The sequence below is a fragment of the Sciurus vulgaris genome (genome assembly GCF_902686455.1).
Source record: "Sciurus vulgaris genome assembly, chromosome: 15".
NCBI lineage: Eukaryota > Metazoa > Chordata > Mammalia > Rodentia > Sciuridae > Sciurus > Sciurus vulgaris.
In genome coordinates, this window is record NC_136476.1 from 52243869 (window position 1) to 53362132 (window position 1118264).

The following is a 1118264-nucleotide window of genomic DNA, read 5'->3' on the forward strand; positions in this document are numbered from 1 at the left end:
TCTTCTGTGAAGTGTCTATTCATTTCCTTAGCCCATTTGTCGACTGGATTATTTGAATTCTTGGAGTAGAGTTTTTTGAGTTCTTTATAGATTCTGGAGATTAGTGCTCTATCTGAAGTATGAGTGGCAAAGATATTCTCCCACTCTGTAGGCTCTTTCTTCGCATTGCTGATAGTTTCCTTTGCTGAGAGAAAGCTTTTTAGTTTGAATCTATCCCAGTGGTTGATTCTAGCTTTTATTTCTTGTGCTATGGGAGTCCTGTTAAGGAAGTCTGATCCTAGACCAACAAGGTGAAGATTTGGACCTACTTTTTCTTCTATAATCTGCAGGGTCTCTGGTCTGATTCCGAGGTCCTTAATCCATTTTGAGTTTAGTTTCGTGCATGGTGAGAGATATGGGTTTAGTTTCATTCTGTTGCATATGGATTTCCAATTCTCCCAGCACCATTTGTTGAAGAGGCTATCTTTTCTCCATTGCATATTTTTGGCACCTTTGTCTAGTATGAGAAAATTGCATTTATTTGGGTTTGTGTCCGTGTCCTCTATTCTGTACCATTGATCTACCTTTCTATTTTGGTACCAATACCATGCCGTTTTTGTTACTATTGCTTTGTAGTAGAGTTGAAGATCTGGTATTGCAATACCCCCTGTTTCACTCTTCCTGCTAAGGATTGCTTTAGCTATTCTGGGTTTCTTATTCTTCCAGATGAATTTCATAATTGCTTGCTCTATTTCTGTAAGGTACGTCATTGGGATTTTAATTGGAATTGCATTGAATTTGTATAGCACTTTAGGTAGTATGGCCATTTTGACAATATTAATTCTTCCTATCCAAGAACATGGAAGATCTTTCCATCTTCTAAGGTGTTCTTTAATTTCTTTCTTTAGTGTTGTATAGTTCTCATTGTAGAGGTCTTTCACCTCTTTTGTGAGATTGATTCCCAAGTATTTTATTTTTTTCGAGGCTATTGTGAATGGGATAGTTTTCCTAATTTCTCTTTCTGAAGATTCATCACTTATGTATAAAAATGCATTGGATTTATGGGCATTGATCTTGTAACCTGCTACTTTACTGAATTCACTTATGAGTTCTAAGAGTTTTCTGGTGGAATTTCCAGGTTCCTCTAAATATATAATCATGTCATCAGCAAACAGGGATAGTTTGAGTTCTTCTTTTCCAATTCGTATCCCTTTAATTTCTTTGGTTTGTCTAATTGCTCTGGCCAGAGTCTCAAGAACGATGTTGAATAGAAGTGGTGAAAGAGGGCATCCCTGCTTTGTTCCAGTTTTTAGGGGGAATGCTTTCAGTTTTTCACCATTTAGAATGATATTAGCCCTGGGCTTAGCATAAATGGCCTTTACAATGTTAAGGAATGTTCCCAATATCCCTATTTTTTCTAGTGTTTTGAGCATAAAGGGGTGCTGTATTTTATCAAATGCTTTTTCTGCATCTATTGAAATAATCATGTGATTCTTGACTTTAAGTCTATTGATATGGTGAATGACACTTATTGATTTCCAGATGTTGAACCAACCTTGCATCCCTGGGATGAAACCCACTTGATCATGGTGCACTATCTTTTTAATATGTTTTTGTATGCGATTTGCTAAAATTTTGTTGAGAATTTTTGCGTCGATGTTCATTAAGGATATTGGTCTGAAATTTTCTTTCCTTCATGAGTCTCTGTCTGCTTTAGGTATCAGTGTGATATTGGCTTCATAGAATGAGTTTGGGAGGGTTCCCTCCTCTTCTATTTTATGGAATACTTTGAGAAGTATTGGAATGAGCTCTTCTTTAAAGGTTTTGTAGAACTCGGCTGAGAACCCATCTGGTCCCGGACTTTTCTTTGTTGGTAGGCTTGTGATGACTTCTTCTATTTCAGTACTTGAAATTGGTCTATTTAAATTGTTTATGTCCTCCTCGTACAGTTTAGGCAATTCATATGTCTAGAAACCTGTTGATGTCTTTGAAATTTTCTATTTTGTTGGAGTATGACTTTCAAAATAGCTTCTAATTATGTTTTGTATTTCAATCCTGTCTGTTGTGATATTTCCTTGTTCATTCCGAATTTTAGTGATTTGGGTTTTCTCTCGTCTTCTCTTTGTTAGTGTGGCTAAAGGTTTATCAATTTTGTTTATTTTTTCGAAGAACCAACTATTTATTTTGTCAATTTTTTGTATTGTTTCTTTGGTTTCAATTTTATTGATTTCAGCTCTGAGTTTAACTATTTCCTGTCTTCTACTACTTTTGGTGCTGGTCTGTTCTTCTTTTTCTAGGGCTTTGAGCTGTAGTGTTAGGTCGTTTATTTGTTGAGTTTTACTTCTTTTATTAAATGCGCTCCATGAAATAAATTTCCCTCTAAGTACTGCTTTCATAGTGTCCCAGAGATTTTGATATGATGTTTCTTTGTTCTCATTTACCTCTAAGAATTTTTTAATTTCCTTCCTAATATCTTCTGTTATCCATTCATCATATAATAGCATATTGTTTAATCTCCAGATGTTGGAATAGTTTCTGTGTTTTACTCTTTCATTTATTTCTAACTTCAATCCATTATGATCTGATAGAATACATGGTAGTGTCTCTATCTTCTTGTATTTGCTAACATTAGCTTTGTGGCATAATATATGGTCTATTTTAGAGAAGGATCCATGTGCTGCTGAGAAGAAAGTGTATTCGCTCTTGGTTGGATGGTATATTCTATAAATGTCCGTTAAGTCTAAATTATTGATTGTGATATTGAGATCTATGGTTTCTTTGTTCAATTTTTGTCTGGAAGATCTGTCCACTGGTGAGAGAGGTGTGTTAAAATCACCTAGTATTATTGTGTTATGGTCTATTTGGTTTCTGAAATTGAGAAGGATTTGTTTGACATACATGGATGAGCCACTGTTTGGGGCATAGATGTTTATGATTGTTATATCTTGCTGATTTATGCTTCCCTTAAGCAGTATGAAATGACCTTCTTTATCCCTTCTGACTAACTTTGGCTTGAAGTCCACATTATCGGGAATGAGGATGGATACTCCAGCTTTTTTGCTGAGTCCATGTGCATGGTATGTTTTTCCCCATCCTTTCACCTTTAGTCTATGGGTATCTTTTTCTATGAGGTGAGTCTCTTGCAGGCAACATATTGTTGGATCTTTCTTTTTAATACAATCTGCCAGTCTATGTCTTTTGATTGATGAATTCAGGCCATTAACATTCAGGGTTATTATAGAGATATGATTTGGTTTCCGGGTCATTTGGTTCATTTTTTAAATTTTATTTATTTATTTGTTTGACACAACTTGTTTCCTCCTTTATTTGACAATTCCTTTAGGATAATTCCTCCCTTTGCTGATTTGCTTCTTTGTTTTTCATCTCTTCCTCATGGAATATTTTGCTGAGAATGTTTTGTAATGCTGGCTTTCTTTTTGTAAATTCTTTTAGCTTTTGTTTATCATGGAAGGATTTTATTTCATTGTCAAATTTGAAGGTAAGTTTTGCTGGGTATAAGATTCTTGGTTGGCATCCATTTTCTTTCAGGGCTTGAAAAATGTTGTTCCAGGCCCTTCTAGCTTTTAGGGTCTGGATTGAAAAATCTGCTGATATCCGTATTGGTTTCCCCCTGAATGTAATTTTGTTCTTTTCTCTCACAGCCTTTAAAATTCTGTCTTTATTTTGTATGTTCGGTATTTTCATTATAATGTGCCTTGGTGTGGGTCTGTTGTAATTTTGTGTATTTGGAGTCCTATAAGCCTCTTGAACTTGATTTTCCATTTCATTCTTCAGATTTGGGAAATTTTCTGATATTATTTCATTGAATAAATTGTTCATTCCTTTGGCTTGTTTCTCTAGGCCTTCCTCAATCCCAATAATTCTTAAATTTGGCCTTTTCATGATATCCCATAGTTCTTGTAGATTCTGTTCATGATTTCTTACCATCTTCTCTGTTTGTTCAACTTTGTTTTCAAGGTTAAATATTTTGTCTTCAATGTCTGAGGTTCTGTCTTCCAGGTGTTCTATCCTATTGGATATGCTTTCTATGGAGTTCTTAATTTGCTTTATTGTTTCCTTCATGTCAAGGATTTCTATTTGGTTTTTTTTCAATATCTCTAACTCTTTATTGAAATGATCTTTTGCTTCCTGTATTTGCTCTTTTAGCTGTCGATTGGTGCGATCATTCAATGCTTGCATTTGCTCTTTCATCTCCTCGTTTGCTTCTCTGATCATTTTAATTATGTACATTCTGAACTCCTTTTCTGTCATTTCTTCTGCCATGCTGTCATTGGGTTTTATTGATGTAACATCTAGATTTGTTTGCAGCATTTTCTTTCCTTGTTTTCTCATATTGTTCAGGTATCAGTGGACCGCTGAGATATTGCAGATTTCCTCTATTGACTTACAATGTCCCTGAAGATTTCTATATATATCCCCCCATAGCCTTCAGTAGGCTGAAGTCTTGGAGGAAGTTGATAATGCGGTGCTCCACAAGGAAGCTGCCTCTCTAGGAGTGGTGGCCTTCAGGTGGGGTATAATCCCTGCTAGTGGGCAGAGGTGCCTCCACTTGTTGACCAATGGTCATCCAAAGGGGACCTAGGCTGCGGGCTGAGGCAAGGCCTGTTTGGGCCTTGATTTTACCGTCCTTGTGGGGAAACCTCACCCGGCAGGGAAGACTCACCCGGTGGGGAGGTCTCGCTGGTCAGTTCCCTCCTAGACGTTCCCCTCAATTTACAGCTACCGCCTGGGCTGGGCTGCCTTCCTCTGCAAAGTTCCCAGGGGCCCGGCCCTACCTCCTGGGCCTGGGAGCCTCACCCTTCGCAGATGAATCTCCTTAGGCTGCCCCTCCTCAGAGAATCTGCCCGCAGGCCTGGAACCTTCGCTCCACCCTAAGCCTGTCTCTGTGCGGCTCTTCCACCAAGAAGCCTCCTAGATCCTGGGACCCTGCTCTGCACCTAATCTCCTGGCTATGCGGCCCCTCCTCTGAGCAGCCACCTGGGGCCCCGTACAATCGCTCTGAGTCCCAGAGACCCGCCACACGCCTCTTCCTCCAGACAGCCGCCCAGTATTCCGGTGCGGTCACTAGGAGTCCAAGAAACTCACTGTGTGCCTCCACCTCCCACCAACCACCCGTAGCCCTGAGCAATCAATCACTCCGAGTCAAATTGACCCTCCCCGTTCCTCCTCCTTCTCCAGATAACCCCCTGGGTGTTCAGGAGCGGTCGCTCTGAGTGGCTCTGAATCCACGTGACCCGCTGCATGGGTCCTCTGGGCAACCGCCTGGAGCTCTGGTGCGGCCACTCAAGACCAAGCGACCCACCACGCTTCTCCTCCAGGCAGCCCCCCTGTGTTCAGGAGCTGTCACTTTAAGTCCAAACAACTCACCACTCGCCTTCTCCTCTGAGCAGCCGCCTGGAGCGCTAATGCAGTCACTGCGAGTTCAAACGACCCGCCGCGCTCCTCCTCCTCCTCCTCCTACTCCTCCGGGCAGGCCCCGGTGTTCAGAAGTGGTCTGAGTCCAAACAGCTCCCCACGCAGCCCCTCCTCTGGCAACCGCCTGTAGCTCTGGTGTAGTCACTCTGAATCCAAGCGGCCGCGCTCCTCTTCCTCCTCCTCGTCCTCAGGGCAGGCCCCGGTGTTCTGAGTCCACACAGCTCTCCTCGCCACTCCTCCCCTGGGCAGCCGCCGGAGCCCCAGTGGTTGCTCCGAGTCCCAGCGCTGTGCTGAGCGGCCTCCTTTATGGCGCTCCCAGTTGTCCGAGTTCACTGCTCCAGCGGGGGGAGGGGTGTGTCGCCGGCAGCTCTACTTCACAGTTTCCTGTGTTCCGGGACCACCGTCCCTACCGGGATGCCTTCCCAATGGGTGAGAGTCATCCGGCTGCTTTGAGTTGGTCCCAAGGGTCTCAATATCTCCTCTTTTGAATCCTGAATCCTGGAGCAACATGAAATGCAGCCACCCTCTAGGCCGCCATCTTGAAACCCATTATAGAGGTCTTTTACCTCCTTTGTTAGATGTATTCCCAAATATTTTATTCTTTTTGAGGCTATTATTAATGGGATAGTTTTCCTAATTTCTCTTTCAGTTGATCATCACTAATGTATAGGAACAAAATAATTTATGGTTGTCAATTTTATGTCATGCTACTTTGCTGAATTCATTTATGAGTTCTAGAAGTTTTCTAGTGGAGTTTTTTGTATCTTCTAAATATAGAATCATAGGGATAGTAGGAATATACCTCAACATTGTAAAGGCTATTTATGCTAAGCCCATGGCCAACATCATTCTTAATGGAGAAAAACTGAAAGCATTCCCTTTAAAAACTGGAACAAGACAGGGACGCCCTCTTTCACACTTCTACTCAACATCGTCCTTGAAACTCTAGCCAGAGCAACTATACAGACTAAAGAAATTAAAGGAATAAGAATAGGAAAAGAGAAACTCGAGCTATCACTTTTTGCTGATGACGTGATTCTATATTTAGAGGATCCAAAAAACTCCACCAGAAAACTTTTAGACCTCATCAATGAATTCAGCAAAAAAGCAGGATATAAAATCAACATGCATAAATCTAAAGCATTTTTATACAAAAGCGATGAAACATCTGAAAGGGAAATGAGGAAAACAACTCCGTTCACAATTGCCTCAAAAAAATAAAATACTTGAGAATCAATCTAACCAAAGAGGTGAAAGATCTCTACAATGAAAACTACAGAACATTAAAGAAAGAAACTGAAGAACATAGAAGATGGAAAGATCTCCCAGGTTCTTGAATAGGCAGAATTAATATTATCATAATGGCCATACTTCCAAAGGTGCTATACAGATTTAACAAAATTCCAATTAAAATCCCTATGACATTTCTCATAGAAATAGAAAAAGCAATCAAGAAATTCATCTGGAAGAACAAATGACCCAGAATAGCCAAAGCAATCCTGGGCAGGAAGAGTGATGCAGGAGGTATCACAATATCAGGCTTAAACTCTACTATAGAGCAATAGTTACAAAATGACATGGTATTGGCACCAAAATAGACAGGTAGACAAATGGTACAGGACAGGAGACATGGAGACATACCCATATAAGTAGAGTTATATCATACTAGACACAGGTGCCAAAAACTTACAATGGAGAAAAGATAGCCTCTTCAACAAATGGTGCTGGCAAAACTGGAAATCCACATGCAGTAAAATGAAATTAAACCCCTATCTCTCACCCTGTACAAAATTCAACTCAAAATGGATCAAGGATCTAGGAATTAGGCCCAAGACCCTTTACCAAACAGAAAAAAAAGTAGGCCCGAATTTCCATCACGTTGGCTTAGGACCAGACTTCCTTAACAAGAATCCCATAGTGCAAGAAATAAAAGCAAGAATCAGTAAATGGAATAGATTCAAACTAAAAAGTTTTTTCTCAGCACAGGAAAGAATCAATAATGTGAAAAGAGAGCCTACAGAGTGGGAGAAAATCTTTTCTACATACACTTCAGACAGAGCACTCATCTCCAAAGTTTATAAAGAACTTTAAAAACTACACCCAAAATACAAAGAACCCAGTCAATAAATGGGCTAAGGAAATGGGCAGACATTTCACGAAGAAGATATACAGTGATCAACAAGTACATGAAAAAGTGCTCATCATCCCTAGTAATTAGAGAAATGCAAATTAAAACCACTCTAAGATTTCATCTAACTCCAATTAGAATGACTATTATCAAGAACACAAGCAATAATAAGTGTTGGTGTGGATGTGGGGAAAAAGGTACACTTCTACATTGCTGATGGAGTTGCAAATTGGTGCAGCCACTCTGGAAAGCAGTATAGAGATTCCTCAGAAAACTTGGAATGGACCCACCATTTGACCCAGCTATCCCGCTCCTCAGCCTATACCCAAAGGACTTAAAATCAGCATACTATCGTGATGCAGCCACATCAATGTTCATAGCAGCTCAATCCACAATAGCTAGATTGTGGAACCAACCTAGATGTCCTTCAATTGATGAATGGATAAAGAAACTGTGGTATATATACACAATGGACTATTAGTCAGCCATAAAGAAAAATAAAATTATGGCATTTGCTGGTAAATGGATGAAGTTGGAAAATACCATGCTATGTGAAATAGGACAAGCCCAAAAAAGCCAAAGGCTGAAGGGTAAGTGCATGACAATACATAATAAGGGGGAATGGTGAGGGGGTGGAGAGAAGAATGATGGAACTTTGGATGTTGTAGAGGAAAATGGGGTGGGAGGGGTGGAAGACAGCAAGATAGTAGATTGAAACAGTATTACCGTATGTGTATGTATGATTACATGAATGGTGTGAATCTGCATTGTGTACAACTATACAAATGAAAAGTTGTACCCCCATCCAAAAAGAGGCAGTATAAATAAATAAATAAATAAATAAATACTCATGTCCTTGGCATATAGGGATAATTTGAGTTCTTCTTTTCCTATTTGTATCCCTTTCTTCTGAATTTCTTTCTTCTAATTTATCTGGCTAGAGTTTCCAGGACTATGTTGAATAGAGGTGGTGAAAATGCGTATCCCTGTCTTGTTCCAGTTTTTAGAGGGAATGCTTTCAATTTTTCTCCATTAGAATGATGTTGACCTTGGGTTTAGCATATATAGCTTTTACAGTGTTGAGGTACATTCCTACTATCCCTATTTTTCTAGTGTTTTGAACATGAATGGATGACGTGTTTTGTCAAATGTTTTCTCTGCATCTATTGAGATAATCATGTGATTCTTGTCTTTAAGTCTATTGATGTGATGAATTATATATATAATACAGTATATTGATACCTGTATGTTGAACAAATCTTTCATCCCTGGGATGAACCCCACTTGATCATTGTGCTCCATCTTTTCAATATGTTTTTGTATGTGATTTGTCCATATTTTATCAAGAATTTTTGCATCAATATTTATCAGGGATATTGGTCTGAAATTTTCTTTCCTTGATGTCTCTGTCTGGTTTTGGTATCAGGGTGATACTAGCTTCATATGATAAGTTTGGAAGTGTTCCCTCCCTTTCTATTTCATGGAATAATTTGAGAAGTATTGGTGTTAGTTCTTCATAGAAGGTCTGGTAGAACTCAGCTGAGAATCTATCTGTACCTGGACTCTTCTTTTTTGGTAGACTTTTGATGCCATCTTTAATTTCATTGCTTGAAATTTATGTTTAAATTTTCTAAGTCCTCCTGATTCAGTTTGGCTAGGTCATATGTCTCTAAAAATTTGTTGATGTCTTCAGGATTTTCTATTTTATTATAGTATAAATTTTCAATATTTTCTGATTATTGTCTGTAGTTTAGTAGTGTCTATTGTGGTGTTTCCTTTTTAATTGTGAATTTTAGTAATTTTAAGTTTTCTCTCTCTCTTCATTAGCTTGACTAAGGTTTATCAATCTTATTTATTTTTTTAAAAGAACCCACTTTTTGTTTTGTTGATTTTTTTGTTACTTTTGTTTCAATTTCATTGATTTCAGCCTTTGATTTTAATTATTTCCTGTCTTCTGCTTTTGATGTTGATGTGTACTTCACTTTCTAGGGCTTTGAGATGTAATGTTAGGTTATTTATTTGGTGATTTTTCTGTTCTTTTAATGAATGAGTTCATGCAGTGAACTTCCCTCTTAGCACTCTCTTCATAATGTTCCAAAGATTTTGATGTTGTATTACTACTCTCATTTACCTGAAAGTATTTTTAAATTTCATCCCTGATTTCTTTCTGCTATTCATTCATCATTCAATAGCATATTATTTAGTCTCCAGGTGTTAGAATAGCTTCTATTTTTTAACTTTATCATTGATTTCTAATTTCATTCCATTATGGTCTGATAGAATGCAAGGTATTATCTCTATGTTTTTGTATTTGCTAAGAGTTGCTTTGTGGCTAAGATATGGTCTATCTTAGAGAAGGCTCCATGTGCTGCTGAGAGGAAAGTGTATTCAGTCATTAATGGATGAAACATTCTCTATATGTCTCTTAAGTCTAAATTATTCATTGTATATTTTAGTTCTGTAGCTTCTTTTTTAGTTTTTGCTTGAAGGATCTATCTAGTGATGAGAGAGGTGTGTTAAAGTCTCCCAGTATTACTATGTTGTTGTCTATTTGATTCTTGAAGTTGAGAAGGGTTTGATATATGTAGATGTTCCATTGTTTGGGGCACAAATATTTAGGATTGTTATGTCTTGTTGATGTATAATTCCTTAAGCAGTATGAAATGTTCTTCTTGGTCCCTCTGATTAACTTTGGCTTGAAGTCCACTTTAAACAAGCAGAAACCCCTGCTTGGTTATGCAATCCATGTGAATGATATGTTTTTTCCCATCCTTTTATCTTCATTCTGTTGATCTCTTTGCCTATGAGGCGAGTGTCTTGGAGACAGAACATTGTTGGGTCTTGTTTTTTAACCTAATCTGCCGGTATATGTTTTTTTTCAGTGATGCATTTAGGCCATTTACATTTAATGTTATTATTGACATGTGATTTTTATATTCCCTGTCATTTTGATTTATTTCTGATTTTTAATTTGAATTAGTTTCTCCTTTGATTGACTGTTCTAGTGTAATTCCTCCCTTTGCTGGTTTTCACTTTTATTTTTTAGTTCTTCTTTTTTTTTTAGAACATGCTTTGTAGCTGGGAATTCTTTTAACGTTAGTTAGTCATGGAAGGTCTTTATTTCATCATTAATTCTAAAACTTAATTTTTATAGATATAGTATTCGTGGGTGGCATCCATTTTCTTTCAGAGCTTGATATATATTATCCCAAGACCTCCTAGCTTTGAGGGTCTGGGTTGAGAAATCAGCTAAGATCAGATCGGTTTCCCTATAAACACAACTTTTTGTTTTTCTCTGGCAGCCATTAAAATTCTATCCTTATTCTGTATGTTAGGCATTTTCATAATAATACATCTTGGTGTGGGTCTGTTGCAATTTGTATATTTGGGGTCCTGTAAGCCTCCTGTATCTGGTTTTCCATTTCTTCTTTAGGTTTGAGAATTTTCTGATATTATTCCATTGAAAAGATGGTACATTCCTTTGGTTTGTATCTCTGAGCCTTCACCTGTCCTGATAAATCTTAAATTTGGTCTTTTCAGGTTATCCCATATTTCTTGGAAGTTCTGTTCATTGTTTCTTAACAGCTTTTCTCCATAGTCAACTTAATTTTCAAGATTATATATTTTATCTTCATTGCCTGAAACTCTGTCTTCCAAGTACTCTACAGTCTGTTGGTGATGCTCTCCACTGAGTTTTTAATTTGGTTTATTGATTCCTTCATTTTGAGGATTTCTGCTTGATTGTTTTTCATAATCTCTTTTTATTGAAGTGATCTTTCACTTCCTGTATTTTCTCTGATATCAATCCTTAAATCATTCTTTACCTCACAGATTAATTTAAACTCCTCTGACATTTCTTCCACTGTGGTGGCAATGGATTCTGTTATTGAAGTATCTTGGTTTGTTTGGGGTTATTTGTTCCCTTGTTTTTTCATGTTGCTTGCATGTATACCCATCTAACAGTATGGATGTGAGGCAGTCGAGTTTCTACCCTGTAGACTTGTAGTATCCCTGAAGATTTCCAGGACTTCACTTGTTGGGAAGCTGCTGTCTGTCTGCTTTCTTGGTTTCACACCACAGAGCAGTCAGAAAAGCAACCTGCTCTATTCCACCATCTTGAAACCACCTTCAGTAAAGGTCTTATATAGACATTTTTCTAAAGTTGACACTGTTGGTCCTCCTCATCTGTGGGTTCCACATGTACTGATTTAACCAACCGCAAATTGAGAATATTAGTGGGAATAAAAAATTGCATTTGTACTGATACCTCCAGATTTTTCTTGTCATTTTCTCTAAATAATAATAACTATTTCCATAACATTTGTATTGTGTTAGATATTATAAGTAATCTAGAAGTGATTTAAAGTATATGGGAGAATTTGTGTAGGCTATATACAAATACCATGCCATTTTATATAAGAGACTTGAGTATCCACAGATTGTGTTATCTATGAGGGGCCCTGAAACCAATTCCTCAAGGACAACAGAGAATGATTGTATAAAAATTGCAAAAAACACATGAGAAAATGCTCAATGTCATTGATAGTCAACAGGGAACTCTCACCAGGTGCAGGGTTGCATACCTGTAAGACCATCTACTCCAGAGGCTGAGGTGAGAGGACCACAAGTTCAAGGCAAGCCTCAGGAACTTAGTGAGATCCTATCTCAAAATAAAAAATAAAAAGACTGCTGAGGATGTAGCTCAGTTGTAAAGCCTTCTACTTTCAATATTCAGGAGTAAGACCCCAAAAAAATTATATATATATATATATATATGGGAATATATATAATATATATATTATAATAAGAGGGAATATATATATAAATAAGAGGGAATATATATATTATATATAAATATAGTTTTATATATATATTTATATATATATAAATAAGAGGGAAGTTTTGTATATTTCTGAGAGACTGTAAAATGGTGAAGCTGCTATGGAAACTAGTTTTGTGATTCCTCAAAGTTAAACACAGAATTATTATATGACCAGAAATTCCATTCCAAGGACATATACAAGTGAAATCAAAATACATATATCCCAAAACATATACACAAAAATGTTTATAACAGGATTATTCACAACAGCCAAAAGTTGGAAACAACCCAAATGTCTATCAATTGACAGATTTTAAAGTGCATTATATCCATATAATGGAATATTTATTCAGCCACAAAAAAGAATGAAGTACCAATGCATGCTACAATATGAATGGATTTTAAAAACCTTATGCTAAAAAACAAAACAACAACAACAAAACTTATGCTATGAACACCTAGAAACCACTCCAGACACAGGGATTCATGCAAGAGATTTTATTAAGCAGACAGGCAGAGTGGCTGCCCACAGGGTGAGAGAGAGCGAGCGTGAGAGTGAGAGAGAGAGAGAGAAGGAGAGAGAGAACAAGCATGAGAGCAAGTGTGAGTGAGAGTGAGGAGGAGACAGACAGAGAAAAAGTGAGAGAGAGAGCACACACAAGAGTGAGAGTGGGGGGGGAGAAAATGGTGGTGGAGCTATTCTTAAGTAGTGGAGTTTTGCAGGCTAATAACAACGGATCAGTGACTGATGAGAATGTTTGCAGGCTGACAAATCTGAACCAATGATTGCAGAGAATGTTCACAGGCTGACACGTGGACCAATGGCTGGCTAGGATGTTCAAAGACTGATGATCTGGGTTGTAAAATGGTGTGTGTGGGAGGGGAGCAGAATACTGGCAGCAGCTGATGCCAATATGCTATATGAAAGAAGACACATACAAAAGGTCATATATATCATATGATTCAGCTTACATGAGTACTGTGGTTTGGATAAATGTCCTCCAAAGGTTCATGTGTTAAAGGCTTGGTCCCCAGCCCATACCTCGACTGGGAGATGGTAGAACCTTTACAAGGTGGGGCTCAGTGGGAGGTCTTTAGCTGACTGGGAGCATGTGTAGCCTCTTTCACATCCTGGTCATGAAGTAAGCAGTTATGCTCTGCCATGTATTCTTGCTATTATGTGCCACCACAAACCCAAGCAACAGAGCCAACCAATCATGGACAGATACTTCTAAAACTGTGAGCCAAAATAACCTTTTTCTCTTTCTAAGTTGATATATCAGATATTTGTTATAGTGATGGAAAGCTAACACAAAAAGATATCCAACAGTCAAATCAATATAGACAAAAAGAAAACAAGTAGTTCCCAGGGTTTGGGGAAAGAATGGAATGGGGAGTGTTAATAGGTACACTTCTTGGTGAGATGATAAAAATGTTTTCAAATTAGATGGTTGTGATTGCTACAACCTGAAAATATACTAAAAACTACTAAATTATATATTTTAAAGGGGGTGAATTCTACTGTATGAGAATTTTATCTTGATGATTAAAATAAGTATTTAAAAAATAAATAAAAAGGTAAGAGGTTGATATTCTGAGACAGTAGGTCAAGTAAGTGTATCATCCAGAAACAAAGTGAGGTCTAGCTAAAGAACAGGATCTGAGTATTCTGAAGGAAGAAGGAAAAAGCAAAGTGTTAGGAATGGAAAACAGTTGAATAAGAAACTAGGATTCAGTACTAAACAGACTAAAATAAACAGACACTTCTCAAGAGAACTACAAGACCAACAAATATGTGAAAGAAAAGTCAACATAGTTAGCAATTAGGGAAATGCAAATTAAAATTACATTGAGATTTCATCTAACTCCAGTCCGAATGATAGCCCTCAAGAATACAAATAATCTGAGCTGGGGTTGTGGCTCAGTGGTAGAGAGCTTGCCTAGCATGTGTGAGGCACTGAGTTCGATTCTCAGCACCACATTAAAAAAATAAATTAAATAAAGGTGTTGTGTCCATCTACAACTAAAAAATGGATACAAATAATTTGAGTTCAATCCCTAGTACCCCCAAGAAAAAAGAATACAAATAATAGTAAATACTGAGGAGGATGTGGAAAAAAATAAACACTTTTACACTGTTAGTGGGACTGTAAATTAGTACGAATTATGGAAGTCAGTATGGAGGTTCCTCAAAAGATTAGTAATGGGACTACCCAACTATACCACTCCTCAGTATTTATCCTAAAGAATTAAAGTCATTATACTATAGTGATTCATGCATACCCATGTTTATACTTTTTTTATACATGTTTATACTCATGTTTATAGCAGCACAATGCACAATAGATGAAATATGGAACCAGCCTAGGTATCTATCAACAGACGAATGAATAAAGAAAATGTGGAACACATACACAATAGTTTTATGAGCCATAAAAAAAGAATGAAATTATGTCATTTGGAAGAATGAAAGGAATTTGAGACCATTATGTTAAGTGAAATAAGCCAAACTCAGAAGGCCAAAGATTACATGTTTTCTGTCACATGAGGAAAGTAGAGAAGAATATGTAATGGAAGTAGGGTAACTGTGTGGTGAAGGGACAGGCCAAGGAGCAGAATATGTAGTGAAAAATCAAAGGGCGATCAATAGACTGGAGAAAAGGGACTCGAGGGAGGAAAAGGGGAAAAAACGGGAATATTGGCTAAATTATATTGTAAATATTGTGTGCATATACAAATATGTAACAATAAAACCCACCATTATGGACGGAATCAAACTACAAAGGTTCTTCACAGCAAAGGAAACAATCAATAACGTGAAGAGAGAGCATATAGAATGGGAGAAAATCTTTACCACACATACCTCAGATAGAGTACTAATCTCCAGGATATATAAAGAACTCAAAAATCTCAACATCTAAAACACAAATAACCCAATCAATAATGGGCTAAGGAACTGAACAGGCACTTCTCAGAAGAAATATAATCGATCAACATCTCTAGCAATTAGAGAAATGCAAATTAAAATTACACTGAGATTCTGTCTCATTTCAGAACACAAGTAACAAAACACATGCTGGGTTTGCCTCTGCTGCTGCTGCCAACTCCACTGGAGAATGTTCTGGGTGGTAGTGGGTGGCCCAGGCTAGCGACCCCGGGCCACTTCTGGGGCTGCCCAGACGAGCAAAGGTCACCAGCCCTATATAGCCCCACTCTCTGTTCCCCAGGAGGGGCAAGAGGGAACAGCTGCTGATATCAGAAATATACTTTCAGGAAAAGGCCTCTAAATCTTGGTTGAATTTTTAACTTTCCTCTGTGGATCAACAATAGGTTTTGGTTTTTTTTATGCTCTCAGCTATTTAGTATTTTGTTGGGAGAACAGGGTGACACACAGCCCAATATTCTTCATAATGATCCCCATGCTGGGCATTCAGATGATAAAGGACAGAATCATCTAGAAGGACAAATGAACATCAATGCAGATTCTAGCCAACATAAAGAGGAGAACACAGACATCGCTGAAAACCTCTTTCAGAAAGTTAAAATTTTTTGTTGGGTTATGACAGACCCTCAGAATCTAGAGAAAAAGGTCAAACACACCAAAGCTACATGGGCTCAACGTTGTAATGTTGTTTATGAGTTCAGAAGAAAATTAAGACTTTCCTACTGTGGGATTAAAAAATCAAAGAAGGCAGAGATCAACTCTACTGGAAAACAATTAAAGCTTTTCAGTGTGTTAGTGACCGTTATTTAAAAGATGCTGATTGGTTTATGAAAGCAGATGATGATACATATGTCATACTAGACAATTTGAGATGACTGCTTTCAAAGTATGACCCTAAAAAAACCATTTACTTTGGGAGAAGATTTAAGCCCTATGTAAAGCAGGGTTACATGAGTTGGGGAGCAGGATACGTACTAAGCAAATAAGCCTTGAAGAGATTTGTTGATGCATTTAAAACAGACAAATGTACGCATAGTTTCTCCATTGAAGACAGACCTGGGAAAATGCATGGAAATCATGAACACAGAAGCTGGGGATTCCAGAGATACCACTGGAAAAGAAAAACTTTCATCCCTTTGTACCAGAACCTGTACACTTAATCAAAGGTTATCTACCCAGAACCTTTTGGTACTGGAATTATAACTACTATGCTCCTATAGAGGATCCTGGTTGCTGTTCTGATCTGGCAGTTTCTTTTCACTATGTTGATTCTACAAGTATGAATTAGAATACCTTATTTATCATCTTTGTCCACATGGTTATTTATATAGATATCAACCTGCCCTACCTGAGAATAAATCAAAGGAAATAAGTCAAGCAAACAAAAATGAAGATCCAAAAATAAAATTAGGAAACCGGTGAATGAAAAATGTGAATGAACCGAAGTAAAATGTCAAGTATTGCAGTGAAGAACTTCTGCATTTCTGACACAGAACCCTGAAATCCCATTGAGAAATTCATTCTAAGTGAAAGTTCTGTATAGAAATCTTTCAAGGCTGGGGAGATAGCTCAGCTGGTAGAGTGCTTGCCTTGCAAGCACAAGACCCTGGGTTCGATCCCCAGCACTATCTTACATGACCTAAGAAGCAAAATAATTCTGTTTTTGATAAAGCATATAAAACCAAATTTCATGATAAGTCACCATCTTTAGCTTAAGATTTTTATCATGTGGATAAATTATTTTAGTGTGGTCTCAAAGCATAAGGCTTTTGCTGTCTTATAAGCACACTCTAATAACAGTACGCTTGCAAAGGTGGGAAGTTCATAGGTTTAAAGCAGGGTTTTGTTCCTTCGTTTTTAAATACCTTAATTTTCAGAAGAGTTTTTGTCACTGTAAGAAGATTAGAAAATGCTGACCAATTTTAATATTTTTGAATATGGTAATTAGACTTGAGCATTAAACTTGCTGATTATTTTCATAATTGTTTATTTTTCACTTCCTTGAGCCTACTATCAAACTGTATTACCAGATTGAGGCACTGTTGTACTTGAAAGACTCCCTCACTTGAGTGATCAGATCATATCTAGTCTTTAATTCTTCATTTAAATTTTCAGTTCATTAGAACTGGCTGATAATTTCTGCTCCTTTGTATTTATTTCTTTATTTCCTTTATAAGTACCACTTGCAGTTACTCTTAAATCTGCCTTCATTAAGATTAATTTGACTGTTAGAGGTGATTAGAATTAGTATGAGTTGCTGATAATTTTATTCCTACTAACTTTAGGTTTCCCCAGGATTAAATGTCTAAAAATAATGCCTGCTGGCCCTCAGGATACTTGCCCTACTTAAAAATTTACAATTTAAAACTAATCCTCCACTTTATTAAAGGAGGTAGTTACTTGAATCCTACCCACTCACCCTCTTCTTAAAAACGAAAAAACTCATTTGTGCTTTTTCTCTACTTCTTTATAGTAGGTTTGACAGAAACATATTTAAATCTGAGAGGGAAACTGTGGTATATGTTATGCTAAATGTAACCTCTATTGATTAAAACAATGACATTTGTGTATCAGTTGAAATAGAACATTTAACACAGATTTAGAATGTTTACTAATTCTCTTAGAGAAACCAACTCTAGAAAGTAGTTGTAAAGTTGAGTTGTGTTCCATTTCAACTCCTTTACCTCTCTAGTTTTCAGTTTTGAATAACTTTGCAAGGCTCTACAAATTAATAATCTACATTAAGTATATTTGAGGGAAACTATTCTTACTGCTAAGTGGTGTGTTGTACTATATAGTGAATGTTTGTGTTTTGGAATTTAAAAGTTATTTAAAGTAATTGTGTTATGAATGGTTTAAAAATGTCTGGTGACTTGCTTATTTTAAGTGATCAACATGAAATCAGAAAAATGTATTTTAAAATTTTTTTTAAAGTGCCTTTTGAAAAATTTAAAACAATGGATTTGAACAACTGCACAAAATAAATTACCATGTTAAAAAAAAAGAATATAAGCAACAACAAATGTTGGCAAGGATGTGGGGAAAAAGTACACTCATATGTTGCTGGTGGGACTGCAAATTGGTGCAACCACTTTGGAAAGCAGGATAGAGATTCCTCAGAAAACTTGGAATGGAACCACCATTTGATCCAGTCATCCTATACAATGTGTCAAAATGTATTCTACTTTCATGTATAACTAATTAGAACAGATAAAAAATAAATTAAAAAATAAAAACCCCACCATTATGTACAGCTATAATGAGCCAGTAAACAATAAGGAAAAAAGAAAACATTAAAAAGAGAGAGTTTTCTTAAACCAAGCCAGTGCACATGCCTGTAATTCTACTTACTCTCAGGATGCTAAAATGGCAGAATTACAAGTTCAAGGCTAGATTTCAAGGAGAACTCTAAGTCTCAGGGAATTGTTAAAAATAATTTGTCCAAAATAAAGACTGGAAGCCTGTCTCCAGATAGTCATTCCACCCCATCTCACACCTAGCAAGACCCACTGCTCAGCTCCATCATTCTTTGATTCCCAGGGATGGACAGAGCAAGGAATCTGAGATTCTAGTTTGATTCCTTCCTTTGAGTTCCCCAGATTAGAGCTTTGTTTGCTGAGAGAGATGGTCTCTAACAGTACAGATACTATAAAATTTGTCTCTCATGGAAAGAAGAGATTAACACTTGATCCAAGATGCAGTGTTTCATGCCTATAATCTTAGCCACTCAGCAGGCTGAAGCAGAAGGATTGCAAGTTTGAGGCCAGTCTCAGCAACTTAGTAAGACCTGGTCTCAAAATAAAAATAGAAAAGATCTGGGGATATATCTCAGTGACAGAATGCCTCTAGGTCCAATACCACTAACATCCCCCACCAAAAAAGATTAACACTTGAGAGTTCTGAGTTAAATAGGTAGAACCTTATCTACAAATGCTTACTCTTTGTTCCTCTTCCCTCTGCACCGATGCTAAGACAAGGAATGAAAGAAAGGCCAGAATCCAGTTCCAATTCTCCTTTCTTCAGCTAAGTTGTAGACATTACTTATATATAAATAACATGGTTTTATACATTGAATTAAAGAATTTCTATGTTTTCTTTTAAGCCCATATTTTAAATGGATTAAATATTTTCTATTTTTCATTTCTTTGAAAATCTCAGTTGGGCACAGTGGTGTGCACCTGTAGTCCCAGCTACTTGGGAGAATCACTTGAGTCCAGGAATTGAAACCAATCTTGACAACATAGAAAGATCTCATCACAGAAGGAAGGAAGGAAGGAACAAAGGAATGAAAGGAGAAATCACAAACAAATATTTCCTGTACATGATCTTCAACTGATTTTTAGCCAGAAGTTCTTTACTGGAAAGCGCAAAGAACCTTGAATCAACACAAATATATATACTCTGTCCATTAGAATTATAACCCCTAGGTATAAAGCACCCCTAGGTTCAGTCCCTAGGACCACACATACACAAAAGCATATTATTTGAAAATATGGCCAGGTTCAGGGGTGCACACCTGTAATCCCAGCTATCAGGAGGCTGAGGCAGGAGGATCACAAGGTGGAGGCCAGCCTTGGCTACTTGATGAGATCCTGTCTCAAAACAAAGTAAAAAGGGCTGGGAATATAGCTCAGTGGTAGTGTTTGACTGGCATGTGTGACTCCCAGAGTTCAGTCTTCAATACCAAAAAGAAAAAGAAAAACTATCAGCAATTCGAAGAGAGAGCCTACAGAGTGGGAGAATATCTTTGCCACTCATACTTCAGATAGAGCACTAATTTCCAGAATATATAAAAAACTCAAAAAAAAAAAAACTACATGAAGAATACAAATAACCCAATCAACAAATGGGCTAAGGATATGAACAGACACTTCACAGAAGATCTACAAGCAATCAACAAACATATGAAAAAATGTTCAACATCTTTAGTAATAAGAGAAATGCAAATCAAAACTACCCTAAGATTCTATCTCACCCCAATTAGAATGGCGATTATCAAGAATACAAGCAACAATAGGTGTTGGAGAGGATGTGGGGTAAAAGGTACACTTGTACACTGCTGGTGGGGCTGCAAATTAGTGCAGCCACTCTGGAAAGCAGTGTGGAGATTCCTTAGAAAACTTGGAATGGACCCACCATTTGACCCAGCTATCCCACAACTCAGCCTATACCCAAAGGACTTAAAATCAGCATACTACAGAGATACAGCCACATCAATGTTCATAGCTGCTCAATTCACAATAGCCAGACTGTGGAACCAACCTAGATGTCCTTCAATTGATGAATGGATAAAGAAACTGTGGTATACATATACAATGTAATATTACTCAGCTACAAAGAATGATAAAATTATGGCATTTGCAGGCAAATGAATGAAATTGGAGAATATCATGCTAAGTGAGATAAGCCAATCTCAAAAATCCAAAGGACGAATGATCTCACTGATAAGCGGATGATGACACATAATGGGGGGTGGGAGGGGGGCAAGAATGGAGAAAGGAGGGACTGTATAGTGGGAAAAGAGGGGTCGGGGTGGGGGTGAAGGAAACAATAACAGAATGAATCAAACATCATTACCCTATGTAAATGTATGATTACGCAAATGGTATGCTGTTACTCCATGTACAAAGAGAAACAACATGTATCCCATTGTTTACAAGAAAAATAAATTAAAAAAGAAAAAGAAAAAAAATGAATATGAAGGTCAACATTACAAAAAAATAGCCATGTCAAAGCTGTTGCCTCTGATAAGCAGGACTTGAGACAGAAAGCACAAAGAGACTATTCCTTTTATTGAAGACTTAAATATTATCTGACTTTTAAAATGATATGAATATATTACTCTGTTTTATAAAAATTAACTTTAAAATAACCAGAAAAAGCCAGGAGTGGTGGTTCATGCCTATAATTCCTGTGACTTGAGAGGCTGAGACAGGAGAATCACAAGTTTGATCTCAGCCTTAGCAAATAAGCAAGGCCCTCAGCAACTCAGTGAGACCCTGTCTCAAAATGAAAAACAAAAAGCGCTGGGGATATGGTAGGTCAGCAGTAAAGCACCCCTGGGTTAAATCCCTTGTACCAATAAATAAATAAACAAACAAATGAATAAATAAATAACTCCAGGAAGAAAGAGAATAAGTGTTTCTCAGATTTCACTGCAAAATCCTTAAATAAGCCTAAATTTTTTTTTCTTTTTCTTTTTTTTTATTTGGTGCTGGGAATCAAACCCAGGGTCTAGCATGTGCTAAGTACACATTCTATCACTGTGTTATACCCCTAGTTCCAGAACCCAGTTTTTTGAAATGAAGTCTAAGGTGGACTAGGACTATAACTAGGTATAGCACTTGCCTACCATGTACAGGACTCTGGGTTAATGCCTAACAACACACACACACAGTCTATAAGATTTCTGTTTCTGGTAAGTAGGCTAGATATTCTGAAATACTCTTTCACTGTGAAACATCCAGATAAGTTAAAACAAATACACCTAAATGCATTGCTGGGTTCACAAGTAATGAAAGTTCTCAAGAACGAAAAAAGAGGCAGAGAGTAAAGAAAACAGGGAAGAAGGGAGTGAGGGAGGAAGAAATCCTAAGGCTAAAATTAGATGGATACAAACACCAAGGTTGCCCTAAAAATATGGCCAACCCAGAAACCGAAACTTTGCTGCTTATCCATACCACTGAGGAATAGTATTAGACTAGACAAAGTAGAGCAGCTTAATCTAAGTATTACAAATAAAACCAGGTACCTAAAAGGGCTATAATATATTTTCTATTAAAGAGGTAAACAGAAAAAAATACATGCTAACTATATGAACTAACAATAAAACCAAGATGCTTCTGGTGTCAATAAGAAAGGGAAGGAAAAACAATTTTGAGAAATAGACAAAATTGGCAAAACTGGGTAGAAAAGACTAATAATACTAATACCAAAAATTTTTCCTAATAATTTATGTTAGCCCAAGTCTTATGGAGTTCTGGCATTTCCATTTACAGCACACTCACAATATGAGACACCCTAATCCAAGAAATAAATAAGTTCCAGTTTGGTAGTATCCCTTAGCACACAGAGGAAACAAATCATCTCAATCCAGGCTTTTCCAGATTCCCAAAGTTATAATTTTACCAGATATGAGCTCCTAAGAACTGATACATTCCTAAGAAAATATATATGATGGAAACTGACCTCCATTAGTTAGAATGTAGAGAGACCATAGCCAGGCACAGTGGCACATGCCTATAATCCCAGTGGCTTGGGAGACTAAGGCAGGAAGATCACAAGTTCAAAGCCATTCTCAGCAAAAGGAGGCACTAAGCAATTCAGTGAGATCCTGTCTCTGAATAAAATACAAAATAGGGCTGGGGCATGGCTCAGTGGTGGAGTGTCCATGAGTTTAATCCCTGGCACCCCTACTCCCCCAGAAAAGAGGAACTACAAAGTGAAAAGGAAGACATACATAGACTGCAGATGCTGAAATTAGAAGAAACGGTATATGAAGTAAATATGTTTAAACTGTTTCACTTGAAGAGATAAACACTAAGAAAAGAAAGTTCATTTGGGCCAAACTGGACATTCAGGGTAAGTGTTCTAAGGAAGTGATGTCTGAATTGGAATAAGAATTAGCTGGGTATAAAAAAAATGATGAGGGCATTCCGGACTGGACATCAAAATCATGATGAGCAATGACATGGAAGCATTGAACAGTATGGAGCAGTGTCAGGGGAAACTACAAGAATTTCTATTATTGGAACAATAAATGTAGGAAAGGATAAGAGAAGCTAAAGAAGTACAGAGAGATCAGCAGGTAGAGGGCTCTGTACACCATGTAGAAAATATGACTTCACTGAAGGATTTTGAGGAGGAAATATCACAGTCAGTTTTGGCTTAAGTACTAGTAAGGGGAAAGAATTTAAGATGGGCAAAGTTGGAGGAATGATGATTAGCTAGGAGGCTAGTATATGGTAGAAATAATAAGGGTCTGAACTACCAGATATAGGAAATTTGGGGAGTAAAGAGATTTGAGAAAGAGCAGACAAAATTAGCAAAAGCTGGTGAGTGTAGAATGGCTCCAATGTTTCTTGCTTGTAATTAGCTGATACTAATTGATTTGGGGAATACAACAGGAAGAGCAGAATGGGACAGAATAAAATAATGCACTAAATTATAAAGATGTTAAGCCCGGGGTACTTGTTGAAAATTAAGGTGCAGATGTTTACACTCATAGAAGATTAGATTTAAACTCATAGAAGTCATTGCTAAAATAACCATACAAGTGGCTAACTCACCCACGGAGAGAGAAACAGAGTGACCCAAGTGTGGAACTCAGAGTTAGGAAATCATATGAAATTCAGGTCAAGTTTTATGGTTTCTTAAAAGACAGTTTATACTTCTATTCAACATTGTCCTTGAAACTCTAGCCAGAGCCAATTAGGCAGACTAAAGAAATTAAAGGGATACAAATAGGAAAAGAGGAACTTAAGCTGTCACTATTTGCTGATGACATCATTCTATATTTAGAGGATCCAAAAACCTCCTCCAGAAAACTTCTAGACCTCATCAATGAATTCAGCAAAATAGCAGGCTATAAAATCAACTCACATAAATCTAAAGCATTTTTATACGCAAGCGACAAAACAGCTGAAAGGGAAATGACGAAAACAACTCTATTTGCAATAGCCTCAAAAAAAATAAAATAAAATACTTGGGAATCAATCTAACCAAAGAGGTAAAAGAGCTCTATCTACAATGAAAACCTCAAAACATTGAAGAAAGAAATTGAGGAAGACCTTAGAAGATGAAAAGATCTCCCATGTTCTTAGATAGGCAGAATTAATATTGTCAAAATGGCCATACTACCAAAAGTGCTATACAGATTCAGTGCAATTCCAATTAAAATCCCAATCATGTACCTTACAGAAATAGAGCAACCAATCATGAAATTCATCTGGAAGAATAAGAAACCCAGAATAGCTAAAGCAAGCCTTAGCAGGAAGAATGAAACAGCGAGTATCGCAATACCAGAACTTCAACTATACTACAAAGCAATAGTAACAAAACTGGCATGGTATTGGCACCAAAATAGACAGGTAGATCAATGGTACAGAATAGAGGACACGGACACAAACCCAAATAAATACAATTTTCTCATACTAGACAAAGGTGCCAAAAATATGCAATGGAGAAAAGATAGCCTCTTCAACAAATGGTGCTGGGAAAACTGGAAATCCATATGCAACAGAATGAAACTAAACCCATATCTCTCACCCTGCACAAAACTCAACTCACAATGGATCAAGGACCTTGAAATCAGACCAGAGACCCTGCATCTTATAGAAGAAAAAGTAGGTCCAAGTCTTCAACTTGTTGGCTTAGGATCAGACTTCCTTAACAGGACTCCCATAGCACAAGACATAAAAGCAAGAATCAATAACTGGGACAGATTCAAACTAAAAAGCTTTCTCTCAGCAAGGGAAACTATCAGCAATGCGAAGAGAGAGCCTACAGAGTGGGAGAATATCTTTGCTACTCATACTTCAGATAGAGCACTAATTTCCAGAATATATAAAGAACCCAAAAAACTCTACACGAAGAATACAAATAATCCAATCAACAAATGGGCTAAGGATATGAACAGACACTTCACAGATCAAAAAGCAATCAACAAATATATGAAAAAATGTTCACCATCTTTAGTAATAAGAGAAATACAAATCTAAACTACACTAAGATTCCGTCTCACCCCAATTAGAATGGCAATTATCAAGAATACAAGCAACAATAGATGCTGGAGAGGATGTGGGGATAAAGCTCCATTGGTAGAGTGCTTGCCTTGCAAAAACAAGGCCCTGGGTTCAATCCCCAGTATTACAAAAGAAGAAAAAAAAAAAAAAAAAAAAAGCTAAATTCCCCTCCCACACAAAAGCCTGGATAATGTTGTAGAATAGGTGTTTTCCAAGTCCTGTTGACCAGAAACAGAAAACTCATGAACAATTCCATGAAACAAGAAATGTAGAATTCCTAGGAGAACCTTTTTATTCTACTGGCAAGGAGTAGGAGACAGAAATAATAACTTGGTAAATTATCTTGTCATAAATGTAAATTAAAAAGCACAGAATAAATATCTACTATTGCCCTTTCTGTTTTCTGTCAGGACTTAACTTACCTTCTTCACCCAGAGGCTGAAATCAGGGATGTAATGCAAATGAGTAAAAATGGACAAGTTGTAAGAAAACAAAATCATAGTCACAATGATAAACAGCAACTAGACCTCAAACTTGGCATTAACCATGGCAAGAGCATGGTAAGAACTGGGCTGAGAGCTGGACACACCTGTACTCCCAGCTACTTAGGAGGCTGATGCAGGAGGATAACAAGTTTGAGGCCAGCCTCAGCAATGTTGCAAAACCCTAAAAGCAACTTAGCAAATGCTGTCTTGAAATAAAACATTAAAAAAAAAAAAAAAAAAAAAAAGACTGGGGGTGGTTAAGCACCTCTGAGTTCAATTCCCAGTATCAAAAAAAAAAAAAGGGCCAGGCATGGTTGTGCACACCTGTAATCCCAGTGGCTTAGGAGGTTCAGGCAAGAGGATTTCGAGTTCAAATCCAGACTCAGCAACAGCAAGGTGCTAAGCAACTCAGTGAGACCCTGTCTAAATAAAACACACAATAGGGCTAGGAATGTGACTCAGTGGTTGAGTGCCCCTGAGTTCAGTCCCTAGTACTACCCCCTCAAAAAGGGTGGTGGTGGTGGATAGAATATGAGCTGGGCATGATGGTGCCCACCTGTAATTCAAGTGACTTGGGAGGCAGAGGCAGGAGGACCCAAAGCTCAAGGTCAGACTCAGTAACTTAGAGATACTTATTGCATAATAAAAAAGAGCTGGAGGTGTAGGTCACGGTAGAGTGCTCCTGGGTTCAATCCCAAATACAAAAAAAAAAGGGATGAAATGAGGCTTGTTGTCAGGAACCATAAAAGAAATAGAATTTAGGGCTGGGGCTATAGTTCAGTGGCAGAGTGCTTGCCTAGCATACTGGGGCACTGGGTTCAATCCTTAGCACCACAAAATAAATAAAATAAAGACACACAGTCCACCTACAACTACAAAAATGTTTTTAAAAAAGAAATAAAATTTAGCTGGGCACTAAAATGCATCCCTGTAATCTTGGCACCTCAAGATGCTGAGGCAGGAGCATGGCAAGCTCAAGGGCAGATTCAGCAATTTAGTGAGACCCTTAGCAACTTAGTGAGACCCTGTCTCAAAATAAAAAATAAAAGAGGACTGGGGAAGGCTGGGGTTATAGCTCAGTGGCAGAGTACTTGCCTAATATGGGTGAGGAACTGGGCTTGATCCTCAGCACCACATAAAAACAAATAAATAAAGGTGAAATTTTTTTAAAAAGTAAATTTTAAAAAAAGACAAGGACCAGGGATGAAGCTCAGTAGTAAGCACCCCTGGGTTCAATTCCCAGTAAGAAAGGAAGGAAATTTAAATATAGCCTACCCTATGTACCAGGTATTACTCTAAGCACATGTATTTATTCATTTAATCCTCAAAAAAACTCTGTAATATGTAATTTGGTTTGCTGGTGGGGCTGCAAATTAGTGCAGCCACTCTGGAAAGCAGTGTGGAGATTCCTTAGAAAACTTGGAATGGACCCTCCATTTGACCCAGCTATCCCACTCCTTGGCCTATACCCAAAGGACTTAAAATCAGCATACTACAGAGATACAGCCACATCAATGTTCATAGCTGCTCAATTCACAATAGCCAGACTGTGGAACCAACCTAGATGCCCTTCAATTGATGAGTGGATAAAGAAACTGTGGTATATATGTACAATGGAATATTACTCAGCCATCAAGAATGATAAAATTATGGCATTTGCAGACAAATGGATGAAATTGGAGAATATCATGCTAAGTGAGATAAACCAATCTCAAAAAGCCAAAGGACGAATGATATCGCTAATAAGTGGAGGATGACACATAATGGGGGGGAGGGAAGGGTTAGTGTTAGGGTTAGAGTTAGGGTTAGGGAGGGGGGCAAGTATGGAGGAAGGAAGTACTGTATAGAGGGTAAAGAGGGGTGGGAGGGGTGGGGGGAAGGGAAAAAATAACAGAATGAATCAAACAACATTACTCTATGTAAATTTATGATTACACAAATGGTATGCCTTTACGCCATGTACAAACAGAGAAACAACATGTATCCCATTTGTTTACAATAAAAAAAAGACCTTAAAAAAAAAAAAAAAACAAAACTCTGTAATAACATTATTCCCACTCTTTAGATGAGAAAACTGAGGTACTAAAAGATTAAACAGTTTGAGGTTTCTCAGGTAGAAAGTCACAGTTAGGATTTGAAAATGGTAGTTTCATGCTAGAATCCATGTTCTTAATCATAATACCTAAAGTATAATTCTGGCCTTGACAAAAGGGGATCACCAAGATTGCATTGTAAGAAGGATGAATTGTCTTCATAGAGACAATTGTTTGACCCTAAATTCAGGAAGAAGACTGTTAGGCCCCATCCCATATGGGGGATGGGAATTCTTTGTTCTGTGATGCAATGATGACCTCAGATTAAACTGCCACTAGGCTGAGGAAAATGCAATGGCTGCAAGAAGACCTGCCTAGGGTTAAGGGAGAAATGAGAATTCTCTGGGGCCAGTTGACCCAAGCACTGGTTTGCAGACACTGTGGCAGCAGCTGCCTTCAGAGTCCAGGGAATCTGGTAATACTATTCTTGTTCATGGTTTGGCAGTTCCGGAGATGGTGGTACCTTGGGAGTTGGCAACAGCTTCAGCCCTGGTGCTCTGGGGACATCATGCAAGGCAAGGTAGGTGATCTCTGACCATGGAAGTGCAGCTGGGTTAATAACTATTGACACTACATGTGAGGTTAGGTGAGGAATTTCTGGTAGGCGGCCCCAGATTGGTGATGAAAAACCCTAGATTTGAGGCTAAGTGTCCAATGACATGAGAGTTGAAGACTGGTGAACACTAATCCTAGATGTAGGGTTATCCAAGAAAATGCTGACTTTAAAATGAGGACTGGGTTGACTTTTAACACTGGATGAGGAACTGGGTAAGTGACTACTGACCACATATGTGGGACTAGATAACTGTTCACTCTTGGTGTAGAGCAGAAACTGAGGACTTCGTGATAAACCTTCCATCTTCAAGAAGGCTTTGTGTCTGATAGTATCCTTCCCTACTCCCCAGGGCCTACCCCTTCTGTATTATTTGACTTTCCTTGGTTCATGGAGGCAAAAACCAGAGGAGGAGGAGGAAGAGGAAGAAGAGGAGGAAAAGATGGAAGAAGAGGAAAAAAAGAAGGAAATGTCATCATCTATGAATCCATCGAAATCACTTTCTCCTACCAAAGATAATCCCATTGGAGAGCAAGGCATCGAAGTCCCACCCAAGACACTCTGTGGTTCCAAGAGCCTCCCCAAGGCCACAGAAACACCAGAGCAAATACTCACACCACCCTCAAACCCCTTCGAATCCTTCCCCACCTTCCAGATCCTGACCAACCTGCCTGTGAAGAACAAGACAACACTGGGGGGCTGCCTGCAACACAGAAAAAGCCAGCTATTCTGGGGTCTCCCTGCTCTGCACAGTGAGTCCTTGGACACCATCTTCCTGAGCCCAGATGGCCCCTCCTCCCTGAAGTTGTCTGTCTGTCCTTCTATTTTCTTCAACAAGCTTGCCTTCCTGTCTAGGTATAACTTGCTGCTTCCCCATTATCTCTCCCCAACCCAGCTTCTTACTCATGAAGCCCATACTACAGAATATTTGGGAAGAATGGCCTCCAATCCTCAGTTAGTTCTACCTCCATCCTCCCCTCCTGTCCCATCACCATCCCTCCATCTTAAGCCCTTGGCTAGGGACCACAAGCAGGTCCTATCTGGTGCTAAGGCACACACACAGTGGCTTGCACAGCACAAAGAGGTTCCTTGGGTCTCTGAGGATCAAGTGCTGTACCCACAGCCTGAACTCCAAAGAATGAAAACTTCTAAGCTCTCATCTTCATCTGAGGCCTGGTGGGGGGTGCTAAGGGACTTCAACCTCCATCAACCCAGTCCAGAGTCACACTCTACCTCTCTACTATATGTCTCTAGACCTCTGGAAATCCCGACGAGGTTTGAGGCCCCGTGGAGGACCATGGGGCAAACTAAGCACCCAAAAGCCTCTGAACCAGCAATGTCAGCTCCCAGCCCAATCCTAACTTCTCTGACAGAACTCCAGACAGTCAGCCCCATAGTAGGCCTGTCTAGATCTAAGTCCCTCTGGGAAACCACAGAGCAAAAAGGAAACCATCAGCTCTCTGAGCCCCCAATCCTGGCCTTTTGCCAACCCACAATACCCATGATGGAACCTCAAGGAACAAGCTCTCCAGAAGTTGTACCTGGATATGAAGCCCAGAGGGGAACCATAGGCCATAAAGATAGCCCCCAAGTTTCTGAACCCCCAATGCCAGCCTCCTGCCAACCACCAGCTTCTCTGTCAGAACCCCCAAAAGTAAGTCCTAAAGGAGGACTTTCTGAGTCCAAGGACTTCTGGGGAACCATGGGATACAGAGAGAATCCTCAAGTCACTAAGTCTCCAATGCCACCCCCTTGCCCTCCCCTAGACTCCCTGTCACAACTCCAAAAAAACAGTCCCCTAGAAGGTATATCTGGATATGAGCCACAGTGGAGATGCATAGAAAACTCAGGAAATCCCTGGGCCTTTGAACCTCCATGTGTGGACCTCAGGTCAGGACTCTATGAAAGCAGTTCTGAGTATGTCCATTTAGGATATAAGACTCCATGTAGGGGCAAACAGAATAGAGAACATCTTTGGGTCTCTGTAGACCCAGTTTCATCTCTCAGCCTTCCCTCAGCCTCTCTGATGGAGTCTTTAGTAATGGGCTTCCAGGAAGTTCTGTCAGAGTCCAAAGCTTTGTGGGAGACCAAGGGGCAGAGGGAGAATCCCTGGGTGTCTGACGCCCCAGACCCTATCCATAGAACATCTCCAACCCCCTTTACAGAACTAAACAAAATAAATACTATGAATCACCTCCCTAGATCAGAAGCTACATGGAAGAACAGGGAGCATTCCAGAATCTGGGTTTCTGAGCCCCCAACTCTTGCCCCTGGCCCATCCCCAGCTCTTGTATTAGAGCCCCTCAGAGATAGCTCCATGGGAGTCCTGTTTGGTTCTGAAGCTAGATGTGGGGACCCACAAAGAAAAAAGAACTCCTGGGCCTCTGAGCTTCCAGCTCACAGCTTACCCCAAGATCTGCAAGGAGACAATCCCTTAAGAGTTTTGTCTGACTCTGAACCTACTAGGGGAGACATAGAGCAGAAAGAAAACAACTATGTACCTGTATCCCTAGTTTGGGGACACAACCTACCTACAAACTCTGTTTCCAAGTCCCACATAAATGAGCCTTTTGGAGACCAATGCAAATATAAGCCTGTGAGGGGAGAAGTGGAACAGAGAGAGAACTGCTGGGCCACTGAGCTCCCAGCCCTCAGCTCTCTCTCTGATCCTCTACCAGAGCCACACACTGACTTTGAATTTATGTGTAGAAATGTGCAACAGAGGGAGGACTCCCAGGGTACCAGTCTACCAGTAGTGGATCTCCGGCATCCAATACCGTGGTCTCCCACCCTAGCTGAAGCTCAGAAGATTGAGCCCACCCAGCCTAGCCTACAGAAAAGAGAGATGTTCACAGGAGCTAAGGTAGAGGGCCCAACCTCCCAAGATAAGGCTATCCCAGAAATGCTCAATCACCCTGGGATCCATACCTGGCAATGGAGTAGAGAGTTAGAGCTCAGGCTGAAGAAACTACAGCGGGGCCCATCTTTCAGCTCTCCTGTCTTGAGTTCCGTAACTCTAGATTCCCGGGGACTCTCTTCCTGCCCACCACAGCAAACTCATTCCCCTAATCTGCACCCTGACTCTTTAAGCTGTAATCCCCTCAAAGTTCAGAGCACACCATCTCAATCGGTTCAGTCCTCCCGCTGTCATCATACCCACTCTTCTTTCCTGCCTCAGCCACAAGCTTCTGGCAAAGTAGAACAAGAGTCTCAGAAAAAGGGGAGAATAAAGGGAAAGATGGTAGACCAAGTCTCATCCCAGGGGCCATATGGTCACATGCAGGCTGTTGAGAACTGTCTAGGTCTGGAAAAGCCCTCATACCCTGGGGTTCTAGCCTCAGGAAAAAGACAAGTCAAATCTTCAGCACTATCTTTAGCCAAAAAGAGTCTCAGAAAATCCAAATCAGGAGAATGTGGAAGAGGGAATGCAAGACTGGATTCATCCACACTCACAGGGAAGAGCCACCCTGCCCAGGCCTGCAGACTAGCAGATGCCCTTGTAAGCAGATTTTCCCAAAGGTCTCAGCACAGGGGCCAGAGCTCTCAATGCACTGCTATTCCTCACCAGCTTCTGCTGGAGGATGCAGGTCCCCAGAATCAGAGGACAGGGGGAGTAGCCAGTGACATCCAGAACCCTTGCCACTGTAAACACTGTCCTTGGGTGCATATGGAGAAGAATCTTCCATCCTCCTCACCCCAAGCTCCCCTAACCAGAGGTCTCCTAAGAGTCTTAGAAAAATTTATGGGCACCCACGGATCCCTGCCCACCAAATCCAGTCAATAGAGAAAAAGATGGTAGTACTATCACCCAGTACCTCATAAACTGTAGCCAAACCAGTTGGAGGGTGAGGAGAAAATCCTAATAAACTAGCTAACCTAGAAAAATTCTACTCATGTCTTCTTTGGAGTCAAGGGTATTGGGATGTCAGTTTCCTATTAGCTTCTGTTGCAGCCATATCCTCTCAGGATCAGTTCCTAGAGGTAGAGAGGTCAGCATTCTGTGGACTTAACTTTCTTTTCCAGACTTCACAGATGATCACATCTGTAATCCACACATCCCTGCTATACCAAGTGAGGATACAGGGCCAGAATACAGCACAATGCTGCCCTTTAAAGGAAAAAATTCACAACCTAATCCTAACCCTAAGTGAACAGAAAAATACATCCATTTACATGAGCACTAACTAGCCTGGGTCTAGAAGTTGTTCCTAGTCTTGGGTATGGTTCCCTTTATCTACTTGACCCATAATTTATTCAATGATAAATTCTTCTCAGCCCTGATCTTCTTTCCCTGAGTCAGCTCATCCATTCCCAAGGTCACAAAAAAAACTGCCTTTTTACATTTAATAAGCATCAGGATTTTTCTTCTATAGTTACTTTTTCACAGTCCTTTCCTGTTTTTCTATTGCACTGTTGGATACTATACTGTCTTTATCCTGCTGCTATAATTACCAAAAATAACAAATTTTGTCAGAATTGTCTGATGTCTCTCACAGAGCTAAAATCAAGGAGTCAGTCAGGCATGGTGGCCCATGCCTGTAATACCGTGGCTCAGGAGGCTGAGGCAGGAGGATCACAAGATCAAAGCCATCCTAAGCAACTTAAGAGACTCTAAGCAACTTAGTGAGACCCAAAATCTTTTTAAAAGCGGGGTAGGCCTAGGGATGTGGCTCATTGGTTAAGAATCCTTGGGTTCAATCCCTGGTACAAAAAAAAAAAAAAAAAAAAAAAAGAGGTGTGGGGGCAAGGGGTCCCGCAGGATTGCATCTCTTGCTAGGATTCACTCCTTGACTTTCCCAGTCTCTAGAGGCTGACTACGTTTCTTGACTACTGGACCCCTTCCTCTATCTTCAAAATTAACAAAGGTAAGGTAAGTTCTCACATTGCATTACTTTGGCCTCTTTTGTTTCCCACTTCCATTTTAAGGACCCTTATGATTAGAGTCCAGGATACTCTTCCTTAGTCAGTCAATGGGCAACCTTAATTATCCTTTGTCATGTAAGGTAATATAAACAGATTCCAGGAATTAGAATGTAGTCATCTTGGGAGGTCATCATCTTGCCTACCAGAGTTATTAAGTCAACCTATTCATATATTTTGCAAATATTTTTCCCCATCTATAGTTTATCATCTAATTTGGCCTATATTGACTTTTTCTATACCAAAGTTTAAAACATCTATGTAGCCAGGTATAGTGGTTCATCCTAGCAGTTATGGGAGGCTGAGGTAGGAGGACTCCAAGTTCAAAGCCAGCCTCAGCAACTTAGCAAGGCCCTGACACTGTCTCAAAATAAAAAAGGGCTGGGGACGTGGCTTAATGGTTGAATGCCCCTGGGTTTAATCCCTGGTACAAAAAGTAATAATTTCTATGTAGTTAAGTCTACCAACATTGTCCTGTGTAGCCTCTAAAACTTTCAAAGTTTTGTATGTTATTGTTAATCAAAATTTTTAGTATGGTATGAAGTGAAAACGTAACTTCCCCCACAATGATTTTACCAATAACAAACATTTTATATATATTTTTTTCTCCTTTTGGTACCAGGAATTGAACCCAGGGCCCTTAACCACTGAGCCAAATCCAAACTTTCTGATTTTCTAATTTTGAAACAGGGTCTCCCAAAGTTGCTCAGGGCCTAAGTTTCTGAGGATGGATTTGAACTTGTGATCCTCCTGCCTCAGCCTCCCAAGCCTCTGGGATTACAGTATGGTGTGCACTACCATACTCAGCCTCCAATAACTTTTTAAAACACAATGCCTTGAGCCCATTCCACTAAATGTGCCATATTACAAAACATGGGTTAGTTTTAAGTACCTCTGGGCCTCAGATCTCAATGGCCTACTAACATCATCATATTCAACTTGTCCAAAAATTTACTTTCTTCTTTTAACTTTTTCCTCCAATGTACACAGTTCTATTGAAAGGGATCATATTGTCCAAATACCTAAGCCAGAAATCTGTCATCCTTAACTACTGTTGACCACCTCCCTAGTTCAATCCAACATCAAATTCTATCGTAAAATGTATTTGAAATCCATTTTCACCTCCCCAATTCCACCACTGCTCTTATTGTTTCTCACTAAATTGGTTGCCATATTACTTTTAATCCATTCTCCACATGGTTATCATTCAACTGACTCTATTTTTTGAAGTAGATATAAGTTTAAGCAAAGATACATAAATATGCAACTTGTGGTCCTAAACCAGATATTGGTCAAACTAGTTGTGAATCACATTTGGGTTACTTGGGAAAATCTAAATATGGTATGGGTATCTTGATAACTCAGGAAATTTATTGAGGGAAAGGTGGTATTTACTGACTTAAAAAAAAAAAAATCTATCAAGGGCTGGGGATATAGCTCAGTTGGTCGAAGCAGAAGGCCCTGGTTTCAATCCTCAGCACCGCCAAAAAAAAAAAAAAAAAAAAATCAAGTAGTATGATCTTGACTTGGTTTTAAAAATGCATATACATATTTACATACACACAAAAAGATTAAGAAAGATATAAAGTTAAGATGGTGATATCTCTGGCTATAAGAAATAGTAATTTTCTGCCAGGCACAGAGACATATGCCTATAATCCCAGAGGCTCATAGGGCTGAGCCTGGAAGATCCCAAATTCAAAGCCACAGCAAATTAGTAAAGCCCTAAGCAATTTAGTGAGACCCTGTCTCAAAATAAAAAATTAAAAGGGCTGGGGATGTGGATCAGTGGTTAAGTACCTTTGGGTTCAATCCTTGGTATCAAAACAAAAAAGTAATTTTCAAATTTTTGCTTATACTTTTCTAAATTTCTACGATGCACATTACTGCTCCTATATAAATAAAAGGTTATTTTAAAAATTAACAGACACCTGTAATCTCAGTGACTCAGGAGCTGAAAAGCCAGGCTCAGCAATTTAGCAAGGCCCTAAGCAACTTCACAAGAGTCTTGCCCAAAATAAAAAATCAAAAGGGCTGAGGACATGGCTCAGTGGTTAAGCATCCCTGAGTTCAATCCCTGGTAGCCCCCCCACAAAAAAATTATCATCTGGGTACAGTAGTACATACCTGTAATCCCAGCTACTCAGGAGGCTGAGGCAGGAGAATTTCGTTCAAGTCAGCCTTAGCAACACAGTAAGACCCTGTCTCAAAATTTAAAAACAAAACAAAAAGTGCTGGGGATATAGCTCAGCAGTAGACCACCCCTGGGTTCCACCCACTGCCAACACAGTGTGAAAATATCTATGAAAAACAATGTGCATGTGACTGACATTGTACTATTTATCTAGAAACTGATTTTTTTTAACAGTAAAAGGGGGGAATGAGTTTAATATCAAAATCTGATAATCACTTCCCTGCCTAAATGTCCCATAACTTTAGTTCATTCTTGGCATTTGAGGTTTTCACATGGATCCGGATCTCTTTTAAAATTCATTCCAGTACTCCCTTGCTGTTCTAACCTGCTGCTTAAGCATGCCCTGCGCCTTCTGATCTAAGTGCTCTCTCCTATTTCTCCATGTCACTAGTTTACCACAGTCAAAGATTAGCTCATACTATATCCAGAGCCTACTTAGTCTTGATATGGTTTCCCTTGCTTACAGTCCCACTGTATGTGCCTTATTAATGGCACCCTTTTACTGAGGGTATGGCTTTAAAGAAACTGAAGCTATGTAAGATAGAAGTCCAAACTCCCAACCCAGTGATCTTTCCACTCTACAATATTCCCTCTAATCTGTATATTTGATTTGAAACGTTTAACAGAACTCAAAAGCTACATGATATCCCTCTACTTCCTCATTAAATTCACAGTACAATTCCATGTTAGTCCAAACCTGTCTATGGAATCAGTTCAAAATTTACCACTTGCTGGCAAAGGGTGGAGCTGAAAGTCTTTCCCCTCCACTGTTATGGTCTCAAAACAATGTAATTCTGAATTTCCACTTGACATGGCAATAGTTAAATGTCTAAAAGAGCTTTATGAAAAATTCAAATCCCATATTTTTAAGTCTTTTAAAGGTCTCAGAAGATTACAGAGCTGGGAAAGGGTAACAAACCATTTAGCACTTGTCATAATTCAGTTATATTAATGTTTGGCAGGCATGTGTTCTTTATGTGTATCCAGTGGGTCCTTAGGGCAATTTATAAGATAAATATATTGGACCCGGGCTGGGGATGTAGCTGAGTTGGTAGAGTACTTGCCTCGAATGCACAAGGCCCCTGGGTTCAATCCCCAGCACGGCCCAAAAAAAAAAAAAAAAAAAAATATATATATATATATATATGTATATATATATATATATATTAGACCCAAATACATGTTACAATGTTAGTTTTATAGTTCCATCTTTGCCTCTATAGCATACTGTTGGTCCTGTGATCTATTCAATGACATCATCTTGGTCAAAACACATGCTCAGGCTGGGGAGATAGATAGCTCAGTCAGTAGAGTGCTTGCCTTGTAAGCACAAGGCCCTGGGTTCGATCCTCAGCACCAAAAAAATAAACAAAACAAAAAAAAAAGAAAAAACATATGCTCTACTCACAGCACTTATCCTATGGAAAGACGCACTTAGGTATAGTTAAGACCAAATTGCAGTTTGCCAGGCATGGTAACACATGCCTCTAATCTCAGTTATTTGGGAGGCTAAGGCAGGAGGATCACCAAGTTCAAGGCCAGCCGAGGAAATTCATCAACACCCTATCTCAAAATAAAGGGAAGGGGATATAAATCAGTGGTAGACTGCTTACCTACATTTGTAAATGTTAAATCAATCCTCAGTACCAGTAGTAATTTCAATTTTTTTCTGAGAACACAGAGGTAGGAAGTGGGGGTAGGATGGACCGCCTATACAATTTGCTTTTGTGCAAAGTATGCAGGCTTCTGCAGGTGCAAGTTGACAAGTCTTTCACACTAATTTCTATAGATTTGGAAGCATTTTCAATACTTGTATCACCTTGAGACCCCAAAATAAGCACTTCAATCCACAACTACACTGCTTCAAACCCCAAGCACTAGAACTAGCAGCAGGTTTCCTGAGTACAAATCTTCTGTGTTTTCCTAAACAGAGGGCCAAGTACAGAAGAATATGCTTCTAATATCACTGACTCAGGAAGCTAAGGCAGAAGGATTCCAAGTTTGAAGTTAGCCTTCCCAATTCAGCAAGATCCTGTCTCAAAGAATTTTTAATAAAAAAGTGTATGGCTGGAGATATTGTTCAGTAGTAGAGTACCCCTGGGTCCAATCCCCACACACAAACAAAAAACCTTTCCCCAAATAGCCTTGTCTTTGACCCTCACTGAGATCAGGCTGCCAACTCACAAAGATAACAGTGTCAAAATTCAGAGCATAAAAAGACTGAAGGCTAAGCCATGAGGAACACCTAAATGGGAGGAAAACCTAAGGAGGACTAGTAACAATCCAGTGGAGAAATCATCATGGAAAGTAAGGGACAGTAAATTCAAATCCCAACAGTGCAAAACTATCTACTTCATAGCAAGAGTTCCAGAGCTATCCCAATTTAATCAACCAATGTAAGTATCTTATATCCTTGTGGATTATCTACGTATAAAACCAGTATAGAGGCTGGGCATAGTGCATAAGCCTGTAATCCCAGCAGCTAGGAAGGTTGAGGCAGGAGGATTCCCCAGTTCAAAGAGAGCCTCAGCAACGAAGTGAGGCCCTAAACAACTTAGTGAGACCATGTCTCAAAAAAATAAATAAATAAATAAATAAATAAATAACAGGGCTGGGGGTGTAGTAGTAAGTGTGCTCTTGGGTTCAATTCCCAGTACCCTGCAAAAAAGGCAGGGGAAGGCAGAGTTGGCCAGAGAATGTTCAACAGAAGATAAAAGATTCTATACTTTTACAACCTAAAATTTATAGAGAGTACTTCAAATCTAATTCTTGGTCAAGATAAGGGGGCTCTTGGCCGGGGATGTAGCTCAGTGGTAGAGCACTTGCTGAGTGTGTGAGGCACTGGGTTCATTCCTCAGTACCACATAAAAAATAAAGAAAATAAAGGTATTGCGTCCATCTACAACTAAAAAAAAAAAAAAAAAAAAAAAAGATAAGGGGGCTCTGCAGCCCTAGCCTTACCATCCACATCAATCAAACATTCAGGTAGAAAGATGCCACATTCTCCACAGATGCAGCTCCATCAGGCTGCTCCTCTTCCACCACAAACCTATCCAGTGATAACTGCAGATGCCCGGTGAGCCAGCAGGAGTTACCATACCAAGGTCAATCAGTCATAGAAAAGGACGCAATCTTACCTCCAGGATTTCATTTTGGAATTGTGCCTTGTCAATGAGGGGTAGCCCAAGGCCCTTCCCAGAAAAAGAAGCAGGCACAAGGGCCAGGACTCAGGCTCCATTTTGACCCAACGTTTATTGTCCTTTTACAACATGTCAATTTTTGGTTTAGAAACTGCTTGTGATTAGTTTTCCAACAATAACTCAAAAGCATGTAAAATAAATCAACCTACTCTCTATATAAACACCCAGCAACTGTAGCCCCTCACCCACCTACCCAGGTTGGCTACAGGAAGGGAGGGCTTGGGCAGCATTGAGTGATGTGCAGATGCTCTACTGTAGGAGTCAGTGGTAATGACTTGGTTCACACCCCACACAGGTCCCCTGCACTGCCCCAAACTACAATAGAAATGGCGTAGGCCCAAAGGCCCAATTTCCTGTTGGTAATTCACTCTCCACCTCCCAAAAGAAAATCACTTTTATTTTATCACTTTTGTTTTGTATTTTTTGCAACAGAAACCCCCTGTCCAGAGTCTGATTGGTAGCTCAACTGTTCAGACTGAGAAATGGAGCAGGCCGTGGGGGGCACCCCTGGTCCCTCCTGGGCAAGCGCCCCCACCCCCAGGGAACAAGGTCCAACCAGGCCAGCTCGCCGCACGCTGGCCACCATCACTTAGCCGTACAGGTCATCATCATTATCTTCCGTGTACACACTGCCACCTGTGCCACCTCCACTGCCCTGACTAGGGCCAGCTCCACCCTGGTTCCCTGAAGGGAATCTGTAATATTAAGAGCAGAGACAAAAAAAAGAGAGTAAGGATAGGACCTGTGTAGGCTTTTCACTTTAGTCTCTTTAAGACTCCTCACCACCTTGTTTGTATAGGTCCCCAAAGCAATTTAGGAACTGCCCACTGCCCCCAACCATTACCTGAAACTGCCAAAACCTCGACTCTGCTGAAGGGTCTGAGCAAACATTTCATACTTCCGAATGTCATTGTCACTGACAGAACGGCGGGCAAAGCGCATGGCTTCCTCAAAGTGATCTCTGCGGATCTCTGGCACTGGATCATCTTCTTCTACTTCCTATAAAGTTGGTAAACACACACCACCCTGGCTAGTTAAATCCCAGATCTGACCCTGTCCCCTGGCCTCCCCACCCTCCCATTACTGTAGTAGCTTATTGGTCTCCTGGGCTTCCAATCTAACCTGCTTAAGAAACAGGCTAGACTTCCTAAAATTGAGTCATGCTCTGCTCCACAGAAGCCATCAGTCGTATTAATTTAAAAACTTGTCAATGTATTCTGGAAAAGGGAAAACTGCAGTGGCTGAAATCATATCAGTTTCTGCCAAGGTTTAATAAAGGGAGAAGATACTAAGGTGGTCTGAAGTAACTTGATGGGATAACAGAAATTTCCATATCAACTGTGATAGTACAGAACTTATGTACATCTGTCAAAAAGCATGGAAATTATATCTTAAAAGGATACAGTGCACATATTACTGCATGAATATTATACCTCAATAAATAAAGTTTAAAAAGAAAATATCAACTGCTCTCAGGGTTTATCACATAGGATTACTCCCTACCTAATAGCCTCGCTTCCAGTAACATACATGCTCTTAAATCCACCCAGGTTTTCACAATTTCTGCAACCCTACTACTAGAGCAAGTTATTTGGGTTATTTATCCCTTTATCCAAATTCTACTCTTATCTCTCAAACCCTATCTCTTCCACTGAGAGGCCCATTCCTATGGCTTATAAGACTGCTTCCAAGCATTAGTAGTCATTACTTTTTAAGATTTTATTGGAGAAAGGAGAGATGTCACAGATCTCTTCCCAAAAGTTAAAGAAAGCCACTTACTCATTTCTTTCTTAAGTCACAAACATGGAACCAGGATATAAGTGAGACAATAGTTACCTTTACAGAAAATTTTGGGAGGTCCATGTCCCCTTCCTCCACTACCAGGGATAGATCTATAAATCCTAAGTTTGAAACCTTGTTCCATTTATTTGCTGGACGATTATACTTGGATTTCAAGGAGACACTAAGATGTAATCTGCCTATTTCTTCTAAGCCTTATTCCAGACCAAGTGGATTCACCTCAGCATTCTTTCTCTTTGATGCCCTGACTCACATTTTCTCAGAGAGATGACCTTTCCAATATCTCCTACTCTCAACTCCAGGGCCAGGGCATTGTGGAGACCATGCCCTGGCTTCCCACAACTGACCACCGATGCAGACTCACCATGGCAGAAGGGTTTGTCTGCCTCTCCCGCTCTCGCCTAATCTCACTCTCAATGGATTCACGAATGGCCAGCTTACAAGCACGTTGGCAAATCTCTGTCAGGTCAGCTCCAGAGAAGCCATTAGTCATCTTTGCCAGGAACTCCAAATCCACATCCTGAAAGCAGCAGCAGAACCACCTTAGAATTTAGCCTTTCTTCCCCTGGGATATACTGATCCTCAGGCTCACTAAGCACTTCCAACTTCAGTTTGCCCCATCTTCTGTCACCACCCATCTTTTTTTCTAAATAATTTTGGTACTGGGGATTGAACCCATAGGCACTTTACCACTGAGTTACATCACCAGCCCTTTTCTTTAAAAAAAAAAAAATTGGTACCAGGGATTGAACCCAGGAACACTTAACCACTGAGTCACATACCTAGTCCTTACTATGTTTTCTTTTGAGACAGGGTCTCACTATGTTGCTTAGGACCTCACTACGTTGCTGAGGCTGGCTTTGAACTTGGGATCACCCTGCCTCAGCATCCAAAGCCATTATGATTATAGGTGTGTGCCACCTCGTCTGGCTTTGAGACAGGTTCTAAGTTGCCAGAGCTGGCCTCAAACTTGCAACCCTCCTGCCTCAGCCTCCAGAGTTCCTGGGATTAAAGAGTGGTGCGTCACCAAATCTGGCTCCCATTTTATTTTTGATTCTAGATTATCCTAATACCCCCAAACCATCCACCTTCCCTTTAGACCAGCCCTAACCCCAGAAATCCCTAATGGAACCTTGTCCAGAACCCAAAAAGCACTCCACACCAGCCTCCCAAGTCTCTATGGCCCATGACCTTGAACCTGCCTTGGCAACTGGGGACTTGCGCAGATTGGCCTTGAGGATGGCAACACGGGACTTCTCATCAGGCAGTGGGATGTAAATAAGCTGATCAAGGCGGCCAGGTCTTAGGATGGCAGGATCAATAATGTCAGGCCGGTTGGTAGCGCCAATGATGAAAACATTCTTTTTTGTAGACATGCCATCCATTTCTGTCAGGATCTGGTTGATTACTCGGTCAGCAGCCCCACCACCATCTCCAATGTTACCACCACGAGCTTTGGCAATTGAATCCAGCTCATCAAAGAAAAGCACACAGGGGGCAGCTTGGCGTGCCTGTGGAAGTGACAAATAAACTCAAGCACTAACACAACTGAGTCTCTCAGACCTAAGAATGAAAACAGTAATCTTCAATGCCCCAGATGAGCTGACAGCAGTTAAGACAATTTTGACTCTCCTAAAGAAACAGCCTCTATCATACCTTGCCTCTAAGCAAGTAAATAGATAGCCCAGCATAGCTTACCTTGTCAAAGATTTCCCTGACATTGGCCTCAGATTCTCCAAACCACATAGTGAGCAGCTCGGGACCCTTGATGGAGATGAAGTTGGCCTGGCATTCATTAGCAATGGCTTTAGCCAGCAAGGTTTTCCCACAGCCTGGAGGTCCATAGAATAGAACTCCCTTGGAGGGTGTCATACCAAACTTGAGAAATTTGTCTGGGTGTTCTACAGGATACTAGAAGGCAAAGGAAACAATATTCAAGGCTACCTCCATATTTTGAAAGATGCCAAACCAAATAGAATCATTTCCTTCACCACTCTATGGCACATTCCATGGACTAAGAACCAGGCTACCCAGGAGCAGGTTTCCGAGTTGTGCCCTCACAATTCTAGCAGAGAATGTGCCAACACCTTGAGATCACTCAAGTCAATTGCAACATACTGAGGCAGTGACTTATCCAAGACTAAGTTACACTACCTGGACTAGCTCCTGAAGTTCACGTTTGACATCCTCCAGGCCCCCAATGTCTTCCCAGGTTACTTGTGGCACTTCTACCACAGTTTCCCGCAGAGCTGATGGGTTGCTCTGACTCAAGGCCCACTACGAAGGAAACAAAAAATGGGGATGAGACTTCCCATAGGAGGGAAAGGGTGTGTGTACATCAGGTGGGGGTATATAATCCTTACCCGGAAGTCATCCATAGTCACAGCAAGAGAGTTCATGACCTCAGCATCAATGGTCTCATCCTCTAGGTCAATAAGATCCATCTTCTTGCGGATGGCCTGCAGGGCAGCCTCTGAACACAGGGCTGCTAAGTCAGCACCCACATGTCCATGAGTCTCATTGGCTACCTGCAGAGAGAAGATCTATTAATTTTTGTCTCTAAGACCCAGAAGTCTTAGGAAACTCAGGGACAAAAGAATCCTTATCTTTTCCTATGAGTTGAGTTCTCCCATATGCTTAAAAACATACACTAGCAGACTCTTTACGAGCTGAGGTTTCAGTACTCAAGCCTGAATTGTGTCCTAGAAATAAAGTTGCCCCAACATTCTGGTTTACTCTAATGTACTATCAACTAAAACACACCAATTTCCTGGATTCAGTTTCCAGATCACTTCCTTTCCCCTCCCTAGGAATCAAAACCCATCTCCTCCCATCTGAAGCTCATGTCTCTAGCCAATTTCTTGCAACTTCTTATAAACAGAAATATTCTAATTCCTGATCAGCCCTCATCACCACTCCACCTGTTCCAGGTCCACATCATCTGCCAGCTTCATGTTCTTGGTATGGATTTGAAGAATTTCCAAGCGTCCTGTAGCATCAGGGATTCCAATATCTACCTCCCTGTCAAAGCGACCTGTGGGACAGTGCAGGGCTCATTTCTAGGTCCAGAGGGAAGAAGGAACAGGCCTAAGGCAATCATCCATCTCACCCCCGGGCTCCCTAGCATTAGCACTGAAAGTTTCATGACCTAGGAAACCTGGTTTGTCAGTCTCAGACAAACAAGGATGGTTGGTCATTCTAGATAAAAATAGGGAAGGGAAAAGAATCCCTGGGGCTCTATTACTGCAAAGAGCTTTAAGAAATTCTCAGGATTTGGTAACTTAGATAAGGACAGAGGTGGGATCAAAGAGTTTACACCCAGTAGGACTATAATCTCCTTATGAGCAAAGACAGGGTGTAAAGAAATAGGGGGTCCTTACCAAATCGCCGTAGGGCTGGGTCAATGCTGTTGGGTCTGTTGGTTGCTGCCATAACTATTACATGTGCTCTCTGCTTTAGGCCATCCATAAGGGTCAACAACTGTGATACAATACGCCGCTCCACCTCCCCATGAGTCTGTTAGGACATGATATCTGGTAAGAAGTGAAGTAAGGACCTTTCAACCACCCTCCATGCCCTCAGGTTAAGTTCCTACTTTCTCTCTTTTGGGAGCAATGGCATCCAGCTCATCAATAAAGATGATAGCGGGAGCATTCTTTTCAGCCTCCTCAAAGGCTTTACGAAGGTTGCTCTCAGACTCACCAGCCAACTTGCTCATGATCTCAGGACCTGAAGGATACAGAAAGGAAATTATAAACAAAACTATATTCTTTCCCAATCCCCAAAGAAATCAGTTTTCATTTGCTCAGCCTACAGAAACATCATGGGTGAAAATGTGGTAACCTCTACCAACCAATATCCCAAGACAACCAGGGCAGGGATAGAGAGAAGTCAAGAGACTCAGTACGCTTTTCTCACAGTAGAGCTGGAAGTGTGAAGATGACAGCAGATGCTCTGGGAACTCTGGTCAAAAGGAGGCAGCATACCAGTTGGACCTCTACCAGCTAAATACCATTCTGAGAGAGTCAAGTGATCTCAGCCCATCTTCCCTAAACCCCCTTGAATAATCAATCATATACCTTTTAATTTCTCATTTCAGCTAGTTCCTCCTAAGTGTCTTTAGTCTGTCCACAATCTTTCTCAAGGGGGAAAAGGACAGGAAGCTTCAGTGTAAAGTATCTTTCCCTTACTGCTTAACTATTCAGTAATATACCCTACCAGAAGATACCAAAGTATGCACAACTGCATAGATGCAAATGGACCATGTCCATGAGCTCTCCAGCTCAAAGTGGGGTCTAGCCAGAGTCAAGATGAACCACGACTTTTACCATTGATCAAGAAGAAAAAGGCTCCAGTCTCATTTGCCACGGCTCGGGCAATAAGGGTCTTCCCAGTCCCAGGAGGTCCATAGAGGAGGATTCCCCGAGGAGGCTGAGGACCAATACAGAGTGTGATTAGGTTTAGACTTTCATCTTCTCCCAACCCACTCATCTTAAAAAGGCTTGACTAGGGCTCTAGAGAGAGTGAGAATCCAGGGTTTAACCCTGACACCATTAATAAGCCCTCGGGAACGCTGAGTGTGGTGCTGCATGCCTGTAATCACAGTGGCTTAGGAGGCAGAGGTAGGAGGATGGTCAAGTTCAAATTCAGCCTCAGCAACTTAGTGAGGCCCTAAGCAACATACCAAGACTGTCTCAAAACAAAAAACAGAAAGTGTTGGGAATGTGGTTCAGTGGTTAAGTGCCCCTGGGTTCAATCTCTGGTACCCCCAAGAATAAGCCCTTTGTGGGTAGGGATGCAGCTCAGTGGTAGAGAGCTTACCTAGCACATGTAAGACCCTAGGTTCAATCCTTAGTATTGCAAAAAAAACAAAAAAAAAAAAAACAAAAAAAAACCTTAACAGTAAATGCTGGTTAGGCAATTTACTTTAGGCCATACTCAGTTCTGCCATCACCAGGAAAAATATTGCTAGAAAGGGCTGCAGGGCTGCATTTACGAATGCAATTTCCACAGGAGATTAACAGCAGAGAAACCATACTAAGAAACTCTATTATGAGGGAGTTTAAAGATCCTGAGACTAGCATGAATTCAATTCTAGAAAGTCAATTCCAAGGACCAGCTTAGCCATTTAAGAAAACATGGTCCATTCTCTTCACTATCAAAAGCTCATTCACTCTATATTCACTATCAGTCTTCCAGAATTTATTATCATGTTGCAGTGCTTTTCCTTAGTCAAACTACAAGTATTCCTGCTTGAAACTATCTTTTCTGTGCCCTCATCCACAGGCAGGATATTGAAACTGGCGACATAGAAGATGAAATTGCTTATATAATGCTTACAAGGCAAAGTATTAATTTCATCTTCTGTGTGTTCCATGATATAGAAAAGGTCAGAAAGCAACACTCTTAGATGAGTAGTACTCAGATGTATAAAGACTGGGGACGCTTAGCACTCTGTAAATTTCCTTAACATCTACTTCAAATTAAGTGACAAAGTTCTTGAAAGGACAAATTATGGTGAGAATTGTTTTGACAGGATCCATGATATTAAGAATTGCTTTTACATTTTTTAAGGTACATATATAAAGAGGTATAATATATAAAAGACAAGCAAGCCCGACACAGTGGCACATGCCTATAATCCCGGCAGCTGGGGAAGCTGAGGCAGGATTCCAAGTTCAAAGCTAGCTTCAGCAACTTAGTGAGACCCTTTCTCTAAAAAATATATATAAAAAAGGGCTGCAGATGTGGCTCAGTGGTTAAGCACCCCTGGGTTCAACCACCGGTACCAAAAAAAAAAAAAGATACGCAAACATAACTTAATTAGTTTGCCCTTTTTTTTTTTGATACTGGGGAATGAACCAAGGGGCACTGTACAACTGAGCCACATCTCAGTCCTTTTAATTATTTCTTTTGAAACAGAATCTCACTGAGTTGCTTAGGGCCTCGCTATTTTGCTGAGGATAGCCTCAAACTTGTAATCCTCCTGCCCCAGCCTCCCAAATCACTGGGATTACACGTGTGTGCCACCACACCCAGCCAGCCTGCTATTCTTCCTTTTTTTCTTATTAAAAAGTTTATTTAACGAAGTTTAATATGAAAATGTACATGACTCGATTTTTATGTCATAGGTAAAAAGGCCCTCTGGAAAGGGAACACGGATTTCTGTGCTGAATAGCTATTATTTATACTCATTCCAAGGCTTCTAACATGATGATACTATTTCTCCTATTACCACCATGGCACACTAGTTGCCATCTCCACACATTTGTCTATCACAAAATTCATAAAGGGGTCAAATCCCTGCAATATTCCTTGGACATGTCTGCCACCATTTAATTTCAATGATAACTTCTTGTCCATAAATTTTTTCAGCTCAGGATGGTGACCTTTGCTCATGCTAGCCTCCTATTCTGGACCATCAGTAGCTTTAATAAGTTTAGAGTTTTCTACAAAATCAAAGAAGATACCACTGCCCCTCTAATTCAAGCCATAAGTGGAAACAGTACCAGGGTTAGACAATGTATAGCCATTAATCACCACCCTAGACTAGAACCCACAAATCCCAGAATGCTTACCTTCACACCAATTGCCTTAAAGAGTGCAGGATGTCTCAGGGGAAGCTCCACCATCTCCTTTATCTGAGCTAGCTGCTTCCTGCAGCCACCAATGTCATCATAGCCTACTTCATTCAAGGACTCTTCCTCATCCTGAAGATGGAAGAGACAAAGAAAGGAGAAGGCAAGAATTCTTAATCAGCTATCAGCTAAAGTTTCTCCAAATCATCCCACTATCTGGTGTGGAAAAATCTGTTGTATGAATATGACAAGATTCTTCTTTAAAGGAATCCCACCTTAGCTGGGCACAGTGGTGCAACCTATAGGAGGCTGAGGCAGAAGGATCCCAAGTTCAAAGCCAGCCTCAGCAAAAGTGAGGTGCTAAGCAACTCAGTGAGACCCTGTCTCTAAATAAAATATAAAATAGGGCTGAGGAAGTGGTTCAGTGGTTGAGTGCCCCTGAATTCAATCTCTAGTACCCCCCCAACAACAACAACAAAAAAAGGGGGGGGGGGGATCCTGCCTTAAAGAATAACTACAAAAATTTCAAGGCAAAAAATTCTAGCAGAGTGGGGGCGGGGGGCGAGGGAGGTAGGGATATAGCTCGGTTGGGAGAGTGCTTGCCTCACATGCACAAGGCCCTGCGTTCAATTCCCAGCACCACAAAAAACAAAAACAAAAACAAAAAAAAAAACCAACAATAACAACAACAACAAAAATTTAGCATTGTCCTTCCCTCTCACATAGCCCTTATTCTTATTGGAAAGAGCTCTCTAAAACTTAAAGCTGGAAATTCTTGGAACAGGGCACAGGTCTAGATGTTACCCATTAGCTTCATTTAAAAAATTATTACAAGGCTGGTGATACGGCTCAGTGGCACAGCACTTGTCTAGCATACACAAAGCCTTGGGTTTGAGCCCCAGCCGCACATGAAAAAAAGAAACAAAAATATTCCAATCTGTTGTAACTTTTGGGTTCAATCTAAAATAGCTGGTATAGGGTTCTCGAAAAAAACACCTGGGCCCAAAAATGTACAGCTGGGAGGTTTCCCTACTTCCAGAAGCAGCTCAGGTCAAAAAGTACCCAGTTTCAACAGTTGCAATATGACTGCCACACTAAGTGCAATAAAACTGGGTACTATAGGGTCAGGGAGCAAACTCACCTCTCGTTTGATAGGCTCTCCTTCACAGTGGATCACTGTGTCAGGAGCAACAATGCAATAAGGGCTGGGATCTGTCTCCACTACTTTGAACTCCACAGCACGCATCCCACCGCGGACAAGGAAAATGTCTCCTATGAGAGCAAGCAGTAAAAGTGGTTATAAGGTTAACTACCAGACCAAGTGAGAATTCCTCAAGAGACAGGTCTAAAATGCAGAAATCACTACATACTGCCCTATTCTGCCCCATTCCACCTCTCCTGGTCTTAGTAAAGCCCATAAAGTGTAACTTCTTGGTTATAGGTAAGCCAAGTTTTCACTACTACAACCATCAATGATAGAGCTGTGCACTTTTTACTCGAACACAGCCAAAATGAACCATGTTCTCACTTCAGAGATATGAGACAGCTTACTCTCTGGGACCACAGAGGTTAGCAGGGAAGACACATGGTAAGATATATGTGTTGTACACATACATGTGTAAGAGAAAAAGATAATTGAAGGTTTATTCTGAAGTATTCCCATAACCATCCTTAAGCTCAGTTCCTAAAATTCCCTCTCACCTTTCCGGATGGGTCGATAAGCTTCCAGGAAGTACGGCTTAAGGTATACCTCAAAGAGATTGCCAGTGATGCCTTCCACCGTGTCATCGATGGGTAGCACATGGATACGTTTGCCGTACTTCACATCAGGGCATGGCTGGATGCTGAGGATGACAAGCAGACTCCACATTACCAACCACACTGCAGCCCCAAGCACTGGGCGTCCGAAAGGGCCTGGCACAGACAGCTGATGGCAAGCGAAAAAGAAAAGGCAGGGACGGCTTTAGGTGAAGAGAGGAAGGAGAACAGGGTTGGAATGAAGGCAAAGGAACAGCAAAGCAGAACTAAGACAGGTCACACTCAGGGTAGGGTAGCAGAAGTACTATAAGAGGCTACTAGGGTAGCCCACTCCTAGCCCACTTCATATTAGTGAAACAAAATTAAGAACATTTGGAAGTTCCACCAAAAAAGACACACACAGGGTTGGGGTTGTGACTCAGTGATAGCACACTTGCCTAGCACGCATAAAGCCCTAGGTTCAATCCTCAGCACCACATAAACTAAACATATAGTCCACCTACAACAAAAAAAAAAAAAAAAAAAGAAAAAGAAAAAAATATATATATATATGTATATAAAAAGAAAAAAGACACACATAGCTCTACTATTGGAGTCTTCAGTGAATGACATCCAAGGATGATCCCTTCTAATGAATACTAGTGACTCAATATCTTGTACAAGAGGAGGCCTTAGACTAGTGCCAGGCTCAGAAAAACAGAAGTGGAAAAATAATCTCAGCCACATGGTCAGAAAATCTTCAGAAAGTAACTAAGCATCCTCAGAAAGAAAAGTTCATGAAAAACAATCAGAAGTCTTAGATGATCTTGGCCAGGATACTGGTTGGGGAAGCCTCTTATCTACATTTATAATAGAAACAAGCAAAATCACTCACATTGAAGCTATACCGGGTCTGCCTCCAACTCTATCACTCTCCTAGATTAACTTAGATCCTTAAAAGAACCATCAGAAGCCCACCTTCCATACTCATACTCCCCACCTCATACTAGCCCCATCACAAGCCATTCATTAAACACAGCAGTATTTAGTAAAGAGGTTATTTGGTGGATATATACCATCAAACAGTATCGTAAGATATGACGGCTTATACTTCTAATAAGAAAAAACAAAGGCATCAAGAAAGTCACAAAAACGTCAACTTGTCCCATGGGCCATGCAGAGGTAGATTTTAAAGTCCAGGAAGGTAGAACTGAAACCTAAAGAGAACCCCAAAGCATGAGTCTTCCCATGGCTAGGTGGCTTCCTGTACCAGCAGCTACCAAGGAAATCATACTGGTCATAACACAGGGGGATACTGCCTATACTGCAGGCAGTCTCTGACCTCCCATCCCTGAGGGGCCGAGAACCCCACACACACACCTGATAACATCCCCTAGGCGTACACGAAGGTTATTCCGAACAACTCTATTCATTCGAATCTTCTCATCAGAACATGTGTCATCAGAAAGCACAATGCACACAGCTTCCCTCCTCTTCTTTCCTTTCAGCAACACTGTGTCACCTCGGAACAATTGCAGTTCATCCATCTTGGGCTAAGGAAAGAAGGTTAAGGCCTTTGGGTCACTGGGCAAAAGGGGGTAAGCAGCAGCCCTGGAGTTTGGGATTCCCAGTAAACCCCACTCAATCTGCTGTCACTGTAAGAAAAATGAAAAAAGAAACCTGGGGAAATCCCTCAAGTGCAATAAAGAAAGACTGGGCTATCGACCCAACTTACCTGGGACAAGGAGACCACACTGTTGTCCTCATTGATGGCTTCATCAACAATTAACCGATTGGGACGGTTCTTCTGTTTGAGAATGGCTGTGGATAAGTCATCACCCTTTGAACTAGAAGGAAGAAATGGAGTCAGTCCCAATAGATACCCCAACTCTACAGGTCCTAACAATCTCCAAAACATATACTTAGGAAACAAAGTGAATTGGTGAAGGTATTTCTATACCAGAGAGCTCAGATGAAAGAAATTCAGTCAAGGAAACAAGGAGCAATATTCAGTTATATTATAGTTCTCATTCTAGTAGCTCTAATATTTAAGAGAAATGAAAATAGTCTTAAGACAGAAAAAGCAACAATTAAGAGCAGAAGCTCTGCAATCAGACCTATCTGAATCTCAACCCTGCCAATGTTTAATTGCAACACTGGGCAAGTTAGTTAACCTTTCTGGACTTTGGTGTCCTCATCTGTAAAATGGGGACTACAGTAGTACCCATCTCAAGAGATTTACCTTTTTAAAAGAATTTTAAAAACTAAATAAAAAATAAGAGCTTTACTGTTTTAAGTGAGATAATGATGTAAATACTCAACACAATGCCTGAAACAAGGTACTAATGGTCATCATGATTAGCACTCCAAAGCAAAACACAAGCTCTCTTTTATGCTAACCTTCCAAGGGAATAAGCTGAGCTAGACAACTTCCCTTAAGGGCCATGGGACCCCAAGTCCCCCCAAGCAAGCTGGGGAACAATGAAGCAGAATTATTAGCACTGCTGTCCTCACAAGATAGACCTGTTGACTGTCAGAGCATTCCCAAGTAAAACAAGAATGCCAAGCAAAGCCAGGTGCAGTTGCTGCATGCCTATAATCCCAGAGACTGACAAGGCTGAGGCAGGAGGACCACAGACTGTTCAAAGTCAGCCCAAGCTACTTAGCAAGGCCGTGTCTCAAAATAAAAAAATATGTTTTTAAAAGGGGAGAGGAATGTAACTCAGTGGCAAAGTGCCCCTAGGTTCAATCCTAGTACCTACCCTCTACACACACACAAAAGGAAAAAAAAACCATCATATTCAGAAAAAACATTAATAGTCTAGAACCTTCAGAAAGAGGCTCAAAACTGGGTGGGGGTTCTACACAAATGAAGTCCCAGCTACTTGAGAGACTGAGGCACAGGATCTCAAGCTGGAGATCAGCCTGGTCAAAACAAAACCAAAAAAATTTTCACGAAGGTCTAGGGATATACTCAGGTAGAGTGCTTGCCTGGCATATATGAGACCCTGGTTCAATTCCCAGTATGGGAAAGAAGCAGGTAGGCAGGCAGGCAGGCAGGCAGGCAGGCAGAATCAAGCTCTGACGGAACGTCACAGTAATTTCTGCAAAGGCACACAACTTCATGGAGTTCATTCAAAAAGTCAAAACCAAGAAATGCTAAAACATGGGTCAAATTCAAATTCCACTCACCCAAATTAAGCCTGCCTGAGTGTAGACTCAATTTCTTTCATTTCCTAGAAGCTAGGAGCATTCTCATCAGACAGTGAGTGAAAACAATTTCTTAACTCTCTCCAGCCATCACGTACTAAACCCAATGGATTCTCCCTTTGATGAGTTACCTCCTCTTACTAAGGCTGGGACAAATGTAAGTATTAACTAAGAGAGTCAGAACAATGGAGGAAGCAAAGAAAAAAATAGAACTATTTTTTCATTCAACAAATTGAGCTGTCTACACTGATCCAGGTATTATTCTAGGAGCTAGGAATATTGCTAACAAAACAAGACAAAATAGTACTGCCATTAGAAATACGTTCACAATTTGGAAAACAGGAAAGATGCCTGTGCTCTAGAATATCAAATAAACCCCATTCATTTTTATAAAGTAGCAAACTCTGCTAACCCTTACTTTGGTGGTGTGTTTTTTTTTTTTTTTTGAACCAGGGATTGAACCCAGGGGCACTTAACCACTGAGCCACATCCCCTTTATTCAGAAACAATCTCACTGAATTCTTAGGGTCTCATTAAGTTGCTGAGGCTGGCTTTGAACTCATGATCCTCCTGCCTCAGTCTCCCCAGCCACTAGGATTACAGGCATACACCACCACGCCCAGTTGGTTTTATCTTTACCGCTTTTAAACTAATTTTCAAAAGTGGTTTCCTCATCTGTAACTTGCCTCCCCCATCCAAAAAGTGTGCCACTCTGCGTAAAATGCTGCAAAGCAGGTAGACTCTTCCAAAATTTATCAACACTCTAGCATGGTCAATGTGACAGCCCTGGGAAACCTATATAAACTTATCAGTTTTCCTGCCCACCCCAATCCATCAAAATACCCTCCTATAATCCCACAGGGACTGACCATCTTCCTGTTTGATTTACGAGATTGGGGCTGGGAAAAAAAATAAAATTCCAGTTGCTTCAAGTCATCATAGTCTGTATATTAATCTCAAAGTTGTACTCTAGAGAACCCTCCAATATGACTACCATTACTAACCCTAGGTCTAAAAGAGTGATGATGCCCTTCACTTAAGGTAAAGACCTCTAAACCAGGGATGGTGGCACACACCTGTAATCCCAGCAACTGGGGAGGCTGAGGAAGAAGGATCACAAGTTGGAGGACAGCCTCAGCAACTTATGGAAGACCTAAGCAACATAGCAAGACTCTGTCCCAAGAAAAAAAAGGTGGGGGGGCTGGGGATGTGGTTAGTGGTTAAGCATCCCTTGGTCCCAGTCCTAGTACCAAAAACAAACACAAGACCTCTAATTCCCTATCTGAGGAGATCAGAAGTGGTAATCTCTAACAGTGAATTCGGCCTGACCATAGGCTAACAGCAATTGTGGATGTTCTTTGGGAACATTCCCCATTGTCTTATGCATGACTCAGGCCCTTTCCAGAACCCAACAGGCCACATGAGACTTGGAGATTCAGTAAGTCATTAAGATAACCTAGAGGTTAGAAACTGCTTATAATGCCAGGTTCCAAGAATTTTAGATTTTTAGTTCTAGTTCTGAAAACCAAAGACTGGCTGGATATAATCTGACAGCCTATTTTAGGTATCAACAATCATCCTTTTATTTAAGCAACTGAGTAATACTTCATCCCAATTCTGAAACTTGAGAAAAAGGAACACACCTCAAAAAAACTAATCTCTTCAAAGCAGGAAGATGATTTACATACAAGTGTTTCAGTAGGTTGGCTAAGTTTTTTTCTTTTTCTTTTTTTTTTTTTTTTTTCCATCCAAATCTCTAGATTCTAAGCTGAATAGGCCAAGGTGGCCAGGTTTTATCTGATGCTTTCCTGAGAGATGAAGGTAGGGCCAGAAAGCCCCAAGGCCCAGAGAATTTCTTTAGGTGGCTGTTTCGGGAAAGGGGCGTGTGTGTTTTTCCCTGAAGTGTTAGGGCAACTCCAACCTGCAAGTCACGAAAGCTGAAATATAGGGAAAGCCACAGAACACAAACTGAGATTCGAACTTTAGCAAGGACCTAACTAGAGCCTCCTCATATTTACAACGGACCTAAAATAGGAAGATGGCCAGAAGCGAAAGGCAGGGCCTGCCCTTCCTTGAACAGGCCCTCACAACTCAGGTCGCAGAGGATGCCAACCTTGGGCCAAGTCGCCCCGGCTCCAAAAAGGCCAGTGTGAGCTTTCCTGAGCAAGCTGGGCCTTCCCCCTCCCGGGACCGCAGCCTGGGTCTCAAGGCTCCTGAGGCCTTCACGTGGCCCAAAGTCCACGCCCACCGGGCCCAGTTGGGGTTGCGGGCTCGCGGGGCCTGCTCTCTTCGTGGGCCCAGGGTCATCTGCAGGTGGTACACGGGTTCGCAGACCGGCGCCTCAAGGCCCCAGGGCTCCCCGCAGGCAGTGTAAGACCCAACACCGCACTAGGCCGGGGCCGCAGCTCTGAGAGGGCCAATCAGGCCGGCTGGGGCCTGCATGACACAGCACGATCTCGCTCAGGCTCCGACCCAGGCCCAACACAAGCCCAGCCTAGGTGGCGCGCGGGGGCCCGGGCCGCGGCCCCTCATTTGCCAGCTTCCTCCGTTCCTCTCCCACCTTCCCGGTCTCCACCTCCCAGACGCGCCCCCGGCCAGGCCCGGCTGGGCCTACCCAGCGCGGCGGATCCCGCGGTGCGCGCCCCCGCAGCGAGCTGGCGGGCGCGCGCACACACTCACTCGGCTCCAGAGGCCATGGCGCGCGCCTCTCCCGGTCGGCGGCTGTGGCGGCCCGCGGGTAACGGCTACAAGAGTGGCAGGCGACCGACTAGGCCGGGGCTTGGCTCTCCCAGGCTGGGGAACGGATGGCGAGCAGCAGCTACAAACCCACAGGAAGCCTCCCTCTCGCTTCCTCCCAGTGGCACCGGGACGGCGGGCGGGCGGGAGACGCTGGCTGATCCGCGAGGGGGCAGCGGCAGCGAAGACTCCAACGACGGCTGCAAACGCTTAGCTGAGACTGAGTCGAGAAAAGCCGAATCATCGGAAGGAAAGCCGCTCTCACCTCAACCAATCAGCGCCTGCCCTGGGAACTCGCGCCCGCCTCTCCGCGCCTCTCCCCAGCAACCCGCCGACCACAGCCAATCAGAAAATTCGTTTATGGCCTGGGTCCCGCCTCGGGGATACAACACGCCTAGTAACGCCGCGTTAATTGGTCACAACGCTACGCTTCCTCGACGGATTGTGAGTCTAGACCAATCAGCGAAAGAACAAGGCCAGATCGACTGGTGAAAGGAGAGCCTTTAATCCTTTGGAGGCGGACTCTCCCACTTGGCTCCAGTTCATTGGCTTCCGAGTTTATCCTCCTGGAAGAACCTGGCACAATGGATTGAACCCTTGTATTAGTCTAGTTTTGTTGTAGTGATAACCTACACAATTTCTCCCCAAACCTGGGGTTCCTTTTACTCCATGACCACACCAACACATCTTGATTCTTTAAAACACTGGCACCAAGCCAGTTGTGAGTGGTGCATGCCTCAGCATTTTGGGAGGCTGAGGCAGGAGGATCGCCAAGTTCAAGGCAGCCTCAGCAATTTAGTGAGGTCCTAAGCAATTTTGACCCTGTCTCAAAATAAAAATATAAAAATAAATAAAAAGATGCGGATGTGACTCAAACCACTAAATGTTCCTGGGTTCAATCCCCAGTTACCAAAAACAAAACCAAAACAAACAAAAAAAAAGTACTGGCACCAGCCATACCGTCTCTGGGTCTTTTGACTAGCACCACAGCTCTTCATCCAGGCTACTGCATTGTCATTGTACCCTCCCCTAATTTATCCCACGGATTTTACAGTTTCCCAGCACTTGGGGGAGGGGTGCTTCCCTTAATAGTATTAATAGTAATGCCTGGAGGACAGGATATTCAAAGTCTAGAGGGATCAAAAGGCAGCCACAGAACAAAAAGCAGGGCCAATAGCATCCAAGGCAGCAAGAAAATTGTATACTGGAACTAGAAGTCCTTGGGCTCAAATTGACAGCTGACTCTGACTGTCCTCAATAGGGTTCTTCGTAGCATGCTGACTCAAGTCACCCTTCACTCCCATCCACACAGACAAGTTTGACTGAGATGAGTTCAGTTTCTAGAATTCAGAATTAGGAAGTCACTTCAGAGTAGGAAGTCACTGAGAGACTCAGAAATCTACCTGCCCCTCCTAATTGCATACCTGCCGTTATCTTAAAAAACCTGTCCAGATCACCCTCCAGACCTGACTCTACTCACTATCACCTAGCACTCTGGGGTTTGGGGCTCCAGAAAGGACTAAGGCACTGAATAAGGATTAGTGTAGTCTTTCCATCATACCTAGGCCTCCAGCTCATAAGACAGATGATGCTGAGAAGGTGGGGGTTCACATACACGGTCCTGGATTCAATCTCTAGTACCGTCCTCCCCTCCCCCAAAGAAAGAGAGAAGGAATCAAAGGGGGACAATATTCAGAGAGGGTACCTTTGACAACCAGCACTCTACTAGGCAGACAAAAGCTTTCCCACCCAAATATATGTACGAGGCAGACAAGAAATATATATGCAATTTTACTCAACACAAGAAAAGGGGAAACAGGAAAAAGGTGTTATAAGCAAAGTCAATGACTTGTTGGTGTCAGGGAATGCTTCCTCCAGAATGGCAGTAAGTAGGCCAAATCTCATAGGACTGCCACCAACCTCACCAGGACAGGAGTTATATAGGAATGATCAGCTTCAGTCAAGCAAGGGGGAAGGAAAAAAAGTAAAAGGCCCCTATCACAAAGAGATGATTCACTGGGCCCTTAGCTCAGGTTCTTGGAAACAGCAGCTACAGGTCATGAGGCTCCAGCAGAGATGTCTGAAACTCTTCAAGGAGGGTTTCACAGTCAGGGGAATGGATCCAGCTCAAATAGATTTCTAGGTACAGGGGGAGAGACCTGGAAAGCAAGAAGGGTGATGCATAAGTGTGAAAGATCAAAGGTTGGGCAACCTTCCCTCCCTTTCATTCCTTATCACCCCCAATAGTCCCAAGGGGTACTGTCCCTCACCCCAACTCCCAACTGTCCCTCAGCCAGAAGCCAGAAACCCTCACCAGGTAGTTTCCTCCTGTGGCAGTTGAGTTTGGGCCTGCAGCCTCCAACAGACAGCAGTGGCCTCGTCCCTCCGATCTAGTCTCCTCAGAGTCTGAAGCAGGTGAAAGGAGGCATCTCTATTACCTGTAGCCCACCCCAGAGTACAAAGATTTAGAACTTGGTATAGCCTTAGGCATCATTTTATAAAAGAGGAAACTGAGATCTAGAGAAAGTGTCTGGTCTACACTCACATATGAAACCAAGGGTAAATCACTCACAACCATTCCTCTTCCAAGATTCATCATCTGCCCAGTAAAAAGGGCTCAGCTGGCCCCATTCCCACACAGCCCACAGCAATGCAGCCATGGTCTTTGTGTCTTTAGGACAAAGGAAACCAGGGAACTCTTGGGAGCCTCGCATACACACTTATGTTTATATGTGCAAACCTAGGTATATCCTAGTTTTAAACAGCACTATCTCACTCAGCCCTCCTGTCTCAGAATACCACTCCTCCACATAGGCCCAAGTACCTCCTCTGTGGACCTCATGATGTCATGCATAGTACACATACCTGGGCACATCTGCACACTGAGAAGAAAGTCCTGTAAGGCTTTGGTATCCTGGCCACTCGCTGCCCACTCCAGTCCACGACTGATCAGGGCAGCTGCCCGAAGCTGTTGCAGTGCCACATCTGACCTACATCCCTGCTCACACTTGGAAGCTGTTCCTGGGGACCATACCCAAAATCAAGAAGTGTCTTCCCAGCCACAATCTCCAAAATCCCAAGTTCCCCTCTCTCTCTTCTGTGCCTGCAGTCCCTTCTCTTAAATCTCCTAGTCTGATGGGCTGACACAGGGAAAGGGAACCCACTTTCACCTCCACCCCTTTCAGGAGGTAAGGAAAACTGGATGTCCAAATCACCTTGCTCTTTGTCCTCAGGTATGGCCCAGAAGAGCAACTCAAGGCACCTGATATGGAACATGGAGCAGAAGTAAAGAGGAATCAACCTCAGAAATTCAGGTGAGTGGGTGAGAATGGAACTCACCAACCCAGGTCCCAGTCAGAAAATCTTTCTTCCCCACCTCCCTAGGACCCTAAGTGGCTTCCTGCACTCACCGGCTAAATTTACTAATTGCCTCTTTTGGGGTCCTCAGTTGTACCCAGGCCCAGCCCTGAAGCAGGTAGACAGCAGAGACCCAGAGTGGACAGGATGGCAGTTTCTTGGTTCCTTTTCTGGCATCCCCCCACAGCTGGGATATCTTGGGAAGCAGAGATGATGTGCGGGTAAGTAGCTCCTCACATACAGTCAAAGCATCTTGGGCTCGGCCTGCCTGGATCAGTGCTGCTGCTGCCTCCAAGAACACCTCAGGCATACAAGGTCCTGGGGGGCAGGGTGGTGGGCAGAACTAGAATGGGAGAAGGATGCAGTGTCTTGAGAAGATCTCTTCACCAGGCTCTGGTATTACAGAGACCACATAGAAACCTGGTCTTCCAGAATGGACAGACAGAAAAATAGAGAGAAAAACAGAACAGTTGTTCTGATCTACTCCAAAGCACCCTTTAAACTTACCCGTGGATCTGAGCCATCCAGCAACAGGGCCAGCAGGTCCAAGTAATGCTCTGCAGCATCTTCTGCCCTGGAAAGTAATAACACGTGAACCTTACCTTAGCCTCTGGCAGGGTCCTCCAAAGGCTCCAGTGAAAATGTTCTCTCCTTACTAATGAAGAGATGTTTGTAGGTCTTGAGGAATAAGGCAGAAGGTGAGGTCCTGGGCCTACAACTCTGGCTCTTTATGGATCTATCTCAGTTACAGAATGGATTGGAGAGATTTTAGCATTTCAAAGATAGAAGCAGTTATTGTCTGGATGAAAAGCCTTCAGTTCAGGTCCAGCAGTAAGGCAGGAAGTAGAGACCTATGTCCTGCCGTTGTCTTATTCATCACCCAACTCACAGAACAAAAACAGAATCATGGCTGGGGGTGGTGGTGCACACCTATAATCCTAGCGGTAGGCAGAGGCAGAAGGATCACAAGTTCAAAGCCAGTCTCAGCAACTTAGAAAGGCCCTAAGCAACTCAGTGAGACCCTGTCTCTAAATAAAAATACAAAAAAGGGTTGGGGATGTGGCTCAGTGGTTAAGAGCCTCTGGGTTCAATCCTCAGTACCAAAACAAAACAAACAACAACAACAAAACAGTCATTTCCGGGGGAAGGCATCAGAAGTGGGAAGAGGAGCCCAATTGAGCAAGAGGGAACCTCACCTCCCCATCTGTAGGCATCGGCTTGCTAACAGGTGCTTGGCTTGGCTCTGTGTGCCACAGTAAAGGGGAGAGGCTGGGTCAGGTTGTGGGAGTAGCAATTCTACCTCAATGATAAGCTGTGGAACTTCAGAGGTATGGGTGGCACTCAAGGCCTAAATGGGAAAGAAAGAAGAAAGTATATTTATAATCTTTGGGAGTCTTACTTCCTTACACTTGTATCTTCTCTAGTTACCCCAACACCAGCACCTCAGTCATTCTCCACCCCATATATTCACCTGGTAGTTCCTTACCTTAACCAGCAGCTCCAGACTCTCCAGCTCTGCAGCTGTATCCCCCAGTTGCCGATATAATCTGGAAGCCTCCAGAAGCGGAGGACCATAGGACGAGCCCCCTTTCAGGGCTGCAATCAAGTATAACAGAGCTCTCTGAGGATTTCCCTACATGGGTGAAAGGATGCAGGCCTCAGCTACCTTCACAAAGAAAATGCTGCTTATAATAGAGAAGGTTTCCCCCATCTCCCCTACCCCTCAAGGCTATCTTTACCATTTTACGCAGACAGGATCCTAGTGCTGTGTACACCTGAACCAACAGAGGTCGTGGACACAGACCTGAGGCTGCTTCATGCAGGCTGCTCAATGCCCTTGGTAGGCTTCCTGAAATCAGCTCCTGGAGTCCTGAGGGCAATTAGGGTGTGATATTAGAGAGGCCCATAGGATAGGGAACATGATAGAAAACAAAACCAAGAAAAAGTCCATGGAACTGAATGGGATATGACAGGGAAAGCATAAGCCCAGAGAATCCCTTAAGGAAAGAAGGGAGGAGTCAAGTTGCTAGCTGACCTTGGCGGTAGGCAAATGCTGTCAAAAGGACATCCCTCAAACCCCGGGCATCCTGCAGGGTCAATGGGGCATCTGATTCCAAAGCTGGAGGGTTCCAAGTTTTTAGAAGTAGCAACAAATCCTTAGAGGTCCCATTCTGGAGAGAAAAGACAATCAAAGTCTCCAAGTTTATAACCACTTTCACTTCTCCTGTCTTGGGATCAAGACTCTTTCTGATTCCTGCTTCCCCAATTCTAAAAGAAAGATAGCTGAGGAGGAAGGATAAAGCAAAAAAGATAATCTAGGGCAGTGGTGATCTTTTCCAGTATGCCTTCTCACTCAGGATATGGCAATGAGGACATGGGGCCAGGACCAGGTTTGGGTTACTAATGAGAAGACTGAGATTGTGAAGTAGCTTCAGCAAGATCATGCACAAGAGACCTAATCCTACCCAAATTCATTAAGGTCTTTTTAAAAAATGCCCCCAAGACAATTCCCCCAATGAAGGGGCAACCAGAGCAAGGTTACCCAAGAGTCTCTCAGAAAACTCAAGTTTTCTGACTATGAACCCAGAAGGCTTTCCAGTATATAATCATGCCCCTGCAGCTGTGGATAAGGAAGGAGGGATGACACTCTCATCTTCAGATTACTTCCCCCATTACCTGGTTGCCATTCAGGGTCTGCAACAACAAGGTCAGGTCTTCAAGACAGTCAGTGCTCAGCCAAAGAGCAGCTTGTAGGCCAGCCAGGTGGTGCAGGACAGGAAGTAGCTCCAGCAGAAGGGAGGAAGCATGGAGGACAGACTCCCACAGCTTCCTGATCCCTTGTTCCAGCCTGGGTCCCAACTGCTCCTGGGTCTCTAGCACTATAAAGTACACATATGCACAGCAAAGATGGAACCACATCCTCCATCTCCCTACACTCTCTGTCTTTGCTCTTCTGCAAGAGCCCAAGGATTACCATAATAACACCCCAACCTGGTCTGAGAAGTATACAGAGGATTACAGAAGGGCACCTCTCTCCATGTAGGTAATGTCATTTGTCGTTCTTCCCATTTTCTTAGAAAGACTTAAAATCCAGACTGAAGTTGGCAGGGGAATGGAAGGCATCTGTGACCCTCACCTCTTTCTAGGCCCCGTTGTATATCCTGGGCCTGGTCTTCAGTGAAACCCTGGGCTAGGCTCACCTTCAGGATAATGAAGTTACAGGTGACAGTCAGCTCCAAGGGGAGAACAGGAACAGCTGCAGGGAGCCCTGAAGCAACAGATGCTGGTTTCAAGATCTCTGGTGCGCTCTTGTCTCCCTCTCTCTCCCTCACTCTCTCTCTCATGAAAGATGCCCCAAATAAGATCCCAACCCAGAGATCATCCCACTCCAAACAAAATACCCTCAATAAAGAACCCATCCGCTGAGCAGCTGAGCAGGGTGGCATATGCCTGTCATTCCAGCAGCTCCAGGAGCTGAGGCAGGAGGATTGCAAGTTCAAAGTCAGCCTCAACAAAAGCAAGTGCTAAGCAATTCATTGAGACCCTGTCTCTTAATAAAATACAAAATAGGGTTGGGGATGTGGCTCAGTGGTTGAGTGCCCCCGAGTTCATTCCCCAGTCCCCCCCCCCCCAAAAAAAAAAAAACACCTCATCCTCTGGTCAGTCTGGAAAGAGATCACCCTGGAATAGAAACCACTCCTTCCCATGCCTCCATTGTGTGCGCATGCCTCCAAGCCCATATGCAGGCAGGTGCAGAGGAGAAATTCCCATGGACAAAGACAATTCCACTGTGGCCCACTCTGTGTACTCCCTGTCTGCTGAGTAATGATCTCAGTCCGAGAAATACAGAAGATTCATGGCTATGGAGAAGGAAAATTGACCATCCTGGAGAAGACTCTGCTTACCATGCAGAGTGTGGAGGAGCTCCCTGAGCCCTTCCAGTGTGTCTTGAACCAACTGCTGTCGCCTCGGAGACAGACCAGAGTCCTGAGCCACCTGCCAAAAGTGGGAGGGGACTTCACTAAGGATGAGTCTTTTTCGCTCCCCTTTCAGCAGTGAAGAGGGATGCACTCTCCAGGTATTTCTTGCTCTTTGAAGATCAAGCTCTGATCCTTCCCAAAGGATGGGGTAAATCCACTGCAAACCCGCTCTCTGGGATCGTGGTGCTGCAAAGCGACGGTCCCAGTAACCATGTTACCTTGGCCTGTCGAACGAGACGGTCGTTCTTCTCCTTCCATAGGTCCAGGCAGCTGGCGCGAGCCGCTGGGGAGCCCAGAAAAGACGGGTGGGCCATGGTCGACGAGGGTGAACCCCTACACCTGGGGAGGGTTTCTGATGGTTGAGGCTAGCCCCGCCGCAGCCCCCCACCCTAGCCCAGCGGGAGGCCTGCCCACTTCCGCACCCCTCCCGGCTGCCTTGGAGATCCCTACCGAGGTTGCCCACCCAGTCCAGCACAAGTCCGAGGCTCACTGGTCGCGCGGCTTCCACCCTCGCCTCTGGTTGGCGGGGCCGACAAAACTCTGGACTGTGGTTGGTCTTCTTCAAGAGTTGGTTTCCGCGGGAAAGTTGGGTAAGAAAAGAGTCCGGACAGATCAGAGCAATCAGAAGCCGTATGTCTTGTCTGAGCTGGGAAATCCCGTGGCAGGCCCTCCCGCCCGCTCTGTCCTCGGGGGTCCACAGCCTTGACCAATAGTGGCAGCAGGCGATCTCGGCCTTTCCTCGCAGCCACACCCCGAGGCCTGCCCGGATTTCCCCTTTGCGGCGCGCCGGCCCCCGCGGTGCATGCTGGGGTTCGTAGTACGACCCGGAAAGTCCAGCCCGCGTAAATCAAGACAGAGCCCTCATAGTCCCATCCTTCCTCTTTGAACAGAGACCAAGAGAATTGGATAACTGCACAAAAACAAAACAAAACTCGACCCACCATATGTAAAATCAACTCAAAATGGATGACAAATACAAGAAACAAAAATACGAAACTTCTAAAAAACATAAGATAACTCTTCTGTGGCCTTGAATTTGGCAACCCAAATATATTCTTAAATACCATAAAAACATTCTCAAGGGCTGGGGATGTAGCTCAGTTGATAGAGTACTTGCCTCATATCCTTACAGCCCTGGATTCAATCCCCAGCACCACAAACAAACAAAAATTCTTAAATACATTACAAGCATGAACATTCTTAAGTACACTAAAAGCATGAACAACAAAAAATATTGACGTCACTAAAATAAAAACCAAAAATCGGATGATCTGTATTTCTTCAAATTTAAAAATGTCTGTGCCTCAAAGGTTATTATATATTTAAAAAAAAAAAAAAAAAAAAAAAAAACGGAGCTGGGGATATAGCTCAGTTGGTAGAGTGCTTGCCTTGCAAGCACAAGGCCCTGGTTCAATCCCCAGTACCTCAACAAGAAAAAAGAGAGAGAGAGAAAAAAAAGAAACAAGCGGCTTCAGATAGCGCCCCCTTGGCGCCAGACATCCTTCAGCCCCAACTCCTTGTATGTTGTCAGCGGCATAGGGGCAGATGTTCAACTCCCTTGGGACCATAGGTCCCTTCGCTAGTGACTATGTTTCATTACCCTTTCAGGTAGTTTGCCATGCTTCCAGGCAACTATTGTTCTAGGTGTTAGATTTTTGGGGGCGAGAGTAGCACTAAGCTGGCGCACATGGCCTGATGGCTTTTAGCAGGGCTGGGCTCCTGGTGTTAGCCCTAGACTTTTCAAACACCCATCTTGCTTCCACACGTGGCTTCTGCCATTGGTTCTCTCCCCCCAGCACCCTGATATGACAGAAAAAAGCAATTCCATTCCAGAAAATTTGTAGGCAAATGGAGGCACCTGGTGCCCCACCCAGAACCCTGACGTTTGAAGCTATGGAGCAGATATGGTATTTACATAAAGAATTTGCAGATTTCTGGTCAATTCCCAGGTTGGCTGAAGGTTTAACGTCAGCACCGATGTTATTCGAAGGGTTTTAAATAGTAAATTTGTAGCCACTTTGGAACAGAAATTGAAGCAGGATCAAAAAGTCCTTAAGAAAGCTGAGTTTGCCCACTCACTCGGGCAGCTCCAGGGCTGTGGAAATACCTTGAAGCCACTTGCCGCAGGCCGCTCTGTATCAAGCTCTTTGCTGATGCCAGGGGATGAAGCCTCATCTGAGGGTCAGCATCACAGTACAGCTTTGACAGCGATAGAGTCAAAAACTCACAGTACAAATGCAGTGAGACAAAAGGGAAGGAATAAAGGAATACAGGGTTTGAAGAAGGAGAGCTTTATGCCTGTCACTGAAGGCATCAGAGAGAGCTGCAGAAGTACTCCAGTGATTGCGCTGACACCAGAAAGTGACCAGAAACTGGAAATGTTGAAGACGGGAGCTAGGAAACCAGAACTTCAGCAGCAAAGTAGTACAGAGGAGATGGGAGTTCTTTGACAGCAATGGAAACTTCCTGTAGAGAATTTTAGTTGGGGCCTGGCTTGTGGAGATGCCATGTGAAACACAGCTAGACAAATATATTTGGAGCTGCCAAGATTTCTGTATGTGGATAGCCACTTTGGAATAGGAGGAATTGATGAGCCTGGAATATGGACAGAAAGAGCTGCGTGGTTATTTAAGCTTCTTGGATCACTGCTCCCAGTCTTTGTATCTTCAGTAGTCCCCCTTATTGCTTAACTTTTGTATACTGAAAATCAGTATTGTTTCTGTGACACTTGCCAATAATATGTTTGGGAGGAAGTTAAAAGTTTGCCTTCTGACCTCATTTTTTTCCTGATCATTGAACACTGACAGTTTTTGAGTTGCTTAGTAAATTGTTTTGTTTTCCTTAGGTGCAAAAATAAAATGGAGGAATTCGTGTTGCAAAAAAAAAAAAAAAAGAAAGAAAGAAAGAAAGAAATAAAAAGAAAAAAAAAAACAAAAAGAAGGAAGTTAACAAAAGAAAAAAGTAGGCCCAAATCTTCATCATATCAGCTTAGGACCCGACTTCCTTAACAAGGCTCCTAAAGCACAAGAAGTAAAATTAAGAATCAATAAATGGGATGAATTCAAACTAAAAAGCTTCTTCTCAGCAAAGGAAACAATAACGTGAAGACAGCGCCTACAGAATGGGAAAAAATATTTACCCCACGCACCTCGAATAAAGCACTAATTAATCTCCAGGATATATATAAACTCAAAAAACTTAACACCAAAAAAATAACCCAGTCAATAAATGGGCTAAGGAACTGAACCAACACTTCACAGGAGAAGAAATAAAATCAATCAACAAACATGAAAAAAAAAAACTGTTCATCATCTCTTGCCGTTAGAGAAATGCAAATCAAAACTGCTCTAAGATTTCATCTCACTCCAGTCAGAAAGGCAATTATCAAGGATACAAGCAATAATAAGTGTTGGCAAGGATGTGGGGTAAAGACACACTCATACATTGTTGGTGGAACTGCAGATTGGTGCAACCACTTTGGAAAGCAGTATGGAAATTCCTCAGAAAACTTGGAATGGACCCACCATTTGACCCAGCTATCCTACTCCTCAGTTTATACTCAAAGGACCTAAAATCAGCATACTACAAGGATGCAGTCATATCAATGTTTATAGTTGCTCAATTCACAAAAGCTAGATTGTGGAACCAACCTAGATGCCCTTCAGTAGATGAATGGAGAAAGAAACTGGTATATATACACAATGGAATATGACTCAGTCATAAAGAATAATAAAATTATGTTATTTGTAGGTAAATGGATGGAGTTGGAGACTATCATGCTAAGTGAAATAGGGCAATCTCAAAAAATCAAAGGCTGAATGTTTTCTCTGATAAGTGAATGCTGATACATAACAGGATAGGGGGGTAAGGGAAGAATGGAGGACCTATAGATTATTTAGAGGGAAATGAGGTGAGGGGAGGAAAGATAGTAGAATAAGACAAACATCATTACCTTATGTACATTTATGATTATACAGATGGTGTAACTTTACATTGTATACAACCAGACAAATTAGAAGTTGTACTCCATTTGTGTACAAAGAATCAAAATGAATCCTGCTGTCATATATAACTAAATAGAACAAACAATTAAAAATATAGTCAAGTATATACAAAAAAAAAAAAAATGAAGGCAGATGCAGTGGCACACACCTATAGTTCCAGCTGCTCTAGAAGCTGAGGTGGAAGTATTGCTTGAGCCCAGGAATTCAAGAGCAGTCTGGGAATACAGTCAAACCATCTCAAAGGACAACAGAGGGCTGGACATGTCGATCTGTGATAGAGTGCTTGCCTAGTCTAGTGTGAGGCTCTGGGTTCAATACCCAGAACCACACACACACACACACACACACACACACACACAAATGGACAGAAGAAAATGAAAACTGTTGGTCTTCCTCCCAGTTTCCTGGTTTTTTCCCTCCCCAAGGCAACTCATAGAAACTAATCTTTCCCTACCTTTACCTGGCCCTAAAGAAATTCTCTGACCTATTTTGTCTGAAAATAGGTCACAAGACCCATCTTATTCCAGGAGTTTCCCTTCCCATACCCTTGAGGAAGAAATACTGCACAGAAAGGCCAAGAAGAAAGAAAATGAATAGACAGGCCTTGCTGGATTTTCCCACCCAGTCTATTAGCAATCAGGCCTATGCAATAAACACCAAAAACGACAGGTTGGAAAGTTCCTTAGAAAGCTGAACACATGGTGGTTCCTGGAGGTCATATACCTAGATAGGAAGTTGAAGCTTTGCATCCCTTCCCACCTTATGTATATCTTCTTGTACATCCTTAATAATAAACTAGTGTTATGGTTTTCATCCAGAATATCTTTTAAAAGTACGTGTGTTAAAGGTTTGGTTCCCAGTACAGCAATGTTCAGAGGTGGGGGGCCTTTGGGAAGTAATTGAATCATAAGTGCTATAAACTCATCAATGGGTTAATCTACTAATAGATTCCCAAGTGAATGGAGTAATGGGAGGTGGTGGAAACTATAGCAAGTAGGAGCTAATTGAAGGGAGTGAGACTTTGGGGACATGCCCTTGGTAACTGTATTTCGTCCCTGCTCCTCACCCCTCACTCTCCACTCTACTCTCTCCCCCTTTCTGCTTTCAGGCTCCCATGAGGTGAGCAGCTCTGCTCCACCACGCTCTCTTTGCATACTCTGGTCCATGAGACTGAAGCAAGTTAACCATGAATGACACCTGTGAAACCATGACCCAAAATAAATCTTTCCTCCTTTGTTTTTCTTAGGTATTTTGTAATAGCAACAAAAAGCTGACACCACTGATAAACATAAAAGTAAATGTTTCCTTGAGTTTTGTGAGCCTCTGAAGCAAATTAATCAAACCAAAGGAAGGGGTTATGGGAACCCCAAACTATATTGAGAAAAATCTCAATTTTTTCAACCAGAAGCACAGATGAAACAACCTGGGGCTTGCAACTTGCATCTGAAGTGGTGAGAGAAGGGGGAGCAGTCTTGGGGACCAAATCTTCATTCTCAGGGAATTGATCTTATTTCCTCACAGTGTCAAAACTGAACTGAAATAGAGATTACTGAGCTGGTGTCCACTGCAGAAGTACTTCGTTGTTGGAGGGAGGAAATACCCATGCCTTGTGAAGTCACAGAAGTCTTCTGTGTTGATTGTGGTAAGAGAAAAGGAGAAATAGATAATTTGTTTTTTCGTGATTTTTACAACAACCCATAGAATGGAGAAAATATCTGCAAATCACAGATCTGGCAAGGAACTGATATCTAAAATATATAGAGAGTGCTTACAGTTCAACAATAAAAAGACAACCCAATTAAAAATAGGCAAAGGAGGGCTGGGGTTGTGGCTCAGTGGTAGAGTGCTTGCCTAGCATGTGTGAGGCACTGGGTTCAATACTCAGCACCACACATATAAATAAATGAATAAAATAAAGGCCTAACAACATCTAAAAATTATTTTAAAAATAGACAAAGGATCTGAATAGATATTTCTCCAATAAGAACAAGGAAAGATGTTTAGCATCACTGACCTTCAAAGAAATGCAAACCCAAAGCACAATATTACTTCACATACAGTAGAATGACTGGATCACAAATAGATAATAACAAGTGTTGACAACAATGTGGAGAAATCAGAATTCATATACACTGCTGGTTGGAATATAAAAATGGTACAGCAACTTTGGAAAACAGAATAGCAGTTCTTTAAAAGATTAGAGTTGCCAAATGGCCCAGTACTGCTATAATATATATACCATTAGGTATACAGCCAAGAGAAATTAAAACATATGCCCAAGAAAAACATACATGAGAGCCAGGCATGGTGGCATACACCTGTAATCCCAGTAGCCTAGGAGGCTACGGCAAGAGGATCACTAGTTCAAAGCCAGTCTCAACAATTTAGTGAGGCCCTAAGCAACTTAGGGAATTCTATCTCAAAAGACAAAAGGCTGGGGATGTGGTTCAGTGATTAAGTGCCCCTGGGTTCAATGCCTGGTACAAAACAACAACAACAACAACAATAAAAAAAAAAAAAAAAACTTATACATGAATGTTCATGGCAGCATTATTTACGATAACTAAAAGGTGAAAATTTAAATGTTCATCAACATATGGAGAAGTAAAATGTGGTCTATTCATGCAATGGAATGACCTGGCCATGAAAAGGAACCAAGTACCACACACTGCCATATGGATGAACTTTGAAAACATCAGGGTGTGGTAGTACAGGCCTATAATCCTAGCAACTCAGGAGGCCAAGAGAGGAGAGTCACAAGTTTGAGGCCAGCCTCAGTAACTTAGCCAGTCCTAAGCAACTTAAGTGAGAACTTGTCTCAAATTAAAAAAAAAAAAAAAAAGGAAGAGGCAGAAGGAGAAGTCAGATAGAAAAGGGCATATATTGAATGATACTGTTTATAGAAAATATCCAGAATAGGCAAATATGAAACATAAAGCAGATTAGTGATGCCAGGGATTGGGGAGAAAGAGGGAAAGTAATTGTTTAATGGGTACAGGGTTTCTTTTTAGGGTAATAAAAATGCTAGAATTGATAGCACTGATGGTTGCACATTATGAATGTACTTTAAAATGGTTAAAATATGCTGGGCATGGTGACACCCACCTGTAATCCCAGGAACTCTGGAGGCTGAGGCAGGAGGATCGGAAATTCGAAGTCAGCCTCAGTAATTTATCAAGACCTTAACCAACTCAGTGAGACCCTTTCTCAAAAAAAATAAAAATGGCTGGGGATGTAACTCAGTGGTAAGGCACACCTGGGTTCAATTCCCAGTAATATACCACCCCCCGCCCCCCAAAAGATTAAAATGTTGGGTTTTATCTCAACTTAAAAAAAGAAGAATCCAGAGGTTGAGGCCAAGTCCAAAGCCAGCCTTAGCAACTTAGTAAGGCCCTAAGCAATTTAGTGAGACCCTGTCTCAAAATAAAAAAATAAAAAGGACTGGGGATGTGGCTCAGAGCTTAAGTGCCCCAGGTTCAAGCCATTGTACCAAAAAAAAAAAAAAAAAAAGAGAGAGAGAGAGAGAGAGAGAGAAAAAAATAACATACACTGCTATATAAACCTTGGAAACATGATGAAGCAGTCAATCACAGAAGATTGACCACAGATTATATGATCCCATTTCTTTTGTTTGTTTTTCCTTCTCCTTTTTTTTTTTCTTTTTATTTTTGCAGAACCCAAGGGCATTCTACCACTGAGCTACATCCCTAGTCCTTTTTATTTTTTTTATTTTGAGATAGGGTTTTGATAAATCACCCAGACTGTCCTCAAATGTGGGTTCCTCAAGCCTCAGCCTCCCAAGTAGCTGGCATTAAAGGCATGTGCCACCATGTCTGGCAAGGAAGAACTTCTAGTAGTGTATTTAATGGTGTCATCAATATTCTAACATATCTTTCTCTAAAAAAATTCTGATGATTTATCAAAAGAAAGTGATTATATAGTGGATGGGTGATTAGGACATTATCCTTAGACTCTAGGTAAGGAAGTCCCTGCAAAAAATAAATAAATAAATAAATAAAATTGGGGTGGGGTTGGTGGAGGTGCTGGCAGAGGAGATGGTGAGTGACTGGGGTCTGAAATCCTTTCCCTGGGTACTAAAGATGGAAAAGGGCATTTTTCTTTCTCACAAAGGCACTGTTTGTTCTACCACTGTTTTCTTCCCTTATTCATTTTATAGGCTAACTGGGGACCTAACTTCTCTATCTTGCATTATTAAACCTGTTTATAACCAGTATAACTAACGACCTATCAATTGCCTCACAGAGTGCACACTTTTCATCTTTCCATTTGACCTCTGTACCCTAGAGTCTTACCCATTAATACTCTGAACTCTTCCCTTAGCTACCTACCACAGCAGTGAATATTTCTTTACAACCACTGCTCCTTATCTTTTCTTCCTCATGCCAACTAAAGGTAGGTGCTCTTCCACCTTTTTAAGATCTTTTCTTCTTTCAGCAATCCCATCTTCTCATGACTTGAGCATGCTCAAACCTCAAACCTTAGTCTTAACCCTTCTCTTCAAAGCCTCTTCCCAACTTTATTTCTAAAAGGTAAATAATCCACTTTATCTATTTTATATTTATTTTTGTGGTATTGAGGAGTGAACCAAGTGGTGCACAACCGCTGAGCTACATTCACAGCCCTTTTGAAACAGTGTCTCCCTAAATTGCCTTGAACTTCCAATCCTCCTCTTTCCAGCTTCCTAAATCACTGGAATTAAAGGCATATGTCCACTACACCCCTCTGACTTCCAAACTCTTTGATGGACATCTCCAGGAGGATCTCACGCCATCACTTCAAAACTGACACCTGAGTGTGGGGATGGAGTGGACAGAGGACACAGGAGATATACAAGAGAAACATTAAGATGTTATGGTTTTGAGGCTGAGTATAGCTCAGTGTTAGAGCTCTAGCCTAGAATGCATAAGGTGCTGGGTTCAAACCTTAGTGATAGATAGATAGATAGATAGATAGATAGATAGATAGATAGATAGATAGATCCATACAGTGTTGGCTTCAAGTCCAGAAATAATGAGACACAGTGGAATGTTCTATAAGATGGGCAAGCAGGTCTATATTCTAGAGGCTGAGGCAAAAGAATCACAGTTTGAGGCTAGTCTCAGCAACTTAGTGAAACTGTCTCAAAATAAAATAAAAAGGACTAGAGATGTAGCTCAGTGGTCAAGTGCTTGCCTAGCACATGCCAAGCCCTGGGTTCAATTTCCATAACCATCTTCCCTCAGCCAAAAAAAGATGGGCAAATGGATCTGATAAAAGGCAATACAAAGCCAAGCACAGTGGCACACGCAACTAGAGAGGTTTAGGCAGGAAGACTGCAAATTCAAGGCAAGCACAGCCACTTAGAGAGGGTATCTCAAAATAAAAAATAAAAAGGGCTACGGATGTAGCAAAAAGTGGTGAAGCACCCCTACATTCAATCCCCAGTACCATAAATAAACAGGCAGCACAGGCTGAGAAACTAGGGATACTTCCACAGAAGTGAAGAGCAAAGGGTGTCCCAGAGTGAAAGGACACATCAGGAAAGCTGATTTGGGGCCTTCAGTGAAATTGCATACTCCATGATGCCTGGGTTTATATTCTTAGTCTTCTCTGTGATCAGTCAAAGCATAAGAACTCATAAAATGTGTTAATTGAATAGCAAAGGAAAATCATAAGTGGGATAACAGGAGTGATCTAGGAAAAAGTGGGGGCAGTGAATTCAGATAACTCCAACCTCTTGCCAAATGTTCTCAGGTGTAGCCAGGCCTATCAAAGATGACTGATACAATCTGCCTGAGAGGGGAGACTGACCCTCCCTCCAACCCATGTATGACAGTGGGGACTTCCCCACATCTCAGACAAACATATTTACATTATTTTATTCCACTTTAGAGAACCCTGCCCCGCAACCACCACCCTTGTCCATCAGATGCAACCAAATCAGGAGTTAGAGATCAGGCTCCACTGTGATTTTGAATTCTAAAATAATGAAGTCCCAGAGCCAGTAGTGCCTGGCTGCATGATGATAAGAGGTGTGGCTGAGCCTCTCTTGCACTTAGCTAGCACCTGTGCAGGCCAGGCTATGTTATTCTTCAGTTCTCTCTGTAGTCAGATGCAAGCATCCATAGCCTAGGCTACCTCTGCTGGGCCAAAACTAGTTTTCTGAACCAGGAGCTCACAGCACCATCCACTCGCATCACCAATGCTATGCCCAGGAGAAGTCCCACGCTGCTCACAATGAAGCCTATGGCCTCAAAAATGAACCTGCAAAGAAAGGTGAAGTGTCTCAGGAGTCAAAGAATAGGTTTAGGGCTGGGGAGATAGCTCAGCTGGTAGAGTGCTTGCCTCGCAAGTGCAAGGCCCTGAGTTCGATCCCCAGTACCGCAAAAAAAAAAAAAAAAAAAGAATAGGTTTAGTCCCTTTTCCCTACAGAGGCAAAACAAGCTTTGTTCATCTTGGATGTTCCTTTTTTTTTTTTTAATGTTTTAGTTGGCAATGGACCTTTATTTTATTTATTTATATGTGGTGCTGAGAATCAAACCCCGTGCCTTGCATGTGCTAGGCAAGTGCTGGGCCACTGAATGTTCTTAATTTGCTCTAAGTTTCTCCCAACCACCACCTCTCCTTCTCAAGCAAATCCACTCACTTGGGGGCAAACACCTTCCAGACCATTAGATGCCTGCGGAGGATGGAGGCAGCCAAGGTACAAGCCAGAATCTAAAGAAAGAGAGGAGGGTCCTAGTTACATGGGAAGGGGAGGAAGAAGCAGGGCAAAGGGAAAATTGCTATAGGCCCCTGTGAAAAATGAAAGGAGTTGGAAAGAAGCATGTGTTTCTGGAAAAAACCCTGGGCTAGGAGCTAGGAAACCTAATTCTTGCCCTGGCTCAAACACTGACTCAGTGACCTTGGGCAAGTCACCATTCATTTGTGATGCTACCACTTAGGCTTTGACTCCCAGGGTGGAGGAAGATGTCAGTACATCTTCTGCACCTGGAGAGAAGGAGGAGGCTCCATGATCACAGATTATGAAAAAATCCTGATCATTACCTCAGCCTTTCCAGTATGTCCATAATACCCAAATGCAACTAACATGCAACTAACAGGGCCCAGACCTAGGTTGCAGAGGAAATGATCAAGGACCAGATAAAGAAACAAAGGTACAAGTCTCAAAATTGTCACTTGAGGTCACCAGACTCAGGCAATCTTTTCACTTATCTATACCCAGGTCAAGACTTCCCAGGGTTTTTTTGTTTGTTTTTGAGACAGAGTTTCACTATGTTGCCCAAGCTGGATTTGAAGCTGGGATCCTCCTGCCTCAGCCTCCTGAGTAGCTGGGATAACAGGCATAAACCATTGCACCCTGCTCTCCCAGGGTTTTTGAAAGTACGAAAGAATGTGAAACACACCTGAGAAAAGATTACTAGCTCCCTGATTTCTCCTCCATACTTACCTGAACACCAAGGACAAAGAGATACTTAAGGCCCAGCTGCAGTAGTGCTGCATTAAAGTGGTGAGGCGCATCCCGGAGCCTCATCTCCATCAGTGGCTCCTCCAACTCCTCCTCAGGCCTGACTCTGGCCTCGGCTTCACTCCCTGGAGGTTGCCGCCTCTTCCTTGGCCCTTGACTTTCACATAGGAAAGGCCACAACAGGAGTAGTGGGCAACCTACTGTCTCAAGGAAAGGGCAGGGCTGACATCTATGGAAGACACTGGAATCAGTTCACCCTAGTCCCCAACCACCCTAGCTGGCTCAGGCTCCAATTAGCCTAGGTCAAGGGATGCCAAGGATCTAATGAAACCACATCTTCCCTCCTAAACTCAGGGTTTTCTTTTCTTTCCACAAAGCCAGAGAAAACAAATGAAAGCAAGGGAGGGAAAGCAAAGAGGTACCTGAAAAGAGGAGGTGGGAGGCAAAGGTGTTGGCTCCTACTAGCAAAGCAGGCAGCCAAGTAGAGGAGCCATGACCTTCTGGGAATCCCACGAAAGCTGCATGCCAGTGGATGGCTGGAAAGACAGGTTGGTGGCCTGTGGAGTAGAAGGTCTGGGCGGCCATGAGGGCCCATGCAGACACTGCCTGCCACGGCACAGTAAAAGGACCTGCAGAAAAGGTATACCTCTTTACAATTACATCTCATTCCTTAATCCATAGCCTACCACCCTACCATCACATAAGCTACTTCAGAGATAGCTTTCATACACACATGCCCACTACCCCAACCTCTCTATAAGACAACACTCTCATTATTCTTTTCTTTGGCACTGGAGATTGAACCCAGGGGCACTCTACCACTAGCTATATCCACAGTCCTTTTTTTTTTTTTTTTTTTGTGACAGGGTCTCACTAAGTTGCAAGTCTTGCCTCAAACTTGCAATCTTCTTGCCTCAGCATTTTGAGTCACTGAGTGAGTGACTATGCCTGCCCACTCGTAATTTTAATTCCCTCTGTGGCACAAAGTCCAATCATCCTAATTTGAACCCCACTGTGCTCAATCTTTTTCTTTGTCTCACATACACACAGCTCACTATGATAATATATTCATAATTTGCCACTTTTATCACTGGAGAATCAGGAGAAGTGCTCATGAGGATATAGCACTTCCATAAGTCCTGGAGGACTCCTTACCTATCACCCCTCCCACCCCCACCACCATGAACTCATTAAAACCAATGAGAGGGTTTCAGCTTGGCTATAGCAGGTAAGAGAAAGGACATCAGGAAGACCTTCCCAATTGTGTGGGGCATGAGACCATATGTCAAGGTGAGGAACATGAGAAGCAACACCTCCCTGAAAACAAAAGGGGCTGGACTCATATCACTACTATCTTAGATGGAGCAGGGTTGAGATATATATTTACCAGGAGTAGTGATGGTTATCCCAGCAGCAAGCAGATGCAGGAGAAGGAAGCTCTGCAGAAACAGAAGTAGGAACACAAGGCTGATGCGCTCTGCATGCAATAGCAGAAGTGGGAAGGCCAAAAAGGTGAGGGCCGTGACCATAGCAGCTGAGTAGATGCTCCCCAACTGATAGGCAGCCACAGTCAAAGGACCCTGAGATTTGGTCCTCTCTAGCCGGCCCCGGAACTCTTCTTGCATGTGTCGGTAAATTTGAGGGACCACATAATCCAGGTCAGCCTGAGAAGTAGGGGGGCCTGAGAAGGGAGTGAGGACAGTCCTGGTCCTTTGGGCACCTGCCCCAGCCTTCACCAGCACTGTCACAGGCCTCCAGAGAAGCAGCATGAGTCCTGAAGCAGCCAGCACCACCACTGCCCGAGGAAGCACAACTGATGCCCCAGCAACCAGGGCCCGGAGACGTGGGGGTGCTTCATCGGCCCCTGATGCCAATGCCCAATAGGCAGCAGTGCCCAGTACCATCAGAGGCAGCCCCCAACGCACAAAGAGCACAGGGGGCTCAGGGCTTTTGAGATTACCATAGCGGCGAAGCCACAGTCGCACAGCAACTAATAGGGTCACCAGTGCCCCAACACAAGCTCCGTACCACAAATTTTTGGCTCGACCTCCCACCATGGATGCCAGAGGACTCAGCCAGGGAGAGGAGTGGCAAGCAGGTGTCTCTTCAGGGCAGCGATGAAAAAGCCCAGCTAGCCTTGTACATAAAAGCAACCCAATTCCAAGCTTCAGGGCATATGTACCACTGTGCCGTTGGGGGCCTGTTGGGGAAGAAGAGCCAAGGCGGGGTATTGTGAGCAGTTTAGGTGGCAGAAGCTGGCCCTCCCAGTGAAGCTGGGCAACCAGGAGCAAAATGAGTGAGCCCAAAAGGAAAGGGGTAGCCCTGGCCTCAGCTACAACAAAACTATCAGAGAAGAAGGCAGCCAACCGAATGAGCAGGAGTAATAGGACAGGCCCAGGCATGGGAAGCAGAGTTGCCAGGGGCCTCTTAGAGCCCCAGACAGCCCAGGCTTTCCACAGAAAAGGGAGGAGGGAGCTTGTTGCAGCTATGGTCCCTAGAACCACTGGATCCAGCTTCAGCCCAGCAGTTGTCAGAAATCCAGCATACAGTATAGCTCCACCCAGGCCCCAGGCCACAGGTATAAGTAGTAGAGGGCGAAAATGGAAGCTTGGGGATGTTGCCCACTGGGATGCGAGCAGACAGAGAAAGCAGGCAGCAGCTAAGAGAGCAGCACCCCCTGCCATGCGGACCAGAGAGAACCGGGCCCAAGACTCGATGCATATAGCCCGAGCTCCCCGCAGGAACTGCTGCAGCTCAGCAATCACAGTCTTCAGTGCAGCCTCAGCCCCTTGAGGGTTCTGAAGAAGCCACTGGTAGTCAGCAGAGGCTTTGGAGAAGAGATTCTGTAGCTGATGAAGCTCCTTAACTTGGAGGTCCTGAGTAGCAGCTGAGTAGGTATGAAGAAATCGGGATACCTAAAAGAAAAGGTCAGAGACCAAGGGGAACAAATCAGAAATATAATTTGGGATAGAGGCAAGGATAAGTATTACAAAAAGGGGTACTTGGAAATCAGGGACCCAAACTCTGTCTAACACTGAAAGGCGGGATAATGGGAAGGCAACATGGATATGGAAAGAGGGAAGACTGGACAAAGGACAATGTAGTAGCCATTATGCTTCTCTTATACCCACCCTAACTTTATCACTAAGAAGTCCAGCCCTCTTACACACCTGCTGGGCATTGAGATGGAGAGCTGAGGCTTGGACTAGAGCAGAGAAGTGGGGCTGGGAGTCCTTGCCCCCTGAGAAGAGCTCAGCTATCACCTCCCCAATGTTTCCAAATGGGATAGGCAGGCCTAGCAGCAGGGCCAGTGTGGGCACGAGGCTGACTTGAGGAATCACTTCTGGCTCCTAGAGGGAGAGAATGGGGGGTTAATGAGTTCATCAGAAAGCTGAAGCAAGTGTTTTGGATGGAAGGAAATGAGTATGTACCATGGGTTGAGGATCCCAGGATAATGGATTTGGGAGCCTAAAATAAAGGGATCTATAAGAATAGTGTGATCATGCTGGGTGTGGTGGTGCATGCCTGTAATCCCAACAGCTAGGGAGGCTGAGGATCAGGAGTTCAAAGCCAGCCTCCGCAACTTAGCAAGGCCCTAAGAACTCAGTGAGACCCTGTCACTAAATAAAATACAAAATAGGGCTAGGATGTGGCTCAGTGGTTGAGTGCCCTTGGTTCAATCCCAAGTACCAAAAAAAATAAAATAAAATAAACCTGTGATCATTATGTAGAATGAATACTGGAAAACAGAAAAGTCCAGGTCTCACCTCTGGTGGGGCACTGGGAAAGAGTGCTGTGGGACTGTACAGAAAGAGTGCAGCCGAGACCTCCAGCTCACTCTCCCCTCCATGGTCTCCATTCACGGTCATCCCGTGGTCCCCAGCCACCACCAGCAGTGTGTCATTCTCCAGACGCTCCACAAGTTCCCTGTGGACCGAGAACTGTGTCAGGGGTAGAGATGGATAAAGATCCTTTTCAAAGGCCCATTCACCCCGAGCTATGACTTTCATAGGTATGGCCTAGACCTTTGGCAAAGAGACACCTCTTCAACCTACTGTCCAAAGCCACACACTGAGTTATTCAAGATGGATGAGGACCCTAACTTCAGAAAAAGGCCTAAAAAAGATAGAAATCAGCCAGGAAAGAGGCTCCAAATAAGGACTTTCTCTCTTGGAACCATACATTCTGAGATTCTCAGGCATAAACCCACTCCCCCAGTCATTAACCCACACTCACTGGATCACCTGGTCCATCTGGCTAAGTTTCTTGGCCATTTCAGGGTGGTGAGGGCCATGCTTGTGGCCACAATGATCCACACCCAGGAAGTGAGCAATCAGCACGTCCCATTCACCACTGTCCACTGTGAAGGGGAGAACACTGAGCATAGGGTACTAAGGCCCACTCATCAACCCCAGCCAGGCTTTGACACTCTATGTCCAGGACAAACACCAGGCCATTTTACCCATGGGAGGTTCAGAATCTGTAGACTAAAGCAGCTCTCCCAGTTCCCAGTCTTAGTCAGGGACTAAGTATTCTGGCCCATTGCTCACTGGTGGGATACAGGTGTTCCAGGATGCCATTGTCCACTGTGTGTAGGTCTCTGACATTGAAGGAAGAGAAGAAGAAAGCTTTGGAAAAAGCTCCAGGGAAAAGGTCTTTCCAGGTATCATCTCCCATGAAGACTACACGTCTCCCTGCAGGGACATGTTGGGGAGGGGGTTGGTCAGAGGCAGAGCAGGAATCAGGGCAGGGGAAAAACAGAAGAGTAGATTCTTTAAGACCCATCAGAAATCCCAATCATGGCTTTTCTCTTGCTTTTTCTCTCCTACTCACTTGCTTTCTCTCTCCTCACTTTTCCACTCTCTCTAGTGCACACCCTTTATCTTTTCTTCTCATTTTCTCTCTTACCCTGCAGGGAGACACTCTGTGTGCTTAATAAACTCCCTTATGTGAAAAAAAAAAAAAAAGAAATTCCAATCATGTATCCTTAGGCACAGCTATTCTATCTAGCAACCCTTATCTTTTGGGGTCCAAAATTTCCCATCAGGAAGGTTTTCCTGATGACCATACTCCACCTAGACCTCTCACTCCAATTCCTAAAAAATGATTTGCTAGTTTTCAGTACATGGGTTTCTCTGCTGACCTGTTTTTCTTGGGTATATTCTGCTTTTTCCAAGTCAGTGAATGAACAGGCACTGGATATCCCTACACTCTTCTTCACACTTGTAAGTCAAGATTCCTCTTCTCTTCATTTCTCCCTTGCCCCTTTACTGAGAGTTCCCCAAGAGCAAAATCAACATTCCACATAGATTCAAACCTTCACCAAGGACAAAACCCTTTGTCTCCCAAACTGAGCTTACACACGAGGTCCCAATCTCTTTCTCCACCTTCCTAGCCCCCCTATGCCACAGCCCCAAACATAGCTCGGCACCCAGAGTTCTGGCTCCTGAACTTCTAAATAAGTTATCTGCCCAAGTACTGTTGGCTTCCAAAGGGGTCCATACTGACCTGCATTGGTGAGTTGTTTAATGAGATTGTCTTCCATTATGGCATGGCTGGCAAAGTTATTGCCAGCATCAATAAAAGTAGGCAATGAGCCAGTGGTGAGGGCCTTGAGGCGCTGCATGGTGGTGGTGGGAGGATCAACCTGAGATCGGTAGAGTCGGGCATGGTGGGGCTGAATCTCTAGGATCCTTTGCAAGGAGCCTAGTTTGCCCAAGAAGGGCAGGGAGACAGGAGGTTCCCCAGGCACATGTGAGTGCTGGGGCTGGGCAAAGTCAAATCGCAGAGCATCTATTAGCACCAACACAACTCGAGAGAACCTAGAAGCCATCCAGCAGGCCCCAGGCTTTCCTTGGTTTCCCCATGGCAGGAACCCAGGACCTGGGGGCTCTTGGCAGCTGCTATGGTTAGTCAGTTCCAAACGGGTGAGAAGGAAGCCACTGGTGAAGAGGGCAATGCCAGCGTAGAAGAGGAAGCAGACCCAGGCCAGGAAGAGCAACACGGAGACCTTCTGCATCCTGCTAGGGACAGGAAAGGGAATTCATTATTGTGGTGTGAGGTGGGGAGATATGCTGGTCCCTTGATACAATGTCCAGCTAGAACCACTTACTCTTAGAAGCATTCCTGAACATAAATAGCCCCATAAACAACCCATTACAATGTTCCCCTCCATGAATTACGCCAGTATTTCTGAAGGAGAGGTCCCAGGCTATGGACATCAACCAGGAGCCGCTGTTAAAAATGCTATTTCCAGGGCCCACCCTGTATCTACTCAGGATCTTTGCAAGTAGAGCATAAGAATAGACATAGGTATAACCAGGAAATCCTAATGCTGAAATGCCAGAGTTCACGAGAACTAACTCCCAGTGACGGTCTGCTCTCTGACAGGCCTCTCTCCTGGTCTATCTCAACACCCTTAGAGTGGCCAGGGCTTGTACCCCGGGTGGAATGCGGGCCCAGCCGATGGCGCCGCCTGGCGGGGACCGAGGGAACGAAAAGGAGGGGTCACACTCTGCTTCCGGGCAGACAGGATAGCTAGAAGACCCAAGGCAAGACCCTCTCCCGCGCAGTGGGTCAGGGGCACCGGTCTAAATCCTGTTGGGCCTCGCCGGGACCTAGGTGTCCGCGCAGCTCTGCCTCCTCCGATGGCTACCCGTCCTCCTCCTGGGCACTTTGGCCTTGGTATTGGGCGGCCGTGGCAAAGAGCTGGGGCGGGGAGCCTAGGCTCGCTTACTTTGGGTTGACGGCATTGAGGTTTTCGGGAGACCCTGGCTCACCTGCATCGGCGCCCGGAAGTACGGCTGCAGAGCCAGTGGCCGAGCACAGAGGTGCGCACGTCAGACAGAGCGGCAGAAGGGGAGCCTGCCTCATCGCCACCTGCCGGCGCCTGGGTGAAAGTTCCGCAAGGATGGTAGGGCTTTCAAGAATTCATCAGATTGAGCAATTGAGAATTGGGGCAAGGGACTAGGCTAAAAGAGTTCAGGGAACCACTGTCCATTCTTCGTTATGATTAAGAGCTTGGCCACTGGAATAAAACTTATCTAACTCTAGTTCTGCTACTCATTGTGATTATTGTGCATTAGCTATGTCAAGTGCGAATAAGTATTGTCCCCTTTTTTCTTAGTTGACTCCAACTGATAGGTTTCATTATTTCTGCTCTCAAAGTCTCTTACGGAATCTTACAATAAAAAGGCAAGTAATCCTTAATTTAAAAACGATCAAAAGATCTGAATAGACATTCCTCAAAAAGATACCAAATGGCCAATAAACACATGGAAAGATGCTCAACATCATTAGCCTCGGGCTGGGGATGTAATTCAATGGTAGAGAGCACTTGCCTAGAATGTGGGAGACCCTGGGTTCAGTCCTAGTACCAAAAAAAAAAAAAAACCATTAAGGAAATACTGGAGATATTACTTCAAATCCACTAGAATGGCTATAGTCAAAAGACTGAGGGCTGAGGGTGTAGCTTCAGGATAGAGCACTTGCTTAGCGCACAATACGCAGAGTTCAATCCCCAGGTACATGCACACACACAATAGTAAGTATTGGCAAAGGTGTGGAGAAATTGGAACCTTCATACTTGGCTGGTGGGATTGTAAAATGGTGCAGCACCTTTGGAAAACAGATCATCAGTTCCTAAAAAGGCTGAACAGTTATAGATAAATAGATATAGATATCCAAGAGAAATGAAACATGTCTAAACAACAACAAAAAAAAATTATCCATAGTTGCCAAAAGGTAGAAACCCAGATGTCCATTACTGATGAATAAACAAAACATGGTGTACTCACACAATGGAATATTGTATGTATACGTGAAGAAAATGTTCTAAAATTGTGGCAATTGTACAAGTGTGGATATACTAAAATTTATTTTTTTAAAAAATGTACATTTTAAGTGGGTAAATCATGTGTAAATTAAATCTCAATGAAACTAATAAAACAAACACCAGGTATGGTGGTGCAGTTCTGCAATCCCAGCTAGACAGGAAGCTTAGACAGAAGGACAAGTTCAAGGCCCTAAACAACTTAGACCCATGTCTCAAAATAAAAAATAAAAAAAGGGCTGGGGATGTGGCTCAGTGGTTAAGCGCTCCTGGGTTCAATCCCTGGTTCCACAAAACAAAACCTCTCCTTTTTTTTCTTGTATGAATAATAAAGCCCTACATGACCTTACAAGTCTATACACTAACCTTTTTCACTTTTTTTCCTTTGGCAGTGCTGGGAATCAAACCCAACCCTTGCATGTGCTAGACAAGTGCTCTACCACTACATCCCCAGCCTTCCTTTGCTTAACTCCATTCCATCTCAGAAGCTCCTTTGCTCTCATGGTTGTAAGCCAGGCAGGCTCTGTCTTAGGACCTTTGCATCCGCAATTTCCTTTGTCAGCTTCACTCCAGATGCCCAGATGGGTCTTTTCTTCCCTCTTTCATATCTAAGTTCAAATATGACATTAGTGAGGTTTCCTGGAACCCCCTATTTAATATTTCAGCCCCTCCGACATAGCATTTATCACTGTCTGCTTGTCTTCCCTATCTGACCTCACATTCTGTGAAATCGGACAATTATTTGGTAACTCACATCTAATACTGAGCTTGGCAAATGTAGACATCATTAAATGTTTTTGAATAATAGAATCAGAAGTGTCCTCAGTCCTTGAAGACCCTTTAAGCACTTAGCAGTACTACCCTGCCAGAGCAGTTCTTTCCTAGGTAAAATCCCCCAAACACCGGCCTCAAACAAACAGCCCTACATGTAGCAGGAGAGAGATTAACTCCCCACCTGGCAGTTCAGTAGACATGTGGTTTAATCCTTCCACACTGTTTCTTTTTCTATTTTTTGCAGTACTGGGGACTGAATCTAGGGTCACTTTGCCACTGAGCTAAATCCCCAGTCCTTTTTATTCTTTATTTTGAGACAAGATCAAGTTGCCTAGGCTGGCCTTGAACTTGCAATACTTCTATCTCAGCTTTTCAAGTTTCTGGGATCACAGGCATGTGCCACTGCACCTGGCCCAGTTTCTCTTGAAGACAGAAAGGTTAATTTCACTTTACATGAAGTTGATTCACATATGAAGCATAAGTTCTCAAGAACTAACAGGACTAGATGGTGAGAGACAACAGTGGCTTTCCCAGTTTCATTACCTAATCAAAGAGCACAGTTTCTGGTGTACCACTAGTGAGTTTATTACATGATTAATAAGTTCAAATAAAAAAATAAAAACCAAAATCTTGGCAAGGAGGCTAGAGTCAGAATCTAATAGTGCTGCTTCTTTGTCCCCCGACTCCCTGGCCAAGCCCAGTTCCACTAACTCAGTTTGACTCGATCAAGTTCCTCATCAAGATTTGCATCGGTGCCCTGGACATCTCTGCCACTCCTGGAGACTGAATTCTGGGCCCCTGGCCCCGGGGCTTTGGTGAGGGCTCCATATACACCCATAGCCTGAGAAGAGAGAGAGAGAAAAAGCCATGAGGACATATGGCAGAAGGCACAGCCAAACCTACCAATGGCTAAAAGGAAAAAAGTGTGGCTGGGACTAGTGAGCTTGTTTTTCTTTCTCCCCACCCCTCAAGCCTTAAAGGCTTTGAAGTCAGCTCTAGGAATCTCACTAACCATGAGCAGGGTGACCCTCAGAATACTGGCACAGGTTTCTACAGAAAGGTATCTTGAGAGTTTCCTTATCTGTTGGGGTGAGTGAAAGTGTCTCATTCTTAGAGATTCCTTCTCTATAAGAAATGAAGGGAGATCAAGGGCTAAGGCAACCCAAAGACCTCTATGATGCATTAAGTGGTGCTGATGGTCTCAGTTCCAGGGACTGGAGTTCGGTGCTGGGTCTTCAGAGAGCTCTAACCTGAGCCACCATACTGGTGACATCGCCAGGATTGGAAGGCAGTAGGATAGTGTTGGAGTCCTTGGCCAGTTTGGAGAACGCGCTGACATATTGCTCAGCCACAGTCAGTGAAGCTGCTGCATCTCCATTCTGTAGCCACAGGGGGTTAAAATCAGAGATCACAGATTTGGTGAAGGAGATATGGGTGGTAAAAGGAGATCATGTTTCCAGAAAGAAGGTATGCAGGTCATAATACAAGAGCTTATATAATCTGGCTCAATGGAGCCCCAAATGGCAGGAATTCCCCTCAAGGGCAGATGGGAGAACCCGTTCTACTGTCAATTTCTGTTCCCCACTCCCACCAAGGGGTCTCTCACATGTTGTGTCAGAGCTGCAGCCAAGATGCGAATAGCTTCAGCCTTAGCCTTGGCCTTAGCCAGAACTGCACTAGCTTCTCCTGGAAGAAAAGATACAGAGTTCAACATGTAAAATCAGAGTACCCCAAAGCTCCTGTCCCAGTAGCAACCCTCAAAGACCCATGCCCTGCTCCTTCCTCGCCTCTACCCTCTGCTCACCTGCTGCCTGATTTATTTGCTCAGCCTTTTCTGCTTCAGAGGCCAGGATCTGAGCCTGTTTCTTTCCCTCTGCCACATTGATGGCTGACTCTCGGGTTCCTTCAGACTCTAGAACCGTGGCCCGTTTCCGCCGCTCTGCCTCCACCTGGAAGCCCCCAGCAATCCTCATCAATAAGCCAGGCGAAACTCTTACAAAGACCTCCAACTAAACTCATGCCAATAGGGAGGAGAGTCCAGGTCCCCCTGGGACTGAAGTTCCAAAGTCCTCTTCCCCACCTGCATCTGCATGGACTCTTTCACCCGAGGTGGTACATGGATATCCTTGATCTCATAACGGAGGCAACGGATGCCCCAGCAGTCAGCAGCCTGGTTGATGGCATCCACAATGTTGGCATTTAGGGACTCCCGCTCCTAGAGGGGAAAAAAAATGTAAGCTCCACAGCCTTAACCTACCTAATAGGGACCTAACGTAAGAAGGGCCTGGGACTGATTCTGATTCCCAGAAAAGACTGATGGTGCCAAGCATGTGCCTTCAAACCCCAACTCTGCCCCAGATCTACTTACCCGGAAGACTTTGTCCAGAGAGAGTTTGCCAAGCTCTGATCTCATGGTCGTCTGAGCTAGCTGGGTGACAGCATACTCAGGGTCCTCCACACCATAACTTGCCTGAAAGAAGAATGAAGAGTGTAAGAAGCCTGGGTACAGAATTTTAGTGAGGAGGGCAATTCAGAAGGTTGGATAAGGCAAGAGGTAAGTACCTTGTAAGGGTCCATGATGCGTAGGTAAAGGACTCCATCAATTTGCAGGGTTACATTGTCTGCAGGAACAGAAGCAGGAAAGAAAAGGAAGGTCAGGTCCCCAGGTCTCAAAAGGCTCTAAGCTCTGGATCTATGTAGCAACCACATCCTAAAGGTCTCAGTGCACCCGAGTTACCCTGTACCCTCACCAAGAGTCACGGCCGACTGCTCAGGCACGTTGATGACAATTTCCTTGAGGCTCTGCACATATCGGATCCGGTCTAACACAGGGATGAGGATGTTCAAGCCCTGGGAAGAGTAGTCATGGATCCTCAGAAGGATGGGGATAATGGGGTTGGAATCTAAGCAAGGACTGGAGTAGATAGGGAGTAAACATATGGAATGTGCTAGGAAAAGCAGTATCCCCTGCCAAGAGATGTTCTCAGAAGACTGGGCTGTCACTGATAGGGTAACCTAATAGCACACAAATGCAAGATTAGGCCTCTGAATGAAGAGAAAGGTAGGAAATTGGAGGCAGGAGAATAGCCATCTCTAGTTAGGACAAGTGGGACTGAGAGTGTGTGTAGTCACAAGAATGGGGCCTGAAGCATGCTAGGGTAATAGAAAAAGATAGACATGGGATGCACATCAGTAGCCTGGGCCCTGCTAGGATTGGTCCCAAGAGTTCAGAGCCAAAGGGGCAGACAGACCCCAAGGAGGTCCACCCTCCCACATGCGAGGAATCCAGGAATCTGGCTGCCATGAGATGAGCAAAAGAAGTTCTCACAGGCTCCAAGATCCGGTGGAATCGGCCCATTCTCTCCACCACCCAGGCCTCCTGCTGCGGCACAAATAATACTACTGTGTTTCGGGGCAATCCTGAGGAGGCGCGGCGCGGAGGGTGGGCAGATGCCTGCACAGAGCCCTGAAGGAAAGACAAGAGTAAGCTGAGACCACCGCCGGCCCAGCACCCTGACCCCCTATCCTGGAGACCTTAAACCTCCACCCACAAGGGTCCTCGGAGAATGACTCACGTGGGGCCCATGACCTCTGACCCCAGTCCTCTCCCAAAGTTGGAATCCCCCTCCTTCCCAGCTGAGGAGCTGAGGACCCACAAGATCTCCGTCCTAACCCTCTGAAGAAGGTTGTCTTACTCTCACCCTCAGCAAAAGGGCTCCAGTGCCCCGCGCCGCGCGCGCCAGCATTTCCCACAACCACAGCGACCTCCGGGACCAACGAGACGCGGAGCAGAGAGGCCGCTCCAGAACACCTGACTCGAGCCTTTCCTCCTACAGTTCCACTCCCCCGGATGTACTTCCGCCACCCCTTCCCCCACTCCACACTCACCCAATCGGAGTTCATTAGCAAAGCGCGTTTAAGTTGTTCCCAGGGAAACGCGGATCTTCAGGAGAGGGCCGGCCGGAGGCTGGTTTGTTCAGGTTCTGGTAGATCGCGTACAAGACCCCAGGCGTCGTGGCCGAAATGGAGGCTATTTTCCGCTTGCAGGTGACCCCAAAACACCTACTACCGCGTTCTTTACCCTTACCCGATACCCAGTTTACCCTCCAAAGTGTATAATCGCCCCTGTGTGTAATCGTAGCGATTGCTGGATTGGAGCTGACTCGTTGCCATGGTTGCCACAGTGACATTCTCTGGTAGTCCTGCTGTGTTTTGCCCAGCCCTCCCACTGGGGACCGACCCCATTCCCGTTACCATGGCAATAGGATCTAACTTTGCCGGCTGATTGGGCCGAGATTTTCCCCTCCCTTCTTTTCCCGAGGCACCACAGCTCTTTCCACCTCTTCCCAGTAGAACTCTGTCAGACCTGGTCCTCTCCCAGAGTCCAGCGAACAGCTTAAACCTTCAGCCTTGTCTGAAGTGTGTCACCGTGCACAAATCCCTGATGTTATGGCACACCCTTTAAGAGGCCTGTATAATAGTCATCCTCGTTTTACATATAAGGGCACTGAAGTTCTGAGGGGCTCAAATGATTAACAGAACCAGTATAAGAATTCAGATCCATAGAGAGTTCAGCTCTCCCCCAGCACCCTCATTACCTAAAAAAAAAAAAGCAAAAGCATGCTCCAAGAATCAGCAGGACCTAGCCTAAGACTTCATGGGCTCAGGCTTCCTTCACTCCAGAAGTAAGGGCAGGTCCTACCTTCAGTTAGGTCCCCCATCCCCCTTTACATCCTCTCTCCAATAGGAAAAAATAGAGCTTAGTTCAAGTTTCCAAACAAGAATTTATTCTTTTTTAAATTTATTTTTCTAAAAAAAAAAAGTACCAGGTACAATTTTTCCTGTTTTGTTTGTTTCATTGTTTTTTTTCAAGTTTCAGCAAATGCTTGTTCCCCTCAGCCATGTCCCAGGAGTCAAGGGCTGAGGCTGTGTCTGAGTCTGGAGTGGGGAACAGGGTAGTTGGGAGCCACAAAACTGAGTTTGAGGAATGCCCCTCATCCCAGCTGAGGTAGGTGGGTCAGAATCTGGCCAGGTGAGAGGAGACATCCCAGTCCTTGGCCCTGACTCTGCCCCTAAACACCTTCCTCAGTCAGGACCCCAAAGTAAGGAGACACAGGCAAGAGGAAAGAGACAACTGAGTCTGGAGCCCTAGGTCAGGGGTGGTTAACCCCTGTGTGTGTGCATGCATGCACACTCTCTTTTTCACACAAATATCACATAAACACAAGCTTGTGCTTGCTCTCTCTCTCTTGTACACACACACACACAACTCATATATGAAGTTGGCTTTCAAAGATGGATAGGGAGGGTAAGGGAAGGGAAGGGAACAGGGAACAAAAGGGGAAGCCGAGTCTTTGGCTAGTGACTCAGTTCCTCTGGGATAATCCCTCTGCCCTCAGTTGATGAAGAGCAGTTTTCTCCCTGCTCCACATCAGCCTCTTCAACTCCTGAGTTTGGAGCAATATTTGAGAGTGAGAAAGGAGGAAGGGTGATGCCAATTATCAGGTTTGGGAGGTTACCAAGGCAATCCAATTTGAATAAATTATAAATTAAAAATAAATAAAATAAGAAGTGGCCCCTGCCCAGGACAGGGAGGCAACGCTGGCATTACTTGCCTGGGGACTTGGGACAATCTCAGGGTAGCTCTGGTTCCTCCCTACTACCTAAGCTGGCCTGGGAAACCCATGGGAGGGAACAGGCACATGGAGTACCCGGAGTAGGGCAGGGTGTGTGAAAGGATCAGAAGCCTTAAATACCCAAATAATCAATTTGGGCATGAGCGTGGTGAGGACTTTAATTCAATCCTGAAGGGGTCTCGCCATCTCTCCACGTGTTTACTCTGTCCAGTATGAAGCAGGATGGGCAGGCTTTTAGCCCATCTAGGTTCAGAGCACTGGCAATCAGGGAAAAGGAGAATAACGTGGATTGTGGGGGGCCTCAGTTACGGCCTGCAGTTCGTAGGGGAGCCCTGTGTCCAGCTCCAGGCTCCGGCGGGAAAAAAGCAGGCGGATATCTCCATGTAAGCTTAATCGGCCTGAGCGGGAGCTCCGGAACCTGGGGAAAGACAGTGTGATCAAGGTAAGAATCCAGATCTAGAGAAGCCAGGAGAAATTCTATTCAAGGAAGAGATACCTGGACCTTCTCCTTACCTGAGGTGCAGCAAGTAGCAGAGGAGGCGGTGGGTGGGACTAGCATTTCCCTCCTCACCCACAGGCACCAAAAAGAGGCGATGGCGCAGGAAGGTCATGTGGGCAGCAGGCATGTCCGAGAAGTCAAAGGTCACAAGGAACATCTTCACCACAGTCTGGTTGGGGTTAAATAAGGTCTGGGGACAGGATAACCAAAGTTGGTATGGCTTAAGGGCTCTTTTCTTCTTTCCCCATGCCCACTCCCTCAAGGGAAACTCACCACTTGAATGGTGCCCACCTTGGGCACGCTGTAACCCTTCCTCCCCAGGGGATTCAGGTCCACGACACCCTAGGAAGACCAAAGAGCCATCAACCAAGTTGGGGACCAGGAAAGCCCTGAATACCGCTCTCCAAAATTTCTCATCCTGGACTTGCCTCCACACTAGAATTCTCCCCACCTGGCCCTGACTCACTCTTAGGTGAAGAACATATAAAGAATATCTTTTGCCTGCTCCCCCAGCCCCCAATCTCTCCTTCTTCTGAGATGCTAACTTTGGGTTGAGGTCAAGTCATACCAGGAAGGGGGCCGGGGCATTTTGCTCAGAAACATCGAAGAAGGTGACAGTGACAGGCAGCGTGACATGCTGGGGACAGTAGGACCCACTAGCTCCAATCTCTGCTGTGAAGCCCTCAATGTGGCCAGATGGTGCAAAGCGTCCTCGCAACAATGATTCCTAGTGTTAGGGTGGGGAAAACACATTATGAGACAGATGCCAATTATTTTCCTTATCCATCCAAGTCACATTCCACCATCCCACTCCTCCCAGGACCCCCAGTCACAAAGCCCAGTGGGAACTACCTCAAAGTTGCCCAGCAGGGTACGGCTGACAGCAGGGGTAGGAACAGGGGAGGCACTGAGGGGGCTCAGCAGGCCTGGTCCCTTCCGAAGGCTTCGAAGGGAGCTCCTAGTACAGGAGGGGACACAGTGGGTTGGACTGAGGAATTCTGGGATTCCTGCTCATATCCTTCAGCTCCACCCTTTGCCACTACCAAGTGGTTCCTGCCCTGGGGTCCCCTACTCTAGTGTTGGATTACAGACTTGTGCCCCCACTCTCACAGACAGGGTAGAGGGAGAAGCTGGTCACTTACAGCTTCAGGCGACGGGCACCTTTCAGCCTCCGCCCCATGGGACTGCAGTCTCTTGAGTCCTGTTAAGACAAAAAATTGAGAAAAGGTAGGGAGGGACTCATCACAAGCTCTCAAAGGAACATCTCTGCAGGACTCCACCATTAACCACACAAATATCCACTTAGGAGTAGATGAGTTCCTCTACTGGCTTACCAAAACAGGCTCCTTGGGCCCGGGCAGCAGGTGGCTCCAGAAGGGTGTGGCTTTGGCATCAGAACTGTTGGCAGCAGGAGGGTGGCCCAGGGTTCCCCGGCGCCTCCGAGGGGCTGGCCCCTCATCCTCAGAGCTGACATCCAGGGCTTCTCCAGCAGGAAGCAGCCTTCGCTTGGTAGGGCAGGGGCCTGGAGGTCCAGGGCCAGGGGGTGTGTGCTCGGGACTGTGCCCATTGGCAGTGCCAGGGGACTCCCTAGGCCAGGGGCTTCCCCCATTGCCCACCCCTGCCACTGGGCTCTTACCCCCTATTTGTGCAAGACTGTGCAAATCAGTGTCAAGTGTGTGCAGCTGGCCTGAAGGGGCTGGCCCTGGAGACTCCCCCAGGGACCCCTGTCCCCCTTGATCTGGGGAAGCCCAGTCTCTGGTGTGCAAAGTATTGCAGGAAGCATTTGATGGGAGCCAGGGGGGTCTTCGGGCCCCTGAAGTCCAAGGTGAGGTGGCATTACCTCCCTGTTCCACAACACAGAGGCCATGATGGGAGAAATGCTGGCTGGCCACACCCAGTCCCAGACCCAGTCCCTCTGGGGCCAATAGCCCCACAGTAGATGGTTCTTCAGGGGGTAGTCCCTCTCTGGCCCCCAGCCCAGGGCCTCTCTTCAGCTCCCGGGGACCCTCAGTAGGTGGGGCTGGCCGCTTCAAAGCCCTGTGAGGCTCAGAGGCACCAGCTGGAGGGGAAAAGATGGATACCTGGTAGACCCTGGGGGATGCTGCCCCCCCTGCTGGGCTATAGCCCATGAGCAGGCCACCCTGGAGGGTCCCCTGTCTGACTGGAGGCTGCGAAGGGCCAGCCTCTGGCTCTGAGGATGGAGACAGCTCCGCCTGCACGTGGCGCATGAAGCCCCCCCTTGAGTCAGGGGGGCCCCCCCACACGGCCTTTATGCTGGGCCTGGGTTGGGGGGCCTGGGGACATCTGTGCAAGAGAAGAGAAGAAAAGGTCAGGGAGATCAATGAGTCTTTTCCTTGCAGTTGAGTTTCCGATTCTCTCTTAACCTGAAGAGGTGACCTTAAGAGGTTCCTGGGGGTGAAGGTGTCCAAATCCCCAGATGGATTAATGGAATATACAGACCACTCTTAGAACTTCTGAGAGGGTGACATTTAACTCAGGTTTCTTATTGGACCTGCTCCCCACTCCCACTTCCTGGCACTTACCCCGATGAAGGGGCCTCAAGCCTAGCTGTGTGTCCCCTCTTCCAGACTGATGCCTTGTTCCCCTAGCTTGCAGTCTGGTCCATGCCTGCTGCACTGGCAAGGTGACTGCCACCATTCCGGGCAGCTCCTGGGTTCAGCTGGACCCTGATGAAAGAACAGACATAAACCAGGATCCCTGGAGTCAGTAGTAAGGCCCTTCCCTGACTATGGGCTAATATCCTCCTTCCACACCAAGAACTCTTCAAAAGTAGTCTCTGGATCCAGAACCCAGGAAGCAGAGCTGGGCTCTGCTGAGGAGTCACAGAAAGGTAGGTCTTGGTTCAATGTAAAAAGGATGTGAAGAAGTGAGTTGAGGGGCTGGGGTTCTGGCTCAGTGGTAGAGTGCTTGCCTGGCATGAGTGAGGCCCTGGGTTCCATTCTCAGCACATTAATAAGTAAATAAAAGTTCACTGACAACTAAAAAAAAAAGTGAGTTGAGGCAAAATGAACCATTTATCAGGGCCATCATCTTGGGGACTCTTGCCCTGAACTGGAGGGGGGATGAAATACCCACCAGATCCAAAAGATCATGTCACCTAGGAGGTGGTCAGGGAAATAATTCAGCTCTCTTACTGAAGGTCACTGAGTTGCACAGCTTCCATACATCTATATCAAAAGGGACAAGTGCCACCCCACAGTGTTAAGGGCAGAGTTCTTGTAGGCTGTCACACCCCATTACACTCTCCTCAGAGGCACAAACTTCAGGTCAGCTCAAAGCCAGTTCTATAGCCTTGAACTCCCAATCTCCCCCAGCAATCTGTCTTTTTAACATGAGACAACAAATCCAATCAAAAACAAGTGACAGGAGGAAGAGACACCAGAAGACACTTTCCAGGGCCTACCCCTCCCCCAAGCTCTGCAAACTAGAGATAAGGCAGCAGCAGGCAGTCAGCTGGAAGCAACTAGGAGTATCTCTCCATACCCCTCCCCCAGGGTTCACACACCCCAAAACACCCATACCCAAACCACTGCTTTTCTGCCAGGACACAAGATGGTCTTCACTGGCTAATCTACACTCAGGTACCAATACTAGGGAAAGAAACTATAAAGCTAAAGGCCCCCAGGGTAAACTTTCTCCTTTGGTAGACTGTGCTGCCTGCCATTCACAATGCCCTTTCCCCTTCATGGAGTACCCTTTGTATGCCTATCCTAGCCATACTCTTCCTCCTTCAAATGCCATCCCTTCCAGAAAGTCATCTCTCAGACTGAGGATGCAGCTCAGAGATAAGAGTATTTGCCTACCATGCATGAGGCCTTGGGTTTGATTCCCAGCACTGCAAAATAAACAAATAAAATTCAACAGAAAGTCTGCTTTCTACCCCAGACCATAATCTTCCTCATCTGAGACCTCACCTATGACAGTGTCACTACCTCATACAACCGTGAGCATCTTCTAGACTGGCCACAGGATTGTGAAGATGGGTCTGTGTCCCACTATTCTACCCAACTCTGAGAACAGAGGAAAGCACATAACAGAGCTCAAAACAGTGGAATGCTAGCCCCAGAGATTTGGGCAGCAGTCTTGACAGAGCAAGGGAAAAACTCCCTGATGAGAGAAGCAGAGAGATTAATTATACAGGGAGAATCAGTAACAAAAGAAATGGGGGGTGGGAGGTGGGGAGAGAGGGAATATTTGCACTCGGGGACTGAAAAACTTTCCTATTCAAATTATTCTCATCATTGTATCCCATACTTTCCCATTTCATCAACTCCTTATTAGAATTGAGATACCTAAGAAAATTCTGGTCACTTGTGGTGGGTGAGATGGTTGGAAAGGGTAGAACACCAATGGCAGTCTTGTCAGAGGACAGAACCTGCCCTCTCATCTCTACCCTTCCATTTCTTCATCCAAGCCATACAGGTTCAGGAAGGGCCTTTTCCTTAGCACCTCCACATCCCATGTCATCCCAGTCGCCTGCCTGAGCCTTTGCCCTGGGGAAGCCAGGTGATGACATGATGCCCTACTTGACCCTTGCATGCCTGGCATATGTTCATTACCTCAGAGCCCTTGCAGATCCTGCCCCATCAACGAGAAGCTCAAAGACTCACTCCCCTGCCACCCAGCCAGTCTGGCTCTAGACCATGGCTTCAAGCTGACTCATGGGGCAGGACTGCAAGGGGTGGGGGCAGGGCAGGGTAGGCCAAACCTCACCCTTCATCTGTGGGGTGGGCAGCAGCTGGCATCAAACAGCTGTGCCAGTCTGTGGTTGGCAAGAACTACAGCTCCCAACATGCCAAGGGAGCAAAACAGAAAAAAAAACAGCAAGTCCCAGAATACCATGGGATCTGTACCCTCAAACACCTGCTAGGCCCGGCAGGTGACAGAGGAGGGTGTTGATATAGGTAGAGCTCCTAGGTTAATTCTCCGCTTCCTTCCCTTCAGTATTAAAGATACCCCCTTCTGTTCTGACCATGGAAGGTGACAGGAAGGAGAATTCCTACCTATGTGCTTTCCACCCTTATCCTGTGCAAAGAGAACTACTGCTGGCTATTTTACATTCTGTCTCCACAAGCATGGGAGGTTGTTCTCATAGACCACCACTGTGGGTAGGAAGGTCAACCTCTGCTTTCCCACCAACCCCTTGGTCCCTACCCTCGGGCCCCTCCACCCTTAGAGGAGAGAGAGCAGATCTAAGCAACCCCTCCAAACTAAGCCAAGCAGACTCACCTCGGCTTCTGGACTCCTTTTTCTGGACGATCCCCCATCCCTTGCTTAGCCTCCCAGGTCCTTTCCTCCCCATAGCCTGGGACAGGCCCCATAACCTACTGTGGCTTCGGAGATTTGCTCTTTCCTCTTAGCACACACTCACCCCGCTCCCAAATTGGCTCCGCTGCGGTGGCCGCTGCTCCGGGCCCTTCCGTCCTGTCCCGGTCCCACCCCTCGATCCTCGTTCCTCCCTGCTACGGGCCCCCAACCCAGACAAAGGGTAGCTTAGGCTGAGCCCTGCTCTGCGAGGCTCTTCCCTAATCAGCTTCGTGTGCAATACTAGCGGACCCTGGCGCCCGCAGCCCCCCAGCCGCTGCTGCGCCCCTCCCCGCTCCGGTCCCTCCCCGGGGCCACCCCGGCTCCGCGCCGCCGACTCCGCTGCCCCTCTGACTCACAGGCCATTTCCTACCAGCTGATGGGGCCGCCCGCCCCGCCCAGCGCCCCACCACCCCCGCCGCTGCCGCCACGCCCCCCTCAGGCCCCGCCCCCTGGGCAACAGCCATGCTTATTGGCTTATAGGAGGCCAGCCTCCCTGCGATCCTGAGTGTAAGTCACGCCCTCTCCTGGAGGTGCATGCCTATTGGTCCACAAGGGGGCAGGCCTACCCAAGGTCGCCCCGCCCATCGCCTTAACCCCTCAGCTGCCCCAGTCCAAAGCAACTCTGTCCTGTCATTTAACCCTTTCAACGGTGTAGGCCTCATGCTTCTCAGTCCTCCTCTCCCACCCCTTCTGTTCCGAAGCTGATTAATAGAAAATAATAGGGCTTTCACAGATGAAATTCAACAACCCCCAAAGTCAGCCTGCTCTTCGTAAACAAGACCTTACCCCAAATATACCCACTCCCATTCTTCTCTCCCCACATTCCGTACCAGAGCTCCTAAGCCAGAGGGCTGCTGGAGCCCAGCAAGCTTCATGCCAGAGCAGAAGACCTAATTTAATACCCCATCTTCATGGTGCTGAGAAATGGTATTCTTCCTTTTCCTACAGCTAATTTATGTTCTTTCGCCTTTGTTAGTGGGGTCCAAGGACTCCTGATTTAAGGATACATTTTAATTTCAGGAACTGATATTATTCCTTGTTATCTCTGAACTCCTATTTTGAGATCAGGCTGCACCATCCCATTTGCCTGTACTTTTTACTCACAGGTCCCTGTTCAAAGAGCAGAGCACACTAGGAAGTGGGACAGGAGGGCTTCTGCCCAAAATTGGGGAAATGAGCCCAACTCTTGTGATGGAACTTATCCTTATGACTCACAGCTCCCTTGAAACTCCCAACCCTCCCCCTGAGTCACTGGGCCCCAGGCCTATCCCAGATCCAGCCAAGTGGCAGCAGAAACAGCATCTCTAATCCTGTCCTCCTATTCTTTAAATGACTAGGATGGAAACCTCTGCAAGGATTGGGTGTTCAAAGACACTTTTTTGAGGACCTTCTCTAGAAGCAACCTAAGAAAATGGATAGCCCTGTCTACCTCACTCTCTGAACTTATCAGCAATCAGACAGGTCATCAGCAAGTCAGACAGTCAGGCTTCTTCTGTCATCCACAGAAGTAGGAGGCAAACATCAAAGCCAAAAAAAGTACATTATTCTACAGTTCAGAGGCAACGGAAAGCCCAAGGTTTTTATTTCTACTTTATTGTGAGCTCCCCAAGAACATCAGGTTGTCACTGGACTATAAAAAGAAGCTCCCTGTCCTCTACTTCTTCTTTTTGCTTTAGACTTGGGGGGAGCAAGCAAATAACAGTTCTTTTAGACTCCCTTCTCCTTATCTCAGATGAGGGAAGAGCCCTGAAAAAGAACCCAGTCCCCCTAGACTGACTTCCTTGCTGGTTCCCTAATGTTAAGGAATAGGATTAAAGAAATTCTCAACACCCTGACCAAAATTGCAGAGTATCAATATAAGAGCCTATCTGCTTTAGTAAAAGCTTACTAGAGATACAGAACACTGTAGGAAAGAAACAATCCCTTAGCAACACCATCTTGTTCTATTTTACTGTCACTACCACTGGGCCTGGCTTTATATACCTACAAAGGCCAGGGGACAGTAACTCATGGGTAAAAATCAAAGATGTTCTAGGCCTCTGTGTGCTCTGGGAAGAATGGTATGGTACAATCAAGAGGTCTTATGTCCTAAACTTTTACCTTGCTTGTTTTTTTGTTTCGTTTTTTTTTTTTAATTAGCAGTTATCACAAACTGATCTACCCCACTTCTCACAAACATACACACAATTTTGTCTTTGTTTATTAGATGGAAGCTCCATGAGAGCAGCAAACTTATTTTTTTTTTTTTTTCTTCATGGTCACATTCCCAGGGTCAACATCACAGAGCCTGGTACATAATAGGTATTCAATAAACTTTGGGGAAGAAAAACAATGTGCCCTGGGCTGGGGAATAATAATCAGATAAGAATTCTAACTCCTGCTCTTTCACTATGAGACCTGGGAAATCAGTCTCTCTGGCCATAAATTTCCAACTCTGTAAAATGAGGGATTTGTATAAACAATGACCACTGAAGGCCTCTACAACTCAGACCTTATAATTCTAATGACTGCTATTCACTCATATCCACTTCAGAGGATGAACCCAATTATCTGAATGCCCTGCAGCCTGTACCAAAGCAGAAAGGCTATGTACTCCAGCCTCAGCAGCAAACTGATGCCCTTTTTCTTCACGCCCCACCCACTCACACAAAATGCCCCAGTCCTGAGGAAGCTGGAGTGAGTCTATCCTAGGCCCGCCCTCTCTGAGAGACCGTCTGGGAAGCAGTGTTGCCATAGCAATCAGTTCCTCTTCAAAAGGCTTCAGTTTGCCCTCCTATACCCCACCCTACCCACAGCTTTGTTTGGCCTCAGCAGCCCCCCACCTCAGCCAGTCTCTCAGCTACTGGGTGGCTGTATGGGAGACTGGCTTGGGGCCCCTTTCAGCAATACTGTCACACTCATTCAGTCACGGTGTGGAAGGCAGCCCTTTCCCACCCTCTCCCAGCCAGCAGAAGCAAAAAGACCTCTGGCACTATTTCAAGTCCCCACAGGGAACCAGGGGAGCCCCCTCAGAGGATGAGGTCCTACTTCTGACAGTTTCCAATCCAGGAGCCACTCCCCTTTCCTCCCCTAGCTGAGGCTGGAATCTCACATCCCTTCCCAGGTTCAGCTTACAATAGCAGCCTACCTCTCAAAAGACACATCAAAGATCCTCTGTACTTCCTTACTGCTTCCCACCCTCCCAGAGAAGCCCAGAATTTCTGAGGGCCCTAGGATTCCCCACTCAGTGGAAAGACAAGGATGGGGAAAATTAGTTACTGACAAGCAGTAAAATGTGGCTACCAGTCACTTGTGAGTCAGTTGGCAGAGACCTTGGCGGTAGTAGTGGGATGGGATCTGAACCTTGCTGCTGGTTACCAGGGTCTCTGGTCATTGAGTACAAAGTCCCTGGCAGGGCAAAGATCCTAGACGGGCGAGGACCAGGCCAGGCCCCAGGGTGAGGAAGGAAGTGGGAAATGAGCACACCCAGAACTTAAGGGCAGGGCAAAGTGGGGGAGGGGGCTGGAGACCTAGGCAGGCTTCAGTGAGGAACAGGAACTAGGGTTGGGGGTTGACGGAAACCCCATGGGGGAAGGGTCCCCAGGGACACCAGCTGGGGGAAGAAATCCCTGTCTCAGCCCTACAGATCCAGTAGTCTAAGGAGACAGTCACACAAGCCCTGGTGGCAGCAGGACCTGGCTCTTTCTCGGAGTACCCAGGCCATTGGTGCAGTTAGGAGCTGAGCAGCCAGGAGCACTACAAACTAGTTTCTTCAATCCCAATAATTCCATCACCCTCACTCCTAGAACACAAAACAGAGATGTCTTCCTGAAGTCCCTACAATGCCTTAGACTGTTACTTTCTAAAAGTCCTGGGAGTTCTCCCCCCTTGAATGGGGTCTACAACCCTTTCCCCTCACACAGGGCCCACAGACGCATCCCCTCTTCCTCCACGCGGTCCCTCAGGCCTTCCTTCCCACATTCTGGACCACCAGCCCTTCCCCCTCACCAGTCCTCTTCCCCCAAAGGTCTTTCAAATCCCCTCCCCTTCGTGTATCCCCCACCAACCCTCTATATCAGACAGTCCCCTGACGTTGTGCCTCCCACCTCCACAAAGCACTCTCGCCCTTCCCCCACTTGAGTCCCTGGATAATGCGTCCTTCCTTGCCTTAACTGCTCCCCTAACTTCGCGTCCAACCCCCGCATAGGTAGCCAGATTCTTTCATCCCCAACAGTGTCCCCCCACCTCCTGTCTGCCCAAGCGCACCATCGTCCTTGTCCCTTCTTCCTCGCGTACCCCGCCCCACACCTGTAGTTCCGTGGGTCCCGTCGCACTTGAGGAGGTAATGGATTGGGGCAGTTATTGAGCAGCTCTAGCTGCAGCCTCGGTCTGCAAACCACCCCCTTTTGGCCCGAGCCCCGCCCCCACAACAGCCCAGCCCACCCTCTCCCTTGTCCCAGCTCCCACCTTCCCTGGGCTTGTCCCCTTTCCTCGTTTCTTTAATCCCTCAGGCTCCTCCTCTGTAGCCCAGGCCCCGCCCTCTCTTGCCCCGCCCCCTCTCGTCTTCTTTGCATTTCCCCAGGATCCTCCGCTTTCCCTAAGCCCCACCCTGATCCCCGCCTCCTTTTGGTCTCTCCGCCTTTCACCAGGACCCTCCCTCTCGGAGGATTCCAGCCTGGCAGAATCCCCGCCAGACCCCTTCCACCACCAGCCCCCACCGATCTCTGAGGCTTTCTTCGCCCGCCCCTTCTTTCTCTGGCCTCACCCAGGCGCTCACGCTCCAGCCCGGATCCGCTGCCTCTGATTGGCGGCGGAGGCCCCAATGGATGACGGAGGAGACAAAGTGCTGGCTCCAGGTCGCCTGAGGTCCCACCCCAGCCACGTGCGGCTTCTGTGATGACAGGTCTAGAGGGGCGGGGTTTTGGTCAGTCGGCTGCAAGCCCTAGCTGACTCGACCCAGACGGGGGTGGGGACCCGGAACCTGGGACAAAGCGCAAGCCCAAACAGGGCTCTCAAGCTTTCTTGCTGGCGTGAGCTGCCTGCGAAATTTGAAACTTTTTTGTAGGGATGTCTGAGTGCATTTGCCCTAATGTGGGAGGTCCGTGTGCATGGTAGTGCAAGAAATTTCCGGGGTCTGTGAAAATAAGAGAATCTGGGCGGTGGAGTTTCAGGCTTCTGAAGCCTACGGTGTGCGGGCGGAATTGGTTCCGGGAGGGAAGGTAGGGGTCACATCTTTATCTGTTGAGGTGAAGGAGATCTGTGGGTTTTACAAGTATAAATATTGATACGGGGTTAGGAGAGCCTACAATTGCTGGAGAAAGTGGGTCTTTTCCCTTGTACAGGTGTTGCGTGAACTTTGCGACTGTTACAGATGTTCTGAAATTAACTAGCCCTTAGTCCTCTTCTCGCCTACCTCGGCCCCCCACCCCTACCTCCGCCGTCACAGCAAGGGAGAGCGACGCTTCCCAGATATCGGTAGATGGCAGCACCGGACACTTGCAAACAGCCTAGACAGCAGATTTGAGGCCTCGTGGAGGAACCAACCCGGGAAGGAGGTCGGAATCCGACCTATTCAAGTTCTAAAGTTCTGCAAGTCTCCAATTCTTTTGATTCTTGACATTCTATGAGTTGTTAACTTAAACTGCTGGTCTAAGCGTCAATAGTTTGCTAGCCCCAAAAAAGAAAAAGGCATTTCTCTGCCGTTAAGGAATTTGTTCAGACAGTGATACAAAACCTACATAATCCTAAAGTTGGAAGGGTTTTGTGTGTGGAAAAAGCATAGGGTTTGAAATCACCTGTGTTGGTCTCTGAACTTTGGGTATTTGCTAGCTGTGTAGGTTTGGGTAAATTAAAATATTTAAAATATATTCTAAATTTTAGAACAATTTTAGATTTACAGAAAATTTGGGAAGATAGCATAGAATTTTCATATACACCCCAAGTCAATTTCCTGTATTATATGGTTTATTTGACACAATTGAAGAAACCAAACGGGTGCAGTTGTGTGCACTACTGTAATACCAGGGACTCTGGAAGCTGGAGGCAGGAATAGCACAAGTTCTATGCAAGCCTGAGAAACTTTAGTGAGCCCCTCAGCCCTGGTTATTGTTTGGATATGAGAAGACCAGTATTAATGTAGAAATGTTCTTAGGTGAAATGACTGAATTGTGAGAGCTGTAACCTGTTCAGTTCATCCCAGTTTGAATGGATTAAGTAGGCGGTAACTGTGGCCAGGTGAAGGAGGTGGGTCACTGGTAGCATACCCTGGAAGGATTCATCTTCCTTGCAGTGCCTTCTCTGCTTCCTGGCCATCACAAATGGAGCAGTATTCCACCACTAACCCCTTCTTCTGCCTCATCTTGGGCCTAGAGCAATGTAGTCAGCTAACCATGGACTGAATCTCTGAAATCGTGAGCCAAAATACACTTTTACTCTTCTAAATGGCATTACCATTAAGTCTATATTTTATTAGAATTTCCTTTGTTTTTAAGGTATGTCCTTTTTCTATGCCAGGATCCCACCCAGGCTAGCATATTACATGTAGCTATCATATCTCCTTAGTCACAGTCTCTCAGACTTCCTTGTTTTTGATTGTCCTTCAATTGGCACTTGTCTGTTTTTCTCCTGATTATGTTGTAGGGCTGGGCCCATCTGGGAAACTGAGGCAATGCAAAGGCCCCCCACTTCAAACCGCAATTCTTTTGATCAAATCAGAAAGATTTTAGACTTGTAGCTCAGAGTAAATCATGAGTTTATTAGAAGGTATAGGAAAGGGGAAAAGGAGACACTTTTAAGGGAAAGTGTGGGTTCTCTCAGGAGAGAGACAAAGTGCATCTCCTGGTCTCCAGTGTTTTGGGGGTCCCAGAGAAGTTTCCAAACAGTCCCACCCGGGTCCACCTCTTGATTTTTGACTGACAACAGGATGACATCACACTTTCTTTTTCTTTTTAATTTTTTTTTTTTTTTTGTGGTAGATGAACACAATACTTTTTGTTTTATTTTTATGGTGCTGAGGATCAAACTCAATGCCTCACATACAAGTTCTCCACCACTGAGCCACAATCGCAGCCCTACATCACACTTTCAAGTCCCTACTGCCATGACCTTTCTAGGTCACTTTGGTCCATACTGATCGATTCTAATTGGAACGTGTTCTTATACATTTTATGGTTTGGGGGAATTATCCTTATCTCCCTGAATTCAGGTATCTGGTCTGTGAAAGGGTCATAAAACTCCCCCTCCCCCCCTTTACAATAACTTAGGTTCCTACAGACATTATTTGAGGCCTGCATTTTGCCTGTAGATAACAAGTAGTTTGCTGAGGAATGCGCCATATCCTGTTCATTTAAACCAGGCAGGACTGCAGATAAATTACTTCTTGGAAAAGAAAGCATGTGGGGGTCAGCACAGTAGGCTCAATATGTAGAATTATCCCCTAACCTCATGTTCCCACCACTCAGATCTGTCTGTCCTTTATCAGTTAGACTGGGGTTATGAGTTTTGTGGAGACCACAGAGATAAAAAGTACATACATCATCATATCATGTCACATTATAAAGGTAAAGTGCCAGTATCTATAGTATATGTGGTATATTCACAGACACAGACAATATACTTTGTGTTGCAATCTTTTTTTTTTTCATGGAACAAAAATTTAAGGATGTAGTTATTTTTTATCTCATTTAATTAGTGATTTTGTATATAGAATATATTTATAACATAATCCAATTTTTTTTGGCAGCACTGAGAATCAAATCTAGGGGTGCTTTTCCACTATTCTATACTCCCTAACCCTTTTTATTTTGTTATTTTGAGACAGGGTCTTGCTAAATTGCTGAGGCTGATCTTGAACTTTAATCCTCCTGCTTCAGCCTGCTGAGTTGCTAGAATTATAGACATGCACCATCTGGCCCAGCACAATTTCTTTTTCTTAATATATTTAAAATTATAATTGACACGTAATTGTTGCAGCAATTTTTCTTTTTCTTTCTTTCTTCTTTTTTTTTCTTCCCCTTTGGGTGGCACCTAGAATTGAACCACCCAAACAGGCAAATGCCCTACCATTGAGCTACATCCCCAGCCCCAGCCCAAGCCCTTTATATTTTATTTTGAGACAGGGACTTGCTTAGTTGCCCAGGCTGGTGTTGAATTTTCAGTCTTCCTGCCTCAGCCTCTCTAGTTTCTGGGATTATAGGCAAGTTTATACCACATTGAGAGAAGAAGGAGGAAGAGGAGAAGAAGAAAAAATATACTAGGCATACAGAAAGTTATAAAGAATAACCAAGCACCGACTTATAATACTAGCAACATGGGAGGCTGTGGCAGAAGGATCCCAAATTTGAGGCAGCCTCGGCCATTTAGCAAGAACAACAATCACAAAAAAGTTATATAGAATACTAAAACAAACACCCACATTTTTATCAGATCTTAATATCTTATCACATTTGCTTGAAATTCTCTTTTAAAGAAATTAGTGAAGCCAGGTGCCATCACCTTATGCCTGTAGCCCCAGAAACTCCAGAGGTTGAGGCAGGAGGATGATAAGTTCCAGGTCAGCCTTAGCTTTAGAAAGCCCCTTATAAATTTAGTAAGACCCTGTCTCAAACAAAAATAAATAAAAGGACTGGGGACATAGCTCAGTCGGTAGAGTGCTTGTCTTGCAAGCACAAGGCCCTGGGTTCGATCCCCAGTACCACAGAATGAATGAATGAATAAATAAATAAATAAAAAATGTTGGTGATGTAGTTCAGTGGTAAAGTGTCCTGAGGTTCAATCCCTAGAACCACAGAAAAATGAATAAATAAATAAGATTAAAGAAATTAGTATGTCAGATAAAGTTAAAGCCTTTATATATTCCTCCTTAGTCTCTTTCCCTTCTATTCTTTCTTTTTCACCTTCTGTCCCCAGAAATAACTACTATCCCAAATTGATATTTATTTTCTCTATGTATTTAAAACAATTTTATTGCTTAGTATACATGTAAGTCTATTGAAACAGAGTCCCCCTTTGAAATTAAAAGCTCCAAATTGTTTTAACTTCTGAACTTCCTCATACTGAGAATGGAGGCTAAGGGTGGCTGGCCCTAAGGGGCACCTGGGAACCTGAGAGAGTGACGTGTTTCCTTGCTAAATCTATATATGTATGTTTCCTGCCTTTTGTCCCACTGTGCCCCTAAGCCTGATAAGATGGAGAATTGGAAAAGAAAAAAGTCTCTTTTATCTTTCTTGAAGCCAGCTTTGAATAAAACCTGTTTTTTTCCCCTTGCTAAAACTGCCTCCTGAGTTTTTAGTAAAGCAGAACAAGGAGTCAAGTCTCTTGCCCCCTCTTTCACTATGGGGCATACACCTGTTGGCAAAACTGCTGGGTCACAGGACATGTGTAAGCTCAGCTTCGGTAGATGTTGCCCATATGTTTTCTGAAGATATTGTAATAGTTCCAACTCCTATAGCAATATATAAGAGGTCTAGTTACTGCACATCCTTATAAACTGTTAAATTTTTTTTTTTTTTTTTTTTGGTGGGAGATGTACTAGGGATTGAACCCAGGGCCTTGCACATGCTAGGCAAGTGCTCTATCACTGAGCTACATCTCCAGCCTACATCCTTGTAAACTCTGATGTTGATTTTTAAAATTTCAATTATTCTGGCGAATCTCAGTGAGGCATTAATTATATTTCTGTAATTTCTAGTGAAGTCAAGCACTTTTTTCAATGTCAGTTGGTTATCTTGTATTGTATGTCATGTTATCTTCTGTGAGAAATAGAAAGTCCAATGGTCCATTTTCAGAACACAGTATTTAGCCTTAACTGGGATGTAAGATTCAATTAAAACTGGTCTTGAAAATCAGGGTTGGGTCCTCATTTCCCACCGTTGAAGATTAAATACCTGAGAAATGCCAAGGCAAGAGCAAAAAGTTTTATTTAAAGACTAGAACAGGGTTGGGGTTGTGGCTCAGTGGTAGAGTGCCTGCCTAGCATGTGTCAGGCACTGGGTTCGACTTTCAGCACCATATATAAATAAATGAATAAAAATAAAGGGAATCAACATCTAAAAAAATTTTTTTAAACTTCTTTAAAAAAAAGGATAGAACAAAGGTAGAGAGAGAGGGAGGGGGAGACTCCTGCAGAGAAGAGAGGATCCAGAGCTGGTGTCCACCCCCCAGGAAGTGGACATGACTTGCCCCTTTTATAGATTTCAGGTTTCCTTCCTTCTCATGCCTTTCCTATCACCCTACCTTTATGTGACCAAAAAGGTAGTAAGAGAGTCTTCCAGGGATGATTGCTTATATTGGAAAATGTGATCCTTCCCCTCTCCTGGAGGTTGTTAGCAATCAGGTGATGGGGAGTGCTATCTCCCCATGTTCCTTTGCCCTGGTCTCACAATCATAGCCATTTTAACTATATCCCTTCTCTTTGTCCTCCCCAATACAAAAATTAGCCCATCACATAGATTATAACCTCAAGCTCTTCCTATCAGTGTGATGGTTTGACATATTTGTCTCCATATAAATGTTATAGGCCAGGCTATATGGGCAATGACTAAATAGACTCCATTTTACCTTGAGACTCCATGTTATGTAGGAAATACTTCTTCCATGGGAACCCCGCCCCCACCATACCTATCATCAGTTGCTTAGAATGACGTTTGGCAACACAAAAGGGCAATTCTTGTATAATGAAAAGTTGTTCTCTTTTTGATTCCTCTTTCCCTAAACAATGTACCATGTCAACATTGATTGTCTAAATGTTGGTAACCATTCTTTAATTTGTACCTAAGTAAGGTCATTTTGACCCACTTTCCCCTTCTGCTAATGATTTTAGGTCTCACAATGTTAGTTTGTAATTTTTAATCATAGCAACAGACACTTATGATTGATGTACTGACTTATAGTATAAAAACCCCTACAACCCTATGGTCGGGGCTGTTCTCCCAATAGCCATTTTTTGGGGCATTGTGTGAGACAGTCAGCTGGCCAGCTAAAAAAGACTCTCAAATTTGAACTTCTCAGTGGTGACTGGTCTATTCTTAAATTGCACCCCACAACATCAGAGCAAGGGACAGTGCTGCCTTAGGGATAAAAACAGGTGGACTACTGGCCAAAGTGTGCTTGTTTGCCAGATTTTGTTTGGTAGCACACCTTCTGTAGAAGTAAGGTTTGCCTTGCCAAGGTACTTCTGAGCACGTGTTTGATTCCTTGTGGCACCCCGGTATTTCTAACAAGTTTGGTGCCCAACATGGGGCTCCATACATTGCCTAGGGAATTGGTGGTGACTTCCACCTTAAAGGAGACACACCCTGATGGCTTGTTGTTATGGCCTTGGAGTGGGGAAGGAAACTTGCAATTCCTGAGGCTGACAACAGACCCAAAATTGAAAGTAGATTGGCAACCCAGGGAAAGAGTCCAAGCAAGCAACATGGTGACTAGGTAACCCTGTGTACAGACTAAGGTAGGAAAATCTATTCTTGGGAAAAAAGTACTTCCTTGGACATCCTGGAGGTTGAGGGGATGCTACAAGAATCTTCCAGTGAGGGGTCTAGCCCCACCCCCAATAAAAACGTCTAAAACTCTAGTACAGGTAAAGAGAATGCTGGCAGGTGAAAATACACCAGATACACCTTTGGGCTTTATGTTAAAATATCTACATTGTGTACAACCATAGAAATGAAAAGTTGTACCCCATTTGTGTACAATGGATCAAAATGCAGTCTGTAAAAGTAAAAAAGATTTTAATAAAAAAATATTGGAAAGATAGTCCTAGGGCAAAAGGGAAAAAGAAATAAAAGATCTTAAAACACTGTTGTTTTATTTGGACTCATTGAGCATGCAAGGAATTTGGGATGTACAAGAAATCTCCAGGCCTAGGGACAGGGAGGGAAAATGGAAAGCTTAGGCCCTTCCCATGTCTGAATCATACTGTAAAACTCTGTAAAGGGTTAAATCTGATAGTTCTTTTGTCTTCTACCTGTAGGGATTTAATATGTGGTAAAGAGCTGCCAAATCTTTGTTTCCTGGCAGTTTTATGTACACTTGGGCCTACCTGTGTATTATATGTCATGTCTATGTATGTGCTTGTGTCTATATCTTGTTCATGATATCAAAATTGACTTATAGATAAATGAGTACTCATAAATTTTAATGCATGGATCCAAATGCCTTTCAGTTTATGTGACTTAAATAAAACTAACTAAAAAGGGTCCATTTAAATTGGTAAGAGTAAAGATGCTGTTGAAATTACTAACCCAAATATTTTTCTAGGTGGCCAGCCAAAGTGTTGGTTTCTGTAAAATGTTTAAAGTTCAATGTCTATTGCTTCTAAGAATTTTTCTTTGGCAGGAATAAGTCTAGTTAAAGTATTAGCTAGAAGTCTAGTTGAAATGTTGTGGGAATCACACAAGGAGCAGCAAATAGGAGAGACCAAACTTTATTTTATGTCAGCAGGCTCAGAGGAGATTAGCATTTCAAAATTCTGAGCACACCTTACCAATTTTTCACAACATTTATAGGCTCTCTAGTGTCATATATTTTCTAGTCTAAAACAGTACATAATTGGACACAAGTTTTCAAAAAACAATATATGATTGTGTATAAGGGTCTTTAAGTGGGAAGCGTGTTTACAAAAGCAGACTGCAATAAGGAAGACTGGCCCCTCTTAGAAGGTCTTCTGTATCTTTAGCCTTGGCCCCCACCCCCACCCCCGCATCTTCACAGAGGCATTTACATTTCAAAGGAATGTGGCTATGTCCCAGGGAAAGTCCTTTATGTTCCAAAAGGAAGGAGTAAATAGTGCTAATTAGTTTTCCTGAAATCCAGCTGGTGGGAAAAGGGGGAGGGTGGGACTCTTACAGACAGCATCCTTAGTTTACTTTATATCCAGACCTGGGTCAGTTACCCATTTCAAAAGTGTTAACTAGATTTGTTTGATACCTTGGTTTTCATGGGTAACCTAAGTTAGAAATGGGTAAATATGGAATTAATCTTCATAAATGTGTTTGTTAGTAGAGACACATAATTAATTTGCAAAGTTCAAGTACTAAAACATCAACTAAGTATAAATTCAAGTATTCTTGGCTTCTTGAATTCCATAATGTAATATATATTTGGGTCTTTTAAATGTGTTTTTATAAATTGGTAAATACAAAAGAAAGTTTAAGATTGTTTCAGCCGGATGCAGTGGAGCATGCCTGTAATCCCAGTGGCTCTAGAGGCTGAGACAGGAGGATCATGAGTTCTAAGCCATTCTCAGCAAAAGGGAGGTGCTAAGCTACTCAGTGAGACCCTGTCTCTGAATTTAAAAATACAAAATAGGACTGGGGATGAGGCTCAGTGGTTGAGTTCCCCTGAGTTCAATCCCTGGTACCCCAAAATTAATTAATTAATTAATTAATTAATTAATTAATTTTAAAAAGATTGCTTCTTTCAGAGTCTTCACCTGAAAGAAAGATTAGTAAGAGTTAAAATTTTAACAGGTGTAATTCTATATGTAAAAAGTACAAAAAGTTTCAACTATGTTTCAATTAAAGTATTGTAAAAAGCTTATTAAAAAAGTAATTTATCTAAATTCAAATATTTCATAAGGATTATTTCAGAATGTAAATTTAAAAAAACAGCAACTGGAAAAAGAGACATAAAAAGTTATAGGTATGGAAATATGCTTTAGTATGGAAAATTAGAAGGAAGAAGAAATGTTTCAGAATGAGAAAGTATTTTGTATGGTAAACAAGTTGTAGAATGTCAAGTAAGTTGCACAGGGCTTGTGCAGGGTAACTCTCAAAAAGTTCATGTGTGTGACTAAGTTTACTATAATCTGCACAAAGTTATTTGAGGATTTTTTTCCTAAGGTTAACCTTTAATAGGTGAATTCTCTAGAAACAGCAAGGGCCTCTTAAAACATTGATCTGCTCTTACCTATCAAGACAACTTCTTGTGTGTCTATTGGGTTTTATTACTTAGAGAAACTATGTCTTAAAGGGTTTAGGGTTTGTATCTGTTTTAAAGTCTTTTAAATGATTATTTCATAACTGGTAAAACCACTCTTATGTATATATCTGAGAAGTGTTTGAATGTTGTCTGGGTTTTTTTCTTTTCCGACATCTGCTCATCTTTTTTTTGTAAATACATTTATTTATATATGTATGTATGCATGTATGTATGTAGTGCTGAGGATCAAACCCAGTGCCTCACATGCGCTAGGCAAGTGCTATACCACTGAGCCACAAAACCAGTCCTTGTCTGAGTTTTTTTTTTTTTTTTTTGGGTGCTGGGGATCGAACCCAGGGCTTGTGCTTACAAGGCAAGCACTCTACCGACTGAGCTATCTCCCCAGCCCCCCTTGTCTGAGTTTTAATGTAAAAGTTAAATTTAATTAATAAGGACATCTGTGTAATTGTGACCCTAACAATTGCTGGTTTCTCTGTATATTAGATGTATTCATGTTCTTCAGGTATACAAGCATTTTAAAATGTAAAGCTTAGGAGATCATTTTACCAAATTGGTGTTCTTCAAACTAAAATTGTCTGTAGCAATAGTCCCCTCAGACTTATATAGAAATAACCAATTCGGTTGGTAGGTATTTATGTCACTTAATGTTTTGTAACTGGTTAAAGGTAACCTGTTAGGGGTACAGTGGCACACACCTGTAATCCCAACAGCTCCAGAGGCTAAGGCAGAAGGATCGCAAGTTCAAAGCCAGCCTCAGTAAAAGTGAGGTGCTAAGCAACTCAGTGAGACCCTATCTCTAAATAAAATACAAAATAGAGCTGGGGATGTGACTCAGTGGTCAAGTGTCCATGAGTTAAATCCCTAGTACACCGCCCCCTGCAAGAAAAGTTGTAAGTTATATACATATGTAATTTTGTGTTATTCTTTGCACTAGGATGGGAATTTAAATGTATTTTTTGAAGGTAATAAGGAGAGTCTGATTTGTTCAAGTTAAGAGCTCTATTGGTCTTTCGGTTTGATTCATGTTTCAGATGTAATGTCGTATTTTGTTAACTGGTACTCAGACAGATTTAGGAAGTAATACATGAGAACCTTGTAAGATGATATTTAAGACAGAGGCAAAGATCGGCTTTAGAAATAAAACACTTTACCTAAGATTTGTCAGGAACCCAGACTCACCTGAGCTAAGACTCTGCCTCTCACCTTGTTTTGTTAGGATGGCTCCAAAGTAGGCCAGAATTAAGCACATTTATAGTTATGTTTAAAAGATACATTTTTGTTGTAAAGATGACTGTGATCTCAATTGGACATACCTTTCCTATGTTCATATATGAATACACGAGTGGTGTAAGTCCATGAGAATGGGATCTAATTAGAATAAATTATACTCCATGTATGTATAAGATGTCAAAATATAGTTTACTGGGCTGGGGTTGTGGCTCAGTGGTAGAGTGCTTGCCTAGCATGTGTGAGGCACTGGGTTCAATTCTCAGCACCACATAAAAAAATAAAATAAAAAGGCATTGCATCCAATTACAACTAAAAAAAAAAGTACAATTTACTGACACTGGGGTTATAGATCAGTGGTGGAGCACTTGCCTAGCATGTATGAGGAACTGGGTTCCATCCCCAGTACCACAAGAAAAATAAAAACAACTGAAACAAAGGCATTGTGTCTATCTACAACTAAAAATATATTCAAAAATACAGTTTACTATCATGTATATATAAAAAGAACCAAAAAAAGTTAAAAAAAAAACATTTTACACACACTCAAAGATTACTATGATCTGAAAAATAAATAAGAGATATAATACAAAACTAAATAAGGGTTTGGGTGAATTATAAAAGGTATTTAAAGTTGTAAAATAGGCTTAAAAGGAAGTAAGATTTATCAAAGATCTTATATGTGATTGAGTTGATAAATCTATGGGTCTTTGTGGAGGCAAAATAGATGTTAAGGATATATTAGTGTTATTAAAGAAATTATGAATTATGTTTCTTGGTTCATAGCTATTACACAAACTGAATGTTTTTGCTTATAATTTTGTTTTGTATTTTCCTTGTAAAACTTTGTAACTGTTGCCTGTTAGTGTTTTTCAGAAGCACTGCTTCTAATAGAATAACCTGAGTTAATTTGAGACAATAGGCCATCACCTATAGGACAGATAAGATATAATGCTGACTTCCAGTCCTAATATTGACTCCCAATTAATTATACACATTAAGTTAAAACCCAGTACTCCTACTTCAAGACTAATAAAACTGACCTGCTGGATGTTTAAAAAACAAAACTTGGAGACCAAAGTCAAGGAAGTAAAAGGGCCAAGGAAAAAGTAGCCAATGTTTTGGCCCTCACCCACTAAGGTCAGTCAGGATCCAGAGAACAATGGGTCTCCTGTAAGGGCCAGGCAACTCCAGTGAGTCACCTGACCTCCTGCTCCCCTTCTGAGCCCCTCAAGAGGATCCTAGACAACAGGAAGTCAACCAGTGCCCATTTTGCAAAGAGGAGTGTCATTATAGAGGGAAATATCCCTGATACTTCCAAGGGAAGCCACATGTGGTCAGCAAGACCCTGACCCGTCCTGACAGAAGAGGAAAAGCCAAGAGGCTTCTCACGAGTTCCTAAGAGTGATCCCTGACAAATCCCAGCTGACTCTAACAGAATATAGAATAAAAGGTTATTTTTGACCAACTTGGTCTTAGACACCTGGGGGGAGAGTATAACCAAAACACAGCCACATACAGACATTTAAGTTCTTTTTTATTTTTTGCGGTGCTGTGGATTGAACCCAGGGCCTTGTGCTTGTAAGACCAGTACCCTACCAACTGAGCTATACCCCAGCCCCCATATCTGGGCATTTAAAAGATAAGACAATGGATCTTCTATTGTTACTTTAGATCTACATTTGTCTCAGTTCTTCTGAAAGTAAGTAAAACTGGGAGGTTATAAACTTTGAAGGGTTTTTTTTTTTTTTTTTAATACAGGATTGCCTGATAAATATCACAGAAAGCTCTGTCAGAGTCACAAGTTTATTTTGAGTCAATTTGAGACGTACGAATCTTCCTAACCTCCTGCATAGGCAGACTTGATCTGTGTCTTTGTTCTGTTGTTGTTTATTTGTTTTTTCTAGTATGATTGCTATGAGCTGCTGCTTAGACTCCTCCTCTGGAGTTCGAAGTCCATCACTTCCAACCTGGCAGCTTGGTTTTAATCAAGTCTTGGAAAGAAGACAAGCTTCAGCGGAGCTGGAAAGACCTTACCAAGTGCTTCTAATCACCAGAATGGCTTTCTGAACTGCTGAAGGAGAGAATTTGTTACCATGAGTGATTTCCACCTCAAAAGGTAATATCTAGGATGGATGACAGTAACAAAGGGTCTAAGAACAAAAATGAAAATGAGATGAAAAGGAATAGAGTTCTCTTATGCTGAAACTTTATTATTTTACCTTTTATAAACATCTGGAATAGATTTTGTGTATGGTGTGAGATACAGGTCAAGGTTTAGCATTTATGGAGGAAGAACAGAGGCTGTACTGGGAGCTTTGGAGTTCAACTTTATACATATTGAATTGTTTGAGGAATAAAGGGGCCCTAGGTTTTATGTATACATTTAGATGTATTTGGGGTGGGGGAAGGCCTTGGTCTGGGCCAGAGAGCGCCTCACGGTCCCTTGACTACTGGGCAGGGCTATGTCCATCCTGAGTTCCTTCTCCCTATTATTCCACATCAACCCCTGTACCCCCACCCCACCCCCATCTTAGTTGCTGGGTCTTGGAACCAGCAGCTGTTCTCTCATCTCCTCGTCAGTTGAGGGCTGTCTCCAGGTAATTGGGTTTATCCATCTATTCACATTCACAAAGATGGGAATTGAGATTTCTGGGCACCAGCACTTGGTGGTTCAAGCCGTTCCCAGCCAGCTTCAGCTCTGGTAGCGTCTTAGGCTCCGCAGGAATCTTAGTCCTAAGCGATGGCGTCTCAATACAACAGGGCAATCACCATCTTCTCCCCAGATGGACACCTTTCCAAGTGGAATATGCCCAGGAAGCAGTGAAGAAAGGATCCACTGTGGTGGAATTCAAGGCACCAATATAGTTGTGCATGGAGTAGAAAAAAAAATCTGTTGCTAAACTTCAAGATGAAAGAACTGTGAGGAAAATTTGTGCCCTTGATGGTCACGTCTGCATGGGTTTTGCAGGATTGACTGCTGATGCTAGAGTAGTAATAAACAGAGCCGAGGTGGAGTGTCAGAGCCATAAGCTTATAGTTGAAGACACAGTCACTGTGGAATATATAACTCTCTTCATAGCAACTTTAAAGCAGAAATACACCCTGAGCAATGGACGAAGACCTTTTGGTATCTCTGCCTTACTCGTAGGTTTTGATGATGATGATATCCCAAGATTATATCAGACAGACCCTCTGGTACTTACCATGCATGGAAAGCAAATGCAATAGGCTGAAGTGCTAAAACTGTCCCAGAATGTCTAGAAAAGAATTACACAGAAGATGCTATAGCAAATGACAATGAAGCTATCAAATTAGCAATAAGAGCTTTGCTAGAAGTTGTCCAGTCTGGTGGAAAAAAACATTGAACTGGCTATATTAAGAAGAAATCAACCTTTGAAGATGTTTAGTGCTAAAGAAATTGAGTTACAGGTAACTGAAATAGAAAAGGAAAAGGAAGAAACTGAGAAGAAGAAATCAAAGAAGAATGCCTGATTCTTAGGATGAGCACTGGGAGCTCTTAATGTTTTACTGAACTGCTTGGAATAACTTAACAAAGAGTTAAAAGACATAAGTTAGTTTGCAGCATTACCTTTAGTATCCATATGGGCTACTTTGAAAATGCCAAATCCGTGTCTATCTTCAGCCTGTTACATAGATTGATGTGAAGGTTTTCTTTGAAAGCAGATTTTAGTAATTGTTTAAAGCAGTCGTAATTCCACATAAGCCTGAGACTATATACTATAACTTGTCCGATGTGTAGGTTTTCTTTAGATAAACAGATTTAATTAAGAAAAAAATTCTAATTTTAAGAAATGAGTAATTTGGGTGAAGTTTGACTATTCACTCTCAGTTAAAGAGTTGGCTGTTCCACAATAAATTTTTTTTTCTTTTTTTTTTGTGGTGTTGGGGATTGAACCCAGGGCTTTGTGTTTGTGAGCGTTCCACAATAAATTAAATATAATAAAAACAAAAGATGGGATTTGAATTTCCTCTAGTAAGATTTTTTTCTACCATATCCTCTGTCCTTATCTACATTCTGCAATGTTAATTAGTCTTCAGCCTCTCCTGACAAATACTTCTTTTGCTTTATCCATATTGCTAGATGGATATTTTGATTTATATCTCAAAAACAGGTGTTTTGTATAGTTTATTTCAGCTTGTTCCTTTAGAAAATAAATTGTATAAATTTTTGTCTATGTACAAGGCTTATCCAAATAGCCTCTATGCTTCTGTGGATAAAATTTCAGTCATGAAACAAGGTTTCTCTGTTTCCATTGTGTCTGAGATGTCAGTGGGGTCATCCTTTCTTTTAAGATTAAACAAAACTGCAGCTAGTCCTTTACCCTATCTAAAGGAAGAACTCTGATGCCATTCTAGAGCTTTCTGTGAAATTTAGGATGGGCAGGAGCTTGATTTTTTTCATGATTATTTCTCTCTCTCTCTCTTTTATTAAACAAGTCAGTACTGAATTTTGTCTACTGAAGAATTATCCTTATGAATAGTCTGTACAATATAATTACAGGTGAAAATTTTCAAGGAAGTCGAGAAAACACTAATTCAGTAAAACCTGGAATTTGCCAACATGTGTTACAACTGATGATGTCAGCTGGGCATGGTGGCCCATGTTGTATTCCCAGGTACTCAGAAAGCTGAGGCAGTAGAATTGTAAATTTAAGTCCAGCCTGGACAACTTAGCAAGAAGACCCTGTCTCAGAATAAGAAAAGTAAAAATATAAAAGATTGGCAATGTAGTTCAGTGGTAAAACTTCCCTGACTTCAATCCCTGGTACCATAAAAAACACAAACAAAAACCCAAAACAACTGAGTGTCAGAAATATATGTGAAGTAGACTGTGGGTTTGATCCTCACCACAAAAAAAAAAAAAAAAAAAAAAAAGAAAAACAAACAAACAAATACCACAAAACAAAACAAAATTGTGTGAAAGCAGAAAAAAAGGCTTTGCAAGGCTTACGGAAATTTAATTTGGGAATGGGAAAGAGTAGAATGAATTGGACATAACTTTTCTGTGTTCATATATGAATATACCACCAGTGTAATTCCATATCATTTACAACCACAAAAATGGGATGTTATACTCCATGTGTGTATGATATGTCAAAATACATTCTACTGTCATGTATAACTAAAAAGAACACATAAAAATTTTTAAATAAAAAGCAAATACAAAGAAAATGCAATTTGCTTACCCTGTATGGTTATTAATTGTGGAAAGTGCTTTGTAGAAAATATTTGAATCTATCATGTGTTGTTAACTATTAATGCATTATTAATCTAATGTGTCAAATTGGGGTTGTGGCTCAGTGATGCACTTGCCTAGCATGTGTGAGGCACGGGGTTCTATTCTCAGCACTGTATATAAATAAATAAGAAAATAAAGGTCCATCACCAACTAAAAATATATTTAAAAAAAATAATGTGTCAATGGTAGGTTTCATTTGTTCTCATAAACTTAATTATCACTGGGGCTTGGGGGTTTTAGCTCAGTGACAGAGTGCTTACCTTGTATGTAAGGTCTTGGGTTTAACGCTGAGCCATAACCCCAACCCTTTTTAAAATTTTTATGTGGGGAAAGTCTCACTAAGTTCCACAGGCTGGTCTTGAACTCGTGATCCTCCTGCCTCAGCCTACCAAGTCACAGGTGTATGACACCTTGCCCAGCCTGTATATTTTATGTATATTCAAAGATGATATACATTAAATTTTATTATCAGATGAATATTTGCAATTGTTTTAAAAAGTATTTTAAATTGTATACGAACACAATACTCTTATTTAATTTATTTATTTTTATGTGGTGCTGAGGATTGAACCCAGTGCCTCACATGTGCTAGGCAAGTGCTCTACTACAACCCCAGCCCTGCAAATGATTTTGATAATGCTTTGAACTCCAACTAAGCAAAATGTTACCTCCAGAAAAGATTATCATCTTTCTCATTTGTAAACCAAAAAAAAGTATTCAGTTGTTATTTTTTAATGTTATCAATTTTAAAATTGTGGAAATTTAGTGGACTGTGGTGGCCCATGTCTGTAACCCCAGTGATTTAGAAGAATCAAAAGCTCCAGGCCAGGCTCTATAATTTAGTGTGGCCCTGTCTCAAAATAAAGAATACAACTGAGCAGAGCCAAACATTCTGGTGCCATGTTTTCAGACCTCAAAAACTGTGAACTAAATAAACGTCTTTTCTTTATAGGGTACCCTGACTATTGAGGCTGAAGACAACATTGAGGCTCTAAAAAGCATCAGGAAAAGTAAACTGATTGGTGTCAAATTAGTCATGAGTAACATAATTGTAAAAGACTGAAAAAAAAAAAAAAAAAAAAAAACCAGACCACTAAAAATCTGCAAGGATTTTTAAGCTGTAAAGAGCTTACAAATTACAGGATGTTTATTTTTCTTCTAGATTATGTTAAAGTACATGGAGACATCTATATAGAAAAGATCCACATATTGGTAAATGAGCATATATTTAAATATTTTAAGTTAAAATAAAATTTATTTACTTATTTAAAATTTTTGAGTTATGTACATTACTACTATTTGGTTCCTTTTAATAGTTCAGCTAATAAACCAGATCGTGTTGGATAAGAAGCCTTTTACTATTCTTATGAAGAAATGATGTGGTAGTGTCATCATTAAATAAAGTAATCATATATTTGCATGTTAAAAAAAAGAACACAGCTGGTTGTGGTGTCATGTGTCTGTTAATCCCAGTGACTTTGGAGACTGAGGTAAGAGGATTGCAAGTTTGAGGCTAGCCTCGCTACTTAGTGAGACTGTCTCAAAATAAAAGATAAAAAGAGTTGTGGGTGTAGCTCAGAGGTAAAGTATCCCTGGGTTCAATCCCCAATAAAATAAAAAAAAATGTGACTATATATGCATACATGCATAAATACATATAATACATATTTTTATGTTAAAAAATAAAAAATACAAAAGCACTGGGGGTATGGCTCAGTGATAGAGTACCATAGGTTCCATCTCCATTTTCACTACAAAAAAGCGGAAATTTGCTTTCTTTCTTGATATATAAGTAAATAAGTAAATGATAAGAATTAGACAGATAGGCAAAGTTTTTAAGACAATTTGTACCAGCACTGGATTTTTGTGTGTTTGTTTTTGTAGTGGGAATTGAATCCAAGGGGTCTTTACCACTGAGCTACATCCCCAGTCATTTTTATTTTTTATTTTGAGGCAGGAATAGATTTTGTGCTTTTGGGGAAAATAAAAAAGATCAGTGTGACCAGTCCAAGATAAGTGGACTATAAGGAGAGGACTGGTAGCACCCAGACCCCAGGTAACATCTGCTTCCTGCATCTGTCATGAGGTCCTGCCCCAGGGTCCAAGAATAACCATCTTCTTTGCAAAGTGTTTTGACCATTTATGCTTTCATATCTGCTCTCTTTTGAATCATCCTGTGCTCGAGGCTGTGTAGCTGAGGTAACTGACCAAGAGTTTGCTTTGCATTCTATCCTGTTCTGGTCACTTCCACTCTGTATATCTTATTTTTGGAGTCTGAGGTTGTATAAGATCTCTGAAGTCCAGCCCAATTCTGACATCTGGTGGTGGTGGATAATACTGTAAAGATCAAAATTTTTTTTCTTCTCCAGGCTCCTAGCTATAACATTTGGAGTGTCACTCTTATAGCACTTGTTCCAGTTCTTAGCAAGTAATAGTAAAGTTGGAAAGTTGGATTCAGCATTTATTTTGCTACTTCATTCTGTTCTTTTTTTGGTGACATCCTGGGAAAACCTGACTAAAGGGCTGGATTGTAGCTCAGTGATAGAGTGCTAGACCTTGGGTTCAATCCCCAGTATCACCAAAGGGGGAAAATTGGTCTAAAGTCAGTTTTAGGGTTCATCTGTGGATCCCAATTATCAAAGCTATTTTATCCTCAGTGAGCTTAAGTTCGTGAAAGGGCATATACTTCTGTCCTTCCTTCCTTCCTTCCTTCCTTCCTTTTCTTTTGACAGGATCTCAGTATGTTGCCCAGGCTGATCTGGAACTCTTGAGCTCAAGCAGTCTTCCTGCCTCATCCTCTTGAGTGGTTGGGACTACAGGTACATGACACCAGAGCCTGACTTAAGCTCTGATTTTCTGTCATTGTTTGCACTGAGTTGCTCCTGCAAATACACTTACTATGATGAGTGTAACTGGTCCTGATCAAGTGCCTGGAGAATAAAGGATCTAATTGCTTTCTCCCTCTGAACTTTCCTTTTTTTTTTTTTTTTTTTTTTTTTTTTTTTTTTTTTTTTTGCGGTGCTGGGGATTGAACCCAGGACCTTGTGCTTGTGAGGCAAGCACTCTACCAACTGAGCTATCTCCCCAGCCCTGAACTTTCCCTTTTAGCTGTTAAAATGGGATACCTTAGAGCTATATCACAATCTTTGAACAGTCACTCTTGCTCTCCTAAGCCCATCTTTATCACCCATGTGTATTCCCTGCTAGTGTTCACTAAGCTCTTCAGGCTGTCTGGTAACTTGCAATCCTCCCACCCCAGCCTCCTATATATAATATATAAATAAGTAAATAAATAAAATAAAAAGATCCATTGACAACTAAAAATATTTTTAAAAAAGAATACATTAAAAATGAGGGGAAGAAGTCACTTCTGAAATTAGGTTAAACAAGATTATGAATTCTATTTTCCTAGCAGACTCTACAGACTTCTCAGCTTGCATACTTCGGTGAAGCAAGCTGCCATGTTGGAGAGGCCCACATGACAAGGAACTGAGGCCAGTCAATAGCCAATAAGGAATCAGCCCAACAACCCTAGAGGAATTGAGTCCTGCCAACAATCACATGAATGAGATTGGAAGTGGATCCTTCCTCAGTCAACCTGGCACTTTGCAGCTTGTGAAAAACTCTGAATTAGAGAGTACAGTTAAGCCTTTCCCAGATTCCTGACCCACAGAAACTGAGTTTGTTTTGTGTGTGTGTGTGTGTGTGTGTGTGTGTGTGTGTGTGTGTGTTTTACTGGGGATTAAGCCCAGGAGTGTTTTAACACTTACTATATCCCCAGTCTCTTTAATTTTTATTTTGAGACAGGGTTTCACTAAGTTGCCCAGGCTGCTTTGTACTTTTGATCCTCCTGCCCTCAGCCTCTGAGTAGCTGGAATTATAGGTGTGTACCACCAGGCTCCGCAAATTAATGTTGTGTGTGTGTGTGTGTGTGTGTGTGTGTGTGTGTGTGTGTGTTTGCGGTGCTGAGGATTGAACCCAAGGTCTTGTGCTTGCAAGGCAAGCACTCTACCAACTGAGCAATATCCCCAGCCCAAATTAATGTTGTTTTAAGCTACTGAGTTTTGGGGTAATTTGTTGTATGACAATATGTAGTACCCCAAATGAATCTGCCTCCAAAGTTCATGCTTGTCACAATTTTATCAGGTTGTTTCTCTTTATACTGTTTTTAGGTTAATGGTGATTTTCCATCCTTCATTGAATATTCTCTGTATCATCTAGGGAGAACCTCTGATTTCATTAGGCTCTGTTTGCTGCCTCTAAATTCAGTACCAGAATCTGAAATTTCATTTTGCTTTTAGCAACATGCTCTTGTGGCTTAGAACAGCTGTGCTACATAGCTAGGTTTTCCAACCTCCAGTTGCCCAGGAAATACCCAGCAACTTTGGGTTTGGATATCTTCCTTGACTAGGCTGTCTGCGTTGCTCTGCTCACAATCTTCCTTGGGTTATTGCTCCAAATTTGGATTAAAACTGGAAAGATCAAGTCTTTTCTCTTCTTGGGTCCTAGCTATAACATTTGGAGTTTCATTCTCATAGCACTTATTCCAACGAGAGGAATCATGTGGTAGCTAGTCCCCATTCAAGCACTAGAAATTGAAACCCGGGATGCTCTCCACCAATTAGCTATATCCCCAGCCCCTTTTATTTTGAAACAGGATCTTGCTAAATTGCTCAGGCTGACCTTGAACTTGCAGTCCTCCTGCCTCAGCCTCCCAAATCATTGGGATTACAGACATGGGGCAGCCTGGCTGCTACGTTTGCTACTGTGGGCAAAAATCCTGTTAGATCCTCTCTGGGTCTGGCAGGTAGAATCCTCTGGGCCAAGAACTTGCCAAGGGTGAAACATGAGCTGGGCTAATGAAACTAAGAAAGCACATAGTCCATGTAGTGCTCAATCTGGGCAGCACTATGTCTTCCTGTTTTCTAGTCTGGCTTTTTAAAGTTCTTCACGTATGCATGCATCTTCTTGCCAGGACTACTCAGCTTAAAATGTCCCTCTCTTAATATAAACATTAACGTTCTGATTCTGCATATTAGGCGCTATTCCAGATACAGGAGATAAAATGAAGATCATGAAAAAAGGTCTGAGACTTCCTGACACTATACTTCATGCTCACTCAGTTTTGTTTTTTTTTTCTTGTCCTAGTAACTAATTAAAACTTACTTTGTCCAGACACGATGGTGGACACCTGTAATCCCAACAATTCGGGAGGCGGGGCCCAAACTAAGTTTGAAGCCAGTCTCTGGCAACTTACATAGGCTCTGTCTCAAATACAAAATAAGGACTGGGAATGTAGCTCAGTGGTAAAGAGCCCCAGTACCAACGAAACAAAACAAAACAAAAATTTACTTTGCCATGTGGTATGACCTTGTTAAATTATTATGGCAAATACCTAGTCAGGTGTTAATGCTAGCCTCTTTAAGGAAGTCTAATGGAAATTCTTCAATGAAAAGAATGTTTCTGGGTGGAAGCCCCACCCTCGTGGGAGGAACCGAGGGCTTCAATTCCCGCCTCGCACAGGTGAGGAGAAGCCCCACCCCTCCTCGCGTGAAGTCTTGTTAGTGGGCTGAGGGGCATTCAGTTTCGCACTTAAGGAAAGAGGAAGGGGACCCCGCCTCCTACGCGCCTGCGAGGGGCGGGGTTGGAGGACTGGGCGTGAATTGATTGGCTAGGGGGCGGGGCGCCAGGGGTGTATTCCGCCCAGGCGCTCGCACAGATACCGAGTGAAGTGACGGTGGGAGTCTGCGGCTCCTGTTTCCCAGCGATGGCGCCGAGGTGCCGCGCCCAATCCCCAGTTTACCCGCCAGTACTCAGCGCTGTTCAGAGCTCATTCAGACAGTGAGAACTGGGACGGGACCGGGGGAACTGCGGGAAGCTGTCTGCAACGGGGACAATGAAGAGCTGCCGGACCCTTGGGACTAATAGCGGGCGCCGTCGCGGCACCTGCTGAGAGAAAAGAGGGAGCGGCCCGGCAGGGACCGGGCGGAGGCTAACCGGCGCCTCGGCCATGTCGCTACTCTGTGTGCGCGGTGAGTGTGCGTATTGGAGTGAGGAGGCGGCGGGTTCCACACACTTCCAGTTAGCGTCCAGTTATCACCTCTCCCAAAGTTCCCTTCCGCGCCTTGGGGGACAAATATGTTAACAACCATTTATAACCCTTTGAAGAATTTTCCCCACGCTTCTGCAAGGAACTGTTACCTCTCCATTCTGGTAGCCATGTGACAATGTTGTTAGCTGGCCGATCCAAGTCCTATAAACAGTGGCTGGGGTTCTCTTGTGAGAGTGAGTGTGAGAGTGGATGACCTCGGAGACCGCGGATCGTTGGAGTCTGTCAGTAGTGGGCAGTCTCCCATTCTTTTCTTTCTTCCCTCTGCACTGTAAAACTAGTCATAGTAGCAGGTTCTTTTTATCATTCTTTAAATGCGTTAGTGATAGAGCTACCTATTCCCTTCTTCCAGAGCTACCTATTCCTATTTCCTGGTTTTTGAAACTTTTTTGTTCCCTCCTCTTTCCCTGAACCCCAACCTGTCGTCTAGGCTAAAATTATTCTCATATTTCATTTGGAAGGGTAAGGGTGGAAGGGTGTTGCTTCTCTCCTTTGAAACAGAGAATAGAGTTTTTGTTTTTGTTTTTTTTTTTCCCTTCTTTTTTCTATTAAGCTTTCATCCCAGTAACTCACGTGAAGGTCTTTTACTGTTTCTTCCATGAGGACACTGACCCACCTAAGAAGATATCTTAAAGCAAGAGCTTTGGGGTTTAAGATGAGAGACCATGCATACATTAGGCTTCATGTAGATAGAGACTGTTTCTTACTGGTTATAGTATTCTCAGTGCCTGCGTTAGTAGAAGCTCAATGTTGGTTTTGAGTGTATGCAAGGAGTGATTTTAGAGAGATTATCTGCTCAGAAAAAGCAGGGTTTGGATTACTGTTCAATTTATCTTGGGAAATTTAAATTACAACCTGTCATAGCTGTGTTGAACAAGATGGGATAAGGTGGCTTGATTGTGAGCAAGAAAGTATTTATCCACTGAAGGCTTCACCAGAGCTTTTTCCTGGTACCTTTTACTGGACAGTTAAGAGTTTATGTTTTTTTTGGCTGTACAGATTAGAAGCATTGTCCTTGTTTGTGATCTCTCTGATAACAGTGTTTCCCCCAGATGCTGGCAAATGGAACTGCTTTGTCCTGTTCTCTTCCACTGTTTTGTTAAATCTGCATTAACCCCAAATGGGATTTGGTTATTTCCGGGGATTAAGGAGACACAGTTTTTCTTCTTTCATGGTTGATTTTTCATTAATGAGAATTTTGCTTTGGTTTTAGTAAGACGTTTTCTCTTAGCATCTGGGAGTCTATTTATCTCTTTAGAACCCTGCTGCTGAGTATCAGGATTTGGAAGAGGTTGAGTTTTGCAATGTCTTTTTGGCAGTTTGTTAATTCTCTACTGCCACACCATAATAGAGACTAAAGAAAGACTCTTTAAAAAAACAAATTCTAAAGTGGGCAGTGGTGCACATGTGTAATCCCAGGGCTAGGGAGGCCGGGGCAGGAGATCACAAGTTTGAGGCCAGCCTCAGCAATTTAGTGAAGCCATAAGCAACTTAGTGAGACCCTGTCTTAAAACAAAAAGGATTGAGGTTGTAGCTTAGTAGTAAAGTGCCTCTGGGTTCAATCACCAGCACAAAATAAAGTAAATAAAACAAATTCTGTTTAACTGAATTTAAATAACTTAAGGAGTTGCTGCTATTTTCATTTGTTTTAAAATCAGGCAGCTTTCATTGTGGGGCATTTCTACTATTTGGCTAACATCTTTGCTATTTATTTATTTAATTGTGGTGCTGGGGATTGAACATAGGGTCTCAGGCATGCTAAAGGTGTACTTTACCACTGAACTACATTCCAGCTCCTCTTTGCCTCAATGTTACATTAGTCAAATTTCTTCTCTTTTGAGGAGAATAATGATCCTAAGCAGGTATAGCAGATACACACACACACACACACATACACATACATATATTTATTTATTTATTTATTTTTTGTACAGGCAAGGTCTTTATCTTTTGAATAGAGATCTGGCATTTATGTGTTATTTTTTGATAGTGTTTTGGATCAAACCCAGGATCATACACTTGCTAGGCAAATGCTCTGACACTGAGCCCACTCTCCCAGCCTCAGAAAATTTTAATTGCTGAAACAAGTTACTATCTTGTATGCAAATACTCATTAAATGGCAGAGTATTCACCTGTGAATACTTACAGAAATGGGTAAAAATAAATATTTTTAAAATGATATTTCTTGTATTATATTTTGACTGTAGGAATGTTATTCATATTCTGAAAATAGCTTCTTTAGTGGATATTGTGTAACAACTATTTCATTTAATGGTGGAGTAGAATTGAATTAGAAAATGTCTCCATATAGTAAAATTAAAATAGTTACCTTGATGTAGAAGTTGGCAAACTGGTATTGATAATGATCCCCAGACATCTTGATTCAAACTTCATTTCCTTGGTCTAATCCTTCAGTCACGCCATGTTGCCTACAGTCCTTTTGGCCCTATATTCCTGCCTGTGCTTATACAGATACTTTGCTTCTGCACTCTGTTCCTTAGTACCTTTGCTGTGTTCTGCACTAGTACTCCCTGAAATACCTGTGGGAGAGGTTGGATTTTGTAATGTCTTTTGGGCAGTTTAATTCTCAGCTGCTATACTGTAATATTTCCATGTTTTATATCCATAATTTCTAATTAAGAAATTTTCCTTTTTTTGGGTACCAGGAATTGAATCTTGGGTGCTTAACCATTGAGCCACATCCTCAGCCCCTGCTCCCGTTTTTTTTTTTTTTTTTTTTTTTAATATATTTTGAAAGAGGGTCTTGCTAAGTTGCTTAGGGCCTAAGTTGCTGAGGCGAGTTTAGAACTTGTGATCCTCATGCCTCAGCTTCCCTAGCTGCTGGGATTACAGGTATGTAGCACCATACCTGGCTCTTTCCATATTTTCTGCTTATTGTAAATGTATTCTTTTCCAGTTTGAAGTCTTTCATTTTTGTTACTGTAGAAATTTTCAGTTCCTCAGTACACAGTGATCTCTTTCTCCTTTAAACTTTTAGAGCATTTGTGTCTGAACCATGCCACTAATTTGGTAATGAATCATGAACTGACCTCCTCTAGTCTTATATTGTTATGCTTATGGTGACCCAAACAAAGGAGGTAATAGCACTGGTCAGATCAGATCTGGAATTGTGTTCAGCTGGACTGTTTCCTTCTAAGAGGCACATGAGAAATTCAATTATTTTAAGAGGAAATTTATTTTTTTTTTGAAGAGCTTGATTAATGAAGGGTGCAGAAGTCATTTAAAGAACATGGGAAGTTTAGTTGTGAGAAGATTTAAGAGGGAGAGGATCATAATAGTAGATGAAGATAGTTTAAAAAACTAGATCTTTTTGTCAGTCTAGAGGATAGAGCTGAGACAAGTGGACCAATGGTTTAAAATTTTTGGAAATTGGATATTAGCTTAAAATAAAAAGAGCTAAAACAGTTGTTTTTAACAAATGTAATAGACTGAGGATTTTTTTTTTTTTTTTTTTTTTTTGGACACTGTAAGCAGTGATTGAATGAGTGGCAGGGAGGTTTTCTAAAAGGAATGTTTGCCATTGGGTAGATGGTTAGACTTGAATTTTTGAGAAACCACCATTTTATAGTGGTTTTAGTTTTGTAGCCAGGCACAGTGGCACATGCTTGTAATCCCAGCAACTCAGGAGGCTGAGACAGAAGGCTCGAAAATTCAAAGCCAGCTTCAGTTTAGTGAGGCCCTAAGCAATTTAGGGAGACCCTATCTCAAAAAAACAAAAAGGACTGGGGATGTGGCTCAGTGGTTAGGCACCCTGAGAATTCAATCCCTGTACCATAAAAACAAAACAAAACAGAATTCACTTACTCTTTTTAAAAAAATTTCCTGACATAAATATTTCTTTAACATGTTTTGGCATAACTTTACTCTTAATCCTGTTATTATTTTGCTTCCATAGAGTCAGTACTGCATGAACAACTTCAGTAAACTTAATCAGGGATTTTGTTTAACATTTATTGCCATGGTGTTCATAACAAACTTTCTCTAGATAAGCATTTTGAAAATTGGGCCTTTCCATAGTATTTCTTTGTAATTCCCAGCATTTATAACAGTGCTCCGATACATAATTGAACTATAAGTTTCCCCCCCTAATTTTCACCAGAAATGATCACCCTTGACTTGTTGAAAAAGTAGTTTTGGGAATTTAAAAACTATTATATGCTAATGTATTACTAATTATGGAAATTTGCAAAAATGCAGAGAAGTATTAAAAGGAAAATAAAAATCTTCATGTTACTACCACCTGCCAGCATCGTTAACTTTTTTATTCATTGCTTCTTTTGTGTGTGCTGGGAATTGAATTCTTGGCCCAGAGCATTCTAAGCATATGCTCTACAACAGAGTTAGACCCAAGTCCCTTGTTTTTATTATAAGGTAATATATGTGCACAATAAGAAATTCAAATGGTTGAGTGTGAAGTGAAAGGAAAAAAATTCTCCTGTCCCTATTTCTTATTCCTACTTCCTAGTGGTTGTTAGTTCATTGGTTTGTATATATTTTTCTAGAAATGTTCATTACATACAAATATCAAGTTCTACAAGTGAATGTACACAGTATTCTTCAACTTTTTGAACTTAATTATTTTTCTGTTAGCTATATACCATTCTTTCCAATGAGTGTAGATCATTCCATCATATATATGTCTATAATTTTTATTATTTTTTTTTATGAGATTGGGGATTGAACCCAGGGGTAGTCTATCACTGAGCTACATCCCCAGTCCTTTTTCATATTTTTATTTTGAGACAGGGTCTTGCAGAGTTGCCAAGGCTGGCCTTGAATTTGTAATCCTCCTGCCTCAGCCTCCCTAATCACTGGAATTATAGACCTGTGCCGTGTTATCCTGCTGTGTCCATAATTTAATCAGATTCCTATTAATGGGAGTCAGGATTTTAAAAAATTTCCTTTTCACAAACAATCTCCAATGAACATCCTGTTAGGTAGTTTTTGTATGTTTGAAGATCTCCAGTCAGCTTTTCAACTGTACTTTTGTATGGTTGGCTTATTGCTCTTTTCTTTTTTTTTTTGTGGGGAACCTAGGGTCACTTTACCACTGAGCTACATTCCCAGTCCTTTCTATTTTTAATTTTTAGACAGAGTCTTGCTGAGTTGCTTAGGGCTTCCCTAAGTTGCTGAGTCTAGTTCTAAACTTGTGATCCTCTTGCCTCAGCCCCACAAGTGGAAGCAATTACAGGCATGCACTACTGCGCCTGGCCATTCCTATATTCTTTGGTGAAATAATTACATTCATTTGGATCCATTAGCAAAACCAAATGCTTCAGTGCCTCTCAGATGAACATCCCTTAGTAGAGGCAAGTTCTTTACCATCAGGTAATATTGTATGCCCATCAAAAAGACCAAAGACTACTCTGGTAAGTTTTACCTGTGATTACATGTATTTTTCTTTTCCTTTCTTTTGTATTTGGAAATTGGGTTGGGGTTGTAGCTCAGTAGTAGAGTACCTGCTTTAGCATGCTTGAGGCCCTGCATTTGAGCCCCAGTCAACACACAAATTCCGAATTGAATGTGTATTACTTGCATTTTTAAAACAAAACCATGCCACTAGTGATAGTAACTGAACCAAGTTGATTATGTTGTGACTTGCCCTTAAAAAAGCTTATCCCGATTTATCACTAATTAGCCATCCAATTAACTGAAAGGATATTGCTGGGAAACTCTTAGAAGATGAACTTTGATGGCTCAAGTATTTATAGCACACTTAAGACACACATTGATTATGTGTTGATTCTCTTATAGGGAGAACTCTAAGATAGATTTTTGTTTACATCCACTGTGGCAAATAGGAATGGTAATGATTTTAGATTTTCCAGGCACAACGGTAGACTGGTCAAGTACTTCTCACTCCCCCCACATTATTGTAATCTGCTTCTGCTAATTCCTTGTTGACTTTTTCCATCTCATCATGGTTCTAGTAGTCCCTGTCCTTCCAAGCAGAGTTGCTGCTGGTTCGTTTCACTTAACTATGGCTTCAGGAAGTTGATTGTGCCTTGTCTGAGTGAGATAGCAGTGAGAGAGGAAAGGGCCAATTTTCTCTGCCATATGCTTTTGTCGTAAACTCTTTCCTTATAAGCAGTAACCCTTTGCCTAATTTCTTAGTTTCTACAAGTGTGATTTCTTTTTTCTTTTCTGTCTCTCTTTTTGTTCTGTTTTGTGTTTTGGTTGGTACTCAGGGATTTAACTCAGGGCTTGGCACATGCTAGGCAAATGTTCTACTATTGAGCTACATCTCCAGCCCTTTTGCTTATTTGAGGCAGGGTCTCACAAAATTGTTGGGCTGCCTTTGAACTTGGCGATCCTTCTGCCTCCTTAGTCACTGGGGTTACATGTGTTTGATATGCACAACTTCCTTTTCTTATACAACCCTAAGAATACATTTAGAATACCAATAGGTCTGATATGAGTGAGATAAGCAAAATAAGTTAAGTTCCTGCCAGAGTGGGGAAATAACTGTACTATTTTTTCTAAACCCCCCCCACCCACTCTAGTACTGGGGAATCAAACCCAGGGCCTTTTTCTAAATTTTTTTTTTTTTTTTTTTTTTTTTTTAAATTTGAGACAGAGTCTCCCCATGTTGCTTAGGGCCTCACTGAATTGCTGAGGCTCGCTTTGAACTTGGGATCCTCCTGCCTCAGCCTCCTGAGTTGCTGGTATTACAGATGTGTACCACCTTGCTCAGCTTTTTAAACTTTTGTAGATGTTGATGGACCTTTATTCATTTATTTATATATGATACTGAGACTTTAACCCAGTGCCTTACACATGCTAGGCAAGTGTTCTACTGCTGAGCCACAACCCTAGCCCCACTTTTTGTAACTTTCAAAGCAAGATTCTTTAGGTGTGAGAGGTATTGTATACATCCTTTTATTTTTCCGAGACAGGCTCTTACTGTGTTACCCAGGCTGGTTTCTAATTCAAGTGATTAGATTTGCTTCAGCCTCCCAGGAGCTGAGTCTGTGGGCACAGGTCACCATACTTGACTTGTACATACCTTTTTTTTTTTGTTTTGTGGTGTTGGGAATTGAACCCAATGCTAGGCAGTTGCTCTACCACTGAACTTTACCCCTAGCCCGTTATACATGGTCTGTCTTTATTAAAGGTCAGAGAAGATTTGTTATTTATATATTTTGAAAAACTTTTTATTGATGTTGGGCACAGTGACCTGCACCTGTAGTTCCAGCTACTTAGAAAGCCAAGGCAGGAGGATCCCCTGCCTGGGCAACATAGTAAGAATCATCTCTATAAACAAATAAGAAAAACAAAAAAACAAAAAAACAAAAAAAACTAAAAAACAAAAAACCTTTAAAAATTGTTTTTAAGGGCTGGGTTTGTGGCTCAGTGGTAGAGCACTTGCCTAGCATGTATGAGGCCTGGGTTCGATTCTCAGCACCACATATAGATAAATGAATAAAATAAATGTCAACATCTAAAATATTTGAAAAATTGTCTTTATATGTTACACACACACACACACACACACACACACACATAAAACATAAATTTTAAGTGTATAGCTCAATAGCTCACTGAATTATTACAAAATCAATACACTCCTGTGACGACCACCCAGGTCAAGGATAGAACATGCCCCAAACCCTGGAAGCCCTCTTTGTCCTTTAACCCAGTCATTATTCCTTCCTTGTATCCCAAAGGTAACCACTCTTGATTCCAACACCATACATTAGTTTTGTCTTTTTTTTTTTTTTAAATTAATAAACTTTGCATTTTTAAGAGTAGTTTTAGGTTCACAGAAAAATTCAGAAAAATTGAGTGGAAAGTTTGCCTGTTTTTGAACTTTAAATTTTTTTTTTTTTAAATTTTGAGACAGAGTCTCGCTAAATTGCTGAGACTGACCTTGGCCTTGAACTCATGATCCTTTTGCCTCAGCCTTCCTGGTTGCTTGGATTATAGGCATGCACTATCATGCTTGGCTTCAACTTTTTATAAATTGAATTATGTGTGTATTACTGTGGGTCTGGTTTCTTTTGCTTAACATTATGTTAGATACTTCCACTTGATGCTTGTAACATTAGTTCATTGATTTTCATTACTATCTAATATCTCATCATATGACTATATCATGTTTTTTTTAAAATGTATTTATTGGGGCTGGGTTGTAGCTCAGTGGTAGAGCACTTGCCTAGCATGTGTGGGGCACTGGGTGCAATCTTCAGCATAAAAATAAAAAAAAATAAAGGTATTGTGTCTATCTACAACTAAAAAAATTTTAAAAATAATTATTAATCTGATGAAGTGTAGTTTGGATGAAGTGGCAAGATATTGGGATAGCAGGAGTGATTTAGATTGAACATAAAGTTTCTTGATGAGATTTGAACTGTCAGAGAAAAGCTTGTGAAATTCATTTTTCCAGAACTCTTGAGCTTTTTCTAGAATTTCTTTTAATATGTAATATGTAGGTGTAGCTGTTCTGCACAGAAAGATGATTTAACTAGCTTTGCATTTTCTTCTTTGTTGTGATCCTTTCTTTGATTACTGGGAAATGAAAGAGGCATGTGGTAAATTTTATGTTCAACTTAATAAATTTTTGTTGTTGTGGTGGTGGTGCTTGAGATTGTACCCAGGACCTCATACATACTAGACAAGTGCTCTACCACTAAACTGCACCCCCTCGTTAGTAAAGGAAATTATATACATTTTTTTTTTTTTTTTTTGGTGCTGGGGATTGAACCCAGGGCCTTGTGCTTACAAGGCAAGTACTCTACTGACTGAGCTATCTCCCCAACCCCAGGAAATTATATTTCATTTGTCTATGTGTCATCTTTAGTGGCAAAGAATTTTTCTTTAGTGTAATCTCCATAAGCAACTGTCCACTGAACATATGCAAAGGCCCATAGAATCAAAGGAAAAAGAATGATGAGGGCTTATTTTTTTTGTGCCTGTGAACTCCACAATGATATAAAGTATGATACAAAGATGATTGTGCTAAAGTATACGTATATAAACCTTTTTCTCTAAAAAATAATACCGATAGAAGCAATTCTTAGTCTTTAGGAAATATAAAATTCCTAAAAGAAGAATTTGATTATTTTTCTGTTGCTGCTTTTGCTTCTTGTATATCTGCACATTAAATACTTATTTGGGTCTGGCATGGTGGTGCAGCCCTGTCATCCCAGCTATTGTGGAGGCTGAGGCAGAAGGATTACAAGTTTGAGGCCAGTCTTGGCAATTTAATGAGACTTTGTCTTAAAAAAAAATTGGGGGCTGGAAATATAGCTCAATAGTAGAATTCCCCTGGGTTTCATCTCTAGTACCAAAAAAAAAAAAAAAAAAAAAACAACAACAACAAAAAAAACCCTAACAAACAGCTGGGCATGGTGGCACATGCCTATAATCCCACTGATGTGTGAGGCTGAGGCAGTGGGATCGAAAGTTCAAGGCCAGCCTCAGCAATTTAGTGAGGCCCTGAGCAACTTAATGAGATCCTGTCTCAAAATTAAAAAAAAAGGGGGGGGGGTGCTGGGGACATGTCTCAGTGATAAAGCACCCTTGGATTAAATCCCCAGTACCCCCCAAGCAACAAACAAACAAACATACAAAACCAAATTTATTTGTGATTTTGGAGAGCAGAATGTCCCATGGATTGTGTTGGGCTATTAATTTTCTCTTGCACCTGTTTGTTTTATTGATTTTCTGTAGTGTTTCATTGTGGGCGATATTGAGAAGAAAGGGCAATGAGTGAAGAAGGTGTGCTAAGCTACGAAGGAGAGGCTGGCAGTTGGATAGTGGGAAGATAATTGCTTTTATATAATTCAAGGTGGGGCAAAGATGAAACAAAATACTAGCTCATTTACATGATTTCTATTAGTTGTGACCCAGATTTGTAGAGACTTCATCTGTAAAAGGATAAAGGAAATCTGCCAAGAAGAGGTGTGTCCCCCTCACTTTAGCCATCCATACTCCATAAAGCCTGTCATTCCTTCAAATGGTGCTCTCCTTTTTGTAATCTTAAACTTCAGACTTTTGACTATTTGGTCATGTTCTCCACCTTGTCCATCTGTAGATTGATTCCTGTCTCTCTCTGTAGAATGGTAATAGAACTCAGGGATACTATCCCACTGAGCTATATCATCAGCTCTTTTTAATTTGAGATAGGGTCTTACCAAGTTGTGGAGGTTGGTCTCCAATTTGGAATCCTCCTGCCTCGGCCTCCAGAGTCTCTGGGATTATAGGCATGTGCCATCTGTTTCCAGTTACAGCCCATCTTCCTAGCTTTTACCTTTGGTATGCTTTGACACACTATGAAATAGGTTAGATGTTAAAAGCTTTGGTTTTTAGAAGACGTGTCTTGGTGAATATATCAGGTTCACCCTGATGAGTTATGCACCCTTACATATGTTGCTTGATTTCATTGAAACTTAATTTCTACATCTTTAAAATCATACATCCATTCAAAAATGTTTAATGAGCTCCCTATTCTAAAGGAGTTTAAGTCTATTAAAGAATGGTGCAGAAATCAGATAAATAATACAATATCAGATAATGGTAAGTACAGTGAAGAAAATAAAGTATAATTAAAAGAATTGAGAGTGATCTGAGTGAGAGAATTACTGAAATAATATTGACCCCAGTATAGTGATACATGCCTGTAAACCCAGTGATTTGGGATTCTGAGGCAGGAGGATTACAATTTGGAGTCAGCCTTAGCAACACAGACACTGTCTCAAAATAAAAAGTTTAGGAATGTAGCTCAGTGGTTGTGTCCTTGGATACAATTGTTAGTACGAGAAAAACAAAAACAAACAAACAAAAACCAAAGAAGACAAAGAAGAAAATTTGTTTACAGCCTGAAGGGAAAGAATCTGTAAAAAGGGGAGAGTCAAGGTGAGATAGGGAGTAGGAGAGATGATAACTGACTTCTCTGTAAAATAGGTTGTAAGATTATCAGTTGATAATGAGGAGCTGGGGATAATTTAGAGAGCTTGAGAAGAGTGCAAAGAATTTTGTTCATTTTTTCAACAATTATCGTGCTGGCACTTGGGGTAGAAATGTGAGAAAAAAATCCCTTGTCTTCTTTGAAGTTATACTATAGACTAGTGAGGGAGTAGATATTAAGCAAAGAAGAATCATACAAATTAATACAAAATTACAACTAGGGAAAAATATAACCATGATATGTGCTGTAAAAGAGAGCACATATTATGAGAATATGAGATTGAGAGTTATCTATTAAGGTGAAAAAAGCCCTTCATAATGAAGTAAAAACTTGAACTGAAAAAGAGACATCCTTAATCAAGTGAGAGGAGAGGTTGTAGGAAGAGGAACTAGTATATGTAAAGGCCTGGTGATGAGACAGAAGAGCTGAAAGCACTGGATTTGTAATTAGATTTGTTTGAATCTTCTTTTTACCACTGAATACTTTTGGCAAGTCTCTTGACTACTCAGCCACAATTTTTATTTTTTACTTGTTCTTTTTAGATATACTTGACAGTAGACTTATTTTGACATATTATATATACATGGAGTATAATTTCCCATTCTTGTGGTTGTACATCATGTACAGTTAAATTGGTCTTGTATTCATATATGAACATAGGAAAGGTATGTCCAGTTCATTCTACTGTCTTTCTTACTCCCATCCTCCTTCCTTTCCCATTATTCCCCTTTGTCTAATCCAATGAACTTCTATCCTTCCCTCCATTATGTGTTAGCATCTGCATTTCAGAGAGAACATTCAGCCTTTGATTTTGGGGGGATTGGTTTATTTCACTTAGCATGGTAGTCTCCAGTTCTGTTCATTTACTGGCAAATGCCATAATTTCATTCTTCTTTATGGCTGAGTAATATTACATTGTGTATATGTATGTATATGTGTGTATAAGTATATATATATATATATATATATATATATATATATCTTTATTCATTTACCTGTTGAGGGGCACCTAGGTTAGTTCCATAGCTTACCTATTGTAAATTGATCAGCCACAATTTTTAAATGGAAGTTTTAATATCTGTTGAACACATCTCACAGAGTTGATGACAAACTCTGAATGAGATCATGCTATGAAATTCCTTTGGAAATTATAGTCACTTTTATTCTTGGTTAGTCCCTCTTTCCTCTTTGGAGACTTAAGTATTTTTACACTTATAAAGGAAGAGGATGTGATCAGTTCATAAACATTTATTGAGCACTTAACATGGGTGAGGCATTGAGCTAGCCACACTGGGTATATAAAAATGAGTAAGAAGTGGTCCTTGTCCTCAAGAAATTGAGAGACAAGAAGGAGAGAAAGCCATGTATGCAGCTTAGCAGGATGCAAGTTGCAGTTTTAGATCATTTCTGTGATAGAGGTAAAATGGTAATTGTTTTAAGAAATTCCATTTGAGGGACAGGAAAGAACTATGGAATCGAGTTTTTCATTATGGTGTTATAAATCGGGATGGGAAACAGCATAATAACTTTTGGGGAGATGATTTTGGTTTTGGACTTGTTAAATTTGAGGTGCTGGCAATCTGTTCATGTGTTAAGTTTGGAAACATGACTTGGGAAATATGGGTTAGAGGTGTAGATCTGGTCTATTCTTTGTGCATCTGTTGTACAGAGGAATGGTGGCATGAAGGCATGTGTTCCTCCTCATCATCATCACATACTTTAATCAACTATAAAATGCCCTAAATGGTAAGATGCATCATTTTATGTATCATCATGAGAAAAAATAGTATTATTGAGCTCTGACTCAAAATGTCTAATTTAAGATATGTAAGCCAGGCATGGTTACATTCTAATCTCAGCTACTGGGGAGGCTGAGGCAGGAGGAATACAAGTTCAAGGCCAGCCTCAGCAATTTAGCAAGATACTCAGCAATATAGGGAGACCCTATCTCAGAATAAAATAATAAAAAGGGTTGGGAATGTGACTCAGTGGTGAAGCACCCCTGGGTTCAATCCCTGTACCCCCTCCCCTCCAAAAAAGATATAAAATGTACTTGAGAATTAATTAGACTTCCAGTAAAATATGGGCACCCTTCATGTAATTTGAGAAAGAAGTTGGGGATGTTGCTTAGTGGTGGAGTACTTGCTGAACATGCACAATTCCCTAGGTTCAATTTCCAGCACTGGGGGAAAAAATAGGGATGTATATGATGGTGGTGGCAAGTGCCTATAATCCCAGCTATTGGGAAGCCAAGGTAAGAGGATCCCTTGAACCTAAGGTTCAAAGCCAGCCTACACAACATAGTGGAGACCCTATCTAGGGAAATAGAGAGGTGGAGGAAGGGAAAGGTAATCATAATATGCCAAGTCAGTCCAATAAATAAAATCATAGAATTTCCTACTTGCCTAAGTCTGTCAAAGAGCTGGTCTGCTGACCTCAGACTATGTTATTGGAAGTTTTTTTGTTTGTATTTTCTATTACTGGTGATTGAACCCAGGGGCATTCTAGTACTGAGCTGCATCCCAAACCCCTTTTTATTTTTTATTTTGAGATAGGTTTTCTTTCGAAGTTGCTGATGCTGGTGTCCACTTGGAATCCAGTCTCAGGCTCCTGAGACCTGGGATTACAGTCATGTGCCACCCCACCTGATGGGTCCTAGAGATTTTTAACATCCACTCTTGGATATACTTGTTAAAGAGAACTGTCATGTTAGTATATGCATTTAGTGTATTAGTTTTTGTTGTGGATCCAACAGGAGTTTTATTCAATAGGATAAGCTTCAGAGGTTGTCCTGTGGTCTGTGAAGTTAGCCTAATATGCCTTACTGTTTACAGAGGAAGTTCATTAGAGAACACTTAAAAAAAATTTTTTTTTTTTTTTTGGTATTACTGGGGATGGAAAACCCAGGGATGCTCTACCATGGAGCTACATCCAGTTCTTTTCCTTTTTTATTTTAAAATAGTCTAAGTTGCCTAACAGTCTAAGACTGGCCTCAAACTCATTCTTCTTTCCTCACTCTTCCCCTGGTGCTGTGATTACAGGTGTGTACCACTGTGCCTGGCTAGAGAACACTTATTAAGACATTACTGTATAAACCATTGTTTTGTTTACAAAGACTAGCAGACGTGGTCCTTCTAGCTAGATGGAAGATAGAGGTAGATATAACTGCAGTATAGAACAGAATATAAGTAACATAGAGGATTACTAAAATATAACAGAATTCATATGGGGGATGATAAGGGAACACTTTTGGGTGGCAGTTTTTTTTCTCAACATAAGAATACTATATAGTCACTTTAGAAATTAGGAAAAATACATCATCAAGAGAAAAATAAAAGTTAACTGTAATTCCATTGATCTTTTCTTTCCCAGTTTAACTCTTCCTTTTGTTTTACATAAAATTGCATTGTACTTTATTTATAATTTATTCTGATTTCTCTTTCTTAGTGGGATATTACCATATAGAATACAGTTTTATAAAATCTAAGAAACTTTCAATTCAAATTAGAATTTGATGGCCTCTTTGGGTTTTATCTTCAGTTTCTTTGGAAGCTGGAAAATATCTTTTAAAAATTTCTAGTAAACTATAAGGTAGACAAAGAAGGTCAGTGTAATGTTTCATTTGAAATTATAATACTTTGGCCAGGTGTGGTGGTGCACACCTGTAATCTCAGTGGCTCAGGAGGCTGAGGCAGGAGGATCAAGAGTTCAAAGCCAGCCTCAGCAACAGTGAGGTACTAAGCAACTCAGTGAGAACCCTCTCTAAATAAAATACAAAATAGGGCTGGGGATGTGGCTCAGTGGTTGAGTGCCTCTTAGTTTCATTCCTGGTACCCCACTCCCCAAAAAAGATACTTTGTAAACTGTTTGGAATTTGTAAACTATTTGGAAATGTATGTGAAAAAAGGAAATAGACAAAGAAGGGATTATTAATTGCTACATCAATAATTCCAGTCTGCTCACTGTTAAGAGATCAATGTAAAGAAATAAACCATAATAAATTACTGAAATTAAAAAAAAAAATAAGGCACCAGTATTCAGTATTTCAGGATTGGTTGCTTATATGTCTTTGTGGTATTGGTATTGGTTGCTTGATAGAATGACCCAGCCATTTCAATTGGAACTTGATCTAGAATACTTAGAATCACTTTTCTCTTTTCAAGGTGATAACATGTTTCTTCCTGTGTTCTATAACTGCTATTTCTATTATGTTCACAAAACTTGCTTGTTAACTTTCTTGAGATTTAGTTCTGTAGTTTCTGTTCCAAATGGAGACTGTAGATATGCTGTTAACATAACCTCCCACCCCCAGTGCACACACTTTAATGACTTGAATTTTGGCTCGTAGGTATTTTGAGGTACATTAAACAGTACCAGAGCCTTTCATGTAATAAGTAATACTTAGGAGACATTTGATTTGATTTAATGAATGTATGTGTCAGCAATTTAATGACCTCTGGCCTTCCCTATAGGATTTTTAGTGAATTTTAGTAAAGACCAAGAAATAGACTGGGCTCAGTGGCACATTCCTATATTCCCAGCTGTTGGGAAGGCTGAGGCAGGAGGATCTCTTGAGCCTAGAAGATTGGGACTAACCTGGGCAACATAGTGTGATCCCATCTCTCTCTTTTTTTGTTGTTGTTTTGTTTTGGTTGTTGTTGTTTTTTGAGGTACTGGAGATTGAACCCAGGAATGCTCTACCAAAGAGCTACGCCCCAAGTCCTTTTTATTTTTTAATATGAGACGGGATCTTGTTATGTTGCTGAAGCCAGTCTGGAATTTGGGATCCTCCTGCCTCAGCCTCCCAAAATTACAGGTATGCTCTACCATGCCCTGCTGAGACCCCTGTCTCTTAAAAAAAAAAATGTAAAAAAAAAGCAATAGTCATAATTTATATGCAAGATAAGAAATTTTAATTCTGATGGTTTCATGTATTAAAGTTAAATCATGAGGGTGAGTGTTTTGGATAATATCCCACTTTTAAAATAATACTTGGTTATAGCCTGTAAGAATCACTTTCCTAATTTAAGAAGTAGATAGATAGCTAGATTGACTTTGTGCTATGTATAACCAAATTTGAATGATTTCTGATAAATAGTAACCATAGAAATTTGATTATGTATCAGTGTAAACTAGGCCAGCTGAGGTTTATTTATTTAGAAAACATTTTAAAAGATGTATTTGAACACTTGTAACATGCTTAATTATAACCTGGACTTTGTTTACTTTAGAATTAGTCATTGACTTTGTTGGTTGAGGTTTGACGTAAGTACTTATTGTTTGTTTTCTAGTTTAAGAAGGACTTTTTAGATAGTAAACTTTGTTGGTTCTTTGATTTAAAAAGCTATTTTTTTAAAGGAAAAAGTAGCATATTTGTATATACTTTATATTCTCTTTAAGTTATGATAAAAAACTGTGAAAGAAACTTTGTGATATTTAAGACTTTTCAGAATACATATAAGTGAATGAAATTACAGATATATTACTGCTTTGTAAGTTTAGCTTTATTACTCTGAGCTATGTCTGTAGCCTTTTTAAAAAATTGTCTTTTATTTTTTAGGACATTATACTTATACTTAATAGTGAAGTTCATTTTGACATTTTTCTTGATTTCAATCCCCAGTGCTATTCTCCTCTGCCCCACTCCTTTCTTCTACTGTATTAATTGCCTATCTCCTCATTTATTATTTTATTTAAATTTTTTTTTTCTTAGGACTGGGGATTGAATCCAGGGGCACTTTACCACTGAACTACAGCCTTAGCCCTTTTTATTTTTTGAGATAGGGTTTTGTTAAATTTGCCTGCGCCTTGTTAAATTGCTAAAGCTGGGCTTTGAACTTGTGATCTTCCTGTCTCAGACTCCTGAGTCGCCAGGATTATTGGCATGTGCCACAGTGCCTAGTTTATTTTTTAATTATTGCATTATAATTATATATAAAGTTGGAATGCATTATAATATGTGTATACATGAAAATAGCATAATTTAATCAACTTCATTCCCCAGTTCTTGCTCTTTTGCTCCCTTCCTCCCTCCTTCTTGGTCCCCTGCTTCTACTCTACATATCTCCCTTCTGTTTTTCTAAGAACTGCCTCCCCCCTACTTTTTCTTCCCAAAATTAGAAGGTTGGTTTAATGTTTAGGAAAGCTGTTTTTATAATGCAAGGACTAAATTCATTCAACCAAGTTAATAGATAACATAAAAAAATAGTTAACAAAATTCAATATGCGTCTTCAAGTGTACTGTCTAATACACTAAACCAAAACCAAAACAAAACAGAATAAGCTTTAACAAATTATAAATATAGGAGGTAAGAGAAGAATGGAGTTGGATTTTGAAGAGGTGGGGAGTGGGCAGGAAAAGGAAAGATGGTGGAATGAGACAGATATCATGACCCTATGTACATGTATGATTACTTGAATGGTATGAATCTACATCATGTACAACCATAGAAATGAAAAAGTTGTACTCCGTTTGTGTACAATGAATCAAAATGTGGTCTGTAAAAATAAAATTTTAAAATTAAAAAAATATTATAAACACAAGGGTACTTTCTTAACCTGAAAAAGAATTTCTACACACAACTTACACAGAATAGAAAACATATATCTAGTGATGAAAATAAGGATACCAGTTCCTACTACTATTCAGTATTGATTTGAACAATTTCTGTGCACAAAGTTTTATACAAGAATGCACATAGCAGCACTGTTCTCAATATCCACAAATCCAGATGTGATTTCAATGCTGAAATGTGTGAGAAAGTACAACTAAATTGTGATCACTCAATAGAATAGTCAGTACCATATTTAACAATGAGAAAACTGCATTTACTAATAATAAGATGAATGAATCTGGCAAATACAGTTTTGAGTGAATGCAACCTAACACAAAAGAGGACACTTGTAGTATATAGTATAGGTATTACACATTGCCGCAAGTGAGGAGAGTGCCTACATCTGGGCTGGAAACTTGAAGGCAGTAGGCAGAGTTCCTGGTATTTGGATGATACCTGTTTTTTATCTAGGGACTGGTTACATTATGACTTTGTTCATGAAAATTCTTGATGCTGCACACTCATGCTGACTCTGTCTCCTTTGAATTATTATAGTTATACATAGTTGGGTTCATTTTGACAAAAGCTTACATGTATGGAATTTGATTTACTCCATTTCAGTCTCAGTCTCCTCTGGGTTTCCCTCTCTTCCTCCCGTACCCATTTTCCTTCCTCTATTCCACTGATCTTTCTTTTGCTTATTTATTTTTTAAGTACTGGGGAGTTGAACCCAGAAGTGCTTAACCACTAAACCACGGGGTCTCACTAAGTAGCTTAAGGTCTCTCTAAGTTTCTGAGTCTGGTTTTAAACTTGTGATCTTCCTGCCTCAGCCTCCTGAGTCACTGGGATTACAGGCATAATAGCCATACCTGGCTATTCATTTATATTTGATTGGTGTTTTCTTTTTTAAATTTTTAAAAAAATTTTGATGGACCTTTTATTTATTTATTTATTTATTTATTTGCAGTGCTGAGAATCAAACCCAGTGCCTCACACATGCTAGGTAAATTCTCTACCACTGAGCTACAACTCCAGCCCTTGATTGGTGTTTTCTACTTATACATAAAGGAGAAATTCACTGTAGTATGTTTATGTATGCACATAGCATGATTTTATTAAATTCATTCTGCATTTCCTTCCCTTTCCCATTTCTCCTCCCTCCCTCTCAATTTTCTCCTTCTATTTCACTGATTTTTCCTATCATTTTATATCTGGAGAACAACCTTTTAAAATTCCTCTCTTTTCTCTTACTTCTACTTGTGAAATAAAAAAAGCTGTGTCTTCTATTTTGTATCATTGGTCTACCTGTCTATTTTGGTGCCAATACCATGCCGTTTTTGTTACTATTGCTCTATAGTATAGCTTAAGGTCTGATGTTATGATACCTCTTGCTTTACTTTTCCTGCTCAGGATTGTTTTGGCTATTCGAGGTCTCTTATTTTTCCAGCTGAAGTTCATGATTGCTTTCTCTGTTTCTATGAGGAATGTCATTGGGATTTTAATTGTAATTGCATTGAATCTGTGTAGCACCTTTGGTAGAATGGCCATTTTGACAATATTAATTCTGCCTATCCAAGAACATGGGAGATCTTTCCATCTTCTAAGGTTTTCTTCAATTTCTTTCTTTAGTGTTCTATAGTTTTCATTGTAGAGGTCTTTCACCTCTTTTGTTAGATTGATTCCCAAGTATTTTATTTTCTTTGAGGCTACTGTGAATGGAGTGGTTTTCCTAATTTCTTTTTCAGAGGATTCATCGCTTATGAATAGAAAAGCATTAGATTTATGCGTATTGATTTTATATCCTGCTACTTTGCTGAATTCATTTATTAGTTCTAGAAGTTTTCTGGAGGAGTTTTTTGGATCCTCTAAATAGAGAATCATGTCATCGGCAAATAGTGACAGCTCGAGTTCTTCTTTTCCTATTTGTATCCCTTTAATTTCTTTGGTTTGTCTAATTGCTCTGGCTAGTGTTTCAAGGACAATGTTGAATAGAAGTGGCGTAAGAGGGCATCCTGTCTTGTTCCAGTTTTCAGAGGGAATACTTTCAGTTTTTCTCCATTAAGAATGATGTTGGCTGTGGGCTTAGCATAGATAGCCTTTACAATGTGAGGTATGTTCCTACTATTGTTATTTTTTCTAGTGTTTTAATCATGAAGGGGTGCTGTATTTTATTAAACGCTTTCTCAGCATCTTTTGAAATAATCATATGATTCTTAACTTTATTGATGTGATGAATTACATTTATTGATTTCCAGATGTTGAACCAACCTTGCATCCCAGGAATAAACCCCACTTGATCGTTTATACCCAAAAGACTTAAAATTAGCATACTACAGTAATTCAGCCACATCAATTTTTATAGAAGCTCAGTTTACAATAGGTAGATTGTGAAACCAACCTAGATGCCCTTCAACAGATGAATGGATAAAGAAACTGTGGTATATATATACAATGGAATATTATTCAGCCATAAAGAAGAATGTTATGGCATTTGCAAATAAATGAATGGAATTGGAGAATATCATGCTAAGTGAAATAAGCCAATCCCAAAATACCAAAGACCAAATGATTTCCCTGATAAGTGGATGATGATATATAATGGGGGCAGGGGTGGGGAGTGACAGAAGAATGGAGGAACTTTAGATTATGTAGAAGGAAATGAGAGGGAGGTGGGCTGTGAAAAATTGTAGAAAGAGACAGACATCGTTACCCCATGTGCATGTATGATTACACGAATGGTTTGAACCTACATCGTGTACAACCATAGAAATGAAAAGATGTACCCCAGTTGTGTACAGTGAGTCAAAATGCAGTCTGTGAAAAATAAATAAATAAATAATTTGACCCTTGAGTTTCTAAGTCTGGCTTGTTTCATTTGGTGTGATGTTCTCCAGTTCCATTCATTTACCAGCAAATGATACAATTTCATTCTTTTTTATGACTGAGTAGAATTCCATTGTGTCTATCTACCACATTTTCTTTAAAGAACTAGGAAAAACAAACCCAGCCCTTTTTTATCTTGTTTTGAGCTGGGGTCTTGCTAAGTTACCCAGAATGGCAACTTGAAATCTTTCTGCATTGACCTCTGAGTAATTTGGGTTACAGAAATTTTTGCATTTAGAAAATTGACTTTTTTTTTTTTTTTTTTTTTTTTTACTGTTGTAGGAATTCATACAAGTTAGGTAAGAATATAAATTTTTATGGAGGACATGGACACAAACCCAAATAAATACAATTTTCCCATACTAGACAAAGGTGCCAAAAATATGCAATGGAGAAAAGATAGCCTCTTCAACAAATGGTGCTTGGAAAACCATATGCAACAGAATGAAACTAAACCCCTATCTCTCACCCTGCACAAAACTCAACTCAGAATGGATCAAGGACCTCGGAATCAGACCAGAGACCCTGCATCTTACAGAAGAAAAAGTAGGTCCGAATCTTCAACTTGTTGGCGTAGGATCAGACTTCCTTAACAGGACTCCCATAGCACAAGAAATAAAAGCAAGAATCAACCACTGGGATAGATTCAAACTCAAAAGCTTTCTCTCAGCAAAGGAAACTATCAGCAATGCGAAGAGAGAGCCTACAGAGTGGGAGAATATCTTTGCCACTCATACTTCAGATAGAGCACTAATTTCCAGAATATATAAAGAACTCAAAAAACTCTACACCAAGAATACAAATAACCCAATCAACAAATGGGCTAAGGAAATGAACAGACACTTCACAGAAGAAGATATACAAGCAATCAACAGATACATGAAAAAATGTTCAACATCTCTAGTAATAAGAAAAATGCAAATCAAAACTGCCCTAAGATTCCATCTCACCCCAATTAGAATGGTGATTATCAAGAACACAAGCAACAATAGGTGTTGGCGAGGATGTGGGAGAAAAGGTACACTCATACATTGCTGGTGGGGCTGCAAATTAGTGCAGCCACTCTGGAAAGCAGTACGGAGATTCCTCAGAAAGCTTGGAATGGAACCACCATTTGACCCAGCTATCCCACTCCTTGGCCTATACCCAAAGGACTTAAAATCAGCATACTACAGAGATACAGCCACATCAATGTTCATAGCTGCTCAATTCACAATAGCCAGATTGTGGAACCAACCTAGATGCCCTTCAGTTGATGAATGGATAAAGAAACTGTGGCATATATATACAATGGAATATTACTCTGCCATGAAGAACGATAAAATTATGGCATCTGCAGGCAAATGGATGAAATTGGAGAATATCATGCTAAGTGAGATAAGCCAATCTCAAAAAACCGAAGGATGAATGATCTCGCTGATAAGCGGATGAGGACATATAAGGGGGGGTAGGAGGGGTTAGCGTTAGGGTTAGGTTTAGGGTTAGGGATAAGGAGGGAGGTAAGAATGGAGGAAGGAAGGACTGTATAGAGGGAAAAGAGGGGTGGGAGGGGTGGGGGAAGGGAAAAAAAATAACAGAATGAATCAAACAACATTACCCTGGATTGAACCTGGATTGAAGTAATGCATATCACTTTCAGAATGATGGATAGATGGAAGTAATGGGATTAAGTTGTGATTTCAGTTGTGTCTCTAATGTACTATTAAATCCTTAAAAAATGATTTGAAGTAAATAGACGAAATGATGAGATTTGGTCAGTATGGCTCTTAGGTATATGGTGGTGATAATTGTTTCTTTAAAATTATGTTTTAAATATTTAAATAATAATAAACATTTCTTTGAAAAGTCTAGTATACAGTGCATGGCACAAAATAGCCATGTTTTTGGACTTAGAGGAAAATAAATTTTCTAAGAAATAGGGCTTAACCTACTTACATAATATTCCAGACTTCCCAGAAAAATAAAATTTAGTGTAGGCATAGGTTAAAATACATAAAGTCAAATTATTATTGTGTCCATTGCCATAGTATGGAACCAGAGGTTCAGCCTAGCCATTTTTGTTGGTAATTATGACTCTTGTCTCCTTCCCATGCATGTTGTGTGATTACCCTTGAAAGGCCCCTAGGCTGTTTATTTGGCTGTTGGTCCCCCTGCCGTCCCCCACGCCCCAAATTGAACCCAGGGCCTCATGCATGCTAAGCATGTGTTTTACCACTGAGCTATATTCCCAGATCAAGAAAGTGGTGCCAGAAGTGAAACCCAAGACCTCTTGCATTCTAGGAAAGCACTCTACCACTGAGCTACACCCCTAGCCCTTTCTGTTTTTCATTTTGAAACAGGGTTTAGCTAAGTTTCCAAGGCTGACCTCTGATTTGAGATCCTCTTACCTCTGCCACCCAAGTGGCTAGGATTGAAGGTGTATGCCACTGCACCCAGATTAAAAATGCTTTTTTTTTTTTTTTTCTTTTTTTTTTTTATTGTAAACAAATGGGATACATGTTGTTTCTCTCTTTGTACATGGCGTAAAGGCATACCATTTGTGTAATCATAAATTTACATAGAGCAATGTTGTTTGATTCATTCTGTTATTTTTTCCCTTCCCCCCACCCCTCCCACCCCTCTTTACCCTCTATACAGTAGTTCCTTCCTCCATACTTGCCCCCCTCCCTAACCCTAACTCTAACCCTTCCCTCCCCCCCCATTATGTGTCAACCTCCACTTATTAGCGATATCATTCGTCCTTTGGCTTTTTGAGATTGGCTTATCTCACTTAGCATGATATTCTCCAATTTCATCCATTTGCCTGTAAATGTCATAATTTTATCATTCTTTATGGCTGAGTAAATTCCATAGTATATATATACCACAGTTTCTTTATCCACTCATCAATTGAAGGGCATCTAGGTTGGTTCCACAGTCTGGCTATTGTGAATTGAGCAGCTATGAACATTGATGTGGCTGTATTTCTGTAGTATGCAGATTTTAAGTCCTTTGGGTATAGGCCAAGGAGTGGGATAGCTGGGTCAAATGGTGGTTCCATTCCAAGTTTTCTAAGGAATCTCCACACTGCTTTCCATAGCGGCTGCACTAATTTGCAGCCCCACCAGCAGTGTATGAGTGTACCTTTCTCCCCACATCCTCGCCAACACCTGTTGTTGCTCGTATTCTTGATAATCGCCATTCTAATTGGGGTGAGATGGAACCTTAGGGTGGTTTTGATTTGCATTTCTCTTATTACTACAGATGTTGAACATTTTTCCATATGTTTGTTGATTGCTTGTAGATCTTCTTCTGTGAAGTGTCTATTCATTTCCTTAGCCCATTTGTTGACTGGACTGTTTGAATTCTTGGAGTAGAGTTTTTTGAGTTCTTTATAGATTCTGGAGATTAGTGCTCTATCTGAAGTATGATTGGCAAAGATATTCTCCCACTCTGTAGGCTCTTTCTTCGCATTGCTGATAGTTTCCTTTGCTGAGAGAAAGCTTTTTAGTTTGAATCTATCCCAGTGGTTGATTCTAGCTTTTATTTCTTGTGCTATGGGAGTCCTGTTAAGGAAGTCTGATCCTAGACCAACAAGATGAAGATTTGGACCTACTTTTTCTTCTATAATCTGCAGGGTCTCTGGTCTGATTCCGAGGTCCTTAATCCATTTTGAGTTTAGTTTCGTGCATGGTGAGAGATATGGGTTTAGTTTCATTCTGTTGCATATGGATTTCCAATTCTCCCAGCACCATTTGTTGAAGAGGCTATCTTTTCTCCATTGCATATTTTTGGCCCCTTTGTCTAGTATGAGAAAATTGTATTTATTTGGGTTTGTGTCCATGTCCTCTATTCTGTACCATTGATCTACCTTTCTATTTTGGTACCAATACCATGCCGTTTTTGTTACTATTGCTTTGTAGTAGAGTTGAAGATCTGGTATTGCAATACCCCCTGTTTCACTCTTCCTGCTAAGGATTGCTTTAGCTATTCTGGGTTTCTTATTCTTCCAGATGAATTTCATAATTGCCTGCTCTATTTCTGTAAGGTACGTCATTGGGATTTTAATTGGAATTGCATTGAATTTGTATAGCACTTTAGGTAGTATGGCCATTTTGACAATATTAATTCTTCCTATCCAAGAACATGGAAGATCTTTCCATCTTCTAAGGTGTTCTTTAATTTCTTTCTTTAGTGTTGTATAGTTCTCATTGTAGAGGTCTTTCACCTCTTTTGTGAGATTGATTCCCAAGTATTTTATTTTTTTCGAGGCTATTGTGAATGGGGTAGTTTTCCTAATTTCTCTTTCTGAAGATTCATCACTTATGTATAAAAATGCGTTGGATTTATGGGCATTGATCTTGTAACCTGCTACTTTACTGAAATCACTTATGAGTTCTAAGAGTTTTCTGGTGGAATTTCCAGGTTCCTCTAAATATATAATCATGTCATCAGCGAACAGGGATAGTTTGAGTTCTTCTTTTCCAATTCGTATCCCTTTAATTTCTTTGGTTTGTCTAATTGCTCTGGCCAGAGTCTCAAGAACGATGTTGAATAGAAGTGGTGAAAGAGGGCATCCCTGCCTTGTTCCAGTTTTTAGGGGGAATGCTTTCAGTTTTTCACCATTTAGAATGATATTAGCCATGGGCTTAGCATAAATGGCCTTTACAATATTAAGGAATGTTCCCACTATCCCTATTTTTTCTAGTGTTTTGAGCATGAAGGGGTGCTGTATTTTATCAAATGCTTTTTCTGCATCTATTGAAATAATCATGTGATTCTTGACTTTAAGTCTATTAATATGGTGAATTACGTTTATTGATTTCCTGATGTTGAACCAACCTTGCATCCCTGGGATGAAACCCACTTGATCATGGTGCACTATCTTTTTAATATGTTTTTGTATGCGATTTGCTAAAATTTTGTTGAGAATTTTTGCGTCGATGTTCATTAAGGATATTGGTCTGAAATTTTCTTTCCTTGATGAGTCTCTGTCTGGTTTAGGTATCAGTGTGATATTGGCTTCATAGAATGAGTTTGGGAGGGTTCCCTCCTCTTCTATTTTATGGAATACTTTGAGAAGTATTGGAATGAGCTCTTCCTTAAAGGTTTTGTAGAACTCGGCTGAGAACCCATCTGGTCCCGGACTTTTCTTTGTTGGTAGGCTTTTGATGACTTCTTCTATTTCAGTACTTGAAATTGGTCTATTTAAATTGTTTATGTCCTCCTCATTCAGTTTAGGCAATTCATATGTCTCTAGAAACCTGTTGATGTCTTCGAAATTTTCTATTTTGTTGGAGTATAGATTTTCAAAATAGCTTCTAATTATGTTTTGTATTTCCATCCTGTCTGTAGTGATATTTCCTTGTTCATTCCGAATTTTAGTGATTTGGGTTTTCTCTCGTCTTCTCTTTGTTAGTGTGGCTAAAGGTTTATCAATTTTGTTTATTTTTTCGAAGAACCAACTATTTATTTTGTCAATTTTTTGTATTGTTTCTTTTGTTTCAATTTCATTGATTTCAGCTCTGAGTTTAACAATTTCCTGTCTTCTACTACTTTTGGTGCTGTTCTGTTCTTCTTTTTCTAAGGCTTTGAGCTGTAGTGTTAGGTTGTTTATTTGTTGAGTTTTACTTCTTTTATTAAATGCGCTCCATGAAATAAATTTCCCTCTAAGTACTGCTTTCATAGTGTCCCAGAGGTTTTGATATGATGTTTCTTTGTTCTCATTTACCTCTAAGAATTTTTTAATTTCCTTCCTAATATCTTCTGTTATCCATTCATCATATAATAGCATATTGTTTAATCTCCAGATGTTGGAATAGTTTCTGTGTTTTACTCTTTCATTTATTTCTAACTTCAATCCATTATGATCTGATAGAATACATGCTAGTGTCTCTATCTTCTTGTATTTGCTAACATTAGCTTTGTGGCATAATATATGGTCTATTTTAGAGAAGGATCCATGTGCTGCTGAGAAGAAAGTGTATTCACTCTTGGTTGGATGGAATATTCTATAAATGTCCGTTAAGTCTAAATTATTGATTGTGTTGTTGAGATCTATGGTTTCTTTGCTCAATTTTTGTCTGGAAGATCTGTCCAGTGGTGAGAGCGGCGTGTTAAAATCACCTAGTATTATTGTGTTGTGGTCTATTTGGTTTCTGAAATTGAGAAGGATTTGTTTGACATACATAGATGAGCCACTGTTTGGGGCATAGATGTTTATGATTGTTATATCTTGCTGATTTATGCTTCCCTTAAGCAGTATGAAATGACCTTCTTTATCCCTTCTGACTAACTTTGGCTTGAAGTCCACATTATCGGAAATGAGGATGGATACTCCAGCTTTTTTGCTGAGTCCATGTGCATGGTATGTTTTTCCCCATCCTTTCACCTTTAATCTATGGGTATCTTTTTCTATGAGGTGAGTCTCTTGCAGGCAACATATTGTTGGATCTTTCTTTTTAATCCAGTCTGCCAGTCTATGTCTTTTGATTGATGAATTCAGGCCATTAACGTTCAGGGTTATTATAGAGAAATGATTTGGTTTCCCGGTCATTTGGTTCATTTTTAAAATTTTGTTTATTTATTTGTTTGACACAACTTGTTTCCTCCTTTATTTGACAATTCCTTTAGGATAATTCCTCCCTTTGCTGATTTGCTTCTTTGTTTTTCATCTCTTCCTCATGGAATATTTTGTTGAGAATGTTCTGTAATGCTGGCTTTCTTTTTGTAAATTCTTTTAGCTTTTGTTTATCATGGAAGGATTTTATTTCATCGTCAAATTTGAAGGTAAGTTTTGCTGGGTATAAGATTTTTGGTTGGCATCCATTTTCTTTCAGGGCTTGAAAAATGTTGTTCCAGGCCCTTCTAGCTTTTAGGGTCTGGATTGAAAAATCTGCTGATATGCGTATTGGTTTCCCCCTGAATGTAATTTGGTTCTTTTCTCTCACAGCCTTTAAAATTCTGTCTTTATTTTGTATGTTAGGTATTTTCATTATAATGTGCCTTGGTGTGGGTCTGTTGTAATTTTGTGTATTTGGAGTCCTGTAAGCCTCTTGAACTTGATTTTCCATTTCATTCTTCAGATTTGGGAAATTTTCTGATATTATTTCATTGAATAGGTTGTTCATTCCTTTGGCTTGTTTCTCTAGGCCTTCCTCAATCCCAATAATTCTTAAATTTGGCCTTTTCATGATATCCCATAGTTCTTGTAGATTCTGTTCATGATTTCTTACCATCTTCTCTGTTTGTTCAGCTTTGTTTTCAAGGTTAAATATTTTGTCTTCAATGTCTGAGGTTCTGTCTTCCAGGTGTTCTATCCAATAGGATATGCTTTCTATGGAGTTCTTAATTTGGTTTATTGTTTCCTTCATGTCAAGGATTTCTGTTTGGTTTTTTTTCAATATCTCTAACTCTTTATTGAAATGATCTTTTGCTTCCTGTATTTGCTCTTTTAACTGTCGATTGGTGCGATCAATCAATGCTTGCATTTGCTCTTTCATCTCATCATTCAATGCTTGCATTTGCTCTTTCATTTCCTCGTTTGCTTCTCTGATCATTTTAATTATGTACATTCTGAACTCCTTTTCTGTCATTTCTTCTGCCATGCTGTCATTGGGTTTTATTGATGTAACATCTAGATTTGTTTGCAGCATTTTCTTTCCTTGTTTTCTCATGTTGTTCAGATATCAGTGGACCGCTGAGATATTGCAGATTTCCTCTATTGACTTACAATGTCCCTGAAGATTTCTATATATATCCCCTCTTAGCCTTCAGTAGGCTGAAGTCTTGGAGGAGGTTGATAATGCGGTGCTCCACAAGGAAGCTGCCTCTCTAGGAGTGGTGGCCTTCAGGTGGGGTATATTCCCTGCTAGTGGGCAGAGGTGCCTCCACTTGTTGACCAATGGTCATCCAAAGGGGACCTAGGCTGTGGGCTGAGGCAAGGCCTGTTTGGGCCTGAGTCTCTGGTTTTACCGTCCTTGTGGGAAACCTCACCCAGCAGGGAAGACTCACCCGGTGGGGAGGTCTCGCTGGTCAGTTTTCTCCTAGAGGTTCCCCTCAATTTACAGCTACTGCCTGGGCTGGGCTGCCTTCCTCTGCAAAGTTTCCAGGGGCCCGGCCCTACCTCCTGGGCCTGGGAGCCTCACCCTTCGCAGATGAATCTCCTTAGGCTGCCCCTCCTCAGAGAATTTGCCCATAGGCCTGGAACCTTCGCTCCGCCCTTAGCCTGTCTCTGTGCGGCTCTTCCACCCAGAAGCCTCCTAGATCCTGGGACCCTGTTCTGCACCTAATCGCCTGGCTGCGTGGCCCCTCCTCTGAGCAGCCACCTGTGGCCCCGAACAATCGCTCTGAGTCCCAGAGACCCGCCACAGGCCTCTTCCTCCAGACAGCCGCCCAGTATGCCGGTGCGGTCACTAGGAGTCCAAGAAACTCACTTCGTGCCTCCTCCTCCCACCAACCACCCGTAGCCCGGGGCAATCAATCACTCCGAGTCGAAGTGACCCTGCCCGTTCCTCCTCCTTCTCCAGATAACCCCCCGGGTGTTCAGGAGCAGTCCCTCTGAGTGGCTCTGAATCCACGTGACCCGCTGCACGGGTCCTCTGGGCAACCGCCCGGAGCTCTGGTGTGGTCCCTCAAGACCAAGCGTCCCACCACGCTTCTCCTCCAGGCAGCCCCCTGTGTTCAGGAGCTGTCACTTTAAGACCAAACAACTCACCACTCGCCTTCTCCTCTGAGCAGCCGCCTGGAGCGCTAATGCAGTCACTGCGAGTCCAAAGGACCCGCCGCGCTCCTTCTCCTCCTTCTCCTACTCCTCCGGGCAGGCCCCGGGGTTCAGAAGTGGTCCGGGTCCAAACAGCTCGCCACGCAGCCCCTTCTCTGGCAACCGCCTGTAGTTCCCGTATAGTCGCCCGAATCCAAGCGGCTGCTCCTCTTCCTCCTTGTCCTCAGGGCAGGCCCCGGGGTTCAGAAGCGTCGTTCTGATTCCAAACAGCTCGCCGCGCGGCTTCTCCTCTGGCAACCGCCTGCAGCTCTGGCGCAGTCTCTCCGAATCCAAGTGGCCACGCTCCTCTCCTCCTCCTCAGGGCAGGCCCCGGTGTCCTGAGTCCACACAGTTCTCCCCGCCACTCCTCCCCCGGGCAGCCGTCGGAGCCCCAGTGGCTGCTCCGAGTCCCAGCGCTGTGCCGAGCGGCCTCCTCTATGGCGCTCCAGCGGGGGGAGGGGCGTCTCGCCGGCAGTTCTACTTCACAAAGTTTCCTGCGTTCCGGGACCCCCGTCCCATCTGGGATGCCCCCCCAGGGGGTGAGAGTCACCCGGCTACTTTGAGTTGGTCCCAAGCGTCTCAATATCTCCTCTCTTGAATCCTGAGTTCTGGAGCAACACGTAATGCAGCCACCCTCTAGGCCGCCATCTTGAAAACCCCCTAAAAATGCTTTTAATACATCTTTGACTATCTGTAGTCATCAAAGTTTACTTATAATTTTATTAGTTTGTTAAGATAGCCATAATAAAGGAACTACAAATTGAGTGGGTTAAACAACAAAAATTTATTGTCTCACAAGTTTGGAGGCTCAGAGTTCAAATTGAGCTTTCCATAGAGTCAGTTCCTTCTCCAGGCTTTCAGATTTGGTTTCATGCTTCTTGCCTAGCTTCTGCTGTTTTACTGACCTGTCTTGGAATGTCTGGTGTTCTCTGGCTTGTACAACTACCACCCCCATCTCTGCTTCATCTTCCATCTTCCATGGTGGTCTTCTTCCTTGTGTGCTATGTTCAGATTTCATCTTTTTAGAATACCAGTCATCTTGTATTAACCATGGTGTTTTACAACTGAGCTACGTTCCTAGGCCTTTTTTTTTTTTTTTTTTTTTTTTGTACTGGGGATTGAACCTGGGGGCACTCAACCACAGAGCCACATCCACAGCCCTTTTTAAAATATTTTATTTAGAGACAGGGTCTTGCTAAGTTGCTCAGGGCTTTGCTTAATTGCTGAGGCTGACTTTGAGCTTGAAATCCTCCTTCCTTGTCAGCCTCCCAGACTGCTCGGATTTCAGGTATGTGCTACCATGCTCAGCTCCTTTTTATTATTTATTTTGAGACAGAGGCTCACTAAGTTGTTTAGGGTCTTGCTATGCTAATTTGCTGAGGCTGACCTCAAACTTTTGATTCTTTTGCCTCAGCCTCCAGAGTGACTGGAATTACAAGTGTGTACCAGTATGTGAGGCTCCTAATGACCTTTTTAAAACTAATTGTATCAGCAATTACTTATTTCCAAGTAAGGTCGCATTCTGACATACTGGGAGTGAGGACTTCAGCATAGGAATTTTAGGGGGACAGAGTTCAACCCATAACAATTATATTTGGTAATTGAAAACAAGATGATTGTCCTTCAGTAGTGCATAAGAAGTGCTATTTATGAAGTTATTAATCAGGAAAAACAATGGAAAAGCCAGAGATAAAGGGAAAATAATGTGTATTGATTGAAAGAAGACTGAAGATATAAACACTATAGAATTGTGGAAAATATGTATTTTCACTTTTTCATTGTTTCTAACTTTATTTATAAGAGCCTTCTAGGTGGAGGAAATAACTCTTTTGAAAGTCCCTGTGGGAGGAAAGGAATTATTAAATAGTTCTAGGAACTAGAAGAAGCCCTGTGATAGGCTAGAGCAGTAGGCTAGAGTAAGTCAGTGAAGTTGAAAATAAAGTAGGAGCCAGGTCAGATAGAATTTTAGACCATGGTAACAGTTTAGATTTTGTTCTATTTCCAATGGGGAATCCCATGATCTAATTTACATTTTTAAAGAATATATTGCTTGTATTCTTTGCTTGAATGTGGCTTGTAGATTAGTGAGAATATTGTCTAGTGTGCAGGAGACCTTGGGTTTGATCTCCAACACCACAAAAACAAAATAAAACAAAAGCAATAAACAAAACCAGAAGCATTGGAAAGAACAAGAGTGAAAATGGGAGGCTAATTAGTAGGCTGTTGCACTAGACTAGGTGCTTTATGAGGATGGGTTAGAATGCTTGGTTAATGGAAGTTGAGAGTGAGAGTAGTAGATGGAGTTGAGCACTACTTACTAGGTGAATTGATAGGACTTCATTTATTGGAAATAGGGAGTGATGGAGAAAGGGTCCTCAAGAATTCAATCACATGTTTCTAACTTGAGTGGCTGAGTGGCAGTGCTGTTTTTTTGAGGTGTTGAAGATTGAAATAATAGACTCTGGGGAGAGTAAATCAAGAATTCATATTTAGAAATACTAAGTTTGAAAGACTTGGGAGATAGATATTTGTAAATTATAACCATAGAGATTGTATATCAAACTGAGAATGCTCTCATGCCCTCTTTTTTAAATTTTAAATATAGTCTCTAGGGGTTTCCAGTATCTGAGGGGTTGAATAGAAGAGCTGGAGGTGGTGGCAAAGGAAAAGAAGCAACCAAACAGGTAGCACATACATCAGTGGAGTTTGAGGTCATGAAAATGAAGAGTGTATTTCCAAGAATGAGCTGTCAGCTTACAGTAGAAAATATGGGCATTGAAAAGTGTTCATTGGATTTGGCAGTGTGGAGATCATTGGCCTTGTCCAGAGAACTTATTCCATGTTCCATATTCCATATTTGGCTTAATACTTCTTCCTGTTAATAGGGCAAAATTCTTTGAGGGCAGGGATGATATCTGAGTCCCTTTTTTGACCTCCCTTAACCATCTTATAGTGCCTATGTACATAACTGGTTCTCAATAAAATCCTAAATAAATATTTTGTAGTTTCCACAGTATACTGTCTTTTACTTTATAGTATTAATCTCATTCTTTCAAATCCACATGTTTATTATTAACATTTTTGCTTTTGATTTTTAAGTGCCTCTTACAGTGTACTGTTTGTCACTTAGAAAATGTTTCCATATTTTTTAGATCTTTTTTGGGGCATGCTTTTTTCCTCCTCTTCCTTTATTTAAATTTTTAGTTTTTAGTATTTTTTTCAGTGCTGGGGATTGAACCCAGGGCCTTGTGCCTGCTTGGCAAGTGCTCTACCATTGAGCTACATCCACAGTCCAGCTCCCTCCTTACTTTAAATCATAAGTATTTACTTGCTATATTCAATTTATTCCATATTTGCATAGAGTTTCTTATTAGCCTACCTCATTTCTGAAGGTGTTTTTACCTTCATTTATACCTATAAATGTTTTCTACCCTTCTTATGATTTTGTCAGGTTTTTTTTATTATTATTTTTTCTTTATGAAAACATTTATTGAGTACCTTTAGCAACACAACCATTTCTTTTTCACAATTACTAGTGTTTTGTGTGAAACACTAATAGGTTTCCAGGTAGGTTTTTAGGTTTTGAGTTTATGATAGTCCTCCATTATGAGTATTTTCTCCTGAGTTCTTCCAACATTGCCCTTCTCCCTTTAGTTTTCCTCTGCCTTGAACACTTCTGTATTCTTCCCTTGCATTTACCTTTTATTGTGCTTGGGATCCAGAGATCCAGCAGTTTCTCCCCCTTTCCTATCCCTCCTCTCTCCCTCTTGATCTCCACCTTCTGTTCCACTGATCTTCCCTATATCTTTGTGATATCCAATCCATCCTCATTTTTTCCCTTGTTTTTCTGTAGCTTCTACATATCAGAGAAAGCATTTGACCCTTGATTTTTCTGAGTCTTGCTTATTTCACTTTTGATGCTGTCCAGTTCCATCCATTACTGACAAATGACATAATTTTCATTCTTCTTTATGGCTAAATATAACTTCACTGTATATATATTCCACATTTTATTAACCCATTCTTCTATTGATGGGCATCTGGGTTCGTCCTGTAATTTGGCTATTGTGAAGGGTATTCCTATAAACATTGGTGTGGCTGTTATTGCCATATTATGCTGATTTTAGTTCTTTTGGATAAATACCAAGGAGTGGGATAGCTGGGTCATTGTGGTGGTTCCATTCCTAGTTTTTTGAGGATCTCCACACTTTCCATAGTGGTTGTACTGATTTGCAATTCCAGCAACCATATATGAGTGTATCTTTTCCTCCACATCCTTGCCAGCATTTATTATTATTTGTATTCTTGATAATTGTTCTCACCGGAGTGAGGTGAAATCTTAGTGTAGTTTTAAATTATATTTCCCAATTGCTAGAGATGTTGAACATTTTTTCAACATTTTTTCATATATTTGTCAGTTATTTGTTTTTTTTCTTTTGAGACATGACCTTTTGCCCATTTATTGATTTTTTTTTAAACTTTTTGGTGTTAAGCTTTTTGAGTTCTTTATATATTCTGGTTATTAATCCTGTCAGAGGAGTAGCTGGCATTTTCTCTTATTCTATAGACTCTCTCTTCATGCTCTTTTAATCATTTCCTTTGTTGTGCAGAAGCTTTTAATTTGATGGCATCCTATTTATTTGATTCTTGGTTTTATTTCTTTTATTTCTACCCTTTTTCCTCCCCCTGATCTACTTGCTCTACTCAGCTGATCCCCCTTCAATAATAATAATAATAAGACTAATGAGACAATCTTGCTAAGTTGCCAAGACTGTCTTGGTTATCCTTCTGCTTTAACCTCCCAAGTTGCTGGGATTACAGGTATGTGCCACCATGCCCAGCAGCATGGTGGGGAGTGGGGGCAGGTACCCAGGATTGAACTCAGGAGCACTTAACCACTGAGCCACATCCCCAGCCCTTTTTTTTTTATATTTTATTTTCAGACAGGGTCTCACTGCATTGCTTAGCGCCTCACTATTGCTGAGACTGGCTTTGAACTTGCTATCCTCCTACCTCAGCCTCCCGAGCCACTGGGATTACAGGCCACCGTGCCAGGCCAGCAGTACTCACCTTTTATCTTCCACTTTTAGAGTAGATCCAGGTTTAAGAAGCTACCATATTTCTTATATTCCCAGGGTCACAGGAACTTTGTAAATAAAACAACATTATCAATGCCATATTGAAAGAATATAGAGAAGAGAGAATTGCCTCTTCTGGGTTTCATAATATATAATTTCTTCAGTCTGTCCATTTAGACTCAGAGAAGCAGCATGAATTATCTAATTGGAGGAATGAGTTGAATCCATGAAAATAAGAAATGAAAAGGAGCCACTTAGTTACAGTTTGGGAAGTTGGGTTTAAAATAGATTTAAGTAAACAGTTCAGGACTGAGTTGATGTCAGATCCTGTATTGGTTTTGATTGTTTTGGATGTTGATTACTATAACCCTTTATGGTCCTTGATGTTAATTAAGTTGGCGATGTAGACTTGAAAGAGGAGTGTTTCGCTCTGGTGACAGAGTTGACCTTCAGCTCTGATGATTAATGTTCAGTAGAATTCAGGTCCTCAATAATATCTTGTCTGTTGCTACCATTCCTTTACTAGACTGTGAGGCCCATGTGGGTGGAAAAATTATGTTTCTCTGTTATATAACACAAAGTCTGATGGTAGACCCTCAAATATTAAAGGACTGAATCTAAAATGTAAAAACATCTATATGTATTAGAGATTGCTAATACTTATCTGCTCTGCCTTAAACTAATTCTTAATCCTTCATGTATTTTCTCAGATCTTTTTCATCATCTCTGCCCCTACTACATTAGTGTAAGTTACTGTTACCTCCCTGTCTCTGTTTTTTCTTCTTTTTTTTCTGTGGTGCTCAGGGTTGAACCTAGGGCCTTGTGTCATGCTAAGCGTGTGCTCTACCACTGAGTGATATCCCCAGCCCAAGAAAGCAGATTTTCTTTTCTGTGCCAGGGATCAAACCCTAGGCTACTCCTGCTGCTGCTTCTGTTTTTTAAATTATGTAGTGGGGATTAAACCCAGGGGCACTTTACCACTGAGATATAGTCCCATTTCTTAACTTTTTTTTTTTTTTAATTTTTTTTTTATTGTAAACAAATGGGATACATGTTGCCATTTTTTAACTTTTTTAAAAAAATTGTTTTTTAGGTATTGATGGACTTTTATTTTAGTTATTTATTTATCTGTGGTGCTGAGAGTCAAACCTGCTGCCTTACACGTGCTAGGCAAGCACTTTACAACTGATGCACAACCCTAGCTCCAGTCTTTTATTTTTTGATATTGGGTCTCTTTGAAGTTGCTGAGGTTGTCATAAAACTTGCAATCCTCCTGCCTTAGCCTCCTGAGTTGCTGGGAATACAGGTGCCACCATGCCCGGCCAAACCCTAGGCTTTTTGCATGGTAGGCAAGCACCATCATCTCTTGTCTGGACCACTTTAATAGCTTTCCAGTGTATCTTCTTTCTAACATTTGTGCTCCCCTGAAGTATATTCTCCAAGCAGTAGTTAGTCAGAGGTATCTTCTGAAAAGACAAATCAGATCATGTCACCTGCCTACCCTGATCTTTCAAGCTTCCCAGTATTTAGCTTTCATTTTTCAAATCTATTCATTCCTTTGCTGAGATTGGAGAGCTGGCATTTTGTTACTTGAGACATTCAAGAAGTATTTCTACTCCCTTCTTATCCCCACCAACAAAACATATACAGTAAAAGGAAATATTCCTGAAAAAACTCATAATCAGCAAGCAGAAAAATCCGAGGCCAGCCTCAGCAATTTATCAAGGCCTAAGCAACTTAGGAGACCCACCCCCCCCCATCTCAAAATAAAAAAATTAAAAGGGCTAGGGCTGTGGCTCAGTGGTTAAGTGCCCCGGGTTCAATCCCTGGTACCAAAAAATAAAATAAAAAAAAGTTTCATAGTTTGATTTAGCGTCTTTAAGTCCTGGTGAGATGGTAGATAACTCAGGTGTTTTAAAAAAGCTTCTAATTTTTTTCCTTTAGTCATTATATATAGGTAGAGAGATTCAAAATAATTACATTAACTTTTGAGTTTTTTCCCCCACCAAACTTTCAGTCTCTCTTCTTAAATGTTTGATAGTAACTGAGAGAGTATATATTGTGTATAAAATTTTACTCAGGGAAATTTATGACTTACCAAAGTTAATGGTTGAGAAATAATAAGTGACTTTATTAGTTTATAAGTTCTGGCTTACAAAACAGGCAGAACATCTTCAAGAGAGGAACAGATATTTTTAAGAATACATATCCAATTAGAATATTCATGTGAAAATTGATATACCTTTCTAATTTTCTCATCCAGTTTCTTTTCTTTTTCTTTTGGTACCAGGGATTGAACCCCAAAGGGCTTAACCCCTGAGCCACATCCCCAGCCCTTTTTGTATTTTATTTAGAGACAGGGTCTCACTGAGTTGCTTAGGGCCTTGCTAAATTGCTGAGGCTGGCAATTTGAACTTGTGATCCTCCTGTCTCAACCTCCCAAGCTGCTGGGATTGCAGGTGTGTGCCACTGTACTGGGCTCATCCAGTTTCCTGAAGACCTTTTAGCCTGTTGGCAGGACATGTCATGGAGCCATCTACTAAGCCTGTCTATAGGTATGAGGGAAGAAATGAAGAGAAAAATTTTCAAGCTCTCTCCACTCCAGATGGAGGAAGCTAACAAGGATCCCTACTAGAAAGACATCCATACTATCCAGACGGGAGGAATAGCAATCCACCATAGTGGTTAATAGTGTAGATAGGCCTTGTAGTCAAAGGGCCTGAGTTTGAGTCCCAGCTCTTTTACTCACTGGCTCTGTAACCTTGAGCAAATTGTTTAAATCTATGACTGAGTCTTCTTGTCTGTGACATAGAAATACTACTACTACTTATCTCAAAAATTCTGTAAGGATTAAGTGAGTTTTTAAGGGATTAAGTAGTGGTTAGTATGTTTTCAAAAATGTTAGTTATAGTCATTGTTCTCACAATTCTCACAATCACTGTTGTAATCCTGTTACCACTCAAAGGAGTATCTTGTTTTTGTGTTGTAGCAATTATGTTGTAATTTTTGATTTCTACATGTGTTTTCTCACACCCATTTTAAATTTGGATTTCAATTGCCTGTTATACTTGGCACATAATATACATTTGGGTCAATCTGCATAAAGACAGTTTGAGTTCCACTAAACGATAGGGCCTTTGTACAGAATACTTACAAAGTACGAACAAAACATAAGCAAGCTTTAACACTGATTTGCAAGGTCCAGTGGGGAAGAAAAGAATGATTCCTTGCCAAATATGAAACTGAGAGAGAGATGTGTCCACTTTTTGGTTGTTGTGATATGCTGTAATCAAAGAATGTAGAATTGTTCCCCAATGTAGAATGTAGAATTTGTGTCCCCAAGGAGCCTGAGTCCTTTATCTGTCAGTTCTGTTGTCCCAGGTTGTCTGTCCCACACAAATGGCTATTGGTCCTTAATTTTTGGTACTGGGGATTGAACCCAGGGGCACTCCCAGCCCCAGCTCTTATTTTCTATTGAGATGGTGTCTCATTAAGTTGCTTAGGGCTTCACTGAGTTGTTGAGGCTTGTTTTGAACTTGAAATCCTCCTGCCTCAGCCTCCCAAGTCACTGGGATTATTTAACTAAATGTTGACTCCATAAAACAAAAGGACTCTTGACTCTGTCCCAACACTCCAACACTGGACACAGATAATTCACTAATCTTTAAGAAATATGGAACTAAAAAGTTGATCACAAGTGTATATTTTAGATGTAGCATTGGCTACTCAAAACTTATCAACTAGGGCTGGGGAGATAGCTTAGCTGGTAGAGTGCTTGCCTCACAAGCACAAGACCCTGAGTTCGATCCCCAGTACCACACACACACACAAAATTTATCATTAGAGTTCATGATCCACTTTTATACATGAGGTACACAGATTTCTTTCTTTCTTTCTTTTTTTTTTTACATTAGGATTCATTTTGACAGAATTATAAAAGCATGGAATATATAATTTGCTCTCTTTTGGTCACTAGTACTTTCCCTTTCTCTCCCCTCCTCTCTCCTTCTGTTCCCTTCCCTCTAATCTGTTGATCTTTTTGCTATTAGTTTTTTTTTTTTTTTTAATTAGTGTCTTGTAGATGTACAGGATGGTGAGATTCACTGTGATATGTTCATATATGCACATAATAAAGTTAGGTCAGATTCATTCCACTATTCTTCCCTTATTCCATCCCTCTTCCTCCCCCTTTAGCCCCCTTCTTCTACTTCACTATTCTGTGTTCATGGAATTCCCCCTCTCCATCTTTCTTTTTTCCTTATTTTGAATTAGCTTCCACATATCTGAGAAAACATCAAACCTTTGACTTTCTGGATTGGGGTTATTTCATGTAGCGTGATAGTCTCCAGTTCCATTCATTTACTGGCAAATGCCATAATTTCATTCTTCTTTATGGCTGAATAATTCTCCATTGTGTATATATACCACATTTTTTTTAATCCATTCATCTGTTGAGGGACACCTAGGTTGATTCCATAGCTTGGCTATTGTGAATTGAGGCACACAGATTGCTAAGTAATTCCTAAGATTGCTAAGGGAATTTTTGGGTTTGGTTACCCAAAAGAGACTTATTGCAAAGACATATTTATGGTTATTGGTTTGCAGAAGTGTTATAGGTCCCCAAAAAGAAATTATCTCAGGGATCCCTTACCAAAATTATACTCAAGGAGTTTTGGATAAATAATATGAATGAAAAAGATAAGTCCTTTCCTTTATAGAATCTTTTGCTCATTGTAGGAGTTAAGATTTTGATGTAAATAATTGCTAACTGCTGTGGGAATTCAGAATAGGGAGATAGTTTTTGTTTGGGTTTTTTTTGTGAGGGCGGGTACTGGGGATTGAATCCAGGGGTACTTTTCCATTGAGCTACAGCACCAGCTTTTTAAATTTTTAGTTATAGATGGATATAATGCCTTTTTTTTTTTCTTTTTTAATGTGTTGCTGGGTATCGAACCCAGTGCCTCACACATACTAGGCAAGCATTCTACTGCTGAGCCACAACCTTAGCCCTCATCTCCAGCCTTTTTAATTTTTTATTTTGAGACAGGGTTTTGCTAAGTTGTTGAGGCTGGTTTCAAACTTGGGGTCCTTCTGCTTCAATGCCCCAAGTCATTGGGATTACAGGTGTGTGCCACCACTCCCAGCAGTATTTTTGTGTGTGTGTGTTGGGGGTGGGGTTGTCTACGGGGAATTGAACTCAGGGCCACTCAGCCACTGAGCCACATCCCCAGCCCTATTTTTATTTTATTTAGAGACAGGGTCTCACTAAGTTGCTTAGGGCCTTGCTAAATTGCTGAGACTGGCTTTGAACTCTTGATCCTCCTGCCTCAGCCTCCCAAGCTGCTGGAATTACAGGCGTGCGCCTCTGTGCCTGGCCCAACAGTATTTTTGACCAACAGTGTTTGGAAAAAACTCAATAAATTTAGTAGGATTGGTAATATTCATAAAAATGAAGAATAATCTGAGCATGTGGAAATGAAGTGTATTATAAATGTCCTTATTAAGGACAGGAGTTATTTATTTATTTGTGTGTGTGAATGTGCTACGAATTAAACCCAGGGCCTTGTGTAATGCTAAGTGCATGTTCTTCTACTGAGCTGTGCCCCCAGTTCTATTAATGTATTTTCTTTTTCAAATAGTCTTCTTTTTCACCACTTTAGATAATACTGCTACTTATCATCATCATGAAAGCTAACATTTATTGACTGCCTGCTATATACCAGAACCTGTTCTGAGGGTTTATATTCTTGACTCACTTCACTTACCTATTATTATTATTATTTTTAAGATCTAGCAACTTACATTTTATATCCAAGTATGCCTTAGCATTTTCATTCGGGGCACCATTTACTTTTGTTGTTGTAGTGCTGAAGATCAAAGGACCCAGGGCCTCAGGAATGCTAAGTGAGCACTCAAGCATTGAGTTTCACCCCCAGCACTCTTTCTCTGTATTTTAAAGGAAATGAGACCTGAGACCCAGACAGATTGAGTAATCATCTTGCCCAAGGTCACACAACTGTGGAGTAGTTTGGATTCCAACCATTGATGTCAGACACTAGTACCAGTCACAACTGGTCCGCTAAGCTAAATGTTTTCTTTGTATACTCTCTCTCTTTTTTATTTTTCCTGCTTTGTTCCTTCCTGCCAAGCATTGCCTTTTTCCCTTTTACATTTATATCAGAGTTACACATGTATATGAAGAGTTCATCAGCAAGGTCTGGTATGGTAACACATGCTTGTAATTCCAGCAGCTCAGGAGGCTGAGGCAGGAGGATCAAAAATTCAGTCAGCCTTAGCAACTTAGGGAGAGCCTAAGCAACTTAACCGACCCTATCTCAGAATAAAAAAAAAAAAGGACTGGAGTTGTTGCTAAGTGATTAAGCACCTCTGAGTTCAATCCCTGTTACCAAAAAAAAAAAAAAAAAAAAAAAAAAGTCCATCAGTAAGTATTATAAGTTAGGATAAGTTGCAGTCCCTAGGACTAGGGCTATAGATCAGTGATAGAGAGTGTGCCTAGCATGCCCGAGGCCCTGAGTTTGATCTCTTGAGAGGATCTCCTTTTATTAGAATTTTAAGGAAACTTATTTGTTGCTTGCTAGGACAGGGAGGTATTAGAGGAGAAGCTTTGTATTTGAGACTGTCTCCCCTTCATCTCTTTCTAGCTTGCTTGCTTTATGTTGTACCTTATCTGTGAGCATGGGATAGCTAATATTCAGGACATCTCCAGTTGAGGGAGATGTCAGTCTTAAATCCTAGTAGTTCTCCAGTTCACTCAATGTTTGCCAAGAATTTCAATCTTTCCTCAGGTTTTTCTTTCAGTTATCACTTCCTAGGTATAGGTTACCATCCTCCCTCACCTGGAATTCTGCAACAGTCTTCTGACATTGCCACCAGTTTGTTCTATATACAGCAGCTCAAATCATTTTTCTGAAATGTAAATCTGGCTAATACCCCTTTTGATAGGCCAGACATAGTGGAGCATGCCTGTAATCCCAGTGACTAGTAAGGCTGAGGCAGGAGGGTAGGCATTTTGAGGCCAGACTCACCAATTTAGCAAGACCCTGTCTCAAAATAAAATAGAGTGGACTGGAAATGCAGCTCAGAGGTAGAATGCTCCTGTATTCAATCTCTAGTACCCAAAACAAAATAACAACAAAATCCCCAACAAAATCAAGGATAAAGCCTTGATCTCTAAATTCCTTAGACTGTTTTTTCATAGTTATCTTAGGTTTCTCCTTAACACTTGCCATTTTCTTTCCATACTCTTGCAGTTTAAACCAGTCAGACTTCCAGTGATTCCTCATGTACACTCCTTTACCTCATATATACTCCTTTACCTCTGAGGATACATGCAGGAATAAAGATGCAATAATAGCTGTTCTATGTGCAACCTAGCCAGGTGTAGTGGCACACACCTCTAATCCCAGCTACTCAAGAGGCTGAGGCAGGAGGATTGTGAGTTGGAGGCCAGCTTCAATAATTTAACAAGACCCTATCTCAAAATAAAAGATAAAAAGGGCTGGGGATGTAGCTTAGTGTTAAAGCACCCCTGGGTTCAATTCCCAGTGCCAAAAAACAAACAAACAAAAAATGTGCAGCATAGCACTATGAAAACCAGCAAAGCCGTACTACTTAGTGGTCTCCTAGGAGTAGCAGAAATTGGGTTCTCAGAGTAGAGAGAACTTAATTTGCTCAGGATCAAACGCAGTTTAATAAGCAGGTTATCTTTTACTGCTTTAGTTTCAGGAATTTTGACAGTATGGAGCAGAGCCATTTTAAGTGTTCTGTTTTTCTTTTTTCTTATTCTACTTTTGCCCACACTCCTTTCAGTCTTGTTCATGTGATTCACATTTCTCTCCCTTAAATAGTTTCTGATTGATTTGTTTTGTCACCGTATTGTATGTACATCTCATTTTGGCATAACTTTTCTTTCAGAAAAAGGGAGATAGGGTGGTGGGATTATGCTGTAGATATGGGTCCTTAAATACATGAAGGGTTGCATTTTGCTACTTTTCTTAGTTTAGGACTCATAGTGTGGTATTTATTATAGTAGAACACCTAAAGCATAATGGACTTCTTTTACATATGAATGGCAACTGGCTTGGTACAGAGCTTCTGGGTGGCAATATTTTGTTTATTTCAGTACGAATTTTGGTTAGGGCCAAGTGGGAGTCAAACTTGTATTCATACAGTCTCTGGTCCAACTTGTATAAAATGCCTTTGACCAAGAAAATCCTTCTTTTTTAAAAAAAAAAAACAAGGTAAATATTATTTTTCTAAGGACCAAACTTTATTTCCTCCCATGATTAGTTTAAGATAACTTTTTGAATTGGGCCTGGTGGTGTGTGCCTATAATCTGTCACGTAGGAGGCTGAGGCAGGAGAATCACAAATTCCAGGTCAGCCTCCCCAACATAGGGAGACCCTGTGTCAAAGTGAAAAAATAAAAAAGGTGACTGGGGATGTAACTCAGTGGTAGAGCATCACTGGGTTCAATTCCCAGTACACACACACATATATGTGTGTATATATATATGTGTGTGTATATATATAAAGAGGAATGATTTAATGATTTAATATATATCGTAGATTTAAAATATGATGAGGTTTTTTTTGTTGTTTTTTTTTGGCACTAAGGATTGAATCCAGGGGTACTCGGCCATTGAGCCACATCCCTATCCCTGTTTTGTATTTTATTTAGAGACAGGGTCTCACTGAGTTGCTTAGCGCCTCAGTGAAGCTGAGGCTGGCATTGAACTTGTGATCCTCCTGTCTCAGCCTCTCGAGCCATTGGGAGTCAAGCATGGTGGTGTATGCCACCATGGCCAGCTATGATGAGGTTTTTATGGAATGATTAAAAATAGTAGTAGTAGGGGCTGGAGAGATAGCTCAGTTGGTAGAGTGCTTGCCTTGCAAACATAAGGCCCTGGGTTTGATCTCCAGCACCGCCAAAAAAAAAAAAAAAAAAAAAAAAAGGTATAAAAGCTATGAATAAACATGGAAAAATACTTGCTATATCATTGAGAGGAGAATGATTTTCTTCTTAGACTGAGTATTAAGCTTTGATAACTCATGAAGGAGGAGAAAGATAGAGGACATCTTGCTTGCCAATCAGAACAGCCAAGTGAATTCCAGTGGTCAGTTGGCTGACAGATGTCATAGTGCATTTTTTTGTCCAAATATTTGACAAATGTAAAAAAATGTAATAAAAGAGGGTATGCAAATTTATAATTCTAACAGTTTTTGTATGTATTGAACAGGGCAGTGAAATTATATGATTCCTATCTTTAAAAATGTTAACTTTCAAACAAAAAGGAAATGGTGATTTCTTGAGAGACAGTATGTTCTTCTTTAACGCTAAGTTTTAAAGCGGGAAGGTTAAAAACGAGAACTAGTGCCACAAGGTTTGGAAATTTCTGATGAGTAGGACAGCTAGAACAAAGCAGTTATTCCCTCTGCCTGTGGAATGAGGTCACTGGTTGCAGAGTCAGTGTGAATAGGATTATTTCCTATAATCTCAAGGATGCCAGTTGTAGATTTGGTTTTACAGCAAGGTCAGAGAAACTCAGGAGCTGAAGCCAGAGTTTTGTTTTTTTGAGGGGTTGGATACAATGCTAATATAGTCTCTTATTTCTCCCTTTACTTGTAAGGAGCCTTCGGGAAAAATACTCTGCCTGGGCCTTCTCTTTTTAGCCTTGACTGCCAGGGATTTCATATTGGCTGGAATCTTCATAGACATAGAGCCTAAGTATTATGTAATGACTATTTCCTCCTTTTCCTTTACAGATAATAGTGTGGAAGAGGGAAGATTGTGTGTTGGAGCCCCTCCTAGCTTTGAATCTAAAAACACTGCTTTTAAATTAGCTTCATAATAAGATAGACAGCGAGTTTATTAGTGAATCTTATATCTTTAATAATCTTTAGGAAATAATTGATAATGGTTAGTCATATAGTTTTTCTTTAAATATTTAATATTTTTAACTTTGAAATAATATGCACTTATTTTCATAAGTGAACAATATAAAGATGTGTAAGGATTTAAAAACTTAAAAACCTGATAACCTCACATGTCTACCTAATGCACTTATTATGCAATTGATCCATTTAAAGTAATCTAGTAGTTTTTAATGTATTCAGAGTTGTACACCTACCAACACAATTTTAGAACATTACTGTCATTCCCATAAGAAACCCCTTACCTCAGCAGTCATTCACTGTTTTCTCTAGCCCTCCTCAGTCATATGTAACCACTTCCTGTCTGTATAACTACCTATTCTAGATACTTTATTTTATTAAATTTTTTTTTGTTATAGATGGACACAGTACCTTTTATTTTTCTTTATTTTTATGTGGTGCTCAGAATTGAACCCCATGCTTCACACATGCTAGGCAAGTGCTCTACCACTGAGCCACAACCCCAACCCTAGATATTTTATATAATTGAAATTATACAATATATCTTCTTTTCTGGCTGGCCTAAAATTTTTGAGGTTCCTCCAAGTTGTAGCATGTATTAGTACTTTGTTCCTTTTTATATATGAATAATATTCCATTGTGTGGATATACCACATTTTGTTTACTTATCAGTGACAGTCATTTATTTTGTTTTTTCCAGTACTGGGGGTTGAACCCAGGAGTGCTGTACCACTGAGTTAGAGCCTCAGTCCTTTTTATTTTGAGACAGGTTCTCTCTAAGTTGCTGAGGCTCGCCTGGAACTTGAGGCCCTCCTGCCTCAGTCTCTTGAGTAGCTGGGATTGTAGGTGCATACCACCGTGCATGGGTATTCAGTTGTTTTCACTAGACACGGTTGGTTATATATTTATTTCTTGCTGTAATGGGGGTTAAATTCAGGGGCACTTGATCACTGAGCTATATTCCCAGCACTTTTTTGTATTTTTTTATTTTGAGACACTGTTTCACCATGTTGCCCAGGTTGCCCTTGAACTTGCAATTCTCTTTCCTCAGACTTCTAAGTAGCTGGGTTTTACAGGCACCACCATGCCTTGACTGGTTGTTGAAATTTATTAAAATTACATGGAATTAAGAATTCCATTCATCAGTTTCATTAGCCTCATGAAGCTCTAGCTGCCATAGTTGATGTGCATATATAGCATTCTTTTATCATAAAAATTTTTATTAGATGGCACTGGTATACATAGGTTAACCTCATGTGTGACTGACATTTAAATCCATTGTGAAATGCTTTTTAAAAATGAGCTTTTTTTTTGGTACCAGGGATTGTGTGGTGCTTAATCAGTAACCAGTAAGCCACGTCGCCAGCCTGTTGTTTTTCTGTTTTTTATTTTGAGACACTGGGGCTGGCTTTGAATTTGCTATCCTCCTATCTCAGTCTCCCCAGCTACTGGGATTATGTGCCCCCACATCTGGCCTGATGGAAGTTTTATTGTTCTTGACAGTTTTATGTGGCAAATGAAAAGCAAATATGGTTTATGGTCTGCAAATTCTTGATCTGTAGATTCAACCAACTGTGAATCAGAAATATTTGGGAAAAAAATTATGTCTATGATTCTCAGTACCAAAAAAGAAATTTGTGAATTCTGAATATGTAGAGACTTATTCCTTGTCATTATTTCCTAAACAGTACAATATAGCAAGTATTTGCATTGTATTAGGTATCACAAGTTATCTAGAGATGATTTAAAGTATACAGAGGATGTCTGTAGTTTTATGCAGCTATTACTATGCCATTTTATATAAAGCATATGTGAATTTTGGTATTCTCCTGGGTCCTAGAACCAATTTCCTTTGGATACTAAGGGAAAACTATAGTTTTCAGTGAAAAATGTTTTACTTAGTACTATTTATGTTTTAAGTACATGTTGTTTTTACATGATAATTCTAAACCAGAATAAAGGATACACATTGAAAGGTAAATCTTCTCAGGTGTGCCCCTCAATTCTTCACTGAGTAGCATGACCTGGAACAAGATTTTTCTGGTGTATTCTTCTAGATATTTTCCACCTTTGTACCAGCATGTGTGTGGATCTCCTCTTCCATTTACATTTTTACATTAATATATTTTGGAGATTGTTCTCTATGGCTATCTATAAATCTGTCTTGTTGCACGGTGTTTTGTTATAAATTATTAATAATCTACTTTCTTTAATAGTAATAGGTCAAGAGTCTGAACTGCATACTGATCCACATACTTGAAATAATAGGCATAAAAATATCAGAGCTGACATCTACTAGGAAACTAAGGAACCTGAGCCTAGCTAGAAGATTTTACTTTTGCATAGAGTTAGACCCTAGGGTAGCCAGAGTAGTCTATAAGAAATCACTTTCCAAAGTACTGAAAATAAATTATTAGGAAATATAAGAGAAAAAAAACCCCATTCATAGTAGCATAGAAGTATAAAATATCTCAGAAGAAAGCCACAAGAAATATGAAAATCCTGTGTGATGAAAACTAGAATATTGTCAACTAGATAACCTGAAAACCTTAGTAGTACAAAAGGTTGGAAATGCTGATCAAATATGATAAACATCCCATTAGGAGTACAGCTAGGATAATCCCCCAAGGGCTAAAATGGAAAAGAATTAACAAACTAGAGCAGTAAACTAGAGCTGATGCTTTAGAAAATTGGAAGATGTATGGGCAGTTGTTAATGGTCTGTTGTTCCTAGTGGAATAGCCTCCCACCTTTAAATAGCCCAGCTAATTTACACAAGTAGTCATGCCTGAATTTGAATTCTGCATTAAAACCTGTGAACTCTGGTAATTTGGGCAAATCCTCTGTATGTCTCAGCTTCCTCACCTTCTCAAAATGGGACAACACTGGTTCTTACTTTTTCTGGTGGCTGTGAAGTTTAAATTAAATGGATCTAAATTATTAGCTAACTTTTTTTTTTTTTTTTAGTGTTTCCTATGTTTCATGGCAGTGCTGTAAGTGTTGTACATAAACTAATTTCTCTTCACAATGGATATGAGCTGCTCTGAACTGAATCTGACTCCATCCTCACTCCAAATCTGTATGTTGAAACCTTTATTCCTAATGTGATGATATTTGGAGATGGAGCTAAAGGAGGTAGTTAGGTGTTACGATATGTGGTGTCCCCCAAAAGCTTCTGTGTTAATACAGGAGGTGAAATAAAGAAAACTATTTGAATGAACTACTGAATGGTTAACTATAGGTAGATAGGGTGTGGTCACTGGAATGTTCCCTGCGGGATTATGTATTTTGTCCCCAACTCCTGAGGTTCTCTCTCTCTCTCTCTGCTTCCTGATGTCATGAACTGAGCAGCTTTCCTCCAACATATCCGTCTACCATAATGTTCTTCTGCTTCACCTCAGGCCCAGAGCAATGGGGTCTGTGGATCGTGAACTGAACCCCTGAAACTTGGGCCCAAAACAAACTTATCCTTTTCTAAGCTGTTCTTGTAGGTTGTTTTGGTCCTTGGGATACAAAGCTGACTAACATGTTAGGTTTAGATAAGATAATGAGAGTAGGACCTTCATGGGATTAGTGGCCTTATAAGAAGACATATCAGTAAACTTGTGCTCCCTTCTCTCCTTACCATGTGAGTTCACAGCAAGAAGCTGGATATCACTGGGGAATCAAACTGAGTGACATCTTGATCTGGGATTACCAACCTCTAGAACTGTGAGATATAAATTCCTGTTGTTTAAGCTTCTCAGTCTGTGGTTTCTTATTATGGCAGCCCAAGCTTATACATAAAGTAAGGAAGACATTCTTTTTTTTAAAAACCTTTATTTTATATATTTATTTTTATGTGGTGCTGAGAATCAAACCCCACACTTCACTTGTGCTAGGCAAGCACTCTACCATTGAGTCACAACCCCAGACCCAGGAAGACTTAACATAGAGACATGTAGATTCAAATGGCTAATTAGGGATAAGAGACAAGATGGTGAATCAGGGAGTTGGAAGTGCAATCCTTATTTTCATAAAGTAAGAACCCTTAAAGGGTCATATACTCAGTGAAAGCCAGAACTATAAAATATTCACAGGGAGATGACCAGAAAGTTTATCCATCTTAGGACTCTGGATAGATGGGGTGTAGGGATGTGAATTAGGATTCATAACTGTAGGCAGGCATGGTGTCACATGCCTGTAATCCCAGAGACTAGGTGACTGAGACAGGAAGATCACAAGTTTGAGACCAACATTAGCAATTTAGCAAGGCCCTAAGCAACTTAGCAAGACCCTGTCTCAAAATAGAAAAATAGACTGGGGATGCAGCTAAGTGGTAGAGCACCCTGAGTTTAATCCCCAGTACCTCAAACGAAAAAATAAACAAACATAAAAAAGACTTAGGCATTTTTAAAAAAATTAGTTAAAGTTAAAAACTGAGGGGTTAACAGATGAGGAGGGTATTATTGAATTCTGAATGTAGACTAGAGAAAAATTATTCATTGTACAACAAAGAAAAAGATGAAAAATGTAAAAGAGAAGTTAAGCAACACTGTGGATAAAATGAAAAAGTCCAATATTGTTAATAGAAATTTGTCAGTGGAGGCATCATAAGGAGACTAAAGGAAAGGCAATATTTGAAGATGAGTAATCAGACTTCTTAAAATTAACTAGGAGAAAAGACCAATTATTCACAGAGGAATGACAGATTGATTTAATACTTCCTCTGGTAATAACAGAGCTGCTGAGAAAAGTGGCTAGCAATAAGCTTTTTCCTAGCTAAATTATTAAAAAATGAAAGTAAAATAGACATTTTAGACAGAAATACTAGATATAAACTTAGGGTTGTCAGGAATTTTCCTTTTTGCCCTGCTATATCCCTAATGCCTTGAGCTGTCCTGGTACATAATAGGCATTTAGTAAACATTTGCTGAATCAGTGAAAAAATTGAACAGACTCTCACAGTTGCTTCCAGAAGAGAGGAATTGAAATGAAAAGTAAGTGTTGAGATACAAGAAAGGAATTTAAGTAAAGAAATTGTCAAACATGGGTTGCTGAGTTTGAATGTACCACCCCCAAAATTCTTGTCTTGAAAACTTAATCTCCAATGCAATAATGTTGAGAGGTAGGGCCTTTAAGAGGCAGAGCCTTCATGAATAGATTAATGTTATTATCACAGGAGTAGGTTCATTATTATGAGGGTTGGTTTATTATAAAAGTGAGTTTGGGGGATGTAACTCAGTGGTAAAGCACCCCTGGGTTCAATCCCCAATACTACCCCCACCTGCTCAATTGTACTATCTATAATAAAAAGACTATTTCACTAAAAAAAAAAAAAAAAAAAAAAAAAAAAAAAAAAAGGTGAGTGTGGCTTTCTTTCTCTCTTTAGATGTGTTTGTGTTAATCAACTTTTTATCTCTTTGACCGAAATACCTGATTAGAACAGCTTAGAGGAAGAAAATTTTATTTTGACTCACAGTCTCAGAGGTCTTGGCCAACTCCATTGCTTTGGGCCTGAGGTGACACAGGGCATCATGGCAGAAGAATGTGGCAGAGGAAAGTTGTTTAACTTGTGGCAACAAGGAAGCAGGAGAGAGCCAGGCAGGGGCCAAGGACAAATAATTGTCCGTAAAGCTACACCCTCAGCAACCTATTTCCTCTAGTAACACCCCACCTGCTTATAGTTATCTCCTGATAGTTCATTCAAATTATGAATCCATCAAATGACTTAATCCACTGATGAAATTACAGCTCCCATAATTTAATGATTCCACCTCTGAACATTGTCTCCTTGCTTAACACATGAGCGTTTTGGGGAACTTTCTAGGTACAAACCATAACAAGCTATTTGATGCAAAGTTATTATTACTACATGAAACTTATCAGTACTCACTGATTTAGAATTTAACCCCTATGTTAGATGCAGTTCCATCATAGTTTTATTTTTTGGGGGGAGTACAGTGCTAGGGGTTGAACCCAGGGCTGCTGTAGTGTTGTGCTACATTCCCACCTTTACCCCATTTAAAATTTTTTGTTTTATTTTGAGAAAGAATCTTGCTAGGTTTCCCAGGCTGTTCAAGAACTTCTGATCCTCCTGCCTCAGCCTATGGAATGGCTGGGATTACAGGTGTGAGCCTCTGTGCCTGACCCATTCCCTGATGTTTTATTTATTTATTTAGGTACTAGGGATTAAATCCAGTGGTACTTTACCACTGAGCCACATTCCCAGCCCTTTTTATTTTTCATTTTGAGACAAGGTCTTACTAAATTGCTGAGGCTGACCTTGAATTTGTGATTCTCCTGTCTCACTCTTTGAGTTGCTGGGATTACAGGCAGGTGCCATCACATCCAGCCCTTTGATGTTTTAATTTTTGTTTTCTTTTTAGTATTTGGTATTGAACCCACAGGTACTTTACTACTGAGCTACATCCACAGCCCTTTTTTATTTTGTGGTAGGTTCTTACTAAGTTGTTTAGGGCCTTGATAAACTTGCTTGAACTTGCTATCCTTCTGCTTCAGCTTCTAGAGTCACTGGGACTACCATTGTGTATCACCATGCTTGGTCCATTCCCTGATGTTTTAAATTTCAGTTTTCATATTTTTAAATTATCTGGATTTCTTATTGTTTCTCTTTCATTTTCTTTTTTTAATTTATTTTTTTAAATTTATTTTTATTGTAAACAAATGGGATACATGTTGTTTTAGTTTATTCATGGAGTAACAGCATACCATTTGCGTAATCATACATTTACATAGGGTAATGATGTTTGATTCATTCCGTTATTTTTTTCCTTCCCCCCACCCCTCCCACCTCTCTTTTCCCTCTATATAGTCCCTCCTTCCTCCATTCTTGTCCCCCTCCCACCCCCCATTAAGTGTCATCATTCGCTTATCAGTGAGATCATTCCTCTTTTGGATTTCTGAGATTGGTTTATCTCACTTAACATGATATTCTCCAATTTCATCCATTTGCCTGCAAATGCCATAATTTTATTATTCTTTGTAGCTGAGTAATATTCCATTGTATATATATACCACAGTTTCTTTATCCATTCATCAATTGAAGGGCATCTAGGTTGGTTCCATAGTCTGGCTATTGTGAATTGAGCAGCTACCAACATTGATGTGGCTGTATCTCTGTAGTGTGCTGATCTTAAGTCCTTTGGGTATAGGCCGAGTTGTGGGATAGCTGGGTCAAATGGTGGGTCCATTCCAAGTTTTCTAAGGAATCTCCACACTGCTTTCCAGAGTGGCTGCACTAATTTGCAGTCCCACCAGCAATGTATGAGTGTACCTTTTTCCCCACATCCTCGCCAACACCTATTGTTGCTTGTGTTCTTGATAATCGCCATTCTAATTGGGGTGAGATGGAATCAGTGTAGTTTTGATTTGCATTTCTCTTATTACTAAAGATGTTGAACATTTTTTCATATGTCTGTTGATTGCTTGTAGATCTTCTTCTGTGAAGTGTCTGTTCATATCCTTGGCCCATTTATTGATTGGGTCATTTGTATTCTTGGTGTAGAGTTTTTTGAGTTCTTTATATATTCTGAAAATCAGTGCTCTATCTGAAGTATGAGTGGCAAAGATATTCTCCCACTCTGTAGGCTCTCTCTTTGCATTGCTGATAGTTTCCTTTGCTGAGAGAAAGCTATTTAGTTTGAATCTATCCCAGTTATTGATTCTTGCTTTTATTTCTTGTGCTATGGGAGTCCTGTTAAGGAAGTCTGATCCTAAGCCAACAAGGTGAAGATGTGGACCTACTTTTTCTTCTATAAGATGCAGGGTCTCTTTCATTTTCACTTGTTATTTTATTTTTTTGCTTTTGTTTCATAGTTTCTTATTTTTTTTAAGGATTTTTTTCTTTAGTTAACTGAGGATTCCAACTGTACTTATTTTAAATTCAGATTCACATTCTGTTATATTTACATTTTTTCTTATTGTTGCTTTTGTTTTTCTTGGCCTTGGTGTTTTTCATTTGATAGTTATTTTTTGTAAAAGTGCATTATGGCAGGGGGGCTTTCAAGTAAGAATCTAGTCTTAAGTTAGGTCCTCTGGATTTTTGTCTGTAATAATGTGAGGTCCGGAGAATCTTGTCGCTATGTTCTGGTCTTGGCTCTGAGACTTTTTGTTTCATCCTAATTCCCAAGGTTGACGTTCTGCTCCCTATGCAACCTTCTTTAAAGTATAAGAGATGTCCTTTTCATTGACATCTCTCTTTTTTTTTTTTTTTAAGGAAAATTTTTAATAATAATTTTATTTTTTTAAATTTATTTTTATGTGATGCTGAGGATTGAATGCAGTGCCTCACACGTCCTAGGCAAGCACTCTACCACTGAGCCACAACTCCAGCCCTGGTTGACATCTTTTGCCTTAATTTAGCTCTTTTGCTTAGCCTACATTTGAAGACTTTTTACTGTCATTAGTGTTTTGCTTTCTTGGATTCTGTTTTGTAGCATTCTTGAAATTTGGTCCCCAGAATTGAATTCCTTTTTCTGATGTTTAAATTCCTTAAACATCACCATCTGTTCTTATCTTGTACCCTTCAAATTCATTTTCTTTTCCCTCGCACGGGTCTCTTTGAGACACCATGAATACATAGTACCTAAGCTTCCCCCTTGCAGTTTACTCACTTCTCCCTCTGGAGTGATCTCCCTCTACCTTTCTTACTTATCTAGATTCTGACAGTTTTCAAGGCCCATTTCAAGGAATATTTCTCCATGAAGACTTTCCTAATTACCTTCAACCTCATTCTTAGAACTCTTGGTTTCATGGTCTTTACCATTGTTTCTCAGCCTTGGTATTATCAGTATTTTTGGTATAATTGTTCTTTGTTCTGGGAACTGTTCTGGACACTGTAAAGTGTTTATCAGCATCCCTGGTTTCTACCTACTAAATGTCAGTAACATCACTTAGGAACTTAAGTAGAAATACAGATTCTCAGGCCACTGCATGCCATTGAATCCAGAAAAGAAGATAGTTGAGCCCAGCACTGTGTGCTTTAACAGCCCTCCAGATGGTTTTGAGGCTTGCTAAAGTTTGAGATTCACTTCCTTGGAAGATTGCATTTTTCTCTCACATTTTAATTAATTAATTAATTAAAGAACCATTGTTATGTTATTGATTAACATAATGGCAAATTTATGCTTATGGATTAGTTACTAATTGCACAGTCCAATCTTTTTGAGGTAGTGTTAGGTATTCAGAGAGATGTGTGCTTTCTACATTTATGGAAAAGAATAATTGGGAAGAGGATTTGAACACATATTTATATTCAGTAAAAACAAATAGATTTTAGCAGTAAGTACTTCCTGAAAATGGAGTGGGCCTTGTGAAAAGTATTGAATGACCATCTCTTGGAAGTGTAAGTGGACTGGATGTCATTTATAGTGAAGCTTTCATTTATTTATTCACTTATTTATTTGTTTTCATTTGTAATGTAGAACAAGGAGTAGAACCTTTAAGTGTCCTTTCCAGGCTTTGTCTTGTGTTTTCCTGTTATATCAACACTCCTCCGCCCACCCCATGGCACTTAGCTCTAATCTTAATGGATTACTATTTGGTGCTTTCTGAAATTTAGCACTTTTCCTGCATGTATGGTCTTTGACCTTTCTTAGGAGCTGGCATATCCAGTCTTTGTATAGGAATCCTTCTTTGTGAAGTTCTGTACTGACTTTGGAAAGTGCTCTTGGTTTTTTGTCAGGAAACTTCTTGATATCTGCTTATTCTCAGGAAGAAGTTACTTGTCACTCTAGTTTTAAAATCCCTCACAGCTGGGTGTGATGGTGCACACCTATAATTCCAGCAACTCAGGAGGCAAGGCAGCAGAATCACAAGTTCAAGGCCAGCCTTGGCAACTTAGTAAAACCCTGTCTCAAAAATAAAATAAGGATTGGGAATGTAGCTCAGAGGTAGAGTACACCTGATGGAGGGGCGGGGTGAAGGCTCTCATCTACTTCTGGCTTATTTGGGCATGAGTAGAATGGAAGGGTTTTCCATGGTGGGGGTTTTTTTTTTTTTTTTGTACTGAGGATTGCACCCAGAAGTGTTTTACCACTGAACTCCATGCCCAGTCCCTTGTATTTTTTATTTTGAGACAGCATCTTGCTAAGTTTATGAGGGTCTTGCTAAGTTGCTGAGACTGGCATTGAACTTGTGACAGCCTTCTCTGTCACTGGGATTATGGACACATGTCACCATGTCCAGCCTATGATGAGTTTTAAATAAGAAATGTTTGTAACTTAAAGCTTAGAAAGATCTCTAACATGAAAATGGTGTTCTACTGTAGGAATAATGTGACTCTCTCCCTCCTTCTGAGGGGTGTGGAACAGAGATTTTTGCATTGGGTATGAGATTATATTGTGCGACATAGAAGAACTCTCTTCAATGGAGAACTTTTTTCTCAAGAATTAGACTTAGTAACGGAATCCCACCTCTGATATTGGCACATAGTAGATGGTCAAGAAATGTTGCTGAGGTAAAACAAATTTGTAAAATTTCTTCATGGCATCTTCTTTTTTTCTTTTATAGTTAAAAGAGCCAAATTCCAGGGTTCACCAGGTAAGTACAGCCTTCTATTATTTTGTTCCTTCTCCTTCCATATTTGCTGTGATTTAAAGTGATCTTTTAAAAAATTATTAATTTTATGTAGTCCATTGGTTAAATTCAATAATTTAATTCATTAATTCACAAAAGTAATTCATAACATTATTAATTAAAATCAGCGCTATTGTAAAACATTAAAGTTGTTTGTATATCTGTGTTTGTCAGTGAGTCTCCTTATCTCTTAGTCAACCCAATTCTTCTTCTCAAAAATAACTATTTTGGGGCTAGGGCTGTGGCTCAGCGGTAGAGTACTTGCCTAGCATGTATGAGGCACTGTGGTCGATTCTCAGCACCGCATATAGATAAATGAATAAAAAAAAGTCTATCAATATCTAAAAAATATTTTTTAAAGAAAAGTAACTTTTTCTTTTTATACCAGGGATTAAACCCAGAGATCTTAATCACTGAGCTATATAGCCCCTTTTTTAAAATTTTTTATTTGAGATAGGGTCTCACTAAGTTGCTGAGGCTGGTCTTGAATCTGTAGTCCATCTGCTTCAGCCTCCTGAACCACTCGAATTACAGGCATGTGCCACCCCACCCCACCTATTTAGAGATTTTTATATCTTTTCAGACCATTCCTGTGTACACACATGTAAACACAACTGAATCATACTACATGTATCTTTGTGCAACATGCTTTGTCCCCCAACAACAACATATTGTGAGCATCTTTGTTTTATCTGTTTCTTTCTTTTAAGGTACTGCTTAGAATTTTGTTATATTTTGTACTCTAGGATCCTGATGGATGAATATTTAAACTATTTCCAATGTTTGGCTATTATAAATAATAAATTTCCTTATGTGCTTATCATTGCCCAGTTCTGCAAATGTATCTCTATGCTAGAGTCTAGAAATAGAATTATTGGGTCAAAGTTGTTTTTCATTTGTTTTGTTTTGGCAGTGCTGGTGATTGGACCCACTCCTTGTATATGTTCTACCACTGAACTACATTCCTAGCCCCAAAGTTACGTATTTTTAAAAATTTTTGGTAGGTGCTGCCAAATTGCTGTTCTTAATATATATATATATTTTGTTCTTTTGGTGCTGAGCATTGAACCCAGGGCCTTGCACGTGCTAAACATACTCTCTACCACTGAGATATACCAGTCCTGAAAGTTTTTACTAGATTATAATGAGACCAAAAGTATACCAGCACTTAATTTCCCAAATCCTTTTATCAGCATTAGATAATATAAAACTTAAATCTTTGTCCATTTGAAGATGAAAAGTGGCATCTACTTATTTTAGTATAGTGTTTTCTTAATTGTACATGTCAATTTACAAAGACTTACTCTGGTTACTGCTGGGGAGGGGAACTGGGGGTTACCAGAAAAATAATGAACATGTTTGGGAACCTAGGAAAACCAGACAAACCAGACCTTGGTACAACAGGAACTAGAACAGATTCAGAGTCTACTATTCTTTCCACAGGCTCTTATTTAGGACTTCTCTCTTTCTGAGGATCCCCTCTGTTCTTCTTTCTCTGAGCTGTTTTTCTGCTTACCCATTTTGCACAGAGTCCATAATAGCTGCAACAGTGGAATTTACATACCCTTTCTTCCAACTTTTGCACCAACCACCAATTGTCAATAATTTCCCCCCTCCTATTTAAAATCTTTTGCAGGGGAATCAGATTATCTCAACTCTTGGCCAGCCCATGACTTGGCTGTTCTTGAGTTGTGTCTACCCAGTCTCATCAGTTATGTATGATTTGATGTAGGAGGTAGAATATAAGAATATGTGATATAAAACATAGCTCAGGGACTGAGGGTGTATCTCAGTAGTAGAGCTCTTACCTAGCACATGCAAGGTCCTGGATTCAGTCTGCAGGGCTACTGAAAAAACAAAACAAACGAAAACCAAAACCAGAGCTTAGTGATCTACTGTATTATTACTATTGGATCTGGATGGAGATTCCCTTTATATGTGTGGGCTTTTATCTTCATGTGTCTTTAGTATAATTATATTTGCCATGCTGGAAAGTATAAAACTACATCATTTTTAATGATACTTGAAGGATCTTCTGCTAGAAGTGTGTGATAGAACCCATTTCCTACATCTTGTCTACCATTAGGTAATTAAGAATTATTTGCCAATTTGATGAGTTGAAAATTATAGTTGCTGCTTTTTTTAAAAAATGAAACTGTGATTAATTTCTTCATAGAAAAGCAGAACCTCCTTTCAGTGTCCCTAATGATGGCAGATGCAACTGTAGTAGGATGAGTGTAAAATATGCTGTGTTAAGTATTGGGTCAGAAGCCAGGTGTGGTGGTGCATGGCTGTACTCCAGCGACTCAGGAGTCTGCGGCAGGAGGACAAGTTCAATGCCCTAATCAACTTAGGAGACCCTGTCTCAAAATAAAATGGCTAAGGGTGTAGATCAGTGGTAGAGCACTCCTGGGTTCAGTCTCCAGTACTGGTGAGGATGTGGAGGGAAAGAGATGGGTCAGAGTTCTGAGTTTTATTTCCAGGTCTTTGCCTTTGTTTAGAACTCAGTTAATCCTCTCAAGTTAGAGAGTTTTCTTTTCCCAATCTGTGATAATGTTTCTTTTTATGTAACTTGTTCTTCAGGCCAAATTGTGTAGATCAAACTTGAACAAGCCCTCTTCTTTATGAGGATTTCCCCTCAGTTCTTGTCCCTATCAGTGCTCCACAGCTGTTACCTTTCTACATTTTATCAAATTTACATGACTTGTGTTCTTATTAGATCAATTTGATTATTTTTTCAAACATAAGTAGACCATAAAATCATTTTGCTACATTCTGATTAGTTCTGATTAACATTTTAATAGACTAAATCAATTAGAATAGGAACTATATCTACATCTTGTATTTCATGAATCTTTTGTTTCAGTTTGTATGAGTAGGTATGTTCTACTGGGTCATATGATGCAAAATATATTAAATTAAAAAAATTTTTAAATTCCCTTTTTATTTTAATTAATTAATTTATTTTGATTCATTGTACACAAATGGGGTACAACTGTTGTTTCTCTGGTTGTACTTGAGGTAGAGTCGCACCATTGTGTAATCATACATGTACATAGGGTAATGATGTTTGTTTCATTCTGTTATTTTTCCTTCCCCCATCCCCTATGTTAAAATTTGAAAACACCATTTTAGATTGTGCTCTTTTTTTGTTTATTGTTTTTTAGTTGTAGATGGATACCATACCTTCATTTTATTTATGTGGTGGTCAGAATTGAACCCAATGCCTTTTAAGCACTCTACCACTGAGCTGCAACCCCAGCCCCTAGATTGTGCTCTTGAAGATAGTGTATAGTTTTATAATTTTTGTGACTCCGTTGTGCCTGGAATTATACAATGAATGCTTTAGGGGTTTTGGGGGGTACATTTAATAATTTGAACATTAATTCTACGTGAGATTGGGTAATGATCTGAGTTTTGATATTATATTTTTGTTTTGCATTTTTCAGATAAATTTAACACATATGTGACCCTGAAAGTACAGAATGTGAAGAGCACAACTGTAGCAGTTCGAGGCGATCAACCTTCCTGGGAACAAGATTTCATGTTGTAAGTACTTCGCAGCAGCAGCATACCTGCATATTCTATAATTTTTCTAAGGTATGGCACTGTATGAAACAAACATTCTGTGCATGCCTAAGATTGACAAAAAGTGCTAACATTGTTAAATATCTTTTTGAAAACTGTAGTTACAGGAGCAAGTAAGGTGTGTGGTAGGTGAAGTATATCTTCAGTTTTTTCTTTCATAGATTCTTAATCTTTTCTTAGAGATGGATGACAAATGTGGGTAAACTCCTAATTAATTTATGAGCTTGAAAATATCTCATCAGATTTTTTCAGTGGTCAAAATTAGCATATAGTACAATTACTTAGCAGGATATTGAACATAACTTAATATTTCTTTGATTCTCAGAAGCCTTCTTGAGGAAATATGTCTGTTAGCCTATGAGACACTGTTTCTATCTACTCAAGTCATCTGCCCTAGAGTATGAAGATTCTGTGCTTAGAAACATTTTGTTTTATTTTCTGTTTTTTGTAGTGCTGGGAATTGAACCCAAGACCTCATGCATGTTAGGCAAGCACTCTACCCCTGAGCTACACCCTCAACCCCTCCTTTTATGTTACTGAGTAAAATTATCCTATGTTTATTTATTTAATTAAAATGAGTAAACATTAGTAGATTTTCTTATGTATGATAGAAAATTATATATTTTTATTTCAAACTATGGCTTTAAAAATATTTCCTCACACCCTTCCCCTTAATTTTTAGGATTTGTTTTTCTTTTCTAGGGGAGAAAAGTGTAGAAAATATCATATGGAAGGACTGGGCTAATCTCTTAACTTTTCTGAGTGCCAGTTTCCTTATCTCTAAGGGATTACTTTTCTTTCTTACCCCAGATCCTAAAGGTCTACATTACTTAAAAGGTTATACTTGCTTTTTTAAAAATTTGTTGTTGTTGTTGGACATGGACAGAATGCCTTTATTTTATTTGTTTACTTTTATGTAGTGCTAAGGGGCTAAGGATAGAACCCAGTGCCTCACACATGCTAGGAAGCGCTCTGCCACTGAGCTGCAGCCCTGGCCCCTATGCTTGCTTTTTGAGAGTAGGGGGTGAGCATGAAGCAGTCAAAGGAAAATAAGTATTGAAAGTGCTGTGAAATTTGAAATTGCTTTACGAGTTTTACAGTGCAGTTCAGAGAGGCATAGGGATGATTATTATTTGTATGGAGAAACAGTTCAGTCTGGGCTTTTAATAAACATACTGCTACTTAAAGTACCATTTAGGAAGCTTTATTGTGTAAACAGTAGTAATAGTTAAAGAGTAAGATTATAAGGGCATAGGCTAAGACAGTAGCAGAGAGGCTAGAAAGAAAGGAATGGATAGAAGTGCTAAGGAGGTAGAACTAAAAGATGTGTTGGGATGATTAAGTGGGTTGGATGCTGCTTATTAGAATGGGGTTAAGGTAAGTTTAATTATGGACCAGTTTGTCCTTAAGGTTCTTAGAGTTCAGGTAGGAGGTAGATTAAGAAGATAGTTGAAAACCTGAACCTGACACTTAGGGAATGAATGTGGTTTGGGGAAATATTTTGGTCAGTTGAAGCCATAAGCACAGATAAGAAAGCTTAAGAGAGAGAATGTGTACTGTGAAAAAAGGGACTGGGGACAGAGCCTGGAGAGCAGTAACATTAAAGAGGGAATTAAGGAGACTAAGAAGAAATGAGCAGACAGGTAGTGAAGAGCCAGGAAATGGTGGTGTAATGGGAGCAGAGGAAGAACTGGTGCTTCAAAAACAAGAAGGCCAGTGGTATCACATTACTCACTGGTTGCCTCTCTCTTATGATTATAAACCTCATTTATTCTCTTCTCAGTTGAAGTGATATGGGAGCAAGACCACCTGTTCCCTTCTTTACACATGTAATGTGCAGAGTTTATACCATTCTCTGCCTTCTATCCCACAGTGTTGTTCTGGTGTATAAAGGTAGTGATCCTTCTCTCTTCTGACCTCCAGTGCTTTCACAATTACTTCCTGTTATAACTCTTCCCAGCATGTGAAACACAGTGATCTTCTGCAGTCTCTCATCAGCATAGTTAGCTTTATTCTTACTTGTTTATTTTCCATTTGCCCATAGCAGTTCCCCTTGTAACTCTGCTGGGATATGTGTGAATTTTCTTCTGTCTCCCACATTGAGATACTGTGTGAATTGGGCCCATGGGTTTTGTTAGCTATTTTATTTTTTTGTTCCTACCCTATCCTTTCATCACTAGCAACTTTATTGCTGATCTTCTGTCTCCCTTTGTCCTTTTTCCTGCTCCCTGATATATTATGTGACAGTATCTATTATTCATTTTGTAGTTTCTCATATTATTTATATTTAATATTTCTGTGTTTTATTTTTAGACTAGATTATTTCTTATGGAGGATATCTTCACTTATCCTTGCTCTTGTATACACATATGCACATAAACTGTTGATTGAATTGATTGACAGAAAAAAGCAATTTCCCCAGGGCTCTGGGGATGAGGCATAAACAGAACTCTGACTTCTCTTAGCTGTGCCTGCTGAGCACACAGAAATAAGAGAAGAGGCTTCTTATGGAAGATATTTTTATTGTTTGAACCTTATTCCCCGGAGAGTTCTCTGAAGAACATATTTTCTTCATCTATTCAAGTCAAGCTGTTAAAGACCCCTATTTCTTTTATCTGTTGGCTCAAGATGCTTTTTAGGAGTTGCTTTGGGAATATTATATATGTATCCCTAAGCAATGTTTCTTTTCCAGATTCAAATGAAGTATACTTCAGATTTAGGGGTGTTACATGTATTTTCCAAGACTGATTAATTATGCTGAATGACTGTGTGACAAAGCCCAGTTTCCTCTCTGAACACCCTTAGTGACTGGGTAAGTCATGTCATTTGTGATTTTGAAGAGCCACAGAATTGTGGAGATAACTGGGTCTGATGTTAATGTGTCTTCCCGAAAGTACCAAGTCATATATATATTATAAGTGCTTAGCAAATACTAATTAAATGAATAAATGAACAAATGAACTCATATGAGCACATTATGTGTGTTATATGCTTTGTATATATGTGAAGGGGACAGATTTTCTTCCCATTATATATTTTCAGCACACTTGATGTGAGTTCAGTGACTATAAATCCACATCCCAAACTTGTAAAACAGAGAACTCTTACCATACAGTACATCAAGGAAGCCAGGCTTTCTCAATTGAGCACATACTTGAAACTTCTTGTAATGAATAGCTTTTGTTTCTGAAAATGTCTGTCTACTGGAATTGTCCTTTTCTAATTTTTATGGCATTCTTGCCCTTCAAATAACCTTGCATCTTTTTTTTTAAATTTATTTTTATTGTAAACAAATGGGATACATGTTGTTTCTGTTTTTACATGGAGTAACAGCATACCATTTGCATATTCATGCATTTACATAGAGTAATGATGTTTGATTCATTCCGTTATTTCCCCCCCACCTCTCTTTTCCCTCTATACAGTCCCTCCTTCCTCCATTCTTGCCCCCCTCCCACCCCCCATTACATGTCATCATCCGCTTAACCTTGCATCTTAACAAGAGCTTTCTGGAGAACATTTTTAGCATTAATATAAGTATTTTTTGCCAGGCATGGTGGTGCATGCCTGTAGTCCCTGCAGCTCAGGAGACTGAGGCAGGAGGATTGCAAGTTTGAGGCCAATCTTAGCAAACTAATGAATCCTAAGCAACTTTGCAAGGCCTTGTCTGAAAATAAGAAAAAAAGGGCTGGGGATGTGGATCAGTGATTAAGCACCCCTGGGTTCAGTCTCTGTTAAACAAAAATAAAATAAAATAAATAATTTAAGTATTTTTATGTCCCACCCTAAAATTATGATTTGTCCTTACAAGCAGATATTCTACCCATGTATGACACACTGCTTTTACATAGTGATTATCTGGCTCTTTCTGGAATGATTTCTTTTCCAGTAATTCCTCTTTGGTTGTTATTATAAGGAAACCACCATATTTATCATTATCTTGTGATAATCATTTTGTTTATAAGTGATTATGCCTGGATTAACTGATAATGAGAGTCCTCCAGGGACTGAGTGGTTTGAGGTAGCACACTCTAGTGTCCCTCACCTGCCTCTGACCACTTGTTCCCATCAAACTTATGTGTTCTCATGGGCCCTTTTACTTCTACCTAGACTCCCTTTCATAACTCTTGTAAAAAAAAAAAAAAAAAAAAAAAAGATTATCTTTCCTAAAAACTTCCTGGATATATTCCATAGGTATAAATTGGGGCACTGTTAGTATTAGCAATAAAACATATAGGACTGTCCTTAAGGGTGGAAGTTGTAGGTAGGCAGGCAAGCATGGCAGTAATGCGTTCATCACTTAGCCTTATTATTTTTTTTTTTTGGAAATTACATTATTCTAACCATGATTATATCTTCAAAGGCAAGGAGACACAGTGAGAAAGACGTTTTTCTTTCGTTCTCCAACTTTATTAACATAAAATAGGTATATAAAAAAACTGCATGAAATTAATGCATGTAATTTGGCAAGTTTGAACATACGTGTGAACTCGTGTTATTATCACCTTGATGAAAGTAATAAACATACATCACCTCTAGCAGTTCCGTGTCCCTCACCCTTTTTGCTAGGAACACTTGACATGAAATCTACCCTCATAACAAATTTTTAGGTGTGTAATGCCTTATCTTTAATTATATGTATACGTATAACACAGGTAACTATGTCATATAGCAAGTCTCAGGAATGTACTCTCCTTTTTCTTTTCTTTTTCTTTTTTCTTTCTCTCTCTTTTTTTTTTTTTTACCACGTCATGGTGATTGAATCCAGGGGCACTTTACCACTGAGCTATATCCCCAGTCCTTCCTTTTTCTTCCTTCCTAACTTCCATCCTTTCTTTATTGTGGTGCTGGGACTCAAACCCAGTGCCTTACATATACTAGGCAAGTGCTTTACCATTAGGAACTACATCCCCAGCATCCCAACCTTTTTATTTTTTATTTTGAAATAGGGTCTCACTGAGTTGTTAAGGTAGCCCTCAAACTTGTTATCCTCTTGCATCAGCTTTCGGAATCTCTGGGATTACAGGTGTGTGCCACCATGCTCAACTGGGGCTTACTCATCATGAATAATGAACTAAAGCATTTTTTTGTGGATACCTTAACATAGATTTCTGGGAACCTAAAGAATGAATGAAGCATACTGGGACGTTTTGATTTTTCCCTAAGACAGGATTCTGGGAGAGAAAGTATTTAGGATTAGTAAAATAGGAAATGTAGCAATTCGTTTCAATTATCTGGCTTTCCTCTAAGGACTTTCTTCTTTTCTCTAGTGAGATCAGTCGCCTGGACCTGGGTCTAAGTGTGGAGGTATGGAACAAAGGACTGATCTGGGACACCATGGTGGGGACTGTGTGGATTGCATTGAAGACAATTCGCCAGTCAGATGAGGTTAGTCAATATATTAACTGTTTGGAGGTATGATTATAGCTCTTGGTTTTTCTCATCTTGGCTCCACATCAGCTGAAATTCATCCATGCAACTCAGATTACTCTTTTCCCTTTGTAATTAGAGGGTTTAGGACCTGCCTATTCCCATCTTCACCCAGAGGGTCATATGATTGTATTTTAAGTCTGCTCTTCCATATGTCCCAATACTGAATTCAGAGGTACCAAAACACCTCCTTAGCCTCACCTGGGTGGTATCCATATATGGTGCCTACATTCTCCTCTAAGACACTGTCCTAAGCATAATAAAATTCCTTAGGTAACTGCCTGGGGTCCTGTCTTTTGCTTTTTTTATTTGAATCACATAGGGAACTGGTTTCAGTTCTCTTCTTCTGCATGTAACCCTACCAGAATTTAAAGAACTACCAGGCTTAGCAATTGCTATTCACATGGTCTCTATGCATTATTTCCTGAATTGAACTCCCATTCTGCTTTCCCTGTTTAGAATTTAACTCAGATAGCATAATTTCCCCATATATATTCACTTTGTATTAGAAGCTATTATGTTCCTATTTGGTTTTCACATGAACTATGTGTTTTTTCCAGGAGTGGGAAAGTTGAACATATTGCCTTCATTTTCTTTTATTTCTGGTTAAATCTCTACTCCCTCAGGCAGATGGGCAGTTCATTTTCATTGCATCTCTTATTTAGTTTTGTTTAACTAGTAATGTCAGTAGCTCTTTATTGATGACAGAGACATCATTAAGTGACACAGTCATTAAGAATTATGCAGATTAGATATTGATCCATGGGATGCTTAGTTTTAGAGTTTGGTACTTCAGAAGTTCTGTCCTTAGTGGACCTGAAGAGAGCTAAACATAATAAAGGCTGCTGTCCTTACTAAAGTTGGAGAACAGAAGTCTGTATGCAGCACAGGCAGGTGGCAACAGTGGTATGTGTGCCTTATCAGGATGTAAGTGGCCCTCAGAAGCTCTCTAAAAGGGAAAAAAGGATAAAAACAACTGGCTGTTGAACGAAGAGGGGAGCCAAGAAAGATTAAAGTTTAATTTTGAATTTCTGTTTCCTAGGAAGGGCCTGGTGAGTGGTCTACATTGGAGGCAGAGACATTAATGAAAGACGATGAGATCTGTGGAACTAAAAACCCAACTCCTCATAAAATCTTGCTTGATACAAGATTTGAGTTGCCTTTTGGTGAGTCTTTTTGATGAGATTTTTAAAAATCACTTAATACTTTTCACCATATTATGTGAGATTGTGGCTAGTTGTTTCATTAATGTATATCTTGTCTTCTCAGCCATTTCCTTTGAGAACATCTATCTTCATCTCTATGCCCCATGACACCTAGCCTAGGGCAAGGGTGCAGAGCAGAGTCTAGAAGGTGGTCATTAAAAATCCACACTGAAAAAACATACTGTTCAAGTCATTTAGTTTTCTGTGACTATTAGAATCACTTATGAAATATCTGCTTGTTAGATTTTCTTTTGAAATATTTTAACATTTAATATCTTGAAGTAAATGTATGCCCTATGATTTATTAATTTAAAAGAACACTGATAAATGGAATGGTATCTTCATTTTAAACAAATTTTAAAATCCCAAAAAAATACATGCTTCTGATAAAAATTCAAATAATAAGGACATGTAGGTGAATAAAAATTAAAGTTTCTTTCTACTTTCTTTCACCTCCTTTCTAGTCACCTGAGATAAAGCACTAGTAAATTTTTTGTGTCTTGGTTTAGACACAAGATTTTCTAGAAATTTATTTTGGCTAAATTTGGATCACACTTTCTATCCCATATATTTATTGTGGCATATAATGTTGTATAAACTACTTTTTTGGTATATATTTGGGACATTATTCCATGTTATACTTTAAGAACTATCTTGCTAATCTGAAAAGCTACCTTTACTATATTTTATTCTGGTAATCCTTTACTAATTGACATGTAGTTTGTTTCCAGTTTTTTATGTTATATATTGCTATAACTAATAACTTTACATATCTATTCCCATTATGAGTCTAGGATTAGTACATTAAAGTAGAATTATAAGGCCAAAGGGCATGTACTTTATTGTTTTTCATAGGTACTGCAAAGTTACTTGTTAAAAAGGTTGCAGAATTTATACTTTTACCCATTGGTTGATGAGTATTTACTTCTGCACATCCTTGTCAACATTTTGTATATCCCAGTTTCTAACCTTTGTCTATCTAATTGGTTTAAATGGTTTCTTGTTTCAGTTGAATTCTATTGGTGTGATTTTAATTTTTATTGTTCACATTATTGATATTCACATATACTATTTTTATTGCTACTCTTTTATAATTTCAGTTTATTTAGGTCTTAGATTCTGTGGTGATTTAAGCTAAAAATCACGTGATTTTTCTAGCTAGCTCAAAAACAACTGAATTCAGAACAGTTATATACTTCAGAAAAATAGAAAGGAAAACTTTCTTGTGAAACTGTAGGCTAAGAAAAGCAATTGGAGTTCTTGCTTTTAGCTTAGTTGCTTTTATTTTTAGTTATATTCTTGACTGTACCAATCTGGAATGGAATTTCCATCTTGAGCTGGGAGGGAGACAAGGGCAAGTGGGTCTTGGTTTATATCCCACAGACATTGACTGTTTTCAAAAAAGTTTAGTAGATTTTCTTCAATAAATATTTCTTCAGATGCTGTTGTTCTAGGAACATTTCCAGAGACTTTAAATGGTTGTTTTTAAATGTATATAAATAATTTTGCTAGGGAACATGTTTTTGGAGCTGCTTACACTGTTAGGTTAGGAGTACATTCATCTCTGTGCATTTTAAACAAATGTTCCTCTGTTTCACTACTGTATCATTTATATTCGGTTATATATAGCAGATTTTTAATTTCTTGAGGTCCTTCTGTAGTTTTTTTTGGTATGTCTAGTGTTTACTTGGTATGTAATAGTGACTAATGGCTATTTGAATAAATGCTTAGGTAAAAACTTAGATAAGTAAAAAGTCTATTTTTCACTGGTGTTAATGCAAATGTGCCTTTGACCCCAATGATATAAAACTCTGACCTCAATGATTACACTTTGGCCCTAATGATAGCTAGCTTGGGTTACAGTTTTCAAAAACTTAATGTCCTGGAGCTGGGTAAGAGGAGGAACTGGAAGGAAGGAGAAGACAAGGAGAAGATGAGTGGCAGAGGGAGGAAGGAGCTACAGAGGAAGAGGAGGAGCTGGGAGAGCAGGGAGTCCAGGAAGAGGAGCTGGGAAGGAGCCCAGTGCCACTGCTATCCTAGGTCCTGTCATTTTTTCTGAGTATTTTTGTATCCCTGCTTGTATAGTTACTTTTGTCAGAGGTACTGCTATTTCTATTATCCTCTCACCCCTAATCATGATACAGGTATTTTAATTTATTAAATGTGATGCATATCACCTCAAAAAAGGGTCTCAACAGGGCATGGTGGTACATGCCTATAATCTCAGCTGCTTGGAAGACTGAAGCAGAATCACAAGTTTAAAGCCAGCCTCAGCAACTTAGAAAGACCCTGTGTCTAAATAAATAAAAAAGGATAGGGATGTGTCTCAGTGGTTAAGCTCTTCTGGGTTTAATCCACAGTATCAAAAAACAAACAAACAAAAAAAAGGGTGTCAAACTCATCCATCATCCAGCCAGCCAGCCTGCATGCTGCTTGTTGAAAGTGCTGCAGTGGGGGGCTGGGGAGATAGCTCAGTCGGTAGAGTGCTTGCCTTATATGCACAAGGCCCTGGGTTCGATCCCCAGCACCCCTAAAAAAAAAAAGAAAAAGAAAAAGAAAGTGCTGCAGTTTTTACACACGCCTCCAGCTGGACCCCAGTGATGCTCTCCTTTCCTACTGCCCCTTTCCTTCTTGATGTTTTATTTTTATGATTTTATCCAAAACCAATTAAGAAAAAGTTGTGGACTTGAACTCGCGACTGTAAATGTGAGTTGTTCACAAGTATGCAGGACCTTGATCAAAACTGACTATGCACTGCACCACACTTAAGCATGAACAAAAGCTGCAGAGCAGGGCACTGGGAGACTTGGTCAGAGGGCACACACCTTCAGCTCTGAGTAAGCATTGAAGAAACAATGGGCAAAGAAGGGCCATGTTTAGCAAAAGTGTACCCCTATGCTTGAAATCGACTGAGAGGAGGTCTTCGTTGTTCACACACACACACACACACACACACACACACACACACACACACGGTGACTCTGGAACAGGGGGTATGTGGGTTAGTGTGAATGTGGTCATTATTTCACTATTCATACATTTATCAAAACTTTGTGTTATACTTCCTAAATGTATGCAGATTTTGTCAGCAAAACCTCAATAACCTCAGAATTAAAAAAAAAAATCTATTTCTAAATTTCTTATGGGTCAAATAATCAATCAAAAGTATTTAATACTTTCTAAATTTTTATTTACTTTTTTTCATATTTTACTTTTTTTTTTTTTAAATCTGAAAATAGATTCTTTCTTGAGTCTTGAGTCCAGAATACATCTGGGTAATTTTTTCTTTCTTTTTTCTGTGCCTGGGGCAAAGGTTTCAGAGAAACACATTTCCAATATTTTTAAGAGTTTTTTTTTTTTTTTTTTGAGGGAATGGGGAGGTTGCTCAGTGGTAGAGTGATTGCTTAGCATTCATGAGGCCTTGGGTTCAGTTCCTAGTAGGTTCAGAGGTTCAGTCCACAGTCAGTCAACTCCTTGGCTCTGGGCCCAAGGAGAATGTCATGGAGGAAGGGTGTGCCAGGAGATGATGCCCAGGAGAAAGGACTGTTGGTTATTTGTTTTATTTTATTTTTCGTACTGGGAATTGAACCAAGGGGGACTTAACCACTGAGCCACATCCCTAGCCCTTTTTAAAAATATATTTTATTTAGAGACAGGATCTGACTAAGTTGCTAAGGCTGGCATTGAACTCATGATCCTCTTGCCTCAGCCTCCAGGCCTCTGGGTTTGCAGGCATGTGTCACCCACCCAGCTGAGACTGTTGATTTTTGAGATGGGGTCTCAGTATGTTGCCCAGTCCAGCCTCCAACTCCTGAGGTTAAGTTGATCTGCCTCAGTCTCCCCAGTGGCTGGGAGTATAGGTGCACACTACCACAATCAGCTAAATATTTTAATTGAATTATTATAAAAGCACATATCAAAACTTACAGAGTGTGGTTAATATTGAGTCCCTGATAACCATCATTCTGCTTCTTGTTACTATAAGTTTGACATTTTTTAGGTTCCACATATAAATGAAACCATGCAGTAGTACTCGTCTTTCTGTATCTGGTTTGTTTTGCTGAGCATATGTCTTCTTTTTTTCCTGTTTATTTGTTTTGTTTTTTGACTGAGATAATGCTTCAAGGTTCCTCTATGTTGTTGCAAATGGCAGGATTATTTTTTTTCTTTTTAAGGCCAAATAACACTTCATTCTCTGCGTTTGCCACCTTTTCTTTATCCATTCATCTGGTGGTAGATGCTTGCATTGGTGCCACATCTTGTCTGTTGTGAATAATGCTCTTATGATCCTGTCAATGTAGATGTCTCTTCAAGACTGATTTTTGCTGGGCATAGTGGCACATGCCTGTCATCCCAGGTACTGGGGAGGCTGAGGCTGGAGGGTTGCAAGTGCAAGTCCAACTTGGGCAACTTAGCAGGACCCTGTTTCAAAATAGAAAGTGAAATGAGGTTGCACTGTGGCTCAGTGGTAGAGTGCCACTCGGTTCAATCCACAGTAAAAAGAAAAATAAAAACTGTTCTTTAGTTCCTGTGGCTGTTTCCAGTAGTGGGATTACTGGATCATAAGGTTGTTCTATGTTTTAATATTTTGTGGAAACTCCACACTGTTTTCCATGTAGGTACCAATTTACATTCCCAGCAAAAGTGTCCAAGGATTCCCTTCTTCATGTCCCTTTCTAAACTACAGCCATTCTAACAGGCATGAGGCAGTTATCTCATTGTGGTTGATTTGCCATTCTCTGAAGATTAGTGACCTTGAGTACCTCTTCATATACCAGCTGGGTTCTTCCATCTTTGGAGAAATGTCTACCCAGGTCTGTGTTAATCCTCTTTCCATCATTGTGATAAAATGCTTTAAAAAAAATCAACTTAGAGGAAGAAAATTTCATCTTGGCTCACATTTCAGAGGTCGCAGTCCACAGGCACATGGTTCCATTGATGCTAGACCTGTGGAGAGGCAGCCACCATGGAGAGAAGTGCGTGGGGAACAGAGCTGCTCACCTCTGGTGGCCAGGAAACAGCGAGGAAGGGGCCAGGGCAGGAAGCAGGAAGATTGAGAATTCAAGGCTAGCCTGGGCATCACAGTGAGACCCACTTTTTCTTTTTTTCTCAAAAAGAAAGAAAAGTGACTACTGCTAGAGGTCACATACTAGTCAGTACATCAAGGGTCTCCCTCTGGCTTTGCCACAGACAAAACCTGACATGAGGCCATGATGGCAACAGTTGCCTAGGTTACTTGTGGGGACGTGAAGGCTGTTCTTATTGACACCACTGGCTTTACTCATGCCTCCACGTGTCTAATGGGTAACTTCTTTGACCTCAGAGGGCTGAGAACTCCTTCATATTGGCTAACATCGCTGTGTTCTGAACATGTGTCCCTTGAGGGGCTACGAAGGTGGATTACTTATGTGCAGGCTATTGATGCCTTCACTTCTAGCCATGTCCCCACACCTCAGACCACTCTGCTTCTTTACCACATAAATAACTCCAAACTGGGACTGGGAATGTGGCTGAGTGGTAGAGTGCTTGCTTGGCATGTGTGAAGCTTTGGGTTCTATCTCAGCACTGGGAAAACAAAAACCAAACACTATAGCAAACACTCAGGTTACAGGTGTAACTCAGTAGTAGACTATTTACCTAGCATGCACAAAGCCCTGGGTTCAATTCCCTGGGGAGAAAAAGTTCCCAAACCCTCCTGAGTGGGGCAGAGTTGAGCCCTGATCTCCCACTGAAATCAGGAGGTAGAGATAAGGTCAGGCAAATAGGGAAAAGGACCCTGGGCAACTTCCTGAACAGCCCAGGATAAACTACAGCAGCAAGCTTTTGCTGAGAAACTCGTAAAAATGTTTTGTTTTTCTTTTCTTTTTGGGGGGTACTAGGGATTGAACTCAGGGGCATGCGACCACTGAGTCACATCCCCAGCCCTATTTTGTATTTTATGTAGAGACAGGGTCTCGCTGAGTTCCTTTGAGCCTAAGTTGCTGGGATTGATTTTGAACTGGTGATCCTCCTGCCTCAGCCTCCAGAGCCAGTGGGATTACAGGCATGTGCCACCGCACCAGGCTGTTTTATCTTTTTAATTGGGACACACGTGAACCTGGCACCGTGGTGCAGACTTGTAATACAGTGACTTGGGAGGCTGAGGCAGGAGGATTGCAAGTTCAAAGCCAGCCTCAGCAGTTTATTGAGTCCCTACCTCAAAATAAAAAGAAATTAAAAGGGCTGCAGTTCAGTGGTTAAGCACCCTGGTGTTCAATCCCTGGTACCAAATAAAATAAAATAAGTGGGGACACAATAGACCTGGGAGTTCATGGCCTCTCCAAAGATGGAAAAACTTCTGATCAACATTTTGATTGAACTAAGGGCTACATAAATACCTCCTGGACACTGAGTGCCTTACCCAGAATTGGGCCAGGCTGACCTCCTGAACCTATAGACTCATATAAACCTCTAGATGATAGCGATCCTCTGGCAACCCTCTTGGTTCCCCTCCCAGCCACAGGAACTTTAATAAATTTTTACACTGTTCTCCCCACTCCCCCCAAAATTTAATAATCCTTTAAAAATTTTAGAAGAAAAAGTTTAGCTTATTATACCCCATATTTAAAATTTTTTTTTTAGTTATAGATGGGCACAATACTTTTTAAAAAAAATTTATATATTTTTATAGATGGACACAATACCTTTATTTTATTTATTTTTATGTGGTGCTGAGGATTGAACCCAGTGCCTCACATGTGCCAGGCAAGCGCTCTACCACTGAGCCACAACCCTAGCCCCAACACAATACCTTTTTTAAAATTTATTTTTATGTGGTGCTGAGGATCGAACCCAGTGCCGCACACATGCTAGGCAATTGCTTTACCACTGAACTGCAACCCCAGCCCAGCATACCATATTTTGACAAAGTAATTTTCTTTCAGATAATACAGAAACCTGTGGAACCAGTTATATGGAGCATGCCTGTAATCCCAGCTACCTGGGAGGCTGAGGCAGGAGGACCACAAGTTTGAAGCCAGCCTGGCAACTTAGTGAGACCCTATCTCAAAATAAAAAGTAATTTTTTAAAAAATAAAAGAAATCTGCTATTTAAAATCCCATTAATCTGTGAGAATTTATAAAATTTCCTGTGTGAACTATGTAAAGCCAGCGTGGTACACAAGTAGGTCTTATAGCACCAGCATCAGGAAAACTTGTAGGCAGAATTGCACAAAACATTGCTCAGTGTCTCAACCACTACAGTTTGGTGAGTAATGAAAAATAAAAAATAAAATAAAAAGAATATGGTACTTGAAATTATATTGACCACGGTTGAATCATGACTCATCTGTTTATGAACTGAGCAACTGTGGAAAAATTATTTAACCTTTCTGGTCTTTAGGTTCATCTTCAAAATAGAAAAATGGGAATAATAGTACACTATATTGTTTTCGTGAAGACACAAGATAATGTTCATGGCAAGGACCAAGTCACCAGCAAAATTCATCTATCACTACCACCTTTCAAACATAGTTATTTGATAAAGTATTATCTGCTGATGATTGAACTATTACTAGCTGATGTGATTTTTTTTTTTTTTTTAATGATAGATATCCCAGAGGAGGAAGCCAGATATTGGACCTACAAATTGGAGCAAATCAATGCCTTGGGAGCTGATAATGAGGTAGGAACTGCTTTATTTGCAACATACAAAGTGTATCAGAGATTTTCCCCATTTGCAATATGCAAATGAAGCATATTTGTATGTTGTCCAAGAAGGGGCCCAAGAGCATGTCATCCTGAAGAATGAAGTAACAGATTGCAATAAAGTTAGAGAACAGCTAAAAGATAGCCTGAAATTTCACTAGAAAGCTCCATTTCCCACTTATTTCTCACCGTCTAAAGGACAGTGGGACAAGTCTGACTCAGACTGTTGAAGAGGGAGATGGTCCTAGGGAATCTGTCTTCTTTTGTTACACAAATGAGCAGAAGGTATTTTTTCTGTTTCCTTTCAGATTTTCAAATATTATCCTTATTTGTGTACTCTTTTTAGAGATGTTTAGACTATTGCATTTGTTGTTTGATCCTGCTGTCATAACTTATCTTTGGAGATGAATCTTGTGTGAAGAAGAAAACACAATTCAATCTGGAGGCATCAGGAATGGGGAATTTTTTTGTTACTGGTGGTGCAAGAGAAAGATAAATATATTTGTTTACTTTTGGATATATTGGGCTATTAAAAACAAGGCTTATTATAAGAATTTGAATGGCAGAAGATAATTCAGTGGAAATGTCTAGAAATGGCTTCATGAGAAAATCTGGAGCTCAGGTTGAATGGGGTAGGGAGCTGTAGGCATGCAGTTTGGATTCATTAACCTGTGGGTAGCAACTGAAGTCAGCAGTGGAAAAACTTGTTTAGGCAGAGCTTGAGAGAGTATTAAAGAAGAACAAAACTTTGGGAAACATTAAATATATAATCCTGGGAAATAAAAGGAACAGAGAAAGAGCTGCCTAAAATTGAGAGAGTAGGGAAGATTCATGGAACAAAGGGAACAAATGAAAGTTATGGGACAAAGAAAAAAGAAATTCAAGGTAGAGATTCTTGATAGTATCGCATGTTCAAAGAAAATGAATTCTGAAAAAGAGTCATTGGATTTGATGATTAACAACCAGTATCCATTCATAGACATTCATAGAAGCCATAATGCTATGGTTTGATGACTGTGTTAGTTTCCTAAGGCTGCCATGAAGTACTGCAAATTCTGTGACTAAAAGCAACTGAAATTTATTCTTTTACAGCTCTGAAGGCTGGAAGTCTGAAATCCAGGTGTTGGCAGGGTCAGTTCATTTCAGTCTAGAGGTTCAGAGGAGAAACCTTCTATTCCTCTCTCCTGTCTTTAATGGCAGTTATTGCTGTTCTTTGGCTTTAGATGCATCCTTCTAATCTCAGCCTCTGTTGACACATGCATCTGTGTGTTTTCCATATGTCTGCAGGTCTGTGTTCAAGTTTTCATTCTTCTTATAAGGATACCAGTCATAGGATTAGTTTGATTACATCTGCAAAGACTTTAATTCCGAAAAAGGGTCAGAACTTTAACATATCTTGTGTGAGTGTGTGTGTGTTGCTAGGGATCAAATCATGGCCTCATGCTCGTCAGGCAAGAGCTCTACCACTGAGCCACATTTCCAGCCCTCAATTTACCTTTTGTGGGGGAAACAATGTAATCCATAGTGAGTTAAATGAAAGGTATAGAAATGAAATTTGGGACAAGTAACAACTACTCTTGTTTTGGGTACTGGGGATTGAAACCAGGGGTACATCTCCAGCTCAAAACTACCCTGTTTTTCTTTAACAACTTTATTGGAATATAATTCATGCAGATCATATAGTTCACCCATTTGAAGTGTGTGGTTCAATGACTTTTAGAATATTCAGAGTTACACATCCATCCCCATCACGAATTTTGAACTTTTAATTTTTTTTTTTTTTTTTTTTTTTTTGGTACTGGTGATTGAACCCAGTGGGACTTAACCACTGAGCCACATCCCAATCCTTTTATTTTTTATTTTGAGACACCAAGTTGCTTAGGGCCTCAATAAATTGCTGAGGCTGGTCCCAAACTTGCAACCTTCTTGCCTCAGCCTCCCAAGTCACTGGGATTACAGGCATATGCCACCATGCCTGGCTAAATTTTGAACATTTTTATTACTCCATTAAAAAAAACAAAAACAAACAAACAAAACTCTTTGCCCTTAGACATTACTCTCCAATCCCATACTCCTTAGCCCTAGACAACCACTAGTCTACCTTCTGGTTTTCTACATTGACCTATTCTGGACATTTAATGTAAATAGAATCATATAATATGTGTGCCTTTGTTCACTGTCTCCCTTCAATAAGCTTAATGTTTTCAAGCTTTCATCTATGTTGTGATAAGTAACAGGACTTCATTCCTTTGCCAAATAGCATTCCATTGTACAGATATACTATGTTCTGTTTATTCATTTAAGAGTTGAGGGACAGTTGAGTCGTTTATACTTTTTAGTTGTTATAGATAATATTGCTGTGAACATACACATACAAAATTTTGTGTGGACATACATTTTCATTTCTCTTGGATATGGACCTGATGGTGGAATTTCTGGGTCAGATGGTAACTCTATGCTGAACCGTTTGTTGGAGAGACTGCCAGACTGTGACATTTTCCATTCCTATTGTGAGTGTATAAGGATTTTAGGTTTCGCACATTCTTTTCGATACTTATTATTTTTTTTTATTATTACCACCCTAGTGGGTATGAAGTGGTATTTCATTGTGATTGTTACTCCATTTAAAAACTTTTCTAATGGAAATTTTCAAACATGAAAAAAATATAGAATTACTCTCCCTTTTTTTTTGTTGGAATAAAAATAGTATGTGTATCTCTAACAGATAATGCCTTTAAAAAATAACCACAGTGCCATTATCCCATTGAATTAACAATAATTTCTTAACATCATCTAATACATAGTAGGAGTTCAAATTTCCTTTTTATAGTTGATTTGTTCAATATTAAGCAAAAAGTACACACTTGGTTTTTTTGTCTCTTAAATTATTCTTATTGTGTAACTGTTAAGTTTCCCTAGTTTTGTAGAACTCCATACATTCTGGATTTATCTGATTGTGTCCCTAAGGTTTCATTTTTCATGTTCTTTCATTCCTTTTATTTCCTTTAAGCTGATAACTATATCTAGTAGTTTGAGGTTTAGATTGAGATTTAGACTGAAGTTCATCTTTGGGGGTAGGCAGTTGCTGTCTTATCTTACTTTTAGCATTAAAATTTGACAAGACTTCAAATACTGTCAGCCTATTTTATTCATTATAAAATTCTTCCATCAGTCTTTCACCCAATGCTTTTAGCAGTAAATAACGATCATTATTTTATTAGGGCTTTCAAAAGGATGCTTTTTTTCCTATTTGTATATTAGTCTTTCAGAATTTATTAATTATGATTTGTCTACAAATAGAGCTTTTTTTTTTTTTTTAACAGCTATTTGATTTGCTTGAAATATAGTCTGTTAGTCACCTTTAGATAGCTAAATTACCTTGGCTAAATCAACTTAAAGGAGGAAAGATTTATTTTGGCTTCCCATTTCAGAAGTTTTAGTCCATGGTCACTTGGTCATTGCTTTTGGGCCGTGGCAGGGCAGAACATTATGGTGGAGAGCACATGGTATAACAGAGTTACTTACCACATGATAGTTGGGAAAAGGAAAAGGCCAAGGATAAAATACAGCCTTTAAGAATATGCCTCTGAGGGTCTATTTCCTACAACTAGGCCCTATCTACTATGTTTCTACCACTTCTCATTAAATTATGAATTCATTGTTGGAAGCTGAAATGGGGATCACAGGTTTAAGGCCAGCCTCAGCAAGTAGACTGTTTCAAAAAAGAAAAAAAAAAAAGTTGGTGGGGGGCTAGTCATGTAGCTCAGTGTAAAGTGTGGGTTAAATCTCCAGCACCCACCCCCCACTATATCTGTCTATATATTTCCATCAATGGCTAAATCCATTGATGAGATTAGAGCCCTCATGATCTAGTTATCTTCTAAAGGCTCCATCTCTGCACACTGCTGTTTTGGGGACCAGTCCATCAACATGTATGTGAACTTTTGGGGGACATTTCAGATCCAAACTATAACACAGTCTATACAGGAACTTTCTCTTTATCAATTTTCAGAATGTTGAGCTACTGCCTCAGCAACTTCTTAAGGTGACCTGTGAGTTGTTTTCTTTTTTTTAATTAACATGTTATTATGAATTTATGAATTTGTGCCTACAGCTTTGTTGTCTGGTGAGGACCTGTTTCCTGTTTGTGGATGGTACCTTGTTTTGCCTTTACATGAGGGGCCTCTTTAAAAGGATACTAATGCCATTCATGAAGACTCAGTCCTCATGAACCACTCAGCCTGTCACAGGACCCACCTCTTAATAACATCATGTTGGTGAATAGATTTCTACAGATAAATGTGGGGAACATAAATGTTCATACATGCTAATACCACTGAGCTATATCCCCAGTCCTACTGCTCATTTTCTTTTAAAGTATTGGTCTTATTCAGCAATTTTTATTTGTTCTAATAGTTTAGAGATTGTCTTAGATTTCCGTGTAGCTTATTTTGAATCTTTCAGTTTTGACAGTTTTTATTGTTTCCAGTCCTTACATTTTTTGTTTGAGATTTTATGTATGTGCGTATACATATGTTAATTATTATTATTATTATTTTGGTACTGGAATTAAGCCCAGGAATGCTTTACTACTGACCTACATTCCAAGTCCTTTTTATTTTTGTTTTGAGATAGGGTCTTGCAATGTTTCTGAGGCTGACCTTGAACTTTCAATTCTACCTCAGCCTCCCAAGTTACCAGGATTATTGGTGTGCACCACCATGACCTGCTGTACATATATGTTTATATCAACTCACTTTAATTTTCAGAACAGGTGTAGATTTATAGAAGATACAGAACTGATCAGATGGTTCAGAGAGTTTATCCCAAGTCCACCCTAAAGTTTCTCCTGTTATTGACATCTTACATTAACATGATACTTGGGTTATAATTAACAAACCCATATTAATATATTATTATAACTGAAGAGTTGGTACTTTATTATTATATATTTTATTAACTAAAAAAATTAAGCTTTAATGTTTTTACTATAAAGAAACAAATGTTTGGAGAAAATAGATATGTTTACCCCAAATAAATAAATAAAGCTTAAAGTTCTATAGTTATTTCCTCATGTCATTAATCTTATGTCATTTTTTTGTGTCAAGATACCATCTAAGTTACTGTATTCCATTTAGGTGTCATATTTCCTTAGGCTCCACTTGCTTACAACATTTTATTAGACTTTCCTTATTTTTGGTGACCCCTTATTTAAAAAAATTCAATGCCTGAGACATCTAGTATAGTTGGCCTTCTGTTTCTCTGAGTTCTACATCTCCAGATACAACCCAACTAGGGTTGAAAAAATATATATTTAAAAAAAGGAATTTATACTGAACACTTTTTTTTTGATGGTGTTGGCAGATGAACCCAGGGCATAATGTATGCTAAGCTCACATTCTGCCACTGAGCTACTTCCTTAGCTGTGTAATAAGTTTTTATCACCTTGTCATTATTCCCCAAATAATATAGCATAACAACTAATTACACAGTATTTACATGGTATTAGGTATTATAAGTAATCTAGAGATGGTTAAAGGATACAAAAGTATGTGTATAAGTTATATGCAAATACTGTACCATTTTACACAAGGGACTTGAGCATCTGTGGATTTGGGTATTCACTGGAGAAGGAGTCCTGGAACCAAGGGATGACAAATATACAATATTCGATAGAGTGAGCGTAGAGAGCCTGTCTTTTTCCTAACTATAAAGAGAATTCTTCCTGAGTCCTTTTTTATGGTACTGGGATTGAACCCAGGGGTACTTTCCCACTGAGCTACATCCCCAGCCTTTAAAATTTTTTTTTTAAATTTTGAGACAGTTTCACTGAGTTGCTGAAGTTGGGCTCCAACCTTGACTTTTCCTGCCTCGGCCTCCTGAATAGCTGGGATTGCAGGTGTGAACTACCATGCGGAGCTCATTGATAGTCATAAAGTATGTTTGTCATTGATTTTGGTAGATACCCTTCATCAGATTAAGGAAATTTTGTTTTCTAAGCTTTTTTGTCATGAAACAATGAAATTATATCAAATATTTTCTTGTCTTTATTAGATCACATACTTTTTCTCTTTTTATCTGATTAATGTAGCAAATTACATGAATGTATTTATCAAATATTGACCTGTCCTTGTATTTAAAATTTAAAATCTGCCTGGTCAGGACACATACACACACACATACACATCTATATATATTATACACACACATATTTTCATGCCATATGTGCACATATACATACATACTCACATATAAATATTACACACTTATGTAACATGATGGATTTGGCTTGGTAATCTAGTAATTAGAATTTTTGCGTTTATATTCATAAGTGAGATTTTCCTGTAGTTTTCCTTTCTTTTTTACTGTTATTGTCTCTTTTTTGCAGATAGATTTTATAGGTTTTTTTTTTTTTTTTTTTTTCCTTAGTTATCTAAGTGTTAATTTTGTTGTGGTTGGACTTCAACTTTCCATTTTAGGCCTGGGATATATTCTTTAAATGTGGCTCTTGAAAATGTCTACTCTTCATCTCTTAAGTCTGAACTCTTCTAGTTAATATTTAAAGTTCCTTACATTATCCCTATGAACTGCCTACAAAAATCAGCATTATTTGTAATGGTTATTTTTTTTATAATCAAGTCCCTTTGTCACTTTGAAGTGAATGTTTAACCTTCAAGAAGTTTAGAGCATTTATGTGAGGGGCAGTTTTACTAATGTTATTATATTATTTAAATTTTCCATGACTTCTGTTCATTCCCTATTGGAAGTGGCAATAGCAGTGTTATTTTGTGTCATAGTTTATTGTTTGTAAAATATATTACATACAAAAGTATACACAAAAAGCCTTTTGCACTGGGTGCAGTGGCTCATGCCTGTAATCCCAGCTTCTCAGAAGGCTGAGACAAGAGGATCACGTATTCAAAGCCAACCTCAGCAACAGTGAGGCACTAAGCATTTCAGTGAGACCCTGTCTCTAAATAAAATACAGAAAAGGACTGGGGATGTGACTCAGTGGTTGAGTGCCCCTGGGTTCAATCTCTGGTACCAAATTAAAAAAAAAAAGTTTTTTACATTTTTGGATCCAATCACATGAAGTGCCCTTCATCATTAACATCATTATGTATATATCTTCAGCTTTTGTCTAGTGTACTCAAAGATTTAGTCTAGTTCCTTTCTTGTACCCTGCTTTTCATCTAAGTAGCAGCCAGCTATTAAGTGTAATTTTAAAAAAAGACTTTTTAAGTGTAATTAAGTCATATCTCTCCCATGTTTAAAACACTTAATGACTTTCCAATACACTAGAATAAAATTGAAACTCCTCATTATGATCACACTTTATTCCCTCAGTGAACATTATCCTGCACATAATGGGTATTCAGAGAGGTTTTTGGTTCTATCACCTGATTGGGGATATCTATACATTAGCCACAGGAGAACTCAGAGGATTGTCAAATACTAAGGCTTCTCTACAGTTGCCTGGCAAAGCTAGGCGGATGTCAACGTGCCCTTGCCAGAACAACCTCTGCTGTCGTATTCTAGCCCAGCTAATTGGGCCAGCACTGTAACGTAGTCTGGCCTGTGTATCAAGATCACACATGGAAAATAGTAGTGGGATGTTCTGTTTATGTTCAGTAAAAAATTTACTAAATCTTTTTATAGGTAGCTGTGATTTTTTTTTTCCTCCCTTTTTTACTTGGGCCTCTTATTATACATTTTTTTTTCTTTCTCTTTTCTGCTTCTAGTATCCTATTCAAGAAGAAAGCCAGAGGAACTCCTTGCCCGCTGCTGCCGCCCAGTGTTGTAAGTGAGAAACTTGCCTATGAACCTGTCTTTGTTTCAGCTTTCTGTCCCTTCTTGAGATATGGCTTATTTTGAGTCAGGGAGGGTGGAGACGCAGTGTGTAAGCAGAAGTGATTCTAGATGTTATTCTATCCTGGCACAAGCTTGCAGTGACTGCTCACTCATTAACTTCAGGAATGAGTCTTTTGGTTTTGTGGGTTTTAGGTGGGGCAGTGGTGCTCATCTTTTATCTCCTTTTGCTAGCTTTTCCCCCTGGATGTATGATTTTACCCTCTCTATCCCTATTTACCTGTTTTTTAAGACTCAGTTTAAATGTCATCACCTCTGTTTCCTCCTTCCCATAAGTTAGCTTATGTGTCTCCCCTCTGCTTTCATATACCCTGTGCCCATCACATCACCCTGTCATATTGTCATATCTTTTTTTTTTTTTTGTACTGGGGATTGAACTCAGAGGCACTCAACTACTGAGCCACATCCCCCACTCTGTTTTGTATGTTATTTAGAGACAAGGTCTCACTGAGTTGCTTAGCTTTTGTTGAGGCTGGCTTTGAACTCATAATCTTCCTGCCTCAGCTTCCTGAGTGGCTGGGATTACAGGTGTATATCACCGTGCCCGTCACCTGTCATGTCTTATAAGCTATGTGTATTTAATTGACAAGAACACAGAATTTTTGGACTGGGGATATAACTCAGTGACAGGGCACATACCTCACATGTACAAGACCTTGGGTTTAATCCCCAGCACCACAACAAACAAACAAACCAAAACTCCACAAAGTTTTCAAAGATAGACATTCTTTCCTTTTATATTTCTGGTATCTGGCTCAACACCTGACACGTAGTAACCCTCCATAAAGGTTGATGAATGAATTAACTGAATGAGAGAACCTGTCATTTCTCTTGGGATTAATTTGTTTAGATCACAGAGATTCCTTCTGGAAATGAGTTATGTATTGTTGGTATATTTCTCCTTCTTGATTTCTTTCGAATATATTAAGGAGACACTAAAGGGAAAACTGAAGTCTGTCTGTTTTAATTTTTCAGCCAGTGAGGTGTCTAAGTATGCATGTACATATGTGTATGTACTTATTTTTCTTCTCTGTGTTGCTGTAGGTTTTCTGAATCAAATGCCATATTCCATCAACTGTGGATGGCAGTTTTTGTGGTAATAATAATAGCATAATAACTAACATATATTGAGCTCTGACAATATGCCAGATGTTGTTCTTAGAGCTTAAATGTACTGATTTAGTCTTCACAGAAAACCTAAGACATAGATTTTATTCTTGTACCCATTTTCATGTCAGGAAACTGAGGCACAAGGAGATTGTGAGTAATTTGCTATGAATCACTTGGCTAGTAAGTGGTGAAGTAAACATTCAGACACAGACAACCTGACCCATAGTCTGCATGTTGAACCACTGCTTCCTTCATATTCTTTTGAGAAGAAAAACCTTTGTTCAAATTTGTAAATCTGTTGATTATCTTCCATTATGTATATGTCACAGGACACTCTCCTGATAAAAGTATAATGCCAAAGGTCAACATTTTTTTCTTTAAGAAAACCCATTTTTTAATATGATGTATTACAATCACATTGTTTTGTTTTGCTTTGCTTTGCTATTTAGTGTCAAACATTTAGAATCATAGGAGGCCAAAAACAATGTAAATTGAATACTAGGTTGTGAATTGATGTCTAAAGATGCTTTCCAAAACTCCTTGTAATGAGCTAATTTGGACCTTTTTAATCTTTTAAATCTTTTTCAAGACTGCTAGTGAGAAGTGAAATGGAATGATTGAGATGTCGTGTCCTGTTCCTTCCTAGACTCATTTGAAGAAATGCAGTTGAAGTGATTAAAAAGCAAAGGCAGGAAGAAATAAAAGTAATAAATAATCTGCACGTTTATTAATTCTCACACACTTTTTCATATGTTTGTTAGATACTTTATTCTTTGATGATGCTGGGGATTGAATCCAGGGGAACTTTACCACATAACTATATCCCCAGGTCTCTTGTTTTTTATTTTAAGACAAGGTCTTGCTAAGTTACCTAGTCTGGCCTTGAGCTTGTGATCCTCCTGCCTCAGCCTCCTGGGGAAGTGGGATTATAATCATGCGCTGCTGCTCTGGACTTTAGTTTCATTATTTTTTTATGAGTAGCTCATTAATGTCTCTTATCTATTTTCTCATATTTTTATTTTGAAAAAATTTAAACCTGCAGAAAAGTTGAAATAACAGTTCAGTGAGCACCCATTGCTCTTGACTAGGTTAAACAGTTAACATTTTGCTATATTCGCTCTTTCCCTCCTCTCCCTCATAATTTTCTTTCCTATTTCTGTATAGCTGTCTTTATATAAACATGCACAACGATGCACATGTTTTCTCAATCATTTGCATGTAAGCTGTATACTTCAGGACACATTAACATGTATTTCCTAAGAGAAATGACATCATATTTGAGAAATTAACATTGATACTATCTGACATGCTGTCCACATGGAAAATTCCCAGATTGTCACAAAAATGTCTGTTTTTTTCCTCCATGGCATGATCTAATTAGCAACCATACATTTCATTTGTTGTCCTGACTCTAATTTTCCTTAATTAAAGAAAGAAATCCTTGGATTTCTTGTCTTCTGTGACACTATTTCTTCAGTTAGGAACATATTTTATTCTAATTATAATGTCTAGTGCATATGGCCATACATATTAGTACAGGTTTCTGGGAAGCAGTTTGACAATACATACCAAAGCATTTAAAATATTAATAGCTTTTGACTCAGTAGCTGAATTTCTGGAAATTTATACTTAGTAATTACAACAGACAAAAGATTTACGTAAATAATGTCATTGCAGAATTATTTAAATAGCAAAAACTTGAAAATAACTTTGTAGTTATATAGTAAATGATAACTGTCATAAGACTCAATATTAAACATTATTTTAAATTATGCTTTGGGGACTAGGGGAGTAACTCAGTAGTTGAGAGTGTGCTTATGATAAGACCCTAATTCATTTTCCAGCACTAAAAAATAAAAATACAAAATATTTTTTAATAGGGAAATTTTGAAGAAACTTAAAATATGTAGCACGAAATTTCTGTTGTTTAAGCTACCCACTCGTAGTATTTTGGTATGACAGCCTGAGGAGACTACTACACTTCTGTAAATGCATCTCTACAACTGTGGGAAATACTACTAGGGAAAGAAGCACCAAAATATTAATCAAATTTTTCTCTGGGATGTGGGGTTATAGACTTAAATTTTACTAATATTTAATAATATACTGCTTTTAATGCTTGTAGAGTTATAACTAAGAGAAATGAAGTGATTGAGAGCTCATTTGAAGGTTCTTGCAGGGGAGCGCATCTATTTGTATACCCTTAATGGAAGAATGGTCCTCCTCTATTGGGCAAGATTGACCTCTATGACCAAGTACACAACTTCAGGAGGGATGCACATGGAGTGGTAAGGGAGGAAAGGGACATCTGTCTAGCCAGCCAGATCAGCCAGATCAACCCTGTTGATCAGTGGCTAACAGATGCCATAGCTAGTTTTTCCTCAAATCCAAAAAGGAGTCGTTGAATCCTTATTCTTGATCCAGGTTGACTGCTGTCTGCTGTCTTTGTATGATGCTGAAATTCTTTACTTCAGTTTTTTGATGTATAAAATGGGAAGAGTAGATCTACACAATCTCTAGGACTTTTCTAGCTGTAACATGATTTCCTAGTACTGAGATTCCTTTGTGTGGTTGACCTCTCCACTTCCCGATGTATGAGAATCAGTTTTTACTAGTAGTGAAGTGTCTTCAAAGTGTTTTCAGAAATCACAGGACTGAAATTATATTGTCAAATTGTGTGCATGTATGAATAGGTAACAGTACATCCCACCATTATGTATAATTATAATGCACCAATAAAAATATGGAAAAAATCATTTGCTGCTGTGAAGAAACCATTGTTATCATAAGTCTTCAATACAAGAGTTTCTCTAGCCCCTGTTATTGGATTCATTCCTTCCTTTCTTCCTTCCTTCCTTCCTTCCTTCCTTCCCTCCCTCCCTCCCTCCCTCCCTTTCTTTCCGATGGGAATTGAACTCAAGGCCTCACACTTGGTAGGCAAGCACTGTCTCTGAGCTACACCTCCAGCCCTGGATAGTTTACTAAAGGTGATGGGGTTCTTTAAAAGTATTAAGATGTACTGTGTGCTTATGTGTGCTTATTCCCAATGGTTTTGTTTGTTTGTTTGTCTTCTGGGATTACAGATTGAACCCGGGGGTGCTGTACTACCAAATTATATCCCTAGCACTTTTATTTTTCATTTTGAAAACAGTCTAGCAAAGTCACCAAGGCTAGCTTCTCAAATGTTTCTTTCATGTTAAAGCTTTTAGGTCAAAACTTTCTGATTTAATAACATTCTATATTTACTTTTATTTTTAAGATGTTTTTGTTTCCTTTAATGTGGGAGTCTCTGAGCCACGTCCTGCATATTAACTGCTGGAGGATGATGTTGGCTATAAATCAATCACTTACCCATAAACTTATCTAATCAATAAACACAAGAGCCAATACTCTTTTTAAATGAGAGGGGGTGTGACAGGTCTGGCCATACCAGCTCGGGCCTCTAACAACATGGAGTAACCCAACTCTCCTTTATTTTATAGTCACACACAAAGGGACCTGGACCAGAAGGGACTCCATCTGTGATGAATAGGATAGGGGGGCCATTTTGTTAGGGGAACTATCACAGAAGCAGATAGGGAACCATTCTCACACAGTGCCAACATGCGTCCTGGCAATCTGGGATATTCCTCCGTGGTAGCCAGTTCCTAGAAGCCAGACCTCTGTGCCCCATGGTTCAACCTAGTCTGATTCTGCTAAATAAGGATGGCTCCCCATACTTTAATAAATGTGATATATTTATTTTAAAATGCTTTAGGGAAACAAATGTTGTAGGGTACAGGTTAAGTGTCCTTTATATGAAATGCTTAGGTCCTTATGAAAGACTTTGGTGTTTTACATTACTTGTTGAGATTTCTAATTTGAAAATTCAAAATCCAAAGTGCTCCAAAATCTGAAACTTTGAGTGCCAATGTGATGCTCAAAATGTTTTAGATTTTGGAGCACTTCAGATTTTCAGATTAGGGATATTCAATTTATAATTATTGTGATGATGTTTTATCTCTTTTTTTCCTCTATGTTATTGCCAGTTCAAGTAGCTAGGCTATCTTGTGCCTTATGCTTCAGGGAAAGCTATGAAAGAAAACAGTAGAAATGCTCTTGTGGGTTGTAGTTTTTAAAAGCCTAGGACTTGAGGAGAATGTGCAAAAGTTTTGGATAAATTTTATGAGAGGCAGCAGAGCTTCACCTTAATTGTCCTGCTCTTTAAAAAAAGCTTCCTTTACATTAAGACTCAAGAGATACATGTGTTTTAAGAATAGTAACAATAATATTACTCTTCCCAGGAGAGGTCTTGCTCCTCTGTTTGTTGGTTGTTCCCTGTCTTCTGTGGGGCTGGTAAAGACTGACTGTCCCATTGGTGTGCACGTGTAAGTCTCCAGAAGTTATCTGTCTCAAGGGACTCCAGTTCCTGAATGTAAGAGATTGTTTTGGTTCAACCTCTTTTGTCCCCGCTATTGACTACATCCATCTAAAGATGTACTTAGAGCCTTTTTTTTTAAAGAAGGGTTATTGCTCTGTTGCTCAGGCTGGCCTTGAACTCATAGTCCTCATACCTTAGCCTTCTGAGTTGCTGAAATTATGGGCATGCCTAGTCTAAATGGTTCTTTTTTTTCAGCTATGTAAATAAATGTTTATTAGACAAAATTGTTAGCAGCAGAAAAGCAGGTCATAATCATTTGGTAAACTTGGAGAAATCCCACTTTGTTCCTCTTGATGCTTCAACCACACCTCCACAGAATGTTCTCTTTATGCAGAGCAACAACACCCTGAAGGCATGACAAGAATCACCAGGCCTACGGAAATCATCCAAGGGTACTCTAGGCCGGACCCTAACCCTAAGCACCCTTATGAAAGGCAGAGGATGGAGAGTTCCCTGGATCTTGTGCCTTGATCAAGAGGAAGGGGAATGCTTTACATAGTTCACATATGTCAAATGCCACTGATTTCAAGGACCAGCCAATTGCTGGCATCCACAGCATAAAGCTTTAAGGGCTACCTGAAGAGCTTCCAAAGTGCACAGAGCAGCTGCTGTGAATGTGGCCTTTCAGATCAAATGCCCGCTGAGCACCCCTACATCAATAACATAACTGGATTTAAATAACAATTAGATTTGTGCTTGATAATAATTAGATTTTTTTTTTTTTTAAAGAACAGCAATGAAAGAGCAAACCGCAAGGCAAGAATTTTTGTTTGAGCCACTGCTGTGTCTAAAATGCTGCCAGCCAATGATGAGGGCTCTGCAGAATGAGTAAATATCACACTGAGTTTGCAGATGTATTTAAGTAAGTTACAAGCATAAAACCAGATGTTTTGGACACAAGATTACCTAATACAATAATGAAAAGGAAACAGGCTCGAAACACACTTGAGGGCGTGCAGGCAGGCTTTCTACTATCAGATGTTACGCCCTTTGTGACCGTGGACCTGCTGACCAGAATGCAGCTTTTCAAAGGTCATGAAAGACTATTTAAAAACTAAGCATATTTAGAGCCAATACATTATGAACTCTTTTCTGGACAGCTTGTGTTAGTTAGAGCCTCTACACAATCTAAGAACACTAGTCCTTCTCTCAAAGTCCTTCTCGCACTTCTAAATAACTTCAGTTTACAAATACCTCACCTCACCTAGTTATAAACCGCACTATGTGACTGAATTAAACACAGACCGACCCTTACAATAAAGACATTACTGTATTCTGGGTGAATATGCTAAGCTTTGAAGTACAAACACTTCTGTACCAGCCCCTATAAAGCCATTAGGTGTTTGAAAGAGTTTAAAATGTGAAACACTGCATTTAGTTTTAAGAACTTAGCTATGAATAAAATCACTACTTATTTAGTAGTTCCCCAAATGAGTTAAAAGAATATGTAAAATGAAAGGATGGTCCCTCAGAGGTTTGAAATTCTGTAGCTGCACAATATATATATATATATATTTTTTTTTTTTTTTGAAATGAGGATCCCTGTGGACTTATAGGTTCTTTTTTTTTAGTTGTAGATGGACACAATACCTTTGTTTTATTTATTTATTTTTTATGTGGTTTTGAGGATCAAACCCAATACCTCACACATACTAGGCAAGCGCTCTACTGCTAAGCCACAATCCCAGCCCATCTTTTTTTTAACTTAAATGTTTTAAAATTCAGTTTTGTCATTCTCTTTGATGCTCAGATTTTCCCAAACTGGGCCTGTGGATATTCCTTTAAACTGGATCTTGGGTCCTTTTGACATTGCCCTATTATTCTTTCCTATTTCCTTCTCTTCTTAATATATGATATTTCAGAGCCATCTTGTTCTTTCTCTGCCTCAGTTTTAGAAGAAGTAATTTCTTCAATGAGAACTATGTATTTTTCTTCAATGAGAACTATGTATTTTTCTTCAATGAGAACTATGTATTTTTAGAACTATGTATTTAGTATTGGCATTTGTTATGCTTATTGCCACAGGAATACTATTACTTCTTTGGAATGTCCTCAAAAGACTCATGTGTAATGGGTAGAGCTAGTAAATAACAACACAACTCAGGTTCCTATGGTAATTAGCACTTAACATCCTCTCCACAGGGTTTTTTCTGTTGTTCCTCCATTCCATATATCTTACTTTTATTTCAGCAAGAACTTCTGTTCCCAAGAATTTCAAATTATTTATTCTTTTGCTGTGTCCTATAATGTACACAAGAATATTTCAGGGACTGGGATTGTGGCTCAGTGGTAGAACACTCACTCACCTAGCATATGTGAGGCAGGGGTTTGATCTTCAGCACCACATAAAAATAAATTAATAAATAAAGATATTGTGTCCATCTTCAACTAAAAAAAATTTTAAGAAGAATATTTCAGTAGTAATATACCAATGTTACTACCAACAGTAATCCTACTAAGCAAAGTTTAAGGTTCTTAAGTTTTTTTTGTTTTTTTGTTTTTTTTTAACCTTAGGATATAATTCACATAGGATTACAAAGCTGCTGTCATAACTAAAAATATAACAATTTCATAGTGTCATCTTATATCTATCCTATATTCAAATCCCCAATTTTTGTAATTTCTTTTTTTTCACTTTGTGTTCCATTGTAAGATCTAGTTAGGGTTCATGTATTGCATTTGTGTGTGGAGTGATTTAAGGGTCTAAAACCGTATTTTTGTGTGATGCTAGCCAATTGTCTCAGCATCATTTGTTAAAAGGTGATTTTTCTTCATTAAATTGCCTTTGCATCTTTGTTAAAAATTCTTATTACCACCACAACATCCCATTACTTTCCTTCCTTAACAGATTAGATTTTATATATTCACATTAAAGAATGAATACATTTTCTTTTAGGATATATTCCTCAGATATGGCTTCACTTGAGAGTAGCACATACCAAGAGATAGATGCTGCTTTTTGTATCCTTGAACCTCAGCACATCATGTTTACTTTTGCAGGTCTCATCTGCATGTCAGCATTTTCATGTGGAGTACCTTTTCTTTTAAATTGGTGCATTATAATTATACACAATAGTGGGATTCATTGTTACATATTGGTACATGCACCCAATATAACAATGTAATTTGATCCATATATTGAGTATCGCTCCTCCAGTTTATAAGGAGATTTTGAGGCTGTTAAATCTGATCTGCATATTTGATACAGTTCTTCTCTGCAACAAATAGTACCTCAGCTAGAATATGAGAAGTTGATGTAAAAGAATAAACTGATTTGTCCCTTTTTCAAATGTCTAAACTTCCTAAGGTATTAAATCTTTACTGTTTAAAAAGGATATTTCTACCACTGTCTTGTCAAAGAATGCAGTAGCACACCATATCAACATACCAAATAGTTTCACTTCTTAATTAATTCAACAAGTTTCTGCTGTTTTCATTTTTTTCCACTGTACTTATGATGACATCACTGACTGCAATTGAGAAATGAATCAAAAATGATTCAGTATCTTGTAAGAGTAATGAAATGAGTACTCAGATACATTGCTAGGATATATAAATTAGTACAACATTTATAACTCATCAGTACTAGGAAGTGTTCAAAGAAAATAACATGCATATGTGTTTATAGTTTGTTTTTATATAATTGGGATCATTTAATAAGGTTAGGATCCTGTTATTTAAAACTTATACACATAAATATTTCATGTATCTCAAAAATTATTTAAGAGAATATTCCATCACATAGGAATACCACAATTATCCATTCTTCCTTTTTAAATGAAATTTTATTTGCCCAAAGGAAGATTTATGTATAGGCTTTTTAATAATAAAGATGATTCCAATTATCTAAAATATTTATAAACAAATATGGGTTAAAAACAAATATGGAAATAGTTTTTTTTTTTTTTTTTTTTTTCCTTTTGTGGTACTGGGGATCAAACCCAGGACTTGTGCATGCTAGGCAAGTACTCTATCACTGAGCTACATCCCCAGCTGTAGAAATACAGGATTTATTTTCATTTATTTATTAATTAGTGCATTATAGTTAAACATAGTAGTTGGGTTCATTTTGACAAAATTTTACATGTATGGAGTTTGATTTCAGTCTTTGCTCTGTCCCTGCCTTATCCTCCCCCTGTCCTCCCTCTCCCTATTCTCCTTCCTCTACTCGATGATCTTCCTTTTTCTCCTTTATTTTTGTTTGGTACATTCTGCAGATACATAAAGGTGAAATTCCCTGTGGTACTTCTATATATGCGCATAATGTGATTTTTGTCAAATTCATTCCATATTTCCTCCCCTTTCCCATCCTTCCTTTCTCCCTCTGATCTTCTACTCCACTGGTCTTCCCTATTTATTTAGGATATCAGATCCCCCCATGCACCTTCCTTTACCTTTTTTTTTTGCTCTAGCTTCCACATGTGAGGAAACATTCATCCCTTGACTTTCTGAGTCTAACTTATTTCACTTAGCATGATATTCTCCATTTCTGTCCACTTACCACCAAATGCCATTATTTTATTCTTTATGACTAAGTAAAATGTGTGTGTGTGTGTGTGTGTGTGTGTGTGTGTGTGTGTGTGTATGTGTATACATTTTCTAGATCTGTTCATCTATTGACAGGCATCTGGGCTTATTCCATAATTTGGCCTTTGGAAATTGTGTTCCTATAAACATTGAAGTTGCTATATCACTATAGTTTGTTAATTTTAGTTCTTTTGGTTAAATACCAAGGAGTGGAATAGCTTGGTCATATGGTGATTCCATTCCTAGTTGTTTGAAGGATCTCCATGCTGCTTTCCATAGTGGTTGTACTAATTTGCAGTCCCACCCACAATATACATGTGTACTTTTTTCCCCATGTCCTTCCTTGCCAGCATTTACACTTATTTGTATTCTTGATAATTGCCATTCTGACTGGAGTAAGATGAAATCTTAGTGTAGTTTTGATTTGTATTTCTCTGATTGCTAGAGATATTGAACATTTTTTATGTATTTGTTGGCCACTTGTGTTTCTTCTTTTGGGAAATATCTGTTTAGTTCTTTTACCCATTTATTGATTAGGTTATTATTATTTTTTGGTGTTAATTTTTTGAGTTCTTTATATATTCTGGATATTAATCCCCTGGCAGAAATACAGTTTTAATAGTGATTTTCAGTGCTAAAATTGTAGGTAAATTTTTTGTTTTTCAAGTTTTACTTTATTATACTTTACAGATTTTCTCCAAAGAACATGCATTTCTTATATGATAATTAAAAAAAACAGTAAATATAGAAAACAATCTCAGGCCTGACAAAATAGAGGTGAATTATTATAAACTCACTGTATTTTATTTGCATTTGGGATTTAGTTGAAATAGTTTTGTTGACATTGACACAATTTGGTTCAACAGTACCAATGATTTCTTAATTGAAAATTCTAAGTAGCTTTTAAAGTTAGTGTTTAACTTTATTGACTGTATCCCTAAGATCTTCCCTAAACAATTACTGTGACAGAAACAAAGGTTTTGGGGTCTGTGTCATTTCTCTTGGTAATGTGACTTTAAAGATCACTTACATGACAAGAAATTAACACACACTGTTGTGTATGATAGTAAAACTATCATTTATTATTGTAATCAACCTATAATTCCATACTAACTCTTTACACTTAATGACATATAAACTTTGAATGTTTCAAAAAACAACTTCTTTTTAAAATATGTTTTTAGTTTTTGATGGACCTTTATTTTGTTCATTTATTTATATGTGGTGCTGAAAATCAAACTCAGTTCCTTATACATGCGAGGCAAGTGCTCTACCACTGAGCCATAATCTCAACCCCCAAATAACTTCTTTTTTAAAACATTATGTATATAGCTGTAGATGGACACAGTACCTTTATTTTATTTATTTATTTTGTACTGCTGAGGATTGTATCCAGTGCCTCACATGTGCTAGACAAGCGTCCTACCACTGAGCCACAACTGCAGTCTCAACAAATAACTTCTTAAGAACAACAATAAACAAAGATAGCTTGAACTTTTGTTTGAGGTGCAATCCACCATTGCACCTCAAAAAAATTTTCCTGGTTATCTTCTAAGGGTTTGTTTTACTAGATTAGTTACAGCATTACCTAAAAATGTATTATGAGACACACACACACACACACACACACACACACACTCATTCAACCACATGTGTAACCAGAATGTCCTGAGTATGAATCAGTCTTAAGCAAAATAGAGCATAACTCCACATATTATTTAAATTTTTACTTGAGGAATGAATTAGTTCAAACTGTTGGATGTGAGTCACATGAGAAATAACAATGATCAGGGTCATATGTTTTATCTCATGTGGAAGCTGGAGAGGAAAAAGGAAAAGAAAAGTGGGGGGATCTCGTGAAAATTTAAGGGAGATCAGTAGAATAGAAGAAAGGTGATGGGGAGGGAGGAGAGGAGGGAATGGGAGAAATGCTGGGGAATGAAATGGACCATTATATACAACTAAAATGTGCAAATAGGAAAACGTGAAAGAAAAAAGGAAATAATAGTGACCAAACATTCAGAAGCACTGTCAGTAATATACTGTTTGGTTGTTTATTCTAATAAACACCATTAATTTTTAAAGAATTAATTTTCCAGTGTTCTCAAAAAAGATATGTTTATATAAAATGACTTAGTCTCTTTCTTTTCAACTTATCATTGTATTCATCCACCACACTGATACATGTTGATTCTTAGGAAGCAGGGGGGGTGTTCAGTGCTTTCCACTACTCTTCAGCCAATAGGTGTGATATACCATATTCCTAGTCTGTAACACATTTCAGATGCTCCTTAAATCCTCCTGTTATTCTTGGTTTCCACTGAAAACTGTTCATTGTCACTCTGTGACTTGTTTTATTTCTAATATCCTACCTAAGAAAGAGGTAGAGAAATGGCCCATTCTGAATATGACAATACAAAGAATATTCTAGATAAACCAGATAGTTTCCTTGGAAGATTAGGTTCCTGTCTGCTCTGTAGACAATGGTACAATACCACATAAATTAAACAAGCACAGAGCTCTGGGCAGATACTGCCAATGCTGTTGTTAGTCCCATTTCTTTACCTCCCACAAACAAGCCTAGCTTTAAACTTATGGGTGCTTTGATTGCCTCTCAACAGGGGCCAGGTCTTTTTTAATGGTTGAGCTAGTTAGACTTTACTAGCCACACTAAAACTGTATGCAATTTTATTTATGGTTTCGGGGATTGAATCCAGGACCCTGTGCTTGCTAGGCAAGTGTCTAGAGGATCAGGTCTTGCTTTTCTAGTCAGGTGATGGTGGAATCCAGTAGAACAGGAATTTCGTCCATCTGTTTCTGTTCCAGAATCCCCTTCTTCCATTTTGGATCCACCCCATGCCAGAAGGAGTGAGGCCAGTTGATGATTACTGTGTTAACGAGTGTTCATTTTTGAGAATGGGGCTATCAGCTATCATGCCAGCATTTTATGCCAGAGGATGCCAAACTTGAGAAGACCTGGCACTTCCTGAACATCAGACCTAACCACTTTGCAAAACCTCCAGATGCAAAGAAAGCTTGACTGGTACCAGAGCCTATAACCTGTTCTCCATCAGCTTGCATTTTATATTATTTATTTTCTAGATGACCATTGCCACCATGCTGATAACTCTTGCCTAATAGTAGATAACATCTCTTAGAGAACTTGTGACATCACTCAGCTATTACTAGCATGTTTTCAGGAGCATGTAGGAAATGAATCTATGTAATAGTTTCTTGAGGAGATCACTATATCACTGAGCTACCTCCCCTGACCTTTGTATTTTTTGAGACATAGTCTAACTAAGTTCCCAAGGCTGGCCTTGAACTTGTGATCCTCCTGCCTCAGTCTCCCAGATGGCTGGGTTACAGGCCTGTGTCACCATGCTTGGCTAGTTACAAACATATGCCCTCCTTGAAGCCATAATATAGTGCTTAAGCTGTTCACTTAAATTCATAAGAGAGATGTCCAATTCCATAATTTTCCTAGTCATTTTTTTGTCATACTGTGCTTTTCAACAGAAATCATGGGTTCAGAAAATTCTGTTTAGTGTCCTCTAGGTCAAAATTTTGCAGTTTCTTTTCAAGTCACTGGTTTAAAGTTGCAGAATGTATTAGTGTCCTTGTTAATTATGAATTCTTGGTGGCCACTTTTCATGGTATTGTGCAAAATAACCCTTTTTTTCAGATTTTCCAACCAGTTGTTATTTTTGGTGTCACCTTTTTTTTTTCTAGAAAATGGGCACACTGGGGTGAAAGCATATGTCTGGCTCTAAGGTCCATTTTCTTTCCACTGCGGCACATGATGATGGCATAATCTCATGGCATATAATTTGCTATTCAGAAATTTTTCTTATTTGGCAACTATTTTTTGCTTTATTTTAAAACTAATTCATTGAGTATTTTATATGCATACTTGGCATAAACTTTTTAAGTGTTAAAGGGAATATAGTAAAAGGCTTCCCTCTCATTCTTGTTCCCCAGTCACCTGAGTCTTTTCCCCAGAGGCAGTCATCACTAATTTGATAGTTTTTATACTTGTTCAAACATACAGTATATACATCATTATTCTGTTCATCTTCTGAATTTGTTTTTTAATCCATATACTATAATAGAACGTCTATAGCCAATTTACATTTGAAATTTAAATATTTCTTGATTTTGTTTCTTTTGAATTATTACTATGTTTTAAGAATTTATTGAAACTACAAGGAATTGATTGTTTATTTTCTGAATTACGTTCTGTGGTAGAGATCAGTTTCTAGAAATCCTGGACTTGAATACAGTAGGAATGTTTCCTCTGTCCTTATTCACCCTCCTAGAATGACTTTCTCAAGTTTGTTACTGGGTTAAGAATTTCTGGCAGTTTATGGCCACAGAATGTGTTAGTTTCCTAATTAATTTTTAAATTCTTGTTGGTTACTTTGCATGGTGTTAAGAGGTTTTTTTCCTCCAAACATATTAACTCAGTCCCTTCTTTTACTTTAAAATATTTAAAAAAAGAGACACATTTACTATAAAAATCTTAAATGATTCAGAAATGTATGTTATGAAGAGTGAAAGTATTCTGTAATTCCCCCCCTCTCCTCCACTGAGATTACTACTCTTTATAATTCATTATGTTTTCTATTGTTTTAATTTTTCTTTTTAAAAAGTAAGTTAAAAATTTATGCATATGTGAATATGTGAAACTATAGCTATAAATACACAAATTTTGGCATGTAATAATGGAGCTAACACTCATGGGCACACTATCTGTCAGTATCTTCTATGATAGTTTAAGCTTTTCCTTAACTTACTATTGCTTCCTGAGTGACAGTATGAGATTGGTAAATTAATTATAAGGGTAAGGACAGTCTTTGGTTTCTTAGTCTCAGTCTCCAGTGTGTTAGGTACTAAGGAAACAATAACTTGGTTGTGTGCTCCCGAGTTACCTCATTCCATCTGTGTTTTAGGGAAAGACAATTTGGCTTTTTAGGGGTGGTGAGTGTGTAATTTCCAGTGTTTTCTGGATGGTGGCATTCTTTTTCTTTGGATTAGAAATTTCTCCAGAGTTTATAAATTTTTAGGATGCTTCTGTAACTAAAACTGCTAAACTCATATTTAGGCAACTGAGACATGTAAGTTGGCAATAAAAGTTTTCTCAGCTATATTGTATTTCTCAGCTATATTGTAATTTTAAAGTGCTCATGGTTTTCCTTAGTAGAAATGATGGTGTTTTAGGAGAGGCTTGCCAGAAAGACAACTTTTCTTAATTTCTCTTGGGGACTTTTAAGTCTCCAAATCACCACAGAAAAGAAATCCAAAACCTTTGAGTTCAGAGGAGCTTATCCATTTCATCTTTTAGATTCTTTCTCCCCAAAGGCTTCTAATGTATAGATAGACCAAGATTATATTTATGGGAGCCAAAGAGGCATTAATGAGTGGATTCAAAAAGAATCAGAAGACCTGGATTATAACCTAGACTCAGGTCAAAAAGATGCCAAATACACAAAAAGTACAACTTGAATGTTATTTATAATTGTCCTTAGCAGGTTTGTAGTATTCTTCTGGAAACAGGAAAGTCCTAAGGTGGCAAAGGAATAAACAAATGGTTAAGAATGGCATAAAGATTATTCAAGTAGGCTTTCCAGAGCAATGAGTTTAGAAATGACTTTTTATTTTTTTTAACTTTTGTTATTGCTGTTGTTTTTAATCACGAATTTGAAGTTCAGGGTAGGCCACTCACAGACTTAGAAGAGCAAAAGATTGTAAATGATAATATAAGGTAATGAATAGTAATATCCAAGCAGATTTTTAGACAAAGAATAAAATGCAATATCAGTTTCTTCTTTAGATAGGTAAGTTTTATGACCAGTTATTTTGTTTTAATTTAAAAAATCTTGAGAGTTACACATAAGAGTCACTAACAAAGAATGAACATTCTCTAGACACTATAGAGGCATACCATTTGTGTAATCATACATTTACATAGGGTAATAGTTTTTGATTCATTCTGTTATTTTTTCCTTCCCCCCACCCCTCCCACCCCTCTTTTTCCTCTATACAGTCCCTCTTTCCTCCATTCTTGCCCACCTCCCACCCCCCATTATGTGTCATCATCCGCTTATCAGTGAGGTCATTCATCCTTTGGTTTTTTGAGATTGGCTTATCTCACTTAGCATCATATTCTTCAGTTTCATCCACTTGCCTGCAAATGCCATAATTTTATTCTTCTTTATGGCTGAGTAATATTCCATTGTGTGTGTGTGTGTGTGTGTGTGTGTGTGTGTGTGTGTGTGTGTGTGTATCACAGTTTCTTTATCCATTCATCAATTAAAGGGCATCTAGGTTAGTTCCACAGTCTGGCTATTGTGAATTGAGCAGCTATGAACATTGATGTGGCTGTATCTCTGTAGTATGCAGATTTTAAGTTCTTTGGGTATAGGTCAAGAAATGACTTTTTAAAGAACTAAATGAAGTGTGTTGATTGAAAGGAAAAATTTTTCATAGTAAGAAAATCGAAAAATGTCAGAAAAGGATTCAAAATATGCAAGGCATGCTGGTGTGGAGGAAGTAGAGTGATATCACAACTGAGCTTGCCAATTTGGTGAAGGAAATGAGTCCCTCTGCTGTACAGTTTTCTTCAGAGAGAAAACTACATACTATACAGGGCTGGCCTGGTTTGGCAGATTCTTTCCTTTGGGAACCTTTTATTTCATATACTTAGTGACCACCTTGTCACCCATCACCTTCTTTCCTTTTAGATCCATGGTAGGATTGAAAATTATGTGCCACTTAATTTTTGGTGGCTAAAATATGATTGCTATGACTGAATACCTATTCTGTGAGTGCTGGAAGCAGAAGAGTAAGCCTTATATCACTGATGATTTTTATAAATTTGCCTTGTATCACACATCCTGCAGGATAATAGGATTATATGACCGACTGGCCTTTACACTACAGATTCTTACAGCTTACAATTTTCCTCTATTTTATTCTTCTAATTTCTAAAATCCTAGAAGGCAGAGGTCCAGAGCTCATGTTATTCCTTTGCCACTTTTTTTCCCCTACCATTTTGCCACTTTGATTGTTGTTGCTGACTGGCACTAAGGATCAAACCTATAGCCTTGTGCTTGCTAGACCAGTGTCTACCTCTGAGCTATGTCCCCAGCTCCCATTTTGACACTTCTTTCTGAGCCTCCCATTCAGGCTCTTGCATTAAAGCATCCTAATTTATTGTGGTGTTCTGAAGGTGACTGATTCTTGTTAATCTTACACTGGGATGTTTTTCTCCATTTTATTTTATTTGTGTTTTGGAGGAATCACGTGCAGAAGTACGAAATTCAAAAGATATAAAAATGTATGTTATGAAAAACAGTCCTTTTCTCTCTACCCTATCCTTGGCCTTGCATATTATGCCCAGAAGTAACCACCTTTTTAAAAACAATATTTTATATATATATATATATACACACACACACATATATATGTGTGTGTGTTATATGTCACATATATAGAATATATATATTATTCTAATTATATATGACAGAATGCATTTTGACACATCATACATAAATGGAGTATAACTTCTCATTCATTTGGTTGTACATGTTGTAGAGTTACACAGGTCATGTACTTGTATGCACATAGGGTAATTATATCTGATTGTTTCTATTATTCCTCCCCCATGCCTCCTCCCATCCTTTTACTCCCCTCTGTCTAGTCCATATTACCTCTATTCCCCACTCCCCCTTAATGTGAATTGGCATCTGCATATCAGAGAAAACATTTGACCTTTGGTTCTTCTGTTCTTTGGGATTTGCTTATTTTGCTTAGCATGATATTCTGCAGGTCCTTCCATTTAATGGCAAATGCCATAATTTTATTCTTTTTTAAGGCTGAGTAATAGTCCATTGTGTATATATATATATATATATATATATATATATATATATATATCCCATAGTTTCTTTATCCATTCATCTGTTGAAGGGCTCCTAGGTTGGTTCCATAGTTCAGCTGTTGTGAATTGAGCTGCTGTAAACATTGATGTGGCTGTGTAGTATGCTGATTTTAAGTCCTTTGGGTATAAACCCAGGAGTGGGATGACTGGGTCAAATGGTGCTTCCATTCCAAGTTTTCTTAGGAATGTCCATACTGCTTTCCATAGTGGAGCAACCACCATTTATTATAGATTTCTTTAGAAAGAGTTTATGCATTCACTAACATGTAGACAGACAGCTATAGAGTCCCCCAACAAATGGTAGCAGTGACATGCAGTGTTCTTTGCCTTGCTTTTTTTCATACACATGCATGTATATATAGAACCAGTCTCCTATTAAGAATATTTTTATTGAGTTGAAATTCATGTAGTATAAAATCAATTGTTTTGAAGTTTTAATCCAATGACGTTTAGTATATTCACAATGTAATGGAACCATCACCTCTATTCAATTCCAAACATTTTCATCACTTTCAAAGGAGATCCCCTATCCATAAGCATTCATTCTCAATTCTTTCCACCCTAACCTTTGGCAACCCTTAATCTCCTTTCTATCTCTGTGGATTTACCTATTCTGGACATTCATGTGAATGGAATCATGTAATATGTGACCTTTTGTAATTGATACATACATATATTTTTTGGTACTGGGAATTTAATCCAGGGGCACTTTATCACTGAGCTACATCCCCAGCCTCCTTTTTTTTTTTTTTTTTTTTTTTTTTTTTTTTCATTTTGAGACAGGGTCTGACCACATTGCTTAGGACCTGCTAAATTGCTGAGGCTGACCTTAAACTTGTTATCCTCCTGCCTCCTGAACTGCTGGGATTACAGGCATGCACCACTGTACCCAGTTGTAATTGCTTTCTTCACATAGCATGTTTTTGAGATTCATCCGTGTTGTAGCATTTATCAGACCTTTATTCCATTTTATGGCTGAATAATATTCCTTTGTGTGGAATACCACATTTTGTTTATCCATTCATAGTTGATGGAAATTTGTTTTTTTATTTGTCTTTTACTTTCAGCTTTTGTGAACAGTGGCATTAACAGTAGTGTGCAAGTATTTGAATACCCATTTTCAACCTTTTTGGGCATATTCTAGGTTTTGAATTGCCATTAGTGAACATTTAAGTTGCTTTCAGTATTTGCAGTTACAGTGCTGAAATTGATATAATTTTACATACATAATTTCTTGTATGTGGGAGTATCTGTATTGGGTGACTAACTAGAAGTGGAATTACTTGGTCAAAGCATTTGTGTATATAATAAAATAATTCATTTAACATTTTTGAAGACATTGCAAAATTATCTGATAGAGAGAATGTTTTATTTATAACTCCACTAACAAAGTAGGAGTGTGCATTATCTTCCTTTGGCTTTTAGAAATAGTCAGCCTTCCTACAAATCATATTGTAGAGAACATAGTGAAGACAGCTATAGGCAAACAGTTACTGTACTGTGATTCACTCAGTCTCCTTCCTGCTTGCCTGCCTAACTTGTCTTTCTCTCCTCTACCATCCTGGCCCTCTAATTTGCTGACTTCCCATTTTGCATCTGATAACTGGGTCCTCTTTTTTTTTTTTAATAATCTGTTCAAAGTCCTTCCTCTGCTTTGTCAACAACTTTCTGTGTATATTTTAATTTTGGGCCAACATTTAATTTCATTTTCAATAATAATATCATGACCACAGAGTGGAAGGTGGTAAGGTGGTAAGGTGGCAAAAATAGAAGGAATTTGGTAAGAATGGCATGCAATTTGTTCAGAAAGGCTTTCTAGAAGAGGTGAGATTAGAGATTTCTCAAGCTAATTTGAGTATATTGATTTAAAGTAGAGATTATTCATAGTAGGATAAATGAAAACTATGAAGAAAGGATTCAGGAACTCCTCCCCACCACAAATCCTGACCAAGGACTCTTTATTCTTCCCAAATACCTCATTCCATTGGGTAGTGGAGAGTAAATTATCATCCAACCCATAGCTTCTGCTGTCTCCAGTCCAGGACTCTGAGAGGCAAAAACAAAAAACAAACAACAACAACAACAACAACAACAAAAAACCCAGAAACTAATTACAGACTCCTTAACTCCGTAAGAGTGCACAGGTATTATTGTTTTAGTGGCAGGGCAGCACAATAGGTCCAAGAGTTCTGCCAGTAAGAAATTTTACACAGTGCATGTTGTATCGGTGGAAATAGTTGACATTGATGCTGATTATAGGTGCTGGCAAACTAACAAAGGCAGAAACTGTAACAATATGGTTTGGTTGATAAAAATAATGTTAATTGTAGTCTTCTGACTCACTCATTTATTTATTTCTATCCTGCTTTCTTCCAGAAAGAAATTTGAAGTGGCTAATTATAGTCATTCTATCAGCTTATTATCGTTTATGTTCAATTACAGTGATACACAATTATGCATTTTTAAAATGTCAGGTTAATGTATTGAAGTTTTATTTGAGGACAGCACTTAAGTGCCTTATTCCTGGGCACAGTATGTGTTCTGGGTACATAAAGGTTGATTATTCCTATAAAACTATGGTCATCTGATGGCTTATTTTTATAGGTTTCATTGGTACAGAATGATAAGAAATGAATTTGATAAACTTGATTGATATAATTGTTGCAGATAGCAACAGTTGAAAGAATTGTTAATTACACAAATAATTGTTGGATTCCTCTTCCTCATGCCAAGAAGCATGCTAAGCACTGGGCATATAGAGATGAGAAAGTCCCTGACTTTGGGGAACTCAAGTTCAGAAAGGAAGGAACAAGTAAGTAGTACCATGTGGTAAGTGAATGGTAAAGATAAGTACTTGGTATTCAGGGAGCAAAGAAGAAAGAAATTCAAATTGTGGTGATTAGGAAAGGCATCCCAGAGGAAGTGATCTCAATCAAAGTCCATAGTTTATATTTTGGTTTACTCTTTGTTTTGTTTTGCTTTTTTTGCGGTGCTGGGGTTTGAACCCAGGGCATCATGTGTGTGAGGCAAACACTCTGCCAACTGAGCTATATCCCCAGCCCTTTGGTTCACTCTTCATGATGTACATTCTATGGATTTTGACATAGACATGCAGTGACACATAACTACTCTTAGGACTCTTATGGTATCATGCAGAATAGTTTTGCTGCCTTAAAAATTTCCTGTGGTTTACCTGTTCATCCCTACCTCCCACCAAACTCCTGGCATAAATTGAGTCTTGAAGGATGAGTAGGAGAAAAGAATTTGTGGTACAAGAACACAGATAAAAAAGCATGACTTATAAAGCATATTGCGGGGGGGTACTACAAGTTGAAAATTCTGGATGGCTTGAGGGTAGGGGAATCAGAAGAGGGGGAAAGAGTCAGAGATGAGGCCAGAGAGACAGAACTATAGTATTATGAAGGGCTTGAATGCCGTAGCAAGGTGTTAATACTTTATCTTGAAGACAATGGGGGGCCTTTAAATACTTTATATAGAATAAAACAATCAGATGACAGGGGTTGTAGTGATGAGAGTTTACTATATTAAAAAATCTTTCTAATTATAGAATATGACACAGATATATAGATAACCAAATGTTTGATTTAGTGAATCAGTGTTAAAGAGGCAAAAAGTAGACTTTTGCTAGCTATCCCAGAGAATCCTGGACATGCCCCTTCCCAGTTACAACCCTCTCATGTCTAAAAGTTACTACTGTTCTTACTCTTAACATGTCTTCCTTGCTTTTCTTTGATGTTATCATCCAAGTGTTTATCTAAACATTAGGGTTTATTTTTTGCCTGTTTTCCCTTTTTCATATATCTTATAATGCTTTTTTTTTAAATCTATGAGTTTCTCCCTTGTCTTTTAACTTTTTCCTTGCATTTTGTTTATTGAAGAAATCAGGTCATTTGACTACATAATTTTGTTTGATTTGTAGAGTTTCCCACATTTTGTATTTTGCTCAGTACATTCCCATGGTATAGTTTAATACATTCTTTTGTCCTCTGTATTTTCTGTAAATTGATAGTTGGATCTAGAAGATTGGTCATATTCAAGTATGATATAGCATAATTTAAAATACTCTTCCCTTATTGGTGGACATTTGCATTGTTCCCACATTTTTTACTACTAAAACACAGAAACTTAATACACTTATGTTTTTTTGAAAATATGTGTAAATAGACCTTCCTTCCTCTATTACATATTTATGTATTTTATAGCACTTATTCAGTATGTGTGATTATTTGCCTAATATTTATTTCCTTCCTTTGGCTACAAATTTCATGAGGGAATGTGCCTATGTATCCATTGTAACTTTGCTCAGTAAATATTAGTTGAATAAATGAGTTTCTGTAAGTGAAATTATTGGGTTAAGTATGCCCATTTCAGATTTTGTTAAATACTGTCAAATTATACTCTTAAATTATACCTATTTGTGTGTTCCTACTGTTGTTACCTGTTTTCTCACATCCAGCCACACTGGCCCTCCTGATCCTCCCCTCACCCCACCCCATTGGTTCCTTCTATAAACATTTTTGACACATTCTAGATTCTTTGTAGGTACTTAGGGACCAAAACAAAATCCTGCATGGCAAGAGGCAAATAATAAGCACGATGATTAAGGAAATCCTATGGGATATTAGAAAGCAGACCAAAAAAATCTATGGTGAAAAACAATTGGCGATGCTAGAATTGAAGTTGAATTGCAATTTTAAATAAGATGATGAGAATATTGGTCACAATGAGAAGGTGACACTTGAGCAAAGCCTTGAAAGAGGCAAGGGAAATAACAAGTGGCTCTCTGGGAAAAATAGTGTGGCAGTAGGCAGAGAAAATAGCTGGTTCAATAGCTAGTTGTGACTGCAGAGGCTCAGGAAGGGGTCTGCTGGGTGCTGGTAATGCTCTTCCTTGATCTGTGTGTTGATTATGAGTGTTCAGTTTCATTGAGCAGTACAGTTATGATTTGTTCACTTTTCTGTTCAGTAGAACTTTAAAAATTAGGAGTGGATGTTGAACATTTCAAAATGCCTTAGTACTTAACCAGTTGTTCATGAGAAAAATTTTCCTTTGTCTTATTAATATGATAATGCATTAATCAATTGAAATTTTATTTACCTTTTTATAATATACTTCATTATGATAAATTACTCTTACTATAATACTGTTTGATTTGCTTGTATTTCATTTTGAATTTTTGTATATATTCACAAGTAAGGTTGATTAATAGTTTTTTTTTTTTTATTATTCCCCTATGTTAGGTTTGAAGTGCTTTTCTTAATTATAGGTTTTTTACTACTATTTTCTATAGAAAGACAAGTTCTGTGGTACTTATCTAATCTATTGTCTAGAAAAAGGGAAGGGAATAATTTCTAATGTTTGTCTTTATGTCTTTCTCAGCTACCTGGTAATTACTACAATTAAGTAATTGATAGGTGAGTCCTGTCATTGCTTGGACAGATGACTTTTTACTTGGGGTGTAAGGCTCCAATATTCTGTTTTTTTTTTCAGTGTCATGGAAAAATTAACTAACACTGGACTATTAATTGGTGATGTAACAGTTGCCTGGGAGTGTTTCGTTTGATAATTACAGTCCTCATTTTTTAATGTGACTATTTCTGATTTCTTACATTTTCCACTAGAAACAAGACAAAATAGGCAGAAGAAGCTGCCTGTATATTGCTGTGACCTAGTCAGTTAGCTTGAGGGACAGGGATAAATTCAGAAGGTTTACCTTCTAGGAAAGAGAATTAATTTTGAATTGAATACTAGAACTGCTAGGTTTTTTTCACTTGCCATATTGAAGTGTTTTCAAGCTATGTAGGATAGTGGGTCTGGCTGCCTTCTTCCTCCAACAGCACGGGAGCACTATTCTACTGTGAAAGACTGTGATTTTTATCATATAGGAAATTCTGGTGCTATGTGATAAAAATTCAAGAATTATTGGCACGAGAGTCACCTAACTTTTTAAAAAGATAGATATCGCTACCAATAACAAATGTAGATTTTAAGCCATTCCTGACCTTTTGCATAGAATCCCTAGGAGTAGGATCTGGAAATCTGCAGGCATTTTTAAAAAAATTGTCTTTGTTGAGATAATTTACATTTAAAAGATCTGACCTTTGAATACTATATTTTAGTTTAGTTTTGACAGATGTAAACCAGTGAAACTACCACCAAGATACAGAACATTTTTATTATCTCTAAACATTATCTCTGCTGTTTGGCATTCATTCCTCTCCTCAACCTCATCTCCAGGTAACTTCTGATGGACATTTTCTATCATCATAGATTTGAGTTTGGTTGCCTAGAGTTTTATATAAGTGGAATCATACAGTCTATTCTCTCTTTCTCTCTTTCTCTCTCACCAGGGATTAAAGCCAGAAGTGCTTAGCCACTGAACCACATCCCAACTCTTTTTTTTTTTTTTTTTTTTTTTTTGTGGTGCTGGGGATTGAACCCAGGGCCTTGTGCTTAGAAGGCAAGCAACCTACCAACTGAGCTATATCCCCAGCCCCACATCCTAGCTCTTTTTTCTTTTGAGATGGGGTGTCACTAAGTTGCTTAGGACCTTGCTAAATTGCTGAGGCTGGCTTTGAATTTGTGATCCTCCTGACTCAGCCTCCTGAGCTGCTGGGATTACAGGCATGTGCCACCATGCCCACCTAGTCTGTATTCTTTTTTGTATCTAACTTTCACTTAGTGTAAGGATTTTGAGAATCATCCATTTTATCGACTATATCAGTAATTAGTTCTTTTTTATTGCTGAATAGTGTTCCTTTATATGGATATACTGCATTTTCTTTATCCATTCACCTATTGATGGGCATTTAGGTTGTGTTCACTTATGAATAATATGAACATTTGCCTAATCAGGTTTTCATTTCTTTTGGTTAAATACCTGGTAGTAGAATGGCTGGATCATATGGGTAGGTGTATGTACAACATTTTGAGAAAAAGTCAAATGGTTTTTATTCTGTCAAAAGTGACACTTTACTAGAGTCACTGAGTACTGGTTTAGGAGAATTGTTTAAAGATAATAATTATAAAAGGGAGCAAAGGGAACATTTACTGAATAATTACCACTTATCCAACACATATTATTTATATCCTTTACATGATTTTCAATACTAATACAACCCTGAGAGGTAAATAATATTAATCATTAATCATTACTTTTTTTTTTTCTTTCCAGTACTGGGAATTGACCCAGGGTCAGTCTACCACTGAATTATATCCCCAGCACTCTTCTCCCTGTCTTTTTGTAAAATTTTGAGACAGGATCTCACTGAATTTCCCAGGCTGTCCTCAAACTTGTAATCCTCCTGCCTCAGCCTCTCAATCACTACTTTTTTTTCTTCTTTCTTTCTTTCTTTTTTTTTGGGGGGGTGGGGGGTACTGGGGATTGAACCCAGGGGAGCTTAACCTCTGGGCCACATCCCCAGTCCCTTTCTATATTTTATTTAGACAGGGCTTAGTGCTTCACTAAATTGCTGAGACTGGCTTTGAACTCACAATTCTCCTGCCTCAACCTCCCGAGCCACTGGAATTACAGAACCAATCATTACTTTTTATAGATGAGAAAGTAGAAGTGTAGGTCGGGCATGGTGGAGCATACCTGTAATCCCAGCTATTTGGGAAGCTGAGGGAGAAGGATCACAAGTTTGGAACCATCCCTTAACAATTTAGCGAGGCCCTGAGCAACTTAGTGAGACCCTGTCTCAAAAAGGACTGGGGATGTGGTTAAGTGCCCTGGGTTTAATCCCTGGTCCAAAATAAAAGTATAGAGATGCCTAAGGTGGCACAGCTAAGAAATAATGGCATTTTAAACCTAGATTTGTCTGGTTGCAGAACTAAAACCATTCTATTAAACCAAAATAGAGTAGAAGTTAAGGATGCTCCAGCTTCAGAGGTAGGGGGACATGCAGGGGTACTCAGTAACTTAAGTAACATGAGAACTATGACAGTAACTGCTAATAACAAAGACTTTGTTTTTGGGAACTGGTTAGCAGTGAAGCTTATTATTTATTTGGTTTTGAAAGCCAGAAGGAAATACTGAGTGAGCTGTTATAAATTATTAAAAGAGCAATGATGTGATTAGAAGCTGGATTCAGGAAAATTAGTTTAGTTGCCATCTGCTAAGTAGATTGGTTGGAACAGAGTAGGTCACAAATCCAGCCAAAAATCTGTAATAGTTCAGGCACAAAGTGATAAGTTTTTTCATAAGGACAGTGAGGCCTATGAGGAAGGCATAATAGGAAGGAGACTTAAACAATTAACTACTAAGCTTGCTGACAGATTGGATATAGGAAATGAAGTAAATGTGAATTTGAGGACTGATCCTGTGATTTCTGGTTTCGCAGTATTGGGAGCTCAGTGATTTTTGACTTGAGGTACACTTACTGTGCTCACATATCCGTAGAGCACTCATAACATTATAAAATACAATGTCATTACCAGCAGGGGCTTGTGATACTGGATTTACAATAAATATATCTTTTGGTCTTTGTCCCTGATTCCTGACACAGAGCTCCTAATACTTGGAATTTCCTGAGCATTAGAAATGCGTTTTGTTCTAAATAGGTGACTCTTGTTGGACTCCTGGATGGGGGCTAGTCATCAGAAAGACCAAGCTATGAATAGAAACTCAGAACTTTTAGCTCCACAATCCTATAGGAAGGGGAAAAGGACTGGAAAATGAGTTAATAATCAGTCATACTTACCTGATGGAGCCTCCATAAAAATCCCTGGACTGTGGAGTTTGGAGAGCCTTTAGGTTGGCAAACATATCCATGTGCTGAGAGAGTGACAGAAGGTCTTGTACTCGGTACCTTTCCAGACCTTGTCTTAGGTATCTCTTCATTTGTATCCTTTATAATAAGTATAATAGGTAGAGTTTCCCTGAGTTATGTGAATCATGCTAGCAAAGGGGATCATGGAAATCCCACTTTATAACTGATTGGCCATTGAACAGGGAACAACCTGGGACTTGAAATTGGCATCTGAGGTAGGGAGAAGTCTGGTATGACTGAGCCCTTTACCTGTGGGTTAAAGTTTCAGAACTTAATCAAATTTTAGGACACCCAGTTGTTGTCTACTGGAGATTTACTTAGTGTGCATATATGGGAAGCCTGCATTTGACTATAGAAATGTTCTGTGTTGTATTGAGTGTGACAGTGGCAAAAACAGTTTGGTTTTTCCTATCTCTTCAGCTTTTTAGACTGGCTTACTCTTAGTAAGAGGTGCCACTGAGCTAGAGTGTACTTGATGATTCATGTGTTAACTATGTAAGTAGAAGAGGTTTGAGGCTCTAGGGAGGCGGAACACATTAGCATGCTCATTAAAATTGTCATTTCAAGACTCATTTGATGTGTGAATGCCCAATTTGAGACTATTGCTGGTTTTCTAATAAGCTCTTAGGGTATTTAACACATTTGACCATTGTCTTTTCACTTCTTATTTCTTCTTTGGCATCCTGTGGTAAGTAGTACCCTCTCCCCTGCTCACATTTGAGACTTTACTGTATGATTTATGGATCTGTTCTTCCACTCCATGTATTTCTAAAAGCCTATGCAACTTTCACTCACTGAAATTTTTATCAAAGTTACTGGAAATTTCTTTGTTTCTAAATTCAGTAGACCTTTTGAGTTTTATTTTATTTGACTGCTCTGTAGCACATAATACCTGCTGACCATTCTTGAAACCTTATTTTCCCAGATCGGGGATATGCACACTGCCATGGTTTTCTTTCTATCTCTGACTTTTTTATAGGATCCTTCATGCATTCTTCTTTTCTCTGCCTTTTTATTTAAAGACAGATTTATTAAGGTATAATTTACATGCAGTGAAATTCACCCTTTTAGTGTACAGACTTATGAATTTGACAAACAGCTTTGTAACCATAACTGTATTTAATATAGGGGAGCAGTTCCATCATCTCTAAAAGTTCCTTATAGCCCACTTTGTCAGCCTTTTCCACTCTTAATCCTTGGCAACTACTATTCTGATTTCTGTTCCCAGGCATTGTCTTTTCTAGAATATTATATAAATGGAATCATAGAATACATAGCTTTTTGAGTTTGGCTACTTTCACTTATCATAATATATTTGAGATTCATCTACATATGTCAGTAGTTCATCTCTTTTTACTCTTGATTAGTATTCTTCTCTGAATGTACCAGTTTGTTTTTCTACTTATTAGTTGAAGGACATTTAGGTTCCTAGTTTTTAGTGAATATAAAAATTGAATTAAGCAACTGTAAACATTTCATGTACAGGTTTATGTGTAAGCATATTTTGTTTCCCTTTGGATAGATATGTAGGAGGAGAATTTCTGAATTCTATAGTGTGTGTATAACTTTATAAGAAATGCCAAGAGTGTTATCCAGAGTGTTCTATCACTTTGCATTTTTGCCAGCAATGTGTAAGAGTTCCATTTGTTCCAAACTTTGTATTGTTAATTGTCATTGTTCTGCCCCTGCCTCTCCTTTTTAAAATTAATTAATTAATTAATTGTGTGGTATTGGGGATTGAACCCAGGTGTACTTTACCAGTGAGCTACATCCCCAACTCTTTTTATTTTTATTTATTTTAAGACAGGGTCTTACTAAGTTGCTGAGGCTGACCTCAAACTTATGATCCTCCTGCCTCAGCCTCTTGAGTAGCTGGGATTATAGGTGTGCACCACTGCACCTAGCCTCCTTGTTTTAAATGTGGTTGTTCCTTAGGTTCCCCTACTCTCTGCACCCCTGTACTAGGGATTAAACCTACCACTGAGTCACATCCCCAATCCTTACTTTTTATTTTGAGAAAGGGTCTTGCTAAATTGCTGAGGCAGGTCTTCAACTTGCAATCCTCCTGCCTCAGACTCCCAAGAATACAGCAGAGCAACAAAGTAGAAAGATCTCTGCCCTAGTGGGAGCTTATATTCTAAAAATGTCAAATGTCGTGTTCCACATTTCTTTCCTGAGCTCCACACCCCTATATCCAGGTGTCTAGTGAACATATTCTTCATATTCTTTTTTTGTTTTGTTTTTCTTTTTACATATACATGACAGTAGAATGTATTTTGACATATTATACACACGTGGATTCTGACTTCCCATTCTTCTGGTTGTACATGATGTGGAGTTTCACTGATGATGTGTTCGTATATGAACATATATGAACAAGTTATGTCCAATTCATTTCACTCTTTCCTGTTTCCATCCCTCCATTCCCCTTTGTCTACTCCACTGAACTTCTATTCTTCCTTCCTCCCTTATTGTGTGTTAGCATCCACCTGTTAGCATTCACATTTTAGCTCAACATATTCTTTTGAGATATCCCATTGATAGCCCAAAGTCAATATACCTGGCCCTATATTGGTCATCTCCCTCATCCTGCCCCTGCCTTCTCTTCTCAGTGAATGATATCGCATACATTTAGCTCAGGCTAAAAACCCATGCACCTTCAGTTACTCATTAAACTCTTGATTTTACCTCCAAAATATCTCATGAATCTGTCTACTTCTCCTCGGACACAGATAGATCAGGTTATTAAGAAATGTGTGTGGCAGCCTCCTGATAGCCCCTCGCCCTGCTCTATCAACGACATTGGCCACACTGTACTACTGTGCTCCTTCTGAAACAGCAAATCTAAACCTGTCTTCTTTCCTCTTAAGAGCTGTGGTAGCTCTGTATTGCCCTCCAGATTATTTCAAATTCTTAATGTTACATAATTTGTAAACATTACTTAAGACCCCTTGTGATTAAGTTCTTTCATAACTTGGTAGCCTCTTACTCAGATATGCCAAATTATTTTCAGTTCTTTAAAAGTGTAATTTCATTTTTTGGGGACATTTCCTCTTTTGCTTTCTTAGTACTTACACCTGGAAAAACCTAACTATATTAATTGTCCTACTAGTGAGAAATCTTAATGCATTTTTGGGATGGGGAGAAAACTTGAAACTGGTGCTATTTCTCTTAGAAGGATACTGGGCTGAAGTGGTGAGACTAGAGAACTGGTTTGTTAGCAGAATGGTCCACCCCTCCACAAATTAGGGATGGAGGCAGTAGATAGGATCAGATAACTCATTCAATTTATTAATATAATAGATACTTATTAATAGATATCTATTAATGTAATAGATATTTATCATGTAGAAGAAACTGCTATGCAGTATAAAATGCTCAAGGATGAGGCAGGGCCCTGCAGGGAGAGCCTTCTTTGGGCTCAGAGTTATAGTGAGAAAACAGCATTGCCAGTTGCCTGGAGAAATCTAGGTTGAAAGACATATTGTGAACATCTAGTGATTGTTTTTCTTTCCATTTTCTTTTAAAAAGAAACAAGGTAATTATACTCTCACAGTTGCTATGGCAACCATGGTATAGCCTGGGAAAATTTTCTTTTAATGCCCCCTACAGTGGTTAGAAAGTTAAATCAGCTGGGCTTGTTGGCACACACTTCTAATCCCATGTAATCCTAGCAGTTCAGGAGGCTGAGGCAGGAGGATTTCGAGTTCAAAGCCAGCTTTAGCAACTTAGTGAGTCCCTAAGCAACTCAGCAAGATCCTGTCTCTAAATAAAATATAAAAAAGGTATGGGGATGTGGCTCGGTTTAATGCAGGCATTAAAAAAAGAAAGAAAGAAAGAAAGTTGTCAGTTATATCAGTTATTAACATTTTTTAATGACACATTAAAATACCATCTCTTCTTTGAGGAGTGAGAAGAAGAGACACAGATGGTAGGAAGAAGGTAAGTACCTGGGAAGAAAAATCATTTTTCACTGTATCTTAAATTTAACAGCCTGTGACTGATTAGTAGTCCCATATGCCTAGAATAGGGGTTAGCTGAGGTAAATGCAGCCAGCTTGGGTTGGCATCATCGATGCTCCTAAAATTTTGAGTCGTATTGCAAACTTTCAAGTGAGCTTCACCTTCAGAATTCTGAGGGCCGTCTGGAGCAGACATTGCAGATTCCTTAGTGAACCTTACACTGTCAGAGTCTGCATACCTGATGGTTGTTTTCTTTCTGCCACCTATTTATTAGGAAACTGAGGCAAACAAAAACCTGGCAATATAACAAAATAACAAATGCTTGTTGCATGTTCTAGGAATTGTCCTAAGCACTCTCCATGTATTTCTCCTCTAATCCTTACAAGAATGTAAGGAGAGTCATGCTATTGTTATTTTCACTTACAGATGAGGAAACATCTATAATGACTTTTTCAATCAGAGCACTAGTAAGTGGCAGAGCCAGAAGAATTGAACTTTGACTTTAAAACCCCTCTTCATAAATTTAATGACTTCTTCTTTCATGGGATTAATTGCCTATTTTTATTATTTCCTCTTCTCAAGTAGTTGCTTCAAATTCTTTTTGGGTATGGGATAGGGTTTAAATTTGATATTTCATTTTTAACCTTGAAAAATGAGTAGAAGATGTTTCATTCTCTTCTATCCTTCAAAGTTTCTGTGTTTAAGTGGATTTCATTAAAAATTTATAAGTAATTCAGAAAAAGTGGTTCTCTCTGAGGATCCAATAGGCCAGAGTATTTTATTGCATATTGGACTTTTAGAGGGTAAGTTTTTAAGAGAGACATTGCCATTCTTTGGCTTTTTAACCAATTTTCAGTAGAGAGCAGCAAAACTGGACATCATTACTTCCAGACACGGGATCACCCCAGACCCATGGTATCAGAACTGAGCTAAGGAAGGATTTCTTAGAAGCAGTAGGTAGAATTTTTCGTATTTTGACTAGGGGAAGGCAGAGCTTCTAAATCATGATGCTCTGAGAGAGGGATAGACCTGGGCCTAGAAGGAGGTTCAAAACAGTGCAGAAGCAGTAGTTCTTGTTATTTTTTGTTTTGTAGTTCTGTATCTAGTCAATAGCAAAGAGCAAGAATATTTTGTAGATTTTTCTTGTATTTGGTAGAAGGCAGAGACTCTATGTTATGTAAAGTTAATGAAATATTAGTAGGGTAGGCTCAGGTAAGGCATATAAGAATTGGTGGATGGGGAAATGATCTTTGACTTCCTGCTAAAATTGTCTCTATCACACTTCTTTTGCTTCTTCTTTGTGGTTTTCTTAGGTTACTGGACCTATTTGGGCTGGGGAGAGCAGCAAAGTACGTAAGAATTTCAATTCCTTATAATTTTCCTGGTCTTACCTTTTAACATTTTCCCTTTGAGAACCATGAAGCTGGATATTCATGCATACAAGCGTATATGACACCATTCTCCTCTCCTCTCCCACTTGAATCTCAGGAGACAATTATCTGTAGTGGAACATTATATCCTTTCAGTCTGGTTTCTTGAAGATAGTGTGTGGGGGGTGGGGCAGGTTTCAAACTAAAATGCAAGTCAGAATCATGCCAAGAATGCCTGATGTTTGTTTCCGAGATCTTTCTCTGTATGACTAGGAGAAATGAAGAATACACTACTGTCTTAGGTTTATTAGTCTACAAAATGTGAATGTCATTTCAGCCAAAATTCTGGTTTTGTGAAGGAAACAAGAGGCTGAGGATATGGTTCAACTTCCCTTGAAGTAGCCCTGCTAGAATTTTGCTTTAGAGCTTAGAGTGGGCAGCCAGTTCTTTCCAGCTCTAGGCTGACATGACTATGTTACCCAACTAACAGGGGATCAACTTGAGTCTCATTTTTTGGACATTCAGCAGGTGCTTAGAAGGGTCAAATTTTGTCCTGTCATTGCAATTTCTCACAAAGTATATACTTGTTGTGATTTGAATCCCAAGTATTTTACCGTTAGAGAACTGCTCAAAAAATAACCCAAGAGCTCAGATAAGTTAATATTCTCAAGCAGAAAAAAATGTAACTGATTCTTGAAAAAAAAGTGTCAATTCTTTAATTTCCTCCCCCACCCCACGGTTAAAAATTCTAGCTCTACTTAGTATTTAAAGACAGAAACTGAATCCTAGAATACTGCATATGAGAGAGCCTCATTGTGGTTTCATTAATTTTTTTCTTTTTGTACCAGGAATTGAACTCAGGGGCACTCAACCACTGAGCCACGTCCCCAGCCCTATTTTGTACTTTATTTAGAGACAGGGTCTCACTGAGTTGCTTAGTGCCTTTCTTTTACTGAGGCTAGCTTTGAACTCACAATCCTCCTGCCTCAGCCTCCCAAGCCCCTGGGATTACAGACGTGCACCTGGCCTTCATTCAGTTTGTTTGAGTGTCTGCTGTGGAGGCCCAGCTTTGCTCCAGGTTAGATTACTTTCCCCAACCCACTTTTCCAAGTTGTTTTTCTATCATTCCTGTCCATGTCCTTTTATGTTGCTGCCAAGCTAACTAACAGACTATTTCTTAAAAATGTATAGCCTCTCTCCCCTTTGGGCCTTTAATCATGCCACTGCTTTTATCCAGATTCCAGAAGATATTCTTTCCCCTCAATCTTTACCTTTTGAAAACCCACAGTTCTTCAGAGCTATCTCCATAAAACTTTTCCTACTCATCTTCTCAGGAAGTTTTCAACTCATAGTGGTTGGTTTATGCTACTCTTATGTAGTAACTTCCTTATATAACATTTCATTGTTTTTATCCATGTTTTCACTCCTCTGTTAGTTGACTTGTATTCTGAACCTTCTGTGTTATTTGTATATGGGCACTTAATATTTGAATGAATAAATATCCCCAGCTTTTTAAGTTTTCATATTTCAAATAGTCTTTACCAGGGACTTTTCAATTTTTGCCATTAAACTAGCCCACAGGTCCCTCCTTAAGCTGAATAACCAACGTGTCTTGTGAACATGGTACTGTGAGGTAGACTGTAGAACAGCCAAGTAGGAGATGGTGACTGACAGTAAAATAACATTTTTTTTTTTTTTTTTAATTCAAGCTGAAGTGTTACACATTTTCCTTAATTTCCTTTTTAAGTTTGTAGTTAGATTTGGTTGTGCCAGAAAGTTTACTTTCTAGGGAAATTGAGGGTGGTGTAGAGGAGATAAACTGACCTTTACCTCTGTCTACTTCCCCCACCTCTCCGTTTTTCTCCCTTATTTCATTTTGCTTTTTTGTTATTTCCTTTCTCCTGACCCTCCTGTTTTTCATATTTTGCCTTTTCCTAACCTCTTCTTGCTGTGACCTGAAGGCATCCTAGGCCAGAGGCCTGACCCCAAGGAGCCTAATTAACCAGGTCCTGCCACTTGCCCCAAGCACTAAACAGAAAAAGTGATGGTGAAAATCAGGAAAAACCTTTAATCACTATGACCATATTGGGAAGGCAAAGTGAGATCCAGTATCTCAGCCCTGTCTTTGTCTCAGCCCTGTCTTCAGGTTGCCAATAGGAGCTTTGAGTTCAAATAGAGGAAGAACTGGAGCAGGGGGCAATAGGTATGCATAATCAGTCATGGCCAAACTGTAGACTGACTAATCGTTCTCTCAGTTCTACTTCTGTGAAGTAGCTCCAGAGAAGACTTTTATTAATTGAAGGGGCAATTTCTCCTTGCTGCTCAGGATGTTTGTCTGTCAGACCTGTGATAGTGTTTGATGACTAGAGACTTCTAGGTACCACGCTAGGGGCCTGAAACCGGATCTGTAAATTTTACTTCAATCTTCAAGGGGGATGAGATAGATCAGGTAAATTTAGAGTTAATAAACCAAGTATTACTAGTTTTTAGATGAATGCTTCTTAAATGGTTAACATGCCTCTGTGCAAAGCTGAGCAGAGATCTGACTCAAAGTTTAAGGTAATAAAGGAGACAGATATGAAATGATGTCAGATATCAAACTTTATGCTGGTTTTAGTTACTCATAGGGCATCTGCCAGTCTAGGTAAAGAGTCACTGTTTGCAGCAAAGGCATCCTCTTAAGTCCCTGTTTTATTTCTAGGACACTTCATTTCTTAATATTTGCCCTTTATTTCTTTTATGTAGAAACGTTGTTAGCCTTTAGGAAAGTTGGCAGGTGTTTCTCCCCTTAGCCTAGCAAAATAAAAAAAAAGCAAAGCATTATTTAGGAGTATCAGATACAGTGAGAAAGTATCTATCCAAGTAGTTTCTGGCTTTGGATCATGGGTTCCTAATTCTAACTGAGCTAACCTCTTTGGCCTTATGGTCAGTAGGATTGTCTGTCCTACTGTCCTAGGATTTCCAGCCCAAATTTAAGTAGACTTTCAGTTTTGTCTTCTTATTTTTTCTGTCTCCTCATATGTGATGCATGAATAGTCCAACACTAACTTCTTCAGACTAACTTCCTTCTGTGGGTTCAGAAAGAATTAAGTCTGAATGGCATATTGGTTTTTGTCACTTGACCTTTTTCTTTCTGGTTTTGAGAACAACAAATTCATCAAGGGTTAAAACCAGTGCCTCCAAAATCTCTCTTTCCTAATGTGTCATCTGAGTGCTTTGTAACCAGAATGCTTTGCATTCTCGTTGTTTACCTTTGTTTTCAGTATTTACTACTCTTGCTCTTGCCAGAGGACTATTGGTTTAACCAGAAAGTGTTACTAATAATTGTTCCTATTTGAATGTTAGCATCTTTATCCAGATATTTTTTCTCGTTGGAGCTTGATTGATCTCCCTTCCTTTTTATCTGCTCACACGGTACCATAATCTCAAGTGAAATAATCTGATGTGCTCTCCTTCTTACGCCTACCCTTGGCTTCACCTCACTGCTATAAACTCGAATAGGAAAGGCTCATAAGAACATGTTAACCTCTACCCGATCCCCAAGGTGAATCCACAAATGTGATTTGGAATCCAGTGCTTAAACTTTGTTCCTTGCTTGCAACCCCATATTTGTGCTCTCTGTCTCTTTTAGTGAAGTTATTATCTACTAGGTTGTCTAATTTAGAAGCCAAGGGGTAATTTCCCTATCACTGTCCATTTGTCCCAAGTTTTATCAGTTCTGTCTGGATTTTTTTTCTAGTTCATTAGCTCCTTTCCATTTCTACTGCATGGATGTAAGTCCTTATCTCCTGACAGAGTGATTGTAAAAGGCTAATATTATGGTCTTCAGGAGGCTTCTGTTGCCAACACTGCTACCAAGATTATCTTTTAAAATTACTAATATGAGTCAGTGATCTGCCAGAAGTATCTCTCTTTCAGGATGATGAGAACCAAATAGGAACTTGACAAGAAAGAACATGTGAGACCTTGTTAATCATACACATATGGATATAGTGTCAGATATGACTTCTCTGTAGTTTACAGACACTACTTTAAAAATATATTTTTAGTTGTAGATGGACACAGTACCTTTTTTTTAATTTATTTTTATCTAGTGCTGAGGATTGAACCCAGTGCCTCACACTAGCTAGATAAGCACTCTACCACTGAGCTACCCCAGCCCCCAAATACTACTTTTTTGAAAGGGTTGAGCTCCCTTTATAAGTATCATTTTGATTGGTGATAGTGGTTATTTTAGCTGAAAAGCAGATAGAATTCCATAAAATTGTAGTCACTGCTGTTAGGTAAAATTGGCTGCATTATCAGCAAGATCCCATGAGTAGTGTATATGTTTTCTTCTTCTCTCAGCTCATGGGCAGGATGGAAATTCTGAACCCAGTGTGTAGGTACTTAACAGGAATTGTTGAAAAAACTTGACACTGCAGCCGTACAGTAAGACTGCTATTATCTAGAGCTGCATCTAGAGCATTTGGCTTGATTTCTATGCCTTGGCTTTGACTTTCCTGATTTCTGAGACCAGCTTCTTATGTTGGACCTGCTCTTTTGGTTCAGCCCATGCTTTTTAAAGTCTGAAAAATCCGTCTAACTTTAGATTAAAATTATTTTTTTCTAAGATATGGAAATGCTATTTTTCCCCTTTGATAATAGTAGAGGACCAGAATCTATTTGTGACATTTAAAAGCAGATTTTAATTAGGGTTATTAAAACTAAAGTAGCAGAATTACAGAATATTCTGCCCTGGGAAAATGAAACTTAGAGCACCTTTGAGAATCAGAACTAAAATTAAACCAAGTGTTTTATCTCATTTGATAGAGATGATGGATATTAATTGAGATGCTTCTACACAGGGTTTCGAGCTTACTGGGCTCATATGCAGCTCAGCTTGCTCTTGTTTTCAAGGTTCAGAATTTTGGCTATCAAAGTTAGAGCAGAAAAAGTTCTGAAGAACTAAATAAAGCTGGAGTTCTTCGACTACTGTGCTTATTCCACAGCCTTTGAAGACCCTGATAGTGCCGTTGATGACCGAGACAGCGACTATCGAAGTGAGACCAGCAATAGCATCCCACCTCCTTACCATACGACTTCCCAACCCAATGCTTCTGTGCACCAGTTCCCTGTGCCTGTGCGATTGCCACATCAGCTACTGCTTCAGGGTGGTTCCCGGGACTCTTGCAGTGACTCTATACAGAGTTATGACCTTGATTATCCAGAGCGGCGGGCCCTCAGGTAGGTATTAGGAACAAAGCACTTTTTCTTCTAGTAACTAGTTCCCATGATACAATGGACAAGAAGGATATGAGTGCCTTGATATGAAGTGGTACAAGTTTAGCAGTATGTTGGGTCAAACTACTGTTATTTTGTGTAGATTTTAAGTCTCCTTTCTTTCCTATACTTTCATATACATCATTCATGTACATTTTTGCCAGGAATAAAATTATCTTTATGATCAGTGAATTTCATCTAGTGAGGGCATTCTCACTTGATGTGGATGACATCCCCCTGATGCCCAATTCAGTGATTCCCTGCCCTCCCCCATACCAGGTCTTGAATCCAGGGGTGCTCTACTACTGAAGTACACCCCCAAACCCTGTTTATTCTTTATTTTAAGACAAGGTCTCACTAAGTTACTTAAACTGGCCTTGAACTTGAAATCTTCCTGCCTCAGCCTTCCATCTCTTGGATTATAGGCATGTACAACTGCCCCTGGCTCAGCTCAGTGATTTCGATAATCCTTCACCATGATTTTTAAAAAAGAAAATCACAGATACTGAATGTTTGGGTAATTCTTCTGGTAAAATATTTCCTGGGAACTTCGTAATAAAACCAGTATCATCTCATCATAGTAGATTCAGTATTTTTTGCTGGAACTTTGTTTTAATTTAATTTCTTAAATATATAAAGCATTTCATGGTTAAATAAATTAAAAAAAATTTTTTTAGTTGTCAATGGACCTTTATTTTATTTATTTATATGTGGTGCTGAGAATTGAACCCAGTGCCTCACACATGCTAGGCAAGTGCTCTACCACTGAGCTATAACCCCAACCCCTAAATAAATTCTAAAATACAGTATTGCATACAGTAAATAATCACCCACCCATACCTGTCTTCTTCTACCCTATCCCCTTTATTCCTTCTAGTTCCCTCCCCCTTGCTGTTTCTTGATATTCTTCCAAAAACTAGTGTCATATATTTGTGAGTCAAAGAAAATACATACGTTTGCTCCTTCCATCCTCCAATGTTTTTTAAAAATATTCCAAACTTAAAATTTGGAAATAATAAAATGAATACCCATATTTTTGTTGCCTGGATTTATCAGTTGTGTTAACATTTGGCTGCCGTTACTTTATCTCATTCTCCCTAATATATATTCACATGCACATATTTTTTTCCTGAGCATTTTGATAGTCATTTGGAAATACCATAGTACTTTACCTGTAAGTATTTCACACAAAAGTCCTAAGAAAAAGGACCTTTAAAATATACTTAAATGTTTTTATTAGGGTATTAGTTAAATATAATATTGGGATTTATTTTGACATTATCATACGCACATGGAGTATAATTTGCTCCACTTCAGTTCCCAGAAAAAGGACTTTTTTTTTTAACATAACCTTAACACTGTGATCATAATCAAGAAATTTAATAATACAATGATGTTATCTGATATATACATCATATATATTTTCTCCAGTAGTCTCCATAATGTTCTTTATATGTTTTTTTTTTTTTTTCCTTTTTGATCTAGGATCCAGTCAAGAATCATGGAAGTATTATGATTTTCCTTTTTCCTTAGTCTCCTTTAATCTCGCAAAATCCCCCCACCCCCATCTTTTGAGATACATGTTTTGTAGGTCAGGTGTTTTGGGAATGTCTTTTAGTTTGTTTTTATCTGATTGTTTCTTCAAGTTAGAATCAAGTTGAACTTTTTTTTTTGGCAAAAATACTACATAGCATGATGTTTCTTTCACAGTGCCTTCAGGAAGCACATACTTTGTCTTACTCTTGGTGATGTTTGGTTAAGAAATATGATATGTGCTATTTTACTCCCGTGTAAAGATTCTCTTTCTCATTTGTAATTAATAATATCTGGATGATTCCTGAGATTGTATCAATATCCCGATAGCCTTTTAAAGTGATTTTTTAGCATCCATTGATCCTTGCTCGAATCAATTATTTTATTGGTCAGAGATTAGTCTTTTAAAAACCCATTCCAATTTAGCTCATATTTTTAATTTCTAAAATTTACCAGACTATAGGATGGAACTCATGTTTTTGCCCAGCTCACCAGATTGGGACACTGTGAATTTTTATGCTGAACTTAAGGGTCATCTAGATAGCATCCTATCCCAGTTTACTATGTCATCTCTGAAAATATTTTCAGTTAAATTTTCTCTTAAATCAGCCATAGTGTAGAGTTCTGATTCTTCATATATTGATTCTAAAAAGAAACACATTAAGAATCCTACTCCTTGGTAGTTCATTAATTGAATGCTTGTTTTTTTGGTTTTTTTTGTTTGTTTGTTTTGATACTTGGCCCAGGCTGGCTTAGAACTCCTGGGCACAAGCAATCCTCTTATATCTACCTCTTGAGTAGCTGTGATTATAAGCACATGCCACAGTGCTCAGCTGAATACTTGTGTTTTATTCATTTGATTTTAGTTTATAGTGTCCTATTTTAAGAAAAAAAAATAATAGCAAAAATTGTTTTTTTATTAGTGTAAAATAATTATATAAAACATTGGGTTTCACTGTGTCATATTTGTACATGCATATAACATACTTTGATCAATTTAATTTCTTGTTACCTCCCTTTTAGCCTCCTTTCCTCCCTCATCTGGACCTGCTTTCTTTACTGGCCTCCTATTCTTTTTTTTTTTTTTTTTTTTTTTTTTTGCAATAAGTAAATAAAATTTTTCTTTTAGTTTTCCCCTCTGTGTTTGTAAGTGTTTGACATACAAGCCAGCAGTAATGATGACAGATCATCCATAGATAACTGCATACTGTTCAATTTGAGCAAACTTTTATCTTCCTAACCATTACCTTATTATTTGGTTATTTCCTGGGTTACTGCTATAATAAATAACCCCTGGAAGAGCACTCGTGATATACATTAGGTTGCAAATTTTTTCCTAAAATTTTTCAATTGTTCTCATATAAATTGAGCTTTACTGAATCAATATGTAAAATGAGGTTTAAAATTAACTATAATTGCCAACAAAGGAAAAGTTAAAAGAAATTTTAAGTAAACTTTTTTTTTTTGTACCGGGGATTGAACTCAGTGGTGCTTAACCACTGAGTCACATCCCCAGCCCTTTTTATTTTTTGAAACAGGGTCTCTCTAAATTGCTGAGGCTGGCCTCCAACTTGCAATCCTCTTGCCTTAGCCTCCCGAGTCGCTGGGATTATAGGCATGCACCACCATACCTGGCAAAACTTTTTATATAGACATTTAAAAAAATTGTTTTAGTTGTTGATGGACCTTTATTTTTATTTATTTGTATGCAGTGCTGAGAATCGAACCCAGTGCCTCACACATGATAGGCAAGTGCTCTACCACTGAGTCACAACCCAGCCCTATAGACATTTTTAACTCAATATTTTAAAAAATTTTTCCTTTAAGAAGTTGTGGATTTTATCACTAGCATAAATGTAAACAGTAATTTCATGGACATAGTTTAAATTCTTAAGTTATGTAGTGTTTTGAGAAGTTTTAAATTCTTGAGGGAAAAAATCCGTTTTCCAGGAAATATGAAACATAAAAATACTATATTCGTGGCTATCTGTTAATTTAATCTGGAACTATAAAGACTGCTTCTAGGTTGAATTTAAGTTTAGTTTGAGTTTTTAGAGAATAGTGAAGAGTAGTGAAACGACATATAAAAAACATGCTAAGCTGGAATTCCTCATGCAACCAAATGAACTTTTACTTAATGAATTCAGAAGTAACAGGATTTTTGTATAACTTGAGATTTGACAACAAATTAAATGTTGTTAGATATTATTAACCAAAGTATTTCTAATATTGCAAAGAGTTGGACTATCAACCTCACCCTGGAAGATTTTTAGTGACCACTTTGATCTTGTTTTTGGACTTCTTGTTTGGTCTTGTTGTTTCCTACATAGATGCTAGTATGTGTTAGATTTATAAAAGAACGTAGTGAGCTGATAAGCCCCTGGTCTGTAGGGCCTCTGTGTATAGAAATACAGGAACCAGGCAGTCTCCAACCTAAGTGAAAGAAAGATCAGCTGTTTTCTGTATTCATGGTTTTATGTTAGACATGTGGCTTTTACTGCTATAATCAGCACAGGGAAAGATACTCATTTTGCTGTGATCCTTGAAGTGTTAGGCTTTTGTGTTTCTCAAACAAATTACAATGCTTAAAATAAATTGCTGTTTTTGGTAACATAACAAGGATAGACTTCTGATAGTCAAGTTATTTTTGTAATGTATGTTTTTTCTTTTTAAAAGGAATATGTTTCACCATATTGTTGTCTATATAACCTGAAATATAATTTGCAGCAAGTTAACAGCTTGACTTCTTTTTAGACACAAATGCATCAGCAGACTTGGGTTTCTTCAGATCTCTTGATAAGCCAGGTATGGTGAAGCACACCTATAGTCCCAGCTACTGGAAAGGCTGAGACAGGAGATCACAAGGTCAAGGTCAGCCTTGGCAACTTAGTGAGGCCCTCTCCCAAAGTAAAAAATAAAAAAGGTTGGGAGGTAGAGTGCCCTGCCCTGGGATCCTCAATCTCCAATGCTGGAGGAAAAGAAAAAAATAAATAAATAAAAGAAATCTCTTGATACATTTTCCTAGTATACCTAACAGTTCTGTTAGGTCCACCATATTGATATTGATAAAATATGTTTAATTTTTTTTCTTGGAAAATAAATGAAACTTAAAAAGCTAGCAATGCCAGTGGTAGCAAGTGAAACATATAAAAGTTGTTAAAGCTGTTCTTTTTCTGATGTAGATAAACTTTTGACTAGGTATAATATTAAGAATATATGGATTTCCATTTCTTATTTTTTATTCTGAGTTTTTTTTAATCAGACTGGCAACTTTACTATTCTAATCCTCTCATTAAACAGTTACTTTAATATTATAACTTTTTTCTTCCTCTTCCCTGTCTCTCCTTTTTTCTTTGCCTTACCATTCCTCCAATTTTAACCCCTTACATTAGGCAAGGCTCACAGGCTAAAAATGACAAAATTAGGATTATTTCAGCTTTCTCTGATGTTGACTATGAAGAACAAGAAGATATAAATGAGGAGATAGAGGGGAAAATATCACAAGACATTTTAGAAAATGATTACATAAACTTAAAGGAAACAGTGGTAAAAGAAAGTCAAAATCTTTCAAAACCTAATAAATACTATAGCCAAAGAAAACAGCTGAAGTACAATGGTTGGAAAAAGACACCATCTCAGAGCCAACAGACAGAATTCTCTACTGTCCTTAATTTTGACTACAAGTCTGAAACATCTGTATTCTCCAGATATCCTCAGAAATATGGTGCAATAGATAGGAAAAGAAAAAAGAAACCTTTATCCAGTCATTTTGAAGACAGTGTAAGAAGGCAATATGATGATAAATCTAAGATTAACTTCAAAAGTGCATATCCTGATGCTGAAAATTGTAACTGTTGCCACAGTGAAAAGAATTTCCCAGTTTTACATCCCTACAAAAATGGATTTGTGGTTAAGAGTGGCACATGGACCACTACGTTGGGAAGTTATGATTATGATCTGCCATGTTGTTTAAGGGACTGTGAAAAGTCATCTGGCTCAAACCAGCAGGTAATTGATTTAACTCCATTAGATATTATTGAAGATTCTACTAGCACTACTTCTGAAGAACTCCTGGGCTCCCCCATTTCTGATGAGCAGGAAGATTTACTGTCACCAACATGGCATCCATCCAGTGTCCATCACATTGGAGGCTTTTCTGTGGCAAATCCAGTGGTGCAGTTACAAAGCATAAATTGTGATGCAAATACAGTTGGGTGCTCTGTGGAAGAGATGGCCTCTTCTGTGGGAGAGATGGCCCCTTCTACTGAGGAACCCAAGGAGGACTATGTGGATACGATGGATGAGCTTCAGTGTTTAGTAGAAACAGTATCAGAATATTTAGCAGAGAAGGAAGAGGAGATTAATAGATTTGGTTCCCTTTCAAAAACAAAAAAACCAGATAAGCCAAATAGTACTATTGATGATGCAAAACAGAAAATGCCTGAGGATCAAATACCACCTTTAACTGTTACCAAGAATGACCAAGACAAGGCCCTTTCTTTCCCTGAGCTGAATGGAGTAAAATGTGCTGTTGGTTCTTTATTCAGTTCACTCACAGAAAAGGTAGGTTCAGGCACAAAGCATTTAACAAACTCTGTGGAAAAACTGGTTTCTATAGTTCCAGAGAAAACAGAGACCTTTAATCAAACAGAGACAATTAATTTGGAATCTAGACCCAGTGCCACCTCAGTATTGGAGAGGGATCTTTCCATGCAGTCTTCATTATCCTCTCAAACAGTTGATGATAAGGATATCAGCAGACATGGCAGAACCTCTGGAAATGAGCACATGGGCAGGAAGATGGGGAATTTAAGCTTTGAGAATGCAATAGAAACTACTGAAAGGGACTCAGTTCCACAAAGCTCAGTCATAAAGTCTGTTTTCAGCATGTTAAATCCCTTAAAAATCTTTTCAGAAAAAGAGGAAACCAAAAAAGATGACCAGAATAAAGAACTGAGGAGGGAAAGCTTTGTTGGGTGTGGTTCAGAGTCAAATCAAAGTGAGGACACCCTTGACAACCACAGCGGTAGCATTATTGCTTTAAATAAGGAAGAAGAAACCAGAGACTGGTTCCAAATGCCAGCAAGTGAGGATTTGTTGTCCTCCCAAGTGGCCAGTGAACCTTCAAATTCAGCTAGTTGTGCAAGTAAAAAAGATGAGAGCCTGTTGGAAGGAAAACCCTGTGAAGATTTGTCTCTATTACCAGATCACCCAAAAATGTGTGCCAAAGATATGCCAGGACATCTTTGTATATCTGGCAGTAGAACTACAAATAAAGAGGCTTCTTCAAAACCATTAGAGAAGGACAAAGTTATTGGTGATGATGATTTTCTTGAGCCACTCAGAAAATCATTTAGTCAGTTTTTATTCACTTCTCCTGAGACTTGTTCAAAGGAAACTTTGTCAGAATCTATGAAAATTGACCAGGTGGAAGAAGATGCCTGGGAAAGGGGACCTAAGAAAGATGGACATTCCTTTTCCTTTAGTGGAAAATTACATATTCCATTTTTCAGAGTTCTTAGCCATTCTGAAAAGCAGCAGAATTTAAAAGAGAAAGGAAGCATTTTTCCTTTGTTTAAATTTCCTTTCACGGATAGTCATAAAGTTAATGACCACAGTTTTCATGACTCAGCAGTAACCACTGATAAAGAGACCCAAAGAAATTGCCAGGAAGAGGCCAAACTTAGTTCAGTAAAATCTAATTCACTTCCAAATGTTCATAATGATCTGGAGAAATTTTGTAATACAGAGGAATTTAATAAGAATGACCAAGTAAATTGTTCTGAAGATATCAAACTTAGTTCAATAAGATCTAGTTCAGTTCCAAATATTTATAATGATGTAGAGAAATTTCACAGTTCAGAGGAATTTAATAAGAATGAACAGATACCTTGTCCCAACGATGCCAAACTAAATAGCATCAATGCTTATTCAGCTTCAAATATTAGTAACAATTTTGGGAGCATAGAAGAATTAAATCCAAATGACAACATAGCAGTAGAGAATTATGAAAGAGATGCCTTACCTATTCATGGAGTTGTGCCCTCAAAACATAAAACTTCAGATCTTTTAGGAGAAGGTAAGAATTTTACACAAGTGACATTTTCAAAAGTATCAGACTCTTCATTAGAATTTAGTTCTACTATTTCAAAGTCCACTGTGATTAAGGAAGACAAAGTTATGGATAATACTTCCAAAAAACAAACCCAAGGGGGCCTCTTTTCTGGCCTGTTTAACAGGTTTTCTTCTGAAAACTTGTCTAGTCAACAAGAATTAAATTCAAAAAATAGTGACTCCCCTAACAAGAATAAAACTCCAAGTTTATTACTCTCTGGAATATTTAACTTGATATCAAATAGCAGTATGAGTGATTGTAAACCAGATGAAGCAAAGCTTATATCTTTAGGTGACATTAAAAGTTTGGATGGAAATAAGCATTTATCCTTAGATGAGAGCCCTGCTACTTCATGTGTGACTTCTGTAAACCATGTTGAAAAACATGAAACTTCAGGCTTCATAAAAAGCTTTTTATCATTATCAAAAGAAAACATACCAGCATCTGATGCTTGCGTTAATAATCACTGTTACCCTCCTACATGTAAAAATCAGCAAAATGAAAAGCATTGCCCTACTTCTGAGAACATAGTATATCACAGTGCTGCCAGTTCTGAACAGGTCCTTTTAGAGAAATCTTTGACTGAGAGGCCAACATCAAACCATATTCTTGAGGCAAAATCACATGAAAAATTAAACACATTAAATTCACCTGTATTAAACACTAACATTTTTAATAAACCTTATCAGACTTTTGAAGACATGAACAATCCATTTTGTTTTGAACGGGACTCTGATATAAAAGATCTCTCTAAAAGTTCCAGAAAACGTCAGTCAGTTTATTATATGTTGAATCAAAATACATTTCCATCAGTGGATGTTTTCTCGTGGCCTGACTCACAAAATCCAGTAATAAATTTTTGCCAAAAAGATCAAAATTCAAAAAGCTTGGAGTGGAGAACAAATCCGAACAGTGTCATTTGGTGTGACTTACCATATGAATCATCCAACCAGTTAGCATTTAATGAAGATTACTTATTAAGAGGTGATATGTGGGCAGCTAACTCACTATATGGAAATTCTGTTCATCTTCCAATTAATGAGATGAAGAATTTGCTAGAAGACTTGCCTATTGACTTAAGTTATTCTTCAGATTATGAGAAAACTACATGCTCCATCACTGATCAAGAATTATTAAGAATGGATGGAAACTTTATTTTTTCAGGTTTTGGTTATGAGTATCAGGAATGGTTGTCATGTCTTGAAAATGGAGTCTGGTGGCCCTCAGAGAATGGGGATTATGGATATTATATGTTCCATGATGGTCAATATATCTATTCTCTCCTCACTGACTCTACTGGGCAGTATGTATATTTATTTATACCAGATTATTCTTATCAAGAGTATTTGAATTATGATTTACAGACAAATTATCAATCAAGTATTATGTTGGATGACAGCATTATGTCTTCCCATAGTCTTAAAGTGCTTGATAAGGAAGATGAAATATTGTGGTATGTTGAAGAACAAATTGATGACCCTCTTGATTTATCTGTAGCTTTGCCAAGAAGTGAGGGACCATTGTGTCTAAATTTAGAAACCTTTTCACAAGCACTCGAAGAGTCAGGTTTATTCCAGCAGGATCAGCCATTGGATTTTTCAGTCTATAATTCTCAAAAGTTTAAAGGAGATTTTGTATCTTCCAAAGAAAGGTGCTGTGGTTCTGAAGACCTTAAGTATACACTGGATCTCAGAAATCAGCCCCAAACTATTAGTAATCATGTCTTAAATAGAGGTCAAGTTACAGCAAGAGATGAGAACCAACATCTATCTAAAGACTCATCAGTTCACCAATGGCTTCCATCATTTTCTGAAGAAAGTTCCTCTTCAGCTTATCCTGAAAATATGACTAAAGACTCACAGCAAGCAGAAGAAACACCATCAGTGAGCAAAGTGACTCCATTATTTTCTGTTTGGGATGCCCTGGTTGAAAGTACTTTGAATTTTGATAAAAGTGAATCTCTAGAGGCTTTGGGCATGCAGAAAATGAATCAGCAGTCAAAATTAACAGAGTTTACAAATGATGGTCTTCAGTCATTAATCTTGAGTAAGCAATTGAAGAGTAACTCCCAAAAGGAGGAAGAAAATCAACTTAAGTATTCAGAGAAACAGACAGTATCCAGTGTTCAGCAACCAGAGTTTACTAAAAATACAAGGCAAGGATTTCCCTTGAATAAAAGCATTCCTGTGAAAAAACAAAGTTTGTTAAAATCTGGTTATCAAGTAAGCCAAACAACTTCTCAGACTAAATCAAGTAAAGAAGATGGTAAACTCATTACAGCTGATTCTGTTTCAGATTCTTCTGTACCACAGTTTAGTAGGGATGAGCACAAGAGTTGTGATCTTCCTCAGGAACAGTCTTCAAAAGAGTCTGAGAGAACATTATTTAAAAGTGCATTGAAACTCTTTGGTCGAGAAGAATCTTCAGTAAGTACAATGGCAAATGAAAAACAGGCATCTAGATTTTTGAACCTCTTTAAAACCCAGGCAAATAAAGAAGAACCATCAAATTTGGAAAAGAACGATGGTGATAAAAATGGAAAAACATCTCAGGAAAAGAAGGAATCTTCCAGTGTTTCAAATTTTTTTGGTACCCTTGGCGAATTCTTTAAAACCAATGTATCGCCTACACAAACAACTGAAAATATGCCTCTTTCTTCAGCGAATGATAAGGAAGAGGTCAGGTCAAGTCTTAATCCTGTACAGCTAAATAGCCAGAGTTTTGGGAACTTTCCTCCTTCAGTAAATGATAAGGATGAGGTCAGGTCAAGTGTTAATTCTGTACAGATAAATAGTCAAAGTATTGGGAAATTGGAAACTCTTGCAGCAGTTTCTGCTAAAGTGAAGATTAGAGGTAGAAGCCTGAACAAACAGGCCACCATTGATGACACTCAGCTAAGAGAACCATCAATCAAGGAGATCCAGAATAGTAATTTGAATGAAAAAGAGAGACCCTTCAGAGACCACCTAATCCAGCAGTCAGCCGATCCATCTTTCTCAACAAGTTGTCTCAAAGACTCTCCTAGAGATTCTTCAGAAGAAACCAGTGACATATCTATAGTGACAGAAGTTCCAAGAAGTAGTAAAATATCTTTTGATATTCTGAGCAGAAGAAATTCAAATGAACAAGATCATCTTCCCGACAAAGACTGGAGTTTGTCAACTGCTACAACATCTTCATCCCAATCAGAGCCATCAGTCAGAAAGAGTATATTTTCTTTCTTGAGTAGATCTGAAAAATCTGAGAACAGAGCCTCTGTTGCTCTACCAAGAGCCAGATCTGAAGCAGAAGGGCTATTCACACTTCCTTCCTTTTTTCCCACTACTAACTCAAGCATCAAGGATACCTCTCAAAAGAGCTCTGCTTTTAGTTTCTTCAGCTTGTCCTTTTTGAATGAAAAGCAGCAGACTCCTGTTGCTCCAGTGACTACCCAGCCCTGTAAGAAGCCAAGTGTTTTTGTAGACACTATTGTCACAATGACTGGGGAAGGTTCTAGTGATCATAGAGATAGCATAGCCCAAGAAGTAGTTGAGGAACAACAAATGTTCTCATGTATTTCCACTAGCAATACCGCTGAGGTTACCTCCATGGCAGATGAGCTCAGTGTAGAGAAAACACAGGGAGAACTGAGTTCCAGTAATGAACCAGAGACATCTTCAAATTTCCAAATGAATCAGGTACAAATAGACACTGTTCCTCCTTCATCTGAATTTCAGGCACATGCTGACAGAGAAACCCTTGAAATATCTCCCCATAAAGAAGAGACTTTGAACCAGAAAGTCTTCCCCAGTGACTCCCTGGCCAAGTCTTTTTCTCATGATAACCATTTGAACGAAAAACTCAATGATACAGATGCTTATACTGAATGCCAAAATGAAACATTTACTACTGACCCATTGAACTTGCCATTAGAAATGATCTCTGATGAGGTCTCACCCCAAATCTTGGAGCCAGCTGCTGCTTCTCCAGACCCAGGGTTTACAGGGCACCTCCAGAACCAAGATGCAGATAAAAAGGAGGACAAATCACTGTTAGACTCTAAAGTAGAAATGCTTTCAGGGTTTGTGACCAAAGTGAAATCTTTGTCTGGGGGCTTAATCGAACCTCCTAAGACTTTCTCTGGATTTTTCTCTTCTCCTAAATCTTCAAAGAAAAACTCCTTTCTCTCGTTTTCTTCTAAGGCATCATCTCAGCCCCTCAAAGGTGAGTTGTTTGGAATTTTCAGAAGTTCCAAACCAGAAACATATAAACAAGAATCATCTGTTGCTACTTCATGGCTTCAAAATGGTTGTTCCAGAGATGCTGTAGGGTCCATACCTCCAGAAAGTTTGCATAGAGCTGCCTCTACAGGACTCAATTCAGACTCTGCTCTCAGTGACTGTAAAATGACTGTGGTTAGTACACAGTCAGAGTTAGATGGCTTGACAGATGACCCTAAACTGACAACCAAAATGGAAGAAATTAATATTCCTCAAAATGTTTCAGGACCCCAAGGTTTTGAAACAGTTGCTACATCTTCTGTCTCAGAGGATGATACAGGGCAAGGAGTATTGTCTTTAAGTGATGAAGGAGACCTGGGGTTGTTGCAGGGTACAGATGCAGAGGCATCACTGGAAGCGGAGCATATTCTACTACCAACACAGTTGCATCCAGATCCTGCCTGGAGTGCTGAAGAGCTTCCTCCTCCAATTCAACCACCTCTTCTTGAGCCAGAGCCAACTATTCAGACTGCTGCCACAAACCAAGACTTCTTGGAACTGCAAGCAACCAATTCACTAGAAAACAATACTACACTGTTTGATGGGGCAAATGTGAAAGAAAGCACTACTTTAGAAACCCAAGGAGATCTTTATCAGCCTCTGCAGGAGGAACCTGTGCTTTGTGACAAAGAAATTTGTGGGATACTTAATGCCCAGAAAGATCCACCTACAATTTCCCAGGAAACGGAGCAGCCAAGACCTCGATTTGAGATCCCAAACATGACCAATTGGCCAAAGCTCCGCTTCCCATCCTCTACTACTGACTGTGGGAAGACACTGAGCTCTTTCTTTTCTCCACCATCTCCGTCTGGCAACAGAGCAGTGGAGACTGGTTTAATGTCTGGTTTTAAGAAGTTGTCAACTCTGTTTGAGGGAGGTAATGAAGGAAGTGTTCTGGCAATTGATCCAAAACTAGGTTTTAGAAAGAAATTGGATCTTTCATTTTTACAGCCAAAAGAGAACAAAGGGGAATCTGAACACATCCCTGGAGAATCCTCTCCTCCAGTTTTGGTTATCAGCAATGATCAGGAGCTTAACTCCAGTGAGGCCAGCAAAGCTTTGGAGTCTTCTCAAATACCTGGAGGTGGTGCTCAGCCAGCCGAGGTCTTTACTCAGCCAGCCGAGGTCTTTACTCAGCCCTCTGGGACCTCCAAGCAGGTGGATGCCAGACCAGATGTCTGTGTTCATGGATTGTCAGGGCCTGAAGAAGTGAACACCCAGCCAGAAATATCAGAATCTGAAGAACAGGGGGGTGCCAAGGGCAACTTCTCTGGCTCCACCTTTCCTTCAGAGAAACCTGAGGAAGAACACTGCACTGTCTTTGAGCCGCTTCAACAGCCAGCAAAACAAGAAGAGGAGGTGTTGCCTGTTAGTACTGACTGTGTTTCGAGTGTACAGCGACCAGTCTCTCTGGATGATGTTAAGGAACCAATGACCAACAAAAGGCCTGTTCTCAACTCAAGCATCATAAATGGTTTTAAGGAATTGGCCATTTATGATGCAGGTGACTTAGTGGTAGATTATGTTAGTTTGCTTTTTATCCTTTGTCTGTCCTAGCACCTGTGCTTCATGTTAATTAGGGGTTAGTGGCAAGAACTAATATGTGGGTATGCTCATCCTCTCCCTTCTCTCTAGTGCTGAAAGTAATTCATTTATTGAAACAAAGCTTCCTACTCTATTGAAACAAAGCTTTACTCACTCTGATTTGCTCTGCCTTGTATAATGTGGAATGGAGAAGGGAGGTCAGGAAGCGGGAGCAAGTATTTAATTACAACAGTAATTACAACAGTATAATAGGGTAGGATTCTTCCTTGGGCCTTAGACACTTACATCTCATAGTAGATAGAAAGAAACCTAATTGCTTTGATTTTCCACATCTTCTAAGATGCTTCCTCCAGTGGCCATGAAGATATAAAGTAAAATACAAAGTACAAAGAATGACTTAGAACAATCTATACCCTTTTCAACATGGATTTGCAGAGCTTTGTGTCAGGTATCAGTCTCTGATACCAAGGTATCACAATGCTCCATACTGAAAAACTACAGCAAAGGGTAGCCCAAGTTGCTTTGAGACTTTACTCAAAGCACTCATCAGACATTATTCTCTGCTTTGAACCACCTTGAGACTGATGTCTGATAAGTGCTTTGAGTAAAGTCAGTTATTCTAAACTGTAGTTCTTCAATCTGAAGTATTGTGTGGGGTCCATCTGCAGAGGGTGCTCTTATTTCTCCCAAGAAGTACCATGCAGTGTAGTTTATGAATTCTAGCTTGGGGTAGAAAAGGTTTTATGATTAAAAAAGAAAAAGAAGAATGCTACCTTGACCTCTGACCCAAATATGTTCAGAGGGACTGGTCATGGGCTTTAGAGATTATAGGAGGGGGTGCACATGTGTGCATGTATATATGTACATTGGGGACTACTCAGAATAGTGACCTATTACCTTTTCTGCTGACATGTGATAGAAATCAGAAATCAGCCTGAAAATAGCAGGTAATTGAGAGGAACCATAGGGAAACTATCACTGGAAATCACCAACAGTTTTTCTTAATTTGACCAAAGATAAAAAAAAAAAAAAAAAAACTTAAGCCTTTAGTTAAAGGCTTGATTTTGTCACAAGAAAATTCCTGTCCTTTTGCATGGAACCTTTCTAACAGGATACCAGTAATAAAATGAGGACTCCTGACTTGGGATGTAGATAACACCAAATCCCTGTCTTTATTAGGTCTGACTTTATTAGATGATAGGACTATAAGACTCAAGGGACTACCTTATGGATACTGTCCTCATTCCCACTACTATGCCATTCTTACCACTATCACTGTCACTTTCACCACTACAGCTACTTTCTCTCATTGCAGGGGAACATTTTTCTCAGCATGAGAATTCAGGTGATAGAGGGTTGGGCTAACCTTAATTTCAGATATGGAGATGCATTAATATGACTATGACCCAGAAGAGTTAGACTTTGTCCACTCTATCCATACCTGAGTCTTTCCCTGAGAGCAACTCAGCTACAAAGGAACAGGTTTGTCTTTGGGATACTTCCCGTATCCCAAGGATACAGGCATTCACTGTAGCATTCATATGGGTGAGACCAATCCTTTGTGGAATTTCTTGGTCTTGGCCTTTATCTCCCAGTGACTTCCCTTACTTCATCCTACAGAGGTCTAAGAGATAATCGAAGGAACATGTCCATTCTTCTTTGCTTATGCTATGGTATAGGTATATACATTTATAATTGTAGAGGAATAAATAAGGACTTAAGTTTATTAAGTAATAGAAAACAAGAGTAGATTCATTCACTCCATTTTTTTAATGTGAAACTATAATCACAGCCACTGGACAAGTTTCTTTAGAAGACTGAACAAAGAATTTTAGGGATAGGCAGTAGGCATTTTACTATTTCTACTCAGAAGCAGCATGTTAAGATAAACTATTCTTCAAAATTAGTTGTAGGACTGAAGTTAAATGCTGTTGGAGAACTCAGCGCATTGTGTTTTTTCCCTATTGTGTTTCTGCTAAATAGAGACTAATTTTCTAAAGAAGTAAGTTTGGTCCTCTTTTCCTAGGGACCTCCTGTTTGTGGTTATTACCCCTATGTATTGTTTATTTTCTGAATTTATTTATACTTGTACCCTGGTCCCTAGTTTGCATTCATTTACTCATTTGTCTTCCTTTCAATCTCACAGCCCTGCTAGCAGTAGTAGGTATGGCTCCTCCTGTAATGTGAGTCAAGGAAGCTCTCAGCTGAGTGAACTAGACCAATATCATGAACAAGATGATGATCGTCGGGAGCGGGATTCAATTCATTCCTGCCACAGCTCTGGCAGTCTCTCTAGAGATGGCCAGGTTGTCTTTGGAGAACAAGAGAAAGCCTTGGAAGTTACAGGTGAAGCAGAGAAGGGGACAACCATTGAACCCAAAGAGATTAGAGAAGATGCCATACCTCATCCTCCCCCAGATCTGGTGCTACACAAGGACCATGTCCTAGACCCCCAGGAGAGGTAGGTGATGACGGTCTCACATACTTCCTGAGTATCTGCTTTATGGTATTACTGAATGTAAGAGCTATTCATTGTTTCTCAGCAGTTGGGTATGGTGTGGGGCAGTGCATCCATTCTGAACTCTGCGCTACTTCGTTTTTTGTTTTTTTTTTGTTTTTTTTTTAATATATATAATTCCCAAGATATTTGAGAGATCTTGGAAAAACACTTGGGTTCTCTCTAGTTCATGAGCTGCAGTGTAGTAAGGCTTCTTGAGTCTGTAGTTCTTTTTTTTTTTTTTTTTATTTAAGTGGATTTAAAAAAATTTTTTTAGATGTTGATAGACCTTTATTTTTCATTTCTTTATATATGGTGCTAAGAATCAAACCCAGTGCCTCACACATGCTAAGCAGGCGCTCGCTCTACCACTGAGCCACAACCCCAGCACCCTAAAGTGGATTACTTTTACAATAACTTTATTTAGTTTTGAATGTGGTGCCAAGTGTTGAACCCAGTATCTCATGCATGCTAGGCAAGCACTCCACTACTGAGCCACAGTCCCAGCTGGATCCTGCAGTTCTTGATCCCACTGGGATCAAGTCCGAAACCTGACCTGAGCCCTGCATTCAGTGGGACTGCTTTGGGCACCTTGTCTGGTTTTAACTTCTTTTGTGAACATTGTTGTTTTGTTTTGTTTTAGTCTCCCTGAGAAGAACTAGGACAGAGTTAAGAATTGATAAGTAGGACAGATTTAACTCACCCCTCTGTTTCCCCTAGGCCTGGCAATGTGTTTGGCAATTTGAATCCATAAGAAAGTAATTTTGAAACTTGTCCTTTTAACAATCTTATAATGATGCTTAGTACAGACTTTGAATATTATTACTGTTATTGACTTAAATTTTGGTTAGAGTAGCTGAGGAGGGATTGGGTTATAGCATGTCTCTCAGTCTGGGCATTATTGACATTCTGGGCCAGATAATTTTTTTTGTAGGTACTGGGGATTGAACTCAGGGGCACTCAAACACTGAGCCACATCCCCAGCCCTATTTTGTATTTTATTTAGAAACAGGGTCTCACTGAGCTGTGTAGTGCCTCGCTGTTGCTGAGGCTGGTTTTGAACTTGAAATCCTCCTACCTCAGCCTCCCAATCCTCCACTGGGATTATAGGCATGTGCCACTGTGCCCAGCACCCAGAAAATTATTATAGGAAGCTATTGTATGTGTTAATAGCATTAGTTAGATGCTATTAACAACCTCCAGTTTTTTTGGTTTTTTTTTTTGGGTGCTGGGGATCGAACCCAGGGCCTTAGTGCTTACAAGGCAAGCACTCTACCGACTGAGCTCTCTCTCCAGCCCCCAACCTCCAGTTTTGATAACCAAAATATCTAGAATAATGCTAGAATAAAGTCTGTCACTGAAAAACCAAAGGCAGTAAATGCCAATTACATGGTAAAAGTTAAGGAATTGGTGTTTCTTTTCCACCACTGGATTAATGAATTAGTCACATACTTTTCTGAAGATATGAACTTACTATCTCTTCTTCCCTGTTCTTGACTTTCAGTTCTTGTGGTTTATCTAGTAGGAAAGATGCCAGAAGACTGAGCTCTGGATCAGCCTTCCCACTGGGTTGATATTCCATTGAAAGCCTGGCTCTTTGTAGACCTGAGATTTGGCAGTTATTTTTCTCAGGGCTGACCTCGTGGTAGAGAAGCAGAAGTACCCGCAATGAGTACCAATCCTTCTCTCTTCTTTTGTCCTCTCAGGTTCTATCTGTGCATGTGAAGCCCAGTTCTACAAATGTTTTAGAACAATTTAGATGACTTCAGAGTCTAATATGTATTTTGCATGTATGGGTGGTGAATGTTTGTCTTCTACCTTGGCTATAGGCTCCAAAGGGAGGAAGGTGAAGCATTAGCACCAAAAATTAACTGCTATTCCAGTTAAGAATATGGATGATGACTTGTCTAATACAAAGTCGTGTTTCTGTGATATTTATTATTTGCTTTATTGAGGGTGTTTCTGAGGCAGGCAGATCAAGATCATGGCAGGAAAACGGCTATGATTTTTTTTCTTGGCACTTTTTTTTTCTTGGTACTTTTTATGTAGTCTAGGAAATGGTACATCTTCCAAAATAGTGGAGCAGGAAGGTTTTGCAGGAACAAAATTCTGCCCTAAGGAAACTATGCAAGAGCCCATAAGAGAGGTTGGTAGTCTCAAGAAGTAAGTTAAAAGGATTATTCCATACCTCTCTAACTGGTTTCTGTGCTTGACATTGACTCAGGGCCCTTGCCATTGCTTCTAGTGTCACGATTCCTGACTATCCCAATGAGCCACCTCACTGGGTAGCTGACAAAAGGAGGAGGAAAAGTAGGAACAGATGAAAAGCTAAAAAAGAATCGTCAATTTAGAGAGGAATTGTTTTCACATTACGTATTCAGGACAATGCTGCTTTAGTGGCCTGAATCACTAAACAAGTGTAGGCATGAGTACAAATCATTTTATTTTAGATATTTGGCAATCTTGCCTTGAGCACTGTCACCTTGTAACCCCTGTTTTTTTTTTTTTTTTTCTTCAAAAACATTCTTTTCTTTGTTACAAGTGTTCCTGAAGAGAATGCATCTTCACCATTTACCCAAGCCAGAGCACACTGGATCCGAGCAGTGACCAAGGTCCGACTCCAGCTGCAGGAGGTAGGAAATCTGTTCTGATACAGGTTGGGACAATTTTTCTTTTGAAATTGGGAGACATATGGTGCTGGAGAAGCAGTCAGTGATTAGTCATCTTCTTAAAGTGTCCTTCTGGGAATGCATGGCAACTAATCCAAAGACTTAAGAGATAGGAGATGGCCTTAGCTTTTTTCTGTGCTGATTAATGAATATCAAATAGACCTAGTGGGTTCAGAGCCTGAAGGTAAAGTTTTATGCTTATGTTCAGTACCATCATCTCTTTGAAGCCACGGATGAGGGTAGGGGACCATTTCAAGGCCTCTTAAATCAGTTCTCCCTTAGCTAGTTCAAATACTACTGCCTGATATATATGGGGCCAGAAACAGGTTACAGAAAATTTTATGGGGTTCCCTAATTTAAGGCCCAAATCTTCAACACATTAAGGTCTGAAACAATGTAAAAAAGCAGTACAAAAATAAATCATTTTCTGTGTTATGAGTTTGACATGTCCTTAATCTGTTTGTCAATAGATAGACCCTAGTCTTCAGGCAGAAGGGATGGTTTTAAGTGATGACATGTGGCTGTCAGTAGTATAAAACCTGGAGATAGACTTTCAAATCCCCTGACCCAGATGTTTCAGCTATTAGCATTTCACAGTTCATCTGCTTTTGCTCTGTTAAAATCAGTCTCTCTGAACTACTTGAGAGAAAGTTGGAAATATGATGTTTTCTTATTCCTAAATACTCTTGCATTTCCCTGAAAATAAGGCTACTCTCCTAAATAACGACAGTTGAACCATCCAAATCAGGAAAGCAATAATGACATTATAATCAAGATCCTGAGCAAATTTTGCCAACTATCCTGACAGTGTCTCGTTCTTCTTTCTGATTTACAATACAATCCAGGATGACACGTTGTGTTTAGTAGTCATGTTTCTTTAGTCTTCTTCAGTCTGGAATAGTTTTCATCTTTTCCATCTTCAACTGTTTAAAATGGTGCAGGCCTTTCATTTTCTAGCATGTTTTCAGTTTGGATGCATTCTTTGTTTACTCATGTACAGACTCAGGCCATGCTCTCTTGATGGGAATTACACCAAAACCATACTGTGCTCTTATCAGTGCATCGCATCAGGAAGTATATGATGGTTGCCTGTCCTACCATTTATAATGATAGCCTTGATCATTTGGTTGAGTTTGTATTGTACTGGTTTTTCCATTGTCAAGAACACCCCCTTTCCCTTTGTAATGGTACGTGCTTTGTAGTAAGATTCTCTGAGACTCTTGATATTGTGTGCCTTATCAAATCTCTACTACCACCTAAGTATCCATTGATGACTTCTGTCTGAGGCTGTCACCATTAATGGTGATTACTAAATGGTAACTTTGCTTCCATTATCCTTTCTACATTAATTAGTTGATGTTTTACTATAAGGAGATTTCCCTTTTCTCCTGTTAATTTATTTATGTTAGTGTGGAGTCAAGGATTTCTAATTTATTACCTGAGTTGTAATCCATTACTATCATTTATTTTGATGGTCAAATTGTTCTAACCTCAAATTAAAGGAACTTAAGTTTGACCTTTCAGGGAAAAGATACTATTTTAATAATTATTGAAAAAGTGGCTGCTTCGGAGAAAGCATTTTTGTTTTTTGTTTTATTTTGTAATTTTATTTTTTAGTTGTAGATGGACACAATACCTTTATTTTATTTATTTATTTATTTTATGTGGTGCTGAGGATCAAACCCAGTGCCTCACAGATGCGAGGCGAGCTCTCTACTACTGAGCTACAATCTCAGCCCCAGAGAAAGCATTTTGAATACAGATGTTTGAAGATCCTTTTTTTTTTGTATATAATGTATATATCTGTTCCTTTGCTATCCAAAATGAGTGTTACTAATAAAAACTCAAAACTGTGTGGTCTAAAATCTTAGACTATTAATGTATTAAAAATCTTTCTAATGAAAAATTTCAAGAGGTTTGAACTTGTTAAAGTATAAAATATATTTTTGACCCTTTTATAAGAATAATTGACATCAGAGAAGATGAAATTTACTAGCTGAATTTCAGCAAAATCTTTGAAAAATTGACATGTAGAAACCAACTATACTTGATGTATTGGTATCCTTCACTGTGACAGCCGTGAAAACCAACTTATTCAAATAATTAAATGTGGAACCAAATCTTCAAGTCATTCTATAAATATTATATCACATTTCTTTCACTAAAAAAAAATTAATACTGCCAATATATTTTAGTGACAGCAAAATATTTTTATCTTTAATATTTTTAAAAGTTTAAATGATTATTTTTATACTTTTCACATTTTAACTTTCATAATGCAATTAACATTAATAAAATTGTATGTGTACATAATTTTTAAATGAATAAGTCTACATATATTGAAAGGAATATGCTAAGAAATTTCTGTGGGGTAGGATTGCCAAATCACAACACTGGGAACCTGATCTAAACCAACATGAGGGAAACTAACATTTAAAGTGAATATTTATACGTGAATGTCATAATACTTATTTTTTCAAAAATAATGATCTTATAATCTGTATTTAAAAGAAAGTAAAATCATATTCTCCATGTAGAAGGAAAACTCAGAAAAATAAAAATATATTGGAACAGACACAATTTAAATTATGACTTTTTTTTTATTGTAAACAAATGGGATACATGTTGTTTCTCTGTTTCTACATGGCGTAAAGGCATACCATTTGTGTAATCATAAATTTACATAGAGTAATGTTGTTTGATTCATTCTGTTATTTTTTCTCTTCCCCCCACCCCTCCCACCCCTCTTTACCCTCTATACAGTACTTCCTTCCTCCATACTTGCCCCCCTCCCTAACCCTAACTCTAACCCTAACACTAACCCTTCCCTCCCCCCCATTATGTGTCATCCTCCACTTATTAGCGATATCATTCGTCCTTTGGCTTTTTGAGATTGGCTTATCTCACGTAGCATGATATTCTCCAATTTCATCCATTTGCCTGCAAATGCCATAATTTTATCATTCTTTATGGCTGAGTGATATTCCATTGTATATATATACCACAGTTTCTTTATCCACTCATCAATTGAAGGGCATCTAGGTTGGTTCCACAGTCTGGCTATTGTGAATTGAGCAGCTATGAACATTGATGTGGCTGTATCTCTGTAGTATGCTGATTTTAAGTCCTTTGGGTATAGGCCAAGGAGTGGGATAGCTGGGTCAAATGGAGGGTCCATTCCAAGTTTTCTAAGGAATCTCCACACTGCTTTCCAGAGTGGCTGCACTAATTTGCAGCCCCACCAGCAATGTATGAGTGTACCTTTCTCCCCACATCCTCGCCAACACCTGTTGTTGCTCGTATTCTTGATAATCGCCATTCTAATTGGGGTGAGATGGAATCTTAGGGTGGTTTTGATTTGCATTTCTCTTATTACTAGAGATGTTGGACATTTTTCCATATGTTTGTTGATTGCTTGTAGATCTTCTTCTGTGAAGTGTCTATTCATTTCCTTAGCCCATTTGTCGACTGGATTATTTGAATTCTTGGAGTAGAGTTTTTTGAGTTCTTTATAGATTCTGGAGATTAGTGCTCTATCTGAAGTATGATTGGCAAAGATATTCTCCCACTCTGTAGGCTCTTTCTTCGCATTGCTGATAGTTTCCTTTGCTGAGAGAAAGCTTTTTAGTTTGAATCTATCCCAGTGGTTGATTCTAGCTTTTATTTCTTGTGCTATGGGAGTCCTGTTAAGGAAGTCTGATCCTAGACCAACAAGGTGAAGATTTGGACCTACTTTTTCTTCTATAATCTGCAGGGTCTCTGGTCTGATTCCGAGGTCCTTAATCCATTTTGAGTTTAGTTTCGTGCATGGTGAGAGATATGGGTTTAGTTTCATTCTGTTGCATATGGATTTCCAATTCTCCCAGCACCATTTGTTGAAGAGGCTGTCTTTTCTCCATTGCATATTTTTGGCACCTTTGTCTAGTATGAGAAAATTGCATTTATTTGGGTTTGTGTCCATGTCCTCTATTCTGTACCATTGATCTACCTTTCTATTTTGGTACCAATACCATGCCGTTTTTGTTACTATTGCTTTGTAGTAGAGTTGAAGATCTGGTATTGCAATACCCCCTGTTTCACTCTTCCTGCTAAGGATTGCTTTAGCTATTCTGGGTTTCTTATTCTTCCAGATGAATTTCATAATTGCTTGCTCTATTTCTGTAAGGTACGTCATTGGGATTTTAATTGGAATTGCATTGAATTTGTATAGCACTTTAGGTAGTATGGCCATTTTGACAATATTAATTCTTCCTATCCAAGAACATGGAAGATCTTTCCATCTTCTAAGGTGTTCTTTAATTTCTTTCTTTAGTGTTGTATAGTTCTCATTGTAGAGGTCTTTCACCTCTTTTGTGAGATTGATTCCCAAGTATTTTATTTTTTTCGAGGCTGTTGTGAATGAGGTAGTTTTCTTAATTTCTCTTTCTGAAGATTCATCACTTATGTATAAAAATGCGTTGGATTTATGGGCATTGATCTTGTAACCTGCTACTTTACTGAATTCACTTATGAGTTCTAAGAGTTTTCTGGTGGAATTTCCAGGTTCCTCTAAATATATAATCATGTCATCAGCAAACAGGGATAGTTTGAGTTCTTCTTTTCCAATTCGTATCCCTTTAATTTCTTTGGTTTGTCTAACTGCTCTGGCCAGAGTCTCAAGAACAATGTTGAATAGAAGTGGTGAAAGAGGGCATCCCTGCCTTGTTCCAGTTTTTAGGGGGAATGCTTTCAGTTTTTCACCATTTAGAATGATATTAGCCATGGGCTTAGCATAAATGGCCTTTACAATGTTAAGGAATGTTCCCAATATTCCTATTTTTTCTAGTGTTTTGAGCATGAAGGGGTGCTGTATTTTATCAAATGCTTTTTCTGCATCTATTGAAATAATCATGTGATTCTTGACTTTAAGTCTATTAATATGGTGAATTACGTTTATTGATTTCCTGATGTTGAACCAACCTTGCATCCCTGGGATGAAACCCACTTGATCATGGTGCACTATCTTTTTAATATGTTTTTGTATGCAATTTGCTAAAATTTTGTTGAGAATTTTTGCGTCAATGTTCATTAAGGATATTGGTCTGAAATTTTCTTTCCTTCATGAGTCTCTGTCTGGTTTAGGTATCAGTGTGATATTGGCTTCATAGAATGAGTTTGGGAGGGTTCCCTCCTCTTCTATTTTATGGAATACTTTGAGAAGTATTGGAATGAGCTCTTCTTTAAAGGTTTTGTAGAACTGGGCTGAGAACCCATCTGGTCCCGGACTTTTCTTTGTTGGTAGGCTTTTGATGACTTCTTCTATTTCAGTACTTGAAATTGGTCTATTTAAATTGTGTATGTCCTCCTCGTTCAGTTTAGGCAATTCATATGTCTCTAGAAACCTGTTGATGTCTTCGAAATTTTCTATTTTGTTGGAGTATAGATTTTCAAAATAGCTTCTAATTATGTTTTGTATTTCCATCCTGTCTGTTGTGATATTTCCTTGTTCATTCCGAATTTTAGTGATTTGGGTTTTCTCTCGTCTTCTCTTTGTTAGTGTGGCTAAAGGTTTATCAATTTTGTTTATTTTTTCGAAGAACCAACTATTTATTTTGTCAATTTTTTGTATTGTTTCTTTGGTTTCAATTTCATTGATTTCAGCTCTGAGTTTAACTATTTCCTGTCTTCTACTACTTTTGGTGCTGTTCTGTTCTTCTTTTTCTAGGGCTTTGAGCTGTAGTGTTAGGTCGTTTATTTGTTGAGTTTTACTTCTTTTATTAAATGCGCTCCATGAAATAAATTTCCCTCTAAGTACTGCTTTCATAGTGTCCCAGAGATTTTGATATGATGTTTCTTTGTTCTCATTTACCTCTAAGAATTTTTTAATTTCCTTCCTAATATCTTCTGTTATCCATTCATCATATAATAGCATATTGTTTAATCTCCAGATGTTGGAATAGTTTCTGTTTTACTCTTTCATTTATTTCTAACTTCAATCCATTATGATCGGATAGAATACATGGTAGTGTCTCTATCTTCTTGTATTTGCTAACATTAGCTTTGTGGCATAATATATGGTCTATTTTAGAGAAGGATCCATGTGCTGCTGAGAAGAAAGTGTATTCGCTCTTGGTTGGATGGTATATTCTATAAATGTCCGTTAAGTCTAAATTATTGATTGTGTTATTGAGATCTATGGTTTCTTTGTTCAATTTTTGTCTGGAAGGTCTGTCCAGTGGTGAGAGAGGTGTGTTAAAATCACCTAGTATTATTGTGTTATGGTCTATTTGGTTTCTGAAATTGAGAAGGATTTGTTTGACATACATGGATGAGCCACTGTTTGGGGCATAGATGTTTATGATTGTTATATCTTGCTGATTTATGCTTCCCTTAAGCAGTATGAAATGACCTTCTTTATCCCTTCTGACTAACTTTGGCTTGAAGTCCACATTATCTGAAATGAGGATGGATACTCCAGCTTTTTTGCTGAGTCCATGTGCATGGTATGTTTTTCCCCATCCTTTCACCTTTAGTCTATGGGTATCTTTTTCTATGAGGTGAGTCTCTTGCAGGCAACATATTGTTGGATCTTTCTTTTTAATCCAATCTGCCAGTCTATGTCTTTTGATTGATGAATTCAGGCCATTAACATTCAGGGTTATTATAGAGATATGATTTGGTTTCCCGGTCATTTGGTTCATTTTTAAAATTTTGTTTATTTATTTGTTTGACACAACTTGTTTCCTCCTTTATTTGACAATTCCTTTAGGATAATTCCTCCCTTTGCTGATTTGCTTCTTTGTTTTTCATCTCTTCCTCATGGAATATTTTGCTGAGAATGTTTTGTAATGCTGGCTTTCTTTTTGTAAATTCTTTTAGCTTTTGTTTATCATGGAAGGATTTTATTTCATTGTCAAATTTGAAGGTAAGTTTTGCTGGGTATAAGATTCTTGGTTGGCATCCATTTTCTTTCAGGGCTTGAAAAATGTTGTTCCAGGCCCTTCTAGCTTTTAGGGTCTGGATTGAAAAATCTGCTGATATCCGTATTGGTTTCCCCCTGAATGTAATTTGGTTCTTTTCTCTCACAGCCTTTAAAATTCTGTCTTTATTTTGTATGTTAGGTATTTTCATTATAATGTGCCTTGGTGTGGGTCTGTTGTAATTTTGTGTATTTGGAGTCCTATAAGCCTCTTGAACTTGATTTTCCATTTCATTCTTCAAATTTGGGAAATTTTCTGATATTATTTCATTGAATAAATTGTTCATTCCTTTGGCTTGTTTCTCTAGGCCTTCCTCAATCCCAATAATTCTTAAATTTGGCCTTTTCATGATATCCCATAGTTCTTGTAGATTCTGTTCATGATTTCTTACCATCTTCTCTGTTTGTTCAACTTTGTTTTCAAGGTTAAATATTTTGTCTTCAATGTCTGAGGTTCTGTCTTCCAGGTGTTCTATCCTATTGGATATGCTTTCTATGGAGTTCTTAATTTAGTTTATTGTTTCCTTCATGTCAAGGATTTCTGTTTGTTTTTTTTTCAATATCTCTAACTCTTTATTGAAATGATCTTTTGCTTCCTGTATTTGCTCTTTTAGCTGTCGATTGGTGCGATCATTCAATGCTTGCATTTGCTCTTTCATCTCATCGTTTGCTTCTCTGATCATTTTAATTATGTACATTCTGAACTCCTTTTCTGTCATTTCTTCTGCCATGCTGTCATTGGGTTTTATTGATGTAACATCTAGATTTGTTTGCAGCATTTTCTTTCCTTGTTTTCTCATATTGTTCAGGTATCAGTGGACCACTGAGCTATTGCAGATTTCCTCTATTGACTTACAATGTCCCTGAAGATTTCTATATATATCCCTTCGTAGCCTTCAGTAGACTGAAGTCTTGGAGGAAGTTGATAATGCGGTGCTCCACAAGGAAGCTGCCTCTCTAGGAGTGGTGGCCTTCAGGTGGGGTATAATCCCTGCTAGTGGGCAGAGGTGCCTCCACTTGTTGACCAATGGTCATCCAAAGGGGATCTAGGCTGCGGGCTGAGGCAAGGCCTGTTTGGGCCTGAGTCTCTGGTTTTACCGTCCTTGTGGGGAAACCTCACCCGGCAGGGAAGACTCACCTGGTGGGGAGGTCTCGCTGGTCAGTTCCCTCCTAGACGTTCCCCTCAATTTACAGCTACCGCCTGGGCTGGGCTGCCTTCCTCTGCAAAGTTCCCAGGGGCCCGGCCCTACCTTCTGGGCCTGGGAGCCTCACCCTTCGCAGATAAATCTCCTTAGGCTGCCCCTCCTCAGAGAATCTGCCCGCAGGCCTGAAACCTTCGCTCCGCCCTAAGCCTGTCTCTGTGCGGCTCTTCCACCAAGAAGCCTCCTAGATCCTGGGACCCTGCTCTGCACCTAATCGCCTGGCTATGCGACCCCTCCTCTGAGCAGCCACCTGGGGCCCCGTACAATCGCTCTGAGACCCAGAGACCCGCCAGACGCCTTTCCTCCAGACAGCCGCCCAGTATTCCGGTGCGGTCACTAGGAGTCTAAGAAACTCAGTGCGTGCCTCCACCTCCCACCAACCACCGTAGCCCTGGGCAATCAATCACTCCGAGTCGAAGTGACCCTCCCCATTCCTACTCCTTCTCCAGATAACCCCCCGGGGGTTCAGGAGCGGTCGCTCTGACTGGCTCTGAATCCACGTGACCCGCTGCACAGGTCCTCTGGGCAACCACCCGGAGCTCTGGTGCGGCCACTCAAGACCAAGCGACCCACCACGCTTCTCCTCCAGGCAGCCCCCCTGTGTTCAGGAGCTGTCACTTTAAGTCCAAACAACTCACCACTCGCCTTCTCCTCTGAGCAGCCGCCTGGAGCTCTAATGCAGTCACTGCGAGTCCAAAGGACCCGTCGTGCTCCTCCTCCTCCTCCTCCTACTCCTCCGGGCAGGCCCCGGTGTTCAGAAGCGGTCTGAGTCCAAACAGCTCGCTGCGGAGCTTCTCCTCTGACAACCGCCTGCAGCTCTGGTGCGGTCACTCCGAATCCAAGCGGCAGCGGCGGTCCACTTCCTCCTCCTCCTCCTCAGGGCAGGCCCCCGTGTCCTGAGTCCACACAGCTCTCCTCGTCACTCCTCCCCTGGGCAGCCGCCGGAGCCCCAGTGGTTGCTCCGAGTCCCAGCGCTGTGCCGAGCGGCCTCCTTTGCGGGGCTCCCAGTTGTCCGAGTTCACTGCTCCAGCGGGGGGAGGGGCGTCTCGCCGGCAGCTCTACTTCACAAAGTTTCCTGCGTTCCAGGACCACCGTCCCATCCGGACGCTTTCCCAACGGGTGAGAGTCACCCGGCTGCTTTGAGTTGGTCCCAAGTGTCTCAATATCTCCTCTTTTGAATCCTGAGTCCTGGAGCAACATGAAATGCAGCCACCCTCTAGGCTGCCATCTTGAAACCTCCTCATGACTTTTTCTTTAAATACTTTTTTTTAGTTGTCAATGGATCTTTTATTTTAGTTATTTATATGTGGTGCTGAGTATCAAACCCAGGGCCTCACACATGCCAGGCATGTGCTCAACCACTGAGCCACAACTCCAGCCCCATGACTTTTTCTTTTTGAGAGAGAATTCAGAAATCTCTTGAAGGAAAAAAATATAGCTGAAAACAGTTGCTAAAACTTGGAATCAGCTGGAGAAAAGGCATAGTTTATCCAGGAGTAACTACTATTGCTACTTTTGAGTGCTATTGCTACTTGAGCTACTACAGTACTTAAGGTACTATTGCTACTTGAATAAGAGAACAATAGTAAAAGTATTCTTAATACAGTAAGAATAAGTAAAGGGCAGTTGATGAGTCATGACCAGCCATAGTTTAAAGAGGGATCCCAGCAACTCAGGAAGTTGAGGGAGGAGGATTGCAAGTTTGAGGAAAACTTGGCAACTTAGACCCTTTCTCAAAATTTAAAAAAGGGCTTGGGATATAACTCAGTGATAAAGCACTCCTGGGATTGATCTCCAGTACCAAGAAAGAAAAAAAAAAGAGGGATTTGATAGTGGCAGAATTGCACCATTTACACTTAAAATGAGATTTGCCAACAGATTGAGGTTATGAGACCAAATGAAGTAAACATAGCACTAAGGATTTTTCCAACCTAGTAATCGAAGTTCTACCTAGTCATGCCTTCACCACTCTGCCTAAGGTAATAATTTTTGTTAGTTTCTTATCATTATAGAATTTCTTTATATAGGCATAAAGCAAATATGAATGTTTTCCATTTTACACCTTTTATATAAAAGACAGTATATTATACATACTGAGAAAATCTTTTTTACTTAGCAATCCTTCCATATTAATTCTAAGAAAATTTTTCACTTTTTGCAGCTGTATAATATTCCATTGTGTGAATGTACTGTATTTAGCAAATCCTTTGTTGATATTCATTTGGTTGTTTCAAGTCATTTGGTATAACAAACCATGTTAGAAATGAGAAATCTTTTTATGTATGTCATTTTGCATGTGTGCAAGTATATCTGAGGGAAATACATTTGTAATTTCAGTACATATTGCCAAATTGCTACTCATTTTGTCAGTGACTTAAAACAACAAATGGTTGTTTCTTGCCCATGTTACATGTTATGTCAAAGAGTTCTGCTTTAAGTTGTCTTATCTCTGTAATCTAGGCTAATGGAGCAAAAAGCACCTGAAATATGGCCAGTCACAATGGTAAAGGGATAGGAAAGATACTGAGTAAAAGAGAACATAGCAAAATGCACTCTGGCTCTTGAAAATTCTGCCCAAAAACTTCATGTCACTTTTGCTCACATTTCCCTTGCTAAAGCATATTCTTAACCCCACCTAACATCAAATGAGTAGCGTGATATACCTTTAAAGGGAGAGAGAATATTTGTGAATGACTTTAATTACTACCCCAAAGGGTATGTGCCTTCCATAGGAGATACCCCAATTTATATTCCTAAGAGTGATACCATGAAGGTACTTTTTTTTCCCTAACCCACCATTGGAGTGATTCATCAAACTTTTAGATTTTGCTATTCTATTAGGTGATGGTGTCTCAGTAGTTTAAATTCATGTTTTTTATTAGTAAAGTTGAGCATGTTTTCATATATTATAAAGGCTATTAAGTAATTACTTTCTATGAATGGTCTATTCTTTGCCCAATTTCTATCATTGTTAATATTTTTCTTACTAATTCTCAGGAGATTTTTATGTTTTAGGGAATTAACTCTGATATATGAGTTGTCAATATTTTTCTCAGTGTACCATTTTGAGGAAATGTTTTAAGCTTAATGAGGCACATTTTCCACAATCTAGAAAAATGGGGAGAATAATGGTATCTTTCTCTTGGCATTGTAAATTGTCTAGTAAATCTATGATTAAAAAAAAAAAAACAGAGGGAAAAATGTCTCAGTGACTTTACATTGCCTTCATAATAGAGTAAAATCCTTTATGATCCAGCTCAGTACAATTCATAGTGTGATTCATGGACCACCCGTCCCAGAAACTGTTTGTTTCTAATCTTTGATGAAATAAATACCAATATTGAAAGTAAGCACGTAGAGGCAATTTCAGTTGCCTTGACATCAACCCTATTAATAGCTCCTGGAACAGGATATGGACCAAAAATATCAGACTGTGACACACTGGGAATATAAAGCCAGGTCCTTAACAAAAAATAGTTTGAAAAACTGATGTGGATCCTACTTTAACTCTTTTTCCTATCCTGTTTGATGAACACTTCCAACATACAGAACTGTATTTTTCAAAAATTCTCAGAGACTTCGCATTTGCTCTTTGCCACAACTACAAATACTCTCTTAATTCACTTAGCTGACTTTTCATTCACATCTTGTAAAACTCAGGTGTCAGGTTTTTTATTTTTTTCATAAAGTTTCCAGATTCTCTGAATGCTTTTTCCAGATTGACATTTACCATGATGTAATGTAGTTACTTGTTGACTCATGTGCCTGCCTTTCTATAAGTTACTTGAATGTCAAACCTTTGCTTTTTATTGCTGGTATTCTAGATCCCAGTGTAGAATGTGGCAAAGTGCATTTAGCCAACCTTTTATAGATACTTAACTAGCAAGAAAGGCCCATCATTTCCACAGAAGTCTCCATGTTCTTTTTTATCTTCTCATTAATCCTGTTTTCCCAAGGCATAAGACTTAAAGCCAACAACAGCAAATTATTAACTATTATCGTTAGCTGTATTTTCTTATGTAATTTATATTTTATGAATATAAATCTACTGAATTTGGATCCCAGTGAGTAGAATTTTTTACTTTATTTAGTTTATATGAGCTTTATTTTGAACGTTTTAATATTTTTAAAAACATTTAATGATTATTAATAGATTACTAATATTCCATTACATAAATGCCCCATAACAGTTCTTACTATAGATGTTATGATAAACATGAACATACGTAAGTCTATTTTATTTCTGATTATTTCTTTAACTTAGCTTTCCTAAAATAGAATTCAAATAAATTACTAAGTTAAAGAGTATATTCTTTTTAAAGACTTCTGATGAGAAGCCAGGTGTGTTGGCATACACCTGTAATCCCAGCAACTCAGGTGGCTGAGGCAGAAGGATAACAAGTTCAAGACCAGCCTGGACAACTTAGTAAGACCCTGTCTCAAAATAACATAAAAAGGACTGGGAGTAGCTCAGTGTTAAAGTGCCTCAAGTGTCCCAAGAGGAAAAATAAATAAATAAATAAATAAATGGATAGTTTTGATGAACTTCTGAATTTATTTTAGAAAAAAGTTTTCTAGTTTGTGCTTTCAGTATTTGAATGTATTTCACCAACATTATTATTTTAGAAAAATTTTGTCAGTTTGACCAAAGAGTGGTATCCCATTGTTTTAATTGACATTTCTCTATTATTTATGATTTGAGTATTTCCCATATGTTTATAGTCATTTATATTTACTTAGCTGATATTGCATAAAATAGACTTTTGGAAAGTACCATAAAAACCTAGCTACAGTTATGTCATTCCTATGAGACTTTCAGCAACTTGAGGGAAGAAATTATATAGGATCATATCTATCCTCTGGCTGAGTATCTGGCCATATGCACTTAATAAGTGTTTGATGACATTGCTAATGCTGATGAGGCAGTAATGTTGGAAGTGTGGGTGGGAATGGATATGAATCTGTACCTTATTTGGCTTAGCTGCAGAAAAGTCTGGGGGAGGAGGTGAGACTTTTAGCTCTAGAAACAGAGACTGCGGTGGCAGCAGGTGGGTGGGTGTTCCAGGTGGAAGGGACAGTGAAGGAGAAGACATGGAGATAGGCCATAAAGAAGGCTTGACAGGAGTTCTTGGGCTGTTGAAGAAAACTGAGAAGTAGAGCCTTGGTAATCAGGGACAGAACTGAGCAAAGAATACTCTTGTTTAAAGGGAGCAGTCCCAGGAGGTCCAAGATTGCAGCTGGTCAGCCTGAGAGCATTTTCTCAGGGCTGATCATTAAGGTACAGAGCAAATTGGCTCTGTCTTGCAGAGTTCTGTACTTATGATTCTCTCCCAAGCAAAGAGACTTCCTTCTTGTCCTATAATTGAAACCTGAAAAAGGGTTCCCTTGTAGGGAGAAAATGAGCTCAAAGGTAGACCTTTGAGGATCCCACCTCTTAGACTTAGCACCAGTAAAACACTATGATTACAAACTCCAGGGTTTTCTCTGATCATGGCTGCCTATCTTTTTTTTTTTCTGCTACCATTATTATTATTATTATTATTTTTAATAGTATTAGTAGTGTTGGTAGCAGTAGTTGTTGATTCAAGTTTTAGGACTCCTCTTTGAGGACCTGGGTGTTCCCTGTATTAACTTCCACTACCTCAACTCTCTGCCCCCATGGAGACCACCAATTTCTGATCTCTCCTTTATCTTATAATCTTTTAGCCCTCTCCCTACCATTGCTGTTTTAACACTTAAAATATTAAAGAATTATTTTAAATAAGTAATATATGTAAAAACATAAAATTTAAAAATATGTATAATACATTTCCCTCCTTTTGCAGAGCTCCCAGTCCTGCTGTCCCCTTTTCCCCATTGCATTACCTGTGTCTTGTCAGTTCAGAGATAATCCACACAGTTAAAGCATGTGTGTGCACAAATGCATATTTGTGTGTATTAACAATACTCTGCTTTACCTTGCTTTTTTCACTTACTGCTATATCTTGAAGATATTAGTACAAATAGAGCTACTGCTCTATTAATAGCTACATAGTTTTCTATAACTCTAAATAGAGCTACTGCTTTTTAAAACAGCTATATAGTACTTTTTGTGGCTGTATTACAACATATACAGTATTTCCTATTAGTGGGTCTTTAAGTTGTTTCTAATATTGTCATAATGCAAATCCTACCTATAAGCCTGAATACTTCAAAACTCTCTTAACTATAGCTTTTGGCACCCTTTGAGCTCATGACAAACCTTTTCCTAGAACAGGCCATACTACTCCTTTACAACCAAAGAGATCTCCCCTGGACAAGGGCCCTAGCTGCTGCTGCCCTGAATGCTGTGAGACAGCCCTTCCTCCTAACAGGCTCCTTCGGCAAACTGAAGAGTCCTTACCTGATAGCTGAGACCAGAACTAATACATTCTGTGCCTTCTGGCCTTGACTAAAACCTGGCGGTTTTCTGAAGCTCTCTTTGGTGAAGACTATACATTCTTGTTACATTACATGTAATAATGGACAAGATGTAAGGCTTAGTTTTTCTCTAGCTTCCTCCGCTACTTCCAAACCATTACTAGATTCCCACTTAACCCATTTCTGTACCCACCTTCCTTGTTGCAACTAGATTACAACTTTCCCATAACTCTCCATTTGTTCATTGAAAACCCTACTACCTATATTATAGTTTTTCTTTAAAGTTCAACTACTGTCATAATAATTATCATCCTAGTAGCTTTATTTTTTGAATATAGCTATTTTCATGTATTATGTCAGGTGCTTGACATACATTACTCAATGAATTTCTCACAGCAGTTCTGTGAAATAGACTTATATTATTAGGACTATTCTATAAATTAAGGAACTGAATGTTTAAGAAGATAGAAACTTGTCCAGGATCACCCAGCTAGCAGAAGTTAGAGATGAGATTCAAATTTAGATTTATTTAACTCTTTACCACTTGCTTTGAATCTCTGATTTCATTTACCCGGTCAACCTCATATTATGAAGAAAATTCCAGAAACAAAATAAGTCATAGTTTTAAAATTAAATGTTCTTCTGAATAGCCTGATGAATATTGTGCCTTCCTGTTCTTTTTCCCCAGGATGTGAATCATTGTTTTGTCTAGTGTATCCATGTTGTATATGCTACCAGCCCATCAGTTACTCAGTAGCTGTCAACTGTCACAGTGTGCACTGCTTATGTTCAAAAAGCTCTTATTTTACTGAATAATGTCACACAAAGGCAAGGGTAGTAATGATGCTAGCAACTTGGATATGCTAAAAAGAAGTCTAAAGTGCTACGTTTACGTGGAAAGGTGAAAATTATCATAGATATGTATATATGTATGCATAGGAAAAAAACATTATTTATGGGGTTTGGTACTATTCGTTGTTTCAGTCATCCTCTGGGGGTCTTAGAATGTATCCTGTACAGATAATGGGGACTACTTTAGTGATTTCTTTAAGAATTAAGCTTTTAATCTTTTGAACATGAACAAAGCCCTCCCTCCTCTGAGGGATGCCATGATACCGTTAACCTGTGTGGAGTCATAGGAAGGGAGGTTGTCAATATTGGCAACAGGCCTTAGCTCTAGCACTCTACCACAGAGCCACACCCCAACTCTACCTTCTTTTTTCTTCCATTCAAATCTTTGCCATCTTTATCTCTGCCTCAAATGCCCAATTCTTTTCAGTTCCCACATATCCACATTCTTTGAATGATATTGCCTTCTTCACAGAGCCTTCCCTGATTTCAATCTAAACCTGTACCTTTAAAGCTGGAAATATTTCCTCTCTCAAATTCTTATATATTTTATTTGTCTTTTATGATACTTACTAGTCACTCACTCTAACCTTTAGGAGTTGCTTTAGGCTGCCCTCTCATTCTAGGCCCAAAGAGTAGGCACTCTTAAGTGGGGCTGTTGTGTTGGAGACAGGAGCTGTCTAGTGAAATAGATTGGAGCATGAAAAGACAGGTTGAGAAAACCATTTTGGGCTTTTTTTTTTTTTTTTTTTTTATTGTAGATGGACACAATACCTTTATTTTATTTATTCATTTTATGTGGTGCTAAGGATTGAACCCAGTGCCTCACACATGCAAGGCAAGTACTCTGCCACTGATCTACAACCCCAGCCCCAATGTTTTGGGCTTTTGATATTCTTTTGACCTTTTTTTGCACTGGGAGAAAATTCAGATGTCTACTCAAGAATGTGGACGGAGGGAGTCAGTTTGCAGACTGCTTGACTCACCTTTTGCCATTTTTTTTTTTTTTTTTTCCCTTCCTCCGACAGTGCTTGAGATTGAACCCAGGGCTTTGTGCATGCTAGACAGGTACTATCATTGTGCTACATCCCCTAGTCCTTGAATTATCTTTTGAATTGGTCTTCTGTTAAAGAAGTCATTTTTGTTTTTAATTTTATTTTATATATTTGAGGTTTATAACATGACGATGTTAAAGGATACATGTATATATATGTATATATTTATGTTTACATATAAATGTTTTGTATATATGGTAAAATGGTTGCTTTAGTGAATCAGTTCAACATATCTGTTATTATCTGATATTTTTTGCAACAAGAATAGCTAAGATCTACTTATGTCATGAAAATCCCAAATGCCTTAAATTTTATTAACTAAAAATTAAGACTCATGTTGTACATTAGATTGCTAAACTTGTTCACCCTACATATATCCATTTTATATCCTTTGACCTATATCTCTCCATTTTCTCCCCCATATTTTATTTCCATCTCAATATTTTTATAACCGTATATTTCTTTTGTCAATCTCTTTTATTTTCCTTCTTTTTAAAATTTTTATTCCATTATGTGTGCACACGTGTACACACATGCACACACACATTTTTTTTTTTTATTTATCAGTGAATGTTTAGATTATTTCCATATCTTGGCTATTGTAAATAATGCTGCAACCAACATGAGAGTACAGATATCTTCATGAGCTGGTGATTTCATCTTCTTTGATTATATACCCAGAAGAGGGATTGCTGATCATGTAATAATTCTATTTTTAATTTCTTTAGGAACCACTATACTGTTTTCCTTAATAGTCATATCAATCTACATTCTCACCAACAGTGTACTGTGGTTCCCTTTTCACCAAACCCTCTCACATTTGATATCTCGTCTTTTTAAAAAAAAATATGTATTTTTTAGTTGTTCATGGACCTTTATTTATATGTGAAGCTGAGAATTGAACCCAGGGCCTAACACATGTTTGGCAAGTGCTCTACCACTGAGCTACAACCCCAACCCTCTCTTGTCTTTTTGATGGTAATGATCCTAATGGGTCTAAGATGGTATTTCAGGTATAATTTGCATTCCCCTGATGATTAGTGTGGTTGAGCCATTTTTGATACACCTGTTGGCCCTTGTCATACACGTGTTGGCCATCTAAGTGTCATCTTTGGAGAAATGGCTATTCATGTCCTTCACTCATTTTTAAATTGGGTTATTTGTATTTCTGCGATTGAGTTGTAATGTTCTTTATAAATTTTAGATATTAACTCCTTAAATATGTTGCTTGGAAATATTTTTCATAGTCCATAGGGATTCATTTCATTTAATTTATCGTTCCTTTTGCTATGCAGAAACTTACTAGTTTGATGTAGTTTCATTTATTTATTTTTGCTTTTATAGCCTGTAAAGAAATATTTTGACCCATGCTGGTTTATCAAGGTAGGAAGCCAGGCAGGGATTTTGAGTATGAAGTCTTAGGAATTAAGAATAGACATTTACCTGGAATATTTTACCGGCTATTATGACTGGGGCAGGGGTCCTAGTACATATATATAGAAAAACTCGATTCAGAGATTTAGAGATCCAGTTCCTGGCTACATATTTTCTTATTATTTCTGCTTTCTATTTGCATTTTCTTTTCTTTTTTTTTTTTGCAAGCCCAGACTTTTATTGTTAGATTTAACAGTTACATTTCAATTAATAATAAGAATAGACATAACAGGAAAAAATTAGAAAAATTATAATTAGTAAAACTCCATGCATGTTCCTTGAAAACTATATGTATGTATAGACAAAGTAGAGAACTGTCATGCATTCTTAACTTTGTTGTCCTAGAATTGTAACTAAGGAAATAGTTTTAAGTGAAAGAATTATGTTTATATTGCATGCTGTGAACATATACCACCTATGTCTGTGTATAAAGGTTTTTTTTTTTTAAATTTATTTTTATTGTAAGCAAATGGGATACATGTTGTTTCTGTTTGTACATGGAGTAACAGCATACCATTTGCATATTCATACATTTACGTAGAGTAATGATGTTTGATTCATTGTTATTTTTTTCCTTCCCCCCCACCCCTCCCACCTCTCTTTTCCCTCTATACAGTCCCTCCTTCCTCCATTCTTGCCCCCCTCCCACCCCCCATTATGTGTCATCATCTGCTTATCAGTGAGATCATTTGTCTTTTGGATTTTTGAGATTGGCTTATCTCACTTAACATGATATTCTCCAATTTCATCCATTTGCCTGCAAATGCCATAATTTTATCATTCTTTATGGCTGAGTAATATTCCATTGTATATATATATACCACAGTTTCTTTATCCATTCATCAATTGAAGGGCATCTAGGTTGGTTCCACAATGTGGCTATTGTGAATTGAGCAGCTGTGAACATGGATGTGGCTGTATCTCTGTAGTATGCTGATTTTAAGTTCTGTTTGCATTTTCTTTGCATGTAAATAGGCTTTACATTTTCAAGATTAATCTTTTCAAGATTGTACTTGTGATCAGGAACTGATTACAAATTCCTAGGATAGCTTCTGAAGTTTTGTGGAGTAAACACTTTAAAAATATGAAGTGGTCTGAGCCCTGGGACATATGTTTGTAATTGCAGGCACTCACTAGGCTAAGGCAAGAAGATCTCAATCTGGGGCCTAGACAACTTAGCAAGACCCTGTCTCAAAATGAAAATGGTGATGTAACTCAGTAGTACAGTGCCCTGGGTTCAATCCCAAGTACCAAAAAAAAAAAAAAAAAAAAAAAAAAAAAAAAAAAAAAGAAAAGAAAAGAAAAAAAGTCAGGAATAGTCCAAGAAATAAAATAACATGAACTTAGAAAGATGGAAGTTAAGGAATAATATCTATTCTGTGTTTATAATTACATCATCATTAAGGAGAGCCAGGGCTTCTTACAAGTGGCAAGTGGTAAATTAAGACTACTTTTTTTGGTATGTATGGAGGTTGTAGGGGATTGAATCCAGTGGTGCTTAACCACTAAGTAACATCCCCAACCATTTTTATTTTTTGAGACAGAGTCTCTCTAAGTTGCTGAGGCTGGCTTTGAACTCAAACCTCCTGCCTCAACCTTCCAAGTTGGTGGAATTAAACGTGTGCACCATCACCTGGCAAAAAAAAACTTCTTGAATTCGAGGGAAGAAGCACATTGTAGCTCAGTTCCTTACTCTTTTACTTCTCTTTTCTGGTTGTCATTTTCAAGCATGCTAAGGAAATGTGTTTATGCAGTCCACACCTGAGGACATTGAGACATAAATAGCCAAAGATGACAAGTTAGGAAGGGCATTTTAGATGAAAAACAACATCCTGGAGCATTTCTTTGTGGCAGGTGAGATAAAAACTGTTGACTGGTTTCTCCCTAAAACATTCTTCCTTCTTGGCATTTGTGATATCTTTCCCTTCAAATCCTTTTCTTATTTCTGACAGCTTCATTTTACTTTCTTCATAGCATTTCTCTTCCTTTACTTGCCCCTTAAAATTCGATGATTCCTAGGTTTTGATTTCCATCTCATTTTCTTCTCTAGATAATCTCACCCATGTTTTTACATGTAACTGTACCAAATTAAGGTGTTGGTAGAGTTGGTTCCCAGGTTGCAATTTCCATCTCAGCCTTCTTTTCTGAGCTCCTGACTTTTATATCCAATTAGAAAACAGTTCCTTAAATGTTCATAGGTATTTCTTGCAACATATTCAAATGTACTCATCATATTTTCTTTCTTTTTTCTCTACCTCCTCTTCTATGTCTTCTTTCTCAGTAAGTGGCACTACCAGTCACCCAAGCACAAAGTCTAACTTTCCCCTTCCTGAGAATATATGTGGGTATAACAATTGACCCGTGCTGTAACATTTCCCCCACTAGGTTATGAACTCCCTAAAAGCAGGAGTTATCTTTTCATCATTCATTTTCATCAATTAATCATGCTAGAAGTACAAAATTAAGGTGTTGGTAGAGTTGGTTCCTTTTGAGGACTATGAGAGAAGGGTCTGTTGTAGTCCTCTCTCATGACTTGTAGATGGCCATCTCCTCCCTATGTCTTTTCTCTATGCATATCTTTGTACCCAAAGTACCCTTTAAAAAAAATAATGATACCAGTCACGTTGGATGAGGGCCTACACTAGTGACTTCATTCTAACTTGTTTACTTCTATAAAGACCCTGTCTCCAAATAATTCCACAGTATTAGGTAGAGAGGGTTAGGATTTAATTTTGGAGGGATTACAACTTGTTGTAGCCCACCCAGACTGCCAGAATGAAATACCATAAACTGAGTGGGTTATAAAGAAAAGAAATTTATTTCTCACAGTTCTAGAGGCTGGTAAGTTCAAGATTAAAACACCAGCAGATTCAGTGTCTGGTGAGGGTCCACATTATAGCTTACAGATGGTGCCTTCTCATTGTGTCTCATGGTGAAAAGGGTGAAAGACCCTACTGGACCTATTTTACAAGAGCACTAATCCCATACACAGGGGCTCTGCCCTCATCACCTTATCACTTCAAGTGGACCCAACATGTGAATTTTGGGGGCACCCATATATTCCTGCTATATTATAGTTCAACTCATGACATAAAAATTAAGGTGTTGGTAGAGTTGGTTCCCAGATTGCAATTTCCATTTCAGCCTTCTTTTATGAGCTCCAGACTTGTATATCCAATTACCTAGGAACAGTTCCTTGAATGTTCATAGGTACCTTATACAACATATTCAAAAATTTATGCTGCTTTGGTTCCAAGTCTGGTTTTCTGAAAAAGCACTTGACAGTTTCTAGTCTCCCTTCTCACCATTCTAATATTGACTTTAGATGGTGCCATCTGGAAATAGAAAAGGTGGGTTGGCACATACAGTTGAGTACATCAGGTTTGATTTGGCCAAAATTAAGGTATTAGAAATTGGATCCCTCAAGATATGGACAGGTCAAGAAAGAACTTTGATACTATGTTATGGAACTTGGACTTTTTCTTGACTGTACTTTCTACTGAAGGATTTTGAAAAAACAAGTGACAAAAATCTATTTGCATTTTAGAAGTATTTCTCTAGCAAATTGTGTAGTGTTCAGGAAGGATTAGAGGGAAATGTTTCTGGAGGAAGGTGACTAGACAGGATGAATATTTTATAGTAGTTCAAGTGAGAAATAATGAAGCTTGGACTAAGGGTTATAGAGATGGAGACACATTTGATAGAATGGTTAGACAAAATTGGTGACTATGTGGCAGAAAGGCAAAGGATTTTGCAAGGGATTCTGTCACAGGATGGAGAATTAGAATATATGGAGATAAGTCATCTCTGCTTGGAATTGATATGAGTTATCTGGCAGCCTGGGGCTTGAAATATTTACCACTGACCTACACCCCTAGTCCCCTACTTTTATTTGTTTGTTTGTTTATTTATTACATTTTGAGACAGGATCTCACTAAGTTGCTCAGGCTTTACTCAAAACTTGTGATCCTCCTGCCTCAACCTCCAAGTTGCTGGGATTACAGGTGTGCACCCCCATGTCTGACCATACCTGATATTTTAAAAATGTGGAGAATTCTATAGAAGAAAGAAAAAGAAAAGAAAGAAAAAGGAAAACTTCCTCTTTGTGATCTCTTCATTGAATCTCAAGACACTTGAGATTCATATGCTACCACTAATGTATTTCCAAAAGCTTTTAGAAACAGGGACCAAAACCAAGAGACTGCTCCAAATATGGGTTTGCCCTAAGACACATCTCAGATCATGTCACAAAGAACCAAAGGGGAGATTTGATCAATATTAAGCCAGTTAGTCTCCATTTGGTACAAGATATTCTCTTTTTCATGAAATTTCAGTTTGGGTTTTCTCTTGGAGAATCCTCAGCACATGGCCCTTGGGGTCCCTTGGATATTGAGAGGGAGGCAGCACCAATGCAGTCTCTTGATTGGCCTGGGGTGTATATAAACAGAGACTAGTTTAGGGTCTGCATTAGTCCTAAGTCTGAAAGCTGTGTTTTCACCAGGGTTGTGTGAGAGGGCAATACACGTGTAGACTGCTTTGATTAAGAATTTTTAATCATTTGGTCCCGAAATGGGTATAATAGAGTGCCTTTGGAGTTACAGGCTGAAAACCCGTTTAGCTGGACTGTGCTGAGAAGTTTATTGACTCTCTATGCTCAAGTTTTTGCTAATCAGGGATAGTGCTTGACCTGATTGTAGGAGTCAGATTTGTCAGCAATTTATGATTCCTTAGGCCTGCTTACAGCTTGTCAGGTCTGATTTAGGCTATGTGGCAGCTATGTCTTAGCACATCAGTGAAGTTAGCACATCTCTGCCAGGTTCATCATTCCCCTGGGGTGGCATGATCACCTCCCATTGCCCATCATTTTCTGCTTATGTATAGTTTCCGAGAAACAGGGAGGGGATACTTCTTCAAGGGGAAAAATACTTCTTATCCACCACAACAAACCATTTTCTTCACACATGAAACAAATTCCAGCTGTGTGACCACATATCAGCCTCTTTATGTTGCTTCTGGCTTGGTATTAGAGAAGGAAAATAGTCATAAGCCAACTCCTACATAAGATAGACTTGGGCTTCTCCCTTCCTTTGTACCCATTTGAAGATAAGGTAGGTACCCACTGGTCCTTGACCCATCCAGTATCTGGCAGTGACATCTGAAAAGGCAGGGAAGTTTGGAGTAGGCATATTCTTTGCTTCCAGACTAGTTGTGTTTGGTATCAGGGAGATTTAGTCTGGTTGTGTGATGGGGAGAATTGTGATTGGTGAAACCTTCTTCTAGTATCCCTGGTGATACTACTCAGTTGCTTTAGCTGAAGACAAATTTTGTGCACCAGGTGGTCTTCTGACTAACCCACCCATTTGGCTCCCCTTTAAAGCTCCTGCAGCTCTGAACCTTCCCACAACTCTGCGTGAGTGTCAGTGTCTCATGTTGAATTTCCATCTTGACTCATCTGTTTCTAGGCGAAGATCCCTGCAAAGATTTAAATTGGGAACCCAGACCTTGAGAATGTCTGTTGAGAGCATTTCACAGCTTTTGGATAAATGCCTTTCCCTTATTAACCCAATCTGTTTTTCCAGCTCTGCCCAGCTAGCTTCTGAGCTGCCCTGCTTTGAGGAAGCTTCCTAACTAGGTGGGTGCTGTGCTTTCTTACTTGGAAAAAGCACCCTACCTTCTTATCCTGCCCAGGACTCCCAAGGGCCAGATCTACATGACAAAGGGAGCTGCATTGTTGCCCACATAGCTCTGGTAAAAGAAATGGCCTACCTAATCCCCAGAAGTTAGTGCACTGAGGAGGTCTGAATGTCCTTTGGTTATATGATGTCTGGCACTCAATAGTGTAGAGCGGTGGCAGAAGGAGTCCTGTTGTTTACCTCTTTTCCTATTTATTCTCCTTCTTTTGCTAAAATCTGGGGAGGTTTTAAGATACAAAGGTAATTTGTGGCCAAAGCCATAAGCTGTCTTGCGAAGTTTGAAGACTATAACCATAGATAGCAAATTTGTTTGGTCTCATGTCCTGGACACATTTTCTACTATCTGAGTCTTTGTTTTTCTGGAAAGCCCAAACTGCTTAAAAGTAATGAGCTGAAAGTATTTGGTTAGGCAGATGGTCAAGACAAGGTTCTGATAGCCTTCAGAATATCACCTGAGGCCTCAGCCAAGCCCCGGAGCCACTTGTGGATGAGGCAGGAAGAAGGTTCTTTGGGCAATGTTGTAGCACTGGGAATCTTCCCCAGTCTTGAAAATGTGAGCTTCTCTCATCCTAGGATGCTCAGACCCAAACCTGACAAGAGTAGCCACTGCTTGTGGCTCTTCATAGGTGGTTACAGAGTTGGGGGAGGGAATTCTGATTTAATTAGTCTTCCTTATATTTCTTATTTAAAATCCTTTACCTCCTTCCCCTGACCCAAGCCTGGGAAACTCCACAGTAAATTGGCTGTGACTTCCACTGAAATTTGACAGTTTTCAAGTTATTTTTTCCCTCTGTATTTAGATGTGGTTATAGTTGTGCTGTCAGCCCTTATCTTTTCTGTCTTCCAGCCAGCTTCCAACTGGGTTAGGAGGTATTTGCTCTGCTGTCAGTGTTGGCTGCATAATGAGATAGATGGGTAAAAAATGGGTTATTTAGCATCTCTTGGAATCTAAATTTTTTTTCTTGGTTGAGGGGGAAGGAATGTTATTGGAAGAAGGCTATAGGGAGGCCAATGCTAGCTCTGGAGCAGCTCTTCTTCCTCAGGATTTTGGATAAGCCAGAGAAATCATCATTCATTAAAGCTTGTTTTATCTACCATGTAGGACTGCTTGTTCTGTAGTGATAGATCCTAGGATGTCCCACAGACTGACTACCTGATTCTGAGCTAAAGGGGCCAGGTTCTGTTATACATTGTCATAAGGAATATTGCAGGGCAGCAGAACTTAAAGGATTTGAGAGCCTGGTTTGGGCATGCTGGGCAAATCAAACTTACCCACCCATTGTTGGCCTAAAGAGGAAGATGACCTTTTCATTTGATCTGGCTTAGGGAAGGTAGAAGAGAAATGGTTTCTCTGGGTTTTTACTGGCTGCTCAAAGTTCTGTACTGAGGATTCTGTGGTTTTCTAGGTTCACAAAGCAATGTTTTTCCTGACCTGTTGGTTGCAGAGTGGAAAGGGTTGTTTCCTGTACTTGGCACTTTATGGTCCGGAGCTAGAAGGGTCCCTAGACTATACTTGGACATTATGTTGTAATGAACAGCTGGAATGTTCTTTGAAGATAAGGACATTCAACTTCCCAGAGAGTCCTAAGTAGAATTGTTGAATTATTAGGAATTAGAACCACATGAGAACCTCCTAGTTCTCCAGTTGCTATTGGCAAAAAAGAGTTGGGAAACGTGGGATCATGAAAACAGTGTCCTGACCTTTGGGCAACTTTTGGTCAATGTGGTATCATATTAGGTTACTGAGTTCTGACTGCTGGATTCCCAAACAATCTTTGGTCATGACTTTTGCAGTTGAGGGCCCGTCTCAGCTTACCCAGCTTATCTTCTTTCTCCCTAGTCATTGCTTTTTCATGGCCTAAGGGAGTTTTCCATCTGATTCTTTTGTAGTGGCTGTTTGGAAAGAACTGGATCAGATGTGTACTCTGAAAATATGGCTCCATTTGATGTGAACTGCACTTGGGCACTTTACCTGTCTGTCCTTCAGCTTTTCCAAAGGCTGGCAGCAGATTATATATACACAAACAAAACAACCATAGAGCTTGTTTCAGGAGAAGGGAAGATTCCTTTATATTGTGCTCCACCAGTTTCCTGCTGTGGTCTGGTCTCCCTCTGAGACTGGGAGCTCCTCAAAGTATCCTCAATGTATAGGACTCTGTCTTAACAGCTCTATATTCTATATCTTAGATATGACAGGGGTAGTAGATAAGCAGGGGAAAAGGAAGGAGGGGAGAGAAAAAAGGAAGGAAGAAAATGGGGGAGGGGAAAGAGTAGGATCTATATTTAGCTAGAGGGAGAGACACTCACCAAGGGTGTGTGAGTGAGCTTTCTGGCGAGGGTTGTGTATGCGTGAGTGTGCTGGGAAGGGGGTGTGTGCGAGGAGGGCTGGTGCCCTATGGGAGGTTGCAGGCAGGAAGCAGCTGGAGAGGAGGAGGAGCAGCAGCAGGAGCAGGAGCTGCCCTGCTTTCGTCTCAGTCTCAAAGCATGAAATCGATTGAGTTAGAATTCCAGATCCAGTTGAAGTTTAGCTGCTATTACCTTCAGCAGGCTGGTCATCAGAATCCCCCTCGGCAGAGAGGTGTGGACCGGATTGGATTCCTAGATTTGCAGCCAGCCAGACTCCTGCCCCTCCTTCACTGAGGGGATTTCTCTCCTGGGCATTGTTCCTATCATCAACTTGTGCAGTGGAGACAGCCAGCTGGGTGCAACTGAGAATAATAGCTTCTTGGCTCTGTTTGTCGGTTGGGCAAGCGGCACTGTGGCTCAGAAAGTTCATCTTGTGGCTTCTCTGTCAAATCAAGGAATGCTTCTGAATGGATTTCCTCTTAAAGACAGCACTTGCATTCTAAAACTTGAGAATTCGTGGTTTTAATTGTGTTTTGTTTTTTCCTTTCATTTCCTTAACCCTTATTTTGGTTGCAGCAGCAAGGTAAGTAATATTGAGTATATGATTGACTCTGAACGACAAGCAGGGACAAAAGCAAAGCATTTGTGGGTGGAATATGGAGCAGCCACATTAATTACATAACTGCTTGAGCCAACTTGATGATGGGGGTCATTATAATGAGTAAAAAATAGCATACTCAGCACTGGGATAGAATCTTCACAAACACGTTTGTCTGCTGATACTCTGACCATCCGTTTCTCCTTGGTACTCTGCCATACATATACAAATAACCCATCCACCCTTGTAGTTATTTGCATACTTATATACAGTTAATTTTTTTCTCCCTCTCAATGTGTCCATGTGTGTTTATAAATTACCTGTTCATTTCCTCTTGTGCATGTGTTACATTTAGACAACTAATTAATTCATCTTATATGAATACACATAAGCCATCTCTTCCTCTGTGTATATTCATATATGGAGATCATCTGTCCCTTTATGCATTTATGCATATACTCAGGTAACCTTCCTATTCTTTTGTATATTTAGAAAACCTTGCCATATTTCTTCTGTGTGTTAGATGTATTAGATGTGTTAGAGGGGTTGGGAGACTGTGGTGTCCTATCTAATGTTTAATTCATCCTCTCATGTGCATTTGCTATATGAACAGAAAAGTCATCTTGAGTTTACTCAGCCTTGAATGTGTGCACACATGCATATAGATGTCTATTTATGTCATGAATGTGTGATCAAAGAGCACTAATTATAGATTGAAGACCACTTTTAAATCCTAGCCTTCTTTGGTCACCTTGGTCTAGTTTAGCCTCTCTAAGCTTCCTTTTTCTCATCCATGCATGCAGAACAATAATTCTTCCTTCCTGCCTCACAGGGTTGTTGTGATAATAACGTGTCATGAAAACTGAAATTTCTAAATAAATATAATCTTTTACTATTATTACATGTTCCTCTAGTGTACCTTTTTACCCCGCTGCCTTGAGATGACGCTCTTGTCTGTGCAAGGTCCCTAAGCCTTCCATGTGAAGGGGTGGCCTCTGTGGAAGGAGCCAGGTTTATACTGTAGTTTTGCTCAGTGTATTTATTGGAAAGAAGCTACCCAGAACTACAGGATATTGAAAAAAGTTTTGGGTTGAGAAGGAGAGAAAGTCATCTTCTGCAGATTGGGGCCTTGATACTTGGTTCTTTGTGGCTTTGAGGAGGATTGAACCTGTCACAAAACAGAAATGTGCTGTTTCTAGCTAGGATCAAAGTGAACAGGTAAAAAGATGAGTGAAAGAAACAGAGCATTCTGTTGCTCCTGAGATGACAGTGAGTATCTATTGCAGGTTTTGAAGACTCTCCAGAGTGTCCCCTAACCCAAACTACTTGACCTGTGTTGTCCAATGTAGTAGCCACTGGCCACATGTTACTGTTGAGTAGTTGAGGTATACCTAGTACTAGTCTATTTTGAGATGTACTATAAACATGAGATATGTATGAGATTTCAAGGACTTAGTATGAAAAATGCAAATATATGGTAATTTTTTATATTGATTACATGTTGAAATGGTACTTTGGACATTGGGTTAAATAAAATATGAAGATTAATTTCACCTGTTTCTTTTTACTTTTTTTATGTGGCTACTAGAAAATTTTAAATGACGTATGTGGCTCACATTATATTTCTGTTGGACAGTGCTGCTCTAGACCTATCATTAGTATAAGGACCAGGGCAACTTTTCCTTCTAGAAGGGGAAATGGGAACCCCCTCACAGCAGCCCTGGGGATTACAGAACCTTGGCAGGACCTCTCCCTATTAGTCTCATATGCTAGAAAGGTACCAGCTAATTGACAGTCTGGCAGTTTTTGTCCTAAGTGAGTTCCCAGAAAATTGTACATAAGTATAATTGAAAAGAGATTTCCAACTTAGTTTTATGATTAAAAGGGGTTGTAAGCCATCAATCTAGAAGGAAACCTACAATTTGAAGGTAGAATGTTGTCATGGAAATAAAAGTGTATCAAAAATTAGAAGACCTGAATTCTAATTCAGTTCTGTCATCAACTCTTTTGTTCTTTCCATGGCACTGAGTTTTCTGTCTGTCAGGCCCTGTGCTTGGCATGGTAAGTCCCTGTGCTATACACTGGAAATTCAAAAACAAATAAAGGAGTTTCCTCTGTAATGGAATTCATACCTTCTATGGACCCTTAAATGAAAACCTCCCACCCAGGCAGAAACCAGATGTCATTCGAGGTCAAGGGTTATAGTCTTAAATAAGTGAACTTTTGAAAAGCTAAGAGCTCCTGCCCTACCTAAAGACTTTAAAATTCAAAATTTAGAAAAACACTCTGACAGCCAACTAAAACTACTCCATAGCCTAGATAGCAATGTAGAGTGTGAAGGGATACCAAGTCCTAGGAAATGTGGGACTGAGACCTTGCTAAACTGTGGGCCTAAGATGTTTCCTTCTCACCCTTCATACATTATGCCCTGACCACTTTCGTCTGATGAGATACTCTGTAGGCATTTCCAAAAGATTAGCATCATAAGAGCATCCTTACCTGCTGTAGCCCTAGAAATCTCTTCCTCTCACCATTTTTGTCATACAGCATAATTAGTAAGTGGCCCAGGAGTGACCCATCCTCTGTGGGGGACTCAGAGCTCTTAGCTTACAGCCTGCTGGGATTGTTTCACACACATTCAGAGGCTGCTTGATATATGTACATGGAATCCCAGCCTGTTCCCAGAAGTCCCTCGTTGTGTCCTCTAAGCCAAGATTTGGGTCACAGGCAGTTTTTGCAAGGACTAGTCCACATTCCTAATCATATTTATTTAGAGAGAGAGAATAGTAGACAAATCAGCCATTTCAGAAAACAGGGATATTTTCTCTTGACTTGGTTTTAGTAAACTGATGCTGATGAGATGCTCTAATTCTGTTTTCAGTCATTAAAACTTTAATCCTTTTAATTAATTCATTTTTTGATGTTTCCCTTTTCAAATGCAGATATTCCTTGAAAGGACTGCCTTATTTTCCCCTGAATTAGTCATTCCTTAGAAAAAGCACAGAAAGTTGTGGTCATTTCAGAAATATGCATGAAATTTGAAGAGCTGACCAGAGTGGACAGACCAACAAGAATCAGCAAAATAACAACACTGAGTACCTTGATGGAAGCTAGAAGGCTGAGTTTGAGTTGAGGAGACTTAGCTCAAACATTACTTTTCTATGGTCTTACCTGTTCTGGTTTTGCCTCTTACCTCCTTCCCATTTCTCATTCCTGGAATTAAATGTTTAAACTTTTTATTACAATTTTGACAATAACATGTATCATTTCATATTGTTATCTGTATGTCTCTCTCCAAACTTGTCTCTCTGTCTCTAGATTTTAATATTTTAGAGAACTGGCATATAACTCAATAGCACACCTAGGATACTGGTTCATTTGCATTGATTTGGAGATAAAATGGTTTGCCCCCTATCCTTTCATTCCTTTGGAGAATTGTAGCAAAAGGAGCCTGGGGAAGAAGGTGACTTAGGCCTCCTGACCGTAAGTGTTGCCTTATCTGCCCATTTTGGCTTCTGGTATCTATTGAGCTCTGATCAAAGTGACTATTTGATCTTCTGGGCATTGACCTTCCATCCTCTGCTTCAAACCCTAAAGACCTGAAGTTCTGAGTGAGTATGGTTCCTTTGGGGGAACCTGTATCCCCAGGAGATGATTCTTAAGTTTAAAGTTCATGCAGGGGCAGTGGCTACCAACTCAGAAGCTTTAGAGGGTTTTATTTGTTTAATGTGGAAGCAGGCATTTTGTGGCTGGGAGAAGTTGCTATGGCAGCTCTAGATGGAAATTTCCTATTTGTTAGTGATGTAGGGAACCAGGCAGTTCTGTCCTTCAGGAGACCATAGGAAAGTAGCTGTACCATTTAAATGCCCTCCGTGTGGCTGGTCAATCAATGTTGTGGGTGCTACAGTCTGGGATCAGACAGTGGAAGACTGTCCAGAAAGCTAGGCCAAGTCTGTCTGGAGTATTGATCTGAGACAGAAGCAGATAGGCCTCAGATTAACTTGGTCTTAGTTAAAGCAGTAGCAGAAAGGGTCAACTTCATTTTGTTCCTGACAAGCTGCCTTATCTGGACCAAAGTGAGTCTGGCCCTGCAAGGTCTGAAAGTAAGTTCTGTGCTTCCGTAGTATTTAAAAGAAAAAGCTTGCTTTCTATAGTCACTTGCCCCCTTCTTCATGCTTTCAGGCTGCCCAAGAAACCTGAATGAAGTGTTGGGAACCAAATGATTTGTTTAAAGTTTTTTTACTTCTAGGATCTGGGGTTGTGGCTCAGTGATAGAGTGCTTGCCTAGCACGCCTGAGGCCCTGGGGTTAATTCTCAGTTCTGCATATAAATAAAAAAATATTTTAAATAAAGAAAACTTCTATTGGGTATGGTGGTGCACACCTATAATCAGGTGACTCAGGAGGCTGAGTCAGGAAGACTGAAAGTTCAAGGCCAGTCTCAGCAACTTAGTGAGCCCTGTCTCAAAATTTAAAAATTAAAAATAAAAAAGGACTGGGGGTGCTGGAGTTGTGGCTCAGTGGTAGAGCCCTTTCCTGGCATGTGTGAGGCCCTGGGTTCTGTACTCAGTACTACATATAAATAAATAAAATAAAAAGATCCATTGACAACTTAAAAAATATTTAAAAAAAAAAAAAAAAAAAAAAAAAAGGACTTGGGTTTTAGCTTAGTTAAGAGCCCCTAGGTTCAGTCCCCAGTACCAAAAAAAAAAAAAAGGAAAACAAACAAATTTCTACGAGAAAGCAAGATTAACTCAAGAGATAACACTCTGCTGGTGGAATTCCAGGCCCTGCTGCAGATCATTAAAATGGGCATAGAAAGAAGTAGAGTGAGTACAAATCATGGTTCAATCTAATCATACCATTTAGGTGATTGGATGATTAGCTTGCATATTGGTTTTCATTCTTCTTTCACTCAGGGACTTGCCACATCAGTAATAACATTACAGTGCTATACGGTTTATTATTAAGTACCAATTTTTCATGTTAGCTTGCAATATTCCTGTAATTATCTTCCCTTTCGGTTAAGGAAACTAATGCACAGAGAGGTCAAGAGTTTAATACAGGGTTACTGTTGAAACAGAACCCAAACTCAAGTCTCCTGATTCTCAGTCCAGTAGCACTTGCTTATGTCCTCAATGGTTATACACAGAGCTTCCATCTTTATTTAGTAAACTATCATTCTCCTCTGAGAGAAACTTAAAAAACTAGTTGGCAGATCCAGTCCTTGTGGAACCAGGAAGTTCAGGGCTAGCAGCAGTGCCAAGAACAAATCAGGGACTCCCAACCCCTGCATGGGTGAGAAGAAAGGAGTATTTTTGGAAATATAAATTTATGCTTGTGGGAGGAGAATTTGAGTTAATCCTAGAATTGGAGTTTAATCTCCCTAGCCAGCTGGGCACAAGGCCCAAAACCCAGGAATTGAGGTTGTATACCTAGTGCATCCTCAAAAGCTAGGTTGAGTTGGCCAGACTAGAGGTGTAGCTGGTCCTGGCTCCTTGAAACCTGATATAAAACAATAATGGATGCCTCACAGAATAGGTAACATTCTTAAATAAGGAATTCCTTTATTAAGTAGAGTTCTTAAAGGAACTGAAGAGAAGAAAGAAAGACAGGAAATAGGAATTCATTTAGTTTCTGTCTCTTGGCTCTTGACCTAGTTATTTCCAGTACAAGGAGTCAGCTTTATCTTTATTCAAAGTCCTGCAACTTGTCCTTCTTGTTCCTAGTTTGGGGAAGCACAGAGCTTTTAAATTTCAGACCCACAGACTGTAGCTATAAATGGTGTTTTTTCCTGAAAATGAGTTGCCACAAGACTAGTCAGCTTATTTATTTCTTTAAGGCAGCTTTCCCCTTTTATGGTTAACTTGAGTGCTGGAAAAATAAAAGTGTTTAGAAAATTTAGAAATCCAGAAAGATTTAGAAATTCTAGAAAATGGGGAAACCATCTCTCGCCAAAAAAAAAATGGCTGCCATCTTACCCCTCACAGAGTGACCTAAAACCAGAATTTTGCAGTCTCCTGCATCTCTGCTTGCCCCTTTGTACTTACCTCTCTGCTCCTTCCCTGCACTTTGCCCATTCCTAATAAAAAGGGAATGGATGCCATCCCAAATAAGGTAATCATCATCTTTGCCTCTGTTGTACAGTTACCAGTGGCTTAGGATACAGGAGTAAGATTGGTAGAAGGTCTATCTTCATTTTTTTTGGAGTCAGAAAGGCACCCTGGAGCCCTCTGTGATGTAAACAACTCCCCTCTTGGCTGATACATTGCTCTTTCCAGACCAGTCAGAAGGTTAAAACAACCCTCCATTACCCAAGCAGTGATAGTGTGCTCAGCAACACTTACTATGCTGCTCTGAAGGATCCTCTGTGGGCCAGAAAAACTGAATCTGGGTATGTTTCAGTTTCACTAAGCCATTAGGAACTGTTAAGCAGAATTGAAAAATACCAGGTTGAGCCTGAGTCCTCTTCATCCTCAGTGGTGAGCCTATCATATGTATGCCTTTGACTGCCTGCCCTTCTAGATCCAAACATGCTAAATGCCACCTAGGTTCTGGACAGTGACTCTGCCCATACTGTACCACCTTATTCTGGGATTAGGTGTAGAGATGCTTCTCTCTCTCTCTCTCTCTCTCTCTCTCTCTCTCTCTCTCTCTCTCTCTCTCTCTCTCTCTCTCTCTCTCTCTCTCTCCCTCCCTCCCCCCCCCCCTCCAAATTTAAAATACTTGCCATGGTCCTTTTTCCAAGTGAAGATTGCTAGCTCTAAACAAAGGGAAACACTTTGTGCTAGAAGCACAGGCAGAGGTGAGCCAAAGTGGCTGAGTTTTCACCAGAACAACAAAATGCAAGAGAAAAAAACATCCCATGCCCTTGTCTCTCATTGTGTGTGTGATTTGAGCTTTGGGAGTTATGTATCTCTTTGTTCATTCCTGAGCCAGACTCTAGTGCTGAATTTTGTGAAGGTTCACATAAGCAGTCACTCATTGATACTACCTCATCTGCTCCCCAGTAGGTTGTCTCACTGCCAATACCTTTGGTACTTGCCCAGAACACAAAAGACTTGATTTAATTTCTTATCGGTATTTGAAGGGGAAGCCAAGGAGAGAGAACTGATTGCTTACAGCCTTTAAGGCCAAGGTTGGGAGGCAAGTCAGACTGATTTTTACAGTTTTAGAAGATAGTATTCTTATTCCTCTTTAATAGTTTGATTCTGATTAAAATTATCCTGCTGCTTTCTGTTCTGAGTGCCCTGTTTTCCTTTTTCATTAGCTACAGGATAAGAGTCAAGCCAAGATCCAGGGGTATGTGCCAGGTTTGGAGGCCATACATGAGGCCGATCCAGGCATCACTGTGGGCTAAGCCTAAGGCATCAGCCAACAATAATTGCTAGAAACAATCCGAAAAGAGCAGGACAGGCTGTTGCCTTCCAAAGCAATCTGTATTAAGCATCCTGACAAAATAAGGGGAAGAAGAAGAGAATCCCTCCAGACCCTGAAAGAGAAAAATGAAGCGATTATTGCAAGAGTCAGAGGAAGAAATCATGGTCACCTTGGGACCCTCCTCCAGGCTTTCCCCAGATAAAGCTAAGGGAGAGACTGTATGTGGCATGAAGAGCAAGCCCTCAGGCCCTACTGGATCCTTACCAGAGGACAGCTCCCGACTTGCTTGCTGTGGGTCAGCAGCCTCCACCATTGGTGGAGATAGAGATGGGGACTTGGCCCAGCTCTGCAGCTTTGGACAGCAGGCCAACAGCCAACTTCCTCTGGGCTCTACAGGTTGTGTTTCAGGGTCTGGTTCTCAGGACCTCTCATCTGCCAGCTTTACCACGAGTTACCAAGTGTCCTCTGAGAGGAACCAAGCCAAGCCCCTTTCAGCCAGAGGCTCTGTCCAAAGCCATAGCTGCGAACAGCGAGAACCTTTGGGGGATGTAGTAGAATATATCATCAGAGAACTGCAAGGCATCAGCCGTCTCCAGACTGAGATTGCTGAGCTTCGGCAACACTTGAGCCAAGTTCGGGGCTCAGTGGATGAAGTGTCCAGTTGTGTAGACTCAGTACTCAGTGAAATAGAAGGCTTACATGTTGGCAGCAGTTCCCTGGCAAAGGTGTGTGAGGGGAAAAAGACCCAGGAACCCCATATGGAAAAACACTGTGAGGAAGCCATGCTCTACCTGTATGGACTTCCTGAACAAGATGGGGAAAATACTATGGAACTGGTGGGTAATTTCCTAGCCAGGCACCTCTGTGTAAATGGCATGCAGTGCAACAGATACATCAAAGAGGCTTATAGGGCAGGCAAAGCTCCTGCTCCCAGGCCCACTGTAGTGAAGCTTGCCCATCTAGAGCATAGAGACTTCATCCTGCAAAAATCCATCCTTCTGCAAAGTGCAGGGGTTCGGGTTGCCACCAAAGAAGAATCAAGCTGGCCACAGGACTATAAGAGTCCCCAGGAGGAGTCTTTATCATTTTTTCAGCACGTTCAGGATTCTAGTAGGAACTCTTTAAATCAGGATAAACCAGTTCTTCAGATGGAATCAGGGAACAGAGGACCTATAACAGGCTCAAATCAGATGAGGTCTCAGAACCAACATAGAGAACACCAGATTCCCAAGCAGCAAGACCCTTGCTTTCTAATGAAGAACAATTTAGCAGAGCAAAGCAATGTGTCTAAGCTAGGGGATGAAGTAAAGGGAGCATTAGGAACTTTCCAGAGTATCAGTGGCAGCTGTGGTGAACTGTCAAGGAGAGAGGCTTCTCTCTCTCCCCTCCATCAACTTGAGAAACCTTCTGTAGGGTTAATCTCAAAAGAGCAAGATAATGGGAAATCCCAGTCTTTCAAAGAATGCAGCCTAGAACTTGAAACCTGTAAAGTAGCAAAATTAGAAAATGATTGCAGCCATAAAAATGAGGCCAGCACCTGCCTGTCACTGTCTGGATTGCTGAAGACAGAGAGGATAAATACAGAAGACAAGCCTCTGAGTTGTGAAGCTGGACTTGATATTCTGAGCTCCAAGCAGCTAGAGGACCTTTTGACAGACAAGTCCAGAAGGTTTGCAACTCTAAGCTCTGATAGCATGATAGAGAAAATGATCATAGGGCCTGAAACTTTCAGTAATATGGTTCATATTGACCTGAATGAAGAAGAATGTGCTGCTCAGGTCCTTAAGGATGTTTTTGACAAGTCCTCTTGTGTTCTGGGTGGCTCCCAGGAGGATGAGGATGTAGAAATCAAGTTTTACACAACTAAGCTGGGTCGAGCAATTCACCACTTTCGTTCAGCTCTGCAGGGGGTATTTCAGAAGCTGGAAAACAGTGGATCTATCAGTCCTGAGGACCTGGAAAGTAATGAGACTGGTTCTCAGTCAGAGAACAGTGATCGACTTCTTGGGACATTGAATTCAGGGTGTCTCCAAGATTGCTCCATGGAGAGCCCTGGGAGTCAGGGTAGTGAAAGTTTGCTCAGTGTGATCTCTGGAGGATTGTGCATCTCTACACAGGGAGACCAAACCCCTCAAGACCCAAGCAACTTCTCTCTTGCTTCTAATAACTCACCTCTTACTTATTCATTGCCCAGTATTGCTCTGGCCCCATGTCTGGAAAGTGAGACTTGTTCCTGGCCTGAATCTCCCAAGCAAGACCGACTAAGCCTAGAGCAAGTGTGTGCAGAGACCATTTACCTCAACAAGTGCATCAACAATTTTAAACATGTTCTAAGAGAGAAAAAACTGAGGCAGAAAAAACTTTTGCACGAGCTAGTACAGAAGGCAAACCATCTCTCAGTAGAAGACATGCCCCCAGGTATTCTGAGTCTCTATGTAATAATTTCCCAGCTGGCTCCACATGGATCCATCTGGACTGCATGGGGCCTAGCACGGTGGTGGGTTTCACAAAGTGATGGGAGGTCTAAACTATTTGAGTGCAGTCCTTAAGCTAATCCTGTGGGAACAGGAGTGAAAGAGGTTTTTGTAGCAACAGGAATTAATTTCCTGTCCTTAGGGAGTTTCCAGTCTATTGTTGGGGGGAACCATAGAAAGTACCTTTACAAAAAGAGCAGAAGTAGTTTACAGCTATAAGGCTTTTAGGATATTCAGGTATAAAGTAAATGTGGGAGTGAGAAACAAGTGTAGGGGATGAGACATATTTGCTCATAGGCACTAGAAGGGCCAAGAAAGAATCCTGTGTTGCATCTTAAAATTATTTTCCAGGGTTTTCTGGTTGAGATAAGATTGCCATTTCCTCAGCACCTTGTAGAACTTCTCTACGTTATAGTTCACTGTGAAAGTTTCCCAACTCCATCTTGCCATCTTTTCAGTACCAGCCTTACAAAGCAGAACTTTATTTCCTACTTGGAATAGCCAGAAACTGCTTATACATCTAACCATGTGTAAGGACCCTGCTGCCTTCTATGGGTCATATTCCCTTTTCTCCTTCTCCAGGTAAAGGTTGCTTACCTAAGTACTGGAGAATGGAATTTTTTTGACTACAGGAAATAAGAGAACTTTTTCTAGGCAGTATGGAGATATGTAGCTTTAAAATTTCTCCTTCCAATCAAAATTAAATATAACCAAAGAGCATATGCTGTATTCACCAGTTTTAAATGTAAATGGAGTTGTCCTCGTTTGCATATAACCTGATTAATTTTCCTAAGACAAAATTAAAAGTATGAGGCATGTTGGCAAAGGTGTGAGGGAACAGGCACTCATGCAGTGCTGGTGGGATGCGTGTGTAACTTGGTATAATCTCTAAGGAAAGCAATAGGCAAAATTCTTCAGCATTACAAATCTATATACCTTTGTGCCCTCAGCCCCATTTTCAGGAATGTATCCTGCAGATATATTTTCACATGTGGAAGTGACATATGTACAAGAGTATTTTCGAAGCATTGTTTTTAATAGTTTTAAAACTATTAAAAAACTATTAAAACTATTAAAAAACTATTAAAAAACTATTAAAAAGCATTGTTTTAAGGATTGAGAACAACTTAAATATTTATTAAATACTGGTTAAATAAATTATTGGCATATCCAAACAGCGGAATACAGTATCATGTAGCTATAAAAGGAATGAGGTAGCTTTTGACCCACATGAAAAGAAAATATCTAAGGTATCTTGACATGAAAAGCATAGTGCAAAATAGTATGTATAAGCTTTCATTTGTATAAAAAGGGGAAGGAAAGAAACACCCCCCCCATAGCGTCTGCTTGTAGTGTATGTATAGAATATCTAAGGAAAGATACATAAGAAACATAGTCATATATCACTTAACAACAGGAATACATTCTGAGATATGCATTGATTTTTGTCATTGCGCGAACACCATAGTGTCCTTAAATAAACCTGGATCATGTAGTTTACTATCCACCTAGGCTGTATGGTATATGCATCATATTATCAACTGAGATGTCATTACATGATGCATGATCTTGTATGGTTGTCCATGGGGAAAGGTATTAAAGGAAAAAACAAATGAGATGGAATGGAGATTTGTCACTGTACATTCTCTTATACATTTTAGAACTTAAATCATATGAATGTAGTACTAAATTATAAAATTAAATTCAAAAAATGAAAAACTCATGTCACTCTCCTTTTAAATATCTCTAAAGCCGCTCCTTATAGCTTGTCCAAAAAAAAAAAAAAAAAAGTCTAAATTCCTCCACTTGTTATTCAGGGTTACTAAAATTGGTGTATACATTTCCAGGCATATCTCCCATTGTCCCCCCCATATAGTTCCCAAAAGGAAATTTTGCTGGCTTACAAACTTGCTTTGCTCTTTCTGTTCTCAGTATATTCACAGATATATGCCTCCTTCTATCCTAAGGTACTGTGTTTACTGTTTCAGCCTAGCAAAAGTTACTTGTTCTTCAACACAACAGCCAAAACATCACTTCTTCCAGGAAGCTCTCTAAAATTTCTTTGCTGTAAAGGATCTCTCTCTTCTTAACTTTGTAGCCTATTTTTCTTCTCTCTGGGCATTTAGAAATCATTTCATTACAGCAACAATAAAAGCAAGTTTTGTCAAGGCAGTAATTCCTTACAAATTCCTTAAAGTTTGGTGGGAGCTGACATTAGCATGAGCACCAAGGATACTTGTGTCTGACTCTTCAGCTTTTGAAGTCCCTTTCTGGCCTGATATCCTGTTAGGTGATGCAGGAGCTTGTAGTACCTGAGGTATGCAGGTGGTGACAGCAGTAGAGATGATGAAAAGGAGATTTTGTGAAGCACCAGTAAAAAAGCGAGCCAGGCCAGGTATGGTGGTTCATGCCTGTAATCCCAGCAACTCGGGAAGCTGAGGTGGGAGGATCTCAAGTTTGAGGCCAGCCTCAGCAACTTAACAAGACCTTGCCTAAAAATAAAATAAAAAAGGGTTGGGAATATAGCTCAGTGGTAGAGCATGCATGGGTTCAATCCCCAGTACCCATGGTGGCGGAGAAGGAGGAAGACAAGCAAGACTTGTAATAGTCTAAGGTCTACAAAGTGAGGGTTGGAAGGAATGCCAGAGTGACATCATCCCTTCCATATCCCTTCCGTGCTGGGTTCGGTTCTGACTCCAGCACTGTTGCATAGAGCAGTGTAAGCACACAGACCAGGCTCTCACCGACATACTCCTGTTATAGATTTCACTAGAATATTTTCCCTAATCTAGTAAACTGGTACAGTATCACAGTAACTGCTAACTATGGTAAAGTATTTGATAAATCAGTTTTCTCCACTGCGGTATTTGAGACATTTTAGGGCGAGCTTACTAATTGTAACTTACCATTAAATTGAGTTCTTATTTTTCATCTTTTGTGTGTGTGAGTGTGTGCTCAGCACTGTCTTAAGTACTCACATGTACATTGTATAAAATTCAGTTCTTTCCGTTCCTGCCAGTCCACTAGAATAGCTTTGGTCCAAAGCACCAGATGACCACCATATTGCCAAATGTAGGGTTCGTTTTTAGTCCTCCTTGTAAGCAATCAATCAGCCACTGGACACAATTGATCATGTCTTCCTTTTTTTATAGCACCTTTAATGAGTTAAAATTTATATACCACAAAATTTGCCCTTAAAATTCCTTAAAAATGGACAGCCAAGTGTTTTGTTTGTATATTTGCATAGTTATGTAATCCTCACCACTATCTATTACAGTAGCATTATATCACCCCATGAGAAACCCCTTTCCCGTTAGCGTTCACGCCCCAATCCCCTTTGCCCTCAGCCTCTTACAACCACTGGTCTACTGTGTCTCTGTAGATTTGCGTATTCTGTACATTTACTATAAATGGAGTCATACAATATGTGGCATTTTATGTCTGACTTACTTTTTTTAAGATTCTTCAGTGTTATAGCATGTATCAATACTTCATTTCTTTTTTTGTGGCTGAATAGTTCATTGAATGGACATTTTGTTAGTACATAGTTGATAGTCATTTGTGAGTAATGCTGCTGTGAACATAGGAGTATAAATATGTTTGATTCTCTGTGTTTATTTCTTTTGGGTATATACCTAGGGGTGGAATTGTTTGATCATATGGTAATTCTGATTTCTTGAGGAATGACCCTACCATCTCCTACAGTGGCTGCACAATTTTGTATTCTCACTAACAGTGCATAGGGGTTCTCATTCCTCCACATTCCAGCACTTTTTAAAAAATTATTACCTAATTGATTAATTTTTTGATTCTGGGGGGTTGAACCTAGTGTTTTACCACTAAACTACATCCCTAGACCTTTTTGAATTTTTTTTTTTTTTTTTTTTTTTTTTTTTTGAGACAGGGTCTTAGGAAGTTCGAGGCTGGCCTCAAACTTACAATCCTGCTTCTCATCCTTCCAAGTTTCTGGAATTATAGGCATGCACTACCATGTCCCAACTTGTTTTTACTTTTTAAACAATAGTCATCACAATTGGAATGAAGTAGAGCACACAAGTTTTAAATTTTGATGAAATTCAAAATTTTTTTCTTGTGTTGATTACAATTTTGGTATTGTAAAAGATCTTTGTTTAATCCATAGTTATAAAGATTTAATCTTTTTTTTTTCCCCCTAAGAGTTTTAGCTGTTATATTTAGATCTGTGATCTATTTTGAGTTTTTTAATGTGTTGTGAGGTAGGGGTTAAACTTCAGTTTTTGTGACAATGGATATTTAGTTTCCCAGCATGGTTTGTAGACAAGACTGTTTTGGTTGGGGATGTAGCTCAGTGGCAGAATGCTTGCCTAATATACACAAAGCCCTGGATTTCAATCCCCAGTACCATGAGAAAGAGAGAAAAAAAGAAAAAGACTATTATTTTTCCATTGAATGGTCTTAGTATCATTATGATTATGGTGAAAAACCAACTCACTGTAAGTGTAAGGGTTTATTTCTGGACTCTCAGTTCTGTTCCACTGACTTTTATCTTCTTTCCTCAGTTCTTTCTCAGTTCTCAGGAGATTCAACTCAGGAGCATTCTACCTCTGAGCTATGCCCAGCCCTTTTACTTTATTTTGAGATGGTTTCACTAAGTTGCTTGGGGAGGTCTCAAACTTGTGATCGATCCTCCTTCCTTGGCCTCCCAAGTAGCTGGGGATTGCAGGTATGCACCATCATGCCCGGCAAGTTCTTTTTTTAAAAAATGATCTCTTTACTTAGCTTCCGTAATACTTCTCTGCCTTTGTTTTCTCTCACTAGTATTCATTATCCCTTTTTAGTTATGTTTGCTAATCCTTGCTCATCTCTTCAACCTTGTAACATCCCAGGATTCAATCCTGCCTTATTTTATTTATACTCACTTCCTGGATGATCCTTAGAGCTTCATAAGCACTACTGGATTTATGTCTCCAGGCCATAAATCTTCCATAAACACCAGACTCCAAACCCATGTAACATTCCCATTTTTATGTAAGTAGGCATCTCAGATTTCTTTTTTCCCCAGTTCTCTTACTTTTCCTGTAGGCCTTCCTTACCAGTAAATGGCAAAGTCATTCCAGACTTTTCCTCTCTGCCGCCCCACAATCTACCTCCAATTCAGCCTTCTCTACCTTTAAAAAAAATCCTGAATTTTGCCACCACCTCTACTTCTGCCACTATTAACCTTGTTCTAAGCCACCATTTTCTCTCTCAACAGATTATTATAGTAGTCTAACTGGTCTTCCTGTTCCTATGCATGTCCCTCTTCAGTAATCTTTACAAAACATAAGTCAGATCATATTACCTCTCTGCTCAAAACCTTCTAGTGATTTTCTGTCTCACGCAGAATGAAAACCAAAGTTCTTCTAAGGACCCGTTTGAACTGACACTTCATTGCAAACTTGCTGTTCCTCATACCAATTATGCTCTCACCTCAGGCTTTGCACTTGATTTATGTTCTGCCTGAAATACTTTTCTTCTAGGACTCTGTGATTTCCTTACTTATTTCCTTCAGGTCTCTGCTTAGATGTCATCAATGAGGCCTCCCTGATAACCTTTAATAAAATTTTAATAGCAACTCTTAATATAGTCATCAGGAGCCATTATCTTTTTCCCTTACCTGAAATTTTCACCACAGCCTTTATCACATGTGACATAGTATATATTTATTTCTTTTGGTGACAGAAACTAGAACTGGAATTAGAATGCCTATTTTGAATTTTGGCCTTGCCACCTCCTGTGACTTGGAGCGTTTCTTAACCTCTCTGATCTTCAGTTTTTGTTTTTGTTTTTGTTTTTCAGATTTGATTTTGATTTTTTAAATACATTTATTTTATTTTTATGTGGTGCTAAGGATCAAACCAGGGCCTCACGCATGCTGGGGGGGAGCACTACCACTGAGCCACAACCCCAGCCCTGATCTTCACTTTGGTCAAAAACAACAAAAGTGGAAATCGTAATATTATTTACTCAATGGAGTTGTGAGAAATGAGTTTACTAAAATAATAAGTGTCTAGTTAGTGTCAGCTACCATCATCATCTTTATCATTAGCATTTACAGTTTGCTACTTCCACTTTAATAAAATCTTCTTAAGATCTGGGAATTTGTTTTAGCTACTGCTGTATTACTAGCACCAAGAATACTTCCTAATGTGCAGTAGGTTTTTAATAAGTATTTAATCCTTGCTGTAACCCTGGGAGATAGTTGTTCTTACCTTCTTTTTAAAAATATTTTGTTTTAGTTGTAGGTGGACACAATACCTTTATTTTATTTTTATGTGGTGCTGAGGATTGAACCCAGGGCCTCATGCATGCTAGGCGAGCACTCTACGACTTAGCCCATGTTCTTACCTTCTTATATATAAGGAAAAATAGGTTCAAATAAGTTGAACACCTCAGGTCTTTGACTCCCAAGTCCAATGGAGTTAAGATTGTTTTATTGGGCTCTCTCTCCTCTTCTCCTCACATTCATGCTTTCTCTCTCCTACTCACTTTCTTTTTTTCTCCTCCTCGCTTTTCACTCTCTTGCGCATGCGCTCTCTTCCTCTCACTTTCTCTCTTACCCTGCAGGGAAACACTGTTTGCTTAATAAACCCTCTTATGTGATTTCCTGTTTCCAGAGTGGTTTCTGGGTTCTTACATTGGTGCTGTGTCTCAGATGGGCTCTTCCACTGTCTCTTAAGCAAGTGGAACCCCATCTGATGCCCCAGTGCCCCCTGGACACAGCCTCACCTTCCATTCGCCCGGTCGCTCTGCTCTGTTCTGCTCTGCATCCATCACCGAACTTCCGATCGCTTCCATGCCTTTCTGCCATGATGTCCTGCCTCACACTGGACACAGAGCAATGGAGTCAGCCCACCATGGACTAAACCTCTGCACCATGAGCCAAAGTAAACTTTTCTTCTGCCTCCTTCCAGCCCTGAGGATCCCGACACTGTCACAGGCCTTGAGGAAGCTGGCCCTCTCCTTCTCCTGCTCACCTCATTCTCTCCCCCTCAGGTCCTGGGCTTCCCATGCTCTTTGTCCTTCAGATCAGACCTTCTCTCTGCTCGTGGCAGGATCATTCTCATGCTCTTTGGTTTTCAGCAAGCTTTCTTCAACCACCTGCTAATCCACAGTCCCCATGTTACTCCCTGAACACACCCTTCCATGCCTACTCATCCATCGAGGTGAGAGGTACACAAGAAGCTTTGCACCAGAACACAGATGGAACCAATACCAGGTGCTCCGTGTTTTAGAGTCAAACATAAACTGATATTTGTGTCCACTTTAAAAAAAAAAAAAGATTGTTTTATTGGGCATATTGGTAGAAGTGCAGGTGAGGAGCTATGTCAGTTTCTCATAAAATGGATTAATTAGAAGAGTGAGATTATTTGTTTGGATTAGGGATTTTCCTGCAAAGTGGTTGTTCTATAGGTTTTATAACTTAAAATGAAAAATAAATCAGAATGGGAAAAATCCTAAAGCATTTTACGAAATGAAACACAAAAACTTTCATTCTTAACAAGAAAAGCATTTTTTGTTTGTCCAATGGGTGGGACAAACTGAATAGTTAGGAAAGCAGTTCCTTGGGGTCTGGAAAATGGTACAAGACACTGATGAACAGACTTATATTCTCTCTGGTCTTTATTTTAGTTGTTTTCTAAGTTCTAAAATATGCAGGTTTCTTTTACTACATACAAATGCCAAAAGATGTGATCATTCCTCAAGCTATAAAAGTGAAATCAGATATATAATGCTTTCTCTCAAGAAGTTCACAGACTCTGCTCACAAGAAGTTCTCAAGCCTGGCATGGTAGCTCACACCTGTAATCACAGTGAATGGGGAGGCTGGAACAGGAGGATTACAAATTGGAGACCAGCCTAGGAAACTGAGCAAGACCCTATCTCAAAATTAAATTTTTTGAGACAGATCTGGGGATGTAATTGAGTGATAGAGTGCCCCCCTGAGTTCAATCCCCAGTACCAAAAAAAAAAAAAAAAAAAAAAAAAAAAAAAAGAAAGAAAGTTCTGAAGAAGTTCACAGTTATCAAGAAATATAAAGGGTGATGTTCATATAGAAAACCAAAGATAGTATTGACAGCATTGTCACAGAAGTGCACATAGAGCACCATGGGCACACAGTGGAGAGTCACCTAATTCTGCCTTTTTGAGGAAGGCAGATGCATTTCATAGAGGTATTAATATTTGAGCTAACTCTTAAAAGAGTTAAGTCCTGATCTACCTAGTAGACGTGAGGGGTATGGAGGGGAGATGTGCAGGATCTTGAAGATATGGTGGACAATGTTTAATAAGACTTACATATGGGACACATGAAAAAGAGCAGAAGAGAGGTAGGTTAGATTGGTAGGGAAAGTACAAATGTTGAAGTGTGTTATGAGCTATAATAAAGCCATTAATGCAATTAAGCAAAGAAAAAATGTGATCAGAACTTAAAAGAGAAAATGTGATCTGACTAAGTGTAGTATTGCTTGCCTATAATCCCAGTTTGGGAGGGTGAGGCAGGAGGATCACAAGTATAAGGCTAGCCTCAGCAATTTAGCCAGGCTCTAAGCAAGTTAACAGGACCCTGTCTCAAAAATTAAAAGGACTGGGGATGTGACTCAGTGGTAAAGTGCCCCTGGGTTAAATTCCTGATACAAAAAAAGAAAAAGAAAAAAAATGCCCTTTGAGTGTTGTAGCACACACCTGTAATCCTAGGTGCTTGAGAGGCTAGGGCAGGTTCAAAGCCAGCCTGAGCAACTTAAAGAGACCCTGTCTCAAAAAATAAATAGGAAGGGCCAGGGATATAATTCTCTTGTTCTCTGGGGTTCAATCCCCGGGAGAGGGGGAAGGAGAGAGAGAGAGAGAGAGAGAGAGAGAGAGAGAGAGAGAGAGAGAGAGAGAGAGAGAGAGAGAGAGAGAGAGAGAGAGAGAAGGTCAGCCTGGGGTCTCTTGTTATAGATGGGAGAGAGAAAGAGAAAGGAGGTCAGGTCAGCCTGGGGTCTCTTGTTATAGATAAGAGATAGTGCCAGTCTAGACTAGGGTGGTGGCAGTTTGGAATGAAGAGACAGGAGAGAATATCAGAAATATTTAGGGGGTAGACCATAGAGGGATGAGTGGTTGACTACATAGAGGTGGAGTGGAAAGAGAAGAATCTAGTTTCTGGCTGAGAGACTTAGGTCTCAGATACAGAAGGAGGAGGAGGAGTTTAGAGGTGGAAGATGTAAATTTAGTATTGGATTTGAACTAAGCATGGGATATCCAGGTGTTATTCAATAGGCAGTTGTTAAAGTTCTGGGATAAGGTAGGGATTTGAAGGGTAGGTATAACTACTTTGAGAAGTAGAAGAGAGATCTTATTAATACGATGGAAGGAACTTGTCAGGTGATACCAAGAGCTCAGTTGAGATTAAAAATATGTGTCTGTTCGCTGTGATTCTCATCTGTATTGTAGTAGAATTTGTCCAGGCATGATATTTATACCAATGAGAAGGATGAACAGAACTTTGAGTACACTAGGAGGCTTGAACAGGCATTAGGGAAGTCCTCCCAGAGCTGCAGTTTGGAGAATTTTTGTTTTATAAACTTTGTAGAAAGAACATGCACAGTGCTCTTTAAGACTGATGAAACAGAATGAGTAAATATGTATCATTTCAGTATGTGACCTTTGGGAAACAAGGCAACTAGAGTATAGCAAGTTTCTATGAAGTCAGGAAGGGAGTGGGAAAAAAATCAGGTCATGGAGAGCCTTGGTGGCCTTGTCAACTAATTGGATTTTATTCTGTAGGTATTATGGAGAAATATGGGAGAACAGGATTCAACCAAAATAACTTTGACATGTTGTGTCGAATTTATTTAAGACAGTGGAGGAGGAAAGAAATTTCCAGTTTGAGTCATAGGGTCAGTTAAAGTGTTTCATGCCTAATTTTTCTTATTCAAAGGGAACAGAGTATATACAATGGGGAGAGTAGGATGTAGATGTGGAAGAGATATGTCCCTGTTCAAGGAAATGTCATTCTGCCCTCACCCACCTTTCTGGAGCTGCACTGTTTTGAAGGATTCCTACTCTTGTGTTCATTCTTCTGTCAGGACATATGACACATTGGGTCACCATAAATAGCTTGAAAATTTGGGAACTATTAATTAGTTTCTTGGTTTCTCCTTTTTACTTGTGATATGATATCAGTGGGTCTTGAGAAGGAAGGGGGGAAACAAGGAGAGCTGATGAACCCAAGTTGATGGATTTCTGTACAATTATTTTTGTTGTGGTGGTGGTGGTACTGGGAATTTAACCCAGAGCCCTGTGCATCCCGGGCAAGTGCTCTTCAGCCCTTTTTTATTTTATTTTGAGACAGGGCCTTACTAAGTTGCCCATGTTGGCCTCAAACTTGCAAAACTCCTGCCTCAGCCTCCCAAGTAGCTGGGGTTACAGGTTAGTGCCAGTGTACCTGGTTTGAAATTTTTTGTTTGTCTTAAAGTGTTCCACTCAGTTGCAGAGGCTTCCATTCACAAAGAAAACTTTGTGAATGGAATAAATAAATAAAATAAAAGATCCATTGACAACTAAAAAAAATTAAAAAAAAAAGAAGCATGCTCAGATTTTTGTTCTCACTCACCCTTTGCATAGTGTTATAAGACAAAACTTCAACAGAAAAAGCTCTCAAGAAAATGTTCAGATGGTTACAGTCAAAAATTAAAGCACTATGCAACAGGAAGAGGTAGGAACAATAGGGAACATATGGTTCAAGTCCCCTTCCCAAGGTCAGTGTGAATCATGGAGAATACTTTTTACCATGTAACACTATTTTGTTTGCTGCTGCCATCCCTTTCAAGAGTTACCTGTGTTGACTTGGACTGATTGTAGAGACTTTTGTTGGAGGAAATTCCATATTGGGTTGGCTGGGTGAACTGGCCTTGTTCCCTCTCAGGTGATGGACTCTGTTTTGTTCATCTTTTTGTTTCCATTGTCTATCTAGGTCAGTCACTGGCACTGAGAAGCTAATGACAAATGTTCAGATAAAATGGACATCAACATACTTAAACTGGGATTGTCCTAATCTGTTTGCTTATGTTTCCTGTGCTTTTGGAGTCATGTCCCATACTGCTATTGTCCTAATATATCCTGGACCATCAACTTGCTATTCTAAGTTGTTGGCACTGAATGTGATGCATAGGACAGAAGTAACAAGAGAATACTTCAGTAATTACCCAAAACCTCCCCCAAATCTCACCCTGACCCTGACAGGAAGAAGGCCCAGTGCTGGCACCTGGGCAGTGAGGCCAGAAGGGTACCCTCACAATCTCAAGGATTCCCAGCTGGTGAACAGCAGGGGACAGAGCAAAGTAGACACACCTAGAAAAATCTCTGGAATTTATTTACATACATATCTATCCTCTGCGGAATGCTTATAAGGGTCTTATATGCACAATTGTAAGAAAACTCTCATGAGCAGTTTGGAAAAAAAGAGGTAACCAAAGCACCCTAAACAAGGAAAAACCTTTTATTGCACCTTTGCTGGTGCTATAGCCTAATACTCTGACAACTTAGGAGCATTCTGGTTACACTTGTGCCCCAAATTACACTTTTTGCCTAGACTGAGTAGGAATGACTCTGGAATAGAGAACAGTCTTACAAATCTTAATATGTATACTGTCCTTAGAGCAGGAAGCCTATGGACTTGTCCATGTGTGGCCTAGAGGGTGCTGAAGTCCCTGATGACTAGGAAGGGAGTAATCTTTGGACATTGTTTCCTATCATGGTTTGCTTGAGTCCTTCTGAAAGTGTCCTTTTTCTTTGAAAGTACTGTTCTGGGCTGGGGTGCAGTGGGACATGCCTGTAATACTAGCAACTTAGGAGGCTGAGACAAGAGGATCCCAAGTTCGAGGCCAATCTCAGCAACTTAGGGAGACCCTCTCTCAAAATAAAAAATAAAAAGGACTGGGGACGTAGTTCAGTGGAAAAATGCCCCTAGGATCAATTCCTGGTACCAAAAAAAAAAAAAAAAAAAAAGTATTGTTTTGGATTTGATAAATAACCAGGGCTGGGACTGTAGTCATGGTTTTATCTTCCATATTACTGCAGCTTCTGAAGGGACAACAGACAGTTGATGCCCCAGGGTCTCTACCCATTCAGCATCCTGGTTCTGACTTTGACCCCAGGTCCTACCTTGGCCTCTCTTAATTTAAGGTCTAGGAAAACAGGTTAGGGCTTACTGGGCAAATGCATGGCCAGTCCTGCAATGCAAAATGGAAAGGGCTCAACCACTAGGGCCTTTGGGGTTTGAGGACTTATTCCAGATCTAGAGTAAGCTCATGTGGCTTGAGAGGACTCGGTATCTCAGTCTATTGGAGTAGTCGTTGGTAACAAACATGGTATTGTGACCCTGGCAGTCCTGAGCCTGAATGCAGACCCTCAGGATTAACTGGCATTTTGGGGGGGTTTCCTGCTATAGGACTGAATCTACTAACCTTTATGCCCTCTCCCCCTCCCCCACTCTTTCTCTCCTTTGCAGAAGGAAATCAAGAAGCCCTTCAGGTTGTGCCTCTGGCCCTCTGGGTCCTTTTTGTTGTCTCTTCTCTGCCCTGCCCTCTGAGTACTGTGTATGTGTGTGTGTGTGTGTGTGTGTGTGTGTGTGTGTGTGTGTGTGTGCTCGCGCGCACGATCTGTGCCTCTGAGCTGTGGCTCATTGCAGATGGTCTGTTTCTGCAGAAAGAAGTTTGTATGCATGCTTCATGCTGTGTGTGCTCCAGCTGACACCCCTAGACCACAGTGGAAGAATGTGTGTGTGTGCACTGGCACAGATGCACATTCAGTGTAGCATGTGTGTGCTTACACTTGTACTCAGACTGACTTCCCCAGACTGATTACCCTCCTAATCTACACAGTGTGTGTTTCTTTTCAGCCTGTAGCTGCAGACTCTGGCATATGCTATAAACCTTGGCTGAGCTCAGCATGCACAATACTTTGTATTTGAAAGCAAAAGTTGCCACAGGAATTTTGTGCCTCTGCTTGGGGCCCTAATGGTGAAAGTGCTTTGTGCTTCTGAGCAGGCTTTCTGGCCTCTTCATGGGCACAACTTCCAATAGACTGTTGTGTGGTTTCCTGAAGCCTGTGAATGCATATTATACTAATGCTCCTTGCCTGTTAGCACTGGCCCTTGAATTTAGTGAGGATTTGCTTTGCCTGTGACTTGGGCCCTAGTGAACACTGTGAATCTTCCTCAGATGTGTTTGTGCATATGTTCTGAAGCCCATAAGCTCAGGATTCATGCTCACCTTGTGTTTCCTTCAGGTGCAAGTTGTGTCCATAAATACACTTCCTATAAGTACTTTCTCTAGATCTCCTCCCATTCCCTTCCTTCCTTCAGTGTGCTGTGTGTGCATGTTGTGTGCTTCTGCAGACTATTGTACCCTCTGAGCTTAGGAAATGAGCATGATTTGGGCCTGGCTTCCAAAGACTTCTTGTGACTTGGTTTTCTTAAGCCCAGTAGTTCTGGCAAATTAAAAAGGAAATAAGTGTCTGCTCAATATAGCAGCTGTTTTCAAAGAGAAGATAAGTTCTGGTTAGTAGAATCTGGAGATTTACAGGAGGACTCACCTGATGCCCACCCCCTGCCTTTGTTCCCAAGCAGCCTTAGGAGCAACCATTATATCACACCTACTTTTGTTTCTTCTCTTGTACCCATTGTCTTTTGCTTCAACCACTTCTGGTTGCCTTCTGGGCCTGACAGCCCATTACCAGTATCACCCCACCCTCACAATCAGGATACACAGCAGAGGTGAAATAAGAGTGTGGGTAGTAGACAGATAAGCTTGATTTAAAGCACAGATGACCTGAGGTGCATCTTACTAGAAACTATCCTAAATTCAAAGTTCATCTGAACCACTGCTAATCCACCTTTCCTACTTGCTCATCTTTCCATCTCCTCTTACCCTGCCCTGTCTCCCTCTATTCTGTTCTGTCCTGCCTCATTCTATCCATAACTTCTCCCTCCTTTAGCTCTCCCCAAACATGTACCCACCCATCCACCCTCTGCCCCATCCAGAATTAAGCAGCTTACTTTTGCCTTCCTTCTGGAACTTGTTTGCTCTAGGGAAGTTAGGAGAAAGGGAAATTGTTGGGAGTGGAGGGGAACAGCACTAAGTTTTTTATGCCAGAAAATCATGTGCCATTGATTCTCTGGAGTGTCCTGGCAGCTTTGGAACTTTTTTCTCTGCACTGCTTGAAAGGCTTGGCTTATTTTGTTTTCTGCAGAAACCTTGTAAGAAGTGTTTGTTTTAACTGTTCATTCCTTGAATTATTTGGTACTTCAGTTTTCAGCTACATTCTTGGGCCTATAAAATTCACCAGAATGATAACCCAAGTGTCTAATTTGCCCTGGGCTTTTGTTGTACTTGAGTACTCAGCATCAGTGATCTAGGGCTTCAAGGAACCCAAACTGTCAAATTACAAGTTGAGATGGGAATCCAGAAAGACTAGATTGGCTTCTGGGATAGCCAAAGGAGCTAATGTAGCTGGAAGAAGACTCAACTCTATATGAAGTTACCCTTTTGCTTTAGTGAGACCTGGAAGCCTAAGAAGGCCCTTCTGTTGGGCTTGGACTACTGTTGTCAATACCAGTGGCTTGACTGGTAAGTTCTGGCAGCTCTCACCTTTCCTGTGGACCTTAGCCCAGGACCTCAGTGGGCTTGGGTTTGTATCCTTACCATTCACCGGGAAGAAGGAAAACAAGTACTGTTCATTTTGGCAACCTGCTTGCTGCCTGGATGATAGATTATTGGCTTAGAATCAGGCTGACTATATCACCATGTGTTGAATATCCCATCTTTCCTAGGACCTAACATTTTCTCTCTTTTAAAAGATTCCAGATGATGGTGACTCCTCTCTGCCTCAGTGGCTTCCAGAAGGGTAAGTGATTCCCTACAAATTTTCTGTGAATCATGTGCTACCTCTCTCTGCTTTTAGCTTTCCCCCTGGGAAACAGTGGAGACAGCTCCATTAGCTAACCCCTACGGAGAGAAAAGGTTCCACTGTAGATTGGTTCCCTGGGACAGAGGAGAGAACTGCTGATTATCTTAGAGGCAGAAAAGGGAGCTTTGGGATTCTCCCGTCCTTGCCTCTCTGATAGTTGATCCATTGAATCAGAGTGGCAATATACTTTTTATGTAAAATATGAGGACATTAGGGAAAAAAATACCAGCATGTGGAAATACTTTCTTTCCATTTCATTGTTGATGATGTAGCTGATTAGAGTACTCCCCGGGCTTCAGCTGTTGTGAGTCACCTACTTATTCCATTCCACTGTAGTCAAGACTAAGTCACATCCCTTCTGAGCTCTGTGTATGCTGTCTATGCTTCTTGTCTGGGAATTTCAGACTCATGATTGCACCAGAGAGTCATTTTAAGCTGCTAGACTGTCCTGTGACTGAATGACTGTTCTTCGGGGAGAAAGAAGAGTTTAAGTGCCTCCCCAGACCTAACTCTCTCTCACATACACTGCCAGTTCGTTTTCTGACCTTCCTTCTCCTTTTGCCCTACAAAGGCTTCTGACATCAGAATTCTCAGTAATCACCTCCTCTTACTTGTGAACAGGGAAGAACATGAGATCATAAAATTATCTAGTTTCTTTGTTTCTCTCTTTCTCTGTTTCCAGTTCTGGGAATCAAACCCAGGGCCTCACGTATGCTAGGCAAGTTCTCTGCCACTGAGCTATATTCCCAGCCCTCTACTACATTTTTACATACTGCATATTTTGTGATTGGTCTTTTCTGAATCAAAGTCAAATCAGGGGAATGAGCTTCCCCTTTCTTCTTTTTCAAAAGATCATTTATGTTGCAAAACTTCTTGGCTTAAGTGGTATATATTATCATTTTTAGAATTAGCTCTAAATTTGTGGCAGCAGTTGCTTTTTCAGTGAACTTTTTTTTTTTTTTCCTTCTAAAAGTACCCATGCCAATAGAACATATCCAAACTATTTTTAAATGGAACCATGTAAAGGTTTTCTAAGTAATTCCCTTTTGTCTTCTTCTCTTTCCTTCAGCATAATATTTAGGAGCTGTCACAAGAATAGAACTTCCCTTGGCTTGGTAATCTCATTAAAGACAATGTCCACTTCTTATGCCCAGGGAGCTAGTTTACTAGAAATTAATATTGAGTTGACTATTCCAGTTCCTTACCTTGACCCATTTTTGTTGCTTCATTCTTTGCCTATATTGCTTGAAGTATCTACTTATTCTTCTGGGACTTCTTTTTTTAAATCAGCAGTTGTATATAGCCCAGCTTCCCTGCCCTCCTTTATTGCTGTCATTGAAACTAAGTACATGAGTTCTTTTCATTAAAGATCAGAGTTCCAGCATCCAAAAGGCCAGAGAAATTTTGCAACCTTTCTACCTCATTTTATAGAAGTGACACCAAGATCCAAAGGGAGGAAGGAGTATTGGCAGAAGACATAAAGATTTAGGAGAAGGGGAACAAAAATAAGATTGATGTTCTGTTGGCAGCATTCTCTTTTTATTTCATGTTGTTATGAAAGAACAGGCAAATAACAAAATTAATATGTATAGTGAGGTATACAAATTTTAGAAATTTACAGTTCCTCTAGCTATAATGTTTTCTAGTCTCTGTTAATATGTCCATAGGACAGACCAGATTCTCAGAGTCCCTTTGCTATTTTCTTCCTAAATGGAACTTTCCACCACCCACACCAAATGGTATTTTGGTAGTTTCCTATCCCACTTCCTCTGCCTCCATTTGATTAGAAAGGCTTCTTTCTTCATGGAGACCCCCTGCCTTTTTTTTTTTTTTTTTAAAGGAGCTCAGATAGACAGAACTATTGACTCGTTTACTCTTGGATAGAGAGGGTCCCTTTCTATATGTCATTGTTTGGAAGTCTTGTTTACATCGGCAGTAGGCTCCTTCTGTAGAGATAAGACTTATCTTTGGAAAACAGTGTCTCTGGCCTGTGTGTGAGTAGGAGCCCTCTTGACCAACAATTCCTACCTTGCATTCTGAAACACAAGTGCCTTCAAATAAATAGAACTATCTTAAACTATTCCAGTCAGATAAAGGAACTCTCAGTCCTTGATTATAACTACAGGAGACCCGTTAGGACATTCTGAGAGCAGGTTCCATTGCTCATCCCATGACTTTATTTCCCTCAATGTCTTCCTTAACCCTTTCAAAGGCATATGATGAAGGTTAGTTCATCTTCCTCTGGGGAGAGGACATAAAGGAGGATGGAACTCTGAACCTGCCAGTATTCAAGCCAGGGCTGAAGGTCCTAACATATTTTCTTCTCTCCTCAGGCCAGCGGGAGGGCTCTATGGCATCGACAGCATGCCAGACCTACGCAGAAAGAAGCCATTGCCACTTGTCAGTGATTTGGTGAGTAAAGACTCTTTTGCAAGCTTGGACGGTATCCTTGGAAAATGTCCTTCATTGGATCTTGGCAAGCTATCAGATTTGGAAATGGTCCATTTAGTATTCCAGACCAGATCATCGTTGACTTACTGAGACTTAATAATAGCTTCAATAGGACCTTGTTCTGCCTCACTCCACAGAGCTCCAGGCACCTCAGTAGGTCAAACTCCTGCCTGGAACGTTTGTAACTTGGATCCTCAGAGCTTAACTCTGGGGTCTTTCTTTAGGTTTCTGAATCCTCTAGGAATCTCTATAGCTCTCTTTGATGACCTGGGTTGTAAACTGCCTCTAGCCCTTGATCTACATTATTGAGTTTGGTGTGTGATGAGCATGACTGGAGCTTTCTGGAAGTCAACTGAAAGTCATCCTAAGACATAAACTTCCTAGACTACCTCTGTTAACTGAATGTCTGGCCCTGAGAGACAATGATAAACATTTGTGGGATTATATTGCAACAGACTTAAGAGTTAAAGTTACTCTCGGGACCTCTAAGATTCTATGTCATATCTTCTGAGACAGGATCAGCTCAAGGAATTTTCTGTAGTTTGTGGGTCACAGAGGTAGAGCAGGGCCCAGAGTTCTAAAACTCAATGTTTAATGTATAAGGGTTCAGATTCAGTAAGATCAAAACCATTCTCTTATTACCATTTTCTATTCCTATTTCTTCCTTTGCTCTCCTTGTTCTATCCATTCTGTTTTTCCTATCCACTCCTTTTCTTTCTTCTCCATTCTCTGTTCTTTTTCTCCCTTTGGTTTCTCCCTCCTTAGCCAGTTGAATGAAAGTATCATTTGATATTTTCTCTTTTTTTCCTTTATTTTCTACCATTTATTTATCATCTTTCTCTTTTTTCCCTCCTTTTCTTCCATTATTGAGCTGGTTAAAGATAAAATCTGATGTCATATCTTCTTTATTACCACCCTCCCTACTTTATTATCTCCTATCCCATCTTTGTTTTCCTTTCTTTTCTTCTTTTTTCTAATTCTCTATTTCCTCCTTACCTGCCAGCAAGTATCTATCTCATGTCTCATTTTTTCTCCTCTTTTACCCTTGTCTGTTGTTTACCTTGTGGCATAACTCTTAAGAGTAGGAGCTCCAGGCCCAGGCCCTGTCCAACTGTCTGGGTTGAATTGAATAGAGACAAAGGGGGTTGGAGCATGTTTCCTACTTTGTACAATGGGGATGGATCTCGCAGTTGCCTTTGAAAGTGTTCAGGCCCTTGGGGGCTTTAACTTCATGTTGTTCCTTTCTCTGCTCTCCTCTGTGCAGGCTATGGTGAGTGTCTCCAGAGCCCCCCTCCCTGTCCTCTTAAGAGTCCATATACCAAATCACTTGAGCCCCTCCCAGCTGATATTTTTTTCTTAAGCTAATATGATGACTTGTGTCTGCCTAGTGCCCACTGTCTTAAGGAAACCAGGTGTCTCAGGGGCTGTCCCTGAAGCTTAGACTTGACAGATACAAGGGATCGCTCTATTCAAGAGTCTGGCTAGCAGGACAATCCTGGCTTTCAGACCTAACTCCCTGCCTTGCTGGATTTGACTGAGACTGCACTGCCCTTTGTCTTGCCAAGTGCCCTTCTCATTTGTACTGCTGGCTTCTATAGTCCCCCAGGGATTGGGCATAGGGAAGTACCAGGGCATTGGAGTTAATGTAGAACCATTGTTGCTAATGATAGTTATTGAACATAACTCTGACAGAGTTGTGTGCCTCTCTTATTCTTATAATTTGTTTCCCTCTGTCATTCTAAGCTTTTCATTTTCCTTTACCTTCATATAAACAAGGAGTTTCCATGGGGTTGGACACCTAAAAATAGTGAGTAAAGGAGAAGTTCTTTTGATTGTAGATGTCCTGAAGGAAGTGCAGTTTCTAACATTGTTAGAACAGTCTCCTCCTGGCCTTGGGTTTTACATGAACCTGAAACACTTGTTACCTGTTGCCCAGGGCAGTACCTGTGAGTGACAGTGAAAATATAATGGAGTGATAGTCAAGTGACTTTGATCACTGAAGCTCCTTCCCTAGGACTTTGCCAGTCCTTGGTGATAGCCAAGGCTGACAACAAGTCTTCTCTCATAGTCACTGGTCCAGTCCCGGAAGGCAGGGATTACTTCTGCAATGGCTACACGTACCTCTCTTAAGGATGAAGAGCTGGTAAGTGACCTATTGGTTTTCACGAGTCCACTGGCCTCAGGACTAGTGATCTTCTCAGTAGGTGCACTAACTTGGAATTCAATAGTATAGGGCACACATCACTGATGAAACTTACTGATAACAACAGGTCTCAGTTTCCTATACGGGGAGAAGCAAGAGTCTAGACCAGAGGCTCATGTTGAAGGGTTGACCACTGAACTCAGGATTTTATGTAGGCCTGGTACCCTCTGTTTCCCTAGAAAGCATGAATGTTGAGATAAGGCTCAGACTGAGCATCAGGTCTAACTGGTGTTGGATAACCAGGAACACACTATATTGAGGGCTTCTTTCTGCCAGACTGGGCTATGGGCTGGGCAGGCTAGCATATCTTCTCCATTGCCAGAGGAAAAACCAGGGTTCTGATTGTCCCGCAGCGTCTGTTCTGTGTTCTGGCATCTTCCAACAGTCTTAAAATCACTGGTGGTTAATGGGGTGTGTATCTTTCAGAAATCCCATGTGTATAAGAAAACCCTACAGGCCTTAATCTACCCCATCTCGTGCACCACACCCCACAACTTTGAGGTCTGGACAGCTACCACCCCAACCTACTGCTATGAGTGTGAAGGACTGCTCTGGGGCATTGCCCGGCAAGGCATGCGCTGCAGCCAGTGTGGTGTCAAGTGTCATGAGAAGTGCCAGGACCTGCTCAATGCTGACTGCCTGCAGCGTGAGTACCCCTATGGGATGAACGATGGAGAATCGAGGCAAGAGGGCCTCTCCAAAATGGTTTGCAGTGGCGGGTTAGGATGGCTGAACCACCATTCCTCCAGTCCACTCTTTCCTTTTCAGAGAATGGAGGGTGCCAAATCAGGGGTGTTGTCTTTCCAGATAACAAGTCTTACAGTATTCTCTTAAGCACCTTTAGCAAAAATTCTTTGAGCTTTTTATAGTCTTCTGATAGAGCTAGAATCCCTTCCAGGATTCAGTTGATCTTAGAGGCTAACCTTGAGTAGTATATAGTGGCCTTATTTCCTAAATGACTAGAGCATGTTTAATCAGGGACTGAAACTAATAAGAAGAGTGAATTCCATGAGGTTCCAGGCTTCACAGAGGAACCTCCGAGGTCTAAACCCTAGAACCCAGGAAAGGAATCATTTACTCCTTGTGTGTAGATTGAGCTTTTAGACAACAGTGCCAGGAATAGAAAATTCAAATAGATGGAGTCTATTGTACAGGAGAGTGTGCCAGACTCCCAAGGCCAAGCTACATGGTCATGAGGAGTGGTGAGAATGGGAACAGGAAAGCAAGTAGCTCCTGTCAGGGGAGGTGGCGTTGCCCAAACCTTCTGTCTCCTTCTTCCCTCCTAGATTAGTACTCACTGTGGCTGGGCCCCAGGAAAGGCAGGGGACCTCCTCCTTCAGGTCTCCCCAGTGTTACCCAGAGCCAAGCCATAGTAATGAAAACTTTAAGGATTGTGGTAGAAAATGGGGGAAAATATAATAGTGGCATGTAGTACCTGCTAGATGCCTGGCTCTGGGCTAGATTTTTACATACACTGTCTGAAATAATACTTATTACAACCCTGATAAATAAACACCATTATCTCCCCTTAGGGGAAAACTAGTTCACCAATGGGGCGCTGGGGTTGTAGCTCAGTGGTAGAGCACTTGCCTAGCATGTGTGAAGCCCTGGGTTCGATTCTCAGCACCACATAGAATTAAATGAATAAAATAAAGTCTATCAACAAATAAAAAAAAATTAAAAAAAAAAAAGAAACAAACTAGTTCACCAAGCTAGGAATGATGGAGCTAGGACTTGAATCCAAGTCTGTCTGACACCAAAGACCATACTTTGCTTACCATACCACACTGAAGGTATAAGGCAGAACCCAACTGTGTCCTTCAATGAGTTCTGGGATTTTTATCATGCTTGGCCGTTTTGGATGAGACTGGTGGGGTTAACCTTGCCCACCACCCTTCCCTGATAACTGAGACATCAGTTGGTATTATTCTGAGTTGGAGAATTGATGAAAATTTTCCATATATATCCAAATAGAATAGTATAATGACCACCCCCCATCACAATTATCCAGGTTTTGTTACCCTTTGAGTTGCATACTCCAGTGTCCAAGCAGCAGGCCCCATAGTGACTGACTCTTCCCAGAGATATCCAGTCTCCCTAAGCTTCTCCCACGGCTACACATCTTCACCCAGGCACTATTCCTTAGCTCAACCTTGGTCTAGTAGGTGGTCTGTTGGTTAATCCTGCTTTCTGTCTGGCCATCCTTCAGGGGCTGCAGAAAAGAGCTCTAAACATGGAGCTGAGGACCGGACACAGAACATTATCATGGCCATGAAGGACCGCATGAAGATCCGAGAACGAAATAAACCGGAGATCTTTGATGTTATCAGGGATGTCTTCACAGTGAGCAAAGTTGCCCACGTGCAGCAGATGAAAACAGTGAAACAGAGTGTACTGGATGGCACCTCTAAATGGTCAGCCAAGATTACCATCACTGGTGAGCAGGCAAAAGTTGGAGGGGACAGGGATGCCTGGGCTATGGGAAGGAGCCTTGGGAAAAAGCATCTTGAGTGTGAAGAAGCAAGTGATTGGGGGAAAGAAGAGAGAACTGAGGGGAAGCAGGAGAGCCTCATTATTTATCACTCCTCCTCACCTAGACCCTAGAACTTGGAGAGACAAGATTGGCACCTGTAAACAATGTGAGTTATAATACAAAGATTTCAAGATAGGAGGAGGGGAGAGATAGGTGACCAGGGAATAGTTAACTAATGGTTTATTTACCAGGTGGGTGGAATTGAAGCACATGCGTACATCAGAGGGAGTAAGTATCAGTGAGGGGTAAATGGTAATTTAGGGTTTGGGTAGGGAGCTGGGATTGTTGGGGCTAGTTTTTGAGAGACAGGCAGTGGCCCAAGACTAAGTATAGACATGGAGGCACACGGGGAGAGGAAGGCTGCTTTAAGATGAAGAGCCTATGATTGGTACTACGGAGGGCTTCTGACTTCCTCTGAAGTCTAATCTGAAGCCTCCTGTGTGTGCTTGGTTTGCAGTGGTATGTGCCCAGGGCCTACAAGCCAAGGACAAAACAGGATCCAGTGACCCTTATGTGACTGTGCAAGTTGGTAAAACCAAGAAACGTACCAAGACCATTTTTGGAAACTTGAATCCTGTTTGGGAGGAGAAGTTCCATTTGTAAGTCACAGAGTTTTGTCTTATCTGAGACTGTGTATTTTAGAAGCAGCATTACATCCTGCTTTTCTAGTCTTGAGTCCTGGGAAGAGGCAAAGGCAGTGAAGAAATCCCATTTCTCACATTCTTCACTTGGGCAGCAGTCATTCTTTCTCTGAGTTTCTTCTCATAGAAGCACTTTGCCCACACCTTTTCTTAACTTGGGCTATTTATGAGGCCCCCGGGTACCCCATGTTGCTTTTTCTAACTACCCTATTATACTTCCCAGCCCTGTCTAGGAAAGGTTGAACCTTTTTTTTTTTTTTTTTTTTTTTTAAATACTAGGAGTTGAACCAAGGGGCATTTAATGAACTACATCCCTAGCCCTTTTTATTTTTTATTTTGAGGCAATCTCTCACTAAGTTGCTTAGGGCCTCACTAAGTTGCTAAAGCTGACCTTAAACATGTGATTCTCCTTCCTCAGTCTCCTGAGTCACTGATTTACAATTGTGTGCTACCATGCCCAGCTAGGTTTGGATTTTTCTAAGGAGTAAGGAAAGAATGTCCTTGTCCTACAACTGGTGGATAATTCTGACTCGAAGATGGAAATCTGGGTTCTGGAGAAGCTTCCAATTCCCTTAAGGGAAACTTTTCTTTCTGCCTCAGGTTTCACCTCCATTCCTTTTTCCATTAACTCATTTTTATAGACTATTTTATGTAATTGTAAAGGTTGATTTTGAAAAATGGCCAACTCTGGCTAGGAGTTGGACTAACGTCTGGAGAATCCAGATGCTTCATCCTCCCACTTCTAAGGCCTAGGGATTAGGACTTTGGATCTGAATCAGGTGGCTGAGCAGGTACCTATGTAGAAGCCATCTTCTGTTAGCTCCTCAAAGAATTTATGTGGAAAGGAATTGTGGTATAGTAAAATTAATCTTTGATCCAGGGCAACAGTTACTAGGAGAAGCACTTGTTTCTTTGAGAATCTGAATGATTTCTGCCTGACTATATGACTAATTTTAAATGAACTGGCTCTGTGGTCATTTTTGCTCACTTTTAGTAAATCAACTTAAGTTCCTGTTCTGTACAAGACCCCCTACACAATCTTCAATATCTCAAAATGATCAAGATAGTCTCTGGCTTCAGGAAGATCACTGTTGATTTGTCCATTATTTTTTAATACAGCAGTAGTTACACTAAAATATTGTAATGAAATGTGGAAAGATATTATGAGAACCCAGAAAAGGGAACAGCAAATTCTGCTAAGTACAACTTTTGGGTGAGAGAACAGGACCAGAACAACTTTTGGGTGAGAGGGGAACCTGGGCAATTCTCTTATCCAAAGTAAACACCATAGAGGAAATGATAATTCAAGGGAATAATAAAGGATGACAGAAGTTCACCAGGCACATAGTTGAATAGATAGGGAATTTACATAGAGCTAACAAGCAAATAAGACCATATGGACCTACCAGAAACATCTAGCACCTTTACTCACTTTGTGTATTAGACCTTGGGAGGGAGCTAGCAGTTGCTTCCTTTGTGGCATGTCTAGCAGTTGTCCTGTTGGTATTGCTACTACAGTTAGCTACAAAGGAAATCAAAATTGACCCTAATTGCACATTCCCCTATTGTTTCAGGGCAATAAGGACTAGATAATGACACACACAGCCACTCAAATAAGGGGTGGAAGACTATTTACTGGGATAGACTTATTCATTTGAAACTTTAGTATCACTGGACCCTGACTCTTCTTGCTCTTTCAGGCTCTGAAATACAGTTGATGGAGTTTGGGGGAGGGAATTTGAAGCAATAGGAGTAGTGATGCAGGGTCTTTCCCTAACAGAACTTACCTAATTTTCTCACAGTGAGTGCCATAACTCCTCTGACCGCATTAAGGTACGTGTGTGGGATGAGGATGATGACATCAAATCAAGAGTGAAGCAGCGGCTAAAGCGAGAGTCTGATGATTTCCTTGGCCAAACCATCATCGAGGTTCGGACACTGAGTGGCGAGATGGATGTCTGGTATAATCTGGGTGAGGAAACCAGACCAGAAAAAGTTGCTAGGAAAGGAGAGCATGAAAGGGGAACTGGGGATATCACTAATCCCCAAAGCATACCTCCCTACGGAGCCTGTCCAACCTTCAGAGAGCTGACTGTGTGTGGGAATGGAGAACAGGGGAGTTGGAGTGACAGGAACTTGCTCTGGCTGAATATTCTCCAGGTTGCAGGAGGCCCTTTTTCTTCATTCACAACCCTAATGCCTCTAGCTTCCTAACCACTTTTGTTCTCTTACCTAGCTAGTATAGGGTTATTTGTGGACTATATGTAAGTTCACCCTATTAGGCGAATTCCTGGGTTGGTGCCATTTTTTCTCTTGGGTTAAGCCAGGATGGGGCTGTTTACACTGTCTGTAGTTTCATTGGTGTTAATCTCCAGTCTTCTTTCATTCTTAGAGAAGAGGACAGACAAGTCAGCCGTCTCAGGTGCTATCCGACTACAGATCAGTGTGGAGATCAAGGGGGAGGAGAAGGTAGCTCCGTACCATGTGCAGTATACATGCCTCCATGAGGTGAGCCAGCAGCCCTTTGTAGGTGGGGAGCTGGAAAGCAGGGAGGAGCCCTTGAGGATTGCTAGATGGTTAAGGTCTGGGGACTGTTTCATTTTTTTCCTTGGCTTTCTGTGCTATCTTGGACAACCTGAGGGATGGAGCCCAGACTCAATTCTTTTTTTACTAATGTGAGAACAACCTGCTGGCACTCAGGAGGAACCAAGCAGTAATTCAAAGGACAGAATTGCTACAGGATCCTATTAACATTCTCTTGGACTTTACCAGTAGGATTTGGTTTTGCTCTTTATCTCTGTTTAACCCTTTCCTTTTCTCTGTTCTGTGTCCTGCAGAACCTTTTCCATTATCTCACAGACATTCAGGGCAGTGGAGGAATCCAGATCCCTGAGGCTCGAGGAGATGATGCGTGGAAGGTGTACTTCGATGAGACAGCCCAAGAAATTGTGGATGAATTTTCCATGCGCTATGGCATTGAGTCCATATATCAGGCCATGACGTGAGGCTCCCTCGGGGCTCTGGGAAGTGGCTACCTATTCTTGGGGTGGCTATGAGGAAACATGATGTGGTGGACACATGCTTAGTGGGGTAGTGTGCAAGGATTTCTTGCTTTGCTTTATGCCTCATGGCAAAGGATATATGTAGAAAGGAAGTATGTTTGTATCTCAAGGTATTTATCTGTCTACTCCCAAATTCAGGAATTGGAAGGGAAAAAGGCATAAGATGGAATGCATGTACACACATGCCCAGACATTACAGTCCTGAGCAGTCAGGGACATGTATATCCTCATGTATATGCGGGGATGACCAGCAAGCTTACTTAGACTGGCGTGGGAGTTGGAGAGGGCACTAAACTGTAGGGAAAGCACTTGTGTGCAGAGTCAACCAGGACTTGCGTAATAGGAATTCATAATTAATGTGAGACGTGTTGGTGAGGCTACCACGAGAGCTGTACACAGGCAGCAACCCTGCATAAGCAAAGCAATGATCACCCCGGCTATGTGTCATTGATCCTATGACCTTATTGAATTCCTACTTGGCTTTTGCCGCAAGCTCTACAGAATCTTTGAGAGTGAGGATGCTGTGTTTTTCAGGCACTTTGCTTGTTTGTCATCCAAATACATGTGTCCTGGTGTGCCAGCAGTGATGAGCACCTTGCTGGCCAATATCAATGCCTACTATGCCCACACAACTGCCTCTACCAATGTCTCTGCATCTGACCGCTTTGCAGCCTCCAACTTTGGGGTGAGTGTGATACAAACACATAATGTGCCCATTTGTTATCAATTAATAAAAATTTGATTTTTTGCTAGCCAGTTGTATAGAATCAATGTGCCTAAAATTCAGGTATTTGCCACCTTGATAGATGAGCCTTCTTTCCTTATGGATATGTAGACTACATTAATTGACTTGGCTCAGACACAGATAAATGATAGCACCACTGTATTGTTAGCAGGATTGCCACCTAGTCTCAGACAAACTCTCTTGGTTAAAAACTTGGCTGAGTCACCATGTTCTTCAGTCTTACAGGTTCACAAATGGACCTTTCTCAATATTATTCAGTTTCTTTGCATCAGACTTAAACCTTTTAAGATTATGTAAGACTGATGTCTAAGTGAGGATGACAGTGTGTACCCAGACTGTTTCCCTTTCCAGGGTATGCTCTTCTTGGGTTAAGGTACCAGAGAAGTTGAATCATTAATTCATAATGTCACCTGACATAAATTGCTGTAAACCAGAAGAAATATTTCTGACCCATCACAGAGAGTCCCTTTGTAGAGATAAAATGGCTTATATTCAATCCTCATCAATTGAGTCCATGAGACCTGCTTTTTGATACTAATCACTTTTTTTGTTATTGTTGATAGGGTCTTTCTGTAGATGAATTAATGTAATTGATTAAGCATTCAAATATCTGTTCCATTTTGTTTCATTCCATCATGAACTGACATAATCAATATCTAAGAATATAATTAACATGAGTTGTAGGAATGCTGTGCCAACAGCTTTCAGATACATGATCCCACACTTAATTACACTTTTTCTATGAAAATCAACTACTAAAATAGTATGTGTTATATATTTTGACATTTAAAAAGTATACATTAAGGTAAATTAGAAAGTGGTTTAAAAAGAGACCCCTTACCAGGCATGGTGGCGCACACCTGTAATCCCAGCAACTCAGGAGGCTGAGGCGGGAGATCATAAGTTCAAAGCCACTTAGTGAGACCCTGTCTCAAAAAATAAAAAGCTGGGAATGTGGCTCAGTGGGTAAGCACCCTTGGGTTCAATCCCCAGTACTCAAAAATAAAAGAGAGACTCCTCATGTCTGATCCTCTTCTCCCTTCCATCTTCACTGCCAGGCCATGGCTATATGACTGCTATGCATTGTCCAAGATAAGTCAAGAAACCTCAGAACTCAGGAATAAGTTGGAGAATGTACTTGACATTTCTTTTATCTGACTAATATTGAAATGCTTGAGTGATGTCCTGTTGACTTGGGTATAGAAAGGGATGTTTCCCTTCTAGGGACTTGATTTTCCCCTTATCAGTGGGAGAAGATTCCCTAGTTTGAGACAGAGCAGCTAAGAAATGGAAAAGGAACCACTTGTCCTCTTTTTCCTTTACCTTGTTTGTTGTTCTCCCCATGGGCAGAGATGGAATAGGAAGTGTTGCCACTCAGATATCTTCTCCATACCCACAAGTGGTTCTGTTTCTGATGCAATTAGGGGCCTCTGAAATAGATTTTCTCCCTTCTCATTATTTGTTTCTCACCCTCAGAAAGAGAGATTTGTAAAACTGCTGGACCAGCTACACAACTCACTGAGGATAGACCTCTCTACATACAGAGTAAGTGAAGACATGGCTGTGAGATGGGATAATAGATAATATCAAATTCAGTAGGGAGACATAGGCCAATCTTGGTTATATAAAGACTGAAAACAGGAAAATTGGTCTGTCATCACACCGTCCCAGGTGGCTAATGCTACTGACACCTGTGGTTCTCCTAACTCCAAGGACCATGCTGTTTATAAATAGCAGGTCTGGCTGCTTGTTATAGACAGGTTGTTTTTCAATCCCACTCAATATCACTCTACCAGATTCTCTGATAACATTCCCATTAGGAAGTTTCCTGAAGATAATTTCTTCTGGAAGTGCCCTTCAAAAAATTAGATACTTGTGAGGTGATGCACACCTGAAATCCCACCTACTTGGGAGGTTAAGGCAGAAGGATCATGAATTTGAGGCCCATATGAGCAACATAGGGAGACCTGTCTAAAAAAGAAATTGAATACTTAATTATATTTTCATTTAGTATTTTTTCATACTTTCCTCATTTTTCAGGAGAAGCATGAGAATCTAGTTAGGGGGAAAAAGAGTAGCTCGGCATGGGCAAGTAATTTGTATCAGAGGTCATAGCCATGCCTAGTGTGGAGGGAGGAAATAGATGTAGTGGGAGGGTGGATATATTGGATGGGGCAGGAAAAAGAAGATGGGAGTTTTTCAACTCCTCCTAAGTTACATCTTTTTAGAATGGATTTATTACTCACTTAAAATGTGAAATTACAGAGCAGGCAATGTACACACATTTAAAAGTAAATATAAAAATAACCTTAAAAAATCTTTTTTTAAAAAAGTGAGATTTTAATTAGTTAAACTTTCAGTGTCCTTCATTTGCACAAATAATGGGGAGATGACTGTGTATCTTATTTTTGACATATAAGCAACCATTTCAAGGTTTTAAAACTGACCCTTGGGAGTCAGACATGGTGGCTCATCCTGTAATCCCAGCAACTAACAAGGCAGAATCAGGAGGATCACAAGTTCCAGGCCAGCCTCAGCAACTTAGCAAGATCTCACAAAAAATAAAAATAAAAAGGGCTGGGAAAGTAGCTCAGTGTGGCAAAGCACCTCTGGGTTCAATCCCTAGTACCAAAAACCAAAACCAAAACAAACAAAAAAATTGATTCTTAGAAGTGGAGAGTGGCTCAGTGCCTCCCTTTAGCCCTCCATGGAAGTTTCCTCCTAAAACTCATTCCAAAAGGAATGAAGTAAGGCATGCAGGAAAATCCAGAGGATCTCACTCCAAAGAAATTCTGCTCAGAGTTCCACCATCTTCTGGCTCTAGAATAGTAGAAGAAATAGGGTCTACTGTATGGAAGTACAGGTCCTAGGTTTCAGATTGATCTTTATGTAGTGGGACTGCACTTATATTCCAGGATGTACAGTTAGATTATGACTTTTGAAGAACTCACTGGGTATAAGAACCTTCATCCAGGAAAATGGTTTGTTTGTGTATGTGTGTGTGTGTGTGTGTGTGTGTGTGTGTGTGTCAGGGGTGTTCATTTGAACAAAAACATTGCATTGAAAATAGGATTGTGGGGAGGATGTTGCTTTCTGAGCTGTAGAGTATTAATCTCTGCTTTGGGAAGGACCTGTCTTCAGGTTCTTGAAAAGAAAGAGGGAAACCTCTAATATTACAACTTTTTTGCCCAGCTCAACTACAGAAAAATCTCACTCGGTTGCTTTTGATTGCATTACTTTTGGCAGGGAAGGTTTTCATATTTCCCTGTTCCTTTCTTACATTTGCTTGGTTTACAACAGAATAATTTCCCTGCTGGGAGCCCTGAACGGCTTCAGGATTTAAAATCCACAGTGGATTTGCTGACCAGCATTACTTTCTTCAGAATGAAGGTAAGGATGAACTGGGCTGATGGGTTGCTGGACTGAGGCCGTAACCACAGAAGAGTAAGCATTATTGGGCAGAGTTGGTGGCTATAGGATTCTCTAAGCTTACATTTCCTTATACCTATTCCCTGGGTTACTTCTGAGAGAGTACATAGACCATAGGATAACAAGGATGAGTTGGAAGTTCTCCCTATTTGCTTTCCTGGCAATTTCATCCCATGGCAAGGTCTGGGAAACCAGAAAGGGATGGAAGAATCTGCAGTAGGTTTGGGGAATGCTGGGAGGATATCCTACATAGGTGAGCAGGACCCTAAGCCTGTATTTCTTCTATCAATCAACAGGTGCAAGAACTGCAGAGCCCTCCACGAGCCAGCCAGGTGGTAAAGGATTGTGTGAAGGCCTGTTTGAACTCCACCTATGAGTATATCTTCAACAACTGCCATGACTTATACAATCGCCAGTACCAGCTGGTAAGAAGATTGGGATCTAGTGGGGCCAGCTGACTGGCTCTTTGGAGCCTGAGATTTTCTTTGCTAGAGTCCTGAAAGGAGCTCAGGACAAAGTCCTTGTGCTTAAGGGTAAGTGAGTTATAGAATATGAAATATCTAATTGAGATATTTGTGGATTAATATGGACTCTTGGACAAAATGTGACACCTGAGTTGAACAGAAATAGCAGTAAGTTTTACTTTGGTGCTGAAGAAAGTGAACCTCTTTTTGAGCACAGTTGAGGCATTCAGTAGTGAAATTCTCAGTTCATTGCAGTCTTTTTTTCTTACTGAAGGTTAATTTTGTTCTGACTCATGTAGATCCCTATAAGTTCTGTGCCGCCTTCTCCTGAGATCTATTGCTGTTCCTCTGAGCTCCTGGCTCATGAAAGTTTAACTTTTCTCTCTGGTCACTTTTGTTCTGCAATTTGATATCTTCTGAGGTATAATAACCATCTGATTCTCAAGGCCAACCTGCTCCTGTGAGGCTGGCTGTTTTACCTGTTTTAGACTGGCATCCTAAATCAGTGCCTGATGACTTAGTACCTTTCTCTAGATCCTTCAGATTTACATATATATTTCCCCCTTCTCATTTCAAAGCCTGGACTTCCTTCTGGATCCAATTACTCAGTTACAGTTCCTGTCAGGAATATCTTGCTAGCCATATATTTACAGAGTAACTTTTCTTCAGTCTAACAAATGTTTGTCCTAGGCCAGGTCTGAGGAAAGCACAATCTTCTTTAGTAAAACTTCAGTCTCATGAGCATATATGTAACTTTAATAAAAGTAGTCTGTTAGAAGGGCCTCTTTAAAAAGGGATAAGATTGAAAGGATTCCAAGGAGGAAGTCATTCTTGACCAGATATGGGGGAAAGCTACATAAAACAAGGGGCATTTGAGATAGACTTTGAAAGGTAATAGGACCAAATGATAGGACTCTATTGATCTAAATTTATTGAGCATTTATCTTTTAGTGAATATATCCTATTTTTAATGCTTCCTAGGAGAACCTTAGTGAAGACTAAAATCTTTTTCATGTTTCCTCCTCTCATTTCCAAGTGTGTTTTTTGCACCAGTCATACGTTTAAGGCTTCTTTCTTTTAAGGTTTATAAAAATTGGTTCTAATATCCATGGGAGGTTTTTCTGGGATCTTTGTTTTGCTTGCTATATTCTGGCTCCCTCTGTCAACCATCTATAAATTCTCTCATATTGGGGAAAACACTGTCATCACTTTTGATCTTTCAGTTATGCAGGTATTGGTTTGAATATTTGGTTCCCATGCCCCAGCATGAGAATGAACTATTGATTTTGAAGAGTGCCTGCAAACCATTCAAGGACTTGCTTTAGCCTTTTTTATTTTGCTATCTGCTTTTTACTTTCTCTCATTCTCATTTTCTCATTGTTTAATATTTACACTGGGGTAAAACTCCTTGATATTTTTTAACATTTCCATTACTGACCTTCCTTCAGTCATCGGTTCAATCATCCATCCATCCATCCATCCATCCATCCATCCATTTATCCATTTAATATCCAGGGCATTAGAGATGTAAAGTTAAGTAAGACATCCCTCTGCCTTTGGGGAGCTTATTGTTTACTGGAGGTGGAAGCAAACTGCTACATTTATTGTTCTTTTTATTTTTATTATATTTTATTGTAATTCTAGTTCTCTGATAGGTCTATATTAGAGTTTCACAGAGGGTGTTCTGGAACCCCACAGGAATGGCATCTAATCACACTAGGGGTGTCAGAAAAAATTACCCAAGTAAAATTCAACCTGGGTTTTAAGGAAGGAGTAGGATATTTAGCTCAAGAAAGGGGCTAAAGGAATAAGGAGGGGATACCATGTGGAGAAAATAGAATGTTTGGTAGCACAGAACTGTGCATAAGTATGTTAATTTAAGGAAATAAAAACAATTTAATGGGGATAGTTATAGCATCAGGCTTTGGAATTCAGCTATCTGGGAACAAATCTTGGTTCTGCTATTTACAGTTATATGACCTTGAGCAAGTCATATAACCCCCAGTTTCCTCATCTGAAAATGATAATAATTTCTATTCAATGGAGTTATTGTGACAATCAAAGAAGATAATGTGTATAAAGTCCTTAGAGTGCCTGGTACCATAATAAGGAAGTGGTGGTCATGGTATGATGCTGGCTTCAACAGAAGAGAAGTGGTAAGGCATGAGGTTGAGAGATGTCATATTCTGAAGAACCTTTGTCTCAAGATAAGGAGTTTAAACTTAATTGAAGACCATTGAAAGACTTTAAGCAGAGGAATAACACTGAGATTTCTCTTATAGAAAGATCACACTGACAGCTCCCTAGAGGAGGTATTGGATTGAAGTTTAAAGACCAATCAGGAGATCCTTGAATGATAAGAGTCAGCCAGGATCATGTTAGCAAAAGTAAAAGAAAGAGATATATTTAAGTGATGTTAATGAGGTAGAATCAATAAGACATAGATTCTGTCTTGGTTTCTGGTAACTTCTTAGTGATACAGGCTTATTATTAAGGACTGTTAGAGACTTTGTAGTGACAACATCCACTCCAGTATCTCTGTGGAAACCCCTACTTATTCCTTCTGGGGTCTAAATATGGAGGGCTCCTCTCTTCCTGAGATCCACCACTATTCTTTTGCCTTTTCTCAAGCAAGCCTTTTTCTTACCCAGCAAGGCACGTAGCCTCCTAGATGCAGTTCTTCTCCCTAATGACCTTTAGTGGGTTCACAGAAGTCCTACACTTCTGAAAGTTAGGCCAAAAAGCATATGAGGTCTGGCTAGTAGTTCATGCAGAATTAGAAGGAGCTTCTCAGAGCTGAGATATGTATGTGTGGTGGAGTTAGGGGGCTTAGAGAAGGGATACCACTAGAAGGGCTGCCTGTCAGGGTCATATAGAACTATACCTATTAATGAGGCTGGAGAGGAGCTCACTTCAGCCAGGGAGTCATCTACCAAAGCAAATGAGGAGAAGGAAAGGGATGGGTACTTTCATGTCTCCTGGACTGACCAAGCTGGGCCTGGGAAGTGACCTTCTTAAGGGATGCAAGGCCTCCTAGTAGTGACCCCTCTCATGGAACAGGCGCAATCTTGTGGAAGACAGGCTCTAGGAAGGGTCCCTGATTCTAGAGGAAGGGACATGGGATGGGGAATAAAAAGAGAAAGATTTGAGATACTCTCCAATTCTATTGTCTCTCACTATCTCCTCTGGAACAAGAAGCAGGAGCTACCTCTAGAGGAACAAGGTCCCAGCATTCGGAACCTGGATTTTTGGCCCAAACTCATCACACTCATTGTGTCAATCATAGAGGAAGATAAAAATTCCTATACACCTGTTCTGAACCAGTGAGTATTACCCTACATGACCCTGTCTTGTTGGTGATTGGTCTGTCCATCTGTCTAACAGCTTCTTTCTTTCCTATCTCTGTATGTTTACAGTGCCACCTCTTCCTCCTGTCCGTCAGTCTGTCCCTCTGTCCCTTGTATCTGTCTGAGTAACTGTTTCTGGAGACAGGTGTGGAAACATAATGGGGGGTCCTGCCTAGACTGAGCCAGCCTCCCTGGAGTGAGAGGCTGCTGGGAGCCCCAGGGGATCCAGAGACCATGTGTGTATGTTTCTGTCCATTGTGATTAAAGTGGGCCTTCTAGAGCCCACCCCTTGCCTTTTCTCCTCCACCTTATTTAGCTTAGGCCTGCCTTCACCCTCAATCCTCCTCTGGACCTCAATTCCTTGCTTTTTGTGCATTCTCTCCCCTGGACCCTGCTTGCCTCAGGGGATCCCCTTTGACCACACTTGGCCTATCATTAGCCCCTGGGTTCCTTTTCTCCATATGAGACTAGCTTTGTTCCCTTGGCTTCTCCTCTCTTCAGTATGAACTCCAAGAAGTAGGGATCTTGGAATGAATCACATCAGATAGCTCTTCCCTTGTTTTCTGATTGTAGTTTCTTCTGTCATCCAGGTTTCCTCAGGAATTGAATGTGGGAAAAGTCAGTGCAGAAGTGATGTGGCATCTGTTTGCCCAAGACATGAAATATGCCTTAGAGGGTAAGGATCTGACCAAGTCAGTGGGTTTCAGGCTCCTAGCCCAAGCACCTTGTAAGCAATCCCATCCTCTCTTGGACAACTATAAGTTCTGTGTAAATGGTGCACTGAGATTAGAGGGATTCTAGCCATGGTGGGAGGGTGGGCCTTAGGAGTCCTTAGATGGGCAGAACTGCAGCCAAAGGAAATAATGGAAACAGCTGTGTGTGTGTGTCTGTGTGTGTGTGTGTGTGTGCGCGCGCGCACGTGCGCGCGCACGCGTTCATACATAGATGTAGGTTATACCAAGATCAAATCCTCCCATGGTGGGCATTCTGGAAAGGTGGCTTCCTCTTCCCAAGCAAACCTTTTTCTTATCCAGCTAGGCAAGTAGCTTCCAAGAGAATAGTCTCATGAAACCTATCCTACCGTTTTAAACAATCAGAGAACCTTAAGTACATAGGTAGATATTGTTATTTTCTCATGCTGGGCACTAACTGACCTAACTTTCCTTGAAAGCTGCTCTGGGTTAATGTGACAAAGCCAGTTCTTTCCTCATTACCCCTATAGAGTAGGGCCACAGATGTTATTATTCATCTTGTTCATTTAGCTTATTCTTTTTTTCAATTCCTACCTTGGTTCACAAAGATACCATTCCCTACGTGTGTCACCTTCCCATCTGTACTCATTTGTGCTCACCTATTTAGCTGTCTTTCCTGTCTGTTTGTATAGGATTGTCTTGCTCCTCAAAGTAGATCTAGAAGGAGGAGGACCTAGAGCAAGCACAAAGTAGAGTCTGGATCTGTTATTTGGGTAGAGGGCAGTGGAAATGGCCAATACTCAGACTCTTAAAACTTATGAGTTTTAGAAGCAATTAATCTTGAGGTTGAGAGAGACCTCGAAGATATGCAGTAAGTTTGTGAAAACCACAAACTACACACATGCATTCTGTAATTCAACCCCAGCGCAGGAGATACATCTTTCTCACACTGGGTCTACCCTGGAGCTATAGCCCACAGTTCACCTCTCAGGCTAGTGAGAAGGTCACTAGTCCTCCTTCAGGCAGCAGTCACCAAACTGAATTCATTTGATCTCAGTTCTTTAAGAACTCCAGCTCCTATGGGTTCAGGGGAAAACATAAATAATCATGAAAAATAAATCAGTTCCACAAGTAAGGGATAGCGTGTGGTGGAGTAGAGGTTTTCAGACTAAAATATCTGAAGAGCTAAGTTAATTAAAAAGGGAAACCCTTTTTCCTGATGCCAGTGATCAACTTTCTTTCATCAATCATATATAGGGTTCCAGGTGAGGTATCTTTTAAAAAGGAGTTCAGCTAATGTTTAAAACAAACATAAGCTGACTGTGGTAGGACGTGCCTATAATCCCAGCTACTTGGGCACCTGAGCCAGGGGGATCACAAGTTTGAGGCCAGTCTGGGCAATTTCGTGAGACTGTCTCAAAAATTTTAAAAAGGGCTAGGGATGTAACTCAGTAGTAGAATACTTACCTAGCATGTGTGAGGTCTTGGGTTCAATCCCCAGTACTGCAAAAAACAAACAAAATTAGCCACGCACATACACACACACAGTTAAAAACTGTTTAAAGAAAATGAACAACTGTACTGGTTTCAAATCTCAGTTTCACTACTTATTTAGCAGTGTGACCTTGGACTGAGCTGCTTAATCTTTGTGAGCTCCCCTTTTCTTATTTGCAAAATGGGAGTGATGATGGCTTCGATTTCATTGAGCTGATGAAACAACTGAGGTATATAGAACATAGTTAGCATACTGCCTGGCACTAACTCAGCCCTGAATAAATCTTAGCTATTAAGAACAGAAAGTACCTTGGAATCAGACCAGAGACTCTGCAGATTATAGAAGAAAAAGTAGGTCCCGATCTTCAACATGTCGGCCTAGGACCAGACTTCCTCAACAGGACTCCCATAGCACAAGAAATAAAAGCAAGAATCAATAACTGGGATAGATTCAAACTAAAAAGCTTTCTCTCAGCAAAGGAAACTATCAGTAATGTGAAGAAAGAGCCTACAGAGTGGGAGAATATCTTTGCCAATCATACTTCAGATAGAGCACTAATCTCCAGAATCTATAAAGAACTCAAAAAACTCTACACCAAGAATACAAATAATCCAATCGACAAATGGGCTAAGGAAATGAACAGACACTTCACAGAAGAAGATGTACAAGCAATCAATAAACATATGAAAAAATGTTCAACATCTCTAGTAATAAGAGAAATGCAAATCAAAACCACCCTAAGATTCCATCTCACCCCAATTAGAATGGCGATTATCAAAAATACAAGCAACAGGTGTTGGCGAGGATGTGGGGAGAAAGGTACACTCATACATTGCTGGTGGGGCTGCAAATTAGTGCAGCCACTCTGGAAAGCAGTGTGGAGATTCCTTAGAAAACTTGGAATGGACCCTCCATTTGACCCAGCTATCCCACTCCTTGGCCTATACCCAAAGGACTTAAAATCAGCATACTACAGAGATACAGCCACATCAATGTTCATAGCTGCTCAATTCACAATAGCCAGACTATGGAACCAACCTAGTTGCCCTTCAATTGATGAGTGGATAAAGAAACTGTGGTATATATACACAATGGAATATTACTCAGCCATAAAGAATGACAAAATTATGGCATTTGCAGGCAAATGGATGAAATTGGAGAATATCATGCTAAGTGAGATAAGCCAATCTCAAAAAGCCAAAGGACGAATGATATCGCTAATAAGTGGAGGATGACACATAAAGGGGGGGAGGGAAGGGTTAATGTTAGGGTTAGAGTTAGGGTTAGGGAGGGGGGCAAGTATGGAGGAAGAAAGTACTGTATAGAGGGTAAAGAAGGGTGGGAGGGGTGGGGGGAAGGGAAAAAATAACAGAATGAATCAAACAACATTACTGTATGTAAATTTATGATTACACAAATGGTATGCCTTTACTCCATGTACAAACAGAGAAACAACATGTATCCCATTTGTTTACAATAAAAAAAAAAAAGAACAGAAAGTAACCATTATAGGCAGAGATACAATGAACAAATTTTTTATTTTTCTTTTTTGCAGTACTGAGGATTGAAACCAGGTACTCTTTACCACTGGGCCACACCCCCAACCATTTTTATTTTGTATTTTGAGACAGGGTCTTGCTAAATTGCTGAGGCTGACCTCAAACTTGTTATTTTCCTACCCAAGTTGCTGGGATTACAGGCATGAGCCACCTTGTCTGGCACAAAGTAGAATTTTAATAAGATTTTACCTCTGTAAAACAGAGCAGCTGGGACAGGGAGATGGAAACAGAGAACACAGACAATGAATGGCTATTGTAACAATTTAGGGATGAAAGAAATGGGCTTCAATAGACATTAAAAGAAATGATAGCTGAACCTAGTGATTCCTAGAATATGGAGGGCAAATGATGGGGGACGGGATAATAAAAGGGCAGCATTGATGCTTATCGTAAAAGGGAAACTTAAAATGTTGTCCTTCAAGTATTTTCTAAGTAGACTTTATTGGGATATAATTTTTATATAATCAAGTAAATGCACTTTAAGAATGCAATTTGATAATTTTTTTAAAAAATCCATGTAACTTTTCTCAATTAAAACATGAGACAGAAAGTTCCCTCCTGCTCCTTTTCAGTAAATTACTAATTGTTTATTAAATATTTTCTTTGTGCCAGGCAGTGTGCTAATTCTTGGAGCCCCACTGAGATGAATAAGGCATAGTCCCAGCCCTTGAGAAGCTCATAGTCCAATCTGGAAAACATATATAAATTGGTAGTTAAAATACATGGTTATAAGTACCACAAAAGGAATAAGCATGGGGTGCTAAAAGCATATGAGAGACTCAGAGGGCCTAGGAAGGGTTCATAGAGGAGGTGATATACACACTGAAATCTGAAGGTTTCAGATTTCAGGGGCTTAACTGGTGAGGAGGGAGGATAGTAGTGACAAGGAAAGGGAGACATAACATTTCATGTGGAGGGTGCAGCATGTCTAAGATCTGTGATCTAGAGAGAGCTGGCATGCTTGGAAAAATGGAAATAATAGTTCAATGTGACTAGCTTTCAGAGTAGAAGAAATCAGTGAGAGATGAAGATGGAGAAGTAGGACAGAATTAAATCATGAGAGGTTGTAAGCCATGTTTAGGCCTCTGGACTTCATCCTGAGGCAGATGGGGACCACTGACAAGTTAAACAAGGGATTGACATGATCAGATTTATCACGTAGAAAGGCCACTCACTCTGGTTACACTGTGGAGAATGGCTGAAAGGGAATGGCACTTTGGAGGTAATCCAGGTTAAGATGGTGGTAATGAGATCTAGGCAGGTAATGGTGTGACTTGAAGCAAATGGAGGTATTTTGGAGGTAAAATCAGCAGGGATTGGTGATCTAACTGGATGTGAGTATAGAGGAAGAAGAAAGATTTTAGGATAATACTCAGCATTAGACAAGAGGGTAAGATTAGTTGAACACTATGTTCAACTTCACCTGGAGATGTTAAGATGGTGGGAAATGGAGAATAAAGTTAAATTAGACACTTTGAGATGTTCCATCAAAACCTTTCCTAAAAATTACCAGAACCAAAGAGAGATTTGGGGGATATATCATCAGACTAGATAGTTGAAATCATAAGGTTGAAAAAACTCCATGGATGAAAGATGAAAGGAGGAAAGCAGAAGTCAGGGCAAGAAGGTTATGAAAACAAGATTGCCCCTTCTGCAGATTATACCCACCACCAGCAGCATACAGCAACTTCGAGCAACTTTGCCTAGAGCTTAACTCCTTGGACCTTGTTAGAATAGTTGAACATGTTGTAGCACACATGAGTGTTTATATCACAGAAGTTAATGTTTATTATAGAAATTGGGGTCTGAATCCAGGAAATAGATAATGGACTGACAGAGAAAGTAAGAATTATATGTAGATATAGTAACTTTAAGGTGCTGGAAGAGTTAGGGAGCTCTGGAGTCATGGGGCAGCCCTGCCCACTCCAGTGGGTTGCTATACAGGAAGGGGACACTGGTGCTGCCTTTTCATGTTTCTAGGTTTAGGACTGGTTCAAGGATTGCAGGGGCTGGGATGGGGAAGAGGGTCTCTCTTATGTCCCTGATTTTTCTACTCTTTGTTGCTCATTGGTGTCTTTGCTCTGTCACAAGCAACCACTGTCATTCGTATTCGAAAAGTCCTCTTTCCTGGTGGTAAGAACTTTTGGTTGTTGTCCCTTTGCCTCTAGTCTTATACCTTTTTCTTTTCCTGCTCACTGCTTCATAGAAGAGACAGCAAATGCAACTTCAGGTTGGAATGGTGCTGCCTACAGTACCAGGAGATGAAAGAACTGGGACCAGAAACCTTTTGCAGCTGAATCCCAGGCTTCCATTTCCTCCCCAGTTGTCTGCTATACTAATTCACAAGGGCCAGCAACCCCAGATTGGATGTTCTGCCTTGCTGGGAGGAGCATCACCTCTGGCATACCAAAGTTGAGCAACAGAATCCCCAAGGACACTGGCCTCTCCTTTTCTGTTGTTCAGTATTCTCCCCCATTTGCTTGCCTTTGCCATTATGTTATGTCAGCGCACAATTGGCTTTTATTATTGAAATTAATGCTTCAGTTCTCAAAGGGGTAGAAAATGAAGAGAACCTTGTGTGTGGCCAGTGCTCCAGACTCTGAGCCCAGCTGAGTGATCTGAGTCCTAGATTTTCCAGAAGACTCTGGAGAGCCAGCTAGATGACCTTCCAAATCCATAATAATAATTCTATGTACTGTAGCATGATGGCCCTTGCTTCTGACTGTGTTTTCATACTTTCCAAACTAACTGTACTTCCTACTTTGGTTTTCCCTGAATATATGTAGTTGTCATTGACCCATTCATGCCATGTAAAACTTCACATCTCTGCATTTAAGCCTGCCTGGGAGAATGGCTCAACTACTAAGATTTTCTTTTAAAATCTAGAAAGTCATTGTCCCTCTATAGTCCTGATCTGTGTCCTCAGTGATCAGCATTAGCAACTACAGCTCTCTCTTCTTCACCAGAGGCCAGTGACGTCACTCTGCCCTTCTGAAAGTTAGAACAAGAAAACTATAGGCTTCATCTGGGAGTCTCTTATTCTTTCTAGAGAAGATTTGGAACAGGTTCTTAGAGAGTTGCTGAGTAGAGCACTGGTTGGGGAGATGGCTGTGAGAAGGAGGTTGGGAGTCACATATCTCTGAGACATCTGGTGGAGCCACCTGACAGGATCTGTTACCTTGGAAAAGTTTGGGAACTATGGCCTCTGCTGCTCAGACCTGACTCAGCCTCCTTCCCCTCGCTAGAGCATGAGAAAGACCGACTGTGTAAGAGTGCTGACTACATGAACCTGCACTTCAAGGTGAAGTGGCTCCACAATGAATATGTGCAGGATCTGCCTGCCCTCCAGGGGCAGGTGCCTGAGTACCCAGCGTAAGTCATGTGGGCACTACAGAGGGAAGAGGGCCTCCTGAGTGGGTGGTGCTGGTATCCTCAATTCATTTCAGCAGGCCAGTCTTGGAACTGCCTGTTCTGGGCACTAGTATAGAAAGAGAAGAGTGTCAAAACATGCCTTGCCTTTCAGAGGATGCCAGTCTGATGGAGCTCTCAGGCATTTAGCATATGCCAACCACTAGCTTCAACCTCCCATTCTCCTGCTCTGGCTGTAGGTGGTTTGAGCAGTTTGTGTTGCAGTGGCTAGATGAGAATGAGGATGTGTCCCTTGAATTCCTGCGTGGGGCCCTGGAACGAGATAAGAAGGATGGGGTAAGTTGGGGGTTTAGGCTGTACTGGGGACAGGCCAGGTCTCCCAGCATTTAGCTATTGGAAGAAGTTCCTAGGCTTCCCCAAGCCTGGATGTCCCCTGCCCTTTGGAGTCCATAGGAGGGCTGTGGAGGGCCACTGACCCACCCCTACTGGGCCTTCAAGCCCTATAAGCTTGAGAAAAGGTAGCAGCTGTGAATGGTAACCCCCTTGTATGGCCTTCCTTAGTTCCAGCAGACATCAGAGCACGCACTTTTTTCCTGCTCTGTGGTGGACATCTTCACGCAGCTCAATCAGAGCTTTGAGATCATCCGGAAGCTGGAATGCCCAGACCCCAACATCCTTGCCCACTACATGAGGAGATTTGCTAAGGTGACCCTGACCTTCTCCCCCTTCCCCTTGTGGTATTCACAACCTAGTCTCAGTCCTGATTCAACCCCTCTCTGCTAGGACCTCAGGTAAAGCCTAGCATTAACCCATTGCCCTTTGCTTGTGTCTGGGGAAGACAGATGGTCTGTCTCAGTGTTTCTCTGTGGTTGAGAGGACACTTTGCCCCTTTGTGTGAGATTCCCCTTTTTTTTCCCTGATGTTATTGTTCTGGAATGCAAAAATACAATCTTAGGCAAGATCCTTTCAGGGAGAACTAAGGGTTCCGTTTCCTTTCCTCCTTTTTCTCAGACCATCGGGAAAGTGCTGATGCAGTATGCAGACATCTTATCAAAGAACTTCCCAGATTATTGCACAAAAGAAAAACTGGTAAGATCAGGCCTTAGAGAAAGAGAATGGAGGACATTTGAATCCTTTCTGGCTTTTGAGGCTATCCTCGGATGCTCTTGACTTCTGGGTTCCTCCAGAGCTTTGCTTTAGACCCATGCCACAAGATAATGAGAACTTGACTGAGTTCCTCTCAGCCTCCTTTTGGTGCCTTGTTTTCTACCAAGCTAGACCTTTGCTTAATCTTTTTAAATTGAAGATACTCAAAGAGTTATAAAGGGTAATAGCATGAACACCTGTATACCACCTAACTTAAAAAACATTTGCTTTGGGCTGGGGATATAACTCAGTTGGTAGCATGCTTGCCTTGTAAGCACGAGGCCCTGGTTCAATCCCCAGCACTGCAAAAAAAAAAAAAAAAAAGGAAAAAAAATTTGCTTCTAGTCTTCATTCAAGGAGAATTATCTGAATTGGCTCCAAATATCAGTGCTTGGGGAGAGACTTATGTAACATGTGAAGTCCCTGTGGCTTTGGAACAATGCGAGAGAGGGTGGAACCCTAGCCTAATGGGTCCTGTGCTGAAAGGAACCAAGACTCAATGGCTTCATCTGTCCCCAAAGCCCTGCATCCTGATGAACAACATGCAGCAACTGAGGGTCCAACTGGAGAAAATGTTTGAAGCCATGGGAGGCAAGGAGGTAGGTCTTAGGGCTTGGGATCATCATACTTTCTGGTTATTCCTGAACTCTCTGGCCACAGAACTCCACTATTTATTGATTAGAGATAGTTTAGGAGGTTAGCTTGGGGTCTGAGCTGGCTTCTTCTGAGAAGGACCTTGAGATAAAGCCCTAGGCTTTGGGGTAAGTCACTAGGAGGGAGGAACAAGCCCTGGGAGGTGGAGCAGGAATTGAGAGAAGGTCCCAGGAGGGAGGAGCGGGCATAGGAGAGAAGAGGGTAAGAGAAGGAGCCTTACCAGACCTACCTTCTGTGGATACAGCTAGACCCTGAAGCTGCAGACAGTCTGAAGGAACTGCAGGTGAAACTGAATACGGTTCTGGATGAGCTCAGCGTGGTGTTTGGAAACAGGTCAGTGACCCCAAAACATGGCTTTTGAGGCCAGATGTTATCCCTGGCCAGTCCCAGAGCCCCTGCCCATACCCGTTCAGCCAGCTACAGGTATGTTGATCTTTCCTCTGCTCCTGTTGACTGTCCCTGCTGAAGCCATGCTGTAAGCATACAGAAATGAACCTGAATAGCTGGTGCTGCTCCAGGGTTAAGGTATGGGGGCAGGGGAGGGCTGCACTGTAGGTACATGTGTAGCTTCCAGGTGCGGATTGATGAGTGCGTTCGACAAATGGCCGATATCCTGAGCCAGGTTCGAGGCACAGGAAATGCATCCCCCAACGCCAGAGCCTCCGTGGCTCAGGATGCAGATAGTGTCCTGCGGCCTCTCATGGACTTCCTGGATGGCAAGTGAGTATAGCATTTGGGACTTTTCTTTGGGGACAAGCAAAGCAGAGGCCATCAGACAGAGGAGCCTCTTGGGAATGGGGTGAAACTGAATACTCTCAACTTGGCCTCACCTGTTGACTGGACCTGCAGCCTCACACTTTTTGCCACTGTGTGTGAGAAGACAGTTCTGAAGCGTGTCCTGAAGGAGCTCTGGCGTGTGGTGATGAACACAATGGAAAGAATGATTGTTCTGCCCCCACTCACAGACCAGACGGTGAGGACATCTCCCTCCCACTCCCATTTCTTGATGGAGTTTGGAGTCCTCTGCTTTTGACTGATCCCTTCTCTGCCCAGGGCACCCAGTTGATCTTCACTGCTGCCAAGGAGCTGAGCCATCTTTCCAAACTCAAGGTTCTTGGGATGTGGGGTCCTCCTGAAGTTGGGGAGAGGGTACTATGGGAGGAAGGCCATCTGGGGTTTGGAGACTGAGGAGGAAGGGGAGGAGAGGAGTGGAGTATGCAGCCATGGGCTGGCAGGTAAGCCAAGACTTTCATGACCTCCCTGAGCTATCCTTCACTATTGCTTTCTCTGGGGTTCCAGGACCATATGGTACGAGAAGAAACACGGAATCTTACTCCAAAGCAGTGTGCTGTCCTTGACCTGGCCCTGGACACCATCAAGGTGGAGACCTTCCCCTTTTCCAGATAGTCTTACCTCCACACACACACCTGACCTTAGCATTCCACCCTGCCAGATTAGGTGTCCCTCAGGTTCTTATCACTCCATATCCAAATAAGTGACCCTATGCACTGAAGGACACAGAGAGAATTAGATATGTCCCTAAATTCAGGACACTTAAGATTGGCGAGGTGGTATGATCTTTCCTTCAAATACTACCTCCAAGAATGTGGCCCTACTCTACTGCTCCTGCCAAATACCCCAAAGGGGCCCTTCACCTGAGAGACTGTCCTGGCTTCTCTGAGGACAGTGGGGGAGCTGTCACTCTGTGAGAGGGTAAAGTAAGTACTCATTTATCTTTCAGCAATACTTCCATGCAGGAGGCAATGGACTAAAGAAAACCTTCCTGGAAAAGAGCCCAGATCTGCAGTCCCTACGCTATGCTCTGTCTCTGTACACACAGACCACGGACACTCTGATCAAGACCTTTGTGCGCTCCCAGACCACTCAGGGTAAGGGCCTAAGGGCTTTGCATCCCTACCTTATCCTCCCATACCCATCTGCCTCTAGGAAGTCAGAATCTTCTAGCCCTTTCTTCTTCAAAGGACTTTCAGACCTGAATCTTAGGATTTTTTGAGGGGATCTCAATATTTACCCTGATCCATACCTAAACAAGGTGGGGGAATCATAGGGCTCTGAGATTTCTTTCCCCTGGCCAGTGCATGTTTATTGAGCTCATAGAGTGTACCCTGTCTAGTAAGGGGGAAGAAGGAAAAATTTGTGAGGAAGCCTTGAGAAGGAAGTTGGGACACTCATGAAGGGCTGTAACTTTGGGAGCCATGGTTCCATACTCTGTAGTGTGAATGAGGAGAAGACTACAAGAAGCAAACCATGGGTGCCGCTGAAGGAAGGGGGTAAACTGTGGGGCACTGTGCATAATGGAATTGCCAGCCTCCAGGTGGTGCTTATGCACAGAAGACCACACAGCTGGTTTTGTCTCCTCAGAAATCCTCAGAATTTCCTTTCTGCCTTCAGCCAAGCCTGTCTAGACCAAAACACATCTGCATAAACAAGGCTCATACTAAAATTCTGACCTGACCCTGGAGTCACATTTCAGACTCATTTGTATGTTTGGTTGATTTTTGGTTTTGGTTTTGTTTTGTTTTGGGTTTTTGTTGTTTGTTTTGCTTTGCTTTGCTTTGTTTTTGGTAATGGGAGTTAAACCAGGGGTGCTTTTTTAAATTTTTTATTTTGAGACAGGGTCTTGCTAAGTCTCTTAGGGTCTAAGTTGTTAAGGCTGTGATCTCAAACTTGTATTCCTCCTGCCTCAGCCTACCAAGTTGCTGGGATTACAGGTGCCAGCCACCATATCAAGCCAGGCATATTTGTTACTGCTTTTTCCAGGGAAACCTGGGTAGGCTGCATGGGGGTGTGAACCTGATAGTGTCAGTGGGAGGTTTGGGTCTTACTGAGCTGTGAATCTGGGGCACAAAACTGACCTAAAGGGGAGGAATCTAAGCAGTTAGAGTAGGAGTGACAAGAGGTAAGAATATAGGGTGGAGGACCTATAACACTATCCCTTTTCTCACATCTGTTCTTATTTCTAGTCCAGAAGAGGGAAAAAAAGAAGCAGCAATAAGTTTGGCTAAGGGGTTCAGGGAGAAATTTTATAAAACTAACTACCTATATAAGGCCTGTAATATCAAGGAAGATCTGAGTTAATCCAGAAGGGCTTTTCAGAAGCATTGAGCTGTAAGCTAGATTGAAAACAGAGGAAACTAGAAGGGGCCACAGAGGAGGTGACAGGGGTACACCTGCAGGGAGAACTTTGTCATTTAAGACCCTAGGAAATTAGAGGCTGCTGGTCTTACATACTTCTCTCTACATTTACAACTGCTTCTGCCCATGGTTTGGTTGATTTCCATCTAGAGAAGTCTAATATGGAACACTGGAGCACTGTAGTGTGGATGAGGAGAAGACTAGAAGAAGCAAACCATGGGTGCAGCTGAAGGAAGTGGGGTAGACTGTGGGGCACAGCTCTTGGACTTCTTTCTCCACCCCACCCCATCTTTGTGCTCCCCACAGTATGTGTAGTGTTGCTTTGAATGCCATAACTCCTTTGGCCTCTAACAATTCTTCTTTCTCTGTCCTACTGCTGCTACAACTTTTTGACTTGCCTGTCTTCACTCAGTATATGATGGGAAAGGTATTAGGTTTACTGCTAATGAGGACATTCGGCCGGAAAAGGGTATGTTATACATCTTGAAGACATGAATGTAACATGAAATAACACTGACCCCTGTGAGCTGGGGGTGGCTAAACCAGGTGTCAAAGTTGAGAAGCTCTATCTCAAGTCTTAGAGATGGGCAATGTATTGATACAGCCCAGGAAGGGGTTCTCTTATTGACCCCCATCCTGTAATGAGAATTTTCCCACCTCTGCACCTCAGGACAAATAAGGGATTTATCTGGGGTGCAGAATAGTGTTGTTTTCTCAAAATAGGATGGGGCCTCTGCTAAAAGGAATCTTCACATTGACTCGTCAGATTGAGACTAAAGAGTTGTTCTATGGAGGGGTCCAGATTTAAGTAAGACAGTTTTTCGAATGAGGCCACCCTCCAAAGTAGGGGCTTCCAGAAACCCTGAGGATAGGTGGGAGGTTGCTGCTTTTGTCTAGAAGGGACCCACAATGTTCTATTAAGAGATACTATAGGGTGGATATAGTTTACATACACAGATGTAGGGTGATAGCACTGGCCTCCCCAACATTTTTCAATGAAAAATTCTTCAGCCTAGGAGATAGAGCTTTGGGGATCCTGAGAGATTCCTAATACAGTTTTAAAGAAAGTTTGTGTCCTAAGAAGCTGTCATCTTAACTTGTGTTATAATGTACAACCTCATTCTTTATCTTCTTTCTTTCCGTTCCCCCATTGCTTTTTTCCCCCTGGCTACTTTGGTGATTATTTCTTGCTTTAGAATGTAGGGTAGGGACCTCCTAAACCCTCAGTTTTGTCTGGAACAATTGGTCCTACAGTCCTAGAGTTCTCCATTGGGCAATTATTCATCTGTCTGTTCCTCAGGGTCTGGTGTGGATGATCCTGTGGGAGAAGTCTCTATTCAGGTGGACTTATTTACGCACCCTGGTACTGGGGAGCATAAGGTCACGGTGAAAGGTGAGTAGTGTGAACTTATAAGTCTGACTTTTCTTGCCAGTGATCTCACTCGTCAGTTGAAGGCAGGGGCTGCTTATCCCAGCCTTGTAGCTCTGCCTTCCTCCAAGGGGAATGTCACCTGGGGCTTAAGAACTGAGAATACTTGGTGGGATGACTCACAGATTTCCTTTTGTTTGGGTAGTGGTGGCTGCCAGTGATCTCAAGTGGCAGACAGCGGGTATGTTCCGGCCTTTTGTCGAAGTGACTATGGTTGGCCCACACCAAAGTGATAAGAAGAGGAAATTCACAACCAAATCCAAGAGCAACAACTGGGCCCCCAAGTACAATGAGACATTCCACTTGTAAGTTGTGGGGTGGGAGACCTGCAGGAGTCTGGTATGGGGGTTCCCTGGGAAATAAGACTGCAGAGGCGGGGAGAAGAGGATGGGCTGGATGACAGGCTGGGGTGAGTTCAGCTGAAGAGTCTCAGTCTTCTACTCTGTACTCACAGCCTCCTGGGAAATGAAGAGGGTCCAGAGGCCTATGAGTTGCAGATATGTGTGAAGGATTACTGCTTTGCCCGGGAGGATCGCGTCCTAGGTCTGGCTGTGATGCCTCTGAGGGATGTGGCAGCCAAGGGCAGCTGTGCCTGCTGGTGCCCCTTGGGCCGGAAGATCCACATGGATGAGACAGGAATGACCATTCTCCGGATTCTGTCTCAGAGGAGCAATGATGAGGTGGCCCGAGAGTTTGTGAAACTCAAATCAGAGTCCCGTTCCATGGAGGAGGGCAGCTGAACACTTTTGGTGTATGTGTCAACCAGGCAGCATCTTTTGCACAGATCAGCCAGTGGGGGCTAGCTATGTATCCAGCTTAGGGTCCTTGTAGTCAAGAGGCTGATCTCTTTGGTAAAGTATATTTAAGGAAATTTGGGGGGTATTGAGAGTATGACTTTTCACAAAAAGGTTCATGAATCCCTGAATATAGTGGGTGTGTGGTGCTAGGAGCTGGGCTGTGGGACTATTGCCTGGAGAGATTTTCCATAGAGAGGGACAGACATTTCAGAAAGTATCAGCCATTCTTGGTAATACCGTCCACTCTACTTCCCATCTCTATACTCCAAACCACACCTTATCCAGTTTGATACTTACATACCAAGCATTAGAAGAACAAGTTTAGAGGGTCTGGAGCTTGCTCCTGACTGGCTAGATAGTCAGTGATAGATATTGCTGAGCCCCTGGTTTATATTGGAGAATGGGAAGGGAAGGAGCACACAGAATAGAATTCAGTGTCTCTTGAGCAAAATCCACTGGTTTTATATGGTTCCAATGAGAACAAGGCTTTGAAAATGAACAACATACTTTCTAGAAATGAGCTGTGCTAATCTCTTCCCTCAGATTTTATCTGTCATGAATAGAAACAGGTTCACATGGTGCTTCAGAACCCTAATCAGACTATTTCTTTGGAACCAACATACCAGGGGCCATCTGCCTAGAATCCCCTACCTCACTCCTATAGGCAGGGGAGTGATCCTTAAGACACCGGAGGCTGTTCTTATATGTGTAAACCTGACAGCTAGCCAAAGGATCCAGGGGAAGTATTTTCTTCTTGGTAGACCAGAACAAAGCCAAAAATTGTGGAAACTAGAGAGTTCTCATCTATGGCTGCTGCCTTCTGACTGCCTTCCTTCTTGCAGAAAGTTTTAGCCTTTGGCCTTTTTCCCTGTCATCAGGGTCAGCTGCTGTTTCCCTCATAGATGTTCAACCCTACAGAAGGAGCTTGGACTCTGATCCCTCTGTACAGGCTGGATGGAGAGGGCCTCAACATTCCCTGGGAGGTCAGACAAATTCTTACAAAGGGTCAGATGGACTTCCCAGGCCCTAGCTCACAGGTGTGACATGATCCTCTTGGATTTCCTCAATAGCAACCTCCTGAACTTCCTGAGGACTCATCATTGTCCACAGCTGTACTGGCCAATTCGTGAAACAAGAAACCAAGCATCTTTGCTCTTTTTAATTATTGTATGTGCCATTGTTCCATGAAATTATAGGCTTGTCGATAATAAATCATCTTATAGCAGCCTTTGGAGTCTGGTAATTCTGTGAATGGTAGAAAGCTGTAGAAATCATCTCATATAATGGTAGCTTTTGGCCCAGTGACTTTTGACAGCTTCACACTCATTTTCCCTTCCTCTTTCCACCTCTCACCAGCCAAATGATAGAGCCTAAAGTAGTTCTGAATGAGCACCAAGCAGTACAGCAGCAGTTGGGCTAGCATCTTGGCCTGGACCTGAGACCACCAATCAGATTAATAGAATCATGGTATCAACTTCCTGCCAAAGGTCCAGAAAAGTAGATGATGTGTGCCAGTGCTTCCTCTTTCCTTTGTCTCAGATTACTAGGACAGACCATAGCCTAGGCTGTGAGATAAGGCAGGGTTCTACTGGGGAAGATTCTATTCAAGGAAAAGCTAAAGTGAAAAAAACCACTTGCAAGGAGGAGTAAACAAGGTAAAAGTAAGACTTCTTGACATGGAAATCCAAAAAAGCAGAAGCAAGAAAGATGTCTCACCTACTCTCTCAGCCTGCACTGTCACCACCTGGTGCAGAGAAATAGCTCATTTTCCATTTGCTTGGTAAATAGATCCTTACAGTTCAGATGCCAAGTCATGTACAAACTTCCTTCCTGCTCCTCTCCAAAACCAGTACCTTCTGGCATCAAAATTTTGGCGTATAAATTGCCCCTTGAATCCACTGTCTCACCTCAGTTCGTACAAGTGACTTTTAGTTCCCTTGCCTCTGCCCCGGCCCTCTTTCACACCCTCTGCTAAGTCTCTTTCCTGTTAATACTATTCAGTGGCTATCCATATCCTCTAGGCTGAAATCCAAGACCCTACAATCAGCACAGCCACCACCACCCCACACATCATCCTGCAGTTGTCTGAAACACTGCCCTTACACCTCCCTCCACACGTACACATCACCTGAACTCGGTGCCCTTGCACATTCTGATCCTCTTGTTGGAGTGGCCAGCAGCCCTTTCCACTGCCTCCTAGTCTTTGACATCTCAGGGAAGCCGTGGGAACACGACCAGTTTTCCCCACAGCAGTGTTATATTTCACTTGTCTGTCTCGCAACAGCATGCCATGGTCTACCCAAAGCAGTGTATGAGTGTTTCATCTCTCCAGCGTCCTACACCGAAACGGAGCTCAAACCCAAGCCAGACCAACCGCTGTGGGAGGCTTTGAGACCTGCATCTAATTAAAGGGGCACGGCCGGAGGCGGGCTGCGGGGAGGGGCGTGACTGGAGGAAGGCTCGTGGGGGGAGGGGCGTGGTCGGGCGGGGCTCTGCGGCACCTGCGCAGAAGGGTGCGTTAAGATGGAGGTCACTGGAATCGACGGCCTTGCTGGGACGGTAAGCAAGAGGCGCCCAAAGAGGGCGCCTGAGGAGAGTTTACCGCTTATTCCCTCCCAACATTCCTTGGAGATTATACCTGACATTCGTATCCGACATTCATACTTCCCAGGGGCTGTTCCTCTTCCTCCTCTCTTGAGAACTGTTCTCCCAACACTCCCCAAGGTTATTGTTCCCTTCTCTTACTCCTCCTATATACAGACTTCCCAGACATTTCCAAAGATGTATTTGTTCACATACCTAGCAAAGCGGATCTTTATCGCCTAAATAACTCAAAGGGCACACATTTGTCCTGTCATTCCATGAAGCTGATATCCCCAAGTTCCCATCTATGGCACATCCCTGTTAACTCGGGCAGTTAGTCCACTTTTCCAGCACTATACAGATTATCAGAAGGCATAAACCTAGCGCACCTTTGATTTGGAAATGACACATTTGCTCTCATTCCTCTTAAGGAATAAGATACCTACTCAGTTGGGAAAAGTTAAGTTCTGGCTGACTATCCATGGTTTGCAGCGGGATTGCAGATCTGTATTGTAGCTAATTTTTTCAATCAGATTTCACATTTTTAAAATGCGAATTTCCACGTGTTTTTGTTTTGTTTTGTTTTGTTTTGTTGTTTGAAAGATTGAAAGCCCCATTCCAAAAAGCAAATGCTTGGAGCTGAGAAGTAACTGTTAAAGTCATCAAATTCTGCAATTCTTGTTTTGTTTTTCAGTACTGGGGAATGAAATGCTTTACCACAAGTCTATATCCCAGCCCTTTTAATTTTAAGACAGGGTCTCCCTAAATTGCAAAGGCTAGCCTCTAACTGGCAGTTCCCTGCCTCAGCCCTCCAAATCTCCGGGATTACAGGTGTGCCTCACCATGCCCAACTCTCCTTGTTTTCTTATTCTGGGCTTTACATTACTTTTCTGGCATCTAGTAGACATTTGAATTTGCAATTCCTGATGTAGAACTTGGAGTCATTTTCTTACTTTGAGTTCCTAATAGAAACTGAAATCCAAAGGTTAGATAATATGTTTAGACTGACTTTGGCTCCTGTGGTGTTCTGATTAGAATCAAATTATCCTAAAAACTAGAACCCAGGGTGAAATCTGTACCAAAGTGGTTTTGGTAAGAGAATTCAAGCAGAATATCAGAAGGTAGCTCTCTAATTCATTTCATCATAAAGAGATCCAATACAGTGTGCTCGCGCTCTCTCTCTCTCTCTCTCTCTCTCTCTCTCTCTCTCTCTCTCTCTCTCTCTCTCGTAGTGTCAGGTCAAGGACACGTGGTTATAAAAGGGCATAATTCTGTACTGAAAGTGATGCCTCAAAAGTTGTCTCCTTCATTTCATAACACACAATGGTAACCCTTCCCTCAAGAAATAACAATCTCCATAATACCAAAAGTAGTCCGCAGGGGATGTAGCTCAGTTGGTAGAGTGCTTGCTTCACATGCACAAGGACCTGGGTCTCCAGCACCACCAAAAAGAAAAAAAAAAAAAAAAAAAAAAAAAAAAAAAGTAGTCTGCAGACTTTAATCAGAAGCACCTATAATCATGGATTTGTAAGACAAAATCACTTCTTTCACCATATATGTGATGTACATATTCATTATTACTAACTCCCTGAATGATCCTCCTATGCTAGAAGAGAAAGGCAAAGCTGAAGAAGCAACATAGAGTAGCAGAGATGGTATTGAAGCAGGAGACAGAAGACATGAATATGGGTCTCTGCTCTGCTCCATGATAGGAAACTTTGACCTTTAACTTCTAAGTATCCTGCCTCTACTACCGAGAAATGAAATAGACTCACATTTGTAAAAGGATTTTGGAAACTATACATTTTCTCTACATGTTTATGGATTGTTATTATAAATTATCCTTTGGGTTCTGATTAATTTTATGGAATTTGTCTTGTTGGGTCCCAGGTTCAAACAACATATTTGTTGAGCTCTTACTATGCATTAGGTATTCATCTAGGCAGGGTGTCACACTGAACAAGAGGCAAAGACCCTTATAAATTTGGGAGTGGGCATCAGCATACTAAGTGTGCAGTGCAGAATCACAGCATGAAGTAATAGAAAGAATCTTGATTCTAGACTTAACTTGGTCACTGAATAGCTATGTGAAAAAGACGATTTTTTTTTTTTCTGAATCTCCTCATCTATAAAATGAGGAGGATAAGCAAGGTAACCTATGAAGTTCTTTCCAGCTAAATTATGTTTGTCTTTTGAGATCCCAATTGCTGAAGTTCCCTACCCCTGATGAGCTTATTGCCTGCTGAAATGACCAGACTGACAAAACTGAAGAGTCCTAGAACTAGGAAGACAACAGAGTGCTAATTTCACACTAGATTCAGTACAACTGTGGGAACAACATTATTGCTCTGAAGGTAGTGGAGTGTTTAGAGAGACTTTAAAAACCAGCTAGACCTGGAAGAATGGGAAGCTTTACATTAGAGGAAAGGAGGAGACTTTTATGTTAGAAATTGAATGGAAGTTCAAAGGAGAAGATGCCATTTGTCGTTTTCTAATGTATCAGAGTTCTGTCAGAAAAACAGTTGGTATCTTCAAAAGAGTTTAACCAAGGGGTCTGATCAGTGTTAAAAGGGACTAGCAAGGAATGGTGAAATACACAGGGACTTATCAATAGTGGTAATCAGTTATACTCCCAGGCCTGAAGGGGAGAAGGGAGAGAGTTTTGTTATCAGAGCTCAGTTAGAGCTCAAATCTGGAAGAGGGACTGCCTGACAGAAGCTATGGCCATAAGTGCTTAGCAACCACTGGAGAAACTTGGAGAAGGCAGAGAAGAAGCAGAGGAATAAATGCCTAACCTTTCTCCTCGGGTCTTCTACTCTCCCAACTGTACCTTCCTTAAGCAAAACCCATACAAGAAATCTAGGGATAAAGAAGTCTGAGTGATGTAGTCAATAGAAGTCATCTTCCCAGAGCAAGGTCTCAGAGTGTGGCTGAAACTGAGTGAAAGGGAAGATAATAGGGGATCATGTCAGAAACTATAGGGCTCTGCAACCCATTATAATGATTCTGGTTTTTAATGGGAATAAGTTAAGAAATCATGGGGAAGACCTTTAGAATTGTGTGACCTCTAACATCAGGATTCCTATTACTCAGTTGAACGACTGTTTATTTGTTCAAATATATTTATTTGGAACATACCATATGCTGAGCATTGTTTTAGGTGCTGGAGATATGTTAGTATGTATTTCCTACCCTCACAGAAAATGTGAGCTAATGAAGGAGAAAGATAATTTAAATTAAGATATAAATGTTAAGATTTTTAGAAGGTATTATGGAGCTCGTGGTAAAGATACCTGATCTATTCTTGGGGCCTCTGGGATGGCTTCCTAAGGTAAATCAGGAATGTAAACTGAATCTTACCCAATAGAACTTAGCTAGGTGTAAATTGCAAGAAACAGAGTTCTAGATATTTGAAGTCGCATGTGCATTCTGGAATAAAAATGGTGGTGATGTGCTGTGAATTGCAGGTAATTTGTATCACTGGAGAGTTGGTTTGGGGCAGGAGGATGGTGAGAAATAAGACTAGAAAAGTAAACTGTATCAGTTCTTGAAGAGGAATTCAGACCATCCTGAAGTTTTCAAGCAAAAAGAGTGACAAAAGGTAGTGTTTGGGGGCCTGAGAAAATAGCTTCTACAGTGGTAAAGCACTTGCCTAGCACATCAGAGGCTCTGGGTTTGATCTCTACCCAGCACTGCCCTCTCCCACTGAAAGCACATTTTTTGAAAGATCGCTCTGGGTAGATTGAGTCAAATGAAGTGGGCTTGTGGGTAGAGGACAAGATAGTATAAGATTGTTGACTAGGAAGCTAGGAACCATGGTGGGCTGAATTTACGGGAAAACAGTGGGGATAGAGATAAGTAGATGATTTTTCCAACCTAACTCTTTATTAGTAAAGAGAATTTACAGAACTTTATGATTAATTACTAGTTAGGGAGAATGAAAAAGAGCATTGTCAAAGATGACTCATATTTCTAGTTTTGACAAGTAGGCAAATGGTAACACAACTAACTATATCCAAAGACAGGAAATAAAAGAAAGGCTGATTTGAACTACGTGAGAAGTGGTGAATAGAGAATGATTTCAGTTTTGTACATGTCATATTTTTAATGTGGTAACATACAGAAATATTACAGAAAATTTTCAATTTAAACCATTTAAAAGTTTAGTGACAATTTAGTGACATTAAGTACATTCACAGTATTGTAACTGCCAATACCACTGTCTACTTGCAGAGTTTTTCCATCACCTAAAAGGAAACCCCACACCCATTAAGTGATCACATTCCATCCAGGGCATGTACATTTTGAAGCATTTGTGTGACATCTAAATACAGATGTGAAGTAGACATTTGGATACGCAGTACTGAAGCTCAGGACAAAAATTTAGGCTGAAGATAGATTACTAAATCATTAGCATACAGATAGGGACTTCTTAATCTGAGGCCTATGGACTTCAGAGGCAGTCTCTGAATGTTTTGAATAAGGTGTAAAATGTATATGTATGTATATATATGTATATGTTTCTTATTTATTTTTGTGTTGCTGGGAATTGAATTCAGGCCTTGTGCATGCTATGCAAGCACTGTACCAATTGAACTATATCCCCAGGCCTATATGTATATTTTTCTGAAGAAACATCAACATTATAATCAAATTCTGAAAAGAGTTTCTAAACCTGAACAAAGTTAATAACCATTGATATAAATAGTAAATGAAGCCAGGGGTGGTTAAAAAAAAAATCAGGGAAAGTGAGTAGTGAGAAAAAAAGAACAAGGATGGAACCCTGGGTAACATTTAAGGTATAGAGAGGTTCAAAGGGTGTTCTCTTAAATACAAGAAATAAAACTCATATCTGCCTCAATAGGAAATTAGGCTTCAGAAGACACAATGTACTTATTACATGTTCCTCACAGTTGCCCTTGCAAACACACACATATTTATTTCACAAACTCATTCATTTGTGCTCCAGATTGTCTCCTATGTTGCTACCCTTTTAATTTCTTCCTGATGTAGTCTTATTTGTGGACATTTGATTGGTACAGAGTATAATTTATAGAGAGTATAATTTGTAAAGTTAATAATAAAGAGATAAGTAAATTGTCATAATTTGTAATGCGTATGCATGCATGTGCACCTCCTTGTGGTATGTTGTGAACCTTATGCTAAACCAGTGGTTCTCCAAATATAGGCCCTGAACCAACAGTAGCAACATCACCCAAATCTATAAGAAATGCCAATTCTTGGGCCCCGCAACAGTCCTGTTAAATCTGAAATTCAGGGGTGGGACCCAGCCTTCCACATAATTCTGATGAATGCTAAAGTTTGAGAATAACTAGGCTGGACTATTCCTCGCCAACTTTTTTAGTCCACAAATAAAACCCAGGTTTCTGGTTCTTTATGTATATATTTAAGTTGGTAATGGACCTTTATTTTATTTATTTATATGGTGCTGAGAATCGAACCCAGTGCCTCACACATGCTAGGCAAGCACTCTACCACTGAGCTACAACTCCAACCCTCTCATTATCTTTTCAATAATAAAATCTTGATGGCAGTATTTTGCAATGTCTGATATATTCCTCATAAAAAGTTGTCTTTGAACATTATTGACCATCTGCGATCTTCTCCACTGCTTTGAATTATACATACATACAAATATTTCCTATATGTCATTTTTTTTCCTTTGGTGTGCAGGAATCATATTCAGCAACATAAATTGTAAACTGCCCGGTTATTAAAATGGTGTAAAAAGGAAATAATTATTTCTGTGAATTTCCTTTCTTACCCATTTAGTCCTTTATGTCAGAATCTCCCAGAGATCTGCTGAGTGTACTTTGAAGAATATGAAATGAATCTCAGTAAAATTCTACCTTTTTTCTTCCACCTCTACCCCCACCAGGATTTTTTCAGTCAGATGGCCTTCGCTAGAGCTAGGATAGCTATATACAAATCCCTTGGGTTCCATAAAATTGGTAACCATAGTCAGAAAGAATTAGAAGAAATCATAGAATTGAACTTCATTATTGAGGTCAATCAAGGAAAGTTTTCAATTTCTACTAGTCCAAGAGATAAGCCAGCCAACATAATATTTTTGTTGTTTCTATCCTCCCAAGAAAACTATACACTGAGAGAATGAATAACATCTTATTTATCTCGCATCTTTGATCACATCTTAACATCTAATACCCAACACATATTAAACACTCTTTAAGCATTTGCCAAATTAAATTTACTGATCCAGAAACTAGGAGACAAAGATTTTAATTTTGGCCCTGTCTCTAAGTCATAAATTAACTTAATGGACCTCTGATTTCATCATTTCTAAACTGGATCTAGTAAGTTTTGCACTGTCAACTCTTCAGTGTCTTTGTAAGTCTGAAGAGGAATGTGTATGAAATACTCTTTAAAAAAGTTAGAGCTCGGGCTGGGGAGATAGCTCAGCCGATAGAGTGCTTGCCTCGGTAGAGTGCTTGCCTCGCAAGCACAAGGCCCTGAGTTTGATCCCCAGTACCACAAAAAAAAAAAAAAAATTAGAGCTCTGAATGGAGAAAGGAGGGACTGTATAGGAGGATGAGAGGGGTGAGAGGGGTGGGAGGGGTGGGGGGGAAGAAAAAAAATAACAGAATGAATCAAAAACTATTACCCTAGGTAAATGTATGATTACACAAATGGTATGCCTCTTCTTCATGTACAGAGAAACAAGATGTATCCCATTTGTTTACAATAAAAATGAATTTTAAAAAATAAACATTGGTCTGGGGAGATAGCTCAGTTGGTAGAGTGCTTGCCTCACAAGCACAAGGCCCTGGGTTCAATCCCCAACACTGCAGAAAATAAATTAAACAAACAAATAAATAAATAAAACATGTTTGCACAGTTTATATCCAATTAGAAATTAACTCAGATGTAATCTCTAATAACTTTAAGCCATAGTATATTTGCATATGTGATAAATATACATAATGTATGTCCCTCCTTATTACTTCATCTGACAATACATTATTAAAGACATTTTTAAAAAAAAGAGCTCTGTAAAAGTGAAGTAACATAATTTTGATGCAGATGTGTGTCCTCTCTCTCTATTTCTATCTCTATCTCTGTCTAATTGGAATAATTGGTTCATTCTGAATTGTGGAGAGAGAACACAGTGTACTGATATAGAAGTCAAGAGAAGCTAGTTCTAGTTCTAATCTCCTTTAAATTCTTTGAACCTTAGTTTGCTTTTATTTCAGATGAAGAAATACAGATTAGATTGGTGCAGTGGTTCTCAGCCTTGGCTACACTTTGGAATCATGTGGTACGAAAAAATACTGATACCCAGAACCCACTAAATTTGATTTAATTAGTTTGGGATGCATGCTAGACCTTGAGATTTTTTTTTTTTTTTAACTCCCCCATTGTCACCAAGGTTTTGTGTTTTTAAATAAGCAAAACAATTTATTCAGATAAAATTTCACACAAGCCAGGCCTGGTGGCACATACTTGTAATCCCAGCAATTCAGGAGGTTGAGGCACAGGATTGCAAGTTTCAGGCCAGCCTCAGCAACTTAGTGAGGCCTCAAGCAATTTAGGGAGACTCTGTATCAAAATAAAAAAGGACTGGGGATGCAGCTCAATGGTAAAGCACCCCTGGATTCAATCGCCAGTACCAAAATTAATTAATTAATTAGAATAAAAATCTTACACAAAACTCCAGGTTGCAAAATGCATACCAGTGGACCTTCTACAATAGCTTTTCTAGTATTTTTAAGCTCTGACTGCCAAACCCTTTTTCTCCTATCACACTTTACAACTCCTAAGCCTTCATGAAGACTGTTAAAAAACAAAGCAAAAAAAAAAAAAAAAAATTGGCATAGACAATTCCAAGATCTTTTCCAGCTCCAAAATGTTGTAACAACCCTAAGCCTGTTCACAAGATCTCTGTCCTATGTTTTTCTTAACACCAGTGTGACCCAATGTCAAATGATTGTTATGGAGGCTAGCTTTCCATTTACTTCTTTCTGATTACCTTAGCTCTTTCATCGTAAGGCAATTTATGGTCTAAAATTTAGTAGGTAAAACTTCTGGGTCTCCCAGAGATTCTGGTCTGATTTATCTGGAGTTGGGACCAGACATCTATATGTTTCACAAAGACTTAATATCTTTGAAACAAGTGGTCCATAGACCCCACTTGTGGGAAAGACTGCTCAAGAAATTTTCAGGCAAAAAGTAAAGAAATAGGGGATACCAAAATGTGGGGACAGAGTAAAGTAGTGAATTTCCACCTGAGCTCAATGTCATGTCCACCAAAAACTGTAAATTATACACCTTCTGAACCATGGTGTTTCACCAGTTTTGTTACTGCCCTAGAAACCCCTTTCAGAATCATCTTTTCATTTGTAGGCAAGATTTTAAGAGATGATCTAGAAAAGGATCAGAAACTATCAAGCAGGGATTCAAATTCTAACTCTAATGCATTCTGATCATATGACCCTGAGCAAGTGACCTAACCCTTGAACTTCAGGATTTTCATCTGTGAAAAAGAATAATAACCTCCTCTTAGTCTCAGGTTTAATGAAAACTAAACAATGATTTGTGTAAAGCACTTAGTAAACTGTCCAGCACACAATAAATTTTTGATGAATGATAGGCATTATAATATCAGCAGGCCCTTAACTAACTGACAAGCAGTTTTTGTTTTATTCTTAGGTGATGTTTCTCTGGAATGAAATATATAAAACCTTTTATTTCAGGTAAGTGCTTAGCTTATATCTTCTGAGATATCCAAAATTCAACAATCAGTAGTCGTGTTTGCTTAGTACTACACTGTTCACAAACCTTGTACTTTAGGGCATTCATTAAAAGTTTGGATCTCCACATACTCAGTGCAGGATTCAGACTTGATTTGCATCTGACCTGGCCTGAGACTATTTTTCGCTATAAAGTTGGGAGGAATAAAATTCCAAAGTTGAACATAAGGTTTTTATGGAAAGTCTTTGATTGTCACCACTGATGGTATAGATTCCTACTTGGGAATAGTGTTTGAATATTTTTTTAAAGGGCAATAAGAGGATTGCTCTTAAAAGACTTGAATTGGACAGGTAAATGATTTAACTTTGAAGCTGTATAAAATAGAAAGCATTGCTATAATATCTTTGGTGGAAGTATCTTTTGCAAAGCTGAAGTTGAGAGCATTTCTGGTCTGTGAGTGTTCAAAGGGAAACAGGAGTAATCCAGCAGACACTTTCACTGAGTTTACTGATTTAATTGAAATTATTGATGTTAATATTAAGATGAATCATGATGTGAACACTACTCTTGATATTCCTCGCTCCTTTTCTCATGTGATCTTAATGACAAACAAAATGGTCTTGGTGAATTTGTTTTCTTCATAGAAAACTAATTTAATAACCCCTTTCTCAAATTTCATGCTGTACATTTTGCCTCAGTAGTATCACAATTTCTCTCATTAATATCTGTTTGTTATGACTTAGTTTGGAGAAACATGAATTTCCTACCAAGAACTGGAGCTAAGGTTTTCACCTCATTCCAACCAAATGATGATTGTCTGAAAAAGTGAAGTCTGTCCTTGTTCTTTTGTGGACATAATATTAAAGAATTTGAAAAGCAATAAAAAAGCTATGGGATTTTCCAAGTGGGGAAAGAGAAGGAAGAAGGTTGGTTTAGGTTTTAGTGAAACAAAATTAGTTTCACTTGAGCCACATTGTCATTATAATTTTAAAAGCTGAACTTTAAAGAATGGATGGATTTAGTTAAATTGAGGAATGTGAGAGTAAGATAAGAGACTGAGGAAGGAAAGTTGTTAAAAATCTCCTGCTATTTTGTGTAGTTTGAATCTTTTTCTCTAACTCATGTTTACTCTATGAATATGCAAGTTCTTATGCACATTTACCCAGATATTGCCATTAACACCTGCATTTGTGGCTGTCCAGATCCCATACTTGAAGAACCTTTAATGCTGGAGTCTAATCTGACTCCAATTATTTCATGGAGAATGTCATCTTCCTTGGTCTCCTTTGTAATTTGTCCTTGTCTCATGATGGCACCAGTACATTTCTGCCTTTCTAGAACACATTATCTGGTTAAGGTCTTGAGGTATCCAGATGGATCTGTGCCCATCTGTGTCTTGCTCTTTTTGTCTTTGTAGAAGTCATTTTTAGGGTCAAGGCTATTTTTAGGGCCAAGTCCTTCAGTGTAGACTGTTGGCATAATGCCAAAGTGTTGCTCAGTAAAAGACATTCTGAGCTTCAATGCAGTTGAGGTACAACTTTGATGAACTGTCTCAATCCAAGGAAGAACAATCTTTAGAATATACAGTTATAGATTTGTTTTTTTAAAGATTTGATCTTATTTATTTGTTATTCTTAAAAATTCTTATTTTTGACTGGACTCACAAGTAGATGCTCTTAGAGAGGATAGCCTGCATCTCTTGGCAATCTGTTTCTGGCATTTTTCTTTGCTTTCTTTCATGCTCTTGATCAAAAGTTTGGCATATTCTGTAGCCTCTTCCCTTTTCTTCTTAGTAGGCTGTTTCTTCAGAGCAATATGCCCGGCACCTGTGTTGCAGAACATCAGGAGGAACAAAGACGCTGAATCTTTGGTGAATCTTCGGTGCTTTGGTCCTAGTTTTTTTTTTTTTTTTTTTTTTTTTTTTTTTTTTTTTAACCTTCCTTGCTTAAGGGTTTTCTGACAACATATTGGTGGACATTATCTTCCTTAGAGAGATTGAAAAGTTTGCAGATTCTACTAGCTCTTTTGGGTTCCAGTCAACCAGCACAGTACTATCCATAAGTCCAGGAATATCCTTCTCTCCTTTTTTGACAATAACCCAGTTGAGAACACTCAGATTGGCATCCATAGTGCAACCTTGAACAAACTTGCACTTTCTCTCTCCAATTCTTCTTGGTCTGTAACAGGAATGCTGCTTACATAGTAGCCGGCAAACACAGCCATGGATCAAGACACTCTGCTTCATGAGGAAACCTTGTTTTTTCTTCCTGCCACTGATTCAGACCACATAACCCTTCCATTCTTCACTCAGAGCATCAACAGTAACTTCTGTGGCCACACACTTCTCATAAAAAGTACAAAGTTTGCATTCATCATCCACTTTGATGAGTTTCTGGCAGCCAGTGGGTGGGAGGAGGTATTTAGCTTCACCTGGTGCAGCCGATCACCCACAAGGCACCTTGAAAAGGAACAGTTATAGGTGTTCTTAACCTTTTTTGATTACAGCATTGAAAGTTTAGGACCTCTACCCAGAGGGAAAATGCACAGGTGTTTATAAACAATTTCAGTAGGTTCGCAAAGTTTCTGGAGCTCATTTGCTGAGCCTTGGTTTAAAAAGAAAAATAAACATAAAAATTTTAAAACTGGCCAAGAAGAAGATAAACTGTATATTCTTGCAGCTCTTCTCCATAAGTATTGTTTGTCAAGCTTTTGATTTTTATTGAACAGTAGTAAGTTCAAACTTACTCCTTGAGTACGAATAGCCTGTATTCTAGAATTGTGTGCTTTGTATCTCAGAGCTTTCTTCAGAAACTAACATTGGCCCAGACTGGCAAATGACTATTATAGGACACCTTTAACTGTTTCTCTTCAGGTGGTTTGGTGCTAAAATATGTCAGGATTAGATTTAACTTATGACATTTTGTATATTCAGTCTATGAGGACCAATTGCCTCCAAGAAGAACCTTCTCTTTGTAATTTTTTTTGTTTGTTTGTTTGGATCCTGCCCATTTCCCTCTCTATTCCATTGTCTTTTCATCTTTCATCTCAAGTTTGCTGGAAGTAAATGGTGAATCAAAGGTCAATTATTTCTCTACCCCTCACCTCTATGACCTTAGAAATAAGGGAAATTAGATCTACAACCAAGAATTAAATTGTAACATCAACACAGATGAAGGCAAACCTACCCCAAATCACCTTTAAGACAGAGTAGCCAGGCATAGTGATGCATGTCTATAATCCCAGATACTGAGGAGACTGAGTCAGAAGGATCACAAGTTCAAAGCCATCTTGCATAATTTAGCGAGAACCCTGTCTCAAAATAAAATTTAAGTGTTGGTGTGATAAATTGCATTTATTGATTTCCATATGTTGAATCAATCTTTTATCCCTGGAATGAACCCCACTTTGATCATGGTGAACTATCTTTTTGATGTTTTTGCATGCATTTGCCAATATTTGATTGAGTTTTTGTATCAATGTTTATTAGGGATATTGGTCTGAAGTTTTCTTTCCTTGATATGTCTTTATCTGGTTTTGGTGTCAGGGTGATACTAGCTTCATAGAATGAATTTGGAAGGGTTCCCTCCTTTTCTATTTTATGGAATAATTTGAGTATTGGTGTAAATTCTTCTTTAAAGGTCTCGTAGAACTCAGCTGAGAATCCTGGGCTTTTCTTTGTTGGTAGGCTTCTGATGGCATCTTCAGTTTCATTGCTTGAAATTGATCTGTTGAAATTTTCTATGTCCTCTTGGTTCAGTTTGGGATGTTATATGTCTCTAGAAATTTGTTGATGTCTTCAAGATATTCCACTTTATTGGAATATAAATTTTCAAAGTAGCTTCTGATTATCGTCTGTATTTCAGTGGTGTCTAGGGTGCTCTTTGCTTTTTCATCATGAATTTTAGTAATTTGGGTTTTCTCTCTCTTTTGCTTCTTTGACTTGGCTGAATGTTTAGCAATTTTGTTTATTTTTTCGGAGAACCAACTTTTTGTTTGGTCAATTTTTTAAATTGCTTTTGTTTGTTTCAATTCCATTCATTTCAGCTCTGATTTTAATTATTTCCTATCTTCTGCTTTTGCTGTTGGTTTGTTCTTCTTTTTCTAGGACTTTTAGATATAAAGTAAGGTTATTTACTTGATGATTTTCCGTTCTTTTAATGAATGAGTTTATGCAGTGAACATTCCTCTTAGAACTGCCTTCATAGTGTCTCAGAAATTTTTATATGTGGGGCTGGAGTTGTGGCTCAGTGGTGGAGTGCTTGCCTTGCATGTCTGAGGCACTGGGTTTCATCATCAGCACCACATAAAAATTAATTAATTAATTAATTAAAGATATTGTGTCCATCTACAACTAAAAACATTTTTTAAAATAAATTCTGATATGTTGTCTCACTATTCTCATTTACCTCTTAAGTATTTTTTTATTCCACCCCTGATTTCTTTAGCTATCCTTTGGTCATTCAGTAGTGTATTACTTAGTCTCCAGATGTTAGAGTAGCTCCTATTTTTTATTTTATAATTTTTTAAATTTTATTCCATTATGATCTGATAGAATGCAAGGTATTAACTCTATATTTTTGTATTTGCTAAGCATTGCTTTGTGGACTAAGATGTGGTCTACTTTAGAGAACATTCCATGTGCTACTGAAAAGAAAGTATATTCATTCGTTGATGGATGAAATATTCTATATATGTCTGTTAAGTCTAAATTTTTTAAAAATTTTTTAATGTGTCTTTAATTGTTGATGAAACTTTATTTTATTCATTTATTTATATGTGGTATTAAAAATCAAACCCAGTGTCTCATACATGCTAGGCCAAGTGCTCTACCACTGAGCCACAATCCCAGTCCCAAGTCTAAATTATTAATAGATTTAAAGACAGGAATCAGATGATTATCTCAATAGATGCAGAAAAAGTGTATGACAAAATTCATGCTCAAAACACTAGAAAAACTAGGGATAAATAGGAACACACCTCAACATTGTGAAAGCTTTCTGTGCTAAACCCAAGTCCAACATCATTCTAAATGGAGAAAAATTGAAAGCATTCCCTCTAAAAACTGGAACAAACAGATATACCCTCTCTCACCACTTCTATTCAACGTAGTCCTTGAAACTCTAGCCAGAGCAATTAGACAAAAGAAATTAAAGGGATACAAATAGGAAAAGAGAGCTCAAACTATCCCTATTTGCTGATGACATGATTCTATATTTAGAAGACCCAAAAACTCCACTAGAAAGATTCTTGAACTCATAAACAATTCAGTAAAATAGCAAGGTATAAAATCAACACCCATAATCAATTGCATTTCTATACACCAATGATGTGTAAATGAAAGAGAAATCAGGAAAACTATCCCCTTTACAATAGCCTCAAAAACAAAAAACAACAAACAAACAACTTGGAAATCAATCTAACAAAAGAGGTAAAAGACCTTTATAATGAAAACTACAGAAATTGAAGAGGCCTTCAGAAAATGAAAAAATCTTCCATGTTCTTGGATAGGCAGAATATTGTCAAAATGGCCATACTGCCAAAAGCACTATACAGATTTAATGCAATTCCTATTAAAATTCCAATGATATTCTTCAAAGAAACAGAAAAAGCAATCATTAAATCTATTTGGAAAAATAAGAGGCCCAGAATAGCCAAGGCAATCCTTAGTGAGAAAAGTGATGCAGGAGGCATCACAATACCAGACCTTAAATTATACTACAGGGCTATAGTAACAAAAACAACATGGTACTGGCACAAAAACAGACATGGAGACAAATGGAACAGAATAGAAGACCCAGAGACAAACCCACATAAATACATTATCTCATTCTAGATAAAGGTACCATAAACATACTTTGGAGAAAAGATAGCCTCTTCAACAAATAGTGCTGGGAAAACTGGAAATCTGTATGTAGTAGAATGAAATTGAACCCCTGTCTCTCACCCTGCATAAAACTCAACTCAAAATGCAGATCAGAGACCCTGCGCTTACTAGAAAAGAAAAGCAGGCCCAACTCTCCATCCTGTCAACTTAGGAACTGATTTCCTCAATAAGACTCCTAGAGCACAAGAAGTAAAATCAAGAATCAATAAATGGGATGGTATCAAACTGAAAAGCTTTTTCACAGCAAAGGAAACAAGAACGTGAACAGAGATCCTACGGAATGGGAGAAAATCTGTACCATCAGATAGAGCATTTATCTCCAGGTTATACAAAGAACTCAAAAAACTTAACATCAAAAAAACCAAAACCAAACCAAACCAAACCAAACCAAACCAAACAAACAAACAAACAAAAACGCCAACCAATAAACAGAAATAAATGGGCAAATAAACCAATAAATGGGCAAAGAAACTGAATAGGCACTTCACAGAAGAAATATGAATAGTCAAAAAATATATGAAAAAATGTTCAACATCTCTAGCAATTAGAGAAATGCAAATTAAAACCACACTCCAATCAAAATGGCCATTATCAAGACTATACGTAATAATAAACGTTGGTGAGGATGTGCAAAGAAAGGTACACCCTTATATTGTTGGTGGGACTGCAAATTGGTGTAACCACATAGAAAATAGTATGAAGATTCCTTAGAAAACTTGGAATGGAACCACCATTTGACCCAGTTATCCCACTTCTTGGTCTATACCCAAAGGACTTAAAATTAGCATACTGCAGTGATACAGCCACATCAGTGTTTACAGCAGCTCAACTCATAATAGCCAAGCTATCTAACCAACCTAGGTGTCCTTCAACGGATGAATGGATAAAGAAAATGTGGTATGTACACACAATGGAATATTAGCCACATATTACCTGGTATTTGCAGGTAAATGGATGGGACTGGAGAATATCATACTAAGTGAAATAAGCCAGTCCCAAAAAACCAAAGGCCAAATGTTCTCTCTGATATGTGAATGCTAACCCACAACAAAGGAGGGTTGGAAGGGGAAGAATAGAAGTTCATTGGATTAGACAAAGGCACAAAGGGAAGGGAGGAGGAAGGGGAATAGGAAGGATAGTAAGATCAATCACACATAACTTTCCCAGCCTTTTATTTGAATACACGACCAGAGTAACTCTGCATCATGTACAACCCCAAGAATAGGATCCTAATTACAATAAAATATACTCTATGAATGTGTAATGGTTTGGATGTGAGGTGTCCCGCAAGAGCTCACATGTGAGACAATGCAAGAATGTTCAGAGGAGAAATTATTGGGCTGTAAGAGTCTTAACCCAATCAATGAATTAATCCCTGATGGGATTAATTGAAGTGGAAGTGTGTGGCTGGAAGAGGTGGGAATTGGGGCGTGGCTATGGGATATATGTTTTGTATCTAAAGAGTGGAGTCTCTCTCTGCTTCCTGCTTATGTGAGCTGCTTTCCTGTGCCACACTCTTCTACCACAGTATTCTGCCTCACCTTGAGCCCTGAAGAATGAAGCCGGCCTTCTATGGACAAAGACCTCTGAAACCATGAGCCTTCAAATAAAACTTTGCTCCTCTATAATTATGTTGGTCAAGTCATTTAGTCCCAGCAGAGAAAAAGCTAACTAAAACAGTATGTATATTTGCCAAAATACATTCTACTGTCATGAATAACTAAAAAGAACAAATAATAAAATAAAATAAAATTTAAAAGCACTGGGGATGATGCTTGATGGTACAGCACCCTTGGGTTCAATCCCCAGTACTGAAAATTAAAATAAAAAAAAAAAAGACAGATTAGACATGCTATGACTTGTCGAAAATATTTACCTAAAGAAAAGTCACAGAAGTGCTATCAGTTAGCAATGAAAACACAGAAACAAGGGGAAACAAGGGTGTGAGAAGCGTACTTTGATTATGCCTATCCCAATTTTGTCCAAGGGAGAGATCATAGTTCTCAAACCTAAGCATCCCTACCTCTCCCTTGTGGCTTGATGCTATTAAATACCTGAAACACATCACAGTATATTTCCCTTGCAAGGAAGCAGGCTTCTGATTATAATTGGTTTCTCATGTGTATCTTTCTTTCTTTTATTTTCCAGTACTGGGGATCAAACCCAGCGGTACTCTGCCACTAAGTTACATCCCCAGTCCTTTTTATTTTGAGATAGGTTCCAACTATGTTGCTGAGGCTGGTCTCAAATTTTCAGTCCTCCTGCATCAGCTGTCCAGAGTAGCTGAGATTAGAGAGCTGCACCCCTGTGCCTGGTTTCTGTTTATTTTTCTAGAAGGAGAAATATGTGAGTGTGGCAAAACAAATATTACAGTCAATGAGATAGTTCATCTATTTCATTACAAATAATAATCAGTCATTCTCAGCCTCTGAAACCATATTGTTAGTTTGAATTATAGATTCAGGCTCAGTGAACAGCCAAAACCAAATTTGTGAGCCTAAAAATTGAAGTCCAGATCCCAGACTTTGGTACATAAAAACAATGGATAAAAATCCAATCTGATTTTTCCTCTTAACTGTTGACTGCTACCCCATTTTCATCCCCACTTCCAGTACTTTATTCATTTTTTTTGTCTGGATTACAAGATCACCATCTTAATTCATTTCTTGGTTCTCAAACTATACTCACACTAATGCTATATCTTTCTAAATCATAAGTCTGATCATACTTATTTACCTTTTAAATTATTCAATGGTATTCTGTAGTGTTTTCCTCTCTGTGCCCTTTCACATGGGAGGCTGTTGCTCACCTCTGCCTGAAAAACTCTTATCAACCATATTAATTAAGCTGACATGTGCTTTATCCAAGAAAGCCATAGTCTGGTAATACCTTGTCCTTGTACTTCCAAAATACTCTCTCCTTATCTCTGTTCTTATCCACCACACTATTTACCAATTGTTTACTCATGTCTCCCCTTCAAGACTGAATTTTTTACAGCCAACCAGATACTCTGTGTGTGTGTGTGTGTGTGCGCACGTGTGTGTGCGCACACGTGTGTGAGAGAGAAAGGGAAAGAAAGAGAATCAATTGTCAGATATTACTGTTTGTAAATATCATTGTAATTTATGGTGTTTCCCATAAATTGCTGTAACATATAATTGAAAAGGTAAGTAATCACTCCCTCTTAAATGGAGATTTTTCTTTTTTTTCCTTGCAGTACTGGGGATTGAACCTAGGGATTCCTGTATGCTAGACAAGTACTGTACTACTGAGTTACACCCCCAGCCCTTTTTATTTTATTTTGAGATGGGGTCTTGCCAAGTTGCTGAGGCTAAACCTGTAATCCTATTGCTTCAGCCTCCCAAGTAGTGCGTGCCCAGTATTTTAAAAGTTTAAAATTATTAATTCAATTTTTTAAAAACCCATTGGTTAGTATTGCATTAAATTTGTATATTAATCTTGGAGATAATTTGCATCTTTGCAATGTTGAGTTTCCCTATCCAGGAAATTCCATTTACAGCTTGTCTTAGGAGTGACCATATCCCAGGCATCTCTCTCTCTCTCTCTCTCTCTCTCTCTCTCTCTCTCTCTCTCTCTCTCTCTTTCTCTCTCTCTCTCTCTCTCTCCCTCCCTCTCCCTCTCTACCTCTCTACCTCTCTACCTCTCTACCTCTCTACCTCCCCTTTTGGCACTTTACCACTGAGCTTTATCCCCAACCTTTTTTTTTTTTTTTTTTTTTTTTTTTTGGAGACACGGTTTTGCTAAATTCCTCAGGGCCTCACTAAATTGCTACGACTGGCCTCCAACTTGTGATCCTTCTGTTCTCAGCCTCCTGAGCCACTGGAATTACAGGCATGTACCCCACACCCAGCCCTCTCCTCTTTCTTAGAATTGTTTAGTACCAAGACAACCAATTTAGAACTTCACCATGAGAAATATCATGTCTAAGGCATTGACTTTTAGTGGCCAACTCCATCCAAGAGACCAAATTGGAAATCCTATAATTTATATAGCTCTTATGTGGTTTTTGTTTGGTTTAGTATGGTTTGGGTTTAGTTTGGTTTGATATGGTTTGGTTTGTGGCACTGGGAATTGAAACCAGGGATGCTCTACCACTGAGCAACATCCCCAATCCTTTTTTATTTTGCAACAGGGTCCTACTAAATTGCCTAGACTGGCCTCAAATTTATAATCCTCTTCCTAAGTACCTGGGATTACAGGCATTTGGCATCATCCCACCCTACCTTCCTATGTGGTACTGACATTAAGACATGGTATTTGATAGTCAAATACACTGTTCTGAGTTCTAGTGATATTTCTTTCCAAATAACTTTGATAAGCATTATAATCCAAGAAAAATTTTCCCCAGGAAGTGATAAATTTCCAATTTCAGCATTTTCTGTTCTCTAAAAACTGCTTCCTTGACTCTGTAATAACCAAATGCTTAGTTTTAAAAAGTAGAATGTTTCTAAACTGGGAGTAATGGCACATGCCTGTAATCTGGGCCACTTGAGAGGTTGAACTAGGAGGCTCTTTAGTTTGAGACCAGCCTGAGCAAACTGAGCAAGATCATGTCTTAAAGGGTGAGGGGAGATGGGAATGCAGTTCAGTGGTAAAGTGCCCCAGGGATTCAGTCCCCAGTATCACACATACACACAAGTAGTAGAGCTTATCTTTATTAGTTATATTTTAACTTCATGCCTCCCTTTCTAAAGAGAAACTCTGAATTTCATAATGAGATTTACTTAGGCTATACTTTAATCTTAGCATATTTATAAATTCTCTCTTAGGTAGATTATTTCCAGGGAATATTTCCATTGACAGTAATGTCAATTCTCGTTTACTTCCTTTGAAGGGTATGTCTGTGTGTGTGTAAAGTTTCTATTTAAAATTTGTGTCTTTTTTGGATCCTGTAGCCTATCAAGCACCGCATTAAGACCAATGATACAATTGACCACTAAGCATGACTCAGAAGAAGTTCATCAAGAGTTAAATTCAGGAGTGGCAGGATTCTCTGTAAAATTGGAATTTCAGAGGAGCTGCCCATCTGCCTGATTTATTGCAAGAATTGCAATGTGCAAGACTGTTAGTCTTGCTTTAGGCAGCATTTGTCTGGATAGGCTACTGTGATTTTAATTTATTGAACTGGAATGAAAAGATATAGAGAGAATGCCAGAAAGGTTATTGAAAATCCCTGAGAGATACACTGAAGAAGAGAAATTCCTGAAAGAAATTGAGGTTATGTAACATCAGAGTGGCATGTGTTTGAGAATTAGGGCAAGTGGGAAAGCTTTAGAATTTCAGAGATTGGTGCTGAGAAAAAAGAAAAGTGCTCATAATTAATTTTATTGGCTACCACCCTCATAGTAAGTCAATAGATCAGCCAGATTTTAGGGTCCAAGACCTTTGACCCTAGCACCTAATGCAGTGACCACATTATCACATGACGGAAGGTGATAGGTGAATGGAACCATCCAAAGTAGCATACTTGAAGGGCTGAGTGCTTGTTCATCTCAGTGCTCACCAGCTGGAAAGAAATAAAAATATAACTTGAGCAGGCTCTACTTTGATCCTTGCAGACTTCCAGGGTTTATAGGAGTCAGGAGATACTGTATGAAATAGGGAATTTATAAATATAGCTGTCTGAAAATGGAAAACTGGTCTTGAGAGACAGTGATTTCTTCTTCACTGCAATTATTTAAGCAAGGGCACCAAGATTACTGAATGCAAGAAATGACTATTCGGGGTTGAAGGATGGACTAGACATCTCCCAGTACCCTTCCAATTTTGAAATTCTGCAGTTTCCAGGATCAGAGTGACCCTAAAAGGCAATCCAAGATTCAGAATGACTCCCAGCTCAGACATTTTTGGTGGGAATGGAAAGCAATTCTGCTTACTTGGGGCTTAGTTTAATTAAAACATGTTCAGTCTGTCCGTCTGTGACTCCCCTTAGATTCTGTCTCCATATGATATATGAGTAAACTACCTGACAACTCCAGCCAGCCCTGTGATGCAGGGATATCCCCAGTTTAATCTCCAAGCCAAGGTTTCCTGGGGCCATATGGGAACAAGGAGCCTCACACTGGTGTGACTTAAGCTCCCATAGTTTTTTGACCTGATAACATAAGAAATATGCTGCCTGTTTGTGTGAAGTAGATTAGTAGAGCATAGGCCATGGGCAAAGAATTAATATGTGGAGCCCAGAAATTCCCTTACAGTTTAGGATGTTGGATTTTGTTAAGTCACAGGATCACCTCGCTTTATGGTTGCCACACTTGTATCTAATGAAGTAGGGGAGTGAGAGAAATGTGCCTTTGGATTGATTTCAGCTGAGAGATGTACAGATCCCAGAGCAGATTTTAAACATCATCAGCTAATGTATTTGTGTTCTTTTATAGCAATTGTCTTGTTAAAGTTATCAGCAGGAGACAGTTTGTAACAAGTATTTTTTAGAAAGGGTTTTCTTGGGTTGATAGTTTTGATTATTTTGTGATTGTCTTCATTCTTGATTCAACCAACTCCTTTTTTTTTTGTTTTGTTTTTTTGTTTTTTTTTTTTGTTCAGCCTATCACCTATTTAGAAGATAGGCCCTGTGCTGTGACTCTGGTTGACATGGTTCATTCACTAATCTGATAGAGGAGATGAAATTTTAAAAAGTTGTAACATGAGAAAGAAAATATGATTAGCTTTGAGAGAATAAAACCAATAAAGTGTTGTGGGAATTAAGAGTAGGATGAGAATATTTCTGTATGTTGTTGCAGAGGAACTCCATTGAGAAGTTCATGGAATTTGCACTGGCCTTCATTAAGATAGCCCTGGAGAATTTTTTTTTTTTTTATTGTAAACAAATGGGATACATGTTGTTTCTGTTTGTACATGGAGTAACAGATAACCATTTGCATATTCATACATGTACATAGAGTAATGATGTTTGATTCATTCCGTTATTTTTTCCTTCCCCCACACCCCTCTTTTCCCTCTATACAGTCCCTCCTTCCTCCATTCTTGCCCCTCTCCAACCCCCCATTATGTGTCATCATCCGCTTATCAGTGAGATCATTCGTCTTTTGGATTTTTAAGATTGGCTTCTCTCATGTAACATGATATTCTCCAATTTCATCCATTTGCCTGCAAATGCCATAATTTTATCATCCTTCATGGCAGAGTAATATTCCATTGTGTATATATGCCACAGTTTCTTTATCCATTCATCAACTGAAGGGCATCTAGGTTGGTTCCACAATCTGGGTATGGTGAATTGAGCAGCTATAAACACTGATGTGGCTGTATCTCTGTAGTATACTGATATTAAGTCCTTTGGGTATAGGCCAAGGAGTGGGATAGCTGGGTCAAATGGTGGTTCCATTCCAAGCTTTCTGAGGAATCTTCATACTGCTTTCCAGAGTGGCTGCACTAATTTGCAACCCCACCAGCAATGTAGGAGTGTACCTTTTTCCCCACATCCTCGCCAGCACCTATTGTTGCTTGTGTTCTTGATAATCGCCATTCTAATTGGGGTGAGATGAAATCTTAGGGTAGTTTTCATTTGCATTTCTCTTATTACTAGAGATGGTGAACATTTTTTTCATATATCTGTTGATTGCTTGTACATCTTCTTCTGTGAAGTGTCTGTTCATTTCCTTAGCCCATTTGTTGATTGGATTATTTGTCTTCTTGGTGTAGAGATTTTTGAGTTCTTTATAGATTCTGGAAATTAGTGCTCTATCTGAAGTATGAGTGGCAAAGATATTCTCCCACTCTGTAGGCTCTCTCTTCACATTACTGATAGTTTCCTTTGCTGAGAGAAAGCTTTTGAGTTTGAATCTATCCCAGTGGTTGATTCTTGCTTTTATTTCTTGTGAGTCCTGTTAAGGAAGTTTGATCCTAAGCCAACAAGTTGAAGGTTTGGACCTACTTTTTCTTCTATAAGATGCAGGGTCTCTGGTCTGATTCCGAGGTCCTTGATCCATTTTGAGTTGAGTTTTGTGCAGGGTGAAAGATAGGGGTTTAGTTTCATTCTGTTGCATATGGTTTTCCAGTTTTCCCAGCACCATTTGTTGAAGAGGCTATCTTTTCTCCACTGCATATTTTTGGCCCCTTTGTCTAGTATGAAAAAATTGTATTTATTTGGGTTTGTGTCCATGTCCTCTATGCTGTACCACTGATCTACCTGTCTGTTTTGGTACCAATACCATGCTGTTTTTGTTACTATTGCTTTGTAATAGAGTTGAAGATCTGGTATTGTGATACCCCCTGCTTCGCTCTTTCTACTGAGGATTGCTTTAGCTGTTCTGGGTTTCTTATTCTTCCAGATGAATTTCATAATTGCTTGCTCTATTTCTGTAAGGTACACCATTGGGATTTTAATTGGAATTGCATTGAATCTGTATAGCACTTTAGGTAGTATGGCCATTTTGACAATATTAATTCTGCCTATCCAAGAACATGGGAGATCTTTCCATCTTCTAAGGTTTTCTTTAATTCCTTTGTTTAGTGTTCTGTAGTTCTCATTGTAGAGGTCTTTCACCTCTTTTGTGAGATTGATTCCCAAGTATTTTATTTTTTTCGATGCTATTGTGAATGGGGTAGTTTTCCTAATTTCTCTTTCTGAAGATTCATCACTTATGTATAAAAATGCATTGGATTTATGAGCATTGATCTTGTAACCTGCTACTTTACTGAATTCACTTATGAGTTCTAAAAGTTTTCTGGTGGAATTTCCAGGTTCCTCTAAATATATAATCATGTCATCAGCGAACAGGGATAGTTTGAGTTCTTCTTTTCCAATTTGTATCCCTTTAATTTCTTTGGTTTGTCTAATTGCTCTGGCTAGAATCTCAAGGACGATGTTGAATGTAGGGTAAAAGAGGGCATCCCTGCCTTGTTCCAGTTTTTAGGGGGAATGCTTTCAGTTTTTCACCATTTAGAATGATATTGGCCATGGGCTTAGCGTAGATGGCCTTTACAATGTTAAGGAATGTTCCCACTACCCCAATTTTTTCTAGTGTTTTGAGCATGAAGGGATGCTGTATTTTATTGAATGCTTTTTCTGCATCTATTGAAATAATCATGTGATTCTTAACTTTTAGTCTGTTGATATGGTGAATGACATTTATTGATTTCCGGATGTTGAACCAACCTTGCATCCCTGGGATAAAACCCACTTGATCGTGGTGCACTATCTTTTTAATATATTTTTGTATGCGATTTGCTAAAATTTTGTTGAGAATTTTTGCATTGATGTTCATTAAGGATATTGGTCTGAAATTTTCTTTCCTCGATGTGTCTCTGTCTGGTTTAGGTATCAGGGTGATATTGGCTTCATAGAATGAGTTTGGGAGGGTTCCCTCCTCTTCTATTTCATGGAATACTTTGAGAAGTATTGGAATGAGCTCTTCTTTAAAGGTTTTATAGAACTCGGCTGAGAACCCATCTGGTCCCAGACTTTTCTTTGTTGGTAGGCTTTTGATGACCTCTTCTGTTTCATTGCTTGAAATTGATTTAAGTTGTGTATGTCCTCCTGGTTCAGATTAGGTAATTCACATGTCTCTAGAATCTTGTTGATGTGTTCGAGGTTTTCTGTTTTGTTGGAGTATAGATTTTCAAAATAGCTTCTAATTATGTTTTGTATTTCACTCGTGTCTGTTGTGATATTTCCTTGTTCATTCCGAATTTTAGTAATTTGAGTTTTCTCCCTCTTTCTCTTTGTTAGTGTGGCTAAGGGCTTATCAATTTTGTTTATTTTTTCAAAGAACCAACTATTTATTTTGTTAATTTTTCCGATTGTTTCTTTTGTTTCAATTTTGTTGATTTCAGCTCAGATTTTAACTATTTCCTGTCTTCTACTACTTTTGGTGTTGGTCTGCTCTTCTTTTTCTAGGGCTTTGAGCTGTAGTGTTAAGTGGTTTATTTGCTGATTTCTACTTCTTTTCTTGAATGCGCCCCATGAAATAAATCTTCCTCTAAGTACTGCTTTCATAGTGTCCCAGAGATTTTGATATGATGTGTCTTTGTTCTCATTTACTTCTAAGAATTTTTTAATTTCCCTCCTGATGTCTTCTGTTATCCATTCATCATATAATAGTGTATTATTTAATCTCCAGGTATTGGAGAAGTTTCTGTTTTTTATTCTGTCATTTATTTCTAATTTCAATCCATTATGATCTGATAGAGTACAAGGTGGTATCTCTATCTTCTTGTATTTGCTAACAGTAGCTTTGTGGCATAAGACATGGTCTATTTTAGAGAAGGATCCATGCGCTGCTGAGAAGAAAGTGTATTCGTTCTTTGTTGGATGGTATATTCTATATAAGTCGGTTAAGTCTAAATTGTTGATTGTGTTATTGAGATCTATGGTTTCTTTATTCAATTTTTGTTTGGAAGATCTATCCAGCCGTGAGAGAGGTGTGTTGAAATCGCTTAGTATTATTGTGTTGTGGTCTATTTGATTTCTGGAATTGAGAAGGATTTGTTTGACGTACATGGATGAGCCAATGTTCGGGGCATAGATATTTATGATTGTTATGTCTTGCTGATTTATGCTTCCCTTAAGCAGTATGTAATGTCCTTCTTTATCCCTTCTGACTAGTTTTGGCTTGAAGTCCACATTATCTGAAATGAGGATGGATATTCCAGCTTTTTTGCTGTGTCCGTGTGCATGATATGTTTTTTCCCATCCTTTCACCTTTAGTCTATGGGTACCTCTTTCTATGAGATGAGTCTCTTGCAGGCAGCATATTGTTGGATTTTTCTTTTTAATCCAATCTGCCAGTCTACGTCTTTTGATTGATGAGTTCAGGCCATTAACATTCAGGGTTATTATTGTGATATGATTTGTATTCCCAGTCATTTGACTCATTTTTGTTTTTTGACATGATTTATTTTCTCCTTTATTTGGCTGTTCCTTTAGGAATAGCTGATTTTTGCGTCATTGTTTTTCATCTCTTCCTCATGGAATATTTTGCTGAGAATGTTCTGTAATGCCGGCTTTCTTTTTGTAAATTCCTTTAGCTTTTGTTTATCATGGAAGGATCTTATTTCATTGTCAAATCTGAAAGTAAGTTTTGCTGGGTATAAGATTGTTGGTTGGCATCCATTTTCTTTCAGAGCTTGGTAAATGTTGTTCCAGGCCCTTCTAGCTCTTAGGGTCTGGATCAAAAAATCTGCTGATATTCTTATTGGTTTCCCCCTGAATGTAATTTGATTCTTTTCTCTCGTGGCCTTTAAAATTCTGTCTTTATTTTGTATGTTAAGTATTTTCATAATAATGTGCCTTGGTGTGGGTCTGTTGTAATTTTGTATATCTGGAGTCCTATAAGCCTCTTGTACTTGGTTTTCCATTTCATTCTTCAGATTTGGGAAATTTTCTGATATTATTTCATTGAATAGATTGTTCATTCCTTTGGTTTGTTTCTCTAAGCCTTCCTCAATCCCAATAATTCTTAAATTTGGCCTTTTCATGATATTTCATAATTCTTTTTTTTTTATTTATTGTAAACAAATGGTATACATGTTGTTTCTCTGTACATGGCGTAAAGGCATACCATTTGTGTAATATCCCATAATTCTTGTAGATTCTGTTCATGATTTCTTACCATCATCTCTGTTTGGTCAACTTTGTTTTCAAGATTAAATATTTTGTCTTCAATGTCTGAGGTTCTATCTTCCAGGTATTCTATCCTATTGGTTATGCTTTCTATGGAGTTTTTAACTTGGTTTATTGTTTCCTTCATTTCAAGGATTTCTGTTTTGTTTTTTTTTTTTCAGTATCTCTAACTCTTTATTGAAATGATCTCTTGCTTCCCATATTTGCTTTTTTAACTGTTCATTGGTGCGATCATTTAATGCCTGCATTTGCTCTTTCATCTCCTCCTTCAATGCCTGCATTTGCTCTTTCATCTCCTCGTTTGCTTCCCTGATTGTTTTAATTATGTACATTCTGAACTCCCTTTCTGACATTTCTCCTGTTGTGCTGTCATTGGGTTTTATTGATATAGTATCTAGGTTTGTTTGGGACATTTTCTTGCCTTGTTTTCTCATATTGGTCAGATGTCAGTGGGACTCTGAGATAATGCAGATTTCCTCTATTGGCTTATATTGTCCCTGTAGATTTCCAGTGTATCACCTCCCAGCCTTCAGTAGCCTGAAGTCTTGTAGTAACTTGATAATGCAGTACTTCCAAAGAAAGCTGTTCCTAGCCCGCTACTGGTTCCAGGGCTTGGAGCTGGCTCTGTGTGGAAAGGCTCTCACTGGGGGGCCTGCTCTGAGAAGCTGGAGAAGCTGGCTGTGTGGGAGGAGTCCACCGCCAGAGTGCGCAGGGCTGCCTGGGGAAGACTCGAGCTGCCCTGCCCTACTCTGATAAGCTGCCCCTATCCGGGCCTGCCGTCCAGGCCGAGCTTCACCCAGTGGGGGAGTCTCACCCCATGGCTCTATTTTAGTCCGAGTCTCTCAGTGCCTCCCCTTCTTTAATCCTGGGTTCTGGAGCGACAGGAGATGCAGTCACCCCGTGGAAAAAGCCTGCAGCCAGAGGGTGCAGGGCCGCCTGGAGAAGTCTCTGGCTGCCCTGCCCTGGTCCCAGAGGCTGCTTGCGGGTCGGAGCTCTCCGCTGGCTCAGAGACTTGTGGCTCGCTCTGTGTAGAAAGGCTCTCACTGGGCGGTCTGTTCCGAGAAGCTAGCTTTGAAAGGCGCCTGCCACCGGAGGGAGTCGGGCTGCTTGGGGAAGTCCCTGGCTGCCCTGTCCCGGTCCCTGAAGCTACCTGCAGGCCGGAGCTCGCCTCACTGGCTCTGGGACTTGGAGCTGGTTGTGTGCAGAAAGGCTCTCACTGGGGGGCCTGCTCCGAGAAGCTGGAAAAGCTGGCTGTGTGGGAGGAGTCCACTGCCAAAGTGCGCAGGGCTGCCTGGGGAAGACTCGAGCTGCCCTGCCCTACTCTGATAAGCCGCCCCTATCCGGGCCTGTCACCCAGGCTGAGCTTCACCCGGTGGGGGAGACTCACCCCGTGGCTCTATTTTAGTCCGAGTCTCTCAATGCCTCCCCTTCTTGAATCCTGGGTTCTGGAGCGACTAGAGATGCAGTCACCCTCTAGTCCGCCATCTTGGATCCCTAATAATTCTTAAATTTGGTGTTTTCATGATTTCCCATAGTTCTTGGAGATTCTGTTCATGATTTCTTACCATCTTCTCTGTTTGGGCAACTTATTTTCAAGATTAAATATTTTGTCTTCATTGTCTGAGGTTCTGTCTTCCAAGTGGTCTAGTCTTTTGGTGATGCTTTCCATTAAGTTTTTTATTTGGTTTATTGTCTCCTTCATTTCAAGGATTTCTGTTTTTTTGTTTTTTTGGTTTTTTTTTTTTCTGAGAATCTCTGTCTCTTTGTTGAAATGATCTTTTGCTTCCTGCAGGTGCTCTTTCAGCTTATTGGTATTATCATTCATTGCCTGCATTTGCTCTCTTATCTCATCCTTTGCTTCACGAATCATCTTAATCATGTATAATCTGAAGTCCTTTTTTAACATTTCTTCTAACCTACTGTCATTGGATTCTATTACTATAGAATCTAGATTTGTTTGGATCATTTTCTTCCCTTGGTTTTTCATGTTGTTCATGTGTCTTCCCCTCTAGCAGTGCAGATCTGGGGTATTGCAGATTTCCCCCTATAGGCTTATAGTGGCCCTATAGGTTTCCAAAACCCTTTCTTTAAGGGAAGATCAATATTACCAGTGCCCAAATCAGACACTGTGCAATCCTAGACCAAATAGCCCCTATGGGGACAATAACAAAATTGTCATAATAAACAAAATGAGTTCAAATATTATCTTCAGTAAAACAAACAGGTTTGTAATAAGGTCTGCAGTTTCTAATGGAAGACAAAGAGGATGCCGAGGGATGTAGAATGTGGCTTTAATGGGATAAGAAAAGAATATACAGAAGTTCTAGAAAACAGAAAGGGTGAGAGTGTAATCAAAAGAAATCGGATGTTAGCATGCAAAAAAGGGAAAAAGAGACTGTGAGGGAACAGGTAAACAAAAGGAAAAGCAAGCAAGAAAAGTAAAGAAATAAAAACTTAAATTTTTTTAAAAAGGAGAAAAAAGAAAATCTACAGTATAACAGTCATATACTAATGAAACCTCCCAGTGTTCAGTAGCCTGATGCGTGAGAGGTACCTGACAATGAGCTTTAAGCCTCCAGCAGGCGTCACAAGATGGGATTTGCCCCACCCAAAGATCGGAGCTATGGCTTCCAGGATTATCCAAGATGGCTGCTTTGGCTTTGAAATGTGTTGGCAAATGGGGAGCTGCAGCTCAGGGGTGGACGTGGTCAGCTGGAGGTCCTGGAGATGGGATGCAGTTGGTCCGGCAGGGGTCCTGGAGGTCTGGTATATTTGGTGTGGTTGTGGGATCCTGGAGGCCGGGTGCAATCAGTTGGTCTGGGGTCCCGGTGATAGGGCACAGTCAGTTGGTCTGGGGGTCCTGGCGGCAGGGAGCAGTCAGTCGATGTGAGGGCCCCAGAGGAAGGGAGTGATCAGTTGGGCTGAGGGATCCTGGAGACGGGGCTCAGTCAGTCTGGCCAGGGGTCCTACAGGGCCTGGCTATTGTCTCAAAATGGCGGCAGCCACATGTAATCAAACCTGCAGGTACTGTAACAGTGAACTTCCAGGCAGCAGCAGGCAGCTGGTGCTCCACTGGTGGTTGGCGATCAGTTTGCTGACTGTTGTCAGACGATCGGGAGGTGAACCTCGATCGTTGGGTGATGGATAGGAGTAAGGCAGGCGATGGACAGGCAAGAGGCAGGCAAATGGTGGATGATAGACGCCTGACAGTGAGCAATCTGCTCTCAAAAAAGGCGTCGATATGCTGGCAGACTGCAGGTCATCACAGCAGACAAATGGGTAAACACCAGGGGATCGATAAGCAGCAAAACTGCCTCACCGAAAAACAGATATCCTCTGCTTGAAACCGGAATTACGGAGCGACAAGGAACGCAGCCTCCCTCTAGTCCGCTATCTTGGATCTAACCTCATGTGTACTTCTGTGCAACCCTTACATCTTTCACAGTTCCATATGAAAGTGCCTTAGATATCTGATCACCCTTGATCATCTGGAGGATTTTTTTATACCTTTATTTTCCCTTATTTTATTTATTTATTTTTATGTGGTGCTGAGAATCAAACCCAGTGCCTCACACATGCCAGACAAGTGCTCTACCACTAAGCCACAACCCCAGCCCCTGTCCTTGAGGATTTTGACTGAGATAGAGGAGGGACCTTTGGAAGGTATGAACAGTGGCATGGGTGTACGAAAGTGTGGGCCATATATAGGCTAATTTGAATCAAGATAAGTAGTGGGAGAAAAAGATAAAAAAAAGTTGTTTGGATTCAAATCTGAGTATCTTGTATGTGAGGCTCATGATACCTCAACTTTGTTGAGTAACCCATAGGAGACCATTGAAGTTTTTTGAGTTGGTTGGTAAAGAGACACCATCAATGGTCTGATTTAGGGCAGCAGTGAATAGATTATAACAGTGGGAAGCAAATAACATGATACAGGATCCAGCAGTAAAGTATAAAAAGTCTGAGACAACTTTTACTGGAATAGAAAGGAAGTAATAGCTTCAGGAGACCCTCAGATGGGATATATGTCTTGGCAGATGACCAGAGGAGGAACTAAAGGTGATGCCTGGATTTCATGAATAAATTATAACATAGTGAGTCAGAGGAACAAAATGTTTAAGATCAGGGAAGGTGAGGAATGTTGTTTTGGAACATGTTTATTTTAAGGTACTAGGGAACACCTAGGAGGAAATGTCCAAAAGTATGAATTCAAGAATAAAGATAAAAGTTTTAGGAGTCAGGGCTGGAGATGTGAAGAAAAGATATGAGATCTCCACTCAAGGAAAGCATAGACTGATGGATACAAGCAATACTTTGTGGTAAGAGCACCTGTTATGTATAAAGCATGTCAGAGGTAAGGAGACAAATTCAGAGCAATTATCTAGCCCTAGACCATGCATTTGTAAGTATTGATTCTGGGGTTTAAATTAAGGTCATTCTAAATCCACTACATCATACTGCAAAACAGTCAAAGAGGTAGTGGAAGAAAAACAGGAAAATGCACTGTCATGGAAACAGGGTAGGAGAGGACTGTCTTAATGAACTTTGAAGTAACCATGGGAATATAAAAGACTGAGACAAAAAGGTAAAATGTCTTCAAATGTTTCGCTAGTAGTTCTGGCTTTTGTTGGGGATTTGTGCCAAGGCCAGAGTCAGGGACATTGAGAAAGGCTATTTAAAGGCTTTGGACTGCACCTTGCCTAGCTAAAGGTTGACTTCCTATATTTTAATTTACTCAAAAAACATTCAGATATAAAATTATTTCCGAAAAACAGAGTTAACTTATAGAGTCTTATTGGCCTGAAACATGCCCTTGGCATGTCAATAAGAGAGTTAGATAAGTACTTTTAATGCATCGATTTTCTTGATTGTTAAAAGAGGGTGGTTATAATTTAGTCTCACTGTCTCTACTTTCTATTTAGTACACCGCAATTAGCTTTATCAAAGCCACCTTCATCTTACTAAATCCATGGTCTCTGTCTTTATCTTACTCAATATGCCTACAGCCTTTTCCTTCTTCAAGACCTATGCTCTTCTCTTTTCCTGTAGTTTATCTCATTCACTTCCAAAGTTTTAAGCACCATCTGTGCACTTATGACTTCCACTTCCTATCTTCAAGTTGAACCTCTCTCCAGAATACTAAATTGGTATATCCAACTGTCTTCCACCCCAAACCTCTATTTAGATGTTTTAAAGGGAGCTTGAACTTAACACCACCAAACCCTAACTCCTGATTTTCACTTACAGCCTCCTCCTTCCATTTTGGTAAATGGCAACTTTATATTTCCAGTCACTAAAGAAAAAAAACTTGGTGTCCCTCTTGACTACTCCATTTCTCTTACATCCAATTTTCAATTCATTAGCAAATGCTACTGACTCTACTTGCAAACTATATTCAGAATCTGACCACTTCTCATTCCCTCTAGTGCTCCCATCCTGGCCCAGACTACTGTCATGACTTGCTTGGATTATTACAACAACCATCAACTGGTTTCCCTGCTTTTGCACTACACTTTATTCTCAACACAGTGGTCCAAGTGATCATTGTAAGTAGATCAGAGCACTCCTTTGCTTAAAAACCTCCAGTGACTACACATATTTCAGAATAAGGATCACCATTTTCTGCCTCCACTCAACCTCTCTGTTAACAAATTGTATTACTCTCTCACTATAACCTTTAGCTGTACAGCCCTCCTTGCTGTTCTTTCAAAATATTAAACAACCTTTCTGTGTTTCTAAAGTAGGTAAAAATTAATGAGCAGAGCAAGAAGGTGGCAATGTCCCTCCTTCTCCAGGACTGAGGGACTTCCTTGGGCTCTAGACATTTCAGTGCTAAAATCAGGAAGATCCAGACAAACCAGAATGAATTGGTCACCCTAAGAAGAAGACTGATAGTAGGTGAAAAGGACCCATAGCACAAAAGAGGAGGCATTTGAACCAATTGGACAATGATGTACCTAGCTGTATTCAAGGATTGATGGGGGATAAGAAAAGTGGTTCTATCCCTTTTCATAGGAATTTTGTGTTTCCCTGTTGATTTCTTCTAAGGACAAAAATGGGAGGGAAATAAGCTAAAGCAAAAAGTTATACTTGAGAGATTTTGCCAGAAGATGTAAAGAACGATTTTTTTAAAAATTTGGATATGAGGGTCTGTGTGCAGTTTGAACACTTGCCTAGCATATTCCCAGCATCACACACACAATAAGAAACAAAATAAGAACAACAATAAATAAGTAGATGTGAGAAAATAAACAAGCTTTATTTAATGTATTTGGATTAGGATCTGGGAAATAATAAACACAATGAGACGTTTTCTTTTAAACTTTTGTTCTATTTAAAGCTCCCAAAGTATCCAAGTCCCATCCATTCAAGTCCCACCCATCCTTTCCTTGGAAAATTTTACCAACTGCTATGATTCAAACTTAAACATTCTATGTTTGGGACATCATCATTTTCTAAAATGGAAAGTAATTTAAAAACCAGTATGGTTTGTTTGAAGGTCCTCTCTACCATGTCCCACGTGGAGGAGGAAAGGGGTTAACTGCCGTAGGAGGATGTTGGGAGTTTTTCTATTACTCAAAAAACTTATCTACTCAGTGAACACACAAGAGCCAATACTGTTTTTATATGAGAGGGGGCGGGGCATGATGGGTCGGGCCAAACCAACTCTGGCCTCTTAGAACAACAACATGCAGGTCATATGCAGGTAAAGGGGGCAAGGACTGGGTGGAGCTTCTGTGATGGACAGGATAGGGTGTGGAGTTAGGGGAGCCATCATCTTAGGGGGAAAATTCCAGAAGGAGACAGGGAACCACTCCCACACAGCGACACATGCTTCCCAACAGTGGCCTGGAAACCAGGCCTCTGCTGTCCCATGGCTCAACCTAGTCTGATTCTGCTAAATAAGGATGGCTTCCCACAGTTTGTGCTATTCTGCTGCTCTCTACTTTCCTCTTTTCCATCCCTTCTTCCTCCCAATATTTTTCTTTGAAAATTTTGAAGCTCTCTCCCTTCCTTAGTAGTTTTAAGTTTTTGGAGTGTCTGCTATGTGTAGTGTTATGCTAAAGTAAATATGTAAAAAAGACACAAAACCTGTCCTTGAGTGACTCACTTCCTAATAGGTCAATTAATATATTCTCTTCTTCCCTTGTTTCTTCTCTTCTGTCTTATTTTTTCATTATCGTGCATCTGTTTTACCCATCCTCTACCAGGTTCTTAAGCAGCACACAGAGTAGAATACATATGGTACATTGGTGCCCCAGATGTCAGTTGAATTACTCATCCTGTGAGGTAAAATAGAACTGGTTCGAATCCTAACTCTTATGCAGTGGGATAGGGCAGCTTTTTTATTTCTATTAATATTTTAAAAGATTCCTCTGATTCACAGTTTCTGCTTCCTCCACATTGGTTTCAGTTACTGGTTCAATCTCCTCATTTTACCTGGTCTGTTATTACTTCAGTTTAGTCTGGGTGATCATCCTGATTTTTTTATCTACCCCTTCTTTTCCTCCCCCTCCCGTCCTCACTCCCCACCACACACTACACACATATAGGCTTATTCACACCAGCATTTAAAGTATATCACTGTTTTAGTCAGCTTATTCGTCACTGTGCCCAAAAGACCTGATAAGAACAATATAGGGAACTAAAAGTATTTTGGCTCATGGTTTCAGAGGTTTAATTCATCATCAGCCAACTCCATAGCTCTGGGCCTAAAGTGAGGCAAAACATCATGGCAGAAGGGTATAGTGGAAGAAAGCAGCTCAGGACATGGCAACAAGGAAACAGTTCTGCTCACCAGGAACAAAATATAAACCCCAAAGACATGCCCTTAGTGACCTACCTTCTTCAGCCACATCCTGCTTGCCTATAGTTACTACCCAGTTAATCCACAGCAGTGGATTAACCCACTGATTAGGTCAAAGCTCTTATAATCTAATTATTCTGCCACTGAACTTTCTTGCATTGTTTCACACATAAGCTTTTGGGAGATACCTCATGTCTAAACCATAACAATCACAGACTTCACTGAAAGTTTGGGCAGAACAAATGGTATTTATATGACACTAAAGCAAGCAAACGAAAACTGAAAACTGAATATTACATATTTGCTCCTTTCACTCATCTCACAGTGTTGCTCATTCTTTCTCCTATAAGACCCTTCACAATAAGCTTCACAGAATCAATTCCCTTCACTTTCTTATTCAGAGGTACTTAGTTTTCCATCCTCCTCTTAGCTCTGTGACTACCTTTATATATCCAAAGAGTCTTGTGCTTGTTATCTTTGAATGGGTACAAATGCATTCTAGCCCTGAGCTTGGCTTTCTGCAGAGGCATTGAACTATCAAGTTCTTCCTTTATTATTGAGAGGAATTTGGGGATACAGAGAGGGAAAAAAATTACTGAATTTCGAAAGAGAGATGCCCATGAACTATTGGAATGCAGGAAATACCCGTGAACCATTGGAATGCAAAGTGAGCAACTCCTGAACAACCCAGTGCCCATGTCCTTGCACCAAGAAAGCATGATGTGAGGGCAATACGCAAGCCCAAGGAAAACTAGCACAAAACTGTGTAACCCTGCCTGGACTCCACCTCCAACTCCTAGCCACTGTTACTAGAGGAGAGTCAAGTTGATGTCCAGGTTCTTGGCATCTTGAACAAAGAATTGAGCAAGACACACAGGAGAAGTAACCAGAGCATAAATTTATTGAAAGCAAAAGTATACTTCATAAAGCAGAGTTGACCTAGCAGGAGAGAACAGCTCTAGGTCCCAAGACCAGGAATCTGGTGACTTACATCTACCTTCAGTAGGGGATTTCCAGAAGAGGTAGTACTTTGCCTCATTCCACTTCTCTTGGTCTTATTGATGCCTAGAACATGAGTTTTCATAGCAGTGTGGTTGGTCCTATCAAACCAGGTGGGGAGTTCCCGTAGCAGCATGGGTAGCACAAGCAGGTACATTGTCCTGTGACTCAGCTGACATCTTAGCATAATCTGCCATTTTGTTGTCCCTAACCTCCTATTTCATTTTCCTCTAAGAAACATGATTCTGAAATTCCACCAGGACCAATACAAATTTGAATCCTCAGCAGGCAGGGTGAAATCCAATTGCCAGTCCTCTTGTGGGTAGGCTCCCTTGTGCTGCATGAGTTTATATAGAGGGTAAGCTTTGGCCTGGAATTATAACAGAGGGGACAAGCTTTACAAATTTTTCTCACCAAATCTGTTATTTTGAGACCCAAAAAGGGCGAAGTGGATATTCCAAGGGTGACTTTTCTTCCCCCATGAAGGGAATCATGTAGGGCCTTAAGGGTTTTCCATTGTGGGGACATAGGTAGATACAATTGGCCATCCTTTTCCCACCAATCCCCAGGTCTGTGAGCTCTGGCCACTTTAGTCGTCTGTTCATCCTCAGGGGTATACGCTGGGTACAGCCTTTTTTCATGAAAGGGGAATAAGGTCATAACAGGGATTGTTATTTCCTTTTGAACTGCCTCCTTGGCTACTTGGTCAACCATTTTTCTGCATATGAATATATTTTTTTTTAATTTTTTATTCTTTTGAGTTATGCATGACAGTAGAATGTATTTTGACATATTATACATACTTGGAGAATAACTTCCCATTCTCGTGGTCTCACTTTTTTTTTATATATATATTTCTGTGGCGCCCCCAGCAATGGATGACTGCTCTTGTCTTGGGGAAGTATACTGCCTCCAGTAGTTGTAGAATTTATTCTTTGTGTTTGATTGGGGATTTTTGACCTGTTAAAGACTGCTTTCCTTCCATATGACTGCATGGGCATGAAACACCATGAAGGTGTATTTAGAGTTTGTATACACATTAATACCTATTTTGTCTCTTTATAAGGATTCAGTTAGGGTAATGAGTTTGGCCTTTTGAGCTGAAGTCTCTTGGGCAGAGGGTTAGCTCTATGGTTTCATGTAGTCTACTATGTATCCAGCCCTTCTCTGACCATTTTGGGCAAAACTACTACTGTCAGTAAACTATTCTTTCTCAGGGTTATGAAGGCATGAATCAAACAAATTGGGTTGACTGGTGTAGATCTGAAAAATGACCTCTTCATGGGAGCTGTTTGTGGGGAGGTTGGTAGGCATTAAAGAGTCTGGTTAAGAATGTTACAAGTCCTGGGGTGGGTTGTAATTCAGTGGTAGAGCACTTCCCTAGAACATGTGAGGTACTGGGGTTCAATCCTTAGCACCAAATAAAAATAAAATAGGGGCTTGTGTTGTGGCTCAGTGGTAGAGCACTTGCCTAGCATGTGGGTTCAATTCTCAGCACCACATATAAATAAATGACTAAAATAAAGGTCTTTCAACATCTAAAAAATACTTAATAAATAAATAAAGGTATTGTGTCCACCTGCAACTAAAAAATATTTTTTAAAAATGTTATAAATCCTGACAGTGACATCAGGATTATCTAGTATTGACTGGTATTTTGTAAGCCTTTCTCCAGTTATCCACAAGTAATATTTTATTCCTAAGATTTTTTTACCTGATGGGAAGTTTGGACTTCAAGGGAATGTCTTAAGGAAATCTTAATGGTTTCCCCCATTAATTAAGAGGACTGTGAGGCTGGGTTTGTTTGTAGCTCAGTGGTTGAGCACTTGCCTAGCATATGTGAGGCACTGGGTTTGATCCTGAGCACCACATAAAAATAAATAAATAAAATAAGGGTGTTATGTTAATTTACAACTAAAAATATATTTTTAAAAAAAGAGGGCTGTGGCTGCCAGTATTACAAGCTGGTCACCCTTCTGCCTCTCCATCTAGTTTTTTGTTTTCATTGTTGTTACTTTTTTTTTTTTTGAGAATAAGCTAAGGTCTAGGTTGGTTGCCCAGGTTTTGAGTTAGGAGCCCAGTAGTTATTCCTTTTTTCTACCATGTATAGGATAAAAGGTTTTGTTAAATAAGTTATTCCTAGGACTGGAGCCTGGCTTAGAGCCTGTTTAAGGGACTTAAGGCCATATTCATTTCTGGGTCTCATTCTGTAGGCTCTTAATCTGGTCCGTTGGTCTTCTCATAGAGATTTTTCAGTTGGGGATCCAGATTCTGCAAAAGCCCAAAATATCCTAAAAAGAGCACAATTGTGGTTTGGTGGCAGTTGGACATACTTCATAAATAGGCTTTATCCTATCTGGGGAGATTTGTCTGGTTCCCATGGTAAGTATATATCCCAAGTATTGAGCCTTTTGTTTGGAGATTTGGGCCTTTTTCTTATATACCTTGTATCTCCTCTCTGCTATTGAATGCCTTGAAGTATCATGTTTGAAGACCTCTTCAGTCAAACTACATATCAACAGGTCATCCACATCCCAAAGGATACCTCCCTGCTCAGGCAAAGAAAAGAGGGGCTATCCCTAAACCACTGAAGGAGGACTGTCCATGTATATTATTGTCTTTCCTTGTTGAAAGGGTTTTCCCATTCAAAAGCAAAGAAGTATAGGGATGCTAGGTACAGAGGGACTGAAAATACCTCATCTTTGAAATTCAGCACAGTAAACCAGATGATCTTTTCTGGTATTTAGGAGAATAAGGTATATGGGTCAGCAACCAAGGGGTGTACAGGGATCATAGCCTAACTGGCAAGTCCCCCACTGGGTTTTTTTTTCTGGGGAGGAGAACCAGGGATTGAACTCAGGGGCTCTTGGCCACTGAGTCACGTTCTATTTCTTTGTATTTTTTTTAGAGACAGGGTCTCACTGAGCTCCCTACCACCTCACTTTTGCTGAGGCTGGTTTTGAACTCTCAATCCTCCTGCCTCAGCCTCCAGAGCTGCTGGGATTAAAGGCGTTCACCAATGCACCTGGCCCCCACTGGGTTTTAAGACAGGCAAAATTGATTGACAATGTCTAAGAAGTCCATATTGAACTAGTTCATCTATAATAGGTTGTAGTCCCTTTTTGGCTTTTTCTTTTAAAGGGATATTGTTTTCTCTTAAGGTAATAGTGTGGTCCTTTAAGGTTATGTATACCCGGTAGGTGTAAATTGCCCTTTCTGACTCTCCATTATACCAGGCCAGTGGATTTTCTTACAAATCAATGACATTTGGCATAGGAGTACCATCTCTAGTACTAAGAGAATGGGTTGGGGTTTATATCCCAGTTGTAAGATAATTCTCAGTTTTTGCATGAAGTCTCTGCCTAAGAGAGGGATTGGGCAACTAGAAACTATTAGAAACTCATACATGAAGTTTTTATCCAGGGGCTGGGGATATAGCTTAGTTGGGAGAGTGCTTGCCTTGTATGCATAAGGCCCTGGTTCAATCACCAGCACCACAAAAAAAATAAGAAAGTTTTTGTCCAAATTTACACAATCTATGGGGAGTAAAGAAATTTCTTTTTTTTTTTTTCCATCTATGTCTACCAGCATAGTGGTTCGGGAGGAAGGCTTTTCTGCATGAGTGGCTAGAACTGAGTAAGTGGCCTCCATGCCTTAAAGGAATTGAATTGACTTACCCATGACTTCTGAGGTTACCTAGGGCTCCTCGGAGGTGATGATGATATCCTTCAGTAGGGTCCTCAGCAATGGCCCCAGGCATCCTTAGTCACTCATAGACTCCATTTGTGCCACCTGTACAGTTAGAGTCTTGGCTGACAGGGTCCCCTTTTTGGAATGAGGGCAGTCAATCATCTAGTTCCAGGGGTTATCACTTATGCAACAAGGGCCTGGCAGTGATTTGGGACAATTTTTGGTCAATGTCTAGCACCTTTGCACTTAAAGAAAGAGATTTTTCTTGGGGCCTCTCCAGTTTTCCCTTGAGATGCCTTATAGGTTCTGATGGCATTGCTAATTGTGACTGCTGTTCAGCTTGCTGCCTTTCTTCAGTGTGGTTCTTTTTAACTTTCTTCAGATCCCTGTTGTTGTAGAACATAAAGGTGAAATTGAATAATTGGTTCTTATTAGTCTGGGATCCCATCTGGAGTTTTTGAAGTTTTTGCTAATATCTGGAGCTTACTGGCTGATGAAATATTGTCCTAATATAGCAGCCCCTTCTCTAGAGGAAGGGTCTATATTGGTATATTTTCAGAAAGTTTTGTCTAGTCAGTCATAAAAGATTATCAGATTTTTATATGTTTCCTGAATAATATTCCTTAATTTTTCATAATTAAAAGGCTTATTAATGGGCTCCTATCATGTGTCTTTGTTGTAGCTGCTTGGTTGTTATAGTCCCATTTTGGGTCACTGACTGGGACATTTTCAGCCCTGGTGTGATTTTGGATGCTGGCAAAGATTTTATCAGCTTTCCTGCAGGCTGCTTCAGTAATTCACTCTTTCTTAAAAGAGATATAGCACAAAATAAATTGAATATTCTCCCATGTTATGGTTTAGATATGAGATGTCCCCCAAAAGCTCATGTGTAAAACAATGCAAGAAAGTTTAGAGGTGAAATAATTGGATTATGAGAGCCTTAACCTGTCGATGCATTAATCTACTTTAACAGTAACTGTAGGTAGGTAAGGTGTGGCTGGAGAAGGTGGGTCACTGGGGCATACCTTTGGGGTTTATATTGTCTCTGGTGAGTGTAGCAATCTCTCTGTGCTTCCATGGTGCCATGTCCTGAGCTGTTTTTCTCTGCTACATCCTTCCACCATGGTGGGCTCAGAGCTATGGAGTTGGCCATCTGTGGATGAGACCTCTGAAACCATGAGCACCAGATAAAACTTTTCCTCTAGTAGTGAAAAAACTTGACTAAAACACTCCAGGTTAAGTCATAGGCCACAGTTAGATTTTGAAACCATCAACAAACTTATCTGGGTCCTTAGAGTATTTTCCTAGGCTCTCTTCACATTGTTGGATGTGAGCACCTGAGAAAAGGACATGCACTCTTACTGACCGTTTGGCTCTGGCCACTTCCATAAGAGTCCTGTGTAGTACTCAAGTAAGTGGCCTCACTATGAGTATTTGGTGGACTCAAGATATTTGGACAAAGAGGGGGCCGGTGAGCTATTTCCTCCATTGGGTGGTAGGAAGGGAGTTGTTGGTGTTCCCCCTGAGAGACATGAGGGTGACTCAGTAAAGGGTTGTGAATGCTGTCTGGATCAGAGGTGAAAGCAGAGGCTTTTCTGGGGACGGGTGGATTTTTGTCTTTGCGTTGTAAAGCGCTTTTGTATAAGGCCATGACAGCTTGGATACGTGAAATTTCTGACCATTTGCCTTGTTTTTTGCAAAACAGATCCAATGGAAGGATAGTTTTGGCTACCATTAAAGGGCTACTGTTTGAAGTCTCCTAACTTTTATTGGGGTCAAGCATTATTGTAATAGAAGATGAGGCATCTCTTTCTCAGGTTATCAGGATTTAAACTGTCCCAGGGATGGAGAATACAGCCAAGAGGGGATTCCTGTGGTATGGAGGTAGTTTCTCCCATGGTTGTCTATAAAAAAGGAAACCCTAAGGATAGGGACTAGATTCCAAATTCTATCTGTATGGTGTAGATATTAGATGTTCCCCAGAAGCTCATGTGTGAGACAATTGAGGGAAGTTTAGAGGTAATATGTTTGAGCTATGAGAGTTTTGATCTAATCAGTGCATTAATACCCTTATAGGGATTAACTGTAGGTAGGTAGGGTGTGCCTGGAGGAGGTGGGTCATTTGAGGTATGCCTTTGGTTTATATATTTTGTCTGTGGAGTAGGGATCTCTCTCTATCAATCTGCTTCCTGGTACCTTGTCCCCAATTGCTTTTCTCTGCCACACACTTCTACCATGGTATTCTATCCTACCTCAGGCCCCAAGGAATGAAGTTTGCTGTCTATGGACAAAGACCTCTAAAATTATGAGCCCCAAAAGAAATTTTTTCTCCTCTAATTGTTCTTGTCAGGTCTCTCCTCTAATTGTTCTTGTCAGGTCTTTTGGTCACAGCAGCAAAAAAAAAAAAAAAAAAAAAAAAAAAAAAAAAAAAAAACTGACCAAATCACCATCAGATGTGTCCCTAGGAAGAATGAAATATCTCTGACTTAGTTATCCCTGGGGCATCCTCAAGGGATCCTGGCTTAGGTGACCAGATGCCTCTTGCCCTTAGTGGGCACCAGAGCCACTGTTGAATGTTTCCTGGAGCATATGCCTTCTCTAATCTTGTAAGTCCCTCACTGAGAAGATAGATACTTTATAGACTAGCCTGAGAGCAAAGAATTGATTGCAAAAAAAAAAAAAAAAAAAAAAAACAGGAAATCAGATGAAAACGAGGGCTGGGAGAGGGATAAGCAGCTGTTGCAAAGGCCTTGGAAGAGAAAGTCCCAGTTTCTTTTTCTCTTGGGTGCTTCTTAACCTCAGAATGAAGCAGAATTTTCTCCAAGGCCAACATTAATGCATGGGACTCCTGAATATAATACCCGACATCCTTTTAACTTTGGGCATCCTTTTAACTATTTTCACAAGTCCAGTGAAATTTGATCTCCCTACCTAAGAGGCTAAGAAGCACCCAGGCTGCATCATCATCCAGGAACTGATTGGCTGTATTCTAGCAACCCAAATTTGTCTGGTCCATGCTTTGGTCCATGTTCTAGAATGTGGGGAACCACCACAGTCAGTGGGCCTCAACTTCCAACAGAGGTAGAGAGGTACTAATAATGCAAAAGGGGCAGTCTGTTTCCAGGAGGAGGTATTGAGCACATCTCAGGAGAGAAGGAATTGGTAGTTTTGGCATAAAGGTCTGGAGAATTCGAGAGAAGAAAGAAGAGTGTGGACTTGTAGGGCCAGGCTTAATGATCACAATAGAAAGGGAGATCCGTGACATTATTTTCCCTGACCAAACTATGCCCTTGGATGGCCACAGGTTTGGGGAAGATGGATGTTTTTCACCATATGCCTATGAGGATGAGCTTTGTCCTGAGTCTGGTACAGGCTAATTCTAACTATAAATCACAACTGAATTATCCTGATATGAGAGTCTTTAAGCTGTAGGTACCCTTATAAATCTTAACTACCCATCCCATGCCTGCTGATAGTATGACCTTTGGCCTTCTCCTGGTGATCAGCAGGAGAAATGTTGCTCATAGTAAGGTACAAAAATAGTACAGAGTCTTGTGAACCTGTCACAGTCATTGTGAAGATTAAATAAGATAGTGTACATAAAATGTCTGATTATTCATATACTAAAATCATAGTGGTCACCCAATAAATGACCACCCATAGTGGTCACCTAGCTGATAGTATATTTTGTTATAAGCATAAGACCCAGTTGATCAGGATTAAAACATAAAGAAGTTCAATTATTTATGTAGTAGTTTTCATGGAATATGTGGATAGAGACCAGTATTGCAAGTATTTCACATAGATGGAAAAATATAAGAAAAATAAACCAAGGAGGACATATAATGAATGAGCAGACCATTTTTCTTAGAAGCAAGTTATTTGTGTGAGCAAGAGGAAAGACATCAATTTTAAAAGGTATTATTTGGAAGGTTACTTGAAAGAGTGACCTAAATGACATATCAAGGGGTATGGTGAGTTACTTTGGGTTTTGAAGAGTATTGAACAGTATTTTAGCATAATTCATTTAGTGAATTGGGTATGTAGGTTGGTTTAAATGAGCAAATAGGTGCAGGGAAACTTGTAAGGCATCTTGTATAATTCAAATATAAATTGCTTAGAATTTTCACTTATATTGCAAAGGAAAGAGTAAATTACAGGAGAGTGTGGAGCAAAGATTATCAGGCATTAGGAATATGGTGAAATGTTTTAACAACATAATGTCTGGCTCCAGGCTGCCTAGATTCAAATTTAACCTGACTACTTACTAGATCTAATACCTTGAACAAGTTACTTAATCTCTCTATGGCTCAGTTTCCACATTTTATTTATTTACTTTTCAGTTTCCTCATTTTTTAAATGGGAATAACAATATGGAGTTGTGAGGATAAACTTCTCAATATAATTAAAACATAAAAAACTACTATATAAATATTTATATCATTGTTGTCCTTCACCATTTCTCCACACAAAAGGAGTAAGGGAGCTAATCAGGTTTGTTAGGAGACTTTAACACTCATCCTGAGTACAAGGAAAGGGCTCCTTCCGTTACTTCTTGATCTGTGATAGTCTTACATGTCAGCTTGGCTGTTTACTCAAACACTAATCTAGATTTTTTTTTGTGTGTGTGTGTGTGTGAGCATATTTTATAGATGTGGCTAACATCTATAATCAGTTGACTTTCAATAAAGAAGATTACTTTCAATAATATAGATGGGTCTCATCCACTTTATCCATCAAAGAGAGAGAGCATAAAAACTTTATGATATTGATTCTTCCCAAGAACTACTGAGTTTCTAAATTTATTGAAGTCTTATTTAAAAATAAATAAATAAAAAATAAAATACTACTGTAAAAGAAAAAAAGTCTTATTTAAAATTTTTTCTTTTTATAAGCCTTATGCATTACCTTTGTGCCTTTTTTTTTTTTTGGTTGTCCCTCTCTTAAGTAGGATTTTTACTGTATTTTTTAACTTCTGATTTTTACTATTAATTTATTAATTTTACAAATAGGCATCCAACTAAGTCCTCATACTGTTTAAAATAGCTTTCCTAGTTGATTATCTTGTGTTTTCTGGGTACAAAATTACATCACCTGCAAATGATACTGTTGTTTTCACCTTTCCAATTTTTATGTGTCATTTCTCTAATTAATTTGAGTATATTTCCAGAGTAATGTTAAATAATAGCTCCTATAAGAGAGATCCTTACTGCTTTCTTGTCCTTAATGGAAATGCTTCTAATTTTTCAGCATTAAAACATGATGCTGGATCTTGGCTATAGATACATATTGCTAAGGAAATATTCATCTACCTTTTATTAAGAATTTTCACAAGAGTGAATGTAAAATTGGTAACAAATATCTTTTCAATGTCTTTGATGATGATTTTAAGATTTAAAATTTGACCTAGTACTATAGTGTCTTATATTAATACATTTTATAATATGTTTGGTTCTCCCTAATGGTTTGCTTCATAATGGAGGATTTTTGACTTTTAGTCTTTTGCTGCTGCCCACACTATAGTTTTGACACTGACAGAATTGAAAGACTGGTTTGCTCCCTGTCGAAGGAGTTTCAAAAGTCAAACCTTCTTTCTCTTGCCACTCAGTCTGCTAAGCATGGATTTCAGCCTTCTTACTCATAGCTACACAAGAAAGGACTGGTTTTACCCCAAAATAACTAATAATATTGAAAGTTTGAGAGAATTTAACAAATAAGTGCTCTACGAACTATCATATCGCAGGTACTTAAAAAAAAACAAACAGTAAAATTGCTGTGTATTCATAGTCTTTGAATTTTTAAGTCTTTATCTCAGAAATATCCAGATGCTTTTAGCAGCAGAAACCAGTTTTTCAATTGAAACTATATGGAAAATTCCAAATAAAAGCAGTTATCAATTGAGAGTTTTCTCTTTTACCTCCTCATTCTTCTTTACTCTGAACTGTACTTCAGGCTCTGAGAAATTTCCCTGCTCTGCCTAACATGATTTGAAAACCTCTACTTTATGTTATTTTCTTGAGTAAGGAAAGGAAGTGACAGGTATTTGCTTTAGATACAAATGACTTAGGAATCCAAGCTAAGAACAGAAAATGAGGTTTCTAAACTCAATGCTTTCTATTATCTCACCCTTGCTTCCAATTTTAAAACCAATAAAATTCATTTAAGGGAAAACATAACAGTTTCTAAAATTCCATTGAAAAGCATTTGTTAACTCCCTACTATGTGCAGAGCAGTTCAGACTAGCTTAGTAAACATTAACTTGTTTTTATAGACTGAAAGAAGAGGGGAAATAAATTATCCCAAAGCATCGTATCATGCTACCTGATAAGGAGCTTACTTTGTGAAACTGCAAAGTTACAAGTGCCTGGAGGATATTGTGTGGGCTCCAACATCAGTTCAGACCCAAGTAAAAGCTCATGAAAAACAGGGATTTTCTTATCTCCCACCCTAAACAAAAGTCAACTCAGAATGGATCAAAGACCTTGGAATTAGACCAGAAACTATGCAACTCCTAGAAGAAAACAGGGCCAGCACTCCATATCTTAGACATGGGCAACAGTTTTATTAATAGGACCTGTAAAACTCAGGAAAGAGTTAATAAATGTGATGCATCAAATTAAAAGCTTCTGTACAGCAAAAGAAACAATTAGGAATGTGGAGAAAGAACCCACAAAAAGGGAAAAAACCTTTGCTAGCTTACTCTCTGACAGAGGATTAATACCTAGAATATATAAAGAACACAAAAAACTGTACATCAAAAAAATCAAATAACCCAGTTAATAAATGGGTAAATGAACTAAACAGACACTTCTCAAAAGAAGAAATACAAATGGTCAACAAATACATGAAAAAATGTTCAACATTATTAGCATCTAAGGAAATACGAATCAAAAACACTGAGAATTCATCTCATACCAGTCAGAATGGCCATCATCAAGAATACAGATAAGAAAAAACAAAAAAGAAAGAAAAGAAAAAAGAATACAAATGAGAATAAATGCTGGAGAGGATGTACAGAAAAAGGAACATTTTTTACATTGTTGTTGGGGCTGTAAATGAGTATAACTACTATGGAAATCAGTGTAGAGGCTTCTCAAAACATTAGGCTTGGAACCACCATATGACCCAGCTATACCACTTCTTGGTATTTATCCTGCAGAAATAAAGTCATCTTACTACAGTAATACATGCATATCTATACTTATAGCAGTGTAATTCATAATAACCAAGCTATGGAACCAGCCTAGGTGTCCACCAGTGGATGAAGGGATAAAGAAAATGTGGTATAGATACACAATGGAGTTTTATTCAGCCATAAAGAAAAATGATATTATGGCATTTGCAGGAAAATGGATGAAACCCGATCATCATGTTAAGCAATATAAGTCAAACTCAGAAGGTTAAGGGTCCTATGTTTTCTCTCATATATGGAAACTAGAGAGGAAAAGGGAAAACAAAGGTGTGAATGGGTCTCCTAAAAATCAAAGGGAAATCAGTCTAGGAAAGGAACCAAGGGGTGAGAGAAGAGGAGGGAGGGGGGAAGTCCTGGGGAGTGATATGGGCCAAATTACATTGTGTGCATGTACAAATATGTAACAACAAATCCCATAATGCACCAATAAAAATGTGGGAAAAAAAGAAAAAGAGGGGTATTTGTAAAGCATGCTGCTGCTTTACAAAGCCTGCCTTATAGACTAAACAGATAACTCCTGAGGAAGACTATGAGTTGGAAACTAGAAAAAGATGGTAGCTAAGAAATTATAATGTTTTGCAGGTTCCTGTCTATTCCATTTTGTAAAAGAAACTATTTTATATTCATCTCCAACTCTTGGCTTTAATCCATCTGAAACCAAAGCCAAGTTTATTGAAAAGTTATTAGGAATGCATGAATCACCTTTGGGAAAAATTCCCCCCTCCCCGTTTTCCTTATTTAGAGAAAACAGAAAAGGGGAAAAAAATCACAACAGAAGAATTCAACAAATTTCCCAGAATCAGCTAGAAGTAGTAAACTGATGAAGATATAGTCATCTAAATGGTACCATAGACTAGTGGATATTTTGTCACCTACCCCTTTATCCCCAGTTTTAAAATTCCTATGCTTAAGAGGCCTTTGCTTTCATAGAGTAGTTTGCTATCAGAAAGAAATTATGGTTGGGATGTGAGGGCGATCTGGCTGTGACATCTGTCACCCCATTGATCACCAGGGTTGATTTGGCTGATCTGGCTGGCTAGGCAGGTGTCTCCTTCCTCCCTCACCACTCCATGTGTGTCCCTCCCGAAGCTGCGCGCTCAGTCGAAGAGGAGGACCTTCCCCAGTAGAGGAGGACCGTTCTTCGGTCAAGGATATACGAGTAGCTGCGCTCCCCTGCTAGAACCTCCACACAAGCTCTCAAGAAATTATGGTTGGAATAAGGAAAGGGATAAAAAGGGTAAGACAGGGACTGTTATTGAGAAGAGGTACAGTGTGGTGTGCCAGCAGATGTAGGGCTGTGCCTTTTCAACTGTTTTGTTTGGTTTTGGGTTGTTTGTTTGTTTGTTTTGTATGTGTGTCTGTTACATTAGAATAAGAAAAGTTGTCAACTTTGCTGAGATTTTGTAGTGGAAATTGAGATAAGGAATCCTTGGTTTCTGGAATAACTCTGGGGATTAGTACACTGAGTAGAAGAGCTAACTCAAAAATCTGGTGAGCTGGGTACAGTGGCGCATGCCTGTAATCCCAGAAGCACAAGAGGCTGAGGCAGGAGGATCTTGAGTTCAAAGCCAGCCTTAGCAAAATGAGGTGCTAAGCAACTCAGAGAGGCCCTGTCTCTAAATAAAATACAAGAAAAGGGCTGGGGATGTGGCTCAGTGGTTGAATGCCCCTGAGTTCAGCGCACACACACACACACACACACACACACACACACACACACACACACACACAAAATCTGGTGAGAAGAGACTAGAAACCTTTGTGACTTTACCAAAAGGTTACTAATTTAGTCAGTGAATGATATGCATATCTGCCTCAATGAGAGCCTTTCCTTGAATTCTCAATAGTGTTCAAGTCAATCAGGAATTTGTTAATTTATAATTTCTGCTGCTCTTTTAATGGTGAATCCTGGAAAACAGATTTATTCATTGAGAGCCTACTATGACTTGTGTGCTTGGACTCTCTGATATTCTGGTACTAAGAGTCATTGGCAATGCTGGCATCACAAATATCTCATTCTTATTTTTCATTGTGTTTGTTATATTTTATGTAGTTCTCAGACTGAGCTAAATACAAACTTAAAGCCTTGTCCTTAAAGTCTTCCCTCAAAATATTTTACTTAGCAAATTCACCAATCTTTTGTGTATAATTATGTGCGAGGGGCCAGGGGAATAGGATGTTGACAGTGATACTGCTGTTTTACCAGTGACGACTTCTGCTTCCTCTAATGTTGAAGTTTGAACACTAGAGAAGCATACCAAGGCAAGCATATTAAGCAGGTTTTATTTAAAAGTAGTAATAATACAGACTTCTCCCAGAAAGGAGAAGGGGGCCATGACTGATGTTCTAGAATCCCCAGAAGTGAGCACACCCTACATCTTTTATATGTTAGGGTCTTCTTTTTTCTGTTCTCTCCCCCCTTATCTCTCCTTCCTGCCTACATGACTAGGCCCAGGAGTCGCTGGTGACATAGCAAAAAGGGTGAGCAGCAGATGGCAGGAGGAGGGCCAAAGTGATTCAGGCAGGTAAGGGTCTAAGGGGCATTAATTAGCAGCTCCCTGCCTGTAGTCCTTGACAAGGACAGGTAAATCTGGCAATCGATGGGCTCTGGAGATCCTTGACATTCCATTCTCCCAGGAGCACTCTCCAACTTCCAGAAGCAGATGGCTTTCATGGCCTCCATTTCCTTGATTTGACCCGATTCCCTATTTCTATACTAACTGTCCTTAATTCTGGCTTCAGCAGCACTTGAAATCTGTGGCTTGAGGGACTTGAAGTTGGTTTGTAATGTGATGCCAAGTAGAAGATTATAGGCTAATAGATCAAAAACCCAGGACCTCACACATGCCAGGCAAGTGCTCTACCATTGAGCCACAAACCCAGCCCCGTATTTCTACCTATGGATTCTTATGTCTAAGTGAAAGAGCTTTAGAACCTGTGACTGTGGAGGTCCTCTCTGTGGACGCCACATCCTGCATGGCATCCTGCATGGCGTCCTGCGTGGAGGAGGAAAGGGTTAACTGCCAGAGGAGGATGTTGGCGGTTTTTCTATTACCCAAAAAACTTATCTACTCAATAAACACACAAGAGCCAATACTCTTTTTATATGAGAGAGGGCATGGCTGGCCATACCAGCTCTGGTCTCTTACAACAACATAGAGTTGCCCAACTCTCCTTTATTTATAATATGCAGGTAAAGGGGGCAAGGACTGGGAGGAGCTTCTTCTGTGATGGACAGGATAGTGTGAAGTTAGGGAAGCCATTCTCTTGGGGGGAAAATTGCAGGAGACAGGGAACCACTCCCACAAAGCGCCACATGCTTCCCGGCAGTTCCTAGAAGCCAGGCCTCTGCATCCCATGACTCAACCTAGTCTGATTCTGCTAAATAAGGACAACTTCCCACATGTAACTGTATCTTATAGAGGTTAGTGCTATTCCTGGGTTCTCTTTGATATGTCTTTTATAACATTAATGTTTCTCAACATCCCTTTTAAAATGTGATAACTGTCCCCCTCAAACAGTAATTAGAAAGGGGAAAAATTAGAAAATTAAAGACAGTAATTAGGAAAAAATTACAATATAGTCCTGGCAGATGCCACATTAGCCAATTATCCCAGGTTTATATCATCAGGAATATGTACCAGCAGCATGTATTCCCTGCTATCATGCACAGAGAAGGGCACATCGGACAGATCCAAATAGAGTTACATTCTTTTTTTTTTTTTTTTTTTTTTTTTTTGCGGTACTGGGGATCGAACTCAGGGCCTTGTGCTTGCAAGGCAAGCACTTTACCAGCTGAGCTATCTTTCCAGCCCTAGAGTTACATTCTACAGAATAACTGGCTAGTACCTTTCGAAAGCATTGAGGCCATAAAAAACAAGGAAAGAGTGAAGGACAGTCACATATGTTGGAGGAGAACTAAATGCAGTGTGTATTCCCAGATGGGATCCTGGAACAACAACAAAACAAAACAAAAAAAAAAAAAAACAGTGAGGGAAATGCTGAACTATATATATCCACTCCAGTTAATAGTATTGTACTAATTTGTTAATGTTTCTGTGGTTATGTTAAGATGTTAACATAAGGATAATGTGGGTAAAGGATATATGAAAATTCTCTGTACTACTTTTGAAATTCTTTTATAAATTTAAAATTGTCTCAAAATAAAAGTTTAAATGTAGTGACTCAAATTGGACTACTATTTCAATACATATTAAAAATTACTTTCCTGAATAAGATAGGAAGAATATTTCCTCAGTTTAGTTTTTTTTTCAGTTCTTTTTGTTATTATATATTGAATTTGTGTAAAGTTTATAGCAAATGTGTAAGTTGTAAGGAGTAACAATAATACAGGTACAAGGGTAGCTTGAAGCTCTCGGTATTCTCCATTCAATCCTCTTTCCTCTATTTAACCTCTATCCTGAATTTCATATTTTTCCTTTTCCTTACTTTTCTTCATACCTTAATGTATGAAGAATACATTAATAATAATTTATTTTTGTATGATCTTTAAATTTGTATAGAAGGAATAATATTTTATACTTCTATAATGTGTTTTTCCCTAAATATTATACTCCTGAGATCAATTTTATGTATGCTGTAGCTGTTTTATAGCTTTCCTTTGTGTGAACATACCGTCAGTTACTTCTTTATTCTACTGTTAATAGCCATTTGGTTGGTTTCCACTTTTGCTGTTAAGAGCAGCTACTTCACACATCCTTGTATATGACATTAGAGTCTTCCTAGTATACATACTTAAAAGTACATTTACTGGGTTATAGGGTAAGTGCTTCATCAACTTTATTAGAAAAAAACAAATTATTTTCCAAAGTAGATATGTAATTTTTAATACCACCAACAATATGTGTGTTCCAGTCATTCCTCTTTCTCTCTAACATATTATTAGATTTTAATTTTTTTACAAATATGGCGGGTATGTATACTAAAATTTTTAAATATTACTATTGTATATTAAAATTTTTAAATATTACTGATTACTGTGAAAGGCAAGCACATACCTTAATGAATTTAATTTTCTCACATTTATTTTAGTCTCATAATGGAAACTAATGCTGTACTTTTAATAATATATATAATTACCCCTAAACCCACTAAAAAATTTATCCCTTACTGGGCCTTTGTCTATCCTATATCTAATTCATTTCCTGTTTTTTTAAAATATCGTTTTCAGCCAGGTTCAGTGATGCACACCTGTAATTCCAGCTACTGGTGAGGCTGAGACAAGGGACTCACAAGTTCAAGGCTGGCCTCCACAACTGAGAAGACCCTATCTCAAAATAAAAAATAAAAATGGCTGGGAATGTGGATCAGTGGTAGAGGACCTCTGGGTTCAATCCCCAAGGGGGGACTACCAAAAAAAGGGGAACTTCAAATTTTTATTTCTCATTTTAGAAGAAATTTGAGGCAGGAAGTGGTTAATAACTTGCCCCAAGTCACATTGTCATTAATTCATATCAGACTATAAAATAAAACACAGTTCTCTGGCTCCTACTTCTTTTTTTGCTCCATCTCTTCCCTTTTTCCTCCCACATCACATTTCTTCTTCCTTTCCCTCGCATTTGTCCACTCTTCCTCTGAGTTTAACAGTTTAGCTATACTATCCAGTTGACTGCCATGTAATATGATGTCAATGCTAAGAGCATTTTAAGACTGGGTGAGGATCCAAGAGGGCGGACTAGAGGGTGACTGCATCTCCAGTTGCTCCAGAACCCAGGATTCAAGAAGGGGAGGCATTGAGAGACTCAGACTAAATTAGAAACACGGGGTGAGTCTCCCCCACCCGGTGAAGCTCAGCCCGGGCGGCAGGCCCGGATTCGGGCGGCTTATTAGAGTAGGGCAGGGCAGCTAGAGTCTCCCCCAGGCAGCCCTGCGCACTCCGGTGGTGAGCTCCTCCCACAGGGCCAGACTCCAGCTTCTCAGAGCAGGCCCCCCTGTGAGTGCCTTTCTGCACACAACCAGCTCCAAGTCCCTGATCCAGCACGCAGCAAGCTCCCGCCTGCCCACACGCTGCTTCAGAGACCAGGACAGGGCAGCCAGGGACTTCCCCAAGCAGCCCGGCTCCATCCGGCGGGAAGTGCCTTTCCAGGCTAGCTTCTCAGAGCAAACCGCCCAGTGAGAGCCTTTCTACACAGATCCAACCACAAGTCCCCAAGCCAGCGGAGACCTCCAACCCATAAGCAGCCTATGGGACCAGAGCAGGGCAGCCAGAGACCTCTCCAGGCGGCCCTGCCCACCTCCGGCCCACAGGCTTTTTCAACAGGGCGATCCAAGATGGCGGACTAGAGGGTGACGGCATCTCCAGTCACTCCAGAACCCAGGATTCAAGAAGGGGAGGCATTGAGAGACTCGGACTAAAATAGAACCACGGGGTGAGTCTCCCCCACCGGGTGAAGCTCGGCCTGGGTGGCAGGCCCAGATTCGGGTGGCTTATTAGAGTAGGGCAGGGCAGCTAGAATCTTCTCCAGGAAGCCCTAGGCACTCTAGCCGTGGGCTCCTCCCACACGGCCAGCTTCTCGGAGCACACCCCCAGTGAGAGCCTTTCCACACAGAGCCAGCTCCAAGCCCTGGTGCCAGTAGCGGGCTAGGGACAGCTTTCTTTGGAAGCACTGCATTATCAAGTTACTCCAAGACTTCAGGCTACTGAAGGCTGGGAGGTGATACACTGGAAATCTACAGGGACACTATAAGCCAATAGAGGAACTCTGCAATATCACAGAGTCCCACTGACATCTGACCAGTATGAGAAAACAAGCGAAGAAAATGTCCCAAACAAACCTAGATACTATATCAATAAAACCCAATGACAGCACAGCAGAAGAAATGTCAGAAAGGGAGTTCAGAATGTACATAATTAAAACAATCAGGGAAGCAAACGAGGAGATGAAAGAGCAAATGCAGGCATTAAATGATTGCACCAATGAACAGTTAAAAGAGCAAATACGGGAAGCAAGAGATCATTTCAATAAAGAGTTAGAGATACTGAAAAACAACAAAACAGAAATCCTTGAGATGAAGGAAACAATAAACCAAGTTAAAAACGACATAGAAAGCATAACCAATAGGATAGAACACCTGGAAGACAGAACCTCAGATATTGAAGACAAAATATTTAATCTTGAAAACAAAGTTGACCGAACAGAAAAGATGGTAAGAAATCATGAACAGAATCTACAAGAATTATGGGATATCATGAAGAGGCCAAATTTAAGAATTATTGGGATTGAGGAAGGCTTAGAGAAACAAACCAAAGGAATGAACAATCTATTCAATGAAATAATATCAGAAAATTTCCCAAATCTGAAGAATGAAATGGAAAACCAGGTACAAGAGGCTTATAGGACTCCAAATATACAAAATTAAAACAGACCCACACCAAGGCACATTATTATGAAAATACCTAACATACAAAATAAAGACAGAATTTTAAAGGCCGTGAGAGAAAAGAATCAAATTACATTCAGGGGGAAACCAATAAGAATATCAGCAGATTTTTTAATCCAGACCCTAAAAGATAGAAGGGCCTGGATCAACATTTACCAAGCCCTGAAATAAAATGGATGCCAACCAACAATCTTATACCCAGCAAAACTTACTTTCAGATTTGACAATGAAATAAGATCCTTCCATGATAAACAAAAGCTAAAGGAATTTACAAAAAGAAAGCCGGCATTACAGAACATTCTCAGCAAAATATTCCATGAGGAAGAGATGAAAAACAATGACGCAAAAATCAGCTATTCCTAAAGGAACAGCCAAATAAAGGAGAAAATAAATCATGTCAAAAAACAAAAATGAGTCAAATGACTGGGAATACAAATCATATCACAATAATAACCCTGAATGTTAATGGCCTGAACTCATCAATCAAAAGACGTAGACTGGCAGATTGGATTAAAAAGAAAAATCCAACAATATGCTGCCTGCAAGAGACTCATCTCATAGAAAGAGGTACCCATAGACTAAAGGTGAAAGGATGGGAAAAAACATACCATGCACACGGACACAGCAAAAAAGCTGGAATATCCATCCTCATTTCAGATAATGTGGACTTCAAGCCAAAACTAGTCAGAAGGGATAAAGAAGGACATTACATACTGCTTAAGGGAAGCATAAATCAGCAAGACATAACAATCATAAACATCTATGCCCCGAACATTGGCTCATCCATGTACGTCAAACAAATCCTTCTCAATTCCAGAAATCAAATAGACCACAACACAATAATACTAAGCGATTTCAACACACCTCTCTCATGGCTGGATAGATCTTCCAAACAAAAATTGAATAAAGAAACCATAGATCTCAATAACACAATCAACAATTTAGACTTAACCGACTTATATAGAATATACCATCCAACGAAGAATGAATACACTTTCTTCTCAGCAGCGCATGGATCCTTCTCTAAAATAGACCATGTCTTATGCCACAAAGCTACTGTTAGCAAATACAAGAAGATAGAGATACCACCTTGTACTCTATCAGATCATAATGGATTGAAATTAGAAATAAATGACAGAATAAAAAACAGAAACTTCTCCAATATCTGGAGATTAAATAATACACTATTATATGATGAATGGATAACAGAAGACATCAGGAGGGAAATTAAAAAATTCTTAGAAGTAAACAAGAACAAAGACACATCATATCAAAATCTCTGGGACACTATGAAAGCAGTACTTAGAGGAAGATTTATTTCATGGGGCGCATTCAAGAAAAGAAGTAGAAATCAGCAAATAAACCACTTAACACTACAGCTCAAAGCCCTAGAAAAAGAAGAGCAGACCAACACCAAAAGTAGTAGAAGACAGGAAATAGTTAAAATCTGAGCTGAAATCAACAAAATTGAAACAAAAGAAACAATCGGAAAAATTAACAAAATAAATAGTTGGTTCTTTGAAAAAATAAACAAAATTGATAAGCCCTTAGCCACACTAACAAAGAGAAAGAGGGAGAAAACTCAAATTACTAAAATTCGGAATGAACAAGGAAATATCACAACAGACACGAGTGAAATACAAAACATAATTAGAAGCTATTTTGAAAATCTGTACTCCAACAAAACAGAAAACCTCGAACACATCAACACGATTCTAGAGACATGTGAATTACCTAATCTGAACCAGAGGACATACACAACTTAAATAAATCAATTTCAAGCAATGAAACAGAAGAGGTCATCAAAAGCCTACCAACAAAGAAAAGTCCGGGACCAGATGGGTTCTCAGCCGAGTTCTATAAAACCTTTGAAGAAGAGCTCATTCCAATACTTCTCAAAGTATTCCATGAAATAGAAGAGGAGGGAACCCTCCCAAACTCATTCTATGAAGCCAATATCACCCTGATACCTAAACCAGACAGAGACACATCGAGGAAAGAAAATTTCAGACCAATATCCTTAATGAACATCAATGCAAAAATTCTCAATAAAATTTTAGCAAATCGCATACAAAAATATATTAAAAAGATAGTGCACCACGATCAAGTGGGTTTTATCCCAGGGATGTAAGGTTGGTTCAACATCTGGAAATCAATAAATGTCATTCACCATATCAACAGACTAAAAGTTAAGAATCACATGATTATTTCAATAGATGCAGAAAAAGCATTCGATAAAATACAGCATCCCTTCATGCTCAAAACACTAGAAAAAATTGGGGTAGTGGGAACATTCCTTAACATTGTAAAGGCCATCTACGCTAAGCCCATGGCCAATATCATTCTAAATGGTGAAAAACTGAAAGCATTCCCCCTAAAAACTGGAACAAGGCAGGGATGCCCTCTTTTACCCTACATTCAACATCGTCCTTGAGATTCTAGCCAGAGCAATTAGACAAACCAAAGAAATTAAAGGGATACAAATTGGAAAAGAAGAACTCAAACTATCCCTGTTCGCTGATGACATGATTATATATTTAGAGGAACCTGGAAATTCCACCAGAAAACTTTTAGAACTCATAAGTGAATTCAGTAAAGTAGCAGGTTACAAGATCAATGCTCATAAATCCAATGCATTTTTATACATAAGTGATGAATCTTCAGAAAGAGAAATTAGGAAAACTACCCCATTCACAATAGCATCGAAAAAAATAAAATACTTGGGAATCAATCTCACAAAAGAGGTGAAAGACCTCTACAATGAGAACTACAGAACACTAAACAAAGGAATTAAAGAAAACCTTAGAAGATGGAAAGATCTCCCATGTTCTTGGATAGGCAGAATTAATATTGTCAAAATGGCCATACTACCTAAAGTGCTATACAGATTCAATGCAATTCCAATTAAAATCCCAATGGTGTACCTTACAGAAATAGAGCAAGCAATTATGAAATTCATCTGGAAGAATAAGAAACCCAGAACAGCTAAAGCAATCCTCAGTAGAAAGAGCGAAGCAGGGGGTATCACAATACCAGATCTTCAACTCTATTACAAAGCAATAGTAACAAAAACAGCATGGTATTGGTACCAAAACAGACAGGTAGATCAGTGGTACAGAATAGAGGACATGGACACAAACCCAAATAAATACAATTTTCTCATACTAGACAAAGGGGCCAAAAATATGCAGTGGAGAAAAGATAGCCTCTTCAACAAATGGTGCTGGGAAAACTGGAAAACCATATGCAACAGAATGAAACTAAACCCCTATCTCTCACCCTGCACAAAACTCAACTCAAAATGGATCAAGGACCTCGGAATCAGACCAGAGACCCTGCATCTTATAGAAGAAAAAGTAGGTCCAAACCTTCAACTTGTTGGCTTAGGATCAAACTTCCTTAACAGGACTCACAAGAAATAAAAGCAAGAATCAACCACTGGGATAGATTCAAACTCAAAAGCTTTCTCTCAGCAAAGGAAACTATCAGTAATGTGAAGAGAGAGCCTACAGAGTGGGAGAATATCTTTGCCACTCATACTTCAGATAGAGCACTAATTTCCAGAATCTATAAAGAACTCAAAAATCTCTACACCAAGAAGACAAATAATCCAATCAACAAATGGGCTAAGGAAATGAACAGACACTTCACAGAAGAAGATGTACAAGCAATCAACAGATATATGAAAAAAATGTTCACCATCTCTAGTAATAAGAGAAATGCAAATGAAAACTACCCTAAGATTTCATCTCACCCCAATTAGAATGGCGATTATCAAGAACACAAGCAACAATAGGTGTTGGCGAGGATGTGGGGAAAAAGGTACACTCCTACATTGCTGGAGGGGCTGCAAATTAGTGCAGCCACTCTGGAAAGCAGTATGGAGATTCCTCAGAAAGCTTGGAATGGAACCACCATTTGACCCAGCTATCCCACTCCTTGGCCTATACCCAAAGGACTTAAAATCAGTATACTACAGAGATACAGCCACATCAATGTTTATAGCTGCTGAATTCACTATAGCCAGATGATGGAACCAACCTAGATGCCCTTCAGTTGATGAATGGATAAAGAAACTGTGGCATATATATACAATGGAATATTACTCTGCCATGAAGGATGATAAAATTATGGCATTTGAAGGCAAATGGATGAAATTGGAGGATATCATGCTAAGTGAGATAAGCCAATCTCAAAAAACTAAAGGACAAATTATCTTGCTGATAAGCGGATGAGGACATATAATGGGGGGTAGGAGGGGTTAGCATTAGGGTTAGGGTTAGTTTTAGGGTTAGGGATAAGGAGGGTGGTAAGAATGGAGGAAGGAAGGACTGTATAGAGGGAAAAGGGGCGGGGGGGAAGGGAAAAAAATAACAATGAATCAAACAACATTGCCCTATGTAAATTTATGATTTTTTAATAAAAAATAAATAAATACATAAAAGAGGCAACAACCTACAAATTAAATGAGATTTAAGATATATATATAAAAAAAAAAAAAAAAAAGACTGGGTGAACAACCTGCTTCCAGCTGAACCATTATTACTCAGGCTCCTGGCTAGCTAAGTGCTTCACAACTTTTTCAGTTTTCAAGCTGTGCTGCTTGTGAGAATTGGGCCAGCTACTCTCTCACAGTTGCTGATAGCCCTGCAGGGGTTGAAGAATATCCAGAACTTCAGGCCATCTTATGCCTGAAAAGCTCTCCTCTTTCAGCAGCAGTAGAAATCCCAAGCCTACTATGGAAGTGTAGGCAAGGAGGGGCGGGACACGGTGCCCAGAGAATGATGGCCTGGGAACTACTAACATTGGTAATGAGAACCAAGATTCTGTTGGCAGAAGAAATATGCCAAATCTGGAGAAAAGAACTTTCAGTCCACAAGCACAAATAAATTATGTTTGGCTTGCACAGTATATATGTTTCCTTTTCTAAAATCTGAATCCTTTTATAGGAAGCATGCACTTGCTAATTTGTCAAAATACTCAGCACTTCATTTCCTGTAGTTTTGCATCTATCTGCTGTTAACTGCCTGGCACGTGAAGTTATTTGATGCAACTCTGCCTGGATTACTGAAGTACGAATTTCATAGCGAGGTCACTTGAGACTCACTGAGGACAGAACTGGAAGATATATTTCAGAGTGATCATGGTTGTCCAGGGATTTGTTGTTTGTTTTGGTGTTTTTATTTTTGTTTTTGTTTTTTGGTTCATTTGTTGGGCTGGTGATCAAATCTAGGACTTCACACATACTAGGTAACTACCTCTGAGTGGTTGCCAGCCCACCAGAGTTATTTTTCCCCTGGCAGTTGAATAGCTCATGGTAGGAAATACCCTTTTAGTTAGACTTTACTGTCCCTGCCCCTCAATGTAATCTTGTTTAGGTTGATTAAGGTAAAAATGCCTTTAAAGTCTTGGCTCATCCACACTTAGTGATGTATGGGACCTGAAAGAAATTGATAAGAATAAATCTACTTTATTGATATTTTCTGAATTGGTTTAAGGAGGGAGAGAAAGAAGGGAAGGAAAGAAAGATTTCTTTATATAGCAAAATCATGATTGATTAAACATAATTTTCAAAAGGTTAAAAAACATTTTCATATAAGTATAAAAATATCAGGTATCAAAAGTTTTATTTAATTCATTAACTAATGAGGGAATCAGTAAGATGTTAAGACCAGTTTAAATGAAAAATTTGGAGCTATATGTTTATAGGCAATTTAACAAAAAAAGTTAAGATTTCTGAATTACATATAAAACTAAGTAATATCCTAAAGTGCAATATGTCATAACCTTTGGAGTTCTTTTCCATAATACATAAAATACTTGTATATCTACTGGACAAAATTCTACAAGTTAACCTGTGCCCTATGGAATTATAAAATAGTCCAGTCAATTGGAAAACTAATCAAAGGTGTAAACCCAGAACTGCATTAAAAGATCACCAGTAATTTCTTTTTACCTGTATCTAAGTTTTAGATGCTTTTCATGGATGGATCATAGTCATCAATTTAGACTATGTTGCCAGGAAGTGAAATCTGTTTCTCAAACTTGAAATTCTACCTTTTGATGAGGATAAATGAATGGAGTGAATTCTAAAATCTAGCATATGTATGTTAGGGGGTATTATTCTGGATTTCAGGGATTTCCAAATTTATTAAGCACATATTTAAATGAAAGAGTATCAGCTTGAAAAAAAATCTCATTCCAAATATTTTTATTTTCTTTGTAGGGATTCCATGGAGTTGTAGTAGGTACTACTCTGCAATGTCTCTAACAGAAACCCAAAGTGAACACGAACACTATGGAAGAGGTAGGTAGACTCAGGAAAAGAAATAAAATCAAATCTGTATGTTCTTTTTATTGCCTCTGAAAAGTGTTCATTTATGCACATGCATATGTGTTTATGGCAGGTAAATAGACTGACCAAACTACCAAACAAATGACCAGGAAGTGAAATATATTTTGCAGAAGCAATGAGTTCCTCTGTTTTTTGTCATCTAAGAATTCTAATTTGAGTAACTGAAATTTCTCATCTTTTATACTTTTTCAGGGTTTGGAAATTCACAAGGAAAGCATTATATTCCTTTCCCTCTCCTCATTCTTCACAACTGTCTCCTGCTAAAAAGAAGTGGTCAGTGTGAAAAGAAGTTGCTGAGTCATTTAAGATCCTCTTGGATCATTTAAGATCCTCTATTTGTTCTGCCTTTCTGTGGGCAGAACAAATAGATCTGGCTGTGTTGTTAGGGAGGATTTCCATACCACTTCCATGATTTCCTTTGGGGAACCAAGATACTAAAGGGAACTAGATTAATCACACCCAAGCATCTTTCAGAATGGAACTACCTGGCATGTCAAAATGTTTTTAAATTCTAACATGAAATTTTTAAAAAAGCAGACCAAAATGTAGTTCTAGGTGTAGGCTTCCTTTTAAGGAATGGGGATGCATGGTACAGAAAATGAAATTAGTTCACTAAATAAAGGCCACACATACCTTCCTTGCTTTTTGTCATTGAGTAATTGTCTGATTCCTTCCTGGAGGGAACCCATTCCAAAGGTATAGCCATAGTTATAGAAAGAGGAAGTCAGGAAATGCCCATCAGAGGGAAAGCCAAGGGAATCTCTACTCCCCTCAGGATAGCCAAAGGAGAGAGATTTGAAGAAAACAGGGTTAACTGACCAACTTCTCCAACATCTTCTCATGGGCAGAAAATATGGAGAACAGAAATCTTTCAGGAGTAGTAAGTTCTCAGAAAATGAAAAATATCATCATCAATAAAGACTAATTCATTTGTTCAACAAATACTTATTGATTACCAGATGTGCGCCAGCTATTATACCAGGTGCAGCAATACAATTAGTTTGCTTAACTAGTGTAGACAGTTGGCATAACTGTAAGCAAACTAAAAACTACTGAATTATACAGTTTTAAGTAGGTGGATTACATGTATGTAGGTTATATCTCAATATTTGATAAAACCAGTTTCTAGAACTTTATAGAATTGTTTCTTTAGAAAATTTAAAGTAATTGAACTAATATTTAAGAACTTTTCCCGACTTCAGTAATAAAAGCTGTATTCCAGATAAAGTACAGGATTTGTAAGTAAATTTGAATTTCAGACAAATGAATAATACTTAGTATAGATGTGTCCCATGTGATATTTGGGTATCCTTATTTTGGATCTCTACTTTTTATTTACTAAATTTGGCAACCCTAACCAGGGGATTAAGTTTTGACTCTCTTAGAGTTAAATTGCTTCTTTAGCATCACCAAGGCATTTTGTTTCCAACTAATGGGCTTTAACGTAACTTCCACTATAGTTCCAATGCCCAGGAAGGTTTTATAACTGAGCAGCACTGAAAGTGACATCTAGTAGTTCAGTCAAACAGGACTGTGTTTTTCTTTACCACATTGATGGTCCTACATTCCAAATGAAGTCAGAATTAGCAAACAAAGCACTTCAGCTTTGTTGTAAGATGAACGAAAGTTCCTGTGGGCCCAGAACCTCTGCCTCAAAGAGGAAATGTTGCCAAAAGCTCATCCTTGTCCCCAATGCCAGTTCAGTAAGGGGATGTGGTTTTGGAAAAATGCAAAAGAAGTTTTATTGTTTTGCAAGCAAAGGAGAAACACAGGGGACTCCTGTCCCAGAGGCTGTGATTCTGCCCATCAGCAGGAACAGAGAGATTTTAAAGGAGATATTCAAAGGCTACTCCAGGTGTGCTCTAATGGGGGTCTCAGAGTGCCCTGATGGTGTGTTAACATTCACTTGATAACTTGGGAGATACTCACTTCCTAGACCCTCTGGTAGATATCTCCTTTCTGTGGAGCACAGATAGCTCAGGGTATTCCCTGCCCCCAGGTTAGGGAGGAGGAGAGGGAGAAGAGGAAAAGGAAAACTTTTCCCTTTCTAAAATAAGCTTCAGAGCTATATTCAAAAGGTGAGTGGACCACTGTTACAGAAAGGGAGAGACCTGATGTCTCTGAGGGAATTAGAGTGGGTACTTTAGCTTTAATTATGTCCTGAGTTGTGCCAGCCAATTTTCTATGGAACCCTCTTAAGGAAGTATGTGATTTTGTTTGTTTTTGTTTTGTTTGACTTTCATGACTATTTTAATTTTCTACAGGACCTGGACTTGTTTTTACTGTACTTGTACATATGAATCAGTGCAGCTGTAGGGGATAGAGCTGTGACAGCTCAAGGGTTGAACTTTGCATGACAGTCAAGACCTTAGCTTCTCCTGCAGGCTTTTCTTAACACTGTATCTACACATCATCTTCAGCCATGCTGAACAGCTTTCTATTTACTGACTTTAGCTAAGGTCAACCAAGAATTAGCCTTAGCTGAGCATTCTCTCAGCCCAGCTGTTCTGTGATTATGTAGATCCTTCCACAAGGAAGAGAGGATTATCCTCCATTGGAGGGGTTTGGACAGAAATCTGACCTCAATATGGCAGAACACATCTGTAACAATCTTTTCAGTTATGTGCTTGTTCATTCAACAAATCTTTATTAAATCTGGGGATTGCTGAGCTAAGCAGTGGAATAGAGATTTAAATTAAAAAGGGGGGGAAAAGGCATGGTCTCTATATTTTTTAAAAATTTGACAAAAATGTTTATATCTATTATGTACCTAATATTTGGGAATATATATTTCAGAACATATTATAAGTATGACACGGAATTTGACTATGATACATATATCAACAACATATATGTGTATGTTATGTGTATGTGTGTGTGTGTATATATACATACACACACACACACACACACATATATATATATATATATAGGCTTGATTTAGTCATTCCACAATGCATATATATGTGTGTGTGTGTATATATATATATATATATATAATAACATAATTGTCATTTTTGTAACAAGAACACTTAAAATCTACTCAGCATTTTTCAAAGATACTGTGTAGGGGTGCCAGGCTAGCTCAGGTGCAGGTAAGAACCGTGGAGTCAGAACCCAGACCCTGGGAGTTGGGTAAAAGCAGGCTTGTGGCGAGCAACCTGCAAACTCATTTATTGCAGGAAAAACAATACATTTTATGAACTTTTTGCCCAATCACAATATGCCACGGGGGATCAGACCACCAGGCCCCTATACAGGTTCCCTTGGTAACACTAGGTCAATTTGGGGGCAGTTGTTTACATTCCTAGGTGGTCAGAGCAGAATGCTCCTCTCTGCAAGTTTACACACTTGAGACATTAACTGCTGCCAGCCAAGAACTAGGATTTCTCCCAATAGTGCTGTATATGGCTATTAAGTATGACAAAGTATTTGACTATGTATCATAGAACATAGCATTGGCTACATAATGAATTGTAGTGAGAAAGCAAATTAGTTATTGCCTTTTCTACAGGGCCATAGATCCTGGCCTTTCTTGTGATGACCCTCTGCCATGTCATTCAGCTGGGCTTCTTACCTTTTTTTTTGGTGGGGGGGGACGCGGTGGTAACTAGGTATTGAACCCAGGGTAGTCTAACCTCTAAACTACATTCCCAGCCTTTTTAAATTTTAATTTTGAGATAAGGTCTTGCTAAGTGGCCTGGGCTTGTGATCCTTCTGCCTCAGCCTCCTGAGTAGCTAGGATTACAAGCATGCATCACCACGCCTGCTGCTTTTTACCATTCTTTATGTGGAAATATCATCTGCTGCTCTCCAGACATCTGGAAGTTTAGACAGATTACCTAAGGTTATAAAGCCATATGGTAAACTAAATCTGCTAGCTATACTGTTTTAGATTATGTGATTTGACCACCATAGGATAAATTGTGATCATTTGGATCTAAGAAATTCCAGTATTCCTAATGTAAATTGACTCCAACTAAAATGGACCAATTATCCATCCCCCTGCAGCTATCCTCACTTATTTTTAGATGGGGGTAGGAGGAAGGAAGTTTCTATCACAGGCATTGAGTGGCTTAGCAGAAATCACCTAGGTCTACTGACCTAGAAGTACAGCAGTATGGAGAACTATAAAAAGAGGAGACCTTGACTAATCTGTATTCCTGACAATCATCTCATTTTTAGCTGGAAAATCCCTTTTGTGATTCCATTTCCCATTATAATCAAGGGAATATTTACTCAGAATTTCTAAGCATGATTGCCAGCTGATCAACTGAATTTCTTTCCTTTTCTCCCTCCCTCCTCCTTCCTCTTATTTACTTACTTTTCAAGGTGTCATTATGCATAATTTAGAGTATATAAGAGGATGTACATAGATATATTGTGTGCAAATACTACACCATTATATATAAGAGTCTTGAGTATCACAGATTTTGGTATTCACAAGGGCCCTGGAACCTATCCCCCACCAATACTGAGGGACAGATATACATATAAATTTTTTCATAACATAATAATAACCTCACTATTTCTAATAGTTTTTAACACCTCTGTTTTTCAGAATTTTTTTAGTTGTCAGTTGACCTTTTATTATTTATTTATTTTTATGCAGTGTTGAGAATGAAACCCAGGACCTCACACATGCTAGGCAAGCACTCTACCACTGAGTCACAACCCCAGCCCAACATCTCTGTTTTAATAGGATGATTTTGTCTTGTATCACTGTTATTAGAATCAGTCCTGCTACCTTAAAGTTCGGTACTCTGTCTTATTCGTTTTTTTATCCCCCCATAGCACAGATGCTTAGTGATGATTTAATAATTTAAATTTAGTTAAGCTTGTTAGGGAAAACAGTCTGGTTGTCCTCTGCTTTCATCGAAATCCACACAGAAGACTTCTGTGACATCAAAGATATGGGAATGTCTCCCTACCAATAAGCAATTGAATGTACTCTATTCTAATTTAGTCCTGACACCATCTCCTCAGGTTTGACTAATTTGCTAAAGCAGCTCACAGAGCTCAGAGAAACATTATACTTAAAATTTTGGGTTCATTTTAAAGGATATTTCAAAGGATACAAATATGTGTCAGATGACAAGATATGCCAGGTGAGATATGGAAGGGTCTCAAGCAAGGAGCTTCCATTCCCATGGAGGTGGGGCACAACATCCTCCCAGTGCATATATGAGTCCTTGTTCACCTTGCTGTGATTCTCCATGTGTTCATCTGTCCGGAAGCTCTCCAAACCCTATGCTTTTGGAATTCAGTGGAGACTTTGTTGCATAGGTATGGTAGCTAATAGACTTGGTGAGGAAATGCAGCAAGGCCTGTCTGTGAAGCATCCTTTCTTCCAGGGTGTGAAAAAGGACCCCCTGTGGAATGAGGTGGGGTTTATAACTTAACTGTTAGATAAAGTAAGTCAGAGAAATTTTTATGGCCAGCTCCAAAAAGATAAGAATTTCAACAACCTGCCTCTGGGAAGAGAAATTTTAGTTTCCATGGCCTGCCTTGGAGAGGGAGTTAAGAGCCAGGAAGTATAGATGAAAAGCAAAATAAACAAAACCCAAACATATTTATATACAAATATGTATAATATATATATAAAATGTATGTACGTGTTCATGCATGAACAGTATGATAGAAAGTTTAGGAAACCTGGCCTGGAAAAGAACCTCAGTTATCCTAAGACAAGATTTTGGAACTGAATTGTGAGGGCGGACTGGATGTCTATATTTGACAGTAATAGCTGCTGAGACATAATCTAGATAGCACTTACAAAGTATTAATATGTAGACTCCTCAGAATGTTCTTGTCCTGTTTCTTCTAGAAATTTTGAAGACTTGAGGATTTCCCCTTGAATTATATTTCTCAATTCTTTGAATAAAGAGACAGAATTCCATTTTTAAATAGATATCCTCAGCAAGAAACTGTTGGAACCTAGTGAAGTCTTCACTGGCATCCATCATCCCAGGTTGATCTGCAGGTCCATCGTTCTTACCATTTCTCTTCTTCCCCTGTCCCCTCCAGAATACGAGAGATTTCTGCAAGCCAACAACAGAGAACTCAACGCTCTTTTTGGATATCCAGTGAGTATCCCACATCTGGCTACTTCAGAGGGGGCTTAATATTTGTAATATTCCCCTTGGTTGAGGAAGCAGGGAATTTATTGTAGATGTGGATCCTACAATATTAAGTCTACTTTCTTTTAAGCTCCTATACAATGTGTTGTACAGTGAGGATTCAGAAACCAAATTAATCCAAGTACCCTAAACTCAGGGAGACTATGCCTCAGATTTTAGATTTATATATGACAACTAGAAAAGAAATACTGTAACTTTTTTTTTTTTGCACCAATTAAAACATAGTTCCACAATTGTCTTTTTTCATTTAGATATGACAATACATGTAGATCTACTACATGTTTTCCATTATATTGATAAACCTTAAATTATTTAACCAGTTTTCTATTCATGAACACTTAAAATGTCTCCAGTGTTTTTCTATGATAAATGGTCCTTCCAAGCACAGTGGCACACACCTGTAATACCAGCAACTCTGGAGGCTGAGGGAGGAGGATCACAAGTTCAAGACCAGCCTCAACTTAGCAAGACCCTGTCTCAAAATCAAAAATAAAAAGGACTAGGATGTAGCTCAGTGGCAAAGTACCCCTGGGATCAACCCCCAGTACCAAAAAAAGAAAAAAAAAAGGAAAGAAATCCACAATAAATGATCCTGTATGACCAACATACATCTGTATCTGTTTAGATATATAATATATACATTCCATATATAGATATAATATACATAGTTTGTCACATTTGTATTCATATATCTTATAAGAACTTCCTAGAAATAAGTTGGCCGAGCCAAAAGGAAAACACATTAAAAATTATGATACATACTCCCAGATTGCCCTCTAAAAAGACTATATCCTTTTATAGTTCTACCTATAGTGGAGGCTGCCCGTTTCTCAACATTCCTGCAAAACTGATTATTATCAATCTTCTCACCTTTGATGAAAAATACTCTTAGATGAAAAATTACATTTTGTTATCTCTTCTTCCTTAATTTTAAGTGTGATTGATAATCTTCTTGTGTTAATTAGCATTTGTATTTCTTTTTCTGAAAACTACCTGTTAATGATTTTTGCTCAATTTCTGTTGTGTTGTTCATTTTTCACCTATTTATTTATTTATGAATAAGTAGTTCATTGAAAAGATATATATTAAGAGTTTTCAACATGTTGGAATAGAGGAGGTTACTATCCTGGCTGCTCAGTGGAATGAAACCATGAAAGCAGACAGGCAGGTACTCAGCAAGGTGGGTGAACAACAACAAAAAAAAGTGGGGGACTTTACTGGAATTTAAAACCAGACATTCAAAGCAGATCAGGGCTTCAGGAGGTTGTATATGATAAAATGAGGAAGAAATCCTCAGCAGCATAGCCACTGCCACAGCCAGACCAGAAGCACCAGCCAGAGTGGTCCCTCTGTGAGCATAGTGGAGGGATAAGGGAATTAAAGGAAGCTGTGTTTTGGGGAGGTCCAAGGCATATACCTGGATATGGAGCATTTAGAGGTCAAGGACATTGCCTGTTTAACCTGAAGGACTCACTACCCAATATCCATGTATGGGAAAAGAAACCACCATCTCACCAGGCAAGTGTGCAAAGGACAAAGGAAGGAATAATTTTACAGCTGCTGCACGGGGGCTGGCAGCTGAGGGGGCTGATTCTAGCAAACCCGAGTTTGGCCCAAAATACAGGCTCAGTAAACACACTGCACAACATAGAGTAAGCATAAGTGACCAGGAGAAAATCAAATGTGGAGAGAGGTTTACACAGAGGACAACTGGTCGTGGAAACACACCTGGCTCTACCCCTCCCCCTGCAATCAGACTGATTGCAGGACCAGGTGGAAGAGACACATCTGGGTACTTGGAAGGGTGGGGGCAGGAGAGATTGTAGATGGAACCCAAGATCAGGAATCATGGGATCCAAAGGTGACAAAGGGGACTTAGAATTGGCTCCCCCACCACACCAGTGAACCCAGGGGAGGTCCCTGGGGTATAGTCTTCCAGCATGGAAAAGCAAGTACTAGGCACTGGAGGTGTGTTGATCTAAAATCTCCAGATCAGTTGGCATTCAGTGAAGAGCCTGGAACCTGCCTGAACATAAACCCTGCCTCCAGGAATTCCACACACCGGAATTCCAGCAATCCAGAGGGTGGAGCATCATGCTCCAGGTGACCTCACCTAAAACTACTGAAAAGAAAAACAGAAATCTTTTAAACTTCAACAGAAAGAATTCTTTACCGTTCCATTAAGATTTTTTTTTTTTTAAATTCTTTTTCTCTGTGTGATTGTGACCTTAATGTACATGGACATTTATACAAATTAATATTTGTTTTTTTCTCATTTCTAGCATTTTTGAAGCCAGTTATTTTTCATGGATTAGTTTTTTGTCAGTGAGAATGTTTGACTAGTATATTTTCATTTTATATTTTTATTTTTAATTTAAAAAATTTTTTATGTTTTATATGTTTTCCCCTACCTGTTTCCCTTGATTCTCTTTTCTTCTGCTAACAGCCAATCTCTATTGTTCTTTCACTCTTCCTTTAATTTTTTACTTCTTCTCTCCTCTTCCCTCATAATCATCACATCCTTTATCAGTTCTGGTCTCTATCTACCATTTGAAATTATAAGCCCTTTTGCAAACTTGCTGTTTTTACTATAGGCAATAACTGATCATATCATATCTGTTTATTGTGATAATTAACATTGTAGACGTCACAGTCAAAACTATTTGATTTAATGCTGTATATTGTTCACATTGGTTGTTGTTATTATTTGTCTCCTCCTAAACAGTGAAGTACTGGAAACCTTCAGGAACACTATAAGCCCACAGGGTAGAAACTCCACTGCCTCAGAGCCATACTGTTAGATGGGTAGGCACTCAAACAACATGAGAAAGAAAGGGAACAATCCCCTCAAACAAACAATGACATTCCAGTAACAGAATCCATCAACACCACAGTGGAAGAAAAGTCAGAGAAGGCATTCAGAATGTACATAGTTAAACTGAGCTGTGAAGTGAAGGATGGCTTAAGGAATGAAATCAGAGAGAAAATACAGGAAGTGAAAGATCACTTCAATAAAGAGGCAGAGATTCTGAAAAAAAAAAAAAAAAGGCAGAAATCCTTAAATTGAAGTAAACAATAAACCAAATTAAACATTCAATAGAGGGCTGGGGAGATAGCTCAGTAGGTAGAGTGATTGCCTTGCAAGCATAAGGCCCTGGGTTTGATCCCTAGCACCACGAAAAAAAAAAAAAAAAAAATCAATAGAAAGCATCAACAACAGACTAAACCATTTGGAAGAGAGAACCTCAGAAAATTAAGACAAATCATATACTCTCGAAAATAAAGTCGACACTACAGAGAAGATAGTAAGAAACCATGGACAGAACTTCCAAGAAATATGGGATAACATGAAAAGACAAATTTAAGATTTATTGGAATAGACAAAGGCATAGAGATACAAATCAAAGGAATGCAATCTTTTCAATGATATAATATCAGAAATTTTCCCAAATCTAAAGAATGAAATGGAAAATCAACTACAAGAAGCTTACAGGACCCCAAATGTACAAAATTACAGCAGAACCACACCAAGGCACTTTATAATGAAAATGCCTAACAAACAGAAGAAGGGTAGAATTGTAAAGGCTGTGAGAGAAAAATATCAGATTACGTACAGGAGGAAATCAGTTTGGATCTCAAACTGGTTGATTTCTCAACCCAGACCCTCAAAGCTAGGGGTCCTGCAATAACATACATATATCAAGTTCTGAGAGAAAATGGATGCCAACCAAGAATTTTATATCCAACAAAATTAAGTTCCAGATTTGAAGATGAGATAAAAACCTTCCATGATAAACAAAAGTTAAAAGAATTCACAAATCAAAAACCTCACTATAGAACATTCTTAGCAAAATATTCCACAAGGAGGAAATGAAAAAACAAACAAACAATGGAAACCAGCATAGGGAGGAACTACACTAAAGAAAATGTCAATCAAAGGAAAATTAACTCAAGTTAAAAAGCAAAAATAAGTTAAAATGACCAGGAATACAAATCATATCTCAATAATAACCCTGAATGTTAATGGCCTAAACTCATCAATCAAAAGAGAGAGACTGGCAGATTGGACTCAAAAAGAAAACAAACAAACAAACAAACAAAAGACCCAATAATATGCTATCTTCAAGAAACTCACCTCCTAGGAAAAGACATCCACAGACTGAAGATGAAAGGATGGGAAGAACATATCACTCACATGGACTGCATAAACAAGCAGAAATTTCCATCCTCATATCAGATAAAGTGGACTTCAAACCAAAGTTAGTCAGAGGGATAAAGAAGGACATTTCACACTGCTTAAAGGATTCATACATCAACAAGACATATCAATGGTAAATATATATGCCCCAAACATTGGAACATGTACATCAAACAAACCCTTCTCAATATCAAGAATCAGTTAGACCACAACACGATAATATGGGTGACTTTAACACACCTCTTTCACTATTGGATAGATCTTCCAAATAAAAACTAAACAAAGAAACTATACAATTAAATGATACAATGATTTAGACTTAACTGACATATATAGAGTATTTCATCCATCATCAAGTGAATACACTTTCTTCTCAGCAGCACATGGATCCTTCTTTAAAATAGACCATATGTTATGCCACAAAGGAATTCTTAGCAAATATAAAAAATTAGAAATACTACCTTGCATTCTATCAGATCATAATGGAATAAAACTAGAAATCAACAATAAAATAAAAAATAGAAGGTCTCCAACACCTGGAGACGGAATAACATGCCATTAAATGATAAATGGATAGCAGAAGTAATCAGGGAGAAAAATAAAACATACTTAGAGGTAAATGAGAACACCGATACAACATATCAAAATCTCTGGGATGCTATGAAGGCAGTGCTAAGAGGAAAGTTCTTTGCATTGAGCTCCCTCACTAAAAGAATAAAAAGTGAACGAATAAATGATATAACATTACATTTCAAAGCCCTAGAAAAAGAAGAACAAATCAACACCAAAAGCAGTAGGAGACAGGAAATAATTAAAAACAGAGCTGAAATCAATGAAGTTGAAATAAAAGAAACAATTTAAAAATTGACAAAAGTTTGTTCTTTGAAAAAATAAATAAAATTTATAAACCCTTAGCCATACTAACAAAGAGAAAAAGAGAGAAAACTCCAATTACTAAAATTTGTGATGAAAAAGGAACTATCATGAAGGATACTACTGAAATACAGAAGATAAATAGAAACTAATTATAGTTTAAATTAATTATGTTATAAATTTGAAAATTTATACTTCAATAATAGAAAAATCTCAAAGACACTGACAAATTTCTAGAGACATATGATCGACCCACACTGAAGCAGGAGGACATGCATAATTTAAACAGATCAATTTTAAGCAATGAAATAGAAGATGCCATCAAAAGCCTACCAACCAAGAAAAGTCCAGGGCCAGACAGATTTTCAGCTGAGTTCTTCAACACCTTCAAAGAAGAATTTACACCAATACTCCTCAAATGATTCCATGAAATAGAAAAGGAGGGAACCCTTCCAAACTCATTCTATGAAGCTAATTATCACCCTGATACCAAAACTAGACAAAGACACATCAAGGAAAGTAAACTTCAGAACAATATCCCTCATGAACATAGATGAAAAATATGTCAAGAAAATTCTGTCAAATCACATACAAAAACATATTAAAAAGATAGTGCGCCACAATCAAGTGGGGTTCATCCCAAGGATGCAAGGTTGGTTCAACATATGGAAATCAATAAACATAATTCATCACATTAATAGATTTAAAGACAAGAATCATATGATCATCTCAAGAGATGCAGAAAAAGCATGTGACAAAATATAGCACCTCTTCATGTTCAAAACACTAGAAAAACTAGGGATAGTAGAAACATACCTCAACATTGTAAAAGCTATCTATGCTAAGCCCATGGCCAACATCATTCTAAGAGGAGAAACATTGAAAACAATCCCCCTAAAACCTGGGAACAAGACAGGGATATCCTCTTTCCCTTCTATTCAATACAGTCCTTGTAACTCTAGCCAGAGCAATCAGATAGACAAAGGAAATTAAAGGGATATGACTAGGAAAAGAAGAACTCAACTATTACTATTTGCCAATGACATGTTTTTATTTAGAAGGTCCAAAAAAAAAAAAAAAAAACTCCATCAGAAAACTTCTAGAATAATTAATTCAGCAAAGTAGCAGGATAAAAATCAATACCCATAAATCAAATGCATTTTCATACATTAGTGATGAATCCACTGCAAGAGAAATTAGGAAAACTACCCCATTCACAATAGCCTTTAAAAAATAAAATAAAATACTTGAGAATCAAACTAACAAAGGAGGTGAAAGACCACTACAATGAAAACTACAGAACACTAAAAAGAAAGAAATTGAAGAAGACCTTAGAAGATGGAAAGATCTCCCATGCTCTTGGATAGGCAGAATTAATATTGTCAAAATGGCCATACTACCAAAAGTGCTATACAGATTCAATGCAATTCCAATTAAAATCCCAATGACATTCTTCATAGAAATAGAAAAAGCAATTATGAAGTTCATTTGGAAAAATAAGAGACCCAGAATAACCAAAGCAATCCTTAGCAAGAAGAGTGAAGCGAGAGGTATCACAAGACCAGACCTTAAGCTATACTACAGAGCAATAGTAACAAAAATGGCATGATATTGGCACCAAAATAGATGTATACACCAATAGTACAGAATAGAAGATACAGAGACAAACCCACATAAATACAGTTATCTCATATTGGACAAAGGCACCATAAACAGACATTGGAGAAAGGATAGCCTATTCAACAAATGGTGCTGGGAAAACTGGAAATCCGTATATAGCAGAATGAAATTAAACCTCTCTGCACAAAAATCAACTCAAGTGGATCAAAGACTTAGAACAGAGACCCTGTGCCTAATTGTGCCTAATAGAAGGAAAAGTAGGACCAAATCTCCACCAGGTTGGCTTCAGACCTGACTTCCTTAACAAGACTTCTAAAGTGCAAAAAGTAAAATTAAGACTCAATAAATGGGATGGTTCAAATTAAAAAGATTCTTCTCAGCAAAGAAAACAATCAATAACATGAAGAGAGAAAATCTTAACCACATGGACCTCAGATAGAGCACTAATCTCCAGGATATATAAAGAACTCAAAAAACTTAACACCAAAAAAACAAATAGCCCAATCAGTACGTGGGCTAAAGAACTGAACAGACACTTCACAGAAGAAATACAATCAATCAACAAACATAAAAAAAAAATGTTCACTATCTCTAGAAATTAGAGAAATGCAAATCAAAACCACTCTTAAGATCTCATCTCACTCCAGTCAAGAACACAAGCAACAATTTATGTTGGCGAGGTTGTGGGATAAAGGTACACTCATACATTGCTGGTGGGAATGAAAATGGGTGCAACCACTTTGGAAAGCAGTATGGAGATTCCTAAGAAAACTTGGAATGGAACCATCATTTGCCTGAGCTTTCCCACTCCTCGATTTATACCCAAAGGACTTAAAATCAGCATACAACAGTGACACAGCACCATCAATGTTTATAGCAGGTCAATTCACAATAGCTAAACTATGGGACCAACCTAGATGCCCTTCAACAGATGAGTGAATAAAGAAAATGTGGTACATGTACACAATGGAATATTACTCAGCCTTAAAGAAGAATGAAATTATGGCATGAAATTATTGCAGGTAAATGGATATAGCTGGAGAATATCATGCTAAGCAAAATAAGCCAAACCCGGAAAACCAAAGGCCAAATACTTTTTCTGATAAGCAGATGCTAATCCATAATGGGGATGGGGGAGAATAAAGGAACTTTGGATTATGCAGTGGGAAGTAAGGGGAAGGGAGGGTGGGGATGGGAAAGATGGTGGAATGAGATGGACGGTATTACTACATATATGTATGTTTACCCTACCAGTGTGACTCTGCACCATCTACAGCCAGAGGAAGGACAGGTTGTGCTCCATTTGTGTACAGTGTGTCAGAATGCATTCTATTGTCATGTCTGGAGTATCTATCCAGTGGTGACAGAGGCATGTTAAAATTAACCAGTATTATTGTGTTGTGGTCTATTTGATTCTTGAAGTTGAGAAGGGTTGGTTTGATGTACATAGATGCTCCATTGTTTGGGGCATTTATATAGGATTTTTATGTCTTGTTGATGTATAATTCCCTTAAGCAGTATGAAATGTGCTTCTTTGTCCCTTCTGATTAGCTTTGGCTTAAAGTCCTCTTTATCTTATGTAAGGATAGAAACTCCTGATTGTTTATGCAATCCCTGTGAGTGATATGTTTTTTCCCATCCTTTCGCCTTCAGTCTGTGGATATCTTTGGTTATGAGGTTAGTTCTCTTGTAAACAGCATATTGTTGTATCTTGTTTTCCTTTTAATTTTTTTTATTTTTTTAAGTTAGCAATGGACCTTTATTTTTTATTTTATTTATAAGCAGTGCTGAGAATTGAACCCAGTGCCTCACACATGCTAGGCAAGTGTTCTACCACTGAGCCACATCCCCAACCTCGTGTCTTGTTTTTTAATCCAATCTGCTAGTCTATGTCTTTTGATTGATGAATGTGGGCCATTAACATTCAAGGTTATTATTAAGATATGATTTGTATTTCTAGTCATTTTGGTTTATTTATAGTTTTTTAATTTGAATTAGTTTCTCCTTTGATGGACTATTCCTTTAGTGTAGTTCTTCCAGTTTGCTGGTTTTCACTTTTTTTTTTTCTCCTTTTATCTTCATGGAATATTTTGTTGAGGACATTTTGTAGTATAGGCTTTCTAGTTGTGAATTCTTTTAACTTTTGTTTATCATGGAAGGTTTTTATCTCATCTTCAAATCTGGAACTTAATTTTGTTGGATATAAAATTCTTGGTTGGCATCCATTTTCTCTCAGAACTTGATATATGTATGTTATTGCAGGACCCCTAGCTTTGAGGGTCTGGGTTGAGAAATCAACCAGTTTGAGATCCAAACTGATTTCCTCCTGTACGTAATCTGATATTTTTCTCTCACAGCCTTTACAATTCTACCCTTCTGTTTGTCAGGCATTTTCATTATAAAGTGCCTTGGTGTGGTTCTGCTGTAATTTTGTACATTTGGGGTCCTGTAAGCTTCTTGTAGTTGATTTTCCATTTCATTCTTTAGATTTGGGAAAATTTCTGATATTATAGCATTGAAAAGATTGCATTCCTTTGATTTGTATCTCTATGCCTTTGTCTATTCCAATAAATCTTAAATTTGTCTTTTCATGTTATCCCATATTTCTTGGAAGTTCTGTCCATGGTTTCTTACTATCTTCTCTGTAGTGTCGACTTTATTTTCGAGAGTATATGATTTGTCTTAATTTTCTGAGGTTCTCTCTTCCAAGTGGTTTAGTCTGTTGTTGATGCTTTCTATTGAATTTTTAATTTGGTTTATTGTTTACTTCAATCTAAGGATTTCTGCCTTTTTTTTTTTTTTTTCAGAATCTCTGCCTCTTTATTGAAGTTATCTTTTACTTCCTGTATTTTCTCTCCAATACCATCCTTTATATCAAAGTTCAATCTAAATATGTGTTTTCTAAACTCCTTCTCTGACACTTCTTCTACTGTGTTGTCTATGGATTCTATTTTTGGAATATGTTTGTTTGAGGTGCTTTTTTCCCTTGTTCTTCCATGTTGTTTGTGTGTTTTCCCATCTAGTAGTATGGATCTAAGGCAGTACAGTTTCTACCCTGTAGTCTTATAGTGTCCCTCATACCTCACCTTGAAGGGAGAGAATAGTATTAGCAGCACCCAATGCAAACAATATAAAACCTTAAACCAAATAACTCCTATTAAGATGTGTACAGTTTTATAACAATAAACGGAAATGATGCATTCAATTTTTGTCTACAATATAAACAGTAATTTTGCAAAAAGGGTTTACTATGTCAAATGATGGACAAAGAGGGAACAGGAGTAGTGTAGGATATGATGTTTATGAGGTGGAAGGAGAGAAGATAGAGGTAAAAATTTATAGTAAGAGTGAAGGAATTAATAGAGGTTGACTGGCTGTTAGCAAGAGAGGAATGAGAAAAAGAATCCAGGGAGACAGATAAGTGAGAAAAAATATATACAGATTTTTTTTAAGTAAAAATATAAGAATACATGACAGAACTGTAATATACCATTCAGACATCCCATTCCTCAATAAATTGATGCATGAAAAGTATTTGGATTCAAAGATGGTACAGATGTGACAGAGAGGGGGGAAAAAAGAAAAAAATAAAAATAAAAGAAGAAAGTCTCTATGAAAACTTGAACAATTGCTTCTGTTGGCTTTCAAAAATTTTCTCAGCTTCCTTTCTCTGCCAGTAGTTGGGGTTGTTTGAAGTGTGATGTTAGCTCCAGTCCATTGTGTATCGAACTGTTCGCCTGGGAGAGCTGATAGTGTGATGCTCTCCGTCCTCTTCCTGCCTTCCTACCCATTGTAGTCGGCCCCTTCTGTCATGTGCACTTCAGGACTCACTGAGTTGGAGAGAGCCTGGTTTTCTCCAACCTGTGTTCTCCCCAGGGAACTGCCCCCAGGCTCCAGCTTTCCACAGGCTTGCTAGGCCCAGACTGGCCCATGCAGACCCAGCTGCGAGCTGATGGACCTGGGCTTCAGATTCCCCAGGCTTTGCCTTGCTGCAGTCCCAAGATCTCAGTGCCATTCCACCTTGCAGAAAGTCCACCAGGGTTGTGCTCACACAAAGGAGCAGCCCTGCAAAGAGGCAGCTAGAAGGCGGCCACTAGCACACCAAGCAGAAAGACCTCAGGTACAACCAGACCTGCAGGTACCCCACCAATATATCTTCAAGCCCTGGTTGGTGTCCCCAGACTGAGGCAGCCATGCCCCCAGACGGCGATAGTGGTGGCCGCAAACCTGCAGGCCCCTTGGCCCTGGACTCCCAGGCCCTGGCCCATGTCCCAAGATGGTGGCAGCCACATGTAACCAAACCTGCAGGTACCCACAATGAATTTCCGGGCAGCAATGTGGGCAAATGGTGGTCACTCAGTGGTGGACATCATGTGTCAGGTGATAGGCTAAAGGCAGGTGATGGGCGGGCAAAAGGTGGGCAAACGGGCAATTGGCAGTCCACGGTGGTCAGCAAGCGATCTGCATGCAAAAGGCAGACGAACTGGTAAAGGGCTGGTGATCATGGTGGGGAGTCAGTGGGTGGGCAGCAAACAACAGGGGATCAGTGGGCAACGAGAGCTGTATGCAGAGAAACAGTATTTCCTCTGCTTGAATCCCAAGTCACGAGGGACAAGGAATGTAGCCTCCCTCTAGTTCACCATCTTGGATCCTCCCTAGAATATTTCAACTCTCAATGACTGAATGTACTTTCTCAGCAGTACACAGATCCTTCTTTAATATAGACTATATTATGTAAGCTATCACATATGTTGGCATATAATTGTAATATTACCTTAATATATTTTTAGCATCTGTTATTTTGATAACTCCCTTTCCATTGATATTAATTTTTCTCTTCTTTTTTCTTGATTATACTTGTTTGATTTTTATCAAATTTTAGCTGTATTATTTCTTCTCTATTTCATATAGATCTGCTCCTACTCATTTTTTCTTCCTGCTACATAATTTGAAAATAATTTGATTGTTAATCTAGCTTGTTCTGATACAAGTATTTTAAGGTATAAATCTTCATCTGAGCACTGTTTTATCCAGAGATCCTGATATTTTAACCTTTATTATCACTTAGTTCAAAGCATTTTTTATTTACTTTTCTCATGCTTTATTCCTTAACCTCTGTGATGTTTATAAGTGTACCATTTAATTTTGAAATAGTTGACATGTGGGGGTGATGGTTCTGTATGTCCTAAGGGGATTGATTTCTAATGTAATAAATCATGCAGGAAACAGTTTGAGTGATTTCAGATTTTTTTTAAAGTAATGGAAATTCTATTTATATTGATTGTATTGGTTACATACATGTCAAAACTAATCAAGTTGTATACTTCAAATATGTGCATTTTGGGGGGGGCGGTATTGTGGATCGAACCAAGGGTCTTGTGCTTACAAGGCAAGAACTCTACCGACAGAGCTATCTCCCCAGCCTCTAAATATGTGCATTTTATTGTACTTCAATTTTACCTCAAGCTATGGGGGAAACAGTGGAAAAAAAAGAAAAAATAAATATTGAAAAATCATACTTCAGCATCCCAACCCTGCCCACATCTCCTCCCTTATATGGTGCCACTTTTATTAGTTTCTTGTATATTCATCAGTGCTTCTTTGTGCCAGTAGAGCAAATACCAATATATATTCTTATTTTCCCAGGTTTTTGTTACATTATTCTGAGACTTACTAACATATCCTGGAAGTGTTTTCATAATAATAGTTTCATTATAGCTTTTTTAATTTATTTTTTTTTAAATTTATTTGTTTTAATTAAAAATCATAAATTTACATAGGGTAATGTTGTTTGATTCATTGTTATTTTTTTCCCTTTCCCCCCACCCCTCCCACCCCTCTTTTCCCTCTATACAAACTTCCTTCCTCCATTCTTACCTCCCTCCTTATCCCTAACCCTAAACCTAACCCTAACCCTAACGCTAACCCCTCCTACCCCCCCTTATATGTCCTCATCCGCTTATCAGCGAGATGATTCGTCCTTTAGTTTTTTGAGTTTGGCTTATCTTACTTAGCATGATATCCTCCAATTTCATCCATTTGCCTGCAAATGCCATAATTTTATCATCCTTCATGGCAGAGTAATATTCCATTGTGTATATATGCCACAGTTTCCTTATCCATTCATCAACTGAAGGGCATCTAGGTTGGTTCCACCATCTGGCTATAGTGAATTCAGCAGCTATGAACATTGATGTGGCTGTATCTCTGTAGTATGCTGATTTTAAGTCCTTTGGGTATAGGCCAAGGAGTGGGATAGCTGGGTCAAATGGTGGTTCCATTCCAAGCTTTCTGAGGAATCTCCATACTGCTTTCCAGAGTGGCTGCACTAATTTGCAGCCCCACCAGCAATGTATGAGTGTACCTTTTTCCCCACATCCTCGCCAACACCTATTGTTGCTTGTGTTCTTGATAATCGCCATTCTAATTGGGGTGAGATGAAATCTTAGGGTAGTTTTCATTTGCATTTCTCTTATTACTAGAGATGGTGAACATTTTTTCATATATCTGTTGATTGCTTGTACATCTTCTTCTGTGAAGTGTCTGTTCATTTCCTTAGCCCATTTGTTGATTGGATTATTTGTCTTCTTGGTGTAGAGATTTTTGAGTTCTTTATAGATTCTGGAAATTAGTGCTCTATCTGAAGTATGAGTGGCAAAGATATTCTCCCACTCTGTAGGCTCTCTCTTCACATTACTGATAGTTTCCTTTGCTGAGAGAAAGCTTTTGAGTTTGAATCTATCCCAGTGGTTGATCCTTGCTTTTATTTCTTGTGCTATGGGAGTCCTGTTAAGGAAGTTTGATCCTAAGCCAACAAGTTGAAGGTTGCTTTCATAGTGTCCCAGAGATTTTGATATGATGTATCTTTGTTCTCGTTTACTTCTAAGAATTTTTTAATTTCCCTTCTGATGTCTTCTGTTATCCATTCATCATATAATAATGTATTATTTAATCTCCAGGTATTGGAGAAGTTTCTGTTTTTTATTCTGTCATTTATTTCTAATTTCAATCCATTATGATCTGATAGAGTACAAGGTAGTATCTCTATCTTCTTGTATTTGCTAACAGTATCTTTGTGTCATAAAACATGGTCTATTTTAGAGAAGGATCCATGTGCTGCTGAGAAGAAAGTGTATTCATTCTTCGTTGGATGGTATATTCTATATAAGTCAGTTAAGTCTAAATTGTTGATTGTGTTATTGAGATCTATGGTTTCTTTATTCAATTTTTGTTTGAAAGATCTATCCAGCCGTGAGAGAGGTGTGTTAAAATCACCTAGTATTATTGTGTTGTGGTCTATTTGGTTTCTGGAATTGAGAAGGATTTGTTTGACGTACATGGATGAGCCAATGTTCGGGGCATAGATATTTATGATTGTTATGTCTTGCTGATTTATGCTTCCCTTCAGCAGTATGTAATGTCCTTCTTTATCCCTTCTGACTAGTTTGGCTTGAAGTCCACATTATCTGAAATGAGGATGGATACTCCAGCTTTTTTGCTGTGTCCGTGTGCATGGTATGTTTTTTCCCATCCTTTCACCTTTAGTCTATGGGTATCTCTATGAGATGAGTCTCTTACAGGCAGCATATTGTTGAATTTTTCTTTTTAATCCAATCTGCCAGTCTATGTCTTTTGATTGATGAGTTCAGGCCATTAACATTCAGGGTTATTATTGTGATATGATTTGTATTCACAGTCATTTGACTCATTTTTGGTTTTTGACATGATTTGGTTTCTCCTTTATTTGGCTATTCCTTTAGGCTAGTTCCTCCCGTTGCTGATATGCATCATTGTTTTTCATCTCTTCCTCATGGAATATTTTGCTGAGAATGTTCTGTAATGCCGGCTTTCTTTTTGTAAATTCCTTTAGCTTTTGTTTATCATGGAAGGATCTTATTTCATCGTCAAATCTGAAAGTAAGTTTTGCTGGGTATAATATTCTTGGTTGGCATCCGTTTTCTTTCAGGGCTTGGTAAATGTTGTTCCAGGCCCTTCTATCTTTTAGGGTCTGGATTAAAAAATCTGCTGATATTCTTATTGGTTTCCCCCTGAATGTAATTTGATTCTTTTCTCTCATGGCCTTTAAAATTCTGTCTTTATTTTGTATGTTAGGTATTTTCATAATAATGTGCCTTGGTGTGGGTCTGTTGTAATTTTGTATATTTGGAGTCCTATAAGCCTCTTGTACTTGGTTTTCCATTTCATTCTTCAGATTTGGGAAATTTTCTGATATTATTTCATTGAATAGATTGTTCATTCCTTTGGTTTGTTTCTCTAAGCCTTCCTCAATCCCAATAATTCTTAAATTTGGCCTTTTCATGATATCCCATAATTCTTGTAGATTCTGTTCATGATTTCTTACCATCTTTTCTGTTTGGTCAACTTTGTTTTCAAGATTAAATATTTTGTCTCAATATCTGAGGTTCTGTCTTCCAGGTGTTCTATCCTATTGGTTATGCTTTCTATGTCGTTTTTAACTTGGTTTATTGTTTCCTTCAATTCAAGCATTTCTGTTTGGTTTTTTTTCAATATCTCTAACTCTTTATTGAAATGATCTTTTGCTTCCTGTATTTGCTCCTTTAACTGTTCATTGGTGCGATCATTTAATGCCTGCATTTGCTCTTTCATCTCCTCCTTCAATGCCTGCATTTGCTCTTTCATCTCCTTGTTTGCTTCCCTGATTGTTTTAATTATGTACATTCTGAACTCCCTTTCTGACATTTCTTCTGCTGTGCTCTCATTGAGTTTTATTGATATAGTATCTAGGTTTGTCTGGGACATTTTCTTCCCTTGTTTTCTCATATTGGTCAGATTTCAGTGGGACTTTGTGATATTGCAGAATTCTTCTATTGGCTTATATTGTCCCTGTAGATTTCCAGTGTATCACCTCCCAGCCTTCAGTAGCCTGAAGTCTTGGAGTAACTTGATAATGCAGTGCTTCCAAGGAAAGTTGCCCCTAGCCCGCTACTAGTTCCAGGACTTGGAGTGGGCTCTGTGTGGAAAGGCTCTCACTGGGGGGTCTGCTCCAAGAAGCTAGCCTGGAAAGGTGCTTCCCGCCGGAGGCGCCAGGCTGCGGGCTGCTTGGGGAAGTCCCTGGCTGCCCTGTCCTGGTCCCTGAAGCAACCTGCGGGCAGGAACTCACCACCCTGGTTCAGGGAATTGAAGCTTGGTTCTTGCAGAAAGGCTCTCACTGGGGGGCATGCTCTGAGAAGCTGGAGAACCTGGCCCTGTGGGAGAAGCCCACCTCCAGAGTCCACAGGGCTGCCTGGGGAGGACTCTAGCTGCTCTGCCTTACTCTCATAAGCCACCCGAATCCGGGCCTGCCACCCAGGCAGCGCTTCACCAGGTGGGGGAGACTCACCCAGATGCTCTATTTTAGTCCAAGTCTCTCAATGCCTCCCCTTCTTGAATCCTGGGTTCTGGAGCGACGGGAGATGCAGTCACCCTCTAGTCCGCCATCTTGGATCACTTTAATTTGTTTTTTTTTTAAAATACAGATGACAGTAGAGTGTATTTTGACATACTATACATACATGGAGTATAACTTCCCATTCTTATTGTTGTACATAATGTAGAGTTTCACTGGTCATGTGTTCATATATGAACATAGGAAAGTAATGTCTGATTCTTTCTACTGTCTTTCCTATTCCCATCTCCCTGCTTTCCCTTCATCCCCCTTTGTCTAATCCAATGAACTTCTATTTTTCCCTCCCCACCCCTTATTGTGTGTTAGTATCTGCATGTCAGAAAGAACATTTGGCATTGGTTTTTTGGGATTGAGTTATTTCACTTAGCATAATGGTCTCCAGCTCCATCCATTTACCACCAAATGCCATAATTTCATTCTTCATGGCTGAGTAATGTTCCATTGTGTATGAATGCCACATTTTCTTTATCTGTTCATCTGTTGAAGAGTAGAACCAACCTAGGTTGGTTCTATAACTTGGCTATTGTGAATTGAGCTGCCATAAACATTGATGTGGCTGCATCACTGTACTATGCTGATTTTAAGTCCTTTGAATATAGACAAAGGAGTGTGACAACTGGGTCAAATGGTGGTTCCATTCCAGGTTTTCTAAGGAATCTCCATACTGCTTTCCAGAGTAGTTGCACCAATTTGCAGTCCCACCAGGAATGTATGAGTGTACCTTTTCCCCCACATCCTTACCCACGTATTCTTAATAATTGCCATTGTGACTGGAGTGAGATGGAATCTCAGTTTAGTTTTAATTTGCATTTCTCCAATTGAATTTTTTCATATATTGTTGACTATTTATGTTTCTTCTTCTGTGAAGTGCCTATTCAGTTTCTTTGCCCATTTATTGATTGGGTTATTTGCTTTTTTGGTGTTGAGTTCTATGTATATCCTGGAGGTTAATGCTCTGAGATGCAGGTGGCAAAGATTTTCTCCATTCTGTAGGCTCTGTATTCATGTTATTGGTTCTTTCCTTTGCTGTGAAGAAACTTTTTAGTTTGATACCATCCCATTTATTGATTTTTTTTTTTTTTTTTTTTTTGCGGTGCTGGGGATTGAACCCAGGGCCTTGTGCTTCCAAGGCAAACACTGTACCAACTGAGCTATCTCCCCAGCCCAATTCTTGATTTTACTTCTTATTGAGGAAGTTGGTCCCTGAACCGACATAATGGAGAGTTGGGCCTACGTTTCTTCTAGTAGGCACAGAGTCTCTGATCTAATGCCTAGGTCCTTGATCCACTTTGAGATGAGTTTTGTGCAGGATGAGAGATAAGGGTTAAATTCATTCTGCTACATATTGGATTTCCAGTTTTCCCAGCACCATTTATTGAAGAGGCTATCTTTTATCCAATTTTTGTTTATGGCTCCTTTGTATAGGATGAGATAACTATAAATATATTAAAAAGATAGTGCACTGTGATCAAGTAGTTTTCATCCCAGGAATGCAAAGCTGGTTTAACATATGGAAATCACTGAACATAATTCATCACATCAATAGATATAAAGAAGAGAATCATATGATTATCTCAGTAGATGCAGAAAAAGAATTTGACAAAATTCAGATTTATTCATGCTCAAAACACTAGAAAAACTAGGGACAGTAAGAACATACCTCAACATGTAAAAGCTACATATGTTAAACCCAAGGCCAACATCATTCTGAATGAAAAAAAAAAAAAATGAAAGCATTCTCTCTAAAAACTAGAACAAGACAGGGATGCTGTCTTTCAGCACTTCTATTCAACATCCTCCTTGAAACTGTAGCTAGAGCAATTGGACAAAGAAAGAAATTAAAGGGATATGAATGGAAAAAGAAGAACTATCCCTATTGGCCAGTGACATGATTCTACATTTAGAAGACCCAAAAACCCCACCAAAAACTTTCTAGAACTCAAACAAATTCAGCAAAGTAGCAGTATATAAAACTAACACCCATAAATCAATTCTGTTCCTATACACCAAGCTGAAAGAGAAATTAGGAAAACTACCCCATTCACAAAAACCTCAAAAAAATATGTTGGAATCAATCTAACAAAAGAGGTACAATGAAAACTACAGAACACTAAAGAAAGAAGTTGAAGATGTTAGAAGGTAGAAAGATCTCCCATGTTCTTGGATAAGCAGAATTAATATTGTCAAAACGGTCATACTACCAAAAGTGCTATACAGATTTAATGGAATTCCTATTAAAATTCCAATGACATTCTTCATAGAACTATAAAAAGCATTCATGAAATTCATTTGGAAAAATAAAAGGTCCAGAATAGCCAAAGCAATCCTTAGTGAGAAAAGTGAAGCAGGAGGCATCACAGTACCAGACTTTAAACTATAATACAAAGTCATAATAACAAAAATGGCATGGTATTGGCACCAAAATAGAACAGAAGACATAGATACAAACCCACATAAATATAGTTACCTCATAATAACTTTTTTTCTTTTTTCAGCTGCTTAGTGTTTCTTCCACAAATTTATAATAGTTTATGTAAACAGTTTCTTATACATGGACATTGGATTGTTTTCAGTCTTTTGCAATTATAAGCAATGGTTTTATACATGTTATTTAATGCATGTATAACTATATATGCATAGATATATACATATATACATGTGTATAGCTGTTTGTAGTTTATGTGGGATATTAGTTTATGATTTCTTAGAGTGGTTCTTGATAATGTTCAAGGTAGGGCAGTGGAAGCAGGATTTCCCCCCCTATATGTCTAGACCTACAAAGAAGCAGTAGGATACAATAAAAGTTAAGTTTTGGCATCACACAGACCTCAGTTTGAATACAGTTTGCTTCCTTACTAATCTTGAAACCTGAAACAAGTCATTCTGACCTTTAGTTCTTTTATATGTAAAAAGGGCATAATAACATTCACCTTATTTGGTGGTCATGGCAGCTAAATGGGGTTGTGAAAATGTTCATTCTCTTTCTCCAAGAAACTATTGCTCCTTGTAATTGTAAAAGATTGAAAACAATTCAAATGTCCACGTACAAGGAATTGTTTAAATAAACTATGATAAATAGGCAGAAGAAATATTGTGCAGGTGAAAAGGGACTTCTTTCATTAGCCTCTGTATCCATGGTTCCTTCCATAATGTTTAGCACATAGATAATATATGCTAAATATTGAATATTGAATAAATTAGTGCTGCATATTGAATGAACAAACAGATTAACCCAGTTTTAAGCTGTCATTTTGTCTAATTGTGCATGATTTTTGTTGTTATTGTTGTTGTTTTTTACTCATAGAACAATTCCATTAAGACCTCAAAATATACTGCCTTGAACTTCCTGCCTCTGAACCTATTTGAACAGTTCCAGAGACTTGCAAATGCCTATTTTCTGTTGTTGTTGTTCCTACAGGTATTTCCTCATGGGCCCTTTTGCACAGTGTTTTATGAACCTTTCTGGGGTGAGGTTGTATAATCAATCCCAAACTGAGGGATATCTTCTCTCTTTAGACAGAGGCAAGTGAACAGCTGGCATCTCAGGTAGTCCCCTAGAATAGCTGAGGTTAGGACTAGCCAATGTGAAGCAACCCTCTGCGAGAGGGAGACCAAGTCACCAAATTCCAAGGAATGGGGGCTCCTTATGACTGCATGGCTGCAGTTCACCTAGACCATGGGTGGCCACAGTTTCTCCAATCCCAACACCAGCTGCAGTACTATTCCTCTTTCTCACCCTAGACTCCACCACAGGAAGTTGATGTGTAGGAGTCTGAGGAAGGAAAATAATTTAGAATGTAAGAATGCCAGCACAAGGAAAGAAATCAGTATACAGTAGGCCCAAACTAGAGCAGGGGATAGATATCTGAGCTCTCCCTGTGTGGGAGGGTGTGGGAAAGTGTGTGGTTCCCCACACTCACTCTTACTCCGGTACCCTTTACTATCAGAGAAGAACTGCTCTTTTTCCATCAGGTCAGTGGTTGTGAGGTTCAGAACAGATTGGTAGCTATTTACAGCCTTTCCTTCTTTATCCTGCCTTGGGAAATGTTTAGTTATATCCCGAGGGTTATAGGAAAACTACAATAGTAAAAACAACAGGATAGTTGGATTTATTATGAACCTAGGGAGGTAAAAATGTTGGTGGGGTTGGGGAATTGTGGAAAAATACATTGTCCTTTAAGTCTTCTGACCCAAGATTCTCCTTTTCCCTCCACAGTTGATTCCCCAGATCTCCTCCCTGGCATGGTACACCACGGTGATACCCCTGGTGGTGGTGCTATCCATAACAGGAGTGAAGGATGCCATCGACGACTGGGTGAAGTGGCTTCCTGGGCTTGCTTCACTGTGGCTAGACAGGCTGTGGACAGTAAAACTTCCCAGATGGACCTCATGCTAAGAAGCACTGAATGGAAAAAGATGCTTTCCATCTTTGTTTCCTTATATATCTCAGAAGGATATAATTCCCGTAGACCCAAGACTGCTTCTCTTTTCACTGCCTGAAAGGGACAGCAAGGCCTTTCTGTCTTCCTGCGGCCATCACTTTGAGCTCCTCCTCCAGGCCTCCTTCCCTTTCCTCTGCCACTCTCCCATTCTGCCTTCAGCCCAATTTTAGCTATCTCTGGCTTCACTATGCTTCCCCTTCTCCCATTTTATATTCCTTTTTCCTTCCTCCCTGCACTCTGCTCCTCCTTTTTCCTGTTCTTCCTCATTTTTCTCTTCTTTCTCCATTCCTCCTCTCCTCTCCAGTTCTCCCTATTTCCCTTTCCAACTTTCAGTTCTACTCATGCACAACTAGGAGCCCTCTAGTTTTAGAAAGCCTCTGCTTAGAGACCAGCTCCTTTCCTAGCATTGGAGAGAGAAAACGGCTCACAGCTAATGCTTCTAGCGGGCGGACCCAGCCCCATACCTGATAGTGGGATTCAGGAAGTCGGTCCTTGCAGTTTCCCCAAGAGAATCCTGATTTTGCCTATATAGGTTTTCAGACCAAAGCTTGAGAGCATGTTTCTCCAACTCTAAAATCCAAGCTTAGCACATGTGGTGGTTAAAATTTTAATCACAACTCAGATATGCCAAAATTAACTATTTCTCTATAACTGGGCTCATTTTAATTCATAACCACTCACATACCCCACCCTGACTCTTTCAAGGGAAAGCTAAAAACAACTTTCTGATTCAGAGTAATCCAGCTGCTTCTGGTTTAGAACTGTCTCTTTCGGATAAATATTTGGACGATTCTGAACTGTAACAAATTCAGGATTTTCTCTGCCCGCTTCCCAGTCCTGCCCTTTTCCCAGTCCTACACTGGGATATATCCTATATTTGTTCTCCTGCTAGTTGGACTTTGAATATCAGCTTCCTTCTTACTTCCATCTGCTGTAGAAGTGTCTATATGTCAACCATAGTTGGGGAATGGACGAGAGTATGCTTGGCCTTTTTCCTGTGCCTGCCAAGGCATGTGGGACTCTCTAGTCCTGCCTGTCACTGTATACTCTGTCCTTTATGGCTTTCAACATAGTTACTTGTTCACATTTCCCCAGGCTTTGGCCTTTAATATTTACCACGACTTGTCTTTCCCCTCCGTGAGTTATTTTTTTGACCTTCCTTATCAGCTTACAAGAGGCATCAGCTTCTTGGCCTGGTTTTAGTGGTAGGAAGGGTTTTGGAATGGAGCAAAGGGAAATTACAGAGAAGAGGAACTATATTGGGTAATATTTCAAAATGTTAAAATCCTACATGCAGTTTTCTATATGTCTATTTCCTGAACATTTTCTTGTGTGGTTTTAGAAAAGACACCAAAGTGACAATCAAGTTAACAACCATTCTGTTCTTCTGCTGGCAGATGATGGCAGGTACGTTTTTTAAGGAAGTCAGTTTAGGTAGGAGCAGTCCCAGGAGAGGGTCAGTCTTACTAAAGTGTGATGTACTGGGTACTTGGAACAGGTAGTTCAGAACAGTGAAAAGGGGGCTGGGGAGGAGGTAGCTCAGTTGGTAGAGTGCTTGCCTTGTAAGCACAAGGCCCTGAGTTCGATCCCCAGCACCCAAAAAAAAAAAAAAAAAACAGTGAAAAGAACCTCAGATTAGACATGAAAGGAATTTGTTTCTAGATGTCATCGAGTATGCCCTGAACTTGCCACATTACTTCAGATGTCTCTGGGACTCATTTTTCTTCTCTGGAAAGTGGAAATAATATTTTTCACGTTAGAGGATACCTGTGAAGATGAAGTAAAAATAATTTATATTAAAGCAATTAATATGGGACTGGGTTTGCAACTCAGTGGTAGAGCACTTCCCTAGCATGTGTGAGACACTGGGTCTGATTCTCAGCACTGCATATAAATAAAAAATAAAGGTCCACTGACAACTAAAACAAAAATATTTTTAAAAAGTGATTGATATATTATAACATGATATTAAATAAATAAGTGATTATTATCAGTGTTATGGTTAGTAAGAAGACATTTGTGTTTATAACATGAGTGGATTTGGGTCATTCTCTTGTAGGCTTTGGTCAGGTCATTTTTCCTATTAACAATCTAAAGAAAGCAACAACATTGCTATGGTATTTGGTCATAGGTAGCTAAAGTGTTGGTCATAGGTAGGACTGGAAGACAGGCAAGTTCTTATGTAAGGCAAAATATGCAGAAATCATAAGAGGTGTAAAAAATTACTATAGCTAGCAAAAGAAATCAAGGAGAACTTTCTGGAGGAGGGGATATCTGTTTCAGGCCTTAAAGGATGGGAAGAATTCAATAATAGGGATTGAAAAGAAGAATGGCCAGTGTGACAAAAGTATAGCTGCAATGAAGTGCAAACCTGAAGGAAGTCAAGGCTGAAGTTCAGCCTTTCTCGTGGTGGCCTTGCAGCACACTTGTATCTGTAGTTTTTACCGTATAATTCAGTTATCTGGAGTTCTCAGGCATCTCCTCTTGTTGTTTATTGTGTCTGCTGATTCTTACTCACACTAGATTGTTTCCTTGAGTATTTAGAATTGTTGAAACTTCCCATAAGACACCAAAAAGGTCCTGTTGTAATTAAGAAGAAAAGGAAAACAGAAATAAAAAGAAAAGAAAGGGCAAGAATGAAGTGTATTAGAAACTAGCCAAGCTAGGGAGTTGCTCACCAAATGAATTTAGTCAAATGAACACTATAGCTTGAGTACTTGGGTTTTATAAGATTATTGGAGGTGAATTTGTCATGGAGTTATTTTAGGGCCCTGGTTAGACTCCGGGACCGATGAAAATCTGATGAATTTTATACACAGAGGTGAGGCTCATTGTTGAAGCTGCCTATCTTCCTGAAAGCAGCTTTCTTTTCCTAGAACACATGAGTCTGAGCATTGCTGCTACTGCAAAAGCTTATCTGTTTAGCAAGTTGAGATTTTTGTCATTTTTCAGTTAGTAATAATTTTGTTGACAAAAGTAAACTGAGGCAGAATATTTGCCTAGCATATGTGAGACACTGGGTTCAATCCTCAGCAACACATAAAAACATAACTAAAATAAAGTTGTGTCCGTCTATAACTGAATTTAAAAAAAAAACAAGCAAGCACTCTACCACTGAGCAACATCCCCACCCTGGTCGGTTTACTTTTTAGACCACCCTTTCACTAATGCTGCTGCCCTTAAGGGTTCTTTGTTGCAACCAACTACGTCTTATGATCATAAGAGTTCATTTCTTGTCCTTGCTGCCAGATAAAGTAAAATTTAGATTATGAGATTGTTAAAACTGGAAATCCCCTCTCCTACCTCAGACCAAAACAGCCTCAGAGCATGCTCACAGTTCTGGATTTAATTCCCCTCTTTTATTCTGGATCCTTACGTTATGGCAAGAAAAGCCTCGCTTTGGGAGTGAGTAGGAGAAGGAGGGGGCCTGAGAGGCATGAGGCAGGGGACAGGGGACAGGGAAGGTGCCACTGCCTCTCACCCCTAAAGGGAAAAAAACAAAAAACAAAAAGCCTTGCTTTTGAAAGAGTGTTGACTTTATTTATGTATTTGTTGGGAAGTACCAGTGTTCTGGATTGTTACACAACTCCAGAATGTATCACTCATGTAAAACAGAGAGTATAAGTGAATGGTCTCCCCTGAAGTCAGGGCATTGCCTTCTCTAGCTCTTTGGACATTCTTTCTAAACCAGAACTTACAATGTAAAACCTGGAAATAAAAAATGTACTTATGGCATAATAGGATTGAATATTTTAAATCAGTAAGGAATTTCTCCCCTCTCTCAGATCTGAGACATATGGTTGCTATAATTTCCAGGAACAAATTGGTACTAGTTTGACAGCTGCTTGTATAATAAAATATAAGCCTTTATTCGGCTGCAGTGGCACACACCTATAATCACAGTGACATGGGAGGCTGAGGCAGGAAGATCATAAACTCAAGGCCAGCCTGGGCAATTTAGCAAGACCCTGTCTCAAGTAAACAATGTTTTAAAAGGGCTGGGGATGTGGCTCAGTGATAGCATACCCCTGGGTTCAATCCCCAGTCCCACAAAAAGTAAAAATTATTTATTTATACACACACATTTAGTATCTATACACATACTTTTAAATTTCCAGGAGAAGCAAGAAAAATATAGCTCTGCTTTCTCCTCATGTTTCATTGGTGAAAACCATGGCAGACAGAATGCTAGAGAACTCACAAAAGTAAATGTCAGATCAAGACCAGACAAAAATCCCCAGCTGTCTCTCTCCAAGGTTGTAGCTACTACACTTCAGTGCTATCAGAAAATTCTCTAAGTAAAAGTGAAATTTATATTAAAGTATTTTACTGCATAAAAGAAATTTGACCCTTCTCAAAGGGGAGGTTTTCTCAGAAAAGTATTCCTTTGGGAGTACCTATGGTTTTGTGTATGTGGCAAAGTGGTGATGTATATCACAGCCTACAGGTGACAAGACTGCATTCAGAGATAAAATGGGGAATGACATATTACTAAATGAAAAATGCAAAGTGCATAAAGCTATGTATTTAGTGCATAACTTTTAGGTGTATATAGTGTATAGAATTTTGTGAGTTGAGGTTTTCTAGAAAGAAACACATACCAAAAAATTTACAGTGGCTATCTTTAGGGAGTATAACTAAGGACTGTGGATAAGGGAGGTTTTAATTTTTCCTTCTACACAATGCTTTACTATTCTATTTCACATAAAAATAATCATGTGCATGTATGTCTACGTACACTTCTTTAGGGTTCTAAGAAATGTTTATAACCTGAAGTCAAGAGAAATGGGTCCCATTCCTGATAGTAGGGAGGATGCATCACAAATCAGTTTAGTTTGACTTCTTCATTCACCTCAGCCTTATTTAGTGTTTTAATTCTTGATTGTCAAAACAGAGCTTTAGAGAATTCAGAGATTTAAAGATCATTGTCTTGCAGGGTGAAGGAGGAAAAATGGATGAATGTCGAAGTGGGAGATATAATAAAACTAAAAAATGACCAGGCTGTCCCTGTGAGTACCTATTCTGGCTGTGACTTTTTCTTTTTTGGTGTGAGTGGGAACCAGGGACCCTTACAGCACTTTTGCTACCAGTGCTCTTGGTGACCTTCATCTGCCTCACTTTGTATCAGAGATCAACAACTCCTAGGGCAAGAAGCTTGTTCTTGTCCATCCCTCCCCTTAGCTACAAAGTGTGAGTAGCTTTGAGAGAGAGTGTGTGGTAGCAGTGATGGGTCCCAGACAAAGAAAGTAAACCAAGTGTTTGTAAAATTATTAAGGTGGACACCTGTTCCTGAGGAAACTCTTTTGTCTCACCGTAATGTTTAAAAGTCTGCCTTCCTGCTTTCCTCAGCTTCTCTGACTTTTCTCATCACAGGCCGATCTACTACTACTCTCTAGCAGCGAGCCATATAGTCTGACGTACATAGAAACAGCAGACCTGGATGGGTAAGTGTTCCTTCCTTATAGTCCATTAAGTCACTTTAGCCAGCTCTAAGTGGCCTGTCACTGAGAGAGAGCATAATGCAGGTAAATGAACTTATTCTTAGGCGGAAGTGGTAGTATATCAGCTGGAGAGCCTAGAAATAACCAAATGAGAAAATACAGGAAACCAGATCCTTGGGACCCTCAAGACAAAGGCTGAGCTCTTGGCAGCAATAATTGAGCACCCACTGGGTACAGAATCTGGGCAAATAAACTCCATGTATTCCATTTCTAAACTAGAACATTCTCTCTGGCAGTAGTCAGCCTTCCATATCCACAGGTTCTGCATCAGTGACTTTGACTACCCACAGATGGAAAATATTTGGAAAAAATTTGCATCTGTACTAAACATGTCCAGACTTTTTTCTTGTCATTATTCACTAAACAATTAATAAATATTTACATAGCATTTACATTATATTAAGAATTATAAGCAATCTAGCCAGGCATAGTGGCATACTCCTGTAATCCCAGCAACTTGGGAAACTGAGGCAGACGATTGCAAGTTCCAGGCCACCCTTAGCAACTTAGCAAGACCCATCTCAAAACAAAAATAATAAAAAAGGGATGGGAATGTAGCTCAGTGGTGAAGTGCTCCTGGGTTCAATCCCCAGTGCCAAAAAAGAAAAAAAATTAAAGAATTACAAGCAATCTAGAGATTATTTTAAATATATAGGAGAGTGTGTGTAAGTTATATGCAAATGTCATGCCATTTTATATAAGGGACTTGAGGATTTGGGTATCTTTGGGGGATCCTGGAACCAATTCCCTGAAGATATTGAGGGACAGCTGTATTTCATAATGCTGAGTAGCAGGAAAGAGGTTAATAGAACTATACATTTTCAGAAAAGAGTTCCAAAGTTTCCAGGGGAAAAAAAATTGAATATGGAAGTAATTATTTACCAGTAAAATGTTCTATAGAGGATTTGCTAGAAATTCACCAATGTGTAAGGGCTAAAGTCTTAGGAGGATAGGGGCCACCTGCAGAGAGCTTGTCTAGTCAGCTTTCTTAGATCTGTCCCTCCACAAGCTTTTTGAAATGTGGATACTATTTTTGCTTGAAATGTGGCTTCTATTTTTGCTTCTGTCTTTGTGTATTCCTGTGTCAGCAAATGGTTAATTGGGACTTCTTTATGGGGCCCTATGCCTACTTATGAGGTCAGGAATATGTTTCCTCAGAGGTTTGTGCATGTTCCCACTAGAATCTGTTCTTTATTCTTGAAGGGAGCAGAATCCCAAGTTGCTTGGTGATGTCTCTTCAGCTTGTGTAGAGCATCTGGCCATCCAGATCTCCTGGATTGGTTAAAGTAGTGATGACATGTTGCTGGGGGAAGAAGGGAATGAGTGGGCTAGTACTCTGCTTCCTTGCAAAGTTTTCTCACCTCAGTACTGCCCACAAGAGTAGGGAACAGTGCAAGGGACTTCTACAGCTCAGACCCATAGCCCAAATCTTTTGGCATCATCTGTTTTTCAAAACCCTATGAAGAAGTAGGAAAAGTGGTCCTGTGCTGCTTCTATGTTTTTATCCTATAGTCTGGTGATCCTGTGTCCTTTACTCTAGTGAAACCAACTTGAAAGTGAAGCAGGCCATCTCAGTTACCAGTGACATGGGAGATAATCTGGACCTGCTTTCTACCTTTGATGGTAAGTTAGGAAATAGGTTTACGCAATCAAACTTTCATCAGTAGAGGACTAACTAAATGGAATACAACACATCCATATGGGGAATTCTACTTAACTCATTACAGACAATATGCAAGTTGATATTCATTTATTTATTTTGCAGTGCTGGGGATGGAACCCAGGGCCTTATACATGCTCAGCAAGCACTCTACCACTGAACCACATCTCCAGCTCACAAGTTGATATTTATTGACATAGAAAAAATAGTTACACCATATTAATAGGAGAAAAAATGCAGATTATAAAAGACTGCATAGTATATGTAACACAAACCTGTTTCTGGAAACATAAATGTTTGAGTACAGGTATAGGGAAAAAAACTTGGAAAGATATTCTTCAAAAGGTTAGTAGCAATTTTTTCTAAACAATGGCTAGATTTTACCTTATTTTAAGTATAGCATAAATATTTACAAAAGACATTTACTTTACTCATCAGGAAAAAGTTAAACTATTTCCATTTTGAAAAAAAATACTAGGTTTTCTTCAAGTTAAGTAATTTTTTAGTTTCTTCACATTCAAAGATCAAACCAGTCTGGCAGTACTGATGATAGTAAGTTATGTGAGCATTTCTCTCTCTGGATGATCCATGTCACATACAGAATTATTTTTCTTTGATGCCCAGAAACCTTTATTTGCTTTTCTGAAGGGAGCTAGTAAGAAATGGGGAACAGCTGAGACAGGATAGGAAGAAAATGTGTATGTGTTTTGAAAGACAAGTTTTCTTTCTGCTTTTCTGTTGAGTCTCTTTTCATCCTGTTAGGAAAGCCTAAATATTACAGAGCCAGGACTTTTACTCCTTTGTTTTTCTGCAGGAGAAGTGAGGTGTGATCCTCCCAATAACAAGTTGGATAAATTCACAGGAATCCTGACCTATAAGAGGAAAAGCTACTCCCTGGACCATGATAAGCTGCTGCTCCGTGGCTGCATCATCAGGAACACAGATTGGTGTTATGGCTTGGTCATTTATACTGGTATGTTTCCCTGAAGTCATAACCAGATTCTCAACCTATTGGAGTCTGTTGTGGATACTTAGTTTTTAGGATACAGATATGGCACTCAGCTGTATTTCAGAACCCTATGACTTAGAAATAGGTAGAAATAGGGAGAGGTAGATGAATGTATATATGTATGTAAGAATTTTTTATTTCTTAGGGGAAAAAAAAGTGACTTCTGTTTTCCAGGCAATGAACTTCCAACACATCAGCTCAACCTTTGTTAGAAAAAGGCTTTATGTTCAAGATCACAGAGCATTCATGAGTCTTTCCTATCAAATCTGGACTCAGTAAAGGGTATACATATACAGAAAGTGAAGCAAACTAGCTTATGAAAAGAAAGAGATACATTTGGATTACTCCCAAGAGGAGATAATAGAAACAGTACTCATTATGGAAAAAAATAAAAAGTATAATATGAGAAGTTCATATCAGAAGTCACCACATTTAGAATCACAGTGCATAATACTTAGCAAGAGATTTTCTTGGATTATGTTATGGTTCAGGAAAATAAAGGAAGCCTCTGTGCTATGTCTTTAGTGATAACTGACAATGTGTTAGTAAACTTTCTTTTTTAAAAAATATTTTTAGTTGTAGATGGATAACTTTATTTTTTTTAATGTGGTCCTAAGAATCAAACCCAGTGCCTCACATGTGCTAGGCAAGTGCTCTACCCCTGAGCCACAACCCAAGCCCAGTTAACTTTTTCTTACTGTGACAAAATACCTGAGATAAACAACTTTAAAAGAAAGATTTATTTTGGCTCACAGTTTCAGAGGTTTCAGTCCTTGATCACTTGGGTCTATGGTGAAGCCAAACATCTTAGAGGGAAACCAAGCAAAGTCTTTCATATCATGGCAACCAGGAAAAGAGAAAGGAGGGGAAGAACCCCAATAGCCCCTTCAAGGGTATGTCCACAATGACCTAACTTCCTTCAAATCCTAAAGTTTCCATCACCTCCCAATAGTACCATTAGCTGAGTACCAAGCCTTTAACATGAACTTTTGGGGGCATTTAAGATCCAAACCACAAGACAACAACAACCACCATAGTAAGAAGCATTGAAAAAGATTTACCATAGAAAACTCTACTACTTGAGAGTCTGCTCCTAAATGTGGGGCTCCTAGTTTCCTTACTTCAGTGGAAAACAACAGAACTCAAGTCCTAGGGAGAATCTTAAGAGTCCAGGGAGGCTCTGGTGGAATATCTTTCCTTGTTTTTTGTTTTTTGTTTTTTCCACCTGGAGTGGCAACTTCTAAGCTGCCTACTTCCCAAACTTAAAAGATGTAGACTCATTTTCCTTACTACACTTTAGCAGCTATCCATGCATAGTTTTCACTCATAAAATGTTCAATTTCAGTCCAAAGTCTTTATTTTCCCCAAAGCAATAGCAATAAGGTTGCCTGCTATCACAATTTAGTTAGGGTTTCCCTCTGACTTTTGGCTGGTTATATGGTTGTGAGCAGCTTTGGGAAGCTCCATACAAAGAACTGATGCTACCAAGGGCATCCTGACATACTCAGTGCAGAGGTGAGTTTCTATTCTTGCTGCATGATGCCAAATTCTACCATGATCTCCACCTTCTTTTTGAAACCCAGGGTGAGTAGGCTCAGTAGGACTATGGAAGATATGGTCCCTGTAGCTTCCAGGCTCTGAACCAAATTGTGCATTACTTCAAACCCTTCAAGGAGTGCCTCAGAGGAAAGAATGGCACAGCTTATGCTGGGCACTCCCAGTGTTTGCCCACACACCATGGCAGTTACAGGTCTCCCATGGGGAAACGTGGGTGAAATTCCCTCTAGAGCACATGTAAGAATAATGTCAGATGGTAAAAGGCTAGAGACATTTCTACTTAGTTTCTTCTATCCTTTTATGCTTTCTCCGCAGCCATATCTCTAATTAATAACTTACAGCTCTAGTCTCAATGGTTATTAATCACTCCTTACTTCTGCTTACTATCTGCCCTGTCATGAAGAAACACAGGCTCTCATCTTTCAATCCCAGAGAAGCTCAGCCCCTGGCTTCTACTTCAAGAAAAATTACTGCTATTGTGTCTTCCTTTCTTCCATTTCCAGTTAGAAACTTTAAGTATACCATGGCCCAGCAGTAGGGTTCCTAAAAAGAAGGCAGAGATCTTTTTTATCAGGAAATTCTTTCACTGGTCGAAACAAACCAGGTGGCAATGAGAGAGAAGCTTAAGAATTCCTATTCTGAATTAACTCATCTCAGAAAATCTGTCAGAACTGTCTGCGGTGCTACAAAAAGAGGAGTCAACATGAATGCACTTCACGGAAGTAGTCTGGACTATCCTCAGAAACAAATGTTCCCTTTTGAGTTACTGGTACAACTTTGATCCTTTCTCCAGAGCTTTGCCTCCTGGAATTGCATAAGAGGTTAGAATAGGTAATCATTGAGTTATATTTTGATCCAATTTCAAGCCTCTGAGTACACACTGTGATTCTAAGATCTGATATCTGTCTGTTTTACTTAGGGCCAGACACCAAATTAATGCAAAACAGTGGGAAGTCCATCTTTAAACGGACACATATGGACCATCTCATGAATCTCTTTGTGATCTGGGTAAGTTAAAGACTTTTTTCCTCTCTGGTTTTTTTTTTTTTTTTTTTTTGGGGTGGTGTTGGTGGTACTGGGGATTGAATATAGGACCTCACACATGTGTCCCCTGAGCTACATCCCCAACCCTTTTTATTTTTATTTGACAGTATCTCACAAATTTGCCCAAGATGGCCTTGAACTTGCAATCCTCCTGCCTCAGCATCCTGAGTTGTTGGGATTACAGGTGTTCCCAGCTTTCACTCTTTGTTTACAAATAGACTTCCACAGAAATAGTTGGATTTCCAACTTGTAATTTAGTTGTTTGAAAACCTCAAGTTTTAAGACTTCACAGCCTAAGGTCTGAAGCAGAAAAGAACAGAAACAATTTACAAAGGAGTTTAGTTTATACTTCTGTTGTGGAGAAGAATGTCTATTTGTTTAATAAGATATTAACACCGTGATTAGTAGTACCAAAGAACCCTACTTTAGAAATTAAGAAATACTTTTATTTTCTCACAATCAACTTTACTCATGATCACTTTAATAAAGACTCACTTGAACTAATAGGACACCTTATTTTAACTGATGATTTTCAAATTCTATTTCCTTAGAAGAGTTCTGCACGGAGAATAGGGGAGGTCAAGTGGGTTTTGTTCTGACCTTATTTGAAGTTCCTATTTCAAAAAGAGCAGCTTAATGTTTATCTGTTTGATAAGATTTCAGTTGGAAAAATAGGGGATTCTTCTGCTAAAGAAATGAAATTCTAAAAGTACTCCAAAATATAATAATCAGCTTTGGTAACAGAAGTTTAAATTAAAGACTATTAATAATTTATGTCCATGGTGTCTGATTTAGGTTGCCTTTGGTCTTACTGGATAGAGAAAGATTAATTTCTTTGCATCATTTCCTGTGATGTCTACACTTAATTTCATGACTTTCCATTTTCATTTTTAATGTTGTTAAACTGAATATTTTAAAAATGCCTTTTTTTCTACATACTTCTCATCAATATCTGAATTATAAACTGCCTTTTCTATTATCAAGAACACAAACAATAGATGTTGGTATGGATGTGGGGAAAAAGGCACACTTTTACATTGCTGGTGGAGTTTCAAATTGGTGCAGCCACTCTGGAAAGCAGTATGGAGAATCCTCAGAAAACTTGGAATGGGATCCACCTTTTTATCCAGCTATCCCACTCCTTGGTTTATACCCAAAGGACTTAAAATTAGCATACTACAGTAACACAGCCACATCAATGTTTATAGCAGCTCAATTCACAAAAGCTAGGTTGTGGAACCAACCTAGATACCCTTCAACAGATGAATGAATAAAGAAACTGTGGTATATATACACAATGGAATATTATTCCACCATAAAGAAGAATAATATTATGACATCTGCAAATAAATGGATGGAATTGGAGAATATAGTGCTAAGTGAAATAAGCCAATCCCAAAAAACCAAAGGCCGAATGTTTTCCTTGATAAGTGGATGATGGGGAGAGGGATGGGGTTGAATGAAGAATGGAGGAACTTTAGATTACATAGAGGGAAATGAGAGGGAGTGGGGTATGAAAAATGATGGAATGAGGCAGACATTATTACCCTATGTACATGTATGATTCCATGAATGGTGTGAATCTACATCATGTACAACCACAGAAACGAAATGATGTACCCCATTTGTGTACAATGAATCAAAATGCAGTCTGTAAAAAATAAAATAATAAATAATAAAAATAGCAGGTAATGAAAAAGGAAGGAAGGAAGAGAGGGAAGAAAGAAAGAAACTGGATAAATATATATAATGGGTAGGTACAAAAATTCTACAAAAATATTAATAAATGGAATCCAGCAATGTAAAAAAATAATAAACTGTCTTTTCTCCTACATTTATTATGAGAAACATCACAGTTCTTTTCAAAATCCTTTGGAGTTATTATACATGGTTTTGGAAAATTAGTACAGTTCATTCAGCTTTGGAACCAGCAACAATTATACACTATTTTTCTTTTTCTACCACTGAATGTATAGCTTTCAGCAGTTGAACAAAGTTCTATTTCCTGGCTTTTTTTAAGGTACCTGGCATTGAACCCAAGAAACTCTACATCCTTTGCTACATTCCTTGCCCTTTCTTAAAATTTTGAGATAAGTTCTTAGCTAAATTGCTGAGATCATTGTAATCCTGAATCACTGGGATTATAGGTGTACACCACCATGCCCAGCTTCCCAGCTTTTTAATGAGAAAGACAATCATAGTCAAGAATTCAGAAAGGTGACATAGGCAGATACGCTTTTGATAATATTAGGAACATGTACCATTAGCCAATAAGCTAGGTGTTTTGGCCTAAGCTCCAACACAGGATGTCTCTCATCTGCCTACAAAAGTTCCAACTATTTGTGTACCTGTCTGAAAGGCAGTGACAGTATTTCACATCTATAGAAGGATTTTAACTTTTATAATATTTACATACCATTAATTATGGCTACTACATCCATTAGCAATAAGCAAGTTAAGAAGCATTTTCCCCTTTTGACACATGTTAATTGAGAGAATAAAGTATCATGAAGTCCCACAGAAATACAGTGGCAAAGATAGGTCTATGACTCATGAAGTCTTCAAGTCATATTTATTGAGAATCTATTATGTGCTCAGCCATGTGCCAGATGTGGTGAAAATTACAAAGGTATATAAGAAATTACTCTAGGGCTGGGGTTGTAGCTCTGTGGTAGAGCACTTGCCTAGCGTGTGTGAGGCACTGGTTTCAATTCTCAGCACCACGTATAAATAAATAAAATAAAGGTCCACTGACAACTAAAAAAAAAGAGAGTAAGAAATGGCTCTAGCCCTCAAGTTTATAACCCATTGTGGGGAAGGCATCAATATCAATATATGCCAGTTGCTTTACATGCTTCATTTTATTCAATAGTCACATCTATTCAACTAGACATAACTCTTCATCATCAATGCTCTTTCTGCTATACTTGCTATTTCCTTGGAGAGACAAAATTAAGACAAGACAAATCCTGTTTAACATGGCAGATTGACTACATGTAAAACAATTATGAAACTAAAAGGAAGATCCTAAAAGTTTCCAGAATGAAGAAAAGGTCATACAAAGGAACAGGAATCAGAATAACATTTGACCAGCAAAAGCAGAAGATACCTATTGATGCTTCCAGGAAATCATTTGCAACCTCTAAGTCTAAATCAGGTGAAACTATCAGTAAAATTGAAATGTAAAGAAATATCCATATGTGCAAAGACAAAAAAATTTAATCATCACATATCATTTCCCAGGAAGCTTCAAGAACGTGTGATTAAGTCAGGTGTGATGGTATACACCTATAATCCCAACAGTTTGAGGCCAGACTAAGCAATTTAGTGAGGCCCTAAGCAACTTAGCGAGACTGTTTTAAAGTAAAAAGGAATAGGGCTGGGGATGTAGGTCAGTGGTAAAGCACCCCTGGGTTCAATCCCCTGTACCAAAAAAAAAAAAAAAAAAAAATAGGTATACTCAAGCAAAACAGAAGCATAAACCAGAAGTATAAAGCAAGAAGGAAGCAGCTATGGAAGCCAGGAAGCATGGCTATAGTGGAAGGAAGCTCTAGGATGAGAGCTGAACAGCAGGCCTGGAAAACAACCAGGAAGATCAGAATAGGCCTGGAGAGGGGTCTGTGCAGGTGTCTGAGAGAATGAGACTCTGCTCAGGCTCTCAGCAGGAGGCTCTCAGCTTGTAGAGCAGCTGCTACAAGGCCCTGCATTTCGAGGTCCTTCATAACCATCTTTCCTTCAGCATGGGATGGTATCTGGGGTAGTGAATTCACTTCAGGGCTTCAGTTGAAGAAGGACATGAAGACTTCCCATTTAAGTTGAATGAAATGACTGTAAAGAAATACAAATGGAAAATAAATGCCTAATATGTGGGACACAAAATGAAGAACTATCAGCAGAGATGTTAACCGATTTTTGGAATGCAAATAGATTATAAAGCAGAGTAAGGAATGCTTCAATAGGAATGCATTCTTCTTGGTAGCACTTACGAGTGGCTCCAAGCTGGAATCAGCAGGAATGGAGAGCAGATGTGGGATACAGGCCAATAATCAGAGTAATTAATTTTAAAACTATCCATAAAACAACATGGGCAACAGCCAGATGTGGTGGTGCATGCCTTTAGTCCCACTGGCTCAAGAGACTGAGGCAGGAAGGTCACAAGTTCAAGGCCAGCCTCAGCAAATTAGCAAGGCCCTAACCAACTTAGTGAGACCCTATCGCAAAATATAAAACAAAAAGGGTTGGGGATATGGCTCAGTGTAAAGCACTTCTTGGTTAAATCTCCCATACAAAAAAAAAAGAAACAAAAAACTAAAAAACAAGGGCAAGAGGTAGCCATCTATATCACTTATGTAAACAAATAGATTTGCCTTCTAGTCCTAAAAAATAAAACTGCTTTTGAAATAAATTTAACAACCTACCTGAAGAGGGCTAGAGTTTCTGGTTTTTTTGTTGTTGTTGTTGTTTGTTTTTTGTTTTTTTTTAATTTTTTATGTTTGGTGCTACTGGGGATCCACAGGACCTTGCATGTGCCAGGTAATCACTTGTATCCCTGAGCCACATCCCAAGGACCCCTAGGGCTTCTAATGTGTCAATAACTTCAGAGTAAAACCCACTTAATTTTAAATTCAGGAGGTTCAAGTTTGCCTAAAAGTTCCCTGGGTAGCTAGGAACAATATGTTCTATCTTCCTATTCATGGTCTCCATTCAGGGGAATGGCATACTGGGGAGACAGAATTTACCAAAGAAAACAAAACCTATTCCAGAAACCTATAATGATCAAACTATTCTTTTGTTCATATTTTTAAGTGTACTGGAGGGAAACTGGTAGCACAAAGAGGAGGATAAGGGTCTAATAACTGACCCTGAAATAAACATAATTCAAGAAAAATAACTTTCACCAAAAATTTTATGTCTGTTTTCAAAGAGAAGAAGCAGTTGCATGCATGAAATAATAAGTGACTTGGAGAAAAAGGATGATTAAAAAAAGCAATAAAGAGAAATTTTAGAAAGTAAAAACAAGATTACTAATGTTAAAAAGCCAGAAAAAGAGCTGAAATTGAGCCAGGAAACTCCCCTGGACCATAAAACAAAAAGACAGATAGAAAATATGAAAGAATTGCTCGTTTTAAAAGTGGACCAAACAAAAGGGTTGGGCAAGGAGGAGTTCCTCACATATTTTCATAAGGATAAGAATAAGACCATGACAAAAAAAGAGAACCAGATTGGCATCAGACTTCTCAACAGCAGCACTTGCTCCTAGAAACCAGTAGGATACAACCCTTCAGTTCTTAATAAAAATGACTTTGGCTTAGAAATATATATCCAAGCAAACAACAAATCAAGTGAGAGAGCAAACTTGTTCCTGCCTTAGGATGTTTACACTTGCTGGTAATGTCTGCCCTCAAGTCTGCATTGCTTCTGCTTTTTCATCATTTCATTTAAATCAGCTACCAAGACCCTCTTTATTCTGTTAACCTGTTTTATTTTCCTCAAAGCAGTAATCATAGTTGTATTTTCATTTCTTGTCCTCGTCTCCATAGGATGTTGTCTTTTTTTCACCACTATATCCCTAGTTACAAGAGCTATCCTTCCACATGAGAGTTGTTTTTATTTGTTGTGTGAATGAAAAAAATGAATATCTTAGTTACCAAATTATGAGCCTCTACAGTAGAAATTATATCATATTTATCCCTTTATCTTGGGAATGTCTTACACAACATAGTACTCAGGAAATATCTGTTGAAAGGTTATTAATGAAGAAGTGCTCGTGAATTAGCTTTATTTTATCAGCTCAGCAGTTTTATTTGTTTGATATTGTATCAGGACATTGTCAATGTAGTCAGGTATAACACATTTATTTCTTGTTTTTAAATTTTTTGTTTGTAGTTATAAGTGACACAATACCTTTATTTCATTTATTTAGGTGGTACAGAGGATCAAACTCAGTGCCTCACACATGTGAGGCAAGTGCTGTACCACTGAGCTACAACCCCAGCCCAACATTTATTTCTTGAAGTAATATAAAGCAGCAATCCCTCCCTCCAGATTTAAACATGTCATTTTCTCCCCATTTTTGGAAATGTTTCTTAGAGGAAAATCTGAAGACACAAGAAAGCATGTTTATCAAAGCTGCTTCTTACGAGCCTACAACTGTGCTGGGAGTTTGATCTCTGCTCCCCAGTGATGAGAGTTCTCTATGAGCCTTGATCTTCAACCAGGAGTGCATTTGTGGGGCAAAGAAGCAGAATGCCTAAAACTGGAACAGTGCCCAGAATTCTGGGGCAAAGCATGGATGTGAAGGACCAAAGGACCAAGGAGTACTAATTTGGAGGGTGCTGCCTATGAAGCCTGGGAGCTCCATTATGAGACAGATAGTCTTAGTTCTAGGTCAGTTTGGTTATTCTTGACAAAACTCAGTTTTTCAACTATTGAAAGTATTTCAGGCTTTACTGGAACCACTCTTTGCTAAATGGGAGGCTATTTACTCTTCTTATATGTGATTGGCTCTGGTAATAAATAAGTAACCAATGGAGTTTGTAGCAATAACCAATGGAGCATCTACGTACATCAAACAAACCCTTCTCAAGAATCAAATAGACCATAACACAATAATCCTGGGTGACTTTAACACACCTCTCTCACCCCAGGATAGATCTTCCAAATAAAAACTAAGCAAAGAAACTATAGAACTAAATGATGCAATCAACGATTTAGACTTAACAGACATATAGAGAGTATTTCATCCATCAAGCGAATACACTTTCTTCTCAGCAGCACATGGACCCTTCTCTAAAATAGACCATATGTTATGCCACAAAGCAACTCTCAGAAAATACAAAAAAAAAAAAAAAAAGAAAGAAATAGAAATACTACCCTGCATTCTATCAGATGATAATGGAATAAAACTAGAAATCAATGATAAAATAAAAAATAGAGGGACTGGGGTTGTGGCTCAGTGGTAGAGCACTTGCCTACCATGTGAAAGGCATTGGGTTCAATTCTCAGCACCACATATAAATAAATGAATAAAATAAAGGCCCATTAATATCTAAAAAAATTTAAAAAAATAAAAAATAGAAGCTACTCCAACACCTGGAGACTAAACAGCAACTATTAATGGTGAATGGATAAAAGGAGAAATCAAGGAGGAAATTTAAAAATACTTAGAGTCCAATAAGAACACTGATATGACATATCAAAATCTCTGGCATGCTATGAAGGCACTGATAAAAGGAAAGTTCATTGCATTGAGCTCGTACATTAAAAGAATAAAAAGTCAACAAATGATGACCTAACATTACATTTCAAAGCCCTAGAAAAAGAAGAACAAATCAATACCAAAGGCAGCAGAAGATAGGAAATAATTAAAATCAGAGCTGAAATCCATGAAATTAAAACAAAAGAAACATTTCAAAAAATTGACAAAACAAAAAGTTGGCACTTTGAAACAATGAATAAAACTGATAAACCCTTAACTACACTAACAAAGAGAAAGAGAGAAAACTCAAATAACTAAAATTCATGATGAAAAAGGAAATATCATGGCAGATACTACTGAAATACAGACGATAATTAGAAACTATTTTGAAAATTTATACTCAAATAAAATAGAAAAACTTGAAGACATTGAAAAATTTCTGGAGACATATGATCTACTCAAACTGATGCAGGAGGATATACCCAATTTAAACAGATCAATTTCAAACAATAAAATAGAAGATGCAACAAAAGCCTACCAACCAAGAAAAGCCCACGGTCAGACAGATTCTCAGCTGAGTTTTACAAGACCTTCAAAAAGAATTAACACCAATACTCCTCAAATTATTCCATTAAATAGAAAAGGAGGAAACCCTTCCAAACTCATTCTATGAGACTAGTATCACCCTGATACTAAAATCAGACAAAGACATATCAAGGAAAGAAAACTTCAGACCAGTATCCCTCAGGAACATAGACACAAAAATTCTCAATACAATTCTGGCAAATCGCATACAAAAATATATTAAAAAGATAATGCACCATGATCAAGTGGGGTTCACCCCTGGAATGCAAGGTTGGTTCTACATATGAAAATCAATAAACATAATACATCACATCATTAGACATAAGACAAGAATCATATGATCATCTCAATAGATGCAGAAAAAGCATTTGACAAAATAGAAAACACTACAAAACTAGGGATAGTAGGAATATAACTCAACATTGTAAAAGCTATCTACACTAAGCCCAAGGCCAACATCATTCTAAATGGAGAAGAATTGAAAGCATTCCTTCTAAGAACTGGAACAAGACGGAATGTCCTCTTTCACCATTTCTATTCAGCATTGTCCCTGAAACCCTAGCCAGAGCAATCAGAAAGACAAAAGAAATTAAATGGATATGGATAGGAAAAGAAGAACTCAAACTTTCACTATTTGCTGACAACATGATTCTACATTTAGAAGATCAAAAAGATTCCACCAGAAAACTTCTAGGACTCATAAATGAATTCAGCAAAGTAGCAGGATATAAAATCAGTACCCCTAAATCAAATACATTTCTATACATCAGTGATGAATCCACTGCAAGAGAAATTAGAAAAACTGCCCCATTCACAATAGCCTTAAAAAATAAAATACTTGGGATTCAATCTAACAAAAGAGGTGAAAGATCTCTACAATGTAAACTACAGAACACTAAAGAAAGAAATTGAAGAAGACCTTAGAAGATGGAAAGATCTTCCATGCTCTTGGATAGGCAGAATTAATATTGTCAAAATGGTCATACTACCAAAAGCACTATACAGATTCAGTGCAATTCCAATTAAAATTCCAATGACATTCTTCATAGAAATAGAAAAAGCAATCATGAAATTCATTTGGAAAAATAAGAGACCCAGAATAGCCAAGGCAGTCCTTAGCAAGAAGAGTGAAGCAGGAGGCATCACAATACAAGACCTTAAAATATACTACAGAGCAATAGTAACAAAAATGGCATGATATTGTTACCAAAACAGACATGTAGACCAATGGTACAGAATAGAAGACACAGAAACGAACCCACATAAATAGTTATCTTATACTAGACAAAGATGCCAAAAATATACATTGGAGAAAAGATAGCCTATTCAACAAATGGTGCTGGGAAAACTGGAAATCCATATTAGTAGAATCAAATTGAACTCCTATCTCTCACCCTGCACAAAACTCAACTCAAAGTGGACCAAGGACCTAGGCATTAGACCAGAGACCTTGTGCTTACTAGAAAAAAAAGCAGGCTCCATCATTTTGGCTTTAGGAACTGACTTCCTCAATAAGACTCCTAAAGCATAAGAAGTAAAATGAAGAATAAATAAATAAATAAGATGGATTCAAACTAAAAACTTCTCAGCAAAGGAAATAATCAATAACATGAAGAGAGAGAAAATCTTTACCACATGCACCTCAGATAGAGCACTAATTTAGGATGTATAAAGAATTCAAAACCCAAACTCCAAAAAAACAAATAACCCAATCAATAAATGGGCTAAGGAACCGAACAGACACTTCATAAATCAATCAACAAACATGAAAAAAATTCATCATCTCTTGGAATTAGAGAAATGTAAATCAAAACTACTCTGAGATTTCAACTCACTCCAGTCAAAATGGCAATTATCAAGAATACAAGCAATAATATGTGTTGGCGAGGATGTGGGGAAAAAGGTACACTCATACATTGTTAGTGGGAATGCAGATTGGTGCAACCACTTTGGAAAGCAGTATGGAGATTCCTAAGAAAACTTGGAATGGAACTACCATTTGACCCAGCTATCCCACTCCTCGGTTTATACCCAAAGGACTTAAAATCAGCATACTACAGTGACACAGCCCATCAATGTTTATAGCAGCTCAGTTCACAATAGCTAAACTATGGATCCAACCTTGATGCCCTTCAACATATGAACAGATAAAAAAACTGTGGTACATATACACAATGGAATATTATTCAGCCTTAAAGAAGAATGAAATTATGACATTCGCAGGTAAATGGATGGAACTGGAGAATATCATGCTAAGTGAAATAAACCACCCCCCCAAAACCAAAGGCTGAATGTTTTCTCTAGTAAGCAGATACTGATCCATGGTGGGGGTGAGTGGGTAGGGGAGAATGAAGAAACTTTGGATTATGCAAAAGGGAGTGAGGGGAGGGGTATGGTGGTGGGGTTGGGAAGGACAGTGGAATGAGGCAGATGTTATTAAGCTATATACATGTATGGAAATTTTTAAAAAATATATATCACTGTCAAAAAACAGATTATGAAAAAAAATTTAATACCACATATCCTTTATTAAGATTACTCTGAAATGTTCACATTTTTCCTATTCCCAAGTGAAATTGATGTGTACTAAGAATAAATAAATACATACATAAATAAATAAAAATTAAAGAGTTACAAGTAAAAATAAATAAGTAAACAAATAAAATTGGAAGTATAAAAGTCCCAAAATAGCCAATGAAATTCTAAGCCAAAAGAGTAATTCTGGAGGTATCACAATACCTGATTTCAGATTATACTACAGAACCATAGTACCAAAAACTGCATGGTGCTGGCCAAAAAACAACAACAACAACAACAAGACACAATGGTATAGAACAGAAGACACAGAGACAAACTCATACATCTACAGTTGTGTGATCCTTGACAAAGTTTCCCAAAACATACATTGGAGAAGAGACAGCCTTTTAAACAAATGGTGCTGAGAAAACTGGTTATCCATTTGTAGAAGAATGAAACTAGACCCTTATCTCTCACTCTGCACAAAAATGAACTCAGAATGGATCAAAGATCTTGGAATTAGACCAGAAACCATGCAACTTCCACAGGGAACATAAGGTCAACACTCCAGCATATAGGCACAGGCAATAATCTTCTCAATATGATCCCTAAAGCTCAGGAAGTTATGCCAAAATTTAGAAAATGGGATGGCATCAAATTAAAAAAGCTTCTACACAGCAAAGGAAATGATTAAAAGAGCATGAAGAGAGAGCATACAGAATGGGAGAAAATCTGTCACCTATTCTGATAAAGGATTAATATCTAGAATATCTAAAGAATTCAAAAACTTAACACCAAAAAACCAAATAACCCCACTAAATAAATGGGCAAATGAACTTAACAAACACTTCTCAAAAGAAGAAGTACAAATGACCAACAAAAATATGAAAAAATGTTCAACATCTTTAGCAGTTAGGGAAATGCAAATCAAAACCCCACTGAGATTTCATCTCATACCAGTCAGAATGATAGTCATGAAGAATAAAAACAATACTAAACGCTAGATAGGATGAGGAGGAAAAAGAACAATTTTACACTGTCGGAGGGATTGTAAATTAGTACAACCACTATGAAAATTAAGTATGAACATTCCTCAAATGATGGGGCATGGAACCACCATATGATCCAGCTATACTACTCCTTGGTATTTATCTTAAAGAATTAACGTCATGTACTATAGTGATACGTGCATGCCCAGCACAATTCACAATAGCCAAACTATGGAACCAGTCTAGATATACATCAGTGGGTGAATAGATAAAGAAAATATGGTGTATATACACAATGAGGTTTTATTCAGCCACAAAGAAAAATGAAATTATGGCAGGAAAATGGATGGAACTTGAGACCATTATGTGAAGTGAAATAAGCTAAACTCAGAAGGTCATGTGTTCTTTTATATATGGATGCTAAAGAGAAAAAAGGAAAAGAAAGAAGAGGGGATCTCCTGAAAATCACAGGATATCTGTAAAGGAAAGGATGTGGGGTGGCTCAGTGGGATCTATTTTGTTAACACCAACAATTGTTTCACACCCAGTATAAGTTACAAGAGCATGCTAATGGGTATGTCCATTCTTGAAGATAACCAGCTTTAAATTCCCCAACACCAGAAACACAGGACATCACAATTAGTCTGAGATGTGGCTGAGGTCATGTTTCTGATAAAGTCTTTGTGTCCTGGGGCATTAGTGATAGTCACATAATATTTACTTGGTCTCAAATTCCCATAGGGAGATGTCAAGGGTGATACCACTCTCATATTCATCTTTCAGTTTATTCAGGACTCTGGTGTACTTGGACGAGTCTTTCCCATCTCAGCAGTCTCTTTTTCAAGTTTTTAATTTTTTTTTTGTTTGTTTGTTTGTTTGTTTGTCAATCCCACCACACTTGTAGATCAGAAGGCCAGTGGTGGTAGATTTGCCTAAATCTGTGTCCCATGACAGTGATATTGACATGAGTCTTTTCCTTTCCTGTTTTGACTTTAATTTAGTGGTGGTTTTCTCAATAACTGTGTTCTGGTGGCAAACTCTTGTGAAGAGCAGGGCATTGGGTTAATCTAGAACTATAGGTAATATAGAGATATTAGTCAAAGTAAGATTAGTGATATAACAAAAAGCCTCAACATCTCAGTGACAACATTATAAAGATTTATTTCTTGCTCATGTGACAATACAAAAAGGTTTATGTGGGAGAAGGTACCTTGCTTCACCAGTCAGAAACCATCAGATTTAAATATGGCTCCTCTTGTTCTGGAGGCAAGGGAGGAATTTATTGTTCTTAGTGACTCCTGCCTCTGCCCCTGGGAAGTCTTCCCCATTTTTTATCCTTCCTGGGCAACTCTGAAGTGGATGTTGGCATGGCTAGTGGCCAAATAAAATCGGACAGAAAGCGGCCAAAGCAAGCTTTATTGGAATTTGGCTCTTGGGTGAAATTCCCAGCCCCCCTGGGTACAGTCAGGGTAGGGAGCTGGAGAAAATTGCACGTGGCTCCAGCTGCCCAGGGTCTTTATAGGCGGGAATGGGCGGGGGTCCTGCTGAGTGACAGGTGGATGTGTAAGGGTCAGTGGAGTTTTCCTGCCCGTTTGATTGGTCGTTGTGTAGCATGCTGCCCTTTGCCTCAGTTGCTCTGTTCTCCCTCATATAGTCGCCCAAATTCCAACCTAACACTACTCTCCTTGGGAATTTCAGTTTTCACCTGTTTTAAGGCTTCCCAAATAGTCACAGACTTTTTAAGACCAGGTTCATGGTCAATAAAACCACCCTCCAAAGGAGGGACTGTATAGAGGGAAAAGAGGGGTGGGAGGGATGGGGGGAAGGAAAAAATAACAGAATGAATCAAACATCATTACCCTATGTCAATGTATGATCACGCAAATGGTATGCTGTTACTCCATGTACAAACAGAAACAACATGTATCCCATTTGTTTACAATAAAAATAAATTAAAAAAAAAAAAAAAAACACCCTCCAAAACCTATAAGGCTTTTCATGTATTTGCTTCCAGTTAGGTCCACGTGCAGTAACCAACCCAGGCAAATTCTTTACTAGATATAGTTCTTAAATTCGTCCTTTTTCTGTTCTTTCTTGCCCTTTAATGTTCTCTCTCCACTGAATGGTAAGAAAGTTGAGGCTCTCTGGAATAAGAGTTATTAGTAAGAAGGTATCATCTGTAATGCAAATTTTGTCTCAAGCCTGAATCATTCACTTCATTCAGTTGAAAAGAACTATTGGGTCTTGTTTGCTTAAGATTCCAACCTTATCTCTTCCTGTTTGTTGTCTCAAAGTCATAGTCCTTTGGTGTCCTATATTTCTGTACTCTGTATCACATTTCATTTTTAATCATAAATTGGTCAATTCAATTTTTTCTTTCAATACCTTGCCAAAGGCAGCCAACAGTAGCCAACACGTTGATACTCTGATTCTTTCTAACCACTTCCCTTGGAACTGCAGGTTCAGTAGGCACATGGTCTTAACTTCCAGTTTTACCAAATTATTTACTGTTTATACATGCTGTCTGTCTTTCAAGTCTTTTTTATCAGTTTCTCCCCACCTGCTAAGCTAGTGCCACACATTTTAGATTTTTGTTAAAGTAGCACCTCACTTTAGTAAAGGAGGGATTAAGAGTTTGGGTTTTAGAAATGGTTAGAACCTGTTTATCCTACTCATTAGGTAAGTAACTTTAGGCAGAATATTTTTCCTTGATATTTTCTCAGTATCAAGTTCCTCATTTGTTATTAAAAGGGATTATTATAAATATTAAATAGCATGTAATCATCATAGTTACTAGCACTTAATTAGTACTTCATATATTCTAGTTTCAAAACCTCAAGGATGGCTCCTGCTGGGCTTTCTTTTCTGTCCTGAGTATTAATGCCTGGGACCTGTGAACTATAGGGCTTCCCTGTCCCACAAAGAAAGAAACATTCTACTGAAAGATAAGACTCCATAGGTTGAACTGCAGCAGCTTATACCTAGGACGAAATGTTCATTTAATTCATTTTTCATTTTATTTTCTTTTATATAGATTTTCCTGTTTTTAGGTGCCATGTGTTTTATGCTAGCAATTGGGCATGGCATTTGGGAGAACAAAAAAGGCTACCACTTCCAGATTTTTCTGCCACAGGAAAGTTATGTCTCTTCATCAGTTATCTCTGCCATCTTCATTTTCTGGTCCTATTTCATTATTCTCAACACCATGGTGCCCATTTCTCTCTATGTCAGGTAGGTATCTTTGATCATTTGGGGTTATGGGAAAAAAGGGTTGACTTCATACTTCCTGCTTAATCCTCCAAATAGAGCATGAACTTATAGAATGCATTACTATATGCTGTTTTGCTCTTTACTTTCCTCAGGCATGGCATGCAAAACACTCTGAGGAATATATAGAGAGTACATAAATGCCTTCCATGTCCAGAATATTGAGCTAGATACTACTACATGGTCTGTACAAAAAGAAAATCATCCCTGCCTCAAATAAGCTGTGAGTGACTAAAAAAGACATACAAACACATGAAACAATTTTGAAAAAAGACACAAATTTGGTGATGCTGAAGCCAGGCCAGGCAGCATCTACTTACCAATAAGATAGGTTCTAAATGTTCATTCATGTCAGTCACTTAGTCAGAACTCAGAGTGCATGTTCCACAGAAACAAGATGGCAAATGGTAGATGGGTGTGGTTATAACCTAAGTTCAGTCCCTAAAAGTTGAAGAAGAAGAAGAAGAAGAAGGGTGTTTCCTTCCCTTTTTCATAAGCACCCTGGAAAAAAATTTGAAATGGGTGAAATAAATCTTCACTATACTTTGCTATTCCTTTTCTGGGTTAAGCATTCCCTTGCACATCCACAGACCCAAATGTGTTTTAGTGTCCTCCTTTCCAGGTTTCCTAAAGCCATCAGTATGGCATCCCTACCCCCAAAAGTATTGCCTTGTTTAATATTTATTGCACACCTACTATATGCCAAGCAATATATTAAGTGCCAAAGCTAGAAACATGAATAAGGAGGCATCCCTTTCTCCAGAAAAGCTTGCAGTGTAGCTATGGAAACACACATAAATAAATAAATAAATAAATATGGTATAACATGAAAAAGGGTGGAACTGAAATAAATAAGTGCTATAGGAGCCTTGAGAAGAAATAGACTGATTCTACCTGGAGAGGTTAGGAAGATTTTCAGAAAAGGTAATAATCAAACTGATATTTGAAAAAACAGAAAGAATATTGCAAGCAGAAAATTCAGCATGTACAAAGGTGCGGAGGTTTTTAAAAGCTAAGCTAAGGTATTAAGCCGTAATTTCAAGTCAGATCCAGAAGAGCCTTAAATTCAGACCAAAGGGTTTGAATTTTATCCTAAAAGCAGTAAAGAACCAGCCAAGATATTTCTTTCTCCCCCCCCCCCCAAGGAAAGAAAGAATGTGATTAAATGTTTGGATTTAGAGGACGTTTTTTTTCCTCCTCATCTGAGGCGCCAGGGATTCGAACCGCAGCCCTTGCGCATGCCAGGCGAGCGCTCTCTAAAATGAGCTGTTTCTCCAGCTCGTGTTTGGATTTAGAAAGACTGTGATGTGGCTGGTAAAAGCCTGGGCAGGGAGTAACTCCAAGCCTGAGCATCATCAATAAAGAGTCACCCATGAGAACTTGAGCACCCCTTTCTTCAGCTCAAAGGAAAAAACTCAGGCGTCTCAATGCTGCTGTCTCAGACAGGGGTTACTAATAAATCAGTTTAACACACATTAAGTATGAATGATGACAGGAAGATGGCCCCTTAAAAGTCTTCACAGGGGCGGGGAATATAGCTCAGTAGCTGGAGTGCTTGCCTGGCAAGCACAAGGCCCTGGGATCAATCCCCAGCACCAAGTCTTCACAGTTTTAAAATGAAAATGCTATTGCCCATAAAGTATCTAAAATGCATGTTATTTGCCTCAGAAGAGAGCTGACTCTGCCTAGAAATTTATCACGTCAGCCCATGAGCCATTTCTGATTTTCACAGCTTCTTCCCTTCTCCTGAAACAAAGAAACTCTGAGTATGACAGGTTTCTCTCTTTTCCCCACAGCAGCAGAACAAATCCTTTAATTAGGTTGATATAACCTTTTATAAGTTAACTAATATTCTAGAATTGTGACTTTTCCTGGATGCATTTTAGAAAAAAGTGAAAGGGGAGTGTGACTCAGACAAGTTAATCAGGTACATATGAATCCAGGCGATAAAGCCTTTCATGGTAACGGTCAAGGTTGGTTTTGATGGGCTGCCTGGTAGAAAGTTCCCTCAGGAGGGCAGGTTCCTAGAGAAGATGCTAAGATTTTCAGATGCTGGCTCCTGACCTGCCATGGGACCAGTAAGAAGGAACAAAATGATGAATATGTTTGTCATGCTCTGACCAAGACCTTACTTTTCTTGCTTTCTCCTTAGTGTTGAAATAATAAGACTGGGCAACAGTTTTTATATTAACTGGGATCGGAAGATGTTTTATGAACCAAAGAACACCCCAGCACAGGCTCGCACTACCACCCTAAATGAGGAGCTTGGCCAAGTCAAATATGTGTTCTCTGATAAAACAGGGACACTGACTCAGAACATCATGATTTTCAAAAAGTGTTCTATCAATGGAAAGGCCTATGGTATGTATGCCTTCCTGCTTTCCTGAGTTCTAGAAAAATTCTGCTTTGTTAGTTTAAGAGTAAACTAGCTCTACTGACCATAAAGAAATTAAGACCCTCATTCCAGGGGGATCCTATCCTACACTCGGGAGGAAGAAAGGCCACAACTGAGAAGCCAGGAAGAATCTGAGCAGACAGACTTAATCTATTGCCATTAGCTCAGATCCTTTTTGCCGCAGCGTATCTCTGCATGACTGTCCATACTTCCTCAAACCTAAACACAGAGTTTTTGGGTTTTCGATCTGAGAATGCCTTTATCATGTAAAACTATTATCAAATAAATGTGTCATGTTTTTCTCCTCTGGTGGGGGAGTAAACTATGAGTCTCTGAAATTCACATTTACCTATTATTCTCACAAGCCTTTCTATTCACTAAGCAAAGAATACCCAGTCATTGATTTCCAACCAAAAAGTGCTAATTTAGTATCTTGTAGATGGAGCCCATTGTGTTAGACATTGAAAATGCCAAGATGTGCCAGAGTTAGTCTCTGTCCTCAAGGAGTTCACAGTATACTGAGGAAAAACAATATACTCATTTCATTGACTGTTAAACCAGATGGATGTTGGTTAATGGCTACATTATTTTCAATGAGACAGGAAGAATAAGTTTTTGAGATCTATTGCAGAGCACAGTGACCATAATTAGCAAAAGTGTATTGTGTACTTCAAAATTGCTAAAAGAATATAGTTTAAATATTATAACAAAAAAAGAAAATATGTGAAGTGTTAATTGACATAATCATTTCACAGTACATAAATATATGAAAACATCACACTGTATTCATAAATATATGTAAATACTTGTCAATTTAAAAAATTAAGCCTAAATAAAATAAATCAGATGAAACAGTATAGTACTGAAACCTCTAATCCTGATTCCCCTTTAGATCAACAAATAGACAAAGGGGAATGAAGGGAAGGGAGGGGAAATGGGAATAGAAAAGACAAAAGAATGAATTGCACCTATCTTTCCTATCCTTGAATATGAATGCACAACCAATGTAACTCTACATCATATACCACCACAGTAATGAGATTCTAATTGGAACAAGTTATACTTATTCTATGTTGGTTAATATGTCAGAATACACTCTACTGTCATGTATATCTAGAAAGAACAAAAAAAAAAAAACCCCTACAAATAGGATCCAAGATGGCGGTCTAGAGGGAGGCTGCGTTCCTTGTCGCTCCGCAATGCCGGATTCAAGCAGAGGATTATCTGTTTCTCGGTGAGGCAGTTTTTGCTGCTTATCGATCTCCTGCTCTTTACCCCATTTGTCTGCTGTGATGACCTGCAGTCTGCCAGCATATTGACGCCTTTTTTGAGAGCAGATTGCTCACTGTCAGGTGTCTATCATCCGCCATTTGCCTGCCTCTTGCCTGTCCATCGCCTGCCTTACCCCTATCCATCACCCAACGCTCGAGGTTCACCTCCCGATCATCCGACAGCTGCCAGCAGATTGACCGCAGACCGCCAGTGGAGAACCAGCTGCCTGCTGCTGCCTGGAAATTCACTGTCACAGTATCTGCAGGTTTGATTACACTTGGCTGCCGCCAGGCCCTGTAGGACCCCTGGCAGGACGGACCGAGTCCCATCTCCAGGATCCTTCAGCCCGACCGATCACTCCCTGCCTCTGGGGCCCTCACATCAACTGACTGTTCCCTGCCGCCAGGACCCCCAGACCAACTGACTGTGCCCTATCACCGGGACCCCAGACCAACTGATTGCACCCGGCCTCCAGGATCCCACAACCACACCAAACACACTGGACCTCCAGGACCCCTGCCGGACCAACTGCATCCTGTCTCCAGGACCTCCAGCTGACCACGTCCACCCCTGAGCTGCAGCTCCCCATTTGCCAACACATTTGGAAGCCAGAGCAGCCATCTTGGATAATCCTGGAAGCCGTAGCTCCGATCTTCGGGTGGGGCAAATCCCATCCTGCAACGCCTGCTGGAGGCTTGAAGCTCATTCTCAGGTACCTCTCATACATCAGGCTACTGAACACTGGGAGGTTTCATTACAATATGACTATTATACAGTAGATTTTCTTTTTTCTCCTTTTTTAAAAAAAAAATTAAGTTTTTATTTCTTTTTGTTTCTTGCTTTCTTTTCCTTCTGTTTACCTGTTCCCTCAGAGTCACTTTCTCCCATATTTACATGATGTTATTGTCCCCATAGGGGCTATTTGGTCTAGGATTGCATAGTGTCTGGTTTGGGCACTGCTAATATTGATCTCCCCTTAAAGAAAGGGTTTTGGAAACCTATAGGGCCACTATAAGCCTATACGGGGAAATCTGCAATATCCCAGATCTGCAGCGCTAGAGGAGAAGATACATGAACAACATGAAAAAACAAGGGAAGAAAATGATCCAAACAAATCTAGATTCTATAGTAATAGAATCCAATGACAGTATGTTAAAAGAAATGTCAGAAAAGGACTTCAGATTATACATGATTAAGATGATTTGCGAAGCAAAGGATGAGATAAGAGAGCAAATGCAGACAATGAATGATAATACCAATAAGCTGAAAGAGCACCTGCAGGAAGCAAAAGATCATTTCAACAAAGAGATAGAGATTCTCAAAAAAAACCAAATGGAAATCCTTGAAATGAAGGAGACAATAAACCAAATAAAAAAACTCAATGGAAAGCATCACCAACAGACTAGACCACTTGGAAGACAGAAACTCAGACAATGAAGACAAAATATTTAATCTTGAAAATAAAGTCGCCCAAACAGAGAAGATGGTAAGAAATCATGAACAGAATCTCCAAGAGCTATGGGACATCATGAAAAGACCAAATTTAAGAATTATTGGGATTGAGGAAGGCACAGAGATACAAACCAAAGGAATGAACAACCTATTCAATGAAATAATATCAGAAAATTTCCCAAACCTGAAGAATGAAATGGAAAATCAAATACAGGAGGCTTACAGAACACCAAATGCACAGAATCACAACAGATCCACACCAAGGCACATTATAATGAAAATGCCTAACATTCAAAATAAAGACAGGATTTTGAAGGCCGCGAGAGAAAAGCATCAGATTACATATAGGGGGAGACCAATACGGATAGCAGCAGACTTCTCAACCCAGACTCTAAAAGCTAGAAGGGCCTGGACCAACATATTTCAAGCTCTGAAAGAACATGGTTGCCAACCAAGAATCCTATACCCAGCAAAAATAACCTTCAGATTTGAAGATGAAATAAAATCCTTCCATGATAAACAAAAGTTAAAAGAATTTACAAATAGAAAGCCTGTGCTACAGAATGTTCTCAACAAAATATTCCATGAGGAGGAAATGAAAAACAACAATGGCGGTCAGCAAAGGGAGGAACTACCTTAGAGAAAAACCACTCAAAGGAGAAACCAAGCCAACTTAAAAACCAAAAATAAGCCAAATGACTGGGAATACAAATCATTTCTCAATAATAACCCTGAATGTTAATGGCCTAAACTCATCAATCAAAAGACACAGGCTGGCAGAATGGATTAAAAAGAAAGACCCAACAATATGCTGCCTGCAAGAGACTCATCTCATAGAAAAAGACATCCACATACTAAAGGTGAAAGGATGGAAAAAAACCTACCACGCACATGGACCCAGTAAAAAAGCGGGGGTTTCCATCCTTATATCAGATAAAGTGGACTTCAAGCCAAAGTTAGTCAGAAGGGATAAAGAAGGACAATTTCATACTGCTTAAGGGAACCATAAATCAGGAAGACATAACGATAGTAAATATTTATGCCCCAAACAATGGTGCATCCCTGTACATCAAACAAATCCTTCTCAATTTCAGGAATCACATAGACCACAACACAATAATTCTGGGCAACTTTAACGCACCGTTGTCACCACTAGATAGATCTTCCAAACAAAATCCAACCAAAGAAACCATAGAACTCAATAACACAATCAATAACCTAGACTTAATAGACATATATATATAGAAATCAATGACAAAGTAAAAAAAGGAAATTACTCCAACACTTGGAGACTAAATAATATGCTATTGAATGAAACATGGATAACAAAAAACATCAGTGAGGAGATTAAAAAATTCTTAGAGGTCAATGAGAATGATGATACAACATATCAAAATCTCTGGAACACTATGAAAGCGGTACTAAGAGGAAAATTCATTGCATGGAGCGCATTCCAGAAAAGAATGAAAAGTCAACAATTAAATGACCTAACATTACAGCTCAAAGCCCTAGAAAAAGAAGAACAGAATAACAGCAAAAGTACTAGAAGACAGGAAATGATTAAAATCAGAGCTGAAATCAATGAAATTGAAACAAAGGAAACTATTCAAAAAATTGACATAACAAAAAGTTGGTTCTTTGAGAAAGTAAACAAAATAGATAAACCCTTAGCCACACTAACAAAGAGAAGGAGAGAGAAGACTCAAATTACTAAAATACATGATGCAAAAGGAAATATCACAACAAACACCACTGAGATACAGAACATAATGAGAAGCTACTTTGAAAATCTGTATTCCAACAAAATAGAAAGTACCAAAGACATTGACAAATTTCTAGAGACATATGCTCCTCCCAAACTGACCAGGAGGGCATACACGATTTAAACAGATTAATATCAAGCAATGAAATAGAAGAAGCCATTAAAAATCTACCATCCAAGAAAAGCCCAGGACCAGATGGATTCTCAGCCGAGTTCTACAAGACCTTCAAAGAAGAACTCATTCCAATACTTCTCAAAGTATTCCAGGAAATAGAAAAGGAGGGTACCCTACCAAACTCATTCTATGAAGCTAATATCACCCTCATACCCAAACCAGGAAAAGACACATCAAGGAAAGAAAATTTTAGACCAATATCCTTGATGAATATAGATGCATGCTAAGATCCTTAACAAAATATTGGCAAACTGTATCCAAAAACATATTAAGAAAATTGTGCACCACAATCAAGTGGGGTTCATTCCTGGAATGCAAGGATGGTTTAACATCCGTAAATCAATCAACGTAATCCATCATGTCAATAGACTTAAGGATAAGAATCATATGGTTATTTCAATTGACGCAGAAAAAGCATTTGACAATATACAACACCCCTTCATGCTGAAAACACTAGAAAAAATAGGGATAACAGGAACATACCTGAACATTGTAAAGGCTATTTATGCTAAGCCCATGGCCAACATCGTTCTTAATGGAGAAAAACTAAAACCATTCCCTTTAAAAACGGGAACAAGACAGGGATGGCCTCTTTCACCACTTCTATTCAACATTGTCCTTAAACTCAAGCCAGAGCAATTAGGCAGACTAAAGAAATTAAAGGGATACGAATAGGAAAAGAGGAACTTAAGCTGTCACTATTTGTGGATGACATGATTCTATATTTAGAGGATCCAAAAACCTCCTCCAGAAAACTTCTAGACCTCATCAATGAATTCAGCAAAATAGCAGGCTATAAAATCAACACGCATAAATCTACAGCATTTTTATACCCAAGCGATGAAACAGCTGAAAGGGAAATGAGGAAAACACTCCATTTGCAATAGCCTCAAAAAAAAAAAAAAAAAAAAAAAAAAAACTTGGGTATCAATCCAACCAAAGAGGTAAAAGATCTCTATAATGAAAACTACAACACTGAAGAAAGAAATTAAGGAAGACCTTAGAAGATGGAAAGATCTCCCATGTTCTTGGATAGGAAGAATTAATATTGTCAAAATGGCCATACTACCAAAAGTGCTATACAGATTCAATGCAATTCCAATTAAAATCCCAATCATGTACCTCACAGAAATAGAGCAAGCAATCATGAAATTCATATGGAAGAATAAGAAACCCAGAATAGCTAAAGCAATCCTTAGCAGGAAGAATGAAACGGGATATCGCAATACCAGAACTTCAACTATACTACAAAGCAATAGTAACAAAAACGGCATGGCATTGGTATCAAAATAGACAGGTAGATCAGTGGTACAGAATAGAGGACACGGACACAAACTCAAATAAATACAATTTTCTAATACTAGACAAAGGTGCCAAAAATATGCAATGGAGAAAAGATAACCTCTTCAATAAATGGTGCTGGGAAAACTAGAAATCCATATACAACAGAATGAAACTAAACCCCTATCTCTCACCCTGCACAAAACTCAACTCAAAATGGATCAAGGACCTCGGAATCAGACCAGAGACCCTGCATCTTATAGAAGAAAAAGTAGGTCCACATCTTCACCTTGTTGGCTTAGGATCAGACTTCCTTAACAGGACTCCCATAGCACAAGAAATAAAAGCAAGAATCAATAACTGGGATAGATTCAAACTAAATAGCTTTCTCTCAGCAAAGGAAACTATCAGCAATGCGAAGAGAGAGCCTACAGAGTGGGAGAATATCTTTGCCACTCATACTTCAGATAGAGCACTGATTTCCAGAATATATAAAGAACTCAAAAAACTCTACACCAAGAATACAAATGACCCAATCAACAAATGGGCCAAGGATATGAACAGACACTTCACAGAAGAAGATCTACAAGCAATCAACAGATATATGAAAAAATGTTCAACATCTTTAGTAATAAGAGAAATGCAAATCAAAACTACACTAAGATTCCATCTCACCCCAATTAGAATGGTGATTATCAAGAATACAAGCAACAACAGGTGTTGGCGAGGATGTGGGGAAAAAGGTACACTCATACATTGCTGGTGGGGCTGCAAATTAGTGCAGCCACTCTGGAAAGCAGTGTGGAGATTCCTTAGAAAACTTGGAATGGACCTACCATTTGACCCAGCTATCCCACTCCTTGGCCTATACCCAAAGGACTTAAAATCAGCACAATACAGAGATAAAGCCACATCAATGTTCATAGCAGCTCAATTCACAATAGCCAGACTATGGAACCAACCCAGATGCCCTTCAATTGATGAATGGATAAAGAAACTGTGGTATACAATATAATGGAATATTACTCAGCTATAAAGAATAATAAAATTATGACATTTGCAGGCAAATGGATGAAATTGGAGAATATCATGTTAAGTGAGATAAGCCAATCTCAGAAATCAAAAAGAGGAATGATCTCACTGATAAGCGGATGATGACACTTAATGGGGGGTGGGAGTGGGACAAGAATGGAGGAAGGAGGGACTGTATAGAGGGAAAAGAGAGGTGGGAGGGGTGGGGGGGAAGGAAAAAAAATAATGGAATGAATCAAACATCATTACTCTATGTAAATTTATGAATATGCAAATGGTATGCTGTTACTCCATGTACAAACAGAAACAACATGTATCCCATTTGTTTACAATAAAAATAAATTTAAAAAAAAATCCTACAAATAGTATTGAAAGAAGCCATCACAGGGTGTTCAGTTTGATCAGTGTATCCCGTGACTAGTCCTTCATTTATCATATGCCTTAAGCATAACCTTATTTTTGTGATTGAGTTAAATCCTCATGTGTGAACATTCATGCCTGCTACCCTAGCTAGCAGAAGGGTGTAATCACACCTGAAAAGTTAGAGCACATGGAATATTCTTCTGGAGTGAAGGAAAAGTTTTGAAACTATAGAGAGGTGGTAGCTGTACAACATCGTAACATTATTTTCAATGGCCCAAAGGTGAAAATAACTCATGTTAGCCATCAATAGATGAATGGATTTTTTAAGTATATAAATTCAATGGAATATTATTTCATACATAAAAATTAATGACGTTTGATACATGATATAAAATAGATGAACCTTGAAAACATTATGCAAATTGAAAAGCCAGATATAAAAAGACAAATATTGCAGAGTTCTACAGAGAATTGGAAATTCATAGAAATAAAAAGTAGAATAGAGGTTACTAGAGACTGGGATGGGGAGGAACGGGAAGTATTGAAAATATACAGTGGTGATCACTGTGCAACATTATGAATGTAGTTAATGCCATTGAATTTTACAGTTAATATGGCAGCTTTTATGTTATATGTAATCTACCACAATAAAAATTAAACCGTCCTTTAAACCCCTTGCCAAGTCTTTGCTCTGTTTGCTTACCAATAGGTAGTTCCTGTGATAAGGAAGGACTGAGGGAGCCAGATTCTGAGGTGAGTGATTACAGCTTTCTATGGGAGCTGGGTGTGACTGTGCAACATGGAAGCATCTCTAATACAAAGGGGACTCAGTCCCCAAAATAGTAAAACTTTTACTGGCCTCAAAATATCAGAAACCCTTATATAAATGGTCCATGTTTATTTGAGGGAATTTGGGGGTTTTAATGAAAATAGTTATATTGTTTTTTCCTCTTTAAAAAAAAAATCTGTGCTCATTGTAAAATTTCAAATTATACCGAAATATGTGAAGAAGAAGATTAACACTATTCAACCCAATTTTGGTGACCAATGTAAAATTTATGGGGTTTTCCCAACAAATATTTTTCATACACACACACACACACACACACACACACACACACACACACACACACAAGTACATCTAAATCTAAGATAGATAAATAGAATGCTATTTTCAGCTTCCTTTTTTCACTTGACACTATATTGTGGTCATCTATCAATCTCAGCAGATGCAACTTTATTATTTTTAATGGTTGTGTATTTAAGTATCCAGTTGTATTGGTATACTTTAATTTAACCAATCCCTATTTTTTTCCATTTGCTATTACAATAGAGTTTTGGTAAGCATCATGGTACATACATTATTACATAGTTTTCTGCTTTCTTAGAATAAAGTCCCAGAAGTGAAATTGGTTGGTCAAAGGGTAGCCATATTTTTAATACATTTAATTTTGTTATATTGCCCTTCAGACCGATTTGCATCACATGATTTGCCCACCAGAAATATATGATAATTCTTTTTCCCCCATATTCTTGTTAGTACTGCATCATAACGGTTTTTTAATCTGTGAAAATTTAATTGGTAAAAAATAAAATCTCATTTTGGAATTAACTTTTAACTATGAATGAAAACATTAAAAGAATACTTATTTATGGAGTACCATGTGATGTTTTTATATAGTATATACACATATATATATAAACTAATATTCACATCAGGGTAAACATATCTACTCAAACATTTATTGCTTATGGTGAAAATATTAAAAATTCTTTACTTAGTTTTTTTAAAATGTAGAGTACATTGTTATTTATAGTCACCCTCCTGTGTGATAGCACGCCACTTCTTGTTCCTACCTACCTGTAACTTAGTCCCCTTTGATCAACCTGTACCCATTCCACTGTCCCCCAATATTGCATTCTTAATTTACCTTACTTTGGTTACTAACTAGGTTGAATTATTCTTATGTGCTTATTTCCTTTCCCCTTACCAATCTCATTATTGCCTACTTATTCTTGTTATTTGCCCTTTTTTCTTATATAAAGTGCTCTTCATATAGGAAAAATAACAAATCATCCTTTTCTTACATTTGTCTTTTGGTGTTTGGCTTTTTAAATAATTTTTTCTGTGTAGAAGTTCTAAACTTATGTAATCACATCTATCAGTCTTTTTTCCTATATCACTTTAGGATTTATGACACACTCAACAGTGCTTACCCACACAATTATAAAAATAATCTTCTTATGCACTCTTCCTATCTCTAGCTGTTCATTTTTACTGTTTTCTCTAGCATTGCACCTCAACTTTTTGTTCATGGGTTGATTTTAAGCATCCCTTCACAGGGCTTCCTCCCTTGCCTTCAGGTTACTCCTCACTGTTTCCCTGTCTGCTAGAGAACCAATTCCAAACCTTAACCATTTGACTTACATACAGCTGACTCCACTCTCAACGTCCATCTCACTCATCAATCCAAAGAGATTGGAAAGGGGAGGGAAAATCACTTTTTTTGTCATAGTTTTCCAGGAGCTTTCCTGATGACTGTGTAAACAAAGTTATACTTTCTAGGGAGTAAATCCTCCTTGGAAGTTTCTTTCCCTTTCTTCTTCCTTCCACTACTAATTAACCATAGAACACTTTCTACTAGATCACTGGAATCTGTTCTCTTATAAACAAACTTACCTGCTGTTTCAATCTCTTCATAAAAACGCTCTCTTCTCCCTGTCTTTATTAAAACATGACTTTCACTGAGATCATATCCCTTTTCCTCCATTTCTTTCATACTCTGCATGCTGTAATCCCAAAGATATTGAAGTTCTTATTATCCTGTGCCAATTTTAAAGCATTACTTTTTCTTCGTCTGTCATCATCTTGTGATGCTTATGACATTCACCCTTAACTCTTCTTATGGTTAACATCTATTAATCTTCTGGCTTCTTCACTTCATCACTGAAGACTTTGAAACAGCTCATATGCTCTCTTTCCTCCAATCACTACCATCATTTTGGTGGTATTGGCACTTTATGAATGATCTATCATTGTAGACTCTTTCAGATATGTGAGAGTTTGTCTTTCAGAGGAACTCTTGGACTAAAAGAAAAAATCTATACCACCCTTTGCCATGTCATCATCCAGAATTGTACCACTCAGAAACTGTAAACTTCCTTGTTTTGATCTCTGACTATAAACATTATTCCTCCACTTTTCTCAGTACTTGGCTCCTAGGACTGAGAGAAAAGAAAGACTTGTTCTCCTATCTTCTGAAGATTTACAAAACCTCAGCTCTCTAGGCTATCAATTCCCTGTAACTTTACTTATTTTTCTATCTTTCTGGTCTGTAACCTAGGATTGTAAGAATCCTTTATACCTTACAAGTCCTCCTTTTCTCTTCTCTTCTCTCCTTTTCTTTACCTCCCTCCTTTTCTTTTTTCTCTTTCTTCCCTCCCTCCCACCTTCCTCCTCCTCCTCCTCCTCCTCCTCCTCCTCCTTCTTCTTCTTCTCCTCCCCCTGCCTTCATCTAACAAATCTGGACCTTGAATTAATCAAACCATCTACCCTATCTCAGTTTCTAATTTCAGTGTGCCATGCAGTGTTTTGGAGATCACAGAAAAATATTACAAATTCAGAGACTCTCCTGGGTCCCCAGTGCCACTTTCAGACTTTTACTTGTTTGTAAGCAGCTTCATACTTTATTCTCCAGATCAACCTTTCCAAATATTCACTACTTTTGGGCCTTCTACCACATGAACCAGGTGCCCAGTATGCAGCAGATGATATCACCTTCTACTTTTACTAAGAAAAATCCAAACAACCAGCTAAATATCCTTTTCTGAGCCAGGCACTGTGGCACATGCCTGTAATCCCAGCAGCTTGAGAAACTGAGGCAGGAGGATTACAAGTTCAAAGCCGACTTCACTCATATATTCACATGGCCTTAATTTACTATCTCACCTACTGATAACCTCTAAATCCATATCTCAGGAACCCTAGGTAGCTCCTTCACATCCTTGGCCAAGTCCAAAGACATTTTATAAAAACCATCTTGTAGCTATGTCACAACAACCAAAATTTTTCCTCAATTGCCATCTTCTGTCCTTAATTCTGAATTTATTTCCTCTTATCTCATTCATTCTGAATCTGCTTCCTCTCATCTAACAACTGAGTCAGTTTCTATCCTGTTTTGACATCTTTCTGCCTTGTTTAACTGGTTGTTTTGCTTTCAACTTCAGAGTTATCCATGAATGCTAGCTCTTAGATCTTGCTGTATCGTAACTGTGAGCCTTATGTCTTGTACCTAGCCAGGACGTGTGTCCTGACACATTATTTATATGGAACGGGAGATCAGAAACTAGCTCATTATCTCTTTCCTGAGTTTCAAAACTATATATACAACAGCTGCTTTTATTACTACCTGCATGTCTTTCTGGTATCTCCAATTTACTGTCAGAAGCCTTCTGTGGAATTCTTTCTCCATGAAAGGGTCTCACTGTCTATGCAGGGACCCACCTGGGAAATATAAAATTATTTTTAACTCTTCCCTCTTTCATTCCTTATCCATGTCCTGCCAATTCTAGCTTCATTCTTTGAAATCCATCATCTTAATTTAATATTTATTGTCTCTTATGAATCACTGACTCCTGGTCTCTCTGCTTCTCATCTTGCTAGTTCTGATTTATTCTCCATTTCAACACCAGAGAACTTTCTTTGACTCAAAACTGACTGTGTCACCTCCAGTGGAATACTGCTACAACACTATGTTGTGAATAAGATGTCAATACAGTATCCTTCTCTTGCTTTCCTTTCCAGTCTTCTCTCTGATACTAACCAGCCTCTATTTCCAAAGAATGTGCCAACTTAAAAGCCCAATTCTAGAAAAGGCGCAGGAGATGCCATATAATGGTTGTCTTAAATTACTGAACTTCTGTGGTTGACCAGATTGAGGGCTTGGCTGACCTGACCTTACTTGCTACCAAAAAATTCCCTCTAGATGAGATATAGAAAAAAGTCAGTATAGGACACTACAGACTTCCCTTTCCCCAACATAGCACCAAACAGAGTAGTTGTGTCTGTACTTGAATGTTAGGGTCAAACCCTGGTGGTGAAACAACTATCAAGAACTAGACAAAGTTTTTGTTTGTTTGGTTGGTTGGTTTATTTGTTTGTTTGTTTGTTTGGTAGTAGGGATTGAACCCAGAGCCTTGTACATGCTACATTCCCATCCCAAGAACTGGAGAAAGATTCTTGAGAATTCTAATACAGACTCAAGAAATGTGTTCATAACATCAACTCTGGAGTGGGAATAAAAAAGTCTCAGGGCCAATGTTTACTCAAGGTGACTAGAAGCAGCCTAACTGAAATGGAAAATGAAAGTCAATGTCTAAATGAGCCAAGGTCACCACCAGGAAAATGGTTAGTGAATTTTAGGTTCAAACATTGAGGAGAAACATAAGCAACAAGGTCAGTGACCATGAAGTCAGAGACAGGAAGGTATGCTGATAGTCAAAGCAAAATTAAGTCTGTGAAGAAGCATATACTGCAGCTTCTTTGTTATATGACCTTGCCTTTGTCTTGCAATATTCCTTTCTAGCCCTTTTTTTTTTAATTACAAAACAAAGTTTACTCTGCAATACTTTATCATAATGAATTGTATCTCTTTGATAAAAATAAACTTTATAAACATTTTAATAATCAGAGATTAGATATAAAAACTAACCATTTGTAAGTTGTTTTTCATATGAGCAAAGACTGGCAACTGAGAAGTAGTTCCCTTGTGACTGGTCATCTACTGTTTTTAGCCCTCTTTTGTCCTGTGGGGCTAAAATAGTGTAACCACCGTTGATGCCACTGTACCTGGCACTTTGTTCCCTACTCAGCTCCCCAAATCAGGCAGAAGACAACAAGAAACAAGATTCACCCAACATCACTTAAGAATAGGGAATGCTATCTCGCTGATAAGTGGATGATGACACATAATGGGGGGTAGGAGGGGCTAGTGTTAGGGTTAGAGTTAGGGATAGGGTGGGGGGCAAGAATGGAGGAAGGAAGGACTGTATAGAGGGAAAAGAGGGGTGGGAGGGGTGGGGGGGAAGGGAAAAAATAACAGAATGAATCACACAACATTACCCTATGTAAATTTATGATTATACAAATGGTACACCTTTACTCCATGTACAAACAGAGAAACAACATGTATCCCATTTGTTTACAATTAAAAAAAAAAAAAAAGATTCCTGCAGTAAAAAAAAAAAAAAAAAGAATAGGGAATCCTGGGGCTGGGGTTATAGCTCAGTGGTAGAGTGCTTGCCTAGCATGTGTGAAGCACTGGGTCCAATTCTTAGCACTGCATATAAATAAATAAATAAAAGTCCATCAACAACAACAACAAAAAAATTTTAAGGAATAGGGAGTGTTTACCTCCTCATAGTCTTAGGTTTGATTAGCAGATAAGATTTGAGAGTTGAAAGAATAGTTTAAAGATAGCTATAAATCATTCAGAATATCTAAGGTAAAAGTGAAGCAAGAAGGGTCTGCCATGATTGGATCAAAAAAGAAGATCCAACAATATGCTGTCTCCAAGAGATTTACGTACTAAGCAAAGACACCCACAAACTGAAGGTAATAGGATGGGGAAAAAAACATATCATTCATATGAATCTCACAAACAAGCAGGGGTATCTATCCTCATATCAGATAAAGTGAACTTCAACACAATAATACTGGGTGACTTTAACACACCTCTCTCATCACTATGTAGATTCTCCAAATAAAAACTATAAAGAAGCTATAGAAGTAAAAAATAAAATTAATAATTTAGACTTAACAGACACATATAGAATATTTCATCTATCAATGATTGAGTACACTTTCTTCTCAGCACATAGATCCTTTTCTAAAATAGACCATATCTTAGGCCACAAATCAACTCAGCAAGTCCAAAAAATAGAGATATTGCCTTGCATTCTATCAGATCATAATGGAATGAAATTAGAAATCAATAATAAAATAAAAAATAAAAGCTACTGTATTACCTGGAGAATAAATAATGCACTATTGGATGACCAATGGATAGTAGAAGAAATCAGGGATGAAATGAAAATATACTTAGAGGTAAATTAGAATAGCAACACAACTTATCAAAATCTCTGGGACACTATGAAGGCAGTTCTAAGAGGAAAGTTCATTGCACTGAGTGCATTCTTTAAAAGAATAGAAAGTCACCAAATAAATAACCTAACATTTCATCTCAGTGCCCTAGAAAAAGAAAAACAAATCAACAAGAAAAGCAGAAGACAGGAAATAAATAAAATCAGAACCAAAAATCAGTGAAATTCACACACACACACACACACACACACACACACACACACTTGAACAAAAACTTAGTTCTTTGAAAAAATAAATAAAATTGATAAACCGTTAACCAAGCTAATGAAGAAAGAGAAATGCAAATCACTACTATTCATGATGAAAAAGGAAAATATCACCATGGACACTATTGAAATACAGTCAATAATCAGAAACTACTTTGAAAATCTGTACTCCAATAAAATAGAAAATCATGAAGACATCAACAATTTTCAGAGACATGTGACCTTACCCAAATTGAATCAAGAGGACATAGAAAATTTAAACAGATGAATTTCAAGCAATGAAGATGCCATCAAAAGCATATGAACGTTTCAAGATGGCGGCCTAGAGGGTGGCTGCATTACGTGTTGCTCCAGAACTCAGGATTCAAGAGAGGAGATATTGAGACGCTTGGGACCAACTCAAAGCAGCCGGGTGACTCTCACCCCCTGGGGGGGCATCCCGGATGGGACGGGGGTCCCGGAACGCAGGAAACTTTGTGAAGTAGAACTGCCGGCGAGACGCCCCTCCCCCCGCTGGAGCGCCATAGAGGAGGCCGTTCGGCACAGCGCTGGGACTCGGAGCAGCCACTGGGGCTCCGGCGGCTGCCCGGGGGAGGAGTGGCGGGGAGAACTGTGTGGACTCAGGACACCGGGGCCTGCCCTGAGGAGGAGGAGAGGAGCGTGGCCACTTGGATTCGGAGAGACTGCGCCAGAGCTGCAGGCGGTTGCCAGAGGAGAAGCCGCGCGGCGAGCTGTTTGGATTCAGAACGACGCTTCTGAACACCGGGGCCTGCCCTGAGGACGAGGAGGAAGAGGAGCGGCCGCTTGGATTCGGGTGACTATACGGGAACTACAGGCGGTTGCCAGAGAAGGGGCTGCGTGGCGAGCTGTTTGGACCCGGACCACTTCTGAACCCCGGGGCCTGCCCGGAGGAGTAGGAGAAGGAGGAGAAGGAGCGCGGCGGGTCCTTTGGACTCGCAGTGACTGCATTAGCGCTCCAGGCGGCTGCTCAGAGGAGAAGGCGAGTGGTGAGTGGTTTGGTCTTAAAGTGACAGCTCCTGAACACAGGGGGGCTGCCTGGAGGAGAAGCGTGGTGGGACGCTTGGTCTTGAGGGGCCACACCAGAGCTCCGGGTGGTGCCCAGAGGACCCGTGCAGCGGGTCACGTGGATTCAGAGCCACTCAGAGGGACTGCTCCTGAACACCCGGGGGGTTATCTGGAGAAGGAGGAGGAACGGGGAGGGTCACTTCGACTCGGAGTGATTGATTGCCCCGGGCTACGGGTGGTTGGTGGGAGGAGGAGGCACGAAGTGAGTTTCTTGGACTCCTAGTGACCGCACCGGCATACTGGGCGGCTGTCTGGAGGAAGAGGCCTGTGGCGGGTCTCTGGGACTCAGAGCGATTGTTCGGGGCCACAGGTGGCTGCTCAGAGGAGGGGCCACGCAGCCAGGCGATTAGGTGCAGAGCAGGGTCCCAGGATCTAGGAGGCTTCTGGGTGGAAGAGCCGCACAGAGACAGGCTTAGGGCGGAGCGAAGGTTCCAGGCCTGTGGGCAAATTCTCTGAGGAGGGGCAGCCTAAGGAGATTCATCTGCGAAGGGTGAGGCTCCCAGGCCCAGGAGGTAGGGCCGGGCCCCTGGAAACTTTGCAGAGGAAGGCAGCCCAGCCCAGGCAGTAGCTGTAAATTGAGGGGAACCTCTAGGAGGAAACTGACCAGCGAGACCTCCCCACCGGGTGAGTCTTCCCTGCTGGGTGAGGTTTTCCACAAGGACGGTAAAACCAGAGACTCAGGCCCAAACAGGCCTTGCCTCAGCCCACAGCCTAGGTCCCCTTTGGATGACCATTGGTCAACAAGTGGAGGCACCTCTGCCCACTAGCAGGGAATATACCCCACCTGAAGGCCACCACTCCTAGAGAGGCAGCTTCCTTGTGGAGCACCGCATTATCAACCTCCTCCAAGACTTCAGCCTACTGAAGGCTAAGAGGGGATATATATATAGAAATCTTCAGGGTCATTGTAAATCAACAGAGGAAATCTGCAATATCTCAGCGGTCCACTGATATCTGAACAACATGAGAAAACAAGGAAAGAAAATGCTGCAAACAAATCTAGATGTTACATCAATAAAACCCAATGACAGCATGGCAGAAGAAATGACAGAAAAGGAGTTCAGAATGTACATAATTAAAATGATCAGAGAAGCAAACGAGGAGATGAAAGAGCAAATGCAAGCATTGAATGATGAGATGAAAGAGCAAATGCAAGCATTGATTGATCGCACCAATCGACAGTTAAAAGAGCAAATACAGGAAGCAAAAGATCATTTCAATAAAGAGTTAGAGATATTGAAAAAAAACCAAACAGAAATCCTTGACATGAAGGAAACAATAACCAAATTAAGAACTCCATAGAAAGCATATCCAATAGGATAGAACACCTGGAAGACAGAACCTCAGACATTGAAGACAAAATATTTAACCTTGAAAACAAAGCTGAACAAACAGAGAAGATGGTAAGAAATCATGAACAGAATCTACAAGAACTATGGGATATCATGAAAAGGCCAAATATAAGAATTATTGGGATTGAGGAAGGCCTAGAGAAACAAGCCAAAGGAATGAACAACCTATTCAATGAAATAATATCAGAAAATTTCCCAAATCTGAAGAATGAAATGGAAAATCAAGTTCAAGAGGCTTACAGGACTCCAAATACACAAAATTACAACAGACCCACACCAAGGCACATTATAATGAAAATACCTAACATACAAAATAAAGACAGAATTTTAAAGGCTGTGAGAGAAAAGAACCAAATTACATTCAGGGGGAAACCAATACGCATATCAGCAGATTTTTCAATCCAGACCCTAAAAGCTAGAAGGTCCTGGAACAACATTTTTCAAGCCCTGAAAGAAAATGGATGCCAACCAAGAATCTTATACCCAGCAAAACTTACCTTCAAATTTGACGATGAAATAAAATCCTTCCATGATAAACAAAAGCTAAAAGAATTTACAAAAAGAAAGCCAGCATTACAGAACATTCTCAACAAAATATTCCATGAGGAAGAGATGAAAAACAAAGAAGCAAATCAGCAAAGGGAGGAATTATCCTAAAGGAATTGTCAAATAAAGGAGGAAACAAGTTGTGTCAAACAAATAAATAAACAAAATTTTAAAAATGAACCAAATGACCGGGAAACCAAATCATTTCTCTATAATAACCCTGAACGTTAATGGCCTGAATTCATCAATCAAAAGACACAGACTGACAGACTGGATTAAAAAGAAAGATCCAACAATATGTTGCCTGCAAGAGACTCACCTCATAGAAAAAGATACCCATAGATTAAAGGTGAAAGGATGGGGAAAAACATACCATGCACATGGACTCAGCAAAAAAGCTGGAGTATCCATCCTCATTTCCGATAATGTGGACTTCAAGCCAAAGTTAGTCAGAAGGGATAAAGAAGGTCATTTCATACTGCTTAAGGGAAGCATAAATCAGCAAGATATAACAATCATAAACATCTATGCCCCAAACAGTGGCTCATCTATGTATGTCAAACAAATCCTTCTCAATTTCAGAAACCAAATAGACCACAACACAATAATACTGGGTGATTTTAACACGCCGCTCTCACCACTGGACAGATCTTTCAGACAAAAATTGAGCAAAGAAACCATAGATCTCAACAACACAATCAATAATTTAGACTTAACGGACATTTATAGAATATTCCATCCAACCAAGAGTGAATACACTTTCTTCTCAGCAGCACATGGATCCTTCTCTAAAATAGACCATATATTATGCCACAAAGCTAATGTTAGCAAATACAAGAAGATAGAGACACTAGCATGTATTCTATCAGATCATAATGGATTGAAGTTAGAAATAAATGAAAGAGTAAAACACAGAAACTATTCCAACATCTGGAGATTAAACAATATGCTATTATATGATGAATGGATAACAGAAGATATTAGGAAGGAAATTAAAAAATTCTTAGAGGTAAATGAGAACAAAGAAACATCATATCAAAACCTCTGGGACACTATGAAAGCAGTACTTAGAGGGAAATTTATTTCATGGAGCGCATTTAATAAAAGAAGTAAAACTCAACAAATAAACAACCTAACACTACAGCTCAAAGCCTTAGAAAAAGAAGAACAGAACAGCACCAAAAGTAGTAGAAGACAGGAAATTGTTAAACTCAGAGCTGAAATCAATGAAATTGAAACAAAAGAAACAATACAAAAAATTGACAAAATAAATAGTTGGTTCTTCGAAAAAATAAACAAAATTGATAAACCTTTAGCCACACTAACAAAGAGAAGACGAGAGAAAACCCAAATCACTAAAATTCGGAATGAACAAGGAAATATCACTACAGACAGGATGGAAATACAAAACATAATTAGAAGCTATTTTGAAAATCTATACTCCAACAAAATAGAAAATTTCGAAGACATCAACAGGTTTCTAGAGACATATGAATTGCCTAAACTGAATGAGGAGGACATAAACAATTTAAATAGACCAATTTCAAGTACTGAAATAGAAGAAGTCATCAAAAGCCTACCAACAAAGAAAAGTCCGGGACCAGATGGGTTCTCAGCCGAGTTCTACAAAACCTTTAAGGAAGAGCTCATTCCAATACTTCTCAAAGTATTCCATAAAATAGAAGAGGAGGGAACCCTCCCAAACTCATTCTATGAAGCCAATATCACACTGATACCTAAACCAGACAGAGACTCATCAAGGAAGGAAAATTTCAGACCAATATCCTTAATGAACATCGACGCAAAAATTCTCAACAAAATTTTAGCAAATCGCATACAAAAACATATTAAAAAGATAGTGCACCATGATCAAGTGGGTTTCATCCCAGGGATGCAAGGTTGGTTCAACATCAGGAATCAATAAACGTAATTCACCATATTAATAGACTTAAAGTCAAGAATCACATGATTATTTCAATAGATGCAGAAAAAGCATTTGATAAAATACAGCACCCCTTCATGCTCAAAACACTAGAAAAAATAGGGATAGTGGGAACATTCCTTAATATTGTAAAGGCCATTTATGCTAAGCCCATGGCTAATATCATTCTAAATGGTGAAAAACTGAAAGCATTCCCCCTAAAAACTGGAACAAGGCAGGGATGCCCTCTTTCACCACTTCTATTCAACATCGTTCTTGAGACTCTGGCCAGAGCAATTAGACAAACCAAAGAAATTAAAGGGATACGAATTGGAAAAGAAGAACTCAAACTATCCCTGTTCGCTGATGACATGATTATATATTTAGAGGAACCTGGAAATTCCACCAGAAAACTCTTAGAACTCATAAGTGATTTCAGTAAAGTAGCAGGTTACAAGATCAATGCCCATAAATCCAACGCATTTTTATACATAAGTGATGAATCTTCAGAAAGAGAAATTAGGAAAACTACCCCATTCACAATAGCCTCGAAAAAAATAAAATACTTGGGAATCAATCTCACAAAAGAGGTGAAAGACCTCTACAATGAGAACTATACAACACTAAAGAAAGAAATTAAAGAACACCTTAGAAGATGGAAAGATCTTCCATGTTCTTGGATAGGAAGAATTAATATTGTCAAAATGGCCATACTACCTAAAGTGCTATACAAATTCAATGCAATTCCAATTAAAATCCCAATGACGTACCTTACAGAAATAGAGCAGGCAATTATGAAATTCATCTGGAAGAATAAGAAACCCAGAATAGCTAAAGCAATCCTTAGCAGGAAGAGTGAAACAGGGGGTATTGCAATACCAGATCTTCAACTCTACTACAAAGCAATAGTAACAAAAACGGCATGGTATTGGTACCAAAATAGAAAAGTAGATCAATGGTACAGAATAGAGGACACGGACACAAACCCAAATAAATACAATTTTCTCATACTAGACAAAGGGGCCAAAAATATGCAATGGAGAAAAGATAGCCTCTTCAACAAATGGTGCTGGGAGAATTGGAAATCCATATGCAACAGAATGAAACTAAACCCATATCTCTCACCATGCACGAAACTAAACTCAAAATGGATTAAGGACCTCGGAATCAGACCAGAGACCCTGCAGATTATAGAAGAAAAAGTAGGTCCAAATCTTCATCTTGTTGGTCTAGGACCAGACTTCCTTAACAGGACTCCCATAGCACAAGAAATAAAAGCTAGAATCAACCACTGGGATAGATTCAAACTAAAAAGCTTTCTCTCAGCAAAGGAAACTATCAGCAATGCGAAGAAAGAGCCTACAGAGTGGGAGAATATCTTTGCCAATCACACTTCAGATAGAGCACTAATCTCCAGAATCTATAAAGAACTCAAAAAACTCTACTCCAAGAATTCAAACAGTCCAGTCAACAAATGGGCTAAGGAAATGAATAGACACTTCACAGAAGAAGATCTACAAGCAATCAACAAACATATGGAAAAATGTTCAACATCTCTAGTAATAAGAGAAATGCAAATCAAAACCACCCTAAGGTTCCATCTCACCCCAATTAGAATGGCGATTATCAAGAATACGAGCAACAACAGGTGTTGGCGAGGATGTGGGGAGAAAGGTACACTCATACACTGCTGGTGGGGCTGCAAATTAGTGCAGCCACTATGGAAAGCAGTGTGGAGATTCCTTAGAAAACTTGGAATGGAACCACCATTTGACCCAGCTATCCCACTCCTTGGCCTATACCCAAAGGACTTAAAATCTGCATACTACAGAAATACAGCCACATCAATGTTCATAGCTGCTCAATTCACAATAGCCAGACTGTGGAACCAACCTAGATGCCCTTCAATTGATGAGTGGATAAAGAAACTGTGGTATATATATACTATGGAATATTACTCAGCCATAAAGAATGATAAAATTATGGCATTTGCAGGCAAATGGATGAAATTGGAGAATATCATGCTAAGTGAGATAAGCCAATCTCAAAAAGCCAAAGGACGAATGATATCGCTAATAAGTGGAGGTTGACACATAATGGGGGGGAGGGAAGGGTTAGAGTTAGGGTTAGGGAGGGGGGCAAGTATGGAGGAAGGAACTACTGTATAGAGGGTAAAGAGGGGTGGGAGGGGTGGGGGGAAGGGGGAAAAATAACAGAATGAATCAAACAACATTGCTCTATGTAAATTTATGATTACACAAATGGTATGCCTTTACGCCATGTACAAACAGAGAAACAACATGTATCCCATTTGTTTACAATAAAAATAAATAAATAAAAAAAAAAAAAAAAAAAAAAAAAAAAAAGCATATGAACAAAGAAAAGCCCAGGACCAGATGAATTCTCAGCCAGATTCTACCAGACCTTCGAAGAGGAACTTACACCAATACTACTTAAATTATTCCATGAAATAGAAAAGGAGAGAACTCTTCCAAACTCATACTATGATGTTAGTATTACACTATTACCAAAGACAAGGACACATCAAGTAAAGAAACTTTAAACCAATATCCCTCATGAACATAGATGCAAAAAATCTCAATAAAATACTGTAAATCATACAAAAACATTGAAAAGATAGTGCACCATGATTAAGTGGGGTTCATTCCAGGCATGCAGTGATGATTCAATATATAGAAATAAATAAACATAATTCATCACATCAATTGACTTAAAGACAAGATTCATATGATTATCTCAATAGATGTAGAAAAAGTATTTGACAAAATTCAGCATCTGTTCATGCTGAAAACATTAGAAAAACTAGGGATGGTAGGAACATACCTCAACATTGTAAAAGCTATATGTGCTAAACCCACAGCAAACATCATTCTAAATGGAGAAAAATTGAAAGCATTCCCTTTAAAAACTGGAACAAGACAGGGATGCCCTCTTTCACCATTTCTATTCAACATCATCCTTGAAGCTCTAGCAAGAGAAATTAGACAAAAGAGAGAAATTAAAGGGATACAAATATGAAAAGAAAAGTTAAAACTATCCCTATTTGCTAATGACATGATTCTATATTTAGCAGACCCAAAAAACTTTACTAGAAAGATTCTTGAACTCATAAACTCATTTAGCAAAGTAGCAGGATATAAAGTTAACACCCATAAATCAATTATGTTCCTATACACCAATGATGAATCAGCTGAAAGAGAAATTAGGAAAACTACTCCATTCACAATAGCCTCAAAAAAAATAAAATACTTGGGAATCAATCTAACAAAAGAGTTGAAGGCCCTCTACAATGAAAACTACAGAACAATAAAGAAAGAAATTGAAGAAGACCTGAGAAGATGGAAAGATCTCCCATGTTCTTGGATAGGCAGAATTAATATTGTCAAAATGGCCATACTACCAAAAGCAATACACAGATTCAATGCATTCCCCATCAAAATACTAATGACATTCTTCACAAAATTAGAAAAAAATAGACCTAAAATTAATTTGGAAGAACAAAAGACCCAGAATATCCAAAGCAATTTTAAGCCAAAACAGCAATGCTAGAGGCATCACAGTACCTGACTTTAAATTATACTACAGAGCTACAATGACAAAAACTGGCATAAAAACAGACACATAGACCAGTTGTATAGAATAGAAGACACAGAGATAAATCCACATAAATACAGTTACCTCATCTTAGATAAAGGCACCATAAACATACATTGGAGAAAAGATAGCCTATTCAACAAATGGTGCTAGGAAAACTGGAAATCCACATGTAGCAGAAGGAATTTAACCCCTATCTGTCAGCCTGCACAAAACTCAAAGTGGATCAAAGACCTAGGCATTAGATCAGAGACCCTGTGCCTACTATAAGAAATGTAGGCCCAACTCTCCATTATGTCAGCTCAGGGACCAACTTCCTCAACAAGATTCTTAAAGCACAAAAAGTAAAATCAACAATCAATAAACATGATTTTATCAAACTAAAAAGCTTCTTCACAACAAAGGAAGCCATCAAAAATGTGAAGAGAGAGCCTACAGAATGGGAAAAAATCTTTTCTACCTGCACCTCAAATAGAGCATTAATCTCTAGGATATACATTGAACTCAACACCAAAAAAACAAATAATCCAATCAATAAATGGGCAAAGAAACTGAATAGGCACTTCACAGAAGAAGAAATACAAATGATCAACAAATATATGAAAAAAAGCAATTAGAAAAATGCAAATTAAAACTCCATTACTACATTGAGATTCCAGCTCACTCCAGTCAGAATGGCAATTATCAAGAATACATTGGTGAGGATGTGGGGGAAAATGTTCACTCATACATTCCTGGTGGGACTGCAAATTGGTGCAACCACTCTGGAAAGCAGTATGAAGATTCCTTAGAAAACTTGGAATGGAACCACCATTTGACCCAGCTGTCATGCTCCTCGGTCTATACCCAAAGGACTTAAAATAAGCATAGTACAGTGATGCAGCCACATCAATGTTTATAGCAGCTCAATTCACAATAACCAAGCTATGAAACTAACCTTAATGCCCTTCAACAGATGAATGGATAAGAAAATGTGGTGTATATATACACAGTGGAATATTACTCAGCCATGAAGAAGAATGAAATTTTGGCATTTGCTGGCAAATGGGTGGAGCTAGAGACTATCATGCTAAGTGAAATAAGCCAGTCTCAGAGAAAACAAAGTCTGAATGTTCTCTTTGATATGTAGATACTAACCCACAACAAGGGAGGGTCAGGAGGGGAGGAATAGAAGTTCATTGGAGGACTGGGATTGTGGTTTAGTGGTTGAGCAGCTGCCTAGCACATGTGAGGCACTGGGTTCGATCCTCAGCACCACATAAAAATAAATAAAAGTTGTTGTGTCCCTCTACAAGTAAAAAAAAAAATTTTTAAAGAAGTTCATTGGAATAGACAAAGGAGAATGAAGGGAAGGGGGGTGGGAATGGAAATAGGAAAGAATGAATTGGACATAACTTTCCTTTGCTCATGAATATACGACCAGTGTAACTAGATCTACATTATATACAACCACAAGAATGAGATCCTAATTGGAATGGGTTGTACTCCATGCATGTATAATATGTCAAATATACTCTACTGTCATGTATCTAAAAACAACAAATTTTAAAAAAGAAGGGTCTGCCAGGTAGTGCTCAGCTTGTCTTCTGTAGGAAGGACCTCTGTGGCCCACGCAACTGGATGGTCCAGGTGAGAGCTGTAAGTACCTAAGAAACCAGCCCAGTGTTTATCTTGCTTTTCCCTTCTCATCTTCTTAAGAGTTCTCATCACATTCTAGAAATTGCACCCAAGTTGACCTATAAAACATCACGCTGTTGACAACTTTGTTCTGGCTTATATGTTCCAGAAAGAAGAAGGTGACTTCTACAACAAGCTGTCCAGTCCTAAATGTTCATTTTATGACCAGACTTTGATGGAAGCAGTAAAAAAAGGAGATCACTGGGTGCATATGTTTTTCCTCTCCCTCTCATTATGTCATACCGTGATGTCACAAGAGAAGGTAGAAGGTAAGGGAGGCCTGAGGCTTCTTGGACTGAGAATGTGTCATAGCGTAGGTGGTTTGATATGATTTGTAATGGCTTAATCTAAGAAAGAACCTTCAAAGGGGGAGCACTGTCCTGCAGTGGAATCGACAGTCGAGACAAGTAATGAACTGGGAGATGTTCAAGTAGGAAACCACCCCTTGGTTTTTAGGAACTTTTGTTTGTTTCTTTGGTACCAGGGCTTAAACCCAGGGGTGCTTAACCACTCAGTCACATCCCTAGCTCTTTTTTAAATTTTTTTTTTTATTTTTATTTTGAGACAGGGTCTTGCTAAATTGCCAAGCCTGGCCTTGAACTTGTTATCCTCCTACCTCAGCCTCCCAAGCTGCTGGGATTAACAGGCATGTACCACCATGCTTAGCTGGATACCTCTTGGTTTAAAGAAAGATTCAGTCCTTGAATAGGGTTCACATTTCATGCCATTTAGGGAAATTATGATCTTAAGGCCCTGTGATATTGTCACATAGTCCCCAAGAGTAGTCACACTATCTCTGACAAGACTTTCTAAATAATGAGTTGAGTTGTCCTCTTAGGTTTTTTTTTTTTTTTTTTTTTTTTTTTTTTTTTTTTTTTTTTTTTCTGTTTTTTGGCTGTTGTTGTTGAGATAGGGTCTTACTAAATTGTTGCCCAGACTGGCCTTGAACTTGTGGTCATTCTGCCTTAGCCTAACCAGTAGCTGGGATTATAGGTGTGTACTACCACACCTAGTTTATCTTAGTTTCTTCAGTAACCAAATGTAGCAAAGTCATCCATTAATTTATCCAAACCTTTTCAAAAACCATGAATGAGAAATGACTGATTATAATTTAAGAAGATATTTTTTCTTAACAAAAACAAAAAACGTAGCTGGGTGCGGTGGTGCACACCTGTAATCCCAGTAACTTGGGAGGCTGAGGCAGGAGGATCCCAAGTTTGAGGCCAGCCTCGGCAACTAAGTGAAACCTTCAGCAACTTAGCAAGACCCTGTCTCAAAATAGGGGCAGGGAAGTGGCTCGTTGTTAAAGTACCCGTGGGTGAGAGAGAAAGAGAGAGAGAGAGAGAGAGAGAGAGAGAGAGAATGTACACAACAAAATGAAGTGTCCTTTAAAGTAAATACTTTTAATATTACCAACAATAATACCCTATATTTATATGTCACTTTATAGTTCTATAAATAGCTTTCATTTATATTCTATAATCTTCACAATAACTCTCTGAAGTAGGTAGAACAGAAAAAAAATCCCAATTTTACTGAAAAGGAAAACTGAAGTTAAAAGAAATTGTGAGCTGGGGTTTTGGCTCAGTGGCAGGATGCTTGCCAAGCAATGTGAGGCACTGGGTTTGATCCTTCACATAAAAATAAATAAAAGCATGCTGTCCATCTACAACTATAAAATTTTTTTTAAAGAAATTGCTTAAAAAAGAGAGAGAGAGATTAAGTTACTTGCCTAAAATCCTATAGTTCAGAGGGATAGAGATAAGCCAGGTGCAGTGGCAAACACCTGTAATCCCAGTGACTAAGGCAGAAGGATCACAAGTTCAAAACCAGCCTTAGCAAATTGGTGATGCCCTAAGCAACTTAGTGAGACCTTGTCTCAGAATAAAAATTAAAAAGAGCTGGGGATGTAGCTCGGTGGCAAGACATCTCTACGTTCAGTCCCCACTACCAAAAACAAAACAATAATAACAACAACAAAACCCTGGAAGGTAGACATCAGAATCCAAATCTCATATCTCCTGGTCCTGTGAGTTCCCTCCCCACCATGTTTCTTTGTGTCTGCCATTGCAACAAGATGCTGTTATTTGAAGCATATTTGACCTTAGCTGTTCAGTAGATATTTATGTCTTACCTAAAATTATCCCCTTACCTTCCTTGTTCACAAGTATAAGACTCTGATGATGCCTGTTTTAAAAATCAAACTGACCTTCAAAAGAGAAATTGTCCAAAAGATATCTCAAATTGTGATAATAGTCTAACAAAGGAGTTCTAGAAATATCCTGATTAATATCAGATTGAAAGCTAATTCAACAGAGTGAGTCATTTAACTTCTCAGGGTGAGTTAAAGGTGGTAACATATATATAATTTTTTAATTGCTTACTAAATCATCAGTCTTTTACATAGCAGTGTTTATCCACGTGTGGCCAGTCTTAGGCAGCAATTTATGCCACATGCATGAGAATCAACTAAGAGATTTATTAAAATTTCAACTTCTTAGACCCTTCTCCCAAATTTTGTGATTGTGGATTCAGTACGTTTGGGTGGGGCCCAGGAACCTCATTTTTAGTAAGCTCTCTGAACCCATTTTTTACCCATAAAGTTGGAAAGTAATGCCTGTGTTTTGTTTGTAAGCATTGCAAATATCAGTTACCTGTGTAATATTAACTCAGTTGAAAATACTGGAAAGGAAAAGAGACTGACATGTTTTATGCAACCTACCTTTTTAGCACCAAACTTATGAAGAAGTTTTGAGGAAAGATGTACCCTCCTGGGCTCCATCTTTATTTAAGCCACTTGGAAGGCAATGTCACTTCTGGGTGGACTTCAGCAGCTCATCTCTGTGGGCTCTAGTTGCCCTCTTCTCTCCTGTCAGGTGAGCTGGTGTACCAGGCTCAGTCCCCAGATGAAGGTGCCCTGGTCACTGCTGCCAGAAACCTTGGCTTTGTGTTCCGTTCCCGCACGTCTGAGACTATCACAGTGGTCGAAATGGGAAAAACCAGAGTCTATCAATTGCTGGCTATTTTGGACTTCAGCAGTGTACGCAAGAGGATGTCTGTTATTGGTGGGTGTCCCTTCTAGTCAGCTGTCTCCCTTTCTTTGCCCTTTATTCATATTCACAATTGACTTTCTCTTTTATCTACACACAAATGTCTTCTCCCAATCATGTGTCTTCTCACAGGTACTGTGCTTCAAATAGAAACACATAACCATTCCCCTTCTCTCGTATCTCCTTTGAATTTTATCTTATACATATATGGGAGTTTGCTACCATGTACTAATAAGTCTTTCTCTAGTGTTTCTAAGTAGTGGCTTGTCAGCACCCTCAAAGTCAAATAAGAAAGAGAATAAATCATAAAGCCTGAACATGGTGTAACAGATAGAAGCAAATAATACAGTCAGCCCTCTTAGGTTTCACATCAGATTCAACCAACCATAGATTTTAAATAATTGAAAAAAAAATGTTGCATCAGGCCTGGGGTGTATTTCATTGGTACATAGCGTGCTTAGCATGCACAAGGTCTGGGAATCTATCCCTAGCACCAAAAAGGAAAAAAAAAAAAAAGTTTTGTCTGAAAATGTGCAGACTCTTTTCTTGTCACTATTCCCTAAACAATGTACTATTATAACTATTTACATAGTTCTTTCATTGCATTATGTATCATAAGTGATTTAGAGATGATTTAAAGTACATAGGTGCTGGGCACGGTGGCACACACCTGTAATCCCAGTGGCTTGGGAGGCTGAGGCAGGAGGATCTCGAGTTCAAAGCCAGCCTCAGCAAAAGTGAGGTGCTAAGCAACTCAGTGAGACCCTGTGTCTAAATAAAATACAAAATAGGGCTTGGGATGTGGCTCAGTGGTCGAATGCCCCTGTGTTCAATCCCTGGTACACACCCCCCAAAAAAGACAATAAAGTATATAGGAGTATATTTGTAGGTTATATGTAAACATTATGCCATTCTACATAAGGGAATCAAGCATCTGTGAATTTTGGTCTCCACAAGGGTGGGGGTATCCAATCCCTGATACTGAGAGGTGATTGTGTAGGGAAAATTTATACTGTCTTGCTTTCTCAATTAGTTTGGCCTCAGACTGAAAAGAAAGAAGGTCATTTTGCATCCTTTGTCCTTATTAAATTGGGCTTTGATCTGGGACTTGGAATTGAGAGGCCAAATGCCATTCTGCATCAGAGTCTTCCACAGGTGACATTGAACCCATGGAAGAACTCCTTCCATAAGTGCCTTTGTCACTCTCACCAGCCCTTTCCACATCATTTCTCCTATGTGACCACTCACTGAGTTCTTAGCCTCCAAAGGCAGCACAAACAAATGTCATGGGGAATAGCCTCCTATCAATCTTCAATGGCCCAGATAAGTTCTTATAACAATAGGCTTAAATGGTTATTTTGCTTAATTTGTTTATCTTTAGTGAGAACTCCTGAAAATCGGGTAATGTTGTTCTGCAAAGGAGCAGACACCATCATCTCTGAGCTACTTCATCGTTCCTGTGTAGCCCTTAATAACGTGACCATGGAACATTTGGATGTAAGTGTTTAGACTGCAGGAGAGGGATGGTGCCTCTGGATACATGTTCACATGTGTCCATGGGGACAAATGTGTCCCCATGTCAGTGTATTTCTGTTATTACCAGCAGCCAAGGAACCTGCCTAGATTCCAGCTGGTCAGATTCAGCTACCCACCTGCTTAAGTAGACAAACAATGGAAAAATTAATTTTATGCAGTTTGATCAAACTGAGGAGCAGCAGCTAGATTGCCTGTCTGCAGGTCCCACATAAGTGGTTACAATTTATAGGGAAAAGGCCAGGTGATATGTAGATGTAGCTATGCTGTGCTGGACAGAGAACATGACAGTCTCAGCTTCCTTGGCATTGCTAAGCCAAGGATAGTTGTAATTCTCTCAGCATAAGGAAGCTCAGGAACTCTATTTCACTCTGTGGGTGTACACTGGTATCTGTGTCTCTTTAGCTGGTAGAAGACTAAAACTGTCTCATAATGTGGAATTCTCACTGACTATATTGCCAACTTCTATGTCAAAGAGTTGAGTTGGGACAGCACCCCATAGGCATGACAAGAATTTTATCTGTGGGAACATTTAAAATAATCAGAAGAGTTATGTGATCCCTGAGTATTCCTACCTCAGGAGGTCCCACAATCAGACCTGGTGTTTGGTTCAGAAGAGGGCTTGCTGATATGGAAGGCCTTATCCTCCAGCCATGATGAGAGCCGGAGCAGGAAGTTCCAGGCCCAAGTTTCTGAGAGAGCTGTTTGATACCTCCCTCTGTCATCTACAGGGTTAAAATCCCCAAGGGCACTTCCCTTATCCCTATCTTATTCTTCTCCCTTTAGTATTTAGGATATATCAAAAAGAGACTGACTCCAGCCTGCTGGCACATGAAAAGAAAACCATATCTATACCCTCTGGGGTCTCTACCCCTAAGCATGGATATACAAAAGATTAGGGAAATAAGGAGAGAACAAAGGGCAAGATGGAGAGTGGGTCAGGTAAAAAGTAAATATATATATATATATATATATATATATATATATATATATATATATATATATATAAAATAAGATAAATAGATTGAAGAAAATTGTTTGATTTGGCTATTTCAAGGTGACTCTACATCAATATATATAACCAGAAGTCAAAGAACAAATAGGCAATAAGCATATGAAAAGATGTTCAACATCTTTAGTCATTAGGAAAATGCAAATAAAAAACATGAAATATCACTTTACACCCACTACAACGACTCAAATAAAATAGATAACCAGACAATAATAAATGTTGGCAAGGGTTTAGAGAAATTATAAACCTCACACATCACTGATGGAAAAGTAAAATGGCATAGCCATTTTGGAAAACAGTCTGGTATTTCCTCAAAAAGTTAAGCATAGACTTATATAACCCAGAAATTCCATGCCTATGTGTATTTCCAAGAGAAATGAAAATATACCTCCACACAAAAAATTGTATGAGTGTTCATAACAGCATTATTCATAATGACCAAAAAGTTGAAACAACACAAATGTCCATCAACAAATGATAAATGTGGTATATCTATACAATGCAATATTATTTGGCAATAAAAAGAATGAAGTACTGATATATGCTATAACATAAATAAAACTTGAAAACATTGTGATAAATGAAAAAAACCAAAAGACCACATATTCTATGATCCATTAATAAGAAATGTCCACACTAGGAAAAAAAAATTAGTGAGCTAGGCATGGTGGTGCATGTCTGTAATTCCAGCAACTCAGGAGTCTGAGGCAGGATTGCAACTTTGAAATCAGCCTTAGCAACTTAGTGAGACCCTGCCTTGAAATAAAATAAAAAGGGCTGGAGTATAGCCCAGTGGTAGAGGACCTCTGGGTTCAATCCCCTGTATCAAAAAGAAGAAGAAGAAGAAGAATGTAGTAGTTGCCAGCAGTTGTGAGGAAAAGGAGTGGGGAATGACAGCTAACGGACATGTGTTTCTTTTGGGGGTGATAAAAATGTTCTGGAATGAGATAGTGATAATGGCTGCACAAATTTTGTGAATATACTTTTTAAAAGGCTACTGAAATGGACAGGCACAGTGATGAACACCTGTAATCCACATTACTCGGGAAGCTGAGGGAGGAGGATCACAAGTTCAAGGCCAGCCTCAGCAACCAGCAAGGCCCTAAGCAACTTAGTGAGACCGTGTCTCAAAAAAACAAAAAAGGCTGAAGATGTGGCTCCATGGTAAAATGCCCCTGGGTTCAATCCCAGTATCAAATAATAATAATAATAATAGCTACTGATATGTATAGTATGAAAGGGTAAATTTCATAGCATATGGATTATATATTGTTAAAAAAATAGAAGTCAGTGGGGCTGGGGCTGAAGCTCAGTGGCAGAGCGCTTGCCCAGCATGGTGAGGCACTGGGTTCCATCCTTATCACTGCATAAAAATAAACAATAAGGGGTTGGGTTGTGGCACAGTGGTAGTCACTCACCTAGCATGTGCAAGGCCTGGTGTTCGATCCTCAACACCACATAAAAAATATAAATAAAACAAATAAATAAATAAAACCAATTTTTTAAAAAGGCATGCCGTACATTTACAACTACAAAAAGAAAACTTTTTAAAAAATGAAGTTAGTGAAGTGTTCTACACAAGACCCCTCTTGTAGCTTACACTGGTCCCCAGAGGCTACAGTATTTTTAAAATGGTATAATCTCTTATCTTTTAACCTTACAGAACACATGAGTTAGGGTATTTTCTCAGAGAACATTTCCCTGGACTGGCTTCAAAGGGTGTCCTAAAAACTGCTTTAGATATTTTGACATGCTTCCTGCTACCAACCTTAATAGACACTTATAGTGAGGCCTGACTACACTATACTCTACTATCCATTGATACCAAACCTATAAAAATCAAGCTCCAACTACCCACTTATGCAAAAGCACAGCTCCAGAGCCTCTAAGCCAGGGATCAGCAAACAGGTCATACAAAAACAGATGGTAGATAAGATTTGGCCCCAGGCTCTGGTTGGTTCACCCCAGTACTAAGAGAAAAGAAAAAGATATAAATAGGGATAAAAGATAATATTAAAGCATGGTGCTAAATTATTTGTTAAATGGATTAATGAATCTGTGTTTTACTAAGCTTGTTAAGTGCTTTTATCCTATAAAAAACCAGTTTCTGCCATTATCATTTCCTTCTTAAGAAGGTTTCTGAGGTGAACAGTGGAGCATGCCTGTAATTACAGTGACTTAGGAGGCTAAGATAGGAAGATCGCAAGTTCAAGACCAACCTCAGCAACTTAGTGAGACCCTCATAAACTTAGCAAGACCCTGTCTCAAAATAAGAAATGAAAAGGACTGGGGATGTAGCTCAGTGGTACAGTACCCCTGGGTTCAATCCCCAGTACCAAAAAGAAAAAAAAAAAAAAAAAAACAAGTCTCCTGAGATGATCGCAGGCTACCAACAGAAGTTTGAGTTGTCATTTCCTACATATATTACTTTTTGTTGATTTCACTTGACAGTTAATATCACTCAGGAATTACATGGAATAAGAGCAAATGATGTTTCTCTTTGCTTTTATAATGCCAACATGAATTATTTTGTAGTTAATTCTAGTGACAATAATGTAAAATTCTTGCTCATGTGCAGTTCTCCCTACATAAAATCTGTTTCTAACCCATGCTTGGATGGATATTAGTTCTGTCCTGAATCACCCACATTTTCACCCCACCTTCCTTATGACCAAAAATATATTCCTGCAAGAGGGTTAGCTATGGTTAGTCAGTCTATAACACAGGCCAAGGAGTAAAAACATGCTAACTCACCCAAAAACATTTCAACAGTGGTCTCATTAACACAGCTGGCTGTAGCTAATCAACTGAGCTGCAGCTAATCAACTAATCAACTGATGTAGACAAATACATAAGCATTTGGATGTGCAGGATGTCCATTGAGTATTTGGTGGAGGAAGGAAGGGAGAAAGAAAAATTAAAACAAATGTATGCTTGTAAAAGAATAGTAACATCATTTTTTTTAATGAAAACTCCTTTTTACTTTATTATTTCCTTTTTTCCTTTTTTTGATACCAGGGATGGAACCAGTGCTCAACCACTGAGCCACATCCCTAGCCCTTTTTAAACTTTATTTTGAGGCAGGGTCTAAATAAGTTGCTTAGGGCCTCACTGAGTTGCTGAGGCTGGCTTTGAACTCAGGATCCTGAGTTTCGGGTGTGTGCTCCCACACCAGCTTTCCCTTCATTTTCATGCCACAGTCATCACTAGCCTCTATGTAGAAGGTGAATTATTATCCCAATTTTATAAGAAACCTAGAAGACTTGGTTTTCCCCAGAAACACATAGGAAATAATAGCTAACTCTAGGTAAACTATAGCTAAAGGCTATAGTTTAGAAGCATTCTCAATCTTTTAGTTTATGCTGGCCCTATCCTTGGGACATTTTGCTAAGGAAGTTCAAGAGTGGTTTTTTGCTTAGACTAAGCACTAACTCCATAGTACTAACCATTGCATTCTATTTAGCAGGCAGATGGAGCTTCTGGGGTCAGTCTTTCACTTTTTAAACTCAGCCTTAACCCAGCCTAGACTTGGTACACACAAATGTCTTCCAGGATTTTGCCAGCGATGGACTTCGCACCCTCATGGTGGCCTACCGAGAGTTGGATGATAAATTCTTCAACACCTGGAGCAAGAAGCACAATGAGGCATGTCTGTCTACGAAAGATAGGGAAATTAAATTATCAGTTGTTTATGCAGAGATTGAGAAAGACCTGATGGTGAGTGTGAGGAGGCTGGGGACAGACTGGGAACAAGAATGGTGGTGGTGGCAGCCAGTAAACTAAGCAAGGGTTCTGAGAGTGGCATCCAGAGGATCTGCAGGTGTGGACTGTCTCTGAGAAGAAAGACAGGCAGGTTCAACAGGAAAGCCCACCGTTTTGTGTCAAGGAGGCTGGGTATTGGAATCCAAGCTGATTCAGTATGCCCTGGAGTTCTGATCCATAGTGAAAAGTGCACTGGTTGTAATTTTTAAAAAATCTTTCTGGCAGTGTTTCTTATCCCCAAAGCTGCTCATAAAAACTAAGTAGTCTATAAGAAATCAAGATCTGACAGATTAAGAAATTCAGAACAAATTGATGGAGTAATCAGGTCAAGAATATTCATTCATTGGATATATTTATTAGTGCTCCTATATTCCAGATACTGTGCCTATAGCAGTAGAGAAAACAGACAAAAAGCCACATATATAGTATATCAGATGGTAAAAACACTACAGGGGAAAATTAGGCCAGGAAGAGAGTGTCAGCGGATGCTGTGTGTTTTAGAGGGGCCAGAGGCATTGCTGCTGTTTTACACAGGGCAGTTCGTCTTCATTGTGAAGAGGAGATCTGAAGACTTGAAGAAAGTGGCAAGCATTTAGGGGAATGGAATTGTTAAACTTGGTATCTTGGAGAGTATATTCAGGTTCAGTGGATCATGAGTGGAGAAAGTATGCAGAGAGAAGTGATCTGTGCCCCTTACATTATTAGTTCAGTTTGTCTAGCAGTTGTTATAAGTGCATTTTAGTTAAAATTTTGGGCACTAAAGAATAAGTTTAATGCCCAAAGTTTTTTAGAATTAGCATAATAATCCCTATATAAATATCATTTTGTTAGTTTTTAGGAAGAACTATCTTCTGGGAATGACCTTTGTTAATCCACCTCTTGGAGCTGGAGGTAGTGCTGAACTCAGTCACTGGAATGGTGAAGAGGGAGAAGAGGGAGAAGAGGAAGTGTGAGGGGAAGTGTTCTAAAGTTTTAGATTATAACCATAGATCTATATATGCATTTTTGGCAAAGTATTTGTGTTTATTGTGCACAAAGTTCATCCTTTATTTCACAACATCTAAGCTTTCTAAATATCCTGAGGTGACAGTGTATCATAAGAAGTAGAGCTAGTCAATTAACCAACGTATAAATATCTTTTTGTTATAATTGATAGAAAAGATGCATCTTGGCCATGGAATTGTTTTATCTCTGGGCAGTGCATATCAGGACTTGTATGTTAGGCTGCAGCAGGTAGGCAGAAGGAAGCACACAGGGAGAGATGGGAGCGAGTGTTCAAGGGTTTGCATTTTGATGTGAGCATTGATGTGTGTGCATATTCTGGCTGTACTATGGGAATACTTTAATTCACTGGGAACATGCATTCTTGCTAATATTTTAGTAGTAGTAATCTGATAATGAACCCTCTTAGAAATATGCTTGGTGTATTCTGTATTCTTGGTGTATTCATTTTAAATCAAGCATTAAGGGCCTGCATTGTTTTAGTTGTAACTCTGCCAAGATGTCTATCTAGAGGCCTGTTGCCATTTCTGTCTTCAGTGAAATTTTTGTCCCCAAGAAAGGACTACAGTTTTTCCTAGCAGATTGAACTGGTGTAGTGTATTATTATTTATTAAAAATACTCATGTAGCTTTGGTATTTTGAATTGGTGAATATTCATGATGTGTGAAAAAGCATGATACACTCTATGATTTCAGTCATACAAAATAGGATGTTGAGTATGTATATGCATAACCTGGAGGGACATGTCCAACTAAGCTGCTTGTAACTTGATGGCTGTTTTTTGCTTCTGTTTTTCTGCTTCCTGTAATGCACATAATAACTTTTAAAAAACAAAAGCTATTTTAAAAACCTGAAAAAAAAATAAGTGACAAGCCAAGCAGCTCTCTGGCTTTGCAAATGAGCTTTTCAGACAGAATAATAGCATGAGAAAAAAAAAAAAAAAAAAAACCCTGACACAGGATCAGGCCTACTTGTTAGTTGAACAGCAGCAGGTCAGCCAGTGTGGCTGGAGCAGTGTAAGGAGGAGAGAATGAAAGGACAGGCAATGTGACAAGCAGGAGAGAGTCATCATAGGCTGATGCAAGGACTCGCTGTGAAATGTGGGGAACCATGGAAGAGTTCAATCAGAGAAGTGATATCAAGCTTTTATTAAGGTCATTAGTCTGATTGCAGTGTTGATTTATACTGTAGGATAGACCCAAAGGAGGCCAGTAGTACAGATGAGAGAGGATGATGGCTTGAACCAGACAGAAGTAGTAGAAGTGGTCAGGAATGGTCAAATTATGTATGTTTTTATAAAGGTGGAGCCAACAGATTTTGCTGATGGATTGAATATAGAAGATGAGAAAAGAAATGTTAATGATGACCCCGAAGTTTTTGACCAGGCCAGCTCTGCTATAAAGAGAAATAACTGACACCAAAGGGAAAATGTAGAGATCCCTATTCTCCTTCTACATTCAGTCCTTCTAGAGGCCTAGTAGAATCATTCAGTAGTTCATCAGTCATTCAGCCTGAGGGGCTCATCCCTGTCTCAGCACTATTGTGTTATTAGAGAGAGAAAGCATGGTGATGAACCAAGATTCTTTTAATCTAGTGTGAGAAAAAGTCTTGAAAACCTTAGAGATTTCTAGTAGGTACAATAGCAAAGTACACAGAAGCCCTTTGAGGGCTGAAGGGAAACTGGAGTGGGATATACAGATCCTTCCTTAAAACCCATCACATTTGAGGCCAGGAAGTGTGCAGTGCAGCAAAGGAAAAGTGAAGGTGTATTGAGAAACAGATGGTTTAGAGGTAGCACATAACTTCATATATGACTCAGGCAAGTCTCTCCCCTCTCTGGTCCCTAATACTAATTTCCTAAATTTGACTTCAATGTGTGGTTGAAAAGTTGTATACGTGGAGAGGCAAAGTATGCTGAGTATAAGTATGCCACCAGGATCCTCATTCCAGGACAGAGCTAGCTCACTAAAGAGAACACTGAAGTGCCAGTTCAGTTGTTGGGTAGCACTAAATGCTGTCTGTCTGTTTCTGTCTCTCTCTGTCTCTCTCTCTCTCTGTCTCTCTCTCTCTCTCTCTCTCTCTCCCTCTCTCTCTTCCTCCCTCCCTCCCTCTCTTCCTCACTCATTGATCTCTCTGTTCGAAGCTGTTAGGAGCCACAGGCATAGAAGACAAACTGCAAGATGGAGTACCTGAGACAATCATCACCCTGAACAAAGCCAAAATTAAAATATGGGTTTTAACTGGTGATAAGCAAGGTAAAAGAAAGCTCCTAGCCTGCAAATCCTCTTCCTCACCCACTTCAACCATTTCTTTCCTTCTTCATTTTCCCTTTTTTTCTTACCAATTTTCTTGACAAATACCTGTAACTCAGATGAAGTCCTTATAAGATACCTTCATGTCTAATTTTGTATACAATTTGCTGAGCATGTACTTTATGTCAGATGCTATATTTTTTAATGAAGACATAGAGACAATCCAAACATGACCCCTGTTTCAGCCAGGAACTTAAAAGCTAAAATCTTTTTTTTTTTTTATTTTTCTAGTATTGAATCCAGTATTGGAACCCAGGGCCCCATGCATGCTAGGCAAGTGCTCTACCACTGAGCTACATTCCCAGCCCTTTTATTTTGAGACAGGATCTCCCTAAATTGCCCCAGGTTGTCCTCAAACTTGCCATCCTCCTTTTTCAACCTCCAGGGTAGCTAGGCTAAAAACTTTAAAGTTATTTTTGACTATACACTCTCTGTTGTCTCCAAGATCCTTTGTCTTAGCATGACCCACCAATTCTTCTGAAAATCCTCTTGACTGTGTCATCACCCTAGTTCAATCTTCATCCATTGTTGTTGTTCTACAAAAATTTCTGACTGATCTGTCTCTTGCCCTTACTAATTTCAGGATAGCCTATATTCAATTATCAGTTTAATTTTCCTCAAATATACAAATTTTATGATGTTACTCCTCTACTGAGGGACCTACAGGGATTCTACATTATAAAAGTCAAGACTCTATCTGGTTTTCAAGAACTTGAAACTGGACATGGGGGATACATGCCTATATAATCCCAGTGACTTGGGAGGCTGAGACAGAAAGATTACAAATTCAAGGCCAGTCTAGGCAATTTAGGAGATCTTGTATCAAAAATTTAAAAAGGTTGTGCATGTGGCTCAGTGGAGAGCACCCCTGGGTTCAATCCCCATTCCTGAAAAAAAAAAAAAAAAAAAAAAAAAAAAGTTCTTGGTAATCCATTGCTACCTATACATCCTTATCTGCATCCTAATATAACCATTATCTTCAATATATCCCAAACAAACCAATTCCTACTCTAGGGTCTGTTTGGGTTGTTTCCCTACTTGAAATACCTTTTCCTTTCTCTGCACACTTTTTTTTTTTTTGTGTGGGGGGGGGTAGTAGATTTTAGCTCAAAAGATTTCTTTTTATTATTGGTACATTATAATTATATGTAATAGTTAGGTTCATTTTGACATAATCATGCAAGAATGAAAAATTTAATTTGTTCCATTTTGGTCTCTGGTGCCTCCTCTTTCCCTCCTGTCCTCCCACCCCCTATTCCTCTTCCTCTACCCTACAGGTCTTCCTTTTATTTATTTATTTATATATATTTAGTTGGTGCTTACAGATATATATAAAGATTAAATTCACTGTTATATTTATACATGTACATAGCATAATTTTTTTCAAATTCATTCTGCATTTCTCCCCTTTCCTGTCCCTCTTCCCTCCTCCTCAGTCTCCTCCTATTCCACTGATCTTCCCTCTATCCTTGCAATATCCAAACCCCACCACCACCACTTCCTTTTTTTTCCCCCATATTTTCCTCTAGCTTCCACATATGAGAGAAAGCATACATTCGATCCTTGATTTTCTGAGTCTGGCTTATTTCACTTAGCATGATACTCTCCAGATCTATCCATCTACTGGCCAAATGCCATAATTGCATTCTTTATGACTGAGTAAAACCCACTGTGTATATATACCATGTTTTCTTAATTCATTCATCTACTGTCAGGAATCTGGGCTGGTACCATAACTTGGTTATTGTGAATTGTGCTGCTGTAAATATTGATGTGCCTGTCTCACTATAATATGCTGATTTTAGTTCTTTTGGATACTGAGGAGTGGGATAGCTGGGTCCATATATGGTTGTTATATCCCTGTTCTTCTGAAGAATCTCCATATTGCTTTCCCAAAATGGTTGTACTAATTCACAGTCCCACCAAAACAATCTATTTTACCTATTCCCCACATCCTCACCAAGCCACTTATTGTTATTTGTATTCTTGATGATTGTCATTCTAACTAGAATAAGAGGAATCTCAGTGTAGTTTTAATTTCCATTTCCCTGATTGCCAGGAATGTTGAAATTTCTTCACATATTTATTGGCCTTTTGTATTTTCTTTTTCTTTTTTCTTTTTCTTTTTTTTTTTTTTTTTTTTTTTTGAGAATTGTCTAATTTCTTTGCCCATTTATTGATTGAATTATTTGGGAGTTTTGAGTTCTTTATATATTCTGGATATTAATCCCCTATCAGAGGAGTAACTGGCAAAGATTTTCTCTCATTCTGTTAGGCTGTCTCTTTATACTCTTAATCATTTCCTTGCTGTGCAGAAGCTTTTAATTTGATGCTATCCCACTTATTGATCTTGGTTTTATTGCTTGTTAAGGAAGTTGGTATCTGTGCCAATATGTTGGATTGTTGAACCTTTGTTTCTTCTAAAAGTTGCAAAGTTTTGGGCCTAATTCCCAAGTTGTTGATCCCTTTGATTTAACTTTTGTGCAAGGTGAGAGATAGGGATCTAGTTTCATTCTTCTACAGACGGATATGTAGTTTTTCCACCACCATTTGTTAAAACGTTGTCTTTTTCTCAAACATATATTTTTGGCTCCTCTGTCAAGTATCAGATGAGTTAACTATGAGGGGTTGTCTCTGTGTCTTCTATTCTATTCCATTGGTCTTCCTGTCTATTTTGATGCCAATACCACGTTGTTGTTTTTAATATTTTTTTTTAGTTTTTATGGATCTTTGTTGTATTCATTTTATTCATTTATTTATATGTGGTGCTGAGAATCGAACCCAATGCCTCACACGTGAGGCAAGCACTCTTCTACCTCTGAGCCATACCCCAGCTGTTTTTATTACTGTAGCTCTGTAATGTAATTTGAGATCATATATTGTAATGCTTCCATCATTACAAGATTGCTTGACTATTGCATTGGCTGTTTTTTATTCTCCAAATGAATTTTAGACCATTTTTCTAGTCTGTGAAGAATATCATGGTATTTTGATGGGGATTACATTGAATCTGTATAACACTTTTGGTAATGTGGCCATTTTGACTATTTAATTCTATTTACCCAAGAACATGGGAGGTCTTTCCATCTTCTGAGTGGTCTTCATTTTTTTTCTTCAGTGTTGTATACTTTTCCTTTTAGAGGTCTTTCACCTCCTTTGTTAAATTTATTCCCAAGTATTGAAAATATGGAACACTTCACAAATTGTATGTCATCCTCATGCAGGGACCATGCTAATCTCTATATCCATCCAATTTTAGCATATGTGCTGCCAAAGCAAGCACCCCTAAACACTGATTCATTCATTAAGGCCTTCCTGCAGAGTTCTGTGACAATTGCAAACTCTTCTGAATTTTGATACTACTTGTAACCAGGGTTAGGACTTAATTTAAAAATGTTTCTTAGTATGAATTTTTTCCAAATTCCAGGTTTTCCAACGTAAAGGAAGGATACAACTTAAACATGCCTTAGTCCCCATAAAATCTAGCATAGAGCTGGATGTGGTGGCACATCCCTATAATCCCAAACGGAGGCTATAGGATCACAAGTTTGAAGCTAGCCTGAACAAATTACTGAAACCCTGTTTCAAAATTAAATTTAATTTTTTAAAAAAGGTTGGGGATATAGCTCAGTGGTACAGCACTCCTGGGTTCAATTCCTAGTACTGCCAAAAAAAAAAAAAAAGGAAAGGAAAGAAATGGGCACAGTGATGTTCAAAGAAATACATCCTGATTGCCTAGAGAAGTGGATATAGACAGATATTATTTTCAGCAATAGGGGGAGGCTTTTTAGAGAAGGCTAAGCCTGAATGGTTCTAGTTATTAATAAATTATTCAAAAATCTGTGCCAAGTAGACACTTGTCTGTCAATGTTTGGATATGATTTTCACTGACTGATGAAAGATACACTTTGTATCCAAGACAAATGTAGACAACTGGGCTCTAAGCCCACTATTAGTGACTGTGAACTATACTCTGTGACAGCCCTGTCCCAATCTATAAACACCAGCTAAAATGAGACCTGTATTACCTTTCCTACAGAGACTGCTATAAACATTGCCTACTCCTGTAATGTATTTGAGGATGAAATGGATGGGGTGTTTATGATTGAAGGCAAGGACAGTGAGACAATTCTGCAAGAACTCAGGTACAGGTGGGAAAGTGGCCACAGCCAGTCCCTAGACATCCCTATACATCTCTTCCCCCAATGTGGCTCCACACTATCAGAAGGAACAGAGAAGAAATCAAGAATGGGGGAAAAAACTAAATATTGAGAGAATTTTATAAAGAAGTACTCAGACTAAAGGATTTGGAGTGTGGAGGATGGAGAAGTGAGGTACACAATGCTCAGGGACCTACAGCACTGGTAGGTCTCAAGAGACAGTCGAGTCTAAGGTCCTTGCCAGTGCTTTACAGAGCACTTACTGTAACTTTCTTGCCTACTTTCACCATGGGCACGTTTTTCTTCCTAAGCTCAGGGCTTTAGGTCAGACTCTGACCACTACTCTTGGTTTTCAGGATGGCAAGGGGCAAGATGAAACCTGAGTCTTTACTGGAATCAGACCCAGTCAACATTTACCTGAAGAAGAAGCCAAAAAGGACCTTCACAATGCCTGAGGAGTTGCCTCGTGGCGACTATGGCTTAGTCATCAATGGCTACAGTCTGGTGGGCAATAGAGTTACAGCTTTGTTCTCTTCTTCCAAGGAACCTCTCTTAGGTTCAATCCACTTCAGGGAAATTTTAAGACCTCTTCCCTATTCTTAGTTGCCCTTTTGCCCATTCCTTAGATACCCATGCCTGAAAGATGCCTTTCCCAGGATACTCTTGGCAGGAATAAATGAAGAAAGAAAAGCCAAGGGAAAACTCCTTTATTCAAATCCTTCACTACCAATGGACCTGTCACTTAGGGGAAATGGGAATCAAGCAGAACTAGATCCTCCAAGAAGTCACTTAGCATCATATAGCCCAGCTCTATCAACTGATTTGACCTAATGAGAGGTCCTGACTAGTTTCCCATAGTCAGAGAATACCTAGAATTGATTTGGGGGTTTGGCCTCCCTCCTGGTTGGATCACCTTGAGAGCAGCTATGCCTACCCTATGAAAGAATATGGAGGCAAGGGGAGGAAACTAGAAAAGTCCTACCCTGAGAGTTTTTCTGGGCAACCTGAAGAGTGGGTATGTCTTGGTATTGCAGGCTTTTGCTCTAGAAGGGAACCTGGAATTGGAACTGCTGCGAACAGCAAGCTTGTGCAAGGGGGTAATCTGCTGCCGGATGACACCCTTCCAGAAGGCCCAGGTTGTAGAGCTGGTGAAGAGGTACAAGAAGGTGGTGACACTGGCCATCGGGGATGGGGCCAATGACGTCAGCATGATCAAAGGCATGTGAGGGCAAGGGGGGCATTAGTTCCCAGTCATGGCTTGCCTCTTCCTTCCTTCATGGGCAGAACTGATCTGGGTGGCACTGTGTTGCTGGCTTATACCCCTACCTATTAAGCCTTATATATTTATAGTGTTTTGCAACTCCATTCCTGCTCCTCTACACCTGCATTCCCACTTATTTACACCTGCAGATATTAGCCCATATCCATAGGCATGCAAACATTTAGATTCATTTACTTAACTAGGAAAGTAAATATATACAGAAACACATGGCTTCCTCAAGAATATGCATACATCATAGAACAGGCTGTACAATGACCATACCACCTATCTGAGATGGCATCAAGGCCCACAGAAAGGACCCTGGGCAGGAGTCATAGTCTGCTCCTTTTTTGAAGGATGTAGGTTATGAGGCCCAATGCAGCCCAATGCTGTGTTCCCAAGAACTTGCCCTGGTCCCCTGGCTGAAAGAGAATAGGTGATTTAGTGATCACTTTGGACCAATAGAAGCAAATGGCTAAAATTTACTGATTTTAATTTCAGATGAATATTGTTAGCCTCCAGCAACTTGTTGATCAGTGAGGTTCTCTAGTCCCACCTCTCTACCCACACAGGAAACACTAGCAGATATATCACAGCCTCAATTTTAATATTAGCAAGTGTTTTTGCTCTCTTTACCGGTTTCTAGAACCACTCTGGTCTTTAGAGCCTGAGAGGTTTCATTTATCCCATTAAGCAATGTAGTAGGTATATACCAGAAGATCAGTGAATTTTACCAGAATAGTGAATTATCACAGACTGATTAAAACTTTGAGGAACTTCAGTCTTATATTCCATCAAGTACAATCTTTGCTTTATCCAGAAAAATTCACCTTAGACCTACTGAAGAGTTTATTTCTCACTGAAAAAGTATGTACATCACACATTCTTCCCAATAGTTGGATTTTATTCCCTTAGGTAAACTTAGGTAATTAAATATTATGTTAGATTGGCATCCATTCTGCATCCTTAATTGATTTAAGTGACTTCCATAGATAACAAAATATTTAAACCTCAACATCTGGAAGTGGGAAAGAGCTGAAAGGGTAGAGTAGGAGCTAAGAACATCTGGGACAGCTTTCTAGTTTTACTGGCCATACCAGGCATTCTTGAGTGGCAGCATTCAAAAACAAAGTACAGAAAGAGACAGTTTTCCAGTTTGTGGGAGAGGGGCAATCCATTAAGGGGGAGGACTCCTCTAAGGAAGTGCTATTTTGAATTGAGCTTGAGTATTATTCAAATGTAATACAAGGGGTTTATGCAACATCATCTCAGCATTTCCTTTACATTTCCCAGGGTGGGAACCTAGCAGACAAGCTCTGTGGTTTAGAAGCTTCTGGGGTTTCATTGCAGCTGCACACATTGGGGTCGGCATCAGCGGCCAGGAGGGGATGCAAGCCATGCTCAACAGTGACTTTGCCTTCTCCCAGTTCTGCTACCTTCAGCGTCTGCTGTTGGTACATGGCCGCTGGTCTTACAATCGCATGTGCAAATTCTCAGCTACTTCTTTTATAAGAACTTGTCTTCACCCTGGTGCACTTCTGGTATGCCTTCTTCAACGGGTTCTCTGCACAGGTAGGAGTTCACTTGATAATCTCACCCTAGTCATCTGGGTCTTCTCTCGTTACCCATCACTTAAACAAGCTCAGACCTTTTTCTTCCTCTACAGACCAATTATGACACATTGCCATCCATCCACAGCTTTATGCCAACCAGGAAAAGCTCTTTACCCCATATTGATCCCATCTCCCAACCCTATAATAACCAGATTTCCAAATAACCAGATTTCCAAATGATAAAGGTTCTGGCCTAACTAAATGATAAAGGTCATGATGTGATGAGGACAAATTGATGAATCTAGAAATTTTCTTAGCATCCAAAATATCCTTATGGAACAGGCTAAGCCCCAAGGAGCCTCTGGGTCATGCCCAGACAAGCTATTATGACATTCACTTGAGTTCATACTTAGAACTACAGCTTCCCTTTACTTCTCCTTCTCTACCCTGACTGCCTGCACCCCTGTCCCACCCCTCCCACACACAGTTGCTCTGGTGAATTAATTCCTCATTTGAAATACGAAATCTCATAACCATACTGAGGAAAACTGACACCTGGATTTTGATGTTTTAAGAGAAGTCCCCCTTCCCTATAAGTTTTCCAGAAGCCTCTCAAGATTACCAAAAGAAACCATCTCAGAAATGATTATCCTGGGAGATCCCTATACCAGTCAGCAGACTGTGGTAGACTGTAATCCCCAGGGTCTAGACAAGTCAGTCTGATTTGTGGGATGTGGGGTGTGTGTGTGCTGAATGTGTTGCATGTGTTGCTGCTGACCTCTTGTGGATCGTAAGGAAAGGGTTCCTTTCCAGGATGGAGCACCCAGCTGGAGAAGGTTCAGTGAGTCTATTCCTTTGCCAGTGTTAGATGTCCTGTGCTAGAGAAGCCACTGAATGCCATTATCAGGCAGAAAAAGAAAGCATCCTAAAGGCTTATTTGCCTGGGAGTCCATGGGTGTGGCTCCACTGAGTCATTTCTCTGCAGGGAGGAATAGAGCAGGTTATGGTAGGTTTGGTCCACATCAGCCTTGAAAGCTTGATGTGGCCTGGCACCAGCCTGGAACAGAGGGTACACACAGTAGGATCAAATAGAGACTGGGGATCTCAAATTCTGAAACCAAATCTTGCTCTGGGTTAGTATGGTGGTGAGCAGGTAGGTGGCCAGGGAAGATGGGTCAGGTGGTCTTGGGCCTGGGAGGTGGAGGTGGGACTTTGGAGGAGAGAGAATTTTAAAATCTCCTTGGTATTCTTCCAGGCTGTCTATGATACCTGGTTTATCACCTGCTACAATTTGATTTACACCTCCCTCCCTGTCCTGGGCTTGAGTCTGTTTGAACAGGTAAGACTAGCATCAAGCCTCTCAGAGTTAAAGCCCCTGAACCCTTCAGGAATATTCCCAAGAGTGAGAAAAGCAGCAAGAACTGAACTCTACAAAATTGACTGTAAAGCAAAAAATTTCTAGAGAAAGGAAAGGAGCTTATTGCCTGGATATATAGGTATCATGAGAAAAAGTAAAAAATCCTCCTGCACAGAAAATAATCACCAGTTTTAAAAAGTCAGGTTTTCCTGTCTCACCTTTACAGACAGAAACATGGAAATTGTGCTGTATAGTAAATTGAGTGTGTACAAAAGTAGTGAAATGAAAGAGAGTTATTGGATCAGGACTGGGTAAAGCAACAGGCTTCAAGAAAGGAGATTCCCTAGCAGGGTGCAGTGACATATGCCAGTAATCCTAGCAGCTCAGAAGACTGAGACAGGAGGATCTCAAGTTCAAAGCCAGCCTCAGCAACTTAGTGAGGCCCTAAACAACTTAGTGAGACTGTCTCAAGATAAAAATTTTTAAAGGACTGGGGATGTGACTCGGTGGTTGAATGCCTCTGGGTGGTTCAATCCCCCATATCAAAAGCAAATAAACAAAAAAACAAAGGATATTCCCATTCAGAGATGATGAGGATGAGCTAAGCCAAGCAGGAAAGACTAGGTGGGGAGTCCTGAGGAACAAGCATGGGAGTATTTGTATCTTTTGTGTCACAGGAAGCTAGCCCAGGGAACACCCTCTGTCCCTCTCAGAAATTTTCTGAGTGCTGAAGGTCCTGGTACCCCTTCCCCCTCTTCTGTTATGCCAGCTTCAACTCCTGAGCACCAAAGTAGAAAAGGAGCATCCAAAGAGTTGTAAAGCAGCTGAAACAGAACATCATGGAATCATGGTTCCCAGTCTCCATCAGGATAGTAGCGCTGAAAGAATTTCCCATGAAGTATCTGCCAAACCTAAGAGTGAAAGAGGAATAGATTATGTTACTCAACAGTACTATCCTGCTTCAGTGGTCTAATTCCAGAGATCTACCTCTTTGTATCTGAGTTTCATATTTAGAAGATGAAGACAAGCCAGTATTGTTCATACAGAGAATTCTCCCACCCTGAGTTCATCAGTAGCTATGGGAGGGAATAGGAGGAACATCATGAACATGGATATTTCCAGGGGACTAACTGATCCCCATTGGCTTCCCTTTCTTCATCCACTAGCTTTTAATACACATGCACAAAAATTAACTAAATGAATACTTACACTTAGAGACCTGTGTCCTAGTGCTTCCCCCCATTCCAAGCTCTAGTCATCTCTTCCAGCTACCCCCAAACCAAACTCCCTTTCACAATTCCCTAATCCTGAATGCCCCTAAGTGCTTCTCACCATCCTAACCATGTCCTAGCTTCCTTTAACTACCTAGAAAAGAGAACTTCAGGAAGGGCCTGTGATCACTGCCCTGTTCTCTGGTTCACTTCTCAAGTACTCCATGAGGAAGCTACTAGGCAGCCTGGCAGCAGACTCAAGTGAGGGAAGAAGCCCCTACTTTGATGGAGATGGGACCTTCCATGAACTCTAAGCCTTCCTCCTTCCCTCTGGTGCTTCCAGGATGTGAATGAAACATGGAGCCTACATTTCCCAGAGCTGTATATCCCAGGCCAGCACAACCTGTATTTCAACAAGAAGGAATTTGTGAAGTGTTTAATACATGGGATCTACAGTTCCTTGTGCTGTTCTATGTCCCCATGGGAACCATTTACAACTCAGAGCGCAGTGACGGAAAGGACATCTCCGACATCCAGACCTTTTGCCTGATAGTGCAGACCTCCTTGATCTGGATGGTCACAGTACAGGTGTGGGCAGCAGCAGTGGGAATAAGGGGATTGGAACGGGAGCTGTCTAGAAAGACAGGGAGATAAGGAGGGAGGGAGAAGGAAAGGAGCATCCTCCAATACAGGATTGGAGAAGGGAGGTGGCTAATAGAGATATCAGGTTATAGGGTATTGCACATAACCTAGTGCTTTTCAGATTGCCCTGAAGACAACCTACTGGACGATGAAAGCCACTTCTTCATCTGGGGTAGCCTGGGTTTCTACTTTTGCATCTTATTCTTCCTGTACAGTGATGGCTTGTGTCTAATGTTCCCCAGCATCTTTCAATTCCTAGGTAAGGCCCTGGCCAGGATGTGGAGGAGGTATTAAGTATATTTATTTAATAAATGTTTACTGAGAGCTATTACTATGTGCTAAGCTCTGTGGCAGAGGGATAATAAGAAATGATCTCTAGCCTCAAAATCTAGGTAAGACTACCTAGGTAGGACTCAAAAATACTTTGCCTTGGAGCTATGATTGTAGCTCAGTGGTACAGCGATTGCCTAGCATATGTGAGCACTGGGTTTGAATCTCAGCATCACATAAACAAATAAAGGTCCATTGACAACTAAAAAAATATTTTAAAAAATATATTTTACCCTAGAGTTTCCAAGATTTTCATTTCAAATATGTAGTTTGATCTTCACAGGTATCCTGTGATGTAGGCAGGGCAAGAATTATTAGCACCATTTTGGAGACTGGAGATAGAGCTCTTGATTCTAGTCAGTGTCCTTTAAACTGTAGCATTACTACCTTATTGTCTTCTCTATCCATTTCTCTCTCTCTCTCTCATCTCTACGTATATGAGAACAAAATACAAAAAGAGTAGCCACGTAGATTTACTTGGCTTCTATCTCTTGTCAGGACACTAACTCATTTTTCTACTCTGAAGTCTTCTATCCCATTTTTACATATAGGCCAATGCACTAGGATTCCCCCATTGCCTACCCCCACTCTCCTGCCCTGCCCTGCCTTTAGAGGGAGACAAAAGCATGTCAATTCATAGTGACTGGCTGCACAAAGGATCTACTTGCAATTATTTGGCATTTATATCATTTCTCAGGAGACCAGACTGTCTCCAAATCAATAACATCCTTCTTTAGACTAGAGTGGTATCTAAGTTCTGGCTAATAAGTCCCACTCCTAACCTCTTCCTTTTCTCCAGGCTCTGTTGTAGCCTTACCGATCCTTGCTCATTGTTTATAGGTGTGGCCAGGAACACTATGAACCAGTCACAAATATGGCTGAGCCTTATCCTCAGTGTGATTCTCTGTGTAATTCCTGCATTTGGGTACCAGTTTCTCCAACCACTAGTTTGGCCCGTCAATGTGGACAAGGTAAGTGAAACAGGGAACCTATCCAGATAATTTATGACCCCTCTTCCCCTTTGCCTCTGTGGATAAAAAACCCATCCCCCATGCTCTGGATACAGGTTTTTGACAGAATTAATCATTGCAAGACACGTCCACCACAAGTCCGAGTTCGGACCAAATTGAAACACCCAAGCCTGCGACGTTCTGCCTATGCATTCTCCCACAAACAGGGCTTTGGGGCCCTCATCACTTCTGGAAAGACAACAAAGACCAAGCCAAACAAGAAAAACAGCTTTCCTGTTAAAAAGTAGAGGCCCGGGAAATCCAAAACAGTCATTGCTCTTCCTCCCTTGTATACATGCAATTTAGTAAGGAGGGATTAAAGTCCCTGGGAACAGCGTAAACCTGCTCCTCCATGCTCATGGCAGGGCCTCAGCCTCTTCATTTCCCAGAAGGGTGTATCCAGGTAAAGCAAAGAAAGAGGTAAGGAAAGAGTCCTCAGATATATCTACCAGAATTGTAGCATTTCAAGAAAAATCAATCTCAGGTGTCCCTTCCACCATCCCTCTCAAGTTTTAATCCAGAAAAGCAAATGTGGAAGTAGACGTTGTAGAGGGACAGTGTAGGGAAGGGGAAAAGAAGATAGGACCTAAGAATCTTACTTTAAACCCTATCTCCCATACCCAGGGCAACTGTAAACCTTCCCAGGGCCCCATATTTCTACCCCAGCACTCTTCTAAGGTTTATTTGGGAGATTCAGAGTGAATATTTTGCTGGCCCTGGTAGCAAGAGTGGGAGGCAGCTTTGGAGAGTTGGTCTTGAGAAGCTGAAGGAAAGTTTCTGGACCCCAAAAAAGGTGGTTCCTATTTGGATAAGATTGCTCAAGATTTTGCTTTCTTACCCTCTCTTTTGACCCCTTTGACCAAGAACTGATTCCTGGTCAGATCTCAGAACCAGAAAGGAAAAAATGCAGAGGATTTTTTAGAACTCTGTCTTAGGGGGATATAACCATAACTGGTGAGCATCTGTCTTCATTTCATAAAATTATTTTGAGAAGAAATTGCATATATTTGGAATATTATTTCTAAGAAGTTTATGGAAAAATAAATTGCATATTTTTGAGTGAAGAGATTTGTATGGTTTATTGAGGTCCCAGTGACAATAATATATTCTGAGCAATATCTTTTCCAACATACTCCTCACCTTCTTCCCCCTTCAAATTAGACCAATTAGGCCATCTCTCCTTTTTTCAGTTCCATTCCACTATTCTGCCCTCTCTTGTTAAACTCTGTCTTGGTTTCAGATGACCACACCTTTTAACTATATAGCTTTTTCCTCTTTCCATACCTTAAATATTGGTTCCTAAAGCTCAGTCATAGGTTCTCTGCTCATCTTTACCTGTACCTTTTCCTGAGTGACTTCATCCAAATTCTTGACTTCATTTGTCAACAGAAAGATGATTCTGTCTCTAGTCCATCTCTGGGGAGTTACAGATCCACATATTAATCCTACTCTGAGATCTTTCACTTAGCTGAGCCTTTGGAAACATAAACTCAAACCTGCCCAACCTGATCAAAAGTATGCCACCCCCATCATTCTAGTGACCCAAAGCAGAATGCTTGCTTCTTCCTCTAGATTGATGGTCCAGTCACTAATCAAGTCGTGTAAATTCTCCATCTTTTCTTGTGTTCTGTTCCCTCCCACCATTGCTATCATCCCCTTTGCTGACTCTCATCACTCTTACTTGGATTCTGGCATAAAATCCCCAACTTATTTATCTGGTTCTTCCCCTTCAAGAGCATCAACATACGATTTCCAGAGGAATCTTTCTGAAAGGAAAATTAGTTCATGTCAAGTCACAGTTTACCATCTTTTGAGGACTTCCCAAGTTTTTAGATCAAGTTAAAATGTGGACACTTTATTATTGGTCTCTCTCTAGCCCTGTCTTCCATGACTAGTCATGAATTTCTGGTCTTCATGTCATAAAATATACTGTTCTCATTTCCTAAAATGCTTTCCCCCACTCCCTTCTTTATCTAGTGGACTTTTAGTTATCCTTCAAATTCAGGTTATTTGGAATTAAAGAAAGGTGATGTTGAATGCCACTCAATGTATTAAACACCACTGAATTAACTGTACACTTTTAAATGGGTAATTCTATGTGATGCTCACCTCAATTAAAAAAACAAAACAAAAAAAAAAGCTCAGTTTGGGCATAATCTCTTCCAGGAGGCTTCCCCAATTCTTCAACGTGGTTTATAGGCCTGCCCCATTTATTCAATTGCTTCTCTGTACGTACCTCTAACAGATAAACTTGTTAGAAGGCATTATAATCATTGATTTTCTTTCAGACCCAGCATATAATAGATCTTTAATAAATGTCTGTTGACTGAATGAAAGAATATTGAAGTTTTCTGCTTCTCTGCCTGTATGCCTTATTTCCATGAATAGCACACTACCCAAGAACTCAAACCAGAAACCTGGAAGTTTTGTTGGACTCCTCACTGCCATTCCTCCAACCCAAATCTACTCAGTAAGTTCCAGATACTCCCAGTCAGAACATCTTCAGTTTTTTTCCTTTCTGCCATCCAAGAACTAACTAGGCTCAACCCTGCTTAGCTTCCAAGATTGGGCGCATTCAGTGTGGTATGGCTGTAGACAATTTTTCCCTTTCTTATCCTTAATTCCATTACCCTCAGTTATAGCAATATCTGCTCTGGTCTACTTGTCTCCAATTCTGCTGCTTTTTGATCCCCTATCATCTACATTATGGAGAATAGCTTCCAAAAGTACAAATCAGATCATTGCCAGTTTAAAAATCCTTTCCTGGCTATTATGGTTTGGCTACAATGCTGTGAACTTACCTTTCCAGCTTCACTGACCACTTCAATTGCTAATATCTTGTTCTGTTTGTTGTTTTTGTTACGTGTGAGACACTGAGGACTTGAACCAGGGGCATTTTATCACTGAGCTACATCCTGGTTGTTTTTTTGTTTTGTTTGTTGTTTTTAGACAGGATCTCGCTAAGTTGCTAAGGCTGGCCTGGAACTGTGATCCTCCTGCCCTCAGCCTCCCAAGTCACTGGTATAACAGGACTGTGTCATCACATCTGGCACATAATTCAATTTCTTGCCACACCACATCACTTCACTTCCCTAAAAGTTCCATCATCTTCAGAACTGTCTATGGCTTGGTCTTTTCTATCCCTCCCTTCATAGTTCCATCCCTCCTTTATCTAATATCTATCTGCTCTAACTCAGATCTTCTTCCAGGAAGATAACACAATCTCATGTTCTGAGTTGACTGCCTCTTTCTTGGCTTAGAGCACCTGTAGTTTTCTTTTCTTTCCATTTTCCAAGGTTTGAACATTTGATCACTCACAGGCCCTGTTTTTAATTATGGCTTACTTCTCTGTCTTCTCTGCTAGACCATTTTTGAATGATCATCTTTTTGAGGGCAATAATATTCCTCATTCATTTCTCTCTCTCTCTCCCTCTCTCTCTCCTCTCTCTCTCTCCTCTCCTCATCTCTCTCTTCTCTCTCTCTCTCTCTCTCTCCCCGAGCAGAAATGCGAGCACTTGGATTTTTATGTTTTTCAGTGAATATCTACTACCTTTTATTTTTCCTAAACTTGCTTCTTATCCTTTCATTTCAAAATGAATCTCATCCTTCTGGATCTAGTTTGACAGTTTTACCTTAGGGGCCTTTTTTTATGATACATAATTACTCACGATCTCCCAACTAAGACATCTGTAAAATACAGATTGGACCAGTAATATCCCCCAAAGCTCCTGAACAATCACCCACCCACTTCTGGTGGCTTATGTGCATAGAAATTTGAGTCTCTACTGAACAGCCAAGACAGTAAATGCCACATTCCAAAATGAGGTGTGAGATGACCATTCAAAACTTATAAACTTATGATAGCTGACTCCCACTCAATGTATTAACCACCACTGAATTAACTGTACACTTTTAAATGGTTAATTTTATGTGCTGCTCACCTCAATTAAAAAAAAAAACTCAGGTTAGGCATAACCTCTCTTCCAGGAGGCTTCCCCATGTTTGAGCTGGGGCTGTAGCTCAGTGGTAGAGCACTTGCCTAGCATGTGTGAGACACTGGGTTCAATCCTTAGCACCACATAAAAATAAACAAAATAAAGGCATTCTCTGCATCTCAAATACAAAAAGAAAACCGAGTTTGCAATTTTCAATTGCCCCACCCACTTTGAGTAAAGAGCCAAAAAAATCTGATATTGGAGAGGAATTATTAGTGTGTTTTGAGGTTCCACCCCCAGTTCAGCTCAATTTGAAAAGGCTTCAAGGAAATCACTTGAAAAATAAATGTGATTCACATGTTTAGAGGACACAGAATACTGCTAGATTTTTTTTCATTTTGAGACAGGGTCTTACTAAGTTATCCAGAGCCTTACTAAGTTGCTGAGGCTGCCTTTGAACTTACAGCCACTGGAAGGTCCTAACTCTTAATATGTCTTGAGGGGGATTAAATTTCAACATAAATTCTGGAGGGGACAAACATATTCAACTTTAGCAGATAGTAAGTGCTCTGAAAATAAACCACAACGGCTACTTTTAACAATGAAACTGTGGGGTAAGGGTAACTATATTTAGTAGTCAGGGAAGGTTGTTCTGACAAAGGGAAATGTAAAATGAGACCTAAATGACTACAAAAATCTGATGGGAGTCAGGTGCAGTGATGGACACCTGTAATCCCAGCAACTTGGAAGTCTGAAGCAGGAGGATTGCAAATTCTTCAGCCTCAGCAATTTAGTGAGACCTCTGTCTCAAAATAAAAAAATAAAAAGGGCTGGGGATGTGGCTAAGTACCTCTGGGTTCAATCACCATGCGGCGGGGCGGGGGTTGATGGAAAGGCAATCCAGAGTATATAGTTGTGTAAAGCCCCCCAGATCGATGTAAGCTTTGTGTATATAAAAAAGAAAGAAGACTTGGGCTGAGGTTGTGGCTCAGTGGTGGAGCACTTGCCTCCCATGTGTGAGGCACTGGGTTTGATTCTCAGCACATATAATAAATTAATAAAATAAAGGTCCATCAACAACTTTAAAAAATTTTTTTAAAAAGAAAGAATCCTAATGTAAATGAAATGCAGTAAGTGAAAGATGGGGTGGTTAGACATGATGGAAACAGTGAAGAGTTTTTAAGATCATTTAATTGCTCAGGCTACTCTAATGGAGAACAGGGGTACAAAAATGACATTAAGGAGACTAGGAGGCAATTGTAGGTTGTTTAGGCATGGTGGTGGCTTGGATTAGAAAGGCAGTAGTGCAAAAATGAATGAATACAAGATATAAAGAGAATCTGAGGACTTGTAGATTGGCTATGGAAAATGCAGGCACTGGTTTATTAAATAACCCCACTGACACTCAGTGGTTTCCTCTCTGATAGTCAGGGTACCAAATACATTGATCCACTGACTCTTCTGACACAGGTCCTGTTGAAGTAGTGGGTCTAGGTGGTCTTTGTTTGTACCACTTGACTCCACTACCCCTAGCTAAGTGTAACCCATTATAGCTTCTCTCTCTGTGAGAAACTAAGTCAGTGTTGAGGAAAGGAGCTGAAAGTTCATGTAGTTCAGGAAAGGGGGCTTCCATTTAAAAATGGCCGTAAGTAAGAAGTAATCCAAGGTATCTAGTCTTCTGTAGAGAGAAGAATAAAGTAGATGTCCAAAGAGAAAGACAAGACACTGTTCCGTCCCAGCAAAAACTTTCATGAGCACTTTTTGAAGTTGGGTTCTCAGAATGAGGGTGTTTTTTTACTTGCTGCCAATAGTTAAATACAAAGACAGCTCCAATTACATAGGCTGGGTTCACACTGTTCCTTTTTTTTTTTTTTTTTTTTTTTTCCCTCAGTACTGGAGATTGAACCCAGGAGTGCTTTACCATGGAGTCACAACAGTCATTTAGAGACAGGGTCTCACTAAATTGCATAAGCCTGACCTTGAATTTCACATCCTTCTGCCTCAGCCTCCCCAGTAGCTGGGATTATAGATTGTGCCATGGTGCCCAGCCTCATTTTCTAACTATTTCGAAATAATAGTTAACTTGTAGATACTGATGACATGCATGTTTCCTAACCATAACAAAGCAAATGATTCCTGTTTTGGGTGATATAAATGGATTTTGTCCAGTAGAGAACAGACATTTCTAAAAATGAAGTCCTCAATTGAACTGGTTTAATATCTTACAGGTTCCCCTCATTAATTAGTGAATTTAATAAAATCTAAAGTGTATTCATTTATATTTAAGATTTATGATTTTATGTTTTTGAAAAATTATCCTTTAACACAAATAGCAGAGGTAACCCATACTAGCTGAAGCCAGAAAAAATGAGACTATATGGATGGATAGAAGAATATGTCATTTTAAGGACTTAAGACTCTTCACTCTTGCCCTTTGGTCTGCAAATGTTTTGATGGACAGCTAAAAGCAGAATTAAAGACTTGGCATCCTCACCTCCAGCTGGCTGGGTCATTGTTGATTCCATGAATAAGGTCTGATCCAAAAAACATCTTGTGCTGAGTCTAAGCTACCCCCAAGGAAACAGCAACCCTCCCCCCCCCCAATTGGTATTAGGGATTGAAACCAGGGAAGCTTTACCACTGAGCTGTATCCTCAGCCCTTTTTATTTTTTATTTGATACAAGGTCTCATTAAGTTGCTTAGGGTCTTGATAAGTTGCTGAGGCTGGCCTCAAACTTGTGATCCTCCTGCTTCAACCTCCTGGAATCACTGGGATTACAAGTGTGTGCCACTGCACCCAACGCAACAGCAACTTTCTTACTGGAGCAAGTGTTGGAGGCCATCAATGAATTATGTGTTTGTTTGAGCCATTATAAGGCAGAGGAGTTGCTTTTCTGAGAACTACTGGTGTGAATCCACCGGTTGCAGATTGCTCGGATTAAAGCTGACAACCTACCTTAGCTCACAACCCTAGGTTCAAATGCAGCCCCCCAAAGGTGGGCATAACCTCCCTAGCCCCAAACAACTTGTTTTTTCCCATCTTTATCCTGTTTTCCTCGAGAAGCATGCCACACTGAAACCCTGTGATGTATTTATCCTTAAATAAAGATTTTGGGCCTTTTCCTTGTTCGGTTCCAGTTCCTCTCAGGACTACAAGACTCACCAGGCCCCCACTTGAAAGCTATTTTCTGCCTATCGTCTTTTGGTCCTTATTGATTATTTTCAGACTTTTTATTTTTCCCAGTTGGTTCATACCTCCAAGCAGGAATTAGCTTTGGGGTGCTGGTAACCCCAACAGTCAAGGCCTGCCCTGATGAATCCCGAGATAATGATGGATGGACCACATCTTGATCAAGATCACCTACTTTGGCAGTTGTGAAAAGCCTCCAGCTATGCAAAACCCCAAACCCTTGCCCTCATTCCCTTTTCTATAAAACTTCAAAGTCACTGTCAGTTTCTCCAAGACAGGGCTAAGGCTATGGGTCACTTTTTCTTTCCATTGTAGCTATGCTGTTTCAAGTTCCTTTCATGCTTTCACCACTATCAGAGTTTCTTTTGGGGGGGCAAGTGGCCAAATCTGATTTGATGGATCCCCAGAGTCAGGCCTCTAGCCTAGGAACTCCCAGTAACATGTCTCCAGACAGAAACAAAATAAAACAGAGACCTCCCCCTCAAAAAAAATAAATCAGCAAATACAAAAAAAGAGGGACTGCACTATGAGCCCAGAGCAGGAAATCAAGCTGGACAGTAGTACGCAGTGTAGCCAAGCTTCTGGATAGCCCCAAGAACCTAGGAAGTAGTCTCTTTGTGTCTACACTTGGCTGTCCTCTGTACAGCAGATGATGCTCCTTAGCCAAACTGGTTTTCTGGTTTATTAAAGCCTTTTGGCAATTAGAAGATGGATACCCATAGCCCTTGATTTTCCATCAAGTCTAACCATAAGTAGGGGTATAGCTCTCTTTCTTCCAATTCCAAATTTTCAGGGAAGGGATTCTAATTGGCTTAGTTTAATTCCCCAGCTGGGGTCATTTAAAGGGAGGGATCACACTGTGCAAACATGTGGCTCATATCTTCACTGCCCTCCACACTCATCCTCATGTAAGTCCTCAAAACTCAAGTTGATCTTGCCATCTGCATAAAGCCCTTCAGTGTGTCTTCACTGTTTGCAGGATGAGTCCCAAATCCTTAGTATGTCACAGGAGGCACTTCATGAAACCCTGACCATCTCTCCTGGGGCACTTTCCACTCTATCCACACCATAGTCCTACAGTTATCTTGCACCTTTGTCCTTTTGCACCTGCAGATCCCCCACAACCTTTACTTCTGCTTATTCTTAAAATCTCAGTTCCCTACACACACACACACAAACAACAGAAAACTCAGTTACCACTACTTCTGAGAACCTGAGGACACATTAGACACTTGTGACATTTATCTGCTTCCTTGACTGATTGAACAAGGCTGGGAGTCCTAGAGCACGGGGTCTCAGACGCTTCTAATTCTTTCAAGGAGCATGGAACCTAGAATGGCTTTTTTTTTTTTTTTTTTTTTTTAACCGAAATTATCAGATTTTATTTAGCATGTCAATACACTTATCCTAGTAATAAGAATGGCTTCTTTTAGTGGGCTTCCAGTAACTTTTGCCGAAAGACCCGGCCCCCACCCTCCTCTAGCTAAAAGCAGGAGAGACAGGCATTCTGCCCTGAGGAGCGAGAGGCACGTGGGTTTCAGATTTTCCGGGACTTCTTAATCCTGGCTATGCAAGGGGTACTTTTAAAAATATTAAAGCCTGCCTGGCGCCCTGGCACACGTCTGTAATTCCACAAACTCGGGAGGCTGAAGCAGGAGAACCCGAAGTGTCGGTTCGTCTTGGCAACTTAGCAAGACCCTGTCTCAAAAAGTAAAAAGGCCCGGGGATGTGGCTCAGTGGTAAGACGCGCCCGTATTCGATCTCCAGTACCCCGCCCCCACCATCACCAAATTAAAGCCTGGGCAACACCCAGCCCCCACCTTACCCTGCCACAGTGACTAAGTCAAATCGGTCAGAGGTGAGGTCAGGCCTTAGTTTTGTTTTTTTGTCTTTGTTTTGTCTTTACACTTCCTCACAAGGTTACACTGGGAACCAGGATTGAATGGCATTGCTTTAGGCGAGGGTGCGAGCCAACACGCACCTGCCTTCCAGGCGACCAGGCGGCGGCCCCAAGCTTCTCGGGGTTCCAGCGCCCCGCAGCACCACGTCGCCAGACCTCGCCCGCCGGGGCGGAGCGCGGGCCGCAGGAGGCGGGGCCTCGGCTGCAGCCTCGCCGCTCCCCTCGCAGGAAAGCACGGCGCGTGACTCTGGCGAGCCCCAAATAATCCAATCAATAAATGGGCAAAGAAACTGAATAGGCACTTCACAGAAGAAAATACAAATGATCAACAAATATATGAAAAAAGCAATTAGAAAAATGCAAATTAAAACTCCATTACTACATTGAGATTCCAGCTCACTCCAGTCAGAATGGCAATTATCAAGAATACATTGGTGAGGATGTGGGGAAAATGTTCACTCATACATTCCTGGTGGGACTGCAAATTGGTGCAACCACTCTGGAAAGCAGTATGAAGATTCCTTAGAAAACTTGGAATGGAACCACCATTTGACCCAGCTGTCATGCTCCTCGGTCTATACCCAAAGGACTTAAAATAAGCATAGTACAGTGATGCAGCCACATCAATGTTTATAGCAGCTCAATTCACAATAACCAAGCTATGAAACTAACCTTAATGCCCTTCAACAGATGAATGGATAAGAAAATGTGGTGTATATATACACAGTGGAATATTACTCAGCCATGAAGAAGAATGAAATTTTGGCATTTGCTGGCAAATGGGTGGAGCTAGAGACTATCATGCTAAGTGAAATAAGCCAGTCTCAGAGAAAACAAAGTCTGAATGTTCTCTTTGATATGTAGATACTAACCCACAACAAGGGAGGGTCAGGAGGGGAGGAATAGAAGTTCATTGGAGGACTGGGATTGTGGTTTAGTGGTTGAGCAGCTGCCTAGCACATGTGAGGCACTGGGTTCGATCCTCAGCACCACATAAAAAAAATAAAAGTTGTTGTGTCCCTCTACAAGTAAAAAAAAAATTTTTAAAGAAGTTCATTGGAATAGACAAAGGAGAATGAAGGGAAGGGGGGGGGAATGGAAATAGGAAAGAATGAATTGGACATAACTTTCCTTTGCTCATGAATATACGACCAGTGTAACTAGATCTACATTATATACAACCACAAGAATGAGATCCTAATTGGAATGGGTTGTACTCCATGCATGTATAATATGTCAAATATACTCTACTGTCATGTATCTAAAAACAACAAATTTTAAAAAAGAAGGGTCTGCCAGGTAGTGCTCAGCTTGTCTTCTGTAGGAAGGACCTCTGTGGCCCACGCAACTGGATGGTCCAGGTGAGAGCTGTAAGTACCTAAGAAACCAGCCCAGTGTTTATCTTGCTTTTCCCTTCTCATCTTCTTAAGAGTTCTCATCACATTCTAGAAATTGCACCCAAGTTGACCTATAAAACATCACGCTGTTGACAACTTTGTTCTGGCTTATATGTTCCAGAAAGAAGAAGGTGACTTCTACAACAAGCTGTCCAGTCCTAAATGTTCATTTTATGACCAGACTTTGATGGAAGCAGTAAAAAAAGGAGATCACTGGGTGCATATGTTTTTCCTCTCCCTCTCATTATGTCATACCGTGATGTCACAAGAGAAGGTAGAAGGTAAGGGAGGCCTGAGGCTTCTTGGACTGAGAATGTGTCATAGCGTAGGTGGTTTGATATGATTTGTAATGGCTTAATCTAAGAAAGAACCTTCAAAGGGGGAGCACTGTCCTGCAGTGGAATCGACAGTCGAGACAAGTAATGAACTGGGAGATGTTCAAGTAGGAAACCACCCCTTGGTTTTAGGAACTTTTGTTTGTTTCTTTGGTACCAGGGCTTAAACCCAGGGGTGCTTAACCACTCAGTCACATCCCTAGCTCTTTTTTAAATTTTTTTTTTTATTTTTATTTTGAGACAGGGTCTTGCTAAATTGCCAAGCCTGGCCTTGAACTTGTTATCCTCCTACCTCAGCCTCCCAAGCTGCTGGGATTAACAGGCATGTACCACCATGCTTAGCTGGATACCTCTTGGTTTAAAGAAAGATTCAGTCCTTGAATAGGGTTCACATTTCATGCCATTTAGGGAAATTATGATCTTAAGGCCCTGTGATATTGTCACATAGTCCCCAAGAGTAGTCACACTATCTCTGACAAGACTTTCTAAATAATGAGTTGAGTTGTCCTCTTAGGTTTTTTTTTTTTTTTTTTTTTTTTTTTTTTTTTTTTTTTCTGTTTTTTGGCTGTTGTTGTTGAGATAGGGTCTTACTAAATTGTTGCCCAGACTGGCCTTGAACTTGTGGTCATTCTGCCTTAGCCTAACCAGTAGCTGGGATTATAGGTGTGTACTACCACACCTAGTTTATCTTAGTTTCTTCAGTAACCAAATGTAGCAAAGTCATCCATTAATTTATCCAAACCTTTTCAAAAACCATGAATGAGAAATGACTGATTATAATTTAAGAAGATATTTTTTCTTAACAAAAACAAAAAACGTAGCTGGTGCGGTGGTGCACACCTGTAATCCCAGTAACTTGGGAGGCTGAGGCAGGAGGATCCCAAGTTTGAGGCCAGCCTCGGCAACTAAGTGAAACCTTCAGCAACTTAGCAAGACCCTGTCTCAAAATAGGGGCAGGGAAGTGGCTCGTTGTTAAAGTACCCGTGGGTGAGAGAGAAAGAGAGAGAGAGAGAGAGAGAGAGAGAGAGAGAGATGTACACAACAAAATGAAGTGTCCTTTAAAGTAAATACTTTTAATATTACCAACAATAATACCCTATATTTATATGTCACTTTATAGTTCTATAAATAGCTTTCATTTATATTCTATAATCTTCACAATAACTCTCTGAAGTAGGTAGAACAGAAAAAAAATCCCAATTTTACTGAAAAGGAAAACTGAAGTTAAAAGAAATTGTGAGCTGGGGTTTTGGCTCAGTGGCAGGATGCTTGCCAAGCAATGTGAGGCACTGGGTTTGATCCTTCACATAAAATAAATAAAAGCATGCTGTCCATCTACAACTATAAAATTTTTTTTAAAGAAATTGCTTAAAAAAGAGAGAGAGAGATTAAGTTACTTGCCTAAAATCCTATAGTTCAGAGGGATAGAGATAAGCCAGGTGCAGTGGCAACACCTGTAATCCCAGTGACTAAGGCAGAAGGATCACAAGTTCAAAACCAGCCTTAGCAAATTGGTGATGCCCTAAGCAACTTAGTGAGACCTTGTCTCAGAATAAAAATTAAAAAGAGCTGGGGATGTAGCTCGGTGGCAAGACATCTCTACGTTCAGTCCCACTACCAAAAACAAAACAATAATAACAACAACAAAACCCTGGAAGGTAGACATCAGAATCCAAATCTCATATCTCCTGGTCCTGTGAGTTCCCTCCCCACCATGTTTCTTTGTGTCTGCCATTGCAACAAGATGCTGTTATTTGAAGCATATTTGACCTTAGCTGTTCAGTAGATATTTATGTTACCTAAAATTATCCCTTACCTTCCTTGTTCACAAGTATAAGACTCTGATGATGCCTGTTTTAAAAATCAAACTGACCTTCAAAAGAGAAATTGTCCAAAAGATATCTCAAATTGTGATAATAGTCTAACAAAGGAGTTCTAGAAATATCCTGATTAATATCAGATTGAAAGCTAATTCAACAGAGTGAGTCATTTAACTTCTCAGGGTGAGTTAAAGGTGGTAACATATATATAATTTTTTAATTGCTTACTAAATCATCAGTCTTTTACATAGCAGTGTTTATCCACGTGTGGCCAGTCTTAGGCAGCAATTTATGCCACATGCATGAGAATCAACTAAGAGATTTATTAAAATTTCAACTTCTTAGACCCTTCTCCCAAATTTTGTGATTGTGGATTCAGTACGTTTGGGTGGGGCCCAGGAACCTCATTTTTAGTAAGCTCTCTGAACCCATTTTTTACCCATAAAGTTGGAAAGTAATGCCTGTGTTTTGTTTGTAAGCATTGCAAATATCAGTTACCTGTGTAATATTAACTCAGTTGAAAATACTGGAAAGGAAAAGAGACTGACATGTTTTATGCAACCTACCTTTTTAGCACCAAACTTATGAAGAAGTTTTGAGGAAAGATGTACCCTCCTGGGCTCCATCTTTATTTAAGCCACTTGGAAGGCAATGTCACTTCTGGGTGGACTTCAGCAGCTCATCTCTGTGGGCTCTAGTTGCCCTCTTCTCTCCTGTCAGGTGAGCTGGTGTACCAGGCTCAGTCCCCAGATGAAGGTGCCCTGGTCACTGCTGCCAGAAACCTTGGCTTTGTGTTCCGTTCCCGCACGTCTGAGACTATCACAGTGGTCGAAATGGGAAAACCAGAGTCTATCAATTGCTGGCTATTTTGGACTTCAGCAGTGTACGCAAGAGGATGTCTGTTATTGGTGGGTGTCCCTTCTAGTCAGCTGTCTCCCTTTCTTTGCCCTTTATTCATATTCACAATTGACTTTCTCTTTTATCTACAACAAATGTCTTCTCCCAATCATGTGTCTTCTCACAGGTACTGTGCTTCAAATAGAAACACATACCATTCCCCTTCTCTCGTATCTCCTTTGAATTTTATCTTATACATATATGGGAGTTTGCTACCATGTACTAATAAGTCTTTCTCTAGTGTTTCTAAGTAGTGGCTTGTCAGCACCCTCAAAGTCAAATAAGAAAGAGAATAAATCATAAAGCCTGAACATGGTGTAACAATAGAAGCAAATAATACAGTCAGCCCTCTTAGGTTTCACAAGATTCAACCAACCATAGATTTTAAATAATTGAAAAAAAAATGTTGCATCAGGCCTGGGGTGTATTTCATTGGTACATAGCGTGCTTAGCATGCACAAGGTCTGGGAATCTATCCCTAGCACCAAAAAGGAAAAAAAAAAAAAAAAGTTTTGTCTGAAAATGTGCAGACTCTTTTCTTGTCACTATTCCCTAAACAATGTACTATTATAACTATTTACATAGTTCTTTCATTGCATTATGTATCATAAGTGATTTAGAGATGATTTAAAGTACATAGGTGCTGGGCACGGTGGCACACACCTGTAATCCCAGTGGCTTGGGAGGCTGAGGCAGGAGGATCTCGAGTTCAAAGCCAGCCTCAGCAAAAGTGAGTGTGCTAAGCAACTCAGTTGAGACCCTGTGTCTAAATAAAATACAAAATAGGGCTTGGGATGGTGGCTCAGTGGTCGAATGCCCCTGGTTCAATCCCTGGTACAACACCCCCCAAAAAAAGACAATAAAGTATATAGGAGTATATTTGTAGGTTATATGTAACATTATGCCATTCTAACATAAGGGAATCAAGCAATCTGGTGAATTTTGGTCTCTCCACAAGGGTGGGGGTATTCCAATCCCTGATACTGAGAGGTGAATTGTGTAGGGAAAATTTATACTGTCTTGCTTTCTCAATTAGTTTGGCCTCAGACTGAAAAGAAAGAAGGTCATTTTGCATCCTTTGTCCTTATTAAATTGGGCTTTGATCTGGGACTTGGAATTGAGAGGCCAAATGCCATTCTGCATCAGAGTCTTCCACAGCTGGACATTAACCCATGGAAGAACTCCTTCCATAAGTGCCTTTGGTCACTCTCACCAGCCCTTTCCACATCATTTCTCCTATGTGACCACTCACTGAGTTCTTAGCCTCCAAAGGCAGCACAAACAAATGTCATGGGAATAGCCTCCTATCAATCGTCAATGGCCCAGATAAGTTCTTATAACAATAGGCTTAAATGGTTATTTTGCCTTAATTTGTTTATCTTTAGTGAGAACTCCTGAAATCGGGTAATGTTGTTCTGCAAAGGAGCAGACACCATCATCTCTGAGCTACTTCATCGTTCCTGTGTAGCCCTTAATAACGTGACCCTGGAACATTTGGATGTAAGTGTTTTAGACTGCAGGAGAGGGATGTGCCTCTGGATACATGTTTCACATGTGTCCATGGGGACAAATGTGTCCCCATGTCAGTTTATTTCTGTTAGTTACCAGCAGGCCAAGGACCTGCCTAGATTCCAGCTGGTCAGATTCAGCTACCCACCTGCTTAAGTAGACAAACAATGGAAAAATTAATTTTATGCAGTTTGATCAAAACTGAGGAGCAGCAGCTTAGATTGCCTGTCTGCAGGTCCCACATAAGTGGTTACAATTTATAGGGAAAAGGCCAGGTGATATGTAGATGTAGCTATGCTGTGCTGGACAGAGAACATGACAGTCTCAGCTTCCTTGGCATTGCCTAAGCCAAGGATAGTTGTAATTCTCTCAGCATAAGGAAGCTTCAGGAACTCTATTTCACTCTGTGGGTGTACACTGGTATCTGTGTCTCTTTAGCTGGTAGAAGACTAAAACTGTCTCATAATGTGGAATTCTCACTGACTATATTGCCAACTTCTATGTCAAAGAGTTGAGTTGGGACAGCACCCCATAGGCATGACAAGAATTTTATCTGTGGGAACATTTAAAATAATCAGAAGAGTTATGTGATCCCTGAGTATTCCTACCTCAGGAGGTCCCACAATCAGACCTGGTGTTTGGTTCAGAAGAGGGCTTGCTGATATGGAAGGCCTTATCCTCCAGCCATGATGAGAGCCGGAGCAGGAAGTTCCAGGCCCAAGTTTCTGAGAGAGCTGTTTGATACCTCCCTCTGTCATCTACAGGGTAAAATCCCCAAGGGGCACTTCCCTTATCCCTATCTTATTCTTTCTCCCTTTAGTATTTAGGATATATCAAAAAGAGACTGACTCCAGCCTGCTGGCACATGAAAAGAAAACCATATCTATACCCTCTGGGGTCTCTACCCCTAAGCATGGATATACAAAAGATTTAGGGAAATAAGGAGAGAACAAAGGGCAAGATGGAGAGTGGGTCAGGTAAAAAGTAAATATATATATATATATATCTATATATATATATATAGTATATATATAATATATAAAATAAGATCAATAGATTGAAGAAAATTGTTTGATTTGGCTATTTCAAGGTGACTCTACATCAATATATATAACCAGAAGTCAAAGAACAAATAGGCAATAAGCATATGAAAAGATGTTCAACATCTTTAGTCATTAGGAAAATGCAAATAAAAAACATGAAATATCACTTTACACCCCATACAACGACTCAAATAAAATAGATAACCAGACAATAATAAATGTTGGCAAGGGTTTAGAGAAATTATAACCTCACACATCACTGATGGAAAAGTAAAATGGCATAGCCATTTGGAAAACAGTCTGGTATTTCCTCAAAAAGTTAAGCATAGACTTATATAACCCAGAAATTCATGCCTATGTGTATTTCCAAGAGAAATGAAAATATACCTCCACACAAAAAATTGTTATGAGTGTTCATAACAGCATTATTCATAATGACCAAAAAGTTGAAACAACACAAATGTCCATCAACAAATGATAAATGTGGTATATCTATACAATGCAATATTATTTGGCAATAAAAAGAATGAAGTACTGATATATGCTATAACATAAATAAAACTTGAAAACATTGTGATAAATGAAAAAAAACCAAAAGACCACATATTCTATGATCCATTAATAAGAAATGTCCACACTAGGAAAAAAAAATTAGTGAGCTAGGCATGGTGGTGCATGTCTGTAATTCCAGCAACTCAGGAGTCTGAGGCAGGATTGCAACTTTGAAATCAGCCTTAGCAACTTAGTGAGACCCTGCCTTGAAATAAAAATAAAAAGGGCTGGAGTATAGCCCAGTGGTAGAGGACCTCTGGGTTCAATCCCCTGTATCAAAAAGAAGAAGAAGAAGAAGAATGTAGTAGTTGCCAGCAGTTGTGAGGAAAAGGAGTGGGGAATGACAGCTAACGGACATGTGTTTCTTTTGGGGGTGATAAAAATGTTCTGGAATGAGATAGTGATAATGGCTGCACAAATTTTGTGAATATACTTTTTAAAGGCTACTGAAATGGACAGGCACAGTGATGAACACCTGTAATCCACATTACTCGGGAAAGACTTGAGGGAGGATGGATCACAAGTTCAAGGCCAGCCTCAGCAACCAGCAAGGCCCTAAGCAACTTAGTGAGACCGTGTCTCAAAAAACAAAAAAGGCTGAAGATGTGGCTCCATGGTAAAATGCCCCTGGGTTCAATCCCAGTATCAAATAATATAATAATAATAGCTACTGATATGTATAGTATGAAAGGGTAAATTTCATAGCATATGGATTATATATTGTTAAAAAATAGAAGTCAGTGGGGCTGGGGCTGAAGCTCAGTGGCAGAGCGCTTGCCCAGCATGGTGAGGCACTGGGTTCCATCCTTATCACTGCATAAAAATAAACAATAAGGGGTGGGTTGTGGCACAGTGGTAGTCACTCACCTAGCATGTGCAAGGGCCTGGTGTTCGATCCTCAACACCACATAAAAAATATAAATAAAACAAATAAATAAATAAAACCAATTTTTTAAAAAGGCATGCCGTACATTACAACTACAAAAGAAAACTTTTTAAAAAATGAAGTTAGTGAAGTGTTCTACACAAGACCCCTCTTGTAGCTTACACTGGTCCCCAGAGGCTACAGTATTTTAAAATGGTATAATCTCTTATCTTTTAACCTTACAGAACACATGAGTTAGGGTATTTTCTCAGAGAACATTTCCCTGGACTGGCTTCAAAGGGTTGTCCTAAAACTGCTTTAGATATTTGTGACATGCTTCCTGCTACCAACCTTAATAGACACTTATAGTGAGGCCTGACTACACTATACTCTACTATCCATTGATACCAAACCTATAAAATCAAAGCTCCAACTACCCACTTATGCAAAAGCACAGCTCCAGAGCCTCTAAGCAGGGAGCAGCAAACAGGTCATACAAAAACAGATGGTAGATAAGATTTGGCCCCCAGGCTCTGGTTGGTTCACCCCCCAGTACTAAGAGAAAAGAAAAAGATATAATAGGGATAAAAGATAATATTAAAGCATGGTGCTAAATTATTTGTTAAATGGATTAATGAATCTGTGTTTTACTAAGCTTGGTAAGTGCTTTTATCCTATAAAAAAACCAGTTTCTGCCATTATCATTTCCTTCTTAAGAAGGTTTCTGAGGTGAACAGTGGAGCATGCCTGTAATTACAGTGACTTAGGAGGCTAAGATAGGAAGATCGCAAGTTCAAGACCAACCTCAGCAACTTAGTGAGACCCTCATAAACTTAGCAAGACCCTGTCTCAAAAAAAGAAATGAAAAGGACTGGGGATGTAGCTCAGTGGTACAGTACCCCTGGGTTCAATCCCCAGTACCAAAAAAAAAAAAAAAAAAAAAAAAAACAAGTCTCCCTGAGATGATCGCAGGCTACCAACAGAAGTTTGAGTTGTCATTTCCTACATATATACTTTTGTTGATTTCACTTGACAGTTAATATCACTCAGGAATTACATGGAATAAGAGCAAATGATGTTTCTCTTTGCTTTTATAATGCCAACATGAATTATTTTGTAGTTAATTCTAGTGACAATAATGTAAAATTCTTGCTCATGTGCAGTTCTCCCTACATAAAATCTGTTTCTAACCCATGCTTGGATGGATATTAGTTCTGTCCTGAATCACCCACATTTTCACCCCACCTTCCTTATGACCAAAAATATATTCCTGCAAGAGGGTTAGCTATGGTTAGTCAGTCTATAACACAGGCCAAGGAGTAAAAACATGCTAACTCACCCAAAAACATTTCAACAGTGGTCTCATTAACACAGCTGGCTGTAGCTAATCAACTGAGCTGCAGCTAATCAACTAATCAACTGATGTAGACAAATACATAAGCATTTGGGATGTGCAGGATGTCCATTGAGTATTTGGTGGAGGAAGGAAGGAGAAAGAAAAATTAAAACAAATGTATGCTTGTAAAAGAATAGTAACATCATTTTTTTTAATGAAAACTCCTTTTTACTTTATTATTTCCTTTTTTCCTTTTTTGATACCAGGGATGGAACCAGTGCTCAACCACTGAGCCACATCCCTAGCCCTTTTTAAACTTTATTTTGAGGCAGGGTCTAAATAAGTTGCTTAGGGCCTCACTGAGTTGCTGAGGCTGGCTTTGAACTCAGGATCCTGAGTTTCGGGTGTGTGCTCCCACACCCAGCTTTCCCTTCATTTTCATGCCACAGTCATCACTAGCCTCTATGTAGAAGGTGAATTATTATCCCAATTTTATAAGAAACCTAGAAGACTTGGTTTCCCCAGAAACACATAGGAAATAATAGCTAACTCTAGGTAAACTATAGCTAAAGGCTATAGTTTAGAAGCATTCTCAATCTTTTAGTTTATGCTGGCCCTATCCTTGGGACATTTTGCTAAGGAAGTTCAAGAGTGGTTTTTTGCTTAGACTAAGCACTAACTCCATAGTACTAACCATTGCATTCTATTTAGCAGGCAGATGGAGCTTCTGGGGTCAGTCTTTCACTTTTTAAACTCAGCCTTAACCCAGCCTAGACTTGGTACACACAAATGTCTTCCAGGATTTTGCCAGCGATGGACTTCGCACCCTCATGGTGGCCTACCGAGAGTTGGATGATAAATTCTTCAACACCTGGAGCAAGAAGCACAATGAGGCATGTCTGTCTACGAAAGATAGGGAAATTAAATTATCAGTTGTTTATGCAGAGATTGAGAAAGACCTGATGGTGAGTGTGAGGAGGCTGGGGACAGACTGGGAACAAGAATGGTGGTGGTGGCAGCCAGTAAACTAAGCAAGGGTTCTGAGAGTGGCATCCAGAGGATCTGCAGGTGTGGACTGTCTCTGAGAAGAAAGACAGGCAGGTTCAACAGGAAAGCCCACAGTTTTGTGTCAAGGAGGCTGGGTATTGGAATCCAAGCTGATTCAGTATGCCCTGGAGTTCTGATCCATAGTGAAAAGTGCACTGGTTGTAATTTTTAAAAAAATCTTTCTGGCAGTGTTTCTTATCCCCAAAGCTGCTCATAAAAACTAAGTAGTCTATAAGAAATCAAGATCTGACAGATTAAGAAATTCAGAACAAATTGATGGAGTAATCAGGTCAAGAATATTCATTCATTGGATATATTTATTAGTGCTCCTATATTCCAGATACTGTGCCTATAGCAGTAGAGAAAACAGACAAAAAGCCACATATATAGTATATCAGATGGTAAAAACACTACAGGGGAAAATTAGGCCAGGAAGAGAGTGTCAGCGGATGCTGTGTGTTTTAGAGGGGCCAGAGGCATTGCTGCTGTTTTACACAGGGCAGTTCGTCTTCATTGTGAAGAGGAGATCTGAAGACTTGAAGAAAGTGGCAAGCAATTTAGGGGAATGGAATTGTTAAACTTGGTATCTTGGAGAGTATATTCAGGTTCAGTGGATCATGAGTGGAGAAAGTATGCAGAGAGAAGTGATCTGTGCCCCTTACATTATTAGTTCAGTTTGTCTAGCAGTTGTTATAAGTGCATTTTAGTTAAAATTTTGGGCACTAAAGAATAAGTTTAATGCCCAAAGTTTTTTAGAATTAGCATAATAATCCCTATATAAATATCATTTTGTTAGTTTTTAGGAAGAACTATCTTCTGGGAATGACCTTTGTTAATCCACCTCTTGGAGCTGGAGGTAGTGCTGAACTCAGTCACTGGAATGGTGAAGAGGGAGAAGAGGGAGAAAGAGGAAGTGTGAGGGGAAGTGTTCTAAAGTTTTTAGATTATAACCATAGATCTATATATGCATTTTTGGCAAAGTATTTGTGTTTATTGTGCACAAAGTTCATCCTTTATTTCACAACATCTAAGCTTCTAAATAGTCCTGAGGTGACAGTGTATCATAAGAAGTAGAGCTAGTCAATTAACCAACGTATAAATATCTTTTTGTTATAATTGATAGAAAAGATGCATCTTGGCCATGGAATTTTTTATCTCTGGGCAGTGCATATCAGGACTTGTTATGTTAGGCTGCAGCAGGTGGCAGAAGGAAGCACACAGGGAGAGATGGGAGCGAGTGTTCAAGGGTTTGCATTTTGATGTGAGCCTTGATGTGTGTGCATATTCTGGCTGTACTATGGGAATACTTTAATTCACTGGGAACATGCAATTCTTGCTAATATTTTAGTAGTAGTAATCTGATAATGAACCCTCTTAGAAATATGCTTGGTGGTATTCTGTATTCTTGGTGTATTCATTTTAAATCAAGCATTAAGGGCCTGCATTGTTTTTAGTTGTAACTCTGCCAAGATGTCTATCTAGAGGCCTGTTGCCATTTCTGTCTTCAGTGAAATTTTTGTCCCCAAGAAAGGACTACAGTTTTTCCTAGCAGATTGAACTGGTGTAGTGTATTATTATTTATTAAAAATACTCATGTAGCTTTGGTATTTTGAATTGGTGAATATTCATGATGTGTGAAAAAGCATGATACACTCTATGATTTCAGTCATACAAAATAGGATGTTGAGTATGTATATGCATAACCTGGAGGGACATGTCCAACTAAGCTGCTTGTAACTTGATGGCTGTTTTTTGCTTCTGTTTCTTTCTGCTTTCCTGTAATGCACATAATAACTTTTAAAAAACAAAAGCTATTTTTAAAAACCTGAAAAAAAAATAAGTGACAAGCCAAGCAGCTCTCTGGCTTTGCAAATGAGCTTTTCAGACAGAATAATAGCATGAGAAAAAAAAAAAAAAAAAACCCTGACACAGGATCAGGCCTACTTGTTAGTTGAACAGCAGCAGGTCAGCCAGTGTGGCTGGAGCAGTGTAAGGAGGAGAGAATGAAAGGACAGGCAATGTGACAAGCAGGGAGAGAGTCATCATAGGCTGATGCAAGGACTCGCTGTGAAATGTGGGGAACCATGGAAGAGTTCAATCAGAGAAGGTGATATCAAGCTTTTATTAAGGTCATTAGTCTGATTGCAGTGTTGATTTATACTGTAGGATAGACCCAAAGGAGGCCAGTAGTACAGATGAGAGAGGATGATGGCTTGAACCAGACAGAAGTAGTAGAAGTGGTCAGGAATGGTCAAATTATGTATGTTTTTTATAAAGGTGGAGCCAACAGATTTTGCTGATGGATTGAATTATAGAAGATGAGAAAAAGAAATGTTAATGATGACCCCGAAGTTTTTGACCAGGCCAGCTCTGCTATAAAGAGAAATAACTGACACCAAAGGGAAAATGTAGAGATCCCTATTCTCCTTCTACATTCAGTCCTTCTAGAGGCCTAGTAGAATCATTCAGTAGTTCATCAGTCATTCAGCCTGAGGGGCTCATCCCTGTCTCAGCACTATTGTGTTATTAGAGAGAGAAAGCATGGTGATGAACCAAGATTCTTTTAATCTAGTGTGAGAAAAAGTCTTGAAAACCTTAGAGATTTCTAGTAGGTACAATAGCAAAGTACACAGAAGCCCTTTGAGGGCTGAAGGGAAACTGGAGTGGGATATACAGATCCTTCCTTAAAACCCATCACATTTGAGGCCAGGAAGTGTGCAGTGCAGCAAAGGAAAGTGAAGGTGTATTGAGAAACAGATGGTTTAGAGGTAGCACATAACTTCATATATGACTCAGGCAAGTCTCTCCCCTCTCTGGTCCCTAATACTAATTTCCTAAATTTGACTTCAATGTGTGGTTGAAAAGTTGTATACGTGGAGAGGCAAAGTATGCTGAGTATAAGTATGCCACCAGGATCCTCATTCCAGGACAGAGCTAGCTCACTAAAGAGAACACTGAAGTGCCAGTTCAGTTGTTGGGTAGCACTAAATGCTGTCTGTCTGTTTCTGTCTCTCTCTGTCTCTCTCTCTCTCTGTCTCTCTCTCTCTCTCTCTCTCTCTCCCTCTCTCTCTTCCTCCCTCCCTCCCTCTCTTCCTCACTCATTGATCTCTCTGTTCGAAGCTGTTAGGAGCCACAGGCATAGAAGACAAACTGCAAGATGGAGTACCTGAGACAATCATCACCCTGAACAAAGCCAAAATTAAAATATGGGTTTTAACTGGTGATAAGCAAGGTAAAAGAAAGCTCCTAGCCTGCAAAATCCTCTTCCTCACCCACTTCAACCATTTCTTTCCTTCTTCATTTTCCTTTTTTTCTTACCAATTTTCTTGACAAATACCTGTAACTCAGATGAAGTCCTTATAAGATACCTTCATGTCTAATTTTGTATACAATTTGCTGAGCATGTACTTTATGTCAGATGCTATATTTTTTAATGAAGACATAGAGACAATCCAAACATGACCCCTGTTTCAGCCAGGAACTTAAAAGCTAAAATCTTTTTTTTTTTTATTTTTCTAGTATTGAATCCAGTATTGGAACCCAGGGCCCCATGCATGCTAGGCAAGTGCTCTACCACTGAGCTACATTCCCAGCCCTTTTATTTTGAGACAGGATCTCCCTAAATTGCCCAGGTTGTCCTCAAACTTGCCATCCTCCTTTTTCAACCTCCAGGGTAGCTAGGCTAAAAAACTTTAAAGTTATTTTTGACTATACACTCTCTGTTGTCTCCAAGATCCTTTGTCTTAGCATGACCCACCAATTCTTCTGAAAATCCTCTTGACTGTGTCATCACCCTAGTTCAATCTTCATCCATTGTTGTTGTTCTACAAAAATTTCTGAACTGATCTGTCTCTTGCCCTTACTAATTTCAGGATAGCCTATATTCAATTATCAGTTTAATTTTCCTCAAATATACAAATTTTATGATGTTACTCCTCTACTGAGGGACCTACAGGGATTCTACATTATAAAAGTCAAGACTCTATCTGGTTTTCAAGAACTTGAAACTGGACATGGGGGATACATGCCTATATAATCCCAGTGACTTGGGAGGCTGAGACAGAAAGATTACAAATTCAAGGCCAGTCTAGGCAATTTAGGAGATCTTGTATCAAAAATTTAAAAAGGTTGTGCATGTGGCTCAGTGGAGAGCACCCCTGGTTCAATCCCCATTCCTGAAAAAAAAAAAAAAAAAAAAAAAAAAAAAAGTTCTTGGTAATCCATTGCTACCTATACATCCTTATCTGCATCCTAATATAACCATTATCTTCAATATATCCCAAACAAACCAATTCCTACTCTAGGGTCTGTTTGGGTTGTTTCCCTACTTGAAATACCTTTTCCTTTCTCTGCACACTTTTTTTTTTTTGTGTGGGGGGGGGGTAGTAGATTTTAGCTCAAAAGATTTCTTTTTATTATTGGTACATTATAATTATATGTAATAGTTAGGTTCATTTTGACATAATCATGCAAGAATGAAAAATTTAATTTGTTCCATTTTGGTCTCTGGTGCCTCCTCTTTCCCTCCTGTCCTCCCACCCCCTATTCCTCTTCCTCTACCCTACAGGTCTTCCTTTTATTTATTTATTTATATATATTTAGTTGGTGCTTTACAGATATATATAAAGATTAAATTCACTGTTATATTTATACATGTACATAGCATAATTTTTTCAAATTCATTCTGCATTTTCTCCCCTTTCCTGTCCCTCTTCCCTCCTCCTCAGTCTCCTCCTATTCCACTGATCTTCCCTCTATCCTTGCAATATCCAAACCCCACCACCACCACTTCCTTTTTTTCCCCCATATTTTCCTCTAGCTTCCACATATGAGAGAAAGCATACATTCGATCCTTGATTTTCTGAGTCTGGCTTATTTCACTTAGCATGATACTCTCCAGATCTATCCATCTACTGGCAAATGCCATAATTGCATTCTTTATGACTGAGTAAAACTCCACTGTGTATATATACCATGTTTTCTTAATTCATTCATCTACTGTCAGGAATCTGGGCTGGTACCATAACTTGGTTATTGTGAATTGTGCTGCTGTAAATATTGATGTGCCTGTCTCACTATAATATGCTGATTTTAGTTCTTTTGGATACTGAGGAGTGGGATAGCTGGGTCCATATATGGTGGTTATATCCCTGTTCTTCTGAAGAATCTCCATATTGCTTTCCAAAATGGTTGTACTAATTCACAGTCCCACCAAAACAATCTATTTTACCTTATTCCCCACATCCTCACCAGCACTTATTGTTATTTGTATTCTTGATGATTGTCATTCTAACTAGAATAAGATGGAATCTCAGTGTAGTTTTAATTTCCATTTCCCTGATTGCCAGGAATGTTGAAATTTCTTCACATATTTATTGGCCTTTTGTATTTCTTTTTCTTTTTTCTTTTTCTTTTTTTTTTTTTTTTTTTTTTGAGAATTGTCTAATTTCTTTGCCCATTTATTGATTGAATTATTTGGGAGTTTTTGAGTTCTTTATATATTCTGGATATTAATCCCCTATCAGAGGAGTAACTGGCAAAGATTTTCTCTCATTCTGTTAGGCTGTCTCTTTATACTCTTAATCATTTCCTTTGCTGTGCAGAAGCTTTTTAATTTGATGCTATCCCACTTATTGATTCTTGGTTTTATTGCTTGTTAAGGAAGTTGGTATCTGTGCCAATATGTTGGATTGTTGAACCTTTGTTTTCTTCTAAAAGTTGCAAAGTTTTGGGCCTAATTCCCAAGTTGTTGATCCCTTTGATTTAACTTTTGTGCAAGGTGAGAGATAGGGATCTAGTTTCATTCTTCTACAGACGGATATGTAGTTTTTCCACCACCATTTGTTAAAAACGTTGTCTTTTTCTCAAACATATATTTTTGGCTCCTCTGTCAAGTATCAGATGAGTTAACTATGAGGGGTTGTCTCTGTGTCTTCTATTCTATTCCATTGGTCTTCCTGTCTATTTTGATGCCAATACCACGTTGTTGTTTTTAATATTTTTTTTTAGTTTTTATGGATCTTTGTTGTATTCATTTTATTCATTTATTTATATGTGGTGCTGAGAATCGAACCCAATGCCTCACACGTGAGGCAAGCACTCTTCTACCTCTGAGCCATAACCCCAGCTGTTTTTATTACTGTAGCTCTGTAATGTAATTTGAGATCATATATTGTAATGCTTCCATCATTACAAGATTGCTTTGACTATTGCATTGGCTGTTTTTTATTCTTCCAAATGAATTTTAGACCATTTTTTCTAGTTCTGTGAAGAATATCATTGGTATTTTGATGGGGATTACATTGAATCTGTATAACACTTTTGGTAATGTGGCCATTTTGACTATTTTAATTCTATTTACCCAAGAACATGGGAGGTCTTTCCATCTTCTGAGTGGTCTTCATTTTTTTTCTTCAGTGTTGTATACTTTTCCTTTTAGAGGTCTTTCACCTCCTTTGTTAAATTTATTCCCAAGTATTGAAAATATGAAACACTTCACAAATTTGTATGTCATCCTCATGCAGGGACCATGCTAATCTCTATATCCATCCAATTTTAGCATATGTGCTGCCAAAGCAAGCACCCCTAAACACTGATTCATTCATTAAGGCCTTCCTGCAAGAGTTTCTGTGACAATTGCAAACTCTCTTCTGAATTTTGATACTACTTGTAACCAGGGTTTAGGACTTCATTTTTAAAAATGTTTTCCTTAGTATGAATTTTTTCCAAATTCCAGGTTTTCCAACGTAAAGGAAGGATACAACTTAAACATGCCTTAGTCCCCCATAAAATCTAGCATAGAGCTGGATGTGGTGGCACATCCCTATAATCCCAAACGGAGGCTATAGGATCACAAGTTTGAAGCTAGCCTGAACAAATTACTGAAACCCTGTTTCAAAATTAAATTTAATTTTTTTAAAAAAGGTTGGGGATATAGCTCAGTGGTACAGCACTCCTGGGTTCAATTCCTAGTACTGCCAAAAAAAAAAAAAAAAGGAAAGGAAAGAAATGGGCACAGTGATGTTCAAAGAAATACATCCTGATTGCCTAGAGAAGTGGATATAGACAGATATTATTTTCAGCAATAGGGGGAGGCTTTTTAGAGAAGGCTAAGCCTGAATGGTTCTAGTTATTAATAAATTATTCAAAAATCTGTACCAAGTAGACACTTGTCTGTCAATGTTTGGATATGATTTTCACTGACTGATGAAAGATACACTTTGTATCCAAGACAAATGTAGACAACTGGGCTCTAAGCCCACTATTAGTGACTGTGTAACTATACTCTGTGACAGCCCTGTCCCAATCTATAAACACCAGCTAAAATGAGACCTGTATTACCTTTCCTACAGAGACTGCTATAAACATTGCCTACTCCTGTAATGTATTTGAGGATGAAATGGATGGGGTGTTTATGATTGAAGGCAAGGACAGTGAGACAATTCTGCAAGAACTCAGGTACAGGTGGGAAAGTGGCCACAGCCAGTCCCTAGACATCCCTATACATCTCTTCCCCCAATGTGGCCTCCACACTATCAGAAGGAACAGAGAAGAAATCAAGAATGGGGGAAAAAACTAAATATTTGAGAGAATTTTATAAAGAAGTACTCAGACTAAAGGATTTGGAGTGTGGAGGATGGAGAAGTGAGGTACACAATGCTCAGGGACCTACAGCACTGGTAGGTCTCAAGAGACAGTCGAGTCTAAGGTCCTTGCCAGTGCTTTACAGAGCACTTACTTGTAACTTTCTTGCCTACTTTCACCATGGGCACGTTTTTCTTCCTAAGCTCAGGGCTTTAGGTCAGACTCTGACCACTACTCTTGGTTTTCAGGATGGCAAGGGGCAAGATGAAACCTGAGTCTTTACTGGAATCAGACCCAGTCAACATTTACCTGAAGAAGAAGCCAAAAAGGACCTTCACAATGCCTGAGGAGTTGCCTCGTGGCGACTATGGCTTAGTCATCAATGGCTACAGTCTGGTGGGCAATAGAGTTACAGCTTTGTTCTCTTCTTCCAAGGAACTCTCTTCTTAGGTTCAATCCACTTCAGGGAAATTTTAAGACCTCTTCCCTATTCTTAGTTGCCCTTTTGCCCATTCCTTAGATACCCATGCCTGAAAGATGCCTTTCCCCAGGATACTCTTGGCAGGAATAAATGAAGAAAGAAAAGCCAAGGGAAAACTCCTTTATTCAAATCCTTCACTACCAATGTGACCTGTCACTTAGGGGAAATGGGAATCAAGCAGAACTAGATCCTCCAAGAAGTCACTTAGCATCATATAGCCCCAGCTCTATCAACTGATTTGACCTAATGAGAGGTCCTGACTAGTTTCCCATAGTCAGAGAATACCTAGAATTGATTTGGGGGTTTGGCCTCCCTCCTGGTTGGATCACCTTGAGAGCAGCTATGCCTACCCTATGAAAGAATATGGAGGCAAGGGGAGGAAACTAGAAAAGTCCTACCCTGAGAGTTTTTCTGGGCAACCTGAAGAGTGGGTATGTCTTGGTATTGCAGGCTTTTGCTCTAGAAGGGAACCTGGAATTGGAACTGCTGCGAACAGCAAGCTTGTGCAAGGGGGTAATCTGCTGCCGGATGACACCCTTCCAGAAGGCCCAGGTTGTAGAGCTGGTGAAGAGGTACAAGAAGGTGGTGACACTGGCCATCGGGGATGGGGGCCAATGACGTCAGCATGATCAAAGGCATGTGAGGGCAAGGGGGGCATTAGTTCCCAGTCATGGCTTGCCTCTTCCTTCCTTCATGGGCAGAACTGATCTGGGTGGCACTGTGTTGCTGGCTTATACCCCTACCTATTAAGCCTTTATATATTTATAGTGTTTTGCAACTCCATTCCTGCTCCTCTACACCTGCATTCCCACTTATTTACACCTGCAGATATTAGCCCATATCCATAGGCATGCAAACATTTAGATTCATTTACTTAACTAGGAAAGTAAATATATACACAGAAACACATGGCTTCCTCAAGAATATGCATACATTCATAGAACAGGCTGTACAATGACCATACCACCTATCTGAGATGGCATCAAGGCCCACAGAAAGGACCCCTGGGCAGGAGTCATAGTCTGCTCCTTTTTTGAAGGATGTAGGTTATGAGGCCCAATGCAGCCCAATGCTGTGTTCCCAAGAACTTGCCCTGGTCCCCTGGCTGAAAGAGAATAGGTGATTTAGTGATCACTTTGGACCAATAGAAGCAAATGGCTAAAATTTACTGATTTTAATTTCAGATGAATATTGTTAGCCTCCAGCAACTTGTTGATCAGTGAGGTTCTCTAGTCCCACCTCTCTACCCACACAGGAAACACTAGCAGATATATCACAGCCTCAATTTTAATATTAGCAAGTGTTTTTGCTCTCTTTACCGGTTTCTAGAACCACTCTGGTCTTTAGAGCCTGAGAGGTTTCATTTATCCCATTAAGCAATGTAGTAGGTATATACCAGAAGATCAGTGAATTTTACCAGAATAGTGAATTATCACAGACTGATTAAAACTTTGAGGAACTTCAGTCTTATATTCCATCAAGTACAATCTTTGCTTTATCCAGAAAAATTCACCTTAGACCTACTGAAGAGTTTATTTCTCACTGAAAAAGTATGTACATCACACATTCTTCCCAATAGTTTGGATTTTATTCCCTTAGGTAAACTTAGGTAATTAAATATTATGTTAGATTGGCATCCATTCTGCATCCTTAATTGATTTAAGTGACTTCCATAGATAACAAAATATTTAAACCTCAACATCTGGAAGTGGGAAAGAGCTGAAAGGGTAGAGTAGGAGCTAAGAACATCTGGGACAGCTTTCTAGTTTTTACTGGCCATACCAGGCATTCTTGAGTGGCAGCATTCAAAAACAAAGTACAGAAAGAGACAGTTTTCCAGTTTGTGGGAGAGGGGCAATCCATTAAGGGGGAGGACTCCTCTAAGGAAGTGCTATTTTGAATTGAGCTTGAGTATTATTCAAATGTAATACAAGGGGTTTATGCAACATCATCTCAGCATTTCCTTTACATTTCCCAGGGTGGGAACCTAGCAGACAAGCTCTGTGGTTTAGAAGCTTCTGGGGTTTCATTGCAGCTGCACACATTGGGGTCGGCATCAGCGGCCAGGAGGGGATGCAAGCCATGCTCAACAGTGACTTTGCCTTCTCCCAGTTCTGCTACCTTCAGCGTCTGCTGTTGGTACATGGCCGCTGGTCTTACAATCGCATGTGCAAATTTCTCAGCTACTTCTTTTATAAGAACTTTGTCTTCACCCTGGTGCACTTCTGGTATGCCTTCTTCAACGGGTTCTCTGCACAGGTAGGAGTTCACTTGATAATCTCACCCTAGTCATCTGGGTCTTCTCTCGTTACCCATCACTTAAACAAGCTCAGACCTTTTTCTTCCTCTACAGACCAATTATGACACATTGCCATCCATCCACAGCTTTATGCCAACCAGAAAAGCTCTTTACCCCATATTGATCCCATCTCCCAACCCTATAATAACCAGATTTCCAAATAACCAGATTTCCAAATGATAAAGGTTCTGGCCTAACTAAATGATAAAGGTTCTTGATGTGATGAGGACAAATTGATGAATCTAGAAATTTTCTTAGCATCCAAAATATCCTTATGGAACAGGCTAAGCCCCAAGGAGCCTCTGGGTCATGCCCAGACAAGCTATTATGACATTCACTTGAGTTCATACTTAGAACTACAGCTTCCCTTTACTTCTCCTTCTCTACCCTGACTGCCTGCACCCCTGTCCCCACCCCTCCCACACACACAGTTGCTCTGGTGAATTAATTCCTCATTTGAAATACGAAATCTCATAACCATACTGAGGAAAACTGACACCTGGATTTTGATGTTTTAAGAGAAGTCCCCCTTCCCTATAAGTTTTCCAGAAGCCTCTCAAGATTACCAAAAGAAACCATCTCAGAAATGATTATCCTGGGAGATCCCTATACCAGTCAGCAGACTGTGGTAGACTGTATATCCCCAGGGTCTAGACAAGTCAGTCTGATTTGTGGGATGTGTGGGGTGTGTGTGTGCTGAATGTGTTGCATGTGTTGCTGCTGACCTCTTGTGGATCGTAAGGAAAGGGTTCCTTTCCAGGATGGAGCACCCAGCTGGAGAAGGTTCAGTGAGTCTATTCCCTTTGCCAGTGTTAGATGTCCTGTGCTAGAGAAGCCACTGAATGCCATTATCAGGCAGAAAAAGAAAGCATCCTAAAGGCTTATTTGCCTGGGAGTCCATGGGTGTGGCTCCACTGAGTCATTTCTCTGCAGGGAGGAATAGAGCAGGTTATGGTAGGTTTGGTCCACATCAGCCTTGAAAGCTTGATGTGGCCTGGCACCAGCCTGGAACAGAGGGTTCTACACACAGTAGGATCAAATAGAGACTGGGGATCTCAAATTCTGAAACCAAATCTTGCTCTGGGTTAGTATGGTGGTGAGCAGGTAGGTGGCCAGGGAAGATGGGTCAGGTGGTCTTGGGCCTGGGAGGTGGAGGTGGGACTTTGGAGGAGAGAGAATTTTAAAATCTCCTTGGTATTCTTCCAGGCTGTCTATGATACCTGGTTTATCACCTGCTACAATTTGATTTACACCTCCCTCCCTGTCCTGGGCTTGAGTCTGTTTGAACAGGTAAGACTAGCATCAAGCCTCTCAGAGTTAAAGCCCCTGAACCCTTCAGGAATATTCCCAAGAGTGAGAAAAGCAGCAAGAACTGAACTCTACAAAATTGACTGTAAAGCAAAAAATTTCTAGAGAAAGGAAAGGAGCTTATTGCCTGGATATATAGGTATCATGAGAAAAGTAAAAATCCTCCTGCACAGAAAATAATCACCAGTTTTAAAAAGTCAGGTTTTCCTGTCTCACCTTTACAGACAGAAACATGGAAATTGTGCTGTATAGTAAATTGAGTGTGTACAAAAGTAGTGAAATGAAAGAGAGTTATTGGATCAGGACTGGGTAAAGCAACAGGCTTCAAGAAAGGAGATTCCCTAGCAGGGTGCAGTGACATATGCCAGTAATCCTAGCAGCTCAGAAGACTGAGACAGGAGGATCTCAAGTTCAAAGCCAGCCTCAGCAACTTAGTGAGGCCCTAAACAACTTAGTGAGACTGTCTCAAGATAAAAATTTTTTAAAGGACTGGGGATGTGACTCGGTGGTTGAGTGCCTCTGGGTGGTTCAATCCCCCATATCAAAAGCAAATAAACAAAAAAACAAAGGATATTCCCATTCAGAGATGATGAGGATGAGCTAAGCCAAGCAGGAAAGACTAGGTGGGGAGTCCTGAGGAACAAGCATGGGAGTATTTGTATCTTCTGTGTCACAGGGAGCTAGCCCAGGGAACACCCTCTGTCCCGCTCAGAAATTTTCTGAGTGCTGAAGGTCCTGGTACCCCTTCCCCCTCTTCTGCTATGCCAGCTTCAACTCCTGAGCACCAAAGTAGAAAAGGAGCATCCAAAGAGTTGTAAAGCAGCTGAAACAGAACATCATGGAATCATGGTTCCCAGTCTCCATCAGGATAGTAGCGCTGAAAGAAATTTCCCATGAAGTATCTGCCAAACCTAAGAGTGAAAGAGGAATAGATTATGTTACTCAACAGTACTATCCTGCTTCAGTGGTCTAATTCCAGAGATCTACCTCTTTTGTATCTTGAGTTTCATATTTAGAAGATGAAGACAAGCCAGTATTGTTCATACAGAGAATTCTCCCACCCTGAGTTCATCAGTAGCTATGGGAGGGAATAGGAGGAACATCATGAACATGGATATTTCCAGGGGACTAACTGATCCCCATTGGCTTCCCTTTCTTCATCCACTAGCTTTTAATACACATGCACAAAAATTAACTAAATGAATACTTACACTTAGAGACCTGTGTCCTAGTGCTTCCCCCCATTCCAAGCTCTAGTCATCTCTTCCAGCTACCCCCAAACCAAACTCCCTTTCACAATTCCCTAATCCTGAATGCCCCTAAGTGCTTCTCACCATCCTAACCATGTCCTAGCTTCCTTTAACTACCTAGAAAAGAGAACTTCAGGAAGGGCCTGTGATCACTGCCCTGTTCTCTGGTTCCACTTCTCAAGTACTCCATGAGGAAGCTACTAGGCAGCCTGGCAGCAGACTCAAGTGAGGGAAGAAGCCCCTACTTTGATGGAGATGGGACCTTCCATGAACTCTAAGCCTTCCTCCTTCCCTCTGGTGCTTCCAGGATGTGAATGAAACATGGAGCCTACATTTCCCAGAGCTGTATATCCCAGGCCAGCACAACCTGTATTTCAACAAGAAGGAATTTGTGAAGTGTTTAATACATGGGATCTACAGTTCCTTTGTGCTGTTCTTTGTCCCCATGGGAACCATTTACAACTCAGAGCGCAGTGACGGAAAGGACATCTCCGACATCCAGACCTTTTGCCTGATAGTGCAGACCTCCTTGATCTGGATGGTCACAGTACAGGTGTGGGCAGCAGCAGTGGGAATAAGGGGATTGGAACGGGAGCTGTCTAGAAAGACAGGGAGATAAGGAGGGAGGGAGAAGGAAAGGAGCATCCTCCAATACAGGATTGGAGAAGGGAGGTGGCTAATAGAGATATCAGGTTATAGGGTATTGCACATAACCTAGTGCTTTTCAGATTGCCCTGAAGACAACCTACTGGACGATGATAAGCCACTTCTTCATCTGGGGTAGCCTGGGTTTCTACTTTTGCATCTTATTCTTCCTGTACAGTGATGGCTTGTGTCTAATGTTCCCCAGCATCTTTCAATTCCTAGGTAAGGCCCTGGCCAGGATGTGGAGGAGGTATTAAGTATATTTATTTAATAAATGTTTACTGAGGAGCTATTACTATGTGCTAAGCTCTGTGGCAGAGGGATAATAAGAAATGATCTCTAGCCTCAAAATCTAGGTAAGACTACCTAGGTAGGACTCAAAAATACTTTGCCTTGGGGCTATGATTGTAGCTCAGTGGTACAGCGATTGCCTAGCATATGTGAAGCACTGGGTTTGAATCTCAGCATCACATATAAACAAATAAAGGTCCATTGACAACTAAAAAAATATTTTAAAAAATATATTTTACCCTAGAGTTTCCAAGATTTTCATTTCAAATATGTAGTTTGATCTTCACAGGTATCCTGTGATGTAGGCAGGGCAAGAATTATTAGCACCATTTTGGAGACTGGAGATAGAGCTCTTGATTCTAGTCAGTGTCCTTTAAACTGTAGCATTACTACCTTATTGTCTTCTCTATCCATTTCTCTCTCTCTCTCTCATCTCTACGTATATGAGAACAAAATACAAAAAGAGTAGCCACGTAGATTTACTTGGCTTCTATCTCTTGTCAGGACACTAACTCATTTTTCTACTCTGAAGTCTTCTATCCCATTTTTACATATAGGCCAATGCACTAGGATTCCCCCATTGCCTACCCCCCACTCTCCTGCCCTGCCCTGCCTTTAGAGGGAGACAAAAGCATGTCAATTCATAGTGACTGGCTGCACAAAGGATCTACTTGCAATTATTTGGCATTTATATCATTTCTCAGGAGACCAGACTGTCTCCAAATCAATAACATCCTTCTTTAGACTAGAGTGGTATCTAAGTTCTGGCTAATAAGTCCCACTCCTAACCTCTTCCTTTTCTCCAGGCTCTGTTGTAGCCTTACCGATCCTTGCTCATTGTTTATAGGTGTGGCCAGGAACACTATGAACCAGTCACAAATATGGCTGAGCCTTATCCTCAGTGTGATTCTCTGTGTAATTCCTGCATTTGGGTACCAGTTTCTCCAACCACTAGTTTGGCCCGTCAATGTGGACAAGGTAAGTGAAACAGGGAACCTATCCAGATATAATTTATGACCCCTCTTCCCCTTTGCCTCTGTGGATAAAAAACCCATCCCCCATGCTCTGGATACAGGTTTTTGACAGAATTAATCATTGCAAGACACGTCCACCACAAGTCCGAGTTCGGACCAAATTGAAACACCCAAGCCTGCGACGTTCTGCCTATGCATTCTCCCACAAACAGGGCTTTGGGGCCCTCATCACTTCTGGAAAGACAACAAAGACCAAGCCAAACAAGAAAAACAGCTTTCCTGTTAAAAAGTAGAGGCCCTTAGGGAAATCCAAAACAGTCATTGCTCTTCCTCCCTTGTATACATGCAATTTAGTAAGGAGGGATTAAAGTCCCTGGGAACAGCGTAAACCTGCTCCTCCATGCTCATGGCAGGGCCTCAGCCTCTTCATTTCCCAGAAGGGTGTATCCAGGTAAAGCAAAGAAAGAGGTAAGGAAAGAGTCCTCAGATATATCTACCAGAATTGTAGCATTTCAAGAAAAATCAATCTCAGGTGTCCCTTCCACCATCCCTCTCAAGTTTTAATCCAGAAAAGCAAATGTGGAAGTAGACGTTGTAGAGGGACAGTGTAGGGAAGGGGGAAAAGAAGATAGGACCTAAGAATCTTACTTTAAACCCTATCTCCCATACCCAGGGCAACTGTAAACCTTCCCAGGGCCCCATATTTCTACCCCAGCACTCTTCTAAGGTTTATTTGGGAGATTCAGAGTGAATATTTTGCTGGCCCTGGTAGCAAGAGTGGGAGGCAGCTTTGGAGAGTTGGTCTTGAGAAGCTGAAGGAAAGTTTCTGGACCCCAAAAAAGGTGGTTCCTATTTGGATAAGATTGCTCAAGATTTTGCTTTCTTACCCTCTCTTTTGACCCCTTTGACCAAGAACTGATTCCTGGTCAGATCTCAGAACCAGAAAGGAAAAAAATGCAGAGGATTTTTTAGAACTCATGTCTTAGGGGGATATAACCATAACTGGTGAGCATCTGTCTTCATTTCATAAAATTATTTTGAGAAGAAATTGCATATATTTGGAATATTATTTCTAAGAAGTTTATGGAAAAATAAATTGCATATTTTTGAGTGAAGAGATTTGTATGGTTTATTGAGGTCCCAGTGACAATAATATATTCTGAGCAATATCATTTTCCAACATACTCCTCACCTTCTTCCCCCTTCAAATTAGACCAATTAGGCCATCTCTCCTTTTTTCAGTTCCATTCCACTATTCTGCCCTCTCTTGTTAAACTCTGTCTTGGTTTCAGATGACCACACCTTTTAACTATATAGCTTTTTCCTCTTTCCATACCTTAAATATTGGTTCCTAAAGCTCAGTCATAGGTTCTCTGCTCATCTTTACCTGTACCTTTTCCTGAGTGACTTCATCCAAATTCTTGACTTCATTTGTCAACAGAAAGATGATTCTGTCTCTAGTCCATCTCTGGGGAGTTACAGATCCACATATTAATCCTACTCTGAGATCTTTCACTTAGCTGAGCCTTTGGAAACATAAACTCAAACCTGCCCAACCTGATCACTTAAAAGTATGCCACCCCCATCATTCTAGTGACCCAAAGCAGAATGCTTGCTTCTTCCTCTAGATTGATGGTCCAGTCACTAATCAAGTCGTGTAAATTCTCCATCCTCTTTTCTTGTGTTCTGTTCCCTCCCACCATTGCTATCATCCCCTTTGCTGACTCTCATCACCTCTTACTTGGATTCTGGCATAAAATCCCCAACTTATTTATCTGGTTCTTCCCCTTCAAGAGCATCAACAATACGATTTCCAGAGGAATCTTTCTGAAAGGAAAATTAGTTCATGTCAAGTCACAGTTTACCATCTTTTGAGGACTTCCCAAGTTTTTTAGATCAAGTTAAAATGTGGACACTTTATTATTGGTCTCTCTCTAGCCCTGTCTTCCATGACTAGTCATGAATTTCTGGTCTTCATGTCATAAAATATACTGTTCTCATTTCCTAAAATGCTTTCCCCCACTCCCTTCTTTATCTAGTGGACTTTTAGTTATCCTTCAAATTCAGGTTATTTGGAATTAAAGAAAGGTGATGTTGAATGCCACTCAATGTATTAAACACCACTGAATTAACTGTACACTTTTAAATGGGTAATTCTATGTGATGCTCACCTCAATTAAAAAAACAAAACAAAAAAAAAAAGCTCAGTTTGGGCATAATCTCTTCCAGGAGGCTTCCCCAATTCTTCAACGTGGTTTATAGGCCTGCCCCATTTATTCAATTGCTTCTCTGTACGTACCTCTAACAGATAAACTTGTTAGAAGGCATTATAATCATTGATTTTCTTTCCAGACCCAGCATATAATAGATCTTTAATAAATGTCTGTTGACTGAATGAAAGAATATTGAAGTTTTCTGCTTCTCTGCCTGTATGCCTTATTTCCATGAATAGCACACTACCCAAGAACTCAAACCAGAAACCTGGAAGTTTTGTTGGACTCCTCACTGCCATTCCTCCAACCCAAATCTACTCAGTAAGTTCCAGATACTCCCAGTCAGAACATCTTCAGTTTTTTTCCTTTCTGCCATCCAAGAACTAACTAGGCTCAACCCTGCTTAGCTTCCAAGATTGGGCGCATTCAGTGTGGTATGGCTGTAGACAATTTTTCCCTTTCTTATCCTTAATTCCATTACCCTCAGTTATAGCAATATCTGCCTCTCTGGTCTACTTGTCTCCAATTCTGCTGCTTTTTGATCCCTTATCATCTACATTATGGAGAATAAGCTTCCAAAAGTACAAATCAGATCATTTGCCAGTTTAAAATCCTTTCCTGGCTTATTATGGTTTGGCTACAATGCTGTGAACTTACCTTTCCAGCTTCACTGACCACTTTCAATTGCTCATAATCTTGTTCTGTTTGTTTGTTTTTGTTACGTGTGAGACACTGAGGATTGAACCCAGGGGCATTTTATCACTGAGCTACATTCCCTGGTGTTTTTTTGTTTTGTTTGTTGTTTTTTTAGACAGGATCTCGCTAAGTTGCTAAGGCTGGCCTGGAACTTGTGATCCTCCTGCCTCAGCCTCCCAAGTCACTGGTATAACAGGACTGTGTCATCACATCTGGCACATAATCTCATTCTTGCCACACCACATCACTTCACTTCCCTAAAAGTTCCATCATCTTCAGAACTGTCTATGGCTTGGCTCTTTCTATCCTCCCTTCATAGTTCCATCCCTCCTTTATCTAATATCTATCTGCTCTTAACTCAGATCTTCTTCCAGGAAGATAACACAATCTCATGTTCTGAGTTGACTGCCTCTTTCTTGGGCTAGAGCACCTTGTAGTTTTCTTTTCTTTCCATTTTCCAAGGTTTGAACATTTGATCACTCACAGGCCCGTTTTAATTATGGCTTACTTCTCTGTCTTCTCTGCTAGACCATTTTGAATGATCATCTTTTTGAGGGCAATAATATTCTCATTCATTTCTCTCTCTCTCTCTCTCTCTCTCTCTCTCTCTCTCTCTCTCTCTCTCTCTCTCTCTCTCTTTCTCTCTCTCTCTCTCTCTCTCCCCGAGCAGAAATGCGAGCACTTGGATTTTTATGTTTTTCAGTGAATATCTACTACCTTTTATTTTTCCTAAACTTGCTTCTTATCCTTTCATTTCAAAATGAATCTCATCCTTCTGGATCTAGTTTGAAGTTTTACCTTAGGGGCCTTTTTATGATACATAATTACTCACGATCTCCCAACTAAGACATCTGTAAAATACAGATTGGACCAGTAATATCCCCCAAAGCTCCTGAACAATCACCACCCACTTCTGGTGGCTTATGTGCATAGAAATTTGAGTCTCTACTGAACAGCCAAGACAGTAAATGCCACATTCCAAAATGAGGTGTGAGATGACCATTCAAAACTTATAAACTTATGATAGCTGAACTCCACTCAATGTATTAACCACCACTGAATTAACTGTACACTTTTAAATGGTTAATTTTATGTGCTGCTCACCTCAATTAAAAAAAAAAAAACTCAGGTTAGGCATAACCTCTCTTCCAGGAGGCTTCCCCATGTTTGAGCTGGGGCTGTAGCTCAGTGGTAGAGCACTTGCCTAGCATGTGTGAGACACTGGGTTCAATCCTTAGCACCACATAAAAATAAACAAAATAAAGGCATTCTCTGCATCTCAAATACAAAAAGAAAACCGAGTTTGCAATTTTCAATTGCCCCACCCACTTTGAGTAAAGAGCCAAAAAAATCTGATATTGGAGAGGAATTATTAGTGTGTTTTGAGTTCCACCCCCAGTTCAGCTCAATTTGAAAAGGCTTCAAGGAAATCACTTGAAAAATAAATGTGATTCACATGTTTAGAGGACACAGAATACTGCTAGATTTTTTTCATTTTGAGACAGGGTCTTACTAAGTTATCCAGAGCCTTACTAAGTTGCTGAGGCTGCCTTTGAACTTACAGCCACTGGAAGGTCCTAACTCTTAATATGTCTTGAGGGGGATTAAATTTCAACATAAATTCTGGAGGGGACAAACCATATTCAACTTTAGCAGATAGTAAGTGCTCTGAAAATAAACACAACGGCTACTTTTAACAATGAAACTGTGGGGTAAGGGTAACTATATTTAGTAGTCAGGGAAGGTTGTTCTGACAAAGGGACATGTAAAATGAGACCTAAATGACTACAAAAATCTGATGGGAGTCAGGTGCAGTGATGGACACCTGTAATCCCAGCAACTTGGAAGTCTGAAGCAGGAGGATTGCAAATTCTTCAGCCTCAGCAATTTAGTGAGACCTCTGTCTCAAAATAAAAAAATAAAAAGGGCTGGGGATGTGGCTAAGTACCTCTGGGTTCAATCACCATGCGGCGGGGCGGGGGTTGATGGAAAGGCAATCCAGAGTATATAGTTAGTGTAAAGCCCCCCAGATCGATGTAAGCTTTGTGTATATAAAAAAGAAAGAAGACTTGGGCTGAGGTTGTGGCTCAGTGGTGGAGCACTTGCCTCCCATGTGTGAGGCACTGGGTTTGATTCTCAGCACATATAAATAAATTAATAAAATAAAGGTCCATCAACAACTTTAAAAAATTTTTTTAAAAAGAAAGAATCCTAATGTAAATGAAATGCAGTAAGTGAAAGATGGGGTGGTTAGACATGATGGAAACAGTGAAGAGTTTTTAAGATCATTTAATTGCTCAGGCTACTCTAATGGAGAACAGGGGTACAAAAATGACATTAAGGAGACTAGGAGGCAATTGTAGGTTTTTAGGCATGGTGGTGGCTTGGATTAGAAAGGCAGTAGTGCAAAAATGAATGAATACAAGATATAAAGAGAATCTGAGGACTTGTAGATTGGCTATGGAAAATGCAGGCACTGGTTTATTAAATAACCCCACTGACACTCAGTGGTTTCCTCTCTGATAGTCAGGGTACCAAATACATTGATCACTGACTCTTCTGACACAGGTCCTGTTGAAGTAGTGGGTCTAGGTGGTCTTGTTTGTACCACTTGACTCCACTACCCCTAGCTAAGTGTAACCCATTATAGCTTCTCTCTCTGTGAGAAACTAAGTCAGTGTTGAGGAAAGGAGCTGAAAGTTCATGTAGTTTCAGGAAAGGGGGCTTCCATTTAAAAATGGCCGTAAGTAAGAAGTAATCCAAGGTATCTAGTCTTCTGTAGAGAGAAGAATAAAGTAGATGTCCAAAGAGAAAGACAAGACACTGTTCCGTCCCAGCAAAAACTTTCATGAGCACTTTTTGAAGTTGGGTTCTCAGAATGAGGGTGTTTTTTTACTTGCTGCCAATAGTTAAAATACAAAGACAGCTCCAATTTACATAGGCTGGGTTCACACTTGTTCCTTTTTTTTTTTTTTTTTTTTTTTCCCTCAGTACTGGAGATTGAACCCAGGAGTGCTTTACCATGGAGTCACAACAGTCATTTAGAGACAGGGTCTCACTAAATTGCATAAGCCTGACCTTGAATTTCACATCCTTCTGCCTCAGCCTCCCCAGTAGCTGGGATTATAGATTGTGCCATGGTGCCCAGCCTCATTTTCTAACTATTTCGAAATAATAGTTAACTTGTAGATACTGATGACAATGCATGTTTCCTAACCATAACAAAGCAAATGATTCCTGTTTTGGGTGATATAAATGGATTTTGTCCAGTAGAGAACAGACATTTCTAAAAATGAAGTCCTCAATTGAACTGGTTTTAATATCTTACAGGTTCCCTCATTAATTAGTGAATTTAATAAAATCTAAAGTGTATTCATTTTATATTTAAGATTTATGATTTTATGTTTTTGAAAATTATCCTTTAACACAAATAGCAAGAGGTAACCCATACTAGCTGAAGCCAGAAAAAATGAGACTATATGGATGGATAGAAGAATATGTCATTTTAAGGACTTAAGACTCTTCACTCTTGCCCTTTGGTCTGCAAATGTTTGATGGACAGCTAAAAGCAGAATTAAAGACTTGGCATCCTCACCTCCAGCTGGCTGGGTCATTGTTGATTCCATGAATAAGGTCTGATCCAAAAAACATCTTGTGCTGAGTCTAAGCTACCCCCAAGGAAACAGCAACCCTCCCCCCCCCAATTTGGTATTAGGGATTGAAACCAGGGAAGCTTTACCACTGAGCTGTATCCTCAGCCCTTTTTATTTTTTATTTTGATACAAGGTCTCATTAAGTTGCTTAGGGTCTTGATAAGTTGCTGAGGCTGGCCTCAAACTTGTGATCCTCCTGCTTCAACCTCCTGGAATCACTGGGATTACAAGTGTGTGCCACTGCACCCAACGCAACAGCAACTTTCTTACTGGAGTCAAGTGTTGGAGGCCATCAATGAATTATGTGTTTGTTTGAGCCATTATAAGGCAGAGGAGTTGCTTTTCTGAGAACTACTGGTGTGAATCCACCGGTTGCAGATTGCTCGGATTAAAGCTGACAACCTACCTTAGCTCACAACCCTAGGTTCAAATGCAGCCCCCCAAAGGTGGGCATAACCTCCCTAGCCCCAAACAACTTGTTTTTCCCATCTTTATCCTGTTTTCCTCGAGAAGCATGCCACACTGAAACCCTGTGATGTATTTATCCTTAAATAAAGATTTTGGGCCTTTTTCCTTGTTCGGTTCCAGTTCCTCTCAGGACTACAAGACTCACCAGGCCCCCACTTGAAAGCTATTTTCTGCCTATCGTCTTTTGTTCCTTATTGATTATTTTCAGACTTTTTATTTTCCCAGTTGGTTCATACCTCCAAGCAGGAATTAGCTTTGGGGTGCTGGTAACCCCAACAGTCAAGGCCTGCCCTGATGAATCCCGAGATAATGATGGATGGACCACATCTGATCAAGATCACCTACTTTGGCAGTTGTGAAAAGCCTCCAGCTATGCAAAACCCCAACCCTTGCCCTCATTCCCTTTTCTATAAAACTTCAAAGTCACTGTCAGTTTCTCCAAGACAGGGCTAAGGCTATGGGTCACTTTTTCTTTCCATTGTAGCTATGCTGTTTCAAGTTCCTTTCATGCTTTTCACCACTATCAGAGTTTCTTTTGGGGGGGCAAGTGGCCAAATCTGATTTGATGGATCCCCAGAGTCAGGCCTCTAGCCTAGGAACTCCAGTAACATGTCTCCAGACAGAAACAAAATAAAAACAGAGACCTCCCCCTCAAAAAAAATAAATCAGCAAATAACAAAAAAAGAGGGATGCACTATGAGCCCAGAGCAGGAAATCAAGCTGGACAGTAGTACGCAGTGTAGCCAGCTTCTGGATAGCCCCAAGAACCTAGGAAGTAGTCTCTTTGTGTCTACACTTGGCTGTCCTCTGTACAGCAGATGATGCTCCTTAGCAAACTGGTTTTCTGGTTATTAAAGCCTTTTGGCAATTAGAAGATGGATACCCATAGCCCTTGATTTTCCATCAAGTCTAACCATAAGTAGGGGTATAGCTCTCTTTCTTCCAATTCCAAATTTTCAGGGAAGGGATTCTAATTGGCTTAGTTTAATTCCCCAGCTGGGGTCATTTAAAGGGAGGGATCACACTGTGCAAACATGTGGCTCATATCTTCCACTGCCCTCCACACTTCATCCTCATGTAAGTCCTCAAAACTCAAGTTGATCTTGCCATCTGCATAAAGCCCTTCAGTGTGTCTTCACTGTTTGCAGGATGAGTCCCAAATCCTTAGTATGTCACAGGAGGCACTTCATGAAACCCTGACCATCTCTCCTGGGCACTTTCCACTCTATCCCACACCATAGTCCTACAGTTATCTTGCCCCTTTGTCCTTTTTGCACCTGCAGATTCCCCCACAACCTTTACTTCTTGCTTATTCTTAAAATCTCAGTTCCCTACACACACACACACAAACAACAGAAAACTCAGTTACCACTACTTCTGAGAACCTGAGGACACATTAGACACTTGTGACATTTATCTGCTTCCTTGACTGATTGAACAAGGCTGGGAGTCCTAGAGCACGGGGTCTCAGACGCTTCTAATTCTTTCAAGGAGCATGGAACCTAGAATGGCTTTTTTTTTTTTTTTCTTTTCTTTTTTAACCGAAATTATCAGATTTTATTTAGCATGTCAATACACTTTATCCTAGTAATAAGAATGGCTTCTTTTAGTGGGCTTCCAGTAACTATTTGCCGAAAGACCCGGCCCCCACCCTCCTCTAGCTAAAAGCAGGAGAGACAGGCATTCTGCCCTGAGGAGCGAGAGGCACGTGGGTTTCAGATTTTCCGGGACTTCTTAATCCTGGCTATGCAAGGGGTACTTTTAAAAATATTAAAGCCTGCCTGGCGCCCTGGCACACGTCTGTAATTCCACAAACTCGGGAGGCTGAAGCAGGAGAACCCGAAGTGTCGGTTCGTCTTGGCAACTTAGCAAGACCCTGTCTCAAAAAGTAAAAAGGCCCGGGGATGTGGCTCAGTGCTAAGACGCGCCCGTATTCGATCTCCAGTACCCCGCCCCCACCATCACCAAATTAAAGCCTGGGCAACACCCAGCCCCCACCTTACCCTGCCACAGTGACTAAGTCAAATCGGTCAGAGGTGAGGTCAGGCCTTAGTTTTGTTTTTTTGTCTTTGTTTTGTCTTTACACTTCCTCACAAGGTTACACTGGGAACCAGGATTGAATGGCATTGCTTTAGGCGAGGGTGCGAGCCAACACGCACCTGCCTTCCAGGCGACCAGGCGGCGGCCCCAAGCTTCTCGGGGTTCCAGCGCCCCGCAGCACCACGTCGCCAGACCTCGCCCGCCGGGGCGGAGCGCGGGCCGCAGGAGGCGGGGCCTCGGCTGCAGCCTCGCCGCTCCCCTCGCAGGAAAGCACGGCGCGTGACTCTGGCGAGCCCAACAAGGCGCGAGCCGGGGAGGTGGGCGAACACCGCGGGCCCAGCGGACCGAACCAACGCGCGGTCCAGAAGGGCTGCACTCGGGCTACCCAGATCGGACCATCGGCGCAGGGGGGACCGGGCGTTTCCAACCCGTCAGGAGGGGAGGGGGACGCCAGCGTGCACCGCCTGCAACGCGACCCCTGGAGGGCGCGAGACGCTGCCGCTGCAGCCGCCGCCCGCGCGGAAGGACGAGGCTGAGGCGAGAAGCGAGGTAGGAGCGACTCTCCTTGGGCTGGAGAGTCCTGGAGAGCCACTGCACCCACATTCCAAGTGATCCCTTGGACAAGGCCCTCTGCCGGCCCACCTATCCTGTCCTCAGCGCCCGCGTCCGGCCTCTTAGCCCTCCCTCTCAGCCCCACCCTCCCGGCCCTCTCCGACCCTCTGGATGATCGGGTCCCCAGTCCTTCTGCTGACCCTTAGGTTCTACGATCTGCCGAACCCTCAGACAGACGCTCAGCACCTTTCAGCACCACCCCAGATCTGTCCCCAACCGTCTTCTCAAACTGTCCCCGCAGAAAACCCCAGAGATCGACTCGCGCCCAGTAGTCATCCTTGTACCCAAATTTCCTATGAAAGCCCTTGGGGAGGGAGCGCGGCCGCCAGGCACTCAAACCCATGACTGCAGTGGACCCGGGACCGCCAGTTCCAGACCGGGTCTTCGCGCCTTTGGCTTCTGGTTCCCAAACTGGTCTCTACCCGATGTAGACTTCGGTTCTCCCTCTTTACACTTTGACCTGGGGAAATCTTTGGCTTGGCAATTGGCCGGTTACCTGCTACTGCCCTCATCTGCCGCAAAGGGCACGGTGATTCCGTAGCCCAAGGCCAGCCCTTGCAGACACAGAACTGCTCTGGAGGCAAGGACCGTACAGTATTCATCTTTGTTTCCCCAGTCCCCAGCACAATGCCTGGCACATCGTAGCACTTATTAAATATATTCTTTGTAGATGAACGAATCAGAATGAGTCCAAGGCAGAGGCGGTGGGGCATAGTGCTTTGGTGGGAAGGGTGCCCTCCAGTTATATAAAGTGGGGAGAGGAAGAGCATTTGGAGTATTACTAAAGTCTTCAATTCATTCATCTAATCATCTAATCTCATTTACATAAGAACTTATATGTATCAGCTGTTTTCTGTTTCTGTTTACAAAAATAAAAAATGGCAGGTTTGGGGCTGCAGAAATTCTTATTGGTTAGTTCCTTAGTGGCTACTCAGATAATCTTGAAAGATCTTTGTTACGGCTCCTCTTCCCATGAGACTAGCTGCTCCCTTTTGGGAAGAATTCTGGAGGCCAGCCACAGCCCTTTAAATCTGGCTCAGTGTTAGCTGGTCAGCTTGGCTTCAGAACAGTTGGAGAAATGAAGGAACTCAGTTATTTTACCCTGAATACCGGCTTCTTTTCAGAGACTACAGGAATAGACATTTCATGCAGGCTGTAGTGTGATAGAGATATTAGTTTCCAAAATGCTACTATAGTATGATTAAACCAGGTGGACCATTTATGTCTCTTTGAACCACAGTCAGGCAAGGATTACCACTGTGTAGAACAATGTCAATGATAAACAAGAACACAGGCCTTTTAAAGATGGAATTCTCAAAGAACAGAGAGCCTGAAACCTGTTTTTGCTTATGATCTGAACAGATCCATTTCCTGAGGTTAAGACAGGGTTCAAGGATCTCAGTTTTGGCTCAGGTCCGGAGGGAAGTAGGTGGTATTACTGAGTGGTGAAACAATGGCTGGAAAGCTGTAGGAGTTTATAAGGTAGGAAGTAGTTTCCTCACTTTGGGTAGCATTATTGTACCTGGGGCTCACATAAATGCAGTGGTTGAGTGTAGCTCAGCGGCAGAGTGTTTGCCTGGCATGGAGGGCTTTGATTCAATCCCTAGCACTGCCAAATAAACAAACAAATGTATAAAGCAATATGAGTTTCTTAGGAGGCTCAGTAGATCTTACGTAGTAGTATGACTTTGTGGAAGGAAGGCAGTTCCAATCAGTATCCCTGGTATTGTGTTACCTGTATGTCCCCGCTGCTGCATGGCCTTGGGACTACTGTTTTTCCTTCTGCTTTCTTCTTAATTGTGTATTGGCGTTTAAAGTTCCTTTTTGAATCCAAGCCTGCCTTAACTGGTGGCTGGGTGTGTTCTTACCCATTTCTAGCATTGATTTATCCTTCTGCGCTTTCTTTCTTTCACCCTCTGACATGTCTTTTATAAAGTAAGTCTTAGATCATAGAAACCCTATGTGGGGAGGGACTCCAGAGCTGGATTAAGCAATGCAATTTTATTTTGGTATCCAGGACTTTTTTTTGGTACCAGGGATTGAACTCAGGGGTACTCAACCACTGAGCCACATGCCCAGCCCTAGTTTGTATTTTATTTAGAGACAGGGTTTCACTGAGTTGCTTGGCACCTCACTTTCCTGAGGCTGGCTTTGAACTCCGAAAAATCCTTCCGTCTCAGCCTCTCGAGCTGCTGGGATTTACAGGCATGAACCACTGCACCCAGCTAACCAGTACATTTTTAACTGGCTTTCTACTTTTTCCTGTCTTGGTTCCCTGTTAGGGTAAGACATCAGTAATCCCAGAACACTCTAGATTATTTGATTTTATCCTCACTTCCAGTACTTCAGAGCATTGCCATATAAAATACAGGATGCCCAGTTAAATTTGAATTTCATGACTGGAGATACAGTTCAGTTGGTAGAGTGCTTGCCTTGAAAGCACGAGACCCTGGGTTCAATCCCCAGCACCAGGAAAAAATTTTTTTTAAATTTCAGATAAACAACAGAGAATCCCATATTTTTACTTGCTAAATCTGGCAACTCTAGTTCATAAGAAGACTTATGTGTTCTCCTTGGGGCTTGCCTACAAATTTAGGACAATACCTCATCCTTTTTCTCCTGTTATTCATACACAATGATTGTGCATCCTATTAAAACTCACTTAAAGAGCTAGCTCACTGCATGTTGGGGTAAAGGTAGGCTCTATATGAGATGGTCTGACTGATCAACACTGAGGTTACCCAGAAAACACCCACTCAAACACTGGCATGTAAGATTGCAGTTTCTATCAAATGAGGCTGTGTGAGAACATTTTTTGAGTGACCAGATATGTCAACATTACTCTGAGAAAGCTGGCGGGTGTTGGGAGTAGGATTCTAACAAGTATAACTCAGCATAAATTCTGTACCAAATTTACTCTTTTTAAAAAAATTACGGTAAAGTATGTGTAACATAAAACTTACCATTTAACCATTTTTCAAGTAGCATTAGGTATATTCATACTATTGTACAAACATCATCACCATCCATTTCTAGAACTTTGTTCATCTTCCCAAACTGGGACTCTGTACCAATAGGACACTACTCCACACTTTCTGCTACTAAAAATATTTTTTTATAAAAAGGTTCATTCACCTTATAGCTCATATCAAAATTTCCCTCCTTTTTAAGGCTGAAGAAGTTTCCATCATATATAATATTCCAGTGTGTGTGTGTATTTATTCGCTACATTCTGTTTATCTATTTTTTGTTGATGAACACTTAGGTTATTTCTGCCTTTTGGCTTTATGAATAATGGTGTCATGACCATGAGTGTACAAATATGTTTCTGCAAATATGAGTTCTTGCTTTCAGGTTTTAATGTAATTACAGAACTGTATGATGATTTTATGTTTAATTTTTTTTTTGAAGGACCACCGTACTGTTTTCCACAATGACTATACCATTATCTGTTCTCACCAGCAGTGTGCATGGTTTTGATTTTTCTATATCCTTGCCAACACTTTTTATTTTCTGAATTAAAAAGAAAAACATCCTAATGGGTATAAAGTGGTGTATTATTGTGGTTTGATTTGCATTTCTTTAATGATAAGATATATCTCTTTGGAGAAAGATCTTTTGAAGTCCTTGCCCCATTTTGAACTGGGTTGTTTTTCTTTCTTTTTTTTTTTTTAATAAATTACATCAAAAAAAAAAAAAGGTTTAATGCTCCAAAATATATATATCAACAACTAAGCATACACTCAGGGGAGGAAAAAAAAAAAGTCAAAAATAAAATGAAACAAAAAAAATTAATGATATAAAAGACCACATCTAGAATTCCACTCAATCTTCACTCAAGTAGGGACAAATCCCCACTATGTGGGGGGAAAATCTGCAGTGTGAAGGGCAAAGGGAATAGATAAAAAAGAGAAAACTTTATATTTACCCCTCCCCAACAAACTGGGTTGTTTTCTGTTGTTGAGTTCTAAAAGTTCTTTATATATTTTGGACATTAATTCATCATCAGACACATAATTTGTGCTTTTTCTCCCATTCCATGGGTTGCCTTTTTACTTTGTTGATAATGTCTGTTGATGCACAAAAGATTTTAATGTTGATGCAGTCCAGTTCATGTATTTTTTTTTCTTTTGTTGAATGTGCTTTTAAGTCACACTCATTGCCAAATTCAGTGAGATCAACTTCTATCATTGTCTAAGTTTTTTTTAATAGTTTTAGTTCTTATCTTTAGATCTTTGATTTATTTTGAGTTAATTTTTACATGTGGTTCAAGATAAAAGTTCATTCTTTTGCATGTGGATGTACAGTTTTCTCAAGAGCAATTGTGAAAAGACTATCCTTTCTCCATTGAATGGTCTTGGCACCCTTGTCAAAAATCATTGGACCAAGGGGCTGGGGTTGTGGCTCAGTGGTAGAGTGCCTGCCTGGTATGCGTGAGGCCCTGGGTTTAATCCTCAGCACCGCATAAAAATAAAATAAAGGTATTGTGTCCACCTACAACTAAAAAAATATATTTTAAAAAAATCATTTGACCAAATATGTAAGCATTCATTTCTAGGCTCTTTTGTTCCCTTGGTCTCTATATCTGTCTTTGTGCCAGTGCCATTACTGTTTTGATAACTTTAACTTAGTGGTAAGTTTAGAAAATCACAAAGTGTAAGTTCTCCAATTCTGTTTTTCAAGATTGTTGTTCTGGCTATTTAGGATCACCTGAAATTGCATATGATTTTTTTCCCTTGAGATTAAACCCAGGGGTGCTGTACAATTGAGCTACATTTCCAGCACTTACTCACTTTATTTGTTTTTATTTTGAGACAGTCTCACTGAATTGCTGAGGCTGTACTTGAACTTATTATATTCCTGTTTCAGCCTCACAGATAGCTGGGACTATACATGTGCATCATCATGCCCAGCTTCCATATGATTTTATGTATTTATTTATCTATTTATTTATCTATTTATTTATTTATTTATGTATGTATGTATGTGGGAGGTGAGTGGTGGGGATTGAACTCAGGGGCACTCAACCAGTGAACCACATCCCCAGTCCTATTTTTTGTATTTTATTTAGAGACAGTCTCACAGAGTTGCTTAGCACCTCACCTCTTGCTGAGGCTGTCTTTAAACTTTCTATCCTCCTGTCTCAGCCTCCTGAGCTGTTGGGATTATGGCATGCACCACCGTGCCTGGCTCCCATATGATTTTACTTCTGGAAAAAAAACATTGTTGGGATTTTGATAGGGAATGTTTTGAAACTAGTTCACTTTGGGTAGCATTGACATCTTAACAATATTAAGTTTTCCATTCCATGAACTCCACTTGTCTTTGCTTTTATTTGTGTCCTGTCTAATTCTTCCAGCAACATTTTGTAGTTTTCAGTGTACAAGCCTTTCACTTACTTGGTTAACTTTATTCCCAAGTATTTTATTGTTTTTGATGTTACTGTTAATTGAATCATTTTCTTGATTTTCAATTCATTTTGTTCATTGTTAGTATGTAGAAACACAGCTAATTTTTATGTGTTAATTTTATATACTGCAAACTTTGCAGAATTCATTTATTCTAGCAGGTTTTTTGTTTTGTTTAGTTTACTTTTTTGGTACCAGGAATTGAACCCAAGTGCGCTTAACAAGTGAGCCACATCCTCAGCTCCTTTTTTTTTTTTTTTTTAGATGTTGATGGACCTTTATTTTATTCATTTATATGTGGTGCTGAGAATCGGACTCAGTGCCTCACACGTGGTAGGCAAGTGCTGTACCACTGAGCCACAACCCCAACCCACCTCAGCCCTTTTTTTATATTTGACTTAGAGACAGGGTCTCCCCAAGTTGCTTAGGGCCCCACTAAGTTGATTTCTTCCTTTCCAATATGAATGCCTTTTATTTCTTTTTCTTGCCTAATTGCTCAGGCTAAGACTTCCAGTACTATTGGATGGAAATGGCAAAGTAAACTGTTAACACATAGTCTTAATGGGTTTGATGATAAACCCATAAAGCAGGTCCTTAACAGATACCAAGAGCAAAACTGTGTTTTAGCCTAGCATATTAGTATTAATAGTAGTCATCTAGAAAAAGTTAAATTAAGCCAAAAGCAGTATTGCATGCCTATAGTCCCAGCTACTTGGTAAGCTAAGGCAGAAAGATTACTTGAATCCAAGAGTTCATAACCAGACCTGTCAACATAGCCAGATTCTATCTCAAAAAAAGAAAGGAAAAAGTTAAATTATAGCCTACATACTCTGTATAAAACAAAAACATATAATAGACTTTAGAAAGATTTCTACCAAAACATTTAAAAGAGTTTCTTGAAAATTAATTTTGGCTGGGTAGATAGCTCAATTAAGTCCCTAGGTTCGATCCCCAGCACCGCAAAAAAAAAAAAAAAAAAAAAAAAAAAAAATTAATTTTGATAAAGAAGAAAACCCCTGTTCCTTGGAATTCTTGGTTTAATCCACTTTGGCCCATAACTATATGTGGATCACTATAAAAAATTAAATTCAATAACTATTTTTTGTTTGTTTATTTGGCACTAGGTTGAACACGGGCACTTTACCACTGAGCTACATTCCAAGTCCTTTTTATTTTGAGACAGGATTTTACTAAGTTGCTGAGGGTCTTGCTAAATTGCTGTGGTTGACTGGGCATGGTGGTACTTGCCTATAATCCCACCAGCTCAGGAGGCTGAGGCAGGAAAACTATTAGTTCAGGGCCAGACTCAGCAATCTAGTGAGGCCTTAAGCAACTTAGTAAGACCCTGTCTCAACAAAAAAAAAGGGGTGTGGGGATAGAGCTCAGTAGTTAAGTGCCCGTGGGTTCAATCCCAAGTATAAAAAAAAAAAAAAAAAAAAAAAATTGCTGAGACTGGCCTCTAATTTACCATCCTCCTGTATTGGCTTCCCCAGTTCTGGGATTGCAGGCATGTACCATCAGGCCCAGCGAAAATACCACTTGCTGTAACTGAAGTAATATTTGGATATATTTATTTTGTTCACAGAATTGAAAACTTTGGACTAAATGAGCTAATAAGATATTCTTTTTATCTTCTAGAAGATAAGACAATGAGCTCTGAAATACCTATTGTGTTTTGGCTTCTTTGTGAGGTCCTATGGACAAGGAAAATGGATTGATAACTGAGTAGAGAGAAAAACAGGGCCAGTCAACTTTTGGCTAGAATTTAGTTATCTTAGGATACACATCTTACTTAACTTGTTTGCCTTAGAATCCCAGAATTTATATTTGACTTTTTTATCTGTTTTTATACTTTTGTGTTTTCTTTCTTATAAAATTCTTTTCAAAATTAAAATATAGGAACTAGGGTTATGTCTCAGTGGTAGCCTGCTCGCCTAGCATGCAAGAGACCCTGGGTTTGATCCTCAGTACCACATAAAAAATAAAATAAAATAAAGGTGTTGTGTCCACCTACAACTAAAAAATATATTTAAAAAAATAAAAAATAAAATAGCATTATATTTAGTGTTAGAGAAGAATGGAAAGTTATTTTTATCCATGCTCAAATAAAAAGAAAAAGGAGAGCAGAATACTTCTAAAGGCAGCATAGGTAGGAGTCAGATGACCCCAAGGTAAAAAGCAAAAACCCCGAGGAGAAAGTCGGAGACCTACTGCTGGTCCCATTCATCCTAGAGTTGTTTCTCTTCCAAAATGTTCTACTCTTATTCTTTGATAATTGTGTATCCTGTTAATTTAAAGATTCAGCCAAATTTGTTATCCAGAACAACTTATTATCTGAGAGTTCAGCTAGAGTTTTTCTACAAGGTGCAAATGATTTACTTTTAATATCCCCTAAAGAAGAGTGACTTAAATATTTCTGTCTCATCTATGATTATATAACAAACCATACCAAAACTTAGTAACTTAAAACTCTACCGTTGGTTGTCTCTTATGATTTTGTGGGTCGACTAGGAGGGTCTTTTTGCATCCATCTTTAAAAAAGGATTTCTAGGGTTGTTTTGAATAGGAGCATTGCAGGAATGAATTAAATCTCAACGTGGGCTGGGGCTGGGCTGGGGCTCAGTGGTGGAGTGTTTGCCTCACACATGAGAGGCACTTGGTTCCATCCTCAGCACCACATAAAAATAAATAAAATAGGGGTGGAGTTCCGGCTCAGTGATAGAGCACTTGCCTGGCATGTGTGAGGCCCAGGATCCGACCTCAGCGCCGCATATAAATAAATAGATAAAATAAAAAGATTCATTGGCAACTAAAGATATTTAAAATATATAAATAAATAAAATAAAGTTACTGTGTTCATCTACAACTAAAAATATTTTTTTAATATTTTTTAAAATTCGGGGTGACCTCTTGGAATGCTTCTCCAGTTTGGAAGTACAAGAATTATTCTACTTATTCAAAATAGTATTTTCTTTATACTTAGAGCTATAGTTAACTTCTTAGTGTAACTTAATGTAGTGTCTGTTGCAGTTCATATGATTTGTATAATGTGCTTTGTCTCACATCCGACAGAGCAACCTAGAATCTTATTCATCCTTAATTATAGTGGTTGGAGAAGGTAGGCCTGGAAACAGGACCACCTACCCTGTTGAACATCAGTGAGTCTTTCTGACAACCAGGTAGTGGTGATAGAGAGCTAACAAGGTACACTGACCTCATGACAAAAAAGAACCCAATGGCTTTTTATTGGATTATGAGAATCTAGTAAAGAACAGAGAACTTCAAACTTGTTTTATTCAGAGGGTAACTCTTTGTTCAAGTATGTTCTGTAGGAAAGGGAGCACAAAAAGGTAACAACTGAGCTGTGGTGACTGAAGAAGGCCTGGAATTGGGAGAGTAGAGTCTAACCTGTTCATCTCATTCTTTTTCTCCACCTCCTCTTCCCTCCCTTCTCATAGTCCTCCAAGGGAGCTGTGTAAAACACTTTGAAAGTCAGTGATACAGGTATTTTCTAAGTCAAGATTCCAAAGTAGAAAGAGATTGAGAGAAATGGTTGGGTTTGGGATTCGTAATCTTCAATTGACTGTTCACTAGTAGCCAACCATGGTTTCAGAAAAAAACAATCAAAATATGTACCCTAAAACCCTTCATCTTAATTTAATGAGCTGCATGAAAGTTTCATCAGTAATGAATGTAGATCCATTTTAGCTTAAGACCTGTGCTAGTTTGTCAGCCTGTTTAAGCCCACAGTTCAGGATTTATCTAGCCATACTTTCTAGTTTAAAATATAAAAATAATATTTGTTTTCAGAATATTTAATAATATATATTTTCTAAACATACATTGAAAATCTATATATTGAATGTTGCAGAGTTCTGTAGCTCATTTCCTTTGTTGACTTCTTTGTCCAGTTTCCTCTAGACCATACTTTCAAACTTTAGGATGCAACATATCACCTGAGTCATCCCTGACATATTGATTCAGTAAGTGTGGCGTGGGATCCAAAAATCTACCTACCTAATAAATTCGCAAGTAAGGCTGATTCTGCTGGTCCTCAGACCACACTGAGTAGCACTTTGACTAAGGTCAATGTATTTTTTTTTAAAGAAAAAGTCATAATGCATCAGAAAAATAGCGCCACTGTTTAAAAAGTGTGAATTGGGATATATTACACTAGGTTCTCTTCCTTTAAAAGATTGGGATTATAAATCTCCCACTCATTCAAGACTAAGGGATTGTGGAAAATAGTTCTAAGGAAATGCTATTTGCTGCCCAGACCTTTTTTAAAAAATATTTTTAATTATAATGGACATAGTAACTTTATTTTTATATGTTTATTTTATTTGTGCTGATTGAACCCAGTGCCTCACATGTGCTAGTCAAGTGCCCTATCACTGAGCCACACTCCCAGCCCTTCTGCCCAGACTTTAACCAAGAAAATGCTTAAACTTAAATGTCTTTTTATGGAGAAAGATGACATGAAGGATGCATTTTCCCTTTGAGACTTAAAAAAAACTTCTCTGTTCTTATTTAAAAATAATATCTGAAAAAATATTTTATCTCTTTTCTGATTATAGATAAAATATTTGCTCACTGTGGAGAATCTACAAAGTGAAGACAAGTAAAAAATGGAATATATCATTGAACAGTTCTTGGAAGCCAAATTTTTAATAGCTTATGGCACATTTAAACATTTATTCTCAGACACTTCAAACAATGGTCACCATAATTTGCTAACCCAAATTCTGGACATATTTTTATGTCTTATTTTTCACCTTTCTAATAAATTCTAAAATTAACAACCTTATGTAAAAATGTTTGTTCATATCTGATAATTTTCTTAAAATAGAATTTGGAAATTGGAGTTACTAAGTTAAAGGATTTGAACATTTTTAAGACTTGAAAATAGATGTATATTTTTTCCAAGCTCATTATGAAGATTATGCCAAAGTACATTTGTATTGTTAAAGTATAAAAGTGCCAATTTTACTTAACCTTCACTGGAATTAATTATTATTTTGTCTTATGATTGATAGGCAAAAGATGGTATTTTATTGTTTTAAAGTTAACTCTTTTTGTATGTTCTTTAGCCATATTCTGTTTTTCTGTGAAGTGTTGGCTTATATCCTACCTGTTTTTATGTTGAGATCTTGGTTTTAAGTGAAATAAACAAGTCACAAAGGGCCAAATACTGCCTCATTCCACCTATATAAGGTATCTGAAATAATCAAAATTATAGAAGCAAAAGGTATAATTGTGATTGCCTCAGGCTGCAGAAAGGGTTAATGGAGCGTTGCTGTTCAGTGGTTATAATGTTTCAGTTATACAAGATGAGTAAATTCCAGAGATCTGCTATACACATTTGTGCTTATAGTTAACAGTACTCTACACATAAAAACTTGTTAGGAGCTAAAAACAGTGGTACTTACCTGTGATCCCAGTGACTCTGGAGGCTGAGACAGGAAGATGGCAGGTTGAGGGAGGGATGTTGCTCAGTAGTAGAGAAAAAAAAATTGTTAGGGTGGCAGATCTCATGTTAGATGTTCTTACCACAATTTTTAAAAATCTTAGCTTTTAGCTATCAATTTTCAAAAGTTTTTAGGATACTGGCCTTTTGCTGTATTTGTGGGAAATGTTTATATACCTTTTAATTTTATTTCTGGGTTTTGACATACAGAATTGTACAATTTCTGTGTGGTCACATCATCAATTTTTTTTTTTTTTTTTTTTTGCCATACTGGGGATCGAACCCAGGGCCTTGTGCTTGCAAGGCAAGCTCTGTACCAACTGAGCTATCTCCCCAGCCCCACATCTTCAATTTTGTGTTGTAATTTCAGTACTTCTTCTTTAAGCAAACGTCTTGAGTCTGGGACTGTTGGGCTTGGATCGCCAAAGAATTCTATGTACATGGTTTTCCCTGACTGAAATCCCTTCCCTGACCACTCCCCTATATTGCTGCTTCTAAAAATCTAGTGATTTGCAACCTTCTTCATGAAAATTTTCTTGGTCACCCTGTGAAAATTTGGGTATAAATCCACTGTTTTCATTGGTCTTGTTTGGGGCTCCATTATAACAAGTACTAGTATTGAGAAAAAGAGAGAGAGAGAGAGAGAGAGTGAATGGAAGCCACGTGGTGGTACACACCCGTAATCACAGCCACTCAGGAGGCTGAGGTGGAAAGAACAAAAGTTTAAGGCCAAACCTGGACACTGTTTCAAAGTAAGTAATAAAAAGAGCGAGGGATGTAGCTTAGTGGTACACCTCTGGGTTCAGTCCCAAGTACTACCAAAAAGAAAAAGAAGAAGAAAGAGTGAATGGAAAATCAAGTAAGTGGAGATCGCATGGTTGACCAATGAGGGTTGGCTATTGGAGAGAGAAGAGCAATGATGTGGGGCCAGGGAATTTACCTTAAATTAATATATATTTTACCAAATTAGTTTATGTGTATGTCGTTAGAAAGTCAAATAATGTATGAACCCTTATTAGTAGTACACGGTTTATAACATAACTTTTAATACTTAACTATCTTTTGATTCATTTAGTTTTCTATGTATTTGTCCCTAGTTCTTCCCAAATTCTTTATCAAAACTATAAGTATTCCTCCCAATATAATTTTCCAAATGGTCAAGACATTTCCTTTTTCCTTGGTCTGGGATATTGTTCCTCATTCTTCATCTCTTTAACTTCCTTTCAACCCTCAGCTGAAACATTTTGCCCGAGGCCTTCCCTGACCCACTGTCTTAATCAGATCCTCTTGCTGTCCTATACTTTTTATTCATGGTATTTATCACAGCTTATAATTGTATATTTGTTTGTGTGATGGTTTTTCTGCCTCCCTCCACTACATGGTAAGCACTTTGAGAGCATGGATACTGTCTGCTTTATTCACCACCATATTCCTAACAATTATCTCAATTCTTGACTCATAGGAATTTTTGCCCAAGGATTAAATTACTAGCCCTTGAAAGAGGTATTGAGAATTAGAAGAGAAGATAGATGACTTTTTGTTTTGTTTTTGTTTTTGTTTTGTTTTGTTTTTTGGTACAGGGGTTTGAACTCAGGGACACTTTACCACTGAACTACATCTGCCGTTCTCTTTATTTTTTATTTTGAGACAGAGTCTTCCTAAGTTGTTGACGCTGGCCTCAATCCTCGTGCCTCAGCCTCCCATGTTGCTGGGATTACAGGTATGTGCCACAGTGCCTGGCAAGAGACTGTTTTCTAAAGCAGAGTTATGGGACTTGTGGAGGGCCACATGATGTTCTGTTAGAAACAGTTAGACCTTTAGAGGAGAATCTTATCAGCCCATGACTTCATGTGGAGGACTGGCTTTCACTGTGTACTGTTGAAAATGAGCAGTTCAGATAGTCATGTGTCTAACAGTGCTCATTGGGTAAGAGTTTTTTTTTTTTTTTTTTTAATATATTTTTTAGTTGTAGGTGGACCCAGTACCTTTATTTTATTTTTATGTGGTGCTGAGTATTGAACCCAGGGTATCATGCATGCCTGGTGAGCGCTCTACCACTGAGCCACAACCCCAGCCTGGGTAAGAGATTCTTGATTCATAGATAACTTGCAAATCCACTCTAACCTTCTCTCTTTGTATTCCTTTGGAATGTTTCCTGGGACAGAATCACTTTGCTTTTACATCTTACAGGCAAACAAAGAACAGAGCCATGAAGAAAGGCTAAAGAACTTGAGGTAGTATGCCTATTGGAAAGAAAACATCAGCTATAACAGTGACTTTGGTTACCTGTTGTAAATTAGTAACTTGAATAGTACCATGGTCTCAAAAAGATAGTAGCAGGCATTTGGGTTCAAGAAAAGGAGATTCCCGATTGATATTTATTAATGTGTCACTTACTGAACCCTTACTCAGTACCCGTCATTGTCCCTAATGTCTTCTTAATTATCTTTTCTGTAACTCCTACCCCCTCTTGTAGTAGCTTTATCATCCCTGTTTAAAAATGAATCTGAACCCAGGTGTGGTGCATACCTATAATCCCAGAAACTCAGAAGGTCTGTCAAGAAGATTGCAAGTTCAAGATCAGCCTCAACAACTTAGTGAAACCCTGTCTCAAAATAAAAAATAAAAAGGGCTAGGGATGTAGCTCAGAGGTAGAGTACCCCCTGAGTTAAATCTCCAGTACAAAATTTAAAAAATAAAAATAAAAAATATAAGACTGAGAGAACTTGCCTGGTACTGCAGAATTTTTTTTTATGGACACAATACCTTATTATTATTTTTTTTATTGTAAACAAATGGGATACATGTTGTTTCTCTGTTTGTACATGGCGTAAAGGCATACCATTTGTGTAATCATAAATTTACATAGAGTAATGTTGTTTGATTCATTCTGTTATTTTTTCCCTTCCCCCCATCCCTCTCACCCCTCTTTACCCTCTATACAGTACTTCCTTCCTCCATACTTGCCCCCCTCCCTAACCCTAACTCTAACCCTAACACTAACCCTTCCATCCCCCCCATTATGTGTCATCCTCCACTTATTAGCGATATCATTCGTCCTTTGGCTTTTTGAGATTGGCTTATCTCACTTAGCATGATATTCTCCAATTTCATCCATTTGCCTGCAAATGCCATAATTTTATCATTCTTGATGGCTGAGTAATATTCCATTGTATATATATACCACAGTTTCTTTATCCACTCATCAATTGAAGGGCATCTAGGTTGGTTCCACAGTCTGGCTATTGTGAATTGAGCAGCTATGAACATTGATGTGGCTGTATCTCTGTAGTATGCTGATTTTAAGTCCTTTGGGTATAGGCCAAGGAGTGGGATAGCTGGGTCAAATGGAGGGTCCATTCCAAGTTTTCTAAGGAATCTCCACACTGCTTTCCAGAGTGGCTGCACTAATTTGCAGCCCCACCAGCAATGTATGAGTGTGCCTTTCTCCCCACATCCTCGCCAACACCTGTTGTTGCTTGTATTCTTGATAATCGCCATTCTAATTGGGGTGAGATGGAATCTTAGGGTGGTTTTGATTTGCATTTCTCTTATTACTAGAGATGTTGAACATTTTTCCATATGTTTGTTGATTGCTTGTAGATCTTCTTCTGTGAAGTGTCTATTCATTTCCTTAGCCCATTTGTCCACTGGATTATTTGAATTCTTGGAGTAGAGTTTTTTGAGTTCTTTATAGATTCTGGAGATTAGCGCTCTATCTGAAGTATGATTGGCAAAGATATTCTCCCACTCTGTAGGCTCTTTCTTCGCATTGCTGATAGTTTCCTTTGCTGAGAGAAAGCTTTTTAGTTTGAATCTATCCCAGTGGTTGATTCTAGCTTTTATTTCTTGTGCTATGGGAGTCCTGTTAAGGAAGTCTGATCCTAGACCAACAAGGTGAAGATTTGGACCTACTTTTTCTTCTATAATCTGCAGGGTCTCTGGTCTGATTCCGAGGTCCTTAATCCATTTTGAGTTTAGTTTCGTGCATGGTGAGAGATATGGGTTTAGTTTCATTCTGTTGCATATGGATTTCCAATTCTCCCAGCACCATTTGTTGAAGAGGCTATCTTTTCTCCATTGCATATTTTTGGCACCTTTGTCTAGTATGAGAAAATTGTATTTATTTGGGTTTGTGTCCGTGTCCTCTATTCTGTACCATTGATCTACCTTTCTATTTTGGTACCAATACCATGCCGTTTTTGTTACTATTGCTTTGTAGTAGAGTTGAAGATCTGATATTGCAATACCCCCTGTTTCACTCTTCCTGCTAAGGATTGCTTTAGCTATTCTGGGTTTCTTATTCTTCCAGATGAATTTCATAATTGCTTGCTCTATTTCTGTAAGGTATGTCATTGGGATTTTAATTGGAATTGCATTGAATTTGTATAGCACTTTAGGTAGTATGGCCATTTTGACAATATTAATTCTTCCTATCCAAGAACATGGAAGATCTTTCCATCTTCTAAGGTGTTCTTTAATTTCTTTCTTTAGTGTTGTATAGTTCTCATTGTAGAGGTCTTTCACCTCTTTTGTGAGATTGATTCCCAAGTATTTATTTTTTTCGAGGCTATTGTGAATGGGGTAGTTTTCCTAATTTCTCTTTCTGAAGATTCATCACTTATGTATAAAAATGCGTTGGATTTATGGGCATTGATCTTGTAACCTGCTACTTTACTGAATTCACTTATGAGTTCTAAGAGTTTTCTGGTGGAATTTCCAGGTTCCTCTAAATATATAATCATGTCATCAGCGAACAGGGATAGTTTGAGTTCTTCTTTTCCAATTCGTATCCCTTTAATCACAATACCTTATTATATTAATGTATTTTTATGTGGTGCTGAGGATCGAACCCAGTGCCAGGCAAGTGCTCTGTCACTGAGCTACAACCCCAGGTCCATAATTTGTCCTTAAGAACATTATGTGCCCATCTTTTCATAGTTCTCTACATTGACCAGAAAGAAATGAAAATAAATGACCTGAAGCTGAAAAAAACCAAAGCAATGTTCTATTTCTTCTTTACAATAGTTAGTAGTTAGCTAAAGTGAGTTCCTATGCCTTAAAAACATGTTATATAACTAGGGACTGAACTCCAACAAAATGAATGAGACTCAAAATGGAGCTCAACTGAGAGCAAGTTTTTGATAGATTCTAGTGACTGTTCAAGAGCCAGAGTTTTTAGTTCAAATATAATTTTAGTTGTCAGTACAGTATAAACTGGACTCTGATTAATAAATATACCACTCTGGCCTCTGGAAGGAGCTGCCTTTATGATTTAACTGTTTTTCTTTTGAATGAAGCCATTTCAAATGCCTCCCTCATAGTTTGCATAGTCCTAGTTACTTGTTTGGTCTTCCCCAGTGAACTAGAGGCTCCATGAAGCCGGTAACAAGGTCTCTTTGTTCACATAGTATAGTGCCTGGCACTTCATTGTTGCACAGTTAATATTTTTTGACTAATTTATCTAGTCTTTTGTCAAGACTTTGGTGTCTTTTTCTCAAGATCACAAATTCCTTCACACATCTGCCTGAAGCAAGAAAGGAAAATCTAGAGCCCTGCTGGTATACTCCTGGGTTGGGCTGTTAACATTCCCCGCATCCTGCCTCTTTTGGGTGGAGCTCCAAAGGCTTGATGCCACATGGGCTGTTTTTGGGAACGGGGCTTGCCCTTTTTCTGAGGTTCTGACTATAAATGGATTTTGCTATTTCTTGTCCCCAGGTGAACTCAGTGGGGCTGCCGCTGGTAGTAGGAGCTCATAGTTACTGCTTTCTCTTGGAACCTCCCTATCTCTAGAGATGGCACCAGTATAGGTTGACCAAGCAGGAAATGCCAAGCCTTTTCCTGAAGTCCTAAACAGCTTGAGGAGTCTTCCAGATGGAGCTGGAATTGCTCCCAGTGAGAAGAGCTGGATCTTACGTAACTCTATAGACAGCCCTTTTTAGGGAAAAACAAACTGTTCCTCTGGTAGGGCCGGACTTTTTGAGACACATCCTGAATTCTTTCCTAGCTGCTCAGCATTCCCCATTGAAGGCAGCTAACAGGACAAAATTGAAGACTGGTAAGGTTAATAGGGGAGATAGGAAGAGGGAGGGAGAGGGGGACGTCTGTCATTCTGGCTAGAACATGCTGTTCTGGTTCTCAAGCTGCAGTTCCCATCCACAGCATAGAGGGAGTACAGCATGGTGTGATGTGGTGTGAAGGGAACTCTGAAAGAGGAGTGGTACCTCTCTGCACATTCCAGAAGATAGCCCCTGTATTTCTTGTATCCTCTTTGGCACCCCCACACTCTAACAAGGAGGACTGTAAACATATACATGGCTATCATAAGCCATATTCTGCTCTGGAGAAAGATATTTTTCCAGTTTAGTTTGGTGAAAATTCAGTTCCCCAGTTCAACTCAGGAAACATTTTAAGCATCTACCATAATCATTTAAAGGGTTTGTTGTTGTTGTTTGGTACTGGGGTTGAACCCAGGGACATTTAACCGCTGAGCAACATCCCAGACCTTTTTTGTATTTTAGTTAGAGACAGGTTCTTGCTGAGTTGCTTAGGGCCTCGATAAGTGGTTTCTTTTTAATCGACACATAATTGTACATATTTATGGGGTACAGTGTGACATTTTGAAACATTTATACAATAAATAATGATCAAATCAGGGTAATTGGCATATCCACCTTAAACATTTGTAATTTCTTTGTATTAGAAATATTCAAATATTCAAAAGCCTCTCTACTAGCTATTTTAAAATATAGGATAAATTGTTCTTTTAAAGGTGTTTAAGCAAGAGGCTGATATAAATAGACTTCATCTTCAAAGGATAATTCCAAAGGGAGATCAGTTTAAAGGTTGATGTAGAAATTCAGTCAAGTGATAATGATAGGTTGGGCTTCAATAACTGTAGGGAAGGAGAAGGGTGAATAGATTCAGTAACACTTGATGATCATTGGGATAGGGTAGGATGTATAAAGTAGAAATAGATGATTATGCAAATGGTATGCTGTTACTCCATGTACAAACAGAAACAACATGTATCCCATTTGTTTACAATAAAAATAAATTAAAATTTAAAAAAAGAAATAGATATGAATAACCAAAATCCAAAATTGATGACTTAAATAAGTTGGAAGTTCCTTTCTCAGCAGAAGCACCAGAACAACCCTGGGCTGGCATGAAAGCTCCATAGTCATTTGAGACCCAAACTCCTTCCAGTTCTTTGTTCTGTTATACCTAGACCATCTTTATGGCCTTGGCTCTAGCCATCATCCATACCCTGCTAGCAGCAAGATGGGGAAAGGGAAGAAGGATGCATTCTGTTCATCATAACAAGACTGCCCAGAGGTCCACACAGCACTTACACTGTAGCTTAGTAAAATGGCCACTCCGACTATAAGAGATGGAAATACAGAATTTTAGTTGGGCAGCATTGAGTCCAGCCAAACACCAAGGTTTGATTAAGTTAAAAGAGAAAAGGAGAGTGGTGGTTTGGCAGCTAACAATTTGGGGCCTGGGAAGGTGGGGAACTAATTCAATTCAGCTAAATTGTTTACAAAAAGAAACAGATTTCTCAAAAATACACACATACCACTTGAAGAGATGACTTTGATCATAGACGAAGATTTAACATTTAAAATTCTATTTTATTATTGTGAAGAATAAACAAACGTTAGTTCAAATACGTCCCCAGCATAAGTATGTACTAATTTGATCTGAATTACTATCCTGTGAAATTGCCATATTTGTGATTTTAAGTATCTTATTATTCATTAATATTCAGATTATAGAAAAGGACAGACCAACAGATTGCTGCAATTTAGAAAAAAGTCCAAACAAGCCACAAATTAAGGCATTTGCTTATTCTCTACCACAGAGATTAGCAAGGGCTTTGAGAGTCAGACAAGAGATCCAAGCCCAACTCTTCCAATTTCCAGCTCTGTGATCTTGGATAAAATTTAATCTCTGTAAGAGTTTCAGTTTTCTCAACTCTGAAACAGCGATGATACTCTCTACTTTGCACAGTTATTGTACGGATTAGAAATGCATTTATGGGGGCTAGGGTTGTAGTAGAGCACTTGTTGCGCACATGTGAGGCCCTGGGTTTGATCCTCAGACCAAAATTAAATAAATAAAGATATGGTGTCCACATACAACTTAAAAAAATTTTTTTAAAAGAAATGTGTTTATGACAAACATCTAGTAATTAGTGGCATAATAAAAATAACTAATATTATTCTAAATGTTTGTTGTTACCTAGAAGTCATTTATTTCCTTCTGTCTCACAGCACATTGGGAGGTTTTCCTCCAAAGATTCATAACCATTTGTACATTGTTCTTAAGTTGCTTCTACAGCATTTTGGTTCCTGTTGACAAAGCCTTTAACTATTTGTGATAGCACCTCCATTCACAGTCTGCCCTTATTCTTTACTCAAAATGAACTCTCCCCAGCCTTAAACCTTTCATCCACATTTACTACGTACAAGCGCATCTTCCTGTTAATAGTTTTCTTACTGTCACAACCATGCCACATATGGAAGTAGGGGAGGTGTTGGGGCCTAAGCCAATTGAGGTATGGATTTGGAACCTGAGAGCAGGAAAAAAAAAAAAAAAAAATTGTAGGATCATGGAATAGTATTGTTAAGCAGAAATAGAAAAATAAAGATGATTTATAGTTCATTCTGTACTCCAGAGTGATAATGCTTACTGCATTACTGCTAAATTCACAGGTGCTTTTGAAGTGCTTTATGTGAGGGAAATTAGCCAATCTGTCAGATCCAATACAAATAATCTTAGGATTCTTCCTTTACATTCCTCAGTGGATCTTTAGAGGGGAGCTGCCTCTGAAATGTCTGCAGGAAGAGGAAAGAACATCTTCTGGGGTCAGAATTTTGAGATATAGACCTTGACTAATGAAACCTTTAAGGTCTAGAGTAGGGGTCAGCAAAATGTGGCCTATTCCAGGGTTTTTTCATATGGCCCACAAACTGAGAGTGTTTTTTACATTTTTGAATAGTTGTGAAAAAAGAAAATATGTTGTTCATTTCCAAATTGTTAAGAGTAAATATCAGATATTCTCACCACAAAAAATGAAGTTTTTGAGGATATGTATATGTTAGCTTCATTTAATTATTCCATGTTGTATTCATAAATCAGAACATTACTTTTTACCCCATAAATGCATATTATTATAAATTGTCAATTTACAACAAAACATAAGAAAAAGAATATACGGCATAACTGTATGGCCCACAAAGCCAGATATCTATTCTTTGGTCCTTTATAGAGTTTGCTGATCCCTGTTCCAGAGGCCCCTTCTCTGAGCCTGTAGGAGTTTCAATCAGATACCCGTTTTTTTTGTTTTTTTGTTTTTTGTTTTTTTTTTTTTTGCAATGCTGAGGATTGAACCCCGGGCCTTGTGCTTGCAAGCCAAGCACTCTGCCAACTGAGCTATATCCCCAGCCCAGATACTTATTTAAATCCCAGGATGGGCACTGGTAAAAAAGAGGTGTTAGCATCAATGAAGAATAGTTTTCTATTTCTCTTCTCTAAGAGTTCTGGAGACCCGACCAACTAACCCCATGCTGAGGAATTGCCAGGCTAGCAAGACCAAAGGCTTATGTTGGGCTTAGAACACAGTATTGCCTTTGTTCTGAGTAGTGGCATACATCCCTTCGTTGGCGTTGCTTTCTCAGGCCTTTTAGTTCAGTTAAGTCCTGTTGCTGGCACTGTGTCAGTGGGATACATGCCTCAGATCAGTATCCTGGGCCCCTCATATGGGAGAATTTCCTTTGGGACTCCTGGATAAAGCAAGGAAGTAAGTGGAGATGATGTTTCTTTTTTCTAGCATGTTTCTACCTCCCTTCCCTCTGCCCCCTTTTTGTGCTAGGGATTTGACCCAAGGGTGCTTTATCACTGAGCTACATCCTCAGACCTTTTTATTTTTTATTTTGGTACACTAAATTCTTAGGGCTTTGCTAAGTTGCTGAGGCTGGCCTTTAACTTGAGATCCTCCTGCCTCAGCCTCCCAAGTCAATAGAATTATAAGCATGCACCACATGACCAGCTGTTTCTTTCTTCTCTAATACACATTAATGGAAGTTAATTCCTTATGTCTACATAAGCAGATTCCTATTTCACATGTTCCTCAAATCAGAGGTAGGGATTATAGGCCTGAAAGAAAGGCATTGAACCTTAGTGGACAGACCAGGACTACTTCCCAACATGGCCACTGTGACTTAGAAGAGGCAGCCAGGGCTCTCTACCTGAATGACAGTTATACTTCTGAAATACTTTAGTTCAAGGACTTGATAGCATTTACATTTCCTGTTATTTATTTTTATTTTTCAAATAGTTTTCCTTGCCACAATATCAGAAGATGTATACAATTAGACCCTTTTCTAGGAGTAAACCCAGAGCTTGAGAAGGCAGGGATCCTGCCCAAGGTGACCCAGCAAGCCAGGGAAAAAGCCAAGAATGAAAGCAGTGTTCCTATCATTGGGCATCCTGCCACTGTCGTAGGCATGGTTGGCTTCCAGATAGAACTGAGTTTAAACCCTTTATCACTAGTGAACAGATCTGGTTGCTTTGGAGCTACATTGTTTTTCTGATGAGCAGGTAGATAAACCTCGAATGATACAAAAAGAATGTATTGAATGAGTGGCTCACTAGCCCGCCTTCATGCCAGCACCCTGGCTCCTCAAAGTATTGGTATGTTTTGTCACTGATGATGGTTATGAGTCAGCCATGGGCAGGAAGATGACAGAGTCACTATTAGTGTGTGCTTGACTGCTTTCTTTGCACTTCTGCATTCCTACCTGGTGTGTAGTACGTTCTTGTCATTCCACAGAAGTCTGCTGCGCACACAGCCCCATAGGCCAGTCTACATCTATTTACATTGGCTCCCCAACTGCCAGCCTCCTCACACTCCAGTCTGCCTAATGGAACAAGTAGAAAATTGTATCAGGAGTTGCCTTGCAGGGAGGTAATTGGGATATCCATAGAGTTCCAGATGCTGTGGTCTGTCAGAGTATATAGTTCCTAGGATCCTAGGCCTTGGGGGACAAATATGCTTTCAGGAGGGATCATCTGGTCACTGGCTCCTGGCCAAAAGATGACTGATTTCTTGATGGTTTAATCTTATTGTGTAATGTCTAGGAAAGAAGCTCTGGTGACATAGATTTTCAAGGAATTTGATATTATGCTGAAAACTATACGAATCAATTGAGGACCAGTTTAACCCATTCTTTGTCTCAGTTGTCTTATATAACTCTCGAGGCAGGCTTTTCTTTTTCATTTTAGCACTCACAGCCCTACTCTGGGACTTGTGACAGGGCTCAGCTTTTGGTTGGTTCAGTGTCAGTATTTCATCATTTCAGTGCAACCAGTTTGTGAGTGGGCATGTGTGCCCTGACTAAAACAATGTATTAGATCTTTCGTAGAAGACTCTATAGAATGTTACAGGCAACAGTTTTTGATTTGAGGTCTCAGAGAGTTGGGACTAGACACCTGGACCCATGAACGTTGTTTCTTTCCCTTCCCTGTCACTTTTAATGCTGAACTGTTTTTCAACAAAGCTGGCTTCCTCCAGAATCCAACTTAGCAACCTGGAGAAGCCTGAGGCCACTCCTATAGCAGGAAGCTGCCCTACATTTGGGCAGTAACCAGTAGAACTTGATACTGACGCCAGAGTGTAAAAATAAACACCTCCTACGGTTCTGTCTTAATCCATTGGCATCAGAGTTGCTATTATTAGTCTGTAGGCCTCATAGGCAGCTGTGATGGGCAGACAACAGCCTGGTCAGACCCATCCTGCCATCTTGGGATCAGAGTGTTCCGCTCCTTCACCTCCTGGGATGTGATGTGGGGCCCCAGGAGAAGCAGCATCAGTCTAGGAGTGTATCCCACAATAGGTAATAAGAAAGATGGAGCCCTGTCGTGCCTTTAGCTGTGAGAGCCTGAGGCTCCCAGCACCAGCTACCAGTCTAGAATGTAATGGGCACAAGACGACTGATTTAGGCCTAGTGTAGGGCAGAGAAAAAAGGAACATGACTTTCTTTCTATTCCTTTGACTCTTTTGAAGAGACTTTGCCTACCAATTTCCTAGACCCTGGAGTCTTTAAAACTGGGAGAGAGGAAAGAACTCTTGGTCATCTGCCAAAGATAAAATAATACTAGGGACTTATTACTGAGCACTAATCATGTGTCAGGTGTTACATGTAATGACTTATTTAATTCTACCTCAAACCTCTGAGGGAAAATATGCCAGTATTACAACTGAGAGACCTAAGGTTTGGTGAGGTTGACTGATTTCCCAAAGTTCCATAGCTGGCAAGTCGTGTCTCAGGTTTAAGGCCAGGCCCATCTTTACACCAAATCCATGCTCTGAACGTTACAGAACATAGGCTGCCGAAGCCTCAGGAACCAGCCAGGCTTCAGGCACCTGCTTTTCGAAAATTTTTAAATAAACAAAAACAAGCTGGAGCTCGGCGTGGTGTCGCATGCTTATGATTCCAGTGGCTCGGGAGGCTGAGGTAGGAGAATCTCAAGTTCAAAGCCAGTCTCAGCAACTTAGCAAGACCCTGTCTCAAAATAAGAAGGGAATGTGGCTTACTGGTTAAGCATTTCTGGGTTCAATCCCTAGTACAAAAAAAAAATCAAGCTGGGTGCAGTGGTGCACACTTGTAATCCCAGTGACTCAGGAAGCCGAGGCAGGAGGATGGCAAGTTCCAGGGCAGTCTTAGCAATACAATGAGACCCTGTCTCAAAATTGAAAAATAAAAACAAAGACTGGGAATGTTACTCAGTGGTAGAGCACCCCTGGTTTCAGTCCTATGGTGAAGAAAAAAATTAACAAAAAATTAGGCTTACTTTAGTCTTATAACTTAATATAGTTATCTGTACATAGAAATGGCGTCTGCTGCCACTTGCTAGCAAGGCAGTTGCAGTGCTCTTACCAAGCATGGTGATTGTCTAAAGTCTAATGGAAGATAAGACACCTCCAGGAAAAGGGTTTAACTCTGACAGTCTGACAGCACTCTGAGGGATGCTAACCCCTGCTACTGAGAATATCGCCAGATCAGAACTTGGTTCCCTAGAGAAACAAGGTTTTGATGGCTTCTTGTGGTCATAGTGAGGGAAGGGTTCCCTTAAACAAAAAGATTTCCTTGAAAGGCAGCTAGTCTTCCCTTCCCTTCTTATCCTACCTCCCCCACCCTGGACCCACAACTGGCCTGTGTAATTCAATCCAGATTCTTCTCATAGCCTATTTCTCAGTACATGTGTGCCCTTTTATTTACAGCTTTGGACAGACTGATTGGATAGCAGTTTACCAGCCTACATGCTTCTTCCACTATCTGGGGGGCAGCGGGGAGCAGAAAATACTCTGACTTTGCTTCCTAGAGCCCAGAAGCCAGAAGGATCAGCCAAAGAGTAAGCAAGGTATTGACCACACTGAGCAGTTAAGAAGTAGCATAGGAGCCCTTTGTTTGTGTCCTGGCCACCTTACTCCTGCAAACACACACTTGAGAGCTGTCCTGCACCGAAGCGGGCTGAGCTGGAACTTAGAGCATCCCTGGTATTTGCTCTCTCTGCTCTTGGAGGTTTCCTACTCCCTTGCTACTCAGCTACACCTATCATTGAGAGGCTTTATCCTGTCGCCTTGTTCACTGCTGCATTCTCGGTACCCTCATCTGAAGAGCTTAGTCTGTCAAGGTAGGAACTAAATCTTCCTAATTCCCTGTAGTCCTCCTCTTTCCTCCTAACCTACATCCTCAAAAGAAATAAGATTTACAGCAATTTCTCAGTCTCGAGGGACTTACAGCTGTATTGCAATTAGAAACCAGGCACCTGGGAGTATAGGTGTGTATACGTGTCCACATAGTCACGTTGGAATGCAGGAAGGTGAAGAGAGTGTTTATTATCACTGTGATAATAAACACCTTGCACAGGAACCTTCCTAGGGCTTCAGATTCTACTTTAGCTTCATTTATAATTGTGCCTGAAAGGGACCTTAAGAGGTCTCTGAATGAACCTTCTGCCTCCAAATGGGTACATGAGTTGAGCTAAGGAGGGAATCAAATGGTTGCCCTGGTGGAGAAAGCATCCACTTTCTGACTGAACCCATGGGGAAAAAAATTAAAAAAGCGAGAGTTTTGTTCTCTAGATATAATCCCTTTTAAACAGAAAGCCAGGTTTTCCAGACTTTCACGGAGTAAAGGAAAGCCACCCTTTGCAGCGAGGGTCAGTGGTTTTAGCCTGTTCTTTCCTAGCCATAATTTCCTAGTGCTGCAATCTCCATTCATTGAATTGGGGCTTTGAGAGCTTGAGGCACTGCTAGGAAGTAAAAAGCTTGGGACTTGTTGAGGGTTCTGTTCAAGCTATTCTCTGTCAGTGATAATTTTTAGAGGTGCCTGCACGGTTTTCAGTTCATAAGGGAGAAAATAGACTTGGGGAAAAAGAAGGTATGCCCATACAAAGTAGTCCTAGAGGAGAGCGCATCTGCTTCAGGCCTTTTCCAAGGTGTTTGTATTTGGCTTTTAGGTGTGGACTTTTGCCTGAACTTTAATACAACATAGGTAAGAAGCCAAAAGCAAAGCAACTTCTGTGCTTCGAAAGAGGACACTATATAGGGAGCCTAATTAGGAAGCAGCTGGTGTGTCTGGGACAGCCTTCAGCCTAGGTCCTCCCAGCACACTCCCAGCATGCTGCCCAGTCTTACTTGGAGACCAAAATAACATGAAACCAGTTAGAAACAGTAGCCTGAGCGAAGAACAGCTATACTCTACCCCAGGGAAAGACAGATGACCTCCTGGGCGTTGGCTGCCATTCCATTTGTGGTATCAGACTCCTGAGGCCATAGCCAGGTGCACAGGCATCCAACAGCTTGTTTATTCTCTTTTTTACAACTCAGGCCCAGACACCACAAAAGTCCCTGTTACCACCACTTCTTAACTACCCAGATTCTTTCAGCAGCTCTCCCATATTTCATAGAGAAGTACTTGTAGAAAATTCAGACCTCTGTCTAATTTCATGGCATCTAAAGATTCAGAACTTTCACAGCTGGAAAGTAGATATACAAGCTGACTTTCCTAAGTTCATGTACAGGACAAAGTTTATGTTCTGGAAAGTTAAGTATACTATTAGTGAAATTAACCAATACTATTTCATAAACACTTTGTTTAGCAGCCACAAAGAAAAAGAAGAGATGATTTCTATCAGTAAATCATTTGTTTTGCTTCCTGTTTTCCCAATGCTAACAAACCATGCTCCTTTGCCTTTGCCCAGGGTCTAAGCCCTAGGGTTCCTTGAAGGTGCCTTTGGGGGTCTCCATAGGGGGAAAGGGAGTCAGAGTATACATCTCCCCTGCTTCAACCAGAGCAACTATTTTGTTGCTGAAAAAATAATAATAATAATAAAATAATTTTTTTTTTTAAACCACTGTTATATCCCTTGTCTCACATCTGAAACGTACTCTTTGCTGGCCCCTTCAAGAAGCATACTGACAATGATTTTAGCAAAATTATTACTCCTTCAAATTGAACTGTTACTCTTGAACATCCTGCCAGTGCCTTAGACATAGCGAATGCAATAGTAGATGCTTGTGGCTTGCTTGGTTGATTAGTGACTCACTAAGTGATATTAATTAATAATCCCAGAATGCTTCTAGTTCAGAAAAGAAAGTACAGCTTATAATTAATTTGGATTTGTTTTGATTTTACCATTTCTGATCTTTGCTACTGGAATTAATCACACAGTCTGAAGCAAAACCATGGCCAGACATGGGTTGTTGTTGATGTAAAGGATACCTGAATAGGTCAACCTAAAGAAAGTACTCGTGTGAATTTCTAAAGAAGTGTCTTGGGGTGAAAGGTCAACTGAGTAATTATTGGAAAAGACCAGAGACAGAGATTTAATAAGATCACAGTCTTACCTGTCGTTTTGTTGTTGTTGTCTTTTTATTTTGTTATTTAGTACTGCTTGCTTTTGTTACAAATTACCTGTCTGGAGTTTCCAAAACCACTCAGTGTCTTGATTGTGGAAAAATGAGGATCTTTTTCTCTGCTCAGATATACTTGTAGTACCATCTAACCTGTTTATCAGCAGCCTCCAGTACACATTTTCATTTGGGAGGTGGTTGGCTCTATTGTGTCTTTAATTAACTTACATGTTTTATAAAAGTTTATTTATAAAGCTAAATTACAGAAAAGGAATATTAACGGAAAAGTTTGCCAAATTCAAAAACATCTGCAAATTTCATTAGTAATATACTCGGTGTTAATTTCTTTGTTTTAACAAATACACTATGATTATATAGGAGGCAAATATTAAAGGAATTAAAGGATGTACAGAAGCCAGGTATGGTAATATACACCTATAATCCCAGCTACTCAGGAGGCTTAGGCAGGAAGATCACAAATTCTAGGCCCAGAGCTGGGATTGTAGCTCAGTGGTAGAGCACTTGCCTAGCATGTGTGAAGCATTGGGTTTGATTTTCAGCACCACATATAAATAAATAAAATAAATGTCCATTGACAACAAAAATATATATATTAAAAAAAATTTTGAGGCTAGTCTGGGCAACTTAAGTGAGACCCTGTCTCAAAATAAAGTGAAAAGGGCTAGGGATGTAACTCAGTGGTAGAACACACCTGAGTTCAATTCCCAAAAAAAAAAGATGCACAGAAACTCTGAATTCCCTTTGTAACTATTCTGTAAATCTAAAATTATTCCAAAATGGTTTATTTTTAAAGATTTCTACACAACAATAAAGGTCTTCACAATGAAGAAAAAAACCAAATAGTAAAATATCTGGGACAATCTGAGCATCAAAATCAGTAATACTAGGAATGGATAATGACCCATTGAGTTAAAAAAAAAAAAAGAATCCAAACTTATACCAAATAAATAAATGAAGAAAGGAAGGAAAAGGAGAATCTTTTTTATATTAAAATTACAACTAATAAATGTACAAGGAATAGTAGAGAGAATTTTTTTCATTTTCAACCATCATAGTAAATGACTAATTCAGTTAATAATCATCAATGAATGTTAAAAAGATTAGATGAAAACATGCTGGGAAACAGGACATTTACACAGTCTGAAAGTAATCTCCCTACAGGTTATCTATTAATTACAAAGGAGAACATGGTAACTGCACAGTGGAGAAGCCTGGAAGATACTGTCATAACCAAAGGTTCAAAGTTCAAAGTTAGCATCATAAGTAACATTACCAAATAATTTCCGGAGTTAAGTTTTGTTTTGTTTTGTTTTCTTTCTGCATTGTGTCTGCTTCTTCTGGACTCCAGCTGTTTTTATTCTACTCTGTTCTTCCTCTTCCAGGTTGCCCTTGAAAGTCTAGTCATCTTGATTCATATTTAAGAATCAAGCATTAAGCCATTCAGGAGGCTAAGACAAGAGGATTGGGAGTTCAAAGCCAGCCTCAGCAACAGTGAGGTGCTAAGCAATCAGTGAGACCCTGTCTCTAAATAAAATGCAAAATAGGGCTGGGATGGTCAAGTGCCCCTGAGTTCAATCCCCCGTACCCACCCACCCCCAGAAAAGAATCAAGTATTAAAAACCTGATTGTAAATCTTGTGGGAGTGAATAGGCATATCAGCTGGTGAATTTGTATGGTGGGCATCTGCAGCAAGCTGGCTCTTATGGGGGAACCCCCGAGAAGTCTGTATCTAATGGTCTTCTCTGGGATAATCAGTTTCTGCAGAGAAGATATATGCCAGGGCTAAGGGTAGAATAAATCAATCTAGCTGTTGGTATTCTCCTGAAACAGGAGTCTAGGAATTTTCCAATAGAGATTTTCACTTTTCCAATGCCCCTCATTCTTCTTATTTCTGTGCCTTGTTTTCCTGAGTCTAACATAGTTCCGCATATATTTCTCTGAAAAATCTCCAGATTCCTTTGGGAGCAGGAGAGGGGTCGTTTCCTGACAGTGTAGGGTTGATGGTGGGGATTGGGAGTCTTAAATTTGCTGCTTCTAGTTTTTAACTGTTTAGTACTTCACCCTACTTTCAGAGTACTTGGTTTCTAATTCCTGACTCATTCTAGGATTCTTCAGAGATGAATCTATTTGCATCTTTGATGGCATCTCCCTCTGTATGCACTGATTTTGTATCGAATATTTTTTCTTCTTTGTCTTTTTGTTGAGAGTAATTTTTGAGAGATGACAAAGGGATACCTTTACTCTGTTTCTTAAAACTTTAAATTTCATAGGTACATATCTTTTCTTTGAAGTTTTACAAAAGATTCTGGTCCTGCCACCCTGCAGTCTGCTCAAGTCCTAAGCAGATTTTTTTTTTTCCTTTTTGACCCTCCTAAGTTATGACAACAGATCCAATATATAACTCTAAATAAGGAATTCCTAGCATTTTTAAAATTTTATTTATTTATACGTGGTGCTGAGAATCGAACCCAGTGCCTCACACATGCTAGGCAGGCGCTCTATCACTGAGCCATAAGCCCAGCCCAGTTCTTAGCATTCTTAAAAGAGTAGTAACAATGCTTTACTCTTCTACAAAATGTGTAGTTTACAAAGTACTTTCATACACACTTCTGAGTAGGTTCCTCTTCAAATCTATTGCAGGAGCTCCCTCTCTCCTCTTAGTCTCACATTCTTTTTTTAACCTAGTAACTTCCCCTAAAATAGCCTGGTCCAGGCATAGAAGTGCTCAGTAGCCAGTGGTTATGGTCATATCTGCTTTATTTTCACTATCCCTAAATTTCTCTGTTGCTTAAGAAAGTTGTCATGTAGTCACTGAGTTCTGAAGAATGTTATAATTGAGTAGAGAAAGGGACCCTTATCCAATCGATTCATATTTACCAAAGGTTGCTGTCGCATTGTAGGCAGTTGTATGGCTTGTTTGTGGAGCTCTTTTTCTTATCACTTGATGATAATGAATATTACAATTATTTATATTTAGTATTAATTCATTTAATGTGGTAGGTGTTAACGTCTATCACCATTGTACAGGAAATGGGGGCAAGGAGAAGCTAGATAATGCCCAGGATCACACAACATACCAATAGCTATTATGTCATTTTCAAACTATTAGTGCATTCAATAAACAAACTTAACTGATAGACAATTTAGATAATTACTTTTTACTTTTTTCTTTCTTTTTTTTTTTTGCAGTGCTGGGGATTGAACCCAGGGCCTTGTGCTTATGAGGCAAGTGCTCTACCAACTGAGCTATATCCCCAATCCTTTTTCATTCTTTTATTGGTTTTTTGTTTAGTTTTTGTTTGTTTGTTTGTTTGTTTTTGGTACCAGGGATTGAATCCAGTGGTGCTTAACCAGTGAGCCATATCCCCAGCCCTTTATTATATCTAGAGATAGTATCTCATTGAGTTGCTTTAAGACCTCACTAAGTTGCTGAGGCCGGCTTTGAAATCACGGTCCTCCTGCCTCAGCCTCCCAAACTGCTGGAATTACAGGCATGTGCCACTGCGCCCAGATAGTATATTTTCATTATATAAAATAAGGGGTTTCAGTTTTGGCATGTTTGTACATGCAAATAGCATACTTTGATCATATCCCCCCACATTATCTTCCCTTACCATTACCTCTGCTACACTTATTTGTGTCTTAATTGAAATGTTATGCTTACTGAATCCATGGATTTGTGTTTTCTTTCACTTCTGGAATATTTTCTACCATTATCACTTACAATTACCTCTCCTTGATTCTCTGCTATGAACTCTGACTAGAAGAATGTTAAGCCTTCCCATTCTATCTTCTATCTCTCAACTTCTCTTCAATTTTTTCCTGTTTGTGTTATATTCTGTGTAATTTCTTCAGCTCTGTCCCATGCCACTCACTTTGAGATTTTACCCTTTATTTAAAATATTTTCACATTTAGCTGGTTTATATTCTGTATTTCGCCTTTTTTGGGGGGTTGGGGGTTGCCGGAGTTTGAACCCAGGCTCACGTAACCATTAAGTCATATCCGCAGCCCTTTTTTAATGTTTTATTTGAGATAACATCTTGCTAAGGCCCTAGGGTCTCGCTAAATTATTAAGGTTGGTTTTAGACTAGAAATCCTCCTGCCTCAGCTTCTCCAATTGCTGGGATTACAGGTGTATGTCGCCACACCCAGCTATATTTGGCTTTGTGATATGTGAAGTCCTGGCAGTCTAAATCAATTATTTTATTGTTTATTATTAACTTGGGGTTTCTTGCCTCCATGTATGTTTTGATCATTGATTATAAACTAATTTTTGCATGCTTTTTAATTTTGAGAATTTGTGGGCTTACATTAGGAGATATTTTTCTTCAAAGATTTGTATCTCCTGCTAAAAGATAAGGGGCACCACCAAACTTGGATCATTTGAACTTCTTCCAAGGGTCTCAGTCTAAGCAGGAGTCTCAGGTTTAGTTCCCTTATCTTTCCAGTGGTTCAAGGCTTGTCATCCTAAAAGCAATGATGCTTTTGGTTCAGGCCCATAAGGAACCCCTTCATGATTTTTCAGTCCTTTGAGGGATTGGGAGAGTAGCCTTGGAGATTTCTATTTACTGTGATCACTGAAGTGCTTAAAAATCTGTGCTACATGGGATCTAGTGTTTTGCAGTGTAAAAGTTCCCCATATTATCTCATTCACAATGATGCAGAAAACAGAACTCTACATAACTTAATATTCTACTTTTTTATTAGCTTATAAGCCTTTTTAATGCTATAAAACATTTCTTTGTATGCATAATTTTTATGGTTTCATTATTTTCCATTGCATTGGTATACTTTAATTAGCCTTTTAAAAATTATTTAGAATATTCTCATTTTTCTATTTTTTTACGTATGCTGCAGTAAACATCATTGCGTAAATATGAGATAAGTCAAGGGGCACGAGGCTGTAAGGGAAAAGCATAACTGTTACTTTAGAACAAAGGTTGCTAACTCACAAGCCTTACGGGAGCCAGGCAAATAAGTAAAGTGCACAGTTCAGAGTTTAAGATCTTGGCATTAAAGATTCATTTACTAAGCATTTTATCAGGGCTCAACTTTTGGGGGTTTTTTCTTCCTTATTTTCCTTTTCTCTGTCATAGGCTGTTTCAGGCTAGGCTGACCTACATGTTGACATGGCTCCATCTAGCCTGCTGTACATATCATTCAGTAGCTTTATCAAACAAACTGGCGCCCTCCTGTGTGTCAAGATTCTGTGCTCAGAATTATCTATCATGATATAAGACACAGTCTCATTCTTTAAAGATATACTTTTATCAATAGATAAATAACCAAATAAAATGGCCAAGGCTGGGTACTAAATGAGTTGTATAGACAGTCGGTATTGAAGAAGTTTAGGAGAACTTCCATGATAAATAAGAGCCTCTAGATATCTTCCCAGTGGAATGAACTAACACTAAGAATTTGGAATAGATTTCAATGGAACATGGTTAGGATAAGAAGCAACTTTGAGTGCCACCTTAAAGAATTTGGCTTTATCCTTGGATGGCAGGAGCCACTGATAGCTTGTTGAAGGCAGTGCTTTGGGGAAATTAAATTTGTGTTGAAATGTATATGGTACCTGGGAGGATAAAAGCCAGAAGCAGGAAAACTAGTTAGAAGACTAATTCAGGAGAGAGGTAAGGCAGACCCAAATTAGCATGGTAGGAATAGGGATAGACCTGGTATCTACTAGGCTAGTGGATATTTGATTCTGGAAGTTCAGTAAGAATGTAAGATTCAGAAATCAATAGCAAAGATATGGGAAGGGTTAAACACAACTTAAGTTGAAAAAGACTTCAGATCTGAAATTTGCTATAAGTCTGCATTTAAATATGGGCCAAGTATTGTTTTATTAAATAATGAGGGAAGAAAGATATAAGAAGTAGAACTAGGAGGATTAGTGTTACAGAAACCAAAAGGAAGTGTTGAAGTAGGAGAAGATGGCTAATCAGGTCAAGACAATTCAGATGATAAGTTAAAAAGAAATTAAAACTGCTTCACACAATTCCAATATTACAAGAAGGCAGATTCCTAGTAATTAAGAAATGGTGAAGGAGCCAGGCATGGTGGTGCATAATCCCAGCAATTTCGAAGGCTGAGGCAGGATCACAAGTTTGAGGCCAGCTTCAGCAATTTAGCAAGACCCTAAGCAACTTAGAGAGACCCTGTCTCAAAATAAAAAATAAAAAGGGCTGGGGATGCATCTCAGTTGGTTAAGTACCCCTTGGCTTCTATCTGTGGTGCCAAAAAGAAGAAAAAAAAGGAAAGAAAGAAGAAATAAATGGCGAAGGAGAAAATAGAGTTAACAGGTCCTTCTTTTATGAATTTTAATGTTGAAAAGGCAAAAGAAAGAGGATTATCTGAGTTGACGTGCCAGTGATGGCCTCTGCTTTCTGGTTCACCTGAGATTCCCCCAGTTACAGGGCTCTCATAGACTTCTGCCTTTGTGGAACCACGTGACACCCTTCAAAAGGCTGCTACTGCTTTTTTAAAAAAACAGCTTTATTGACATTCCTTGCGTTTCACCATTTGAAGTATCTAGTTCAGTTGTTTTTAATATATTCATAGAGTTGTGCAACTATGACCACAATCTAATATTTTCATCATTCCCAAAAGAAACCCCATACTCACTAGCAGTTATTCCCCCATTTCTCCCTCTGTCTAACCTCTGGCAGCTACTGGTCTATTTTTGTCTCTGTACATGTACCTGGTCCAGACATTTCATATAAATGGAATCAAAAAAATGGAATTTTTTCATTTCTTTGTTTTCTTTCACAAAACATGTTTTCTTGGTTCATCTGTGTTGTGGCATGTATCAGTATTTCATTCCTTTTTATGCTAAATAATTTCCCATTATGTGGATATCCTGTGTTTTGTTTATCCTTTCATCTGTTGAACATGTTGGTAGTTCCCATTTTTTTAATATTATAAATAATGCTCCTGTGAACTTAGTCTTTTGGAGTCACTGGTATTACAGGCATGTGCCACTGCCCACTGCACCGGGCCTAAGCATCTTCTTTTTTTTTTTTTTTTTTGGTACCAGAGATTGAACCCAGCAGGGGAACTCAACACATCCTTAGCCCTTTTCATTTTTTATTTTGAGACAGGGTCTTGCTAAGTTGCTTATGGCCTTGCTAAATTGCTGAGGCTGGCTTTGAACTTGTAGTCTTCCTGCTTCAGCTTCCCAAGCTGCTGGGATTACAGGCATGCACCACTGTGCCCAGCCAAAGCTTCTTCTCTCTCTCTCTCTCTTTTTTTTTTTAATATTTTTTTAGGTGTTAATAGACCTTTATTTTATTCGTTTATTTATATGTGGTGCTGAGGGTCGAACCCAGTGCCTCACACATGCGAGGCAAGCGCTCTACCACTGAGTCACAACCACAGCCCCCCAAAGCTTCTTTTTTGACAAGAAAACAGGGGTTTTCTCTTCCAAGCTTTGAATCGAGTCTGCTCGTCACCCATTCTCATTACACCCAAGTAACATCCTTTTTATTATTATTCTTCAGTAGCGCGTCAACGTAACACTTTCTAAGTGCCAAGCACTGTATGTACTAGGTTTTATGAGAAACCTAAACCTGTCTTATGTACTGGATAATGGAAATACAAAGATATAAATATACCTTGGATCTTGGTAGTCAAGAAGAAATGCTTAAGTGGATATGCACAAAAGAACAATAGCCATGCTAAGAAGTGATACATGATATACTTAATCAAAACCTCTCCTGGATTTATGTTAGTTTCTGATGATGTTTGTATCTAAAATGCAATGAAATTAGAAAAATAATGACAGTATATTTTCTCTTATGAAATGATGATGACAGTTGATACAGAGTTATTTTGATACTGTTTTAGTGATATCACTGGACAGTTAAAAAATTGACAATCCTAGCTGGGCATGTCTGTAATCCTAGCTATTAGGGAGGCCAAGGCAGGAGGATGGCAAGTTTGAGGTCGGCCTTGGCAATTTACAAGACTCTATCTCAAAAAGGACTGGGGTTGTAGCTTAGTAGTAGAGTGCCCCTGGGTACAACCCCCAATTTAAAAAAGAAAAAATTTGGCAATCCTGTATTGATCCTACAGGTTTTGCAGATTGGGTTGTTGTGTGTGTGTGTGTTGTTTTGTCTTTTTTTTTTTTTTTTTTTTTTTTTTTTTTGGTACCAGGGATTGAACCCAGGGGCACTTAACCACTGAGCCATATCCCCAGCTCTTTTTATTTTGAGACAGGTTCTCTCTAAGTTGCTTAGGACCTCGCTGAGTTGCTTAGACTGCCTTTGAACTTGCAATCCTCCTGCCTCAAGCTCCCAAGATGCTGGAATTACAAGTGTATGCCACCACACCCAGCTTGAGCCCACAATTTTGATGAGAATTTTTCTTTCCTGTCTTTGAAATCAACCTGCAGTCACTGGTTCAGAAAACAGAGATCTTAGATAATTCTGAAGATGGCCAAGTATAAATCTGAATGAACAGAGGCAGTAAAGGGGAAATGGGCTTATGAAATAGGTTTGAAGCTATTCAAAGTAAGATTGGGTGGAGGAGAGTAAACAGCCAAGGTGGAGGACCTTGGAAGCCAAAATAAGGAGCTTCAACTTTTGAGAATGACAAACCATTACAAGGGACAGGAGAAGTGATGTGTTGAAGAAAGATGGCGCTTTAGGAAAATGAATCGGGGAGTACTGAAAGGTAAATTACAAGTGGGAAAACTAAGAGGCTATTGAAATTTATAGTGTATTTGTATTTTGTTTCTAGCTATAAAATAATTTGATCTTTCATCAAAAACCATTTAGATTATTGGCAGTATTGGTTGGGAAGTAGGTGACAATGTTGTCTGTGATGTTGTGAAATTAAGCCAAGCACTGAAAGTATGAGAGTTGCCACCTTCCACAGGTGACTGGATACCTTTCCCAGGCACATTACAATGGTTAGTTTAGCCTCACAGAACTATCAGGGATACTCTGGGCCCAGAACTCTCACACTAAGCAGCTATAACTCCAAACACTTGGTCAGGGAAGCTGACTTTGTCTAGCCTACAGCCATGTATCCAGTTGTCTTAGTGGTCCGTATTAGTTCAGAAAGAGGTCCTTTCAGCCTCCCTGAGAGGACTGCTGGTAGTTGGTTAGTTTTATGAACTGCAGCCTCCCTCCCTCCTCTTCCTCGTTGTTTCTTGCATTGTCAGATCAGGGGGCCATGGCCCCTCAAACAAGCCAAAGTGGGAGATGGATCATTAGCCACTTTCATTCTTCTCTATAATTCATGTCAGTCAGCCTGGTGTCAGAGGATACAGGCCTCATGGGGAAGAAGAAGCAAGAAGGAGAAAGAAAGCTACATTTCTTCTAGATCCTGAGAGGGAGCTACTGTGGTCTTGGACTATTGATTCTCTGAAGGTTTCTTTAGGCTTCACTGTGGAGTCCAGATAGTGTATCAACCCTCCTTATCTATAGGTTCTGTATTTGTAGATTCAACCAACTATGGATCACAAATATCCAGGAGGGGGAAATTGTGTCTGCATTGAACATTTTTTGGTAGAAAAAGAGAGTAAGCTTTGTACAGACTTTTTTCCTTGTCATCAATCCCTAAATAATACAGCATAACAACTATTTATATAGCATTTATGTTGTATTGGGTATTATGTATAATCTAGAAATGTCTAAAAGTATACAGGAGAATATGCCTAAGTTAGATGCAAATACTGTGCCATTGTATATAAGGGACTTGAGCATTTTCAGACTTTGATATCTTCGGGGCTACTGGAACCAGTCCCCCACAAGCTCCAGATACCAAAGGACTGTAGGGAGCCTTGGGAGGGGCTATAGTCAGGAATACTGCTTGGGGTCCGAGCCCACCTTGAGAGCATCTCTGTATTCAAGGGTAGCAGCAGGGAGCAGTAGCATGAAATAGAGTGCTGCCACTTACTGTGCAAGGGCTCTTTCTCTACTGGTATTCCCACAGAACTAGCCCAGAACTTGAGCAGGAAAGGGGTGGGAAACTCAGTAGTTCTATAGACAACTGAGATTTTTCTCTGGCCTGAGAGAGACCACTCCCTTTCCTCAGCTTTCCTTTCCCTGGGAAGATGGGCTTCCTGACCTCAGCCTGGCTGAAGGATTCTGCCTCTACAGAAGCCCACTTTGACCCAATTCAGGACTGACCAAAACCTAATGTATGTGAGAAGCCCAGTTCTCCTTCAGCTAGTAGACCTGAAGATCCAGAACTGAATTGGACCTGTGTTAGGAGGGGGACCTGCAGCGACTTTGGTCCTAAGCCCCATGATTACCCTGTGTCGGGCAGAAGCCTTCGTGCAGTCCAGTCCTTTTAGACAGACAGACCCTGTCCATTTGCCTGAGGAGCACTCTAGGAAGCCTAGTGCTAAGACTAGTCAGGCATCCACAAGGACTGAGCTGGGTGTTTCTTCTGATAGAATGGTCCCTGCAGCCTCCTTCAGGGCTTCAGGGATCCCCTCCTAGGCTGACTGCTCCACCCTAAGGCTAGTCTGGAATCCTAGTGAGAGGAAAAAGCTGGAAAACAAGGAGCCATTCAGAGTGGGTAAAAAGAAGGCGGGGAGAGGTTTCTGACTAAGGTCTGAAAGGAGGGCCAAAGGAAGGAAGCTCCCAGGCTCAGCCCAGGCTATTTCCCTGACACTCCTAAGACCTGGGCTAGGCCCAGCTCTCCCTATTTTTCTTTTGCTGTATTGAGAGCCTCCATCTTCCGGCACCGCCTGCCCTCCAGACTGACTCCTCTCTGCACCCTCCCCTTCCCTAGGCTAACAGGCCCACAGGGACTGATGGGGAGGGAGGCTGAGTGGCTCTACTGTGGGCATGCCTGCTCTTTTCCCTCCCCCCCTTCCCTTAGCAGCAACGTCACCCGCAGCACCAGCACCAGCAGCCGCGGCAGCAGCAAGGAGATGGGCTGGGATTGCGCAGCCTCCCTGCATTAGCTAGGATGCCATTGTATTAGCAGAAATCAGATCTTAGGAAATCAGCCCAGCTCCCCCCGTGTGGTCCTGTGGAACAGTGCCTCAGCTAGAACTGTCCAGGTAGAGCTCGGTGGGAGTGCAAAAGGAACAGGAGCCTCCTGGTCCAGCTCACGGCTCCTTACAGAGGTATGGCTCAGCGGCACTGGGGGGAGGGGAGCGGCAGAGCCTAAGGATTTCTGATCAACATTTGGGCCCTGGCTCGTGAGGGTTGGCTTTGTGTCTCTGAAAGAGAATGAGTGTTAGCAAGTACCAGACAAGCTCATCCATGCATACATTTGGCTACCGCACAGGAATGGGGAAAAGCAGAGGCTTGTGCTAGTGCTGTAATGCCATTTTGTCAAGAAGCAGAAGATCCTGTGCTTGCTTTCTGGGCATTTGTAATGAAGCTGCTGTAGCCGATATAATCAGGGTAGGGAGTGTTAGGTCTAGAAACAAAGGCTTAATGGGAGGAGACCCCTAACGTAAGTTTATGATGGAATCCATACAGGGATCCACACAGCTTTCAAGAGGGGCTGGGCAGCCTTTCCCTTCACACCCATGCGTACATGTGTGCACACTGGCACACATACTGTATCTTCTGGTACTGTGGAAGCCACTCAGCTCCAAATTAGGATGAATTAAGAAAGAATGTTGACCAAGATGTTCTATAGCCCGGGGGGCAGGGGAGCAGTCCTTGCAATAACTGTTATAATTTGCCTTCTTATACAGACTCAGCTTCTTCCTAGAGGAAAGAGACCAAAGCATAAGCTAAGTTAACATTCCCAGTTCCACCCTCTTTCTTTCTTCCCTTCAGCCTTGCCCTGGAGAAAACTTATTCAGGAAAAAGGCTCACCATCAGTACCTCAAGTCAAGGTCAGGTTGCTTGAGAATAGAACAGTACCAATGTCTCCCCCATCTTCCTTCAGGAGGCCAAAACAGAGGAATGGTTCTGTGACTAGCAGAAGGATACTGAGGACCAAAGACAGGGAAACTAGTCTTCTGAGGTTTTCCTGTTGCTGAGCAGGTAGAGTCCCTTAAATTTCAAAAACATGATAATGGGAGACAAGAATTCCCTGGTGTGCAAATATGTGTTTGAGGTATGCCCTGGAAACTTGTGGAAGTGCGTTAGTTCACAGAAGTATCTAGGAATATGAACAACAGAGCAGGGGGAAGTGGGTTTCCAGGACCATGAATGGGGCAGGAAGATGAGTACTGGGAACTGGAGCAGGAAGGGCAGGAGGCAGGATTGACCAAATGTAGGAGAGCATGGGAGCAGTAACAGGAAAGGGACTGTGGGCTCAGAGAATGGATGCGAATAGGTATGGCCTCTAACCAGTGAGGTTAAAGTGTAGGCCTACCCAGGAGGTGGGAAACAGTCTCTCTAGGTACAGGGTAGAACAGGGTAATCACAAGGACTTTAGGAAGAGGGTGTGGCCCTGATCTTTTTCTTTGGGAGACAACTATGATGGAAATGTTGAGAATTGGACAAACCTGGGTTTCGATCCCATCTCAACTATAATTGTGGGGAAACTACTTAAACACGCTAAGCTTCAATTTTCTTTTCTGTAAAATGGGAATTATTATGCCTACTTGAAAGTGTTATAGTGGATGCCTATTGTGTAAATTCTCAATAAATGATCACTGATAAATAGCATTGTTTTGATGGACCAAGAGACCCATTTGTGACCAGAGTCAGTAAAAGGGCTCCTTTGAAAAGTTTTCCCTGGATCTGGAGAGCTAGACCTTACAACTTCATGCTGGCTGAGCCTACCCCTCTACTAGCATAGCTAGAGGGCTCATCTTCTGAGAGATCTTCCTTCAACTTTCTTCTTATTCTGGATTCTCTATTCCTTCTCCAGCTTCATCTTCCATGTGTCTCCATTTAATCAGGGTAGAAAAGAAGTCTAGAATGAGCTCTTCCACCTCTGTTTTCTCTTTGCCTTTGTCAGTTATGGGCCATAGTATTAAACTTGTTTTGACATAGGACAAGTGAGTCTAAGGAGTCTTAGATATGCCCTCAGTAAATGTTTTCTGTGGTATTTGAAATCAAGTCAAATGTACAATATTCTCTCATTACATTCTTAATGGAACAAGAAAATTTTTCAAAAATTAGAATTCCTGAGTCTCATCTTAATTCTGTTATATATTCACTGAGTGGTCTTAAGCAAGAAATTTCATTTTTTTGAGTTATCGCTTTCCTTATTTTTAAAAATGAAGATGGCCCTGCCTATTTTGGTTAGTTGGTATGAGGATCAATGAGATATGACATATATAAAAAGTGCTTTGTAAAATATGTGAAGGGGGTAGGGCAAGGCATTAATACAAAATCTCATGAGATGCCTGCAGAACTTCTCCATAGTTGATCAAATTGGATTGTCTATGGATGACTGTTGGCAGACTTTGCCCTTGGTTCTATGGAGATTAAGGAGGAGTTAAGATCTTCTCTGAGATACACAAATGTAAAATAAATGAATCAGTGAGTAAAGGGGCTTGACACTTAAAGTTCGATTCCATATAACCAAAATGTAAAAGCCAAAACTATACAGCACTTAGAAGAAAAGCAAGGAAAATTTTTTTATGATCTTGGATAAGGTAAAGATATCTTAGTATACAGAAAGTTATAACCCTAAAGAAAAAACTGAAAAAATGGACTTTATAAGAATTAAAAACTTTTGATAATAAAAAAAGAGAAAAAAACACCATTAAGAAAATAAACAGGGGCTGAGGTTGTAGCTCAGTGGTAGAGGACTTGTCTAGCACTGGGTTCGATTCTCAGTACCACATAAAAATAAATAAATAAAACAAAGGTATTATGTCCATCTACAACTTAAAGAAAGAGAGAGAAAGAGAGAGAGGAAGGAAAGAAGGAAGGAGGGAGAGAAAGAAAGAAAAGAAAAAAAAAAGAAGAAAAGAAAAGAAAGAACAGGAACCGGGCAAGGTGGCGCACACCTGTAATCCCAGTGGCTCAGGAGGCCAAGGCAGGAGGATCATGAAGTCAAAGCCAGCCTCAGCAAAAGCGAGGTGCTAAGCCACTCAGCGAAACCCTGTCTCTATATAAAATACAAGATAGGGCTGGGGATGTGGCTCAGTGGTTAAGTGCCCCTGAGTTCAATCCCCAGTACCAAAAAAAAAGAAAGCAAACAAGTTTCTACCACAGATGCAAAACAAGGGTCCTTGGGCTTTCTGCTGGCTGTGGCAGCTGAGGTTGAATAGAGAAATAAGGGTGGGGGAGGACTCGGACACACAGGCAAGCCATAGACTAAGAAAATAATATTCATGAGACCTGTATCTGCAGAAGAGATATAGTGAAAATAAAATTTAAAACTCCTACAACTCAATAAAGAAAAGACAATTCAATTTTTGAAAAACGAGTAGAATGGTCCACAGGTAACTAAACACCTGCCAGGTTCCAAACACTGTAATAAGTTCTAGGGACACAGAGTTGATTGCATCAATCTCTGACCTCTAACCTGCATTCCAAACTGGGAGACAGATGCTTAAACACAACACAACTGTCAGTGCCCTCCAGCCAGACACTGCTCCTTGTTACCTTCCATATAAACTTGATCTTACCCCTGGTTTAGAGGACCAGCATTCTAGACTCTCTCTGTGCGTCAGTATTTTGCCATATAAATACATGCATGTGCTGGTAATGGTTCTGAGAAAAGAATCATAAATTCTTATATACTTGTGACTATTTCTTGAAAATGTTGCTTTAAAAAGGGGGGAAGTATCCATTAAAGATGAATTGTGGCTATAACACATAGGAGCTCTTAAAATCATTACTAGTGTATAAGAAATTTCTCTATACTCCTTTTTGTCCAGGCCTTGGAATTATGGCCTTGACCTTGGGAAAACCTAGTACTATATGTAGGGAAAAACCCCCTCCTTAAAAAAATATTACTTAAATTATATTCATAATGGATGTCTAATATACACAAATCAGAATATACAGATGAAACAAAAAGAATTTAAAATAATCCAAAATCATTCAATAACAATAGGTGCTATTAACATTTTGTTGCATATATTTCAGATTTTCTTCCATGCATATACACATATTTATTTTTTTAAACGCGCCATACTATACATGCTGTTAGTAATCTATTTTCACTTAATATTTTGTGAAGACTTGCCAGACATGATGGCACATGCTTGTAATCCCAGCTACTTGGGAAGTTGCAGGATCACAAGTTCAGGGTCAGCCTGGGCAATTTATTGGAACCCTGTCTCATAAATAAATAAATAAATAAATAAGGCTGGGAATATAAGCCCAGTGGTGGAGAGTCCCAGGGTTCAATGCCCAGTACCACATATACACATGCACAAACTTAAAATGTATATATTTTATGGCCTGGGGTTGTAGCTCAGTGGTAGAGCAATTGCCTACCACATGTGAGGCACCGAGTTCCATCCTCAGCACCACATAAAAATAAATAAATAAAATGAAGGTATTGTGTCTACCTACAACTAAAAAAAATTTTTATTTAATATTTTGTGAGCATCTCTCCCAGTCAGTAATCATGTTAACACAACATCATTATTATTATTTGTTTCAGACAGGGTCTCATTATGTTGCCCAGACTGGCCTTGATCTCCTGAGGTCAAGTGATTTCCTGCCTCAGCCTCTCAAGTAGCTTAGGAGTATAGGTGTGTGCCACCATGTCCAGCTAAATAGCACATTATTTTATTTCATTTTTTAAATTTAATTTTATATGTTAATTTATTTTGTACTGGGGATTGAACCAAGGGGTGCTTTACCACTGAGCCACATCCTCAGTCCTTTTTTATTTTGAGACAGGGTCTCCCTAAATTGTTGACACTGACCTTGAACTTGTGATCTTCCTGCCTTAGGCTCCCAAATAACTGGGATTACAGGCATGCACTGCCACCACCACCGCACCCTGCTTAGCATAGTCTTTTTAAGTTTTATTTATGTTGTAGCTTGTATGAGGACTTCATTCCTTTTATCTCCAAATAATATTCCATTGCATGTACATAGCACATGTTGTATATCCATTGGTTGTTGAATATTTGGATTGTTCCTACTTTTTTTTGACTACTGTGAATAATGCTGCTTTTAATGTTTGTATACAAGCTTTAGTGTGAATGTTTTCATCTTCTTGAGTATATTCCTGGAAATAGAATTACTGGGTCTTGTAACTCAATGTTTAACATTTTGCAGGATCATTTGATAATGCCCTCAGCAATGTTTGAGGGTTCTAGCTCCTCCACACCATCAACACTTGCTACTTTATTTTGTATTTTAGCCATCCTAGTGGAAGCAAAGTGGTATTACATTGTAATTTTTATTTCTCTCTTGACTAATAATATGTACCTTAGTCACTTGTGTGTCTTCTTTGAAGAAGTATCTATTTCGATTCTTTGCTCAATTTTTGTCTTTGTTGATTATTGATTGATTGTGGTACTAGGGATCAAACCCAGGGCCTTGGGTGTGTTAGGAAACTGCTCTGCCAGTGAGCAATGTCCTCTGAGTTGTCTAATTGTTGAGTTGTAAGAGTTCTTTATATATTTTGAGAAGTGGCTATCAGATATATGATTTGCAAATATTTTCTCCCATATAACAAATTGGCTTTTCACTTTCTTCATGGTATACTTTGAAGCACAAAGGTATTTGTTCAATTTTTGTGCAGTCCACTTTATCTGTTTTTTCTTTTATCATTTGTGCTTCTGGTGTCCTATGTAAGAAACTATCACCTAATCCAAAATTACAAATTTTTACTGTGTCGTCTTCTGTAACCCTTAATCTTCAATTAGCTCAGTTTAGCTTCTCTAGTTTCTGCCTTCCTATATCTCTACCCCATTACCCCAGTCACCCGACAAGGGTTTGGAATCTAACAAAGACCTCCTCTCAGGAAAGGGAGGAGGAAGAATCTAAATACCTCTTAATTTTAATGTAATTTAATGTAACACAAATAATTACATTTTCTTACAATTTTCCCTCACACATATATTTATTAGCCATTTGCATAACAAGTGTGACCTGTTTGTGTCTCTGAGCATGTGTAATGTGCCTCTCTCTTTCCTATACTTCTCATGAAAAGCTGTGGCCCTGTGTCAAAGAGTTAGAAATCCTAATCAAAGATTTAGTTAAATGATGAATAAGAGAAAGGTAATGGGTGATTTAGACTTAGAGTGGGTAAAAAGAAAATGATAGGATTAAAAAGAGAAAGAAAAGAAATGAATGAATTAGGGAAAATGAGATGCGAGGAGTCTAAGGAAGTGAAGATTGTAGGGACCTGCCCTTGGAATACAGAAACTAGAACTGGAGGAAGCCACTCTTCCATGGTGCAGCTGAGACCAGAGAAGCTCAGAATGAACTCTGTCCTTAGGGACAGGCAACCTTGAACAGGAGAGAACTTCAGGCTATAAGAGGTAAACTTGGAAAGAGAATCTTTCTAGGGAATCCTAGTAGTGAAGGTTTTGAGCTCAAACTTGGCAGAATTTGGATGGTTCTGGAGGTCTGTACCTTTAAACAAATATTAAATATACATTAGCCCCCTGATGTGTGCCAAGCCTGTGTAATGGTATGATAGAGTGAAACAAAAGAGATAAAAATGGCCCCCACCCCCATGGAGAAGGGAAGAGGCCAGCATCAACCATACTTGCAGTCACCTTAATGTCATTTCAGCCTGCACTCAAGAAGCTCCAGTATAATAATGTCAATATAAGAATACATAGCCCGGCCAGGTGTGGTGCTGCACGCCTGTAATCCTAGCAGCTCGGGAGGCTGAGGCAAGAGGATCTCGAATTCAAAGACAGCCTCAGCAACCGCAAGGCTCTGGGCAACTCAGTGAGACCCTATCTCTAAATAAAATATAAAACAGGACTGAGAATATGACTCAGTGGTTGAGTGCCCCTGAGTTCAAGCCCTGGTACCCAAAAAAGAAGAAGAAGAATATATAGTCCACAGTCATCAGACAGGGGAATGACAAGTATTCTTGGATTCTCGGGAAGAGAAAGAGGGTCAGAGGTGACAGTCACTTGGTTAAATGATATAGTATATTTAAAAATACATTTCTTGCTGGGCATGGTGGCACATGCCTGTAATCCCAGCTAGTCAGGAAACTGAGGGAGTTGAATTTCAAGTTCAAGGCCAGCCTGGGAAAGGGCTAGGGGTATAGCTCAGTGATGGAGTGCCACAGGGTTCAGTTCCCAATCCTGCAAAATAAATGTATACATTTCTTACATATATATAGCTTGTTTCTATGAGTATATAATGTATTAGTCCCTGTTTCTCTGCCTATCTGTAGACTTGAATGCTAAGCTTTCTGTGAGGCATGTCTGAATCCCCTCAGTGTTTTGGAGCCTTTCAGACATCCCGGATGGTTTTCGCTTAGTTATGTCACTATTCAGAATTAGTCATTGCTTACTTTTACTGCTAAGGACAAGGTCCTTAGAAGAGAAGGGGAAAGGACTGTCCCTGAGATCCCCAGATCTTCATATGTAGTCTTTTGTAACAATTGGATGGCACGGTGACCTTAAAATGGAGAGGGATCCCAGGACCTGGATCTGTGCAATGCAGAAATTGTGGTGGGGTCCCCACCTGCCCTGTCAGGCTATGCTATCAAGGCTTCATCTTGACCCAGCACCGTTTTTCCTCCTGGACTCTTCTCCCTTGGAAATATTGTTGGGAAGGGCATGTCCCTGATTTCCAGGGAGGTGACATTAGGTTCCCTTTCTTTCCCTCTCTCTCCAGGTGCCAAGCTCTCCTGATGAAATGTGTTCTGCCCCACTGGGCTCCAGGGGCAGTGTCCGGTGCTGTTGATGCCCTTGTTCGAACTTTCCAGAATGGATAGTCCCCCAAAGCTGACTGGAGAGACCCTCATCGTCCACCACATTCCCCTAGTGCACTGTCAAGTTCCAGACAGGCAGTGCTGTGGAGGGGCAAGTGGAAATAGTGGAAGCACAAGACCCAATCCTTTCTGCCCACCTGATCTGGGCATCGCCCAGCCTGACCAAGACTTGGGACAAGCTGACTCCCTTCTATACAACAGTCTGCACTCTGCTCCAGGGGCATCTACACGGTCAGCAGACAGCACCAAAAGTAGGGGACGGGATGGAAGAGGCGCCGGGGCCCCCAAACGACACAATCCCTTCTTGCTGCAGGAGGGTGTGAGTGAGCCAGGACTTGGTGACCTGTATGATGACAGCATTGGTGACAGCGCCACCCAGCAGTCCTTCCACCTTCACAGCTCTGGCCAACCCACTTTCCATCTATCTTCTTTCCAGTTGCCACCATCTGGCCCTGGAGTGGGCAGGCCTTGGGGAACAACACGCAGTCGGGCTGGAGTGGTGGAGGGACAAGAACAGGAGCCAGTGACCACCTTGGGTACTCAGCAGTGCAGCACTAGCCACTGCTGCAGGCCAGAGCTGGAAGCAGAGACCATGGAGCTGGATGAGTGTGGGGGACCTGGTGGAAGTGGCAGTGGAGGGGGAGCCAGTGACACCTCTGGCTTTTCCTTTGACCAGGAATGGAAACTTAGTTCAGATGAATCCCCAAGGAACCCTGGACGCTCTGGCTCAGGAGCTCAGCACTGCCGCTGCAGTAGCACATCCAGTCAGTCCGAGGCAGCTGACCAGTCCATGGGCTATGTCAGTGACTCCTCATGCAACAGTTCAGATGGTGTGTTGGTCACCTTCAGCACCCTCTACAACAAGATGCATGGCAACTCCCACGCCAACCTCAACTCGGCCCCACAGTCCTGCAGTGACTCTTCCTTCTGCAGCCACTCAGACCCTGGCGCCTTCTACCTGGACCTGCAGCCCTCCCCAGCTGAGTCTAAGATGTCTTGTGAGTCCCACCACCCTGAAAGTGGAGGAAGGGAAGTGGGCTGTGGTTGTCCTCATGCCTCATCTCCTGAGCTTGATGCCAACTGCAACTCCTACCGCCCACACTGTGAGCCCTGCCCAGCGGTGGCTGACCTCACAGCCTGCTTCCAGAGCCAGGCCCGTCTTGTTGTGGCCACGCAAAATTACTATAAACTTGTCACCTGTGACCTGTCCTCCCAATCATCCCCAAGCCCGGCTGGCTCTTCTATCACTAGCTGCTCTGAGGAACACACCAAGATAAGTCCCCCACCAGGTCCTGGCCCAGATCCAGGCCCCAGCCAGCCTTCTGAGTATTACCTCTTCCAGAAGCCAGAAGTTCAGCCAGAGGAACAAGAGACAGTGGGCTCCTCCACAGAAGCAGCAGCTGCCGTGGGCCCCACTGTGCTCGAGGGGCAAGTGTACACCAATACTTCACCCCCCAACCTCAGCACTGGACGTCAGCGCTCTCGCAGCTATGACCGCAGCCTTGAGCGCAGCCCTCCTGTCCGCCTGGGCTCACTGGAACGCATGTTGAGTTGCCCAGTACGTTTGAGTGAGGGCTCTGCCACCCTGGCTGGGTCCAGCTCCCCACCCAAGAGGGTCACCTCCTTTGCTGAGCTAGCCAAGGGCCGGAAGAAAACTGCAAGCTCTGGCTCCCCACCACTTCGGGTGAGCGTTGGGGACTCCTCTCAGGAGTTCTCACCCATCCAAGAAGCCCAGCAAGATAAGGTGGACCCACTGGATGAGGGCACTCGTTGTAGCCATAGCCTTCCACCCATGCCCTTGGGGCCAGGCCTGGACCTACTTGGCCCAGAGCCCTGGTCCACTCAGGTCTGTCAGGGCCCCCAGTCCAGTGAGACTCCACCTGCTGGCCTCCGAGCTACTGGGCAAGTTCCCCTGGCCCCACTGATGGATCCAGGGCCTGCTCTCCCTGGGAGCACAGCCAGCAGCCATACCCAGAGGGATGCAAGAGTTAGAGCTGACGGTAAGGAACTTAGAGGCTGGAGAATACCAAGATATATGCATGGCCTCCTTGGTGATAGGTCCCTGTCAACCACCCCATCCATACCACAAGGGGTTCCTCAGTTTAGGTCTATGATCTTTTCAGTTTGGGACATGTCCTGCTGCCCTGGGGTGGGAGCAAAGGAAGGAAGAGAGAAGCTTAAAAAATACACTTAGGAGATGGAATCAACAGGACTTAGATACTGATGTATTAGGAAACAAAGTATTCATAAGATTGTGATTCTCAACCTGGATGACTAGGAAGATGTTGGTACTATGAATAAGGATTAGAAACAGATTTACTGAAAGAAGGACAAAGCATGTGTTCAGTTTTGGATATTTAGGAATTTGCCACGCTTAAAAGACAACCATAATCTGTGTCCAACAGGAAAACCACACTGGGTAGCAGTGGAGTCCATTCTCCAATTATTAGAGCCACCCTCAGAACCTGAGACTTAAGCTAGGAGCGGGGGCCTGCACCTGTAGTCCCAGCCACTTGGTGGAGGAGGGTTGCTTGAGCCCAGGAGTTGGGCAACAGTGAGACCCTGTCTCTAAAAGTAAAAATTAAAAACAAAAAAAGGAGAGAAAGATCCTGTGATCTGGCCTCCCTAGGCCAGCCCTCTCCCTATTAATTTTATTGTATTTTAAGTAATTATTTTATACCCGCCTTTGTATTTAGGTGGTGCTGGTAACAGAAATCATGAGAGGGACAATCTGTGCCATCAAGGAATTCCAACTCAGGGTGGAAGCAGATTGCTAAAATGCAAAGATGGCAGTGTATGGTGCTGATCAGTGAAAGAATATCTAAATCAGACTCAAGCGTCAGGGCAGGACAGCTAGCACAGTTTACATTTGGGCCCAGTCTAGAAAAATGGTGAGTATTAGGCTTTGTGGAGACTTCTGAGAATGTTTTAGGCCCATGGAATAGTCTGTTCAAAACCACAAAGGCACAGAATAGCTTGATGTGTCCCAGAAATTGCAAGTACAATAATTTGGTTATAGCCATTGTAGGATAGGAATGAATGAAACCACTGAAGGATTTTAATCAGGTGAGTGACTTTGTTGGTGCTGTTCTTGGTTTTTGTTGTTGTTTGCTTAGATGCATAGTCTAGTTTTAGAAAGTTCTCTGGTGATTTGGGTAGGAGAGGTGCTGAAAGGGTGCTTCCCTTGAAATCAGGAGAGACCACCGTATAGATCAGAAAGTTGTTGGAATAAAAGTGGTAGTCAAAGCTATGTGAGTGGATAAGGGCATCTAGAAAGAATGTGTGGAGTTACAAAGTCAACAGGGATAAAGGTTAGGATACTCTGATTTAAGGGGTGAACAGAACAACCCTCAAGAGAGATTGAGATGCAGCCAGGTATGGTGGTGCACACTTATAATCACAATGATTCAGGAGGCAGAGCAGGAGGATTGCAAGTTTGAGACCAGCCTCAGCAAGGTAGCAAGACCTTCGATAACTTAATAAGACCCTGTCTCAAAAGATAAAAAGCTCTAGGAGTATAGGTCAGTGGTAGAGGGCCCCGGGTTCAATCCCCAGTACTGGCAGGAGGAGGGGCAAAAGGCTGACTAAGACGACTTAACCAGAAAAATAGAAGAAAACCTAGCAGAGGGTGAATCACAAGAGCCTAACGATGTCTAAAGAAAAATCACCCAAGATAATGCTGCTAGATCTTCAGATCTTGAAAGTAACTTTCAGGAGCACTGAGGGCAGAACCAGATCTGAGAGAGTGTGGAAGGAGAGGGGAGGTGAAACAGAGGGAGCAAGTTCTCCCATAGCTGTGCTGTAGCCTTAGGTTGGGTCTTTGGCTTCTCAAAGGAAAGGGGTTAAGAATATTGGACTAGGAGTGTGGCTCAGTGGTAGAGCAGCTGCCTGGCATGTGTGAGGCCCTGGGTTTGGACCCCAGCACCACAAAAAACAAAAAAGAAGAGTGTTTTAAAAAGGTATCACCTGTGCTGTTGGGAATTGCAGCCCATCAGAAGACTGTACACCTAGACATATGTAAACAGCTGCGCTGGGGCAGAGTTGACAAGGAGGTCTGTAGGAAAGGCAGGTTCAAGGGATTGGCCAGAGTGCTTCAGAACCCACTTCCTGCTTAGATCACAATGTCTGGTGGATGTATCTGGTGAGATGCTGTGACTGGCATTCTGTGGGCATGAAAAATCTGGTCCAAGAAAGGAAAGGCATTAAAAGGTCTTTTTCTATTAGATAAGACTTGGCTCTATTCTGTAAGTCTCCAGTAACCTACCACAGGGCTTTTGTCTTGACTTCATACACCCTTTTTTAAATCAAAATATGAATGACAATTCATTGAATTTGTGGATGACAACAGAAGAAACAGGTTGATATATCTGGGAATGGCAAGAAGAAGCTGAGAAGGCTCTTTGAGATCCTGAGCAGCAGAACCAAGAATCAAAAGGATCTTGCCAGATCTTGAAAGAACAAAACTAATAAAGCAGGGACCGATATGAGGTTTAATATGTGAGCTTTGTTTGGGGTATTTAATTGATTGTAAACTCAGAATGAGTCAGCAGTTTATAAGGGCCTCCCAAAAGTTAAAACCATAGATTTATTCATAGATCCCAAAAGGGAAGAGCAAATAGTTCTCCCACACTTCCGAACCAATGAGTGCTTGCTTACTGGTGATCCATGGAATTCTGGGCACTATATTTTAAGAAGGAACAGGGGGACTAGGCCTATTTCACCCAGACAAGAGCAAACTCAGATGAATTTGGTCTTTGTCCAGTTTTCTCAAGGACTATCACATAGGAAAGTGGGAAAACTTGCTCTCTGTATTCCCAGAGGGAGGAACTGAGACCCATTTCCCAGAGTGGGCCCCTTCTTATCTTATTCTTCTGCCCCAAATCACATCCTGAAACATTATAGGGAGACTTTTTAAAGAGTAGGAATAAATAGTTAATTCAGACATACTTTATATAGGTGGTATAATAAAGCTGTGGTTGAGAGGACCTAATCTGATAGCCAGCATCAGCTCAGCCTTGAAGTGTGATTAAGTAGAGAGAAAGATGATGTTCCCAATGGAGAAAGCAGTGTGCTTAAAAATGGGGATGGAGTTGGGCATAGAGGGACAGGCCCTGTAATCCCTGCTACTCTCCAGTCTGAGGCAGGAGGATCACAAATTCCAGGGTACCCTGAGCAATTTAGAGAAACCCTGTTTCAAAAAAAAAAATTTTTTTTTATTTTTTTATTTTTAATTTTAAGGGCTGGGGGTGTAGTTATTAGTAGAGCACTTGTTTAGCATGTGACAGGCCCGTGGTTCAATCCCCTATACCAAAATAGGAAGGGAAGGAGGTAGGGGAGGGAGGGAAAAAGAAAGAAGGAAATGGGGATGGGTAGGAAGAACAGAGCGTGGAAATAAGCGTGGAAATCCAAGGGAAGAGCAGCCTGATTTGTGCCATGTGCAGGTACCTTCTTGGCCTGAGAACATTTGACTTTATTCTGTGGTCACTAGAAACCACAGGAGATAAAATGAGAAGGTGAATTATTTCCAGAGGCTAGCTGATTTATGTATAGTGATTCTAGATGCAGTGAAACTGGCATGAATCACAACAGGGGGTTCATTCAGCTATTCAGTACCTACTGTTTACCAGGCCTATGTAAGGCCCTGGGGACATAGCAATGAACAGTATAATCCCTACTTTTCTGGAGTTTTTATAAAAAGTAATAGGCAATAAACACAAAAATAATTTCTGATAATAAAAAAATGCACAAAGAAAAGGAAACAAAGTGACAAGACACAAAGTGACCTGCCAGAGGGGCAAGAGTGGTCAGAGATCTTCCTGGGAGGAGTGATGGTAGAGCTGTTGTCTGAGTGATGAGATTTCAGGCAAAAGGCAACAAGATGTTAATGGACTTGGCCTGTTAAAGACAGAAGGAAAGTGTGGCTAGAACCAAGTAAGCAAGGGAGAATGACAAAGTGCTCTCTAAGCACTGGGGATGGCAGGAGGGTATAGTTTGAAAATGTCCCCAGGGTATGATTCTGAAACACCTCCCTAATGGGGCTGTGGTTCCCATCCATCATGACTCACTGATGTAAAAGAAAAGATGAGGGTTAGGAAAACCAACTGACACCACATTGTGTGGTGAGAACTTTGACCCCAGAGTCAGAATCTGGTGTAGACAAAATTCTGAGTCTGCCAGTTCCTAATTGTGTGAATTTGAGCAAATGACTTAATGTCTCTAACATTCAAAATTCTGATCTGTCAAAATGCTGTCCTGCCTCAGAGCTGTTGAGCCACCCTTTCAGTGAGCCACACCCAGGGGTTTTAGACCTTGTGAATGCTTGTGGCGCCACCTTGTGTTCATTCACAGGTCCACCACATGCTCTGTTTTCTTAGGCATGCAGTCTATACACACGGTGCAGTATCCTGGAGTTCTGAGTTTAGTTCTGAACCCCCTGTTTTGAGGGACACTGATCTGAACACTGGCTGAAAGAATAAGAAACCAGCTTTGGGAATCATGTGCAGAGGGAGCAGATGTGGATTGTGAGGTTCCAGTGCCAGGATCATGGAAGAGCGGGAGTTGGGGTAGAGGGATAACAGGAAGGCTGGTTTGGGCTGCTGCAAGTAAAGAAGTGTTTTTCAGGGTGTGGTGGTATACACCTGTAATACCAGCTACTTAGAAGGTTGAGGCAGGAGGATTGCAAGTTCAAGGACAGCCTTGGCAACTGATCGATACCCTGTCTTGCTAACTGTTGGGGATGCAATTCAGTGGTAGAGTAATTGCCTAGCATGTGACAGGCCCTAGGTTTAATCCCCAGTACTGGGGGGAAAAAATGATTTGCTCAAGAATGAAACATGCTGATATATCTCCACTTATATGATGATGAATGAGTGAAAGCTCAGTCAGTGACATGACACTGAAAATCTGTGACTTTGACTCTTAAGACTTTAGGCCTTAAAAACAAAGAAACCAGTGGGCTGTGGAGATAGCTCAGTAGGTAAAGTGCTTGCCTTACAAGCACAGGGCCCTGGGTTCGATCCTCAGTACTGCAAAAAAAAAAAAGAAAGAAACCAGTGTTTCTGTGAGGCGTGGTGGTGTGTACCTATGATCCCAATAATTTGGGAGGCTGAGGCAAGAGGATCTGAAGTTTGAGGCCAGCCTCAGCAACTTAACAAGACTCTTAGGAACTTGGTGAGACCCTGTCTCAAAATTTAAAAAATGAAAAGGTCTGTGAATGTGGCTCATTAGTAAAGTACCCCTGGGTTCCATCCCCAATACCAAAAAAGAAAAAAAAAAAAAAAAAAAAAACGTGTTTCTGCCAGAGAGAAATGGAAGAAGACATCAAGGGAGCTGTTTTAAAATAGCAAATTGTAAGTTAAAGAGCCCTACATCAGAGTGATCTAAAGGAGGTCAAGGTTAATATTGTGGGCTTGGGAGTCATCTATATGAAAGTCCGAACTTAAGCATATTCTATGCAAGGGAGAAAGTGTGAAGGGAGATGTGAGAATTGAATCTAAGGTACACATACTTTGAAGTCAAGAGACTGAAGAGGGAGTGAACAGCAGATGTATAAGACAGACCAGTATCATAAAAACATAGGAAACATGTTACAGAAGGGAGAGCGATGTTCCATTCCACAAATTTAGATTGCTCCTGCCCCATTCGATTCCTACAACCTAGGCCCTGCCCCTCTTCCCACTGGGCATCATCTGCTGACTCTGCTTCTGTATTTCCTTCTTGGTGAGTTTCAGTGTCTGATTCCTTCTCCATACCTGTTGCTACAGGAGGTGGTGCTGAGAGCCGACCAGTCCTTCGATACAGCAAGGAGCAGAGGCCAACCACGCTGCCCATCCAGCCCTTCGTGTTCCAGCACCACTTCCCCAAGCAGCTGGCCAAGGCCCGGGCCCTCCACAGTCTCTCCCAGCTCTATAGCCTCTCCGGCTGCAGCCGTGCACAGCAGCCTGCCCCACCGGCTGCCCCCACTGCGCCAGGCCCAGCCCCAGCTCCCTCAGGGGAGCCACAGGTGTCCACATCCCGAAACACTGGCAGAGGTGCCAGGAAAGCTGGGCCTGAGCCAGAGACCTTACGGCCATCACCCCTGGGCAGCTACTCCCCCATCCGGAGTGCCGGCCCCTTTGGGCCCAGCACTGACTCTTCTGCCTCTACTTCGTGCTCCCCTCCTCCAGAGCAGGCCACAGCCACAGAAAGCCTACCCCAATGGAGCCACTCCTGTCTTCCTACTGTCCAGCCTGCCACCTCCCAGCAGCCACAGAAGGAGGATCAGAAGATACTGACCTTGGCTGAATACCGACTCCATGGAACAGGAAGTTTGCCACCTCTGGGCTCCTGGAGATCTGGCTTTAGCCGGGCAGAAAGCCTGGCCCGAGGAGGTGGTGAGGGCAGCATGACCTCCAGACCCAGTAACGGTATGAACTTCATCCCCAGCCCAAGCAATTCTACCTCTTCTTTAAATGGGGTCAGAGGTTAAAATGTTTGCATCTCCTTCCCCCAGCATCTGTGGATAATATCTGTATACTCCTAACCCTAGCGCTTTACTTGGGCCCATTGGTTGGATATGAAATGCTGTCTCCTAATTCTTGCTTGTCTATCTCTTCTGCTGATCTTCTGCTTCCAGCCAACCACCTATCCCCTCAAGCCCTCAAGTGGCGGGAATACAGGAGGAAGAACCCACTAGGGCCACCTGGTTTGTCAGGGAGCCTAGACCGAAGGCCACAGGAAGCTCGGCTGGCTCGCAGGAACCCCATCTTTGAGTTCCCTGGTTCCTTCAGTGCTGCTAGCCATCTGAATTGCCGACTGAATGGTGTGTGGGCAAGGTCCCCAGTACACCCAGGGCAGGCTCTCTGCCACAGCTGGGAAGGGCTGGAAGAGGGGTCAGTTCCACAGGAACATGTCTCAGAGGGTCTGAGGCAGTGAACTGAGCCGAAACTCTTGGAAAGAGAGTTGTCTAGATTTGATTTTTTTGTTGTTGTTGTTTCTCTTCTTTACAGGTCAGATAGTGAAGCCGTTACCACTGACCTGCCCTGACTTGCAAGACCCCTTTTCCTTGACTGAGAAGCCTCCAGCTGAGTTTTGTCTGTCCCCAGATGGCAACTCAGAAGCCATTTCCATCGACTTGCTTCAGAAAAAAGGTACATACAACCCCCAGCTCAAGCCAGGGTTTCTGCTGCCACTGCCTGCGCAGGCCTATTGCCCTGCGTCTAGCCCTCCAGAATAACCGCTTGTCTCAAAAGTGCTGCAGAGGACTTGCAGAGCACAGGAGCACGAGGTGGAAGCTCATGCACTGTGAGTGGGCAAGTGTCATTTTCAGATACTTAGGCACCAGACTTTGGCCTCTACCCTCACTGAGCCAATATCGTGAGGGAGAGCATGGTGTGGTAAGTGCTTACGTGCTCCAGTGGGCATACTGAAGGGACAACAGGACCTGGCAGCTTCAGGAAGCATGTGGATGACATCTGATGAGATGAGGACTGACAAGAACCACTTTATTTGGCAAATGAGTGACCACTGAATTAAAAGAGCAGTTTCAGGGAGATGGTGGGGAAATAATTGAGCGTAATTGTAGGGTAAAAGGTAGGAGCCTGTGGTAGGGGGGACAGATGACTTGCACAGACAAGTGAGATCCAGAGCTTAGGAAAAGGGAAGAACTAGGCAAGAAGAGAAATAGCCACTGCCTCCCAGGTGAGGCGGGAGGGAAAGAGGAGGAATAAACCCAGTATAATGTTTTGTGTTTTGTTTGGGATTTTTTGTTTGGTTGATTGGTTGTTTTGTTTTGTACTGGAGATTTAAAAACTCAGTACAAAGCCCTTTACCACAGAGTCACATCCCCAGCCCTTTTCATTTTTCCTTTTGAGACGGGTCTCACTAAGTTGCTTAGGACCTCACTAAGTTGCTGAAGCTGGCCTCAAACTCGGGATCCTCCTGCCTCAGCCTCCCAAGCTGCTGGGATTACAAGTGTGCACTGCTGTGCCATGTTTTGGAGGGAGAGGGAAGTTGGAGGAGTTCATAACCAATGGCTTCTGTTCTCTGTGTGAAGTAGAACCAAGTGCTTGAGAAGAGGAGTAAAGATTTGGCACAGCAACTTAAGGGTGTAGCAGAGGGTGCTGACCAGACAAATACCAAACAATTACCTTTGTCTGGCACCAACCTGAGGGACCTGGATTTTCTCCAGCCACAGTCAGTGGCCTGTTTTCTGGGAGTAGAGATCGATTGTTGAATTGATCTAGGATCCAGGGCTGGGAAGTGAGGATTGAAGGTCTTGGTAATGGTAGCACTGAGTTGGACCCAGGCTGGGAGGTAAAGAACGGAGGGACCAGACATGGTGGGCACACCTACAATCCCAGAAACTCAGGAAGCCATGACAGGAGGATTGCAAGTTCAAGGGTAGACCAAGCACTTTAATGAGCCCCTGTCTCCAAATTTAATTTTTTTAGAAAGTGCTGGGGGTGTAACGCAGTGTTAGAACACTCGTAAGTAATTTCTCAGCACCAGGGTGGGACAGAGCCTGAAAATGCACAAGCAGAAAAAAGCGTGACCTGGTATCTTCATACCAGGGACACTGGGAGTAAGTGTGGGAGTTCATTCCACTTGCTTGACTAGGGGCTGGCTCAAGGCCTTGTCAAATTCTTCTTGCAGGGCTGGTAAAAGCTGTTAATACAGCTGTGGACCTCATTGTGGCCCATTTTGGCACAAGCCGGGATCCTGGTGTAAAGGTAGGCAAGAAAATGTGGAGAGCTGGACTTTGCTCTGTAGACCTTCGCCTGTGATGTGCCACCACCTTCTCTTGCTTTCTTGCATTTAGAGCCCAGAGTTGGAACTTGGGGATGGGGATGGCAAGAGGGGGAACCCTGTTCTTCTTAGAGAAGATCCAACTTAGAGAACCAAGGTCAGACTTCACATGATTCCCTGAATTTCCCAACTGCATCTGCAGGCAAAGCTGGGAAATAGTTCAGTGAGCCCCAACGTAGGCCACCTGGTTCTGAAGTACTTGTGCCCTGCGGTCCGAGCTGTTCTAGAGGATGGGCTCAAGGCCTTTGTATTAGACGTCATCATTGGGCAGCGTAAGAACATGCCATGGAGCGTGGTTGAGGCTTCCACACAGCTTGGTAAGTTCTAGGTGGCAAGATAGGGACCCTAGACTGAATTTAAGACTGTAGAAATTAGTCATGTAACCTCCTGCCTTCCTCCCAGGCCCATCCACCAAGGTCCTGCATGGCCTCTACAACAAAGTCAGCCAGTTCCCAGAGCTCACCAGTCATACCATGCGCTTTGATGCCTTCATTCTCGGCCTGCTCAAGTGAGTATGTGGAGCAGCAAGCTCTCCTCTACAGCCAGGCCTGCTGGGCTCTGCCCCTTCTCAAGAACCAGCTCCCTCAACTGAGACAGAAGGGGTGGATCTGAACCACAGATCAGGCTTCCTTTCTCCACAGTTGGCTACAGCCTCTTCCCCTTGTACCCACAACTCTCTGACACTAGTCACTGATATGGTCTCCTGCTTTTACAAATCTATAACATGGCTCATTTGGAAATTAATTGGGTTCTCGATTTCTCTGGATCTTGTGACTGATCCCCTAAACTCCAGCTGTGCTCCCAAATTCTCCTTGAACCGTAAGGCCACCTTGGAACCCACACAGTAGTAGTATCCTTTCTCAGGGATGGGCCCAGGTCATCCCCTTTGGCCCTGAGCTGCCTGTCCTCTCACTGAGTAGTCACACTGACTTCTTGGGTCTTGTGCAAGCTGACTCCATTTTAGGGGAAGTGACTGGCTTGTGAACTACTTGTATACCCCACTCCTCATGTCCCCGCTGACTTTCCAGAATTAGGTAGAATTCCTGCCATAGAAAGAGATTTTCACCTACACTTGCTCCCTGTATCTGTGTACTTTATACGTTATTATCTGGCTATGTCCACACAAGACTCAATGTTTTTCCACCTATCTCCCTACAGCATCCGGTCCCTGGAGTTCTGGTTTAATCACCTCTATAACCACGAAGGTAAAACCCTGAACCTGCTATGTCTCTCACAGTCAATCCAGGCCAGACCTCAGAGACTCTGAAGAGGGAGAAATTACTGTATTTTTCAGGTGCTGGAGTTAGAGAGGGAGACCATACAAACCTTTGGGTGTCTTCCCAAGTGCTCTTTCAGTTTTCTGCTTGACTTAGAGCCTTGCAGGCAGCAGGAGACTCAGGCAGTCTGGTAGTTGGAGTGGAGTGACCAGAAACCCCAACGCTCCTCTCTTTCAAACTCAAGAGCTGCCACTTCAGGTGGAGGAGTTTGTACACCGCACAGCTGCAGGGGCCTGGTGTGCACTGTAATAGCACACTGCTGGGCAGCAGCATGTGTGACTCCACCTCAGCATCCCACTCAGGCCAGGCTCTGCTCATCCCTCTTTCCCCTAGATATCATCCAGACGCACTACCATCCCTGGGGCTTCCTGAGTGCAGCTCACACCGTGTGCCCTGGCCTCTTTGAGGAGCTGCTGCTGCTGCTGCAACCCCTGGCCCTGCTGCCCTTCAACCTCGACTTGCTTTTCCAGCATCGGCTGCTGCAAAGTGGGCAACAGCAGCGGCAGCACAAGGAACTGCTGCGGGTGTCCCAGGACCTGTTGCTGTCTGCCCACTCAACGCTGCAGTTGGCCCGGGCCCGTGGCCAGGAGGGCCCTGGAGACATGGACAGGGTGGCCCATGGGGAGCGGGTGAAGGGTGTGGGTGCTCCAGAAGGAGAAGAGGAGGACGAGGAAGAGGAGACAGAAGAGGTGGCAGAGGCATCTGGGGGCTCAGGCCATGGCAGGTGGGCCCGAGGTGGACAGGCTGGCTGGTGGTACCAGCTCATGCAGAGCTCCCAGGTCTATATTGATGGCTCCACTGAGGGTTCTAGGTTCCCTCGAGGTAGCAGCAATAGCAACAGTGGCAGCAATAGTGAGAAAAAGAAAGGGGCAGGAGGTGGGGGGCCTCCCCAGGCTCCACCCCCCCGAGAGGGAGTAGTGGAGGGGGCTGAGGCCTGCCCTGCCCCTGAGGAGGCCCTTGGCCGGGAGAGGGGCTGGCCCTTCTGGATGGGAAGCCCCCCTGACTCTGTGCTCGCTGAGCTGAGGCGTAGTCGGGAAAGGGAGGGGCCTCCTGCCCCGACAGCAGAAAATGAGGAAGGGACCTCAGAGTCTTCTCCTGGGGGCATCAAGTGGGGACACCTCTTTGGTTCCCGGAAAGTTCAGCGGGAAACCCGGCCCACAAACAGGTGAGAGCCTCCCCATGGTGTGGGTGTGGAGTGGGGGAGCCTGAGCTAAGCCAGGGCATGGACAGAGCCAGAGCCCGCCTGCTCTCCCCTAGGCTGCCCTCAGACTGGCTGAGCCTAGACAAGTCCATGTTCCAGCTAGTGGCACAGACGATGGGTGCCCGCCGGGAGCCAGAGCCCAAGGAGAGCTTGCAGGAGCCACACTCTCCAGCGCTGCCCTCCAAGCCTCCATGGTGAGCTGGGGAAATGGAAGGATCGGGGAGCTGGGTTTGACTGTCATGGGGTTTCTCTGACCTCCGTTTGTTATTTCTCCAGCGAGGTACAGGCACTGTGCCACCATCTGGCCACAGGCCCTGGACAGCTGAGCTTCCGCAAGGGAGATATCCTGCGGGTGCTGGGGCCAGCAGGAGGAGACTGGCTGCGCTGCAGCCGTGGCCCCGATACTGGCTTGGTGCCTCTGGCCTACGTGACGTTGACCCCGCCTCCAAGTCCAAACCCTGGAAGCAGCCAAAACTGAGGCCCTGTGCATGCTGGTGGCCTCAGGGACCCTCATTACCCCCAGACTCAGAGCCTGAGAATCCTGCACCCTTTCTGGCTACAGAAAGTAGACTGAGAGCTGGGGCCACATATCCCTGTGCTGGACCTGCTCCCTGTGCTCAGTATTAATTACTCCCCCTTAACTGTCCCAGTGACCTCGTCCACACCTCTACCCGGGAAAGGAGGGAAGGGGTGCAGCACTGGGCTGCCAGGAGTCCCTGGCCCATGTGGGCCAACCCTTCCGGGGGTCTACATAGACAGCAAGTACCTGTGAAAGGAGATGACCTAGAAGGCCATCTGTAGGCAAGGTGGTGATAAGGATATGTAACAGTATTGGGGCCAGATCCCTAGCCCCCTCCAGCTGTAAATAGGCTGTGACCAGTGCCTGGTCATCAGAAGAAGGAGGAGGAGCCCAAGCTTCTGTTTATGTATTTATTTATTTATTTATTACACCTATTAATAAAAAAGGTGCTCGGCCTCCAAACCATTTTCTTTGTGCTCCCACTCCCCCACGCCCCTGCTGCCACCTCTCTCTTCGAAAAGAATAGCTGGGATAGAATGAAAAGGAAGGGAGAACTTGAGGTCCAGGTACTTAAGCCAGGAGCTGCTTCTGGGTGGTGCTGAGGCCCAGAGCATCATGGGTGAGATGCCCAAATGTATGGCCAAACTGGAACTTATACCCTGTGTGGCCAAGAGAGTCTGTCATAGATAGCCAGTAACATGAAAGAGCCATTTAACTCTCAGCCAGTTGCCTAGACCACCCAAACTCTGGTCCTAACTCCTCCCTGTGACTACCTTAGTTTCCTTTTTTGTCTAATGATAAACTGAATCATATGATCCAGGATCCCCCCATTTGTTCCAGTCACCCAATCCACACCCTGTCCCATTCAGCACACATAAACATGCCAGTCACAGTGGCTCCCTCAGGCTTGTCTCACCTGGCACGTAGCCCCCATAGTGAGGTAGCAGACCCAGGTTCCGAAGGTAGGTCCTGGGAAGGGGGGGCAGAGTTTTGGAATCCTTCTGGGCCCTGCCCAGTGAGTTCTTCTGCCCAAATTCCTGCAGTGCCTGGTTGGTGAGCACAGGGAAGCTGGAGCCGAAGAGGAAGCGGGCACGGGGCACATAGCCAGTGAAGCCTGAGTGGATGGGGACACTGAGTCAGACATCCTGTGGGCCTCCCCATGCCTTTGGTCATTACCTACCTCCTCTTACCTGACATGAAGAACTTCCGAGGGTCTGTATCATCCATGGAGTAGGGGGAAGCCTTGTGAGAGAAAGTGATAGAAGAAAAATCGTGCTGTCAAATTTAAGCCCCTATGTGCTTACACAAGCCCCCAGGGACATGGAGCTGGCATTTCAGCCCCAATCCCTGCACCCTCAGTCACACTACCACCGCCAACCCCAGACCTGGACACAAAGGAAAAGCTCCCACTCCCGCGCCACCACACCTCTCACCAGTCTTCTTGGTCTTACTTGTTCTACCTCCTGCTTCAGCTCTGGCTCCTTCCCTGCCTCTAGCTCTAACTCTGATGTTGGCTCTTGGTCTTTCTTGTCTTTTTCTCCCTTGGCCTCCTTTGACAGTTTTTTACTCCCCTGCCCACCATGCCACTGAGTAAAATCATTCAGAGCCTCAGCCCAGACCCGGTTGCAGTTCTTGGCAAAGATGAACTGTGCCTGGGGTACAAAACCTGGTGTGCAAGGAACAAGGAAGATAGGTTAGTACTGGGGACTCATTCTGTGGGGTGGGAGCACCTGTTCAGGCTGGTATACAAACCTGTGTACCCGGGAATCATGCTGGAGCTGAGCCTTTCGTGCCCACGCCTGGGAGGGAGGCTCCCCCTGGGAGGCTCAGGAGATCTTGGACGACGAATGGGTGGCAGAAGTGTGCGGTGGGTAGGGGGCCAGGCTAGGCCAGGAGGGCCTCGAAGTAGCTGACCAGTCAGCTGCCCATAGGTCTGGCCCATGTTGAACCGAAGTAGTGGGCAATGTCCAGTGTACCTGTAGCACAGGACTCCCCACTCACTTCCAGAATTCCCTCACCATCCCCAGAGACAGAAAAACCCTCTAAAGCCCTGATATTTCTGGACTTGGCTGTGCAGATATTTGGAGCAGGCTTGCTAAGGCCTTTGCCTGGGTTTCCAGTCCTTCCGCTGCTGTTCCCATGGAGAAGACAACACAGGACTTCACGGCAGACCCAGCTATTGAATTCCCTTGCTTTTCCTCCCCATCCAATACCATAGATACCCCGGCCTTGGATCTCTCAAACCAATGCATCTACTCGGCCCCAAGATTTAGTCTTCTAAATGTAGTGACCCAACTCCTATATTTAAGTCCCAGTTTCCAGAAGCCAGCAAAGGAGTGCTCTGGATAGAGGCCTTACCCTGGGATATAATGAGGGTTCAGAGGACTGAGTCCTGGGATGAAGTTGCTGGACACAGCCATGGGAACCCAGGAAGTTCCTTTTGTTTCCTTTGCACTGAGCCTCTGTGTACTGTGTCCAGGGCTGTGAGGCCAAAGGAAGGAGGCGGGGCTGGAGGAGGAGGAGGGGTGGCTAGTGTGAGAATAGCCAGAGAATAGGCTCACTGGTTTCTCTACCACAGGACAAATGCCATCCTGCCACCTGAGGCAAGGAAGAGGCTTAGAAGTCCAACTTTTTCACTCCAGGAAAAATGAAGCCTTGAGGAGGGAGGGCAAAAACCTCTAGGGCCCTTCAGGTCTATCTCAGAAGACTTCTTGAGGCCTCCCTATCTGACGATGGCCTGAGGAGGTGTAGCTGAGGTGCCCCTTGTGAGTGAGTTCCTTGGGCAAGGGTCTGAGGGGAAGTGATCCAGGAAAGAAGGAACCTGGAGACCTCAAGGTACTAACAGTTACTTTCTTTTCTTTTAGTTGTTGATGGACCTTTGTTTTATTTATTTATTTATTTATTTATTTATTTATTTATATGTGGTGCTGAGGATTGAACCCAGTACCTCACATGTGCTAGGCAGGTGTGCTACCACTGAGCTACAACCACGGCCCCAGAACTTAGCTCTTTTGACTCCTACATAGTGTACATTCTGTGCCAAGCAGAACGTTTTGTATTTGTTAATTGGATGATTCAGATTATAACAATATTCAACAAATAATCCTTGTTAAACTACTTCACTGAAAATAACTGTTACAGGGCTGGGTTTGTGGCTCAGTGGTAGAGCTCTTGCCTAGCATGTGTGAGGCACTGGGTTCGATCCTCAGCACCACATAAAAATAAATAAAGGTATGTGTCCATCTATAACTAAAAATATTTTTTTTAAAAGCAGCTAAGTTCCATGACTTTGGGCATGTCTGAACCCCACAGTTTTTGTTTACAAATGCACCTAGCACTACTCACTCTACTCTTGTTGTGTGGTCCAAACTAATGTATACTTGGAGGTGGCACTGGGGATTGAACCCAGGACTTAATGCATATTAGGCAAGCCCTCTACCACTGAGCCACATCCTTGGCCATATATATATGTTTTTCTTTCTTTTAACTTTGAAGACTGTGAAGCCAAAATGTTGGTGTAGAGAAAAGCACAGCCATGAGGCCAGGCAGGCATGGGCTCATAATAGCTTGTGACCTTGAGTGGACCCAGTCTCTCAGAACAGGTAACTTTGGAGCCTGAATTCCCTAAACAATATATATGTATGTATGACCTAACCTACTGAGGTATTTAAGGACAGAGTAAGCTAGTGTGTGTGACAGTGGCGGCACTTAGCTACTAGAACTGCGTTTCCTCTTTTTGTCTGATGTCTTTTAGCTTCTGAAGCATGGAAGATCAATAGTTTTACATTCAGTGGATATGGGTTTTTGTGTTTGGGGGGGTTGATGTGGGTTTTTTTTGTGTGTGGGGGGGCACCAGGGATTGAACTCAGGGCACTCGACCTCTGAGCCACTTCCCCAGCCCTATTTTGTATTTTATTTAGAGACAGGTTCTCACTGAGTAGCTTAGCACCTTGCTAAATTGTTGAGACTGGCTTTGAACTTTTAATCCTCCTGCCTCAGCCTCCCGAGCTGCTGGGATTACACCATACCCAGCAATAAAGTATTCTTACTGGAAATTTGGGGGAAAGAGCTTTGAGACTAGAGCTGGGGTGAAAAGCCAAGGGACAAGTTAGAATTTATTAAGAAAATGATCCAGATTCAAAGAGAAGAAAAAGCACCATAAGGACCAGATCACAGAGAAAATAAAGCATGATTAGAACTTAGCTCTGGCTGAGTCAGGGCCAGGCTGGCCACCTTCCCAACGTAGATTCACTACTCATCTTCCCAGTCCCGGGCTGTAGCAGTGCCCGTGCTGACCATGCACAGCACTGACATCTCAAGGGAATTGTCCAAGAGCACCGGCCCCAAGGAACACATTTCATATTCCTCAATGTTCTGCCAAGGATGGCCTTGGCATGTGTCATCTAGGAGTCTGGCTCACAGTTAAGGAAATCTGCCAGAGTGAGGGTGGGAGCTGAGGGGAGAGCCCAGAATAACAGTAGTCTGTCAAGGTTAACAGCCTGGACTTCGGATCCTATGGCAGGCACTTCGGGTTGCAGTTTCTATTTTCTATCCCCTATTCCCATCTCTCTTCTTCCAACCAGTCAGGAACTTCAGGGACAGCCAGCCCTAGGAGTGAGTCTTAATTAGTCCAGGCTCATACTGGTCCCCTAGCCAATGACTGGGTAAGCATTTGGCATTCTGTGCAATATGAGGGGAACTGCTGGGGCAGGGCTGGGGGAGCATTCTGGGAAGTTCCTTTGCTTTTAAAAAGAGCTGCATAAGAAAAATGTCTACTTCTGCCTCTAAACATTCTGTGGGTGTAAGGATAGAACCTTGGCAGCCTTTGTGGAAAGCTGACCTGGGGACAAAGCCTGAAGACATCAAAGAGGGCTAGCAGAATGAAATAGCTGAGGTTTTGACAATAATGGGGAATCACTGAATCAACCACCTTTTTATTTCATTATTGTTAAAGTCACTTCGTTTTGTTTGCCAAAGAGCCAAAGACATCATAACCTTAAAAGTTAAATTAAAAGGTGGGTGCACAACTACAATTGCAGCTATTTGGGAGGCTGAGGCAAGAGGATCACAAGTTCAAGGCCAGCCTGGGCAATTTATGAGACTGTCTCAAAGTGAAAATACACATGAACTGGGAATGGAGCTAAGAGATAGCACATTCCTGGTTTCAATACCCAATACCATGAAAAAAATAAATATAACTGTTACAAATTCCAACTTCACTATACAGACCTGGCCAAATTCTTTGAGCCTCTGTTTTCTCATTTATACCACGGGAAAACTATTGTTACTGCCTCACGGAGTAGGGTAAGATAGATGAGATGATGTGTAACAGGCAATTATCTCAGAATCTAGTTTTTTGTAAGTGCTAAGGAGCAGTTCATGGGAGAAAGGAGTAGTTCAGGCAATAGCATGTTAGAGGACAGTGTGAAACTGAAAAACTGAACATTAGAATTTGGAGTATAGATTAGGATATAGGGACTAGAACAAAATTTTTCTACAAAAAAAAGAACATGGCAGTTAGAAACAAGTTATGAGTTAAAATAAAAAATACAAATACGAGTTAAGAAACAGGTTAGCATTAGTCTGAGATTTATGGTTTGTGAAGAAGCCTGCTCCATTATTTCCTATTACCTTTATTATTTAGACTTAATAGCCTATTACCATTATTATTTCCACTGCATACAGAACATTTCTAGCCAGGCACAGTGGCACACACCTATAATCGCAGTGACTTGGGAGGCTGAGGCAGGAGGATCAGAGGTTCAAAGCCAGCCTCAGCAACTTAGCGAGACCCTGTCTCAAAGTAAAAAATGAAAAGAGCCGGCGATGTAACTCAGTGGTTAAGTACCCAGGCTCAATCCCTGGTACCAAAAGAAAGGAAAAAAGAACATTTCTAAACCCCTAAAGAATATTCTGACCTGTGAAAGGGTTAAAGATTAACTAAGGGGTAGTAGGAATCCTTATTGCCTCTGGTTCCCTCTAGGAGATGGTCATCATGGAAACCCAACCACAGCTGCTTCTGACAGGAGTAGCACACCTGGTGGCTAGTGTTGGATGTGACTGCAAAGAGGAATGTTTAACCCAAGAATGTACCCACCACCCCCAAGATGAAGGGCCATTTAGGAAAGTAACATGAAGCCAGGAGTGGTGGCATACTTGTAATCCCAGTGGCTCAGGAGGCTGAGACAGGAGGATGGAGGCCAGCCTGGGCAACTTAGTGAGGTCCTGTTTCAAAAGGGGCTGCAATGTATCTCAGTGGTAGAGCACCCTGGGTTCAATCCCCAGTACCACCAAAAAGAAATTGGGCTGGAGGGACAGGCAGCATGGAGGAGAGGGGATACTCTGAGCACACCCTTTGGTTGGTGGTGACACTAAACATGTAATGAGGACAGTTTGTCCCTGAAGGATGGCACCAATCACACCATGGGAGGGGCAATTTTCCTTTCCTTCTAGGGAAGTGGGAAAACGTGGCAGTTGTCATCTTTCTCCCTGAGACAATGTCTTCTCCTAAGTAGCTGTAACAGGGAGTGGACTGCAAATTAGGCCAGGGGCGAGGCAGGTAACTGAAGCTGGCATTCCTACTTTAAGCTATCATGCTCAGAGGTGGCTTGGGTAGTTCTGGTTAGTAGTGACCCCTGTCCACAGAATCTGAAACAAACCCTCCCTAATGGAAAACTTCTCCAGTTTAGACATACAAGACTCCTACAGATTAAAATCACAATCAAAGATTACTAGTATACCAAAAAGCAGCCACTATGCATGACCTTGAGTCAGCAAAAGCATCAAACAATAGATTTCTATCTCCCAAGAACTAAAGGTAGCACTGGGGATATAGCTTAGTTGGTAGAGTGCTTGTCTGTCGAGCACCAGGCCCTGGGTTCAATCCCCAGCACCAAAAAAAAAAAAAAAAAACTAAAGGTAGTTGAAATGTTTACGAAATAGTCTATAAAACAAAATATTTTCAAGCACACAGATGAGCTTCTAAAATGTAGGGGTCAACACAAATGAACCTGGAGCACCTTATGAGAAGTGACATAAGCCACACATAGAAGAAGAAATGTTACTGATGCCACTTCCAGTGATGACAAGGAGCTAGGAGAGAAATGGGAGGTGACAGTCAAAGGGAACAGAGTTTCAGTTATGCAAGATGAATAAATCCTAGACATTACTGTACAACACACAGTGCCTCTAGTTAGCAATATCTTATTATATACTTAAAAATTTGCTAAGATGTTAGATAGTTTTCCCCCTTCATGCTCTTCTAAGATGCTAAGAAACCAAAAGAGGATAGATCTTAGGTTAAATGTTCTTATCACTAAATAAATAAAAGGGCAGGAGGAAAGTTTTGGAAATGATGGATATATTGGTGACATTGCAGTGATGATTTCATGGGTATACTTACCTCCAAATTCACCAAGTCGACTACACCTAAATACAGTTTTTTGTGTGTCAATCATAGTTTAATAAAGTAGTTTAAAAAAAGGTAGGGAAATCAACAGAGACCAAAAACTAGGCAAAGAGTGGAAGCCACTTTTGTCTTAATGTCTTGCTTTTCTATTTTATTTTTACAGTGCTGTGGTTCAAACCCAGGGCCTTATGCATGCCAGGTAAATACTGTACTGCTGAGCTATATCTTCAGTCCTTTTTTTTTTTTTTTTTTTTAATTCTTTTTTTTTAAATTTTTTATTTTTACAGACTGCATTTTGATTCACTGTACACAAGTGGGGTACAACTTTTCATTTCTATGGTTGTACACAATGTAGATTCACACCATTCACGTAATCATACATATACATAGGGTAATACTGTTCAATCCCTTAATGTTGTCTTAACGGTCACTTGAACTTGAGGTTCATTTTCACAGGTTCATGAAGTCCAGAGAACAGGAGACAATGTTCAGTGACCACCCAACATGAGAGTCTAATAGGAGACCTTTTTAGCATAAAACTGGCATGCTGAAAGATCTGCCTCTCAATCTTAAAGTGAATTACAAATTAATAGGCCCCATCCCCTTCCTCAGAGGACTACAGTGAAAATTGCCTACCTCAAAACTTGGTACCAGTGGAAAAGTGGAGCTTATCTCTCCTGACAATTCATAATTACAAACTGGGTCATACATGATTTTGCAAATAGGATTCACTCTACTTGAGTAGTCTGAAATACTATCAAGATAAGATTTCAGCTGGGCACAGTGGCACATACCTGTAATCCCAGTGGCTTGGGAGGCTAAGGCAGGATGATTGCAAGCTCAAAGCCAGCCTCAGCAACTTAGGCCCTAAGTAACTTAGTGAGACCCTGTCTCAAAATAAAACATGAAAAGGGGCCTAGAACATTTCTCAGTGGTTAAGCACCCCTGGGTTCAATTCCCAGTACCAAAAAAGAAGAAAAGAAAAGAAAAGAAAAAAAATCAATTTAAAGTAATCTTAAATTAGTAATCTTAAAGTAGTAATGTACTAGTAAGGAACCTTGGAAAAACACAAAAATCTTCTCTGGAAGTACCTTCAAAACAAGGCAAAGAAAAAGAATTTCAAGAAATCTGAACTTGCAGTAAAATAATTGAAATTTCAAGAAAAAAATTACAGGGCTGGGGTTGTGGCTCAGTGGTAGAGCACTCACTGGGAGACACTGGGTTCGATCCTCAGCACTACATAAAAATAAATAAAGTAGAGGCATTGTGTCCATCTACAACTAAAAAATATTTCAAAAAAAGATTATAGAACACAGAAGGAAATAAGTCATCAGAAGTGAAATAAGCAGAAACAAAGATGGAATCAGATCCACGGGATCAAAATTATCAGATATAGATACTTTAAGACTATGTTTATTTAAGAATGCTAACATAACTTCGCCTTTGCTCGCCTTCCGGTGCTGCCATGCCTTGTTCTGAAGAAGTAACCGCCGTCTCCCCCAGCAAGCGGGCCGGCCTGCAGAGGAGGCTTGCGGCTCGGCTTTGTACGGCTCTCGGAGCATGCCACGGCCCGACCCGAGGGTCCAAGCGGGTCACGGGCTATGACCTGTACAGTGCCTATGATTATATAGTACCACCTATGGAGAGAGCCCTTGTGAAAACAGACATTCAGATAGCTCTTCCTTCTGGGTGCTATGGAAGAATAGCTCCACGTTCTAGCTTGGCTGCAAAACACTTCATAGATGTAGGAGCTGGTGTCATAGATGAACATTATAGAGGAAATGTTGGTGTTGTGCTATTTAATTTTGGCAAAGAAAAGTTTGGAGTAAAAAAGGGTGATCGAATAGCACAGCTCATTTGTGAACGGATTTTTAATCCAGATATAGAAGAAGTTCAAGTATTGAATGACACTGAAAGGGGTTTAGGAGGTTTTGGTTCTGCTGGACAGAATTAAGATTTAGTTTAAGTATAGAAAATGAAAATGTTACTTTTCTCTTAAAACTACAGACTTTCTGCTTAAAGTGTATTAGTATTTTGCATGTTTGTAAAGTTAGGTTTAGCTTCTTTATGCTAAAGAGTTCCTCTGTTAGTATCACATGGAAACTTTCCTATATTTTCTGCAGTTTATGGTTATGTGTAAATCTGCTTTGTGGTGATCTAATGCAAAATTTTTTTAAAAACCAAATATATGTACACCAATTTCAGATTTTTTTTTAATATTAAAAGTATATGTGAAGGTAAGAAGAGAATTCTCAGTTCTCAGCTTAGGTAGTCTCTGGGTTGACTGGGCAGAGGTTTATACAATGGCCATGGGTTGACTGGATTTATGTTTGTAAAGTGAAATATCACTTGAGAATTTATAGTTGATTTGTTCCTCTGAATTTCATCCTATTAAGCAAATTTTGCTAGTTGTATTGTTGAGTTTCCTTTACTAAATTAGCTGTATTTAAGAAAATATGCAATTTAATAGGTATAAAATAAATGTGTAGGTGTAAAAAAAAATGCTAACATAAAGCCAGGTGCAAGCACACACATCTGTAATAACCTCTATAAATTAAAAAATAAAAATGAGAAAAGCTCAACGGGTAAGCAGGCATAGTGGTGCATGCCTGAAATCCCAGTGACTAAAGAGGCTGAGGCAGGAGGACCACAAGTTTGAGGCCAGCCCCAGCAATTTAGCAAGACCATGTCTCAAAATAAAAAATATAAAAAGAGCTGGGGATGTGGCTCAGTGGTCAAGTGCCCCAGATTCAATTTCCAGTATATTAAAAAAAAAAAAAAAAAAAAAAAATACTCAATGGACAGGCAAAAGCCTTTGGCCTTTTCTCAAAAAGTTAAATGTAGGGGCTGGGGATGTAGCTCAGTTGGTAGAGTGCTTGCCTGTCAAGCACAAGGCCCTGGGTTTCAATCCCCAGCACCGCAAAAAAAAAAAGAAGAAGACAAAGTACACACTTCTGTCCTGAGAAGTCAGACAATCATGTTGTGCACCTGTACATGATAAGTCTTTCTTTTGCTACTTTCAAGATTTCATCTTTGTCATTCAGCAGTTTGACTTTGATTATAATCCCTAAAACCACCACTAAGAAAGTTAGTAAATATACACAGTAATATACTTGACCTATAAATACAATGTTGGGTTAAACTTAGAAAATTAATTAATATAGTAGGTCGTTGTTTAGAAATATTTGGAAAAAAAAAAAAAAAGAAATATTTGGGCTTGGCCATGTGACTCACTTTGGTCCTTTGAGTGTTGACAGGGTCGGTTAGACCCAAAGACATGAAAGCAGTTGCACAACCATATTTATCTCCTTGCCCTCTCTTTGCACCACCACAAGAACATGCCCAGGCTATTCAGCCTGTTTAGGAGGACAAGAGACAGGTGGAGCAGAGGAAAAACTTCTTCAGGCAATCCTAGTTTAGAAAGCTGTCCTCAGTCAACCCACAGATTTATGAAAGAAACAATTGTTTGATGCAACTGAGTTTTTTTTTTTTTTTTTTTTTTTGGGGGGGGGAGGTGGGCACTGGGGATTGAACTCAGGGGCACTCGACCTCTGAGCCACATCTCCAGCCCTATTTTGTACTTTATTTAGAGGCAGGGTCTCACTGAGCTGCTTAGCACCTTATCTTTGCTGAGGCTGGCTTTAGACTCTCAATCCTCCTGCCTCAGCCTCCCAAACCACTGGTATTACAGATGTGCACCACCGCGCCTGTGGCAACTGAATTTTGATATGATTACATGGCATTCTTGTGGTGATTGGTATAAATAGCTACCAAAAAACCTACAATAAATATCACACTTGGTAGTGAAACGTTTAAAACATTTATTTTTAAAGGTGAAGACTAAGAGTGTCTACTGCCACTACTTCACTCAACATTATATGAGAGTGGTAGGTAAAACAAAGAAAGAAGGAAATAAATAAATAAATGAATAAATCAGGGCTAGGGCTATAGATCAGCGGCGGAGTGCTCGTCTAGCATATGTGAGGCACTGGGTTCGATCCTTAGCATAAAAAAATAGATAAATAAATACAATAAAGGTATGCTTTCCATCTACAACTATTTAAAAATTTTTAAAAAAGAAAGAACTCAAAGGTGTAAATATTAGAAGGAAAGAAATAAGAGGCTGGGGTTGTGGCTCAGTAGTAGAGCACTCACCTAGCATGCGTGAGGCCCTGAGTTCAATCCTCAGCACCACATAAAAATAAAAAATAAAGGTATTGTGTCCACCTACAACTAAATATATATATTTAAAAAAAAAAAAAAAAAGAAGGAAAGAAATAAAATTGGACTGGGGTGTGGCTTAGTGGCAGAATGCTTGCCTGGCATGCGTGAGGCCCTGGGTTGGAACTCTAGCACTGAGGGATGAAGGAGGGGAGGGAAGGAAGTTGGAAGGAAGAAAATTATAGAAAAGATTTGAATTTGATTCTGAGATGCAGAGGATTTTGAATAGAGAGGTAAAATGATCTGACTTCTCATTTAAAAAGAATACTCCAGGGATTGAGGATGTAGCTCAGTGGTAGGGCATTTACCTAGCATCACACACAGACAGAAAAAAATAACAAAACAAAAACTTGGGATGCTTTATGGAGAATGGCCTGCAGAGGGGGAAAGTCATTAACAGGAAGACCAAAATGTATGCTATTGCAACAATCTAGGTAAGAGACAATAAGTCTTGGATTGGATTATAGATTTCAAAGGTACAGCATAGCTGAGCATTAGGGCCCAGGCTTATAATCCCAATTATACCAATTATATGGGAGGCTAAGGCAGGAGGATCAACAAGATTGAGACCAACTTCTGCGATTTAGCAAGACCCTGTCTCGAAATAAAAAAAAAAAAAAGGGCTGGGGATGTAGATCATTGGTAAAGTGTCCCAGGGCTCAATCCTCAGTACTGAGGTGGGTGGGGGAGATACAGTTTATATGGTTTGCTGATGAGCCAGATATGAGAGCGAAAGAAAAAAAAGTTATTTGTACCCATTGATTTTTAAAAACCAATTAAATATTCAAGTGCAGATGATGAGTAAACAATTGAAGATGGGTGTCTCTACAGTTCAGAAGAGGAGTTATGGCAACAGCAAGAAACTGAGAACCATCCACATAAAGATAGTATTTAAGCCTTGAGGTCAATGACATGACCCAGTGTGTATAGAGAAGAGAAAGAACGTTAAGGACAGAGTCCTAGGTATTGCACTGTACATGCAGTACTGTTTAAAGGTCAGGGAGATGAAGAAGAATCAGCAAAGACCTGGAAGAAGAACAATGAAATATGAGGAGAATCAAGAAACCAAATAGAGAGGGCTGGGGTTGTGGCCCAGTGGTAGAGTGCTCCCCTAGCATACATGGGGCCCTGGGTTCCATCCTCAGCACCACATAAAAATTAAATAAAGATATTGTGTCCGCCCACAACTAAAATAAACAAAAAGAAACCAAATAAAGTAAGTCAGGGGGTGTGGAGTGTGGCTCAGGGGTAGAGCACTTGCCTGGCATGCATGAGGCCCTGGGTTCAACACTCAGAACCACATATAAATAAGAAAAATAAAAGATCCATTGACAACTAAAAACATTTTTTAAAAAAAGAAAGTCAAGACAATATTTTTCAAAAATTTTTAAGTTGTAGGTGGACACAATACCCTTTTTTATTATTATTTATTTATGTGGTGCTGAGGACTGAACCCAGTGCCACATGAATGTGAGGCAAGCGCTTTACCACTGAGCCACAACCCTAGCCCCAAGACACAATATTATGGTTACATAGAAAATCACCTCAGGAGATAACACTAACGATTATGGAATTAAGTGTCATGATGTCTGCAACTTATTTTCAAATAAGATGTTATTCTATATTATATATCATCATGCCTATCAGATCAGAGAGAAAACTAACATGACAAAAAATGTTACTAATTATTCAATCTAGGTGAAAGGTATATAGATGTTCTTGTGCATACCTTCAACTTTTCTGCATGTTTGGAATTTTTCATATTAAAGAAATTGGGGGGGGGGTAAGCGAGGTGACCCACACCTATAATCCCAGTGGCTCAGGAGGCTGAGGCAGGAGGATCACGAGTTCAAAGCCAGCCTCAGCAAAATCAAGGCACTAAGCAACTCAGTGAGACCCTGTCTCTTAATAAAATACAAAAAAGGGCTAAAGGGGGTGACGGGGGAAAAAAAAGGGTTAGGGATGTGGCTTAGTGGTTCAGTGCCCCTACGTTCAATCCCTGGTACCTGCCCCACCTCCCCCCAAAAAAGAAAGAAATTGGGGGAGATTTTTTTTAGAGGAATGGGTAATTGACTACATTCATTTAACTGCTCTTTCTGAGGTCAAATAACCTTATATCCCTGGTACCCTGATTTTGATGTCTAAATAGCTAATACTCTGTCCTACATATATACAAAATAGCTTGGAACATTTTATCATAGAAAACAGCAAGAAACCTGGAGTGTTTTCTTAATCTGTTTTCTGCTATCACAAAAGATCACAAACTGGCTAATTTATGAACAGAGGTTTATTTGGTTCACAGTTCTGGAGGAAGGGAATGACAAAAACATGGTGCCAGCATCTGGCAAGGGCCTTTGTGCTACATCGTCACATGGCAGAAGGGCAAGCAAGCATGAAATGAGAAAAGAGGAAATCAGACTGAACTCATCCTTTTATCAAGAAGTCACTTCCAGGATAACAGTATTAATCCATCCATGAGGACTCACGACTTAGTCATCTCTTAAAGGTCCTACCTCTTAACACTGTTACAATGGCAATTAAATTTCAACATGTGTTTGGGAGGTGATATTCAAACCATAGCAAGAATTATGTCAAAAGGACTTAGAAGCCAACTTGGGTACATTCCCACTGATCAAAATTAGACAATTTAACCTCAAAAATGGTAATAACTGCCAACAAATGACCATATCACATATGTGTTTGAGTTTATAGTAACACAAACAAACAAACAAAAAAAATCCTCATTGGAGAATTTTTAAATCCTTAACTTTAGAAGATGCTAGGTAATTAACTCATTACTTTGAAGTCAGTAAAATAAAAGGGAAACAGACAAACATTTATGCAATTTTCCCTACAAATTACATCTCTGGGTAACAAATAGTTAACATGGAAAAGTGTCTCTATATAAAAATATTCTACTTAATAAAGAAGGAATGATAGAATGAGAATATTGTTTTCTAGCTCCTTTTTAAATAAAACTAGACCAGTTGTTCTCAATCATTGACGATTTTGTCCCCTTCCTCTAGACCACTTGTTCTCAATCATTGACGATTTTGTCCCATTCCCCAGGGAACAACTGGTAATGTATAGAGATATTTTTGGTTGTCACAATGGGAAGAAGTACTACTGGCATCTAGTGAGTAGGGGCCAGGGATAGAGCTAAATATCCTACACAGGGACACAGGACAGCCTCCTACAATAAAGACTTATCTGGCCCAAAATGTCAATAATGTCAGGGTTAAGAAATCCAGGTCTAGACAATGATAATCATCAGTTACCATCAATCATCAGCCCTTTTAACTGGTGATGCACACCTATAATTCCAGCAACTCAGGAGCTGGAGGCAGGAGTATCACTCACTAGTTTAAGTCCACCCTCAGCAATTTAGCAAGACTGACCCTGTCTCAAAATAAAAAATGAAATCAGGTGCAGTGGTGCATGCCTGTAATCCCAGCAGCTCAGGAGGCTGAGGCAGGAGGATCGTGAGTCTAAAGCCAGCCTCAGCAATTTAGCCAAGCCCTAAGCAATTTAGCAAGACCCTGTCTCTAAATAAGATGTAGAAAAGGGCTGGGGATGTGGCTCAGTGGTTAAGTGCCCCTGGGTTTAATCCCTAGTACCCCAAATTTAAAAATATAGATAAATAAATAAATATAAAAAGGGCTGAGATGTAGTTCAGTGGTAAAACACCTCTGTGTTCAATTCCCAATGCAAAAAGAAAAAAAAAAAAATCACCATCGCCTACGTCCTAACAAAAGTACTAAAACCACCTATAAATTAATCTAATTTAAATCTGATCAAATGTCTACCATCAAATTACATGAAATATAAGGGCCTGAGGAACATACTAATTTATACCACAAACAGCTCATCAGAATTCAGACTTTGAGAAACTTCATAGGACAAATGACATGAATTCTTAAAAAAAAAAAAAAAGATGGAAAATGGGTTTAAGAAATTTAAAAAAGACTAAAAGACATATCAATTATAACGTAAGAATTAAGATTCTTTGAATTTCAATTTAAGTAAATAATTTTTGAAAACCAAGCATATCACTGGGTGCGGTAGCACATGCCTGTAATTCCAGCACCTTGGGAGGTTGAGAAAGGAAGATCCCAAGTTAAAAGCCAACCTCAGCAATTTAGCAAGGCTGTAAGCAACTTAGTGAGGCCCTGTCTCAAAAATAAAACAAAAAGTGCTGGGGATGTGGCTCAGTGGTTAAGCACCCCTGGGTTTAATCCCTAGTACAACAAACAAACAAACATAAGACAACAGGGGAAATGTGGCCAACTGGATATGTGTTATTAAGATATTAGTGTATTTTTTTTTAAAAGGTGTGACACTGTTGGGCATGGTGGCACTGGCCAGTAATCCCAGGAGCTCCGGAGGCTTAGACACAAGGATTACAAATTTGAAGCCAGTCTGGGCAATTTAGCAAACTCTCAGCAATTTAGCAAGACAAAAAAAAAAAAAAAAAAAAAAAAATGACAGGGGATGTGGTAAAGTGCCCCTGGGTTCTAACCTCAGTACAAAAAAAAAAAAAAGTGACAATACTGTGATTTTGTTTTAAAGAAGAATCAACCTTCAACCTTTAGAGATAATAAAACTAATATTTACTGATGAAATGATACACTGGCAGAAATATGCACCAAATAGTTGGTTCCTGGAAGAAGGCAGGGGTGTAGAGAAAACAAGATTGGCCATGAATTGCGCATTCGGAATCACTGGTATAGAAGGTCCATGAAAGCAGGTATTTCATGTGCTTCCACATATGAAAAAGAAGGCACGGCCCTTGTATATTCTACATGGATTGGTGGCATCTACCCATAGGGTTTCTTTGACCATCATCCCTTGCTTATGACAATCATCTATCTTCCACCCACCCGCACGTTTTCTCCTCCAAATTTTTTTTAAAATCTTGGTTAATGTTACCCAGTATCTCAGATAAACACTTAAAAATTAACCTGGTGTGGACTGGGTGGTGCACACCTGTAAAACCAACTACTCCGGAGGCTGAGGCAGGAGGATCACAAGTTCCAGGCAACTTAGTGAGTCCCAGTCTCGAAAAATATAAAGGGCTGGGGATGTAGCTCAGTAGTAGAGCACTCCCGGGTTTAATCCCTAGTAGGAGAAAAGATTTAAAAAAAAAAAAAAAAAGGAAAAGAAAAAAAACTTACAATCACCAATTGCAATGATTCCTAAACTTAGTTAAGAGTCAGAACCTATGGTCCATTAAGTAAACCATGTTGATATTAATTAAAACGAGGCATAAATTCCTAGTACTTAGAGGTCTCACACAACTTTAGAAAGCAAATTCAAAAGTAGTGGTAGATGTTAACATTAACTGGTGAGTAAGCATGTATTGCTGAGACCAAATGCCTCTGGAAAAATGAATATGCCCTAGGCAGAGGTTGCTCTCAGCGTTGGACTCCCTAAACTAGCACTGCAAGGATTGGAAATGGCTCCCTTTCTTCTCTCCAAACTGGTGGGATACCTTCCCTATACCTTCTCTCAATCCTTAGATTATGCATCATCTAAGACCTTTATTTCTTTTTCATTAGCCCTTGACAAGTAAATAGCAGTTCTTGGTTCCAACTCTCATAAATGTCTGACAGGAATAGGCTAGAAGGCAGTCACCCACGCGATGCAGACTGTTTATATTTCTTAGCTTGCAACAGAAATATAGTACTTTAAAATTCTTAGAAAAAGTTCAGCCTTTGCTCCTTCAGTTGTCTCAACTCGTGTCCACTCCCGAGGCCCGCGCTTTTCCGCCATTTCGCCGTTAGGTGGCGGTAAGCTCACTGGAGCTGGAAACCTCTAGCCCCGGAGCCGACCGCCCAGATCCAGTGACGTCACCCAACCCCGGTGTTGATTGGTTTTTTTCCTCAAATGACCCGGGAGGAGGAGCCAGGGGCAGAATCGGAAGCGCTGGGTAAGGCGAGTTGGGCGTCCCAAGACTGGGCTTGCGCACTCAGGACGCCGACCCGACTTAAAAAAGGGCAACTGCAGCTCCTCCTCTGGCCTGAGGAGGCAGACCCGGCTCCTACTTGACGGAGGGAGGATCCGATGAGAGGGGTCACACTGATAAGGGCTGGGCAATACCGAGGGGAGGAGTCACTTTGAGAGGAAGGGTCACAATGACCGGTGCAGTCACCCAGAGAGGTCTCACTGAGTGGGAGGAACACACAGAGGACGGGGTGCTGCACTGAGGGATTCTGGTGCACCCTGATGGTGGCACTGTCATTCTAAGGAAAGGGGAGGGATCTCAGAGGGAAAACGGTCTTTGACGGGGTGGGATCTTGCTGAGGGGCAGGCTGTCACGGAGGAAGGGGCTTCCCGGCAGGTGGAGGCTTCTCTTAAGAGAGGGTCATTTGGACAAAGAAGAGGAGGTCCAGACTGGGTGGCCATTGAGCGGAAGCACTGGAATCTGAACTTTATTTCGGGGAGGTGGGATGGAGTGAGGAGTAATCGAGGCCAGGGATGGGCCGGCCAGGGGCTCCCTATAGTCCCGGGGTATCACAAACGCCCGAGGAGAAGGTAGAAGGCGTCAGGGGCTCCAGACATTTAGTGTGTAGGGGTCGAAGAAACCTGGGAAATGGACAGTCGGGGCTGGAGCGCAGGTCGACAAGTGGACGGGTTGCTGGGCTGCCTGCTATTATGGCTGGCCTGAGGGGTCTAGGTTTCTGCCATGCTGATCCATGGAGCCCAGGAGCCCCAGGTGGAGGCTTCCTGAACTTGTTCCTCCTCGGATTGTGACCCGAGGGAGAAGAAAGGCTTCCTGGGGCAGCTCAAAGACGTTTAATTGAGCTAAAAGACGTTTGAGCAGTCCTCCCTTAATTCCCTTCAGTTACTCAAACCCGGGCCTGAACTCGTATGACCCCGGCGCCCGGGCCAGTTCACCTAGAGTGTCGCTACCACCGGCGGAGGTTGCGTACCTGGGGGGGCGTGGCCGCTGCCGGAGGCCGGGCTCCAAGGAGTTAAACGCGGCCGGGCCCAGCCCCGCCCCTGGCAGGCCGCGGAGCCTGATCCCCGGCGGCGAAGCGGAGCAGCCGCCGCCCGCCGCCCGCCGCCTCCGCCTGCGGGGAGCCCGCCCGCCCGCCGGCTCCCGGGAGCACCGCTGCCACCACCGCCGGGCCCAGGCCCAGGCCCTGCGCAGAGCTGAGCGGCGTCCCCCCGGGCCCAGCTAGCCGGCGCGGCGGGGGCGGGCCCGGGATCTTGGGCAGGTCTTCCATTCTCAGGGCGGGAGCGGGAGTCCCGGCACCCCTGATCTGGCAGGCCCGCGCCCATGGCGAGCGCGGCCTGCCCGGGCCCCGGGGACCCTGCCATGTGAGCCAGGCCTGGGCTGGGGGCCCGGCCATGGCTGGGGAACGGCCCCCACTGCGGGGCCCTGGGCCCGGGCCCGGAGAGGCGCCGGGGGAGGGGCCGCCTGGGCCGGGGGCCGCAGGCGGAGGCCCGGGCCGGGGCCGCCCCTCCTCCTACCGGGCTCTCCGCAGCGCTGTGTCCAGCCTAGCGCGCGTGGACGATTTCCACTGCGCCGAGAAGATCGGGGCCGGCTTCTTTTCTGAGGTCTACAAGGTAGGACCCGCGGAGAGGACAGAGGGGCGGGACCGAGCCTTCAACAAGAGGCTGGAACTTGGGGGCCCACAACCCGGGTAGAGATCCCAGACTCTGGCGACCCACCCAACCTGTCCGGCCCCCACCGGCCCATACTGCCCCCAGGTTCGGCACCGACAGTCAGGGCAAGTCATGGTGCTGAAGATGAACAAGCTCCCCAGTAACCGGGGCAATACACTACGGGAGGTGCAGCTGATGAACCGGCTCAGGCACCCTAACATCCTAAGGTAAACGACTCAGCCTCTTACTGGACATCTTGCTGGACTGGAGGGAAAGGGGAAGAACCTGCGGGGAAAGTGGGAACTGAGGATGGGCTGGATCTCTAACAGCCTGCACTCCTATCCTTCCCATCCTCTTCCAGGTTCATGGGGGTCTGTGTGCACCAGGGACAACTGCACGCTCTTACAGAGGTGAGGATAGGTTAATAAAGGGGAACCCACCGTCACCACTACCACCATCACCAATGGGAAAGGGATCAATGGGCCTGGTGGATCTACAGAGAATAAGGAGAGGCATAGGACCTCCTTCCAGGGGAGGCTTCCAGAACTTGCCTTTGAGCAAACCACATATAGGAAGCCTCATCTGGTCTCATTCCCTGTATCCTCTATAACACAGCTGTCCCATAAACTTTCTGCAGTGATGGAAGTGTTCTGTCTGTATTGTCCAGTACAGTAGCACCAGCCACATGTGGGGAGGCTAGAACATGGGCAATGTGGCTGGTGTGAATGAGGAACTGAATGTTTGATTATATTTAAATTTAATAACTTAAATAGTTTCACATGGCTAGCAACAACTGTATTGGACAGGGCAGCCCTAGAACATGAATGAAGGTCCTTAGAGCATAGATGCACACTTCTGACTTTTGTGATCCTCCTGAGTGTCCCCTGACTTATAAGTGGGAGACATAGAATACAGACTGAGGCCTTGACATTCATTCTCCTTTCCCTGTGCCCCAGTATATGAATGGAGGAACCCTAGAACAGCTGCTGAGCTCCCCAGAGCCCCTATCCTGGCCAGTTAGGCTCCGTCTAGCTCTGGATATTGCACGAGGCCTGCGGTACCTGCATGCTAAAGGTGTATTCCACCGAGACCTCACATCCAAGGTAGGCTGCCAGCGTGGGTGGAGGCATGACTATTAGGTTATAACAGGCCCATGGATGTTGGAATGTGGAAAATAGATATATTAGGATATTGGAGTAGCAAAGTTTTGGGGAATTCTGGGGTCCTAGGGTGAGAGGCTCTGAAGGACTAATAGCTATCACACTGTTTAGAGTATTTGATAATGTCGCAGTATTGGGGTGCACTGGGGAACTGGGAGAAAGGGTTGGGGTTATGTTGGATTTACAGGGCTTTGGGGTGTATATTGAGAGACCAGAGAGCAAAAGGTGATAAGTGTGTGAGGATGTCTATATGTATGTATCAGAACTGTCTGGTCCGACGGGAAGACCGAGGCTTCACAGCCGTGGTGGGTGATTTCGGGCTGGCTGAAAAGATTCCTGTGTATAGGTGAAGTAAATACCCTTATTCCCCCCCAGCCTCCCAGAGGTCTTCACTTGAAGTAAAGCCCCCAGGGACATTTTCCTCGGGGTGGGGAGGGTCCTCACCTCATACCTTTTTGCCTGGGGACATGCCGGAGATTTTTCTGACTACCCCGCCCCTGCCCCTGCAGGGAAGGGGCAAGGAAGGAACCTTTGGCTGTGGTGGGTTCCCCATATTGGATGGCTCCAGAGGTGTTGCGGGGTGAGCTGTATGATGAGAAGGTAAGACATTGACCCATCAGAGCCCCAAGGGCCTTCAGAGACTCTTGAGATGCTCTCATAAGGCCTCGTTCTAACAATAGTCCTACCAGATATTCAAGAACCCCCAAATCCCCCATGCCCTCACCATCACCCTCCCTACACATGAAAACTGTCAAGATTGCCTCCCCAAATCTGGACCTAGTCCTACAAAATTCTGAAGTGAAAACTGTCGATTGTCTCCCTGACATTATTATCTCCTACCCCTAGGCTGATGTCTTTGCCTTTGGGATTGTCCTCTGTGAGCTCATCGCCCGAGTACCTGCAGATCCTGACTACCTACCCCGTACAGAGGTAAACATCTCTAGGTTTGAAGCAGAAGTAGACTCCAGACTAGGTGGCCCATAATCAAGGAGGGTTCCTTGGAGGTAAGGGTCCCCATAGCAGGAGTAGAACCCAAGGAAAGCTGACTTAGAGGCCCTGCTTGTGTCCTCAGGACTTTGGCCTGGATGTGCCTGCTTTCCGAACCCTGGTTGGGGATGACTGCCCGCTGCCTTTCCTACTCCTGGCCATCCACTGCTGCAGTGTAAGAACCTCTCTTTCCCTTCTGGCCCCCTGCCCCCATCCATGAGCTGATACGGCTGCTCTATGGGTCTCCAATGATGGGAAGAAAACTGAGACCCTCGTAAGAGCACCTCTCTACCTACCAGATGGAACCCAGCACCCGGGCCCCCTTCACTGAGATCACGCAGCACCTAGAATGGATCCTTGAACAGCTGCCTGAGCCAGCCCCCCTTACCAGGACTCCCCTGACACATAATCAGGGTAAGTGAAGCTAGGCATGGTGGTGCACACCTGGAATTCCAGCAACTCAGGAGGCTGAGGCAGGAGGATCTTGAGTTTGAGGCAACTCAGTGAAACCCTCAGCAACTTAGCAAGACCCTGTTTCAAAAGAAAAAGAAAAAGGGCTGGGGATGTAACTCAATGGTAAAAGGTCCCTGGATTCAATTCCTGGTACTAAAAAAACAAAACAAACAAACAAAAAAAACAGGATAAATGAAATGACCTTGACCCAATGAAAGTCCTTTTGCCTCTCCTCCTTAGAGCTCAAGGGAGTTATCTGGGGGAGGTTAAGTGGATTTAATAGTTGAGAAGACTGGGAGTTGGTGTGGGGTGGGGTGGGAGAACATCTCAGAGAAGATAGTTTTCTAATGCTAGAGCCTAAGGGAGCAGAAGAAGGAAAGAAGAGATAAAACATGGCTGGAGGTGACATTCCCCTTTTCCAGAGCACCCTGTGTGACTCCCTTTTCTAAGCTTTAATCCCACCAGCCTCCTGGGGAATAATGAAGCACTCAGAAGCAATGATCAAATGCTGAGAACAGTGATCACAGACTTCTCTGTCTACAGGATCTATTCCAAGAGGTGGTCCCGCTGCCACGCTTCCCAGGCCAGACCCCCGGCTCTCCCGAAGCCGGTCAGACCTCTTCCTGCCCCCATCACCAGAATCACCCCCCCACTGGGGGGACAATCTGACACGAGTCAACCCTTTCTCACTACGGGAAGACCTCAGGGGTGGCAAGATCAAGCTCCTGGACACACCCAACAAGCCGGTCACTCCCCTGCACCTTGTTCCACCATCACCACTGCCCTCTACCCAGCTGCCCTTGGTGACTACTCCAGAGACCCTGGTCCAACCTGGGACACCTGCCCGCCGCTGCCGCTCACTACCCTCATCCCCTGAACTCCCTCGACGTATGGAGACTGCACTGCCAGGTCCTGGCCCTCCTGCTGTGGGTCCCTCCACTGAAGAAAAGATGGAATGTGAGGGCAGCAGCCCAGAGCCAGAACCCCCAGGACCAGCTCCCCAGCTGCCCCTGGCGGTGGCCACAGACAACTTCATTAGCACTTGTTCCTCAGCCTCCCAGCCCTGGTCCCCTAGATCAGGACCTCCCCTCAACAACAATCCTCCAGCTGTGGTGGTGAACTCCCCACAAGGCTGGGCTGGGGAGCCCTGGAACCGGGCCCAGCATAGCTTGCCCCGGGCGACAGCCCTGGAAAGGACAGAACCTTCGCCACCCCCTTCAGCTCCCCGGGAGCCCGAGGAGGGGCTGCCCTGTCCTGGCTGCTGCCTTGGCCCCTTTAGCTTTGGCTTCCTGTCCATGTGCCCCCGCCCTACCCCAGCTGTCGCCCGCTACCGCAACCTGAACTGTGAGGCGGGCAGTCTCCTCTGCCACCGAGGGCACCACGCCAAGCCACCCACGCCCAGCCTGCAGCTGCCTGGGGCACGCTCTTAGCAGAGGGGCCTGTGATCTCAGGCCTCCAATTTTGGCCTTCAGGACACCCTGTAAGGACAGAGCGCACTTGCTGGACAGTGGCAGCCCCAGATGGGCTGACTGGCTCTTCTCCCCGTAGGGGAGCCTCAGCATGGACTCAAGGGACAGAGCACTTCCTATCCAACCCCTGGGCTCACTCTCCCACGGGGATCACTGAACCAGACACAGCATTGCTGACACACGAGACTAACACGTGCGAATTATTTAAAAATATTTCAATAAAAACTGCCTGGCTGGCTCCGGGCCGCCCCATCCACTCAGCCCTTGCGCCCTGCTCCCCTGCCCATTTCCAGTATGGGAGGTTCTTGAGGGAGGTCAAAGTCCCTTCTAGAGGCTTCTTTATCTCCTTCCCAGGATCAGTCCAGTTTCTGGGACAGGGTTTCAAGCAGGTTGGCCAGAAGTGTCGGGTGTGGATCAGTCCTTGGTTCAGGCTCAGGGAATGCCTGGGGATGACAATCAGGATGTACAGGCCACAGGATAGGGACCAGAGTCAGGAGCTCTTGTTGGCATGATGTCTAGAAGAGTAAAGCATCAATGAGCTTCACAGTGGACTGTCACCAAACCCTCATCCAGCTTATGCTGTCTCTTCCCAGCTCCCTGGACAGCCACATCACCAGCTTACCTGCCCAACCTACACTTACATAGGCAGACCAAGTCATCAGAGGCTGAGGATATGACTATGGAACCCAAGAACAGGTTTTCCCTCTGCCCTTGGATTCCCATGCCTCAGCCCCATCTCACGCTTACCCAGTTCATTGAAAAGAATGGTCCCCATCTGGAAACCTGAAAGGTGACAGCTCACAGATGCAGGGAAGGAGTTGTGCACATGTCTCTGGCTCTGAACTCCACCATCTCCAATCTTTTTTCATCTTCATGCATCTTGAGCTTAAGGACAGACAAGCTGTAGAATGAGTAGGAGTGGAAAGTGCTCTGGACCCCTCCTAGCCCATCCTACCCTCTCTCCTTTGCTCTAGCCTAAGTCCACATCTGGGCATTGTTCAGAGGCAGATTTCTGGACTACAGCTAGAAAAGGCTTTAGGTCTGGGTTTGAAGAAATCACCCCAGATCCTAAAGATGAAAACTCCAGGTAGGGAACATGAGGAGGTGGCTGCCCCGTTTCACAGTCCTTAGGTGTGATTCTCAAGTTACTCCAGTATCCCTCATTCATTTCTCTGGGGCAGCTCTAGTGCCCCAAGTGACCTGGGCTGAAAAAGTACAACCCGGGTTCGAGCAGCCCTGTCAAGGGGTGGGGAGTCAGAATGCAGGTTTTCCTTCTTGGCTGTGACCCCCTAGCTAAACCCTCAGTTTCTCCCTCTGACAGATGACATAGGTCCCAACCTAGTGATTGTTATTTAATTATGCCAGGGACTTCTAAATACCAAAGATAGAATAGAAAATAAGACTGCTCTAGAGTTATTAATCAAATAGGGGAAATAAAAAAATATATAGTATTGATTTATAAAAGAATTTGGGAGCTGGAGTTGGGGAAGAAATTTTATTATTTTGTCTTTATGAGAGGATTATGGAATTGAAAATGCAAAAAGTCCTCACAAACTTACCCAAAATATCGTGAACCATAAGTCTTCTGTTGGTCCTTATTAGAGTTGAAGCCAATCCAATATGAATCTGAACCACCGTGTGAAAATACAGATTCTTTGTTGGACTGATAATATGAGATTCAGAGAAACCAGAGATGTGTGGATAGTGATGAGAATATAGGAGAAAATATACACCCCAGGAAAGGGTCTATGAACTTTGGCAAAGGGGAATGTGCCCCTCTTTGGTGCATGGTAACTCATGTCTTGTACATGACTTGTTCCTGCGTCCTTCAAGTGCCACCCTGCAGATGCAGTCTCATCCTTTAGTTCACTTCCCACCTGGGTAAGAGTTTCTGCTACCCTTTGGAGAGCAGTTGCTATGTGGACTGTTCTGATCCCAAGGAAGCAGTATGATCCAACCCACCAAATCTGGCACCTCACAGTCAAAGAACTGTTTATTAGCCTATAGGGCTGACCAGCAAGATGAGACACAAAGTTGGGATGATTTATAAGTTTCAGTTCTCATGCTAACTCTAATCAGTTGGTGGAAGCCACCTGGAACATAGAGCTGAGAAGACAGCCTGTTTCCAGGCTTAGTGGCAACAAGTGTTGTGATTATCAGTATTTGCCATGGAAAAGGAATGCAGGCCGTGGCATGCATGCCAGGTGTGCACTGCTATTCCTGATTTAATGACATACCTCCCTTCATCTAATTATGCCCCTTCATATTGTGGGTAAGGGTATGCTTACTGAGTAATAACTTGCATCGAATGTGGCCAGGTTGGAGGAAAAAGATTTACAATAGTTTTGGCTCTCCGTCCAAGATTGATGAATAGATGAGAAGTAAAAGCAGCGTCTCTCCCTCAGGATCCATCCCACTGGGCAGCAGTCGCCTGCAAAGCAGAGAGAGTGCAACTTCACAACACCTAAGATGAAAGTGACTACTCACAATCTGGTTGCTAACAACATTCCTCTAGGTCTAATCTCAGTACCTTCGTCGACTTCTAGTCCTTGATCTTTGCAATCTTCCTTTCTTTTTGCTCTCCTGGAAATGCCTTACCTCTGTATAATGTTTTTTAAGTGTCTTTAACATTCAGCAACTTTTCTTCTTCTTTCTTTGGTAGTGGGGATTGAACCCAGGGATGCTTAACCACTGAGCAATATCCCCGTCTTTTTTTTTTTTTTTTTTTCAGTTGTCTTTAGACCTTTATTTTATTTATACATGGTGCTGAGAATCAAGCCCAGGGCCTCACACATGCTAGGCAAGTGCTCTACCACTGAACCACGACCCCAGCCCCCAAGTCCTTTTTGAAACAGGGTTTCCCTAAGTTTCTTAGTGCCTCTCTAAATTGCTAAGGCTGACCTCAAACTTGTGATCCTCCTGCCTCAACCTCCCGAGTTGCTGGGATTACAGGTGTGTGCCACCATGCCAGGTAACATTTCTTCTTAATACTCTGAGAGATTTATTTTAACTGGACTGATTATTTTCCCCAATTTCTGAAAGATTTCGGTCTACATCAACAGTTTGATTAACTTCACCTAGGCCCCCGTATTGGGTCAACAGGCCTCCTATTTGTTCTTTCATCCATTTGCTCCCTAAAGCATTCCCTTCTACCCATTAAAACTTCATCACACTCCTCCAGCCACTAGCTGCCTCCTCTCTATATACTTCCATAAGGAGACAAACTTAGTTCCCGCTTTGCTTAATTCCTGTTTTGTAAATACTCTCCACTTCCCTCCTTCCCACCTCAAAATTTGTCTCTGTACTTCTTTTCCTGATTATCCATAAGAAATAAACATCTCTCTTTAACATCCTATGCCCCAATCCAGTGCTCCTCTCCAGTGCTTTGATACATCAGTCCTAACTCCATCACTTACAAATCAGCTGGGTGTGGTGGCCTACACCTGTAATCCTAGCTACTAGGGAGACTGAGACAGGAGGATCTCAAGTTTGAGACCAGCCTAGCAACTCAGCAAGACCTTCAGCAACTTGGTGAGACCCTGTCTCAAAATAAAAATTTTTTTATGAAAAGGGCTGGGATTCAATCCCTAGTATTGGGGTTGGAGAGGTGTATAGGCCAAACTGCAAATGGAGATTAGGATCCAAGATGGCGGACTAGAGGAAGGCTGCGTTCCTTGTCGCTTAACTCAGGATTCAAGTAGAGGAAATACTGTTTCTCTGTGAGGTGATCTTCCCTGTCCACCAATACCCTGCTGTTTACCCCATTTGTCCACTGTGATCACCCACCCTCTCGCAACATATTGCCTGCTTTTTGAGTGCTGATACCTCACTGACTGCTACCTATCATCTGCCATTAGCCCGTTTGCCCCCCTCTTGTCTGCCCATCACCCACCTTTTACCCACCCATCACCCACCACCCAACATCAACCCACCAATCATCTGCTGTTAGTCTGCAGACCACCCACAGACCTCCAGTGGATTGCCTGCTGCCCACTGTTGCTGGAAGTTCATTGTCACAGTACCCACAGGTGAGGTACTGGAAACCTTCAGGGACACTATAAAAGACTACAGTGTAGAATCTGTACTGCCTCAGCTCCATACCACCAATGAGAAGACACACAAAATGAAAAAACAAGGGAACAAAGTGCCTCAGACAAACCAAGATGTTCCAACAATAGAAACAATAGACAAAACAGAAGAAATGTCAGAAAAAGAGTTTAGAAAATACATAGTTAGATCTTCAAAATGAAGGATGGTATTAAAGAGAAAATACAGGAAGTGAAAGATGACTTCAGTAAAGAGGCAGAGATTATAAAAAGGAATCAAGCAGAAATCCTCAAAATGAAAGAAACAATAAACCAAATTAAAATTTCAATGGAAAGTAACACCAACAGAATAGGCCATTTGGAAGACAGGACCTTAGACAATGAAGACAAAATATATACTCTTGAAAATAAAGTTGACTGCACAGAGAAGGTGGTAAGAAACAATGAACAGAACTTCCAAGAAATATGGGATAACATGAGAAGATCAAATTTAAGATTTATCGGAATAGATGAAGGTGTGGCAATACAAACCAAAGGAATGCACAATCTTTTCAGTGACATAATATCAGAAAAATTCCCAAATCTAAAGAATGAAATGGAAAATCAACTACAAGAGACTTACAGGACCCTAAATGTACAAAATTACAGCAGAACCACACCAAGGCCCATTATAATGAGAATGACTAACATACAGAATAAGGATAGAATTTTAAAGTCTGTGAGAGGAAAAAAATCAAATTATATAGAGGGGGAAATCAATTCAGATCTCGGCTGATTTCTCAACCCAGACCCTCAACACCAGGAGGTCCTGGAATGACAAATATCAAGCTCTAAGAGAAAATGGATGCCAACTGAGAATTTTACATCCAGCAAAATTAAGCTCCAGATTTGAAGATGAAATAAAAACATTCCATGATAAAAAAAAAAAAGAATTCACAAGTAGAAAGCCTGTACTATAGAACATTCTCAGCAAAATATTCCATGAGGAGGAAATGAAAAACAAAAACAAAAACGATAAAAGTTAGCAAAGGGAGGAACTACAATAAAGGAAAGGTCAATCAAAGGAGAAACTAAGTCAAGTTAAAAACAAAAATATGAACGAAAATGACTGGGAATTGAAATCATATCTCAATAATAACCCAGAATGTTAATGGCTTAAACTCCTCAATCAAAAGACATAGACTGGCAGATTGGATTTAAAAAAAAAAAAGATCCAACAATATGCTATCTTCAAGAGACTCACCTCCTAAGAAAAGACATCCACAGACTGAAGGTAAAAGGTTGGTTAAAAAAAACATATCACTCACATGGACTGTGTAAACAAGCAGGGAGTTCCATCCTCATATGAGACGAAGTGGACTACAAACCAAAGTTTGTCAGAAAGATAAAGGAGGACATTTCATACTGCTTAAGGGAATCATACAGCAACAAGACATAACAATCATAAATATATATGCCCAAAACAATGGAGCATCTATGTACATCAAACAAACCCTTCTCAATTTCAAGAATCAAATAGACCACAACACAATAATACTGGATGACTTTAACACACACCTCTCTCGCCACTGGATGGATGTTCCAAAGGAAAACTAAAAAAAGAAACTAGAATTAAATGATACAATCAATGATTTAGACTTAACAAACATATGTAGAGTATTTCATCCTTCATTGAGTGAATACTTTCTTCCCAGCAGCACATGAATCCTTCTCTAAAATAAACCATATGTTATGCGACAAAGTAACTCTCAGCAAATACAAAAAACAATAGATATACTACCCTGCATTTTATAGATCATAAAGGAACGCAACTAGAAATCAACAATAAAATAAAATAAATAGAAGCTACTCCAACACCTGAAGACTAAATTGCATGCTATTGAAAGATGAATGGATAAAAAAAGAAATCAAGGAAGAAATAAAAAAATACTTAGAGGTAAATGAGAACACTGATAAAACATATCAAAATCTTAGCACTCTGAAGGCAGTGCTAAAAGGAAAGTTCATTGCATTGAGCACATACATTAAAAGAATAAAATATCAACAAATACATGACCTAACATTACATCTCAAAACTCTAGAAAGAGAAGAACAAAGCAACACCAAAAGCAGCAGAAGACAGGAAATAATTAAAAACAGAGCTGAAATCAATGAAATTGAAACAAAAGACACAATTCAAAGATTAACAAAATGAGAAGTTGGTTCTTTGAAAAAATAAATAAATAAAATTGATAAACCCTTAGCTACCCTAAAAGAGAGAGAAAACTCCAATTACTAAAATTTGTGATGAAAAAAGAAATATCACAACAGATACTACTGAAATACAGAAGATAATTAGAAACTATTTTGAAAATTTATACTCAAATAAAATAGAAAACTTGACAAATTTCTGGAGACATAATCTACCCAAACTGATGCAGGAGGACACACATAATTTAAACAGATCAATTTCAAGAATGAAATAGAAGATGCCATCAAAAGCCTACCAACCAAGAAAAGCTCAGTACTAGATGGATTCTCAGCCACGTTCTACAAGAACTTCAAAGAAGAATTAATTCCAATATTCCTCAAATTATTCAATGAAATAGATTATTCAATAGAAATTATTCAATAGAAAAAGAGGGAAACCTTCCAAACTCATTCTATGAGGCTAGTATCACCCTTATACCAAAACCAGACAAAGACACATCGAGGAAAGAAAAATTCAAACCAGTATCCCTCATGAACATCAACACAAACATTCTCAATATAATTCTGGCAGATTGCTTACAAAAATATATTAAAAAGATAGTGCACCATGATCAAGTGGCGTTCATCTTTGGAATGCAAGGCTGGTTCAACATACGGAAATCAATAAACATAATACATCACATCAATAGACTTAAAGACAAGAATCATGATTATCTCAATAGACACAGAGAAAGCATCTGACAAAATACAGCACCTCTTCATATTCAAGATACTAGAAAAACTAAGGATAGTAGGAACATACCTCAACATTGTAAAAATTATCTATGCTAAGCCCACAGCCAACATCATTCTAAATGGACAAAAATTGAAAGCATTCCCCCTAAAAACTGGAACAAGACAGGGATGCCTTCTTTCACCACTTCTATTCAACATCATCCTTGAAACCCTAGCCAGAGCAACCAGACAGATGAAAGAAACTAATGAAAGAAACTAAAGGGATATGAATAGGAAAAGAAGAACTCAAACTATCACCATTTGCTGATGACATGATTCTATATTTAGAAGATCAAAAAAAATCCACCAGAAAACTTCTAGAACTCATAAATGAATTCAGCAAAGAAGCAAGATATAAAATCAATACCCATAAATCAAATGCATTTCTATACATAAGCGATGAATCTACTGCAAGAGAAATTAGGAAAATTACCCCATTCACAATAGCTTGAACAAAAAAAAAAAAAAAAAAAAAAATTGGGAATAAATAACAGAAGAGGTGAAAGACCTCTACTATGAAAACTACAGAACACTAAAGAAAGAAACTGAAGAAGACCTTAGAAGATGGAAAATCTCCCATGCTCTTGTATAGACAGAATTAATATTGTCAAAATGGCCATACTACCAAAAGTATGGTACAGATTCAATGCAATTCCTATTAAAATCCCAATAACATTCTTCGTGGAAGTAGAAAAAGCAATCATGAAATTCATTTGGAAAAATAAGAGACCCAGAATAGCCAAGGCAATCCTTAGCAAGAAGAGTAAAGCAGCAGGCATCATAATACCAGACTTTAAACTACAGAACAACAGTAACAAAAACGGCATGGTATTGGCACCAAAATAGACATGTACAATGGTACAAAATAGAAGACCCAGAGACAAACCCACATAAATGCAGTTACCTCATGCTAGACAAAGGTGCCAAAAATATTCATTGGTGCCAGATATATACATTGGAGAAAAGATAGCCTATTTAACAAACAGTGACAGGAAAACTGGAAATCCATATGGAACAAAATGAAATTAAACCTCTATCTCTCACCCTGCACGTAAAGCAATTAAGAAGTAAAATTAAGAATCAATAAATGGGATGGATTCAAACTAAAAGCTTCTTCTCAGCAAAGGAAATAATCAACAATCTGGAAGAGAGAGCCTACAGAGTGAGAAAAAAATCTTTACCACACGCACCTCAGATAGAGCACTAATCTCCAAGGTATATAAAGAACTCAAAAAACTTAACACTAAAAAAAACCAAATAACCCAATCAATAAATGGACTAAGGAACTGAATAGATACTTCGCAAAAGAAGAAATACAATTGATCAACAAACATATGAAAAATGTTCATCATCTCTTGGAATTAGAGGAATGCAAATCAAAACTGCTCTAAGATTTCATCTCACTCCAGGCAGAATAAGTGAGGATGGCAATTATCAAAAATATAAGCAATAATAAGTATTGGCAAGGATGTGGGGGAAAAAGCACACTCATACATTGTTGGTGGGACTGCAGATTGGTGACACCACTTTGGAAAACAGTATGGAGAGTCCTCAGAAAACTTGGAATGAAATCACCATTTGACCCAGCTAGCCCACTTCTTGGTTTATACCCAAAGGACTTAAAATCAGCATACTACAGTGATGCGGCCACATCAATGTTTATAACAGCTCAACTCACAATGGCAAAGCTATGGAACCAACCTAGATGCCCTTCAACAGATGAATGGATAAAGAAACTGTGGTACATATATACATTCTTAAAGAAGAATGAACTTATGGCATTTGCAGGTAAATGGATGGAACTGGAGAATATCATGCTAAGTGAAATAAGCCAATCTCAAAAACCAAAGGCTGAATGTTTTCTCTGATAAGCAGATGCTGATCCATCATGTGGGGTGGGTAGGGAAGAATGAAGGAACTTTGGATTATTCAGAGGGGAGTGAGTGGAGGGGTGGAGAGGGGGTGGGGATGGGAAGGACAGTGGATTGAGACAGACATTATTACCCTGCATACAGGGTATGAAAAAAAATTTTTTTAAACATTTATCACTGTCAAAAAAAGATAATTAAAAATAAATAAATAAAAGTTTAAAAAATGCAAATAGAAACCTCTAATCCCAGCTTCTCTGGAGGTCGAAGAAGGAAGATAGTGAGTTGGAGGCCAATCTGGACAACTTAGTGAGACCCTGCCTCAAAGTTAAATTTAAAAATAGGTCTGGGGGGCTGGGGAGATAGCTCAGACGGTAGAGTGCTTGCCTTGTAAGCACAAGGCCCTGGGTTCGATTCCCCAGCACCGCCCCCCCCCAAAAAAAAAAAAACAAAACCAAACAAACAAAAAAAAAATAGGTCTGGGGATATAGTTCAGTACTTACCTAGCATTTGTGGGGCCATGTGTTCCACGTCTGGTACTGCAAAAATAAAAAAAAAGTTAGTTTAGTTTTTGCAGTGCTGGGGCTCAAACCCAGGTCCTCATGCATACTAGGTAAATGCTCTACCACTAAGCTACATCCCCACCCTGAAAGTAGAGTTTTTACCAGTTTAGTGCAACAGATAGACAATGCAACAAACGGATGAGTTATTGAATGATGGACTCCAGAACACAAGATGAGTAGGGAGACAAATGAGGACAGGAAACAGTTAATGGGAAGAAAGGAAACAAGGGCCTTTCTGGGGGCCTCAGTGGGGAGAAAAAAAGAAGCGTGGGCAGTTGTGATCAGAGTGGAAGTCTGCAACCAACCTTTCAGCAGAGAAATAGTCTGGGTTGCAGCTATAGGAATGGGTGGGGGGCTGGGGAGATAGCTCAGTCGGTAGAGTGCTTGCTTTGTAAGCACAAGGCCCTGGGTTCGATCCCCAGCACCCAAAAAAAAAAAAAAAAGGAATGGGTGGCAGCACTGTCATGGGACTGAGGCATAGTAGATAAGAAGTTTAAGAAAATAAGGGGAGTTGGAGTTGTGGCTCCGTAGTACAGTGCTTGCCTCGCATATATGAGGCACTGGGTTTGAGTCTCAGCATGTAATCTTGCTGTTTTAAGCCTGGAGAAAGCATCCAGATGCTCTCTGAGCCAGATAAAACCCAACTCCCACCACAGTCCATGAAAACTCCAGTCCTCTGAGGCCTGGCACCCTGCCTAGAACCTCAACCTGCTTCTGCACAGCCTTTCCTATTTTAGGTGTCCCTTCCCCAACCTCTACCTGCTGGCTGGGCTCCTGCTTTCAAAATGGATGGACGCCCCATCCTGATTCCCTAAACCATAACTCCACCCATCTACCTCATTATGGGTCCCACATGTGCCTGAGAACTTTAGCTGTCTTGCTCCACCTCCCCACCATACCTAGTGTCAGTCAGTAATTCTTAACCTTTGGGGGAGCTCAGATGTACTGAAAATTAATTAAAGCTGCCACCCAGTCTTTAGAAAAATGTGCAAACAACCAAATTCAAGGGGCTCCTAGATCCTTGCTGCTGATGTCAACGAGATGAAAACTAACTTTGCCACGCTACTTTTTTTTTGGGTGGTGGGTAGGTACCAGGGATTGAACTCAAGAGCACTTGACTACTGAGCCACACCCCCAGCCCTGTTTTGTGTTTTATTTAGAGACAGGGTCTCACTGAGTTGCTTAGCACCTCTCTTTTGCTGAGGCTGGCTTTGAACTCATGAACCTCCTGCCTCAGCCTCCTGAGCCACTAGGATTACAGGCATGAGCCATGCTACTTTAAACAGTGTGATTTGGACTGCTGGCTGCCACTCACACTTCACCAGGACCTGCCTTAGAGCTAGGGAGGCCCCTAAATCCAGTATTCTCCTTGATCCTTCTCCCCATTGGCTAAGGTTGCATACCAGGGCAGCCATTCTTCTGATTCATTGGCCCTTTCCTGAATAACAATCCACTGGTCCCTGGGAGCTAGATAGAGCCCTGCCACAAGGGTTTCCTTGCTTCCGTCTATCTTCCACAGGCCACCTCTCCCACCTCCCTTCTCCCAGAGCAGACACCTGGTGGGGAGCATGTCAAGAAGGATTTCACTGTGTTCTGCATGTTGTGTAGCCTCTGCTCCAAGGACCGCCTCTGCTCTTCCTCCCTTTGCAAGGTCCTCTGGGTATTCTCCCTGTCCACCTGGCAGGCCTGTAGCTTCCCCTCAGTAGCCTGGTGATCACTCTGCTCCACCTGTAGTACTTCCTGATTCCGGAGCAGTTTCTTCTCGGACTCCTGCAGAGCCTCTTCCTTCTGCCCCAGCTGAGTTATCTTCAGGTGAAGTTGCTGCTGAAGGCTGCTGTTGGTGACTTCCAGAACCCTGTGCACTTGCTGGAGCTTCTGAGATACCTGCAGATCTGGTTGGCCATAAAGAGAAATTTGAAGGGCATCTTTTCCAGCTGTGCCCTGATGCCCTAAGACTGCAGCATCAGTCATTTTTTACAGAACTTTTTGCATAACATACTAAAATATAAGACCTGACTGCCTAAAGCTTAAGGAGGTACTGGATTAGGTAAAGGACTGATGGGGAAAACAGACCCTACTGGAAACCAGACCAAAAGCTAAGGATGTGGTGGTGGTGACTAGGAACTCTACCATGAAGGGCACTGATGGGGAAGAGGAGAGTAGTTTGAGGTGACTTGGAAATGGGGCCGTCATACTCACAGCGCACTCCTACGCAGATGGCGGCCACCCCTAACAGCAGGCAGGTGAGGAGCAGGCCGATCAGGAGGTATTGCAAGCAGGCTTGTCGACCTTAAGGGACAAGGATGAAGGGTAGTCAGTCCCAGGAAAGAATTTTAGACTGAGGGGATGGGTGAGGTTCCTGAGGAGGACGTCTTTAAGAGGGAGCAGCAGGGTGGGGTTTGTCCGGTAGTAGGAGATTTTTCAGGTAGAGGACAGACGGTGTTCTAGAATGAGGGCTGGGGATTTATAATTGGTAAAGTGGGTTGAGAAGCATTACCTAGTAATGCTTACCTAGTAGGAGGGGAACTAAATCTTAGAACAGAGAGGGAAAGGGGATGGCGGGGTATGTGTATTGGTAGTGATCTGGATGGTCGCGTCTTGGAATAATCCCTACCGGGGTGCAGTTTACAGGGGCAGGCATTGGGGTTGAGGGGTGGTGGGAGCCGTCCCAGGGCTGCGCCCTGGGCTGATCCCCACAAAGAACCACACGGGCCGGGCGCGGTGGCGCACGCCTGTAATCCCAGCAGCTCGGGAGGCTGAGGCAGGAGGATCCCAAGTTCAAAGCCAGCCTCAGCCAAGGAGCAACTCAGTGAGACCCTGTCTCTAAATAAAATACAACACAGGGCTGGGCATGTGCCTCAGTGGTCGAGTGACCCTGAGTTCAATCCCCGGTAAACACCCGCGCCCCACCCCACCCCACACAAAAAACATAAGAACCGCACCAGCTCCAAGCCCCCAGCCCCACCCCCGCGTCACGCCGGGGCTGCCACCCCCAAAAGCGCGCAGGCCGGGCAGCACCGACAGGGCTAGAAGGGACAATACCCACAGGGTAGAAGTCTTCCAACAGGTGGCGACGTCACGGAGCTCCAGGTCGCACTTGGCCGCTCTGACTTAAGCCCTGCGGAAGAGCAAGGTCCGGTGTGAAAGCCCCGACGCCGCCCACTCCCCGCAGCTCACCCCGCTGGCCTGAGTCGACTCGAGCCTGTCCTGTGACGCCCTCTGCCTCTGCTCCGGGACACCCGCATCACTCCCGGAGTTCCCCGGCTCCCGGGACTCTCTCAGCTCCCTCCAGGTCTCGGTTCATCCCCACCCACCTCCTCTCCCTCCCAGTCTCCCTTTACCGCTACCTCAGGAGCCCTCATCTGCAGGTCCCCAACGGCCACCCCGCATCGCTCTCTTCCCTCTCCCATCCCCCGTTCTCTCCTCCCGCTCCCCATTTCCCACCAGAACCCATCGCCCACAGGGCTGCCCTGATTCCTCCTCAGGCACTTGTTGGCCACACCCCTCCCCTCCCCCACCCCACTGGTCCCCCGGATCTCCACAGTCGCCCCTGGGACCTTTCTTCACCTAGTTCCCATTTATCCTGCTCTCTTCTAAGAACTCCCCTCCTCTCCAAAATATTGTTCTCCCAAGACTCCTGTGGACTCCCCAGGTCCAGAGAACCTCACAGACACATCCCCTGGGCTCTCCGTACCTGATTTGTCCCCTAGTCCAGAGGAGGCCAAGCCCGAGGCCCCACCTGGAACTGGGGGCACTTGGACATTCTCATAGGTGAGTTCCCCGTCCTCATAGGCCTCTGGGTCTGGGGAGAAAAGGAACCAAAGTGGAAGTCAGGTGTAGGATCTGTGGGGTGGGGGTGGACTGTGAAAGGGGATAGGCAGGATGGAGGAGCCCCATTTCCCCCTTACCCTCTTCTAACCGACTGGAGACAATCTTCTTCAGAGGTGCCTTCACAAACCGCAGGTCTGCATAAGTGATAGCCTCAGCCATGGTCCTGAGCACCTCTGCCGGATAGTCTCCCCTCTCATGCACAGGCCCCAAACCTTCCTGACCACTTTCCTCTCCACACTCAGACTCTGTAATCTCTGTGACTGCACTGCTTAGCACTTCGCCCTCCCACTCACAAAAGAGGAAGGTGTGAATGCGCTTCTGATAGATGGGCTCAATGAAGCAGAAGTCATCCCTGGGTCACAGCCAGAAGGGCAGGAGAGGAACACTGAGGTCCAGAGCACAGGGCCAGGGACCCTGTGTTTGCCCTCTGCCCTGACTCTTCATGTATCGTACTGAGGCTCCACACTGCTGGCTCCAGTGTCTGGGCTCCTGGTTCTTGTCCCTGACTTGCCCTCCCCTCCTGACTGCCCTCCTCTGGGGCTTATTGATATGAAGTTGGAGCTCTTTTGTGTCCAACTGACACCAGGCAGTCTCCCCGATCATTGCTCCAGAATGAGGTTCCATTTTCACCATCAGATTGTGTCTCCCAGCATGGAGCCTTAGCTCTTTGTCATTCTGGGGTTTCTAGTAGGTCAATAGGTCCCTGATTTGGTGACTCAAATGGGTCTCATGTCTCCATCAGCTTGGGGGCTTTCGGGCTGTATCCATCTCCCCTCTTGTGTAGCCCTCAGAGCTGCCACACACAAAGAGGCCCTCACTCAGAGCAGGCCTTTGGAAGATGCAGAGAACAAGGGGCTACACAGGTTTTCCTCTGTAGACACCCCAGACTCCCACTGCCTTTCCTGGCCCCCTCCGCCTGGCTGTCCAACTGCTGTCAATCACCCCCTTCCTCCTCCCATCCCACCCCTTCTAGCCTTGTGGCATCCCTGCTGCCCCTGCATGTGAGCTAAATCCAGTGAGCAGAGCCCAGGAAGCAGAGACTCTGGAACAGGTCGGACTTGAGCTGAGGACAAGGCACAGTCATAGCTGGAGCACCTCTGGGGAAATCTGTGGAGGCACTGACCTTCATTCACACTGTGGGGCCAGGGAACCAATGAGCATGAAGTTACACAAGGATCAAGCTTCCTAGACAAAGGTGAGGCAAAGAAACTTCTAACTTTTCTAGTAAAGTTCTTTTATTATGTATTTATTTTTGGTACTGAGGATTGAACCCCGGGGCACTTTACCACTAAACTACATCAACAGTCCTTTTTATTTTTTATTTTGAGAAAGGGTCTCACGAAGTTGCTCAGGGCCTAAGTTGCTGAGGCTGACCTCAAAGTTGTGATCCTCCTGCGTCAGCCTCCTGAGTTGCTGGGATCATAGGCATACGCCACCATGCCCAGCACAATTCTTTTTTGAAAAGGTCTCAGGGAGCCAGATGTGGTGGCACATGTCTGTAATCCCAGCAACTCAAGAGGCCGACGCAGGAGGATCACAAGTTCAAGGCCAGACTGGGCAACTGACTCAAAATAAAAAATAAAAGGCTGGGGATATGACTCAATAGTAAAGCACCCCTGGTTTAAATCCATAGTACCAAAAAAAAAAAAAAAATCAAAAGAGATATAACTCAGTGGTAACATGCCCCAGGTTCAATCCCCAGTACTGAAAAAAAAAAAAAAAATTAAAAATAAATAATAAAATAAAAGGTCTTGAGGGCTGGGGTTGTGGCTCAGTGGTAGAACAGAGGGTGACATCCTGGGTTCAAACCCCAACGTCAAAAAAAATACTCACTGTGTCCTTTTACATTCAGCCCCAAGGAAGAGGGGCATTTGTGTGTAGGGGAGACCCCAGAGACTGAGATGCCCTCCTAGGGGGTGAGGGCCTGGCTGATGGAGGAGACAGGAAATCAGGAGAGCAGAGAAGAGCTGCTGGGCAGCAGTGCTCAAGGGTGCTCCCTGATGTTCTCTTGCCAGCATCTGACCCCTCCCAGGAAGGCCCAAGGAGCCTGCCTCTGGGGTGGGAAGGAGCTGAGATTAAACAAGATGTGGAGGTGGGAAAAACCCAGCCCCTTGCAGACAGCATCCACCCCCTCAGACACCCCTCCTGCAGCTGTGAGGAGGAAAAGGAAGGGGACAGTCCTCACCACATGCTAATAGCTCGTATGACTGGTGGTGTGTGGCCGGCTCTGTGACGGGCCACAGAGCACACGGTGCACAACAGCACTGTCTAGCCTGCCCCAGAGAAGGTGGCCACTGAGGCAGAAAGGCACACCTGGCCCCCGAGGAATGTGTCTGAGGAGAGGTGGATGTGTGCGTGTGCGTGTGTGGACTTGTGTATGCACACACATCCCCAGCACTTTGTGGTCTGTTAGAGGTCTGTGAGAGGTGAGTGTCTATGTCACAGCCCACCTGGAGGATGAAACTCAACGGATGCTGAGACCCAGGGGGTGCCCGTGAACACTGTTACCTTTTGCCACCACAGGGAATGATGGGCTATTTTCAGAAAAGCCATCATAGGTCATGGCAGCAGATTCTACAAGTATTTCCTTTTTGAGGCTCACTGTTTCCTAAGCGGTCCCTGCAGCTGTTAACGGTCCTTGCTTGATTAAAGTTTCGAACAGACCCGTCCCCTCCCCTGGGCACCCTGGCAGGGCCTTTCTCAGATACATACAGTGGTGTGTGCCCATGACTCCCTGGGGGCCTCAGGGGGCCTGTGATAGTGAGAACACAGAGCAGCTGGTGGCAGGGTGGGTGAGGACGGTCAGGGAACTGCATCTGTGGTATACAGGGGGAAAGCACGAAAGTAAATTTCAGGGACATTTGCAGGAATCCCATAAACTGTAGAAAATGTCCTAGTTTTCAGAACCACTGTGCAGGTGATCATGACCTGGACACCAGCTAAAGCAACAAAATCAAGCTTCCAGTATGCACTCAAAAAAAAAGCAAAAAGCAAAAACCAACCAACCAAACAAACAAACAAACAACAAAAAAAAAAAAAACAGGGAAAAAGAAGAATGGGCATGCAGTCTAGCATGACCCTTGAAGAAGCTTAAAAAGGGTTTAGCCAAGTGGAGCTGGGCTGAGCCAAGCCCACATCCACAACTCCACATCTTCACCCAACTTTGTATGTATTTCTCTCCTCCATAGCTGTTTTGGTGACAGTAACCTATTTCAAGACATTCCACATTCCATTCCTCCTTATATTTCTTTTTAAAAAATTGTTTGTTCTCTTTAGTTGTATATGACAGCAGAATGTATTTGGATTCATTGTATACAAATGGAGTACAACTTTTCATTTCTCTGGTTGTACATGCTGTAGAGTCACAGCATTCGTGTACTCATTCATGTAATAGAGTAATGATGTTTGTCTCATTCTTCTGTCTTTCCTTCCTCCTGCCATCCCCTCTCCTCCCCTCATTTCCCTCTACACAATCCAACATTCCTCCATTCTTCCCTTACCCTCTCCCCAACCCCAGTATGTATCAGCATCCACTTATCAGAGAAAACCTTTGTTTTTTTGGGATTTGGCTTATCTCGCTTAGCATGATATTCTCCAACTCCATTCATTTACCTGAAAATGCCATAATTTTATTCTTCTTTATGGCTGAGTAATATTTCATTGTGTATATGTACCACAGTTTCTTTATCCAGTCATCTACTGAAGGGCTTCTGGGTTGGTTCCACAATCTTTGTAGTCCTTTTGAGTGAATAGGGTAAAAGAGGGGAATTCTTGCCCTTCTCTAGGTATGTCACATAGGTCTTTGCAATACTGACATTCACATTACCTTTCTAAGCTGGACTTCAGACATGATGCCTGTGACTCTGAGCTGACCCCTACTGTCCGAGTTTTGGTAACAGTGTTTTTTTTTTTTAAAGGGCTGAAAGGTCGGTGTTGTATGTTTCAACTTTTCCAGGACCATAATGTCATCATCTGAGATCTGGGAGGACCAACACCAAAACCTACTTCTTGCTGTGTCCTGGTTTCTCCACTGCTTATTGTGGGAAATGGGTGGAGAAGGTCGATAAGGGGAGGGAGCCCCAGTGTGAGGGCCTGGGGTGCGACGGGATAGGGAAGAACTCCTCTCTACCAGTTTTGATGAAGACTAGCCAACATCAGGAAGTCTCCTCGACTCTGAGAGTCAGGCTACACCCGTCATCTTTACTGTAACCTAATGGGGTGACAGGGTAGACAGAATAATGAGCTCCCCAAAACATTCTCACTCTAAACCCTGGAACTGGCAAATATGTTACTTTACCTGACAAAAATGTAGATGTGACTGTAAGATATGGAAAATGACAAACCCCAAAATAGTATGACCTGAGAAGAGGGGGTGAGGAAGAAGGCAACACATTGGTAACATTGATCCTTTCCCAATACATCCTTCCTCGTGACAGGACAGTCCCTGGAAAGCAGATATCCATCAAGCCTGGAATGGCAGTCTCTGGGAGGAAGCCAAAGTATTGATCCTTCCCCAAATAAATCCTTTCCCAGTGACAGAACAATGGGACCCTGAAGGGAAAGAAGTAAGCTGACCCCAGGCCCTCCATTCTTCTCCAGGTAAAAATATTGCCCAGTAAAAACAAATTTCAAATTCTCACAAACCTGTTTCCTGAGTGCCCAAACTGATATGCTGTCAATAATTAAGTCACCTCTCAGTGTAACCTATAAAACTCAGACTCCCCCTTTGGTGGGTGGCTCATTTTCCACCAGGAAAGTGGGTCCACCAGATGCATGATTTCATCACTGAACAAAGGCTGTGCTGATCCGTGAAGTTTGCACCCGGCTGGGTCATTTCGTGCTAACAGTAACTTAAGGGTTCATAAATAAAAGAGGAGGTCATCCTGTTTTATTCCAGCAGGCCCAGTCTAATCGCATAGGTTCTTAAAAGGGAGAACCTTTCCCAGCCATGGGAAGAAAGATTCAAGGAGGGAAGAAGGCTCATAGAGGTGCAATTTGAAGACTCAGGCCACAGTTGCTAGCTTTGAAAGTGGGGAAAAGGGATCATTAGCCAAGGAGTCAGGCTGCCCCCAGAAGCTGGAAAAGCAAGCAGACCGAAAGGAACCCAGGCCTGCTGTCATTTTAGTTGTAGACATCAGACTTCTCACCTCTACAGCTGTAAGGTAGTAGATTTGCATTGTTTAAGCGATGAAGTTTGTGGTGCCAAAATTAAACAAACATGATTCTATGTTGAAACAGCCAGTCCTGCCACAAATGTGGCAGTTTCCCATCTGTAAAATACAAGCTATCCAGACCTCAATCAAGAGTATGATTGCTAGAGACAGGAGATATAAACTTGAGCAAAGGCCTTTTTAAAAAATCAGCCACAATAGCTTCAGAATCAGAAAGGAGAACTACAGGTCATCTGATAGCACCATTAAGGGGACTTGTAACTCTTTGATCCCTGAAACTGAAGAGCACTGGTAGGTCTCTGGTGACTTGCCCAGGCCTCTCCTTAGTCCTGTCTTGAAGATCGTCATATGTGCTGATGGCACAGAGCCGAGAAGAAAAGAGCAAATACTGTGCTTCAAAAGGAAAATTCAAAAGGCTGGGGATGTAGCTCAGCTGGTAGAGAGCTTGCCTTGCAAGCACAAGACCCTGGGTTCAATCCTCAGCACCAAAAAAAAAAACCCAAAAACTCTCAAGATTCAAGCATTGCCACAGGGCAAAATGATGGCTCCAATCCTCAGAATAAAGTGTCATAAAGATAAAGGGCAGTGGGGCACAGGGGTACACTCCTGTGATCCCAGTTACTGGGAAGGCTGAGGCAGGAAGATGGCAAGTTCAAAGCCACCCTGTTTAAAAAAGGACTGGGAATGTAGCTCAGTGGTAGAGTGTCCTGGATTCAATCCCTGGATTTTGCAAAAAAGCAAAAATAAAAGATAAGGGCTAGCAATTGTTGAAACAAAATTTGGGGTTCAAAAAAAATTCACATGAAGGGAGCCTTGGCTTAACAGTAGTTCACTGTGCAAAAGTTCTTCTTCTTTTTTTTTTTTTAATTTTGGTGCTGGGGATTGAACCCAGGGCCTTGTACATGTGAGGCAAGCACTCTACCAACTGAGCTATTTCCCCAGCCCCCACGCAAAAGTTCAGAGTGAAAGGCAATGATTTAGACTTGAATTGATCTTAGAGAGCCCAACCTATTTATCTTACAAATTAGGAAAATGGGCTCTGTGTGCTGTATGCTCATTATGAACTACTTGGTGACGAGGAGGGATGGATGAAAGGTTGCCCCATAGAACTATAGATCATTTATCAAATATGTCAAGCACTGTGTCAGCCGCAAACCTCTGCGGATGAGGCAGCCCTAGACCCCCAGAATTGTGGTTTGTGAACCACTTCAACCTTTCTGACCTCAGCTAGTTGACACAGGCAGAGGACAACTGTCTTGAGGCTGGCCAGCCACAGATAAGCCAGAGGCCTGGAAATTAAGGATGATGTGAGCTTATCACATGTGCATTCTCAGGAATGTCAGTGGAAAATGTAGAGATGACATGTCATTAGCAGCAGGAGGTGAAGGTGAAAGGATGCTGAGAGAGTCTCTGTCAACCCACAGTGGAGTCCTCCGTGCTTAGTGAGGAGGACCAGGCTACCCCTGGCTCCCACACAGTGCGGAACGAGTATCCTGGCAGAGGTGATTGACACTGAGTATCATGAGGGACACAGTTGTTGCTACAAAATGGGAAAAAAAGGAAGGAATCTGAACATCAGGGATGCGCTGGTGTCTCTTGATGCTCGCTGCCCAGTGATAGAGCCCCAGATGGGCAATGTAGACAACTATAGCCTGAAAAGTTCCTGGTAACCAAGGCTCAGAACCCTTGAAAACTAAGGTCCGGCTCACCTACCAGTCAAGCATTCTAGTCCAGCAAGAAATGCTGCTTGAGAGAGAGCGGAGTCTAGAATGGACAGTAGAGGAAGATGAATATAATCCAGTTGCAACCTTAGACCCAACCACAGCAATGGGGAGTTCAGCTGTGCCACTGACCCTCCTTTTAAAAGTTTGTTTTGTTTTGTTGCAGTATGGGTACTGAACCAGGGAAGTGCACATGCCAGACAAGCACTAGCTACATTTTTTGAGACAGGGTCTTTTTGTTTTATTTTATCTTTTTATTTTTACAGACTGCATTTTGATTCGCTGTACACAAATGGAATAGAACTTTTCATTTCTCTGGTTGTACACGATGTAGATTCACACCATTTGCATAATCATGTGTTCATAGGGTAACGATGTCTGTCTCATTCTACCATCTTTCATACTCCCATCCCTTCCCCCTCATTTCCCTCTATGTAACCTAAAGTTCCTCCATTCTTCTCTTAACTCCCACCCTCCACCCGCTTTATGTATCATCATCCACTTATCAGGGAAAACATTCAGCTTTTGGTTATTTGGGATTGGCTTATTTCACTTAGCATGAGATTCTCCAGTTCCTTCCATTTACCTGCAAATGCCATAATTTCATTCTTCTTTAAGGCTAAGTAATATTCCATTATGTATATGTACCACAGTTTCTTTATCCATTCATCTGTTGAAGTATCTAGGTTGGTTCCACAATCTAGCTATTGTGAATTAAACTGCTATAAACATTGATGTGGCTGCATTTCTACTATAGTATACTAATTTTAAGTCCTTTGGGTATAAACCAAAGAGTGTGATAAATGGGTCAAAAGGTGGGTCTATTCTTAGTTTTCTGAGGATTCTCCACACTGCTTTCCAGAGTGGCTGCACCAATTTGCAACTCCACCAGCAATGTACAAGTGTGCCTTTTTCCCCACATCCACGCCAACACCTATTATTGCTTGTGTTCTTGATAATAGCCATTCTAATTGGAGTTAGATGAAATCTTAGAGTTGTTTTAATTTGCATTTCTCTAATTGCTAGAAACGTTGAACACTTTTTCATATATTTGTTAATCACCTGTATACCTTCTGTAAAGTGTCTGTCCAGTTCCTTGGCCCATTTATTGATTGGGTTCTTTGTATTTTTGGTGTAAAGTTTTGAAAATTCTTTACAAATTTTGGAGATTAGTGCTCTATCTGAAGTGCATGTAGAAAAGGTTTAGGTTTTCTCCCACTCTGTAGGCTCTCTTCTCACATTATTGACTGTATCCTTTGCTATGAAAAAGCTTTTTAGTTTGCATCCATCCCATTTATTGATTCTTGCTTTGATTTCTTGTACTTTGGGAATCTCATTAAGGAAGTTGGGTCCTAAGCCGACATGATGAAGATTTGGGCCTACTTTGTCTTCTCTTTGGTGCAGGGTCTCTGGTTTAATTCTTAGGTCCTTGATCTATTTTGAGTTGAGTTTTGTGCAGGGTGAGAGAGAGAGGTTTAATTTCATTTTACTACGAATGGATTTCTGGTTTTCACAGCACCATTTGTTGAACAGGCTATCTTTTCTCCATTGTATGTTTTTGGCTCCTTTGTCTAGTATGAGGTAACTGTATTTATGTGGGTTTGTCTCTGTGTCTTCTATTCTGTACCAATGGTCTACCTGTTGAGACAGGGTCTTGTTGTGTTGCTCAGATTGCCCTTGAACTTGTGATCTTCCTGCCTTTGCCTTCCTAGTAGCTGGGATTATCACCGTGCCCAACTGTAAGTTTTCATTTCTCTTCCTCTTCCTCTTTCTTTCTCAAGAAGATGACCTGAAGAAACTGTAACAGCATGAACTTAATGCAGGACATGAGTAGATTTGAGGTAAGTGGAAAGTATGGCAAACTGTCAGGGGGTGGAGACTGGTGGATGAACACACCAGCAACCTTAGCCCCGGGGGTTGGGGGAGAGTAGTCCAGAGGGTCATGTTCAGTGCTGGCTCTCAGAGTTCCCCAGTGGTTTTCAGCCCAGTTTTCCACAGTGGGTGTAAAGTGGCATCCCACTTTTACTTTAAATTGTACATCTCTGAATCCTAGTAGATTTGCACATATTCATGTTCCTTAGCAATTGGATTTGCACTTCTATTGAGGTTAGAATTCTTTGCATTTACTTTTTCTCCCCCTGCCCAGAACATTATTTTGAAACATTTTAAGTCTAAAGGAAAGTTGAAAGAATAATACAGTTAACTCCTGCATGTCCTTGTCAAGGATCAATCAGAGAAGCAGAGCCATAAGAATATGCATATTACTTCCACATACTTGCAGTCATGTGCTGTATAACAATGCTTTGGTCAATGATAGACGGATATACATGATGGTGCCCCCATAAGATTATAATGAAGCTGAAAAATTCTTATCACCTAGTATTTTTACTGTGCCTTTTTTATGTTTAGATACATCAATACCTTCATTTTTGTGGTACTGGGGATTGAACTCAGGGTCTTGCACATGCTAGGCAAGTGCTCAACAACTACCTGCATCCCCACCCAGATACATCAGTTCTTACATCATGTTACAGTTACCTAGAGTATTCAGTACAGTGACATGCTGGACGGGTTTGTCTATTAGGAGCAATAGGCTCTATCCAATAGCCTAAATGTGTAGTCAACGATTCCATCTAGGTTTAAGTACACTCTATGATGTTTGCATAAGGATTAAATCACCTAATGATGCACTACTTAGGACGTGGCCCATTGTTAAGTGGCACATGATTGTACATACATACATACATACATATGCGCACATTTTTTTCAACCTTGAGTGGGATGGAATTGCTTTTACACAATTAGATAGTCGTGGGAACTGGTTAGAGAGACTCTGAAAGGCATCTTTGCTTCTGATACTGGAGCTTGGAGTATGGAAATATGGGTATGGAAATATGAATGGAAAATAGTGAGAGCAAAGATAAGCCAGGACCATGGGGACAGGCTGAGTTGTCTCTTACTGACTCTATTGTGACAATATACATGTCCTGCAGAAGCTGGGCGTCCAGCATGCCCTGCTGCCTGCCGCACTGGAATGCAGGCCCTGCTACTTGGGTCTATCACATAAAGCACTCACTAGCAATCACCGGATGTACCAGTACCATTTATTATGTCATCTTTACTTTCCCCAATGAGTCAATTCATTATTTTTTAAATATACAATGACCTACTTTGGGATTTTGTTTTGTTCCATTGATCAATTTTTCCCCTTTAAGTGGCCTTATAGTGTGTTCTGATATTTGCTAAAGTAATTTCTCCTTTTTCTCTTTCTCTCTCTTGTTTTGGGGAGCATGCTGGGGGTCCCACAAATGCTAGGCAAGGGTTCTGCCACTAAGCTACATCCCCAACTCTCTCTCACATTAAAAAAAATTTTTTTTTTCAGGGTTTGATATCCCCAGTACTAAAAAAAATTATAAATCTATATATGTAGTATATCTATATGTGTATATATCTATATGTAATACAGATATGTTATATAGATATATAATATATATGCTATATATATGTACATAGCTATATCTATGTACCTATATATCTATATATGTATGTATATGTTATATATCTATATATTACATATATAGATATATACCTTTTTTCCTCATACTGGGCATGGTGGCAAGGAGGTACACCCCTGTAATCCCAGATTCAGAAGGTGAGGCTGCAGGTTTGCAACTTCTAGGACAGCCTAAGCAACTTAGCAAGACCCTGTCTCAAAAAATAAAAAGAGCTGGAACTGGGGTTGGGGCTGTAGCTCAGTGGCAGAGCACTTGCCTAGCACGTGTGAGGCACTGGGTTCAATCCTTGGTACCACATAAAAATTAAAATAAACAAATAAAATAAAGGCATGCCGTCCATCTACAACTACAAAATAAAGAAAGAAAGAAAGAGCTGGGGATGTATCTCAGTGGTAAAGTACCCCTGGGGTCAATCCCCAATACCATGCAAAAAAAAAAAAAAAAAGAAAGAAAGAAAATGGAAAAAAAATGCTTTTTCTTGCCTATTCTTTGAGCTACTAATTGGAATAATATTGATTATTCACTTTAATTTTGAGAGAAATTTATATATCTTCCTATCTAAGGATATGGTTGATTTTCCACTTGTGTCAATCTTGTTTCATATCTTTTAATAATATTGTATAATTTTCTTCATGTGAGTACTGTGTATTTTGTGGCTAAATTTACACACCATAGCCTAGTGGTCACAAGGGTAGTATCAATGTTAAACTGCCAGGATCCAATTTCTAATTTGGAAATGTTACTGGCTGCTGATCTGGGGTAAGTCACTGAATTTCTCTGCTTCTCCATGTTCTCTTTGGTAAAATCAACATCATCATCATTATCATCATAATCTCAAGAGGATGTTGTAGGATTAAAACAAAGTGCGTAGAATGGTGCATGTTACAATTATTATCCTAAGAATTTTTTAATTTTGTAATTGGAAATTGAAATTGCTCTGGGCATGGTGGCACCCTCTGTTCTCCTAGCTACTCCGGTAGTCCAGCCAGGGCATGCACCACCATGCCCAGCTACCTATTTTATTAGCCCTTTCAAGTAACAACTTTTTGGATTTATTTGTCCTTTTAAAAATTTTGTTTGTTTTTAATTTCTTAATGTTAACTTATTTTATAATTATTTTCTGTTTTCTTTTGGTGTCTTTCCTTGATGTTTTTTATAACTTTTTAAAATAGGGGCTGGGGTTGTGGCTCAGTGGTGAGGGCTTGCCTTGCATGTGTGAGGCGCTGGGTTCCATCCTCAGCACCACATAAAACAAATAAGTAAAATAAAGGTATCACATACATCTACAACTAAACAAATTTTATAAAATAACATAAATACTCCCTTTATTTTTCCTGTGAGGATTTGTTTTGTTATGTTTTTAAGCTCCTTACCTCTATGGAAGTTCAGTGAATAATATATGACTTAAGGTAATTAAGAAAGTTTCCAGTGTTGCACTGTTTTCTTTCATCCAGCATTTATTTTGGAAATGTGGTAAGTTGTTTTATCTTTTTTAAAGCCAGCTTTATGGGCTGGGGTTGTGGCTCAATGATAAAGAGTGCCTAGCTCTTATGAGGCACTGGGTTCCATCCTCAGCACCACATAAAAATAAATAAATACAAAAAAACTATTGTGTCCATCTACAACTAAAAGTATTTTTTAAAAAATAAAACCAACTTACCATAACAAAAAGCATATCACCTGCAAAAAATAAATACATAAATAAATAAACCAGTTTTATTGCATTGTAGTTTTTTGGTGGTGCTGGGAATCAAACTCAGGACCTCATGCATTTGAGGCAAGTGCTCCTCCACTGAGCTACATCCCCAGCCCTTGCACTGTAATTTTTAAAAGTTATTTAAAAGTTATTCTTTTTTTCTTTACTTTTTTTTTGTGTGTGTGTGTGATGTCAGGGAATTGAACCTAGGGCCTTATGTTTGCAAGGCAAGCACTCTGCCAACTGAGGTATATCCCCAGCCCCTAAAAAACATTTTTATTTTGAGATCGGCTCTTGCTAAATTGCCCAGGTTAGCCTTGAACTTGAGATCCTCTTATTTCAGCTTCCTGAGTCCCTGGGATTATAAGCATGCACCATCTTACCTGGCTTTTGTATGTAATCTACATACAACAAAGCTGATCAGAATCCTGAGTTTTGACAAATGTATTGTATAACCACCCCAGTCAAGATACAAAGTATTTCTATCACCCCAGAAATTCACCCTTCCCCTTCGCAGGCACTTCCCCAAGCCTGAAACTCAAATACCCCTGTTTTGGAACTCTTTTTTTTTTTTTGGGGGGGGGGTGGTGGTGCTGGGGATTGAACCCAGCCAGGGCCTTGTGCTTACAAGGCAAGCACTCTACCGACTGAGCTATCTCCCCAGCCCCTTGTTTTGGAACTATTATAGCTCTGCTTTATTTGATAGCTCTCTCCTTCATCTTTATTTTAAAACTTTATCACTTTAATTGTATTTCTCTCAAGTAATATATTTGAATTATTTGATTTATAGCAAAGTGTGATAGTCTTTTTTTTTTTTTTTTTAACAGAAGCCCTTTTAGACTGAGCTACATCCCCAGCCCTTTTTATTTTGAGACAGAGTATCAAAAAGTTGCTTAAAGTCCTTACTAAATTGCTGAGACAGGCCTTGAACTTGTGATTCTTCTGTCAGCCTCCCACGTGGCTGAGAATACAAGTGGAGACAACTGCGCCCAGCCTGACAGTCTCTTTAATGAGAGAATTCACTTCACTTGTATTTACTGGTAAAGAGTGATGCTTTTAATTTTATTTTTTCTATCTTACATGTTTTTATTACATTTTAATTTTTTAGGGAAATAGCACATAACTTTTCATTATATTTTTATGTTATGGAATTTCCAGAAAACAGATTAGACACAGGGCCTTCTTATGCCCTAAAAAATAAGAGGGCTTAGAAGCCACTCTAGGGGAGGCCACGTTGGACTGACTGGAGCAGAATGGAATTCCTGGAGCCAGGTGCCATGACAAACCTGGAAATGTACCATTTTCCAAAAAATAGGAGAGTCACCCATTATAGAAGGTGTCCCATTTACCAGAGCCAGCGTACAAGTGTCCTGTGATAGCTTTGTGGGAAGAAGTTGAAATCACTCTAGAAAAAGCCAATTAGACCTTTACAGTAATTTTTAGGTATTTTCCTTTTTAGCTAGCTTTGAGTCGGAAGAATGGAAACATGGGTGAATCAATGGAAGATGAGGTCTAGTCCTTGAGGTCTGTTGAGCCCATGCAGTGGGATTTGCCTGTAATCCCACTCAGGAGGCTGAAGCAGGAGCATAACTTCCAAGGTCAGCCTCATTAGCTTAGAGAGACCCTGTCTCAAAATAAAACACTCCCCGGCTGCATTTTTCACAGCCTGGAAACATTTAAAAATGCTTACATTGTTGTTAACTCTTCTTTACCTTGACTGGATTGAATGAATTGCTATTCATTACTTTTTTCCCCGTATTAATTTGGAGTTTTTCATCCTATTAATAGCTATCATCCTTGTCCCTGCTCTCAGATACACACAACTCTTCTAGTATACAAAATAGAATAACTATTTCCACAATATTATAATTATCTTCTATTTCCTCCCCACCCAATGAAATGTGATCTTGAGATAAATACTTTACCCTTCTTTCATCCCCCTTTTCTTCTCTGCCTCTTGTCCCTTAGAAGTCTAGAACACTTTGCCTTTCCTTTGTCCCTGTCACCTGATTCCAGAGTTATGGTAAGATAGTTTAGTCCTTATTAGAATTGCCCTTACAGTGTGTTCAGTTTCAAGAGTTCTTATTTAGCATGTATATTAAACCTTCTAAATAAGTTTGGATATAAATATATAGACCATGGTTGGTTACTCCCCACTGCTTTCTTTCCTCTTCTCTTCCTGTTCCCCTGTTCTTAAAGTTCATTTTGTTGCTTGATTAGAGTCTTATCTCAAAAGTCTTTCTCAGATGCAGTACTAAGTGACTTCAGCAAACCATCAAATATCCTTTATTCTTCCTTGACTAGGTCCACGTTGCCAGCTTTTTTCCACCTTAACCTACATTCACTTTTTTTTTTTTTTTTTTTTTGCGGTGCACTTTTGCTGCCTTTTACCTTCTAGGGTTGCAGATGAGAATAAAGACCTTGATTTCTGACTGAAAATGTGTGTACGACTCTTAGGTCTTTAGAGTTTCAGATGCCTTACCTGATACGGCTGTGTGTCTTTTTCTATCAATCTGGTCTGGAATTTAAGTCTTTTACCAGCTCATAGAAATGTCATCTATTATTTAATGATGACCTTTTCTTTCCTGTTCCTTTTCTCCTGAAACCCACTATGTGGCAGGCCTCCTGGGTCTGTTCCAATCCCCCATCTTTCACTACCAGACATGCATGTCTATATTTTTTTCATATGTTTTGAGATATTCTATTTAATTTTCTGGACCCATTTTTAGGGGGTTTCAGCAATAACTGTCCTCTCTTTTGATTTGTCAATGGGCACCTTTGCTACTGGTATCACATTTTCTAGTTCAAGGAAATCTTTTGTGCTTGAGCTTCACACACATCTCCTTCAGGTTCACATATTTTCTGTCAGCAACTCATCAGTTTCTGCCAGCATGTTTCTCTGTTCTCTGGTTTGTCTGTATTCTCCTAGCTTCAAGGACTGAGAAATTCAATCCACTATTAGGTTTTTGGTGTTTTTTTTTTTTTTTTGGTCAGGGAGACTGCAAAGTTATTGATTGTTCTTAAGAAGCAGGTTGTTTCTGGGACTTGTTTTCTTCCTGGAATCCTTGCCCTTGACTCTGAGACTGTTCTCCAGAACTTGTCTGCAGGGAATTCTTTGCTGGGAGCCCAGCAGAGCCCATTTAGAGGGGATTGTGACAGGGTGAGCCTCATTAGGATTGCCATCTGTCTGGATCCTCCTACAACTTCTCCCTACTGCTCCGGTAGTCTCTGTGTTATTGACAAATACTTATTCGATAATCATCAAAAGACTTTGAAATCATTAACAGTAGTTGTCTCCAGGAACTACCACTGAAAATGGGGTGAGGAAGAGCTTTATACCAGGATTTTTATTATTTATTTATTTTTGCAGTATGGGGGATTGGACCCAGGCAGGGGTGCCTTACTACTGAGCTAAATCCTCAGCCCACCCCCCCCCCTTTTTTTTTTTTGCAGTGCCGGGGTATTGAACCCAGGGCCTTCTGCTTGTGAGGCAAGCACTCTTCCAACTGAGCTATATCCCCAGCCCCACTCAGCCCTTTTTAAAAAAAAAAAAAAAAATTTAAATTTTGAAATCGGGCCTCACTAAGTTGCTGAGGCTGACCTCAAACTTGGAATCCTCTTGCATCAGCCTCCCAAGTTACTGGGATTATAGGCAGGTGACACCACACCCAGCTATTGACTAATATGTTGTAGGATGTAGCAGCATCCCTGCCCTTTCCCACTAGCATCTCCTCCTTACTTTGACCACCAAAACTGTTTCCAGGGCAGGGAGTGCAGCTGAGTGTAGTGCATGAAATTAGCATGAACAAAACTCAGGACTTGATCCACAGTACTAAAAAACAAAAGAGAAAGTTTCCACCCAAGCTCCCAAATGTCCCCTAAGGGGCAGAGGCCCCCTAGTTGAGAACCATTGCTGTATACCCTTTCTATAGCTTTAGATTCTGTTTGATTTTTTTAATCACATGCACACACCGTTTCTATAATTCAACATTTAACAGAAGTCTCGGACAGTGGAGGAAATGTGAAGCTATTGTGAGGAAGTAGAGAATACACAGTAAAGGACAGGGAAGCAAGTTAGCAAAGTGGGAAGAAATCTGGATATTTGTGAACAAAAACGTAGAGATATAGTGAGTAAAGAGACAAGGATCAGGAACAGGAGCATGAAAACCCACATTCTTCTGTCACTGAGGCCCCAGTACTATAGAGTTCCAAGATCCAAAACATACTGCAGGGGTCCCATCAGCATAACCATTAGGCCTCCTAATTGCCTCAGGTGTCCTCTCAATAAACACTTCTAGTACCCAACCATAGGCAGGCTGCCACTGTGGGGGCCAGTACCCTGTTCACTTCTTAGCCCTACACTTTAAGAGGAACTCTGATCCAGCAAAACAACAGAAGGAACTGATAGGCTGAAAATATAGCTTGAAAAAAACTATAGAAAGAACGTTAAAAAGCTCTTCTTGGGAAGAAAAAAATATACATCCATAAGAACTGGCTACCAATTCCTTCAGGGTTGCCATATGCAGGAGGGAGAAGACTGTTGTATGACTGTAGATCAGGACAAAAGTTAGAAGGAGACAGATTTTATTCCAAAGAAAAGGTTTTATCAATAAGAAAAGATTGGAAATGAATGCTTGATCAGTAGTGAGGTCCCCATCTCTGCAAGTGTTCATAGCACAGTTCCTGCAGTAGGTGTAAGTTTGGACCAGATCTTTCATCCTCCTTCTAGCTATATAATTCTGGAAATTGATAAGGCAATAAACCAAATTAACCCCCATGTTAAGCAGAAATATCTCAGGGTCAAATGACATGATAGTGCATTTTAGTTCAGAGAAGTGTGGCTCATGGAAGAATTGAGCAATGAGTGAAGATAACAGTGGTTCAGCACCTTCATGTGCCACACTGGTCTGCTGATACTTTCCTACAGAATTACTCAGAACCTGTGGCTTCAAGAGATAAGAAAAGTTAACTTTGACTTAAGGGAGTTTATTAGCTTTCATAACTGAAAAGTTCAGAAGGCAGATCTAGTTCTGGGCATGGCTGGAACCATGATTTCAGATTAAATCAGATTAATCTCTCTTGACCACCTAAGTCTGTTTTCCCTCCTGTTTGGAATTTACAACCATCTTGACAGACTGCAAAGCAAGGCCAAAGATGGAGGAGCCTTGGCTAAATGACTCCAAGTCCACTTCCCACATATAAGTAATTCCTTAAGTTTTGTCATTGAATCTTTTTTCTCAAAAACCATTCTTTTTTGGGTCTTAAGTTTCTTCCTATTCTCTAAGCTGAGATCTCAAGGAGAGAGGGAAAGTTGGGCCCCCAGAAGTCCTAGTGACTTCGCCTAAGTGTCTACCCCTGGGAATTTACTTGGGACGGGGAACCCTTGGCTGGGATCATACACCAGTAAGGCAATGGAGCTTACTAAAGAAAACACCTGGAGCTATGCAAAGGGAAAGAAATGTCGGGTATTTGGTGAGACAAGCTGACCAGCTAGAGAAGTGAGTATATATTCTTAGTTTCAGAGATCAGTTAGGAAGCTATCAAGGTCCTGGTGTTCATCCTTCAGGAGTTAGGCCAGAGTACTAACTTTGGTAATGAAGACAAGGTAAAAAAGTAAGAAAAACTGAAGGGCTATGGAGGAGAAAGAAGGCAAAGGAAGTTCTAACTATACCATCCATGAAAAATCAAATTGTTTTAAAGAAACTCAATTTAAGGGCGACTGTTTGGGGACAGTCATGTCACCCGCCTTCTCATAGAGCGAGTCCGCTAAGTTCGCGAACGTGGGCGGTGGCTGCAGAGCTCAAGCTGGGCGTAGTCCCGAGCCGGACTCCGGGGAGGCCTAAACTGTAGGACTACAACTCCCAGGATGCCGCGGGGCCGGACAGCATCACGCCTGCGCAGAGGTGGCGGCGATGCAGTGTCTAGCCTCTTGGGGGTGCTGGTGTTTAATTCTGGTGCCGAGGGTTCAGGCGGGGAGAGTGGGTCTCGGGGCCGAGGTCTGCGATCTGGGTTAGGAGAGGTGGAGCCCTCAGTCCTGCTTGCCGGCTTGTACCAGATCCCCGCCTCTTCAAGGTTAGCTCTGACGTCCTCCTGGCGGGACACTCTGAGCCATCTTCAGAAACAACATAGCAGCTCTCCGAACCCCACATCCCGCTGCCGGTGGCTCCCCACATCCGGTGTCCGCCCCCAAACCACCTTCCCTCCTACACAGCCCCAGCTGCCTGTCCTTACCGCGACTTGGGCGTCTCCTGGGGAGGCCCAGATTGTGGTCCTCTGGGGTCCAGGGACCCAGGGGCATTCTAGGGAGGGTGTCACCTTCTCATTGTGACCATCCGGCCAGTCCAGAATCAAGGTCAGGGTCCCCTGCTCTGTGGTTTTCTTTGGGATTCATACTTAAGTGGGAAGGAGAGAAGCTTGGAAGTGAAAACCTTAGCTTCCCCTTTCTTCTGCCCTCAAACCTCAGGTCTGTCCAGCTGAACTTAACGTCTACAGAAGCCCTAAAAGGAGATGGCCTACAGCTCAGAAAACGTGATTTTTTAACCCCTAAGCCTGAAGTGGTTGGAGATTTTGCCACAGTGAGGGATGGATCATAGATGGGCTGCAGAAAAGGTGGAAGGGGCCGCTACTGGCCTGCGGAAAACTAAAGAGTGCACAAGAGAGGGAGGGAGGGAGGGAGGGAGAGAGAGAGAGAGAGAGAGAGAGAGAGAGAGAGAGAGAGGGGGGGGGGGGGGGAGGAGAGAGAGAGAGAGAGAGAGAGAGAGAGAGAGAGTTGTTACCAGGGCAACGAAACTGACTAGCCAGACCCATTTGCAGCTGGGCTGCATTACTGTGATAGGGATTGAGAGTGGGGTTTGTTTCAAGTTCTAACCCGAAGGATGGAGGGTGTGATAAGTGGTGGCTCCCCAACCCCTACTGGGGATTGAACGAGGACCTTGCACATGCTGGGCAAGTGTTCTACCACTGAGCTACATACCCAGCAGCCCTTTCTAAAAGAAAAAAAAATTCTTTTTTTTTTTTTTAAATTGTGAGCCAGGATCTTGCTAAGTTGTCCAGGCTGACTTCAAACTTGAGATTCTCTTGCCTCAGCTTCCCCAGTAGCTGGGACCATAGACATGTGTCATCACTCCCACCCTAAGCATATCTAGTCCATCACCCATTGCTACTGCCACCATTTTCTCTCAGAGTTTATTACATTTTCCTAATACCCAGCCTGGTTCCAGTGCTGCAGACCTTCAGATCCACACAGAAGCCAGGAGAGTTAGTGTTCCCAGTATCTGTGTTCGTCCCTTGCTTTAAACCTTCAGTGACTCCCCTCCACCTCACCTCCAGGATGAAATCCAAACTTCCTGGTGTGGCTTACAGGCCCCGTGTGATTGGCTTCCGAACCCCCCCAGCATTGTATTGCCATTTCCCCTTTTATATCCCCTCCATCCCTGGTGGATGAATTTCCATCAGCTCCTCCAAAGAAGCTCTTTGCCTTGTGGTTCCCTCTGCTGGACTATGTTCTGTTTTTCTGTTCTGATTTACACTATGTATCATGTTCCTGTTTATTGTCACTTCGACCATGAACTCCTCCAGAGGATCCTATTTTTCTTTTATTTTAATAATAATTGAGCACTCTCTTCTCAATGCTTTACATATGGTAATTCATATAAGCCACACAACAACCTTTTAAAAATAGACATTAATATCCTCTCTATCTTATAGAGTCAAAAACTGAATTCAGTCTGGGCATGGCAATGCACACCTGTAATTCCTGCTACTCAGGAGGTTGAGGCAGGAGGATCACAAATTTGAGGCTAACCTGAGCAACTTAGGAAGATCTTGTCTCAATATACAATTTTTAAAAAGAAAAGGGCTGGGGTAAGGCATGATGACACGTGTAATCCCAAGCACTCAAGAGGCTGAGGCAGGAGGATCAAAAGTTCTAGGCCAACCTAAGCAGTTCGGTAAGGCCCTATAAGTAAATTAGCAAGACCCTGCCTGAAAATAAAAAATAAAATGGACTTGAGCCTAGCATGCATGAGGCTCTGGGTTTGATCCCCAGCACCACAAAAAGAAAGGAAGAGAGACAGAGACAGGCACCCAGGTTCAGTTGCTCAAGAACAAACATCTGGTAGATGGCAGGGGTAGAATCTGACCTCAGATGGTCAGGCTCCCAAGTCCGCAGTTCTAATGTCAATGCTAACCTGCATGCTATATAGTGCAGGAAGCTAGCATTTAGAATAAAGCAGAGGATGGGTGGAGAGGGAGGGCAGATTAGATAGGGATTAAAATGAGAGTGATGACAAGCAAAGCTTTTATCAGGACTGTAAGTGACAACCGAGAAAGTGAAGTAGAATAGGAGTGAACTGTTGCCATAGTGATGAAGAGAAGGCCAGGAGAAGTGTACAAGAGGGGTATAGACATACTCTCGAGGGATGCGAGGACTGAGGGCTGAACTGATGGAGGAGCTAGGTCCGCAGATTGTAAGCAGGGGATAGCACCGTTACAGAGGTCATGGGAGAGTAGCTTGGGCTGGTGAGCTTGCTGTCCCAGAGGCAATGGGATACCTTGAGTGCAAATCCTGGGAATGTTCTTGCAGCAGCAAGAGTAGCTGAGGACCTGAGTCCAGCCCTCTATCCCTAGCCCCACCTCTGCAGTCTCTCTTGGTCCCTCTTCTGCAGCTAGGAATCCCCAGAAATGATCTGTGTGGGTGGCAATGCTCACACCCCCACCCTGTGGGGCCTTTTGTTTGTAGCCTTCTAGGTAAAAACCTAAATACTTTTTGAGAATTTTATTTCAAAATATGACAGTAGCATGCAGACGATATTGTCCCGTCAGAATTCTCAGGTTAGTAGCCAGGTTTGGGTCCCTCAGGTCATAGGTCTTAGAACACTTCCAGCCTATGAACTCCCAAAGATGATTCCTACCCACATCCTCTCAGGTTCTTAGGCCTGCCCCTGTACCCACTTCCTGTGCCTGAGGAGACACTGAGGTACAGGGTAGGCTGTGAGGGAGGGGAGTGGGGAGGATCTGGTTGCACTCCGGAAGGAGGAAGAGGTGACAACCTGGGAGTTTGAGGGCTGAGAACAGATAGAAAAGAGAAGTGGGGAGGGGGCCCGTGTCTTTGTTTCCTCTATCCTCAGGAAGCCTTGGGCCTACCATACCCCAATATGCCTCCCTCGAAGCTCAGATAGGAAATTCCGGGTAGGTCACCACCTGTGACTGGGTGGTAGCTGGAAGTCCTTGGGTGTGGTTGGAAAGCAGGTGTGCTCCTGACAGGGCAGCAGGAGCCCCTGTGACAAGGAGGTGGCAGTGTACCGGACCCTCCTCAGCTGGGTGCAGGCTGGCTGTTGGCATAGGCCTGATCTGGGAAGGAAGCCCGGGCTCTGCGTGTCTGAGCGCACACTGAGGCATAGAGCTCTGGCTCGGGGCTGGCAGCCTGGGGCTTTGACTCGGAGTCCAGCATCACCTCTGAGTACTTGATGGGGGTCGCGGAACTGGCCATCCGGCCCTGAGGAGGCCGCAGCTGCAGGCTGGTGTAGCACATCACCTCCTCTGCAGCCTGGAAATGAAGGCTGTCAGAAGTTCACTGGACCCTTGGAAAAGACCCCCACATCCTTCCTTCCTTTCTTCTTCAGCACCATCTAACTTACCCTGGCAGGGCCTCCAGGGGATGAATCCTGCTGGTCTGGTCCTGGCTCTTGAGACAATCGTCCTGGGACAGGGAACAGGACTCTGGTCAGCTTCTTGTTCCTCCTTCTGCGTACCCCTATCCCGCCCACTAGGACCTGGCCACTGTGCCTTTCCCTCCTCCGCAGCACCCTACCTGTCTGTAGATAGTGCAGGTTTCCATACAGGGGGACCTCTTCCACAGACCCTCCAGAGCTGCAACACAGAGTTTGGGGAATGAGTGGGGACTTCCTGGTAAGAGGGAACTCTAAGTTAACCCATCCCTTTTGTCCTCCACTCACCGTCCCTGCCCCGGCTGACTCCTGCTTCGGTCACTGGTCCATTGGGACAACAGTGCAGCCAGTGAGATGAGAAGCATCAGCGTCACCACTCCTAAGAGGGCCCATAGTCCCCAGGCCTTTGTTATGGAAGGGATTCCTGTGGATATGACAGGGTTGAGGTGGTAGGGTGTTTCTGCCCAGCCATCTCTAGCCATCACCAGCAGGTGGGACATGGAGCCACATGACCCCTCCCCCAGCAACCCCTGCCCCGCCCAGCTCACCCCATGCTAGTAGATCCGTGCAGTTGTCACCTCTGCTCATGACTGCTGATGTGAGAGTCGGGTCCATAAGCACACTGCCCTGAGCTGGTCAGCCCAACTCATAGCTTGACAGCTGCCACAACCCCCCTTACTCCCATCCCTCTCTGGGCCTGGCCCCCACGGCTCAACATCCCCAGTACTGATGGTGGCAAAGTTGCCGGTTGGTTTCCGGGAAGGAAGGGGGAGGGGAGGGATGATCTAAAGAACAAAGACCCCGCCCTATGCCTGCACCTGCACCACTCCGCAGTTCCTTAGTCTCCTTCACCCAAGAGAGATGCAAGCCCAAGTGTTCTGTGCCATGTGCAGGTGAGCCCATAAAGACCCAGGGGCAGAAGTGGCATGAGACATGACCAAAAAGGACAGGAATACCCCTTCTGCCACATGATGTCCACCTGTTCTGTCTGGCCCTTGACTCTGGTGGATGAGAATGTATTCCTTAATGAGCATGTTGTCAAGTGTATGACCTTGGGCTGCCTGCAGTCTCACACAGTCTAAGGTTGACAGAGAAAACGTTTGCATGAGGCTCTGGGTTCCATCCCTAGCAACCTGAAAAAAAAAAGTATACATAATTATTTTCATTGTTATTACTACTATTATAGTAGGGGGTGAATAAGGAAGATAGATTCACCCCAATCTTTTTTTTTTTTTTTTTTTTTGGTATTGGGGATTGAACCCAGGGTACTTCACCTATTTATTTTTATTTTGAGATAAGATGCCCAGGCAGGCCTCAACCTTAGCGATCCTCCTGCCTCAACTTCCCCAGGTGCTGGGATTATAGGAGTATGCCACCAGGCTCAACCCGCTTGACCCATTTCATCCAAACTGTTCCTAAGAACTTTCACTTCATTTAATTGCATTAAAGGAATTTCTCTACCAGGACTATCCTGGCAAACTGATCCCAGTCTTTGCACTTCTTCATTAGAGGGAGTGGAGTGCCAATGCTGAATATATATTTAAATTTAGACTTAAACTACAGTGGCCTGCCAAGGATAGGGATAAATGGAGAAGTCCTACCCTTTTGTTGCAGACAATAAGGGAGTGTCTTGTCTGTGTAGACCTTAAAAATAAATAAAATAAAATAAAATAAAATTCAGCTCTTTTTGTTATCACCATGTATCAACAATTCTAAAAAATGTCAGTGACAAAATGCTCTTCCCTAAAAAATCTTTGTAAATCTTAGTTATAAATTATGTGGGCATTAATGAGTTTTAATGTTATATAAGCTCCAAATTAGCATATTTTTGTTGCTTCAAATTAGCATTTTTTAAAAAATTTATTATTATTATTATTTTGGTACTGGGGAATTGAACTCAGGGGCACTTTAGCAACTGAGCCACATTCCCAGCCCTTTTTTGTATTTTATTTAGAGACAAGGTCTCACTGGGTACTTAGTCCCTTGTCTTTGCTGAGGTTGGCTTTGAACTGGTGCGCCTACTGCCTCAGCCTCCCAAGGAGCAGGCTGAGCAGGCTGTACACCACCTTGCCCACCCAAATTAGCATTTTTTTGTTTTTGGGGTTTTTTTCTTGGCAGTGCTGGGGATTGAACCCAGGGCCTTGTGCTTGAGAGGCAAGCACTCTACAAATTGAGCTATCTCCCCAGCCCCCAAATTAACATTTTTAAAAAACATTGTAATATACATGGAAGTTAAACCAGAGAACTTCTTTTTTTTTTTTTTTTTTTTTTTTTGTACTGGGGATTGAATCCAAGGACAATTTACCACCGAGATAAATCCCCAGCACTTTTTAATTTTTATTTTGAGACAGAGTGTCACTAAATTGCCTAGGGTCTCGCTAATTTGCTGAGACTGGCCTTGAAGTGGTAATCATCCTGCCTCAGGCTCCCGAGTCACTGGGATTACAGGCATGTGCTACCACAACCAGAAATCCAGAGAACTTTCAGTTATGCAATAAGCCCTTGACACGAGCAGACTTGTCTATGTGTGTTTAAATCTAGAATTAGTTCTTGACAGTTTGGAATTGTTCAAATTTGCTTTGGGTGCAATGTCTGTCTCCAGCCCCAAAGATAGCCACATATTTCTGTGTTTAACCAGTAGATTTAAAATAAACAATGAGCTGGACTCAGTGGCACATGCCTGTAGTCCCAGCTACTCAGAAGGGTTAGGCAGGAGGATCACTTCAGCCAGGAGTTTGAGGCAGCCTGGACAACATGGTCAACACACCATCTCAAAATAAATATACCGATTTTAAAGTAAATAAACATGGAGAGGTCGATGGGTAATTTATCATACTTGAGGCCCTGGATTCAATCCCCAGGACCAATAAATAAATAAATAAATAAATAAATAAATAAATAAATAACAACAAACAAAATAAACAATTACAGCACAGTAATTTTAAAATCAAAGAAACTGAACTTGAGTTTTTCTAATTCCATTATTCTAGGTGACCCGTTGGAGTTTTTATTTATACAGCATTTAAATTTTCTAGAATTTGTTGTGAAATGGGACTTTTGTGAATCTTTGCTAAATTTATTCTTATGTTTAAGATTTCTCCTATTTGTATATCTGTGCTTCACATGCTTCAAGTTGATTAATAGTCTTTAATCAACTTAAGTGAAAGTCAACAAATCTGGTTATATTTCTATTGAATACAAATAAGTAAAGATTACTTTTAACAAATTTGCCAAAGTTAAGAATCAAAAAAAGAAATCATGATACTATTCATCATTCAGACAAATGGATACGTGGGTATAAACTGGGAGTGGTGGTGCATGCCTGCAGTCCCAGCAATGTGGGAGGTTGATCGAAAGTTCAAGGTCAGCCTCAGCAACCTGGTGAGACCCTGTCTCAAAATAAAAATTTAAAAAGGGCTGGATATGTGGCTTGGAGGCTAAGCACCCTGGGTTCAATCCTCAGAATAAAAAAAAAAAAAAATTATGAACGCATTTCTATTTCTTTTCTGTAATGTTTACTTGATTTAAAATTGTTAATTATCTATTTTATACTGATATAATTATATCTGTGGAGTTTAATAATTAAAAAATTCACTATCTGAGTTTCTTTTCTGGCCCTTATTTCATTTCATGATTATTACTGAAAGCAATTTTGTCATATAGAGAAATAAAAAAATTTTTTTTTGGTATTGGATATTGAACTTGGGGCCTTGCACATGCTTAGCAAGTGCTCTATCACTGAACTACATTTGTAGCCCTAGAGAACAATTTTAAAAAATGATTCATATGAACTGGGTGTGGTGACACTCCCTGTATTCCCAGTAGCTCAGGAAGCTGAGGCAGGCAAGTTCAAAGCCTGCCTCAGCAATTTAGTGAGGCCCCAAGGAATTTAGTGAGATCCTGTCTCAAAATAAAAAATAAAAAGGGCTGGGGATGTGGCTCAGTGATTAAGTGCCCCTGGGTTAAATCCCCAGTACAAAACAAAAACAAAAACAGAGATCCAGTTGAAGCTAGGCGTGATGGCACATGCCTGTTATTCTAGGGATCTGGGAGGCTGAGGCAACCTGGGAAGCTTAATGAGACCCTGTTTCAGAAATAAAAAAGAACTAGGGATGTAGCTATGTCATAAAGCATCCTGGTTTAGTTCCTAGAACAAAAAAATGTTTTTCATTTGAGTATAAAATATATTAAGTATACCACTGACTCCTTATCAAAATTGATAATTTCCAATTTTTAAAAAAAATTTAAAATTCCACTTTTAAAATCCTGATTGCTCAATTCTTTTGAAAGAATCCAAAGATCCAGCAACAGTGGACCTGAGTTCCCTAAAGGCAGCAATTGTCTGGCAGCCATTTATCTCATCATAACTGGTCTCAACCTGCTATTTAGATCAACTGGGACAATGTTCTTAGATTCAAGGTTTGGACTTCCTTGCTCTCCTACCCAGCCTGCCTCCAGGTAGTCAGTTAGACTCTGATGATTCCCCTGGGTGCAGGTCTCTCCCTGCCCTGTCCTCCTCACTCCCTTCAGGAAAACCAAGAAGATAAACCCATATTTTATTAATTTATTTGACATACATATACCTATTGCCGTGACATGCCAAGCTCTGGAGATAGAACTGGGAGTGGAACATGTTTCTTTCCTTAGAGAGCTTTTGGTCTAGTTGGGAAGATGGCCTTGTGTATCCCAGACAATTAAAAGAACGTGGAAGGGCTGGGGCTGTAGCTCGGTGGAAGAGCGCTTGCCTCGCCTGTGTGAGGCACTGGGTTTGCTCCTCACCACCACGTAAAAATAAATAAGTAAAATAAAGGTATTGTGTCTATCTACAACTAATAAATAAATAAATAAAAAAAGAACGTGGAAGATTAAGAGGAACACCATTCTGCCTGGAGAAGTGGAAGGCAGGAGTGGTGAGTGGTGGTGAAGGGGATGGTATGGAGATAGGCAGTAGAGGGTCGGAGTCTCTACTCTGCCTCTTAACCCATTCATGGTTGACTTAAATTTCCTGAATCAGTTTCTTCACCTCCCACTCCTGTTGTACTGGGGATTGAACCCTGGGGTGTTCTACCACTGACTTAACATCCCACCCCTTCTTAATTTTTTTTTTTTTTTTTTTTTAATTTTGAGACAAGGTCTCAACAAAACTGCTGAGGCCTCCAACACGTGATCTTCCTGCTTCAGGCTCCCGAGTTGCTGAGATTACAGGCATGTGCCCATACGCCCAGCTTCTTTATTCTTTAAAAGGGCCTAATTATATTTTTGAGGGGTGGTTGTGAACATTCATCAATTTTATTGAATGATTCATTGAGTGCCTGTTAGTGCCAGGTGCTGTGCTAGGCTTCGAGATAAAATAGGAAAACACAGACAAGGCTCCTGCTCTAGTGGTATTGAAGAAAGTAAAACTCCCGCACCAGGCTGGGGAGAGAGCTCAGTCGGTAGAGCGCTTGCCTTGCAAGCATCAAGGCCCTGAGTTCATATCCCCTGCGCCAAAAAATATAATAAAAGAATAGAAAATAAAACTGTTGCATCGAGGAATAGAGTAGAACTTTTTAAGTGTCCTGAATGAAGGAAGGAACACACTTGAACTGAGAACTGAAGGGTATGTAGAAGTCAACAGTGTGGCAAGGAAATGCGTGGAAATGACCGGGAGTCATATCATTTCAGCTGCCTGGCCTATAGTAGCTGCCAAGGTTTAAAATCACTAATAGCTAGGCACGGTCCTAAACTCTTTACTTAGATTTTCCTATTTAATCATCATAACAACCCTTGAGGTGCATGTATATTACTCTCTCCATTCCTTAGAGTGGAAACCGAGGCACAGGGAGAATATATTAAGTAACTTGGCCAAAGTCTCCTGATCTTAAGGAGTCGGGATTCTAGTCCAGGCAGACTTCATATTCTGCTGTGTAGCATGGTACAGAACAATTTATGCCTATTAATGAATGGCCTCTCTCCATCTGGTAGAGACAGAATGGGAGGTTCTCAGGATGAGGCAACTGCAAAACGTGGCACAGAGAAGTGCTACATAAACTAGTAGTCCATATTTTGGGAAAGAGCCCCCCCCCCCAAGAATTTGTTAAATGTTAGTAAAAAGCAGCCGAGCTGAGAATGAGCCCCGTGTGGTTGGTGCGCGAAAACACGCACTGCCTGCGTTACTAGGAGAGATGACGGATGACGCCCACGCCACACGCCGCTCAGCTCCCCCATCGCGAACGACGGGCTTGCTTCTTGGCGGGTTAACCAGTGACAGGCCGGGAAGGTCTACGTGCGGGAGCACGTGGCACTCTCTGCCGGTGGTCCGGGGACTTTCCCCTAGGCGGAAAGGTAAGGAACTAGTCCCTCGTTTGTAGCCTAGGAAACAGGCCTTCAGCACGAACTGCAACCTTGCTTATGGCCTGTGGCACTTTATAGGTCTGTCAGGGACTTAATCTTTTGATTAGGGTGAAGAAGTTGGAAGTGTGGAATATAAAAACAAGCATTTTTAGGCATGTTTTAGGCATGTTTTAAAAGACTTTAGGTTTATGGGAACATTCAGACTAATAGAATACCTAAATAGGTGGAAAATGAACTAATTTAAGAAAGTCATGAGTTGGTCTTATGCAAATATCCCATGGTCACGCCCCACGCGAGTGGGCGTGTCCTCACGGAGATCCGGAGCGGGATCCGCTCGGGTCGCGTGCGCGCCTGCGCACTTGGGCGGGAGGGCAACGCCGAACGTCTGGGCACCACCCTAGCCCTCCTACGGTGGGCCAGCAATGGCCGGCGCAGCCTGGTCCTCAGGTGTGCTGGGGCTGCTGCTTGTGTGTGCGCTGCTCGGGGTTCTCGGAGAGCGCCCCAGCCCCGACCTCGGGACACACCCAGGTACCAGCGAGGGCGGCTGGGAGGAGGCTGGGACTGCATGGGAGGAGCCTCTGCTCTGCTGACGGGTCTCTGCCCTCTCTCCGCAGGACACCGCGCCCAGGTCAGCCTTGGGGCCACCGAACCCCGTAGGCGATCGCCGCCCAAAGACCAGCGCGAGCGGGCCGGCGCAGGCGCGCTGCCTTTGGGGGCTCTGTACACTGCGGCTGTCGTGGCTTTTGTGCTGTATAAGTGTTTGCAGGTGCGGGACGGCGGTGGGTGGGGCTTTCTGGGTCCTGAATTTCCCGTGGGGGCGCTATGGTATCAAGAACAGAACTCCGCTTCCCTTCTGTGTATAAAAATGAAGTCAGTAGTTTCTTGGCTTTCCCACATTATAGGGTTTGAGCATCCAGAGAGATAGTGGATATGAAGGGTTCCTGGTAAATTGTAAATAAAGACACACTTTTTTCTCCCACAATCCAATGAAGAGCGATCACTTAGTAACTAGTGGAGCTGGGATTTGAACCCAGCTGCTGTGTATACTACGAAAGTGCGCTTCCTGGTGAGGATCCAACCTTGGCAGCAGTTGATTGCTGCAGCCCCAGTGTGTCCAGAGTTCAAGATATCAAGCAGTCTCAGGTTCCCCTTGGGAAAGAGGCCCTGAAATATGAGCTGACAGTACATTTTGGTGGACTGAAACTGTTGAAATGGAAAGTAGTACCACCCAGGTCTGTCTCTTTAGTCCTGATCCTATCACTTAACTTGCATTAGGAAACAGAGGGTTGAATCAGATTGAAGATTATATGAAACTAGAAGAGACAGCAAGTACTCATCCCAAGTGTACTTAACAGGCAAGGATGAGGGTCTGAATTTAATGATAAAATTTAACAAAGACAGATTAGTAAGTTCTATTCTTGGGTCCAAGTGCAGTGAGGAGGAAACAACTTAGAACCAGCACTTGTGAAAGAGACAGGCATTACAGTTGATTATTGAGTTCATTGTGTGATGTGGCAACCCAGTATGCTGAACCAAGTTATTGTGCTTCATCTGCACTACATGCTCAGTAGAGCAACTAGAGATAAACATGTGAGTGGAGCATTGATAGAGAAGATTTAAGATCTTAAACCAGAAAGATGGAAAGGAGGCAGGGGGTGACCATTGTCTTCAAATTCTTAGGGGCTATCATGTTGAAAAGACATTGTTTGGAAGGCTTTAATCAGCATTATGGAAAAGATACACAAATGGCAATTTCTGACTTTTTGTATGAACTGATAACCAAAGCATTACCAAACTGGAGAGGATTGCTCATTCCTGGAGATAGTTCGGCAGATTGAGCACATGTGGGACATATATTAATGTGTTGTTTCATGTCCAGGGTAAGCACCTGGACTAGAAATGAGCTTTAAGGTTAAAAACCCAATAGCTGGGGCTGGAGTTGTAGCTCAGTGGTGGAGCACTTGCCTAGCATGTGTGAGGTACTGGGTTCGATCCTCAGTACCCCATACAAATAAACGTATTGTTTTCATCTAAAAACAATAAACCAATAGCTTTCTCTACTGCAATTTCTCCTCTCCTTACTAGCTTTGGAGACTTAGATGCTGGAGCAGAACTTCGTTGCTATAGTACTGCCCCTTTCCTCTTCTGCCACAGGGCAAAGATGAAGCTGCAGTTTTCCAAGAGGAGAAAGGCAAGAAGGAATCATTGCAGTCAGGTGGGTTAAGCAGAAGTCTTGGTGGTGGGGGGGGGGGGGCAGCAGAATGGTTACTTAACTTTGCTCCCCTTTTCTTCTTCACTCTCAGAGAGGCATCTGGCCCAGTTAACACAACAGCTAGCCCAGACAGAGCAGCACCTGAACAATCTAATGGCCCAGCTGGACCCCCTTTTTGAACGGTGAGAATTTATAGCACGTGGGAGGAATGGGGACAGACTGGGCAGCCCCTGAGTGAATATTTCTGCAGTGTGACTACTCTGGTTGGAGTCCAGCGGGAGCTTCTGAACATGAAGCTGCAGACCATCCACCAGCTTCTACAAGACTGCACATCAGATAAAGGTGTGGAGGTCCCAGAGCCAGGTAAAGGGTTGAGAGTTGAGTCTGGTGACAGGGAGACAGTCTCTGAAACTGGAACATGCTGATCTTTCCCTTCGCAGAGGACTTAAGAACAGAGGAAGACGAAGAGGCTGGTGACAGTCAGGACTGGGAGCAGCCCATAAACTGGAGCAGAGAAACTTCCTGGGAAGTAGAGCAGGGGCTAAGGAGAAGATGCAGTAAGACTGTGACAAAGGACCCCAGATATAGCTTCAGCCAAGGACGACAGCTGAAGGTTTAGTAAAATAAAGTCCATTCTTTAGTTAAATACAGTGTGCTCCTGTGCATTTTTTCCCCTCCCAGTTGGTCATATACCCATACTAGGTGCCTAAGGACAAGTGGGCCTCCTTGAAAAGCTTCCCTTATTAGGACAAAAGACACTGCCTTCCAGAGTGAGAGCAGAGAAGATAGAGGGAGCTCCAGTTCTTTTCCTTGTATTCCTGAGGCTACTAGCGTGCCAAACTTCAGGGTCCAAAAAAAGTCCCTTTTCTCATACCTGAGACAGAAGGGTCTTTCCAAAAACATTTATTAAAATGTTTATTTATAAAATAAATTATAGAAAACTACACACAACATAAAAACAGTCACCCTTACAAAGCTGCAAACCCATAGAGGGCATGAGTTTACCAGTCCCAAATCCCCTCATCTGTGTTCGAGGGTCTAGTTCAGCTGAGGTTCAGTTGGTTTCCTGATTTTTCTTTTCTTTTCTTTTCTTTTGGTACTGGGGATTGAACTCAGGGGGCACTCAACCACTGAGCCACATCTCCAGCCCTATTTTGTATTTTATTTAGTGACAGTCTCACTGAGTTGTTTAGTACCTCCCTGTTGCTGAGTCTGGCTTTGAACTTTTGATCCTCCTGCCTCAGCCTCCCAAGCCTCATGGGCCACCATACCCGGCTAGGTTTCCTGATTTTTTTCCTGCAGTACTGGGGGTTAAACCCAGGGGTGCTCTACCACAGAGCTACATCCCAATCCTTTTAATTTTTTGAGACAGGGCCTTTTGCTAATGCTGGACTTGAATTTGTGATCCTCTCGAGTTGCCGGGATTACAAGCATGTGCCACCACATCCCCAGTCTGGTTTCGTGATTCTTAAGAGCTGGTCAGGTAGCTTGGCAAATAGAAAATGATCCCTGTCAAGCCAAGAAGGGTTCTTCTGTACTTTGTTTAGTGCTGAAGAGGATTCCTTCGTACTTCTGGCTATGACTTATCCCTGAAGTATTCTGAGTTTTGGAATTTGTAAGATTCCTCTAGTTCTTCTGGCCGCTGTGGAGAGAAGATAGTTCAGGCACTAATATGAGCACTTTACTTAGACACAGTCACCTGCAGGGTTGGGGAGGTCCCAGAAGATGTAGGAATGAGGTGAGTAGGATCAGACCTGTGATCCTGCTTATTCCAGTTCTGGGTCTATCACAGCACTCTTTTTAATGAAGATACAACTTACCTGATAGCCAAAGTCAGACTGTGGTACCAGCGTGACAGCTCCTCCTGGTCTGTGGACATAAGCAGTAGCTTCTCATGGGGGAAGGACAACTAGAGAGAGACCACCTCTTAGTGCATGGCTCAGAAAGGTCCAGGCTAATGCCCTTGCTGTTTCCATGGACGTGATTTAGGGATGAGAACTATGAAGCTCAAGCCCCAGGTATTTCTCATATCCTCTCATTACTATGAAAAGGGACCCAGCCAAGGAGACAAACAGATCCATTAGCTTTTGAGATTACAAGCATGAGCCACCATGTCCCCAACCTGGTTCCCACTATTACTTACACTGAGCAGTCCACCACAAGGACCTCCTGAGTGGCCAAAGACCCTGCAGAGTTGACACTGGGCCATAGGGTAGAGGGCTCTGCAGGTAAAAGTGCCACTCTGCAGCAGGTGCAATGGGGGTCGAGGCTTGGCCATGAGGAGCACATCAGAGAAGAGGAAGAACATGCGAGGCCGAGGTTCCCCACTGGGAGGCACTACCAACAGCCACCCCTGGCGTAGGAACCAGCGTCCTGGAGGATGGGGAAGCAGTTATTTTAGTGCAGCTCCAGGATCCATGGGCATAGGACGAACAGGAGGAAATAGGTGGGGTTTGTGGGGGCATGTGCTGGTTCTATAGAAGAAGAAAGGTAAGTAAGCAAGGGGCATTTAAGGATTGAGAGGAAAGTACACTATCTACCTGAAGTTAGCCCCTTTGCCTGGCGTCCACTGAGCAGAGCCTGGACACGCTGGAGGTGCTGCTCATTCTTCTGTTTCTGACCAATGGCGTGAACTCTCTGGGCAGTCTCACTTATCAGCCGGGCAGCCCCTAGAATAACATCTTCAACCTCAATGCCAACATATTTTTGACTTTGGGTGAAAGACCGGCAATTCTGGAGGGGACCTGGGTTAGATTCTAATTTCCTGAAGAAAAGGCAGGGCAGTAAGGACACTATATATATTGATGGAAGCTAGGGACATACAGACATTGTTGGAAATCAGAACCAGAAGGGGATACAGGAGCCAGCCTCCTGCCTGAGCTGGAGAGGAGCAAGAACTTACGTGTGAGCTGTTGGTGATCAGGACTGTTGGGACCTGTATTTTCAGCCAAAGCAACAATGAGATTCTCATACCTGGAATTAACAGTGGGAAGTCTACAAGGGGAAGCGGAGCCAGGCAAAATTCCCTTTGCCTCTGCTTGACACACAGATCAGCCCCTATGTACTCTTCAGTTACAAGGCCAGGAAAGATCTGCTCTGGCTACTGTATCCCTTCTTTCATCTGGGACTTGGTACCTGGGCTCACACCATTTGGCCCACTTCAATTCCAAGTTGAAAAGTCAAAGATGGACCATAGTCTGGAAGCCCAGTTGGGGATATGAAAGTTAATCAAGCCAAGGATACTGCAGACAACCTATGAACCCTTAACCCATTCCCTGGGACAGAAATTCGAGTGTAGGCTGGCCACTCATCTCAACAAACTTCTCCAGATAACTTGCATTGGGCCCTAATGCAGGTCCACTCATTTTGTAGAGTTCCAGTCTCAGGTCTGAGACTGCACACTGTGGGTACTCTTAGAAAAACTTCTTAGAAGAAATCTGGCCCAGGGGAGAGCCAGTAGGTTAGGATAGACCCCATGACATCCCACAAAACTGAGGCCAGCAGTTATACAGTCTCAAAGAGAGACTTGGTTGGAGTCAAGGGGAGTTCACTCACTGCTGCAGCCGTTGCAGAGGCAGAGGGAGCAGGTCTTGGAGCTTAAGTCCAGCAAACTCGCGGCGACCTTCCTGAAGGCGCACAAACCTCCGGAAACGTTTGTTTTTCTTCAGCTGTTCCTAGAGTGAGGGGGAAAGAGCTGGCAGTGAGGGAAGCCACTCCTTATATTGCATTCATCTGTGTACAAACCTCTGCCTTCAGTTAAGTTGCGTGCTGAGAGAAACTTGGTCTCCCTAGAGGGAACTCGGCACAGGCTGGGCACCCAAAGGTCTATAAATGCAGGGACTGTGTGAGTAAGTCTGAAGAGAATATGTGAGGGACAAGCTTGACACTAGGAAGAGGGGATAGATTTGAGGTCATCTCCAGGTTACCTGTAGGGTGGTCCGGGACCTCTCTGCATTGGCTGCAAATTGGGTGTAGAGCTCCAGGTGGTGGCAGAAGTCTTCCAGCCCCTGTCCCCATTGTCCTTCTTCCAGATAGGGAAGCAGCATTCTGTGGGCAAGGGCAGCAAAGTAAAAGGGGTAGCCCAAGAACTACTCAAGCACTTCCTCATTTAATTCTCATAACTCTGCCCCGGAGGTACTGCTATTACCCCATTTTACAGATGGAGAGACTGGCAGGTTAAGGCGGCATTGGGCCAAGGCCACAGGTGAGAAAACTGGCAGACCGGACTCGCTCTGACTCAGAGCCCGGTGCCAGAAGCCAAGGCCCTCCCTCTTCTCGCGCCCCTTCCACTCACTGGCTGGCGCCGTAGATGAGCTCCCAGGACCCAAATAGGGCCTGGCGCTCCGGTGGTCGCAGAGTCCCCTTGGCTTTCAGGATCCCCAAGAAGTACTGTGGAAGGAGCGAATACAGGTGTCCGGAGGAATAGGCCAACGCAAGGTGCAGCCAGATAGAAGTTTGCCTGACCCCCTATATGCAGAATCCAAGGCCCACCATACTCGGGGTCATCACCTCGCAGTCCTTCCCATACCCTAGGCTCCCACCCCGCACCGGGAGGCTGCTCCAGACCCGCACCGTGGCCACCAGCCCTAGTTGTTCCTGGTAACGCCGCTCGGTCTCTAGCAGCTCCCGGGCGGTGCAGGCGCGTTTCCGCTCCCATCGAGCACGCTGCGCTCGCACCGGGCACCGCCAGCTGGGGTCTGGGCTCTCCATTCCAGGCGGAGGGTTTGACGCTTCCGGGCCGCAGCCCGCCGGAGATTCAAATTCCAACCGTTCCCAGGGCGGGGCAGCGGGTGGGATGGGGGAGGAGCGCGCAGGACGGAGCATGCGCAATGGTCGTCCGTTCGCGGCGGGTCTCCTTTTCCTGGGCTCGCCCCACCGCAAGGGCGACCCTGTAGGTGCGCAGCATGGGCTGGGCAGGCCAGATGCGGCGGGTGTGTGGTGCAGGCAGGTCACTCAAAGGTGCAGCCGTTGGCACAGACTCAATGTCTTGTGTAGAACTGGGAATGGGGGCCATCATTGCCAATGCTTTCAACACCTTTCTGGGCCCTGGACAAGCAAAAGTTTACAAGTTTTAAGTTATTGTTTTCTTCATTTCTTACTGATCCCAATCCTGACAGCTTACTAGCTTCTGGTGAGCAAATTGTCAATTCCGTGGTAGTTCCAATTTGCTGTAATTTTGACCAAAGGCAAAGGCTTTGAGTTGATGAGTCTTCGTTGCCTTATCAAAAATAAAATGTACTTGACTGGATGTGGTGACTCATTCCTGCAATCCCAGCCGCTCTGGAGGCTTAGGCAGGAGGGTCATAAGTTCAAGGCCAGCCTCAGCAATTGAGGGAGACCCTAAGCAACCTAAGGAGACCCTGTCTCAACATAAAAAATAAAAAGGGCTAGCTCGAGATGTATCTCAGTGATAAAGGGCTCCTGGGTTCAATTCCCAATACCAAAAATAAGTGAATGAATAAATAAATAAAATGTACTTGGATTGGAGATGTGGCTCAGTGTTAAAGGGCTTGACTAGCATGCATAAGGCCCTGGGTTTGATCCCCAGCACCACAAAAAATAAAGTGTACCAGCAGGGCATAAGGCCCGAAGGCTGAGGGAGGAGGATCTTGTGAGTTTCCTGGGTGATTTCCCAAGACACTGTCTCAAAATAAAATTTATTTTTAAAAGGGCTGGGATGTAGCTCAACTGTAGCATTGTCTTGCATGTGGAAGGCTCTGGGTTTAAGTTGGTACAAAAATAATAATAATGGTAATAATATTAGTAATAAATGTATCCAATCTTACTAATTCAGACCTTTTTAAAAAATGGAAGTAGCTCTGTGGTCATTTTGTTAGTATGTATCAGATCTTTTTTTGTTGTTGTTGTTGTTTTGGGTGTGTGTTGGGGGTACAGGGTATTGAACCCTGGGACACTTTACCACGGGGCTACTTCCCAGACCTTTATTTTTGATTTTGAGACAGGGTCTTGCTAAGTTGCTCAGGGCCTTGAACTTGTGATCTTTCTGCCTCAGTCTCCAGAGTGTATCAGAAATTTTTAAATTTTAGACTAGTGGTTCCTAAATGCATCCTAAAGGACTATGTGGACAAATACATCCTGTGCCAGGATGTCTGGCACAATGTTGTTTGTAACAGCAGAAAACTGAAAACCACCTAAATGTCCAGTGGTAAAGAATTGGTTAGAAAAATTATGGTACAGCCAGGTGTAGTGGCTTATACCTGTAATCCCAGCTATTTAGGAGACCAGGCTCAGCAATTTAGTGAGGCTAGGGTTGTAGCTCGGTGGTGGAGTGCTTGCCTAGCACATGCGAGGCACTGGGTTCGCTCCTCAGCACCACATATAAATAAATAAAAGTATTGTGTCCATCTCCAACAAAAAATATTTTTAAAAAAACTACTGATAGGAGAAAACACTCATTATAAGTATATTGTCAAGAGGCTACAAAACTGTGTAACATATAAAAGGAAGACTAAATGATGAAAAGCTAATTGTTTTTTATCTCTGTGTGATCAGACTGAAGATAATTCTGACAAATATGTATTACATACCTAACCTGTTCCAGGCAGTGAATCATTGAGGTTAAAGCAATGAGTGGGATAAATAGTGCTATTTAAAAAATTCCCTCTTCACCTTCCCCAAGTATTCAGCTTTAAGCATGCTTTGTTTTATAATTAGAAAATACATTTTGTAGTAGGAAACAAAATGTAAGAGAAAAACTATCATTTTGGATTCTCAGGAATCTGGGCGCCAAGCCAAGAACCAGGGGATTGTCAGGGTTCTAAGCTCCCCTCCAGCTCTGACATTCTAAGAATTCTAAGAATGGAAAAATGCCAGGCTTAGACCAGGAAAGAACAACTTGAAGGTCTTGGAAGGAGAAAAGTAAGAGTTTGGATCAGATGGCATCTTATGCTCAGGTCCCAAGGAAACTGGTGACAATATATGGGGGAAGACTGGTTACAGTCTCGAATGACTGACAGATAGTTCACACTAAAAGCTTAAGTATGGAAAAAGCCAGAGAATGCCATAGTAATCACTACCACTGTGACCCCAGGTGATGAGAATAGAACACAATGTGTGGGGTGCAGTTGGTGACAGGTATGTTTGAGGATGCTGCCATTGTGACTGTGCTTAAGGTAGGGAACAGAACCTACTGTGACCTCAGGTGAGGGAATCATTGGACTCTGGAGGAAGAAGAGGGAAAAGTTAAGACAAACTGAGGACATCCTGTGCATCCACTTTAGTTCCACTACACTGATGGTAGGTTAAACAGTGGCCCCCATAAAGACATGTCCAGGTCCATGCCCTTAACCTACAAATGTGACCTTCTTTGGAAAAAGGGTCTTTGTAGATATGATTAAGGATCTTGAGATGAGATCATCTTGAATTTTCTCAGTGGGCCCTAAATCCAACAAGTGTCTTTAAATAGACACCCTGTGGGGCATACCTATAATTTCAGTGCCTCGGGAGGCTGAAGCAGGAGGATTCCAAGTTAGAGGCCAGCCTCAGCAACTAACCAAGGACCTAAGCAAATTAGTGAGACCTGTCTCACTATAAAAGGGCTGGGGATGTGGCTCAGTAATAAAGTGCCTCTGGGTTCAATCCCCAGTACCAAAAAAAATAAAGTCACCCTGTAGAAAGTCAGATCACAGAAGGCGGCCACATGAAGGCAGATCCTGGAGTATGCTGTGTCCCAACCCGGGGAGACTCAGGACACAAGAATTCCAGGAGTTCAAACCTGTTTCAGTGTTTGGCAGACTCCCATATTGTATTATTGGCAGCCTCAAGCCAAGGACTCAGCAGAATCTAGAAGAGGCAAAGAAAGATTCTTACTTGGAGCCTTGTTAGGGAGCCTGGCTCTGCCAACACCTTAATTTCAGACTTCTGGCCTCCAGAAGTATGAAAATATAAAATTTCTATTGTTTCAGGATACCTAGCTTTTGGTAATTTTGTGTTTTTGTTTGTTTTGCTTTTCTCAGACCTGAGGACTGAACCCAGGGGTGCTCTATCACTGAGTTACATCCTCAGTTTTTATGTTTTATTTTGAGCTAGGGTCTTGTTAAATTGTTGAGGCTGGCCTTGAACTTGCGATCCTCCTGCCTCAGCTTCCCAAGTAGCTGGGGTTACAGATGTGCAACACTATACCCAGCAAGTTTGTGGTAATTTGTCACTACTAATACCAGTGGTCCAACGGGCCAGAACTGCAGGTCAGCCTCAAAGCTCCAGGAAGACTTGGACCTGTCTTTGTTCCCAATCATGGTTGGAGAAAAGGGATCTTTTCTCCTTCTACCCTGCGAGCAAATATCTCCCTCCTCTGTAACCCTGGGCTAATGAGAAACATGTTTAAGTAACATGTTCCTCAGTGTTTGACAACACAGACCCCAGTGACCGAAGACTTGGCCTTAAACAACTGCAGCAACTCCTGCACCAGGTGGGGACTAACCCAGTTGGTTAGTCCTGAGTATGCTGTGTCCCCACCTGGGGAGATTCAGGATATAAGAATTCCAGGAGCTCAAACCTGTTTTAGTGTTTGGCAGACTCCCAGCTGTGAAGGCGTGATCCAGGATCAGAGTCCACATCTCCACCCAGGCCGGAGGAACAGTAACACAGATAGAAAACTAAGGGAGAGATGGACCCATAAGGAAGAGTATTTGGAAAGTTGGTGAGCTGTAGCAGAAAGAGTGTTCAGCACCTATAGGCAGATATGTGATCTGAAATACTCAGAGAAAGCCCCAGAGGTAGCAGGGCGGTGGGGCAGGGGGATACACAGAGATATGGGAACATAGCTAATGCTGCAGAGAAGATCCTGACTAAATAAGAAAAAGACTCATGCTCGGAATATTCAGGAAAAAAAAAAAAAAAAAAAAAGTGAGACTGGTATCGGAGAAAGATGTCTAGTTGTTCAGTCTCCATACTCCAGTTATCATGACACTTCTATCATCTCTGCTCCCATGACCCCTCCCACCTCAACAAAATTAGTTACCACTTTCTGTCTTGCACAGGCCTATCCAATTCAGATATTGCCATTTACATTCCAGGTTTAGGTACCCACACAAGGTGCTGACAACATAGCTCACGATCCAGATTGCACACTGGATCAGAATGCTATAGAATCGGAATATGGCTCAGAATTTGGCTTCAGAAAGGCAACCTAGAATTTTTGGCTGACTACCTCCTAAGATGACCACTTGGAGAAGAGCTGTTATTTAACCATACAAGTTTTAGATACAATGAGAGTCACTTAGTCAAGGCAGATAATTTTGAGTGCCATAAAAAATGTGAGGTCATGCTCCTGGGACAGTGGTGATTTAACATACAAAGGTTATTGACGATGAGCTCTCTGAGGGGAGGAAAGACATCTCTCTCATTTTGATATTTTTCAAGCACCTGGCAAGGTGATTTACTTAATGGTTACTGAATAAAAGATTGACTCAATCAAATACTGGACCCTGCCCTTATGGTACCTAAGGTTATTAGAGCAGATAAAATGTCATAAATCACCCTAATATGAGTTAGATGGTGGGCAAGGTTATTATTGAGGGCAGGTTATTATTAAAGGCAGTGAGATCTCTTCTGGACTGGTAGTGGGAGGTTGGTGAAGGCTTCCTGGAGGAGTTGGCCTGTGAGTTGTCTTGAATAGAAAAGATTTAGATGAAGGACATAGGAAAACAGTTCAATACCATAGTGGATGCACAAGCACAAGTGTGTCAGAATTGAAGCACTCAAGTGGGGTTCTGAGGCTCCTCTGTGCTAGGCATTACCCCTTTAGATGAGGGATCATAAGGACAAGAGTGTTCTCAGGGAGGAGATGGGATAGTAGGGTACCCTGGATCAAGGGGCTGTAGCCATATGCTAACATAATTAGAAATGTTTTGATATACCTATAAAACCACACTGGTTCATGTCTGTTGAATGGCCCCAGACATGGACATAAAATGACTTGTCAGAGCCTTAGAGGCCTTTCTAGAATGTGAGCTACAGAACAGTCCAGGCTGTTCTCTATTCCATGCTGCACCCCTAGGCTGTGAGCAATACCAGGAGGACTGGAGGAGGCACAATAAATGCTCATTAAATGGGCAGATTAGGAGACCATTCTTGGTGTCCTTTTACTCTTCTCCCTCATCCTCTTGCACCTGGTTTCCACCTCCAATCTTTGGCCAGATTTGCCCTCAACATGACCTAATTTATCACTCTTGCTCAAAATATTTTATGTCTACCCTTTTCTCAGACTACCAGTCTCCCCATTAAAAAAAAAAAAAAAAATCAATATCACTGCTACTTCTTCCTCGTCAAGACCCTAACCAAATTTTGCCTTATTACCTTCTGAGGCAGAATAAATCTCTCTCCCCTAAATATATTATGACAGTACTTGTCCTCATTCATTGGACTGTGAGCTTCTCAGAGAGGAGATTCTCTTATTCATTTCCAGATCTCTGGTCCATAGCCCAGTGCCTAACATATGGTAGGTGTTAAATAGCAAATGCAAGAGTGAATGGCACTGAGCTGGGGATGGAGCTCAGTGGTGGAGTGCTTGCCTGGTACAGAGAACCCCCCTGGGTTTGATCTCCAGCACAGTGAAAAACAAAAACAAAAAAATTCTCAATGAATGGCCTTAAAGGCAGTGAGAACCAGATAAACAAAAGTGGTGAACAGTTTGGAGCAAATAAATAAACTAGGCATAAGTGGCACATGCCTGTAATCCTAGCGATTTGGGTGACCGAGGCAGGAGGATTGCAAGTTAGAGCCAGCCTCAGCAACCTATCGAGGCCCTAAACAACTCAGAGAAAAAAAAAAAAAAAAAAAAAAAAGGGCTGGGCATGCGGCTCAGTGGTTAAGTGCCCCTTGAGTTCAATCCCTGGCACCAAGAAAAAAAAAAAAAAAGAATAGTTTGAGTTGGATATGGTGGTACATGTCTATAATCCCAGTGAGTTAAAAGGCTAAGGGAGGAGAATCACAAGTTCAAGGCCAGACTGGGCAATTTAGCAATACCCTGGCTCAAAATAAAATATAAAAAGGACTGAGGATGTAGCTCTCAGTGGTAAAGCAACCCTGATTTCAATTCCCAATACAAAAAAAAAAAATAAAATCTGAGGCTAGGGGTTTAGCTCAGTGGTAGTGCACTTGCCTACCCTTGCATGAGGCCTTGGGTTCTGTCCCCAACACTGTACACACACAGGAAAAAGAAAGGGGAAAAAAGGAGTTTATGAAAATGAATAGTCTAATTTGGAGTATAAGGACAGGGGGAGGAGATAAGATGGAAAGATCTCTTAGGAAAGGTTTTGAAGGGAATTGCAAGTGAGAAGGAGAAAATGGGCATACTTTGGTAGGCAGTGAGAAACCAATGAAGGTTTCTGAGCAGGTGGGTAAATAGATGAAAACTAGATAAATTTAGTTTCAAACCCACCAGAATTCCTTTCATACACTTAGTTTTTCATTCATGCTCAAAGGTGCCTTCTATCTACCCTTCTACCCATTCACCTACTTACCGTCAGAATCCCATGCAGCTTGCCCTGCCCCCTAATCTGCTCCCTGGCTGGGCCTGGGGTGGGCACATGGGCTGCTTTCCCTCCTAGCCTTGTGATACAGGGGCCCCCGCTTCCCTGTCTTTTCCCTTCCTTTCTCGGGGCTGGGAAGCAGGCCAGGGTTAGCTGAGGCTGCTGCTGGCAAGCAGCTGACTGGTGCCAGGGAGAGCCTGTGTAGTGCCAGGTGGTGCCTTAGGTTCCAAGCTGGGCCTATGACCCCGATAACCTTCTGCTTGTGAACACACCTGCCCCTCACTCCACCCCTATCCAGGCTTTGGTATCGGGGAGGGGGCACAGGGCCAGACAGACCCACGGGACTTTGGCTCCATCTCTACAAAAGGGCACTCTGTGAGTCAGCCTGCTCCCCTCAAGGCTTGCTCCTCCCCCACCCAGCTCCTGTTTCAGATGCACGTACAGCCCGTACACACCACACCGTGTCCTGGGACACCCCAGTCAGCCGCATGGCTTCCCTGTGCCCCAGCCCCTGGCTCCCTCTGTTGATCCCAGCCCCTAGTGTGCAACTGCTGCTGTTACTGCTACTCCTGATGCCTGCCCATCCCCAGAACCTGTCCTGGATGCAGGGGGATCCTTTTATGGGAGGAGGTTCATCTGGGGAAGACAATCCACTGGGTCAGGAGGATCTGCACAGTGAAGAGGATTCACCTGGAGAGGCAGATCCACCTGGGGAGGAGGATTCACCTGAAGTTACTTCTAAACCAGGAGAGGATGACTTTCTGAAGTTAGAGGATCTACCAACTGTTGAAGCTCCTGAGGAGAGTCAAGGTCACCAGAATAAAGCTCCCAGGGAACAAAAAGGTAAGCGGTCATCGGCCTCCAAGTTTAGGCTCAGTAAGTTCATGCTGCCCCTCCCCACTCCTGGCAGTGATCATTCAGAGAAGGAGCCTGCTCTCTACCAGAAACCCTTCCAGGGGGCTCCCACACCATTAGATCCCTCTCTCTTTCAGCGCTAGAAGGGGACAGATGGGGAAAGGAAAAAAAGTGGAGAACTGCTGGAAGAGATGGGAAAGAAGGGGGAGGCTGGAGAAGGAGAATGAGATCAGGACGGTCCAGAGATAGAAAAATAGGTGGCGAGGAAGAGAAAAAATGTGCAGAAAAGAGGAAAAATTGTGGGGAGAGGGTGGGTACCAGAGGAAGAGATCATTTCATCTTTAATCTGCAACGAAAAAACTGAGACTAGGAAGAAGGAATCAAAAACAGGAGAGGAACCTGGTATCTTGACTTCCAAGCCAGAAACTTAGGGAAAAGAGCCGAAGACTAGAAAGGGCAGTGGAATGAATATGGAAAAGGGATGAAAGGAAAGATGGTTACTGATTTGGGCCTGGGATCTGAGGCACCCACCTACTATACAGATTCTAAACTAGTGGATGCAAACTGGTAGCTCCCGGGCCAATGGGGTCATTATCTGCCCTCCCGGCTCCAGTGTTATGTTTGGTTGCAGTTCACTGCGTTTTGCACGTGGACCGCTTCAGGCATTTGTTACCTGCCGTGCCCCTTAAGACATCTGAATTTATGAGGCTCTTTCGCGAGGTGGGGGACCCATTTCTCCCAACCACTGGGAAGGGACGGGCTCTAAGGCTGGCTCATGCATCCTTCTCATTTACTCAGGGCATGGCCACAGTCATTGGCGCTACGGAGGTGAGACACCCACTCCCTGCAGAGACCCAATCTGGGAACCCAGTTCTGCTGATCTGCCTCTCAACCATCCCCAATACGGGTTTCTGGGCGTCCCACTCTCCGAAGGCTCCTGTCCCCGCCCACATCCCTGATTTCTATTTCCCGCTCCGAGGCCTCCTGACTCCACCCGCTTCACGTTTTCACCCAGGTTCCTTAAAAGTTCCTGATCTAGTCATCAGACTTCTTCACCATACTCTCTATTCCCAGGCAACCCGCCCTGGCCCCAGGTGTCCCCAGCCTGTGCAGGCCGCTTTCAGTCCCCTATAGATATCCGCCCGGAACTCACCGCGTTCAGTCGCGCCCTGCGACCCCCACAACTCCAGGGCTTTGCGCTACCGCCACGTCCGGAACTGCGCCTGCGCAACAATGGCCATACCGGTGAGGGGGTCTCGGGGCGGAGCCTCAGGGAAGCAGCCGGGACTGTCTGGGGATGGGATGCAGAAGATTAGGGTGCGGTGCTCGGGGGTTAGGCTGGCCCTCACCCCCGAGCAAGCGAGGCAGGTCGGGCTCACCTGCCGCTCCTCCTGCAGTGCAGCTGACTCTGCCTCCCGGGCTAGAAATGGCCCTGGGTCCCGGGCGGGAGTACAGAGCCCTGCAGTTGCATCTGCACTGGGGGACTTCAGATCGCCCGGGCTCAGAGCACTCTGTTGATGGCCACCATTTCCCTGCCGAGGTGAGCGGCCGAGTAGGGGCAAAGGGGCATGGCCGGAGATTTGACCCCACTTTGACCCTGGTGTCTTCTCCAGATCCACGTGGTTCACCTCAGCACTGCTTTTTCGGGAGTTGATGAGGCCTTGGGGCGCCCGGGAGGCCTGGCGGTATTGGCTGCCTTCCTGCAGGTACCAGACCTGTGCAACCCCCATTCCCTGCCTCCCCGGTGTTCAGTGTATCTTGCCCTCAGAGATCCCATCCCCAAACTCTCAGTCTGGCCTCTAGCCATCATCCTCATTCACTCATTAGTTCATTCAACACCCAGTGTGAACCAGGCACTGGATCTTAAAAGGATTCAAAAGCTGAGGGTCCTTGCCTCTAAGGAACCTACAACTCGTGGGAACAGACATGATAGTCATATGCGAAGGACACAGTAAAAATGATGATCATAGAGGAGGTAAAATCTGAAGCTTTTGATACGGGATGGGAGGGGGAATATTCCAACCAGACAGAACAGTATGTGCAAAGACAACGTGGCCCATTTGGGGAATGGCAGATGCAACAATTAGACATTGGGAGGAGTAATTTCTCTATTACTCTTGTGACCTGTCATTTTCCTTCCTAAAATGCAGCATTCAGTGACCTCTTTGGACCTGTAATGATCAAGGATACATATGATTAGAGGAGGACACTAAAAGGAAGGGATGAAAGACCTGCTAGGGTCACTCACTAATGTCAAACTCACAGCACAAAGTCCAGAGCAGTGCCTCAGAAATAGCACATCAGGAACAGGTTCCAAAAGTCAAACACATGAGTTATTAAAGTGAATGCGAAGTAGCACAAATACAAGGTGTATTATGGTTTTCTGTGGGAGAACTATGCAGTGTATGTGGAGGTAGCAATAAGTGAGAGTATACAAATTAGCAGGGCCCAGATCACTGAGGGCCTCATATCTTAGTGAAGTGGCTCTCTTCCTCCTCCTGTTTGCTATTGAAACCCAGTTCACCAAGCTCATTAGTTTGCAAAGCAAGAGTAATAAACTCACTCAGAGAGAGTAATAAGATTTCCTCTCAGAGGTGAGGAATCGGGAGGATTATGGGAAACCCACCCCATGTTCAGGCCTCCAGGCAAGGCCCTAGATTATAGGCATCAGTCTGTTTTGCATTGTTACCCTTAGGAGGGCCCAGAAGAAAACAACGCCTATGAGCAGTTGCTGTCACATTTGGAAGAAATTGCTGAGGAAGGTCAGTTTGTTGGTCTGGCCACTACCTTCTATACCCTCATGCTTAAAGACTTGGCCTTGGGAGCTGGGCATGGTGACACACACTTGTAATCCCAGCTACTCAGAAGACTGAGGCAAGAGAATTCCAAGTTTGAGGCCAGGACAATTTAGTGACACTTCATTTCAAAAAAGAAAAAAAGACATAGCTGTGCAACACCTGCACCTGTAATACCAATGACTTCAGAGTCTGAAGCAGGAGGATGGCAAGTTCAAGGGCTGACTCAGCAATTTAGCAAGACTCCTGTCTCAAAATAAAAAGGGTGTGGATGTAGCTCAGTGGTAGAGTGCCCATGACTTCAATCCCAAGTACCATTTAAAAAAAGCTTTTGGGAACTTCAGATCTGAGGATGGAAATTGGAGGGAATTGGGTGTGAGCTAGCTTTGATCTGGATAATAACTGTGAAGTTGACCACAGGCAAGCTCTTGCTCATAGGCTTGATGATTCCAAATCAAAAACCAAACTGAGAACAAAATTAGACGCCCCCCCCACAAACATAAAAGGAACAAAAAATAGTGTTTTGAAATTCCTGGGTTGAGTGTGGAAAGATACACTTTTTCTGAAAACTGTGTTTCTCATTCATTCATAATCATCAAGTATTTGAAGTTTATAGATAGTTGTTGGAAATCTTTCTGGGTTGCAGTGGGTCATTTTAAACCTCACTTATTCCACTGGACCTTTAGATTTTTTGCTAAATGGAAAGAACTGTGCCTTTGTTTTGTTTTTGTGGCACTTGGGATTGAACCCAGGGGCACTCTACCACTGAGTTACCTCCCTAACCCCCACCTTTTCTTAAAAATTTTTTTAGTTGTAGATGGACCCAATACCTTTATGTTATTATTTTTTAAATTTATTTTTATGTGGTGCTGAGGATCAAACCCAGTGCCTCACACATGCCAGGCAACTTGAGCCACATCCCCAGCCCATTATTGTTTATTTTGGTACAGGATCTTGCTATGTTGCTGAATTTGCCATCCTCCTGTCTCAGCCTCCTCAGTAGTTGGGGTTATAGGTGTGTATCATTGCATCCAGCTGCCTTTGGAGTTTTGTGTCTGTTTTCTTTTTAGTTGTTGATGGACCTTCATTTTATTCATTTATTTATATGTGGCACTGAGAATCGAACCCATTGCCTCATATATGCTAAGCAAGTGCTCTACCACTGAGCCATAACCCCAGTCCTGTGTCTGTCTTTGATAGTTATGAATATTACATTTATTACAAGTTATTCAACTTTTTTTTTTTTTTTTTTTTTTTTTTTTTTGGTAATACCAGGGTTTGAACACCAGGTCCTGCAAGGCAAGGTCCATGCTAGGCAAGCACTCTACCACTTATTTCCCCAGTCCCATTTTTCCTTTTTAATTCACTCGTTTTAAATTGGTGGTCCAGCATGAATGATGGTATGCAGAGTGAGTGAAGGCTTGGAACGCTTCTCACTCTGTGAGGCCTCCTTGGATTGCTCCAAAGCCCTTTACTTCCTTTGAGTTGTCCTATGTGGAGTATGGGAAGGGACACACACAGTGAAGAAGTACTCTCGGGAGTTAAGTTGGCTTTGGGAGGTGAAACTATCTCTACCTCAGAGCTTTAAAGGGAAGTAGTCTAAGGTGAGACACCAACAAATCCTCTCCACAGACTCAGAGGTCTGGGTCCCAGGACTGGATGTAACTGCTCTGCTGCCCTCTGACCTCAGCCTCTATTTCCGATATGAAGGCTCTCTGACCACACCCCCTTGTGCCCAGGGGGTCATCTGGACTGTGTTCAATCAGACAGTGAGGCTGAGTGCTAAGCAGGTAAGATTTGGGCATGGTGTTGGCACCTTTTGTTTCCTCCTTCTTCTTTTCTCTATTTTTGCAGTGTTGGGGGATTGAATTGGGGTCTGCATAAGCTAGGCAAGCTCCTCCACTACTGGGCTACACCCCATCTCTCTTTTATTTCCTTTATGCCTTGAGTCTACCTGTACTATCTGTTGACCTTCCCAGCTCCACACCCTCTCCAGTTCCCTGTGGGGATCTCAGGACTCTCGGCTACAGCTGAACTTCCGAGCCACGCAGCCTTTGAATGGACGAATGATTGAGGCCTCCTTCCCTGTTGGAGTGGATAGTCACCCTGAGCCAGGTGCAGCTTTGTCTGGTGTCTTATATTGCTTTACCACCCCAGCCATAGGTCCCTCCTTCTCCCATGTCTTCATTTGTATCAGAGTCTGTCACTGGTAGTTATAGTTCCTAGCTCTAATGTCTCCTTTTTTCTTCAGTGCACATGAATTCCTGCCTTGCTGCTGGTGAGTTTATGTCCCTCTTACTCTTGATGCTGGAGGACACCCCTTAGCATCATTCAGCTCCAGGGACTAGTCACGGCCGCCTGTGCTTCCTCTCCTTTTCGCTGAACAGGCCTCATCCCTAATATGACTGAGCCAGATTGTGGTGGAGAATTCCCCCACTGACGCCATGACTTAGTTGATGAGACTAAAGCTCCCCAAATGTTCTAGCATCCCCTCTCCCAAACAATATTTACCTAGCCATTAGGAAGAAAACCTTCTAGTGCATCCACCCATCCCTGGAATGGCTTCTTCCAAAGACAAGCCCTGGCTGGGGCTGATGGTGGGGCATCCAGAGTTAGGCCTGAAGGAAACCAATGGACCCAAGCACCCCCTCTTGAGGTGGTCCTCCTCTCCCTCTCAGGTGACATCCTGGCTCTGGTTTTTGGCCTCCTCTTTGCTCTCACCAGCATTGCCTTCCTTGTGCAGATGGGGAGACATCACAGGTATTTCCTGACCTTCTCCCTCAGTACAGCCCTCCCACCCACTGCGTAGTCTAGAATTTCAAATCGCATACAAATTAACTCCTCCAGGACCGGTTTTCTGATTCAGGTTCCTTGTTGTATAGACACAGAAGTGGGACCAAAGAAGGTATTAGCTACAGCCCAGCAGAGATGGCGGAAACTGGAGCCTAGAGGCCTGGAACTTGGAAAATGTGCAGACAAACCAGCCAAAGGATTCTGGGGGGAGCTGGAAACTTGTCGTATTTTGCCCTCTGGACGATTCCTTTTTAACTTCCAAAGAATTTGTTTCTTCTTCTTTAACCCCTTAAGCCACTGAAACGGGATCTTGTAGTAGGGAAGCAAGATTGGACTCAACTTCCAGATTTTTTAAAAAAAATAAATATTCCTAACAAAATGTGTAAGTCACCTTTTTCCCTCAAATCAGAAAAATGGTGTATTAATTTCCCATTGCTGCTCTAACAAATTTTCACAATCTTGGTGGTAATACAGATTTACTCTTATAGTTCTAGAGCCCAGAAATCCAAAATGAATTTTAGGTGCTAAAGTCCAGGGGTCAGTCCAGCTGGTTCATTCTCAGGGTAGAATGTTTCCTGGCCTTTTTCAGATTCTGGAAGCTCCGTGCATTCCTTGGCTTGTGGCCCCTTCCTCACGTCATTCTAACCTCTGCTTCCATTGTCACCTCTCCTGCTGCCTCTGACCTTCCTGCCTCCCTCTTGGAAGGACCCTTGTGATCACACTGGGCTTACCCAGGTTACTAGAATAATCTCATCCCAAATCTTTTGCTTAGTCAGTCCCTTTTCCTACATAAGTTAACATTTCACTGGATAAGAATGTGGGCATCTTTGAGGGAGGGGCATCATTCTATTAGCCAGAAGGGAGATGACTGATATTGCTAGGATGGGTGTGTGTGTCAGTGTTGGGAGGTAGGGTAGGCTATGAGCTGCTAGGCTTAAAATTACATTGAGGCTTTGAGGCCTTTGCCCTGTTGGCCGAGAATCTGTCCTTCTTGCAGTTTTGCCTTCAGAATGTATCATTTGGCTCAGCTGCTCATTAAAAATAGGTGGTGCTGTGGATGACAGCTCCTTTGCCCTGCAGAGAGTAAGGGCCAGGATATTCCTCCAGCCCAGCTGGGCTCCTCTGCTTCACATAGCCTGTTCAAACCTCTCAGTGAGCCCAGCACTCCTGTCCCACAGCTCTGAATGAAAAGGAAATCCCATCACAGAGCAAGGACTCAGGACATGCCCATTCAGAAATCCTTCTGACTCCATTGGGCAACCAAAGAAAGGCTTAAAGGGCCCAGGGATGCTGGTAAATCAGTTTTATTGGGTTGGGGTGGCAACTATACCCTGGCTGGGGGCAGGGCCAGCCCTCACAGGTTGTTGATTTCCGCAGGGTCCTGGTCCAGGGTCTGGTGAATCTCCACATTCTCCTCCTTGGCACTGGCCAAGGTCTCTGTGAGGGGAGGAAGCCAATGAGGAGAGGGAAGGGAGACAAAAAGGAACATGGAGGTAGGGGGACAGGGGAAGGAGACACAGACATGGGGTAGGTTAGGAGACAGTAAGACAAACTACAGGGACCTAAGGGCCCCTGCAGGGGCAATTGATGGATTTAGCAGGGCAGACACAGATGCCTCACTTAAGGCCTGTGTGGTCATGCAGGTAGAAATAGGGAGTCTGTGTCATAAAGTAATTTACCCTCCTTTTTAGATTTAGGAAAGGTTGGAAACCAAAGGAAAGTCAAAGGCTGAGCCAGGAAAGGGAAGACCAGACAGACAGACAGACAGAATTGAGGTGGAAGACAGACCTGCAGCTGCAGTGAAAGGCCCTGCTGCTGATATCCAATACTTTTTCGAACTTCATTCCATGTATTTCATGACCTTCTTGCCCCTCCCCTGTAGCTCACCACCCCATTTCCTTTCCAGTCATTCTGTTAGATCCCGGAATCCCAGTTAAGTGCTCTGAAGTCAGTGACAGGCATGAGAGGGGGCCATGGTGCTTAATGGGGTCACACATGCCCACATGCAATAACGAGAGTCAGAGACAGATTGAGAGTGCTGTGCGGAGGGGTTTTGGTGTGGTCACAGCATTTTGTAGGATTCGTGCAGAAGGTGAGGGTCACAAGATTGGGTGTGTCGATAAAAGCCAGGGTCTCAGGAGTGAACGAGTGGCCTGTGGCAGTGAAGAAGTGCTCTCTGGAGGGCAGGAAAACAGCATGGAGACCAAGTTCAGAGTTTATTAGGCAGGCAGAGAGGGCTGGAGGGCAGCAGGTGGAGGGCGTTGTGCAGAGATAGAAGGATGAAGCCAGTGCTAGAGTGGGCAGCAGGGTAATAGGGGCTCCCTAGGCTGCTCCCAGTGTGGCTGTGCAATATGCCAATTTTTGTTCCTCCTGTCTGCCCCTCCCCAGAGAGAAAGTGGAAAGGGGAGAGAAGGGGGCTGAGGTGGTCACAATGATGTGGGCTCAGAGGGAGGTGATGTCATTGAGCGCGTTGTCCAGCTCCTCGCTGATGGCCTTGTACTTCATCTTCTGTGCATAGACTTCATCTAAGATGTCCAGGGGAGAGGGGCCAGATGGGAGTGTGGGAAAAGGGAATGGAGGGGAAGAAGAAAGGAAGGAGAGGACGATGGGGAGAAAATGAATCAGAGAAAGGAAGACAGAGTAAGAGAAAGCGACCAGAGAACAAGCTGTATGGTTGGGGGCTCCCTCCTTCCCTTTTCTACCCTGTCTCTCTTTGGCCCTTTTCTGTGCCCCAGTTTGATTCTTCCCCTGAGCATCTGCTCTCTCCAAGAACCCTTGGCACAGTGCTGTGGACAGGCAGGCATGCTTGCTGAAGTGGGAGAGGGGAGGGTGCTTGAATCAGAGGGCTAAAGTCCTAAAGTTGGAGATAAAATTAGCACCTGCCTGAGAAGGAGAGAAGCAAGGGACTGGGAATTTGTGAAACTTAAAGGGTTATCAGAATAAAAAAGGAAAGGTGACCTTGGGTACAGCAGCACTGTTGATAATAGAAATAACCAAATATCTAGATGTTTGTTTTCACCAAATGTAGTGTCTCCATTAATGTTGTCAGACAAACTCAAACACTAAATTAAATAACTCTCTATTCAATCAAGAAGCCTCTGTGATCAGGGTTCTATTATGTTGTGCTTGGAGATGGCTTTGTTAAATCAGTATTATGCAAAGTATGTTCTGCAGACTCAGCAGCACTGTTATTACCAAACAGCTTGCGAGAAATACAAGTTCATCACCTCTAAGTTGGCAATCAATCACTTTGGAATAGAGTGCAGGTAACTTTGATTTGTTCTTTTGTTTTTGTTTTGACTGAACTCAGGGCACTTAACTACTGGGCCACATCTCCAGCCCTTTTATATTTTATTTTGAGGCAGGGTCTCAATTAGTTGCTTAGAGCCTTGCTAAGGCTGGTTTTGAACTTGTGATCTTCCTGCCTCAGCCTCCTGAGCTGCTGGGATTACAGGTGTGAGCCACCATGTATGGCTCAATGGAGGATTTTACATGCTGAGCCCCCAGAAATCTGTGTTGTGATTCTTCTGCATGCTCAAGTCTGAGAAGTACGGGAGCGGATGCACTGTGGCTTGCTACAGCTCCTTGAATTGTGGGCATAGCCCTCCAGAATTTGTGGAGTCTTGGGTAAGTCCAACCCTAGTTTATGAGCGGGAATTATAACCCAATGAGGAGATAATGGACAGGCCTACAGTGACAGGTGTGGAGGAGTATCTTTTACCTTCCAGGTCATCAATGGTTTTCTCCAACTTTGCCACAGACCTTTCAGCAAATTCTGCTCGGGTCTCAGCCTGGAAATAAAGGTGAGACGGGTGGCATGGCAAAAGTTAAGTCTTCTCAGGGAGCCTCAGCACCAAAGTCAATTTTCCCTCCCACCCCTAGTTCCAGATTCCCTGTCACAGGCAGCCTCTGGCAGGGACAAGGATGGCTTGAGGGGAGGCTGGGAGCTAGGAGAGAGCTCTTACCTCCTTTAGCTTCTCCTCCAGCAGTTTGATCTCCTCTTCATATTTGTCCTCTTTGGTGGAATACTTTGAGGGACATACACAAGCTATCAGTAAATTGCCTTCTCAAGTCTTTCATTTCTCCACTGAGGCCCTCAGGTTTCTCTGACTTTGCCTCCATTGAGTATCCCTCCCTCCCTGCCTGGGCTGTCACCTCCCCCACTGCAAGGCCCAATCTTCTCTGCCCCTCTGCCCCCTCTCTACCTTGTCCGCTTGGGCCTCCAGGGATTTCAAGTTGTTGGTAACAATTTTCAGCTCTTCCTCTAGGTCCCCACATTTACTGCAGGGGTGTGCGGCAGGGTAGGGTGTGAGGGCACAGTGAGGCGAGACAGTGGGGATACACAGTGGGGGAAGGGCGGAGGAGAGAAAAGAAGAGGCGAGTGGTGAGAGTGACAGCAGGCAGAGTCTGGAAGCCCAGGCCCTTCCCAACCCTTGGCAGGTGAGAGAGAGCAGCCTGAAATGTTGAGATGGGAAGGGGAAGGTGAGCCGTGAGAAGGTGGCATTGCCCAGAAAGGTCCAGAGAGGTCACTACCTCCTCCTCTGAGGCCATCAGGGACTTGAGGGCTTGGTCCATAGTTCGAAGTTCCTCCTCCAGCTGCCTGGCTCGGCTGGGGGCAGCAGGCAGGGGTCAGAGGACAGGCCCTGTCCCTATGGCCCCAGGCCTGGGAAACTGCCTGCCCACCTGTGCAGGGTGTCCCATAGCTACTGGCTCAGGCCCCATTCCCCTGGTCACCCCGGGTATCCTTACCTCTCGGCCACCTCAGCTCTCTCTTCTGAGCGTTCCAGCTCTCCTTCCAGGATCACCAGCTTCCTGGCCACCTGAGAGAAGCGGGAGAGAGCAGATTAGTGGTTACTGACCTGGGGTGTGAGGCGTGGGAATGGGAAGGAATTGGGGTGGGGCTGTCACCTCCTCATATTTGCGGTCTGAGTCCTCAGCAATATGCTTGGCCTCCTTCAGCTGCATCTCCTGCAGCTCCATCTTCTCCTCATCCTTCATGGCCCGGTTTCAATACCTTCATTCCTCTGAGAGTCAGGGAGAGAGGCAAGTGTGAGATCAGCACCAGCAGAAACAGGCTCCCTCCCCTGTCCCTGAACCTCCCCAAGGACCCCTGTCCACCTCTCGCTCTCATCAGCGGCCTTCTCAGCCTCCTCCAGCTTTTGCAGGGCTGTAGCCAGGCGCTCCTGTGCCCGGTCCAGCTCCTCTTCTACCAGCTGGATACGGCGGTTCAGGGAGGCCACATCTGCCTCAGCCTGTGGGCCAGAGGTCAGAGGTCAAAAAGCTTTGTCTGCTTGGATGAGAGTCAGCCTCCAGAGGATGGTAAGACTCCTCTTAGAAAGAACCTAGGCTTCCTGGCTTCTAGACTTTCAACCTGTTTTTTCCACTAACCAACTATCTTCTGTTCAAATACTGTGCTCCAGCAAAAAACATTGACAAGCTACACTCCCCTGCTGTGGGGCCCTCTTCTGGCACTGTACATGGTGAGACTCTGATGGCTGGTCCCTGTTCTTCTCGAAAGCACTTTAAGTGCTGAGACTGGTCTGAGGCAGCCCTGATTCCTCCACAGCAGAGCACAGGGCGGGTGGGTGGGTACAGGAAAGTAAGGGGGAAGAATAGGCCAACCAGATTTCACCATTGCTAAAAACAGCCAATCACAGACTTGAACTCAATGATGTCACCAGCTGCCAGGTGGACTACCAACAAGGGACCTAAGAGGCAAGGTAGGCCACATCCATGGCTATAGCCAGGAACCTCCTGCCAAGTCCCCTGGTCTTACAATATAGAAACAAAACCTTTGAGATTTGTGGAAGGTCTATAAAAACAAAAACTGAGGATATCCTGAGAAGAAGAAGACAGAGCAAAGGCTCCCATAAAGGAAAAAGAACAGCAGTGTGATTTGGTATTAAGAGCACTGGCTATGAGTCAGGCTGCTGTCTCTGAGCCACGGAGGCCACTAAATACTTGTGTGACCTTGGGCAACTTATTTAGCTTCTCTAAGCCTCAGTTTCTTCCTTCATAAATTGGTGTAACAATCAGTTCCTCCTTCATCTGGGAGGCTCACAAAACTAGCTTAATCGAGATGTCCAGAGTAGAGGCTGGGAATCTTTTTTTTTAATTATTTTTTTAATGCTCCCAACAAATTCTGATGATAAGCCAAGTTTGAGAAATAATGAAACAATGTACAGAAAAAACTTGAGTACATTGTCTGCACAGAGCACACTCCATAAAAGTGTCTCTCCCTCAAAGTCACAGGTACCCCATAGAGTTTTAAGACTGGAAAGAATGAAGGACCAGTCTAAGGGAAAGAGTGGGTGGAGGGGAGGAGTCGAATGGCAGCACTGGGAGCAGAGGGTGTAGAAGGCAGGACCTGGTGGCACTGCAGGACAAGAGAAACACAGTACCATATATAGAAAGTGGATTATAGCTTATCCTCCAGGTGCTGAAGGCACCTGGAGCTTGGCCACCTAGAGTGACAAGAGCCCATCGTAGGCTCAGGGCCTGATGACTCAGTGTGGAAAGATTCTGGGGACATCACTGGTATTGGGAAGAATGACTCTGGGGGATATTGGGGGTTACTCTAGAGAGATGAGACCCTGTATAAGGAAAACTCTCTTCATAGTGGTGGGATGACAAATGACTGCCAAGTTTGGGAAGTACTGGGGTCCTCATCACAGGACTGACATTTGCCATTTCCTGCTGCTCAAGCTCCTCAGAGCTATGGATGCTGACTGTTCTCTAACCAAAGAACAGGCACTAGTCTCTCCACTAAACAAATGGGAAAAGAGAAGGGAGAAACCGAGGCACTACATAAGTTAATTATTGTGTTCAAGGTCACACAATAAATTTGGTCAGTGTTTCCTACCTACTTTTGGCACTGCTGCCCTGCTTCCACTTTGTCCCTGTCCCCACCCCCTCCACCCCTACCTCTTCCAGCCCCCACCTAGCTCCTTGGGTTTCCAGTCCGGCCTCCAGCTGCACTGGGCCTTGGTTATTATAGAGTGTCAGATGCCCAGGGTCATCTTTGCTAGCAGCTGCAGGTCAGTTCCCTCCCATGTGCCAGGGCTGGTGAAAAATCAAAACTGGAGGCTGGAGGTCAGAGAAGCCCAACCATGGGGGTTGGGGAGCATGGAGAATGGTCAAAGAAACAGGAATGTCATCTCTGATGTTCAGACCATACTTTATGCTAACCATCCCCACACCCTAACTACAGGCTTATCTTCAATTTAAAACAATTCTTGGCAGAAGGCAGATGAGGAAATTGATACACAGATTTGTGAGAACCACATTTAAAGTCGTATGCTATTCTTCTACCATAAGGTGGGATTGGGAATGCTAAGAAGTAGATAAGTCTGGTTGAGGTTGGAGGGTGGGCAGAGAAATCTCAGGGTAAGCAAGACGTGCCAAGGTGGCTGCTTTGGTATTTGTGGCCCTGTCCTTCTGCCCATTAGCCTGGCATGATCTGGAGGCTGACAGCTTAATGAGGGTAAATGAGGAGCCTGTTAGAACCTGAGCTGGAGCCCCAGGGCACAGCAGAGCTGCTGGAGCCAGAGGTCAAGGCCAGGGAATTTCTAATGGTCCCTTAGGGGTGTAACTCAAGCCAGGGCCCCATCTTTGGATCCCTCTCCCTCTTCCTACCCACTAGCACCTCACACTTACACCCCACCCCCCAAATATAGCTGCAGTCTCCTCGACATTTTCAGGAGGAATATTAATTGAGGTAGACAGTAAATTCTCACCCCCCGCACCCCCACGATGACTCACTACTGGATCACTGTACTTTCCAAAAGCTGGAACCCAAATGGAATTACAAGACTAAGTCCTGGAGGGAAGTGGTAGGTGGTTTTGATTTACCCACTGTCTTGTATTATGTGTGTAAGCCTGCCCTAGCTGGGGTTACAGAGAGGAAACCATTTCTATGCTAATGCTGGGAAGATCTAGGTCCCCTTTGCTCCTTATCTCCATGCTTGGGACCCCCACCCCAGTGCATTAATGCCTCCCAAATCCTCCAAGTCCACACTCACATCGGTGGCCTTCTTCTCAGCCTGCTCCAGTTTCTCCTGGGCATCCTTCACTGATTCAGAATACTTTTCCACCTCATCCTCTGTCCCCTTCAGCTTCTTCTGGAGGGCCTGCTGCTCCTCCTCCAGCTAGGGGAGAAAGAAAGTCAGCTAGGCCCCGGTGAGGGCCTAGGAAGAAGGAAGGGTGTATGTGGGGGCTACTAAAAGATATTTGGAAGCTGTTGGGGAGGAAAAGGGATAACAGAGGAGAGACAGTCCAGTCCAGAGTGTTGGGGGAAGCTGGTGAGGGTAGAGAATAAATGTCAAGTCCCAAGGGGTAGGACCCATCACTGCTATGCAAGGACAGGAGTGGAAACTGGGGGACTAGGGCTCCCTAGGCTGTGATGGGTGAAATGGAGTGTGGCTCCTGCTAGGCCCCTGAGGGTCCTGTGAGGCCCTGGAGGTTACCGGGTGGGAAAAAGCCTTGGAGAGCAGGCCCACGGTTGGGCAAGGACCCACCTGACTCTTAGTGGAGGGGAGGGGAAGAGAGGTTGCACTGGGCGCAGGGTCCCCCCACCTGCTTGCAGCGGTCTTCAGCTTGCTTTTTGTCGGCTTCAGCCTGCTCGGCGCGGTCGATGGCATTCTCCTTGTCCAGTTTCAGCATCTGCATCTTCTTCTTGATGGCATCCATGGTTGCGGTGTAGTGTGGGCCGGCCGGCGGGCAGCGAAGACAGAGCGGACTGGGCTGGCTGAGAGGGCTCGGCGAACGGGTGCCGAATAAGAAGGACCGCGAGGGACTGGGATGTCCCAACTGCGCGGGCGCCTAAAAGGCGGGGAGGGACCAGGCGGAGCCGGGGGCCAAGACCCTCCCCCACCGCGGCCCAAACCTTGTAGGGGCAGAAGCACGGCCAGGCCGGGGGGCGCAGCCGCCCCCTGCTCGCACTCCCTCGGGCCCGCCCCTTGGGATCCCGCCTCTGTTCCCATTCCCTCCACCCCAGCCAGCCGTCGGAAGAGAAAGTAGCCTGCGGGGGTCTGTAAAAACCCTGGCACTGCGGAGGGGAGGGGACCCTTGGGCTGGGGGCTCCGCGTTTCCTCTGAGTGACAGCCCGACCCAGTGGCAGCTGCGGCTGGGGCCCCTGGGGCTATTTCGGGGCGTGAGCTCACGGCAGCTGCCCGGGCGCAAGGACCTGAGTGTCCCCCCACCCCCCTCAGCTGCGGCAGCCGCTGCCCTTAATTTAGAAGTTTCCTGTAAATCCCCCCGGATTAAATGTCTCTAGGGAGGCGGAGCTCCTCCGCGCCTCGCGTGCCTCAGTTTACCCCGAGTCCCAGACCGCAGGACGTGGTGGTGGTAGCGGAGTCTCACCGCGGGCTTGGTGAAACTGAGGCAGGAGGAGAACCCAGGGCCCCGGTCGCACTGTGGAATGCGGCCGGCTTGCCGTCCCCAGGGGCGGGCCTGACCTCCCTTTCCCTAGAGTCCCCTTCCAACCCAGCCCCACGAGCCAGGGCCCCTCCTCTGAAAGCGCCGGGCGGCTGGGGACCCGGCTCCTCGCCTGCCCGCCCCGCCCCCCACGTGCCCCGCATATTTTCCACGCCGCTGCGGCCAGGCTGGACGGGGCGCCTTCCCCGCCCCGACTCCCATCCGCTAGAAGTCCCTCCCCGCCCCCTCGGGCTCCGGCTGTCCCCACCCCCTCTGTGCCTCGAGCCCTCCCTTCTCCCCTTCCCCCAGCGGACTCCGCTGTCTTCCCCAATGGTCAACTTTACGCCGAAATTTCTTTTCTGCCCTTTTTTGGGATGTTTCCCTATGGGGAGGCGGGGCCAGGCGGGGCTGGGAAGGCTGGGGGCGAGGGGAAGAATCGCGGAGCTGCCTGATTTAGGGAGCAAGGGGGGTGAGATGCCCTGTCTCATCCAGGCCTCAAGAAACCGCTCCTGGAGCTGGGTCCTCGGGTCGGGAAGTCTGGGGCGCTTGGCGCAAGGCGTTTGTTTGGGGTTTTCCTTTGGGTGGGGTGGGAGAGGAAGTGGAAAGACACCCCGGAGGAGAGGGATGGGGAGGAGAGACGGAGACGGGAGAAGGGAGGAAGGAGCCAGGAGAGAGCTGGGAGGGAGCGCGTTGCCGCACGCCCCAGGGGTTGTGGAGCTGGAGGCTTAGGTTTTGCTGGCCACTTGGTGGCGGTGGGAACTCTGGGTAGAGGGCTGGGCCTTGGGGTGGGGGCGCTGAAAAGCATTCAGGTCTGCTTGGCTGCTTGCTTAGAACAAGAACAGACCTGGCCTGACCAACCAAAGTTCACTCCCATCCATCGCCGTGTGTTCCCCAAACTCTGTGAAAGACATCCAGCTAGTAGGCTCTGCTGGACCCTGGGTGTTACCAGGCGCACGTTCCTATCTTCACTTCTCACATCCGCTTACTCCTGGGATTCTACTTTCTCCAAATTCCTTCCTCCTCAAAGTGGCCTTGGGACTTATTTTGCACAACTCCTGTTACCTCCTGCTTGAGTCAGTCTGTTTTGGGCTTGTTCCTGGTTCCCCAAACTCAACGATTCAACTACCCCCTTTCGTATCCCGAGCACTGTGGGATTGTGGAAATAACAAAGGAAACCACATCTGAGCCTCCCAACATTCAACTACCCCTTGACATTGCTCTAAAGATCTTCTTATTTATTTATTTTTGGGTAGTGGTGATTGAACCCAGGGACGCCTTACCACTGAGCTACACCCCCAACCCTTTTTTATTTTGAGACAGGATCTCACAAAATTGATTAGAGCCTCGTTAAATTTGCTGAAGCTGGCCTGGGACTTGGGATCCTCCTGCCTCACCCTTAGGACTTGCTGGTATTACAGGCATGTGCCACAGGCTCAGAACTATCAAAGACTTTTAATAAGTTAATGCAATAGGATCCCAGATCTTCCAAAGCTCCTCCCTAACCCCACCCAACCAGATTTAAAAAAATCCACATTTCTTAATATGGTATAGAAGGTCCTTTGTTTAGGGCCCTGCCTATCTCCCTATCCTTACCTCCTTTCGTTCTACGTTGGCACCAATACTCAGACTTGTACTCCAGGCTGATTCATATTGAGCAGTGTACAGAAGCTGGAAATAGGAACTTCTTTAAAGCTTCTACATTTTGTGCATTCTCTTTCCTCTCCCTAAAATGCCCTTCCCCTCTGTTGATTCTTGGTGTCCTTTAAGACTCATATCAAGTGTCACCTTTTCTGGGAAGCCTTCCCTCCTCACCCCCTCCACCTAATAGGTGCTTGTTCTTGGTGCAGGCTCCTGTGATTCTCATTTCATGTTATAACTTATTTATGTTTGTCCCCTTCATTTGCGAGCCCTCCACATAGGTAGTGTTGTTTTCAATTTTGAATCCTGAGTGCCTAGCATAGCACCAGGCTTAGTGTGGCACTTAAGTTTTTACATACCAGGTTCTAGATACACTAATATGGTGTGTACCTACTGTACTAGTATGATGTGGATGTAGAGGAACTTAGGGTCTAGTACCACAGCTCTCAAACTTTTGATCTTAGTATCCCTTACACTCTTAAAAATGATCAAAGACCCCAAACAGCTTTTGCTGAGGCAGGTTTTATCTATCAGTACTTTGCATATTAAAATGGAAACTGAAAACATTGAAAAAATATTTATTAATTCATTAAAAATAATAAAGATGGCCAGGCCGGATGACATATTGGGCCATACCTATAGTCCCAGTAACTCAGGAGACTGAAGCCAGGAGAATTGCAAATTTGAGACTAACCTTGGTAACTTAGTGAGACCCTAAGAAACTTATCAAGACCCTGTCTCAAAAAAGAAAATTAAATAATTAAAAAGAAAAAATTAAAAAAAATTAAAAAATTAAAAAGAAAAGAAAGGCAAAGAAGGCCATTTCATACTGCTTAAGGGAATCATACATCAACAGATATAACAATTGTAAATATTTATGCTCCAAACAATGGCGCATCTACGTACATCAAACAAACCTTCTCAATTTCAAGAATCAAATAGACCACAACACAATAGTACTGGGTAACTTTAATATGCCTCTGTCACCACTGGATAGATCCTCCAAACAAAAACTAAATAAACTATAGAAGTAAAAAGATACAAATGATAATTTAGACTTGAGACATATATAGAATATTTCATTCATCAATGACTGAATACACTTTCTTCTCAGCACATGGATCCTTCTCTAACATAGACCATGTTATGTTAACTATCACATATATTGGCATACAATTGTAATATTACCTTAATACATTTTTAGCATCTATAGGGTTCTTTTGATAGCTCCCTTTCCATTAATAATTTTTGTGTTCTTTGCTTTTTTTATTAGACTTGTTTGATTTTTATCAAATTTTAGCTATATTATTTCTTCTCTTTTTCATGTATTTCTGTTCCTACTCTTATTTTTTCCTTTCTAGTACATAACTTGAACATTATTTTGATTGTTATTCTAGCTTCTTTCTGATACAAGTACTTTAAGTCATAAATGTTCATCTGAGTATTATTTCATTCCAGAGATCCTAATATTTTAAGATTATTAGTTATTTCAAAGCACTTTTGATTTGCTTTTCTTATGCTTTCTTTCTTGACCTCTGAGATACTTATAAGTATGCCGTTTAATTTTGAAATAGTTGACATGTAGGGGTGGGGTCCTATATATCTTAAGGTGATTGATTTCTAGTGTAATAAGTCATGCAGGAAACAGTCTGCATATTTCAAAATTAAAAAGTAATGGAAATGCTTTTATATTGATGTATTGGTTACATATGTCAAAACAGATCAAATTGCATACTTCAAATATGTACATTTTATTGCAAAAGAAAAAAAAAAAAGGAAGAAAGGGACTGTGATATATGTAGCTCAGTGGTAAAAGTGCCTCTGGCTTCAATCCCCAATACCAAAAATGGATGAATAATAAAATAAAAATGGATCCATTGCACATTAGCCATGTTTTAAATTAAATGTTTTAAATGAAAAATAATTCTCAAATTCAAGTATGGCAATTATACAATTTTTGTAAATCTCTTTAATATCTGGTTTAATTGAGGATAACTATAGTCTCAAAATCTGCTTCAGCATTCAATCTATTGTGATATGTAGGTTTGTTTGAAGTACTAGATGTGAACAAATTCAGTCTCAAATACGCAGTTGGAAAAAATGCATACTTTTAGAGCTTTTCCAGATAATTCTTTGATGGGTATTCTTTGATGATACAACCCCAAAACTTGGACAAATGATAATTTTTTAAGGGTTAGTAGCAATGTGGACCTGTGGACCCTGAAACCACATCAGTGCCCTTTCAGTGCCCACCTCCTTTTCAACACTGGAGGTTGAACCCAGAGTCTTGCACATGCTAGGCAAGCACTGTACCACTAAGCTCCATCCCCAGCCCTTTAAAAATGTGTATTATTTATTTATTTTTATAGTAATGAGGATTTTTATTGTACTGGGACACACTAACTTTGAGCTATATCCCGGCCCTTTTATTTTTTGTTTTGAGATAGGGTCTCTAAAGTTGCAAGGCTCGTTTCAAACTTGGGATTCTCCTGCCTCAACTTCCTGAGTAACTGGAATCACAGGTGTGTACCACCACTGCACCAGGCCAAATCAGTAATTTCTATTATTTCACCAAGTATGTATGTATGCATATGTGTGTGTGTATTTATATTATTGTTATTTATTATTCTTGGTACTAAGAATTAAACCCAGGGTCACTTTACCACTGAACTATATATATCCCCAGTCCTTTATTTTTAATTTTGAGACAGGGTCTCACTAAGTTGCCAAATCTAGCCTTGAATCCTCCTGCCCTCAGCCTCCAAGTTATTGGAATTTACAGGCATGAACCACCACACCTGGCTTCATCAAGGAATCAAGGATATTCTTAAGTGAAGCTGGCTTTCTTTCTTTCGTCCTCCTCCCTTCCTTCCTTCCTTCCTTCCTCTCCTCCCCCCTCCCCTCCCCTCCCCTCATCCTCTCCTCTCCTCTCCTTCTCCTTTCCTTTCTTTTCACCAGGGATTAAACCCAGGTGTGCAAACACTGAGACACATCTCCAGACCTTTTTATATTTTATTTAGGCAACAGGGCCTCACTAAATTGCTGAGGCTGTCTCTGAACTCAAGATCCTCCTACCTCAGCCTGGGATTAGAGGTATGTGCCACCTGCGCCCAGTCTATTTCTGAAATTGCTAATGCATGGTGGTGAAAAATAGAACTATATTAGTACAGTTTTGGGCTGCTGCCTTGATTTGTGCTAAGACAGTTTTATCCATCAATGTTTTTTACACTGGTCAGTGCAAATGTTGACACTGTGAAAAGAAAATTAATATATTATTATTATGAATAATTAATATATTATTATTATGAATATAATTTTGACTTCTGGACCCTAAAAGGGTCTTAGGGATCCCCAGTGGTCTGAGGGCCACATTTGAAGACATGATGGTCTAATGGATATTAGAGCCTCTCCCCAGAAGGCTGCCAAGCAATCACCAGTCAGAGGAACGTGACTGGTCACAGTTCCTGAGGACGTGACAGGGAAGTAGCAGCAGGAGTAAGCAGTTGCCCTGGGTTCATAGCTGCAGTTCAGAATTTTGGATTGTCAACTTGCCAGGGAGGTTGTAGAAGGGATTTGATCTCCAAGGTCCTCAACTCACGATGCTATGACATTGAATCTGGAGTTCTGGGACCACAGCAGTATGTACTGGAATTGCCAGTCTGTGCGTCAGAGAAGTGATAATGCATCTCAGTTTTCCAGTGCTTAGCACGGGCATGGCTTAGTAAATATTGAATGAATGAATCAAAGTTGACAGGAGTGTTGTAGGAAGTTGGACTGCCCTGGGAGGACAAAGTATTTGCATCCGCTTTAAATTATTCTAATATGGGGGAGCTGAGGTGTTAGGTGCCTATCATAACAGATGGGCAGTGTTTGTGTTCTACTTTGAGGGAGAAATATTGTGGAAATAATATGCCAGGCAGTGGGATTGGCTAAAAAATCATGCACGACAACAGTAGCTAACTAAGAGGACTGCCAGAGGGTCCACGAAGTGTGGGCCAGGGGTGTGAATGTATGTAACAAGGAAGTGGAAGCACACATCACTCACCCTCCTTGACCTGTCTTCTCATGGAACCTTCAGATTAGGCAGGCAGGAGCAGGGTAACCAGCACCTAGCTGGCCACTAGGGGTGCTCCTGCCCCTCCCACTAGAAAGTCTCTCACCTGGGCCAACCTCTGCCCTTTCTTTTAGTCATGATCCTACACTGGAGTCATTCCATCCTTCTTAATAGTAGTACCACCCTAGACAGCCTCAGGTTGGACTTTGTTTGCTAACTGCTTTAACCTATTCTGTAACCACAGTTCTTTTAGGCTCAGACACATATTTTATAGGCTTATTTTTTAGCAAAGATGTTTTGAAAATTCAAATTTGGTCAGGGACTAGATCTGTTCACATACTCTTTAAGTAGTTATGAAGAACAAAGTATCCTGGTAGCCACAAAAGAGCAGTGGCAGCTGTTATCCCAGTGACAGAGGACAACACTTGGTGAAGCTTAGGCACTGGACAGTGAAATGGAAACAACAGGAATGTGACCTCAGGCACAGCTTCCTAACTAGATGACTTTAGGATGTGAGTGCAAAGAGGGAGGAAAGGGTCTGAGCGGGCAGATGCTCTGGTCTCTCCCACTCCACTTAGCCAGATCAATGCTGGGTGACAGAGAACTCAAGTCCCTTGCTCTTCCCTGATGACCAGGAAGGAACGTTGTATATCCTTAAGAAGACAAGGCAGGATTTGTAGGTAGAATCTTATTGGCGCATGACCTGTTTGGGGCTAACAACCCTGTAGCCCCATAGGGTGGCTGGGGTTGGGGACAGACAGTATCAAAAAGGATGAGTCGAGCTGATGAGGCTGTGGGACTGGCTGGAAGCTGCTGGCAGGGTGGAGCGGGCTGGGGCCCTGGCAGGTTCAGACTGAGGTTACAGCAGCGTTAATAATACTCTTGGAGCGTTAATACTCTGGGAAGGGGCAGGCACTTAGGGGCCCTAGGGCATGAAGGCACTTGGAGTTGGGGTTGGGGCAGGGGATGTGCAGTGGGACTGGGCATGGCCAGGCCCGGGATTTGGCAGGCACTTTGGGGAGAGCAGGGGTTCGGAAGGTTGGGCCCTGATAGCCCAGGAGGCTTTGGTAGTGGCAGGCACAGTCTCTGGGCTGGGATTGCATAAATAGAAGCGGCATCCCTAGTGCTCATCTCGGAGCTCTGAAGGTAGGAACTTGTACTGCTGCTGCCGGATCTGGGCCAGCTTCTTCCGTGCCTCCTCCAGCTCTCTTTCCTTCCGGAGCATCTCTTCCTGTGCTGCAATGATCTGAGGGACAGAAGGCCAAGACTCAGTGTAGCCAGTATGTTCACTGAGGCAGAGCATGGGTGGGGCAGTGTCCCTCAGAGTGGCTCACCTGGGCAATGCCCCCAACCATCTTCTCCTTCACCACCACCGTCTCATTCTCCTGGTCTTCAAAGGCTGCGGCCTTCTGGGCTGGCCTTCACCAGGTTATCTGAAGCTCGCTTCACTGCGTTGCCCGCAGCCTGAGCACAGAGAAAGCAGCTCGAGTTAGATCTCAGGTAGGAGCCCAGCTGACAGTCCCTAATTTCCTCCTAGAAATGTATGTCTCAGGGGTGAGAGCTGAATGCAGCATAGCCCAAGGGACAATGGGATGGTCAGGATTCCTCACCTGAAGCCGCTTCATGCCTCAGAGTCCTGGTCAGCCTTGACCTTGCAGGCCACGAGGAGTTGGGCTGTGGAGGCTGCTACCTGCTTGGCGGAGGAGATGAGCTTTCTCCTGGCTGCGTGGCCTTGGACAGCTGCATTGGCTGCCTCGCACAGATTGTTGGTGGCTGCTGCCACCATCCGGGCCTAAAGCAGGGAGAGTTAAATGAAAATAGGCCTCCTGCCTTGGTTCATCCCTCCTCCAGCCTTTTAAGCCTCCAAACTTGAGACCCAGCACATGCTGTACACTCACAGCAGAAATGAGGCCCTGGGACCACTGCCCGTCATCCAGTGCATTGGCTGGAATGGCGCCCACCTGTGAAGGAAGAAGGAGAGCCCATTTAGACCTGTGCTTTCCTTATGTCAAGCCTCCCAGGTAAGGATGTGGGTGTGAACACAACTGTTGCCCTGCTGCTGCTGCTGCTGTTGTTGTTATTATTATTATTATTATTTGTGGTACCAGCAATTTAACCAAGGGGGCTTCTACTAAGCCACACCTCCCAGTCCTTTTTTTAAAATATATTTTTTAGTTGTCAAGGACCTTCATTTTATTTTATTTTTAAATATTTTTTTGATGTTGATGGACCTTTATTTTATTCATTTATTTACATGCGGTGCTGAGAATCGAACCCAGTGCCTCACACATGCCAGGCAAGCACTCCACCACTGAGCCACCACCCCAGCCCAGACCTTTATTTTTTATTTATATGTGGTGCTGAGGATCAAACCCAGTGCCTCACACATGCTAGGTAAGTGCTCTTCCACTGAGTCACAACCCCAGCCCCTCCCAGTCCTTTTCATATTTTATTGTCAGACAGGGTCTCCTTAAGTTTTCCAGGTCTTGAAATTACGATCCTCTCACCTCATCTTTCCAAGTAGCCTGGATTATAGATGTGCACCACTGCACCTGGCTTCTGGGTATTAATATTTAAGTATTTACCTTTCCTTGGGCGACCAGTTCCCTCTGGGCAGCTGATGCGGCCTTTACCAGTGCACTGGTGGCTGCTGCAATGGACTTGGCAGCTTCTAATATCTGTTCCTCAAAGTTCAAGGACTCATCTGCTTCCTATAACAGAGACACAGGTTGTAGGAAAGATGCAAATTCAAGGGGACCAAAGATGGGGACCTTCTGCTATTGTGAGGAGAAGCACTGACCTTGGGTTTGGCTCGCGGCTTCAGCTGTTCTAGCTTTTTGGCTGCAGCCTCAATGGCAGCTGCAGCTCCCAAGAGTTCATTTTCAGCAATGACTGTGGGGTCCTCAGGGTCTACCCACTCTGTTCCTGATGGGATGAAGGGGAAAGGAGTAGGCTAAAGCAGAGCAGTGTTTCTAGGTGGTCAGAAACACTGGGAAACTTGGTTAGTACCACAGGCCCTGGCATTTGTGGGGACTATGGGAAGATGTTAGCTCAGAGCTATCTCACCAGGAAGCACCAGGTTTTCCCTTCCCGCCTACCCCTGGTCACTTCTCACCCTTCATGGCCTCAGCAGCCTGTATGAGCTCAGTGACTGAACCAGCCACCCGTTTTGAGTGTCCTGTCAATTGCTGCTTCAGTTCTGGGTTTGGCTTCTGCAGGGTCTGAGGGGGTAGGGAACAAAAAGTATAGATCTTAGGTTCCACTCTGACCTATGAAACAGGGAAGCCCATGCCCCTGCCCCCCATCCCTATAGCACTCCACAGCACAGCCCTCAGACACCATGCTGCCTATCCAAGTATACTCCGTGCATCATGCTGCACACATGGTGAGGGGCAGGGCTTTGCCACTCCCGGCTGACAAGGAGCAAGGAGAATGATGAATAAAAAGACAGATGATGAAGGTGGGAAGAGACAAGAAAAGAGGAAGAAGAGGAAGTAAGAGGGAGAAACAAAATGAGAACGATGGGGCTCAAGAGAAGGGGAGATTTGGAAACAAGAATGGATTTGGGAAATACATGGTAGGTATGGAGGGAAACTGAGGGAAAAAATGAGTGAGCCGGGTTTGAGCCTTTTGGGAAGAGGACTCTATTTGGGGAGGCTGGGATGATAAGCAAGTCCTCCTTACCAGTAGTAACATGGTCCAGCAATTCCAGGTAGCCATTGGCACATTCCCTGCCATAGTGCAGGGCTCGAAGCCGTACATCAGGGGCTACTTCTGGGTGGTAAGCTGCTTCCTGTCCCCAGAGTAATATGTTAGCTTCAAGATTCCAAAGAGCTCCAGGCCTCCCAAGTCCTTGCAGTTTCAGGGCCCTCATATTCTGCCCCAAGACTACTTCACTACCAGTATTCCTACCTTGCAAGCCCGAAGCATATCTGCAATAGCACGACGGCTCAGATTGGCTGTGGCAATGACATCTTCCTGGCGACAAGAATTGCCAGCAGCCACAGCTTTGGCTGTTGCCATGGTAATACCCTTGGTCATTCGGATAAATCTTCTGGGGTAGAAGCTGGCAGTGGCTCTGGGGACAGAAAACCTGTTGGGCAGAACAAGAAGAAAGATTTTACAGTGACTGAGATCATAAGACAATGGCGTATTCTATACTCATGTGATTTGGCTCATCTCTGGTTTGTTCAACAAACATTCCCTGAGTATTATTGTAGGGTAAGTCCTTGTGGAGGTTTGTACATAGCTAATAGAATTGAAGGCAGCTGATTGATGTTTCTGACTGAAGTAATTGGGGAGAGTTTGTTTGAATGAAAATAGAAGCTTCTGGCTTGGGATGTAGCTCATTGGAAAAGCACATGCTTAGCATGTATAAGGCCCTGGGTGTAACTCCTAGCACTGGAAAAAACAAAAAAAAAAGAAAGAAAGAAAGAATAAAAAAAAAAAGCCAGAGCAAAGCAAGTGGAAAAGCCTACAGCTGGCAAGAGCCTGGCAAGCTCCTAGAACTGAGAATCCAGTGGGATAGGGGCACAGGAAGCAAAAAGAGTGGGATGGCATTATAGAAGTTGGCAGAGGCCACCAGTAGTGGGCTTTAAGCAGTGAAGTAACAATCTTATTTATTTTGTTTGTGCTCAGGATTGAACCCAGGATTCTCAAGCATGCTAAGGAAGCACTCTGCCACTAATCCTAATTTAAAAAGCTCTACCACCAGCCCTAATTAAAAAATTTAAAAGATAATTTGGGTTGCTACAGAAAGATAGATAAGAGGGGACAAATGCTGAGATGTAGAGATCAGACAGACTACTGCATGAATTCAGCTAAGGAATGTTGACGGTTTAGACAAGGTGGCAGTAGTGAGAGAGATGGGGAAAAGACAAAGTGAGATCTATCTGGAGGGAGCACTAACAAGGCTTGCTGATGAACTTACATAAGGAGAAAGAGAGAGAGAGAGAGAGAGAGAGAGAGAGAGAGAGAGAGAGATGTTAGAGATGTTAAAGCTAGGTTTCTAGCTTTAGAAAATGAGTTATTCAAAGTTTCCATTTTACTGGGATGGAGAAGACTATGAAAGGACTGGGTTTGGAAGGCAGAAAGTTAAGAGTTTCAATTTGGATATCTCCAAATAGCAGTGAAAACAGAGCATCAGAAAGATGAGGAGAGAGGAAAGTGGTAGAGGCGGAAAGCAGGGAGGCCAGGTAGAAAACTGGTATAAAGGCAAAGTGAAGGAGAGCAAATGAAAGTCTGAACAAGAGAGCAGATAATGGAGCTAGAGAGAAGAAATGAAAAGAGAATGAAAGCCATGCTGGCGCACCCCTGTAATCCCAGTAATTCAGGAGGCTGAGACAGGAGGATTACGAGTTCAAAGCCAGCTTCAGCAACAGCGAGGTGCTAAGCAACCTGGTGAGACCCTACCTGTAAATAAAATACAAAATAGGGCTGGGGATGTGGCTCAGTGATTGAGTGACCCAGAGTTCAATCCATGGTCTACCCCCGAATTAAAAGGGCTAGGGATTTATTTAACCCAGTGATAAAGCATCCCTGAATTCCATCCTCAGTACTGCAAGGGAGTAGGAGAGGAGGAAGAAAGCTAGAAAGAAGAAGGGATTGGAGAAGGGGAGTGGAAAGGGTTTTGCAATGGCCTAGATGTGGTGAAAAAGTTAGAGGTCAAGGATGTCTGAGAATTCTTCATGACTTTGGGTTATGATCACTGTTTACAGAAGTGGCCTTGAGGCAGAAATGGATGGAGGCACTGCCTCTAGGTGGTGATGTCAAACAGGTAGTTGAGATAAACAAAGAACCGGAAGATAGCTTCTTAGAGAATGAGAATGAAATTGATTAAGCTCACCCAAGAATGAAGAGAGAAAGAAGTCTATCTGTACAATTCTGGAGAGGCCTCTGCATTAAACAGGTTGAAGGTGATCCAATGATAGCTACTGAAAAGATGTTTAAGGAGCAAGAGAAAAGCCAGTATCAAGAAAGTCAAAAGCAAAGAGAGTTTCAAAGAGAGGTTCATTAACAGAGTTAAATGCTATGGAAATGTTTGAAGAGGATGAAGGCTAAAAAGAGGTCACTGAATGTGGCAACTAAGAGGCCATGGGAGACTGGAGAAAATGGGAAGATGATGGTGAAAGCAGATAGCTGTCAAATGCTAAGGAGTCAATAGGGGAGGAAGGGAGAGACACACAGGAAGTTTGGTGGTAAGAGAAGAATCTAACTATTTGTGAATGTGTGTAAGGAACATGTTTATACTCTATCATGTTCCCTCTCTCTGACCCTAGTTTGTGACACCCAGGCTTGGGCTCACCGCCAGTTCCTGCCGTATGTGTTCTGTGGTGGCCTCCAGGGCCCGGGTGCCTTTGGTGGCCTCGTCTTCCACAGCTTTCACTGTCTTGAGTAATGATGTCACATTCGTCACCATCACCTAAGAGCATCAGAAAAGAGGGGGAAGGGATCACTTTAAGTAACAGGAGGAAGTGCACTAATCACCCCCTTCCTGACACTGCTCCTCATTTCCTCCAACCTTGGCAGAATTCTTAAGCTGCCACACTGCAGGGTCATCCCCAACTTTGCCAGCTGCAGCCTTTGTTGCACTGATGAGGTCTCCCAGGGCCTTGGCTACGTCCTTCACTGCATTGATCAGAACCACCTGTGTAGAAGAGAAGCGGCTCTGGTCTATGGGAGAAGGAAGGGGAACAGGAAGTACTTCTAGCCAGAATTAGGGATATCAGGTGTATAAATACCTGGGTCTCAGGGTCCTCGGCTCCCAGGCTGGCTGCACCAAGCTTGACCACATCAGCGAGGCGGGTGATGGTGGCAACAGAGGACTGGGCAGCCTGTGCCAACTTCTCCTGGCTCCCTGCTGCATTCTGCACCAGGACCTTGGTGTCCTCCACCAGCACCTTTGCAGTCTTCAGAATGCCCTCCCTGAGGAAGGGTCCACCCCAGTCAGCTCTGCTCAGATCTTTGCCCACTTCAGCTGACCCACAGTTCTCAGTCTAGATTTTCCCCATACAAGCTAAGGATATCCTGCCTCTTTTGGCCCTATGTCCCTATCTGTGTGGTTCCTTCAGGCCAGTTCCCTCCTCACCGGTGGTCAGCAAAAGTTTCGGCACCCTCGCGGTTGAGTGTGCCAGCAGTAGCAAACATGATGGTGGTGTCGAGGTCAGCGATGATACCGGACACAGCACTGGCTGCTGTGATGCAGGCCTGGGTGCCACGATTCCCAGCCTGGAGTGCAGCAAGGACGTGGGAGACCTGGGGTAGGGAAAGTCACATGGGCCATAGAAGAAACAAAAGGGCTGGGAAGGTCAGAGGAGTGTGGAAAAGATCCCAGGTTGGAGAGCCAGTCCTACAGCCCATGGTCACCTTTTCAGACACTCTCCGGGCGCACTCTATGAGTTCTTTCTTGGTGTAGGCATCACTGGGGCTGCACTGCAGGGCACCTGCCTTGGTGACCAGAGCAGCACAGCCATGGCCCAGCTCCTGTACTCGGTGCTTGATGTGGGCACCTATCTGTGAGCAGAGTGAAAGGTGGATTTTACAGGGGGCACTCAGAGCACCTCCACAGTCCTTAGAAGAGTAACAGGATGTAGAGAAAACATGAATCACTGACAAATGGAGTTGAGGAGAAAAGATGCCAGCTCACTCTTCTGGTTTCATGTCCTTTAAGCAGGAGGTCACCTCATACAACAATAACATGTAGGCACCAACTGGTGCGGATTGTGTTAAGTATAGTGGGGAGGAGGAGAAAAGCACTTTGTACTTGAGTGGTTGGACTCAATTGGATCGCGGATTACAATTTGGCGTGTATGGGACTGTGGTGGGTTTTGGGTTGGGATTAGGTGTATCCTGCTAAGATCCAATTACTTGCTTTCTTGGAAAGCCAGGAGCTTAGGGAAGGATGAGCTTCATGAATTTACAACAAGGAAGAACTAAGAAGGGAATAGTGGCAGTATGACTTATAGCAGAGATGCAGAGTTGGCAGAGGCAAGAGGGGTAGGACTGAGAAGTCCTTAGAACTTGAGCTATCTCCCTTATCCTTGTGACTAAAGGCTTTGATCCTCTGTCCCCACGAAGAGTACTGATCACTCTTTAGTAGAGTGGCCCTGAGGGCATGTTCCCTTTTCTGTCAGATGAGATGGAGTCAGGGTGGGACAGCCTAAAGGCTCACATGATGGGAACAAAGGGCATGCCCCTAGGATTTCCTGTGAAGGGGGTCAAGGAAGGTCAGAGTTGCCTCTATGTTTACCTCTTCATTTTCAGCAGCCACAGCTGCAGGCTTGGCCTGCAAGGCCAGTCGGCCATAGTCACTGGTTAGCTGGTTGGCAAGAGGGCCTAGCTCCTCAGGGCTGGTGTTTGACTTGGTTACCTAGTGATAACAGAAGAAGTGATGTTCTATCCCAACTCAGTTCTCCAAGGGCAGTTCACTTATAATCTCCCAAACTCACCATCTCCTGAACAGTGACAGCAATGGCCTTGGCTGTCCGCACCATAGTTGTCTGGTAATCCACGAAGGAACCTTCTGGTTCACCCATTGGTCCTTCATCTAGCTGAGTGGTGGGCATGGGACAAGGGGGAAGACCATCAGGGTCTCTTTCACTACTCAAGGCCCCAGACCAGGATAGCCTCTATATCCACAGGGACCAGGAGTCTAACCTGGTTGATGGCCTGGGTGATGGAGTCCACCATGCCGCCAACAACCCCTGCAGCACTGGCTGCCTCATTCAGGGTGGTTGTTAGGTCCTCTACAGCCTCTGTCATCATCTGCACAGCTTCCTCCAAGGCTTCCTGGGTGTGAGCTGCTTGCTGTGGGGGACAGTAAGTTAGTGGAATGGAGCCCTGCCATTCCTGCTCCTCTGACTCTCCTTTCCCCTCACTACCTTAGGGTTACCACCAGCCTCCTTTGCAGTGTACAGCAACTGCAGAGCAGACTCTGCCAATGTTTTAGTCTGGTCCAGAAGTGCCATCTGCTGCGGGTGGCTCAGGGTCTTGGAGGCAGCACCCACTGCAGCCAGGGTGAGCGGCTCAAAGTATTGAGCCATCTGCGACACCTGAGGCGAGGGGTTGGGATAGGGTCAGGTACTCTTTCTCTCACCCTCCCCACCAAGACTCCTCACAGATCTTCCAAAGTACCTTGTGTCCCAGTTGGGAGGCTTCAGCCCTGGCTGCACTGGCCAGCGGCTCGATGAGATGGGAGATCTCCTGTACTGCAGTGAGCATCTGGGTATGCAAGGCCTGGGAAACAAGTGGTATCAGCTCTGATTGTTACCTCTTATAGGACCCTCTGGTGCACAGAACCTGACTCTTCTTTTTTTTTTTGGAACTAGGGATTGAACACAGAGATGCTTAACCATTGAGCCACATCCCTAGCCCTTTTTAAAAATTTTTATTTTGATACAGGATCTCACTAAGTTGCTTAGGGCCTGGATAAGTTGCTGAGGCTGGCCTTGAACTTGTGATCCTCCTGCCCATCCTCCTGAATTGCTGGGATTACAGGTGTGCACCACCATGCCTGGCTTCCAACATTTTTTTGTGGTGCTGGAGACTGAACCCAGGGTCTTGGGCACAATAAGCATGTACTCATGTACTCTACCACTGAGCCACACCCCTGGCCCCACTCCTCCTTCCATACAGAACTTCCTAATCCTGCTAGGCATGTTTTAGCTCTCTGATGTCTCTGTGAAGCCCATTCTGATTCCCCACCTTCCTTGAGTCTGATATCTCCCTTTTCAGTTGCAAACTTTCCCCTCACCTCTTGAGAGATTCCCTCACGGGGAGCAAGTTGCTGGCTGACTGCAGCAAGGGAAGCCTGGTCTAGGTCCCGTAGACAGCTGTTCAGAGCTGCAATGGCCGTTTCACATTCCAGCTGCCCTGGGGCCTTGTCCCTGTAGATGCATCACAGGTTCCATACCAAGAACATCCCTTTAAACAGGTCTAGCCCATCTCCTCCATGAATCCCCCAAATTTGGAAAAACAGGTGTCACTCAACACTATTCCATCTAACTGCACCAAGTGCCCACCCCCTCCATTCTGCCATGTTTGTCCCCCAGCCAAACCAGTTCACCTCTCAGTACCTCATGCTTGTAATAAGCTTCTTGATGGAGTCTGAGACAGTTCGGGAGTGGCCAGCCAGCACTGACCAGCGTGGGGGGTCCCGGGGATTGACTGCGAGGGCCCGGGCTGTCTGGATTAGTCCTCCAGCACTCTCCAACATGGTCTTGGCAGAGATCACAATGGGCTCCATGGCAGCCCGGCCCTAGGGAGAGGGGAGCAGGGATGTTAGATTCACAGTACCCCAGAAGATGAGGTGACATTGTTAGGTCAGTCAGTTCTCTCTCCACATTGCCTCACCTCAGGGCTGATCTGGGCAGGGATGCTGGAGAACTCAGGGTTTGATGCAAAGGCACTCAGATTGTCCACAGCCTCCAGCAGAGGGGCTGTTGCTGCCCTGCACTGGGCACGGTTCTCTTCTGTGAAGGCCCCATCTAGTGCCTGGAAGTGACAGGGAGGTCCTGAGGATTCAGCTCATAGACACAGGTGAAGCCCATGCTTCCCTCCAGGACTTAAAGGATTAGGAGAGGCTGGCAATGGCCAGTCTGGGTAGGAAAGGGCTTGTTCTTAGTCAGGGGATCTGGCAGAAGGCCTCAGAGAATGAGTAGGGAACTGATGGGGAGAGGACAGGGCAGGTCAGGGAGATGATGCAATTCAATCATTGGAAACCTTGATGGTCTTGACAAGATTGGCTGTGCTATTGGCCACCTCCTTGGCTGATTGTACAAACTGGCGTTTGGCAGTAGGATTGGCTGTACGGGCAGAAGCTAGGCGGCAGCTGTTACATAGAGCTGATGTGTGTTTGGCCACAATGGTGGCTGCAGAGAGCACCTGAGGAGACAGAGACATGGAAAATTCATGACAAGGGCAGGAGGGAAGTGCACATACCCAAGGAGGAGCCATTTTAGGGTTGCAGGATGGAAAACAACACTCTTGGATGTCTAAATAGGAAAAAGAGAGTCACTAGAAAAGTCAAGATTTGGAAACAGAGATGCCTAAAAATGAACTGAGTGAGCGGGGAGAAGGAGATAAAAGAAACACTAATGGAGAAAAATAAAAATACGGCAAGTGGGAGAATAATCTCAACCATCAATAAGGAAGTTGTGAATTTAGCACTAACTAGAAGAATGATGAAAAATATGGCAGGAGAAGATAGTTACCCAAGGAGAAGTTGTGTGTGGAAGGTTAGAGATGGGCGCCCCCACTGCTCCCCACATGTGCTTCATCTCCCTTTTCCCCTTGAAGTCCAGTCTGCTCTTTCCCAGATTTGCCCATGGTACCTGTTCCCTTATGTTACCTGGGCCTGGGTACAGCCAGGCTCCCCCAAACTCTGACAGGCCATCTGAATTGCTTGGTTTGCCCGGGCAAACTGTGTGGGTTCCACCAGTCCTTGTTGTCCAGCTTGGCTGTTGGGGTCAGAGACACCAACCAGATATGCTGCCTAAGAAGAGAAAAGGGGGGTGAGGGTGAGGAATAAATAAAGATTGCAGATCAGAAATGAACAGCGATAGTAGGGACATAAGGAAGAGGAGTAAGTTAGAGCTAACAGGTTTTATTTTTCTGAGTTCTATATAAGTGAGGTATAATAACAAATTGTAGTTATACTGTAAAAAAGAAAAAAACTCCTGAGTTTTGTTAAATATTTTCAAAAATTTCAGAAAATAAAAAAGTTATAAAAAAGAAGCCAACAACAAAAAACACATAAAAATGATTTTAATGAATGACTATTTAGGTGTGTGTGTGTGTGTGTGTGTGTGTGTGTGTGTGTGTGTGTGTGTGTGTGTGTGTGTGTTGGGTCCTAGGATAAAAAGTATAGCTTATGGTGAGTAATGTATAGCTTATGGTTTCTCTCTCTCTCACACACACACACAGAGGTAAAGTCTCTTTAAAAGACACATAACTATGAAGGTTATTAAGTTAATTAACACTGATGGCATCTCCAAGCTTCAGAGATTTGAAAAACAGGAAGGGAGGGGTATATACTAGTTGTAAAAAAAATTTATGATAATCTCATGTTTGATTCATACCTCCATCAACACATGGTAGTTTTGCTTATTCCTTGTTATGCTTTTTCAGAAATAAGTGAAGAAACAAAAACAAAAAGATTTTCAAGAGCTAAGATACATAGAGCTGGGTACCCAATATAATAGGGCAATGGGAGGTGGGGGGATTTGGGGGAGTATCTGGTGGGCTTTCAGGGAGAAACAAGTCTGAGAAGAACCCTAAAGCTAGTTTGTTTTAAGGGCCAATACACTAAAGCAAAACATTCTCCAAACTAATAGGTAGTTTTTATACTTGATAATGTAGAAAAAGAGATAAGTGGTAACTCAAGTCACTGGAAATTTTGTTTCTGATACTATGTTCATAAAAAGAAGGCTCCACCTGGGCAGGGAGTGTGGCTCAGTGGTAGAGCACTTGCCTAGCATTCCTGTGACCCTGGCACACACACACACACACACACACACACACACTCACTCACTCACTAATAATAAATAAAACAAAACAAAGGGACCTCACAGATGGGCAATGTAATCATAACTAAAGCCCCAGGGTTCAAGGGTTACAATAATCAGAACTGGTGATGTTCAACAACTGCTGTCAAGTATCACCCCTTCAGGAAGGGGAAACCCAGATTTCAAAAGTTGGCTTTATAGACACAAACTTCTTGATTTATGTACATGTGAGGGGAGGTGGGGCAGGGAAGGTAGGAGTTGTTCCCAGAACAAGGAAATAACCTGTGCAGCTGCTTCAGTGAAGCCACAGAGGGCCTTGGAAGCTGTGGCAATGGCCTCCCCAAACTCTGGCAGGTTCCCATTCTTGGCATTTTGGGAGATGCCAGTCATGGCCTCACCCAGCACCTGAGAAACAGAGAGTATCAGGAGGGTCAGATGGTGCTTTCTGTGGACTAGGGCAGCATCTGGTTGGTATCATCCTCCTTAATCTCTTTCCTCCTGGGCTCTTAGCTGCATTTACCTTTGAGTTCTCCATGACACTGTCCAGGCAGCCAAAGTAGGACATATCATTGATGGGTTGGACTGGATTCTCCAGAAGTTCTCGGACCGTCTGTGTAGGTGGAGGGAGATGTGAGATCCAAGACATCTCCCTCAGCCCCAAACACAGAACACCCTCCTCAGCCTTAATCTGAGCCAAGTGCCCACCTCCAATTCCCGCAGGGCATTATCACACTCTTTTTGTCCGGGTGCCTGCTGGGTGCACATGGTGATGAGCTGGTTGATGCTATCAGTCACTGCCCTTGGGGGACAGAAAGTTGAGTAAATAGGTGAATGGGTGACTAGGCGATCATTCCTGAGTCCCAGGGACACGAGAAGTCTCTGACTATTTCTCCCTTTTTCCTTACTGCTCCTAAGCTGGGGACCTCACATGAAACACATGAAATGCCCTCTCCCCAGTTTCTCTCACATGCCCCAAGGTTGGGCTTCCCAGCTCCAACTTACCTGGCAGCTGTAGCCAGCTGACTCTTGAGGTTGGGGGCAGCAGGGTCTGTGGACAGGGCCTTGGCAGCCAGAAGAAGTTTACTTGAAGACATGGAGATGCCTTTCAAGTTGGATACGACCTGGGCTCGGTCCTCCTGGCTCTGTTAAAGGTGAAAAGGTCATGTGTTCTTCTATCCTACCTTATTTGTCTCTAAAAAAAATCTTTTACAGACACTTGGGCACTTCTAGAGAATTGGGTGGGGAGGGAGCCAGGAGCATATCTGGATTCTGTGGTCACCCGAGTGCCTCCTATCTGGCCCCCAAAAGAGACCATGTAACCAGACCCTCTGCTTTCATACCGGGGCCTGTCCTGCCATTTCCACGCCAGCTTCCAGGAAGGTACTGAAGTCCTGTCCAAATCGACCTGAAGCTCGAGCCAGGTCCTGAGGGGTCCCCCGGGAGGCCTGCACCAGTTCTGTGGCTGCCTGATTCAGCCCAGCAGCAGCTTCATTCAACCGGCTCTGAGCTTCTTGAAATGTTCCAGTGCTGGGAGGAAGCTGCAGGGTTAGAGAAGAATGGAGTGATGTGTGGGAAAGAAGGACTGGGAGAGTAGGCACAAAACCTGGGGGGAAAAAGGAGGAGAGATATGGGCAGTCAGAATAAAAAATGTCTTGCAGTAATACAGGAAGGCTTGGAGTACTGTGACTCCTCTGTTCCCCTACATATCCTCCTACCGAGTCACTCAGGAGTCGCTTGCTGGCATCTCCAACTGCTCTCAGGGCATTATCCACATCTCGCTGGCCGGGCAGGCAGCTGACACAGCGGTTTAGTGCCTGCGTCACTGCTTTAGCTACCTGAAGTGGAAAGGAGATAAGGTTGCCAAAGTGGGAACAATTTAGGAGCTTTCTTCCTCCCCACTCCTGGGACACAGGAGTTAACAAGTGCTCCTGACTCCCAAAGTGGAAAAGGAAAGGGGTGCTCTAGCCGAACAGGCTGGCAACAGGATATCAAGTGATAGTCATCAGGGCTGAGGGTATAGCTCAGTTGGTAGGGTGCTTGCCTTGCAAGCACAAGGCCCTGGGTTCAAATCCCCAGGACCACGCAAGAAAAAAAAAAAAAAAAAGTGAAAGTGATCAAACTTTCCTAAACTCAATATTTAGCTAGGCTCATGCCTTAGTCCACCAAGACACTTCTTCCAAGATTAGAAGAAAGAAGCGTAGAATCCAGAAAGAAGCTTTCATGGGCAGATCCAAGATGGCCCTCTGTCAGTGTGCATAAGGTTCTGATGGGTTGGCCTTATTAAAGGGCCCAGCGTGGGCTGGGGATAGCTCAGTTGGTAGAGTGCTTGCCTGGCAAGTACAAGGCCCTGGGTTCAATCCCCAGCACCCTAGAAAAAAAAGGGGGGGCCCAGGGGGAGAGGGAGGGAGTGGCCCTTCCTAATACCTGACCTGGGCAAGCCGCTGCTGGCTTTCAGGATCCCCTGGGTGGCCAGCTGCCTTTTTTGCTTCCTCAATGAGGCTGCTAGCCTTGTCCAGTACATCACTGGCTGTGTCAAGCACAATGGCTTGCACTGCAGGATCTGATGTCAGAGCAGCTACACCCCTAGCAGCCTGGGCCAGTGACCGCAGCCCACCTGCCACATCCCGAGCAGCAATACCTGGGGAAACAGGAGAGGAGGGAAGTGAAAAGGTGCCTTCAATGGCAGGCTCTAATCCCAGTGGTTTCCTCTGTTGGCCCCATCCCTCATTAGCTCCCATTTCCCCACCTCCCTACCACATGCCCCATTCGCAGCCTTCTGCCTGCATACCTGCATAATTCTCATTGCCCTGGGCGACCTCCCCCAGCAGCTGGGCGATGGCAGAACTCACTGCTTTGGTGCTGTTGCCAAGGTCCTGGGCACATTTCTCCATCTACAGATGAGGGGGAGAAATAGACTCAGGGAAAGGAGGAATGAGGGGAACACACTTGTGAAGGTACCTGGGGACAGCTGGCAGTTTAAATGACAGTTTCGGGCAGCTCTGCAGCACAGTTAGCAAGGAAGACTTCAGGACATGAGTAAGAAGATGTTAAGAATACTCACTGTCAGGGCTGGTTGTGTAACTCAGTGGTAGAGTGCTTGCTTAGCATGCCTATGAGGGCCTGGGTTCCATCCCCAGCACCACAAAAACAAAACAAAACAAAACAAAACAAAACAAAACAAAACAAAACAAAACAAAAAACCAAGAAAGAATACCCACCGTCTCCCCAGGTAAGGGTTTAAGCTTGCCATCTCGAGCTGCTGCCTTCACTTCCTGCAGATCTCTCTCTAGATTCTGTACCACACTTAGTGCAGAATCCATTTCCAAAGGCCCACATGCTTCCTGAGCCTGCAATGATAAGAAGTGGTTTGGGGTGTAGGAAGTATGGGTTTGTCTCACCAACACCTCAGATTATACACTGTCCCTATTAAAGTTGTTTCTATATAGATTCCCCATATCCCAAGACTTTGCCCTCATTTCCCAAAAGCCAGAGGTGGCTCCCATACCTTCTGGGCAGCTGTTCGGAGTTCAGCAAGTGCAGTGCCTAGGTTCTTAGCACACTGACTCAGCTGCATGGCTGAAGCCTGGTCCTGAATCGTGGGCACTGAGGCCTTTGCAGCTGCCACCATCTTCCCACCTGGCTGTTAGGGAACAGATAGGCAGATGGGCTGTGTCATTCTCCCTCTGGGCTTGGTTATAGGGACGAATGATGGTCAGGACATGGTGAGCACTGGGGCTCAGTACTGGGAAAGAGGCAACTAGCAAGCATCTGAATTATGGGAGACGTGGTCCTGGAAAGGTGGGGATGAGCTGGTCTAAGAGGAAGGAGAGGGTGCCTTGCCTGCAGGAAGCTCTGGCTGGCAGCAATGAGGGCTAGCTGGGCGCTGGGGCTGTCAGGTTGAGCTTGGCTTCCTCGGACGCCCTGAACCAGCAGTGGAATCTGCTCTGCCACAGCCTGTAGGTAGAAATGTCATGATTGCCACCCTTCACAGTCTGGAGAAAGTTCCCTTTTTTCCATCTCATGTGCCTCCTGGATACTTACCTTACAGCTCTGCACCAACAGGGGCTGAGGACCCGCAGAGGCCTTGGGGGTGGAGGCTGCATGCTGGGCTGCAGCAATGGTCTGTGTGGCTGAGGCTGCAGCCTGCTTGGCTGCATGCTGTGAGGATAGAGCAGTCAGGACACACCCAGGCATTTCCAAGCCCTGACCACCTGGCTCCTGCTGTGCCCCACAAGGAAACACTGACTCTCTTGCATATTCCTCCAGTTCGGGCCTCCCAAAGTACCCACACTCTTGTTCTTGTTGACTTCCCAGCCTCACCTCTAGGCGTTGCACCAGCTTTTTTTTGATGGCATTCTGTGCAGCTGCATTGGTGGCCATGCGGAGCCCCTCAGCTGCCTCCCGCAGCCGCTGTTGCTGCTCCTCACTGTCAGGGTGGGCGGCTGCCCCCTGAGAAAAGTGGACGGTCATCACCCAGCATCCCTATGGACCCTCAATATGCTCTGCTATGACCCCTCTAGACTTGATCTGAAATTCATCTGTTTTCCTGAGGTCAATTCTAATTATCCACACTGAAGGGTAATGACTGTTGACAGGAACTGCCTTGGGAATGTTACCAGGAAGCTTCAGGGCCACTCCCTCTGGGATGGTGAAACCCTTCTTTAGGTGGAATTGTTCCTTCTTTCCCTTGTTTTCTGCCCCACTCCCTAAGGCACCCAGAATTACTACAGAGTGCAGTGAGCAGGGGTCCCTGGGAAAAGGAGGACTCAGTTTAGAATAGGCACCTCAGGATTCCTAAGCAGGGACATGTCTCTTCCTGCAAACTGAAAAGCCCTAGAGATCAGGGATCTGGAAAACTCTGGAGCTTCCCTCTAATGGTCCTCTGTACCCTTGTGTCTCACTGTCCCGATGCCTTGTCTTTCTCTGTGCCGAGATACCTAGGACCGAAGGCCTAGTGCCTCCATAGGAGAGATCAGGAAGGACAGGAATCCCAGGCAGGTGGTGGCAGCAATTTAGGGAAAAGTAGAAAGAGCAGACCTTGGACTTGAAAGGAGAAAAGGGTGCCTGCTAATCACAATGGTGGGAATCTAGGTTGTAGCCCACCTGCAGCATGGGGACACATTTGCTTCCTAAGTATTCTTTGTTCTCTTGTATTTTCTGCTTTTCCTGGGTCTCCCCATCAGATGAGGTTGACCATCTAGACCTTTCTACTTCCTTTCAGGGTCCAGTCTAGCAGTCTGCCCAGAAGGCTTTTTACCTTGGCAGCCTCCACCATCTTGGCCGTGGCATCAGCCAGGATCTTGGCAGCACTCAGGAGCTTTCGAGAGTTCTCCAGATCACTCTCCCCCTCAGCATCAGCCTTGATGGCATTGACCAGGTCTGAGGTGGCCTGGGCTAGGATGCGGGCCTGTCGCACCATCTCTCCTAAGAGCACAGTATACAATCAGGTTAGGAAGCCAGAAACACTGAGAGGGTAGTGGGTGGAGACAAGGGAGAAGGAAAGCAGAGAAGACAAGGTAGATGGGGGCTTTTAGGGACAGGAAAGAAACTGGCAAAAGTTTTTGAGTGATTTCTTTCAAGTTTTTTCTCTGGGTTTAGGATCTTAGGGAAGAACAGATTTCCCAGTGGGAAATCTCTAGCAGGACAGTCTCTAGTGGGTTATTTTCAGCAAATCTCATCTTGAGAAGATGAGACTTTCTTTGTGAAGAATTTTGGAATTAAGAAGGTAGAGTGGGGAAGACTATCTCCCTGTCTCTTTTTTGCTTTTGTTTGGTACTAGGGATTGAACCCAACCAGCCACTGAGTTACACCCCACCCCTAGTGGTGGTTTTATTTTTTTTGAGACAAAGTCTTGCTAAATTGCAGGTGCAGGACTTGAACTTATAATCCTCCTGCCTCAGCCTCTAGAGATGCTGGGATTACAGGTGTGTGCCATAGTACCTGGCAGGGCTAGCTCTTAATCACACCAGTTTCTACATATTTGGCATATTTGGGTGTGTACTTTGTGATATCCTTATTGTTTTTGTTTTGGTACTGGGAATTGAACCCAGGGTTTCACTAAGTTGCTGAGGGCCTTGCCAAGTTGCTGAGGCTGGCTTTGAACTTGCGATTTCCCTGCCTCAGTCTCCCGAGCCCCTGCGATTACAGGCATGTACCACTGTACCTGGCTATTCCCCTACCTTTGGTATATTCTGTACATACTTGAAGGAAAGCACACCTGGGCTCCTATTTCTGCTTTATAGATGGTGAAGTACAGGTTTCAGAGATTAAACACTGAGCCTGTGGTTGCATGGCTGGGATGGCCATACTGTGCTGAGTCTTTAGGAGTAGAATGGTTGGGTCAGCAAAGGAATGTCCAAAGGCCTGAGGAATCTTATCAGGGTTTTTGTCTTCCTTGGGGTGGGTGTCCTTACCAGCATCACCCATGGAGCTGAAGATGTTCTCAGTGACAGTAAGGATGGTGTCAGTGGCCTGGTCATAACGGCCAGCAGGCCCAGCCCCTGTGGCGTGGGCCTTTACATGCTGCAGCAGCTCATTCAGGGCCTGAGTGACAGCTGTGGCTGCTGCTCCTACCCCTCGCAACAGTTGCCCATCCTCTGTAGCTGCCTGGGAGGCAGACACACAGCCTTCCACAGCTTTGGCCACCAATCGTCCGGCCTCCACCAGCTGCTCTTGACAGACAGGTGAGCTGATTGTAGGTGCTACCACCTATGGGCAAACTGAATGTCAGAGATGTAGGCAAGAGAAAGAAGTCATGAGGTGTTTGTGGTTTTCACAGTCACTGGGGTGGGTAATGAGGCCTCAAAAACCAAAGAAATAAAATGACAGGCTTATGTGTCTGGCAGTACCACCCTAGGTGCCGGCTGCAGTACTCTTTGGGCTTACCTTGGTACAGGCCACCAGTTGGGAGGTAGACAAGGCACACTGTGTGGCTGCAGCAATAACTTGGGTCTGAAGGCCTGAGTCCTCTGTTCGCTGGGCCACACTCTTGGCTTTGAGGACCAGAGCAGCTGCAGCACTTGCCACTGCCTTGGCTAGCTGCATTAGTACATCCTGTGAGAAAACAGCAGTTAGTATGACCTGAGATTGAACTTGGGATCCATAGAAACTTCTCCAAGGCATAAGCTGCTTCATTATTCCCATTGACTCCAATCAGAGGACAGTGTATGCAGAAGCAACCCAAACCTATTCCTAGTCCCTGCCTTGAGCAACCCAGCAGGACAGAAACCCCGCCAAGGAACAAACCTACACCAAAAGAAATACAGCCTACACCAAAGAGAAAAATGAATGAGGCGGATACACTCGAATGGTGATTAGGAGGGAGGGCTGGCACTGGTACAACAGGATGGAGAGAGGAGGGACCTTTTGGGGTCCTTCCTACCTCCAGCTTTCTTTTTTCCTTTCTTCTCAATCTTGGCTTGCAAGTAAGCAGTTGTTCTGGCATCTTGGGAACAAGTCCCTGAACTACTCTGCCTGATCCCAGTTCCCAGCCTTGCCTGGGCCTGGCCTCCTCATCTCCCATCATGTTCTGCTCCCCCAGGAGGCTGGGGGAGAGGTACAGAAGCGAGTGTATGCGGCTCAGAGAGGACCAAGCTGGAAAGGCCCAGGCCAGAGGCTGTTACCGTAGGGGAACTGGGGGGAGATGGAGCCCCGGCCCCTCTGGGTGCACATATCTGCATGGGAAATCCAGGAGAAAAAGTCAGCTGTGGCAACTGGCATGGGGTGGGTAAGGACGATAGCCAGAGAATGCATGGGATGGTGTAACTGGAGATTCAAGATAGTCTCAAGCTAGGGCAAGGGCTGTATAGGGATGATAGGGTTAAGAATATCATGGAGGGCCAAATGTAAATTAGTAGATTGCATTGATTCAGGGGTTCTGAATTCTTACCCCCACCCCACCAAAAAAACTAGAAGTTCCCAGTGTCATCTCTGGAAACAAGCCCAGGTTGGTTTGGAGGGGTCAGTGAACAGAAGCAGGGACTGGGATCTAGATTCAGGATCAAAGGTTACCTCTTAGAAGCAGGGGTTCTAGGGGCCAGGTAAGTCACCAACCTGGAATTGGGGGTCAGTGTCACTTTCCCCAATTTGCTGCAACAGCTCCCCACTGGCCTGGCCCACGTTCCCAGCTGCTTGCAGCAGGTTCTGACGGGGCTGTGGAGAGTGAACACCTGTCAGAAGCTGCCCAATATCTACCCACGTGCCCATGGGTCTCCTAGTCCCCTGGGCCGCACTTCCATCTCGTAACTTGGGCTGCCCCTTCTCCTCGGGCTGGAACCCTGTGTCCACCCCCTGGCCCCTGACCTCAGCACTGGCTGGTTGGGCACTGCGCAGCAGTTCTGACACTGCTCCTGCAAGACCCTTTGCTGCCTGAAGCAGGGGCCGGCCACTGCCGCCTTCATCCTCCAGCAGGGCAGCCAGCAGCTTCACCCCACGGGACATCTCCGTCAGGTTGGAGGAGATTGTGGTGACGGCACAGCCCACTGCAGTATAGTCTGTCTCTGCAGGGTCTCCTGAGGGCAGAAGGAGAAGCATGAGAGACAGGGCTAGGGAAGGAGCATTATCATGCCCAGTTAGTCACACACAAGTCCTGAGAGGGATGTACACACATAGAACATTCCATAATGAGTCAAGGTACAGTCACAAATGGAGTCAGTCACACACATGCTTGTGTACACTTGTTCTCCCCTCCTCCACACATGCACACATAGTGGCATCCAGCCTACCTGCTGTCAAGTTCACCACAGAAGCAGTACCAGCTGTGATGGCATCTACCTGGGAGTGGATCTCATGCTTTGATTCATCCATCTTGTTCTTACGCCAGGCCTTAGAGGCCTGAGAGAGGGAAGAAAAAAAACCTCAGGGATCTCTGTTCTGGTTTGGTTAGCCCCTCTCTATCCCTTGGGAGTTCCAGCTTCAGGGCCACTGGCCTCTCCTCCATTCCATACTCACAGCATCCTGGCCAAGAGGGGGCAGAGTATCAAAATCATCCAGAGTGGCCTGGGCGGCCTGCACAGCCTGCATGCTGGAATTAATAGTTCCGGTGAGGGCTTGCTGCGCTGAAGTCTAAAAGACAAGGGGAGGAGGAGTAACAGAGGCTGGAATAGAAAGTTTAGAAGAAAATGAAGGGAAAAGGGAATTCAAATAGGGACAGAGCCTGGGCATTGCTAACTCCTGGCTAGGCCTGGCAGAAGGTGTGAGAAGGGCCCAGGCAGAAGGGTGGAAGAGGGGGCACACTTACCAAGGGAGGCATGTGTCCTCGGTGCATCTGACCACTGGTAATCTGCTGCTGGGCAGGTGGCATGCTGCCCACCTGGAAGTTCTCAGGACCAGAGGCTCCAGAGCGCATGATGGCAGGCAGGGCCACAGAACCATGCTCCACTTTCCCCACCCGATTATACTGCTGCTGAAGGACTGTTGACCTGGAGACAGGGTGGACCACAGAGCACAGAGGACTCCTCATCTCCCTGCCACCCTACACTGACACCACCTCAGCAGATCCTAGGATCTGGGGGTTTGTCAGGAATCATTACAGCCTACACCTAGTGAAAAAACCATCCTAAGATCCCTGTCCCCCAACAGTCCTTGGAGTCAAACCTTGCCTTCCCTACCCATGGAATAGGATCATTCCTACTTTTTGGGAGACACTGAGTCCTCCAGCATAGTAGACTCCTCGTCTCCCTCCAGCCCAAAGTGGTCCTTGCTTTTTTTCTGTAGGAAGAAAAAGGGAAGAAGAATTGGGGCAGTTAAAGAAGAGGCATCTGGGAAAGGAAGTCTCTTCTTTCCATAATCAGCTGTTTCATAGAACCTGGGTCCCCATTTCTAGAGGACTGCCTTGGGGAAGGAGTTGGGGAGAGGAGTTAAGGTGGGGCAACAGTGCTCACCTTCTTAAGGATGATGTCAATGTAGCCAGCAATGAGCTGTGCAATCTGCTCCCCTTCAGTTGTCTGGACTGAATAGTAGCCATCCTGATAATCCCCAAAGTCCTAGGGTGACAAGGTGGGGACTCAGCAGAAAAGTTAAAATCTAACTAGAATAGAAACTGGAAGCAGGGGAGGCCCAAGGTTGATGAGGGTGCTTTCCCATGCCAACAGCCCTCTAGGAAGAAGCTCACCTTTCCTCAATCTCCTATTTGTTTATTTTCCTCCTTGGAGAGAAATCTTTCTGAGGAGTGACCTTTCTACTATACAGTTTCAAATTCATGTCATTTAGGAAATCACTTGAAATTGAGAAGACATAAACATTTGGTAATAAATGATCATACTTGAAGGTTGGTAACAGTACCCAAAATGGAAAAAGAAAAAATAGCAATTACCATAATTTCTTTTGTTGGGGCACTTTGTCAAGTTGGTATCAGTTTTCAATTTATAACAAAATATATATGTTAAAAAAAAAAGGCAGGGGAGACTGTAAATGGTTGCTGCTAAAAGAGGGGAGGCTTATTTTTCTATTATTTCCAATCCCTTGCACCCCAATAATTCCTATATTCACCTTTCTGGTTACAGTTATGTTCTGTTGATTTTCTTTGCTTTTCCTTTTTAAGTGCTAGGAATGGAACTCTGGGCCCCATGCATGCTAGGCAAGTGCTCCACCACTGAGCTATACCCCAGCCTTCTGTTGACTGGAAAAGTTTTGTCTATCACCTGTTTCATTTCAGTATCACTCATTCTCCAGAGAGCTTCTCCATCTATTCTAACCTCCACGTTCCTGTAATAGTTCTAGTCTTCTTCTTTTCTGGAATTATACTCAGTGCACCTATCCCAAGGAAGGGGGAAAAACCTCTGTAGCTGTCCCTTCTCAGAAAATCCCAAAGCCCTTCTTCTTTGGAAAGGAGTCCCCAGACCCACCAGGGTGAAGCTTTTGGGAGAGGCAGCCCAGCGTTTGATGTTGGTGAGGCTCCACTCCTGGATCACCTCCTTCGTCTTCTCATCCACACGCATCACACACTCTTTAGTGATGCCCAGAAGCCTGGGCACTAACTTGTTCTTCCCTTTCATCTTTTCCTGTAAAGCAGAGGTTGGTGTTGGTATTCCAGGTCAGAGGTTGAATGATAGGCAAATGGTCAGATTAGCTCTAGACCACAGTGGGTACTGAGGTGGCTAGGAGAGCTAAACAAGGGTGTTCATGAGTAGGCCTGGGATGAGGAAAAACACTAGGTAGGGAGGGAAGTAGTGGCGGAGAACTGACAAAAGGTAGGTGTTCCAGGTGAGTTTCACAAGGTCAGAAAAGACAGAGAATGAGACTCTTGGGGAAATGTTGGGAAATGTGATTGAGGGAAGAGTCAGAGACTTTCAGAGAGACAGGAAAGGGCAAGAGTAAAAAAAAAATACTGAGGATAAAGAGAAGGGTCTAGAACCCACCTTGACCAGGAAGAAGGATACACCATAAGTCTTGAGGGAACGGGCTAGCTTCACATAGCGTACCTTGGCCTCAATCTCACTCATCTGCCCACAATTCTTGTGTGCCTTCAAACATGAAATGGAGAAAGATTCAGCAAAAATATGGGATAATCTCATAGCTAAGAAGTCAAGGTGATACATTAACTGTAACAAGAGAATATTATGGGGACACAGAAAGGTTTAGAAGTGTAAGAGATGAGAAATGAAAGGATGGGTTCTGGTCAGGGATATGCAAAAGCAATGATTCCTGGAGTATGGTTAAGGAACTTGCAGACATTTTAGAGTGAAATTTGTAGTTAGGAATTAGAACATCAAAGAGAAGGCCTTTTGGGCTGAGTATTCAAAGAATGAAGATAGTACCTCACACTTAGACAAACATTATTTTTTCACAGTAAATTCAGGCATACTATCCCATTTGATGTTCCCATTAATCATACACAGGGCAGGCACTGTTATCCCACATTAGAGGTAAGGAAAATATTGAACTGAATTCCATGGCAAAAGCAGTGATGGGGCTGAGATCAAAGCCCAAATATTCTGCTTGCTTGGCACAAGAGAAGTAGAATAGTAGCTTGGAGGGTGGAAGCAGGGTGAGTGGAGATGGGAGGGGCAGGGGTCCACTTAGTGAGTAGGATCAAGCAGCAAAGCTCCCAGGTCATCCCAGATACTCTCCCCTACCCCCATTCACCTGGAAGATCTTACGCTCTCCCTTCTGCTTCACATACTCCTTGGGCAGGAAGTCCTTCAGGCTACACCAGAAAAGGGAGGGTCAGCATGTATGGACAGCATTGGGGGACACATGGGCCAACAATTGTGGACCTGGGGTATGAAGAAATGTCTAGGACAGTGCCACCTCTAGGGAAAAGGAGGACTCTGAGGGAAGGAACTGGGTCTGGATTACCTTCTGAAATGGAGATGACTTGGATGAATTCTTTTTTTTTAAATCTGTTTTTAGATGTTGATAGACCTTTATTTTATTCATTTATTTATATGTGGTGCTGAGAATCAAACCCAGTGCCCCACACATGCTAGGAAAACGATCTACCACTAAGCCACAACACAACCCTAACCCCTAGCATGAACTCCTGAATGCATCCTGTGTCTCTGTGGGGAAAGGAACTCAGGCAGCTTAAATTGGAGGCTTAGTCTCTGAAGGAGAGAGGGTCTAAGTACCATTTCAGGAAACCGAGAGGTCAAAGAACCCTCTAGAAGGATGACCATGCCTGAGGAAAATGAGAAAGTCATGATGAATTATGTATTCCTAGAAATACTAGTAGATGAAACTTAAAAGACCTTTTTTTTGGGGGGGGGTACTAGGAATTAAACCCAGGGGTGCTTTACCATTAAGTCACATTCATTCCCCTACCCTAAATCCTTTTATTTTATTTTATTTTTTTGCAGGGGGACAAGGTCTCACTAAACTGCTGAGGCTGATCTCGAACTTGCGAACTTCCTGAGTCACTGGGATTACAGGTGAGTGCCACCATACCTGGCTACTTTAGAAACTTTTTAATCTAAAGTTTCCTACAAGGAAAATGTTACCCTATTTTTCTCTGGTTACTGTGGCAAAAATTTTCAGAGAATCTTAAATAAATAAAGGGATAGATAAGAGTTACATGCTTCTGGGTAAGGGGACAGGGGCAGAGATACTGCACTACAGTCACACTCCAATGGGGCCAATAAGGAAACAAAAGATGATGATCTGTGTGGGTCAAATCCTGGTACCTTGGAATAAGAGATAGGGGGAGAAGGTCTGGATAAAGACAGGCTTGTTGGAATCACAATGGTAGGGAGTCCTGGGCCATGACAGCGTATGGGATATGGGCTACTCACTCAAGGAAGCCAGCTTTGTGCTTCTGTTCATTGTGCGGTCCAAACTGGATCTGGCATTGAAAGCCAGCAAATTCACAGGCTTTGTCAAAAGAGACAGGGTGGGAGCCATTCAGGATATCATCTCGTGCCTGGATAGCACAGGAGAAGGAGCAAATGTTGTTTGTGTGTAGTGATATCCCACAATGTACTCTGCTCTCTCCACCTGCCCTGCAACAGCAAAGTCCTTTTCATACCTGTACATAAAGGAGGTTCAGTTGTACAGGGTCCCGGGAATCCACATTCTGGTCTGAGTAGAAGAACTTCCTCCGCAGCAGCAGTGTCTCATGCTCCTCCACTCCCTGTTCCCTCAGTGTCCGGCCATGGTCCAACCAGTTCACTGGGACATAAAGAGTCCCCTCAGTGTCAAGCCCCCATGGCTCCTCTGCTGTCTGGGTTTTTGTTTATTTCTTCATTTCCTACTTTCCTCACTAAAATCTAAGTTCCATGAGAGTAGGACTTGTTTTTATTACTGATGCATCCCCAGCGTGTAAAACAGTGCCTTTTACAAGCTTATGCAGAATAAATAAGGAATAAATGACTGCCCTTCCTGGTCCTCTCCCAAGGCCCTCTTTTCCCCAGTTTTTGCTTACATTCATCATCTGTGTGCAATTTTTGCTTTAGTTTCTCCATCTTCTTTTCATCTCGCAGCAATGTCTTGTCCTTTCGCAAGGTTCCTGTTCCCTCATCCTTTTTCTCTTCCATCAGCTCTCGAACCAGCGAATATTCATCGTGGTTGGTGATACCTGGGGAAGGGGGACAGTTTAGTAATTTTCTAGGCACTGCCTCTAGATCTTTTGGCAAAGTTGGAGCCTCCGGGCCTGGGCCCTCAGCCCCACCAAGATTCCTTACCAATACGTGCACAGATAGTCATGAGCATGTCAGTGACAGTCTTGGAGTCATCCACCATGATAGTCTTCACAGTTCCATCTAGCATTCGGATCTTCAGAGGTCTCTGCTTCTTCCTGTACTCCATGGTGTCCTATTGGGGCAGGAAAAGGAGGTTGAGTCTACTTTAAGCTAAGGGCATTACTTCTTTTTTTACATGGTTAGAGGGGAGGAAACTAAATTGCCAAAAGGAAAACTATCATGATTCATTCAAAATGATGGGCTGTAATAGAAAGCAATATGGGAAGGGGGCTGGGTAAATAGAAAGCAACATGGGTTGAGCATTTGCATAAGGCCCTGGGTTTGAGCCTTGGAACCATTGGAGAAAAAAAAAGCAATGGGGAGAGATCAGAGATAACAGGTATGGGTGCTGAAAAGAGGAGGTGGGACAGAGACTGCTGATGGAAGAGGATGTTAGTGATCCTTGATGAAGTGATACTCACCCCATTTCGGAGCATGTAGTAATCCAAAGCTTTCCCAGCCTCCAGCCATATACCTTTTTTTGGGTCATCATCTGACAGAAATAGCCCAAAGTCGCTGGCTAAAAGAGAGGATGGATCACATTAGACTAATGAAAACCACACTGTGGTTGGCTACATCAGTGCCCCTTACTATTTCTCCCATGACCTTCAGTCTAAAGAGGAAGAAGGGAACATGGAAGAAAGGAACCATGAGGGGTGAGTAGTCTTAGGGCACGATGATGTCATCCCTCAAGTTCAAGAGCCTGGGAAGGAGAAGTGACAGAGGACTCCTGCCCCAGCCACCTGGGTAGTCAGACTTACGAGGGCCAGCCAGGGCCTCTGGGATACGCTCACGAATGATACGGCAGGCATCGTATACCATGGTAGATGGCTCGAACTGCATCGTCTTCACTACATTCCCAATGCTGATCTTCAGCGAAAGTGCAACCATGGTGGCAGTTTTTGCTCTCCAGCCTGGCTATACCTGTCCTGTAACACTGGGGCATTAGAATACATTCTCATTGGAAAAGAGGCTTACCAGACAGTGGAGTTCTAGACAGATTTTTTAAAAGGGACTCACCAAAACAGAGTAAAAAAAAATTTTTTTTTTTTTTTTTTTAAAGAATGAAAGATTATTTACATCAAAAGGATAATTCTGATCCTTGAAAACATCCAGGGAAGAGGCTGGTCTGCAGGGTACAATAGTGGGTCTGAAATACTGTATCACCTAAGGACATCGTCCTGTCCCACCAGTAGAATTTATGTCTTCCTTCTTTCTTCTAAGTGCCTCTCTTGCCACTTGTCCTGTTCACCTCCTTTTCAAGTCCTACCCCCGACTAGTTTTTCTTTTCCTGGGTCTGTATTTTTCTCTTTGTCTCCCACTGTGTCCTGCTGGCTTTTCCCTGTCTGTGCTTTTCAGAGCTCTGCCCTGACTCATCACGTGACCTTTCTTCTCTGCTTTAGCCTTCTCTGCAAAATGAAGACATTATATGAGATAATTCCCAAGGGTTCTCAAGCCTGCAAACACTCTAGCTAGCCTGGCAGGGAGACCAAGTGCAGGCTGTTCCAGCCATCCAGGCCCACTCACGCCCCAGCTTTCCTCAACTTGAGAGGTTTGGGGGGGCCTTCCCAAGGAGCAGAGCCACTATCTGGTTTCCTTGCCAGTCAAGCTAATATAAAGTTTTTCTAGTCCAAAGGGATCTCAGAAATTATCTAGCCAACTCTTCAATTTTGCAGAAGGGGAAGCAGACCCTGGGAGGAGAGGACAAAGTTTCAAGGCAAGTGAGAGAAAGAAGTCAGTCCTTCTAACTCAGCCCTTGCTCCTTCCAAGTCACCAAATCGATACTCAGACCTTGGTGCAATTCCTATGCCCTCTCCTCTTCAGCAAGTCCTTCTCAAACTCTGCCCTCCACTTCAGCTGCCTCCTCTTATAGATAGTATAATGCAGCTCAGCATTTCTTCCCTCCTGGCACCACCTCAGAAGGCTAGAGGAGCCACTGTGGACAGCAGGTGGCGCATGGGCTCCAAGAGAACAAATCTGCCCAGCATCTGATGATGTGACCCAGCAGGGTATAGGGATTGGGTGTTCTTAACTAAGAGAATGAAGTTCCTGGCAAACTGCTAACTCCAAGTGGGGAAAGCAGGTCTGGGGGAAGGACTGGCAAGCAGAGGTGGGGTGTTAGGATAGAAGGCATTTGAGAATCAGGGAAGTTGGGAAGGGGTGGAGGGTGAAGAGGTCAGGAGAGATAGGTGGAGAGAACTGAGTCTAGGTAGAAACAGGAGGCAGATAATGGGAAAGGTCTGAATCGGTGACTACTAGACCATTTCCGAATCTCAAAAGAATCTCAAAAGAGAAAAACTTTTTTTTTTTTTTTTTTTCTCCAAAACAAGAGAGAACCTTCCCAGGCTCCCCTCTCTCTACCTGCTCTCCTGGGCACCCCTCCCAACAGTAGGACAGACCTGGCCATGGATTGCTTACCACAAACGTAAGGGCTGGAGGGTCAGAGAAGCCAGAAGTTGGAGGAGCTAGGGCAGGACTGAAAGGACCCTTCACCCTAAACTGAAATTGCATTTCTCCCCCCATTTCCTCCGGACATATGGACACCCACTTCTTCCTCAGAGGCCTCTGGTGAGACCCCGATAAGGGAGTTGAGTCATGCCTACCCTAACTCCCAGGCTGGTCCTGAGTGGACATCTACAAAGTTACAGAGGGTAAAGGGAGGGGAGGGCATTAGTCAGTGAATTGGGGGTAGTGGTGGCAAAGAACAAGGCCCTAGAAGTATGAATAGAAGCTAACCGGTTCCTGTCCTGGCCTGAGAACTTTGCTCCCCTTTCCATCATGTTTTATGGAACAGCAACAACACCCCCTTCATGTCCCCCTCCCAGGGAACTCCTCCTCCCTCAATACATTCCTGAGATGCATTCCAAAGGAGTTGGGCAATTGGAGGGGGGGGGTGGGTGGGACAGAGGACAGGAGGTCAAATCCCAGCAAGGAATGGAATGTAAGTGTATTGGGGCTAAGGAATTTTAGGGTACGTGGAGAACATAGAGCAGATACCCACAAACAGAACTACAGAAAGATAAGGATTACAGAGAGGGACAAAGGGAGTGAGAAAGCTGAAGACAGAGTCAGAATGTAAGAGGGTTGGGGGAGTAACACTCAAGCCTGTTACCAAATTTGGTTTCTGAGTCCTCAACCGCTGGGAGGGGGGAAGGGTTTGTGGGTGAGACTGACATATCCGGCCTCGGGTTGCTGGAGGCTCATTTAGGGCTGGACTGGGCAGCTGAGAGGCTAGGACCTAACCTCTTCCAACACAGCCCCTCCACATCTACATGTGCACACTCATTCTCCCCTAATGCACCCCAGGATGTGCACAGAGCTCTTTCCCACAAAGCTACTTACACTGTCTCTATATACATCTTATCTCAACCACACAGCCTCTAAGCCGATCTTCTTGCAGGGACCCCCATCCCACACACATCGTTTCCCCACAAATCACAAGCACACCATGCTACAATGCTCTGACCCCCAACATCTCTCCCTCTATTATGTACACATTCTCCTTCATTAACCCAGCCAGCATTCCTTGAGGGACTATTGTGGGGAAGGTCCTGGGCCAAACTTTCAGTGTAGCTGGGAACCAAGATAAGTAAGACTAGCCTTTGCCTTCAATGGGCTCCCAGTCTTCTAGATAGGTGGGCAAGCTAAATAAAGAATTACAATAATACAATGTGATAAGAGGCAAAAAGTGTGAACTCAGAGGAGAGAGCTAGTTCTAAGGGGAGAAAGCAGGAAGGTTAGGGAATGGGATGAAAAAATGTCCATGAAAGGTATCATTTTTTTTTTTTTTTTTTTTGCGGTACTGGGGATCGAACTCAGGGGCTTGTGCTTGCGAGGCAAGCACTCTACCAGCTGAGCTATCTTCCCGGCCCTGAAAGGTATCATCTGAAGTGAGGATTTAAACATACACACACACACTCACATATACATATATATATAAAATAAGAAATAACAATGATCTAACATTTATTGACTATATGTCCATTGCATTATATACATATAATTTCAGTTATCCTTACAACAACCCTGCAAGGTAGGTGTCATTATTTAAATTTTTTACAGATTTGGAAAATGAGGTTCAAAGGAACTTAAATACTTGTTCAAAGTACTTGTCCAAATACTAAGTTGGTGAAGTTAGGATCCGAACCCAGGTCTCTCTGACTCCAAAGCCCAAGCTCTCTCCATTACGCCAGTCGGAGATGAGTCAAAAGTAGCATTCCAGGCAGAGAGAATAGCGTAAGCAAAGGTGGAGAAGCAGGAAATCGTGGAGGAGCAGTCAGGGAAGTGAGTAGGCAGGCTGGTTGAAGCACAGGGTACCTGCAAGGGAGCAGTGGTGAGGAAGTCAGGGTTAGGATAGAAAGGCAGGAGAGGCCAACAGAGGAGTACAAGAAATTTTACCTACTGGAGGGTGACAGGAGACAAAGAGAGGCTTTGCAGTGGAGAAGGAACATAACCAGAACTGCAATTTAGGAAAACAGCTTCAGAAATTGTTTAGAAAGACACTGTTTAGTACAAGTAAGAAGCAAGGAAACCAGAGTTAGAAAGGTGAAGAGGAAGCTGCCACTCTGGAGAGCTTTTTAAGAGGTAGAACTGATAGTACCTGATGACAGTCTGTTCTGTCAATCTCTTGGACCACAGCCCAAAGTCAGGTTGGGGTCCCTTAGCTTCCTATCATCAGTGGCTAGAGCACTGAATTGACCTTGAACTTAGGTAATGAATTGGGAAGGGGGCAAGGATGAGGCTACAAGGAAAAGAAGATGGGATGTGATTAATAGCCAGGTAAATACACAGATGATCAGTCACTGGATCAGGCGGGGGGGAAAGGGAGGAGTGACTACAAGGATGATGGCTCAGTCAGAGGATTATGGAGTGAGGTCAGAGGCCAAGTAAGGTTATAGGGTTTTTTTTTTTTTTTTTTTTTTTTTTTTTTTGGTGCTGGGGATTGAACCCAGGGCCTTGTGCTTGCAAGGCAAGCACTCTACCAACTGAGCTATCTCCCCAGCCCAGGTTATAGGGTTTTGAGAAGGAATGGTGATACAGTAAGTAATAAGGTAGGGTTGGGAGTGAAGGGATGTTGGCAATGTCTAATTAAAACTGGAGCTGAGGTGGGGGATGGGGCAGCCTAGGGTATAGGCAGCAGCTGAATTAGGATGGGTAGGGAATAGTACTGTGGTCAGTGGCAGGGTCAAGCTGGGAGTGAAATGGGGGTGTGGTCAGTGGCCTGGCTGGGCGTGAGATCAGCAAGACCCAGTTTCCTCTTTGGGTCTCATTTCCTCTTTTCTGTTGGGGAGTGGGGGAAGGGGATCTATAACTGGACCAAGAAATTTAAAGACTCAGAACCAGGGGATGTACATGGCAGGGGCTGGGGGGGTGGATAGGGTATTCAGCAGATGACCAGGTGGAATGCAGGTGTATGCAGATGCAAATGGTGGGAAAGTGCTTTAATATGATGGGAGTGCTCAGAGGGTAAATTAAAGTAGGATGGATTAAGAGGTCTAGTGGGAGGCAGAAGAGAGGATGGGAATGGCTGGAACAACATGGGAGACTCAAAAGCAAAGAAAGAATTCTATAAGGAGGTATGAAGAAAGGGTGTGTAATCAGAGCTAGTGATGAGAGTTGGAGAGGGATGCTTAATACCTAGGGAATGAGAGAAAGGGGAGGCAGTGTGGCTCAACTGGCAATAGCACTTCCTTGTCTGCGTACCCCTCAGTCACCTGTCTCCTCTTCCCTAGGCAGTCCCCCCATCTACCACTAGGCCTTGTAACATCTCCTGGATCCCTGTTTATTTTCTACATCCCTTCCTGTAAACAGCATAGTCAGGATTCCCTGCCCTCCAACTGTGGTGACCACAGTAAGAGCCTTGGGCATAGGGAGTAAAGTAAAAAAGCTGGAATCCCAGATGCCTCTGAGTCTAGCTGAAGCCCAGAACCCTGGTCTGAAATTAGTTTATCATCTCTCTGCGTGAAAGAAGTCCCTGTGACTACACAGGAATAAGGGACCGCTACACACACACACACAAACCATCTACTTACTACAAACTTTTTAAATTTTACCTGCTCAAGGTCAAGGACCCTGGTCTCAACCACAGTCCCAAAGTTGTCTCTAATTCCTAACATTAACTCTGACCCTAATTTGTTTCCTGATTCCCAGTACTGGCTTTGACATTCATCCCTTTCCTAGCAGATACCCACACTGATCTAATTTTTACCTTTAGCACCCACTCTCCTGATTATAACCTTGAATGTTGAGCCCTAAACCTAAAACTCACTTGGAATTTGGTTACTAAATCCCATTTTCAGTTTGTCTTTAATCCCTAAAACGGACTTCTAATCTAATTCCTGTTGTTGACCCTTAACCCGACCCTGCATTCTGACTTACAGTAGCCATTACATAAAACAAAATAATGACCTTAATCTAAACCTCACCTACACAAAACGGACCTGACTCATAGGAATAACTGAAATTTTAGCCTTGCTTTATAACTTTGAAAGTGACCCTTGACTCCTAAAGTCAACCCCAACTAAACCCAAACTCACCCAAAGCTTTCCTACCACATACCCGCTATCAGCTAACACCAAAGCCCATCCCCGCCCTGCGCCTCACTGCCACCCATACCTCACCCTCCCCAAAACCTAGACCAGGAGGGGGGACTGCTCCCAGGAAGGGCCTGCCTCCCGCAAGCCGGCCTACTTAACTCCGAGCCCTAGCTGAGACACACTGGACCTGACCTCTCTCACTGAACCCGAAACACCATACACAGGACAGTCGGGGGCCCCGCCCGTCCGCCCGCCTGCCTCCCGGGCCCGGCCCCGCGGCCCCACCCCAAGGCTCGGGCTCGGCCCGGTCGGCCTACCTGTGCTGCCCGGCTCTGTGCCCCACCCGCCGGCCCGCTAGCCCTCTCGTAGTCCGGGTCGCTGTCGGACTTCGGCCTCGCCCTCCCTTCGACACTCTCCGCCACTTCCGTCCCGGGAACGTCCCCCACCCGCGGGCGGCGCCCTGGGCCCGCGCTCTATGGTTGCGGAAACTGCAGGAAGCTGCTCTGGCCCCAGCTCTCGATGCTCGGGAGCCCGCCGAAGACAGGCAGCCCCTCCCAGGCAGGAAGCAAGGGTGCGGCGCTACCGGAGAAAACACCCGAACTACGCCCGAGTTCCCTTTTAGACTCTAACTCTTCCTTTTTCTAGCCTGGGGCGAAGGCGGGGCCGGATCCCTGGAATCCCCGCCCCCAGGGTGTGAAGAAGCTGCGGGGACGTCCCCATCATTTGCATAGCCCCCGGGACGTGGCGCGGCTCGCAGGCCACTTCCGAGTTGTAGAGAACTCCAAGTCCCAACAGGCCATGGGGCTGGATGCGTCACTTCTGTTGTGTTGGAGGCTGAGAATTGAAGCTCGGAGGCGGCTCCGGCTTGAGAGAGGCGGCTAGCCCCCAGCGGGGCAGCCCAGCGGACCGACCAGCTAGGTGGGGGAGACGGCCGGAGGTCCTGCCTGGAATCCGGGTGGAGCCACGTGGAGGGGTGAACCCTTGGGTTACCTCCTATCTTTTCCGTAGATGTCCCAAATGGAGCTGGCTTTGTCCCCTGGTGACCAGGACCTGCTGGGCTTCCTGCTAGAGGAAAGCGGAGATTTGGGGGCTGCGCCGGACGAAGCCGTGGAGGCTCAGTTGGACTGGGAGCTGCCGCGCTCCGAGGTAGATAGAAGTTCTGAGTGGGGAAGCTCGGGATGGGATGTCTGTGAGGCCGGGAGCCGGAGTGGAGATCAATCAAGGCCTATTAATTTGTTAGGACTCTGTGCAGGTACTGAGCGACTGGGAGGTAGAGGATTTACTGAGCTCCCTGCTGAGTCCTCCACCATCCTTGGACGTTCTTGGCTCCTCCGACTCCAGCCCTGTCCATCACGATCACACCTACTCCCTACCACAGGAATATGTCTCTATCGATCTAGGTGAGTCTGAAATAAGCAGTTTCAGGAGAGAAGAGGGTCATGGGCCTGATAATTCCTACTATCCTTTTTTTGTAGATAGTGGGAGCTGTGGAGAGGAGGCGGCCCAGATGACTCCACTGCATGTGGAAGAGCCGACTGAGCAGGTACTTGATTTTCAAGATGATTATTCCCACATTGCGGGGGGGGGGGGGTGTGTGATCAGGATTCCCTTTTCCTCTCTGATATCCACCTACAATTCTTCTGCCCACTTCCCATAACCTCAGATTTCTAGGCTGATACTGACAGAGGAGGAGAAAAGGCTATTGGAGAAGGAGGGGCTTACTCTGCCTGTGACACTTCCTCTCACTAAGGTAAGGCTTCCATTGGTGAAGCAAAGACGAGGCAAATTCCCAAGCAGGCAAATTCTGTGACAAAGTTATCAAATCTGTTGCTAGTAGGAAACTGGGGCAGGTCCTGATTTTGATGTTCTTTTTAAGAAAAAAATAAATTCAAAATTATCAGTGCAGCATTAGTATAAAGCCTTGGAAAGATCTGTGCAAGTGAAGGGCCCTCACAGATTTACTGACTTTACAGTAATTCACTTCTTGCTCAATGGTGTTTGAATTGAACAAATTGGGACCAAGCAATATAACAAGAATAAGTATAAAATTCCGAGTTTTAAGTTTCAAGCAATGAATGGTAACTTCACAGGCACAGTATTATGATACTGAGGAAATCAATGTTCACTGGCAGAAAGGTTAAGGGGATTTTGATTTGTGAACAGTATGAGTCAGCAGTATGACTTCCCTAGCAGAAAGTACATTGGATTTGAAAACTATCAACAGAGATGTTGCTCCTACAAGGGCAGTGACTATCTTTCTCTCCTTTATACTAGTTGAAGCACATCTTTTTTTTTTTTTTTTTTTTTTTGGTGCTGGGGGGGAGTGAACCCAGGGCCTTGTGCTTTTGAGGCAAGCACTCTATTTCCAGCCCCTGGAGCACATCTTAGTGTTCAGTTTTGAGCCCCTATCTTTGATGCATATTGAGGATGTAGTCCATCCTAAGGTGATTTAAAAATTTTATCCACTTTTTTCCTTTTTAAATTTAGGCAATGTTAAAGTGCCCTAAAATAGCTAAATAGGGTTTGTTCTATTTGGCCCCAGAGAGTCTAGGTAAGTCTGATGGATAGAAATCATAAGAAGCTGGGCATGGTGGTGCACTCCTTTAATCCCAGTGACTTTGGAGGCCGAGGCAGGAAGATCACAATTTTGAGGCCAGCCTCAGCAATTTAGCAAGATCCTATCTCAAAATAAAAAGAACTAGAGATGTATATAGTTCAGTGGTAAAGTGCTCCTGGGTTCTATCCCCAGTACTGCCCTCCCCACACCCCCCAAAAAGAGAAAAATCCTAAGAAAGCAGATGTTGGTTCAGGATAAACAGTTTTAAATAAATAAAATTTGTTAAAAATGGCCTGGCTTATGAAGAGTTTTAACACCTGGTCCTTAGCATTCAGACAGAAGAATGCCTATTGGTCAGTTAGCTGTAGAAAAGATTCCTACACTGGGAAGATTGAACTTGGTTGCCTTCCAATTCTTCGATCCATTATTCCTTTGATATCCCTTATTCCATCTTCTCTCAGATGGAAGAACAAGTTCTGAAACGAGTACGGAGGAAGATTCGAAACAAGAGGTCTGCTCAAGAGAGCCGCAGGAAGAAGAAGGTGTATGTGGGGGGTTTAGAGAACAGGTATGAAAGGGAGAATAGAATAGTTGTAAGTAATGTTAAAGTTTTGAAGGGAGGATACAGGCCATGTTCCATATCCCTTTTTTCTCACAGGGTCTTAAAATACACAGCCCAGAATCTGGAGCTACAGAACAAAGTACAACTTCTAGAGGAACAGAATTTGTAAGCAACCTTCCAGATCATCTCCCCCAAATCCTCCACTTAATGTTGCCTCTTCCCTGCTACCCTGCACTTGATTTCTAATGGGGCAGCTCCCCAAATGCATGGTCTGGTGGTTGGCCTTTACTGTGTCTGTGATTACAAGTTCTGAGTAATGGGGAAGTAAGATAAAGACCTCATGGGCAGTAGTATCTGAGTGCAGTTAGGATTGTGGCAAGGGATGGATGGAGAAAACATTCTAGGCAGAGAGAACCCAATAGTCAGGTTTGGCTGGACCCGTAACACAGGCACTTTGGGCCAGAAGGTGGAGAATACAGAGTGCCTGATGAAGATTATGTATACTGCTGATCAGGCACAGAAGAACTATTCAAAGTATTAGTTTCAGTTAGGGCAGTGTTTTGTTTGTTTTAATAAGGGATTCAGGGTATTTTGTTCATAGAGATAAATCATTTCCAAAAATAGGACAAAAAATGAGACAGGATTCAGGGCACAGAGGGAGGAGGTGGCCATAACAGGTTTTCACTGTGGCTCAGGGTGCCAGCAAAGAGTGCTCACTACAGTCCCTCTTCTCCTAGGTCCCTTCTAGATCAGCTGAGGAAACTCCAGGCCATGGTGATTGAGATATCGAACAAAACCACCAGCAGCAGCACCTGTGTCCTGGTGAGGATGGTGTTGGGAGGAGGGATTCCTCAGGGTTGGACACAGGATACATTTCAGATCGCTTTATCCCCTTTTTTCTGTTAGGTCCTACTATTCTCCTTCTGCCTCCTCCTTGTGCCTGCCATGTACTCCTCGGACACAAGGGGGAGCCTGCCGGCTGAGCACATTGGTAAGAGGATTAAGGCTACCTTTCAGGCTTGGAGGGGCCTAGGCTCCTTCTGTGTTGTTTCCTAACAGGTCTTTGTGTTCTCAGTGTTTCGCCAGCTTCGTGCCCTCCCCATTGAGGACCAGCATCAGCTGGAACTGCCTGCACTGCAGTCAGATGTACCAAAGGACAGCACAAACCAGTTACTGGACAACTCAGAACATATTCTCCAGGCCTCTGGCAACTCTTCCTGCCTGCAGTATCGCATACCCCCGGCTCCTCAGGAAGAGCCTCCTCTGCAGTGGCCACTCCCCAACTTGTTCTCAGAGCCCCTCTGCTCAGGTCCCACTCTTCCCTTGCAGGCAAATCTCACAGAAAACGGGGGATGGCTCCCTACCCACAGCCCATCACCCGTCATCTTGCAGGACAGATACTCAGGTTAAATGTGAGAATATAGGGTGTCTCAGCGAAAGCCCACCTCTGCCCCCGTGTCTGTCCAAAAGGAATGGGAGAGGGTTGACATACACTCCTGTGCCCTGTTAGGATGCCTAAGGGCTCAAACACACCACACTTACTGGCTTTGTGGGTCTTTTATTTGTACCCATGTGTGTCTATTATCCCATGAATGGATCTGGGGAAATCAGCTGACCTCCTCAAACATTTCATGCAGTGAGAGAAGGGATAAGGAAATAAATAAGTGATTCTGATGCCTGGCTCGCCCTCAGCCCCTCTTTACTGGCACAGCTAGGTGGGGGAAAGGGAGAGGCATGATTGTCCTGGTGGCTCAGGGCTGCAGGTTTGGGGGAAGGAACAACAACCAGGCCAGAGGCTGGGCTCCCACAGTTCGGAGGGCTCACTCTGGGCTTAGGTTTGTCAAGGCGTCCTTTGGTCCACATTTAAGCCCTGTTCTTAGTCCTCTGCCCTGTTCAACTATTGGCCTGGGAGCCTTTTTATGTTGCTGCTGTTGCAAGGCCAGCTGCATGGCCCAAATGCTCAGTGGCCGCATGTAGGCCAGTGAGCGGAATACCCGCTGCTGGCAATATGCTTCTGGGGTCTGGAAAGCCAGGCCCAGGCGTTCCCACACAGTACGGTAGCAGCCTTCAGCTGTCTGGAAGCCCTCCCAAATCAGGCCCTGTAGGGAGAGATGGAAGTTATACATATAATTTGGTACCCCCAACATTACCACTTTAGGGGACAGATGGAGACAAGTAAAGTCTCTAGTCTCAGGGACCACCCAGCTATCAGGGGAGATAAACTTAAACCACAGGCGAAAACCTAGAGGCAGGGGGTGGAATGCATGCCGAGGAAAAGAGGGAGGCTTTATGAACAGATGATATGGCATTGGGTTATGCCTTGAAGTCTGTTGGCTTATCAAGTTTTCTAGGCTATAGTACAGATGGTAGAGATGGGGAAGGAAGTACATTACCTCTTGGATCATGGTCGCTGCTAGCCCATAGACCACACCCACCCAGACTTCATCAGACTGCACACTGGATCTATCAGGGACACCATGGGGCTGCATCCCATTCACGGCCCCCATGGCCCCTCCTGCAAAAGCCTGGACGTTGAGCTCAAAGATGGTTTGGAGAGCACGAACCACATGTGGGGTAGGAAATACCTGGAGGGACAAGGGCAAAGGCAGGGACATGGTCTCATACTGGCTTCCCATCTTTGGGGAAAATCCATCTTTCTCTCTTTCTTCCTTTTAGTATCTCTCACCTCAGTGTCTCCTTCTCCTAGGCCACAGGCCCTCAGGAACCATTGTCCAGCACACTGATCAGACATGACACTACGAGATTGAGGCTGAGAGCTGCTATCATAGTTGTAATAACGGCCTGGAGTAGAGGAAGGGTAAAATAAATGTCCTGGGCCCCTGCAGCTGCCTTAAGACTCCTTAGGTTGCCTCAACTCACCATTCCATAGCAGTCTCTCATAGGCTTCTTGTCCTCTGCTGAGGATGGAAGAAAACTTATCCTGGACGTCTTGTGCCCCACATAAAAGAGCCATCTGGACCATCACAGCCACAGCTGCCAGCCACAGCCCTCCACAGTAAGCACTGATCAGGGACAGAGGTTTGGGGGGTCAGACTGGCAACTCAAGTCACTCTCATGTAATCTAACAGTCATTTGTTCTTAAGCCCTCCCCATCCCTTGGTGCCCGATTCCCCAAATCAGGCCAGGCCTCCTGCAAAATCCTACCCACCCCCTGCCCCCAACCTGGGGCCTGTGGTGACCCATCCATCATAAGTCTGGTCTGCATAGCCTCCATTCTCAATGAGTCCATCATGGTCCTTGTCAAACTTCATTTCAGACTCCATCACAGCCTAGAGAAAGATGAAGAAATGGAAGACCTAGGTACTAAGGAAAGACAATAGCTGGGCTCCCCAGATGCTGGTCATGCCTGACACACTGACCACTGCACATGCATCCCTTACTAGACACACAGGCCACATGTCCTTCAAGAAGCCTTGGTCACCCGTCAGGTAATAGTCCCGATAAACCTGTAGCACAAACTTCAGGTTCAGGTCCTTCCAGTCAGCAGTATCATGGATCAAATATGCATTGACCCGGAGCCACGGCTCATCATCTGTGAGAGGGAAGGGGACCTGGTTCATTTGCATTGGTGGACAGAGTGAAGAGTACAAAAAGTTGAAGGAGGGAAGCTGACCTTGGGGTGGAAGGATTTTTACCTGGGTCTCCGATATCATGGGGGATGACGTTCTTCCTTTTCACAGGTGCCATTACCCCACTCATCAGGTATCGTCGCCGTGTCAGGTCCTCCCTGAGAGTTGCCAGAGCTGGAGGAGCAGACACACAAGTGGGTGGGAAAAAGCAGGGAATGGGCAGGCTTGGGATGGGCACAGAGCTATGTACGCCACCCCAGAGGGGAAATGAGCAGGATGCAGATATGTTGGGAGGAAAGGGGAAGAAGAGATAATCTGAAGGACCACAAACGATCAGGGATATGGGGAGTCAAGAGGGAAGAAACATGAAAGTTATCCTCACCCATGTCATACTGTAGACTGAGCTCAAGTTTGGGCCAGAGCATGACGAGGGCAAAGGAGGCATAAAAATGAACATCATATGTATTGTACATGCGATACTCCTGGCCTAGAGGAATGAGGGAAGACACTGTTGCCAGAATTCCTGCTTTCCCTTCATCGTTCCCTTCCCAGATTTGTCTTCCAAAGCTGGAGGAAGGGCATTGTCATCAGTTTATGGTCACCACTGACCCCCTCAATCCACCAATATTCTGGACAGGTAAAAACATCATCTGGCTTTGTGATAGGGCACTAATTAACCCCAGGGGTATGGCCTGCCAAACCGCAGCCAACCAGCAGCCCATACCCTCAAGATAGCCAAATCGACCATAGTCCTGCAGAATGGGGCGGAGCTGAGACATGCTCCCTCCCAGCTCTTCTGGTAGGGAGTTCTCAGGAACTTCCAGCCATACTGTGCCTCCATCAGCCAAGAAGTACAGTTCATTGAACAGTGCAGATTTGTACCAGGCAGGCAAGGATCTGGGAAGTCAGAAGGAGGCAATGGTTTCATGAGTGTGGACCTCCAAGGATAGAAAGGATTCTGGGGTTCAGCATAGTGGAAATACCAAATGAATCCCAGCAAATTTGGTGGGTAGCCAGTGAATCAAAGTCCCATTTGGAGGGCAGTGGCCAGAAAAAAGGTAAGGGAAGGCTCCACTGGCACCTGTCATTTAATACCGGGCTCTGCCAAGCTGAGATCCTGTCTTCCCAGACTGTATATCGGCACAGTGCATAGTGGCTCATGGCAGGTGCTGCATCACCATCTCGGCCAAAGAATCTTGTGTACCGCCTGGGGTAGAAAGAAACAGAAGGGATGAGAACATCTGCTCCAGGTCAGAGCCCCAGAGTCTTGGATCACTAAACCCTTTGGGTCCCTACACCTGTAGTGGACTTGGCCCTTAGCTCCAAACATGATCCTGGGCATGTCCCAAGCCAGTGAAAACTCCAGGCGGCACTGTCCTCGAGGTGGCAGCTTGCTGGAAACACATACAGCCCCAGCGATGCCTTCTCCTTTCTGTGTGGGGGTGCTTTGGCCTGAGAAGCACAAGACAAATCAGTAAAGGCACCCCCTCCAATACCAGGGCTGGGGTCCCTAACATGAGAACAAGGCCTGATCATTATCAGGTCTCCCACCCCTGGTCCTAAGACAGGTATAATCTTTCTTCCCAACACCTCCCAGTCAGACCCGTCCCCATCACCAGCAGGGGAGTCCAGCTGTCCATCCTGAAGTAGGTCCTGCCACACCTGCTGCCCAGTGTTGTCAGGGTCAAAGGCTGTGATGTGGGTTACCGTGGTATCTGCCTGTTAAGGAGCCAAAAACTCTGTGAGGACAAGTTCCATAAGTATGCTGGATTCTGACTAACTGTCCAGCTCCTCTTACATACTCTTGCCTCCAAGTTCCAGAGGCTGAAGGGCTCTGATGAGGGTAGGACTTAGGGGCTGATGAAATGAAGATCATAATGGAGTAGAGGTGGGTCTAGAATCAGGTTAAGGGTAGAGACTAAGGTAAAGGGCAGGCTCTTCCATTACCGTGAGTCGTGCAGCCACAGCCATGGTGTAAGGATTTGGAAGGGTTGGATGATGCAGCAGAAGTCCCTGAACAGTCTCCCCATCTTGCTCCAGACAGAAGGGCTCATTCCACAAACCCCCTGGGGCATCGTCTCCACCCCCTAGTCCATTCCGCATGGAGAACATAATGGACACATCCACAGCTTCATCTCCTTCATTTTCCACATCCCATACAAAGACTCCTACAGGTAGGCTGCTGTCCTAGGGGCAAAAATTGGACTCAGATGGTCTCAGTGTAGCCCCTTCTGGTCTCACTCCCCAGTATTATTCCCAGGCAGGAAGGACCTGTCTCAAATATTCCCAATGTACTCTTGTCTTGCATTTGCATCTCCCCATATTCCCTGGCAGTCTGCCTACCAGAGTACATAGAAGTCAAGGTATGTGATGTTTATGGCTCCAACCCCTCCCTTTCATAGGGCATGGAATTTTCAACAGAGGTGGATCTAGGGGAGGGAGAGCAATGGAGGAAACAGAAGGGAAGCCTCACCTGGTAGTCATGGGGCAAGATGGGTGTGATCTGACGGCAGGTGAGGGTGACATTCTGGCCAGGAAGCTGATAGACAGTCCAGGCTCGGGGATAGAGGGCGTGGTAGAAAGCAAAGTACCCACACAATCCCCAGTTCCAGCTGCGCAGGACACTTGGGCGCTCCAGGGACAGAACTTGCTGGTATACAGTTCGCCCCTCCCGACGCAAGCACACTGTGAACTTGATCAAGAGGGCAGATAGGCTGGAACAGGGCAACCCATAGGCAGCACACACTAGTATTCCTCCCCTTGGAGCAATTCCTTCCCTCCCAGAGCCTGGGTCCTCACAGCTACACCAACAGCCTCAGGTCATGCCCCAGGCCTTCCCCCAAGCTCAGTGAACCACCAAGTCCTGCTGCCTCCCCTACTATCTAGCTCCCAGGTTTTCTCTCCTCTTTCAACTACTATGGTCTCCATGTCCTAATCTAGGCCTACACTGTCTTTATTGCTTCTTATCTGGGTAGCAGAGTGATCTTTCTTACACACAAATCAAGATATGTCAGTCCCTCCTTCTAATGTTTCAGTGACTCCCATGGTGTCAGGCTAAAGTCTAAATTCTTTTCTTCCCCCCTCAGTACTGGGATTGAACTTAGGGGTGCTCTAGCACTAAGCTATATCCCCAGCTCTTTTATTTTTTTAATTTTAAGATAGTGTCTCACTAAGTTGCCCAGGCTGGCCTGCAACTTGGAATTTTCCTGCCTTAGGCTCCCAAGTAGCTGGGATTACAGCTATGCGCCACTGCACCTGGTTGAAGTCTAAATTCTCTTATCTGGCTTTCAAAGCCCTTCTTGATCTGGTCTTTACCTCTTTAAACACCTATATTCTGGTTACATAAAATAATCCCTGTTCCTGAGTATACTGCATTTCCTCCTCCATGCCTCTGCTCATGCTCATTCTCTATCTAGTGAGAACCGCTGACCATTCAAGGATTCGGTCAGATGCCATCTTCTCTTCCTCCAACAGTGAGTTATTCCATGTGTCCCCCTACTCCTCTGTTCTAGTATTTTTGTATTATGCCATAATGTATTTGTTTGCCATTCTATTTCCCTGATTGCCCTATGTATTCTTTTGAGATTAGGGACCCTTTCTAGTTCACTGATGTGGCCCTCTGCTGAGCTGGCAGGTGTGTGAAGAGAATGAGCAAGTCTATAGCATACGAAGTTCCTTTTTCTTGGTATACTATCTGTCCTCTCACCTTGGCACTCATAGTCTCCCATTTCCTCTAAATTCTATTACCCCAACAAAAATTTAAGCTTCCAGGGCTGGGGATATAGCTTGGTGGTATAGTGCTTGCCTATGTGTAAAGCCCTGGGTTCAATCCCCAGCACCTCACACACACACTTTCTCTTTCTCTCTCTCTCTCTCTCTCTCTCTCTCACTCATACACATCTCCTGGAGAGTAGGAGTTATAAGAAATTAATAGCTCTTCTCTTGGTTTAAACTATACCTGATATTTTTACTGTATAGAAAATAATTTTTCATGTTGTTGGAACAGGACATAATGGTTAACACCACAGGCATTTTATCATAGAGCGAACTGGTTCTAAATCCCATCCTTTCCTTTTACCAACCATGTGACTTTGGATGTATTTTTACCAGCCCTCTCTGGCTCTTAGTTTCCCCAACTGTAAAATGAGCATGATAATGGTATTTACTTTGTAGAATTGTCTTTAATATTAAATATATAAGAAGTCCAGCACAATGCCTAGACATATTAAACATGCGATAATTACTTTAAATGTACAGTCATGATTCCAGAAGACATTCCCTTGGGATACCTAAGGGATGAGGCAGAGGGGGATCTTGGGACATTGGGTGGGGCCAGCAAACTTGAATTAAGAAGGACACTCCTCAATGGGACTAAGATCTGTCAGTCATTTCTCCTTTGAAGATGAGCTGAAAGCTGGAGGAATTCCTCAAACAGGGAAGAAGAACTTGGTAGATAACTAAAAAGGGAGGCCATTAGAAACATATGATGAAAGGCAGGCCACATACCTCTGGCAACTTAAGACCCAGAGGCAATGTAGAAGCAGAAGAGGAAAGGAAGTTTCAGAAAAGGAAAGAAGGCTAGGGAGGGGTTTTGGGGGCCCTAGCCAGAGAGACCTGTAATTCACACCTGTGATTCACACAATGAAGTTGACCTTCGGCTGAAGGTTGCACTATGCATCTTTTTTTTCTCCATGACTTTGGAGACTTGGTTTTAATTTTCCTTTCTAGTCCTACCAAATATTCTTTCAGCCAGGTTCAGTGAGCCAGGAATTCTCTGTACTCCTTGTGGCGGGTACTGGCTCAGCTAGTAGAATTGGGATAGCAAGGTAGGTAGGAGGTATTTAAAAGAGAAATGCTAAGGCTGTTTACTTGTTCAAGAAACGTGCTGTGCGTGTCTTACTCCCACTGTACATCCTAGAGAGGACTGGGCACACAAAAAGCATCCTGAAAGTCCTTCTTGGATTGAATCCTATCTACATTTAACTGCCACACCCCCACACTAGCCAAGAGGCCCTTCTTTGCCCAACCTTTTCCTCTACCTCCTGGCTCTTACTTGGTCAGCAATGACTGTCTGGTGCTGGTACATTCCAGGGTTAAGCTGCCAACGACAGAATTGGCCTCTCCAGCCACGGGTGATAGTGCCTCCCCCAATGCCACCCAAGGGACAACCTAAAGAGAGAATCATGATGGTTAGTGGGGTAAGGGGAGAGGAAAACAAGTGCCTTTTGCATTTTCAAGACTACAAACATCACTTCCTCTAAAAACCTCGGGAATGGGAGAGTGCAGTTTGTATCAACTGGAAGCCTCTTTCCCTAACTCTGTAGTAGACCTGAAGGCTAAAATCTTTCTGAGCAGGACAGAAGTGGGGTGAGGCTCACCATAGATCTGTCTCAGGGGTACACAGTTGAACATGTCAATGAAAGGTGTCTTCTTCTCTACCTGGGTCTTCCGGTACCACCACTTCAAGTACCTAAGGAGCAAGAGGTAGTGAGTACAGGGGTGGATGGGCAATTCTTCACCGGCTGTAGTCACTTGTCTCTCTCAACATCCAGCAGGACCTCCCATTAAATGTACCAAGGCATCATCATCCTGGCTTCCAAGCCTTTCCTCGTCTTGCTTACTCTACAGTTCAAGGCCCCTTCATTTTCCCAGTTGCCCCAGCCATTGGTGTAGGGCTGCCTTTGTTTCTCTTCTTTATTCTCTGCAGAAGGGGCTTTCTGATCTTTCCTTTCCTCTCCAATTCTACTACTAACTGACCCTTTCAATACCTCAGACAAAAGGTCATTATACTTCCCTATCCACCCACTCCCTACCTCCCAGGCTGCCAAGATAACTTTCTTCTTTTAAAAATAATTATTTTTCTTTTTGATTATGAAAAGTGAAAATTTGGAGAATACACTAGGGAGAAAGAGAAAAATATCTCACCTAAAGAAAACCAGTATTTACATTTCTAGTCATTTCCTTGCCTTTCTTTTTGAGTTCAGCATTTACACTGTAAGCTTTCAGATTTTGCTCTTTCATAATATCCCAGTAAAGTCTTCTAAAATTCCAAACATTTTCCTGGTCTTTATATCCAGCAGGCAAATGATTGGGGCTATCTCCAATAGATAAATCATTCTATTTTCAAGGCAAAGAAAGCCCCAGCCTGACTTCTATTCTTATTTCTTACAAATTCTTATTCAGAAGCATGCCCTGCCCTGCCAGACTCTTTTCCACTTCCACCCTCCTCTCCAACCCCACGATTTTATACCCGATGTTCAGTGACACCACCTATAACCAAGTAATTAGGTAAGTAAACCCTAAAGTCTGTTTCCTCCATCCATAAAATGGGGATACCTCCTGCCTGAGTTGAGCTATTTCATGGAGTGAATGAAATATCAAATGACATAAAAGATAAGAAAGCCATAAAGTGGAATACCTGTGACAAGTATGCTTATTATTTGCATGTATGCTATCTTAATTCCTAATCAGACACTACCTTGTTATTTCAATGTTCCCCATGTGAGTCTGATAAATTTTTAAGTTTCTTGGGGAAAGGGATAGTGACAGACTAACTGAATGGTACCCTCAGCTCTAAGCACAGGGCAGGGCACATGGTCTGCAGTCCATAAATAGTTGCTTAATTTACAAATGAATGTACAAACAATAGGACACAAGGGTAAAGGAAGACAGACTTGAGCTAGGGGAGGAGAAATGTGATTAAGGGTACGTTGTGGAGGTGGGGAGAACAGCTCACAGGATGAAGGATGAGATGTGGGGAAGCAGAAGGTCTTCTTTGCTAGCTTAGAGGAAACTGGACTTTGACACTAGAGGCCAGAAGGGATTGGTGGAAAGAAGGTGGGTGCAGCTGGGATTAGGACGGCCAGGGCAAAGAAATGCAAGATATGAAGATAAGCAGAACAAAGGACTATTTGGCATAGAACAAGCACTTGATAAATATTTATCGAATGAATGGATTCTGGCTGAAGGGAGAGTCATCAAAATTGAGCTCATGCCAAGCACAGGCCCGAGAACTCCATCTTGCTGTAGCTCCTAATCAGAGTACCTCTAGTTGGGCTCCCTCTTAGGAACATTCTCACTCCCCTAATTTAGCAGCTGGCCTTCTCCATAATTTCTGCCTTAACTCAAGAATTTTCATTCCAATTCTTCCTTGTCTCACTGCTGCTTTCTTCTCAATGAAGACCATTCTCTCATTCTAAAAGCTCCTCCCATGGGGGAGCTAGGGTCCAGGGGACTGAGAACAACTTCAGGCCTCTGTGAGTCAGCTCATAAGGGGCTAGGATGCCCACATCTTTTTTACCTCATGGTCCCCAACACATGCAACCCACTGTACTTGTTTCAGTTCCCTAGAGCCCACTTTGACCCAAAGGATTTTAGGGTCAAAGTTGGACTGGGTCAGTTTCAGAAGTAGCCTGGTGGGATGATTCTTCTCTGGTACAGGCCACTGCAGGCACTAACAAAGAAGCCAGATGTCTAGGCAGCACCAGGTCCTTCCTACTGCCCAGCATTGGGCTTAGGTAAGTGGCCTTCCTACCACAACCCACAACACTGTCTAGGGAAGTGAAGGATCACCTGCTTTAGAAGTTATTAGGACTCAGTTTCCCAATATTTATACCTCCCTCCCCAGCTCTGTGTTTACTGTGTGAGACTGACTCAGGATGACCTCAGAGTGATGCTTTCTGTCCTTACATCCACCTGTTCCTGTTAACAGGTATGGTTCCTCATCATAAGTCTTTGAACTCAGTGGGGACCCAGAGGGTTTCTACAGCCCAGGATAAGCTCTGTGGGTGTCTGTAACCTTGAAGTGGGGAAGAAGCCAGGGCACTCTCTGGAAGACTATTACCAAGACCTCTGGGGACATCCATAGCAGCGCCTCTCTAGTCAGAAGGCATCTTTGAGGGGCTTGGGATGTACTTGAGTGGTAGGGTACTTGTATGCAATCTACCACTGAGTTGTATCCTCAGCCCACTACTCCCCGCACCCCAACTTTTGAGACAGGATTTCAGTATGTTGCTCAAGCTGGCCCTGAACTCCTGGGCTCAAGAAATCCTCCTGCTTCCACCTCTCAAGTAGCTTGGACTACAAGTGCATACCACTGTGCCTAGTTCCTTCTTGTCTTTGCTTTTTATATCAAGAGCTGTATGATATAATAGAGAATAGAATGAGCTTTTCATTCCCTCTCCTTGGGGTTGACAACAGGCATGCTCTCACCTAGTCACTGGAGCTAAACCTTGAGGGAAAAAATCCAGATGAGTGTTGGAACTGTAATACTACACTTAAAGAGGGTACAAAGAATGCTCCAGCTACTTAGAGGAATCTGGGGTTGAAAACTTCCCCCTGCCAAATAAAACACTGTGTCAGTGCCACAGCAACCCTACCATTCTCTCCTACTTTTCCACAGTCTAGCTAATCCCAAAGGAAAGTCTTTAGGAAAGAGGGCGTAAATGAGAGAGAGCCTAAATGGGACAGGCAGACAGCAGGACCAAAAGTTCCTACCTTTTCCTGCTGAAAAGACAAGATACTGGGAGGAAGATGGTTACAAAAAGATGTGACTTGATCTCACCTTCCAAAATCACAGGTCTAAGATATTCTGGGACAGGGGCCACTTGAATGGGACCAGGAGCTCACTTGCATTTCCACCCTTTCCCACTTCTGACGAAGTCTTAAAATGGAACAAAATAAGGCATTCTAGACAATAGGGTCTACTCACCTCAAGCCCATGCCCAAATGTTTTACCAGGTTGCTTAGGGAGATGTTGTCAGCTTGAAAGGGTTTCCTCTTCTCTGCAAACTCGTGCGCCAGGCAGATGCGCCAGCCAAAAGGAGGCACCTGGTAGCCCCTAGCTTTCCCTTCATAGGACGCCATCAGTTGCCCAGAGTCCTCCGGATTGCAGTAGACTGGTTCATTTTGGCGTCGACAGTCCTCAGGGCTCTCGAAGTCTGTAACCTGCACAGCCTCAGTGCTCCCAATTGCTTCAGGGTGATAAAGCTGGGCATCCCCTTTGGCACTGCTGATCTGCTCCGAGGCTGGGACGCCGGTTTCCATGTTCCCTGGATCCTGGGTGCCCACAACCTCGATGGCCCCGGTCCCGAGACCTCTGACACAAAGTAGGTCGCAAGCCAAATCCAGACGCGGGCGCCGGTAGTGGTTAGGTGCCGTCGGGGAGGACAGGGCGCCGGGGAAAGTTGGGGTGAGCTGGTGGCTTGGTAGAAGCGGGGAGCTCTCGTTGCAGCGGTGGCGGCGACAGCAGTAAAGCTGCCTCGGACTTCCCTTCGGTCGTGTCTCTAGGTCCTGGGTGAGAAGGGTCGGGCCTCGCCTTCATTGGGTCGCGGTGATTAGCTCGCGGGGCCGAAGGCCGACTGGGCCCGTGGAGAGGGGCGGAGCCGTGGGACCTGCCCGCAAAGCACCGCCCCGGGACCAGCCCGCACGACCCCGCCCCCGAGGCCGGCCCGGGAGCTCACGGCGGCCTCGGCCCCGCCCCCGGGCCGCGGCACCAGGCCCCCCAGGGTTGAGCGCGGGTCCGGCCCTCGGGGGTCCGGGGCAGCGCCCGCGCCCGCGCCCAGGTGCCAGCCCGTGGGAAGGTGACCCACGGCGCCCGGAGGACCCGAGCTCCTTCCGGTCGGGACAGCCGGGTGCTTCCGGCCGGAAGGGGCTCCCAGATCCGAGCGGGGGAGATCTGAAAGGAAGTCCCGCCTCTGCCGCGCCACCTACGCCGCGGACGCCGCCGCGTACCTGGCCGGGTCCCGCAGGGGCCCGGGGAGGTGAGGGCCTCGGTGTCCTGAGACCCCGGGTTTCGACCGTTCGAGGTGACAGGAGGCGGTGGTCTTGGGCTGGGACAAGGAGCCTTGAGGGAAGTGGGGTGCGAAGGCCAGCCTGTGATGGGGGGCACTAAGCCAGTGCTCAGGGGAGTGAGGGTCTGGGGCCCAGAACGAAGCCTTCCCCCTAGGCTGTACAGCAACTCCGCGACCCTTCTATTCTCCTGCCAGCTCCTCAAATCCTGGCGTTTCCCTCCGGTACCGAGGTGTTACCGCCAATCCTCTGAGGCATGTAAGGAAAAGCTCCATCTCTTGGCTTCTGGGATTCAGTTCCATACATACCCCTAGGTTCTGCTTCAGATACCCCTCCCTCCCTGTCATGGTACTGACCTCGGATCCCCCGTGTTTCCTTCTAGATCTGAATCCAGAGCTGCCATGATTGAAGTGGTAGCTGAGTTGAGCCGGGGTCCTGTATTTCTGGCGGGGGAGGCACTAGAGTGTGTGGTAACCGTCACCAATCCCCTACCCCCTACAGCTACTTCTGCATCCAGGTGAGAATGCTCCTGCCGAAGGTGGTGGCCTTTCTCAGATGAAGCCTGGTAGCTCTGGTGCTGTGCCAGAGCTCAGGTTGTCCAGTAGCTATGCCACCACTTTCTTGCTCATTGTGCTCTCATTGTAGGAAAGGGCTATTTAACAAAAGATTTGAATGACATAGCCCTCCACTCTCCTCCTCCCTTCCCTAGCCCTCCCCATTCCCCTTTGTACCCACAGTACACTTTAGTGTAATGGATTTAGTGATCAGGATTTCCTCATCACCAGGACAGCCTTATAACCTTTTTGTTCTCATCAGACAATGTGGTAGGGAGTTTGGGAAAGTATTTATGAGGTCAGGAACTACCCTCTGATGCTCCTTTTCCTTTTCCCACAGTGAGGCTCTGGCTTGGGCTAGTGCCCAGATCCACTGCCAGTTCCATGCCAGTGAGAGTCGAGTAGCACTGCCTCCCCCTGACTCTAGTCAGCCAGATGTCCAGCCTGACAGCCAGACTGTCTTTCTGCCACACCGAGGTTAGAGATGGAGCGTATGCCTTAGGGGAGAGGGGAGGGTTTGGAGTCATTGTCGCTCAGTATGAAGGTGTCAAGTTGTTCTTGTGTGTTATATTCTGTGTCACACTGGGGATTTAGGGGAAGGTTAGCTAGTGCTTTGGGGGTGTAAGATTCTGTTCCCATATCACAACAGGAAAAGAGTTGGCAGCCTTTCACTGCCTTTCTACTAGCCTTGTCTGATGTTGGACAATGGAGTCATTAAACTGCAGTCTTTCTTAACTTTTATAGGTGAGAGAGGTCAGTGTATTCTTTCTACTCCACCAAAAATTCTATTTTGTGACCTGAGGCTAGACCCTGGAGAGTCCAAATCATGTGAGTGACTGTCCCCAGCCCTGAATTGCCTTCTAAGTCTCCTGGAGGGAGGACTCCTCTGGCTGCCTCTAGCTGCCCTGACTACTGCTTCCCAACCAGACTCCTACAGTGAAGTGCTGCCCATAGAGGGACCACCCTCCTTTCGGGGTCAGTCGGTCAAGTACGTCTACAAACTGACTATTGGCTGCCAGCGTGTCAACTCACCCATCACTTTACTTAGGGTCCCTTTGAGGGTTCTTGTACTGACTGGTAAGTAATGGTGACTGGAGGGAAGGGCTGGAGTAGAGCATTGCCAGAGCAGAAATAATCTAAGAGGGTTTGCAGTGGGGCTGCAGGGAAGCTTTCTAAGAGATAATGCTAGGGAGTTGTGAGGGAGGGAGGGTTCTGGAGACCAGGGCAAGATGTTGACCTCATCCAAGGCTCTCCTTACTTGTAGTTCTCTCAGGTTGGAGTCTAAGCTCAAATCTCTATTTTCATCTGTTCCCTCCCAGCATTACCTGTACACTTTTTCTCTCTCTAGGCCTTAAAGATGTTCGGTTTCCCCAGGATGAGGCTGTAGCCCCATCTAGTCCATTCTTAGAGGAGGATGAAGGTGGCAAGAAGGACTCATGGCTTGCTGAACTGGCTGGGGAGCGCCTCATGGCTGCCACATCCTGCCGTAGCCTCCGTGAGAATCCTTTCAGACTTGTCCCACCCTATTCTTTCCTGCAAACTATTCCTGTGTCAGAGACAGTCTCCTAACCACCACATGCTTTTGTGGATCTACTGATTATCTCACCCGGATTATAAAGATAAGTCCCACTTTTGGCCTCTGGAACCCAGTCCTAGACATCCCCCAGTGTAGACTCTAGGCTTACAGTGTCTCATTCTCCCCAGATCTATACAATATCAGTGACGGTCGAGGGAAAGTTGGGACATTTGGCATCTTCAAATCTGTGTACAGACTTGGCGAGGACGTGGTGGGAACCTTAAACTTAGGGGAAGGCACTGTAGCTTGTTTGCAGGTAAGAAGGGAGAAGACCTTCTGGGGTGCTGGGCCTGAAGGACTATGGTAGAAGAAGGCCCTCCACAGAGAAGGGTAGTATGTAGAAGTGGATAGTGGGGTCACCCTTTGGTAAAAAAAGCTACCCTCTCACCTATAGTCTGCATTTACAAATACCTGCTTGCACGTACCTTTTTTCTTACTCCCAGTTTTCAGTAAGCTTACAGACCGAGGAGCGTGTACAGCCTGAGTACCAGCGACGCCGGGGGACAGGGGGTGCTCCCTCTGTGTCCCATGTGACTCATGCCCGGCACCAGGAGTCCTGCTTACATACCACCAGAACCAGCTTCTCTCTCCCCATCCCTCTCAGCTCTACCCCTGGCTTCTGCACTGCCATTGGTGAGACCCTGACCAATATTGGAGAGGGGAGAAGGGAGAATAAAATGCCATGTTAGGTTGAGTATAATGGGTCTTGATTGCTAACACATATTCCCATATATCCATGTTCATCCTGTGACCCTTAATATTTTCTCAGAGCTTCAACCTCTACCCATTTGTAGATGCACCAACTCCTAAACTTTTTAGCAACTGTGTAGAACTCCTTCCCCACCCCTCCCTACTGGGCTTCTGTGGTGCACTGATCTCTAATTCCTCAGCACTTTTACTTCAAGGTATGTAGTCCTTGACTGTCACACTCTTGGGTTATTAGGTAGTTGACACTGCTCTCTTTAACAAATTTCTTCAAAAAATGTCCTTGATCATAGCTCCCTGTGACTTCTCCTCTTCCTGAATACAGTTTTGTTTTGTATTGTTTCTCATTCACTAACCACATTCTGTTGTTGGCTTTATCTCATGCTGGCTTCTAATGCCCCTACCTCTTATCTTTTTTTTCCCATAGTGTCCCTGAAGTGGCGATTGCATTTTGAATTTGTAACATCCCGAGAACCAGGATTGGTACTCTTGCCCCCTGTGGAACAACCTGAACCTGCCACCTGGACAGGTCCTGAGCAAGTGCCCGTAGACACCTTCAGCTGGGACCTCCCCATCAAGGTGCTACCTACAAGCCCCACCCTGGCCTCATATGCTGCTCCAGGCCCCAGCACCAGCACCATAACCATCTGAAACTGGCCCATCTGCCCACCATGACACTAATTTCTTCAAGATTCCGAGAACTTAGCATGTGGACTCTAGTTGGAATCCACTTTTTCCACCTGGAACCAAAAGGCATAGACAGTGTGAAACAGGCTGGGCTGGGAGTGTAGCCCAGTGGTAGAGCATTTGTCTAGCATGTGTAAGGCCCTGAGTTCAATCCCAGCACTGGGGAAAAAAAAAAAAAAGAGAGAGAGAGAGAGAGACAGACAGACAGAGGCAGACTTTCAGCTGTAGCATTAATTTATTTATTCAGAATAAATTGGCAGCTGCTAGTGGTTTCCCTGGAAGTGGCAACAGCAGTGAGCAGTCTGCAGACAGGTGATCAGTTGAGTTTAGCCGGAGTGAGGAGCAGGAGCCCCAGGAACAGGGGTGTTAGCTGAGCCCCACTCTAGGTCAGGTCCTCCCCCTTTACAGGGCAGCCGAGGGTCAGATTTTTGCACCAGGGAGAAGTGGCAGGTTCCTGCCTCTTGATGTACCTCACACTCAGCGGGGAAGTCGATGGGGTGCTGAGACCTAGGGATGGGGAAAGAGCTCACAGTGAAAGCCCACCTTCATGGTCCCCCGTTCTTTCTCACTGCTGCTGTCTTCCCCTATCCTCCTTTAGTGTTCCCTAGTCCTTCTACCTAAGCTCTCCCTACCATACAAGAACTTTTTGGTTATGTAGCAGGAGTATTTTCTTTCTAGATCCGCTTCCACCTCCCTCGATTTGTGGCTTGAAGCTTTATCTTTCTCATTTTCCTAAGTACCTTCAGGTCTGACCAGTCTCATACTGCTCTTCTATTTATTCTTACCTCGCAGCAATCTAGTCACTGCCTGGCCATCCCTCAGTCATTCACATTAGAGGCATTCCCTTTGGCCATTCTTGGTTACTCACGTGTCACAGCAGCCCACACCGACAGGATGCAGGCAGGTGCAATGGAAACAGTCCTTTCGGAGCCAAGACTCACCCAAGGTGAAATATTTCCCCTCATAGTGACAGGGGGCTAGGGAAAAATGAGAAATGTTAGTAGGCATGGGAGTGGTGGCAGCACTCGGTCTCTTCTGGTCTGAGGTTGGAGAAAGTCCGTGAGCCCCATATTTAATCTTTCTTTTCTGTTTCACAGCTGAAAGGAATCTAAGTATTTTGATTTAGGATCATCTCTACAGCCCTCATCATCACCCCCAAACCTGTTCCTTATTCTTTGCTTTACTCATGTCTCATCCCACTTTACCTTGAGCTTGGAAGTAACACTTGCTGTGGACTCCTGGGTGCTGCAAGAGTAGAGACATCACCAAGCAGATGATCCCCCAGCCTCCCAGGATCCCCTTGGTCTGTCCAGCCCAGAGCAGCCTCAGGGCCATTCTTGCAGCACAGCCCTCTTGGACCCTTCTTGGCCTCTTCTGTTCAGGATACTTGTCCTCTTGGCTTTGCTTTGCTTCGCTCCTTGAGTCTTAGTTTTTCTCTTTTTCCCTGGACTCCTTTCTCACACCATCTCCTTGCCCTCTGCTCTCCAGGCTGGGATGTTTATAAAGTGAGGACCCTGGTCCCCTGCTGAGTAGAGCTGGAAAGGCTGTAACTCTGTTTCCTGAGGTGAGGGCATGAAAACAAGAGGTCCAGCTTTAACAAGCTGTGAGAGCTGATTCATGCCCCAGCACAGCTAGAGGGAGGGAGGTGGCCGTGGAAGGGGCACTGGACTGGGCAGTTCCCCAAGCAAGGAGGTGGGAGGGGTGAGGGCCCCAGGTGGTCCCCAGATCTCCTCCCTGAACTGGAGAGAGGAAACATTCCACCTTCCCCCACCCCACCCTCCACTACCACCACCAGGAGTGTGTGTGCTGGGATCCCTGCCTGAACCGGAGGGAGGCATTTCCTGGGGATGGCTAATCCTGTGCCTTCGCCAAACCAAGGAGCTGCAGCAGGGTGCAACAGCCAGAGGCTCCAGGAGAGCAAACAGGCACCTGGAGTGGAGAGCCTGTTTCCTTCAGGTCTTGGGGCAGGTTTTCTTTGATACATTCAAGAAACAGGGCTGCCCCTTAGAGATGGCAGAGGTGAGGGGTGTTTTCTTTCCCCAGGTATGCCAGAGATGAACTATCCATTTTTTATCACCCTCAAACATAAAGCAGCTGCAAAACTGCCTCATGTCTGGGGATACTTCTGTCCCCCTGTCAAACAAGAGTATCTTCTCTAAGCACCCTAAACTTGAATCACCTGTTTTACAGGGATGCCCCATCTTTCTTCAGGGTGGAATGAGGCTTCAGGAATTTATCCTTTTGCACCTCCTTTGAGTTTCCAGCAGGTTCCAAAGGACTCTGATGGGTGATTGAAAGTACAGGTTGTAGAGACAGGCTACTGGGATTCAGATCCTGACTCCACTTACTAGCTATGTGACTATGGGCAGGTTCCTTCATCTCTCTCTCAGCCTATTTCCTCATCTATAAGTCAGGGATAGTAACACCACATCATAGAGATGTTATGCAGTAGTGTAGGGAATGCTCTTAGCACTGTCTCTGGCACATAGCTACTGTATTGGTACTAAAGCTCACAGACAGAGACATTCTTGTCTCTGAATGACATTGAGCATCTCTGCACAGCTTGAGGGCGTCTGTTGAGGACTGCTCTCATGGCCAACTTCTGTCCCTTTCATACTCATGCTCCACGTCATCCCTACACCTCCTTCTAAAATATGCATCTAGGAATATTTTGATTTTGGTCCTAGTATTGAATTCCAAATGTCTGGCTGAAAAACAATGTTGCTGATAAACCTGCTTTTTCTTCTTCTGAGTACCCTCACATCTACCCTCGGAAGAGGTATCCTTTCCCATTTCTTCCCAGCTAACTTTGGGGCTCCTGCTTTGTTTTATTAGTATTTGATCCATTTCTTCCCATCCCCACTCATGTGGCCGCTCAATTTCACCCTTCTGACCACTTTAATTTTAGCCTTTTGGGTACTAAAGGCCCTGGTCAAACTGATTTCTTTGACTTTTCCACACTTCGAAGGCCCATGTTCCAGCTATTCCCCTCCCACTCATGGGACTGATCACTACCTTTTTTTTTCTTTTTTATCATTTTCCCTTCTAAATCTCCCATTTACTTCAAGACTTACTCTGTCACCTATAGATAGAACTACTTCTGGCAAACTTTTCCAGAGGACCACCCTGTCACCTCTTCATTCAGAAACGACTTTCAGTGTACTTCAAACTCCTAGCAGTCCTCTTCCAAGATACTCTTTCCCCAGGGAAGTGCCAAGCAAAGAAAGGAAAACTCGAAATTGCAGCAGGGTGCCCTGAGGTAGGCTGGTGTGGGGGATACCATGGCCTTGGACAGCTCACTTGGTTGGAGCCCAGGAATTAGAAGCCCTATCTGGCACAAAGGCCCAGAAATCTTGTCAATGGTTAGTATCTTTGCTTCTGTCTTTTTTTTTTTTTTTTTTGGTGGGTGTGGGGCTGTCCAGCCAATATCCAGGAAGCTGAGCCATAGACTACCTTCTTCATCCTAGGGCCAACTGAATAGGGGGTGGATGTGAGTGGGGAGCTAGAGAGCATGGAGGTGGTGGTGGTGACGCTGGAAGATGAAGGGGCCCACTGGTCATTGGTGTGTGAGGTTATGGGGACAGTGAGGGTTAGTTGCCTGGAATGGACATGCAGTCAGTATGTAGGGGCAGGAATGGGGGCTTTTGGAAAGAGCTTGGTGAGCTAGGATTCCTCTCCCAGAAGTTAATGGGGTCATGTACGCATTCCTATTAGTGTGTCCATGTGTAGGGGGTGTCAGTGTTTGGGTCCAGCCCTCTTGAGTCCCAGGGGAGCCGCTGTTTGGAGCATAGTGGTGCGGGGCATGGTGGTTGGCGCGCACTGTCAGCGCAGGGACAAGGAAAACATCCGCCGGAGGCCCAACCGGGCAGCGCTCCAGCGGAGCGGGCAGGTGCGTGCGCTGGGTGAGGAAGTGAGCGCATTCCGGCCCCTTCTCGGCTACCCGCCCTTCAGTGAGTCACTGCCGACCCCCACCAGCCTGGTCCGGATAGGAGCCACCAACTCCTCGACCCGGAGGGAGAGAGAGCAACGGCCTTTGGGGATGGGGCACATGGAGATTCGGGGGCCCCCAAGCCCAGAGAGTTACGGGGGAGGGGTATCTGAAGGGACTGTGTCCTGTTGGTACAAGGGTGAACTGCAAAGCACGCGGAATACCCTGTGACTGAAGGGAGTTTCATGGGATCAGAGCCCCTGGGAGAACTTTATGTGCAGGGAGGTGGCCCCAGAAAGTTCACATAGAGAGAGAGGGATCCTGGGGAAAACCGGGAGTCATGAGGTGGTAGAAAAGGAAGAGGAACCCTGTTGACTGGAGTACCAAGAAGGAAACTCCAGCTTGAGCCTTGGAGAACTGAGAGACTCAGTGCAAGGAAAGATCCTCATTAGATAAGAGGTGGAACTGGCCAGTTCCAGAGATGAGGTCCAGAGACCTGTGTGGACAGGGGAAGATAGGTAACAGTTGTGGTTTGGTCATTGAAGGCTTTCAGTACCCAGATGAAGAAAGCCAGTTGGTCTCCTAGGTAAAACAAAACCATCATTGCTCTGTGTCAGAAAGAGGTGGCTGAAATGCAAAATTATGTGTCTAGCATTACTCTCTGCCATTTAGTTTTTGCCAAAGAAATTGAATACTAATCTCATTTTTATAGCCATTTTGAAATTGCATGAGTACATCTATCAGGATTAAGTAATTTTGTTGAATTTTTAAAATAAAGAATTTTAAATAAAATTGAAAAGTTGAAAACTGATTCAAGGTTTGATTTAAAATCTAAAGTCAGGTTCTTATGATTAGTTATATGGTGTTGGGCCTCACCTTTGTTGCTTTTTGTGGCAGTTTTATCTCAGTGAGTGCACTGAATTCGGTAGTGTCAGTGCCACATTTGTCCCTATCTGTAGCATAGCATGTCTGCTTCCCATCTCTCCTACATTTTATCCTTTTTTTTTTTTTTAAGGTCAGGGCCTTGGACATGGTAGGCAAGTGTTCTACCACTGAGCTACATCCCCAGCCCTTTTAAAATTTTTCTTTTGAGCGGTGGTCTGAATAAATTGCCCAGGCTGGCCTCAAACTTGTGATTTTCCTGCTTCAGACTCCCAAGAAGCTGTGCCCACTTTATCTTTTTATTTTATTTTTTTTAATGCAATACTGGGGATTGAACCCAGGGGTGCTTTACCACTGTGCCATATCCCCAGCCCTCCCCCACCCCTTTTTTGTTTTTTGTTTTATTTTTGAGACAGGGTGTGTCTAAGTTGCTAGCCTGGCCTTGAACTTGTAATCCTCCTCCCTCAGCCTCCTGAATCTCTAGTGTTAGAGGTCTGCATCACTGCATCTACCCAGTTTGTCCATCTATTTTTAACCTTAACCTTTTTTTTTTTTTTTTTTAAATGCCCTGCTTAGCCCTTTAACCTGTCCTTATGTATCCTGAACCAAGTAAAACATTTCTTGGGATGGGGATAGTGAACTCCAATGTACAAAGACAAATAACAATTTTATCATGAACATTAGGATACTTACTATCTTCTGTGGGCAGTTATGTAACAATAAAGTTTATGTGTTTACCTTGTGGCCCATAAAAAGAAAGCTAAAGTTATTTTATTCACTGGTAGTATTTCTCAACGTGCCCCCTCCCTTTGGTACTGAGGATTGGACCCAACCGTACTATACCACTGAGCTATATCCCCAGTCCTTTTTGCTTTTTGAGACAGAATCTTGCTAAGTTGCCCAGGCTAAGTTGAGGCCCCTCTTGCCCCAGCTCCCGTCCCACAAGTCATTTTAAAGATCCTTAATTCTTCATTTGCCTTTGGTCCCAAACAAGAAAATCTGGGTCAGCTAGTGAAAAAAACATTTTTTTTTTTCTTACTTTGGACCCTGTTACTTTCCTCCCATGCTGTTTCAGCCCCAGCCCTGCCTTATTCCCAGTGGCCTTTACCTTCATTCCTTCTATGCTCTGCTGGGCATCTTTAGAGGAAAACTTCACACCAACTTCCTCTACTATAAATTTGCTCCCTCCCCTCATCTCTACACTTCTCTTTGCCAACATACACCACTACTTCTTCCCTGTTTTTTTTTTTTTTTAAAGCCCACAGCCCTTCCTGGCTCTTTTCCATCTTTAACACTCTTGCTGAAATCCTCTCTTTTTTTTCCTTTTTCTTTGAAGAGAACTGAGGTTTTTAAAAGACTAGGCTTTGGCTACTTATTCTGCATGGTCCACTTCTGCCTTCCTTCCTCTTCTATCACCTTTTTTTCTTATTCTATACTTTTGAAACTCCATTATGCTCATTTTCAGCAAAGCCTTAAACTTTTCTTTTGTGATTAAATTTTTTCCTCTGAATGCACTAAAAGCTATATTTTCCCATTAGTGTTTCTATAAAAAAAAATAGTTCTCAAAATCACATCTCTTTCAGTCTCTTCTTCCAATATTTTGCATTCAGAAACATGACAGGTCCATTATTGTAAAGTCCACTGAGTGACAATTTAAGCTTGTGTTGTGCTAGGCATTGTGTAGTGAATTTCATCATCCATGTACCAAATTCCTAAATGCTTACAAACAAAAAATGCTATCACACATGTGCATGAATGTTGCCATACACTCACATGACAGAACCAAAAGCTAATATAAAAAAAATGCACACACATGCACATACGCTTACATTACATTCAAGCCAATTACTTTTGGGGATGGAAGATGAAGATAGGTAAATTTGCAGTTAGCTAGAAACAGACAACCAACCTTTAATATTTTGTATTCAGACTGGAGAAGGGTTAGATGGCATCTTCATAAAGGAAGCTGAGTTTCAGCAGTTGGGAAGGATGACTCGTAAGGCTGTGGTGAATGGCAGGAGGATGAATGGAGGGCAAGAGTTCCAAGAACATAAAGTTGCTATATTCAGACAACCCAGTATTCTGACAGAGAATATAAAAGATTCTCTCATTGTGATACTGATTGCAACTACAGTCAACTTTTTACTAATAATCCATTTTGAAGTTTGCCTATCTATACCACTGGAGTCATTCTTAAATTTTTTTTTCTTTATTTTTTTTCTATGTACAAATTTTTATATTCATGATAGCTCCCACCACCAACCATTAACCCCCAGGTAACCACTATCAATTTTCACCAAATTCCCTATCTACCTATATGCTTTAATGTTTCCTGCCTGCTCCACAATCTACTTGTGGTGGTAGTGGCTTAAAATTCCACTTGTGACTCTTGTTTTCATCTCATTTGTAAATTACTGTTTTCTTAAAATAACAGATTTAAAACTTGATACTTTGAAGGCCTCTAGATTTTTTAAAAAATTTATTTGTTTTACCCAAAGCAGAATTTACAAGTCTACTTATCTCTGATAAGCTCTTTGCCCAGCTGTGTCTATTGAATTGACTGAGTTGCTTCCTCCTAAGGTGGAGGCTGCCTGTGCTAATGTTACCAAGCTTAGTAGAGAGTACTAAAATGAAACATATATTGCTCATCTACTCCTTTTCCCCTCTTGGTTTTTCTCTTTGGAGCAATATGGGAGAAAGCATTTTTCAGTATGGTGGCTCTTTAAAGATTTGAAAAGTGTGGTTTATTTATTTATTTTCTTTTGTTAGCTATTTTGTTTAAACTTTCTCTTTATTTCAACACTGCCCAATGGAACTTTTGGCAAGGATGGAAATGCTCTCTCCCTGAGCTTTCTATTCCATGGCCATTAGCCACATGTGACTCTTAAGCATTTGTAATGTGGCTAGTGAGACTGAAGAATTGAATTTTAAATTTTAGTTTAGCTATTTAATTTAATTTAGATGAGGCCAGTGTTAGTACAGCTCTAACTCTCTGGGAGTTAGTATTTATCACACAGCTCTCTTCTTGGCCACTTCTGAAACCTTACAATACATGGTAAAAATGTGTAACTCTGCTTTTGGATCTGTCTGGAGGCCATTCTCATATTATGCAACTGAGAAACAGCTCAAACTGAATTCCCAAATTCTGGATGAATAATGTCAATTTTTAATGAAGGTTTCTTGGAAGAAGGTAAGTGGTTATAGCTCACATCCCATATCCCAAAAGTAGAACTTAAAAATGTCCTTATTGAATCTCTCTTTTCCTGGAGTCCCATTCCCTAGTGGCTCCCACAGTGGCTACCACATCTCCCATCTCTTCTCCCCTCCCGCTCTTTTCAAAAGTAATCCTTCCTCCTCACTGAGCTTTAGCTGTCCTTTTTCTTTAAGCATCACCATCTGCCCTCTTTCCTTCTGAGGAAAGTTTTTAGGTGTGCTTTTTTTATTTGGGGGGCAGGTATGGGGAATTGAACCCAAAGCCTCCTGCGTATAAGGCAGGCACTCCACCACTGAGCCATACCCCAACCTCAGCTGTGCTCTTGCTTCTCGGCCCTCCCTTCCCTTCCATTCTCTCTGCTGTAAAACCAACAGGCATTTTCTGGACCCACTTTCTTAGGGGTGATTAGGGGAAGAGGATGATGAATACTTATATATATATTTTTTCCCTCTCCTACATAATTCTTGAATTCCTTCTAGTAGTCCTCTCATCTTTGCTGGACATTCTTAAGCATGTTTTGCAGAAGAATTTTTAATGTCATTTTTTTGTTGGGAGGAGGTACTAGGGATTAAGTGCACAGGCACTTAACCACTGAGCAACATCCCTAGCCCTTTAAAGAAATTATATATTTTAAAAATGTGTGTGTGTGTACTTTTTTTTTTTTTTTAAACAGGGTCTCACTAAATTACTCAGGGCCTTACCAAGTTGCTGAGGCTGAGGCTGGCTTTGAACTTGTGATCCTCCTACCTCAGCCTTCTGAGCTGCTTTACAGGTGTGCACCATCATGCCTAGCTAATGTCATTTTGCCATTCTATATTTACAGTTGGATATATCCTAAAGCTACTTTTATAGATAGTTCCTTTGTATATTTTTCTTTGTTTTTGCTCTTAATTTTTCCTTCTATGTTATTTTTAATAGGTTTATCATTTATACCAGTCTTCCAGGCATAAATGTGTCACATTCACTGAGGAAGCAGCATTTGTTTTCTGTTGCTTATCACCCCATGTCTCATCCTCCTTTGATTAACTTTTTGACTCACCATTGTTGTCCATGTTTCTCTATATGGTCTGTTCTCGTCTCTTCCTTTTCCATCTCTTTAATGAAATTCACCTTTTTTTGTGTGTGTGTGGTACTGGGGATTGAAGCCAGGGACACTTTATCACTGAGCTATTATCCCTAACCTTTTTTACTTTTCTATTTTGAGACAGGGTCTTGCTAAGTTGCTGATGCCGCCCTCTAATGTGTGATCCTCTTGCCTCAGTCTCCTGAGTCCCTGGGATTATAGGAATGTGTCACTGTACTGGCAAAATTCATTAATAAAGAAAAAGATCATTTGAGGGGGTCTCAAAAATTTACAAGGGGTCTCACATAAGTCTTTGTATTGTGACCTAAATCTGTATATATAGCATTGATTTCCCTGTGGACTGGAACTGATGGGGCTGTGGGAGTAGAATATCCTCTCATGCACAGTTTGCCAACCTTGGCATTGTTACCATTTGGAGCTGGATAATCCTTTGTTTGGGGGTGGGGTACTGTCCTGTACACTATTCACTAGATGTAACTATCCACTAGATGCCATTGGTATCCTCTCATTTATGACAACCAAAAATGTTTCCAGACCTTGCTTCTTGTTCTGGGTAGGCAATATTTCCTCTAGTCCAGTGTTAGAACTACTGTACTAGAATATTAGCCTTCTGAATTTGATTAGTTAGACTTTTTCTCCCCAGATACCAATTTTGCTTAACCTGGCCTATAAAAGTGTGATCTCTGAACATACTTTATAAGAGATTGCCTCTTAAATTTGCAGATTCCTGAGCTCTTTCTAGATCTAATGAATCAGAAACACTGGAGTTTGAATCCAGAGATGAGATTTTTATATAACAGTCCTCCTGTACCTACTCAGGTAATTCTTTTGCCCTAGGTTTGACCCTCCTGTGGCATAACTGCTGCATTACCCACATTTTTTCCTACAAGTCTTCCTGGTGCTTCAGCTTTGCTTCCGCTCTTGAACTCATGATGCCAATACAAATAGGGAGGCCTCAGGTAACCAGGACAACTGCAGCACAGGAAACCATAGAGGCTCAGCACTCCACAGGCATCATGGACAGTGGCTATGCTGGCTTGCTTTCTCCTTAGGGACTTGGTCAGACTTCTTACTTCCCAGCCTCAGAGTACCCAGACTGGAAGATACCCAGGGCTATACCACAGACCCTGATTTCACAGATCTGGTAGTGGAACATAGAATGGGTAGGGGCTGGGATGTGGCTCAGGACATGGTAGACATCAATCCTTTGGTGATAACAAGACATAAAAGGAATGGTGAGGGAAACTTTTGTTCTAACATTGATATTCCATGTCACCTTTGGTGATAACTGAATGGTGAATTTTGTATGGTAAGAATTACATTTCCCAAAGAGCTGGTTAGATTACAAACTTTGGAGTCAGGATGCTTCCATTTATTTATATTATTGATACCTGTTTCATTGGACCTTGAGTATTGGATATTTTTCATCCCCCTCACTAGATGTTCATAATTTGAGGCCAGAAGATTTAGAAATGTACTTTTTTTTTTTTTTTTTTTTTTTGGTGGTGGTGCTGGGGATCCAACCCAGGGCCTCATGCATGCCAGGCAAGCACTGTACCATTGAGCCACAACCCCAACTCAACAATGCACTTCTTTTTTATTTTTTATTTTTGGTACTGGGGATTGAACCCAGGGACATTTAACCACAGAGCCACATCCTCAGCCTTTTTTATTTTTTATTTCAAGACAGGGTCTCCTTAAGTTGCTTAGGGCCTTGTTAAGTAGCTGAGGCTAGTTTTGAACTTGCAATCTGAACTACTTCAGCCTCTCAAGCTGCTAGGATTATTGGTGTGCCGTCACCATACCCAGCTCAGCAATGCACTTCTAATACACTGCGAACAGGTAATGTTTAGCCAGAAAAGAAGAGTTGCTAAATAATGAATTTGGGTTCAATTTATACTTATAGTCATTTGTTTAAGGAAGATCATCTGGCTTGGTTAAGTCCCATTAAAATCATGAATAAATGGAAATCTAATTACACTTAGATGCTTGAAAATGTTAAATTGTTCACCTCTATGGAGCATTCAAGGTAGACTAGAGTAAGGGGGAGAAAAGGGTAATAAGGCAGAATTGCTAGTGGTAGGACTCTCATGTGGGAGAGGGATTACATTTATCTGGTTTAACTCCAGAGGATGGAATGAGAACTTTAATTCAGATGACAGTGATAGGGGACACACTTTGGTTTGATAAGGAAAAATTTGAAATAATTGAGGACCCCAAATTGGAAAGAGTTAAATTATTAGGGAGTGAATTATTTGTGACCTCTATATATTCTTTATGTAGAGGGTAGATTACCATTTGCACAAGTTTGGATGGGACTTTCACATTAAATAAGGTTTAACCCATAAGGAGAAACAGGCAAATTTAGCCAAAGTCAATTCATCTTTTTTATTATATGATTTTGTGGCAACTATTCAAGTTATTACTATTTTTTTAGGTATCTATGCCAAATTTACCCCCTTGAGTCATTCAACATTAGAGTTGGCATAAAGGTCTTTAGAGATTTTTCAGACTCTGTTCCTTAGCTCTCAGGATATTCATGAATATCTCAGAAGTGGTTGAGAGGAGTGAAGTGAAGATCTCTGGACCCTTTACCTATGCTTCAACCGGAACAATCTTACTTTTATTTGTTTTAGAAATTAAATTTCCTTCGAGAAGGGCGGCTGCTAAAAAAAAAAAAATTGCATTGAGTGCTGATATTCTAAGATCTTCATTTATGCAGGGAAATTGAGATGTGGACTAGGGAAGTATCACACAGCTAATAAAATTCAGAATAAGTTTTCAAATCTAGCTCTTCTAGTTTTTTTTGTTTGTTTGTTTTTTGTTTTTTCTTTCTCATTTTTCTTTTTGTTGGGGCTAGGGATTGAACCCAGGGCATTACCTATGCTAGGCAAAGCAGTGTGCCACTGAGCTACATTCTGAGGCTGGCCTCAAATTTAAAGTCCTCCTGCTTCAGACTCTTGAGTTGCTAGGATTTATAGGCATGAGTTACCACACCCAGCTTTCCCTCCTTATAATTCACTAAAAGTGTTTAGTGTTTTTGTTGGCCCCCACCATGATAGAGAATTGTATTTCTTCAGATTTGATATTTTATATTAGCCACAAGTAGTCTCCTTTCTACTCAATGTATCCTTCTTCTGGCTGGCATTATATGTACTGTTGCCATTTTATTCTTTTTGAAACATCTTCATTGTGAGACTTTCCTGCTGAAGAACCTCTGTTGCCTTTAGGACCTTTTCTGCCTACACTGTTAGCATTCTTTAGGATCTTCCTATTAAGTTGAATGTGAGTCCAAATCCATCCTTGTTTGAGTAATTAATGGGCTGTGTAATAGTGAGATTAACTGAGTCTCTCCCTGCTCCTAGACTTCAACTTTGGAAGAATTTTCATGTGTATAGTTTTTTGTTTTGTTTTGTTTTTTGTTCTGTAACAGGAATCAAACCCAGGGGTGCTTAACCACTGAGCCACATCCCCAGTCGTTTTAAATTTTTTATTTGGAGACAAGTTCTCGCTAACTTGCTTAGTGTATCACTAAATTGCTGAGGCTGACCTTGAACTGTGATCCTCCTGCCTCAGCCTCCCAAGTCACTCAGATTATAGGCATGTGCCATAATACCTGGTTTTTATGTGTATAGTTTTAATCAGGTGTGATGCGAAGATACAAAAAAAAAAAAAAAAAAAAAAAGAGAGATAGAAAATCAGAGCTAACAAAAAGCAGTTTTAGGGCTGGGGCTGGGGTTCAGTGGCAGAGTGCTTGCCTAGCACTTGTGAGGCACTGGGTTCAATCTTTAGCACCACATAAAGATAAATAAATAAAATAAAGGCATTCTCTCCACCTACAACTACAAAAAAAAAAAAAACTTTAAAAAAGCATTTTCATAACAACACATAAAACATAATTCTGTTTTTAAAAAGAAATATGAGATACATAGAAATTGGAAGAAAACAAAACTGATAACAGATATTAATTCTGATGAAAGAGGTTGAGAACAGATGGGGAGTGGGCAGGTGAGGAAGGAGAAATTTGAAATATATATTTCTTCACCAAGATGAAGGAAGCTTCTGGGATAGAAGGGAAACCAAAAGAACCTGTCTTGGAACTGATGGAGAAGGGCTTGGTTGCAGGAAATGCTTGACTGATTTGCCTGGCTCTGCTGCTACTTCTTTGGTTATTGCATTACTGCTAAAGAAGTAAGTAAAATCCCAACAGATAATTTGGTTGGTCACGTGTTATCCATTGCTCTATCAGGATGCACAGAGAAAGAATCGGGGAAGGAGCTCGTTGGTTTACTTTTTTTTTCTTTTTTGCAGTGCTAGGGATTAAACCCAGGGCCTTGTGCTGGCCAGGGAAGCACTCTTTGAACTGAGCTATGTCCCCAGCCCCTCCTTGGTTTCTTGGTTAAAGGAGGAAAACACTTGATTTTGCTCATCCAACAAAGGCTATAAAGAGATGTGGTGAGTTAATTGTTTGAAAGGACATCAGAAAACTCAGGAAGAAGACATGGATGCTGTTCACTGAATCCATACCCTTGATCCTGGGGCTTTTTATTTTTAACCCTTGACTCAACCCAAGGCTTCTGGTGTATTTAACACTGGAGATTGAAAGGCAGTGAGTTAAGGAGTCAGGGGAGAGGAGAAGTGTAAGATGGGATAGAGAGAGCAGTTAGGTCTCACATTAGCTCTAATCCCCTTCCTGTGCTTACACAGAAAGCCTTTTTGGTTCCTGATACTTAAAATTTGTAAGTTGAATTACAAATTAAAAAAAATAAATAAAAGTATCTATCTGGCTATTGTAACAACCAGCACCTCTGATGGTGAAGTCACTCTTTGCTATGCCATACCAAGTGTGGCCAAAGGGGCATCTCTGACCATCTCCAGTGCATGTGTATGGCAGGGTAGTGGGTAGGAATGGTGTCCGGCTGCTGATTCTCTGCCATCTTGGGAAGGTCCAGGCTCCAAGCAGGTTATGTAGGAGTGTTCTGTTTTGCCGACAGCAGGGCTTGTTTATGACACATCAGCCTTCTGATAAAAAAATGGCTCATTTCAATCCTTGTCATAGCTTGGGGCTGATTTTGAAATTTAACTTGAGTTAATCATGAGAGGGTATGCCAATTTGCACTGTAAGTTCTTTGGATTGGAAAGCAAATTCCCTAACCCACTCATGTCCACTAGACAGAGACACCCATTCCTCAGAAATGTTTTAGAAGACTGAAGGAGCAAGGATAATCCTATGCTACCAATGAACTAATTAACCTCTGTTGTGATTTGTTGGCCAGCCACTGTCCATAACAAAAAAAGACTTTTTTCTTTTTTCTTTTGGTACTAGGGATTGAATGCAGAGGTGCTTAACCACTGAGCCACATCCCCAGTATTTTAAAATTTCATTTTATTTATTTTTGAGACAGGTCTCACTAAGTTGCTTAGGGTCTCAATAAATTGCTGAGGCTAACCTCAAACTTGTGATCCTCCTGCCTCAGCTTCCTAAGTTGCTGGTAATACAGCATAAAAACTTTTAAGTAACTCCTTAACTGTCTCAAAATAGTTATGTTTTCCATTTTTTAAAATAAAATTTAGACATAAGAAGGTGAACCCATCTTAAGTATATAATTCAGTGAGTTTTCACAGATGTGAATGCCTGTGTAGTTACCTCCCCAATCAAGGTATAGAACCTTTTATCTTCCCTCATTATTATTTTTTATTTAAAAAACTTTTTTTTTAGTTGTAGCTGAACACAACACCTTATTTTTATGTGGTGCCAAGGATCAAACCCAGTGCCTCACATATACTAGGCAAGTGCTCTACCAGCCCCTATTTTTTTAAATTACTTTTTAATTTTTTGGGGGAAAGGGTCTCACTATGTTGCGCAGGCTGGCCTTGAACTCCTGGGCTTAGAAAAATTCTCCTGCCTCAGCTTCCTGAGTAGCTGGACTATGGTGCATGCTACTATGCCTGGCCCATTACCTTTTGCATTGTTCTCCCGCATCCATTCATCTGATTCCTGTAGGTCTGTTTTTCCTATTGCAGGGCTTCATATAAATGGAAGCACAGAGTGTGTATCCTGTGTTTGACTTCTTTAATTCAGCATACTGTTTTTTTTTTATTTGTTAATGTTTTGTGTATATCAAACACAAAATATTGCAGAACAGTATTTCATTGAATGGATGTCCTCTTATGGTACAATTTGTTTATCCATTCATCTATTTATGGGTATTTGAGTTAATCTCCACTTTTTGGAAGCTGCTATGAAATTTATAGACAAGTTTTTTTTTTATGGAAATATGTTTTTATTTTTCTTGGATAAATACCTGTGAATGAAACCTTAGGTCCTGTGGTAAATGAATATACTTGATAAAGAATGAACTGCCCAAATGTTTTCCAAAGTGGCTGTACAATTTTACACTTACCTATATTGTGTGAGAGTTCCAGTTACTCTACATCCTCATTAACACTTAGTATTTTCAGTTTTTAAAATAATTATTCTAGTAAGTGTGTAGTGGTGTCTCATTGTGCATTTTCCTAATGATTACTGATATTGAACATCTTTTCATGTACTTATCTGTCACCAGTATCTCATATTTGATGGAGTCTACTTAAATCATTTGCCTGTTTTTTTTTTTTTTTAAAGTAGAATGTTTGGTTTCTTGTTATTGAGTATTAAGTGTACTTTATTTTGGATACAACTCGTTGTGAGTATATGAATTAAAAATATTTGCTCCCAGTTGGTGGCTTGCCTTTTTATTTTCTTTATGGTGTATTTTGAAGAGCAGAAGTTTTAAAGTTCTGGTCAAGCCTAATTTCATACTTCCTTCAGCCAATTATTGCATTTAATTAGTTTCTTCCTTCCCCAAACAAGGTATGACAACATTAACTTAAGAATTTTAAACACATATTTTGCTGACTTTTTTCTATTTATGTATTATTTTTATTTGGTTTGCTTCATGGGGCAGGAGGGAAGTTTACTGCCATTGAGGTCATCAACTCTTTCTCAAATCCTTCAAGCAGTCTTTTCCTTGGGGAGTTGTCCCATAAAATTCTAATCATTACTATTATGCAATGTCAAAATACCTTATACATGTAGCATCAGCAGGACACATGCCCACACCCAGTGAAGCAAAGTCATTTCCTATGGAACTTATGTGTGCGTGTGTGAGGTGATAGGTGATGCCATGATTGTGGATGAACTCACCAAGGAAGTAAGTCTGGGAAGAAGAATGCAGAAACCAGAGGACAGGAGCATAGAGGAAAATCCCATAGTTCAGAGGATGAAGAGGCTCTTCTCGGTGAGAGATCGGTTGGACCTTAAGATGGAAGGATGAGTAGGAGTATGGTTTGTTGTAGAAGCTGTGGTAAGAAGGAAGTGACAATCATCAGTGTCAAATGATTGAGGTGTCACTGGAGGAACATGTTGTCACCTGTAAACTAGTAACTTTACTATTTTATGATGTTCTTCCTCATTTAGATCATTTATTAAATTTTTACACTGGACTACTTAAGTCCATGACAAGTATTTATTGAGCTAAATGCAAGCTGAGGAGGGGTTTCTCTCTCTCTCTCTCTCTTTTTTAAACCTAGAGTCTACACATGCCAGGCTAGTGCTCTACCACTGTACATGAAACCTCTATCAATTTTTACTGGTTGCTTTAGTTAATTTTGTGCTCTTGTCACAATGCTCAAGAGTAGGAAATGTATAAAGAATAGATTCATTCAGATATATTTCTTATAGGTCCAGGGGTCTTGCAGGCAAGGGCCTTGCTGCATCATCCCTGTGTGGAAAGTAGGAGGGATAGGGAGAGGAGAAAGAGGGAGAAAGAGAGAGGTCAAACTTATTCTTTAATTAGGAACCCACTCCTGTGATAATAATCTTTTTTGGGGGGTACTGGGGATTGAATAGGGGCACTTGACCACTGAGCCACACTCCCAGCCCTATTTTGCATTTTATTTAGAGACAGGGTCTCACTGAGTTGCTTAGGGCCTCACTAAGTTGCTGAGGCTGGCTTTAACTCCTGATCCTCCTACCTCAGCCTCCCAAACTGCTGGGATTACAGGCATGCGCCCCTGTTCGAGGATATGAGTAATCTTGATCCGTCCAGGAAGGGAGAAGTCCTCAGGACTTAATCACCTCTTAAAGGGCCTACCTCTCAATACTGTTGCACTGAAGATTAAATTTCCAACACATGGACTTTGGGGGACATATTCAAACCATAGCACTGGTATATTTGTTAAATGGAAACTATAGAACTATTTCAGTGATGCTTAAAAGAACTCTTTAGTTATTCTTTCATCCTTATGGCATCTTTAAAAGAAAACCCTCATACATTTTTATTACAAAAGTATAAAATGTATGAAAATGTAAGTATAAAAAGTATAAATATATAATTAATCATTGAAAAGAGAGAGAGAGAGAGAGAGAGAGAGAGAGAGAGAGAGAGAGAGAGAGAGAGTGTGTGTGTGTGTGTGTGTGTGTTTTGGCCCCTGATATTCCCAAGAGATAATCATTCAATATTTTGATTTATGTGTATTTGTAAAAGTGAACTTATTCTATACATTTTTCAACCTTTCTGTTTCAATGATGGATGGTAAAATCTTTGATATAGTCTCTGAAAGAATGTTTTAGTGAGTTTGCTTGGATTTTAATGTATAGGTGTAACCAACTTATATATAGTGTCTGCTGGTGGTGAAATATAAGACAACTTAGTAAATGACAAAACTGGGATATGACCACTTCAGAGTCACATCTATGTTCATCAAAACACAACTTTACCCCAGATTTCTTATTACTTCATTCAAGCAATTTAGAATAATTTCCTGGCTTTTTTTTTTTTTTTGCGGTGCTGGGGATTAAACCCAGGTCCTGTGCTTGCAAGGCAAGCACTCTACCAACTGAGCTATCTCCCAGCCCCCTGGCTTTTTGTTTTTATTTATTTTGGTACTGGGGTGCTTAAACACTGAGCCACATCCCCAGCCTTTTTATTTTTATTTTGAAACAGCTCTCGCTAAGTTGCTAAGGCTGGTTTTGAACTTGCCAGCCTCCTGAGTCACTGGGATCATAGGCGTGTACCACCATGCCCAGCAATTTTTGGCTTTTTAAATAAAATGTATCTTCAAAGAATAATTATTGTCACCAGTAAATGCATATTTCTTAAAATGAAATAACATGGATGTTATATTTTTCACCTATTAAAAAACTTTCAGGAATAATATTACCTAATCTAACAAATGCAGGAAGATAGTGAGAGAGTATAGTCTGGTATAACTTAGAGAGAAATTTGGCAATCAAAAACTCTTAAAGCAATTCTATTAACCCATCAACTTTACTTCAAGAATTTAGCTAAAGAAAACAAGCATAGATTTAGCCTCAAAGATACTCACCCCAGTACTGTTTATAATAATGAAAAATTAGGAGAGATCTAAAAAAGTTTCTTTTTTTCCTTTTGGCACTGTGGATTGAATTCAGGGGCACTCTGCCATCGAGCTTACATCCCCAGCCCTTTTAAAATTTTATTTTGAGACATGGTCTCACTACATTGTCCAGGCTGGTCTCTAGTTTGTATTCTTCATGCCTCAGCCTCCTGAACAATCCAGATTACAGGAATTATTTGGATTTTTACATAGACTGATCTGTTTGACTCATCTTGAAGTTTAAGGGGTTGCCAGTCATGTTCTTGTCTTTATCAGCAGCCCCCTACCCACATTATCCTGAGGACTGGGATCTAGTTCACTTTCAAATAGGAAAGACTCTTTATAATTACCATTTACATGTTTTACAACACGCAAGTTTCTTTCATATTTATTTTCAGTATAAATAGGTCTTACCCCGGGGATCCTGGAAACTGTTTATTTGACTTTAGTCAGCTTAGTTTAAAGCCTAGATTTGAAAAGGAAAACAAAACGGTTGTTTTCCTTCTGAACCACAGTGATAGGTAGACTTCTTGACCTTTTCCTTAGCAGTTGAGTTACTCTCCATACTGACAGATGTTCTCAGCTGTCACTTGGTGGGAGAGTTCCAGTATAACATTACCACTTTTTTCCTTCCCGGTGATCTAGCAGGTGTTTGTGGACAATGACTGAGTACCCTTCTACTCATATGGAGTATATGCAGCCATATAGATAATGCCTGTTGTTTTAGAACCCTCTTCTCATCAAAATACATGTTTTGTTTTATTTTTTAGATTGTCATTGTGACTCTCAAGGGTCTACAATCAGTCGTGTAGTTCATCTTGTCTGGTGTTTGATCCAGATTTGCTTCATGGAAAATCAAACACATTGACTCTATTCTAGGGCCAGACGGTACCCGACCAATCCTAGTTTTTTGTTTTTTGTTTTTTTTTTTTAATTTCTGATAGCAGGGATTGAACTCAGGGATACTATACTCCTGAGCTATATCCCCAGCTCTTTTCCTTATTTTAATTTTAAATGTTGAGACAGAGTCCCCACTAACTTGTTCAGGCTGACCTTAAGCTTGTAAGCCTCCTGCCTCAGCTGCCCTGGTTACAGGTGTGGTGCCACCATGTCTTGTTAAGCTTTTTTTTTTTGGTGGTACTGGGGATTGAACCCAGGGCCTTCTGCATGTGGAGGCAAGCACCTCTACCAACTGAGCTATATTCCCTGCCCTAGCTTTGTTTTTTAATGAAATTATGCATGAAATTATCTTAATCATGTTTTGTGGGTTTTTTTTTTTTTCTCCCACTTTGGTACCAGGGATTGAACCCCGGGCACTTAACAACTGAGCCACATCCCAACCCTTTTTTATATTTTATTTAGAGGCAGGGTCTTGCTGAATTGCTTAAGGCTGTCACTAAATTGCTGAGGCTAGCTTTGAACTCATGATCCTCCTGCTTCAGCCTCCCAAACTGCCAGGATTACAGGTGTGAGCCATCGTGCTCAGTGCTAATTATTTCTTGTAAGCTGTTTTAGTCATAATTCTTTTATTTAGATCTACAAATTTGGATTACACTTTCTGTAATACTTCACTATTATCTTTGGCCCCAAATTGTTGGCCTTCAGAAAAGCCCTTTTAGTTCTGATATTTCCATTCTGATCCTCTGATGTTTTTAATCTTTCTGGTGGCCCATTTTGTCCACTGCACAATATGATAATCAGGTTTGAATTTTGTAAAATAGAGAGTGTTTGTTTGAAAGGCATCAAATCCATCTTCCCCTGTTGCAGGTTTGGAGATATTTATGGGATAAAGAAGCAGAGTGATCTGGGCTGGGACTGGAGATCAGTGGCAGAGCACTTGCCTAGTATGTGTGAGGCACTGGGCTCGATCCTTAGCACAATATAAAAATACATAAATAAAGGCAATCTGTCCATCTACAACTACAAAAGAATTTTCTTTTAAATTAAAAAAAAAAAGCAGAGTGATCTGAGGCAAGGAGAAAGGCAATTGGAGATGAGTTAGTGGTAGGCACATGCATAATCAATCTTCATGGCTCTTCATGGGATACACATTCAGAACTGGTGGCATTAGCTTGATCTAAGGGTGTTTTCAGTCTCCTGACATCAAAAGGTCCCCACCATACACCCATCCAGGCCCAAGTGAAGAGTTGGTTTTAAACAAAATAGTCTATATGCTGGGTGTGTGGTGGCTCATGCCTGTAATCCCAGCAACCCCGGAAGCTGAGGCAGGAGAAATTGAAAGTTCAAAGCCAACCCCGGCAAGTTAGTGAGGAACCTAAGTAACTTAGGAGGACCCTGTCTGAAAATAAAAATAAAAAGGACTGAGGATGTGGCTCAGTAGTTCAGTATTTCTGGGTTCAATCCCCAGTACTGCCACAAAAAAAAGAAGAAAAATGACCATACAGTTTCTGAAAAGTAACCCAGGCAACTGTTACCATCATGAAGCACATGTCAGAGGTGTCATTTACAGCAAAACTAGTGGGAGACTATTAATACATGGTTCAGCTGTGTTCCCTCCAGAATTAGTGATTTGTTAAGTTCAAGTGAAAGCAGGTAACTATAGCAAGTGAAGGTGAGAGGGTTTATTCAGGTTTTCCTTCCGTTTCACTATGAGGGATATCACGTGGGTTTATCTATTTAAGGAAATTCTGTGTTTCCCTTTGAGGTTCCATTGCCTTCCTTTAAGACATTCAAAATAGCAAGCATCCTATTGATGCTATTGAAGGTTATCTTTTATACTTTCTTATTTATGATTAATATTAGTTTAACTTAAAATTTGGTAAAATTAAAGAAAATTATAAATAATGAAAATATTATTTTAATTAAAAATTGAAAGGTAATACTTGCACATATGTTACAAAATTAAAGAAATACAAAATAATAAATGAAAAAAATTCTCCTTTGCATCTTGTCACTCAGATACCTCATTCCCTTTCAGGTAGGCATCAATATTAGCAATTTCCATCCAACATCTACATTTTAAGGCATAATCAATTTCTGGCCCCTTTTCTAACATCCCTCAATTATTAATCATATTTACTCTGTAGTAGTATCATGGCTTAATATTGAAAAATAAATTTAAGATACAAAAGTGTTCAAGCAATCAGAATATTTTTATATTAGAAACATTACATTTTGGACTGGGGTTGTACTCAGTGGTAGAGTGCTTGCCTCGAATGTGTGAAGCACTGGGTTTGATTCTCAGTACCACATATAAATGAATAATAAAGGTCCATCAACAACTAAAAAAAATATTTTAAAGAAAAGAACATCGCATTTAGAAAATTGCATGTGGCATGCACTGCTTCTGGATGTATGCAAGTTCCTAGATGTCTGACCCTCCTGCATTGTTTTGGCCTGCTTCAAATACTTGCCCCCTCTTCCCAGGTATTAACATTGATAAGCTGTCACCTTCCTGTTTGCTTTCTCTTAGCCCAAGGACTTGTTAATTTGGGGTCCTTGGCCTCTTTGAGGATGATCCAGGATCCCTGTATATCTGCCTAAATTAAAACAAAAAACAAAAAACAAAAAAAAACTGCTTTTGCTGGGAGCCATGGTGCCATGCCTATAATCCAAGGGACTCAGGAGGCTGAAGGAGGAGGATCATGTTCAAGGCCAGCCTGGCAACTTAATGAGACCCTGTTTCAAAAGAGAAAATAGGAAGGACTGGGAATATAGCTCAGTGGTTAAATATGTCCCAAGTTCAATTTCCAGTACCAAAAAAAGAAAGCTGTTATTTGATATTCTAACCCTCAATCTGTCTGTCTTCTATGTCTGACAATATCTGGCTCTTTTTTTTTTTTTCACTTAGAAGATGACCTTGCCTCATCATTTAGGAATATAGTTGAAATCCTTATTTCATATAATCCTTCCTTTATTTCAATGTATTGTAGAAGATTTGAGTGAGATTTTTCCTATTGCTCTGAATTTGGGGGCAAAAACTGGGGCCAAGGAAGCACTAAGTACCTATTTTAGAGATGGTCACTAATAAATGGGGTCAGATAACCCTTCTAGGGCTTCAAAAAAGTAGCAGAACTGGCCCTGCTACTTCTAGTCACTGATCCAACCTGTCCCTCATGCCCCACCTCCATTCCCAGCCTATATTAGATATCACTTGAAGGAGTCAGGAGCTTACCAGGTGTGTGTTCCCCTTCTTTCCTTCCCAAACCAAACAAGTGGGTATCAAAGAGAATTTATGTGAAGGAAAGGCTGACTTCTCATTCTCTGGTTAGACTGTTTAGACAGTGGACTTGTTCAAGTCATTTACCTAGCTGAGAAGAAAGGCAATTAGAGGGAGGTGGAAGGGCAGAGTGAGGGAGTCATTTGTATTTTTTCTGCTTGGCTTAGCAAGGAAATGCAAGTTTCTGTGATGAAAGGGATACCGAGGAAAATAGCTGGACTTGAGCCATCTTGCTGGTAACCCATCTAAAATGTTGCTTGCTGGAGAGAAGCTAGGAGGGTTCAAATAGATGACTTGGAGTAGAATTGTCTACTTAGAACATAACTCAATGGAGAGGCCCCACAGGACCTTCTAAAAATTGCACAAAAGTCCCATATTGGAGCTAGCATCTTGACATCTGTGAAACAATAGGTTGGGATGGCCTGTCATCTACAGTAAACAGTGGTTTGCAATTGCCACCATTAAATAGACAGCCATCCCTTTCCTCCCGCTTTCCTCCCAGTTCTCAACCACTGAAGAACTAGAACGCTTCCAGAGAATATTCCAGAGGATTAGAAAGAAGAGAAGCAAAAGAAGGGACCATACTCTCCTCCTGTCTTCAGGTTCCTTAAACTGCCACTCAAGCCTGGAATGGAAGAGGGGAGGAGACTGGCTCTGCATTGGACCTAAAATTGGTGTTTTAAACCAGGTTGGGCTGAATTTGTAGGTAACCAAAGGGTACAGAGTGTTATGGACCTTGTGCATGATGTTGTGAAGAGACGCATAAAAGATGTTTGTCAGGGCAAAAATGCAGTCTGTGATAGAGCTGGGAATGGTTGCACATGATTGTAATCATGGATGCTTGGGAGGCCATGGCAGGAGGATTGCAAGTTCAAGGCCAGCCTTGGTAACTTAGACCCTATCTTAAAATAAAAGGGCTGGGGATGTAGGTGGGAGTGCTTACCTGGTATGCAGGAGGTCCTGAGTTCAATCCCCAGAACTGCAAAAAAAAAAAAAAAAAAAAAAAAAAAAAAAAAAAAAAAAAAAAAGTAAAATTTATATCCAACTGAAATATGTTAAATCTACCTATCACTAAATCCAACCGTGAATCCATCTATCTATCGCTAAATCCATCCCTAAATCTACTTTGCAATCTTTCCCTGCAGTCTCAGAGGAATTATTTTTTTCCTCTAATGTGATTCCCTCCATCTATATTCTTGTTTATCCAAGGAGAAAACATTTCTTTGACATCTTAAATGTATTGCCGAGTTGAAGTATAAAGATGAAACATGATAAAAATCCCTTCTGTCACAAAATGTACAACCTAATAGAGAAGGTAGAAAGTAACTACCTACTTTAAAATCCATTTTTTTTTTTTTTAGTGAAGGATTATGAAAGATGGACTGGGAAGGTCTCAAGGAAGAGTACTTACAAGGTAAGAGAAGATAAGATATTTCAGGATGATGGACAACACATAGGCATGAAATTATGTGGCCCATTTAGGAAACTATAGTTTTGTCAGTTTAGAAGGCATACATGGCTGCAGGTGAAGCTGGAGATCCTGGTGGGCTAGGGTTCTTATTCTCTATTCTATAGGCTAGTGACTTTAGACAGCAGTAAGACTTCCCCTGGAAAGGCATTGTAGAAAATTGTGGGCATTCTTAGTTTTGTGATGAGGGGTGGGGGCTATAGATGCTAGACTCTGCAATGTGAGAAACAATTCCACATAACTAAGAATGTATTTCATGAAAGAAGGAATTTTATCTTCTTAATCTTTGTATCTAGATGCTGACGATACACTTTTAAGTGTCAAAAAAATGTCCTGGAGTCTGTATGATTTAGATATTCCGAGTTCTGCAAGATCTTTGTATGTTCCACTGAACAGTTGTGTAGGGTACATGTAAATAAAACTAGTTTGTTATCCTAACACTGGCCTTTAATCTATTCTTTCTTTATGGAATGTCTTCTGATCTTATTTCTTTCTCTGTATTTTTTTCATCAGTGCATTATAGTTGTGCATAATGGTGGGATTTATTGTTTCATATTCATACATGCATACAATAAAAGTATAACTTGGCCAATATCATTCCCCAGTAAATCCCCCTTTCTTCCTTTCCTCCCTCCCCTGTCCCTGGTTCCTTTCCTCTGCTCTATTGATCTCCCTTAGATTTTCATGATGGATTTTATTTCTTTTAAATTCTGAGATACTCATTCCTTATAATTAGGTGGGAGCATCTGAGTGCTTCCTTAAGCACTTCTTTTCATTTTTTTTTTTTTTTTTTGGTACCGGCGATTGAATCCAGGGGCGCTTACCACTGAGCACATCCCCGGTCTTTTTGATGTTTTATTTTGCCACAGGGTCTCACTAAGTTGCTTAGGACCTGGCTAAGTGGCTGAGGCTGACTTTGAATTTTCGATCCTCCTGCCTCAGCCTCCCGAGTTGTGAACTTTCTTTGTGGTGTCACACCACCATATCCAGCTTCCGTAAGTCTTCTATGCATAGTTGCATAGTCATCCAACCATTTGCATATTGAAATACCCATTATTTTATTATAATCTATTGTGTTTTATTTCTTTTTTATGTTACAGTTAGGATATTTTGTTGATGCTTTGAGATTGTGTGTATATGTATGAATCTATGAAATTCATTTTAGGTTAAAAAGTCTCTATTATAAAATATTTATTAGAAGAAGGAACACTTAATTTTTAAAATTTTTTAAAATTGTAGATGGGCACAACACCTTTATTTTATTTATTTTTATGCAGTACTGAGACTTGAACACAGTGGCTCCCATGTGCTAGGCAAGCACTCTACCACTGAGCTACAACCTTAGCCAGAAGACTTGGTTTTTATAGCATCAAGGGTCACTACATAGCCATTGATTTTATGTTAATTTAAATTTCAGAGCTTAAATATTTTTATTTATGAGCTTCTTAAAATAATAACCCCTAACACAGTTATAAGTTGAAATCTAACATTTATTACCACGAGTGTAAATTTACGCACTGTGAATAGAAGATAGAAAATATTAATTACAAGTTGAAATAAACTGAGAATCATATTTCATGATAATTTGATAAAGCAGACTTTCAACTATTTTTTGAATAAAGCACATCACCTCTGAAATAAGTTACTGAATATTTTTTTTATTCACAGGTTTTATTGAGTGTATCTAAAATTTTTTGGTGGCTTGCAAACTTTCCAGTCACTTTTTTCTGTTTGTTTTAAATGAGGTTATTGAATTTTTGTATAATAAAATTCAATTTTTTAGTGTATTCCAGACTTTTAAAAGAAAATGTGTCACACCACCACCAACAACAGAAGAAGAAAATTACAAACCAATATCCTTGATGAACACAGGTGCAAAAATCCTCAATTCAATACTTGTAAATTGAATTCAATAGCACATTAAAAAAGTTCATACTCCATGACCAAGTTGGTTTTATTCCAGGGGTACAAGGATGGTTCAACAAATTCAAATCAATAAATATAACAGACCACATAAGTAGAACCAATGATAAAATCACATGATCATCTCAATAGGCGCAGAAAAATCTTTCATGAAATCTAACATACTATCATGACAAAAGCCCTGAAGAAAAGAGATATAGAAGGATCTTACCTTGACATAATAAAGGTTATATATGAAACATACATTACCAGAATCATACTAATTGGGGGAACACTTTTTCCTCTCATATCAGGACCAAGACAAGGATGTCCATTCTCATCACTCCTACTCCATGTAGCACTTAAATTTTAGCCAGAACATTAGGTAAGGGAAAAAAATAAAAGGGACACAAATAAGAAAGGAAGAAGTCAATTTATTCCTATTTGTAGATGGTATGATCCATACTTAGAAGACCCTAAATGCTCCACCAGAGGACTTTTAGATCTGATAAACAAATTCAATAAAGTAGCAGGATACAAAATCAACATATGAAAATTAATAGCTTTTTTATACACCAGTAATGAACCTGCTGAGAAATCAGGAAAACAATTTCAATTTACTATAGTTTAAAAAAAGAAAAACAGGAATAAACCTAACTGAGAAAGTGAAAGACCTTTACAAAAAAAACCTAACAAACAAACAAAAAAAAACTACAGAACACTGAAGAAAGAAATTGAAGAATTAGAAGATGGAAAGACCATGCATGATCATGGATTAGCAGAATTAATATTGTTAAAATGGCCCAATTACTGAAAACAATCTTTAGGCTTAGTTCAATACCCATCAAAATACCAATGACATTCTTCATAGAACTAGAAAAAACAACAGAAAATTCATATGGAACAAAAAAAGACCCTAAATAGTCAATACAATCCTGAGCAGAAAGGGCAACGGTGGAGACATCACAAATCAGATTTCAAGATATACTGCAGAGCCATAGTAACAAAACCAATATGGTACTGGCATAAAATGGATGTGTAGACTAGAGAAATAAAATAGATCTATCTATCTATCTATCTATCTATCTATCTATCTATCTATCTATCTATCTATCTATCTATTTTTGCTGTGCTGGGGATTGAACCCAGGGTCCCGTGCCTGCTAGGTAGATGCCCATTATTGAGTCTTACTCTCAACCCCGAATAAAGCTTTTCAAAATAACGAGAAATAAACCCATGCAGCTACAGCCATCTGATTCTTACCAAAGGTGCCAAAAACTTACATTGGAAAAAAGACAGCCTCTTTAACAAACAGTGCTGGAAAAACTGGGTATCCATATGTAGCTGACTGGAATTTGATCTTTCTCTTTCACTTTGTACAAAAATCAGTTCAAAATGGATCAAAGACCTAAGTGTAAAGTCTGAAACTTCGAAACTGCTAGAAGAAAATGTAGGGGAAACATTTCAAGATATAGAGACAAGCAGGGACTTCCTGAATAGGATTCCAACAGCAAATACTGACAAATTGGATTGCAGCAAAGTAAAAAGCTTTTTTAAAAAAAATTTCCTTAATTGTAGATAGATGCAATACCTTTATTTTATTTATTTATTTTTATGTGCTGCTAAGGATCGAACCCAGTGCCTCAGATATGCTAGGCAAGCACTCTTATCACGGAGCTACAACCCTAGCCCCAAGTAAAAAGCTTCTGCACAGCAAAGGAAACAAAAGAGTCAAGACAGAGCCTGCAGAATGAGAGAAACTTTGTCAGCTACTCTTCTGACAGAGGATTAATATTCGGAACATATAAAGAGCTTAAAAAACTTAACACCAAAATCCCAAATAACCCAATCAAGAAATGGGCAGGTGACTCAAACAGACACTTCTCAAAAGAAGTACAAGTGACTGGTAATTATATGAAAAATGTTCAATGACCTTAGCTATCAGGAAAATGCAATCAAAACCATATTGTGATCCAACTTCACTCCAGTTAGAATGCTTATCATCAAAATAAGTGCTGTTGAGGACATGGGAAAAAAGGAACCCTTATATTCTGTTGGTGGGAATGCAAGTTAGTACACACTACGGAAACCAGTATGGAGGTTCCTCAAAAAAACTGAAAATAGAACTATCATGTGATCCAGCTGTACCACTCCTCTGTATATACTTGAAGGAATTAAAGTCAAAATGCTACAGAGATACCTGCATGACATGTTTATTGCATGGTTATTCACAATATTTAAGTTATGGAATCAGTCTAGATCCACATTAACAGATGAATGGATAGAGAAAATGTGGTATGTATGCAAAATAGAATGTTATTCAACTATAAAGAAGAATGAAATCATGTCATTTGCAGGAAAATGAATAGAACTAGAGATCATTATGATAAGCAAAGTAAGTCAGACTCAGACAAGATTATGTTTTCCCTCATATGTGGAATCTAGGGGGAAACAAGAGGATGTGAAATTAGAAGGGAGATTGTTGGAGGGGAAGGAGAGAGGGAAGAAGAGGGGTTAAGGGGATGGAAATGATAAAAGTATGTTATATGTGTGTATGAATAAGCCACAATGAAACCCACTATTCTGCATAATTAATGTATATTTTAAAAAAGTAAATGTGTGGGCTGGGGAGATAGCTCAGTTGGTAGAGTGCTTGCCTGTCAATGCACAAGGCCCTGGGTTCGATCCTCAGCACCGCAAAAAAAAAAAAAAAAAAAAAAAAGTAAATGTGTCACTAATGTATTTTACTTTGGCTGTACTGGTTATAATTACAACATTGGCCAAAACACCCCCATTTCTGTTTTATTTATTTATTTTTATGGGACTGGGAATTATATAACACCCCAATTCTAATGTCAGGCTTTACCCTTCACAGAATATGAATACAATGGGGAAAGGCCAGAAAACACATTAGTTTAAGGCATCTTGGTTAATCTTTAAAATTTTCACTAGGCCAGTTCTTTGGAAGTTCTTACATTCTAGGACAATGAGTCACAGTAAGACGTGGCACAGGTGAAAGACATGGCTTTCTTTTGTAAAATGGGACAAGGACTGATGTCCACACAGGTCATGCTCAGGTAGATCAGTTTTAGGAAATGGTACCTATGAAAGTTGAGGGTCTGGAGCAGATTTCCTTAGGACCATCTCTGTATATGTACCCCTTTGAAAATCTTTCTGGGCTACCCCTGTTTTGATGGCTGCTACCTGAGGTTTCCTGAAGGTGCCTGAGAGGCTCTCTGAGAAGGGGGAAAGAGAAGGGGAATTTCAGGACCACTCCTGCTGCTTCATCTGGAGTTTCTGGGCATTTTTTCTTTTTAGTCTCCTCCTCCTCCTCCTCCTCCTCCTCTTCCTCCTCCTCTTCCTCCTTCTTTTAAATTCTGTTTTACATTTAAACTTTTATTTGAAGGAAGGGCTTTGCTACTAAAAATAAGTCTGAAAAACACAGCTTCCATGGGGAACCATTTAAGGATTTTAAGCAGGAAAGTGACATAATTAGGTTTTTGTTTGAAAAGGTCACTTTGGCATCTGAACACATGGTGGAGGCTGGATAGGAGGGAGGCAAGACTGGAGATCCAAAGACTTGAAACTGTCCAAAGGAAAAATTATCAAAACTGGCAATTCTGGGCTCCATCTCAGAGTGGCAGCATCTACTTTAGATGGAGCAGGAGCTTCTGAGATTGCCAATCCCCACCCAGCCTCTCCATTTGCCTAGCTCCTGAGGGCCTTGACCTTGGCCTCTACCTTTGAGACCCCTGCCTTAGAGTAATTTTTGACTCTTTGCTCTTCATCCTGCAGATCTGATCAGTCACCAAGGCTTGTTTCTTCCTTCAAGTTATCTGAGGTTTGTTTCTCCCTCTATTTACAACCTATCATCCTACATTAGGCACTGACTGTTTTGTGCTTAGATTTCCCCAATAATTCTTACCTGTTCTTCCTGCTTTCAGTTTGCCTGCCAATCCATCCTTCATTGCTGCTGCATAACAACTTTTTGTTTTTCATGATATTATTGCACATGCAGAAATAGTTCTGTTTTGTCAAATTTTTGCTTCAAATTTCTCTCCCTCTCCCCAGTATATGACTTCTCTGGAAAATTCTAAGCAGAACAGAAGGTTAAAATAGTGATGGGTACATTTCCATTCTCAAGAAACTGTAGTTACCATGTTTTCCTTTTTTTTTTTTTTTTAAGGTGAGTTATTCGAAAATTTAGCAGGACTTGGAAGGTGAGGGAACACATTGTTACTTTCCTCTTGACACTTCTTAGGGAAAGATTTTGTGAAGAAAGTGGAATTTTAAGTAGAGTAGAGAAGAGACTATAACAGAGAATATTATGTTAAGATTTTATACTATCAAATGTTCCTCCGGTGGCAAGTAAATACAGGTGTTGGTATTGATGGTGAAGGGTGACGGTGGGGTCACAGTGAAACAGTCTATGTTGGGGAGACAAGCCACTGGAACACTCACAGAGATGTTGGTTCAGCCTGGATGAATAGACAGATGAATGAATGGATGAATAGACAGGCATAATACCATTCACCTGGATCTTGAAGCATCAAGAATATATGGTTTCTCTTCCTGACAATTCCTAAATTCCTCTTGCAGGAGTCATTGCCTCTCTCCGAGGCATTTTCCACTGGAAAACCACTCATCTGGATTGTGTTTTCAACAAAGCTGATTCTAGCCCCTGTTCATCTTTTATAACACACATATAGACAGGTAAGGTGGAAGTTGATTTGAAAATATTTTGAATTTAAAAACTTCTTTACTTTCTTTCTTTTTTGGTGGTGCTGGGGATTGAACCTAGCGTCTTGTGCATGTTAAGCCTACTCTGTACCACTGAGCCTCACCCCCAAAGAAAGAGATGTATGAATTCAGAGAAATTGGCGCCTTACACAATCATAGCAGCTCTCTGAGGATTCAGGAGGATGAACTGGACCCCAGATCCATAATCATCCTGTGTGCTGTGTGGTTCTGGAGGGGAATAGGAAGTGGAGGGAAGTAGTTCAGGAACAGCAATGGTTTGACCTGTTTTCAGGATTCTCTCTCTTCCTCGCTGGGGCTAAAATAAATATAGTAATGTAGACTTAGAATATCTTTCCTTGCCTTCTCTACACTTTACTACTCTTCTCTTTTCACACTGCTGCCTCCTTTTCCTTTATTGAAATGTGTCCCATAAATTCTACCTTTCATGCCTTATTCGATTTTACTTTCCATGGCTGTTCTCTGCCCTCTGTTGGTAGGTTCTCTTGGATCTGTCTAATTTGTTCTCTTGCATCTGTGTGATGAGGGCAACTGCATATAGTCAAAGCCTTTTTCTGCAGGTCTAGCTGATCAAGTGGAAAGAAGATTGGAGGATGTTTTGTTTCACTGGAATCCTGTGGGGATGGGAGGCACAGTCTGGTGCAAAGTAAACCCAAGGACCCAGATTTGGTTTTGCAATCAGGTCAGTTTTAAAACTGTTCACTGCTGTCAGTTTGAGGCATTAGGGACAGTTGTCTTCTACCATGGAGAAGATTAGTATGAGCCTGAATCCCATGGTGGTCCCAGAAGTCTGCTAAGGTCTTGAGGCTCCTTTGGCCCAAGTGTGACTGGGGTTAGGATTTCTTTCTGCTAAGGAACATGGAAACTACAACAACTTCTAACAGCTAGCCAATTTGATGGTCTGCAGTTTGGTTTTGGATCTGAACCATTAATTCAGAAGCATGAATCAGTGTTTGGGCCAGAAGACATTACAGGTGATATCTGAAGATTGTAGGAAACCATAATGACCCTACAGAAAGGATGCTGGCACCCTAGCTGGATGCTGCTTAGGTCAGTAGAGTCTGAGTTTTCCCACACTTTGTATGAGCTGTTCTGTGACTTCCATTTCTTCTGGGCTTGAGCCAGGAGACATTGTCTTTGGGGGCATCGTCATTGTGCCCCAGGGGTTCCAACAGTATGTTCCCCCAAAGGAAAGGGTTGTATCATTCTACTTTCTTTGTATTCACCCCTACAACTTGTGCACTGCCTCCAGTGTTCAATAAATAAATGCAGTATCAAAGAATAAAAAGGCATTGTCCTTAATATCCTTCCCCACACCACTAGGTGTCGCCTTCATCTCAGAGAAACTGCCCCTCCTCAGTTTATACTTCCACCTCCGTCCCTGTCTGCTCAGGAGCTCTTAGCTTCTTGGCACTGTGATTTCTGAAGTGGCTCAAGCAGGAGAGAATCGGTGGCTCTCAATAGGGAGAAGAATGGGCTTATGTGCATTTCCTTTGTGACAGTTTGAGAAAACTCCCCAAGGTCCCATAGCAGTTTCCCCTGCAACCATGATGTCATCTGTCACAATCTGTTCCTCAGGATGGGATCAGCACTCCAGATGTGGGTACTTGTGTGAACTTTCTAGGTTGGAAGCTTGAGGAGGGGAGCGGGAGAAGGAGGGGTACAATGGACTTCTTTGATGGGGTCTGCTGGGCTCAGTCAGTCTATAAGCATCCATCAGGTGCTGCACAGGGAGACAAAAGAAAGAAGAGGCCTCACAGCAGATGGCTGGTGGAAGCTGGCGAGCTATGGCTGACCTCTGAGGACATGTGGAAGGCACAAGAGGGACCATGGAGACAGGAAGAGGGTGAGTGGAGGGTCGAGTCCCTATGAAGAGGCTAATGGGCTTCATAAGGACTCATGAAGAATGGAAGGTGAGCCCCTTGGTGCCTGAGGAGCCTGTCTCCCAGGGAGTCGTCTTGTCTTCCTACTGAAGGAATGACAGGTCCCTAGCAATTAGGAAGGTGGTATGGTTTTCTACACAGGGGACGGGCGAGGATAACTAAGTTTGGGGATTCCTGACTGCTTCTTGCAGATTGCAGCGAGTGAGGGACTCAGGGAGTTAAAGAGAAGGGACCTTAAAAAGAGCAAGGTAAGAGAGGAGGGGTAAGACGGCCATGGGGTCGCCTGTGAGATGGAAAGAGGGCGGCAGGGTGACCAGGGGCTCGGGGGAGGCCCTTAAAGCATGGGGACGCCGGGGAACCTCGCCCGCCGGCGAGGCGCTGGTGCGGAGCCCCCACGCGCTCACTGGGTGGGTTGGAGAACTGGGAGGTCCCTGGGCGCCGGGCAGGGGGCGGGGGGAGACAGCAGGCGCCGGAGGGTGGGGCCGGGCGGGGGCGGGGGAGGGGCGGCGGGGCGGGGGCAGGCGGCCTGCCCGGGGAGTCACACTCGGCCGCCGCCGCCGGCGCAGCGAGCGGAGACGCGCCGGGCCGAGGCGACCTGACCTGGACGAGCGGCGCGCGCGGGGGCCCAGGCGGGGGGCGGGAGGAAGCGCCGGGCAGCGCCGGCCGCCGGGGCCCAGGAGAAGCGGAGCGGAGAGGAGCGGGGACACGGGCGGGGCCGCCGCAGCTCCGGATGGGACCAGCGCCCGGGCCCGTTAGTCCAAGCAGGAGCTTCGGGAGAAGCCTTCACAGGGAGATTTACCCCTGCCTTCCCCTCCCCTCCGGCCCAGGCCTCGCTTCGCTGCCCGCCTGCCCATGTCCCAGTCCTTCCGCGGCGCGGGCGCCCTCCCACCTCAGCCCTTGGTCCTGTTTTTCGCAGCTCCCTGCCCTTCCAGCCCCTTAAACTGTGAGGTTCCCCCAGGCCATTTCTTTGCACCCCCCTCCCCCCGCCCCCACCCCATCCCAGACTCAGATCCCCTTCTCTTTCTTGGCTTTGGATTCGTCAGGCCACTTCACCCCTCACTGTCCCCATCCCGGTCGCAGGCCCCCTTGGTCCCTCTCTCCTCCTGCCACCCTACCCTTAGTCTTCGGTCCTTCCCTTAGGCTGGTAGCCCTCTCCTTCCCTACCCCGAGACTTTCTCCCATCTTCTCTCCGGGTCCCCAGCACTTTCTGTATCCCGGCCGACTTTGCTTGCCCCTGCTTCTCTTCCTGGCCCTCTTTCCCAGGCGCCAGGCTGGGTGGCGCTTGTGCCTGCCCGGTAGGCCAGAGTGGCCCCAGGTTCTGGGGGCGGTGGGGCTGCTGCTTTATCCCCATGGCACTGCCATCACTGCTGCTGCTGGTGGCAGCCCTGGCAGGTGGGGTGCGTCCTCCTGGGGCTCGGAATCTGACGCTGGCGGTGGTGCTGCCAGAACACAACCTGAGCTATGCTTGGGCCTGGCCACGGGTGGGTCCTGCTGTTGCACTAGCTGTGGAGGCGCTGGGCCGGGCACTGCCCGTGGACCTGCGATTTGTCAGCTCCGAACTAGATGGCGCCTGCTCTGAGTACCTGGCACCTCTGCGCGCTGTGGACCTTAAGCTGTACCATGACCCTGACCTTCTGTTGGGCCCTGGTTGTGTGTACCCCGCTGCCTCTGTGGCCCGCTTTGCCTCACACTGGCGCCTTCCCCTGCTGACTGCGGGTGCTGTGGCTTCTGGTTTTGCGGCTAAGAATGAGCATTATCGTACCTTGGTTCGCACTGGCCCCTCTGCTCCCAAACTGGGTGAGTTCGTAGTGACATTACATGGGCACTTCAATTGGACTGCCCGTGCTGCCTTGCTGTATCTGGATGCCCGCACAGATGACCGGCCTCACTACTTCACCATCGAGGGAGTCTTTGAGGCCCTGCAGGGCAGCAACCTCAGTGTGCAGCACCAGGTGTATGCCCGGGAGCCAGGGGGTCCTGAGCATGCCACCCACTTCATCCGGGCCAACGGGCGCAGTGAGTGTGGCCCTGGCTGTTTTAGGGTTAGGGGAGGAGGGTTGCTGTGTTTGTGGAGCTCAGCACTGGGAAGTTGGAGATAGAACTAGGCATCAAGGAGCTATGTGTGGTGGTTGGGATGGAGAAATGATGTGGACAGAGCACATGGGAGAGGGCTGCCGAGTTAGGAGCGGGGGTCCTGGTTGTCAGAGGCAGAGGGATTCGTGGTCATCATAGGCAGATGTAAACAAAGAATAGGAGCACAAAAAAGTGAAGCTTGTCTTGGGAGAACTGTGGGGCTGGGGGATGTTGAGTTTGTGAAAGCAGTGTGGGGACCCTAGAGCAGTGGATGTGGTTGATGACCACTCTGCAATCTGCGCCTGTTTGTGAACAAAGATCTCCATCCCCCAGATTGAGGCACTGGGACCCCTTGGTGGTATACAAATAGAGAGAATTCCTTAAAATGGGTTCAGGGCTCAGTAGATATGGTTGGGAAAGGCAGGTAAATCTCACTTTGAGAAATTCTGAGCAGCCAGCACCTTTAAGCCTACGGAAAGGCAGGGAAGAGTGGGGAGTGAGGAGCAGCAGGCAAGGCTCTGGGGAAAGGTCCCAGCTGAGTGATCACTCCTTTCCTCCAGGGTCTGGAGTCAGGCCCTGACTTCTGCCAGATGGTCCATGTGACCTCAGGGCACTTATGACATGGGCTTCAAGGGGGAGGATGGGGAGCATCTGCCGGGTGGTTGATAGGTAGCAAGAGAGTGCTCTTGCTAAAGAGGGATTCGGAGATGACTCAGAGAGGGAGTCTGTGGGGGACTGAATGCTTTCTCAGGGTGCTCCTCATGTATTTGCTCCCAGTTGTTTATATCTGCGGCCCTCTGGAGATGCTGCATGAGATCCTGCTTCAGGCCCAGAGGGAAAACCTGACCAATGGGGACTATGTCTTCTTTTACCTGGATGTCTTTGGGGAGAGTCTCCGTGCAGGCCCCACACGCTCTACAGGCCGGCCCTGGCAGGACAATCGCACCCAGGAACAGGCCCAGGCCCTCAGACAGGCCTTTCAGGTATCATTTGAGTCCAGTCTGAAGAAGGAGGGGAAGAGGTGCTTTGATGAGGATTTTCTGTTTTTCACAAGACCCCACAAAAACTCCAGAAGCAGGGCATGAGTTCTGAGCTATAGAAATGAAAGGAAAAGGCTTTCAGAGTCTAGTATCAGTCTTTCGTCCTTCCCATTTTTGTGACTCTGGTGTGTCTGCCAAAGATCCCAAAAAACTGAATTTCCTAAGTATCAGTAATAGGCCACACTGTGGGGGAGAAAAGTTCAGGAAAAGATCTGTGCCTTGCCCCCAGAAGACCTTTCACCCTTTCTGGAGAGTCAAGGCATAACTGGTACATTTAGGTAAAGTTCAAGAAAGAGTATGAGTATGTGCTTGGAACAGACAATGAGAGCTTCTGTGGTTCAGAGGAGGAATAGTCATTGTGGGCAAGGTTTAGGGAAGGCTTTTAATAATGGAAGTGAGACTTCCTTGTGACTTCAATGATAGATGCTATGTTCACAGTCAGAGTGGGAAAGGGGACCTAGGCTGCCTGGGCAGAAAGAAAAAGATAGGCATGGGCATGCTTGGGGGATCTGGAAGATACTGGAAGATTCTTCTTGTCAGCAAGAAAGAAGGGATTACTTAAAGCAGAAATAGGAAATAAAGTTGTAAAGGCATAATCAGATTAAGGAACCTTAAGGCAGTAGGACTTGAATTTGGGGTCCTTGACATTTGTTTGTGAAGTTAAATATAGTGACAGAATCAGGTTGAACTAGATGAGAAGACCAGGCAGTGAAACCAGCTGCTAGGTTAGAAAGGCATGAGGTGATTGAACAAGGATGATGATAGTAGGAATGGAAAGAAAGAAACTTAAGAATTTGTAGAGAAGGTTCACATGATAGTTAATTTCTCTCCTCAACTCCAAACTTTCAATGACTCGTTACCTCAGAATAAAATCTTGAATGCTCATCCCTCTGTTTCTATCTCACCTCCCTTGTCCTCAGGCCTAGAACTGTAACCGAGTAGCCCAGCTGTGTTCATTCCCTCACCCCAGATCTCTTCCTTGCAAAACCATACCTGTGAATTCTAATATCTGTAAATCCTTAGACCCATACATCTTTCCCTGGTTCCCTCACCAGTTTTTTTCTCTGAATCATGTATATAAGTGTTTCCTATTTATTTATCCATAACCTTTTTTTTTTCCCAAAAGAATTTGAGGTGGCTTATGGGATGACCTTAAGGTCCTTTTCAACCCTGAGATTCTTTGGTTCTAAGTAGATGTGTTTAAGGGCTGGACCTGGGTGGCCATTCTTCTTCAGTGAGTAAGATTTTATGTGGCTGTGATTATATATTTGGTTGTGACTGACGAGTGTCTGACTGTGAATGACATATCTGTTTGCATGCCTGAGTAGGAGTCTGTGACTGTCACAGTTGAACATGGCAATGATAGATAGGTTTTATTTGTGCTATAATTTTTTTCCTAAAACAGCCTTCTCACCTTTTGTGTCTGGATAATGTTTCCATATTCTTTAAGACTCAGACCAGTTATTTTCCTTTCTAGGAAACAATCTCTGAATCCCAAAGTTTCCTACTTTTGTGCTTAACTCTATCGTAGAACATTTTCTGTGTTTGATTTGTTTGAAGAACAACTCGTTTCACTGGTATAACTGAACATCTATTATGTCCCAGTGACTGTACTGGAATTTGGTAGAGAACATAATAGATATAGTCCCTGCCTTTTTGGAGTTTACATTTAATAGGAGAGGCAGACAAATAAGCAAATATAGGAACATACTGTGATTAGTGTTGCTAGGGGTGGGAAGGATAAGAAAGAAAAAGGAATATAATAGATGGTATGAGAAGAGAACAATGAGGGGATTATGGTTGAGGAAGGTCTATTACCCTCCCAGATGAGCTGTGTTCTTTTTGCAGAAGAAAAACCTTTTTCTTGTATAAGAATTCCTACCAGCCAAGGGTGCCCAGCACTTAGAGCAGGGACCTAGTCAGCTAGCAATCAGTTGTATCAGTCAATTCTCTGCTCTCCCCTCAATTCAGGTCTAATTTAGAGGGAAATAGAGGAGGATTTTGCTACAATAGAAAGAGAAGGGAAATGGGTAGTCAAGAATATGCTGACGGGAAACAGGGTGTAGCTATGTGGGCCTGTAATCCCTGGCCCTTGGGAGGCTGAGGCAGGAGGATCATGAGTTTGAGGCCAGCTCCAGCAACTTAGCAAGACCCTCTCTTAACCAAACCAAATCAAATCAAACCAAAACCCAAGAATATGCTGAGGGGAAATCCAAGGCATGGTCTGGGGTAGGGTGGGTTGAGGGGTGATAAGATTCCCTCTGGCAAAGCTTCTTTCATTATTTCCCAGTGCTGACACAGGTCAGGGGTCAGGGAAGTTGGGTGGCCAGCACCAACCTAGAATGAAAGAACAGAGAGCCCTTCTTCCAGAGACACTGGCCAACTGGTGTCCCAGTCCAGGCTGGCCTGGAAAAGGTGGTAAGTGAGGCAAGGCAGCCTTGGCATGAGTGTCCAAAGCATTTTCAGGATGGGTCACACTTAAGACAAAGGTGCTAGTGCAGACTGGATACAAGCTACTGGGGGAGAGGGCTCTGAGGTTAAGTGTGTTGATATGACTTTTTTCTCCCATTTAGTCATAGCTGTTCGTGGTCAGAGAGCATGTTCATGTTTGTATTCCACGTGTCTGGTATGTAGTGGGTGTTTAATACATGTTTGTTGAATTGAATTAAAGTGTGTGTTGTGGGGTGGGGATGAGACTAGGAATTGGTTTATAAAGGAGTAGAGCTTGGTACTATAAACCAAGGGTGATTGACCAGGAGAGGGAAGAAAAGTAGATGAATAAAACTAAATAAGCAAATGAGTAGGATCTGAGGATCCAGAGGCCCAGGCTGGGCAAATGGGGACAACAGAGTTAGAAACCCAGGTGGAGAATGGTGTGACTGGCATGAGATTAGGTTACAGATGGGGAACACCTGCAGCAAGAATGGAAGCAAGCACTAAACCAACAGCTAAAACAGACCATTTTCTTGGAGACCTTTTCTTGTCTCCTCAGGCTACTGTTGACAGAACCTCCTGCTGTGGCCAGAGCAGGTCGCAGAGTGGGTGGCACAGGCAGAGGCAGGCACCTCTGGCCATGCACATTTCCTAGGTGCGCTCCTGGCTCCCACTCACCACTGAACCCATTTTTGGCCACCTTTGCTTGTTTTTTTCCACCTGGGGTCCACTGTGAAGTGGGACTCATTTACCTACCTTCACCTTCTCTCTAGCCCCTGAGCAAGCACCGAAACTGTTTGGAGTTGTTTTTTTTTAGAAGCTAGTTAGTGACCACAGCAAAACAGTCTAACATAGCCGTTTTCAAAATGTGGTCTTTGGGATCCTGGGGGCCCCTGAAATCCTTTTTGGGGAACCATGAGGTTAAAACTATTTAAAAAATAATGCTAAGATGTTATTTGCCTTTGTCACTCTCAGCCTTCCATGATTATACAGTGGAGTTTTCCGACTTGTGATGATGTCATATTTCGGTCAGTCATGGAAGGTGTGTTTCTGCATTCTTGTGTCTTCAAAATCTATCAGTTTTAACTTCTAATATGGAAAATACTGATAGATGAAACCCATAGAAAGTTCTCTGGGATCATAATTTTTAAAAATATAGAGGCATCCTGAGACCAAAAAGTTTGATTATTGCTAACCTAGCAAACAAACCAACCTAGAGAATTACTAAGTGTCAAAACCTATCATTGCCTTTATTGAAATATAAATTGTGTTAAACCTGGTCTTTTCCATATTTTTTTGTTATTTTTTATACTATTCATCAACAATGTATCCTACCTTTTTATTTTTCCTTTATTCTTGGAACAGGTGTTACTGAATGAACCCCCCCCCCCCTTTTTTTTTTTTTTTTTGGCTTGGGAGTGGAAGAATTTAGAGCATCTAAATTGCTTCAGCAAGAATAATTACATCATGGGCTGGGGAGATAGCTCAACTGATAGAGTGCTTGCCTCACAAACATAAGGTCCTGAGTTCGATTCCCAGTACCGCAAAAAAAAAAAAAAAAAAGAATAATTACATCTTTTTTTCATTCTTCCTTTCTTTTTTTTTTTATTGCTTCCTTTCTTTATGAAAGTAAGCAAGAAACTTGATTTCTGTTTTTGTTTTTCTTTCTGGTTTGGCTTTTATTATTGTTGTTTTTTAAGAATAATTACATCTTGAAGGAAACTCCAATCTATATTATGAATGCATATTAGAAGTTGGCTTCAGTCAGGTGTGGTGGTGCATGCCTGTAATCCCAGTGCTGTGGGAGGCTGAGGCAGGATTGCAAATTTAAGGCCGGCCTCAGCAATTTAGCTAGTCCCCCCAGAACTTCATGAACCATGTCTCAAAAATAAAAACATAAAAAGGGCTGGGGATGTAGCTCAGTGGTAAAGAAAGAAAGAAATTGACTTCATTATTTCCTACTTGAAATGAATTTATGGATTATAGATCATATGTGACATATCTAGTATCTCTGTGGTCCACATGAAGTTTCTACAAGAATGAACGAAACTGAAATGACTAGATTTTAATCTATCATTTCACAAAGCTAGGTTCATAAAATATATTGAAGTCTTCCCCTGAAGTTGTAAGGCCTATTTCCTGTCTGAGCAGAGACGGTGACTCTATGACCTGAGGCTGAGAGATTCAGCAGCTAACGGGGAAATGTGAAGTTTAAGGGAGCCAGGCTTGCACTTTATGGGTTTAAGGGAGCCTGGCAGGTGAGGGACAGACACACCTTGAGTCATATGCCAGTGTGGGCTGAGGCCATGCATATCATTTGCTTATCTGTGCAATGTGTGTGGGCATGTGACTTGTGAGTTTGTCCCTGTGACACATATCTGCTATTTAGTAAGCAGAACAATGCTGCTTATGGTAGCTGTTCCATACATGTGAAATGAATGAACTCGCAACTTTTCACAGGTGGAATTTCTGTCTCAAAGTATTTACCTCAATTGCCATAGGGGCTGAAATCTCTTTAATTCACTGTGTGGGAGCACTGTGTATAAGTGACCCACTGTGAAAATGTCAACATCAAACCAATAACATTAATAGTAATTAACATCTTGGACAGGAGATGTTGATTAGTGTTGTCCTTGATAAATATAGGTACCTGGACAGGGAGGGATTGAGGGCCTCTGTGAGAGCTGTGGTATCCTAGCCTGGGAGGCCTGGTGGTGGTAGGGAGTTCAGGAAGATGATGGGCTGGTTTGGGAATGGAGTTGACTTCATCTGTTACTTCCCAGTCTTACTTTCCCAGTCCTGTCTGCCTTTCATGGATGGGTGCCACTCCCCCAACCATCTGTCACCTCCATAAAGTTTTGTGCCCTTTTAGCCTTCGTACTCTCCCGTGTATATTTCATATCATGTATATTTAATCAAGTTTCTCTACCCTGCTTCCTCTCTTCCCCTCATGCTCATTTTGAATCCTGTTTACTCTTTCCTGTGTGCTGCTGGTACAGACTGTATTGGTGATCACATACCGAGAACCCCCAAATCCTGAGTATCAGGAATTCCAGAATCGTCTGCTGATAAGAGCCCGGGAAGATTTTGGTGTGGAGCTGGCTCCATCCCTGGTGAGTAGATAGATCTCTCTGTCTCCTTGAGTCAGGCCAGACTGGGAGAAAGGGCTCCCTCCCTAACTTGGCATCAAGTCTTGGCCATGGAGCAAGCCCCACTTGGGGACTGTCCACCTCTATCCAAGATATTTCCTTTGCCCTAGGGACCAGTTAGGTAGGGATGGCACTTTAGGAATGAGAGGAGGGAAGAAAGTAAACAAGAAGAGAGAAGAGGTAGAAGGAGCTTCCAGGGATGGGAAAGGCGGCTGGGAAAGGGCCGTTGCAGGACATTTGGAGAGCACTGCCAAGTTGCCATCCCCAGATGAACCTCATTGCTGGCTGCTTCTACGATGGGATCCTGCTCTATGCTGAAGTCCTGAACGAGACAATACAGGAAGGAGGCACCCGGGAAGATGGACTTCGAATTGTGGAGAAGATGCAGGGACGAAGATACCACGGTAATAAAGAGGGGCAGGTGGAGGCCTGAGGGCTGATACCAGACTCAGGAGTGGAGTGAGCAGAAGAAACACTTCAGGCTCAACAGGGAGTCAATAGGGTTTGGAAACTTCGCAGAAATAGATACACTTCAAGAAGAGTGACAGGCAGACTCCGCGGCAGCAGGGTGGAGTTGGGGAACAGGATAGGGGCCTAGGGTAGATCTCAAAGTGAGGGATACTCTTTTTATTCTAGGTGTCACTGGACTGGTTGTTATGGACAAGAACAATGACCGGGAGACTGATTTTGTCCTGTGGGCCATGGGAGACTTGGATTCTGGGGACTTTCAGGTGATGGGGGAGGGGGCAAGGAAGAGAGTACAGGCCTGTAAAATCCAGCTTTCAAGTGTTCCATGGGGGCGGAATTAAAGGTCCTAGGGACAGGGACTTATTTTCTGTGTCAGAGATGCACCCTGGCTGGGAGACAATCAGCAAAATGGCTGGGGTCTGGGGGAGGAGGCTGGCGGGAGCAGGCCTGTGGGCCCAGTGTTCTGCTTCCTCACAGCCTGCAGCCCACTACTCAGGAGCTGAGAAGCAGATTTGGTGGACAGGACGGCCTATTCCCTGGGTGAAGGGGGCCCCCCCCCTGGACAATCCCCCCTGTGCCTTTGACTTGGACGACCCATCCTGTGATAAAAGTGGGTGTGTGCAGGGACTGGGAGCAATTCTTCCTCCTTTACTTTCCATTCTTTACCTCCACCCTTGCTGACTCCCTGCTCTTAACTCTTATTTTTATCTCTATATGTCTTGCCCTCCCTCCTTACCTCTCCCTCAAAAAATCTGTCTACTCCTAGTACCTGTGCTTCTCCCTTCCCCATTCTTGCAGCCTCCCACCCAGTCTTTCTCAGGGTCTCTCTCTCCCCTTCAGCTCCACTTTCTACTCTGGCAATTGTGGCTCTGGGCACAGGAATCACCTTCATCATGTTTGGTGTTTCCAGCTTCCTAATTTTCCGGTGAGTTCTGGGCTTTCCACCAACCTATTCCTTACCTCCCCATTGCCACAGGGCCTCTGGCTGAGGCCAGGGGTCCCTTTAACATGAGTTAGGGGCAGCAGATCTCCTAATCTGGTGATTGTCTCAGACCTAGTGACGTCTTCCTCTCTTGCCTTTCTCTTTAGTTGTCTTCCAGCCTAGGTGTTTGTTCTACTTTTGGTTCTAGCCTGGGTATACTAAGTAGTGATTTTGAGTGAGGTTAAGGTCAAAGGTGACTTTTCTATGGATGTTACTATTTTAAACAAGAACTTGCATCTCCAACTTCTGAGTTTGTGAGTATGTATAGGCATGTGCCAGACTTGTAGAGAATATGTACTTACCTTCCAGTCCTGTCCTGTGTCCCCACTGTAACAACGGTAGCTTTAGAAGCTGCAGGGAACCCTGCAACCCCACTGTTGGCTTGGGGGAGGGGGCAGGATTGGGCTTACCAGTCAACTGAGCGTGCAGTCCTTACAGAAAACTGATGCTGGAGAAGGAGCTGGCTAGCATGCTGTGGCGCATCCGCTGGGAAGAACTGCAGTTTGGCAACTCTGAGCGTTATCATAAAGGTGCGGGCAGTCGCCTCACACTGTCACTGGTGAGTCCTTGTCTCAGTCGTTCCTGCCGCCTCCCTCTGAGTTCCTGTCTTTTCTTACCCTGGACCTTTCCCAGCACATTGGCCTGTAATGATAGCTCCTGCACAACCACCATCATCTAATGTTCCTTTCATCCTTCCGCCTCCATGTTGCCCTTGGCCCCAGCGGGGATCCAGTTACGGCTCGCTCATGACAGCCCATGGGAAATACCAGATCTTTGCCAACACCGGTCACTTCAAGGTGAACAGTCATCTGCTTGTTCTGATCCCTACCATTTCATCCTGTCTCATTCCCATCTGCCACCTCTGCCCCTTAACCTCTTCCCTCCATAGCCCCTCTATGCCCAGCTGGGCTTCTGGATGCTCTCACAGTTCCTCAGTATTTCCTAGGAATACCCAGAAACTCCTTCTGATACTTTCCTTTTCCTTTTCCTCCTTCGCCATCAGGGAAATGTTGTCGCCATCAAACATGTGAATAAGAAGCGCATTGAACTGACGCGGCAGGTTCTGTTTGAACTGAAACACGTACGTAATGGTGTATGGGTTGAGGGTGAAGGATAGAAAGGGAAGAGGAAAGAATGGGGGAGATTACTGAATAATAACATTGCCTAGGAGGGCAAGGGGTTTGCTTATGGTTGATTTTAAGTTGTAGGTATAACTAAGAGAAAGGTCCTCTCTTGTAGTGATAGGTTTCCATATCTGATTTTTAGCTCTTTCAGTTCTCTTCTCCTTTCCATTTTTTCTGCTAGATGAGAGATGTCCAGTTCAACCATCTTACTCGCTTCATTGGAGCATGCATAGACCCTCCCAACATTTGCATTGTCACTGAGTACTGTCCTCGTGGGAGTCTACAGGTGAAGGATAGGTGTAGGAGATAATGGTGTGTTGGGGGGAGCCCCTAGTTACATTGACTTTGTGCCAAATGATAGCCAGTGGGACTGGGACAGACACATGATCTATTCCATGTCACTTACCAGGATATTCTAGAAAATGACAGCATCAACTTGGACTGGATGTTTCGTTATTCACTTATTAATGACCTTGTTAAGGTGAGTCTTCCCCACTCCTTAAGAGTTTATCCTCTCCAAAATACCTCCATCATTCAGTCTTTGCTATGATCTCTCTCCTAGTCCTCTAAAAGTCCTGTTCTCTCCATCTCCCCTTATTCTTGTGGTTTGGTGATAATGGATAAGAATTCTGGGGTTTATATTTGGGGGAATGAGTTTTATAGGCCACAGGGAGTCCTATGCCTGGAGATAATTTTTGTCTTCCTGCCCTAGATACCTCAGATGCTTCTCCAGTATATATATATATTTTTTTTTTTATCTCTAAGAGTCAAAAGATCATATTAAAATCCCTATGCAGGGAAAAGATAAGTGAAATATTCAAATGTATTTATCTCCTGTTTTAACTCTCATCATTTTACTCTCTGAACAATATTTGGCACACCTATTTTTTGTTCAGAACCCTAAATTTTAAAAAGAACATTAACTGGTTAGACTAAGAGAAATCAAGGAAAATTGTCCTAAATCTTTGTTATTCTTCCAATATACTAGGTTTCAGCTATTTTGAAATACCCAGAGGCCAAAGAATTGTGGAGGCATAAAATTGAATCTTGTATGGGTTGGACAGGTATTTAGAAGCAAGTCTCATAGCCAGCAAGCAAGTCTAGTGGATCACCCTGCATTGTACCTAAAGCTGGCTTTGGATTTCTGCGAAAATCTCATCAAGTTGTTTAAAAAAATTTTTTTTGTGTGTGAAAGTTTGCCATCAAATGAGAGAGAAAAATATTAGATAAAATGAATGTAGTGGCTCAGCTAGAGGTGTGACAATAAGTATGAGAAAACATGACTCTTGAGAGAACAATGATTTGATGGAAAAGTGGTTTTGGAAAGTATCCCTTGCAGTTTCCACACAAGTAAATTCACAAATTGGGAGATTCTCGAAGTTTTGCTGATAGCAAAAAGAATAGAAAAAGGAAGAGTTCACAGGCACTAGTTATGAGTTGTTCAAGTCCAGAGGTAAACATTTAGCAGAGGTGTTTTGTGTTAGCATATGGAACCTATATCCTTTGTGTGTGTGTGTGTGTGTGTGTGTGTGTGTGTGTGTGTGTGTGTGTGTTACTGAGGATTGAACACAGGGATGCTCTACCACCTAGCCCTTTTTATCTTTTTATTTTGAGATAAGTTTTCACTAAGTTGCTCAGACTGGCCTCCAATTTCTGATTTTCCTGCTTGTCTCCCGAGTAGCTGGGATTACAGGCATGTACCACAGTGCCCCGCACCTTCTATCCTTTTTATGTCCTACTGGCACTGACTTGGGTGGGCTCCCGGAGTTTCATTTTTGGGAAGCACAGCCCTGCCCTCTTAAGACCTGTCTTTTAGTTTCTTGGAAGCAAAAGCTTGTTCGTCCCTGGGCCTGTGGAGCCAGCAGTCTCAGGCTTCTGCATTGGCTTGACAGCTATCTCTTACATTTTTCCATTTTCCAAGTTTTTCTAATTTACTACTTTCTCCACTTTCTGCTAGTCCAGCATCTCCTCAAGTAGAGCACATTCCTCCTCCACCCTGACCTGCATGTCTACATATAGTTATGTGTTAAAGTTTACAACTGGTTAGTCTTTGGTGCATCTAGCTACTCTGTTCGGTACCCTGTATAGAAACTGTTTAAGGGATGCTTTCCAAAATAAGCTTATTGTTTTTATGGTCCCAAGATCTGTAGGTAGCTAACCTAGTGCCTATCTCATGGAAAGGGGGCAGTCTAAACCAGTTATGATCCAGATACTTGATCTGTATCCTGCAGGGCATGGCTTTTCTCCACAACAGCATTATTTCATCTCATGGAAGTCTCAAGTCCTCCAACTGTGTGGTGGATAGTCGTTTTGTGCTCAAAATCACAGACTATGGCTTGGCCAGCTTCCGATCAACTGCTGAACCTGATGACAGCCACGCCCTCTATGCCAGTGAGGCCTGCCCCACAATGCACTTTTTATACTCCTCCTCTGGCCTTGATCATTTCCATTTAGGGAGGGTCGGAGAGGGAGAAAAATCACAGAAATATAATGAGTGGGTGGGGGTACCCTATTTGGGGGACCTAGCTAATCTGTTTCCTCTTTTCAGAGAAGCTGTGGACTGCCCCAGAACTGCTCAGTGGGAACTCCTTGCCAACCACAGGCATGCAAAAGGCTGATGTCTATAGCTTTGGGATCATCCTGCAGGAGATAGCACTTCGCAGTGGCCCGTTCTACTTGGAGGGCCTGGACCTCAGCCCCAAAGGTGAGAGTTGATCCACTACCCATAGCCTTTTCTTCCTGGAGGGCTCAGTTCTTCATCCAAACCTTTTATTACCCTTAGAGATTGTCCAGAAGGTACGAAATAGTCAGCGGCCATATTTCCGGCCAAGCATTGACAGAACCCAATTGAATGAAGAGCTAGTTTTGCTGATGGAGAGATGTTGGGCCCAGGACTCAGCTGAGCGGCCAGACTTTGGACAGATCAAGGGTTTCATTCGCCGCTTTAACAAGTGAGACAACACTAAAGGGCAGGGACTCCATAGGGATGGAAGCCTCATCAGTCTCAGTAGATGAGGTGGGGCTGGTGGGTTGGATAGAAAGTCCAGGGAGTCTTGAGAATCTTGCAGCAGATGCCATATCCTGGCCTCCCTGCAGGGAAGGTGGCACCAGTATTTTGGACAACCTCTTGCTGCGCATGGAACAATATGCCAATAATCTGGAGAAGCTGGTGGAGGAACGCACACAGGCCTACCTAGAGGAAAAACGCAAGGCCGAAGCCCTGCTCTACCAAATTCTGCCCCAGTGAGATCTTTGTCTCTCTCCCCAAAATTTCCTTTTGGATTCATTTGTTGAGTTCTGCTCTGTTGGTCTCCTGAAAGCCTACTTCCCAAGCCTCCGAACCCTACTTTGCTCATCTTGCCACAGGGAGCTCTCCTGGCTGTAGGCTAAATGCTTTCATTCTGTCTCCAAGTGCTCTTTCTGTCATCTCATCCCTCCTCCTTAGGACACTGTTCTACCTTGCCTCTGATTCAGCAGGTGTATGTAAAATAATCCCAAATTGAAACACTGTATTCCCACCACTTGTGCACCTTACTATGTGCTAGACAATGTCTTCTCAACCACTTTCCTTTTCCTCCACCAACCCCACCTTTTCCATTACAACTTAGCTCTGCTGCAGCCACATACTGCTTTCCTCTTTCCCCCTCCTACCATCTTTTTTGGAATTTGGCTCATTGCACCCTTGTTTTCTAGTTCAGTGGCAGAGCAGTTAAAACGGGGAGAGACTGTACAGGCTGAGGCCTTTGACAGTGTTACCATCTACTTCAGTGACATCGTGGGCTTCACAGCATTGTCAGCTGAGAGCACCCCCATGCAGGTGAGAGCCAGATGTCAGAGGTAGTTCATGGGATAGAGGCCTGGGAGCTTCACTAGTAGGGAAGACTGGTTCTTTCTAGAGTTCCCTTATCTTGTTGAGAGTTTGTAGCTCAAGAATTCTTAGAAAGTTGAGCACAAATTTCAGGCCCTCTGCTTTCCTATCTTCTGTTAGGTGGTGACACTTTTTAAATTTTATTTTCATTTAGGTAGTGACACTTCTTAATGATCTGTACACCTGCTTTGATGCCATAATTGACAACTTTGATGTCTACAAGGTGAGAATTGGGGCTGCCTTCCTGCTGAGACCGCTTTAAGATCCAGGCTCCTGGAACCTCCCCACATATATTACCCACTCCATGGTCAGTTTTTACTCTAGGGTCTCTAGCATCCTAGTGCTGAAGTGCATGCTGTACATGGATGTGGTTCCAGAATTCTAATTGTACAGTCAGGTCTAATAACTTGTGAACTCTTAAGCTTCTTCATTCAGAACCATCACAGATTTTAGTCCCTATCTCCCTGAGTGTATAAATAGAGCCTACCCATCTTCTCTTTTCTCCTCCAGACATGGAACAGTCCCTACAGGATGTGGGTACAGATTGATTTAGTGGGGTGAGGGGCAAGATATGAATAATGTTGTAAGGCTTTTTGTTGAAGTCATTGACTTGGCAGCCAGTTGGCTTTATTGTCCTTGGGAATAAAAATGAACTGGATTGAAATACTGGCTTTGTAGATAGCTGTGTGGTCTTGGGTAAGTAATAGTATCTCCCTGATCCTTCATGGTTTTAAGATGGGAATAATAACTGGGTATAGCAGCGCATACCTGTAATTCTGAGTGGTTGAGGCAGGAAGATCACAAGTTTGAGGCCAGCCTGGGCAACTTAGTGAGACCTTGTCTGAAAATAAAGAAAAAAAAGGAGGACTGGGATACAGCTCAGTGGTAGAGGATCATGGGTCCTGGGTTCAGTCTCCAGTGTCAAGACCAAAAAAAAAAAAAAAAAAAGGAATGAGATTGAGAGATGGTATGGTATGGGAAGTGTCTAGTACTGTGTGGTGCATGGCAGACAACGTACATCCATTTTTGCTCCTTCCCTTTGGGCTTACTCTGTTGTCTCTGTTGTTTCTGTAACAAAGAACTCCCATCAATCCTTCACAGATTCATCAATTGTTTCTATTTTCATCTGTTTTATTGAAAAATCTATTTGTATAATTACTTTCTAAACCAAGAGTGTAAGTTTCGGATATAGCACCCATTTATCCCTAGATACTTAGTGTGTATATCCTAAAAATTTCACTATGCGTTTCCTAAAAACAAGGACATTCTCTTGCATAACTTTGTACAATTACCAAAGTCAAGTGCCTGCTGTCTGGCCCACGTCATTGGGCTTTACCTTCTTGCCAGCTTTGTGTTCTTCAGATTAGCCTGTTTTCTTGCTTCTCATTTCCTGACAACAGGGCCTATCTGTACATGTCTTATTGTGGATAGGGTGTCCAGTCATTCAGCAAATGTTTATTGAGTATTTGCCAGGTCCTGATTGGGGTGGGGGGTAGGATTTAAAGATTCCCTTGACTTCCCCTTCTTCCCAGATTCTCAGGACCACAGTGATTATTTTCTAGTTGATATTTTGGCCTCCCAGGTGGTCAGGATGATGCTGATAGTGTCTAGCTTGTCTACAGGTACTCTTGCTCATTCCCACTGATACAGAGTGAGATGATGTTTTAATCCCCTTCTAAATCAGGTGGAGACGATTGGGGATGCCTACATGGTGGTATCTGGCCTTCCAGGCCGAAATGGTCAACGCCATGCACCAGAAATTGCCCGGATGGCCCTAGCATTACTAGATGCAGTTTCTTCCTTCCGCATCCGCCACCGACCCCATGACCAGCTGAGGCTACGCATAGGGGTCCATACTGGTAAGACTGACTCTCGCCCCAGCCCTAGGTGCCATGTTTCCCAGGCTCTCCCCAACCCATTTCTTTTCATAGGGCCAGTCTGTGCTGGGGTTGTTGGCCTGAAGATGCCCCGCTATTGTCTTTTTGGAGACACAGTGAATACTGCTTCCCGAATGGAGTCTAATGGTCAAGGTGAGACATTAGCCTTCAACCCCAGCCTCAGCCTCACTCTGTCTCACTCTCTTTTTCTTTTCAGAGTTCCTCCAAATCTCTCAATATGAGAGATCACAGTTCCTTAGTGGCCCATCCTTGGGCACATTTTAGTTCTAGTGAATGTGTGTGTTAGGAGGACTGGGAGCCTCTTGAGGGGTGGTTGGTTGGGTAAAGTGCTCTCCAGCACTGTCAATTCTTCTATTGCCATTTCTTTGACTTTTCTTTCTACCATGCACCATGCTACTTTAGCCCTGAAGATCCATGTTTCCTCTACCACCAAGGATGCCCTGGATGAGCTCGGATGTTTCCAGCTAGAGCTTCGGGGGGATGTGGAGATGAAGGTGACGGCAGGCCATGGGGAGGGGGCCATGGAAAGGGAGAACGAAAGTGATTATGTGGCTCATAGGTGAAGAGAGGGAGATCAAGGGACTAACAGAAGAATCTGAACTATGTTCACTCCCCCTGCTTCCAGGGAAAAGGAAAGATGCGAACTTATTGGCTCCTAGGAGAGCGGAAAGGACCTCCTGGACTGCTGTAAACCCTACTTCTTCTGCTGCTGGCACGTGGATAAGCAGTGGCCACCATCTCTCCATATACCAAAAACAGACGGTGTCACACAAGATGTAAAATGTGCACAAAAACCCCACCTTATATGGAAGTCAGAGCCCTCTGCAGCTCAGCCTTGTACATATGTCTGTCCTTCTCTGGTTTGGTCCCCTTCTTCCCTACCTCCTGTAAATATCTGTATCTAAACCAGAATATTTTGGTCAAATATAAAATAACAAGTAGTAGTCATGGTGTCATAGTCTTGGGTAGGGGCAAAGGAAGGGTTATGAGGTATGCACACAGTGACTCACAGAATCACTGAATTAGCAGTCTCAGGATAAAGGAGAATGTTTTATGTAAAGCCCCTTCAATGAGTACAGAGGGAATTAACTTCATTCTGCCCACCTCTCTGGTATAAGCAGAAACAGATTCCAAATTCCATATCCAACTTCTCCCCTCAACTTTTAGACAGGAGTTATTCTGTCCCCTGGATGCCCCTGCCCTTCTCCTTGACAGGCAAGGGAAGATATTTCCCCCAATTGATGGGGGTAATTCTCAAGTTCATAGGGCAAAGGCTGCCCCAGGGACAAGGGCACTGGTGTTGAGAAGCTGCAGTTCTTCCGGAATGGTGTGTCCAGCGTCCTGATGTTACTGACACCCTGGAGCAATGCCAAGATGAGGACAGATCCCTCTCCCCTCAAAGCCAGAAGAGACAGCCTCTGCCCTGCCTTCTCTCCTCCACTCCCCACCACACCTAGTCACCCTCACCCACCGGTAACTGTGGCGCCCTCTGAAGCCAGAAGGTTTCAGGCTGTTCTTGACGATAGTCATGAGGCTGCGAGGGAAAGATACTGAATAATTCCTGGCCTCTCTCAACTTCTGGACCAGGTGCTTTCCCACCACTTGTCAGAGACCCGCTGTGCAAGTGGGGTAGGATGGGTTCTTACCTTCGTTGGGGCAGGAGGCCCTACTTGTACCAGCTGCATTCGGTAGTCATGGTGTGTCACTGACTCCGCCTCAAAGGGCTTCCTTATGGGTTCCAGATCTGCCTGTACCTCTTTACTGTACAGCCCTGGGGGAAGTCAAGGCCATTCTCCCCAGTTTTTCTCCTCCCCCTCCTTCCTTCCCTCCCCCAGTTTCTCACCAGATCTGGTGGTGCAGGAGCATCTCCACCACAGCTTCACGCTTCCCTGTGGGAGGGTGAAGTTGGGAGTCTGATTAAAAAGCAGGCCCAGGAAATATGAAAAAAAAAATTGAGAAAAGGAATGGGAATCTGGGTTTTGCCCTTATATCCATCAAACAATCCACAGTCCCACCACAAAGTCCTTCCTCTTTTTTTCTCTGCCTGATACATTCATTCTGGCTCTCATGCTTCACACCTCGAAGAGGCTGAGAAAGGTTTCTTGGGGACCGGTATGAATCCTTCTGGGTAGTGCTGGAGGGCATGGGTGAATGTGGTTGCACGGTCAGCAGTCCCTGGTGTCCATGTCGGAAGAAGAAACTCTCAGAGATATCCTGCCAGTTTGGAACTTGATCCAGGTGGTTTGTAGCTCTCTGTGGGCCCCAAGTTGAGTGACTGTAATATCCCTTCTGTTATCTACCCTCATCACAAACTATTGGCTCCCCTAAAAACTGGGGTCAACCTTCAAAAAAATGGAGGTCAAAACTTAATACCTCTTCCTCCCAGTTGTAGAGGAGACACTGGCCTCGTGGCAATGTTTCATAGAGAAATTTAGGCTTCCCTTCACCTTCTAGGGTTTTCCGTAGCCCTCGGGTACCAGGTTCTGAGACTTGCAAAAATTCCCAAGGTGGTTGTTTCTGAGGCTCCCAGTGGTAGTACTGATTCCAGGAGGTATAATTAGGAAAGAGATCTGGCCTAAGGTTTCTGAACCTTTGAGGAGGGCTGGACCTGAGCTGAGGGCCAGGGCTAGATCCTGGACCAGCACCAGAGGCAGGACCAGAGCCTTGGTCAGAGTCACGACCAGTGCCAGAGTTGGGGATAGTGGCAGGGACAGGACCAATGCCAGAGCAGGGGATAGTAGCAGGGCCAGGACCAGTGCCAGCGCGGGGGATAGTGGCAGGGCCAGGACCAGTGCGGAAGCCAGAGATAGGACTTCCAGGACCAGTGACAGAGCTAGGGACTGAACCCTGGTCAGGAACAGAGCTGGAGCCAGGGAAAGAACCATAGCCACTGAAGCCAGGAACAAAGACAGGGCTAGAGCTGGAACCAGTTACAGGGTCAGAGCTGAAGCCAGGAGGAGGGACAGCGCTAGAGGTGAGGTCAGTTGTAGTACAGGGATCCTGAACAATAGAGGAAACATAGAGAGGTTCAAAGCCAAGACTTTCATGGCCTATTTGCTGGGGTTCAGCATAGACTGTCCCCAAAAGATTGTCAGAGGAGGGATCCGCGAACCCAGAGTAGGGCGCTGGGGTCTTTGTAAATAATGCAGTTGCTCTGGCTGTGGAGGCGGTTGCGGCAGCTGCTGCAGCTGCATCAGCTGCCATGGTTGCGGCTGCCATGGCTGACCCACCACCTCCATCCGAAGAAAGAAACGGTTCCGAAGTAGTCCCTAGTTCTTCGGTGCAGGGCTGTACATCTAAAGATCTGAAAGAAAACAAAAGCGTTAAGGTTGTCAAAAGCGCAGCAGAAGTCCGCTGATCTTCCTTGTCCCCTTACGCCTGCAGCCAGAGCTGTGGCTCTCACCGCGACCGCGATCCCTCTGTAGACTCGTTGGGCTCCATCTTCAGGCTTCAGCTACAGGGTTGCCATAGAGACAGCAACAAATTCCAAGAGACTGCGCAGAACTAGAGCGGGGCGGATGTGGAGGGAAGAGGAGGGAGCAAGTCCTCTGCGGGGCGGAAGTCTTAAACCCGGTGTGCTCTTCGCTTTCTGGTCGCAACTCCATGCCACCTCAGACGCAGTTTTAAGGTTCCGTTGGCCTGAGACTCGCCTTCCATGCCCAAGCATGATTCTTTGCGGCCAAGGTGATTCTTTTTGGGGATATGCTGGAAACTGGCACAGGACGGTGGCATCAGACAAACGCCTGGTTGATGTGTTTGAAGAGGACCTACAGTAGCTTCCTCTTAGTTTGTTTAGTTCAATCTCAAAAGTGAGGAGTGAGGAATGATGAGGCTTTAAAATTGTTTTTAAGGATGAAAATATATAAAACAGCTAAAGAGCAAAACGGCAAACATATGGAGCAACATACAGCTAACGGCTTGTGCGTGTGTGTGCTACTATTTCTCCAGTATTAGGCCCTTACATTAACCACCTTCCTCCCAATTCCCTTTTTGAACCTGTTTTGTCCTCTGAATGAAGTCCAGGATGCACCTAGGTATCAGTCTCTTTCTACTCATTTGGGCTCATTCCTACTGCTACTTTTCTAAAGTTTGACCAAGGGCAGACTACTAGTCATGAGGCAGATCTATGGGCAGGTGCTCCTTTTGACCACACAGTGGCCTCCTCAGTGTCTCTCACTTTTATTGTTGTCAAGGGAGCTCATAGCTGAATCACTTTTCCCCCTTTATGGTATAAATCCTTTATATTTAAGACAGGCATGCAAAACTGAGGGAGAATAGGTTTATTAGCATCACAGTTTCCCTTTTGCCATCCAAACATCCAGATCCAAGTTTCTTGGGTCAGTTGGCAGGTTCAACCTGGAGGCCACTGGAGTTGCCGTCCTCCAAGTACGTGAATGTGAAGGTGATATACAGACTGTGCTCCCAGCTTTCCATCATTGATCACTGAAATGAGCTTGAGGTTAGAGGTTCAGGATCATGGAAGAGGTCAAAGAATGAAAATCATATCGAGGAGTAGGACTTCACAGATGAGGGATGCAAGGGCCAAGTCACTCACCAAGTCGATATCCATCTCCCAGGCCTTCAGCCTTTGCTGTCTTCTTGGCTACAAGGAGAAGGTGTCCTAGAAGCTATAGGGAGATGGGAGGGACATAGTTGTTTTCATTCATAGAAGGCAAAACTTCTAATTTATACCAGGGCTCTTCCCCAACAACTCCTGGCCTTATTCTTCCCACCTGTTGGTCTTCTTCTTCAGCCTGGCTAATACGAGGAATGGGCTTCTTAGGAATGACCAGAAAATGCACAGGAGCCTGAGGGGCCACATCACGGAACACCAGACACTGAGAGCAATGACAGGCCAGAGACCATCACATTACTTCATCAGGCTAACTGTATCTATGAAATTCCTAAGAGATTTGGGCCCTAAGGGGACTCCACCTGCTGGTCCTCATATAGAATGTCAGCGGGAAGGCTTCTGTCCAGGATCCGGGAGAAGATGGTCGGAGCTGCTCCTCCAGGAGCTGCCTGCTGGGCCTTGGCCACTTCACTCCCGTCTGTCACACCTGCAGCTCCCCGGACCTGCAGGTGGGTCAGACACACCCAAGGGAGGCAGCTGGCAAAAGCTCTTCCAGTACTCAGTTGGGGCTGGCAGAGGTGTGCTCTGATAGTTATTAACCCATTACATGCTGCCATCCCACATGTAGGTGTATATATATATATATATATGAATGAGACACCAGGACATGATGGGTTAACTTCTTCCAAGAACCTATTACTGGATTCCCACCCAAGGGAAAAGTTCCTGCATCAACAAAAGATAGGCCAGATGGTGCTCATCCTGTTTAGATAACTGTATTATGCAGGATTCAGGAGTGCAATTGATTCCTGCTAATGTGTCTATAAAATCAACATGTGCAGGGAAAAGGATCCAGAATGGGAGTCTGAAGAATTAGGTCTCAATTCCTATTCTACCACTGAATTACCTCACAAATTTTTCTGTAGTTTCATACATAAAGGGGTGGTTTGATTATTTCTTAAGCGTTTGAAGCTCTGTTTACTCTCACCTTGTTAGTATGTGTTCACTTATTTCCATTACTTGTTTTTTGATCTTCAAGTCTTGTTACCTGTTTTGTTTAGGTTTTATTGCATAGGACCTGTTTGATGCCAGGTGTCTTCTTTGGGTGTAATGTCTGACCTCTTATTGTGGATTTTAACTCTACTGTTTTGCATCAGTGAAATTACATAAGAATTCAGCCGGTAATCCCAACAGCTCGGGAAGCTGAGGCAAGAGGATCACAAGTTCAAAGCCAGCCTCAGCAATTTAGTGAGGCCCTAAGCAACTCAGTGAGACCCTGTCTCTAAATAAAATACAAAAAAGGGTTGGGAATGTGGCTCAGTGATTGAGTGTCCCTGGATGGTTCCTTCCCCACTTTAAAAAAAAAATTCAGCTAAATGAACTCAGCCCTCCCCCAGTTATCCGGGAGTTGTAGATATACCCGTTTCCCATGGACTCCGGAGGATGAAGAAGATGCGTCATAAAGGGAGAGAAAAGAACTGGATGAATTAGACTCTTGACCCGAGTTGCTTCAGAAAAGTGGGGCAGATCAAAGGTTAACACCAGTGATCACTAGAAGGTCCGAGGGGGCAGGCAGAGGACTGGCTCTGAGAGAGAGACCTCACTTTCCGCAGGGGGCACTGAGCGGGTGCGGGACCAGCTGGGCTTCAGGCAACCGAGAGCAGCAGCTGCTGCACTGACCCTGTCCTGACCTCTGCGCCAGGGCCTGTGCTGGGAGGCGGTGATCGCTAGTTCGCTTCACACGCAGCCATCAAGTCCGACCTCACCGCACAATCCTAGAGTGTGGTCCTCGGAAGGGGCAGCGGCTCTGCAAGGCTGCTGGGTTGCTTGCGCCTTCGGGAGGTGGGAGACAAGCGGCCCAGAGGGTCAGAGCCTGCGGAAGCCCCTCCTTGCCCCCGCGGCCACTTCTCACCTGCGCCCCCCGGAGTCCAGAGACCGCCAAGGCTCTCCTCGCCGCGCGCACGCCGGCGGCTAGTACCACAGCCGCAGCCATTCTCCCGGAGCTGCGGGAACAACTCAGTCCTGCACCCAACTCCGCGGCCTACTGGAGTTGGGCAGTCGCGGAGTGGGAGAGCTAGGTCATTGGCCCCTTCCACGGCAGGGGGCGGACCCTGCCTCCCCCATTGGATCTCGGTTCCAGCCGCTATTCAAGCCATTGGCTCCGCCGCCACTTTAGAGGCGGAATCTTTTCATCCCATTGGCTGCATCTTCCAACGCAGGGCCAATTTCCCACTCCATTGGCTTCGTCTTTTAGCGCAGAAGTTCCTTCTTTGTCGTTATCGCTAACCAGTCTCACTATGAGATAAATTTGCAAGGATTAAGAGACCTGGAGGTGCAATTTTTGACCTAGTTGGCTCTGATTTACAGCCTTAGCTCGGTTTAGGCTAAGGCCCCCGAGTGGGTGGGGCTTTCACGTTCTTGGCTAGTCCTTCTCAGTTCTGGCCCTTCCTGGGGGGCTGGAGGAAGAGGGCGGGGCTCTGTCACCTGCCGCACGAAGGTCTAAACATATTTTAGATCCTTTCACTGCTTTGGCCTTGTGGCGGGCGGGGTTCTGAGGAGTTCAGCACACGTGGTTCCAGGAATCACCTGGGCGGGGCTAAAGGTGAACAGGAACCGGGGTCTTTTTAATTGGTGGGGTTAATTTCCAGCGTTTTCTTTCCAAAGGCGGTTTCAGTCTCTTGAGCATTTTAAAGATATTTTTTCGCGGTACTGGGGATTGCACCCAGAGCCTCAGGCACGCTGGACTGGCGTTCTGTCACTGCGGTACGTCCTCAGCCCTCCCTCCCCTTTGGGGTTTAATTATTATTTTTAAAATTTGAGATAAGGTCTTGCTAAATTGCCCAGGCTGTCCTGAAACTTGGAATACTTCCACGTAGGGATTACAGGCTTGGGTCACCGTGCAGGCACCATTTCGGTTATTTTAAAGAGCAATTCCTCCCTAATTTGTGTTCTCATTAATACATTCACACCATAGATTGTTTTTCGGCAGTTTTTTTTTTTTTTTTTTTTTTAATTTGTTCTTTTTAGATATACATGACAGTAGAATGTATTTTGGCATATTAGGTTTTTTTGTTTGTTTGTTTTTGTTTTTTGTTTTTTTTTAAATCGGACGAGGATGGGAACGTCCTTCCTTTATTGCACCAAAAAGCAAAGAAATATATATGTATTCAATGTTCTTTCCTAATCAGAAAGTTGTATGATTTGGTTCGCTCTGCTGGAGTTTATATTTTGATATAAGAAACAATGTGGGCTGAGGTTGTAGTTCAGTGGTAGAGCACCTGCCTAGCACATGTGAGACACTTGGTTGGATCCTCAGCACCACATAAAAATAAAGGTACTGTGTCCATCTACAACTAAGAAAAATATTTTAAAAACCCACAGTGTCACAAAAATACTCAAGACACCTGGTCAATTTAGTCTGAAGTTTAACACTAAGTCACCACTGTTTCTTCTTCTTCTTCTTCTTTTTTTTTTTTAAAGCACATGGCCTGACACAGGTGCTTAATAATTGTTAATAAAATTTAGTGTTTCATTTTCTTTTATAATATATATGGCATATTTATTATTCGCCTATCAATTTTTCATATTATTACATAGGCTATATAAATATACCAGGGTAATGGCTGCATACTATTTCCTTGAATGAGTTTATCAGCACTCTGTAGCTGACTATTAAATGAATTAGTTTTAGACGAATGGTTATGGAGCATATAGCCAGAATTGGAAAACACTCTCCCCTTTTGCTTTCTATTTTAAATTGTGGTACTGGGGCCTTATGCCTGCTACACAAAGGCTCAATCACTGAACTACATCGCCAACCCTCTTTTCTATAACTTTGTTATTGTTGAAAATCCTTTGATTTTCTCAGTCTTTCTCAGGGCAGACATTTGATCCTGTGATTTTCCCCAGGGGTCCTAGTAGTCTGGACTGTATCCTTCCCTTGTAAGGACAGCTGACCTCCCTAAATTTGAGGAAATGTAGAATGGCCTCTTCTCTATATCCCAGAGGCTTCCTTTCTCTGTGCCTCTGGAACACTTGAAGACCTTAAAACTGCTCAGGAGAAGGGCAAGAGATAAGTGGAGTTGGGATCTAGAAGAGGAAAGAAATTAGCCTGGAGGGACAGTGAATACAAAGCATGGAGAAACTGGCTATTTCTTGGGTTCTCACAGAGAACAGCAGCACTGGTTAATCCTGTTTTACAGATCTAGAAACCAAGGCCCAAAGACGAAAGTTCTTCCTTAGAGGCACAGAGCCCATCAGTGTCAGCCTGTCCTACTCCCAGAAGAATCACCTATGAACTTCCTTGTTACTGTTTTTTGATCCCTGGTTCACAGTCTTCTCTATTCCAAGGTCTTGTCATCACCTGCAGCTGTTCTCATCTGAAAGCTGCAACGCTCTGCAGGCTCTGATCACTGTCCTTTACTTAATTCAGTCCATGCCACTACGACTGCTACTGGACCTCATTAGAGACTTCTATTCCGTTTCAACTCATAAATTGATTCCTGATACCACTCTTTCCCTGTTTGTATCGTCTACATACTCCATATCTTCATGCCTACTTCTGTTGCCTCATTTTCCTGATAATCCTCCCTGATACCTTCCCATCTCCAACCAGTAATCTATAAACATTTTGCTTCTCTAGGTTTTTTACTTCCAATGGTACCTGAATCCTAAACTACACATTGATCAGGATTTTCTCCAATTCCCCAACATTAGCCTTCCCAAACTTTCACCTTTCCCTTCTTGTCTCCTAGTATCCACTCTTATCCTACTTCACAGGGGATAAGAGAAGCCATCAGAGGGAACTTCTGCAAGATCATTTTCCCTGAAGCTCAGTGAAGGCTCCAAACTTTCTTCCCTCCTCTTGGTCTCAGAGCAAATCTCTTCGCCTTTGCCTTGATCTCATCCCCTTCCTCTGTCTTTGGGATCCTGTCTCAACAGGCATCTCTCTTTCTTTTGCATCTTTTAGGGACATTTTGTCTACTGGTTACCTCCCTTTTTCCCTCCTAAAAAAACTGCTTCCTTGACTCCATATCTCCTTCTGGATATTGTCTGAAAATTTTCCTGCATTTTTTACCCCAGCTTCTTTAAAAGTCTCTTTCAAACTCATAGCTGTTTGGTTTCTCTCTCTACTGCACCAATATGACACTGTACTCTCTGAAGTCCCTAAAGACCTTGTAAAATCCAATGGGCACTTTTCAGTCTTTTTCTTACAGAAGCCCTAGTTACATCTTAAATCATTGCCCACTTTATCCTTCTTGAAACTCCCTCTTCTCCTTGGCTTGTGATATCATGGCCAGAAACTTGAATGTGGGCGTGATGGGGGCAGATGGCTGGATCCAGCCTTTGTCCTGCTTGGTGCTGTCTCTTGCTCCCAAACAGTGCTAACTCTAATGGCTTATGGTTGGCTCTTGGCTCTACTGCCCCATATAGAACCATGTCAGATTCTAGAGGCTTCCATTTTATTGCTGAGCTAGGCCAGGCTCAGAAGGGCCTATGCCATTTGTTGACAGTGTATGATCCTGGAGGAGGGAAGAGTAGAGGTTTAAAGGGTCAGGTATGGCGGTCAGATGGGGGACCACGCTGGGTTCTACGTGGGCCAGAGAGTACAAGGGGACTAGGGTGGGGACTGCGATGACCAGAGAGCCCCTGCATCTGGAGGGCCTCGAAGTCAGAGCTGTTCAGGTTGTCTTCTTGAAGGACAGGCATCTCTGCAAATGGCACATATTCTGCTCCTGGGGGTGGAAACCAGTGCAGGTATGGGATGTGGTGGGTGAAAGAATACAGTAGCCCTAGAGGAGACAGTTCAGGGTGGGAATACCTTTCTGCCTGGCCTTCTGACTACGGATTCTGGGCTGGCCCCCTGTCCCAAGTTGCTCCCTTACCATGAGGTCTCCCTCCTCGTCGTCGTGTCTCCTGGGTTTCAAAGAAAGTCTCGTGTTCCTCCCAGCGCCGGTCACAGGCGGCACAGAGGAAATTAGATTCAAAATTGTTGCAGCTACAGCCTGAGACAAAAGGACAGCCGAGGAGAATATAGAGAATGGAGGCATCCCCACAGCTGACCCACATTCTCATCTCTTCTTTACCCACCAAACACCCAAGTGTCTACTCTATCAACTCCCCATTCTCCCCAAACTAATTGCATCCTTTAACTGATTCTTCCCACCCAGTATTCCCATGCACTAGAAGTTACCACGATGCTTGCAGGGATGAGTCCCAGTGGTGGCATGCTCTTCATGGCTATGTTTGCAGCGACATCGAGCTCTCCAGGCCTTAGGATCAAAGGTGGCCCGTCTCTTGAGCCAGAACTCACCCACTTCTTCTGGGCGTGATGGGATGAAGCAGAACATAAGGCAGCGGCACTGACTCATAGTGCAGGGTACAGTTATGTCTATGGGAACAGGATGGGTGGTAGGGTTGGATCAGCCCCTGACTGAGCCTGGCTTGCCCATGCCAAACCCCATACCAACACACACACACACACACACACACACACACATTTACTTTTCACATATCCCAAGACATGATGACAGAGGACAGTTGTCTCTCCATACCTGATAAAGGCTAGTCACTTCTCCCCTACCTGAGATAATGTGGTGCTCTTTCAGCAAATGTCCACAAAAACACTTGGACTCATCCCCAATCCGGAAGCAGTCCCATAGGTAATGGGGGCAGCGCCATCCAATGTAGAGACCTGTAGATGGTAAATAATAGGGAAGGGGTTGAATAATAGGGAAAAGTGAGAAAGAAAAAAAAAATCCAAAGCTCCTGCAGATATTCTGACCTATTCCCTGGGGTCAGGGTGGAGCTTCACCTCTACTCTGAGGTGTGTTTATCTCCATCTGGGAATCCACACCTCTACCCCTTTGACTTTTTTCTTCAAGGTTTTCTGGTCATCCCCTGTCTTCTATTCCCTTCCCATTCCAGGATCCACTCTGTCTCTATGAGCCTGTCAGAGATTACTGAAGAGAGTCTTCAGTTTCTGAGCAGGAAGATCATAGGTAAAATTTTGTTTGAAGGTGAACATGAATCTCACTGAGTTCTTTGTGACTGTGGGGTTCCTCATCTCTTCCCCTCTCCTCATTAGAATCCAACTTTGTCTTGTTTCTTTGAAGTGTCTAAGGTGAGGAAGAGGAAAAATGGCCAGGTATATAGTAGGTGATAGGGATTGGGTCCTAAGGAGAATGGTTAGTGATTGGCCCTAAAGAAAAGGAGAAGGTTAGGTAGACTTGGTGCCAGGAGATAGGAGGAGGGCTTCCCCTATCTTCTCCAGATTGGCTCCTTCATATGTCCCTTCCATGTTCCTAGTGTTAAGGGACTAACACCATCTTTGAGCCTGAGAAGGGCTGCCTATGGCTCTCCAAGGACCAGGAGAAAAGGGCAGGCCAGAAGTTATGTTTGGTGAATACCAAATATATGTTATGAGGAGGCATGGAAAGGAAAGTGAGGCTAATAAATATCCCTGAGTGCAGGTACCAGCAGAAAGCCACAGCTTTTGAGATCCTGGTTTCAGCAGTGGGATCTTAAGCTTTCTGGCTTCATGGCCAGTCTCACCATGTGGCAAGATTGGTGCCATGTCAACTTAGTAAAACCAGAGCGTACCTCCCACTCAGATTTTCTTATCCTCTGTGAGTGTGGAGTATCCCAACTTCTAACCAAAAATTCTGCCTGAGTTCCCATGGAGTTGGACCTGAAGCTATAGGACTGATTCCCACTTGAAGTTTCAACTGAAATGTCACCTCTTGCCCCTGACTTCCCTTGTCTATCTGGGACCCTCCTCTGGCCTTCTACACCTTCTTGTGCTGTTGCTATTATGATGCATTGTAATGGACTGTTCACTTATATTCCCATTAGTCTGTGAGCTCCTCAAGGGTAATTACTATCTTTTCATCCAGATCTCTATTCCTAGCACAGGGCCTGGCACAAAATGGGTGATTAGAGAACACAGACTGCCTGAATGACTGAGCATTCCAGGAATAAACCATAAGGAAAAAGAATTGGCATTGTTTTCTGACCCTGGCCAGGTTTCCTAGTCTTACCCATAGCTTCTCCGGACCTAAAACCTGTTCAGGTATGTCTTTTGGCTTGGCTACTTCTGTCTTGAGGCTGACAGCTTATAGTGCCAGTGCCCTATCACACCAGGGAAGCTTCGTTGAGAGTTTAGGGTACAGGCAGTGTCACAATGGACGTGGGTGGGAACCAGGATTCCATTAGAGGAATACTGAACCCTGTCTGGAGCAGCAGGACACAGTGGATAAGGTGATGTGCAGAATTGAACAAGCGTCTGTGCCTATGGATCAAGGCTTGGCCTGAAGGTTGCAGGTACTAAATTCAAGCACTGGTATAAGAATAAGTGCCAAGACCTCCGATGAAGAGTTTGAATCAGGAGTCTGGCAACTAAACCTCAGATTCTATCCTATGATTCTCTTCAGTGCTCTCATAGTGGGAAAGTTGGCATCTGCTGTGAATTCCACTCTGCACAGATTCTAAATCCCCTTCCTGTTAGGACTGGCAGAGGGAAAAGATTATCTGAAACTTCATTCTGACTATATAACCAGTCCATTTCCATGATTGCACAACCGCATTTGCATAATAACCTCTCTTCATGCCCAAAATATCTCACATAACATACAGCTGTCTTTACATGAAGGATGTTGCCAGCCTAGACCTCTCTCCTGAACTTCAGACCCATATAGCCAGCTATCTACTAGATTCTTACCAGCATGTTCCATAAACACTTCAAATGTGTTATACCATTTTCCCTCCAAACCAAGATCTCATTCTTTGTCCTCTGTTCATCCAATCCATATTTATCTGGCATCTACTCTGTTTTAGGAATGCAGTTAATGGCACCATCAACCAGTCAGCTTCTTTAGCCAAACAAACAAACAAAACAAAACTATCATTCCAGGAATTTTCTACTCTTTTACTTATTTTACATATCCAACAATCCAAATGGTCAGTTTGACACTTCTCTCCACCTGCACCCATCTACTTCTTACCTGGATTATTACCAATGCCTCACAATGCCATCCTCTGTATCCAATTTTGTCTTTCTCCAGTCTATTCTATTGCCAGAGTGATCTTTCAAAAACATCAATATGTTCATGTTATTATCTTATTTAAAATCTTCTCAGTTGCTCTCAGGATAAAATTCCAACTCTTTAGCTGGCCTCAGAAATGCCTGCACAATTCTTACTTTCCAGAGCTGAGCAGGGTTACTCCCCACAACATTGCTATTTACCAGGTATAATGTACTGCTGCAGTTTCATAAGCTGCCTTGTCATGTCTCACCTTACTCTAGTCTTGAGTTGGCTACCTATACTTATCATCTTACAGATATCAACTGAAAAGTCTTTCCTTCTAAGACTTTCCTTCCTTTACTACCCAAGATTGGGTGCCCCTCTTCTCTGCTCCTGCAGCATTCTTGGTATATAGCAATTATTAAATGAAATTATAATTGTCCTCTACATATTGGTGTAGCTCATTAGAGTGCAAATTAATGTTTTGGACTCTAATGAGGAATTTTGTCTTTGAAACTTTTCCAGTCCCACCACCTCCACAATTAGGCAAAATGCCTGGCACACAGTTGGTGCACAGATGTTGAAATATATTTTTTAAAAAGCTTACATTTGACATTTTTCAACATATCACATGTACTATCATGGAGTTATGACTCTCCTGGGACTCATTAGGAGGCGGCCCCAAATTTCTTTGATCAGGATTGAATACACTTTCTGTTTAAACAGGAAAATGAAGACACTCAATTCAAAGAAGAAGAAATAGGAAGAAGGGAGTAGATAAGAGGGTCCAAGAAGGGAAATGAACAAATCCTGCATTTGCAAGAAACAAGCAAGAGTAACAGAAGATGTTAAAATAAACAGAAAAAAAAAAAAAAACACCAATCAACCAAAAAAAAAAAAAAAAAAAAAAAAAAAAACCACAACTGTCTCAATGCCTAAAATAAACTGAGAAACAAATGAGATCATTGTGACTTTCCTGGCTAGAGGTAGAGTAGGGAGGGATCCTGCATGGGAATGGGGAAAGTAAATTACACAGAGAAGGGATAAGGATATGGAATTACCTGGTTATCTTTGTATCTTAGGCCTTATTTCCATCTAAGGAAGTATGAAATACCAACATAAATGTAGTGACATCTGTTAAATTTATTCTAGAAATCTCAGAATCTTCTCAGTAGGTCAGCGTAGGACTCTTACTGAAGTCAATAATCCCTATAGATATGAAGTTCAATAATACAGGTAGATATACTTACCCATAGGGTGACATATGTTTACATAGCTTGTCTGCACACCCAGAGATACAGCGTGCTGCTAATAGCACAGTTGGGAATACTAATTCTGGATGGAGACAGACTTGATAGGGCTAGAGGACATAGTTCTTCTCTTTGGTGGGCAGACTCAAAGCTTTTGGTACACAGGTGGTCATGGATTTGGCATGCAGGGATACAGTTTTTTTTTTTTTAACTGGGGATTGAACTCAGGGGTGGTTAACCACTGAACCACATCCCCAACCCTTTTTATGTTTTATTTTGAGACAGGGTCTCGCAAGATTGTTCACAGCCTCACTAAATTGAGTCTGGGTTTGAACCTGTGATCCTCCCGCCTTAGCCTCCCGAGCTGCTGGGATTACAGGTGTTAAACCACCACACTCAGTGGGATGACAGCTTTTAATGGAGTTCCATCAAAGGGGCCAAGGGTTTTTGCCACATCAGAACAGAAGTCTCCTGGAAACTGACCAGGGTCCTGGACTATCTCTGCCTTAGGATCTGTCTGGTATAGGCTACCTGGATCTGGTCCCTAGATCTAGGGCTGGCCTCTGGCCCTTCTGTTTTTAATAATCATATTAAAATTATTATGGGCTATCTGTGCCTACCTGGACTTTGTATGAATATTCTCACATTTTGTTAGATCCTTACTGCTGTTTCTTAGACTACCCACTTGCTCCCCCCTTCCAGATTCCAGGCAGGTGGCATGGCTGTTTCTATAAGGGGCAGCTATCTGTTGAATGGGCAGATTTCCAGATCCTGTTAGACTGGAAGATATCCATGGGCCTCTTACAGGTCTTTGAAAGGCCACCTTGGCTCACCTGTCTGGATGGCATTCAGGGTTGTATCCTTCTCCCATTGGAAAAGATGATTCAACTGAGCACCAAACTTCTCCCTGTGCATTGCCTTAGCCATTTTCACCAACTCTGCCTGATTAGCAGGGACCACTGGGCTGCCTGTGTAACCTGGGAAGGGAGGGGATAAGTAACCAAGGGGAAGGGAGAATTTCTTAAAACTAAGAGGAAGGGCCATGTCTGAGAGGAACTCAGTCCCCTTCTTCTGGGGCAGGTCAAGGGCAGTGGACAGTGATGAGAACAGGGGAAAGGGGAGGAGCAATTACGGCTAATTCCTTTCTTCTTCTTCTTGCCCAGCCGGTGTTCAGGATGGGCTGTCTGAGCAGTAGTGTCACTGGTATCCTTTCCTTCCTTGTTCTCTCCTGACTCTTCTTTCTGCTTGGTAGATGTATCTATGTGGTCCTGGGCTGAAGGGCCTGGAAGGGAGTGCTTTGGAAGGAACTGAAATTCAAGGTCCTGGGAGGACATCCTTGTCCATGAGACCTCACTGGAAGAAGACTCAGAGAGGTCATCGCTCAATGTATCAGAGGAAGACACAGAGATCTCACTTACTGGTGAGGACTGAAAAGTAATATGCTTCTCTGCTATTTCAGAGGTAGGGGCTTCCAAAGGGATCACAGAGGTTGACTCTTCTAAAGAGGTTACATAGATAGAAGACTCCAAAGGATTTTCAGAGGCGTGGGGCTCTAAAGGGGTCTCTAAAGGGGGTTCAGAGACAGAAGGCTCTAAAATGTTTTCAGAAGCCTGGCTCTCTAAAGGGGCCTGGGAGATAGAAGGCTCCAAGGTAGCTTCAGAGACAGGGGGCTCCTGAATATCTTCAGTAGCAGGATCCTTGGAAGAGGGGTGTTCCTTTGCATCCATGGTGGTATGAGGCTCTTCTGTGACCTTGTCTGCTTCCATCTAGTGGTAGAATAAGGTACAGGCTTCATTAGATTGAGATTGGAGGGTCTACAAGTCAGGGCAGAGAGCACAGTGTTCATGGGGTTGGTGGGGTATGGTATTAGGATAAGATTCTCTGTGCACCTGAGACATGAGAGGAACATGAGAAGAGTTCTGAGTCTCAGGGTGTGATGCCAGGAGGCTCACTCATGTGCCCAGACATAATGTGGCATGCCATTATGGGAGTTTAAGGAGCTGGAACTTAAAAGATTGAAAGGCGGAAGTAGTCAGTACTATCAATAGATGGTAGCAGAGGACCATGCCCCAGGAGGGAGCTGAACATAGCTATTTCACCACTCCAAGAGCATGGTCCTGGACATATCTTAGGCCCCTGGTAATTGGGATTTGGCATTCCAGAGATTGGGAATACCAAGCCAAAGTTGGGGTTGGCTCCCAAGAGTGCAGAGAATGTCATATGCCTAAGGCAGGGAGGGCCCTGTTTATAGTCTGATTTTGTTTAGGGAACACATACTCATTGTCTTGATGATGTCATTCATATTCAAGGATTCAATGACTTCGAGCTGTATGCTGCTGACTTCTAAGTCCATATTTCCAGTGCAGACCCTCTTTAAACCCTTGTATTTCACAGTCATACCCAATTGCCCATAGGACATTTCTAAATGGATGTCCCAGAGACATCAGATTTAACTCTGAAAATTATCCTAGTGTCCTTTTCGCTAAGCCCCCATCTTCAAATAGGCAATAAGAACTGCATTTCCTATTTTCTAAGTAGTCCTGAAATACATTCTCTCCTCTTCTATTCCTCCAATTTTGTTCAAGTTCTCATTATATTCTGCCTGGATTGTGTAATAACTTTGCCTCTGTACTGCCACCCCCCAGCATATTAATCCATTCACCCATTCTTTCATCCATTTATGTAACTTACACTTTTGCAAAGAGCCTGATCTTATACTTTTACTCAAGCACTATGCTAAACCCTGGACTCAGCTGAATTGGGAGAGAAAAGGTCAACTAACAAGGACAACGAATAGTTGATATTGTGCTGGGGTAAGTGTAGGATGCTGTGGGGAGCCTAATTCCTCCTGGAAGTATGCTCCAAATAGGCAGTCCTGACCCAATCAAGATCTTTTCAAAATGTGAACCCAACACTAGCCTTCCTTTGCTTAAGAGCATTCAGTGACTCAGTTTGAAATTGGATTAAGTCCAAATTTCTTTGCTCTGATATTCAAGGTCTGTTATTATTTGTAACACTACTTGAGAATTTCTGTCTTTACTTTCTCTGCTCCCTACTTTTTGTCATGCTCCAGAGACACTAAATACATCACTTCTTAAAGTCATTAGAAGCTGGGTGTGGTGGCGCATGCCTGTAATCCCAGCAGCTGAGGCAGGAGGATGGTGATTTCAAAGCCAGCCTCCCAATTTAGAGAGACACTAAGTAACTCTGTGAAACCCTGTCTCTAAATAATATACAAAAAGGGGCTGGGTATGTTGCTCAGTGGTTAAGCACCCTTGGGTTCAATCCCCACGCCAAAAATACAAAAACAAAACAAAACAACAACACAAAACACAACTCATCAGAACCTTTCCAAAGGAAGTTTGGGACCAGAAGTAGGGACAGAAGTAGGATGATAAGCGGGAAGATGATCAAAGTCACTTAGAGGGAAAAGTGACCCGAGGGTTAGAACTAAAGGATGGGAGGAAAGGAAAGGGAACCAGAAGGGGAGGCAGGAGTTGAGGGATGGGAAGGATGAAAAGTAGAAGGAGGCAGGACAGGTGTTAGTAGGGGAACAGGTTGAAGGTTTGGATGGGAAGAACCATTGGAGAAACTACATACCTTTGGGCTTTGGCTTGGTTGTTGTCCTTAGATCAGGAAATTGCAGTAGATTTAAGGGGAAAGTGTCGGTCCCGAGAGGGGATAGTCTTGGTTAGGGATGAGCCTGGCTGCAGGAGCTGAGAAGTGAAAGGCCTTGCTTTAAAGTCTACTATGTGGGGAGACTTGGACATCTGCAGACCTTCGAAAATGGGCTCTTGCCTGACCTGGGGAAGGGCGATAAGGGAGAGGAGCAAGAGGGGTCCAGGGTCAACGAGGGAGAGGATTGACTGAAACCTATAGAACCCGGGCCGGGAGAGGCGGTATCGGTCACCAGGGCAACCGGAACGCCCAGTATGCTACCTAGCAACAGCAGTTTAAATATCTTTGTAGTGGGTGCGGTTTCCTGAGGGAGCTCCGTGGGACCTGGTAAGGGGTTTTCAGCGAGTCTCTGGGTAGGATGTGTTGATATTGTGGGTACATCCGTGGGAAGTCTGTGTTTGTGAGGGTCCCTCTAGGGTTCCTGTGAGATATCTGTGAGGTGTTCAGTGGGGGCTGTGAGGGTCTGAGGGGTCAACCGACTCTTGTGGGAGCGAGAAGGGCAGGGTCTCAGGTAGATTGGGCTGGGCGGAGTCTGTTCTCGAAACCCAGCAGGACTAAGTTAGAGACCAGTAGAATTGGGCAGGGGGCGGGCTTTCCCGAGAGGGACCAATCGGACTAGGACGTGGGCGGAGCGTCATACGACGTCAGGCCAAGGCCGCCGCCGCGGGGCCTGGTAATCGCCGGTTCAGCGCAGCCCGGAGTCGCCCAGGCCTGAACTCCTACCCAGGTCCCAGACCCCGGCCCCGGGCCCGCGAGGACACCGGAGGCCACCCCTAGGGGGTGGGGAGCGGAGCCGCGGGTCAGCTCTGCGAGCGCCCCGCGTTGGCCTTCCCGCCCCGCCCCCGCCCCGGGCCATGGCCCAGCCCTTGTCCCGGCCCCTCATCCTATCCCAATCCCAGCCTTGGCCTCCGGTCCCGCCCTCTCCCCGTTTCCCAAATCTGTCCCAGCCCGGGCCTGGGTCCCAGCGAAGGCCAAAGTCCGGGTCCCAGTCCAGGGTCCCGCTCCAGTCCCAGTCCTTGCCCCTGGCCTGGCTCCCATCCCCGCCTCGGCTCTTATTCCACTCCCTGTCACAAATTCCAGCCCAACCTCTGCCCCCACCCCATTCCCAGCGTTCGCTTAAGTCCCTCGCCCAACCTCGGCCCTTGCTCCGGTCCCCATCACAGTCCCATCTTCCATCACACCTCCTGTCCTTATTCAAGCCCCAGTGCTCAGCCCAGCCCAATCCATTACCTCAGCCTTTGCCCTCATCTCTGTGTTTACCCAAGTCTCTCCCGCTGGTCCCCCGCCCCTCTCATACTCTGCCCCTCTCCCAGCCCCGACTCAGGTCTGGGCTCCAGCCGCCGCCAGCCCTATTGCTGCTGTTGCTGTTCTCTGTCCTTGGTCCAGGGGCTGGTGAGTGCAGAAGCAGGAAAAATTGAGGCAAGGATGGGGTTCCAGCAGGGATGGGTGGGCTGGGAGATTCAGGAGAGGTAGGACCTGGGGAACTAGATCACTGGGGAAGAAGTGGGGAGAAATTGGGAAGAGAGAGGTTCACACAACAGAGGAATTGGCAGTGGCAAGAGTGGTCCTGGGTTTGAGACTCAGCTAGTGGCTAAAAGTCCGTAGGACAGAGACTTCAAGGTTTTCTCTGCCGGTATCCATCTTGACCCCACTTGATTCTGCCTTTCCCAGGGAAGTCTTGAGTGCTTTGCTCCTCTTTCTCTCAAAGTTTGATAGGTGAAGACATAGATCCATACCAGATGCCTCTAGTCCACTCTGAGAATATATGGCCTAAACCTTTGGGATATTGGATATGCATTCAGTGTTGAGTATTGAAGACAACATGTAACAGATGAACATAGACTAGTTGCCAGTATAATGAGCTTTCTTCTTGTGAGTCTTTTTCCAAATAAGCTTGATTTGCCTAGGAATAATTCCTGATATTTTTAGAGCGTGATTGAAACCCAGAGGCCATTTTACATACGGGGAAACTGAGGCTTAGTGAAGGAGCAGTTTGTTCAAGATCATATCATTTATAAATGGCAGTGCTGGGGCTAGAAAAAGGTTTCCTAAATCTTGTCCTTACTAGTGGTTCCCCACTCCCACCCCATTGCAATATATACTGAACAGGAAGCCAGACCAAGTAAGGAAAGGTTCAAAGCATAACCTTTCTTCTCCCCAGTCTGCCCACAAAGGGGCTTTATCCATGAACTGTTTCTTATTTACCGACTGTCAACCTGGAGCCACCATCTAGCCCAGGAAGTAACTTTGCTATTAAGAGGTCCATCTTCTTAGTGGGTAGAATGAGGGGGGAAGAAGGTGTCCTGGCCTAGGGGATTTACCATATCAATGACCCCATTATGAAATGACTAATCTTCATGGCCTCAGCTCCTAGCTACCTCTGCTGGTTGGCACTCTAGATGATATGGAGATGTGCCTGGTGGAGTCTTTGGCAGTAATAGCTAACAACAGCTGGGGATAGGGATGGGTTTCATTGAGCTCCGTGGGTCTAGTTTAGTGTACAGGCCTGAGAAAATCAATGCAACCAAAGGTCACAGACCCTGCACAGATGCCTGGGCACATACATGCTGTGTGTTAACTGAGGCATCTGTGAGAATGTTGGTATGTGTAGTGTGTGTACATGTTTGTGCATTGATGAGTATAGTCACATGTTTTTGTGGGGTACATGTAATCCATGTATCCTCTGAATGCCTGTGTTTTTGTGTGAGGGTGAGGGGACTTGTCCATGCACAAACCTCTTCAGCTCTCCCTGCTTCTTGTACAGTATGATCACTGAAGTGTTACCGTCAGAAGTAGGTGGTTCCTAGGTTGAAGGCAGTGTTCACAAGATAGAGAAGTAATCCACTGGTCTCTAGCCTGTCTCCTGAAAGGAAGGAACCATTGAGGGGGATGGGGTTCAGTGTTGATTGCTGTGATTGGCAAGTTGGGCACTTGGCAGAGGCAGCAACCAGTCAGATTTTCAGTTTTGGTGAGGGAATCCATACTGGTTAGCTATTAAAAATGTCCTAATAGCTTCCATCCCTACCACCAGGGTTTTTTTGTTCATGAGCCCTTTGAACAAGCACTGAGCTGGCTAGGGGAGGAGGGTGACTGTGAGCCACAGAGTGTACAGACCTGAAAGTTGTAGATAAAATTTTGATTGCCCAGAAACAGGTTCACTGCTTTGGGGAGAATTATAATGAAGCTGGAGAAAAATGCCACATAGGTCCAACAGCAGGTAAGCCTTCCCTTAGTGCTGTTATTAGCTAGTGCCTTGGCAACTGTGGCCTGGCACTCAGGGGTGCTCTATGACCTAGTGGTGGTGATGGATTTTGTTTGAAGAGAGTCTGGTGGTGTCATAGGATCATCATAGTACAGGACTACACAAATGCTTGTTGTTGACTTCAATCTCATTTTAGGAGTGAAAGTTACTTCCTGGGTCTCCTAGTCCTATCTCTGATTTTTGGGTTGTTCCTTGGGTTTAACTGAGTGTGGTTGATAACCTGGGCATGCCTTATCATTTTGAGATATGATCTTTTGGGCGTGTATGGTGGCACATGTCTGTAGTTTTAGTGACTTGGGAGGCTGGGACAGGAGGATTGCAAGTTTGAGGTCAGCCTCAGCAACTTAGAGGGATCCTGTCTCAAAATGTCCCAAAAGGGCTGGGAATGTAGCTCAGTGGTAGAGTACCCTGGGTTCAATTTCCAGCACATATGTTTATTTATGTATATAAGCATATAATATAAATATAAAAAAGAAATTCCATTTTGTTGTACCTAGAGCTGTCAGGAGCAGGGTCAGCCTTGATGTGTGTGTGTGTGCATGTATGTGTGTATACACATGCATGTGCACATATGTGCATGCGTGTAGGGGTTGGTATTGGTGAATCCCCCTAGCTTCATCATAAAAGTACTGATACTAGGACAAGATCATCTGAGCTTGGCTAGTGCCTTGCTTATGCTTCCTCTTGGGGTGAATGGAGCTGTGAACCCTTTCTCAAGCATGTGTCCCAGAACTTCTTCAAGATTCCTCCCAGAATTTTCAGCTGTTGCTCACTCTTTTCACTACCAGCCTATTCTGTGACTTCCGTAGCCCCTAGTCACTTTGGGGATGGCTTACTAGTTCCCCAGTTCTTCAGGCCATGCTAAGGTCCTTTGAATCCCAGGACTCTTCGTGCTCGCCTATCCATGTTTGCTAAAAGTCATTAGCTGCTGTTTACACTAGCTCTCTGAGGGACTGACCACATGTCTCCTAACAGTAGCAAAGGCTGGTGAGATGACCCCTCCCTGCTACCAGTTTTGAGCAGGAGCAGCCCTTCCCTAAACCCAGCAGAGGGTGCTCCAGAGCTCTTATTTTTTGTAACAACAGTATCCAGACTGTTCAGCTCTGGGCCTTCTGCCTCTCAGTTGTCACAGCGAGGGCTCCTAGAAAACCTGCCTTCCCCATCAGTTGGTCTCATTATCTTTTATACCTCTTGAACTATCTCCATTACTGCCTTAGTGCTGTTCTGTGAGTCTCTCTGGGTTCCTGGGCAGTGCTCAGCTTGCAATGTGGCAGACCTTTGCTAGCAGTTGAGACTGATCATATACTTGGAATTGGAAAGAGTAGTCCTTGGGTGTAACCAAGGCCTTTGAGGATGAGCACAGACCAATTTAGAGCAATTACCTCCACCTATATAGGTAAGCTCTCTGGAGTGTCTATGACTCTTAAAGTTGCCTCAATTTAGTGGGGCCAACCTTTACCCATGTACCTTCCTTCAGTAGCCACCATTTTCTAGATTTCTCTTTCTTTGTTACTTCAAACACTTCATTTTGGGAGTTTGTGTCTCTCATTTTAGAGAGGGAGACCATCAGACTAGGTAAGCCCTGAAGGTATTTCCTGCTTGCCTAAAAACTCCATTCCCGAGTCTCCACATCTCTAATCCCTGTTCTGTTCTGAAAATGCTTGACTTCCCCACCTTCTCACCTGTCATTAAGACATGCTCATGGGCTTTTATGGGGCTGGTCTAAAGTCTCCAGAGCAGTCAGAGTCCCTAGAACTTTACTCTGGAATACCTTGCCTATCTTTTAGCACCCTCTTTTTCTTTCTTTCTTTCTTTCTTTTTTTTTTTTTTTGGTGGTGGTCAGGGAGTACCAGGGATTGAACTCAGGGACACTTGACCACTGAGCCACATCCCCAGCCTTATTTTGTATTTTATTTAGAGACAAGGTCTCACTGAGTTTCTAGGTGCCTTGCTGTTGCTGAGGCTGGCTTTGAACTCACAATCCTCTTGCCTCAGCCTCCTAAGCTTCTGGGATTACAGGTGTGCACCACTGTGTCTGGTTAGAACCCTCTTTTTCTATCCAGATATACTGCTGGGTTACCTTCACCACCACGGCAGTCCTAGTCCCCATGTTTTGGCCTAGATGGTGCTGACACCACTTTCTTGCTCACCTTGGCTCTGCTCCTGGCAACTATGATCAGGTATCTCAGCATTTCAGCTAGAGATGACCACTTCCTCCCCACCTCCTAGCCTGATCTGCTCTGAATATTCCCAAGTGGTTTGAGATTCCACTGGGTCACCAAATGACTGCCTCACAGGGCCTCCCTCAGGGTAAACACCCCTGACTGCTTATTCTGACCCTAGAGGATCTGATGACTCTCTTTTCCTGGGCACTCTGCTGGTGGTCTGCCAGCTCCTGTTCTTGCCTCTGCCACCCAAGCAGGCCCCCTTGTAGCCTCACCACACCTTCCCCTCCCTTCTCCTGCTCTGAGCTAGTATACAGACGGCTCTTGTGAAGATTCTGAGGGATTTTACTCCTCTTAACCACCAGGGAACAGAAAGGGGCAGAAAATAAACAAGGAAGTTACACAGTTCTATGCTGACTCCCAAGCCCCACAGGTGGAGTTCTAGCCTGCTTAGTGGCTTAAGAGCCCATGCCAACACACACACACACACACACACACACACACGCACACGCACACGCACACGCACACGCACGCACGCACATACACACATACACGCACTCCTTCCATACTTCTGTTTTGTTAGGTTTGGAAAGAAGAGAACAATGGCTCCTAAGTAAGGGGGCAGCTGTAAGGTTATATATAGGGGCCTGGCTTTTTTTTTTTTTTTTGGAAGTCTTTTTTTAAAAATATTTTTTAGTTGTTGATGGACCTTTATGTATTTATTTATGTGTGGTGCTGAGGATCGAACCCAGTGCCTCACACATGCTAGGCAAGCACTCTACCACTGAGCCACAACCCCAACCTGGGCCTGGTTTTTAATCCTCAGTTTGGCCTAGGTTTGAGCCTTAGTTTCCTTATCTGTAAAATAAGATATTTTTTCTCTTTCCTTTTTTTTTTTTTTTTTTTCTTTCTTAACAAGGTTCCTATAAGGATTATACCAAATTCTTACTAGAGTAGTGTGAGACCTAGTTCCTGGCTTAGAGCAGAGCACTTGTTGAGTTGGTATTATGGTGAAGGAGAGTGACATGCCTCTTGCCTAATGGAAATGCCCTCTGTCCTATCCTGCTCCTTTCTCTTTCTTTTACTTCCCAGGAGGCCTTTTCCTGACTGATTACTCCACCTGCTCACCTCGCAAGCTGAGTCCTTTCCGCTCCTTTGCCAGCACTGAGCTCTTCCACTTCCACGTTCCTGAAGACACATTCCTGGCTGTTTGGAACCTCATCATATTCAAGGAGCAGGGGGGAACCTTTGGAGATCACTGCCCAGATCAAAGTGTGACTGTGTAAGTATCTGAGTTGCCCCCACTTCCCCGCTTCTAAATCTTTATGAGTATATAAAAGGATCTCCTGACCCTGACCTTGACCTTTATCCATTTGGAGTGTGACTGAGGGCCATGAACTCTGTCATCTGAACACTTCCTGACTACTGTATGATAGTGTAAGCAACTGAGCAGACTCTTTTCTCCTAATAGCCTGAACCCCTGACCTGGAACCTCTTTATTGTATGTGTCAGTATAGGGTATCCACTTGTTTTTCTGATAATGAGTGACAGTTCTCCTTTCTTTCCCCCATTTCCTGTCCCCTCTCCCATTGCCTGCTTTCCTTCTCTCCTAATTCTTGTCCCCCAGGTATTTCCGGTCCGGGGCACCTCCTGTCATTAATCCCCTGCACACACACTTCCCAGGGGACACAGCTGTGCCTGGGGTTTTCTCACTGACCCTCAGCTGGACACTGCCCAACCGCACCTCAGGCATCTTTAACGTCAGCAGCCCCTTACCTGGGGACTGGTTCTTGGCTGCCCACCTTCCCCAGGCCCATGGCCACATCTCTGTCAAGGTAGGTTTATATTGCTCAGGGTAGGAGGGATCAGATCTGCCTCTCCATCTCTGCTGAATTCCCTGCACGGGCTCCTGTCACACTAACCTTAGTCAAGATGGGCAGTAGCACAAGTGTGGTTGGGCTGGGGCATGGCTACAGGCCAGCAGGTCAGTTGGTGAGATAGTCTGTAGGACAAAACTTGGGAGCCTTAGGGAGACATAGTGGTTCTAGGAAAGCTGAAGGGAAACTCCATAGTCTGGAATCAGAGGTGGTGGCACTGGGGTGTAGTGTCCCTTCCTTTTGGAAGGTACGAGGGTTAATCAGGGTGACCAGAAGCCAACCAGGGACTGGTCAAATCTGCTGCACAAACTCAGCACTTGATGTTATTTACAATCTGGTTAGTAAGAGCCCTGAAGTCTCTCTTAGGTCACAGCCCAATCTCTAGAACAAGTGGGAGTACGTTGCTCATCCATCATAGTTTTAGACAGCTCTCCTCACCCTATGGAAACCATAAGAGAAGCCCTCTTCTGTTAAAAGGAGGCTTTGGGTAACTGATGTCCATTCTGACTGTTGCCTCCCTTTCATTTAAATATCAGCACTGATTTTACAAAGCAGAGATTATTAAAGTCTGAAGGGCAGGTTCAAAGATCAGGATGTTTCTCTGGTTGGGAGAAGAAGGAAATGTCACAATGTTTTCCTGCCACACTCATGAGTTAGGCTGGGCTTCCTCCAGTAGTAAGGAGAGCTGCGTTTCCTGCTCCTATTTGTTGGAGGAGAGAAAGGGCATGATGAACTGGCTATTGTCAGAGTGGGATGGCCATATGTATAGGGCTGTTATTAAGTGTAAAGAACAGAGCTGGAACAGAGCAAAGATTTAAAGATAGGACATTATCAAACAAGAAAGCTGATTGGATTTGGTCATTGATAATTGAGAGGGGCAGAAATTCCCACCCAGGTCAAGATTTGACTTGGATATATCTCTCCAGGATAAGTTTCTTGAGGAAAAAGACAGTGATTGTGTGTCAGATTACCTCTCCACCTCCTGCTGGAGTCCAGCATTAAGAGCACGTGCTAATAATGCCTTTGAATGAGCTGCGAATTGCACAGGGACAAGTATACTGATTCTGCTGTTGGCAGAGTCATAGAACTAGGGCTGAGGTAGCCTCTGGAAGCCTCAGTAATAGGTCTGTTTTTCCTGAGAGTGATGTAGAAGAGAGCCTGGGAGCTCTCTGGATGAGTTCATGCTGGAAGCTCACCTGGAAAATGCTCTGGGCTCTAGGTAGCCTTGTTTTCTTAGAACTAGGGAGGAATTCTTCATGGGTCTTTGGCCAAATCTCAAAGAGCCTCTCCTGATTCCAACTCTAATCCTTGACTTGCTTTTCGAGAACAGACGGAGAATCTTCTATCCCTTCTAGTTATCCATAATCTTTCTAAGTGAGCAGGAGAAACCTGGGGCTTAGGCCTTGACTGGGTAGCTGAGGCCTCATTAGAGGTAGACAGGGTTGCTTATTGCTGCCAGATTGGGAAATTGGGGAATCAGAGATAGTAGTACAGAGAAAGGCTGCTCTGAACCTAAAGCATGATTCAAAGTGTCCAGATTAAAGGGATTTGGGTGATAAGAAAAGAACCAGGTCTGCCATGCTCATTTACTTCTATTTAACCCAGCTAGTAGAGCTCCCAGGGCTGTAGTATGAGTCAGGGGAAAGGGCACAGCTCTGTCTTGCCCATGAAGTGACATAAGGTGTAGACACCATGACAATGTAGCTTTTTAGCCAGTCCTGCTCTAGAGGTTGGTTGTGTGTGATCCTTCTAAGAATTTGATTGCTACCTGGAATCTTATATGGGTCTCTCAGAATCCTTAAGTTCTCCATACCCTGGCCAATTTTCCAGACTTAAACCTGTGGATTTATGCCCAGAACATTCCTCCATCTTCTCCACTTGTGTCCTCCTTGTATCATGGTTGTTCTGACTTCCTGTGAGGCTTGTCAAACACAGGAAGTTATGTGGGATCAGAAATAGCCTTAGGTGAGAGCTAAAGAGTTCCAACAATGAAAAGACAGTGTTGTTTCTAGGGTATTCCTCAACTCTGGGGATAAGCTCAGATCTCCTTTATCCTTTAGTCCTTTTGCACCTGCTTGTGCTAGACTTGGAGTTGGATGCTAGGAACACTGGGGTAAAGGAGATGTATATTGGAGAGATACAGGAATGTTTTAAGAGGACAAAGGAGAAATGGCTAATTCAGTTTGGTAGTATGATGGAGGTGGTATCTGGCAAGTGTTAGGAAGTAAGTCCTGAGGATGAGGAGGCGAGGAAGGTATTCCAGGTAGTAGGGAGTGGAGTAGTTCACTGTGGGCTGGGTATTGGGGTGGGTGAAGGAGGTAGAGGGGTAAATGGAAGCCATATCTTGAAGGGCTTAGAAGTTTGAACTGTACCCTGAGAGTGTCAAGGAGTCTGGAAAGGTTGTAAGAGAGCAGTGACTTATCTGGTATAGGCTGCTCTCCTGAGCTCCAGTTGCATACTCTGTTAGTCCTGTATATGCATTATTTACTCTACATTACTAGCACCCAGCACAGAGTCTAATCCATGGTGGGGCCTTGGAAAATTTTTTGCCCTTCTGCCACCTTCTAAACTCATAGTTTCCCAAACTGACTTCATTTCTTCTCCTTCCCTTGTTCCCTTCTTCCTATCAACCACTTCTGTCTTGCCCTATTGTCCTCCATCTCCTTGCCTTTCCTGACTTGGAGTATGTGTTCATTCTACAGTGCTTAGTTGCCAGCCTGCTCTGAGAGGTTGGCCTTTGGCACCCAAATGGCTCACAAGGATGCTTCATAAGGAGAAAGTTCTCTCAAATGGAGGGGCACAGTTTCTCCTCAAAACCTTCTTCTAGGTCTAAAATTTGAAAGTAAATAAAAGGTAAAATAAAGAAAACAACCAAAAAGAAAACAAAGAAGCAGATTTTTTAGAGGAAAAGAACCTGTTCACCACTAACTAGGACTGAGCATGACTCTAATATCTCACCTAAAGTGGTTCAAGTTTGCTGATAGTACCCTTGTCATTTTCCTCCTCTTTCTAAGTTATTGTATTTATATTTCAAATAGGTAATATATGCACCTGGTGCAACATTCAAAATGGTACAAAAGGCGTTCAGTGAAAAGTAAGTCTCCCTTTTTCTCCTCCCAGTTCCCAATTTCTCTCCCCAGAGTTAACTTGTAACTAGTTATTAACTAGTTTCATATATTATTCTTTCCTTCTTGAAGCACTTTATCCTCTTGACCTTTGTGACTTTATAGCACTGTCCTGGTTCTCCTCTTGCCCACCCCCCACTCCTCCCTTTCCTGGCTGCTTCTCTGCTTGGTCTGTATGTGCTGTAGTGACCTGATGATTGGTCCTAAACAACTGCTTTTTATTTTTTCATTCTTTTGCTTGGTGTTTCCAGCACAATTGTTTTAAATATAATCTATGAGTTAATACCTTATAAGAGTAGGCAGCCAGTCCTAATTTCCTTGAATCTCAAAATCAATATCAAACTGCTTATTTGACATCTGCAATTGGATGTCTAAGAGATGTTTCAAGCTTAGTGTGTACAAATCAAAGCAAAGTTAAAGGTAAAAATCTCTTTTATTCCCATTTTACTTCCCCTAGTCTAAGCCTCCTCTTTCTCTAGCTATCTTTTTAGTAAACACTGTCATCCACTAATTAGTCAAGCCCCCAATTTAGGTCTCAACCTTGATTCCTATTTTCCCCAACAACCAATCCACAAAGAAAGAGTCTTGTCAACCTCTGAAGTGTTCCATTTCCATTTTTCTCCATTTCCATTCTTAGTCTACCTTCTCTTAGCTTTCTCCTCGGTCACCATGGTAAATTCCTAAATGATTTCCCAGCTTCCGCTTCTGCCTCCTGCAGTCTCTCTGGCCATCATTTACTTCTCTGTTGATTGGTGCTGACAACTGTGGGCAAGGGAGCTGGGCCAGGTAATCGGCTAGTTCCACAGAGAAGGCCAAGTTTCTTTGGGTATCTTCCATCTTTTAAAGAAACACAGCTCACCCATAAAGGACATTCTAGAATCCATCTACCTTATCTTCCACATTAGGATCTTTCAGATTGTTTTCCATCTACTTCTAACTCAGGGCTCTCTGATTTTTTGAGCTTCTTTGCTTTGGACCTGGTCCTTCCATAGCTGCTGATGTTGGCTTGGTCTATTGATTTAATTTGAATTCTCTTACATGGTTTCTGCCTTGGCAGTTCTTGAGGACCTGACTTCTGGGCCCTTTCTCTGCCCTGTACCTTCTGTAGTCTCTATTCCATGTTGAGGGAAGGGGCTGGATGTACATGTTGTACAGTCGAAGGAAGGAACCCATTTTAATTAGAGAGGTCATGTCATTTGATCCTTTACTGAAGCCAACAGCAAATAGCAAACAAACTATGTAGCAGTGTTTCTTTCCCTGGACTGTTAAGCAAGGAAATGGGCTACCTTCTGAGCATGAGCCCCACCCTCGAGACTCACTGCAAGATTATTATGGTGGTTCCCAACTTAGGAGGGGTCACTGAAATGCCTTGTTGGGAGTATTTCTGATCCTTAGGGTTTGGCACCATAGATGATGAACATCTGCTTTGTATATCAGAGATAGAAGTTTCTGAGCAACGAGGTTGGTTCAGTGGCTCTCTGAAGGAACCGAACCCTCTTTTGACACTCATACTTCAACTTGATGGTTATTTTTTCCAGCACCTGTGTGTGCCAGATTCCATGCTAGGCACTGGGAATGCCATGATGAAAAGACACAGAAAAATTCCAGGAAGAGGATAGTGAGATCTTCTGACTGACATTTATCAAGGTCTCCTTCCAGCCTCATGGAGCTTGGCAGGGAGTCAGTTTATTGATTGGCTTATTCCATGGCATGAAACTCAGTGGGATGTCAGGGCCTGGCAATTTTACTTCAGAACAAGATTTGGAGGTATGTCCTGGTCAGAATAACCACTTAAGTGAGTCATGGTCTCTACTTTCTTAGGCCTGCAGAAGGCCATTTGTCCAGAAGATTATAGGAAACAAATTAGGAGACCCCTCTGTCCCTTAAAAGTTAGGTTTTTAGGGATTATATAGCTGAAAATGCTGGAGAAGAAGAACCTTAACAAATGGGAGTGTGCTTACTGAAGAGTGATGGGACTCAGTAGGTTGGGGTGTTATCAGTGCAGTAGAGAAGAAGGGGATAGGGAGTTTGTCTAGGACAGGAGAAGCTGGGGGAGATGTGGTTGTTGTCCTCTAGTGTCAGAAGAAATAGGCCAAGGGAACAGGTGTAAGTATGGGTCTCCAGGGCAGAGAGGTGGGAAGGGGAGTCAAAGATGACTGGTTTTGACTTTATAAAGATTAGAGCTGCCCTGAGCCAGGATGCTTCACTATTGATTCATTTATTAAACAGACAATTATTGTGAATTGTGTATACTACATTTGGCCTTAGGTCTGAAGGAACTAAAATAACGAAAGAAAAGGTTCTTTTTTCAAGTTGCTAAGAGTCTGGAGGTTGCCTGGGAGGTGATGAGTGGTCCTCACTGGAAGTGATGAAGCAGAGACTAGACAAGGGAGGGGGCAAGCTGGGACATAAAGGTAATGAAAAATTCAGATTGGTGTTGGTGTTGGTGGGAGTAGGACAGGAAGCCTTGAATGAGCCCCCCTCCGCGATGCACCCCTGTTGCCAAGAGAGCCAGTGTTCTGGTGGGGCAATGGTGTGGTTTGAAATCACAGTGTCATGGGACTGCTGCATTGGGAGAAGTGGCAAGCAGGGCCTGATTATTGGGTGGGTTTGGGCTTGAGTCCTCAAACCTTTCAGTGCTGAGGATCACAGCAGACCTTGAAGACCTAGGTAGGACAGAGGAAATCAGAAATGACTGCTCAGGCAAGAAGGACCCAGAGCTTAGAAAGACCATAGTCAGAGCCCTGGGAGCAGGTGACTAGGGGAGGGGAGCTAGGCAGGGAGGGTTCTCTCCAACCTATGTAGCAGATTCTATTAGATTCAGTTTACTAGCACCCCTGCTGTCTCTCCTGCTCCCACCACCCTTGCTTTTGTCTCAGGGTCTCCAGGATGAGTGTCAGTACCTCCTTCAGCCGCAGCTGATTGTCCGGCGTTTGCTGGATGTAGCTGTACTGGTTCCTGGCCGACCCTCAGAGCAAACTCTGTCTCCCCACAATCGCTCAGCCCTGTATAAGTAAGTCAGATATTCCCCATCCTGACCTCTTTTCTTTTCCTTGTTGGGTCTTAAACAGATGGCAGGGTTGTTTTGGTTTCTCAGCCACCTGCCTGTTCCTGTTCTCCCTCTGGCCAAACTGGATGGCTGGGTGACCCAGAACCCCCAGGGTGGTTTGGATTCCTGCCTCCTCTCTCCTAGCACAGAGGGCAAGACCTGAAAAGGCCACCTGTTCTCCTGTGTCCCCTACCCACTCCCTGCTCCCTTCTTCCTCATGTTTCCCTCCTTCTGGTGTCCCTCTCACCTCTCTGTCCTTTCTTGCCCCCAACCTCTCCTCTGCCCAGGGTCTTTGTGCCCAGCTTCACTTACAGGGTTTCAGCGCAGCTGGTGTGTGTGGGGGGCCGAGGGGTGTCTGCCTGCCCTCTGACACTGCGCCTACGTCCCAAGGCCCCACCCTTGCACAACTCAAGCTCCGTGGCCTGTGGAGGTGCCTCAGTATGCCAGCTGGAGCTGGCACTGCCCCCGTGGGGGCACTGGGTCTACGTGCGTGTGGAGACACCATCCCGGGGCCCTGGCAGGACCATCCGCTTCCAGCTATGTGTGCGGCTTCAAGGTCAGAACCCTCACGTCTGCCCCAGCCACCCAGCCTGAACAAACATCCATGACTGGGAAGTGACTTGGATGACTGCATTCAGTGACCCTCTGCCATATCCCTACAATCTCCCCTACCCCACCCAGGCTTCTTCACATTTCCTGAAGTCCCTACAACTTGGGCCTCCAAGTCATTAATGGCATTCAGATCATTGTCTTGCACCTGACTTGGGACTACTAAAGACTCTTTATTTTTCTTGATTTAAACCCTCTTTCAATTTCCTGGAGTAGGCAGGGACTACTAGGACTTCTGGGATACTATCATTGCCAAAGTCCATGCAATTCAGTGAATCAACCTGTCATACTTAGTTACCTGTTTCAATAGTGTTTCACTGCCCTTGAGGAGGGACCAATGACCTCGATTCCCTCCAACATGATGTCGCTGTGTCCACTGGGAAATCCCTGGACCCTGTCCTGTAACCTGGATGCCTCCACACTCCCAAGGGATAACACATTCTAGTTCTTACCCCTCATATCTGTTGATAGTTCTCATCTGGCTCAGTTCTGGTTTGTGTTGTGGCTGTAGGGCTATAAAGGTCCCAGCTCTTGTTTCTTCTGCTTTACAGAGTGCCCACAGCCCAGCCTGTCCCGTGCCCTGGTCCCTGGAGCTGCTATGAACATGCCCCAATCACTGGGAAACCAACCACTTCCTCCAGAGCCACCATCCCTGGGGACTCCTGCGGAGGGCCCTGGGGCCACATCTCCACCTGAGCACTGCTGGCCAGTGCGCCCAACTCTGCGCAATGAGCTGGACACCTTCTCTGTCCATTTCTACATCTTCTTTGGACCCAGTGTGGCTCTTCCACCTCAGCGCCCAGCTGTGTTTGCACTGAGGCTGTTGCCAGTTCTGGACAGTGGAGGCGTCCTCAGTTTGGAGCTCCAACTCAATGCGGTACTTTGTGTAGAAGGGGGTGGTTATCCTGTGGAGGAGTTGAAGGGGAAGGTGTCAGTGATGTGAGGGGCCTTGCTTCCTCAAAAAAGCCAGTCCAAACTGCTTCCACCTAAGTTATAGGATGGGTCACTTCCACCTATCCATTGAGACCATGCTCCCATATTAAGGGAACATGTCTCAGACCAGTTCTGGTCAGAAAGCATACTTTGAGTATTCACTGTGCCAAGAAGAGGCTGGGTCAGCCAGGGCAACTCAGAGTGGTGAGTGTTTCCACTTTTGTAGGCCGACTGCCTACGCAAAGGCCTCTCCCAATGGTAATTGTTCACTTTTTCTTGCATATTTTCTGTAAAGAGGGCTCCGCATTTCTTGTGGCCAGGGAGTCCTTTTTTAGCTCCATTTGGAGATGGTATTTCTGACATTCCATCAAAATCTGCCTGCAAGAACTTTTTTACTTACTGATCTTTATTTTGCCCAGAAGTCATAGTCAGTTAATCTATCTCTGTCCTTTTAAAAAAATTAATAGATGTGCCAAGTGTGGTGGCACATGCCTGTAATCCCAGCAGCTCGGGAGGTTGAGGCAGGAGGATCCTGAGTTCAAAGCCAGCCTCAGCAAAAGTGAGGCGCTAAGCAACTTAGTGAGACCCTGTGTCTAAATAAAATAGGGCTGGGGATGTGGCTCAGTGGTTCAATCCCTGATACCAAAAAAAAAAAATAAATAAAAAAAAAATAAAAAAATCAAATCAAATCAAATCAATAGACTACTTTTTAGAGCAGTTTTAGTTTATAGAGTAAGCAGAAAGTATTGCGTTCTATGCCCCTCTCTCCCTGCACAGTGTTCCCTATTACTAACAACTGATCTTGGTGAGGTGCATTCATTATTTCCCTGTTGTATTTGAACAGCCCTCCAATGTTTCCCCTCGATTTCCAAAACTTGAAACAACCTAGGGGTCTTGGTCCTCTGGTGTTCAGACCTCTCTCCATCTGCCCACTTCTCCTCTGGTCATACTTCTACTGGTCATCTAGTCTCTGAAATAAATGATCTGAGGTGGTCTGACCAGGGCGGCAGGCAGACGTTGCTTTTGTGAAGCCTGAGGTCGTGACTTCCATGTGTTGCTGCATTACACTGTGGGATCATCTGGGGCTTACGGTGAACTAAAATTTTTAGATCTTTTTCCTTTACTTCCTTTTTATTTTCTTCAGAACCCTTGTATACTTTTATTTTCTTATTCTAAAAGCACAGGATCACATAAAAACTTTGGACAATAGGGGAAGACATTTTGTTTAATTTTTTGGTAGATATCCACCTTACCCTTCTCTTCATTAGCTGCTTTGTCAAGTTCTAATCAAGGGGCATATACATTTTGGTGTCTTGAGCCTGTGAACTGCTGCCGATTCCCATTTTGTACTTCTCAAGTGAATTTTTTAACCCAAGTAGAAGAATTTATGACCATTCTTGAGGCACTGCCTAGTATTGATTTGGGCTGTGGGCCTTTTCTGCTTTGTATAGTTCATAGACTTGTCAAGCAAGCCTTCTGTACCTCTGAGTTATTATTGTCAGCATTGAATAAGACTGCAATGAGGGCAGAGTCCTGTGTTTGACCATTATAGGCTATCTTCAGCTTGACTTTGATCTAGTAACTTGTGTATTGTTCCATGGCTAGGGATCCTTTTAACTCTACTATGCTCCAACTCTGAGGGTAGGGACCACTTCCCATCAGCCAATCTGAGGTCTGCTGTATGGCTTGAATGTGGCTTTTTATGGGACATGTCCCAGAATTTTTTTGGTAGTCCTGTTCATCTGGACAGAGTTGGTTCTTCAATCTGAAGAAATTCCTATTTTCTTTATTTTTTTTACTCTTATTGGCCCATGATAGAGGCTAGTTTATTTGATGTTTGTTAAGCACAACCATAGCTACATTTCTGTACAACCATTATGAATTATAATTTATAGTTAATTTTTATAGGAGAGGGATTCATGGTGACATATTTTCACATGCACACCATTTGGTCAACTTATTCCCCCAGTATTTTCTCTCACTCTCTCTCTCTTTTTTTTTTTTTTTTTTTTTTCAATGCTGGGGATTGAACCCAGGGCCTTGTGCTTGCAAGGCAGGCACTCTACCAACTGAGCTATATCCCCAGCCCCTACCCCAATCTTTCTTGATCAAAGTGAGTTTATGGCATCCTATTGCTTTTTTTTTTTTTTTTAATTTTTATTTTGGGACAGGGTCTTGCTAAGTTGCTAAGGCTGGCCTTGAACACATGATCCAACTGCCTCAACCTCCTGAATAGCTGGGATTACATGGGGGTGCCACTTGCCTGTTACTTTTTTTCTTGTGGATAATCCCTTATGTTACTCCTGTGGTTATCTGATCTCATTTCCAGTTTAATCTCTCAAGCATTATATTACCACCATTCAGGACTTGGGATCATTTCACCTAAGGAGGCGTGAGATTTTTCTCATACCTCCTGCCTTCAGGCCCAGGCCAAAATGACTGAGAACCTTAAGTTACCTTCATTTGCAACAGTTTCTATATCTGGCAGCAGTTGTCTTATCCCCCTTGTAAACTAGATAGGCTTGAAAAAGAGGCAGTGTTCTCTTTTGAATGGAAGATTCAGAATGGGGCCTTGGCCTCTCAGCTTCGAGAGGTTGTTGCTGTGGAGGATCTAGTCTTTGGGTTCTCAGGATGGAACTGAGTGAGCACGTGTGGCATGCAGAGTGCCTGGAGGAATGGACTGCCCAGTGAGGGCTGGAGGGGTGGCTGGTGGAGGAGTCTGGTGGGAGGTGGTGGACCCTTCTGAAGAGTCTGACAGCCTCATCTCAATACCTGTCCCTCCAGAGCTCTGTGCGCCAAGAAAATGTGACAGTGTTTGGATGCCTGACTCACGAGGTGCCCTTGAGCCTGGGGGATGCTGCAGTGACCTGTTCCAAAGGTGGGATGAGGAGTAGGGAAGGAGAGGAGGCTGATGTCTGGGCTTGGTGGGAGACGGTGTGGAGGAAGGACAGGGTCTCTGGGCAGGGGTAAAGGTGGGTAGAAAGTTCCTGGGTCCTGACCCAGGCTGATTGCTCCTCTCTATTTCTCATGGCCCCTCCCTTCTTCCTTCTCCTTTCCCTCTTCAGAGTCCCTGGCCGGCTTCCTCCTCTCAGTCAGTGCCACCTCCAGAGTAGCCAGGCTACGTATCCCATTTCCACAGACAGGGACCTGGTTCTTGTCTCTCCGCTCCTTGTGTGGCGTGGGGCCTCGGTGAGCAGTGCAACGTGGAGTGGGGTGGGGTGGGGGAAAATCAGGGCTTCAGGTAACAGCCATTGTGTGTATAGGTTTGTGCAGTGTCACAACGCAACTGCTGAAGTGCGGCTGCGCACTTTCTTGTCCCCGTGTGTGGATGACTGTGGACCCTATGGCCAGTGCAAGCTGCTGCGCACGCATAACTATCTATATGCAGCCTGCGAGTGCAAGGCTGGTGAGCAAGCTGGCAAGGGAGTGGGCATGCCGGCCTTCCTGACCCTGGGGGGTACCCTGGAAGGGGGAAATGCTGAGCCCTGGCATGGGAGTGGGACTCTATAGGGGCCTGCAGAAGTATCTGCTGAACCAGTGGATACCTCCTGTCCTCTACCCTGTGCCCTTTCCACCCACAGGATGGCGGGGCTGGGGCTGTACCGACAGTGCTGATGCACTCACCTATGGATTCCAGCTGCTGTCCACGCTCCTACTCTGCCTGAGCAACCTCATGTTTTTGCCACCTGTGGTCCTAGCCATTCGGAGTCGGTATGTGCTGGAAGCTGCCGTCTATGCCTTCACCATGTTCTTCTCAACGGTATGTGGTGTATCTTTCTCTTCACCATGTCCTTGTCCACAGTGGTGCATGTTAATCATGTTCTCCACATGCTGGGGATGCCTATTCCTTCAGTATGGCTTCTGCAGCAGTCTCTCAACCTCCCATGGCGTGCACAGAAAGTGAAAATTTTGGTAAAGACCTTGGGGTAAATGAACAAAGCTGTTTGCAACTGAATATAACAGTGGTGGGACTCTGGCTGCCCCATACTCTGTCCACCTGGAGGGCTGAGGACACCTTTACTCATTGCACTGGCCAGGAGACTGTCCCACACTACAGAACTGTGTCTACACCTTCCCTGTGATCTCCTCTGGGTGGGGACAGGAAATCTACACTTTGACCCACATCTCTGCATAGAGTCTTCACCATCACATTCTTCCTTGGTGAGAGCACTAGCTCCTTTGTGCTCATGTTCTCCATCATCCTGGGGAATTTCTGTATCTTTAGCATGTTCATTTGTTGGATATGAAGGTGTGTCCCCCACATTGTCACCATGACTTTGACTTCTCAAGGGAACTTTTGGAAGGCAGAGGAGCTCTCCCTATTGGACAATGGGTAGAAAAGCCTGGCTCTCAGATAGTTGGTCCTGAAGCATCATGGGACATGGTGATGTGAACTAAAATCTTAGCTCAACAGAGTACAGTTTGATGTAGATTGTAGAATTTTGTTGTTGTTTCAAGATGGGGTCTCTCTCCACTACCCAGGCTGGTCTGGAACCCCTGAGCTCAAGTAATCCTCCCACCTCAGCCTTTTGAGTCTTGGGGTGTTACAGGTGTATGCCACCATACCTGGCAAGATTTGTAGTGTGAAGCCCCTCCATTCTCAATAAGGAGATCTCCACAGTTCTTTCCCTGAGTTTTCCCACTCCTCCTTGACCATAAAGGTTCATATCACAAACAAAATTTTCAGATATTCTCAGGAAAGATAGAGAAGTGAATCTACTAATGTGATTTTTTCCCCCAAGTAGGCATTCTGCCCTACCAAGATCCTGCACCCAAGGATCTTGTCATCTCATCTGTTCTTGGCAACTTATGACATCGAGTGCCTGCCCATGAGTACTGCAGAAATCTTAGAGGGGTTCAGACTATCCACATGTCTTGGCAACAAAGATACCACAAAAACCACTGGTGCCTCCCTGGTGTCCAGCAATACTAGATCAAACATGTGTCTACATTACAAAATCTTCCTTGTCATCTGGGAGAAAGTAGAGGACCAGTGTGCTGAAACTGAGGGTCACACCTCCTCACCCCCCCCATGCTGGTCCTCACATAAGGAAGCATGGACTACTCCAAGCTGCACAGACAGACCTTGACCCTAAGCTGCAAGAGAAGAACATAATCCAGTTTTGCTTGGCTGGGCCCCTTTCCAGGCCTGCTCTGATGGAGCCTCACTCTATTTTTATATTAGACACTGTCTCCCTTTTTTATGCCAGATGCTCTCCATACTGTTGCTCACCAAATCCTGTAGCAGCAACTGTTCCACCAGCCCACTCTTGGCTACATGCAAGTGGAATGTGATTTACAACTAGTATGAGTTTTTCAGTGTGTCAGGAACCTGGATCATGTGGGGAGAGCATATTCACTCCCCTGGCTTTGGCACAAGCATCCTGGGCATTGGCTCCAGAGTGTTCTAGGCTGGCTAACCTCTCCTTTTCTGGATACAATGGCATATTGATTTGGAGGAGCCTCAAGTGCCTGGCAGCTCCAAGAGAGCTCCCACTTTCTCAAATCAGGCAAGAAGCAAGAGAGTAAGGTTTCTGGCTTTTGGTGTTGGCTGGAGTCCTGCTGTGACTCCTGTTTTTGTGTTACATTGGCCAAAATTAGAGCTTCTGGTCATCCAGTTTCCAGGGCAGTTTCCCTGGTTTTTCTCCTTTCTCATTCTTTATGTAGTGTAGAGTTGTTTCATTCTGCAGCATGACTATTGCAGTTGAGAGTACCAGGACAGTAGATGACAGTCAGGTGCCCTGTCTTAAAATCTAGGACACTGTACTCCTGGGATTGGTACATGGGTTACTATCCAGGGCATAGGCGCAGAGAGCAGGTTTTATAATTCAAGAGTTCACAGATATAAAATATGCGGGAATAAACAGGCCACAAACTTCAGTTGATTTTGTATGTAGCCAAATGGTTTAGATAATGATAACAGCAGAATGACAGCTACTGAATATGTGCTGTGTTGGACGCTGCTTATTTAATCCTCACAGTAGAACTATATATTAGATAGGGCCTTTCTTTTATTTATTTATTTATTTATTTATTTATTTATTTGGTGCTGGGGATTAGAACCCAGGGCCTGTGCTTGTGAGGCAAGCACTCGACCAACTGAGCTATATCCCCAGCTTTTTATTACTTTTTAATTTTAATTTTTTACAGATGAAGGAAAGTTATATACTTTGTCTAAGAGAGAAGGTGAATGGTAGAGCTTAGATTCTCATTCACCCTGACTCCATGTCCCTTACTCTATCTTGTTCCCCTCACATGTAGAGCAGTGAAATTTTTCATAAATTTATAATCTGACTTCAGTTGTTCTGATGTCCTGACATATGTAGAAAACATATGACCTTAGATAAGTAGTTCTCTCCACATTCTTGTGATAGTTTTTTTTTCTTTTAATTTTTTTTTTCAGTGCTGGGGATTGAACCCAGTACTACATACTTGCTAGGTGAGTACTATATCGCTGCACCACATCCCCAGCCAATTCTTAAATGATATAACGAAACCAAATATACAAACTTCAGGAAGAAGATACCCAACATTGCATTTGTGCAATGCTAACCCATACAGTCCAAGCCACAGATCCTTCATGGTGCTCTTTTTAATCAGATCCCAAAAGGCCTAGTTAGAGCCCACGTCCAAGACTGTGCAACGTTCCTTGCTGATTGCTGACATCCTGGCAGCAAGCCTACCCTCTCATTACCTCTTCTGTTCCTCAACCTGTCATGTGTAATTCTCAGTGGCCCTTAGTAAAATCCCAAAAATGTTACCAAGAGAAAATGGATTTAGGAAACAAAAAATAAGAGAGTGACAGTTAGGTTATAGTATATCCTGAGTGTAAGTATCCCAGTGTTTGTATGATATGTATGATACCTGGATACCCTATTTTGGAGCATCAGATGAACTATATTATAGAAATGTCAAATTGTACAGAAAAAAGAATTTAGGATCATTTTCCCAAATTACCTGAGACAGAACATTATGTTAAGTGAAATAAGTTTGACTCAGAAAATCAAGGGTTGTATATTTGCTCTGATATGTGGACACTAGAGAGAACAAAGGGAAAAAAGCGGGGTCACAGGGCTGGGGATATAGCTCAGTTGGTAGAGTGTTTGCCTTGCACAAGGCCCTGGGTTCAATCCCCAGGAACACACACACACACACACACACACACACACACACACACACACACACACAAAAGGGGGGGGTAGGTGCAGCACGAATCTCTTGAAAATAGGTGGGAAACTAGAGAAAAAGGGAGAGGGGTGTGAAAGGGAAGACACTGGGGAATTAGATATACCGAATTATGTTATGTGCATGTGTGAATATGTCACAGTGAATTCCATTATAATGTATAATTGTACCAATTATGAAATAAAAACGTGCAAATTTTTTCATAGATAGTATCCAAAGCTGAGGAAGTCATCAATTTGGATTAGAATTATATTAATAGAATCCAGTTTGTAAGGGAATTTTTAAAAATTCCTGTTTTTCTGTGTCGTTTCTACCCTTTCATTTTATTGCTGTTGACAAAAAAAAACAAATTAAAAAATAAACCCTCACATTTCAATGGAACAGTTCCTTCACATGGCAATTTAATTTAACTCTATCCCTGTGGATTTTCCACAAACTTAAACAATCCCTATGACTTTTTAGTGTAGTTGGAGAATAACCAGTTACAGAATATCAATGAGATGATTTCCCTAAAACGTCTCTACTCCAAAGACAATATCTGCACTCTCCCCACTCTTTTTTTCAGTGCAGAGAAATTTCTAGAGAAAGCTCTTAATGTGTCTTCACTATTTGGTAATTCCACTTTGTCTTTTTTTCCTACTATATGTATCTTCTCTTATTTTGATCAAATGATTCATTACAAGTTTCTCTTCCAGATACTTTGGGACATTCTTTTCTATATACTTAAAAGTCAGGTATATGGAGCAAATGCTTAGTAAAGCCTGAAATGTAAAAAAAAAAAAGTTTGGGGGAAAAAAACAAACAAACACCAAACTCCAAAATGTGAAACAGTTTGGGTAATTTGGTGGGCTGTAGTGCTTGCAATCTAGTCTTAAAAGCAGAGAATAACCAATATTTTATAGCCAAAATAGAAAAAGACCAAAATGTTGATTTATTTAGGAATAAAATTAATCAATAATTAATCAGCATGTATAAGAGAAAGAAAGATTTGAAAAGTAAACAAATCTTAGGCATAGTCAAACATTAATTTTCCACAGCATGGGAGAGGTGGATGCTCTCCCTTTCCCATATTGTTCCCTGTGGTGTGAAGTGCTGTGTTGTTCTCCATGGCCTCAGTGACTGCCTTTCTGCCTACTGTGCTCCCCCTTTTGCTTACTGTGCTCCCCTTGGCCCTGGGTGGGAGGGGATGAAGGAGGCCAGTGTGTGCAAGCCTTGAATGAAGCCTGTTTCATAATCTGACCTGTCAGGAGAAATTGGGACATTTAAGGAACTTTAGGGGTCTACGCTTTCCAAGAGGCCAGAGCTACACTCAAAGCTTGGGCCAGGGATGGCAATTAGAGGGGGAAGGGATTGATCTCATTTTGAGAGATGTGTGCTCCCCCACTCCTGTCCTGGCACTCTCCACAGCACATTCCGGAAGTGGAAAGATTTGGAAAGCAAGGACCAAGGTCAAAACTGCCGGATTCTTATAGCTTATGAAGCAGATCTGGCCTCCTTACCACATTCTTCTCAGAAGTGGGGAGCTGGGCATTTCCTAGTTCTCACCTGTGGCCTCTAACTGCTGCTTCTCTGACAGCATCACACCACCCCTGTGGCCTCTTTCTCTAGTTTTATAGACCTAGATCTTGGCCCTAAGTTCCTTTAACACCTGTCATTTCTTTCTCCAGTTCTATCATGCCTGTGACCAGCCAGGCATTGTGGTTTTCTGCATCATGGACTACGATGTGCTGCAGTTCTGTGATTTCCTGGGCTCTCTAATGTCTGTGTGGGTCACTGTCATTGCCATGGCTCGGTTACAGCCTGTGGTAAAGCAGGTCAGTTTGGATTGGGCCCTGGGGGCAACCATAGCCAAAATCTACTTGAAACCCACTCCCACCTTCTCCCTGGGGGCTTTTCCAAGTGCCTCTGACCATCCTGGCCCAGCCCCTAGAGTGCTATTACCTGGCACTAGCCCAGCCCTGGAGTCCTCTTTCCTTAGGTGCTGTATTTATTGGGGGCTATGCTGCTGTCCATGGCTCTGCAGCTTGACCGACATGGACTCTGGAACCTACTTGGACCCAGTCTCTTCGCTCTGGGAATCTTGGCCACAGCCTGGGTAAGGCCTGGGAGGGCTGTGTGTGTTGGGAGGCAAGGGAGGAAGACTTGGATGCAAGGCCCTGGCTATCTGCTCCCAGTTTAAGGTGGGCTTGAACTCTTGTCATCACCTGCTGCTAATTGTGCTAATAGTGCTAATAGTCTTGGCAGGTGACTTTAGGTCATAGCTAGGGCTCATGGGAAGCCTGAGAGTGACTGACTTTGGCTCAGGTTCCAGGACCTTGCATTTCTGAGCCCCACTTCTCTGCCTCCCCCAGACAGTACGCAGTGTCCGCCGCAGGCACTGCTACCCACCCACGTGGCGCCGCTGGCTTTTCTACTTGTGCCCAGGCAGCCTTATTGCAGGCAGTGCTGTCCTTCTCTATGCTTTTGTGGAGACCCGGGACAACTACTTCTACATTCATAGCATTTGGCATATGCTCATCGCTGGCAGCGTGGGTTTCTTACTGCCTCCTCGTGCCAAGACTGACCGCCGGGTCCCATCTGGAGCCCGGGCCAGAGGCTGTGGATACCAACTGTGCATCAATGAGCAAGAGGAACTGGGCCTTGTGGGCTCAGGAGGGACCACCGTCAGCAGCATCTGTGCCAGCTGAGAGGGGCTTTGGGCCAGGCCCCTGGGATATGAACCCTTCCTAGGGTTCTTCCTGGGGGTGTGGAGCCCTCTTGGAGACAAGAGACAAGTGGTATTTCTTGAGGACATGGAACGTTTCTCAAGGACATTAGACTCTTTCAGGGACCTGGAACCCTTCCCAGGACATGGGGAACTTCCTGAGGGCTTGGAGTTCTGCAACCATGGAATTCTTCTTAAGGACTGGAGCTATGCAGAGCAAAGAGCCCCCTCAGGACCAAGGAGTTCCTCCTAGGGGCATGGAGCCTCTAGGTTATGGAGCCCTCCTATAGACATAAAAATTTACTTCTTAGGGAGACACCATTCTATTAGGAATGTGGCATTATTCCAGAGGTAATGGAGTCCATCTTGGAGAAACTGAATCTTAAGATTTTCCCAAGACTCAGTAACTCTGGCCTCAGCCGTCTTTTCCAGAAGCAGCATCTGTGCTGTGCTGTGCTGGGTAGGGAGGATTGTAGGACAGATAGAGCTGGAACCGGGGTTGGGTGGTTGGCATCCTGAGTTGATGCAGGTGGTATCTGGAGTGTCTGCAATGAAGTATGTGCTGATTCTGTGCTGCCTTTTTCCCCCTGGGTGAAGAGAAGAAGAAGGGCCCTAAGGAAATAGAAGTGGCAATGGGAGCCCAGCCTAAAGGAACTGCTGGGAGATACTGTCTGAGGCTTCTGCCCTATCACATACACTCCTGCATCCCCCTCATCTGGTCCCTGTGTTTATTCCTAAGCAGTTCCTGGTGCCTACTTCTCAATTCCTGTGGGACCTATTCTGCATAGCTGAGAGGGGTGTGTGTATATGTCATCACATGAGTGTGCATGTACTTGTGTATGCTGAGATGCTTGAATTAGTGAAACAGACCTCCTTCATGATAAGCCCACACCCAGAGGAAGGAAGTGGAGGTACTAGGAAATTAAATAACAGGTACAAAATTCAGATGTACGAGAAATATCACAAGAGTGTCACTTCAATTTTGAGCCTCCATTTTTTTTCTGAGTGCCAGAAATAATCTTTGGCCAATTGGGATTTCTTCTCATCAGGGTCATAGCTGAGTTCTGAGGGTCTTACAAAATGCCATGATACTGATGTTGAAGGAGCATTCTCTCTGGCCTCCAGAGTCCATAATTCACCCATTCCCTGAGATTTCCATCATCCCATTTGGTTCCCAGTTAGCATTCCAGGGAGGCCATCTGGATGAGGGAGATATCTTGTTCCCATCTATGTAATCCTTCTGGTTTGAAGTTCTGTGCCACATGCAAAAAGACCCGCAAGATTGTCTAAGGCCTTGGCTATGTGGACACCAGGAAGTCATTTCTACTGTGTGGTCCTGTTCTGAGTTTTACTTGAAAAACAAGGCATGAATTGCTACATTTTTTAAATCCTACAGACCTTCCTAGGGGTTTGGCTCAGGGCCCCTCCCTTTTGGTACCTTTTTATGGTATTACTTCATTCTGTTTTTCCCTCTCTTCCTTTCTCCATTTGTTAATCTGAAGGGAACGGGGGAAGCCTTATTGTTATTTGTCATGTTTTTCCCCAAATCTTTTATCTGTGCCTTAAGTCTTTTCTGTTCCCTTTAGGGACTATGCTTTTATTCTCAAATGCCAGGAAAATTTTCCTTTATTTTCTCTTCCTGCACTCACATCTCTTCCTTGGGACAACTAGTTGAGAATGATGTGGCCAAATGAGTTGTAAGAGTGAGGATGTGTGACTTTGGTGTCTGTTTCTGTATCAGAAATTTTGTTCTTTCAACACTCAACATGGATAGACATGTTACTAGGATGCTTGAGCACAAATAACTGGGATTCAGGACAGACTTAGTGGAGTCCAGAAGACACTGAAACAGGCAATAGAGCTAGGACACACCTCACTCTGCTAGGATGGGTTGGAAGGGGCTTCTGGAAATGAGGAACATGAATGAGGATTAAATGATTTTCCATAGAGCCAAGGTGTCGGGAGAAATGTTCTCTGAGGTCACCAGGTCCATGTTATATCCATGAGGTTTCTATCATTCCATCTGGTTCCCTTTCAGTAAAAGGCTTAGAGCATAGCATAGTCCCTAGACTAGAGTTTTAGTCAGGTTTTTTGCTGCTGTGACTAAAGCACCTGACCAGAACAACTGTAGAGGAATGGTTTATTTGAGGGCTCACAGTTTCAGAGGGTTCAATCCATAGATAGCAAGCTCCATTCTTCAGGGCTCAAGGTGAGGCAGAACATCATGGCAGAGGTAAGTGGTAGAGGGAAGTGTTTCACATCATGATCAGGAAGCAGAGAGAGACTCCACTGCCAGATACAAATATATACTCCAAAGCCACACCCAGTTCCCACCTCCTCCAGCCACAACCCACCACTTCAGTTACCACTCAGTTAATCTCTGGCAGGGAATTAATTCACTGATTGGGTTAAGACTCTCACAACCCAATCATTTCTCCTCTGAACCTTCTTGCATTGTCTCATATGTGAGCTTTGGGGGGATACTTTACATCCAAATCATAGCAACTAGTGTGTGACGTGTCCAATATATGCTAGTCAAAGGCCATGGAGTGTTTGGATGTGAGAGTGACACAAACAGGAAGGACAGATAATTCACTTAGGAAACTGAAAAGTGCAACATGTCTAGGCTGTGTGCGTGTGTCTGCATGTGTGTATGGGTGCACGTGTAGTAGGGTGCTAGAGAAAAGGGGCCAAAAATGTGGTTGGACAGGTAAGTGGGTTCTGGTCTTTGCTCAAAATGAAATGAGGAGCCATTGGAGGAACTTAAGCAGAAGCGTTACATGACCAGATTAGTATTGATGACTGGTGTAGGGGACAGGTTTTGGGGAGAGTTTGGAAGAAAGAGGGTGACAGTGCAGTTATACAACTGTTGCACTATTTGAGAAAAATAGTAAAAGCTTATTTCTGTGGCATCAGTGGAAAGGAGGGGACCACTTCAAGAGCTCTTAGGAGGTAGATGGTATAGACTTAATAACTGAATGTGTAGGTGGTGAGGTATGAGAGAAAGTCTAGGATAACCACCATGTTTCTTACTTTCCACTGAGATGGTCTTAACCATTTGAGGTTGAAGATGATTTCAATTTCAGACTTTTTGAGTTTGAGGTGCCCATAGATTAATTGGTGGAGGGGGCCAGCAATAAGACAGAGCTGGGTGTAGCCCTCAAACCAGGCCTAGAGCTCTGTCTGTCTCCTGGATCATCTTGCTGGGAACAGCCCAAGAACGAGACCAACCCTGCATTCCTTAAGGATAGGGCTGTGGTCAGCAGTACTGCTGCTCACTTCACATATCTGTACACAGCCACACTTTTGATTCCTGACCACTGGCAATTGCCTGTAGCATATTCAGTACCACAGATCTCAGTCCCCAGTGGTGAGAAACTGAGTGACCATTTAGTTCAGAAAAATGCCCTTGAGAAAGCCCTGAGAGAGCTACAGAAATAGGTAAGACCAGTTGGCTTGCAGCCCTGAAGGAGCTCAAATGGTGATGATATTCCACAAGAGAGAATCAGGATGAGGTACCAAGGGAAAGGTGCCATAGGATGTGAAGAGGACAATCTCAAAGTGCATCAGAGAAGAATGCATGAAAGAGATGGTGTCTGGCTGGTTTTGAAAACCCATCCACACTGTGACTGAGAACAGCATGAGCAAAGACCTGGAGGTGGGGGAAGTACAGAGGATGTAGTGAGGGGCCAGCCTGTGTGAAGGGGGCAGTGGAAAGTCAGGCCAACAAAAAGTAGATGGGGCCAGATTCTGGGGAACATTGAAGATTCAGCAGAAGAATTTGGACTTAATGCTGTGGTGATGGGAAGCCATGAAAAGTCCTTGATCACAAGAGATTTGACCTCAATGGCAAAACCACTATGAGGAGTGTAAGGAATTTCTTTTATATGGACAGAGTCATGGGAGAAGCTGGAGAAACTTGTGAAAGCTGGTACTTCTGTGTTTTGTGTTGGGATGAAGCTGCTCCAGGACTCTGAGTTGGCAGTCAGGAAGGAAGCTGAGTGTCAAAATGTGGGAGGAAGGTCTGGGTCTCAGTGCCTTCAAGTACAATGACACTGTGACCTGAGGAGAAGCTGGCACCTTTTGCCATGGAGCTTCACCTGGCCAGACTAAGGAAAGCTGAAAGAGGATACATGGCCACAATTAGGAGAGTCAGTGAATTGGCAACTCAATGCCACCAGGGCCTAGAGCTGTTCCCCTTTGCCTTCCACCCTATCTGCATTTCTCTTATGGGCAAACTTATCAGACCCATAAGGGAAGGAACTCCTGGGAAGCACAGTTCCAGTCTAGTTTGGATGATCCAGTACAGAGCTACCACAAGTGAGCTAAGCTGGGCTTTCTTGGGATGATTGACCAGGCAGCAGCCTATGAAGGAAATACCATGAGGGCAAAGGAAGCCAAATCTCTCCTAGCACCTGTGTGGACTCTGCAGAGTGGCGTGTGGTCATTGGGTATTCACAAACCTGTCAGTCCCCTTGTCCTTTCACACACATCCTAGATGTGCTTCTCCTGCCCCTGGATGTTAGATGTGGCCATGAGCCTGGTGTAATTCAAAGGAGTGTGAGTGGAAGAAGCATGTGTGGGAGCTGCCAGGTCAGTTTAGGCTGTGTTACCCTCTCTTCTCCTTTTTTGTGGAGCCCAGCCATGTTCCAGATTGTAACCACTTTGTCATCATGGGTCCCGGGGTGGGGGAGAGGGGTGGAAACAAGGATGTAGGGCAGAACCCCTGACAAGCACTTATGGACCTGGGACTTACGCAAGATTTATCTATTGGATTTAAGCCATCAAAATAGGAGGCCATCACCCACAAGATAGGCTAGCCCATGTTGACTGACAGAGAAGGAGGGCAGCAGTAAATGTGGGACAATTTCCTGGTGAGCACACCTCCCCCAAGCAGAGCTGTGACAGCAGCTTTCACCTCCCCATTTCTCAGGCTGTAAATGATGGGATTCAGTGAGGGTGTCACAGCCCCGTAGAATAATGTGATCATCTTATCCACATTGGGGTCCTTTGCCTTAGGTTTGAGGTACATGAAGGATATGGTCCCATAGAAAACCACCACCACTGTGAGGTGTGCAGAGCAGGTGGAGAAGCCCTTGTGCCGGCTTGCAGCAGAGGGAACCCTAAAGATGGCTGCCAGGATGAAAATGTAGGAGAGGCAGATGAGCAGGAGTGGGGTCAGTGCCAGGATAGCTGTAGCCACCATCAGTGCCAGGGCATTAAGGGAGATGTCTCCACAGGCGAGTTTCAGCACTGCTAAGATCTCACAGAAGAAGTGGTTGATGACATTATGTCCACAGAAGGGGAGGCGCCAGAGCAGGATGGACTGTAGCAGTGAGTTGGCAAAGCCTGTCCCCCAGCTCAGCGCTGCCATCTGCAAGCACATCTGCCCAGTCATGAGCTCTGTGTACCTGAGGGGTTGGCAGATAGCCACAAAGCGGTCATAGGCCATCACAGCCAGGAGCAGGCACTCTGTAGTGTTCAGAGCCAGGGTCAAGTACATCTGCAGGGCACAGGCCGGGAAGGAGATGGTACTTCTGGTTTGCAGGAAGTTGCTGAGCATGAGAGGCATGAAGGAGGAGGTGCCACAGATGTCTATGAGGGAGAGGGTGCTGAGGAAGAAGTACATGGGGCTGTGCAGGCGGGGGTCCAGCATGATCAGCACCATGAGGAGGGAGTTCCCCAGCAGAGTCATGCAGTAGATGCCCAGGCAAAGACAAACAGGACCATCTCCAGGCCACGGTGCTCATGGAGCCCCAGCAGGACATAGCCCTCCACAGCTGTGTGGTTGGTCTCCTCCATCTCATCCTCTTTCCTTTTTCATCTGGACCACTCAGCTTCTCAAGAAAGCTCTCGCTGTTGTGGGGGCCAAGGGAGTTGGATGTGTGACTTGCAGTGGGTCAGCCTCTTGCTGGAACCGAGCTTCACCATCTGCACAAGGAGGGAGTTGGACTTCAGGCCTACCGTGGCTCTCCCAGCTTTGCTCTTGTATGGACCCTAAGGGGAATGTGGCACATCCTGGCCTCCCAGGCTCTTGGCTGTTCATCCCTGGGGCTTTCAGAGGAGACAGAGGAATAGGAAATATGTGTGACTTGTTTTCTTTTTAAAACAAAAGAGTCTCTGCCATTCAAAGGAAGCATCTTTTCTCGGGTATGACTTCCTATGAGTAAATTATGCCCACAGTATTTCAGATTCTTTCATTCACTGATTCACTCATAGCCTGTGATAGGTATTGTTTTAGTCGCTGGGTCTACATCAGTAAGAAAAAAAGGGAGCAAAAGTTTCCAGAGTTGTCTCTGTTGTTCCCTCACTTCCTTGACTGAGGTGAGAGGAGCCCTGGGAAGCAGGTGCGTGATGACTGGTCTTGCCTGGTGTCCCTCCAGGCCCTGAGGAGGGAATGTTTTGGCTCCACGGGATGTGTAAATCTGATTTCTGGTCATCACTGCTTAAGGAATCACAAACCATTCATTGATTTTTTTTTAAACGGACACACATGAGCATGTGTACCCCAATAGAGCTGCTGATGGCAGGATTTAGCTCTGTTCACGAGAGCCTAGTGACTCATTTGTGGGCCTCCAAATTGCTATTTAGGATAAGTGAGATTGTCAGGGATGCCTGGCAAGCAGGGACACCAGGAGCTAATCTGGCCTTGAGTGACCAGTTGTTGAGTAGCTTTAGAAAGGCAGGAGAAGAGGCTGTGGTTTGCTCCCAGGCAGCCTCCACTGCTGTGCTGAGCTGGTCTCAAGGCCTTCTCTTAAAGGGACAGTGTTAAAATTCAGAGGAGGAAGCCCACATGTCCCCAAAGCACACTAGTGTCCTTAGGATGGGAAAGCTGTCTTATGGGTCAGGTGGCCCCTTGTGTAAAGGAGAAATAGGAGGAGAGCATGACCTTAGATCAGTAAGTAGATATCATGCCCATTTTGTCCTTTGACACTTGATTTGCCTATGAAGCCAAGGTGTGAGGACAGAGACAGTGCCCTTATCATTCATTCTGGGCTGGAAAATTTCCCCATTTTTCCTGCTTAATTGTATCCACCATTTGGATGAGGCCCTCGCCCCTATGCACCCTCTCTTTTTCTAGCTCTACATCTTTGCTCAAGATTGAGGCATGTCCTTCCTCTCTGCCACTATGGACATTCCTGCTAAACTTTAGAGACCAGTTATATGTCTGTATTTTTTTTTTTTTTTAAATCTCATCCCTTTCCCTTTCCTGCTCCCTTCTCTGTTCCCTCACTGGTCAGCCATGCTCCCAAGTTTATTGTGTGGGAGCACCTGTCCCTGCACCTGTTCACTCTACTAAACCTTCAAGGCAGGCTCTGTCCCCTCCCCTGTAGCACTGCATGCAGCAAGTGGTAAGGGCAGGCACTCAGCACATGTCAAATGCATGATTCAAAACCCCAGGTGTGCCTTCTAGCTTCAGTGCAAAGGTGTTTGTACCGAAATGTTCAAGTCACTTGGCTGAAACTGAGTTTGCCCCTTGAAAATCAGAGATCCTGTGCAGCACAGGAGATGCACACGTACATGCTTGTAAACTTCCCAGGGTGATTCGGTGACATGTTGTTTGGACTCTAGATGGAAGGCTGCATTCTCACACACAGTCCCTACTCCGTCTGTAACTTCCCAGACAAGGGTTCCAGGGACTTCTGTGACATCCTCTCCCCATGCAAAGCCCATGAAGCTTTTCCTTTCTCTATCCTGAATGAAGGTGCTTGTTATGAACAGTTTTGGATCATACAAGACAGTTGCTATTTCTGGGTCAGTAACTCCTCTCAGTTGTCCCTGTGAACATTCAAAGACAGAGTTCCTTGGACTGAGGTTAGCACAAAGATAATGGAATGCCCCAATGTGCTGGGTCATTCACTTCCTACTTGACTATTAGTCACTGGGCAATTATGAGAGCTGGTGCCCATGCCTGGTGCTGAGAATACAGCAGAAACCGTCATAGCATCTGCCCTCTGGAGTTTACACTTACTTATTCACTCTGTGTGTCCCAGGGACACATCCTTTCCCTCCCTGGCTTTAGACCTCGGAGATTGTCTAAACCCGGTGAGTCTGGGGTGTGAAGGCAATTGTCAAAGCTGAAATCTGGGAAGAAGCCCTGGGAGGGCTCAGTCTCTGCTCCGCGTGTGCTCACGACATGGCCTGTGTTCACTTCAAATTCTGACGTGTTTTCAGGCAGGGGAAGGTGGGAGCTCCCCTGAGTCTGCCTCTCTCTCCTCACCCTGGTCTCTCACCAAAGACCCTGAGGGAGAGGTGCAGGCCTTTGAGGCTTCTGGCAGAGGCTCTGGCCTGCCCTCCTGCCTCACTTCCACAGCACCCCTTGTGCACAGCTGCTCCAGCCTGGCCAGACCACTGCCATTGCTGGGACAGAGCCTGCTGGCCTGGCCTTTGTTGTCCACTTATTCTTCCAGGCTGAGTTCACACTGTACCTTCTGTGTGCCACCTAGTCTAATGGCACAGAGTAGAACTGAGCACCCCACAAACAGGATGGTTGCCCAGTTTTAGCACAGGTTAACCTCATTGTGCCTTGAATTCTGGCTAGATTGCTGATCCTCTCTGTCTGATTAGACTATTGGATATGGAGCAATTGAAGAGAAAGGCTATGTCTGGTTTTATCAGTCACCCTCCAAGTGCCTGGCACCCAGGAATGTCAGCAATTGCCATTCTAATTAAAGTAACCATTTATTGACATCCAGTGCTGTGATTCTGTCAAAACTCTTGAAAATTCCACTGTCTCACCATGAGATCAACCCCTTTACCTGTCCATCCTAACCTCCTAAGAGAAAAATACAGACATATGGAAGAAATACGGGCTTAGGGCCTGTCCTGCCAGAGATAAATTTCTGTTTCTGTAGTTAGATCAGGAGCATGGTGGGTTTTCTTGTAACTTAGGGGTCGGATCATAGCACAGACCTTGCTAGTAGAAGTAGTCCAAAGAAAGGAGTTTGTGTAATAAAAATCCAATGCTCCCATGTGACCAACAGCTTTGCAACATGGGCAAAGGATGGGAATTTTGGAGAATCGGTTAGGATGGGTTGGGTTATGTTGCAATGATATACAGATTCATAATTTTTATGACTTAACATGACAGTCTCTTTCTCTTTCATGATCGATGTCAACTGTGGACTTTAAGGGGCCTCTCCTCAGAAACCTTGGTGGTAGAGGCTCCAACCTTGGGGTCTTCGCCAGTTATTGTGGCCTGGGAATGACACATGGAACTTCTTCTATGAGCAGTGAAATGCTCTGACCCAGATGTGACACACTTCACACCTGCCCACAACACACTGGTTTATGACTATTTTTAATGCATGCCCAGAAGAAGGAAGCCATCAGTATTGCTGAGCAGCTCCTCTGCCTTTGGGTGCCATGTTGTTTCACAGCATATTCCAAATGTTATTTTAGCATCTCTCCGCCAATGCCACCCACTCTGTCATGCCCTGGAAGACCAGATTCACAGCATGATAGGACACTGAGTGGCTCTGAAAGTCATGATCTCATTTCACTTCAAAAGTTGATAACTTCTAGGAGTGGGGTGATGCATGGAATGAGCTCTGGAGTGGGAGGGTGTGACCCAGGTTTGATTCTTGGCCTTTGTTCCTGTTCTGCAGTCTGACTTGATCTTGCTTCTCTTTCTGAGAAATGAGCATGTCAATTAGGTGACCTCTGGACTCTGTGACCTTGCAGACATTTTCTGAGCATCTTTCTCGAATCCTGCAGTCCTGAGGCCAGACACACTAGAGTTTCTTTGTAAGGTAAATATCACATGGGTCTCATTTGCTGGTAAATCTACCTTTACCTACTTAATGCTTATTTTAGTTTTCACAGATATTTTAAAAGAGAGGGAGGAAGCTTCAGGTCCAGCTTTTGAAATGCCTGAATCTAGGGTTCCTGGGTCACCATGTCATCTCATGTGGCAGAGGAGTTGGAAATGGGCTTTGAATTCTGACTGATCAGTTTCCAGATCTTGTCATTTCTTAACAGGTTTCTCTATGCAGGTTCCTTACCAGTAACAGGAAGTAGTGGTATTTTCTTTTGGGCGGATCAATTGAGGATCCACTGAGGTGAAGTAGAGTTTTTACTGCAGAGCCTGGCTTGGGGTCAATATGCAGCAAGTCATGGATGATGTTATTTTTTCCATGTGTCCCTTTCCCCAAGCAAATATTCTGCCTTTGAAATGTTTTGAGAAGCTTTTGTGAGGCTAACACACCAGATGATTGCATTTCTGTCCTACCCAGTGGCCTGTGGCAGACTTGTGTGCAGAGATCTGGAGCCAGGAGAGCTGCCTGATGCTCGGGGAAGTTGTGGAGAAAGTGCTGAGTTCTTTCCCAGCAGGTGTACTGTGCCCGTGTGGGCCAGGCCAAGGGGCCCCATGACTAGTGTTCTGGTCCCCTGCCACACAGACATCATGGTTGCCTCTTGCTCTCAGGGACCTGGTAGTCCCTGCCCAATTTAAAGTTCAAACTGCAGTTGCACAAAGTTTCAGGTTAGGTAACTAAGGGACCTGAGCTTCAGAGACTCCAGGTCCCTTTCACTGTCCCTGGAGTGCCCTAATGGGTTGACACGTGCATAGGAGAGATGCTTGACATGAATCTGATGATGGTCTCATTGCAGTCCTGCCCCTTGGATGTCACAGTCTCAGGGACTGGGTCTCCCCTTCACTAGGCCTGGGCACCTGGACTGAAGTGGGCTGTCTCCTTTCAGAATTGCTGGAGGAACTGAGATTATCCAAACTGAAAGAGAGTCCATTGTTTTGTCATGTGGAGACCAAAAGCACACGGGAGGGAGCCTTTCTAGCCAGGTTCTACTCAGGTACATGGGTGTGTACAGGTTCTTTTCTTCCTTCCTTGCCACTCTTTTTCCTGTCTTTTCATAATAAGGATTAATAAATTGACACAGTTCAGATACTGTAAACAGACTTTAATAAACAACAGAGGGCATCTATTGTCATATTATATTATGATTTGTGCTCTGGAATCTTATCAGGAGCACAGGTCAAGGTAAACAATTGGAAGAGTGTTCACACTTATCCATCTGCTCATAGAACAGTGCTCTTGGCTGCCCCATGGACACTGAGCCCAACAGAATCATTCTGTCTCCTCCTGTCTGTCCTGCTTGGCTCACTTTTGCCATCTCAGGATTCAGTGGTGGCACCTGAATGCCCACAGTCAACCTGAAACTGACATCAGTCCCCAGACCTCCCTCTCCCTCACCCACTTCTGCAGTCCCAAAGGTTACATATATAAGATGTCTAATGCCACACATTAAAACTCTATCTCCCAAGTATCATTGCACATACAAAATATATATATCTATATCTTCCAAATATTTCTTGGCTTTACCCTCTCTGCTTTGCTGTCCACCTGGTTCAGCCTCATCAAGTGTTTGGTGACTGGTTGGGTTCCCCAGTTCCACCCCAAGGATGGGGACCTTCTCCTCTGTTTTTTTTCCTGGAGCAAGGAGGTCTCCCATTTCTTAAGGAATAGCTTTGCTTGTTTAATGGCACTGAGAATTTAACCTTGGAACATTCAATAATTAGAGTATATCCCCAGTCCTTTTTCATTTTTTATGGCAACGCAGGATCTCAGCAAGTTACCCAGGCTGGGTTGGGACTGGGGTCCTCCTGACTAGCCATGGTAGAGGCACATACCAACATGTTCAGTAAAAAAACAGTATCAAGTTCAACATCATATTCAGTTTAGAAATATGGAAGATGTTTCTGAGGACCAGAGTCCTCCTCTGACTCGAGGTAGGGGGTCATAGGCCAATAAAGCAGGCTTTATTCTCCATTATGCAAAGAATCCTGGTGGGCAGGTACAGGACTTTATTCCAGTCCAGCTCTCCTCTTCCCTTCCCTCTCTTCTCCTCCCCTCCCCTCCCATTCCCTTCCATTCCCTTCCCTCCCTCCCTCCCTCCCTCCCTCCCTCCCTCCCTCTCTCTCTCTCTCTCTCTCTCTCTCTCTCTCTCTCTCTCTCTCTCTCTCTTTCTTTCTTTCTTTCTTTCTTTTTCTTTCTCTTTTTTCTTTTTCTCAGACTGGCATGGAACTCATGATCTTTTGCTTCAGTTCTAAATAGTTTGGAAACCCAGATGCATTACTGTGAGGTGGACAACCTATTTTTTATTTCCTGAGTCTCTTTTATTCCCAGTTAGTTTGCCACATTTAATCTCTCAGGCACTGCATTACTGCCATTCCTTCCTTCTCAAGTGAAAGGGATCATTTCACTTGAGAAGGAGGGAGTTTCTTTCCAAGCCTCCTGCCTTCAGTTTCAGGCCAAGATTGATACCAGAAATGGGAACTTTTGTATGGGTGATGATAGAAATAAATCAAGGAAACCCAAATATATAGTCAGGTCTTAATTTGTGGCATCAGCCATGGTACAACTGGGGTCTCAGCTGTAGGGAGACAGCACTGATGGAGGGACCAGGCTGCTGTCAGAATAAAGTGAGATGTAAACTTATTGATATGCTGGGGTGGGCTAGAGTCTGGTGACTTTCCATTGTCCAAGATTCCAAAAGATGTTTCTTCTTGTAGGAGATGTATGTTTGAGTGGCCATGGTCAACTTGTGCTGGGACTCTTGTAGTTGTCCCCATCATCCCGTGCAAACTTCCTGGCCTTGTGGTTCCATCTGAGCCTTAAGACAGGGTTGAAGGGCTCTGGTGCTTTGGTGGCTATAGTTGCTGAAAAAGCACAGGGTAGTGTTGAAGAAAACATGTGCCAAGTCCAGTGCACAACCAACATGTCAACGCACAGAGCTGAGTAGAATCTGACCCAAAAGTTAAGGGGGCAGTCATAATATGAAGACAGAGATTCTGTCCAAGTCCCCCATCAGACACCTGTGGGTCCTAGTGAAGAGCCAGTGCTTTCAGCAAAAGCAGGTTTCAAGTCCCATAACCATCTTCACCCACTCATCAGAATTTTACCAGCTTGGTTGTTCTGGTGCTCTTCATCAGAGGAATCAAAGTACAAGTGGCAAGACTCTTTATTGGGACTTGTTGCTGGAGCAGAAGGGAGACACAGCACTGACCAAGGGAGAGTCAAACTGACTCTGCCAACTAAGAAGGGAACTAGTTTTATTCTTGTAAAAGGACTGCTCATAGGGGTGGGCTGGCTAGAGTATTGGAGTGATAATTGGCTCCAGATTTCAAAGATGTGCGTTTTTCCTGTGCAGGCACTTTAACCCTGAGGAAGACAGGGTCAGCAGGCCCTCTTGGAGCCTAATGTTACCTTTCCCATGAATTGGCCTGTGATATAAACATCTTGGCTCTGTGACAAAGATGCATTGCTGAAACTGATTTAAAAAAAACATATAGGTGGGAAGTGGGCAAACACCAATTGTGTTTGTGTAGCAAATAACAAGTTAAGGGTCCTGGGAGTTGGTTGTTTTGGTGAGTCCCCCACAGTTTTATCCTTCCTGAAGTTTGTCCTTGGAGAGTCATGGTGGAGGATCCTAGCTTTAATGATGCACCTGGTTGCTGAAGCCAGTAAGGTTGTTTGAGAGTGAGTGAGTGAGAAGGTAGGGAAGAGGACCTTTCATGCCATAAGAGCAAACAAGTTAGAATTGGCCCTTTTTTGGATGGGGCTTATGGGTGGAGGCAGGCTGACTATCTGAAGAGTTATTATCTACAAAAAAACTAGTGGAACTAGTTTCCCTATACTTAGAGTGTGGGACTCTGGCTGCCCCATACTCTGTCCACCTGGAAAGCTGAGGACACCTTTACTCATTGCACTGGCCAGGAGACTGTCCCACACTACAGAACTGTGTCTACACCTTCCCTGTGATCTCCTCTGGGTGGGGACAGGAAATCTACACTTTGACCCACATCTCTGCATAGAGTCTTCACCATCACATTCTTCCTTGGTGAGAGCACTAGCTCCTTTGTGCTCATGTTCTCCATCATCCTGGGGAATTTCTGTATCTTTAGCATGTTCATTTGTTGGATATGAAGGTGTGTCCCCCACATTGTCACCATGACTTTGACTTCTCAAGGGAACTTTTGGAAGGCAGAGGAGCTCTCCCTATTGGACAATGGGTAGAAAAGCCTGGCTCTCAGATAGTTGGTCCTGAAGCATCATGGGACATGGTGATGTGAACTAAAATCTTAGCTCAACAGAGTACAGTTTGATGTAGATTGTAGAATTTTGTTGTTGTTTCAAGATGGGGTCTCTCTCCACTACCCAGGCTGGTCTGGAACCCCTGAGCTCAAGTAATCCTCCCACCTCAGCCTTTTGAGTCTTGGGGTGTTACAGGTGTATGCCACCATACCTGGCAAGATTTGTAGTGTGAAGCCCCTCCATTCTCAATAAGGAGATCTCCACAGTTCTTTCCCTGAGTTTTCCCACTCCTCCTTGACCATAAAGGTTCATATCACAAACAAAATTTTCAGATATTCTCAGGAAAGATAGAGAAGTGAATCTACTAATGTGATTTTTTCCCCCAAGTAGGGTTTCTGCCCCACCAAGATCCTGCACCCAGGGATCTTGTCATCTCATCTATTCTTGGCAACTTATGACATCGAGTGCCTGCCCATGAGTACTGCAGAAATCTTAGAGGGGTTCAGACTATCCGCATGTCTTGGCAACAAAGATACCACAAAAACCACTGGTGCCTCCCTGGTGTCCAGCAATACTAGATCAGACATGTGTCCACATTACAAAATCTTCCTTGTCATCTGGGAGAAAGTAGAGGACCAGTGTGCTGAAACTGAGGGTCACACCTCCTCACCCCCCCATGCTGGTCCTCACATAAGGAAGCATGGACTACTCCAAGTTGCACAGATAGACCTTGACCCTAAGCTGCAAGAGAAGAACATAATCCAGCTTTGCTTGGCTGGGCCCCTTTCCAGGCCTGCTCTGATGGAGCCTCACTCTATTCTTATATTAGACACTGTCTCCTTTCTTATTGCCAGATGCCCTCCATAGTGTTGCTCACCAAATCCTGTTCCACCAGCCCACTCTTGGCTACATGCAGGTGGAATGTGATTTACAACTAGTATGAGTTTTTCAGTGTGTCAGGAACCTGGATCATGTGGGGAGAGCATATTCACTCCCCTGGCTTTGGCACAAGCAACCTGGGCATTGGCTCCAGAGTGTTCTAGGCTGGCTAACCTCTCCTTTTCTGGATACAATGGCATATTGATTTGGAGGAGCCTCAAGTGCCTGGCAGCTCCAAGAGAGCTCCCACTTTCTCAAATCAGGCAAGAAGCAAGAGAGTAAGGTTTCTGGCTTTTGGTGTTGGCTGGAGTCCTGCTGTGACTCCTGTTTTTGTGTTACATTGGCCAAAATTAGAGCTTCTGGTCATCCAGTTTCCAGGGCAGTTTCCCTGGTTTTTCTCCTTTCTCATTCTTTATGTAGTGTAGAGTTGTTTCATTCTGCAGCAATATCCATTTGAGGAACCATTGGTCATGTTGCAGTTGAGAGTACCAGGACAGTAGATGACAGTCAGGTGCCCTGTCTTTTTTTTTTTTTTTTTTTGGTGCTGGGGATTGAACCCAGGGCCTTGTGCATGCAAGGCAGGTACCCTACCAACTGAGCTATATCCCCAGCCCAGGTGCCCTTCTTTAAATTCAGAACACCTGAGATTGGTATGTCGGTTCATATCCAGAGCACAAGAGCACATATCCACATGTCTTGGCAACTGAGTTATAAGTTAGGAGTTTACAGTTACAAAATTGTTTTAACAAAATAACAAAACAGGCAATAAACCTAGCATTTGATTTTGTATGTAGGTGAACAGTTTGGATAATAATTACAGAAAAATGACATTTACGGATATGTGTTGGGTTGGATACTGCTAATCATCATCATAGAATATATGTATTATTCTAACATAATAGGATATATATATATACACACACACACTATATACATGTGTGTATATATACATATGAACACACACATATACACACCCACATATATACATTAGATTGGTTTGCATGAGCAAGATTGGCTAGTCCCACAGACAGAGCCAGAAAAACTAATAGCTTCTCAGTCTAAGAAATTGAAAGCCTCAGAAGAGTAATCTATGAGGCAGGCTCCATTAAAGCTGGAGGCCCAATAGCTTCCTGAAAAATCACTGTTTGAGTTCACACTGAAAGACTGAAAAAGCTGGACCTGATGTTCATGTGTGATTGCAGTCACAATAGATGTACCTGCTCAAGCAGAATCGAAATTGCATGTATTGGTCAGCTTCCTATTTCTTTCTGTTTTGAAGTGTGCTTTACTAATTTCCTAGGTATGTCTCACTCCAAGTTTACAATCAAGATTAATCATCACAAGCACTATAACAATGGGAGGCACTTTAAATTTCACCATCCTTTTCTTTTTTAATAGGTGAAGGAAATTTACATGCTTTGTCTAAGAAAAAAGGTTAATGGTAGAGTGTAGATACTCAGCCTGACTCCAGGTCCCTCATATGTAATCACTGAACTACACTGTTTCTCTTGAATCAGGACAAAGAGTAGGTAAGTGTGGATTACTTTCTAGTCTGACTTCAGTTCTTCTGAAGTCCTGGAGTATTGAGAGAAACACATGATCTCAATATACTTGTTCTATACAGGTTCTTGTGATAGTTTCTGTGCCCCCCCTCCTTTTTTTTGTGGTGCTGGGGATTGAACCTAGGGCCTCATTCATGCTAAGCAAGTACTCAATCACTGAGAGACATCCCTGGTCCTCCCCAAATCCTTAAAAGATAAAAAAAATAAGAGCCAATCAGAAGATCAAAAATACAACCAAACCAAATATAAAAATCTATCAGGATGGAGGTACCCAGCATTGCAGTTGCTACTTCATGATGCTACTGTGGTCCTTATAATTAGATCAGAAAAGGGTCAGAGCTCACATCCTGGGCTGTGCAGGCTTCTTTGCTGATGACTGACATTCTGGAAGCAAGCCCACCTTCTCATTACCTCTTCTGTTCCTCAAAGCATCAAGAATAATTCTCAGTAACCCTTAGCAAAATCCCAAAAGTGTTTCCAAGAGAAAATGGAATAAGGAAACAAAATATAAGTGAGTGACAAAAAGTTCCATTTTAGTCTAACTGCAAATATTCCAAGGTTTGCATGGTTTAAATAGATTTGCATTTTCAACTTGACTTTCTCTGCCGCCTGGATACCTTATTTTGGGCCCTTAGATGACCTATGTAGTGACATTATAAAAATGTAAAATTCCGCAGGGGGAAGGAAAAAAACAATTCCAAACAAGGTGAATAATTTGGATTAGAATTATATGAACAAAATCCAGTTTGGAGTGGAAATTTCTTTTCTTAAATTCCCCAAATTTTCTGTGTCATTTCTATCACTTCTTTTTATTGTTGTTGACAAGAGGAATACCAGTCTAAAAAGTAACCCACACAATTCGGTGGAACAATTTCCTTGAATGGCAATTTTAATGAACTCTACCCCTGCGGATTTTCTACTACCTTCAACAATCATTTTGACTTTTTAGAATGCTTGGAGAATGATCAGCCATAGAATGTTAACAAGAAGAGTTCCCCGACTCTCTCTATTCCAGATGTTATTGGCATGGGGACAGGGATCCCCAGAAGGTTCCAGGTCTAGGTTCTTGACGTTCAAATGAAGAATTGATCAAGATCCACAAGGCTGACAAGCAAAGTATACACTCTGGGATAAAAGAGTGGACTGAGCTGTGAAGTCGCTCAAGGTTCCGACTAAAAAGTGGAGTTTGCTTTTATTAGGCTGTGATTATTTTTTTTCCCTTCTCCCCTGGCACCTAGATTGACAGCTGAATTTAGTATAATTTTTTTTCTCTACTGGCCATGTGTAAATTTCTTTTTCCTTGGAAAATGCACAGAGGGGGAGCAAATCAATGCTAATGATATGTTAACTATCAACAAGTGAATTTTAAGTTGGTCCCTTGGGCTATCGCATATGCTCAAGATCTGGGACTTTCTCTTTAGGGGCTCTAATTCCCCCTTGTGGCCATTTCGCTTTCTCCTTAATTGCAAGATGGTCAGGTTTCCCTTCAAAGGAAAGTGATTCAGACAAAGTGTTAGGTGGGTTAAAATCCAGGGGGTGTTACCTACATTTCTGTCTTTTATATCTATCCCTACCAATGCTCTATCTCCTACCTAACATTGAGAATGATCAGTCACGGACTATCAGTTAGATGATTTCGCGAAATCACACTCCAGACACAATATCTAGATTTTCCCACAGTCTTGGTTCAGTGCAGAGAATTTCCTAAAAGAAAGTCAGCTGTCAGTGATTCCCCTGGGTGTGTCTTCAATATTTTGTGATGCAGCTTTGCCTTTCCTCCTGCCATACCAGAGATAGAAGGATCTATTACAAGTCCCTTTTCCAGAAACTTTTGGTAATTTCTTTCCATATACTTGAAAATATGGTATATGGAGCAAGTGCTTGGTTAAGCCTGAAAGGTAAAATAATGTTTGAAAAAACCCCAAATCCTAAAGGAGTATCGGGTAATTTAGTGGACTGTGGTCCTTGAATCTGGTCTTTTAAGCAGAGAATAAGTGATGTCTTCTGTGCTGTTTTAGGATGGTGCCAATCCTGAAGATGGTGGTACCACTTGGAGTTGGGGATGATTCCAGATTTGGACATGTTGAGTCTGAGGTGCCTGTGGGATCCCTGGTGGGAAGAGTACCACAATAGGCCAGAGCTGGGCCTGATAGCCGAGCAGGCCAGCAGCCCTTGGCTGTCTCCTGACTTGTCTCACTGGAAGGTCCGGATCAGGTCTGCCTGTCTCGAGGACAAGACTGTGGCCAGCAGTGCTGCTGTTCCCTTCACATATCCGGACACTGGCAACTAGGGTCCCCGTCCACCCGCCACTGCTTGGAGATACTCAGCACCACGGGGCTCAGTCCCCAAAGCTTCTGGGTAACAAGTCAGTTCATCAAAGCTGCTCTGGGGAAAGTCCTCACAGAGCTACAGCAGTAGGTCAGACCTGGTGGCATGCTGCTCCCAAGGCGCTCTCATGATGAGGGAATGTCACAGTCAGGGTGAGACAGGTATCAACTGAAAGGTGCCATAGGATGTGAAGAGGACAATCTCAAAGTGCATCAGAGAAGAACGCATGAAAGAGATGGTGTCTGCGCCGGCTTTGAAAACTGGTCTCCACTGTGACTGAGGACAGCATGAACAAAGACCTGGAGGTGGGGAAGTACAGAGGATGTAGTGAGGGGCCAGCCTGTGTGAAGGGGGCAGTGGAAAGTCAGGTGGAAGAGGCAGCTGGGGCCAGCTTCTGGGGGCTTGAAGACTCAGCAGAAGAATTTGGACTCAATGCTGTGGTGATGGGGAGCCATGGAAGGTCCTTGATCACGACAGTGATGGATCGCTTGGGGTTCAACCTCAATGGCAGAACCACTATGAGGGAGGTAAGGAATTTCTTTTAGAGAGCATATGGACAGAGTCATGGGAGAAGCTGGGGAAACCTATGAAAGCTGGCACTTCTGTGTTTTGTGGTGGGCCTGAAGCTGCTCCAGGCCTCCAGGCTGGCAGTCAGGAAGGAATCTGGGAGAGCAATGGAGAGCCCAGGATGATAACTAGAACTTGTGCCTGGCTCAAAGTGCATTCAAGTTCAATGACACTGTGACCTGCTGGAGATGCTGGCACCTTTTGCTTTGGAGCTTCACCTGACCCAGACTGAGGACAGCTGAAAGAGGAGACAGGGCCCCAACTGGACAGGCTGAACTGACTAGGAAAGCAGGTGCATTGGTGACACGATGCCCCCCAGGCCTGGAGATATTCCCCTTTTCCTTGCACGCTATGTGCATTTCTCTTATGGGCAAACTTATCAGACCCATAAGGGAAGGAGCTCCTGGGAAGCACAGTTCCAGTCTAGTTTGGATGATCCAGTACAGAGCTACCACAAGTGAGCTAAGCTGGGCTTTCTTGGGATGATTGACCAGGCAGCAGCCTATGAAGGAAATACCATGAGGGCAAAGGAAGCCAAATCTCTCCTAGCACCTGTGTGGACTCTGCAGAGTGGCGTGTGGTCATTGGGTATTCACAAACCTGTCAGTCCCCTTGTCCTTTCACACACATTCTAGATGTGCTTCTCCTGCCCCTGGATGTTAGATGTGGCCATGAGCCTGGTGTAATTCAAAGGAGTGTGAGTGGAAGAAGCATGTGTGGGAGCTGCCAGGTCAGTTTAGGCTGTGTTACCCTCTCTTCTCCTTTTTTGTGGAGCCCAGCCATGTTCCAGATTGTAACCACTTTGTCATCATGGGTCCCGGGGTGGGGGAGAGGGGTGGAAACAAGGATGTAGGGCAGAACCCCTGACAAGCACTTATGGACCTGGGACTTACGCAAGATTTATCTATTGGATTTAAGCCATCAAAATAGGAGGCCATCACCCACAAGATAGGCTAGCCCATGTTGACTGACAGAGAAGGAGGGCAGCAGTAAATGTGGGACAATTTCCTGGTGAGCACACCTCCCCCAAGCAGAGCTGTGACAGCAGCTTTCACCTCCCCATTTCTCAGGCTGTAAATGATGGGATTCAGTGAGGGTGTCACAGCCCCGTAGAATAATGTGATCATCTTATCCACATTGGGGTCCTTTGCCTTAGGTTTGAGGTACATGAAGGATATGGTCCCATAGAAAACCACCACCACTGTGAGGTGTGCAGAGCAGGTGGAGAAGCCCTTGTGCCGGCTTGCAGCAGAGGGAACCCTAAAGATGGCTGCCAGGATGAAAATGTAGGAGAGGCAGATGAGCAGGAGTGGGGTCAGTGCCAGGATAGCTGTAGCCACCATCAGTGCCAGGGCATTAAGGGAGATGTCTCCACAGGCGAGTTTCAGCACTGCTAAGATCTCACAGAAGAAGTGGTTGATGACATTATGTCCACAGAAGGGGAGGCGCCAGAGCAGGATGGACTGTAGCAGTGAGTTGGCAAAGCCTGTCCCCCAGCTCAGCGCTGCCATCTGCAAGCACATCTGCCCAGTCATGAGCTCTGTGTACCTGAGGGGTTGGCAGATAGCCACAAAGCGGTCATAGGCCATCACAGCCAGGAGCAGGCACTCTGTAGTGTTCAGAGCCAGGGTCAAGTACATCTGCAGGGCACAGGCCGGGAAGGAGATGGTACTTCTGGTTTGCAGGAAGTTGCTGAGCATGAGAGGCATGAAGGAGGAGGTGCCACAGATGTCTATGAGGGAGAGGGTGCTGAGGAAGAAGTACATGGGGCTGTGCAGGCGGGGGTCCAGCATGATCAGCACCATGAGGAGGGAGTTCCCCAGCAGAGTCATGCAGTAGATGCCCAGGCAAAGACAAACAGGACCATCTCCAGGCCACGGTGCTCATGGAGCCCCAGCAGGACATAGCCCTCCACAGCTGTGTGGTTGGTCTCCTCCATCTCATCCTCTTTCCTTTTTCATCTGGACCACTCAGCTTCTCAAGAAAGCTCTCGCTGTTGTGGGGGCCAAGGGAGTTGGATGTGTGACTTGCAGTGGGTCAGCCTCTTGCTGGAACCGAGCTTCACCATCTGCACAAGGAGGGAGTTGGACTTCAGGCCTACAGTGGCTCTCCCAGCTTTGCTCTTGTATGGACCCTAAGGGGAATGTGGCACATCCTGGCCTCCCAGGCTCTTGGCTGTTCATCCCTGGGGCTTTCAGAGGAGACAGAGGAATAGGAAATATGTGTGACTGTTTTCTTTTTAAAACAAAAGAGTCTCTGCCATTCAAAGGAAGCATCTTTTCTCGGGTATGACTTCCTATGAGTAAATTATGCCCACAGTATTTCAGATTCTTTCATTCACTGATTCACTCATAGCCTGTGATAGGTATTGTTTTAGTCGCTGGGTCTACATCAGTAAGAAAAAAAGGGAGCAAAAGTTTCCAGAGTTGTCTCTGTTGTTCCCTCACTTCCTTGACTGAGGTGAGAGGAGCCCTGGGAAGCAGGTGCGTGATGACTGGTCTTGCCTGGTGTCCCTCCAGGCCCTGAGGAGGGAATGTTTTGGCTCCACGGGATGTGTAAATCTGATTTCTGGTCATCACTGCTTAAGGAATCACAAACCATTCATTGATTTTTTTTTAAACGGACACACATGAGCATGTGTACCCAATAGAGCTGCTGATGGCAGGATTTAGCTCTGTTCACGAGAGCCTAGTGACTCATTTGTGGGCCTCCAAATTGCTATTTAGGATAAGTGAGATTGTCAGGGATGCCTGGCAAGCAGGGACACCAGGAGCTAATCTGGCCTTGAGTGACCAGTTGTTGAGTAGCTTTAGAAAGGCAGGAGAAGAGGCTGTGGTTTGCTCCCAGGCAGCCTCCACTGCTGTGCTGAGCTGGTCTCAAGGCCTTCTCTTAAAGGGACAGTGTTAAAATTCAGAGGAGGAAGCCCACATGTCCCCAAAGCACACTAGTGTCCTTAGGATGGGAAAGCTGTCTTATGGGTCAGGTGGCCCCTTGTGTAAAGGACAAAATAGGAGGAGAGCATGACCTTAGATCAGTAAGTAGATATCATGCCCATTTTGTCCTTTGACACTTGATTTGCCTATGAAGCCAAGGTGTGAGGACAGAGACAGTGCCCTTATCATTCATTCTGGGCTGGAAAATTTCCCCATTTTTCCTGCTTAATTGTATCCACCATTTGGATGAGGCCCTCGCCCCTATGCACCCTCTCTTTTTCTAGCTCTACATCTTTGCTCAAGATTGAGGCATGTCCTTCCTCTCTGCCACTATGGACATTCCTGCTAAACTTTAGAGACCAGTTATATGTCTGTATTTTTTTTTTTTTTTAAATCTCATCCCTTTCCCTTTCCTGCTCCCTTCTCTGTTCCCTCACTGGTCAGCCATGCTCCCAAGTTTATTGTGTGGGAGCACCTGTCCCTGCACCTGTTCACTCTACTAAACCTTCAAGGCAGGCTCTGTCCCCTCCCCTGTAGCACTGCATGCAGCAAGTGGTAAGGGCAGGCACTCAGCACATGTCAAATGCATGATTCAAAACCCCAGGTGTGCCTTCTAGCTTCAGTGCAAGGTGTTTGTACCGAAATGTTCAAGTCACTTGGCTGAAACTGAGTTTGCCCCTTGAAAATCAGAGATCCTGTGCAGCACAGGAGATGCACACGTACATGCTTGTAAACTTCCCAGGGTGATTCGGTGACATGTTGTTTGGACTCTAGATGGAAGGCTGCATTCTCACACACAGTCCCTACTCCGTCTGTAACTTCCCAGACAAGGGTTCCAGGGACTTCTGTGACATCCTCTCCCCATGCAAAGCCCATGAAGCTTTTCCTTTCTCTATCCTGAATGAAGGTGCTTGTTATGAACAGTTTTGGATCATACAAGACAGTTGCTATTTCTGGGTCAGTAACTCCTCTCAGTTGTCCCTGTGAACATTCAAAGACAGAGTTCCTTGGACTGAGGTTAGCACAAAGATAATGGAATGCCCCAATGTGCTGGGTCATTCACTTCCTACTTGACTATTAGTCACTGGGCAATTATGAGAGCTGGTGCCCATGCCTGGTGCTGAGAATACAGCAGAAACCGTCATAGCATCTGCCCTCTGGAGTTTACACTTACTTATTCACTCTGTGTGTCCCAGGGACACATCCTTTCCCTCCCTGGCTTTAGACCTCGGAGATTGTCTAAACCCGGTGAGTCTGGGGTGTGAAGGCAATTGTCAAAGCTGAAATCTGGGAAGAAGCCCTGGGAGGGCTCAGTCTCTGCTCCGCGTGTGCTCACGACATGGCCTGTGTTCACTTCAAATTCTGACGTGTTTTCAGGCAGGGGAAGGTGGGAGCTCCCCTGAGTCTGCCTCTCTCTCCTCACCCTGGTCTCTCACCAAAGACCCTGAGGGAGAGGTGCAGGCCTTTGAGGCTTCTGGCAGAGGCTCTGGCCTGCCCTCCTGCCTCACTTCCACAGCACCCCTTGTGCACAGCTGCTCCAGCCTGGCCAGACCACTGCCATTGCTGGGACAGAGCCTGCTGGCCTGGCCTTTGTTGTCCACTTATTCTTCCAGGCTGAGTTCACACTGTACCTTCTGTGTGCCACCTAGTCTAATGGCACAGAGTAGAACTGAGCACCCCACAAACAGGATGGTTGCCCAGTTTTAGCACAGGTTAACCTCATTGTGCCTTGAATTCTGGCTAGATTGCTGATCCTCTCTGTCTGATTAGACTATTGGATATGGAGCAATTGAAGAGAAAGGCTATGTCTGGTTTTATCAGTCACCCTCCAAGTGCCTGGCACCCAGGAATGTCAGCAATTGCCATTCTAATTAAAGTAACCATTTATTGACATCCAGTGCTGTGATTCTGTCAAAACTCTTGAAAATTCCACTGTCTCACATGAGATCAACCCCTTTACCTGTCCATCCTAACCTCCTAAGAGAAAAATACAGACATATGGAAGAAATACGGGCTTAGGGCCTGTCCTGCCAGAGATAAATTTCTGTTTCTGTAGTTAGATCAGGAGCATGGTGGGTTTTCTTGTAACTTAGGGGTCGGATCATAGCACAGACCTTGCTAGTAGAAGTAGTCCAAAGAAAGGAGTTTGTGTAATAAAAATCCAATGCTCCCATGTGACCAACAGCTTTGCAACATGGGCAAAGGATGGGAATTTTGGAGAATCGGTTAGGATGGGTTGGGTTATGTTGCAATGATATACAGATTCATAATTTTTATGACTTAACATGACAGTCTCTTTCTCTTTCATGATCGATGTCAACTGTGGACTTTAAGGGGCCTCTCCTCAGAAACCTTGGTGGTAGAGGCTCCAACCTTGGGGTCTTCGCCAGTTATTGTGGCCTGGGAATGACACATGGAACTTCTTCTATGAGCAGTGAAATGCTCTGACCCAGATGTGACACACTTCACACCTGCCCACAACACACTGGTTTATGACTATTTTAATGCATGCCCAGAAGAAGGAAGCCATCAGTATTGCTGAGCAGCTCCTCTGCCTTTGGGTGCCATGTTGTTTCACAGCATATTCCAAATGTTATTTTAGCATCTCTCCGCCAATGCCACCCACTCTGTCATGCCCTGGAAGACCAGATTCACAGCATGATAGGACACTGAGTGGCTCTGAAAGTCATGATCTCATTTCACTTCAAAAGTTGATAACTTCTAGGAGTGGGGTGATGCCATGGAATGAGCTCTGGAGTGGGAGGGTGTGACCCAGGTTTGATTCTTGGCCTTTGTTCCTGTTCTGCAGTCTGACTTGATCTTGCTTCTCTTTCTGAGAAATGAGCATGTCAATTAGGTGACCTCTGGACTCTGTGACCTTGCAGACATTTTCTGAGCATCTTTCTCGAATCCTGCAGTCCTGAGGCCAGACCACACTAGAGTTTCTTTTGTAAGGTAATATCACATGGGTCTCATTTGCTGGTAAATCTACCTTTACCTACTTAATGCTTATTTTAGTTTTCACAGATATTTTAAAAGAGAGGGAGGAAGCTTCAGGTCCAGCTTTTGAAATGCCTGAATCTAGGGTTCCTGGGTCACCATGTCATCTCATGTGCAGAGGAGTTGGAAATGGGCTTTGAATTCTGACTGATCAGTTTCCAGATCTATGTCATTTCTTAACAGGTTTCTCTATGCAGGTTCCTTACCAGTAACAGGAAGTAGTGGTATTTTCTTTTGGGCGGATCAATTGAGGATCCACTGAGGTGAAGTAGAGTTTTTACTGCAGAGCCTGGCTTTGGGGTCAATATGCAGCAAGTCATGGATGATGTTATTTTTTCCATGTGTCCCTTTCCCCAAGCAAATATTCTGCCTTTGAAATGTTTTGAGAAGCTTTTGTGAGGCTAACACACCAGATGATTGCATTTCTGTCCTACCCAGTGGCCTGTGGCAGACTTGTGTGCAGAGATCTGGAGCCAGGAGAGCTGCCTGATGCTCGGGGAAGTTGTGGAGAAAGTGCTGAGTTCTTTCCCAGCAGGTGTACTGTGCCCGTGTGGGCCAGGCCAAGGGGCCCCATGACTAGTGTTCTGGTCCCCTGCCACACAGACATCATGGTTGCCTCTTGCTCTCAGGGACCTGGTAGTCCCTGCCCAATTTAAAGTTCAAACTGCAGTTGCACAAAGTTTCAGGTTAGGTAACTAAGGGACCTGAGCTCAGAGGACTCCAGGTCCCTTTCACTGTCCCTGGAGTGCCCTATGGGGTTGACACGTGCATAGGAGAGATGCTTGACATGAATCTGATGATGGTCTCATTGCAGTCCTGCCCCTTGGATGTCACAGTCTCAGGGGACTGGGTCTCCCCTGTCACTAGGCCTGGGCACCTGGACTGAAGTGGGCTGTCTCCTTTCAGAATTGCTGGAGGAACTGAGATTATCAAACTGAAGAGAGTCCATTGTTTTGTCATGTGGAGACCAAAAGCACACGGGAGGAGCCTTTCTAGCCAGGTTCTACTCAGGTACATGGGTGTGTACAGGTTCTTTTCTTCCTTCCTTGCCACTCTTTTTCCTTGTCTTTTCATAATAAGGATTAATAAATTGACACAGTTCAGATACTGTAAACAGACTTTAATAAACAACAGAGGGCATCTATTGTCATATTATATTATGATTTGTGCTCTGGAATCTTATCAGGAGCACAGGTCAAGGTAAACAATTGGAAGAGTGTTCACACTTATCCATCTGCTCATAGAACAGTGCTCTTGGCTGCCCCCATGACACTGAGCCCAACAGAATCATTCTGTCTCCTCCTGTCTGTCCTGCTTGGCTCACTTTTGCCATCTCAGGATTCAGTGGTGGCACCTGAATGCCCACAGTCAACCTGAAACTGACATCAGTCCCCAGACCTCCCTCTCCCTCACCCACTTCTGCAGTCCCAAAGGTTACATATATAAGATGTCTATGCTCACACATTAAAACTCTATCTCCCAAGTATCATTGCACATACAAAATATATATATCTATATCTTCCAAATATTCTTGGCTTTACCCTCTCTGCTTTGCGGTCCACCCTGGTTTCAGCCTCATCAAGTGTTTGGTGACTGGTTGGGTTCCCCAGTTCCACCCCAAGGATGGGGACCTTCTCCTCTGTTTTTTTCCTGGAGCAAGGAGGTCTCCCATTTCTTAAGGAATAGCTTTGCTTGTTTAATGGCACTGAGAATTTAAACCTTGGAACATTCAATAATTAGAGTATATCCCCAGTCCTTTTTTCATTTTTTATGGCAACGCAGGATCTCAGCAAGTTTACCCAGGCGGGTTGGGACTGGGGTCCTCCTGACTAGCCATGGTAGAGGCACATACCAACATGTTCAGTAAAAAACAGTATCAAGTTCACATCATATTCAGTTTAGAAATATGGAAGATGTTTCTGAGGACCCTAGTCCTCCTCTGATCTCGAGGTAGGGGGTCATAGGCCAATAAGCAGGCTTTATTCTCCATTATGCAAAGAATCCTGGTGGGCAGGTACAGGACTTTATTCCAGTCCAGCTCTCCTCTTCCTCCCTCTCTTCTCCTCCCCTCCCCTCCCATTCCCTTCCATTCCCCTTCCCTCCCTCCCTCCCTCCCTCCCTCCCTCCCTCCCTCTCTATCTCTCTCTCTCTCTCTCTCTCTCTCTCTCTCTCTTCTCTCTTTCTGTCTTTCTTTCTTTCTTTTCTTTCTCTTTTTTCTTTTTCTCAGACTGGCATGGAACTCATGATCTTTTGCTTCAGTTCTAAATAGTTTGGAAACCCCAGATGCATTACTGTGAGGTGGACAACCTATTTTTTATTTTCCTGAGTCTCTTTTATTCCCAGTTAGTTTGCCACATTTAATCTCTCAGGCACTGCATTACTGCCATTCCTTCCTTCTCAAGTGAAAGGGATCATTTCACTTGAGAAGGAGGGAGTTTCTTTCCAAGCCTCCTGCCTTCAGTTTCAGGCCAAGATTGATACCAGAAATGGGAACTTTTGTATGGGTGATGATAGAAATAAATCAAGGAAACCCAAATATATAGTCAGGTCTTAATTTGTGGCATCAGCCCATGGTACAACTGGGGTCTCAGCTGTAGGGAGACAGCACTGATGGAGGGACCAGGCTGCTGTCAGAATAAAGTGAGATGTAAACTTATTGATATGCTGGGGTGGGCTAGAGTCTGGTGACTTTCCATTGTCCAAGATTCCAAAAGATGTTTCTTCTTGTAGGAGATGTATGTTTGAGTGGCCATGGTCAACTTGTGCTGGGACTCTTGTAGTTGTCCCCATCATCCCGTGCAAACTTCCTGGCCTTGTGGTTCCATCTGAGCCTTAAGACAGGGTTGAAGGGCTCTGGTGCTTTGGTGGCTATAGTTGCTGAAAAAGCACAGGGTAGTGTTGAAGAAAACATGTGCCAAGTCCAGTGCACAACCAACATGTCAACGCACAGAGCTGAGTAGAATCTGACCCAAAAGTTAAGGGGGCAGTCATAATATGAAGACAGAGATTCTGTCCAAGTCCCCCATCAGACACCTGTGGGTCCTAGTGAAGAGCCAGTGCTTTCAGCAAAAGCAGGTTTCAAGTCCCATAACCATCTTCACCCACTCATCAGAATTTTACCAGCTTGGTTGTTCTGGTGCTCTTCATCAGAGGAATCAAAGTACAAGTGGCAAGACTCTTTATTGGGACTTGTTGCTGGAGCAGAAGGGAGACACAGCACTGACCAAGGGAGAGTCAAACTGACTCTGCCAACTAAGAAGGGAACTAGTTTTATTCTTGTAAAAGGACTGCTCATAGGGGTGGGCTGGCTAGAGTATTGGAGTGATAATTGGCTCCAGATTTCAAAGATGTGCGTTTTTCCTGTGCAGGCACTTTACCCTGAGGAAGACAGGGTCAGCAGGCCCTCTTGGAGCCTAATGTTACCTTTCCCATGAATTGGCCTGTGATATAAACATCTTGGCTCTGTGACAAAGATGCATTGCTGAAACTGATTTAAAAAAAACATATAGGTGGGAAGTGGGGCAAACACCAATTGTGTTTGTGTAGCAAATAACAAGTTAAGGGTCCTGGGAGTTGGTTGTTTTGGTGAGTCCCCCACAGTTTTATCCTTCCTGAAGTTTGTCCTTGGAGAGTCATGGTGGAGGATCCTAGCTTTAATGATGCACCTGGTTGCTGAAGCCAGTAAGGTTGTTGAGAGTGAGTGAGTGAGAAGGTAGGGAAGAGGACCTTTCATGCCATAAGAGCAAACAAGTTAGAATTGGCCCTTTTTTGGATGGGGCTTATGGGTGGAGGCAGGCTGACTATCTGAAGAGTTATTATCTACAAAAAACTAGTGGAACTAGTTTCCCTATACTTAGAGTGTGGGACTCTGGCTGCCCCATACTCTGTCCACCTGGAAAGCTGAGGACACCTTTACTCATTGCACTGGCCAGGAGACTGTCCCACACTACAGAACTGTGTCTACACCTTCCCTGTGATCTCCTCTGGGTGGGGACAGGAAATCTACACCTTTGACCCACATCTCTGCATAGAGTCTTCACCATCACATTCTTCCTTGGTGAGAGCACTAGCTCCTTTGTGCTCATGTTCTCCATCATCCTGGGGAATTTCTGTATCTTTAGCATGTTCATTTGTTGGATATGAAGGTGTGTCCCCCACATTGTCACCATGACTTTGACTTCTCAAGGGAACTTTTGGAAGGCAGAGGAGCTCTCCCTATTGGACAATGGGTAGAAAAGCCTGGCTCTCAGATAGTTGGTCCTGAAGCATCATGGGGACATGGTGATGTGAACTAAAATCTTAGCTCAACAGAGTACAGTTTGATGTAGATTGTAGAATTTTGTTGTTGTTTCAAGATGGGGTCTCTCTCCACTACCCAGGCTGGTCTGGAACCCCTGAGCTCAAGTAATCCTCCCACCTCAGCCTTTTGAGTCTGGGGTGTTTACAGGTGTATGCCACCATACCTGGCAAGATTTGTAGTGTGAAGCCCCTCCATTCTCAATAAGGAGATCTCCACAGTTCTTTCCCTGAGTTTTCCCACTCCTCCTTGACCATAAAGGTTCATATCACAAACAAATTTTCAGATATTCTCAGGAAAGATAGAGAAGTGAATCTACTAATGTGATTTTTTCCCCCAAGTAGGCATTCTGCCCCTACCAAGATCCTGCACCCAAGGATCTTGTCATCTCATCTGTTCTTGGCACTTATGACATCGAGTGCCTGCCCATGAGTACTGCAGAAATCTTAGAGGGGTTCAGACTATCCACATGTCTTGGCAACAAAGATACCACAAAAACCACTGGTGCCTCCCTGGTGTCCAGCAATACTAGAATCAGACATGTGTCCACATTACAAAATCTTCCTTGTCATCTGGGAGAAAGTAGAGGACCAGTGTGCGGAAACTGAGGGTCACACCTCCTCACCCCCCCATGCTGGTCCTCACATAAGGAAGCATGGACTACTCCAAGTTGCACAGATAGACCTGACCCTAAGCTGCAAGAGAAGAACATAATCCAGCTTTGCTTGGCTGGGCCCCTTTCCAGGCCTGCTCTGATGGAGCCTCACTCTATTCTATATTAGGACACTGTCTCCTTTCTTATTGCCAGATTGCCCTCCATAGTGTTGCTCACCAAATCCTGTTCCACCAGCCCACTCTTGGCTACATGCAGGTGGAATGTGATTTACAACTAGTATGAGTTTTTCAGGTTTGTGTCAGGAACCTGGATCATGTGGGGAGAGCATATTCACTCCCCTGGCTTTGGCACATAGCAACCTGGGCATTGGCTCCAGAGTGTTCTAGGCTGGCTAACCTCTCCTTTTCTGGATACAATGGCATATTGATTTGGAGGAGCCTCAAGTGCCTGGCAGCTCCAAGAGAGCTCCCACTTTCTCAAATCAGGCAAGAAGCAAGAGAGTAAGGTTTCTGGCTTTTGGTGTTGGGCTGGAGTCCTGCTGTGACTCCTGTTTTTGTGTTACATTGGCCAAAATTAGAGCTTCTGGTCATCCAGTTTCCAGGGCAGTTTCCCTGGTTTTTTCTCCTTTCTCATTCTTTATGTAGTGTAGAGTTGTTTCATTCTGCAGCAATATCCATTTGAGGAACCATTGGTCATGTTGCAGTTTGAGAGTACAGGACAGTAGATGACAGTCAGGTGCCCTGTCTTTTTTTTTTTTTTTTTTTGGTGCTGGGGATTGAACCCAGGGCCTTGTGCATGCAAGGCAGGTACCCTACCAACTGAGCTATATCCCCAGCCCAGGTGCCCTTCTTTAAATTCAGAACACCTGAGATTGGTATGTCGGTTCATATCCAGAGCACAAGAGCACATATCCACATGTCTTGGCAACTGAGTTATAAGTTAGGAGTTTACAGTTACAAAATTGTTTTAACAAAATCAAAACAGGCAATAAACCTAGCATTTGATTTTGTATGTAGGTGAACAGTTTGGATAATAATTACAGAAAAATGACATTTACGGATATGTGTTGGGTTGGATACTGCTAATCATCATCATAGAATATATGTATTATTCTAACATAATAGGATATATATATACACACACACACTATATACATGTGTGTATATATACATATGAACACACACATATACACACCCACATATATACATTAGATTGGTTTGCATGAGCAAGATTGGCTAGTCCCACAGACAGAGCCAGAAAAACTAATAGCTTCTCAGTCTAAGAAATTGAAAGCCTCAGAAGAGTAATCTATGAGGCAGGCTCCATTAAAGCTGGAGGCCCAATAGCTTCCTGAAAAATCACTGTTTGAGTTCACACTGAAAGACTGAAAAAGCTGGACCTGATGTTCATGTGTGATTGCAGTCACAATAGATGTACCTGCTCAAGCAGAATCGAAATTGCATGTATTGGTCAGCTTCCTATTTCTTTCTGTTTTGAAGTGTGCTTTACTAATTTCCTAGGTATGTCTCACTCCAAGTTTACAATCAAGATTAATCATCACAAGCACTATAACAATGGGAGGCACTTTAAATTTCACCATCCTTTTCTTTTTAATAGGTGAAGGAAATTTACATGCTTTGTCTAAGAAAAAAGGTTAATGGTAGAGTGTAGATACTCAGCCTGACTCCAGGTCCCTCATATGTAATCACTGAACTACACTGTTTCTCTTGAATCAGGACAAAGAGTAGGTAAGTGTGGATTACTTTCTAGTCTGACTTCAGTTCTTCTGAAGTCCTGGAGTATTGAGAGAAACACATGATCTCAATATACTTGTTCTATACAGGTTCTTGTGATAGTTTCTGTGCCCCCCCTCCTTTTTTTTGTGGTGCTGGGGATTGAACCTAGGGCCTCATTCATGCTAAGCAAGTACTCAATCACTGAGAGACATCCCTGGTCCTCCCCAAATCCTTAAAAGATAAAAAAAAAAGAGCCAATCAGAAGATCAAAAATACAACCAAACCAAATATAAAAATCTATCAGGATGTAGGTCCCAGCATTGCAGTTGCTACTTCATGATGCTACTGTGGTCCTTATAATTAGATCAGAAAAGGGTCAGAGCTCACATCCTGGGCTGTGCAGGCTTCTTTGCTGATGACTGACATTCTGGAAGCAAGCCCACCTTCTCATTACCTCTTCTGTTCCTCAAAGCATCAAGAATAATTCTCAGTAACCCTTAGCAAAATCCCAAAAGTGTTTCCAAGAGAAAATGGAATAAGGAAACAAAATATAAGTGAGTGACAAAAAGTTCCATTTTAGTCTAACTGCAAATATTCCAAGGTTTGCATGGTTTAAATAGATTTGCATTTTCAACTTGACTTTCTCTGCCGCCTGGATACCTTATTTTGGGCCCTTAGATGACCTATGTAGTGACATTATAAAAATGTAAAATTCCGCAGGGGGAAGGAAAAAAACAATTCCAAACAAGGTGAATAATTTGGATTAGAATTATATGAACAAAATCCAGTTTGGAGTGGAAATTTCTTTTCTTAAATTCCCCAAATTTTCTGTGTCATTTCTATCACTTCTTTTTATTGTTGTTGACAAGAGGAATACCAGTCTAAAAAGTAACCCACACAATTCGGTGGAACAATTTCCTTGAATGGCAATTTTAATGAACTCTACCCCTGCGGATTTTCACTACCTTCACATCATTTGACTTTTTAGAATGCTTGGATGACTCAGCCATAGAAGTTACAAGAAGAGTTCCCCGCTCTCTCTATTCCAGATGTTATTGGCATGGGACAGGGATCCCCAGAAGGTTCCAGGTCTAGGTTCTTGACGTTCAAATGAAGAATTGATCAAGATCCACAAGGCTGACAGCAAGTATACACTCTGGGATAAAAGAGTGGACTGAGCTGTGAAGTCGCTCAAGGTTCCGACTAAAAAGTGGAGTTTGCTTTTATTAGGTAGTTGATTATTTTTTTTCCCTTCTCCCCCTGGCACCTAGATTGACAGCTGAATTTAGTATAATTTTTTTTTCTACTGGCCATGTGTAAATTTCTTTTTCCTTGGAAATGCACAGAGGGGGAGCAAATCAATGCTAATGATATGTTAACTATCAACAAGTGAATTTTAAGTTGGTCCCTTGGGCTATCGCATATGCTCAAGATCTGGGACTTTCTTTAGGGGCTCTAATTCCCCTTGTGGCCATTTCGCTTTCTCCTTAATTGCAAGATGGTCAGGTTTCCCTTCAAAGGAAAGTGATTCAGACAAAGTGTTAGGTGGGTTAAAATCCAGGGGGTGTTACCTACATTTCTGTCTTTTATATCTATCCCTACCAATGCTCTATCTCCTACCTAACATTGAGAATGATCAGTCACGGACTATCAGTTAGATGATTTCGCGAAATCACACTCCAGACACAATATCTAGATTTTCCCACAGTCTTGGTTCGTGCAGAGAATTTCCTAAAAGAAAGTCAGCTGTCAGTGATTCCCCGGGTGTGTCTTCAATATTTTGTGATGCAGCTTTGCCTTTCCTCCTGCCATACCAGAGATAGAAGGATCTATTACAAGTCCCTTTTCCAGAAACTTTTGGTAATTTCTTTCCATATACTTGAAAATATGGTATATGGAGCAAGTGCTGGTTAAGCCTGAAAGGTAAAATAATGTTTGAAAAAACCCCAAATCCTAAAGGAGTATCGGGTAATTTAGTGGACTGTGGTCCTTGAATCTGGTCTTTTAAGCAGAGAATAAGTGATGTCTTCTGTGCTGTTTTAGGATGGTGCCAATCCTGAAGATGGTGGTACCACTTGGAGTTGGGGATGATTCCAGATTTGGACATGTTGAGTCTGAGGTGCCTGTGGGATCCCTGGTGGAAGAGTACCACAATAGGCCAGAGCTGGGCCTGATAGCCGAGCAGGCCAGCAGCCCTTGGCTGTCTCCTGACTTGTCACTGGAAGGTCCGGATCAGGTCTGCCTGTCTCGAGGACAAGACTGTGGCCAGCAGTGCTGCTGTTCCCTTCACATATCCGGACACTGGCAACTAGGGTCCCCGTCCACCCGCCACTGCTTGGAGATACTCACACCACGGGGCTCAGTCCCCAAAGCTTCTGGGTAACAAGTCAGTTCATCAAAGCTGCTCTGGGGAAAGTCCTCACAGAGCTACAGCAGTAGGTCAGACCTGGTGGCATGCTGCTCCCAAGGCGCTCTCATGATGAGGGAATGTCACAGTCAGGGTGAGACAGGTATCAACTGAAAGGTGCCATAGGATGTGAAGAGGACAATCTCAAAGTGCATCAGAGAAGAACGCATGAAAGAGATGGTGTCTGCGCCGGCTTTGAAAACTGGTCTCCACTGTGACTGAGGACAGCATGAACAAAGACCTGGAGGTGGGGAAGTACAGAGGATGTAGTGAGGGGCCAGCCTGTTGTGAAGGGGGCAGTGGAAAGTCAGGTGGAAGAGGCAGCTGGGGCCAGCTTCTGGGGGCTTGAAGACTCAGCAGAAGAATTTGGACTCAATGCTGTGGTGATGGGGAGCCATGGAAGGTCCTTGATCACGACAGTGATGGATCGCTTGGGGTTCAACCTCAATGGCAGAACCACTATGAGGGAGGTAAGGAATTTCTTTTAGAGAGCATATGGACAGAGTCATGGGAGAAGCTGGGGAAACCTATGAAAGCTGGCACTTCTGTGTTTTGTGGTGGGCCTGAAGCTGCTCCAGGCCTCCAGGCTGGCAGTCAGGAAGGAATCTGGGAGAGCAATGGAGAGCCCAGGATGATAACTAGAACTTGTGCCTGGCTCAAAGTGCATTCAAGTTCAATGACACTGTGACCTGCTGGAGATGCTGGCACCTTTTGCTTTGGAGCTTCACCTGACCCAGACTGAGGACAGCTGAAAGAGGAGACAGGGCCCCAACTGGACAGGCTGAACTGACTAGGAAAGCAGGTGCATTGGTGACACGATGCCCCCCAGGCCTGGAGATATTCCCCTTTTCCTTGCACGCTATGTGCATTCTCTTATGGGCAAACTTATCAGACCCATAAGGGAAGGAGCTCCTGGGAAGCACAGTTCCAGTCTAGTTTGGATGATCCAGTACAGAGCTACCACAAGTGAGCTAAGCTGGGCTTTCTTGGGATGATTGACCAGGCAGCAGCCTATGAAGGAAATACCATGAGGGCAAAGGAAGCCAAATCTCTCCTAGCACCTGTGTGGACTCTGCAGAGTGGCGTGTGGTCATTGGGTATTCACAAACCTGTCAGTCCCCTTGTCCTTTCACACACATCCTAGATGTGCTTCTCCTGCCCCTGGATGTTAGATGTGGCCATGAGCCTGGTGTAATTCAAAGGAGTGTGAGTGGAAGAAGCATGTGTGGGAGCTGCCAGGTCAGTTTAGGCTGTGTTACCCTCTCTTCTCCTTTTTTGTGGAGCCCAGCCATGTTCCAGATTGTAACCACTTTGTCATCATGGGTCCCGGGGTGGGGGAGAGGGGTGGAAACAAGGATGTAGGGCAGAACCCCTGACAAGCACTTATGGACCTGGGACTTACGCAAGATTTATCTATTGGATTTAAGCCATCAAAATAGGAGGCCATCACCCACAAGATAGGCTAGCCCATGTTGACTGACAGAGAAGGAGGGCAGCAGTAAATGTGGGACAATTCCTGGTGAGCACACCTCCCCCAAGCAGAGCTGTGACAGCAGCTTTCACCTCCCCATTTCTCAGGCTGTAAATGATGGGATTCAGTGAGGGTGTCACAGCCCCGTAGAATAATGTGATCATCTTATCCACATTGGGGTCCTTTGCCTTAGGTTTGAGGTACATGAAGGATATGGTCCCATAGAAAACCACCACCACTGTGAGGTTTGCAGAGCAGGTGGAGAAGCCCTTGTTGCCGGCTTGCAGCAGAGGGAACCCTAAAGATGCTGCCAGGATGAAAATGTAGGAGAGGCAGATGAGCAGGAGTGGGGTCAGTGCCAGGATAGCTGTAGCCACCATCAGTGCAGGGCATTAAGGGAGATGTCTCCACAGGCGAGTTTCAGCACTGCTAAGATCTCACAGAAGAAGTGGTTGATGACATTATGTCCACAGAAGGGGAGGCGCCAGAGCAGGATGGACTGTAGCAGTGAGTGGCAAAGCCTGTCCCCCAGCTCAGCGCTGCCATCTGCAAGCACATCTGCCCAGTCATGAGCTCTGGTACCTGAGGGGTTGGCAGATAGCCACAAAGCGGTCATAGGCCATCACAGCCAGGAGCAGGCACTCTGTAGTGTTCAGAGCCAGGGTCAAGTACATCTGCAGGGCACAGGCCGGGAAGGAGATGGTACTTCTGGTTTGCAGGAAGTTGCTGAGCATGAGAGGCATGAAGGAGGAGGTGCCACAGATGTCTATGAGGGAGAGGGTGCTGAGGAAGAAGTACATGGGGCTGTGCAGGCGGGGGTCCAGCATGATCAGCACCATGAGGAGGGAGTTCCCCAGCAGAGTCATGCAGTAGATGCCCAGGCAAAGACAAACAGGACCATCTCCAGGCCACGGTGCTCATGGAGCCCCAGCAGGACATAGCCCTCCACAGCTGTGTGGTTGGTCTCCTCCATCTCATCCTCTTTCCTTTTTCATCTGGACCACTCAGCTTCTCAAGAAAGCTCTCGCTGTTGTGGGGGCCAAGGGAGTTGGATGTGTGACTTGCAGTGGGTCAGCCTCTTGCTGGAACCGAGCTTCACCATCTGCACAAGGAGGGAGTTGGACTTCAGGCCTACAGTGGCTCTCCCAGCTTTGCTCTTGTATGGACCCTAAGGGGAATGTGGCACATCCTGGCCTTCCAGGCCTCTTGGCTGTTCATCCCTGGGGCTTTCAGAGGAGGACAGAGGAGAATAGGAAATATGTGTGACTTGTTTTCTTTTTAAAACAAAAGAGTCTCTGCATTCAAAGGAAGCATCTTTTCTCGGGTTATGACTTCCTATGAGTAAATTATGCCCACAGTATTTCAGATTCTTTCATTCACTGATTCACTCATAGCTGTGATAGGTATTGTTTTAGTCGCTGGGTCTACATCAGTAAGAAAAAAAGGGAGCAAAGTTTCCAGAGTTGTCTCTGTTGTTCCCTCACTTCCTTGACTGAGGTGAGAGGAGCCCTGGGAAGCAGGTGCGTGATGACTGGTCTTGCCTTGTTGTCCCTCCAGGCCCTGAGGAGGAATGTTTTGGCTCCACGGGATGTGTAAATCTGATTTCTGGTCATCACTGCTTAAGGAATCACAAACCATTCATTGATTTTTTTTTTAAACGGACACACATGAGCATGTGTACCCCAATAGAGCTGCTGATGGCAGGATTTAGCTCTGTTCACGAGAGCCTAGTGACTCATTTGTGGGCCTCCAAATTGCTATTTAGGATAAGTGAGATTGTCAGGGATGCCTGGCAAGCAGGGACACCAGGAGCTAATCTGGCCTTGAGTGACCAGTTGTTTGAGTAGCTTTAGAAAGGCAGGAGAAGAGGCTGTGGTTTGCTCCCAGGCAGCCTCCACTGCTGTGCTGAGCTGGTCTCAAGGCCTTCTCTTAAAGGGACAGTGTTAAAATTCAGAGGAGGAAGCCCACATGTCCCCAAAGCACACTAGTGTCCTTAGGATGGGAAAGCTGTCTTATGGGTCAGGTGGCCCCTTGTGTAAAGGAGAAATAGGAGGAGAGCATGACCTTAGATCAGTAAGTAGATATCATGCCCATTTTGTCCTTTGACACTTGATTTGCCTATGAAGCCAAGGTGTGAGGACAGAGACAGTGCCCTTATCATTCATTCTGGGCTGGAAAATTTCCCCATTTTTCCTGCTTAATTGTATCCACCATTTGGATGAGGCCCTCGCCCCTATGCACCCTCTCTTTTTCTAGCTCTACATCTTTGCTCAAGATTGAGGCATGTCCTTCCTCTCTGCCACTATGGACATTCCTGCTAAACTTTAGAGACCAGTTATATGTCTGTATTTTTTTTTTTTTTAAATCTCATCCCTTTCCCTTTCCTGCTCCCTTCTCTGTTCCCTCACTGGTCAGCCATGCTCCCAAGTTATTGTGTGGGAGCACCTGTCCCTGCACCTGTTCACTCTACTAAACCTTCAAGGCAGGCTCTGTCCCCTCCCCTGTAGCACTGCATGCAGCAAGTGGTAAGGGCAGGCACTCAGCACATGTCAAATGCATGATTCAAAACCCCAGGTGTGCCTTCTAGCTTCAGTGCAAAGGTGTTTGTACCGAAATGTTCAAGTCACTTGGCTGAAACTGAGTTTGCCCCTTGAAAATCAGAGATCCTGTGCAGCACAGGAGATGCACACGTACATGCTTGTAAACTTCCCAGGGTGATTCGGTGACATGTTGTTTGGACTCTAGATGGAAGGCTGCATTCTCACACACAGTCCCTACTCCGTCTGTAACTTCCCAGACAAGGGTTCCAGGGACTTCTGTGACATCCTCTCCCCATGCAAAAGCCCATGAAGCTTTTCCTTTCTCTATCCTGAATGAAGGTGCTTGTTATGAACAGTTTTGGATCATACAAGACAGTTGCTATTTCTGGGTCAGTAACTCCTCTCAGTTGTCCCTGTGAACATTCAAAGACAGAGTTCCTTGGACTGAGGTTAGCACAAAGATAATGGAATGCCCCAATGTGCTGGGTCATTCACTTCCTACTTGACTATTAGTCACTGGGCATTATGAGAGCTGGTGCCCATGCCTGGTGCTGAGAATACAGCAGAAACCGTCATAGCATCTGCCCTCTGGAGTTTACACTTACTTATTCACTCTGTGTGTCCCAGGGACACATCCTTTCCCTCCCTGGCTTTAGACCTCGGAGATTGTCTAAACCCGGTGAGTCTGGGGTGTGAAGGCAATTGTCAAAGCTGAAATCTGGGAAGAAGCCCTGGGAGGGCTCAGTCTCTGCTCCGCGTGTGCTCACGACATGGCCTGTGTTCACTTCAAATTTCTGACGTGTTTTCAGGCAGGGGAAGGTGGGAGCTCCCCTGAGTCTGCCTCTCTCTCCTCACCCTGGTCTCTCACCAAAGACCCTGAGGGAGAGGTGCAGGCCTTTGAGGCTTCTGGCAGAGGCTCTGGCCTGCCCTCCTGCCTCACTTCCACAGCACCCCTTGTGCACAGCTGCTCCAGCCTGGCCAGACCACTGCCATTGCTGGGACAGAGCCTGCTGGCCTGGCCTTTGTTGTCCACTTATTCTTCCAGGCTGAGTTCACACTGTACCTTCTGTGTGCCACCTAGTCTAATGGCACAGAGTAGAACTGAGCACCCCACAAACAGGATGGTTGCCCAGTTTTAGCACAGGTTAACCTCATTGTGCCTTGAATTCTGGCTAGATTGCTGATCCTCTCTGTCTGATTAGACTATTGGATATGGAGCAATTGAAGAGAAAGGCTATGTCTGGTTTTATCAGTCACCCTCCACGTGCCTGGCACCCAGGAATGTCAGCAATTGCCATTCTAATTAAAGTAACCATTTATTGACATCCAGTGCTGTGATTCTGTCAAAACTCTTGAAAATTCCACTGTCTCACCATGAGATCAACCCCTTTACCTGTCCATCCTAACCTCCTAAGAGAAAAATACAGACATATGGAAGAAATACGGGCTTAGGGCCTGTCCTGCCAGAGATAAATTTCTGTTTCTGTAGTTAGATCAGGAGCATGGTGGGTTTTCTTGTAACTTAGGGGTCGGATCATAGCACAGACCTTGCTAGTAGAAGTAGTCCAAAGAAAGGAGTTTGTGTAATAAAAATCCAATGCTCCCATGTGACCAACAGCTTTGCAACATGGGCAAAGGATGGGAATTTTGGAGAATCGGTTAGGATGGGTTGGGTTATGTTGCAATGATATACAGATTCATAATTTTTATGACTTAACATGACAGTCTCTTTCTCTTTCATGATCGATGTCAACTGTGGACTTTAAGGGGCCTCTCCTCAGAAACCTTGGTGGTAGAGGCTCCAACCTTGGGGTCTTCGCCAGTTATTGTGGCCTGGGAATGACACATGGAACTTCTTCTATGAGCAGTGAAATGCTCTGACCCAGATGTGACACACTTCACACCTGCCCACAACACACTGGTTTATGACTATTTTTAATGCATGCCCAGAAGAAGGAAGCCATCAGTATTGCTGAGCAGCTCCTCTGCCTTTGGGTGCCATGTTGTTTCACAGCATATTCCAATGTTATTTTAGCATCTCTCCGCCAATGCCACCCACTCTGTCATGCCCTGGAAGACCAGATTCACAGCATGATAGGACACTGAGTGGCTCTGAAAGTCATGATCTCATTTCACTTCAAAAGTTGATAACTTCTAGGAGTGGGGTGATGCATGGAATGAGCTCTGGAGTGGGAGGGTGTGACCCAGGTTTGATTCTTGGCCTTTGTTCCTGTTCTGCAGTCTGACTTGATCTTGCTTCTCTTTCTGAGAAATGAGCATGTCAATTAGGTGACCTCTGGACTCTGTGACCTTGCAGACATTTTCTGAGCATCTTTCTCGAATCCTGCAGTCCTGAGGCCAGACACACTAGAGTTTCTTTGTAAGGTAAATATCACATGGGTCTCATTTGCTGGTAAATCTACCTTTACCTACTTAATGCTTATTTTAGTTTTCACAGATATTTTAAAAGAGAGGGAGGAAGCTTCAGGTCCAGCTTTTGAAATGCCTGAATCTAGGGTTCCTGGGTCACCATGTCATCTCATGTGGCAGAGGAGTTGGAAATGGGCTTTGAATTCTGACTGATCAGTTTCCAGATCTTGTCATTTCTTAACAGGTTTCTCTATGCAGGTTCCTTACCAGTAACAGGAAGTAGTGGTATTTTCTTTTGGGCGGATCAATTGAGGATCCACTGAGGTGAAGTAGAGTTTTTACTGCAGAGCCTGGCTTGGGGTCAATATGCAGCAAGTCATGGATGATGTTATTTTTTCCATGTGTCCCTTTCCCCAAGCAAATATTCTGCCTTTGAAATGTTTTGAGAAGCTTTTGTGAGGCTAACACACCAGATGATTGCATTTCTGTCCTACCCAGTGGCCTGTGGCAGACTTGTGTGCAGAGATCTGGAGCCAGGAGAGCTGCCTGATGCTCGGGGAAGTTGTGGAGAAAGTGCTGAGTTCTTTCCCAGCAGGTGTACTGTGCCCGTGTGGGCCAGGCCAAGGGGCCCCATGACTAGTGTTCTGGTCCCCTGCCACACAGACATCATGGTTGCCTCTTGCTCTCAGGGACCTGGTAGTCCCTGCCCAATTTAAAGTTCAAACTGCAGTTGCACAAAGTTTCAGGTTAGGTAACTAAGGGACCTGAGCTTCAGAGACTCCAGGTCCCTTTCACTGTCCCTGGAGTGCCCTAATGGGTTGACACGTGCATAGGAGAGATGCTTGACATGAATCTGATGATGGTCTCATTGCAGTCCTGCCCCTTGGATGTCACAGTCTCAGGGACTGGGTCTCCCCTTCACTAGGCCTGGGCACCTGGACTGAAGTGGGCTGTCTCCTTTCAGAATTGCTGGAGGAACTGAGATTATCCAAACTGAAAGAGAGTCCATTGTTTTGTCATGTGGAGACCAAAAGCACACGGGAGGGAGCCTTTCTAGCCAGGTTCTACTCAGGTACATGGGTGTGTACAGGTTCTTTTCTTCCTTCCTTGCCACTCTTTTTCCTGTCTTTTCATAATAAGGATTAATAAATTGACACAGTTCAGATACTGTAAACAGACTTTAATAAACAACAGAGGGCATCTATTGTCATATTATATTATGATTTGTGCTCTGGAATCTTATCAGGAGCACAGGTCAAGGTAAACAATTGGAAGAGTGTTCACACTTATCCATCTGCTCATAGAACAGTGCTCTTGGCTGCCCCATGGACACTGAGCCCAACAGAATCATTCTGTCTCCTCCTGTCTGTCCTGCTTGGCTCACTTTTGCCATCTCAGGATTCAGTGGTGGCACCTGAATGCCCACAGTCAACCTGAAACTGACATCAGTCCCCAGACCTCCCTCTCCCTCACCCACTTCTGCAGTCCCAAAGGTTACATATATAAGATGTCTAATGCCACACATTAAAACTCTATCTCCCAAGTATCATTGCACATACAAAATATATATATCTATATCTTCCAAATATTTCTTGGCTTTACCCTCTCTGCTTTGCTGTCCACCTGGTTCAGCCTCATCAAGTGTTTGGTGACTGGTTGGGTTCCCCAGTTCCACCCCAAGGATGGGGACCTTCTCCTCTGTTTTTTTTTCCTGGAGCAAGGAGGTCTCCCATTTCTTAAGGAATAGCTTTGCTTGTTTAATGGCACTGAGAATTTAACCTTGGAACATTCAATAATTAGAGTATATCCCCAGTCCTTTTTCATTTTTTATGGCAACGCAGGATCTCAGCAAGTTACCCAGGCTGGGTTGGGACTGGGGTCCTCCTGACTAGCCATGGTAGAGGCACATACCAAAATGTTCAGTAAAAAAACAGTATCAAGTTCAACATCATATTCAGTTTAGAAATATGGAAGATGTTTCTGAGGACCAGAGTCCTCCTCTGACTCGAGGTAGGGGGTCATAGGCCAATAAAGCAGGCTTTATTCTCCATTATGCAAAGAATCCTGGTGGGCAGGTACAGGACTTTATTCCAGTCCAGCTCTCCTCTTCCCTTCCCTCTCTTCTCCTCCCCTCCCCTCCCATTTCCCTTCCATTCCCTTCCCTCCCTCCCTCCCTCCCTCCCTCCCTCCCTCCCTCTCTCTCTCTCTCTCTCTCTCTCTCTCTCTCTCTCTCTCTCTCTCTTTCTTTCTTTCTTTCTTTCTTTTTCTTTCTCTTTTTTCTTTTTCTCAGACTGGCATGGAACTCATGATCTTTTGCTTCAGTTCTAAATAGTTTGGAAACCCAGATGCATTACTGTGAGGTGGACAACCTATTTTTTATTTCCTGAGTCTCTTTTATTCCCAGTTAGTTTGCCACATTTAATCTCTCAGGCACTGCATTACTGCCATTCCTTCCTTCTCAAGTGAAAGGGATCATTTCACTTGAGAAGGAGGGAGTTTCTTTCCAAGCCTCCTGCCTTCAGTTTCAGGCCAAGATTGATACCAGAAATGGGAACTTTTGTATGGGTGATGATAGAAATAAATCAAGGAAACCCAAATATATAGTCAGGTCTTAATTTGTGGCATCAGCCATGGTACAACTGGGGTCTCAGCTGTAGGGAGACAGCACTGATGGAGGGACCAGGCTGCTGTCAGAATAAAGTGAGATGTAAACTTATTGATATGCTGGGGTGGGCTAGAGTCTGGTGACTTCCATTGTCCAAGATTCCAAAAGATGTTTCTTCTTGTAGGAGATGTATGTTTGAGTGGCCATGGTCAACTTGTGCTGGGACTCTTGTAGTTGTCCCCATCATCCCGTGCAAACTTCCTGGCCTTGTGGTTCCATCTGAGCCTTAAGACAGGGTTGAAGGGCTCTGGTGCTTTGGTGGCTATAGTTGCTGAAAAAGCACAGGGTAGTGTTGAAGAAAACATGTGCCAAGTCCAGTGCACAACCAACATGTCAACGCACAGAGCTGAGTAGAATCTGACCCAAAAGTTAAGGGGGCAGTCATAATATGAAGACAGAGATTCTGTCCAAGTCCCCCATCAGACACCTGTGGGTCCTAGTGAAGAGCCAGTGCTTTCAGCAAAAGCAGGTTTCAAGTCCCATAACCATCTTCACCCACTCATCAGAATTTTACCAGCTTGGTTGTTCTGGTGCTCTTCATCAGAGGAATCAAAGTACAAGTGGCAAGACTCTTTATTGGGACTTGTTGCTGGAGCAGAAGGGAGACACAGCACTGACCAAGGGAGAGTCAAACTGACTCTGCCAACTAAGAAGGGAACTAGTTTTATTCTTGTAAAAGGACTGCTCATAGGGGTGGGCTGGCTAGAGTATTGGAGTGATAATTGGCTCCAGATTTCAAAGATGTGCGTTTTTCCTGTGCAGGCACTTTAACCCTGAGGAAGACAGGGTCAGCAGGCCCTCTTGGAGCCTAATGTTACCTTTCCCATGAATTGGCCTGTGATATAAACATCTTGGCTCTGTGACAAAGATGCATTGCTGAAACTGATTTAAAAAAAACATATAGGTGGGAAGTGGGCAAACACCAATTGTGTTTGTGTAGCAAATAACAAGTTAAGGGTCCTGGGAGTTGGTTGTTTTGGTGAGTCCCCCACAGTTTTATCCTTCCTGAAGTTTGTCCTTGGAGAGTCATGGTGGAGGATCCTAGCTTTAATGATGCACCTGGTTGCTGAAGCCAGTAAGGTTGTTTGAGAGTGAGTGAGTGAGAAGGTAGGGAAGAGGACCTTTCATGCCATAAGAGCAAACAAGTTAGAATTGGCCCTTTTTTGGATGGGGCTTATGGGTGGAGGCAGGCTGACTATCTGAAGAGTTATTATCTACAAAAAAACTAGTGGAACTAGTTTCCCTATACTTAGAGTGTGGGACTCTGGCTGCCCCATACTCTGTCCACCTGGAAAGCTGAGGACACCTTTACTCATTGCACTGGCCAGGAGACTGTCCCACACTACAGAACTGTGTCTACACCTTCCCTGTGATCTCCTCTGGGTGGGGACAGGAAATCTACACTTTGACCCACATCTCTGCATAGAGTCTTCACCATCACATTCTTCCTTGGTGAGAGCACTAGCTCCTTTGTGCTCATGTTCTCCATCATCCTGGGGAATTTCTGTATCTTTAGCATGTTCATTTGTTGGATATGAAGGTGTGTCCCCCACATTGTCACCATGACTTTGACTTCTCAAGGGAACTTTTGGAAGGCAGAGGAGCTCTCCCTATTGGACAATGGGTAGAAAAGCCTGGCTCTCAGATAGTTGGTCCTGAAGCATCATGGGACATGGTGATGTGAACTAAAATCTTAGCTCAACAGAGTACAGTTTGATGTAGATTGTAGAATTTTGTTGTTGTTTCAAGATGGGGTCTCTCTCCACTACCCAGGCTGGTCTGGAACCCCTGAGCTCAAGTAATCCTCCCACCTCAGCCTTTTGAGTCTTGGGGTGTTACAGGTGTATGCCACCATACCTGGCAAGATTTGTAGTGTGAAGCCCCTCCATTCTCAATAAGGAGATCTCCACAGTTCTTTCCCTGAGTTTTCCCACTCCTCCTTGACCATAAAGGTTCATATCACAAACAAAATTTTCAGATATTCTCAGGAAAGATAGAGAAGTGAATCTACTAATGTGATTTTTTCCCCCAAGTAGGGTTTCTGCCCCACCAAGATCCTGCACCCAGGGATCTTGTCATCTCATCTATTCTTGGCAACTTATGACATCGAGTGCCTGCCCATGAGTACTGCAGAAATCTTAGAGGGGTTCAGACTATCCACATGTCTTGGCAACAAAGATACCACAAAAACCACTGGTGCCTCCCTGGTGTCCAGCAATACTAGATCAGACATGTGTCCACATTACAAAATCTTCCTTGTCATCTGGGAGAAAGTAGAGGACCAGTGTGCTGAAACTGAGGGTCACACCTCCTCACCCCCCCATGCTGGTCCTCACATAAGGAAGCATGGACTACTCCAAGTTGCACAGATAGACCTTGACCCTAAGCTGCAAGAGAAGAACATAATCCAGCTTTGCTTGGCTGGGCCCCTTTCCAGGCCTGCTCTGATGGAGCCTCACTCTATTCTTATATTAGACACTGTCTCCTTTCTTATTGCCAGATGCCCTCCATAGTGTTGCTCACCAAATCCTGTTCCACCAGCCCACTCTTGGCTACATGCAGGTGGAATGTGATTTACAACTAGTATGAGTTTTTCAGTGTGTCAGGAACCTGGATCATGTGGGGAGAGCATATTCACTCCCCTGGCTTTGGCACAAGCAACCTGGGCATTGGCTCCAGAGTGTTCTAGGCTGGCTAACCTCTCCTTTTCTGGATACAATGGCATATTGATTTGGAGGAGCCTCAAGTGCCTGGCAGCTCCAAGAGAGCTCCCACTTTCTCAAATCAGGCAAGAAGCAAGAGAGTAAGGTTTCTGGCTTTTGGTGTTGGCTGGAGTCCTGCTGTGACTCCTGTTTTTGTGTTACATTGGCCAAAATTAGAGCTTCTGGTCATCCAGTTTCCAGGGCAGTTTCCCTGGTTTTTCTCCTTTCTCATTCTTTATGTAGTGTAGAGTTGTTTCATTCTGCAGCAATATCCATTTGAGGAACCATTGGTCATGTTGCAGTTGAGAGTACCAGGACAGTAGATGACAGTCAGGTGCCCTGTCTTTTTTTTTTTTTTTTTTTTGGTGCTGGGGATTGAACCCAGGGCCTTGTGCATGCAAGGCAGGTACCCTACCAACTGAGCTATATCCCCAGCCCAGGTGCCCTTCTTTAAATTCAGAACACCTGAGATTGGTATGTCGGTTCATATCCAGAGCACAAGAGCACATATCCACATGTCTTGGCAACTGAGTTATAAGTTAGGAGTTTACAGTTACAAAATTGTTTTAACAAAATAACAAAACAGGCAATAAACCTAGCATTTGATTTTGTATGTAGGTGAACAGTTTGGATAATAATTACAGAAAAATGACATTTACGGATATGTGTTGGGTTGGATACTGCTAATCATCATCATAGAATATATGTATTATTCTAACATAATAGGATATATATATATACACACACACACTATATACATGTGTGTATATATACATATGAACACACACATATACACACCCACATATATACATTAGATTGGTTTGCATGAGCAAGATTGGCTAGTCCCACAGACAGAGCCAGAAAAACTAATAGCTTCTCAGTCTAAGAAATTGAAAGCCTCAGAAGAGTAATCTATGAGGCAGGCTCCATTAAAGCTGGAGGCCCAATAGCTTCCTGAAAAATCACTGTTTGAGTTCACACTGAAAGACTGAAAAAGCTGGACCTGATGTTCATGTGTGATTGCAGTCACAATAGATGTACCTGCTCAAGCAGAATCGAAATTGCATGTATTGGTCAGCTTCCTATTTCTTTCTGTTTTGAAGTGTGCTTTACTAATTTCCTAGGTATGTCTCACTCCAAGTTTACAATCAAGATTAATCATCACAAGCACTATAACAATGGGAGGCACTTTAAATTTCACCATCCTTTTCTTTTTTAATAGGTGAAGGAAATTTACATGCTTTGTCTAAGAAAAAAGGTTAATGGTAGAGTGTAGATACTCAGCCTGACTCCAGGTCCCTCATATGTAATCACTGAACTACACTGTTTCTCTTGAATCAGGACAAAGAGTAGGTAAGTGTGGATTACTTTCTAGTCTGACTTCAGTTCTTCTGAAGTCCTGGAGTATTGAGAGAAACACATGATCTCAATATACTTGTTCTATACAGGTTCTTGTGATAGTTTCTGTGCCCCCCCTCCTTTTTTTTGTGGTGCTGGGGATTGAACCTAGGGCCTCATTCATGCTAAGCAAGTACTCAATCACTGAGAGACATCCCTGGTCCTCCCCAAATCCTTAAAAGATAAAAAAAATAAGAGCCAATCAGAAGATCAAAAATACAACCAAACCAAATATAAAATCTATCAGGATGGAGGTATCCAGCATTGCAGTTGCTACTTCATGATGCTACTGTGGTCCTTATAATTAGATCAGAAAAGGGTCAGAGCTCACATCCTGGGCTGTGCAGGCTTCTTTGCTGATGACTGACATTCTGGAAGCAAGCCCACCTTCTCATTACCTCTTCTGTTCCTCAAAGCATCAAGAATAATTCTCAGTAACCCTTAGCAAAATCCCAAAAGTGTTTCCAAGAGAAAATGGAATAAGGAAACAAAATATAAGTGAGTGACAAAAAGTTCCATTTTAGTCTAACTGCAAATATTCCAAGGTTTGCATGGTTTAAATAGATTTGCATTTTCAACTTGACTTTCTCTGCCGCCTGGATACCTTATTTTGGGCCCTTAGATGACCTATGTAGTGACATTATAAAAATGTAAAATTCCGCAGGGGGAAGGAAAAAAACAATTCCAAACAAGGTGAATAATTTGGATTAGAATTATATGAACAAAATCCAGTTTGGAGTGGAAATTTCTTTTCTTAAATTCCCCAAATTTTCTGTGTCATTTCTATCACTTCTTTTTATTGTTGTTGACAAGAGGAATACCAGTCTAAAAAGTAACCCACACAATTCGGTGGAACAATTTCCTTGAATGGCAATTTTAATGAACTCTACCCCTGCGGATTTTCTACTACCTTCAACAATCATTTTGACTTTTTAGAATGCTTGGAGAATGATCAGCCATAGAATGTTAACAAGAAGAGTTCCCCGACTCTCTCTATTCCAGATGTTATTGGCATGGGGACAGGGATCCCCAGAAGGTTCCAGGTCTAGGTTCTTGACGTTCAAATGAAGAATTGATCAAGATCCACAAGGCTGACAAGCAAAGTATACACTCTGGGATAAAAGAGTGGACTGAGCTGTGAAGTCGCTCAAGGTTCCGACTAAAAAGTGGAGTTTGCTTTTATTAGGCTGTGATTATTTTTTTTCCCTTCTCCCCTGGCACCTAGATTGACAGCTGAATTTAGTATAATTTTTTTTCTCTACTGGCCATGTGTAAATTTCTTTTTCCTTGGAAAATGCACAGAGGGGGAGCAAATCAATGCTAATGATATGTTAACTATCAACAAGTGAATTTTAAGTTGGTCCCTTGGGCTATCGCATATGCTCAAGATCTGGGACTTTCTCTTTAGGGGCTCTAATTCCCCCTTGTGGCCATTTCGCTTTCTCCTTAATTGCAAGATGGTCAGGTTTCCCTTCAAAGGAAAGTGATTCAGACAAAGTGTTAGGTGGGTTAAAATCCAGGGGGTGTTACCTACATTTCTGTCTTTTATATCTATCCCTACCAATGCTCTATCTCCTACCTAACATTGAGAATGATCAGTCACGGACTATCAGTTAGATGATTTCGCGAAATCACACTCCAGACACAATATCTAGATTTTCCCACAGTCTTGGTTCAGTGCAGAGAATTTCCTAAAAGAAAGTCAGCTGTCAGTGATTCCCCTGGGTGTGTCTTCAATATTTTGTGATGCAGCTTTGCCTTTCCTCCTGCCATACCAGAGATAGAAGGATCTATTACAAGTCCCTTTTCCAGAAACTTTTGGTAATTTCTTTCCATATACTTGAAAATATGGTATATGGAGCAAGTGCTTGGTTAAGCCTGAAAGGTAAAATAATGTTTGAAAAAACCCCAAATCCTAAAGGAGTATCGGGTAATTTAGTGGACTGTGGTCCTTGAATCTGGTCTTTTAAGCAGAGAATAAGTGATGTCTTCTGTGCTGTTTTAGGATGGTGCCAATCCTGAAGATGGTGGTACCACTTGGAGTTGGGGATGATTCCAGATTTGGACATGTTGAGTCTGAGGTGCCTGTGGGATCCCTGGTGGGAAGAGTACCACAATAGGCCAGAGCTGGGCCTGATAGCCGAGCAGGCCAGCAGCCCTTGGCTGTCTCCTGACTTGTCTCACTGGAAGGTCCGGATCAGGTCTGCCTGTCTCGAGGACAAGACTGTGGCCAGCAGTGCTGCTGTTCCCTTCACATATCCGGACACTGGCAACTAGGGTCCCCGTCCACCCGCCACTGCTTGGAGATACTCAGCACCACGGGGCTCAGTCCCCAAAGCTTCTGGGTAACAAGTCAGTTCATCAAAGCTGCTCTGGGGAAAGTCCTCACAGAGCTACAGCAGTAGGTCAGACCTGGTGGCATGCTGCTCCCAAGGCGCTCTCATGATGAGGGAATGTCACAGTCAGGGTGAGACAGGTATCAACTGAAAGGTGCCATAGGATGTGAAGAGGACAATCTCAAAGTGCATCAGAGAAGAACGCATGAAAGAGATGGTGTCTGCGCCGGCTTTGAAAACTGGTCTCCACTGTGACTGAGGACAGCATGAACAAAGACCTGGAGGTGGGGAAGTACAGAGGATGTAGTGAGGGGCCAGCCTGTGTGAAGGGGGCAGTGGAAAGTCAGGTGGAAGAGGCAGCTGGGGCCAGCTTCTGGGGGCTTGAAGACTCAGCAGAAGAATTTGGACTCAATGCTGTGGTGATGGGGAGCCATGGAAGGTCCTTGATCACGACAGTGATGGATCGCTTGGGGTTCAACCTCAATGGCAGAACCACTATGAGGGAGGTAAGGAATTTCTTTTAGAGAGCATATGGACAGAGTCATGGGAGAAGCTGGGGAAACCTATGAAAGCTGGCACTTCTGTGTTTTGTGGTGGGCCTGAAGCTGCTCCAGGCCTCCAGGCTGGCAGTCAGGAAGGAATCTGGGAGAGCAATGGAGAGCCCAGGATGATAACTAGAACTTGTGCCTGGCTCAAAGTGCATTCAAGTTCAATGACACTGTGACCTGCTGGAGATGCTGGCACCTTTTGCTTTGGAGCTTCACCTGACCCAGACTGAGGACAGCTGAAAGAGGAGACAGGGCCCCAACTGGACAGGCTGAACTGACTAGGAAAGCAGGTGCATTGGTGACACGATGCCCCCCAGGCCTGGAGATATTCCCCTTTTCCTTGCACGCTATGTGCATTTCTCTTATGGGCAAACTTATCAGACCCATAAGGGAAGGAGCTCCTGGGAAGCACAGTTCCAGTCTAGTTTGGATGATCCAGTACAGAGCTACCACAAGTGAGCTAAGCTGGGCTTTCTTGGGATGATTGACCAGGCAGCAGCCTATGAAGGAAATACCATGAGGGCAAAGGAAGCCAAATCTCTCCTAGCACCTGTGTGGACTCTGCAGAGTGGCGTGTGGTCATTGGGTATTCACAAACCTGTCAGTCCCCTTGTCCTTTCACACACATTCTAGATGTGCTTCTCCTGCCCCTGGATGTTAGATGTGGCCATGAGCCTGGTGTAATTCAAAGGAGTGTGAGTGGAAGAAGCATGTGTGGGAGCTGCCAGGTCAGTTTAGGCTGTGTTACCCTCTCTTCTCCTTTTTTGTGGAGCCCAGCCATGTTCCAGATTGTAACCACTTTGTCATCATGGGTCCCGGGGTGGGGGAGAGGGGTGGAAACAAGGATGTAGGGCAGAACCCCTGACAAGCACTTATGGACCTGGGACTTACGCAAGATTTATCTATTGGATTTAAGCCATCAAAATAGGAGGCCATCACCCACAAGATAGGCTAGCCCATGTTGACTGACAGAGAAGGAGGGCAGCAGTAAATGTGGGACAATTTCCTGGTGAGCACACCTCCCCCAAGCAGAGCTGTGACAGCAGCTTTCACCTCCCCATTTCTCAGGCTGTAAATGATGGGATTCAGTGAGGGTGTCACAGCCCCGTAGAATAATGTGATCATCTTATCCACATTGGGGTCCTTTGCCTTAGGTTTGAGGTACATGAAGGATATGGTCCCATAGAAAACCACCACCACTGTGAGGTGTGCAGAGCAGGTGGAGAAGCCCTTGTGCCGGCTTGCAGCAGAGGGAACCCTAAAGATGGCTGCCAGGATGAAAATGTAGGAGAGGCAGATGAGCAGGAGTGGGGTCAGTGCCAGGATAGCTGTAGCCACCATCAGTGCCAGGGCATTAAGGGAGATGTCTCCACAGGCGAGTTTCAGCACTGCTAAGATCTCACAGAAGAAGTGGTTGATGACATTATGTCCACAGAAGGGGAGGCGCCAGAGCAGGATGGACTGTAGCAGTGAGTTGGCAAAGCCTGTCCCCCAGCTCAGCGCTGCCATCTGCAAGCACATCTGCCCAGTCATGAGCTCTGTGTACCTGAGGGGTTGGCAGATAGCCACAAAGCGGTCATAGGCCATCACAGCCAGGAGCAGGCACTCTGTAGTGTTCAGAGCCAGGGTCAAGTACATCTGCAGGGCACAGGCCGGGAAGGAGATGGTACTTCTGGTTTGCAGGAAGTTGCTGAGCATGAGAGGCATGAAGGAGGAGGTGCCACAGATGTCTATGAGGGAGAGGGTGCTGAGGAAGAAGTACATGGGGCTGTGCAGGCGGGGGTCCAGCATGATCAGCACCATGAGGAGGGAGTTCCCCAGCAGAGTCATGCAGTAGATGCCCAGGCAAAGACAAACAGGACCATCTCCAGGCCACGGTGCTCATGGAGCCCCAGCAGGACATAGCCCTCCACAGCTGTGTGGTTGGTCTCCTCCATCTCATCCTCTTTCCTTTTTCATCTGGACCACTCAGCTTCTCAAGAAAGCTCTCGCTGTTGTGGGGGCCAAGGGAGTTGGATGTGTGACTTGCAGTGGGTCAGCCTCTTGCTGGAACCGAGCTTCACCATCTGCACAAGGAGGGAGTTGGACTTCAGGCCTACAGTGGCTCTCCCAGCTTTGCTCTTGTATGGACCCTAAGGGGAATGTGGCACATCCTGGCCTCCCAGGCTCTTGGCTGTTCATCCCTGGGGCTTTCAGAGGAGACAGAGGAATAGGAAATATGTGTGACTTGTTTTCTTTTTAAAACAAAAGAGTCTCTGCCATTCAAAGGAAGCATCTTTTCTCGGGTATGACTTCCTATGAGTAAATTATGCCCACAGTATTTCAGATTCTTTCATTCACTGATTCACTCATAGCCTGTGATAGGTATTGTTTTAGTCGCTGGGTCTACATCAGTAAGAAAAAAAGGGAGCAAAAGTTTCCAGAGTTGTCTCTGTTGTTCCCTCACTTCCTTGACTGAGGTGAGAGGAGCCCTGGGAAGCAGGTGCGTGATGACTGGTCTTGCCTGGTGTCCCTCCAGGCCCTGAGGAGGGAATGTTTTGGCTCCACGGGATGTGTAAATCTGATTTCTGGTCATCACTGCTTAAGGAATCACAAACCATTCATTGATTTTTTTTTAAACGGACACACATGAGCATGTGTACCCCAATAGAGCTGCTGATGGCAGGATTTAGCTCTGTTCACGAGAGCCTAGTGACTCATTTGTGGGCCTCCAAATTGCTATTTAGGATAAGTGAGATTGTCAGGGATGCCTGGCAAGCAGGGACACCAGGAGCTAATCTGGCCTTGAGTGACCAGTTGTTGAGTAGCTTTAGAAAGGCAGGAGAAGAGGCTGTGGTTTGCTCCCAGGCAGCCTCCACTGCTGTGCTGAGCTGGTCTCAAGGCCTTCTCTTAAAGGGACAGTGTTAAAATTCAGAGGAGGAAGCCCACATGTCCCCAAAGCACACTAGTGTCCTTAGGATGGGAAAGCTGTCTTATGGGTCAGGTGGCCCCTTGTGTAAAGGAGAAATAGGAGGAGAGCATGACCTTAGATCAGTAAGTAGATATCATGCCCATTTTGTCCTTTGACACTTGATTTGCCTATGAAGCCAAGGTGTGAGGACAGAGACAGTGCCCTTATCATTCATTCTGGGCTGGAAAATTTCCCCATTTTTCCTGCTTAATTGTATCCACCATTTGGATGAGGCCCTCGCCCCTATGCACCCTCTCTTTTTCTAGCTCTACATCTTTGCTCAAGATTGAGGCATGTCCTTCCTCTCTGCCACTATGGACATTCCTGCTAAACTTTAGAGACCAGTTATATGTCTGTATTTTTTTTTTTTTTTAAATCTCATCCCTTTCCCTTTCCTGCTCCCTTCTCTGTTCCCTCACTGGTCAGCCATGCTCCCAAGTTTATTGTGTGGGAGCACCTGTCCCTGCACCTGTTCACTCTACTAAACCTTCAAGGCAGGCTCTGTCCCCTCCCCTGTAGCACTGCATGCAGCAAGTGGTAAGGGCAGGCACTCAGCACATGTCAAATGCATGATTCAAAACCCCAGGTGTGCCTTCTAGCTTCAGTGCAAAGGTGTTTGTACCGAAATGTTCAAGTCACTTGGCTGAAACTGAGTTTGCCCCTTGAAAATCAGAGATCCTGTGCAGCACAGGAGATGCACACGTACATGCTTGTAAACTTCCCAGGGTGATTCGGTGACATGTTGTTTGGACTCTAGATGGAAGGCTGCATTCTCACACACAGTCCCTACTCCGTCTGTAACTTCCCAGACAAGGGTTCCAGGGACTTCTGTGACATCCTCTCCCCATGCAAAGCCCATGAAGCTTTTCCTTTCTCTATCCTGAATGAAGGTGCTTGTTATGAACAGTTTTGGATCATACAAGACAGTTGCTATTTCTGGGTCAGTAACTCCTCTCAGTTGTCCCTGTGAACATTCAAAGACAGAGTTCCTTGGACTGAGGTTAGCACAAAGATAATGGAATGCCCCAATGTGCTGGGTCATTCACTTCCTACTTGACTATTAGTCACTGGGCAATTATGAGAGCTGGTGCCCATGCCTGGTGCTGAGAATACAGCAGAAACCGTCATAGCATCTGCCCTCTGGAGTTTACACTTACTTATTCACTCTGTGTGTCCCAGGGACACATCCTTTCCCTCCCTGGCTTTAGACCTCGGAGATTGTCTAAACCCGGTGAGTCTGGGGTGTGAAGGCAATTGTCAAAGCTGAAATCTGGGAAGAAGCCCTGGGAGGGCTCAGTCTCTGCTCCGCGTGTGCTCACGACATGGCCTGTGTTCACTTCAAATTCTGACGTGTTTTCAGGCAGGGGAAGGTGGGAGCTCCCCTGAGTCTGCCTCTCTCTCCTCACCCTGGTCTCTCACCAAAGACCCTGAGGGAGAGGTGCAGGCCTTTGAGGCTTCTGGCAGAGGCTCTGGCCTGCCCTCCTGCCTCACTTCCACAGCACCCCTTGTGCACAGCTGCTCCAGCCTGGCCAGACCACTGCCATTGCTGGGACAGAGCCTGCTGGCCTGGCCTTTGTTGTCCACTTATTCTTCCAGGCTGAGTTCACACCGTACCTTCTGTGTGCCACCTAGTCTAATGGCACAGAGTAGAACTGAGCACCCCACAAACAGGATGGTTGCCCAGTTTTAGCACAGGTTAACCTCATTGTGCCTTGAATTCTGGCTAGATTGCTGATCCTCTCTGTCTGATTAGACTATTGGATATGGAGCAATTGAAGAGAAAGGCTATGTCTGGTTTTATCAGTCACCCTCCAAGTGCCTGGCACCCAGGAATGTCAGCAATTGCCATTCTAATTAAAGTAACCATTTATTGACATCCAGTGCTGTGATTCTGTCAAAACTCTTGAAAATTCCACTGTCTCACCATGAGATCAACCCCTTTACCTGTCCATCCATTTATTAAGATACAGTGCTGCTTGCTGTTCTGCCAGAAATCTTGATCCAGTGTCTCACCTTGAGATCAGTACCCTTCCCTGTCCATAATACTCCCCCAGAAGAAACTATGGAAGCATTGCTTTGTGAGCCAGTCTAACCTGGGTGGACATTCTTTGTTTTTGTAGAGTTAGGTCATGCTGGGTTTCCTTGAAACTCAAGAGTCAGGTCCTAACGTATTCCTGGCAAGTAGAAGCAGCTATAAAGAAGAAGTCTTTATACAAAAAATATGATGCCTTCCAGGTGGCCAACAGCTTTGACTGCAACATGGTGAGAGGATGGGACTTCGGTGAGAACCAGTTATAATGCCCTGGGTTATGTTATAGTAATGCATACAGTCTTAATTTTTATGACTTATCATGACAGGTCTCTTTCCTTCTCATGCTGGATGCCAACTGTGGACTTTAAGGGGCGTCTCCTCAGAAACCTTGGTGGTGGAGGCTCTAACCTTGGGGTCTTCACCAGTTATTGTGACCTGGGAATGACACATGGAACTTCTTCTATGAGCAGTGAAATGCTCTGACCCAGATGTGACACACTTCACACCTGCCCACAACACACTGGTTTATGACTATTTTTAATGCATGCCCAGAAGAAGGAAGCCATCAGTATTGCTGAGCAGCTCCTCTGCCTTTGGGTGCCATGTTGTTTCACAGCATATTCCAAATGTTATTTTAGCATCTCTCCGCCAATGCCACCCACTCTGTCATGCCCTGGAAGACCAGATTCACAGCATGATAGGACACTGAGTGGCTCTGAAAGTCATGATCTCATTTCACTTCAAAAGTTGATAACTTCTAGGAGTGGGGTGATGCATGGAATGAGCTCTGGAGTGGGAGGGTGTGACCCAGGTTTGATTCTTGGCCTTTGTTCCTGTTCTGCAGTCTGACTTGATCTTGCTTCTCTTTCTGAGAAATGAGCATGTCAATTAGGTGACCTCTGGACTCTGTGACCTTGCAGACATTTTCTGAGCATCTTTCTCGAATCCTGCAGTCCTGAGGCCAGACACACTAGAGTTTCTTTGTAAGGTAAATATCACATGGGTCTCATTTGCTGGTAAATCTACCTTTACCTACTTAATGCTTATTTTAGTTTTCACAGATATTTTAAAAGAGAGGGAGGAAGCTTCAGGTCCAACTTTTAAAATGCCTGAATCTAGGGTTCCTGGGTAACCATATCATCTCATGATGAGTTGGAAATGGGCTTTGAATTCTGGCTGACCAGAGGTCCAGACCTTGTCATTTCTTATAAGTACCGCATACTGACGGATTGTCCACTGGAGCTCCATAGACCTTGTCACTTCTTAACAGATTTCTCTACGCAGGTTCCTTACCTGTAACAGGAGATAGAGGTATTTCCTTCTGGGTGGGTGTCAACTGAGGATCCTCTGAGGTGAAGTAGAGCTCTCTGCAGAGCCTGGCTTGGGGTCAATATGCAGCAAGTGGTGGATGATGTTATTTTTTTTCCCTGTGTCCCCTTCCCCAAGCAGATATTCTGCCTTTGAAATGTTTTGAGAAACTTTTGTGAGGCTAACACATCATGTGACTGCCTTTCTGTTCTACCCAGTGGCCTGTGGCAGACTTGTGTGCAGAGATCTGGAGCCAGGAGAGCTGCCCTGAAACTTGGGGGAATTGTGGAGAAAGTGCTGAGTTCATTATCAGTAGGTGCACTGTGCTGGGGTAGGTCAGACTGAGGGGCCCCAAGGACCAGCATCCTGGTCCCCTGCCACACAGTCAGCTTGCCTCTTACACTCAGGGACCTGGTAGTCCCTGCCCAATTTAAATTTCAAAATCTCTAACTGCACAAAGTTTTGGGTTATGTAGCTAAGTGGTCTGGGCTTCAGACTCCAGGTCAATTTTTCTATCTCTGTAGTGCCTTGCTGGAGTGAGGTGGGAACAGGAGAGATACTAATAGAGCATCGGAAGACAGGGTCATGTTGTAGTTCTGCCCCTTGAATGCCACTGACTCTGGGACTGGGTCTCCCCTCCTCTAGACCTGGGCCATATGCCCACCTAACTTCCTTCCTTCCTTCCTTCCTTCCTTCTTTCCTTCCTTCCTTCCTTCCTTTCTTCCTTCCTTCCTTCCTTCCTTCCTTCCTTCCTTCCTTCCTTCCTTCCTTCCTTCCTTCCTTCCTTCCTTCCTTCCTTCCTTCCATCTGGACTAGGAATTGAACCCAAGGATGCTTTATCACAGAGTGACCTCCTTAGTCCATTTTATTTTTATTTATTTATTTATTTATTTATTTATTTATTTATTTATTTATTTATTTATTTATTTATTTGTGTGGTGCTGGGGATTGAACCCAGGGCCTTGTGCATGCAAGGCAAGCACTCTACCAACTGAGCTATCTCCCCAGCCCTCCATTTTATTTTATTTTTTAAAATTGGAGATAGGATCTCCTTAAGTTACTGCGACTGACATTAAACTTTCCATCCTCTGGCTTCAGTCTCTGAGTCTCTGGGGTTACAGGCATATACCATGGTACCTGGATATCCTAGTTTTCTCACAGAAACTTCTGGAAGACAGAGGGAATCTCTCTATTGGACAAAGTCTGGATCTCAAGGTCCTGAGATACCTGGTCCTGAGGCATCATAGGATATGGCAATGTGATCTAAAATCTTAGCTTAAAGAGTCCTCCCATGAGGAAGCATGGACTACTCCAAACTGCACCAACAGACCTTGACCCTTTACGTTGCATGAGAAGAACAGCCCAGCTTTGCTTGGCTGGGCCCCTTTCCAGGCCTGCTCTGATAGAGCCTCACTCTATTTTTATATTAGACACTGTCTCCCTTTCTTATTGCCAGATGCTCTCCATAGTGTTGCTCACCAAATCCTGTAGCAGCAGCTGTTCCACCAGGCCACTCTTGGCTACATGCAGGTGGAATGTGATTCACAACTAGTATGAGTTTTTCAGTGTGTCAGGAGCCTGGATCATGTGGGGAGAGAATATGCACTCCCCTGGCCTTGGCACAAGCATCCTGGGCATTGACTCCAGAGTGTTCTAGGCTGGTTAACCTCTCCTTTTCTGGATACAATGGCATATTGACTTTAAAAGGAAACATCTTCTCCCTAGTGGGAGCCCTGGAAGAGCCTCAAGTGCCTGGCAGCACCAAGAGAGCTCCCACTTTCTCAAATCAGGCAAGAAGCAAGAGAGTAAGGAAGAGTTTCTGGCTTTAGGTGTTGGCTGGAGTCCTGCTTTGACTCCTGTTCTTATGTTACATTGGCCAAAATTAGAGCTCCTGGTCATCTGGTTTCCAGGGTAGGTTCCCTATAATCTCTGTTTTCCCATGCTTTTTTTTTTTTTTTTTTTTTTTTTTCTTTTGGGTACCAGGGATTGAACTCAGGGGTACTCAGCCACTGAGACACATCCCCAGTCCTATATTGTATTTTATTTAGAGACAGGGTCTCTCTGAGTTGCTTAGTGCCTTACTTTCTTGTTTCATTCTGCAGCAGTGTCCATTTGAGGAACGATTGGTCATGTTGCAGTTGATAGTACTAGGACAGTAGATGACAGTCAGGTTTCCTGTATTAAAATTTAGGGCACTGGACTCCTGGGACTAAGTAAACAAGTCTCTATTAAGCATAAAACATGTTGAAAAAAATCCTAAACAGGACACAAGTTTGCGGTTGATTTTGTATGTAGCTAAATAGTTCAAATAATGATTACAGGAATATGACCTCTAGTGAACATGCTTGTGTCAGACACTGCTAAGTCACTCCTCATATTAACACCATATTTGGGTATGCTAAAGTAATAGGATGGCATACAAAATATATATTATATTATATATTATATGTAATATATATATAAGCCATGTGTGTATATATATGTATATATGTGTGTATTTGTGTGTGTGTGTGTATGTATATATGTGTGTATTTGTGTGTGTGCGTGTGTGTATGTATATATGTGTGTATTTGTGTGTGTGTGTGTGTATGTATATATGTGTGTATTTGTGTGTGTGTGTGTGTGTATGTATATATGTGTGTATTTGTGTGTGTGTGTGTGTGTGTGTGTATTATATATATGTGTGTGTGAATTTAAAGGTGGATTTATTAGTTTGGCTTACATCAACAGAGGCTGTATAGTCCCACAATGGCCTTCTATAAGCTGCAGAGCCAGAAACCAGTAGCTGCTCAGGCCATAAGCTGGAATCTCAGGGTAAGAGGGACAAATGATGTAGTCATGGGACAAATGATATAGTCATGGCTCAAGCTGAACACCTGGATGTCCCCTGAAGGGTCACTGGTGGTGAGTCCGCAATGAAAGCCTGAAGAAGCCAGAGTCTGATGTCTGTGGGTGATGGCCAAAGCAACACACAGACTTGCTCTCATAGAATAGAGCCTGCAGGTACTGAGTGGTTTCCTTTCTGCTTTTGTTCCATCTGGGACCCTGGTCTATTGGACCATGCTGCTCACTTTCAGTTTGCTGTCTGTCCCACATGCCAGTTGTCTCTGGAAACACCCTCACTGACTCAGTCAGAAATATGCTTTATTAGTTAACTAATCATCTCCCCATCTAATCAAGTAGAACCTCAAGATTTACTATTATAGGTCCTGTAATAAAATGTGGGCCGTTTTATTCTTAGCTTTTTTTTTTTTGTAGATTAAGGGAAAAGGAGAATGGTGGACCTTAGATTCTCACTTAGATCCCTTGAGCTATGTTGTTCCCATCACACACTCAGCAGTGAGTGGGTGTTGATCAAGTTCTAATATGATGCAGTTTTTCTGAAGTCTTGGAGTATGTAAACACATTTCCTTAAGTTAAGAGTTTCTCCCCAAATTCTTGTAATTTTTTCCCCTTTAGCATGATGCTTGAGATGAAACTCTGGGCTTCATATGTGCTAAGCAAGCACTCTACCACAGATACACATCCCCAGCTTTCCCAAAATTCTTAAAAGTAAGAGCCAATCAGTAGATCAAAAATATAACCAAATGAAATATAAAAATCCATCAGGAAGGAGATACGCAGCATTGTAGTTGCTACTTCACGATGCTACTCGAGTCCTTATAATCAGATATGAAAGGGTTCACTTAGAGCCCACATCCTGGGCTGTGCAGGCTTCTTTCCTGATGGCTGACATCCTGGCTGCAAGCCCACCTTTTCATTACCCCTTCTGTTTCTTGACCTGTCACATATAATCCTCAGAGGCCCTTAGCAAATCCCAAAGTGTTTCTAAGAGAAAATGAAATTAGGAAACCAAAAATAAGAGAGTGAAGTAAGTTCCATTATATCCTGAGTGCAGATATTTCAAAATTTGCATGTTTTAGGTATGTTTGTATTATGAGTTTAACATTCTCTGATGCCTGGATTGTTCATTTTGGAACCTGAAATGAACTTTGTAGTTACATTATAAAAATGTCAAATTCTGCAGAGAAAACAATTCCAAAGCTGGGGAAGTGATCAATTAAATAGAATTTTATTAATAGAATCCAATTTTTAGTGGAAATATCTTTTGTTAAATTCCCCAAATTTTCTGTGTCATTTCTAACTCTTCTTTTTCTTGTTGACAAAACAAATATCAACCTAAAAATTATTTCATTTTTCAGAGAAAGAGTTTCCTTATAAAGCAATTTAAATGAACTATACCAGTGTGGATTTTTCTCTACCTTAAAAAATCACTTTGGTTTTTGGAGAATGATTAGCCATAGAATATCAATGAGATGATTTCCCAAAATCTCCCACTCCAGAGACGATATCTAGATTTTCCCATAGTCTTGGTTCAGTGCAGAGAATTTCCTAAAAGAAAGTCAGCTGTCAGTGATTCCCCTGGGTGTGTCTTCAATATTTTGTGATGCAGCTTTGCCTTTCCTCCTGCCATACCAGAGATAGAAGGATCTATTACAAGTCCCTTTTCCAGAAACTTTTGGTAATTTCTTTCCATATACTTGAAAATATGATATATGGAGCAAGTGCTTGGTTAAGCCTGAAAGGTAAAATAATGTTTGAAAAAACCCCAAATCCTAAAGGAGTATCGGGTAATTTAGTGGACTGTGGTCCTTGTATCTGGTCTTTTAAGCAGAGAATAAGTGATGTCTTCTGTGCTGTTTTAGGATGGTGCCAATCCTGAAGATGGTGGTACCACTTGGAGTTGGGGATGATTCCAGATTTGGACATGTTGAGTCTGAGGTGCCTGTGGGATCCCTGGTAGGAAGAGTACCACAATAGGCCAGAGCTGGGCCTGATAGCCGAGCAGGCCAGCAGCCCTTGGCTGTCTCCTGACTTGTCTCACTGGAAGGTCCGGATCAGGTCTGCCTGTCTCGAGGACAAGACTGTGGCCAGCAGTGCTGCTGTTCCCTTCACATATCCGGACACTGGCAACTAGGGTCCCTGTCCACCCGCCACTGCTTGGAGATACTCAGCACCACGGGGCTCAGTCCCCAAAGCTTCTGGGTAACAAGTCAGTTCATCAAAGCTGCTCTGGGGAAAGTCCTCACAGAGCTACAGCAGTAGGTCAGACCTGGTGGCATGCTGCTCCCAAGGCGCTCTCATGATGAGGGAATGTCACAGTCAGGGTGAGACAGGTATCAACTGAAAGGTGCCATAGGATGTGAAGAGGACAATCTCAAAGTGCATCAGAGAAGAACGCATGAAAGAGATGGTGTCTGCGCCGGCTTTGAAAACTGGTCTCCACTGTGACTGAGGACAGCATGAACAAAGACCTGGAGGTGGGGAAGTACAGAGGATGTAGTGAGGGGCCAGCCTGTGTGAAGGGGGGCAGTGGAAAGTCAGGTGGAAGAGGCAGCTGGGGCCAGCTTCTGGGGGCTTGAAGACTCAGCAGAAGAATTTGGACTCAATGCTGTGGTGATGGGGAGCCATGGAAGGTCCTTGATCACGACAGTGATGGATCGCTTGGGGTTCAACCTCAATGGCAGAACCACTATGAGGGAGGTAAGGAATTTCTTTTAGAGAGCATATGGACAGAGTCATGGGAGAAGCTGGGGAAACCTATGAAAGCTGGCACTTCTGTGTTTTGTGGTGGGCCTGAAGCTGCTCCAGGCCTCCAGGCTGGCAGTCAGGAAGGAATCTGGGAGAGCAATGGAGAGCCCAGGATGATAACTAGAACTTGTGCCTGGCTCAAAGTGCATTCAAGTTCAATGACACTGTGACCTGCTGGAGATGCTGGCACCTTTTGCTTTGGAGCTTCACCTGACCCAGACTGAGGACAGCTGAAAGAGGAGACAGGGCCCCAACTGGACAGGCTGAACTGACTAGGAAAGCAGGTGCATTGGTGACACGATGCCCCCCAGGCCTGGAGATATTCCCCTTTTCCTTGCACGCTATGTGCATTTCTCTTATGGGCAAACTTATCAGACCCATAAGGGAAGGAGCTCCTGGGAAGCACAGTTCCAGTCTAGTTTGGATGATCCAGTACAGAGCTACCACAAGTGAGCTAAGCTGGGCTTTCTTGGGATGATTGACCAGGCAGCAGCCTATGAAGGAAATACCATGAGGGCAAAGGAAGCCAAATCTCTCCTAGCACCTGTGTGGACTCTGCAGAGTGGCGTGTGGTCATTGGGTATTCACAAACCTGTCAGTCCCCTTGTCCTTTCACACACATTCTAGATGTGCTTCTCCTGCCCCTGGATGTTAGATGTGGCCATGAGCCTGGTATAATTCAAAGGAGTGTGAGTGGAAGAAGCATGTGTGGGAGCTGCCAGGTCAGTTTAGGCTGTGTTACCCTCTCTTCTCCTTTTTTGTGGAGCCCAGTCATGTTCCAGATGGTAACTCCTTTGTCATCATGGGTCCCGGGGTGGGGGAGAGGGGTGGAAACAAGGCTGTAGGGCAGAACCCCCGACAAGCACTTATGGACCTGGGACTTATGCAAGATTTATCTATTGGATTTAAGCCACCAAAATAGGAGGCCATCACCACAAGATAGGCTAGCCCATGTTGACTGACAGAGAAGGAGGGCAGCAGTAAATGTGGGACAATTTCCTGGTGAGCACAACTCCCCCAAGCAGAGCTGTGACAGCAGCTTTCACCTCCCCATTTCTCAGGCTGTAAATGATGGGATTCAGTGAGGGTGTCACAGCCCCGTAGAATAATGTGATCATCTTATCCACATTGGGGTCCTTTGCCTTAGGTTTGAGGTACATGAAGGATATGGTCCCATAGAAAACCACCACCACTGTGAGGTGTGCAGAGCAGGTGGAGAAGGCCTTGCGCCTGCCTGCAGCAGAGGGAACCCTAAAGATGGCTGCCAGGATGAAAATGTAGGAGAGGCAGATGAGCAGGAGTGGGGTCAGTGTCAGGATAGCTGTAGCCACCATCAGTGCCAGGGCATTAAGGGAGATGTCTCCACAGGCGAGTTTCAGCACTGCTAAGATCTCACAGAAGAAGTGGTTGATGACATTATGTCCACAGAAGGGGAGGCGCCAGAGCAGGATGGACTGTAGCAGTGAGTTGGCAAAGCCTGTCCCCCAGCTCAGCGCTGCCATCTGCAAGCACATCTGCCCAGTCATGAGTTCTGTGTACCTGAGGGGTTGGCAGATAGCCACAAAGCGGTCATAGGCCATCGCAGCCAGGAGCAGGCACTCTGTAGTGCCCAGAGACAGGGTCAAGTACATCTGCAGGGCACAGGCCGGGAAGGAGATGGTACTTCTGGTTTGCAGGAAGTTGCTGAGCATGAGAGGCATGAAGGAGGAGGTGCCACAGATGTCTATGAGGGAGAGGGTGCTGAGGAAGAAGTACATGGGGCTGTGCAGGCGGGGGTCCAGCATGATCAGCACCATGAGGAGGGAGTTCCCCAGCAGAGTCATGCAGTAGATGCCCAGGCAAAGCACAAACAGGACCATCTCCAGGCCACGGTGCTCATGGAGCCCCAGCAGGACATAGCCCTCCACAGCTGTGTGGTTGGTCTCCTCCATCTCATCCTCTTTCCTTTTTCATCTGGACCACTCAGCTTCTCAAGAAAGCTCTCGCTGTTGTGGGGGCCAAGGGAGTTGAATGTGTGACTTGCAGTGGGTCAGCCTCTTGCTGGAACCGAGCTTCACCATCTGCACAAGGAGGGAGTTGGATTTCAGACCTGCAGTGGCTCTCCCAGCTTTGTTCTTGTATGGACCCTAAGGGGAGTGTGGCACATCCTGGCCTCCCAGGCTCTTGGCTGTTCATCCCTGGGGCTTTCAGAGGGGACAGAGGAATAGGAAATATGTGTGACTTGTTTTCTTTTTAAAACAAGAGTCATTGCCATTCAAAGCATGTCTACTATCCTCACTGCATCTTGCATCTTCTTCTACCTGCAGAGACCTGAACCTTGTTTCCCGAATCAGAGCCCTTGCACGACAGTCTCAATATTGGTTTATAGGATAAGTGAGATTGACAGGGATGCCAGGCAAGCAGGGACACCAGGCGCTAATCTGCCTTGGCATGGCCATTTGTTGAATAGGTTTAGAAAAGGGAGTTGCGGGAAGAGACTGTTTGCTGCTAGGTAGGCGCCACTGCTTGTGCCAAGCTTGGTCTCAACCCCTCCTTGGGAAAGGACAATATCGATATTCACAGGAGGGAGCCCACATGTCCTCAAAACATAATATTGTCGTTAGGTTACAAAAGCTGTCTTATGGGTCAGGTGGCCCCTGGTGTGAAGGAGAAATAGGAGATGAACCTGAACTTTGATTGTTCAGTAGATATAATGCTCCCCTCACTGTTGGTTTATCTGTAAATTCAATTTCTTGGGACAGAGAGAGCCTATCTTTCATTCTGGAATGAAATATTTTTTCATTCCTCCCACTTAATCATATCCATCATGTGCATGGGCCCCTCACCCAATGAACCATGTCTTTTCCCAGCTCCACATCTTTGCTCAAGATTGAGGCATGTCCTCCACTTTGTCAGTGGGCTATTCCTGCTCATTCTTCAGAACCCAGCTCTGGATCTTCTCTTTCTTCTCTCCTCTGTCCCTTGCAGAGCTACCTGCTCCCTTTCTTGTGATCTCATAGCCCTGGGAAATCCCTTTATGTTACTGAGTTGTCTGTGGCTCGCCTGTCTTCACTAGCACACCTTGAGAGCAGGACAAAGTGCCCTTTCTTCTTGCACTACACATACCTGGTGCTGCCAAGAGCAGGGACTCAACAGGTTTGAATGCATGATTAAAAAATTCCCCAGGAGGGCTGAGGCTGTTGCTCAGTGGTAGAGCACTTGCCTTGCACATGCAAGGCACTGGATTCAATCCTCAGCGCCACATAAAAATAAAAAATAAAGATATTGTGTCCATCTAAAACTAAAAAATATTTTTTAAAAATCCCCCAGGATTGTCTTCTTGGATCAGCACACAGTAGCCATATGATGTTGACCAAGACTCATTGTTTCTGACCTGTTTTCCCTTAAAAATTGGAGGTCCTCTGCAGTACACAGGAGACACATGAACATGCTTGTAAGCTATGCAGGGTGGTGCAGTCACATGTTATGGGATGAAACACTTAAACTTCAACCACAGGCACCTGCTTGTCATCTCCCAGACAAGGGCTCCAGCATCTCCCATGATATCCTTTCCCCATGGACAACTGATTTAGGTTTTCCTTTCTCTAACCTGAATTAAGGTGCTTGTTATGGACAGTTTCTGCAACCTGCAATTTACAAGGCAGTGGCTCAATCTAGGTCAGTAACTCCTCTTCAGTTGTCCCTGTGAACATTCAAAGACAGAGTTCCTTGGACTGAGGTTAGCACAAAGATAATGGAATGCCCCAATGTGCTGGGTCATTCACTTCCTACTTGACTATTAGTCACTGGGCAATTATGAGAGCTGGTGCCCATGCCTGGTGCTGAGAATACAGCAGAAACCGTCATAGCATCTGCCCTCTGGAGTTTACACTTACTTATTCACTCTGTGTGTCCCAGCGACCTTGGACACATCCCTTCCCTCCCTGGCTTTAGACCTCGGAGATTGTCTAAACCCCGTGAGTCTGGGGTGTGAAGGCAATTGTCAAAGCTGAAATCTGGGAAGAAGCCCTGGGAGGGCTCAGTCTCTGCTCCGCGTGTGCTCACGACATGGCCTGTGTTCACTTCAAATTCTGACGTGTTTTCAGGCAGGGGAAGGTGGGAGCTCCCCTGAGTCTGCCTCTCTCTCCTCACCCTGGTCTCTCACCAAAGACCCCGAGGGAGAGGTGCAGGCCTTTGAGGCTTCTGGCAGAGGCTCTGGCCTGCCCTCCTGCCTCACTTCCACAGCACCCCTTGTGCACAGCTGCTCCAGCCTGGCCAGACCACTGCCATTGCTGGGACAGAGCCTGCTGGCCTGGCCTTTGTTGTCCACTTATTCTTCCAGGCTGAGTTCACACTGCACCTTCTGTGTGCATCTCACTCTGATGGCTCTGAGGGACTGAGGGTTCCAGTCCCATCAACAGGATGGTTGCCCTTCTTTAGCACAGATCAACTTTATTGTGCCTTGAATTTTGACTGATTATCTCTGTCTGATTAGACTGTCAAATATTGAGCAGTTGAAGAGAAAGGTCTGTCTCTGGTTCATCACTGTCACCCTCCAAGTGCCCTGTACCCCCATATGTCAGTGATTGCCAATTCTAATGGGAGTGACAATTTATTGAAATCTAGTGCTGCTATTGTGCCAAACTCCTGATCCCAATGTCTCACCTTGGGACCAATACCTTTTACCATCATACTCTTCAATAGATTGATGCCAGCATTGTGATTACTGGGAGATGAGCCTTGTGATCCAGGCTCCTACCTGTGAGAACGGTTGCTCTTTCTGGAAAGCTACTTTCTAGAGTTGTTCTTTCTGGAGCATGGCAGGTTTCCTTGAAAGTTAAGGGTCAGATCATGGCACATTCCTGGCAAGTAAAACCAGCCCAGAGAAAGGAGTCTGTGCGTAGAAAATCCAATGCTGCCAGGCGACCAACAGCTTTGACTTCAACATGGGCAAAGGTTGAGACTTTGGGGAGAACCAGTTAGAATGGGCTGGGTTATGTTAAAGTAATGCACAGAGTCATAATTTTTATGACTTAGCATGACCAAAGTTTCTTTCCTTCTCATGCTGTATGTCTACTGTGGGCTTCAGGAGCCTCTCCTTAGAGACCCTGGCGGATGGAGGCTCCACCATCTGGGGTTTCACCAGTAATTATGGCCAGGGAATGAAGCATGCAGCATCTTCTACCAGCAGTGAAATGCCCTGACACAAAAGTGACACATTTCATACCTGCCCACAACACACTGGCCCCAAGTATTCCTAACACATAAAGGAAGGAAGCCATCAGTATTGCTGAGCAGCCCCTCTGCCTTTGGGTACCATGTTGTTTTACAGAACATTCCAAAGGCTATTCTAGCATCTCCCTGCCAATATCACATGCTCTGTCATCTTCCAGAAGACCAGATTCACAGAGTGATAGGACACTGAGTGGCTCTGAAAGTAACGGTCTGGGTTCGCTTCACAATTTTACACCTCTTGAATGGTGGGGTGAGCATGGAGTGAGCCCTGGAGTGGGAGGGACGGTGGGGCCCAGGTTTGCTTCTTGGTCTCTGTTCATCTTCTGTAGTCTGGACTTGATCCAGCTCCTTCCTGAGAAATGAGCTGGTCAATTAAGTGACCTCTAGTACTCTGTAACCTTGGAAATATATTCTCAGAATCTTACTAGAATCCTCCAACCCTGAGATCAGAGAGACTAGGATTCCTTTGTAAGGTAAATATCACATGAATCTCATTGACTGGCGAATCTAACTTTAGCCACTTAATACTTATTTTAGGCTTCATAGATTATTTTAAAAGAAAGGAAAGGACTTCACAGGCAGGAAGCTTCAGGTCCAGCTTTTTTTTTTTTTTAATTGGTCCTGGGGTTTGAATTCTGAGGCATTTTACCACTGAGCCACAAACCCAGCCCTTTTTATTATTTTTAAAATTTTATATTGAGAGGGTCTAAGTTGCTTAGGGCCTCGCTTAGTTGCTGTGCCTTGATATTGGGATCCTCCTGCCTCACTCTCTGGAGTGGTTCGGATTACAGGTTGTGATACCATGTCCAGCAAGGTCCAGGTTCTGTAATGCCTGGATCTGGTGTTCCTAGATCAGTACTTTCTCTTGTGCGGCAGAGGAGTTGGGGTAGGCATTGGATTCACACTGATTGGGGGTCCCAACCCTGTCACTTGCTAGCAGTTTTCTCAACCCAGTTCCTTACCTGTAACAGGAGGTAGAGGTATTTCCTTCTGGGAGGGTGCCAATTGAGGATCCACTGAGGTGAAGTAGAGTTTTTACTGCAGAGCCTGGCTTGGGGTCAATATGCAGCGAGTGGTGGATGATGTTATTTTTTTCCCTGTGTTCCCCTTCCCCAAGCAAATATTCTGCCTTTGAAATGTTTTGAGAAGCTTTTGTGAGGCTAACACACCAGATGATTGCATTTCTGTCCTACCCAGTGGCCTGTGGCAGACTTGTGTGCAGAGATCTGGAGCCAGGAGAGCTGCCCTGAGGCTCGGGGAAGTTGTGGAGAAAGTGCTGAGTTCTTTCCCAGCAGGTGTACTGTGCCCGTGTGGGCCAGGCCAAGGGGCCCCATGACTAGTGTTCTGGTCCCCTGCCACACAGACATCATGGTTGCCTCTTGCTCTCAGGGACCTGGTAGTCCCTGCCCAATTTAAAGTTCAAACTGCAGTTGCACAAAGTTTCAGGTTAGGTAACTAAGGAACCTGAGCTTCAGAGACTCCAGGTCCCTTTCACTGTCCCTGGAGTGCCCTAATGGGTTGACACGTGCATAGGAGAGATGCTTGACATGAATCTGATGATGGTCTCATTGCAGTCCTGCCCCTTGGATGTCACAGTCTCAGGGACTGGGTCTCCCCTTCACTAGGCCTGGGCACCTGGACTGAAGTGGGCTGTCTCCTTTCAGAATTGCTGGAGGAACTGAGATTATCCAAACTGAAAGAGAGTCCATTGTTTTGTCATGTGGAGACCAAAAGCACACGGGAGGGAGCCTTTCTAGCCAGGTTCTACTCAGGTACATGGGTGTGTACAGGTTCTTTTCTTCCTTCCTTGCCACTCTTTTTCCTGTCTTTTCATAATAAGGATTAATAAATTGACACAGTTCAGATACTGTAAACAGACTTTAATAAACAACAGAGGGCATCTATTGTCATATTACATTATGATTTGTGCTCTGGAATCTTATCAGGAGCACAGGTCAAGGTAAACAATTGGAAGAGTGTTCACACTTATCCATCTGCTCATAGAACAGTGCTCTTGGCTGCCCCATGGACACTAAGCCCAACAGAATCATTCTGTCTCCTCCTGTCTGTCCTGCTTGGCTCACTTTTGCCATCTCAGGATTCAGTGGTGGCACCTGAATGCCCACAGTCAACCTGAAACTGACATCAGTCCCCAGACCTCCCTCTCCCTCACCCACTTCTGCAGTCCCAAAGGTTACATATATAAGATGTCTAATGCCACACATTAAAACTCTATCTCCCAAGTATCATTGCACATACAAAATAAATGTATCTATATCTTCCAAATATTTCTTAGCTTTACCCTCTCTGCTTTGCTGTCCACCTGGTTCAGCCTCATCAAGTGTTTGGTGACTGGTATGGCTTCCTCGGTTTTTACCCCAGGGCTTGGGCCCTTTTCCTTTGTCCTCTTTCCTAAAGCAAGAAGATCTCCCATTTCTTAAAAGGAATTATTTTCTTTCTATTTCTTTCTCCATCCCTTTCTGCTCTGAGACCCTCTGCCATTGAGCTACATTCCCAGCTCTTTTTTTTTAAATTGTAGATTGACACATCTTTATTTTATTTATTTATATTTATATGGTGCTGAGGGTCAAACCCAGTGCCTCACACATGCCAGGCAAGTGCTCTGGCATTAAGCCAAAACCCCAGCCCCACTCCCAATTCTTTCATTTTATCTTTTGAGACAGCATGTTGCTAAGTTGTCTAGGCTGTCTTTGAACATGCCATCTTCCTTCCTTCCTCAACCTCCTGAATAAATGGAATTACAGGAAATAATATTTTTAAGTCCAAAGTCGTGTTCATTTCAGAAATATTGGATGATAACAAAAAGAACATTACTGATCTGTAATCCTATGACCAGAGGAATTATCTCTTATTATTTTGTCATAGTTTTCTAGAATTTTGTACAAACTTTTTCACATCTTTTTATGAAAGATACTTTTAAAAAATAAAATCAGGAAGGTAGTCAGTACAATGTTGTGTGATCTGCTTTTTTTCTATTATATGTGAGCATTTCATCAAATTCTTCACAAAATAGATTTCCTAGTGGCTGTATCAGATTTCATCACTTAAACACTCTTCTATGGTTTGACATGAAGAATATTATAATTTTTTTTTTTTTTTTTACTATAAGTAATGTTGATTAGTATACTTATTTTTAAGTCTTTGTCTGCATCCCTATTTTCTTTCTAGAAGTTTGACATCAAAGGTTCTGGAAGAGATTAAGGCTCTTGTTTCATGTTTCCAGCTTCCTTCCCAGGAAGTTCATATTAATTTATTGCCATCACCACCAACAGGGAAGGACACTTCCTGCTTCACTTCAGCTCACCTAACAATACACTCGAGAGTGAAGAAAACTCTTCAGCAAGTGTGCAGAGGAAGGGTGGTATCCATCAGTGACTCTGCTGAATGTAAACCTGACTGTGGCCCCCAGTGTGCCCACGTAAAGCCCCTTGTTCATCAGGGCACCAGGCCCAGCAGGCTGGTGTGGTCAGAGCCAGGTTTCACTGTGGCATGACCAGGGAGGTTTGAAGTCTGAGAGTGGCTGAGAGCAGTGTGCCTTCTCCTCTGGGCTTGTGTTCTGACCCACAGAGCAAGCGGGCAGGAATCCTGGGAGGAGAATGAGGGCCCACAGTGGGTTGTGCTGACCTGTAGCCAGTGGGCAGGAGAGCTAGTGGTGCTTGCAGGCCAAGGCCAGGTCTCCCAAGGCCCAGAGGGTGCCAGTGAGGCCCGATGAGTGGGCAGTGGAAGTACTCAGTGCAGTGCTCTGTGCTCCCTGAGTCCTCACAAAGGGAAGCTATGAAGAAACTGAGCACCAGACAGGGGAAGCTATGACAGTGTCCCAGGGATGAGGTGGATGGATGAAGAACAAGTTCCTTTAAAGCCAGGTGGTGCTTCTAGGCAGGGGGACTGGAAACTAGGGCTGCTGCTGCTGTTGCTACTGAAGTGGGAAGTGCAGGACTCTAGGCTGTAGGTAGCTCTGGGTGGCTGGTGTCCCAGGGCCGGACCTGTCTTGCACTTGAGGCATCACATCATTGCTGCTTCTACTGTGCCCTCCCAGAGGGACTAGGCATTGTTTGTCATCTGCAACTCCATTCCAGCTCTGCTCATATTTGAGGACTTAGGTTCTGCCAATATCATGGCTACACTGTTGCACTCATTTATATATTTAAGAAACTCATGCGGGGCCTGGGGTTGGACAAGACTGGACTCTGGGACAGAGTGGCATCAGACACTCCCTGGTCTTGGAGTAATTGCTGGAAACCAAGAACAACAAGAGAGGCACAGGGAGAGGAACAGAGTAAGGTGACTTCCTGGTGGAGGTGGCATGCAGCTGAGCCTGAAGGGCCAGGCAGTCCTTTTATATGTGCAGTGTGCTCTGTGGGTGTTAGCACAAAAAGACCAGGCAGGATGCAAACCTCACGCGTCATCTCAGCTCTTTATTTAGGGGGATGACATGGTGCCTGTGGACCCACTCTCCTGGTGGAAAATGAGCCCCTGAACAAAGAAAGGGACTGGGTTTATATAGGTTATTTTGAGGGGTGGTCTAGTGAACATATCAGTTTGCTTAGATATGCAAGCCTTTTGGTCAGGGTCTGCAGACGGTGTTTAAAGAGAGTTTACTCTGGGGGAGATGAACACCTCCCAGAGACTGCTTCCTTGAAGGATGGTAAAACACCTCCTCCTATCTGCATCTGGCAAGTGCCTGGGAAACATTTGTCCTGGGAGATGAAGGCTGTCAGTACATGGCCTCCATTTTCACTCCCTTTTCCCAGGTCTCATTATATCTTGGGGATCTTTTTATTCTCCATATCCATTAGCGGGGAGCTGCCTTATGGGGAGAACCCAAGAAGAGCTCAGAGTCGGGCAGTGCAGGGGAGGGCAAGACTCACATTTACCTGGCGTGTGGCTGAGAGGTGGGAACCTGTGGGGTGCAAGGCTAGGGAGCTGCATCAGGCAGTGTCAGCTGTGAGGGCCTTGAAGCGCACCCCTGGAGTCCTGAAGGCATGGAGGAGCCTATCCTGGGTGTCAATCAGAAGAGAGATATGATCCCATTTGCTTTTCAAAATGATCCCTCTGAATGCCCAGTGGAGGACAGAGTAGAGGAGGAACAAGACTAACGTCTTGAGACCAGCCAGTAGGTTATGAAGGTTGAGCACAGGCTTGGGACCACAGCACAAGAGCAGACGGTGATTAGTGAGCTATTCTGTGGCAGGATTCGTGGGACTTGTGCTTCCATTCTGGAATGAGGGTATCTGTAACCCTGTGCCCTACCCCACATTGCCATTTGTATACAGTAACCTCACTATGACACCAAACCCCTAGGCCACGCAGAGCCTTTCCCTCCTCACCTGCAGGCCTTTCTCCTGCCCCATACCGTCCTGACAGCCTCCTTCACCTCCTTGTTCCGGAGGCTGTAGATGACGGGGTTCAGCATGGGTGTGACCACAGCATAGAGGACTGTGAAGACCTCGTCAGAGATGCGGGCCTCCTTGCTCTTGGGTTTCATGTACATGAAGATGACGGTGCCATAGAAAAGCAACACCACAGCCAGGTGTGCTGAGCAGGTGGAGAAGGCTTTGCGGCGCCCAGCAGCTGAGGGTACCCTCAGGATAGTGGCCAGGATCAGCATGTAGGACAGGCAGATGAAGGTCAGGGGCACAGGCAGCAGAAGAATGGCACCCACCAGCAGGAAGGCCTCGCTGACCGATGTGTCACCACAGGCCAATTTCAACACTGCCAGGATCTCACAGGTGAAGTGACTAACAACGTGGTGGCCACAGAATGGCAGCCTCATGGCGATGACTGTTTCAGTCACTGACTTGAGGAGACAGAGCACCCAGGCAGCTCCTGCCAGCAGCCAGCAGAGCCAGGGGCTCATGAGCACCGGGTATCTGAGGGGTCGGCAAATGGCCAGACAGCGGTCATAGGCCATGATGGCGAGCAGTAGGCACTCTGTGGAGCCCGTGGACAGGCTCAGACACATCTGGATGGCACAACCAATAAAAGAGATGGTCTTCTGGGATGACAGGAGGTGGACCAGCATCAGAGGCACAAAGGTGGATGTGTAGCAGATGTCCAGGATGGAGAGGTTGCCCAGGAAGAAGTACATGGGCGTGTGCAGGCGGGCATCAAGGATGCTCACTGCCACGATGGCTGTGTTCCCCAGCAGGGTCACCAGGTACATGGCTGAGCAAAGTGGGAAGAGCAGATGCTCCAGGGTTGGGTAGCCAGAAAATCCCTTCAGGAAGAACTGAGAGACCACAGTCCTGTTGACAGGCTCCATGTGGGTAGGACACACAGCTGGAATGGAAGGAGAGAGGGTGCATGTGGTGGGAGCTCGTAGAGCCTCTTCTGGAATGGGGAGGATTGTTAGGGTCTTCTGCTCTCAGGCACACTCTCTCTCTGTGACTTTGGGGCAATCCCCCACCCTCCATAGGCCTCAGTTTATTTATATGAAAAATGAGGATTCAGAACAGTGTTTCCCTAAGAGAGTGTAAGTGGAAGTTGAGGTGGGCAATCTTAAAAATCACTTTGAGGCCAGGTTGGATTGATGAAAACAAAGCTCTTTATAGGAAGCTTTTGATATGCTAATGTGATTCAGCATCCTCTGAATGCAATGCAGAACTTGTACTGCCGAAGCTGATTTGACCCTGGATACCCATTTCAGAATGCTCCTTAATCTGCTGCAGATAAGTGTTCTGGGAACATAGTTTGGGAACCAAGGGACTGCAACGTGAAAAACACTAGAATCACCTGGAAAGTTTGTTAAAATACATTGTAGACACCACTCCCTCCCAAAGATTCTGACTAGTTGTGGGTGATGCTGCTGGCCCAGGTACCACACTTGGACAACCCCTTGGCTAGATGGTCTCTGAGGGTTCTCTTGGTTTTTAGGCAAACTCTGAGCCATTGCTTACTCTGTTCCCATGGTCTGGAATGTCCTTCTTTATCCCTCAGTTGCAGCAGTGGGCCTGGTCTGCAGGCGACTGAGGTTTCCATGTACAAATTGTACACTGTGACTTGCTTCAGTGAGGCTGCTGGCCTCTAAGTCTGTCAGTGGACATATCCACCTGTCCCCATATGGTCTGCTTTGTCAGCTACTTTTTATGGATTGGACCTTCAGAATCTGCCTTTGTTGTGGACTTTCTAGCTAAAATTTAATGAATCTCTTGACCAATTAGCATGGAAGGTGCCATGAGAGGTCAATTTGTTGGCTCTATCAAGGTGCAGGTCCAGACACTGAGGATACTCAGGAGAGGTAACTGGTTAGGTGGGTCTCAAATCCAGCCCTTGCAGAATTATGAGACCATGCTCAGAGGAACAGTTCCTTCCATCAAACCCCAATGCCTATTGTTCTAGATGGCCATCCTCCAACAGCCTCTTCACAACCTTCTCACTAGCTAAGGAACCTATTTCCAAACTTCTCCTCAAGGTCTCCAGGCACCTGGCAAGGTGCCCTTGACCCTGTGAGACCCATGGTCCAAGCCTGGACTTGGGAGAAGCACTGTCCTCTCTGTCTCACTTGCATGTGACTTTTTCCTTCTTTCATTCTTCCCTTGTTTATTCATTCCAAAATCAAGAAATAACTGAGGACCTACTGTGTGCCGGGCAATAGGGGGATAAGTCAGGACAAGCATTCTCCCATGTCACTGAATCCAAATGATTTCCAGGAAGAAATTCCCTCCACTTTCCCAGGTTTGTCCTGCTTCTTTTTGCACACCCCTAGTGATGGGAAGCCCGCTACACTCATACATTCTTTCCTTCTTTTCTTTTGCTAACAGACCACTTGAAGAGTAGAGTGGGACTCTCCTGCCCCTCAGGTGGGTGACAAGGCAGGTTGGCCCCAGTGGATACGCCTATCTCTCACATGATAAGTCACCAGGTCCAGAACTTATCTCTGTGTACTAAACCTTACTCTGGAAATTAAGGGTGACTTCTGTAGGAAAAGAGATCTCTGATCTAATCCTGGGCCTCAGGTGGAAGGTCTGGCCTCAACCAGACTGTGTCCATGTTGGCAGGGAGAGTGTGAACTGGGAACTTGCTCTGCAACCCAGTAAGGAAACTCTGAGGCTGGACTCCTGGTGTGGTACCCCCATCTGAAAGAGCATCAGAGACAATACTGGGCAGGGATGGGCAAGGCACAGAGGCAGACTGGCGCTTCCCTGTACCAGGGAACTGGATTAGGCTACAGCTTTCTCTCTCCATGTTCCACATACTACAATTTATGCCCCACAGTCACGAGGAAAGGTCTGTATCTGAAACCATTGGCTACCTATTGGAATATACAGACACACACATGAGACTGTCACATATACACCCACCTGCATGTGACTGCACAAACATCTGCTTGAAATGCAGGTCCACATATGTGTGCCTGTGTGTGTATATGCCATGCAGAGGTTCATCTGTGTGCACGGGTGGCCATTCACATGAGTGTATTGCTTTGGTACTTTGGTGTCAGTTCTGTTTCTCTCTCTCTATCTCTCTCTCTCCTTCACACAAATACTCACAAAGAGAACAGATCAGACCCTTGGAGTTGTGGCCAGGGTGCATCACAGGTCAGGCAGGCTGGCTTAATTCCTGGGAGATGGTGGGTGGAGACCAGCACCACACAGGGGCTGCAGGGGAATCACTAGAGAAGGAGCAGCCCTGACAGTGGGGAGCAAACTGCCCAGGAGGAGCTGGGAGGACAGAGGAGCCCTGGAGCAGGGACAAGGCCAACCATCAGCTCAGGATCTTGTCTGCATGCCAAGAATGAATGTTAGCTCTGCCTTCTCTCCTTTAGTGGGGCAAGGAAGGACACTGGAGAAGAAGGGAGGATGAGGAAACAGGACCAGGGGCGTTTTGTCTGCAGAGTCCACAATGTCCTTTCTGCCTTCTCCTACCTCCTGGCCAAATGCACCTCAAACCAGTTTGCATGGTGCTACCCCAGGGCGGGGGGCTTCTTCCTCCTCTGTGGGCCAGCCTGAGCCCTGCCTCTCCTTTGGGCTCCATGGTCTTGCATGTTACCTCTAGGCTGCTGCTCGCCTCTCTCAGTCTTTCTGCCTGTTGCCCTCCCCTGCCAGTCCATAGGGCTGTCACCTCCTTTCCTCTCCTCTCTCAGGTTCTGGAGGCCAAATTGAGGCCCCAGCCTGGCCACAGCCAACTTCTTCCTGTCTTGTGACTTCCAGGGACTGAGGTCAACTGAATGGGTAGCTGGGTGCCAAACATGGGTTTCTCCCAGCCTGGATGACACCCTGGCAGAGCTGGAAGGAGTCTTACAGATCAGTTGGACCACCCCCTTGTTGTACATGGGGACCCAGGCCTAGAGAGGGTAAGGGGCTTACCTAGGGTACCATCGTGAGTGGGAGCAGAAGCCAAGGCCCCAGTTATTCCTCAGAGTCTTGACTGCTTCCTCTGTCTCTGCATCCCCATTTCCCACTTACCTCCAGGCTCTTCTGGAAATTTGTACCTGGCTCCCTGGAAGATGTTTCTGAGGGTTTGTGACCAGAGTCCTCTTCTGACTAGAGCTAGGGGGTCAGAAGTCAGTGAAGTGGGCCCGAGCCTCCTCTATACAGAGGATTATGGTGGGTAGGACACAGGGCGTTACTCCAGCCAAGTTTCCAAAATAGAGAATATAGCTTGACTCTCATGGAATTCAGTGAAGTTTTTGCAAGTCGATTGAATAAGGTGAAGTTTTAGAATTTAGCAGAATTATTCCAAGTGCTTAGAATTCAGTGGTGTTCTCTGAAGTGTGTCAGGTACAGTAGAACTGGAACATTCTGGTGGGCTCAGGGCTGAACAGTCTGCTATAGTTTCTGTGAGCAGCAGGAACTCCCTGTCCTGGGTAGCTCCCGGCTCCATCCTGGCTAATGGACAACATGTGGGGCAGGGGTGGGGGGAGAGTAGGTAGGTCAAATGAAGGTGGTACCTTTCAAAGCTCCTTGTGTACCAAGGGACTGCTCAATTCTCAAGGCAATTTAGGCAATTTAGGAGGAGGAGGGGAAATGTGCCCAGTTTAGAAACTCTGGGGGTGCTTCAGGGATGATGTCCCAAAGACCCAATTATACAATCTACTCAGAGATCTTAATTGGCATGGAAAAGTTGGAGAAAGTGGCTCAGGACCAGGGATCCTTCCTCACAGGTCAGTCCCCAATCAGTGCTGGTCCAGAAGTGTTTACAGAATGAATACACGAGTGGATATGTGATCAATGAAATGAATGCATATGGGCTGGGGTTGTGGTTTGCCTAGCATGTACTGGGTTCGATCCTCAGCAACACACATAAATAAATAAAATAAAAGTCTTTTGACAACGAAAAAATATTTTAAAAAAATGAATACACAAGCAATTTTCAATGAACAAATTTAAAAATAAATGAATGAATGAATGAACAAGTGATAGGTAGAGTTGCTTTCCTGGTGGGGAGTTCAGGGTTGGTTCAACTCATAAGAATCTTACAAAAGTGCAAAATTTGGAAAGAGTGTAGAAGGGGAGTGATCAGGATGAAGAGACACAGAATTCTACCATATCAGAGCAGGACAGTTTCTAAAGGCCATCCTGACTGATACTCACTATAGAGAGCAGAGACTGCAGTAGAGAGGTGAAGGAGCCAGCTCAGCATCATCCATGAGGCAGAAGCAGTGGTTCACTCTGAGCTGGTTTGTCCACTCTTGAACCTTCCATCCCTCAGCCAATGCAGAGCTGGTCTGCTCTTGGCAGCCAATGATTGTTTTCCTCTGTCCTCACCAGCTCCCCCTTCCTTGAGTTCAGAACATCCATCCTGATGGTACCTTCTGGTTTTCAGAGTCCACACCTTTGCAGGCTTAAGAGCCTCTTTAAAAGGATGTCATAGGGCTGGGGCTGGGGCTCAGTGGTAGAGCACTTGCCTGGCATGCTCAGGGGCCTGGGCTTGATCCTTGGAATTGCAAAAATAAAATAAAAATAACACATTTTCTGTTGTAACTGGGTGTTTTTGTTGTTAAATTTTATTTAATTATTTTAAAACATCAAGTAATTTTATTAGCTTTTTATTTACTTATAAATGTAACTCGTATAAAACATTCTTGTAAAAATTTTAAATACAGAAGTATGTAATATAAAAATGACACTTCCCTTCCATGTCCCCTACACCCCCCTTCCTCAAATGTAACCAGTGTTATAATATACACACCCACACGCACATTTTTTGTCATTTGCATATGTATGTATATACATAGAAATAGATTTTGTGATCATATGTACATTTTTTAGTATGCTTTTTTGGTTGTAGCTTTACTGAGGGATGTACAACTGCACATATTCAAATGGTAAAATTTGATGAGTTTTAACATATGCATACAGTCATGAAACCATGACCACCATCTAGATAACAAACTTAACTATCATCCCACAAAATTTTCTCATACCCTTTGCTAGTCCATTCCTCCCCACTCCAAACAGCATCCACTGATCTGCTTTCTGTAACAGTAAATTACCTGTATTTTCTAGTATTTTATGTAAATAAAATTATGCAATATTTACCCTTTTCAAAATCTGGTTTAGTTAAGAGCAGTGGTGTATATGCCTGTAACCCAGCAACTCGTGAGGCTGGGGCAAGAAGACCAGTGAGATCAAGGCCAGTCACAGCAACTTGCACTTGTCTCAAAATTAAAAAGGGCTAGGCATGTAGTTCAGTGGTATGCCTGGGTTCAATCTCAGTACAAAAAAAATTATATACATATATATATGTGTGTGTATGTATATATATATATACACATATATATGACTTCTTTCCATAGCATAATTATTTTGAGAGTCATCCATCTAACATTTATAAATAGTTCTTTTTAAAAAAGTATCTTTACTTAGCTATAATTAAAATATCTTAAATCCAACCAAAGTGTACACTTCAATAGATTTTAGTATATTCACATAGTTGTACAACCTTTGCCACAATCAAGTTTAGAACTTTTTTCCAGTAGTGAGTATTGAACTCAGGGGTGCTCTACCACTGAGCTACATACCAGCCCTTTTTATTTTTTGTTTGAGACAGAGTCTTGGCAAGCTGCTGAGGCTGGCATCCTGCCTTAGCCTCCCAAGTAGCTGGGGTTACAGGTGGGTGCCACCGAACCTAGCTAATTTTAGAACATTTTTATTACTTCCAAATAAAACCCCATACCCATTAGCTGTCACTCTGCTTTGCCCCTCAAACCTTCTTCAATCTCAGGAAATCACCAATCTACTGTCTCTCTGAAATTGCTTATTCTGGACATTTAAAAAAATATAATCCTAAAATATGTGTCCGTTTGTGACTTCTTTCTTTGATTTAGTATGCTGTTTATTGCTAAGTAATATTCCATTGCAGAGATATTCCACATTTTGCTTATCCATTCATCAGTTGATGGATATTGGGTTGGTTTTGCTTTGGGACTATTATGAAAAGGCCACTATGCACACTTGTACATGAGATTTTATGTGAACATGTGTTTTCATTTCTCTGGAATATTTTCCTAGGAGTGGAATTGCTGAGTAAGTGGTAACTCAAGGTGTTACCTTTTGAGAAATCACCAAACTTTTTCCAAAATGGCTACACTGTTTTGCATTCCCATTAATGATCTGTGAGGGTTCCAATTTCTCCACACCCTCACCAATCGATATCATCTTCCTTTTTTATTATAGCCATTCTAGTTATGGTATAGTGACATCTTATTGTGGTTTTGATCTGCATTTCGTCCCTAATGACCAATAATGCTGAACATCTTTTCATGTGCATAGTGGTCATTTGTGTATCTTTCTTTGGAAAAGCGTATGTTCAGATCATTGCCCACTTTCAAATTGGGTTCCCTGTCTTTGTACAACTGAGTTGTAAGAGTTTATTGTTTTCACTGCTGGGGACTGAACCCAGGGCCTTGCACATGCTAACCACCGAGCTACCTCCCAGCATCTGATAGGGTCTATTGTTGTGCCACCAAGTTTACTAATATTTTCTCCTGCTATTAATTCTATCCAATGTATTTTTTAAACAACTTATTATTTTAAAAAAAGTCTTCGCAGGAGAGTTCTAAAGATAGTATGTAGATTTGCTGTATTCTTTTCACTTAGTTTCTCCTAATGTGAACATCCTATATAACCACGGTACATTTATCAAAATTAAGAAGTTGACCTTGTCACAATTAACTGCAATTGGTACTATTAATTAAACTACAGACTTTATTCAGATTCTACCATTTTATCCACTAATGTCCTTTTTCTATTCCTGGATGCAATCCAGGATGTCATATTGCATTTAGTCATCTAATGTAATTTTTATCTCAAAAATTGTATTTTTTCATCTTTAAAAGTTCTACTTGGGTCTTGTATAATCTTCTATGTCTTTCCTTAATATATGAGACTTGTTTTTAATAAATCATAGTATGCCTTCAGACAATTTCATATAATTACTTGTTTTCTAGAAACTAATACATAATAATTTATTGTATGAATATACTAGAGTTCATTTAAGCATTTTCTTTTGGTAGACATTTAGGTTATAGACAATGTTTTTCTTTTGCCATGCAAATGATGCTGCAAAGAATATCATTTTACACAACCCTTTGGCACATGTCCAAATACCTCTTTAGCCAGGAGCGGTGGTGTACCTGTGATTTGGGAGGCCAAGGTAGGAGGAGTGAAAGTTTGAGGCCAGTCTCAGCAACTCAGAAAAACCCTCAACAACTTAGTGAAACCCTGTCTCAAAATAATAATTGAAAAAAAAAAAAAAGGACTGGGGATGTAGTGGTAAAAGACCACTGGGTTCAGTCTCCAGTACCAAAACAACAAACAAAACAAACAACAAAAACACATCAAATACTTTGTAGGTTAGATATCTTGATAGAGAGTTGCTGGAACAAAGGCATATTTATTTACATTTTTTATAAGTGTCACCAAATAGCCCTCAAAAATGTCTTAATTTAAATCTCCATCAAGGGTACAGCAGTACCCCTTTCACCGTACCTTAACTGTGCTGGGTATTATCAGTCTTTTAAATTTTGCATTATAATGGACAAGAATGAAATTCTTATTGTTTTGTTTTACATTTTTCTGATTATAGGAATGCTAAGCAAATTTCCATATGCCACTTTTTTTGCTATAAAAATTCAGATTATTTATTATCTCTTCATGTTTTATACCTTTCCTCCCTAATTTTGAAATGTTGATATCCAGAAGTCCTTTGTATATTCTCTGTAGTATTCTTTTGCTTATTATCTGAATGGCAAACATTTTATGTCACTTGCCTTGTTTTTTTTTTTTTTTTTTGCGGTGCTGGGGATTTGAACCCAAGGCCTTGTGCTTACAAGGCAAGCATTCTACCAACTGAGCTATATCCCCAGCCCTTGTTTGTTTGTTTATGGTATCTTTTGTTTTGTAGAAGCTTAACTGTTAAGGTAGGCAAATTTCTTTCCTTTTTTTTTTTTTGTCTCTTGATTCATGTCCCCAAGATTTAAAATACATTCTAATTTCCTCCTAATATTTTTAAAGTTTCATTTTTTAATTTGACTCTTATTTTATCTGGGACTTATTTGTTTATGCACTGATTGAGATAGGATGAGCTTATTTACTTTCTACAGCAGAATTGATTATAAAGGTCACAGTTTTCTCACTGATATAAAAACATGACCTTTATTATAAAATAATTTCACAGATATTTATGAGTCTCTTTCTGGACCCACTGATATGTTCTAAAAAAATTTTATTTTCTCTTGCTGTCCTCATCTCACACTTTTAATTTCCAGAATCACTTTATTGTGATTTATAGCTCTATATTGTTATCTACTAGTCTAAATCCCCTCTTGCCAACCTGTTTTCAATAATTTCTTGGCTATTCTTGCACATTTTCTTTTCCAGATAAATTTTGCAATCAACTTGTCATATTTCATAAAACTTCATCTGGGATTTTTGCCTTTAATTTCTGGGCTAATTTGAGACAGCACTGACATTTTTATAAAATCTAATTTTCTCATCTAACAACATTGTCTCTCCACTCATCCAGGCCTTTTATCATGTCCTGATAATATGGTTCTTCTAATATGTTAATGAAGTGATTTACATGGCATAAATTTTTACTTAATGCTGAATTCTCTTTGTGTTTCTGAGGTAAAATCTTCCCTGCTATGTGTTTTATTCTTGTCCATGGGTGCGGGATTGATTTGAGGTGATCTAAGTAGCTCCTGGGCTCCCCCTGGTGGCCATTGGGTCATTTCTTTTAACTTTTGAGAATGGGGGTTGGCATCTCTGTGAAATCCTGGACTCCAAAGCTCTAGCACATTACTATGTCAGCAGGATCGCAGATCTAGGAATCTGGTAGACATAGAGTCTGGGTGTTACCAGCTACGTAGACTTCCTTGGGCTCTGCTAGTTCTCATTGCTAGAAAATTCCAAGGGAAGAGACCATATCTGTGATCTGTGTTAAAAGAATCCACTCTTTTCAGAATCCAACAGTCCATTCACTTTTAGGTCTTCTTCTCTAAGGTTTATAATGATATTTGTATCTGTTTCAACAAGAGTAAACCCTCAAATATAGTTTTATTTCATGAATTGGATAGCTTTTTATGTCAGCAAACTTGCAAATCAGGAAACTATGTCCCAACTTTGGTACAGAAAGTAGGATTTTGAGTTGCTGGCACCAGCTCAGTTGGGAAGCTCCGTGGTTGTTTGGAAGTCTTCCTGGAAAGTTGTAGAAGATAGAACGTGTATGGGCTTAAATAAAAACAAATTCTTAACAGCCCTGAAAAACAAGAGAAAGTGCTACCAGTCAACCAGCAATGCTGAGGGATTCCTGAAAAAATGGCAAGCAGATGAGATTGGATTGTTGGAGTGGAGGGGCAAACCACAGTCAGAGGAAGGAGGGGACTACTGCAATAAAGGGACCAGTTCTGGAGGTATTTCCAGCTCTGGCCAGCAGTTACAAGAAACAGGAGGAGGGACATGAGACAACCATCAGATGATAGGTCAGGAACTCTAATTTGTAGCAGGCGGACAGCAGGAAGCAGTGGGCATCAGAGATATTTGCCCTTAAACTGAGTCTATTTATCATTAATGCTTCCTGAGGTTTATTGAAGTCCCTGGAGAAGTGGGGAGCACAGATACTACCCCCCCCCCATAACTCTTCCAGTCCCCCATCATAATTCAGGGAGACAGAATATGAAAACTGCAGTCACAGTTCATTAGGGAATCTTCACTAAGAAGATGAACCTGCCGATAAGAATAAGCACACACTTAAGAAAAACCAGCCCTGTACATGAGAAACCAAACCCAACAAGAGGAGCTAGCACTAAGGAACACAATAAATAGAGGACTGTTAAAGATGTGCCACTGATACCATCAGAGGGACAAGAATGGATTTTTCATCCAAGGAACAGTAAGTTAACATGAAATAAAAACTAATTAAAGATTATGTTGATTGCTGAAATGAAGACAAACAACATCAGCGAATTTGCAGAGTATGAAGGGACATATTTGGTAAACAGATTATTTATCAAGCCAGAGGGTCAAACGCAGTACAAAATAGGCCCACAGTATGAAAAGGAAAATGTGTGGAAAGAAATATCAAATGATATGAAAGATTGATCCATCATTTCCAATCGAGATAACACACTGCAGCTGAATAGAATGGCAAGAATAAGGAATGGGGGCAGGGATTTTCTTTCTGTAGAAGAACAAGTTACCAGGGCTGAAGGAATATGCTACTCATCAGACTGAAAAAGCCCTCCCCATGGGTTGAAGAAAACAAACAATGAACCAAAACCCAAACCACTTGCACCTAGGCACGGTTCAGAACTCTATTGTAGAAAATTCCCACAGGACTCCAGGGGCGATGGGAGAGCGGGGGTGAGTTAGGGAAACAGATATCTTACAAAGGATCAAGAATCATCAGTTTCAGACTTTTCATCACATATCCACTTGGATAGCTATTAGGATTGAAATTCAACTTGACTGAAACTACACTATTGTTTCTCCCCAATCTCCCGCCTCTCCAGAGCTGAGTGTAGCTTCTCAGTCACAGCCCTAGTCATTACACCCACCTCTCTTCCTCTTGTCCGTCCAGTTACTCCATGGACACCCCTCACAGACGCACCGGCAAACCATGTTGCTGACTCTGTCTGCTTTGCTCCTTTTTCACTACCACCCAGTCTCATCCAATGCCATCCATCCCAGACCACCTGACTGGTGGTGGTCTTCTCCCTCCACCTTTCCTCTGTGTACTTCACGCCGCTCTCTTCCTCTAACAATGTAGTCCTTCTCTTCTGCCTGCGGACAAGCCAAGCTCGTTCTTAGTTAAAAAAAAAAAAAAGTCCCCTTCTACTTGGAAAACTCCTGAACCCTCACCTGCGACTCCAGATACCTACACGACTGACTCTTCATTCAGATCTCAGCTCAAACTTTCACGGTATTATTTTTCTATATGCATAACCAAGTTTCCTAGTAGATTTGATAAAAATCCCACTCCTTCCCAATAATTTGCAATGCTGGCTCTCAATCAAGTTTTCTTGAGTGTGGATCTTTTTTGAGTTTTTAAATTGTGGTCTATTTGTCTATCATTGCAACAGTATTGTACTGTCTGGATTACAATAGCTTTAGAATAATTCTTGATATCTGGCAAGAACAAGTACCCTCATTTTTTATGTTCTTCTCATGAGTGCCTTGATTTCATATACATGTTAGAATCAGCTTGAAACTTTAAAAAAAACTTCTTTAATTTTGATTAGACTTGCACTGACTCTATAGATGAGTTTGGGGAGAGCTGATATCTTTATGAGAGTGTTCTAGTCTATGAACATGGTATACTGCACCATTTGTTCTCATTTTCTTTAAATGTATTTCAGTGATTTAAAACATTTTCTTGATAAAGATTGTGTGGCACATTTGTTATTTTTGAAGTAAGTTCTAGTTATTTTATGTATTTTAACATTATTATAAAGGGAATTATTTTTAGAAATTAGACTTTGGCTGTTTATTACTATTTTATTAGAATATAATTAATTTTTATTTATTGATTCTAAGATAAGAGATATTACCACAGTCTTATTAATTGCAATAATTTACAGTTTATTTTGGAATTTCTTATGGATAATAATATCATCTGCCAATAATGACCATTTTGTTTCTTCTTTTTCAGTCCTTATTCCTTGGTATATGTACCTTTTGCTTCCTGAATGGTTAAGATCTTTGAGAATAATGTTGAAAAGAAGTGGCAAGAGTGGCCACCTTTTTCTTGCTTTTGCTCTTAAGTTTCAGAATCCTCTCAAATATCAAATTAAGAATGATATTTGACTTTAGATATTCTTGGTTAAGAATGATTCTGCTTCTAATTTGCTAAGAATTTTTACAAATTTAAGTGATTGTTAAATTAAGATTTATTTTTAATAAGCAGTCTATTTTTGTGTTATAATATATAAAAGGTAAAAAAGCATATGCAGACAAAATCTCCCTCCTGCTCATGTCACTTCATCACCTAGTTCCCCTCCTGGACACACTAATGATGGCAGTCACTGGAGATGTTCTACTCAGATACACACGCTCACATTCTCTCTTTTTGTTTCACCCAAATGAAGACATAATATATTATTATTTGATATTTTTCCTCTAAGAGTCTTAAAAACTCATGAATGGATATTGAATTTTATCCAGTATTTTTTGTGCATTTGTTGAGATGATAATGTGATTTCTCTTCTTTGTCAGTAGAATGAATTACATTCATTGGTTTTCTAGTGGCAAATCATCCTGTTATTACTGGAAGAAATTTGGTTTTGGCGTGATTTGTAAAATTTTCCATACACATCTGGATTTAACTTGCTAATGTGTCTTTTGGATTTTTTTAAAAAACTATGTTCATAAGTAATGTTCATAATTTTCCTTTCATACAGAGCCTTATTAGGTTTTGGTTTCAAGGTGATGCTGGCTTATTATATTTTTCTATACTGGAATAGTTGATGCAAGTTGAAATTATTTGCATCTGGAGTTGACTTTATAGGAAGACTTTAGCTATCGACTTAGTTTTTTAAATGTTGTAAGTTTTCTATTACATCACAAATCCCCTGGGCAGATTATATATCCTGGGGACTTTATCTGCTTCATCTGAGTTTTCAAGTTTATTTGAAATATTTTATCTTTTGGGGGAAAGAGTTTTATTGAGAAATAATTCATATAACAGTGCAATCATTTGCAATGTGCATGTCAATGGTTTTAGTACATCCACAGTGGTGCAGTCGTCACTGCAGTTGACTTTAGAATTCTTTCATCACTCCAAAAAGAAATCCAGTACCCTTCAGTGATTCTCCTGTGCCCCCATCCTTCAATTCCTAAGCAAATACTACTCTGCTTTCTGTCCTCACAGATTTGTCTGTTTGTCACATCTTATACCAATGGAATCGTGTAATGTGTCATCTTTCATAACTAAGGCTTTTAAACTTAGAATAGTGTTTTTAAGCTTCATCTGTGTGGTACCATGTATCAGTATTTCATTCCTTTTTAGGACCAAATAATATTCCATTGTATGGATATACTCCATCTTATTTATCCTTTCATCAGTGGATGGATATTTGGGTTGTCACCAACTTTTAGTTATTATGAATAATGCTGCTATGAACATTTGTGTTCAAGTTGTTGTATAGACTTAATGTTTTTATTTTTGTTGGGCTCCCACCTAGGTGTGGAATTCTGGGTCATATGGTAACTCTACATTTAACCTTTTGTGGAACTACCAGACTGTTCTTCAAAGCAGTTGCACAATTTTCCATTCCCACCAACAATGTATTTCTGTTTTCTTCATATCCTTGTCAATACTTGCTATTATCTGACTTTTCAATTTTGGTCATACTAATGGTTGTGAAGTGGCATCTCATTATGGTTTAGATTTGCATCCTAATGACCAATAGCATTAAATATCTTTTCCTGTGCTTATTGATCATTTCTGTATCTCTTTAAAGAAATAATTCCTGCCTATTTAAAAACTGGGATTTTTCATCTTTCTGTTAATGTGTTTATTTGCAATAGCCAAGCTATGGACCCAACCTAGGTGCCCTTCAACAGATAAATGGATGAAGAAAATGTGGCATATATACATAATTGAATATTACTCAATGGTAAATATGAATGCAATTATGGTATTTGCTGTTAAATGGATGGAACTGGAGACTATCATGCTAAGTGGAATAAGCCAGTCCCCAAAACCAAAGGTTGAATGTTCTCTCTGATATGTGGATGCTAACCCACAACAAGGGAGGGTGTAGAGGGAGAAAATACAAGTTCACTGGATTAGACAAAGGGGAATGAAGGGAAGGGAGGGGAATGGGAATAGGAAAGACAATAAAATGAATCAGACATAACTTTCCTATGTTCATATATTATGAATACATGACCAGTGTAACTCCACTTCTTGTACAACTAGAAGAATGGGAAGTTATATCCCATGTATGTATAATATGTCAAAATACACTACTGTCACATATATCTAAAAGCAACAAAGAAGAGTTCTTTCTATAGTCAATAGTCCCTTATCAGATATGTTATTTGCAAATATTTTCTTCCATTCTGTGGATTGTGTTTTCACATTTTAAATGTTTTTGGAACGCAAAACCTTATTTTTGATGAAGTACAATTAACTATTTTTCTTTTGTTGCTTGTGCATGTGGGTTGGATTAAGACTCTTTCTAAATCTTAAGTCACAAATATTTAGGCTTAAGTTTTATTCTCAGAATTTTTATAGTTTTACCTCTAACATTTAGGTCTTTGATATATTTTGTATGTGTTGTGAGGTAAGGATCCAATGTCCTTCTTTTCGTGTGTACATCTAGTTGTCCCAGCATCATTTGTTGAAAAGACTCTTCTTTTTCCTTAAATGCTCTTGGCACCTTCTTATAACCTTTTGAAGAGTCCATGAAGAATTGATATTAATTCTTTAAATTTTCGGTAAAATTCACCAGTAACACAATCTGGGCCTGTGTTTTTCTCTGTGAATAATTTTTTGATTACTCTTTCAATTTCTTATTATAGTTCTATTCAGATTTTTTATTTCTTCTTGAGTCAACTTTGGTAGTTTTTGTGTTTCTAGATGGTTCTCCAGTGACTAAGTTATCTAATTTTCTGGCATACACCTTTAAAAAATATTTTTAGTTGTAGAGGACACAATACCTTTATTTTTGTTTATTTATTTTATGTGGTGCTCAGGTCAAAACCAGTGCCTCACATTGAGGCAAGTGCTCCATCACTGAGCCACAACCCCAGCCCTGGCAAACAAGTTCTGAAATTTATTTTTTAATTGAAATATATCATTGTATGTTTTATTTCGTACAATATGGTGTTATGGTATATCTGTACACACACACATTGTAACATGGTTAAGCAGCTAACTAGCAAATGCATTTTCTCACATAATGTTATGAAGTATGTATACACATAGTAAGATAGTTAAACTTAACTAATAAATGCATTCCCTCACATAGTCTTGTGATAGCACATAATTTCCATTCTCTTCACATTTTTCAATAATACATTGTCATTAGCTAATCACTTTGCTACACAGATTTCTCGAAATTTAGTCTTTCCGTTAACCTGTAATTATAAATCCTTTGACTAACATCTCCCTATCCCCCATCCCCTCCTCCCTAACTACCTTAGTCTCTGGTTATCATCATTATATTCTCTACTTCTATGAAATCAACTTTTTTTAGATTCTACATATGAATGAGATCGTGTGATATTTGTCTTTCTGTGCCTGTCTTATTTCACTTAGGGTAATAACCTCCAGATTGATCTACAGTATTACAAGTTGCAGGATTTTATTCTTTTCTATGGTGTACAATTATTATAGTATTCCTTTATAATCCTTTGGTTTTGTAAAGTCAGTAACACTGTCTCTTTTTTCATTTCTGATTCCAGTAATTTGAGTCTTCTTTCTTTTTTTTCCTGGTCAGTCTAGCTAAAGATATAAAATTTTATCATTTTGAAAAAAATCTTGTGATCTTCTTGATTTTTCTATGGTTTTTCTGTTCTCAATTTCATCTCTAATCTTTATCATTTCCTTCCATCATCTTGCTATAAAATATTTTTATTAGTTTTAAATTTCTACAGTACCTGTAGTGGCATTCTTTTTTTAAAATATATTTTTAGTTGTTGATGGACCTTTATTTTATTAATTTATTTTTATGTGGTGTTGAGAACCGAACCCAGTGCCTCACACGTGCTAGGCAAGTGCACTACCACTGAGCCACAACCCCAGGCCCTGTAGTGGTATTCTTTAAAAAAATTTTTTTTTAAATTTTGCTTTTACCCTATTTGTTCCTTGAGAAATCTTTCCAGAGCTCTCTTAATTCTATTGGTCTTTTCAACTTTTGTCTTTGTTAACTGCTCTCATTTTATTATTTCCTTCCTTCTATTTTCCTATATTTATTCTATTGGTCTTTTCTCAAATTTAAAGCTCATTAAATTCCAGACCTTTTTTTTCTAATGTAAATGTTCTTTTTATTTCTTCCATAAGCTTTGATATACGGTGGTTTTGTTTCTGTTTGATTCTAAATGATTTCTCTTTTCTATTATTTCTCCTAATCATTTTAGAAGGCTATTTCTTATTTTCAAACAAGTGGAGGTTTGGGGGGGATAAGCCTTTTAATTTTTTTAATTGACTACAGCTTGATTTTTAATATAATTTAATTGTGGTCAGAGAAAATGGTTTGTATGACGCTCATTCTTTAAAATTTGTCAAATCTTGCTTTATGTCCTACTCTGCTGATTTTTCACAAATATCTTCTGGCTACTTGAATATAGTTTGTCTTTGTTGAGGGCACAACTTAGGTCCATTTTATCAAGCTGCAAGATTCAAGTTTGAATCTAAATCCTTACTGATTTTTTGGTCTCTCAATTACTTCAAGGTACATGCTAGAATATTCTTTTTTTTGTGAATTTGTCAAAGTATCCTTACAGTTCTACAAAAATTTTATTTATATTTTGAAACTATGTTATTAGGTATATAGAAGACATAATATTGATACTGGTATATCTTCCCGTGAAAAATATTTTTTATGTTTATATGGAGACCCTTCCTCTTTCTAGTAATGCTTTTTGCCTTAAAATTCACTTTGTCTATTATTAATGTAATCATACCTTCTTCCTTTTGGTTAGTGTATGTCTTACATATCTTTTATATCCTTTGGCTTTCACCTTTTCTGTAACCTTATGTTTTAGACTTTTCTACAAAGAGTGCATAGCTTAGAGGTGATTCTTTTAATGAATGTGGGCATCCAGAGAGAGGAATGAGGCCCAAGCAGGGTCACTTGTAAAAGCTGTAGCAAATGGGAGGCTCATGATGTCAGCCACTAGGACAGAGAATCAGTCGCAAAACATTCCAGCCCATCTCTGCCCCCGACCCTAATCCCTCAATGACCTCATTCCATGAGTCCTGTTCCTCTTTCCCAACAATATAAATTTCAATTTTCTCAAAACTTTAAAGCAAAGCCTTCTTTTATGCAACGTCTTCCTCCACCTGCTGCTTTCTCTCTCTCCTCCCCTTCACTGACAAGTTTCTCAGAAAGTTTTTCGGGTCTGTTCTGCCACTCGATTGCTCCATACAGATACACATGAGTTATACTTGGCTCCTCCTTCTCCTCAATTCTCCAAATTACTCAAGCCCCTTAATTCCATCTCAAAAATATATTTTAAATCCTCTCCCTGCCTCGGCTGTGACATGGCCATCCATCGTCTTGTCAGCGCCTTCGGGGACAGGCTGGCAGAGATCCACATCCTTCTGAGTCCTCACATCCTTACCTGTTCCTTAGCTGAGGCTTTCTGGGATCTTCTGAGTTTGGAGACTTTCAAGTCTACCAACCTGAATTTCATGGGACACCCACCCCCTCTCCCATAGCTCCAATCCCAAAGATGAGACTAGGGAAATACTCATTTCCACTGGGAACCACTCCCAGAAATGCTCTGTTGTGGTGGCATTTCAGGGCCTGACGCTGGAGACTGTATGCTGAGCTCTGGGGACAGCCTCCCAGAAGGTCAATTAGGCTAGATAATTAAACCCTGCTACTGGTAATCTCCATAATCAGACAGGTTTCCTGCCGGGAGCCAAGCCCTTGGGTGTTCCTGGCTGTCTCAGGTGTTTTTCCTATCTTCATGGAGGTGTGGAATTGGATTATGTGAATCAATATCCCGGGAGCTTCCTTGTTCTTACCCTCAGTGTAGGTTGGAGAACAGGTGTCAGAGTCCTCAACCAGAGGACAGAAACAGGTGTGTTAGATTTCTTCCACTTTAAAGTTTCTCAACAGGTGCACTAGAAGTGTTTGGACAGGGACAATGTTCATCCTGTAGTACAGTCACCCTCATTGCAGAATATTTACCGTCCCTGGCCCCTGCACACTAAATGCTGGCTCAGTCATCCTGACAACTCCAGATGTCCCCGTACATATCCAAGTGTTCTCTAGAAAGGTGGTTATGCCCACACCTCTCCAAAGGCACCAAGAGCACATCACAAGCAAGGAAGTCACTGAGATTCCCAGGTGCTGAAATCATCCGATGCTTTCAGGTCTGTCTCTAGATCGTCAGCTCTTTGAGGTCAGTGACTGTATTGGATTTGTCTTTGCTTCTCCCAGCACAAGGCTTGATTCTGAGCACCTGGTATGAAGTATGGTGCTGTCCTGTAGAAATACAATTGACAGTCACATAGGTAATTTAAATTTTTTAGTAGCCACAGTGAAGAAGTAATAAGAAACAGGTGAAATGAATTTCAATAATAAATCTTATTTAACACTATATATCAAAAATACTATTTCAACATGTAAACGAGATTAAAAAAGGTCATTGATGACCTATTTTACATTTTTTTGTGAATTAGTGTTTGAAACCTAGGATGTGTAATATACTTGCAGAGCCTCTCTAGTCACATTTCAAGTGTTCAATAAGTTTGTGGCCAGTGGCTGCCATATTGGATGGCATGAAAAGACTGTTCACCTGCACTTTCTCCCAATATTACCATTTTTTAAAATCCCATTTAAACTGTGTGTGTGTTTTAAAAATATAGAAAGGTTGAAAGAATTCTGTGATGAATAGCCATATAATTAATACCTAGTCGCTACAATTTTTAACCACTTAAGACGTTTGCTTTATCACATATTAATCTGTCTCATCTATCCATCTGTCCATATTATTTTCAATTATTAACTTCTTTTGAAAAGACTTTTTTTTTTCACCCCCTGTAGGGTGTGTGAACATTGTTCTACAAAAACCTCGAAGAGTTTTTCAAATTTAGGACAAAAGTCCCTCCTCTCAGGAGGTTCACAAGTCAAGGCCAGCCTCAGCAACTTAGTGAGACCCTGCCTCAAAACAAAAACAAAACAAAAAAATGGGTTAGAGTTGTAGCTCAGTGGGAGACCACTTGTCTAGTATGCTAGAAGCCCTGAGTTCAATCATTAGCACTGAAAAGAAAGAAAGAAAGAAAGAAAGAAAGAAAGAAAAAGAAAAAAGACTTGGAAATCAGAGAACAAGGAAATCAGAGATTGCTCAAATTCAATTTTTCTTGTCTTTCCCTCTTAGTGGATGAGGGGAAATTGAGGATCAAGAAAGTTTACTATGTTTACTGCATGTTCATGTTCTAGAAACTCATGGGCAAGCCAATTTAGGGGAGATAGGAGTAAGCAGTTCCTTTGAATTAATCAGCTCCACATGTCCCTGAGAACAGCTAGTCTGGGACATCTCTTCTACTTGGCATCTTTAAGATGACATCAATTAAGCTTATTTTGGGGGGTCTGGCTGCTCTCATCTTTGGTGAATGAAGCAGATCATTTGGCTAGGATTCAGACCTATTCTATTTTAGGTAGGCATAGTTTCTGACTATTTTCTTAAAGATGCTATAACTTTTGTTGCTGTCATTATTATGCAAGAAAAGTGTTCACTGTTGCGAGTTTTAGAAATATAAAAATGCCAAAATAAAAAATCCCTGGTAAACTCACTGTTTGAAAAGGAGCGCTGTTTTTGCATTGTCTGGCTATCCAGACTTCATCTATGCACATATATATTTTTTGACATGAAATTTTCCAGTACTAACCACTTTGCATGTATAAATGAGGTCACAGTTTCATGAATACTCAGATTTTGTAGACCATACTCCCCATCCAAATAATATCATATTTCAGTTTATTCATCTTTCCCCCACCCTCCTGCAGTCTCTCCATTAAGTTTTGGACACATTTTGCACTTCATTCCTCTTTCTTTTCTCTCTATCATCCCTTGGGGTCAGAAGAACATTATGATCTCCTCTATCTTAGAGCTTCAGACTTCTGCCACTTGCCTGTCACAGTGGGGTGGTGGCTTTCTACGCAGTGGGAGAACTTCATAGGTCCTTTATTCTGTACATTGAAAGGGAGAGAAAAAAGCATGTAGAAAATCCTTTCAAGAAAATGGCTTGATTTACAAGGCAAAGGTCTATTTTGAAGGCCAAAGGTTTTGAAAGGTCCCTTTGCATTTTTTCTGTGATAATTCAACTGTTTCTCTTGAGAGATGCCCTGGGCTCACTGAGAAGGGAGTAAATGACATATCTGTAAAGGCAAAATTTTAAAAACACATTAATCCTTTTCAAAATGTTACTTTTATCACACAAACAACTCATTGAACAGATGTTTTTGGCAAGCTGTTTGCTGGTTTCACATCATCAGTGAAGGGTGAAGCTGGTTTTTCCCAGACCCAGGTGCCAGTTACTTCAGTTGTTAAAATGTTTCTTTATGTTTCTCAGTCAAATATTTTGCTTCCCTCACCCATATTGGTCTTCTGTATCTTTCATTAAGTCTATTGTTATAAATTTTATGTTTCGTTGTGAATTTCAGTAATGTCTTTATTTCATTACATTTTTGAACTCATTATTGTGGTAGAAGAAAATCTCTGATGATTGTATTTTTATTTTTAAATGACATAACATTTCATGTTAATAGTGTTTCAGCATATTATTTAAGTTTTCTAGTTATGCAATCATATCATCTCCAATATTTCCACTTTTTCTTGTATGTGCTTATTTAATTGTTATGAAGCCAAGTAAAAATAGAGTAGGCATTCTAGTTTGTTCTTGCTTTTAATGGAAATGCCTATTTTATTTAAACCATTGATCATGATGACCACTACGGACTTAAGACATTTTTTCCATGTAATCCTGTTATACTTTCGTTTTTAGTTCATTTGCAATATTTATCAGGAATGCATAGCGAATTTTATCACACGCCTTTTTGCCATCTGTTGAGATGATCACATTTTAAAATTTTTCCTCCTATTTTTAGGATTAATTATAAGAGCTTTTTAAAACTATCAACCCACCTTCATATTTCAAGAACAAACTTCAGTTGTTTGTGGAATATTCATCTCTTATATTCTGCTAGGAATATAAATAGGGTAACTTAGAATTCTGAGCTTTGTGGGTAACGTTTTGTGCAATGATGCCAGGTTTGGTATCAGGGCTTTGTTAATTAGGTACATTTTATATAAATAAAAAAATTAAGGAATTTAAAAAAAATTCTTTGGAACGCTTTAAGCTGTTTCTTTATCCTTTTTTTCTTTTTTAAAAAGTAGGCTTCATTCAAAGTGTGATGGACAAAAGAATTGCTGCATTTAACAAGGAAGGACACCTCCTACTCCATTCTCTGCCCCTCCTCTGGCAGGGGCAGTGAAACCATCTCCCCTGATCTCCCGGGTCCTCCTTGCTCTGGCATGATGCCAGCACCCCATGTGAGAGGCCCTCCCATGATGCCAATGGGCAACTTCTTTTCAGAATCTGTCAGGCCAGCCCAAGGTTAACTGGAGAAGTATTTTTCTTCTCTAACTGGCCTGAGGTCCCAAGTTAGGCACCTGCTGGCCAGTGTCCCTGCTTCTCTGTGCAAACCAAAAGATGGGCGGAGCCTTGGGCAGCTTCTCTGTGAGCACTTTTCAAGGTCATGCAATTTGTTTTCTGCCTGAACCCTGGTCTCCCTTGTTCCTAGTCTTGGCTGTCTAGGGCTTTAGGGAGATCCTTCTGGGGCACACCTTCCACAGCTACCCAGGAATGCTCTTCCTTTATACAGCCATCAACCCAGTTCCCATGCATTTTATCTTATAGAATTTTCTGAAAGTTTCCGGGGCTTGAATGCCACTCTACTGATTTCCGTGTGAAATAGTTATTTTCCTACTTTCACTTATTTTACCATTTCAGTATTAATTTGGAATGGAAATGAGTTAAATGCATGGATTCAAATTGTGACCTATAAACAAAAATCAGGATACTAAAATTTTTGAAGATCTGAATACAAAAATTATTTATTTACAGCATCACCACTAGGTGGTGCCACCAATTAGTGAAAACAATGTGGTTGCTATTGCTGGACAACCAAAACCACCCACCACCCGCATGATCATGAGTTGGTGAGCTTTTCTGCAACATGTATGCACTTGTGCATATGTATGTGGGCACACGTGAACACAATTATCAGTGCACAGGTGCCCACAGAGGTATGCACGTGCAGACAAGTTCATGCATGCGTCTGTGCACCCTGGAAACGATGGGATTGAGGTGAAATAATATGAGCTTCAAAAGGCTAGCCTGGTCCAGTGGTGCACACCTGTGATCCCAGTGCCTCGGGAGACTGAGGCAGGAGGATCACAAGTTCAAAGGCAGCCTAGATACTTGGAAAAACACGGTGTGCTGAAGAAAGACCCAGTCCTGGAGGACAAATAAAATGACATGGCCACAGGATAGCTTTCCTGAGGCTGGGACTCCCTAGTTGAAGCTACAATTCCTCTATCTAGTCGGACCTCCCTGAAGATGGGTCACTTCTGAAGTCCTGGAGACCACCAGATGGGAAGTCAACCTGCTTCTCAGAAAACAGATGTTGTGCATAAGTGCATGTATGTGGGGGTTCCCCTCTTAGTTCCTGCCCCCTTGGGCTCACCCACATCACATGTCGTCTTCTCATTATCTCTCTGGAAGGTTCCCTATGGGTCACACTCACACTGGACAGCCCCTCACATGAATTGAGCTCTCTTGATTTCCTGCTGTGCTGACTGGCCCACACAGCCGGGGAACTCAGGCAAGTCCTTTCCTTTCTGTGGCCTCAGTTCTTCCATCTCTCTGTGTGGTCTGGGTCTGGGTGATTCCCCAGGGCCCTGCTTTGCTGACTGAAATTCTTCAAGTATGCAGATTGCAGGGCCCGGCCCTGCTCTTGGCTGGTGTGTACTGAGAGTCTCTCTGGAAAAATTCTAAAGAACAAAGTTCTCTCCCTCACAGCTGACTCCCTCTGTGAAGTGCTCCTAGGGAAGGCGGGTGGCTCCCAGGGCCCCAGAAATCTGCAAAAGGAGGACTTTACTTCAGCATCATTAAAAGTTCAGGTGGCTTCTCCTGGGGGCCAGGGAAGCCCTGGACTCATTAAACCTGCTGCCCCCTGAGTCCAATTTGGCTGAAAGAAATATGTAGGCTTTTGATCTATTGGGGGTTTTCACTCAGGGTTTGAGGCCCTCCCCGAGAGAGAGTGGCTTAGATGTAGGTCGGAGATGGAAGAGTCCCTGCGAGTCGTCTCTTTCTCTGGGACCTTTACAGAGGAGAAAATAGGCTGGGTCAGGGGAAGGCCTTTGTTTGAAGTCACAGGGTGGAGTTGCTGCAGAGATCAGTGCCAACTTTGTGGCTTCTGCAGCCATTTCTCCAGGTGGCAGGGGGATGAGCCCTCACTGGGAGGAACCTAGAGCTTCTTCAGCTGGGGACTCTGCCTGGCGGGCCCCTGGGGATCCAGAGGCAGAGCTGGGGCTTTGGGGAGGCCCCACTGCATGTGAGCAAGAGCTTCCAGAACAGCCCAACAGGCTCTAGCAGGAAGGGTTACCATGGGAGAGAATGAGCACCTCTCCCTTGGCTGTGAGCAGGACAGGACCAGTGCTTGTCTGTGATGCACAGAAGGGATTCAGGACTAGGAGTGGAAGAGAGCCAGGGAAGGCTCACACCTGTGCACTAATTCCTCCACCAGGCAGGGTGGTATTCATGGCGTTGACTGCTGGTAGGGAGGCTGGCCCACTGAGGCTACTGGCCTGAGAACCAGGAGGCTGGACTGGGGCCTGCCTGTCTGAGCTCATTAGTCTCCTTTCTGCCTCCCAGTGACCCTGGGCTGACAGCTGATTCTCTTGCCTCCCAGACCCTGGTGATAAAGATCTGCCTGTGGGCCTTATGGAATTTCTGAAGCTCACAGAGCTTAGCTTAACTCACTGTTTCTTAGTTGTGGAGGACATTGTGGGCTGCAGGACAGGAATTCACATTCTCAGATGCAAAGTCTCCCAAGTAGTTTAATCCAAATTTCACTGCAATATTATCAGTGGCAAACACGCCAGAAACTATTTAAGTTCTTTATAGATCTTAACTCCTTTAATCCTCAGGAAACCCTAAGAGATAAGTGCTATTATCACAGATAATACCACTTTACAGATGAAGAAACTGAGGCACACAGTAGCTTAAGTAATTTGTGCACAATCATAGAGCTTGTGATTTGTGTGGTTCCAAAGTCCTCCGCCTAATTATTTTTTTTTGCACTGCTGGGAGTGGAACTCAGGGCCTCATGCATGCTAGGCAAGTGCTCTACCTCTGAGCTACAGCTCCATCTCCTGCATAGCCCGTGGTCTTAATCTCTGGGCTGACACCCTTCATCACTGGTCACTCGGCGAGGTGGCAGGAGTGGAGCAGACATTGACCACTTACCCCTGGACTCAAGCTGCTCTCTCAAGGACACCCAGTCTGACAGCTCCTCTGTCTCCACTCAACCTCCCTGCCTGGCCTCCCCAAAGTTAACGGCTCCCTGGCCTCACCCTTGGCCGGCAGCTCCAGTCCAAACAGGCCTCGCCCACATTCCCTGGCGGTTCTCCAGCCCACAGGAGCTGGGACAACAAAGTTCAATGACTGTGAGACTGAGCAGAGGCTGCTGAAAGGGAGGAAGCAGCTTGCAGCCACCGAGTGGAGGGGGACTGGACTGTCTAGCTCCCAGATGCTCGGCCTCCTGGAGAGCACGACCCCTGTCGGCTGGATCATAGGTGCTGCTGTGTCTATTCTGCTGCTGTTGCTGCTACTGGCCATCTGCCTTTTCCATGGACCGCAGGACCACGATGTGGAGAGGAACCATCCAGCTGTAGGAGGAAACCGAGTCAGGCGAGCCCGGCGAGCCCAGCGGTGGCTCTTCCAGGGCCAGGGCCTGGGCCCCTTGGGAAACATTCATCATCATCACCATCATCATCATCATCATCACCCTGGCCATGTGACTCAGGGGCCCAGTGTGGGCCTCCATCACCACACCCGCCACCACCAGCTCCACCTCCACCACCACCACCTGCACCATGCCCACAGAGGCTGCCGCTGATGCCTGTGGATGCCCATGCTCCCTGCCCGGCCCTGTCATCCAGCCTGAGGATGCATAGACCCCGAGGTCTCCATGTGGAAGGATGTGTCTCTGGGTGAACGAGGGGGTACTGCCTGGGCTTCATTTACATGCTATGCTCCCCTTGACTGTGCAGCAGAGAACTTGAGAGCCACCTGGGGCAGCCATTTAGGGTTCAGAGTGGAAAGCAGGGTTGGCTGGACACCCCCGGTATCATAACAAGGGTGCCTGGTAGAGCCAGGGTGCGGGTGGAGGTAAAGCGCTCCTCTGACTTTCCTTAGGCACCGGTGGGCCTCTGGCAGGCAGGTGGCTGGAGAGACCCCGAGTGCCCTTGCAGTTTGGAGGAGGCTGCAGAGTCAGTTCATTTGTGCCTTATGTGAAATAAAGCCACCAAGAAGCTTTTGTGCAGTCTCTTGGTTCCAGCGTGGTGGTGGGGGATGGGAGGGAGTGGCCAGGGTGTCTGCCTCGCCCTGGGACCTCTGTGTGGGATGGGAAGCTGGGGCTCAGAGGCTAGCTGTGACGTGGGGGGAAGAGGGGAGCCCCTCCTGAGCTCTGAGGGAGGATCCAGTGTTTGCACAAAGCCCTGCCCAGAGAGGGCCTTGCACTCCTGCAGACTCTGACCTTCTGTGGACAGTCCAGGGTCTCGGAGAGAGGAAGGCTGAGGCTGCATTGGCTGGCCCCTTGGGGCAGTCCCTCCAGGACTATTTCCAGTCCATGTCCCGGGCAGACTGAGCTCCAGGACCCACAGGCGGTATTGAATTCAGTGTTTCCTTGGTAACTAGTCAGTTGGGTTTCTTACCCAAGCTGGAGTCTCCAGCTAGTCTGTCCCTAGGTGCCTGCTGTGGCAGCAGAACTGGGAGGAAGTGGTGCTATTTAAACTGGGCTTGCTTCATCTGGGCCTCAGTTTCCTCTTCCCTAAAATGGGATGGATCACAGGGAGTCCTTTTTGCTAAAGCCCAGAAGCACACGCCCAAATGCTCAATGAGCAGCTGGTGGAATGCACGGAGAGGAAGGGACCCTTGTTCTGAGGACTTCAGCCTGTGCCTGGGAGAAAGCGAGCGGGGGAGGGGATGGAGAACAGGCCCAAAATCAGGGCCTGGTGACTCACTGGAATAGAATGTCCTCTTTCCTTCTGTTTCCCAGTGGATTCTCTGTGAGGGCAAAGGGAGAAGTGACAAAGTGTGGGGCAGGGAGGCAAATTCACAATGACAGTCACAGGAGATTTCTGGGATGGGAAAATGGACCATAGGTCGCAGGGGTTGCTGATGTCCTCTCTGTAGTGTCCGTCCTATCCACCTCCCCTACTCCTTCCCCAAGCTCTGCCCTAGCCCCCGTCAGTTCCCCACTGGGCTCCTGCCACAACCCCCTCAGACCCTGCCCTTTCTGCAGCTTCTCCACAAAGAAGGATAAGAGGTCTCCCCTGAATCTCGGAAATGAAAACGGGGAACCTATTATAGGAGGCAGAAGATAACAGGTCTGGGCGAGTGTCCAGATTAAAAATGCAGAATTGCTGACACCTAGAACTATCGAAAGAACAGGCAAACAAGAAGCCAAAGAAACAAATAAAGCTTGAAACACAGCCCCTTGTGTCCCTATCTGCCAGATTAACTCGTCGATGTCGGGGGATTCTATCAGAAACTGCAAGTACCATGGATCAATGAGTTATGTTCCCTTCTCTCTGATGTTGTTTGCCCCAGTTAAGACCAAAAATCTGAGGTGTCTGGTTTCCTCTGGAGGAGGATCCCAGAATTCAGATCGTCCAATCAACTTAGAAGATGTGCACAGGCAGTTTCCCAATGTAATAGTAAAACTCTCTTCGTCCTTAGAGAAATTGAAAAGGTCCCAGGCTGTGTGATCTTGGGCCAGCTCCTTGCCATCTCTGAACCTTGGCTCCCTGATCTGTAAATGGCAGAATCAGGTGATCACTCTGTGTACTCATGGTACATGGAAATATAACTGAGCAGGAATTGGAGGAAGGGCTCTTTAGTGCTGTGGTTACTGCTACCAACTAGGAACAGGCCACAAGCAGGGCACTACAGCTCTGTGACTATCAGCATCTGAAAAATGGAGGTAACAGCTCTGTACATGCTGCTGGGAAGAGTCTACGCGACTGTGTCCAGCACTTGGAATTATTGCTTCCTGCTAGTCCATTTCTCAGAATATGGGTAAGGGGCTGATGACCCGACTCCTTTCTGGAAGTGGCCGGGTCTCAGGAGTGTTGATGTGAATGGGGGAGGAGGCAGGAGGGACTCCCTTCTGTATGATCTGGGCCTGCTCTGTCCCCTGACCCCCGGCAGGGGGCAGAGTGGAATGACAGAGGGTGTGTGGGGGCGGGGTAAGTGCTGTCACTGAGGGGGTGGCCGCTGTGGGTCCTGGGCCCTCACTCACAATTGGAGGAAGGGATTCAGGAAGTACTCACAGCTGCTCAGACATCTCAGAGCCAAGTTCCAAGCAGGACCAACACTGCAGCATCCAGGGAGGAGTGTCATGGCCCCAGGGGGCGACCACCAGGAGAGGAGGCCACAGCACAGGTACAGCCAGGGCTGGCCCTCGGGGAGCACAGGGTAAGTCTTCACAGCACCCAAGTCTGGGCTGGCAGAAAAGAGGCTGGGCAAGATGGCAGAGGAGAGTGTCTCCTGGAACCTGGGCGAGGGAGCCTTGGTCACGCGACCCCGAAGGAACAGGACACGCCCTGTACTCTCCCAGCCCCATTCAGAGAAGGAGACCAAACCCTGGCACTTGCAGTGAACTTCGAGTGCTGCCCCTCCTTGCCCCACCCCACCCAGCCTTGCCCAGAGCTGGCACTTGCTTTCCTGCCTACCTGTGTCCCTGCCCCCAGCCCAGGGCCAGAAATGGGGGAGGCAGCAGAGAGATGGATCCAAGAACTGGCCCAAGGTCCCTGCAGGGGAGGTGCCAGGATCCTCCTGGATCCCCCGGAGGGGGAGTATGTTGTCTTTTGCTTGAGCGTTCAATTCTTCTTGAAATCCACAGGCACCATCAGAAGGCCGGGGCTGGCCTGGCTCCCTCTCAGCAACATCTTCTGCCCCTCCTCCCCACTGGGCTCCATGTCCAGGGAGTCTTGTGTCCACATCTGCTGGGAGGGCACTTCTTCTAGAAGCTGCAATTGGAGCTGACCACAGCTCTTGGAAGCCAGGCCGGAGGCCTAGAGAATAGAGATCATCTGAGACCCCAGCAGAAGGGCCCGGGGGGGTCCCGGCAGCCTCTGGCGGCACACCCCAAAGCCTCAGACTCGTATCTTGGAAGGCACGGGGGAGCAGCGGGCTGAGCACAAGACACCTCTGATCACCAAGAGGCCCCTGTTTTGGATGGGGAGCTGGGGCTCAGAGACCACGCACGTTGCTCAGTGTGTCGGCTGCCAGTGCGGGCCATGGAGTCGGCGGTGATTGGGGTGGTGGCGGTACTGTTTGTGTTCACAGTGGCCATCACCTGTATCCTATGCTGCTTCAGCTATGACTCAAAGACCCAGGATCCTCAGGGAGGCCCTGGCCACAGCTTCACGGTGGCCACATTTCGCCAGGAGGCTTCTCTCTTCACAGGTCCCCAAGCCCAGTCAGTGCCTAGTACCCGGGACTTCTGGACTGTCATATGAGGCCTAACAGTCCCTCAGGATTTGCTCTGCTGGTGGATCAGACCCACGCGCAGGCCTGCATCCTGTCCTTCCCCTCCTGAATCCCACCAACTTCCCATTTCCGTCCATCTTGTCCTTCTGTGCCCTGTTGGGAGCAGGTGGGAGTCAACTCAGAGCCCTGAGGGCAGCTGGCCCTACCATCTGGATGGGGGCCCAGAGGTATTTCAGGAGGGTTGAGCAGACTGCACATGTGGCGGACCAGCTCTGCTATGTATGATGACTGGGAAATATCTCAACAAGGTGCTGGTGAAACTAGTTCTATTGCCATCAGAGGAAGCAGCACCCCCAAGTGGACGTTTTTAGAAACCACTTCTCTTGTGTTCTGCTAATGGAGTATTTTTGCATACCGAGGCCAGTTGCCTGAAATCAGCTCTGACATCTTGAAATCAAAGAGCTGTTTCCTGGGAACAAGTGTTTTATTTTATAATGAGAATACATCTCCTTTTACGGGTCTTTCCAAATCTGATTTGGGAAACCACAAAAGGAAACAGAAGAGAAAATAAGAGTCACAGAAAGTACATGATGTTTTATTAACAGGAAAGCCAGAAAGACGTCTTTCAAACACATTCTGAACCAGACTTACTTTATTGCTATCTGCTAACGGGTCACTTCTATTCTTAGAGAATGTGAGTGACTTGCGTCACTTAGGAATGGTAGGAAAATCATGAACTGAAAGATAATTCCAAAAAAGTTAAAATGTTATGTTACCTTCAGAGCATGTAACAAAGCTTTTGTTTTCATCACAAATGGATATTCAGTTTTTGTTAACAGAAAATCTGTTCTCTCTGCCCACAGAATAAATGCTGTGCCACAGTTGAAAAGTCAGGTTTGAAAAGTGCAAAATGCTGAGCCTCCTGGCTCATATATCTGCATCTAGCCCTGAATGGGCGACTCCCAGGGCCTGCCTGTTGAGGGGAGCAGGACTGAGGCTGCTGCTGGGGGCTCTGGCTCATAATATGTCCAGACAGGCTGCTGTTGCCGTGTGGGTGCCGGCAGGAAAAGCTGAGAGGCTTGGAGCGGGGGAGGTGGCAGGTAGGGGTGAGGTGGAAGCTGCAGGCAGGGTCAGGTTGGTGGAGGGGATGGGATAGGGTGAGCCCAGGGAGGAGAGAGCTCAGTCCAGGGACAGGAGCTCCTGGGACCAAGTCCTAGTCCCTCTGGACATGACAGCCCTCAAGCAGGGCCTTCCTAGGTGTGTGTGGAAGGGAGCCGACTTCAGGGAGCTCTGGAAACGGAGTGAAGGAGATTATTGCAGTTTGTGTTCTCCGTGAGTGAACACTGAGACGGAGTCTGAGTGCAAGATGTCTGCTAGGGATGAACACCTGTTGGGGAAGGAGGCGGAAGCAGGAGAGGTGGAGGAAAAACTCACACCCCCCAGGGGGGGTTCCTAATATTCCCCCATCTTTGCTGTTAGAGTGTCCTCTACCCTTGGGAAGTCCTTTCTTGAAAGGGGACCTGGGCAAAGCAGCTACACAGGAATGTGGCAGGATCCTCTTCCCAGAGGCACCTGGATAGGTGAGAGGTGGGCGAGCACATCCAGGTGCAATAGAATATCTGAGTACAGGAGCCGCCAGTGGAGAGAAATGGCTGTTCAGGGTCTCAGGGGGAGAAGAGGGGGCCCTGTCCTCCCCTGCCCTCAAGCAGAGTCAGTTCTGTACCGGAAAGGCACCCATTAGCTGGAGCAGGTTCCACCATCCAGGCTCAGGGCCCTGTTCCCGTTCTGTGTCCTCGAAACCCTCACCAGGTCAGGCCAGGGAGGGTCTCCACATTAGAGTGTCAGGACTGTGAAAAGAAGCCATAGTGGTGGGGAAGCCTGGCCTCCCTCTGCAGGGTTCAGGCAGTCTGTCAAGCCCTGAAGATCCTCATTTGTTCGTGTGCTCATCTACCCACTGATCTGTCCACAGCCTGTCCATCTACCCACCTGCCCACCCTCCCACCTACCCATCCACTCATTCAGCTACTCACATATACTCATCCATCCTCCCATTCCCCCGAACTCGCGTCCACCCCATCCATCCTCCCTCCCAACTACCTTCTCCTTGAGTCTTACTGCCTCACTTGCCCGTGCATTTGTTCATTCATCCCATCACTCACCCACCTAGTCAGTCATTCACTCTTCTGTTCCATGAATGCTGACAGCACTGGCCGTGTGCCAGACCCCACACAGGGAAGGTGGGAGTCCATCAAGCATGACCCAGTACCTGGTAAACTCCTGGATAAGGCAGCGATTGGGTGAGAGCTGGGAGAACCCCAGAAACCTGGGAGGACATTGTCCTTGGGCTGGCCTGGAAGAAAGGGATTTCAACAAGCAGAAATTGGGGGAAGGTGTCTGATCTTAGAACATGTGTTGCAGGGAATCAGTGGCTCAGCCTGGCCAGCACGAGGAGTCGAGGCTGGACCACAGCCAGCTCCTAAGAGGAGCACTTTTTGCTGCATTTGACCAGCACATTTCCAGGCAACAGAGGTTGAAGGCTTCATTTGTCAGGTTGAGCAGGTACAATGTCCAGGCATGCACAAGAGCATTGCCACACGCTGCTGCCAAGGGGATGGGTGGCTTCTGCGACAGAAGCTGGAGATGAGGTCCTGGAGGACTCTGGCTAGGCTAGTCCCATGTGGAGGTGGGTCCAAGGTCCAGAAGAACTGTCTGAAAGAGCAAGAGTTGAGGAAGAGAAGGTGCTCAAGGCCACCAACCTGGGAGAGGCTGACAAAGGGAAGGACTGAGGAGGAGCAATTAGAGAAGGGACAGAGGGGTGTGTAGTGTGTGGGAACAGAGATTCAGGAAACCAGCATTGCCAGATTTAGCAAATAAAAATGCAGGATATCCAGTTAAATTGGAATTTCAGCTAGATGATGAATAATTTTTGGTATGAATGTGTCTCATGCAAAATTTGGGACATAAGTACAGTAAAATGTTATTTGTTGGGTACCTGAGACTCAACTGTAAGCTCGGGGGCATGGCTAGCAGCCAAATAAAACTGGACAGAAAGCGGCAGAAGCAAGCTTTATTGGAATTTGGCTCTCAGGTGAAATTCCCAGCCCCCGGGGGTATAGATCAGGGTAGGGAGCCGGAGAAAATCGCACATGGCCTGGTTGCCTAGGGTCTTTATAGGCCAGAATGGGCGGGAGTCCTGCTGAGTGACAGGTGGAGTTAAGGGTCAGTGGAGTTAAGGGTCAGCAGGTGGAGTTAAGGGTCAGTGGAATTTTCTGTCCGTTTGATTGATCACCATTTGGCGCGCTGCCCGTTGTCTCAGTTGCTCTGATCTCCCTCCTACAGTTGCCCAAATTCCGACCTAACATCGACCTTCTAGCATTTTTATCTGGCAGCCCTCTGGGGAGAGAGTGGTTCTGCAAGGGTGAACAAACTGGGTGAAGGGAGCAGGGGTGCTGAGGAGAGGAAGTGTGGAGAGAGGTCCCAGAATCTGCAACACAAGGGTTGCCAATGACCTTGGTGAGTGGAGTGAAGTGAGCCACGGCGCAGTGGGTGTATGTGATGTGAATGAGACGTGCATGTTGCAGCGTGTGATGTGTGCGGTATGCGCATCCGTTGAGGGTGTGGTGCGTGATGTGTAGTGTGTGGCATGTGTATGGAGCATGTGGAGTGTCTTCCCCTGCCCCGCCCCCGTGCAGCCCACTGTGCAAGGAGAGAGAGGGGCCCAGCGACAGGCCAGTAGGAAGCCCCCTTCTGGGAAAGAGAGGCCTCTCTCCACCATCCCCAAGGAAGCGAGGCAGCTGGGCAAGGATAAGACAGGCTGTCACCAAAATACCAGCCAAGACAGGGTTATTTATCTGGTGGCAGCGGGGGAAGCAGCTGCTCAAGGCCAAGCTGGAAATCTGGGGCAGAGCCATTCTCGAACCCAGGCATCCCTGTTTCCGAATCTCGCATTCTCTCCCTTCAGTCCACTGCTACCGCCGCTTCTGTTGGAATTCTGCACAGCAGGCTCTGCTGGCTTCCTGTGTATAGCACCCTGTCGGTGCTCACAGCAACCCCATAATCTCCATCTTACATGCAAGGCAACTGGACCGCCACACTGCTTTCCTCTGCACGTGGTGTCTGCACCAAGCAAATGCTTAGCACTGCGTCTCTTCCGGAAGAGGGGAGCTCTGGTTGCCCCAGGTTTACCTGAGCAAAACCCCTGACACCTACTGCCATCCACGTTTCTGACTTTGAAGAAGAAAAGGGTCTTTGCCACCTGTGGTTCTCCTGGGTGGCCCAAGAGGCCTCCCCTAAAGATGGAACACATGTCGAGGGTGAGCAGACTGGGGCCATGCATGGAGGCCTCCCTGAGGCTTTGCCCCTATGGAGGTCTCACTGTCCTTCTTCCCAGACAAGTCTCGCTTCCCTTCTCCTTTGGGTTTCCCTCTCAGTTCCACCTTCGGGTGAAGGGAAGGGTGAAGTGCTGGGCTCCATCCCAGCCCCCATGTGCACAGGGGAAAGGCCTAGTCCTTGCCCTGCCTCTACCACTGACTTGCTGGGCCTCCATTTCCGGGTTGTACAGAGGAGTCGGGAATCCAGTTTTGCAGTGTCTGGAGAAAATGTCTGAGCATGAAGATCCTTGAAACTCAACTGTCGGGAGGGGTGGAGGAAGAGGCACCCCCACCTTGCTCTTTCTCCTTGTTCCCTGACTCTGAAACCAGGGTGGTATTTCTTTCTGGGACATGCTGGATTCTGGAATCAGGAAGCCTTGGAAATAACATGTTTTCCGGAAAAGTTCCTTCCTTAAAGGAAACCACTCGTTCCAAGGAGTAGAAAAGGGTCATTGTGCTCTGCCAGGTCCCCATTTCAAGGGCATGACACTTGAAAAGGCAGACACAGTTGGAGAGGCAGAGACCTTCAGCCCCATTCCACACCCCCACCCAGGTGCACTGACCCAGTGCATCTGAGATGAAGTTAGAACAGCCTAAACACTCACAGGAGAGAGCTATCTGGCACATCCTAGCCGTCATAAACGGGAACACTAGGCAGGCTTCAGATCAATGAGGTAAATTTAAACTCACTCACACGAAAGGACATTTATCATACATAGGTGAGTAAAAAGTAGAGTGAATCAGAGAAGCATATACACAGCTGTGTGATGAAATTTGACTTGTTATTATATACTTCTCCACATGAAAGCATATGTGGAGAGCTATAGGCCAAGGTGTTGATAACCAGCTGTCTCTGGGAGAATGGTATTGTCTGTGTGTTTTGAATGTGTCCCCTTTGCTAAATTTAAAAAAAAATTTTTTTTTTAGTTGCAGATGGACACAATACCTTTATTTTATTTATTTATTTTTATGTGGTGCTGAGGATGGAACCCAGTGCCTCACACATGCTAGGCAAGTGCTCTACCACTGAGCCACAATCCCAGCCTGCTCTTTGCTAAAATTTAGATCTTGAGTCGTAAGTGTCCCCCAAAGGCTCTGTGTCAAAGCCTTTCTTCTTGGGATGGCGCTATTGGGAGGTCGTGGAACCTTTAAGAGGCGGGGTCTAGTGGCAGGTTCTTAGATCATTAGGAGTCTGCTCTTAAGGGGGACAGTGGGACCCCCCCCTCCCTTTCTCTTCCTTTCTTTCACTTCCTGGCCATGAGGTGAACAGTTTTGTTCCCCAGTGAGCTCCCACCATGATGTGTTGCTTCACCACAGGCCTCAAAGCAACAGGGCCAATTTACCAACCTCCAAAACTGTGAGCCAAAATGGACCTCTTCTCTGTAGAGCTTGATTATCTCAGGCATTTGTTACAATGACCCAAAACTGGCTTACACTCTTTATCTCTATTTTCTATACTGAATGGTGTCAGTTTGAATTTTTAAAAGCAAGAAACTAACAGAGAAAAAAGAACAAAAGTTATTTGTGAAATTATAAAACAGACCAACTCCAATCTGAAATAGAGATACAACAATGCAGCCACAGAAACAGAAATGGGGACAAATTTATGGGACAGACACGAAGGGGTTGACATATTCTCTCTCTCTCCCTCTCTCTTTTTCTCTGCCTAACTCACACTGATGAGGTCGGCAAGCGGGGATGGTTGCCAAATTCTCATGGAACTCTGGACCCTGGGTGTTGAGGGTGACTGTTAGGACTTCAGGACCTCAGGGGGTATATTTAGGAGGGTTGGGGAGAGTACAGTATTCTGGGACTCAAGCCTGTGGAGACTGGGCTTGGATTCTAATCTCAGGTCCTTAGCCCAGCAAAGTTGAGGAACCCGCTAAGGCCTTCCCTTCATCCCAGCTTTAGAGGGAGCTAGCAGGGCTCACGGCTGGGGAGGGGCTTCCTCGCAACCACTTTTGACTTCCACACCAAGGCTTTTTCGGCTGCCCATGGACCCCACTTAGGAAGCCAGGACTGTGGTGGCTCAGAGGCCTTCTCCTTATCCTTTTGAGATGCAGGCACCATGGCAGTTGGAAGCCCTTGTGTGGAGGCTGGCCCTAGGCCAGGGGTGGCTGCCTTCTCTTTCTGGTATCAGTCAACCAAACTTCCCTGTGCCCAGCCCCATTGGTCACTGCCTTGCAGAGACCATTGCACTCCTCTGACCATATCGTGGCCTTACTTCCTCACCACCCGCCACCTGGTCAGAGGATTTTTTTTTTCTCAGACACAGACTCTTTAGAAGGCATCTGTCAGGGCCTCTGTCCCCACCTTCCCACTCTTAAGTGTTGGTGTAGGCAAATAGTGGTCCCCAAAACGTCCAGGCCCTAATCCCTAGAAGCTGTGAATATATTATATTCTCACAGGGGAATTAAGGTGGCAGATGGAATGCCAGTTTGCTACTCAGGTGGCCTTCTATAATAGAATTATCCTGAATGCTGTGGCTGGGCCCAGTGCAATAGAGAAGATCCTTAAATGTGGAAGAGGGAGGCAGATGAGTCAGGCCAGTCATGTGGTGTGAGATAGATAGATGAGCTGCCAGCCAAGGAGTGGGGGGAGTCTCCAAAACTCGAAAGGAAAAGACAAGTAAACACATCTCCCCTGGAGCCTCCAGCAAGGGACACAGCTTGTTGACATCTTCCCACTTGGACTCTGGTTTCCAGAATGTAAGGTGATACATTTGTGTTGTCTAAAGCCACTAAATTTGTGGTAATATGTTACAGCAGCAAAGTGTCCTTAGTTCAACCATTAGAGCAAACCAAGACAGACTTCAATCAACTCTAGTTATCCCATTTTCTGACTGCCAAGAAACAGGCAAGGGTCTCAGGTCTAAGAGCTTTAGGAGGCTGTGGTCTTGGAGGATGGGTGGGCTAGACCACCTTAGAGGTGAGGATGGGGAAGTAGGAATTACACTGGTCAATGAGTAGGATGGATAATAATGTGATAATTGTCAGGTCTGGGCACAGTGTTGGGTAATGCACATGACCAGCAACCCAGTCTTATCCTATGGAAACATCCACACTAGAGTCCATGATATTTCTATAGTATTATTTATTTATTAAAATTTTTTTTCATACATGCATATGGGGTGATGATGTCTGTCTACCATTCTTCCCATTCTCACTGCCCCCCCCACTTCCCTCTGCATAATTCAAAGTTCCTTCATTCTTCCCTACCCATCCCCAACTATGGATCAGCATCCGCTTATCAGAGAAAACATTTGACCTTTCGTTTTTTGGGGATTGGCTTATTTCACTTAACATGATATTCTCTAGTTCCATTCATTTACATGCAAATGCCATAATTTCATTTTTCTTTAAGTCCGAGTAATACTCCACTGTGTATATGTACCACGTTTTCTTTATCCATTCATCTGTTGATAGTTTTGCTACTGTGAATTGGGCTGCTAAAACACTGATGTGAGCTGGGTCAAATGGTGGTTCCATTCCAAGTTTTCTGAGGAATCTCCATACTGCTTTCCAAAGTGGTTGTATCAATCTGCAGTTACATCAACAATGTCTGAGTGTACCTTTTCCTCACTTATTATTACTTGTATTTTTGATAATTGCCATTCTGACTGGAGATGGAATCTTAGAGCAATTTTGATTTGCATTTCTCTAATTGCAAGAGATGATGAACATTTTTTCATGTTTGTTGATCGATTGTATTTCTTCTTCTGTAAAGTGTCTGTTCAGTTCCTTAGCCTATTTATTAATTGGGTTATTTGTTTTTTGGTGTTAAGTTTTTTGAGTTCTTTATATATCAAGAGATTAGTGGTCTATCTGAGGTTCGTGTGGTAAAGATTTTCTCCCATTCTGTAGGCTCTCTCTGCACATTATTGATTGTCTTCTTTGCTGAGAAGAATATTTTAGTTGGAATCTATCCCATTTATTGATTCTTAATTTTACTTCTTGTGCTGTAGGAATCTTGTTAAGGAAGTCAGGTCCAAAGCCGATGCGATTTGGGCCTACTTTTTCTTCTATTAGGTGCAAGGTAGAGACCTTGCACCTAATAGAAGTGCAAGTTTTTGATCCACTTTGAGTTGATTTTTGTGCAGGGTGAGAGATAGAGGTTTAATTTCATTTTGTTACATATGGATTTCCAGTTTTCCCAGCACCGTTTGTTGAAGAGGCTATCTTTTCTCCAATGTATATTTTTGGTGCCTTTGTCTAGTATGACATAACCATATTTATGTGGGTTTATCTGTGTCTTCTATTATGTACCATTGGTCTACATGTCTATTTTGGTGCCAATACCATGCTATTTTTGTTACTATTGCTCTGTAATATAGTTTAAGGTCTGGTATTGTGATGCCTCTTGCTTCACTTTTCTTCTTAAGGATTGCCTTGGCTATTATGGGTCTCTTATTTTTCCAAATAAATTTCATCATTACTTTTCTAGTTCCATGAAGAATGTCATTGGAATTTTATTAGGAATTGCATTGAATCCATACAACAATTTTGGTAGTATGGCCATTTTGACAATATTAATTCTGCCTATCCAAGAGCATGGGAGATGTTTCCACCTTCTAAGGTCTTCTTAATTTCTTTCTGTAGTTTTCATTGTAGAGGTTTTCACCTCTATTGTTAGATTGAGTACCAGGTATTTTATTTTTCTGGGGTTAATGTGAATGGAGTAGTTTTCCCAATTTCTCTTGCAATGGATTCATCGCTTACGTACAGAAATGCATTTGATTTATGGGTATTGATTTTATATCCTGCTACTTTGCTGAATTCATTTATGAATTCTAGAAGTTTTCTGGTGGAATTATTTTGGATCTTCCAAATATAGAATCATGTTATCACCAAATAGTGATAGTTTGAGTTCTTTTTTTCCTATTTGTATCGCTTTAATTTCTTTCATCTGCTCTGGCTAGAGTTTCAAGGATGATATTTAATGGAAATGGTGAAAGAGGGCATCCCTGTCCTGATCCAGTTTTTAGAGGGAATGCTTTACAATTTTTCTGCACTTAGATTTTTTTTTTTTTTTTTTTGCAGTGCTGGAGATTTGAACCCAGGGCCTTATGCTTGCAAGGCAAGCACTCTACCGACTGAGCTACATCCCCAACCCTTTTCTCCATTTAGAATAATGTTGGTCTTGGGCTTAGCATAGATAACTTTTACAATGTTGAGGTATGTTCCTACTATCCCTAGTTTTTCTAGTGTTTTGAATATGAAGAGGTGCTGTATTTTATCAAATGCTTTTTCTGTGTCTATTGAGATAATCATGTGATTCTTGTCTTTTAAGTCTATTGATGTGATGTGTTATATTTATTGATTTCCATATGTTGAACCAACTTTGCCTCCCTGGGATGAACCCCACTTGATCGTGGTGCACTCTTTTAAATATGTTTTTGTATAAGATTTGCCAGAATTTTATTAAGAATTTTTGCATTTATGTTCATCAGGGATATTGGTTTGAAGTTTTCTTTCCTTGATGTGTCTTTATCTGGTTTTGGTGTCAGGGTGATACTAGCCTCATAGAATGAGTTTCGAAGGGTTCCCTCCTTTGTATTTCATGGAATAATTTGAGGAGTACTGGTGTTAATTCCTCTTTGAAGGTCTTCTAGAACTTGGCTGAGAATCCATCTAGTCCTGGGCTTTTCTTGGTTGGTGACTTTTGATGGCATCTTCTATTTCATTGCTTGAAATTGATCTGTTTAATTGTTTATGTCCTCCTCATCAGTTTGGGTAGATCATATAGCTTTAGAAATTTGTTGATGTCTTCAAATTTTTCTATTTTATTTGAGTACAAATTTTCAAAATAGTTTCTAATTATCCTCTATATTTCAGTAGTATCCCTCGTGATGTTTCCTTTTTCATCATGAATTTTAGTAATTTGAGTTTTCTCTCTCTTTCTCTTTATTAGTGTGGCTAAGGATTTATCAATTTCATTTATTTTTTTCAAAGAACCAACTTCTTGTTTTGTCAATTTTTTGAATTGTTTCTTTTATTTCAATTTCATTGATTTCAGCTCTGATTTTAATTATTTCCTGTTGTCTGTTGCTTTTGGTGTTAGTTTTTTCTTCTTTTTCTAGGGCTTTGAGATGTAATGTTAGGTCATTTATTTGTTGACTTTTTATTCTTTTAATGTATGAGCTCAATGCAATGAACTTTCCTCTTAGCACTGCCTTCAGAGTGCTAAGATTTTGATATGTTTTATCAGTGTTCCCTCGAAGTATTTTTTTATTTCCTCCCTGATTTCTTCTGCTATCCATTCATCATTCAATAGCATGCTACTTAGTCTCCAGGTGTTGGAGTAGATTCTATTTTTTATTTTATTTTTTATTTCTAGTTTCATTCCATTATGGTCTGATAGAATGCAGGGTAGTATTTCTATTTTTTTGTATTTGCTGAGAGTTGCTTTGTGGCATAACATATGTTCTATTTTAGAGAAGGGTTCATGTGCTGCTGAGAAGAAAATGTATTTGCTTGATGATGGATGAAATACTCTATATATGTCTGTTAAGTGTAAATCATTGATTCTATTATTTAATTCTACAGTTTCTTTGTTTAGTTTTTGTTTGGAAGATCTATCCAGTGGTGAGAGAGGTGTGTTAAAGTCACCCAGTATTATTGTGTTGTGGTCTATTTGATTCTTGAAATTGAGAAAGATTCATTTGATGTATGTAGATGTTCCATTGTTTGGGGCATATATATTTACGATTGTTATCTTGTTGGTGTATGACTCCCTTAAACAGTACGAAATGTCCTTTATCCCTTCTAACTAACTTTGGTTTGAAGTCCACTTTTTCTTTTTTTTTCTTTTCTTTTTTTTAATTTATTTTAATTAAAAATCATAAATTTACATAGGGCAATGTTGTTTGATTCATTCTGTTATTTTTTTCCCTTTCCCCCCACCCCTCCCACCCCTCTTTTCCCTCTATACAGTCCTTCCTTCCTCCATTCTTACCACCCTCCTGATCCCTAACCCTAAACCTAACCCTAACCCTAACACTAACCCCTCCTACACCTCATTATACGTCCTCATCCGCTTATCAGCGAGATCATTCGTCCTTTAGTTTTTTGAGATTGGCTTATCTCACTTAGCATGATATCCTCCAATTTCATCCATTTGCCTGCAAATGCCATAATTTTATCATTCTTCATGGCAGAGTAATATTCCATTGTATATATATGCCACAGTTTCTTTATCCATTCATCTACTGAAGGGCATCTAGGTTGGTTCCACAATCTGACTATAGTGAATTGGCCAGCTATGAACATTGATGTGGCTGTATCTCTGTAGTATGCTGATTTTAAGTCCTTTGGGTATAGGCCAAGGAGTGGGATAGCTGGGTCAAATGGTGGTTCCATTCCAAGCTTTCTGAGGAATCTCCATACTTCTTTCCAGAGTGGCTGCACTAATTTGCAACCCCACCAGCAATGTATGAGTGTACCTTTTTCCCCACATCCTTGCCAACACCTATTGTTGCTTGTGTTCTTGATAATCGCCATTCTAATTGGGGTGAGATGAAATCTTAGGGTAGTTTTGATTTGCATTTCTCTTATTACTAGAGATGTTGAATATTTTTTCATATATCTGTTGATTGCTTGTACATCTTCTTCTGTGAAGTGTCTGTTCATTTCCTTAGCCCATTTGTTGATTGGATTATTTGTATTCTTGGTGTAGAGTTTTTTGAGTTCTTTATAGATTCTGGAAATTAGTGCTCTATCTGAAGTATGAGTGGCAAAGATATTCTCCCACTCTGTAGGCTCTCTCTTCACATTACTGATAGTTTCCTTTGCTGAGAGAAAGCTTTTTAGTTTGAATCTATCCCAGTGGTTGATTCTAGCTTTTATTTCTTGTGCTATGGGAGTCCTGTTAAGGAAGTCTGATCCTAAGCCAACAAGTTGAAGGTTTGGACCTACTTTCTCTTCTATAACATGCAGGGTCTCTGGTCTGATTCCGAGGTCCTTGATCCATTTTGAGTTGAGTTTTGTGCAGGGTGAGAGATAGGGATTTAGTTTCATTCTGTTGCATATGGATTTCCAGTTTTCCCAGCACCATTTGTTGAAGAGGCTATCTTTTCTCCATTGCATATTTTTGGAACCTTTGTCTAGTATGAGAAAATTGTATTTATTTGGGTTTGTGTCCATGTTCTCTATTCTGTACCATTGATCTACCTGTCTATTTTGGTACCAATACCATGCCGTTTTTGTTACTATTGCTTTGTAATAGAGTTGAAGATCTGGTATTGTGATACCCCCTGCTTCGCTCTTTCTACTGAGGATTGCTTTAGCTATTCTGGGTTTCTTATTCTTCCAGATGAATTTCATAATTGCTTGCTCTATTTCTGTAAGGTACATCATTGGGATTTTAATTGGAATTGCATTGAATCTATATAGCACTTTTGGTAGTATGGCCATTTTGACAATATTAATTCTTCCTATCCATGAACATGGGAGATCTTTCCATCTTCTAAGGTTTTCTTTAATTTCTTTCTTTAGTGTTCTGTAGTTCTCATTGTAGAGGTCTTTCACCTCTTTTGTGAGATTGATTCCCAAGTATTTTATTTTTTTCAATGCTATTGTGAATGGGGTAGTTTTCCTAATTTCTCTTTCTGAAGATTCATCACTTATGTATAAAAATGCATTGGATATGAGCATTGATCTTGTAACCTGCTACTTTACTGAATTCACTTATGAGTTCTAAGAGTTTTCTGGTGGAATTTCCAGGTTCCTCTAAATATATAATCATGTCATCAGCGAACAGGGATAGTTTGAGTTCCTCTTTTCCAATTTGTATCCCTTTAATTTCTTTGGTTTGTCTAATTGCTCTGGCTAGAGTTTCAAGAACGATATTGAATAGAAGTGGTGAAAGAGGGCATCCCTGTCTTGTTCCAGTTTTTAGGGGGAATGCTTTCAGTTTTTCACCATTTAGAATGATATTGGCCATGGGCTTAGCGTAGATGGCCTTTACAATGTTAAGGAATGTTCCCACTACCCCAATTTTTTCTAGTGTTTTGAGCATGAAGGGATGCTGTATTTTATCAAATGCTTTTTCTGCATCTATTGAAATAATTATGTGATTCTTAACTTTTAGTCTGTTGATATGGTGAATGACATTTATTGATTTCCGGATGTTGAACCAACCTTGCATCCCTGGGATGAAACCCACTTGATCATGGTGCATTATCTTTTTAATATATTTTTGTATGCGATTTGCTAAAATTTTGTTGAGAATTTTTGCATCAATGTTCATTAAGGATATTGGTCTGAAATTTTCTTTCCTTGATGTGTCTCTGTCTGGTTTAGGTATCAGGGTGATATTGGCTTCATAGAATGAGTTTGGGAGGGTTCCCTCCTCTTCTATTTCATGGAATACTTTGAGAAGTATTGGAATGAGCTCTTCTTTAAAGGTCTTGTAGAACTCGGCTGAGAACCCATCTGGTCCCGGACTTTACTTTGTTGGTAGGCTTTTGATGACCTCTTCTATTTCATTGCTTGAAATTGATTTATTTAAGTTGTGTATGTCCTTCTCGTTCAGTTTAGGTAATTCATATGTCTCTAGAAACTTGTTGATGTCTTCGAGGTTTTCTGTTTTGTTGGAGTATAGATTTTCAAAATAGCTTCTAATTATGTTTTGTATTTCACTCGTGTCTGTTGTGATATTTCCTTGTTCATTCCGAATTTTAGTAATTTGAGTTTTCTCCCTCTTTCTCTTTGTTAGTGTGGCTAAGGGTTTATCAATTTTGTTTATTTTTTCAAAGAACCAACTATTTATTTTGTTAATTTTTCCAATTGTTTCTTTTGTTTCAATTTCATTGATTTTGGCTCTGATTTTAACTATTTCCTGTCTTCTACTACTTTGGGTGTTGGTCTGCTCTTCTTTTTCTAGGGCTTTGAGCTGTAGTGTTAAGTCATTTATTTGTTGATTTCTACTTCTTTTGTTGAATGCACCCCATGAAATAAATCTTCCTCTAAGTACTGCTTTCATAATGTCCCAGAGATTTTGATATGATGTGTCTTTGTTCTCGTTTACTTCTAAGAATTTTTTAATTTCCCTCCTGATGTCTTCTGTTATCCATTCATCCTATAATAGTGTATTATTTAATCTCCAGGTATGGAGAAGTTTGTTTTTTATTCTGTCATTTATTTCTAATTTCAATCCATTATGATCTGATAGAGTACAAGGTAGTATCTCTATCTTCTTGTATTTGCTAACAGTAGCTTTGTGGCATGAAGTCCACTTTTTCTGATGCGAGGATGGAAACCACTGCTTGTTTTCGCAGTCCATGTGAGTGATATGTTTTCCCCAACCTTTCATCTTCAGTCTGTGGATGTCTTTTCCTGGGAGGTGAGTCTCTTGATCACAGCATATTGTGGGATCTTTTTCTTTTTAAATCCAATATGCCAGTCTATGTCTTTTAATTGATGAGTTTAGGCCATTAACATTCAGGGTTATTATTGAGCTATGATTTGTATTCCGGGTCATTTTGGTTTATTTTTGGTTTTTAACTTAGTTACTCCTTTGATTGACCTTTCCTTTACCATCGTTTCTCCCTTTGCTGGTTTTCATTTTTTTTTTTTCACTTCATTCTCATGGAATGAATGAGAATGTTCTGTAGTGCAGACTTTCTAGTTGTCTAGTTGTGAATTGTTTTAGCTTTTGTTTATCATGGAAGGTTTTTATTTCATCTTCAAATATGAGACTTAATTTTGCTGGATGTAAAATTCTTGGTTGGCATCCATTTTCTTTCAGAGTTTGATATATGTTATTCTAGGACCTCCTGGCATTAAGGATCTGCATTGAGAAATTAGTTGAGATCTGAATTGGTTTCCCCCTATATGTAATTTGATTTTTGTCTCTTGCAGTCTTTAAAATTCTATTCTATTTTGTATGTTAGTCATTCTCATTATAATGTGACTTGGTGTGGGTCTGCTGTAATTTTGTACATTTGGGGTCCTGTAAGCCACTTGTAGTTGATTTTCCATTTCATTCTTTAGATTTGGGAAGTTTTCTGATATGATATCATTGAAAAAATTGTGCATTCCTTTGGTTTGTATCTCTGTGCCTTCTTCTACTCTGATAAATCTTAAATTTGATCTTTTCATGTGATCCCATATTTCTTGGAAGTTCTGTTCATGTTTTCTTACTATCTTCTCTGTGTGGTTGACTTTATTTTTAAGAGTATATATTTTGTCTTCATTGTCTAAGGTCCTGTCTTCCAAGTGGTCTAGTCTGTTGGTGATACTTTTCATTGAATTTTTAACTTGGTTTATTGTTTCCTTCATTTTGAGGATTTCTGCTTGATTCCTTTTTATAATCTCTGCCTCTTTATTGAAGTAATCTTTCACTTCCTTTATTTTCTCTGAAATACCATCCTTTATATTGAAGATCAATCTAACCATGAATTTTCTAAACTCCTTCTCTGACATTTCTTCTACTGTGTTGTTTGTGAATTCTAATGTTGGAACATTCTTGGTTTGTTTGAGTTGCTTTGTTCCCTTGTTTTTTCATGTTGTTTGTGTGTCTCTCATCTAGCAGCATGGATCTGAGGCAGTACAGATTCTATCCTATAGTCTTATAGTGTCCCTGAAGGCTTCCAGTTCCTCACCTGCGGGTACTGTGTGACAATGGACTTCTGGCAACAGTAGGCATCAGGTGATCCACTGGCGGTTTGTAGGCAGTCTGTAGGCTAATGGCAGAGGATTGGTGGGTGGGCATCAGGTGATGGGTGATGAGTAGGTGAAAGGCTGGCAATGGGCAGGCAAGATGCAGACAAAAGGGCAAATGGTGGATGATAGGTGGCAGTAAGTGAGCGATCTGTGCGATATGCTGGCAGATCGCGGGCAGTAGATCAAGGTGGATGAATGGGAGTAAACAACAGGGGATCAGTGGGCAGTGACGACTGCCTCATGGAGAAACAGTATTTCCTCTGTTTGAATCCTGAGTTACAGAGTGATGAGGAATGCAGCCTCCCTCTAGTCCACCATCTTGGATCTCCCCCTATAGAATTATTCATCACAGCAAAACATTATGAGGACCCAAGTACCCATCAATAGGGAAATATATGTACAAGTTATAGCACATGTACAATATGGGACAAAGCAGCCATTTAAAAAATGTGCCGATTTGGTGAACTGCCCAATCTCAATAGAAAAATAGGGGAATGGTTTCATAAATGAAAAAAAAAAAAAAAGCAAATTAACACTGCTTCTCTCTAACAGAACAAAAGTAAGAAAAAATAATTCGTACACTAAACATATATATGTGTGTGTGTGTGTGTGTGTGTGTGTGTGTGTGTGTGTGTGTGTGTTTATATGGACACTGATGTCCAGAAGGAAGTGATGACCTCAGGGCAGATAGCTCTGGAGGGAGGAGGAGGCATACCTGAACTTTATATCCTTCTGTACTGTTTGATTTTATTGGAACAAGCATGTGTCTCTTTTTATCACATGCAATAATATTTTTTAAATGATGGTACAAAGGTTAAGAATGCAAGCTTGACTATTACCACTCCCAGACAGTCGTTATTTGCACAAAGGACTTCCTTGACTGAGGGATACCAGAGCCTCACCTAGCAAGGGCACTCAGGACACAGGTAGACAAATTGGAGCTCTTTTCCTTGTGGGCTTATCTGGGACATGAGGCACTATGAATCCTCCGAGCAGAAAAGTGGAGTCGTTCAAGGCCTTGTGGTGTTTTACAGATGCAATCACTCACATACTGAGAGGGGAATGAGCATGTTCCTCTGTATTTTATGGCATTTCCAGATGAAAATATAACTTTCTGGTCCCTATTTCAGTGAACTTTGAATCTTCTCATAATTTATACTCCCATTTTTGTAAGCTGTAACTCTCACAGGAGGGGGTAAAATTTCCAGATTTACTGCCTGATGTTGACTAGTTAAAAAAACCACTTCACTCTAAATCCAAGATCTTGTTTGCATTTGGAAACCCTGTCCCTTAAAACAGATAGATACTGGTGGAGTGTCGGTCCTAGGAGAACAGCCAGAACATGCTGTTGTAGTCCAGGCTTCTAATTTCAGCTCTGCTCATCTGGTTCACATTATGAGGTGTTTTAGTCAGCTTTCCATCGATGTGACAACATATCTGAGATAAACAACTTAAAAGGAATAAGGTTGATTTTGGTTCACAGTTTCAGAGGCTTCAGTCCATGGTCACTTATCCCTGTTGCTTTGGGCCTGTGGGAGCATAGTATACCATGGTAGGAGCCCATGGCAAAGGAGCAGCTCACATCATGGTGGCCAGAGAGCAAAAAAGAGAGAGAAAGGGATTGTAGTCCCAACATCCCCTTCAAGGGCACACCCCAATGACCTAATTTCCTTCCACTGGGTCCTACCTCCTAAAGGTTCTACCACCTCCCAATAGCACCACAGGCTGGCCACACTAGTCTTTAGAGGACACTGCAGATTCACACCATAGCGCAAGAGTTGCTTCCAGTAGATGTCCTCTCTTTCCAACAGGACTGCAAGCCCCCTGAGGGCAGGACCTGTCTGTACCTCTGAAGGTCAGCACAGATCCTTGGAATAGTGACACTGACATCTGCCTAGCATGTGGTGGCCTTTCAGGTGTCCCCAGTTTGAAGAATTCTCCTGCAAGTCTCTCCCCTGACAACAAACCTGGTTAAGCAGACTGTATTGATCACAGTTTACAGATGAGGAAACCAAAACTTGAAGGTTCCTCCATTCCAAGTCACTCAAAAGTCCTTGTTTCCAAAGTAGTTTTTTTTTTTTTTAAATAAAAAGGGACAGTCAGTTTTTAAAAAGTTTGAAGGTCAATAACCTAGAAGAATGTCTCTGAATTTCCAAATGATATCAAATTCATTATTTGAGAATGAGACATTGAAATTTGCAGGAATTCCCAGGTATTTCTGAAATCAAAATTTGGCCCATATTTTTCTTTCTCTCTTTTTTTAATGGTACTAGGAATTAAACCCAAGGACACTCTACCACTGAGCACTGGGCACATTCCCAGCTCTTTTTAGGTTTTATTTTGAGACAGGGTCTTACTGCATGGCTGAAGCTGGCCTTGAACTTGTGATCTTCCTGCCTTAGCCTCCAGAGTCACTAGGACCAGGCTAGGTCCCATATTTATCATAACACTCTATTTAACTGCTTTTAAATAAGAATGAATGACCACAATAATAAACAGTGAACTAATTTTCTGGAATAAAATGATGCTAAAATTTTCAGTAAAAAATATGGTTTTATGGTTTATTATTATGATGAACCAAAATAGTATAACAAGATTATTTTAACAATATCTAAAAAAATATATCAACCTGAGATACATACTAGAAATAGACAATGTTAGAAAGAAGGGAACTTAACATGAAATAAATGCCAAATTAAAAATCACTTAAACATTGAAAAATAGCACAGTTATTTAATATTTAAAAGACAACATTTTAAGCTGGGCATGGTGACACACATGTGTAATCCCAACAACCCAGTAGGCTGAGGCAGAAGGATGGCAAGTTCAAAACCAGACTCAGCAGTTTAGTGAGGCCTTAAGCAACTTAGCAAAACCTTGTCTCAAAATAAGAAGTAAGAAAGGTTAGGGATGTGGCTCAGCATTTCAGTGTTTTTGGGTTCAATCCCTGATACCAATAAATAAGTAAATAAAGAGTTGGGGATATGGTTCATTGACTTAGCATCCTTGTTATAAAATAAAGTAAAATAAAATAAAATAACATTTTAAACCAGGCACAGTGGTACATGCTCAGTAATCTTAGCAACTTGGGAGGCTGAGGCAGGAGGATCACAAGTTTAAGGCTAGATAAAGCAACTTAGGGAGACCCTGTCTCAAAATAAAAAAATGAAAAGAACTGGGGATGTAGCTTAGTGGTAAAGTGACACTGGGTTCAATTCCCAATTCTGTAGGAAAAAACAAAAAACTTTAAAAATTTAAAAAATGCTTAATAAATTAATGAGATTGCACCATTAAAGCCTTATTCTTTGTGACAAATATTCCAGACATAGAAAACTCAGTTTTCATTGATTGAATGAATTATTAAAGATGCATCCCAGGCATCTTTGAATTAGGCCTTAGGGCACATTTTATTTCATAGAAGCTTATTTTCTTTTTTAATGATGAACATTTTTCTGCCTGCTTACCCTAGTCTTAATTATGCTGTTGAAATCAATATTGCTCTTACTAATTTAAATTTTGGAGCAGTTTCTGATTCATGTTTGAGTGTCCTATAATGACAGTCACATTTTCTTTTAGCATCTCTTCTGTTAAGAACTAGCCTATAGTGAATATTCAAACTCTTGGAAATGCCAGTGATCATTATTAGCAAGTTTTCAAATATTGTTGATGTTCAGATCCCCTAGATAGGTTAGCAGAATCACTGTTGAAATCATCAATTTAAGAACTTATTTTGCTTCTAAAATTTGTTATTTTTTCTGATACCACTCGTAGCATTTGTATAAATATTCTATGTATATAAACTTATTAACATTAATTTTACTTGCAAGAACGACTTACTGTTAGAAGCAGACCAGGCCACAGGCACACTCTTATAACCAGTGTGCACTGGTAAACCCACTCTTCTGGGAAAAAAAAAAAAAAAATCCTCTGATTTGTAGCTTTTCTCAAATTCAAGGGAAGGTATCAATCTTCCCTCTAGGGTCAACTGCAAGCCACCAATGTGATGTCACTGGGAGTTGGGAAGAGGTTGCCCACCCGGCCCTGTCTTGAGCCTGTGCGAGGCAACCCCAGCACCCTGGCTGATTCAGGGGCACGGGTTGATTCTAGGATGACCTCTTTTCTCCTTCACCCACCTGCTCCCTTTGGGACCATCACTCGCCTTTCGATGAGTTCCTCAGCATTTTCTATTTTTGATTTGGTATCAGTGGATTTCTTTGAACTCATAACATCTGTGTTGATTGTGAAGCTTTAGTTCTTATAGAACTCTCTTCCCAGGTTGTGCTATTTTTCTCAAGATTTGAGATCTGGAAAAACATGACATTTCTGAGAAGTGCTGGGAAGGAACTCCTACACAGAAATCAAATCCAGAGACCAAATTAAACCCATTTATAGAATGAACACGATCCTACCAAATCATTTTTATGAATCCCAATATTGCCCATGGGTCATTTTCATGAATTTAGTTTTGGGGAATTTTAAGCTTGGAGCCTATACACTTTGATGTTAAGTTTAGTGATTTTTTAGAGAGACTGATCACCTCATCACCAGGGTCAGCAGTGACATGTGATCTTGTCTTACCTCATTTCACCAGGTGGCACATGTAGCTAGTTGTCTTTCAGCCTCAATTCTTCTTCCCCTTATTGAAAACAACAATAATGATGAAGATGATGTAACAGCCTCCCTTGGAGCTAGGAATGGCCAACAGAAGTGAAGTGTAGCTTCTGGGAAAGGTCCTTTCCTTCTTCCATCTGGCAAGATTGTAGATGCAGAGGTTGGAGGCATAGAAGTCTCAGTGGACCACCACAAAGTGACCTTGGAAATGGAAACTACGCTTGGGGCATCGATAGGATAGGAGGAGCCTGGGTTCCTGACAATAGTGACCCTAGACTGCCTAAAAATGAATTATCTTATTTAAACCACTGTGGAGATGAAGTTTTCTATCACTCACAGCTAAATTGGATTAAACAGTATATTAATGCATTTTGTTCTGCTAACATGTAGGGGAGGCCATTGTTTTAGACTAACTTCCTGCAATAGGCCTCAATAGAACAGATAAACTGGAATGGAGTCACTGGTGCTAAGTGATCAAACTGAACTTTCAAACTAGTCAGTTAAAGCAACAACAACAACAACAAAAAACTAACTAGGAGATTCCAGTCAACCCAAATCAATATAATAAAGAATGGTCCCCTCTGTTTTAACCCTACCTGGAAAGTAACTTTAAAACTACAGTCCGCCTTTTGTCCCGTTTCTTCTTTCCTCAGCCCTATCTGTTTATACAGCCAACCTCCTCTGCTCAGTTCATTGTAACAATTACTCTGTTCTATAGAATGAGATGTTACCAGCTATTAGAACTAAGTTATTAGAACTTTAGCAAAATTTGTTTTAATTTTGTCTTTCAACAGATCACATCCAAAGCAAATACCACTAGCAAGAATCTTTGCTTTCTTTTGTTTTGGTGCTGGGAATTGAACCTAGGGCCTGAGCTTTGCCACTGGGCTTCATCCCCAGCCAACAAAAATCTGAAAAGTCAGAGTGTGACCAATGGAAGACCTTGGTAACTCTAGGCCCAGAGTTTCAGGAGGTGTGGGAGAGGGAACTGTGTCTGGAGGTAAGGATGTCACCTGTCATCTGTAACATGAGAGACTGGGGCTCTGAGGGTGCCTGCCTTCCTGTCTGCCAAAAAGGTTGGTAAATAAGTTAGCTTCCGTGTGACTCTGAGTTGGTTAGCCTAGGAAAGAAGTTCAGATTTACCCTTCACAAGGTCTTTTCGTAAATGTTGATTTTTACTTTGAAGCAATCAGATCTCTGGAAGCCATAGCATGTATCCAGTAGAGCTGAATAAAGTGGGGGAATTCAGTCTAGGGAAGAGACTACAGGAAGTGGAGTTCGGTTCCAAAAGCTGCTTTCACACAATCAAATGAAAAAGAACTTAGTCCCTAACCCAAAATCAGGACCAAGAAGTGGCGGAGTCTGCCAATTTTACCCTAAATTAAACAGGAATCTCCTACCATCAGGGCTAGAAGTTATAGCTACTTTTTTTTTCTTTCTTTCTTTTTTCTAGCAGGGTCTTCCTATGCTGTCCACACTGGCATTGTCTCAAACTTCTGAACTTGAGGGATTCTCCGGAGTTCTGGGTCCACAGGCATGTGCCACCACGCCCAACTACGGAAATATTTTGATAGCACCTCTCCATTGCTGGGGGTATTTATGCAGGGTGTGTTGTAAAAGGAACTCTTCAATTGAGCAGCAGATCCCAAATACCAGTCTAAATATTAGTACCTGCCCATAAAGTTTTCCAGATCTCAGTTTTCAAATGAGGAATAAAAAGGCAACATGACACATTTTTTTTTTTTTTTTATAAAGCTGAACATTTGCAATTTGAAGTACTTTTCCTTTTAATCTGAGATTTTGTTCTTTCTATTTTAAGGAATATTAGAACATTATTTTTTGTTAGATAGTAGGTGGTATTGGTTACTGTTTAATGCTTTAATGATAAAAAATCTTGACAACTCTATGTACATCTCCATTTTTTAAAAAAGTTACATTGGCTGTGGAATCTGGAAATCTGATCACCACAGAAAATATGAACAAATGGCACTTTGGTTGTCTCTCTGAATTGGCCTTTTAAGGATTTGTAGTTTATTCAGGTGTCCACTAGATGCCATTCTTGTGTACTTATAGCACCTGGCAATTTCACAATGCAAATTACAGAAACCAGAAATATGGTCCGCTTGCCTATAGTAAATTAAACCTCATTGATGAAGTATTGATTTTACCCATATATATTTACTTTTTTGATAAAAATTTCATTAACATTTTAAAATAAAACTATTTTTCAAAGTTCCATTTTTAATATTGCAATGATTCCCTGCCTAAATGCTGTCTTGAAGCCTCCAATAATCTCAAAAATTTATGTACTTACAATTACTTCTCTTGACCCAAGCCTCTGCGAGCTTCTCCATCACTGATGTCTTTATCTGTGTGATGAGGGACTATGTTCTGTTTTTAAAGAGCACACAGCATCTATCCTGGTGTCCCATTGGTATAACAATTTTCTTTTGTCTAGATGCATTAGCTTTATAAATCCTATAGAATTTACTTTCTCTCAATGATAGTTTAAGTTACAGAGAATGCCTTCTTTTTGGCTGTACTCCATTATAAGCCAAAGAGAATCTAATGCACATCACTCTAGTGAAGGCTTTCTACATGTCATTCATTCATTCAAAAAATGTTGAGCTCTTCTATGTGCTAAGCTCTGTACTGTGCTCTCTGCCAGGCACTGTGTTAGCAATGAAACATGATAGATGAAGCCTCTTCCTTCAGTGAGTGGACATTCTAATGGAGACAGTCAACAACCAACAAGTAAAGACATTATTTATCAGGTGGTAATGAGTGTTTGGGGTGTGGGGAGCTTGAAGAGGTAAGGGGAGGCAAAGCAGTGCGAGAGTCATCTCTGGTATGGGAGAAAGTGCTTTTCATGCAGAGACCTGAGTGAAGGGAAGGACAGCAGAGTAGTACAAATCTGGAGGAAGCACATTCCAGGTCTTGTGGCAGGCAGGAAGGGGCTTGGGTGTTTCAGAACCAGTAAGGATGTCATTGTGGCTGAAGGATATCACTGTGGCTGAAGGGGAGGGAGGAGGGGCGAGTGTGGGTTAATGAAGTTAAAGAGGTGGACAGGATACAGGTCATCATTTGGATGGAAGTGATGAAAACGAAATGGGAAGAATTAGCTTTGACCTGGGAATCAAGTGGACAGAATTTGGATCCAGGGTCCTGCGTACTTCCCTCACTCTCTGAGCACGGGAACGCCATTCTTTCTGAGTCTTGGGTTTTTCATCTGCAGAAAGTAGATAGAAAACCCAGTCTGACTCCCTCTTGGGGTTGGTGAGGAGTCTGAGCAATTATGCCAGCAAAAAGGGCAGATGGCAGAAGCAATTCAAACTGTGGAGTGTGAAGTGTCTACTTCAAGCCTGCAGGGACAATGTCCTACATCCCAGTGAGTGCATTTAGTGGGGACAGGAGTTGCATAAGGAGCAAAGTTCACAGGTCCAGTAGTTCCTTTGGACATCTTGTCCTGGCCCTAAGGAAGTGAGTCTTTCAGTATCCACTGGATGTGAGCCCAAGCCCAACTCCTTGCCTCAGAGCTTGGTAGTTAGACAGAGGAGACCTCAGTGATCATCTGATAAAAGTACTTATTTTTATAAGTACTTTTTATAAGTACTTGTGTCAGGATCAATGACTTTTTTTGTTCCTGGGTTCTATTCAATGAATATTTATTGTGCACCTACTAGGCGTCCTACCTGGGTAGTTGATGTTATTAAGTCCATTTTTATATGGCAGGATTTCCCCACAACTCAATCTTTTGTAGGGCCTGACACACACCAACTTTCCTTTGGGAAGGGAAGTTCACGCCAGGCAGGGATTTCACCTCCATTTGAAATCATAGTTGATTTTTGTGATCTGGTCCTTAGGGACAGTGAGGACACAGAGGCTTACGGAAATTGTCACAGTAGCTCGGCTCAGGTAAAAGTTGTCTGATGAGAATGTTTACTGTGTTTTCTATGATCATATTACTTATTTATTTATTTATATTTTCATCTTGTCCTGTAAATTCAAAGATAAAACACATTTAAAAGGAAACTTAAATTTGCCATAAGGGAAAAGATCTAAGAGGAAAAATAGTTTTTATCTTCAAAAGAATATGTATTTATTTTTCAAGAGTAAAATTTAGTTTCTAATCCCCCATATTCAAATTTTATTACTATTTTTCTTTTTTATTTATTCTATCCATTTGACAGTGGGATGTTTTGTTTATAAAACTAGGTGTACATAACACAATGTTGCCATTTTAATTTTCTTATCTTTTTTCAGTGCTGGGATCTTCACATGCTAGGCAAGCGCTCTACCACTGAGCCATATCCCTCGGCTGCAGTTTTAAGTATTTTTAAGGGTACAGTTCAGCAGTAGGGATACATTCGCATTGTTGTGCAACCATCAGCACCACCACCTCTAGAACTTTTCTCATCTTCCCAGCTGAAACTCTGCACCCATTGAACACTGATTCCTCATTCCTCCCTCCCTGGACCCTGGCAACCACCACTCTCCTTTCTGTCTCTGAATTTCAATGGAGTCATATAGCATTTGTCCTTTTGTAACTGGCTTATTTCACTTAGCAGAACATCTGCAAGGCTTTTTCATGTTGTAGCAAGTATCGGAATTTTCTTCCTTTTTAAGACTGAACAACATTCCATTGTATGTATATAATAATTTCTATTTTATTCTTATTATGGCAAATTTGAAAGATAATGTTCTCATGGGTACCCAGTATTCACCTTCAACACGTATTTCAGGATGCATCTAAAAAATAAGAGGTTTTTTTTTTTTTTCCCAGTGCTGGGTATCAAACCCAGGGTCTCACACATGCTAGGCAAGTATTTGACCACTTAGCTACACCCCAACCCCTGATAAAGGCTCTTATAAAAAGCATAACCACAATATCATTATTATTCCCCAAAACACTTAATAATGATTTCTTAGAATAATCAACTATCAAGGCACTGTCCCAATTTCCAAGTAACTTTTTATCTGGTTGTATTTCTTATATTTGTAACCATTTTAAACTTTCAGAGATCTGATGGTGGTAGAGGTGGGTGATTCTAAACCAAGAAAAATAGAATGTGAACTAATTGGGCTCCAATAAAAACATCCTGGATTTAAAAGAATCTTTTCTTTGCCTGACTGTTCCAGGCTGTTTGCTAACCTATAAAAGCAACAAGAATAATGAAATAATCGTTCTTTTGTGGTTGAGCGCCTGCAAAGATTTAGCTTTCTGTTCTGGATTTGACTTCTCACCCCCAGGACAATCTAGTAATTCCTAGTTTTGAGATGATAAGAAAATTTTCTTGACTGTTTTTATTAATTGGAGCTGATAACTGCAACTTGAAAATGAAAAGACTTAAGAATGAAAAAGAAAGCAAATGAGAAATATTGCAGACACTGTAAGACAGAGTCAAGGATAAGGATAAAATAAAGAGATTAGCTGGTGAAGTCCTGTGACAAAAGGTTAGAAACCCATATCCTGGGTTAGGGTAACATCAAAGAAAAGATTTAGGCAGGAGTTTAGGCAACAGTCTAGGGTAAAACTGTCCTTTCTTGTTACTATTGTTTTATATTAAATGAGGGCTGCCAGGTCAAACACAGGATGCCCAAGATTTTAAGTATTCATTTATCTGAAATTCAAATTTAATTGGGCATCCTGTCCTATTTACTGAATCTGACCACCCCACATTAAATACATGGTGATTCCATTTGTGAAACTGAAGTCTTTGGCTCTTGGGCCCCTTAGTTTTCTTTTGTGGAAGACAGTTGAATTTTTTTTTCTTTTTTTGGTTTGTTTGCTCCATATGTATACCTAATATTATAGCATTTTATTTTTAAGAAAATGATCCGCTACTTGGGAAACTGAGACAGGAGTATCACAAGTTTGTGGCCAGCATGGGTGACTTTGTGAGACTCTATCTCAAAAAAATAAAAAGGGCTAGAGATATAGATCAGCAGTAGAGAGCTTTCCTAGTGTGTACAAGGCTCTGGGTTCAATGCTGTAAAACAAAGCAAAACAAAAACATTCACAACAAAACACAGCCTGGTTTATACAGAACCAAATAGAATTTATTTCCCTCTATACTCAGTAATATTAGATATTATTAGTCTTAATTTTCCCTAATCTACAGAACAAAAAGTTTGAAAACTTAGTTTAGGGCGCTCTTAAATGAGGCAAATTTCTTTCATAATACCTAGCATTAAGATGTTGCTTAAAAACAATCTTAAATTAATTCTATGTAGCAAAAGCTTGCACAATGAAATGTAATGATTTATAATACATTTGCTGTTTGTAAATTCCCCACAGTGGATTTTGCAGCTACCTCCAACAAAACTGATCTTTTCAGCGTATATTCAAGTCAACGCTCAAGAATTTCAACTTAGCTTTAGCAAAAGTAAATATTTATATTTAAAAAGAAAACATTCAAATTCAGACTCCTTGAAGATAAAAATGTTAACAAACTAAAGATGCCTTGTTAGTTGATAACAAGACAGCATCTAAGTCTGCTAACTTATGTTGACTTAAAACAGCATTTCCCTTGGCTTTGCACAATCATATTGGTAATTATTGCAACCAGGGATTAAAAAAAACACAACAACCTACTCTCAATCTAATTTTCCATAAAAGACTGTTGAAAGGCAAATTCCTGCTCAGTTGTTTTTTCCTTTACTTAAAAAAAAAAAAAAAGTGCCAGGAATCCCACCCCACCCTGCTGCTGGGTAACAGTCAATCATTTATTATTCCTGGATCAAATACAGGCATTCATGCCTATGAAAATGTTTTGCAATGAATGTGATCTTGGTCTCTACTAAAAACAAAAAATGGCTAAAAAGAGACTTCAATTTATTTTCAAATTCTATGGCTAAATTCCTATAATTCCTAACTGGTGAAAATATTGGCAAGCTACTAGATTTTACCTAGAGTTAGATTTACTTCTTTGGTGTGTGCCCAGAGGTGCTATTGAAAGCTATTTGTGGCTAGATTTTCAGGAGGTGACCAAATGGAACTCAAATGGAATGAATATTGACACTGAAGTATAATGTACAAAAAAAAAGGTAGTGGAGAGAATTGAATACTTAAAAAAAAAAAAAAACCTAAAAGTATAAACAATTTCTACTTAGAAGATTTGTTATTCGGCAAACCAAAAAAGACCACTTCTCAAAGTAACCAAACTTACAGGTGAACACTTTTTGTTGTATTTTGATATTAAACCAGAATTACTTATCTTCAAAATTCTAATGTAATCAAATGATGCAATCAACTTCAACTAATATAATCACCTTTAATCCAGGCTCAAAAGTGTTCCCTTCCCCAAGAATAAACAGCCCAAAAAAAGGAAAAAAAAAAAAAAAAGAGTAAACAGCCCTAAACCAGATTAACTCCGGAGAACCCCACACATCCTCCAAAATAATCAATTCCCCTCAAACTATCCCTTCTCCCAAGAACTCTCCATCCCCCAGTTAACCATTAGGCACTATATAGCAATCATCCATGAGACAAATATTATTGTGGCAGAGGCCACTAATCTTTCTATACCCATTTCATTTCCTCCCTTCTCTAATAGAAACTGATCAGTTTTAGCTGAGCATGCAGATTCCTAACAAGACACAATGTTTCCCACAAACCTTTGCAGCCAGTTCTGGCCCATGTGATATTTGTGAAAATGTGTTCAACTTCCAGTTCAAGTCCTTCAGGAAAAAAACTATATACTCTTTGTTCCCCTTTCTTGGATTGGAATATTTGAAATGAAGTGGCAAAACAGCTTTGATCATTGGAATTAGGATAACACCTGAGGGGGGTGTGGAGCAAAAACGAAGGACTGGGCCCCAGGATTACCCTGTGGAGCAGGGCAGCCTCCATGCTCTGGACCATCAACTTTGGCCTTCAATTTCAAGGTAGAGACTGCCAAGTAAAAGTTCTTTTAGGGGCTAGGGTTGTAGCTCAGAGGTAAGAATGTCTGCCTAGCACATGTGAGGCATAGGGTTCAACACCACATAAAATAAATTTTTAAAAAAGTTCTTTTAATGAATTTGAAAATTTTAACCAGAAGAAGAAAAACAGTTTAAAAAAATTAAAACTTGGGTTGAAAATCTCAATGCCACAACAAACTAACAAATGAGACAACTTGGAGACCTAATTAACCTTCTCAGCTTCAGTTTTCAGGGTAAATAATTCACAAAATGAAAGATTTTCCTTTAACCTGTCTAAAAATATTAGCCAGAAAATAAAGCAACTTTCCCATAAAGTATCTGGTAGTCATCTTCTTAAAGAAAACAAAAACCAACAAAACACTAATCAGGGACATGACCTCCTTGCAATTAAAATTAAAAACCCTATCAAACCATAAAGCTACTTCCTTAAACTAATTTAAACAAAAATGATTGTGGTTATTAAAAACCTGAAAAATTCTACTCAACATAGGGTGGTTTTTAAAAGAACCCAAAACTAGCAGCAAGGATGCTGTAAATGTCTGTGGAGTCATGGGGTTATCTAGCCCAATGTAAGCAGGCCAGGGTTGTCGTCTTATACCCATTTTGGTAACACAGGTCAGATCCCAAGTTGTGGCCAAACCCAGAAGAGTTTTGGACAGCCCACCACTTTCCAGGGCCTGGCACCTGGACATTAAAGTCTGTGATCATCCTGCTGAAACAGAGGTGGGCCCTCAAGAATCCCTGTTACAGTCCAGGAAAGTGAAACCACCTGAAATTTTTGGTGAGAACTTTGTGTTCTCTTAGAAGTGAGGGTTTGGAAGAGAACAGTGAGATTCTTCTAAAACTAAATCTGGATTGTAAATCTGGATAGAAGCAAAGCCTGTGGGCCAGGACTGTAGACATTCAACACCTGTGGAGTAAGTCAAAATGTTATCAGTCCTCCATATTGTCAAATGGATGTTGTTGATTTATACCACCACATACATTGCATAGACTTGTGACTGTCTAGCCCAATGTAGCACAGTTCCAGGTGGATGGAGTAGTATTAAAAAACATGGAAGTCATTCATGTAAGATTATAGCATGAGGAAAAAAAGCCACCATTTTCTTCCTGTAGTGTCTTTGCCTGTTGAATTTAGTGAAGTGGGGTTACTTAAAACATCAGGCCCAGCTGTCTCTTACAACTTGAGATCTTCTACCAGAAGTTTCAGTTGAGTAATAATGTGTACTTTGAGGAATATCTGTGAGAATTGTGGATTTGAGGGGATGTAATTGTGGATGTAGGGGATTTGATTTGGCTCCAAAGAAGTTTTTAAGCTATTACCACAGGAATATTATGAGGAAGTCAGAGAATAACTCAGACACATTTCATTAGAACACATTAGATGCTGTCTCTGTGTATGGAGAAGAGAACATTTGCTTAGATTGTCTCCTTGGGCAAAGGAAAAGTCAGGCAATATGAAAACAAAACCTGTAGACAGTCGTTCTTTGCCCTTGGGTATCTGATTGGTTGCAGGAGGCAAACTTGAAAGGACTGAGAGTTATGAAGAAAGGCAATTCTTAGTTGGATGTGGGTATGGAGTGTTGGTCAAATGTCCTTGTATGTGTCATGGTAACCAGTGTCCTTCCATTTGCAGTATTTCTCTCACTGGAATTTATTACATGTTTAGACTTTGGGGAATTAATGTGTGAACTCTGCTAGGTTGCTTTTGGACTCAAATGAAAACATGAACATACACATGTATGTTATAGCTATTGACTCCCAGCTTGCACAAGGGGATGGAGCCAACTTGCTGCCTTTGTCTTAAGGCCACAGATCATCTGGCAGCATGTTTGATGTGGTGCAAGGCACACTGAGATCTTAGAAAGCCTATGGGCTGGTATTAGAGTATTGTGATGACCTAAGATGACTTAATATTACAGTAACTATTATAAAAACATTTTACCTTCTCTGAGAGACATAAATAAAGACTTTACTACCATATGTTTTGAGTGCAGTTCTCAAACAATGAAAGATATTTCTGTTTTCTGGAAATAGCCAAAAATCCAATCCCACATTTAAATTTTTTTTTTTTTTTTATTTTAGATGTGCACAATAAACTAGTACTCAGTGAGAAATAGGGGCAAGGAATGTTGGTCGCTTTATGAAGAACTTCATAATGCCTAGCCAAAGAGGTAAAAGATCTCTACAGTGGAAATTATAGAACACTGAAGAAAGAAATTGAAGAAGATACTGAGAAGATGGAAAGACCTCCCACGTTCATGGATAGGCAGAATTAATAATGTTAAAATGGCCCTATTACTAAAAAGTGATCTACAGATTCAGCGCAATTCCCATCAAAATGTCAATGATCTTCTTCACAGAACTAAACAACACAATCCTAAAATTCATATGGAAAGACAAAAGACCTAGAATAACCAAAGTAGTCCTGAGCAAAAAGAGCAATGCCAGAGGCATGTCAATCCCATAAACCAAGGGAACAGAAGAGATGACACAGAGACAAACCCATTCAACTGCAGTTATCTGATTCTTAACAAAGGCTCCAAAATATGCATTGGAGAAAAGACAGCCTCTATAACAATGGGTACTCAGAAAACCAGACATCCATATGTAGAAAAGTAAAACTAGATCCCTATCTCTCACCCTGCACAAAGTCAACTCAAAAAGGATCAAAGACCTAGAAATTAAACCAGAAACTTTTCTGGAAGAAAAGAGGGTAAACATTCCAACATAAAGGCACAGGCAATGACTTCCTCAACATGCTCAGGAAATAATACCAAGAAAACAATATATGAAAAAATGTTCAACATCTTTAGCCATCAGGGAAATGCAAATCAAAGTTACACTGAGATTCCATCTCACTCCAGTTAGAATGGCAATCATCGAGAATATAAATTATAAATGTTGATAATTTTGCAGGGGAAAATGAACTCTGTACTCTGTTGGTGGGACTGTAAATTGGTACAGTAACTATAGAAATCAGTTTGGAGGTTCCTCAAAAAGCTAAAAATAGATCTATCATATGATCCAGCTATACCACACCTTGGTATTTATCCAAAAGGATTAAAGTCAGTGTACTTTACAGATAACTTTGTAATTATGTTTATTAAAGCACAACTCACAACAACCAAGTTATAGAATCAGCCTAGGAGTCCATCATCAGATGAATGGCTAAAGAAAATGTGAGACTTATATGTATATATAAGTAAATATATATATACTTACATCACATTTACTCAGTCATGAAGAATGAGCTTATGTCATTTGCAGGAAGTGGATGACACTAGAGATCATAATGTTCAGTGAAATAAATCAGACCCAGAGAGAAAAGTATTGTATGTTTTCTCTTATATGTGGAAGCTGGAGGGGACAAACGGAAAAAAGACACCGTGAAAGTAGAAGGGAGATTATTAGGGTAGAGGAAGGGGATCGAGGGGGAGGGAAGTATTGGAGAGTGAAATTGATCAAATTATATTTTTAATGTATGTTCAAAGATGCCACAATGAAACCCACCATTCTGTATAATTAATATGTACTACTCAAAAGCAAAGCAATGCAAAACAAGAAATAAAAATGCACAATGTCACATTTTCTGAACTGCATTTAATTCAAAATTTTATCATGAGTTATTTTATCATGAGCTAGCAGTTGTTTGAGAAGTTGTTCTGAATATTGTGAGATAAGCCAGGAAACAGATGCATATGGAGATAATAATTTTTAATATCTATTTTCTTGACTTTCATTTTCTCCTTATGTAGCTGGGTAAGTTTCCACAGGCAATGGGGCTTTCCACAGGTGGCAGTTCTTACATCAAAACAATACGATGAAGCATTAGAATTAGGAGAACTTTGTGGTTAGCTCCCAATATTGGGTCTAACCTTCTCCAACGGTCTAACAACGCTCATCTTTAACCAGGTCAGAGGGTGTTATGGGAGCTGAATGTTTATGCTCCTCCTAGATTCATATTTTGAGGTCCTCACCCCCAGTGTGATGGTTTCTGGAAGTGGGGCCTTTGAGAGGTGTTTAGGTTAAGGTTAGGTACTAAGGGTGGCACCCAAATGATAAGATTGGTGCCCTTATAAGAAGGGGTAGTAGAAGATCTCCCCATCCCCAACACACAACTTAGCCACCCAGGAAAGACCAATGGAAGCACACAGCAAGAAGGTCAGGAAGGCAGCTCTTGCCAGGAATGGAAAGCTGACACTTTGATCCTGGACTTCCCAGCCTCCAGAACTGTGAGAAAAAAACTGTTGTTTAAGCCTACGGTATTTTGTTATAACAGTTCAATCTGACCAAAAAAAAAAAAAAAAAAAAAAAAAAAAAAAAGGGTCAGCCAGAATGAAAACTGTATTTCCCAGCATCTCCTGCAGTTAGCTACATCTCTTGTGGCCATTTGAATAAGCTAAGACAAATCGGTTACAAGCAGAACTTCTAGAAACCTTTCTCCAAGGACAGTTGGCATACAGCCTTTGCTCCCCTTCCTCTTTGTCATTCTTTCCATTCTATTAAAGGTCTGTGATATGGGAGCTGGAACTCTGGCTGCCTTATTGTACTATGAGGTAAAGGCTGTACCAGAGGCGTGAAGAAGCTCTGAGTGGAAAACAGTGTGAGACCCTGAGGACTTCAAGGAATAGAACTATGGCAATACTGCACTGTGTCCCCTCCAGAATTGTACATAAGACAGAAATAAGTTGCTACCTTATTTAAAGTGTTACTGTGAGGCTGTTATTTTCAGCTAGACCTAATCCTTGCTGACACACACCCTTTCCTTTATGTGAACTTCACTCTTCATATAGGTCTCTAGGTCATTTCCCCTGACTGGTGAAGGCCAAATGTTGGTTCCTCCAGTCACAAACACAACATGTTGAGAATGCTGTCTTCCTGTCTGCAGCAAGGAACAGGGACAGGTCCAGTGAATCCCAAGGACTTAAAATTCTCCAGCTGCTACAGTTGGTTCCCTAAATAGTTGCCCTGAGCCCCCTGGGGAGCAATGTAACCTAATTTTTATTAGCAGCACTGCTAAAAAAAAAAAAAAAAAAAAAAAAAAATACACCTATCCTTTGTGTAAAGATGTTCATTCTTTCCCCAAAAACCTTACTACTCAGGGGGAAAAATCATTAGATTTTTAAAAATCACATTTATTTTGAAAATTTATGATATATGTCATTCTGATCCACAGTACTCTAGCAAATACATTTAGAAAAATATATAGACTGAACAATGAAAAAAAAGTTTCTGTAAGAAACAATAATCAGAAAGTAAATTGAGTTTGTATGTAAAAGGTAATGTAATAAAGTTTTCTTAGCAAAGAGGAAGGACTTGATAGTGAGCCGGTTGGTGCAAGAGGGTTCTGAGGGATTCATTCTTTGAAGGTACAGTCTTCTTTCTGCACTGTTCAACAATGTGTCAACCTTTGGGGCCATCAAGATCATCTTGCACTCAACATGTACTACTAATAAAAATCAAATCACAGAAAATATTTTTAAGGGAAAACATGAACTATAATACATGAGTGTGTCAAAACAGGTAAAAAGATCTTATGTGTGCAAAGCCCACTGAGGTTTCCCAGAAAGCACAGCTGATCTCTGCATCCCTCTGCTTTGGTAAGGTGTTTTGGATTCATCCTGATGTGGCAAACAGTTCACATTTGTTCCATATGCTATTTTCTGACTAGAAACCAAAAATAAGCTCATGAATATATCTTTACCTAAAATCATAAACTCAAAATATTACTTCTTGTAGCTCATGTCATTGTTACACTGAAGGGGAAAACAAAAACAAAACAAAACAAAACAAAAAAGGAGTCCTTGTTTGAAAAGCAGTAGATGTTTTCAAAGCCAAAATGGCAACAAGTGTTGACTGAACCGTCAGTATGTGGGGTATGTAGCTTAGGGGACAGGTCGGGAAGAGACAGCAACTCAAATTCTCCTTACAGGATTTTGCGCTGAGGACAGCCAGCTGAGTCCTCATAAGGTGTGGTGAACGCCAGGGAGGCTGCCCGCGAACCTCTGCCACACGCAGCCTTTTCTTGCCAGGGCCCTCACACCTCAAGTCTCTCCTGTTTTCTTTCAGCCAGACTTGAGGGACACTGCGTGTGTGTGGCCTGAAAGTTTTAGTGCTTCCGCGAAGTTGCTGTAGGAATTTCCGAAACTTGGTGGCTTTTAAAGAAACAGGTCTGAGGAATGCTTCTGCCGGCCAGAGTCCACCTAAGGGTTTGTTTTGTTAAAGGAGAAAACCAAGACATTTTGGGCAGTAGACGCCTCCGTGGGAGGAAGAATGTGCTAATTCACCTGGGCCTGCTTGCTAGGTCTCGCCATTATCTCCTCTGGCAGAGAGGAGAAAAATTGCAGCACCAGTGTCGCCATGAGGCCCCTGGCTGAGCCACAGCCCTGCCCGCACCCTTTGAGCTTCAGCAGCTGCCTGGCTTCAGAAAACAGAGTAGCTGTGCCGGTTTGGGTGTCAGCATCGTGAATGTTGCAGAACAAGAGGCTATTTTTTCCAGAATCCTCTTTCATTCCTTCCTGTCATCTAGAACTTTTAAGATTTTAATATTTTTGTATTTTAGTTTTTGATCTATGTGGAATCTAAACTGCTGTTTGGGAAGGTCATTATGGAACGGGGACCCAGAACACTAAGTCTAGTTCTGAAAAGAGAGGTCACAGGAACCAAACCGATGCAGGAAAGGATGTGGATACCAACCCACGCTGCTGGGATGGAAAGCATTGCTAGGGCAAATCTGACCAGAACAGGAAGCAAACGGGAAAGACCCTTCCCTCCTCCAGGACCCTTTCTCCCTCTAGCGCTCCCTGTAGGTGGCGTCTGTAGGGTGACACTAGAAAACTAAAAACCGGGTGTCGAGCGCAGCATCACACAGCAGCCCATAGAAGGGTAGCTTTGAAGCTGAGAGAAAATAGCTTGATATTTAGTGCATAAACTTCATCCCAAATTAATTAATTGTATGTATTTGGGTCTATTTTTGAACTTTATTCTGCTTCAGTGATCTATTAATCTATTTCTCCACCAGTATTAAACATTTTTTTAAAAAAATTACTCTACCTTTTGTATATTTTGATATTTGGCCAGACTAGCTTCCTCTTCTTTGTCTTTTTCAAAAATTTCTGGTCTTTTAACACGTTTTCTGTTGTATTATATATTATATATGACTATATTTCTGCATGAAAGAATGAGCTTTCCAGTGATTGAGATGGCATTGAATTTTTATATTAATTCAGAAGAATTGAGAAATTTACATTATTGTTCTTATCCAAATTGTATCTTTTGATTTATTAAAACACTCCTTTGAGTTATCTCAATAGAAGATTGTGACTTTATTCATGCAGGTACTCTGAATCCTTAACATTATTCTTAGTTATCCCTGCCCCATTTCATTGCTAATTATTTTTTCCTGATTATATTTTCTCCTAGTCATTATTAGTATGAAAAACTTGTTTTGCATATTAATTTTGTAGGCATCTAAGAGGTAACTAGGAAATTGAGTTCTCATTGTTTTTTTAAGTTGCTTTTTGATTAATTTTCCTATTTCAACTGGCTATAAATATACTAGTATATCAGTAATCAGTCCAATAAAATTATTCCTTACTTTCTTTTATTTTCATCTTGTTTTCTTTCTGTTCTATAATCCAAGGGTTGGTATTTTGAGAACAATGTTAAATTGTAATGTACTTTATCTACTTTTTGAACATTAGGCATGATACACACTTTCTGTTAGACGTTAATTTCATTAAAGAACTACCAATTCTCATTTTCTTATAGTGATTTGAAACTCAGAAGTTGATTTTTTACTTTTTCAGATAACATTGAGGAATTTATCGACAGGATCACTTTTTCCCTCTTGAATGTAAATGAATTATACTCATAGATGTCCTTAAATTGTTTCATCTTTGTATTTAAAAATTTAATCCACTTGGATATGGTTTATCATTCCTTTGATGTGTGACCGAATTCTATTACACACATTGTATTTATATTCACATATACATTTATATGTATATATACATATTTATAAAACATATAAATATATATAAAAGAGATGAATCTCTACATTTTCCCCTCTGTACATGTACCTTCTTTGTGATGTGTTTCATATTTAAGTGCCAATGCTGTGCTGACTTGTTTTAAGATTTTTGGTAAATACTCTTCTCCTTCTATGCTCTAAAATAATTTCAACACTATTAAACATTTTCCCCCTCTGAATGTTGAATACTATTCATCTGTGAAGCCATTTGCACTTGGCATGTCATAAGACGATAACTGGCAATTTCTCAATTTCTTCCCATTTAATTTGTGTTTTAAGGTAGTCTATCCCTTTAATTGTTAAATGGCCATTTATTTCTTTTCAGAATATAAATGTTTTTCTAAGATTTTAAAATTTATTTCTGAGCATGGAACAAAATGTTCTTATAACATTTCTAATTTTCTTGGCAATAGTGGTTTGGGACAGATTAGAGGTTGGTGGTGTCTGAGGACTGGGCACCCTGAAGGATGAGGAGGAAGGTATGGCTGACCAGGTGGAACTCCACTCCCCTTCCTGTCTCCAAACCTGCATTATGCCCCCGCCCCCAGCATGTTTGTCTTGCTTCAACCAAAGCAGATGTACATTATATTTGGAGTTTTGGTTTTAAGATTCCATTGGAGATTTGGCCATTAGAATAAAAGCCTGGAAAATCACTGATCCAGTATGTGTGATTAAGTATGAGAGTAGTTTCGCCCACTTCCTCTACCAACAAAAGAAAATGGGAATGGAGGGAGCCTTTATTCTTAGAGAAAACAATAATGTAATTTATGATTCAAAATTACATTATAGTAATGTAATTTATAATATAAAAGGATATGACTGCCATTAGTCAAGAAAAGAGAGCAAGCAGAGGACAGTCTCCCACGAAGGCAGGCTTGCTCAAAAGATCCCTCTACACCAGACAGATCTGGACTGCCCTGGAGAGAAAAGGTTAGTTGAGCATCACCATTATTATTCCCAAGGTATTTTCAGGAATATTACATTCTTTCCATTGCTTTAATAAAACAAATAATATTGGAGATAGAGTTTGGTACCTGTCAGTCAGGTAAGCTGAATGGTTTTTGGCACACACGGAAATGCTGTTGCTGTTAGAGATGGAGGGTAAAAACTTGGGGAACCAGGAGATTTACGTTCATATATCAGAAGGAAAGAGATTAGGTACATTTCATGGACATTTTCAGGTACAAAGCTGAATTAGAACTGGAGGGTAGAAGCTACTAGATAGAGTATATGCTAGCATAATTACAGGAAGAATTATGAAATAGCTAGAATTTTCGACCACTGGACGAGTTCAAGTGGATGCTGGGCAAGCAGGTCAGGAATATTGAAGAACTCTATGCATTATGTAGATGGAGTTGAGTGAGGGGATCTAGGAAAGCTCTTCAACCACAATGCTTGGCTCTGTAAGTGCCTGAAGTTGGTCTGAAAGACCGCTAGATGTCACTCTTGTGTATTTGCAGTAGCAATATTGTTTCTACCACAAATAGAACTCAGGAACTTAATGGCAAACTTAAGAAGGTGAAATCTCATTTCAAAAATATGCATCATTATCATGTGAAATTTATTAATTCATATAAAAAAACTAAATGTCACTTGAAGCAAAATTTTCCAAAATGTCTTCTCAAAACTGACTTTCTGAATTTTCTTTTAACATGACTTCTGATATTCTCAGAATTTAATATAGCTTGCCATAAAACTGCTTCTACCCACCCACAGACATCATTGAACCTCTCATCTCTTTTTTATGTCTGTTGTTAGATACAGGAACTATGTTTTGCTCTTGTTTGCATGGCACATAGTGAAGACTCAACACCACTAACCATCACTTACATTTTTATTGTGCTTACCCCTTACAAAGCACTTATTTATTGTTATCTAATACATGTAAATTCAAGTGGTTAGGTATTATTACATATGAAGAAACAGGCTAAAAGAGATTAGAAATTTGCTCATGGTCATAGGCAGGAAAGTGCTTCTCAATTTCTATTGTTCTGAACTATGGAGACTCAGGGAATGCTGTAATCTTTACACCCTCTTGGACGTTCAAGGGTATCTATAGGGTTTGCAGATAGTGATATGATGCCCTCATGCTCAAGAGCACATATTATTCCTGCCATGGCAAAGGAAAGCACTATTTGCACAGCACAGACTGAGAAAGAGCTTTCCTGGGAGTCAGGAAGCTATCCAGGGCCAGTGGCACTGAGGAGGTGATGAAGCAGATGGCCAGGAGGGAAAGGTTCCCAGAAGAAGTGCTTGGGTGTATACAGGCAGGAGTCAAGGAGGATCACTAGGATGAGGACTTCGTTGCTCAGCAAGGCCACAGGTACATCAGCAGGATGAGCACGAGGAACATTTTCTTCAGTTTAGGGTGGTCCTAGGAGTCCTAGGAAATTAAAACATCACGGAGGAAGTTCCATTGACTTTTTCTATGTGATATTGCCTGTCATCAGCAAAGTACAAACCGCCCATCAGGCTTTCTAGGGAAGAGTCCTAGGCAACCCACATGTAGTCAAATCCCTGCTACGTAATAGAACATACTTGTGGCCAGGTGTATAAATCTAGCAACTCAGGTAAATGGGCAGGAGGATCACAAGTTCAAGACCAACCTGGGCAACTTAGCAAAACCCTGTCTCAAAATAAAAAATGAAAAAGGGCTGGTGATGTAGCTCAGTGGTAGAGCATACCTGGTCCAATCCCAGTACCAAAGAAGAAAAAAACAAAACCCATACATGTGTGAGAGCAATGACATGGCTGAAAGAGACCGTGTGGCAGGGGTGTGAGAGGTTAGAGCTAGACCCATGTTGGTAAGGGCCTCAAATGTTCCAGCTGTGCATGAATTTTTCCTGATGATGCTGTCCTCTCTGAGTGTCCATAGAGGTGACTGAAGACTGGAGAGGGGAATTGCCCTCTGAGTCTTCTGAGCAAGTTGGTGACAGAGGCAGGACTTGAATCCAGCAGAGCTAATTCCTGGCCCAAGGAGCACTTTTCCTCTGGATTATGATTAACAACTGGAAAATGCTATGATTATTTCTTCTTAATATAAATTTACACACATTAAATCTGGGCTTTCTTAGATTCTCAGGGAGGAAAATCCCTAACCATATCCAATTCTTAGAACTAAGAAGTTCAAACTTCTTTAAAGTTTGGTTACATATGGGAAGAATGTGTGTCAAAGTGTTAATCCACATCCTCAAAGAAAGAAGCCTAACTAAAGGCTTAAATTTAAAGAGGATTACTTTTCTGGGTCTGCTCACTAAGGCTGCCGGGAGGCTGACATTCAGGGCTCTTTCCCTCTCCAAAACGAAAATATATTTTAATTCTCCGGTTCAAGTGTGATCATTACAAATATATGATATTCATAGGTCTCACATATTTCCGGGTGCATTTTCCTCTAGGAATTCAAAAGCTTTTGTGACTGCTGCGAATGACACACAATCACCTTACTGTATTTTCTTATTCATTTCCAGAAGTTTTGCACCTGATTTAATTTTTGATAAACAATGTCACCTATGAATACTTGTATTTTCTTTCTTTTCAATATTTTTATTCCTTACTTCTATTCCTGATCTAGTGCCATGAGGTAAACTGCAGAATAATATGGACATTGATGGCCGATGTCTTAGGATGCTGTTGGTGTTTTTGCTATTGGATTCAAATTTCTGGGATGTGTATGCTCAGTACTAATATTTGAGAGACAATGTTTGTAGGAAGGAATCAGGTTTATTCAGGGCCAGTCCTGAAGAAGATAGAGGGGGTTTGGTTCTCTTGGGGTTTGTTTGCTTGTTTGTTTTGCTTCGTTTTTGTTTTTGTTCTTTGGCGTGGTCTTTCATTTAAAAAAATTATTGGTGCATTATAATTATACATAATAGTGAGAGTCATTATGCCAGATACATACATGCAATTACAGAGTTTGATCAGTCTCATTCCCCAATAACTTCCCTTTTCTTCTCTTCCTCCCCCTGATTCTCTTGTTCTACTCAACTGATCTCCCTTCTGTCAATATCATTATTATTATTGTTATTGTTGTTTTAGTTAGTGCATTATCATTATGTATGTAAGCAGGACTCCTGAGTTTTCACAGGGACTGAGGAGGCAGTGAGGCTGCAGGCCTGGCAGGTCTTCATTGGGAAGGGCCCTGGAACTTAGCACAGTGGATTTCTACCTCTTGCAGCTAGTCACTTAGGAAAGGTGCTACAAAGGTCATCTGAGTTCTGTGAAGCTAAAGAAAGTTTTCAGGTGAGGCCTCTTCTGAGAGTTTAGAATATCGGGTAAAAGGGAGGGAATGTCAAAGGATTAGGAAGGGAAGGTGAAAGCAATCCTGCTAAGGACAACTCCCAGAAGGGGCTGCTGTTACGATTCACCATCAAGAGCATGCTTGTTATTGTCCTGACCATCTTTCATGTTGAGGATGTTTTTCTTCATTCATGTCCATGACTTTAAAAAAGTCATAAATAGACATTAAATTTTATTTTTTTATTTTTATTTTTGAGATCTAAAAAGCACTTGAATATTTTATCCTCCTCCAAACAATCAAGAGATTCCAAAGAAATGGCAAGTCCTGTATTTACAAAATTGATGAAAGTCACACTGTAATAATCAGTGAACGTAGAGCAACTGTACAGATCTGTGTTTCCAACTTTTTCCACTATGATTCTCCATCAAGGTAAAAAAAAGATTCTTTTGTACAAATCCAAGAATGATGCAGACAGAGGTGGCAGTCCAACTGTCAAAGATGGTGCAATGACTTACTACAGAAGATGGTGACAGGACACAGGGGAGAAGGGCAGAGTCCTCGAGACAAGAACCCTAGTAGTGAAGGTGGCTCAGTTGGTGATTGATCTCCGGGACCAAAACCATGCTCAGAAGTTATCACCGCATGTCACTGCAATCCAGGGTTGGTAAGTGAGTGCACTATGCAGGGTCCAATGTTGTTGTGACCCAAAGAGAGCAGGTTCCTCTGCTTGGCCACCCTTGAGTCCCAGCAGTAGAGGCCAATTGACCTTTTGTCAGTCAGCAACACACAGTCTTCCACGTAGTTAAAGACGTCCTGTGTCCCGTGTACCTGCTGTCCACTCAGGCCTGTGCCTGTGTATCTGACCAGTGTTGGTCCTGTTGATATTTCCAAAAGTTTACAGAGTCTTTTCCACTTGAGAGACTGTATTTAGAATTTTTGGAAAAAATGGCAGAACAGACATCAGCTCCTTCATGTGCTTTTTCAAAAGTTGTGATGCATCGATTTTAAACACGATCTCATAATTTGATGCAGCTGTCCTTGCTACCAGTTACATACATACTGGCACTGGGATTGTAGTTAACAGAGTACATAGCATTGGTGTGTTGAGCTTGAGGATTGCAAGACACAGAACACTGAAAGGTGTTGATATAAAGGCGAAGAGTAGGGTGCTGATTTCCAACAAATAAAGTCTCCTGAAGGATGAAAAGAGATGGAGTGCAAATACTTTTAGCTTTCTGAAAGTGAAGGCTCTTTTTGTAGTTAGCTTGGAATAATTAAATAATTTAAGGGAATGATCCCACGAACCAGATGGCAGGATCTGTTCTGTTGGATGGAAAGCAAGACATGTGACTTCATCCATGTGATCGTAGAGTGTTCGAATGATTGGATGGTTTTCCATGTTGTGCTGTGAAGTCTCATCCATCATGACCTCTATTGGCATGGCACTTTTGGCCAACATTCTTTCTGTGTCCAGTATCTTTATGGAAGCATCAGCAGATCCAGTAGCTATGGACTGCTCATCTCTACTATAGGTAGCTATGCAGCATGGTCCTTTAAAGGATGTGACAAAGCATGTTTCATATTTGGAAGTCTCTGGACATTGTCTGAACATTTGCATTGAATTCTTGGCCAGTTCTAGTGCCAGGGGCAACTGTATCTGATCAAACAATTACATATTGAATCACAGTGTCACTGTTTTCTCTTCCTAGTCTGATGAGATGCAGGAGCTGCTCTGAGGGTGCACAGACAGACTGAGGCTTGATGTCATTTATGATGCCATAAGCAATGCTGATGTAGCCATCGCTGACTAATCATCAGCTTGTAGAGCTGCTGGTGGTCCTTCAAGTCCAGTTTGGTTCTGTCCGTGTTGGAGAAGAGAACAGTTGTTCAGCTGCCGATATGGCTCTCTCAGTTTCCTGCTCCCTCCCAGAAAGATGGAGGCACAAATCCTGCCCAAGGGATCCCTCTCTTGAATTTTATTTTATTTAAAAATTTTTGACATTGAATTTTATAAAATGACGTTTCAATACTTGCTGATGTGATCAGTTTTTCCTTTATAATCTATTCATAAAATGAATTTCAGTAACAAACCTGCTAATGTTCCTCATGTTTAGAATGTTGAATTTCCCACCAGGTGCGGTGGCACATGGCTGTAATCCCAGTGGTTCGAGAAGCTGAGGTGGGAGAATGGCAAGTTGGAGCCCAGCCTAGAGAGATCTTGTCTCACAATAAAAAGGGCTGAAGATATAACTTAGTGGTAAAATGCTTCTGGGTCCCATTCCCAGTACCACATACACACACACAAAAAGTTCTGAAAAGAAAAGAAATGCCACCGAGTGATGTGCATTATTTGTTTTATGTACACTGATTCTAATCTGCTCAAATTTAACAAATGCCTTTTTTCACCTGATCAGCTTTCTTTATTCTTTCATAATCCTCCAATTTGAAAAGACTTCATCCTAATACTAGGTTGCCAGTACTTACTCAACGTTTAGACCAGCATATTAAGACTTTTGTATTTTAGTATCAATGCACTGAATAATATTTATCAGACCTACCTTCCCACCACATCCTTCATAAAATGAGGCTGCCCGAGGGTTGTAACCTTCCTTCTCTCTCTCGCCTCCCATTTCAATGAAGGCATCCAGAACTGTAGCTGGAGTTTCAGAACTGCTTTGTCATCATTATTTACCCTTGCTTGTCTCTTAGGAGTGATGCAGAAGCAAAGGCTGACCAAGACAGGTAAGAAGTTCTGCCACAGAATCCTGTCTAACCCCAGCTTTGCATCAAACTGCCAGAATTGTTTAAAATACCCAATAGAAAGTAACCCTGGCAAATTAGGACACCCTAGATAGATGACCCCTAGTTAGGGGAAACCCTTTTCTGCATGCAACACACAGTTGCTATTGGATGCCTAGGACAGAAGACTGCCCCTATTTGGTCACCTGTCTAGTCTGAGGATTTGTAATAGAAACTCTTCAACTTTCACATTATGATTGTGTCATTGGAGTCAGAACTGCAGTCTGATCCCTGACAGGGAGACCGCCCTGAAGGGGCCCAGACAGGAGGATCCCCTGATGGTGTCCTGCTGTCTGGTCCTCTGGTGGCTGCTGAGGACAGCAGCTACCTGCTAAGATAATAGAAAAAACTGAAAAATTTTCATTCAAAACAATGTATTTTTAAAAAATCCCTTTCCATTCTAATCTTTGAAAATTCAGTATCAATAGTCAATTAAAATTTGTTGTTCTTGACATCATTTGCATGCATTTTATAATTCTTTACTGCCTTTTAGGGGGGAGGTACTGGAGATTGAATTCAGGGACACTCTACCACTGATCTACATCCCCAGCTCTTTTTATTTTTTCTTTTCAGACAGTGTCTCACTAAGGCCCTCGCTGAAGCCCTTACTAAGTTGCTGAGGCCGTCCTCAAATTTATGATCCTCCTGCCTCAGCCTCCTGAGTTGCCTCCCCACAGCTGGCTCTACTCTTTTATGTATCAGGTCTGTTTATTTTCAGTTTATCAGTTTTTATTTCAGAAGGAGAACGTAGAGATGTGTGTTTTCTGTGCTTTCTCATGTAGTAAATGTCATTTTAACCTTCATATCTGTTCAAGGTTGACTGAGTGTAGACTATTAAACTCAAAACTCATTTCCCTCAGAACCCTGCAAGCATCATTCCACTGACATCTGCATTTAGAACTGGAGAGCAGAGTGGCTAATGGCAGACTGATTCTTATTCCTTGTTAAATAATAACTATTAATTATTAACTTTATTAAGTTAATACGTATTAACTGGGCTAGGGTTGTGGCTCAGTAGTAGAACACTGTCATGTGTGAGGCCTTGGGTTCGATCCTCAGCACCGCATATTAATAAATAAATAAATGTCCATTGACAACTTTAAAAAATTTTAAAATAAATATTAACTTTTTCTGTGGCAGAAGAGTCTATAGAACATCAAAAGTTATCCTTGAATCCAGTACAATGTATCTTTTCCCACAATTCTTACCCAGCAATTAGTGAGCTCTTTTGACCAAAGACCTAAAAGCATTTCTGTTCTACACAACTTCGCTCTTCTCTTTTACGAACATGTGTCTTCCATCTGATCTGTTCTCGTTTTGTGAAATTCTGTGATGAATCTCTCATAGAATATAGTCCCCTGGCCAATCTTTCATGCCTGTCATCTTTTCTGAAATAATTTTAATCTACTTGAGGTTTTTTTTCCCCTCTCTGAAGTCTAGATGAACAGTACGAGTTGCTTTTGAATTAAAAACATGTTTTTAGTATTGTCTTTATTTTTCTACTGATTGCTATTGACTTTCACTTGATGAATAGTGTTTTCTTTTTTTCTTATAAAATATTCTTATCTTCCCTTTATATTATCTCCTAAACTCTTTTCATAGACTGCTCCTGAGCCAATAGCCTCTCAATTCCACTGAAAATATTACCAGGGAACTAAAATCAGAAAACATTCTCTCCATCTGTGTGCACTAACTCTTTTTCAACAAAGATCATTTGCTTGGTCATTAGTTTTGCTCTTCTCTTTGAAGTTGATGTCAGTGATTTCCTGATGATCTCAGTTTCTGCATTACTCTGTTGACCCACGGGAGGCCACTGCCATCTAAGGACAAACCAAGGCATGAATTAAATCTTCAAAAGGAGAAATAAAAAAGATTTGAGCTTTTGACACTTGTATCAGTCTTGTTACCCTTTGTCACTCCCCTATCAGCATATAGGGAATGAATGATTTTCTGGTAAGGACCTTGATTGAAGACAAGAAAAAGAGATTAATTATGAAGACATAAGGAGAGAGCAAATTAGGAAACATTTATTAAGTATTTGTTTTACAGCAAATGGATAAGGAGAAAAATAAATACTACCTTGTACTAATCCATATGGTATTTACTCTCAACAAATAATTAGTATGAAGGACACTGTAATAACAAAAGTAAGACCCATTCAAATATGTTCAAATATGATCAAAAAAAGAAATCAAGGTGCAGATGAACAAAGAAAATGAAGACTAGAGATTTTATTTATTTGATTTTTGTTTCCTAAAAATATTTTGAATAATCAGCTTTCCGTGATCTCAATTTGGCTAGTATCCATGACAAAGAGTGAGAACCAGGACAATGTTTGAAAGAGTACGTACATTTGTGGAACTGCTTCTAGAATGAGGTGGGAGAAGTTCCATTAAAAACTCCTGCCCACGGAGCCTTCTCGTGTAATGGGATTTACTTATGTGATCTTTGGTGAAGCTGGATCTCATGTAGTGATCTCATTATCTGGGGTCCTCATGTGGGAGCAGTCAGGGAGCACAGAATTGAGATCCCACCATCACTGACTGAAGTGTTTCTGACTTACCAGGTTCCTCACAGCAGCCTTCACATCCTTGTTCCTCAGGCTATAGATGATGGGGTTCAACATGGGGGTCACCACTCCATAGAACAGGGAGATGAGCTTGTCTGCCAGGTCCTGCTTGTCAGCTCCCAGGGAATCCTTGGACTTGGGCTTCCCATACATAAAGAGGATGGTCCCATAGAAGACGACCACAACTGTGAGGTGGGCAGAGCAGGTGGAGAAGGCCTTTTTCCTCCCCTCAGCAGAGGGGATCCTCAGGATGGTGGCAAGGATGAACACATAGGAGAAAGAAATGAACAGGACTGGGACCCCCAGGAAGATCACATTGGCCACCACCATGCTGATCACATTGATGGAGATGTCAGCACAGGCCAACTTCAGGACAGCCAGGATCTCACAGGTGAAGTGGTTAATGACATTGTCCCCACAGAAAGGCAGGTGCATTGCTAAGGATGTCTGCACTGTGGCAGTGATGCTTCCAGCTGCCCAGGAGCCTGCAGCCATGGGCACATAGACAGCCTTGCTCATGACCACAGGGTACCTAAGGGGGTTGCAGATGGCCACATAGCGATCAAAGGCCATCATGCTCAGGAGCACACACTCTGTGGCTCCCATGGCAAAGGAGAGAAACATCTGCACAGCACATGCGGAGAAGGAGATGGTCTTCCTGGGGGTGAGGAAGCTGTCGAGGATGAGGGGGACTGAGGAGGTCGTGTAGCAGATGTCCAGGAAGGAGAGGTTGCCCAGGAAGAAGTACATGGGCGTGTGCAGGTGGGAGTCAAGGACAGTCACCAAGATGAGGATGCCATTGCCCAGCAGGATCACCAGGTACATCAGCAGGATGAGCACAAAGAATGTTTTCTCCAGTTTGGGGTGGGCTGACAGGCCCAGGAGAATGAACCCCTTCATGGGGGAGGTCTCATTGAATCTGACCATTGTGTCTCCTATGTTATTTGAAGGAACTCAGAAGATCAACTTCATGATTCTCTGATGCTTAAAGTGTCCAAGGAGGCAGTAAGGAAACCCCTCCTTGCCAAGCAATTGAAGAACAGCTCTGACAATTTGCAGGAGCAAGTTTTCTCTGTTGTTCTAAATAAAATGCAGAGAATTTGATCAGTATCTCTTTGATCAAATCTGACCACTCCAGAGATAAGTTTGAAATGTCATGATTAGATTTAATTTTCCTAGCCACATTCAAGAGAGGCATCAAAATTTTGTTCAAGTTATACCATGTGGACAATTCATTTTATTTAACTTTGGTAAGAAATATAATATTTATAATATATATTAAGTATTATATTATAAATATTATATTTCTTACCAAGATCTTATTGCCTAGGACTGGTAGAAAAATCTATTGCTCTTTTTCCTCACTTCCTAAACTTTCCCATCTATAAGTGCTTTTCTAGTTCTTTCTCACAATGTAGAGGGATCTGAACCATTTATTCATTCACTTGGTCACTTGCCAGACTTTTCTGGGACACTTATTAAAAAGAATTGGCACTTGCCAACTCATGGAAATTGTTAAATCCCCTTTCTCCACTGGGTCTCCTTTTTCTGTATTGCTTACTTTGGGATAATTATTATGAGCAATATTCCATCCCTCAGACTAAATGATTGCATGAATTTCTCATTCTTGGACTTTCTTTTTGCACCATTGATGTGTCCTTTCCTCTTTCCTTCAAGATCCCTCCATGTCACTAAGTTCCCAGGTATGAAGCCAGAAATGAGATGGGTGCATAAGAGTGTCTATATTCTTTTTAAAGTGTGCTCTTACCTTTTTAAAATAATTATGTTGATAAATAAAATCACCTCTCTGAGGCCTGGGAATAGCCCAGAAGTCAAAAATATAGCCAATCTAGTTGGAAAGCAGCAACCAAAGGAATCAGCTCCTGAAATGAGTAGAAGTTAAGTTTTCTTGCCTTTGCTCTGTGTTTGGGTAAAATCCACAAAAGATCATTTGCTGCATGTACAAAGTCATTTAAATCACACTCTACTGTTGGGATTAGTCTAGTCCCTGAAGTGATTTAAAGTTTTAAAATTGAAGTGACAAAGTTAAGAAACTTTCTATACATCTGGGATTATGTCCCCAAGATCCAATTATTCTGAAGTCCCTCCAGAAATACTTTCTTCTCTCCTTCCCTTCCTTCCTACCCATTCTTCTGAAATGTTGGAAGGCATAAGAGAGAAAAGGTCCACTTGGCCCTGTTGAAATAAACCCCCAATAAATAAAAACTCTCAACGGAGTCTTGATCAACCTGGGAGAATGTGAAACTGACTTATCCAGGATAAATCCTTGTAACCCAGTATCATTGGCCATTTCCAAATTCAAAATCTCAGGACTAGAAAGAAGCAATTGACCTCAAAACAGTTGAGGTCAAAACCCCTTATCTGGCTTTTATCCAATAGATTCTAAGCTTCTATCATAGTCCAGGCCACTAAAAGGCATTAGAAGGGTCATAAACTAATCTGGTCATGGCTCCTGCCATGAGATTTTCACATGCCTACCTGTGGGCTTGAAAAAGACCAACTGATAACTGAGGTGACAATCTGTGGTTTGAGGTTGTTGCGTGTGTGTGCGTGCGCACAAGAGTATCCTGTATCTGTGCTTTGGTCAGAGCATGGCTGAATTGCCACCAAGATCTGGTAACTTCCACTTCTAAGACCAAAAGCTAAGGTCTGTGACCACTGTCAGAAGCATCTTCAACCTGGACCATGGTTTTCTGATACGTTTTAGTCTCTTACCACATTCTAGTTTCCCCCTTCAGAGTGTGAGTGGGACATTTGTTGAGCTCTCAGTTCACAGATGTCTTCAGTACAAAAGAAGCCTGTTTAGCATCAGGAACAAATAAAAAGACTTGGCCAATTCCTTCTGCCTTTTCCATAAATGGAACACACCTGTCTTGTGTATTGGTTTTGAAAAATATTAGAATCAAATATATGCCACATGAATAGTGGCAAATCATTAATTATGCCTTGTGTTGAATTTTTCCCATGAAATATACTATACATACAGAAGAATGTCAAAAGCATATGTGTACTGTTTAAGGGAAAATTACAAAAATACACATCATGTATTCCTTACTCAAATTAAGAATTCATATTCCAGTACCTTACTCAGCTGCCCTTTTGCTCTTTCTCCTCATTCCAGTTCCTTAGGAGCCCCTCTTCCTCCCTGGCCAAATTATATTCTTTTCTTTCTTCCAGAGGTGATCAATATTCCAATTTTGTAAATATTATTTTATGCTAACTGACTCTTAATGATCCCCATCTCACCCTATGATTTCTATCTCTCATGATCAAATACCACCTGGTACTGCAGGGAAGGACTTTTGTCAACATAAGTAAAGTCCCAAGCCTGTTGACTTTAATATTAGAAGATTAACCAGGTGGGTCTGATCCAATCAGGTGAGAAGCCATATTCAAAGTATGGGGAAGATTCCACATGCCATTTACAAAATTAAAGTTGGAGGGGATCACAAAGACTAAAGAGCTGCTCCAGTGAGCTAAGAATGACCTCTTGGAACAGCCAGTAAGGAAACTAAGACCCCAGCCCACCAACCCCAAGGAACTGTATTCCATCAACAATTCAAATGAGCTGGGAAAGGTTTTATTTTAATTTTTATTTTTATTTTCCCTCAGTACCCAGCCTAGCTCTCCCAGACACCTCACTTACAGAAATGTGAGATAACAATTGGGTGTTGCTTAAAACTGCTAATTTTCAGTAGTTTGTTATGTAGCAATAGAAAACTAATATGCATCATTTTGATTTTTTTCATGGTTTTACCACCTACAAATGCATCACTGAATCATCCCATTTAGAAAAATGGAATAACAATTGTAAACCTAGCTTTTTAAGGAATGGGAAAATTTGCCACTATTTGAGGGAGGACTCATCTGAGGGAATAAGCTCAAGGTTTTAATAGCCCTTCTGGATAGGTCAGGGAGGACTGCAGTATGGCCCCACCTGGCCCCTCTTCTCCCTCTGGTGCCAAGTATCATCAGAGGGAGTGGGTTGTTTTACGTTTTCTGCTTCTAACCTCTTACTTTGGTCCCCTTCATACTTTTAGGAACAGATCAAAGCAGAATCCTGTGTGGGGTGGAATGAGTGCCCTAAGTTAGCTCCAACAAGACTTAGAGAGAGAAGAGGGAATTTTATCAGTGTGTGGTTAAGATAAGGCAAATACAGGAAAGAATGTGGGCATGGATGTCTGAGGCCTTATATCCTCAAGCTCATCAGCAGCAGCAGGATGAGTCTCTGGAAGACAGACCTTCACAGGCCTGTCTCTGAGTCCCAGTGTTTCCTGTGGGCTGGCTGCCTTCTCTGGGAAAGGATGACTGACATGCTGGATCTTCCTTCACTGTCCTGGGGATTCCTTACACATCTATTATAGGTTGGAATTCCTGTTTCTTTTAGCCATTTCTTCCTATTTCTTTGTTTACTCTCTTGTTTTGGTGGAGCACATTCTTCAATAGCTTCTTGAGACAGTAGAATTGTACACACATTTTTTTTAGATCTTTTGTTCTGAACATATTTCTATTCAATCCTCATAAATGACTGATATGTTAGGATTCTCCAGAAAAACAGACCCAAATAGGATACACACACACATACACACACACACATATATACATATAAAATAACTAACGTGAGCAGTTCCTTACTTTATATATACATGTGCGTGCATCTATGTATATACAAAGTAAGGAACTGGCTCATGTTGATTATGGAGGCTGACAAGTCCTTACACGTGTAGTCAATCAGGATGTTAAGAGACCCAAGAGAGTCAGTGGAGAAGTTCCAATCTGAATGCTGGAGGAAAAAAATGCACCAACTCAAGGGCAAAAGAAGTTCCCTTTTGCTCATTCTTTATATTCTATTCAGGCCTTCAACTGATTGGGTGAAGCCCACCCACATTGGGGAGTAGTTCTAGGATTCAAATGTTAATCTCATCCAGAAACACCCTCACAGACATATCCTGTTAAATGTTTCGCTCTTTCAACTCTTCCCTAGCCCACCACCACCCAGTGCTCCACTCCAGGACTTAGGTCTACTGTGAAGCTCAGGAACAAGGGGAAGAGAATGACCCACACCATCGCCTGGACCCCAAGACTCCCAGCCACTCTTGGTGGGGCACTCACCACTAATGGGGTGTCTGGGCACTAGTGGGGAATTCACTCCAGACAGCTGTGCCTCATGTAAACTCTTAACATCTTATTGTTTGTGTGACTCTAAGCTGTCTCCAAACTTCTGGAATGAGGAGATAGTACATGGAAGAAAGAGATTTGGGTATGAAATCAGTGAGGCTAGGTAAAAATTCTGTAGCTCTTACTTTGAATTGTACGTATGATGTATTTGATGTATGAATGATGAATTTGATCTAAATATAAATTTAGTCATGGTTCACTTAACAAAAGGGATACATTCCAGGAAATGCATTGATAGGCAAACATCACAGAGTATATTTTCACAAACAGATGGCATAGCCCACTACATACGTAGCCTATTGCTCTGCCAGAATTGCTCTGGCAAGTAATTTTCCTCCACAAGTAGTTTATGTAGACTTTCCAAAATTCTTCAGCTGCCTGCTTATCAGTCTTGACTACTGACTGGGTGCTCTCACAGTATGTAATGAATCATGATTCTAGAATTGTTTAGACCACCCAGAGCTAGCAGTGAATTCAATCGCAATTGGGTCCAGTCTTTTCTTTCAGCATTGAAAGTTTTTTTGTTTTTTTCTTTGGCCATGATTGTCATGGTGCTGAGAGAGATATACTTTTGTGTCTGGTTTTCAATTCAGGTCATTAGCAGCTTCCCCTTTTATGATCTAGACCCTTCATACCTTATTGTTAATCTCATTGCCTTCCATGAAATAGAAACTTTAACAGCTTCCGTCACTTTGTTTTATTCTTCAAGATCATAGTTTTGGTGGAATGAGATGTGCCTGACTGGTGAGCAAGAACCATCACTGATTTTTCACCCTCATAGTCCTTAATCACTTTTCATTTTATTTACAGGCCAATCATTTGACATGGCCTCCTACTGGAAATATTGGCCATGATTTTTGTAAGATTGGGGCCATGATGAATAAACAACATGAGATCAAATCAAACACAAGAGAAAATGATGCAATTAAGAGACACAGGAAACACAAAATGTATGACCTGCTGCCATTATAATATGACACGCTATTTTATAGTAAATGTTGATAAGCAGAGTATGTTCTAAAATAACAATAGAGAGTATAGTATAGTAAGTACATAAGTATAGAAAGTATAATATAGTAAGTACATGAACATGGTCATTTTCAAGAAGTAGGTAGTATACATAATGGTATGTGCTATAGTTTTATATGACTGGCAGTGCAATAGTTCATACCAGCATCACCATAGACATGTGAGTAGTGCATTGCACTGTTATGTTACAACTGCTATGATGTCACTAGGCAATAGGAATTTTTCAGCTCCATTATAATCCTATGGGACTAATCATGTGTGATACATTGTTGAATGAAACATTATATGACACATGGATATATGTTTAGATATTTATTTAGATATTTATATAACTATACATATGCATATATATATGTATATATATATAAAGTTTTTTTCTCCACTACTCTTTTCACTGAGAAGTCCTAGAAACCATGCCAAATTCAATAGCACCCCTAGCACCCAGATTATGGCTTCTAAATATGGTTCCCCACTAAAGGAAGCAAGAGTTCTTAGAGAAAATGACTTATTCCCAGGTCTTATTCCAGGCAGAGGAAGTATGACATACCAACGATCAGGCAAGTCATCAAAGACATCACAGTCATGCACAAGGTCTCAGGAACCATGAGACCATGACTGCATTTACATGGAAAACTCCCAAGTCTCCAGATCTAATACTGATTTATGAAAAACACAGACACAGACACAGACACTACAGAACTGCAGTCAGCAAAATGCAGACCTTGGGAAACTAATTCTTCCCCAAAAATTTAATTTAAAAGAGATGTTAGTGGTGGAAGAAACAGAGAAAGGGAAAGAACATAAGAAGAGGTAAAGAGACTAATCAGAATGTGTGATTTTACTTGGATCCTGATTTAATTAAATAAATTGAACTAAAACATTTATAAGACATTTTTGGACATACAAATGCCAGATAATTGATGATATCAAGGAACCATCATCAGGTTTTAGATGATATAATGGTAATTTATTTATATTTTTATAAGAATGCCAGTTGTTTTTAGGACTGGGGTTGTGGCTCAGTGGTGGAATGCTTGCCTAGCACTTGTGAGGCACTGGGTCTGATCCTCAGCACCACATAAAATAAATAGATAAAATAAAGGTATTGTGTCCATTTACAACTAAAAAGAAAATTTTAAAAGGAATACCAGTTATTTTTAGAGATAAATTCTGAAATATTTAAATATGGAATGTACAATTACCTGGGATTTGCTTCAAAATAATCCAGGAAAGGGAAAAGTAATCCACAGGGGTATGGATACAATGAATACCTAAGGATTATTCTCTCTACTTTTCTATAGGATTAAATCTTACCATTAAATAAAAGAAAATAAGATTTTCTCAAAACTTAGCTCATCTTACTGAAGCCTCTATTTCTGTTTTCATGTGGATATGGATCTTTTCATGCATTTGCTTTAGCATCTCTCTCTGCAGACTAGCTTTCTTTTCCTCATTAGGCACATGGCCACATTAATCCTTTATGTGATATCTCTGTTCAAGAGCCCTATGCCAGCTAAAAGATGTCTCTATATTCAAATTTCAAATTCTTTGGATTATTCCAGTTTGGATCAAATTTTGTTGTTATTATTGTTATTGTTATTACTACTACTATTATTATTATTTTGGTACTAGGGATTGAAACAAGGGTCACTCTACCACTGAGCTAAGTCACAGTCCCTTTAATTTTAATTTTTTAAAATTTTCTATTTTTATTTTGAGATAGAATCTCATTAGGTTGCCCACACTGGCCTCAAACTTGCAATCCTCCTGCCTCTTCCTCCTGAGTGGCTGGGATTACAGCCATGCATCTGTGGCCAGGGGAATGAGCAGGACTGTCTTTCAGCTGATGCTATGGGAGAAGACATCCTGCCTCAGGAAGAGCTGTCTAGCTAGTGTACCGCAGGCTGCAGATGTGCCAAGCTTGGAATCTCCCTGGGGTCACCAAGTGAGTGTGACCTAAACCCCCAGGAGAATTTCCTTCAGTCAAGAGTAGACTCATCCACATATCTTAGAAAACCATATACATTCCATTATTTTTCATGTGTTTCAAGGCAAGAAAAAGATTGGAATGCATGGAACTAAGGAAGAGGGCAGGGTGTATCTGGAAAGCAGATTTCAGAGAAATTATCTATAATATAAAACAAATTTCAAGATTATAACCATGGTAAATCAGCAAGCTGGAAACTAACCAAGGTGTGTTCCAAAGCTTCTGATGCTAACACAGCACTATGCTGCTTCTTCCAACTATTCTGCACAGTTTTTGTTAACTATTACCAGTGTCCATAGATTCTGAAAAGAGAACAGAATATGCTGGTTGAGTGTTGAAGTTTTCCTGGTGCCACAGTACAGGTTCCCAAGGAAGCAGATCTGAGGCAAATCAGGGTCTAGAGGGGTTAACACATGTGGAAGGGAAGGCAACATGCCCTGGGATGAGTCAGCTCAACTAATTCCTTAGCTAATTTCCAAAGATGACTGACAGTTGAAGAGTGTCCAAAGGAAGTGCATCCAGCAGCAGGAGGAACATGTCCTTCAATCCTTTAGAAGGCTCTGGGTAGAGAACAAGGCAGTTTTCTAGGTCAAAATTTGTAAAATGAAGTATGTTCAGAAGAAATTTGATTCTGCAAGGATGTTTCATTTTAAAGTCAATTCTTGGTTTACAAAGTTGAAGTTTTTCCAGAGTAGATGCCATTCTCTCTGCAGTGGACTATGAAGGCTGTGAATGGGCTCTGTGTTCAAAGGGAAAGGCAAATTCATGTGAGGGTGAGAGAGGTCACACTGGGTTTGACATAGCTAAGGAGGAGCATGCCCCTGAGCTCCCGCAGCCCAGAGACAATTTCAGGGGTCACATAGGCAGTGACTCAGTGTCCCTGTTCTGTCCATATGGGTAGGAGAGCTCTGTGGGGCTGAAAAGAGTGTCTGCCCACCTCTTACACCCAAGCATGGGGCACCCAGGCAAGGCAGGCATAGAATAGATGCTTAAAATTTTTTGGTTCTCAGGGAAAACCTCTTTCCCTCATACTCTCTTAGCCCTTTTGTGTATCTCTGCTGGATGAGATCCTCTCACACTTTCCTCTGGACCTCTTCTCAGCTGCGTGGTTCAGACTGTCAGTTTTCCCATCTCTCTGTGAGCCACCTTGCTCCAGGCCAAGGTTCCATCATCAGCTCACCATCTGCATGTCAGCTTCCCTCAGATCGTGGGGGTTCCCCACTCTGTTCTTTCCCCAGTGGTCCATCCCTCAACTCTCCAGACTACAGAGTCAGACTATGAACATAAATGAGACTTCCTGATGGCAGGAAAACCAAGCTTGACTCTGAATGCCAGCGGTGACTCTCCCAGGCTGGGTTTCCCCACATTGGTATTACAGGATTGAACTTACTTGCTTTCAAAGGAAATGCCCTACATGGATTCTACCTGATCCCGACTCCTCAGGGAAAGGAAAAAGACCAACTTCATTCTCATCACCAAACTCAGCCCCTTCTCCAAGAAAAAATAAAATGTGAAGATGTGTAATCATATCTTATATGAAGACAATTCTTTTTACTATGTTGTGAGTGTAGAATATGAAACAAGGTCAAAACAAGGTCATAAATGTTTGCCTCAGACTGTCTTCAGTACCTCTTTTCAAGAGTAGGATACTGGTTTTACTTTCTGCAACACAAAGATACTCTTAGTCACCCCATGCTGATCATGTTGATGGAGATGTCAGCACGGGCCAATTTAGGGACTACAAGCTTAGGAACAGAGAAGCAATCTACTACATAAGTGGATTCAGACTTGCGCAGTAGAGAAATTAAAAAAAAAAAAATCACTAGTCGTCCATCAGCACCCCTTTCCATCCCTAAAGGCACACTCCCACCAGATTTTAGGTTTCATCATTTTCATCATGTCCAGCAAGAGCTAAAGTTCTTCAGTACGTATACACTTGGATTTTCTGATAATCGTTCTTCATATGTGTCTTCTCTGGGGAACACATTCTTCTGAGGTTCACAGAAGAAGCAGCCAAGAGGCACAGAACTGTGGGAACATCTGTCCTCTAAACATCACTGGGTGAAATGCTTCTGAAATATTACCAGGTTTCTCACAGCAGCCTTCACATCCTTGTTCCTCAGGCTGTAGATGATGGGGTTCAGCATGGGGGTCACCACTCCATAGAACAGGGAGATGAGCTTGTCTGCCAGGTCCTGCTTGTCAGCTCCCAGGGAATCCTTGGACTTGGGCTTCCCATACATGAAGAGGATGGTCCCATAGAAGACGACCACAACTGTGAGGTGGGCAGAGCAGGTGGAGAAGGCCTTTTTCCTCCCCTCAGCAGAGGGGATCCTCAGGATGGTGGCAAGGATGAACACATAGGAGAAAGAGATGAACAGGACTGGGACCCCCAGGAAGATCACATTAGTCACCCCCATGCTGATCACATTGATGGAGATGTCAGCACAGGCCAACTTCAGGACAGCCAGGATCTCACAGGTGAAGTGGTTGATGACATTGTCCCCACAGAAAGGCAACCTCATTGCAAGGGATGTTTGAACCATGGAGGCAGCACTCCCCGCTGCCCAGGAACCTGCAGCCATGGGCACATAGACAGCCTTGCTCATGACCACAGGGTACCTAAGGGGGTTGCAGATGGCCACATAGCGATCAAAGGCCATCATGCTCAGGAGCACACACTCTGTGGCTCCCATGGCAAAGGAGAGAAACATCTGCACAGCACATGCGGAGAAGGAGATGGTCTTCCTGGGGGTGAGGAAGCTGTCGAGAATGAGGGGGACTGAGGAGGTCGTGTAGCAGATGTCCAGGAAGGAGAGGTTGCCCAGGAAGAAGTACATGGGCGTGTGCAGGTGGGAGTCAAGGACAGTCACCAAGATGAGGATGCCATTGCCCAGCAGGATCACCAGGTACATCAGCAGGATGAGCACAAAGAATGTTTTCTCCAGTTTGGGGTGGGCTGACAGGCCCAGGAGAACAAACTCTGACACAGACCCTGTCTGGTTGGCACTTTCCATGGTGTGTCTTCTCTGTCAACATACCTAGAGGTCCAAACTCAATATTCTTTGCCTTGCAAAGGGCCAGGGCATCTGTTCTCGAATTCCAGTCTGGCTAAGTGAAAAAAAAAAAAAAAAAAAAAAAACCAGTTCTGAAAGCCCACAGTATTTACATCTTTCCAAGAAAAAAGATCAACAAAATCAGAAATAGTTTTGGGGCCATAAGACACCAATTTTTAAAAGTTTACAATGATGATTCTGATAATTTAATGCATTTGATTAGTATGGCAATTCATCTCTTTGATCAAATGACTTCAAATTTATTCCATTTTCCCCATATTCTTCCAGATACCACTGACATTAGCTGTGAATCCTCACTTTAGATTTAGGTCTTCTCTCCATATTATTATTACAGAAAATGCTCCTGTTTTTCCCAAGACCTTCTTTCTCATGGGCAAACATCAACCTCAGTATTTTCCATCTATGCATCCATCCATTATTTATTTCATCGTTTCTCAATATCCATCCACCAAAATACTTCTTGATCAGTCAGTGTATCTGGATATGGCAATTTCTATGAAGATCAGAGGTAACCCATGACCTGGGATTAAATGGGCTCAGAACCTGAAAGAGAGGGAAATCATAAGGATTCAGTAGAGATCAGAGTATCCTAAAGGGCAACCTGGGTATTGGTGGGAACAGAGGTCACAGAAAGCTCTCTTGGTGATGTAGAATCCAAATAGGTCTTAACGGAAAAGGGAAGATTAGACGTAGACACAAAGCAAAGGGGAGAGGTTTCCAAGGTGATTTTGTGTACTGGAAATTCTTATATATTCCTAATAATGTGAATCTGTTATTTCATGAAGATATAGAGAGATAACCTCAGAAACCCACAGTGGTTCACAGTCCCAGAAATCTAGTTCTCTTGGGCAAATGAAACAGTACTTAAAACAATTTTTTGTTGTTGTTCTATTAAGTTTCTTTCCCTCTGGGTGAGTATCCACACAGGAATCAATGGACATACTGTCCTTGAGTCTTTTGGTTCAGCAGCTAAGTATATCACCCAGACTGAGACTCTGATGCTGGTTATGCTCCCCAAATAATCTGGTCCAACCTTCTCTCCCTTTCTAGATCCTTTTCTGCACAACATCGTTGTACGACTTTTCAGTTTCAGTTTGATCTCTTGTGGTGATGGAGAGTTTACTACATTTCCAAACTGCCTGCTCCATACTTGCAGAGCTCTGGAATATCAGAAAATTCTTCATATTGAAGTTAGCCAACGACTTTCTGAGTTTCTTTCATAATTTTGATGGTGGTTCAGCTTCCTTCTGGAATTGCCTGAGTTTGTAGAAAGCCATTAGGAGAGGCTCTGAAACCATAGGACCATCTCCCTTCTGGGGGAGTCTCTGAAGTCAGGTGAGTTCATGAACCGAAACTGCAAAGTTTCTTAGACTTCTTGCCTTCTAGATTTTTCTGGCCCAAGAAGGGTTCTGCATGGCCTTCAATCCTTGTAATACTACTGAAATTGCTTCATTTATTCCTTTCTCAAGCCCCAATCCGTTTGGAAAATCAAATCAGAAGTGCTAATAAAAGGTTGAGCATTGCTTTGATAAGAACCCTTACCTTAATCAGGAACTTACTGAGAAAGTGTCCCTATGCCTGGGAAGAGTACCTGGGTGAGAAATAGAAACTGAAATGATACCTTTGATTTGAAGAAAAGAGTGAAAGTTAGATCTGCCCACTTGATCTTGGTTCTGTTTTAGACAAAATCTCCAAACAAACAACCAGCACATGTAGAAGGTAATTTGGAATCAGGGCTGTGATTGGGACCACTGTGCTCCCTGAAGTGATTAAAAGTTTGGAAACAGAATCATACAGTCAGGAAACTTTTCATTCTTCTGGGACATTGTCCCTAAGATCCAATTATGCTGAAGCGCTCCAGGAAGATTTCTTTTTCTTCTTTCTTTGTTTCTGTTGGAACTTGCCATACTTAGGTCACTGAAGGACATCAGAGTAAGCATTTCCATGACCTGCTTGAAGTACTACAAACTTCCAAAAGGCAACTCTTGAAAAAAAAAAAAAAAAAAACTAAAGAGCTACTCTCTAGGAAAGAGACCCCAACTGGAAAGAAGTTAGATTTTGGTGCAGTGGTCAAGTGTCACACAGAGGAGGCAGCATAACAAAACACATGAAATCACAGCAGCAGTGTGTTACTTATAGATTCCAGAGGGAAGAGGGCAGCAAGCCTCACTGGGTCAGCAGAAAAAGAAAGAGCCTCCTAGACATGCATGTTCTACCATGGGTAGGGAGCAAGAGAGAGAGAGGGAGGGACCTGTGAGCCAAAGCCTTTATTGGGTCCTGATCAATCCCAAGCACATTTCATACAGAGTTCTAATTGATAGATATAGAGCAAACAGACACGAGTTCTATGAAGTCAAGCTGTGACTGACAGGTGATCACTGTGGCATATCTGGATAGTCCCTGTAGGGTGTGAGGATCAGTGGCATGAGTTCACAGTTTATGTATGTCCTATAGGGAGGCCATCATGAGAAGGCGGTTGTATAGGGCAGATACCTGAATTGACCCCATATTAAGGAATTGGAAGGAGGCAGAGAACTGGAACTTTGTTAAGAGGGACTAAGCCCTGCTTCTGGCATAAGAAAATCACATTTGTATTCAAAATGCATGCCAAGGAAGCATGAAAGCATAAAAAATTTACTAGAATTTTTTTCAGTACAGGGGATAAAACCCAGGGGTTCTTTACCACTGAGCTATATCCCCTGCACCCTCCACCCCACCTTTTAATTTTATTTTGAGATGGGGTCCCACTATTTGCCAAGACTGGCCTCAAACTTGTGATCTTCTTGCCTCAACCTCCCAAGTCACTAGGTTTACAGTGTGTGCACCACACCTGGCTGGAATCCCTTTTAATTACTGACTCGCACGTCCTGGTATGAACACAGCAGCAGTTTGTCCATTCTCTTTGATGATGGCTATCTCAACATTTCTAGTTTTGACTATTGTGAGTGAAGCTCTTATAAACATTCTCATATTTGTATTTTTGTGGACATATATTTCAATTTCTCTTGGCTAAATACCTGAGAATGGAATTGCTGGGTCCTACCATAGGACCCATATGCTTCCTTTTAAAAGAAACAAACAGTTCTTTTGCCAATGTGTTATACTAGTTTATACTGTTACCAATGATGTATGAGAGTTCTAGTTGTATCACATACTTGCCAATATTTGGTATTTTCTATCTTTTAAATTTTAACCACCTTGGTTGATATGTAGTGGTAGCTCTTTTGTTTAATTTGCATTTCTTGACACTAATGATATTTATCAAGCACTTTTCCATGTCCCTATTGGCCATTTATATATCTTTGTGAATTATCTACTGAAATATTTTATGTATAATGATTTTGTTGTTGGTTTTTAAAATATTTTTATAGGAGCTCTTTAAGTATTTTTCATTCAAGACCTTTGTTGGATATATGTATTATAAATATTTTTCCTGTCCATGGTTTCATATTCATTTTCTTAATTGTGTCTTCTGCTGAACAGATGTTTTAAATTTTTATCAACTCTTATCAATTGTCTTTTTTTTGGTTATTATTTTTCATATCCTAAGAAAATTCTGCCTATCTCCCAGTTACAAATATTTTCCTTATGTTTTATTTTAAAAGCTTTATAATTTTAGAATTTATTTAGATCCATCATCCACAGTGAATTAATTTTAATGTATGGTTTGGGTTAGAAATTGAAGTTCATTTTTTCCTATATGGATATTCAGTTGTCTCTGAAACATTTGTTGAAAAGAAGGTGAAGGATTTGTGTGATTTCTTTATTAATTGCTTCATATAATTCACCAGAAAAACCATATAGGCCTGAAGCTTTCTTTATGATTTTGGGTTTAATAATAAATTTGATTTCTTTAGTAGATAAATGGCTATTCATATTTCTTATTTCATCTTTTGATAGTTTTAGTAAATTGTATTTTTAGGGAATTTTGGCATTTTTATCTAATTATATAATTTATTGTCTTAAACTAATAATTCTTTTATTATTATTTTAATATTCATAAAACCTATAGTGGCTTCTTTTCATTCCCGATTTCGATAACTATGTTCTCTCTCTTCAGTTATTTTTACTAGGAACTTACCAACTTTGTTGCCTTTTTATAACACACATTTGGATTTGATAATATTTTCTATTGTCCCTTTTCTATTTCATTATTTTTGTTGTTATTGTCATTTCCTTTTCCTACATTAGCTTTACTTTGTTTTTCTAACTTCTTGGTTTTGTGTTTTTTGGTTTTTTTTGGTACTGGGGATTGAACCAGGGGTGCTCTTCCACTGAGCCACATCCCCAGCTCTATTTTGTGTTTTATTTAGAGAGAGGTTCTCACTGAGTTATTTAGTGCCTCGCTTTTGCTGAGGCTGGCTTTGAACTGTTGATCCTCCTGCCTCAGCCTCCCAAGCCACTGGGATTACAGGCATGAGCCACCACACCTGGCTGTTTTTCTTTCTTTTTTTTTTTAATTTATTTTTATTGTAAACAAATGGGATACATGTTGTTTCTGTTTGTACATGGAGTAACAGCATACCATTTGCATATTCATACGTTTACATAGAGTAATGATGTTTGATTCATTCCGTTATTTTTTTCCTTCCCCCCACCCCTCCCACCTCTCTTTCCCCTCTATACAGTCCCTCCTTCCTCCATTCTTGCCCCCCTCTCACTCCCCATTATGTGTCATCATCCGCTTATCAGTGAGATCATTTGTCTTTTGGATTTTTGAGATTGGCTTATCTCACTTAACACGATATTCTCCAATTTCATCCATTTGCCTGCACATGCCATAATTTTATTATTCTTTATAGCTGAGTAATATTCCATTGTATATATATACCACAGTTTCTTTATCCATTCATCAATTGAAGGGCATCTAGGTTGGTTCCATAGTCTGGCTATGTGAATTGAGCAGCTATGAACATTGATGTGGCTGTATCTCTGTAGTATGCTGATTTTAAGTCCTTTAGGTATAGGCTGAGGAGTGGGATAGCTGGGTCAAATGGTAGGTCCATTCCAAGTTTTGAAGGAATCTCCACACTGTTTTCCAGAGTGGCTGCACTAATTTACAGTCCCACCAGCAATGTATGAGTGTACCTTTTTCCCCACATCCTCTCCAACACCTATTGTTGCTTGTATTCTTGATAATCACCATTCTAATTGAGGTGAGATGGAATCTTAGTGTAGTTTTGATTTGCATTTCTCTTATTACTAAAGATGGTGAACATTTTTTCATATGTTTGTTGATTGCTTGTAGATCTACTGTGAAGTGTCTGTTCATATCCTTAGCCCATTTGTTGATTGGGTTATTTGTATTCCTGGTGTAGAGTTTTTTGAGTTCTTTATATATTCTGGAAATTAGTGATTCTATATATGTCTATTAAGTCTAGGTTATTGATTGTGTTATTGAGTTCTATGGTTTCTTTGGTTGGATTTTGTTTGGAAGATCTATCTAGTGGTGACAGCGGTGTGTTAAAGTTGCCCAGAATTATTGTGTTGTGGTCTATGTGATTCTTGAAATTGAGAAGGATTTGTTTGATGTATAGGGATGCACCATTGTTTGGGGCATAAATATTTACTACTGTTATGTCTTCCTGATTTATGGTTCCCCTAAGCAGTATGAAATGTCCTTCTTTAGCCCTTCTGACTAACTTTGGCTTGAAGTGCACTTTATCTGATATAAGGATGGAAACCCCCGCTTTTTTACTGAGTCCATGTGCGTGGTAGGTTTTTTCCCATCCTTTCACCTTTAGTCTGTGGATGTCTTTTTCTATGAGATGAATCTCTTGCAGGCAGCATATTGTTGGGTCTTTCTTTTTAATCCATTCTGCCAGTCTATGTCTTTTGATTGATGAGTTTAGGCCATTAATGTTCAGGGTTATTATTGAGATATGATTTGTATTCCCAGTCATTTGGCTTATTTTTGGTTTTTAAGTTGGCTTGGTTTCTCCTTTGAGTGCTTTTTCTCTAAGGTAGTTCCTCCCTTTGCTGACCTCCATTGTTGTTTTTCATTTCCTCCTCATGGAATATTTTGTTGAGAACATTCTGTAGTGCAGGCTTTCTATTTGTGAATTCTTTTAACTTTTGTTTATCATGGAAGGATTTTATTTCATCTTCAAATCTGAAGGTTAGTTTTGCTGGGTATAGGATTCTTGGTTGGCAACCATGTTCTTTTAGAGCTTGAAATATGTTGGTCCAGGCCCTTCTAGCTTTTAGAGTCTGGGTTGAGAAGTCTGCTGCTATCCGTATTGGTCTCCCCCTATATGTAATCTGATGCTTTTCTCTCACAGCCTTCAAAATCCTGTCTTTATTTTGAATGTTAGGCATTTTCATTATAATGTGCCTTGGTGTGAATCTGTTGTGATTTTGTGCATTTGGTGTTCTGTAAGCCTCTTGTATTTGAATTTCCATTTCATTCTTCAGGTTTGGGAAATTTTGTTATTTCATTGAATAGGTTGTTCATTCCTTTGGTTTGTATCTCTGTGCCTTCCTCAATCCCAATAATTCTTAAATTTGGTCTTTTCATGATGTCCCATAGTTCTTGGAGATTCTGTTCATGATTTCTTACCATCTTCTCTGTTTGGGCAACTTTATTTTCAAGATTAAATATTTTGTCTTCATTGTCTGAGGTTCTGTCTTCCAAGTGGTCCAGTCTGTTGGTGACGCTTTACATTGAGTTTTTTATTTGGTTTATTGTCTCCTTCATTTCAAGGATTTCTGTTTTTTTTTTTTTTTTTTTTTTTTTGAGAATCTCTATCTCTTTGTTGAAGTGATTTTTTGCTTCCTGCAGGTGCTCTTTCAGCTTATTGGTATTATCATTCATTGCCTGCATTTGCTCTCTTATCTCATCCTTTGCTTCGTGAATCATCTTAATCATGTATAATCTGAAGTCCTTTTCTGACATTTCTTCTAACATACTGTCATTGGATTCTATCTATTACTATAGAATCTAGATTTGTTTGGATCATTTTCTTCCCTTGGTTTTTCATGTTGTTCATGTGTCTTCCCCTCTAGCAGTGCAGATCTGGGGTATTACAGATTTCCCCCTACAGGCTTAGAGTGGCCCTATAGGTTTCCAAAACCCTTTCTTTAAGGGGAGATCAATATTAGCAAATTAGGATTGCATAGTGTCTGCCCAAATCAGACACTATGCAATCCTAGACCAAATAGCCCCTATGGGGACAATAACAAAATTGTCATAATAAACAAAATGAGTTCAAATATTATCTTCGGTAAAACAAACAGGTTTGCAATAAGGTCTACAGTTTCTAATGGAGGACAAAGAGGATGCAGAGGGATGTAGAATGTGGCTGTTAATGGGATAAGAAAAGAATATACAGGCGGGTTTCAAGATGGCGGCCTAGAGGGTGGCTGCATTTCATGTTGCTCCAGGACTCAGGATTCAAAAGAGGAGATATTGAGATGCTTGGGACCAACTCAAAGCAGCCGGGTGACTCTCACCCCCTGGGGAGGCATCCCGGATGGGACAGTGGTCCCGGAACGCAGGAAACTTTGTGAAGTAGAACTGCCGGCGAGATGCCCCTCCCCCCGCTGGAGCAGTGAACTCGGACAGCTGGGAGCATCGTAAAGGAGGCCGCTCGGCACAGCGCTGGGACTCGGAGCAACCACTGGGGCTCCGGCGGCTGCCCAGGGGAAGAGTGGCGAGGAGAGCTGTGTGGACTCAGGACACCGGGGCCTGCCCTGAGGAGGAGGAGGAGGAGCGTGGCCACTTGGATTCGGAGTGACTGCACCGGAGCTACAGGCGGTTGTCAGAGGAGAAGCTGCGCGGCGAGCTGTTTGGACTCAGAATGACGCTTCTGAACACCAGGGCCTGCCCTGAGGACGAGGAGGAGGAAGAGGAGCGCGGCCGCTTGGATTCGGGGTGACTACACCAGAGCTACAGGCGGTTGCCAGAGAAGGGGCTGCGTGGCGAGCTGTTTGGACTCAGACCACTTCTGAACCCCGGGGCCTGCCCGGAGGAGTAGGAGGAGGAGGAGGAGGAGCGCGGCGGGTCCTTTGGACTCGCAGTGACTGCATTAGCGCTCCAGGCGGCTGCTCAGAGGAGAAGGCGAGTGGTGAGTTGTTTGGACTTAAAGTGACAGCTCCTGAACACAGGGGGGCTGCCTGGAGGAGAAGCGTGGTGGGACGTTTGGTCTTGAGTGGCCGCACCAGAGCTCCGGGCGGTTGCCCAGAGGACCCGTGCTGCGGGTCACGTGGACTCAGAGCCACTCAGAGCGACCGCTCCTGAACACCCCGGGGGTTATCTGGAGAAGGAAGAGGAACGGGGAGGGTCACTTCGACTCGGAGTGATTGATTGCCCAGGGCTACGGGTGGTTGGTGGAGGTGGAGACACGCAGTGAGTTTCTTGGACTCCTAGTGACCGCACCGGAATACTGGGCGGCTGTCTGGAGGAAGAGGCGTGTGGCGGGTCTCTGGGATTCAGAGCGATTGTACAGGGCCCCAGGTGGCTGCTCAGAGGAGGGGCCGCATAGCCAGGCGATTAGGTGCAGAGCAGGGTCCCAGGACCTAGGAGGCTTCTTGGTGGAAGAGCCGCACAGAGACAGGCTTAGGGTGGAGCGAAGGTTCCAGGCCTGCGGGCAGATTCTCTGAGGAAGGGCAGCCTAAGGAGAGTCATCTGCAAAGGGTGAGGCTTCCAGGCCCAGGAGGTAGGGCCGGGCCCCTGGGAACTTTGCAGAGGAAGGCAGCCCAGCCCAGGTGGTAGCTGTAAATTGAGGGGAATCTCTAGGAGGGAACTGACCAGCGAGACCTCCCACCAGGTGAGTCTTCCCTGCTGGGTGAGGTTTCCCCACAAGGACGGTAAAACCAGAGACTCAGGCCCAAACAGGCCTTGCCTCAGCCCACAGCCTAGGTCCCCTTTGGATGACCATTGGTCAACAAGTGGAGGCACCTCTGCCCACTAGCAGGGATTATACCCCACCTGAAGGCCACCACTCCTAGAGAGGCAGCTTCCTTGTGGAGCACCGCATTATCAACTTCCTCCAAGACTTCAGCCTACTGAAGGCTAAGGGGGGATATATATAAAAATCTTCAGGGACATTGTAAGTCAATAGAGGAAATCTGCAATATCTCAGCGGTCCTCTGATACCTGAACAATATGAGAAAACAAGGAAAGAAAATGCTGCAAACAAATCTAGATGTTACATCAATAAAACCCAGTGACAGCATGGCAGAAGAAATGACAGAAAAGGAGTTCAGAATGTGCATAATTAAAATGATCAGAGAAGCAAACGATGAGATGAAAGAGCAAATGCACGCACTGAATGATGAGATGAAAGAGCAAATGCAAGCATTGATTGATCGCACCAATCGACAGTTAAAAGAGCAAATACAGGAAGCAAAAGATCATTTCAATAAAGAGTTAGAGATATTGAAAAAAAACCAAACAGAAATCCTTGACATGAAGGAAACAATAAACCAAATTAAGAACTCCATAGAAAGTATATCCAATAGGATAGAACACCTGGAAGACAGAACCTCAGACATTGAAGACAAAATATTTAACCTTGAAAACAAAGTTGAACAAACAGAGAAGATGGTAAGAAATCATGAACAGAATCTACAAGAACTATGGGATATCATGAAAAGGCCAAATTTAAGAATTATTGGGATTGAGGAAGGCCTAGAGAAACAAGCCAAAGGAATGAACAACCTATTCAATGAAATAATATCAGAAAATTTCCCAAATCTGAAGAATGAAATGGAAAATCAAGTTCAAGAGGCTTATAGGACTCCAAATACACAAAATTACAACAGACCCACACCAAGGCACATTATAATGAAAATACCGAACATACAAAATAAAGACAGAATTTTAAAGGCTGTGAGAGAAAAGAACCAAATTACATTCAGGGGGAAACCAATACGGATATCAGCAGATTTTTCAATCCAGACCCTAAAAGCTAGAAGGGCCTGGAACAACATTTTTCAAGCCCTGAAAGAAAATGGATGCCAACCAAGAATCTTATACCCAGCAAAACTTACCTTCAAATTTGACGATGAAATAAAATCCTTCCATGATAAACAAAAGCTAAAAGAATTTACAAAAAGAAAGCCAGCATTACAGAACATTCTCAGCAAAATATTCCATGAGTAAGAGATGAAAAACAAAGAAGCAAATCAGCAAAGGGAGGAATTATCCTAAAGGAATTGTCAAATAAAGGAGGAAACAAGTTGTGTCAAACAAATAAATAAATAAAATTTTAAAAATGAACTAAATGACCAGGAAACCAAATCATATCTCTATAATAACCCTGAATGTTAATGGCCTGAATTCATCAATCAAAAGACATAGACTGGCAGATTGGATTAAAAAGAAAGATCCAACAATATGTTGCCTGCAAGAGACTCACCTCATAGAAAAAGATACCCATAGACTAAAGGTGAAAGGATGGGGAAAAACATACCATGCACATGGACTCAGCAAAAAAGCTGGAGTATCCATCCTCATTTCAGATAATGTGGACTTCAAGCCAAAGTTAGTCAGAAGGGATAAAGAAGGTCATTTCATACTGCTTAAGGGAAGCATAAAACAGCAAGATATAACAATCATAAACATCTATGCCCCAAACAGTGGCTCATCCATGTATGTCAAACAAATCCTTCTCAATTTCAGAAACCAAATAGACCATAACACAATAATACTAGGTGATTTTAACACGCCTCTCTCACCACTGGACAGATCTTCCAGACAAAAATTGAACAAAGAAACCATAGATCTCAATAACACAATCAATAATTTAGACTTAACGGACATTTATAGAATATACCATCCAACCAAGAGCGAATACACTTTCTTCTCAGCAGCACATGGATCCTTCTCTAAAATAGACCATATATTATGCCACAAAGCTAATGTTAGCAAATACAAGAAGATAGAGACACTACCATGTATTCTATCAGATCATAATGGATTGAAGTTAGAAATAAATGAAAGAGTAAAACACAGAAACTATTCCAACATCTGGAGATTAAACAATATGCTATTATATGATGAATGGATAACAGAAGATATTAGGAAGGAAATTAAAAAATTCTTAGAGGTAAATGAGAACAAAGAAACATCATATCAAAATCTCTGGGACACTATGAAAGCAGTACTTAGAGGGAAATTTATTTCATGGAGCGCATTTAATAAAAGAAGTAAAACTCAACAAATAAACGACCAAACACTACAGCTCAAAGCCCTAGAAAAAGAAGAACAGAACAGCACCAAAAGTAGTAAAAGACAGGAAATAGTTAAACTCAGAGCTGAAATCAATGAAATTGAAACAAAAGAAACAATACAAAAAATTGACAAAATAAATAGTTGGTTCTTCGAAAAAATAAACAAAATTGATAAACCTTTAGCCACACTAACAAAGAGAAGACGAGAGAAAACCCAAATCACTAAAATTCGGAATGAACAAGGAAATATCACAACAGACAGGATTGAAATACAAAACATAATTAGAAACTATTTTGAAAATCTATACTCCAACAAAATAGAAAATTTTGAAGTCATCAACAGGTTTCTAGAGACATATGAATTGCCTAAACTGAACGAGGAGGACATAAACAATTTAAATAGACCAATTTCAAGTACTGAAATAGAAGAAGTCATCACAAGCCTACCAACAAAGAAAAGCCCGGGACCAGATGGGTTCTCAGCCGAGTTCTACAAAACCTTTAAAGAAGAGCTCATTCCAATACTTCTCAAAGTATTCCATAAAATAGAAGAGGAGGGAGCCCTCCCAAACTCATTCTATGAAGCCAATATCACCCTGATACCTAAACCAGACAGAGACTCATCAAGGAAAGAAAATTTCAGACCAATATCCTTAATGAACATCGATGCAAAAATTCTCAACAAAATTTTAGCAAATCGCATACAAAAACATATTAAAAAGATAGTGCACCATGATCAAGTTGGTTTCATCCCAGGATGCAAGGTTGGTTCAACATCTGGAAATCAATAAACGTAATTCACCACATTAATAGACTTAAAGTCAAGAATCACATGATTATTTCAATAGATGCAGAAAAAGCATTTGATAAAATACAGCACCCCTTCATGCTCAAAACACTAGAAAAAATAGGGATAGTGGGAACATTCCTTAACATTGTAAAGGCCATTTATGCTAAGCCCATGGCTAATATCATTCTAAATGGTGAAAAACTGAAAGCATTCCCCCTAAAAACTGGAACAAGGCAGGGATGCCCTCTTCACCACTTCTATTCAACATCGTTCTTGAGACTCTGGCCAGAGCAATTAGACAAACCAAAGAAATTAAAGGGATACGAATTGGGAAAGAAGAACTCAAACTATCCCTGTTCGCTGATGACATGATTATATATTTAGAGGAACCTGGAAATTCCACCAGAAAACTCTTAGAACTCATAAGTGAATTCAGTAAAGTAGCAGGTTACAAGATCAATGCCCATAAATCCAACGCATTTTTATACATAAGTGATGAATCTTCAGAAAGAGAAATTAGGAAAACTACCCCATTCACAATAGCCTCGAAAAAAATAAAATACTTGGGAATCAATCTCACAAAAGAGGTGAAAGACCTCTACAATGAGAACTATACAACACTAAAGAAAGAAATTAAAGAACACCTTAGAAGATGGGAAGATCTTCCATGTTCTTGGATAGGAAGAATTAATATTGTCAAAATGGCCATACTACCTAAAGTGCTATACAAATTCATTGCAATTCCAATTAAAATCCCAATGATGTACCTTACAGAAATAGAGCAAGCAATTATGAAATTCATCTGGAAGAATAAGAAACCCAGAATAGCTAAAGCAATACTTAGCAGGAAGAGTGAAACAGGGGGTATTGCAATACCAGATCTTCAACTCTACTACAAAGCAATAGTAACAAAAACGGCATGGTATTGGTAACAAAATAGAAAGGTAGATCAATGGTATAGAATAGAGGACATGGACACAAACCCAAATAAATACAATTTTCTCATACTAGACAAAGGTGCCAAAAATATGCAATGGAGAAAAGATAGCCTCTTCAACAAATGGTGCTGGGAGAATTGGAAATCCATATGCAACAGAATGAAACTAAACCCCTATCTCTCACCATGCACGAAACTAAACTCAAAATGGATTAAGGACCTCAGAATCAGACCAGAGACCCTGCAGATTATAGAAGAAAAAGTAGGTGCAAATCTTCACCTTGTTGGTCTAGGATCAGACTTCCTTAACAGGACTCCCATAGCACAAGAAATAAAAGCTAGAATCAACCACTGGGATAGATTCAAACTAAAAAGCTTTCTCTCAGCAAAGGAAACTATCAGCAATGCGAGGAAAGAGCCTACAGAATGGGAGAATATCTTTGCCAATCATACTTCAGATAGAGCACTAATCTCCAGAATCTATAAAGAACTCAAAAAACTTTACTCCAAGAATTCAAATAATCCAGTGGACAAATGGGCTAAGGAAATGAATAGACACTTCACAGAAGAAGATCTACGAGCAATCAATAAACATATGGAAAAATGTTCAACATCTCTAGTAATAAGAGAAATGCAAATCAAAACCACCCTAAGATTCCATCTCACCCCAATTAGAATGGTGATTATCAAGAATACGAGCAACAACAGGTGTTGGCGAGGATGTGGGGAGAAAGGTACACTCATACATTGCTGGTGGGGCTGCAAATTAGTGCAGCCACTCTGGAAAGCAGTGTGGAGATTCCTTAGAAAACTTGGAATGGACCTGCCATTTGACCCAGCTATTCCACTCCTTGGCCTATACCCAAAGGACTTAAAATCAGCATACTACAGAGACACAGCCACATCAATGTTCATAGCTGCTCAATTCACAATAGCCTGACTGTGAAACCAACCCAGATGCCCTTCAATTGATGAGTGGATAAAGAAACTGTGGTATATATATACAATGGAATATTACTCAGCCATAAAGAATGATAAAATTATGGCATTTGCAGGCAAATGGATGAAATTGGAGAATATCATGCTAAGTGAGATAAGCCAATCTCAAAAAGCCAAAGGACGAATGACATCGCTAATAAGTGGAGGATGACACATAATGGGGGGGAGGGAAGGGTTAGTGTTAGGGTTAGAGTTAGGGTTAGGGAGGGGGGCAAGTATGGAGGAAGGAAGTACTGTATAGAGGGAAAAGAGGGGTGGGAGGGGTGGGGGGAAGGGAAAAATAGAATGAATCAAACAACATTACTCTATGTAAATTTATGATTACACAAATGGTATGCCTTTACGCCATGTACAAACAGAGAAACAACATGTATCCCATTTGTTTACAATAAAAAAAAAGAAAAAAAAAAAAAAAGAAAAGAATATACAGAAGTTCCAGAAAATAGAAAGGGTGAGAGTGTAATCAAAAGAAATCGGATGTTAGCATGCAAAAAAGGGAGAAAGAGACTATGAGGGAACAGGTAAACCAAAGGAAAAGCAAGCAAGAAAAGTAAAGAAATAAAAACTTAAATTTTTTTTAAAAGGAGAAAAAAGAAAATCTACAGTATAACAATCAAATACTAATGAAGCCTCCCAGTATTCAGTAACCTGATGCATGAGAGGTACCTGACAATGAGCTTCAAGCCTCCAGCAGGCGTCACAGGATGGGATTTGCCCCACCCAAAGATCGCCGGCTTCCAGGATTATCCAAGATGGCCACTCTGGCTTTGAAATGTGTTGGCAAATGGGGAGCTGGAGCTCAAGGGTGGACGTGGTCAGCTGGAGGTCCCGGAGATGGGATGCAGTTGGTCCGGCAGGGGTCCTGGAGGTCCCATGTGTTTGGTGTGGTTTTGGGATCCTGGAGGCTGGGTGCAATCAGTCGGTCTGGGGTCTTGGTGATAGGGCGCAGTCAGTTGGTCTGCGGGTCCTGGCGGCAGGGAGCAGTCAGTCAATGTGAGGGCCCCAGAGGAAGGGAGTGATCAGTTGGGCTGAGGGATCCTGGAGATGGAGCTCAGTCAGTCTGGCCTGGGGTCCTACAGGGTCTGGCTGTTGTCTCAAAATGGCAGCAGCCACGTGTAATCAAACCTGCAGGTACTGTAACAGTGAACTTCCAGGCAGCAGCAGGCAGCTGGTGCTCCACTGGTGGTAGGCGATCAGTTTGCTGACTGTTGTTGGACGATCAGGAGGTGAACCTGGAGCGTTGGGTGATGGATAGGAGTAAGGCAGGTGATGTACAGGCGAGAGGCAGGCAAATGACGGATGATAGACACCTGACAGTGAGCCTGTTTTCTTTCTTAAGGGGAAAACTTAGATCTTAGATTTGGGGCATGCATTTAATTAAAGTTTTAACATTTCCTCTAAGCACTGCTTTAGATGTATCACACAAATTTTGATATGTTTATTTTTTTCTTATCACTTAGTTCAAAATATTTCTAATCTCTTCTACGAAGTAAGAGGTATTAAGAAATATTTTTAATGTCTAAAAAATTGTGGAATTTTTTCTAGATAGCATAATGTTAGTGATCTCTTATATGATTATATTATAATTAGAGAATATACTCTGTAGGATTTCAATCTTTTTCAAAGTGTATTGAGATATCTGTGGACCAGCAATATTTTACACTTATGATTTTGCCATATGCACTTGAGTAGAATGTTTTTTTTTCTGTAGTTGTATATGTCATGTTTTATAAAAACCTTTTAGTTGAAGTGGCTGATGGTGTTCTTCAGCTTTTTCATGTCCTCACTGATTTTTTTGTCTGTTTTATCAATTTCTGAGAGAAGCATATAAAAAAAATGAATTTTAACTGTGGAACAATTTATTCTTTTAATTATTTCAATTTTTAATCATTTTATTTGTTTTTTTAGTAGTTTTTTCAACTTTTGCTTCATGTATTTTGATTTTTAGTTATTAGGTGAATATACATTCATGACTTTTATGTCTTCCTGATTAGTTGACACTTTGTCATTATGAAATGTCCCTCTTTATCTCTCGTAATACTGTCTTTTAGGCTACTTATTCTGATATTAAGGTAACCGTTACCTGTTTGCTTGATATATTTTCATCCTTTTACTTTCAACCTATGTATGTCTTTATATTTAAAATGCTTCTTTTAGACGGCATATAGTGCTGTTTGCTTGAGCCTTTTTCTTTCACCCTACCCTCACTTGTCTTCCACTTTACCTTCACTTATAATAAAATTCTCTTGCATAACTTCTGGTGTCTGGCTTTACATTTTCTTTTGTCAGAACGCAAGAACTGAGATTGAAGCTTCAGCTCCCAACTCTTCTGTGACAAAATGACTGGAAGATAACCATGGTGTAAAGTTTAATAGGCATAAAAGTAATAGGAAGTCAAAAAATCATCCCTTACATTCGTGGTCAACAAAAATACGAAGGCACTCCAATGAAGAAAAGACAGACTTTTCAACGAATAGTGCTGAAACAATTGGTTATTCCTATTTAAAAACAGATTAGATTCTTAACTCACAACACACAAATAATAACTCAAAATCAATCATAGACCTAAATGTAAAACCTTAATCCATACAACATCTAGAAGAAAACATTTGGCAAAATCTTTGTGACCTTGGTTAGGTAAGGATTTCTCAGATCAGATACCAAAAGCAGAATTCATGAAAGAAAATATTAAATTAGATTATAAAATTTCAAAAAACATTTTTTTGTTCTTCAAATGACACCATAATAAAATGAAAAGAAGACTGGAATATTTATAAATAAAATGAAAAAAGGTCAATTATATATGTGATGAAGGACTTGTATCCAGGATACATAAAGAACTCTTACATGTAGTTCAAAAATAAAAAGACAACAACCCAGATGAAATATCATCATCAAAAAAGATAAATGCATGAATGGCTAATAAGCACATGGAGAGATGTTCAATATCAGCTACTATCATGGAGAATGCAAATTAAAACTACAATGAGATACTAGTACATTAAATAGAAGAGCTACATCAAAAGGCTATAACAGGAAGCTCTTGGGGAGATGTGGAGAAACACTTATACATTGTTTGTGGGAATTTAAAATGATACAACCACTTTGAAAACCAGTTCAGGGGTTTCTTGGAGTTAAACACATTTTTTACCATTTGACTCACCAATTTCATAAAAGATTGTGTACATAAACGTTCACAGGAACATTATTCATAAGCCCCAGACTAGGAACAATCCAAATATTTATCCATGGAAAAATAGATAAACACAAGGTGATATCTCCATACAATGAAATTGTACTCCACAATCCAAGAGGCAAATTACTGGTAAATGTTACCACTGGATAAACCTCACAAACATTATGCCAAGTGAGAAAAAAAAAAAGACACAAAAGACTACATATATATGATTTTATTTACTTGACACTTCTAGAAAAACAAATCTTTCTATAAATAAGTTAGTAGTTGCCTGGCATTAGAGGTAAGTATTGACTGCAAATGGGCATAAGGGAACTTTTTGAAGTGATGTAAATGTTCTAAATTGGTGGTTGGTGATAATTGTACAACTGTGTAGATTTACTAAAAACCATTGAACTTACAATGACTTTTACAATGGGTAAATTTTAGGGTACTTAAGTCAGATCTTGAGAAAGTATAATGGAACTCTTTCTGTGTTCACCTCTGGAAACAAAGATCCTTAGATCTGCAAAGCCTAAAGTTGCTGGGATGAGAAGCACAGATACCCTAAATATGTCACTAGCACTGATGGTAATCCATGTTACTTTTGTTAATATATATATGTATATTATATACATACAAATAATATATATATATATTTTCATTGTAGGTGGACACAATACCTTTATTTTATTTTTATTTTTTAAATTTTTAAATTTTTATTTTTTAATTTTTACAGACTGCATTTTGATAAATTATACACAAATGGGGTACATCATTTCATTTCTATGGTTGTGCACAATGTACATTCATACCATTCATGTATTCATTTGTGTACATAGGGTAATGATGTCTGTCTCATTCCACCATTTTTATGTGGTACTGAGGATCGAACCCAGGGCTTCACACTTGTAAGGTGAGTATTCTACTACTGAGTCATAACCCCAGCCCCTACTTTTGTTATTGCCCTGAAGCTACATATCTTACCTATTGGGAACACAACAGCATAAAATAGTCATAGATTTAGGGTTCATACTGCCTTCTGGGAGAAAGTGCCCCATTTTCAAAGGGTATTATCTTAACTGGTACCTCAGCTGTGCCTTCAAAAGTCTTTTATGCCTCTCTTGGGCCAGCAATTGCTGGATGGGGCAGTATATGGAAGAATCAGTGGATTCCATCATCCTGCACTCACTGACATGCCTACTTATTTTTTAATTTTTTTTTAGTTGTAGATGAACACAAAACCTTTATTTTATTTTATTCAATTTTTTTTTTTTTTATGTGGTGCTGGGGATTGAACCCAGAGCCTCACACATGCATAGCAAACGCTTTACCACTGAGCCATGATCAACTCCTGCCATGTCTACTTTGTTAAATGAGTCCTTTGATCTGATGAGATGCTATGTAGGATCCCATGCATTAGATCAAACCTTCTGTGAGCTTCCGGATGGTTGTGTTGGCTTAAATCCCTGCAGAGAGGACAGACAACCCATATTCCAAAGACTGTGATTTCAATCCAGGTGAATTACTGCCCCTTTCAGAATGGAAATGGTGTAAGGCAATCAACTTACCACCAAGCAACTGATTAGTCTCTTCAAATGAGAGTTGGTCTTTGTTGCTGGAAGTTTAGACATTTAGCTGCTGAAGTAGCTATATTGACCTTCATGAGTGAGAGACCCTACTGTTTATCCCATAGTTTCCTGCAACCTTGGCTACTCTGGTCATTGTACCAATAGTAGATGTTGGATGACATCAACTATTTTGTTGTTTAGCCAAGCAGGGAAGATAGAGGCCCTGAAGGTGCCCTAATACAGCAGACAGCTAAGGAGGTGGGAGAAACAGAGCATTGCTCTGTTTCCCTCATGGGTCTATCCCCTGCAAGAGAGGAACAGAGCTAGGGAAATGCACAGGTGGGAGCAACCCAATATCTACTTCTTCCTCAGGAAGACCATACCTGAGACTTTTCCCTAGAGACCAATGATAATTCCCAAAACCTGGCAGAAAAAAATCAGATTGGTCTAGATAGTGTCATTGTAACCCAGCATGAACACAAGTGACTTGCCCTGGGGATAAGGAAGAGGAAAGGCTAGAAAAAAATGCCCAGAAAAACAGGATTAGTGGTTCATAGGATAGAAAGTACCTCCCAAAGGTGCTACCATAATAAATCTGTGCTGATTCAGTTAAGTGTAGAATGGAACTCTATCTTCATGTGTCATCAGGTGTCCTTGGAGAAGTTATTTAACTTATTTCATTAATAATAAAAATGTCCCTTTCTTCACTGGGTGGTTACCCTTTGCCAGGCACTGTGATTTTTTTTACATGTATACCTACTAATCCTGACAACGACTCCATGGTGTGGGTTTAATTATTTCCATTTCACAAATCAGAAACCCAAGGATCTGCAAGATTAAATAATTCCTCTACATGCCTAAAGTTACACAGGCATTACTCCATGTTTATTTGGCTCCACAGTTCACTGTCTCAACCAAAAGGATAATTATAAGTAGATGTGAGCATACTGCCATTGTCCAATCTCAGATCCTGAAGAGAGAGAGAGAAAACTGAGTTTGATCACTGGGGTCTGGATGGCAGCAAACAAAAGTTGGAGGGAAATAAAGAGATTCTGAGTATAAATTTTGCATTGCAGTAATGATTTGTCTAAATGAAGAAAACTAGAGGTTATCTTCTTGGTCCATATTATCTTAAATTTAACTGGTATTGACAAATTCCTTGGAGAATTTGGGTAGGAACAGATGTGCTCCGTGTATAGTAAGAGAAGAAAGTTACCCAAAATTGGCTTTAAGGTATAAAGCAGGAAATAATAAAAGAGAGAACAATCTGAGTTCCTATTGTCAAAGGGATTAAATGATGTGATTCAGGATGTTTCTTGCTGTCCATAATTTTCCAAAATAGTCACTTGGCTTTCAGTTTGGACACTAATTTAGTGACTCTTCACATTGTTGTGTGCCATATTGTCAAATAGAATGAACATCAAACAACAAATGGTGCATACACATGCCAACTAGCCTGTACAAGAATAAAAGAGAAGTACATTTTTTCACAGTTTTTTATTGCTTATTTATAAAACTAAATTTCAATAGTCACTTATCCTTCATTCTAAATGCAATCCCCTTTTCATGCTAAAGAGTTGATATTCAGCCCTCAGTCACCCCAGAACACGACAGTTTGGAAACTGTTGTGTGGGACCATTGAACAAGTCTATGCTTAGCAGAAGCCATTTCCCAGCAGGCCTCATGTGTGCACAGAGCCACATGATACATTGCTTCCTCTCACCTTCACTGAGTGAAGCATTCCTGACTCACCAGTTTCTTCATAGCAACTTTCACATCCTTGTTTCTGAGGCTGTAGATGATGGGATTCAGCATGGGGGTCAACACTCCATAAAACAGGGAGATGAGTTTGTCTGAAACATCCTGCTTGTCTGCCCGCAATGGGTCCTTTGATTTGGGTTTTGCATACATGAAAAGAATAGTCCCATAGAAAATGACCACCACAGTAAGATGAGCAGAGCAGGTGGAGAAGGCCTTTCGCCGTCCCTCAGCTGAGGGGATCCTCAGGATGGTGGTGAGTATGAAGATGTAGGAGACAAAGATGAACAGAACCGGGACCCCCAGGAAGATCACATTGGCCACCCCCATGCTGATCACATTGATCGAGATGTCAGCACAGGTCAACTTTAGAACTGCCAGGATCTCACAGGTGAAATGATTAATGATGTTGTCCCCACAGAAGGGCAATTGTACTGCAAGAGAGATCTGCACCAAGGAATTGACTCCACCAGCCACCCAGGAGCTGATGGCCATGGGCACATAGGCAGACTTACTCATGACCATGGGGTATCTAAGAGGGTTGCAGATGGCCACATAGCGATCAAAGGCCATCATGCCCAGGAGCACACACTCTGTGGCCCCCATGGCAAAGGAGAGAAACATCTGCACAGCACAGCCTGAGAAAGAAATGGTTTTCCTGGGAGTGAGGAAACCATCCAGGACCAGAGGAATGGAAGACGTTGTATAGCAGATGTCCAAGAAGGAGAGGTTCCCCAGGAAGAAGTACATGGGCATGTGCAGGTGGGAGTCAAGGATGGTCACCAGGATGAGGATGCCATTGCCCAGCAGGATCACCAGGTACATCAGCAGGATGAGCACAAAGAATGTTTTCTCCATTCTTGGCTGATCTGACAGCCCCAGCAAGACAAATTCGATCACAATGGACTGGTTCGCCTCTTCCATTTTAAATGCTCTCTCCCACTCTCAGGAAAACTGGTGATAGCACACACATGTTTATTAGGATTATACGTTTATTGAGATCAGGCCCTTTTATAGATGAGATGACTAGTAAAGTCACTGTAGTTCCATTAGTAATGCTTTCTCCAGAGCAAAGCAGACAATTCTACCCAGCCTTACAGAGGGATTGCTTAAAGGATTTACCACAGGTAAAATGTACTTTAGTCACTGTAGAACCATGGGACCAGTGCATTAGAGAAAATCTATTCCGATGAAATTCTTCTAGAACTTATAATTACATTGACACTTTGTGATGCCAATTTAGATCAGCACTCAAGAGATAAAATCCACTATCCATTGAAGTTACCTTCAAAGTTAGACTATATCAGGTAGGTGTGGTAGAGCACATCTATAATTCCAGCAACTTGGGTGCTGAAGCAGGAGGATGTCAAGTTCAAGGCCGTTCTGGACAACTTAGCAAGACCCAAAATTAAACAACAACAATAAATAAATAAATAAATAAATAAAAGAGCTGGGGATGTAGCTCAATGGTAAAAAACACCCTTAAGTTCAATCCTCTGTGTGTGTGTGTGTGTGTGTGTGTGTGAGAATATATCAGTCAAAGCAGGAAAAACATCCCTTGGGAATCTAACCAACAATGATCTATGAAAAAATTGTAGTCAGCGCAATATAGTTAACACACTTGAAGGAAGAAATATGTGCAGCTCTTTATTTGGGTCTATGTGAAAATCATAAAAGAGGATCCTTTATGGTTCCCAAAATTACCAGGAAAGTGGGCTCCCCCAGCTAGCCCTGCCTGTCCCTGAATTGTCCCTTCAGTACCCTTGAGGGCTTTAAGCTGTCACACTCAGTAATGTTGTGCCTCTGACATCATCTCACTCTCTCCTCTTGATCTAAGTCTATGCATGTTTAATAATTTTCTGATTCAGCTCCACTGGGAGTCTTACATGGAGAGAACATAACGAGCAAAGGTCAGGAAGATTAGGGTCTACTTAGAATCTATATTTGTTACTTTGTCCATAGTACTGCAATTTCCCTAGTCTGCTCCAGACCCCTGAAGGAGCAGAAATAGAATCTAAGGGCAAATGTCCCTCATGCCTCCCAGGTGACTTTTGTGGCTTCTTGACTGAATTCTGTGTTTTTGGAGATGTTTTCTAAGTTACAACTTCTAAATCAGATTCTTATATATCTGAGTTGACCATTAAAGCCACTGTAATGCCATCGTAATGTAATGTAATTACATTACAGATATTTCTACCCATCCTCACAGACAGCTTACTTGAAGGAGGTGCCACACATAGAAGGTGGCACATGTAGAAGATATCACTACAGAAGCAAAGACAGAGTGCATTAGAAAAAACTCAAGCATTGGCTTCTCATGTTAAAGATGAGGAAACTGAAGTTCAGATAAAATCACAAGCAGCCAGGACAGGGCAGATGGTTCTCTATCTTCTCCCTAGGGATCCTTCCATCACCACTCTGATTCTTGTTCTTCCATTTTTGTGCTAGAGTGACTAAAGTATGAATTATGAAGTCTTTGTCATCCTTGCTTTCCCTAAGACACTCATGAAAAATAGAGGTATCCCACCTTTCTCCAAGTTATCTGCCTCATGGCAACTGTACACATTGCATCTGTGACTATCGTACTGTTGCTGGTAGGGGAAGACTGAGTAAGTGAAACCAGACACAGTTTGAAGCTATCCTCATGCATTTATCAGCAATTAACTGTAGGCACCAGGCATACTGGGAGAAAAAGGGCTCTGTTTTCGGAGTACTGACTGGAAAATCTAAGACTTGACTGGAATGTTGCAAAATAACTTGTCTTGGGAAGGCAAGCCTCCCTCTCCTCCTTTGTGTGACTACCCTCCATGAAACACTTTGCTCTGAATACCTTGACTTGGGTGGAATTCATGTCTGCCATTCTTTTGTCAGGCAGCTTTGAATATTAGAAAACTTGTCCTCACACTGAACAGAAACTTCCTTCTTCTAACGTCATTCCCCATGTGTCCCCTCACTCTATCCTATCCCTGCACTTGACTCCCAGTACATGCCTTCTCCCTATCCCCTAAAAAAGACCTTCAGAGAAATGGAAACTGAAAAAAGTACCTACCTTGGATTCCACTTGTCCTTGGATTCCACCTTAGCTCTGCTAACCTACCTGAAGAAACTTTGGTGACAGAGAGAACTGGTCTATGTCCATTGTGGAGATAAATTCATGATGGGAAAGGGAGTTCACCCAGACAGAAGGTCTCATGGCAAGGAGGATGCCAAGGACTCTGGGACTGTGAAGTAGTTGTTTCAACTGCCCACCTCCCTGGACCTGCCCCATCTTTGGGAGCTAGAAGTATACAGTAAATTCTGTCTAGCTATCTTAGAACTGAGTATTCCCTTCAAATTGCACCTTAAGGTAAAGGAAATTTAGAGTTGGCAATAGCTAGAGGAGCTCTAGCTCCTCACATCCTGGACTTCTTCATGCCAAAGGAAATAACAAGAAGAAGGACAACTCAAGGAGCTGCTTCCCAGTTGCTCCTGGCAGTCATACCTGATCTGCATAGTCAGGTACTTTCTGTTCTTTGTCCTTTACCCTGCTCTCCAGAGGTTCTACCAAGGTGCCATGGAACCATTTAGAGTTCTAGTTGTTTGGGGGCCAATTTTAATCCCAGAAGCAATTTAAAGTTTGGTGAAAGGCCTCACAGGAGTTTAGGGCCTGTGTCCCATAAACCCAATTATGGAGGTTGAAGACAACTTTATATAAATCTTAACTCTAACTACAGATAAAGGTTCCTTAGAAGAGAAATTAACCCCCCTTCCCGCCCATGCTAAAAGGCCTTCCTGGAAATAGATGCAATAACTCAGGTCTGACTGTGCCTGATCACAATATTATATCTTTCTGAGGGGGCTCTGTCCTTGTCTTTGCAAAGATAAGTATCAAAACAAGAGAGAGAAGGTTTGCTAAGACTGAGAGAGATACATTGATCATCCAAATACTTCCTATGTTGCTGGTTTTCCCTGATGTTCCTCAGCACATTTCCAGAGCTGACCAAACATGGCCCTATCCTTGAAAACAGGAGGAAGGAGGCATGCACCTTGGCCTAGCAGCAGTCACTAGGACAGGAGAAAGACAAGCTCAGGGCCTCTCACCCCCAAATTATCCTGGTGTTGGCTACACTCTTTGAGATGATTGCCTAGTGCCCTAAACTTTTATGGGAGTCCTGGAGCAGGGAAGAGTCAGAGGAGGAAGGTCGGACACAAGGACATCATGGAAACCAATGTGAGACCTGTCAGAGGAAGATATCATGGGGCTTAGAGCCAGATCAGGGCAAAAAAGAAGGCTGAATCAAGGGCAGAATTTTAAAACCAAGAGAGAGAAACAAACCAAATCAAAACAAGAACAAGCTGGGTGTGATGGTGCTCCCCTATAATCCCAGCTACATCATGGGGCTAAGGCGGAAGGATCAGAAGTTCCTGACCAGCCTGGGTAACTTAGTGGAGACCCTGTCTCAAAAGAAAATTTTAAAAAGGGCTGGGGATGTAGCTCAAAGGTAGAGTGCTTCTGGGTTTGATCCCAAAAAGAACAAAACAAATACATAGAGAAGATGGAAAAGGGAGGGTCGAATTTAAGATGGAATTGGAGACTGGAGACTAAAAGGATGTTTTGTGAAGACATCCCCCAACTATCACTTTATTCTGTGCCAGGCACTGGGGTGGTTACTGAGGATGAGATAAACAGAAGTCTTTCCTATAATTGAGGAGTGTAGATTAGTGGACATGGAGGGTTTGAATTTAACATGGGACAATGATATCAGTAGTGGCTCCATGTTTATAGGGGTAGAATTGGTTTTAACCAGTCTCTCTTTAACTGGCTCCCCAGATTAACTAATACCATTCCCTCTACAAAATGTACAGACCAACACCCAAATCAGGTGGCAGGCTTCCCAACACATCTGCTCCTCCTAGCTGGGAAGAATACTGATTAAGAGGTACTTTTGTTTGTTCCCAGACTTCTTGAGCCAACTGTTAATATTATAGTTACATCAACTTAATTTAATTTCCACAAACTGAGCTAAAAAGAGGGTGAAATGAGTTATTTTTATGGAAATTAAGGTCGAATGCTTTGTGTAAATTTACTAAAGGCAAGTTATTAAAATAAAATGCTGTCATACCAGATGTCAGGAATACAATTGTTAAAATCTAGACAGATTCTTCACACTGATTCTTTTGAAAAATGCTAAATTCCAACTCCACTTTAAGAAAAGTAAAATTAAAACGGCAGACAACATGTTATGTTGTAGTTCTTAAGAATCCAACTAATGAACTTATAAATAGCAAGAAAAAGCCCTCCTTGCATAAAAGATAGGCAAATAAGTCCAGTTATGTTTTAGTTTAAAATAAAATGTTCAAGGCAGTGGTTCTCAAACTTTTTAATCGCAGAATCCCTTCATATTCTTCAAATATTTCTTTTGTTTTCTCTTCTCCTTCTGCTATTCCTATTATGCATAAATTATACTTTTTGCAGTTGTCTCATAGTTCTTGGCTATACTTTCTTTTTTGTTTTGTTTCAGTCTTTTCTTCCTTGGATCTTTAGGCTTGAAATTTTCTATTGACATATCCTTAAGTTTGGAGATGCTTTCCTTAGCCATGTTCCATCTACTAATGACCCCACTGAGGTATTCTCCACCTGTGTTACAGTGTTTTGGATATCTAACATTTTCTTTTGAGTTTTTCTTAGGATTTCCATTTCTCTGCTTAGATTACCCATCTTTTTTTCCCCCCTTGTTTCCCACTTTTTCCATTAGCACTCTTAGCATATCAATTATATCTGTCTGATCATTCCAACAACCCTGCCATCTCTGTGTCTGGTTCTGATGCATGGTCTGTCTTCAAACTACATCTTCTGCCTTTTTGGCATGTATTGTATACCTTTAGTGTGTATTTATAATATATGCTTAAACAGGCCTGACACGTAGTAAATAGGTCTTAGTGATGTGGTGGTAAGGTGCCCAGGGAGGGGCAATGTTTCATAATCCTAAAAACAGGTCTTAGTCTTTCAGGAAGCCTGTGTCCCTAGGCTCTGATCTTCACAAGTGCCTCTCAGTCCTCCCGCATCACTCGGGTAGAACAGAATATTTATAACTGGCTGGAGTTAGGTCTCCAGTGAAATAGAAATAAAAAAGAAGCTATGAGAAACACAAAAGTAGAACAAAAATCATGTGCTCAGGGGTAGAGTCAAAGTCAAAGGGATGAATAGCTAGGGAATCTCAAGGAATGTCCACTATGCAAACATTAGGAATTATGTGTCCTTACAGGCCATATGCCTTCTACCCATCAGTAATAAAAACAACAATAACAGTAAGAATGATGAATGTTGTTTGTTGGTTGTCTACTGTGTGTTGGGAACTGTGCAGATGTGCATTCTCTCATTTTAAATTAATGCTTGCAAGAATCCAATGAAGTAGATATTTTAATTTACATTACAGAAACCAGGAAATAAGTTCAGAAATTTTACTTAGTCTACAATGCGTCCATACATAAAAACATACACACACACACACACACACACACACACACACACACACACACAATGTTTACTTGTCAATTAAAGTGAATTTTTAAAAAGATTACTTGGGACTGAGGTTGTAATTCAGTGGTAGAGCACTTGTCTAACACTCTTAATTGAGGTCCTGGGTTTGATCTCTAGCACTGCAAATAAATAAATAAATAAAAACAGAGTAAAAAGATTGTTTCTTGTAATGTCCCTTTTTTAGTGTCAAGATGAATCATTTCTTCTAAAAAAAGAAAGAAAGAAAGAAAGAAAACAAAAAACAAAAAACAAGATGAGCTCTAGAAAACATCCGAGCAGCACCAAAACCCCTGGTTGTCATGCACGAGGCCAGCTATGTCACCAGGTTTGCTCACATAAATCAGTACATTCAATCCTTTGTCCAAGCTGGATCAGCTTTGGGTTTCTACTGCTTACAACTAAAAATTATTAATGAATTGAATTGATTAAACATGATCAGTCTCGGGGGCACTATGGCCAGAGAGAACATCAAATGTTAGCACAGTACTTGGTGTGCCACCAATGGGGCATCCATTTGCAGCTTGGATCCCAATAAGGAAGGGACACTTCCTGTCATAAATATTGGACACTATCCTTCCCATTGATTCAGTGTAGCACAGAACAAGGATTACACATTGAAGAGGATGTGAGGGTAGAAAAACGCTCTGGGGTTGGTGAGGGAGCAACAAGATCAAGCCTTAGACAGAAGCAGCACTGGCATCAAACACCAGGCAGGTAAGTAGCATTTTGCTGAGACCAGCCCAGTCAGGGATCTTTGATGACACAGAACAGAGAATTTTTCAAGTAATCCTTAACCAGGGCCAGGAGGTGAGACCCAGTTAGTATGGAATATGGCATACCTGCTGAGCATGTCAGGGGATGGGAAGTTTCTCTTCTAAGTGGATGAAGGGGATGCAGAGAGCAGGTAGTGAGCTTTGAATTGGAGTCTGATGTCTATCAAAAGCAACTGTTAAGGACTGGTCTTAAAAGGAGGTAGGATGCTCTGCTAATAAAAAGACCTTGTGTACTAATTTTTCCTTTGTGAGGAGATGGAAGTTGGGATCAAAGTTCTTTGTGCATCTTTGTAATCCTTATGACACCATTGCCTACATTAGTCCAGGGGAAATGCACAGAGATCTCTCTACAGTGTGTGGACTCATGTCCTTTCCATGAAGACTAGAAACATTCCCTGAAGACACCTAGTTGGGGATATCTGTGACCTACAGACTACCTCAGGCCTCAAGCTAGAGATTGCCATGGTCTTTTAGGGAAAAGTTTCACCCATCCGAGCCCTCACATAACCCCCCTGTAGAAGTTTATCAGTCACATACACATCCCACCCCTCTGAGCACCAAGTGGGGGCAAGAGAAAGCTAAAAGGTAATTGAGGAAAGGTACTTTACTGAGCGCCTATATGCAAATTACTTTTCTAGAAGACACAGAAAAACATTGCCTGGAACTATCAGGTCCCTCCTAAGACTGTCCCAATCCTGGGCACTTTTGCTTTTGAAGGTCCTAGTCCACATCATGCCAAAATGTACTTATATGTCACTTTCAATTTCATGGTAAATTTGAAAAATTTTTTTTTTCTATTTGTTAATAAAATTGTTTGGCTTACACGTGATTGAATTTACAATTCTATGCTTTCTCAACAAGTATTATGAAAACACAGGAATTCTTACAAAGTGAAATTAACCTAATTTACAGACTGTTTTAAAATAATAAGGCATGAATATAAAATTAATCCCTTATTGAGGCTGAGACAATGTGCCATTTAGTAGACATGTAGATAATCACAAGTTTTTCTTAGAATTTTGTTTTTTGTAGTTAGGTGCCAACATGTTTTCTACATTGCAAACATCCTTGCCCTTGAAGAAAATGCCATAGAGCTGATTGCTGAACCTTTTCTCCCTGCTTATTCTCTGTGTAGGAGTTGAAACACTTATAAGTATGAATTGAGATCCATTTATGGAAGTGAAAATTAAAGGAATTTAATGTATTAACTACTTTTGAGGCACAATTTTTTCTTTGAACAAAAGAAATTCAGTGAGCTTCTTTCCTTGGGAGTCAGGGTATGGGCTGTATCAGAGAAGGACCCACACCAATGATATGCATGAAAACATGCTGTTTACTCATCTGTGCTGAGAACCTTTTTCACTGTCAAAGGTTGAGCTCTGATGGGGAGATTTTCATGCAGAATGTCTACTAGAAGTGCTCTTCAGATCAACATGTGTAGGGATGGGTGAAGAAAGCAGGGCTTTCCATGGTGAAGCTCCTGACCTCAGATGGCTCTTTAGAGATATCCCCATTCAAGGAAAGGAAGACTGAGCCTTTATACTGACATTGACTCATCACTGGATATGTTCTGCCCCTGCAGAGGCAGGATGATTGGGTGAGGTAGTTCTGTTTAGCCCAGGGCAGCCCTGGAGATTTAGCTGAATGCTGTCTGTCACTCACATGCCCAGCAGGTAAGGTAATGAGGTGGGAATGGGGCTTTGGGTGGCACACCACAACATTCACTGCACACTCTTACTATCCAATACTGCTCAAAGTTTAACATGCATGAAAATCATCTAAGGGATCTTGTTAAAAATGAAGACTCTGGGGGTGCTTGACTAGCATGTGTGAGGCACTGGGTTTGATTCTTAGCACCATATACAAATAAAAGAATAAAACAAAGGTCTATCAACATCTAAAAACATATATTTAAACAAATGAAGATTCCAACTCAGTTCTGCAATGGGCTCCAAGATTCTGTATGTCTAAACTCCCACATGCTGCTGACATTGCTGGTCCATGGACCACACTGTGAGTGGCATGGCTCTAAAAGCAGCTTTCCTCTTACCTAGATTTGCTTTGCATTGAGATTCTCAAATGAGAGCCATCCAACTGCACGAATCATGGAATACACTCCACCATCACAGGGAGAGGCATTTCTGAGAAAGATCCTTCACAGCAGTTTTCACGTCCTTGTTCCTCAGACTGTAAATGATGGGGTTCAGCATGGGAGTCAGAAGTCCATAAAAAAGAGAGATGAGCTTGTCTGCCAAGTCCTGCTTGTCAGCCCCCAGTGGGTCCTTGGACTTGGGCTTCCCATACATGAAAAGGATTGTTCCATAGAAGATGATCACCACAGTGAGGTGGGCAGAGCAGGTGGAGAAGGCTTTTTTTCTCCCCTCAGCTGAGGGGATCTTTAAGATAGTTGTGAGTATGAAAATGTAGGAGACAAAGATGAACAGAACTGGAACACCCAGAAAGATCACATTGGCCACCCCCATGCTGATCACATTGATTGAGATGTCAGCACAGGCCAACTTTAGAACTGCCAGGATCTCACAGATGAAGTGGTTGATGACATTGTCCCCACAGAATGGCAACTGTACTGCAAGAGAGATCTGCACCAAGGAGTTGACTCCACCAGCCACCCAGGAGCTGATGGCCATGGGCACATAGGCAGCCTTACTCATGACCACAGAGTATCGAAGGGGGTTGCAGATGGCCACATAGCGATCAAAGGCCATCATGCCCAGGAGCACACACTCTGTGGCCCCCATGGCAAAGGAGAGAAACATCTGCACAGCACAGCCTGAGAAAGAAATGGTTTTCCTGGGAGTGAGGAAACCATCTAGGACCAGAGGAACTGAGGAGGTTGTGTAGCAGATGTCCAGGAAGGAGAGGTTCCCCAGGAAGATGTACATGGGCGTGTGCAGGTGGGAGTCAAGGATGGTCACCAGGATGAGGATGCCATTGCCCAGCAGGATCACCAGGTACATCAGTAGGATGAGCACAAAGAATGTTTTCTCTAGTTTTGGGTGGGCAGAGAGGCCAAGCAAGATAAATTCTGTCACAGTAGACTGGTTGGATGCTTCCATTTCAAACACTCTTTCATCCCTAGGAATATGGAAGGCAGAAAAATACATGTTTTCTATTTGGCTCTCTTGAGTCAATACATGGGGATTACAGCATAATGTCTTTACAATTGTAGATAAACCTACTCTTTGAGATTCAACTAAAAAGCCAAGTTAGCTGGAAGTCAGATTATGTAGTAGACTTTGGAAGAGCACACCTTGGAAATCTAATGAAATTTAATAAAATGAAGGGAATTTTGTATAATATATGATATTAATATAACTAAAGAAATGTCATATGTCTACATATGCTACCTCCAGTACTTTGTAGAGAAACAGGAACCTCTGAGTAACTCTTGTGTCTACTGTAAAATTGGAGGCTTTGGGCTCTCACAGCTCAATGGCCTTGCCCATTGAGGTCAAAGGCTCATTCCTCTAGATCTTGTTCCTTCTCACTCGGCAAGTTTCTGTTACAGTTTGGCTTCCTACACCATCTTATATGGATAGGATGTACTAGATTGAAAACATAAAATTGCTTATCTCCCTAACCGTTTTATGTCTTACTCAATGACTGGTTTGTACTGCACTCTTGTGAGTTTAGTTAGTGTAAATCAGTTCATCTGATCTGACTCTCTTCTCTATAAAAGCTGATCAAATTAAATGTCTGGGACCTATAACATGGAGTTCCCACCAAAGTCTTCAGAAATCTAATCTGGAGAGAAGATTTTCTCCTGTAAACACAACAGACTGCCTTCATCTTTGCTATTCTGGGTCTTGGCCAGAGAAATAGAATCTTACCTAATTGTTGGAGCCCACTCAAAATTCACAGTCCCAGTTTGGGTTAGGTGGGGCCTTGAGCCACAACCACATCAAGTTTGGAAAGAAATGTCATCCAATGCCATTTGGTGGTTTTGTAGACATGTTCATATGCAAATCTACTCAACCTCCCAGAACAAAAATATGCACTAGAGATTATCAAAATTCTGTGACCAAAGAGATTCAGAAAACCAAGTGTCATCAGGCCCTGCCATAGGGTGTCCTAAATGACATGGAGCTGGCTCCCTGATAGCTCTCCAAATGCTGGTTGAAAAATACTGATTTCTGGGTCCTTTCTTTGCAGATTGCCTTGGCAATCTGTTTTAATTTTGTTTGCTCATTGGTTTTATTTATTTTTAAAATAAAAGTTCCCATGTACTTCAGATGTAAACCAGTCTTGGAAATCACTAACCTATTTCAACCCCACTCAGTTTCAAGGTAGAGAAACTGAGGTCAGGTGAAGGGTTTGTGTATTGCACATGGCCCTAAAGAAAGGGAGATTTTTTCCTAATTGGTACAATGTTCAGAAAAAGTTATCTCAGAATATCAGGGATTAGGAGATGAGGCAGAATCTGAGGCTTGATAGAATCTTTAGATATTAAACCAGTCCAGTCCCTACCCACAGCACTAGGGATCCCTGCTCCATAGGTGAGTTCTCAGTTTGAACAGTGAGGGCTCTGGGCAAGTTTGTTAGGAAACTGGGCTGTCAGAGTTCTTCAGAAATCTGAAATTTGCCTTTTTCCTACTTCTCCTTTTATCCACTGGGTCTACTGGGCTTGTGCAAAACTACCTGTTCCCTTGTCACAGGTGCAGCCTTCAAAGTTTTGGAAATAGTTGCCTTGTTGCCTAACCCGTCCCTATTCCCAACCCCCTCCCAGCACCCTTGGCATAAGACCTCTCCTTCCCATCACCCTAAATGGTGAAAAGCTGGCCATAGAGGTCATCCAGCACTCACCCAGCTTGGGACCAGTATAGGCTGCATCTATTGCTTGAAGGCAGGCAGGCCAGTGGAGCAGGAAGGTTGCTGGTTTACTGGTGTCAGGACAAGTGGCTGGCTCTCCTGTCACCTGCCCATCTGGATGTCACCTAACCATAACCTAGCATGCCATACAGAGCATATCTATCAGAGCTGCCCTGGGAATACTAGGATACATACTGATGACATAGTATTTACCCTTTAACTATTGTCTCACTTCCTGATGTCTCAAAATGACCCTGAATATAGAGAGATCCAAGGTGCTGCCACAGCCGCAGAAGCCTTGCCTGACCTTGGGACTCAGTTAGGAGCCCCAGCCTGGAGGAGGACATACCCAGGGCAAGCTGGGCTTGGCACCCTCTCTTCTCTGTGCCCCATGCTGCTCTCCATGAGATCCCATGAAGACTCTCTCAGGAACTTAAGGCCAGGTTACTTTGGGGCTGGAAACTATCCCAGAAGCAATTTAAAGTTTGGTGAGTGACTCAGAGATTAGACATTACCCAATAGACCCAATTAAGCAAGCAAAGTTGTAAATCTACCAAAGCTCCTCTCTCAACTCACAAAGTTTTCTAGTACAAGGTACTCAGAGTTCTCCTGGGCTTTGATCACAACGATGGATTCAAAGTGGCTCTGTCACTGACTCTCAAAGAGTCTAGAAGGAAAGAAGAACTGGGCCTCACATGATACAAACATTCCCAGGAACTGTGGGCCAGACCCATTCATTCCTCAGCCACCCAAGTATCTTCTCCCCTCCACAGAGTGACCCAGCATTCCATAGCTGTCTCTCATTGCTAGCAGCCTCCCCATCACTCAAACAATCTCTATACTATAAACATTTCATATGTACCTGGCACCAGGGAGTTAGTGTAGATGGGGGACATGATGATAAGAAATGGATCTTTGTCTCCAGAAAACACCCAGCAGAGTGAAACTATCTGTAGACCAAGGCACAACTGAGAGTGTCACAAAGCTGTAACAGAAGGATGGGTGTAGCAGGAGTGTATAGAACTAGCCCAGGATGAAAATTACAGAGAATCAGGTGATTGTGACCCTAGACCCATTTAGAATTAAGGAATTATAGGATTTAGAAAGAGATCTGGGACAGGAGACACAGGAGAGAAAAGAATCAACAATGACTATGATTCCTTTTGGCTTCAGGACAAGCATCTTGACATATGGAATATTTTAAGCTGAAGAAATTTGAGAAACCGTTTGGAGCCAAAATGTCTCCTAAATAAAGGCCCATGCATTAAAGTCTTGGTCCCCAACTCAACATTATTATGAAGTGGTAGCAACTTTAAAATGTAGGGTCTAGTGGTTTGTCTTCTGGCACCGTGGCAAACCCTTGAAGAGGATAGTGGAGCCCCATCATTTCCTCTTTCTATCTTTCACACCCTGGCCATGAAGTTAACACCTGGGCTCTGCCACAGCCCCCAAAACAATATGGTCAGGGCTGGAGCTGTAGCTCAGTGGTAAAGCGCTTGCCTTGCATGATTGAGGCACTGGGTTCAAACTTCAGCACCACATAAAAAATAAATAAATAAATGAAGATATTGTGTCAATCTAAAACTAAAAAAAATTCTAAAACATACAGTGTCAACTGACCATGGACTGAAACCTCCAAATCTGTAAGTCAAAATAAACCTCTTTGTAAGTTGATTGTCCCAGATATTTTTTTCACAGTAATAGAAAGCTGACTAACAAAAACAATATGTGCAAGAAGTTTTCGGTTATGGCTTAGATATGAAGTGTTCCCCTAAAGCTCACATGAGACAATACAAGAAAGTTCAGAAGTGAAATGATTAGATGATGAGAATTGTAACCTAATGGGTGGATTAATTCATCAATAGGGATTAACTGGGCAGTAACTAAAGGCAAGTAGGATGTGGCTGGAGGACATACCTTTGGGTTTATATTTTGTCCCTGATGAGTGGAGTCCTCTCTCTCTCTCTCTCTCTCTCTCTCTCTCTCTCTCTCTCTCTTTCTTGCTCTCGCTTTCCCTCCCCCCCCACCTCTCCCTTTCTCTTTCTCCTTCCTGATTGCCATATCTTGAGTTGCTTTCCTCCTTCACACCCTTCTGCCATGATGTTCTGTCTCACCTTGTGTCAAGAACAATGGAATAGGTCATCTATGGACTGAGATTTCTGAAACCATAAGCCTCCAATAAACTCTTCCTCCTCTATATTGTTTTCATAAGGTCTGTTTGTCATGGCAATGAAAAAAAGTGACTAAAACAGTTTTTATGACATTCCCCTTTTCCTCTCCCCAGGTACAATTCATAAAACCTAGGAAGGATTTTCTGATCTCCCCTGAAGCAGGTCATAAGACTCTCCTGAGACCTGCCCTTTGTATACTTGGAGTCAGAGGACCTGCTTATCTCCAAAGATGTAGGGACATCAAGAGGAATCTAAGCAAATAGTCCTGGTTGTTTTCCCAGCTTGTACACTTAGCTCCTTCTTTATTGCCCTATTCTATTTCTCCACTACTTTCCATTCTTCAAGAAACCTACCATAAGTAATACTCAGGCAGACACAATGGTGCACGCCTGTGATCCCCACAAGTTGGGAGGCTGATGCAGGAGAATTGCAAATTTGAGGCCAGTCTGGGCAACTTAGTGAGACCCTGTCACAAAATAAAAAATGAATAAGGCCAGGGCTATAGTTCAGTGGCACAGTGTCACTGAGTTCAACTCCCAGTTACACACACACACACACACACACACACACACACACACACACGCACATACTCAGGTTTAACTACTTCTTAGGGTCTTCATTTTTTAAATGAAGTCTCCTGTGTTATACTGGATAAATTTGTATGCTTTTCCCTTATGAACCAAAGATGGGTGGGTGCACACCAAGTCTTGAGAACTGGAAGAAAGCTGTGGAGATGGGAGGTGAGCCTGTGGGGCCTGCTGTGGGGGTCAGGGGTAGCTACCAAGTTGTTTTGACATTTCACTATGTAATTTCTGTACAGTTACTATGTCCAGCTCTTTTCTGGAAATAAAGATATAACTAAAAAATAGTTTTACAACTGAGGAGTTTATAGTCAACTGGGTTTATTGTATTTGAGATACTGGTGAAACATTTATTAATAAGAGTTTGGGAAATGTACGACTGTTTCCCAAATCTTATCTTACTTTATGTTCCCAATAACTCTATTAAGTATCCTCAATACTGTGGATATAATAAAAACACGTGTATTTGCTCTTCATCCCCAGTTCCTGCCAGAGAGTTCCTAAAACCCTTGTAATTTCCTGATAGGAGAAATGTCTTATTCATTATAAGCCTCTTTTCACTATGCCTGAGTTTATGCTAATGAGGAAGACTTTGTAGCCTCTGTATGAGGGCTTGTGCTAGAGGAACAGATCTTGTGACTGGAGTGTCAAAATGTTCAGCCCCATTGACTGAAGAGAAGGGAGCTGTCTGGGGAACAAGTTCCGTCACCAATGATCAATGATTTAATCAATGTGCTCACATACAGGAACTGCTGCAAAAAGTCGCAAACCAAAGGTTTTGAGAGAGCTTCCAGGTTGGTGAACACATGGAGGTGCTGGAGGGGTGGTGCCCCCAGAGAGGACATAGACGTTCCCTGCCCCTTCCTCCATACCTTGTCCTATGCAACTCTTTCGTTTGACAATTCCTGAGTTGTCTTCTTCATAAACTGGTAAATGAAAGTAAAGCACTTCTCTGAGTTTTATGAGCCAGTCTTAAAAATTTTTGAATGTGATAAGGGAATTGTGGGAACAGCCCTGCCTTTATAGCTGGCTGGTCAGAAGTATGGGTGGCCTGCACCTGTGACTGGTATCTGAAGTGGTGGCAGTTCTAAGGGACTGAGCCCTCCACCTGTGGGATCTGTGTCAACTTCAGGTACTGAGCATCAGAATTAAATCAGTACACTCAATTAGTGTTCAGAAAGCTGAAGAACTGGGGGGTGGGGGGGATTAAAAACATACACATTTGGTGTCTGAAGTGTTGTGACAAAATAGAGCCTAGTGGTAGAATACTTGGATTGTGAGCAGGTGGAGGGAGGGAGCATCCTACCATGCAAGGTGCTGGGCCCTAGCACCTTGCATCCATGATGTCTACCATCTTTGACCTCTGCCCTCTGAATGCCAGAAACTTCCCTCCATCACACTTGGTTTCCTCAAAGGTTGAGGGATGTTGTGGGACCTACATGAGAACAGTGGTACGATCAGGACTCACACTTGGGCAAGTGCTACAATCCAAGTGGCTCCTATTGGGCCTTGGTGGCAGGGCTGTATGTACCCCAGCTCTAGGGCCTGCCAGTTTGGAGATTCAACCACTCTGGCTTGTGCTTCTTGCTTCAGCTGGAATTAAGGACCCTCCAGTCCCCTTCCCATACTCAGACTTTAGCTACCACAGATTCAGCTTCAGATCCCTGTTTTCTGTCTTGGTGTTACCCTGTTTTCTCCTTCCTTGCCTTTCTGCCTTTCATCAGTTGTCCTTGTGTTTTGAGTTCAACCTCCCTGCAAGACAGATCTAAGGGGTTTGGTTAGTCAACAGGTCACCCTTTGGTCACTGGACAGCCTGCATGCTGACTGCCTCCAGGTCAGGTATCTGTGTGGCCTAGTCACCTGCACTTCACGGTCAGGGTACCTTGTGGTACAGAGCACAGAAGCAATGTAAGGAACATTCTCAGAAAGAGATGTGGGTGCATCAGGTAAGTGGGGCTTCCTAGAATGGAGCTGCAAACAATGTTGTTTGGACATTCAAACATCAGGAATTACACCCCCACTCCTCCGCTTGGTGCCTGCCTGCGTGAGGAGTCTCCCTCCATGAAAAGGAAAAGCTTTGGCACACTCGCTTTACCTGGAGGCAACTGCTGCTTCCTCCTCTCCTTTTTCTGCTCTTGAGGGAACTTCTGTTTTTCTACCTTATAGTACCCGATTATGGTTCTTGTTTTGTCTCAAAATGGTGGTGGTTCTTTCCCCCTTCACAGAGGATGTGCTGCTTCTCATGACTCCTGACAGAATCTCTAAATCCTCTGAGTGGGGTTGAAATCTTCAGACCAGAGATTTATTGTGGAAGAGTGGTGTCATGTTCACAGGTGTCCTCAGGAAGACACAATAGACACAACTGTCTCCTCAGGAAATGCTGGGGCTGCTGGGGTTGGGACTACTCCCTTGGTGAGCTCTGCTAATCCTTGGCAAATAGTATTTATGCATGTGGGCTTTGACCAATTGAAACGCAGCTATCCCCTGTCTGTTCTGTCATCAGGGTTCTCTGGAGCAGGGAGTGGAGTTGGTTGATGTGCTCCATTGGTGAGCCAGTCACACCTCAGATTTTCTCTGGAAAGTCTGGTCCTTGCCTCCATGGGCTTCCACCATAGCCAAGCAGTCTCCCAAAACCCTCTGCTTTCCTGGTTGGGTACTCATCTTTCACCTCCTTCTTCTCTCTCCCTCTCTCCACTAGAGAGTGCACTCCCTGAAGGCAGAGGCCTAGGTGTCTGCACTGCTCTGCCTTCTCTGGAGTATACTAATTCACATTTGCTGAATAAAGAAATGACCCATTCTCTGGACCCACCCCTGTCCTGGGTCACACTCTTGTCAGTGACACCCCACAAGGTTGAGGAGCACACGCACAGATAGGAAGTTGAAAGGACAGTCACTTAGTTGGATGGCCAGTGAGGATTGAAGAGAACACAGTAGGGGCTAATCCAATGAGATGAAAATTTCAAGATAATAAGTCTTTCACTCAGATCCCCCTCTCTCCAAACCACTACATAAGCACAGCCTGGCCAACGTGGCACTTATCTGCAGTACAGAGGGAAAATGTTGAGGTGTCTGAAAGAAGCACACAATCACTGACCAGCAGGCTTCTGGACTCCTTTGATGGAATTATACTGTTCAGAGGGAAAGAATGGAGACAAGGGAAGAAGGGAGGAAGGTAGAAGAGAAGGATGAAGAGAGGAGGGGAAAAAAGGAGGAAAAGGCAGCAAACTTCCACCAGGGCCTTCGGCATAATTGGATCTTGGGGATGTTATCCCAGAAGGATACAAAGTTTCTAAACTGAGCACAACTCACTTTCCAAACTTTAAATGACTTCAGGGACTAAAACAGTCCCAAAGAACAAACTGGAATTTAAATTGACTTCTAAGAGCAATGGCCAGTCCTTTGGAGATTGTGCCCTGAGAACAGGAAGTAGGTGAAGGGGAGAGGACTGGTCAGACCCTTCACCTGTCACAGGTTTCAACCCCTCACCCTGGTACTTCAGACCCAGGGCTGCTTTTCCTGACATGCAGCCTTTTTCCAATCTTTGGGGAAAAGATCACTCTTGTTCACCATGTTTCCAGTAAAGGTAAGTACAAGTTTTGATAAGAGCAATACCAAAATGTTCAAGAGTACAGCTACATATATTTTGTCAATCTTAACTGTAATGGAACGGGGACTTGAGGAGGGGAGAGATGTAGCACTTTCATTGGCATGACATTATTCTCATGGAATCAAGAAGATCCATCAATCCACAAGAGTCTCTAAGATCACCTGGTCTCACCCTATCACTGAATGAAGGAAAAGGGCTTGCCAGGGACTCTACAGTTGTCCCTTCCTGATGAAAACTGTTGGGTTCTTTCTCATTTTGTAAAGTCCAAAGTCTGACATTACTTATCAGCTGCATCTCTGGATCTGAGGATGATAACATAAAGGAAATATTTTCTTCACATGACCCAGGTTCCTGCTCCAGTCCAAACATTACAGAGGAATGTGTTCCAGGCACCTGGGCGCTCTTCAAGCTTGGGGACCATTCTCAATATCAGCCTTTTTGGTCATTTGCAGAATGACACATTTGCCTTGAAGAGGTATAGCTACTATTTAAAGTCTTAGAACAAAAAGGGGAGATTGCTTCTTGTTTATGCTGAAGCTAAACTATGCCTGGATACTTGGAAAGCTGCCTTGTAGCAGAGGGATTAACTATCTATGGGGGCTTCAGATGACAGAAACAGTAGAAGTTGCAAGAAGATGAATTTCAACCAGATAACAAAGAACAACCACTACAAAATGAATTGAGCCTTGCAGAGAGGTGAAGAGCCCCATATCACTCAGATAGGTTCCAGGTCTATCAGAAAATGCCATAAGGAACTTTCTACATTGGCAAAGGAGCAAATTGCTAAATAGACCCAATGTTCATTGTGAGCCTTAAGGTGACAATTATCATTGAAATGATGATGGTGCTTCTGTAATTATTTGTTTGCATGGCTATTTCCCTACTAGATTTTGAGCTCTTTAAGGTCAGGGGCTGTGTTTTCATGGTAGTGTTCCCAGTATCTAGAATTAAGAGCAGCCCGTGGTAGATGTCTAATAAATGTCTGTTAACCTGGATTGAATTATTATGGCAATGACATGGTCATAGCTACTATGTGCGAAGTACCAACATGAAAGTGTCTTAGAGGAGATCCAAGATGGCAGACTAGAGGGAGGCTGCGTTCCTTGTCGCTCCGTAATGCCGGTTTCAAGCAGAGGATATCTGTTTCTCGGTGAGGCAGTTTTTGCTGCTTATCGATCCCCTGGTGTTTACCCATTTGTCTGCTGTGATGACCTGCAGTCTGCCAGCATATCGATGCCTTTTTTTTGAGAGCAGATTGCTCACTGTCAGGCGTCTATCACCCGCCATTTACCTGCCTCTCGCCTGTCCATCACCTGCCTTACTCCTATCCATCACCCGCCTTACTCCTATCCATCACCCAATGCATGAGGTTCACCTCCCGATCGTCTGACAACAGTCAGCAAACTGATCGCCAACCACCAGTGGAGCACCAGCTGCCTGCTGCTGCCTGGAAGTTCACTGTTGCAGTACCTGCAGGTTTGATTACATGTGGCTGCCGCCATTTTGAGACAACAGCCAGGCCCTGTAGGACCCCTGGCCGGACGGACCGAGTTCCATCTCCAGGATCCCTCAGCCTGACCAATCACTCCCTTCCTCTGGGGCCCTCACATTGACTGACTGCTCCCTGCCGCCAGGACTCCCAGACCAACTGACTGCGCCCTATCACCAGGACCCCAGACCAACTGATTGCACCCAGCCTCCAGGATCCCACAACCACACCAAACACACAGGACCTCCAGGACCCCTGCCGGACCAACTGCATCCCATCTCCAGGACCTCCAGCTGACCACGTCCACCCCTGAACTCCAGCTCCCCATTTGCCAACACATTTCAAAGCCAGAGCGGCCATCTTGGATAATCCTGGAAGCCTGAGCTCCGATCTTTAGGTGGGGCAAATCCCATCCTGTGACGCCTGCTGGAGGCTTGAAGCTCATTGTCAGATACCTCTCATGCATCAGGCTACTGAACACTGGGAGGTTTCATTAGTATATGACTGTTTTACTGTAGATTTTCTTCTTTCTCCTTTTTAAAAAAAATTAAGTTTTTATTTCTTTACTTTTCTTGCTTGCTTTTCCTTTGGTTTACCTGTTCCCTCAGAGTCTCTTTCTCCCTTTTTTGCATGCTAATATCCGATTTCTTTTGATTACACTCTCACCCTTTCTATTTTCTAGAACTTCTGTATATTCTTTTCTTATCCCATTAACAGCCACATTCTACATCCCTCTGCATCCTCTTTGTCCTCCATTAGAAACTGCAGACCTTATTGCAAACCTGTTTGTTTTACCGAAGATAATATTTGAACTCATTTTGTTTATTATGACAATTTTGTTATTGTCCCCATAGGGGCTATTTGGTCTAGGATTGCATAGTGTCTGATTTGGGCAGACACTATGCAATCCTAATTTGCTAATATTGATCTCCCCTTAAAGAAAGGGTTTTGGAAACCTATAGGGCCACTCTAAGCCTATAGGGGGAAATCTGCAATACCCCAGATCTGCACTGCTAGAGGGGAAGACACATGAACAACATGAAAAACCAAGGGAAGAAAATGATCCAAACAAATCTAGATTCTATAGTAATAGAATCCAATGACAGTATGTTAGAAGAAATGTCAGAAAAGGACTTCAGATTATACATGATTAAGATGATTCGCGAAGCAAAGGATGAGATAAGAGAGCAAATGCAGGCAATGAATGATAATACCAATAAGCTGAAAGAGCACCTGCAGGAAGCAAAAGATCATTTCAACAAAAAGATAGAGATTCTCAAAAAAAAAAAAACAAAAAAAAAAAAACCAAATGGAAATCCTTGAAATGAAGGAGACAAAAAACCAAATAGTGTCTTCTTAGAACTTCCTAGGCATGAAGTGCTGCTGCAACAATTGAGGAAGGTGCTGGATCACAGCTCTTACAGGAAGTTCATGCATATTTTAGATACAGAGCAAATAAAAGCAAAACCCCAAACCCTCAAAGTTGCAAACAAACAAGTTTTTTACTAGTCTAGAACAAATCCTCATTTTAGGAGCACTTAAAATTCAAAGGAGAGTTATCAGAGTTACCCTAGTCCCAAAAAGAAGAGTTACCGGAGCAGGACCAGGCCTCTGCAGACAGTCTCAGAAACAAAGCATTGCCTCTGGTCAGGCAGATCACGAATGAAGGCAAGAGAGAAGATTCTGCCTTCTCTGATAACTTTGATTCAACTTGGGCACAGTGTACAAGGGGCCCCCCACACAGTCTCAAATGTACAAAAGGATCAATAGAATGTTAAGACCTTTGCACTGTGACATCAAGGTGATCTGGGGTGATTCTCAAAGCAGGTGTCACCAGAAATGTCCTCTTGACTCCCATGTGCCCCAAGGAAAGGGCTGCTTTATTTTCTGAGGTTTTCGTTCATTTCTGTTGGTTTTCACTTATGTCATCTTGTCTCCTTGTATGACTTATTCTTTTTTAATGTGTGCCAGCAGTTGCATTTGCAAAATTATTTGTGGAAATGTTTTCAAGACTGGGGTGATGGTATCTTTCTTCTGAGTGGGTTTGTTTGCTTCTATTAGGTATTTGGGAGCACAAAATCTGCAACCACCTCAATCAAATATCAGGGCTTGAAAAGATTTGAGGTTGAACTATGGCACTTACAAATCTTCTTTCCTTCTGATTTGCCTTATTTTTATGATGCCACCCTTATTGTATGGTTCCCTCAAAGAGAGGGAACTTTGGTAATGGCCCTGAAGTATGTGACTTGCACTTTAAAAACTGCTCCCCATCGCCACAAGGCTGTCAGTAGAGCTTAATGTTCTCACAGTGGCCTTGTCCAAAAGCTGCAAATGCCCCAGTTGAAACACAGCTTTAAGGGCCAGCTCTGAGTCCCTACTTTTTCCAGAATCATGGCCCTATGATTTCTCATTGTCTTACTATCTCTCTTCTAATTCTCTTTTGCAGGAAGTTTAGTCCAAATTAACTTGTTCGTTCTTACTGGAAGCTGAAGAGAAATAGTGATGGCCACTGTATTATTCTTAGAACTCCATTGGGATGGACCCATTAAAAGCTATTCTCCAGTTCCTTGGGAGGATAAAGTTTTTTGCCTGTCTACCTAGGTACTGTAGAGTAAGAGAATACTGATATTGACCTTCTGAGTTCCTGTAGGTTTCAGAACAGATACACCATGGACATATCCAATGAGACCTCACCAGTGATGGGCTTCATTCTCCTGGGCCTGTCAGCCCACCCCAAACTGGAGAAAACATTCTTTGTGCTCATCCTGCTGATGTACCTGGTGATCCTGCTGGGCAATGGCATCCTCATCTTGGTGACTGTCCTTGACTCCCACCTGCACACGCCCATGTACTTCTTCCTGGGCAACCTCTCCTTCCTGGACATCTGCTACACGACCTCCTCAGTCCCCCTCATTCTCAACAGCTTCCTCACCCCCAGGAAGACCATCTCCTTCTCCGCATGTGCTGCACAGATGTTTCTCTCCTTTGCCATGGGAGCCACAGAGTGTGTGCTCCTGAGCATGATGGCCTTTGATCGCTATGTGGCCATCTGCAACCCCCTTAGGTACCCTGTGGTCATGAGCAAGGCTGTCTATGTGCCCATGGCTGCAGGCTCCTGGGCAGCTGGTATCACCAATTCAGTAGTACAGACATCCTTAGCAATGAGACTGCCTTTCTGTGGGGACAGTGTCATCAACCACTTCACCTGTGAGATCCTGGCTGTTCTGAAGTTGGCCTGTGCTGACATCTCCATCAATGTTATCAGCATGGTGGTGGCCAACATGATCTTCCTGGCAATGCCAGTTCTATTCATTTTCATCTCTTATGTCTTTATCCTTGCCACCATCCTGAGGATCCCCTCTGCTGAGGGGAGGAAAAAGGCCTTCTCCACCTGCTCTGCCCACCTCACAGTTGTGGTCATCTTCTACGGGACCATCCTCTTCATGTATGGGAAGCCCAAGTCTAAGGACCCCCTGGGAGCTGACAAGCAGGACCTGGCAGACAAGCTCATCTCCCTGTTCTATGGGGTAGTGACTCCCATGCTGAACCCCATCATCTACAGCCTGAGGAACAAGGATGTAAAGGCTGCTGTGAAAAACATGGTGGCTCAAAAACACCTGAGTGACTGTCATCAAATCTAACACTGACAGAACATATGACCTCCAAACTCCTCATCGTGCTTACAAAAAATGAGTAAAGAAGGACTAACTCAGAGTAAAGAAGGACTTTTCCAAGGACTATGTTATAGATCTTGGGATCAGGACTAAAATTAAACTTTTTTTCTCCAATGTTTCCATAAGCAATGGAAGCTTCCAAGAACATAGAAGGAAAGAGCTTTCACATTTCTGGAGATACTGGCTATTTATTGGCTTTGTGCACAACTGCAGTGATATCATACTGTAACTATTTCATGTTTGCAAAATCTTATGTTGTCTGCCACCAGAAGCTAGTGCATATCTGTGAAAACTTGTTGATGTGTGCAAAATTAAGAGACAGATATAAAACCTTGTTTTTAGTGACATTGGGTTCTTGCTGTGCACTATTTGCACCCTGGGTAGAACTGCTTATTACAGTACATGATTTTGCATTATCCTAGATGTCTGTGTTTGGTAAGAAAAACATGAAAAACATCACCCATACCATCACAATGTGTGCTACCAGCCAATAATAACACCATGACAGGAATTCTTGAGCCTTAGCGCCAAGAAAATGGGGGTCTTGCCTTGAAACATGAGACTTATCTGTGAGGAAACACAAAGAAATGTTTGCACCCTTCTCTCCCCACACCAGCTCCAATAATGCAGTGGTACAGACCCCCATGTCTGGGGGGGGGAAGCAGTTCTTGATCTTTTCTACCCACATCACTCAGCATAAGGACTGCCAACATTCCCATAGGCAAGCTGAGACTATAAAGAAATAGAAAAATATTTTGGAGAAAGTAAAGGATTATAATAATCTTCAGTCACCATTCCACAATTAACATTGGTGATTAGTCAGACTTGTTCCAAACTGACTCTGGGACAATATGAAAGGCTGTGAGTCTGTGGGTTTGGACCCTTGGGTGGACAGCAGTGGCCTTGACAGCATAAGAGACTGGATGCCGCAACAAGCAGGAGATCTTCAGTAGCACAAAAGAGATACTCTACTCAAATCTGTTTAAAAATAATGTAGATTTATTTAAAAGTAGGGCCAGTCTTCGGCCTGGTTAATCAGGCTCCAGTTCCTTTGCTCTGAAATTCCCTTTACTCTTCACTTCTTTCATGTATAAGCTTTGTTCTCAGGATGACTCTTCTCTGCATTATTGGATGATTCTGCAAGCTGTGGGCTTCACTTATGGGATAGAAGCCATTGGTTCCCAGTTAGAGAACAAGTGTCCTGAGGTTTGCTGTTATTGGACTGATATAAACCACAAACCAAGCACAGTGGCAGGTGGGATAAGATTATGAAGACTGACTTAGACATAGGGCCCTCCTCTGAATCTGAAGATAGGATCCATCTCACCTAAACCTTATGATTGCTATTATACAAAGGAAAATCTGGAGTTGTTTAGAACAAGGTAGAGGACAATGGATCCTGGGTGGGCAACCCACAAATGTCTATCATTTTCTGGGCCTCGGGTAAGGCTTCCTGATTTGGGGAAAATCTCTGGGAAGTTAGAATGTTCCTTGCTAATGGGAACTGATGATTCCCATCAGTCTGGCCATTAGGGTCTTGTGTCACACTTAGTTTGATTAAAGAAAAGACATAAAAGGACATACCCTGTACAATTGAATTTTTGTCTTGAGATTGAAACCTGCTCCAAGTGTGATATCACATCTGAACTCTGCAATTGAGACTGGCCTCTTTTTTTTTTTTTTTTTTTTTTTGCGGTGCTGGGGATTGAACCCAGGGCCTTGTGCTTGTAAAGCAAACACTCTACCAACTGAGCTATCTCCCCAGCCCTGAGATTGGCCTCTTTACGGTCTTCATTTTGAGGGACAGCTTACCCCTTCCTGGCTTTGTAATTTTATAATTCTTGCTACTTTTAATTTTCCTTAACCCTATTTCCTCAGTTATCTATTTTTAATATGGGGACCTCTAATGCACCTGGGAGTTATCTTAAATCCTTTGTGGGGTGATGCTAGGCATACAATGAAACAAACAAACAAAGCAACAAACAAGCAAATAAAGCATACACACACACACACACATGAACTAATGAGAAAATATGGCAGTGGGTTAGAAGTTGGATCTTCTTTCTCTGATCCTCAACTGTCCCCCTCCTCAGCTATAAGTTAGTTTAGATTGGATGGCCTGAGATCCTTGCAGGGCTATTTTTCCAAGGCAGGGATTCTCACCCTAATCCCATGCATAGAGCTACCACTGGGATATGGCTTAAGTGTGACCCCCAAAGTCTGTGTTTGACGCTTGGACCCCATGTGGCCATGTTGAGGGGCAATGGAACTTTTGAGAGTTGGGACCTAGCAGGAGTTAATTAGGTCATTGGAGGTTTCACCCTTGGATGAGAGTCATTCTCTAGGGACCCTAACTAGAGTGGGTTGTTATAAAAAGAGGAAGTCTGGCCCCTGAATTTCTTTGGCTTCCTATCTTACCCTGTGATCTTTTCCACACACACTTTGACTATTGCAATGCCTTCTGCCATGAGGCCCTCACCAGAAGCCGAACAGATAAAGTTGCCCAATCTTGGACTTTCAGACTCCAAAACTGTGATATCAATATATCTCTTTCCTTTATAAAGTACCCAACCTCAAGTTTTTCATGATAGCAATGGCAAATGAACTAGAACAACTGGTAGGAAACTGGGATGAAGAAATGGGGCTTTGAAAAAGTTGCTTTCCAGTATCATAATTCCTAGGGCATCCTTGCCCTCTGCTACTTGCATAACTCTAGGTCTCATGGATTTATTACATGTGTTATGTGACAGGTATAGGAGACAGTGATCATAATCACTTGCACATATGTATTTGTTGTTGCCCTGTGGGCAGATTTTAGGTCCTGTGTCATAGATAATCTCAAAGATATGTTTGTATTGCTTAGCAATTAGACTTTGAAGAATCTGTTCATGCCCAATTTCTAGATGGTGGCAGAGATTCCTTTCATGTAGAATTTCTGATAAAATATTCTGTGGATTTTCTAGAAGAAGAGGGGAAAGAGAAAATCAAGCTCTACTGAACTTCTCTTTGTGCATGGGAATAGTGAGAGGGGATCTTCCGGAATTTCCTTCCATAGAAATCTTTAAGTGAGGATCCTGCTCTTAAAATTCATTAAACTGACAATAATCCTAGCTTCCTCACCACTGAAAGATGGGGTGGGAGATCTGCCAAGAAGAGGAAAGAGGTTGTAACCCAGGTGAGCAAGGAGAAACAGGTCTGGGCTCTTTGTTGTTTCTTTGTCATTTCTCTGCTTTTACCTTCTTCTGATTCTCCATGTTAACATTATAGTTAAGAACAAGTCTTATTAATGGTTATTTTTCCAACTTCATTGAGGTATAATTGACAAATAAAGATTGTATATATTTTAGGTCTAAAACATAATGTTACACACATACGAATGGTGAAATGAGTACCATAATCAAGCTAACATATCCATCATCTTGCCAGAGTTACCATTTGTGTATGTGATGAGTTCACTTAAGATGTCATCTTTTAGCAAATTTCAAGCACACAATTCAGTATTATTGACTGTAGTCATCATACTATTTATTAGACCTACAGAACTTTTTTGTTCTTCTTAGTTGAAGCTTTATACTCTTTTTTTTTTTTTTGGGAGGGGGGTGCGAGGGATCGAACCCAGGGCCTTGTGCTTATAAGGCAAGCACTCTACCGACTGAGCTATCTCCCCAGCCCCTGAAGCTTTATACTCTTTGATCTCTATCTCCCAAATCTTCTTTCTTTCTTGAACATTCATTCTAATCTCTGCTTGTATAAGATCAGCTTTTATAAATTTCCAGAATGAGTGAGGTCATTCAGTATTTTTCTTTATGTGTCTGGCTTATTTCACTTAGCACAATGTCTTCTAGATTTATCCATGTTGTCAAAAATGACAGAATTTCCCCCCTTTTAAGGCTAAATAGTATTTCATTGTGTACATTTACTGCATTTTCTTTTTGCATTGATCTGTTGATAGACCCTTGGGTTGATTCCATATCTTGACAGGAGTGCAGATGTCTTTTTAATTTTCTTTTAGTCTGGGCACACATTGTTTAAGTTCAAATAGCCTCAACTCTATTAATACCTCTGTTTTTGAATTTTGTGTGATCCTCCTAATCAATCCAAGTATATTCTTAGGAAAAAAGTAAGAGAAAAAATTTACTTGATCTTGCTTGAGCAACTCTTTGTTCTTATAGCTGAAAGAACAAAACTAAACAGGTTGGGAGAAAAGTTCCTTCAAGAATCAGTGGCTGTCCATGAAACTGGTATCAAAATAGACATGAAGACCAATGGAATATAATAGAAGACACAGAGACAAACCCATATACTTACAGTCATCTGGTATTTCACAAAGGTGCCAAATGAATATGTTGGAGAAAAAACAGTCTTTTAAATAAATGGTGCTGTTCCAATTGGATATCTTTACATAGAAGAATGAATTTGGATCCCTATCTTTCACCCTACACAAAAGTCAAGTCAAAATGGGTCAAAGACTTAAGAATTAGACAGAAACCATACAACGGCTAACACGCTTCACATAGGGGCAGGCACCAACTTCCTCAAGAAATAAAACCAAGATCAGTAAGTGAGATGTCATCAAATTACAAACCTGCACAGCAAAGGAATTGACTAAGAGAGTAAAGAAAGAAGCAACAGAATGGGAGAAAAATCTTTGCCAGCTATTCCTCTGGTAGAAGATTAATATCCAGAATATATATTTTTAAGAAAACCTCAGTGCAAAAACAAATAGCCCAATCAATAAATGGGAAAAAGAGCTAAGCAAAAATTTCTCAAATGAAGAAACACAAATGGTCAAGAAATATATGGAAAAAAATGTTCAACATCTCTAGCAATCAAGAAAATGCAAATCAAAACTACACTAAGATTTCATCTCACTCCAGTCAGAATGGCAATTATCAAGAACACAAATAATAATAAAAGCTAGTGAGGATCTGGGGGAAAAGGTACACTCTTTTCCTCCCACCCCCAATATTTAAAACGAGTTTGTAATTGGGGAAACATCTAAATACTTAATTAAAAAACACAAATGAAGTGAAAGTTTTAAACTGGTATACACCATTCACATTTATATTTCAGGTTTGGAAATACATATTTGCAAGCAGCAATACTACAGTTTTCATGAAAAATTCATAATCTCTGAAAATTATGAAAACATCCCTGCTACCAATACATTTCTAAATACAAAATGACTACCATGTTTATTACTTCTGTGTAGCGAGAAGTTCACTTTCAAAACAGATAAAATTCAGTCTTTAGGTGTGAATGGTATGAATGACAGTCTTTTTAAAAATGTATTTTTTATTTCTTAGTCCTTTGGGATCCTTAAACATGCAAAAGCTTTGAACAGGAGGGTCTGTTCAAAGAACCAGGGTTGTCTTATGGCACCCAGTTAAACCAGAGTTGGATCATTCCAGCTCTGGGTCAGTCACACATCAGAGGCAGAAGTACTTGACTTGTCAGGCCTGCTGCCACTGTTTGGGAGTCCACCACACCCAAGTCCACCTCATCCTCCCCTGCCACCATGACCTGGTTGGGCTAGGTTTCCAAAATTAATGTCCAGCTGAGACATATCACTTGCTGGCTTCTGGAAATGATGCTCCATAACCGAGTGAGCCTCTTGACACTTTGATTTATGAAGAACAAATCCCTTCTTCCATTGTCCACCAGCACCTTCATTTGGTTTTCGGAACAATTCTACTTTTGCACAGTCTTTATTTTGAATAACCTTCCATTCATCCAAAGTCACCTTTTTTGAACCCTCTGCCTTAACCTCTTCAACTTCATTTTTCTTATTTTCAGTGTCTGCCATTGGATGTTCTTCATCTTCAGGTGTTCCCTCAGTCACATTTGATGGATCCAAGTAAGTTAATTCATCTTGGACAGTTTCCCAGTTGTGAGAGACTCTTCCACGTTTATCCTCAAGCTGCAGGCCACTGTTATGTGAAAAAGAAGATCTGTCACTTCCACTATGCCTATCAAATTCAAAGTTGCCATGAGAATCAAATCCATCTCCTCGACCCAGTCCATGTCCACAGCTCCTCAGCCCCCTCTAAGAACACCATGACCTCGAATGGGTTGGTCAATAATCTGTATATCAACTGAAAATTCGCCTCCTTCACTCTTTTCTAAAGGTGGCTTTTCAAATCTTTCATGAGGTTGTCGCCCCTCTGGTCTTCTATCAATTACTTTTCCTTCATCCTGAAGTTGTTGATCAGGTCTTCTTCCAACCTTTATTCCTTCTTTCTTAAGTGCCATGGTGCTGCATCTCCTCTTTCTTGTCAGCCACATCAACACCTGGGGGCAGCGGGTTCTTGGGGTCTTTCTGAGACTCTATGCAGCTGTTTGCTCGTTGGACTGGGCCATGGCCTGAGCTTGGCCCCAGGTCCCCTAAGGTCACCCCAGTAGGTTTCTTTTATTCTTGTTCTCTGCTGCCTTGAGCACCTGGAATGGGGTCCGATTCATTGTCAAATAAGTGGTTGAATGGGTTGGTGACCAAGCCTTCCTGGAGGTACCCAGGCATGATGATGGCTGAGGCAGCACGTTCCTCCATGGACTGCCATGTGCCAAACTCAGCCCAGAGCGTCTCCTTCAGCCCTTCCCACAAGACACCAGACCAAGGTACACTCTTACATTGTTGTTGGGACTGCAAATCAGTACAACCACTTGGGCAAGAACAATGGAGAATCCTCAAAAAAAAAAAAAAAAAAAAAAACTAGGAATGGAACCATCGTATGACCCAGCAATTCCACTCCTTGGTATTTATCCAAAATATCTAAAATCAGCATACCATAACAATATAGTCACTTCCATGTTCACAGCAGCACAATTCACAATAGTCAAATTATGGAATCAACCAGATGCTTGTGAATAGATGAATGGATCAAGAAAATGTGGCATATATACACAATGACGTTTTACTCATCTATAAAGAAGAATAAAACAATGCCATTGGCCAGTAAATAGATGGAAATGGAGAAAATCATGTTAAGTGAAATAAACCAGACTCAGAAAATCAAGGGTCAAATGTTTTATCTCATAGGTGGAAACTAGAGCAAAATAAGGGAAAGAAGGCAGTGGGAGAGGGGATCGGATATCATAAAGATAGAGGGAAGATGAGTGGAGTAGAAGAAGGGGAGCAAGAGTGAGGGAGGAAGAATGGGAAAATGGAATGGACTTAACAAAATCATATTATATTCATATTCAAAGGTACCAAAGGGAATTTCATCAGTATGCATATATAGAAGAAAGAGAGTTTAGTAGAGTAGAGAAGGGAGAATAGGCGAATGGAGGATGGAAGGAAAAGGGGGGGTGGTGAAGATTGAAATCAAATTCCTTGCATGTATGATTTTGTCAAGATGAACCTAAATACTGTGTATAATTATAAGACTCTAATAAAAAAAGAAAAAAGAATCGTGGCTCTCAGCTAGTGCTGGCTATGTAGACTTCAGACTATCAGGATTCTTAGGGGACACCCTGGGGACCAGAGCTGGTCCTGCTCATTTCTCATTAAGACTAATGCTTTGTCCCTTTAGGGGTTCAGTCTGGGATCCTGAGTATCCTGGAAAGCCCATTGACAATCCAAATTGAATTATCACAATAGCTGCTTCAAACTCCAGCAGGGGGTGGGGGAAACAAGAGAACTGTTCAAAGAGCAACCTGGAGAAGAGAGGAGGGAGGTTGCTCAGGTGGCTGGCTGACCCTGGCTGCCCTGCCCTTACAGAGGAACTCTTGGTCCAGGACTGGCAGCCATTCAACTGCCCTCTAGCTGTGGAGCCAACACTATTTTCAATTGCTAAGCACTGAGCTAATCTCTCTTTCCCTCTCTGAGCCTCAATTTCTTTGACTATAAAATAAGAGTGTGTAGCCAGTCCACTTACCATACAAACATGGGGAAACAACTGGGGAATGCCCAGGTAGGAGGAATTCATGGCTGGTATCCACAACCTGCTGCACTTGCGTTAGGGGTCTCCTGTGGGCCTTCTCTTCCAATTTCATGAGCAACAAACCACCCCAAACTTCTAATGCCACTGATAGGATGGATGACTTCACAGGGAGGCTTTAAGAGGCTCTAGCTACCTGTTGCCTGCTGCGTGTCTGCCACCTGGTGGATATTTTTCAAGCTGTCAGTTGGAAATTCTGCTCGCTTCCTGACCTTTTAGGATCTAGTAAAAGTGCAGGTTTGAATTCAATCAGTCTGTGGAGTCCAAGATTCTACATTTCTGACAAGTACCCAGTTGATGCCAGTGTTGCTCTGCAGAGAAACGTGACAGAGAAATAGGGAAGAAACTCCAGTGTGCAGGTCTCCTTCTACATGTCAAATCCCCAAGCATGGGCAAGCCTGCCGAAGTGTTCACTCAGTCTGGCAAGTGCCCTCAAACCAAAATCCTAAAACTTGAATGACTTTAAGTTTCTAGACTCCAAATTTCACTCAGTTTTTGGCCTGTGAATATCCATTGCTTTCTGGAAAGTTCCATCAACACATTCTTTAAAGATGTTGTTTTGCATTTTATTCAGCACACGTAGTTGTTTTCTGCACTTGCCAGGAGGTTGCTCAAGGAATCTTATTGTCCATACTGCCAGAAGAGAAATCCTTGACTAGCATGGTTTGCATATTCCCAAAATCATGTTGCCCAGTAGCTCCCCCTGTTTAATCTATAAATTTCATTAATTCATGGGGATGGACAGACCTCCTTAGAATATACCACATGTTCTTCTCTTAGAGTATCAAAATAGACAATAATCTTACATTCTAAGTTTTCTGAGATTTTAAAAAAAAAAGTTTTTTTAAAGAGCCAGAGTTTTCCTTTTATAGATTAAGAGCAAAGTTTGGCTGTATCAGCAGAGAGCTTCACTAAAAGCCATTGGAAGAGAATTCAGGATATGGTGAAAAGGTCTCCCACCTCCTCAGGAGAAATGAGGAGTTTTTCTGACTAGAGAGTTGTTCAGAGTAAAAGGGAAAATCAGAGAAGATAGAGCCAGAGTAGGGCTCCCCTTAGCTGGAAGGAGACTAGCACCCTTACCTTCCTGATCTACAGCCCCAAACTAGAGGTTGTGATGGGATTGAGATAACTTCTGATAGAAATTTCAGACAGGTTAAGGGAGAATTCATGATACTCCTTTAAAAACCACTGGACAACAGACACCCATTTGCATCCATCTCTGGGAGCCCCTTGGCAGGTGAGGCCCAGTGCAGGTGATTGGCGGGATGAGGGATACTGGCATAGACCAATCAAGCTCTTTAAGCTCTGAGTTTAATAAGTCAATCAGAAGTTCATATTTTCAACCCCTTATTTACATAATTAATAAGACAGTTTCAAATAAATACTAAAAACATAATCAGTTGCAAAATGATTATCATAAATACAGCAAAGAAATACATGTCATGACCAGTCTAATTCTACATCATGTACAACCAGAAGAATGAGAAGTGATAATCCATTTATGTATGATATGTTAAAATGCATTCTACTGCCATGTATAACTAATTAGAACAAATGAAAAAATTGAAGAATTTTTAAAAAGAAATACATGTCAAATTTTGTAGAAAACCCAATCTTTGAAGGTAACTGTCAGATTCTTCCTACAGAATTTGAATTTATTGGCAAATTAGCAATTACTGAATCATAGGTGTTTCAAAGTTTTGTAAAATCAATTGTATCAGCGATACCAGAAAATGAACTCAAACTGTACAAATTCAATTTTGCATGTGGCTCATCAAAATTAATAGCATGAAGAGGAATCACCTTTTAATAAATAGTGGAACAGCAACAATATTCAGTTGAATTAAGGTTTGTCTTTGATTCCCTACGTAACACCATATGCTGGCATAAACTTCAGATGGATTAAAGCTAAACATGAAACACCATTATGATTACGAAGGCTTAAAAAAAAAGAATGACATATTTATGCCAGCTGTGGAATACAGAATGATTCACTGTTTTGGAAAAGAAAGAGGATATCAGAATTAAAACAGATATATGCTCAAGCATACATTGTGTGAAACTCTTAAATAGCACAGTCCAATTTCAATAACAAGAATCAAATTTCTCCCCAGTGGAGGTGTGTTAGATTCCATTAGTACTTGACTTTATTTATAAATATATCATATACATATATATGCACACATATATACATATGTATGATGTGTTAAGACAACAGACACTTGTAAACTTGTCATGTTGCAACTTTTTATATATTAGACGTCACTATCACATGTACAGGTAGGCTGTCAAATTGATTCACTTTTGAAGGGACCGTGGAATAAATCTTTTCATCCCTGGGCATTTTTATCTTAGATGTGTCCTTGATTAGAATATCCAAGCCCATGCACATCACTCACATAAAATTCTGTAACAGAGTACACATGTGTACTGTTCCCAATTAAGTGTTGGGTAAGGCTTGGAATCATGTGCTCTGTGCATATCCCCACCATGGTATCAGAGCCAATTTCACAATAACAAGTGAACACGTAACTGGTTGTACAGAAATAATGTCACGTTATAAATAGAATCAGGATGACTCATAAGTTTTGATTGTTACTCCTCTGAGTTTATATCTATGATAAAGAATTTATATCCCTTATAAATCTTATTAGTGAGCTCTTCCTCTTCCTGTCTCAACCGCTCTGGGAGCAGCGGCTTACGGTGCAGACATGGCCAAATCCAAGAACCACACCACGCACAACCAATCCCGAAAATGGCACAGAAATGGAATCAAGAAACCCCGATCACAGAGATACGAATCTCTTAAGGGGGTAGACCCCAAGTTCCTGAGAAATATGCGTTTTGCCAAGAAGCACAACAAGAAGGGCCTGAAAAAGATGCAGGCAAACAATGCCAAGGCCATGAGTGCACGTGCTGAGGCTGTCAAAGCCCTGGTAAAGCCTAAGGAGGTTAAGCCCAAGATGCCAGAGGGTGCCAGCCGCAAACTTGATCGCCTTGCCTTGCTTGCCCATCCCAAGCATGGGAAGCGTGCTCGTGCCCACATGGCCAGAGAGCGCAGGCTCTGTCGGCCAAAGGCCAAAGCCCAAGCCAAGACCCAGGCTACAACTCCAGCTCCAGTATCAGCATCAGCTCCGGCTCCCGCCCCCAAGAGTACCCAGGCCCCCAAGGGTGCCCAGGTCCCTGCAAAGGCTCCATAATAAAAACCTCTGTGAATGTGAGGACAGAAGGACTGGTGTGACCCCTGAGCCCCTATCTATGGGGACTGGTGTCCTCCTGTGCTGTTTGTATAAATAAATCCAGAGGCAGGAAAAAAAAAAAAAAAAATCTTATTAGTGAAGCTATATTTTTCTGATTTTTAATGATTAACTGACATTATTTAAATGAACAAAAAATTTTAGAGCAGTTTTAGGTTCACAGCAAAACTGAGCAGAAATTATGGAGATCTCCCATAAATCCCCCATCACACATATGCATAACTTCCCCCCACATCAGAGTCTTACATCTGAGTGGTACTTTTGTTACAACTGATGAATTACATTGACACATCATTAACACCCAAAGTTCATAGTTTACAGTAGGGTTCACTCTTTGTGTTGGACATTCCGTGGGGTTTGACAAAAATACAATAACATGTACCCATCGTTGTAGAATCCTACAGAAGTTTCACTATTCTGAAAATCCTCTGCACTGTGCCTATTTACCCCTTCCTTTCCCAATCCCTGGCAACCACTAATCTTTTAACTAAATCCAGAGTTTTCCTTTTCTATAAATGTCATATAATTAGAATTTTGCAGTATGTCGCTTTTCAGACTGGCTTCTTATACTTAGTAATGTGCATTCAAGTTTCCTTCATGTCTTTTCATAGCTTGATAGTTTATTTCTTTTCAGCACTGAATAATATTCCATAGTCTGGTGTACAGTTAACTTATCCACTTACCTACAGAAAGACATCTTGGTAGTTTCAAGTTTTGTCAGTTATGAATAAAGCTGCTGTCAACCTCTCTGTGTGTACAGGTTTTTCAAGTGGACGAAAGCTTTCATGAATCATTCTCAAAACAAAAATTCCGACTTCTTTTTCAAGGAACTTGGAGTTTTCTAAGATTACAAAGTGAGCTATTACAAAATATTCATCTGTATAAATCAGGATTTTCTCTACAGCAGGTAACAAAAACAAAAACACAGAAACAAACTAGAAGCTAAAACAGTGATTGTCATTCATAATTTCAGATTTCAAGTATTTGTGTTCATCAAAATCTCATTATTTTTGAATTCACCTTTGTGGCCTTTGAACCAAATAATTGTTAAAAAATATAAATTTGTAAAGTAAATATAACAATAAAGCACATCCACTTTTCCTGTTTTTTTCTTACAGTACTGGGGACTTGAACCCAGGACCTTGTGCTTACAAGGCAAGTACCTGCCAACTGAGCTACAACCCCAGCCCTTCTCCTGTTTTATATAGCAGGACTTTGTAGGGTTTTGTGAAGCTGAGCATGGTGGCTCATACCTGTAATCCCAGTGGCTTGGGAGGCTGAGGCAAGAGGATCACAAGTCCAAAGCCAGCTTCAGCAACTTACTGAGGCCCTGAGCAACTTAGTGAGATCCTGTCGAAAAAAAATTTTAAAAGGGGGCAGGGGACACTGGGGATATGGTTCAGTAGTTAAACACCCCGGGGTTCAATCTCCAGTATAATTCTTTTTTAATGTGGAAAAAGGATCCCATTGCTAAAAAAAATAAAAGAACTTTTTAAGTTTGAAAATTGTTGAAACAAATAAGCAAATAGAGTAGAGAATAGGGGTAATTTCATACTCATAGGCTCATGTTTTTAGAGGGCTCATTAGAGGCTCCAGGATTTTATAGTGTGCTAGATTTTATAACATGTTATTGTTGGATGTCTTGGGTAGAACTTTTCTTCCTCTTCTGAGAGCTAATTATAGGAGTCAATGGGATGTCAGATAGACCAATTCTGCTCCAAGGCACGAGGACACTTTGTTTTCCAAGGCAACATTCCCAGTTATTACACTAATAGTAAACATGACATACTTAGAACTGGAAAATATTGTGTGTGTCTGGGCAGTTGCTCCCAAGTAACAACTTCTAGTACCCAGATCTTCAATGAATAGTCAACTGACATCCCCTTCATGTTGATTAACTAAAACATTTTTGTTGTTGTTGTTGCTATTTTGCTGGATTTTTTGTTTGAGTTTTGGTTTTGGAATATTTGTTTAGATTGACTAAGATTTCATCTCAGGTCAGTGACATCTGAGTTTGGTAAAGGTTGCTCCCAAACACTATCCCTTGCTTTGCGAGGAATATATAGAGTCAAAGCCAGTCATTGTGACTGGAAAGAAGACAGGACATCTGGTCCTCAGTTGCCATCATCAATCTCTGATGACACCTGCATTTTCATGTGGTATCCAGTTGCACAGGACATGCAAATAAAAGCTATAGGCTCCTCATTCTGATCTCGAGGTCTTTTCAGGATCTCAGCTCTCTCTACTTGTACCTCCACCCTCTTGTAGGGCATAGAAAACATTCAGCTGCTCTTCAGTGGGGAACAGGGAACAGGAGACACATATTCTACTCCCACATCATGCTGAGTGCAGGGAACTTTATAAGATCTGTTACTTCCCTGAACTCCATATGGGAAGTGAGTCTCAGATACCTTATTTCATATTCTCAAGCCTTCCTGAAGGTTCTGCCCCACTGCGTTCCTCACAAGTAACCCCTTCTTCTCCTCTAGTGCATCAGAGGGAATCACATTGTTGGGGACTTCTGAGGGTGGGAGGGACTCTATCTGACTGATCACAGTATTCTTCCATGTCTATATATATAAAATGACCTCAATCTTTCAGGCTGAGTTCTGATATTTTTAAACAATTTTCTCTTAAAACCACTATGCCTGGAATTTCATATGTCTTCGCTTTTCAAACCAAAAAGCTAAGAGTTGTTCTCTGTCTACTTTTTAATTCTAATGATCATACCTAAAGAAATGAGTACTTTGCACCCATAAGTAGTGAGACAGACAATAACAACCAATACATCAGGAAAAGTAAATATTTTATAATATATACTATTATAATATATGTAAGAATATGTATATATTTTATATGCATATATTAAAAATCTATCTAGTATGTTAAGAGGTAAAAATGATGGCTTAATGGCTTTTTAAAAGATAAAGTGTAAAAAGGGGAAAAGGAGTGCAGGGCTGGGGTTGAGTCGTAATTTTAAGGAGAACAATGAAGAAAGGCCATTTAAGACCTAAAAAAGAGGAAGAATCGTGTAACTATCTGGGAGAAATGGTTTCTAGGCAGAAGAGACTCCAAGTCTAAGTGTCCTGAGGCACAAGATACATGGAGCAATTGAACAAGGGCGCAGAGCAGACTGGTTGGAGCTGATGAATGATTGAGTCAGGGATGGTAGGCAGTGAGGTCAGAGAGATTAGAGAAGGAGGCTAGAGTGCAAGATCTTGAGGACCAGGCTGGGGTTGTGGCTCAGTGGTAGAGCGCTTGCCTAGCATGTGGGAGGCACTGGGTTTGGTTCTCAGCACCACACATAAATAAATAAATAAATAAATAAATAAATAGTCTATCAAACCTCTAAAAAATTTTTAAAAGAAAAGATCTTAAGGACTATGGTAATGAATTTGACTTTTCCTTGAGTGACATAGGAAGGCTTTGGAGAGTTCTGAAGAGAAGAACAACATAAACTAAGTTCCTTTAAATAATCACTATATTGAAAATAGAGGTTTGTGGGACAGTATGAAAGGAGATCCATCAGGAAGCTATTGCAACATTCCAGGTAAGACCTGAAGGACTACAATGCTAGCAATTGAGGTGACTGAAGGTGACCTCCATTATTTCCTCATCTGTATTATTATTTTTAATATGAAAAAAAGTCACTTTTCTTGGGCTAAGTGTAAGATTTTTTTCCTCTGGTTTCCAGCAGTTTGACTATGACATGTCTAGACTGAAGCTTTCTTTGAATTTGTACTTTGGGTACAATAAGCTTTTGGGGTCTGAAAATTGATGTTTTCGCCAAACTTGGAAAAATTTTCAGCTATTAGTCTTTCAATTTTTTTTCTACCCTATTCATTCTCCTCTCCCTCTGGGATAAAAATTATGAATATTTAAAACCTCTTAATATTGTCCCACAGTCATGAAAGATTTTTCTTTCAATCTTCCCCCCCTTCTCTAATTTTTGCTAGTTTAGCCTCAAGTTAAATTATCCTTTATTTTGCCATTCCCAATGTGCTGAATATTTAGTTAATTTATTGTACTTTACTCATAGAATTAGAATTTCCATTTGGTTTTATTTCTATAGTGTCCATTTTTTCTGCTGCAGTGACGGCCTTGCCTTAACGGTTGGAACCAAGCTCTCATATAAGAAGCATGTCCTGGGGCTAGGGTTGTAGCTCAGTGGTAGAACGCTTGCCTAGCACGTGTGAGGCCCTGGCCCTCAGCACCACATAAAAAAATAAATAATATAAAGATATTGTGTCCATCTACAACAAAAGAATTAAAAAATAAAATAGGCCTCAGAGTGAGGAGGGCTATATCAAAAGGTAAGAAGCATATCCAAGGCCCAGCAAAAAGTAAAACTTTATTAGTCATGTGAATAAATTGTAAAATATAAACAATTAGGGGGCTGGGGAGATAGCTCAGTCGGTAGAGTGCTTGCCTTGTAAGCACAAGGCCCTGGGTTCGATCCCTAGCACCCCCCCCAAAAAAAATATATATATATAAACAATTATCAAGATTAAAAGATTCTAAAAGTCATTAGAAATCATTGCCAAGACTACCCAGATGTTGGAAGTAGTTTAAAGCACTGTCATACACATATGACATGTAAAGGGAAATACAGTCACACTGAAGAAACAAATGAGTGATCTCAGCAGATCCACAAGTAACTTAACTACATGCCAAAAAAAAGTAACATTCTTTAAAGGAATAAACATAAAAAAAAATTTAGCACTCAAACTATAAAATTTACCGTGTATGCAATGCAATCAAAATTTGTTTAGGGGCTAGAGATATAATTCAGTTGGTAGACTACTTGCCTTGCAAGCACAGGCCCTGGGTTCAATCCCCAGTATGGAAAAAAAAATTTTGTTTAGCATGTAAAGAAGCAGGAAAATATTCATAACCAGGAGAAAAGTCTATTAGTATAAATGGATATGGAAATGATAGAATTATCTGACAAGGACATGAAAATAGCTATCATAAATATTATAAATATGTTGAAGGATGTAAAGGAAAGCATGAACATAATGAGGAGGGGAATGAAGATATAAAAAGATATAAAGGGAACTTCTATAGATGAAAAATGTAGTGCCTGAAATTAAAATGTATTGTATAAAATTAATAACATATGAGATGCTGCAGAGAAAAGAACAGTGAACTTTAAGACATAGCAACAAAAACTATCCACCCTGAAAGATAAGAGGAAAAAAGGCTGGGAGAAAAATATGAACGAGTCAGGCATGTTGGAAAATATCTATAATCCCAGTGATTCAGGAGGCTAAATAAAGCAGGAGGATCACAAGTTTGAGACCAGCCTCAGCAACTTAGTGAGACCCTGTCTCAAAATAAAAAATAAGAAGAACTGGGGATGTGGCTTAGTGGTAAAGCAACACTGGGTTCAATTCCTAGCATGAGAGAGAGGGAGAAAGAGAGAGAGAGAGAGAGAAAGAGAGAGAGAGAGAGAGAGAGAGAGAGAGAGAGAGAGAGAGAGACTCAGTGACCAATGTAACTATGTCTAAATGGAATGCCAGAAGAAGAGATCAGGGGAGGCAAAACAAAACAAAACAAAAAAATTAATGGAATTAATAGCTAAAAGTTTTCAAACTCACTGGGAATACAAACCCACAAGTCCCAGTACCTTGACATAATTGAAATAGGGTGAACAAAAAGAGAATCACACCAAAGTACATTGTAATCAAATTGCTGAACATTAGTGGTTTAGAAACAACAAACTTTATTTTTCATACTTTTTATTGGTTTATTACAATTATACATAATACTGGGGTTTATTGCTATATATTTGTAAATGCACCCAACATAACAATACAGTTTGGTCAATATCATTCCCCAGTATCTCTCCTAAAAACAATAAACTTTTAAAACAGACAGGAGAGAGAACAGGTGTAGTATACAGAAGACTGAAGATAAGAATGACAAAACTTTTTAACTGAAATTATGCAAGCCAGAAGACAATTGAATGATATCTTTAAAGTGATAAAGGAAAAAATATGCCAAACTTGAATTCTATTTAAAAAAAAATTTTAAGTGAAGACAAAGACTTTTCCAGACAAATGAAAGCTGAGATAATTTATTGCGAATATACCTGCATTATAATAAAGGTCAAAGGTAGTACTCAGGCAGCAGAAAAGCAATATCAGAGAGAAATTGGATCTATACAAATGAATGAAAACATTAGAAATGGTTAATATGTTGGCAAATACAAAAGAAATTATTTCTCATTTTATAATCTTTTAAAAGTAGGTGACTGCTTAAAGCAAAATAATTATATGTGGAAGCAAAATTATGACATTAGCACTAAGATGGGAAGGGGAAATGGAAGTATAGTGTTGCAATATTCTTACATTTTACATGAAGTGATATTTATTATTTGAAGGCACACTATGATATAATAAAATAAGCACCCCTAGAGCAACTACTAAAAAAAAAAAAAAAAAAAAAAAAAAAAAGTAGAGCTAATAAGCCAATAGTGGAGATAAAATGAATCATAAAAACAACAAAAACTCTATTATTCCAAAAGAAGGTAGAAGAGAAAAAGTGAAAAAAAATAGAAAAAGGAACAAATAGAGCAAATACAAAACATAGCAAAATAGTAGATTCTAACACAACCAAATTAATAATTATATTAAATCCCAATTTCTAAATACTCCACTTAAAAGACTGATATCGTCGGATTAGATTAAAAAGAAAAATAAGTAAGACCCACCGACAGGGTTTTTACTATCCAACTTTAAATATAAGGAAACAGAGAGGTTAATAGTAAATCCATAGAGAAAATGTATCACATAACCACTAATCTAAAGATTTGATGATATGTTTGATGAGTTTTTAAATCTAAAATACAGATAGGACAAAATCATTGGTGAATAAAATTTTAAAAGTGCCATACTAATCTCTAAGCATTAATCTTTTTAAAAATTAAAAATGGTTATTCCAGTACTGTCCAATAGAAGTATAATGTGAATCCCAAGATGAACCACACATGTATTCTTTTTCTAACAGCTGCATTTTGAAAAACAGTGGATACACATCATTATACATTTGTCAAAGCCCACAGGATGTACAACACTAAATGAATTCTTGTGTAAGTTATAGACTTTGGTTGATATGGTCAGTGTGGGTTCATTGATGGTCACAGATGAACCTCTTTGGTGTTGGATGATTAATGGGGAGGCCATGCACAAGAGAGTTAGGGAACATATGTCTTCTCTACCTTTCACTCAATTTTGCCATGAACACAAAACTGTCCTAAAAAATAAAGTCTTTTTAAAAAGTAAAAGAAACAGGTGAATTGATTTTAATATATTTTACATTCTTGTTTTCTTACTAAACCTTTAAAGATTGATTTCAGCACATTTCAGATTGGACTAGCCACACATCACTCCTAGTTACCATATTGGACTGTCTAGACTTTCTGATTCATATCTCTTGAGGAGGAGTAGGGAGCGAGGTGGGAAAGGAATCTAGTTTGTTGGTCCTTTGGCCTAAGTGGTAGATCTCTCATTACATTTCAAAAGTGTTAACATTATTCACTTTGTTAAATACTGTGTTAGACATTTGAAATACAGTATGTTCTTTACTCTTCCCAAGAAGGCTAAGAAAAAATAAAGAACTAAGAAGTTCAATGACTTTGCCCATGGTCACAGGAACTAGTTAGGTAGAATGCAATTAAGGACTAGGGAATGTGTTAAACCCTTGCTCTTTCTATTACATTATGCTGCAATTCTCTGTCCCATGGGAAAACTAACTGCTTCTAGTGATCTTAATAGAGGGAAACTGGAAATAATGGGGGGAAAGCTATTAGTTTTATCCCTGAACAGCAAGATGATTCAAAAATGGATGTACTATTTGTTCAGGGGGGCAGGAGAGATCTACACAATTAATTGGCTTTAATAGCTAGCAGACGCTTTCAAACATTCTCCACAGAGGCTGTCATCATGAGGGGTGGGGCACCTTCAAATTGTCTTTTTTTTTTTTTTTTTCCCCAGTGCTGGAGACAGAATCCAGGACCTCACAGATGACAGGCAAGCGCTCTACCACTGAGCTACACCCCCAGTCCAATCAAATTGTCTCTTGAACAACGTCTGAACTTCACAGTCCGACATTCAGGCTCCACGTGTAGTTCCACGAGCCTCACTCACCCACCCACTCTTTTTCTGAAGGAAATAGGTATTAAGAGTACACCAAAGGCACTGTGAACCTATATGTGCCAACGGCTTTGGTGGTGAATCCGTGCCTCTGGCCCTTGTCTGGGGACCGTGTCGGTGGCAGAGCCCTTCAGCATTTGGGGAGATCAGGTGACACGCCTTCTTTCGGTTTGAGGTAGCACTTCGGTAGAAAGGATATTGAGAGTTATCACTGAGAGTACTAGAAAGGGAGAAGCCCCTGCGGTTCAGCCTTGACTTAGCCCTCCCTGGTTCTCAGGCGAACGTGCAGTGTGGTCTTCACGGTCAGTCTCCTCTCTGAGCTTCAGTGGCGCCATCTGTAAACCTTGGGAGTGGCAGAGGTGTTCCAAGGGCCTGTCCAGTTCTGACGGCCTCTGACTGTGCTCTTGGAGAACGCTGCTTGGAAGGCTGCAGATAATACCGATACACAGCTGGGCTCTAACAAAGGGCCGGGGTCCCGGGCGCGTTGCCGCCCCCGGGAGGGTTTGGAAACTCTGGGAGACCGAGGGCGGGGCTTGAGCGCGCCGCAGCCAATCACCGAAGGGCCAGGGCGCCGGGGGCGGGTCCTGAAGCGAGCGGCGGCGGCGGCCAGGCTGGGTCCGAGCATCCCGCCGCTCCGGACCCGCCCGGCCCGGACATGGCGAACGTCCGGGCCTCCCTCCGAGGCACGCTGCTGCTTCTGTTGGCCGTGGCGGGGGTCGCGGAGGTGGCGGGGGGCCTGGCCCCGGGCAGCGCGGGTGAGTAACTACCGGAGCAGCTGTGCGGGGCGATCCGGAGCGGCCGCCTCAGCACTCCAAGATGGCGCGGGGCAGGGGGCGGGGGTGAGCGCGACCCCAGACCCGGCCCACGTCCGGTGACCCTGGGTCCGGAGGTAGCGGCAGTCAGGACCTGTTGCCGACTCCGGGCGAATCAAGGCCCCTCCCCACTCTCGCTCTCTGCGCCCCGAAGATCTTCTGAACGGGGGCCGGTGACCTGGGTTCGAGGCCTTGCTCTGTCACCTACCAGACGTGGGCCCCCTGCCCTGTCCTGATACCCCTCGCCAGGCTCTGGTCCTTGTCAGAAAACGGTAAAATGCCTTCCCTCAGGATCGTCGCGAGGGTTGGGCGGGATTTCAGATGTGCAGCCTCCTTACCGCTGCCCAGGCCAGTTATTGTCACTTGTTACTTGACCCTTACTTGGTTCCGAAAGACCGGCCTCGGTGTCGGAGAGCTCTGGTGGGCCCTACGGTGCTATGTCGGACAGGGTTGAGCGGGAGGCATTAAAAATCAGTAAACCCTGCTCTCTGGTGCTAGCGGGCTGGAGGAGAGTTGGTCCTTGCTCTAAAGGAGTTAAACTAAGGATGAATAGGAAACTGCAGTGCTTATAGTTGTCGCCTGCTTGCTGGTCATTCAGATTTGTTGCTAACTCCTGCCCTCCAGCAGAGCACAGGTTAGGAAGTAGGATACAACAGGAGTAGCTTGAATTCAAGGCAGAAGTGTCCAAAGGAGATACAGAACTGTGTGTGCACAGAGGGAGATGACATCCACCTGGGATGGGGGCAAAATTGAGTGATGTCCTCCTAACTATACTAACCATCGAAAGATGGCAGGGTTCCTAATAACAACAGTGGTGGAGGAGTGCATTGCTTTCAGGGAGAGACCTCCTAGAAAAGGCAAAGTCAAACTCTACAGGTTTTAAGGTAGTCTGCAATGTTAAAAATAAAGCTTTAAAAAAAAAAAAAAAAAAAGGAAGGCATTTAAAGGGGGAGAAAATTGTGTCAGGAACCTCGGATTAGTTAACTGTAATTGTGTTCTAAATTTACCTGTAAATTAGCTCAGAAATCAAAGAAAAAAGAGAAAGAATACTATGTATTCTTCGCTAACTCAACTTACCTTTGTGAACCCCATTTTTCTCACTAAGTTAAAAGAGACTGAACTAAAGCACTTACAAATATTTGGTCCATAGAGTGCTAATTGCCCATTCTCATCCATAGCTACTCAGTTCTGTGGGAAGTTGTAGAGTGAAGTGATTAAGAATAATGGAGAAAGTTTCTTAGCCTTAATTTTTTGTCTAATACCCACATTTATTATATATAGCACCTCCTAGATTTTATTATAAGAATTAATTGAAGTAATACATCGTATTTAGCATAGTAAACACTGAAATGTTAGCTACTGAATATGTTTGGGAAACACTGCACATTGGACCCCGTCTTATAAATTCACAAAATACATTAGATTCACAATAAAGGGGCCAAGGATTCCTTTGGTAAAGACACTGGTTTGCTGGGGGAATAGAGAATGACTGCTCAGGAGTGTAGAGTTTCTTTTTGGAGGACTGAAAATATTCTAAAATAAACAGTGGTGATAGTTGCACAACTCCGAATATACTAAAAAAAAAAAAAAAACTGAATTATACATCTTAAAAGGGTGAATTGCATGGTATGGGAATTATCTCAAAATTATTACAGAAAAAATAATCATTGGCTCATAAAACTTTTCTTCATAATACCTAAAGTGCACTTTAGAAAATGCTGGGCTAGTTGATTTTTAACAGCCCTTCCAACTCTAAAAGTTCATGACCTGATACAATTTGTGTTGTTTGATAGAGCAAAATTCCAGATTTAATCTTAAAATCCTTGTACTAAATTCTAGGAAGCTTATATTGCCTGGTTCTTTACATAAAGAACATTGAGTAATATAGTAGACAAAGGCTTCTACTGTGCATTGTAGAAAGTGCAGAAAATGTTCTTCAATTCTAAACAGAAATTGAGAACACAATTACTAAATTGTTTTTCAATGAAGGCTTGGCTTATATTCCTGCATAGACAGTCTTCTGTCTGTCAAAGATTGGGTCCTTCTGTCTCCTCCAGCATAAAGCTTTACAGGTCACTACCCCCTCTTTTATATTGCCCTGATTATTCCTATACTCATTGGATGTAGGTAATGGAGTGATACTACTTATTAGCTGATTTTCTCTTTGGAGGGTAGGATGGGACTTTAGGGTGCAGTCTCATGGCACCTGGTAGTAGCTCTGTTTCTATTTAAGATATTTTGTAAGAAAAAGATGTAACATTAAAGGCCAAGTTGCAACAAGTTGACATTTAAGGAATTATGTAATAGTCTAGAATCCTGAAAAAGAATGTAATGAATTTTAAATAAGAAAAAGAAAAACGCCTATGTGAATAAAAGTAATAAAAAGCAGATTCTGTTCCCAATGCAGTATCTTGGCTCACACTGGAAAGAGCTAGGACTAATCATGGACCTAACGATAAGATAGTTTATTATGGTATATTACTAAAAGTTCCTATCTTGTATCCATAGACTTAAGCAATCTTTCATTAATCATACTTTTAACTATATACCATTGAAAGAAGAAAGGGGGAAGATGTCAAGGACGTGGGTTTTATATATTAAAAATGTACCCCTTTTATTGGGGGGGCAGGTACCTAGGATTGAACCCAGGGCGCTTACCCACTAAGCCACATCCCCAGTCCTTTTTTATATTTTGTTTAGAGACAGGATCTCGCTGAGTTGCTTAGGGCCTCACTAAGTTGTTGAGGCTGACTTTAAATTCGAAATCTTCCTGTCTCAGCCTCCCAAACTCCTGGGATTACAGGTGTGCACTGCTGCCACAAATGTGGCTTTTAAAAGAGCAAAATATACTCTTTTTTGTTAAAGGCTGGGGGTGTAGCTCAGTGGTAGCGTGCTTGCCTAGTGTGTGAGGCACTGGATTCAGTTCTCAGCACTGCATATAAATAAATAACAACTAAAAAAATTTTTTTTTAAATACTGATGGTTGCTGTATGTCAGGCAGTGTTCTAAGTGCAGAGCTGCTGCTCTCAAGGAGCTTTACATTCTAAAGGAGGGAAAATAGATAATAAAATCATCTCTGGGTATGATAAGTATACTATGAAAAAACTAAACCAAATGATAAGAGAATTGTGTGTGTGGAGGCTGAATGGTTACTTAGAGCTGACAAGAGCAGTCTCTTTGAAAGGTGAAGTTTAAAGTTAAGATCTGAAGGCCAAGAAGGTACTATCCTTCTGAAAGACAGAGGTGGGGTCCAGGAAGAGCAGAGACCTTAAGGCATAAAGACCAGAAGGTCTGTGTGGTTGGAACTTCGTGGGCAAGAGAGTACCATATCACTAGGTGCTAACCTTTGCAAGAAGTCATGTGAAGATTGTATTCTGTGTACAGATAGAAACCAACAGAGTTTTAAATGAGAGAGACATGATTTAATTTATATTTTAGATCACCCTTGCTGCTTAATGGGGGGTGGGGGGGGGATATTATAATGGGCAAGAGTAAATGCCAGGTGTCTAGAAGGCATTGCGGTAGTCCAAGCAAGAGAGAATGGTGACTTAGAGGAGAGATTCAAGATATTGTTGATAGGTTGAATATGGGAATTGAGAGAAGGAAGAATTAAACTTACTGATAGGTTTTTGTTGTTTTGTTTTTGAATTTTGAGCAGCTTACTAAAAGTTGATGCCATTTATCAAGGTAGGAAACACAGGAAGGAGCAGGTTTGAGAATTGACAGGTAAGATGGAAGTAGAACCAAAAGATCCATTTTGTGGCCTGTAGATGTAGCTCAGTGGTACATGTGCAAGGTCCTGGGTTCAATCCCTAGTACCCCAGTTTTTTTACATTTAAAAAAAATGTTTAAGATGGGTGTTAGGAAAAATTCCCTGTGTCCATTGCTTTTTAAGCTAAATTTTATACCTGTCAGTTACCTATTTAACAAATATAATCTATTAATAGTACCAGATACCATAATAAACATAGGTATAAAATAAAAGCGAAAACAGACATGATCTCTACTTTCATGGGACTTCCAGTTTTGTGGGAAGTTCAGACATTAAATATTACCTCCAAATGTATACTATCTACATTGCTATTTTGTATTTGTAGTTATATATAATTCAAGTACATCTAAGGAATATATTTCAGGAAAAATCATATGATATTCATGAAGTATTGTAGGGTATAATGTGCTGGACGCTATTAAGAACATAGATAACATGAAGACTACAAGAAAAGTGGAATATTAAGAGATTCATTCTGACCAAGGGTTATACCATTGAGAGCCAGATTTCATACTTTTAGATCCCTTGTTTATGAATGGGAGCCTTGTAGCACTGAGTGGGGAAGAACATTATCCAAGAATGCTGGCTATCAGCATATATAAGAGAATTTCAGAAGCGCCTTTTGCTTTAGTTGTTACATAATGATGAATGTTAGGGTTAAGGTTTAAGGTTTTGACCCCAACAAACAGAACCAAGGGTAGCTCTGATTAGGGGGCTGGCTATGTGACCTTTAACAGGAAATCTCATAGAAAACCATGAGTGGGAAATTCAGCACACCTCTACCTCAGGGATTGCTGGAGAAACTGGAAAGTTGGCAGGAACAAGACTGTTTTTACAAATAGCTAGCTTCTCTCTCTTTCACTGCTTCTCTTTGTGCATCTCTTGCATTCTTCTGCCAGCCAGTTTCCTCTTTTTACTCATGTTTTCTGTACTTCCAATAAAACTTCAGCTTCCCCAGTTACAATTCTTCTTGACCTTCTATACCTACTACCAACTGACTGTTTCTCTCTTGCCTGAGTACTTATCTCCAATATATGTTTTGACCTAGGCCAAAACAATCATGTTTACTAAATTATGAGTGGGTCACCATATGATATGTGGTAGTGAGAGAATACAGTGAGGAAAAAAACTTGTATTTTTTTTTCTGTTAAAAAGGTATAACAACATTATTAATATTGTTAATCCTTGAATAAAATATTTTAAATTGAGCACTGTGCTTGGTGTACCAAGATCAATCAATCTGGGGATTCCAAAATAACTCATATGAAATGACTAGAAAAAAATTAAAGATTCCAATTCTACCTAGAATAGTAGGGTCTTGCTGTAGTACATGCCTGTAAACCCAGTAACTGGAAGCTGATCACAAATTCAAGACAACTTAGCCAGACCCAGTCTCAAAATAAAAAAATAAAAAGGTCTGGGGATGTAGTTCAGTGATAAAGCACCCCTGTCAATCTTCAATACTACCAAAAAAAAAATGTTGGCTCTTAATCAACCCCCAAATCAACATGGCCTGAAGTTGTTGGAAAAGAAACATTGAAAGATGTTTGGAATTTAGATCATCAGGAAAGGGACATGAAGCACTTTAGGCAGAAGACTGTTCCAGATAATTGTAGATTTTCCTTATTGAAAGTAAATGAAGTTTAGGGAAGGGAAGGCTAGAAAAAAAGACTTGGAAATTTTTAGTTGGAATACTAGGAAGCCATTGTAGACCCTTAATTTATTAAGAGTGACATCGTGAAAGGTCCATTAAAAAAATTAACCTGGCAGTCATATTGGTACTACAATAGAATGAATATAATTGGTATTACAGCAGTACAGTGTGAGACCAACAATGGAGGATATGTCTAACTTGCAAATGATTCAGGGAAAAAAAAAAGCAAAACATGTTTATACATATGTATAGTCAGATGATAAAACAGTATAACAGCAATGTTGGATGAGTGATGGATTATATGGATAATCATTTTATTATTTGGCTCTCCCTTAGCTGACAGTATATTTTATATAGATATATATACCTATAACATCAGTTTTTAAGGAATAAATGTGATATTTGCATGAAGTTATTTATTAATTAAAGTTGAAGTTGTCATTTAAACATTTTTAGAGTGATTTTCATTTTCCAAGTTGTTTTAAAAATAAAAATTTGATCACAAATAAGATTTCATTGGGCACAGTGGTGCATACTTATAACCCCAGCTGTTCAGGAGGCTAAGGCAGGAGGATTGTGAGTTCAAAGCCAACTGGGACCATCTTTTTTGAGACCTTGTCTCAAAATAAAATTTTAAAAGAACTGAAGAACTGGGAATGTAGCTAAGTGGTAAAATGCTTGCCTAGCAAGCATGAAACCCTGAGTACAATGCCTAGTACATCCAAAAAAAAAAAAAAAAAAAAATATATATATATATATATATACATAAGTAATAAAAATAAGAATTTTTAAATTAATGTATCTTTTTAATTTAAAATGACCTTCCAGTATTAGCTCAGATTTTTTCCCCTTAATAGTGTGGGAAGGATATTTATATTTTCTTAAAAATATGTATTCTGTTTTAGTAATTCTTTAGGAAAACATTAATTAGAGGAAATCATTATTTTCCTTAGAAAAGAAAACAAAAATGACTTTGCATTAACCAGATTGAATTATAGCTTTTGGGAGACTTCCTTGTGGCAAAATCCCTTTTAACTTAAAAAATCCTATAATTCTATGGATATTCCTTATTTTTAGATTGGGGTGTATTTTGTTTTTTTAAATGCCAGTTGGTTTTAGAAGTTGTATTTTTCTGTATGTGGCTAGAGCATGTGTTTCCTGCTTATTTGCCTAACTTTGGTACACATGTTGCCTAAATCAGCAGCCAAACCTTGATGTTTCAAATTATTGGATATTCTGCTTGCATATATCTAGATGGCTCTAATTCCTTCGCTTTTTTTGAGGTGGGGAGTACCAGGAATTGAACTCATGGGCACTCAACCACTGAGTCACATCCCCAGCCCTATTTTGTATTTTATTTATAGACAGGGTCTCACTGAGTTACTTAGTGCCTCACTTTTGCTGAGTCTGGCTTTGAACCTGAGATCCTCCTGCCTCAACCTCCCAAGCCACTGGAATTACAGACATGCACCACCGTGCTTGGCTCTAATTCCTTCTTAAAGCCAACAAAATGGCTTTTAGTAATCAATTTTTGGTTTTTATTAATTTTATAATCACAGACACTTGGAATAAGGATGCAGGATATCTGTATGTCTTTAATAAGGATAATACCTGTGCTTTTTATTTTCATCATGTTGATATAGAGTTATATTTCAAACCATTTTACCTTTAGTCAACTTCATTCTATGAGAATAAACAGCTTAAAACTTTTTTCTTGAAGAAAAAATTAGAATCAAATTATTAAATTAAAGCATCTGTAGAATTCATTGCCTTATAAAAGCATTAGGTCTTGGAAATATTTTTTTTCCCTCTTTTGTACTAGTTGAATGACCCAGTTAATCCATTTTAATTGCTCTAAAAAAGATAAAGACCTTTAATTGCCACATTAATTACATTTGAATCTTCCCATCCTTAATGAAGGCATATGAATTAATGTTTTTTCATGGGCATTTATTTCTTGAAAAATATGCAATGGAAAAGATTCTAATAATCTTTTATTGTTTAAAAGGAAGAAAAATGTATACTAATACAGTAATGGCTAAAGTTAAGAGTACAGTTTGGAAAATATGATGGAGCTCCCTAGCCTGTTCATGGAGGGTGGCAGTCTTCTAAAAGGAGGAAATGTACTATTATAGAGGAATGTTTGGTTGAGAAGAGGAAAGAGATTATTACCAGAAGATTTCAGGCTGCCGTCTTTCATCCCATTCTGTCAGAAATACAAGAGAAGGCTTTTGGAAGAGTAGAAGGAAATATGCCAGAATGTCAACAGAGGTTGTGGCAGTACAGTGGGAGTATAGATCTTTCCCCCCCCTCTTTATTTTCCAAATTGGGGTTTTTAATGAAGGGGAGGAATTATTTAAAAAATTTAACTTTGTAGGTCATTCCACTATAAATTTGACCTTCACCATTAAATAAGGGAAAAAAGGCTTTTATATTTTAAATAAAACTTTTATATTTTAAATAAAAAATAAAATTGGAGTTTTAATTATGACACATTTTGTGTTTCTGTTTTAAATAAACCTTTGCTCCAAGAAACTTTTTCAAAAATCCCAAGGTCCAAATCAGACTCCTGTCTGCCTGATTGTTTACTTTTTGCTAAGCCTGTGTTTATTGGGACCATATGTTATTCTGAGTTATCTTTGCTCAAGATCAGCTGGATTTTCTGCCCTCATATGACCTTTGTGTTAGAGGATAGTAGAAAGTGCCAATTTTTAGAATACTTCAAAAGAGAACGTCAGTATCATGCAGGGGAGCCTTTTATCCTTGCCTGCCCTCCCATTCTAATGAGTCTGGGACACACCAACAGTCTTAGAAGATGGGGGTTGCTTGGTCTGGCATTGCAGAGAAGGCAGGGCTGCTGGGAGGAAGTCTCATGAGTTCTTGGGCCCTTCCTAGATTTAGAGCTTTTTAGAAAGTGAGAACAGTACAAGACACTTTTGACACTTTGAATCAAAGCACATTTTTCTTCTGAAACATAATAAAATTTTTTGTGTGTTCTTCAGAATAATATAGGTCAGATGTTTAAAGCTTTCAAGAAACCTTTTCCCATAGAGTTAATAGCGCCACAATACTCTTTTATGAAACCAAACTATAGTAATATGCCAGTGGTATCATAGACCCTGTCATTGTTTTGATAAAGAAAAAGTTTCTAGTTTTGAACTTAGAAGCCTCATTTGTAAGATTTAAAGAGGACTTCTTTTATCTTCTGTTTATTCATCCTCTTCTTCCCAATACCATTTCTGCTTTCAATCAAAAAAGTTGTTTTTCAATGAATAAAAATGCAGTCTGTAAAAATTAAAAAAAAGAAAAAGTTGTTTTTATCTCATTTGTATACTGAAATGGTTTAGATTTTTACTTGAATAGAGGATTATGTTACATGTATTAGTATGTGTACACACATATACAGGTTTGCATAATATATTAAAGATGTGTGTGTGTGTGTGTGTGTGTGTGTTATACATATGGGGGGGGCGGATACTGGAGATTGAACCCAGGGCCTTACGCATATTAAGCAAGTGCTCTACCACTAAGATATGTAAGCCTCACTAAGCCCCAAGTATGTATTTTTAAAGCTGTAGTATCAGATCCAGTTGCCTAAAAATAATGTTTTCACTTCCATGTCTCCTTTGACTTGCCAGTCCTACACAACTGCTGATCAGTTGTATTTTTTCCCAATCTTTTACACTCTAAAACAGTTACATGCTCCTTCAGATTATTTATATAGCTAATTTATGAATTATTCTGGGCCTGTAATGTTGCTTAGCAACCTTTCTTCCTTTTCTCTAATTTGATGTTTCTCAAATGGCATTCTGAGATGTTAGTAAGTGGCATGAAAAGTGTTCTGTGCTTTGAGAAATTTGTGTAATAGATCCCTATTTAGCAAATTAATGTATATTAATTGTTACTTTAACAAATAAAAGGCTTTACATTGTCCTATAGTGAATCTGTTCAATTTGTTTTTTTTTTTTTTTTTTTGGGGGGGGGCACTAGAATTTGAACCCAAGGGTGTTAAACCACTGAGCCACATCTCCAGCCCTTTTTTATTTTTTATATTTATTTTTTATTTTGAGATAGGGTCTTGCTAAGTTGCTCACAGCCTCACTAAGTTGCTGAGGTTGGCTTTGAACTTGTAATCCTACTGCCTCAGCATGCTGAGCTGCTGGAATTATAGGCATGCACTACCACCATGCCTGGCTTTTCAACTTTTTTTAATCCTTCATTTCCCAGTTTATTTGAACATGAAGCATTTTCTCTTGAGGCATAAATATTAACATGGTATGAAACAATGTTCTTTTATACAGAAACACATCTTTAGTTGTTTTCTTTCTCAGTTCTCCAAATTAGTTGTTTCAGACCTTGACATTTTCAGCTCAAACCCCCCCAACCCTATTTATTTCAACCTTATTTTTATTCTTTGTTTTGGATTTTTTGTTTTGAGACAGTCTTGTTATATTACCCAGGCTGACCTTGAACTCAGGATCCTCCCATCTTAGCTTTCCAAGATTATTATAGGTGTATACCACCATATCTAGTGCAACTCTATTTTCTGACCCAATCTCTATTTCACTGAGAAAGTAGATAACTGTCAGCTTCATTCTTCATATATCAATATCCTTAAGTCCTTTCCTCTTGTCTAGATTTCCTGGAATCCTAGGCCAGAGACCTTACTCTTGGGGTTCCAAAAAATGAGGTTTGGCCACTTGTCTGAAAAACTAAACAGAAAAGATAATGGTGTTTAGCAGGAAAGGAGCTTTTCTCAATATAGTCACATTGGGAAGGCAGAGTGAGATCTAGCATCTTAGCCTTGTCTTTGGGGTGTTGACATAGGTTTTAAGTTTGAATAAGGAAGAATTGAGGCAGGGTATAAGAGGTAATGCATAATTAAACAGTCCTAGTCAGACTGTGGCCTGGTTGGTCATCATCTTAGTTCTAGTTCTTCAAGGTGGCTCCAGAGAAGTTCTTATCATTGAGAGGGCCATCTCCATTTGCTTCACAGGATGCAGGATGTTTATCTGTCAGACCTGTGATCCTGGAAGGGATGATTGCTCCTGTTTAGGGGTTAATGGTAGGGTGATGTGCCTACAAGGCTCTACTATTCATGGAAGAAGTAGAGAAATGACCGGAGACTTCTAGGCACCAACCCCAAGGGTCTGAAACAAAATGCTGTAAATGTCCCTGCAAATCTTGCTTTAGTCTTGAAGGAGGACAAGATAGTTAAGTAAATTTAGGGCTAATAAACTTTGCCTTACAAGTTTTCAGATGAACACCCCTAAAATGATTAACATGCCTATGTGCAGAACTGAGCAGGTCATAAAGTTTAAGGTAATAAAGGAGATGGATACAAAATTAAGGCAGAAATGCCAAGCTTTATCCTGCTTTTAGTAACTCATTGGGCATCTGCATCTGCAGGCCTAAGTAAACAGACAACACTTTTAACAAAGACAGCCTTGCTAAATTCTTGTTATATATCACCACCAGGCTGTAAATTGATGAAGTAAGAGAGCATATTTTTTGTTCATTATTGTGTCCCTGTCTCTGAATACACTATCTCTTCTTGAATCCACATCCCTTTCTAGAAACCATCTCATTTCATTTCTCTTTAATCTGTTTGATCTCCGACTGGGTGTACTGCAATTCAGTTCTACCACCAACCACTCAATAGTTAACATAACCTCCACAAGCTTTAAAGGGCATGGCCCCTAACAAGACTTCACTTACTCCAGACACCAACCTCACTTCCGGAGTCCTCAGGCCACTCACACTTTTGACCAGGTATAAATCTGTGGTCTCCATGACCCTTTTAGCTTCAATAATTCACTTGAACCACCCACAGAGCTTACAGAAGGCAATATACTTAAAATTGCTCTTTGGAGCTGGGGGGCATAACTCAATGGTAGAGTGCACACTTAAGTATGTAGGAGGCTCTGGTTTCAATTCCCAGTACCAAAGTATAAAAAAACAAAATAAAATTACTGTTTTATTATAAAGAATTCAAGTCTGGAGCACCAGCCAAATAAAGAGACTCAGAGGACAAGGTCTGGGAGGAAATGAAGAGCTTCTGTCCTGTTCTCATGGAATCAGGATGCATCATCTTCACAACACATCAGTGTATTCACCAGCCCAGTGAGCTTCTGTCAGGAGTTTTTATCAAAATTTCATTACATAAGCATGATTGATTGATTGGTCACTTGATGGAATTCAGTCTCTAACCCCACTCCATCAAAGATTGAGATGTCAGGTTGAGAGATGATTCAAAAGTCTCAATCTTCTAGTCTTTCTGGTATGGCCAGACCCCATCCTGAACATATCTGGGTAAGACAACGAGTCATCTCATTTTCATAACAAAGACACTCATATTACTCAGGAAATTCCAAGGATTTAGAGTCTCCTAGGTTAGGGACAATGGCCAAATTCTTCATTATACATTGCTGATACTCAAAAGAGTTATCTGTACATTCTTAATTCTTTCTTGAACTCAGTCAGGCTTTTGCCCTCACCATGTCAAATTGATGACACATATTTGAATTCATCAGTATCCTTCACATTGCTATATACTGTGATCATTTTGAAATCCTCCTTTCTTGACATCATCTAGCACAGTTAATGCCTCCTTCTTGAAACATTTTATTTAGTTGTCTTCTTGGTCACTGTTCTTTCTCTTAGTTTTTTTCCCCATACATTAGCTACTCTTCTGCATTCACACCTAAGGGATGTCTCAAAATTATATCAAAATTATTTAAAAACTGGATTTCTGATTCTTTCTTACCCTCCGAAATTCCCTTTTTCAGACTTTTCCATTTCAGTTAATGGTATTTCCAGTATTTCTATCTTTCCACTTAAAATTTTATAGTCATCTTTGATTCTTTTTCTCCCATATCACACATCTAATCCAATAGCATATTCTATCAGCTTTGTATTCATAATATATATCCAGATTCTGATTACTTAATACCACCTCCACTGCTGCCCTCTAGTCAAGACACTATGATGTTCTATCAGTACAATTGCAGCAGCTTACTGAGAAGCAGATTGCTCCTCTGCAGTGTGTGTGTGTGTGTGTGTGTGTGTGTGTGTGTGTGTGTATGTGAATTTGGTACCAGGGATTGGACCCAGGGGCACTTAATCGCTGAACCATACCCTTAGCCCTTTTTGTATTTTATTTAGAGTAAGAGTGTCACTGGATTGCTTAGGGCCTTGCTAAGTTGCTGAGGCTGACTTTGAACTTGCAGTCCTCCTGCCTCAGCCTCCAGAGTCACTGGGATTACAGGCATGCACCACCTCACCTGGCTTCTGCAGTATATTTTTAACACAGAAGTTAGAGTGATCCTTTTAAATTCAGATTATGGCATGCTCAAAACCCTCCAATGGTTTTCCCTTATTAGAGTAAAGGCACAAGTCCTTGTAATGGCCTATAGAGACCTATATGATCTAGCCCTGTTACTTCTCTGATATTATACATTATCATCTACTTTCTTTCATTCTTTTCCAGCCACACTCCGTGCTGCTCTCTGAACACACAAGAAACTTTGCACTTGTTTGAAAATTCAATAGACTTGTTCTCTCACTTTCTTTAAGTTTTCTGCTCAAATATCATTTTTTTCAATGAAGCTTTCCTAACCTGCCCTACAAAATACCTTTGTACTGCTTTATTATCACAGTAGTCTTTACCACCATCACACATTCATATTCATATCTTCCCTTCTTTCTCTGTGTGCGTGTCTGTGTGTGTGTAGTTTATTTTTCCTTCCAGGGAACGTAATCTCCATGGGGACAAAGGCTCGTGATTGTTGAGTGAATGAATTGATTCCTGGTACTTAATAAACTGCTTCCTTAGAGGAAAAGATATGCACTGCTTCTTGCTAAGCATAATGCCTTCTTATTAAAAAAAAAACAAAACAAAACTTGATTTCACTCACTCTGGATTCCTCTTAAGACATTGTTCTATCAGAAAAGCATTAATTCTCAACTGTTTCTTTCAGTCTGTAAAGAAGCTCAAGTCTTTCCAACTCTTAAAAAGGGCAGGAAATCTTCCTGTGGCCCTGCATCTTCCTGTAACTACCATTCTCTTCTCTTCCTGTTACTGCCAGACTTCTTGTGAATCTACATTTACTATCTATGCTTCCTCACCTCTGACTTACTTCTTAATAGCTTTCATTTCTACTGACTGTACAGAAGTGATCAGGTGGCCTTCTGACTAGTAAATCCATTTTCTTTTTCAGTTTTCCATTCAACTTGATTCTTGGGCACATAACACTACACCCTCCCCTGTAATACCACTCTCTGTAGTTGACCTATCCCAATTAGACTATTCCATTTCCATCTCTTTCTTTGTCTCTTCTCGTGTCTCAGATATTGCCAATTTTTTAGAATTTGGTGCTACATGTACTTCTCAGTATAAACTCCCTAGGCAGTATCATTTCTGTATACCTCCTTTATGCTGATGACTTCCAAATTTGAATCTTGAGGTTTGGCTTTTCTTGCACTCCAGACTTCAATTTCTGACTTTACTGGAATTTCCATTTGAATGTTCTATAGGAAACACAAATTCATCTCCTAAACAAAATTCACTTTTTTAAAAACCGTTTGACCTTGTATTTTGGGTATAATAATAGAATCTAATCCATAGGGTAATTTGTAAGAATTGAAAAAGCAACGCATAAAATGAGCTTAATATAAAATTCTGGCACACAGAAAGCTTACAATAAATAATAGTTACTATTATCACATTACAGTCTCCCCTATTAGACTGCAAGCTTATTGAGGGCAAGGACCATATCCTTAAACTTCATACCATCCTTGTAATAGATGCTCATTAAGCATTGAGTTAAAATTAATAATAATAATCTGTGGGATAAACAGTTTGTATAATCTTCTTATAGCTTAGTCATCTTGCTTATTTAATAGTGAGACAACTTTATATGTTGGGTTTTTGTTTTTGTTTCTTTCCCTAGGTGCATTATGTTGTAATCATTCAAAGGATAACCAAATGTGCCGTGATGTGTGTGAACAGGTAAGCTTGATCAAAATTGTAGAGGCTGTCAGTTATGTAACTACTTATTACATTTAATAACTGGAGAAATCTGCTGGACAGTACCTTAACCATATGATCAGAATTCACATCACCAATACTGGGACAAATTGACATGTGTCTGCTGATACAATGCAGTGAGAAGAAGCACAGCATCTTATAAAGCATTCCTGCCAAAAATGCTTATCCTGAATCATGAAAAAACAATCAGGTAAATGCAGATTGAGGGGTATTCTTCAAAACAACAGTCTATACTCCTCAAAATTATCACTTATATTAAAAATATCAGTTATTATAAAAACAAAGGCAGGCTGAAAAACTGTTCCAGATTAAAGGAAACTAAAGAGATATGACAGCTAAATGCAATGCATGATACTGGATTGGATACTGGAACAAAAAAAAAATTACCATAAAGGACATTATAGATAAATTGGTGAAATTTGAATATGGACTAAATATTAGCTAGTATCATATCAGCATTTTGATCCTGAATTTGGTCATTATATTGTGGTTAGGTATGACAGTGTCCTTATTCTAAAGAGATACATGCTAGGATTTAGGAATGAATGATCATAATGTCTATAATAAATTCTAAAATAGTTCATCAAATAGTAGTAATAACCATATGTGTATATAGAGAGTTATAGCAAATGTTGTAAAATGTTAATAATGGGTGAATCTTGGTGAATACTCTGGTTATTTTTCGTATTACTCTTAAAATTTTTTCTAGGTTTGAATTTTTCTGGTTGAAACTTTTTATCCAAGTTCTACCGAAACAATATCTATTCATAAAGTCCAACTTTTCTTTCATCATTAGCCTTAGCACCTGATATATTATGGTCTCAGTCATCTTCGAAGTTTTCTAGTAATAATCTGGATTTTATCACTTTCTAAAACTAGGCAAGCTACCTAACTGGGACTCTAGTTCTCTCAAACAATACTGTGGACTTTGTTTTGTTTTGTTGTTTATTTTGAGGATTGAACCCAGGGACCACCACTGAGCTCCATCCCTAGTCCATTTTATTTTTTTATCTTGAGACAACATCTCTGAGTCACTGAAGGTCTTGCCAAGTTCCTGGGGCTAGCCTGGAATTTGATCCTACTGCTTCATCCTCCTGAGTGTAAGGAATTACAGGTGTGAGCCACTGTACCTGGCTATGGACTTAGATTTTGCAAGATACTTTCTGATTATAGTACATGAGAGTGTCTCAGTAGACATCTCATCTGAGTAGCTAATAGAGAATGCAGTGATGTGCCAAATCAAATTTGCTGCCAGAACATAGCTTTTTATTTTATTTGGATAAAATCCAGGGCCTTGTACATACTAGGCAAGCACTCTACCTCTGAGCTACATTCCCGCCCCAGGATAGCTTGTTTTTTTTGTGGTGGTGCTAGTGCTTAAACCCAGGGCCTTGTGCATGCAAGGCAAGCACTCTACCAACTGAGCTCTATCCCAAGCCCCGCCCCAGGATAGCTTTTTAAAACAAAAATGACCTGTTGGTAGTGTCACTAGAAGGAAGCTTTCCAAGTAATTCTTGGCTACTTTTGGAGGCATTGCTTTTCTGACTTTTCACTTTGTTTCTTCATGCTTTTCCTACTGAGGTTCCATAGGATTAAAAAATGTGAAGAGGTATCTTGTAATGAAATACCCGCAGCAGGCAAGGTCTAGTTTCTTAAAATCTGGAATGTTAGACATTCCATGACTTAGCAAATCTATTGAATACTACAGTCACCCTAATAAAGAACATTATTCTCTAACCAGGTTCTTAACCAATTGAGAGGATAAGACAGATAAGTCCCAAAATAAAACTTTATAACTAGTTACACAGATGTTGAATGTAGCTTTATCTCTAGGCACACACTAAGTGACAGAATTAGACTTACTCCCAGAGGAAGACAGGTAAGGTCTGGGTAGCATATGTTCATTTTCTCCTACCAAATTCAGCAGTCAGCTAAGTCAGTCTGTCAGATCATGGTAGGAGTGAGGAGTATAAAACAGGCCTGGACGATTAAAACTAGTAGATCTCACTACAAATGGAAGAAAATACCAGGAGTGAGGAATTATCATTTCTGTAACCAGTATGGAATAAAGGGAGAATGAAGTCCTGATAATTTAGATTTTGTGCTGGAGTGAATAGTCTTATATACCTTTGATGGCTGTGAAAGTTGGGAAAGGGTTTGGTTGGGGTGCGGGGGTAGGTTCACCTTCCTGGTAAGTTGCTGAATTGTCAGTACATAGTTGAAGATAGTTGAAAACTGGGAGTTAAAACCTTTGGAATTAGAATTTACATAAAAGGGCTGGTGGTTTATAACAGTCAAAATAATAAGTGTGATGATTTACTGTGTAAGTCTGTCAATATTGTCAGAAAGTTAAAGTTAAGGAATTTGAAATCTGAGAAAAGGCCCTTAGTTTGTTTTAACAAGAGAAAACTGTTAGCAGTGTCTAGAGCAGGGACTTTGGTTTGCTTTGTTTTTGCTGAATCCCCCAATGCTTAGAACAGTGCCCAGTACTGAACATTTTTCAACAAATATTTCTAGATTGATTGGGATGATGGGGCTACAAGTCATACTGCAGGTATTTTATTTTAATTTAATTAAAAGTTTAAATGTATTATGTACTTTTTCAAATTTACAAAATTGTTTTTATATACAACTATATTATAAAAATTCTTCAAATATAAGGATTATGTCTTACTTAACTATTGTACTTAGGTCCTTATTCATGGAAACTGATCAGTGAGTGTTTGCAGGTTGGTTGGTGAAGAAATGAATGAAATGAAAGAAAAAAGTTGGAGAAGTCAGCCAGGCGCAGTGGCACACAACCTATAATTCCAGTGACTTGGGAGACTGAAGCAGGAGGATCATAAGTTCAAGGCCAGCCTTGGAATTTAGTGAAACCCAGTCTCAAAAAATTAAGGACTGGGGATGTAGCTCAGTGGTAGAGCACCACTGGGTTCAATACTCAGAACTACCCCCCACAAAAAAAGAAATGAAAAGAAAAAGTTGAAAGTGTCAATAAGTCAATGCAGAAGTGAAGATTTATTTAGATGATAGGGCTTTGCTTGTTGAATACAAGGGGGAATCAATTATGATGAGTTGAGGTAAAAAGAAGTCTTTTAGAATTTAAGATTATAAGCCCTGTGATCTGATTATTTCTGCCTTGAATGGAGTATGAGTTTGGTTATAATTTTTTGTGTGTGATTTATACAATCAAAGTTTCTATTCTAGATATGTATTCATCTTTCTTTTAAGATGTGATTACCAGTTCAGTAAGAAAAGTAACTGTTTATATTTAAGTCTATTTATTATCTGAAAGTGTATTCATGTGGCTTCTTTAAGCTAAATGTATTCCTAATAATTAGTATATATTTCTTAGTTAATTCATTCTACTTTATAGAATCATAATTTTAGAGAGAGAAGGGACCTGATGGATATCTGACTTCTAAATTTTGTTTGTTAACTATTCAGATAACTTAACCTGGGAGTTATTATTTGTGTGTGAGAAGTGTTAAATATTCTTTATTTAATATTATACATAAATCACACTAAAATGCCTTTCCATAGGAAAAGACAGCATTTGAGATACAGGGAATTCTAACTGGGAGTTATATATATATATTTTAATCTCCCCATGTGCTAAACCCTGTACTATACTTCTTTAATATGAATTATTTCATTTAATTCTTACACAAGCACTTGAGGAGGTAATATCTGCATTTTATAGTTAAGGAAATAGAGATATAGCAAAGTTAAATAACAAACCAAGCCAGTGATTTGAAGAACAGGACTCAGAACCAAGTGTGTCTAGTTATATAGTCCATACTGCAGCCATCAGGATATAACCATCTCCTATAATGCAAAGTAGGAATGCCTGTTTATTCAAAGTATATTTTTTACAATCTCAGTTCCATGTTCTTTGTATTGTCCTAACCTGTTTCAAGTGCTTGGAGGTTTTTTTGCTTTTTTGTTTGTTTTTGAGAAGAAATGTTGTTGAGGGACAAGGCATAGTTTTCCTTCTCTGTGCTTCTTCCATTCCATGTTACATGCTTGCTTTCTCTCTTTCATTCTTTTTGTATGTCGTTGTCCCTTTTTTTACCCATTGTTTTCTTTCACTCTTCCTTATCTTTTTATAATGGAAAATTGCAAATATATACAAAGATAGAAAATATAAAGAGCTTTGAATTCATCTTCAGCATTATTAATACCTTTCATTTATTCCCCCCCATCATACTCTTTCCATTCCTCTTCCCCCATTATATTGAGGCAAATTTATATTGAAGCATATCCCAGTTGTTCTATCATTTGATCCATGGATTTTCAGTTTATAAATTATAAAGATTCATTTTTTTAAAAAAAATAACCAGGCTAGGGGGTTTGCTTTAGTGACAGAGTGTGCCTAGTATTCATGAGGCCCTGGGTTAGATCCCTAGCACCACAAAAATAAATAACCAAAACATCATTATCACTTCTTTGAAAATGTAATATTCTAATAATATCTAGTTATTCAGTTGTCTTAATTGTTTAATAAAACTTCTTATCAAGATCCAAGTGAAATGTATACATTGCAATTGGTTTTATGTCTTTTAAGGTCTTTTTACCCAACAATACTTTATGTGTGTGTGCGTGCGTGCGTGTGTGTGTGTGGTGTGTGTGTGTGTGTGTGTTGGTGTGTGTATTTGTAGTACTGGGGATTGAACCCAGGGCCTGTGCATACTAGGTAAGCACTCTACCAACTGAGCTACATCCCCATCCCCAACCCAACAATACTTTTAGAATGACTTATACTAAATATTTTTCTTTTAAAAATTTTTAAGTATTAACTTATATTAATGTACAAATTAATGGATTCAACTGTGACATTTCCATACATGCTAATAACATACTTTAATTGTATCTACCCTCCCTACTACCTTCTATTACTTTCTTTTGCCTCCCCTCTCTTAAATATCTTTTGATCTATAGATTTCTTCTAGTAACTTACTTGAATAAATTTGAATTTATCCTGTAGAGTTTCCTACAGTTTGAACTTTACTGTTCACATCCATGGTATCATTTAATGTATTCCTCTTCCTTCTATATGTCTTAGTAATTAGTTGTTAGATTTAGAGCAGAACTATCTAGTAGCTTTCTACAGTGATAAAAATTTTCCATAACCATATGTTAGCCTCTAGCCATATGTGCCAAGTGAATACTTCAAGTATGATTAAAGAGACTAAGGAACTGGTTTTTAATGTTATTTCATTTTAATTGATTTAAGTTTAATTAAATAGCCACACATGACTACAGCTATCTTATGAGACATATCTAGAGGCTTGATCAGATTGAAGTAACTTTTTATTTTTGTTTTGTTTGTTTGACAGTTCTTCCCATGAATGGTATTTTGTATCTAGTTGTTGCCTTTTCATGATGTTAACATGTTTTTAATTACTTAAATGCATTAATTCACTAGATATTACAAAATGGTGCTATCTTATTTCTTTTTACTTCTTAACTATACTTAGTATTGGAGGAATAACTGGAACTAAATGCTTTTTCATTGCCCTTAGCACTCATGGATAGTCTTGACTGTTTACAGGTAAATGTGAAGGTCTGTCTGATATGTGTAATGATTTCTAATTTACTGAGATACCAGATTGTAACTTTATTAATTTAATTCCTGTAAGGCTGTGAGTCATTTGGCCTGGTGAGTGAACCTTGTCAGCTCCTCAGGATATTTAGTGAAAGATGGCTTTATCTTTATTTTATGGAGAATTTATGAACCATATGCTATTCACAAATTTCATCTTCATCAGTGTCAAGAATATGACACAGTTTAGCTTTTAATTGTCATCGTTGACTAAAAGCATTTATAGAACAGTTTAGAATAAATTTTTCTTTTTTACTTCCTTTTCCCTTTTCTTCTCTCTTAATTTTTTCCAACTCCACCCCCAACAGGTTTTCTCCACTTTGGGTCAATAGAAAAGGCTCTGGACTTACTATTTTGGACTTTCTTGGTATTTGCCAATTAACAACCTTTTAAGAAATGTTACCTCAGCTTAATTTGGATGCCTTCCAAAGGTTTTCCATTTATGAAAAGAAGTAGGAAAATATTCTGGTTCTGATAGTCTAGAGGATAATAAATTTTATTCATTCTTATGGGGAAAAAAAATGCTACAAAACCTTTTTCCTTTTTTTTTTTTTTTCTTTTTTTTGGTCAAATAGATTTTCTCCTCAAAAAGTGAATCCCGACTAAAACATTTATTACAACGAGCCCCAGATATTGCCCTGAAACAATGGTAAGTTTCTACTTAAACTATGAAGGTTTTTGTCTATATGAAACTAATGAGTTACTTTTAGTTTTAGCATAATATTCAATGTGATTGTGGTCAGAGTAAAATATTAGATTTAGTTAAAATATTAGATTTAGAAAGTGTTTTTTAAAAATCTTCACACAAACTGTTAATAGAATATGGTCTTCCATTTTTATTTTGTACTTTAGGATGTAGGTATAAAAACAAGTTTTAAATCTAAATGTATTCCAGCCTTTAATTTTATTGTAATATTTTATTTGGGTTTGAATTTCATTTATTATTTTAATTTTGATTAATTTTATGAAGCTATAATAACTAATATCTTATTTATTTTGATTTTTAAAAATTGAATTGGGAATAAGGGAACATACATGGAATAGTATCCTATATTTCTATTTTCTGACATACTATAGATCTATTGCTTGCCTGTCTAAATCAGGTAGCCTAAAATATTTCCATTGCTTGGGCTCTTCTCAGTATTTGGGATGCTTATGAATTAGACCAACAAAGCTTGAGCTTGCACGGAAGAACCTCTTTTTATACATGGTACCTTTATTATGTGAAGGGGGAAAAATGATGGTCAGTTTGATGGACGTTTTTCCTTAAGTTACTCAGCAGACACTTTGTCTCTGTGCTTGGAAACAGCAATAAAAATGTCTTTTTTATAAAAACTGGTTATCTACATAAAAATCTCTTGGTGATTACAATTTCAGGTTGAAATTTGGAGTTGTATGAATTCATCTTTGCCAGGTAAGCAGTAGAAAGTATAACATTTAGCATTTAATTTTAAAAATTTATTTTGTGAATATAAAATCTGTCATAGTTCAAAAATAGAATTTGTACTCCGGAGGTTTTTATCCTTGTCTTCCCTTCCACACCCAAATTTTCAAATGTATATTTATTCTCATTCAAACCTTTTATATTCTTGTCTCCACTTCACCATTCTTCTGAAACTATCTTTGAAAGATCACCAGGACTTCTTGATTTGTATATCTTTTGCTTCTTCTCAGTGTTTATTCTCTGATTTTCCTATATACTTGGTATCATTGACTACTAACTCCTTATGACTCCATCTTGGCCTTAGAACAGTATTTTCTGGTATCTTTCTCCTCTTACCTACCATAAGAACTGTGGTTCCTGTGTTCAGTGCTTTCCCCTTCTCTCTCTACACTCACTGTGGTGAACATTCCCTCCCAGAACTGTTAACTAATCAGCCATGGAAAGGGAAGTATCAAGTCTAATTTGTTTGTGACTTGTAAACATCTCTTCCTAGATTCTTCATCCAGGTGGCATCTAAAGTGCTAATCTAAAATCAGTCATAACTGACCCTTTTTCTGAATGACCACTAGACTAGAAAAACCCTTTTTCTTTCTAGTTCCATTGATTCTCCCCTTGCAAAATCTTGCAACTGTCTTTTCTATTTCTAGTTCAAGTCTTTATTATTATTTTGCTCTTGGGATAGAATATTTTAATAACCTTATGATTGATGTTTCTATACATTATATACATCTTGCCTATCCTCTTCAGAAAAGAATCCCTCAAGCAAGATCCACTTCCCTTGGAGTAAAGCCCAAACTCCCTATCCTGGCATTCATGGTCTTCTAAATTAAGGCTAATTTTCTAGTCCTTGTTAAAAACCAATCTCTTGGGGGTGGGGGCGGGGGGGGGGGTAGTATAGCTTATATATTTCTGAGTTCTAAAGGCTTGCCACATTCTTTAAAAGTTTGTATTCAAACAAATTGATTTGTGTGTCTTCCTGGAATTGCCACCTCCTTCCCTGTTCTCGTTATCTCTTAACCTAATGTCCTGGAATTTATACACATACATATGCATTCCTACCGAACTGTAATCTCCCATAATGGAATAAGTCATATATTTTATCTATTTCATACTTTCATAGCCCATATAGCACCTAATAGAGTACCTTGTCTATAGTAAGGACTGAATAAATTTAAAAGCTTGTTGAATAATATTTTCTAAGGTCACTAGATACATAGAAACAGCAATGTACTGTATTATTAACAGCCCATAGAGTTTATGACCTACAAGAATTCTATTCATAATTCTTTCTAATATGTGAGAAATTCTGAATAGCAAACAGCTAAGAATTAGAGGAAATTATACGGGGCAGTGGATCTAGATGGAAGTCTGTGCCCTTTATATCCTTAAAGCACATGGAGATAAAGAAATGTATAAATATGCAATATTTTTAGTTTTTATAATTCATGTGATTTATAATGATCAACTTTGAGGCAGTTTATAATTGTATTTTGAGAGCTTTGTCTATCTGTAAACTATTTGTTTGCTTTTGTTTGTTTTGCTTAATGTTTTTCAGTAGAATACTACTGTTTGTTGTATTAAGTCCTAGTTTTGTGTTACCTATTGCCTTGAATTCACCACATTTTTTCAAATGTGAATAATAATTTAATGTAATCCGGATGTTCATCTGTAGATCTGTGTATTACATGGAAATAGCATAGAGCATTTTTTAAAGCAAATAAAGGAAGAATTTGCAGCATTCCTACAAACATAAGTCTTTTCTCCTTTCATTGTTCACTTGTTTTTTTCTTTTCTGTTCCTTTCTTGGTTTTTTTTGTTTGTTTGTTTGTTTTTGTTTTGTGATACCAGGAATTGAACCTGCACTCTACCACTGATCTACATTGTGAGAACTTTTTTTTTAATTTTGAGCCAGGGTCTTGCTAAGTTGCCAAACTAGCCTTGAATTTGCAGTCCTCTTGTCTCAACCTCCCGAGTTGCTGGGATTATAGGCATGTACACCATTGTGCCAGGTTCTATATTTACTTCTTATGTTCCTAATTTTATAGGAGAAGTCAGTCTTTGACATTTATGATCACGAAAGGGGTCTAAGAACTTATTAAAAGGATTTTTATTTTATCATCTTTTGATTTCAAAGTACTTTAATTGGAGAAATATCTGCTATGCATAAATTGAACCAAAATAGTACATAGTCATTTTGACCCATGATTAATTGTGCCCATCAAAGTCAGGACTACTTGACAGAAATTACTCTTGCATGTTTTCTAAGAATCAATCTTTAAATAGGATCATGCATTTTTACTATTCCACATATATAATATTTTGAACACAATAGTACTTGTACTCCTATTCGTTTGCTTCAGTTAAATTAGAATCTTTGCCTCAGTCTATAAAAATAAGAAGAGGCTTCTCCATTGCTTTCTTCTCCCTATATATCCTCTGATAGAGTGAGAATGACTTAAGTAAAGTTTAGGTTGAACAGAGAAAAGTGAAGAAGCAGAGGGCCTGGTGATTATGCTGTGTGAGACCCTAAGGAGACTGATGAGTACTGGGAGTAAGGATGAAGGGGAAAGGCTTAATAATTTTGAGGCCCTGCTATCTGGGCTACTTTTCCTGTGGTCACCCTCTTGGATTTGTAGTGGTTTCCATGAAACATTTTATTGTAATTTTTGTCTTTGTTATTACTTATGAAAAACATGTGAACATTTTGTTTTTAAGGTGTATTTAAGAAGTCTGATGGCTGGGTTGGCTTAGGTTGCTGTGAACTGGCTATTGCCTTGGAATGTCGACAGGCATGCAAGCAGGTAACACCTGGCAATCAGGTTTTTCTGCATCATGAAGTATAGTTTTGGGTTACTGTGCATGTTATACAGTTAGCTGTGCATATGTTTAAGCCTTGCCTACTTTATAGCATTGGAGAGGTAACCCACAGAAACTGCAAGTTGCCATTTCTTACATGGGACATTTCCTTTTAGATCTGTTCCTTTTTCAGTTATGGCTGCTACATCTATGATCTTCAGCCTTCTCCTTTCTCATCTTTCCTTCTCTCTGCCATGCAAAGAAAGAATTTTATTGGAATCAGGGCCTTTCATGCTTTGCCCGTGGTCATGCTGAGTCAATGCTGAATTGTCTCCAAATGGTCATGTAACATTTACATATGCTTGGACAAAAGAAGTTGACACAGTTGCCTATTTCATTTTCATCTTTTGTCTTTTATCATGGTTTACCCTGAGCATGTTCTCATATCACTTCTCTTAACCTAAGTGGAATGTGATTCCTATAATGAGTTATGGCTTTTCTTTGATTTGATATATCTTGGTCCATTTCAGGCTAGGTCCTTGAGTCCTTCCTCACTGCATATTTTCATGGTGCCTCCATGAATGGGAAAATCACCACCACCCCCACTCCCACTTCCACCACCCCGTCTTCGTCACTCCAAATGGTGGGAATAGACCACAACTGGAAAGACTTCTCATTTTATTCTTGTAGGGACTGATCTCTGAACAGAACTATATGAGACATGGTATCACCTTCACTTTTACACAGACCACTGTGTACCATAACCTAGGCAACACTCTTTGGGCAGCACATGGCCTAGCTATATGCTGCTCTCCTTTAAGCATTGGGATGCAGCTGAGTTGTCCAAGATTGTACTGTAAGAATCTAATGAGACTTAAAGCAGTTGTCAGCCTATTCTGCTTTCCTTTTCCATCCTACCAACTGGCTTATTCTAAATTGCATGGGCCTAGGTGAAAGAATAGGAGGAAATGAAATAAGGGACCGAGTCCATGGCTCTGAAATTATGTCTTTAAATGGAGACTAATGTCATGTAGAAGATTAACTACTTCTCAGCAGATTTGTTGTGCTTGTTTTACATAGAAGTACATATTTAAATGTGGTTAATAACTTGCTGTTTCTCTGAATATCAGTTTCCTCATCTATAGAGGTGATAATATCTTCTTAAGCTTATAAGAGAATTACATAAAAGGAACTTTTGTTAATTGCCCTGACATAGTACCCTTCTTTCTTTGGTTGTCCTCTCTACCATTGAAAAAATTGGCTCCGTAAGTTCAGTATAAAATCTTTGTGTATGAAGGGTTAAAGTAAAAGCAAAATATAAGTGCCCTGGCAGAGCTTCACAAGAAAATTTGCTGTGGCAGAGCTTCACAAGAAAATTTGCCCAGAATGGAATTCAGCTTAAAAAAAAAAAGTTCTCTCTGATTTACATTTCCTTCAAAGTCATCTAGTTTCTGAAATAACAAAAGAGCCATGTTATTATGTGTGATTAAACCATAAAAAGTTAGAGTGAAATGCTAGCATATTGAATAGATCCTAGGGGTGCTGTTTGTTTTAAAGTCATTGCATGAAATTTGCTGTATTTTAGGAACTTTTAAAATATTTGGAGTATAAGATTTTCCAATAAAATAAAAAAATACTACACCAGCCATTGACATATACTAACTTGTGCTCCTTTTTGTCTTTGTTAAATAGCATGTATAATAAATTAATGGAGAAATGTGTTGGCTTTTAGGCATCTTCAAAGACGATATTCCAAAGTTTGCAGAAAAGGAATATGAGGTATGCGTTTTATTTAGCAAATATGGGTAGCCTATTCAGATGTTACCAGAATTGACAAAAATCACTTAAATTTTAAAAGTGAGTTCATTTTTACACCAACTGCCTTCTGCTTTACAGAAAATTTAACTTTTACAAAGATGTCATTGCTTTGTTTAGAAATGTATGACTTTAATTAATTTTGTTGAAATTAAGTATTAATTTTAAAGAAATGCCTTAATCTAACATACAATGAATTTAACCTAAATATTTTTAAAACAAAGCAGCTGGTTTTGCCTAAGATTCTGAAATCATTTTTCCTAAGTTCTGTATCCTCTTTTTGCCCCCTTTCTTATCTCCTTGACCTATCTAGGCATTTTTTTTAAATCTCTGTCATAAATATAAACAAAGAAATAAAATCACACTGCTAGTATGAGTAACTTCAGACTTTCTAACATCTTGCATTTGGGGGAAAATACTGTTACAAAGTCTGTACTAAATTTGAAACTCTCATCTCCCACTGGTGGAATTTCAAGCACTGTGCTGTCTGGACAGGGAAGACACTAAAGCAGAAGTAGAGGAGGTATTTTCTATCAAGCAAATTTGTGCAGGAGATTTCTCTAATGCGAAAATGTTCATTTTCTAGAACCCCATTGTTAAATGAGACAATTTATTGTTTTTCCTAGTATAAGGTCATGTAATTAAGGAGACATAAGTTCCCATGCCCCTCATTCATCATTTTTATATGTAACATTAAGATTCTCATTACTTTTAATAGTCTGTTCTCTTGGAGAAGATAGAATAACTCGTAACTGCTTCTATATACTTCTGGTTTGTTTTTGTTTTGGTTTTTGTTTTTTTTTTTTTTCTCAAAGCCTATAATTATATCTCTTAACATTTTTAAACTGGAAAGCCTTATTTATCTTTTGTCCCATTGTATTGTTTGCTAAGTTATATCTGTTCCTTTGAAGAAATTTCCAAATTAGCTATAGCTCTTTCCCTGTTCTTATTAAAGAAACCTTGCTACCAAGAAGTAAAAGTCCTTTTTTTCCGTCCCCCCCCTTATCTCTCTCTCTACCTTTGATGTTACCAGTTTGGGTTTCTCTTGAACAAAGTGGCTAACTATGATAATTCCTTCTTTTCTCCCACATGATGTCTGACACTGTCCATCTCCTGTAGCCTGTCCCTCCATAATTTTAGTGTGCTTCCTTCTCTTGTCTGGATTTCTGCATTGCCCTAGGAGTCTACCAGTATGTGTTGATGAAGGACGGGACAGGAAAGGTAAGAGAGACACTGTCCTATGATAGAAATAAGAACAGTTTGGTTTTCAGTCTATCTTTCCCTTATTTGAACTAGAGTTAAGTAACTATTCTCCAAAAGTCTACATGACAAGAGGATTTTTTATTTTGATACTGAACGCTGATGTCCCAAATTATTCAAGATAATATAGACTCAGTTTGGTTTTTTTATATGTTATTTAGAAACAAAGAGAAGCAAGAGCATTTTAATGTAGGAGAAGGGTCCTGCATTATAAATCCTAAATAACAGTACCTGTTCAAGTCTACTGGTGATAATGACTATTTGTTGTAAAGTAAATTTTGTGTAATATAGCCTGTTTTCTCACTGGTTTTTTAAATCAGTATCTGAAACTGAGCTTTCAGTATCTTTTCCCGAGTGGTACAGGGGTAAACTCCTAGATGTTCAAGCCTTTTCTTTAGGCTTACATTTTCAGGAGTAGCATTTACCCTAGAATGGTTTTGAGTAGTTTGATTCAAGATTCAGAGAGTGGGTAATTACATTTGAAGGAGTTTATTATCTTTATTGGAAAGATGCTACAGAATTCCTTTTGAGGGGATTTCTTAGAAATTTACTTAAGTGAATAAAGTTTAAAAAATGATAATGCTATAGCCAAGCATGGTGGCACATGCCCTTAATCTCAGTTACTTAGGAGGCTGAGGCAAGAGGATCGCAAGTTTGAGGCCAGCCTCAGCAACATAGCAAGATCTTATCTCAAAATTAAAAAAAGAAAAAAAAGGACTAGAGGGATAGCCCAGTGGTAGAGCACTGTCCTAGCATGTGTAGATGTGCAGTTCTGAACTAAATCCCCCACATTACTACAACAACAAAAAAAAAAAAAAGGAAAAAAATTGTAATGCTATTAAGATTCTGTTTATTCTAACCAACTTAAGATTCTAACCAACTTAAGATAAACCAGTTAAATGTAAAGCATTGTTACATCTGATTTTTACAGAGTGTACTGAGAGGCTTATTTATTTATTAGAAAGCACAAACTGGAATCAGATTTGTTAAAATTCTGATTAAACTCCTTATAGCCTAACTTTAAATACTAGACAGTTATAGCTAATTGAGTGAAATTAATTAAAATATATGCTGCATACACAAGGGCTCAGGGAAATCCAAAGCAGAAAAATCATGTTGGGAGTTAGTGAGGAAAACTTTGCAAAAGAGAAAGACCTGAAAGGATTGATATAATTTGGCTATTAATAAGACCATGGATCAAAGGCATGTTAGCCAAAAAAAACAATGCACATGGCTTATGCCAGGAGCAAAGAGAAGACACACCTCTTTGGGCTGAGAATCTGTACTTGAAAGATCCTGGAAAGTTGACATTTGGAGGCTCCCCTCATTAGTAATAAAGGATGATGATGATTCAATAGAAAAAGGCTAATATGATGAATAACAAAGCCAATATTTTAGAAAGCTAAACTCAGTTTTGTGCAGACTAAGTTTTAAGTCCTCTACACCCCTGTAACTTAGCTAAAAGGATATAAGGTTGACAGTGATACAAATAGAAGACACAGAGATAAACCCACATAAATACAGTTATCTCATACTAACAAAGGCACCAAAAACATTCACTGGAGAAAAGAACCTATTCAACAATGGTGCTTGGAAAATTGGAAATTCACATGTAACAAAATTAATTAAAACCCCTGTCTCTCACCCTGCATGAAACTCAAAGTGGATCAAAGATTTAAGCACTAGAGACCCCCACACACTAATAGAAGAAAAAGTAGACCCAGATTTTCACCTTAGGAGCTGACCTCCTTAACAAGACTCCCAAAGCACAAGAAGTAAAATCAAGAATCAATAAATGGGGATGGATTCAAACTAAAAGCTTCTTCTCAGCAAAGGAAACAATCAGTAATGTGAAGAGAGAGCCTACAGAGTGAGAGAAAATCTTTACGACTGCACTTCAGATAGAGCACTAATCTCCAGAATTTATAAGAACTCAAAAAAAACTTTACCAAAAATATAAATAACCCAATCAATAAAAAGGCTAAGGAAATGAGCAGACACCTCACAGAAGAAGAAATACAATCGAAGAAAGAAAAAATGGTTCAACATCTTTAGCAATTAGAGAAATGCAAATCAAAACTACGATTTCATCTCACCCCGGTCAGACTGGCAATTATTAAGAATGTAAACAACAATAAATGTTGGCGAGGATGTGGGGGAAGAAGGTACACTCATACATCACTCATACATTGCTGGCGGGGGGATGCAAATTGGTGCAACCATTATGGAAAGTGGTATGGAGATTCCTCAGAAAACTTTGGAATGGAGCCATCATTTGAACAGCTATCCCACTTCTTGATTTATACCCCAAGGACTTAAAATTAGCATATTACAGTGATACAGTCACATCAGTGTTTATAGCAGTTCAATTCACAATAACTAAACTGTAGAATCAACAACCTAGGTGCCCTTCAACTGATGAATGGACAAAAAAAAGGTGATGTATATATGTGATGGAACATTACTCAGCCTTAAAAAAGAATTAAATGATGGCATTTGCTGGTAAGTAGATGGAGCTGGAGAATATCATGCTAAGTGAAATAAGGCAATCCCAAAAAACCAAAAGCCAAATGTTTTCTCTGATATGGATGCTAATGCACAATTTGGGGTGGGGGTGGGGGCATTGGGGAAGAATAGAGTTACTTTAGATTAGGCAGAGGAGATTGAAGGGAGGGGAGGGGGTATGGGGATAGGAAGGATAGAATGAATTAGACATTATTACCCTGTGTACATAATATAACTATATGACCAGTGGGATTCTACATCATGTATAACTAGAAGAATGAGAAATTATACTCCACTATATATGATGTATCAAAGTGCATTCTACTGTCAGGTATAACTAATTAAAGCAAATTTTAAAAAAATTTTTAAAAGATAAGTTCGAGCCAGCACTAGGATGATAGCAATAGAATCAGGTATTCAAGAGTATGTCAGGGATTTGAAGACAGAATTTAACTGGATTTGTTATAATGTTTTGAATATGAAAGATAATGTTCAAGGAGATAGAATAAACACTTCTAATCTTTTCAACCTAGTTTCCTGACTTACATTTACTATTTTCCTGTGCTTGAAGTCATTCTTTCTGGCAATAGGGCAGACTTGGTACCTAGACTGTTCCTCCAGATGAAAGCAATTTAAAATACTACTTTAATTTGCTGGAAAGAAAATATGGACTGCCCCCAAAACCTAGGCAAAGACAGGAATCCAGAGAAGTAAGAACACTAAAAATAACATTAGCACTGAGGACATTGATGAATAACTTCCATAGTGCTGTAGCTTCAGAAGTCAAGAGATACATCTTCAGTTCTGATTAAAGATGGAAAACCTAAATGTAGTACTTTCCCCTTCCCACCAATAAACTTGGAATCCCAAAGGGACTATCAGTATTAGGATGATCAAGAAATGTTCAACAAATACAAAATAAATAAATAAAATAATTTTTTAAAGGAAATATGTTCATTTCTTCCCCTTCTAGGGAGCTACAAGGAAAATTGCTTCTCTCAAATGTTAACAATATAAGCTAGCCTTCACTTGAGTTTGCAGCCCACATTATACTGGTATCAATACAACATCAAGCTGAGAATTTATTTAAAGTGATGCTAAAGTTTATTTAAAGTGATTCTAGTGGCTCTTAGGTATCTGAGACAAGCTAACATAAATTCTTCTAGAGAAACATTTCTTTATTCCAGACTCCTTGGATTTTCATAGATAAAGTTCTAAGAAAATAAACAACTCACATGTAAATAAATCCCCAAATTCACCAGAAAACAAGATTCATCAAATGAGCTAGCAGGATTAATGGTGAACAGAATCAGTCCTGAAAATACTTCAGATATAGAAATTAACAGATGCAGACCATAAAACGTTTTATGTATTTAAGAAATAAAATAGTCTTGAAAATATAAAAAGCAAGCATAATTGAAAAAGAATTTCCAGAAAGCATAACTGAAATAAAAACACAATGGATGGATGTTGTAGCAGATTAAATACAATAAAGAAAGTGAATTGGAAGGTAGAACTAAGTTATGTGAAGAAGCAGCACAGAGGGACATGAAGCTAAAAGATAGTTCAAGAGACAGAACAGAGCAGGACTCATCTTGTAACTGAAGAACTAGAAGAACAATAGTATGGCAGAAGCAATGTTTAAAGAAGCCCAACAAATCCCCAGCCAGATTTCTTTTTCTTGATACACATGACAAATCTTAAAAGCAGTCAGAAAAAAATGACATTGCCTTCAAAGGAGACCAACAGTTGATTTCCCAGTTAGCAACAGAGGAAGCCAGAGATCAGTAAATGATACTTAAATGGTTCTGAAAGAAACTAACATCAACCTAGATTCTCTATCCACCAAAAATATTTTCAAGAAAGATGGCAACATTAAGATATTTCTAGATCCTTGCTAGAAGTGCTTCTCCAAAGGAATTTCTGAAAGATCTAGTCCAGCAGAAAATTATTTGAGATGCAAAAGGGAATATGAAAGTAGAAACTAGGTAAATTAAAACACATTTTATAAAACAATGGTAAGGAACTATTGGATTTCAAATATAGAATTAAAATGCACATTAACAATAGCAGATTCATTAGGAAGGAGATTAAGGGAATTGAAGCATTTTGAGTAATTAGGTACTTTTAATGTAAGACCCATATTTCCAAGGTTGTTAGAAATACGTGACTTAAGTAAAAGGAGAGATGTCATGCCCACAGTCAGCCTTAAAGTAACCCTGGAACATTGAGGGTGTGCTTGAAAATTGATGGTGTGAGTGAAAGAGAGCTGGATTTTGAAGATTGCTTATTAGGGAACTGGAAGAGAAGGAACAGATATGGATAATAGTATTTCATATTACTGTTCAAAATGAAATGAGATGTTCCCAAAAAAGATAACTTTCTATCATTGGAAATGTTCAAAGTCTTACTGGATTCGTACATTGCAGAGGGAATTTCAGCAATGGACAAGAGATTCAAATAATGATCTTCCAGGTCTTCCATTCTCTTGTTTTGAACAATACTTGAGAGAGTACTTCCTTCATATTTAAGAGTACTTCTTTGAGAATGACCTGTTTGATTAAGGTCACCAAACTTTGATCATCAGAACTGCCAAAATCAGTCATTAACTTGATGACTACATCAACATGTTCAAGTGTCATGGGAATGAATGCTCAGTTCTAGATTCTCCTTACATTTTCGTAAGTGTAGTCCTTAGCCCACCTAAGGGGCTTAGGTCATATGAGATTCACAGATATGCAATACTAGAAACTGAGATCATATTCAAAATATTCAACAGTTGGAATAACAGGCACAAACAATCAGAATAGATGCTAGCCGTATAGTACAGCCATACTAGAGCTAATAACATGAACTTGATGTTTTCCATGAAGTATGAGGCAAAATAGAGATTCTTTTAAAAAATATATGCCTATATAGGGGGGGGGTAGTTGTTTTTTGTTGTTGTTGTTGTTTTTTCTTTTTGTTTGGTTTTGGTTTGCATAGTCTTTGTCCAAAACAGCTGTAAACCTTTTCTTTGGCCACCAAATGTAATGATTTTTAAAAAAAATTTTGACCATCAATAGCTATTTTCTTCCTTGTGTATCAGAATAAACATCATTAAGATTATGTGAGGCTGATGTATTTTAGAGACCTGGCAATGGCTATAAAGTGATGAGATAAATTTTAGTTTTGGATTCATAAACTATTCCATACCTTTAATGTCAGACCTTACCTGCCACTTTCTTAATACAATGACCTTAAATATGAATACTTTTCCATTTGCTTCATGATCCACTGAAGTACCTTGCTACAAATTTACCATCGAATTTTTACATTTTTACTTATTTCTTCTTTCACAGATTCTTCTCTAGGATTTCCTTTATGTTCTTTTCAGGAACGTCATTGTCATTTCTCTCCTTTAATTCCTGGCTTTCTTCATTTCAGTTATTTGGTGTTATTTCGTTAAGAAAGGTGAAAAAGGAAAGGAAGGAAAGTCAGTAGGAGGTGCTTTGGGGGACTTTTAATCTTAAGGCAGTTAAGTTTGAAGCTAAATAGTTGCTAAAACAACTAAAATATTGTTCTGCCTTTGAGCTCTGCTTTTGTGACAATGCGAAGATAAAATTAAGACTGAAAATATTACAAAGAGACTCTTGGAACCACAAAACTCTTAGAACCAAAAACACTGTCATCCTTGAGTTCAGAGGCCCTTGGGTTCAATCCCCAGCACCAAAACAAAAATAATCATGTGGTACTTTACCTTCAGGACCTAAATATAATAAAGTGTGTTTGATTAATGCTGAGGAGACCTTAAGAATTGTTGGACTGAGCGCAGTGGCTCATACCTGTAATCCCAGCAGCTTGGGAGGCTGAGACAGGAGGATCAAGTTCAAAACCAGCCTCAGCAACTTAGCAAGGCTCTAAGCAACTTAGTAAGACCCTGTCTCAAAGTAAAAAACAAAAAGGGCTGGGTCAGTGGTTAAGTGCCCCTGGATTCAATCCCTGGTGTCAAAAAAAAAAAAAAAAAAAAAACTTTGTAAACAGTAAGATGCTATGCATGCATACTATGTCAGAGTGGAGTTTAGCCGTTACCTGCAGCTGATGAGCTCCAAAAAGAGCGAAACCTGTAAGGTCCTGCAGTACTGGCTTAAGATGGTATAAAACCTTGATTATGTGTTACTTATAGGTTATTTTGCTTTGTCATATTTGTATTATTGTTTGGGGAAAGGAGTAACTCCTATTTAGTCTCCATGCCCTAGTATATTTCCTTTCTAATTCCTCTCTGAGTCACCTGAATGAGATCATCCCCAAAAGGAAATCTGATCAAATCAGAATAGATTGTTATCTCGTTATTTTAAATACCCAGTGTTTTTTTTCTACTAGGCAATCTCACCTATTCCCATAGGTTTTTTGTTTTATTTTGTTTTTGTGGTGCTAGGGTTAAAACCCAGGGCCTCATGCATGCTAGGTAAGTGCTGTGCCACTGAGCTGTATTTCCAGCACAACTCCCATATCTCGCCTCCGTAGAATGACACCTCCAAAATCTTTTTCTGAGCTCCTGGATAGGTTTACTTTTGATGTTCTATTGGAGCAACAACCATGTCAGCCAAATTTGATTGATTTCAAATCAACCAAATTATTATTTTCCATGCATTATGTACTTCTCTTTCACTCCTGCTCCCCATGTATACCACCACACACATATGTACATGTATGTATGAATGCACACATGCACATACATATACATACACACGCATGCATGTGCACACACTCCAAAACAAAAACAACTTCTTTTTCTTATACTCAAGTATTATCTACTCTTTGCTCTTCCTCAACTGTTCCTTCAAATCCCTGGCTATCAAGCCCAAAATATTTTTCTTCTAGCCAGGCATGGTGGCACAGTGACTCAGGAGGCTGAGGCAGGGGATCTCAAGTTCAAAGCCAGCATTAGCAAAAGCGAGGCACTAAATAACTCAGTGAGACCCTCTCTCTAGATAAAATACAAAATAGAGCTGGGATGTGGTTCAGTGGCTGAGTGCCCTGATTTCAATCCCAGTACAAAAATATATATATATTTTTTCTCCTAAATATATGTTACATCAATCTGCTTTCCAGATCCTCAGTTACTGCCTTAGTTCATGCCTTTATGTCACTTTGTCAGACTATCATAGCTGCCAAACTAGCTTTTCTAAGTCCAGTTTCTCCTCTTACCTACTATCTCTACTGCTAAAGTGATCCCTTCAAGGACTAATTTGATTGTGTCACTTCCCTCTTTAAAACTTTTCAGTGGCTCCCCTATAAGATGTAGTTCATACTTTTCAGTCTGTTATACCAAGCTTTTCTCAATCTAGTCCCTGTTTCTTCTCCCTTTACACTTCAGCAGCACATTACTTGTAATTTAACAGATTGACCATGTTTGTTAGTTGTAGTTGTACAACTTGGAATTCCCTCTTCCAAATCCATTCTCATATATTCCTGTCCAATAGTATACTGGAACTGACCCCTATCAACTAGGATGAATGGATTGTTAAATATCCAGAATTTTGCAAGCCAGTTTGTAACTTGAAATCAGCTATCAGTGAGGGTATTTTCACCAAGAACATCAGCAAGTACTGCAAATTAGGACTTTCTCCCCCAACCAATTAATTCCCCACAAGAAAACTGGTCCCAAAACACCATTATCCCTATCCACTGGCACCCTTTGCTTCAAATTCTAGCTTAGGTGATACCTCTTTCAAACCTTTACTGCTCATCCCTCTTCTCTCCACCCACATAGAATTGATTGCTTCATCTCAATCCTTAGTTTTCTCTTTTTAATATAAAATTCTGAGTTCCTGGATCAGGTCCATATAGTTGTCTTTGTATTTGACTTCCATATTCAACATTCATTAAACTGATACACACTGAACTGATACACTTATATGTGTCAGTCACAGTTCTCAGGGTACAGAGATGAAAAAGTTTAGCTACTGTCTTCAAGAAACTCATAATCTAGTCTGTAGAAAGAGAAAAAGTCAGATAGACCATTAAAATATGGTGACATGAATACAATTCTAGAAGTCTATACAAGACACATTGAGACCTGGAGGAAAAAACCCTACCCAGAGCAATGGGGAAATCTTCACAGAGCATAAGACTTAAAGGATGAGTAAAATGTTGTTGCCTATAAGTAGCTGCCACAGTCAGTACTTATGAAGACAGAATTTTATTTATAGGACTTTTTCCATTCTAGAAAACTGAATTATACAGGGTTAATTTTTAGGTACAAGTCTATATGAATGTCTAATGAATTAAACTGACTTTGAATTAGTAGAGGAAGCACTGAGTACTATTATCACAGTAATGTTCTATATTAAACCATTCCAATACTCTACAGCCTAAAACAGTAACAATTTATTATTTCTTTTGAATCTAACATCTTGACAGTTCTGATCTAGCCAGGTTTAGCTAATTCTAGGTGGGCTCACTTATTTACAATCAGCTGACAGGTCAATCTGAAGTTGACTGGTTTAAGATGCCCTTGGCTAAGGCAATTTATTGTCTTGTCTCTCTCATCTCTCCAGCAGGTTAGCTCAGACATTTTCCTGTGGAGGTAGTAAGGGTCCATGAAAGGAAGTAGAAGCCATGCCCGGTGACACCCGCCTGTAATTCCAGCAGAAGTGCCATACTAATCTCTAAGCATTAATCTTTTTAAAAATTAAAAATGGTTATTCCAGTACGTCCAATAGAAGTATAATGTGAATCCCAAGATGAACCACACATGTATTCTTTTTCTAACAGCTGCATTTTGAAAAACAGTGGATACACATCATTATACATTTGTCAAAGCCCACAGGATGTACAACACTAAATGAATTCTTGTGTAAGTTATAGACTTTGGTTGATATGGTCAGTGTGGGTTCATTGATGGTCACAGATGAACCTCTTTGGTGTTGGATGATTAATGGGGAGGCCATGCACAAGAGAGTTAGGGAACATATGTCTTCTCTACCTTTCACTCAATTTTGCCATGAACACAAAACTGTCCTAAAAAATAAAGTCTTTTTAAAAAGTAAAAGAACAGGTGAATTGATTTTAATATATTTACATTCTTGTTTTCTTACTAAACCTTTAAAGATTGATTTCAGCACATTTCAGATTGGACTAGCCACACATCACTCCTAGTTACCATATTGGACTGTCTAGACTTTCTGATTCATATCTCTTGAGGAGGAGTAGGGAGCGAGGTGGGAAAGGAATCTAGTTTGTTGGTCCTTTGGCCTAAGTGGTAGATCTCTCATTACATTTCAAAAGTGTTAACATTATTCACTTTGTTAAATACTGTGTTAGACATTTGAAATACAGTATGTTTACTCTTCCCAAGAAGGCTAAGAAAAAATAAAGAACTAAGAAGTTCAATGACTTTGCCCATGGTCACAGGAACTAGTTAGGTAGAATGCAATTAAGGACTAGGGAATGTGTTAAACCCTTGCTCTTTTATTACATTATGCTGCAATTCTCTG

The 1118264-nt window shown here is 41.7% G+C and overlaps 41 protein-coding genes, 1 long non-coding RNA gene and 10 pseudogenes across 106 annotated transcripts; 24 read left to right on the plus strand and 28 right to left on the minus strand.

Annotated features, from left to right (window-relative positions):
- The first annotated feature begins 13475 nt into the window (after positions 1-13475).
- On the plus strand, positions 13476-16839 carry LOC306645546 (glycoprotein-N-acetylgalactosamine 3-beta-galactosyltransferase 1-like; annotated as a pseudogene). Its single transcript has 2 exons — positions 13476-13507; positions 15593-16839. The product of its transcript is annotated as a glycoprotein-N-acetylgalactosamine 3-beta-galactosyltransferase 1-like (transcript).
- A 10765-nt stretch (positions 16840-27604) lies between these two features.
- On the plus strand, positions 27605-33368 carry SPATA31G1 (SPATA31 subfamily G member 1). Its single transcript, XM_079112660.1, has 2 exons — positions 27605-28150; positions 28536-33368. Exons 1-2 carry the CDS (start codon positions 27920-27922, stop codon positions 31965-31967), a joined length of 3663 nt encoding a protein of 1220 aa, XP_078968786.1. The 5' UTR covers positions 27605-27919; the 3' UTR covers positions 31968-33368.
- Positions 33369-38530: 5162 nt separating this feature from the next.
- VCP (valosin containing protein) lies at positions 38531-54800 on the minus strand. The gene is made up of 17 exons (XM_079111811.1): positions 54502-54800; positions 50348-50459; positions 49993-50165; positions 48577-48719; positions 48017-48147; positions 46876-47007; positions 44626-44728; positions 43893-44026; positions 43678-43813; positions 43219-43331; positions 42661-42825; positions 42452-42574; positions 41996-42208; positions 41500-41808; positions 40662-40817; positions 39342-39496; positions 38531-39192 (listed from the first exon to the last, which is right to left on the minus strand). The coding sequence occupies exons 1-17, from the start codon at positions 54516-54518 to the stop codon at positions 39087-39089; spliced, it is 2421 nt and encodes an 806-aa protein (XP_078967937.1). The 5' UTR covers positions 54519-54800; the 3' UTR covers positions 38531-39086.
- Positions 54801-56332: 1532 nt separating this feature from the next.
- FANCG (FA complementation group G) lies at positions 56333-62927 on the minus strand. Of its 6 annotated transcripts, none has more exons than XM_079111806.1 (15): positions 62346-62927; positions 62114-62234; positions 61821-61911; positions 61052-61183; positions 60592-60794; positions 59951-60086; positions 59655-59785; positions 59402-59548; positions 59112-59263; positions 58423-58489; positions 57969-58258; positions 57774-57820; positions 57424-57579; positions 56873-56964; positions 56333-56717 (listed from the first exon to the last, which is right to left on the minus strand). In XM_079111806.1, exons 1-15 carry the CDS (start codon positions 62903-62905, stop codon positions 56667-56669), a joined length of 2376 nt encoding a protein of 791 aa, XP_078967932.1. In that variant the 5' UTR covers positions 62906-62927; the 3' UTR covers positions 56333-56666. The 6 variants fall into 6 exon arrangements, with proteins under 6 accessions (XP_078967932.1, XP_078967931.1, XP_078967933.1 ...); XM_079111805.1 differs by having other exon boundaries at positions 56873-56996; positions 62346-62917; XM_079111807.1 differs by having other exon boundaries at positions 56873-56996; positions 62114-62178; positions 62386-62916.
- Positions 62928-63440: 513 nt separating this feature from the next.
- On the plus strand, positions 63441-64689 carry LOC306645547 (neugrin-like; annotated as a pseudogene). Its single transcript has 2 exons — positions 63441-63503; positions 63708-64689. The product of its transcript is annotated as a neugrin-like (transcript).
- A 7064-nt stretch (positions 64690-71753) lies between these two features.
- PIGO (phosphatidylinositol glycan anchor biosynthesis class O) lies at positions 71754-80241 on the minus strand. Of its 5 annotated transcripts, XM_079112464.1 has the most exons (12): positions 80147-80241; positions 78876-79387; positions 77918-78061; positions 77604-77727; positions 77135-77294; positions 76538-76717; positions 76058-76282; positions 74755-74806; positions 73790-73996; positions 73350-73567; positions 72546-72616; positions 71754-72163 (listed from the first exon to the last, which is right to left on the minus strand). In XM_079112464.1, exons 2-12 carry the CDS (start codon positions 79384-79386, stop codon positions 72034-72036), a joined length of 2022 nt encoding a protein of 673 aa, XP_078968590.1. In that variant the 5' UTR covers position 79387; positions 80147-80241; the 3' UTR covers positions 71754-72033. The 5 variants fall into 5 exon arrangements, with proteins under 5 accessions (XP_078968590.1, XP_078968586.1, XP_078968589.1 ...); XM_079112460.1 differs by having other exon boundaries at positions 74755-76282; XM_079112463.1 differs by having other exon boundaries at positions 74755-76282; positions 78876-79390; positions 80147-80201.
- Positions 80242-82532: 2291 nt separating this feature from the next.
- Positions 82533-85823, minus strand: STOML2 (stomatin like 2). Its single transcript, XM_079113394.1, has 10 exons — positions 85674-85823; positions 85301-85438; positions 84723-84822; positions 84535-84593; positions 84341-84442; positions 84053-84187; positions 83777-83921; positions 83579-83658; positions 83223-83351; positions 82533-82813 (listed from the first exon to the last, which is right to left on the minus strand). The coding sequence occupies exons 1-10, from the start codon at positions 85716-85718 to the stop codon at positions 82679-82681; spliced, it is 1068 nt and encodes a 355-aa protein (XP_078969520.1). The 5' UTR covers positions 85719-85823; the 3' UTR covers positions 82533-82678.
- Positions 85824-86784: 961 nt separating this feature from the next.
- Positions 86785-98297, minus strand: ATOSB (atos homolog B). 9 transcript variants are annotated; one of them, XM_079113393.1, is made up of 10 exons: positions 93500-93778; positions 90651-90794; positions 89744-90411; positions 89442-89629; positions 89250-89308; positions 88960-89065; positions 88676-88834; positions 88381-88449; positions 88122-88297; positions 86785-88026 (listed from the first exon to the last, which is right to left on the minus strand). In XM_079113393.1, exons 3-10 carry the CDS (start codon positions 90333-90335, stop codon positions 87873-87875), a joined length of 1503 nt encoding a protein of 500 aa, XP_078969519.1. In that variant the 5' UTR covers positions 90336-90411; positions 90651-90794; positions 93500-93778; the 3' UTR covers positions 86785-87872. The 9 variants fall into 9 exon arrangements, with proteins under 9 accessions (XP_078969519.1, XP_078969512.1, XP_078969513.1 ...); XM_079113386.1 differs by adding an exon at positions 91932-91963 and having other exon boundaries at positions 89442-90411; positions 93500-93777; XM_079113387.1 differs by lacking the exon at positions 93500-93778 and adding exons at positions 91932-91963; positions 93358-93480 and having other exon boundaries at positions 89442-90411.
- Positions 98298-98567: 270 nt separating this feature from the next.
- LOC306645495 (proteasome subunit alpha type-7-like) lies at positions 98568-113846 on the plus strand (annotated as a pseudogene). The gene is made up of 2 exons (XR_013766901.1): positions 98568-98633; positions 110487-113846. The product of XR_013766901.1 is annotated as a proteasome subunit alpha type-7-like (transcript).
- A 5656-nt stretch (positions 113847-119502) lies between these two features.
- UNC13B (unc-13 homolog B) lies at positions 119503-342163 on the plus strand. Of its 14 annotated transcripts, XM_079112452.1 has the most exons (41): positions 119529-119874; positions 174564-174593; positions 178079-178178; positions 183488-183605; positions 184690-184813; positions 192442-192515; positions 200281-200338; positions 232474-232509; positions 237522-237756; positions 253391-253705; positions 256284-256374; positions 307654-307700; positions 310097-310175; positions 312283-312357; positions 312844-313063; positions 314627-314854; positions 315408-315549; positions 317394-317563; positions 317984-318099; positions 318429-318592; positions 319188-319338; positions 320875-320943; positions 322699-322788; positions 323124-323252; positions 326487-326614; positions 327229-327314; positions 333630-333756; positions 333993-334089; positions 334315-334458; positions 334765-334842; positions 335421-335498; positions 335798-335886; positions 336121-336273; positions 336403-336526; positions 336607-336663; positions 336853-336933; positions 337295-337442; positions 339122-339178; positions 340010-340102; positions 340284-340443; positions 340593-342163. In XM_079112452.1, exons 1-41 carry the CDS (start codon positions 119853-119855, stop codon positions 340876-340878), a joined length of 4869 nt encoding a protein of 1622 aa, XP_078968578.1. In that variant the 5' UTR covers positions 119529-119852; the 3' UTR covers positions 340879-342163. The 14 variants fall into 14 exon arrangements, 11 of the variants coding, with proteins under 11 accessions (XP_078968574.1, XP_078968578.1, XP_078968580.1 ...); XM_079112448.1 differs by lacking the exons at positions 232474-232509; positions 339122-339178 and adding an exon at positions 243033-251144 and having other exon boundaries at positions 119503-119874; XM_079112454.1 differs by lacking the exon at positions 339122-339178.
- Positions 342164-343433: 1270 nt separating this feature from the next.
- LOC306644675 (phospholipid-transporting ATPase FetA-like) lies at positions 343434-534410 on the plus strand. Its single transcript, XM_079111815.1, is given in 29 exon segments — positions 343434-343494; positions 352207-352250; positions 403053-403133; positions 409209-409267; positions 428744-428857; positions 429656-429754; positions 431224-431288; positions 434818-434890; positions 435255-435325; positions 436923-437005; positions 437857-438015; positions 440528-440616; positions 454976-455172; positions 457361-457569; positions 465650-465693; positions 482615-482774; positions 485382-485570; positions 486937-487052; positions 491653-491817; positions 495008-495119; positions 499216-499321; positions 499693-499840; positions 500371-500554; positions 501948-502088; positions 502091-502111; positions 502114-502169; positions 503406-503489; positions 505062-505306; positions 534359-534410. Coding segments are annotated over 27 exon segments (3060 nt in total). The 5' UTR covers positions 343434-343494; positions 352207-352222; the 3' UTR covers positions 505269-505306; positions 534359-534410.
- On the plus strand, positions 505284-508112 carry LOC306644684 (phospholipid-transporting ATPase FetA-like). The gene is made up of 3 exons (XM_079111830.1): positions 505284-505619; positions 506531-506661; positions 506757-508112. The coding sequence occupies exons 1-3, from the start codon at positions 505592-505594 to the stop codon at positions 506946-506948; spliced, it is 351 nt and encodes a 116-aa protein (XP_078967956.1). The 5' UTR covers positions 505284-505591; the 3' UTR covers positions 506949-508112.
- LOC306644682 (phospholipid-transporting ATPase FetA-like) lies at positions 516786-534352 on the plus strand. The gene is made up of 5 exons (XM_079111828.1): positions 516786-517403; positions 519998-520185; positions 526280-526444; positions 529647-529758; positions 533879-534352. Exons 1-5 carry the CDS (start codon positions 517235-517237, stop codon positions 534103-534105), a joined length of 861 nt encoding a protein of 286 aa, XP_078967954.1. The 5' UTR covers positions 516786-517234; the 3' UTR covers positions 534106-534352.
- A 666-nt stretch (positions 534411-535076) lies between the features above and the next one.
- Positions 535077-550281, plus strand: LOC306644681 (phospholipid-transporting ATPase FetA-like). 3 transcript variants are annotated; one of them, XM_079111827.1, is made up of 7 exons: positions 535077-535226; positions 536627-536850; positions 538097-538180; positions 539756-540001; positions 540177-540315; positions 541232-541362; positions 548054-550281. In XM_079111827.1, the coding sequence occupies exons 1-7, from the start codon at positions 535196-535198 to the stop codon at positions 548078-548080; spliced, it is 882 nt and encodes a 293-aa protein (XP_078967953.1). In that variant the 5' UTR covers positions 535077-535195; the 3' UTR covers positions 548081-550281. The 3 variants fall into 3 exon arrangements, with proteins under 3 accessions (XP_078967953.1, XP_078967952.1, XP_078967951.1); XM_079111826.1 differs by lacking the exon at positions 548054-550281 and adding an exon at positions 543811-544872; XM_079111825.1 differs by lacking the exon at positions 548054-550281 and adding an exon at positions 541460-543796.
- A 557-nt stretch (positions 550282-550838) lies between these two features.
- On the plus strand, positions 550839-610872 carry RUSC2 (RUN and SH3 domain containing 2). 3 transcript variants are annotated; one of them, XM_079111812.1, is made up of 12 exons: positions 550839-550977; positions 596528-598624; positions 604388-605029; positions 605239-605424; positions 605612-605752; positions 607257-607333; positions 607552-607726; positions 607812-607917; positions 608568-608614; positions 609020-609851; positions 609944-610081; positions 610164-610872. In XM_079111812.1, exons 2-12 carry the CDS (start codon positions 596596-596598, stop codon positions 610363-610365), a joined length of 4575 nt encoding a protein of 1524 aa, XP_078967938.1. In that variant the 5' UTR covers positions 550839-550977; positions 596528-596595; the 3' UTR covers positions 610366-610872. The 3 variants fall into 3 exon arrangements, with proteins under 3 accessions (XP_078967938.1, XP_078967940.1, XP_078967939.1); XM_079111813.1 differs by lacking the exon at positions 550839-550977 and adding an exon at positions 586102-588954; XM_079111814.1 differs by lacking the exon at positions 605239-605424.
- Positions 610873-610937: 65 nt separating this feature from the next.
- Positions 610938-613230, minus strand: CIMIP2B (ciliary microtubule inner protein 2B). The gene is made up of 6 exons (XM_079111829.1): positions 612766-613230; positions 612160-612383; positions 611859-612073; positions 611598-611649; positions 611324-611521; positions 610938-611066 (listed from the first exon to the last, which is right to left on the minus strand). Exons 1-6 carry the CDS (start codon positions 612825-612827, stop codon positions 610978-610980), a joined length of 840 nt encoding a protein of 279 aa, XP_078967955.1. The 5' UTR covers positions 612828-613230; the 3' UTR covers positions 610938-610977.
- A 6050-nt stretch (positions 613231-619280) lies between these two features.
- LOC306644673 (deoxyuridine 5'-triphosphate nucleotidohydrolase-like) lies at positions 619281-619869 on the plus strand (annotated as a pseudogene). The gene has a single exon. The product of its transcript is annotated as a deoxyuridine 5'-triphosphate nucleotidohydrolase-like (transcript).
- A 9227-nt stretch (positions 619870-629096) lies between these two features.
- Positions 629097-633972, plus strand: TESK1 (testis associated actin remodelling kinase 1). The gene is made up of 10 exons (XM_079111818.1): positions 629097-629608; positions 629753-629874; positions 630009-630057; positions 630604-630750; positions 631071-631153; positions 631317-631407; positions 631654-631737; positions 631880-631969; positions 632094-632208; positions 632791-633972. The coding sequence occupies exons 1-10, from the start codon at positions 629390-629392 to the stop codon at positions 633675-633677; spliced, it is 1887 nt and encodes a 628-aa protein (XP_078967944.1). The 5' UTR covers positions 629097-629389; the 3' UTR covers positions 633678-633972.
- A 132-nt stretch (positions 633973-634104) lies between these two features.
- On the minus strand, positions 634105-647241 carry CD72 (CD72 molecule). Of its 3 annotated transcripts, XM_079111823.1 has the most exons (10): positions 647066-647241; positions 646852-646959; positions 646204-646275; positions 645357-645446; positions 644714-645049; positions 643098-643133; positions 636005-636147; positions 635276-635379; positions 634464-634601; positions 634105-634231 (listed from the first exon to the last, which is right to left on the minus strand). In XM_079111823.1, the coding sequence occupies exons 1-9, from the start codon at positions 647145-647147 to the stop codon at positions 634469-634471; spliced, it is 1104 nt and encodes a 367-aa protein (XP_078967949.1). In that variant the 5' UTR covers positions 647148-647241; the 3' UTR covers positions 634105-634231; positions 634464-634468. The 3 variants fall into 3 exon arrangements, with proteins under 3 accessions (XP_078967949.1, XP_078967948.1, XP_078967950.1); XM_079111822.1 differs by having other exon boundaries at positions 634126-634601; XM_079111824.1 differs by lacking the exon at positions 645357-645446 and having other exon boundaries at positions 634126-634601.
- LOC306644688 lies at positions 646816-651819 on the plus strand. Of its 2 annotated transcripts, XR_013759440.1 has the most exons (4): positions 646816-646928; positions 647962-648183; positions 650906-651047; positions 651425-651819. It is a non-coding gene; the product is annotated as an uncharacterized lncRNA (long non-coding RNA). The 2 variants fall into 2 exon arrangements; XR_013759439.1 differs by having other exon boundaries at positions 650906-651819.
- A 16454-nt stretch (positions 651820-668273) lies between these two features.
- On the minus strand, positions 668274-669409 carry SIT1 (signaling threshold regulating transmembrane adaptor 1; the record flags this gene model as incomplete). Its single annotated transcript, XM_079113682.1, is given in 6 exon segments — positions 668274-668638; positions 668730-668791; positions 668903-668961; positions 669048-669183; positions 669308-669365; positions 669368-669409. Coding segments are annotated over 6 exon segments (591 nt in total). The 3' UTR covers positions 668274-668404.
- A 5990-nt stretch (positions 669410-675399) lies between these two features.
- Positions 675400-677950, plus strand: CCDC107 (coiled-coil domain containing 107). Of its 3 annotated transcripts, none has more exons than XM_079112469.1 (6): positions 675400-675539; positions 675707-675858; positions 677247-677307; positions 677396-677486; positions 677555-677667; positions 677745-677950. In XM_079112469.1, exons 1-6 carry the CDS (start codon positions 675515-675517, stop codon positions 677921-677923), a joined length of 621 nt encoding a protein of 206 aa, XP_078968595.1. In that variant the 5' UTR covers positions 675400-675514; the 3' UTR covers positions 677924-677950. The 3 variants fall into 3 exon arrangements, with proteins under 3 accessions (XP_078968595.1, XP_078968594.1, XP_078968593.1); XM_079112468.1 differs by having other exon boundaries at positions 675424-675620; positions 677555-677646; XM_079112467.1 differs by having other exon boundaries at positions 675426-675620.
- Positions 677951-677984: 34 nt separating this feature from the next.
- On the minus strand, positions 677985-682241 carry ARHGEF39 (Rho guanine nucleotide exchange factor 39). The gene is made up of 9 exons (XM_079112466.1): positions 681877-682241; positions 681599-681693; positions 681231-681351; positions 680860-680978; positions 680207-680277; positions 679845-679973; positions 679448-679677; positions 679125-679213; positions 677985-678946 (listed from the first exon to the last, which is right to left on the minus strand). Exons 1-9 carry the CDS (start codon positions 682126-682128, stop codon positions 678931-678933), a joined length of 1122 nt encoding a protein of 373 aa, XP_078968592.1. The 5' UTR covers positions 682129-682241; the 3' UTR covers positions 677985-678930.
- A 7017-nt stretch (positions 682242-689258) lies between these two features.
- On the plus strand, positions 689259-695618 carry CA9 (carbonic anhydrase 9). Of its 2 annotated transcripts, XM_079113397.1 has the most exons (11): positions 689259-689639; positions 690450-690479; positions 690726-690896; positions 691049-691191; positions 691265-691357; positions 692347-692413; positions 694079-694236; positions 694426-694561; positions 694698-694724; positions 695125-695206; positions 695329-695618. In XM_079113397.1, exons 1-11 carry the CDS (start codon positions 689285-689287, stop codon positions 695393-695395), a joined length of 1329 nt encoding a protein of 442 aa, XP_078969523.1. In that variant the 5' UTR covers positions 689259-689284; the 3' UTR covers positions 695396-695618. The 2 variants fall into 2 exon arrangements, with proteins under 2 accessions (XP_078969523.1, XP_078969522.1); XM_079113396.1 differs by lacking the exon at positions 695125-695206.
- A 1818-nt stretch (positions 695619-697436) lies between these two features.
- On the minus strand, positions 697437-704093 carry TPM2 (tropomyosin 2). Its single transcript, XM_079113398.1, is given in 10 exon segments — positions 697437-697764; positions 698961-699030; positions 699205-699267; positions 699773-699848; positions 699989-700059; positions 700148-700247; positions 700249-700263; positions 700358-700491; positions 703261-703386; positions 703814-704093. Coding segments are annotated over 10 exon segments (852 nt in total). The 5' UTR covers positions 703928-704093; the 3' UTR covers positions 697437-697681.
- A 7221-nt stretch (positions 704094-711314) lies between these two features.
- TLN1 (talin 1) lies at positions 711315-744004 on the minus strand. The gene is given in 62 exon segments (XM_079111832.1): positions 711315-711591; positions 711680-711760; positions 711762-711809; positions 711956-711972; positions 711975-712137; positions 712244-712306; positions 712931-713056; positions 713146-713270; positions 713461-713566; positions 714030-714035; positions 714037-714138; positions 714258-714397; positions 714400-714429; positions 714432-714438; positions 716650-716766; positions 716866-716991; positions 717086-717269; positions 717433-717599; positions 717711-717857; positions 718594-718713; positions 718793-718894; positions 719001-719150; positions 719225-719395; positions 719478-719579; positions 720097-720229; positions 720419-720600; positions 720696-720836; positions 721065-721226; positions 721693-721836; positions 723131-723253; positions 723369-723458; positions 723554-723647; positions 723851-723990; positions 724189-724386; positions 724564-724683; positions 725278-725486; positions 725637-725739; positions 726067-726195; positions 726354-726488; positions 726689-726802; positions 726890-727006; positions 727169-727297; positions 728106-728272; positions 729262-729556; positions 729734-729901; positions 730901-730999; positions 731150-731358; positions 731572-731680; positions 731798-731911; positions 732087-732267; positions 732480-732556; positions 732730-732831; positions 733693-733848; positions 734206-734310; positions 734933-734993; positions 736078-736205; positions 736311-736453; positions 736707-736859; positions 736966-737095; positions 737445-737542; positions 737784-737951; positions 743876-744004. Coding segments are annotated over 61 exon segments (7614 nt in total). The 5' UTR covers positions 737914-737951; positions 743876-744004; the 3' UTR covers positions 711315-711465.
- A 323-nt stretch (positions 744005-744327) lies between these two features.
- CREB3 (cAMP responsive element binding protein 3) lies at positions 744328-748351 on the plus strand. Its single transcript, XM_079111821.1, has 10 exons — positions 744328-744476; positions 744567-744704; positions 744799-744958; positions 745034-745102; positions 745220-745308; positions 746577-746683; positions 746774-746842; positions 747415-747499; positions 747584-747668; positions 747753-748351. The coding sequence occupies exons 2-10, from the start codon at positions 744567-744569 to the stop codon at positions 748085-748087; spliced, it is 1137 nt and encodes a 378-aa protein (XP_078967947.1). The 5' UTR covers positions 744328-744476; the 3' UTR covers positions 748088-748351.
- GBA2 (glucosylceramidase beta 2) lies at positions 748220-759450 on the minus strand. 2 transcript variants are annotated; one of them, XM_079111816.1, is made up of 17 exons: positions 758978-759450; positions 755646-755737; positions 755321-755436; positions 752741-752959; positions 752215-752454; positions 751884-751986; positions 751566-751719; positions 751349-751474; positions 750992-751164; positions 750650-750754; positions 750334-750441; positions 750079-750230; positions 749861-749967; positions 749558-749700; positions 749364-749479; positions 749071-749262; positions 748220-748776 (listed from the first exon to the last, which is right to left on the minus strand). In XM_079111816.1, the coding sequence occupies exons 1-17, from the start codon at positions 759310-759312 to the stop codon at positions 748498-748500; spliced, it is 2760 nt and encodes a 919-aa protein (XP_078967942.1). In that variant the 5' UTR covers positions 759313-759450; the 3' UTR covers positions 748220-748497. The 2 variants fall into 2 exon arrangements, with proteins under 2 accessions (XP_078967942.1, XP_078967943.1); XM_079111817.1 differs by having other exon boundaries at positions 752215-752449; positions 758978-759024.
- A 465-nt stretch (positions 759451-759915) lies between these two features.
- RGP1 (RGP1 homolog, RAB6A GEF complex partner 1) lies at positions 759916-763542 on the plus strand (the record flags this gene model as incomplete). Of its 2 annotated transcripts, none has more annotated exons than XM_079111819.1 (9): positions 759916-760073; positions 760439-760573; positions 760951-761087; positions 761355-761438; positions 761538-761687; positions 761959-762105; positions 762315-762442; positions 762630-762819; positions 763319-763542. In XM_079111819.1, the coding sequence occupies exons 2-9, from the start codon at positions 760458-760460 to the stop codon at positions 763540-763542; spliced, it is 1176 nt and encodes a 391-aa protein (XP_078967945.1). In that variant the 5' UTR covers positions 759916-760073; positions 760439-760457. The 2 variants fall into 2 exon arrangements, with proteins under 2 accessions (XP_078967945.1, XP_078967946.1); XM_079111820.1 differs by having other exon boundaries at positions 759976-760086.
- Positions 763485-767649, minus strand: MSMP (microseminoprotein, prostate associated). Its single transcript, XM_079111833.1, has 3 exons — positions 764784-767649; positions 764447-764555; positions 763485-764085 (listed from the first exon to the last, which is right to left on the minus strand). The coding sequence occupies exons 1-3, from the start codon at positions 764911-764913 to the stop codon at positions 763905-763907; spliced, it is 420 nt and encodes a 139-aa protein (XP_078967959.1). The 5' UTR covers positions 764914-767649; the 3' UTR covers positions 763485-763904.
- A 28187-nt stretch (positions 767650-795836) lies between these two features.
- NPR2 (natriuretic peptide receptor 2) lies at positions 795837-814255 on the plus strand. Of its 5 annotated transcripts, none has more exons than XM_079113515.1 (23): positions 795837-795996; positions 796125-796239; positions 796468-796524; positions 799127-799332; positions 804822-804935; positions 805240-805375; positions 805608-805702; positions 805917-806049; positions 806280-806364; positions 806860-806980; positions 807144-807218; positions 807425-807502; positions 807727-807831; positions 807955-808026; positions 809777-809936; positions 810094-810249; positions 810328-810496; positions 810642-810788; positions 811239-811362; positions 811568-811636; positions 813098-813443; positions 813714-813805; positions 813937-814255. In XM_079113515.1, the coding sequence occupies exons 4-23, from the start codon at positions 799153-799155 to the stop codon at positions 814000-814002; spliced, it is 2523 nt and encodes an 840-aa protein (XP_078969641.1). In that variant the 5' UTR covers positions 795837-795996; positions 796125-796239; positions 796468-796524; positions 799127-799152; the 3' UTR covers positions 814003-814255. The 5 variants fall into 5 exon arrangements, with proteins under 5 accessions (XP_078969641.1, XP_078969640.1, XP_078969637.1 ...); XM_079113514.1 differs by having other exon boundaries at positions 795837-795992; XM_079113512.1 differs by lacking the exons at positions 795837-795996; positions 796125-796239; positions 796468-796524 and adding an exon at positions 796814-798292 and having other exon boundaries at positions 813098-813272; positions 813345-813443.
- Positions 814256-814344: 89 nt separating this feature from the next.
- Positions 814345-817404, minus strand: SPAG8 (sperm associated antigen 8). 3 transcript variants are annotated; one of them, XM_079113552.1, is made up of 7 exons: positions 816715-817404; positions 815685-816615; positions 815390-815564; positions 815155-815200; positions 814958-815039; positions 814783-814845; positions 814345-814669 (listed from the first exon to the last, which is right to left on the minus strand). In XM_079113552.1, the coding sequence occupies exons 1-7, from the start codon at positions 816750-816752 to the stop codon at positions 814475-814477; spliced, it is 1530 nt and encodes a 509-aa protein (XP_078969678.1). In that variant the 5' UTR covers positions 816753-817404; the 3' UTR covers positions 814345-814474. The 3 variants fall into 3 exon arrangements, with proteins under 3 accessions (XP_078969678.1, XP_078969677.1, XP_078969679.1); XM_079113551.1 differs by having other exon boundaries at positions 814958-815072; XM_079113553.1 differs by lacking the exon at positions 815390-815564 and having other exon boundaries at positions 814958-815082.
- Positions 817405-817546: 142 nt separating this feature from the next.
- Positions 817547-819959, minus strand: HINT2 (histidine triad nucleotide binding protein 2). 3 transcript variants are annotated; one of them, XM_079113581.1, is made up of 5 exons: positions 819797-819959; positions 818247-818453; positions 818045-818119; positions 817867-817939; positions 817547-817754 (listed from the first exon to the last, which is right to left on the minus strand). In XM_079113581.1, exons 1-5 carry the CDS (start codon positions 819875-819877, stop codon positions 817663-817665), a joined length of 528 nt encoding a protein of 175 aa, XP_078969707.1. In that variant the 5' UTR covers positions 819878-819959; the 3' UTR covers positions 817547-817662. The 3 variants fall into 3 exon arrangements, with proteins under 3 accessions (XP_078969707.1, XP_078969706.1, XP_078969708.1); XM_079113580.1 differs by having other exon boundaries at positions 818045-818149; positions 819797-819956; XM_079113582.1 differs by having other exon boundaries at positions 818045-818149; positions 818247-818387; positions 819797-819952.
- Positions 819960-821436: 1477 nt separating this feature from the next.
- On the minus strand, positions 821437-832088 carry FAM221B (family with sequence similarity 221 member B). The gene is made up of 7 exons (XM_079113555.1): positions 831758-832088; positions 829290-829923; positions 828991-829134; positions 824468-824578; positions 824078-824275; positions 823770-823889; positions 821437-823619 (listed from the first exon to the last, which is right to left on the minus strand). Exons 2-7 carry the CDS (start codon positions 829921-829923, stop codon positions 823438-823440), a joined length of 1389 nt encoding a protein of 462 aa, XP_078969681.1. The 5' UTR covers positions 831758-832088; the 3' UTR covers positions 821437-823437.
- A 380-nt stretch (positions 832089-832468) lies between these two features.
- Positions 832469-857458, plus strand: TMEM8B (transmembrane protein 8B). Of its 5 annotated transcripts, XM_079113523.1 has the most exons (14): positions 832591-832634; positions 833149-833227; positions 838355-838544; positions 838890-839097; positions 845144-845277; positions 845601-845869; positions 846474-846799; positions 849640-849733; positions 849921-850044; positions 850119-850261; positions 850437-850615; positions 855708-855854; positions 856019-856135; positions 856396-857458. In XM_079113523.1, exons 7-14 carry the CDS (start codon positions 846521-846523, stop codon positions 856768-856770), a joined length of 1458 nt encoding a protein of 485 aa, XP_078969649.1. In that variant the 5' UTR covers positions 832591-832634; positions 833149-833227; positions 838355-838544; positions 838890-839097; positions 845144-845277; positions 845601-845869; positions 846474-846520; the 3' UTR covers positions 856771-857458. The 5 variants fall into 5 exon arrangements, with proteins under 5 accessions (XP_078969646.1, XP_078969647.1, XP_078969649.1 ...); XM_079113520.1 differs by having other exon boundaries at positions 832469-833227; XM_079113521.1 differs by having other exon boundaries at positions 832470-833227; positions 856392-857458.
- A 4097-nt stretch (positions 857459-861555) lies between these two features.
- On the minus strand, positions 861556-862698 carry LOC306645628 (olfactory receptor 2S2-like; annotated as a pseudogene). Its single transcript has one exon. The product of its transcript is annotated as an olfactory receptor 2S2-like (transcript).
- Positions 862699-877079: 14381 nt separating this feature from the next.
- LOC306645626 (olfactory receptor 2S2-like) lies at positions 877080-880950 on the minus strand (annotated as a pseudogene). Its single transcript has one exon. The product of its transcript is annotated as an olfactory receptor 2S2-like (transcript).
- An 11616-nt stretch (positions 880951-892566) lies between these two features.
- On the minus strand, positions 892567-893767 carry LOC306645548 (olfactory receptor 13C7-like; annotated as a pseudogene). Its single transcript has one exon. The product of its transcript is annotated as an olfactory receptor 13C7-like (transcript).
- Positions 893768-908095: 14328 nt separating this feature from the next.
- Positions 908096-911690, minus strand: LOC306645625 (olfactory receptor 2S2-like; annotated as a pseudogene). The gene has a single exon. The product of its transcript is annotated as an olfactory receptor 2S2-like (transcript).
- Positions 911691-919866: 8176 nt separating this feature from the next.
- Positions 919867-921127, minus strand: LOC306645627 (olfactory receptor 13C7-like). Its single transcript, XM_079113565.1, has one exon. The coding sequence runs from the start codon at positions 920961-920963 to the stop codon at positions 919977-919979; it is 987 nt and encodes a 328-aa protein (XP_078969691.1). The 5' UTR covers positions 920964-921127; the 3' UTR covers positions 919867-919976.
- An 8463-nt stretch (positions 921128-929590) lies between these two features.
- LOC306645631 (olfactory receptor 13J1-like) lies at positions 929591-930529 on the minus strand (the record flags this gene model as incomplete). The annotated part of the gene is made up of 1 exon (XM_079113572.1): positions 929591-930529. One exon carries the CDS (start codon positions 930527-930529, stop codon positions 929591-929593), a length of 939 nt encoding a protein of 312 aa, XP_078969698.1.
- Positions 930530-954476: 23947 nt separating this feature from the next.
- Positions 954477-956029, plus strand: HRCT1 (histidine rich carboxyl terminus 1). Its single transcript, XM_079113589.1, has one exon. The coding sequence runs from the start codon at positions 955208-955210 to the stop codon at positions 955574-955576; it is 369 nt and encodes a 122-aa protein (XP_078969715.1). The 5' UTR covers positions 954477-955207; the 3' UTR covers positions 955577-956029.
- Positions 956030-958013: 1984 nt separating this feature from the next.
- SPAAR (small regulatory polypeptide of amino acid response) lies at positions 958014-962411 on the plus strand. The gene is made up of 2 exons (XM_079113591.1): positions 958014-958158; positions 958586-962411. The coding sequence occupies exon 2, from the start codon at positions 958983-958985 to the stop codon at positions 959202-959204; it is 222 nt and encodes a 73-aa protein (XP_078969717.1). The 5' UTR covers positions 958014-958158; positions 958586-958982; the 3' UTR covers positions 959205-962411.
- A 38208-nt stretch (positions 962412-1000619) lies between these two features.
- On the minus strand, positions 1000620-1002119 carry LOC306645549 (cleavage stimulation factor subunit 1-like; annotated as a pseudogene). Its single transcript has 2 exons — positions 1002103-1002119; positions 1000620-1001869 (listed from the first exon to the last, which is right to left on the minus strand). The product of its transcript is annotated as a cleavage stimulation factor subunit 1-like (transcript).
- Positions 1002120-1005346: 3227 nt separating this feature from the next.
- Positions 1005347-1006306, minus strand: LOC306645630 (olfactory receptor 13C7-like; the record flags this gene model as incomplete). Its single annotated transcript, XM_079113571.1, has 1 exon — positions 1005347-1006306. The coding sequence occupies one exon, from the start codon at positions 1006304-1006306 to the stop codon at positions 1005347-1005349; it is 960 nt and encodes a 319-aa protein (XP_078969697.1).
- Positions 1006307-1015648: 9342 nt separating this feature from the next.
- Positions 1015649-1016611, minus strand: LOC306644608 (olfactory receptor 13C7; the record flags this gene model as incomplete). Its single annotated transcript, XM_079111657.1, has 1 exon — positions 1015649-1016611. The coding sequence occupies one exon, from the start codon at positions 1016609-1016611 to the stop codon at positions 1015649-1015651; it is 963 nt and encodes a 320-aa protein (XP_078967783.1).
- A 20432-nt stretch (positions 1016612-1037043) lies between these two features.
- Positions 1037044-1038000, minus strand: LOC306645082 (olfactory receptor 13C7-like; the record flags this gene model as incomplete). Its single annotated transcript, XM_079112371.1, has 1 exon — positions 1037044-1038000. The coding sequence occupies one exon, from the start codon at positions 1037998-1038000 to the stop codon at positions 1037044-1037046; it is 957 nt and encodes a 318-aa protein (XP_078968497.1).
- Positions 1038001-1046492: 8492 nt separating this feature from the next.
- On the minus strand, positions 1046493-1047446 carry LOC306645550 (olfactory receptor 13C7-like; the record flags this gene model as incomplete). The annotated part of the gene is made up of 1 exon (XM_079113468.1): positions 1046493-1047446. The coding sequence occupies one exon, from the start codon at positions 1047444-1047446 to the stop codon at positions 1046493-1046495; it is 954 nt and encodes a 317-aa protein (XP_078969594.1).
- A 12270-nt stretch (positions 1047447-1059716) lies between these two features.
- LOC306645551 (olfactory receptor 13C7-like) lies at positions 1059717-1060688 on the plus strand (the record flags this gene model as incomplete). The annotated part of the gene is made up of 1 exon (XM_079113469.1): positions 1059717-1060688. One exon carries the CDS (start codon positions 1059717-1059719, stop codon positions 1060686-1060688), a length of 972 nt encoding a protein of 323 aa, XP_078969595.1.
- Positions 1060689-1066143: 5455 nt separating this feature from the next.
- LOC306644657 (SERPINE1 mRNA-binding protein 1-like) lies at positions 1066144-1067238 on the minus strand (annotated as a pseudogene). The gene has a single exon. The product of its transcript is annotated as an SERPINE1 mRNA-binding protein 1-like (transcript).
- A 4084-nt stretch (positions 1067239-1071322) lies between these two features.
- Positions 1071323-1071985, plus strand: LOC306644733 (large ribosomal subunit protein eL29-like). The gene has a single exon (XM_079111960.1). It carries the CDS (start codon positions 1071370-1071372, stop codon positions 1071856-1071858), a length of 489 nt encoding a protein of 162 aa, XP_078968086.1. The 5' UTR covers positions 1071323-1071369; the 3' UTR covers positions 1071859-1071985.
- Positions 1071986-1080657: 8672 nt separating this feature from the next.
- LOC306645644 (reversion-inducing cysteine-rich protein with Kazal motifs-like) lies at positions 1080658-1106679 on the plus strand. Its single transcript, XM_079113590.1, has 5 exons — positions 1080658-1080826; positions 1095261-1095319; positions 1101539-1101612; positions 1102341-1102377; positions 1105123-1106679. The coding sequence occupies exons 1-4, from the start codon at positions 1080727-1080729 to the stop codon at positions 1102360-1102362; spliced, it is 255 nt and encodes an 84-aa protein (XP_078969716.1). The 5' UTR covers positions 1080658-1080726; the 3' UTR covers positions 1102363-1102377; positions 1105123-1106679.
- Positions 1106680-1118264: the final 11585 nt, after the last annotated feature.

Coding starts and splice junctions, on each gene's coding strand:
- SPATA31G1 (XM_079112660.1), top strand. CDS start 27,920: ATGCAATGGCTGCAAGAAGACCTGCCTAGGGTTAAGGGAGAAATGAGA. Junction 28,151..28,535: donor GGGACATCATGCAAGGCAAG/GTAGGTGATCTC, acceptor CCTACTCCCCAG/GGCCTACCCCTTCTGTATTA.
- CA9 (XM_079113396.1), top strand. CDS start 689,285: ATGGCTTCCCTGTGCCCCAGCCCCTGGCTCCCTCTGTTGATCCCAGCC. Junction 694,237..694,425: donor TGAGGCTGAGTGCTAAGCAG/GTAAGATTTGGG, acceptor TGACCTTCCCAG/CTCCACACCCTCTCCAGTTC. Junction 694,562..694,697: donor GGATAGTCACCCTGAGCCAG/GTGCAGCTTTGT, acceptor TTTTTTCTTCAG/TGCACATGAATTCCTGCCTT.
- HINT2 (XM_079113580.1), bottom strand. CDS start 819,877: ATGGCTGCGGCTGTGGTACTAGCCGCCGGCGTGCGCGCGGCGAGGAGA. Junction 817,940..818,044: donor CTGAAGAAGAAGACCAACAG/GTGGGAAGAATA, acceptor ATCTCCCTATAG/CTTCTAGGACACCTTCTCCT. Junction 817,755..817,866: donor GGGAGATGGATATCGACTTG/GTGAGTGACTTG, acceptor AGCTCATTTCAG/TGATCAATGATGGAAAGCTG.
- HRCT1 (XM_079113589.1), top strand. CDS start 955,208: ATGCTCGGCCTCCTGGAGAGCACGACCCCTGTCGGCTGGATCATAGGT.
- VCP (XM_079111811.1), bottom strand. Junction 48,148..48,576: donor TTATCGACCCATCCGGAAAG/GTGAGAGGGAAT, acceptor TTGCTCTCATAG/GAGACATTTTCCTTGTCCGC. Junction 44,027..44,625: donor CTTTTTCTTCTTGATCAATG/GTAAAAGTCGTG, acceptor TGTATCCTTCAG/GTCCTGAGATCATGAGCAAG.
- GBA2 (XM_079111816.1), bottom strand. CDS start 759,312: ATGGAAACCGGCGTCCCAGCCTCGGAGCAGATCAGCAGTGCCAAAGGG. Junction 750,231..750,333: donor CCATGATATCGGAGACCCAG/GTAAAAATCCTT, acceptor TCCCTCTCACAG/ATGATGAGCCGTGGCTCCGG. Junction 749,968..750,078: donor ACATGTGGCCTGTGTGTCTA/GTAAGGGATGCA, acceptor ATCTTTCTCTAG/GCTGTGATGGAGTCTGAAAT.
- UNC13B (XM_079112448.1), top strand. CDS start 119,853: ATGTCGCTACTCTGTGTGCGCG. Junction 253,706..256,283: donor GTCCTAGACCCCCAGGAGAG/GTAGGTGATGAC, acceptor CTTTGTTACAAG/TGTTCCTGAAGAGAATGCAT. Junction 318,593..319,187: donor TCCATATATCAGGCCATGAC/GTGAGGCTCCCT, acceptor TGTGTTTTTCAG/GCACTTTGCTTGTTTGTCAT.
- FAM221B (XM_079113555.1), bottom strand. CDS start 829,923: ATGGAAGCAGACAAGGTCACAGAAGAGCCTCATACCACCATGGATGCA. Junction 829,135..829,289: donor GAAGAAGAAAGGAATTAGCC/GTAATTGCTCCT, acceptor CTCCCTTCCCAG/GTTACACAGGCAGCCCAGTG. Junction 823,890..824,077: donor TCATCCCTGCAAGCATCGTG/GTAACTTCTAGT, acceptor CTTTTGTCTCAG/GCTGTAGCTGCAACAATTTT.
- ATOSB (XM_079113390.1), bottom strand. CDS start 90,335: ATGCGCCACGTGCAGGCGGAGCTGTCTCCATCCTCAGAGCCAGAGGCT. Junction 88,835..88,959: donor CCCTGCTGGGCAACTTTGAG/GTAGTTCCCACT, acceptor CCCTAACACTAG/GAATCATTGTTGCGAGGACG. Junction 88,027..88,121: donor TGCTACTTGCTGCACCTCAG/GTAAGGAGAAGG, acceptor GTCTTTCCCCAG/GTTCCGGAGCTCCCGCTCAG.
- STOML2 (XM_079113394.1), bottom strand. CDS start 85,718: ATGCTGGCGCGCGCGGCGCGGGGCACTGGAGCCCTTTTGCTGAGG. Junction 84,823..85,300: donor TCCACCGGATCTTGGAGCCT/GTGAGAACTTCT, acceptor TACTCTTCCCAG/GGCTTGAACATCCTCATCCC. Junction 83,352..83,578: donor CTGCAGCTCTGACACAACAT/GTGAGAGACCCC, acceptor CTGTGGCTACAG/AATGGAGATGCAGCAGCTTC.
- CIMIP2B (XM_079111829.1), bottom strand. CDS start 612,827: ATGGCTGTGTCCAGCAACTTCATCCCAGGACTCAGTCCTCTGAACCCT. Junction 612,384..612,765: donor AACCCTCATTATATCCCAGG/GTAAGGCCTCTA, acceptor CCTGTGCTACAG/GTACACTGGACATTGCCCAC. Junction 611,650..611,858: donor TGAAGCAGGAGGTAGAACAA/GTAAGACCAAGA, acceptor TTCTCTCACAAG/GCTTCCCCCTACTCCATGGA.
- SPAG8 (XM_079113551.1), bottom strand. CDS start 816,752: ATGGAGCCCAACGAGTCTACAGAGGGATCGCGGTCGCG. Junction 815,565..815,684: donor TCTACAACTGGGAGGAAGAG/GTATTAAGTTTT, acceptor TGGGGCCCACAG/AGAGCTACAAACCACCTGGA. Junction 814,670..814,782: donor AGAGGGCGCCACAGTTACCG/GTGGGTGAGGGT, acceptor GCATTGCTCCAG/GGTGTCAGTAACATCAGGAC.
- TESK1 (XM_079111818.1), top strand. CDS start 629,390: ATGGCTGGGGAACGGCCCCCACTGCGGGGCCCTGGGCCCGGGCCCGGA. Junction 629,875..630,008: donor AGGCACCCTAACATCCTAAG/GTAAACGACTCA, acceptor ATCCTCTTCCAG/GTTCATGGGGGTCTGTGTGC. Junction 632,209..632,790: donor TCCCCTGACACATAATCAGG/GTAAGTGAAGCT, acceptor CTCTGTCTACAG/GATCTATTCCAAGAGGTGGT.
- CREB3 (XM_079111821.1), top strand. CDS start 744,567: ATGTCCCAAATGGAGCTGGCTTTGTCCCCTGGTGACCAGGACCTGCTG. Junction 745,103..745,219: donor GGAAGAGCCGACTGAGCAGG/TACTTGATTTTC, acceptor TCCCATAACCTC/AGATTTCTAGGCTGATACTG. Junction 747,669..747,752: donor CCTGCCGGCTGAGCACATTG/GTAAGAGGATTA, acceptor TTGTGTTCTCAG/TGTTTCGCCAGCTTCGTGCC.
- LOC306645644 (XM_079113590.1), top strand. CDS start 1,080,727: ATGGCGAACGTCCGGGCCTCCCTCCGAGGCACGCTGCTGCTTCTGTTG. Junction 1,080,827..1,095,260: donor CCTGGCCCCGGGCAGCGCGG/GTGAGTAACTAC, acceptor TTCTTTCCCTAG/GTGCATTATGTTGTAATCAT. Junction 1,101,613..1,102,340: donor GATATTGCCCTGAAACAATG/GTAAGTTTCTAC, acceptor TTACAATTTCAG/GTTGAAATTTGGAGTTGTAT.
- LOC306644733 (XM_079111960.1), top strand. CDS start 1,071,370: ATGGCCAAATCCAAGAACCACACCACGCACAACCAATCCCGAAAATGG.
- CCDC107 (XM_079112467.1), top strand. CDS start 675,515: ATGGCCGGCGCAGCCTGGTCCTCAGGTGTGCTGGGGCTGCTGCTTGTG. Junction 675,621..675,706: donor CGACCTCGGGACACACCCAG/GTACCAGCGAGG, acceptor CTCTCTCCGCAG/GACACCGCGCCCAGGTCAGC. Junction 677,487..677,554: donor CTGGACCCCCTTTTTGAACG/GTGAGAATTTAT, acceptor ATATTTCTGCAG/TGTGACTACTCTGGTTGGAG.
- NPR2 (XM_079113511.1), top strand. CDS start 797,626: ATGGCACTGCCATCACTGCTGCTGCTGGTGGCAGCCCTGGCAGGTGGG. Junction 807,832..807,954: donor GTCCTCGTGGGAGTCTACAG/GTGAAGGATAGG, acceptor GTCACTTACCAG/GATATTCTAGAAAATGACAG. Junction 811,363..811,567: donor CTGAGAGCACCCCCATGCAG/GTGAGAGCCAGA, acceptor ATTTTCATTTAG/GTAGTGACACTTCTTAATGA.
- MSMP (XM_079111833.1), bottom strand. CDS start 764,913: ATGGCCCTGAGGCTGCTCTGGGCTGGACAGACCAAGGGGATCCTGGGA. Junction 764,556..764,783: donor GTGTTACTTCCAAGCTCAAG/GTAAAGTGGGAT, acceptor ATTTTTCCCTAG/CCCCCTGTCACTATGAGGGG. Junction 764,086..764,446: donor GGTGTGGGCTGCTGTGACAC/GTGAGTAACCAA, acceptor CCCCATCCCTAG/GTCTCAGCACCCCATCGACT.
- LOC306644681 (XM_079111825.1), top strand. CDS start 535,196: ATGGGGGCCAATGACGTCAGCATGATCAAAG. Junction 536,851..538,096: donor TCAACGGGTTCTCTGCACAG/GTAGGAGTTCAC, acceptor GTATTCTTCCAG/GCTGTCTATGATACCTGGTT. Junction 538,181..539,755: donor GCTTGAGTCTGTTTGAACAG/GTAAGACTAGCA, acceptor TGGTGCTTCCAG/GATGTGAATGAAACATGGAG.
- RUSC2 (XM_079111812.1), top strand. CDS start 596,596: ATGCCCTTGTTCGAACTTTCCAGAATGGATAGTCCCCCAAAGCTGACT. Junction 607,918..608,567: donor TTCATTCTCGGCCTGCTCAA/GTGAGTATGTGG, acceptor ATCTCCCTACAG/CATCCGGTCCCTGGAGTTCT. Junction 610,082..610,163: donor CTGCCCTCCAAGCCTCCATG/GTGAGCTGGGGA, acceptor TTATTTCTCCAG/CGAGGTACAGGCACTGTGCC.
- LOC306645627 (XM_079113565.1), bottom strand. CDS start 920,963: ATGGAGGAGACCAACCACACAGCTGTGGAGGGCTATGTCCTGCTGGGG.
- SPAAR (XM_079113591.1), top strand. CDS start 958,983: ATGGAGTCGGCGGTGATTGGGGTGGTGGCGGTACTGTTTGTGTTCACA.
- LOC306644684 (XM_079111830.1), top strand. CDS start 505,592: ATGTTCCCCAGCATCTTTCAATTCCTAG. Junction 505,620..506,530: donor CAGCATCTTTCAATTCCTAG/GTAAGGCCCTGG, acceptor CATTGTTTATAG/GTGTGGCCAGGAACACTATG. Junction 506,662..506,756: donor GGCCCGTCAATGTGGACAAG/GTAAGTGAAACA, acceptor CTCTGGATACAG/GTTTTTGACAGAATTAATCA.
- TMEM8B (XM_079113520.1), top strand. CDS start 832,690: ATGGCCCAGCCCTTGTCCCGGCCCCTCATCCTATCCCAATCCCAGCCT. Junction 850,262..850,436: donor AGCCTGCGAGTGCAAGGCTG/GTGAGCAAGCTG, acceptor TTCCACCCACAG/GATGGCGGGGCTGGGGCTGT. Junction 856,136..856,395: donor GAATCTTGGCCACAGCCTGG/GTAAGGCCTGGG, acceptor TCCCCCAGACAG/TACGCAGTGTCCGCCGCAGG.
- PIGO (XM_079112460.1), bottom strand. CDS start 79,386: ATGCAGAAGGTCTCCGTGTTGCTCTTCCTGGCCTGGGTCTGCTTCCTC. Junction 77,728..77,917: donor GGAACACCTGTATCCCACCA/GTGAGCAATGGG, acceptor TCCCCTTCACAG/TGGACAGTGGTGAATGGGAC. Junction 76,718..77,134: donor TTCCCAGTGCCCCACCAGAG/GTGAGACCTGGA, acceptor CTCTCCCTCTAG/GAGCCAGAAGTGATTCCTCA.
- ARHGEF39 (XM_079112466.1), bottom strand. CDS start 682,128: ATGCTCCGTCCTGCGCGCTCCTCCCCCATCCCACCCGCTGCCCCGCCC. Junction 680,979..681,230: donor GGTCCCGGACCACCCTACAG/GTAACCTGGAGA, acceptor CCCTCACTCTAG/GAACAGCTGAAGAAAAACAA. Junction 680,278..680,859: donor CCTCTGCAACGGCTGCAGCA/GTGAGTGAACTC, acceptor TGTTAATTCCAG/GTATGAGAATCTCATTGTTG.
- CD72 (XM_079111823.1), bottom strand. CDS start 647,147: ATGGCTGAGGCTATCACTTATGCAGACCTGCGGTTTGTGAAGGCACCT. Junction 645,050..645,356: donor CATCTGCGTAGGAGTGCGCT/GTGAGTATGACG, acceptor ATGGCCAACCAG/ATCTGCAGGTATCTCAGAAG. Junction 635,380..636,004: donor TCGATGCAAGTTATTACTCA/GTAAGCATACCC, acceptor TCATATTATCAG/TCCAACAAAGAATCTGTATT.
- LOC306644682 (XM_079111828.1), top strand. CDS start 517,235: ATGTTCCAGAAAGAAGAAGGTGACTTCTACAACAAGCTGTCCAGTCCT. Junction 526,445..529,646: donor AGATTGAGAAAGACCTGATG/GTGAGTGTGAGG, acceptor CTCTGTTCGAAG/CTGTTAGGAGCCACAGGCAT. Junction 529,759..533,878: donor TTTAACTGGTGATAAGCAAG/GTAAAAGAAAGC, acceptor CCTTTCCTACAG/AGACTGCTATAAACATTGCC.
- FANCG (XM_079111805.1), bottom strand. CDS start 62,905: ATGTTTTTTAGAAGTTTCGTATTTTTGTTTCTTGTATTTGTCATCCAT. Junction 62,235..62,345: donor GGACTGGGTGGGCAACCTCG/GTAGGGATCTCC, acceptor AACCCTCCCCAG/GTGTAGGGGTTCACCCTCGT. Junction 56,718..56,872: donor CCACAGGAGGAAACTACCTG/GTGAGGGTTTCT, acceptor CTTGCTTTCCAG/GTCTCTCCCCCTGTACCTAG.